The 1,153,433-nt window shown below is 44.8% G+C and overlaps 4 protein-coding genes across 12 annotated transcripts in view; 3 read left to right on the top strand and 1 right to left on the bottom strand.

Annotated features, from left to right (window-relative positions):
* The window catches only part of rad54l2 (RAD54 like 2), a 149,091-nt gene extending 96,703 nt beyond the window's left edge, over positions 1–52,388 (top strand). For 2 of the 3 annotated variants that reach the window (XM_068051407.1, XM_068051408.1), the window contains 18 exons: positions 291–422; positions 1,767–1,996; positions 3,804–3,986; positions 4,540–4,673; positions 5,587–5,783; positions 8,217–8,559; positions 9,554–9,731; positions 15,838–16,086; positions 16,745–16,863; positions 20,763–20,878; positions 32,315–32,414; positions 35,957–36,162; positions 38,628–38,803; positions 39,509–39,705; positions 40,297–40,490; positions 42,871–42,960; positions 44,605–44,697; positions 46,362–47,898. In XM_068051407.1, the coding sequence (XP_067907508.1) occupies positions 291–422; positions 1,767–1,996; positions 3,804–3,986; positions 4,540–4,673; positions 5,587–5,783; positions 8,217–8,559; positions 9,554–9,731; positions 15,838–16,086; positions 16,745–16,863; positions 20,763–20,878; positions 32,315–32,414; positions 35,957–36,162; positions 38,628–38,803; positions 39,509–39,705; positions 40,297–40,490; positions 42,871–42,960; positions 44,605–44,697; positions 46,362–47,341 (3,917 nt within the window). In that variant the 3' untranslated portion in view covers positions 47,342–47,898. Of the gene's footprint in view, positions 1–290; positions 423–1,766; positions 1,997–3,803; positions 3,987–4,539; positions 4,674–5,586; positions 5,784–8,216; positions 8,560–9,553; positions 9,732–15,837; positions 16,087–16,744; positions 16,864–20,762; positions 20,879–32,314; positions 32,415–35,956; positions 36,163–38,627; positions 38,804–39,508; positions 39,706–40,296; positions 40,491–42,870; positions 42,961–44,604; positions 44,698–46,361 lie in introns of all 3 variants that reach the window. The other variant, XM_068051409.1, reaches the window with a different exon arrangement.
* Positions 52,389–73,609: 21,221 nt separating this feature from the next.
* LOC137379969 (MAP kinase-activated protein kinase 2-like) lies at positions 73,610–229,192 on the bottom strand. The gene is made up of 10 exons (XM_068051406.1): positions 228,682–229,192; positions 115,124–115,263; positions 108,673–108,737; positions 107,679–107,758; positions 105,987–106,113; positions 102,912–102,987; positions 101,422–101,546; positions 89,326–89,411; positions 88,492–88,572; positions 73,610–74,665 (listed from the first exon to the last, which is right to left on the bottom strand). Exons 1-10 carry the CDS (start codon positions 229,123–229,125, stop codon positions 74,510–74,512), a joined length of 1,380 nt encoding a protein of 459 aa, XP_067907507.1. The 5' UTR covers positions 229,126–229,192; the 3' UTR covers positions 73,610–74,509.
* A 74,063-nt stretch (positions 229,193–303,255) lies between these two features.
* On the top strand, positions 303,256–1,000,509 carry dnah1 (dynein, axonemal, heavy chain 1). The gene is made up of 78 exons (XM_068051405.1): positions 303,256–303,342; positions 312,835–313,016; positions 315,241–315,313; positions 315,682–315,856; positions 319,483–319,639; positions 331,523–331,655; positions 334,055–334,216; positions 342,440–342,692; positions 359,205–359,362; positions 360,128–360,339; positions 372,387–372,685; positions 389,320–389,470; positions 390,060–390,253; positions 400,117–400,342; positions 401,270–401,389; positions 408,518–408,600; positions 424,400–424,541; positions 428,126–428,281; positions 430,597–430,795; positions 462,465–462,718; positions 481,405–481,617; positions 481,883–482,047; positions 495,607–495,728; positions 500,311–500,416; positions 516,606–516,785; positions 526,639–526,779; positions 538,554–538,717; positions 542,927–543,040; positions 548,459–548,647; positions 555,900–556,005; positions 565,050–565,163; positions 574,236–574,385; positions 575,630–575,716; positions 590,469–590,655; positions 594,636–594,727; positions 624,963–625,117; positions 629,346–629,523; positions 649,950–650,144; positions 653,010–653,129; positions 687,030–687,188; positions 702,917–703,018; positions 719,254–719,394; positions 730,455–730,615; positions 732,453–732,610; positions 734,307–734,480; positions 737,454–737,632; positions 739,448–739,678; positions 742,088–742,284; positions 766,235–766,370; positions 775,457–775,665; positions 795,328–795,499; positions 795,578–795,769; positions 799,065–799,175; positions 810,663–810,848; positions 829,018–829,209; positions 835,039–835,206; positions 836,031–836,222; positions 844,969–845,100; positions 845,600–845,725; positions 848,581–848,700; positions 859,523–859,672; positions 860,806–860,966; positions 869,816–870,041; positions 894,761–894,956; positions 896,555–896,706; positions 902,510–902,706; positions 909,881–910,025; positions 924,161–924,319; positions 924,598–924,729; positions 926,148–926,318; positions 929,519–929,698; positions 931,904–932,080; positions 941,430–941,600; positions 951,045–951,175; positions 956,148–956,292; positions 963,720–963,926; positions 988,078–988,309; positions 999,623–1,000,509. Exons 2-78 carry the CDS (start codon positions 312,855–312,857, stop codon positions 999,742–999,744), a joined length of 12,579 nt encoding a protein of 4,192 aa, XP_067907506.1. The 5' UTR covers positions 303,256–303,342; positions 312,835–312,854; the 3' UTR covers positions 999,745–1,000,509.
* A 3,940-nt stretch (positions 1,000,510–1,004,449) lies between these two features.
* LOC137379967 (DDB1- and CUL4-associated factor 1-like) lies at positions 1,004,450–1,138,740 on the top strand. 7 transcript variants are annotated; one of them, XM_068051400.1, is made up of 26 exons: positions 1,004,450–1,004,534; positions 1,039,869–1,039,986; positions 1,040,728–1,040,804; positions 1,051,548–1,051,621; positions 1,054,409–1,054,522; positions 1,056,608–1,056,745; positions 1,058,996–1,059,496; positions 1,062,261–1,062,362; positions 1,064,106–1,064,264; positions 1,065,229–1,065,408; positions 1,066,628–1,066,837; positions 1,070,699–1,070,764; positions 1,071,419–1,071,588; positions 1,081,353–1,081,477; positions 1,082,287–1,083,556; positions 1,087,347–1,087,545; positions 1,089,953–1,090,035; positions 1,091,927–1,092,011; positions 1,093,738–1,093,971; positions 1,096,846–1,096,939; positions 1,103,051–1,103,155; positions 1,114,023–1,114,096; positions 1,115,625–1,115,729; positions 1,118,820–1,119,093; positions 1,124,265–1,124,320; positions 1,134,830–1,138,740. In XM_068051400.1, the coding sequence occupies exons 2-25, from the start codon at positions 1,039,877–1,039,879 to the stop codon at positions 1,124,315–1,124,317; spliced, it is 4,602 nt and encodes a 1,533-aa protein (XP_067907501.1). In that variant the 5' UTR covers positions 1,004,450–1,004,534; positions 1,039,869–1,039,876; the 3' UTR covers positions 1,124,318–1,124,320; positions 1,134,830–1,138,740. The 7 variants fall into 7 exon arrangements, with proteins under 7 accessions (XP_067907501.1, XP_067907500.1, XP_067907499.1 ...); XM_068051399.1 differs by having other exon boundaries at positions 1,134,827–1,138,740; XM_068051398.1 differs by lacking the exon at positions 1,124,265–1,124,320.
* The last annotated feature ends 14,693 nt before the right edge of the window (positions 1,138,741–1,153,433 follow it).

Raw genomic sequence — 1,153,433 nt, 5'->3', positions numbered from 1 at the left:
AAAGTTGACAGTTTTGGAAATGTGATTCTGTTATTAGGCTGACTGTGTACAGTGTAATGTTCCTCTTTCTGATATTGCCACTAAGGTTACACATGGACGTTTCTATAAAAAATTGAAAGGACAAATGAGCATATACGTTCTGAGGGCTGAGCTCAGGATGTGGGACAGAAATGAGAACTGGGGATTTACTGGAAAAAATGTTTTGGGATTTCAGAAGAGGAAATGTTGGTTAAAAAGAGGTGTTAATGAACAGAACCAGTTGTACTCACTCCACCACTTTCTCATTCCAGAGGAAACTGCACAGAAAACGGATGAAGTTCCGTCAGCTCCACCAAGACTCACTAAACCCGAGGTTGTCTGTGTGGATATAAGCAGTGGGAGTGAAGAAGGTGCAGAAGCAGAAGAGAGGGTCATAAAGGACGGTGAGGGACAGAAACAGAAATCCTTGATGGGCCCCATCATATTTTTTTCCACCTGTAGTTTAATCCTCTTTTTCTTTCTTCACTCATTGCCCCTTTGTCCCGCGTTTTCCGCCCCCACCCTCCCCCACCCAAAGAAAGCAAACTCGTGCTGAGGTACAGTTCCGCAGGTACTGACAGCCTAGATTACCTTCTAGATCATAATGGATAGCTCACACTTTTCGTTTGCAAATCCTGCCTGTAGCATTTCTCCCCCAATATGCTCTTTCCTCTTACTTTCTGAACCACCACCCATGTCTCTTTTGTTCCACCTTACCTGGCACACTTGTTATGGAGCAGGAAGAACTTACTTCCACCTATCCTTCTGTGTTAGTGACTTTGAACCTCCGATGGGCTTGGGTTTCCCAACTCACTGCCTCCTGATTAGTCAAACATTTGGTCACTAATTTTATTGAATTAAATGACACTGAGCTCCGGGGCCAATGATAAATATGGGGATTGAATTTTATTTGTGTGAAATTGTTGCTGTGTTGTATCAGTTGCACAACTTCCCATTGTAGTTTAAGTCTATTAGATCTATTTTACTTCTGTGGTTTCATAGCAGTCTATGTAAGAAGATCTTGTCCCAGATGCTATATCTTTGCTGAAAATCTGTACTTGCAGCGTTGCACAAACCTGAGGATTTAAAATGGCCCTACTTGCTGTAATCTTGTCGATCGGATAAAATGTCATCTTGTGCTAAAATGCTGTTATCTGAATTGGCAGGTATGGAGTGAAGAATTTTCAGGCTGAAATATTTATTTGTAATTAAATGGAAAAAGAAACAAAGACAAATTTTGCAAATATTAAATAAATACAACAGGCAAATTTTAATGGATTTATTCCCATTTTTGAGAATGTTTCTAGGTTAGCTGATTCCACCTGCCTTTAACCTCATCTCAGTTCTGGATGAACTGAAGAATTGCAGCATATTTTTATTGTCTTGAGTCCTTTAATGCCAGGATTTTAGCCAAAATCATGTTATTTTGCTGGGTGTGTTACAATCCAATCAGCTGGAAAATAACTTTATTTCTTTGCTAGGAGCCATTTGATAATGAGCTTCCGGAGTCATTCACAATGGATATGCCATCGGCTCATTCAAAAACGAGAGAAGACTTTTGCTATGTCGTTAGCCAATTTAATTGGTGCTGTAATTTACTTTAAAATCACACCGCTTTCTCATTCAGTCAAAGGAACACAGCTATCTGACCTATTGAATAAGCACCTCTGTTTCAATGCAAGCAGTCCCTGTTTTGTGCTGCCACCCTTCCTGTTTTTCATCACACCTTATTTTTCCTTGTTTCTCAGAGGATGTGATTGAGCTGAGCTCAGGGGAAGATGATTCACTGCACATTCTTGACAGCGAATCCAGCAACGAAGAGGAGGAGGTGAACGAGGAGAGCAGTGGTGGACACGTGAATGATGCTTTGAATCAGCCAGATGATCTGGGCCGTGTCCTGGTCAACATAAATCACCCACCAAATGAGCAAGATATTTTCCTGGCACCCCAGCTGGCACGAGCTGTCAAATCACACCAGGTAGTTAGAGCTTGCCTTTTTTTTAATCAGAGGTACTGTTCATGGCTTTGTGCCAAGCATGGCATTTCTTATTGTCTCTCCCCAGTTGGTGATACAGCTGCGGTTTGTGTATGGCGATGAATCTGTCTTCGCTTTTGCATGCCAGTAGCTCCTGAATCTTCTGAGGCTGTGACTTTTCAACGAGATTGAACCAAATTTTGAGAACATGGATTATTTTAGTGGGCTCAGATCATTTTTATTATCTCCTCCTTGGAACCTCATTTGACTTGACAAATGAGTTGGGATAAGGTGATCCTATAATAGTGTAATTCATCTGTATCCAGGATTTGTTTGAAGCTTCTGTTTTTATGCTCGAACTTATTAATCCTTTTACTGCTATCATTTACTCGGTTACAGGATGGACTCACTGGACTGTTTTTAGTTTTGTTCTTGGGGGCGGGGGGGTGGTGTTGGTGGGTGGGGGGAAGATGTTGAATGACACACGGGGCAGGTAGGGAGAGTTAGACACTGGCCTTTCATCACTGGAAACTGGATTTTGAGCCCAGTTAAAACTGGCATGAATCCTTGTCTGTGGGTCTTAGATTAGATTAGATTAGAGATACAGCACTGAAACAGGCCCTTCGGCCCACCGAGTCTGTGCCGACCATCAACCACCCATTTATACTAATCCTACACTAATCCCATATTCCTACCAAACATCCCCACCTGTCCCTATATTCTCCTACCACCTACCTATACTAGTGACAATTTATAATGGCCAATTTACCTATCAACCTGCAAGTCTTTTGGCTTGTGGGAGGAAACCGGAGCACCCGGAGAAAACCCACGCAGACACAGGGAGAACTTGCAAACTCCACACAGGCAGTACCCGGAATCGAACCCGGGTCCCTGGAGCTGTGAGGCTGCGGTGCTAACCACTGCGCCACTGTGCCGCCCATTGAAATGAGTCTGATTAGTCTCAGCCTAGTCTCTAGTGAATACAGGTGCACAGGTCCCATTAAAGTTACCCTAACTTGGACCAAATTCAGCAATTTACCTCTGGAATATATGTTGGAAAAATGGGAATATGGTACTGGTTTTTCTGAGGGGAGAGGGTTCAGTATGTTGGCAGAGAAGTGCCTGAATTAAAATGTTATATTTGGGCTCTTGCCCAAATGGGTGCTTCTGAATCAGGTGTTTAGGGCACAGTGATGTTAATGACCTGTCTTCAGATTGGCACATCAACTTCACTGAGTGCTCAATCTGGGCTGACATTGGCTGTTGCATGGGAGAGGATTTACAACCCACTGATGTCAGTAGAGGTCTTTTCTTACAGGCATTCTCCACATAAAAAGCTATGAAATATTTTGAAACAAGTGCAGTGACTACCTGGGTACAGGTTAAGAATATTTCTTTTGTGCATTCAGTGTTTTTGCACTCTGTGGGATAGCTTCAGCCTCTGCTGCAACAGCACTGGGCAAGGCTCGGAGCTGTCCCTGTGACGAAAGTGTGGTAAAGGGCATGGGAGCATCAGTACCCTTCATGCTTGACTAGAAGTTTTTAAGAACAAACTTCACCTCCTTTGTACTTCGCACTTGCTTTCCCTGCCCTCTTGCTGTTCACCTTTTTTTGCTCTTGCATTTATTTTTTGTACGGCATTTCTGCAACATAATACAGTATGCACAGACTTGTTTCCAAGCATTAAATGAGCTGTTATTGGCAGATTCGGTTGTATGATATTGTGGGGATATACCTGGTGTTTGGATGTCATTGTGTTTGTTAGTTGGTTAATAACTTGGCTTTTACACACCCTGTTCTGTACTCACAGGTCGGTGGAATCCGTTTCCTGTACGACAATCTGGTGGAGTCACTGGAAAGATTTAAAAGCAGCAGTGGTTTTGGCTGTATCTTGGCACACAGCATGGGCCTTGGGAAAACCCTGCAGATGGTCTCCTTCGTGGATGTCCTCTTTCGATACACAGAAGCTCGCACTGTCCTTGCTATTGTACCGGTCAGTAACTGCACACTGGTTCCACTGTTCATGGCACTGAAGGGCGTTTTCTTGGGAGGGAAGAGAAAGAAGAAATTAATCAGAAATCATACCTGGCACAGGTATCAGTCTATATGACATGAAGGTTCAGGCTTTGTGTGTCAGTGCAATGTAATGCAACAGCCTAATACAAAATCAGATACCTGAAGAGCTGAGTATCAGTGATGGTATCATTGCATTCTACCTAGTTGTTGCATAATGGTGCTATCAGTATTCCCCTGCACCAGTAAAGAAAAGGTACTAAGAGTACTTGGGTTCTCCTCATGATTTGCTGCGAGTACCTTTGGAGTGATGCAGTTACCGAAGAACAGGTATTCAGAAGGAGTGGAAGTGGATGCTGAGTAGAGTATTTTAGCCAGTATTTACAGAGAAACGGAATGTGAACTGACCAGGTTTCATTGTGGATTGAGTGCTTCAGTTAGGGAGTAGTAAGGGGGTCTGTGTTTAGCACAGTTTGGGAGCTGAGGGTGGAGGGTTTTTGTGCAGTGATGATGTTGGCTCTTGTTGATTTCAGGTGAATACTTTGCAGAACTGGTTGGCCGAGTTTAATATGTGGCTACCCGCCCCAGAAGTGCTTCCTGCAGATTATAACTCTGAGGAGATCCAGCCCAGGAGTTTCAAAGTTCACATCCTAAATGACGAACACAAGTATGTCCTGTTACATTTTTAAGGGAGGGTATCCAGGACGTAATCTGGTCCAGATAAGGGAGAAACTGCACAAACACCTTGAATTCCAGAACGCTGGTATGATTGGGAAGTTTAGGGATGGTTGTTGCAAATGTTGCTTGCCTTGCAACTGAGTACCAACCATAATTGAAGTTATGACAGCACCACTGCTTGTGGTGCTACTGAGCCACACACAGCTGGAATGTCCCTGAGGCTCTGACCGTCCTTTCAGGTGGATGTTACATGCCTTTAAGAAGAGTTGCAAATTCTTCCAGTTCTCTGGCTAACATTTGTCACTCATCCAAGGCTGCTAAAAATTCATTTACACTTCTCAATGTGGTTTCTAGGATCGTGCTGTGCACAAGATGGCAGCTGCTTTTGTCTACATAAGACACTGCATTTCAAAATAATACATTGTAAAGTGCTTTTGAGATATTTCAGAGATGTGCTAAAATGTTACATTAACGCAAGTTCTTTGTTTCCTGCTAGCTGTCCAGTAACTTCTGGAAAACGTCTATGCCCTTTCTTAATGATTGTATTCAACTGTAATGTCCACAATTAAATAGTCAATCAACACATACTAGGCTCTCACTACCCACTGGAGAAAGATATTAGGAGGCGGGGAGGGACATTACCCAAGGATTTGTAAACCAGCTTGAGTTTCAGAAAAGATGGGAAAACAGTTGGAGAAAGGAATGAAACAGTGTGATTGAATATCATTGGGAATGTGGATGCACTAATCAGACATTACCATCATGGGTAATGACAACAGAAGAAATACATCCCCTGATGTTTTGATGCTTTGTTAGAAATAGAGCCCAGCAAACCTGTGCACTGATATAATGCAATGTGCTGAAAAAGTGTACCCAAGGTGATGTTCACTCTCTCTTTGTAGAACAACTGTGGCCCGTGCCAAGGTGATCAGTGAATGGTCAACTGACGGTGGCATGCTGTTAATGGGGTATGAAATGTACCGCCTGCTGTCATTGAAAAAGTCATTTGTTACCGGGAGGAGGAAGAAGACAAAGAAACCAGCAGGGCCTGTGATTATAGATCTGGATGAGGAAGATCGACAACAAGAACTATTGAAAGGTAATAAAGAAATCAATTGCATTTTCATAGCACCTGTCACAGCTTTAGTTGTTCCCCCAAAGTCCTTCACTGCCAATGAATTACTTTTGAAGTGTTGATATTAGATTAGAAATACAGCACTGAAACAGGCCCTTCGGCCCACCGAGTCTGTGCCGACCATCAACCACCCATTTATACTAATCCTACACTAATCCCATATTCCTACCAAACATCCCCATCTGTCCCTATATTTCCCTACCACCTACCTATACTAGTGACAATTTATAATGGCCAATTTACCTACCAACCTGCAAGTCTTTTGGCTATGTAGACTTGTTTGACAGCCAATGTGCATACAGCAAGATTCCACAAGCAGTCATAAGATGAACTACCTATTAAACTGTTTTGGTGGTCTTGGTTGAAAGACAATGTTGATCAGCACACAGAACTCCTGCTGTTCATTGAAAACATGCCGTAGAATCATTTATGTCCATCTGAACAGGTAGATGGGATTTGACATCTTAGCCAAAATATGGCACCGCTGACAATATTGCACTCGGTCACTTCTGTGCTGAAGTGTCAGCTACATTATGTGCTCAAGTTTGGGATGGTGCTTGAACTCACGGCATTCTGACCTGGAGGCTAAAATCCAACCAACTGGGCCTAGCTGATACTAATGTAATGTAGGGAAGAGGGGAGCATGGGATCTTAAAATAACAGACAACTCCATTGATGATCTAACCATTGACGTTTATGGCAGAGAAGGAGGACATTTTGCTCCTCATCACTATGCCTGCTGTCTATTAGGGCAATCCAAAACTATTCTCCATTGTGTCCCCATAGCCCTATACCGTCCTTTGCTTCAAACATCTATCCAGCTTTCCTTTAAAGCTGTGTTTGCTGACAATGCAACCACTAGGTGGCGCAGTACTTGCACATGCGCAATTGCAGCCTCACGCACTGAAACGTCACTGTCTGTGGCGTTTTTGGCAGCTATCAGTAGTAAAGATGGCACTGCTCAATTTATCATAAAAGCAAAAACCGAAAAGCCCACAGCTGCAATCACCGCCTCCATCCCACCCACAACAGTACCCCGCTCCCTCCTGCCATCGTGCTTCTCTCTGCCACTGCCTCCAGCACCCGTCTGCTCGCCACTTCTCCCCCCACCTCAGCCGCTCGCTTCCCGCTTCATCACCCCACACCCATCTCCCCACCTGTGGGCCCATTGGCTCCCGGCCTCACCACTTCATCCCCTCTGCCTCTGCTCCCCACTCTGTCCCGCACGCAGTCTCCCTCCCCTCCCCTATCTTGTCACTCTCCCCCTCCGCTTCCCCCTTGCAGGGAAGAAAGGCAGCGATCACGGGGAGGGTAGCAGAAGCGAGAGTGGGGAGGCTGAGCGGAGGGGAGGATGTGGCGAGGCTGGGAGTGAGTGGCCCACAGGTAGGCAGGGAGGGGGGATGGGGGTGAAGAGGGGGGAGAAGTGACAAGGCAGGGAGCGAACGGCGAGCAGACCTTGCAGTACGCGATGCCGTTTTAGTGCACATGTTCAGTACAGTACTGACACCAAGGGTCCACTCTGCACATGTGCAAAACTGGGAGCGCTCTGATGACGGCACTGGGCTGCGTTGTCAGGAGTCCCTTTGTTCCTTTAAACAATGCCGTGGTCTCTGTCTCAATCATTCCTTGTGGCAAAGCAGTCCGTGCTCCAACGGTCCTCTGCACTTCACAGTCCTCCGGAATTTACAGCACAGATGTAGGCCATACAGCCCATTGAGCTTGTGCTGGCACTTTCATAAAGAAGTACAAAACCATGCTCACTGCCCTACTCTCCTTCCCCACAGCCCTGCGTCATCCTCAGCTTCAGTTGTTTAAATACTCTTCCCTTAAAGGGATGCAATGGCCTCTCAACTGCTGTTTGAAGCAAAGCATTCCTTGCTTCCAGCAGCATTAAAGAAGTTTGTCCTAATCTCCTCCTCACTTTCTTAGTGACAATTTTAAATTAATGATCGCTTATCACTGACTAGCCAACCGAAGAAAATTAGTCTTTCGTTATTCACGCTATAAAAATATTTGATAGTTTCAAAACTTTTAAATTCTATCTTAACATTCTGTGCTTCAACATAAAGATAATAGAGCAAACTTCTGTGCTGGCTGTAATTTAAAAAAAAATCAGTACCAGTTAGCCTGGTTTAGTTAGCTTGAAAGTGGGTTTTTACCTAGAAGCATGAAGAGTTTACATTTTTGTTGCTGGTCATGGAATGAGAAGTAGGAGCATTGATGGCTTTGGAAGCTATATAGTGATTAAATAGAATTGATACAGTTGGAAGATCTTGTCTTAACCAAGATCAGTCACTTAGTTACTTTGTACAATTGGTATCCTGATGCATTACAGTGTTGCATTAAATTCATGCTGCATTGTACTCCTGTTCACTTGAAGTTTAATTTGCTCCTTAGGGATTGAGAAAGCACTGGCCAGGCCAGGTCCCGATGTTGTTATTTGTGACGAAGGCCACCGCATAAAAAATTGCCACGCCAGCACATCTCAGGCCTTGAAGAGCATCCGTTCGAGACGGCGGGTGGTCCTGACTGGATATCCACTTCAGAACAACCTCATGGAGTACTGGTGTATGGTGGACTTCGTCCGGCCTGACTTCCTTGGTACCAGGCAGGAGTTCAGCAACATGTTCGAGCGTCCCATCCTAAATGGGCAGTGTATTGACTCCACACCACAAGATGTCCGCCTGATGCGGTACCGCAGCCATGTTTTACACAGCCTGCTGGAAGGGTTCGTACAAAGGTGAGAACTTGGATGGGAAGTTTGCAAAGTTACAGTTGTATAAAGCTCTGGTTAGACCCCATCTGGGGCATAGCGTTCAGTTCTAGGCACTGTACCTCGGGAGGGATATATTGGCCATGGAGAGGGTGCAGTGCTGATTAACTGAAATATTACGGTTAAATTATGAGAAGACTAGTGTAAGCTTGTATTTCCTTCAGCATGGAAGTTTAAGGGGTGATCTAATTAAGGTGTTTAAGATGATTAAAGGATTTTTTGTGGTGGGAGAGCCCAAAACAAGGGGACATACTGTAAAATTAGAACTAGGCTGTTCAGGGGTGATTTTAGGAAGCACCTTTTGACGTAAAAGGTCGAGGAAATCTGGAGCGCTCCCTCCCAAAGGATTTTGAGGCTTAGGCTAGGCAGGGGTATCGAGCGATATGGAGCAATTGGAGTTAAGACACGGATCTGGGGAAATACTTGAGAAGCTGAATGGCCTGCTCCTGTTACTATGTATCCTGGTCAGATTTTTATTTAAGATACATGTTAAGGGGCTTAACATGCTCGGAATGTTGTGTTTTTTCATGTCGTCTTAATTTTTTGTAGCTTTTTTCTGGCTGCTTATCTGTCACTTGACAGTCTACCCACTCACTCTCACCCAGTATCAATCCAGCAGACTGTTTCAGTACTCCACTGAACTAATCCCTGTGGAATTCTGAAATAATAACCAAGTGCTGGAAATACTCAGCAGGTCGGGAATCACATGCGGAGAGAGCAGCAGAGTTAACATTTCAGCTTGATCTTCCATCAGAACACTGGAATTCTGCTCGATACATTTTCCCCAGCTGCTCCATTTTTCAGTCATTGGTACTTTCTGTCTCAGAGTAAATTATTTTTAAAAAATGCCAGTTTCTCGTTCTGTCCAGTCAGAACCTTGACAGGCCTGCTGCTGTCAAATTCATTTTATTTTATTATGGGATGCTGTTTCAAAGGATTAATGACATTTGACTCGTTACAGGCGAGGCCACGATGTCTTGAGAGGTCACCTTCCTGATAAAGAAGAACATGTACTGCTAGTCCGTCTCTCCAAAATTCAGCGATCACTGTACACGGAGTTTATGAATCGTTTCCGAGATGCAGGGAACAGTGGCTGGCTGGGGCTCAATCCTCTGAAAGCATTCTGTGTCTGCTGTAAGGTAGGCCTCTGTCTTTTCAGAACCAGGCAGAATGATAGAAACATCCCAGTGGGTTTGATAGAATATCTTGTGTCTTTGTTCAATATACTAAGCAATCACTAGCTGGATTCTTGATAAACCTGACAACTGACTAACTGCTGTTATTGATGTTCTGTCAGGTGGTGGTAATGCTTGTGTGCTATCTTTAACTCAAGGGAGTGTTTGATGAGATGGCATAGAGGGAGCTTTACTCTGTATCTAGCTTGAGCTATACCTGCTCTGGAGGTGCTTGATCGTGATACTAGATGCAAAAAGTGAAATGTTCACAGTGCTACTTTCTGATCCTAATAAGTCTCTTGTTGCATTTCACAATAAAAAAAATCATATCGAGACACGCAAAAGGAGACAAAATTGAAAGGGACTACGTGACTCGAATAGAAAGGAGGCAAAAGTGAGACAGGGAAAGAAGCAGAGACTGCGAAAGAACGGAGGCAAATAAGTTTAATCCAGAGACATGGAAAGACTTAGAAAGTGATTAGACCCACAGACAGCAAAATGGAAGTACACATAGAAAACCCAACAGAAGGAAGAATTACAAGTGACCCAGAGAAATCCAGGCACCTCGAAGAAGTGACAGCCTTGAGTGCATGGGAGTGAGTGGGACAGATGATGAAAGAATGGAGTGCGGAAATAAATGAAAAGGGGCAGCGTTGGGAAATTGAACAAACCTCAACCCATTCTGATCTACATGCATATCCTGGCTGCAGTGTGCCTGGTGGTATAAATACTTAGATTTGACAGCACACAAGACTAACATGGCTCCTGTAAAAGGATGATAAGTACATTTTGTGAAGCACTTGTGCTCTGCGTTTTAAGTGCCCAGTGGCTCAATCTTAAAAGGACACCATCTTCATAGGGAAAGGGAATCCTAAAGACTTCTATAAGCAGTCAAATAGGAGGGGTGGGGCTAATTAGGGACTAAAAAGGAGATCTATGCAGAGAGGCAGAGGGTGTGGCTAATGTACTAAATGAGTACTTTACATCTGTCTTTACTAAGGAAGGTGCTGCTGCCAAAGTAATAGTGAAAGAGGAGGTAGTTGAAATGTTGGATGGGCTAAAAAGTGATAGAGGAGGTATTAGAAAGACTTGACTGTACTTAAAGTTGATAAATCACCAGGACCGGATGGGTGCATCTGAGGATGCTGAGAGAAGTAAGGGTGGAAATTGCGGCGGCACGGATCATAATCTACCAATCCTCCTTAGATACAGGTTGGGTGATCCCGGAGGACTGGAGAATTGCACATGTTACACCTTTGTTCAAAAAAGGGTGTATGAATAAACCCAGCAACTATAGGCCAGTCATTTTAACCTGGGTGATGGGAAAGCTTTCAGAAATGATAATCCAGGCCAAAATTAACAAGTCACTTGGACAGCCTGCATTAATTAAGGAAATCCAGCTTGGATTTGTTAAAGGCAATTCGTCTTTAACTTGAGTTTTTTGCTGCGGTAACAGAGAGGGTTGATGAGGGTAATGTAGTTGATGTGTCTATGGACTTAGAAAAGACTTTTGATAAACCACATAATAGACTTGCCAGCAAAGTTAAAGCCCATGAAATAAAAAGGAAAGTTGCGGCATGGATGCAAAGTTGACTGAGTGACAGAAAACGGAGAGTAGTGGTGAATGTAGTTTTTGGACTGGAGGGAGATATGCATTGGAGTTCCCCATGACTAGGACCATTGCTTTTCTTAATATATATATTAATGTCCTAGACTTGAGTCGGCAGGGCACAATTTCAAAATTTGCAGATGAACCAAAACTAGGAATTACTGTGAACTATGAGGAGGATAGTGATAGATTTCAAGAGGACATAGACAAGCTAGTGGCATAGGTGGACACGTGACAGATGAAACTTAATGTAGGGAAGTGGTACTATTTCAAAGAAAGAATGAGGAGAGTCAATATAAAATAATGGGCACAGTTTTAAAGAAGGTTCAGGAACAGAGAAGTCTGGGGGTATATGTGCACAAATTGTTGAAGGTGGCAGGGCAGGTTGACAAAGTGATTAAAAAGGCATACAGGAACTTGGGCTTTTATAAAAAGAGGCATACAGTACAAGGGCAAGGAAGTTATGATAAACCTGTATATACTCTTGTTCAGCCTCAGCTGAAGTATTGTGTCCAATTTTGGGCACAGCACTTTAGGAAGGATGAAGGCTTTAGGGAAGAAAACATTTACGAGAATGATACCAGGGATGAGGGACTTCAATCACATGGATAGATTGGAGTAGCTGGGGCTTTCCTACTTAAAGAGAAGGATGAGAGGAGATTTGATAGAAGTGTTCAAAAGCATGAGGGGTCTGGACAGAGTAGATAGAGAGAAACAGTTCCCATTAGCAGAAGGGTCGAGAACCATAGGATATTGATTTAAGATGATTGGCAAAAGAACCAGAGGTGACATAAAATGTTTTAAGCAGCATGTGGTTGGGATCTGGAATGCACTGCCTGAGAGTGAGGTGAAGGCAGATACAAATCGGAGCTTTCAAAAGGGAAATGGATCAGCACTTAAAGGGAGAAAATCTTGAGGGCTACGGGGAAAGGGCAGGGGAGCGGGACTAACTGATTTGCTGTTGCAGAGAGCCAGCATAGACATGTTGGGCCAAATGGCCTCCTATGGCATTGTAACCATCCTGTGATTCAAGCAGCATTGTTTGGCAAGCCTTGTTCACAAGTGATCTAAACACTGTGGGCGGCACAGTGGCGCAGTGGTTAGCACTGCAGCCTCACAGCTGCAGGGACCCGGGTTCGATTCTGGGTACTGCCTGTGTGGAGTTTGCAAGTTCTCCCTGTGTCTGCGTGGGTTTTCTCCGGGTGCTCCGGTTTCCTCCCACAAGCCAAAAGACTTGCAGGTTGGTAGGTAAATTGGCCATTATAAATTGTCACTAGTATAGGTAGGTGGTAGGGAAATATAGGGACAGGTGGGGATGTTTGGTAGGAATATGGGATTAGTGTAGGATTAGTATAAATGGGTGGTTGATGGTCGGCACAGACTCGGTGGGCCGAAGGGCCTGTTTCAGTGCTGTATCTCTAATCTAATCAAAAAACCCCGTAAAGCGCTTTATCGTGTTGCTTACAAGTGAGAGACTTTGTGTAACTCTGCTGATTCTATCCTTCCTCTGCACAAGAGCAGGTTTGCTGAGCAATTTCGGTTTAAGAGGTTCTCTTCAGCTTGTTTCTGGGCAGTTGTAACAATTAAGTTGTATTCAACGGCCTGCCATGTTCCACTACAGCTGTCAGTGGCAGCTTAGTCATTGAAAGGTGGAGTGTCTCTGGGGGGGGCAAGAGCCAGCAACCCGTGCGCACAGCCTGGTGTTTGTGTAATAAAAACAAGAAATACTGGAAGTACTCAGCAGGTCTGGCAGCATCTGTGGAGAGAGAAGCAGAGTTAACGTTTCAGGTCAGTGACCCATCATCAGTCACTGACCTGAAACGTTAACTCTGCTTCTCTCTCCACAGATGCTGCCAGACCTGCTGAGTATTTCAAGCATTTAGAGTCATAGAGTCTAGAGAGATACAGCACTGAAACAGGCCCTTTGACCCACCGAGTCAATGCCGACCAACAACCACCCATTTATGCTAATCCTACATTAATCCCATATTCCCTACCACATCCCCACCATTCTCCTACCACCTACCTACACTAGGGGCAATTTACAATGGCCAATTTACCTATCAACGTGCAAGTCTTTGGCTGTGGGAGGAAACCGGAGTACCCGGCGGAAACCCACGCAGTCACAAGGAGAACTTGCAAATTCCCCACAGGCAGTACCCAGAATCGAACCCGGGTCGCTGGAGCTGTGAGGCTGTAGTGTTAGCCACTGTGCCGCCCTAAGGTAAGAAAGGTTTACAGTTTATTTCATGTATAGTAAGTAGTGTTTTTTTAGGGAGTTCTGTAGTAACGAGGACCAGGGAACAAGGGCCCTAGAGTAACTGATATTATTTGACGTTAACATCTTCCAAAAGGTTAATTTGAAGGGTTAAGTCATGGCAGGAGAGCTCAAAGCCGTGGTGTGCTCCTCGTGCTTCATGTCGGAAGGCAGGAACATTTCCAGTGCCCGGGACCGGCATGTGTGCAGGAAGTGTCTCCAGCTGCAACTTCTGGAAGCCCGGGTTTCGGAGCTGGAGCGGCAGCTGGGGGCACTGTGGAGCAGCCACGAGGCAGAGAGTATCGTGGATAGCATGTATAGAGAGGTGGTCACACCGCAGGCTCAGACTTCACAGGCAGAAAGGGAATGGGTGACCACCAGGCAGAACAAGAGAACTAGGCAGGCAGTTCAGGAATCTCCTGTGGCCGTTCCCCTGCAAAACAGATATACTGCTTTGGATACTGTTGGGGGGAATGGCCCCTCGGGAAAGCAGCAACGGCCCAATTTGTTGCACAGGTTGGCTCTGCTGCACAGGGGAGGAGTACAAAGTGTGGGATTGCAATAGTTATAGGGGATTCAATTGTAAGGGGAATAGATAGGCATTTCTGTGGCCGCAAAAGAAGCTCCAGGGTGGTATGTTGCCTCCCTGGTGCTAGGGTCAAGGATGTCTCAGAGCAGTTACAGGACATTCTGAAGGGGGAGGGTGAACAGCCAGTGGTCATGGTACAAACGACATAGGTTAAAAAAAAAAGGATGAGGTCCTAAAAGCAGAATATAGGGAGCTGGGAAGTAAGTTGAAAAGTAGGACCTCAAAGGTAGTGATCTCAGGATTACTACCAGTGCCACGTGCTAGTCAGAGTAGAAATAACAGAATATATTGGATGAATACGTGGCTGAAGAGATGGTGCGAGGGGGAGGGTTTTAGATTCCTGGGACATTGGGACCGGTTCTGGGGGAGGTGGGACCAGTACAAACTGGGTGGGTTACACTTGGGCAGGACCGGGACTGATGTCCTAGGGGGGAGTATTTGCTAGAGTGGTTGGTCAGGGTTTAAACTAAAATGGCAGGGGGATGGGAACCTTTGCAAGGAGTCAGAGGAGGGAGGATCAAAGACAAAAACAAAAGACAGTAAGGGGAATAAGAAAAGTGATAGGCAGAGAAATCAAGGGCCAGAGTCAAACAGGGCCACAGTGAAAAATAGTGGGAAGGGGACAAGTAATGTTAAAAAGACAAGCCTTAAGGCTTTGTGCCTTAACGCGCGGAGCATTCGCAATAAAGTGGATGAATTAATCGCGCAAAAAGATGTAAACGGGTATGATATAGTCAGGATTGCGGAGACATGGCGGCAAGGTGACCTGGGTTGGTAAATGAACATTCAGGGGTATTGAGTATTTAGGAAGGACAGACAAAAAGCAAAAAGCGGTGGAGTTGCATTGCTGGTTAAAGAGAAAATTAACACAATAGTGAGGAAAGATGTTAGCTCTGATGATGTGGAATCTGTATGGGTAGAGCTGAGAAACACTAAGGGGCAAAAAAGCGTTAGTGGGGGTTGTATATAGACCCCCAAACTGTAGTGGTGATTTTGGGAATGGCATTAAACAGGAAATTAGAGCTGCATGCAATAAAGAAACATCTAATTATGGGTGACATTAATCTGCATGTAGATTGGGCAAATCAAATTAGTCAATACTGTAGAGGAGGAATTCATGGAGTGTATACAGGATGGTTTTCTGGACCAATACGTTGAGGAACCAACTAGAGAACAGGCCATCCTAGACTAGGTATTGTGTAATGAGAGGGGAATAATTGACAATCTAGTGGTGCGAGACCCCTTGGGGATGAGCGACCATAATATGATAGAATTCTTCATCAAGATGGAGAGTGATGTTGTTGATTCTGAGACTAGGGTCCTGAATCTTAGTAAAGGAAACTACGAAGGTATGAGGTGCGAGTTGGCTATGACTGATTGGGAAACGTTACTTAAATGAATGACGGTGGATAGGCAATGGCAAACATGTAAAGAGCGCATGGGTGAACTGCAACAGTTGTTTATCCCTGGCTGGGGCAGAGTCTTGCTCTCTGTCCATGATTGGCATGGAGTGTCACATATAATTATGCCATTTGTATGATAAGGTAAGTGGTTGTTTGAGTGTGACTCATTGTAACGTTGACTGATTTTTGTTGGTTGGTTCCCTTGTTGCTAGATATGGAACCACCCAGATGTACTTTACGAGGCTCTGCAGAAAGAGAACCTGGCCAATGATCCAGATTTGGATCTTGAGGTAAATGACATTAATGCGGGTACGCCGAATGCACGCGCATTGCCTATTGGGGGCAAAAAGAAAACTGAAAGCGCGGCTGCCACCATAGATTCCACGAACAGCAAGTTCACCCAGAATGTTGGATTCAACCATTTCCAGGACAAAGCCAACCAAGTCATCACGTATGAGTGGGTAAGTGTCTACCTCCTCCTTTCTCTTGTCTGTATTTAGACTTTTCTGGCTAATGAGACCTGGAAGCTGGATCATGGCAGGGCCAGGTAGTCTGACTTGTTTGTTGTCACCAATAAATACCATTCCTCAAGCAGCCCATGTGAGGAAGATGGTGTTTTCCATGACCATCCCTCCCTGCCACTGCCCCCACCGTTCCAGATCTCTCCCCCCACCCCACCCCCCATTCAAAATAATTTTATCCCCTCTCTTGTCCAACATCCATCTCCGTTACGATAAGCTGCTCTCGTACCTTTGCCATTTCCATTCTGCAGCTGGTTTCTGAGAACTCCTTGGGAGCTGCCTTGTATTATTCTTCAATCTTCCACCGCTCCCTTCTCTGGGCAAGGTGGTGTCCAGAACCTTGGTGAAGAATTAGATGTTATTGGCATTCTGTTACTCAGAAACTGTGTCAAGTCACATTTACAGAGTCTCCCTCCTCTGATCCCTTTTAGCAAGTACTCAGCTTCCCATTGTGTGTGGGCTCTATTCCAATAATGGCCTCAGCTAACTGCCTATTTATTTTGTTCACTGTTCTCTCCCTTGTGTAAAATACTATATGATCTTTTATAGCCTAATACAGTTGAACTAAGTGAGCTCTTCTCTCTCTATCTCTCCTCAGGCTAAGGATGTGTTGGCAAGCTACCAACCTGGCTTGCTAGAGAACTCTGCTAAAATGGTGCTGCTATTTGAGCTGATTGAAGAGAGCCTGAAGCTAGGGGACAAGATCCTTGTGTTTAGGTAAAGGAGCAATGATGTATGGAATGGATAAGGGCCAGACAGAAATTCCCATTGAGCACAGCACTTTTTATTTAGTTTTCTCCTGAAGACGCTGACTCGTGGTTCGGTAGGAAGCCATCGCTAGCACTTGTCCGATAGCTGCACCTACACACTTCCCAACATCTGCCACGATGTGGCTGTCAGGAGCCTTGATTGATGCTTTTGCACTCTTCCCCCAGGGCTGATTTGATTTTGATTTAGAGATACAGCACTGAAACAGGCCCTTCGGCCCACCGAGTCTGTGCCGACCATTACCGCCCATTTACACTAATCCTACACTAATCCCGTATTCCTACCACATCCCCACCTGTCCCTATATTTCCCTACCACCTACCTATACTAGGGGCAATTTATAATGGCCAATTTACCTATCAACCTGCAAGTCTTTTGGCTGTGGGAGGAAACTGGAGCACCCGGAGGAAATCCACGCAAACACAGGGAGAACTTGCAAACTCCACACAGGCAGTACCCAGAATTGAACGCGGGTCACTGGAGCTGTGAGGCTGCGGTGCTAACCACTGTGCCGCCCACTGTGCTGCTGAGACCAACTGTTGTGCTCCTCCAACCACTCGGAGATCTGATAATTCAACAAAGGTGGAGATGGAACATGACACTTTGCTGGTCTGTGTAGCTCGCTGTGATGTTTCACTAAAAACATCAGGGATACTGACTTTCCATTGTACCCTGACAAAAAGGGTGGTGGGGGGGAAGGCAGACAGAGCTGCTCCCAAGCTGTGTTAACGTTCTCCTTGGGGTTGGGACAGCACAGGGGGTAGTGGCATACTTTATGCATTGGTTTACCAGTGCAGCCCAGCATTGTATATGGCAGGTGACACCAATTGGACTGTTCAGTTGTGGCTCAGGTTGGGGCATTTAAGGTAGGCTGGTGTAAACTAGGGCATTGGTACTGCTTAAGAATTTATTGGTGCTGGTAACTTTGTAATGTCATGCACCTGGTGCTGAGACTGATCCCAGTTCACCCAGTGGGTAAATGCCCCAACCAGTATGATACTGTGCCACACACCAGGAAGGTTGCAAAATGCTGCCCTAAAATAGCTGAACAGTTTGAACAACTCCTCAACCGAGACTCTGTCTTTGACTTGTATGACCTCGAATTCATCCCTCAACACCCTATCCAGCTCAGTCGGTGCTTCCCAAGTCTGGAGTGAGGTTGAAAAAGCCATTCAACAGCTGAAGAACAACAAGGCCTCTGGAGCAGACGAAATCCCTACGAAAATCCTGAAACATGGCAGAGGCTGGCACAACTGCACAACCTCATACCCCTCTTCTAGGATGAGCAGTGCTTGCTGGGGGACTTCAGGGACGTTGTGATCGTGACTGTATTCAAGAAGGGAGACAAGACCGATTGTGGCAACTACAGAGGAATCTCCCACTACAGGAAAGGTCATTGCAAGGATCCTCCTCAATCGCCTCCTCCCAGTGGCTGAAGAGCTACTTCCGGAGTCACAACGTAGCTTTCGCTCATCGAGAGGCACCACAGACATGATCTTCACAGCGCGGCAAATCCAAGAAAAATGCAGGGAACAACACTAATCGCTGTACATGGCCTTTTCCAACCTCACAAAAGTCTTTGACTCTGTCAACTGTGAAGGATTATGGAGCGTATTGCTCAAATTTGGCTGCCCTTAGAAGTTTGTCACCATCCTCCACGATACCATGCAAGCCGTGATCCTCACCAACGGAACCACCCCAGACCCTATCTGTCAAGACTGGGGTCAAGCAAGACTGTGTCATCGCATTGACTCTCCATTTTCCTCTCTGCATACAACGTGCAGGTGTGGAAATAATCTACGGAACAGATGGGAAACTGTTCAACCTATGCTGCCTGTAATCCAAAACAAAAATCACTCCAACCTCAGTTGTCGAGCTTCAGTATGCAGATGATGCTTGTGTGTGAGCTGACTCTGAAACTGAGCTCCAGATCATTATTAACTCCTCCTCTGAAGTATATGAGAAAATGGATCTTACAATAAACACTGGGGAAATGAAGGTCCTCTTCCAACCAGCTCCCAACACCTCCCCCTGTCAATCAAGATCAATGGCGAGATCCTGGAAAATGTGGACCATTTTCCATATCTTGAGAGCCTTCAGTCGGCAAAGGCAGACATAGACGATGAGGTTCATCATCACCTCCAATGTGCCAGCTCAGCCTTTGGCCAACTGAGGAAGAGAGTATTTGAGGATCAGGATTTCAAACCTGAGACTAAGATCATGGTTTACCAGGCAGCAGTGATCCCTGCGCTCCTACATGTTTCAGAGACTTGGACAACCTACAGCAGGCACCTCAAAGCACTGGAGAAGTACCACCAGAGGTGCCTCCGCAAGGTCCTCCAAATCCGATGATAGGAAAGGCTGTCCAACAGCAGCATCCTCTCCCAAGCCAACCTTCCCAGCATCAAGGTGCTAATCACCCAAAACCAGCTCCGCTGGGTGGGACATGTCATTCACATGCCTGACACCAGACTCCCGAAGCAGTTGTTCTATTCAGAACTTGGTCGTGACAGGAGACTCCCAGGAGGACAATGGAAACACTTCAGCAATGCTTTGAGGACATCTCTAAAGAGATCAAACATCCCCATCAACTTGTGGGAATCCCTGGCTCTTGACTGGCTTAGATGGTGAAAGCTCATTCAGGAAAGCATCGTACACCTCGAGGGATTTCATTGGGAACATGTGGAGGCAAAGTCGAGGTGTTGGAGGGATTGCAGAAACCTCCAAACTACTGATCTACCTGACCCTTCAAGCACCACCTGCCCCTCATGTGGCAGAGCCTGCAGATCACACACTGGACTTAACCAGCCATCCCAGAACCCATTGAACTGGAGTGGAAGCAAGTCATCCTCAAACCCCAGGGACTACCCAAGAAGAAGAAAATAGCTCATGCTGCTAGGTTGGCAGTAGGGTTTGGCACCCTTGGGTGACAGAGGGGAAAATCAGCCAGGGATCTTGCCCCTGATCAGTAATTCCTGCTGGAAAGAACAGGTATGTGGACGTAGAGTGGGGACAAATTCGCTCTCAAAACAGATCCTACACACCTTACCAACTGCGATCTGAGTTGCTTCCATTTATAGCTTTTAAATAGCCCTGAATATTTCTTACACCTGAGTTCTGGAGCCAAAAGCAGCCTAAAAACTTAATCCTTAGAATAATTCTTTCATTTAAAAAAAATTAGCTTAATTTATTTTCTTTTGTTTTACTTATCTTCATTTACGCTTTGCAGAAAGGACTAAAATGAACAAATTTCAATGTTTCTGGATACATAAATACAGAAACAGTTATAGATTTTATCCTTCCAAGACTAAATTGCCTAGAGAGAACATTTTGAACTGTACATACCAGTGGGGGTAGGGAGGGGGTGGCAGTGGGGTGTGGGGGTGATACAGGTCTGTGACTAAAGAACAGGATTCTTTACTGGGGGTACAGATCTGTGGCTGTAGAGCAGGGTGGTGCATTACTGGGGCTGGTACTTTTATATCACAGAGCAGGGTGAATACTGGGGGGTGGGGTGGAATTCAGGCCTGTTGTTATAGAACAAAGTGCAGTACTGTGGGGTGCAGGTCTGTCACTGATGGTAAGAGCAATTTGAGGGATGAACTAAGCATATCACAAGAGAAGCATAATGTAAAACATCATAGTGTATTGGCTTAAGTATTGGTACCAGTATTCAAAATAAACATAGCAGGAACACTGCTTTGATGTCCTCCTGTTCCATAGTTTCCTCCTGGGAGATGAATGATTCAATATAAGTTTAACACAGGAGGCATTGGTCATTATGGGAATGGTGGCTTTCAGCCTCTTGAGGATTTCACTATTGTCTTTTTTTGCCCTCCTTTCTGCAGCCAGAGCCTTTCCACACTTTCGGTCATTGAGGAATTTCTCGGAAAGCGATCGATGCCAACAAAAGTAGGCTCTGAGGAACCGACACAACCCTGGATCCGGAATGTTGACTATTACCGTAAGCATCCACAGGGGCCATACAGCTGTCTGTCTTTCCAATCTAAGTCAGAGAGGAGCAAAGGCTTAAGATCACGTATATGGATTAATCTTAATGTTGCATAGGGCCTTTTTTTTTTTAAAAACAAAGTGTACACCAGTCCATCTAGAGGATAAATTCAAAGTCCCATTCACAAAATGTGGCCTGTTACATGTACAAAATATTTTTCCTCTCAACGTATAGCACCTTTAATGTAATAAAATGTCCCAAACTACTTCACATGAGCATTATAAAACAAAGTATGAGACCAAGCCACAGAAAGAGATATTGGGTCAGATGACCAAAATCTTGTCAGAGGTAGGTTTTAAGAAATATCTTTTAAAGGAGGGAAGCGGAGGCAGAGAGGTGTAGGGAGAGAATTCCAGAGCTTAGGGCCGAGACAGCTGAACGCACGGCCACCGGTGGTGGAGCAATTAAAATCAAGGATGCTCAAGAGGCCAGAATTAGATGAGCACAGATATCTCAGAAGGTTGTGGGCCTGGAAGAGATTATAGAGATAGGGAGGGGGCAGGTAATGAGTGAATTGAAAACAAGGATGAGAATTTTAAAATCAAGATGTTGCTGGACCAGGAGCCAATGTAAGCAGCGTGCACAGGCATGATAGGGGACCAGGACTTGGTGCAAGATGCGGCAGCAGAGTTTTGGGTGAACTCAAGTTTAGAGGGTGAAATGTGGGCGACCAGCCAGGAGCTCATTGGAATAGTCAAGTCTAGAGGTGACAAAGGCATGAATGAGGGTTTCAGCAGCAGATCAGCTGAGACAGGGGCGAAGCTCTGGAGGTTGAAATAGTGGTCTTAGCAATGGCATGATTATGTGTTCAGAAGCTCATCTCGGATCAAATATGACACCATAGTTAGGAACAGATTGGTTCAGTCTCGGGCTGTTGCCAGGGAGAGTGATGGGGTTGGTAGTTAGGGAACAGAATTTGGAGCAGTAACCAAAAACAATAGCTTCAGTCTTCCCAATATTTAATTGGAGGAAATTTCTGCTCATTCAGTACTGCATGTTGGATAAGCAGCCTGATAATTTAGCAGTGGTGGAGGAGTCAAAAGAGTTGGTGGTGAGGTAGAACTGAATGTCGCCAGCATACATGTGAAAACTAACCCTGTGCTTTTGAATGATGTCACCAAAGGGCAGCATGTAAATAAGAAAAAGGAGGGGGCCAAGGATAGATCTATGGGGTGGGGCACCAGAGGTAATGGTGCGGGAGTGGGAAGAGAAGCCATTGCAAATGATACTCTGTCTGTGATTCGATAGATAAGATTGGAACCAGTTCTATTTCAGCTTTTTGTTTTTATTCTGATGAAGATTAGTCTGACCTCTTGTGATTTATACTGTGAGCACCGTACATCCAAATCAAGAGTCCTTTTAAAAATCAAACTGTTGGAAATATTTGCCTTCAGACTCAATATTCTGCTCTCCTTCGCTATTCTTTCACCTACTCCCACGGTGATTGGTCAATAAATGGGTCTTTCTGACTTTGCCTGCTATAAGCCGGCACCTCACGGAATCAAATGGTAAATCGAGAGGTGGTGGAATCATTCCATGTTTTTTTTCACAAATACATCATTAAGAAACGATAGTGTAGTTGTAATGTTGCTGGACTAGTAATCCAGAGGCCTGGACTAATGCTCCAGATTATGAGTTCATGATGGGGGAATTTAAATACAATTATTTAAATAAATCTGGAATTAAAATCTAGTCTCCATAATGGTGACCAAGAAACGACTGGATTGTCGTAAAAACCCACCTGGTTCACTAATGTCTTTCAGGGAAGGAAATCTGCCATCCATATCAGTCTGGCCAACATGCAACTCCAAGCCCACGGCAATGTGGTTGACTCTTAACTGCCATCTGAATGAGCTGAGCAAGCCATTCTACTGCACCAAAATGCTACAGCAAAGTCAAATAATAAAATCAGATGGACCACCCGGCATCGACCTGGGCACCAGATACAACAAAGACACTGCCCAGTTGACTCTGTCCTCTTCAACATCTGGGGACTTGGAGTCATAGGGCTAGACTTTGTTGTCCCGATGCCAGGAGCGGCGGCGGGTGCAGAAAATGGCAGGCACCCTGCACAGGAGCTGCACCGCTGCAATTACGCAGTGGGTGGCCACTTAACATATTAACGGCGGCCCCCCCCCCCCCAGTCACATGGTGGGGGGCAGCTTTGGCAGCGCCATTCACAGCATCACCTGCTGTCGGAGCAGGTGTTGGCACCATTTTTAAAAGGCCATCAGACCTGCCAGCTGTTCAAAATAACGCAGAGTTGATCCCTTCCCCACCTTGTTGGCATCAGCTTCTCTTGGACGGGAAAGCGAAGGCGTGTGAGTGCCCCACAACATGCTCAAGATTGTGAACTGATGGTAAGCTTGTGGGCCACCGACAATGCGTAATTGCAGCGGTGCAGCTCCTGTGGGGAATTAAATTTATACAGAGAGAAATTTTAAATATGTAAAGGAGGGTCCTATTGCAGAGCAGCGGAAGTGCTGCCATGGAGCCTCACTGGGAAGATTGGGCCCAGCAATTCTAGCGTCGGGCTCTGTGGCTGCCGCTCCAATTCTCCGGTCCCCCCACCATGAAACCTGACGGGCTGGGAACAAAATCCAGCCTGCAGAGTCATTTACGCGCAGAACAAGGCCATTCGGCCCATCAAGTCCATGCTGACTCTACGCGGAGCAATCCAGTCAGTCCCACTCCCCTGCTCAATCCCCGTAGCCCTACAAGTTTATTTCCTTCAAGTGCCCATCCAGTTTCCTTTTGAAATCATTAATTGTGTCCGTTTCCACCACTCTTGTGGGCAGCGAGTTCCAGGTCCTTACCACTTTGAGTTTTAAAAAAAAAGTTTTCCTCACAGTACCCGTACATCTCTTGCCCAAAATCTTCAATCTGTGACTCCTAGTCCTTGTATCATCAGTTAACAGGAACAATTACAAACGTACGAATTAGGAGCAGGAGCACGCCACTTGACCCTTCAAGTCTGCTGGTATGATTGTAACCTTGACTCCACATTCCCAGCCATCCCGATAACCTTTCACCCCCTTGCTTATCAAGAATCTATCTACCTCTGCTCAGGATATTATATGTTTCAATCGAGTCGCTTCTTACTCTTCTAAACTCCAGCGGATACAAGCATAGCCTGTCCAACCTTTCCTCATAAGACAACCCACCCATTCCAGGTAGTAGTTTAATAAACCTCCTCTGAACTGCTTCCAAAGCATTTACATCTTTCTTTAAATAAGGAGACCAACACTGTACACAGTACTCCAGATGTGATCTCACCAGTGCCCTGTACAACAGAGGCATAACCCCCCCTACTTTTGTATTCAATTCCCCTTGCAATAAACAATAACATTCTATTAGCTTTCCTAATTACTTGCTGCACCTTCCAAACCCGCGACCTCTACCACCTAGAAGGGCAGCAGGTGCAAGGGAACACCACCACTTGCAAGTTTCCCTCCCAAGCCATACACCATCCTGACTTGGAACTATATCACCGTCGCTGGGTCAATATCCTGGAACTCCCTTCCTAACAGCACTATTGGTGTACCTACACTCCAAGGACTGCAGCGGTTCAAGAAGGCAGCTCACCACCACCTTCTCAAGGGCAATTAGAGATGGGCAATAAATGCTGGTCTAGCCAGCGACGCCCACATCCCACGAACGAATAAAAAGAAATAAATTCCTTTATGATCCCTAATTGGCCCCACTCCTCCTTGTACCACCTTTTACTATTTATATGTCTATAGAAAACTTTTGGGATTCCCTTTAATGCTAGCTGCCAGTCTCTTTACATGCTCTCTGTTTGCTTCTCTTATTTGCTTTTTCACTTCCCCTCTGGACATTCTACATTCAGCCTGGTTCTCAATATTATTTTCCACCTGGCATTTGTCATAAGCACACTTTTCGTCTTTATCCTAATCTCTACCTCTTTTGTCATCCAGGGAGCTCTGGATTTGTTTGCCCTACCTTTCCCCTTTGAGGGAACATACCTTGACTTGTGTCTGAAGTGTCTTCTTCAAAGGTAGCCCATTGTTCAGCTACTGTTTTTCCTGCCAACTTTTGACTCCAATTTATTCACCCCGCCTCCATTCTTTCCCCATTGAAGTTGGCTTTCCCACAGTTAATTATTCTTACTCTGGATTGTTCTTTGTCCTTTCCTATAGTCAGCCTAAACCTTACGATGCAATGATCACTGTCCCCTAAATGCTCTCCTACTGATATTTGATCCACTTGGCCCACCTCATTCCCCAAAACCAAGTCTAGCAGTGCCTCCTTTCTCGTTGGACTAGCAACATACTGTTGTAGAAAACTTTCCTGAACACACACTAGGAACTCTTGCCCCTCACTGCCCTTTACACTACTACTATCCCAGTCTATGCTAAGATAATTAAAGTCCCCCATTATAACTACCCTATAACTTTTGCAACTCTGTAATTTCCTTGCAGATTTGTTTCCTCCATGTCCATCCCACTAGCTGGTGGCCTACAGACAACACTGAGCAATGTAACTGCACTTTTTTTATTCCTTAGCTGTAACCAAATTGATGCTGTCCTCAACCCCTCTGGGATATCCTTTTTCTCCAGCACTGCAATGCTCTCCTTAATCAATACTACCACCCCTCTCCCTTTTTTCCCTTTCCTATCTTTACTGAACACCTTGTATCCAGGAATATTTAACACCTAGTCCTGCCCTTCTTTGAGCCAGATCTCTGTTATAGCCTCAACATCAAATTTCCAAGTGGCAATCTGCGCCTGTACCTCACCAGTCTTATTTACCACACTCCGTGCATTCGCATACATGCACATTAACCCTGATTTAGACTTTATTACTTTCTCCCTTACTCTGACCTCACCTAATAACTTACTATTCCCTACTCCAGTGCTATCGATCTCCCCCAGTATTCTCTGCACCTTGGTATTCCTGTCTGATATTTGCTCCTGGTTCCCACATCTGTGATAAGTTGCCAGTTTTGCTTCCCTCCTATCTGAGCTCACTCTCAGGTTCCCATCCCCCTGCCAATCTAGTTTAAACCCTCCCCAACAGCACTAGCAAATCTCCCTATGAGGATATTAGTCCGAGTCCTGATAAGATGCAACCTGTCCATCTTGTACTGGTCCCAATGCCACAGAAATCTGATGCCCTCCCTCCTACACCAGTTCTCCAGCCACGTGTTTAATCGCTCCATTCTCCTATTCCTATGCTCACTCGCACGTGGGTCTGGGATTAATCCTGAGATTATAAACGCCCTGGATGAGGGTGTAGAAGGGTGGGTTAGTAAATTTGCGGATGACACGAAGGTCGGTGGAGTTGTGGATAGTGTCGAAGGGTGTTGTAGGGTACAGAGGGACATAGATAGGCTGCAGAGCTGGGCTGAGAGATGGCAAATGGAGTTTAATGCGGAGAAGTGTGAGGTGATTCACTTTGGAAGGAGTAACAGCAATGCAGAGTACTGGGCTAATGGGAAGATTCTTGGTAGTGTAGATGAGCAGAGAGATCTTGGTATCCAGGTACATAAATCCCTGAAAGTTGCTACCCAGGTTAATAGGGCTGTTAAGAAGGCATATGGTGTGTTAGCCTTTATTAGTAGGGGGATCGAGTTTCAGAGCCACGGGGTCATGATGCAGCTGTACAAAACTCTGGTGAGGCCGCACCTGGAGTATTGCGTGCAGTTCTGGTCACCGCATTATAGGAAGGATGTCGAAGCTTTGGAAAGGGTGCAGAGGAGATTTACTAGGATGTTGCCTGGTATGGAAGGAAGGTCTTACGAGGAAAGGCTGAGGGACTTGGGGTTGTTTTCGTTAGAGAGAAGGAGGAGGAGAGGTGACTTAATAGAGACATACAAGATAATCAGAGGGTTAGATAGGGTGGATAGTGAGAGTCTTTTTCCTCGGATGAGGATGGCAAACACGAGGGGACATAGCTTTAAGTTGAGGGGTGAAAGATATAGGACAGATGTCAGAGGTAGTTTCTTTACGCAGAGAGTAGTAGGGGCGTGGAACGCCCTGCCTGCAACAGTAGTAGACTCGCCAACTTTAAGGGCATTTAAGTGGTCATTGGATAGACATATGGATGTAAATGGAATAGTGTAGGTCAGATGATCGGCGCAACATCGAGGGCCGAAGGGCCTGTACTGCGCTGTAATATTCTAATTCTAATTCTAATTACAGCTTTTGAGCTCCTGCTTTTTAATCATCTTCCTAGTTCCCTAAAATCTCCCTTCCTACCTATGTCATTGGTGCCATTGTGGACCACGACGTCTGGCTGTTCACCCTCCCCTAGAAGAATGTTCTGTAGCCGTTCCGTGATATCCTTGACCCTGACACCAGGGAGGCAACACACCATCCTGGAGTCACGTCTACGGCAGCAGAAACGCTTGTCTGTTTCCCTAACTAATAAATCTCCTATCACTACTGCTCTTCCACTCTTCTCCCCTCCTGTGCAGCTGAGCCACCTTTGATGCCACAAACTTGGCTCTGACTACACTCCTCTGAGGAACCATTACCCTCGCCAGTATCCAAAATGGAAAACCGATTAGCAAGTGAGATTATCTCGGGACTCCTGCACTACCTGCCTGGTTCTCTTCGACAGCCCGGCAGTCACCCATTCCCTATCTGCCTGCATGCTCCTAACCTGCGGTGTGACCACCTCCCTAAACGTGCTATCCATGTAGTTCTCTGCCTCACGGTTGCACCACAGTGACTCTAGCCACCGCTCGAGTTTCGAAACCCAGAGCTCAGGCTTGTGCAGCCAGTGACACTTCCTGCAGATGTGTTTGCCTAGGGCACATGGTGTGTCCATGACTTCCCACATGCCACAGGCTGTACATTCTACTCGGCCGAGCTGCCCTGCCATACCTTAACTTTACAGACTATTTATTATAAGTAGAAAAACTTACCAGTTGCTCACCAACCGGCTCCTTCCACTGCACCGAAGTAAGAACCAAATGCTGGAGGGTTTAAAAAAAAAAGTAGAAAAAATGAGCACCTCCTCCTCCCTTTGCCAAACTGGTATCTCCACACTCTGCTTGCAATCTGCACTCCATTTGCAGGCTGCATCCAGACCTCTGTATTTGTACTTTTTGAAGCTGAAACTGCAGCAACCAGATCGGACTGGTTAACTACTTAACTAATCAGCTACTTTGCAGTAGAGCTTGTTAATCCCTGCCTAAGACTGGAAGACCTTGCTCTACTTTCTTAACTTGCTCTACTTTCTTAACTTGCTCTACTTTCTTAACTTGCTCTACTTTCTTAACTTGCTCTACTTTCTTAACTTGCTCTACTTTCTTAACTTGCTCTACTTTCTTAACTTGCTCTACTTTCTTAACTTGCTCTACTTTCTTAACTTGCTCTACTTTCCTAACTTGCTCTACTTTCCTAACTTGCTCTACTTTCCTAACTTGCTCTACTTTCCTAACTTGCTCTACTTTCCTAACTTGCTCTACTTTCCTAACTTGCTCTACTTTCCTAACTTGCTCTACTTTCCTAACTTGCTCTACTTTCCTAACTTGCTCTACTTTCCTAACTTGCTCTACTTTCCTAACTTGCTCTACTTTCCTAACTTGCTCTACTTTCCTAACTTGCTCTACTTTCCTAACTTGCTCTACTTTCCTAACTTGCTCTACTTTCCTAACTTGCTCTACTTTCCTAACTTGCTCTACTTTATTTCAAGGGTCAATCGCAGTTAAATGCTAACTGCAGACCTGATTTTTAGAAAGATACTGACACTTAAAATCCCCACTCACCAAACTCATATCTCCATGCTCTGCTTGCAATCTGCACTTCAGGTGACTTATCTATCCTAAACATAGCCAGCTTTTTCAGTACCACCACCGTCTCAATTTTTACCCTATCCATTTCCTCTACCGTCACTCCTACCGATATTTTGTTAGCATGCTCTTCCTTAGTAAACACCGATACAAAGTACTCATTAAGTATTCCAGCCTTGCCCTGCATCTCTAGTTTATATTGTCCTCTTTGTCCTTAGTAGGCCCCACTCCAACTCCAACTCTTACTACCTGCTTACTATTTATATGCCAGTAGAAGATCTTTGGGTTCCATTTTATGTTGACTGCCATTCTATTCTCATATTCTCTCTTTGCTGGTCTTATTTTCCTCTTCACCTCCCCTCTCAGCTTATTGTATTTGGCCTGGTTTTCGCTTGAATTCTGCTAAAACTGGGAGAGCTGTCCCACAGACTAGTCAAGCTACAGCCTGACATTGCCATGCTTCCATAATTATACCTTACAGCCATTGTCCAAGAATCCTCTGTCACCCACCGGCAGCACAGTGACATACAGTTGGGAGGGAGTGGCCCTGGGAGTCCTCATGGCATCAGATCAAGCATGGGCAAGGAAACCTCTTGCTTATTGCCATCTAATACTCTCCCTTAACTGATGAATCAGTACTTCTCCACTTTGGAAAAAGCACTGATGGCAGCCAGGGCACACATTGCAGTCCAGATGTGGGACTTCAATGTCCATCACTGAGAGTGGCTCAGTAGTACCATTACTAACTCAGCTGGCTGAGTCCTGAAGGGCATAGCTGCCAGACTGGGCTTGCGGCAGGTGGTGAGAGAATCAACACAAGGGAAAAAGCTACTTGCTCTCATTCTCACCAGTCTACCTGTCGCAGCTGTATATGTCTGACAGTATTGGTAGGAGTGACCATCATACAGTCCTGTCTTCACAGTGAGGACACCCTTCGTCGTGTTGTGTAGCACTACCTCCATAATAAACAGGATAGATTCAGAAGCGATCAGGCAACTCAAAACTGGGCATCCATGAGGTTCCTTGGGCCATTAGCAGCAGCAGAATTGTATTACACTACAATCTGTAACCTCATGGCTCATCATATGCCTCACTCAACCATTACCATTAAGCCAAGGGATCAACCGTGATTCAGTGAGGAATGTAGGAGAGCTTGTCTGGAGCAGCACCAGGCATCTGAAAAATAAGGTGCCAACCTGGTGAAGCTAAACAGCAGAAGCAGCATGCTATTGACAGAGCTAAGTAATCCCACAAACAACAGATCAGATCAAAGTTCTGCCACATCCAGTCATGAAGGGTGGTGGACAATTAAACAAATTATGGGAGGAGGAGTCTCTATTAACATTCACATCCTCATTGATGACAGAGCCCAGCACGTGAATGCAAAGGACAAGGCACAAGCATTTGCAACCATCTTAAGCCTGAAGTGCAGGGTGGATGATCCATCTTGGCTCTTCCTGAGGTCCCCAGCATCACAGTTTCCAGTCTTCAGCCAATTCGATTCACTCCACATGATATCAAGAAGAGGCTGAAGGCACTGGGCCCTGACAACATCCCAGCTGTAGTACTGAAGACTTGTGCTCTAGAACTAGCCGCGCCCCTAGCCAAGCTGTTCCAGTAAAGTTACAACACTGGCATCTACCTGACAGTATGCAAAATTTCTTAGATATGTTCTGTGCACAAAAAAGCAGGGCAAATCCAATCTGGCCAATTACCACCCCATCAGTCTACTCTCAATCATTAGCAGAATGATGGAAGGTGTCGTCAAGCAGCACCTCTTCACCAATAACCTGTTCAGTTTGGGTTTCACCAGGACCACTTGGCTCCAAACGTCATTGCAGCCTTGGTGCAAACATGGAGGTAAGGTGAGTGGGACTGTCCTTAACATAAAGAGCTTTTGACCGAGTGTGACATCAAGGAGCCCTAGCAAAATTGAAGTCAGTGGGATTCGGGGAAAGCTCTCTACTGGTTGGAGTCATACCCAGCACAAAGGAGGATGGTTGTGGTTGTTGGAGGCCAATTATCTCAGCCAGGACATCACTGCAGGAGTTCCCCAGGACAGTGTCCTAGGCCCAACCACCTTCAGCTGCTTCATCAATAATCTTTCCCCTATCATAAGCTGAGGTGGGGGATGTTTGCTGATGATTGCACAAAGTTCAGTTCCATTCATAACTCTCAGATAATGAAGCAGTCTGTGCCCACATGCAGTAAGACCTGGATAATATTCAGACTTGGGCTGATAAGTGACGAGTAACAATTATTCCATACAAGTGCCAGGCAATGACCCTCTCCGATAAGAGAGAATGTAATCCTCTGCTTCACATTCAAGGGCATTACAATCGCTGAATCTCCCACCATCAACATCCTTGGGATTACCATTTATTCTGTGATTTTATATCAGTTCCCGCGTGTGATAGCTATATGAACATATAAAAGGAAATAGATGGTTGATCTCCGTAATATCCTCTTAGCCTAAAGTCTCCTATGTCTTATAGTAGTCTTCTAGCCTCCTAGAAGAGACAAAAATAACCTGTGGTCAGTTTCGGAAAAAACAGATTCCTTTCCAAATCCCTTAGGCAATTAAGCAGGCTCCAGAGATGGTGGTTTCCCACGATGTAGCACAATCTGAACTAACTAAACCACTTACCCGCATATCTGGCAATGCCCCCTTCTCTCAAGAACTTTTCATGTTCCCTTTTTAAAGAACTTTATCTACTCTGTTCTCATGACCAATGTTTGCTTTTAGCTCATGCAGCTGGGCAACAACCTTGAAAGTACCACACAGGCCACAGACAAGTTGCTCCCTTTAAATTGGCCATTATAAATTGCCCCTAGTATAGGTAGGTGGTAGGGAAATATAGGGACAGGTGGGGATGTGGTAGGAATATGGGATTAGTGTAGGATTAGTATAAATGGGTGGTTGATGGTCGGCACAGACTCGGGCCGAAGGGCCTGTTTCAGTGCTGTATCTCTAAACTAAACTAAACTTAAAATATCTCACCTGTGCAGATGCACAAAACCATTTAAAGGTGCTGTGTATTCAAATGGAGCAGGCCATGCAAAACGAAAATAAATTAGAGGGGGTGTTGCCAATGACATGGCAGAAATTGTTGAAATGCTAGAAAAATAAATATTCCCTAAACTCTGCCTACAGATTTTATAGGCATGGCAGAGTGAAGGTAATTGGCAAAAGGGTGTGAGATGAGCATTTTTTAATGCAGCGAGTTGTTATAATCTGGAATACACTACCTGAAAGGGTGTTGCATGCAGGTTCAATAATAACCTCGAATAAATACTTGCAGGGCTATGGAGAAAAGAACAGGACAGTGAGACCAATTGGATAGTTTTTTTCATTGAGCCGGCACAGGCATGATGGCCGAATGGCTGCCTTCTGTGCTATCCCTATCCATTTCAATTAACCTATAATTGTTTTAAAATCTGCACTTCACACAAAGTAAATAACCCCAATGTTGGGAGCCTTTCCTACATGTGATGATGAGAATATGTGTGTGAGATTGCTGCAGTTTTGTCAAGAATTTTATCTAGTTAATCAAAAGGGATTGTATCCTGTAGTACAAACAATATTTTATTTGCACATTTTATGTAATTTTCCTCAACTGTTGCAGGCCTGGACGGAAGCACCTCTGCTATGGATCGAGAACGGCTGATCAACCAGTTTAATGATCCTCGCAATACTAAAGCCAATCTCTTCCTGCTGTCCACTCGGTGAGTGCAGTCCATCAAAGACCAGTGGATCGATTTTATTTCATTGGTATTTATGTGACCCTGCCCCCGTCAGGTGGTCATAACACAGCAAGCTAGATGGGAGATGCTGCTGGAACCTGAAGATGTATTTTTTTGGGGAGCAGTTTAATGTTGTGTGTGGATTTGCTTTGTGTTGGGTCTATGCAAGTGGCCCTCCAGCAACTCATTACTCAGGATTAGCAGGAAGTCAGTGCCACATGTTATAAGTCTTTCCCTAGCCACACACTCTGGAGCTAAATTCTTTTTGGTCTTGGTCACCTGAGCTGTGCTTTAAATCCCTTATCCTTTCCATCATTACTGTCATCTTCCCAACATTATCTGCCTCAGTCCATCTGCTGCTGAAACCTTAAATGTGCCTTTATCAGCTCCAGATTTGACACACTCCTTCCTGGTTTCCATCCTCCATCATCCCCATCATATCCAAAATTCTGTATCCTCTCCTGCACGAGGTCCCATTTGTCCATCATCTCGAACTGTTCTTGCTGAACTACACTGGCACTCATTCCTCCAAGCATTAAAGTTACTCATTTATATAAGTATATCCATGAAATTGCCGCACCCTATCTGTATAATCTCCTTCCTCCTTTCCGATGAAGGGTCACTGACCCGAAACGTTAACTCTGCTTCTCTTTCCACAGATGCTGCCAGACCTGCTGAGTGATTCCAGCATTTCTTGTTTTTATTTCAGATTTCCAGCATCCGCAGTATTTTGCTTTTATTTTATACTGAAGCCTCAGTTTTTCACCATGTTTATCACTGATTTGGATAAACAAATCGAAGTAATGTCATCACAGTGCGCCAAGCTGCACACAAGTGCAGCTACATCTTGCCAGGACTAAGTGGTGCATGAGTACGTCATTGCGCATCCGTGCCTGGTCCATTTTTGCGCATCCGTGCCTGGTCCATTTTTGCGCATGCGTGATAAAGCATGGGTATCCAGCCCCCCACTCAGCTGGAGGATGTGGCTGAATGGGAGACTTTGAGGATGGCGCTCAATCCCCGTCACTTGCTCCCAACCCCAGACCTTGCTTCCCCACCCCCCCCCGCCGCCACCCCGCTCTCCTGCTGCTCGCTCCCGATTTTCCCCCCGCCACCATCTCCAGGCCGCGCCACTTCCCTCCTCTTGGCCACTCGCTCCTATGTCGGCCCTTGTGGCCAAGAGGAGGGACGTGGCATGGCCTAGAGCTAGTGGCTGGAGGGGGTTGCGGGGAGCGACCAACCTACCGGAGAGTGGGGTACAATCGGCCAGGGAAGTGGGGGGGGGGGAGAAGCGAGGTCTGGAGCTAGCAGCAGTGGGGGGGCGGGGGGTATGCGGCCGGTAGGGAGGAGGGGGAGAAAGCGAGTTGCCGAGTGGGGAGAGTGGCCAGTGGGGCAGGAACCAGTAGCTGCGTTCAGGTGAAATCAGTCCTGGTCAGTCATATAAACGAATCACGATAACGAGTTGGCAGCACATTTTATACTCTGCCCGATTCTCTCTTCCATCGATCGGGGTGCCAATTCACTATCTTCTAATGGAAATTCAATCATAAAATTCCTTTTGTATTTACTAGGATTCTTGGAATATTAAATGGATCTGAGGATTACAGTTAGTATCCTATAACTACATAGCATATTACTGGGCTTCCACCCAACTTAATGTAAGGTTAGTTTGCTAGAACGATCTAGCCATAAGCATTTCCTGTGATAAATTGAGCAGCGCCATCTTTAATCCTGGCAGCCGCCTGAACGTCGCAGACACTGACGTTCTGGTTGAAGAACCTGTATTTGTGCATGTGCAAGTACTGCGCCACCTAGTGGTTGCATTGTCAGCAAACGCAGCCTAAACAAATACAAAATTGTGTACCCAAGTTGGCAGATGACTCTTAAGTTATGGGGCACGGAAGATTTTGCGGAATGGAGTGGGAGGTTGTAGAGGAACATTGATTAAGTGAGTGCGGGGAAGTGTGAGGTCATCTACTTTGGATCCGCGAAAGATAAATTAGAATCTTTCTTAGTGGTGAGAGGCTAGGTGTTGTGGAGGAGCAAAGGGGTTATTTGGATGTCTGTGGAGATAAATTACTAAAAGCTAGTGGACAGGTATGTGGTTGATGTGTACATGGACTTGCAAAAGGCCTTTGATGAAGTGCCACGTAATAGGCTTGCCAGCAAAGTTGAAGCTCATAAAATAAAAGGGAAAGTGACAGCATGGATACAAAGTTGGCTGAGTGACAGGAAACAGAATATTGAATGGTTGTTTTTCGGACTTGAAGCAGGTATACAGTGGAGTTCCCCAGCGGGCAGTACTAGGACTGCTGCTTTTCTTGATACATATTAATGATTTGGACTTGGGTGAACAGGGCACAATTTCAAAATTTGCAGATGACAGAAAACTGGAAAGTATTGTGAACCGTGAGGTGAATAGTGATGGACTTCAAGCAGGCATAGACAGGCTGGTGGAGTAGATGAAATTTAATGCAGAGAACTGTGAAGTGATACATTTTGGTCAGAACAATGAAGAGAGGCAAGGGTGCAATTCTAAAGGGTATGCAGGAACACAGGGTTTTATATGGGAGTATATGTGCACACATTGTTGAAGGTGGCAGGGCAGGTTGAGAAAGTGGTTAGAAAGGCATGCAGGATCCTGGGTTTTATAAATAGAGACATAGAGTACAAAAGCAAGGAGGTTATGGTGAACCTTTATGAAACACTGGTTCCGTCTTTGCTGGAATATTGTCCAATTCTTTAGGAAGGATGTGAAGCCTTTGGAGAGGATGCAGAAAAGATTTACGAGAGTGATTCCAGGGATGAGGGACTTCAGAAGCTGGAGTTGTTCTCCTTATAGAAGGTCGAGAGGAGATTTGATAGAGGCGTTCAAAATCATGAGGGATCCAGAGCAGATAGAAATTATTCCCATTAGCGGAAGTACCTAGAACCAGAGGACACCAATATAAGGTGAATTGTAAAAGAACCAGAGGCGACATGAGGAAAAACTTTTTTATGCAATGAGTGGTTACAATTTGGAATGCACTGCCTGAGACTGGTGGAGGCAGATTCAGTCGTGGCTTTCAAAAGGGAATTGGATGAGCACCTGGACAGAATTTGCAGGGCTATGGGTAAAGGGCTAGTGAGGGGGATTCACTAATTTGCACTTGCAGAGAGCTGGAATGGACATAACAGGCCAAATGGCAGCCTCCTGTGTTGTAACCGTTCTATGTTCTTCGGAGTCAGTCTCCAAGGTCTTAAACCCCAAGCCAAGGGGTTTAAACTTTCTATTACACTTGATACAACACATCATGGTGTTTTGTAAGTGGAGAGTACTGTGGAATTCCTCACCTTCCTCAGGTTTCTTTTTCTTCTATACTCTACAGGCTTTTAAAATCTGAACTTTGCATCGCCTAACCACAACCTCCTGAATTCATCTGTCAGGTTTTTCACTTGCATTCTTAATGAAACAGTCATCCAGTAGTTTGTCCCAAGGTTGGTGGTGGTCCTCAGATGACCAGTTGTGTTTCATTTCTCCACAGAGCTGGTTGCTTGGGGATCAATCTGGTTGGAGCCAATCGGGTGGTAGTTTTTGACGCGTCCTGGAACCCCTGTCACGACGCTCAGGCAGTGTGTCGTGTGTACCGCTACGGTCAAAAGAAGCCCTGTCACATCTACCGGCTGGTGTCTGACTACACGCTGGAGAAGAAGATCTATGACCGGCAGATCTCCAAGCAGGGCATGTCTGGTAAGGGTGCTGGGTTTAAAAGGCAGACAGTCATTCTGTTGAAAGTTATCAACCTGAAATGATTTTCTATCTCCCCATCAGTGTTGCTTGACTTTTGAGTGTTTTTTATTCTAGCTTTCCAACATCCACATTGTTTTTATGCCATCTGAAGGTAATGCCCATGGAATTTAAAAAAAGGTGGAGTCTCAATAGCACCATCTGATGGTGCTCCAGTGTACTGTACCATCAGGCAGTCGTCTTCTTTGGCCTCCTTGTCTCGAGACAACGGGTAAGCGCCTAGAGGTGGTCAGTTGTTTGTGGAGCAGCGCCTGGCGTGGCTATAAAGGCCAATTCTAGAGTGACAGACTCTTCCACAGGCGTTGCAGATAAAATTGGTTGTCGGGGCTGTTACACAGTTGGCTCTTACCTTGCACTTCTGTCTTTTTTCCTGCCAACTGTTAAGTCTCTTCAACTTGCCACTCTTCAACCCTGCCTTTCTGGCTGTCCGCCAGCTCTGGCGATCACCGGCAACTGACTCCCACGACTTGTGGTCAGTGTCACAGGACTTCATGTTGCATTTGCAGACGTCTTTAAAGAGGAGGCATGGACGGCCGTTGGGTCTGATACCAGTGACGAACTTGTTGTACAATGCGTCCTTGGGGATCCTGCCATCTTCCATGCGGCTCACATGGCCACCCATCTCGAGCGCCACTGGCTCAATAGGGTGTATGTGCTAGGGACGTTGGCTGCCTCGAGGCGTTGGAGATACGTTCCTGCCACCTGATGCCAAGGATTCTCTGGAGGCAGCGAAGATGGAATGAGTTGAGACGTTGCTGTTGGCTGACATAAGTTGTCCAGGCCTTGCTGCCGTAGAGCAAGGTACTGAGGACACACACTTGATACACTCGGACTTTTGTGTTCTATGTCAGTGCACCATTTTCCCACACCCTCTTGGCCAGTCTGGACAAAGCAGCGGACGCCTTTCCCATGCGCTTGTTGATTTCTGCATCGAGAGACAGGTTGCTGGTGATAGTTGAGCCTAGGTAGGTGAGCTCTTGAACTACTTCCAGAGCTTGGTCGCCGATATTGATGGATGGACTATTTCTGACGTCCTTGTCCCATGATCGTTTTCTTGAGGCTGGTGGTTAGGCCAAATTCATTGCAGGCGGCCACAATCCTGTCGATGAGTCTCTGCAGACATACTTCTGTGTGGGATGTTAATGCAGCATCGTCAGCAAAGAGCAGTTCCCTGATGAGGACTTTACGTACTTTGGTTTTCGCTCTAAGACGGGCAAGGTTGAACAACCTGCTATCTGATCTTGTGTGGAGGAAAATTCCTTCATCTCAATAGCACCATCTGATGGTGCTCCAGTGTACTGTACCATCGGGCAGTAGGATTATTGGCCCCAGAGTATTGTCGTTCCCAGATTCAGAATTCTGATCAGTTCCATTACCCTGTATTTTCACCTTGTGCTCCTCAAGATGGGGCATTTTAATGCAGGGGAATGAAGGACTCTTCATTTAATATATGCAGTGTCAGCATCAAGCTCTTGCAGAGTCAGGTGCAGGATGGGTAGATGCAGAGTAAAACTTCTGCCACCACAAGAATGCCCTTGACTGCACCAGTGTGACTCTTCCCTTTTCTTACAGCAGCTTTCTTAGACCTCAGACGGAAGTTTCCAATTTGCCCTGTTGATTTAATGAAGGGGAGGGAACTGAAAGAAAGAATGTCTAACTATGTAATTCTGCATTGTTTTTCTGTTTAACAGAGACTAAAGGATGTGTCCACAATATGCAAAAGTCAGAGTTGGACCTGTCTCCACTCTGTTTTAAGGGAATTGACAGTCATGTAATTATCGGGATCATCAGAGATAATTTCAATTCTGTGTGAGAATTCAGCTCCTTCCATTTGATTGTGTGTTCCCTTTCATGGTTTATTCAATGTTTGCCATTCTTTTGTACTGAGGGAGTGCTGTCAGAGGTGCTGTCTTTCAGGTTAAACTGAGGCCCCTTCTGCCCTTTCAGGTAGATGTAAAAGATCCCATGGTACTATTTGAAGAAGAGCAGGGGGAGACCTCCTAGTGTCCCGTCCAATATTTATTCCCTAAAGCCCCATCACTAAAATAGGTAATTTATTCCATTTCTGTATCTGGAAACTTGCTGTGCACAAATTGGCTGCTGGATTTCTCACATTTCAACAGTAGCTACACTTCAACTATACTTTAATCAGCTGTAAAGTAATTTGGGACATTGAGGTTGAGAAAGGTGCTATTTAAATGCAAGTCTTTTCTTTCTCCTTTACCTGGGATTGATGTGCACTGTTGAATTATTGGTACAGGTAGTCATATACCAAACCCACGGAGCCCTTTGCAGTCTCCAGCCAAGGTGCGGGCCCACAGTTACACTCATGATTGCAGGGGGAGGGATGCATCAAGAAATATGTTAAATGAACCACTGGTGATTGCTTCTTCTTCTGTATCCCATAGACCGTGTTATAGACGATCTAAACCCAGTGCTGAATTTCACCAGGAAAGAAGTGGAATCACTCCTGCATTTTGTAGAGGAGGAACCTGTTTCGTCAGATACCAACTTTGAGCCAGAGAAAATTTGTGATGACGTCATTCTCAAAGCATGCGCCAAACATAAACAACTTGTCACCAAGGTATAACTTTCTGTATTCAGTATACAAGTCTCAGGACCAGCTAGGAGTGCAGGTTCATGGTCATTTTTCCTGTGTGATACAAGTTAATGAATGGCTATCTGGTTGAATGCACAGTGTAACTGAGCCATGCAGACTAGAAGGGTCAGTCCATGGTCTGAGCTGAGCTAGCTGATTTTATCCTGGGGGTTGTAACAGTTGGTCTCTGCACTGGGCCAGACAGGGAACAAAGAGCCAGGATTCTTGTTCTTGACTACTGCCCAGTAAACACTTTCATGCAAAGGGTATTGGAACACCTTCCTTCTGCACCCTCCAATAAAGGCTGTGGATGCTGGGGACAATTGGAACTTTCAAGAGTAAGATCAGTAGATTTTTGTTGGGTCAGGATATCAAGGGATATGGAGCAAAGGTGGGTAAATGAACTTACGGTACAGGTCACCAACGATAGAATAGCAGAACAGGCTTAAGGGGCTGAATGGCCTACACTTGTTCCTTTATTCCCAGGTCCCTATGTACAAAATGGACATAGAGCTGCTAATTTTAATGCCTCTTAATATTTTTCACTCCGTTATAAAGCTTTGTCCTTCCTGTTCTGTGAGGCTTAGTACCACAACTGACAGTGCATTTACCCACTTGGCCAACTTGAGTTTTTTTACATTTCTTATCAGTAGGATTCCTTGGGAAATTAACTGGCCTCTCTCTCTGCAGCAACCTTTCCAGCACGAGTCACTGCTAATGGACCGCAAGGAGTACAAGCTGACCAAGGCGGAGAAAAAGGCAGCAAAGAAGAGTTATGAGGATGAGAAGCGAGCTTCAGTCCCTTACACCCGGCCATCTTATGCCCAGTATTACCCAGCCAGTGACCAGAGCCTTACCAACATCCCTATCTTTAGTCAGCGGCATTGGTATGTAAACGCCTATGGAATGAATGTGTGTGTTGGCGCAAAATAGTGTCTGATTACCACAGCTCCCACACTGCGGTGATGCTGCAAGTAGCAGCACTTCTACTCAGGTGTGTGTGGGAGGTATTGTTGGTAATGGGGCACCATGTTACATGAAATGTAAAATTGTATTCCATCATGAAGTAAAAATATTGTTGAGACAACCTTTCTTTGAAGGTTTGCTTTGTTGTGTTATTGAATGGATGTGCCTTTGTCAGTGATAATGGCAGCATGTGTCCAGGAGTCGTCTTGTCCCCACCTGCCTGCTGAAAACACCTTTCCCTCCCTCTCTGACAAGTCACCTCAATTGATTTGGCACGCGACAGGAAGTTACAGAGGAAGTGGTGTACTTCTGTTCCTCTGTGGGACCTCAGTGTTATGGTACCCAGCTGCCTTGTTACCTGAATGGTGGTATACTTCTCTCAAAACAGTGCAGCCTAAGGAAAGAAGAATAAACAATTTAATTTGTACCCTTTTGGCTGCTTGTGTAGCAGACTATTTGATCCTTTAAAGGGTCTTGCTGTGGGTATTTGTTGTTTCAATTCTTTCTTGCAGGAGGGGTCCGATCAAGGGGCTGGATGAGAAGCCAGTGGCGAGTGTTCGCCCTGTACAGTCAACGCCGATTCCCATGATGCCACGGCAGGTTCCAGGTGGAATGGCAATGCCTAGTTCGGGATTTGGTCCTGTGTTCTCTGTCGGTCACCTCCAGCGGGCTGGTGTTATGGTGCAGAAAATCGTCACTACCACAGGTAGGCACTTACTTGACATTCCAAACCAGGGACACGTGGCAGCCCATTCTTCCGTAGTCACACTCCCAACAATAGATGTGTGGGAGAATTCTTCCTCAGCACTACCTGCAGCAGTAGGTGTGGGGGGTTCTTCCCAGACAACACCCCCAACAGTAGGTGTTAGGTGTGGGGAAGGCAGTGACAATTCTGACAAACTGCCTAAGTTGGCAGGAGGTCAGAAACTATGTCCCATCTCTGAAAAGAGAAGCATATATTGCCCCCCCCCCCCCTCTGTTAACCTCTTTCCTTAAAGGAGAAGTTAGGCCCCACTTTGTTTTGGGGTAGAGGACAGACTTCTGCCCCCTTCCCATTCCCACCAAAACAAAATGAAAGATTTCCCAACTCCAGGCTTCTACTTCCAACTGAGCTTCATAGTTATAACTTAGCATTACCTCATGAGACAAGCATTGGGCCTGATGTGAGGGGAAAGGCAGAGGGGAGAAGAATGACGGCCATGGCTGTGTTCCCAAGAGACAAACGTAATATAGATAGAAAGCTTAGGATGATCACAAATATCTTAATACTTTAGAAAGCCAGAGGAGTAAAGAAAGTGCAGGGGTGAAGTAAAAAAGGAAATTTGAAAAGCAAAGAGAGGACGTGAAAAATTATTGGCAGGTAAAATCAAGGAACAGCCAAAGATGTTTTATCAGTACATGAAGAGCAAGAGGATAACTAAGGAAAGGGTAGGTCCTTTCAGAGATGTACAGGGAACTTATGTGTGGATGCAGAAGATGTGGGCAGGGTTCTGAATGAGTTTTTTGTCTCTGTCTTCACAAAAGAGAAGGTTGATGCAGGCATTGTAGTTAAAGAGGGGGAGTGTTAAATATTAGATACAATAAGCATAATGAGAGAGGAAGTACTAGAGGGTCTTGAAAGTGGTAAATCACCAGGACCAGATGGATTGCATACCAGACTGTTAAAGGAAGCCAGGGAGGATATAGCGGATGCTCCGAGGATCATCTTCAAATCCTCACTGGATACAGGCGAGGTACCAGATGATTGGAGGTCTGCGAACGTTGTACCATTGTTTAAAAAGGGTGCGAGGGATAGGCCAAATAATTATAGGCTGGTCAGTCTGACCTCGGGGGTGGGTAAATTGTTAGAATCAATTCTGAGGGACAGGATAAACTGCCATTTAGAAAGGCATGGATTGATCAGGGGTGGTCAGCATAGATTTGTTAGGGGAAGGTCGTGTCTTACTAACTTAATTAAGTTTTTTGAGGAAGTGATGGGGAGGATTGATGAGGGTAGTGCAATGGATATAGTCTGCGTGGATTTTAGTAAGGCATTTGACAAAGTCCTGCATAGCAGACGGTCAGAAAAATGAATGCCCATGGGATACAGGGGAATGTGGCAGGTTTGATCCAGAATTGTTTCAGGGACAGGAAACAAAGGATAGCAGTCAACGGATGTTTTTGTGAATGGAAAGCTGTTTCCAGTGGCGTTCCACAGGGCTCAGTGTTGGGTCCCTTGCTGTTTGTGGTATATTTTAATGATTTGGACTTAAATGTGGGAGACATGATTGGGAAATTTGCTGATGACACAGAAATTGGCAGTGTAGTTGATAGTGAAGAGGATAGCTGTAGACTCCAGAATGATAACAATGGTTCACATTACAGAAATGATATAATTGCTCTGGAGAGAGTGCAGAGGAGATTTACAAGAATGTTGCCAGGGCTTGAAAGTTGCAACTATGAGGAAAGATTGGATAGGCTGGGGTTGTTTTCCCTTGAACTGAGGAGGCTGATGGGAAACTTAATTGAGGTATGCAAAATTATGAGGGGCCTAGATAGAGTGGGCAGGAAGGACCTGTTTCCCCTGGCGGTGAGGTCAGTTACCAGGGGACACAGATTTAAGGTGATTGATAGAAGGATTAGAGCGGACGTGAGGAGAAACCTTTTCACCCAGAGGGTGGTGGGTGTCTGAATTCGCTGCCAGGAACGATGGTGGAGGCAGAAACCCTCAATTATTTTAAAAGGTACCTGGACATGTACCTGAAGTGCTGTAACCTGAAAGGCTATGGACCAGGTGCTGGAAGGTGGGATTAGATTGGGCGACTAGTTTTTTCGGCGGGCACAGACGCATTGGGCTGAAAGGCCTCCTTCTGTGCCATAATTGTTCTATGGTTCTATAAGCTCCTGTATCAGACTAACATGTTACTTGGATCATGAAAACACATGTTCATGGCTTATCATTTCCTCAAGCTCTTAATAGTGCACTGCACCTTCCATTCTATCCTTAACAGTGATTCCTGTTCTGGTTGTAGCTGGTGTTTATAGATTTGTGTGTGGTTAGTGGAAGTATTTTATTGACTTATTCTTCCTGCTGCTTCCCTCTGCAGATATAGTTATTCCTGGAACTAATACATCAACTGATGTCCAGGCAAGGATCAATGCTGGGGAAAGCATCCATGTTATCAGGGGAACAAAAGGTAGCTTCTAACAGCTGTCATTCCATGAGAAAGTAATCTATTGCTGAACCTTTCTGACCCATTTCTTCCCTTCTTGCCTTCCTGTCATCAGTGAAGCTCCTAAGGTACAAAGTTGAAAACTCATAGGTTAGTGTGCAATCCAAACCTGCAATCTCCGATTTTCTCTGCCAAGTATATGATCACCATTGGGCCCTTCTGCTTTTGGTGTGAATCAGGTTCTCTCCCTGAAATGTGTTTTGTTTGGTTAAGTGGCTATTTACCCTAATATGCCAGTGTAGGCCTGTACTTGTTGATCTGAGGAGCTAGAGGCATCATGGAGAAAACCAAATGATGGAGCGGGGGATAAAAAAAGGAACCTGGTGACCTTTAGTGACCTGTTGAATATCTGTCTTAGATGCATTCATATTCCCTTTTCTTCCTCTTTCTCCTGTTGCCCTCATTCCTTCACTCTCCCCCTTCCTCCTCTACCGTTACCTCCCATATCCGGCCAGTGTTTGGAGATGCTGTTGGGATTGGAGAGTCAAAGTAATCTGTAGTACAAAGGTCGTAGGTTAGCCCTGCCCGTCCATTTGGGTCTGGGGCAAATGTCATGAGGGCCTTTATACAAATCTGGGGCGAGTCCCCATACCTTAATTGAGCTGTAAATCAAAAGGCACCGAGTTCATAGGATCCCTATTGATTGTGTGAATGTCATGTTTTCTTTTATTAGATTCTCAAGGATGCACATTTCAATTATATACCATGTTTTAATGCAATCTTACTAGCTTCTTATTGAGCCTAATATAAACCATCAGCTTGTGCGAGGGTCACTGTACTGCGAAGTGATATGTTGTAAATCTGTACTTCATATCCCCTGCACAGTAAGCTCATGGTTTCATTTGTGTTATGGTATTTGCCAAGTGGAAGAACAACATCACTTCAGGGCCAGTAGTTCTATTTTAATAGGGCCTTTTCACTTGCTGTATGGAGACTATGGTGACACTCATGCCTAGTTGCTTTTCATTGCCATCCTTTAGAGAGCAAGAGGAGTGGTAATGCCAAAGAATACCACTTGATCATTTTGAAGTATAGTTTCTGTTGAAAAGTAAGAAACGTGGCTGCCATTCTGTGCACAGCAAGATCCCACAAGTATCAATGTGGTGACAACCAGATAATTGATTTTTTAAATGTTGGTTGTGGGATAAATATTGACCAGAATGCGGTTGAGAACTCCACTGCTCTTCTTTGAAATAGCACCATGGAATCTTTTACACCCACCTGAGAGGGCAGAAGGGGTATCTGTTTAATGTCACACTTGAAAGAAGGCATCTCTGACCCCTTCAGTACTACCCTGAAGTGTCAGCCTGGATTATGTGGACTTGAATCCATAACCTTCTGACTCTGAGGCAGAAGTGCTACTACTGAGCCACAGCTGTACTCGGTAAAGGAAGCCCAGAGGCACATGAAGCAATAGGTCTGTTGAGGCCAGAAGTGAGTGGAGGTGCAGCTCCGAGCCATATAATGGGGCTGTTAAATGCTTGGACTTGGCTCTGCCCCATTTCACAGGAGAAGAATCCCCAGGGATTTGAATAAAACCACAGTGTACTTGAAACTGATTTATTACATTTTATTTGCTTGTTAAATTACCATGTGCTTTTCTCTTAGGGATGTACATTCGTACATGTGATGGAAGGATTTTTGCTGTACGCATGGGCAATAAACCCAAAGTGGCTGAGGGAAATCATGCAGCTGCATCAGGTGAGTGCTTCTGGTTCCACCTTTCCTTTGTTGACGGCTGGCTGGCTTTCCAAGCAGAGAAGTGAAAGGAGCACCTTTACTAATAATCTTTACTAATAATTGGGACAGGCCTTTCCCAATAGACAGAGGGGGAGTATCAGGGAGGAAACTAGTCCAGTTAAAGAGTAACATTAGGCTGAAGCTGGAGGGCATCATTTACCTGCTTGGCCAGGGAATGGTGCAGTGCATCTAGGGCTACATGAATGATGAAATAATTGCTGGGGAGAGAAATGTGAGAATTTTTTTTCCAACTTGTCGCTCTTGATCTGTGCAACTTAGTTTGTACTTAAACCAATCTGAAGAGAAATCTGATTGAATAGTTCAGAATGAAACAGAGCCATCTGGATAATCCATTTTCTTCGGGTTGACAAACCTGTGTTCAAGGGCCAAAGCCCTTTGTACTAGGTACTACCAAGGTTAGAAAGAACAGACTAGCTAAATCGCAGCACCAGTGATAGGTGAGCCCCCTTAGGTTTTGAAAACCTGTAGGTTGTAAGAGGAAAGGAAGACTGAGGGAGGTGAGGAGTTCCACAGTTTTCAGAGCCTTGGGAAAGAGTGATTTAGTTAGAGATTTGAATTCAATACAGTGAGGAGGAGGAAGAGTATGTTTGTGATAAGAGTTCACAGAGGCATTGACTATAGTAATATCATTAAGTAGACAAGTTGAAATTATATCACAGCTTTAAAATGAAAGGTGTTTAGGCCCCTCTTGCAAAAGAAACATGCAGTAAGGTTCAGCAAGGGCTAGGGATGCCCAAAAGCATAGTTGAAATTACAGATTTTGAGGGTGGGTCAGGGAGTTCTAGAGAGTAAAGAAAAAACGAACTTGAATTTCTGCACCATCTTTCATGATCTTGGGGTATCCCAAGGTGTTTTAAAGTGTAGTCTCTGTTGTAATGTAGGAAACACAGCAGCCAATTTGCAGACAGTAAGGTCCCACAAGCAGCAATGAGATAAGTGATGAAATAATGTTGGCTGAGAAATAACTATTGGCCAGGACACTGGATAAGTCTAAGGTAACTGGGTAGAGGAGTCCTACAGTGGGAAAATTGCTGGGAAAAGTCTGGGACTTGGAGGAGGATGAAGGGGTAGGTAATGTGGGCAAGATTATGGAGGAATGTATAAGAAATAAACACAGTACTGGAAATACTCAGCAGGTCATCAGGCAGCATCTGTGGAGAGAGAAGCAGAGTTAATGTTTCAGGTCTGTGACCTTTCATCAGAACCTGAAATGTTATCTCTGCCTCTCTCTCCACAGATGCTGCCTGATGACCTGCTGAGTATTTCCAGCACTTTCTATTTTTATTTCAGATTTCCAGCATCTGCAGTATTTTGCTTTTATTTGAGGAATGTATGTGTGGATTTTGAATTCAGTACACTGGGAGTTGGGGAGAGGGTGGTTGGAACTAATGGTGACCAACCCAAAGGGGATCAATAGAGGAGTAGGAGGTTAGAGAGAAGGATGGCATTTGGAGGTGAGTGAAGCATTGGCTACAAAAGCTACCCTGTCCTGGGATGTAGCCTAAAGGGAAGGCTGTCCACTGCCTGCAGAAGCTATTGAAGGGGTGGCATTGACTTGATCTGGTAGGTTTAACTTGAGTTTTTTGTCTGTTATTTCTTTACAGGTTTGCAGGGAGCTTCTCTTAATCACGGGGGTCATAGCTCTTCCTCCCCTGACCAGGCGCAGAAAGGCCTTTCCCCAGAAGAAATTGCACGGCCCCTTTCCCCAGACAGCCCGGAGATAATAAGTGAGCTCCAGCGCTATGCCGAGGCAGCGGCTGCCAGAGAATCCAGCGACCGGCCGGGAACCATTACCAACACACAAGGGGATCACGGCAAACTGAGGCAGGCCCAACCGTCCGACCAATTCCTGGGCATCAACAGCTCGGCCTCGGCCCGCGCTGCTGCCTTGAACATGCCGACGGCAAGTCGCTACGTGGACTGGACCTCGGGTGCATTTGGGATGGACGTCAGAAGTGGCAAGCGGAAGTCTTCCTCTCCTCCTTTGGAGGACCACACCCGGAAGCAAAGGCACTCTATGCCAGCGCAGAACTACTCACTCCCTGCTGGCTTTAACCTGTCGTCCGTCGGCTTGAACCCCGAGATATCTGGGCTGACTGGTAATTGCCCGACTCTCTTAAACCCCCTGTATGGTGCGGGAAGCCCCTACTACACACTGCCTGGCTTGCTAGGGGACCCGCGACTGATGTTCCCCATGACTACTGACCCGCGACTTGCTGCTAGCACCGCCGGCCCCGCCGTCCCTACCTCAGCGACCGGTGCTGCGACGCCCTTCATGCTCAATCCAACCTCAACCCTGCCCACAGGCATGCTTCCCAGCCTGCCTCATCCCTTCGCCCAGTCTCTGCTGAATGAGCCCCGGATGTTCGCCCCGTACCCGGTGCCTCTGTTCACCAACAGCCTGCCGGCCGGCATGGAACGAACCAGCAGAGTCTTCGCACCATCATCGTCATCGTCTTCCGGCTACCCAGCTCCGGAGTTCCTTGGCACCACAGCTCCCCAGGTGGACCTACCCGCAGGGTTGGACACTGCCGGTAGCTCGGATGACGACGTCATCGAGGTCACGAGCAGTAACTCGGGGTGACCGACCATAAGGGACAGGGCTGTCATCCAAATATTTTTAAATAATTAAATAAATAAACATGTCACTCACCCGTATTTTATGGCCGACAACCACCATTGTAAATGTTGTCTTTTTTTACATTTTTTTTAAATTATTGGCCAAGCGATTTTTTCATCTTTTTTAAATAAAACTTTCTGCTGGAATTTTTTTTTTGTCTCTTGCCTGGAAGGAATTTTTTGCCTCCATTTAAGAATTTAACAAGATCTGGTTTAAGTTGAACAGAGAAGTGCAGTTTTTTCCTGTTTTTGGCAGGGGTGGGGGAGGGGGGGTGTAAAATTTCTTTAAAGGGACAGTGCCACACAAAATTGTTTAAAGGGGCAGTGTCATTTCTTTTTCAAGAGGCCGTGTTTGCAAAAATGTTTGAAGGGACAGTGTCACATAAAATTTGACTGATACACATTTGTAGTTTTTGTTTTGTGTTTAGGTAACAACTGGCATGCAGAGCAAGCAGGACTTGATGTTTTCAATAGCAGGAAACAGGAGGGTGAGATCAATAGTGTATGAGAATCATTTCCTCAAATTACTGGTCCTGGATCAGAAATAGAATGGAGAGACTTCTAACGGTTTGAGAGAGTTCCATGGGAGAAGAGGGTGAGGGTGGCGGAGAAAGCTCTAGCTGCTGGGAGGGAGCAGGATTGAAAATCGGACTAGGATCCTATCCCTTGATGGCGTAGTGGCTGAATATACCACACTTTGTGTTGCTGAGCCATGCAGACCCAGAAGGTACCAGGCTTCATTTCCAATTTGCTGAACCAGTTGTCCTAGCTCCATAGATAAGAATGGAGAAGAAAAATCAGCTCCCCACTGCCCCTGACTGCTGTTGGAGAATGGACTGTGAACGTGACCACCTTGCTGGTAACTGTAGAATGGTACCCCAAGCATGAATCCAGCAAGGGAGAAAATTTGAAACTGAGTGACTGTGAAGGAATAACCTGAGGTGACACTGGGAAACATCTGTAGAGATTGATCGCAAACTTCTCATATATGTTCTGCAGGGTATCATGAACCCTGGCTCTTTCTCCCCATAGAAATGTTAAAACTGAAAATCATGCATGCCTTTTAGTTACTCTGTTCTTTCCTCGGGTTGGATTTACGTGGTGCTGATGGGTGATTGGCAAAGTTCTTCCCTGGCTACAGAGAAGAATGGTGGGGGGTGCGTTGGGGAAGCTTCCTGTGTAAAGTACAATTGATATTTTGTTCAGAATATCTTGCTTTATTATCCTCTGTACCAGTACATTGCTGTATCAAATCATGCAGCAGGCAGCATATATGAACTGTGACTCAGCTGCAAGTCTATAGGGGATTGATTTATTCAGGAAAATCAGACTCTTTTTACAGAAGTATTAAACTTGAGAACTTTTGGAAGGTTTTCCAGTTTAAGGTTTGCTTTAAAATTTAAAGCCAGCATTATTATTCTTTCTCGGAAGTAAATTCCACTTTTAACTTATTTATGAACTTGGGTATTTATTATCACAACCATAACTACAGTATACATGTTTTTGGAGGGAAAAGGAAAGGGGATGATAATTCTGACCAAAGTTCAAGTAACATTTGGGCCAACTGCAGTCAGACCAAACCAATTCTGGCTCCTTGGGTTGAATAAGAAACAGCAGATGAATGGTGGCCTTGTTGGAATGGTCTGGCCGCCACTCTGTTAGTCCATTCATGCCTGGAAGAGTTTGGTGATGAGTATAAAGATGACTTCTTGAATTTAAAATATTTTTTGTAGTTTTAAAATTGGAGTTAAATGTGGTGAGGCATCTGTCATTCCTTAGATTGGCAACTCCAAGTGACCTAATGCAGTCGATCACAGGGGTCACTGCTCTGGTATAAACTGTCTGCTAGGCTTACAGCAGCAGTCAATATATGTCTTGCTAGTTTCAGTCAGAATGCCAGTGTTTATATTTCTTATGGGTGTAGATATCACTGAGATGCTGATTTCCTGGAGAGGTGTAGGTGAGAGATGGAGTGGGAAGGGAGGAATTCTATTTTGAAATTAGTTCTGAAGTGCAGTCCACTCTAGAATGTGTAAATGGCCATTCAAAGTGCCACTGTCACTGATTTAGCTCAGCTGCAATCTAGAAGGCCCACCTCCATGGCCCCCAAGTACAGTAAACTGTTTTATTTTACCCCTCGTTCTTTCGTTTGAACTTGTCATCAGTTAGAAGTCTTGAAGAATTTTCCCTCTCTTCCAAAGGCAGTAATTTATGGTGTGAGGTACAGCATCACAGGCACTAGCGACTGTTCAGCACCTCACTTGAGTGGCCATTACTACCATTTAAGCCCAGGTGGTGAGGGTTGGAGAACTATTCTACCTTGAGGTGTATCACTATATACTTTGTGTGCACTGACTGGTGATTTCATGCTGGCACTTGCAGGACTGGAGCTTGAGTGGTTATAACCCGGATCAACTATGCAGCCATGACGAGATGTTAATCCAGATGTTTGCTGCTAGACAATGGGCTGATACCATCCGCTGGCAATGATGCATGTTTGCTATCTGAGTTTGAGAGTGGTGCTCTGAGGCCTGAGGCAAGCACCAGGGATTGGGCTGCTATGATCCTGAAGAGTTCACTTCTTTCTGTTGTGTACAGCCTGGCAGCTGACTACTAATTTTTAAAGTATTGGTCATGGTGCTTGTGTTGCCTTATTGATGCTGACCCTGAAATTTCTCTTTTTCTAAAGCTCACTATTTGGCACGCTGTGCTGTTAAAGTTGACGTGAAATGCAGCAATGTGGAAGTGAGCAACCCCATACAGCAATCCTGCACTGACCGTCAATTTTCCCATTTCCCTTCCCAGCTAGATAAGTTTACAGACCCACAGATCTTAACTGAATTTGGTGGCATCTGTGAAACCCACTTATGGAGATGTTTGTCCCCAGACCAGCCTGCAGTGTGTGAGCATTCAGGATAAATGCATTTTATTTATATTTTTAAGAACACAAGAAAATGAAAGAATTTAACAGAAAGGGCCCAAGAAGCCAAATGTGGTTTGATCTGCTGGGTGTGTCATCACCATCATCTGTACTGAGGCTAGTTTCAATTCGATTTTTGATTTTCTTTGTCTATAATCGTTTCCTTAAGTCCTGAGACTGTTATCTGGAAGGAGTTGCCATACGAGGTGGACAATATTATTAGTCGATTGAAGCCTTAGAAACATTAGCTATGCAAGTTTTTATTTTAAATAGTGCTTTTTGTTCAGACATAGCACAGACGGAGTGAGATAAGGGGGCTTTAATGAACTTTTCAAACTAAGAAATGGGACCCCATCTGCCAGCCAATAATGGTGAAGTTACCAACTCTCCAAAGACTTGAAATTGTTTCTGGGATCCCTGTAACTGTTGTGTCCTGTGTTGTAAAATCTAAATTGGAAGGTTTGGAGGAGGAGAGCAGGGAGGTCGAATTATCGTGTGATCCTGTCATTCACATGTCCCGGTCAACTTTGTATTTAAATTAGTAACTCAATATAGCTTGGAAGATTTCTGATTGTCTGGGGGCACAGGACAGCAGTGCGAGCTGGTGCTGGCTATGAAAGCTGCAAGCTAACCTTGAAGATTTGGTTCCAGGTAATCTTGCATTGTAGCAGCGATTGTACCAATGCCTTGAGTTCTGTGTTAAATCTGTCTGTGAGCAGCCTGTGTATTTGTTTGTTTTATATACACAGGGCTCTCAATCTCTCCTCTGTATTTGCTTTTTTCTTGATGGAGTGGGGGCAACTTCATATTTTGTGTACTGAACATCAAATCATGCACTACTATTAATATTTGGCGTGTGTCCAGTCTCTGACTATATTCCACCTTTATACTCTACTCCTGCTATTAGTACAATATTCACCCCACTGTTCGGTCAGGTCAGTCTGCTTTTCTGTGATGAATTCAAATAACCTGCATATTGTAATAAAAGAGGATGGTTGGGAAATGAGTTTGGGCAGTGTAGATGTGGACTATTGCTGGTTCTGGAAGTGTGTCTATGATGTCTCACCTATTACTGGTGGGGAGACGTCTCCTGCGAAAATGTGTGCGCCTGTACAGTCCCATGCTCATTCAGTCACCCAGTCATCCTTTGTAATAGCTGCATTCTGTGGTCATCTTTTCAATGGGACAAACTCATTTAGCAAATAAACTATCTCCCTTGTCCCAGTTGTGTTTTAACCATGTGGGTACATTCTATTTTTACAGTGAAAATTTACTGTTGCAATGTTGATGTCAGTATTCCTTTCTGGATTCTGTAACCCATCTACAGACTGTGTTAATATATTAAACTCAGTGCTATGCAAGTGCTCTTTATACTGTATGCCACAGAGAGAGTGTGTTACACAGGTGAAATTGTGTTGTGTGGATGTCATGATTTCCTCACTTGCTTTGAGTTGGGGTGATGGGGAAGCAGTAACTCCCCAGTGTGATTTTCTGTATCCTTTATCCCCTTGGTCATTTCTGTTCAGTGCTTCCATAGTTTTTCATTGTTAAATTGTTGAGTGTGATGCACCTACAAGTAGAGGTGTGTTGTCTTCTGCCCCTGGAGTGCCGTACACTGGACAAGAACCTGCCTATTTGTTTGTCTTCACTAAATGTGGAAATGGATTTGACTGCATCGCAGTCAAGCCCCAGAGACTGTTACCACTGGGAATTAAGGGAGTCTGTGCTGCTAACTGCCTTTCTGAAAACTGCTGTTCATGCATGTGCAACAGGTACAAAGTAGGCAAGATCTCTTCTACTGCCTCAGGCAATGAAAGTGATACTGTTGCTGCACCGGGAAGGCCTGTGAAGGGTCTCCTTGTGATCCCCCCCCCCCAGTTTCCAGGAGACAAAACTGTTCAAGTTTATTCCCTCTCTCTCTCCCTCTTTCTCTCTTTCCCCCCCCCCCCCCACAGAAAATAAATTGAAAAATTTTGTTCAAAATAAAGACAACTTTTTTTGTAAATTAAATGTTACCAGTCTGTAAACTGCCTAATGGACCTCCTGTTTTTATTTCGTAAAATGAAAAATAAAGACTAGCTCCTTTTGTGTTTTTAGTAGAGAAATCCTTTACCCAAGTGCCTGTGTGAGAATGTTTCTGAAGCAGATTTGCGTACTGTGCAGCTTAATTCATAATGATCACGTCACTCATTTGTCAAGGCGTTTTCTATTTGTAGCATCGTCTCTAGAGCATACGTACAAAATAAATGACCCAATTTGCAATATCGCTATCTCGGGCCATTGATAATTATGTTCAGCAGCAAAAGTCCAAAGTTAAAACCAGCAAAATCATAATAGGATTTGTTCAGGCCAGACAGAATCATTCAACTATGAGATGTTCTGTGTCAGGAGAAAACTGATTTTGTCCTCCTTAATTTGCAAGCTGTCCTGTTGGTTCTGGAAAGGTCCCAAAACCTGAGCCCATCTGAAACATTGCTACCTGTATCCTAACTTGCTCCCAGTCCTGTTTATCCATTACCCCTATGCTCGCTGGCTGACATTAGCTCCCGGTCCAGCAATGCTTCAATTTAAAAATTATCATCCTTGTTTTCAAATCCCTCCATGGCCTCACGCCTACCTATCTCTAACCTCCTACAGCCCTCCGAGATCTCTGCACTCTTCCAATTCTAGCCTTTTGCACATCCCTGATGTCCATCGCCCTGATGTTGGTGGCTGTGCCTTCAGCTGCCTAGGCCTCAAGTTGTGGATTCTCTCACCAAACCTCTTTGCCTACCTGTCCTTTTATACACCTCCTAAAACCTACGTCTTTGGGCTTTTGGTCACCTGTCTTAATATCTCTTTGTGGCTCAGTGCCAAAGTTTGTTTGCTCATGCTCCTGTGAAATACCAGGGGATGTTTTACAATGATAAAGATGCTATATAAATTCCAAGTTATTACTTCAAATGACATAAAAATACAGTATATGGAACCATTAAGGTGTCTGTTTTGAAATGTCAGCGTCTATTTTATAACCATTTAAAAAAAAATCAATCTACCACCATCAATTGATACAGTCCCAGCTAGCCACAGCTTTGTGCACTTTGATGAGAACACCATGCCCCATATCAAGTCAAATGTCCCAATCAGAGCTCCAACACTGTTCTCAGTACCTTCCATTTCAACATGAATGCTGCTACACATCCTACACGAGCATTCTTCACTGGCCAACTGATATTTTGGCATTATTGATGCAATTCATTTCTAACCTTCATAACATGAGCACTGGGGAGAGAACACCACCCACTAAAGCAAGAGAGTTACATGAGCCTGCAATGGAGGATGATGATGATCCACCTCATCAAATCTAATTTGTGTGATTAGCAGACACTCTGACCCACAAACAAATCTGCTACTGGGCATAATCACTTCATAAAGTATCCAGGCTTTTCACTTCCTGCCTTCTAAAGCAGCTGAAAATACTCACACATCATCCCTGTGCTAAACCATGGAGGATGAGTTTTGTACAATTAACATTCTCCCAGGAGGATGACTACTTGTCCGACGTTGGTTTTCTGTCTGGTCTTCATAGATACCACTGTATTGGGAGACTCCAATTGTTTCTCCTCAGAATGAGTTCCAGAATTTGGAGTTCTTGGGTAAGTGCATTATTTGGAAATGCATGTTACGAGTATGAACTGCTTAGGGGCTTCATTTTTTGACATTCTCAGGTAAACCAACCACATGGTTGCAATTTACTTAAAACTACCAGATTTTGATCAGTAGGACAGTCTGTCACAACAGTTGGTTGGTAATTTATGCCTGAATTCCTCAGTACTTAGGAATAATTAAGCAAAAGATCTGGTTAGACCAGGAAGTTAATGATTACGGTGAGGTTCCTGGTCATACCCCTCTGGATGTTAATTGTTTGGGGGTTTCAGTTATGCGGCAGTGAAAGGATCCATTGGGAGAAAAAGATACCAGAGGACGAGATTACCTGGATAAAAGCAAACCTTGATTGCAGACGTATATGTCAGTGAAGCTCAGTTGGGTTCCGAGCAACTACCCTGGTTTGACACTGGAGCAGTACTGAGGGAATGCTGAACGATTGGAGGTCCTGTTAGTCAGCTCAGAAGTTTAAATGGGGTTCTGTCTGCCTTTTCAGGTGGATATTAACTGTCCCACGGCACTTTTTAAAGAAAGGTGAGTTCTCCCAGTATGCTGGCCAACATTCCTCCCTCAACCAAAAAGAAATACGCCATTTTCCAGCTGCTGCTTGTTTCTGGGATCTTGCTGTGTACAAATTGGCTGTCGTAATTTATTGTATTTGAAGCATTGCTAAGACACATTGTAACGTCACATAAATGTAAGTTCTTTTTCCGAGATTGCTATAGTCACACGTTGGAATACAAGAATGTACAGAAATATGACAAAAAGTAGGAATAAGTCATGAACCTTAACTAGTTTACAGGACCAAAACTGCTGAAGCCCAGACCATTTATTTAACCCTTATAAACACAAAGAGGTCAATTCGCATGGCTGTGGTTAGAGACTCTGTCACAGTGCTGGTAATTACACTAAAAACTTGGAAGTATAATTATGACTATTACTGAAATGTGGCTTAAAGAAGGGCAGGAGGGCAGCTCAACATTCTTGGCTGCAGGATTTTCAGATGATGTAGAGAGGGGGATTAAAAAGGGGGTTGCAATATTAGATAAAGAAACAATCAAAGCTGTGAGGAGAAGAGGAGGGATGATACAATAGAAAGAGCAGCAAATGAGGCCTTATGGGTTGAACTGAGGATCGCACAGCTGGGAGTATGCTATAGACTCCCAGTTAGAAGGAGATATTCTTCTTTTCTTTCTTTTGGGCCTCCTTATCTCGAGAGACAATGGATACGCGCCTGGAGGTGGTCAGTGGTTTGTGAAGCAGCGCCTGGAGTGGCTATAAAGGCCAATTCTGGAGTGACAGGCTCTTCCACAGGTGCTGCAGAGAAATTTGTTTGTTGGGGCTGTTGCACAGTTGGCTCTCCCCTTGCGCCTCTGTCTTTTTTCCTGCCAACTACTAAGTCTCTTCGACTCGCCACAATTTAGCTCTGTCTTTATGGCTGCCCGCCAGCTCTGGCGAATGCTGGCAACTGACTCCCACGACTTGTGATCAATGTCACACGATTTCATGTCGCGTTTGCAGACGTCTTTATAACGGAGACATGGACGGCCGGTGGGTCTGATACCAGTGGCGAGCTCACTGTACAATGTGTCTTTGGGGATCCTGCCATCTTCCATGCGGCTCACATGGCCAAGCCATCTCAAGCGCCGCTGACTCAGTAGTGTGTATAAGCTGGGGATGTTGGCCGCTTCAAGGACTTCTGTGTTGGAGATATAGTCCTGCCACCTGATGCCAAGTATTCTCCGAAGGCAGCGAAGATGGAATGAATTGAGACGTCGCTCTTGGCTGGCATACGTTGTCCAGGCCTCGCTGCCGTAGAGCAAGGTACTGAGGACACAGGCCTGATACACTCGGACTTTTGTGTTCCGTGTCAGTGCGCCATTTTCCCACACTCTCTTGGCCAGTCTGAACATAGCAGTGGAAGCCTTACCCATGCGCTTGTTGATTTCTGCATCTAGAGACAGGTTACTGGTGATAGTTGAGCCTAGGTAGGTGAACTCTTGAACCACTTCCAGAGCGTGGTCGCCAATATTGATGGATGGAGCATTTCTGACATCCTGCCCCATGATGTTCGTTTTCTTGAGGCTGATGGTTAGGCCAAATTCATTGCAGGCAGACGCAAACCTGTCGATGAGACTCTGCAGGCATTCTTCAGTGTGAGATGTTAAAGCAGCATCGTCAGCAAAGAGGAGTTCTCTGATGAGGACTTTCCGTACTTTGGACTTCGCTCTTAGACGGGCAAGGTTGAACAACCTGCCCCCTGATCTTGTGTGGAGGAAAATTCCTTCTTCAGAGGATTTGAACGCATGTGAAAGCAGCAGGGAGAAGAAAATCCCAAAAAGTGTGGGTGCGAGAACACAGCCCTGTTTCACACCACTCAGGATAGGAAAGGGCTCTGATGAGGAGCCACCATGTTGAATTGTGCCTTTCATATTGTCATGGAATGAGGTGATGATACTTAGTAGCTTTGGTGGACATCCGATCTTTTCTAGTAGTCTGAAGAGACCACGTCTGCTGACGAGGTCAAAGGCTTTGGTGAGATCAATGAAAGCAATGTAGAGGGGCATCTGTTGTTCACGGCATTTCTCCTGTATCTGACGAAGGGAGAACAGCATGTCAATAGTCGATCTCTCTGCACGAAAGCCACACTGTGCCTCAGGGTAGACGCGCTCGGCCAGCTTCTGGAGCCTGTTCAGAGCGACTCGAGCAAAGACTTTCCCCACTATGCTGAGCAGGGAGATTCCACGGTAGTTGTTGCAGTCACCGCGGTCACCTTTGTTTTTATAGAGGAGGTTCACCAGGATGTTGCCTGGTATGGAGGGCGCTAGCTCTGAAGAGAGGTTGAGTAGATTAGGATTATTTTCATTAGAAGGAGATAGAAGAGCAAATATGTAGGCAAATTGCTGAGGTGTAGGAAAAGGACAGTAATAGGGGATTTCAACTACCGACTATTAAATGGGATAATTTCAGTGTAAAAGATATTCTGAAAGTGCATTCAGGAGAACATTTTAGCCAGTACGTAGCAAGCCCAACAAGAGAAGGTACAGTTCTGGACTTAGTTTTAGGGAATGAATCTGGGCAGGTGGAAGGGGTATCAGTGGGAAAGCATTTTAATGGTAGTGATCATAATTCAGTTAGATTTAGAGTAAATCTAAATGGAAAAAGATAAAGATAGACCAGGAGTAAAAGTTTTAAATTGGCGAAAGGCCAATTTTACTAAGCTGTGATTTGGCAAATGTGGACTGGAAATGGCTACTTGAAGGTAAATCAATGTCAGAGACAGATATTTTCTGTCTGCACTGTAGAAGACACAAGTAACTTCCCAGAAATACTTGTAAATTGATTTACAGAGAGATTTGGGTGTTTAGGTCCATTGTTCCCTGAAGGTGGCAACACAGGTCAATAGAGTGGTCAAGAAGGCATACGGCATGCTTTCCTTCGTCGGACGGGGTATTGAGTACAAGAGTTGGCAGGTCATGTTACAGTTATATAAGACTTTGGTTCGGCCACATTTGGAATACTGCGTGCAGTTCTGGTCGCAACATTACCAAAAGGATGTAGATGCTTTGGAGAGGGTGCAGAGGAGGTTCACCAGGATGTTGCCTGGTATGGAGGGCGCTAGCTCTGAAGAGAGGTTGAGTAGATTAGGATTATTTTCATTAGAAAGGTGGAGGTTGAGGGGGGACCTGATTGAGGTGTACAAAATCATGAGAGGTATAGACAGGGTGGATAGCAAGAAGCTTTTTCCCCAGAGTGGGGGATTCAATTACTAGGGGTCACGAGTTCAAAGTGAGAGGGGAAAAGTTTAGGGGGGATATGCGTGGAAAATTCTTTACGCAGAGGGTGGTGGGTGCATGGAACGCGTTGCCAACGGAGGTGGTAGACTTGGGCACGATAGCGTCTTTTAAGATGTATCTAGACAGATACATGAATGGGCAGGAAGCAAAGAGATACAGACCCTTAGAAAATAGGCGACAGGTTTAGATAGAGGATCTGGATCGGCGCAGGCTTGGAGGGCCGAAGGGCCTGTTCCTGTGCTGTAATTTTCTTTGTTCTTTGTAAATCAAGAGGTGAAAGGGAGGGAGGAACTTAAAACAATTACAATCACCAGGGAATGGGCACTGAGAAAACTATTAGAACTAAAGATTGACAAGTCCCCGGGAGCTGATGGACTAGGGTCTTAAAAGAAGCAGCTGCTGCGATAATAGATGCATTGGTTGTAATTTTCCAAAATTCCCTAGATTCTGGAATTTTCCCATCAGATTGGAAAATAGCGAATGTAACTCCTCTTTTCAAGAAAGGAGGGAGACAGAAAGCAGGAACAAGCAAGGTGGATAAAGGGGAACCTGTAGATGTGTACTTGGATTTCCAAAAGACATTCGATAAGGTGCCACATAAAAGGTTACTATGCAAAATAGGGATAGCATATTAGCATGGATAGAGGATTGGTTAGCTAACAGGAAGCAGAGAATATGGATAAATGGGGCATTTTTGGGGATGGTAAGCTGTAACTATTGGAGTGCCACACGGATCAGTGCTGGAGCCTCAACTATTTACAATCTATATCAATGATTGAAATGAAATCGATGTGTGATGCCAAAATCATCACACTATACAAGAACAAAGGCGATAGAGGAGACCGCAACAACTACAGGGGCATCACACTCCTTACTGTCATGGGAAGGCCTTTGCTAGGGTCATACTTAAAAGACTCCATTTACTTGCAGACCAAGTGTACCTGGAAAAGCAGTGCCGTTCCTGTGCTGGCAGATCGACTGTGGATATGATCTTCTCCATACGCCAGCTGCAAGAGAAGTGTAGGGAACAGAGTATACACCTTCCCCTTACTTTTGTAGATCTCGCTAAGGCATTCGACACTGTTAGCCGAGCAGGGCTCTACAAGAATTTGGAAAAAAACTGCTGAAATGCCTCAGTCTCATCTGCTCCTTCCATGACTACATGCACTGCACTGTACAGTTTAATGGCTCCACTTCCAACAGTTTGAGTGAACAATGGAGTGAAACAGGGTTGGGTCCGAGCCCCCCACTCTGTTTGACATCTTCTCCGTGCGCCTAACCTTTGCTTTCCCTGCAGATGTGGAAGGAGTCTACTTGCACATTAGGTCAGATGGCAAGCTCTACAATCTATCAAGGCTATAAGCAAAGACAAAAACACATCATGTCCTGATCAGCTAGTCGCTCACACGGAATTCAGTTACAAAGACTTATGGACTGTCTCTCCCGTGCCTGTAACCTGTTCTCCTTGACCATAAATGTCAAGCAGACTGTGGTCGTGGGACAAGGTGCGGCATTCCTCACCCCAATCACACTAATTAACACCCCACTGGAACGCAAATTCTGCTACCTTGGGTCCATGCTGACAGACAATCTGTTCCTTGCTGCAGAGCTCGATGCAGACATAGGGAAAGCAGCTACCATTTGTGGCTGACTTGCAAAATACGCATGGACTAACACCAAGTTGACCCTGAGGACCAAGCTGATGATTTATAAGGCCCATGTTCTCAGCACCTTGCTGTATGGCTGTGAAAGATGGGTGACTTACAGCTACCAGGAAAAGAAGCTCAATAATTTGCCATTTTTGCTGTCAGCGGTACATTATGGGTATATCCTGGCAGAAGAAAATCATAAATGTGGCAGTCCTCTCAAAGGCAGAGCTCCTAAGCGTGTTGGCACTAACCAAACAGAGACGGCTTTGGCAGATTGGGCATGTCCACAGGATGGAAGGCGGTTGCATACCCAAGGACTTTCTGTATGGTGAAGTAGCGGGGGCCAGACGACCAGTGGGGTGCCCAAAGCTCTGCTTCAGGGATGCTTGCAAGCGTGGCATGAGGGTCCTAAATGTTGACTATCACACTTGTGAGTCACTAGCTGGCAAAATAGGGAAATTGCGACACATCCTGTGGACTGATGTGTGCTACCACGATGACCAGCAGCTTGGCAACAGGCGCCAATGTCAAAAACAGTAACTCAGCATCACATGCAGCACTTGTGGCAGAACCTGCCTCTCAAGGATTGGCCTTCACAGCCATCAACAAAGGTGCACCAAGCGACGACACCTACCTAAATGGATTGATGCTGCTTGTCCATCTTTCATAGATAGAAGGATGCCAGCCGATATCAATGATTTGGATGAACGGACAAATGTATGATCGTTAAATTTGCTGATGCTACAAAGATAGGTAGGAGAGTAAGTTGTGAAGAGGACATAAAGAAGCTTCAAAGGGATGTAGATAGGTTAAGTGATGGGCAAAAATTTGGCAGATTGAGTATAATCTAGGAAAATGCGAACTTGTCCACTTTGGTGGGGAGAATAGAAATGCAGTATATTATTTAAATGGAGAGATATTGTAGAACTCTGATACAGAGGGATCTGGGCGTCTTGGCATATGATTCACAAAAAGTTAGTATGTAGGTACAGAAAATGATTAGGAAGGCAAATGGATGTTGTATTTTATTGCAAGGGGAATGGAATATAAAAGCCTAGAGGAGTATAGAAAGTGCAGTGGTGAAATTAAAAAGGAAACTTGGAAAGCAAACAGGGGGGATGAAAAAACATTGGCAAGTAAAATTTGAGGAAAACCCAAAGATGTTTCATAAATAAATAAAGAGCAAAAAAAAGGATAACAAAGGAAAGAATAGGGCAAATTAGAGACTGAAAAAGTAATGTGTGTGAGGGTGGAAGACACGGACATACTTCTTAATGTTTTCACAGAAGAGAGGGATGAAGCAGACATTGTAGTTAAGGAGAAGGAGTGTGAAATATTGGATGGGATAAAGAGTGAGGGAGGAAACTTTAAGGGGTTGAGCACCCTTGAAATTTTTTTTTTTGATTCATTCATGTGATGTGGGCCTCGCTGGCAAGGCCAGCATCTACTTCCCATCCCTAATTGTCCTTGAGAAGGTGGTGGTGGGCTGCCTTCTTGAACTGCTGCAGTCCATGTGGGGTAGGTACACACAGTGCTGTTAGGAAGGGAGTTCATGGATTTTGACCCAGCGACAGTGAAGGAATGGCGATATAGTTCCAAGTCGGGATGGTGCATGGCTTGGAGGGGAACTTGAAGGTTGCGGTGTTCCCATGCATCTGCTGCCCTTCTAGGTGGTAGAAGTCGCGGGTTTGGAAGGTGCTGTCTAAGGACCTTTGGTGTGTTGCTGCAGTGCATCTTGTAGATGGTACACACTGCTGCCACAGTGCATCGGTGGTGGAAGGAGTGAATGTTTGTAGATGGGGTGCCAATCAAGCAGGCTGCTTTGTCCTAGAATGTGTCGAGCTTCTTGAGTGTTGTTGGAGCTGCACCCATCCAGGCAGGTGGAGAGTATTCCATCACACTCCTGACTTGTGCCTTGTAGATGGTAGACAGGCACTGGGGAGTCAGGAGGTGAGTTACTCGCCACAGGATTCCTAGCCTCTGACCTGCCCTTGTGGCCACAGTATTTATATAGTTACTCCAGTTCAGTTTCTGGTCAATGGTAGCCCCCAGGATATTGATAGTGGGGGATTCAGCGATGGTAATGCCATTGAATGTCATGGGGAGATGGTTATATTCTCTCTTGTAGAGATGGTCATTGCCTGGCACTTGTGTGGATAAATCACCAGGCCCAGATAAAATGTATCCCAGGCTGCTAAGGGAAGAAATAGCAGAAACTCTGACCATCATTTTCCAATCCCCTCTAGCTACAGGCATGGTGCCCAAGGACTGGAGGCCTGCTAACTTTGTACCATTGTTTATAAAGTACTGGGTAACTTGCTGTTTGAGGCATATATCAATGATTTAGACAAATGTACAGGGCACGATTAAGAAATTTGCAGATGATATGAAAATTGGTAGTGAGGAAGAAAGCTGTAGAATGTGCAGGGTTACGGGGAGAAGGTGGAGGAATGGTACTAGGTGAATTGCCTCTTTCAGAGAGCCGGTGCAAACATGATGGGCTAACTGGCCTCCTTCTGTGCTGTATTAACTCTGTAATTGCAGGAAGATATGAATAAACCGGTCAGGTGGGCAGAAAAATGGCGAATGAAATTCTGGCTGGAGAAGTGCACCAGCTGGTCTTTTCCTGTCTGGTTCCATTTCAGCTTCTGTTGTAAGCAAACACAGAGTAAATGTGATATTCTATGGTGAGAGTGGGCTGTGAGCACCTAATGGCTGGTCCCAGTAATTGGAAAGAAAAGATCTACCTTGCCTCTAACAGTGACTACACCTCAAAAAGTATTTCATTGGCTGTAATGCACATTGGGACAGCCTAAGCTCATAAAAGGCACTATACAAATGCAAGTCATTCTTTACCATCGAGCTTTTAATGGTCTACATTGGAAATGAACAGGTTACAGAAACTATCTGTTGGAGGAGTGTTGCATGTGGCAGACTGAAACTGTTCAGTGTCCGAAATTTCTCAACCAGACTGAATTCACTTGGATCATCAGATTTTCAGTGTTGTCACTTTGTACATGTGGCTAGAACAAAGAATTTTAGAAACAGGAAAAAGCCATCTGGCTCAACAAGCCTGACCCTTTCTCACAGGCCAATGGACCAGCTCACTGTGCACTGGGGTCTGTGCAGCCACAGAGCAGAGTGAGCTGCCTGCTCTCAATGTGTGCACATTGGAAGGGACATTTCAAGTACACTACCATCACCACATACATCTGTTGTGAAAATCAAAACCACCAAACCCAGCCAATCCATGTGCAGCTCTGAAGGATCCCTCTACAAGTTTTCAGTATCTAATGGGTTCCAGAAACAAAGGGGTAGCTCTTGACTATATGCAATGGTGTAAAACATCAGATGGTGAATTGGCAGCCTTTATTATATATTTCCCATTAAAGGCAATGGAAATATTAGAGAGATGTAAAACAGGCTGCCAATTCCTTATCACCTGTTTTACACTATCCCACAAAGTCAAAACCTACCCTAAGCAGTTCATTCATTTAGCATGGGTTTTCTGTATTCAATGGGTGAGCTGTTTTTATCTGAGAGAGGAGACATTTAAGCAAACCATTTGGGTTAGCTTACAGGTGTATTTATACAGGCTGAACAATTAAAATTAATGGAATTTACAAAAATCATGTTAAAATGTGCTTAGAAAAAATGATTAAAGTATTTTGAAACACATTGAAGTTTTTTTGTTGCTCGTGCTGCAGAACAAGGAACAGATGTAACAGCACTGAATCCCATCTCCAACAGCCTATAGACAGGTAGGCTACAAGCAAAGGTCCAGAGACATTTGAAGCAGAAACCACGCCAGCCCAGGGGCCAAGGGTGAAGGGGAGTTGAGCTGCTGGTGACCTCCTGCTGATGACTGGCTTGATGGAAGCTTCTGATTTTGCTAAGGATATAGTTTCCGTCAGTCTGGGAACCAGCCGCATTCCTGAGTGACTACTGCTACTATGAAGTCAAATGGTGACGATGATCTCCGCTGGGACGCAAGCCAGTATCTTATGGAAGAGACAGCTCTACTATGACAAGCCTGCCAATGGAAGAGTGGACCAATGCAACATTATGTGACAGATTTAATGATCTGATACCTACAGCAGAACTTCAACGCACTGTTGAGTGACCAGCCAACCTGATTCCTTAGTAGGACCTGCAGAGGTACAACCATCACTGGGGGCCTACAAGCCCTATCCTACTGGGTGGGATTCTCCTAGCTGGACAAACAACAGAAATACATGGTGCAATTTTAGCTGGTTTAACTCCAGTAATTGACCCCTCCCCACCAACTCCAGGTAGGTTTTCAAACTGCACCAAAGCCCTTTCGACTTGGGTAGGTGGAGAGTGTCTCTACAGGGACAGAGACTGCACTCCATATCAGGCAAACAGAAACTATACCTGTGTGGATTTATCAGTAACTCAGTTAGAAAGAATTACACTGAAACTACAACACAGCAACAGGCCGTTCAGCACAACATATCCGTGTTGGGGTTTATCCTCCACACAAACAGTGATCCGAATGCCATGGGTCTGACGTGTGTGTGTGTGGGAGAGAGAGAGTGGGTGCAGGCAATTGTGTCAGACATCTGCAGGAAAAACTGCAGCACAACGTTATATATTTTCATCCTGGGTTACTTTAATCTGTAGGTCCCCTGTGGAGGACAATGCAATTCAACTTAACCCTATCCTCACCCAACACTTGCACACATGCACTTCCAATAGAGGCTGCTGTGTAGCTTGGAACTATATCACCGTTCCTTCACTGTGGCTGCGTCAAAATCCTGGAACTCCCTTCCTAACAGCACTGTGGGTGTACCTACACCCCATGGACTGCAGCGGTTCAAGAAGGCAGCCCACCACCACCTTCTCAAGGGCAATTAGGGATGGGCATTTATGCTGGGATCTGGGGGCTTTCAGAGATTGGAATGACCCAGAGGAAGCCGACACTCCAGTGCAGTACTGAGGGAACGCTGCACTGTCAGAGCCTCCGTTTTTCAGGTGAGTTGTGTCTGCCCTCTCAGGTAGATGGAAAAAATCCCATGGCACTATTTCAAAAAGTGGCAAGTGTCCTGGCCAACACATATCCTTCATTATCATTAACAACTTGCATTTATATAGTGTCTTTAACGTATTAAAACATCCCAAGGTGCTTCACGAAAGCATTATCAAACAAAATTTGACACTGAGCCACATAAGGAGATATTAGGGCAGATGACCAAAAGCTTGGTCAAAGAGGTAGGTTTTAAGGTGCATCTTAAAGGAGGAAAGAGAGGTACAGATGCGAAGAGGTTTAGGGAGGGAATTCCAGAGCTTAGGACCTAGGCAGCTGAAGGCACAGTCACCAATAGTGGAGCAAATAAAATCAGGGATGCTCAAGAGGCCAGAATTAGATTAGCGCAGTTACGTGTAGGATATCTGAGGGCTGTAAAGCTGTAAGAGATAGGGAGCAGACAAAGCCATGGAGAAATTGGAAAACAAGGATGAGAATTTTAAGAGAGGCATTGCAGGAATGGGAGTCAATGTAGGCCAGCAAGCATAAGGGTGACGGGCGAATGGTACTTGGTGTGAATTAGGACATGGGCAGTAGAAGATGACCTCAAGTTTAGGGAGTGTACAGCATGGGAGCCAGGAGTGCATAGGAATATCAAGTCTAGAGGTAACTAGGGCATGGGTGAGGGTTTCAGCAACAGATGAGTTGAGGTGAGCCGGGGTCAGGCGATGTTATGAGGTCCAAACAGGCAGTCTTTGTGATGGCACAAATATATAATCAGAAGCACATCTTGGGATGAAATATGCAAATAGTCTGGTTCAAACTCAGAGAATTGCCAGGAGAGGGATGGAATCAGTGGCTAGGGAACAGAGTTTGTGGTGGGGACCGAGGAAAATGGTTTTGGTCATCCCAATATTTAGTTGGAATAAATTTCTGCTCATCTAGTACTGAATGTCCAACCAGCAGTCTGACAATTCAGAGACAGTGGAAGGGTCAAGAAAGGTAGTGGTGAGGGAAAGCTGGGTGTCATAAGCGTACATGTGGAAAATAACAGGTTTTTGGATAATGCCACCATGGGGCAGCATATAGATGAGAAATGGGAGGGAGCCAAGGATGGATCTTTGAAGGAAACCAGAGTTAACAGTGTAGGAGTGGGAAGAGAAGCCATTGCAGGTGATTCTCTGACTATGACTGGAGAAACAAGAATGGAACCAGGCACTTGCAGTCTCACGCAGCTGGATGACAATGGAGAAAAACTGATGGAGTTTAGAATGGTTAACTGTGTCAAAGGCAGACAGGTTGAGAAGGGGTAATTTACCATGGTCACAGTCATAAAGGATTTTTTAAATTCTTTTTTCATGCGATGTGGGAGTTGCTGGCAAGGCCAGCATTTGTTGCCCATGCCTAATTGCCCTAGACAACTAAGTGGCTTACTAGGACTTTTCAGAGGGCAGTTAAGAGTCAACCACTTTGCTGTGGGTCTGGAGTTACATGTAGGCCAGACCAGGTAAGGATGGCAGATTTCCTTCCCTAAAGGACATTAGTGAGCCAGATTTTTTTTTAATGACAATTGATGATAGTTTCATGGCACTATAACTGAGACTAGCTTTCAACTCCAGATTTTAATTAACTGAATTTGTTAATTAATTGAATTTAAATTCCACCAGCTGCTGTGGTGGGATTTGAACCAGTGAACCCAGAGCATTAGCCTAAACCTCTGGATTACTAGTTCAGTGACATTACCACTACACCACCATCTTGACTTTGATGAGATCTGTTTCAGAACTGTGGTGGAAGATTGGGAGAATTCAAACATGGAGTTCCAGGAAAGATGTGCATGGATTTGGGAGGCAACAGAATGTTCAAGGGCTTTGGAAAGGAAAAGGAGGTTAGAAATGTTTGCAACGACGAAGGGGGTCAAGTGTGGGTTTTTTGAGAAGGAAAGTATTTGAGGAGAGAGAACCATTATTATGAGCCAACATGAGAACCAAGATGGGAAGCTGGGTGCTCAATAGTTTAGTGGGAATTAGAGTCGAGGGATTAGGAGGTAGGTCTCATGGATAAGTTGAACTCAGAGAAGGCATGAGGGAGATAGGAGAGAAACTAGAGAAAAACATGACATGGTAGCCATTACTGAAACATGCTAGCAAGACGGTCAGGACTGAGAACTAAATATACCAGGTTATCAGGTCTACAGGAAAGACAGGGAAAATGATGGTGAGCAGTAGCCTCAGTGATTAAGGATGAAATTCCTTTGATGATAAGAGAGAACAAGAGATAAGCAGGCAGTGGAGATTTTATGGGTAGAATTAAATAGAAACAGATTTAAGACTGTAGTGGGAGTTTTCTATTGGCCCTCTGGTAGCAGTTGTGAAATTGTGAAGTTGTATAAATATAGAGGTTAGACAAGCATGTAGCAAAAATGGTGTGGTTTTATTGGGTGATTTTAACTTGCTTATAGTTTGGAATAAGCAGACTAACACGTGCCAGAAAGGTAATGAATTTCTTGTGTGTGTCCAGAATAGTTTTCTTCATCAATATGTCCTAGAACCAAGAAGGGGATATATATATGCCATATTAGATTTAGTAAAGAGTAATGAGCCAGATTTAGTTAACAGTCTAACTGTGCATGAACATTTATCTAATAGCAATCATAATATGATCATGTTCAAAACAGTGTTTAAAAGGGAGAAATGCAAAACAGCTACTAAAATTCTAGATTTACCTAAGGCTGACCTCAATGCGATGAGACAGAGACTGTCCAAAGTAAACTGGACAAATTTGTTAACGGGTAAAATGACAGTGGGAGGTGTTCAAAAAAGTATTTAATGCAATACAGAACCAGTTTATACCCCTAAGGAGCTAGAGCTCTACTTGCCAAAAATAAAGCCATGGTCTAAAGGGATAAGAGAGAACATAAAACTAAAAGAAAAAGCACAAAACCTGGAAATGGGAGAGATACAAGGAACAGGAACAGGTGACAAAACAGTAAGAGCTACAAAAAGGGAGTATGAAAAGAAACTTGTAATACATATCAAAATCAACACAAAATCTTTTCACAATTATATCAGGGAAAGAGAGTGTGGTCAGGAGAAATGTGGGCCTCATGAAAACTGATAACGGTGATTTGTCAATGTAAATAAGGAAATGTGGACATGTTGAACAACTACTTTGTGTCAGTATTTACAGTAAAGGAAGAGGTCAGCATACTGGACATCCAAGGAAACTAATGTTGAATCGGAGACAGAGACACACCAAAATTAATGTAAGAAAAATAACAGTAATGAGGAAAATAATGGTACTAGAGAGTGACAAATCCCCTGGACCAGATGGTTTCCATTCCAGGATTTTAAAGAAAACGAGTCAGAACATTGCAGATGCTCCAACTATAATCCTACAAAATTCTCTTGATTCTTGAACCATTCCTTTAGATTGGAAAATTGTGCATGGCACTCCACTATTTAAGAAAGGTGAGAGAGGGAAACCAGAGAATTATAGACCAGTTAGCCTAACATCTGTTGTTGGGAAATTACTAGAGTCCATAATTAAGGATAGAGTATCTGAACACCTTGAAAATTTTCAGGTGATAAGAGAAAGCCAGCATAGATTTATAAAGGGTAGACTATGCCTGACAAACCTGATTGAATTTTTTGAAGATGTGACTAAAGTATTGAACAGGGGATTGTCTATGGATGTTATTTATATGGACTTCCAAAAGGCATTTGATAAAGTCTCTCATAAGAGACTGTTAGCTAAGGTTGAAGCTCATGGAATTGAAAGCAAATTATTGACCCGGTTACGAAATTGACTGAGCAGCCGGAGACAGAGACTAGGGATAATGGGAAGGCACCAGGATTTATATTGGGGCCTCAACTATTCATATATATCTAGTAACGATTTAGATGATGGAATAGAAAGCCACATATCCAAGTTTGCTGATGACACAAAGATAGGGGTTATTGTAAGTAGTGTAGACAGAAGCATAAATTTACACAGAAATATTAATAGATTACATTAATGGGCAAACCTGTGCCAATTGAATTTCAATGTAGGCAAATGTGAGGTCATCCACTTCGGATCTAAAAATGAAAAATCAGAGTACTTTCTAAATGGTGAAAAGCTACAAACAGTGGTAGTCCAAGAAGACTTAGGGGGAGGTGAGTGGTCCAGGTGCACAGATCATTAAAATGTCATGTACAGGTACAGAAAATAATCAAAAAGCCTAATGGAATGCAGGACTTTATATCTAGAAGACTAGAATACATGGGGGTCGAAGTCAAGCTTCAGCTATACAAACTCCTGGTTAGGGCACACCTGGAGTACTGAGAGCAGTTCTGGGCACCACACCTTAGGAAGGATATACTGGTCTTGGAGGAAGTGCAGCATAGATTTACCAGAATGAAACTTGGACTCCAAGGGTTAAATTACGAGGAAAGATTAAACAAACTAGGCTTGTATTCCCTGGTGATTTGATTGAAGCTTTCAAGATATTAAGGGAAATAAACAGGGTAGATAGAGAGAAACCATTTCTGCTTTTTGGGGAGCCGACACGAGGGGGCAAAGTCTAAAACTTAAAAGTTAGACCTTCAGAAGTGAAATGAAGAAACACTTCTACACAAAAAGGGTGGCAGGCAAAGAAATAATAGCTGGCATGCACGGGCCATGTGCCGCCACGTTCTAGCACGCAGCGGCTCATTTAAATACACAGGATGGACCCCCCCAATCATGTGGTGAGGGCGGCCTCAGTGGCGCCATGAACTGTGCCAGCTGCCTCTGCGCAGGTGCCATTTTTAAAGGGCTGTGAGACCTGCACAGAATGTACAGAGTTGAAGCCCGTAACCCCCACTCCCACTACACTGTAAAGAAATTTCTAACCCATCCCCCCCACCCCAATACAATGGAAATAAATGGCCGCCCTGTTCCCCTCCCCCCCCCCCAACAAAACACTTATATTGAAGATTTGACCTCTTACCCCCCAACCCCCCACAACTGCACAAAGTGCAGAGGTCACCCCTTCCACGCCACCCCCCCACACTAGAAATGCACAGTTGACCCCCCCATCCCCACTTCACTAAAAATTCAAAGTTCCCTCCCTTTCCCACCTTGGTGGCGCCAGCTTTCCCTGGATGGGAAAGTGAAGACGCGTGTGTGCCACCTGTCGCATGTAAAATCCCGGACAGCCGGTAAGATCGCGGGGATTTGTAGGTAAATGCATTCATGAGATTTATTTAAAGTCAGGTCCTGTCGCCAAGTGGTGGGTGAGCCGCCATGGAGCCTCACCACCGCCAGGAAGATCGGGCCTGGCAATCACAGAATAATACAGTGCAGAAGAGGCCCTTCGGCCCATCGAGTCTGCACTGATGTATTAAAACACCTGACCTGTCTACCTAATCCCATTTGCCAGCACTTGGCCCATAGCCTTGAATGTTATGTTGTGCCAGGTGCTCATCCAGGTACTTTTTAAAGGATGTGAGGCAACCCGCCTCTACCATCCTCCCAGGCAGGGCATTCCAGACCGTCACCACCCTCTGGGTAAAAAAGTTCTTCCTCAAATCCCCCTTAAACCTCCCGCCCCTCACCTTAAACTTGTGACCCCTCGTAACTGACCCTCCAACTAAGGGGAACAGCTGCTCCCTATCCACCCTGTCCATGCCCCTCATAATCTTGTACACCTTGATCAGGTCTCCCCTCAGTCTTCTCTGCTCCAGTGAAAACAACCCAAGCCTATCCAACCTCTCTTCATAACTTAAATGTTCCATCCCAGGCAACATCCTGGTGAATCGCCTCTGCACCCCCTCCAATGCAATCACATCCTTCCTATAATGTGGCGACCAGAATTGCAAACAGTACTCCAGCTGTGGCCTTACCAAAGTTCTGTACAACTCCAACATGACCTCCCTGCTTTTGTAATCTATGCCTCGTTTGATAAAGACAAGTGTCCCAAATGCCTTTTTCACCACCCTATTAACCTGCCCTTCTGCCTTCAGAGATCTATGGACAAACACGCCAAGGTCCCTTTGTTCCTCGGAACTTCCCAGTGTCAGGCCATTCATTAAATACTTCCGTGTCACATTACTCCTTCCAAAGTGTATCACCTCACACTTTTCAGCATTAAATTCCATCTGCCACTTTTCTGCCCATTTGACCATCCCGTCTATATCTTCCTGTAACCTAAGCCACTCCACCTCACTGTTAACCACTAGGCCAATCTTTGTGTCATCCGCGAACTTACTGATCCTACCCCCCACATAGTCATCTATGTCATTTATATAAATGACAAACAATAGGGGACCCAGCAAAGATCCCTGTGGTACGCCACTGGACACTGGCTTCCAGTCACTAAAACAGCCATCTGTCATCACTCTCTGTCTCCTACAGCTAAGCCAATTTTGAATCCACCTTATCAAGTTACCTTGTATCCCATGTGCATTTGCTTTCTTGATAAGTCTCCCATGTGGGACCTTGTCAAAGGCTTTGCTGAAATCCATGTAAACTACATCAACTGCACTACCCTCATCTACACACCTGGTTACATGCTCAAAAAATTCAATCAAATTTGTTAGGCATGACCTCCCTCTGACAAAGCCATGCTGACTATTCCTAATCAAATTTTGTCTCTCCAAGTGGTGATAGATTCTCTCCTTCAGAGTTTTCTCCAATAGTTTCCCTACCACTGACATGAGACTCACTAGTCTGTAGTTCCCTGGCTTATCTCTACAACCTTTCTTAAATAGTGGGACCACATTAGCTGTTCTCCAGTCCTCTGGTCCTCCTTCCTCAAGTCCCTTCAGCTGCGGTGTGACCACCTCTCTATACTTGCTATCCACGATGCTCTCAGACTCGCGGATGCTCCACAGTGTTTCCAGCCGCCGTTCCTATTTCTGAAACCCGAGCTTCCAGGAGCTGCAGCTGGACAGACTTCCTGCACACATGCTGGTCCCAGGGACTGGAAATGTTCCCGGATTCCCACATGCAGCAAGAGGAGCAAACCATGGCTTCAAGCTCTCCTGCCATGACTAAACCCTTTAAATTTAAAACTTTAGAAGATTATAATTAAAAAAAACAACTATGTCTTGCTAAAACAATGACTTACTATTCAAATGATTTGGAGGAAAGTATAAGTGGTCTGATTAGCAAGTTTGCAGATGACACTAAGATTGGTGGAGTAGCAGATAGTGAAGGGGACTGTCAGAGAATACAGCAGAATATAGATAGACTGGAGAGTTGGGCAGAGAAATGGCAGATGGAGTTCAATCAGGGCAAATGCGAGGTGATGCATTTTGGAAGATCCAATTCAAGAGTGAACTATACAGTAAATGGAAAAGTCCTGGGGAAAATTGATGTACAGAGAGATTTGGGTGTTCAGGTACATTGTTCCCTGAAGGTGGCAACGCAGGTCAATAGAGTGGTCAAGAAGGCATACGGCATGCTTTCCTTCATCGGACGGGGTATTGAGTACAAGAGTTGGCAGGTCATGTTACAGTTGTATAGGACTTTGGTTCGGCCACATTTGGAATACTGCGTGCAGTTCTGGTCGCCACATTACCAAAAGGATGTGGATGCTTTGGAGAGGGTGCAGAGGAGGTTCACCAGGATGTTGCCTGGTATGGAGGGCGCTAGCTATGAAGAGAGGTTGAGTAGATTAGGATTATTTTCATTAGAAAGACGGAGGTTGAGGGGGGACCTGATTGAGGTGTACAAAATCATGAGGTATAGACAGGGTGGATAGCAAGAAGCTTTTTCCCAGAGTGGGGGATTCAATTACAAGGGGACACGAGTTCAAAGTGAGAGGGGAAAAGTTTAGGGGGGATATGCGTGGAAAGTTCTTTACGCAGAGGGTGGTGGGTGCCTGGAACGCATTGCCAGCGGAGGTGGTAGACGCGGGCACGATAGCGTCTTTTAAGATGTATCTAGACAGATACATGAATGGGCAGGAAGTAAAGAGATACAGACCCTTAGAAAATAGGCGACAGATTTAGATAGAGGATTTGGATCGGCGTAGGCTTGGAGGGCCGAAGGGCCTGTTCCTGTGCTGTAATTTTCTTTGTTCTTTGTTCTTTTAATCCACTTTGAAAAATACCAACCAGGACTTACTCACCAGTCAGCTGTGCTTTTTGGAAACTCTCGGCTCCCCTCACTCTGAGGACAGGTAGGAAATGAAAGGAGCTCCTCGCTCCCTCCTCACCGAACTCCCTCAGTCACCAAACTTCCACTTTAACACTCTAATGCAACCCAAGTCAGCACTCCAGTGCAAACAAGGCATCGGGATCCGTGATGCGCAACTGCAATTGTCCAGCCACCCCCTCAACCCCATCACGGAGCCTGACGTCAGGAGCTCAACAAAATTCAACCCAAAGTGTGGTAAAAGTTTGGAGCTCTTGTCCGCAAAAGGCAACTGATGCTTGATTAATTGTTAATTTAAAATCTGAAATTGATAGATTTTTGTGAACCAAATGTATTAAGGGATATGGGGCAAAGGCGAGTGTTTGGAATTAGGTCACAGGTCAGTCATGATCTAATTGAATGGTGGAGCAAGCTCAAGGAGCTAAATGGTTCATTTAAACATACAAGATTGTGAAGGGGCTGGATTGGGTAGACACAGAGATTGTTTTCACTGGTCAGGGAATCTAGAACATGGGGGCACAATCTCAGGATAAGGGGCCGATCATTTAGGATTGAGATGAGGAGAAATTACTTCACTGAAAGGGTTGTGAATCTTTGGAATTCTCTACCCTGGAGGGTTGTGGATACTCCATCGTTGAATATATTTTAAGGCTGGGATAGACAGCTTTTTGGTGTCTCAGGGAATCAAGGGATATGGCAAGTGGGCGGGAAGGAGGAATTGAAGCCCAAGATCAGCCATGATTGTATTGAATGGCGGAGCAGGCTCGAAGGGCCATACACTCGACTCCTGCTCATATTTCTTGTATTCTTGTGGCCTACTCCTGTTACTACGTTGCTAAAAAAAAAACCTGTTAATTGTTACATTGCTGTTTGTGGGATCTTGCTGTGTGCCAATTGACTGCCATGTTTCCTACAATACAACAATGACTCAGTGACTACAATTCAGAAGTAATTCATTGGCTGTAAAATGCTTTGAAGTGCTCAAAAATGCAACTGGGTGGCAATCTTAATCATAAATAAAACATTTTGCCTATCTGTAATCAGATGTAAAGTTTGCCTAGCCTACAATTTGGTGAATAGTTTTACCTTGATACCAAAACATACCCAAAAATAATTCACACATTCCTATTCATTAGTACCTCAACAGATCGTGGGCATCAGAAAAGTCTCAGACAGTGCTCTTTGTTGTGGGGGTTTAACCGCAGTTCTCAGCCATACGTTTGCCTCTGACCCTTTCAGAGCTCCACTTAGATTGTTTTGTCCACTCCTCTCCTGAAGGCACTGGCTTTTGCTGGGTAGAGATTCCATGGCCAGCAACTGCCTCAATGTACCTAATGCCAGTGGCCATTTTTCATGTGAGAGTCTGGGTTCCCATGCTGTTAAAGCAGCGTATCATGTGTGCTTTAAGACAGGCCGTTCAGTACCTGGAGTTTCTCTTGCAGCTGCACCAGGATACATCTGGCTGCCGGAGTCAGTGAAAGGAAGGAGGCCACCTTCTCGGCTAGCCACCAATTCTACACATTAAAAACCCCTATTGATTGCAGAAGGCATTTCAACCATTGCAGCTTCATAGCAGACCAAAAGTCCAACATGTGGCATGTGCATTCAATTTACAGCTCACTTACTGCTCACAAGTTTACTACTGCTTACTACACCACTAAAATACATCTTCATTGCTTACCTTCTCCCTCTTTGTCATTCCTTCAAAAATGCCAATACAAAGTTTGAGCTGAATTAAAATAATCAAGATAAACACTGTTCATAATAAAAGGCGCAACACAATGGTACAGAAAGGAAGGGGTTTGGGATTCTGGGGACAGCAGAGCACAGCTGACCTGCCTTCTCTTTCCTGGCTCTGTTGCCAGTGACAGTAGAAACTGTCCTCTATTGTTGTTGAGAACCTCCAGCCTTTGATCAGACTGAAGTCTGGTTGTACTGCCGTTTTAAGAGCCTTTGGTTTCTTGCTGTGTGTTAAAAAGCATCCCCAGTCCTGTCGCTGTGTGGCCCTCCCTCACTGATTGCTGCAGATCGCTGAGGAGGACCGTGCTGATGAAGTCTGCTTCTTCCGTCTCTTGTTTAAGAGGGGGTTGTTGGTTTTGTCCAAGTCCTTAATTTTCACCTGGTCATAGTCGACGCGCATAGTGGCGAGTGCACTTGTCATTTCATCCTAAAACCCACAGTGCAGAACATAGCATTAGAGCAAGCAACTATCTTGGATGCTGAGGTTTTTTTTGTACAATCTGTGTTTTAAAATGTAAGTTACCAGCAGCAGTTTATTTCTAAAGTCACACAAATGGTTTGAAATGGTATTGTCTTACACAGTAACATCAGGCTGGTTTAAATGGGTTACCACTGGCGCTAAATATCATCTATCAGAAGATCTGTGCTAGTCCATCACTACCTGTTGAACATAAACTTCAGTCCAGGTAGGGTTCAGCAGGCAGCCACAGCATTATCTGTACAACAAAAGCAAAATACTGCTGATACTGGAAATCCAATATAAAAACAAAAAGTGCTGGAAATACTCAGCCAGTCTGGCAGAGACAGAAACAGAGTTAATGTATCGGGTCTGTGACCTTTCATCAGAACATTCAGTAAGGAATATCCAGTACCGATGAGAGGTCGCAGACCTTAAACGTTAACTCTGTTTCTCTCTCCACAGATGCTGCCTGACCTGCTTAGTGTTTCGGGTATGTTCTGCGTTTATTTAGTTATCTGTACATGCTGGATATCACCATCTCCCTAAGGCTGTACAGTTTTGTCCATATAACTACTACAGCTCATACCTGGTGCCAAATTTTGTTTGATAATGCTCCTGTGAAGCACCTAGAGTGTTTCATTACTTTAAAGGTGCTATATAAATGCAAATTGGTGTCGATCCAATTCAGAGAGTGGTGAGAATGTGGAACTCATTGCCACATCGAATGGTTGATGCAGATAGCGTTGACACATTTCAGGGCAGGTTTAATGCATTGCTGAGGTAGAACGGAATATAGGGATATGGGGGCAGGGTGGGAAGAGGTAGTTATGGTGGGAGGAGGCTTGTGTGGAGTATAAACATTGGTATAGGCCAGTTGAATGGCCTGTTCCTGTGCTGTAGATTCTAAGTAATTCTACATTGCATTTTAATTTCTTGACCTTTGCTGTTCTTGCCCTGCACGACCAACGTAATTTTTTTAAGGAAGTTACTTACCCTTAATACATTTATTCTTGAGTAACCGCCCACCCACCCCAACCCCCCAATAAGTGTAATTAAGCTCAGTTGTTGTGTCTCTGAGGTTTGCCTGCCTGAAGTTGTACACCAGGTGCAGTATTTTTATGCCTGTATTGTTTCCAATCTCAGATTGACATTATTGGACTGTGGTCAGTATTATCCCATTGGTCAGCTGCTTCTACTCCATGAACAGTGTCTGGGCCATTCACAAGGACCAAGCATAGAAAAGAGTTGCACCTAATGGGTTCGTTGGTGGCCTGGGTCAGGAAGCAGTCATGCTTTACACTGCTGACAACAACTTAACAAATGTAGCACATTTAATGTTGAAAACATCAAAAGGCATCAAACACAGCTGTAAGGAGCAAAAAGGACGTTGAGCCAAAGAGGTGACCAAAAACTTGGTCAAAGATTGGCCTTATTGAGGAGCTTAAAGGAGTGAGATGGAAAGCCAGAGAGATTTATGGAGGGGAATTCCGGGGAGGGAGAGGGGGGGTGGTGGCCTAGTCAGCTCAAAGGATCAAGGGACTGCCGCCAATGGGAGGGGGGCGGTGAGCATAATGCTGGAGGAGGTTACAGAGATGGGATCCAGACTATGAAGGAAAAAAGGCTGTGAATTTTAAATTTGAGACTTTGGAGGATTGGGTGCCCATGTAGGACACTGAGGGTTGGGTGATGGGTGAGCAAAACTTGGTGTAGGAAAGGATACAGGCAGAAGAGTTTTGGATGAGCTGAAGTTTGTGGACAGTGACAGGCCAGGTGGAAGAGCACTGGAATAGTCAAAACTGGCAGTGACAAAAGCAAGCATTAAGATCTCAACAGTAGATGAGCTGAGGTAGGGGCAGAGGTGGGTGATATTACAGAGGTGGAAGTAGGAGGCCTTTGTGATAGAAAAGATATGGGGACAGAAGCTTAGCCAATATTGTGAGCATTATGGTTCATCCTGAAACAGCAGCTGGGGAGGGGGATGAAGTATGGCAAGAGCACAGAGTTTGTGTTGGGGACTGAAGACAATGGTTTTGGTCTTTCCAATGATTAGCTGGAGGAAACTGAGACCCATCCAAGACTGAATATCAAACAAACAGAGAAGCAGGGGATGGGTCAAGAGAGACAGTGGACAGGTAGATAGAAATGTCTTCAGAGTATATGCGGAAGCTGACCCTTTCCTGATTGGGCATTCCTACTTATTATTGGGCTGGATGATGTCTCCATCAACACAATCTGCCTTTCCTCACTCATACCTCTACTGTCACCATAACCTGACAAATCATTTTGTTTGAAAACCCCTGAGCACAGAATTTTGTATCAAAGCTCTTCCTGTGGTGCTGGGTCAACTACTTTGATCTCCCCGCCCTTTCCTACCCCTTACCCTCCATAAATGCCCTGTCTCCATGTAATCAGGCAGTGCTTTGAAAGCCTTGACCCTTTTCTCAGAGTTTGTTTTTGTTTTACACCAGTCTCAGGAAATTGCAGTCTTGAAGGACTAGTTACCACCCCAAGTTCCTTCCATCTCTTAATGAATGGGGCACTGTTCTATTATGGAGACAGGATGAAGGAGGTTCATAGGTTCCTTCCTTTGTGTATGTGGATGGTAAATGAATGAGAACAATGATAGATTACCTCACTTTTTCAGAGGAAAGTGCAACACGCCTACACAAAGCTTCCTCCCAAGCTGTCTTCCTTTCTCTATGTGACACAATATGATTTGGAGCTGTGTCTTATGGCAGGCTGCCTCTAAGTTTGGTTGCTTTCCCTGGTCTCACTTGCATCCAGCCAAAAAGCAGAGTGGCTCATCATGTATACAGGAGCTGGCTGTGTGCAAACTGGCTGTCTTGTTTGCCACGCTACAATAGTGACTACACTTTGAAAGTATTTCATTGGTTGTAAAGCACTTTGGGATGTCCTTGGGTCACCATCCTGAGGTTATCATATTCAATGCATTGTTTATAGGATAATTTATCATATAATTACTATCAGTGCAAAATTAATTAATCAGATCTAGGGGGATTAGTGGAAAAGAGAAACAAGGCGCATAAAGAACTGGAAGAGACAGGATATCTCTACAGTTAAGAAATAGTAAGGTTTAAGGGGGGGTTAGACTAAGATGGAATGTAATAAGGTCTAAATTAGGTTTACAGAGCGTGCATGTAACCATATAAAAAGTGTGGTAAATGAGGTTGTTGAGCTGCAGGCATAAAAAGCCACATGGGAATATGATCTCATGGCGATTTTTTAAAATATTCATTCATGGGATGTGGGCGTCGCTGGCCAGGCCAGCATTTATTGCCCATCCCTAAGTGCCCTTGGGAAGGTGGTGGTGAGCTGCCTTCTTGAACCGCTGCAGTCCATGTGGGGTAGGTGCACCCACAGTGCTGTTAGGAAGGGAGTTTCAGGATTTTGACCCAGCAACAGTGAAGGAACGGCAATACAGTTCCATGTCAGGATGGTGTGTGACTTGGAGGGGAACTTGCAAGTGGTGGTGTTCCCATGCGTCTTCTGCCCTTGTCCTTCTAGATGGTAGAGGTCGCGGGTTTGGAAGGTGCTGTCTAAGAAGCCTTGGTGCGTTGCTGCAGTGCATCTTGTAGGTGATACACACTGCTGCCACTGTGCGTCGGTGGTGGAGGGAGTGGATGTTTGTGGACAGGGTGCTAATCAAGTGGGCTGCTTTGTCCTGGATGGTGTTGAGCTTCTTGAGTGTTGTTGGAGCTGCACCCATCCAGGCAAGTGGAGAGTATTCCATCACACTCCTGACTTGTGCCTTGTAGATGGTGGACAGGCTTTGGGGAGTCAGAAGGTGAGTTACTCGCCGCAGGACTCCTAGCCTTTGACCTGCTCTTGTAGCCACCATATTTATATGGCTACTCCAGTTCAATTTCTGGTCAATGGTAACCCCCGGATGTTGATAGTAGGGGATTTAGCAATCGAAATGCCATTGAATGTCAAGGGGAGATGGTTAGATTCTCTCTTGTTGGAGATGGTCATTGCCTGGCACTTGTGTGGTGCAAATGTTATTTGTCGCTTGGATATTGTCCAGGTCATGCTGCATTTGTACACGGACTACTTCAGTATCTGTGGAATCGCGAATGATGCTGAACATTGTGCAATCATCAGCGAACATCCCCACTTCTGACCTTATGATGGAGGGACGGTCATTGATGAAGCAGCTGAAGATGGTTGGGCCGAGGACACTACCCTGAGGAACTCCTGCAGTGATGTCCTGCAGCTGAAATGATTGACCTCCAACAACCACAGCCATCTTCCTTTGCGCTGGGTACGACTCCAACCAGTGGAGAGTTTTCCCCCTGATTCCCATGGACTCCAGTTTTGCTATGGCTCCTTGATGCCATACTCGGTCAAATGCTGCCTTGATGTCAAGGGCAGTCACTCTCACCTCACCTCTTGAGTTCAGCTCTTTTGCCCATGTTTGAACCAAGGCTGTAATGAGGTCAGGAGCTGAGTGGCCCTGGCAGAATCCAAACTGAGCGTCAGTGAGCAGGTTATTACTAAGAAAGTGCTGCTTGATAGCACCATTGACGACACCTTCCATCACTTTAGAGATGATCAAGAGTAGACTGATGAGGCGGTAATTGGCCGGGTTGGCTTTGTCCTGCTTTTTGTGTACAGGACATACCTGGGCAATTTTCCACATTGCCGGGTAGATGCCAGTGTTGTAGCTGCACTGGAACAGCTTGACTAGGGGTGCAGCAAGATCTAGAGCCCAGATCTTCAGTACTATTGCCGGAATATTGTCAGGGCCCACAGCCTTTGCAGTATCCAGTGCCTTCAGTTGTTTCTTGATATCACGTGGAGTGAATCGAATTGGCTGAAGTCTGGCATCTGTGATGCTGGGGACTTCAGGAGGAGGCTGAGATGGATCATCCACTCGGCACTTCTAGCTGAAGATTGTTGCAAATGCTTCAGCCTTGTCTTTTACACTGATGTGCTGGGCTCCCCCATCATTGAGGATGGGGATATTTGTGGAGCCTCCTCCTCCAGTTAGTTGTTTAATTGTCCCCCACCATTCACGACTGGATGTGGCAGGACTGCAGAGCTTAGATCTGATCCGTTGGTTATGGGATCACTTAGCTCTGTCTATCGTATGCTGCTTACGCAGTTTGGCACTCAAGTAGTCCCGTGTTGTAGTTTCATCAGGTTGACACCTCATTTTGAGGTATGCCTGGTGCTGCTCCTGGCATGCCCTCCTGCACTCTTCATTGAACTAGAGTTGGTCCCCCGGCTTGATGGTAATGGTAGAGTGGGGGATATGCCGGGCCATGAGGTTACAGATTGTGTTTGAGTACAATTCTGATGCTGCTGATGGCCCACAGCGCCTCATGGATGCCCAGTTTAGCATTGCTAGATCTGTTCGAAATCTGTCCCATTTAGCACGGTGGTAGTGCCACACAACACGATGGTGGGTATCCTCAATGTGAAGACGGGGCTTTGTCTCCATGAGGTCTGTGCGGTGGTGACTCCTACCAATACTGTCCTGGACAGATGCATCTGCGGCAGGTAGATTGGTGAGGACGAGGTCAAGTATATTTTTCCCTCTTGTTGGTTCCCTCACCACCTGCCGCATACCCAGTCTAGCAGCCATGTCCTTCAGGACTTGGCCAGCTCGGTCAGTAGTGCTGCTACCGAGCCACTCTTGGTGATGGACATTGAAGTCCCCAAGCCAGAGTGCATTCTGTGCCCTTGCTGCCTTCAGTGCTTCCTCCAAGTGGTGTTCAACATGCAGGAGCACTGATTCATCAGCTGAGGGAGGGTGGTAGGTGGTAATCAGCAGGAAGTTTCCTTGCCCATGTTTGACCTGATGCCATGAGACTTCATGGGGTCTGGAGTCGATGTTGAGGACTCCCAGGGCAACTCCCTCCCGACTGTATACCACTGTGCCACCACCTCTGCTGGTCTGTCGTGCTGGTGGAACAGGACATACACAGGGATGGTGATGGTCGTGTCTCGGACACTGTCTGTAAGGTATGATTCCATGAGTATGACTACATCAGGCTGTTTCTTGAATAGTCTGTTGGACAGCTCTCCCAACTTTGGCACAAGCCCCCAGATGTTAGTAAAGGGGACTTTGCAGGGTTGACAGGGCTGGGTTTGCCGTTGTCGTTTCTGGTGCCTTGGTTCATGCTGGGTGGTCTGTCCGGTTTCATTCCTTATTGACTTCGTAGCGTTTGGATGCAACTGAGTGGCTTGCCAGGCCATTTCAGAGGGCATTAAGAGTCAACCACATTGCTGTGGGTCTGGAGTCACATGTAGGCCAGACCAGGTAAGGACGGCAGATTTCCTTCCCTAAAGGACATTAGTGAATCAGATGGGTTTTTACAACAATCAACAATGGCCATCATTAGACTTGCTTTTAATTCCAGGTTTATTAATTGAATTCAAATTCCACCTTCTGCCATGTTGGGATTCAAACCCATATCCACAGAGCAATACCCTGGGTCTCTAAGGTTACTAGTCCAGACCTGGCTCATAAAGGTACAGGACTGGGCACTAAATATTCCTGGATAATAGGGGCTGAATTTTTGGGAGCCCAACCACCACCACCACCCCCCCCACCACATGCACCGAATTCTGGAACAAAAGCCGGGAGACCCCGAAAATACTGGCGCCAGGTGGTGTGTCAATTTCAAGACACTGTTCTTGGCACTGGCAATAATCAGCAGCGCAGGGGGAGGGAGAGACAGGAATCCCACTCTCTTCCCAATTGAAGCCAATTAAAATTCATTACGAGCTTGTCAGGGGGTGAAGTTTCAATTTTTAAAGGGGTGCACAGGGTACCCACTCCTTCAGGAGCAGATCAGCTAAAGGGAGGCAGGTACAGAATGGGGAGATAGTCAAACAGGGTCAGCAAGGCAAAGAGGGATTTGACACTTGGTAAGGGAGTGCCCTTGGCACTGTGCAGGTGGCAGGGAGAGTGGGCACTCAGCGCCTGGCTTTTGAATGGGGCTGGCACCCTCCTGGCATCACGGGGACAGAAGAGCAGGGGACAAGGCTGCCAAGGACAATTTGGTGGCCACCTGCCCAGGAGGAAGGCTCCAGCTGGCAATGGAGGACGAACTCTCAGAATTTGGACCCAGCGGCGACGCAGGGTAACACCCTCCACAGGAAGGGCAGAACCTGGAGATGACCAAGACCCAGTGCTGCAAGAGCCTGTGACTCTCAAGGCAGATGGTCACAGACATCTGTGCTCTGTTGCCGAACACCTCGCAGCACTGGTCGCCATGCCTGCCAAAGTCACTGTGGCCTTGAACTTCACTTCTGGCTCTTTCCAAGGATCAGCTGTGAACCTTAGTGGCATCTCAAAAAGGGCTGCACACTATTGCTTCTTGCAGGTCACTGATGCTCTTTGCCACAGCTGGATATTCATTTAACGACAGACACAGCCTCGCAGGTTTTGCCTCCATTGCTGTATTCCCAGGTGCAGGGGATGGATTGCACCCATGTAGTCATCAAGGCACCCAGTGACCGGCCAGTGAGTTCCATCAACAGGAAGGGCTTTCACTCCCTCAATATCTAACTGGTTTGCAACTACAACAAATGCTTCCTCTATGTATGTGCTCACTTTTCTGTCAGTTGTCATGACTTCTTCATCCTCTGCCAGTCCAGGGTGCCTCAGATCTTCACTCCAACCCCCCAAAGTGCATGGATGGATTTTAGGGGACAAGGGATATCCCTTGAAGAGATGGCTACTGATCCCTTTATGGGAGTCCCAGATAGAGGCAGAGAGACTATACAACCAATGCAACCTGCTCAATAGGCCAATCACTGAGCAGGCTTCTGAAGATGTGATTCCGGTGCCTGGATCGGTTGGGTGATGCCCTGAAATACCCTCCCGCAAGGGTCTCGATCATTGTGGTGCTCTGCTGTACTCTCCATAACATGGCCCTCCAGAAAGATGTGGATCTCGAGGCCTGGAAGGAGACAGCTCACTGGGGAAGAGCAGGAGTAGGAGATGAGAGAGGAGGAGGAAGAGGAGGCTGAGGGAGATGACAGTGAGTAGAGAGGTGCCCCTGCTGCACGACAAGGTGGCCTCCTCCTGCCACCCTCCTCTATCTCATGGCCTCCAGCATTAGATCCAGGTCAGCACTGATGAAGTGAGGGGCTGTCCTGCCCTGGGTTCCAGGCCTCCGGTTCAACTATGACATCTTGCTTCCCTCTGGTGCAGTGAAAGGGTTTGGCACAAAGCGCAGATTCTTCCCTCAGGACAACCAGCAGCCTTAGTGATGGCTGCTCTGAGAGTCTGAATGTGTTCCACACTTCCTCTGACCTGCCCCCCCCCCAGTGGCTCTAAGTGGACAGGATGCCCATCCCATGCCAATTAAGGGATCTCCCATGCTTAACTTTCATTAGTTTCCTCCCGGAGGCGGGTTTCTGCCCTCAATACAAACCTAGCTCTTGTTTCCCATCTCCGTCACGAAAATTCAGTTCCAGGTGTTGAAAAGATAGGGAAGGAAAGAAAGGAGGAGTGGCAGTATTGATTAATGAGACTATTACAGTGTTGAAGAGAGGAGATGTCCTAGAGGCATCAAGGACAGAATCTATTTGGTTAGAGCTAAGAAACAATAGAGGGGCTATTACACTACTGGGTGTATTCTATAGGCCACCAAATAGTAGGAAAGATATTGAGTAGCAAATCTGCAGGAAAATTAATTAGAAGTGCAAAAAGTATATAGTAGTGATAATAGGGGACTTTAATTATCCTAATATAGACTGGGATAGTAATAGTGGAAATGGCAGAGAAGGAGAAGAGTTTCTGAAGTGTGTTCAGGAGAACTTTCTAGATCAGTATGTTTCTGGCCCAAGGAGGAAGGTGGCATTGCTCGTTCTGGTTCTGGGGAATAAGGCAGGACAAGTGAATCAAGTGTCAGTAGGGGAATATTTAGGGAACAGTGATCAGCCATGCTTAGATTAGTTCAGTTTAGCCATGTAAAAGGACAAGGTGCAAATTAGAGTAAAAATACTTAATTGAAGGAGGTCCAATTTCAGTGGGATGAGAATGGACATGTCCCAGGTAAATTGAAATCAAAGATTGGCAGGCAAATCTTTAACAGAACAATGAGTTGCCTTTAAAGAGGAGATGGTTCAGGTACAGTTGAAGTACATTCCCACGAGGGGGAAAGATACGGCAAACAAAGCCAGAGCTCCCTGGATGATGAAAAAGAGAGTGAGATGAAGCAGAAAAAGGATACATATGACTGATGTCAGATGAATAATACAAGTGAGAACCAGGATGAATATAAAAAGTTCAGAGGGGAAGTGAAAAAGGAAATGAGAGGCAAAAATGAAAAGAGAGTGGCAGCTAACATAAAAGGAAATTCAAAAGTCTTCTTTAGGCATATAAGAGGAGGGGTGGGGCCGAGTAGGGACCAAAAAGGGGATCTATGCATGGAGGCAGAGGATCTGGCTGAGGTACTAAATGAGTACTTTACTAAGATCATAGTGAAAGAGGAGACAGTTGAGATACTGGATGGACTAAAACGGGGATAATGGCACAGTGCTAATGTTACTCAACTAGTAATCCAGAGACTCCAACTAATGTTCTGGAGACATTAGTTCAAATCCCACCATGGCGGCTGGAGGAATTTAAATTCTATTAAATAATATATCTGGAATTTGTAAAAAGCTAGTATCGGTAATGATGATTGTCGTAAAAACCCATCTGGTTCACTAATGTCCTTCAGTGAAGGAAATCTGCCATCCTTACCCGGTCTGCCTACATGTGACTCCAGACCCACAGCAATGAGATTGACTCTTAACTGCCCTCTGAAATGGCCTAGCAAGGCACACAGCTGTATCAATCCGCCATAGAAAAGTTGAAGAATAAAACCACATTGACCACCTGGTATTGACCGAGGCACCGGAAACGACAAAAGCACACCCTGGCCAATCGACCCTGCAAAGTCCTTCTCTCTAACATATGGGGACTTGTGCCAAAATTGGGAAAGCTGTCTCACAGACTAATCAAGCAACAGCCTGACACAGTCATACTCACCGAATCATACCCTACAGACAATGTCCCAGACACCGCCATCACCATCCCTGGGTAAGTAGTGTCCCCATGGCAGGAAGGACCCACCAGAGGTGGCAGCACAGTGGTATACACAGTCAGAAGAGAGTGGCCCTGGGAGTCCTCAACATTGACTCCGGACCCCATGAACTCTCACGGCATCAGGTCAAATATGGGCAAGGCAACCTCCTGCTGATCACCACCCACCACCACCACCCCCCGCCCCCCCACCTCAGCTGATGAATCAGTACTCCTCCATGTTGAACAACTCTTGGAAGAAGCACTGAGGATAGCAAGGGTACAGAATGTACACTGGGTAAGGGACTTCAATCTCGGTAGCACCACTACTGACCGAGCTGGACAAGTTCTGAAGGACATATCTGCCAGACTGGGCCTGTGGCAGGTGGTGCATGAACCAACAAGAGGGGAAAAACCTACATGACTTCATCCTCACCAATCTACCTGTCGCAGATACATCACACTGAGGATACTGACATTGTGATGTGCGATACGACCACTGTGCTAAATGGGAAAGACTCTGAACAGATCTAGCAGCTCAAAAATGGGCATCCATGAGGCGTTGTGAGCCATCAGCAGTGGCAGAACTGTATTACATCACAATCTGTAACCTCATGGCCCAGCATATCCCTCACTCTACCATTACCATCAAGCCAGGGGACAATGCTGGTTCAATGAAGAGTGTAGAAGATCCAGGAGCAGCACTTGGAATACCTAGAAATAAGATGCCAAACTGGTGAAGATACAACCCAGGACTACATACAGGCTAAAATGCAGAAACAGCATGCAATAGACAGAGCTAAGCAATCACACAACCAAAGGATCAAATCAAAGCTCTGCAGTCCTGTCATATACAGCCATGAATGGTGGTGGACAATTAAACAACTAACCAGAGGGGAAGGCTCCAAAAACATCCCAATCCTCGATGGGGGAGCCCAGCAAATCAGTGTAAAGATGAGGCTGAAGCATTTACATCCATCTTCAGCCAGAAGTGCCGAGTGTATGATCCATCTCAGCCTCCTCCTGAGGTCCCCAACATCACAGATGCCAGCCTTCAGCCAATCCATCACTCAGTGTGATATCAAGAAACAGCTGAAGGCACTGGATACAGCAAAGACTATGGGCCCTGACACCATCCTGGCTGTAGTACTGAAGACTTGTGCTCCAGAGCTTGCTGCGCCCCTGGCCAAGCTGTACTAGTACAACTACAACACTGGCATCTACCCGACAATGAGGAAAACTACCCAGGTATGTCCTATCCATAAAAAGCAGGACAAATCCAATCTGGCCAATTACAGCCCCATCAGTCTACTCTCAATCACCAAAGTGATGGAACTTGTCATCTAAGTGCTATCTAGCGGCACTTGCTCAGCAACAACCTGCTCACTGATGCTCAATTTGGGTTCCCCCAGGGCCACTCAGCTCCTGACCTTATTACTGTTCTAAACATGGACAAAAGAGCTGAATTCCAAGGTGATGTGAGAGTGACTGCCCTTGACATCAAGGCAGCATTTGACTGTGTGGCACCAATGAACCCTAGAAAAACTGAAAACATTGGGAGTCAGGGGGGAAATTTTCCACTGGTTGGAGTTATGCTTAGCACAAAGGAAGTTGGTTGTGGTTGTTGGAGGCCGATCATCTCAGCCTCAGGACATTGCTGCAGAAGTTCCTCAGGGTAGTATCTTAGGCCCAACCATCTTCAGCTGCTCCATCAATGGCCTTCCTACCAGCATAAGGTCAGAAGTGAGGATGTTCGCTGATGATTTCACAATGCTCGGTACCATTCAGGACTACTCAGATACTGAAGCAGTCTGTGCCTGCATGCAGCAAGACCTGGATAACATTTAGGCTTGGGCTGATAAGTAGCAAGCAGCATTTGTGCTGCACAAGTGCCAGGCAATGACCATCTCCAACAAGAATCTAACCATCTCCCCATGACATTCAACAGCCTTACCATTGTTGAATTCCCCACTATCAACATCCTGTGGGTTACCACTGACCAGAAACTGAACTGGACCAGCCAAATAAATAATGTGGCTACCAGAGCATGTCAGAGCCTGGGAATTCTGTGGTGAGTAACTCACCTCTTGACTCCCTAAAGCCACCATCTACAAGGCCTGGATGAGTGCAGCTCCAACAACACTCGAGAAATTCGACACCATCCAAGACAAAGCAGCCCACTTGATTGTCACCCCATCCAATACCTTAAACATTCACGCCCCAAACCCACAACTACAGGCCAGACAGTTTAACTCAGTGGTGGGGAATTCTTTAGAAATGATAATTGGAACAAAATTAAGTCATTTGGACAAATGTGGATTAATTAAGGAAAGCCAGAACAGATTTGTTAAAGGCAAATTGTGTTTAACTAACTTGATTGAGTTTTTTGATGAGGTAAGAGAGAGGGTTGATCAGGGTAATGTGGTTGATGTGGTGTATATGGGCTTCCATTAGGTGTTTGGTAAAGTGACACAAAATAAGCTTTTCAACAAAGTTGAAGCCCATGGAATAAAAGGGGAAGTGGCAGCATAGATACAAAGTTGGCTGAGTGACAGGAAACAGCAAGTAGTGGTGAACGATTGTTTTTTGGACTGGAAGAAGGTGCTCAGTGGGGTTCCTCAGGGCTCGGTATTAGGACCCCTGCATTTCTTGATCTATATTAATGTCCTAGACTTGGGTGTACTGGGCCCAATTTTAAAATCTGTAGATGACACAAAACTTGAAAGTATTGTGAACTGTGCAGAGAATAGCGATAGACTTCAAAAGGACAGAGACTGGCTGGTGGAATGGGCGGACATATGGCAGATGAAATTTAATGCAGAGAAATGTGAAGTGATTCATTTTGATAGGAAGAATGAGGTGTGACAATATAAAATAAATGGTACAATTCTAAAAGTGGTGCAGGAACAGAAAGACCTGGAGGTATAGGTGCACAAATTATTGAAGGTGGCAGGGGAAGTAGAGAAAGTGGTTACAAAGGCATTCGGCATCCTGGGTTTTATAAACAGAGGCTTAGAGTACAAAAGCAAGGAAGTTATGGTGAACCTTTATAAAACACTGGTGCAGCCTCCACTGGAGTATTGTGTCCAGTTCTGGACATGGCACTTTGGGAAGGATGAGAAGGCTTTGGAAAGGGTGCAGAAAAGATCTTCAAGGTATGAGGGACATCAGTTACATAGATAGATTAGAGAAGCTGGGGTTGTTCTCCTTAAAGGTTGAAAGGAGGTTAAGTTGAGGTGTTCAAAATCATAAGGGGTCTAGAAAGAGTAGACAGAGAGAAACTGTTCCCATTGGAAGAAGTGTCGAGAACCAGAGGACACTGATTTAAGGTGATTGGCAAAAGAAGCAATGGCAATATGAGGAAAAACCTTTTTTATGTAGAGGGTGGTTAGGATCTGGAATGCACTGCCTGAGAGTGTGGGGGAGGCAGATTCAATCGTGGCTTTTAAAAGAGAATTGGATAAGAACCTGAACAGAAAAAAATTGCAGGACTATGGGGAAAGGGCTGGGGAGTAGGACTAGCTGAGCTGCTCTCGCAGAGAGCCAGCACGGACATGACAGGCCGAATGGCTTCCTTGTGCGCTCTAACCATTCTATGATTCTCTTCATTCTATGAATGGTGCTATATAAATGCAAGTTCATTCTCTTTCCTTGTCTAACCATGCTGTTTGCAACAACACGACCATTTGTTGTTCATTCTATTCCATACTGTTGTGTTTGACGATATGAGTGAGACCACACTGACCTTCACCTCCTCCCACATATCTTTCTCTTCTTGGAGCACCCGGCTCGTGTGGAGTGGAGTCTGAGGAACCGCCATCGATTGCTGGAAGTACAAGGGGTATTTGAATGATTTGATCAGTTAACTTGCTTTTCCACAAGCCACTCCATAACAGACCTCTTTTTTGTACAACACTCCCCTCAAATATTGTCATTAATTCAGTAAGGGTGCTGCAGTTGGTCTAGTTTGGGAAGCGGGAATATCATAGCCGGGACACCCGGTGCTGGTTGCTATCCAGAAACACCTGGATAGGATGTCAGGTGAGGACAGGATCAGATTTTGCCCTGGTACTCCATCACTTTTCCTGTTCTAAAAGCTTGCTGATATTCACAAGGTAGGATGACACTTGAAAGCTTGGGTGAGACAGCAGAAAACAACTGCCCCAAACTGGACTAGTAACAACTTTAGAACTGAGGAGGAAACTGCAGCTGGTGGAATGCATTTTCTACACTTAATGTTTGATACAGGTGTCCTGCTGCAGCAAGTTACAGTCTCTCTACAGTCTCTCTACTGTTGTGGTGTATCCATGACTGATGCACAGTCACGCCTTGAACCACTCAGCACTAATATCAGCACTTACATTGTCATCACTAGTATTGTGCCACCCCTTTACTAACACAAACACACAAACAGACGTGCACACCTTTTAGATCTGATGGCTGTATTGTTGCCACACACATCAATACAACTGCCTAGTTCAAATATTCTCCTGCAAAATGCGGAGTATGGTATCCATCCCATGCAGCTGCATTGGCACGTGATGTCAAGAAAGAAAGGCTGAAGTTTGCCAAAACCTACGTTAATCCAGGGATGGTTCATAAACTTGGTGATGGTCATTCGCTCTGTGGGATCTGTCTTCAGCACCTGCCGGATTAGATCTTTCACTGCACAGAAAGGAAATTTAACAGTTACAAGAACCAACTGCCATCGATGTACCAGTTCAACGCAGCGAAAAGAGAGGGAAAACACGACTCCAAAATTCCAGTTAGTGAATGGAGGCCCGGCTGCACAACTCAGAAAACTCTCCAAAGCAGCTGTTCTTCATGGGCGCCTAGACAGTGTGGGTAGGATACTAGATGATAGCAAAGGCCCGCCTAATCTCTGTCTGGCATATATATGTCCACTTGTCAGTGTTAGTCACTGGATAGTTACTGGAATAGTAATCCAGAGGCTTGGATTAACAGTCCAGAGAACATGAGTTGAAATCCCACTGTGCAAGCTTGGGAATCTGAATTTGGCTTTTAAAAACTGGGAATAAAAAAAATGCTGGTTATCAGTAAAAGTGACCACGAAGCTGTCAGATTATCGTAAAAATCCAACTAGATCATTATTGTCCTTTCGGAATGAAACCTTGCTGTCCTTTAACAAGACTGGCCACCGTGTGATTTCAGCATGTGACTTCATTGTGTGGCATTGTGGTTCCTCTCAAGTGCCCTCTGAAGTGGTTTCGCCAGTTACACAGTTGTATCAAGCCGCTATCAGTGGTTCGAGATAAAGGCTCAGAACCACTAGGGCAACTAGGGATGGGCAATAAATACTGGCCTTGCTAGTGACATCGATATCCTGAAATTGAATATTAAAAAGGAGAGGGAATCCGGACTGATTTCCCTCCTCCCAGCTGTCTGTGTGATTGAACCCAAGAGCTCCTGATTTGTTTGGCTCAGTTCCACACTGGCAAGCAATTTGCTATCAAGGGAGCGTAACTGATGATTTTACAATGTGAAAGAGTCCCGCATGGTGGATGGGAGCTGTGTTTGGTCAGATCACTTACAGTCAAACTGCATCAACTTAATCACACTTGTTGAGTAAACTTGGAATACATTAATTGTTTAGCCGAGAATTGAATGCTGTTTAGTACAAAGCAGCTGACTACCTTTATCAGCTCTCTGTTTAATCATTATTCTTATTGTTTACCATTCATATTTATACAGACAGTATTGGCATAGTGACTAAAAAGGGGGAGTTTTACATACGTGCAGTTCCTACAGAGTCTCACTGCTCTCTCTCATGTTCTTGTCTGATATAACTTCATGCAGGACAATGCATATTCACCCGAGCCATTTTCCGCTTCGTCTGGGGATCTAAAATGGACCGGGTCCGGAGGGACACGATGTTCAAATCTCTGGACATGGGCGGGAAAAATGTACCCAACGCGGCCCTCATCCTGATGACCACCTTCGTGTGCGGCTGCATCAAGCTATGTGTAGATCCCCAGTACGCAAACTCCAAGTGTCACTACGTGCTGAGGTTCTATCTGTCCCCGGTGTTGCGAAGGATGGGCCTGGTCACATTGCCGCGGAACGCACCATGCAGTTGGGCGGCGCCGTACCACCTATCCTTCGTGGAGCAGTTTCTGCGGAAAAACACCTTTGACCACCGGTCCATCAGGCAGTGGTCTGCACGGAATGTCCTCAAGGCCCTACGGGAAAAGGAAACGGTGGATCCTGTCGGATGGTTCCCCGAGCAGACCGTCAAAGTCATTTGGCGGAATGCCTCATCACCAGAACTTTCAAACAAGCACCAAGACGTAGCTTGGCTGGTGGTGAGAAGGGCCCTCCCCGTCAGATCCTTCATGCACACCCGAAGTCTCGCCCCCTCCGCACAGTGCCCCCACGTTGGCTGTGGTGGGGAAGAGACGGTCGCCCACCTCCTCCTGGAATGTGCCTTTGCAAAGCAGGTGTGGAAAGAGATGCAGTGGTTTTTGTCAAGGTTCATCCCAAGCAGCTCTGTAACACAGGAGTCTGTGCTCTACGGGCTGTTCCCAGGGACGCACACCGAGACAAACATCAACTGCTGCTGGAGGACTATCAATTCGGTGAAAGACGCCCTTTGGTCTGCCCGAAACTTGCTGGTCTTCCAGCGCAAAGAGTTGTCCACCGCCGAATGTTGCAGACTGGCACATTCCAAGGTCCAGGACTACGTGCTGAGGGACGCACTAAAGCTTGGGGCAGCCGCAGCAAAGGCTCAATGGGGAAAGACCACAGTGTAAGGTTCCCCCACCAAGCGGGACTGAGGGGCTGGATCCATGGGAAACCCCTCGAACTGTATCGTTAATATTCTCAATTGCTGTAAATGTAAAACTGTAATTGACATGACAATTGTGAAACGGAAGGGTTGGGAAGAAACTCATGACAGTATTGAAGGAAACTGATCTCCCTTGCAATGTTTGTATTTTTTGGTGCTGTTTGGAAACTGTTTGGCAATGTAATTTTTACAGATTTTTATGAATAAAGTATGTTTTGGAAATAAAAAAAAAGACAATGCCATATTTGAATTTATGCACCAAAGGCTGTTCCACCAAGTATCAGACCCCGTGACCTGTAGCTGTTACTCTACCCGGAATACAAGATCATCATTTAGCAGAGCACTCTCCAAGATCTACAAAGAATCACTTATTTGGTGAACTTGTCTGCTTCTTATTGAAACAAAGTACAAAACTTTCATAAACTGGCAGTTGTTTCTGACCTTATCGGTTCGTTCATAACATGCTATATTGTGTGCTCCTTTGACACTGTTCTATAAAACATGTGCAAGGCAGGTACAGCACGGATTTGTTACAGAGTAAAGCTCCCTCTATACTGTCCCATTGAACGCTCCCAGGGCAGGTACAGCATGGATTTGTTAGAGTAAAGCTCCCTCTATACTGTCCCATCGAACACTCCCAGGGCAGGTATAGAACGAATTTGTTACACAGTAAAGCTCCCTCGACACCGCAGGGACTGGAGTGAATCATCGACGCCGAGAATGGCATTTTAATTTCAGTTTTTTGTTTATTTATGTTTTTAATAAAGTTATTTTAAAATTATGTATATAAAGGGGGCCTGAGAAATAAAGGCCCCCTCGACATGAAAAATATAAAAGGCCACCTTAAAGAGGAAAAAAAAACGGGTTAGGTACAGAATAAAGCTCCCTCTACACTGTCCCAACAAATACTCCCAGGGCAGGTACAGCACGGGGTTAAATACAGAGTAAAGCTCCCTCTACACTGTCCCATCAAACACTCCCAGGGCAGGTACAGCACGGATTTGTTACAGAGAGTAAAGCTCCCTCTACACTGTCCCCATCAAAAAAAAAAGAGAAAAAAAAAAAAAACGGGGGTTAGATACAAAAAAAGAAAAAAAAAAAAAAAACGGGGTTAGATACAGAGTAAAGCTCCCTCTACACTGTCCACATCAAACACTCCCAGGACAGGTACAGCACGGGGGTTAGATACAGAGTAAAGCTCCCTCTACACAAAAAAAAAAAAAAAACGGGTTAGATACAGAGTAAAGCTCCCTCTACACTATCCCATCGAACACTCCCAGGGCAGGTACAGCACGGATTTGTTACACAGTAAAGCTCCCTCGACACTGTCCCATCAAACACTCCCAGGGCAGGTACAGCACGGGGGTTAGATACAGAGTAAAGCCCCCTCTTCATTGTCCCCATCAAAAAAAAAAAAACGGGTATTGGCTGGTCAATTTGGAGCACTTCCTGCCAGCAATCAGGGGGAGCAGCTGCACCTGTGTTGCAGCAATTGCAGAGTGGAGAGTGGAGACTGCAGCAACTGGAGAAAGTTGAATACAGAGTGGAAACTGCAGCAACTGGAGAGAGAGATTGGAGAAAGGTGAATACAGAGTGGAGGGAAACCATCAAGGAAGGCTGCAATTTTTCTGGAGAGGTGGGTGTCAGGGCACCTGAAAGACTATTAAGTTTAAACTGTTTGGGGGAGGGAGAAGAGGCCTGAAGACTCAGGGGTGGGGCAGCCAAATCCAGTAAGGGCCCCTGTGTTTGTATTGGTGTTTGCACACAGGGAGCTCCCTCCCCACCCCAACTGCCTGCTCGGGACAGCTGGAGTTGCCCGGGTGAAGACTGTCTTGTTAAAATCAGAAGAGGAGAGTACCGGGCGGCTCCAGCTGTCCCGGGCGAAGAAGCCTCCCCCAACTGGAAGACAACATACAGTTTTGGACTAATTGTGATAAAGGTGCTCCAACTGGCAGTTGAAACAAACATCCTTTTCAGCCTTTCTCTCCCTTCCTCCACTCAGTCGCCTCAATCACCTATCCTCCCCTTTTCCTTTACCATCCTACGCCATCCTCCTCTACTCCCACTCCACCTTGTTTAAAGTTTGCTTTTTTAAAAAAAATTGTGTAAATTTGTTTTGTTTCTTGGGGGTGGACGTAGCTCTTAGACCCCATGGCAAGCCCCTCTTCGCCGGTGGCGGGGCCTTCCCGTTCATATGCTGCTGCGGCTGCTGCAGCTGCACCTGTTGCCCCGTCACCGTTTGCTTTATTAACAACGAAGCATGGGGTCAAGAGCTATGTCCACCCGAACATGACTATAGAGGCATGCGTGAAAGCAATGGCCGAGGTTGTCGGCCCTTCGGCCATTGTTGCAGCCTCTAAAATGTACGGGAAGGCAGTGTTTTTCCTGAAGACCGAGCGGGCGGTGTCCCTGGCTCTGAGCAAGGGGCTCACCGTGGGCGGGACCTTTCTGCCAGTGGACCCCCTGGAGGCCACTGCGCAAAGGCTCATTTTATCCAATGTCCCGCCCTTCATCCCTGGTGAGCTCCTCCTTCCCCACCTGCACCATCTGGGGGAGGTAAAGACGGGGCTCACCCCAGTCCCGCTCGGTCTTCGGGAGAACAGCCTCCGACACGTCTACTCCTTCCGCCGCCAGTTATTCATGCGGCTGGCGCGGGAGGAGGTGACAGAGGGCCACTTTAATGTAGAATTCCAGGGGACGGCCTACCGCGTCTTCTGGACCTTGGACGGGGTGCGGTGCCATGTCTGTAAGGGGGTGGGGCATGTTCGTAAGAACTGCCCCAACCTCCCGGCTGCCAACTCCAACTCAGCGGCCCAGGGTGGCGACGCTGCACCTCCTCCCACCCCCACTACACCACCACCAGATACCATTCAGTCGGTACCGGAGGCTGTGGTTTTCACGGCCTCCGGCAGGGAGGGGGGTGACCGTCCAAGTGGAAGGAAGGCGCGGAGGAGAAATAAACATCGAGAGGCGCGTCCCCTGGATATCGTGACACTACCCGAGCCTGAGCTCAGCCCAAGGCCCGATCTCGGGAAGTCAACTTGCCCCAGGGCTGGGCTCAGGCCCAGGGTGAATAAAAAAAAGGAGAGTGTGGAGGTGGAGGCCTCTGATGATATGGAGGTCTCTGAGCCTCCGCACACAACTGGGAAAAAGAGGAGAAGGCACCCCTCCACAGAGGTAACAAGGGGCCCTGAGGCGCAGGGCCCATCTGTTGGAGGGGAGCTGTCTCCTGTTTCGGGTCCCCAGGTTTCCCCTACCACCACCACCAAGGCTGCAAAGTCCGGGCAGGTGCTCCCTATTCCTCAGGATGGAGGGGAGGGGATGGCCCCGGTACATGAGGCCCCTCCTGAAGGAGTAAGTGGGGCCCTGCTTGTGGTGGGGGAGCCTGGGGAAGCCGCCCATTCTGCCACTGCTACTGGGTCGGGTGTCCTGAATGAAGGGGAGGGCGAGGCCCCAGAGGGTCGGGCCTCCCAGCCGGAGTCCACCACCAACCAGGAGACACCCGACCCAGTTATAACTGAGAATGCTGCCCCACCTGCTGGGCCTGTGGGTGCTGGCAGAGCGGGAGATAGCCTCCTCCCTCCGCCTCCAATCTCGGCTCCGGTTGGTTTCCCGGAGTCGGGAACTTCTGTCTCCCCTGGACCACTCATTGCCCTGGGGACGGAGGTGGAGGGGGGTCCTGAGCCGCTGGTGCCTACAGGCTCCAGTTTCACAATAGAACCCAGAGAGGACTCCTCCGCCATCGATCCTGGGGGTGGGATCGTGACGGAGGCGGGACCAGCTGGCGCGGCCGGGACGTCCGCCCCACAGTGTGTGGTGGATGTGTTGGCCGCTGGCGGTGACGACCCGGAGGAGGATGGGGATTCGGTGCGGGGCACGGAGGATGATCTTGATTCCATCGCCAGTGAGGTGGTGGAGTCCCTCGTGCCTCCCAACGAATCTCCTCTCATCCCCACGGCGGAACTCCGGGATTTCCTCGCGGCTTGCAGGGGTTGCCGCAATAAAGTTCAGCTGGCCCTCGACCGTTGGTCGAATCTGGTGCTGATCATCCAGTCCGTCCGTGCCGCCCTTAAGATAGCGGGCAAGCGCGCGGACGTGAAACTGGTTGAGAGGCGCCGTTTTAATGTGTTCCTCAATGGGTTGCTGGGGGAGTGGAGGGCCAGGTGCACTTCCACTCCCTCCTCACAGTGAGCTGTTGATGACGGGTTTTAAGTACCTTTGACATGAAGATAACCATAGCCAGCCTCAACATCAACGGCAGCAGAGGGGCTCACCGCAGATTTCACAATCTCTCAGTCCTTAGGGAAGGGAGATACGCGGTGAGCTTTCTGCAGGAAACCCACACCGTTCCGGGAGACGAAGCCACCTGGCTCCTGGAGTGGCAGGGTGGGGTCTACATGAGTCACCTCACCCCTATTTCCAGTGGGGTGGCTATCTTGTTGGCCCCGACTTTTCAGCCGGAGATCTTGGGGGTCAAGGAGCTAGTGCCGGGCCGCTTGCTCCACCTCGCCGTTCGCCTGGGTAGCGTGGCGCTCCACTTTGTGAACGTGTACGCGCCCAGACCTGGCGCGTTGCAAGCGCGCTTCTTTGAAGAAGTGTCCGTTCTCTTGAGCTCCATCGATAGCGGCGAGTGCATCATCCTCGGGGGGGATTTTAACTGCACCCTCGAGGTGGGGGATCGCTCCAGTCCCCAGCGCGGCCAAGCGTCGGTGGAGAAGTTGAGGGGACTGATCAGCTCCCTTAACTTGGTGGACGTCTGGCGGAATCTCCATCCCGACTCCAGCGCCTTCACGTGGAGGTCTGGAGGAGGAGGGTCGCGAATCGACCGCCTCCACATTTCGCAGGCGTACGCCTCCCGCTTCTCGGCAGCCTCCATGCGGCTGGTGCCGTGCTCGGACCACCGCTTGGTGTGGGCGGAGTTCACTCCGCTCCGCACGCGGGTGGGGTCCACGTACTGGCACTTTAACAACCGGCTGCTGGAGGACGAGCGATCTCGGGACTCGTTCTGTCGATTCTGGGCCGACTGGAGAAGGAAGCGGGGGGGCTTCCCCTCCTTGAGGCTATGGTGGGATGTGGGCAAGACTCACATCCGCGTCTTCTGTCAGGAGTACGTGAAAGGGTCGACCAAGAGGCGGGAAGCCGAGATCAGGCGCCTTGAGAGGGAGGTGCTCGACTTGGAGTCCCGCCTCGGTCATGCCGTCGTGGACCCGGCCCTGTGGCAGGCGTACAAAGAGAAGAAGGGCGCGCTGAGGGACCTGCAGCTCATAGGGTCCCGAGGCACGTACGTGAGGTCGCGGATCCAGATCCTGGAAGATTTGGACCGCGCCTCACCCTTCTTCTACTCGCTGGAAAAATGGCGGGGGGTCCGTAAGCAGCTCGTTGAGCTGCTGGCCGACGACGGATCCTCCATCACGGATCTGGAGGGAATGGGCCTCCTGGTCCGTACTTATTACAGTGCGTTGTTCTCTCCGGATCCGTCCAGCGAGGACGCGCGCAGAGTTTTGTGGGAGGACCTGCCGCAGGTCAGCCCGGAGGGCACCGAAGGATTGGAGGCTCCGCTCACGCTGGCGGAGCTGACTGGCGCCCTCCACCAGCTCTCAAGGGGCAAATCCCCAGGGCTGGATGGGTTGACCGTGGAGTTCCTCAGGGCGTTCTGGGACATTTGGGCGGCACAGTGGTGCAGTGGTTAGCACTGCAGCCTCACAGCTCCAGTGACCCGGGTTCAATTCTGGGTACTGCCTGTGTGGAGGTTGCAAGTTCTCCCTGTGTCTGCGTGGGTTTTCTCCGGGTGCTCCGGTTTCCTCCCACAAGCCAAAAGACTTGCAGGTTGGTAGGTAAATTAGCCATTATAAATTGCCCCTAGTATAGGTAGGTGGTAGGGAAATATAGGGACAGGTGGGGATGTTTGGTAGGAATATGGGATTAGTGTAGGATTAGTATAAATGGGTGGTTGATGGTCGGCACAGACTCGGTGGGCCGAAGGGCCTGTTTCAGTGCTGTATCTCTAAAAAAAAATCCTGGGGGACAATTACGCGCGGGTCCTGGGGGAAAGCCTGGCGACCGGGGAGATGCCCCTCTCGTGGCGCAGGGCGGTCATCGTCCTGCTGCCGAAGAGGGGCGATCTCCGCCTGCTTAAAAACTGGCGTCCGGTCTCCCTCCTCAGCACGGATTATAAGATCTTTGCCCGGGCTATGTCTACCCGCCTGGGCTCCGTGCTGGCCCACATGATCCACCCCGACCAGTCCTACACGGTCCCGGGCCGGTCCATCCAGGACAACATCCACCTGGTCCGGGACCTGATCCATCTTTCCCAGAGGACTGGTCAGTCGGTCGCCTTTCTCTCCCTCGATCAGGAGAAGGCGTTCGACAGGGTGGATCACGATTACCTTTTCGGGACTCTGCGCGCTTTCGGACTCGGGCCGCATTTCGTGGCCCGGGTCCGACTTTTATACGCCGCCGCAGAGTGTCTAGTCAAAGTTAACGGGTCCTTGACGGCGCCCCTTCGTTTTGGGAGAGGAGTGCGTCAGGGGTGCCCCATGTCCGGCCAATTGTATACCATCTGCGTGGAGCCCTTCCTGTGCCTGCTTCGCAGGAGGTTGACGGGATTGGCTCTGCGCGAGCCAGCCATGCGGGTCGTCCTCTCGGCTTACGCTGACGACGTGCTCCTCGCAATCACAGATCCCGTTGACTTGCGGAGGATGCGCGACTGCCAGCAGACCTTTTCTGCCGCGTCCTCCGCGAGGATCAATTGGGAGAAATGTTCCGGACTCCTGGTTGGTCAGTGGCGGGTGGACTCCGTGCCGGAGGAGATGACACCTTTTGCGTGGAGCACCACGCACCTCCTCTATCTGGGAGTCCACCTTAGCCCCGCTGAGGAAGCCTGGCCGGCAAACTGGCAGGAGTTGGAGGCGAAAGTCACCGCTCGGCTGGGGCGCTGGACAGGACTGCTCCGAGTGCTTTCCTACAGGGGCCGAGCGTTGGTCATAAACCAACTGGTGGCCTCCATGCTGTGGTACCGGTTGGTCACTTTGGCCCCGCCCCCTGTATTTGCCACCAAGATCCAGAAGAAACTCGTCGATTTCTTCTGGGGCAAGAGGAAACACTGGGTCTCTGCCGCGGTCCTGAGTCTCACGATCGAGGAGGGCGGTCAGTCGCTGGTGTGCGTCCGCACCCAGGCTGCGACTCTCCGCCTTCGGACCCTGCAGAGATACTTGTACGCCGAGCGTCCTCCCAGATGGTGTGCGCTGGCGATGTATTTTTTCCGCCAGTGTTACTGCCTTCAAGACGACACGCAGCTCCCGGTGGAGTCCGTTAGCCGCGCCTCTCTGAGGGAGTTGCCTGTCTTTTACCGGGATCTTTTCCGAGTCTGGAACATGGTCGCCTCCAGTCAGGGCGCTCCCCCGCCGGCGGAGGAGAGCGCCTCGGCTGTCCGGGCAGCCGACTCCGGGGACGGTCCGGCGGGCGGAGCAGTAGCCGAAACCCCCGGGACGCCCCTCACTGCGGGTGGCGAGGGGGCTCGGGAGTGCGGAGCGATCCCGGCCAAGCTGACCCCCGCTCGGCCGGAACTGCTCATCGGACCCAGGCCCCGAAACCCTCCTCGGGAGCCGGTCCCGCACAACCCGAGCCGCCTCTCGGAAATGCCCTCCGTGCCATTCTAATCGGCGCGGAGGGGTTTCCTGTACGGGCTGCTCCTGCACACTCTCCACTTCCTTGCCCTCGTCAGCTGGCCGGACACGCCCTGGCGGTCCGCGTTGCCATCTGGCGGCGAGGGGAAACCCCGATGGAGGTCTCTCTACGCGGGAGTCTTCCCCCTTTACATCGGGGACCTGGGGTGGAGGGTGCTGCACAGAGCAGTCCCGTGCAATAGGCTTTTAAGTAGGTTCACGGACTCCCAGGCCACCTGTACTTTCTGCGGCCTGGACGAGTCCGTGTTCCACATTTATACGGAGTGTGCAAGGTTGCAGCCCCTCTTTGAGTATCTGAAGGGGCTGCTCCTCAAATTCTGGCTGCACTTCAGTCCCACGCTCCTGATCTTTGGGCACCCGGTGCGGAGTGGCTTGGGCCGGGAGGAGGATCTCCTCGTCGGTCTGCTCCTGGGCCTGGCCAAGGTGGCAATTCACAGGTCCAGGTTGCGGGCCGTCGAGGGGTCCGTCCTCCCCGATTGCCTGCCCCTCTTCCGCGGTTACGTTCGCGCCCGGGTGTCCCTGGAAAAGGAGCATGCGGTGTCCGCTGGTACGCTTGAGGCCTTCCGCGACCGGTGGGCACCGCAGGGACTGGAGTGCATCGTTGACTCCGAGAATGGCATTTTAATTTGAGTTTTTTTTTTAATTTACCTGGTTTTAATAAAGTTATTTTAAAAATATAAGTGTGTATATAAAGGGGGCCTGAGGAATAAAGGCCCCCTCGACATAAAAAATATATAAAGGGGGCCTGAGGAATAAAGGCCCCCTCGACATAAAAAAAACCGGGTTTAGATACAGACTAAAGCTCCCTCTACAAAAAAAAACGGGGTTAGATACAGAGTAAAGCTCCCTCTACACTGTCCCCCATCAAACACTCCCTGGACAGATACAGCACGGTGGGGTTAGATACAGAGGACACTGAGAATCTGGTAAACGATTACTAGTCAGGTACTGGGACTGAGACAGTGCTGGGAATGGACACATACCTTCCATTAGCAGTGGGACTGAGAATCCCAAGGGTGGAAATGCCAGACTGCTTCTGAGCAATCGTACAGTGCAGGCCGGCAGTCCGGAAAGCAGCAGGAGGGAGCAGGGGGGACACCCCGAGACCCCTCAGCAGCCGTGCGGTGAGGGCGAGGGTCACACATCAAATGGTTCGAGCGTTTCCGCCTGGAGCCAGTCAGTCTACTGCCACTCCAGAAAAAGGCAGCGAGGCGTGGCCAGATAGTCGACAGGCATGCTGCAGAACCTGCCCAGTTACCTTGCAGCAGACGGCAAGGGGAGCAGGTTTTACATCAGCAACCACATCAACATCCTCAACAACCACATCCACGTTCGCTGCATCAAGCAGCCCCAGAGAAATATCTTGTGACAGTCCCTTTAACAGGGCACTAGTGAACCTTACAATCTGAAGTGTAAATGTGCAAGGGAGCTGAGCGTTCCATTGTTCAGTCACATTCGAAAACAGGACATTAAATCTCAACAAAGCAAAATAGGTCATAACATAGGGGCTGAGTCAGCCCAGGTGAATTGGGAAAACGAGATAAAAAGATAAAGCCAATGGAAAACATTTTTAAAAAAAACAGGGTTAGATACAGAGTAAAGCTCCCTCTACACTGTCCCATCAAACACTCCCAGGGCTGACAAAGGTCAGAAGCAGAGTCATGATCCCTATACTGTGTCCTACGGAGCTGTACTCTACATCAAGTTCACATGAATAGGGAATTAACTTGTACTTTGACGTCATTAATCTCTTCCTACATATCCACAGAAATCTGCAATCACTTAATAAAAAGTAATGCTCTAGGGTTATTCCTGAAAAAGATTTTAATATATTTCAAACTATGAAATTTTAATGAAGGGATTTACTTTATCTAAGGACCTGCTGGTTTGTTTTATTTGCTTGTTTTGTTCTTAATGGATCATATTTATATTCATTGAATGATGTCTTAAGTTGATTTTCTATCACTGACAATAAATGATAGTTTGATGGCTCTGATAAGAACAATTTTGCCAAATATTAGCCAAAAAAAATGCATTAACAAATATATTGAATGGAACGTTACATTCAAACAAAGCGTTACATTAAAAACTTGCTGGAATGAACCTGACTCAGCACCAGCAGTTCTATGGTAATAGGTAATATAATGTGGAGACACTGGGCTTCAAGCTCTGCATATCCAGTTACCTTCCTCGGAGACGTCTGACCACTCAGGGTTTGGAAACTCATACTGCCCCATTCGAATCCTCTTCTTCATACCAGGAGAGATGGCCAGGCCGTGATTGGAGTAGAACGGAGGATACCCACACAGCCTGCAGGCACAGGTATGTTGTTTAGCAGTGCTCTTTACTAACCACGTACAGAGGCAAACTATTTTGTTTCCCCAAGTTCCTCCTGATCTCCTTTCAAGGAGCTTACTATTGTGGAGGAACAGGCCCACAAGTACTGGCAACTCTCTGGTACCTCACTCAAGTGGTTAACTTTTATATATGTGTGTGCAGGTAAAGCAGACCAACAGGGACATTCGATTGTGACAGGAATCTTAGTCAAGCCAAACCCAGTCTTCACCTCCACAGAATTTCCAGAAAAGGTCAATGAACAGACAGGTGGGGGGAAGGGGTAGTGCCTGGATCAGCTTTTTCCCGCCTCTCTAGCCAGCCCTTACCACTGATCCTAGTTGAGATTAGGCACCTCATCACAGGCCATGGATGCAAGCTCTGACCCTCTAGTCTATACTATACTGGGTGGTGCACTTAAACACTGAATCATAAGCATACTTTGTTGGCCGACTTGAACTACAACACTGGTCTGAAATTTCTTGGAATGTTTCAGTGTAACTATGGTATTAAGACCTGCTGCATGTTCCTCAGAGGAAATTCGTGCGTAACTGGTTTATTCTGATTTTACACCGAAACATTGCTATGAGCAAATTTCTCTGATGATTTGCACTGCTCCCTAGTTACCAAAACCCCACATGGCACATTAACATGTACAACACCAGAGATTGCAAGCTTCCTGAATTTACACCCGTTCTGAGCAGGCTTATATTTGCATCCAAGAACTTTAAGTGGAACAGGACCAAATGTTGGCTAATTCTGTTATTTGATAGTGAATTTTAAAATTTCAGCTTATTGAGCTATGCACTGTATGTTCAATATCTCTGAATGTACTGTATGGCATCAGAATCAGTTATATTCAAAAGAGAAAAGCTTCAACAATTGTATTTTCTGAAACATGCCTGCTTAAAGTGCTTAAATCTCAGTTTGATGGCTTCAAACGTCAATTTTCATAAAATCAATGTGATAAAGAGTAACTTAAAAGAGGAAGCTGATGTGTAGTCTGCACTTTCCCCAGGCCCCGATCGTTTATGGTGATTTCCACTCACCTTGTGTGGTTTTTACATTTTGACATACGCTAATGTAATTCGGGCACAAGTTTCCGTTAATGAGATCAACATCGAAACCATCATAAATTTTAGCATAGGTTCAATTCAGGAAATTCCAGGTCACTGAGTTGTCCTGATCAAAGCTTGCTACTTAGCATATGGACTGTCTGCCATATTACAGTGTGCTAAAGCAACTGGCCGCTTAGAAAGTGCTCATGGAGAACAGTGGAGGAAATTGAGGTGGAATAGTTTTTTTAAAAAAGCAATGGAGATGATTGATGCAGCTACTTACAGAATGTACATAATCACTCCCAGGGACCACATGTCACAAGACTTGTCATATTTCTCTGGGCCCAGGACCTCTGGAGCTGTAAGCATACATGAGAATGTAAATAGCAATCCAGGGCAACACCAAACAAATGGATTGGAAAATAAAAATATGTTCCAAGAGGAATAAACTTAAGGGAAATAGAAATATCATTGTACTGTTCCCTCACTACAGGCACTCCTAGAGTTAATAGAAAAGTCACATTATATATTGGTGTTACATCTGTGTAGCAGAGTGTATTATATAATTTTATATGGAGTGTTATAGCTACATGTACATCATTATATTTACAGGATGTTTATATAAACCTAGCCTAGCACTGGAGCAGGATCCCTTGAGATTGCTGGAGACGCTAATAGTATCGTTGAGAAATTGGCCTTTTGTAGCATATCTTGAGCTGTTGAACTTCTTGAGGGGGATCAAATATCAGCTCATTATAAATGACCTTTTGTTTCAACTCAGAAATGTGCTCAGTCCCACTTGGTTTCTTCCTTCATCACTGACCTGGGGGAGATTGTAAGAAGAGATGATATGCTCTTGGCTGATGACACTCGCACCAACAGAGAAACTGACCCCTCATCTGAAATGTTAAGTCAGCTCTGTATATCTACAGAGCCTGAGACAGATTTGGGCATTGGTAGACAAATGTTAGGTTAGAGTCAACACCAGATGAATACCTCTAAGAAAGGACTGGACCACGATCTGTCTATCTCTATTCTGTAAGAGTAGCAAACTATCATTCTGTTTCTTGGATTGGTAATGACTTTTGCTTGGAACAAACAGGAGGCTTGAAATGCTGGCAGAAAAGTGTGAATGAAAAGAACTAGGCATTTCAGGGGCGGTTCTCCAATCCAGCACTTGATGGGACCATGGGTTTCAGAGTCATAGAAAGAATGTGCACCTATATTGTTACTTTTATATCCCTAGGACATACCAACATGCCTTACCACAGAAGTACATTTAATTGTAGTCATTACTTTTTGATGTAGGGAAAAGGCCTATAATGTTGTAGCTGGGAGCATGGGATTGTTGAGTCACTCCTTACTTGTCATCATTAGCAAAAACTTTTTGACAAATCTGTCCCCTTACACAAGGGAGATTGTGACACTCGAGTTTATGGCAGTCATAGAACAGGCGAGCGCTACAGATGTGTCTGCTTGCACCCACCAGTCTCATGTAACTGAGGTGCCCTCCCCATTGATCCACAAGCTCCAGTGGGGTCAATACAGGCACGACCGCCGGGATCACAACACAAGCAATTGTGGGGCCAACATCTCTTGCTCACGGACTCCTAGAGCCCAAAGCCATGCAGATCAATAGACACGATGAGGATGCTCTCTCCCATGACAGAAGATACCCTCTTCAGTATCAGATGTGGTCAGGCTATTAGTTCTCTGCAAGACTGAGACCACAGCATTGCCATATGAGCTACTGCCACTTAGGGCAGATGTCACACTTACATAAGTATAGAAGCTGCCACAAATCCACATTAATGTTCTATATCAACACAAAGCATTGTCATGCAGTGCCAGCACTGCAACTCTGTGTTTTGCCTCTCCTGTCTGTGGACCTGCCCATTACTTGCAGAGTTAACCATCAATTACAGAACACAATCGGTGACATCCCCACTGGTGTCCCAGTGCTGTCAGGGAGAGAGACTGAATAAAATCCTTGGAATAGAGAGTCAGAGGGCAAAATCACCCTGCACACCACCTAACATCTGATGAAAGAATAAGGGTGGCACTGACAGAGCGAGTGATGAATCTCTCTACCTTCTTGGCTGAGGAAGAGCAGCTATTTTACTGCAGAAATCTGCTTTAAAATGTGGTATGAAATTTTCTGAGGCTCTGTGTCATTAGCTGGACCTTGCATCCAGCAGGAGGCTTAATGCAAAATTACAGGTTTCAATTTTCCACTAAGTTGCTCACTGCATGCAAGGTCCATGCTATAGAGCCTCAGGAAAAATTGCCTGCTGAATAAATTCTCTATTATGTGCACTATCACATTGACTGATTACAGAAACAAATGGTGAGGCCTACAGATCCTCCTTAGGCCAGAAGGACTCTATGCTCCCTGGCCAAGGTGTTCTACATCTGGTTTGGTGCATCAAGGATTTCCTCCCATTTAAGTTGTGGGATGGCAAATGCAATAATGGAGAACTCTGACCCCGCTACCAATGTGGATTCTCCAATTCTAAGAATTGTACACACTCTTGTTCCTCCCCACGCTAAAATCAAGACTGATCACACCCTCTTCCATAACTCATTATTTCCCAAGACTTCAAATCTGTGGCACTCATTCCTTTGGTTTTCCCTTCCTTGCATAATCCTTAGGCTTTTCAAAACCCAAGTGTGCCATCCACTCTCCCATGGGGGGCAGACAGTGGCATAATGGTTATGTCACTGCATTAGTAATCCAGAGGCTCAGGCTAATGCCCTGGGGGCACAGGTTTAAATCCCACCATAGCAGCCGGTGGAACTTAAATTCAATTATTACATAAAATCTGGAATTGAAAGCTAGTCTCAGTAATGGTACCTGGTCTGGCCTACATGTGACTCCAGACCCACAGCAATGTGGTTGACTCTGAACTGCCCTCTGAAATGGCTTAGCAAGCCACTCAGTTGTCAACGGCAGTTAGGGATGGATAACAAATGCTGGCCTTGCCAGCGAAGCCCATATCCCATGAAAGAATAAAAAAAAGTAATCGCTAATTCCCCATTTATCAATGATCATTCTATCGGACGTGAGTGTGGTTGGCAAGGCTGGCAGATATTGTCCTTGGGAAGGTGGTAGTGGGCCTTCTTGAAGCTCTGTAGTCCAAGTGATGGGAGTTTCTATTTTACCCTGTCCAACTTTGGTACGGTCCTGCACTGTGGGTCTTGCCTGTTCAGCTCAGTTTCTCAATTAAAAAAAAAGGTCAGCAGTTAAGTACCAAACACAGTTGCTCACAGGTTCTCATGTTTCTGGTTAATTGACCCTGCTGTTATTTTTGACAGATATTCACATCAGAGAATGTATGAGAACTCTCTTGACACTCACCAACATAGTACGGTGTGTAGCAGGGCGTTGCCAGAGAGTTGTGAAGTGTTGTTTCTTTAGCAAACCCAAAATCCGTAAGCTTGAGGATTGCGTTCAAATCTTTTGATGTATATAACAGGTTTTCTGGCTGCAAAATTCAAATAGAGTGTCAGGAAGATTCTTTGTTAAAAAAATAAGCAAACAGCGGAATTGGACCTGGCCCTTTGATTTGCATCACCCCAACACATGCCATTGATTAGTGAACCACTAAATATGTACATGGAGAAAGGAATAACCTGCATTTATCTAGTGCCTCATCTCACCTTTCAGAAATGCTTCACATACAACAAATTGCATTAAGTGCGGTCACTGGGAAACATAGCCGACAAAATCTGCACACAGCAAGATTCTGCAAATAGCCATCAATAACCAATGACCAGATTATCTGTTTTGGTGGTGTTGGTTGAGGGAGGAATGTTGAGCAGAACAGTGGAAGAACTCCCTGATCTTCTCTGAAAAGTACCAAAGGATCTTTAACATCCACCTAATCAAGCAGATGGCGTTTCATTTTAACTTCTCATCCACAAGATAACACCTCTAACTATGTAGCACTTCCTTCACTACCACTGTTAGCACAGTTTATTAGCTTGTCCTGGAGTGGGACTTCCGGACTCAGAGATGAGATTGAATCCTTGTCAATGGGACTATTCAGAGAACGAAACAACCACAGCAAATTGCATTTATATAGCGCCTTTAACATAGTAAAATATGCCAAGATGCCTCACAGGAGTATAATCAGTCAACAGGACGATAAGAATATGGAAATCATGACCACAAGTAACTATTAAAGCCAAGCCCAGCATTTAAGAATGAAATGAATACTCCAACATTCTGCCTCAACCAACACCACCTAAACAGGCTAGTTAATTCAACACCTGAAGTAAATTAATTAAATGGTTCATGAAAAGAGCAGGGACAGTTCAAAATTAGAGCTGGCAGCACACAGATATAATGGACTGAATGGCCTAATTTTATGTCTCAAAACTGTTCAAGTCCAATTCCAGAGACTTGAGCACAATGTCCAGGCCAACACGCCAGTGCAGTACTGAGGATGTGCTACACTGTCAGAGGTGCTGTCTTTTGGATGAGATTTTAAATCAAGGCCCCATCTGCCCCCTTAGGTGGACATAAAAGATCCCCTGGCACTATTCGAAGTACAGGGGAGTTATCCCCAGTGGCCTGGCCAATATTTCTTCTTTAACCAACATTATAAAAACAGATTATACAGTAATTATCTCATTGCTGTCTGTGGGATCTTGCTGTGTACAAATTGGGTTCCTACAGTACAACAGTGATTACATTTCAAAAGTACTTCATTGGCTGCAAGACATTTTTTGACTTACTGCAGTAATGATAGGTGCTATAGAAATGCAAGTTCTTTTTTTCTTCCTGGCCTGTCTCACTCCTTTCTTCGCACTCCAGTCCATCTCCTTTCCTCAGTGTATTTCTCCACTCCCAGCTCCTCTCCTTGCTTATGGTATATCTCTCTGCACTGCCTATCTCCTCATCTTTCTCCCAATTTCTACTTTGTTTTTAGTTAAAAATGGATGATGATAAAACATTTGAATCATTTGATAAGGGACTTCTGCCTTGGGCCAGCAATACATTCACCAACAGCAGCTACTCAAGACATGGAGAATTTGCAGGTCTTACCTTGACATCCCTGTGTGCAATGTTCATTGCATGGAGGTACTGAATAGCACCCCCTATATCCCTCATTATTTCTGAGGCCTCTGTAAAATACACAAAGGAAACAATAGAAGGTTCACTGTACAGGTGACCATTTTTAGGCAATATTCTAGAGACCATCAATAAACAGAATGGCAGGTTTCACGTACACTGCTATTTAACAACAGTGGCTGTGTATGTGTTATGCAGAGAGCGCGGTCCTTACTTCAGGTTCTGCAGTATAACCTGTGATGTAGAATTGAGAATTTATCTTGGTTTTTTAATGCTCCAATTGAGGGATTTGGAAACAGAATGCTTTCCATTTCACAGACGTGACAGCACTAAGCACTTCGAAGCCAAATGCAGCATGTAATAGTTTCAGAGTAAAGCTCCCCTTACACTATTCCAATACTCCAGCTCAGCCTCAATATTGCACCCAGAGTAGACAAAAGGGACCCTTACTGATTCCCCATCTCTCTAACCCAGAGGTCCTAACACCAGTTGCAATGCCCCTCTACTGCTTCAGCTAACTCAACAACTTACTTCACAGCTCCAGGACGCTTTGTATAAAAAGAGTTCAGCCTGGCCCTGCTCCTTCCTACTAACTTCTGAATTGCTGACATGTGTCCTGTGGTATTTGATACTCCTTCACCAGTAAACAACTTGCCTGCTTCTTTACCATACTTTCCTTTCATTACCTTGAACACAGAGATCATCTCATTTTAAAACAACCTTTCTTGGTAGCTTAAATTCCTGGTATCTGGAATTGGCCACTTGTCTCTGCTGCTTTTGAAGGGCTGAAACATTCTTCCTATGATTAGGTCACCAGAGCTGTGTCCTTGGGTTTAACTGACACCTATGTGCAATATTTATAACTGCAGTTATTTCCCCTGTTGTTTGTCTGGCAGTGCAGAAAGGTCACAGATTGTAACAAGGACAACAAATGAAGCCAACTTGAATGTTGCACCCCATGACTTACCCCTCTCAGTAAACGCCTGATCACCTCGGTCCTGGATCCTGGTGAACAATTCACCTCCTTCCATACTGTCAGGGAGAGACAGAGAGCCAGACAGAGAGAGAAAGCACAGGGTTAGTAAAGATTGGGGTTTGGCCAGAGGGTAATGATATCAGAGTTTGCAGCCCTGAAAAATGCAGGGTACTAGCTGAAACAGAGAATGACAGAAAATACCCTGTCCCATTCATTTAAGATTAACCAGGATAACCAGACATAAATTCATCTCTATTACATTAAAAAAGAGCTTATTAAATTACCCTATTAAAAATGTATGATCTCCTCTAACTGACTACTAGATAAAGGAAATATCTTTGGCACCAAGCTGAAGAAACCAGAAATCCCCAAGTTTGATTCCCCAGTCTGTGCTCAGCTTGTTAGCATAGGCAGTAAGGATATTACAATCAGCCTCAGCATCTCAGAGCTACAGAGAGGAGAAAGTAAATCAGCCAGGGTCCCTGCCTCTGGTCACAGTCCAGTGATCTTCCTCACCCTGCCACTGGATGTTTTTTTTATTCATTCATGGGATGTGGGCGTCGCTGGCTAGGCCAGCATTTACTGCCCATCCCTAATTGCCCTTGAGAAGGTGGTGTTGAGCTGCTTTCTTGAACCGCTGCAGTCCATGTGATGTAGGTACACCCCCAGTGCTGTTAGGAAGGGAGTTCCAGGATTTTGACCCAGCGATTAAGGACAGGATCAGCTGATGATGCCCATCACAGTTGAATAACTGGCTAGATTCCCATATGATGAATGGTCATTTGGGTAAGGTGTTAAAGGTCTGCTGTATTAATCCAACCACATCCCACAACAGTCAGCAGGGTTTTCATGAACAGCCATCATAGCTCATGGGCTCCATGAGTCATGGAATCATAGAGTCATTTACAGCATAGAAGGAGCCCATTTGTCCCATCGAGTCCCTGCTGGCTCTCCGCTAAGCAATCCACTCAGTGCCACTCCTCTGCTCAATCCCCATAGCCCTGCAAGTTTATTTCCTTCAAAGGCCCATCCAATTTCCTTTTGAAATCATCGATTTCTCCACTTCCACCACACTCCTGGGGAGCGAGTTCCAGCTCATTACCACTCACTGCGTAAAAAAGTTCTTCCTCACATTCCCCCTGCTTTTATTGCCCAAAACCTTCAATCTGTGTCCTGTAGTCTTTGTTTCATCAATTAATGGGAACAGTTTTTTTTTGTCTAACTTATCTAAGCCTGTCATCATCTTGTACACCTCTATCAAATCTCTCCTCAATCTCCTTTGCTCCAAGGAGAACAACCCCAGCTTTTACAACCTAACCTTGTAACTAAAATCCTCCATCTCTGGAACCATTCTGGTAAATTTCCTCTGCACCCTCTCAAGGACCCTCACATTCTTTCCTAAGTATGGTAACCAGAACTGGATGCAATGCTCTAGTTGGGTCCTAACAAGAGCTTTATAAAAGGTTCAGCATAACTTCCCAGCTGTTGTTTGCAATACTTCTATTTATGAAGCCCAAGCTAACCGCTCTCTCATTATGTCCTGCCACCTTCAAAGATTGATGCACATGCACCCCCAAGTCTCCCTGTTCCTGCACACTCTTTAGAACTGTGCCATTAAGTCTATATTGCCTCACCCTATCCCTTCTGCCAAAATGCATCACCTCACATTTCTCTGTATTAAATTCCATCTCCCACTTGTCTGCGCCTTCTGCTAGCTTATCTATGTCCTTCATTGCAAGGGATTTTGAGTACAGGAGTAAAGATGTCTTGCTGCAATTGTATAGAGCCTTGGTGAGAATGCACCTGGAGTATTGTGTACAGTTTTGGTCTCCTTATCGAAGGAAGAATATACCTACCATAGAGGGAGTGCAAACGAAGTTCACTAGACTAATCCCTGGGATGGCGGTGTTGTCTTATGAGGAAACTGAGAAACTGTTGACTGAGGAAACTGGGCCTGTATTCTCTAGAGTTTTGAAGAATGAGAGGTAACCTCATTGAAACTTACAAAATTCTTAAAAGGCGTGACAGGGTGAATAGGATGTTTCCTCTGGCAGATGAGTCTAGAACCAGGGGACATAGTCTCAGAATAAGGGGCAGGCCATTTAAGACTGAGATGAGGAGGAATTTCTTCACACAGAGGGTGGTGAATCTTTGGAATTCTCTACCCCAGAAGGCTGTGGAAGCTCAATCATCGAGCATGTTCAAGACAGAAATCACTAGATATCTGGATACTAGTGACATCAAGGGATATGGGGATAGCACAGGAAAGTGGCGGTGAGGTAGATCATCAGCCATGATCTAACTGAATGGCAAAGCAGGCTCGGCGGACTGAATGGCCTACTCCTGCTCCTATGATGCTATGCTCCTACCTGATTGAAAGTGGCACACATCCTGCAGATGCCTGCACTTACTGCCTCTTCCTAGTCTTCCAGATGGCCATCCACCTAGTATCCTGAACTCTTACTGCCTGTGGGGGGATCACTCCCTGGAAAGTACGATCCAGGAACCTGTCCTGCTCCCTGATGCTCCGCAGTGACTCCAACTGCCCCTCCAGCTCAGAAATCCTGAGCTTGAGCTGAAGCAACTGGAGATATTTCGTACACACGTGAAGTGTCCTAGAGTTCCCACATGGCACAGGAATTGCAAGCAACAGGTCATAGTTGCCCATCCACGATCTAAATAATCTCTATTCTCTCTTTTGCAATCTAGTTGATACCTTATTTAAACTATTAATTTTAATGACTGCCTCTAGACCTACTCTGTACTACTACTCTTATTAATTCAATCACTGTAATACTCACCCTGATTCAGGTTATTAATTTCCTGGCTCTTACTTTGAAAGAATACCCTAGTTTGGAAAGAGGAAAAGAGAAATACTCACCAACCAATCACTTACCTGCTTTCCTGTGATGTCACACATTTTTTTATGCTGCTGGTCCACTGTGAGCCCTCCCCAGAGCCTCCCCTATCCTCCCCACTGGTCCCGTTCTGCTCTCACTCTCTGCGGCTGCTCTTTTGTCCTCCCTGCTGGTCCCACTGTGCTCTCACTCTCCGGGCTACCCTTTTGTCCTCCCCGCTCGGCCCACCACGATCTCACTCTCCGGGCTGCTCTTTTATCCTCCCCACTGGTCCCGCTGTGCTCTCACTCTCTGTGGCCGCTCTTTTACCCTCCCTGCTGGTCCCACTGTGATCTCACTCTCTGCGGCTGCTCTTTTATCCTTCCCGCTGGTCCCGTTGTGCTCTCACTCTCTGCAGCTGCTCTTTTATCCTCCCTGCTGGTCCCGTTGTGCTCTCGCTCTCTGTGGCTGCTCTTTTATCCTTCCCGCTGGTCCCGTTGTGCTCTCACTTTCTGTGGCTGCTCTTTTATCCTCCCTGCTGGTCCCGTTGTGCTCTCACTTTCTGTGGCTGCTCTTTTATCCTCCCCGCTGATCCCGCTGTTCTCTCACTCTCTGTGGCTGCTCGTTTATCCTTCCCGCTGGTCCCGTTGTGCTCTCACTCTCTGTGGCTGCTCTTTTATCCTCCCTGCTGGTCCCGTTGTGCTCTCACTCTCTGTGGCTGCTCTTTTATCCTCCCTGCTGGTCCCGTTGTGCTCTCACTCTCTGTGGCTGCTCTTTTATCCTTCCTGCTGGTCTCACTATGCTCTCACTCTCCGGGCTACCCTTTTGTCCTCCCCGCTCGGCCCACCGTGATCTCACTCTCCGGGCTACCCTTTTGTCCTCCCCGCTCGGCCCACCGTGATCTCACTCTCTGGGCTGCTCTTTTATCCTCCTCGCTGGTCCCGCTGTGCTCTCACTCTCTGTGGCTGCTCTTTTATCCTTCCCGCTGGTCCCGCTGTGCTCTCACTCTCTGTGGCTGCTCTTTTATCCTCCCTGCTGGTCCCGTTGTGCTCTCACTCTCGGCAGCTGCTCTTTTATCCTCCCTGCTGGTCCCGTTGTGCTCTCAATCTCTGTGGCTGCTGTTTTATCCTCCCTGCTGGTCCCGTTCTGCTCTCACTCTCTGTGGCTGCTCTTTTATCCTCCCTGCTGGTCCTACTGTGCTCTCACTCTCCAGGCTACCCTTTTGTCCTCCCCGCCGGTTCCACAGTTATCTCACGCTCTGCGGTTGCCCTTTTATCCTCTCCGCTGTTCCCACTGCGATCGTCGAAACCCCAGAGAAATGAGGCAAACATTATTTAGGCTGTTTCCCCAAGGGTTCCACGAGAACATATGAACAGGAGTAGGTCATTTAGCCCCTCGAGCCTGTACTGACATTCAGTAAGATCATGGCTGATCTACCATCTAACTCCATAAATCCACCTTTGCCCCATATCCCTTAATACCTTTGGTTAACAAAAATCTATCAATATCAGTTTTAAAATTAACTGAATCGAGCATCACTTGCTGTTTACTGAAGAGCGTTGCAAATGTATACCACTGTTTTGTGTAGAAGTGTTTACTAACTTCACTCCTGAAATTTCCAGCTCTAATTTTTATACAATGTCCTCTAGTCCTAGACTCTTCAACCAGGGGAAATAGTTTCTCTGTCTCTACCCTATCTGTTCCACTTAATACCTTGAAATTACCCCTTAACCTTCTAAATTCCAGGGAATACAACCCTAGTTTGAGTAATCCCTCCTTGTAATTTAACCCCTGGAGACCAGGTATCATTCTGGTAAATCTACGTTGCACTTCCTCCAAGACCAATAAATCCTTCCTCGAGTGCCCACCAAAGTTATGGTGATTGATATGAGAAGCTTGTGGTAATTCTACTTCAGGATAGGAGGGGAGAAATATGTAAAGAAAAACAAAGGAACATATATATGGGTGGCACAGTGGTGCAGTGATTAGCACCACAGGCTCACAACTCCAGCGACCCGGGTTCGATTCTGGGCACTGCCTGTGTGGAGTTTGCAAGTTCTCCCTGTGACCACGTGGGTTTCTGCTGGGTGCTCTGGTTTCCTCCCACAGCCAAAGACTTGCAGGTTGATAGGTAAATTGGTCATTGTAAATTGCCCCTAGTGTAGGTAAGTGGTAGGAGAATGGTGGGGATGTGATAGGGAATATGGGATTAATGTAGAATTAGTATAAGTGGGTGGTTGTTGGTCAGCACAGACTCAGTGGGCCGAAGGGCCTGTTTCAGTGCTGTATCTCTAAATAAATAAAATATTCATGACAACAGTCCATCTTACATTTCAGCACCACTTCACGTATAAAGCCTATCTCAGCACCTGGAAAAACCACGGACTGGAAAGTGAAAAGGTTGGTGGGGTGTGAAGGTGTTTGAGAAAACCCCTGTAAACAGTGGCTAACAGGGTTTTCAGTTTCTTGAGGACCGAGCTTGAAACATAGTTAAGTACAGTGTACAATGTAACCAATAGCATTGATACAGGTCAGCAACAACAACTGCACTTCACTTCCCCCCTCCCCCCCACCACCTCGTTCCAGAACCTTCTGGTTTTTGCATTATATACCTATCTTCCCCCTCTTCTTCCCTACAAGTGGAGAGCAGCCACAACACCATCTTCTCCAGCAATGACTCTCAGAATATTTTTTTTATTCACTCACAAGGTGTGGGCATTTCTGGCAAGCCAGCATTTATTGTGCATCCCTAAACGACTGAGTGTCTTGCTAGGCCATTTCAGAGGGCAGTTAAGAGTCAATCACATTGCTGTGGGTCTGGAGTCACATGTAGGCCAGACCAGGTAAGGACAGCAGATTTCCTGCCCTAAAGGATATTAGTGAACCAGATGGGTTTTTACAACAATTCGCAGTCACAGTCACTGTTACTGATACTAGCTTCTTATTTCAGGTTTATTTATTTAACTGAATTTAAATTCCCCAGCTACTGGGGTGAGATTTGAACTCATGTTTCCAGATCAATAGTCGGTTCCAAGTACCCTTTATTTTTTTCCTTTACCTTTGAAGCAATTTATTTGGTCAATTCCCAAATGTTACTCCACAGCTCTGAACATATCCTGCAGCCTTTCATGTGGAACTTTATTAAATCCTCTGGTAGTCTACTCGGGTTATCAATTCTTAAAGAAGTCCAGAAAGTAGATCGGGCAGGATTTTCCTGTTTTAAAGCCATGTTGTTTGAATTTTGGCAACATTAAGATGAAGAAATACTGCCTCAACCAGGTCTTAATTTTGGATTTGACTGAGGAGGCCAAGGTAAGGCTGAGAGGCGTCAAAGTGCGTGGAAGATGATCTCACGCTTCTGAAAGATATTGCTAGGGGGAAGGAGATAAATGATGAAGAGATGGGGACCAAGAATGGAAGTGACCATGTAGGTATGGAAGAAAAAACAACTGCTAAGTACCAACATCACCCCAGCAGCTTCCCCTTCTTCCGGTCTCCCAGTGTAATCACTTCTTTATTTACCTTAATTTCTCTCCTACTTTTTTCAACATTCTTATTTTCCTGTACTCACAGACCTCGTCCCTTCACCTTGGTTTCTTACTCACCATTCCATCACTATCAGGAGACACCGCTTCCCATGATGCATGTTCTCATAGACGTTAATTATTCGGACGATGTGGAGGGTGCTGGAGGCCCTCCAATGCATGTCCATTTCTCGCCGTGCCTTTGGGCTATCGTAGAGGATCTGAAAAGAGAGAAGAATGGGTACACTGGGGATAGAGAAGTAGCAGTGGATATGTGCTCACTTCTAGTGTTACCTCGACACAATATGGAATTTTTCAGAATGATTTAACAAACGAGGCCGAATGGCCTACTTCTGCAGCATAAACCTTTGCATGTTTCTATGTTAAGGCAATTACTGGATTCAGTCTAAATCCCCTGATAACTCAGCCAAGATTTTCTGTACCTTTATAAAGCTCTGGTTCGGCCCCAATTGGAGTATTATGTCCAGTTCTGGTCACCACACTTTAGGAAGGATGGGAAGGTCCTTGAGTGGGTGCAGAGGAGAATTACCAGAATGGTTCCAGGGATGGAGGATTTTAAGTTACAAGGTTGGTTAGTTTGGAAAAGCTGGGGTAGTTCTCCTTAGAACAAAGGAGATTGAGGGGAGATTTAATAGAGGTGTACAAGATTATGATAGGCTTAGATAAGGTAGGCAAGGAACAACTGTTCCCATTGACAAATGGTACATGGTCTTGGGGACACAGATTGAAGGTTTTGGGCAAGAGATGCAGGAGGAACGGGAGGAAGAATTTTTTTTACACAGCGGGTGGTAATGACCTGGAACTTGCTGCCCACAAGGGTGGTGGAAGCAGAGACGATCAATGACTTCAAGAGGAAGTTGGATGGCCACATGAGGGAAATACACTTGCAGGGCTATGGAGATTGAGCGGGGAGTGGGATTGACTGGATAGTTCCGTGGAGAGCTGGCATGAACTCCATGGACTGAGTGATCTCCCTCTGTGCCGTAAATGACACTATGACTCTAGCTGGGTTTGCACATGCTTTATCATCTCAGCTTTCTCTCTGGTTTATGATTACTACATAATGTTCCTCTGAACATTCGTCTCTTAATCTCCATAGGCCATATATATCTCCATTACATATTCCTTGCACTGTCTGCCACTCTAACTCATGCTTTCTAAATCTAATAGAGTGGCAACACGTCTGCAGCAAAGCAGTAGGACACAGGGATCGCACATGAAATTCACCAGATATCAAGCTCCTGAATTTTGGCAAATCAACGTCTAGTTACTCAAGGTCAACTCATGTGATCTCTCGGCAGTGGCTAAAACTGCCACGTCCCACAGCCCAAGAGCGGATGCAACACATGGAGCATGCAAAGCTGCGGCAAAATAAAAACACAAAGCATAGTCTCTGTGTGTATCAGGTTCATTGCTCAATATGCCCAAAATTCAAAACAATGGCTCAATTCTACCCTGGGACATGCCAGAGAAATTCATGGCTAGCATGTGGGCGTCCTCAATTCAAAATAAAACAACACTTCTAAAAGTGAGCAGAGAAAGGTTTTGGAATTTTTGCATAATTAGGAAATGTAAAGACCAGCTCCAAATAAAGTGACGTAGTCTTTGGGATCAAGGAACAAAATGGTTTACTTGTATTTTCCCATCAGCAATAGGGATGTTTCAAAAGCCTGGGAATGAACACTGCCAGCACCAGGAAAATTAACCCAGCTTTGCAAATTGCAGATCAGCTCCAGCTTTTAAAAGGCACATAAAAAAACACACAGCTCATCAACTCTGAAAACATTAGCACGCAGATAACTGCGAATGATGAGACAAAAAGAACAAGCATCTTAAACAGGTATAAACTGAATTAGAAAAGCAATTTGCAGAAGCTTCCACTGCTCTGTAAATACATGGTAAAATAGGAGCTAGGGGGAATAAAATGTGGCAGGATTCTTTATACCTGATATCCATTGATGCCCGATGAAAGTGTTGGGCAGTGGATATCAGCTGTGGATTAGATCGGGCTCAACTGTGATGTCTCCCGCAGTGAGTTATTGTCTGCTCACTATCTACCTTTACACATGGAGAATGCTGTCAGAGTTAGGCAAGGTGCCATCGGACAATCAATGCCCGTTGACATGTGTCCCATGTGTAAGCACATATACAGATCCAACTTTTTTCTTGGCACCAGGAACTTCAGTGTCTTTGCAATGGATATTATCAGGAAGTTTCTATAAATAAATATTTTCCCCTTTGTTACTGTCCTCACTCCATCCCTTGCACACATATTGCCACACACACTCCCCAACCCAAAGGTGGGTCAGGTGAACTGCTCTTTGTATCAGCTTGGTTGGTTCAGAAGGTTGTGGGTTCAAAGCCTCAATTGGGACTCGAGAACTTTACAAGTTCAGAGTATACCATTGGCTACCTTCTCAAATTCAGTGGCATTGATTGCTCCTGTAGGTGAATCCCTTATCCCTTACTTTCCAGAGTTGTCTCACAGTGCCCAATATTTACTTATCCATTAGTGTAATCTAGAGGATGAATCAACACATCCCCTCCTTGACATACAACCGGGAATATTGCACTTTTCGTCCATGCCCTCACATGTGCTTTTCCAACCTCTAAAGATGGACTGAGCAAACACTTGGAAAGGTGTGGTCAGATATAAATATATAAACTGCTTTACTTCACAAACAGCCATAAACATATAGTTATGATCAAACTCACAATTCGATCAGTACAAAAATAATGAATATTCAACACTTCCTCACATTAGTGGGTTGTCATGCCTGACTTAAACAAAACACCTTCCTACAAAACCCCAATTTTATCCAAATCTCTGTCCCTGACATCCTATTCCATACAAACTCCAGTTCATCCTTTCACCCCATTCCTTACTGACTTCTACTAGCTCCGAGTCCCTGCTCGACCATACCTCTGCTAACAGCTGTAGACCTACATCCCAGCGAGTGCCCGCTCTCTGAGTGAGGACTGCTGTGTCCCTCCTCCCCTCCATTTCACCATCAGTAGCAAAGCCTTCAGCCATCACACTCCTGCACTCAGGAATTCTCCTAAACCCCATCTTGAAACTCTCCTCAAAACCTCAACCATGTCTCTAGCTACCTCCCCACCTCCTTCATACGTGCCAACTATCTCCATTTCCGACCGACAGTCAAGGCTTTTGGGCCCTATGTGTTCGTCAGCATTTGTTTCCTGCCCTGCCCCACAACACTCAGCTTGTGTGTGTGAACTTGTACATTGAATGGACACACAATCACGTGGTTCCTGATCATGACATCCAGTGGCAACAGGCATTTCACCAACTGTTTATCCCTGTCCAAGTAATCCAGTGTTTAGGGTTAGCTTTCCATCTTCCCTTTGTTCAACCAGTTGGTGCTGTACTTGGTCAGATGCTGGTTTGATAACCTATTTAAGGCAAATGTTTTCAGCCAAAGGGTGGGGGGGATCTGGAACTCACTGGGTAGTAGAGGCAGAAACCCTCATGGCATTTAAAATATATCTGGATATGTCCTACTACAGGGCTACAGACCAAGAGCTGGAAAGTGGGATTAGGCTGCATAGCTTTTTTGGCCGGCACAGACACATGGGCCGAATGGCCTCCTTCTGTGTCGTAAACTTTCTATTTTGCTTTCTACATTTACTGTTGGGCGGGATTTCATTTTGAACACGGAGCTCAGTCTGTAAGAAGCAACTTATTTACAACCATTTCCTGTGGTTATCTAACCCAGATGGAATTTCAAAAAAACACAGACCACACATCACAGTCTAATCTGAAATTTTAATTTCTCATTCAGACACTGAGAAAGAGTTTAATTGGGAACTTTGCTTGTCAGCCCACATGACATCACACGGTCAAACCAAAGTTTTATAGGCCTGGTCCACATGAATAGAGTCATAAGATTTTACTGTCCTACACCGCTTTACTTTAAGAGGTCTCCCAGAATGCGTTATACTGAAGATTCACTCGTGTGTATGTGCAGCTGCACAATCAGGTGACTCCTGCACTGGCTCATGATGAAATGGCCACCTTCAGAGGAAGATACACTGCAGAGACAGATCACACAAGTTATACTGTAGGGTAGGGTTGCCAGCCTAACAGGATTGCCCTGGAATATCCATGAATTCAAGGCAAGCCTCCTGGACACTGCTGCGAGCAAAGCCGAGAGAAAAATCAGGGTGGGGAAGTTTTCTTTGAAAACTTTTGTTTATTAATTACAAAAATTTTGACGATGGGGGAAAAAGACTGTTGAGCAGGGGCAGTCACGCAATGAAATCTCCAGGAATATACCCAGAGTTGGTGATCCTGCTGCAGATCGATATTAAATATATTGGGGGTAGGGGGAATATGGTAGAGTACTCATGCGATATGTACAATCACATGTGTCAGCTGTAGCTTTGTACAGATGTTAGTTGTTCATGATATCACAGAGGAACATCACAGCCTAGCTTGATCCTGTTATCACTCGACGTTCCTCGACAGGCAGATGTTCCTGCAGGGGTCCCTGGAGAGTAATCAAGAATGGGAAGCTGACTGATCATCCCTCCCTTTCTAGTACAAGAGCACTGCGACCAGTTATATTGCCCCTAATTGCCTCAGCAGCTGAGATCAGTTGACTAAGCAGAGACTTTCCCCAATCCCTTCACTCCATTATTGGCAGCTGTGCCTTCAACTGCCTAAGCCCTAAGTTCTGGAATTCCCTTCCGAAACCTCTCTGCCTCTCTCTCCTCCTGGTTCTTTGCCCAAAGTCATGCAGCCCCCCACCTGCCAAAAATGAGGCATACTAATTTTGTCAAATGAGCATTGATTTTAAACTGTTGCTGGAGTGAAGAAATGTCTTGTGTGAAGATCACCAGACACTGGACTGGAAGGACATTCGCATACTAAGAGATGCTGCTTGTGGAGACAAAGGGCTATTTCCTGCTCCAATTAACCCAAATGGATTTTGATCACCAGACATTGGAGGTGTAAGGAAGCGCATTCCAGGCACTGCTAAGATGATACAATCCACAGAGCCAGGACTGGCTAAACCAGCTGGTCAAATGACTAACTGGCTGGTTCAAGTTTTTTTGAACTAGCCACAGGACAGTTTGAATTCAGAAAGCCGTGTGCAACTGAAGCTGGTACAAGGAAGTTTCTCTCGCTTTCTCTCAAGCCACCGGACCCACAGAAGACACGTAAACCTCAAGAGAGAAAAGACTCCTACATTGGAACAAGTAGAAGAGTGAACTGGGCTACAACGAACTGCAAGACTTACCGGCAACCAAAGACTCCACATTGAACTTAAAGGATTGTAACTACCAGATATTGCCTCAAACATTTCCCCTTATTCTTTCTACCTTTTGTGTCTCTATCTGCATGTGTGTTTATCGCATACGCATGCTAGCGTGGTCGTGTCGCATACTCGTAGTTGTTAACCGGATTAGAGTTTAATAAACTTCTACATTTCTTGTTTAAATCTAAAGGAAACCGGTTTTATTTTTTTGCCTTACAATTGGAGCAGTGAACAAAGATTCACTAAGGGGGAGCTAAAAACACTGTTTCTAAAATTATACCCTGTAACAGTTAAACCAGGCAAAGGCTGAGAGGGTACCCCTAGACCCCTTCTCACCTGGTTGTAATACCAAGCTATAGTCACCTGTCCTAGTATCGCCTCCTTTGGCTTGGTATCAATTTTTCTTATATTACACTCTTGGATGTTTTTTTTACATTAAAACCACTATATAAATGCACGTCATTATGAAAACTGGTACCTTTCTAGTTTATATGGCTGTCAGTCATCGCTGGGTCATATTCCAATTCTTTTTCAGGATGCTTTACCCATTGAAAGAACCCATTAACAATTTGGGCATGAAACTAGTAATAAACAACAACAAAAAATGACTAATTCATTTTGTGATGTTGAAAAGATTTGTAGAAAGATCTCAGGATAATGAACAAATCCTGTAACTTCCGCATCTGGTGAGAATTGGGAGGCACTTGACTACCTGACACATCTCTACCACAGGCTGAATTTGTTGGTAAATTTACAGGAACTTGCAACATCTTGCAATCTTGAGAGGTCATTTTGAAATCTATTCAGCATTTAGGTCAGGGATTTTCTCAATACTTCCGAACAAACTCCAAGTCCTTTGATGTGTCATCATAATGATCATTCCAGCTCCCCCAGTGGCTCAGTTTGGAAATTCAGCATCCATCGTGCAACTGAACCACTAAGGTCGGAAAGGTCCCAAGTTGGAGCCCTAGTGAATGCTGAGTTAGATGGGTTACAGATTCAAAACCCTGAAATAAGCCTGTCTCTACTCTGATCTCTACCCAGTGACCTGTGAGGTCAGTCCTGGTGCTCCTCATGAATTGCCTGTCTGCACTCACTTGTTTAGGTTCACAGATGAACATCAGTGCCCTTTGAAGCATACCCAGCAACTGTTAGCCACAATGGGAACAGAGAGGGCATCAAAGCTGAAACATGGGCCATATGCCAGTCCAAATCACTCGGGTCAATTACACACAGCAAACGGCAAGAAAGCAAATATCTGTTGAGAACTGCAAGCCAATGCATTATTTACCTGAATTGTATTAATCACTCTTAATCATGTAAGCCATGCTTTTATTTCTTTCATATTAATTTTTTTTTTAGATTAGAGATACAGCACTGAAACAGGCCCTTCGGCCCACCGAGTCTGTGCCGAACATCAACCACCCATTTATACTAATCCTACACTAATCCCGTATTCCTACCAAACATCCCCACCTGTCCCTATATTTCCCTACCACCTACCTATACTAGTGACAATTTATAATGGCCAATTTACCTATCAACCTGCAAGTCTTTTGGCTTGTGGGAGGAAACCGGAGCACCCGGAGAAAACCCACGCAGACACAGGGAGAACTTGCAAACTCCACACAGGCAGTACCCGGAATTGAACCCGGGTCCCTGGAGCTGTGAGACTGCAGTGCTAACCACTGCGCCACTGTGCCGCCCGTTTACAATGAATGTAAACTGGTTGTGGTGGAGTCCTGCAGGTCGAGGTTGTCTCATGGTGGCAAGAAGATGGAGCTACGAAGGGAGAAGAATTCTGACCAAAGACATCATCGCCAGGGATCATATCGAACTTTTTTTAAAATAAAAGACAATGTAGTTGAACTAGGAACCCCATATATACACACACAGACAGACAAAACAGGACATACCACTGATGCAATAGCCTGGGTTGTTAGAACATCAAACAGCCTGTCTACAACCACACTCAGGGATAATGGCCTTTTGAAATATGTGTGAATGGTTTCCTTCTTGCGTTATTCAAGATGCAGATATCACATCCATGGGTGGTGTGCACTTAAGAACTCCCTTTGCTGAGAGCAGGATATGACCACATGCAGGTGGTCTTGCATAGCCAGGGCAGGATTGATAAAGCGCTGAAACCCAATCGGATGACCCAATTCAAAACATTACCTTATATGCCAAGGGTCAGGGCCAGGAAGATATATAAAGGTACAGCCCTCAACAACATTGTTACTGCAGTCGGTAGAGTGGCCTAATCAGCTATTCTGAAGTCACGCCTTGAGAACTATTGAAGGACTGACCACCTGAGACGGACCCTAGTTTGTGGTATTCCTAAGCAACCAGTGTCATTGTATGTACTATTGCATAGAAATTTAATAAAGCTGCATCACATTTAGTGAAAGTGTCTAAGTTGTTGTGTGCCATTGATATCAAGAGTAAAGACAAGAACCTTTAGACCAGAGAGGGGGTCGTACAGAACCATCTTGGGTTTCAAGAGAGGCAGAAAGGGTTAGGCAGTCTCCCTTGATCCCAAGAGGAGTCAAAAACCTTCTTAAGACTGGAGCGGGTCCCACAGCGAGGGAGCTGATGATCCTACAGCCTCTCAGGGACACAAGTTGCATGAGAAATATAGAGAGGGTTTACGGCACAGAAGGAGGCCATTCATCCCATCATGTCCGTGCTGCCCGAAAAAGAGCCATCCAGCCTTATTCCACCTTCCAGCTCTTGGTCCGTGTCCCTTTGGGTTACAGGACCTCAGGTGCATATCCAATTGTTTTTTAAATGTGATGAAGGTTTCTGCCTCTAACACCCTTGCAGGCAGTAAGTTTCAGATACCCACCTGAAAAAATTTCTCCTCGATTCCCCTCTAATCCTTCTACCAATTACTTTATATTTATGCCCCTGGGTTATTGACTTCTCCACTAACAGAAATTGGTCCTTCCTGTCCACTCTATCCCCAGGTACGTCATCATTTTATACCCCTCAATTAAATCTCTCCTTAGTCTCCTCTGATCCAAAGAAAACAACCCCACCTATCCAATCTTTCCTCCTAGCTAAAATTCTGTATTCCTAGCAACATCCTTCTAAGTCTCTCCTGTACCCTCTCTAGTGTGATCACATCCTTCCTGTAATGCGTGGTCAGAACTGGTTGCAGTACTCTAGCTAATGTCTAACTAGTGTTTTATACAGTTCTAGCATAACCTCCCTGCTCTTATGCTCTAGGCCTCAGCCAATAAAGGAAAGTATCCTGTATGCCTTCTTGACTACCTTATGTACCTGTCCTACCTTCAGGGATCTGTGAACATACACTCCAAGGCCCCTCTGTTCCTCAACACTTTTCAGAATGCTACTATTTATTGTGCATTCCTTTGCCTTTTTGTTGTCGACAAAACTTGTGGTTGGGAAGAGAAACGGAGGGTACTTCCCAAACTTGGGGAGAATCGTCACATAATTTCATTACAATGCTTTCCCATTAGAGAAGTGCAGTGCAGTTAGCTCACATTCGAAGTTTAAATTCACTTCTGTGTATGACAGTTGTACACATTCCAAGAGATTCCACTTCCCGACACTCATCAGAAACCTGCAACCACAGGGCCCTGAGTTACCAAAAGCTCAAACTTCAATCTGGTTCACACAAGAAGCACACAGACTAACACTTTTACAGGCCAGATTCATTATCCCTGACAGCAATCTGCTAGAGGATGATTAAGTGAAGACTGCAGGGAATGTATGGTCTCTAGGATTCCTTCATTGCTCAAGGACAATATTAGCAGTATAACTGACATATAGGAGTGATCGTTTCCCTAAATCATATTAATACAAAACCCTTTACAATAACTGAACATTTGCATTGGGAACGACAAACAATTTTCTCTCTCTGTATCTTGCCCTTTCTCCTTTTCCCAAGTTACACACTGTATCCTGCTCTCTCTCCTGATTACCACAGACGTTGCTTTTAACATAGAAAAATGTCCCAAGGCACTTTACAAAGATATAAGGAAATTAAACACCAAACCAAAGAAGAGATTAGGAGGGGGTAATCAAACGCCTGGTCAAAGAAGTGAATTATATGGAGGGAGACGGAGGGACAGAGGGGTTTAGGGACGGAACTCTGGAGTGTGGGGCCTAGGCCCCCAAAGACATGGCTGCAATGGTGGGGTGAAGGGAGGGGCGATTACACAAGAGGCCAGAGTGAGAGGAATGGAGAGTATGCAGGGAAGTAGTCTGTGGCACTGAAGGAGGTTATAGAGATAGGAAGTGGCAAAGCCATATAGAGATGAAAACACAAGGATGAGAATTTTAACTTTGTGGCCTTGGGAGACTGGGAGCCAATGTCGGTCAGAGAAAATAATTGTGAAGGATAAGACACAGGCAGCAGAGTTTTAGATGAGCTGAAGTTTATGGAAGGTGGAGAATAGGAGACCGTCCAGGAGAGGACTGGAGTAGTGACCTTTTCCCCTGCTACTTGGCTCCATTAGCAGTGCACTGTGGCTGCAGTGTGTACAATCTACAGCATGCAATGCAGCAAGGTTATTTCAGCAGGATCTCCCACTCCACAACCAATATCACAGTGACAACCGGCTGCAAGATCTGCTCCAACTCTCCAGCTTGGACACCATTCTGACTGGGGCCTTATATTGTCATTAATACTGTGTTAGGATTAGGCTAATCTCGCTCTCTCTACATTACACTGTGCTCCCCTTTTCTGGTTATATAACGTGCTGGGTTGGGAGAATACAGCATACAGCTGATGTCACTGGGGATCTGTTATGCTATAAAGATTACAAAGTGTAATACAGCTGGAGTTAGTGGGGGCAGGCCCAGGTTATTTTTAGTGTGTGCTGTGACACAGATTTTTAAAAAATTGTTCTTGGCAAGGCTGCATTTATTTCCCATCCTTAGATGCCCAGAGAAGTTGGTGGTGAGCCTTCTCCTCTAATTACTACAGTCCCTGTGCTGATGGGCCTTTCACAATGGTATTAGGTTAGGATTTCCGGGTGTTGTCTGAGCAATGATGAAGGAAGGGCAATATATGTTCAAGTCAGGACAGTGTGCAACTTGGAAGAGAATTTGCCAGTGATGGTGTTCCAATGACATTGCTGCTCTTAACTTATTGGCGGCAGTATAGATTTGTGCTCTCTTGAATTGAAGGCTGCATTTTACAAGGGATGCAGCAGATCAACAAAAGACCAGTCACAAATGACATTAAGGCTAGAATTTTCAATTGCCAATGGGGTCAGGAAGGGGTATTGGCGCGTTTTCAAAATCGTGTTCCTGGAGGGCACTGGATCCTGCCACAATTTTCAAAGGGAGTGAGGGGAAACGGGGAATCTGCTCGCCTCCAGTTAACAGCCCATTACGCTCCTTGAGGAGCTTGTTAAAGGGCTGGGGAGAATGAGAAGCCAATTTCCAAAGGTTGGATTGCCGAACCTGAACATTGTGCACAGCTGTTCGGTTCAAAGCAGGCAGAAGGCAACGTTTATTGATTGATGTTGAAAAAATTTCGGGAGTTGGGGTATCTTGCACCAAATCGTGATCTTTACCTTCCATTTGGACATTTGGTGAGGCTGCTGGCCCTGAGGAGCTGCCTGCTCGGTTCTGCAAGGCAGCGGCAGGCCCCATCTTGGCTGTCGTCTGCCTTTGCCGCTCATGCTCTGTGGGCTTCTCCTGCCTCCTGGTCACACTAATTGGGTGCCAAGCTTGCTGCTGGCCCAATTAGGGCATTTACATTTCAAGATAGTGTTGTGCGAGCGATGCAGTTGCAGCATGGGGTCGGGACCCGGAAACTATCCTGGTGTCAGGTTCCTGACTCCGATTTGACAATCAAGCCCTAAAGGTCCTACAACCATAATGTGATATTAAATCGTACCGCTCCTTATACCATAACGCAGAATATAAAACGTAACTTTTCCCCTCTAATGGGCTAAACCCCCAAGTCAACAGTCCTTGAACTAATAGATACTAACCTTTTCTCTTACTGCCATACATGTTCATTCCTCAGCCTGGAGACTTTCAACCTGCCTACATAACTAGAGTGAGATTGCTCTTTGTTTCTGACTGCCTTAGATTGCAAGAGAGAGAAAGAACAAGAGGGACAGAGATATCTTTTGACTCCCTCCCTTAACTTTGTGTGACAAGGTTTGATATGCCCAGTAGCCAAAGATACTAAACTGGCATGGAATTTAATTGCACCTGTATTGTCATTCAACTAAGCCCCCTGCCGCGTGCAATGAATGGAAACCATTCTACCATCAGGGTATGAGCTGCTGTGGAAGAGACTGAACAAATCCCCATTGTTTGAAAATAATGGGGCATAAAATGTGCATAACTTGGTGCTGCTCTGTCTAGTATTCCATTGTACCATCTTAACCAGCATTCTCATTGGCTTGTGTATTTCAGAGTTAACACTCTATCAGCTGAACTTCACTGTATATCAACAACATACTAGAAATTAAACCAAAAATCCCTCCCCAACTAAATAGGTAAATGTCTCAAAAATGTTACATCAGAATTTCCCATTCAGTTTTATTGCATCAACAGTCACAATGTAGTACTGGCTCCGGCCAACAGGCGACTCTGTGGAGTCAGTTTCTGAAGGTTCTCTCCCGACTGTTACCACCTTGTATATATATTTTTAAATCTTATATTCATCTACTGACTATTGGTAATGCAAATAATTTATTAGTGAAAAGAAATTCTGAAATAAAAGCAGAAAAAGCTAGACATTGAGAGATGGCAGCTTTTGGAAAAATAATAAGTTTGGAAATTAAACAAGTTCTATAACAAGACTGAACAAGTAGGGGAGAGGGAAAAGCGATAATGGGTTGAATGGATTTTATTCCAATCTCCATCTATAGCCTCTTACATGTTTCTAACTAAACTCAATGCAAGGGCAGCCTGCGACCCTCTAGGCTGAGCACTGACTTTGGCAACTTTTTTTATTCATTCACGGGATGTGGGCTTGGCAAGGTTAGTATTTACTGTCTATCTCTAATTGCACTTGAGAAGGTGGTGGTGAGCCACCTTCTTGAACTGCTGCAGTTCATATGGTGTAGGTAGAGCCACAGTGCTGTTAGGGAGTGAGTTCTAAGATTTTGACCCAGCGACAGTGAAGGAACAGTGATATATTTCCAAGTCAGGAATGGTGTGTGGCTTGGAGGGGAACTTGCAGGTGGTGGCCTACTCCATTTTCGCCTCTTTACAGTTTTTCAGTGCACTGTCTTGCTTCAACCCCTACCTTTTTTCATCCCTTCAATCCTAGTAAGAGGTTTGGTTATCTATACAAGTTTTGTACCCAAAAAGTGTTTACTTGTCTTTTCTCTTTACAAATGCTGACTGTGCTGCTGTAAATTTCCATCATTGTCTGAATTAATTTGGGCATTTTCATCTCGTGACTCACTTACTCTCTGCAAGTGAACAGTATTTTTCACTGCATGGTTACAGTTTTTGAAGTGCATATATACAGGGTGAAACGGCCCAACACCTACACATCACAAATTTGCTCTCTTCCTTCCCCCTTCGGGATTCTACATTGCTCTCACTCTCCTCCTCTTCCTTTAATCTATCTGACGGCTCCTTATCTCACTCTGCCAGAATCTCTCTCTTGCATTTTCAGTCTCCGCCTGCCTTGTCACACCAGCCGCTTTTTTCTGGTTATATCATCTTCGAGAGCGTACACAGACACACACACACATTCTTCAGTCAGAGCTAGATGTGACCTTCCCAGCACAGTTGTTTCGTCTTTTCAACAGAAGAGCTGTCACATAAAGCCAGTTCAGCTGCTTGCGTAGCTCTGAGCTGATTACATTGCATTAACCTCAAGGGGATCAGGTATCACATTAATCGTATCTCTATTACCCTGAGCAGGCTGTGGAGGTAGGGATTTGAAAACCTTCAACAAGCAAACTATACAAACAGCTCGTTCTTCCTTTTGATATATTTTATATGAAATATAGATGAGGCTGTAGTACCTGATCCAATCAAACACCAGAACATAATGAAATATCTGATCCCATCATCCTTTGTTCATTCTTCAACAAGAAGGAAGACAATAGAAACTGTAAAAATATGTCAACAAATATGAGCAGTTGAGCTGTGCTTTGTGAGGCACGAGAGTTTGAGAGAACAGACAGAAATGGGATCATTTTAATCTAACTGGCTGGGCGGGAAACCAACATAATTGGGTGGAACAACAGTTTTACACCTCACCCAATGTTACTGCTCACTGACTCCAATGTAGGGTCAAATCAGGCAGGGTGGGAGAGGTTGCGAAAGGTAAAACCAGCATTGCTCCTGATCTTGTCAGTTTCCAAACAGGCAGGTTAGGTTAAAATTGCCACTGTCTTTACACTTCGGGCGGGTATAGGAGAGGTCAGATACAGAGTAAAGGTGCCTCTGTTGTCCAACAATACCCAACTCCAGCAGACTACCCTTCAGAGGTTCACAATGCACATGCACTTCACAGTGACATCCCCTCTTCCGTTCTGGTGGCCAAGATAGTAGTGGTTTTGGATTTGAACTCTTGCCCAGTAGGAACTGGATGGCACCTGTTCTATACTGAGTTCGCACAGGACTTCTCCCGCTAACAGACATTCCTGCCATCAACTTGGGCTGGATTTGGAGCCAGACCCCAGAGGTGAAAGTGATAGTGAGCTAACACCATCCCAAGGTTGCTGTAAAGATTCCTGCACTATGCTGAGCTTCTATTTACCTAATTCAGTAAGGGACATAACCCCACCAGTGATATGAATCTCAGTACAGTAATAGTGCCCAAGGGCTAGTATTTGACCTCAGGATAATTACAAATACTGATCCTGAATTTCTGTGGGGTTCTCCTGATCTCCTGCCATAACTGCAACCGGAAGTTTGACAGAACATCGCGCAAAGTTCATGTAAATGGCCATGCTTAGCTGCTTATGCTGTTTCTCTGCGGGTTTGCTGAGGTCCCATTGGCGAACCCCATAGAAATGTCAGGTGACTGTTCTAAGCAGGAAGCACAACAGTGATGTGTACCTGAAGGAAGACTAGTCAGTAATCAGCAAGAGATTAACATTTATAAAAAAAATCAAATACATAGCGAATGAATGCAGATATTCTACAACAAAAGAAAGTTTAAGGACATCTTGTTCTGAACGGCTTAGTTGCTCATTGTAATCCTGAACTCAAGAACGAAGCAAATTCTATACTCTAGCCATGGTTTGTGCTAAGGTAGCTGGTTTCAGCCACAGAGGTGGCAGGCGCTCTCCAAATAGCCTCAGTATCACCTGGGCTACAAAGGAGAGAAACCAGGCAACATTTCTAATCCTAATTACATTCTAGTCACCTTTGTTGCAAAGTGTATGCCTGGAAATGTCAAGTGAGGGCTGAGTAGAGCTGAGTTATAATGCCCTCATCGTCAAATAGACTGCCAGCACTCAGTGTCAAGGCTCAAGTTTCAGCTTGGCTCAGAGGTGGCAGTCTGTACCTGGATAGTTTGCTCCAGACCTTGGTCATACCTCGTAAAGAGGTACAGCATCAGAACAGAGTTGTATAATGTACAGAGTCAGCTGAATCCAGGTGAGATAGAGAACAAAAATCCACAGAAACTGATCCTATCGAACATGTACGATCTACTCATTCCCTGTGAATATAACGATACAGACTGTCGGAATGACAGCCAGAATGCGGAGCATGCCACTTTGGAGGATGAGGTGAAGGGTAATGTGATAGTTGGAGGGGATTCAATAATTAAGGGGACAGATAGCATCCTTTGTAAGCAGGATCAAGAGTCTCACATGGTATGTTGCCTATCTGATGCTAAGGTGAGGGACAGCTGGAACCAACTTGAAAGGATATTAGAGAGGAGGAGGATCCAGTTGTTGTGATTCATGTTGGAACCAACAACATAGGAAAGAGTAGGCAAGAGGTCCTATTCAGAGAGTATCAGGAGCTAGGAGCAAAATTTAAAAAACAGGACTTCAATCCAAGCCATGTACAATTTGCCATAGGGATGAACAGATTAGGAAGGTGAACAAAACGATGTGGGAAAGAGGGCTTCCTTTTCATGGAACACTGGCATGAGTACTGGAACAGGAAGGAATTGCTCCATTGGGATGGGCTCCCCCTGAATTGGGCACAGATCAAAGTCCTAGTAGAAAGGATAAAGAGGGCAATCACTCGGACTTTAAACTGGTAAATGGTGACTGGGGTTGGGGGATAGAGGGTGGAAAAGGTAGTATAAATAAAAATTCTAAAATAAATCAAAAGGAAGGCAGTAGAGTAACGGTCAGAAATGAAGCATCAAGCACTACAGGTAAAAGGAAAATTAAAAAGATGTAAAGTAAGTCCAAAGGTAACATAAAGGAAAATGCGTTACACAACAAGTGGTTGGGATCGGGAATGCACTGCCAGAGAGTGTGGTGGAGGCAGATTCAATCGTGACTTTCAAAATAGAACTGGATAATTATCTAAAGAGAAAAATTTACAGGGCTACAGGGGAGAGGGAGCAGCTGAGCTGCTCTTGCAGAGAGCCAGCATGGGCACGACTGGCCGAATGGCCTCCTTCTGTGCTGTAACCGTTCCATGATTCTAATTAAATCAGGAGACAAAAATAAGGAATGTGTGAGAAAAACATTACAGTAGGAAGACAGGTTGGATGATGTGGCCCAAATAAATGCTCTTTATATAAACACACAGAGTAGAAGGAACAATTTGATTGAATTGCAGGCACAAATTCAACTTAGAGGGTACAGGAGGGCAGCAAGATGGTCAGGTCCGGGAACTGAATGTAGCAGGTTATAAGGCCTTAGGAAGGATTGGGAATCCGGAAGAGGGGGAGGAGAACATACAAACATATGAGTAGGCCATTCGGCCCCTCGAGCCTGCTCCGCCATTCAATAAGATCATAGTTGATCTGACTGTAACCTTGACTTCACATACCCGTCTACCTCGATAACCTTTCACCCTCATCAAAAATCTATCTATCTCTGCCTTAAAAATATTCAAAGGCTCTGCTTCCACTGTCTTTTGAGGAAGAGAATTCCAAAGACTCACGACCCTCTGAGAAAAGAATTTCTCCTCATCTCTGTCTTAAATGGTCAACCTCTTATTTTTAGTGAACCCTAGTTCTAGATTCTCCCACAAGGGGAAACATCCTTTCCACATCCCATCCTGTCAAGACCCCTCAGGATCTTATATGTTTCAATCAAATCACCTCTTACTCTCCTAAACTCCAGCAGATACAAGTCTAGCCTAACCAACCTTTCCTCATAAGACAACCCCCCCATTCCATGTATTAGTCTAGTAAACCTCTGAACTGCTTCCAACGCATTTACATCCTTCCTTAAATAAAGTACATAGTACTCCAGATGCGGTCTCACCAATGCCCTGTATAACTGAAGCATAACCTCCCTACTTTTGTATTCAATTCCTCTCGCAATCAAAGATAACATTCTATTAGCTCTTTTAATTACTTTCTGAACCTGCATACCAGGGTTGTCCAACATACGGCCCGCGGGTCAGGATCTGACCTGCGGATATAAACTGTACCCAGAGCCATTCCTCATCCTCTTGGAACTGCCCTTCCCAATGACAGGGTCTGTCAGCTGTGAAAATGATTTGAGATTTTTTAAAAAACTGATCAACCATCTGCTGAACGTTCCCACTCTCTGCAACTGTCAAAGAGAGAGAGAGAGAAAGGGGGGACAGACAGAGAGAAAGAGAGAGAGAAGGGGGACAGAGAGAGAGGAAAGGTTACAGAGAGAAGGGAGGCAGAGAGAGAGAGAGAGAGGGGGAAAGGAAGACAAAAAGAGAGAGAGAGAGAGGAAGGGGGGCAGAGAGAGAGAGAGAGAGAGAGAGAGAGAGGGAAAGGGGAACAGAGAGAAGGGGGGCAGAGAGAGAGAGGGAAAGGGGAACAGAGAGAAGGAGGGCAGAGAGAGAGGGGGGCAAAGAGAGGGGGAAAAGGGGAACAGAGAAAGAGAGAGAAAGGGGGACTGAGAGAGGGAGGGAGAGAGAGGGGAGGGTAAAGGGACAGAGAGAGAGAGAAGGGGGACAGAGAGGGAGAGGACAGAGAGAGAGGGAAAGGTGGACAGAGAGAAAAGGGGGCAAAGAGAGAGAGGGAAAGGGGGAGCAGACAGAGAGGGAAATGGGGAGAGAGAGAGGGGGCAGAGAGAGATAGAGAGGGAAGAGAGGGGGAGAGAGAGAGAGGCAGAGAGGGGGACAGCGAGAAAGATGGGGTGGGGGGGGGGGGGGGGGTCAGAGAGAGTGACCAGAAAGTAAGTCAATAAATTAATCTTCTCATTTAAAGATTCTTCACAAAAATGCAGCTTTGTTGCTGTTTTGATTAGTAGTGAGATAAATGTTAATGCCTTTATCTTTCCGAGATTGTCTCACCGGCCCCCCTTATACGGCAGAAATTGTAATGTGGCCCCCCCTCGCAAAAAGGTTGGACAACTCTGCTGCATACTAATCTTTTGTGATTCATGCACTCAGACACCTAGATCCCTCTGCATCTCAGAGGTCTGCAATCTCTCACAATTTTGGTCAGGGTTGTCCAACCTTTTCTGGCGGACGGGCACATTGCGGGTTTTGCTCGGTCCTGGAGGCCGGTAAGCAAATTCGAAAGATAAAGGCATTAAAAATTTACCTTACTAATAAAAACACAACAAATGTGCATTTTTGTGAAGAAGCGTTAAATGAGAAGACAAATTTATTGACTTACTTTTTCGTCACTATATTGAAAACTGATTTAGTGACATACCTGGCATTGTTTTTGCTTTAATAAGTAGTTAATCTCTGCCCGCACTCTGTAGCAATGCAGAGTATTCTGGATAGATATCCACCTTTCAGGAGAGACCTTGTCTCTCTTCCCCCTCTCCCCGCGCTGTGTGTGTGCATGTCTCGTTCTCTCTTCCCTCCCCCCTCCCCTCTAGGACTAGGGGCACAGATTGAAAGTTTCGGGCATAAGATGCAGGGGGAATATGAGGAAGAACATTTTTACACAGTGGGTGGTAATGACCTGCAACCCGCTGCCCACGAGGGTGGTGGAATTGGAGACGATCAATGACTTCAAGAGGAAGTTGGATGGCCACCTGAGAGAAATAGACTTGCAGGGCTACAGGGATCGAGCCGGGGAGTAGGACTGACTGCATAGCTCCGTGGAGAGCCAGCATGAGCTCGATGGACAGAATAGTCTCCTTCTGTGCTGTAAGTAAATGACTCTTTGACTCTCTCCCCCCTTCGGTCTCTCTCTCCCTCCCCTTTCTGTCTCTCTGTCTCCCTCTCCCCCCGCATCTCCCTCTGTCTCCTTCCCCTCTCACTGTCTCCTCCCCCCCTTGCTCTGTCTCCTCCCCCCCAACTCTCTGTCCCTTTCCACCTCTTCTCTCCACCCCCATGCCCCCATGTCTCCAGTGTTCCCCGCGCTCTCCGTGCCAGTCTCTCTGTTCCCCTCTCTCTGTCTCTCCCCCTTTCTCACTCTCTCTGCCCCCCCCCGTCTCTCTGCCCCCCCACCCCCCCGTCTCTCTGCCACCTCTCTCTCTCTGTCCACCACCCCCCTCTCTCTGTCCCCGCCTCTCCCTCTCTCTCTCCAATTCTGTCTCACACAGTTGCAGAGAGTGGAATGCTCTTTTAAAGCTCTTTTAAAAGTCAGTTCTTTTAAAAAAGATGGTTGTCAGTTTCATTGCTCGCAGCCGCTGATATCGAGAACAGCTGTTTCCCAACAGACTCCAGGTCTTCCAGCGGGTTCTGACTGTTTTTTTTTAAAAAGCCCGCCGGAAAACTCCGAGTCTGTCGGGAAAAGGCTGTTCCCGATGTTAACGGCTGTTAGTTCTGAAACTGAGAGTGTTCCACTCTCTACAACTGGGTGAGAGTCAGCAGCTGTCACCTGTGAAACTGACAGCACAATAGTTCAAAAGCCAGACTGACAAAGGGAAATTTCTCATCTCCAGTCATGGTGAGGATGAGGAACGGCCCTGGGAACAGTTTACACCCAGGACGGATGGAAACATTTGGTGGGCCGGATCCTGGCCTGCGAGCTGTAGGTTGGACAATCCTGATTTAGATAATATGCTTCTTTTTTTATTTTTCCTGCCAAAATGGACAATTTCACACATTCCCACATTAAACTCCATTTGCCAGATTTTTGCCCATTCACTTAACCTATCTATATCCCTTTGTAGCCTCCTTATGTCCTCGTCACAACTTACTTTCCTACCTATCTTTGTGTCATCAGCAAATTTAGCAACCATACCTTCGGTGCCTTCATCCAAATCATTTATATAAATTGTAAAATGTTGAGGCCCCAGCACTGATCCCTGTGGCACACCACTCATTACATCTTGCCAACCGGAAAATGACCCATTTATGTCTCTCTGTTCGTTAGCTAGCCAATCTTCTATCCTTGTCAATATGGTACCCCCACAACATGAGCTTTTATTTCCCACTGTTATGACCAGGTGAGAAAGGGGTCTAGGGGCCCCTCTCAGCCTTCACCTGGTCTTACCGTAACAGGGCTTAATTTTAAACACACCGTGTTTTTAGCTCCCCCTTGGTAAATCCTTGTTCACTGCTTTCCAATTATAAGGCAAAGAAACCAGCACAAACAGGTTTTCTTAGGTTTAAAGAAGAAAAGTTGAAATTTATTAAACTTGAACTTAAACTCTAATTCGGTTCACGCCTACGTATACACAATGCACCCACACTAACCTGTATAACCGATACACACATGCAACTGGAGACAGAAAAGAGAAGGAAAATAAAGTGGAAATGTTTGAGGCAATATCTGAAGAGTTTTTGTTACGGTTCTTCGAGTTCACTGTAGAGTCTTTGATTGTAGGCAGATCTTGCTTATCGTTGGGGCCCAGTATTCTTAAACCTTGTTCGCTATAGGAGACTTTTCTCTCTTGGGGTTCTTGCGTCTTCAGTGGCTTCAGAGGCTTGTGAGAAAGAGATGGGAGAAGACAGGAGAGACCTTCTCAGTCCAGGAGTGAATAGTCTTTCTGAGTTCAAACTCTCTCTACAATTTAAAACTCCCCAACTTAGCCAGCATGGTAGTCACGTGACTGGTATAACCACTTCTGGCCTTGTGTATTGGGTGGGTCAGGGAATGGCCCTTTGTCTACAAATACTGTCTGTTAATATGCAAAAATGTCTTTCCAGCCAGGGGTCTGGCAACCCCTTGTCTCAGGCCTTCTCTTCTTCCCAGCAACAATTTGAAATTTAATGTCCATGTGGTGAAATTAATATGCCTCATTCTTGGCAGGTGGGGGCCTGCATGACACCCACAATAATCTTTGATATGGCATCTGATCAAATGCCTTCTGGAAATCTAAGTACAGTACATCCACCGGTTCCCCTTTATCCACAGCACATGTTACTTCTTCAAAGAACTTAGTGATTCAGGATTAGGGATGAAATTACTTCAATGATAAGAGAAGATATAACAAGAGATAAGCAGGCAGTGGAGACTTTATGGATGGAGTTAAGAAACAAAAAAGTATTTAAGACTGTAGTGGGAGTTGTGTATCAGCTTCACAGTAGCAGCTGTGAAGTGGCAGAATGTATTAATGCAGAGATTATACAAGCATGTAAGGAAGGCAGAGTGGTTTTAATGGGGATTTTGACTTCCCCATAGATTGGAATAAGCAAACGAGCTCATGTCAGAAGAGTAGTGAATTTCTTGAGTGTGTCCGCAATACATTTCTGTCAACAATAAGACCTATAACCAACCAGGGGCAGGCCATATTAAATTTAATGAGTAATGAGCCGGTTGTAATTAACAGTCTAATGGTATGTTACTTAGTAGCGACCATAATATAATCAAGTTCAATGTAGTGTTTGAAAGGAAGAAATACAAAACAATTAAGATTCTAGGTTTAGGTAAGGCTGACTTCAATGAGGTGAGACAGAGATTGTCCACAGTAAACTGGGCAAATCTGTTAATGTGCAAAGCGACCGAAAATCAGTAGGAGGTGTTCAAAAAAGATTTTGTGATACAGAACCACTTTTTTACCCCGAAGGGGCAAGAGTGCTAATTGGTAAAAAAAAAAAATCGCCAACAACAGAGGAGGTAAGAGATAAAATAAAACCAAAAGAAAAAGCATACAAAAATGCAAATAGCACAGATCCTGGCAAATGGAAAAGAAACAAAGAACAGAAAAGGGTGACAAAACAGATAGTGGGCCCCTTTAAACTGACAACGGTGATATTAAAAATGAAAATAAGGAAGTCCTGAACAATTACTTTGCATCAGTATCTACAGTAGAGGAAGAGGTCAGCATGCTGGAAATCCCAAGAAAACTAGTACTGAATCAGAGACAGGGACTCATCATAATTACGTAAGCAAATGACCAGAAATGAAGAAAATAATGGCACTAAAGAGTGACAAATCCCCGGGACCAGATGGCTTTCATCCCAGGGTTTTAAAGGAAGTAGATGAGAATATTGCAGATGCCCGAACAATGATCTTCCAAAGTTCTTTTGATTCAGGAACTGTTCCTTCAGATTGAAAAATTGCACGTCACTCCATAATTTAAGAAAGTGAGAGGAAAATCAGGGAATTATTGACCAATTAGCCTAACATCTGTTGTTGGGAAATTACTTAAGTCTACAAATAAAGATAGACCCACTGAATACCTTGGAAAATTTTCAGCTGATCAGAGAGAGCCAGCATGGATTTGTAAAGGGTAGATCATGCCTGATAAACCTGATAGAATGTTTTGAAGTGGTGGCTAATTTAGAGGACAGGGGAATGTCTGTGGATGTTATTAACATAGACTTCCAGAAGGCATTCAATAAAGTCCCTCATAAGAGACTGTTGAAGCTCATGGAATGGAGAGCAAATTACTGATCCAGTTCAGAAATTGGCTGAGTGGCAGTAAACAGAGAGTAGGGAAAATCTTCAGCTACTCTAGTTTGCAGAATGTCACTAGTGGTGTCCCATAGGGATCTGTGTTGGGGCCTCAACGTTTCACTGTACTTATTAATGGCTTAGATGATGGGAGAGAAAGCCGCATATACATATCTGCCGATGGCACAAAGATAGGTGACATTGTAAGCAGTTTAGATGGAAACATAAATTTACAAAGAGGTATTAATAGATTAGGAGAATTGACAAATCTGTGGCAAATGGATTTCAATATGGGCAAGTTTGAGGTCATCCACTTGGATCTACAAAAGGATAGATCACAGTACTTTCTAAATGGTGAAAAGCTAGCAACAGTGGAGGTTCAAAGAGACTTCAGGTCTAGTTACGCAGATCATTAAAATGTCATGGACAGGCATGAAACAAAATCAGAAAGGCTAACGGAATGATGGCCTTCATATCTAGAGGACTAGAAGAGAAGGAGGTAGAGGTCATGCTTCAGCTATACAAAGCCCTGGTTAGAGCAGACCTGGAGTACTGTGAGCAGTTCTTGGCACCACACCTTAGGAAGGATATATTGGCCTCAGAGGGAGTACGCAGATTTACTAGTACGATGCCTGAACTCCAAAGGTTAAATTACGAGAAGCGATTATAGAAACTAGGGTTACAGTCACTAGAAATTAAAAGATTAAGGGGTGATTTAATTGAAGTTTTCAAGATATTAAAGGAAATGAGGAACTGATAGCGTATAGAGAGAGAGAGAAAAACTATTTCTGCTGGTTGGGGAATGTAGGACTTGGGGACAGAGCCTAAAAATTAGAGCCAGACCTTTCAGGAGTAAAATTAGGAAACACTTCTACATGCAAAGGTAAAAGTTTGGAACTCTCTTCCACAAATGGCAGTTGATGTTGTAATATTACTTTGTTTCTTTGATATGTGACTCATAGGACTACAAGTTTTATCCAAAGTAAGTGTGGGTTTTGATTATTACTTAACTGGAACATCTATATACAGTTACTGCATGAGCCAAATCTAAACACATCTCACTCTGTCGGGCTACATCCACATCTCCCTGCTCACTTCCGCTGGTGATCTTCACTTACAGCTCTTTTTTTATTATTAGGCAGCAGCCAACCCCAGTGCGATACCTGCCCTGGGAGTGTTTGATGGGGATAGTGTAGAAGGAGCTTTACTCTGTATCTAACCCCATGCTGTACCTTCCCTGGGAGTGTTTGATGGGGATAGTGTAGAAGGAGCTTTACTCTGTATCTAACCCATTTTTTTTTTTACTCCGTTTTTTTTTGTTTTTTTTTATATACACACTTATATTTTTAAAATAACTTTATTAAAAACAGAAATAAACAAAAACTCAAATTAAAATGCCATTTTCGGCGTCGACAATGCACTCCAGTCCCTGTGGTGCCCACCGGTCGCGGAAGGCCTCAAGCATACCGGCGGACACTGCATGCTCCTTCTCCAGGGACACCCGGGCGTGAACGTAACCGCGGAAGAGGGGCAGGCAATCGGGGAGGACGGAACCCCCGACGGCCCGCAACCTGGACCTGTGAATTGCCACCTTGGCCAGGCCCAGGAGCAGACCGACGAGGAGATCCTCCTCCCGGCCCAAGCCCCTCCGCACCGGGTGCCCAAAGATCAGGAGCGTGGGACTGAAGTGCAGCCAGAATTTGAGGATCAGCCCCTTCAGATACTCAAAGAGGGGCTGCAACCTCGCACACTCCGTATAAACATGGAACACGGACTCGTCCAGGCCGCAGAAAGTACAGGCGGCCTGGGAGTCCGTGAACCTACTTAAAAGTCTATTGCACGGGACTGCTCTGTGCAGCACCCTCCATCCCAGGTCCCCGATGTAAAGGGGGAAGACTCCCGCGTAGAGAGACCTCCATCGGGGTTTCCCCTCGCCGCCAGATGGCAACGCGGACCACCAGGGCGTGTCCGGCCGGCTGACGAGGGCGAGGAAGTGGAGAGTGTGCAGGAGCAGCCCGTACAGGAAACCCCTCCGCACCGATTGGAATGGCACGGAGGGCATTTCCGAGAGGCGGCTCAGGTTGTGCGGGACCGGCTCCCGAGGAGGGTTTCGGGGCCTGGGTCCGATGAGCAGTTCCGGCCGAGCAGGGGTCAGCTCGGCCGGGATCGCCCCGCACTCCCGAGCTCCCTCGTCACCCGCAGTGAGGGGCGTCCCTGGGGTTTCGGCTACTCCTCCGCCCGCCGGACCGTCCCCGGAGTCGGCCGCCCGGACAGCCGAGGCGCTCTCCTCCGCCGGCGGGGGAGCGCCCTGACTGGAGGCGACCATGTTCCAGACTCGGAATAGATCCCGGTAAAAGACAGGCAACTCCCTCAGAGAGGCGCGGCTAACGGACTCCACCGGGAGCTGCGTGTCGTCTTGAAGGCAGTGACACTGGCGGAAAAAATACGTCGCCAGCGCACACCATCTGGGAGGACGCTCGACGTACAAGTATCTCTGCAGGGTCCGAAGGCGGAGAGTCGCAGCCTGGGTGCGGACGCACACCAGCGACTGACCGCCCTCCTCGATCGGGAGACTCAGGACCGCGGCAGAGACCCAGTGTTTCCTCTTGCCCCAGAAGAAATCGATGAGTATCTTCTGGATGTTGGTGGCAAATACAGGGGGCGGGGCCAAAGTGACCAACCGGTACCACAACATGGAGGCCACCAGTTGGTTTATGACCAACGCTCGGCCCCTGTAGGAAAGCACTCGGAGCAGTCCTGTCCAGCGCCCCAGCCGAGCGGTGACTTTCGCCTCCAACTCCTGCCAGTTTGCCGGCCAGGCTTCCTCAGCAGGGCTAAGGTGGACTCCCAGATAGAGGAGGTGCGTGGTGCTCCACGCAAAAGGTGTCATCTCCTCCGGCAGGGAGTCCACCCGCCACTGACCAACCAGGAGTCCGGAACATTTCTCCCAATTGATCCTCGCGGAGGACGCGGCAGAAAAGGTCTGCTGGCAGTCGCGCATCCTCCGCAAGTCAACGGGATCTGTGATTGCGAGGAGCACGTCGTCAGCGTAAGCCGAGAGGACGACTCGCATGGCCGGCTCGCGCAGAGCCAATCCCGTCAACCTCCTGCGAAGCAGGCACTGGAAGGGCTCCACGCAGATGGTATACAATTGGCCGGACATGGGGCACCCCTGACGCACTCCCCTCCCAAAGCGAAGGGGCGCCGTCAAGGACCCGTTAACTTTGACTAGACACTCTGCGGCGGCGTATAAAAGTCGGACCCGGGCCACAAAATGCGGCCCGAGTCCGAAAGCGCGCAGAGTCCCGAAAAGGTAATCGTGATCCACCCTGTCGAACGCCTTCTCCTGATCGAGGGAGAGAAAGGCGACCGACTGACCAGTCCTCTGGGAAAGATGGATCAGGTCCCGGACCAGGTGGATGTTGTCCTGGATGGACCAGCCCAGGACAGTGTAGGACTGGTCGGAGTGGATCATGTGGGCCAGCATGGAGCCCAGGTGGGTAGACATAGCCCGGGCAAAGATCTTATAATCCGTGCTGAGGAGGGAGACCGGACGCCAGTTTTTAAGCAGGCGGAGATCGCCCCTCTTCGGCAGCAGGACGATGACCGCCCTGCGCCACGAGAGGGGCATCTCCCTGGTCGCCAGGCTTTCCCCCAGGACCCGCGCGTAATCGTCCCCCAGGACGTCCCAGAACGCCCTGAGGAATTCCACGGTCAACCCATCCAGCCCTGGGGATTTGCCCCTCGAGAGCTGTGGAGGGCGCCGGTCAGCTCCGCCAACGTGAGCGGAGCCTCCAATCCTTCGGCGCCCTCCGGGCTGACCTGCGGCAGGTCCTCCCACAAAACTCTGCGCGCATCCTCGCTGGACGGATCCGGAGAGAACAACGCACTGTAATAAGTACGGACCAGGAGGCCCATTCCCTCCGGATCCGTGATGGAGGATCCGTCGTCGGCCAGCAGCTTGACGAGCTGCTTACGGACCCCCCGCCATTTTTCCAGCGAGTAGAAGAAGGGTGAGGCGCGGTCCAAATCTTCCAGGATCTGGATCCGCGACCTCACGTACGCGCCTCGGGACCCTATGAGCTGCAGGTCCCTCAGCGCGCCCTTCTTCTCTTTGTACACCTGCCACAGGGCCGGGTCCACGACGGCATGACCGAGGCGGGACTCCAAGTCGAGCACCTCCCTCTCAAGGCGCCCGATCTCGGCTTCCCGCCTTTTGGTCGACCCCTTCGCGTACTCCTGACAGAAGACGCGGATGTGAGTCTTGCCCACATCCCACCATAGCCTCAAGGAGGGGAAGCCCCCCTGCTTCCTTCTCCAGTCGGCCCAGAATCGACAGAACGAGTCCCGAAATCGCACGTCCTCCAGCAGCCGGTTGTTAAAGTGCCAGTATGCGGACCCCGCCCGCGTGCGGAGCGGAGTGAACTCCGCCCACACCAGGTGGTGGTCCGAGCACGGCACTAGCCGCATGGAGGCCGCCGAGACGCGGGAGACGTACGCCTGCGAAATGTAGAGGCGGTCGATTTGTGACCCCCCTCCTCCAGACCTCCACGTGAAGGCGCTGGAGTCAGGATGGAGATTCCGCCAGACGTCCACCAAGTTAAGGGAGCTGATCAGTCCCCTCAACCTCTCCACCGACGCTTGGCCGCACTGGGGACCGGAGCGATCCCCCACCTCGAGGGTGCAGTTAAAATCCCCCCCGAGGATGATGCACTCGCCGCTATCGATGGAGCTCAAGAGAGCGGACACTTCTTCAAAGAAGCGCGCTTGCAACGCGCCGGGCCTGGGCGCGTACACGTTCACAAAGTGGAGCGGCACGCTACCCAGGCAAACGGCGAGGTGGAGCAAGCGGCCCGGCACTAGCTCCTTGACCCCCAAGATCTCCGGCTGAAACGTCGGGGCCAACAAGATAGCCACCCCACTAGAAATAGGGGTGAGGTGACTCATGTAGACCCCACCCTGCCACTCCAGGAGCCAGGTGGCTTCGTCTCCCGGAACGGTGTGGGTTTCCTGCAGAAAGCTCACCGCGTATCTCCCTTCCCTAAGGACTGAGAGATTGTGAAATCTGCGGTGAGCCCCTCTGCTGCCGATGTTGAGGCTGGCTATGGTTATCTTCATGTCAAAGGTACCTAAAACCCGTCACAAACACCTCACTGTGAGGAGGGAGTGGAAGTGCACCTGGCCCTCCACTCCCCCAGCAACCCATTGAGGAACACATTAAAACGGCGCCTCTCAACCAGTTTCACGTCCGCGCGCTTGCCCGCTATCTTAAGGGCGGCACGGACGGACTGTATGATCAGCGCCAGATTCGACCAACGGTCGAGGGTCAGCTGAACTTTATTGCGGCAACCCCTGCAAGCCGCGAGGAAATCCCGGAGTTCCGCCGTGGGGATGAGAGGAGATTCGGTGGGAGGCACGAGGGACTCCACCACCTCACTGGCGATGGAATCAAGATCATCCTCCGTGCCCCGCACCGAATCCCCATCCTCCTCCGGGTCGTCACCGCCAGCGGCCGACACATCCACCACACACTGTGGGGCGGACGTCCCGGCCGCGCCAGCTGGTCCCGCCTCCGTCACGATCCCACCCCCAGGATCGATGGCGGAGGAGTCCTCTCTGGGTTCTATTGTGAAACTGGAGCCTGTAGGCACCAGCGGTTCAGGACCCTCCTCCACCTCCGTCCCCAGGCCAATGAGTGGTCCAGGGGAGACAGAAGTTCCGGACTCCGGGAAACCAGCCGGAGCCGAGACTGGAGGCGGCGAGAGGAGGCCATCTCCCGCTCCGCCAGCACCCACAGGCCCAGCAGATGGGGCAGCATTCTCAGTTATAACTGGGTCGGGGGTCTCCTGGTTGGTGGTGGACTCCGGCTGGGAGGCCCGACCCCCTGGGGCCTCGCCCTCCCCTTCATTCAGGACACCCGACCCAGTAGCAGTGGCAGAATGGGCGGCTTCCCCAGGCTCCCCCACCATAAGCAGGGCCCCACTTACTCCTTCAGGAGGGGCCTCATGTACCGGGGCCATCCCCTCCCCTCCATCCTGAGGAATAGGGAGCACCTGCCCGACTTTGCAGCCTTGGTGGTGGCGGTAGGGGAAACCTGGGGACCCGAAACAGGAGACAGCTCCCCTCCAACAGATGGGCCCTGCGCCTCAGGGCCCCTTGTTACCTCTGTGGAGGGGTGCCTTCTCTTTTTCCCAGTTGTGTGCGGAGGCTCAGAGACCTCCATATCATCAGAGGCCTCCACCTCCACACTCTCCTTTTTTTTATTCACCCTGGGCCTGAGCCCAGCCCTGGGGCAAGTTGACTTCCCGAGATCGGGCCTTGGGCTGAGCTCAGACTCGGGTAGAGTCACGGTGTCCAGGGGACGCGCCTCTCGATGTTTATTTCTCCTCCGCGCCTTCCTTCCACTTGGACGGTCACCCCCCTCCCTGCCGGAGGGCGTGAAAACCACAGCCTCCGGTACCGACTGAATGGTATCTGGTGGAGGTGTAGGGGGGGTGGTGGGAGGAGGTGCAGCGTCGCCACCCTGGGCCGCCGAGTTGGAGTTGGCAGCCGGGAGGTTGGGGCAGTTCTTACGAACATGCCCCACCCCCTTACAGACATGGCACCGCACCCCGTCCAAGGTCCAGAAGACGCGGTAGGCCGTCCCCTGGAATTCTACATTAAAGTGGCCCTCTGTCACCTCCTCCCGCGCCAGCTGCATGAATAACTGGCGGCAGAAGGAGTACACGTGTCGGAGGCTGTTCTCCCGAAGACCGAGCGGGACTGGGGTGAGCCCCGTCTTTACCTCCCCTAGATGGTGCAGGTGGGGAAGGAGGAGCTCACCAGGAATGAAGGGTGGGTCATTGGATAGAATGAGCCTTTGCGCAGTGGCCTCCAGGGGGTCCACTGGCAGAAAGGTCCCGCCCACGGTGAGCCCCTTGCTCAGAGCCAGGGACACCGCCCGCTCGGTCCTCAGGAACAACACTGCCTTCCCATACATTTTAGAGGCTGCAACAATGGCCGAAGGGCCGACAACCTCGGCCATTGCTTTCACGCATGCCTCTATCGTCATGTTCGGGTGGACGTAGCTCTTGACCCCATGCTTCGATGTTAATAAAACAAACGGTGACGGGGCAACAGGTGCAGCTGCAGCAGCATATGAACGGGAAGGCCCCACCACCGGCGAAGAGGGGTTTGCCATGGGGTCGCAGAGCTACGCCCACCCCCAAGAAACAAAGCACACGACAGTTTTCTTAAACACAAACAATATGATGGGGGAGGTGGGGATGGGAGTAGAGGAGGATAGGGTTGAAAAGGACAAGGAGAGAGGATAGGTGGCCGAGTGATGGAACAGAGAGAACAGCTGCGAGGATGTTACAGTTCACTTGGTGGTTGGAGCACCTTCCTGCAGAGTCTACAGTTCAAACTTCCAGTTAGGGGAGGGCTCTTCGCCCGGGTCGGCTAGAGCCGCCCGGTTCTCTCCCTTTTCTGTTGTTGTATTAAGCTAGTCTTCAGCCGGGCAGCTTCAGCCCTCCCGAGCCACACAGTTGGGGGTGGGGAGGGAGCCCCTTCTGTGCAGGATGGCAGATAAACACAAGACCAAATACAAGGGTTCCCTATAGAATTTGGCAGCCCCACCCCTGGATCTTCCAGTGCCTCCTCCCTCCCCCAACAGTCCAAACAACCAACAGTTCTCTGGTGCTCCAACACCCACCTCTCCAAAATGACTTGCAGGTCTTCTTAATCGTTGAAAAAGTGCAACAGTTCCTCAGTAAATGCAGCTGTCTCCACTCTATAGTCACCTCTTTGCAGTTATTCCACTCTCCTCTCCCCAGTTGCTGCAGTCTCCACTCTCCACTCTGCAATTGCTGCAACACAGGTGCAGCTGCTCCCCCTGATTGCTGGCAGGAAGTGCTCCAAATTGACGAGCCAATCCCAGTGCTGTACCTGTCCTGGGAGTGTTTGATGGGGACAGTGTAAAGGGAGCTTTACTCTGTATCTAACCCCGTTTTTTTTTTCTTTTTTTTTCCAAGGTGGCCTTTATACCCCAGGCCCCTTTTATATATTTTATGTCGAGGGGGCCTTTATTCCTCAGGCCCCCTTTATATACACACTTATATTTTTAAAATAACTTTATTAAAAAACAGAAATAAACAAAAACTCAAATTAAAATGCCATTTTCGGCGTCGACAATGCACTCCAGTCCCTGCGGTGCCCACCGGTCGCGGAAGGTATCTAACCCCATGCTGTACCTGTCCTGGGAGTGTTTGATGGGACAGTGTAGAGGGAGCTTTACTCTGTATCTAACCCCATGCTGTACCTGCCCTGGGAGTGTTAGATGGGCTTACAGCTCTTATGGTGGTCCACTTTTAAAGTCATCCCACAACATCCCCCTTTTTTCCAAAGATAAAGACAATATACAATGATGTTGCGGTTCAGACTAACTAAACATGATTAAAACAAAATGTTATTTACAAGTTAGTAAGTTTACCATTCTCTAAAATGGAGAGGAGGTTTGCTTATTCATACCAATCTTGTTATAATAAACCTCTTTCCAGAGCGGAGCTCGTCTTGATGACTCCTCTGAGACTGGTGACTCAGAACTCTGGTTAGCATGTTCTTCCTGTGTGCTCCTAGCCTCTAAAGACTTTGTCTTTGAACGTATCTGCGATGTCACAGGGATGTCACATGTAGTGTTGTCATACAGTTCTCTGAGTTTACTACAATTTCTTCTGAGTATCGCACATTGGGTGTCTGGATCTTGTACGATCTGGGTTGGTCTCATATCCTCACAACCTCTGCAAGATACCAAGTTCCTGATGCATGACTGAGGACTCTGAGCTTCTGTCCTATTTGCAATCGATCGAATTCTGGTCCTGCTTGCCTGTCATACAATGCCTTCATCTTCCCTCGTTTAGAAAGAAGTATAACCTTAGCTTTGGAAAAGTTACAGAGATGATGACCGGGCAGGGTAGTTCTCACCTGCCTCCCAAACATCACCTCTGCAGGCGATTGTAAGCCCATGTCCATTGCAGTAGCTCGGAGGTGCAGCACTGCAACCTTGAGATCTTGACCTGCCTGCCTACACTTTAAAATTAGCAATTTGATGGTGTGCACCATGCATTCAGCTGTGCTGTTGGACTTTGGATAATGTGGTGACGATGTCACTTGACGGACTCCCAACCTGGCACACATGGCTTGGAATGGTCTTCCTACATATTGCGGCCCATTATCAGAGATGATTTCTTCCAGCATGCCAAATAGGCTGAACACACCACTGACTGGATCAGCAAGCACTGTACTGATTGGAAACTTGAAGTAATCCATGCCAAGGAGGAGATCATCACCTTGAACGTGAAATAAATCTGCGCCGATCTTCTCCCAGGGATGTGAAGCTGTTTCATGTGGGACCAAGGATTCCTTCCGTTGATTTTGCTGACAACTTTGAAATGCCTCACAGGATTTCACCATCGTCTCAACATCACAATTGATTCCTGGCTAGTAGACCGTCTCTCTGGCAACGCATCTGGTATGTTCTATTCCTAAATGTCCTTGATGCAGTTGGGTTAGAATATCAGAATGCAGAGCCTTGGGTATCAGGACTTGTTTCCCTTTGAAAATCACCCCTTGTGATAAACCGAGCTAGTCTGAAACAATGTAGGCATTCGGTTACTTCCTGTATGGTGTCAGACCATCCTTCCACAATCCAACGAGACATCTGCATCTTTATTCAGGTTAGGTAACCTACTCAGGGTGTCCGATGTGACCATTTTGCTGCCTGGTTTATATCGGACGTCACAATTGTAGCCCTGGATCTTCACTAAAAGCCTTCGCAACTGCAGAGGAGCACTCGTGAGCGGTTTTCACCACATGATTTTAAGTGGCTTGTGGTCAGTCTCCACGGTAAAATGTTTTCCAAACAAGCAAGTGTGAAACCTAACGATAGCAAAAACCAGAGCAAAAGTTTCATGTTTGATGTTGGAGTCATTGGATTGGGTTTGCAACAAACACTTCGACGCAAAGGAGACTGGCTTCCCTTCCTGCATGATGCCATAATGCAGGCGCCTAATCTCTTTTGGGACATTTCGAACTCAAGTGTGGTCTCTTTGTTTGGGTTGTAATACTGTAGCACGCTGTCTTGGCTTGACAGAGCTAACTTTAAGGACTCAAACACCTGCTGGTGGTCTTCCTGCACAAGAAAGGGGTATCTTTACGCAGCAGTTCCCTAAGCGACGCTGCTTGCTCAGTGAAATTAGGGATGAATGGGGCCAAAAGGTTGAACAGCCCTAGACACCGTTGTAGGTCTTCCTGGTCCCACGGAGTTGGAATGGCTCTGACACCTTTGATCTTATCTGGGTCTGGGAATATTCCTACAGTGTAATATATTGACCCAAAGAAGTTGATGTGCCCAACGTTGATCTGGCACTTCTTGCTATTAAACACAAACCCTCACGACAAGCAGCCAACATTAGCAAATGCAGGTTTCAGTTATTCTCTATCTTGGTCCCTCCCATCACTGGAAAATCATCAGCTATATAGATACAGCCCGGGACATTTTCCATTACCCTGTCCATGTATTGTTGGAAATATTTCCTGGCTGACGCACAGAAAAAATGGCAACCAGCTGAAACAGTATCTCCCGAATGGCGTTCTAAAGGTTGGGAGTAGCTGGGACTTCTTGGCTAAGTGGACAGAGCAGTAGCCATGCTTCATGTTGAGCTTTGAAAAATACTTAGCACCAGTAAACCTAGGATTCAGCTCCTCCAGGGTCAGGATTTTATGCAGGCATCTCGAGGGCTAAATTCAGTCGTTGTAAGTCTTAGCAAATCCTGAGACTGCCATCTTTCTTCAGCATGCAGGTAATGGAGCTGCACCAATCAGAATGCTGGTGCACTTGGCGGAAGACTCCGTTGCACTCCATCTCATCCAACTCCACTTTAAGCTTCTCTTGAGTATGCATACTGCACTTCCTTGACACGTTGATAGCAGGAACTGCATCCTCCCTCACGTGCAATATGGCATCACCCGAGAAATCGCTGATTGCATCAATCCTGTCTGGGTAAAGTCGTTTCAGGTCTCTAACCGACTCAATGCACTCAGTGTTGCAACCTTCCGCACCTTTCTGTGCAGTGCTGACCTCATGTACTGTGACGATGCGTAAATCTTGGCATACTGGAAGTCCTGTGACAGCTGGTCCAGTTGTGTCTACAATATAAAACATTTATGGTAGTGATTCGGAGATCCCATAGTTACACTGTAAGGTTATCATTCTAATGCACTTGATTGGAGAACCGTTGTAGGCCGTCAGCCTAGCTGTGGTGGGTCGTACCATAGAGTAAAGATTCACTAAAAACTAGCATGCAGGTTCAGCAAGCTATTAGCAAGGCAAATGATATGTTGGCCTTCATTGCAAGGGGTATGAGTATAAGAGTAAAGATGTCTTGCTGCAGTTGTATAGAGCCTTGGTGAGACCTTGGAGTATTGTGTACAGTTTTGGTCTCCTTGTCGAAGGAAGAATATACTTGCCATAGAGGGAGTGCAATGGAGGTTCACCAGACTATTCCCTGGGATGGTGGGATTGTCTAATGAGGAGAGATTGTAGAAACTGGGCCTGTATTCTCTAGAATTTCAAAGAATGAGAGGTGATCTCATTGAATTTGAGCAAAATTCTTACAGGGCGTGACAGGGTAGATGTGGATAGGATGTTTCCACTGGCTGGTGAGTCAAGAACCAGGGGATATGGTATCAGAATAAGAATCAGGCCATTTAAGACTGAGATGAGGAAGAATTTCTACCTCTTGCATATTTCCGATATGTAGATGATACGTTTGCTGTATTTGAATCCAAAGCTGCATGTGATAATTCCCTTACACGTCATAATTGGCTCCATCCAGCGCTCAAATTCACCTTTGAAATGGAGCAGTCAAATGAGCTCCCTTTCCTTGACGTACTAGTTGAGAAATCTCTACCACAGTCTACCGCAAACCTACCTTCACTGGTCAATACATGCATTGGGATTCTTACAGTTCCACGCGCTATAAAATTGGCCATATTGGCAACCTCGTAAATAGGGCCCGAGCCATTTGCTCACCATGCAAGTTTGATGCTGAAATAGGGCGAATCAAAGACATCCTGCGTGACAATGGCTACCCTGATCAGATCATTTCTCGCTGAATATCGCGCAAACTTATGAACAGGCCTAAGGCCATCATTTTCAGCCCTCAAATTACCCTGGAAGGGTAATGTATCTCAAAAATTTTAGCAACAGGTAAAGCTAGCTGTCTCACGCTGCTACTATGCAGTAGCAACACGTGTGGTGTTGGCCACTAACAGGATGCTACCGTCAAGCCAAAAAGACATCCTGCCTATCACACAAATGAGTAATATGATATAAAGGCTTGCTCAGGTAGGGAAAAAGAACCCGACCCGGACCTGACCGATCCACAGCCGACCCGGTCCAACTCCCTCCAATTTCGCCCGAGCCCGATGCGACCATCCCTTTAGTTACCTTCCGACTGGGAAGCTCCACAAAGCTGCAGCGCATGCGTGATGACGTCATAGTGACATCACTCGCTCACTCTGCACAGTTTCGTCCCAGACTCACAGCTCAGGTAACTTTTTTATTTTTAATACTTACCTGCAGAGCACTTACCGCGTGTGTCCGGCCTGACCCAACCCGAGCACAACCCGGACTCAGCCCGATACGACCCCGAAAGCCGGACCCGGAAGAGGGTCCCGACCCGACCAGAACCCAACACATGTCGTCAGGTCCCATTGGGTTCGGGTCAGGTAGCAGGCCTTTAATGTGATATATGAATTTCAATGCCAGTGTGATGCTAGGTATTTAGGCCGTATGTCCCAAAGACTGTTGGATCGTATCAAACAACATGTCCCTTCCGCGATTTGAAACGGGCAAGGTACAGACTGTACCCAACCAGCCCATGCTTGCAAAACTCAAAACACAGTGTTCAATATTAGATGTGATTCCACAATTGGACAACATTTGCTAAATAAACCTCAGTGTGCTAAGAATTACACTGACAACCAATTTAAGATAATCAGTAGGGCTCGCAGTGTGGCGCATTTGCGTGTGCTGGAAGCTACATATATTAATACACAGGGCCCTGTTCTTTGCAGACAGAAAGAACATTTACAAACATTGTTCCTGTTTCAGCTAAACAAAATAAGTGACAGCCATTCGCTGATTCATTTCTCAGGGCAATGCCTTGACCAAGCAGAGTCAAGCTGCCTGGTTTAAATCTTAAACAAAGCTTGGCAGTTAACTGTCAGTCACTGTAAACTGGTGCATTCTCCATGGCAACATCTCCACCAGAGTTCATGTGCCAACCAATTAACACTCTCTTCCCATACAGTACAAAGTTGTTATTTCCCTTGCAATGATATTCTTGCTGATTGTCCTAATGAGTGCAAGACGAAAAGCTTCGGCAACATGTCTCTTTTTTCAGCAATACTCAGGAATTTCTTCACTCAGATGCTGATGAATCTTTGGAATTCTCTACCCCAGAGGGCTGTGGAAGCACAATCGTTGAGCATGTTCAAGACAGAAATCGACAGATTTCTGGATGCTAATGACATCAAGGTATATGGGGATGGTGGGGAAAAATGGAATAGAGATAGATGATCAGCCATGATTTTTTTGAATGGCAGAGCAGGCTTGACAGGCCGAACAGCCTACTCCTGCTCCTATTTCCTATGTTCCTATATTCTAATTTCTTTAAATACATATCCTTCATTATACAGATGGGCCCTTGGGCCGGTGCCAATTTTTACTCTGACCTTATACTTGTCACTCTTCCGCAGACATATAATCCAGATCACAGTGAATGCCTCAGATTGCGTGATAGCACTGATATGTTGATCCAAATTAACTATGTGGAATGCTTGCTCACTGTTTGCACGAGTGCACTCCATGTCCTCCTGGAACCTACCTCTCTACTTAGCTGCTTGGCTTTAGTTGTGTGTTTGCATACCTTTTGTTGCATTTGCCATCCTGTCTTGCAGACATTCTCTCTGCATGTGATCTGGCACCATTCCTGTGTGCAGTATCTGAGCTTGGCCTTCTGCACTGCCTTGCCCAATGTCCTTGCACACCACAAGCTTTGCACTGGTCCTGGTACGCCACACAACTGCGAATAGGGTGAGTCAGGCCACATTAGCCACAAGGTTTGGCAGATTTCTGAGCCTCGGTACCATAACAATTGTTTACCAATGCTTGTAACTATTGGCGCCCAGCCATAATAGCTTCAAATTTCCTGCCATTATTAAGTAGTGCATCTGTGGTGTGCCCTTTCTTCTTTTCTAGTAGGTATCTTTGAAAGACCTCTATTGGGGTAGACGCAAATACCATAATCTATCATCTAACAACTCAATATCTGCGAAGCCACAATATTGAGCTTTGTCTTGGCACCTTGCAATAAACTGGTCAATGGACTCATCTTGCCTCTGCTGGTAGGTCATAAGCTCAGACCTATGTACTCAGAAAATGACCTTTACCTTCAGTTGCTGCTCCAGGAATGTCCCTAGCTTGCTAGGGTCCTCTGATCCTCAGCTGAGAATCCTGATGTATTGATCTGTTGCAGGCCCTCATTGCCGAGTGTGATCTTGATTTTGATAGCTTGTTTCTCTGGTTCACTCACTTCTTGATCCAGGAAACATAGTTCCATTCGCTATCGGAACTGTTTAAATTCAGACGCTATGTCCAATTCATAAGATCATAATATCATAAGAACTAGGAGCAGGAGTAGGCCGTCCGGCCCCTCGAGCCTGCTCCGCCATTCAATAAGATCATGGCTGATCTTTTCGTGAACTCAGATCCACTTACCCGCGCTCCCACCGTATCCCTTAATTCCTTTATTGTTCAAAAAGATATCTACCTTAGCTTTAAAGACGTTTACTGAAGAAGCGTCAACTACTTCACTGGGCAAGGAATTCCATAGATTAACAACCCTCTGGGTGAAGAGTTCCTTCTTAATTCAGTCCTAAATCTGCTCCCTCTAATTCCTTCCAATCTATAACTGGATATCTGAAAGCCATTGTCTTAACGATCCTGCTTTTTAATATAAAAATAGGACTTTTTACAGGTTTTGTTTTCCACAGGCATACTTCTTTTTTTTCTTGTTTAGCCAGATTCATTTTCTGAAGGCTTTCCCCTTTAAGAGTGAGACTACATCATGTTTTATTTCTCTGCAGCCAGCTCTATCTTGCAGTACTTCAGCTGCCACAACCAGCCTTTTACTTTGTGCTGGATCTCCTGTGGCACTGTACAGTTCTTCCCTCTCTTTTTGGATTAAGCCCCACCCAGGAAGCAAAAAAAGGGAAAACTAAAACAGTAATGGCCGTAGCTACTGCTTTTCAAATTTCTCAATCCACTACCAAATTAGGTGAAAGCTCCAATCCTCTGACAAATTGGCTGCTGTACTCAGAGTTTCAACACCTCACGGGATCCTGTCTATTGCCTAGTTCATTGCAGTGCTGTAGGGTCTCCTGCTAACTGCTTTCCGCCAGAATCTTCAGCCACTCCAAGTAAGCAACCTGCTGTTCTTTGTTCTCACTAGGTGAGTTCTTCAGAAAAATTATCAAATGTTGTATGATGTAACATTTGGCGGTCTTCAGAAAAATATATATCCTAAATGTTGCCACTATGTAATATTACTTGTTCCTTTGATATGTGACCTATCAGATTCACAGGTTTACAAGTAATATCCAAAGAAAATGTGGGCTTTTATTGTAACTGCACGAGCCATATCTAAACACATCACACTCTGTTGGGCTACACCCACAACTTCCTGGTCATGTGTGACACGACATCACTTCCTTTGGTGATCTTCGCGTACAGCTCTAAAGGTGCTCCTCTCTGAAGATCATCTCACAACAGATGTTGAGTCAATTGTTTACTTTAAACCTAAGATTGGTAGCTTTCTGTTCAGCAAAGATTTTAAGGAATAAAGAGTTAGGTACAGATCAGCCATGACCTCATTGAGTGGTGGAACAGGCTCGAGGAACTAAATGACCTACTCTTGTTCTTATGTTCCCTACATCCAGTATGCAGACCTATGTAAGCACCAAACAATTCCAGATCAGGTCAAGCACAGGTCAAATGCAGATTAAATCTCCCGCTAGACAGTGGCAAAAAACAGTCCTTACCTCAACAGAACACCCATTTCTCCATCAGTGTGACATTTTATAATTTCCCACCCACAGTCATCCCATAGCTTTCTTGGGTGGATGGATCAATTTAATGCCATTTTATGGCAGTGGGCCAAGTCTAACCACCTCACGAGAGACGCAGACTGAGAGAAAGTATTTTCATCCGATTAATCTGGGATGAATTTGAAGCCAGCCAATGGAGCTCAAAGAATAGTGCTGCTCCACTGTACAATAGCTTGAAGTACAGTGGAAAAGAGAAAAAAGAATTATTTTAGTTTACAGAGACAGATCCACAGGAAATTCTTAAGCACTATTCCTGCAGATGACAGAGTTTCTGTGACAGATCAATTAAACCCTCAAGTACCGTGCCTGAGAGTCTCGTATTAAGAATGAAACTATTCATGTTTACCATCTCTGCCCATTCACTGTCACAATTCTGTTGAACAATTCACCATTGAGTCGGTTTCCCTGCCACTACTATAAATCTCAGGGGTCACCATCTGTTTTATTTTAAAGAAAACATAACCATAGGTTTCTAATCAGCAAAGCAAAATGCTGGGAAACTACATTTAGAAATGGGAAGGAAACAAACCTCCGTCAGAAAGTTTTAAGTCCTGCAGGACTGCAGGCTTCTTTTAATTGAACAAGCTCACAGCAGTGTGTTTTCTAAACTGCAGCAGCAGCTAGTTGTGGCTTCTGGTTGGGATTTCCATCAAATTGGTTGCTGAATTATTGAAAAGCATTTTTCCCCAGATACAGTTGAAAAAGTTCACATGCAGTCATTCCAATTGACCCATAATGTAACTTAATGCCACAATATGTTTCAATGGTGACAGCATGCTTACTTACAAGCACATTATGAATCCACAGTAACAGCTTATATTTATGTAGTGCCTTTAATGTAATAAAACATCGCATAGCCCTTCACAAGAGCATTAGGAAACAAAATACGACTTCGAGCCACATAAGGAGATATTAGGTCAGATGACCAAAAGCTTGGTCAAAGAGATAGGTTTTAAGGAGTGTCTTAAAGAAGGAAAGTGAGCTGGAGAGGTATAGTGAAGAATTCCAAAGCTTAGAGACTTGGCAACTGAAGGCAAACTGAAATAACACACTGAAAAAATATCCCATGCACTGCCTGAGTGGCCCCACCAGTCTACTCTTATCAGCTGCATTGCAGTGCAGGAGGGTTCTGTCTGATGTGGAACCTGACCTCAAATATATCTGCTGCAGAATTGGTTAGACGTTCTCATCACATTTAGGACAAAGCTATCATCGCTCACTGGGGTTACAGCAATCTTTATCTACCAGCTGTGAGCCATTCTCAATAGGGGAGGTAGTAGTTTGTTACGTTACCAGCAGGAACACGGCATAGATGATGCTGGTATTACCTTATATTTTAAGCACAGGGAGAAACCTTCTGCAGGTAAAAACTGCATCCATTACCTTTGAAGCCCATTAGACAAGAAGCGTAAAATGTTATAAAATACAGCTTACTGATGGTTCAATTTTCCAATGTTCAAGTTGTTGAATCTATTTTTCCAAAAGTGGATGCAATAGCATTAATGCCAGGAACTGACTCCCAGCTAACAAAACAACTGTCCGCATGATATTCCAAAGTCAGTGAGGGTGAGGTAAGGGCAGAGATGGGTGTTAATGTTGCAAAGCCGGAATTAAGGATTGGAGATTTCAAGTTCACCTGCGTTGATCAGGACATCCTAACACGATGCTGCCTGAGAGCGACCAGGGATGGTTATGAAGACAGTGAAAAGGGAGTGGAGTTTATTTTCGGCAAGAAAGGAAAAATGGCTCCTGACTTTCAATTGATACAAATTCTAGCTTATTCATGCCTTTAGACAAGCAGTCTGGCAGCACAGAGATTGTCAGGGAGTCAAAGGAAGTGGCAGAGAGGCAGAGTTGACACAGAAGCTGACCTCAGCCTATGGATCGTCGCCAAGGGGCAGAACTCGAATGAGGAAAAGAGAAGACAAGACAAGACAAAAGAAAGTCACAACCTTTTATCCTAATTATTTGGTCACTTCTATTGATGATTCGGATTTTCTTCAGTTGATGACATTGTGTAAATAAAGGACAATGCGCTTCTATTTTCTCTGTTCTCCTCATTCTGATCTCTCTGACATTTATGGCTGTAAAAGGGAGCTGTTGTCAGATCTCTGCCTACAAGAAAGACCATTCAGCCTATTCATCATCATCCCGATTACTGAATCTTTCTGCTTCCAGGGTTTTACCCTTTCTGGAGCTCCATCCCACACATTGATCATTCTTCGAAGAACTTCCTGACTTTGGTCATAAATTTATCACTCACCAATTTCATCTTTTGTCTTCTTGTCCTACGAAGTGAAATGCTAGATATACCTTTTCAAAACAGTTTAACATCACTTCTATAATGTCCTCTCTCAATCCCTTCTGAAGGGCCAGAGTTGCTCCAGTCTTTCCTTAGAACTGAATCCCTTGGCACTAGAATCATCTTGATAGCTGTTCGCTGCACCAGCTCCTGGCTTGAATGTCTGTGTGTGTCTTTGGTTATCAAAATAGGAAAGTACTCAGGGTGTATTCTTACTAGAACACAATACAGTTTAAGAATGACGTATTTGGCTGGTATATGTTCTATTGTTTTTGCTCTATAGTTCAAAACTTGATTGCTCTCAGTGCTTGCTGCTCCACCGTGGGGGATCTACTCCTATCTCTCGATTTCTTTCAACTTCCTCCCTAGCTATTGCAACACCATTCAGGGAGTGCATTTGTTGCTTGTTTATTTCTTCTTTTGTGCAACACTTTACAATTATCCTCATTGAGTTTCACTGGTCCCCAGTCCACCCATTTACAGATTTGGTCTAATTCATTTTATAAATAGAGTCGATAGGGAGCATCTGCTTCAACTGGCAGGAGGTTCAGTAACCAGAGGACATGTATTTAAGATGATTAGCAAAAGAACCAGAGGGGGTAGATGAGGACAATTATTTTTACACAGCGATTATCTGAGATAAAAACAAGAAATGCTGGAAATACTCAGCAGGTCTGGCAGCATCTGTGGAGAGAGAAGCAGAGTTAACATTTCGGGTCAGTGACCCTTCTTCAGAATGAGCAAATATTAGAAATGTCAAAGGTTATAAGCAAGTAAAGCGGGGGTGGGGCAAGAGATAACAAAGGAGAAGGTGTAGATTGGACAAGGCCACAGATTAGCTGACCAGAAGATCATGGAGCAAAGGCAAACAATATGTTAATGGTGTGTTGAAAGACAAAGCATTAGTACAGATAGGGTATTAACGGACTGAAGATTGAATAGCAGCAAGTACAAACATGAAAAAAAGTGGGTAGGCAAACTGAACAAACTATGAAATAAAATAAACATACAAAAAAAATGTAAAAAAATGTAAAAAAGAAAAAATAACTAAAAATTAAAGTAAAATGGGGGGCCCGTCATGCTCTGAAATTATTGAACTCAATGTTCAGTCCGGCAGGCTGTAGTGTGCCTGATCAGTAAATGAGATGCTGTTCCTCGAGCTTGCGTTGATGTTCACTAGAACACTGCAGCAATCCCAGGACAGAGATGTGAGCATGAGAGCCGGGGGGAGTGTTGAAATGGCCAGCAACCGGAAGCTCAGGGGCTTGCTTGCGGACTGAGCAGAGGTATTCCGCACAGCGGTCACCCAGTCTGCGTTTGGTCTCCCCAATGTAGAGGAGACCACATTGTGAGCAGCGAATACAGTATACTACATTGAAAGAAGTACAAGTAAATTGCTGCTTCACCTGAAAGGAGTGTTTGGGGCCTGGGATAGTGAGGAGAGAGGAAGTAAATGAGCAGGTGTTACACCTCCTGCGATTGCAGGGGAAGGTGCCATGGGAAGGGGACGAGGTGGTGGGGGTAATGGAGGAGTGGGCCAGGGTGTCACAGGGAACGATGCCTTTGGAATGCTGACAGGGGGAGACGCATTTGGTAGTGGCATCACGCTGGAGGTGGCGGAAATGGCGGAGGATGATCCTTTGGATATGGAGGCTGATGGGGTGGAAAGTGAGGACAAGGGGAACCCTGTCACGGTTCTGGGAGGGAGGGAGGGAGGGAAAGGGGCGAGGGTAGAGGTGCGGGAAATGGGCCGGACAGGGTTGAGGGCCCTGTCAACAACAGTGAAGGGGAATCCTCAGTTGAGGAAAAAGGAAGACATATCAGAAGCGCTGTCTGGGATTATCTGGGATGCACTGCCTGAAAATACAGTGGAAGCAGATTCGGTAGTAACTTTCAAAAGGGAACTGGATACCCACTTGATAAAGAAAAACTTGTAGTGTCATGGGGAAAGAGCTGGGGACTAATAGGACAACTCTTTCAAAAGAGCGGGCACAGGCACAAATGGGCCAAATGGCTTCCTTCTGTTCTGTATGGTTCATCCAGTAGGCCCTGGGCTGGCTCTTCATAATGGATATATAATTTTGTCCTAAAGCAATATTTGCTTTGTGCAATTCTTCTTGTACACCTCGCTGCCCACAGGAAGTGACACACGTTTGCCATTGCATCAGTGTCATCCACAAGCTGTGTGTTGTGGGAGTGCTACAACTTATTGACACAGACATCAGTTGCAGAGCTGCAGGATGATTATCACACTCTGCAAAAAAAAACGTCACTCTCACCCAACCACAAGTAGTGTGCACGCACACACAACTCCAGCTAAGGGATACCATAGCCCTATGCAGGGGCAGAGCCTCCATTTCACACCCAGTGCTAAACTCTTTTAGGATTTGAACTGCAATCCCCTCTAATTTCTTCATCACTTTCCCCAATCTCCACTCAGTAAGAGCAATACTGCAGCCTTTTCAGTTTCCCACCTTTTGGCAACTCCTACCCACTTGAAATAGCCCTTCTATTGTAGAAAGGCCCAACTAATCCCAGCTGGACCGCCACCTCAAAAGAAAAGAATTATCAAAGGTGGGAGTGGGGGGGAGGGGGGGAAGGAAGATTTCCTGGGCAACCAAATCAAGACTGTGTTCAACTTTACATGTGATTCTGCCACAACTTGTAAATAAGGAAATCCCCACCCTCCTCTTTGGCAGTGGTAGGTCCAACTGCAGTGGATTTCTCCTTCATTTACCCCAATTCCCTTGTATTTTGGAGTGGCCCACAGTGATGACAGCCTGCATAGCAAATGTTCCACAGCTATGTGCTTGGAGAGGGCCAGAGGCTGCAGCAGCAGGAGGAACAATGCGTCTGACAAGGGGAAAAGCAGGGAGAAGAGATGCGCTCCCTGTTCTGTTGAACCTGTCTCATATACACTGCAGGGTGGGTCATACAGCACCGGCAATAACATAAAGTCAGACAACAGGTTTACATTCCTGTGTGCAAGTTCTTTGACCTTTATAAATTAAGACTTCTGTTTCTGATTGCGTTAACTTGTCAAAAACAAAGACTTGCTTTTTGTGACCTCAGCATTACAGCCAATTAACTACTTCTGAAGTGTAGTCACCATTATAATGTACAAAACTCAGCAGTCAATTTACACACAGCAAGCTCCCACAAACAGCAATGAGATAATGACCAGATAATCTGCTTCAGTGATGTTGGTTGAAGGATAAATATTGGCCAGGACACTGGGGAGAACTCCACTGCTCTTCTTCAAAGAGTACCATGCGATCTTTTACATCGACCTGAGAGGGGCCTCAATTTAATGCCTTAGCTGAAAGACAGCACCTCCAATAGTGAAACACTCACTCAGAGCTCGGTGTCAGCCTAGACTTTGAGTTCCAGCTTGTAGAGTGTGACTTGAACCTGCAACCTCCTAGAGAATTTGTTTCAGGATTTTGAGTGCTGATTTCTCGCTTTTAAAATTTCACTAAATTCTTGTTTTACTGGTGCTCTAAACTGTATTTCATTCAAGGGGTAATTAAAAGTATTTTCCACTTTGAAAAAAAATGAACCTTCCATCAGTGACACTATGTACATGGCGGAAAATGTTAGAAGCTATTATTAAAGACATTATAGCAGAGCACTTAGAAAAATTCAAGGGTATCAGGCAGAGTCAACATGGTTTTGTGAAAGGGAAATCATATTTAACCAATTTATTGGAGTTCTCTGAAGAAGTAACATGTGCTGAGGATAAAGGGGAACCGATGGATGTATTGTACTTAGATTTCCAGAAGGCATTTGATAAGGTTGCACATCAAAGGTTATTGTGGAAAATAAAAGCTCATGGTGCAGGGGGTGACATTTTGGCAAGGATAGAAGATTGGCTAGCTAACAGGAAACAGAGTAGGCATAAATGGGTCATTTTCTGGTTGGCAAGATGTAACGAGTGATGTGCCACATGGATCTGTGCTGGGGCCTCAACTTTTTACACTTTTATATAAATGACTTGGATGGAGGAACCGAAGGTATGGTTGCTAAATTTGCAGATGACACAAAGATAGGTAGGAAAGTAAGTTGTGAAGACGACATAAAGAGGCTACAAAGGGATATAGATAGGTGACTGAGTGGACAAAGACCTGGCAAATGGAGTATAATGTGGGAAAATGTGAAACTGTCCATTTTGGCAGGAAGGATAAAAAAACATATTATCTAAATGGTGAAAGATTGCAGAGCTGAGATGCAGAGGGATCTGGGTGTCCTGGTGCATGAATCACAAAAGGTTAGTATGCAGGTGCCTGGACTAAGGGAGGTTGGGGGTTGGTGGGGAAGGTCAGCTGGAGAAACCAGAGAGAGCGCAGCCTGGGCTGCGGGTGGGGGGGGAGGGTGGTGAAGGGTGGAGGGGGGGAACAGGGGGTGGAGTGGGAAGAAGAGTGGGGGGGGTGGAGAAGGGCGACAGGGTGATGAGGGGAAGGGGGGAGGGTGGGGGTGAGAAGTGGGAAGGAGGGGGGTGGTCAGTGAGTCAGAGGGGGGAGTGTGGGGTGGGGGGGGTGAGGGGGAATACGGAGGAGAGAGGGAACGGGTAAGGGAGCGAGGGGTGGGAGGGGGTGAGGAGGTGAGGGTGACAGGCGTAAGGGTGTGAGGGAGTGAGGAGGGAAGGTAAGGGGGTGAGGGGAGGTGGGGGGGGGTTGTGTGAGGAAGAATGGGAAGGTGGCAGGGATGGGAGGAGAGTGATGGGGGAAGCGGGGAAGGGGGGAAAAGGCAGAAGGGTGAGGGGGGAAACGGGAGGGTGAGGGGGGGAAGGGAGGAGGGTGAGGGAGCAAGCAGGCAGGGCAAGGGGGAGAAGGGAGGAGGTGAGGGTTGAAGGGGGAGAGTGGAATGGGGAGGGTGAGGGGTTAATAGGGGAGAGGTATGGTGGGGAGGGTGAGGGGGAAAAGAGAGACAGAGAGAAAAAAAAAGAGAAAAAGAGAGTGGGGAGGGGAGAACACAGACTTAGAGAGAGAGAGGGAGCGAGAGAGACAGACAGACAGAAAGATAGACAGCCGAAGCCTGGACTGAGAGAAAGAGACAGAAGTCTGAGGAGAGTGGCATGTGGGACATGGGAGAGGAGGTAATTGACAGGTAATAGCTTCATATCACAGAGAGCTCTGATCTCATCCTCACCCGACGTTCACACACACCCATACTTTTTAGTAATTGGCACTGGATAGCGATGAACAGAAGAAACCCTAGCTGATATTCCCTTTCCCTCGCCCAGAGCTACTGAGGACAGCCACTCCGGCTGAGATCAGCTAATTTCACACAGGCTGGGAATCAATCCTGGAGTCTGTGGTCTGTTTGACTTTAATGTTACAAATCCTGGGTCTTTGGGGAGATAATTCTTTTGTTTGCTGTGCACTTGAGAGTGGATCTGAGATTGCAAGCACAGGGTGAGTGTGGCTGGAGCTAATATCTAATACAACGAACACTGACAGGAGGGGGTGGGTTCCTCTGAGGCACATAAATAAGAAAAAGTACTTTGTATTCCTGGGATGTAGGGACTGTCCTGTGAGGAAAGATTAAATAGACTGGGTCTTTATTCTCTGGAGTTTAGAAGAATGAGGCGATCTCATTCAAACATACAAAATTCCTACAGGGCTTGACAGTGTAGATGCAGGAAGGATGTTTCCCCTGGTTGGGGAATCCAGACTCAGAATTTGGGGACACAGTCTCAGAATAAGGGGCAGGCATTTAGAACTGTGATGAGGAGGGATTTCTTCACTCAGAAGGTGGTGAATCTTTGGAATTCTCTGCCCCAAAGGGCTGCGGAGGCTCAGTCGCTGAGTATGTTAAAGACTAAGATTGAAAGACTTCTACATATTAAAAACATCAGGGGTTATGGGGATAGTGCAGGAAAATGACGTTGAATTGGAAGATCATCCATTGAATGGCAGAGCAGGCTCAAAGGGCTGAATGGCCTACTCCTGCTCCTATTTCTTATGTTCTTATGTGTTACTCACCATGATTGGAATCCAGGCTCATAAAGGCACTGGTGTGGTGGTGCGATTCAGTACTGATGTGTCAGGAGGATTTTCAAATGATCGGGGGCAGAACACCACACCACAGGGGCGGCACAGTGGCGCAGTGGTTAGCACCGCAGCCTCACAGCTCCAGCGACCCGGGTTCAATTCTGGGTACTGCCTGTGTGGAGTTTGCAAGTTCTCCCTGTGTCTGCGTGGGTTTCCTCCGGGTGCTCCGGTTTCCTCCCACATGCCAAAGACTTGCAGGTTGATAGGTAAATTGGCCATTAGCAATTGCCCCTAGTATAGGTAGGTGGTAGGGAAATATAGGGACAGGTGGGGATGTGGTAGGAATATGGAATTAGTGTAGGATTAGTATAAATGGGTGGTTGATGGTCGGCACAGACTCGGTGGGCCAAAGGGCCTGTTTCAGTGCTGTATCTCTAAACTAAACTAAACTAATTCATTCCTGTCCTCACCCAGTGGGGTGGCCAGGCAGTCAGGAGGAGCAAGAACCCTAGCTGCTTTTCTCCTCCACAGCCAATTTTGGCACCCTTACCAGGCAGGCTGAGTCTCTGACCAGGGGCTAGATCTAGTTCTCCCCCAGGCGTCTTGGTCCGTGGCAGGGGTGGGGGAGCCTGAAGATGCCTCTGGGAGAGGGCCGCCATACACTCGGGCGCCAGGAGGGCCCGGCCCAATATTACCGGCGGCGGCAAACTCTCGTGGTGGTCCCCCCGCTGCTCGGAGACGGGACCCCCCATTTGCATATTTAAATAAATTAAAATGGATGCATTAATGATACTTATGTCACCGCCTGAGTTCCTGCTCCAATCTTCGGCCCGGTGGCCAGCACTCCCGCTCCTTCGGATCCCCGTCTGGGGAAACGAGGCGTCACACTGGTGGGTGGGGGGGGGGAGGAGGAGATAAGTTTTTCAGTGTGGGAGTTGGTGGGGGGGGGGGCAAGGGGTTCAAAGTGACATCATTGGTGTGGGGGTTGGTGGGTTATAGTTTAAAGTTTATGCAGTTTGATGGGGGCAGGTAATGGACAAGGTAAGTGATTTGGGGGGCGGGGAGAGAGCAAATAATTAAATTGTTATGGAGGGTGGGAGAGGGGCAGAAGAAATGTTTATTTTTATTTACTTGCTCTTTAAATATTTAAATTTATCGGTAGGAGTCAAAGCCCTTTAAAAATGGTCAGCGTCTGCGCACAGACAGCTGACACCATTGCCGGGGACGGACAGCCCGTCCTCTCCATGTGTTTGGGTGAGGCGGGCCGCCCCGGCTATTTAAATGAGCTGCCGCTCGGCTGATTGAGGCGGCTTTGCGACATGCCGTTTTCTTCGCCAGCTGCCAACATCAGTGGCGGGAACAGAAGATTCAGCCCCAGCAATCAAACCTTCCTGTTCTGTACGGATTCCTCGCTTAAAAGCTGTCCATCTCGCTTCTGATGAAAGGTCTTCAATCTGAAACATTAACACTTGTTTTTCTCTCCACACATACTGCCTGGCCTGCTGAGCGTTTCCAGCATTTTTTGGTTTTATTTCAGATTTCCAGCACCTGCAGTACTTCGCTTTTGGATTTATTTCACATCAGGTACCCAACGAAGCAGAGCAAACTAAATGACAACTTAAAAAGAAAGGCTGTGACTGTAATTGATTTGTCCATTTAATCATGTGTTAAAATATCCCCTTTACCTATTGGCTAAACACATCAACATCTTATTATATTATTGGCTAATCCTCGCAGGTGAGGATGATTGTCTGCCATGAGTTCACAAACGGCTGATGAAGCTGATTCAGGATCTACAGACTTTATGGCACATAGGGCATTTATTGTCATGTGGGATGTCTGGTCGTGTATTATTAATTCGGGTCATAGCTTGTTCTTTCCTCCGCTCTCGCTTTTCCTCTTCATTTTGTCATCGTTGGGTCTCAAAATACTGGGATCCTTCCCATAGACTCTGCCTCCATCTGGTTCGGTCCAGGGCGATGGTCACCCAGGAATTGATGTCAATGTTTCATTTCTTCATGTTGGCTTTCAGCACATCCTTCAAGTGCTTCTTTTGTCGTCCTCCGGTGTGTCTGCCCTGACTGAGCTGGGAGAAGAAGACTTACTTTGGGAGACTGGTATCTGACATCTGAATTATATGACCAACCCACCGAAGCTGATGGCGGATAATCATAGTCTTGGTGCTTGTGGTACCTGTTTGTGAGAGGACACTGTTATTGGTGCGCCTGTCCTCCCACTTGATATGTAGGATCTTCTGCAAGTAGCATTGATGAAATGACTCCAGTGCTTTGAGGCATCTCCTAACACCCTAATTATAGGGTAAAATACACACACTCCCCGATGCAGAAGTTAGCCTCACACACAGATGGTCCACAAGTGTAAAGAGGCAGCCAATTCATACTAAAATGACATCACTGCCCTCAAGATAACCAGTCAGCTTTCAACATTTGGTTACATGCGACAGTGAGAAAAAATAAATTGTGTAAAAAATGAAGGCAGGGCAGTAAAAAAAAAATGCATCATGAAACAGCTCACTGCATCACAGATATTGTACTTGCTTAATTGCAAATTTCCCTCCAAACTGTTCTGAGTTAGAAATAAAGGCACCGGCACACAGAAACACGGTCAGAGAACTTAATACTTGGAATTTCTCATTGCTGGATCCTGAAGATAGAGAGAGAATGAGAGGAGTTCCTCCAGGATATTTATAGGAAGAACTTGAACTGGTCGGAAGGTGCAAAATAGCACACATTTGTGTGACATTTCCTGTTAGACTGAGTGAGCTATCACACAAAATGAAACTAGACGAGCCTTGGCTCAGTTCAAATTATTTTGTTGAAATGAGACAGCTACATTAAGGGAAGGTGTCCCATTGCTAACTTGAGTGAAAAAGGATATGCAGTTATAAAGGGGTTTCCACATTTTATATTCAAAGTAACATTTCTGCTCGTGTTAAGACAGGAAGGAAGTACATCATCAAACCACAATGACCATTGCCTCTGGTTTGATGCAACTTGGGATCAGAGGTGGGCTGGCTTCTCAGAAAGAAAAGGCAATTGTTGCAGGAATTCTTACAGATGATACAATAGGGAAACCTTTGGACAAGCCGCCCCTGTTTCGGATCAAGTTCTGATCTTTTCACCAAAGCAATCACAACTCAAAGCAGACATTGATGGGCTCTGCCGGTGGCTCATTTGGTAAAGGTAATATATAACTGATAGAGGTTGATTAGCTTAGGTGGCTAGGATGTGGTGCAGAATAATGGCAACAGCATAGGTGCAAACCCCACGCCAGCTGAAATAGTCCTCGGGGCCTGACTCCTCACCTTGCTCATAGTGAGATCATGTCATAAGCCATAATTAGCAACCCTGGGACAACGAGGCAACAACAGAGACAGAGAGACAGAGAGAGAGAGAGAGACAGAGCGATAGAGAGGAGATGTAATGAACCATTGGAGGTAATTTTAGCATGGGGTGAGGAGGTAAGATTGGGTGCAAGCAGGGGGTTACATGGGCATGTTGGGAAGCCGGCTCCAATTTTTACTGAGGTGGGACAGGGGCAGCCAACCCACTCTTAGATAGTAGATTGAAATTTTAAATATGTTAATGAGGCTGGTAGCTGGTAGATTTAATCTGCTTTGCAGGTTTAACTGTGGCTGGCTGGGTTTCCCTGGACCTTGGGAAACCAAGCAGTTGCAACAAAGTGAGGACAGCCGCGGGGAGAAGACAAGTGCCTTCACGGCACTTCTTGTGGGTCAGGAGGAGCAGCAGTGCTTTCCCCTGCCCCACAAGCTCCCCCACCATCAATCTTCCCTCTAAATTTTCCTCCTAGTGGATGAGCTACAAACTCCTCTGAGCACTACTTTTTTGTCCATGGGCAGCTGACATTTTAAAAGTCACTGAAATTTCATTAAGTCGTGAACTGCCTCTATTTCCATGCATGGTATGTTCCAGATTGTTGCTTGGCTGCATACACATGCACCTTAGGGGGAAGCATTGCTCTCTTGCCACTGGTCCCATTCTACCTCTCCTCAAAGGTCTCATCAACTTCCACATCTCACTGGTCCCAATCAACCAAGTCACATTGTACTTCTACTTTCACACATCCCAATTCACCTCTCTTCTCTCCAGGTCCCATTTTCTCTCTCTTCGCAGGCCTCATTCAATCTCTCCCCAGATGTCCCATTCTCCCTCTCCTCATTTGCCCCAATCTGCTTCTCTTCATGCATCCCATTGTACCTCTACCCTCAGCTCGCTGCTTGTGTCCCCCTCTCCTCACGCATTCTACCCCTCCTTACATTTGAACCACTCTACCTCCCCGTGCACATCCCACAACTGGCCTGTTAGTTCCCCTTTCTCACTTTCAGCAGAGATATTGAAATGTGAAGGAAGTGCGGAGGATTCACACAGCTCGAAAATCTGGGCTTAGATCATAAATTACCTTAAAAATCCATTCAATTTGCCAAACAATGAAATGAAACTCACACAATCTGGTCACTCATCCATTATCCATTAATCGAGACCGTTTCAATTAACCTGTGGTTTCTAGGCTGATACATGCAGCTCAGTCAATGCTAAAGCAGGGTGTTTATTGTCCATGCTCCATATATATGATCAATAATCCAATCTGCATCATAAATCTGCCCATCAGAAAGTATAAAGTGCTCATTGAGACGAAATCCATTGATCAACTTCACCCCAGATTGTGTGTGTTTATCTGGCCAGGATGAACTGTGCCCACAGGGTTTGTGATCTCTATTTGCGGTGAGCCTTTCTGGGCTATTCGGCTCCAGGTTAAGTCCTGGATCATTGAGAGCAGCTGAATGGGAGCATGACCAATAAACCCGAGTCTCGCTCTAATCCAGAGCTGGCAGCCAGACGCTCTGTAGGCCCCGTCACTTTGATCCAGCCCTGCCTTCCCCCTTCCTCAAAGTACAACCAGCTACTGAGGAATTTTCCAGAGTCTCTCCCATCCCTTGACCGATGAATCCAAAGTGCTCCCACCTATTGAAGCTCAGTTTCTCCCAGCACTGAGGCCTTGTCCAGCTCCTGGCCTCCCACTCTTCACATCTGTATGCACCTCCCCCTCCCCACTCAAGCTCGCTGTTTCTCCACTCACAGATTCCCTCTCTCCCACACTCAAAGCTCCTCCAATCACAGCTGCGATTTTCCGGCTTTCCAGCCGCTCCTGCTTTTGCAGTTGGGATGCGATGCTCAGCTCCACTCACTGTTCGAGCTCACTGTTGTGAGCGGCCTGTTTATTACAATGATACATTCCAGATTGCTGCACGGCCATGCGTGGGCACATCTTAGCAGGAACATTACCTACCACCAGAATCCCACACCCCGCCCCCACCCCAGGGTCAGGGATCGACCTCCACTTTCAGGACCAACCAATTTACAATACCACCATCCCAGCCTTCTGGGTCAGGGAATGGACCCGGCCAGGTGGCCTCCTCTAGAGTGCTCCACAGCTGACTGAATGCCAAGTCTATCAATCAGGTTGACTTCTACATGGGAACCTATCCGGGCCAAAAGTTGCATGCTATGGAATTGCATGCTTTCCTTGTGCTACTGGACCCCCACCAACCAGCTCCCAACAGATCATTACATAATAATCCCCCTCACCCACACCACCAGACCAGAAGGTCTCAGATTCAGACCCCTGTCTGAACTGAGTTAGCATATTCAACAGGGTTGGGAGTGGAGATACTACAGTTCAGCCATGGCGCTTGCCTCTTCAATCAGAGGGTTCAAGTCCTCATCAAGGGACTTGAGCGCATAATCTAGACAGACATTCCAGTGCAGTACTGAGGGAGTGTGGCACTGTTGGAGGTGCCATCTTTTGGATGAGATGTTAAACTCTCAAGTGGGCATAGACAGGAAAGGAAAGCAACATAGTTATAGTCTCTACATGGCTCCCCCCTGGCCCAAGCTGGATACAGCAAGCACTAATACCACTTGTGTGGATGGACGTTTGTTCAGGTGCTCATTCCTCTGCGCAGCCCACAGCTACCCCTCGGCAACAAGGCCCCATGCTCTGGAATTCTCTCCCTGAACTGGTATCCCTTAAAATCTCCTTAGATCCCACATCTTTCACCAAGTTTCTGGCCTCCTGCACTAGTCAATGCTTCTTTGGTTCAGTGTCTTTCATTTTTTTCCTCCTCTGAAGCATTTTGGATGTTTTTCTACTTTAAAGGCAAGTGGTTGATAAATATGGTAAAAAAAGTGGGTCATTGTGTTGAAGGTCAATCAAAAAGTGATGGGTTTGTTGGGCCTAATGGTCTTTTCTCATCCCAAAACATTCTTAACGTCTTTACATCAGAGACATGAACAAAGAGGTATTGAAATTAACAGAGGAAAATAACTTTCTACAGGTATTTAAATTCAACTGGGAGATGCAACCTACTTAAACCTCAGGTGGTATATTAAAAAGGAGGATGTCCAAGCACTGCTATTTGGTAGAGTGGGACACAGCAGATATCACCTTCATGGCCTCTCCAGGTTGAGAAGCTATCAATTTCTCAATTGGTATACCCCATCGCAGACCTTCCCCACGGTTCTTTCCTCTCTGCCCCCAACCTTTCCCTGGCTCTATGCCTGCTTAAAAACTGTTTGTCGCAAACTTCTTCCAGTTCTGTTGAAAGATCACCAACGTGAAGCGCTAGTGTTGTTTCTTTTTCCACAGATGCTGAATATTTCCAGCATTTTCTGTATTTATTTCTGAATGTCATTGTCAGCCCCTTATAGACTCAATAGCTTTGTACCAAGAATCAAACCTTGCTGATAGGTCATCATTCTTATGTCAATACAGGAACTGAAACTGAAGGCTTGGTTGTTTCACACATATACTTGCTACAGCTGGGCAATGCTCTGAGGTGGCCAACTGGTTTGGTTCATTGCTGCATGGGGGAGTTCAGAACAACCTCAAAATTAGAGCTAGGCCATTCAAGGGTCATGTCAGGAAGCACTTCTTCATACAAGGGGTGGTGGAAATCTAGAACACACCCCCCAACAAAATGATCAAATGTTGAGGCTAGGTCAATTGAAAATTTCAAACTGAGATCGATATATCTTTGTAAAGTAAGGGTATTAAGAGGTATAGAACTAAGGCAAGCAAATGGAGTTGAACTAAAGGTGACAGCCATGATAGGCTCGAGGGGCTGAATGGTTTACACATTCCTATGTTGGTCCATACATGCAGCAAGACCCGGACAATATCCAGGCTTGGACTGATAAGTGGCAAGTAACATTTGAGCCACACAAGTGCCAGGCAATGACGACCTCCAACAAGAGAGAATCTAACCATCTCCCTTGACTTTCAATAGCATTACCATCGCTGAATCCCCCACTATCAACATCCTTGGGGTTACCATTGACCCAAAATGGAACTGGAGCAGCCACATAAATGCTGTGACTACAAGAACAGGTCAGAGGTTGGGAATTCTATGGTGAGTAGCTCACCTCCTGACTCCCCAAAGTCTGTCCTCCATCTACAAGACAGAAGTCAGGAGTGTGATGGAATACTCTCCACTTGCCTGGATGAGTGGGGCTCCAACAACACTCAGGAAGCTTGACACCATCCAGGACAAAGCAGCCCGCTTAATAGGCACCCCATCCACCACCTTAAACATTCACTCCCTTCACCACCAACGTATAGTGACAGCAGTGTGTACCATCTACAAGATGCACGGCAGCAACTCACCAAGCCTCCTTTAAAAGCACCTTCCAAACCAGTGACCTCTTCCACCTAGAAGGACAAGGGCAGCCGAAGCATGGGAACACCAAGTTCCCCTCCAAGCCACACACCATCCTGACTTGGAACTATATCACCGTTCCTTCAATGTCGCTGGATCAAAATCCTGGAATTCCCACACTGTGGGTGTACCCAGGCCAGGTGGACTACAGTAGTTCAAGAAGGCAGCTCACCACCACCTTCTCAGGGGCAATTAGGGATGTGCAATAAATGCTGGCCTGGCCAGCGACGCCCACATCCCATGAAATGAACAAAAAAAAATTGAAGTTTAGAGGTAATAATATTGAGGTTAATTAAATACAGTTAGATGCCATAGTTGGAGTGTTAATGCAAGGGTGACTTTGATTGGCCAAATGGTGTTTCCTCATGCCTGTTTTTTCTTAGGTTTTTATTTTAAGTTCTGGGATTTTTTGGCTGATACAGGGACGTTCAGCACTCATTTGGTGCATGGTTTTAACTGCTCTCCTGATCTGTGTGGGTTTAATAAATGTCTAGTATTTTTCCATTGCTTGCAAGGCAAGTTTCAGTTATTCACACTTCTACAATTCAACAGATAGTGGAAATAACCAAATGGGGAAAAGACCTGATGACCAAAAATAAAAGCTGTACTGCTGTTACAAAGAAATTACTAGTTATTTTTCTTACAAATCTGTTTATTCATGGGTGGAGGTAACGTGTTTTAGCTTGACTCAGTCAATAGATGTCTCGGTCAGAAGTTTGAGCGTTTAAGCCCATAATCTAAACTGACACTCTACTGCAGTACTCAGTGAGAGCAGCATTGTTCGAGAAGCTGTCCTGCAGAGGTGATATTGAACCAAGCTTCTGTTTGCTGGTTCACATGGATGCTAAGAGTTCCATTTTATTACTCAAAGAATGCTTCTTGGCCTATAATTTTCTCTGACCCAATATAATAGAGAAACAGATTAACATTTAACTTTTTTTTTATTCGTTTCTGGGATGTGGGCGTCACTGGCTAAGCCAGCATTTATTGCCCATCCCTAATTGCACTGGAGAAGGTGGTGGTGAGCTGTCTTTTTGAACCACTGCAGTCCATGTGAGTTAGGTATACCCACAGTGCTAATTGGAAGGGAATTTCAGAATTTTGACCCAGCGACAGTGAAGGAACTGTGATATAGTTCCAAGTCAGGATGGTGTGTGGCTTGGAGGGGAAATTGCAGCTGGTGATGTTCCCATGCATCTGCTGCCCTTGTCCTTCTAGTTGGTAGAGGTCATAGGTTTGGAAGGTGCTGCCTAAGGAGCCTTGGTGCGTTGCTGCAGTGCATCTTGTAGATGGTACACACTGCTGATACTACATTGGTGGTAGAGGGAGTGAATGTTTGTGGATGCCAATCAAGCGGGCTGCTTTGCCTTGGATGATGTTGAGTTTCTCGAGTGTTGTTGGAGCTGCACCCATCCAGGCAAGTGGAGAGTATTCCATCACACTCGTGGCTTGTTCCTTGTAGATGGTGGACAGATTTCGGGGAGTCAGGAGGCGAGTTACTCGCCACAGGATTCCTAGCCTCTGATCTGCTCTTGTAGCCACGATATTTATATGGCTACTCCAGTTCAGTTTCTGGTCAATAGTAACCCCCAGGATGTTGATAGTGGGGGATTCAGCGATGGTAATGCCATTGAATGTCAAGGGGAGATGGTTAGATTCTCTCTTGTTGGAGATGGTCATTGCCTCGTACTTGTGGAGCGCGAATGTTACTTGCCACTTATCAGCCCAAGCCTGGATATTGTCCAGGTCATGCTGCATTTCTACACGGACTGCTTCATTATTTGAGGAGTGCGAATGGTGGTGAACATTGTGTAATCATCAGCGAACATCCCCACATCTGACCTTGTGATTGAAGGAAGGTCATTGATGAAGCAGCTGAAGATGGTTGGGCCTAGGACACTACCCTGAGAAACTCCTACAGTGATGTGCTGGTGCTGAGATGATCGACCTCCAACAACCTTTATGCTAGGCTGAACTCATCATCACTGTGGGATGCTGCTGTGCACAACATGGCTACAGTGTTTACTTACCGAACAGTCATGACACCTAAAATAACTCTTTGTGACATCGTTTGAGATATTGATACTAATCAGCCCATAGCTAAAAACAAAATCTAAAATGTACATCTATGTAGTACATTAAAGGGGCTGCAGCACATCCCAAGATGGAGGGAGCAGGGTAAATTGAAACTAACACAAGCCCTTTAACAGGAAGTTTTGTCGCCAAATAAACATTGTACTTACATTGACTCTATGACTCCATATGAGACTGACTGAATTGCTCGACAGAGAGCCAGCATGGACTCAATGGGCCGAATGGCCTCCTTCTATGTTGTAATGGCTTTATGACCATTTATTTACCACCTTTCATGACCTGAGGATGGTCCAAAGCACGTTATAGTCAAAAAAGCACTTTTGAAGTGCTGCTGGGGTTGCTATGCAGCCAATTTGTGAAGAGCAAAATCCCACAAACTGCAATGAGATAAATGACTGGGTAATCTGTTTTGGCTCGTGCTCTTCGGGGGGGGGTTTAAACTAATTCAGCAGGGGAATGGGAACCTAAATTGTAGTTCCAGTGTACAGGATGTTGAGAGTAGTGAGGTCAGGGATAAGGTTACAAGGACGCAAGAGGGCACTGGCAAGCAAGAACCTGGTTTAAAGTGTGTCTACTTCAACGCCAGGAGCATCCGGAATAAGGTGGGTGAGCTTGCAGCATGGGTTGGTACCTGGGATCTCGATGTAGTGGCCATTTCGGAGACATGGGTAGAGCAGGGGCAGGAATGGATGTTGCAGGTTCCGGGATTTAGATGTTTCAGTAAGAACAGAGAAGATGGTAAAAGAGGGGGGGTGTGTGGCATTGTTAATCAAGGAGAGTATTACAGCGACAGAAAGGACGTTTGAAGACTCGTCTACTGAGGTAGTATGGGCCGAGGTTAGAAACAGGAGAGGTGAGGTCACCCTGTTGGGAGTCTTTTACAGACCAGCAAGTAGTTCCAGAGATGTAGAGGAAAGGATAGCGAAGATGATTCTCGACAGGGGCGAGAGTAACAGGGTAGTTGTTATGGGGGACTTTAACTTTCCAAATATCGACTGGAAATACTATAGTTCGAGTACTTTAGATGGGTCAGTTTTTGTCCAGTGTGTGCAGGAGGGTTTTCTGACACAGTATGTCGACAGGCCAACCAGGGGCGATGCCACATTGGATTTGGTACTGGGTAATGAACCCGGCCAGGTGTTAGATTTAGATGTAGGTGAGCACTTTGGTGATAGTGATCACAATTCAGTTAGGTTTACCTTAGCGATGGGCAGGGACAGGTATATACCGCAGGGCAAAAATTATAGCTGGGGGAAAGGAAATTATGATGCGATTAGGCAAGATTTAGGATGCGTAGGATGGGGAAGGAAACTGTAGGGGATGGGAACAATCGAAATGTGGAGCTTATTCAAGGAGCAGCTACTGCGTGTCCTTGATAAGTATGTACCTGTCAGGCAGGGAGGAAGTTGGCGAGCGAGGGAGCCGTGGTTTACTAAAGAAGTTGAAGCGCTTGTCAAGAGGAAGAAGAAGGCTTATGTTAGGATGAGACGTGAAGGCTCAGTTAGGGCGCTTGAGAGTTACAAGCTAGCCAGGAAGGATCTAAAGGGAGAGCTAAGAAGAGCAAGGAGAGGACACGAGAAGTCATTGGCGGATAGGATCAGGGAAAACCCTAAGGCTTTCTATAGGTATATCAGGAATAAAAGAATGACTAGAGTTAGATTAGGGCCAATCAAGGATAGTAGTGGGAAGTTGTGTGTGGAATCAGAGGAGGTAGGGGAAGTGTTAAATGAATATTTTGCGTCAGTATTTACAGTAGAGAAAGAAAATGTTGTCGAGGAGAATACTGAGATTCAGGCTACTAGGCTAGATGGGATTGAGGTTCACAAGGAGGAGGTGTTATCAATTTTGGAAAGTGTGAAAATAGATAAGTCCCCTGGGCCAGATGGGATTTATCCTAGGATTCTCTGGGAAGCTAGGGAGGAGATTGCAGAGCCTTTGTCCTTGATCTTTATGTCGTCATTGTCAACAGGAATAGTGCCGGAAGACTGGAGGATAGCAAATGTTGTCCCCTTGTTCAAGAAGGGGAGTAGAGACAGCCCTGGTAATTATAGACCTGTGAGCCTTACTTCGGTTGTGGGTAAAATGTTGGAAAAGGTTATAAGAGACAGGATTTATAATCATCTTGAAAAGAATAAGTTCATTAGCGATAGTCAGCACGGTTTTGTGACGGGTAGGTCGTGCCTCACAAACCTTATTGAGTTTTTCGAGAAGGTGACCAAACAGGTGGATGAGGGTAAAGCAGTGGATGTGGTGTATATGGATTTCAGTAAGGCATTTGATAAGGTTCCCCATGGTAGGCTATTGCAGAAAATACGGAAGTATGGGGTTGAAGGTGATTTAGAGCTTTGGATCAGAAATTGGCTAGCTGAAAGAAGACAGAGGGTGGTGGTTGATGGCAAATGTTCATCCTGGAGTTTAGTTACTAGTGGTGTACCGCAAGGATCTGTTTTGGGGCCACTGCTGTTTGTCATTTTTATAAATGACCTGGAAGAGGGTGTAGAAGGGTGGGTTAGTAAATTTGCGGATGACACTAAGGTCGGTGGAGTTGTGGATAGTGCCGAAGGATGTTGTAGGGTACAGAGGGACATAGATAGGCTGCAGAGCTGGGCTGAGAGATGGCAAATGGAGTTTAATGCGGAAAAGTGTGAGGTGATTCACTTTGGAGGGAGTAACAGGAATGCAGAGTACTGGGCTAATGGGAAGATTCTTGGTAGTGTAGATGAACAGAGAGATCTTGGTGTCCAGGTGCATAAATCCCTGAAGGTTGCTACCCAGGTTAATAGGGCTGTTAAGAAGGCATATGGTGTGTTAGCTTTTATTAGTAGGGGGATCGAGTTTCGGAGCCACGAGGTCATGCTGCAGCTGTACAAAACTCTGGTGAGACCGCACCTGGAGTATTGCATGCAGTTCTGGTCACCGCATTATAGGAAGGATGTGGAAGCTATGGAAAGGGTGCAGAGGAGATTTACTAGGATGTTGCCTGGTATGGAGGGAAGGTCTTACGAGGAAAGGCTGAGGGACTTGAGGTTGTTTTCTTTAGAGAGAAGGAGGAGGAGAGGTGACTTAATAGAGACATATAAAAGATAATCAGAGGGTTAGATAGGGTGGATAGTGAGTCTTTTTCCTCAGATGGTGATGGCAAACACGAGGGGACATAGCTTTAAGTTGAGGGGTGATAGATATAGGACAGATGTCAGAGGTAGTTTCTTTACTCAGAGAGTAGTAGGGGCGTGGAACGCCCTGCCTGCAACAGTAGTAGACTCGCCAACTTTAAGGGCATTTAAGTGGTCATTGGATAGACATATGGATGAAAATGGAATAGTGTAGGTCAGATGGTTTCACAGGTCGGAGAAACATCGAGGGCCGAAGGGCCTGTACTGCGCTGTAATGTTCTAATGTTCAGAGTGTTTTGATGAGAAGGTTGGATGGTTTCGAAAATTCTGATATCACATCACTATTGACCAGCGATGAAAATATTGATTCATCCCCCATGTAAAGACCAGTAGAACTAAAAGGAAAGCTTGAAAGAGAGTTCCAAGAAATGGAAGAAAAGAAGGTGATCGCCGGAGTCACAGAGCCTACAGATTGGGTAAATTCCATCATGATGAGAGAGAAGCCAAATGGACGGCTAAGAATTTTCCTAGATCTCAAAGATCTTAACGAAGCAATAAAGAGGGATCACTACCCTATTCCAACATTGGAAGAAATCACACCAGCACTGGCAGGGATAAAAGTTTTCAGCAAGCTTGATGATAGAAATGGCTACTGGAATGTGAAGCTAGATGCAGAATCTTCACTGTTGACAACATTTAACACACCCTTTGGATGGTACAAATTCCTGTGTCTACTCTTTGGCCTTAAAGTGAGCCAGGATGTGTTCCAACAGAAAGTAGACGAGACATACAGGGGATGCAAAGGAGCAGTCGATATAGCAGATGATATCTAGATATATGGTGTTGATGGAAAAGATGACAACCATCTTCATGAAGCCATGGAGAGAAGCAGGAAAACTGGGATTAAGCTAAACGCAGACAAATGCATTGTGAAAGTGACAGAATACCAGTTCTTCGGAATGGTGTACACATCTGATGAAGTCAAGCCGAGTCCTGAAAGAATCTCAACCATCCCTGGGATGGAAGCCCCAAGAGATAAGAGAGAGTTGAGAAGTTTCCTTGGTTTGATACAATACATGAGCTCCGTTATTCCACATGTCGGAACATACAGCAAACCTGCAGGAGCTGATGTAAGAAGATATAGAGTATCAGTGGTCAGAGTCACATGAGTTTCATAAAACTCAAAAAGATAGTATGCAAGGAGACAAATCTGTCACACTTCAACAGAAAGAAACCTGTCACTCTGCAAGTAGATTCTTCCAAAAAAGGACTGGGGGTAGCCCTGGTACAAGGGGGAAAGCCAACAGCATTTGCATCCAAAGCCCTAATATCAGCTGAGACAAGCTACGCCAACATAGAGAGCGAGCTTTTGGCAGTCGTGTATGGATGTGAGAAGTTCCACACATATCTCTACTAGAAAAAGTTCACAGTGGACAGTGATCATCGTCCACTGGAGCAGATCTACAAGAAAAATCTATGTAAAACACCAACAAGACTGCAGAGATTACTCTTGAGGTTTCAGAGTTATGATTTCACTCTGAAATAGAAGCCAGGAAGAGAAATGGTGCTGGCAGACACCCTATCTCGGTTGTCACCACAGGATAAACAGGAGATAAAAGATCTAGGCATAAAGATTCATCAGCTAGTGAACGTAACACCACCAAAACCGAGTCAAATTAGAGATGAGACCAGCAAAGATGAAGAGTTACAGATGCTATCTCAGCGAGTGAGCTAGGAATGGCCTGATAAGATACAGCACACAGTCAGAAATATGGCAGTACTGTTCTATCAGAGATGACATCTCACTAGAAGATGGTGTTCTGCTGGCCGAATCCAGAATAATCAAACCCAAAACAATGCAGGAAGAACTTCTCCAAAAGATACACGAAGGCCATATGGGAATGGAGAAGTGTAAGCTCAAGAGCCAAATCAGCTGTGTACTGAATAGGCATATACAAAGATATCGAAAATATGGTGTCTACATGTAATGAATGCCAGAAGTACAGAAACACACAGCAAAAAGAGGAGATGATAGCTACTGAAGTACAACCCAGACCATTGCATACTCCTAGGAGTCGATTTATTCACATAATCAAAAATGGTATCTCATAGTTGCAGACTGCTACTCAAAATTCCCTTTTATACAGAAGGTGAAAGACTTGAGAGCCACAACAATAATCTCAGCAGTATGAGTTCTGTTCACTGAGCAAGGGATTCCTGAAAGGTTAATATGTGATAATGGCACCCAATTTCCATCCAGAGAATTTAAGGAATTCGCTGACCACTATGGGTTCAACACCATCACCTCATCACTACACTACCCACGGGGACATGGATTTATAGAAAGACACGTCCAGACGGTCAAAAGAACACTTGTGAAATGACAAGAGACGAAGGAAGACCCAGAGCTGGCCTTATTATCACTCCGATCCACACCTCTCAAGGCTGACATGAAATCACCTGCAGAGCTGTTGAATGGAAGCAAATATAAGACAACGCTGCCAAGCAAAATACATCTTTCAAACAACCAGGAGGAAGACAGACACTGAAGCACAGGTAAGAGGAGAGCAACACTTCAACAAATATGCTAAATCCCTACCAGAGCTGTTGAAAGGACAAACTGTACATGTACAGGATCCAATCATGAAAACCTGGAGCCCAGCAAAAGTTGTTGGTGAAGCTGAGACCCCAAGGCCATCATTGAGACCGGAACCGGTAACCAAACGAGAAGGAACAGAATCCATATTCAATCTATACCTGAGCTGGAACAACAGAAAAGACCATCAACAACACTGGAAACATCACTATCCAGTGAGACATCAACAACAATCACCAGCGTGCCAACTCACCACTGAGAGCAATGAATGCCAAATCTACAAGATGGAGGCACAACATCTTACCACCCAAGCAATACAGTGAATATTTTTTAGAAAAAGAATACACACTATAAAAGACTCGAAAAAGAGGTTCAGATTATTTCCAAAAGTCGGTTGATAATCTTCTTTAGTTATATTGATATAGGGGCATTATGTTTTAAAGAAAGAGGGGTGTTATATATTGTTATAACTATCTGTAAAGTGCTAGGAACTAGCTGTTATATGCAAGTGTTCCAGTGGGGCCACATTAAGTGGGGCTGCACTGGAGAGTCATGTGATACGTAACAGAAAACCAGTTTCACCAGTCCTACAGCAAGCAGCATGGCTCAAGCCTTTCCAAGTTTAAAGCATGATTATTCACAACATCTAGCAACCAGAAAACAAGACGAGGTATCAGATATAGCACAACCCGTCACGCCTGTGCTGACTCTTTGAAAGAGCTATCCACCTAGTCCGACTAACCTGCTCTGTCCCATGGCACTGTAATTTTTTTCCCTTTAAGTATTTATCCAATTCCCTTTTGAAAGTTACAAATGAATCTACTTCCTCCATCCTTTCAGGCAGTGCATTCCAGATCACAACAACTTGATATATAACAAATCCTTTCCTCATGTTGCTTCTGGTTCTTTTGCCATTTAATGTGTCCTCTAGTTATTGAGCCTTCTGCCAATGGAAACAGAGTAAATAAGAAACTATCAAAACCATTCATGATTTTGAACATCTCTATCAAATCTCCTATTAACCTTCTCTGCTCCAACTAGAACAAACCACAGCTTCTCCAATCTCTCCACATCACTGTAGTTGCTCATTGCTGGTACCATTCTAATAAATTTCTTCCGCATCCTCTCTAAGACTTTGACATTCTTCCAATGTGTGATGCCCAGAACTGGACACAATCCTCCAGCTGAGGCCTAACCAGTGTTGTAAGGTTTAACATAACTTCACTGCTTCTGTACTCTATGCCTCTATTAATAAAGACAAGGAGCCCATGTGCTTTTTTTAAAAAAAGTGCTTTTTAATTTGTCCTGCCACCTCCAGGTTTCTCTGTCCCTGCACCCCCTTTAAAATTGTACCATTTAGTTTATATTGCTTCTCCTCGTTCTTCCTAACAAAAATCTCCGTTAAATTTCATCTGCCATGTGTCTGTCCATTTCACCAAGCAGCCTATGCTCTCCTGAAGTCTGTTACTATCCTCCTCATTATTTACTACATTTCCAAATTTCTGGCAACTGCAAACTTTGAAGTTATACCCCATAAACCCAAGGGGAAGGGAAAGGGAAAACAACAGGGAGTATGATAAATAAAAAGTAAGCAGCAGGCTAACATGTGTGCAGGAGGGTTTAAGTTCAAGGCAGACTATGAAAGAAGCAGAAAGGAAGGATAACTCAAGAGTTATTATTAGAGATGTTGGGAATCATGAGGGTAAGAAAGCTAGCATAAAGGCACTTTACCTGAATGCTCGTAGCATTCGTAACAAGGTTGATGAGTTAACGGCACAAATCATCGCGAATAAATATGATTTGGTAGCCATTACGGAGACATGGTTGCAGGTTGGTCACGACTGGGAGTTAAATATCCAGGGGTACCAGACTATTCGGAAGGACAGACAGGAAGGTAAGGGAGGTGGTGTAGCTCTGATACTCAAGGACGACATCAGGGCGGTGCTGAGAGATGATATAGGTTCTATGGAGAATGACGTTGAATCCATTTGGGTGGAAATTAGAAACTCTAAGAAGAAAAAGTCATTGATAGGCGTAGTCTATAGGCCACCAAATAATATCACATTGGGGCGGGCAATAAACAAAGAAATAACTAATGCCTGTAAAAATGGTACGGCAATTATCATGGGGGATTTTAATCTACATGTAGATTGGTCGAACCAGCTCAGTCAGGGTAGCCTTGAGGAGGAATTCGTTGAGTGTATCCGTGATAGTTTTCTTGAACAGTATGTAATGGAACCGACGAGGGAGCAAGCTATCCTAGATCTAGTCCTGTGTAATGAGACAGGAATAATTAATGACCTCATGGTTAGGGATCCTCTTGGAAGGAGTGATCACAGTATGGTTGAATTTAGAATACAGATGGAGAATGTGAAGATAAAATCCAATACCAGGGTCCTGTGCTTGAACAAGGGGGACTACAATAGAATGAGGGAGGACTTGGCTAAAGTGGACTGGAAACAAAGATTTTACGGTGGGACAGTTGACGAGCAGTGGAGGACTTTCAAAGCAATTTTTCAAAGTGCTCAGCAAAAGTATATTCCAGTGAAAAAGAAGGACTGGAAGAAAAGGGGTAATCTGCCATGGGTGTCTAAGGAAATAAGGGAGGCTATCAATTTGAAAAAGAAGGCATACAAAGTGGCCAAAAGCAGCATGAAACTAGAAGATTGGGAAAACTTTAAAGGTCAACAGAAAGCTACAAAAAGAGCTATAAAGAAAAGTAAGATGGAACGAGAAAAAACTAGCACAGAATATAAAGACAGATAGCAAAAGTTTCTATAAATATATAAAACGAAAAAGAGTGGCTAAAGTAAACGTTGGTCCTTTAGAGGATGAGAAGGGGAATTTAGTTATGGGATATGATGAAATGGTCGAGGCATTGAACAGGTATTTTGTATCGGTCTTCTCAGTGGAGGACATTAATAACTTGCCAGTAATTGACAAAGAGACGAACGTAGGTGAGGACCTGGGAACAATCATTATTACGGAAGAGGTAGTGTTGGGCAAGCTAATGGAGCTAAGGATTGATAAGTCTCCTGGCCCTGATGGAATGAATCCCAGGGTACTAAAAGAGATGGCGGGAGAAATAGCAGGTGGACTGACGGTAATTTTCCAAAATTCGCTGGACTCTGGGGTAGTCCCAGTTGATTGGAAAACAGCAGATGTGACGCCACTGTTTAAAAAGGGAGGTAGACAAAAGATGGGGAATTATAGACCGATTAGCTTAACCTCTGTAGTGGGGAAGATGCTTGAGTCTATTATCAAGGAAGAAATAGCAGGGCATCTCGATAGAAATTGTCCCATTGGGCAGACACAGCATGGGTTAATGAAGGGCAGGTCATGCTTGACAAATCTTTTGGAATTCTATGATGACATTACGAGCAAGGTGGACAATGGGGACCCAGTGGATGTGGTGTACCTAGGTTTCCAAAAGGCCTTCGACAAGGTGCCGCACAAGAGGCTGCTGCATAAGATAAGGATGCATGGCGTCAGGAGTAAAGTATTAGCATGGATAGAGGATTGGTTGACTAACAGGAAGCAGAGAGTGGGGATAAAGGAGTGCTATTCTTGGCAATCAGTCACTAGTGGTGTGCCTCAGGGATCGGTGTTGGGACCGCAATTATTTACAATTTATATAGATGATTTGGAGTTGGGGACCACGTGTAGGGTGTCAAAGTTTGCAGATGACATTAAGATGAGTGGCAGAGCAAAGTGTGCAGATGACTGTGAAACTTTGCAGAGGAACATAGAAACATTGAGTGAGTGGGCAAAGGTCTGGCAGATGGAATACAATGTTAATAAATGTGAAGTCATTCATTTCGGTAGGAGTAACAGGAAAAAGGATTATTACTTGAATGGTAAAAAGTTGCAGCATGCTGCTATGCAGAGGGACCTAGGTGTCCTTGTGCATGAATCGCAGAAGGTTGGTCTGCAGGTACAGCAAGTAATTAGGAAGGCAAATGGAATTTTGTCCTTCATTGCTAAAGGGATTGAGTTTAAAAGCAGAGAGGTTATGTTGCAGCTGTATAAGGTACTGGTGAGGCCGCACCTGGAGTACTGTGTGCAGTTTTGGTCTCCTTACTTGAGAAAGGATATACTGGCACTGGAGAGGGTGCAGAGGAGGTTCACTAGGTTGATGCTGGAGTTGAGGGGGTTGGCTTATGAGGAGAGACTGAGTAGATTGGGATTATATTCATTGGAGTTCAGAAGAATGAGGGGGGATCTTATAGAAACATATAAAATCATGAAGAGAATAGATAAGATACAAGTAGAGAGGATGTTTCCACTGGCAGGTGAAGCTAGAACAAGAGGGCATAGCCTCAAGATTAGAGGGAGCAGATTTAGGACTGAATTAAAAAGGAACTTCTTCACCCAGAGGGTTGTTAATCTATGGAATTCCTTGCCCAGGGAAGTAGTTGACGCTTCTTCAATAAACGTCTTTAAAGCTAAGGTAGATATCTTTTTGAACAATAAAGGAATTAAGGGATACGGTGGGAGTGCGGGTAAGTGGATCTGAGTCCACGAAAAGATCAGCCATGGTCTTATTGAATGGCGGAGCAGGCTTGAGGGGCCGTACGGCCTACTCCTGCTCCTAGTTCTTATGATCTTATGATCTTATGATAATAAATATTAAAAAGAGCAATGGTCTTCATACTGACCCATCGGGGACACCACTGTATTCTTCCCTCCAGTGTGAAAAACAACTATTCACCACCACTCTCTGCTTTTTATCTCTTAGCCAATTCTGTATCAATGCTGCCATTGTCACTTTAATCCTATGAGCTTTAATTTTGCTTGAAAGTATATTCTGGGTACTTTGTCAAACACCTTTTGAAAGTGAAGAGACACATTAACCACCCTACCCTCATCAACCCTCTCAGTTACTTCAAAGAACTCAATCAAGTTAGTCAAACGTGATTTGCTTTTATTAAATCCATGCTGACTTTCATTAATTAGCTCATATTTTTCCAAGTGTCTATTAATTTTGTGGTGGATTGTTGTTTTAAAAAGTTTCCCCATCATCAATGTTAGGCTGGGTTTATTACTCTCCCCTTTAAAAAAAAACAGGGATGTAACATTTGCAATCCTCCAGTCATCTGGGATCACCCCCAAATCCAAGGAGAATTGGGAGATTGTGGCTAGAGCTCCTGCAATTTCCACCCTTAATCCCCTCAGTAACCTAGGATGCATCCCATCCGGACTGGGTAACTTTTCTACTTGTGTCTACTTTTAAATACCTCCTCTATCTATTTTTATCCTATCCTACGTCATGACTGTCTCCTCCTTTACTGCTACATTGACAGCATCCTCATCTCTGGTGAAGACAGATGTACTCAACCATGCCTTTGCCTCGAGAAGAAGATCTCCTACTGGACCCTAATTGGCCCCACCCTTCCTTTGACTAGTTGTATGTTCATAAACAACTTTTGGGTTCCCTTTTAGGTTAGCTACTAATCCATTCTCATACTCTCCCTTTCCCTCTCATTAACTTCTTTTAGCTTTCCTCCATACTTTCTGTATTTATTTTGGATCTTTATTATACATCAACCTTACATTCCTCATAAGCAAATAAGCATTTGTTTCATTTTAATATCTATCTTTAGTCATCCAGGGACCTCCAGCTTTGGATGCACTTCCTTTCCCGTTTGTGGGAATGTGTATACTCTGTACTCCATCTATCTCCTCTTTGAAGACCCCTCAGTGTTCAATTACTGTTTTGCCTACCAATATTTAATTCCAATCCACCTGGGCCAGATCCCTTTTGAATTCATTGAAACTAACCCTTCTCCAGTTATTATTTTTATGCTTGATTGTCCCTTGTCCTTTTCCATTACTATTCTAAACCTGATGATATTATGATCACTGTTCTCCAAATGCTCATGACTGAAACAGACTCCAGTTGCCCCACTTTATGCCCTGTATTAGATCCAGCACAGCTTCCTTCCTCATTGGGCTGGAAACACACTGATCAAGAAAGTTCTTTTGTACACATTTCAAGAATTGCACCCCCCCCCCCCACCACTTTGTCCTTTACACTGTTACTAACCCAGTATATATTAGGATAATTATGCTATAATTCTTGCATCTATCTGTAATTTGCCTGCAAATTTGCTCCTCATGTCCTTCCCACTATTTAGTGGCCTATAATTAGGGCCCTACCAAATTCAGGGTCAAATTTTACAAATTTCACAGTCACAGCATTTTAAGAATCTTGAATTTCATTATTTCACCATATTTAAATTGTAAATCTCACGGTGTTGCCACAAACCATGAAAATGATCTATTTAAAACAAAAAACGAGGGAGGTTTCTGGTTTCAAATGCCATTTATTGTATACTGAAAAACGATTGTAAAAAGCTGACTATAAACAGGTTAGTATGCAGGTACAGCACGTAATTAGGAAAGCTAATAGAATGTTATTGTTTATCGCGAGAGGAATTGAATACAAAAGTAGGGAGGTTATGCTTCAGATATACAGGGCATTGGTGAGACACAATCTGGAGTACTGTGTACAGTACTGGTCTCCTTATTTAAGGGAGGATGTAAATGCATTGGAGGCAGTACAGAGAAGGTTTACTAGACTAATAATGGGTGGGTTGTCTTATAAGGTAAGACTGGACAGGCTAGGCTTGTATCCACTGAAATTTAGAAGAGAAAGAGACGACTTGATTGAAACATAAGATCCTGAGGGGTCTTGACAGGGTAGATGTGGAAAGGATGTTTCCTCTTATGGGAGAATCTAGAACTAGGGGTCACTGTTTAAAAATAAGGGGTCGCCCATTTAAGACAGAGATGAGAAGAAATCTTTTCTCTCAGAAGGTCATGAGTCTTTGGAATTCTCTTCCTCAAAAGGCGGTGGAAGCAGAGTCTTTGAATATTTTTAAGGCAGAGGTAGATAAGATTCTTGATAAGCAAGGGGGTGGAAGGTTATCGGGGGTAGGTGGAAATGTGGAGTACTCAGTTCAGCCATGAACTTATTGAATGGTGAAGCAGGCTTGAGGGGCCTACTGGTGCTCCTAATTCGTTTGTTTGTATGTTCGTATATACATTCTTTACTCAGTGAAGTTAGTGGTTGAATGTCAGCATGGAGCAACCTGCAACTGTCTCTTTCTTTATTCCCTAAAATATTATACATAGCTCTCTCCATGTCCACAGAGTTTGTTGGAGTTGTCAGACAGCACTGTGCTAGCCTTGCAAGGTGGGGATTCTGCATTCCACAGAGTTCCAACACTGCAGCACAGACAAAGTACAATCTGCTTCTTTTGAAATGCTTTTATAAGCAGGAATCCCCAGCCTACAATTCTTGTCAAAGCCAGGAATCACATCAAATAAGTTTAAATCCACCATCAACAGCTGCATTTGTGCAGGGTCAAAGATACACACAGCTTTCAGGAATGCCACAGAAGGTTGTTGAAACCTCTGAGCTGCTTTTTCTTCACCGCTTGACTTTTCCCCATAGCAGTAATATTGTTTGAGATTCTTTGCCATGCAAGAAAACACCTGTTGAGCACAGGCATTTAATTCAGCATCATGACAGTGTTGTTCATTTGACTGTGCTTCAGCCCAGAACAGTACATCCATTACTTTATTGTAAGCTTTGTGGATTTTGCCGTGTCAAGAGTCAAAGCAAGTGATTAAATCCATCAGTTGTGTAGCATTCTTGGCAACAAACTGAACCTTCGCATTAAGCTGAGCATCTTTTCGAAGGGTTACAATGTCTGTTAAAACCTGTGTTTTCAGTGTCAGTGTGAGCTCTTCTGAGATGAAGTCTTAGTAGTATTTCAGGTGAGCTGCATGATACTGTAGTGCCTGAAACCAAAAATTCCAATGGCTCTGGAGAAAGGGCAATGTTTTGTTCCCCAATTTCAGCCATTTCAGCCGCATCTGAAGTGTGCTGCTTGTATTGAAGCTTGCGGCTAGAATCATAGAGTCATAGAGTTATACAGCACAGTAACAGCCCTTTGGCCCATCGTGTCTGTGCCAGCCATCAAGCACCTAACTATTCTAATCCCATTTTCCAGCACTTGGCCCGTACCATTGTATGCTATGGTGTTTCAAGCGCTCAGCTAAATACTTCTTAAATGTTGTGAGGGTTTCTGCCTCTACCACCTCTTCAGGCAGTGTGTTCCAGATTCCAACCATGCTCTGGGTGAAAAATATTTTCCTCAAATTCCCTCTAAACTTCCTGCCCCTAACCCTAAATCTATGCCCTCTGGTGATTGACCCCTCTGCTAAGGAGGGAAGTTTCTTTCTATCTAACCTATCAATGTCCCTTATAATTTTGTATATCATATCTCCCCTCAGCCTTCTCTGCTCTAAATAAAACAGCCCCAGCCTTTTCAGTCTCTCTTCATAGCTGAAATGCTCCAACCCAGGCAACATCCTGGTGAATCTCCTCTGCACCCTCTCCAGTGCAATCACATCCTTCCTATGGTGTGGTGCCCAGAACTATACACAGTACTCCAGCTGTGGCCTAACTAGCGTTTTATACAGCTCCATCATAACCTCCCTGCTCTTATATTCTATGCCTCGGCTAATAAAGGCAAGTATCCCATATGCTTTCCTAACCACCTTATCTACCTGTTCTGCTGCCTTCAGTGATCTATGGACAAGTACTCCAAGGTCCCTCTGACCCTCTGTACTTCCTAGGGTCCTACCATCCATTGTATATTCCCTTGCCTTGTTGGTCCTCCCAAAATGCATCACTTCACACTTCTCAGGATTAAATGCCATTTGCCACTGCTCCGCCCATCTTACCAGCCCATCTATATCGTCCTGTAATCTAAGACTTTCCTCCTCCCTATTTATGACACCACCAATTTTTGTGTCATCTGCGAACTTACTGATCACACCTCCTATATTCACATCTAAATCATTAATGTGCACTACAAACAGCAAGGGTCCCAGCACCGATCCCTGCAGTACACCACTGGTCACAGGCTTCCACTCCCAAAAACAACCCTCGACCATTACCCTCTGCCTCCTGCCGCTAAGCTAAATTTGGATCCAATTTGCCAAATTGCCCTGGATGCCATGGGCTCTTACCTTCTTAACCAATCTCCCATGTGGGATCTTATCAAAAGCCTTACTGAAGTCCATGTAGACGGCATCAACTGCTTTACCCTCATCTCCACATTTCGTCACCGCCTCAAAAAATTCAATCGTTAGTCAGACACGATCTCCCCCTGACCAAGCTATGCTGACTATCCCTGATTAATCCCTGCCTCTCCAAGTGGAGATTAATCCTGTCCCTCAGAATTTTTGTCCAATAGTTTCCAAACCACTGATGCTAGACTCACCGGCATGTAATTATCTGGTTTATCCCTGCTACCCTTCTTAAATAAGAGTACCACATTCACTTTCCTCCAATCCTCTGGTACCTCTCCTGTGGCCAGAGAGGGTTTGAAAATCTGTGTCAGAGCCTCATCTATCTCCTCCCTTGCCTCACATAACAGCCTGGGATACATCTCATCTGGGCCTGGGGATTTATCCACTTTTAAGCCCGCTAAAACTGCTAATACTTCCTCCCTTTCAATGCTAATATGTTCAAGTATATCAGAATCCCCCTCCCTGATCTCTACACCTACATCGTCCTTCTCCACAGTGAACACTGATGAAAAGTAATCATTTAAAACCTCACCTATGTCCTCCGACTCCACACACAGATTGCCACTTTGGTCCCTAATGGGCCCCACTCTTTTCCTGGTTATCCTCTTGCCCTTAATATACTTATAAAACGCCTCAGGATTTTCCTTTATCTTGCCCACCAGTGTTCTTTCATGTCCCCTCTTTGCTCTCCTAGTTACTTTTTTAAGATCCCTCCTACACTTTCTATACTCCTCTAGTGCCTCCACTGTTTTCAGCACTCTGAATCTGCCATAAGCCTTGTTTTTTTACTGATCCAATCCTCTATATCCCTTGACATCCAGGGTTCTCTGGACTTGTTGGTCCTATCCTTCACCTTAAGGGGTACATGTTGGCTCTGAACTCTCACTATTTCCTCTTTGAGTGACTCCCACTGATCTGATGTCGACTTTCTTACAAGTAGCTGCTCCCAGGCCACTTTGGCCAGATCCTGTTTTATCATCTTAAAATCTGCCTTCCCCCACTTCAGTCCCTTTATTTTCAGTCCATCTTTGTCCTTTACCATAACTACCTTAAATCTTAGAGTTATGGTCACTATCCCCGAAATGTTCCCCCACTGACACTAGGGCAGTTTTTGAAGATCCTTTTAATGTAGCTGACCAGTTTGTCGGCTTTACCAAATTCGCTTTTCCACAGCTCACTGACAAGAGAAATTATATGTGCATTACATGTAACATGGACAGCATTAGGCACTACACCTTGGAGCACAGATTTGAAAGATCTTGTCACATAGTTGCATTGTCACTAATGAAAGCAGATACTTTGTTGAAGTCTGCACCGTATTTTGAAACGGTTTTGATTATCGCTTGGGCAACTATTGTGCAATTAACAGCTTCTAAGTGGATGCAGTCTGCGAGCACAGTTAACTTTCCTTACTGATTTTATGTCTGGTAAGGCCAAAGATGTACAAACAAAACATGCAGCACATAACTGTCTTGCTCATCGGTGGACTCATCACAAATAGTTGCAAAAAACTCACATGCATTAATCTGAGACTTCATCTCCTCACAATGTGTAGCACAAAGCTTCAGTAGGTTGTCCTGTTGTAGATTATTTGCACTTGGCATACAACCACCATTCTGTACATTATGTTGAATGTATACCCATGGCTTTGGGCGATCAAGTTTTTCCAATGGCATATTGGTGCTTGCAAAAGCAATCATAAGTTCCATTGTAACCAACTGACAAGAAGTCGACAGAGCTCAGAAAATTAAAAAGAAATGAAATCATTGCTTGTTTTTTTGCGTGTTTGTTTTCCAGCAGTGTGGTGTCAGATGCTCTCTTTCTGCTGCAGTGATTTTCAGACTCTAAGCGGCGCTGAACCGTTGCCCGCCAAGTGATCCAACAAAATATTGCAGCTTGTACAGTACAATATTCCACCATTGGCTTCCAAATTCTTTCACTCCATGTGCTGCAGTAATGGTTGTGGCCAGTTTTGATTTGCTCATTCAGGCATTCTTACTTGTCTGCTAATTCTTGAGACCGCTTCTCTCAAACCTGAACCTGAAGCCCTCCCTCATCTACCAATCAGCGAGTTCAGCCTTGTGTCAACGTGCAAAGTTCACAAAATGGCAAATTTCACAGAGGGCCCGAGATTTCACGGTTAGTGATGCATTTTTCACGATTGTGAATTTGGTAGGGTCCTACCTATAATACACATCCACTTCGGTTCCTAAATTCTAGCCAAATAGTTTCTGTCTTTGACCCCTCAACTACATCATCCCTTTCCAGTGCTTTAATAGTTTCTTTGATCTATAATGCCACTTCCTCCTTGTTTTTCCTTCCCTATTTTTCATGAATATCTTGTAGCCAGACACCTTCAGTTCCCAATCCTCTCCTACTTTGAGCTACATCTTCATTATTTCTGCTATATCATCGTCCCATGTGGTGACTTCTGCCTGCAGTTCACCAATTTTATTTACCATTTCCTTATGAAAATGATGTTTAGTAGGAAATTCCAGGCCACCAATCTAACTGCAATGAAGGAATGACTAACACATATCAATCAATCATGAAAACCCTATATGCCAAATGGGAAATATTAAATTCTTACAAGTAACTTAAAAAAAAAGTAAACTGGCAGCCAAGATGGCCACTCCAATTTACATCTGAAAAACCAAAAGATCAGACTGGAGAGGACAAGTCTGATTCAACCTAGCCAGAACAATGGGGTGCTCTTGGTGATTAAATTACCTGGAATAGCCTTATCAGCACAGTTGTCAGGGCCATCTACATCCATTGACTTTGAAAGAGCCAACTGCCCCTCCAAATGTGACTGGACCGCTTGAGGTTTAGACCTGAATCTCAGAGAAGATTCCAGAAAAACCTCATTAAAACAACAAAGGAGCTTGATAGTGCCATGTGACTGCCTGCCCAGCTCTGGAGAGACTGTAAGCTTTGTCACACAGAAAGCAGAGGAGTAACTGAAAAGCCATCAATGAAGCAGATCTCTCTCTCTCCCTCCAGTAAAGATCAAGAGAAGACTGATTGCAACTGGGAAAACCCCTCAAGCCTACAGACTGCCACAGCCAGCAACCAGGGGACAAAAATCAAACCCTTCTTTTGCCTTCAGGAGCCCTGAGAGAAGCAAGCCCACAACCATGCACGTGGCCCAGCGAGGACTTCAGGACTGCAATTTCAACTGAGGACTATGGAACTAAGATACTGTATTTAAATTCCATTTATTCCGGACTTTAATCCAACCACCAAATCTGGCGTCCCTCTGTAATGTGTGTGTGTGTGTGTGTCCCTCCTGTGAATGTGTGCGTGAATGTGTAGCGTATTTTTTGTAATTTTAACCAGGTTAGAGTGTTAATAGTAATAAACTTACATCTTTCTTGTTTAAACTCAAGAAAACCTGCCTGATTGATTCATTTGCAATTATATTAGAGAAACAGGAGCAAGCGCTCACTGAGGTGGTAAGTTAAATCACTGTGTCAAAAAAGGATAGACCCTTTGCGGTCAAACCAGAGAAGGGGTGAAAGGGGAGCCCGAGACCCCCTTCTCACCTGTCATAATATATAAAAGTCAGATTGGCATTTGACTTTAAGGGGAATGTTGAGGTTATGGTATTCCCATGGCATTGTCGCTCTTCATAGTAGAGGTTTCTGTAGTCTATCCTGTGAACAGTACATACTGCAGCAACAATATGAAGGAATAGCAGAGTTGGTTATTGAATCCAATGGCAAAGGTACCAATTGTATGACTTGTTTGTCCTTAAATGGCGTTGAATTTCTTGAGGGTTTTCGCAGCTGCATCCATCTAGCCAAGTGAATTTCATCACACTCTTGACTTGAGCCTAGTCGATGGTTGAGAGGCTTTGAGGGGTCAGTTGGTGAGTAGCTTATCACAGATTACCCAGCCTCTGTCCCACTCTTGTTCAGTGTTGATGCGGCTGGTCTAGTTAAGTTCCTGATCAACAATGACCAAGATATTGATGGCAGAGGAGCTTAGTGATGGCGGTGCCGTTGAATGCAAGCAGGAGCTGGTTGGGCTTTTACTTGTTGGAAATGATCAACAACTGGCACTTGTATGATACAAATATGACCTAGCATTTCTCAGCCCATGCCTGGATGTTACCCAGATCCTGCTGTAGTCTGGCATGGGCTACTTCATTGTCAGCAAAGTTGAAAATAGAGATTAAGTCAATAAACAGCTCAGCCTAATGAAGAGAAAGTTATTGATGAAGGAACTGAGGATAATGTGGGCCAAAGAGGATACCCAAGGAACTCCTGCTGTGCTGACTAGCTTTTGCCAATCCCAATCATTTTTCTTTACAGTGATGCACGCAGTGGGCATTGCAATGACCTGGTGAGAAAGAGGTCTAGGGGCCCCTCTCAGCCTTCACCTGGTCTTACCATAACAGGGTTTAATTTTAAACACACCGTGTTTTTAGCTCCCTCTTGGTGAATCCTTGTTCACCGCTTTCCAATTATAAAGCAAAGAAACCAGCACAAACAGGTTTTCTTAGGTTTAACGAAGAAAAGATGAAATTTATTAAACTTGAACTTAAACTCTAATTCGGTTGACGCCTACGGATACACGACACGCCCACGCTAGCATGCATACGCAATACACACATGCGAATAGAGACAGAAAAGAGAAGAAAAATAAAGTGGAAAGGTTGAGGCAATATCTGAAGAGTTTCTGTTACGGTTCTACGAGCTTACTGTAAAGTCCTTGATTGTAGGTAGATCGTTTCGTTGGGGCCCAGTATTCTTCTTAAACCTTGTTCGCTGTAGCAGACTTTTCTCCCTTGGGGTTCATGCGTCTTCAGTGGATTCAGAGGTTCATGAGAAAGAGATGGGAGCAGACAGCAAAGATCTTGTCAGTCCAGGAGCAAACAGTCTTGCTGCTCAAACTCTCTGTGGCTAGTCTAAAAAACCCTGGATCAGCCAGTTAGTCATGTGACCAGCTGGTCCAACCAGTCCTGGCCCCTGTGGATTGCATCGCCACAGCAGGCCCTGGAATGCGCTTCCCCACCCCCTCACTGTCCAGTGATCAACATCCATTGTGGGTTGAATGTGTCAGGGAATGGTCCTTTGTCTGCACAAGCACTGTCTGTTAGTATGCAAATGTTTTTTCCACAGCCACAGCTGATCTGTTCAACAAGTCATTTCCTTGCTCCAGCGACAATTTGAAATTTAATGTCCATGTGGTGAAATTAATATGCCTCATTCTTGGCAAGTGGGGGCCCAGCATGATAATCACCCACTGACCTCAGTTTTGCTGTGGTTACTTGCTGCCACACGCAACTAAATGTTAAATCCAGATAGCTATTCTCACCTCTCCTTTGGCACTCAGTTCTTGCATCCATGTCTAGATCAAGGCTGTGATGCAAATTGCAGTCGTGCTTCTGGTGGAGCCTGAACTGACTGTCAGTGAGCAGGGTCATAGATTCATAGAGAGATACAGCACTGAAACAGGCCCTTTGGCCCACCGTGTCTGTGCTAACCATCAACCACCCATTTATACTAATCCTACATTAATCCCATTTCCCTCTCACATCCCCACCTTCCCTCAATTCTCCTACCACCTACCTACACTAGGGGCAATTTACAGTGGCCAATTTACCTAACAACCCGCAAGTCTTTGGCATGTGGGAGGAAACCGAAGCACCCGGAGGAAACCCACATAGTCACAGGGAGAACTTGCAAACTCCGCACAGGCAGTACCCAGAACCGAACCCAGGTCGCTGGAGCTGTGAGGCTGCGGTGCTAACCACTGCGCCACTGTGGTGAGTAGAGATTGCCTGATGGCACTACTGATGGCTCATTTCATTAATTTGTTGATGACTGGAAGAAGGTTGATACAGTGGGAATTGGATGGGTTAGATATGTCCTGCATTTCATGGATAGGGTATACCAAGACTCTGTTCCACAAAGTTGGGGAGAGCCAATGTCAGAACTGCAGATATTTGAGCAACTAACTAAAATGCAATCATGTAGAAACAAGAACAGTATTGAAACTTGTTGCAATCTTCCCAACAACTTCAAACAGTAAAAGCATCTTTGGTCACTGACTGTTTGCATAGACATAGTTGTTAGAGCTCATTAACTTCCAGCAATGGGTTCCTTTAGGTACACCTCTCCTCTTCTGGAAACTGCAAATGGAGGAGGTCAAGGATCAGAGGAAATGTGGAAGATGGGGGCAATTTGCTTCTCTATTTGGATGAGCCCTTCTGAAGACATTCATGTAGGCCAGGTCTCTTATTCCAACCTGTCCAGAAATCTGCCAGTGCAGGTAAGATTCCTGAAGGAAGTCATCGTAGAATGCCGGATACGCTGAGACAGCAGATCCAGCACAGGCACCAACCTGTTAGTAGCTGTCAAGGCTACAGTAATTTGAAGTTCTATGTGGCAAGTTCTTTCTGGGCAAGTACGGGTGTTCTTTGTTACATCTCCCAACCTTCAGTGAAGCAGAATTTTTTTTTGTTCATGGGATGAGTGTGGTTCTGGCAAGGCCAGCATCCCAAATTGCCCTTGGAGAAGGTGGTGATGAGCTGCCTTCTTGAACTGCTGCTGCCCATGTGGTATAGGTACACCCACAGTGCTGTTAGGGAGATAGTTCAAGGATTTTGACCCAGCGACAGTGGAGCAATGGCGATATAGTTCAAAGTCAGGATGGTGTGAGACTTGGAGGTGGTGGTGTTCCCATGCATCTGCTGCTCACATCCTTCTAGATGGCAGAGGTTGTGGGTTTGGAAGGTGCTGTCGAAGGAGCCTTGGCAGGTTGCTGCAGTATATCTTGTATGTAGATAGTACACACTACTGCCACTGTGCATCAGTGGTAGAGGGAGTGAATGTTTAAGATGGTGGATGGGGTGCCGATCGAGCGGGCTGCTTTGTCCTGAATGGCGTCGAGCTTCTTGAGTGTTGTTGGGGCTGCACTCGTCCAGGCAAGTGGGGAGTATTCCATCATACTCCTGACTTGTGCCTTGTACATGGGGAGACAGGTATTGGGAAGTCAGGAGGGGAGTTACTTGCTGCAGAATTCCCAGGATCTGACCTGCTCCAATAGCCACAGTATTTATTTGACTGGTCCAGTTAAGTTTCTGGTCACTGCTAACTCCCAGGATGTTGATGGTGGGGGAATTCAATGATGGTAATGCCGTTGAATGTCAAGGGGAGATAATTAGATTCTTGTAGGAGATGGTCAATGCTTGGCACTTTGTGTGGCACGAATATTGCTTGCCACTTATCAGCCCAAGCCTGAATGTTGTCCAGGTCTTGCAGCATGCGGGCACGGACTGCTTCAGTATCTGAGGAGTCTCGAACGGTACTGTACACTGTGTAATCATCAGCGAACATCCCCCATTTCTGACCTTATGTTGGAGAGGTCATTGATGAAGCAGCTGAAAATGGTTGGGCCTAGGACACTCCCCTGAGGAACTCTGCCACTTTGTTTGGCAGAGCCAGGGATTTCAAAACGTTTTCTATGAAAAGCAGCTAGTAGTAAGAAACAGTAATGCACTTCTATTGTGTGGCAGGATTACCATGTGTATATGGCAATAGTGACTGTACTTAGGTGACTCCATCCCAACTGCAGCTCTGCTCATGAGGAAAAAGGGCTACCATTCCATCAATTTAAGGGGGTCCGCATCAAAAGGAACAGGACCGTGCCTATAAATGCACAGTTCCCCTGGTTTGTTCATCCTGGGGCAGTCAAAGGTGCCAGCGTTATTCAAAGTGCAAGAAGACTCAAGGCACTTTTGGGGGACCAAGGGGATGCCCTGCAGCTGTGAGCGCAAGAACTGAGAAGAGGAAAATGGGCCAAGGACCCACCAGGAAAAGACCTTCTACATCCTTAAACACCAATTCTGTTGCTTGAGTTGATCGGAGAGCTACATACAGCACTTCAAAGCCGGTAAGATTGTTAACTGCAGTATTGCCCAGCAAAGGTGACTACCAATGAAACAGTGAGTAGAAAGGCAGCAAGATGTTAAAGAGGATGAGGCCAAGAATGAGGAAGTAGAAACGGCCACAGAATGAACTGCTTAAACCGTTGCAATCATTAGACAGGATCCAATTGCATAAACATTTCAATAATAGTCTTTTCCTGCCACTGCAAAGTGCTCCCTGCATGTGCTTAAACCCCTTGTCAAATAAAGGTTTTTCTTCCACTGGATCCAGCCATAAGCATCCATGCACGTATCCTAATTTCTCAAAAACAAGCTGAATGGGCAATAAAACAGAAAAACTTTAAGGACACACTATACTATTAGTCAATGCAGCTGTAATTATATCTTACAGTTTACAGTGCAGTGTGCTTAATGTATTTTGTCTTGAATATCTTGAATGCCTTGGAACATTCATACTCTCTTCACAGTAAGTGGGATGTGCCTTCCATCTTTTATCTTTGTACTCCAGTGGTAAGAAGAAGTGATGTGGATGGCTGCTGACCTCAGTGCTTGCCACAAGGGTTGGAGGTTTTGCAAGTGACTCTTTATGCTGGGTCCTAAGATGATCTTGCAAGTAAAGGCCGGCTACCCGATCCGAACCCAAAGGGACCCGACCACATGCGTCAGGTTCGGGTCCCGTCGGGTTGCACATCCGGGTCTGGCATTTGGGTTCGCATCGGGTCAGATCAGACATGCTTTATCACCACCTCAGGTAAGTGTCTTTAATGTTAATTCACTTTTTGGACTTTAAAGATGGTTTTGTTACAGTTATTTTAAGCTTGCGCAGGCAAAAAACAACATGAAAAACGGAAGGTAGGTTAACTGATGGTCAAGTCGGGTCGGGAAAAAAATGGAAGGACTTGGGCCGGGTCTCATTTGCAGACCCGAGCAGGCCTTCACCCGCAAGTGAAGGTTGCACAACTACTAATGAAGTAGCTGCCTAGGCCTGTACATTTGGCAACTCTCCTGTCGTTATCTGAATGGGGTGGCAGAGAGACTGGATTGTGGCATTGCCTGCAGAGACAATTAGAGCATGGCTACCCGACCCGAACCCGATGGGACCTGACGACCTGTGTCGGGTTCGGGTCACTCTTCCGGGTCCGGCATTTGAGCTCGGGTCAGGTCGGACACACTCTTTCACCACCTCGGGGTACGTGGCTCCAATTTTAATGTACTTTGTAAACAACCCTTTAAGTCCAGTTACAGTTTTTGTTGCTTATCTGCACAAGCTTAACAAGTGAAAAATGGAAGCTAGGTTAACTGAACATTCCGGTGGTCGGGTCAGGCGCAGGAAATAAATGAAAGGACTCTGGCCGGGTTAGGTTCGGGTCAGATGTGGTTCTGTCGGGCTTGGGTTGGGTTTCATTTGCAGACCTGAGCCGGCCTTTAGAGATAATTCCTTCCATTCTCCTACTTCTGGGCATCTAATGGTTGGGTGGGTTGAAGAGATACTGTATTGGTACAAGGGAGGAGTATAGTTAATCCTAGAACTCTATTGCCTCTGGACTCTACATAATCCCAAGTTCTATACAGTTAAAACGATGGCAAATAAACACCACTTGCTGTGTTACTCAAAAGAAAAAAAAAGTCTCCTCAGCAGCTATAAATATTTATGTGTAGTTTGACCTTCTCTGGTGTGTGTTTAGGGGGCAGTAACCCCAAAATCCGGTTTCTAGGGACTCAAAGGTTGGAAGCACAGAAAAGCTCTCAGGCGTACCTTAGTTGGGCTCTGAATGCAGTGAAAGCAAAGCCTCAAGAGAACTGTCAAGTGCCAGAGGATTATTCAGAGAATTGAACTGTCCTAGTCAGACAGTGACCATGAAGAGTTCTTTGACTTGGGCCCTGATGACTGACTCTTCTTTTGGCCCTGGGCTGTTGCTGGTGTTCTGTCTGGCTCGGTTTTGTTGAAGTATTTCAGCATTGGCTATATAGCTAACAGACTACAGTGGCAGTTAATGTAATTTACAGGTAGCTTAATATAAATTCTGTTTGAAATTTCAAAACAATAGCAAAATGGTTGTGAATTTATAAAGGTGTTAGTGCAGTATATATGAGTGTATATTACTATTATGTTTCAAGCTCTTTTAACCTTTTTTTCCCAACAGAAAGGATTGAGAAAAAGAGGGACCTATACTTTTAGTGCTAGACTTTTAAAGTATAACATATTTAGATAGTAAACAGGCTTTGATGATAGGTATCTAACATTTTAATCAGCTAGTTTTGATGTCGCTTCCTTACATATTTTAAGTAAGTAATTAGCATGTCTCGGCAATTGAAAAACGCCCCCCCACCCACTGTATTGTAAAGTCTTTGATTGTCAGCAGCAAAAAATACAACAGGCTAGCTGAGAGACCTTCTGAACCAGGAAGATGCACAGTTAGTCAACTTTTCAAAGACAAAGCTGTGAAGATTTTACTGAGCCCAAGGGGTCAGAAATGCCAGAGGAAAAGTCAGAAGTCATCTTGTTTATGAACAACCACAAATGTGAGGAAGTTTGGGAGGTTCTTTTATTTTGTATTAAAACACAAAGATACATAATAATGTTTCAATTCAGTCAGTCTGATCTGCATATTCAGATTATGAAATAAAGCAGATTTGTATCAGGCCTTGTCTAACCAATCTTTTGCTTGATCTGCCTTTAGTGAAATTGAAAAGTGCATGTGCAAAAGATACAAAAGCCCGGTCCAATTCTCAAATGGTGTTGGGGAACGGTTACATCCTTGGTTATGTTATTGTGCAAGTAGATGAGTGAATTCCCATTAAAGTAAGATGTTCAGACAGCTTGTGGAAGTGATTGACATCTCTGAAACCAAGCAGGTATCTACAACAGGCTGAAATGTATAACAATACACACAGTATTTGCAAGAGCATGTTACACACAGGATGGGTTGAAGTTTGTTGGCGCAGCAGGGATCCCGAGCTGGGCCAGAAAGCCGGGGCAACCCCGCCTGAGCTGTCTGGGGGGCCCACAGCTGCATTTTTCGGCGCTCAGGCAATTAGCTGTCTGGCATGGGGGCTCCTGACCCTTTAAAAGGCGGGGGCCCAGCCGCGAGAGCTGCCAGCCAATCCGAGGGCCAGCAGCTCTTTAGTCTCAGCAGCACCACCAGGAGTGGTGGCCACTGCTGGGACTGCACCCAGCCTGGGAGAATCAGCCAACCTTCCCACAATGTAAGTGGGGTAGGGGCTTGCTGGGGACCAATCAGGCAGCGCAGGAAGATGCCTTTGAGTGACTCTTAATTGGCCACTTAAGGGTTTCAATTGGTCTTTGGGCTGCAAGGCCTCCCTCCACCTTTCCTGCTGCTGATAAAATTCCATGGCGTCAGGAAGGTGAAGTGCACTCCACCCCCACCCCGCCCTTTCCCTCGCCATTTTACAGCCTCCCCCCCTCCACTTCCCAGCCCATCCCTACAGGCCCCATGAAATTCAGCCCGATGTTTTACAGAGGGGGAGAATTGCACACCTTTATCACAGACAGGGGTGGCTGCCTACTACTTTGTCCCAGTGAAGGATCAAATGTTCAAATGCATCTGTCTGATATGCCCATAAGGATAACTATGGCTTCTCAGATAGAGACGATACACACAGTACATATTATCCAGAAACTGTCAAGAGGCACAAGGAAGTTTCTCTACCTTCCTTTGTCTAAGTATCAATATAGTAGAGAATGAAACCTTCAAATGGTACACCAAAAGCTGCACTTTTCCTTTAAGATCAAGGGTCCAACAAATGGAAAGAGCCCTTCTTGCAGTGCAATAGACGCTCGGCCAATCAGGGATCTGCTTTCATGTGCACACGAACTGCAGCTGCAATCAGACTGGCACACAATTGGTTCACAATTGGCCTGAGATGCTTGCAGGTTCAGCATTGTGGATAATGGGTGCTCTGAATGCCCCTGGGCTGCATTATGTGGGGAGCTAGCCCCCGATTTGCAGCAGCACTAGCAGCACTGAAGATTACATCATCAGCTCCACAGAGAGCCTTAATTAAGAGTTGCAGGAAGAACACTAGCAAGATAAATGTACATTAAATTATGTAGTCGCTCACAGAATTTCAGGTCACCATTCCAAGGCTCAATAGGGTAAAAATTTGAGACTAAAGTTACCTTTTTATTTATTTATTTTTAAATCAAGCTTCTTGGTGGTGAATATGATTTGAAATGCCAATGCAAAGATCAATGATGATTTTAGCCATCTCTTCAGTACCATAGTAGCCATAATGTTAACTAAGACAAAAACTGAAAAAAAGACATGATATTGGAGATGGTTATACATTAGAGCAGAGTTCTTGGGCCAAATTTTCAGGGCTCCCCCATCCGAGGTTAGGAAGGTAGGTGATGGGGGGGAATCCCGAAAATACCAGCATTGCAGTTTCAGGCCATTCCCACGCCAGCAACGTTAAACAGGGCGGGGGAGGATGGGACAGGGATCCTGCTCTCCTCCCTATTGAGGCTAATTAACATATTTAAAAAGCTTGTTAACAGCTGGTTGTGGGGAGGGTGGAATTTTGAAAGGGGTGCATGAGTCTCAGGAGGTGCATGTGGCAGATTAGCTAAAGGGAGGCACCCCAAAATTGAGGTGAGCTCGCTCTAACGTTTTGAAGTTCAAGTAAAAACAACATTCAGCAGCCTAGCTACCATTGTTGCGGGTATCCCCTCTATGGGTGGCCTGTGGCTGCTGCTGAACCCAGGCAGAGGGCCTCTGATCCTGCCTGGAGTGCTGGCCCCCCGGTCTGCCACTGCAGGCCGCCTCCAGTCAGCTAAACTGTCCCTTGTCGCCTGCTAGGACCTGAAGGCCAACTGGAAAATCCCATCAGCCTCCAACAACTGGCCATAAGTGGCCATTTATTAGCCGAATTGGCTACCTGCCATCCCGCACCCCCGCCTGCCCTGCCCACCCCCCCATCCTGCTTCTCGGAAAATGTAACGATATCGGGAACGTGATCCAAAACTGTCAGACATGCGCAGTACAGAAACCAGAACAATGTGATCCTCTGTTAACCGTACAGTTTTCAACCGGACCATGGCAAAGGCTGGATACGGATTTATGTTCGGCAGGAAGTCTGATCATCGTCGATTACTGTCCACCTTGAGAAGAAATCAGATGTTTGTATTCTATGACGACAGAAATGGTCACCAGCACTCTTGAAGTCACCTTTGCGAGGCATGGTATCCCTGAAGAAGTATTGTCAGACAATGAACCACAATTCGTGAATGAATATTTTTCTCACTTTGCGACGAAGGGGGGATTTCGACAGCCCACGAGCTTGCCAAGGTACTCACAGTCGAACGGCGAGGTGGAAAGAGGTGTAAAAACCATTAAGTCATTACTAAAAAAAAAATGAAGATCTTCCAATTTCACTTTTAATTTATAGATCTACGCCACTGATGTGTGGATTATCACCAGAACTACTGATGGGCAGGAAGATAAGAATCATCTTCCTATATTGCCGAAGAACTTGCTTCCCGGATTGAATGTGCAAGACTACAAAAAAGTAAGAGACAGGGAAAACTCTTACAAAAGAGAATAAACCCAGAATTATAATAGAAGATTTTGAACAAGAAACTTACCTGTGTGACCTGAAAAGAGAAGGTATTGTAATCCATAGACACGAGAACTACCAGCGATCGTATGTTATACGCATGACTGAAGGAAACGTAACCAGAAATAGGATAACTATCATCCCCAGTCCTCAAAAGCAACAGCCATTCATTTGGAAGATCCAGACAAAGAGGAATAAACCCAATCCAAACAGAAGGCTTCAATCTGTAGTAAAGAGCAACCAAGACAGCGACCCAGACTAACAAGGAAGACTACTGATCGTCCCAGTTAGACTACAACCAGATCAGGGAGAGTTGTCAAACCTCCTAACTGACTAAATCTGTGAAGTCAGAGACTTGAGAGGAGAGAGGGTAATAGATAAGTCAAGTGTGTAAATATGTTTGATAAAATGTTGGGCAAAGACTTGGGGGGGTGGGGGTGGGGTGATATAGTATAAAGATGTAAAGGGTTAATGCTGAAGACAGTGAGCAACCCCTCCCACTGTAAGAGTCATGATGCCTTAGTGACATGAAGTTAGGCTGGAGAGAAGAGAGCAGCACGAAGGATGTTGGCTTAGGAGGCTTGATGAGAGTGTATATAGTATTACGTAAATAATAAACTGTTCTTAGTGGACCTTATCCTGAGTCTGAGACTTTCTCCTTGTTACACTACTAAATACAACAACAACACACAACAGATGGAGTATAATGCAGGGAAGTGTGAAGTTATCCACTTTGGCTGGAAGAATGGAAAAGCAGAATAGTTTTTAAAAGCATGTTAAAAAACATGCAGGTACAGTAAGCAATTAGGAAGGCAAAAAGTATGTTAGCCTTTACTGCAAGGGGGTTGGAGTATAAGAGTAAGGAAATCTTGCTGCAATTATATAGGCCTTTGGTGAGACCACACCTGGAGTACTGTGTACAGTTTTGGTCTCAGTACCTGAGGAAGGATATACTTGCCTTGGAGGAGTGGAGTGAAGATTCACTAAATTGATTCCTAGGATGAAAGGGCTATTCTATAAAGGAAAAATTGAGTAGAATGAGTCTCTATTCGCTGGAGGTTAGCAAAATTAGGGGTGTATTATTTAAACATAGAAAATTCTTAAAGGGCTTGACAGGGTAGATGCTAAGAGGTTGTTTCCCCTGGCTGGTGAGTCGGGAATTAGGGGACATTATATCAGCATAAGGGGTTGGGCCATTTCAGACTGAGATTAGGAGAAATTTCTCACTCAAAGGGTTGTAAATCTTTGGAATTCTCTATCCCAGAGGGCCATGGATGTGCAGTCGTTGAGTATATTCAAAATGGAGATTGATCGATTTTTGGACTCTAAGGAAATCAAGGTATATGGAGAAAATGCAGGAGGTGGAGTTGACATAGGAGATCAGCCATGATCTTACTGAATGGCAGAGTAGGCTCAAGGGGCCGAATGCTTTACTCCTGCTCTTATTTCTTAAGTTTCCAATCTCAGACTTCAGCAAAATCTCACTTTGGGAACGTGTCAAAATGAAAGCTTAGTTACAATTTAGTTACAAGTTCTTATTGTCATTACATTAAGTTCACATCGGCAAATCATAGCAGGAGTACTCAAGTCATTATTCTCCTAGCATTGAGAGTGACAAATAATGATATTGCTGTCTGAGCAGTAACAATCAATTTCTTTCACAAATTAATTAGCCACGTTTACCAGATTAAAAGTAGTCCAGACAATGGAAACCCCCAATAGCTTTTTCCTAAGAAGGTTCTCTGTTGAATGTCAGTGCATCAGGAGCTTTACAGACTTCAATATACAACAAAGGTTACACTACTAGCATTAGATAATGATTCCACGTGTTAAAGCCTCCCAAACAGCACAGGCAGCTGTAACAGACCTAAACTCAGCAGATAAATCTAGAATGATACATCCTTTCTAACATTTGTAGGGGTACAAGATGCAGATATATCAGGTAGACAGCAGCCTGAACGGAGATGGACCTCGTTTCGTAAAAGCACAGGAAGTGGAAGTGAATGGCGATTTTTGTTAGACTGCAGCACTTTACCGCTGGGCCCTGCATAATTAAGGGAATGAGAAGAGTCAAACCATAAGGAAAGCAAGATTATAGGTTTTTTTTCCCCCCCCTTTAGTTTGCACAGATTACCAGTCAGATTACCATTATCCGGTGGAACTTTTTAGTTCTAACCAAAGAAAACTCTCCCACAGAAGCAATCAGAAAAAAGATTAAAAGCTGAGAGTTTGCAGAAAAAAAACTGTGGTTTTGGAAATGACTTACTCTCCTTCTTACACCATTTAAGCCTCATAAATGTCATTCTTACTTTTTATTTTTCCCTACCTCAAGGGAAACCCATCTCCCAGTTTCATAATTCCCCATCTCCCAGTTTCGTAATTCCCTATCTCAGGGGAAACCCATGTTTTGACCATTTTTTGGGCTTCAATTATTTCCCTCTTGACTAGCTGTTAAAAGCAAAAAAAAAACTGTCCCTTTCCCATCATTAAAGAATTTATGCTTTTAGTTCCTTTTCAGTTGATTTTTAAAAGGTATTTTCATAGTTGCATTTTACATTTAGTTTGACGTCCTTTTCCTTTAGTTTGATTGCACAGGTAAACCTAGTCTCCCCAGCTTCTTCAATGTCTTGGAATTTGAGGTACCACCCATTTGGTTACCTTCTCCAACATAATAACAAACAAACATAAAGTATCAGAAGAGGCCAGTCTGGCCAGTCCCAAAGTTAGGCAAACATCATATCCTACTCTATCGTTCATACCTCTCAATTGCTCTCCCTCTCTCTATTAACCATCTATCCATTTCATGCTGAAATTTGTTGACATTATCCAGCTCTTCTGCCGCCCAGGTAGTTTGTTCCATGTATTCACCTCTCTCTGGGTAAAATAGTCAGAGATCCTAGCGTTCTAGGACATGAGAATTATTTCAGAAAATGCCCCCATCACGCAAGTAGCAGAACTGGAATAGGTGGTAGGAGCAGGGGAGGTGCTAAACATACTTGCCTGCTTTTACAGTAAAGTTCTTGGATTATACACAAGAGTAAGCACAGACCTTTTCACTAAAATGTTTACTGTAGTGGTCAGCTTTGCCACTTCCTTCCCCCACTCCTGATAAGCCAATTGCCTGTGCTCCTATCATACCAGGAGGCTTGAGCCTCCCTGTCACTTTCTGCTGATTGGTCAGTTGCTCCAACTTCCTTATCTCTTCTCATTGGATCCTGTAAATTTATTATTCAAGTGCCTCACTAAATTTGTGTAATGCATCACACTAAATATCACTGCAGTAAAACTTTTCTCAAGACATAAATATTTGTTGAGCTCCTGGTAACATGTCCCCAAGGTCGACTATATCGATCACAGAATCTACAATTCCCTTACTGCAGAAATTGCCTTTTAGGTACTGCAGAATTCATAGGCCCCCCTAGACATCAGTTAATCTAAACTATCATTCAGCTTCCTTCTCCTAAGCTTTAGTCCATGCCCCTTTGTTGCAGAGTTTGGGACCATGTCAAATATATGATTAAAGCTCAGTGTAATCATAATCCTTGAGCCGAAACCAAAAGATTTACTACAGTCACAACAAAATGCCAAGAATGAGGAGGTACCAGAAAATAGTTTGCTGGTTAGTTGAGAAAGTAAGTTATAAATTGATTGGGGCACTGCCTAAATGACATGACAGTCTGAAGCTGCCCCCGAACCACTGGAGACATTAGAATCATAGAGTCATAATGGCACAGGAGGTCGTCATTCGGCCCATCAAGTCAATGCTGGCTCTCTACAGAGCAAAGGTGCTGCCAGATGGAGAAGTTGGTGTCAATAGTTAATTCACGACCACATTCCATAAAAAGGAATGGAAACTTAAGGGCAGTTATCCAGCTACAACTTTAGTGACATCGCTGGTAAAAAAAAAAGCAGCATTGCCAGTATGTGCTGAGTTCAGTAATCTGTGAGATGCCAGTAAGGGTAATAAGGCTGTGGCACCTCCCACTCACCTTACCTGTGTTAGGAAGTGGTGGTTGGGGGGTGGGAGGGGCGGTGGAAATAAAGCCAGTCAAGGCTCCTAGACCCCTAGACAGAATACCACCAGTTAAATGGCATGATAACTAAACACACAAACTCCTTAACCTGATGACAGACTTAAACATGTAGAAACAGCTGGGGATGGGCTGATTCTTCATGGTAGTTGTGAAAATTGATTCACATTCAGGTATTGGGTTTATCAGAATGGTCAAATGCTCCTTTCCAAAACTCAAAGCAGGACCAGGGTTCACTGACAATAAATCCTGTACAGCTACAAGAGCTTTGCTTTTTCTTCTGTATTTAGTTCTTCCCCAGTCATCGTGCTTTTTGAAAGATACAGGTTTGAAAAGGAGTGTTAACTGCAAAAGGACGATGGTGCAAAATTTGGCTTGGTAGCGCCCGTTATTTGGGGCGAGTCACTCGGGCACCAGATTGGTGAAGGGTTTAGAGCACACACAGTGAATGGCCGTTGGAAGTTTGCAGAGTGGGCAGTTCATGACATCCATCAGCATGCAATGCTGATTTGTACCAGCTGTGTCATCTTGGAGCTCAATGCTCCAACTAACGCCCTCTCTTAACCTCACACAGCTGAACATGCATTCAGCAGCAGAAGCACCCTTCACGAGCACTATTGAAAGGAATTGTTGACTACTTAAATGTTAGTTGCTGGTTGATTTCTTCTGGCCATTGCTTCGATTCTACAAATGTTTAGTGCTTTCTATAGTTGTATAAAGTCCAGAGCGAGTGGTGATGCAGGTGCTCGAGGCATTTTGCTGATTTCAAGGCTTCTGCACGAACCAGTTGCTCTTGGATGTGGTGCATTAGTAACACGAATACAGCATGATTTGGAAAATGAAGAAAGGTCATGGAGAGCAAGACAAGCTGCTGGAAGAGGGAGGAGGAGGAGGGCTCTCACAGGAGACCATATTCACCCAGGGTGTTCAGGGAGCAATTCTCCTACTAGAATCTCAGTGAGGAACAATGTGCATCTGCCTGTGCTTCAGTCAAGGCATTCTCACTGAAATCTGCCACATGCAGCAGCTACAACTGCAACCTCAAAGCAAGGAGAGGACTGCATTATCAGTGTTTATGAAGGTGACTGTGGCAATGAACTTGTGTGTGTCTGGCTCCTTCCAGGCTGGAGCAGGAAATAGTTGCAACATCTTACAGTTTGCCATCCATTGTTGCATAAGGGAGGTCACAGACACTACTCATTGGCAGCTAACTACATTTCATTCTCTCTTACCAGAGACAAGCAGATGGAATGAGCACATGGCTTTATTAGCATTTACGGCTTCCCTATGGTGCAGGGTGCCATTGACTCCATGCGCATCACTTTGTAGGTGTGCATGTTGATTCTTCCCGATATTGCAACTGAAAGGGATTCCATTCCCTTCACAGCTAGTTGGTATGTGGCCATATACAGCATATCATGTAGGCCAATGCCTTTTTCCTGGCGGCAACCATGATGCCTTCATTCTACAGGAGTTCGCTGTGCTGGTTGCATTTGAGGCACCACGGCTCTATCCAAGGGTTATTTTGTTGACTACGTGGCTGATGACCCTTCTGCATTGCCTTAGTGCCTGCCTTACATGTGTCTTTGCCTGTCCTAGTGCACCAATGCAGTGCCACCTCAGTGGCTGTAGCATGGCTTGTGGAAGACTGCTGACTTTCAGTGGAGGAAACTGCAGATGGCCTTGGAGGATGGCCTCAAGCAGTTCCGTGTCTAGAAGGCCTGGCTTCAGACTGCACCACCTCAGCATGGGTGGCAGCATTCTGGGCTGGCTAGCTGACAGGCAACAGCAAAGACACTGGTAGAGTGATAGGGTAGGCCAATGAATGTTATCTTCCTGAGAAAGAACAACAGGTTCTTCCCCCAAGGAGCCACTGTCATTCCCCTACGGCAGCACCTCAGCAATCCTAGTAATCTGTAAGTGGAGAGATTGCTGGACTGTGGTGACATCCTGTAAGCCCCTTTATATACTGTAATCCACAACATGATGGCAGTAAGCTGACCTTGCCTGACTTCAATCTGATCTTCCACTGTAGCACTCAGACTTCAGGTGGATGTCGTTTGTGCTGCAACGGAAGTTGAAACATTGGCCATTGGCCCATAAGTGCGCAGATGGAGTTGGCTACTACTTCCATCCTGGAAAGGATGGGCTCCAAGCTCTGTGCAAAGCCCTATGCCAAGTTAGTGTGGTACTTCTCCATGCTCCTTCACGTTGACCACAGGCTTTCTGGCAGGGTTCCTGATGCACCTAACATTTTGTGAGGGTAGCATTAGCCTTCTTCCATATGCAGCCCCAAAGTGCTCGTCTGAGACCACTCCAGCAGAACTTGTGTGCAACCTTGCCCTTCAACGAGGTGGCACCTGCACTATATTGCCCTCTGCCCTGAGTGCAGGCCATTCATGCCTGGGGTCTCACCATATGCAGTTCCCACCTCCATGCTAAATTATGCACAATGTCAGTATCCGAGTTGGTGCTTGGAGTGTGACATTGAGTGATGGTGCTGTCTTCTTGCTGTCCCTCCATGGCCTGGCCAGGTTGTACTTCTTGAGGATCTGAAGCATATGAATGACAGGTATTCGTTCTGATTGATGGGGATTGTCTGTAGGTGACTGATGGGGATGTGGTGAATTGAGAAGTGGCTGAAGCTAGTGGTGCAGTTGCTAGGATATGGCATTTAAAAGATGCATTCACTGACCTTGACCACTTGAGCGAGATTATTAAACTTCCTGCAGCACTGCATCAAGGTCCTTGGAGCTCAACTCCTGGCACTGACCTCCATGGCTATCTGCTTCCACTGCCTTCTGAGCCAGTGTCTGCAGGGCCTCCTGGCCCCCTGCGGAGGCAGGACATCTCACCTCCTCCTTTCCACCTCCTCCACTAAGGTCTTCAGTGCAGTGTCCGAAAACCTTGGAGCCTGTTGTGCGATTCTTCACTGTTTCCCAGGTCAGATCTAGCTCCTCCATGAATGCCCTCGCCTGCTCCAGTCGACAAAGCACCTACCTCCCCTTGGGAGTTGCAGCCTTGCTTTAAGCACTAACTTGAAAACTAGGTTTACCTGGTGCTTGCCGCTCATGATAGTGGCTCCCTGCTGATGTGTCCAGCAATCAACAGCATAGTCAGTGCTGGCTGGATGCTGAAGTCATTTAAAACAGAAGGCAGCATGAAGTTGGCATGTTGCCTGCATTGTGTCAACTGCCATGGGTTAATAGTGCATTGCCATTCCTGTGCCCAGTTTCAGGGGCTATTGAATTTAGCCCCCTCAATGTCAAAATGCATCATTAAAACTAAAGTGCAAGTGCAGTCCAGGAAACCCAGCCAGATTCCAAGTTTGACCCTGGGATGCTGTCATTTTCATACTGTAAAGATACAGTAACAAAGTTAGATAATAGCCCATCTGATCACTCGTAATTAGCAACTATTACTTTCTAGCTGACATAAATTCCAAAGGTTAGATTAATCCTACTTCTCTTTGGGTTTCTCAAACATTAGTCAGGTTATCTTGTTCGTAATAGCAAGTTATTCCTGGAAGGGTAGTATGATAGTTCCATTTTTTTTTGTGGTTCTTAATTGGCAATTTAAGTTCCTGCTCATCCGTAAATTTTTACAGTGCCTAACACTCTCATTTACCACACAGGACACAGCTTGCTCGACTAGAAAAATAAAACGTCACCTTGTGAAATGGTTTGTACTTTTAGCTGTTCTACCATAGATTTGTAACCTTAGTCCATGGGATTTCTGTCCATCTGAATAGCTTTCTATACTTGTTGACCTAGCAGTACAAATATATTTTTGTTGCTAAATGATGTTTCCTGCAATGGTAGTACTTTTTCTTTTTAGGGTAAACTGATAGTTAGTTGGAAATCAAAACAGGGGCTCCCAGGGAGTGCATCATTATTTGCAGTGAGTCTGTCTCTTTCTCTCGCTTTCCCTGTCTCTCTCTATTTGCAAGCCCTCCTCCCTCCTGGAAAAGCTTGATAACCACAGCCACGTACATACCACTGCACTGGGAAAAAAGCAGGCCTTTCAATGCAGTGTAATTCAGCTGCGATGTTAATCCCATGATTTGTAGCACTTGCTACCCGACTCTGATTGAATATTCCAATGCACGAGATTGTGAACCTATTTTGAAAATACACCAGTGAACGTTCTGACGTCAAATTCAAAACTTAACAACAAAACTCAAATAGAAGCAGCGGACATGAGCTGTGGATTTGTTCCAGGCCTCTGCCTATCCTATAGTAGCTCACCCAAAGGAGGTTTGTGATCGAAGCCATTGTGACTCCCATCACTGCTGCTGCAATTGGTAACATACCTCATTCTGTGGGCTATTAATTCATATAGATCAGCAAAGGTGGCATTAGGGACACTACAAGTTGTGAGAGCCCCTGCACTGACTGACAGGGGCTGGTGGGTGGCATAAAATAAAACCTCAGAGTTCCTTCCCCTAGTGTATGTGTGAATCCTGATGCAGATAGGATATGCTTCAGTTGTGCTGCTTCACATACTGATATAGCCTGTCAATACCAACTGTTCAGGTTCCTGCATCAAAGCTGCTTTTGTATTGAGCTTGTTGGGTTGCCGGGCTGTCAACTCTTAACACACTGGCTGTGCGGAGCTGATGGCAACCCTAATTGCTAGATTCCTCAAGGGCAATAGCCCATTTTTAGCCTGGTTGTTGGCCTTAACGAGTCGTGGAAGTTGACTTTCAGGGTGTCATTGACCGTACAGGACCTGTGCATCAGGAGCCAGAAGCCCTAGTGCTCCACCAAACCCAATATAAATTCAGCTGAAGTGTGGGCATTTGAGTGAGGGAAACACAGCCTGCAGGTCTGTAACAAAACAAGAGTTAGCGTCTTTAGGACGAGAGAGGAGAAATGCATGTTAAATAAAAAAAGTTAACCGTGCTATTTAAGCAAAATGCTGCAACGTGAAACAATTCCATTTCATATTATAAACTATTCTTAAAAACGACACTAAATATAAAGTCTAATTAATTTACTTGTGAAAATAATTTGGTGATTAAAACAACTGAATTCTTTAATGTTCGATAAACATCAATTTTATTCAATTTTTTAAAAACCTGTGGGACAGCACAGTGGAGTGCTAAGATACTGCAGCATAACATGGTAGGATTGGGTGTACACTTGGCACTTCCGATACTGAGCTTTAATCACTTAGAGCTGTGTGTACAAACTAAATTAACACCAACAGCACAGAAAGAGGGAAGATTAAAAATAAGTGTCACATTGGCTTCCCTCACATATCTCCTCTATGTGTGCTAAAGTAGCACTGGCAGAGGCCTGAAACAAATCTCCCACTTATTCCCTAGGCTGGGGAAGGTTTACAGTTTAGGAGACTTTAGGAATAGAAAGAAGGTGGGGAAGGAGAATTTTAGAGAACAAGTAACAAGTGGCAAGCCAAGTATGTATGGGATACTTTCCACGCACCCTGTGGTTCAGCCTGGTGTGCATGCGAGACGTGCTTGGGTCTGTCTGGTCAACCCATCCTCGACTGCAGAAACATCTGACTGCAGTGCATTGGGAAACTGGATCCTCTCTATAGAACACTAATGAGATTTGCAGAGGCTTCCAGTTACACATGATGCACCATCTGGCACCAGTCCCAAGCAATCAAACCACTCCCTTGCAGGGTGATAAAGATGCTGATTGAATACGCACACAGCTAAAGATATTCCCTGTGATAATCTCAATCTTTAACAACTGCTCTACATTTCTCCCGCCTGTATGCCAATAAATGCGCTTCCTCATACAGCTAATGTCCTTCATTCTGAATCCCCACACTATAGAAGTAAAGACGCCAGCACACTTATTGAAATCTGTTCAATATTTCTAATGAAATTGACAATACATTTTCTTTGCACTAGAAGAATTATAACTCCATAGAAAGCAATTAAAGCAGGCAAAAGCATTAATCCATAAGTGAAGGGCAAGATACAAATCAGAATTTTAACACACAGTGGCAGACGTTTAAGCCCTCATTCACTGAAATTGACAGAACAGCTCCTGCAGGTACTCAACTTGTGAAATATGTTAATTAAAAACAAAATCTCTGCCATAAAAAGGTTTTATTCTGCAAATTTCCTCCCTCGAGGTCTTACTTTAATTTTAGTTATTACGTGACAATCAGTCAGGCCTATCTGCAAGGAAGTTTCCATTTAAGTCTCTTTAGTGCTTTGCTTAGCCAGAGGGCAGTCTGGAATCAAAGTGACCCCTTCCCTTACACACTTGATCAGCCCATGAGCTGAAACAGAATATACCAGGCAGGAAATGGTACATTTATTCTACTCTGGAAGGTGGTTGGAATGCCAAAAACAAGCTCTTGTGGGGAATGCCGAGGATGGGTGGTGGCTCTACACAAGATTGCAGAATGTTTTGTTTCTCAAGGGAAGCTGATACATGGCTTTCATCAATTTTCAGCTGCCTCACATAACCCTCATGGGAAAACTAGAAGCTCCAAGAAAACATGGGCAAACTTGGATTTTATCCAGGTATCAACATCTCTGAAGGTAGAGAAGAGATTCACTGAACCCATCTCTCTCAAAAGCAGCAGCAAAGGCAGATTAACCACTGTCACCCATCATATTTGATACGTTTGTCAACGTATGTGTTGGATGTCATCATAAGGGGTGGACTTGGGAATGTCTGCCACAAGCATTTCTTAAAGTTCTGGGGCTTTCCTTTTCTCAGATGATGTTGTGTTATTAGCACACACATTCATCTTGAATATAATGTTCTTTATCCACCATCACTAATAGGCTAACTAACAGGAAAAGTGCTTTGTGCTCCCAAGTGCTTTATTATGGCTATACATGATTCAGGAAAGGACACAAGGGCATGTCTCAAATGTTGATCATATTAGTACCTGGGGTTCTGGTGTTTGCAAGCTTAATCCTGGATGGAATCTTTTGGATTTTAAAATAGAATATAAAAGCACAGAAAAAGGCCATTTGGCCCAACTAGTTTTTGCTGGTGTATACTCTACATGAGCCTCCTCCAAGTCCATCTACCTCATGGCAGCCTTTCAGCACATCTTTCTATTCCTTTTTCTCTCATGTACTCGTCCAGTTTCCTTTTGAAAGAATATAAGCTATTGCCTCAACTGCCTCCTGTGATACGGAGTTCCACATTTTAATTACTCTGAGTAAAGAAATTACTCATTATTTCTCTATTGGATTTATTAGTAACTATCTTGCATTTATGGCCCCTAGTTTTGGATTCTCCCACAAATAGAAACAGAAACATTCTCTCCAAATCTACCCTGTGCAACCATTCATAAACTTTAAAGACCTCCATCAAGTCTCCTCCAAGTCTTCTCTTTTCTAAAGAATAAACACCAATTTGTTCAATCTTTCCCAATAACCAGTCAATTCTGGTATCATCTTTGTAAATTGTTTTTGCTCTGTCTCCAATGCCTCTATGTCCTTTTTATAATATGGAGACAAGAACTGTACACAGTACTCGAGTGCAGCCTGACTAAGGTCCTATGCAATTTTAAAATAATTTCACTGCTTTTGAATTCTATATCCCTGGAAATAAATCCCAAAGTTTTGTTAGCATTTTTAGTTGCTTTGCTGACCTGGAATGCTGCTTTTAATGATTTGTTCGCCTGTACCCCTTGATCCCTTTGCTCGTCTACCCCATTCAGGTTCTTATTTTCCAAGCTGGAGGTGACGTTTCTATTTTCCTACCAAAATGCACAAAATTTGCCACATATCCTTCCAGTCTGAAAGTTTTCTAATATTTTCTAGTATTATATTGCATTCTTCCTCTATTAGCTCAGGAATGGGCAATAAATGCTGACCCTAAATGCTTGCAATAAATAAATAAGAAATCTACAAATGGATATGGATAGATTAGATAAATGGGCCAAAATTTGGCAGATGGATTTTAATGTGGATAAGTGTGAGGTTATCCATTTTGGTCAGAAGAATAGAACGGCAAATTATCTAAATAGAGAGAAACTTCAGAGTGTTTCAGTGCAGAGGAATCTGGGTGTCCTCGTGCATGAAATTGCAGAAAACTAGTTTGCAGATAGAGCAGGTGATAAGGAAGGCAAATGGAATTTTGGCATTTATTGCTAAAGGAATAGAGTATAAAAGTAGGGAAGTGTTGCTGCAACGGTACAAGGCATTGGCGAGACCGCACCTGGAGTATTGCGTACAGTTTTGGTCCCCTTACTTGAGAAAGGATGTGGTTGCATTGGAGGCAGTTCAGAGGAGGTTCACTAGATTGATTCCAGAGATGGGGGGCTTGTCTTATGAAGAGAGATTGAGCAGTTTAGGCCTTTACTCTCTGGAGTTTAGAAGAATGAGAGGAGATCTAATTGAGGTATATAAGATGATTAAGGGGATTGACAAAGTAGATGTAGAGAGGATGTTTCCTCTTGTGGGGAAATCTAGAATGAGAGGTCATAGTTTTAGGATAAGGTGTAGTAGATTTAAAACAGAGATGAGGAGAAATTACTTCTCTCAAAGGGTGGTGAATCTGTGGAATTCACTACCTCAGAGTGCAGTGGATGCCGGGACATTGAGTAAATTTAAGGAGGAGATAGACAGATTTTTAATTAGTAATGGGTTGAAGGGTTATGGAGAACGGGCAGGAAAGGGGAGTTGAGGCCAAGATGAGATCAGCCATGATCGTATTGAATGGCGGAGCAGGCTCGAGGGGCTGAATTGCCTACTCCTAGTTCTTATGTTCTTGTCAGTGAGACCTATTTTTGGTGAATGAATTTAAAAAACCCAATTTGGTACCATCTGCAAATTTTGACAGTAAGTTACTTGTTCCCAAGTCCAAATCATTAATGTAAATTATGAACAGTGGCCCCAGCAGTGATCCTTCTTCCAATCTGCACCTTTTACCCCTACTCTCTGCTTTCTACTTTTAGCCAATTTTGCTATCCATTCAGCTGTTTGTCCCCTGACCTCACATGCCCTTATCTTTGTCCAGAGTCTACCATGTGGTACCTTATTGAAGTTTTTTTGAAAATGCAAAGTATATGACATCTACTGCACTACTCTTGTATACCCATCAGGCTAGTTAACAATGTTGGAATCCATGTTGACTTTTTTAAATTATATTTTCTGTTACTAGATTCTCTTCTATCATTTAATTTAGTATAGATTCCAGTATCTTACCTATCACAGACATTAAGCTGACTGGTCTGTAGTTCCCAGGAGATGAAGATAGAAATATATATAGTATATGTGGGAGCATACCATCTGGACTTGGGTGTTAATCACCTTTTAGTTTGTCAATTATTTTCTCTCTTTCCATCCCTAATATATTAACAAACTTTTTTTAGCTCATCCTCCAGTGAAGTTTCAATTTCATTATCTTCTTCTGAGGCGAAGTAGTTATTCAAGACTTGCAGGTGATAGGTAAATTGGCCGTTGTAAATTGCCCCTAGTGTAGGGAGGTGATAGGCAATATGGGATTACTGTAGGGTTAGTATAAATGGGTGGTTCTTGGTCGGCACAGACTCGGTGGGCCGAAGGGCCTGTTTCAGTGCTGTATCTCTAAATAAAAAATAAAAAATAAATAAAAATAAAATAAATGCTACTTTTTACAGTTATTGCCCTAGTTGATCTTGCTCATCCTTCAGTGGCCTTATTCCTGCTTCAATTTCCTTTTGTTATTTATGTGTCTATGGAACAGTATCTTTTTATATTTAAATTCCTTAATAAATGTTGGTTAGTAACTTCCTTTTTGCCTTCCTGATGGTTAGTTTAAACTTCTCTCCTAAATTTTTTTTCCCCTCGATGAGCCACATTGTTTAAGCCGGTTAAACTCTAAGCTTTGGATCTGCTAACCGGTATCTACGCTTTGGATCTGCTAACCGGTATCTACGCTCTCTACAGTGTATGTAAATGGGTATATCACTATTCTGATTTAGGTCTACTGTCGGTAGCTTTCAGGTTCAGTGATGTCAGTTGCTCTGTAAATGACCTGAGTGTTTTATTTTTAACTTGGAGTTGACTCACACTGTCCTGAATCTACTTGTACAGTAGCGGCACCTGGGAGCGTAGCAATGAACCCCCTGGTAACCAGAACAGGATATCTGTGACTTTGCCCATGTATTTCTTCAAGTTCTCTGAAGAAAACCAAGTTAAACACCAGATAAGGCAAGGCTTGCTTCCAATTGTTAAGCTGTTTTAATTGACAGTAAAGTACTGAGGAAATGGCTTATTACCTGCACCAGATTCCACCCCCCTCCCCCCCCCTTTACCCCCCCCCACCCCCACCCCCGTCCCCTTCCCTGCTCCACCCTCTCAGCTCACCCCCTCACAACCCCGTCCCAGCCCGCCCCCCCCCTCGCACCATCTTCACCCCGCACCCCCTTCCCCTGCACCCCCCCCCCCACCCCCTCCCTCTACCCCTCCCCCTTGCATCCCCTCCTCCCACCGGCACCATCCTACACCTGTGTAGGGGCCCCAACAACCCCACTGCCTTGTGGGCGTCTCGGGAGAGACCAAGGCTAAGGGAGTAAACCCTAACAGAAAATCCGGAGCGGAACCCCGTAGGCGGTCATGTGTCACCTTTGGCATGTTTCCGGCAGTTCCTGCAGCCATACTGGTGCCAAACGTCGTGTCCTGCACTCCTTTGGACCCCACCAGAAAGGCCGAGAGGGGGGTTTTGACGACTGGGCAACTCTCAACCTCCATAAATTTGCCCAGGCATGCGCCATGGAGAGGTCACTCCACTGACCACCTCCAGGCGCGTATCCATTGTCTCTCGAGATAAGGAGGCCCAAAAGACTAAGAAAAAAGACTAAAGTACACAGTTATGATCAGATTCCCTTAGCTTGATCAGGAAAATTTATTTATATGACGATATTAAAAAATAATGGGTATGCTATATTACTTAACTTCAATAGTCCTCTTCTTTAACTTAAACAGAATAACTCCTCTACATCCTGACCTTTTTGAGCCTGCCTTTTTCTTTGCAGCTGCACTTTCTGTTGCAAAAGCTAAATTGCCTTATAGGTGTCTGAAATTCTGCTTTATTTCTAGAACATTCACAGCTGAAAGAGATGAAAAACATTCCAATACTGTGGGTGTGAAATGCACATCAATTAAGGAGAAAAACCAAAATTTAAAATCTAGACGGAAATTAAACCAAGGTAACTCATTAGCACCTTAACTACCTATTTTTTTATTAAACATGTGGCAGTAGGCAATACTTAAAAAAAAATACATTTAAAGTGACTTAAAAAATTCTCTATTATAAAATAACCAAAAGATTCTGAACCGTACAAGTTCCCAAAGGAGAGGACACACTCCATATCAGGTAAACATACTTTTCACAGATTAGTCTGAAGATTCTCAAAAAGAATGGGGGTTGTTATATTCCAGAAAGCCAGATGGATAAGGATAAAATCGGAGACAGCCTTTTTTTTTAAATAAGCATTTATTTACAGAGATACACATTACAAACATGTACCTCCTAACTCCAAACACCAATTTCTGTAAGTGACTCCTCAGTTAATGCCCACCAACTATTAACAGATTCCCTTCTCTCTCTAAAAGAATAATTGGAGTTCATATATATATAACCAAAATTTCCAAACAAATTAAAATCAAAAAGACCTCCATATTCTGTACAAAACATTATATTATGAGCTGTCCCTTCTCTAGGACACCTAACAATTTCTTTGTACGTCTTTTTGAAAAACAATCCAACAGCTGATGATTTGCATCGGCCAATTTAATCTCAGAGATTTCCTTTTTCTCCAGCATTTGATTCAAGTCAGCAAGGTCAATCCGCAACCTTTTCTCACTCACGTTTTGTATATTATCCCACAAGGAATGATTATCTACATAACACTCAATGGGTATACTATCTTCAGTATGCCCAATGTACAGAATCTCACTTAAAATGTTTTTAAAATAGAATCCCATATCCACTGCCTTCACAAGAGCCAGTATTTCAGCAAAGTACGTAACAACCCTTTTTATTTACTTAGTTTCCCAAGCTAAAGGGACAAATTTTCCCATTCTCACATTCAGAAATATTATCTCCATCAGGAAGATTAGCATGTGAAGCATTACTAAAAATGATTAGCTTAATGTTCTTTGGGTCACCTAACGATGGGAACGCAAGTATGCATTTATCCAGATTTTTAAAAAATGTTTTATTTGCCCTTCAAACATTCCCGACTTTAGGGTGCTTCACCATAGTACTTCATCACATCAAAACTAGCATCTGGGCTAGTGTGAGTGCACAACTAGTGCAACTGATCAAGTCAACTTCGCAATGGCTCTGTCTCTTCTTTAGATACAACATCATCTTTCCATGATTTTTTTATCACGCCATTCTACCAGTCCATGGACGTCACTTCTTGGCCATCATCTTGAACATTCAACCAACATTTAAACTAGCCAGTAGCTTTTCCTGCAATTGTCACATCCTTCTAATCATTAGGTCCCTCTGGAATATATGTCACCCAAGTATTCATTCTGGGCAATTGGCCTGTGGATGTGATAGCTCTATCACGCGTGTCATGATCACTCACATCACCACCATCAATACTTGATCTACTGCATTCTGTTCCTCTGGGCCCTCATCACAAAATACATGAGCATTTGAGGTGCAATTTGCCCCATTTACTTTTATTAGCTGCTCAGAGTCTGGGATTTTGTAATTAATTCTGATTAATTGTTAGAAATGAACTTTAACAGTTTGATTGCCATGTTTGATAAGTACCGTCTTACCAAAGTGACTTATTACCTTACCAGGATCTTTCCATTTCCCTATAACCCTTTCTTTTATAGACAAGCCAGTCGGAGACAGAGAGGGGAGCAGAGAGTCAGAAACAGAGAGAGAGGAGCAGAGAGTCAGAAACAGAGAGAGAGGAGCACAGCAGGAGCGGAGCCGGGGGGAAAAAAAAAAATCCAGAAGTGACATCAGAGTGACGTCACATTCAACAGTGACAGCAGGGAAACAGAAAGCAGCTGGGGTCAGTATTCAGGTAAGTTTTTAAATTAAATTTAATTGAAATCAAATATAGAGTAAGACTTGATCGATTTATTAGTATAGAAACTAAAAACTAAAGCGGATTAAAAAACTAAAGACCAGTCAGAAATTTAAAAAAATTAAAATCTAATTATATAAAATAGAGATGCAGGGCCAGGTGATGTGTTGTACCTGCATGATGTGGAAGCTGGTGGACCCCATTGTGGTTCCTAGTGACCACATCTGTAGCAAGTGTTGGCTGCTCGAGGAGCTGAATTGCCTACTCCTGCTCCTAGTTCTTACGTTCTTATGTTCGTATTAGAGACTACACTAGTATTTATAAGATGACTTACTCCAGCTATTTCACATGGAATTACATCTCTCTTTAGTGACTGCAGTGTGTTGTCATCACCAGACCCAAAGCAAATAATACTTTTATATTCCTTAACCTGGAGTTGATCCCCACTACTTAGTGATTCAAGATAACATTTTAACTAATCTGTCCCACATACTTCTGAAGTACAAGCACTGTCTAGTACTGTACAATTAAAGGAGTCTGTGGCTAACACATTCATCAAAGGACTAAAACGCCTTGTGACCAATATAATTTGTTCGAATTCATCATATCTTCATCCTCTTAGAATTCTTTTCATCACGTGTCATTTCGAGAACTCTGCCTCTCTGCTTTGGGTACTGTACCACATAATGATACTTCGAGTCACACCTGAAGCACCTATTAACTGTACATTAGTTATTGCAGGGATTCATTTGCCTATTATTCCTGTTCCAATTTTGTCTTCTGCTGTAACAGCCAGATTTGTTAAAGGTACTTTCATCCTCATTCTGCTCCTCCTTAATCCTTCCTTTATGTTGTATTGATGCCTGCATCCAAAATCTAGACTATTTAGAAATCTGGCAATCATTGAATCTATTCTTTGTGTCACTGCAGAATGTCCCATTTGCTCCATGAAGGCTGAAGCAAATGACAGGTTTCCCGAAGGATTTTAAAAAAAAAAAGACAGCAGACATCTGATCCAACAGGGTCTCCCTCTCCAAGAACCGAACACCAGTTAGAACCAGTAGCCTGTCCATACGAGATACCTTAACACAATCCAGCAATTTAAATGCTAGTACTGATCCAGAAATCCCCAAATTGAACTTCGTTAATCTTTTATACGGTTTTTTATTTATTTTTTTTAAAGAGATACAGCACTGAAACAGGCCCATTGGCCCACCGAGTCTGTGCCGACCAAGAACCACCCATTTATACTAACCCTACAGTAATCCCATATTCCCTACCACCTACCTACACTAGGGGCAATTTACAACGGCCAATTTACCTATCACCTGCAAGTCTTTGGCTGTGGGAGGAAACCGGAGCACCCGGCGAAAACCCACGCAGGCACAGGGAGAACTTGCAAACTCCGCACAGGCAGTACCCAGAATTGAACCCGGGTCCCTGGAGCTGTGAGGCTGCAGTGCTAACCACTGCACCACTGTGCTGCCCTATTCTTCCATGGAATGACCATCTGTTTTCTGAAATCTGTCAAATTCTGACCATGCCTCATAGGCATATAACAAATTACCTCTCTCATCTCTTTCATCCAAGAACTCTCATAGAAGGTCCAAACCTTTATCACTAGCCAACTGACAAGCATCCATCTCACAAAACACTTTACTTCTGATTTTATTTCTTGTAGGAAGCAAAACACCAAGTCCTACTTTGTTTTTCTTTGGTAGGAACATAACCAGTGCCCACAGATCCAGTTCTTTCTTCCACTGGTCATATGGTTCAGACTCCAAGAACATCAGAGGGTAATCATATCCGGACAATTTACACTTACTTTCTGCCATTTTCCACAATGGCCACTAGGATTTTAGTTTCCCTTCTGAATTTCCTCTTAGTTTCCAAACTTCACCTTTAGGCAACCAGTCTCTGCTACCATATTAAAATCCAGAAAGGCAAGTAATGAAGGATAGAACTAGAGCCAATCTTTATACACTTTTCTGAGCAATTATTTAGAGATTCAAGTTACAAACATGCACGTCCTCACCCAATAACCACAGTTTTAGTCTTTTTCTTTTTATAGGGGAATAAGTGAAGCCCTCGTTTATGCCCACCACCTGCATACAATTAAATACAATTTATATACAATTCATATCAGACACCCAGCTGATCCAGAAAAAAAGCACAAACTCACAAGTTATTGATTTACCAGGCAATCATTCTGCTCACACCAGTACACACATAATGCACTTTAGATTACAATACAGATTTGTATCAAATTCACTACAGTCCAGTGTTCCACTATCAGCTACATGGCCGCCTGCAGCAAACAGCTGGCGGGGCTGAGAAAGAAAAAACAAGTATCTTAGAGAGGAGCCGAAGTGACAGTCCTGGAACCACCTCATCTGTCCATTTCCGCATTCAGGGAGGCCAAAGTGGGAACATTTATAAAATACATTGAAATTTTCCCACAAGCAAGTCATTTTTACAAAATTATGCTAAAAACTAACATGTTAATAAAACAGAAAAACACAAGTACATTTTTGCTCGCCCACTGGAGCTATATTTCAGCTCTCAGTAGCACACACTGGTTAAAAATCACCCAGAAAGACAGGTACATTTGAACAGATCTGTGAAGTTTGCAGACCCGGTTATTGTGCAGGTTGCATTGAGAGCAAGCAAACAGGAGCTTGTGGAGGGGTGGTGGGGGGGGGGGGGGGGTGGTGGAGGAACAGGAACAAAAACAACTCATATTTATCTAGTGCCTTTAACATAATAAAAGTCCTAGAAGTGTTAGAAAGTAAAATTTGACAAAATTTTAGCCACATAAGGAGATATTAGGGCAGATGACCAAAACTTGGTCAAAGATCTAGGTTTTAAGGAGCATCTTACAGGAGGAAAGAGGGGTAGAGAGGCAGGGAGATTTAGGTAGGGAATCCCGGAGCTTACGGCCTTGGCAGCTGCGAGCACAGCCACCAATGATGGAGCAATTAAAATGAGGGATGCTCAAGAGGCCAGAATTAGAGGAACACAGATTGTTGTGGGGCTGAGATTACAGAGATAGGGAGGGGCGAGGCCATCAACAGATTTGAAAACAAGGATGAGAATTTTAAAGTCAAGGCATTGCTTAATGGAACACACAAAGCTCCACCCTCAATCGGAGTACTGGTTTGGGAGGGGGGGGGGGGGGGTGCGCCAGAGGGAAGTGGAGGACTCATTCTTAATGTTGAGGGAGTATGAATGGGAGATCCCGCTTTCTCACAACATTAAAAAGGTAAATTTCAAACTGATTTGTCAATGCACACAGAAAACTGCTTTGCAACGAGGTAAAAAAGCATAACTGCACCTTCAGAGTAACTATTAATTCCGAACCTTGGACTGGTGACTACCTCTTAAATTTCCATTCAGAGCCATATCACGCACTCTCACCCCAATCTGCATCATGTGGATGTGTGTGTCATATCTTAAAATATCTGAGCCAGCTGCTGAATGTGGTAAACTTCAAACCGACAGAGCCAATAATCTCGTCCTGCTAATGCATTACAGTACAGGAAGAAACAGGGCAGCAATGCCATGTCAGGGTCACAACAAAGACAGTCTGCAAGAAAAATAAAATTAGAACAGAGGCTCATAATGCCCGGGGAACAAGTCCATCATTCCTTCACTACTTGATGTGCCCCCAATTGGTCTACAGTGCTCACCCAGTCAGTTTTGGGGGTGTAGTCAATAATTTAGATCATTTAAAAAAAAAACACAGAAAAAGTACAGATTTCAATTGCTGAATTAAAAATGTAATACACGTGTGCATGTATGAATCCATTTCATTCTTGCACACAGTGATTTTTAAATGTTCCTCACCTCCACCGCACCCCCGCTGGCCCCCATCGATCCCACTGGCAGCTTTAATAAAGTTAAACCACTGTACCAGGGAGGCACTCTAGAATCATAAAATTAACAGCACTGGATGAGACCATTCAGCCCATCCTGTCAGTGCTGGCCTTTTGAAAGAAGTATCCAATTAGCCTCTGCCCCTTCCTTATAGCTCTGCAGATGCTTATTTTCAAATATTTATCCAATTCCTTTTTGAAATTTACTATTGAATCAGCTTCCACTGCCCTTTCAGGCAGCACATTCCAGAACATAACAACTCGCTGACATTAAAATACATTTATGAAGTCAAGATTTTAGCTTGCTTCTGAGACACATTGAAATATATATTATCTGATGGCAGGAGGCAGGAGGCCCCATCATACTGTAAAATGGAAGATGGACATCTGTGCCGCTTCTGCGCTGGCAAGAAAATAGGCCCAACAACGCTGGACGTTCTTACAGCCAGCTATGGTGTAGCACTCCCTAGGTAACGGAAGCACATCTAGGGGCATGGCATTAGTGAAGGAGGAAATAGTTCCAGCACTCATCTGAATTATGAAAATGAGAGATCATTGGATACAAATATTTAATTGGCCTGTACCCTGAGATATTAAAGTAAAAATATTCCACCAATTTACTGATGGTATAGCTGGTTAAGGTAGTGATTAGCCAAGCTATACAAACCAAGAAGGTCCCAGGTCTGTCCCACATTAGCTGATCATGACCAAAGCTGACATACAACAATACAATTCACCTGATTGCAATCATCCGGGGTTCTTCTGATCAATATCTAGTGACGACAGAAGGAAAATGCACATTTGGACACTGGATTAGAACAGAACTGGGCTCGGCTGTTAACCACGGTCAAATAACTTTCCAACACTTGCAGAATGGACATTGGGATGAGGAACTGCAGGGTACCTGATACTTGTGGAACTGAACCCCAGCCTGAGTCAGCACCATTTGTAGAAGAGGGGAGAGTATTAAAAAAAATGAACCAAAGTATTGCAGTTATGTGCACTACATACAACCCTCTCAGCTCAAAGGCATGTCAGCAACATTACTTGAAACATATGCACTTACCTGAAACCAGCTCTTCACCTAGGTTTACAAACTCAATTACCTGTTCAAACAGGCAGATAGAATGCTGCTTAATTTTGTTACTGACCCATGACCAGTTTGCATTTGAGAGATTAATTACAACTCTATTTTTTGTGACATGACATGGTCCATTTAAATACATTACTGTATATATCGTTCCTGGCAGTGGCTGACATCACATCCTTTTAAAAGTAGGTGAAATATATAAGTATGGTCAATGTAGTCTCCAGGACGAGTTTTTAATCACCTAAAGGGATTGGAGAGGAATTTTCCATATTTGTTTTCTCCCGGACAGGTTTGATGGACCAGATTGTATTTTCCTTCTCGTCATTTTCATGTGAGAGTCGTGATACTATGCTACACCTCCACTGGTTACATTCTAAGTTATGCCAGTCTCTAAAAAGGGATCCACCTTCATTTTTACCACTGCCAGCCCCTCCTATTCTCACTGCCGAGCCCAGCTCACATATTCCTTATGCTATATTCCTTTGCTCGAGTCGCTCTGAACAGGCTCCAGAAGCTGGCTGAGCGCGTCTACCCTGAGGCACAGTGTGGCTTTCGTGCAGAGAGATCGACCATTGACATGCTGTTCTCCCTTCGTCAGATACAGGAGAAATGCCGTGAACAACAGATGCCCCTCTACATTGCTTTCATTGATCTCACCAAAGCCTTTGACCTCGTCAGCAGACGTGGTCTCTTCAGACTACTAGAAAAGATCGGATGTCCACCAAAGCTACTAAGTATCAACACCTCATTCCATGACAATATGAAAGGCACAATTCAACATGGTGGCTCCTCATCAGAGCCCTTTCCTATCCTGAGTGACGTGAAACAGGGCTGTGTTCTCGCACCCACACTTTTTGGGATTTTCTTCTCCCTGCTGCTTTCACATGCGTTCAAATCCTCTGAAGAAGGAATTTTCCTCCACACAAGATCAGGGGGCAGGTTGTTCAACCTTGCCCGTCTAAGAGCGAAGTCCAAAGTACGGAAAGTCCTCATCAGAGAACTCCTCTTTGCTGACGATGCTGCTTTAACATCTCACACTGAAGAGTGCCTGCAGAGTCTCATCAACAGGTTTGCGGCTGCCTGCAATGAATTTGGCCTAACCATCAGCCTCAAGAAAACGAACATCATGGGGCAGGACGTCAGAAATGCTCCATCCATCAATATTGGCGACCACGCTCTGGAAGTGGTTCAAGAGTTCACCTACCTAGGCTCAACTATCACCAGTAACCTGTCTCTCGATGCAGAAATCAACAAGCGCATGGGTAAGGCTTCCACTGCTATGTCCAGACTGGCCAAGAGAGTGTGGGAAAATGGCGCACTGACACGGAACACAAAAGTCCGAGTGTATCAGGCCTGTGTCCTCAGTACCTTGCTCTACGGCAGCGAGGCCTGGACAACGTATGCCAGCCAAGAGCGACGTCTCAATTCATTCCATCTTCGCTGCCTTCGGAGAATACTTGGCATCAGGTGGCAGGACTATATCTCCAACACAGAAGTCCTTGAAGCGGCCAACACCCCCAGCTTATACACACTACTGAGTCAGCGGCGCTTGAGATGGCTTGGCCATGTGAGCCGCATGGAAGATGGCAGGATCCCCAAAGACACATTGTACAGCGAGCTCGCCACTGGCATCAGACCCACCGGCCGTCCATGTCTCCGCTATAAAGACGTCTGCAAACGTGACATGAAATCGTGTGACATTGATCACAAGTCGTGGGAGTCAGTTGCCAGCATTCGCCAGAGCTGGCGGGCAGCCATAAAGACAGGGCTAAATTGTGGCGAGTCGAAGAGACTTAGTAGTTGGCAGGAAAAAAGAGAGGCGCAAGGGGAGAGCCAACTATGCAACAGCCCCGACAAACAAATTTCTCTGCAGCACCTGTGGAAGAGCCTGTCACTCCAGAATTGGCCTTTATAGCCACTCCAGGCGCTGCTTCACAAACCACTGACCACCTCCAGGCGCGTATCCATTGTCTCTCGAGATAAGGAGGCCCAAAAGAAGAAGAATAGGCTGGAGCAGGCACACAGCTCATGTAACTGTCAAAGTAATTAAGATGGATTCCAGGAGGTGAGTGAGATCAGCTTGGTGGAGCTCCTGATGTAACTTTCCCTTCTGTCAGCATGGAGTCCCTGATCTCTGCTTACAACTCCGCACCTCAGCAGGGGAAGAATCTCAGAAACTGAACAAGATAGGGGAAGCAAATTAAGGGCTCGCCCTTAGACTAATTTTAGGGTATCAAGGTTTAAACATCAACAGTCTTGTTGATGTTAACTGTCCCTTCAGAGTGAAAAAGAAGATAGCTAATGCTTGTTCTCAGGAAATTTATGACCAATTGCAAGTGAAACAATTTTAAAAGAGAAAGTTCAAACTTTCAGTCAGGAACGACAGAATACAGACTCTCACTGGTTATTTTCTCATTGCAAGTTCCTAACGAGCCACATTGCCATAGGGAGCACCCAGCAGAGAGCAGGAGGAATGGGGAAAGGTTAAAATAAAATCAATCGACTGGAAGGCAGATTACTCCCATCTGTTCTTGTGCATGTTTTAAGGTGCAGCTAAAGAGCAGCAACAGGAAAGAACTGACAGCCAGTTGCCTGATCAAAGAAATATAACCCCCTCCCACCAATTTTCTTTTAAAAAATTGCCAGTTATTACACACTACTTTCCAGGGATTCCCTGGCGACTGACTCCATCCCTCTCCCTGGCAATAATGTGAGATCAAGCCAGTCCATTTGTAATCTTGATGGCACATTGGACCCCATGAGCTTCTGACCACATATTCATGCCATCCCTAAGACCCCCTGCTTCCACTTCCATAACATTGCCCGTCTCTGCTCACCTGCTGCTGAAAACCTCATTCTTGCCTTTGTCACCTCTAGACTTGTCTATTCCAAAATACTGTTGGCTGCTCTTCCACATTCTACCCTCTATAAACCTGAGGTTGTCCAGAACTCTGCTGTCTGTCTTAATTCACACCAAGTCCCATTTACCTATAACCCCTGTTCTCACTGACCTACATTGGCTCCCAATCAAGCAACGTCTTGATTTTAAACTTCTCATCCTTGTTTTCAAATCCCTCCAGGGCCTCGCCCCCTCCCTATCTCTGCAATCTCCTCCAGCCCCACAACCCTCCAAGATATCTGTACTCCTCTAATTCTAGCATCTTGAGCATCCCTGATTTTAAATTACTCCACCATTGGTGGCCGGGCCTTCAGTTGCCAAGGCCCTAATCTCTGGAATATCCTCTCTACCTCGCTTTCCTTCTTTAAGATGCTCCTGAAAACCAGCCTCATCTGACCTAATATTTCCTTTTGTGACTCGGTGTCACACTTTGTTTTATAATGCTCCTGTGAAGCGCCTGAGATGTTTTATTATGTAAAAGGCACAATATAAATATAAGTTATTGTTTGTCAAAAATATGAATACAACAGAATATTGCTAGTCTTGGATGCCAGAAATGTATCTGTTTCTCTTTAATTTCAGTCGCATCTACTTTATGCTTTCAGCCTCTTTAGGGCAGGTTGTGGGTTAGTGTGTTAGCAACGCACCACGTACTTGATGTGTGTTCTTCCTTTTAAAACATTTACTTCTAAAAATCTTTTGGAAAATAAAAAATATTTTCTTTGGGTCACTTCACATGACATAACATGTATGCCACCCACAGCCTCTCATCACATTCGAGCCAGTAACTGCACCTGGAAAATTAAAAATTAAACTCTCCAAAATGATTTTTTAAATAAAGTCAGAACTTAACCTACCACTTGCTGGGATTTTCTATGTAAAAATAAACCAGGTGGTGCAACTCATGAGGCTTGAGATTAGCGACAGTCACAATTTACAGAAGCAATGTATTAAGGCCCAAGCTGACTGAAGCGGAGAAGGACTTCCAGCCGCAGGGAGTCTCACTCCATTTTGCTTCAGTGTCAGGTCAGATCCCCCCCACTCTGGATTCAGGCTGTATTTACATTATTGGGTAAAACATGGCAATGCCTCATGTGCAACAAGTCGTGACTGTCCCTTCACTCAATGGGTTATTTTACATTAAACCACCAGTCCCAGTATGTATTTATTCTCTGGTAATTCAGTAGAACATGACAAATGCATCCATGTTCTTCACAGTCAAGTTTGCTTAGGGACCTGTGGTACTGGAATAGGTTTCCCCACCCTGTAGATACTTGAATTATATGTGTCTCTGTAGAACTAGTCATTGAACAACACAATTTTCTCCACAGTTATTCAGCATTTAAAGCAATCAATCGCATTTGGTATCCATATGTCACTGGAAATATATTTAAGCCAATAATCTTTAATGGTTTACAGTACGCTTCTTGTGCGATACTCTTAATTCATTCCCTCAAATGGCTCCATTACCAGTGGGTTTTTTTGTTCGTTTGTGGGATGTGGGCATCGCTGGCTAGGCCAGCATTTATTGCCCATCCCTAATTGCTAGGCCATTTCAGAAGGCATTTTTTTTCCCCTTAAGAAGAGTCAACCACATTGCTGTGGGTCTGGAGTCACATGTAGGCCAAACCAGGTAAGGACAGCAGATGTTTTTTTTTTACAACAATCGACAATGGTTTCATGGTCATCATCAGACTATCTTTTAATTCCAGATTTATTAACTGAATTCAAATTTCACCATCTGCCTTGGTGGGATTTGAACCCATGTCCCCACAGCATTAGCCTGGGCTCTGGATTACTAGTTTAGTGACACCATCATCTCCCACCTTCTATACCTGCCAGTACTTCATCCTAACATTATACAGCTCAAAATAGTCCAAATTTAGGATAGCATATATAGTTTTACTATCTTGTGTTTTTCACAGCTCATGCAGACAAAGACTGACCATTCAGATTCAAAAAAGTAGTAACAACCCTATGTTAACCTCAATTATTAACACAACCTGGGAAACGCTATTGATGGCCAGAAATGAAACACCAATACATCTTAATTCAGGCAACTAACCAGTATGGAGCTCATATTCAGACATATCTGTTGCCATCCAAATGCAACAAACTGTGATCAAACGCTGTGCTAGTAAAATGGGAGAGGGAGGAAATTGAGAACAGGCCAATCAATTAAAATCTGCAATCTGAGGTTCCATTCTTCAAACTCTAGGTTTACTCAGTTAGAAATATCTCTGTTACATGACAAAAACATGCAGACTTGGAGACTGGGACCACGATTCAAATTCAAACCACACTTGCTATTCTGAAATGTCCAGTTCTGGACAATAAACTCATGCTGTTAAATATTGACTGAGCTCCCTTAAACCAGTGACTCCTTGAGCTATACAAGTCAAGATTTGATTTGATCCCTCGATTGTGCTGAGTTAGCTAGTCTTAGTTGGGGAGAGTGGCAGGGCTGTTAGACTTGGCCTTAATGTCATTGCTTATGGGGGCGGGGGGGGGGGGGGGGGGGGGGAGGGGGGGGGGAATGATGAGGGAAGAAACAGCCGGGATTCTTGCTTCTGATTGCTAGTCCAACAATCCATGATAGATGAATTTGTGCACAAGGACTTTCAGCGAGAACAGGTTTAGCTCAACTGTCAGGCTCCCCTTTGTCAACTAATTTGCTGACACTGAAGGCAGCTCTGGGGGAGTTTCTACCTGTCTATAAAACCCATCCCAAATCCCAGAGTTGGAAATATTAGCATATTGTGGCTATTTTGTCATCATTGAGGGTAGTTGATAGAAAGAGGTAAATGGAGCCACTTGTCAGTTAAAGCTTTCAGCAACCCTCCAAATTTGAATTTGCAGCTATCTCCAGAAGAGAATTAGACCATTCAACCCTCAAGTCTGTTCCGCCATTCAAACAGATCATAGCGGATCTGTATCCCAACTCCATCCATCCACCTTGGCTCCATATCCTTTAATAGACTTGGGCAGCAAAAAAAAAAATCTAACAATCTCAGCTGTAAAATTATTAACTGGATTTAATATTTACTGCTTTTTGTGGGAGACAGTTCCACACTTCTATCACCCTTTGTGTGAAGAAGTGGCACTGTTTTTAAGGTTATGTTCCCTTGCCCTAGTCTTCCCTGCCAGCAGAAAGTTTCCATCAACTCTGTCAATTCCTTTCAAAATTCAAAAACCTCAAATCAAATCATCCTTTAACCTATATTTCAGGGAATACAAACCTAGTTTAAATAATCTCTCCTCATACTTTAACCTTTGGCATCCTTGGACCATTTTTACCAAACTGCACTGCCAATCCAAGTCCAATATATCCTTTCCAATGTGCAGTGCACAGAACTGCACACAATAGTCCTGATCTCGTCTAACCAGGGTATCGTAAAGCTGTAGCAAAACTTCCTCCCTTTTATATTCTAGACCTTTAGATATAAAGTCAATCAATTGCTCCATCATAAGGAAACCAGCCTTCACGAACCTTACTGATTCCACTTCCACCACGGTTAGCAACTGACAAGCAAATATATGCTTACTTCATGCTTCAATAAGGCATTCACTCTGGAGGGGGCAAACCGAGATGGAACTGGCACAATTTATAGCACAGCCCACCAGACTAAGCCCCTTTCTGTGACATCTGTACACAAGGAGCCAGACAAAAGAAGCCCGACATCTGGCAGGATTTTTAACACACAGGAAGAAAAGAATTGACATAAGTGGTTGCTGCCCAAAACTCCTCTCCTTGTTCATACAAACTGAGCGGTTATTTCCTACCCTTTTTGCTAGTGACGTATAAAATCATATCTAGCAGGAATTATTTTTACCCTAACATTTAGAGAATGAGTTTTTCTTTCCTCGTTGTAATATCAAAGTTCCTTAAAACTTTTCCACTGAAGCGGATTTATGCCCAGCGCCTCTCAATGTCCACAGTCTCTCAAGTACACCACACACACAGCTAAGCTGTACCTTCAAGGCGCACTTCTCTCCCGTTTTCTTGTGGACACACTCCAGCACTTTACCATTGACTCCCAGTCCCAGGACGTGAGTGGACACTCGGTAATCATCGGTGATGGCGTTCTTCCTGATCTCGGGCCGGGGTTGTGGATGGTTGAGGAGGCTCGGGGCTCCGGCAGCTGCCGGTTTACTCAGCTTGGCTGCCGACAGCGGAGCGGGATCGTTGCCGTTGTGGAGCATGATGAGGGCAGCGTGTTTGTGACAACTATCCCGACCTGATCCGGGCACGGACTGCTCAGCCGATGGGGCACATGAAGCCGGGTTGGGGGGGGGGGGAAAGGACTGTAGGTCAGCGGCTCTGTCCGGCAGTGGGCTCGGACAGTAAGTGAAAGAGTGTCCGCACTCCGCTGGGGGGCAGGTGCTGCTGCTTTTAGCGCAGCCTCGGGACTCCACCATCAGCTGATTTCCTGAACACGTCAGTTCTGGTAGCTCAGGGCAAGGTCACTGTCTCAAGCAGCAGCTCGGAGAGGTAAAAGCGGAGGAGGGGAGGGAGGGGGGAACTAGCAGCGAGCAAAACCCAGCTGTAATACACACTAACCACTCCCTCCCCCTACAAGCCATCTTTGGAAGTGGATAATCCCAAGCTATCCAAGGCCACGGTCATCCTGAAAAATGAAGTATCTGCTGTCAAACTTTTTGTTGTTGGGAGAATTCAGATGCGAGGGAGAGCCCCGTGGTAGTGATGCTGATCACTGTGAGACTGGCTGAGCCGACCGACCACCTTGCAGCTCTGTCACTGCCATTGCTCACTATACTGGGTGCTTACTCTTGTCACTATGTCGGTCTTTTGCGAAATAAAATGTGTCAAAGCACTTCAGAGAAGTGAAAACATACGGGGAAAACGAACTTGTATTTATTGAACGCCTTTTGTAGCTTGGTACATCCCGAAGCATAACCAATAACGTACTTTTTAAATGTGGTCACTGTTGTAATGTGGGGAAACGGGGCAACCAGCTTCTGCACAGCAAGGTCACACAAACAGCAATGTGCTAAATGACCAGATAATCCAGTGTTGGCCTGGGAACTCCCCTGGGCAACACAAGGAGCAAGATGTGAACCGAGCAATCTGCACATTGGAACAATACCAGTGATTTGATTGAGGATTGTGCATGGACTTAATCCACAGATATAATCCTTCTCATTAATAAGAAATAGAAGCAGGAGTAGGCCATTCGGCCCATCAAGCTAGCTTCACCATTCAATAAGATCATGGCTGATCTGGTTGTGACCTTAACTCCACTTTCTTGTCTGCCCCGCATAACCCCTGATTCCCTTGGACATCAAAATCTGTCTAGCTCAGCCTTGAATATATTCAATGACCCAGTCTCCACTGCTCATTGGGGAAGAGAGTTCCAAAGATTAACAACCGTCTGAGAGAAGAAATTCCTCCTCATTTCCGTCATAAAAGGGAGACCCCTAATTTTGAAACTGTGCCCCCTAGTTCTAGATTCCTCCACAAGGGAAAACATCTTCTCAGCATCTACCCTGTCAATCCCCCTCGGAATCTTATATGTTTCAATAAGATCACCTCTTATTCTTCTAAACTCCAATGAGTATAGGCCCAACCTGCTCAACCTTTCCTCAAATTACAACACCTTCATCCCAGGAATCAACCTAATGAACATTCTCTGAACTGCTTCCAATGCAATTATATCCCTCCTTAAGTAAGAAGACTAAAACTGTGTGCACTCCAGGTACTACTATTTGTGTATCAATTGTTTAATTATATACAGGTGGAGGGTGTTAATTGGGGGTCTTACTTGAGCACATATAAGGAGACTCTTACTGAGACTGGGAGAGGTTTTGAGTGAGGAGCTACACATTTGTAATCTTTTTACTCTGTACAATAAATGTGAAATTGAGTAAAGATAGGCTCCAGTATCATCCTTCCACAACAAGCTGTCTGGATTTTAACATGGTACCATTGAATGGTCGCCTAAACTTAAAGGTTGGAAACTAAGAAAATTCTTTTTACATAGAAAATTAAAATCTCACTGGCTATTGTGGAAAATATGATCGAAAGCAAGTGTAAATTGTCAGGGAATGATTACCGTCTAATGTTCTCTGAGTCTGAACCATATGACCAGTGGAAGAATGAAGTGGGGAAGTGGGTAAGTGGATACGGGTTACATCTCCACCAAAGAGGAAACAAGGTATGGCCTTGGCGTTGTCACTTCCTACCAAAGTAAAATCAGAAGTTAAAGTGTTTTGTGAACTGGATGCTCATCAGTTGGATTCTGATGAAGGTTTGGATCTTGTGTCAGAATTCTTGGATAAAATTTACAAGAAAAATGACCTATTGAATGCATATGAGTCATGGGCAGACTTTGATAGATTTTGGAAAATAGATGTTTAGTCAATGAATGGACTGTACAGAAGATTGAGGAAATTCAATTTGGAGATCCTGGTTCAGTGCTAGCATTTAAATTGCTAGATTGTGCTAGGGTGTTGCATATGGACGGACTCATGGTTCTAACTGGTGATCCCTTGTGGATTAGATATCTGCTGCCTTAAAGAAATTTCTAGGGAAACATTTCCCACAGCCCTAGTAGAACAAACAGGGCATTCTGTGGTGACAGCGGAGGACTCAATGATTACTGGATTTCAAAATTGTCCAGATACTGGACACAGGCATAAGTACAATGGAAGAGTTAAAGACAGGAGGAATGAGGATGAAAGCACCTTTAGCAGATCTGACAATTACAACAGAAGATAGAATTGGAACAGCAATCATAGGCGAATGAATCTCAGGAATGTCCAAGGAATAGTTAATAGTGCTTCAGGTGTGACGCAAAGTATCATTATGTAATGAACTGCCCAAAGTGGAGTTTGGGCCTTGAAATGACACATGACACACAGAATTCTAAGGCAGAAGAGGAAGATACTGATGAATCTGAATGAATTGTACTAGTCACAAGGAGTTTTAGTCCTGTGATGAATGTGATCGTTGCAGATTCGTTCAACTGTGTTGTATTACATAGTGCTTGCACATTGACGGGATGTGAAACTGATTGGTTACAATGTTACCTGGATTCAGTAGTGAGGATCGATGCAAGGTTAAGGAGTATAAAAGTACTACCAGCTTTAGGTTTGGAGATGACAGCAGATTGAAGTCACTGAAGAGAGTAATAATTCTTGTAAAATAGCTGGAGTAAGCCACTTTATCTGTACTGATGTAGTCTCTAATGGGATACCTTTACTGTTGAGTAAACCTTCCATGACAAAGGTACAAATGAAACTTGATATGGAGCATGATAAGGCAATTATTTTTGGAAAGTCTGTGGATTTGCAGTTTACCCAGTCAGGACATTATTGTATCCCCTTAACAAAACCTGATGTTTCTAGTCAAAGTGTTACACAGACAATTTGCTCACCCTTCTTTTCAAAGATTAAAGATCTTGCTAAAGGATGCAGGTGTGATTGATGAAGAGTATACAAGGATAATAGAAGAGATTAGTGCAAAGTGTGAAATCTGTAAAAAGTATTGGAGGACGTACCAGGTCCTATTGTCAGCCTTCCATTGGCACATGACTTTAACGAGGTAGTTGCCATGGATTTAAAGGTATGGGACAAAGACAAGAATACATTCATTCTACATTTTATAGACCTAACAATTAGATTTAATCTTTCTACAATAATACATAACAAGGATAAAAGGGTGATTAGGGATAAAATTATGGTGAAATGGATAGGGACTAGACTTGGGGCACCAGCTATGATTCTGACTGATAATGGAGGGGAATTTGCTAATGACAAGTTCAGAGACATGTGTGAAAACATGAACATTTTGTCCATGAATAATACCACAGCTGTAAGTTCTTTCAGCAATGGGCTCTGTGAAAGGAATCACGCAGTGATCGATGAAATTCTGGATAAGATCTTAGCTGACCAACCAAACTGCAAGCTGACAACCTGGGCGGTTCATGCAAAGAATTTGCTTCAGATGGTTGGAGGATATAGTCCCTATCAATTGGTCTATGGGTGAAATCCTAAATTGCCTTCTGTACAGTGTGACAGTCCTCCTGTTCTTGAAGGTATGACAATTAGTTCCATTTTTCTGCACATTTGAATGCTTTATATGCAGGGAGATGGGCTTTCATCAAGGCTGAAGTTGCTGAGAAAATTCTGAGAGCACTGAGGCATCGTATAAGGCTATCTGGGGCGGGATTTGATTCAGGAGATTTGGTATATTATAAAAGAGAGAGTGTTAGCGAATGGAAGGGCCCTGGTAAGGTAATAGGTCATGACGGTAAGACAGTAATTATCAAGCATGGAAATCATGGAGTTGATTCCAAAATCTCAGCAGCTGATAAGGGAAATGAGGCAACTTGTACCTCAAATGCTCATGTGTTTTCTGATAGAGAGATACAGCACTGAAACAGGCCCTTTGAGTCTGCACTGACCATCAACCACCCATTTATACTAATCCTACATTAATCCCATTTTTCCCTCTCACATCCACACCTTCCCTCAATTCTCCTACCACCTACCTACACTAGGGGCATTTTATTTTTACAATGGCCAATTTACCTATCAACCCACATGTCTTTGGCATGTGGGGGGAAACTGGAGCACCCGGAGGAAATCCACACGGTCACTGGGAGAACTTGCAAACTCTGCACAGGTAGTGACCAGAATCGAACCCAGGTCGCTGGAGCTGTGAGGCTGCAGTGCTTGCCACTGTGCCGCCCTCAATGAGGGTCCTGAGGAAGAGAATAAGGTAGATCAAGGGTTGGATAGTAATGTGAACAATCACTATGCTCAGGAAAGAGCTATCTCATCTAAAGGACACTTGCGCCGAGTAGGTACTTGGCTAACATATATTCCAGAGGGGGTTTAATAAATGGAGGGATGCGCAGCAAAATTTACTGGCAAGTTTAAATATTGGTTGAATGTTCGAGATGATGGCCAAAAAGCAAGGTCCATGGATTGACAGAATGGGGTGAAAGGGTGGAGAGTAACAAAGTGCAGTGCAAGTTCTAATAGTGGGTCTGGAAATGATTCTTACATCAGGAAACTATCACGTATTAGAAAAAGAGCATCCGATAGTGCCAGAGGAAGATCTTATAGCAGTAGTCTCGAAAGGCATCAAAGTGCTAATAGGGGCCATAGTTTGAACAATAAATTGAAGGCTGAAGAGCTGTCTCAGAATAGAACTAGAAGCAGAAGTCCTCATGACCATGAAGTTTTAGTGGCTGCCAATAAACTGGAGGATAAACTAGTAGGAGAAGCAAAACATAAGGAATTAGAGAATTGGAGAGAGTTTGGCATTTATTCTGAGGTACCAGATAGGGGACAGCCAGCCTTGTCACATAGATGGATTTGTACTGAAAAAGTCCTTCCCGATGGGACTTATAAGGTTAAAGTGAGGTAAGTTGCAAGGGGTTTTGAAGAGTGATTGGGTGATACCGATGTTAGAGTGGACTCTCCCAAAGCTGGAAAAGTAATCTTGAAAATCCTTTTAGCTCTTTTGGCCACATATTCATGGGAGTGTAGATCCATTGACACAAAAGCTGCATTTCTGCAAGGTGATACTTTTCAGAGCGAAGTGTTTCTGAAACCTCCCAAAGAGGCAGCAGATGCAGAAGGAAAACTATGGAAACTGAACAAATGTGTCTATGGCCTTAATGATGCTTCCAAGGTGTGGTATTTCTCAGTGAGATCTATGTTGTTGAAAATCGGTTTTGTTCAACTAAAAGCAGATCCTGCAATGTTTTATTGGGAAACTTCCAGGCATCTTCATGAGGCACGTTGATGATTTCTTATGGGGTGGCACTGCAGATTTTGAGAAACATCTTATCAATAGGATTAGGGCAGAATTTAAGATTGGGAATCTGGCTTGTGGGCCTTTAAATATATTGGTCTAGATATTAAGCAGAGTAAGCCTGAAATAAGTTTAAAACAACAATAATATTTTGTGAGTGTTACTCCCATCCCGATTAACCATGCTCGGTCATTACAGAAAGATGATGATATATCTAAAGAAGACACTGAGCAATTGCGAAGCTTGGTTGATCAGTTAAACTGGTTGTGCACTCAGACTAGACCTGATGCTACGATGATGTAACAGCTGAAAGTTGAGAATGTTTTAAGCAAAAATAAAACATTACACATTTCTCCAGATTTAATTTTTTTACTGAAGTTCCCATCCTTAAGTAATCCAAAGAACATGGGCTGAATTTTTCCAGCTCACCTCCAAAGATGACGGGGCACATGTGCGGGATTTGCTCTGCGGAGCCTCCGCGATATTGAGCGTGACAGCTCATTTACATGTTGGAGCGGACTGACCCGGCGATAATGTAGGAGGGGGCGGTCGCTCCATCCCCAGCAATGGCAACTGGCAACAGTGCGCAGGCGTCAATGCCATTTTTAAAATGCTTCAAGCCCTTACATTGAATTTGAATTTTAAAAGTACAAAGCATATGAAATTAAAGTAAAAACATTAATGAAAGTTTCAAGCCCCTCTCCAACGCCCCCATGCCTAAACAATTTATTACTTGCCCTCTCCCCCACCAAAAAACTTACCTTGCGATCCTGACCATCCCACTCCCCCCCACCAACGTTTATGAACTATGAACTTTACCCCTTCCCAGCACCCCCAGACCGATCAAAATGTTTCACCCGCTCACCTCCACCCCACGCCCTGAAAACTTCCCTCCTCCCCCTCCCCACCAGTGTTCCACCTCGGATCTCCAGACAGAGATCCAAAGGCGCGGGAGTCCCGGCAACTGACATATGGCAGCGGGATGGCTGACGGGAGCAGTAGGTCATTAATTCATTAATTTAAATATCTAAATCCTGCTCCCGTCGGCAAGCAGCGAGGGTCTACCACAAGGCCTCACCACGGCCGGTAATATGGGGCAGGGCCTTCGTGGCGTCGAGACCCATGGCGGGCCTCTCTTGGAGGCATTTTCCAGGCACCACCCCCCCCCACCCCTGTCATGACCCCTGACATTGAGGGGGGGGCCAGTAAAAATTCGCCCCCATGAAGCTCGTCATTTATTAGTGATGCTTCACTAATCACAATCTTCACAATCTTCCTAATGGGTATTCGTGTGCAGCTGGTTTCATAATATTTCTGATGGGTAAAAATGGAAAATGTTGCCCTTTAGATTGGGAAGCTAAGAAAATGAAAAGCATAGTTAAAAGCATTTTAGCTGCGGAAACACTAGGTCTTGTGGAGGCAGTAGATATGGGGTTCTATTTGTCAAATATTTTGGGTGAAATTCTGAACAAGGGACATCCTGAAGATAGGATATTCATTGAATGTTATGTGGATAATCATTCTTTGTGGAATAATATACACGCTACAAAAAGTGTGAGTGAGAAAAGACTACGTATTGACCTCGCTGGATTGAAACAAATGCTGGAGAGAAAGGAAATCTCCAAACTTAAATGGGTAGATGCAAATTATCAGCTATCTGATTGTTTCACAAAAAGAAATCCTAGTACAAAGAGATTGTTCGGGGTGCTAGAGGAGGGATGTCTCGCAATGTAATACTTTGTACCTAATGTAGAATTTATTTTGATTTATTTTGAGATGTTCTTTGAGCATGTTAATCAAAGTTTTATTATAAAAGAAAGAAGGGAATCTGTTAATTATATATCAATTTTTTAATTATATGCAGTTGAAGGGTGTTAATTGGAGTCTTACTTGAGCACTTCTTAGCAAACACTTACTGAGACTAGTGGAAGGTTTTTGAGTGAGGAGCTACATGCTTGTAATTCTTTTACTCTGTACAATAAATGTGAAACTGAGTAAAGATAGGCTCCGGCATCATCCTTCCACAACAAGCTTTCTGGAATTTGACAGGTGGAGTCTCACCAATGCCCTGTACAGTTGTAGCAAGACTTCCCTACTTTTATACTCCAGCCTCCTTGCAATAACTGCCAATATTCTATTTGCTTTCCTAATTACTTTCTGTACTTGCATTCTAACTTTTGTGATTCATGTACAAGGACACCCAGATCCCTCTGTACAATGGCATTCTGCAGTCTCTCGCCATGTAAATAATACTCTGCTTTTATATTCTTCCTGCCAAAAGGGATAATCACACATTTTCCCATATTATACTTCATCTGCCAAATGTTTGCCTACCCATTTAACCTATCTGTATCTCTTTGCAGACACTTTGTGCATTCCTCACAACTTACTTTCCTACCTATCTTTTTATTGTCTGCAAATTTGGCTACAATACACTTGGTTCCTTCATCCAAGTCATTAATATAGATCATAATTAGTTGAGCCTCCAGAACCGATCCCTGTGGCACTCCGAGTTACAGTTTGCTGACCTGAAAATACCCCATTTATCCCGACTCTCTGTTTCCTGTTAGTTAGCCAATTCTCTATCCATGCTAATATACTACCCCAACATCATGAGCTCTTATCTTGTGTAATGAACTTTCATCTTATGTGTGACCTTATCGAATGCCTTTTGGAAATCCAAATACACTACATCTGCTGCTACCCCTTTATTCACCCTGCTTGTTACATCCTCAAAGAATTCTAATAAATTTATCAAATACAATTTTTCTTTCTTAAAACTATGTTGACTCTGCCAGTTTCCATAATAATATTCTAAATGTTCTGCTACTACTTCCTTAATAATGGATTCCAGCATTTTCCCGATGACAGATGTTAGGCTAACTGGCCTATTGTTTCCCGTTTTCTGTCTCCCCTTTCTTGAATACAGGTGTTACATTTGTGGTTTTCCAATTCATTGGGACTTTTCCAGAATCCAGGGAATTTTGGAAGATTACAACCAATCCATCCACTATCTCTTCAGCCACTTCTGTTAAGACTCTAGGATGCAGGCCATCAGGTTCAAGGGACTTGTCAGTCTTTAGTCCCTTTAGTTTTCTTAGTACTTTTTCTCTAGTGATAATTGTTTTAAGTCCCTCCCTCCCTTTTGCCTCTTGATTTTCTGCTATTCATGGGATGCTTTTTGTGTCTTCTACTGTGAAGACCGATATGAAATACTTGTTTAAAGTCGCTGCCATTTCCTTTCTTCCCATTAATTCCCCAGTCTCATTCTCAAAGGGACCAACACTTACTTTAGCTACTCTCTTCCTTTTTATATATATGTAGAAGCTTTTGCTGTCTGTTTTTATATTTCTTGCTAGTTTACTCTCATACTTATTTCTCCCTGTATTTATTTGTTTTGTCATCCTCTGCTGGGAAAATTTTAGAAACCAATCTTCTGGCCTACCACTAATCTTCTCAGCACTGTATGCCTTTTCTTTCCATTTGATGCCATCCTTAACTTCATTAGGCATGGATGGTGCATCCTTCTCATAGTCTTTCTTTCTCAATGGAATATATCTTTGTTGAGAGTTATGAAATATCTCCTTAAAAGTCTGCTACTGCTTCTCTACTGTTTTACCTGTTAACTTATTTTCCCAGTCCACTTTAGCCAACTCTGTCTTCCTACCCTTATAATTGCCTTTAGTTAAGTTGAAGACACTAGCTTCAAACCCAAACCTTCCACCTCAAACTGAATGTGAAATTCTATCATGTTATGATTATTCTTGCCTCGAAGATCCTTTACTATGAGTTAATTTATTAATCCTGTCTCATTACACATTGCTAAGTCTAAAATAGCCTGCTCCTGGTTGCCTGCAGAATATTTTGTTCTAAGAAACTGTCCCTAATAGACTGTATGAACTCATCCTCCAGGCTACCTTTGCCAATTTGATTAGTCCAATCTATACGAAGATTAAAATCACCCACGACTATTGCAGTATCTTTCCTTCAAGCCCCCATTATTTCTTGATTTATATCCTGTACTACAGTGTAGCTACTGTGAGGGGGCCTATAAACTACCTCCCACCAGCGTCTTCTTTCCTTTGCTATTTCTTTTTCCGCCTTAATGATTCTACATCTTTATTTTCTGAGTCAAGATAATTTCTCTCTACTGTACCGATCTCGTCATTTATGAACAGAGCTACCCTACCTCCTTTTCCGTTCTTCCCATCCTTCCAAAATGCCAAATATCCATGAATATTTAGTTCCCAGAAACAAAAGGTAGAGAAAGGGACAGAAGGAAGAAAGAACACCTGATAGAGTTTCTGTACTGTGACACCACTGTAATGACCCAGCTCAGTGTTTAACTGAACATTACCACATCCTACAATACAGCATCAGATGTTACTTAAACAATATTACTTGCTTAAACAACAAAGCAACTGGACACTGAGCCATGGTGAGAAAAGGGTATGGAACGGCAAATCAGAGGTAGGTTTTGAAGAGACTTTTAAAGGGGAGGGAAAGATGTAGCAAAGTACAAGGGCTCAGATTGTGACTGAATGTCAGATAGATATGTTTTAAAAGAGGGGAGAAAGATATCATGATAGAGAAGATTAGAAAGAGTGTGCCAATGTGTAGGGACAATTTGGCTGAAGATTCTGCCACAGAGTGTGGAGAGGGAGGGAGAGGTGGGGAGAAGGCATAGTTGTAATTAGAAACATAGAAACATAGAAAAATAGGAGCAGGAGTAGGCCATTCGGCCCTTCGAGCCTGCACCGCCATTCAATACAATCATGACTGATCATCCAAAGTCAGTAGCCTGTTCCTGCTTTCTCTCCGTATCCCTTGATTCCTTTAGCCCTAAGAGCTATATCTAACTATTTCTTGAATATATTTAATGATTTGGTCTCAACTACTTTCTGTGGTAGAGAATTCCACAGGTTCACCACTCTCTGGGTGAAGAAATACCTCCTCATCTCAGTCCTAAATGGCTTATCCCTTATCCTTAGACTGTGACCCCTAGTCCTGGACTTCCCTGCCATCAGGAACATCCTTCCTGCATCTAGTCTGTCCAGTCCTGTTAAATATTTTGTAGGTTTCTATGAGATCCCCTCTCATTCTTCTAAACTCCAGCAAATAGAAGCCTAATCGACCCAATCTCTCTTCATACGTCAGTCCTGCCATCCCAGGAATCAGTCTGGTGAACCTTCACTGCACTCCCTCCATAGCAAGAACATCCTTCCTCAGGTAAGGAGCCCAAAACTGCACACAATACTCCGGATGTGATCTTACCAAGGCCTCGTATAATTGCAGCAAGACATCCTTGCTACTGTACTCAAATCCTCTCGCTATGAAGGCCAACATAATATTTGCCAACTTAACTGCCTGCTGCACCTGCTTGCTTACTTTAAGCGACTGGTACACAAGGACACCCAGATCTCGCTGCACCTTCCCCTTTCTCAGTCTATCGCCATTCAGATAATAATCTGCCTTTCTGTTTTTGCCACCAAAGTGGATAACCTCACATTTATCCACATTATACTGCATCTGCCAAGTAACCTGTCCAAATCACACTGAAACTTCTCCGCATCCTCCTCACAGCTCACACTCCCACCCAGCTTGTGTTGTCTGCAAACTTGGATACATTAAATTTAATTCCCTCATCTATATCATTAATATATATTGTGAATAGCTGGGGTCCCAGCACTGATCCCTGCGGTACCCAACTAGTCACTGCCTGCCACTCGGAAGTTTATTCCTACTCTTTGTTTCCTGTCTGCCAACCAGTTTTCTATCCATGTCAGTACCTTACCCCCAATCCCATGTGCTTTAATTTTGCACGCTAATCTCTTATGTGGGACCTTATCGAAAGCCTTCTGAAAGTCCAAATACACCACGTCCACTGGTTATCACTTATCTTTTCCAGTAGTTACATCCTCAAAAAGTTCCAGTAGCTTTCGTAAATCCATGTTGACTTTGTCTGATCCTGTCACTGTTTTCCAAGTGCTCTGCTATTACATCTTTTATAATGGACTCTAGCATTTTCCCCGCTACTGATGTCAGGCTAACCGGTCTATAATTCCCTGTTTTCTCTCTACCTCCTTTTTTAAACAGTGGGGTTACATATGACCCTCCAATCCATTGGAACTGTTCCAGAGTTTATACAATTTTGAAAAATGACCAGCAATGCATCTACTATTTCTAGGGCTACTTCCTTAAGTACTCTGGGATGTAGATTATCAAGCCCTGGGGATTTATCGGCCTTCAATCCCGTCAATTTCCCTAATACCATTTCCCTACTAATACTGATTTCATACAGTTCCTCCTTCTCTCTAGACCCTATTCTGGGAGGTAATTGACAGGCTTAGGGAGCCAATGAAGGCTGACAAGGTAGAAACGTTAAGATGGTGAAACCTTTTGCAGGATAAGATGAGAGTAGCAGAAATTTAGATAAGTTGCAACTTGTGAAGGATAAATTCAAGAGGCCTTTGAGAAAGAGCTCTTGAAGTACTGAAGTACTTTGGAGGTGACAAATTTGTGAATAGAGTTTTCAGAGGGGTAAGAGGATGTGGAGGCAGTGATGTTTCAAAGGTAGAAGGGAAGGTTAGAAAGAATGGAAACCTCAAAATATTGCAGCCCCAATGCTATGTGACTGAGCCAGCAACAACTTGCATTTATACAGCACCTTTAATGTATTAAAACATCCTAAAGCACTTCACAGGATGATAATAAGACAAAATCTGACACTTTTGTATTCGTTCATGGGATGTGGGCATCGCTAGCAAGGCCAGCATTTATTGCTCATCCCTAATTGCCCTTGAGAAGGTGGTGGTGAGCTGCCTTCTTGAACTGCTGCAGTCCATGTGGTGCAGATACGCCCGGTGCTGTTAGGGAGGGAGTTCTAATATTTTGACCCAGCAACAGTGAAGGAATGGTGATATATTTCCAAGTCAGGATGGTGTGTGACTTGGAGGGGAACTTGCAGGTGCTCCAATGCGCTTGCTACCCTTGGCCTTATAGAGGTTGCGAGTTTGGAAGGTGCTTTCAAAGGAGCTTTGGTGAGTTGCTGAAGTGCATCTTGAAGATGGTACACACTGCTGCCACTGTGCACCAGTGGTGGAGGGATTGAATGTTTAAAGTGGTGGATGGGGTGCCAATCAAGCAGGCTGCAATGTCCTGGATGGTGTTGAGCTGCTTGAATGTTGTTGGAGCTGCGTTCATCCAGGCAAGTGGGGAGTATTCCATCACACTCCTGACTTGTGCCTTGTAGATGGTAGATAGACTTTGGGGAATCAGGAGGTGAGTTACTTGCTGCAGAATTCCCAGCCTCTCACCTACTCTTGTAGCCACAGTATTTATATGGCTGGTCCAACTAAGTTTCTGGTCAGTGCTAATCCCCAGGATGCTGATGGTAGGGGCTTCAGTGATGGTAATGCCATTGATTGTCAAGAGATGATTAGATTCCCTCTTTTTGGAGATGGTCATTGGTTGGCACTCATGATGCACAAATGTTACTTGCCATTGATCAGCCCAAGTCTGAATGTCGTCCAGGTCTTGCTGCATGTCCGGGAAAGACTACTTCATTATTTGAGGAATTGTGAATGGAATTGAACATTGTGCAATCATCAGTGAAGAGTCCTATTTCTGACCTTTATGATGGAAGGAAGGTCATTGATGAAGCAGCTGAAGATGGTTGGGCCTAGGACATTTCCCTGAGGAACTCCTGCAACGATTTTCATTGCAGCAGCTTATTCGGGAGCAGAGAGTGCGAGCGAGTGAGCAGCTGGGAAGGTCAGTTTCAGCTTAAACTTAATTCCCTTTTGTTTTCGGCGGACCAAGAGGCTGCTGGGTAAGTAAAACCCGATATATTTGGGCCGTTTAAAATAACTTACCTTTCATTGTAGCAGCTTATTCGGGAGCAGAGAGTGCGAGCGAGTGAGCAGCTGGGAAGGTCAGTTTCAGCTGAAACTTAATTTCCTTTTGTTTTCGGCGGACCAAGAGGCTGCGGGTAAGTAAAACCTGATATATTTGGGCCTTTTCTGAACCTGAGAAACTACACGGGTAGTGTCTCCCACCCGCCCTCCTCCTCTAACCAAAAAAAAAGGACTCGGTGGTGTGTAGATAAGGTAAGGCTTTTTCTACTTTTTTTGTATCGTGTGATTGGTAAAAACTTTTCATTCCTTTTTCATTTTTTCTAAGTTTCAGACTAAGTTAAGCTTAAGATTAAAAATGGCAGGAGATCTCAGACCCGTGTTATGCTCCTCTTGCTCAATGTGGGAGCTCAGGGACACGGCTGATGTCCCTGACTCCTTCACGTGCAGGAAGTGTGTCCAGCTGCAGCTCTTGTTAGACCGCATGACGGCTCTGGAGCTGCGGATGGACTCACTTTGGAGCATCCGCGATGCTGAGGAGGTCGTGGATAGCACGTTTAGCGAATTGGTCACACCGCAGATTAGGATTGCTGAGGGAGAAAGGGAATGGGTCACCAAAAGGCAGAGAAAGAGCAGGAAGGCAGCGCAGGTGTACCCTGCGGTCATCTCCCTCCACAACAGGTATACCGTTTTGGATACTGTTGAGGGAGATGGCTCACCAGGGGAAGGCAGCAGTAGCCAGGTTCATGGCACCGTGGCTGGCTCTGCTGTTCAGAAGGGTGGCAAAAAGAGTGGAAGGGCTATAGTCATAGGGGATTCGATTGTAAGGGGAGTAGATAGGCGGTTCTGTGATCGAAAACGAGACTCCCGAATGGTATGTTGCCTCCCAGGTGCACGGGTCAGGGATGTCTCAGATCGGCTGCAGAACATTCTGAAGGGGGAGGGTGAACAGCCAGTTGTCGTTGTGCACATAGGAACTAATGATATAGGTAAAAAACGGGATGAGGTCCTACAAGCAGAATTCAGGGAGTTAGGAGCCAAGTTAAAAAGTAGGACCTCAGAGGTAGTAATCTCAGGATTGCTACCAGTGCCACGTGCTAGTCAGAGTAGAAATGAAAGAATAGTCAGGATGAATGTGTGGCTTGAGAGATGGTGCAGGAGGGAGGGGTTTAGATTTTTGGGACATTGGGACCGGTTCTGGGGGAGGTGGGACTATTACAAATTGGACGGTCTACACCTGGGCCGGACTGGAACCAATGTCCTTGGGGGTGCTTTTGCTAACGCTGTTGGGGAGGGTTTAAACTAATGTGGCAGGGGGTTGGGAACCAAATGAGGAGGTCAGTGGACAATAAGGAGGTAGTAACTAAAGCCTGTAAGGAACTAGAAAATGAAGTCAGCGTGACTAAGGGAAAGAGTAGGCAGGGAGCAGATGATGAAAGCAAAGGGACTGGTGTCTGAGGTGCATTTGTTTTAATGCAAGAAGTGTAGTAGGTAAGGCAGATGAACTTAGGGCTTGGATTAGTACCTGGGAGGATGATGTTATTGCTATTACTGAGACTTGGTTAAGGGAAGGGCATGATTGGCAACTGAATATCCCAGGATATCGATGCTTCAGGTGGGATAGAGAGGGAGGTAAAAGGGGTGGAGGAGTTGCATTACTGGTCAAAGAGGATATCACAGCTGTGCTGAAGGAAGGCACTATGGAGGACTCGAGCTGTGAGGCAATATGGGCAGAACTCAGAAATAGGAAGGGTGCGGTAACAATGTTGGGGCTGTACTACAGGCCTCCCAACAGCGAGCGTGAGATAGAGGTACAAATATGTAAACAGATTATGGAAAGATATAGGAGCAACAGGGTGGTGGTGATAGGAGATTTTAATTTTCCCAACATTGACTGGGATTCACTTAGTGTTAGAGGTCTAGATGGAGCAGAATTTGTAAGGAGCATCCAGGAGGGTTTTCTAGAGCAGTATGTAAATAGTCCAACTCGGGAAGGGGCCATACTGGACCTTGTGTTGGGGAATGAGCCCAGCCAGGTGGTTGAAGTTTCAGTAGGGGACTACTTTGGGAATAGTGATCACAATTCCGTAAGTTTTAGAATACTCATGGTCAAAGACGAGAGTGGTCCTAAAGGAAGAGTGCTAAATTGGGGGAAGGCCAACTATACCAAAATTCGGCAGGAGCTGGGGAATGTAGATTGGGAACAGCTGTTTGAAGGTATATCCACATTTGATATGTGGGAGGCTTTTAAAGAGAGGTTGATTAGCGTGCAGGAGAGACATGTTCCTGTGAAAATGAGGGATAGAAATGGTAAGATTAGGGAACCATGGATGACAGGTGAAATTGTGAAACTAGCTAAGAGGAAAAAGGAAGCATACATAAGGTCTAGGCGGCTGAAGAAAGACAAAGCTTTGGAAGAATATCAGGAATGTAGGACCAATCTGAAACGAGGAATTAAGAGGGATAAAAGGGGTCATGAAATATCTTTAGCAAACAGGGTTAAGGAAAATCCCAAAGCCTTTTATTCATATATAAGGAGCAAGAGGGTAACTAGAGAAAGGATTGGCCCACTCAAGGACAAAGGAGGAAAGTTATGCATGGAGTCAGAGAAAATGGGTGAGATTCTAAACGAGTACTTTGCATCGGTATTCACCGAGGAGAGGGACATGACGGATGTTGAGGTTAGGGACAGATGTTTGATTACTCTAGGTCAAGTCGGCATAAGGAGGGAGGAAGTGTTGGGTATTCTAAAAGGCATTAAGGTGGACAAGTCCCCAGGTCCGGATGGCACCTATCCCAGGTTACTGAGGGAAGCGAGAGAGGAAATAGCTGGGGCCTTAACAGATAGCTTTGCAGCATCCTTAAACACGGGTGAGGTCCCGGAGGACTGGAGAATTGCTAATGTTGTCCCCTTGTTTAAGAAGGGTAGCAGGGATAATCCAGGTAATTATAGACCGGTGAGCCTGACGTCAGTGGTAGGGAAGCTGCTGGAGAAGATACTGAGGGATAGGATCTATTCCCATTTGGAAGAAAATGGTCTTATCAGTGATAGGCAACATGGTTCTGTGCAGGGAAGGTCATGTCTTACCAACTTAATAGAATTCTTTGAGGAAGTGACAAAGTTGATTGATGAGGGAAGGGCTGTAGATGTCATATACATGGACTTCAGTAAGGCGTTTGATAAGGTTCCCCATGGTAGGCTGATGGAGAAAGTGAAGTCGCATGGGATCCAGGGTGTACTAGCTAGATGGATAAAGAACTGGCTGGGCAACAGGAGACAGAGAGTAGCAGTGTAAGGGAGTTTCTCAAAATGGAGACGAGTGACCAGTGGTGTTCCACAGGGATCCGTGCTGGGACCACTGTTGTTTGTGATATACATAAATGATTTGGAGGAAAGTATAGATGGTCTGATTAGCAAATTTGCAGACGACACTAAGATTGGTGGAGTAGCAGATAGTGAAGGGGACTGTCAGAATACAGCAGAATATAGATAGATTGGAGAGTTGGGCAGAGAAATGGCAGATGGAGTTCAATCAGGGTAAATGCGAGGTGATGCATTTTGGAAGATCCAATTCAAGAGTGAACTATACAGTAAATGGAAAAGTACTGGGGAAAATTGATGTACAGAGAGATTTGGGTGTTCAGGTCCATTGTTCCCTGAAGGTGGCAATAGAGTGGTCAAGAAGGCATACGGCATGCTTTCCTTCATTGGACGGGGTATTGAGTACAAGAGTTGGCAGATCATGTTACAGTTTTATAGGACTTTGGTTCGGCCACATTTGGAATACTGCGTGCAGTTCTGGTCGCCACATTACCAAAAGGATGTGGATGCTTTGGAGAGGGTGCAGAGGAGGTTCACCAGGATGTTGCCTGGTATGGAGGACGCTAGCTATGAAGAGAGGTTGAGTAGATTAGGATTATTTTCATTAGAAAGGTGGAGGTTGAGGGGGGACCTGATTGAGGTGTACAAAATCATGAGAGGTATAGACAGGGTGGATAGCAAGAAGCTTTTTCCCAGAGTGGGGTATTCAAATACTAGGGGTCACGAGTTCAAAGTGAGAGGGGAAAAGTTTAGGGGGGATATGCGTGGAAAGTTCTTTACGCAGAGGGTGGTGGGTGCCTGGAATGCGTTGCCAGCGGAGGTGGTAGATGCGAACACGATAGCGTCTTTTAAGATGTATCTAGACAGATACATGAATGGGCAGGAAGCAGAGAGATACAGACCCTTAGAAAATAAGCGACATGTTTAGGTCGAGGATCTGGATCGGCGCAGGCTTGGAGGGCCGAAGGGCCTGTTCCTGTGCTGTAATTTTCTTTGTTCTTTGTTCTTTGATGCCCTTGGGCTGAGATGATTGGCCTCCAACAACCACAACCATCTTCCTTTGTGCTATGTATGACTCCAGCTAGTGGAGAGATTTCACCTGATTCCCATTGATTTCAATTTTATTCAGGCTCCTTGTTGCCATGCTCAGTCAAGTTCTGCTTTTATGTGAAGGGCAATCACTCTCACCTCATCTGTGGAATTCAACACTTTTGTCCATGTTTGGACCATGGGTGTAGTGCATTCTGAAGCCGAGTGGTCCTGGCAGAACACAAACTGAGCATCGGTGAGCAGGCTATTGTTGAAAAAGTGACACTGTTGACAGCACCTTCCAGCACTTTGCTGCTGATCGAGAGTAGACTAATGGGGTGGTTTTAGCTGAACTGGATTTGTCCTGCTTTTTGTGGACAGGATATCCCTGGGCAATTTTCCACATTGTTGGTAGATGCCAGTGTTGTAGTTGTAGTGCAATAGCTTGGCTAAGAAAACAGCGTGTTCTGGAGCACAACTCTTTAGCGCTACAGCTGGGATGTTGTCCGGGCCCATAGCATTTGCTGTATTAAGTGTACACATCCATTTCTTGATACCTCGTGGAACAAATTGAATTGGCTTAAGACTGGCATTTGTGATGCTGGGATCCTCAGGAGAAGGCTGAGATGAGTCATCCACACAGCCCTTCTGGCTGAAGATGATTGCAAAGGGTTCAGCTTTGTGTTTTGCATTGATGTGCTGGCCTCCCCCATCATTGCGGTTGGGGTATACGTGGCACTGACCTCAAACAAAGGCCAATCAGCTCAGCCCCAAGACATCATCGCAAGTGTTCTTCAGGGCAGTGTTCTAGGCCCAAGCATTTTCAGCTGCTTCATCAAGACCTTCCCTCTATCATAAGGTCAGAAGTGGGGATATTAACTGATGATTGCAGTGTTCCCTGTCAACTGATTAAAAGCTTGGTCAAAGAGGTGGTTTGAAAGAGTCCATTTGGCTGATAAACTGTATTTGTGATAACTGCTCCTGACATTAGCAGTCATGAAAACATGTGGTGTCAAATGGTGATTTTTTAAATTCACTGGCTGGAAACCGGAATTAAATTTTTAGAAGGAAAAAAGAAACCGATAAAACATGACTCTTTGCTACTACCCCAGTTTGCACCACTGTACTCCATGTTCCAATGCATTGAGGTGGGGACAAATTGTCTGAACAGACCCACCAAGAACAATGACCTGGGGAATCTGACTGAACTACCTATTCTGTTCCCATTAGCAAGGCATCAAGGCCATCACCTGAATACTAAACTGGCAGAGACAAACCACTCAAACCTTGCAAGCTTCGAACTCTGTTTGACCATGACCACTGAGGCATATACCCTGCTGCAGACTGTAATGTACAAGGTTTAATTGATCTGTGTTTGTGTCAGTCTGTTCATTGATTTGATTGATTGATATTCACTGTGCTTAATTACTTAAGCCTGAGGGTGAAGCTAGAGAGTTTTGAGAGTTCCAGAAAGAACAGACAGAGACTCCACCCCCCCCCCTCCAAAGGAAATCAGCCACATTGCTGCCTCCCAGACAGCCACTGAATCAGCTAACCACATCTTCAAACCGGAAGGCTCAGACCCACCAAATTCAGCCTGAAGCCAGCCAAGTCATCAACCTCCACTGACTTAATACCCCTTTTATTTCTCTGGACTCTAATTCAACCAATCTATCCTTCCTCACTCTGTAACCTTTTGTGTGTGTGGGTGTGTAAAATTTGGAGTGCATTTTACTATTTTCGTAGATCAGTTTAAGTACAATAAAGCGAACCTCTTTGTTAAACTCAAGAAAATCTGTCTGATTAGTTCTTTTAATGATCACGGTGAATAAACAGTTAAATACTCACTGATTTGGCAAGTATATCCACTTCATAAAGAAGTGAACCTGTTGTGGTCAAACAAGAGGGAAAAGAGGGGTGCCCTTTGACCCCTCCTCACAGAAATTTGTGGGCTCTACATCTGAGATCAAACCCCTTTAAAGACAAGCGAGAAATTGGAAGCAGGAGACCAAATTAAACCCTAGCAATAATTGTAAGGAAACTTTAATATAGGTTTTCTCATGGTTTTCGGTGTTAGAGTACTAAAATGTCCACACTCGAGGCCAGTAACTTCCTAGAACAGAGTGAAATAATTTGGGACAGTTTAAAAGCCCTATCTGTTGATTAGTTAAGGAGTACAGCTAGGCATTTAGAGATAAATATCCACCCAAAAGCTAGGAAACCTGAAATCCTAAAACCTGTGGCCAACTATTTTGATACTGAAACTTGTTATGACTGAGGTGGGAGGAGTGCACTGTTAATTCAGTCCCACTTCTCCACAGGTCACAACATATAATTAAATTTTCCCACTTACCAAAACATTTGTATTAAGAAATGCCTCAGCCACCCACAAAAGGCTGATGAACCATGCAAAGGCTGGCTGACCCAACTGTGTAGGGTGCCTGGACGACCTATTAGTTTACAGTGACACCTGGGGGGACTACCTTGACCAGTTAAAAGCACTCTTCCGAAGGTTAAAGTCGGCTGACCTGGTGGTAAATCTTCCAAAGAGCGAGTTCACTGAGGTAACCTACCTGGGACATGTTGGGGGTCAAGGGAAGATGCTGCCCAGAGAAGCAAAAGTACAGGTATTGATGCAAGTCCCACTATAGCCGCCCCACTGACAAATATGTTACAGAAAGGAGTGAAGGTAGTGTGGTCAGGGAGGTGCCAGACAGCTTTCAAGAGGCTGAAAGCCACCTTAACAAATGAGCCAGTGCTAGCAGGTCCAAACTTTAACAAACAATTTAAAGTGGCAATTGATGCTAGTGACCCTAGGTGTAGGTGCTGGTCTGCTCCAAGATGATGAGTCAGGTATTGAGACCAGTTGGGTATTTCTCCAAAATATTAAACAGACATCAAAAGAGATCCTCTACTGTGGAGAAGGAAAATCTGGGACTGTTAGTGGCTCTCAAGCACTTTGAAATATATATCCGAAATGGATATAGAGAGTCCGTAACTTATACTGACCACAATCCTTTGACATATGTGGAGAAATTCAAAACTCAGAATGCAAGGGATTGTCGATGGAGTCTGGTTTTTGCAACCTTACCACCTAAAGATTACCTATATTGCAGGGAAAAGCAATGTGAAAGCTGATGCTTTATCCAGAGTCTAACTCTACACAGAATCACCTGGCTGAAAATTAAACCAGAGCTTAGTTATGGCAGAGATTGATAAAAGAGTGTTTGAAGATGAATGTGTGTGTACAGTTTTTTTTATTTACAACCTTTTAATGAAATACTCCTGTTTTCGCATTTCATTTCACATGGGTGGAGGCTATGCTATGTCGAATGGTAATTTTTTAATCCATCAGCTGGAAACCTGAATTCAATTTTTAAAAAGAAAAAAGAGACAGATACAAGGTGACTTTATTCTAGCCCACCCCAGTATGTAACACTGTACTCCATTTTCCTTTGTATTGAGGTGGAGATGAATTGTCTGAACAGACCCATCAAGAACAATGACCTGGGTAACCTGAGTGAAATACCTATCCTGTTCCCATTAGGAAGGTATCAAGGCTGTCACCTGAATCCTAAACTGGTGGAGACAAACCACTCAAACCTTGCAAGCTTCGGTCTCTGCCTGCTGACGGTGACCACTGAGGCATATCCCCTGCTGCAGATTGTAGTGTTCTATGGTTTAATTGATCTGTTCACCGATGGATGTTCACTGGTTTATTTCTTTAAGTTGATATACTTGCCAATTCAGTAATTAAGCCTGAGAGTGGAGCTAGAGAGTTTTGAGAAGATTCTAGAAAGAACACACAGAGACCCCTTGAAAGAAATCAGCCACATTGCTACTCCCGGAGAACCACCAAATCAGCTGCCCACATTGTCAAACCGGAAGCCTCAGGACCACCAAATTCAGCCTGATGCCAGCCAAGTCACCGACCTCCACAGACTGTATACCCCTTTTATTTCTCTGGACTCTAATTCGACCAGTCTATCCTTTCCCACTCTGTAACCTATGTGTGTGTGTGTGAACTTCAAGTATGCGTAGGTGTGTGAAAGTTGGAGTGTATTTTATTATTTTACTTAGATTGGTTTAAGTACAATAAAGTTAACCTCTTTCTTTGCTAAATTCAAGAAAACCTATCCAGTTGGTTCTTCTTATGATCACACCCGTAAGCAGTTAAACACTCACTGAATTGGCATGTGTATCAACTTAAAGAAATAAACCTGTTGTGGTCAAACAAGGAGAGGGAAAAGAGGGAAGCCCTTTGACCCCTCCTCACCTGATCATAACAATACAGTTGATTACATGCATGTTTCAGATTGCTCCTCCAGTAGCCCATTTGGGCGAGGAAATGTGTAACTGAAACATATGAGAGATGCATATTTGATTACTGGTTGTGAATTAACTGTTCTCAGCTGGGATGGATGTAGGGTCATAATGTTTAGCCTCAGGACCCTGGGATGGACAGAGGAAAATGAGGCAGATTTTTCACTGATCACTATCCAGCAAGCCATATTGAAATATGCTTGTGCGTTGATATTGGGCGCAGCCAGAATCTGTTTGACTGTGATGGCCCCCATACTCAAATACCCTGCTGACACACTCATTGTTTAGGCTCACATGTGAAGAATGGCCTGCTGGATGAAGTACTGAAGAACAAGTGGGCAAGTAACATTCGTGCCACACAAGTGCCAGGCAATGACTATCTCAAACGAGAGAGAATCTAACCATCTCCCCTTGACATTAAATGGCATTACGATCACTGAATCCCCCACTATCAACATCTGTGGGTTACCATTGACCAGAAACTGAACTGAATTAGCTATATAAATACCATGGCTACAAGAGCAGGTCAGAGGCTAGGAATCCTGCAGCAAATAACTCACCTCCTGACTCCCCAAAACCTGTCCACCATCTACAAGGCACAAGTCAGGAGTGTGATGGAATACTCTCCACTTGCCTGGATGGGTGCAGCTCCAACAATGCTCAAGAAGCTCAAAACCATCCAGGACAAAGCAGCCAGCTTGATTGGCACCCCATCCATGAACATTCACCCCCTCCACCACTGACGCACAGTGGTAGCAGTGTGTACCATCTGCATACAAGATGCACTGCAGCAACGCACCTAGGCTCCTTCAACAGCACCTTCCAAACCTGTGACCTCTACCACCTAGAAGGACAAGGGCAGCAATTGCATGGGACACCACCACCTGCAAATTCCCCACCAAGCCACACACCATCCTGACTTGGAACTATATCGCCATTCCTTGTCGCTGGGTTAAAATCCTGGAACTCCCTTCCGAACAGCACTGTGGGTTTGCCTACCTCACATGGACTGCAGCAGTTCAAGAAGGCAGCTCACCACCACCTTCTCAAGGGCAATTAGGGATGGGCAATAAATGCTGTCATAGCCAGTGATGCCCATAAGCCATGAATGAATAAAAAAAAGGAACCACATACCAGGTAGATTAGATGTCTTATGGAAAACAATGAGAAAAATTGGATTTAAAAAAAAGCATGAATCACAAAATGTTTAGAATTGTTTTGCTGAAATTCCAGTGCATTCTTGGCAAGCAGGAGCTCTGCCTGGCCTATTGGCCCAGGCCAATTTCTCAAGTTTAATGCTGCATGTTTCAGCAGCAGTTTCTGCCTCAGGCCCCTGCTGCAGTGTATTGAGGAAAACAGTTTGCATAGCAGCTGAAGAGGACTTTATGAAATTTAAATTCCATAGCAGTGTTGGATGGCAGCAGGTATTCCTGGTGGCCCATGTTGCTAGCACACACGTGACAAGAAATACACTGGCTGATGTATTTCCCCAGCACATTTCACACCTTTTATAATACCCTACATCCTCCGTCACTTCTGGTGGAAAATCTAGAAGTGGCAGGGAGACTGGAGAGCCAATGGTGTACTCCCCTGAGTAATTTCCAACCCCCCACCTCCCCATGACTGCGAGAGTAATTTCCAGCCCATCCTCCCCACCTCCCCATGACTGGCACGGAGCTGGCGTACAATCTGGCGAAACAATCCAGCTCCATGTGGATAAGAATGGAGAGGATACTGAAAGGAATAATTAAGCATATCACCAAACTGCCAGCACTCTCTCTCCGGACTACAGATCCTCAAAGTTCCTTCACAGTGTAGATAAAAGATTTGCTGTCACCTGGTGACTGCTTCCTCTCCACTGTTGACAAGGCAACTGTATAAAGAAAACAAAACTTTTTTTTTATTCCCTTCATTGTTCTTTGCCTCATTCTATTGAATCTTGCCTTCCTGATCCGATCCTCCTTCTGCAGGTAATGTTTTTATTAAACTTTCTGGGTATATCACAAGTCTGAACAAACAAACCTGTATTCCTGTATTTTGTCAGTTTGGGTTCAGCTAGAACTTGTCAGCCTTGGTTTGGTGGTAGCACTATAACCTCTAAAATGTTTATACAAATAGAAAATGAACAATTTACCACGGTTGCAAGTGATTAGCCATATTCTCAAGTCTAATCACTGCATCACATTTGTCTTCTATGATTTACCTGCACCAGCACTGAACATGAATTAAAAACATCGGGCTGAATTTTACAGCCCCTCCGACATTGGGGGTCGTGGCGGGGGGGGTGGCTGGAAAATGCCTTGGCGGACGCCTGCCATGGGCCTCAACACCGGGAAGGACGGCCTGGTATTGCCGGTGGTGGCAAGGCCTTGTGGGAACAGAAGTCAAATCTACATTTAAAAAAATTGCAAATGAAAGAATTAATGACTTACCCACTCCCGCCGTCCATTCTGCTCCGATCTTGGTGCCGGAGGCCAGCACTCCTGTGCCTTCGGATCGCCGTCTGGAGATCCGAGGCGTAACACTGGTGGGGAGGGGGGAGCAGATAGCTTTCTCTGTGCATCGGGGGGAGGACGGGGAGTGGGGAGCAGTGTTAGAGAGATTTGATTGGTGTAAGGGATGGTGGGAAGGGGTAAATATTAAGGTTTGCGAACTTTGGGGAGGGGGAAGGTCAGGTGCAAAAGGTAAGTATTTTGGGAGGGGGAGAGGACAAGGAATTAAATGTATGGTTGTGGGGTGGGGGGGGGGGGGTGGGAGAGGGGCTAGATCAATACATTTAATTTTTTACAACACATTTCCCTTTAAAAAATTTAAATAGCAATGTAGAGCTCGAAGCCCTTTAAAAATGGCACTGGTGCCTGCACAGTGGCTCCTGATGCCATTGCCAGGACGGATGCCAGCCCCATCCACCTCATCTGGGGTGGGGTGGAGGTCCGCCCCGGCCATTTAAATGAGCCGCCTGGTTCAATATTGTGGCGGCTCTGCGATGTGCGGTTTGCGATGGCGGACTGCCGTAGATCTCAGAGGTGGACATGTAAAATGCAGCCAATTATGTCTGTATTTGTTTCCAATGCTATCCAAAGTTCTCCTGAGAAAATAGACTTTCCAAAATATTTATTTTTAATTCAGTTCAATTCTGTTGTGGATTGACCAGATCGTATGAGTTCATAGAGTGGTAGCACTCTGAGTCAAAAGGTTGTCGGTTCAAGCCTCACTTCAGAGACCTGAGCACATAATCTTGGCTGATACTCTGGTATTGTAACAAGCAAGTGCTGCACTCTGAGATGCTGTTCATCAGGTAAGATGCTAAATTGAGGCCCTGAATGCCCTTCATGTGGACATAAAAGATCTCATGGCACTATTCATAGAAGAGCAGGGGAGTTCACCTGGTGTCTTGGCCAATCTTTATCCTGAACCAACATTACTGAAAAACAAATTATCTGGTTATGTGTTATTGCTGTTTGTGGGATTGTGCAGGGGCAGTTGAAATTGAAATCACAGCTAAGCCCAATGAAGCAAGGGGGTCATTGGATGTTGATCAGTTGAAGTTACTTGGGCTGATTTCAGTTCCCCAGGGGACGAGGAGCCCAATTGCAGTGCCTGTACTGCCACAATGGCCATGGTTGAACCTGGAACCTTTCTGGTCAGTATGGCTCAATTTCACATTTCACAACAAATTGAAAATGCAACATTTCCAACAAACAATATGATCTGACAGCTGTTTTGAGAATGATCATGTTTTGATAGGAATTTTCAAAAACACACAGAATCTCAGATATAGATGGAGTTTTACAGCATTCCCTTTAGTTTCCATTCATATGACAGAGGTGCATCTCATTCAGCAACAACATTCAATACTAAAAGGAATAAGGGGTGATAAAGTTTGCTTTTTCTAAATTTTTATACTTCATTAAACATGGAATGACCCTTCAGCCCTGCCATACATAAACTATCCTCTTATGGTCTCTATCCCACCTATTAAATTTTAAAACCTGTCTTCAGAACTGGACTTCCAGAAGACTCATAAGGGACTGTTAGTTAAAGTTGAAGCCTAGTTAGGAAATTGGCAGAGCAGCAGGAGAAAGAGATTAGAGGTAATGTGCAGGTACTCTAATTGGGAGGACGTGACTTGTGGTGTCCCACAAGGATCTGTGTTGGGGCCTCAACTAATCGCCATATTGATATTGACTTAGATGATGGGATAGAAGGCCACATATCCAAATTTTCTGATTTCATAAAGATAGGTGGTACTGTAGACAGAGTAGAAATTTACAAAGAAATATTAATAGATTAAACTAGTAGAGCAAAACGTCTGTAGTAAAATTGGTATCTTTATTGCAACAGTACTTCTTTAAATCCCCATCCCATGTCATTCCATCCTTCCCATGCCACCCCTCTCATGTCATACCCATTCCTTTCCTTTTCTCCCTCTCATATCATCCCCATCCCACCCCTTCTCCCTATGGCACCCTGTCCGCCATTCCATCCCTACCGTGCCATCCCATCCCCATCCCCCATTCCATACCTCCCATGCATTCCTCCCCAACCCCCACCCCTCCCAATCCCTCCAGGGTACTTTGCTGTTGGGCTCCCCTTACCTTCTGCTGTTCTTTTTCCCTACCAACCCCCACCTCCACTCCCTTGCCACAAACCATTGGCAACCACACGTGCATCATGCACTCCAGTCCTCTGTGTGTCCTACATGCTTTTGCATGCGCCAGGCTCCGCCCACTAAATCAACCCACTGACCAATCAGAACAGTGCGGACAGATAAAAACTGCTTATTATTATGGATGATTGAGCAAAGCCTTGGCAAATGGATTTCAATGTAGGCAATTGTGCGGTCATCCACTTTGGACCCAAGTAGGAGAAAACAGGGTACTTTCTAAATGGTGAAAAGCTAGAAGCAAAGGAGGTCCAAAGATTCTTGGGGACCAAGCACATCGATCATTAAAATGTCATGAAAAAGTTCAGAAATGAATCAAAAAGGCTAATGGAATGCTGGCCTTTATATCTAGAGAACTAGAGCATAATGGGGTAGAAGTCATGCTACAGTTATACAAAGCTCTGGTTGCCTGGAGTACTGGGAGCAATTCTGGACATCGCACCTTAGGTAGGCTATATTGGCCTTGGTGGTAGTTTAACGTAGATTTACCAGGATTATACCTGGGCTCCAAGGGTTAGATTACATAAACTATAGTATTCTCTGGAGTTTAGAAGGTTAAAGGTTGATTTGATTGATGTTTTCAAGATATTAAGGGGAACTGATAGGGGAGATGGAGAGAAACTATTTCCACTGGTTGAGAGTCTCGGACTAGGGGGCATTGTCTAAATGCTAGATCAATTGTTAATTTTGAATCAGAGATTGATATATTTTTGTTAACCAAAGATATTAAGGAAAATAGGGCAAACGTGGATATATCAAGTTAGAATGCAGCCAGCCATGACCTCTTTGAATGGCGTAGCAGGCTCGAGGGGCTAAAAAGCTTACACCTGTTCCCATGTTCTTATAAAATTTGGTATAAATGCTCCCCCTTCAATAAAGCTAAGCAGATAAAAATGCAGAATACCCTCCTATCTCCATGATTTGTTGTGGCCTCCTGTTTTCTAGACCTAATTCCCCTACCCACAAACCACTGGAGTATTGAACCAAACCTCTGGATTGCTACAAAAGATTTCAGTGTAACTGTTGGGGAGGAGTGCATCAGTGGACGGAACAGAATTACAGTTAAAATATTGAATGGCCTTTTTTTGTTTCGTCCTTATCTTTACTGAACTTTTGTGCTAAATGTTCCAGAACAGCAGGCTTTGTGCTGTGTTAATTTTCAAAATGAACACTTTTGTTCTGTTTATAATATTGTTGAATGGCTATGGGGAGACATTAGCTAATCCAAATTGCACTGTAATATGGTTTGAGGGAGACAGACATTATTTCCTATGCCAGCCCCAGTAGTAATTAACAATTCATTCATTTCATAACACTTGTCTGTTCCAGAACCAGTAACGTCACCACATGGTTTATTAAGAGAACAAATACATTAGAAATTATTTTTAACAAAACCACCACTGCACCAGGATATGAGCTCTGTGCTAATGTATACACTCTCAGAATGATGTACTTAGGTTACAATATCTTAAGGACAATACTTTACATCAGTTCCATTACATTAAAACTGTCCAAGGGAGATTTATTACTTCTGATTTACGAAAATGAATTTTCTTACAAGGTACTTGTTATAAATTACTAGTAGCTAAGAGGCTGCTATCTCATTTTGTTATTGTAATTTAGGAATGTAGGGAATGTCAAGATTGGAAATAATAGGAAAGAAGCAAACCAAACACGAAGGGATCTGGATAGGTTGAGAAATGGGCTGATGAGTGGCAAATGCATTTAATGTTGACAGATACAAGGTAATCATACTAGGGAAGGAAAATAAATTGGAAATGTAATTTAAATAGCTTTAAGTTTAAAGGACAAAGGAAAAGGATAGCTCATTGATGGATAGCTCATTGAAACCACAGTGCAGTATTCCGGGCAGTAAGTAAAGCTAACTGGATGTATTACTAGATGTACAGAGCACAACTCCTTAAAGGTGTTAATTAATGAGAGTACAGGGGCTGGTAATGGCGACACCAGGAGCACTGTATACATTTTGGCTGTCCCATTACAGTAAGAAATTGCAGATATTGGAAGCAGTGCAGAAAAGAACACCCATTACTTCAAGTTATTCAAAATTGTTAAAGAAACAGATACATTGAACCTTGATAATGTGCTTGAGATTGCCACAAACTTTAGAATCAGGAGTCTCAAACTTAGAAGAGGAAAGATTTAGATTGAAGTATTTTACCCAGCAAGTGATGAACGTGCAGAATGGACTGCTGAGTGAGATAGTGTGGAAAAATTTAAGGAGAATTGGAAGGATATTTGAGGGAATGGCACTTGAGACGCATCAGGTTTTAGGACAAGCAAGATGGACTGTCTCAGCCAATTGAGTGTAATTTGCAAATTTAAATTTTCATCTCCAGCTCCAAATCATTTATATACACTGTAAAGACCAATGGGATCAGCATCGATGCCTGTGGCACGCTACAAATGAATGCTTGCCAGGTTAACCAGCTCCATTTACAACTACCCTTTGCTTTCACTGATTTCAACAATTTTTAATCCAGCTCAAAGGCTTACTCACGATTGCATGCCTTCTTATCTTTTACACTAATTGCATGTGTAATAAAATATCGGACTAATTGATCGTGTAACAAGATATCAAAACCCTTGCTGAAATCTAAATAAATAGCAATTAACAAACAATGAATGACCAGTAATAGAGATCCACTGGCGCTCAGGGATTTCAATCCCCCTCCCTCGCAATTGCACCTGTAAGGAAAATTGGAGACATATCAGTATCCTGCATGTAAGTTTTGAAAATACAGACTATAAATTACTGTACAGACTCGACATGAATACAGATGAAACATAATGTCCATACCCATGCATGGGGCTGGATTTTATGGGCTCCCCATGAGGTGGAGTTGGAGGCGGGGGGCGTCCATAGAATCACAACAGGTGGCGGTGGCGGAGGGCCCATCACCAAGCGATTTTCCTGGGGGTGGGATAGGCTGACGATGGCTTTCCCATCCTGAGGTCAATTTAGTCCCTTCAGTGGCCTTATTAATGGTGCCCCACCACTGGGATCTAACCAGCACTGGGAGAGGGGGCCACAGCCACATGGGCTTGCGGGGGTAGTCCCTCCTCCGTGGGCAATCTGTGGCTCATGGAGGCCCTAGCCAGGAAACAATGCACCTCCCAGGAACCCCCCCTCCCTCCCTCCCTCCCACTGGACTTTCCCACCACCCCTCCACCTACCTCGTCGGAGCCTTCCAGATTGGTCATGGTGACCCCACCTCACTTACCTGAGATGCAGGGTTTCAGTGCTGACCCTGGGTCCAAGGCCTCTGCAATATCAGACTACTACTAGTGCGGCTGATCCTGCTGAGCTTCTGGCCCTGAGATTGGCCAGCAACTCTTGGAGATCCCTATCTTTAAAGCAACATGGATCTCGGCGCTGGAAAATTTGCTTCCGGAGCAATGGAGGATTGTGCCGTACTGGGTGGGGGGGTGGTGCGATAGGTGCGAGACTGGGTTTCCTCTTCCTTTTTGGCCTGGTGCCAGGAGCCCCGCCTCTTCCACAAAATGCAGCCCACTTACAAAAGGCAAGTTTAACCTTCGAATAACCGTCTATGATCCATCATTTTTAAAGGTGCTTTTGCGTAAGCTGACAATGATTGTCCTACATTTAGGAAATTGTGATAATCAATACCTTCCCATCAATCGACGTGTACAGTTTTTCTGCCTGCACTCTTGCCTCACCACCCCTAACAATCGTTGCTGCAGCTTTACTTTGCGTTGGCCTGGGTGGTGAACTGAGAGGCATGATCCTGGCCTGCAGATTGTTTCCACTTTGCTGCTGTGTGGATTCTCCAGCACATGCGTCAATGCAGAATATGGTTAGATTTAATGGATATCATGGATGTGGCTTACGCTGCCATCCTGGCAAGACAGTAAACCGGGTTGTCAAATAGCCAATAGATGTGTGTGAGTATGTGGACAGGATTGATGATGAAGTGCTGCACGACACGTCAAGGGCAGTGAAAGCGGGAAGGACGGTTAGAGGTGTGAAGGGTCCTAGTGCCTTTGTGAACTTACCACATTTTCTGTTATCTTGGGGATTTCCTCAGATTTCATGCACTGCCTTCTATTGTGTGCTGTCAGACAGCTAACTGAATTGTGGCTCTCCTCACCGCATACAATCAATTCTACATTGGATCTCCCCGTACTTTAGCTGTGCTGGATGAATGCCTGCAATCCATTAAGTCACCAAGTTTTCTTGCAAGTCCCCAAGACCCTTAACTGAAAGGAGATACTGGAAGGCAACGGAATGGTACATATGGCTATTGTTCTATAGTTTGCCATGTTTAATTGGGATACTTCCAGATATTTATTTTAATCACTGGGTTGTCCCAGTGCAGGTTTCTTTCCTTTTGTTACAAAAATCAGTTTCTCCTGGTGAGGTACATAAGTGCAATGCTTTGGTGTATTTATTTGTCGTCAGAGTGCAAATTCTATACAATGATGATGGCGCCATGACATTTAATGTGCACTTACTGACACAGCTTCCCAAAAGTGTGTCCATGTGGGGCCCCTTGTGGACCCATTCATGTTTTCCCTTTGAGCATGCAAATGGTGAGTCAAGCAACAACTGAAAGGGTATAGGGGAATTATCTTGCATGTAGTGCATAAGTTCCTTCTCATGCAAAGTTTGCCACTTCTGATGGATGAGTTTGCAAGCTCACCATTTGTTAGAGGATTTTGCTTTGCAATTTTAAGCCCCATGAAGGGAGAAGCAAATGCCCTTGAAACCTTCGGAGAGATGGACTTTTTAGGCAAAGGCGAGTTGCAAATGTTCAATCCCCAAGAAGTTGCAGCTTTATCTAGAAAAGGTTGTACTGTTGATAGGGATGATATGGCACATGTATATCACAGAATAGGCAAGAATGGGACTTTTTTTGTAAACCACAATACGAATCTAAGACTCTGCGCAGGAATAATTCTCGTGTTATTTGCCAATCAGCAAATTGGTTAACTGCAAAGCATCTTGACATTTCAAGGCCATTATGTAATGATGATTAAAGAGCTGTTGATTCAAGATGCCGCCCCATTCCAGGATCTGGAAACTGGCTGCATTTCATATCTGCGGATCTGCACAGGCATCTCTCCAAATATACAAGCAGTGCCTCCTGGAAAAGCAGTGGCCAACTGTGTAAAAATCAACACTGATGATATTGACAGATCTTACATTGCATACTTTCCAAATTATGTGGCTCTGAATTGGATCTCTGTTCATTTCAACAGTTAAACTGCACATATAATTACATGGCTCCTTGTAACAAAGTGTTCTTGTGCAAATCACATACAGTGCGATTCTCCATTGAAATTTTCACTTCATTCATGTAACTTTGTTTTTGTGAAATCAATAAAAGAATGCGACAATGAACATGCACTTCAAATGGATTTTCATTTTCACATTTGGAGGGGTTCTCCAGCCCTCAGATTAATATACTTGGAATGTTGGGAATTCAGCGTGAGGAATTACTGACAAGCGCCTTGTTCAAAACAGGGACAAGTCAACATGGTCACTGGTTTGCTTTACGCCATACAGCAGTATGCTTCAACAGTCAGTCGGCTTTCAGTGCAACTGGATCCACACGTTAACTGGTACCAGCAAAGTTAAATCGGATGTGAAAAGCTACCTACAAATGGCATCCCTACAGGCTTCCAGTTCTACTCGGCAGTTAACCCAGTTGCCTCCAGTTTAAATCAGCTGAGACCAGTTACGACCATTTGAAATTCGCAACTGGATCGAACTTGTTTTTCCTTTTGGGAGAATTTTCAGTGTTAGCGAAGTCTGACATTTTCAAGGAAATCGAGTACATTTGCTAAGGAAGTTATCACTCCCGTAATTCTCTTGTTCGACTCCCTGGGCAGGATCTTTAGCCCCCGATGGGGGTGGGCATGGAGCCCTAACCCTAATCCGCAGAAATTTGTGCTGCTAGCCAGCCTGCCGGTTTGCTGGCACCATCCCACTCCCCACTCCCCCCTCCCCCCCACCCCGCACCATCCCGGGCCATTTTCCTGGCTCTTTAAGGCCTATTGTCAGAGGCCAACTGGAATTTTCCAGTCAGCCTCCAGGCCCCCCGAGGCCTAGGCCAGCTGTCTGGAACCGGACTCCTGGTAGCAGACTGGGGTGGGGTGGGGGAGGTGCGGTGGGGCCAGCACTCCAGGCAGTCTTTGAGGCCCTCCCTACCTGCCTGGTTTCAGCTGCAGCTGGTTTCCCCTCCATAATGGTGGCCTGGCTGCAGAGAGCATTTTTTTTTTATTTAAAAGTTTAAATGGTTGGAGAGAAAGCTCCTCACAATGGAGGCACCCTCTGTCCCTTACCTGAAATGGTAGCCTGCTGCTTCTTTAGTGCTGGAGGGCCTCCTATTGGTCCTGCAGCTTTGACAGCCCACCCACCATCCTAATTGGGCGGCGAGCCTGCCCTCTGGCCACTAATTGGCCAATTCAGGGAAAATCACCGCAAGGTGATTGTTCCCCACACAATGTGGGGTTATGACCTCCATTTGGTCCCGCCCCAAAGGGCAAAATCCTGCACCCTCTTACCATTGCCTATTTAGGTGCATTAACATCCCCTCTTTCCAGATGACTGCAAATACCTTACCCATAATGTTTGTTATGCTCATAGACCTGTAGTTTGCTGGGTTTTCCTTTGATCATTTTTAAATTGATTTGCTATTTTCCAAACCTAGGGCATTATTCCAATTTCCTATGATTCTTTGAAGATAGCATGGGCATGACCAATTTCACTGGCCACTTCATTGTGAAGTGCATGGTCTCTGTGCACACAGCAAATAATTCATTTAATATGCACTGTTGGAGGTGCCGTCTTTCAGATGAGATGTTAAACCGAGTCCCCATCTGCTTGTTCAGGTGAGTGTAAAAGAGCCCATGGCACTATTTTGAAGGACAGCAGGGGAGTTCTCCCCAGTGTCCTGGCCAATATTCATCCCTCAAACAACATGACAAAAACACATTATCTGGTCATTATCACATTACTGTTTGTGGGAGTTTTCTGTACACATACTGCCTGCCGTGTTTCCTGCATTACAAGAGTAACTACACTTCAAAAAGTACCTCATTGGCTGTAACGTGCTTTGACACATCTGGTGGTCATGAAAGGTGCTATATAAATGCAAATCTTTCTTTCTTTAATATATTTACCATCTCCTGATCACTTGATATCATGTTATTTTTAGGATCTTCTGATGGCCCCACCTTTTTCACCTGCTTGCAGCAAAGATTATTGATTATTATTGGCATCCTTCCATCTGTGAGGGATGCTGGGAATGCAGCCTCAGAACTCTGATGAGGTTGGATGAGATCATCTGCTGCACTTCTTTTGATGGCTGAACGAGTCGATTCTGGAAAGGCAACACCTGCCACAAGTGCCACACATGAAGTTGTCCCTTGCTGATCGTGCGAGATGATCTCTGCTGACACCTAATTTGCAGGACTGGCATCTGCTTGGAGCTTCTGAAACCACATGTCGTGGTGGTGGCGAATTCCTGCCCACAACAGGTGTCGGCATTTGCATCGATTGTCAACTAGAGTTCCTCACTTCTTGTGATTGATGTTGAGGGCTTTCATGTCTCTTTTGACAGCATCCTTGAATCGAAGCTTTGGGCAACTTGCTGGTCTTGTACGGGCTACCTCCCCGCATTGCATACTCTTGGGGATGCGACCATCTTCCATCCTGTGCACATGCCCAAACCAGCGAAGCCTTCTTTGCTTGATTAGCGCTAGCATGCTTGGCATGTTTGCCCTTGAAAGGACTGCTTCATTTATGACTTTGCCTTTCCATGTGAGGATGAGGATGTGTCATAGGCACCGTAGATGGAAGTTATTGAGCCTTTTTTCTTAGTAGGTGTAAGTTGTTCAGGGTTCGCTGCCATCAGCAATGTGCTGAGGATACAGGGCTTGTAGATGAGCATCTTGGTCCTGTGGGTCAGTTTGTTGTTTTTCCATGCCCATTTTATTAGTCAGCCAAAGTTGGTGGCTGTCTTTCCAATGTGTGTTGCTGAGCTCTTCATCAAGTGACAGGTTGTCTGTCACCGTAGATCCAAGGTAGCGGAGTTTGTTGACTGCTTCCAGTGTGTGCTGTTGAGTCTGATCACAGGTGGAGACACAACACCCTGTTCCACAACTACAATTTTCTTGACAGTAATGGTGAGGGAGAACATGAGACAGGCATGGGACAGACAATCCACGAGCCTTTGAAGCTGGTCTTCTGTCTGGGCAACTAGTGCAACGTCATCAGCATACAGAAGTTCTCTGATCAGGACATGCCACACTTTTGTCTTGACTTTCAGTCTCGATAGGTTGAGGAGTCTCCTGTCTGATCATGTGTGGAGGTGCATTCCTTTCATGTCAGTAGGGAAAGCACAGGTCAGGAGGACAGAAAAAAGATACAAAACAGAGTAGGAACTAAGACGCAACCCTGTTTCACCCCATTCTTGATCTCAAAACTGTCAAAGGTGGAGCCGTCAAACTGAATGGTGCCATCTATGTTATCGTGAAAGGACTGTATGAGCCTGCAAAGCTTGGGAGGACAGCCGATTTTCTCTAGTATTCGGTGGAGGCCTGTCCTGTTCACTGTCAAATGCTTTTGTGAGATTCACAAAAGCAAGGTACAGTGCTGTTTGCTGTTCTTTGCACTTATTTTGAAGTTGACATAGGGAGATCATGTCTACTATGGATCTGCCTGCTCTAAAGCTACGTTGTGCCTCCGGGTACATTCTGCTGGCTACATAATGCAGCCTCATTAAATGACTCTCAAAGGCCTTCCCAGTGACGCTGAGGAGTGAGATGCCCTGGTAGTTGTTGCAATCCCTTCAATGGCCTTTGTTCTTTTATAACGTGATGATGTTTACATCATGTATATCTGGTGGGACAGAGCCTTCTCTCCAGCAGAGGAGGAGGAGGTCGTGGAGGTATGGCAGCAGGTAGGGCTTTCTATACTTGAGCAGCTCAGCTGGTATTCCGTCCTTTCCAGGTGCTTCCTTTGCTGCTAGTGAGTCAATGGCCTTTTCAAGCTTAAGTACTGAGGGTTCTGCATCAAGCTCATACATGACAGGTAGCTGCAGAAGATCATCAAGCACAGGCAGAGAGACATCCGTCTCGCGTGAGTATAGCTTGGAGTACTGCTTTATCCATTGCGTCATTTACTTGTTCTTGTCAGTGAGTACTTCCCTATCTGCAGATTTTAAAGGAGCAACTTTGGTGATGGTGGGGTCAGGTGCTCTATTGTACATTATACATGGCGTGAAGGTTACCATTGTTGTCACAGCAAAGCGTATATATCGAAATGCATCGCGTTTCTCTTAATGCTTTCTGCTATCCTAACCTCATGTTCTATTTTAACCCTTCTATCAGTTTCTTAACCCCTTTTATTTTGTTTTTACATTTGTCTTGATTCATAATGCAACCCTTATTTTATATGTTAGAATCTCTTTCTTTGGACTTACACTCCATATTATTTCACCATTGCCCACTTTGGTCATTAACTTCATTACTTTTCAGAGAATCATAGAAATTTACAGTGTGAAGGAGGCCATTTAGCCCATTGTGTCCATGCCGGCTGACAAGTAGCCAACTGGCCTAATCTCACTTTCTAGCCCTTGGTCCATAGCCTTGTAGGTTACAGCGCTTCAAGTGCATATCTAAGTACTTTCTAAATGTTACCACACTTTCAGGGAGTGAGTTCCAGATCCCCACCGCTCTCTGGGTGAAAAGATTTCCCAATGAATTCCCTCTAAACCTCCTACCTCTTACCCTAAATCTATGCCCTCTCAACCAAAGGGAATAGGGCTTTCCTGTCCACTCTATCTAGACCCCTCATAATTTTATACACTTCAATTATGTCACCTCCTCTGTTCCAAAGAAAACAACCCTAGCCTATCCCAATAAATAAAAGCAAAATACTGCGGATGCTGGAAATCTGGAAATTTAGCCTATCCAATCTTTCATCATGACTAAAATTCTCCAGTCCGAGCAACATACTCATAAATCTCCTCAGTACCCTCTCTAGTGCAATCATATCTTTCCTATAGTGCGGGACCAGTAATGTTTTATACAGCTCCAGAATAACCTCCCAGCTCTTATATTCTATGCCTTGGCTAATAAAGAAGTATTCCATATGCCTTCTTGACCACCTTATCAACCTGCCCAGCCATCTTCAAGGACCTGTGGACATGCACTCCTAGGTCCTTGTTAGAACCATAGAACCATAGAAAGATTAAGGCACAGAAAGAGGCCATCCCACTCATCATGTCTGCGCTGATTGAAAAAACTAGCCACCCATTCAAGTCCCACCTTCCAGCACCTAGTCCATAGCCTTGCAGGTTACAACCCTTCAGGTGCAGATCCAAGTACTTTTTAAATGAGTTGAGGGCTTCTGCCTCCACCACCAATCTGGGCAGCAAATTCCAGACACCCACCACCCTCTAGGTGAAAAAGTTTTTCCTCATGTCCCCACTGATCCTTCGACCAATCACCTTAAATCTGTGTCCCCTGGTAATTGATCTGTCCACCTGGGGAAACAGGTCCTTCCTGTCTACTCTATCTAGGCCCCTCATAACTTTGTACACCTCAATTAAGTCACCCCTCAGCCTCCTCTGTTCTAAGGAAAACAACTCCAGCCGATTCAATCTTTCCTCAAAGCTGCAACTTCCAAGCCCTGGCAACATTCTTGTAAATCTCCTCTGTACTCTCTCCAGAGCAATTATGTCCTTCCTGTAACATGGTGACTAGAATTGTACACAATACTCCAGCTGTGGCCTAACCAGGGTTTTATACAGTTCCAGCATTACATCCCTGCTTTTCTATTCTATATCTCGGCCAATAAAGGAAAGCATTCCATATGCCTTCTTCAGCACACTGTCTACCTGTCCTGCCACCTTCAGGGATCTGTGGACATGCACTCCAAGGTCTCTCACTTCCTCTACCCCTCTCAATATCCTCCCATTTATTGTGTATTCCCTTGCTTTATTTGCCCTCCCCAATTGCATTATCTCACACTTCTCCAGATTGAATTCCATTTGCCACTTTTCTGCCCACTCAACCAAACTATTGATATCATTCTGGAGTCTACAGCTATCCTCTTCACTGTCAACTACACGGCCAATTTTTGTGTCATCTGCAAATTTCCCAATCATGCCTCCCACATTTAAGTCCAAATCATTAACACAAATAGCAAGGGACCCAACACTGAGCCCTGTGGAACACCACTGGAAACCGCATTCCATTCGCAAAAACATCCGTCCACCATTACCCTTTGTTTTCTGTCACTGAAACAATTTTGGATCCAACTCGCCACATTCCCCTGTCTCCCATGGGCTTTTACTTTTCTGACCAGTCTGCCATGTGGGACCTTGTCAAATGCCTTACAAAAATCCATGTAGACAACATCCACTGTACTGCCCTCATGAATCCTCCATGTTACTTCCTCAAAAAATTCAATTAAGTTAGTAAGACACGACCTTCCCCTAACTAATCCATGCTGAATAATCCTGATTAATCCATGCCTTTCTAAGTGACAGTTTATCCTATCGCTCAGAATTGATTCTAATAATTTGCCCACCACCGAGGTCAGACTGACTAGTCTATAATTATTTGGCCTATCCCTCGCAACCTTTTTAAACAATGTTACAATGTTCGCAGACCTCCCCAGTCCTCTGGTACCTCTCCTGTATCTAGTGAGGATTTGAAAATGACCCTCAGAGCATCCACTATTTCCTCCCTGGCTTCCTTTAACAACAGATACAATCCATCCGGCCTTGGCGATTTACCACTTGCAAGGACGTCAGATCTTCTGGTACTTCCTCTCTCACTATGCTTATTGTATCTAATACTTCACACTCCTCTTTAACTACAATGTCTGCATCATCCCTCTCCTTTGTGAAGACAGAGACAAAGTACTCATTAAGAACCCTGCCTACATCTTCAGCATCCACGCATGTTACCTTGTACATCTCTGAAAGGCCCTACCCTTTCCTGAGTTATCCTCTTGCTCTTAATGTACTGATACAACATCTTTGGGTTTTCCTTGATTTTACCTGCCAATACGAACAAGGAGCAGAAGTAGGCCATTCGGTCCCTACAGCTTGCTCCGCCATTCAATAATATCATGGCTGATTTGTGTGTCTCAAATTCCACACTCCCATCTACCCCCGGTGACCTTTGATTCCCTTGCCTAACAAGAATCAATCTACCCCAAACTTAAATTTATTCAATGACCCCGCCTCCACCGCCTTCTGAGGCAGGGAGTTCCAAAGTCACACAACCCTCCCAGAGAAAAAAAATCTCCTCATCTCTGTCCTAAAAGGGCAACCTCTAATTTTAAAACGGTGTCACCCAGTTCTGGACTCACCCACAAGAGGAAACATCCTTTCCACATCCACCTTGTCAAGACCCTTCAGGATCTTATATACTTCAATCAAGGCTGCCCTCACTCTTCTAAACTCCAGTGAAAACAAGCGCAGTCTGTCCAACCTTTCCTCAGAAGACAACCCGCTCATTCCAGGTATCAATCTAATAAACCTCCTCTGAACCACCTCCAACACATTCACATCCCTCCTCAAATAAGGAGACCAAAACTGCACACAGTATTCGAGATGTGGTCTCAGCAATACCCTGTATAACTGAAGCATAACATCCTTACTTTGATGTTCAATTCCTCTCATAATAAACGATAGCATTCCATTAGCCTTCTTTATTACTTGCTGTACCTGCATATTTTTCATGTCCTCTCTTTTTGCTTTCCTAATTTCATTTTTTACTTCACCCCTGCACCTTCTATCCTCCTCTAGGCTTTCTAGGTAAGCCTCTAGATAACCAGGGGGCTCTAGATTTGGCAGTACCACCCTTGTTTTTGTGGTGATGTGTCTACACTGTGCCCATAGAATCACGCTTTTGAATGCCTCTCACTGGTTTGCCACTGATTTTCCTTCAAGTAGCTGTATCCAGTCCACTTTTGCCCGATCACCTCTCACCTTCGTAAATTTGCCTTCCCCCAATTTAGAACCTTTACTTCTGTTCTATCTTTGTCCTTTTCCATAATAATGCTAAATCTAACTGTATTTCTGAAAATAGAGACATTTTGTTGAAGCTTTTATCTTGCACTCATCAGGACAATCGCAAGAAATCCAATGTAAGGGAAAGCAACAAATTTATACTGTATGAGAAGAGAGTGTTGATTGGTTGGCAAATGGACTCTGATTGGTAGAGGCGTTGCCATGGAGAATGCACAAGTTTATGGTGTCTGAGTTAACTGCCAAGCTTAGCGAATTGGAGCCAATTTGGATCCAACTTGCCACTTTGTCTTGGATCCCATGGGCTTTTACTTTTGTGACCAGTCTGCCATGTGGGACCTTATCAAAAGCCTTGCTAAAATCCATATAGACTACATCAAATGCACTATCCTCATTGACCGTCCTTGTTACCTCCTCAAAAAATTCGATCACGTTAACCAGACATGAGCCTCCCTTAAAACATACATGTTGGCAGTCTTTGATTAATTCATGTCTTTGCAAATTAAGATTTATCCTGTGTTACGAAAGTGCCTCTGAGTTTTGTTAAATATATTTTTTGAGAATTCATTTTTGAAAGATTGAAGACATGTTAAACTTTGGGGTTTTCAAAGGGAGTCATGTGAAGCCCACTTGACTTTGTAAAACAGTCCCTGGAAATGTTTTTGAAAAGGGACACTGAGAGGTCTTGTAGGGAGAATATGCCTTTCCCGGAAATCAGCTGACTTCCAGCACCAACAAACAGACCTTTCTGGGAAACTACCTGACTTCCAGCTCAATAAACAACAGAAACTTTGGACATCTGGAGAAGTTGTTTACAAAGAAGTGACAGGTCAAGATTGATGGAGGTCAAAAGATTGACCTCCTATTGGTTTCACTTTTGAATTGTTTTGAGTTAGGTTGAACTGTATAAAAAGGGAGAGAACCTCCAAGGAGAGAAGAGACCTTCTAAGGAGAAAAGAGAATTCCCAAGGAGAGAAAATAATTCCTAAGGAAGGAGAGAAGACCACAACATAGCTCAGCTTTCCAGCACCTCTTTAAAAGACCCTGACAAGTCTTCTGTGTCAACTCATCTCGTCTCCTGTCTTTGAAGAAAAGCCTGCTAAATTAGTTCTCAATGCTGCATGAAAAGAACTGTTCTAAAAGATCCCAGTGACCCATCTACATGTACTCGGAGGCCAGACTCGATGCTAGTTTTGGAACACAACATATCTCATCTGCTGTTTCTTCAAGAATGAGCACGTGTTTTTTTGTCTGTAATAGAGCTCTAAAAACAAAAATCTGTTTATTTTTCCAGTTAACTGGCGTATGTGTGTGTGTATGTGAGTGTGAGGAGGCTAAGGTAAAAAAGGAGCTTTTATATTCCAACCTGTATGTTTATGCTTTACTTCATTACTGGTTAAGACTTGTTTTATAATAAAATGATAATTTTGTTGTTTATTGAAGAAACCTGGTAGGTGTGTTTTATTCTGGGATAAAAATAGATTGACAGTATTGGTAAGTGGGAAAAAAATTTAAATGTATGTTGTGACCCGTGGAGAAGTGGAACTAGAATAAACAGTGCACTCCTCCTGCCTCAGTCATAACACCTGTGCCTCAGAATTTTTTCCAATAGTTTTCCCACCACTGGCCTAGAATTACTCGGCCTATCCCCTTCTCTCTTTCTAAACAATGGTACACGTTTGCTATTCACCAGTCCTTCAGCACCATTGCTGTAGCCACAGAGGATTGGAAAGTGATGGCTAGGGCCTCCTCTATTCTTCTTTTGATTCCCTTAACAGCCTAGGAAACATTTCTTCTGGGCCTGGGGATTTATCCACTTTCAAAGATGTTAAACCCCTGAATTCTTCCTCTCTCGCTATGTTAATTTCATCTAATATTTCACACACCCCCTCCGATTGCAATGTCTGTATTGTCCCTTTCTTTTGTGTAAACAGATACAAAGTATTCATTAAGAACCATACCCACATCCTCTGCCTCCATACATAGGATACCCTATGGTACCTGATAGGCCCTACTCTTTCTTTAGTTGACCCCTTGCTCTTTATGTATTTATAATGTTACAACCAGGTGAGAGAGGTGTCTAGGGGGCCCTCTCAGCCTTCACCTGGTCTTACTGTAACAGGGTTTAATTTTTAAACACACTGTGTTTTTAGCTCCCCCTTGGTAAGCCCTTGTTCAAGGCTTTCCAATTATAAGGCGAAGAAACCAGCACAAACAGGTTTTCTTAGGTTCAAAGAAGAAAAGTTGAAATTTATTAAACTTGAACTTAAACTCTAATTCCATTAACGCCTATGGATAAATGACACGCCCACACTAGCAGGCATATGCAATACACACATGCAAATAGAAACAGAAAAGAGCAGAAGAAAAATAAAGTGGAAAAGTTTGAGGCAATATCTGAAGTGTTTTTCTTACAGTTCTTCGAGCTCACTGTAGAGTCCTTGATTGTAGGTAGATCTTGATTTTCATTGGGGCCCAGTATTTAACTTAAGCCTTGTTCGCTCTAAGAGACTTTTCTCTCTTGGGATTCATGTGTCTTCAGTGGATTTGGAGTTCCGTGAGAAAGAGATGGGAGCAGACAGGAGTAATCTTCTCAGTCCAGGGGCAAACAGACACTCTTAGTTCAAACTGTTTGTACAATTCAGAAAAACCCAGGTTGCCAAGCAGGTTAGTCATGTGACTAACTGGTCTGACCACGTTTTGGATTCTATCACCTTAGCAGTTTCTGGAATACTCCTCTTACATACAATACCTGATGATCAAGGTCCATTGTGGGTTGAATGTGTCAGGGAATGGTACTTCGTCCTTCCAAGCCCTATCTGTTAATATGCAATTGTCTTTTCCAACCATGGCTGATCTGTTTAACAAGTCCTTTCTTCACTCCAGTGACAGTTTAAAATCAATGTTCATGACAAAATTAATGTGCTTCATTCTTGGCAGGTGGGAGCCCAGCATGACACCTCCACACCCAGTGGAATGAAATGCGATCTGAGAAAAATGCATTTCATTAAAAGAGTCCAGAGAAAATATAAGACACAGAAAAAAACATGCATTTCTCTTGTTCATTCACAAATCCTAAAACTTATTAAAATCGCCCCTTTTTTGGCATCCCAATAAACATGTGGTTCTTTTTTGGGGAAGTTTCTCTTTCATTTGTCCATTTCCATGGCTGCCTAGGGTCTTTGTACCTGCTGAGATAATTTTCTTTTTCAGGAGAGTCAGTCATGGGTGGATCGATCCTGAACTCTCTTTCAGTCATGCAAAGGCTCTTGACTTTGGGGATGGGTGGTTCTCTTTCGTTCTGACTGTGGGGGAGGATTCTTTGCTAATCTCCCCTTTGTCCCAGAGGACACTCCTGCCTGCAGGTATTTGTGCAAACTATACTGCACTCCCCTGTGGCATCTCGACCAGCTGAGGCGTCACCCTCATGGTTTCTCTGCTCCCTAGAGGTCTTTCTTTGTCTCTCCGTGTTCCTGTAAATGCTGTTAGCAACTCTGGTGGGGTGCTTCTAGTGTCTGCAATTATGTAGGAGGATGTGGGATCTAGCTTTTCACATTTTTCGGGGTTGGCTGACTGGATAGTAGGGGTTTTCATCCGGGATTCCTCCCTGACTTCCTTTAACCTGCCCTCTTTGTCACTTTTTCCCCTTCTCTTTCTAAACTTTTGCCAGCCTTGTGCCTGCCTGTCCCCTTTTATTCTCGGCAGGGTTCCCTTACAGTTCACCAGCCCTCTGCTGGAGGGTCCTCCGAACACCGGTACAGGACTTAGGGGTGCCGGTTCCACTGTAGGTTGGGGTTTCCCCTCAATCTGGCAAATGTGGCAACTCCTGCAGTACTCCACCACACATTTGTGGAGTTTTGGCCAGTCAAACTGCTGTCTTATGCGGGCTTTGGTCTTTTGTATATCGACATGTACAGCCACTGTAGTCTCATGGGCCCTTCTTAATATTTCTCCCCGGTACCTCTGTGGCACCACTAACTGGTGAACTACTGCCCACTCCTTGCCCTCAGGTCTGTGAGGAGAACTTCATTTCCTCATCAGTACCGCATTCTTTAAATAGTAGCAATCAGGGACTCCCTCTACTTCACTTTCAGACTGGGCAGCCTGTGCTAACTCTTGCAATACTGGGTCGACTCACTGAGTCTCAGCTAGGGAAAATCCATTTAATTCATTCCCTGGGTCTCCTAACTTTCCAAAGAAAGTTTCGGACAGACAAACCTGGTCATTTGTCTGCAGTGCCATTTCAGTCTCCTCTGGGGGAGCTGGTTTGATCATGGCCTGATCCACTACACATTGAGGGAAACTGCAAGGGTCTATCTCCTGCCACTGCCCTGTCTCTCTGACCTCCTGCGATCTTTCTTTCATTACTGGGGGAACTAACACCTTCACCCCCGCCAGATCCATACCTAGGAACAGATCAACCCCATCCACATGCAAACTAGGGACAATCCCTTTCCCGAAACTAGGTCGCACTCTAGGTGCACCCTGTGTACAGATAGAGGCATACACGGCCCTCCAATACCATTCACCACCATTCTGGTGTTCACTGCATCTCCGGGGGAAAGATCAGGCCTTTTCCCAGTAAAGGGATTTGGTGGCTTCTGTGTCCCTGAGAATCACTATGGGCTTGCTTGCCCCACTCGAAGGGTATGGGATTACTTTCTCTTCAGACTCAAAGCCCTGATAACTGTCAGGAATCCTATTAAATTTTCCTGCACTTGCAGCCATAAGCTTCCTGGTTCTCACTGCAGTTAAAGCCACAGCTTGTTCTGCTGCGCTTTCCATCAGGTTATCTTCTTCACTGAGCAGATGTGCCCTGATTGACCCTTCAGGTTTTCCCTTTAGTTTCCAGCAGTCAGCTTTTAAATGCCCTGCTTTATTACAATGGAAGCACACAGGTCTCCAGGTCTCACTCTTGCTCACAGCACCTTCCTTTTCGTCTAGAGGAGGGCCCCCTCTGTCTCCTTTCCTTTCTCTCCCAGGACTGCTTAGGCTCTTATCTCCTTCCCACCCTTTGTCCTTTTCGGATTTGCGGGGGTGACTAGGAAAGGTTCTCCCCTGGGAAACTGACTTATAAATTAAATCAAACTCATCGGCCAGAATGGTCGCTTGCTGTGCTCTCTGGACCCTCTGCTCCTCTACATGGGTCTTTATGGAGAGTGGGAGCGAGTGTTTAAATTCCTCTAACAGAATTACTTGTTTGAGATTCTCATAGCTGAGCTGTACTTTGAGAGCCCTCAGCCACTGATCAAAAGACAGTCGCTTGCTTCTTTCAAACTCCAGATAAGTTTGATTAGCTTGCTTCTTGAGGGTCCTAAACTTTTGGCGATAGACTTCGGGTACTAATTCATATGCCCCGAGGATAGCATTTTTGGTCAGTTCATAATTTGATGAACTCTCATCTGGCAACAGGGAATAAACCTCATAGGCTTTTCCAGTTAGCATGCTTTGTAGTAAAAGAGGCTCAGTTGACCATTTTAGCTGCCTTGCCAGTTTCTCAAAGGACACAAAAATCTTCTACATCTTCCTCATTGAATTTTGGAATTAGTTGAGCTAATTTTAACCATTCTGTACGCAACCCTGAATTACGCTCCGCCATATTGGCCATGCTGTCACTGGGGTTACTCTGTCGCCCCAAGTTAACTCAAACTGCTTCAGCTCTCTTTCTTCGCATTCTTTCTGGAATATTCTTTCTCGCTCTCTCTCATCTCTCTCTCGTTCCTTCTCCTGTCTTTCATTTCTTCACGTTCCTTCTGGAAGGCTCTTTCTTTCTCCTTCTCTCTTTCCACAAATTCAAGTTTCCTCTGTTCCAATTGTATCTTTGCTAACAATACCCAGTCGGAGTCTGCTTCTAACCCTGTTTCTGCTTCTTCAGATTCAAGGGAAAAACAGTTGGCCACTAGTCTTAAGAGTTCAGACTTCCTAGCCTTGCCACATACAGTGATCCCACACTGCTCAGCCGTTTCCCTCAACTCCTCCATAGACAGTGCTTTTAACTTATTGCAAGTTACTACACTCTGGGAACCGGAGCTACGGATCAGTGGATGGGGTAGCTGTTGAACAGGCAGATACAGAGTGCAGAGAGTCTGTGAGGAAGGTTAGACAGTTGACAGGGCAAAGTTGCAGCCAGTATGATGGGTTGAAGTGTGTCTATTTTAACGCATGAAGTGTCAGGGATAAGGGTGATGAACTTAGAGCATGGATCAGTACTTGGAGCTACAATGTTGTGGCCATTACGGAGATGTGGATATCACAGGGGCAGGAATGGATGTTGGATGTTCCGGGGTTTAGGTGTTTCAAAAGGAATAGTGAGGGAGGTAAAAGAGGTGGGGGAGTGGCATTGCTAATCAGGGATAGTATCACAGCTGCAGAAAGGGAGGTCATCGAGGAGGGTTTGTCTACTGAGTCAGTATGAGTGGAAGTCAGAAACAGGAAAGGAGCAGTCACTTTAGAGAGTTTTCTATAGACCCCCCAATAGCAACAGAGACACGGAGGAACAGATTGAGAGGCAGATTTTGGAAAGGTGCAGAAGTAACAGGGTTGTTGTCATGGGTGACTTCAACTTCCCTAATATTGATTGGAACCTCCTTAGTGCAAATAGTTTGGATGGAGCAGATTTTGTCAGGTGTGTCCAGGAAGGTTTCCTGACTCAATATGTAGATAGGCCGACTAGAGGGGAGGCGATGTTGGATTTGGTGCTTGGCAACGAACCAGGCCAGGTGGCAGATCTCTCGGTGGGAGAGCATTTCAATGATAGTGATCACAACTCCCTGACCTTTATTATAGTCATGGAGAGGGACAGGAGCAGATGGGATGGGAAAATATTTAATTGAGGGAGGGGGAATTACAATGCTATTAGGCAGGAACTGGGGAGCTTAAATTGGGAACAGATGTTCTCAGGGAAATGCACGACAGAAATGTGGAGGTTGTTTAGGGAGCACTTGCTGCGACTGCTGGATAGGTTTGTCCCGATGAGGCAAGGAAGGGATGGTAGGGTGAAGGAACCTTGGATGACAAGAGATGTGGAACAGCTAGTCAAGAAGAAGAAGGAAGCTTACTTAAGGTTGAGGAAGCAAGGATCAGAAAGGGCTCTAGAGGGTTACAAGGTAGCCAGGAAGGAACTGAAGAATGGACTTAGGAGAGCTAGAAGGGGACATGAAAAAGTCTTAGCGGGTAGGATTAAGGAAAATCCCAAGGCGTTCTACACTTATGTGAGGAACAAGAGGATGGCCAGAGTGAGGGTAGGGCCGATCAGGGATAGTGGAGGGAACTTGTGCCTGGAGGTAGGGGAGGTCCTTAATGAATACTTTGCTTCAGTATTCACTAGTGAGAGGGACCTTGTCGTTTGTGAGGACAGCGTGAAACAGGCTGATATGCTCGAACAGGTTGATGTTAAGAAGGAGGATGTGCTGGAAATTTTGAAAGACATGAGGACAGATAAGTCCCCGGGGCCAGACGGGATATACCCAAAGTTATCACGGGAAGCGAGGGAAGAGATTGCCGCGCCTTTGGCGATGATCTTTGCGTCCTCACTGTCCACTGGAGTAGTACCAGATGATTGGAGGGTGGCAAATGTTATTCCCTTGTTCAGGAAAGGGAATAGGGATAACCCTGGGAATTACAAACCAGTCAGTCTTAGGTCGGTGGTGGGCAAAGTATTGGAGAGGATTCTGAGAGACAGGATTTATGATTATTTGGAAAAGCATAGTTTGATTAGAGATAGTCAGCATGGCTTTGTGAAGGGCAGGTCATGCCTCACAAGCCTTATTGAATTCTTTGAGGATGTGACAAAACACATTGATGAAGGAAGAGCAGTGGATGTGGTGTTTTTGGATTTTAGCAAGGCGTTTGATAAGGTTCCCCATGGTAGGCTCATTCAGAAAGTAAAGAGGCATGGGATACAGGGAAATCTGGCTGTCTGGATACAGAATTGGCTGGCCCATAGAATACAGAGGGTGGTAGTAGATGGAAAGTATTCAGCCTGGAGCTCGGTGACCAGTGTTGTTCCGCAGGGATCTGTTCTGGGACCTCTGCTCTTTGTGATTTTTATAAATGATTTGGATGAGGAAGTGGAAGGCTGGGTTAGTAAGTTTGCCGATGACACAAAGGTTGCTGGAGTTGTGGATAGTGTGGAGGGCTGTTGTAGGTTGCCACGGGACATTGACAGGATGCAGAGCTGGGCTGAGAAGTGGCAGATGGAGTTCAACCTGGAAAAGTGTGAAGTGATTCATTTTGGAAGGTCGAATTTGAATGCAGAATACAGGCTTAAAGACAGGATTCTTGGCAGTATGGAGGAACAGAGGGATCTTGGGGTCCACGTCCATAGATCCCTCAAAGTTGCCACCCAAGTTGATAGGGTTGTTAAGAAGGTGTATGGGGTGTTGGCTTTCATTAACAGGGGGATTGAGTTTAAGAGCCACGAGGTTATGCTGCAGCTCTATAAAGCCCTGGTTAGACCACACTTGGAATATTGTGTTCAGTTCTGGTCGCCTCATTATAGGAAGGATGTGGAAGCTTTAGAGAGGGTGCAGAGGAGATTTACCAGGATGCTGCCTCGACTGGATGGCATGTCTTATGAAGAAAGGTTGAGGGAGCTAGGGCTTTTCTCATTGGAGCGAAGAAGGATGAGAGGTGACTTGATAGAGGTGTACAAGATGATGAGAGACTTAGATAGAGTGGATAGCCAGAGACTTTTTCCCAGGGCGGAAAGTGCTATCACCAGGGGGCATAATTTTAAGGTGATTGGAGGAAGGTTTAGGGGAGATGTCAGAGGCAGGTTCTTTACACAGAGAGTGGTGGGTGCGTGGAATGCACTGCCAGCGGTGGTAGTAGAAGTAGATACATTAGGGACATTTAAGCGACTCTTGGATAGGTACATGGATAATAGTAGAATGAAGGGTATGTAGGTAGTTTGATCTTAGAGTAGGTTAAAGGGTCGGCACAACATCGTGGGCCAAAGGGCCTGTACTGTGCTGTACTGTTCTATGTTCTATGTTCTGGTTTGGGGAGCTACTAACTTCAGCTGCAGACATGTTCGTATTCAAGCACACACAACCACAAGAAAACCTGTATTGAAATCTTGCTCTTTTTTGATTAGGAACAATTTGGCTTCCCACTTCCAATTTTTCTTGTTTGTTTGTGGGTAAAATCCAGGACGGTAGCCCCCAAATTTCTGTTACGACCAGGTGAGAAAGGTGTCTAGGGGGCCCTCTCAGCCTTCACCTGGTCTTACTGTAACAGGATTTAATTTTTAAAACACCGTGTATTTAGCTTCCCCTTGGTGAATCCTTGTTCACCGCTTTCCAATTATAAGGCAAAGAAACCAGCACAACATGTTTTCTTAGGTTTGAAGAAGAAAGGTTGAAATTTATTAAACTTAAACTCTAATTCGGTTAACGCCTAGCATGCATACGTGGTACACATATGCAAAGAGACAGAAAAGAGCAGAAGAAAAATAAAGTGGAAACATTTGAGGCAATGTCTGAAGAGTTTTTCTTATGATTCTTTGAGCTCACTGTAGAATCCTTGATTGTAGGTAGATCTTGCTTTTCATTGGGGCCCAGTATTCTTCTTAAGTCTTGTTCATTGTAGGAGACTTTTTTCTCTTTGGATTCACATGTCTTCAGTGGTTTTGGAGTTATGTGAGAAAGAGATGGGAGCAGACAGGATAGATCTTCTCAGTCCAGGAGCAAACAGACTCTCTCTGAGTTCAAACTGTTTGTACAATTCAGAAAAACCCAGGTTGCCAAGCAGGTTAGTCATGTGATTAACTGGTCTGACCACATCTTGGATTGTATCACCATAGCAGTCTCTGGCAGGTGGGGGCCTAGCATGACAATAAAAAATCTTTGGGTGTTCCTTGATTTTAACTTGCCAATATTTTTTCATGCCCTCTCTTTGCTTTTCTAACTTCCTTTGTAATTTCACCCTGACACTTTATATATTCCTATAGGTTTTCTGCAGCCTTGAGCCCTCGGTTTCTGTCATAAGCTTCCCTTTTTTCTTTATCCTCTCCTTTATACCCCTTGACATTCAGGGGGCTCTGGATTTGTTAGTTCCATCCTTTTTCTTTAAGGAAACATACATGCTCAGAACCCTCAATATCTCTTCCTGAAATGCCTCCCACTGATCTGCCACTGATTCACCTTCCAATAGCTGTTTTCTGTCCATGTTAGCTAAATCACATCTCAGTTTAGTAAAATTAGCTTTTCCCCAATTGAGAACTTTTATTCCTGGTCTATGTTTGTCCTTTTCCATAACCACCGAAAATCTAACTGAATTATGATTCTGATGAAAGGTCATCGACCTGAAACATTAACTTTGTTTCTCTTTCCACAGATGCTGCTTGACCTGCTGAGTATTTCCAGCATTTTCTGTTTATATTGCCGCAACGCTATGCTGCTCTACAATAAATGGGCCCTTGAGCCTATCTGAGTAGCTGAGGTTTATTAAGCCAGGAAGCTGGTTGCTCACCTCTGGACCTTTTCCAAGGCCACTACATCACCCACCATGTGGGGGGACCAAACGTGGACACAGTACTCCGGATACAGTCTGCCCAGCGACCTGTATCGTGGCAAAATGGTGTGCATGATTCAAATTGAATGGTTCTATCAATACAATCCAATAATTTGCTAGCTTTAGTTACAGTTCCTCTACATTGGTCATGAACCCTTCAGTGATCTGTGCACTGTAACACCAAGACCTTTTTCTTTCTTGACCTTTCTCTGTACTGTCCTCCACAAATAATACATGCAGTCTGTGTTGGCCTGACCCGATGAATGACATTACATTTATCTTACATAGTTGTCATTTGACATTGTAGGATCCATTCCCCTGGCATATCTAAATCTTTTTATATTTGATTGCACTCCTTTACCAGCTTAACCCTTGCACAGATTTTGGAGTCAAACTTACTTACCATAATCCCAACACCGCTATCCAGGTCATTAATAAAGACTGTGAAGAATACTGGGCCTAGGACTGTTCCCTGGGGGACACCACTAGTATGATGTCTCCAAGCTGAACTACATCTGTTTACTACAATTTCTTGCCTGCAGGCTTGGAGCCAATTTGCCAATGATACCAAACTTGGAGGAGTGGCAAACAGTGATGATGATAGTGTTACGATCAGGTGAGGAGGGGTCGAAAGGTTCCCCTCTTGTTCTCTCCTTGTTTGACTCCCAACAGGGTTTATTTCTTTTAAATAGTGAATGTGCTGATCAATTCAGTGATTGTTTAACCCTTTATGTGCTATGATCATAAAAGAGCCAATTGAACAGGTTTTCTTGTTTAAACAAGAAAGAGGTTAGTTTATTGTACTTAAAAATCAAATCCCGATCTAAGTAAAATGATAAACTATGCTCCAACTTTCACACTCACACACACATGAGAATCACACACGCACACACACAAAAAGGTTACAGTGTGATGAAGAATAGTTTGGGTTGGATTAGAGTCCAGAACAAGTAAAAATAATATACAGTCTGTGGGGTCTGGTAATTCAGTTGTCATCCGGCTGAATTTGTGGCTCTGAAGTCTCTGGCTGGTAGAAGTGCACATGCAGCTGGTTCACTGGTTCAGGGTTTTCTTGGAGACAGTGATGTAGGTGGCATTCTCCCCTGGGGTCCCTGTCTGTAACAATGATGGACTTGAATGTTCTGCAGTTGCAGACAGATTCTGAACTTGCGATGGTATCTGGAGAGAGACATCCCCACCGGGGTCTTGCACGGGCTAGCTCCCAAAGCTTGTCTGCTGTGTGTAACAAAAAATTTCAAGTTTACACAGACTGCGGGGGTGGGGACTGTCACATCATTCTCTGTGCCTTTTTTCTTTAATGAGGTCCAAAAGCTAAGACCTAAATCTCTCTCAGGTTGTTTTGTGTCAATAACCCACCCCCCCCACCCCCGGAGGTACGTCTCCACTTGTGAATGCTCTAAGATGGCTTTGAATGTCCTGCTAATGAGCATGATTCCAGATAATGTACTCAACTGTTCAGGCCATTGTCCTGGATGGGAGCCATTTTAAACATGCATCTTCACTTCAATGTCCTGGAATGTGAGGTACTTCAATGCAAATTGTGGTAGTCATTTTGGTTGCCAGCTTTTTAAAAGTTAAATATAGGATTGCAGCTTTCCTTATTAAAAGTTTAATGTAGGTTTCCAACTGGTGAATTAAAAATCCTCATTCAGCATAGCATGGTTTCCTGACAATATGAATTGTCTGCAACAGGACATAGATAGGCTAGCAGAATGGGCAGAGAAATGGCAGGTGGAATTTAGTGCAGACAAGTGTGATGCATTTTGATAGAAGGGATAGGATGAGGCAATGTAGACTTAATGGCACAGTTCTAAAGAGTGTGCAGGAACAGAGGGACTTGGGGATGCATGTGCATCGATCTTTGAAGGTGGCAGGACGTATTGAGAGAGTGGTTAGCAAAGCATATGGGATCTTGGGTTTCATAAATAGAGGCATTGAGTATAAAAGCAGTACAAAATTATGCTGAACATTTATAGACCTCTGGTTAAGCTCCAGCTGGAGTATTACGTTCAATTCTGGTCATCACACTTTAGGAAGGATCTTTTTTATTCATTCGGAGATGTGGGCATCACTGGCAAGGCCAGCATTTATTGTCTGTCCCTAATTGCCCTTGAGAAGGTGGTGGTGAGCTGTCTTCTTGCTGCAGTCCTTGGGGTGTAGGTACACCAACAGTGCTATTAGGAAGGGAGTTCCAGGATTTTGACTCAGCGACAGTGAAGGAATGGCGATATAGTTCCAAGTAGGATGATGTGTGTCTTGGAGGGGAACTTGCAGGTGGTGGTGTTCCCATGCATCTGCTGCCCTTGTCCTTCTAGGTGGTAGAGGACGCAGGTTTGGAAGGTGCTGTCGAAGGAGCCTTGGTGAGTTGCTGCAGTGCATCTTGTAGATGGTACATACTGCTGCCACTGTACAATTGCCGGAATGTTGTCAGGACCCATAGCCTTTGCCGTATTCAGTGCCTTCAGCCGTACCTTGATATCACATGAGGGTCCTTGAGAGAGTGCAGAGGAGATTTAACAGAATGGTTCCAGGGATGGTGGGGGGAGTTTAGTTACAAAGTTAGGCTGGAAAAGCTGGGGTTGTTTTCCTTGGAGCAAAGGAGATTGAGGGGAGATGTGATAGAGGTGAAAAGATTATGACAAGCTTAGATATGTTGGATAAGGTAAACTGTTCCCATTTGCTGATGATACAAGGACTAGCTGATACAGATTGAAGGTTTTGGGCAAGAGATGCATGGGGAATGTGAGGAAGAACTTTTTTATGCAGCGAGTGGTAATGGCCTGGAACTCACTGCCCACAATTGTGGTGGAAACGGAAACAATCAATGATTTCAAAAGGAAATTGAATGGCACATGAAGGAAATAAATTTGCAGGACAACAGGGATCGAGCAAAGCAATGGGACTGTGGTTTGCTCTGTGGAGAATCAGCATGGACTTGATGAGCCAAATGGCCTCCTTCTGTGCCATAAATGACTCTATGACCCTAATTCCTAATCCAAGATATAAATTTCAACTAATAATATAAAATTCTATCTTGTGTAGTAATCCAGTGTGAGGTACCTTATTAAAGGCTTTCCAAAAGTCCAGGTAAGCAATGGTTACCGAATTTCCCTCATCCACTACCCTAAAGACATCCTTAAAAAAAACTATCCAATATCTTTGGCATGACCTATTTTTTCAGAAGCTATGCTGTGAATTTCTAATGGCCCCTTCCCAGCGATCATAAAGAGTATCTCATGATCCCTTCTCGTGTCTTCCAATAATCTATATCAGGCTGCTAGGCTTGTGGTTCCCTGGTTGCAACTTGTCCCTTTTTTGTAAATAGTGTTACGACCGAGGCAGGAGGAGTGCACTATCAATTCAGTCCCACTTCTCCACAGATCACAGCGTATCAGTAAATTTTCCCACTTACCGAAACAGCCAATTAGATACTTTATTTGTCCCCAGAATATAGCACACCAACCAGGTTTCTGTAATCTATAACAACATTAACTGTTTATTATAAAACCAAGCCTTAACCAATAATGATGTAAATCTATATAAGAATTGAGATATTAAAGCTCTTTAATTTTCCCTAGCCCCCATGCATTTGCACATACATCCAAAAACCAGTTAACTGGGAAAAAAAGGATTTTTGTTTACAGCTATTTCAAAGGAATGAAAGGAATAATAAAAAACTTAACTGTAATTATCTGGAAGGATGTTCCTTGGTTTGGAAAGGTATCCCAAAGTCGCATAGTTGGATGCCACTCAAAGTCTTTCCCGGCGAGGTTGATGAATAGTCTGTGAAGGGTAGGCGTTCAAAGAAATTCAACTATTGAAGGCTTCACATAGGTCTTGCATCGGGACATAGCAACAGGTGTTAGTTCTCATATTCAATGCAAAAATGCAAGATTTCTGCAAATTTAGGGGTTTTTCAAAAATGCAGGAGGCAACAGTACCACTTCAGACAAGCTTTTGCTTTTCAAAAGCAAAGATCCTTTACAGAGAGATAATAGTTGTCTGGTTTTTTTCTGATCTCCAGGCAGGTCCAAATCAAATTCCATTTGCCTGCTTTATTCCAAACCCACTGGCTTTTAAACAATTCAAACTGAAACCGAGACCTTCCAGAAACAAGTCACATGCCAAGTCATAAATTCTCTGTTGCCACACAAAGGGTAGCTCTGAGGTCAAACCCCCTGCTGTTTTTTTTTATTCATTCATGGGAAGTGGGCATCACTGGCTATGACAGCATTTATTGCCCATCCCTAATTGCCTTTGAGAAGGTGGTGATGAGCTGCCTTCTTGAAGCACTGCAGTTCATGTGAGGTAGGTATACCCAGAGTGCGGTTAGGAAGGGAGTTCCAGGATTTTGACCCAGTGACAGTGAAGGAACGGCGATATAGTTCCAAGTCAGGATGGTGTGTGACTTGGACGGGAGCTTGCAGGTGGTGATGTTCCCATGCATCTGCAGCTCTTGTCCTTCGAGGTGGTAGAGGTCGAGGGTTTGGAAGGTGCTGTCTCAGGAATCTTGGTGCATTGCTGCAGTGCATCTTGTAGATTGTACACACTGCTGACACTGTGCTTTGGTGGTGGAGGGAGTGAATGTTTGTGGATGGTGTGCCAATCAAGCGGTCTGCTTTGTCCTGGATGGTGTCAAGCTTCTTGAGTGTTGTTGGAGCTGCACCCATCCAGGCAAGTGGAGAGTATTCCATCATACTCCTGACTTGTGCCTTGTAGATGGTGGTCAGGCTTTGGGGAGTCAGGAGGTGAGTTACACGCCACAGGATTCCTAGCCTCTAACCTGCTCTTGTAGCCACGGTATTTATATGGCTACTCCAGTTCAATTTCTGGTCAATGGTAGCCCCTAGGATGTTGATAGTGGGGGATTCAGTGATGGTAATGCCATTGAATGTCAAGGGGAGATGGTTAGATTCTCTCTTGTTGGAGATGGTCATTGCCTGGCACTGTGTGGCGCAAATGTCACTCAGGTTTCCTTGAAATTACCTGGTTTCCAGTATTTTGCTTTTATTTATTCCAGTATTTGTTTACTGGTCAAAACCAGGAACATATCGGAGACTCTGTCTTCCTTCCAAAAGCATCCATAAAGTTCAGCTATCTCCAGATGCCTCAATGTCCACTGAAATCCTTATCAGTTTAAAAAAATATAGAGTCCCAAGTTTTAATACAAAAAAAACAGAAATCCTCGAAACATAGGGAACCACACCTGACACTATAGAACAGATGAGGATATGGGGAGTATGGGGAGGCAGTGGAGTAGTGGCATGGCAATGTTAGTGGACGAGCTATCCAGAGGCCCAGGCTAATGCTCTGGGGACACGGGTTCAAATCCCACCATGGCAGCTCGTGGAACTTAAATTAAATGAATAAATCTGGAAATAAATGTAATGGTGACCATGAAACCATTGTCGATTGTCGTAAAAACCCATCTGGTTCACTACGGAAGGAAATCTGCCATCCATACCTGGTCTGGCCGAAGTAACTCCAGAACCCAAAGCAATGTGGTTGACTCTTAGATGCCCTCTGAAATGGCCTAGCAAGCCACTCAGTTGTGCCAAACCACCAGAGAAAAGTCGAAAAGGAATGAAACCAGATGGACCACCCCGCATTAACCTAAGCTTTAGAAACAACAATGACAATTATAGAATCGTAGAAAATTTAAGGCACAGAAAGAGGCCACTTGGCCCATCGTGTCTGTGCTGGCTGAAAAACAATCCACTCATTCTAATCCCACCTTCCAGCATTTGGTCCATAGCCCTGCAGGTTACGGCACTTGAGGTGCATATCCAGACTCCTTTTGAATGATTTGAGGGTTTCTGCCTCAACTACCCTTTCAGGCAGTGAGTTCCAAACCCCCACCACCCTCTGGGTGAAAAAGTTTTTCCTCATCTCCCCTCTAATTTTTCTACCAATCACTTTAAATCTATGCCCCTTGTCACTCACTTCTCTGCTAAGGTAAACAGACCCTTCACCTCCACACTATCCAGACCTCTCAAAATGTTGTACATTTCAATCAGATCTCCCCTCAGTCTTCCCAATTCCAAGGAGGACAACCCCAGCTTATCCAATCTTTCCTCATAGTGGCATTTTTCCAGTCCTGGCAACATCCTCGTAAATCTCTTCTGTACCCTCTCTAGTGCAATTACATCCTTTCTGTAATGAAGTGACCAGAATGGCACACAGTATTCAAGTTGTGGCCTAACCAATGATTTATACACTTCCAGCATAACCTCCCTGCTCTTATATTCTGTACCTCGGCCAATAAAGGAAAGGATTCCATATGCCTTCTTAACCACCTTATCGACCTGTCCTGCTATCTTCAGGGATGTGTGGACATTCACTCCAAGATCCCTCACTTCCTCTACACTTCTCAGTATTTTCCTTAATCGTGCATTCCTTTGCCTTGTTTGACCTCCCCAAATGCATCACCTCACACTTCTGCAGGTTGAATTCCATTTGCCACTTCTCTGCCCAACTGACCGGACCATCAATATCTTCCTGCAGCCTACAGCTATCCTCCTTGCTATCTACCACACGGCCAATCTTTATGTCGTCTGCAAACTTCTTGATCATGCCCCCTACATTTACGTCCAAATCGTTAATATATACAGCAAAAAGCAGAGGATCTAGTACTGAGCCCTGTGGAACATCACTGGAAACAGCCGTCCAGTGGCTAAAACAGCCGTCAACAATTACCCTTTGTTTCCTGCCACTGAGCCAATTTTGTATCCACCTTGCTGCATTTCCCTGGATCCCATGGGATTTCATTTTTTTAACCAGTCTGCCACGTGGGACCTTGTCAAAAGCCTTGCTAAAATCCATGTAGACCACATCAACTACGCTACCCTCATCTATCTTCCTTGTTACTTTTTCAAAAAATTCGATCAAGTTGGTCTAACAAGATCTTCCCTTAACAAATCCATGCTGACTATCCTTGATTAACCTGTGCCTTTCTCAGTGACAGTTTATCCTGTCTCTCAGAATAGATTCCGATAACTTGCCCACTAATGAGGTTAGAGTCATAGGGTCATAGAGAGATACAGCACTGAAACAGGCCCTTCGGCCCACAGAGTCTGTGCCAACCATCACCCACCCATTTATACTAATCCTACATTATTCCCTACCACATCCCCTCCTACATTAATCCCTATTTCCCTACCATTCTCCTACCTACACTATGGGCTATTTACAATGGCCAATTTACCTAGCAACCTGCAAGTCTTTGGCTGTGGGAGGAAACTGGAGCACTCAGCGGAAACCCACGCGGTCACAGGGAGAACTTTCAAACTCCACACAGGCAGTACCCAGAACCAACCCCAGGTCGCTGGAGCTGTGAGGCTGAGGTGCTAACCACTGCGCCAGCCATCCCAAGAATCAGTCTGGTAAACCTTCGCTGCACTCCCTCTATCGCAAGAACATCCTTCCTCGGATACTGCCTGTTGCACCTGCATGCTTACCTTCAGTGACTGGTGTACGAGAACACCCAGGTCTCGCTGCATATCCCCCTCTCTCAGTTTATAGCCATTCAGTTAATAACCTGCCTTCCTGTTTTTGCTACCAAAGTGGATAACCTCACGTTTATCTACATTATACTGCATCTGTCGTGCATTAGCCCACTCACTCAACTTGTCCAAATCACCCTGAAACCTCTCTGCATCCTCCCCACAACTTACCCTCCCACTCAGTTTTGTGTCATCTGCAAATTTGGAGATATTACATTTTGAGCACTGCCAAACTTTTTTTTATTTTCTAACCCTAGTTTCCTCTGTCTTGCAGACTCATCCATTAATTTTCTATCTTCCATTTTCATTTCTGATTTTGTCCCAGCTGAGTCTACCCTCAGGTCCCCATCCCCCTGCCAAACTAGTTTAAACCCTCCCCAACAGCACGAGCAAAATGTCCTGCAAGTTACTCAGTCCTGGCTCTGTTCAGGCGCAACCCATCCGGCCTGTACAGGTCCCATCTCCCCCAGAGCCAGTCCCAATGTCCCAGGAATCTAATGCCCTCCCTTCTGCACCATCTTTCCAGCCACGCATTCATCTGTCTTATCGTTCTATTTCTATACTCACTTGCGCGTGGCACTGGGAGTAATCTGGAGATGACTACTTTTGAGGTCCTGCTTGCTAATTTCTTACTTAGCTCCCTAAATTCTGACTGCAGGACCACATCCTTCTTTCTGTCTATGTTGTTGGTTCCCATGTGGACCACGACTGCTGGCTGTTCACCCTTCCCCTTCAGGATGCTCCGCAGCCTTGACATCCTTGACGCTGGCACTAGGGAGGCAATACACCATCCTAGATTCACGTCTGCGGCCACAGAAATGCCCGTCTGTTCCCCTGACTATTGAATCACATATCACTATGGATCTTCCAGTCTTCCCTGTACCCCCCCTGTGCAGCTGAGCCACATGTAGTACCATGGACTTGGCTCTGGCTGCATTCCCCAGATGAAGCATCACTGCCATTTCTTTATTCATTAGTTGACCCTTTGCTACAGCTAAAAAAAGAAACCTTACCAATACTACAACACCTTAGAACTATTAATAAAACCTTACTATTGCTGATAAGTGCTACTAATAATCAATAGACTTCACAAATTAAAATAAACCTTACCCAAAAAAAAGATAATACTCACCAGCTACTCACTTGTTCCTTATTATTAATACATAATTTTTACTCGTTTTTAGTCTGCCAGTTGTTGAGACGCAATCACTCAGCTATTTACACACGCACCCTAACAGTAGTGTACTAACCCGGCTGTTTACTGAGACTCCCTAACAGCAGTTACTCACCAATCAATCACCTTGCAGCTTTCCTGTGATGTCACTGTTCACTTGTTTTTTTCAACCTCAGGCGCGCCTGGACTCCTCTCTGCTGCTCTCCTGGAAGGTAAGTGTTGTAGGCCATGATTCTCAGGTCCTTTTTAACTGCTCCCCGCTCCGTGTTCTTCCCACAGGCCCGCTCCTCTCCTGGAAGGTAAGACAATGGTACACCCAGCTCTGTCGGCCCTGCAAAGCTCGTGCCAGAATTGTCCCACAGACGAGTCAAGCAACAGCCTGACATAGTCATACTCAGGAAATCATACATTACAATGTTCCAGACACCACCATCACCATACTTGGGTATGTCCTCAGGTGGCGGCACAGTGGTATACAGTTGGGAGGGAGTTGCCCTGGAAGTCGTTAACATTGACTCCAGACACCATGAAGTCTCATGGCATCAGGTCAGACATGGAAACCGTCTGCTGATTACCACCTACCAACCACCCCCCCCACCCCACCTTAGCTGATGAATCAGTACTCCTCCATGTTGAACACCAATTGGAAGAAGCACTGAGGGTGGCAAGGGCACAGAATGTACTCTGGGTGGGGGAATGTCGATGTCCATCACCAACAGTGGCTCGGTAGCACCACTGCTGACCGAGCTGGCTGAGTCTGCGGCAGGTGCTGAGGAAGGCAACAAGAGGGATAAACCTACTTGACCTCATTCTTACCAATTTGCCTGTCGCAGATGCATCTGTCAATGACAGTATTGGTAGGCGTGACCACCGCACGGTCCTTGTGGAGACAAAGTCCCACCTTCAAATTGAGGATACCGTCCATTGTGTTGTGTGGCATAGATTTCGAATAGATCTAGCAACTCAGAATTGGGCAACTATGAGACGCTGTGGGCCATCAGCAGCAACAGAATTGTATTCAATGACAATCTGGAACCTCATGGCCCGGCATATCCCACACTCTACCATTACCATCAAGCCGGGGGATCAACCCTGGTTCAATGAAGAGTGCAGAAGGACATTCCAGGAGCAGCACCAGGCATACCTCAAAATAGAGTGTCAACCTGGTGAAGCTACAACACAGGACTGCAAGCATGCCAAACAGTGGAAAAAGCATGTGACAGATAGCTAAGTGATCCCACAACCATCAGATTTGTAAAGAGTGCCGAGTGCTGGGAGAGAGGCTTCATTTGAAAAGAGCACAGAGTGCAGGAAGAGGTTTCACTGAAAAGAGTGCAGAGTGCAGGGAGAGGCTTCATTGAAAAGAGTGCGGAGTGCGGGGAGAGTCTCCATTGAAAAGAGTGCGGAGTGTGGGGAGAGTCTCCATTGAAAAGAGTGCGGAGTGCGGGGAGAGTCTCCATTGAAAAGAGCGCGGAGAGCGGGGAGAGGCTTCATTGAAAAGAGTGCGGAGTGCGGGGAGAGTCTCCATTGAAAAGAGCGCGGAGAGCGGGGAGAGGCTTCATTGAAAAGAGCGCGGAGAGCGGGGAGAGGCTTCATTGAAAAGAGTGCAGAGTGCGGGGAGAGTCTCCATTGAAAAGAGCGCGGAGAGCGGGGAGAGTCTCCATTGAAAAGAGCGCGGAGAGCGGGGAGAGGCTTCATTGAAAAGAGCGCGGAGTGTGGGGAGAGGCTTCATTTAAAAGAGCATGGAGTGTGGGGAGAGGCTTCATTGAAAAGAGCATGGAGTGTGGGGAGAGGCTTCATTGAAAAGAGCGTGGAGTGCGGGCAGAGGCTTCATTGAAAAGAGCGCGGAGTGTGGGGAGAGGCTTCATTGAAAAGAGCGTGGAGCGCGGGGAGAGGCTTCATTGAAAAGAGCGCGGAGTGTGGGGAGAGGCTTCATTGAAAAGAGCGCGGAGTGTGGGGAGAGGCTTCATTGAAAAGAGCGTGGAGCGCGGGGAGAGGCTTCATTGAAAAGAGCGCGGAGTGCGGGGAGAGGCTTCGTTGAAAAGAGCGTGAAGCTTGGGGAGAGGCTTCATTGAAAAGAGCGCGGAGCGCGGGGAGAGGCTTCATTGAAAAGAGCGCGGAGTGTGGGGAGAGGCTTCATTGAAAAGAGCGTGGAGCGTGGGGAGAGGCTTCATTGAAAAGAGCGCGGAGCGCGGGGAGAGGCTTCATTGAAAAGAGCGCTGAGTGTGGGGAGAGGCTTCACTGAAAAGAGCGCGGAGTGCGGGGAGAGGCTTCATTGAAAAGAGAGTGGAGCGTGGGGAGAGGCTTCATTGAAAAGAGCGCGGAGCGCGGGGAGAGGCTTCATTGAAAAGAGCGCGGAGTGTAGGGAGAGGCGTCATTGAAAAGAGCGCGGAGTGTGGGGAGAGGCTTCATTGAAAAGAGCGTGGAGCGTGGGGAGAGGCTTCATTGAAAAGAGCGCGGAGTGTGGGGAGAGGCTTCATTGAAAAGAGCGTGGTGCGTGGGGAGAGGCTTCATTGAAAAGAGCGCGGAGCGCGGGGAGAGGCTTCATTGAAAAGAGTGCGGAGTGCGGGGAGAGGCTTCATTGAAAAGAGCGCGGAGTGAGGGGAGAGGCTTCATTGAAAAGAGTGCGGAGTGCGGGGAGAGGCTTCATTGAAAAGAGCGTGGAGTGCGGGGAGAGGCTTCATTGAAAAGAGCGCGGAGTGTGGGGAGAGGCTTCATTGAAAAGAGCGCGGAGTGTAGGGAGAGGCGTCATTGAAAAGAGCGTGGAGTGCGGGGAGAGGCTTCATTGAAAAGAGCGTGGAGTGTGGGGAGAGGCTTCATTGAAAAGAGCGTGGAGTGTGGGGAGAGGCTTCATTGAAAACAGCGTGGAGTGTGGGGAGAGGCTTCATTGAAAACAGCGTGGAGTGTGGGGAGAGGCTTCATTGCAAAGAGCGTGGAATGTGGGGAGAGGCTTCATTGAAAAGAGCGTGGAGTGTGGGGAGAGGCTTCATTGAAAACAGCGTGGAGTGTGGGGAGAGGCTTCATTGAAAAGAGCGTGGAGTGTGGGGAGAGACTTCATTGAAAAGAGCGTGGAGTGAGGGGAGAGGCTTCATTGAAAAGAGCGCGGAGCGCGGGGAGAGGCTTCATTGAAAAGAGCGTGGAGTGTGGAGAGAGGCTTCATTGAAAAGAGCGTGGAGTGTGGGGAGAGACTTCATTGAAAAGAGCGTGGAGTGAGGGGAGAGGCTTCATTGAAAAGAGCGTGGAGTGTGGGGAGAGGCTTCATTGAAAAGAGCGTGGAGTGTGGGGAGAGGCTATCCGATCCTATCCTCTAGCTGATCCAGTATCCTTATCCAGTTCAGTGGAACGAACCCTTCAAAGAAACTGAAGTGTGACATCACAGGCAAGCAGGTAAGTGATTGGTTGGGGTAGAAGCTCGCTGTTTGGCGAGTATCTGGTAAGTGGTTAAGGTCTATCCTAATCCTAACGTTGAAAATAGTAAAGGAACTAGTGGTAAGCTTAATAAAATCTATAATAAAATAAAATAAATAATTGAATAAAATAATTAAGACGTTAATTGAAACACATTAAAGATGGCAGGACAGGTGATGTGTCATGGCTGCAGCATGTGGGAGCTCCTGGATGCCAGTGTGATCCAGGGCAAACACGTCTGCAGTAAGTCTTTGAGGCTCGAAGAGCTTCGGCTCGGAGTTATTGAACTGGGCCAAGCTGTGGACACTGCGACACATCAGGGAAGGGGAAAGTTACCTGGACACTTTGTACCAGGATGCGGTCATACTCCTTAGGATAGGGTCTGCTGATTTGGTCAGTGGTCAGGGACAGGAGAGTGTGGCTGCAGCTGAGGCAGGTAAGGGGACCCAGAGGGCAGGAGTGCAGGAGCCTCAGCCTTGCGATTATCCAACAGGTTTGAGGTTCTTTCAGCTTGTTGGGCTGAGAATGGGGGCTGCAGGGTGGCTGAGCAACCTGACCATGGCACCATGTTACAGGAAGCCATTCAAGTGGAGGGAGAAAAAAGGAATGTGGTGGTAGTAGGGGACAGTATAGTTAGGGGGATTTACACTGTTCTCTGCAGCAAAGAACGAGAGTCCAGATGGCTGTGTTGCCAGGGAATCTGCCCAGGGCTGCAGAAGAACTGACAGTGGGAGGAGGAGTCGTTGTAGTCCATAGGCAGGACAAGGAAAGGTTCTGCATAGTCAGTATGAGGAATTAGGCACTAAATTAAGAAACAGAACCTCAAAGGTAATAATCTCTGAATTATTACCTGAGCCACTTGCAAATTGGCATAGGGCAAATGAGATCAGAGAAATTAATGTGTGGCTCAAAGACTGGTGTGGTAGAAGTGTGTTCCAGTTCGTGGGGCACTGGCAGCAGTACTGGGGAAAGTAGTGGCTGTGCCGTTGGGACAGTCTACAGCTGAACCGTGCAGGGGCAGGTGTCCTAGCGAGTCGCACAACTAGGGAAGTGGAGAGGGTTTTAAACTGAATAGTGGGGCAAAGGATCCAATTTGGGAAGATATGGTAAATCAGAGTAGAGACAAGGCGAGAGAGAAAGGTATTAATATGGGAAATGATAAACAGACTAGGACAGGAAGGGACAGAGCGCACAAATCTAAGAGTAAATCAACAGATAAGGCTAGAGGTTACAAAAATAATAAAAGGACAAAACTAAAGGCTCTGTATCTGAAAGCACGTAGCATTCATAACAAAAGAGATGAACTGAGAGCGCAAATAGAAATAAATAAGTACAATCTGATAGCCGTTACAGAGACATGGCTGCAGGATGACATGGATTAGGACCTAAATATTGAAGGGTGTATGGCATTTAGGAAGGACAGGAAGCTAGGAAAAGGTGGAGGGGTGGCTCTGTTAATTAATGACGGTATTAGCGCAACAGAGAGGGACGACCTAAGTTCAGGAAACCAGGATGTAGAAGCAGTTTGGGTAGAGATGAGAAATGATAAAGGCAAGAAGTCACTTGTGGCAGTGATGTATAGGCCACCTAACGTTAACCACAATGTAGGATGGGGTATAAAGGAAGAAATAATGGCAGCCTGTCAGAAAGGTATGGCGATAATCATGGGGGATTTTAACCTACATATAGACTGGAAAAATCAGTTGGGCAGAGGTAGTCCAGATGACGAGTACATAGAATGTTTTTGGGATAATTTCTTGGAACAGTAAGTTCTGGAGCCAACCAGAGATCAGGCTATACTAGACCTGGTATTGTGCAATGAGATAGGATTAATTAATGACCTCATAGTTAAGGTGCCCCTAGGTAGCAGCAATCATAATATGATTGAATTTTACATTCAGTTTGAGGGAGAGAAGAATGAGTCCAAGACCAGTATTTTAAACTTAAATAAGGGCAATTATGAGAGCATGAAAGCAGAGCTAGCTAAAGTAAACTGGCAAATTAGGTTAAGGGATAGGTCAATAGAGATGTAGTGGCAGACATTTAAAGGGATATTTCAGAATACACAGAATAGATACATTCCAATGAGAAAGAAAAATTCCAAGGTGTATCCCACCATCCGTGGTTAACTAAAACAGTTAAATATAGTATCAAACCTGAAGAAAAAGCATATAACTGCGCACAGATGGGCAGCAGGTCAGAAGATTGGACAGAATATAAAAAGCAGCAAAGATTGACTAAAAGATTGATAAGGAAGGTAATATTAGAGTACGAGAGAAAGCTAGCTAGAAGTTTAAAGACAGATAGTAAGAGTTTTTCTAGATATTTTAAAAAGAAAAGAGTTACCAAAGTGAACATTGATCCTATAGAAAGTGGGTCTGGGGAATTAATAATGGATAATAAGGAGATGGCAGATGAACTGAACAGGTAGTTTGCATTGGTCTTCACTATTGAGGATACAGGTAACATCCCAGAATTAGCTGTAAGTCAGGAAATGGAAGGGGGTGAGGAACTCAAGGAAATTACAATCACCAGGGAAGTGGTACTGAACAAATTGTTGGAGCTGTGTGCTGACAAGTCCCTGGATCCTAATGGACTTCATCTAGGGTCTTAAAAGAAGTGGCTAGTGAGATAGTTGATGCATTAGTTTTAATTTTCCAAAATTCCCTAGATTCAGGGAAGGTTCTGCTAGACTGGAAAATAGCGAATGTAACTCGTTTATTCAAAAAGGGAGGGAGACAGAAAGCAGGAAACTACAGGCCAGTTAGCTTAACATCTGTCTTAGGGAAAATGTTAGAAGCTATTATTAAAGACGTTATAGCAGGTCACTTAGAAAAATTGAAGGTCATCAGGCAGAATCAACATGGTTTTGTTAAAGGGAAATCATGTTTAACAAATTTATTGGAGTTCTTTGAGGGAGTTACATGCGCTGTGGATAAATGGGAACTGGTGGATGTATTGTACTTAAATTTCCAGAAGGCATTTGCTAAGGTGTCACATCAAAGGTTATTGCCAAAAATAAAATCTCATGGTGTGGGGATAACATTGGCATGGATAGAAGATTGGTTAGCTAACTGGAAACAGAGAGTAGGCATAAATGGGTCATTTTCTGGTTGGCAAGATGTAACAAGTGGTGTGCCACATGGATCGGTGCTGGGGCCTCAACATTTTACAATTTATATCAATCACTTAGATGAAGGGACCGCAGGTATGGCTGCTAAATTTGTTGATGACACAACGATAGGTAGGAAAGTAGGTTGTGAAGAGGACATGAGGAGGCTACAAAGGGAAAATAATTAGGTCAAGTGATTGGGCAAAAATCTGGCAGATGGAGTATAATGTGGGAAAATGCAAAGTTGTCCATTTTGGCAGGAAGAATAACAAGGAAGCATATTATCTAAATGGTGAGAGTTTGCAGAGCTCTGAGATGCAGAGGTTAGTATGCAGGAACAGCACATAATTAGGAAAGTTAATAGAATGTTATTGTTTATCCCATGGGGAATTGAATACAAAAGTAGGGAGGTTATGCTTCAGCTATACAGGGCACTGGTGAGACCACATCTGGAGTACTGTGTACAGTATTGGTCTCCTTATTTAAGGAAGGATGTAAATGCATTGGAAGCAGTTCCAAGACAGTTTACTAGACTGATACCTGGAATGGGCGGGCTATCTTATGAGGAAAGATTGGACAGGCTCGGCTTGTATCCGCTGGAATTTAGAAGAGTAAGAGGCGACTTGATTGGAACACAAGATTGTGAGGGGTCTTGACAGGGTGGATGTGGAATGGATATTTCCCCTTGTGGGAGAATCTAGAACTAGGGGTCATTGTTTAAAAATGTAAAAAACCATTTAAGACAGATATGAGGAGAAATTTTTTCTCTCAGAGGGTTGTGAGTCTTTGGAACTCTCTTCCTCAAAAGGCGGTGGAAGCAGAGTCTTTGAATATGTTTAAGGCAAATGTAGATAGATTCTTGATAAGCAAGGGGATGAAAGGTTATCAGGGGTAGGTGGTAAAGTGGAGAAATCAGTTCAGCCATGAACTTATTGAATGGCGGAGCAGACTCGAGGGGCTGAGTGGCCTACTCCTGCTCCTAATTCCTAAGTTTGTATGTTCGTAGATCAGATCTAAGCTTTGCAGTCCTGCCACATCCAATCGTGAATGGTGGTGGACAATTAAACAACTAACTGGAGGAGGAGGCTGCACAAATATCCTCATCCTCAATAATGGGGGAGTCCAGCACATCAGTGCAAAATACAAGGCTGAAGAATTTGTATCCATCTTCAGCCAGAAGTACCAAGTGGATGATCCATCTCGCCCTCCTCCTGAGGTCTCCAATATCACAGATGCTAGTCTTCAGCCAATTTGATTCACTCCACGTGATATCAGGAAATGGCTGAAGGCATTGGATACTGCAAAGGCTATGGGCTCTGGTAACATTCCTGCAATAGTACTGAAGACTTGTGCTGCAGAACTGGCCGCGCCCCTGGCCAAGCTGTTCCAGTACAGCTACAACACTGGCATTTACCCAACAATGTGTAAAATTGCCCAGGTATGTCCTGTACACAAAAAGCAGGACAAATCTAATCCGGCCAGTTACTGCCCTGTCAGTCTACTCTCGATCATCAGCAGTGATGGAAGGTGTCGTCGACAGTGCTATCAAGCAGCACTTACTCAGCAATAACCTGCTCAGTGATGCTCATTTTGGGTTCCTTCAGAGCCACTCGGCTCCTGACCTCATTACAGCCTTGGTCCAAAAGAGGTGAGGTGAGAATGACTGCCCTTCACATCAAGGCAGCATTTGACCGAGTATGGCATCAAGGAGCCCCAGCAAAACTGGAGTCAATAGGAATTGGGGGAAATCTCTCCACTGGTGGGAGTCATACCTATCATAAAGGGTGATCGTTGTGGTTGCTGGAGGGCAATCATCTCAATCCCAGAACATTACTGCAGGAGTTCCTCAGGGTAGTGTTCTAGGCCCAACCATCTTCATCAATGACCTTCTTTCAATCATAAGGTCAGAAGTAGGGATGTTTGCTGATGATTGCCCAATGTTCAGAACCATTCACAACTCCTCAGATACTGAGTCTGTATCCAAATGCAGCACGACCTGGAGAACATTCAGGCTTGGGCTGATAAGTGGCAAGTTACATTTGTGCCATAAAAGTGCCAGGCAATGACCATCTCCAACAAGAGAGAATCCAACTATCTCCCCTTGACATTCAACAGCATTATCTGCACTGAATTCCCCACCATCAACATCCTGGGGGTTACCATTGACCAGAAACTGAACTGGAAGAGCCATATAAATACTGTGGCTACAAGAGCAGGTCAGAGGCTGGGAATTCTGTGGCGAGTAACTCCCCTCTTGACTCCGCAAAGCCCGTCCACCATCTACAAGGCACAAGTCAGGAGTGTGAGGGAATACTCTTCACTTGCCTGGATGAGTGCAACTCCAACAACACTCAAGAAGCTTGACACCTTCCACCACCTTCAACATTCATTCCCTCCACCACCGATGCACAGTGGCAGCAGTGTGTACCATTAACAAGATGCACTGCAGCAACTCACCAAGGCTCCTTCAACAGCACATTCCAAGCCCACAACCTCTACCACCTAGAAGGGCAAGGGCATCAGATGCATGGGAACACCATCACCTGCAAGTTCCCCTCCAAGCCACACCTCATCCTGCATTGGAAGTATGTCGCTGTTCCTTCACTGTTGCTGGGTCAAAATCCTGGAACTCCCTTCCTACGGCACTGTGGGTGTACCGACCCCACATGCTCTGTAGCGGTTCAAGAAGGCAGCTCACCACCGCCTTCTCAAGGGAAATTAGGGTTGGGCAATAAATGATGGCCTAGCCAGTGATGCCCACATCCAGTGAAAGAATAAAAATGGCACGAAAACAGAAAATGCTGGAGACACTCATTGGGTCAGATAGCACTGTGGGGGGAGAAAGAGAGTTAAGGTTTCAGTCGATGACCTTTCATCAGAACAGTTCTTTACATCAACAGACCCTCTAGAAGTGACTCTTTGTCATATGTTCACATGTCCTTTTGGTTCCCAGCTGGACAGAAAGTCAGCAACTTAACTTGTAACTCTCTTGCAGCCCTGAACCAGGTTGCCAATTAAATCTGAGGCCAGTGTATTTCCGTGGGGGCCCCCAGAAACTATCTTCTGCTGTTTCTTCAATCCTCCATCCCAAAATAAGGAGCCTGTTTGGCTCTTAGTCATATCAGCATGAGCACCCAATTTCTTGTCTGGAGTAAGTTAATGACTCTCATCACCTCAGGCAAGAGTGGAATGCAAGGAACATTCCTCCACAAATTGACATGTCTGGCTTTGGATTTGAATCTCTCCACCCTCAGTCTCTGATTACTGTGGGCATTTTAATTTTTTGTAAATAAATTTGACTGAACAGTAACATTTTAAAATCAAATTATAAAAGGAACCCCTTGTTTCTGGCACCCAACTTTCCTAGGCCAGGTATAATTACACAGTAAAGATCCTGCGACAATGTCCTCTTAATCACTGCCCAGCTCAGTATTGTGTGGCTAAGCGCACAGTAAGTAAATTAAAACAAGAAATGCTGGAAATACTCAGCAGGTCTGGCAGCATCTGTGGAGAGAGAAGCAGAGTTAATGTTTCAGGTCAGTGACCTGTCATCAGAACTGACAAATATTAGAAATGTAAAAGGTTTTAATAAAGTAAAGCAGGGGTGGGGCAAGAGATAATAAAAGAGGTGTTGATAGGACAAGGACACAGACAATAACTAACCAGAAGGTAATCGAGCAAAGGCGAACAGTATGTTAATGGTGTGCTGAAAGACAAAGTGTTAGTACAGAGAGGGTGTCAACTGATGGTAAAACAGCCCTGGCCCCAAGCACAAACATGAAACAAAAAGTGGGTAGGCACAGTAGAAACAAACTACAACAAAATAAACAATTAAAAGAGAAAAAAATAACTAAAAATAAAAAGGGGGCCCGTCATGCTCTGAAATTATTGAACTCAATGTTCAGTCCGGCAGGCTGCAGTGTGCCTAATCGGTAAATGAGGTGCTGTTCCTCGAGCTTGCGTTGATGTTCGCTGGAACACTGCAGCAATCCCAGGGCAGAGATGTGAGCATAAGAGCAGGGGGTGGGGGTGGGGGGGGGGTGGGGGGGGGGGTGGTGTTGAAATGGCCAGCAACTGGAAGCTCGGGGTCATGCTTATGGACTGAGTGGAGGTGTTCCGCAAAACGGTCACCCAATCTGCGTTTGGTCTCCCCAATGTAGAGGAGACCACATTGTGAGCAGCGAATACAGTATACTGAATTGAAATAAGTACAAGTAAATCGCTGCTTCACCTGAAAGGAGTGTTTGGGGTCTTGGATAGTGAGGAGAGAGGAGGTAAATGGGCAGGTATTGCACTTCCTGCGATTGCATGGGAAGGTGCCCTGGGAAGGGGACAAGGTGTCGGGGGTAATGGAGGAGTGGACGAGGGTGTCACGGAGGGAATGATCCCTTCAGAATGCTGACAGGGGAAGGGAGGGGAAGATGCGTTTGGTAGTGGCACCTCATTTACTGATTAGGGACGCTATAGCCTGCCGGTCTGAACATTGAGTCCAATAATTTCAGAGCATGACAGGCCCCTCTTTTTATTATTAGTTATTTTTTATTTTTTCTTTGTTTATTTTATTTCAGTTTGTTTCTACTGTGCCTACCCACTTTTTTTGTTTAATGTTTGTGCTTGGAGCCAGGGCTGTTCATTTTACAGTCAATTGCCACCCTCTCTGTACTGTTTTGTCTTTCACCACATCACGAACATACCATTTGCCTTTGTTCCTTGACCTTCTGGTCAGTTATTCTCGGGGACCTTGTCCTATCACCACCTTCTCTTTTGTTCTCTCTTGTCCCACCAACCCCTGACCTGAAACGATAACTCTGCTTCTCTCTCCACAGCTGCTGCCAGACCCGCTGAGTATTTCCAGCATTTCTTGTCTTTATTTCAGATTTCCAGCATCTGCAGTATTTTGCGTTTAGCACAGTAAGTGCTAATCTCATATAATAAAAGCAAAATACTGCGGATGCTGGAAATCTGAAACAAAAACAAGAAATGCTGGAATCACTCAGCAGGTCTGGCAGCATCTGTGGAAAGAGAAGCAGAGTTAACGTTTCGGGTCAGTGACCCTTCTTCGGAACTGACAAATATTAGAAAAGTCACAGATTATAAGCAAGTGAGGTGGGGGTGGGGAAAGAGATAACAAAGGAGAAGGTGCAGATTGGACCAGGCCACATAGCTGACCGAAAGGTCACGGAGCAAAGGCAAACAATATATTAATGGTGTGTTGAAAGACAAGGTATTAGTACAGATTAGGTGTGAATACACTGAATATTGAACAGCAGCAAGTGCAAACCTGAAAAAAAACCTGAAAAAAACAGTGGGTAAGCAAACTGAACAAACTAAGATGAAATGAAATAAATGCAAAAAAAGATAGTAAAAAATGTAAAAAAGAATGTAAAAAAAAGGAAGAAAAAATAACTAAAAATGAAAGTAAAATGGGGGGCTGTCATGCTCTGAAATTATTGAACTCAATGTTCAGTCCGGCAGGCTGTACTGTGCCTAATCGGTAGATGAGATGCTGTTCCTCGAGCTTGCGTTGATGTTCACTGGAACACTGCAGCAATCCCAGGACAGAGATGTGAGCATGAGAGCAGGGGGGAGTGTTGAAATGGCAAGCAACCGGAAGCTCAGGGTCCTGCTTGCGGACTCAGCGGAGATGTTCCGCAAAGCGGTCACCCAGTCTGCGCTTGGTCTCCCCAATGTAGAGGAGACCACACTGTGAGCAGCGAATACAGTATACTACATTGAAAGAAGTACAAGTAAATCGCTGCTTCACCTGAAAGGAGTGTTTGGGGCCTGGGATAGTGAGGAGAGGGGAGGTAAATGGGCAGGTATTACACCTCCTGCGATTGCAGGGGAAGGTGCCCTGGGACGGGGACGAGGTGGTGGGGGTAATGGAGGAGTGGACCAGGGTGTCGCGGAGGGAACGATCCCTTCGGAATGCTGACAGGGGAAGGGAGGGGAAGATGCGACTGGTAGTGGCATCACGCTGGAGGTGGCAAAAATGGCAGAGGATGATCCTTTGGATATGGAGGCTGGTGGGATGAAAAGTGAGGACAAGGGGAACCCTGTCACGGTTCTGGGAGGGAGGGGAAGGGGTGAGGGTAGAGGTGCGGGGAATGGGTCGGACACGGTTGAGGGTCCTGTCAACCACAGTGGGGGGAAATCCTCGGTTGAGGAAAAAGGAGGTCATATCAGAAGCACCGTCATGGAAGGTAGCATCATCAGAGCAGATGCGTCGGAGACGGGAGAAACTGGGAGAATGGAATGGAGTCCTTACAGGAGGTAGGGTGTGAAGAAGTGTAGTCGAGGTAGCTGTGGGAGTCGGTGGGCTTATAATGGATATTGGTAGACAACCTATCCCCAGAGATGGAGACAGAAAAGTCGAGGAAGGGAAGGGAAGTGTCAGAGATGGACCATGTAAAGGTGAGAGAAGGGTGGAAATTGGAAGCAAAGTTAATAAAGTTTTCTAGTTCGGGGCGGGAGCAGGAAACGGCACCGATACAGTCATCAATGTACCGGAAAAAGAGTTGGGGGAGGGGGCCTGAGTAGGACTGGAACAAAGAATGCTCGACATATCCCACAAAAAGACAGGCATAACTAGGACATAACCCATAGCGACACCTTTTACTTGAAGGAAGTGCGTGGAGTTGAAGGAGAAGTTGTTCAATGTGAGAACAAGTTCAGCCAGGCGGAGGAGGGTGTTGGTGGATGGGGACTGGTTGGGCCTCTGTTCCAGGAAGAAGCGGAGAGCCCTCAAACCATCCTGGTGGGGCATGGAGGTGTAGAGCGATTGGACATCCATAGTGAAGAGGAGGCGGTTGGGACCAGGAAACTGGAAATTGTCAAAATGACGTAGGGCGTCAGAAGAGTCACGGATGTAGGTGGGAAGAGACTGGACCAGCGGAGAAAAGATAGAGTCTAGATAGGAAGAAATAAGTTCAGTGGGGCAGGAGCAGGCTGACACAATGGGTCTGCCGGGACAGTCCCGTTTGTGGATTTTGGGAAGGAGGTAGAAGCGGGATGTCCGGGGTTGTGGGACTATGAGGTTGGAAGCCGTAGAGGGAAGATCTCCAGAGGAGATGAGGTCAGTGACAGTCCTTTGGACGGTGGCTTGATGTTCGGTGGTGGGGTCATGGTCCAGAGGGAGGTAGGAAGAGGTGTCTGTGAGTTGGCATTGAGCTTCTGCAAGGTAGAGGTCGGTACGCCAGACAACAACAGCACCACCCTTGTCTGCAGGTTTGATGACCATGTCGGGGTTAGACCTGAGAGAACGGAGTGCCTCAAGTTCAGAGGGGGACAGGTTAGAGTGAGTGAGGGGGGCAGAGAAATTGAGACGACCAATGTCTCGCCGACAGTTTTCAATGAAGAGGTCGAGCGGGTAAGAGGCCAGGGGGAGGGGTCCAGGTAGAGGGAGAATGCTGGAGGCGGGTGAATGGGTCTGCTGGTTGTGGGGGAGGACTCCTGGTCGAAGAAGTGAGCCCAGAGGCAGAGGCGACGGAAGAAGAGCTCAACGTCATGCCGAGCGCAAAATTCATTGAGGTGGGGGCGTAAGGGGATAAAACTGAGACCGTTGCTGAGTACAGAGCGCTCAGCATCAGAGAGGGGGAGGTCAGAGGGTATAGTGAATACACGGCAAGGGGTCAGATCAGAAGGGGTGGGGTCAGAGGGAAGTGAAGCGGAAGGAGGATCTGGAGGGGCATTAGTCCCCATCAGCTGCTGGAGCTTGCGTTCCTTAATACCTGAAAGGAAGAAAAAAAGTTTTTTGTTAATGCGTCGGATGAGACGTAAGATGAGATGAAACTGTGGAGTAGAACAGCTTTGAGATAAGGTGAGACGGTGCTGCTGGAGAGAGAGGTCCAGTGTGTGCATGTGGCGGCGCACAGCACTGAGTGTGGATCTCAGGATGCGGCGAGAGTAGCAGTCCGAGGAACGTTGTATTGCTCGGAGATACCTGTGATCCTGGGTGGTTTCAAAGCATGATGGGTGAAACTGCAGTTGGAATCCATGTGGAATAAGTCGGAGCCGGAGACAGTCACTGAGGAAGGAGATGTGGCTGTGAAAACGAGTTTTGGTAGATACCTTATCAAACACCAGGAGGGAAATAGAAAGCAATGAAGGTGAACAAGGTAAAAGAGACAAACGAAAATCCCGTCGGAGAGAAGAGCAGAACTTCTTCAATGTAGGCATTTCTGGAAGAGAAGTGGCAGTGAATTTAACACTAAAATAAAAGCAAAATACTGCGGATGCTGGAAATCTGAAACAAAAACAAGAAATGCTGGAATCACTCAGCAGGTCTGGCAGCATCTGTGGAAAGAGAAGCAGAGTTAACGTTTCGGGTCAGTGACCCTTCTTCGGAACTGACAAATATTAGAAAAGTCACAGATTATAAGCAAGTGAGGTGGGGGTTGGGCAAGAGATAACAAAGGAGAAGGTGCAGATTGGACCAGGCCACATAGCTGACCGAAAGGTCACGGAGCCAAGGCAAGCAATATGTTAATGGTGTGTTGAAAGACAAAGCATTAGTACAGATTCGGTGTGAATCTCACTCTCTCCTTCCACGGGCGTCTTCCAAAGCGATGGATGGGGTGGGGGGTGGGGGGGGGGGGCAGCTTGCCGCGAAATATAAAATAATAACGTAGCAAACCTGCTTGAGCTCTTAGAACACGAAAGGTGTATTCTCGTAATTATTATTGGATATGATATAAAGAGAAGCTGTCTGGAAGGTGTTGTCACTGTTTGTTTTGAATGTGCTTGTGCTGTTCACCCCTCGTGTGAGCTTGGTGCTTGCTTCCTAGTAACTGCGCGTGGCGTCCGGTTGCCAGGAGACAGGCTGAGGCCCAGTGAAGCCGCAGAGTTGGAGAGCGACCGAGCCACCGGGATTAATCCAGCATTTGAGGTGGGAATCCCCAATTTATTCGTCTCACTTTTCTCCTCCGCTAATGGCGCTGAATTTTTCTGGTCTGCCCTCTGGTCTCGCCAAAGTCCCCCTGTGTGACTTTCGGCGCCGAGTGTCCGCACAGCCGCTGCCTTCACTTTTCAACCGGGGGAAATCGGCGCCCAGAGTGGCAGCACATCCGCTCAGCGAAAACGCTTCACTTCAAACGGATATCGTCCCGTTTTATTGCTTTTTTTCAATGCTCCCCAGTGCCAAAATATACACAATCTGACTGTGTTTTTCAAATCTACAAATAATACACTGCCTGTGTTTGAATGTAAAGCTTTCTGTTGCAACGGCCGTTACTCCACTTATCAAGGGTTCCTGCTGAGGTGATCGGGACCCTGCTCCAACACACATCAACGCGGGAATTTTACCGGCCCCCAACCAGCGGGCTTCTGGGTGGGGGCGTGGGTGTAAAATTGAGTGGGGGGTGGCGTTTGCAACCCCCTCCTACCCCAGCTGCAATTTTATGCAAGACGGTGGCGGTGAGAAACGGCCCACCCACTCCAGGCCCTTAACTGCCACTTATGGGCCTCCTCCCGCCGTGGTGGGTATTTTACCCTTGGCAGCCGATGGCAAACGCCTCAAGAACCCTGTCTGGTAAAACCAAGCGGCATTCTTGTGGGCTTGTGGAGGTGGGCCCTCCTGATCAGGCACCCTGTGCCCCACAGAGGACAGTCCCCAATGCACAAAACTACCCCCCCTCCCGACCCCTCTTGCCTCACTGGGGCCCGCTTGATTGTCCCCAGAGAGGCCCTAAAAATTTACCTGAGTTCTGGAACTGTCCTTCTCGTTGCCTTCGATGGCTGCGTGTAGTACCAGCAGTGGCCACCCCTCCCATTGATTGGCACCAGCTCCATTAGGCGAGACTCCTGCCTCAAGGAGGTAGAAGGCCCATCCAAGACCAATTACGGGCTTGGGCAGCAGGAATTTCCGGCCTGCCTCCCCAGGCCCGGCGGAGGCGGGCTCGCCACTGACTTTTTGGCTGGCGGTCCTGGCCTCCCGCCCAACTTAAAATTCCGGCCCATGACAATTTTAGCCCTGTTAATTCAGCTTAAGTAAGCCATTGGAAAGAACTGGTTTCCCAATTGACAGGCTTTTTGTAGGAACCTAACAGTAAGGGTTCAGTGTTGCCCATGATGTTGAGATTGAGAATGTTTTGGCTCGTCCAGAACTTGATGGCAGACAACAGACAGTAGCTGTGGCTGGTAGAGCAAAGATAAATTTGAGTATTATTTGGCATGCATTTCGAAACTGACCCAGGATTAACAAATGATGCTACTCAGAAAGTGACGTACCAGTGGTAACCATGTGGGAGTGAGGTCGCAGGTTTGGAAGGTCCTGCTAGGGAGCCTTGATGAGCTGCTGTAGTGCATCTTATAGATGGTACACACTGCTGCCACTGGGCCTCAGTGGTGGAGGAGTGCCAATCAAGTGGGGTCCTTTGTCCTAGATGGTGTTGAGCTTCTTGAGTGTTGTTGGAGTTGCACTCATCCAGGCAAGTGAAGAGTATACCATCACACTCCTGACTTGCGCCTGTAGATGGTGGACAGGCTTTGCGGAGTCAGGAGCTTAATTACTTGCCACAGAATTCCCAGCCTCTGACCTGCTGTTGTCGCCACAGCATTTATGTGGCTGGTCCAGTTCAGTTTCTGGTCAATGGTGACCCCAGGATGTTGATAGTGGGGATTCAGCGATGGTAATCCATTGAACGTCAAGGGGAGATGGTTAGATTCTTCTTGTTGGAGTTGGTCATTGCTTGGCACATGTGTGGTGCAAATATTACTTACCACTTATCAGCCCAAGTCTGGAAGTTGTCTAGGTCTTGCGGCATATGAACATGAGCTGTTTCTATACCTGAGGAGTCGTGAATGGTGCTAAACATTGTGCAATCATCAGTGAACATCCCCACTTCTGACCTCATGATGGAGGGAAGGTCATTGATGAAGCAGTTGAAGATCGTTGGGCCTAGGACACTACCCTGAGGAAGTCCTGCAGTGATGTCCTGGGACTGAGATGATTGACCTCAAACAACCAACAACCATCTTCCTTTGTGCTAAGTATGACTCCAACCAGCCGAGAGTTTTCCCCCGATTTCCATTGACTCCAGTTTTGCTGGGGCTCCTTGATGCCATATTCGGTCAAATGTTGCCTTGATGTCAAGGGCAGTCACTCTCCCCTCACGTCTGGAGTTCAGCTCTTTCGTCCATGTTGAGACATAGGCTGTAATGAGGTCAGGAGTTGAGTGGCCCTTGCAGAACCCAAACTGAGCTTGATAGTACGGTTGACGACCCCTTCCATTAATTTGCTGATGATCGGGAGTCGGGCGGTAAATGGCCGGGTTGGATTTGTCCTGCTTTTTGTGTACCCGACGTATCTGGGCAATTTTCCACATTGCTGGGTAGATGTCAATGTTGTAGCTGTACTGGAACAGCATGGCTAGGGGTGCGGCTAGTTCTGGAGCACAAGTCTTCAGTACCTTTGCCAGAATATTGTCAAGGCACATAGCCTTTGCAGTATCCAGTGCCTTCCGCTGTTTCTTGATATCATGTGGAGTGAATCAGATTGGCTGAAGACTGGCATCTGTGATGCTGGGGAGCTTAGGAGGTGGCCGAGATGGATCATCCACTCAGCACTTCTGGCTGAAGATGGATGCAAATGCTTCAGCCTTGTCTTTTGCACTGATGTGCTGGGCTCCCCCATTGTTTAGGATGGCGATTTTTGTGGAGCCTCCTCCTCCTGTCAGTTGTTTAATTGTTCACCACCATTCACAACTGGATGTGGCAGGACTGCAGAGCTTAGATCTGGTCCATTGATTGTGGGATTGCTTAGCCCTGTCTATTGCATGCTGCCTCTGCTGTTTGGCATGAAGGTAATCCTGTGTTGTAGCTTCGCTAGACTGACACCTCATTTTTAGGTATGTCTGGTGCGGTTCCTGGCATGTTCTGCTGTACTCTTCATTGAACCAGGGTTGCCCGCTCCCCCCCCCCCACCCCCACTACCCCACCAGCTTAATGGTAATGGCAGAGTGTGGGATATACCGGGCCATGAGGTTACACATTGAAGTTCCCCACCCAGAGTACATTTTGTGCCCTTGCTACCCTTAGTGCTTCTTTCAATTGGAGAAGCCCTGATTCATCAGCTGTGGTGGTGGTGGGGCAGTGCAGTAGATGGTAATCAGCAGGAGGTTTCCTTGCCCATGTTTGTTCTGATGCCATGAAATTTCATGGGGGGGTCAATGTTGAGGAGTCCCAGGGCAACTCCATCCCGACTGTATATCACTGTGCCACCACCTCTGTTGGGTCTGTCCTGCCGGTGAGACAGGACATGTCCAGGGATGGTGATGGTGGTGTCTGGGACATTGTCTGAAAGGTATGATTCTGTGAGGATGACTATGTCTGGCTGTTGCTTAACTAGTCTGTGGGACAGCTCTCCCAATTTTGGCACAAGCCCCCAGTTGTCAACACCTGGAAACAATGGAAAGCCCGGGTGGCTCTGCAAAAAAAGACTTTTGGTCTTCGCATATTGGAAAAGGACAAAGGGCTATTGACTTTTGTTTCCCAATACATTTAGCGGTTTTTCTGAAGGGAAACAGGCTGTAAGGAAGAAGACCAGTGGTTGCAGCCTCAGAGCAGGCTGTAAGGAAGACAACCAGCAGTGACAGCCTCAAGGGAGAGAGAGGGAAAACCTGCTCTCAGAAAAAACTGATATAGCAAAAGGCTGTGAAGACATGAACCTATTTTGAAAGTTGAGGTTTGCAGAGATGTAAAAGACCAACAGGAGCACCAGGAATCGCCTTATTCAGGGACATCCAAGTCAAAAGTGCTCAGAGAAGTGAGTGAAGAGGCCTTTAACTTTGAGAAAGGTCTGGGAGATCCAACACATTGCAACTGGGAGGAGTTTGGGACTGTTAACCACAAAGATTTCACCATCAAAGAGGACTGTATAACGAATAAGTATGGTGTGAGGTTTTCAAGTGTTTTAGTAAATAAAGAAAATACCTTTCTCTGTAATTTGGGATGTCAGCCAGTAACAAAGTATTATTTAGCTAATGTGGATTCCTTTTTGTTTAGTTGTAATAAAATTCTTAAGATGTGAAATCTTGCCGTGTAATTCTTTAAATTGGTTTTGAGGTTCATATTTCGTATTTTAACATTAATAGTCTCACTGAGGTCCTAACAAATTGGGGGCTCATCCAGGATACAAATTCAGAGGCTGTAAAACCGGTTCGTTGGAATTTTCCAGTCTTAAATGAACATTTGCTTTTGCTGGGTTCAGTGGGAAATCAAAATGAGTATCATTAATGTACAAGAATTTTTTCAGAGAAAAGATATGACTCTCAGTATTTTGCAGCAGTTGAGAAAGGTCGATTTGGCTGCAATAACAGCACATGTGGGGGTTAGTGTAAGTCCAGGGGCTAGGAAAGCGGAGATAATCCAAGGATTGATTCCTTGCTTGAAGCTGGTAAAAGAAGAGGATGTTTCCATTCGTGTTCAAGTGGAACTAGCCAAATTCGAATTAGAGAAGCTGAGATTGGAAAGAGGAAGAGAGAAAGTAAGAGAAGAAAGGGAAAAGGAAAGAGAGGGAAAAGAGAGAGCCAGGAAAGAGAAAGAGAAAGATGATTACAATTTGACATGAGAAAACTTGAATTTGAAAGAGAAAGGGAAGAAAAAGGAAGAGAACAAGAATCGCATAAATTGACAGACTATGAAGTGAGAATGGAAAAGCTTAGATTATGAGAAAAGGGAGTGGCAGGAAGGTTTTAGGATGAATCTGATTTAACTCCTGGTTTAGATTTGGCAAGGAATATTCGCTTAGTGCGTAAATTCAGTGAGGAAGGAGTTGAAATGTATTTTGTATCTTTTGAAAAAATTGCTACGAAGTTACAATGGCCAAAAAAAGTTGGACAATTTTATTGCACACTCTGTTAGTGGGAAATGTATTAGAGGTATATTCAACACTTTTCAACGAACAGTCAAGTGATTATGAAGTCGTTAAAACTGCAGTTCTCAATGCTTATGAGTTGGTACCAGAGGCTTACAGGCAAAAATTCAGGAGTTTAAAAAAGAAGCATGGCCAGACATTTATGGAATTTGCTAGAGAGGAGGAAATAATATTTGATTGTTGGTATTGGTCCATGAAGATTGAACAAGACTTTAAAAACCTTAGGGAAATAATCCTAATGGAGGAATTTAAAAGTAATGTCCCTCCAGGAATAGGGTCCCACCTAGAAGAACATAAAGTTGGTAAAATAAGGAATGCCACAGAAATGGCAGATGATTACAAATTGACTCACTAGAGAAGTAGTTATAGGCCCCAGTTTGGAAACTTTCAGAAAAGTTGGAAAGATAGGAGGGTGTATAATGAGAAGAAATTTGATTCTAGATTCTAGTAAGAGAAAAGGTAAAGGAAAGGATATAGGCAACCTCAGTGTAAAAAAAACTAGGGTTGAGTCAAAAGGACCAACGTGTTATTTTTGTAATAAAAGAGGGCATATAAAATCAGAATGCTGGAAGTTGAAAGGCAAGCCAATAGCTATGGTAGCTTTACCAAAAGCCTGACTGAAAAGGATGTCCTGATAGGTAGCACTGTTGACAAGCCAGTGGCATTGGTGATGTCGGATAGTGAGCAGAAATGTGCTCCCCTATGTGCTGATGAATTAATTCAGGTCCTTGAATTGTATAGAAGTTTTGTGTTCATGGGTAAGGTGTCCCCATATCTGTCAGATGAGGTATACATGGGCAACTCAGTCATTAATGTTGGCAAAGGATGTAGATTTTCCTTCAAATAGTGCTATGAATGTGAAAATCATAGTGCGGGGCATTGAGGGTAGTTATTTTTCTGTTCCATTGCATAAGGTTGATTTGTAATGTGATTTAGTCACTGGCCCGGTAACAGTGGGAATTGTCCCGGATTTGCATATTGAAGGGGTGAATTTGTTGCTAGGGAATAACTAGCTGGGGAATAAGGTATTGGTGTCACCAGTAGCTTAGGAAAAGGCAGTTGAGGTTGCTGACACTGAAGTTTTGCAGGAGGAATTTCCTGGAATATTCCCAGATTGTGTAGTAACAAGATCCCAGGATCATAAGATTAAAGATGAGGATTCAGTTGTTGTGGAGTTGTTGGTTGGCTGAAGCTTGTTTCAAGGATTTGGATAGGAATGTTGGTGAAAAAGGCTCCAAGGCTAGCAATAGTGATTTGTTTAACAGATCGTTTTTGATTGAGGCACAACAGGCAGACCCTGACTTAAGAGGTTTGTCTCAGATGGCTTGTTCTGTGTTTGAAGCCAAAAAGGTCCCTGAGCACTATTATATTAAGAATGGCATTCTAATGAGAAAGTGGAGATCGCCCCAGAAGCCTGCTGATAAGGATTGGGCTATCGTTCATCAGGTTGTTATTCCCCCGGGGTACGATAGTGAAATTTTGAGAATTGACCATGAGATCCCAGTGACAGGTCATGTGGGTATTCGAAAGACTCAGGCCAGGATAAGACCGCATTTTTATTGGCTAGGCTTGCACAAAGATGCGGTTAAATCTTGCAGAAGTTGTCATACATGTCAGGTAGTTGGGAGGCCACAGCCTTCAATTAAGCCAGTCCCATTAATATCGATACCTGCTTTTGACGAGCCATTTAGTAGGGCTCTTGTGGATTGTGTCGGACCCTTACCCACAACCAAGTCAGGTGACAAGTTTCTCCTAACCATCATCGATTTGTCCACTAGGTTTCCAGAGGCAATACCTTTGAGAAAGATCACAGCGAAAGTTGTGATTGAGGGGTCAATTGAGTTTTCACGAGATATGCTTTGCCAAAAGAAATTCAGTGAGACCAGGGCTCAAATTTCACGTCAGGGGTATTTCAAGAAGTCATGAGTAATTTGGGAGTGAGACAGTTCAAGTCGTCCGCTTATCACCCGCAGTCACAAGGTGCTTTGGAAAGGTATCACCAAACCCTAAAAAGTAAGATAAAGGCTTATTGTTTTAAGTATCCTTATGGTTGGGATAAGGGGATATCATTTTTATTATTTGCCACCAGGGCCAAAACCAAATGAGTCCACTGATTTCAGTCCATTTGTATTGGTCTATGGACATGAGGTTAGGGGGTCCCCTTAAGCTCATTAAGGAGAGAATTTTTAGCACAGGAAGAGGAAACTACCCTCTTAGATTATGTGTCTAAAAGTTTTGGGAGAGACTCACAAAAGCTTGTGAGATGGCCAGAGAACATCTCAAGATTTCTCAGCAAGTGATGAAAACCCAAGCAGATAGAACAGTTAAGGCATGCAGTTTGTAGCCTGGAGACAAGGTGTTAGTTTTGTTGCCATTGCCTGGGGATCCATTGAAAGCTAGGTTCAGTGGACCTTACTTTATTAAGAGGAAATTTAGTGAGGTGAACTATTTGGTTAATACTCCAGACAGATGGAAAAATCAAAGGGTGTGTCACGTGAATATGTTGAAAAGATACTATGACCGTGAACTTTGTCAACCAGCAAATGCATGTGATGGTTCTCCTCCTGCACCATTTCCTGCAGGACACATGATGGGCCTGTGGGAGATTAAAGACGTGAGTTAGAACTGTCACAGTAAGAATGTTTTAGGTGAGCGTTATTCATATGATCATATTTCACTTGCTGCTGACGTCAAGTCAACATGAGTGATTTCTCTCTGCTGTGTGATATTTAATTCTGTCACCAGGTAGCTGGGAGGCCATCATCTCGCTTTCTCTCCATCTCTGATGGCCAGGCACACTGAGACTTGGCTTATCTCCAGCGCCTGCTCCTCTGCAGTTGTCAGTATCAAAATGGCTGGAGGGCCACTCTGGTTTGCTCCCTCTCCCTCATGTCTTGTGCTCTCTTCTCCTGCATAGGGAGAAAGAAGAGACCTATGAGTGAGAGTAATGGATTGTGTTAAATGAATAGACGAACACCATTATTTGAAGGTGATTATAAGGGACAGGTGTGGCATTGCATTAAGATGAGGCTGACTGTCTTTGGTGGATGGTCAGATGGGAACGTGATAAAGTGCATAGACAGAGAGGATTGAGTGCACCTGCGACGTAAGTGTGAAAAGTGATGTGCAGGAGTAGGCTTGTGAGTGCAGAATGAGAGGGTTGGGGTGATATACATGTCAGAATCTAGTTGAGTGTGCCAGTGTACTCATCTCTCCTGCCCTAGCTAAGTCATTAAACCACTTCCAACAGTGTATCCAGGAGTATGGCACCACATGCATGCTGCTAACTTCCTCAGTAATCTCCATCCATGCCTTCTTGCTCTCTGAGACAGGCTACTTCCTCCCAATAGCAGGGTAGAGTATCACCCTGTGGGACCTCACGCAGCACAGCATAAGGTCTAGGGAAGCATCTATGAACCAAGGTGCTGTCATGCTTCATTGGGAATCCATTAGTACAGTTGCTTCCTTATTCCCCGACCTTCACAATCTTTCAACTCTCATCTTCACAGTGTCCCTTTAAATAATTCAATGAATAATTAAATGAAATAGACTCATGTGGGTTGTCATCACTCTCGCTTGCCCTAATTAGTTGGGAAATGCAGAAATCAGATCAAAATGCACTGGCTGAATTAAAAAAAACCATTGAGAGACATGCTGCAGGTACTTCCGTGTTCCCCCACATGCTACTGGGCTCCTAGGCTCCCACCAGGTCAAAAAGTTAAAACTCCCCCATAGAATTTTACAGGCCATTTGATTCATCACACCTGTGCTTAAAGGCCTGCTCGGGTATAAAATTGGGGCCCGACCCGACCCTTTAACTTTTTTTTGCGCCCAACCTGAATATCGCAATAAATTTAATGATGTCAAACATGTTATTGTGCTCTACCTTGTCCAAATGATAATACTTGTGATTCTGTTCATCCGTTCTGGCATCAGGTTATTTTTGCAGATGGAGTTGTGGGGAATCATGGGTGAGCCTGATCCTGTGAGTTCCTGGAGGCAGCACTGTCCAGCCCGACCCGAGCTGAGCCGAGCCTGAATGCTGGACTCGGAATATAGACCCGACCTGAACCCGACACTTGTAGTTGGATCTAATCGGGTTTGGGTCAGGTAGCCAGGCTTTACCTCTGCTGGCTCGCTGAAAGAGCTTCCCATTTAGAGCAATTTCCCTGCCCTTTCCCCATATCCTAATAATTTTTTATTTTTCAAATGTTTATCTATTTGCTCTTTAAAAGCTATTATGGATTTTGCTTCCATCATTGTTTCTGGTAGCATATTCCATGGCCTAAAGGTTATCTGTGTTGAAAAAAAATCTCCTTTTGTACTTTTGGTGATTATCTTAAGTTTATATGTCTCTCGTTACCAACTTAGCAATCAGTGTAAATACTTTTTCCCTATTTACTTTTTAAAAACTCCTTATAATTTCAAATACTTCTCTATTCTAGTGAACAGTATTGAGTGTTAATTGATACAGCTATTACAATATGTAACTGTACTTTGTTTCAGCTTCTAGGTTCTGGTAGAGAATGGAAATGAATAGTAGATCAAGAAAGAAATTAAAATCATCTAAAGCCAACTTACAGGATTCCAAGAATTCTGAAGAGATGTCGGTGGAAAAATACCCTAGTATTAAACCAAGGGGTTTCTATTCAGAGATCCTTGCTTCAGGAGCATCAGCTTTTCTGGGGGTAAGTACCATGAATGCCTATTGCATGGCATGTATGACCAAAACCACCTCTAGTGGTGTTGGGTTCCTATATAATGGGTCTAGAAAACTCCATTAACCCCATCTTATGCCACGCACACTACAGACATCGCAGGACGATTACCTGACGCACTGATGTTTTGTCGGGTTTGTTTATAGTAATGCTCCCTGAAATGTAAGTATCCTGATTCTACTCCAGCTAAGGCAAACTTTGAGTAGACCACGTTATGTTAAAAATCTGGAAACATACTGAGCTGCTTTGATTATACCTTAGGATAAATTTTAGATCTAGCTCAAAATCAAACCCCTGTAAAGAATAGATTATGTTCCATAAACCAGACAATGCTACAACTGTATTTCCTCTACCTATCACACTCCCCTCCCTCCCCAAACCCCTGTGCCAGCAAAATCTCTGCTGCACTCTTTGTGAGATAGGTAAGCAGTTGTCCATGGGGAATAGTGGAGATTGAAGGAAGATGCCAGATCGGAGGAGGCAACCAGATAGTGGGGAAATCATGTTTTGATGCGAGTATGCAATTCTCCTTTTCCTCCCCCTTCACTCCCTTTATCTAGTTTAATGGGCCATGCAACAATTGCAGCCAGGTTTCTGACCTACTGAGGCAAAGCAGCTCTTGTGCCAGCTTCTAAAAAATATAAGAAAGTGACTTGGTGATTGCCCCTCTCTAATTTCTATGGATGATCTATTAGACAAACCTGGACTGTTTTCTTTACTTCCCCATAGTTGCAATTAGCAATCCAGAGTCAGAGTCTGCAGATAGAAACTCATGTTTTGCTATTCTGTGGCATCAAGCATTGGCACTACATGTTACATGAGGGACAAGCAATAATGATACATTGCCTATTTTCTGGATAATTAAATTCTATGGTTGAAACATTTCCCTTTTATAGAATCATGCAGTCATGGAATGATACAGCATAGAGATCCTGTGCTGGCTCTTTGAAAGAGCTAGTCAATTAGTCCCACAGCCTGCGCTTTCCCCACTGTCTTGCAAATGTTTCCACTTCATGTATTTATCCAATTCCCTTTTCAAAGTTATTTCTGAATCTGCTTCCAGATTTTCTTTTTAGGCAGGGCATTCCAAATCGTAACAATTCACTGCATAAAAAGTGTTTTCCTCATGTTGCCTCTGGTTCTTTAGTCAGTTCCCTCAAATGTGTGTCCTCTGGTTACCAACCCTTCCGCCACTGGAAGCTGTTTCTCCCTAATTTCTCTATCAAAACCCTTCATGATTTTGAAAAGCCCTATCAAATCTCCCTTTAACTTTCTCTGCTCTAAGGAGAACACCCAAGCTTAACTGAAATCTTTCCACCCTAGTACCATTCCAGTAAATCTTCTTTGCACCCTCTCCACAACCTTGGCATGCCTCCTACTAAACATGCTGGCCAGAATTAGCCATAGTATTCCCGCTGGAGGCTAACCAGTCTTTTATGAAGGTTTAGCAGAGCCTCCTAGGTTCTGTACTCTGTGCCTCTATTAATAAAGCCAAGGATCCTGTTTGCCTTTTTAAAAGCCTTCTCAACTTGTCCTACCACCTTCAAAGACTTGTGCATACATACACTTTCAAGTCTCTCTGTTCCTGCACCCCCTTTAAAATTGTACCATTTAGTTTATTTTGCCTCTCCTCATTGTTCCTACCAAAATGTATTACCACACTTCTCGGTGTTATAATTCATTTACCATGTGTCTGTACTTTTCACCATTTTGTCCATGCCGCCCTGAAGTCTGTTACTATCCGCCCCATTGTTTACCACATTTCCAAGATTTGTGTCATTTGCAAAGGTTGGAATTATGTCCTGGATATGATGTGCATTATAGTCTCTAGATTTGGGATTTAATCAGCTAAATAAAAATGGAAAATGGGAAGTGATAGTCAATTAAAAACTCCATTTGGAAATAAAAATCAGACAGAGTTTAAAATGGGCTACCAATTTGCTATGGCCCATTTTGCACTACTGACCAAGCCAAAGTTATACCCATTCTCCCAGATAATGGTTTGCAATGCTTCTGTCTGGAGATACCCGCTTCAGTGCTTGGACAACATATACAGATCTTAGTACAGTTCTTATTCTGTTTCTCTCTTTACAGATGCTGACTGACCTGTTGAGTATTTCCTGCATTTTCTATTTTTATTACAGTTCTTAAGAAAGACTTTGAGTATAATAGCATGCTATTTTAATTTTCTTAGAATGTTCACGAAGGTCCTGAGATAATACGGCACTTGCTAAATCAGTCAGGCCAGCAACACTACACTCCTGAAGGTAAGTACCTATTGATTGCAACTTAAATGGAAATAAAAATTGGGAGAGAAGTCAAGCAGAGTGCTGACTCGCTATCACGTATTTTACATTGCCACCAGCAATATGCTGCTGTGGGTCCTGCCGCCCGCCGGCTTTCGGCCATGGTGGCGGGACTTCCAGGTTAGTGGCAAAATGCAGCCGAATGCTTCAGGTTGATAACATTGTGACAAAAGGGAACATTTTCTGTTTTTGTCTCATTTCTAGAATTTGTTTTGCTTCCAGAAGTTGGTCAATATATTTCCTCTGTAGAGGCCATTCTGTTCTCTGTTGGACTGGATATGTTGCAGTTTGCTTATTTGCGCCTACTGATACTTACATCCTAATTTCAGTCTCTGCCTTCCGTGGGCCTGACAACATTTTAACACATCTGGAATCACAAATATATGGATCAAGTACCGAATTGCAGACAAGGACAGATTTTACATTGAGATCCTTTGAACCAAAGGTGCAAGTTCCATTTCAAGTTGCTCCAGGACAGCGTCCTCGCAAACTTGAGATTGAAAGGTAATACCTTCCACTTCTATCTCCTTCTGAAAATCCACAAACAGGAGTGTCCTGGAAGACCCATTGTTTCAGCCTGTGCTTGCCCCACTGAACTTATTTCTTCCTATCTTGTCTCTGTCTTTTCCCCCCTGGTCCAGCCTCTTCCCACCTACATCCGTGACTCTTCTGACGCCCTACGCCATTTTGACAATTTCCAGTTTCCTGGTCCTAACTGCCTCCTCTTCACTATGGACGTCCAATCTCTCTACACCGCCACCCCCCACCAGGGTGGTTTGAAGGCTCTCCGCTTTTTCCTTGAACGGAGGCCCAACCAGTCCCCATCCACCACCACCCTCCTCCACCTGGCTGAACTTGTTCTCACATTGAACAACTTCTCGTTCACCTCCACTCACTTGCTTCAAGTAAAAAGTTTTGCTATGGGTACCTACATGGGTCCTTATGTCTGTCTTTTTGTGGGATATGTTGAACATTCCTTGTTCCAGTCCTATTCAGGCCTCCTCCCCCTCTTTTTCCAGTACATTGATGACTGTATTGGTGCTGTTTCCTGTTCTCGCCCTGAACTGGAAAACTTTATCAACTTTGCTTCCAATTTCCACCCTTCTCGCACCCTTTACATGGTCCATCTCCGACACTTCCCTTCCCTTCCTCGACCTGTCTCCATCATTGGGGATAGGCTGTCCACTTATATTCATTATAAGCCCACTGACTCTCACAGCTACCTCGACGACACTTCTTCACATCCTGCCTCCTGTAAGGACTCCATTCCATTCTCCCAGTTTCTCAGTCTCTGACGCATCTGCTCTGATGATGCAACCTTCCACAACAGCGCTTCTGATATGTCCTCCTTTTTCCTCAACCGAGGATTCCCTCCCCCGCTGTGGTTGATGGGGTCCTCAACCGTGTCTGGCCTATTTCCCGCACCTCTGCCTCACCCCTTCCCCTTCCCTCCCAGAACCGCGACAGGGTTCCCCTTGTCCTCACCTTCCACCCCACCAGCCTCCACATCCAAAGGATCATGCTCCGCCATTTCCGCCACCTCCAGCGTGATGCCACCATCAAACGCATCTTCCCCTCCCCGCCCCTGTCAGCATTCTGAAGGGATCATTCCCTCTGCGACACCCTGGTCCACTCCTCCATAACCCCTGACACCTCGTCCCCTTCCCATGCAACCGCAGGAGGTGTAATACCTGCCCTTTTACCTCTTCTCTCCTCACTACCCAAGGCCCCAAACACTCCTTCCAGGTGAAGCAGCGATTTACTTGTACTTCTTTCAATTCAGTACTGTATTCTAAAGGCCTGCTCGGGTCTGCAAAAAAAAACTCGACCCGAGCCCAACAGAACCACATCTGACCCAAGCCTGACCCGGCCCGAGTCCTACCTTTTTTTCCCGCGCCTGACCCGACCCGACCTGACCCGACCCGACCATCAGTTAACTTACCTTCCGTTTTTCACTTTGTTGCTGATTTGCACGAGCTTAAAATACCTGTAACAGAACCACCTTTCCAGTCCAAAAATTAAATTAACAGTGCAGCTACTTACCTGTGATAGAGCGTGTCTGACCCAACCCGAACCCGACACATGTCATTGGGTTCGGGTCGGGTAGCAGGCCTTTACTGTTATTTACTGCTCACAATGCGGTCTCCTCTACATTGGGGAGACCAAACGCAGATTGGGTGACCGCTTTGCGGAACACCTCCGCTCAGTCTGAAAACATGAACCTGAGCTTCCAGTCATTTGCCATTTCAACACACCCCACTGTTTTCATGCCCATATCTCTGTCCTGAGCTTGCTGTCGTGTTCCAGTGAACATCAATGCAAGCTCAAGGAACAGCACCTCATTTACTGATTGGGCACTCTGAAGCCTACTGAACTGAACATTGAGTTCAATAATTTCAGAGCATGACTGCACCCCCCTCCCCCCCACCCACTTTTTTATTTCTAGTTTTATTTTTATTTTATTTTAGTTTGTATCATCATTCAATTTTTTTTTACCATGTGCCTGCCCACTGTTTTTTTCTTGTTTGTGCTTTTGGCTCGGGCTGTTCATTATTCTGTCATTTAACACCCTCTTTGTCTTTCACCCCACCATTAACACATTCTTTGCCTTTGCCATGACCTCCTTGTCAGTTATTCTCTGTGACCCTCTGTCTGATCAACACCTTACCTTTTATTCTGTTTTCCCCCACCCCCGCTTTATTTGTTTAAAACCTATTACATCTCTAAACTTTGCCAGTTCTGACGAAAGGTCACTGACCTGAAATGTTAACTCTGCTTCTCGCTCCACAGATGCTGCCTGACCTGCTGAGTATTTCCATCACTTTTTGTTTTTATTCCACTTCAATTGTTGTGTATCCTTTAATAAAACTTTAGATAGGCGGCAGCAGGCTACTGTTGGTAAATTTTTTTATCATGTTGACACAATAAATGTTGAACATTCACTATGCCAGCATGATGAAATGTGGGTGACAGATGTAAAACCAACACAAAATCTAGGCTACTATTCAGTGACCTAAAGGGGCTCCTTCTAAGGTTACTGTAAATACTGGTTGGATGTTAATATTATCGAACAATCTGTAACTACACCCTTAAATGATCACATCTAAACTGGGATTTTCTGCTTGAGTGCTCCCCAACCTCCAACTTTCTGCCTATTAATTGTGGCTTAAATTATAACAGTCTCGCCTCTGAGTCAAAGGATTGTAGTTTCAAGTCCCACTCCAGGACTTGAGCACAAAAGTCTAGCCTGACACTCCAGTGCAGTAAAAAGGGAGTGCTGCACTGTCAGAGATGTTGTCTTTTGGATGAGATGTTAAACTAAGGCCCTGCTCGTCTCTCTGTGATGTAAAAAATCCTGTAGCACTATTTTGAAGAAGAGCAGGGGAGTTGTCCCTGGTGTCCTAACCAATATTGATCCCTCAATCAAACATCATAAAAACAGATTATGGTCATTATCATATTGCTGTTTCTGGGAGCTTGCTGTGGACAGATAATTACAATATTGTCTACACTTCAAAAGTACTTCATTGGCTGTAAAGCTCTTTGGGAAGTCCTGAAGTTGTGAAAGGCCTTATATAAATGCAAGTCTTTCTTTTCTTTCTTAATTGGCAGAAAATCAGAAGGTGTGGGGCACAGAGCAGAATATCCCTGCCTTAACATTCAACACCAAATAATATTTATATACCATCATACACATGACATGATGCCTCAAGACAGTTTATCAAAGAAACAATGGACACTAAGCAGGAAGTAGGAGTCATGTTAGGACAAGAAACCAAAAACATTATCAAAAAAGTAATTTTTGAGGAGGCTTTTGAAGGAGGGAAGAAAGATAGTGAGGCAAGGAGAGTGACTAAATCGTTGCAACCTTTTCTTTCCCCTACTTTTCCTAAGCTGGAGGCCAGATGTTTAGCTTACTTGGCAATAGTCTATAAAAGTTAGATTGACACCAGGGACCAGACATCGGGACTGGTCACTTCTAAATGGATGATTCCTTGTTTGAATATCTAAGTATAGAATCTATTCATCTATGAATTGTGCCCATGGCTTTAGGCATAGAGGTTCTTTATTATGTTATGATTTGATTCAGTAAAGGTGTTTAATGTTCTATAATTCTTGGTTTCCTACAGACGAAGACGACAGTACCAGAGTCATAATCTTAAACAGTTGCTTAAGATGGAAGGAATTAATTCAGACAAGTTGATGCCACGTCATTCTGGACCAGAAAAGAATCGTGCCAAGAGTGGGAAGAATGCAGCACAATTCACCGTATACCTTCCTTTAGAGGTGTGGTACAGATCTCTCCAGAGTCAGATATTAGTGATAATAGCAGATAAATGGCTAATGTATTTAGAATACAATCCTCTTACTATTGATTTAATGGAGGCATCAGTCCATGTATTTTAAATCTGGTCAACATTTCTGTTAAAATTGCGATCAGAGCAATATTTTGTGAATGCGTTTAAATGCTCAACACGAGTATCGGTGATGGTATTTTCTAAAATTGTGCATATATATTTTATTACAAAATGTGTAATAATGAAGGAAACTGAACTGCTTTTTATCTTGTGCTGAACAAGTTGAGGAATGTCATCGTTGAGAATAGAACACCTTGCATCATGTGCACCCAGTATCAACATCATTTTCCTGGCTGATTAACCGTAGCTGCCGAGTAAAGTTCCTCCCGTTCTCTCCCAACAGCATGCCTTATCCCCAAAGGAATACACTTAACTGAACCACTTATGGACAGTAGTCAATAGGAATTGGATTGAAACTGGCCCAGCTCATTTTGCATCGGCTGTTAAAGCCAATAGAGAGAGCAGACTTTCTCCCCCAACAGTCTGAACAGGATTTGAACAAAGGTTCCTTTGTAATGCTCAAATCCTTCAAACTTAATCCACCCTGACCTGAAATACAGTAAGATACCAGCATATGAATTAACTTTGGTATGAAATATAAACACTTCATATATGTCATAAAGAATAGAAGAGGACTGCCAGAGATACTTGCTCACAGCTATATCCCACAGGTGTTGGCCAACATCTATCTCAAACCATTACCACCAAAAACATTTTGGTGTCAAGAGAGAGTTTGCATTTATATAGTAGCTTTCAAAACTTCTCACTGACACAAAGTGCTTTACAGTCAATTAATTAATTGCTTTGCAGATATAATCACTTACTCTGAAGGCAAATACAGTAACCAGTTTGTGCACAGCTCGGTCCCACAAATAGCAATAAATGACCAGTTAATCTGTTTTACTGATGATAATTGTTGGCCAAGACACTGGGAGAGCTCCCTCTCTTCAAATATTGCTAGAGAAGGATTTTTAACATTAACACCTTAAGGCTTAACACCTCTGACAGTGCAGCACACCCTCAGTAATATATTGGAGTTTCAGTTGAGATTTTAAGCTCAAATTCTTGGAATGGCTTTGAACTGAAAGTCTTCTGATCCAGAGGTGAAAGTGCTATTGACTGAGCCAACAACAGTGCGCAGAGCAATTGCTAGCCTTTTGTGCCAATTAGAAGCAGTTTTGTGCTTTGGGCTCATCTTCACTAGGAATTGAATTGATATGGTCCAAAATCTGACATGGCACTTTTACAGCCAGCAATTACAGCAGGTATTATGTCATCAGTCTGGCTGGACTTGAACCCAGGTCCTAGCACTAAAAGGCCTACATCTAACTCACTGCACCAACAATAAATAGGAAAGTACAAATGAGAAAAGGATGATCAGCCTGTTCAAACTGTCCTGTTGTGTGTATTATAATTTTTGTTTCCAATGTATACGAATGCCAAGCTGGTAGTGCAAGGAGAATTCTCTACTGCTTGTAGAATCAGGAATCTAATCCCTTTTTGAATCCTTTAGCTAAATTCAGTTTTGTTTCACCAGGTGGCAGTTTATACTAAAATTTAACAAGCTAATCATTCATTTAACTTGTGGTTTCCGTAATTTGTGTTTGTTGATTCTGCTCAAAATGTTTCTCTACGTTTACCATATTCTCTTCACGAAATGTTTTTAAAACTTTGGTCATGCCTATTCTTTATTTATTCAGCGAGAATAGTGTTAACTTCCACAGCTTCTCTTCATAGCACAGCTATCTAAAAATCAGGAGCATTCGTATTGATCCTCTTTGAGCCTTTCTCTTCATGTGGATAGTGACCAAAATGGAACATATTACTCTCACCATTGCTTTCTGCAGTGCCAGTATCATTTGGAGTGGTACTCTGTTGACCAGAGTTGTCCAACATATGGCTCACGGGCTAGAATCCGGCCGCTAAAGGTTCCCATCCGGCTTGCGGATGTATTTCAGAGATGAGAAATTTTCCATTGTCTTTTTCTTTCAGACCAGCTTTTTAATAAAATCGCAATTTTCTGGTGGGTTCCGACTTTTTTATTTAAAAGCATGCTGGAAACACACACATCTGTCAGAAGTTGGGAAACCACTGTTCCCAATGTCAGCACCGGTCAGCTGTGAAACTGACAGTGCGATTTTTTAAAAAACTGACCAACTACAAAGCTGCTGTGCTGAGCGCTCCTGCTCCCTGCAACTGTCAGAGAACGAGAGAGAGAGGGGGGCAGAGAGAGAAAGGGGGGACAAAGAGAGGGGGGGACTCAGAACGAGGATGAGGGGGGGAACGCAGAGAGGGGGAAACAAAGAGAGAGAGGGAGAGTGAGTGATCAAGATCATTCCTGACAGATGGAAATCTGTCCAGAATACTCCACATGGCGACAACAAGTGTGTAGGCAAACATTGACTATCTGTGCAAGCAAAAAAATGCCAGGTATCTCACTAAATCTGTGTCCAACGAAGTGATGAAAAAGTAAGTTGATAAATTAATCTTCTCATTTAAAGCTTCTTGCCTAAACTGCACATTTGCTGTTGTTTTGATTAATAGTAAGATTAATTTTGAATGCCTTTATCTTTCCAAAATTGGCTTACCAGCCCTCTATGTAAGACAAAAATTGTAATGTGGCCCCATGCGAAAAGGTTGGACAACCCTGCTATACACCTACCTTTCCTGTTTATCTCAGAAATTGCTGTTACACAATGTGAGAATACTGTTCAATGTTTGGTTATTTATCACACCACTGCCAAATCCTTTTCAACAGCATGGGTGATGAATGCTGGACTCGCTGGCTGAGTGAAAACAGTGCTAGGTATTCTCATTCCAGATAATGAACTGGATAAGAAATTGAGAAACGTCTTCTCAATTAAAGTTAGCAGTTTCAAGGGCTGGACGATTGGAAAGTGACTACTGTTAACCCTGTGCTATTGATATATAATGGATGCTGTAATGTTATGGTGGATTAAAATAGGAAAGATAATTGGTGCATAACAGCCATTTCCTTATTTGCCAAAAATTAATATAGAATTAGAAAAATATGCAAGAGCAATCTACTAGCTCAAGGCTGCCTGTCGTTCAGAATTACCTGCCTTGATCTGCAAAGTTTTGTCTGTTCTCTGTTGGTATCAGAGACACAATTACCTGTAAAGGTGAGGCATTCCTTCTTGTGGGATTGGGGAAACTGGGATTATTTGACTCCTTCTGTTGATTAAATTGTCTAATTTTGCTTTATAACACTCCTGAGAAGCACCTTGGGACATTTTATTAAGTTAAAGGCACTATATAAAGATAAGTTGTTGTTGTTAAATTGCATCTTTGGTTGACTAGTTTTGGAGCAGCATTGAGGCTGTGGAGCAGTCTGTGTTTTAAGTGCCCCAGATGGAGGAAAATTAAATAGAGTGTATTATGCAAAGGGAGAAGATGGGGAGAAATAGTGTAGTCATTTGTTGTGTTGAATATGAGATTCTTTTTAATAAATTTGTCATCCTGTACCACACACTATCATGATAAAAATGATGGATGAGCTTCACCTATGTTATACTGAAACTAGCTGATGCAAAGTGTACAAATGCGATGTTGGGGTGCTGTTCCTTGAGGACTGTTTCTCTCATTTTAGGGGGGAAATGTATGGGTCTTTTTCCCTCAACTGCCCATAATGGCAGAGTTAAGATGGGGACTGACCAAGTAGAACATCACAAGCAAAAACTCATGTTAGTTTTAGTTTAGTTTAGAGATACAGCACTAAAACAGGCCCTTCGGCCCACCAAGTCTGTGCCGACCATCAACCACCCATTTATACTAATCCTACACTAATCCCATATTCCTACGACATCCCCATATTTCCCTACCACCTACCTAAACTAGGGGCAATTGCTAATGGCCAATTTACCTATCAACCTGCAAGTCTTTTGGCTTGTGGGAGGAAACCGGAGCACCCGGAGAAAACCCACGCAGACACAGGGAGAACTTGCAAACTCCACACAGGCAGTACCCAGAATTGAACCCGGGTCACTGGAGCTGTGAGGCTGCGGTGCTAACCACTGCGCCACTGTGCCGCCCCATGATTCAATGATGTGATGCTTAACATACTGCATCATCAGGCTGCCTTCAGAATTTATTATTTTGAAAAGGTAGAGCCCAGTATATCAATATCCTGCATTACTGGCTACTAAGATTGCAGTTAATATCTATAATTCCCAACATGCTGAGTCCCAAATATACACTAGTTTTTGGTGAGAAAGAAACAGAAAACCATAGGGTAAGTCAAGCATGCCTATCTGGTGAGTGATTGCACAGTATTGAGAGAAGCCTGGGAGAAAATCACCTACCTATCCTCTTGACCCTAGGAATGGTTATCGGGCAGCGGGGAGGTAGGGTTCGTGGAGGGATAGGAACTGTATATAAAAAAGTAACAATCTGTTGGTGTTTTAGGTCTTTGAGCCACAACCGATAAGCAGTGGAAATTAAATGATAGCGGCTGCGAATAATATTGCACACAGTATATCCCTGACATCAAGTGGGTTGGGTAGGACATTTGCTGAATAGAGATTATCCAGTTCATGTGAGGGAGGAAAAATCGATACTAGTTGAACCACTCTTTTTCTGTTGTTTAGGGGCCAGTTGAAAAGTAGCATTGGCATGGTCCTGGGAGCAAGTAGTTGACCCAAACTTTTAGTTAGGTTATCTGTGTTGGATGGGGTATTAACAATGGGGTAACACTTGAAAGGAAACAAAATGGAGACAAAAAAGTTAAAGGGGCCAGTTTGCCTGACTTTTACCCCTGTTTCTGGCAACCTTCTTCAATTTCCAGAATGCAAGGGTGCACCAAAAAACTTGCAGTGGGTCTTTTTTTTAATTTGTTACTGGGATGTGGGTATTGCTGGCAAAACCAGCATTTATTGTCCATGCCTAATTGCCTTTGAGAAAGTGGTGGTGAGACGCCTTCTTGAACTGCTGCTGTCAGTACGTTGAAGGTGCTGTCACAGTGTTGTTAGGTAGGGAGTTTGAGGATTTTGATCCTGAGGCATTGAATGAACGGTGATATGTTTCAAAGTCAGGGTAGTATGTGACCTGGAGGGGAATTTGGAGGTGGTGGTGCTGCCATCAGTCTCCAGTCCTTGTCCTTCTAGGTAGTAGAGGCCCCGGGATTGAGAAATGCATTCGAAGGAGCCTTGGCAAGTTGCTGCAGTCCATCTTGTAGATGGTACGCACTGCAGTCATCATGTAAAGGTCTGAAGTGATTGAATGTTTAAGGTGGTGGATGGGGCGCCAATCAAGCAGACTGCTTTGGCCTGGAGAGTGTTGAACTACTTGAGTGTTGTTGGAGCTGCTCTCCTAGGATCATCGGGTGATACATCTCAAAAGAAGGCCATTTGACCCATCATGCCTGTGCCAGCTCTTTGAGAGAGCTATTCAGTTAATCCTACCCGCCTGCCCTTTCCACAAAGTACTGCAAGTTTTCCCCTTAAAGCATTTATCCAAATTCCTTTTGAAAATTATGACTGAATCTGCTTCCACCCTTTCAGGCAGTGCATTCCAGATCATAACAATTTGCTGCGTAAAAAAAATTCTCCTCATCTTGCCTCTGGTTCTTTTGCCAATCACCTTAAATCTGTGTCCTCTGGTTACCAACCCTTCTGCCACTGGAAATAGTTTCTCCTTATTTACTCTATCAAAACCCTATGATTTTGAATTGACCACAATACTGCAGCTGGGGCCTAACCAGTGGTTGATAAAGGTTTAACATAACTTCCTTGCTTTTGTACTCTATCCCACTTTTTATAAAGCCAAGGATCCCATATGGGCGGCACAGTGGCGCAGTGGTTAGCACTGCAGCCTCACAGCTCCAGGGACCCGGGTTCGATTCTGGGTACTGCCTGTGTGGAGTTTGCAAGTTCTCCATGTGTCTGCGTGGGTTTTCTCCGGGTGCTCCGGTTTCCTCCCACAAGCCAAAAGACTTGCAGGTTGGTAGGTAAATTGGCCATTATAAATTGTCACTAGTATAAGTAGGTGGTAGGGAAATATAGGGACAGGTGGGGATGTTTGGTAGGAATATGGGATTAGTGTTTCTTTCTTTCTTTTTTTCTTTTGGGCCTCCTTATCTCGAGAGACAATGGATACGCGCCTGGAGGTGGTCAGTGGTTTGTGAAGCAGCGCCTGGAGTGGCTATAAAGGCCAATTCTGGAGTGACAGGCTCTTCCACAGGTGCTGCAGAGAAATTTGTTTGTTGGGGCTGTTGCACAGTTGGCTCTCCCCTTGCGCCTCTGTCTTTTTTCCTGCCAACTACTAAGTCTCTTCGACTCGCCACAATTTAGCCCTGTCTTTATGGCTGCCCGCCAGCTCTGGCGAATGCTGGCAACTGACTCCCACGACTTGTGATCAATGTCACACGATTTCATGTCGCGTTTGCAGACGTCTTTATAACGGAGACATGGACGGCCGGTGGGTCTGATACCAGTGGCGAGCTCGCTGTACAATGTGTCTTTGGGGATCCTGCCATCTTCCATGCGGCTCACATGGCCAAGCCATCTCAAGCGCCGCTGACTCAGTAGTGTGTATAAGCTGGGGATGTTGGCCGCTTCAAGGACTTCTGTGTTGGAGATATAGTCCTGCCACCTGATGCCAAGTATTCTCCGAAGGCAGCGAAGATGGAATGAATTGAGACGTCGCTCTTGGCTGGCATACGTTGTCCAGGCCTCGCTGCCGTAGAGCAAGGTACTGAGGACACAGGCCTGATACACTCGGACTTTTGTGTTCCGTGTCAGTGCGCCATTTTCCCACACTCTCTTGGCCAGTCTGAACATAGCAGTGGAAGCCTTACCCATGCGCTTGTTGATTTCTGCATCTAGAGACAGGTTACTGGTGATAGTTGAGCCTAGGTAGGTGAACTCTTGAACCACTTCCAGAGCGTGGTCGCCAATATTGATGGATGGAGCATTTCTGACATCCTGCCCCATGATGTTCGTTTTCTTGAGGCTGATGGTTAGGCCAAATTCATTGCAGGCAGACGCAAACCTGTCGATGAGACTCTGCAGGCATTCTTCAGTGTGAGATGTTAAAGCAGCATCGTCAGCAAAGAGGAGTTCTCTGATGAGGACTTTCCGTACTTTGGACTTCGCTCTTAGACGGGCAAGGTTGAACAACCTGCCCCCTGATCTTGTGTGGAGGAAAATTCCTTCTTCAGAGGATTTGAACGCATGTGAAAGCAGCAGGGAGAAGAAAATCCCAAAAAGTGTGGGTGCGAGAACACAGCCCTGTTTCACACCACTCAGGATAGGAAAGGGCTCTGATGAGGAGCCACCATGTTGAATTGTGCCTTTCATATTGTCATGGAATGAGGTGATGATACTTAGTAGCTTTGGTGGACATCCGATCTTTTCTAGTAGTCTGAAGAGACCACGTCTGCTGACGAGGTCAAAGGCTTTGGTGAGATCAATGAAAGCAATGTGGGATTAGTGTAGGATTAGTATAAATGGGTGGTTGATGGTCGGCACAGACTCGGTGGGCTGAAGGGCCTGTTTCAGTGCTGTATCTCTAATCTAATCTAAATATACTTTCTTAACAATCTTATCAACTTGTCTTGCCACTTTCAAATATTTGTGTACGTATATCAGGTCCCTCTGTTCCTGCACCCCCTTTAAAATTGTACCCATTAGTTTATATTGCCTCTTCTCATTCTTCATACCAAAATGCATCAATTCACACTTCTCAGCCATGTGAGTGTCCATTTCACCGGTCTCTCTAAGTCATCCTGAAGTCTTGTGCCTTGTAGCTGGTGGAAAGGCTTTGGAAAGTCAGGGGTGAGTCATTTACCGCAGAATACCCAACCTCTGACCTGCTTCTTTTAGCCACCCATTTTTATGTGACTCGTCCAATTAAGTATCTGGTCAATGGTGATCCCCCTGGATATTGCTGGTGGGGATTCATCAATGGTGATGCCATTGAATGACTGTCAAAAGGAGGCTGTTAGGATTTCTTGTTGGAGATTGTCTTTGCCTGGCACTTGTGTGGCGTGAATGCTACTTGCCACTGACCAGCCCAAACCTGTATGTTGTCCAGATCTTGCTGCATGTGGGCACGAACTACTTCTTTATCTGAGGCGTTGCGGATGAAACTGAGCACTGTACAATCATCAGCAATCATCCCCACTTCTGACTTTACGTTAGAAGGTCATTGATGAAAGCACCTTGAGGATGGTTGGTCGTAGGACACTGCCATGAGGAACTTCTGCAGTGATATCCTGGGGCTTAGATATTAACCTCCAACAACCACCACCATCTTCCCTTGTGCTTGGTATGACTCCAACCAAGAAAGAGATCCCCGACCCCCCCACCCCCAATTCCCTTGAAATCAATTTTACTCGGGCTCCTTGGAGGTACATTCAGTCAAATGCTGCCTTGATGTCAAGGGCAATGACTCTCACCTCACCTCTAGAATTCAGCTCATTTATCCATGTTTGTATTAAGTCTGTAATGAAGTCTGAAGCGAGTGATCCTGGCGGAACCCAACCTGAGCATCAGTGAACATGTTATTGGTGAGGAAGTGCCACTTGATTGAACTGTTGACGACATCCTCCATGTCTTTGCTGATGATTGAGAACAGGTTGAATGGATGGTAATGGCCAGATTTGATTTGTCCTGATTTTTGTGTACAGGACATACCTGAAGAATTTTGTTGGGTCGATGCCAGTATTATTGCTGTACTGGAACAGGTTGGCTTGAGGCACTGCTAGTTCTGGAGCATAAGTCTTCAGCACTACAGCTGAGATGTTGTTGGAATCCATAGCTTTTGTATCCAGTGCATTCAGCTATTTCTTAATATTGTGCAGGGATAATCAAATTGGAGGAGGCTAAGAGGGATCATCCACTCAACACCTCTGGCTGAAGATGGTTGAGAATACTTCAGTCTTGTCTTTTGCACTCACATGCAACTTAACATGCATGTATTCCTGTGTTATAGCTTCACCATGTAGACATCTCAATTAAGGTGTGCATGTTGCTGCTTCTGGCATGCTCTCCTATACTCCTCATGAACCAGGTTTGGTCACCTGGCTTGATGGTAAAGTTGACTAATGGATATACCGGGCCACGAGGTTACAGATTATGATAGAATACAATTCTGCTGTTGCTGATGGCCCACAGCGCCTCATGGATGCCCAATTTTGAGTTGCTAGATATGTTCTGTTTCTATCCCATTTAGCAATGTAGTAGTGCCACATAACACAATGGAAAGTGTCCACAATGTGAAGACAGGACTTTGTCTCCACCAAGGACCATGTGATGGTCACTGCTAACAGTACTGCCTAGGACAGATGCATCTGCGACAGGTGGATGGTGAGGATGAGGTCATGTATGTTTTTCTCTCATGTTGGTTTGTTCACCACCTGCCACAAGTCCAGTCCGGTAGCTGTGTCCTTCAGGACTCAGCCAGCTTGATTAGTAGTGACGCTACTGAGCCACTCTTGCTGATGGACATTAAAGTCCCACACCCTTGTGTACATTCTGTGCCCTTGCGATCCTCAGTGCTTCTTCCAAGTGGTGTTCAACATGGAGGAGCACTGATTCATCAATTGATGGAGTGGGGTAGGTGATAATCAGCAGGAGGTTTCCTTCCCCATGTTTGATCTGATGCCATGAGACATCATGGGGTCCTGAGTCAGTTTTGAGGACACCCAGGGCCATTCCCTCCCGACTGTATACCACTGAGCTGCCACCTATCATGGGTCGATCCTGCTGGTAGGATGGTGATGGAGGAGTCTGGGACATTGGCTAGCGCTGAGGTCTTCCTCAGAGCATTTGAGGGAGCTTGGCAGAAAGTCTACTGGAATCCTAAGGTAAGTGAGATTCTCTTACCTTAGGTTTTATTCCAGCAGCAACTAGAAGATGCTGAGGTCAGAAGCTAGGCCTTCCAATGCAACTGGGCCACGGTAATGACAATGAACCAGGACATTAAATTCAGCTATATTTCAGCCCAGGCAAGCCAGCACACTGGGTAAGCTGTGTCTATCATGCGCCAGACCAGGGAAGGGAGAAGGAGGGGATGGGGGATCGGGGCAGGAAAATTGACTCTAAAGTCTTTAAGTTATGCTTGATACTATTCATTTTCTTGGTTGGGAACTTTATTCCAAACTGAAGGTAGTCGTGTTAGATCATAGGGCTGAATTTTTCCAGCTCGTGAGCTTCAAAAATGGCGGGGCGCACGTGTGAGATTTGCTTCATGGAGCCGCCGCGATATTTAGCACGGCGGCTCATTTACACGGCCGGGGCTGACCACCCTCCCCCAATGACGTGGAGGGGGCGGGCACTCCGTCCCCGGCAATGGCATCCAGCGCCACTGTGCATGCACCATTTTTAAGGGGCTTCCAGCCCTTCATTTTAATTTACATTTTTAAAGTTGCAGGAGTTATAAAATTGAAATGAAAAATTTATTCAAAGTTTCAATCCTCTCTCCCACCCCCCCAATGACTAAACACTTTATTAATTGCCCTCTGCCCCCCAAAAAATTTACCTTGTGATCCCTCCCCCCCAAAGTTTATAACATTTTATCTTCAACCACTTCCCACCATCTTCTCCACCAACTGCATTAGTTTACCTGTTCTCCCCCCACCCACCCTGAAAACTTACCTGCTCCCCCCTCCCAACCAGTGTTCTGCCTCAGATCTCCAAACGGAGATCCGAAGGCGCGGGTGTTCTGGCAACTGACTGGAATATCGCAGCAGAATGGCTGTCGGCAGCAGGTATGTGATTAATTCATTAATTTGAATGTTGCTGAAAATAGAGACATGTTGTCAAAGCTTTTTGTCTTGCACTCATCAGCACAATCCGCAAGAATACCAATGTAAGGGACAGCACCAACTTTATGAGAAGAGAGTGCTGATTGGTTGGCAAATGAACTCTGATTGGTAGAGGTGTTGCCATAACGAATGCACCAGTTTATGGTGACTGACAGTTAACTGCCAGGCTTTGTTTGAAATTTAAACCAGGCAACTTGACTCTGATTGGTCAAGGCATTGCCCTGAGGAATGAACCAGCAAATGGCTGTCACTTATTTTGTTTAGCTGAAACAGGTACAATGTGTGTATATGTTCTTTCTGTCTGCAAAGAACAGGGCCCTGTTTATTAATATATGTAGCTTCCAGTATGTACAAATCCACCACACTGCAAGTTCTACTGACAAACTTAAATTGGTTATCAGTGTAATTCTTAGCACACTGTGGATTATTTAGCAAATGTTGTCCAATCGCGGAGTCACATCTAATGTTGGATATTGTGTTTTGAGTTTTGCAAGCATGGGCTGGTCACCATAAACTGGTGACAACATCTCTACCAATCAGAGTTCATTTGTCAACCAATTGGCACTCTCTTCTCATAGAGTATAACGTTGTTGCTTTCCCTTACATTGGTATTCTTGCAGATTGTCCTGGTGAGTGCAAGACGAAAAACTTTGACAACATGTATCTACTTTCAGCAATATTCAAGTTCTGTACTACCAAGTGATGACTTGTATGTCTTAACATACTTAAATTGTGATGCCGCCACAGAGCGGCGGGGGGTTGGTGGTGGTGCCATGAGGCCTCCCCGCCGCTGGTATTATAGGGGCGGGGTCTTCTTGGCATTGTGGCCCGTGTTGGGCCTCTCCTGCAGGTATTTTCTGGCGCCCCTGCCACGATTACCGATGTCGGGGGCCCGGTAAAATTCAGCCCATAATCTTCAGTCGTACAATGCTGTCAGAGTTCAAGGTAGGAAAGTACCCAAATAAACATCTCTGTCATCATTTAGGTGTAAGTATATGAATGTAATTTACTCTTGATGTGCTGTAGGTGTTTGATGATGAAGAATTTGAAAGTCGGACACCAGAAGAATGGTTACAACTTGGCTATGAAGAGGGATCTGATATTAGGAAACCTATCCCAGGGAAAGCACTTCTACCCAAAGACGACAAGTTAGGACATGGTACGGTATACCAAGTGGAACTAGTACTGTGATTTTGAATGTCATTCTTGTTTTTGCTGTAAACAATGCACTTCTCTTGCCAGTGACCGCCTTCACAAGACACAATTATATCTATATATTATACACTTATAATATTGCTGTAAAAAGAGACATGCTGTCAAAGTATTTCATCTTGCACTCATCAGGACAGACACAAGAATGCCAAATTTCAAAGAGGAGCAACAATTTATACTGCATGAGAAAAGGGGTGCTGATTTGTTGGCAAGTTGATTGATTGGTTGATGTGTTGCCATGGAGAATGTATCAGGGAACTATTGTCCCCACACTTTTGTTTCCTTCAAAAGAGGCACAAAGCCTGGACATATTCCATTTGCCTGCAGAGGACAGGTCCCTGTGTATGATTATATGCAGCTTCTAGCAAGTGTAAGTGAGCCACATTGCGAGCCCGACTGATAATCTTAAATTGGTTGTTAATGTAATTGTAATATGTTACGTATTAAAAGTGCCGAGTGGGTCATAACAGCCTATTTCTAAATGCTTTGAAAACTCTCTCAGGATCTGTCATTAGCAATGGCAATGTCAATGGCAAAATCCATTTTAAATGCATTAACACCTACCTGCAGTGCCTGTTTTGATTTTGTGCAGTACTGTAAAATGGGTGATAGTGAATTCCGATTTTTATTTCCATTGAAGTTAATGGAAGAGTCATTGGGAGAGATGTAAAACTTCTGATTCACACTCACCCATTTAATACCATCGGAAAAAGTCAGGATCTATCTGTTATGTCTACATTTGGCACATTTACAACAAACATAACACACCAGCATCAGCGAATTGTCTATCACATAGAAGAATGTCCCACGACATTTCACAGAGATGTAATTATAAAAAGGATACTTAGCTAAAGGAGGAGATATTAGGATACAATGTTATGCTGATGTTAACTCCTATCCCAAAACTGCATATTGTTTTTCTTTAAGTTGCTGGGTGAACACACGCACTACCAATGACAATGCAATTTTTAATTTTTCCACAATTTCTAAGGCAACCCAAATCTCCCGGCAAGTCAAGGCAGGTGCTAACTTGGTAAAATTTTACATAAATCGACCCCCTCCCTGAAGGCATTGATTTTCATAATGTGGCTACTATGTCAGGTATACACAGGCACTGTCACGAGACCCCCTCAGATGTTAGTAAATATAAGTACTGGTTTGGATGTCAGACTGCGAGCAACACAGTTTCCAATGAGCATGGGCACATGGCACAAAACCTCATTAAAACCTTGATCCAACTTGGACACAAGAGCTGAAATCAAGATGTGAGGTGAGAGTGACTGTTCTGTCCATTAAGATTCAATTAAGTGTAGCACCAAGGAGCCCAGTAAAATTGAAGTCAGTGGGGATTAAGGGAAAACTCTTCAGTGGCTGAAGTCATAGCTGGGGCTGACCCCACTAGGCTGTTCGGTCATAGCTACAGAGTGTTGAAAAACAGGGAGAGGCCTACGCCTCAGTCTCAGTTGAGGCTCTTATGCGTCTACCCTGCCAAGCCCCTTCAGAATCTTGTACATTTCAATGAGATCACCTCTCATTCTTCTAAACTCCAGAGAGTATCGGCCCAATTTACTCCGTCTTTCATCATAGTGCAACCCTTTCATCCCAGGAACCTATCTAGTGAACCTTTGCTGTATTGCCTCCATGGCAAGTATATCCTTCCTTAGATATGGAGCCCAAAACCAGGTGTGGTCTCACCAAAGTCCTGAATAATTGTAGAAAGACTTCCTTATTGTTGTACTCCAATCCCCTTGCAATAAAGACCAACATGCCATTTGCCTTTCTAATTGCTTTCTGTACTTGCTTTCTGTATTTGCATGTTAACGTTCTGTGTTCCTTGTACGAGTACACCCAAGTCTCTCTAACCATCAATATTTAGAAGTTTCATGCCTTTTATTTCTGATTTTTTATTCTTACTACCAAAATGAATAACCTCAGACTCCTAAGTGTCAAATATGGCGGGCAGTACACAAGCACTCGTCCCGCACCAGAAGTGCGCTGCTGATCATATTGGATCGGACCCCTCCATTGGCTTCCAGGATGTATTCAACTAGGTAATTAAAATATTTAAGAAAGGGTCTTAAGCTAGTGAAGGACCCTTTTGTGAAATTGGGCTGCCCGAGCACCTGACTCGCCACGTCAGAAATTTGCTCAGCGATTCGTGGTGCTAACAGGCGGCAAGTCCCTTCATCAGCCTACTTGAAATGTTTAGAGAATGGTCAAATAGTTGGTATTCAGTGTGCGAGTACAAACACAGACAAGAACAAGCTGTTCAAACCTTTTTTGCTGACCAATGGCTGTAGTTTGCTAAGTATTTAATTTTAATAAAATATTTTTCTTAATCTTCAGATGATCCCAAAAGTGACTCACTTTCCTACAGGTGGTTTTTTGTTGGAGTTCTGGACTACGACAAGGCAAAGAAACTCTATCTGGTGCAGAAAGCAAATAGTTATGATTTAATCCGGGATGAGAAAAACCAAACAGTGGTAAATGGTGGCATTTCTGAATCTGGTAGGTACTTTCTAGCTATGCCAGTTTAGCTATCTTAATATAATCAACTATAATGTACTCTGGACAAGAACTGAGAACATAGCAACCCTTGAAATCTGCTTTGTCTGAAAACAAAAATGATTTCTAAATAACATATAGATATCACTTAGATAATAAAGAAATAGCTGGGTAACTAAGTAACTATTAATTTAATATATTTGAATTAATCTTAATATGTAACACATTCCTGGCAACCTCCTCATAAATCACCTCTGTGCTATCTCTCTTTAGTTTGATCACATCCTTTTGATCACACACGTCTAATGAAAATATGGCAACTTATGGTTCCTTTTACACCAAAATGTTATGTCATGGTCTATTTCACTGGGATCAGAGATTACAAAATGGTAATTTATTTTGTTTTCATTCGTGGTCTGTTGGTGGTAAAATAATTATCAGCCAACTTCAACAACAATCCTTTAGCAATTTTCAAGCAGCCAATAAATCACTTTGTAATGTCACGCACACAGGAAGTGCAATGATACAAAAATTATGAACAAAATTGGAAGCGTTTTAAAAACTGACTTTGTCTTTTAAAAATGAACCTTTCTTTTAAAAAGTGAACAGTACTCCAAAATGGCCACCGTAGATAAAAAGGGCTTGGCCTTTGTATATTCAAACTGTCTGAGAGGGACAAAGTAAAATCTTCAAAGCTAAAAGGTGTCAATTGCACCCATCCTACACCCATCCTAAAACATTCCAGAATTGAAAGTTCTCTTCTGAAACAAAGAAGGTGTGAAGTAGTTAGGTCCTGGGACATTGTGCAATCACTGTGGGGAAAATACCATAGGGTCTCTTACCAGGAAATGAGAAGTAACACAGCTTTACCTTAAAAAAGTAGCTGAGAAGAAAACCAACATCATGAAGCTTATTTCCAGCAAACCAGAATGTATGTGCCCTGCTGTAGAATTCAGCATCTACACTATAAAGCAGTGAACTAGAAGTGATCCACTGACTTCAATTTAACTTTCAACCAAGAGAGAAATCTACAATCACCTCAGGCCTGTAACCAACGAGAACTTGATTTCCAAGAGAATTCAACAGGTTTGCCATGATCTCCCCCGAAACCTACTCCCTACTTATAATTGTTTTCCCCTTTTCCCCTCTCCATCTGTCGTGTGTGTGTGTGTGTGTGTGAGCGAAGTTGCGACGGGATAGGGCGTATTGGTCAATAAACAACTGATTCTCTGTTTTTAAACCTAAACCTGTCACTGTCTGTTTATTTGACAACTAAAACACCAAGGGGTTAACCCCTAATAACAGAGCGCACTTGCTGTGGTCAAGTGGGGAGAACTACCCAACTTTCACCACGTGGTCATAACAGTAAGTTCAAATCTCTCAAATTTCAGTAATGCAGAACTGGTGCATGCAATTATAGGAGAGAACACGTGTTTTAGCATTAAATACTCCAAGCTGTACTGAAGCATCTCTTGACTTCGTAGGAACATAGGAACATAAGTAGGTTGTTCAGCCCTTTGAGCCTGTTCCATCATTCAATTATATCATGGCTGGTCTGTATTTCAACTCTATTTACTTGCCTTGGTTCCATATCCCACAATAAATATACCACCTTTCACAACATATCAAAGAGCCTTACAGCCAATTAAATACTTTTGAAGGGTAGTCACTGTTGTAGGGGAATGTGGCAGCTAATTTGCACAGAGCAAGGACCCACAAACTCCAGTGAGGCACATGAAAAGTTAATAATAAAAACAAGAAATGCTGGAACCACTCAGCAGGTCTGGCAGCATCTGTGGAAAGAGAAGCAGAGTTAACGTTTCGGGTCAGTGACCCTTCTTCAGAACTTCTCCGTTCCGAAGAAGGGTCACTGACCCGAAATGTTAACTCTGCTTCTCTTTCCACAGATGCTGCCAGACCTGCTGAGTGGTTCCAGCATTTTTTGTTTTTATTTCAGATCTCCAGCATCGCAGTATTTTGCTTTTATTACATGAACAGTCAATCTGTTTTAATAATGCCGGTTAAGGGGTAAATATTGGCCAGGATAAGAGGAGAACTTCCTTGTTCTTGTTTGAATAGTGCCAAGGGATCTTTGAGAGGGAAGATGTTTAAACATCTCATCTGACAAAAGGCACTCCCTGAGTACTGCACTGAATTATCAGTATAGATTATTATGATCTCAAGGGCAGGATTTTCATGCTGGTTTGCCGTTGCTGTCTGACCACCGGCGATTTAACTCAGGAGATGCGGAAGGTGTGACCTGCCTGATTCAGATAATAGGCCCGTTGACCTTGTTAATGAACTTGTTGTCAGCTCATTAAGGGCCAGTTCAGCATTTTTGCTGGAGCGCACATGTTACACAATGGATCAGGAATAGTCCAAGTGGAAGGAGGTGGCAACACAGTGGGGAGTCAATCATGGGTGTTCCCATAAAAGGGTGCCTAGCTGAAAGAGGCACTCATCCATTGACACGCAGGTGCCATTTAATGAACAGAGTTACTGGAGCTTGGACGGAGGGGGTCGTGAGCCTCCAGGGATTGTGGGGCAATAAGTGGGGGTGGGGGTGGTGGGGGACAGTAAGCTTTGTTAGTACAGCTGGTCGCAAGCAAGTCAACAGCTGGACATGGGATTAAAGGTACTCAGAGATAGGGTCAAGTAGCGATGAGGAGCAACATCCTCAGGAGCAGATGCAGAGCCCCAGGCATGAAGAGGGCAGAGGAGAGAAATGAGGGGCAGTAGTGCAACGAAGGCCATACCCTCAGCATCTAGTGTACTGCTGAAGAAGAAGCTACCTGAACAGGTCAGTGACTCAGTGGCCCAGGAGACTGCGCATATCTAGGCAGATGGTCACTGAGATTTGTGCCATCGTTGAGGAAGACCTCAGACCTCGCAGTACTGCTCACCCTGCCCTGCCAGGAGCTGTTAAAGTCACTGTGACCTTGAATATCTTTGTCTTTGGCTCATTCCAAGGAACAGCAGCAGACCTTGGTGGAACCTTTCATGCTGCAGCACACCATCTTGCACGTCACTGATGCCCTATTTGCAAAAACCAGGCAGTACATCCAATTTCAAACAGATGGGACCGTGCAGGCATAAAGGACAGTAGGAATCGCCTCCATCACTGGATTTCCACAGGTGCAAGGCATCATCGATTGCAACCATATGGCCATCAAGGCATCACGTGAACAGCCAGTGTGATTCATCAACAGGAAGGGCTTCCAATCCCTAAACGTTCCGCTAGTCTGCGGCCACAACAAGGGCTTCATGCTTGTGTGCACTTGTTGTTCTGGCAGCTGCCATGACGTCTTCATCCTCTGGCAGTCCAGGGTGCCCAAACTCCGTGGATGGATTCTAGGGGTCAAGGAATATTCCTTGAAGAGATGGCTACTTACCCTTTACGTGACTCGAAATGGAGCCAGAGAGGTGCGACATCCGAAGTCATCTGCTCACAAGGGCCACCATTGAGCAGGCTATCGGGCTTCTGAAGATAATGTTCCAGTGCCTGAACTGGTCAGGTTGTGCCCTGCAGGGGTTTCGCTCATTGTGGTGGTCTGCTGCGCTTTCCATAACTTGGGCCTTGAACAGGTTGCTGCACTAGATTGGCACAGCTTATCAGAGGAGGAAGAAGATGCAGAGCAGAGGAGTTTCCATGCTGAGCAGGGAGGTCGCGAAGCTGGGCTGGCTCAGGATTCTAAAATCTCATGAGAATGGCATGAACTGCATGGCACATCTGATCCAGGCACGTTTCACCTGAGCGCTTCTCATCCAGCAGGACTGCATGCTCTGGAACTCACCTTGATCAGCCTGTGAGAACACAACCATTGAAGACACAACATTTATCCACTATTACCACCAGTGCATGGTGCGCATCTGTCTGGCAGTCTCAGTGTCCCCATTCAAAGACCACAGCTTCCCTTTACTACTTCATCCTTTTTTGCAGTCGTGCCATTAAAGAATGGAAACTCATGGGTCTGGGATTATGTCTTAACATTTACAGTGCTAACAATTAATTGCAATGTGCATATTTACAAATGAAAGAAACCCCAGTGAACACCTCAGTGCTCTGACTGACATGGTGGCCTCTGTTGTGGGCCACTTCTACATGGTGCTTTCCTTGTGACCTTGGATGAGGTGGAGGCAGCTTGCTCGCATGCTTACAGCTAAGATGCATGTGTTGTTTGTCAGTGGCTTGGAGGTGCCAGTGGGGGCATCTCCAGAGGTTGCTGCACTGGTGTCAATGCAGGGGCAGCCTCCATCACAGGGGCTTTCTTCATAGATGGTCCCTCAGTCAGAGGGGCCAAGGAAGCTGATGGTGATGATGATGGTGCCCTGTGAGGGGTGGCATCCTAATCCTCGTCTGTGATTGCCTCAGCCCTTTGATGGTGCTCCAGATCGCTAGAGGGGACCGCCAGCTGGGGTCCAACTGGGAATCACTCCATGCATCTCTATGCCATCAGCCCCACTGACAGGTCAGTGCTACAGAAAAATGCATGCATCTGTGCATGTCAGAGCACTGTTCCTGCATCCATTCCAAGTGTTGCCATACATAGCTCTATGTGAGGTTGGCCACTCTCTTAATGGAGGAGCTCATGCATTCAAAGCCCTGAGCCCTGGTGGTGAGCATGTGCTGAATGGACTCCTCCATTCTCAGCCCATGACCCTGGACTACCTTAGGGAATTCTGACGTGTGTACACATCTCACACTGCTGGTCAAAGTAGAACCGCCTTTCTTGTTACTAGCGAGGCCCTGCACCTGTGCCCAGCTAAGCATGACTGTGTTTGGCTTCCATCCTCCAAGGGCACTGCCCACAGCAACCTCTGCCTCTCCCATCCTCTCCTGCTCACTAGTGCCGTGCTCCGCACATGAGGACCCACTGATGTGAGTGTATCCGCGCTAGTGGAGGGTGCACTTGAAAAATGTGACGATGCTGGCTGTGCTGGTTTGGATTCTTGGCAGGACCCCAGTGATGCTGCTGCATTTTATGCTCACCCTCCACAATTGACCCTGTGGGAGATACAAGAAGGAGATCATGAGAACTCACCTGTGACAGCAGAAACCTCTGCATAGCTGAGGCTTCCCACTGGAGTTGAAGCATTGGCATGCTGTCGGACAGGGAGGACTGCATTCCATCCTCTTCATCTATATATTTCAATATGTTTTCACCCTTTCCTCCAGATCTTCCCATCTCTCCATTGCCGTCTTGGTCGTGCGGGGCCAACCTGGCAATTTCCATTGCAGCCTCCTTCATGGCCGAAAGTATGGAGAGCTGAGCCACTCCTTATCCTGTATGTGCCTGTCCTGTAAATTCGGTGCCCTCTTCTCCTGCAAGGACAAAAGAGAGAGAGTAGAGATAAGGTACTGTTGGCCTCTCTCCAATGCCAGTGACTCATTTAAATGAGAAGCTGCGTGTATCAGTGCTGCCAGGTCCTCAACAGCCTAGGTCACTGAGCACTGCTGACAGGTCAGTAATTACCCTGGGCACACACATATCTCCCATGTTAAGGAGCAGCATGTACCCTCAAGCTGCTCAGCTGTTGTGAATGCTGGTGGCTGCAGACCTGGAGATTTGTCTCTGGTTCTAGCATTACACTCACCTTGCCAGAGCGAAGGTCATTAAACCTCTTGTGGCACTGCACCCAGGTCCTCTGTAAAACAGCGCGGCTGCTGACAATTTCTGCCACCTTCAGCTAGGCTTGCTTTGTTTGGCTGGGTGGCCTTCTCTTGCCATCATCCGGAAAAAAGAGTTTGCACCTCGCTTTTGCTGCCTTCACTAGTACTTCAAGGACTGTGTGAAATATGGGGCAGTCCTGCCCGGGTGCCAGGCCTCTACTTCTCCTGGTATGCTCAGGCTTCCATGGTAGGTCAAAATGACTGGCACTGGAATGGCTGCAGTCTTGCTTTTAAATCAGGCCCACACTTTAGAGGTCCCGCCTCCGTCCCACACGTATCGCTGCTAATTGCCCATCAAATCCACCCTGCAGCCAATTGGCCATCAAATCCACCCTCCAGCCAATTAGCAGCTGGCATCGGGGAAAATTGTGACTACTTCCCCCCGGCCCTGGTGTGGCTTTGGGACCCGGAAACAGTTCCGATATTGGGCTCCCAACCCCGGAGGCAAAATCCTGCCATAAGTCTCTGGAGTAGGGCTTGAACCCACAACCGTCTGAGTCATTGGTAAGAGTGCTACCACTGAGCCGTGGCTAACATGCAGCTACTCTGACTCTCAGTCTGTGACATGTCGTCTGGTAGTTAATGCCTGTTGGCTTATGCTTCCAATTAATTTTCCTTTTTTCAGGGGTGTTGCTTAATTCCTGACTCCTAACATATGTCTCTATTCAAGCATTTTTTTATGGGCAAAGATGATTTTCTTCACACAGCACTCCATGGCCTCTCACTAATCTCATGCTGGTAAACCCACCTGAATTTGACAAAAATAACTTAAACTCAAAAATTTACTCTTAACTGATCCACCATATTGTCATAAATTGAGTACCTGTCAGGACCGATGGTCCAAATGATATTAAACCATTTATACCATTGTTATGTTGTTAATGGCTTATATAAGAATGGCACCAGTCTGGTTTACTTTCTGCAAAACTTCAGTCCCGAGTCAGGTCGATGCAATAAGCCTAAAGAAAGCAAATTAGCAGAATACAATCATACGACAATAATGAACAGGAAAAGACCCACTGGGCTGTCCAACTTTCCCACACAACTGCAATGCTTTATGCATCACAATATATCAGCTTCCCACCCCACCTTAAAGCCTTGTAATCTCCCGGGAGAGGCAAAAAAAAGGATTAAAAACTAGGACCAATTAATGGGGAAAAGCTGAAAAATTTCTCTCTCACCGCTTTAGGTGATCAAAACACACCCAAGAGATCACTCTGGCGCTGATTAATATCATCCATTATCTACCTCTTAAATTAAGTGAATTCTTTCCCATCCAGAGACTGATCCAGTTCTCACTTGAAGGAACTCAGCGCATCAGTGTTCACCACATGATTCGGCTGAGGATGAGGGACGAGATGGATTGTTTTTATACACAGGGAATTTTAACCGCCAAAAAATGGGTGGGTTTGAGTTGGGTGAGAGGTTAAAGAGTTAAAAATCTGAATCCTGACCATGACCTGCCTCCAGCATACCCAGTTATAGTTTTAATGGAGGCGGGACAGGGACGGGTGACGAAAATGTTCCCAGGAAGTGGGTTGGCAATTTAAATATTATACTGAAGCTGCGTGCCTCATGTCTATCCACCATTTTAAATTTAACTTCGACTGGTGGGGTTTTCCAGGCCTCAAGAAACCTGACAGCTAAAGGAAGGTGCAGACTGCTGGATTCAGGAGGTAAGTGATTTTCTACTTACCTGCTGGATCTAGTGTACCTGCTTTGCCAACCCCTTGCGATTGGACAGTTCCCCTGCCCCCGAATCTTTCAGTGTCCCCATTAAGCCTCCAAACTCTCCGCCAAGACCTCTGACTTCCCCCTCAAGGCTTCTGATTCCTCAGGTCCCTATTGATAACGCTACAATGTGTGGAGAAACCCAAATTTCTGGGTTTCCCTTGTGCTACCAGCCACCCCACCCCACCCACCCGCCCCTTGCAGGTCAAATAGTTAAATGTTCCACCATAGGCTTATTTATTAAACCCTGGTCCAGAGAGGAAAGAGGGGCCCTAACAGCTGCCACCACTAGCACTTTAAAGAAAGAAAGAACTTGCATTAATATAGCTTCTTTCATGAGCTCAGCATACCTCAAAGTGCTTTACAGCCAATGAAGTACTTTTGCACAGCAAGGTCCCACAATCAGCAATGAAATAAATAACCAGAGAATCTTGTTTTTAGTGATGATGGTTGAGGGATAAATATTGGCCAGAACACTGGGAAAATTCCCCTTTTCTTCAAAATAGTGTCATGGGATCTTTTACATCCACCTAAAAGTGGACAGGAGCTAAGTTTAACATTTCATCCGAAAGACAGCACAGCACTCCTTCAGTACTGCACTGGAGTGTCAACCTAGAATTTATGCTCAAGTCTCTGGAGTGAGACTTAAACCTATAATCTTTCTATTCAGAGGTGAAAGTGTTGTTACTGACCTGTGGCTGGCACCCAGTCAGGGAGCCTTTTGTGCACTCTCTGCATTAGGTGGGGGAATTAGATAGAGTCTTCTGAGGATTATTTGATTTTGCTTCCTTATGTATTGATGACTATGATCATTTTCTGTACAGGTGAGAGATTGGAGTTGCCCAATCAGTTCTGGATACCACGGGTTCGTCTGATGTTCTGTGCAGAGGATCCTATTGTTTTTTCAAAACGAGTGGCACAAGCTCACTTCCTACGCCAGAAGACAGAAGCACTGCTGCTCTACAATCTATATATAGATTGCATGCCAGTTGATAAGCTTAGGTTTCTGGATGTAGAAAGTTTTAAAAGGATGAAGAAATGGGCTTTCAGCACTCCTGGATTCCGGGATAAATCTGCGTATGTATTTCATTTTAGCGGCCTTTAGTGGTTAACTACTTTGAGATGACCCAAACTCAGTCCGCATTGGATCCTTAAAGTCAATGTGGAAAGAAAACTTTCCTCCCATTAGTCTGGGCTGCATATGAATCCAGGCTCTAAAGGTTGTGTCACCCAGTTGGCAAAGGTGCTATTTCCCTATGATTCCACAGTTTCCAACTCTTTAATAATAATCTAATAAGAAAAAAAACTGGCATTTACGTCATGTCCTTGGGACATCTCAAACTGTTCCACATTGAATGACTGAAACTTTTAAAGTGGAGTCTTTTTTTTCCAAAAAATATGCATTATTCATAAAATTCTGTAAAAAATGCATTACAAAACAGTTCAAAACAGCACCAAGTTGACATTCCAAAAAGTGCAGAGGAAATCAGTTTTCTTCGATATAGGAGTGAGTTGCCTCACAGCCCTTTCATTCCATTTTTACAAGCCACGTACATTTTACAGCAAACACATATTTGGTGTATACAGCCAGAGGGGTTTCCCATGGGTCCAGCCCCTCAGTTCACTTTGGTGGGCGAACCTTACATAATGGTCTTTCCCCATTGAGCCTTTACAGCGGCTACCCCAAGCTTTAGTGTGTCCCTCAGCATGTATTCCTGGACCTTGGAATGTGCCAGTCTGCAACACTCGGTCGTGGACAACTCTTTTCGCTGAAATACCAGCAGGTTTCGGGCATACCAAATAGCGTCTTTCACTGAATTGATGGTCCTCCAGCAGCAGTTGATGTTTATCTCGGTGTGCGTCCCCTGGGAACAGCCCATAGAGCACAGACTCCTGTGTTACAGAGCTGCTTGGGATGAACCTCGACAAAAAACCACTGCATCTCTTTCCACACCTGTTTTGCAAAGACTCATTCCAGAAGGAGGTGGGCAACTGTCTGTTCCCCACTGCAGCCACCTTGAGGGCAACGAGTGGAGGGGGTGAGACTCCGGGCGTGCAGGAAAGATCTGACGGGGAGGGCCCTTCTCACCACTAGCCAAGCTACGTCTTGCTGCTTGTTTGAAAGTTCTAGTGATGAGGCATTCTGCCAAATGACGTTGGCAATCTGCTCGGGGAACCATCTGACCGGATCCACCATCTCCTTTTCCCGTAGGGCCTTGAGGACATTTCGTGCAGACCACTGCCTGATGGATTGGTGGTCAAAGGTGTTTTCCAGCAGAAACTTTCCCACGAAGGATAGGTGGTACGGCACGGTCCAACTGGATGGAGCGTCCCGCGGCAATGTGATCGGACCCATCCTTCGTAACACCGGGGACAGATAAAACCTCAGCACGTAGTGACACTTGGTGTTTGCGTACTGGGGCTCTACGCACAGCTTGATGCAGCTGCACACGAAGGTGGTCATCAGGATAAGGGCGACGTTGGGTACATTTTTCCCGCCCTTATCCAGAGGTTTGAACCTCGTGTCCCTCTGGACCCGGTCCATTTTAGATCTCCAGATAAAGCGGAAAATGGCTCGGGTGACCGCCACGGCGCAGGAGTGGGATATGGGCCAGACCTCCGCCACATACAGCAACAACGTGAGCGCCTCACACCTGATGACACGTTCTTACCTACAATGGAGAGAGATTGCTGCTCCCACATGCTCAGTTTGTGGTGTACCCTGACTACTCGCTCCTTCCAGGTTTTGGCGCACGCCCCCGCCCTTCCGAACCATATCCCAGCACCTTCAGGTAGTCTGACCTGATGGTGAAGGGGACAAGGGATCAGTCGGCCCTGTTCCCAAAGAACATGGACTCACTCTTGCCGTGGTTGATTTTGGCTCCCGAGGCCAGTTCGAACTGGTCGCAGATGCCCGTCAGTCTGCGAACGGACAGCGGATCCGAGCAGAAGACGGTGACGTCGTCCTTGTACAGGGAGGTTTTAACCTGAGTGCCTCCGCTGCCTGGGATTGTCATCCCTTTTATGCCCGCTTCCTTCCTAATGGACTCAGCAAAAGGTTCGATACAGCAAACAAACAGGACGTGGGAGAGAGGACAGCCCTGTCTGACTGCAGATTGGATCGGGAAACTTTCTGATTCCCACCCATTGATTGAGACTGCGCTACTGATGTTTGTGTAGAGCAGTTTAATCCAATTGCAGATTCCCTCCCCAAACCCCATTTTGGAGAGCACGTCCATCATATAGGTGTGCGATATCCTGTCAAAGGCCTTCTCCTGGTTCAAGCTGATGAGGCAGGTGTCCACCCTCCTGTCCCGTACATAGGCGATCGTATCCCTGAGGAGCGCGAGACTATCAGAGATCTTCCTGCCAGGTACCGTGCAGGTCTGGTCAGGGTGAATCACCAACTCCAGAGCAGACTTGACCCGACTGGCGATGACTTTGGACAGAATCTTGTAGTCAACATTAAGCAGTGAGATGGGCTGCCAATTTCTGATATCCGCTCTCTCCCCCTTCCGCTTGTAGTTGAGGGTGATGATGCTTTTCCTCATGGATTCTGACCTGCTGCCTGCCAGAAGCATACTCTCGTATACTTCTTGCAGGTCTGGGCCGACCCAGTCCCTCAGGGCCGAATACAACTCAACCGATAAGCCGTCGCTTCTGGGAGTTCTACTCGTTTCAAAGGACCTGACGGTGTTTGTCAGTTCATCCAGAGTTCCCGGTTTGTCCAGTCTCTCCCTCATGCTGTCTTCTAAGACCCCCATGATAGATAACAGGAAGGACTGGGAAACCATGCTGTCCTTGGGCTTCACGTCGTACAGCCCAGCATAAAAGGATATGCTGATCCTTAATATGCCGGACTGCGAAGACGTTACCGAGCCATCCTCTTCCTTCAGGCTGCTGATCACAGAGCTCTCTGTGTGTACCTTTTGGAAGAAGTAACGCGAGCACGTCTTATCCTGCTCAACGGTGCGGACTCTGGACCCGAAGATGGTTTTGGAGGCCTCTGTGGCAAAGAGCAAGGCCTGTTGGCTCTTGACCTCTCGGAGATCTTCCTTGACCTCGACCCCAATCGACTGCGGCCGGAGCAGATTTTGCATTCTTTTCTTTTAAAGTGGAGTCTTATTTCCAAAATATACTTTATTCATAAAAATCTGTAAAAAATACATTACAAAGCAGTTCCAAAAAGCACCAAATCAAACAATACAAAGAGTGCAAAGGAGATCAGTTTCCTTCAATACAGGAGTGAGTTGCCTCACAACCCTTCCATTTCATTTTATATGCAATGTACATTTTACAGCAAACAAATATTTTCTGGCTACAGTTCGAGGGGTTTTCCATGGATCCAGCCCCTCACTTCACCTTGGTGGAGGGGACCTTACACAGTGGTCTTTCCCCATTGAGCCTTTGCAGCGGCTGCCCCTAGCTTTGGTGCGTCCCTCAGCACGTAGTCCTGGACCTTGGAACGTGCCAGTCTGCAAAATTCGTTCGTGGACAACTCTTTGCGTTGGAAGACTAGCAAGTTTCGGGCAGACCAAAGAGTGTCTTTTACCGAATTGATAGTCCTCCAGCAGCAGTTGATGTTTATCTCGGTGTGCGTCCCTGGGAACAGCCCGTAGAGCACAGACTCCTGTGTTACAGAGCTGCTCGGGATGAACCTCGACAAAAACCACTGCATCTCTTTCCACACCTGGGGGAACCTTTTTTCCCAAAATATACTTTATTTATAAAAATCTGTAAAAAATAGATTACAATACCATCTAGTGGAGTCACCATCTGCAAAATTCAGCTCTATGGCATTTATATTTTCAGTACTATGGATGCTGTCTCCAGTGTGGGTTGTGCTGAACCCTATTTTTGGTGAGGGTGTTAGCACGTGTATTGGGAACGTGTACTGGAAGTATGCAGATTAGGCAGATCCTAACATCTGATAACGTGTAACGCTGATTTGATGCCTATGTTGTGATATTAGACCATAATTCTCTAGCTAATGTCCTATCTTAAACATGCACAGCTGAACATGTGTCAGCATCAGGAAGGACCCCCCACAGTGGTATTTAATGGGATCAACAACCACTTTCAGGTAGTTATTGATTTCTACTGGCTGTTGCTGAGTTTGTAGACGTGCTGTGAGTTTTCAACTGCTACTTAAAGTTGTTGAAGTCTACAGGGAGCTCTCACTTCAAGGGTTCTGCTCAGACCACTTACTTCCACTCATGGGTGCTGTAGTTACCATCCCCCTTGGCCTACAGCATGACAAGGAGATTGAGTAGAGCCAACACAGATGAGGACAAGTTGCTTGCAGAGGCAGGAGGGGAAGTTGGAGAGGGCTCTCAGCAGGAGGCCTTATACACCCAGGGTCTTCAGGGAGCAATTCTCTTACCTCAACCTCAGCGAGAAGCAGTGTGTGTGGTGTCTCTGTTTTACGAAGGAGGTGCTCACCGAAATCTACCACCTCTTTCAGGCAGACCTGCAGCCTTAGAGCAGGGTGAGGACAGCGCTGCTGGTGACTGTGAAGGTGACTGTGGCCCTGAACATCTTCACATCAGGATCCTTCAAAGCTGTAAGCAGGCAAAATCTCTAACATCTCCCAGTTTGCCGTCCACGACTGTATAAGGGAAATCTTTCTGCCAGGAGAGGGAAGTACATTTGTATTTTCTCTAGTCAGAGAAAAGGAGTTGGAGCACGCATGTGGTTTTGCCAGGATAGCAGATGTCCCCATGCTGCAGGATGTAATTGACTGCACACATATGGCTTTGCATCTAAATGCAGAGATGTACTGCAACCACAAATGGTTCTACTCCCTGAATGTACAGTTGGTGTGCGACCATGCTCAGCGCATCCTGCAGGTGAATGTCCAGTATCCTGGTAGCAGTCATGATGCCTTTATTCTGCATCAATCCGCTGTACTATTAATATTTGAGCCACAAAACCAAACCAGAGGGTGACTGCTGGGCGATAAGGGCTATTCACTGATCACTGGCTCATGACTCTGGTGCACAACCAAAACACAAGTAGACGGCATGCTGCCACATGAAATGTCATTGAATAAACCATTGATGTGTTTAAGCAATGGTTCATCACGAGCTTCTGTATCCTGTGCAACCTTACCATCATGAGGCATTGTCCTTGCCACCAGGTATACGGTGAGCAGCTGAGGAGAAGGAAGGGGGAAGGCAACCAGCAAATCCCCTTTCTAGCAGGTTGTCCATGATCGACTCATCCGACCATGGTACCAGTGAAAATAACCCAAATCCCCATTCAACAACAGTCCCACACCTTCCCTTCCCTCTGTTACTAACAATCGGAGAGTCCTCTTGGCCACAAAGCTGAAATAAAAGCCATTAAAGGCATTTCAAGCCAACTTTATCAAACAAACCATCCAATATTTTATACATAAGTCAACTAATCACCCTTGGACATTCCAGTAGTGCCTGTCTTCTGTGTTTCTTTGCCTGGCTTAGTGTTCCTACGTAGTGCTACCTTAGTGACTGCAGCAGTGACTGCAGCATGGCTGGTAAAAGGCTGCTGAATTTCAATGGGGAGATTGCAGATGGCCTGTTTAGAATTACTTCGTGCAGCTCTGGCCCTAGAAGACCCAGCTTTGGACTACACCACCTGTGCATGGGTGGCAGTAGTCTGCATTGGCTGGCAGACAGGCAACAGCAAGGGCACTGGAGAGGGGCAGTGGTGGGAGGTCAAATACCATCATCCTGAGAGAGGTCAGCAGCTTCATGCTCCACAGAGCCACTGCCACTTCCCTGGGGCAGCAGCTCAGCTTATCTGTTGGAGGACAAATTGCAGGACTGTTGTGACACCCTGAAAACCTCTTGAGCACTAGTATTTACAGCCATGCTGGCAGCAGTCTGAACCTGCATGGCAGCAAGCTGCACTTGTATTCCAACAAGCTGAACTTGCATGACTTCAGTGTGAGCTTCCACTGCAGCCAGATGCTGCAGACGTTGGGTGGCTTCTGCTTGTGTTGCAATGGAAACTCAGTCATCGGCCATCAGACACTGCATTCTGGTTGGGTCCACAAGTCTTCTCGTGGAGTTAGCCACCACTTGCACACTAGAAAGGCTGGACTCCAAACTCTGTGCAAAGACTTGTACCAAGTTGGTGCCGGACTCGATGCTCCTTGATAGTGACCACTGGCTTTCTGGCAGGTCTGCCAATGCACCAAATATTTCTGTGGTCATACCCATCAGCCTTCTCCTGTATGCCGCCTCATCAAAGCCCTCATCTGCTACTTCTGCAGCAGAACCATTACACAATCCTTGTGGGGATGAAGTTCAGTCTTCTCACTGAAGACACCCTGCATTGTGTTGTGTGGCACTTCCATCATGCTAAATGGGATAGATTCAGAACAGATCTAGCAACTCAAAGCTGGGCATCCGTGAGGCACTGTGGGCCATCAGCAGCAGCAGAATTCTATTCCAACACAATCTGCAACCACATGGCCCAGCATATCTCTCACTCGCCATTGCCATCAAGCCAGGGGATCAACCCTGGTTCAATGAGGAGTGTAGGAGAGCATGCCAGGCGCAGCACCAGGCATACCTAAGAATGAGGTGCCAACCTAGTGAAGCTACAATATGGAACTACATGCATGCTAAACAGCAGAAACAGTGTGCTATAGATAGAGCTAAGCAATTCCACACCACGGATCATATCAAAGCTTTTCAGTCCTGCCACATCCAGTTGTGAATGGTGATCAACAATTTTATTTTATTCATTCATGGGATGTGGGCATCGGTGGCTAGGACATTTATTGCCCATCCCTAATTGCACTTGAGAAGGTAGTGGTGAGCTGCCTTCTTGAACTGCTGCAGTCCATGTGAGGTAGGTACACCCACAGTGCTGTTAGGAAGGGAGTTCCAGGATTTTGACCCAGTGACAATGAAGGAACGGCGATATAGTTCCAAGTCAGGATGGTGTGTGACTTGGAGGGGAACTTGGTGGTGGTGTTCCCATGCGTTTGATGCCCTTGTCCTTCTAGTTGGTAGAGGTCACAGGTTTGGAAGGTGCTGTCCAAGGAGCCTTGGTGCGTTGCTGCAGTGCATCTTGTAGATGGTACTCACTGCTGCCACTGTGCATTGGTGGTGTAGGGCGTGAATGTTTGTGGATGGGGTGCTAATCAAGCAGGCTGCTTTGTCCTGGATGGTGTCGAACTTCTTGAGTGTTGTTGGAGCTACACCCATCCAGGCAAATAACCAATGGAGGCGAAGGCTCCAAAAACATCCCTATCCTCAATGATGGCTGAACCCAGCAAGTCAGTGCAAAAGATAAGGGTTGAAACATTTGCAATCATCTTCAGCCAGAAGTGCCAAAAGGATGATCCACCTCAGCCTCCTCCTGAGCTTCCTCAGCTTCACAGATGCCAGTCTTAGGCAATTTGATTCAATCCACATAATATTAAGAAACATCTGTGCGCACTGGATACAGCAAAGGCTATGGGTCCTGACAACATCCCATTGTAACGCTGAAGACTTGTGCTCCAGAACTAGCCAAGTCCCTAGCCAAGCTGCTCCAGTACAGCTACAACACTGGGATCTATCCGACAAAGTGGAACATTGCTCAGGTATGTCCTGTCCATAAAAAGCAGGACAAATACAATCCTGCCAATTATCACTCCATCAGTCTACTCTCAAACATCAGCAAACTGATGGAAGATTTTATTGACAGTGTTATCAAGCTTAACTTTTTATTAGAACATTACAGCGCAGTACAGGCCCTTCGGCCCTCGATGTTTCTCCGACCTCTGAAATCATCTGACCTACACTATTCCATTTTCATCCATATGTCTATCCAATGACCACTTAAATGCCCTTAAAGTTGGCGAGTCTACTACTGTTGCAGGCAGGGCGTTCCACGCCCCTACTACTCTCTGAGTAAAGAAACTACCTCTAACATCTGTCCTATATCTATCACCCCTCAACTTAAAGCTATGTCCCCTCGTGTTTGCCATCACCATCCGAGGAAAAAGACTCTCACTATCCACCCTATCTAACCCTCTGATTATCTTATATGTCTCTATTAAGTCACCTCTCCTCTTCCTTCTCTCCAACGAAAACAACCTCAAGTCCCTCAGCCTTTCCTCGTAAGACCTTCCCTCCATACCAGGCAACATCCTAGTAAATCTCCTCTGCACCCTTTCCAAAGCTTCCACATCATTCCTATAATGCGGTGACCAGAACTGCACGGAATACTCCAGGTGCGGCCTCACCAGAGTTTTGTACAGCTGCGGCATGACCTCGTGGCTCCGAAACTCAATCCCCCTACTAATAAAAGCTAACACACCATATGCCTTCTTAACAGCCCTATTAACCTGGGTAGCAACTTTCAGGGATTTATGTACCTGGACACCAAGATCTCTCTGCTCATCTACACTACCAAGAATCTTCCCATTAGCCCAGTACTCTGCATTCCTGTTACTCCTTCCAAAGTGAATCACCTCACACTTTTCCGCATTAAACTCCATTTGCCATCTCTCAGCCCAGCTCTGCAGCCTATCTCTGTCCCTCTGTACCCTACAACATCCTTCGGCACTATCCACAACTCCACCGACCTTCGTGTCATCCGCAAATTTACTAACCCACCCTTCTACACCCTCATCCAGGTCATTTATAAAAATGACAAACAGCAGTGGCCCCAAAACAGATCCTTGCGGTCCACCACTAGTAACTAAACTCCAGGATGAACATTTGCCATCAACCACCACCCTCTGTCTTCTTTCAGCTAGCCAATTTCTGATCCAAAGCTCTAAATCACCTTCAACCCCATACTTACGTATTTTCTGCAATAGCCTACCGTGGGGAACCTTATCAAACGCCTTACTGAAATCCATATACACCACATCCACTGCTTTACCCTCATCCACCTGTTTGGTCACCTTCTCGAAAAACTCAATAAGGTTTGTGAGGCACGACCTACCCATCACAAAACCGTGCTGACTATCGCTAATGAACTTATTCTTCTCAAGATGATTATAAATCCTATCTCTTATAACCTTTTCCAACATTTTACCCACAGCCGAAGTAAGGCTCACAGGTCTATAATTACCAGGGCTGTCTCTACTCCCCTTCTTGAACAAGGGGACAACATTTGCTATCCTCCAGTCTTCCGGCACTATTCCTGTTGACAATGACAACATAAAGATCAAGGACAAAGGCTCTGCAATCTCCTCCCTGGCTTCCCAGAGAATCCTAGGGTAAATCCCATCTGGCCCAGGGAACTTATCTATTTTCACACTTTCCAAAATTGCTAACACCTCCTCCTTGTGAACCTCAATCCCATCTAGCCTAGTAGTCTGAATCTCAGTATTCTCCTCGACAACATTTTCTTTCTCTACTGTAAATACTGATGAAAAATATTCATTTAACGCTTCCCCTATCTCCTCTGATTCCACACACAACTTCCCACTACTATCCTTGATTGGCCCTAATCTAACTCTAGTCATTCTTTTATTCCTGATATACCTATAGAAGGCCTTAGGGTTTTCTTTGATCCTATCCGCCAATGACTTCTCGTGTCCTCTCCTTGCTCTTCTTAGCTCTCCCTTTAGATCCTTCCTGGCTAGCTTGTAACTCTCAAGCGCCCTAACTGAGAACTTAGTCAGCAATAACCTGCTTACTGATGCTGTTTGGTTTCCACCAGGACTCACCCAGCTCTAGACCTCATAAAAGCCATGCTCCAAACATAGACAAAAGAGTTGAATTCCAGAGATGAGGTGGGAGAGACCGCCCTTGACATCAAGGCAACATTTAACCGAATGAGGCATCAAGGAGCCTGAGTAAAATTGAAGCCAATGGGAATCAGGGGGTTAGATCTCCACTCACTGGAGTCATACCTACTACAAAGGAAGATGGTTGTGTTCGTTAGAGGCCAATCATCTCAGCCCCAGGTCGTCGTTTCAGGAGTTCCTTAGGGCAGTGTCCTAGGCCAAACCATCTTCAGCTGCTTCATTAATTACCTTCCCTACATTATAAGGTCAGAAGTGGGAATATTCACTGATGATTACACAGTGTTCAGTACCATTCGGAACTCCTCAGATAATGAAGCAGTCCATGTGCATGCAGCAAGAATTGGACAACATTCAGACTTGGGTTGATAAGTGGCAAGTAACATTCACACCACACAAGTGCCAGGCAATGACCCGCTCCAACAAGAGACAATCTAACTACCTCCATTGACATTCAACGGCATTAACATTGCTAAATTTCTCACCATCAACATCCTGGCAATCACCATTGACCAGAAACATAACTGGACCAGGCACATAAATACTGTAGCTACAAGAGCAGGTCAGAGGCTGGGAATTCTGCATGAGTCACTCACCTCCTGACTCCCCAAAGCCTTTCCACCATCTACACGGCATGAGTCAGGAGTGCGATGGCATACTCCCCACTGGGCTGGATGACTTCAGCTGCAGTAACTCTCAAGAAGCTCGACACTATCCAGAACAAAACAGTCGGCTTGATTGGCACCCCATCCACTATCTAAAACATTAATTCCCTTCACCACTGGTGCACTGTGGCAGCAGTGTGTAACATCTGCAAGATGCACTGTAGTAATTCACCAAGGTTCTTTTGACAGCACCTTCCAAACCCATGAACTCTGTCATGTGGAAAAACAAAGGTAGCAGGTGCATGGGAACACCACCATCTGCAAATTGCCCTCCAAGTTACACACCATTCTGACTTGGAAATATATCGCCATTCCTTCACAGTTTGCTCAATCAAAATCTTGGAACTCCCTCCCTAACAACATTGTGGGTGTGCCTACATTGCACAGACTACAGTGGTTCAAGAAGGTGGCTCACCACCACTTTCGCAAAGGTAATTAGGGATGGGCAGTGCTGGCCTTGCCAGTGATGCCCATGTGTCTAGGATGAATAGAAAAAAGTTTACAGCTCAGAAACAGGTGTTACGACTGGGTGAGGAAGGTGTCTCAGGCTCCATTCTCACCCCTTTCCTGGTTTGGCCGTAACAGGGTTTAACTTTTAAAACACAGTGTTTTAGCTTCACCTCAGTGAGTCCTTACTCATTGCTCTCTAAGCCAAAAGACTTGCAGGTTGATAGGTAAATTGGCCATTATAAATTGTCACTAGTGTAGGTAGGTGGTAGGGAAATATAGGGACAGGTGGGGATGTTTGGTAGGAATATGGGATTAGCGTAGGATTAGTATAAATGGGTGGTTGATGTTCGGCACAGACTCGGTGGGCCGAAGGGCCTGTTTCAGTGCTGTATCTCTAATCTAATCTAATCTAATCTAATTGTAATTGTAAATGAACCAATCAGACAGGCTTTCTTATGTTTAAACAAGAAAGGTGTAAGTTTATTAACATCATCACTCTAACTCAGTTAAAGTTACTAAAAATATGCAACGCAACCATGCTAGCATGCATATGAGACAAACACACACACAAATAGATACAGAGGAGGAGAAAGAATTAAAGGGGGAGGGTTTGGAGTAGGAGATGGAATTCAGTTACTGTCTTTAGTTTTACTGTAAAGTCTTTGGTTAGAATTGCAGTCTTGTAGTTCTCGCTGGGGCCCAACGCACAATTTCAAACTCACTTCTCTGGTACCAGAAGGCTGAAGACGTCCTCTGTCTTGTGGCTTAAGCTGCTTCTGTGGGTCCTTGGGACTTTGCTTGAGAGAGAAAGAGACAGGGAGATAGCTTCCTTCTCTTTTGTCTTCAAATTGCAGTCTACCCCAAACCTTTCTGTGAGGCACAATTCAAACAGTTCTCAGGTTGGCCAGCAGATTAGTCATGTGACCAGCTCTTTGTTTGAAACAGCATCGTCTGCGAGGGTTGTTGATTCGTCAAAGCTTACTAGACACACTTGGTTGTGGGGGGGAGGGGGGTGCGGTGGTGGTGCTGGAGTGCTGGCTCTTACACAGACAAGATGTGGATCATCACTGTTGCCCAGACCAATCTTGTTAAATGAATCAGTGAGCTCTTCCGTTGTCTCTCGATTCAACTGTCTCTCAGAATGCAAATGTGAAGCCATGTTTTAGCTATTCAGCTCTGTGGTCCTTTTAAACAAGTTATGTTCAATGTCCAGTGAAAAGTTCAAGTGTTCGCTAATTCAAAATTAATATGTTTCCATTTGGCTGGTGTAGTTTTCATCATACAGGCCATTTGGTGCAACTCGTGTATGCCGGTGTTAATGCTCCACACGAGCCTCCTCCCATCTGTTACGACCAAGGTCAAAGGATTGCACTGTTTATTCTAGTCCCACTTTTCCACTGGTCACAACATATATTTAAATTTTCCCACTTACTGATACGCTCAATCATATACTCTATTTTTCCCAGAATAAAACACAGTAGCCAGGTTTCTTTAATGAACCACAAAATTATCAGTTTATTGTAAAAACAAGTCTTGACCAGTAATGAAGTAAAGCATAAACACAGATTGAAATTTTAAAGTGCCCTTTTTACCTTAGCCCTTCACACTAGCTAAAGTGAATGTTGGTCCCTTGGAGGATGAGACTGGGAAGTTAATAGAGGGAACACAGAAATGGCGGAGACACTAAATCAGTATTTTGCCTCAATTTTCATGGTGGAGGACACTAGTACCATCCCAATAGTAAAGGTAATGCAGAGGTTATAGAAAGGGAGGAACTTAGAGCAATCATCATCACTAGGGAAAAAATACTGAGCAAACTATTGGGATTGAAGGCAGACAAGTCCCCAGGGCCTGATGGCCTACATCCTAGGGTCTTAAAGGAAGTGGTAGCGGAGATAGTGGATCCATTGGTTAGAATATTCCAAAATTCCCTGGATGCGGGAAACGTTCCAATGGATTGGAAAAAAGCTAATATAATGCCCTTATTCAAAAAGGGAGGGAGGCAGAAAGTAGGAAACTATAGACCAGTTAGTTTAACATCTGTCGTTGGGAAATTGTTAGAATCCATTATTAAGGAAGTAATTTAGAAAATAACGCAATCCATCAGAGTCAGCATGGTTTTATGAAGGGTAAATCGTGTTTGACTAATTTGCTCGAGTTCTTCGAAGATATAACAAGCAAAGTGCATAATGGGGATCCTGTAGATGTAGTATATCTGGACTTCCAGAAGACATTTGCTATGGTGCTGCATAAAAGGTTAATGCACAAGGTAAGATCACATGGGGTTAGGGGCAATTTATTAGCTTGGATAGAGGATTGGCTAACTAACAGAAAACAGAGAGTCAGGATAAATGGGTCTTTTTCTGATTGGCAAGATGTAACTAGTGGGGTACCACAGGGTTCGGTTCTCGGGCCCCAACTATTTACAATCTATATTAATGACTTGGATGCAGGGATAGAAGGTACTATAGCCAAATTTGCAGATGACACTAAAATAGGTGGGATAGTAAATTGCAATAAAGAAATAAGAAAGTTACAAATGGATATGGATAGGTTAGGTGAATGGGACAAAATTTGGCAGATGGAGTTTAACGTGGATAAGTGTGAGGTTATCCATTTTGGTCGGAAGAATAGAAAGACAAATTATTATTTAAATGGAGAGAAACTTCAGAGTGTTTCAGTGCAGAGGGATCTAGGTGTCCTCGTGCATGAATCGCAGAAAACTAGTATGTAGATACAGCAGGTAATAAGGAAGGCAAATGGAATTTTGGCATTTATTGCTAAAGGAATAGAATATAAAAGTAGAGAAGTGTTGCTGCAACGGTACAAGGCATTAATGAGACCGCACCTGGAGTATTGCGTACACTTTTGGTCCCCTTACTTGAGGAGAGATGTAGTTGCATTGGAGGCAGTTCAGAGGAGGTTCAGAAGATTGATTCTAGAGATGAGGGGTTTGTCTTATGAAGAGAGATTGAGCAGTTTAGGCCCTTACTGTCTAGAGTTTAGAAGAATGAGAGGAGATCTAATTGAGGTGTGTAAGATGATTAAAGGGATTGACAAAGCAGACGTAGAGAGGATGTTTCCTCTTGTGGGGCAATCTAGAACAAGAGGTCATAGTTTTAGGATAAGGGGTAGCAGATTTAAAATAGAGATGAGGAAAAATTACTTCTCTCAAAGAGTTGTGAGTCTGTGGAATTCACTACCCAAGAGTGCGGTGGATGCTGGGACATAGAATAAATTTAAGGAGGAGATAGACAGATTTTTAATTAGTAATGGCTTGAAGGGTTATGGAGAATGGGCAGGAAAGTGGAGTTGAGGCAGAGATGAGATCAGCCATGATCGGAGCAGGCTCGAGGGCTGAACTGTTTACTCCTGCTCCTAGTTCTTATGTTTTTATTATATGTACACTGGTTAATCAGAAAAATGAAAGGGAATTTTGTTCAGAGACAAAAAAAAACATTTGGGCTTAATACTTACTCATTCTTGAAGAAAACAGCAGATGAGATATGATGTGTTCCAAAACTGGGATCTTTTAGAACAGCTCTTTTCAGGTGACGTTGAGAATTAATTTAGCAGGCTTTTCAAAGGCAGGAGACAAGATGAGTTGCCAAATTGGACTTCTTAGGGTCTTTTAGAGAGGTGCTGGAAAGTTGAGCTGGGTTGTGGTCATCTCTCCTTCCTTGGGAATTCTCTTCTCCTTCTGCAGGCTTGACTCTTTAAACATTCAGCAAGAATCTGGTCTCTTCCTCTGTAACACTTATTCAGCAGCAGGCTAACTTAATCTCATTCCAGAAGGTAAACACACTGACACTACAACCAAAAGCTTGTGAGTTTTCTGCTCTCCCTGGTGCGCTGCTGCTCCTGGGCTTGTCCTATCAAGGGGAGTGACTGTCACTTCTCTGCCCACATCTTCCCCAGTTACCAGGGTTTCTCTTTTATTTTTAACTTGAGTCGCGTGACAACCAGTAAACGTTGTCAAACCAATTCTTTCAGTGCCCTCTTGATGACCCTCTTGAAAAGAAACTGGTCCAACATTTACTCAGTTTGACTATGAATTCCTCAAAACATATTTTTAACAAAAAACAGAAGCACTTTCATAACACATCCTACTTCATCTCACCCGTCAACGTGTCCTTCTATTCATTTTTCCATCATGTACTTTTCTAGCTCCCCTTACATGATTCTATGCTACTCACCTCAACTCCTCCATGTACCAAGTTCCATATTCTAACCACTCACTTGGTTTCTGCTGAATTCATTATTGGATTTATTTGTTTTAGTTTTTAGTTTTAGATATACAGCACTGAAACAGGCCCTTCGGCCCACCGAGTCTGTGCCGATCATCAACCACCCATTTATACTAATCCTACACTAATCCCATATTCCTATCACATCCCCACCTGTCCCTATATATTTCCCTACCACCTACCTATACTAGGGGCAATTTATAATGGCCAATTAACCTATCAACCTGCAAGTCCCAGTTTTGCATTCCCCCCAAGCAGAAATATTTTCTCTATTTCTACCCTATCAAAATCCTTCCTAATTTTCAAGAAATCATATAGTCTCCCCTCAACCTTCTCTTTTCTACAGATAGATCCCCAACCTGTTCAATCTTTCTTGATAGTTATCCATGCAGATGAATATTCAATTAATCATATTTTTCTCCCAGCATCTGGCATTACACTGAATGAAGAGCATCTCCAATGATCCCTCAATATTGCACTGGAGTGCCAACTGAGATTATTCTAATGTAATGGAGTGGGGCTTGAATTAATGGCCTGTTACCTTATAGAGTCATAGAGAGATACAGCACTGAAACAGGCCCTTTGACCCACCAAGTCTGTGCTGACTGACAACCACCCATTTATACTAATCCTACATTAATCCCATATTCCCTACCACATCCCCACCACCTACCTACACTAGGGGCAATTTACCTATCAACCTGCAAGTCTTGGCTGTGGGAGGAAACCAGAGCACCCAGCAGAAACGCATGCGGTCACAAGGAGAACTTGCAAACTCCACACAGGCAGTACCCAGAACCGAACCTGGGTTTCTGAAGCTGTGAGGCTGTGGTGCTAACCACTGTACCACCCCCTGTGCCTCTTAGAGCTAAGAGTGCTACTGACTGAATCAAGCTGACACTTAAATAATAATCGCTATGTATTATTTTTTCTCCAGAGGAGATGATGACAATAAATGGACCATGAATTATTTTGACTGCCTAATTTTAGTTGGAGGAGCTTTCCTGGTACTCCCCAACAGAAGGTCATACTTCAATATATTTATTCATTCTCGTGATCTAGGCATCGCCGGCAAGGCCAGAATTTATTGCCCATCCCTAATTGCTCTCAGAAGATGTGCTGGGACGCTGATAGCTGGTTTGATAGGCACTTCAATGTGCAGTTAAGAGTCAATTATGTTGGAACTGGAATTTCTTTCCCTAAAGTACGCTATTGAAAGAATTGTCTTTTTATGATAATCTGACTGCTTCAATGTCACCTATACTCATACCAGTTTCTTTAAAAATGAATTTAAATTCTCAAACTGCCATAGTGGGATTTGAATTCACATTCTCTGGATTGTTAGTTCAGGCTTTTGGCTTACTAGTCAAGCGGCATAACTACTATGCAATCATTGTGCAGAAGCGTAGAGTACTATGATTGAAAACAGTAAAATAAAAATTCCTGTTTGTTCCACGTTTTGATTATTGATTTTCCAATTTTGTAGGTTGCCGAACTATTTTAAAAGGATAGAACAGGAGGTTTGTCTGGAGTATAATCGCACCATGAATAAAATTACTTTTGACAACATTGTGTTGTCTGATCCCAAACAATTTTCTTATGTCACTCTTCCAGATAAAAAGGAAGAAAAAGTGCCAAGCAAAGGTAAACCAGATCTCTTCACTGCTTAACACATTATGAAACTTACTTTATTCCAGCTTTAAGTTATTTTCCATTGTTCTTTTCATAGAAGCTGCACTCATAGATTTGGCATCTCGTTTGTTATTTTTAACACTTTACTGCACTGACACAAAGCAGACTGGAATATCACGATAGACAAGAAAAAATCAATTTCATTTCATTTCCACGTACCATGCACTGTCAGGGAGACTGGCTGCAGACCTGTTTTCAAGCCTCTATTCTGAAGTCTGTCATCAGGAGAGTCATCAGAGCAATCCAGGATTGCAAACTTTTTTGCTCTGATTCTAATTTGGGGTGTGTTCAAGGGCAGGGAAGAAAAGGATGGCTGGGAAACCTCGTAGAATTCAGCCTGAGGCGATGGCTGCTTTAACTCCTGGGCCTCATCTAAATAGAGCTGTGCTGTCTCTTGCGTAAAGTGGATGGGAATTGCATCAAAGCCAGTAGGTGTGTACTGGAGACCACTAGGGATCCACCAGTATCAGTCAGGAGACAATTCAGCTCTGTTGAGGATTTAAAAAATCACTTTTTGCAATAAAACGATACATTCCAAAACTATCTACACTTCTGCAAATTACTCTAATCTTCTTTATAATGATTTAAACATTTGTTTAAATGAGTGGATTGTTCAGTTGTGCGATCTATTTCTGGTTACTTAGTTGTATCATCAACAAAACCTGAGCTTGTGCCTTTTGTTCTGAAAATAGTGCTGATGTTGTTCTGTTTCTTTAGGACGTATACAACTCCCAGATTATCCATTTTCTCAAAACAGAAAGGCATTTTGCTTTAACACTCTGTTGACCAAACCGGAAGTGATCACAGCCCTGTGCAAAGTACGTGCTGAGTGCAACAAAGTGGCAGCCATGTCTCTGTTTTTTGTGACTCTGATAAAAGGTGTTCGACTGGAGGAATTTGAACAGATGCAGTCCCAGGCTCATGCACAGGTATTGGTTTAGACAGTGTCTCTTTCCTTTCATTATTTGACTGAAGCGATTAATTTCATTTGCTGTTGATTGCTTATCAAAAACTTAGAAGAAGACGGGCATTTTTAAGGGGGTGGAGTGGCGGTCAGGACAAGGAATTTAAGCTAAGTTCTCCAAGGATGTGTGAGGTCTATGGGCTAGAAGAATGAAGGGTTGAGCAATCATTGGCTCGGATTTAACGAGGCATGGTGACCTTGGAAGTCACAACGCTATTTTGTGTGGCCAAGACAATTAATTGCTTGAGGTCCTGGCTTCTGAGGCAGGATGCCCTGTCTCCAAGAGCTACCAGCCAACCAGCGGACCGACAGCTCTTCAGTCCCAGCAGCGCCACCGGAAGCGGTGGTCACTGCTTGGACTGCACCAGTCCCTGGACCCAGCCAGTGATGGAGGCTGGAGAAGAAGGTAAGTGGGGTCAGGGCTGGTCAGGAACTAGCTGTTTAGTTGCAGGGAGGGGGGAGGGGATTGATTGGGAGGACGGTGGGGAGAGGGCTTCCAGCAGGGGCAGCTAGTGCCACTCCAGCCCGTCAGGTGGCGGTCCCCATCTGCCTAAAATAGCTGCAGTGGCAGGAGGAGGCCCTTGGAAGTGGCCATTTAGGGCCTCAATTAGGCTAAGGCCAGGCAGGCTGCCCACCACCTCCCCGACTGCTGGTAAAACATATAAGAACATAAGAAATAGGAGCGGGAGTGGGCCACTTGGCCCCTCGAGCCTGCTCCACCATTCAATAAAATCATGGCTAATCTAATTGTGGCCTTAACACCACTTTCCTCCCTGCCCCTCCCCCCCCCAAAAAAAACCTTGACTCCCTTGCAGATCAAAAATCTGTCTAACTCAGCCTTGACTGCTGACCCAGCCTCCACTGCTCTCTGGGGTAGGGAATTCCAAAAATTAATGATCCTCTGAGAGAAGAAATTCCTCCTCATCTCTGCCTTAAATGGGAGGCCCCTTATTTTGAAACATTGCTTCCTAGTTGTGGATTCCTCCACGAGGGGAAACATCTTCTCATCAACTACCTTGTCAAGCCCCCTCAGAATTGTATATGTTTCAATAAGATCACCTCTCATTCTTCTAAACTCTAATGAATATAGACCCAACCTGCTCAACCTTTCCTCAAAAGACAATGCCTTCATCCAGGAATCAACCTAATGAACCTTCTCTGAACTGCCTCCAATGAAAGTATATCCCTCCTTAAATAAGGAGAGCAAAACTGTATGCAGTACTCTAGGTGTGGTCTTATCAAAGCTCTATACAGTTGTAGCAAGACTTCTCTATTTTTATACTCCACCCCCCTTGCAATTAAGGCCAACATTCCATTTGCCTTCCTAATTACTTGCTGCACATACATGCTAACTTTTTTGTGATTCATGTAGTAGGACACCCAGATCCCTCTGGACCGCAACATTCTCCAATCTCTCTCCATTTAAATAATATTTTGCTTTTCTATTCTTCCTACCAAAGTGGACAACCTCACATTTTCCCAAATTATACTCCATCTGCCAACTTTTTGCCCACTCACTTAACCTATCTTTATCACTTTGCAGACAATTTGGGCTGGAATGTACAGACCCCCCCGACATTGGGGATCGTGTTGGGGGGGCCGGAAAATGCCTCTGGCAGAGGCCCGCAACGGGCCTCAACGCTGGGCAGGCCCAGCCCGAAACTGCCAGCGGGGGCGAGGCCCCCTGTGCTGCTCAGTGATGGGACCAAAATTTAGATATGTTAATATAGTAAAAGAAATGAATTAATTACTGCCTGCTCCTGCCGTCCATTCCGGTGCCATATTGGTGCCAGTGGCCAGCACCCCCATGCCTTTGGATCTAAGGCAGAATACTAGTGGGGAGGGGAGAGCAGGTAGGTTTCTCAGTGAGGGAGCGGGGGAGAGCAGGGTAAAACAAATTTCATTGGTTCAGGGGTGGTGGGAAGGCGTAATGTTTAAAGTTGATGAACTTCGTGGGGGAGAGGTTGGGAGCAGAAAGTAAGTGTTTGGGGGTGGGGGAGATGGCAGGTTATTATTTGCATGGTTACTGTGGGGGGGGGGGGTGTGCGGTGGGAGAGGATTAGTATAAATCTATTTCATTTTTTAAGAGCTCTGTAAGTTAAAAAATTTAAATTGTAATGTAGGGCTCGAAGCCCTTTAAAAATGGTGTCGGCGCCTACGCAGTGGCACCTGACGCCGTTGTTGGGGATGGACCGCCCACCCCCTCCACGTCATCGGGGGGTGTGGGGGGGGAGTGGTCCGCCCCAGCCATTTAAATGAGCCGCCGCGCTGAATGTCACAGCGGCTCTGCGACATGTGGTCTGCACTGGTGGCTGCCATTTTTGAAGGTGGCGAGCTTATGAAATCCAGCCCTTTGTGACTTCCTCACAACTTGCTTTCCTACCTATCTTTGTATTGTCAGCAAATTTGGCTACAATACACTCAGTTCCTTCATCCAAGTTATTAATACAGATTGTAAATAGTTGAGGCCCCAGCACTGATCCCTGTGAAACTCCACTTGTTACAGATTGCCAACCTGAAAATAGCCCATTTATACCGACTCTCTGCTTCCTGTTAGTTATCCAATTCTCTCTCCATGCTAATATATTACCCCCAACACCATGAGCACTTATCTTGTGCAGTAGCCTTTTATATGACACCTTATTGAATGCCTTTTTGGAAATCCAAGTACGCTACATCTACTGGTTCCCCTTTATCTACTCTGCTTGTTATATCCTCAAAGAACGCCAATAAATTTGTCAATCACAATTTTCCTTTCACAAAATCATGTTGACTTTGCGTGATCGTATTCCGATTTTCTAACTGGCCTGCTGCTACTTCCTTAATGATGGATTCTAACATGTTCCCAACGGAGTGGCTCTGGACAAGGCAGAGCATGCGCATAGTGATGGCCAACGTCATCAGTGCATCTAAACATTAGCCAGCTTGCTAGTATGGGTCCACGCATGGCGTCATCAGCACGTAATGACTCACGGGTATTGCCTCACCCCTTAAAGGCCATGATCGCCGCCTCCATCCCCCGCAACAGTACCCTGCACCTCGCTGTGATTGCCGCTTCAATTGCCACTTTTCCTCCCTCTTCCTTTTTTTACTAATTCATGGGATTTGGGCATCGCTGGCTAGGCCAGCATTTATTGCCAATCCCTAATTGCCTTGAAAAGGTAGTGGTGAGACGCCTTCTTGAACTGCTGCAGTCCAGTGCTGTTGGGAAGGGAGTTCCAGGATTTTGACCCAGTGACAGTGAAGGAATGGCAACATAGTTGCAAATCAGGATGATGTGTGGCTTGGAGGGGAACATACAGGTGGTGGTGTTCCCATGCATCTACTACCCTCGTCGTTTTAAGTGTTAGAGGTCGGGGGTTTGGAAGGTGTTGCCGAAGGAGCCTTGGTGCATTGCTGCAGTGTATCTTGTAGATGGTACACACTGCTGCCACTGGGCGTCGGTGGTGGAGGGAGTGAATGTTTGTAGATGGGGTGCCAATCAAGTGGGCTGCTTTGCCGTGGATGATGTCAAGCTTCTTGAGTGTTGTTGGAGCTGCACCCATCCAGGCAAGTGGAGAGTATTCCATCACAGTCCTGACTTGTGCCTTGTAGATGGTTGACAGACTTTGTGGAGTCAGGAGGTGAGTTACTTGCCACAGGATTCCTAGCCTCTGACCTGCTCTTTTTTTTTCTTTTTTTCTCTCTGTATCTAACCCTGTGCTGTACCTGTCCTGGGAGTGTTTGATGGGGACAATGTAGAGGGAGCTTTACTCTGTATCTAATCCCATTTTGGTTTTTTTTGTATTTTATGTCGAGGGGGCTTTTATTCCTCAGGCCGCCTTTATATACATTTTTAAAATAACTTTATTAAAATCGAATAAATAAACCAAACTCAAATTAAAATACCATTCTCGGCGTCGATGATGCACTCCAGTCCCTGCAATGCCCACCGGTCGCTGAAGGCCTCAAGCGTACCGGTGGACACCGCATGCTCCTTCTCCAGGGACACCCTGGCGCGAACGTAACTGCAGAAGAGGGGCAGGCAATCAGGGCAGACGGACCACCCGACGGTCCACAGCCTGGATCTGTGAATTGCCACCTTGGCCAGGCCCAGGAGCAGACCAACGAGGAGATCCTCTTCCCAGCCCACGCCCCTCTGCACCGGGTGCCCAAAGGTCAGGAGCGTGGGGCTGGAGTGCAGCCAAAACTTGAGGAGCAACCCTTTTAAATATGCAAACAGGGGCTGCAACCTCACACACTCTATATACATGTGGAACACGGACTCGTCCGTGAACCTACTTAAAAATCAATTGCACAGGACTGCCCTGTGCAGCACCCTCCACCCCAGGTCCCTGATGAAAAGGGGGAGGACTCCCGCGCAGAGAGACCTCCACCGGGGTTTCTGCTCGCCGCCAGATGGCAACACGGACCGCCAGGGCATTTCCGGCCGGCTGACGAGGGCAAGGAAGTGGAGAGTGTCTGACTTGCTCTTGTAGCCACAGTATTTATATGGCTCTTCCAGTTCAGTTTCTAGTCAATGGTAACCCCCAGGATGTTGATAGTGGGGGATTCAGTGATCGTAATGCCATTGAATGTCAAGGGGAGATGGTTAGATTCTCTCTTGTTTGAGATAGGCATTGCCTGGCACTTGTGTGGCGTGAATATTACTTGCCACTTATCAGTCCAAGCCAGGATACTTTCCAGGTCTTGCTGCCTTTTTACACAGACTGCTTCAGTATTAGGAGTCGCAAATGGTGCTGAACATTGTGCAATCATCACTGAACATCCCCACTTCTGACCTTATGATTGAAGGAAGGTCATTGATGAAGCAGCTGAAGATGGTTGGACCTAGGACACAACCCCGAGGAACTCCTGCAGTGATGTCCAGTAGCTGAGATGATTGACCTCCAACAACCACAACCATCTTCCTTTGTGCTAAGTTTGACTCCAACAAGCGGAGCGTTTTCCCACTGATTCCCATTGACCTTAGTTTTGCTAGGGCTGCTCGATGCCATATTCGGTCAAATGTTGCCTTGTTGTCAAAGGCAATCACTCTCACCTCACCTCTTGAGTTGTTTGAACCAAGGCTGTAATGAGGTCAGGAGCTGAGTGGCCCTGGCGGAACCTAAACTGAACGTCACTAAGCAGGTTGTTGCTAAGCAAGTGCTGCTTTATAGCACTGTCAATGACACCTTCCATCACTTTATTGATGATAGTAGACTGATGGGGCAGTAATTGGCCGGGATGGATTTGTCCTGCTTTTTGTGTGCAGGACATACCCGGGCAATTTTCCACATCGCCGGGTAGATGCCAGTGTTGTAGCTGTGCTGGAACAGCTTGGCTAGGGACACGGCAAGTTCTGGAGCACAGGTCTTCAGTACTATTGCCGGAATATTGTCAGGGCACATAGCCTTTGCAGAATCCAGTGCCTTCAGTTGTTTCTTGATATCACATAGAGTGAATCGAAATGGCTGAAGACTAGCATCTGTGATGCTGGGGACTTCAGGAGGAGACCGAGATGGATCATCCACTTGGCACTTCTGGCTGAATTTGGATGCAAATGCTTCAGCCTTATCTTTTGCACTGATGTGCTGGGCTCCCCCATCATTGAGGATGGGGATATTTGTGTAGCCACTGAGCCGCTCTGGGTGGGGGACTTCAATGTAGCAGAGTACATTGTGTGTCCTTGCTACCCACAGTGCTTCCTTCAAGTGGTGTTCAACATGGAGAAGCACTGATTCATCGAAATTAGGCACCAGAAACGACAACGGCAAAGGGCAGACGGTAGGTGGTAATTAGAAGGGGGTTTCCTTGCCCATGTTTAACCTGATGCCATGAGAGTTCATGGGCACCGGAGTCAATGTTGAGGACTCCCAGAGCAACTCCCTCCCGACTGTATACCACTATGCTGCCATCTCTGGTGAGCTAGGTTTGCCGTTGTCGTTTTTTAGAATTAGAATTAGAATTAGAACATTACAGCGCAGTACAGGCCTTTCGGCCCTTGATGTTGCGCCGACCTGTGAAACCATCTGACCTACACTATTCCATTTTCATCCATATGTCTATCCAATGACCACTTAAATGCCCTTAAAGTTGGCGAGTCTACTACTGCAGCAGGCAGGGCGTTCCACGCCCCTACTACTCTCTGAGTAAAGAAACTACCTCTGACATCTGTCCTATATCTATCACCCCTCAACTTAAAGCTATGTCCCCTCGTGTTTGCCACATTTCTGGTGCCTGATGTCGATGCAACATGGTCTGTCTGGTTTCATTTCTCTTACACTTTGTAGTGGTTTTTGATATAACTGAGTGGTTTGCTAGGCCATTTCAGAGAGCGGTTAAGAGGCAACCACATTGCTGAGGGTCTGGAGACCAGGTGAGGACAGCAGATTTCATTCCCTAAAAGAACATTCATGAACTAGATGGGTTTTTACAACAATTGATAATGGTTTCATGGTTATTACTAGACTAGGTTTTTAATTCCAGACTTATTAATTAAATTCACATTTTAATCATCTGCCATGGTGGGATTCGAACTCACATCCCCAGAGCATTACTAGTCTAGGGACATTACCACCATGCTGCCACCTCCTTGCTTTAATTTTGTCTTTTTACCATTTTCCCTAGTCTGACCCTATTTGCTGGTACACTCTTATGTTTGCAAGTTCTGTCCCTTCCTGCCACACTTTGGTTATCATTACCCGTATCACTGCCCTGCTCTATTGCCTTGTACTTTCTTGTTAACCTTTTAAATCTCTCCTCATGTGAATCCTCGCCACCACTATTTAGTTAATAAGTTCTCTATACAGCCCTAGTTATACGATTCGCAAGGACACTCCTGTCCCAATGGTACAGCTTCCTCTTTTCCCAGTACTGGTGCCAGTGCCCCGTAATCAAAACCCATTTCTCCCACACCAGTCTTTGAGCCACACATTTAGCTCTCTGATCTTATATACCCTATGCCAATTTGCTCGTGGCTCAGGTAGTAAACCAGAGATTATTGCCTTTGTGGTTCTGCTTTTTAATTTAGCCCCGAGCCACTCATACTCCCTTAGCAGAACCACTATCTTAGTCCTACCTATGTCATTGGTACCTACAATAATGAGCATGGCATCCCCTGTCATCCCACCTGATTTTACACCCCCGTCCCAAGCCTCCCAGCTTCTCCCGGGTGGGAGGAGGGGGTGGGGGAGGCACGGGGGTGGGGGGGGGTGCTGTGGGCGGATGGTCAGCATAAAATTCCTGCCATTGTTTCTGGCTTAGTAGGATTCTTTCAGGGAGCTACTTTTTTTGAATTCTACTTCAAACTAAGAAAACATCAATGCATGTTTTGCTGTTCTCTGATTTTTTTTTTGGCAGCTTTAGAATGTTTACTGACTTTTATAGCAAAGATTGCCCAGGACTGTTGACAGCCTTCTGTTTCATTATCAAATGTATTGTTTCACTAAAACGATTCAACTCCACAAAATTGTGGTCTTCTGCGGACACTCTTTTGGATCGTTATTTTCTGCTCTCCATCACTAAGTCATCAGCTTCATTTCCACCTGGAGTGGTAAACTGTAATAATTTCAATTAATATTTTAATTTACCATTGGCAAAGGAAGTTAAAAAAAAGAAGGTAAAGAGGAACTACAAAATTAATTATTTTGGAATATAAAAAGCAATAGTCAGATATTCTGCTGGCTCAACAATAGCATAAGAAAATCAGGGTAGAAATAGGGTCATTAAGGGATGCACAAGATAAACTGACAGGTAATGACAGCAAAATGGTAGAAATATTGAACAAATATTTGCATCAGTATTTACCAGGGAGACTAACAAAGTAGACATAACAGTAGAAGAACAGATTTTAAGATATATAAAGACATTTAAGATAGTAAAAGGGGAGATAATTGATAAACTAATCAAATCTGGAGAGTATAAAACCCTTGGTCCAGAAACATTGCATCTGCACATGCTAAAAAAAAAGCCAGAGAAGTGTTAGAAGAGGCACTAACATATATATGAAAAAATTAATTTAAAAATCCTGTTGTTTCAATAATCTGGAGTCCATCAGTAATCTAGAGTCCATTTGTAATCTGGAATCTGTCAGTAATCACTGCAGGAGTTCTTCAGGATAGTGTCCTAGGCCCAACCACGTTCAACTGCTTCATCAATGACCTTCCCTCCAACATAAGGTCAGAAACGGACATGTTCACTGATGGTTGCATTTGCAACACCTCAGATACTGAAGCAGTCCATGTTCACATGCAGCAAGACCTGGAAAACATTCAGGCCTGGGCTGATAAGTGGCAAGTAACATTCACGCCATGCAAGTTCCCGGCAATGACTATCTCCAGCAAGAGAGAATCAAACCCTCTCCCAATGACATTACCATCACTGTATCCCCACCATCAACATCTGGGGTTACCATTGACCAGATACTTAACTGGACCAGCCATTGAAATACTGTGGCTATGAGGGCAGGTAAGAGGCTGGGAATTATGTGGCAAGTAACTCACCTCCTGACTCCCTAAAGCCTGTCCACCACCTACAAGGCACAAGTCAGGAGTGTGTTGGAATTCTCTCCACTGGCCTGGATGGGTGCAGCTCCAACAACACTCAAGAAGCTCGACACCATCCAAGACAAGGCAGCCCGCTTGATCAGCACCCCATCCATCACCTTAAACATGGACTCCCTGCACCACCGATGCACAGTGGCAGCAGTGTGTTCCAACTACAAGGTGCATTGCAGCAACTCGTCAAGGCTCCTTCAACAGCACCTTCCAAACCATCGACCTCTACCACCTAGAAGGACAAGGACAGCAGACAGGTGGGAATACCACCACCTGCAAGTTCGCCTCCAAGTCACTCACTGCTCTGACTTGGAAATATAGTGTAGTTCCTTCACTGTCGCTGGGTCAAAATCCTGGAACTCCCTTCTTAACAGCACTGTGAGCGTACCTACACCACTTGGACTGCAGCCGTTCAAGGAGGCAGCTCACCGCCACCTTCTCAAAGGTAGTTAGGGCTGGGTAATAAATGCTGGCTTTGCCAGTGACACTCACGTCCCAAGAACAAATGAAAAAAATTATTCTAGGGACTGTTTGTAATCTGGAGTCTATCAGTAGTCTGGATCTCAGTAATCTGAGACTTCTGTAATCCAGTGTCCCTCCGTAATCTCAGTAATCTGGAGTGTTTCAATAATCTGGAGTGTCCCAGTAATCTGGAATCTGTCAGTAATATGGAGTGTCAGTAATCTGGGGGTTGCTGAACTGTTAATGTCATACCTGTATTTTAAAAGGAAGATAGAACAAGTGCAGGGAGCTATAGATCAGTTATATTAACATCAGTGGTAAGAAAAATGACAAAATCTTTACTGAAAGGTTTACTGAAACATCTAGTAACCGAAAATATAATTAAGAATGGTCAGCACGGATTTCAAAAGGGAAGGTCATGCTTCATAAACCTTCCTGAATTCTTTGAAAAATAGACAAGGGTAATGCAGGAGATGTAATATATTTCGATTTTCAAAAGGCCTTCAATAAGGTATCACATAGAATCATGACTAAGGTTAGACCATGTGGTGTTAGGGACAAGTAACAGATTGGATAACAAGCTGGCTACAGGACAGAAAACAGAAATTAGGGTTAAGGGTAGCCACTCAGACTGGCAAAAGGTGGGAAGTAATATTCCACAAGGATTGGTGCTGGGGCAATGCTGTTCTCAGTCTACATAAATACTTTGGACTCATAAATCAGAAGTACAATTTTAAAATTTGTGGATAACACCAAATTTGGGGTATAGTTAATACTGAGGAAAACTGTCACAAAATACAAGAGGACAGTAATACCACCAGGGTTTATTTCTGTGAACTGTGTGGAGAATAATGATAGACTTCAAGAGGACATAGACAGGCTGGTGGAATGGACAGACACATGGCAGATGAAATTAATGTAGAGAGGTGTGAAGTGATACATTTTTATAGGAAGAACGAGGAAAGGCAATATAAAACAAAGGATACAATGCTAAAGCGGGTGCAGGAGCAGAGGAACCTGAGGATATATATGCAAAAATTGTTGAAAGTGACAGGGCAGGTTGAGAAATACAGGATTCTGGGCTTTATAAATAGAGGCATAGAGTACAAAAGCAAGGAAGTTATGGTGAACCTTTATAAAACACTACTTTGGCCTCAACTGCATTATTGTGTCCAGTTCTGGGCACCACACTTTGGGAAGGATGTGAAGGCATTAGAGAGGGTGCAGGAAAGATTTATGAAAATGGTTTCAGGAATGAGGGACCTCAGTTACGTGGATAGATTGGAGAATCTGGGGTTGTTCTCGTTAGAGAAGTGAAAGTTGAGAGGAGATTTGATAGAGGTGTTGAAAATCATGAGAGGTCTGGACAGAGCAGATAGGGAGAAACGGCTCCCGTTGGTGGAAGGATTGAGAACCAGAGGACACCGATTTGAAGTGATTGGCAAAAGAACCAGAGGCAACATGAGAAAAAGATTTTTTACAAAGCGAGTGGTTAGGATCTGGAATGCACTACCTGAGAGTGTGGTGGAGGCAGATTCAATTGTGGCTTTCAAAAGGGAATTGTATAATTATCGGAAGAGAAAAGATTTGCAGGGCTACGAGGAAAAGGCAGGGGAGTGGGACTAGCTGAATTGCTCTCAGACAGAGCCAGCATGGACATGATGAGCCGAATGACCTTCTGCATTGTAACCATTCTATGATTCTATTCAATGAATGACCTATTTCTATGCTGTAAATTCATGATTAAAATTACAGAACATTCTAAAGTCCTTTACACCCAATACTCCAAACATAGTGGGAGAATGTTGACTTTGTGCCGTAGTGCAAAAGGGTGATAGCGAATCGACAGCCTGTTTTAATCTCTCGCCATTTTTATTTCCGTTGTAGAAATAAAAATGGCAAGGATGTAAAACAGGCTGCTGATTGGCTATCACCCATTTCATACTGCTACACAAAGTCAAAAATACCCCCTGTGTGTTGAAAATGTTTTATGGGTATACTTAATGAAAGAAAGACTTGCATTTGTGTGATGCCTTTCACCTTCTCAGGCTTGTCCCAAAGTAAAGGTCTGCAAAGGAAACCTGACCGTGCCCGAATGTCGGGCCTGGAAGTGTGACCCGACCTGACCCGAACCCGACACATGTCATCGGGTCCCTTTGGGATCGGGTCAGGTAGCAGGCCTTTACATCAGTACATGGATAAAGGCCTGCAACCCGACCCGACCCGACCCGACCCCGACGGGACCCAACGACATGTGTCAGGCTCGGGTCGGGAATTTCCCATATAAGGCGATCCAACAGGGCATTGCAGTGCTTTATCCAAAACACTTCACAGCCAGTTAATTACTTTTTGAAGTGTAATCACTGTTTCGTAGGCAAAAGCAACGGTCAGTTTGCACACAGATCATGCAAACAGCAATGATCATGCAATCTATTTTGGTGATGCTGGTTGAGGGATAAATATTGGCCAGCCTTCAGGAGAACTCCTCACTCTTTGAAAAAGTGCTATGGGATTTCTTTGTTATCCACCTGAACAAATGATGGACAGACCTTGGTTTATCATCTTCATCCAAATGGTGGCACCTCCAATGACACACCACAGAGTACAGAGGTGCTAGCCTAGATTATGCGCTCAAGTCTTCAAGTGGGACTTAAACCCACAACCTTCTGTTTCAAGCACTGCTGTCTTTAGTCAAGCTGATTATTTATTCTCTAATTCACTCATTTATTTTCCAATCGTAATCTGTAAAATTTAGTAACATTAACAGGTGATAAAAATGGATTTGATAGAAATATAACCATTTAGCATTTTAAAAAAGGTATTAGCAGTACCATTTGTTTTTAGCTGGGAGGTAGGATTCTCTAAAGCAGGACATTTGATATACAGGGTTTTTTCTCACACCAAAGCCCCCTTAAGTTCTATAAAGAGTAAAATAGCAACAGTTATTGAGGGGTGCTTTATCTAAACATACTTATTAAGTGACAATAACTCCACTATCCTTATTGGGTTTCAGATACAGCTATTTCTTAGCGATAGCTGGATCAATATATTGAAGAAAGTTCTGCGTTCCAGCCTATGGGATGTTCGTAAAGGTTGGTTTAACATACGGGAGTCTAACTGGGAGGTTTATCGCAAATCTAAGCTACACATGCTAATGGAAATGATCAAGTATAACCTTCAGGACTCTCTCCGCTACCTTGTGCAAGACTCTCTTGTCAACTATACTCAAATGATCCTTGATGGCTGCTATAGTACCCTCAACTGCTCCGATGATATGAAATGGGGAGAAGACCTTATTAACAGCAATTTCAAGTAAGATTACCAAGATAAATACACTTGAGCATATTTCCACCCAGTGCTCTACATTCAGAACTTAACATTTCCTATCAACTACTTTTTATGTCTGTATTTTCTTGATCTACTGTTTTCATACTGTATTGAATACATCACTTAGGTACACAAGCATTAAATGGTTATGATATTTTGAACCAATGTTCTAAATACCAATATTCACTGGTGGTGCTTCTTTGTTTTATTGCTTCTTGCACTCACTTTTCTTCTATTTTGTTTGTTATGCTGTTTCTCACCATCTTTTTTTGTTTCTTCATTTTGTCAAGAGGAACTTCTTAGATAATTTGCTGAACCTGAATGAATATACATTGTTGAAATGGTGCAGTGACTAACATTTCCTAAAATATGATAGTACGATTGCGTTCAAGAACTCCTACAAGCTTATGCCAATTATGGCCTCACACATCCACAATTTTCTTCACTCCACATTGGTGGCTGGACATTGAGCTGCTTGTCCCTAAACTCTATAATTCCCTCCTCAAACCTCTCTGCCACTGTAACTCACTCACGTCTTTTAAAGATGCTGCTTAAAACCGACATCTTTTACCAATTTTGTGGTGAGCTGTCCTAATATTTGCTTATGTGGTTGGGTGGCCAATTTTTTCTGATAACACTCCCAAGAAGCATCTTGGGACATTGTACAACGTTAAAGCTGGTATATAAATGTAAATTGTTGTTGTTTTGGTTCCTTCAGCGATGTCACCAGCACTCAGCTGGCCGCAAACACCACAGTCTCCTCTGTCAGCTCTTGTGCATATTCCAATTCTCTCCTGACTGACCTCCCACATTCCACCCTTCATAATGCTCCTCATAAACTCTGCAGCTCATATCCTAATTCAAATGATTACTCATTCACATTGACTCCCGGCCCAACAACAACATGATTTTAAAATTCTCATCCTTGTGTTCAGATCCCTCAATAGTCTTGCTCCTGTCTGTCCCTACAACTTACTAAAGCCCTATAACTCTCGCGAATACTCAACATTGCTCCAATTCCCACCTGTCCACCTCACTCTCCTTTAAGATGGCCCTTAAAATCAATCTTTTTAACCCAACTTTCGGTTACCTTTCCTAGTATCACATTCTGTGACTCGGTAACAACGCCTGATTACACTCAGTTGAAGTACCGTAGTATGTTTTATTATGTTAAAGATGCTATATAAAATAAAGACACTATGCAAATACAAGTTATTGCTGTTGCCTTCTGTCACTTTCTCATTTGGGCCTTACTGTTTTAGGACTTTAGCTTTGGCCCTCCATGCAGTCTTTTTCAGCTTGGTGCTACGGTGTCATGTTCCAAGTTCCAGCTTTTCAGTCGTGCAGCATGCCTGTTTGTGCAGGAATTGGGAACTGAAGAAGTTAATACAGCATGCAGGGAATTGAGAAAGTTAGTATGGGAGGCAGAGAGAGGTTACGAGAAAACATTAGTAGGCAACATTAAATTGAATCCTAAAACATTTTTTAAACATATAAAGTGTAGGAAGGTGCTGGGGGAAATGCTGCGCCTTTTCGGAACCCAAAAGGAAATCTTCATGTAGAGGCCGAGGACATGTTGAAAGCATAGGCTGAATTTTACCAGCCCCTTGACGCCGCGAGTCACGGTGGGGGGTGGGGGCTGGTAAAATTCTGCGGGGAGAGGCCTGCCTCGACCCCCGCTTGGTGCAGCCCTCCGCCGCCTTGCAACGGGCCCTTCATCTGCATATTTAAATTAACATCAATGATATTTAAATAAACTTACCCGCAGGCGGCGACTGTCCCATGCCGATTTTACGGCCGCCGTTGGTGCTTTGCACGCCTTCGGAACTCTGTATGGAGTTCCAAGGCGAGAACCTGGTGGAGAGGGGGGCGGAATAAAATTTTCATGGGGGGAGGGGTGGGGGAGCTGGGAAATCAATTTTTATTGGATGTGGGAAGGGGTTGAAGGGCAAAACTTAGAAGGTTGGGGGGGTTAGTTCGGGTAAGGAAAAAGGCAAGTGCTGGTCATATCGGGCAATGGAATGACCACTGGGGGGTTGGGGAAGGGCCTCCACATCTTTATTATTTGTTAATAAAAATTCCGATTAATGAACCTTTAAAAATTTAAATTAATTGTAAGGGCTTAAAGCCCTTTAAAAATGGTGCCAGCGCCTGCGCGGGGCACCGGATGCCGTTGCTGGGGACACGGGGGCCACCCCCTCTGCATCATCGGGATGGCCGCTCCACCCCCTCTATTTAAATCAGCCCCTATGCATAGTATTGCAAGGGCTCAGGGATGGCGCATCCGCGCGGCATGCATGCCGCCATCAGAGTGTGCTGCCACGAACTGTAGCACACGCGTAAAGTTCAACCCCATGAATCGTAGAATCATAAATGGTTACATCTCAGAAGGAGGCTTTTCGGCCTGTTGTGTCTGTGCCATATCTCTGCAAGAGCAACGCCCCCCTTTTTTTGTGAGTGTTGCTGGCAAGGCCAGTATCTGTTCATCCCTAACTGCCCTTAAGAAGGTGGTGGTGAGCTGCCTTCTTGTACCGCTGCAGTCTGTCTGGTGTAGGTACACCCATAGTGCTGTTAGGAAGGGAGTTCCAGTTTTTTGACCCAGCGACGGTGAAGGAATGGTGCTATGGTTCCAAGTCAAGATGGCGTGTTGCTTGGAGGGGAACTTGCAGGTGGTTGTGTTCCCATGCGCCTGATGCCTTTGTCTTTCAAGGTGGTAGAGGTCGCGGGTTTGGAAGGTGCTGTCAAAGGAAGGTTGCAATTTGCTGCAGTTCATCTTGTATATGGTACACCCTGCTGCCACTGTGCACCAGTGTGGAGGGAGTGAATGTTTAAGGTTGTGGATGGGGTGCCAATCAAACAGGCTTCTTTGTCCTCGATTGTGTCGAGCTTCTTGAGTGCTGGAGCTACATGCATCTGGGCAAGTGGAGTGTATTCCATCACACTCATGACTTGTGCCTTGTATATGGTGGACAAGCTTTGGGGAGTTAGGAGGTGAGAATTTCCAGCCTCTGACTTGTTCTTGTAGCCACAGTATTTCTATGGCTGCCCCAGTTAAGTTTTTGGTTAGTGGTAACCCCAAGGATATTGATGGTGGGGGATTTAGTCAAGCTTATTCTGGTAATCCTGGAAGTCTTTTCTCATTAGATAATTACCCAATTCTCTTTTGAAAGCAACAATGAATCTGTCTACACCACATTCTCAGACAGTGCATTCCAGATCATAACCACTCGCTGCGTAAAAATGTTTTTCCTTAAGTAGCTGTTGCTTCTTTTGCCAGTCACCTGAAATCGGTGTCCTCCAGTTCTCGACCCTTCTGTCCACACTACTCGTGATTTTGACTATCTGCATCAAATCTTGCAATCTTCTTCTCTAAGGAGAACAGCCCCAGCTTCTCCAATCTATCCACGTAACTGACGTCTCTCATCCCTGAAACCATTCACATAAATCTTTTCTGCTCCCTCTCTCATGCCTTCACATTCTTCCTAAAGTGTGGTGTCCAGAATTGGACACAATACTCCACTTGAGGCCGAACCAGTGTGCTGGATTCAGTGGATCCTCAATGTTGGGATCTGTGGCGGTGAGGGGGGCGGAGGTCCTGAAGATGGCCCTGGATGAGGCACGCCATGGACTTCAACGCCAGCAGAGCCTGGCCCAGTATTACCAGCATCGGCGAGGCCTCGTGGCCCCACCACCCCCCCCCCACCAACCCTGCTGCTCGGCGACGGGACCATAACTTGAATATTTAAATCAATTACAATAATTAATTTAGCCAGATAGTGGGAGGGGTTGTACTTTAATCTTTGTGCAGTTGTGCGGGGAAAAGGTCAGATGGTAAAGGCAAGTGTTTTGGGTGGGGGGGGGGGGAAGAAAAATAATTAATTTTATTTTATTGGGGGATGGGAGAGGGGCAAAAATGATGTCGTAATTTAATTTCATTAATTGTTTCTTTAAATATTTAAATATGCCGGAAGGACTAACAGCCCTTTAAAAATGGCGTCAGCACCTACACACAGGCAGCCGATGCCATTTCCGGGGTGGACAGCCCGTCCCCTCTACGTGATCGGGGTGGGAAGGGCAGCCCATCCCGGCTATTTAAATGAGCCGCCACGCTTGGAATTGCGGCGGCTCTTTGGCTTGCGGCCTGCATGGGCAGGCTGATAATTTTTTTTGCGCCCTGACAATTTCAGGCTTATGAAATTCAGCCCAGTGTTTTATAAAGGTTCAGCATAACTTTCTTGCTTTTATACTCTCTGCCTCTATTTATAAAGCCCAGGATCCCATATAATTTATTAAACACTTTCTCAACCTGCCCTGCTACCTTCAGTGATTTGTGCACATATACCCCCAAGTCCTTCTGCTCCTCCACCCCTTTTAGAATTGTCTTCTTTATTTTATATTGCCTATTCTCATTCTTCCTGCCAAAATGTATCACTTTGCTCTTCTCTGCATTAAATTTCATCTGCCATGTGTCCGCCCATTTTACCAGTCTGTCTCTGTCCCCTTGAAGCTTATTATATCTTGCTCGCAGTTCACAATACCTCCAGTTTTGTATCATCTGCAAATTTTGAAATTGTGCCCTGTAAATCCAAGTCTAGGTCATGAATGATGCTCAAGAAAAGCAGTGGTCCCTTTTATTGTTTGGGCTTTAACTTTGCTGACAAGGCTGTTATGTGGTACTTTATCAAACACATTTTGAATGTCCATGTACATCACATCAACTGCACTACCCTCATCAACCATCTCTGTTACCTCATCAAAAAACTCAAGCAAGTTAGGTAAACATGAAATAAAAACAGAAAATGCTGGAAATACTCAGCAGGTCTGGCAGTATCTGTGGAGAGAGCAGCTGAGTTAACGTTTCAGGTCTGTGACCTTTCATCACAACTTTGCCAGTTCTGATGAAAGGTCACAGACTTGAAACATTAACTCTGCTTCTCTCTCCACAAATGCTGCCAGACCTGCTGAGTATTTCCAGCATTTTCTGTTCTTATTTCAGATTTCCAGCAACCGCAGTATTTTGCTTTTATTTTCGTTAAGCATGATTTGCCCTTATCAAATCTGTGCTGGCTTTCCTTAATAAATCCACGTTTGTCCAAGTGACTGTTGGTTTTTTTCTGAATGATCATATCTAAAAGCTTTCCCAACACTGAGAAACTGACTGCCTATAATTGCTGGGCTTATACTTACATCCTTTTTTGAACAAGGGTGTAACATTTTCAGTTTTCCAATCCCGTGGCAGCACCCCTGTATCTAAGGAAGTTTGGAAGATTATGGCCAGCGCCTCCACCCTGACTTTCCTTAGTATCCTCAGATACATCTGATCCAATCCTGGTGACTTATCAACTTTAAGTACAGCCAGCCTATCTAATATCATCTTTATCAATTTTTAGTCCAACCAGTATCTCAACTACCTCCTCTTTCACTATAACTTGGGCAACATCTACTTCCTTGGTAACTTCTTTGGCCTCCTTGTCTCGAGAGACAATGGGTAAGCACCTCGAGGTGGTCAGTGGTTTGTGAAGCAGCACCTGGAGTGGCGATAAAGGCCAATTCTAGAATGACAGACTCTTCCACAGGTGCTGCAGATAAAATTGGTTGTCGGGGCTGTTACACAGTTGGCTCTCCCCTTGCGCTTCTCTCTTTTTTCCTGCCAACTGCGAAGTCTCTTCGACTCGCCACACTTTAGCCCCGCCTTTATGGCTGCCCGCCAGCTCTGGCGATCACTGGCAACTGACTCCCACGACTTGTGATCAATGTCACAGGACTTCATGTCGCGTTTGCAGACATCTTTAAAGCGGAGACATGGACGGCCGGTGGGTCTGATACCAGTGACGAGCTCGCTGTACAATGTGTCCTTGGGGATCCTGCCATCTTCCATGCGGCTCACATGGCCAAGCCATCTCAAGTGCCGCTGGCTCAGTAGGGTGTATATGGTGGGGATGTTGGCCGACTCGAGGACTTCTGTGTTGGAGATATGGTCCTGCCATCTGATGCCAAGGATTCTCCAGAGGCAGCGAAGCTGAAATTAATTGAGATGTCGCTCTTGGCTGACATACGTTGTCCAGGCCTCGCTGCCGTAGAGCAAGGTACTGAGTACACAGGCTTGATACACTCGGACTTTTGTGTTCCGTGTCAGTGCGCCATTTTCCCACACTCTCTTGACCAGTCTGGACATAGCAGTGGAAGCCTTACCCATGCGCTTGTTGATTTCTGCATCGAGAGACAGGTTACTGGTGATAGTTGAGCCTAGGTAGGTGAACTCTTGAACCACTTCCAGAGCGTGGTCGCCGATATTGATGGATGGAGCATTTCTGACGTCCTGTCCCATGATGTTCGTTTTCTTGAGGCTGATGGTTAGGCCAAATTGGATGCAGGCAGCCGCAATCCTGTCGATGAGTCTCTGCAGACACTCTTCAGTGTGAGATGTTAATGCAGCATCGTCAGCAAAGCGGAGTTCCCTGATGAGGAATTTCCGTACTTTGGTCTTCGCTCTTAGACGGGCAAGGTTGAACAACCTGCCACCTGATCTTGAGTGGAGGAAAATTCCTTCTTCTGAAGACTTGAACGCATGTGAGAGCAGCAGGGAGAAGAAGATCCCAAACCATGTAGGTGCGAGAACACAGCTCTGTTTCACGCCACTCAGGATAGGAAAGGGGTCTGATGAGGCACCGCTATGCTGAATTGTGCCCTTCATATTGTCATGGAATGAGGTGATGATACTTAGTAGCCTTGGTGGACATCCAATCTTTTCTAGTAGTCTAAAGAGACCACGTCTGCCGACGAGGTCAAAGGCTTTGGTGAGATCAATGAAAGCAACGTAGAGGGGCATCTGTTGTTTGTGGCATTTCTCCTGTAGCTGGCGAAGGGAGAACAGCATGTCAATGATGGGTCTCTCTGCTCGAAAGCCACACTGTGCCTCAGGGTAGACATGCTCAGCCAGCTTCTGGAGCCTGTTTAAAGTGACTCGAGTGAAGACTTTCCCCACTATGCTGAGCAGGGTGATTCCACGGTAGTTGTTGCAATCACCGTGATCACCCTTGGCATCACGCATGTCCTGTGGCACTGCTCCCTCGTCCCAGCACAGGCAAAGCAGTTTGTAGAGTGCGGAAAGTATAGCAGGCTTGGCACTCTTGATTATTTCAGGGGTAATGCCGTCCTTCCCAGGGGCTTTTTCGCTGGCGAGAGAATCAATGGCATCACTGAGTTCCGATTTTGTTGGCTGTACATCCAGCTCATCCATGACTGGCAGAGAATGGGCTGCATTGAGGGCGGTCTCAGTGACAACATTTTCCCTGGAGTACAGTTCTAGGTAGTGCTCCACCCAGCGGTCCATTTGCTTGCGTTGGTCAGTGATTGTGTCCCTGATTTAGATTTGGTAAAGACAGATGCAAAGTACTCATTTAGTACCTCAGCCATGCCCTCTGCTTCTCTGCGTAAATCCCCTTTTTGATCTCTTATCGGCCTCACTCCTCCTTTTACCACCCTTTATCTGCCTGTAGAAGACTTTTAGATTTCCTTCTATGTTAGTTGCTGGTCGCTTCTCCTACTCCCTCTTTGATTCTCATTTCTTTTTTCACTTCTGCTCTGAACTTTCTGTATTCAGCCTGGCTGTCACTTGTATTATCAACCTGACATATGTCATATGCATCCTTTTTTTTGCATAATTTTACTCTCTATCTCTTTTATCATCCAGGGTGCTCTGGCTTTGCTTGTCCTTGTGGGATATACCTCAAATGTACCAAAACTATCTCTTACTTAAAGGCAACCTATTGCTCTATTTTTTCCTGCCAGTCTTTGATTCTAACTTATAAAGGCCAGATCTGTTCCCACCCCAATGAAGTTGGCCCTCCCCAATTAATTATTTTTATGCTGGATTGCTCCTTGTTCTCTTCCATGGACAACCTAAGTCTTATGATATTATGATCACTGTCCCTTAAATGTTTCCCTACTGGTACTTGATTCACTTGACCCACCTCATTTTCCAGAACCAGAACCAGCAGTGCCTCCTTCTTCGTTGGGCCAAAAACATATTGAAAATTCTCCTGAACACACTGCAGAAACTTCTCCCCCTCTCTGCCCTCTACTATACCAGACTATATTAGGATAATTAAATTTTCCATTATAACTACTCTATAATTTTTGCATCTCTTCATAATTTCCTTGCAAATTTGTTCCTCTATATCTTTCCCACTATTTGGTGGCCTAAAGAATACACCCAGTAGCGTAATGATACTTCTATTATTTCTAAATGAGTACTTTGCATCGTCTTCACTAAGGAAGTGGATGTTTTTTTTATTCGTTTGGAGGATGTGTGCCTCTCTGGCAGGGCCAGCAATTAACTGCTGCAGTCCATGTCGTAAAGGAATACCCACAGTGCTGTTAGGGAAGTAGTTCCAAGATTTTGACCCAGTGATGATGAAGGAACAGCAATATAGTTTCACGTGAGGATGGTGTGTAACTTGGAGGTGATGATATTCACATCTGGCTGCTGCCTTTATTCTTCTAGGTGGTAGAAGTCACAGGTTTGGAAGGTGCTATCAAAAGAGGTATACTTGGTATACTTGGATTTTCAAAATGCCTTTGATAAAGTCCCCTACAGGAGGTTGGTTTGCAAAATTAAAGCACATGGGATAGGAGGTAATATATTGGCATGGATTAAGGATTGGTTAACAGGCAGAAAACAGAGACTAGGAATAAACGGGTCATTCTCGCGTTGACAGGTTGTGACTAGTGGGGTACCGCAGAGATCAGTGCTTGGGCCCCAGCTGTTCACAATATATGTCAATGATTTGGATGTGGGTACCAACTGTAGTATTTCCAAGTCTGCAGATGACACAAAACTAGGTGGAAATGTGTGTTGTGAGGAAGATGCAAAGCAACTTCAAGGGGATTTGGAAAGACTTAGTGAGTGGGCAAGAACATGGCAGATGGAACATAATGTGGAAAAATGTGAGGTTATCCACTTTGGTAGGAGGAACTGATGTGCAGAGTATTTCTTAAATGGTAAGAGATTAGAAAGTGTAGATGTACAAAGGGACCTGGGTGTCCTTGTCAATAAGTCACTGAAAACTAACATGCAGGTCCAGCAAGCAATTAAGAAGGGTAATGGTATGTTAGCCTTTATTGCAAGAGGATCTGAGTACAGGAGTAGTGAAGTCTTGCTTCAATTGTATAGAACCTTGGTGAGACCGCACCTGGAGTACTGTGTGCAGTTTTGGTCCCCTTACCTTATTGCCATAGAGGGAGTGCAACGAAGGTTCACCAGACTTGATCCTATGAAGAGAGATTGGGAAAGTGGGCCTATATTCTCTAGAATTGCGAAGAATGAGAGGTGATCTCATTGAAATCTGCAAAATACTTAAAGGAATAGACAGGGTAGATGCAGGTAAGATGTTTCCGCTGGTTGGGGAGTCTAGAACTAGGGGACACAATTTCAAAATAAGAGGGAAGCCACTTAGGACAGAGATGAGGAGAACTTTCTTTACTCAGAGGGTTGTGAATCTTTGGAATTCTCTATCCCAGAGGGCTGTTGAAGCTCAGTCATTGAGTATGTTTAAAACAGAGATTGACAGATTTCTATATACAAATGACATAAGGGATGTGAGGATAGTGTGGGAAAAAGGCATTGAAGTGGATGATTAGCCATGATTGTATTGAATGGCGGAGGAGACTCGATGGGCTGAATGGCCTACTCCTGCTCCTATGTTCCTAAGAGGCTTGGTGAGTTGCTGCACTGCATCTTGTGGATGGTACACACTGCTGCCACAGCGCCGGTGGTGGAGGGAGGGAATGTTTAAGGTGGAGGATGGGGTGCTGATCAAGCAGGCTGCTTTCACCTGGATGCTGTTAAGTTTATTGAGTGTTGATGGAGCTGCAATCATCCAGACAAGTAGGGAGTATTCCATCACACTCCTGACTTCTGCCTTGTAAATGTGGGTAGGCTTTGGGGAATGAGTTACTCACACAGAATTCCCAGCATCAGACCTGCTCTTGCAGCCACAGTATTTAAATGGGTGGTCCACTTAAGTTGCTGTTTAATGGTAACTCCCAAAATCTTGATGGTGGGGAATTCAGTGATGGTAATGCTGGTAAACGTCGAGGAGAGGTGGTTAGATTCTGTCTTGTTGGTAATGGTCATTGCCTGGCACTTGTGTAACACAAATATTACTTGCCACTTACCAGCCCAAGCCTTAATGTTTTACAGGTCTTATTGCACGTAGGCACGGACTGCTTTAGTATCTGAGGAGTTGCAAAGGGTTGGGACATCATGCAATCATCAGCAAGCATCCCCACTCTGACCTTATCCTGGAGGGAAGGTCATTGATGAAATAGCTGAAGATAGTTGGGCCTAGGACATTACTCTGAGGAATTCCTGCTGTGATGTTCTGGGGCTGAGATGATTTGCCTCCAAGAACCACAGCCATCTTCCCTTGTGTGGGTATGGCTCCAACCAGTGGAGAGTTTTCCCCTGATTCCCATTGACTTCAATTTTGCTAGGTCTCCTTGATGCCCTCTTGGTCAAATGCTGCCTTGTGGCTCCCTCACCTCACCTCTTGAGTTCAGCTCTTCTGTTCATGTTTGGACCGAGGCTATAATGAGGTCTGGAGCTGAGTGGTCCTGGTAGAACCCAAACTGAGCATCAGTGAGTAGGTTATTGCTGGGTAAATCGTTGCTTGATAGCACTGTTGATGACACCTTTCAGCACTTTGCTGATGATTGTGAGTAGGCTGATGGGGTGGCATTGGCTGGATTTTTGTGGAAAGAACATACCTGGGCAATTTTTCCACATTGTCGTGTGGATGCCAATGTTGTAGCTGCACTGGAACAACTTGGTTAGCGGCGGGCTAGTTCTGGAGCATAAGTCTTCAGTACCAGAGTCAGAATGTTGTCAGAGCCCTAACCTTTGCTGTATCCAATGCCTTCAGCTGTTTCTAGATATCACGTGGAGTGAATCAAATTGGCTAAAGACTGGCATATGTGATGCTGGGGACCTCAGGAGGAAGCTGGGATGGATCATCCACTAGGCACTTTCAGCTGAAGACGATTGCAAATGCTTCAGCCTTGTCTTTTTCACTGACATGCCGGGCTCCGCCATCATTGAGGATGGGATGTTTTTGGAGCCTTTTCCTCTGGTTAGATATTTAATTGCCCACCACCATTCACTACTGGATATGACAGGACTGCAGAGTTTTGATCTGGTCTGTTTGTGTGGGATCACTTAGCTCTGTCTATCACATGCTGCTTCCTCTCTTGCGCGTACGCGCAGTCCTGTGTTGCCAGGTTGGCATCTCATTTTTAGATGTGCCTGATGCTGCTCCTACACTCCTCACTGAATCAGGGTTGGTGATAATGGTAGAGTGTGGTTACAGATTGTGGTTGAATACAATTTTGCTGCTGCTGATGGACCACAGCAACTTATGGATGCCCAGTTTTGAGCTGCTTGATCTGTTCTGAATCTATCCCAATTATAACAGTGGTAGTGTCACACAACATGATGGAGGATGTCCTCAGACTGAAGAAGGGACTTGGTCTCCGCAAGGACTGTGAGGTGGCCACTGCTAACAATACTGTCATGGACAGATGCATCTGCAACAGGTAGATTGGTGAATATGAGGTCAAGTAGATGTTCCCTCCTGTTGGTTGTCTCAGCACCTGCCGCAGGCCCAGTCTGGCAGATACATCCTTCAGGACTCGGACAGCTTGATCAGTAGTGTTGATACCAAGCCATTCTTTATGAAGGACATTTAAATTCCCCTGCCCAGAGTACGTCCTGTGCCCTTGCTACCCTCAGTGCTTCTTCCAAATGGTGTTCAACCTGGAGGAGCACTGACTCATCAGTTAAGGAAGGGCAGTAGGTGGTAATCAGCAGGATGTTTCCTTGCCCATGTTTGACCTGATGTCATGAGACTTCATGAAGTTATGGGTTAGTGTTAAGGATTTCCAGGGTCACTCCTTCCTTACACTGTGCCCATCTCTAGTGGGCCTGTCCTTGCTGGTGGGACAGGACATACCCAATGATGATGATGGAGGAGTCTGGGACATTGGCTTAGGTCATACGTACTGAATCATACCTATGTCAGATTGTTGCTTGACTAGCCTGTGGGACAGCTCTCCCAATTTTGGCAAAAGTCCCCAGACTTAGTGAGGAGGACTTTACAGGGTCAACTGGGCAGAGTGTACTTGTATGGTTTCTGGTGCCTAGGTCAATGCCGGGTGGTCCATATGGTTTTATTCTTATTCAACTTTTCTGCAGCTGTTTTCTAGAACTGAGTTGTTTGCTAGGCCATTTCAGAGGGCAGTTAAGAGTCAACCACATTGCTGTAGGTCCGGAGTCACAGGTCGGCCAGACTGGGTAAGGACAACAGATTTTCTTCCATGAAGGAGATTAGTAAAATAGCTGGCTTTTCTGATCAACATTACTGAGACAAGCTTTTTATTCCAGTTTTATTCATTGTGGGTGAACAGTTATTTATTTTGCAATCCGCTGCATTTTCTGTTGATTTCTCTGAGGTGGTAGAACATATGATCATTCCCATCCTATTCCTTTCTGTGGTGATAGAATTAACGAGGAGGATTTCTGACAATGTGGCGTGTATGGGAGAGAGATGGGGAGAAGGCTGAGTAACAGGAAACAGAAAATAGCGGTGAACGGTTTTTTTTCATACTGGAGGAAGGAATACAGTGGGGTTCCCCAGGGATCAGTGTTAGGACGCCTGCTTTTCTTGATATATATTAATGATCTAGACTTGGGTGTACAGGGCACAATTTCAAAATTTGCGGATGACACAAACCTTTGAAGTATTGTTAACTGTGAGGAGGTTAGTGATAAACTGCAAGAGGATGTAGACATGCTGGTGTAATGGGCAGACACATGGCAGATAAAATTTAATGCAGAGAAGTGTGACGTGATTCATTTTGGTAGGAACAATGAGGAGAGGCAATATAAAATAAAGGGTACAATTTTAAAAGGGGTGCAGGAGCAGAACAGCCTGGCGTATATGTGCACAAATCATTGAAGGTGGCAGGGCAGGTTGAGAAAGCGGTTAATGAAGCATAGGGGATCCTGGGCTTTATAAGTAGGGGCACAGAGTACAAAAGCAAGGAAGTTGTGATAAACCTGTATAAAACACTGGGTTGGTCTCAATTGGAGTATTGTGTCCAGTTTTGGGCACCACACTTCAGGAAGGATGTGAAGGCATTAGAAAGGGTGCAGAAAAGATTTATGAGAATGGTTCCAGGAATGAGGAACTTTCGTTACGTGGTTATATTGGAGAAGCTGATGTTGTTCTCCTTAGAGAAAAGAAGATTGAGAGGAGATTTGATAGAGGAGATTCGATGGAGCTTTTCAAAATCATGAAGGGTCTGGTCAAAGTAGATAGGGAGAAACTGTTCCTGTTGGCGGAAGAATCGAGAACCAGAAAACTCCGATTTAAAGTGATTGGCAGAAGAAGCAACAGCAATATGAGGAAAAACCTCTTTACACAGTGAATGGTTATGATCTGGAATGCAAAGCATGAGAATATGGCAGAGGCAGACCCAATCATGGCGTTCAAAATTTGCAGGGCTACGGGGAATTGGCATGGGAGTGGGACTAGGTGAGTTGCTCTTGCAGAAAGCTGGCACAGACATGAAGGGCTGAATGACCTCCATATGCACCTTAACCATTGTATGATTCTGTGATTACTGAAAGTTGATAAGTCACTTGTCTAGATGGAATGCACCCTAGGTTATTGAAAGAAGCAAAGGTAGAAATAGCAGAGGCATTGGTCACAATCTTTCCGTCTTCATTAGATACAGGAGTAATGCCAGAAGATTGGAAGGTTGCTAATGTTATCTCTCTACTCAAGAAAGAGGAGAAGGAGAAACAGGGAAACTACAGGCCAGTCAGCCAAACATCAGTGGCAGGGAAGTTATTGAAAACCATTATCAGGGACAAAATAAACTTACGTTTGAAAAGGCATGGCTTAATCAAGGAGCACCAGCATGCATTTGTTAAAGATAAATCATATCTCAATGGATTGATTGAATTCTTTGATCAGTTAACGAAGATGTTTGATCAAGGTAGTACAAGGATGTTGTAAATATAGACTTTCAGAAGGCATTTGACAAAGTGCCACACTGAAAGCTTATTAAGAAGATGAAAGCCCATGGAATTAATGGGAAGGGTATGGATACACAATTTTTGCTCAGTGACAAGAAGCAAAGGGTAGTGGTGGATGGATTTTTTTTCAGACTAGAAGGTGGTTTGCAGTGGTATTCCCCAAGGGTCAGTTTTGGGCTCGTTACTCTTTATAATATTTGTAAATGACCTCGACTCAGGTGTAAGGAGCAGCATTATAAATTTTGTAGTTGATTCGAAACTTGGAAAGCAGTAGATCAAGAGGAGGAAAGTTATTTCTTCAGGATGACATAGACAGGAAGGTGAAATGGGCAGAAGCATGGCAGATGGCGTTCAATGCATAGAAGTGTGGTGATGCATTTTGGAAGGACTATTATGGAAAGACAGTATAATATAAATGGCATGATTTTGAAAAGTGTAGATGAGCAGCAACCTGGTATCCATATACATAAATCCATACAGGTGGCAGTTGATAAGGTGGTTAAAGAAGCTTTACTTGGTTTTATAAATAGAGGCATAGAATATTTAAAAAATGAGATCATCCTGGAAATTTATAAATGACTGGGCCTTAGCCCGAGTGTTGTGGACAGTTCTGGGCACCACACCTCAAGAAAGATGGAAATGCCTTAGAAAGGGTACAAAGGAGGTTTATTAGGATGTTACCAGGGATGAGTGCCTTCAGTTATGAAGAGAGGTTAGAAAAGTTACGATTGTTCTCTTTGGAAGATGAAGAGGTCATCTAATAGAGTTTTCAAGATGATAAGAGATTTTGATTGAGTAAATAGGAAAAATATCCCTTCTGGTGAGTGGGCCAATAACTACGTTCAAAATCATTGGATAAAAACCTAGAGGGGAGATGAGCAGAAATTTTTCACTCAGGATCTAGAATGCTGAAAAGATGCTGGAAATGATTCCATAAATAATATTAAAATGGAGTTCGACAGGTACTTGAGGATGAGGAATTTACAGGGTTATAGAAAACAAACAGAAATATGGGACTAAGCCAGACAGTTCCTTTAAAGAGCCAGCAAAAGAACAATGGGCTGAATGATATCCTTCTGTGATGGAAGTTTCAATGATTCTATGTTGTTGGCTATTGCCAAGCCTCCGACTGCAAGGCATCCAGCTCCGTAGTTATCTGGATGATGGACTAAGAGTCCATTAAGAATGGCAAGATCACCCACATATTTCTCATAATATCACTAATAAACAGCATAATAGAGAGATATCTTAAGCAACCACAGAATCTGATTGAATTAATACTTCAATGCCAGATTTAATCATTCATTATCTATTGCTGCAGTTGCTTCAATATATTTAATTTTTAGTTTTCAGCTATTAAAATATTCAGTGAATGGCACAATTCTCTTTCACAGTGTTGCACGGGGAGAAATTGATTATGGCCTCTTTTCAGGCGCATAACTAATGGAGTGCAGACAGCGGCTGGAATTTAATGGTGAGTGAGTGGTCTTGCCCTCCGGCTGGAAAGCTGGGGGCAAGCCCGCCTCTACTGGCCCGGGAAGCCATGCTTTGCATTGCTCAGGCCATTCATTGGCTTCAGTCGGGGCTTCTGCCCCTCTGAGGCAGAATGTCCTGCCTCCAAGAGCTTTTGGCCAATCAGAGGGCCTGCAGTTCTTCAGTCCCAGCAGCGCCACCAGAGTGCTGGTCACTGCTGGGACTGCTCCCAGCAAAAAGAGGACCATGGACATCGGCCTCCATAAAGGTAAATGGGGTCGGGCCTCGCCGGGGACAATTGGCTAGGCCCTGGCGAAGTGGGCGTTTGGGATGTTCGGAGTGTGGGGTAGGGAGTTGTTTTAGTGGGGGCAGCCTGTGCTGATGTGGGGGCCCTCCATTGGACAGAAGGTGCCTGATCAGGAGGGCCCCTTTCCCAGCCCGCAAGGAGATCACCAGGTATTAATAGATGGCCTCCTCAGGTGCCGAAGTGCCCGTTCGCCACTGGCAAAATACCAGTGGCTGAAGGGAGAGGTCTTTAAGTGGCAATTAATTGGCCACTTAAGGTCCTCCATTGGCCTACGGGCTGGGTTGCTGATTGCCACCTCTCCCGCCGCGAGTAAAACAGCAGTGGGGATTGGTAGGCGACGGGCACAGGCCCCCTCACCTCCTAGCCCACTTCTAGAGTGGGTGGGAGGGTTAAATTCCGGCCAGCGTGTGCCCAAACCGGGGAAATCAATATTCACCCTAAACTGGGCCTGGGCCTCATTTCAATACTTTGGACAAACTACTGGTGCCTATTACATCTCCAGAGGCAGCTTTCCCATTTGAAGTGGATCAATTTTGGGCTGGCAGTGGCCCCAAGGTTAAGTCCTAGGACTGGGGGAGGAAGGATAACAGAGAGGCGAGGTTGATCACTGGCAAACACCAACCCTCAGGAGTGCTTAGATCTGTCCAATCCATCACTCATACTTGCAGCTCTTCACAAAGCCATCAGGATTTTATGTGTTGGTTGTCTCATCTTTCTGTTCGTTCTTGTATATTTCAGGCCCAGGAAAATGCCTATTTTTATTCTGGACCTCAATCTGGATAAAAGCGGCGTGCACTTCAGCACGGCTGTGGAGAGATTTAAACCTGTTGTAGTAGCTCTGTTTGACAAAGCAATCACGGCCACACAGCATGTTCCTCATATAGAAAAGGTAAAATTCATACATTGTTGTGTTGCTTGATACCATTTAAAATCAGGGAGTTTTGTGCAGAACTTTAGCTCAAAAAATTTAATTGGGTAGTAGATTTCATAACCATCAGATTTTACACAGTCGTTGGAAGCACCAGACTTGATGGGATGGCTGTCCTTTCATATTCCGAGCTATTTTACCAGTAACCAATTTTATTTTTTATGGAAACAAACATCTCAGAACTTTGCAAAGGGGAAAGGTGAGCGCCGAACTAGAACTGAAGAGATTTAGGAGAAATACTGAAGGAACCATCAAAAGTTTTCAAGAATCTTTTTGCAGAATACCCAAAGGTGAAGTGGTCTATGAAGAGCATTCAATTGAACCAGAAATTTGTAGCTCAAAAATTAACTTCTGATAGTAAGCAGAGAACAAGCAGTAAATCCAAAGTCAAAGGGACAGAGAGAAGATTTCCCAGAAAGGCTAGAGAGAACCTGGGGAACGATGAGGATGAGGATCGTGAAATTGATTCAGGTGCATCTGATTGCATTATTGGCCACATAATTTCTTTCTTCTTTCCTAATAATTTTTATTTTTTTATTATGTTTTCCAGTTTGTCCTGGAGGAGATGTTTCAAAGTGGAACACCACTGCTGGAGTCTGTGTGGCATAATGAGCCACCCGTACAAGAGTTGCGCAATACAATAAAAAATGCCATTGAGAAAGCCCTAATACCTCTGCAAAGCTATGCCAAGGAGTATCAGAAATACATAGAACTCAACGAGTTGGATATTGAAAAATATGTAAAGTCAGTAATGACATATCATCAGGATATTCTACAATTAATGTAATTTATTGATTAGGACTTATACTGTAAGGGCATAACTGTGACCTAATCCCATTAGCTCAGCAGGTAAGTGCATCACACAGTATTGTACTGAATACTACAGACCAGGATGACCCTGGATTTGATCCTTGGTTTGTGTGACGTTCACTGAGCTTGGGTTTGGCAGTCCAGAGGCCACTACAGTCATAGAAACATAGAAAATAAGAGCAGGAGTAGGCCATTCAGCCCTTCGTGCCTGCTCCACCGTTCATTATGATCATGGCTGATCATCCAACCCACGAGCTATATCTAACTCCTTCTTGAAAACATACAATGTTTTGGCCTCAACTGCTTTCTGTGGTAGCGAATTCCACAGGTTCACCACTCGCTGGGTGAAGAAATTTCTCCTCATCTCAGTCCTGACTGGTTTACCCCATATCTAAAGGGAGAGCTAAGAAGAGCAAGGAGAGGACACGAGAAGTCATTGGTGGATCGGATCAGGGAAAACCCTAAGGCTTTCTATAGGTATATCAGGAATAAAAGAATGACTAGAGTTAGATTAGGGCCAATCAAGGATAGTAGTGGGAAGTTGTGTGTGGAATCAGAGGAGATAGGGGAAGTGTTAAATGAATATTTTGCGTCAGTATTTACAGTAGAGAAAGAAAATGTTGTTGAGAATACTGAGATTCAGGCTACGAGGCTAGATGGGATTGAGGTTCACAAGGAGGAGGTGTTAGCAATTTTGGAAAGTGTGAAAATAGATAAGTCCCCTGGGCCAGATGGGATTTATCCTAGGATTCTCTGGGAAGCTAGGGAGGAGATTGCAGAGCCTTTGTCCTTGATCTTTATGTCGTCATTGTCGACAGGAATAGTGCCGGAAGACTGGAGGATTGCAAATGTTGTCCCCTTGTTCAAGAAGGGGAGTAGAGACAGCCCTGGTAATTATAGACCTGTGAGCCTTACTTCGGTTGTGGGTAAAATGTTGGAAAAGGTTATAAGAGACAGGATTTATAATCATCTTGAAAAGAATAAGTTCATTAGAGATAGTCAGCACGGTTTTGTGATGGGTAGGTCGTGCCTCACAAACCTTATTGAGTTTTTCGAGAAGGTGACCAAACAGGTGGATGAGGGTAAAGCAGTGGATGTGGTGTATATGGATTTCAGTAAGGCGTTTGATAAGGTTCCCCACGGTAGGCTATTGCAGAAAATACGGAAGTATGGGGTTGAAGGTGATTTAGAGCTTTGGATCAGAAATTGGCTAGCTGAAAGAAGACAGAGGGTGGTGGTTGATGGCAAATGTTCATCCTGGAGTTTAGTTACTAGTGGTGTACCGCAAGGATCTGTTTTGGGGCCACTGCTGTTTGTCATTTTCATAAATGACCTGGAAGAGGGTGTAGAAGGGTGGGTTAGTAAATTTGCAGATGACACGAAGGTCGGTGGAGTTGTGGATAGTGCCGAAGGATGTTGTAGGGTACAGAGAGACATAGATAGGCTGCAGAGCTGGGCTGAGAGATGGCAAATGGAGTTTAATGCGGAAAAGTGTGAGGTGATTCACTTTGGAAGGAGTAACAGGAATGCAGAGTACTGGGCTAATGGGAAGATTCTTGGTAGTGTAGATGAACAGGGAGATCTTGGTGTCCAGGTGCATAAATCCCTGAAGGTTGCTAACCAGGTTAATAGGGCTGTTAAGAAGGCATATGGTGTGTTAGCTTTTATTAGTAGGGGGGTCGAGTTTCGGAGCCACGAGGTCATGCTGCAGCTGTACAAAACTCTGGTGAGACCGCACCTGGAGTATTGCGTGCAGTTCTGGTCACCGCATTATAGGAAGGATGTGGAAGCTATGGAAAGGGTGCAGAGGAGATTTACTAGGATGTTGCCTGGTATGGAGGGAAGGTCTTACGAGGAAAGGCTGAGGGACTTGAGGTTGTTTTCGTTGGAGAGAAGGAGGAGGAGAGGTGACTTAATAGAGACATATAAGATAATCAGAGGGTTAGATAGGGTGGATAGTGAGCGTCTTTTTCCTCGGATGGTGATGGCAAACACGAGGGGACATAGCTTCAAGTTGAGGGGTGATAGATATAGGACAGATGTGAGAGGTAGTTTCTTTACTCAGAGAGTAGTAAGGGCGTGGAACGCCCTGCCTGCAGCAGTAGTAGATTCGCCAACTTTAAGGGCATTTAAGTGGACATTGGATAGACATATGGATGAAAATGGAATAGTGTAGGTCAGATGGTTTCACAGGTCGGCGCAACATCGAGGGCCGAAGGGCCTGTACTGCGCTGTAATGTTCTAATTCTAATTCTAATATCCTTAGACTATGACCCCTGGTTCTGGAACCCCCCACCATCGGGAACATCCTTCCTGTATCTACCCTGTCAAGTATTGTTAGAATTTTATAGGTTTCTATGAGATCCCCCCTCACTCTTCTGAACTCCAGCGAATACAATCCTAACCAACTCAATCTCTCCTCATACGTCAGTCCCGCCATCCCAAGAATCAGTCTGGTAAACCTTCGCTGCACTCCCTCTATAGCAAGAACATCCTTCCTCAGATAAGGAGACCAAAACTGCATGCAATATTCCAGGTGTGGCCTCACCAAGACCCTGTATAATTGCAGCAAGACATCCCCGCTCCTGTACTCGAATCCTCTCGCTATGAAGGCCAACATACCATTTGCCTTTTTTACTGCCTGTTGCACCTGCACGCTTACCTTCAGCCACTGGTGTACGAGAACACCCAGGTCTCGCTGCATGTTCCCCTCTCTCAGTTTATAGCCGTTCAGACAATAATCTGCCTTCCTGTTTTTGCCACCAAAGTGGATAACCTCACATTTATCCACATTATACTGCATCTGCCATACATTTGCCCACTCTCTCAACTTGTCCAAATCACCCTGAAGCCTCTCTGCATCCTCCTCACAACTTACCCTCCCACCCACTTTTGTGTCCTCTGTAAATTTGGAGCTATTACATTTAGTTCCCTCATCTAAATCGTTAATATATATTGTGAATTGCTGGGATGCTAGCACCGATCCCTGCGGTACCCCACTAGTCACTGCCTGCCATTCGGAAAAAGACCCATTATCCCTCCTCTTTGTTTCCTGTTTGCCAACCAATTTTCTGTCCATCGCAATACACTACCCCCAATCCCATGCAGCTGCAGTGCACCCAAGCAAGGGAGGGGGAAATATCAACAAGGGTTCCTTCTCTTGGTTAGAGTTCAGCAATCCCTGTTGGAAAGATGTGATTGTTATGTGAATAACCTGCTGATGAGAGGCAGGTCAATTATTTAAATATGCTAATGAGGCTGCATGCCTGATATTATAACAGACATAGATTTTAGATTTAAGGGCTGCAGGCTGGGTTTCCCAGGACTCAGGAAACTGAGCAGCTGAAGTAAAAATGGCTGAATCCGGCTGGTATGTGCCTTTCCAGCACTGGTGGGGAACAGCAGGAGCAAGAGTGCTTCATTCCAGTTTCATCGGCAAACCTGCTTGCATCAGCACGATTGGCGAACCACCCCCTTGCTCCTGTCTCATGATCTCACCCCAATCCAAAATCTCTTCAATCCCTTGGTAATCTCCTCCCAACCCATCATCTCCAGGGACCTGCAGTCTCTTCAATCGCTCCCCTGATCTTCCCCTGACCCAGGATCTCTCACTAACATGTGAACTCCCCTTGACCAATGATTCCCCCACTCAGCGATGTCCCTGATCTCTCCCAAATCCACCGTCTCTCCCCAACCCACAATCTCTGCCGACCTGCGATCTCCCCTGACCTGCAATCTTCCCCGACCCACAATTTAATTCAATGATCTGTAATGTCCCTACCCCATGGTCTCTTCCCAACCTGCCATCTCCCCCAACCCATGTTCTCCCCCCAACCCATTATCACCCTCAATCGCAATATCCCCTGAATTCTCCCCAACCCATGATCTCCCCCTACCCACAAACCCCCCTATGTGATCTCACCTGACCTGCAATCTGTTCAAGCGCCCCCTCCAATGATTTGCCCCAGCCTGCAATATCTTCAACCCCCTCCCATTCGATCTCCCTCCACACTCACAATCTTTTCAACTCCCTGGCATTTGCCCAACCTGCAACCCACTGCAATCTTGCTGACCCACAATCTCCCTTGCAATCTCTTCAAAGCTCCTTGCAATCTTCCTAACCCACAACGTCCATGACCAGCAATCTCTTCTACCCCACCACAATCTTCCTGATCTGCGATTTTACGAATCTCACTGCGGTCTACCTTGACCCGCCCTCTCTTCAACCCCTTCCCCTGCGACCACCCACCTGATCCATAATCTTTTCAATTCCTTGGCAACCTTCTCAACCTGCAGTCTCTTCAACTTCATCGTGATCTCCTCAACCTGCAATCTCTTCAACTCCACCAAGATCTCCCTGACCTGTGGTTTCTTCAACATCCCATGATCTCCTTGACCCATGATCACTTCAACCCCACTGCAATCTCACCATCCCAACTCCTCAAGTCTTGAATGGCTTCATCCTAGGGTCTTAAAAGAGGTGGCTAATGAGCTAGTAGATGCGTTGGTGTTTCTCAAAATTTGCTAGATTCTGGAAAGGTTCCATCAGACTGGAAAATAGCAAATATAACCCCTTGATTCAAAAAGACAGGGAGGCAGAAAACAGGTCAGTTAGCTTGACATCTGTCGTGGGGAAGGTGTTAGAATTGATCATTAAGGAGACTATAGCTGGGCGCTTGGAAAAACTCAAGGTAATCGGGAATAGTCAACATGGTTTTGTGAAAAGGAAATCATGTTTAACCAATTTATTGGAGTTCTTTGAAGAAGTAACATGTGCCATGGATAAAGGGGAGCCCGTTGACATACTGTACTTGGATTTCCAGAAGGCATTTAACAAGGTGTGACATAAAAAGTTTTTGTGCAAAGTAGGAGGCCATGGTGTAGGGGGTAACATATTAGCTTGGATAGAAAATTGTCTGGCTGACAGAAAACAGAGAATATGCATAAATGGGTCCTTTTCTGATTGGCAGGATGTGATGAGTGGAGTCCCGCAGGGGTCTGTGCTGGGGCCTCAACTTTTTCCAATTTATATCAATGACTTAGATGAGGGGAGCAATGGCAGGGTTACTAAATTTGAAGATGACACAAAGATAGGTAGGAAAGTATGTTGTGAAGAGGACATAAGGAGCTTATGCAGAATCGCAGAATCACAAAATTGTTACGCTGCAAAGGAGGCCGTTCGGCCTATCATGTTCGCACTGGCTCTCTGAAAGGGCAACTTCCTCAGTTCCATTCCCTGCCTTCTCCCCGTAACCCTGCACATCCTTCCTTTTCATATAACTGTCTAATTCCCTTTTGAATGCTTCAATTGAACCTGCCTCCACCCCACGTTTCAGGCAGCACATTCCAGAACCTTAACCACTTGCTGTGTGAAAAAGTTTTTCCTTGTGTCACTTTTGCTTCTCTTACCAGATACTTTAAATCTGTGCCCTCTTGTTCTCGATCCTTTCATGGGTGGGAACAGTCTCTCTCCATCAACTCTGTCCAGACCCCTCATGATTTTGAATATCTCTATCAAATCATCTCTCAGCCTTTTCTTCTCCAAGGAAAACAGTCCTAATGTCTCCAATCTATCTTCATAACTGAAATTCCTCAACCCTGGAACCATTCTCGTGAATTTTATCTGTACTCTCTCCAATATCCTCACGTCTTTCCTCAGGTGCGGAGCCCAGAATTGGACACAATACTCCTGCTGAGGCCGAACTAGTGTCTTATACAAGTTCAACATAACTTCCTTGCTTTTGTACTCTATGCCACTATTAATAAAGCTTAGGATACTGCATGCTTTATTAACTACTCTCTCAACCTGTCCTGCCACCTTCAATGACTTATGCACATATACACCTAGGTCCCTCTGCTCCTGCACCCTGTTTAGAATTGTACCCTTTATTCTATATTGTCTCTCCATGTTCTTCCTATCAAAATGAAACACTTCACATTTCTCTGCATTGAACTTCATCTGCCAACTGTCTGCCCATTCCACCAGCTTGTCTATGTCCTTTTGAAATTCTACATTATCCTCCTCACAGTTCACAATGCTTCCAAGTTTTCTATCATCTGCAAACTTTGAAATTGTGCCCTGTCCACCATGGTCTAGGCCATTAATATATATCAGGAAAAGCAAGGGTTCCAACACTGATCCCTTGGGAACTCCACGACAAACCTTCCTCCAGCCCAAAAAACATCCATTAACCATTACTCTTTGTTTCCTGTCACTCAGCCAGTTTCGTATCCATGTTGCTACCATCTCTTCTATTCCATGAGCTGCAAGTTTGCTCACAAGTCTGCCGTGTGGCAATGTATCAAATGCCTTTTGAAAGACCATGTACACCACATCAACAGCAACTCTGTTACCTCTACAAAAAACTCCTGCAAGTTAGTTAAACATGATTTTACCTTAAGAAATCCATGCTGGCTTTCCTTCACTAACTCGCATTTGTCCACTTGACTACTGATTTTGTCCCGAATTATTTTTTCTAAAAGTTTTCTCACCACCGAAGTTAAACTGACTGGCCTGTAGTTGCTAGGCTTATCTTTACACCCTTTTTTGAACAAGGGTGTAACGCTTGCAAATCTCCAGTCCTCTGGCACCACCCCCGAGTCTAAGAACAAGTGAAAAACTATGGCCAGTACCTCTGCGATTTCCACCCTCACTTCCTTCAGTATCCTTGGATGCATCTCATCCGGTTGTGCTTTATCCACTTCAAGTACAGACAGCCTATCTAATACTTCCTCTTTATCATTTTTAAACCCCTCTAATGTCTGACTTACCTCCTCTTTCAACACTGCAGACCAATATAGATGGTTTGAGTGAGTGGGTAAAAATCTGGCAGATGGAGTATAATGTGGAAAAATGTGAAGTTCTTCACTTTGGCAGGAAGAATAAACAAGCAGAGTATTACTTAAACGGGAAATTACTGCAGAACTTCGTGGTGCAGAGGGATCTAGGTGTTCTGGTGCACGAGTCACAAAAAGTTAGTATGCAGGTACAGCAAGTAATAAAGAAGGCTAATGGAATACTACCCTTTATTACGAGAGGAATTGAAAATAAAAATAAGGATGTTATGCTTCATTTATACAGGGCATTGGTGAGGCCACATCTCGAATACTGTGTGCAGTTTTGGTCTCCTTATTTAACGAAGCATGTGAATGCATTAGAAGCGGTTCAGAGGAAGTTTACTAGATTGATACCTGGAATGAGCAGGTTGTCTTATGAGGAAAGGGTGGGCAGACTGGGCTTGTTTTCACTAGAGTTTAGAAGAGTGAGGGGAGACTTGATTGAAGTATATAAGATCCTGAATGGTCTTGACAGGGTGAATGTGGAGGGGATGTTTCCTCTTGTGGGTGAGTTCAGAACTAGGGGGCACTGTTATAAAATTAGGAGTCGCCCTTTTACGACAGAGATGAGGAGAATGTTTTTCTCTTAGAGGGTTATGCGACTTTGGAACTCTCTGCCACAGAAGGTGGTGGAGGCAGGGTCATTGAATAATTTTAAGGTGGGGTAGATAGATTCTTGTTAGGCAATGGAATCAAAGATTATCAGGAATAGATGGGGGGGGGGTGGAATTTGAAACACAAACAGATCAGCCTGATCTTATTGAATGGCAGAGCGGGCTAGAGGGGCCGAATGGCCTACTTTTGCTCTAATATGTATGTTTGTATGACCCGCCATTTCTTCAACCTCACCACAATCTCCCTCTCATGATCTTTTCAAACCACTGCGATCTCCCGACACACAATCTCCCTGAAACGCAATCTCTTCAACCCCTATGATCTCCCTGACCCGTGATCTCTTCAAACCCCTGTGATCTCCCTGATCCGTGATCTCTTCAACACACTGTGATCTCCCTGACCCATGAACTCTTCAACTCTTCCACGATATCCCCCAACTTGCGATTTCCTCTTCCTATGATCTCTCCAAATCACCTCTCATGTGATCTCTCCTTCTTTCCTTTCTTTTCCATTATTTGGATACATCCCTTCAGCACAGGCCATCCTACCTGATGGCCAATCAGCCTCTCAGGAAACTCAAATGTGGTCCTGCCATTAAATTTGGCAAGATCGCTGCAATACCTAAGTTTACCAGCTGCTATAATCCCACCCCGCACTTTTCTGACCTGCTGCAAATATTAGGGCCATTGAAATACCTACATACAGAAAGCATCACAAGTGGTAAGATGCCGGCTTAATCCACAGCTTTGCTGCATTTTTGATCTCTGCTGCAGTGTTGAGGGGAGGTACCATGTAGAGGCCTGATGCTTCTCCTTTCAAAGCAGCATTGGTGGAAGCCCATGAAGTGGTTCTTTCTCCCAGTCTTTTCACTCACAGTTTGTGAAGTGAATTATAGAGGGAGATTATTTTGGAATAAGAGATTTTTATTTCACTTTCGCATTTGAATTTTTAACTCATTATATAACGACTTTGCCTCCTTCCCTGTTGAAGTTAATGTTAAAGAGTAGATCTAAACTATGGGCTATATGCAATCTTCAAAGCTCCAGTGACTCACGGGTGACTCAGGGGTGGCACAGTGGCGCAGTGGTTAGCACCACAGCCTCACAGCTCCAGTGGGTTCGGTTGTGGGTACTACCTGTACGGAGTTTGCAAGTTCTCCCTGTGACTGTGTGGGTTTCTGCTGGGTGCTCTGGTTTCCTCCTACAGCCAAAGACTTGCAGGTTGATAGGTAAACTGGCCATTGTAAATTGCCCCTAGTGTAGGTAGGTGGTAGGAGAATGGTGGGGATGTGGTAGGGAATATGGGATTAATGTAGGATTAGTATAAGTGGGTGGTTGTTGGTCAGCACAGACTCGGTGGGCCAAAGGGCTTTATCTCTCTGACTCCTGCAACCACTCCTGAAATACAGCAGCAAATTACAGTTAATTTGTATCTTACACTCTGCTAGGGAGTTTTTATGTGTATTCCGTTATTGTTATGTAATTCTTACATTTTAATTACAGGGTTTCATGATACAAAATTAAATGGCCCGAAAGCACAAAAACAATTGGACATAATTGAGTGATATCCTGAATGGTTTTTCTCATCCTAGGCTTTTCCTAAGAAGTGTGGAGGCTCATCCAACCTTCCCATGATTGAGTGGAATGCACACCATGTGAGGAATTACAAGCATGACCCCCATATCATGCCAGCCAAACACACAATGCATTGGAGCACCAACATGCTATGCCATTGTCTGTCTATAGTGTTCGGCCCAAACTGTGGGTTCTAACTCAAGTCTCACACTAGGGAAGAGTAGCTGAGGTGGTTTCCCATTGCCTTTCTCATGTTTTGTTTTTATCTTTAGAGTAACTTCTCATAGGTTAATTGCAATCAAAGCTAAAGAGTCACACCTACTCTTTATGAGGAGGAAAGTCACCTCATACCCATCTAATTCAAGTACTTCTTCTGGATACCAACCCATATTCAGAGCCAGCACTCTGCTCGCCAAGGCTGTTTGGAGTGGGACCCAAACCCAATCCTTATGATTCAGAGACAGGATATTACTCTTGAGCCAGTGATCACTCTAAACACGAGGCTCCCACTGGATGGCAATCCAGTATTTCATTCACCAGGGCTGTCTAAAGTGGGACTTGAAACCTTCACCATCTGACTCTGAGGTGGAAACACGACCACATTGCCAAAGGTTTACTCCCTATGCTCCTGTATATCCCATACAAAAATTAAGGTCTCATATACAGGTTGGGTAGATCCACAAAAGGTAGTTTTACTTATTGCAGTATCTCAGATGATATTTTAAGTTTCCAATATCTGCACTTTTTAATTGTTTGTGTTACAAACTGTAGTGCCTTTAGCAATCAGGATTCAACAGTTCATGAGGTGAAACTAGAAGTGGAGCGGCATTTGAAGAAGAAAAAATACATAGAGAAAACGATTCCTAGCACGATCATCATTGGACCCTTTGTTATCAGTGTGGAATTATTGCGGACCACCCTTGCCAAGAAATGCAATAACTTGGCCCAAGCTGTCTTGAAAATGTTTGCCAAAAAACTTCAGGCACAAGTGGAAGAAGTAAGGATTTTTTAAAAAATCAGTCTTTAATTTACTGTGGTACTAAAAACTGTTGTCACTTAATTCCAGATTTCCAATAGTTCATTTGAACTATTTATACATAGAATAATGGAGTTTGTTGTAGGCTGGAATCAAATTAAGGTATCTAAATGCTTTATATATGGAACAGATACATGGGAGTGCATGGTTTAGATACAAAATAACAGATACCTCAGAATGTGTTATGGGCTCTAATCTAATTAAGAGTTTTTGATGGTTTACATATGGAAAAATGGATGTCAGAGGGAATTAGAATGACTAGAGTCAAGTATTAGAGGAGAAGGAATGTCCAGTGGCTGTATTTTCTTTGCAAAGTACTGCTCCGTGCTGCACATTGGAGTGATACTTTTCAGATGAGAGACGCCCTGTTTGCTCTTTCAGGTGGACGTTAAAGATATGCAGACACTATTCAAAGAAAATCAGGAGAGTTGTCCTGGACAATATTTATCCCTCAATAGGTATTGCGAAAACATATTTTCTGGTAATTTATTGCTTGTTTGTGAGACCTTGCTATACGCAAAATAGCCTGCATTACAACTAGAACTACACTTCAAAAGTAGCTCATTGGATGTCAAATGCTTTAGGATATTCTGAAAGTTGCTATATAAATCCAAGTTATTTCTTTATTTCTCTGCCATCAGTGCCTAAGACCCAATACAAAGCAGCCTTAGGCTAGAAGTAGATTCTTCCTAGGGTGGGAAGCAAAATTGGAATGCAAAGCAACCTGCAGAACCCTCAGTGCTACTGGTGGAGATCTGATAACAGATTGTCTTTCTGTCAATTTAATTTAGAAGGGATATTAAGAAAGCCAGAAAACGCAATTTATAAAATCGGAGGAAGAATTATTTGATTTCTGTGTAATGATTCAAGGTGATTTATATCCTTTAGATCAATGATGATTTTAAAATGATCACGAGAAAATTGTTTGATAAAGCTAACACCATTGAAGACTTGACAGACCACCGGGAATGGATGAAGAAAATTCCTGAAATGCTGAAAACAAATGAGGTATGAATATATAAAAACATGGAACAAGAAAGACCATTCAGCCCATCAAGTCCCTTTCTTACATGTACAGTCTACCCCATCATGGATTATGCTCCACACCCATTTAATCTCCTGGGAGAAACTTCATCAATATTTTTTGATCCAAACAGCTATTGAGTAAAACCACAGACTAGTCACCCATAATCACATCACTGCTATTCATTGCAGATTGATTAACCGCACCACCTAACCCGAGACAGCAAATGTGGTCTGGTGCCATCCAAGCTGTGCAGGAGCCATTGGGTTGTAGATGGGGCGAAGGAAATAATTTATCTGGTCCTGTCATCTTTTCACATTAAATTTGATTTTTTCATTATTTAACTTAATTTTTACATAGTTGAGCATACTTCAATTTACATTTCGCTGTCCTTGTGCACAGCCCCGATGGCCAGATTTTAACTCTGTGTAAGTGAATGGATTTTGAGCAAGTTAAGATCTCGGCCATCTCATCATGGGACTGGAATCCCTTTTGTTTGCAAACAGTGGCATCAATGTGGGTGGTAATGAAAAATTATGGAATTTAGGCAATTAGGGCTAATGAACTAATGAAATCCACTCTAACCTTGTTAACGATTTGTTTAAAGCTAATGTAGGGAAGGATGTCTCAATGAGCTGGCCATTTAAAGCTTCTCCATAGTTCACTTGTTGGCCTGCTATTTACAGGGAGGTGGGAACAGAGCGGGAATATAGGAAACACAGAGGTCCTGCTGAATTTAACAGCTGGACCCCATTTACATTTTTTATCTCTGTTTCCCAGCCGGCAGCCAGTAAGATTGAGAGGCTGGCTCACTGCCATGCAGGAAGGCCTGCACTGGTAATCCATAGCTGGGGGCTGGGGGTGGATCGAAAGTCTTGGGAAGCTTGGAGATTGGGGTGAGGGGTGGGATCAGAGGCATATAGTATAAAACCAGCAAAGGAGTGAGAGACATAAAAAAGGGAAAGAGAGAGAGAGCGAGAGAGGGAAAAGCAGTGTCAGGAATGGAATCAGGTACTTCAGAGCTGGGAAAGCTCTTTCTGAGCTGGGTGGCTCGAACTTGTCCAGTGCCTATTGTTCTTGTTGAGGTCTTTCAGGTGTTTCTCGTTAGCTAGTTTATACATAGTTCAGTAAAGGATTAAATAACCAGGTTTACACAGTGATCTCTCAGTGCAATGATACAATTCAAAGTAATTTCAATAGTTTTTTTGGAGCAATCAGAAGAGTGGGGGGTGGAACACCAGAAAGACTGGCAAGGGGAGATTGGAGGTTGGGGAGGGTGGATGGATCAGAAATGCTGGTGAGCAGAGTGGGTTGCGGTGGGAGATCAGATCGCAGTGGGTGGGTTTGGCCGATCATGATAGAAACAGGTTTGCTTGGGCGGCCAAAGGGAATCACTCCTGCTCCTCCTGGCCGGCAAACAATGCTGGAGAGACACTTACTTGCTGGATCTATCCCTTATCACCTCCCTCCAGCTGGCAGGTTTCCTAAGCCCTGGCAAATCCAACCCGCAGACGTTAAACTTGAAAGCCTCCTAAAATCTGAGGCACAAGGCCTCATTAAAATATTTAGATGACAGCAATCCACTTCTGATAAAAGTGGGCACGTTGGAGGTGGGTTGGGGTCAGGTTGCTGATTTTGAAATTTTAACCCTGTCTCCTGTGCCTCTTGGCAGGGTGGAGTGGGGTTGGGGGTGGCTTAAAATTCCCCTCATTAACTCCATTTCAGACCTAGATGTAGAATTGTCAGAATAGGCAGATCCATAGTAGTTATTCATATATCTAGCATGCTTGGGAGCACAGCTTTATGCTGTACATCCTAGGGGAAGAGGATATAAAGTTACATCAGCAAATTGATGGGCTATTCTATTCTACCTTAAAGGCACTGGCCAGGCCTGCACAATGGTGATATAAATAAGACTAGATATTCTATTGCCTTATGAGAAATTTAAAAATATATATATTATCTTAACTGTTATCACAACAAACCTTTCCAATGGTAACTATCTGTGTTAAGATTGGTCTCAAACTATTAGTTTACTCATTTGGGAGTATGTTTCATTGAATTAGTGATTAGATTAGAGATACAGCACTGAAACAGGCCCTTCGGCCCACCGAGTCTGTGCCGAACATCAACCACCCATTTATACTAATCCTACACTAATCTCCTATTCCTACCAAACATCCCCACCTGTCCCTATATTTCCCTACCACCTACCTATACTAGTGACAATTTATAATGGCCAATTTACCTATCAACCTGCAAGTCTTTTGGCTTGTGGGAGGAAACCGGAGCACCCGGAGAAAACCCACGCAGACACAGGGAGAACTTGCAAACTCCCCACAGGCAGTACCCGGAATCGAACCCGGGTCCCTGGAGCTGTGAGGCTGCAGTGCTAACCACTGCGCCACTGTGCCGCCCATCCCAGAGCAAAACTTCAAATAATATTTTGGGAAGTCCAGCACACCCGACTTGCAGCTTAGTTTTCTTTCTGTTCATCAAAACTACTGAAAGGCAAATAAGGCAGGCATGCTGACCTCGGTGCCAAAATTCCCAATATGTGTTTGCGTCGCACCAAGCTTTGTGCAGGGAGAGCTAGGTTGTAAATTTACACCAATATCCCACTTATCAGTTCATGAACTTATGACATCTGTTATACTATTTTATTGGTCTAGATTAATAGTGACTGAAGAATTGGGTTAATTATCAGCAGTGAAGTACAGGCCAATCCCCACACCTCTGCAGCCTGTTCCATTTCCAGTGTGCGCTTGAGGAACTTATTAATGTGTATTCACTTTTTCTGACAGCAGAAGTGTTTTTTCCACATGTTTCTTTGCATTTCCTTTTTTAATTGTTTCCATGAGCAAAGAAAAGCACTACTCATAATCACCTTGGACATTTCAGGAATCAGTTATTGTATAGTATTATGACGGAGAGCTGTCAATTATCACATCAACAACAATAAACAATGGCATTGGTTTTAGGGTCTGTCATAAAGTGCATCATTGATATAAATATTCCCTTCTACAACTTTATAGATATATGTGGGGACTTACTGCTGATAGGATGCACACATAAGCAGGTTTATGCTCTAAGGTTAAACACAAATGTGCTAGTGATCATCAGCATGAAAGTTAACATTTAGATCTAGAAATTGGTCATTGTTGTACCTGTTTTTGGGCAGAAAATGGGGAAAAATTACCAATTGCATATGCCCTATGTTCCAGTGATACCAGAAAATGTCCAATGCCATAGTGGCCTTGAAAGATTTTCAGGCATCTGACTCAGCTGCTTAAAACAAGCATCAGGCCCTTTGCATGTGTCAAAGAGGGGCCTAAAGCATTTTTGAGGATTCCTCAGGGAAATTGTGCTGCCCTGAGCAGAGCCAGAGCTGGTGTCAGACCTGGTTCACTCAGGATTGCTGTTGTAGATGTGCCAGTGGTCACCACCAAACAGATTTATTTTAAATTTTAATGTTGGGCAGGAGGAACAGGAGCACTCTGTCACTCTGATGGGGGGCCAAAGAGGGATGAATTTTTTTTTGCTTTCCCATACATGCCCACTTTATTTTGAAGTAAAATGAATCCTCTTGCGAACTCATGAGGGTGTCTGAAAGCTTGTGATTTTTATTAGTCCTTCAGCACTTGTTTCAGTACTCCAAATGAGCACTTGACCAGTTGCGCCTGTGTATCTGCCTAAACTCCAGAGAGCCGACTGTAGAGGAAACCAGAAGTGGGGGCGACTGAAGCACATTGCTTTGCTAAACCTGGGATCTTAGACTGCCACAGACAATTCAACAGTTCAGCAATTCAACAGTTCAACAATTCATTAGATCAGATGGGGATAAATCATTGTACATTGTAGCTCTATCATTTAATAAGCCTTGGGCAACCTCTAGCAACATGAAGCTACCATAGCATAAGGATACCAAATACTTCTCTCATCGCAAGTCATATGTGTTGTCCCCTAGGTGCTGTGATGTGTAGTTCAGTACCTTTTTTTATTCTTTCATGGGATGTGAGCATTGCTGTCAAGGCCAACATTTGTTGCCTATCCCTAACTGCCCTTGAGAAAGTGGTGGTGAGCTACTACAAAATCCGTGTCTGACTTCGTCTTGTAAGAACTCCTGTCCTTACCAAAAATTCCGTTGGGATTATTATGTAACACGAGAATTATATAAACTGTAATCCATTATATATTTCATGACGATTCCAGGTGCTAGGATGTCGTGCTTAAACTTCGTATCTCCTTACCCTTCACTCAAATTGCAAATTTTGTATTTACCCTTCATGAACAGTGAAGCTTATTTTGAAGAAGTCCACTTAAAAAAAATATATATATAATTACATGAATGTTTTCCCCATTTGTGTGAGTTGTGGTCATCTGTAACAGTTTACTTCAACCACATTTCAGACTCTACCCCTCCATGCACATGCCTGGAAACGATTACCTCAGCCAAGTAGATGAAAGCTTGTGCCACAGTGACCAGAATAACTATGTGAAAGAGAAAGGGCTTGCACTGGATGAGCACCTTATCTCAAAGTAATCACAATCAATTACTTCTTGAATGTCATTCACTGTTATTATTTGGGCAAATATGGCAACTAACTAGGCATAGCAAGGTCCTGCCAAAATCAACTGGGAGGACTGAATAGCTGTTGATGGTGTTGCTTGAGAGAAGTATGTTCGTCAGGGGAACTCCCCTGTGCTTCTTCGAAGACAAGACAGGAATAAGATCTTTATGTTCATCTGGCAATTAGGGATGGGTAATAAGTGCTGGCCTAGCCAGCGACACTCACATCCCGTGAAAGAATAACAATAAATTCCCAAATACAGCACTATTGCATGGAAGTATAAACTTAGTTCTCAAGGCCTGGAGTGGGATTTGAACCTGAGATCTTCTGATTCAGTTGTATGTTAACCTCAATAGTAATCCATGATAGCTATTAGTATGGTTGGTGAGTTGTTTGCTTGCAATTTGTAGTGCTACACATAAGTTGATTGTGGATTGATTGCTGCATTAGTCACTGTAGTGATTAATGGCTTCCTAATACTTTCACTACTGTGATTCAGGATCAAGGCAGGGCACAGGCAAGGCATGTAGCAAGCAGCTTCAGGTTCCACAGGCTTCAGTGTCCAGGCAAGGCAGGCAGCAAAGCAACTTCAGGCTTGGCAAAGCAACATACTTTGATGGGCCCTGTTTCCGGTTTCCTCTACAGTTGGCTGTCCGGAGTCTAGGTGCACGTACGGGCTAGACTGATCAAGTACACATGTGCAGCCCTGAAATGGGTGCACATGTGCAGAAGGACTGATATGGTTTGCATGTTATCACTCCGCCTGATTTTAGGAAGTTTATAGTTACAAAACTGTCAATCAAAATAGAATATCCTTCAGAAAGCTGCCTCATTCGCCAACTCCACAAACAAACTAGGCAGGTAAGAACATAAGAAATAGGAGCAGTATAGGCTATTTGGCCCCTCGAGCCTGCTCTGCCATTCAATAAGATCATGGCTGATCTTATCGTGGCCTCAACTCCACTTTCCTACCTGCTCCCCATAACCCTTGACCTCCTTGCAGATCAAAAATCTAACCCAGCCTTGAATATATTCAATGACCCAGCCTCCACTGCTGTCTAGGTTAGAGAATTCTGAAGATTAATCACCCTCTGAGAGAAGAAATCTCTCCTCTTCTCTGTCTTAAATGGGAGACCCCTAATTCTGAAACTGTGCCCCCAGTTTTAGATTCCCCCACGAGGGGAAACATCTTCTCATCATCTACCCTGTCAAGCCCTCTCAGAATATTATATGTGTCAATAATATTACCTCTCATTCTTCTAAACTCCAATGAGTATAGGCCCAACCTGTTCAACCTTTCCTCATAAGACATAACCCTCAGATTGTTGAGACAGAATGCATAATTGATTTATAAAAAGTTTTTTGTAGAGCATTTTCAGATGCAGTAATATAGATTTTCTAAAGAGCTCTGACCTGTTAGAGATTAAATAAGCTGTTAATGAAGTTGATAAACCAACTGTCAATCTATGTTGGTTTATGTCTGATAAACATTGTAACTCACGATTTTTATACCAAATCTCTTGATGTTTAAGAGTTTGTGTGGTTGGCATGCCTGCTTCCCCCAAAGGCCTTCTCCCTAATTAAGCCAGGAAATAGTTTTGGGGTCTTGGGAAGACTGTGTACAGATTCTATGCCTGCTCTCAACAGGCACATCTTCTGCTCTGCTGATGGAGGGTGTGATGCCCAGAAACATCCCCAGGCACACCTCCAAAGATGCTGTTAAATGTAAGGAGATGGGACCAAAGGATCCCCAAATATGATCCATCCCGTTTTGCCTTCTCCTATCCCAAGAATATAGCCCCTTTGACTCTTATGCCGTGACTGTAAGATTAGCCCAAACATTTTTCATCTATTTTGTAAAGTGTCTCATTTTCACTTTCGTCAAGGGTGCAAACTGGGTGTTCTGAAGCAGCTGCCCATTATATGCCACCTAATTCTGCTGTCCAATAGCTTCGATGGAAATGAAAATCCGGGCATATAACATGCGATCAATCCACGATCCCTGGTTACCATCAGCATCAGGAATTAAAATCAGCCCCGAGATGTTTTTTCTAATATCTGTTTCAAATTTGGGGTGTACTTACACAGTCTGAGGTAGTCTTCCAGTACTTTAACCATTCTTTATCTGTAAGCCTACACAGTAACGCGTTGGCAGGCTATTTAACCACGGAGGCATACATAGTCCAACTTGATCTGTGCTCCCACAGCGTTCATGTGCACTTTCCAGAGGGGATCATTGTATTACAGCCAGAAGCAACAATCCTGTCTGATTTTCCTCTGTCTAGCTTAGGGGCACAGAGGATAATTGTTGCCTCCTAATGCTGAGAAGAACTAGTTTAGCACAGACGAGGGATTAACCTTGGACCTTCCAGTCAATATGGCTCAGTAATACAACACTCATTGCTTTTATTCCCTAATCCATGGGTACCAGCTTCACGGGTTTATTTAAGAAAATGACTTACTGTTGCACTGTTGAATAAGTTTCAAAAATAAATAGCACTTGAGGATTTTATTAATTTTTATTTATTATTTCTGCTACAGGAAATAACAAACAAAATCTTAGTTGATTATGATATCTTTGATGAATTCTACTACAATCTTACTGATGATGATTTTGAAGCTAAGTAAGTACTACAAGTTTTGAAGGTATTGTGAACCCTGAATTGTATAAAAACTGTAATAATTTCCATCTGGCACCTGCTGAGGGTCATACTCCAATAACTTGTACTGTGAAGTGGTATGACACAGGTTGGTACCCGCCTGCCATTGCCTATATTGTTCAGTGGAGAATCTACCCCAGTTATTTCTCTTTCTGACTGACTCAACAGCAGCAAATGCAGAAGAGTAAGAAGAGGCTCAGTTATATAGGGCATTGGTGAGACCACATGTTGAGTACTGTGTGCAGTTTTAGTCTCCTTATTTAAGGAAGAATATGAATGCATTGGAAGCAGTTCAGAGGAAGTTTACTAGATTGATACCTGGAATAAGCTTATGAAGAAAGGTTGGACAGACTGGGCTTGTTTTCACTAGAGTTTAGAAGAGTGAGGGGAGACTTGATTAAGTATATAAGATCCTGAACGGTCTTGACAGGGTTAATGTGGAGGGGATGTTTCCTCTTGTGGGTGAGTCCAGAACTAGGGAGCACTGTTTTAAAATTAGTGGCCGTCCTTTGAGGACAGAGACAAGGAGAAATATTTTCTCTCAGAGGGTTATGCGACTTTGGAATTCTCTGCCTCAGAAGGTGGTGGAGGCGGGGGTCATTGAATATTTTTAAGGTGGAGGTAGATAGATTCTTGTTAGGCAAGGGAATCAAAGATTATCGGGGGTAGATGGCAGTGTAGAATTCAAGACAGAAAAAGATCAGCCATGATCTTATTAAATGGCAGAGCAGGCTGTACGGGCTGAATGGTCTACTTCTGCTCCTAATTCATATGGTTGTATGGTATGATCATCAGGCCCCTCACTGAACCCATGGCTTTCAGTAAACTGAAGCAGAGAATAATTAAAATTATTGTGGTTGGGGTAGGGGGCATGGTTTTGGGAGAAACAATTGTAATATTTTAACGGCAACACAGCCCACCTGATGAAAGTTTGATTTTTTTGATACGGGTTTCAAACAAGAGACAAAGGGCTGAATTTTATGAGCCCTCCAATGTTGGGGAACATAGCAAGGGGCATGGAAAATTCTTCCAGGAGATGTCCTTGTGGGGCCTCCTGACACCAGTACCCCCAACACCGAGAAGGCCCCACTGCATTTTACTGGTGGCGGTGAGGCTTTGGTGTGACCCCCCATGCCGCTCGTTGGTGGGGCCTTCATTTCAATATGTTAATAAAGGTTAATGAATGTAAATGAACTCACCTTGTCCCGGCGGCCATCCCACGGCGATATTCTGAGTTCCGAGGCGTGACACTGCTGGGGATGGGGGTTGGAGTGAAATTATCAGGGTGGGGGCGGGAAACGGGGAAACCACTTTGTATTGGCTGAGGGGATGGTGGGAAGGGGTTGAAGGGCGAGGTGGCGCTGGACGCCGTTGTTGGGGATGGAGCACTGGCCCCCTCTATGTCATTGGGGGTGGGCATTCCGCCCCCTCCATATAAATGAGCCGTCGCACTAAATATTGTGGCGGCTCAGCGGCACACATTTCGCGCATGCGCTGCGCCATTTTTGAAGCTCAAGATGTGGAGCCTACACCCATCAGATGCATGCATGTTACCTCTTTCAAAATCACAGTGCTACTCAAACAGTATGCCATTGGATTCTTTCAGACGGCAACAGGGGCATTTCCAACATTAAGCAATTGGCTGCCCACCAGGTTTAAAGCAGAAATAGTTTGGGCACTGTCAAGGTATATTCCCACGAAGGGGAAAGGTAGGGCAAACAAATCCAGAACTCCCTGGATGACAAAAGAGATAGAGATTAAGATGAAGAAGAAAAAGTATGCTTATGACAGATGTCAGGTGGATAACACAACTGAGAACCAGGCTGAATATAGAAGGTTCAGAGGGGAATTAAAAAAAGCAAATAAGAGAAGCAAAAAGAGAGTATGAGAAGAGACTGGCAGCTAACATAAAAGGGAATCCAAAAGTCTTCTGTAGGCATATAAATAGTAAAAGGGTGGCAAAAGGAGGAGTGGGGCCAATGAGGGACCAAAAAGAGGATTTGCACATGGAGGCAGCAGCATGGCTGAGGTATTAAATGAATACTTTGCATTTGTCTTTACCAAGGAAGAAGATGCTGCACAGGACATGCTGAAAGATAGTTCAGACACGTGAAGTGTTTAAAATTGATAAGGAGGAGGTATTGGATAGGCTGTCTGTACTTAAAGTTGATAAAGCACCAGGACTGGGTGAGATGCATCTACGGATACTGAGGGAAGTGAGAGTGCAAATTGCAGAAGCACTGGCCATAATTTTCCAATCTCCTTTAGACTCAGGTGCTAGAGGACTGGAGAATTGCAAACATAACACCCTTGGTCAAAAAAGGTGTAAAGATAAGCCCAGCAACTACAGGCCAGTCAGTTTAACCGCGGTGGTGAGGAAGCTTCTAGAAACAATAATTTAGGACAAAATTAATAGTCACTTGGACAAGTGTGCATTAATTAAAGAAAGCCAGCATGGATTTGTTAAGGGCAAATCATGTTTAACTAACTTGCTTGAGTTTTTTGGTGAGGTAACAGAGAGGGTCTTTGAGGGTAATGCCGTTGATGTGTATAAGGACTTCCAAAAGGCATTTGATAAAGTGCCGCACAGCAGACTTGTGAGCAACGTAAAGCCCATGGAATAAAAGGGACGGTAGCAACATGGATACAAAATTGGCTGAGTAACAGGAAACAGAGGGTAGTGGTTAATGGTTGTTTTTTGGGCTGGAGGAAGGTTGATAGTAGAGTTCGCCAGACATTGGTGTTCAGACCCCTGCTCTTCCTGATACATATTAATGACCTAGACCTTGGTGTACAGGGCACAATTACAAAATTTGCAGATGATACAAAACTTTGAAGTATTATGAACTGTGAGGAGGATAGAGTAGAACGTCCAGGGGACAGAGATAGGTTAGTGGAATGGGCGGACAAGTGGCTGATGAAATTTAATGCAGGAAAGTGTGAAGTGATTCATTTTGGTAGAATATAAAATAAAAGGTACAATTCTAAAGGGGGTGCAGGAGCAGAGGGACCTGGGTGCATATGTGCATAAACCATTGAAGGTTGCAGGACAAGTTGAGAGCACAGTTAGTGAAGCATGTAGCTTCCTATGCTTTATCAATAGGGGTATAGAGTACAAAAACAAGGAAGTTATGTTAAACTTGTATAAAATAATGGTTCAGCCTCAACCAGATTATTGCATCCAGTTCAGGGAACCACACTTTAAGAAGGATGTGAAGGCGTGAGAGAAAGTGCAGATAAGATTCACAGGAATGGTTCCAGGGATGAGGAACTTCAGTTATGTAGATAGATTTGAGAAGTTGGAACTGCTTTCCTTGGAAAAGAGAAGGTTGAGAGGGGACTTGATAGAGGTATTTAAAATCATGAGAGGTCTGGACAGAGTAGATAGGGAGAAACTGTTTTCATTGGTGGAAAAATTGAGAACCAGAGAGCACAGATTTAAGGTAATTGGCAAAAGAAGCAATGGTGACATTGGGAAAACGTTTTCACGCAGCGAGTGGTTGGGGTCTGGAAAACTCTGCCTGAGAATGTTGTGGAGGCAGGTTCAACAGAGACATTCAAGAGGGAATTGGATTATTATCTGAAAAGGAAGAATGTGCAGGGCTAAGGGGAGAAGGTGGGAGAGTGGCACGAGATGAATTGCTCCTTCAGAGGGTCAGCACTGACATGATGGGCCCAATAGCCTCCTTTATTCTATGATAAAGTGACCAGTGCATTGTTTGTGAGAGCAGCCAGTTCATAACCAATGGTATGGACCTAGCAGATTAACATGAGAAGGTTGTCAGCTTTGTGAGTTGCAGGAATTCCCCAGATGCACGGTGCAATTGCCTGGTTTCACACTGCCATATGTAGCCCTGTGGGGAACACAAACTGGAGCATGTGGCAGTTCCCGAATGATCGGCAGTGGAAGCTCTCCCAACAGAAGAATGATGAACAGTGATAGCTTCTAACGACAATACTTAGGGCAACAGAGTGGAGTAGCTCTTCTGATCTCCAAGCAGTTGATGCTGGAATTCAAACAAGTATCATTTAAGGCGTCAATGAACTGATTGACACTATTCTGTCTGCTTTCATGTTTGTCTGTTCAGTACTTAACTAGTCACCTGTGATGTGTGCACTCCTATGATCATCCACCTCAATCTCCAATGTTTCCTGCAGCTAAGCATCAGCTAGGCACTTCACAAATCCCTATCACAGAGAGAGTAGTGAGAAACAGGAAGAACAAAGAACAGTACAGCACAGGAACAGGCCATTCGGCCCTCCAAGCCTGCACCGATCTTGATGCCTGCCTAAACTAACACCTTCTGCACTTCCGGGGCCCATATCCCTCTATTCCCTTCCTATTCATATATTTGTCAAGATGTCTCTTAAATGTCGCTATCGTATCTGCTTCCACCACCTCCCCTGGCAACAAGTTCCAGGCACTCACCACCCTCTCTGTAAAAAACTTGCCTCGCACATCCCCTCTAAACTTTGCCCCTCGCACCTTAAACCTATGTCCCCTAGTAACTGACTCTTCCACCCTGGGAAAAAGCTTCTGACTATCCACTCTGTCCATGCCGCTCATAACTTTGTAAACCTCTATCATGTCGCCCCTCCACCTCCGTCGTTCCAGTGAAAACAATCCGAGTTTTCCCAACCTCTCCTGATAGCTAATGCCCTCCAGACCAGGCAACATCCTGGTAAACCTCCTCTGTACCCTCTCCAAAGCCTCCACGTCCTTCTGGTAGTGTGACGACCAGAATTGCACGCAATATTCTAAGTGTGGCCTAACTAAGGTTCTGTTCAGCTGCAACATGACTTGCCAATTTTTATACTCTATGCCCCGACCGATGAAGGCAAGCATGCCGTATGCCTTCTTGACTACCTTATCCACCTGCATTGCCACTTTCAGTGGCCTGTGGACCTGTACGCCCAGATCTCTCTGCCTGTCAATACTCCTAAGGGTTCTGTCATTGGACCTTCCAAAATGCATTACCTCACATTTGTCCAGATTAAACTCCATCTGCCATTTCTCCGCCCAAGTCTCCAACCGATCTATATCCTGCTGTATCCTCTGACAATCCTCATCATTATCCTCAACTCCACCAACCTTTGTGTCGTCCGCAAACTTACTAGTCAGACCAGCTACATTTTCCTCCAAATCATTTATATATACTGCAAACAGCAAAGGTCCTAGCACAGATCCCTGCGGAACACCACTAATCACATCCCTCCATTCAGAAAAATACCCATCCACTGTTACCCTCTGTCTTCTGTGACCGAGCCAGTTCTGTATCCATCTTGCCAGCTCACCTCTGATCCTGTGTGACTTCACCTTTTGCACCAGTCTGCCATGCGGGACCTTGTCAAAGGCTTTACTAAAGTCCATATAGAAAACATCCACCGCCCTTCCCTCATCAATCATCTTCGTCACTTCCTCAAAAAACTCAATCAAATTAGTAAGACACGACCTCCCCTTCACAAAACCATGCTGTCTCTTGCTAATAAGTTTGTTTCCAAATGAGAGTAAATCCTGTCCCGTAGAATCCTCTCTAATAGTTTCCCTACCACTGACGTAAGGCTCACCAGCCTATAATTTCCTGGATTATCCTTAGCACCCTTCTTAAACAAAGGAACAACATTGGCTATTCTCCAGTCCTCTGGGACCTCGCCTGTACCCAATGAGGATGCAAAGATTTCTGTCAAGGCCCCAGCAATTTCTTCCCTTGCCTCCCTCAGTATTCTAGGGTAGATCCCATCAGGCCCTGGGGACTTATCTACCTTAATGCTTTGCAAGACACCCAACACCTCCTCCTTTTTGATAATGAGATGACTGAGACTATCTGCACTCCCTTCCCTAGGCTCATCATCCACCAAGTCCTTCTCCTTGGTGAATACTGATGCAAAGTACTCATTTAGCACCTCACCCATTTCCTCTGGCTCCACGCATATATTCCCATCTCTGTCCTTGAGTGGGCCAACCCTTTCCCTGGTTACCCTCTTGCTCTTTATATACGTATAGAAAGCCTTGGGATTTTCCTTAATCCTGTTTGCCAATGACTTTTCATGACCCCTTTTAGCCCTCCTGACTCCTTGCTTAAGTTCCTTCCTAGTCTTTATATTCCTCAAATGCTTCATCTGTTTCAGACAGGATCTGAAACCATCAAGAAACGATGGGACAATGACAAAAAAAAGGGGCCGACATACTGGGCTGCATTTTACAGCCCCCCCGCGACGTCGGGGGTTGTGGCCGGGGGCGAGCCGGAAAATGTCTCTGGCAGAGGCCCACCACCGACCTCAACGCTGGTAAGGCCTGGCCCGATATTGCCAGTGGGGGCGAGACCTCGTGGTGGCCCCCCCACTGCTTGGCAACAGGAGCCAAATCTACAGATGCAAAACATTTTAATGAGCACCGCGCTCCCACCGTCCATGCTGCACGGATATTAGTGCCGGTGGCCAGCACTCACGCTCCTTCGGATGTCCAGCCGGAGGTCCTATGCAGGACACTGGTAGGAGAGGGAAGCAGGTAAGTATTTCAGTGTGGGAGGGGGAGAGTGGGGTCAAACTAATATGATTGGTGTAGGGGATGGTGGGAAGGATAAAAGATAAAAGTTTGTCAACTTTGGAGGAGGGGTGGGGAAGGTCAGGTACACAAGGCAAGTATTTTTGTGGGGAGAGGGCAAGGAATGAACTGTACCATTATTGGGAGGGGTGAGAGAGTGGCTAGAAACATTTATTAAATTTTTAAAGTTAAATTGAAAATGGCTATATATTTAAATATTTAAACGAAATGGAAGGGCTCGAAGCCCTTTAGAAATGGTGTTGGCACCTACGCAATGGCGCCTGATGCCTTTCCGAGGATGGACCGCCTGCCCCCTCCACATCATTGGGGCGGGTGGATGGTTCGCCTTGGCCATTTAAATGAGCTGCCGTGCTTAATATCGCAGTGGCTCCATGACAAGTGGTCCACATGGGCGGATTGCCATTGTTTACGTCTGCCCCGATCTCGGTGTTGGACGTGTAAAATTCAGACCACTGATTTCTGTGCATTATTGAATTGTTTGTGCTGATAATATATGTAGAATGATTTGCAACAAAGTAAGAGAATTCTAGAAAACTGGGCATCCATGAGGCGCTGTGGGCCATCAGCAGCAGCAGAATTGTATTCAACCACAATCTGCAACCTCATGGCCCAGCATATCCCACAATCTACCATTAGCATCCAAGCCAGGGGACCAACCCTGGTTCAGTGAGAAGTGTAGGAGGGCATGCCAGGAGCAGCACCAGGCATCTGAAAAATGAGGTGCGAACCCAGTGAAGCTACAACACAGGATTATATGCATTCCAAACAGCGGAAGCAGTATGCCAGATCCCACAACAAACGGGCTATGGGCCACATCAAGTCGTGAATGGTGGTCAACAATTAAACAACTATCAGGAGGAGGAGGCTCCACAAATATCCCCATCTTCAATGATGGGGAAGCCCAGCACATCAGTGCATTTGCAACCATCTTCAGTCAGAAGTGCCGAGTGGATGATCCATCTTGGTCTCCTCCTGAGGTCCTCAGCATCACCGATGCCAGTCTTTAGCCAATTCAATTCACACCACATGATATTAACAAACGGCTAAAAGCACTGGATACTGCAAAGGCTATGGGCCCTGGCAACATTCCGGCAATAGTACTGAAGACTTGTGCTCCAGAACTAGCCGCGCCCCTAGCCAAACAGTTCCAGTACAACTTCACCAGTGGCATCTACCCGGTAATGTGGAAAATTGCCCAGGTATGTTCTGTGCAAAAAAAGCAGGACAAATCCAACCCAACCAATTATTGTCCCATCAGTCTACTCTCGATCATCAGCAAAGTGATGGAAGGTGTTGTTGACTGTGCTATCAAGTGCCACTTATTTAGCAATAACCTGCTCACTGACGCTCAGTTTGGGTTCCACCAGGACCATTCAGCTCCTGACATTACAGTCTTGGCCCCAATATGGACAAAAGAGCTGACACCAGAGGTGAGGTGAGAGTGACTGCCCTTGACATCATGGTAGCATTTTTCCAAATGTGGCATCAAGGAGCCCTAGCAAAACTGGAGTGAATGGGAATCAGGGGAAAACTCTCCACTGGTTAGATAGAGTCAGAGAGTTATACTGCACAGAAACAGGCCCTTCAGCCCATCGTGTCCGTGCCGGCCATCAAGCACCTAACTATTCTAATCCCATTTTCCAGCACTTGGCCTGTTGCCTTGTATGCTATGGCGTTTCAAGTGCTCATTTAAATACTTCTTAAATGTTGTGAGGGTACCTGCCTCTACCACCCTTTCAGGCAGCATGTTCCAGATTCCAACCACCCTCTGGGTGAAATTTTTTTTTCCTCAAATCCCCTCTAAACCTCCTGCCCTTTACCTTAAATCTAAGCCCCTGGTTATTGACGCCACTACTAAGGGAAAACGTTTCTTCCTATCTATACCCCTCATAATTTTGTATACCTCAATCAGGTCCACTCTCAGCCTTCTCTGCTCTAAGGAAAACAACCCTAGCCTATCGAGTCTCTCTTCATAGTTGAAATGCTCCAGCCCAGGCACCATCCTGGTAAATCTCCTCTGCACCCTCTCCAGTGCAATCACATCCTTTCTGTAGTGTGGCGACCAGAACTGTACGCAGGACTCCAGCTGTGGCCGAACTAGCATTTTATACAGCTCCATCATAATCTTATATTCTATGCCTCGGCTAATAAAGGCAAGTTTCCCATATGCCTTCCTAACCATCTTATCTACCTGTGCTTCTGCCTTCAGTGATCTACAGCCAAGTACACCAAAGTACCTCTGGCCTTCTGTACTTCCTGGGGTCCTACCATCCATTGTATATTTCCTTGCCTTGTTAGTCCTCCCAAAATGCATCACTTCGCACTTCTCAGGATTAAATTCCATCTGCCACTGCTCTGCCCATCTTACCAGCCCATCTATATCGTCCTGTAATCTATTTGCTATTCACTATTTATGACACCACCAATTTTCGTGTCATCTGCAAACTTACTGATCATACCTCCCATATTCACGTCTAAATCATTAATGTACACTACAAACAGCAAGGGTCCCAGCATTGATCCCTGCACTACACCACTGGTCGCAGGCTTCCAATCGCAAAAACAACCCTCGACCGTCACCCTCTGCCTCCTTCCTCTAAGTCAATTTTGGATCCAATTTGCCAGATTGCCTTGGATCCCATGGGCTCTTACCTTCTTGACCAGCCTCCCATGCGGGACTTTATCAAAAGCCTTACTGAAGTCCATGTAGACTATATCAACTGCTTTACCCTCATCTACACATCTAGTCACCACCTCGAAAAATTCAATCAAATTTGTTAGACATGATCTCCCCCTGACAAAGCCTTGCTGACTATCCTTGATTAATCCCTGCCGCTCCAAGTGGAGATTAAACCTGTCCCTCAGAATTTTTTCCAATAGTTTCCCTGCCACTGATGTTAAACTCACTGGCCTGTAATTACCTGGTTTATCCCTACTACCTTTCTTGAATAATGGTATCACATTCGCTGTCCTCCAGTCCTCTGGCACCTCTCCTGTGGCCAGAGAGGATTTGAAAATTTGTGTCAGAGCCCCTGCAATCTCCTCCCTTGCCTTACAGAGCAGCCTGGGATACATCTCATTTGGGCCGGGGGATTTATCCACTTTTAAGCCTGCTAAAACCACTAATCCCTCCTCCCTTTCAATGCTAATATGTTCAAGTATATCACAATCCCCCTCCCTGATTGCTACACCTACATCATCCTTCTCCATAGTGAACTCAGCTGAAAAGTAATCATTCAAAGCCTCACCTATGTCCACCGGCTCACACACAGATTGCCACTTTGGTCCCTAATGGGCCTTACTCTTTCCCTGGTTATCCTCTTGCCCTTAATATACTTATAAAATGCCTTGGGATTTTCCTTTATCTTGTCCGCCAGTGTTTTTTCATGCCCCCCCCCCCCCCCACCCTTTGCACTCCTAATTATTTTTTTAAATATCCCCCCCCCCACCCCCCACACTTCCTATACTCCTCTAGGGCCTCTGCTGTTTTCAACCCTCTGAATCTGCCATAAGCCTCCTTTTTTTCCTTATCCAATCCTCTATATCCCTTGACATCCAGGGTTCCCTGGACTTGTTGGTCCTACCCTTCACCTTTATGGGAACATGTTGGCCCTGAACTCTCACTATTTCCTTTTTGAATGACTCCCACTGGTCTGATGTCGACTTTCCTACAAGTAGCTGCTCCCAGTCCACTTTGGCCAGATCCTGTTTTCTCATATTGAAATCGGCCTATCCCCAATTCAATACCTTTATTTCCCGTCCATCTTTGTCCTTTTCTATAATTACCTTAAATCTTACAGAGTCATGGTCACTAACCCGAAATGCTCCCCCCACTGACACTTCTACCACTTGTCCAGCTTCATTCCCTAAGATTAGGTCCAGTACCACCCCTTTTCTTGTAGGACTTTCTAAGTACTGGCTCAAAAAGCTCTCCTTAATGCACTTTAAGAATTCTGCCCCCTTTAAGCCTTTTGCACTAAGACTATCCAAGTTAATATTGGGGAAGTTGAAATCCCCTAATATTATTACCCTATTATTTTTACACCTCTCTGAGATTTGCCTTCATATTTTTTATTCATTCATGGGATGTGTGCATTGCTGGCCAGGCCAGCATTTATTGCCCATCCCTAAATGCCCTTGAGAAGGTGGTGGTGAGCTGCCTTCTTGAACCGCTGCAGTCCATGTGAGGTAGGTACATCCACAGTGCTGTTAGGAAGGGGGTTCCAAGATTTTGACCCAGCGACAGTGAAGGAACGGCGATATAGTTCCAAGTCGGGATGGTGTGTGACTTGGAAGGGAACTTACAGGTGGTGGTGTTCCCATGCACTTGTCGCCCTTGTCCTTCTAGTTGGTAGAGATCGCAGGTTTGGAAGGTGCTATCTAAGGAGCCTTGGTGCGTTGCTGCAGAGTATCTTGTAGGTGGTACACACTGCTGCCACTGTGCGTAGGTGGTGGAGGGAGAAAATGTTTGTGGATGGGGTGCTAATCAAGCAGTCTGCTTTGTCCTGGATGGTGTTGAGCTTCTTGAGTGTTGTTGGAAGTGCACCCATCCAGGCAAGTGGAGAGTATTCCATCACACACCTGACTTGTGCCTTGTAGATGGTGGACAGGTTTTGGGGAGTCAGGAGGTGAGTTACTCGCTGCAGGATTCCAAGCCTCTGACCTGCTCTTGTAGCCACGGTATTTATATGGCTACTCCAGTTCAGTTTCTGGTCAATGGTCGCCCCCAGGATGTTGATAATGGGGGAATTCAGTGATGGTAATGGGGAGATGGTTAGATTCTCTCTTGTTGGAGATGGTCATTGCTTGGCACTCCTCTATCTCTCCCTGACTGGAGGCCTGTAGAACACTCCCAGCAAAATGATTTCCCCCTTTTTGTTTTTAAGTTCTACCCATATGGCCTCATTTGAGGAACCTTCTAAGATATCATTCCTCCTTACTGCAGTAATTGACTCCTTGATCAATAGTGCAATGCCAGAACCTCATTTACACCCCTCCCCCATGTCTGAAGATTCTGTACCGTGGAATATTGAGCTGCTAGTCCTGCCCTTCCCTCAACCATGCCTCTGTGTTAGCAATAATATCATGTTCCCATGTGTTAATCAATGCCCTCAATTCACCTGCCTTACGTGTAAGACTCCTTGCGTTAAAATAGATGCAGTCCAGCCTTGCATTATTCGCTTGTGCCTTAACAGGTCTATATTTGCTTTGCCTTCCAGACTAACTTAGTGTCTCTTTATTTGGCTGTGCCTCACCCCATACTGTACCTCCACTCTGTATCCCACCCTTCTGCCAAATTAATTTAAACCCTCCCCAACAGCACTAGCAAACCTCGCTGCAAGGATGTTGGTCCTGTTCCAGTTCAGGTGCAACCTGTTAGACTCGCACAGGTCCCACCTTTGCCAGAAACAGACCCAGTGATCCAGGAAACTAAAGCCCTCCATCCTGCACCATCTCTTTGGTCACGCATTCATCTACTCTATCCACCTATTCCTATAGTGGCGCAGTGGTTAGCACCGCAGCCTCACAGCTCCAGCGACCCGGGTTCAATTCTGGGCACTGTCTGTGCGGAGTTTGCAAGTTCTCCCTGTGACCGGGTGCTCCGGTTTCCTCCCACAGCCAAAGACTTGCAGGTTGATAGGTAAATTGGCCATTATACATTGCTCCCGGTATAGGTAGGTGGTAGGGAAATATAGGGAAGGTGGGGATGTGGTAGGAATATGGGATTAGTGTAGGATTAGTATAAATGGGTGGTTGATGGTCGGCACAGACTTGGTGGGCCGAAGGGCCTGTTTCAGAGCTGTATCTCTAAATAAAAACAATATTCACTAGCACGTGGCATCAGGAGTAATCCAGAGATTACAACCTTTGAGGTCCTGCTTTTTAATCTTCTACCTCGCTCCCTAAATTCTTCTTTCAGGACCTCATCCCTCTTTCTACCTATATTGTTGGTACCAATGTGAACCATGACCTCTGACTGTTCATTCTCCACCTTCAGAATGTCCTGCAGCTGCTCCGTGACATCCTTGACCCTGGCACCAGGGAGGCAACATACCATCCTGGAGTCACGTTTGCGGCCACAGAAAAGCCTATTTGTACCCTTTATGATAGGAGATTCTATCACTATAGCTCTCCTACTCATTTTCCTCCCCTCCTGTGCAGCTGAGCCATCCACGGTGCCTCAGACCTGGCTCTTGCTGCATTCCCCTGAGAAGCTATCTCCCACAACAGTATCCAAAGTGGAAAATCTGTTAGAGCGGGGGATGGACCCAGGGGACTCCTGTACTACCTGCCTAGTTCTTGTACTCTGACTGGCGGTCACCCATTCCCTTTCTGCCTGAGCAGTTTTTACCTGCGGTGTGACCACCTCCTTGTACATGCTATCCACGATGATCTCAGCCTTGCGGATGCTCCACAGTGTTCCCAGCCGCCGCTCCAGATCCGAAAAGCGGATTTCGAGTAGCTGCAGCTGGCGACATTCCCTGCACACGTGTTCGCCCAGGACACTGGAGGTGTCCCTGACTTCCCACGCACTCCACGTGCTGAGCTGTCCTGCCATGATTTACCCTTAATTTACTCCCTTAAATTACTCAAAAATTAGAGATTATTTACACTAGGGACCTTGATTCCCTAAAAAACACTACTTACTATATAAAAAAAACTGTAGACCTTACCTTTCTCTTTACTTTAGTTACTAACCCAGCTATTTATAGTTATTCCCTAACAGCAGTTACTCACCAGCCAATCACCTTACAGCTTTCCTGTGACGTCAACGTTCACTTTGTTTTCGAACTCTCGCTCTTGCTCTCTCTCCCGGTCTCTTTATGCTCCAGCTCCGCTCTCGCTGTATCCCACTCTCTGAGTGAACTCTCACTCTTGCTCCGGGTCTCTTTATGCTCCAGCTCTGCTCTCGCTGTTTCCCGCTCTCTGAGTCAATCGTCTCTGTCCCAGGACATCACCGCAGGAGTTCCTCAGGGTAGTGTCCTCGGCGCAACCATCTTCAGCTGCTTCATCAATGACTTTCCCTCCATCATGTCAGAAGTGGAGATGTTCGCTTTTGATTGCACAATATTCAGCACCATTCATGACTCCTCTGATACTGAAGCAGCCACTGTCCATATGCAGTAAGACTTGGACAACATTCAGGCTTGGGCTGATAAGTGGCAAGCTACATTCGCACCACACAAGTGCCAGGCAATGACTATCTCCAACAAGAAAGAATCCAACAATCTCTCCTTGACATTCAGTGACATTACCATTGCTGAATCCCCCACTATCAACAACCTGGGAGTTACCATTGACCAGAAACTGAACTGGAACAGCCATGGCAACAAGAGCAGGTCAGAGGTTGGGAATTCTGCAGCGAGTAACTCACCTCCTCACTCCCCAAAGCCTGTCCACCATCTACAAGGCACAAGTCAGGAGTGCGATGGAATACTCTCCACTTGCCTGGATGAGTGCAGCTCCAACAACACTCAAAAAGCTCAACACCATTCAGGACAAAGCAGCCCACTTGATTGGCACCCCATCCACCACCTTCAACATTCACTCCCTCCACCACCGCGCACAGTGGCAGCAGTGTGTATCATCAAGTAGCAACTCACCAAGACTTCTTCGACAGCACCTACCATACCCATGACCTCTACCACCTAGAAGGACAAGGGCAGCAGATGCATGGGAACACCACCACCTGCAAGTTCCCCTCCAAGCCATACACCATCCTGGCCTGGAACTGTATTGTCATTCCTTCACTGTTGCTGGGTCAATTTCCTGGAATTTCCTTCCTAATAGCAGTGTCGGTGTACCTACACCACATGGACTGCAGCGGTTCAAGAAGGCAGCTCATCACCACCGTCTCAAGGGCAATTAGGAATGGGCAATAAATGCTAGCCTAGCCATCGACACCCACATCCATGAACGAATAAAAAAGAAACGTGGCTGCATGTGTATGAGCTACAACATAAACTGCAGCAATTCGCTAAGGCTTCTTCTACAAAACCTTCCAAACCCGTGACTTTTACCATCATTATTTAAGTGAAACTCTTTTCTGTTGAGAATGTTTATAGCGAAAAGGTAAGTGTTCTTATAGCACTGCTTGTGGGCCAGGAGGAGCAGCAGTGCTTGCCCCTGGGAACAAAGTGTCCCCATCCAAAACCCCTTCCCGATTGGAGATCAGAATCCTGCCTCCAGTCGTGGATTGAACCTACCTCGAGATCAGATGCCCTCCCCCGGATCATATGCCCCTAGAGTCGGGGATCGTTTCGCTCGACCTCCACCCCACTCGCACTAGCAGCTGCCTGCTCCAGAGTGCTCCTCACCAAATTCGAAGCAAAGCCTGTCAATCAGGCTGACTTCCAGGTAGGGATCCTGTCTGAAACGAAAATACACGTGCTGTGGAGTTAAACTCCACACCATGTGGGGAAACTGGGTTTCCCATCCAAAACTTTTCCCCCTCGCTCAGAAAATCCTTCCCTGCCAATATCAGGGTCAGTGTTGTTAATGGGGTGAAAATATACACTACAACAAGGGTGCATTTCCCTTCCCCTCCTTTACTTCCAATAGAGGGTACAAGTATCACTGGTAGCTTGTTCACAATATTAAAAACTAGCTGATGGGGTAAGGCTGGAGGTCATATTAGGCAGGGGTAAGTTTAGTCCTGACAGCTGTAACCATGCTATAGATGATAATCTAGGCCTACGTTTGGGATCAAATTTAAGAGTTCATGGCCTGGAAAGCACATCTACGGAGAAGCCCCAACCAATATGATGGATGGCAGACATCCGGCACAGAATAAGCGTGCGTGCCACCGTATTGGACTCTTTGCCACCTGGTTTACACCTATCCGATCCTAGGCCCATTTATTTCATTTTAATACTATTTAACTAATTGTATTGATAGTAGTATGCTTTGCTATTGTATTAGTTTGATAAGAGAAGATATTTGCAGTATTTTTTGGGCTATATGTATCAATAAAAATCAGAACTTGTGCACTAAATGGGTACCATAGTAAATTGTTAAAGGGAGAGCATATTTTAAAATTTAAAAAGTGGCACTGAAATTTTAGTTACTATGATAGTTGGACTAAAATTATTTGTTGCAGTTATTTTATCTTTGCCACCCTGTCTCTCATTTCGTCACAAACGTAAAGATTCTAGTCCATTTCATTCATTCTGAAGCACTTGTTCTGTTTGTTTGCAGATGGAGTGCGATTGCTGCACCTCACATAATCACTGCACGAATGGAGGTAATAAAAGTGCAACATATGGATGAGGAAGAGCATTTCCGTAAAATCCAGATATCAGACCAAAGCACTTTGCAGGAGAGGCTCGAAGGATTAGAGGTATTCCTCATTGACAGCACAAGTAAGATGGGATGAGTGTCTTTTTCTGAGATGATCTATAAAGACTGAGATTTGGAAGTCTCAGTCTAGCCTCTTGCAAGTTAAGTTGCCAAAGACAAATTTGATCACTATTTTATTTTGTGCCTGTTCCAGGTTATACCCATCATCTACTCAAGGGAAATTATTTTGGCAACGGGTTGTTTCAGGGCTTCCATGCCATGCACAACCATGTGAATGCTGTATGCCAGGAGGGAGAGAGAAACCAGGGAACTACAGACCTGTTAGTTTGATGCCAGTAGGGAAAATGTTAGAATCCATTATAAAGGATGTGATAACTAGACACTTAGAAAATAATGATATGATTGGGCAGAGTCAACATGGATTTATGAAAGAGAAATCATGTTTGACAAACTTCTTGGAGTTTTTTGTGGATTTTACTTGTAGCATAGATAAAGGAGAACCAGTGGATATGGTGTATTTGAATTTTCAGAAGGCTTTTGATAAGGTCCCATGCAGGAGGTTAGCAAACAAAATTAGAGCACATGGGATTAAGGGTAATATGGATTGGGAATTGGTTAACAGACGGAAAACAGAGGGTCATTCTCAGGATGGCAGGCTGTTACTAGTGGGCTACTGCAAGATCAGTGCTTGGGCCATAGCTGTTCACAATCTTGTTCCAACCAGGTGAGAAAGGTGTCTAGGGGTCTTTTTCTGTCTTTACCTGGTCTTATTGTAACAGGGTTTAATTTTAAACACACTGTGTTTTGAGCTCCTCTTTGTTAATCCTTGTTCATAGCTTTCAAATTATAAGGCAAAGAAATGAGCAAACCAGGTTTTTTTAAGTTTAAAGAAGAAGGAGTGAAATTTATTAAACCTTAAAATTAAACTTTAATACGGTTAACGCCTACGACTATACGACACGCCCACTCTAGCATGCACCTGTGATGCAGACATGCAAATAGGGACAGAAAAGAGCAGAAGAAAAATAAAATAGAGAGGTTTGAGGCAGTGTCTAAAGGGGGTTTCTTGTTACTGTTTATGTGTTTCCAGCTCGCCGTAGAGTCCTTGATTGTAGACAGCTCTTACTTTTCGTTGGAGCCCAGTATTCTTCTTAAACCTTGTTCACCGTAGGAGACTTTTCTCTCTTGGGGTTCATATGTCTTTCAATGGTTTCCGAAGCTGGTGAGAGCAAGGTGTTCTCAGTCCAGGAGAGAGGTGTTCTCAGTCCAGGAGAAAAGTGCTTTCTGGTCAAATTCCTTGTTGAAAGTTCAAATTCAAAAATCTCCAACAGTCAGTCAGTCATGTGACTAAAACTGGTCTGACCACTTCTTCTGTGTATTGGGGAAGCAAAAGACTGGTTCCCTTTGTTCCAATACCGTCTGTTACTATGAAATGTCTTTCCAGTCAGGGGCTTGCAATTTTAAGTTTTAATTTTCGTGTGGCGAAATAATGTGTGCCCCAGTCTTGGCAGGTGGGGGGCCTTGCCTGACAATCTATATAAATTATTTGGATGGGAGGACCAAATGTAATATTTCCAAATTTGCTGATGACACAAAGCCAGGTGGGCATGTAAGTTGTGAGAGGATGCAAGGAGGCTTCAAGGAGACTTAGACAGGCTAAGTGAATGAACAAAAACATGGCAGATGGAATATAATGTGAATAAGTGGGAAACTATCCACTTTGGTAGAAAAAACAGAAATGGTAAACAGAAACAGTATTTCTTAAATGGTGAGAGGTTGGGAAGTGTTAATGTCCAAAGGGCCCTGGGTGTCCTGGGTCACGAGTCACTAAAAGCTAGCATGCAGGTGCAGCAAGCAATTAGGAAGGTAAATGGTCTGTGTTGGCCTTCATTGCAAGGGATTTTGAGGACAGGAGTAAAGAAGTCTTGCTGCAATTGATAGATCCTTGGTGAGATTGCACCTGGAGTGTTGTGTATAGTTTTGGTCTCCTTATCTAAGGAAGGATATACTTGCCATAGAGGGAGTGCAACAGCGGTTCACCAGGCTAATCTCTGGGATGGCGGGATTGTCTTATGAGGAGAGATTGAGGAAGCTGGGCCTGTATTCTCTAGAGTTTCGAAGAATGAGAGGTGATCTCATTGAAACTTACAAAATACTTACAGGGCATGACAGGGTGGATGTAGATAGGATGTTTCCCCTGGCTGGTGAGTCTAGAACCAGGGGACATAGTCTCAGAATAAGGGGTAGATCATTTAAGACCTAGAGGGTGGTGAATCTTTGGAATTCTGTACCCCAGAAGGCTTTGGAAGCTCAATCACAAAACAGAAATCGATAGATATCTGGATATTAATGGCATTAAGGGATATGGGGATTGCGTGGGAAAGTGGCATTGAGGTAGATGATCAGCCATGATCTAATTGAATGGCAAAGCAGGTTTGATGGGCTGAATGGCCTAGTGCTGTTCCTATATTCCTTCATAATATTCTACATAAAACTCACACACAAACAAGCTGCCAGGTCTTTTTTCTCCTGTCATAAGTGGCAGTGTTATCTGGGATTTGGTAAACTTTTCTATTCCAGAAACAACATGTTTCCAGTGTCTCCTCATTGAAACCTAGTCAAAGAAGTTTGTCATCAGTGTACTTCTAAAATCTCAGTCAACAAGGTGGGTTTTAAGGAGGCTAGGGAGGTGGAGAAGTGTAGGTGGGGAATACAGAGCTTAGAGCCTCAATGGCTAATGACATGGTCACTAATGGTGGGATGAAAGGATTTCAACATGCACAAGAGGCCAGAGTTAGAGGAACACTGGAGAAAGTTACAAAGTTAGCAATAGGACTCATCATAACATTGGTATTCTATTTGACCCTGAGTGAACTTACAACCCCATATTTTATCCACCAAAAAAACCCACCTACTTCTGCCTCCATATCATCACCTGTCTCTGTCCTGGCTCAGCTCCTCGGCTGCTAAAACCCTCACCCATATTTTAGTTATCTTCTGACTTGAGTATTCCAATGCTCTCTTGGCCAGCCTCCCATCTTCTACTCTCCATAAACTTAAGCTTAACCAAAACTCTGCTGCCCTTTTCCTAATCTGTACCATCCCATTCTGCCATCACCTTTGTGCTCACTGACTTAGATTGGCTTCCGGTCCACCATTTTGTGTTCAAGTCTCTTCATGCCTTGATCCTCCTTTTCTCTAACCTCCTCCAGCCCTACAACCCCCCCCCCCCCCCTCCCAAAGATCTCTGATGTACTTGTGTATCTCCCAGTCCCTTCATCCTATCATTGGCGGCCCGTGGCTTTAGGTGCATAGGCCCTAAGTTCTGGAATTCCCTACCTAAACTTCTCCACCTCTCTCTTTAAAACCAACCTTTTTAACCAAACATTTAATCACCCATCCTAATATCACTTTTTATTCAATGATGTTCCTGTGACGTTTTCCTATGCATAAGGGGCTATATAAGTGCAAGTTGTTGTTATAGCTTGAGCCAGGAACTGAACAGTGTGGGGCTGCAATCTGCAACTGTTCCCACCAGTGAGCACTAATGCTCAGTGCACTGTATCACACCAGAGACTGATAGTATTCAGTAGCTAATGGCTACATGTAACTTTTATATTTTAGATGGTGGTAGCTGGATTTTCTGCTCATACGGATATGACTCGTGCACATGAAATTGCCAATGAGGTGAGACGAATCCATAAACAGTTGGTGGAGTCACAGCATCTAGCACAGCTTTATAACAGCAGAGAACGGCTCTTCGAAATGCCAGTCACTAATGTGAGTATAGTCTAACAAAACACTGGAGAAGGAATAATGGGTATGATCTCAAATTGGAAGGAAGTGACTAGTGGTGTCTCACAAGGATCTGCGCTGGGGTCTCAACTATTCACAATCTTAAGTAATGACTTGGTTAGAAAGCTGTATATCTAAGTTTGCTGTTGACACAAGATTGGGGTGGCACAATGAGTAGTGTCGAAGGGAACATAAAATTACAAAGAAACATTGAAAAATTAAACATACGCGGGCAAAATTGTGACAGATGGATTTCAACGCTGATAAGTGTGAGATCATCCATTTCCACCAAAAATCAAAAGATCCGAGTATTTTTTTTTAAAAGATGAAATGCTAGAAATTGTGGAAATCCAAAGAGATTTAGGGATCCAAAGGAATTTAGGAGTCCACGTATACAGTTCACTAAAATGTTGTGGTCAGGTACAAAAATAATCAAAAATGCTAATGGATGTTAAACTTTACATCTAGAGGGCTAGAATATAAAGCGATGGAAGTTTTGCTACAGCTATACAAAGTGCTAGTCGGACCACATTTGAAGTACTGAGTACAGTTCTGGGCACCACATCTTAGAACAGATGTATTGACCTTGGCAGGAGTGCAGCACAGATTGTCCAAAATGTTACCAGGGCTATGAAGGTTAAATTATGAAGAGAGATTGCATAAATTGGGCCTGTGTTCCCTGGAGTATAGAAGGTTAAGGGGTGATTTGATTGAAGTTTTAGGATTTTGAAAGGAATTGATAGGGTAGATAGAAAACAACTTTTTCTTTCGGTGGGGAAGTCTAGGACAAGGGGACATATTCTTAAAATCAGAGACAGACCATTGAGGAGAGAAGTTAAGACTCTGTCACAAGAAGAAGTTGATGCTAGCTCAATTAATAAATTTAAATCTGAAGTCAATAGACTTTTACTAGCCAAGTTATTAAGGGGTATGAAACTGAGGCTAGGAAATAGAGTTAAGATATATATCAGGCATAATTTTGTGGAACAGGCTTGAGGGACTGAAAGGCCTACTCCTGTTCCTATGTTACCCAACCTGTAACTGATCCATATCTCCCTAGAGTTGTTCTCCTCATCCCTCCACCAAGGAGTGAGTTGTGCAGGAGGTATAATTTTAATGTGCAGCAGCTGTCACTCAAGCACTATTATTTTTGTGTGAGCCTGGATAGTCAGTGGCAGCAGGGTAGTTGACCATGCCTTGAGGGTATCATAGGCAAGCTCAGTTAGGTCCTCACCCACCATGGCCAGAACTAAGCTGAGATATATTGTAATTTGGACATCACTGAGTAGATTTTGACCTTTGGATGGATGAGTGCATTGGTCAGATGCCAATTCCAGTAACAAAGCAGCCCCATCATTTTGAAGAACTGGCCTCCTTTAAATTTGGCAGGTGAGCCTCAGGGTGCTAAATAGGTGTGTTGATGCAGCTCGCCATATTGAAGACTGAAAATTTGACCGGAGCTGCCACCAGTGAGATAGGTCAGGGCCAGGAACATGATCATGTAATGTGGGGTCCCTGGACAGCAGCAACCCAGGTTATTTTTGTGGCTCCCAGAGAAGCAGGAGCAAAAATAATGCAGCTTACCTGCTAAGGGCCTCTTCAATTCCATCACCTGTGGAACTTGTTGGAGTGAGCACAGAGCAGGCCCCAACCAGTTCCTATCTCAAATGGCAATTGGGGTCCTATTTACCTCATAGGACCTGAACTTCTATATTAAAGGAGGCATATAACCTGATTCAGGTCAACAGCATAGGGGGTGTTGATGGGGTGATAAAGCTACTGACCCTATTTTGAGGACATTATTGCCAGGTGAGAGTACTCAAAATCAATCCTTCAATCAGGGTATGATTTAAACCCAACCCGCCCACTAGTTAAAATTGCACTGGTTAAAATTGCACTGGTTATTTACTCACTGGAAAGTTGTCAGAATCTCACCATTCTGAATCTTAACCAAGGCCAATGAGGTCCTTCTTCACCACCTGCGTCCTTGCTTCATGCCCATTCCTGATAGGAAGTTGGCTGACAGAATTTAAATGAGGCTCAACAATTAAATTAGCCCAAGCCTTATATCTGGAGCAGCAGCTGAGTTTGTATATCATGTCATGTAACCAAAGAATTTGATTATGCACAGCGGGTTACTTGTATCAGCATCTTGAAACTTCCTTCTCTAAAGGAGATTAAACTTCTTTGAAGTGTTCTACTTAATTGCTTGGATTTGGCCATTATAGTGGAAGTATCTAACAGAAGGAAGAAAGTGCTCTTAATGCAATATGTTGACCTCTGTCATTTTCTATGAACAGTATGACCGGCTTTACAAGATGGTCAAGGAATTCTATCCCTATAGGGATCTGTGGACAACTACATCAGACTGGTTACGCTGGCACGACAGCTGGATGAATGATCCACTGACTACCATTGATGCAGAACAAATAGAGAGGAATGTAATTGAGTCCTACAAGACTCTGCATAGGTGTACCAAATTATTCAAGGACATTCCAGGTAAGTAGTTGTTTCAACTTCCTTTATGGAATATAAATTAATTCTGATAATTCAAGGTAATTTTTACTGAAAAAAATTGATTATCCAATAATTGAACCTTTTGTTTTATTCGTTCATGGGATGTAGGCGTCGCTGGCTAAGCCAGCATTTATTGCCCATCCCTAATTGCCCTTTTGAAGAAGTGACTAAAGTAATGGACAGGGATATGTCTGTGGATGTTATTTATATGGACTTCCAGGAGGCATTTGATAAAGTCCTTCCTAAGAGACTGTTAGTTAAAGTTGAAGCCCATGGAATTGAAGGCAAATTATTGACCTGGTTAGGGAATTGGCTGAGTGGCAGGAGACGGAGAATAGGGATAATGCCCAGGTACTTTAGTTGGCAGGATGTGACTAGTGGTGTCCCGCAAGGATCTGTGTTTGGGGCCACAACTATTCATGTTATTTATTAACGACTTAGAAGATGGAATAGAAAGCCACATATCCAAACTTCCTGATGGGATTGTAAGCAGTATTGGTGGAAGCATAAAATTACAAGGGGATATTGGTTTATTAAGTGAGTGTGCCAAATGGATTTCAGTGTAGGCACAAACAAGATCATCCACTTTGGACCTAAAAAGGTAGAACAGCGTACTTTCTAAATGGTGAAAGACTAGAAACACTGGTGGTCCAAAGAAATTTAGGGGTCCAGGCACATAGATCATTAAAATGTCATGAACAGGCACAGAAAATATTCAAAACGATTAATGGAATCAGAATCACAGAATAATACAGTGCAGAAGAGGCCCTTTGGCCCACGAGTCTGCAACGATGCATTAAAATGCTGGAATTTATATTTGGAGGACTAGAATACAAGGGGTAGAAGTCATGCTTCAGTTTACAAAGTCCTGGTGAGACCACACCTTCGAGCAGTTCTGGGCACCACACCTTAGGAAGAATATATTGACCTTGGAGGGAATACAGCATAGATTTACCAGAATGATACCTGGACTCCAAGGTTTAAGATTACAAAAACTAGAATTGTATTCCCTGCAATTTAGAAGGTTAAGGGGTGATTTGATTGATGTTTCCAAGATATTAAGGGGAACAGATAGAAAGAAAATATTTCCATTGGTTTGAGAGTCTAGGACAAGGGGGCATAGTCTAAAAATTAAAGCCGGACCTTTCAGGTGTGATATTAGTAAACACTGCTACAAACAATTGGTGGTAGAAGTTTGGAAATTCCTTCTGAAAATGGCAATTGCTGCTAGATCAATTGTAAATTTTAAATCTGAGATTGATAATTTTTTGTTATCCAAAGATATTAAGGGATATGGGCCAAAGGCAGATATATGGCGATCAACCATGTTCTCATTGAAAGGCAGAACAGGCTTGTAGGCTAAATGGTCTACTCCTGCTCCTATGTGACTATCTGATTTATTTACATAAATAAATGTAAATAAATACAAAGTGGAATTTAATGCTAGAATATTTATTATAGAATTTGAATTAAACAACTTTGAATTAACTTAAGTAGACTGCAATGGATAGCAAAGGGTGATTACAAGTTTATCACTTAATCATACTATGAACCATAGGGCTGAAGCCCAAAAGGCTTTGAAGTATGATCTGAAACACTCGGTGTGATGGCAGCTTTTTAAATTACTCGGATTTCATAGAATCATAGAATGATACAGCACAGAAGGAGATCATTCGGCCCATCATCCAGCTCTTTATCCATCGCCCAGCAAACTTTCCCGCTTCAAGTATTTATCCAATTCTTTCTTGAAAATTATTATTGAATCTGTTTCCACCACCCTTTGAGTCAGTGCATTCCAGATCATGTTGTCAACATGCTGTCTAAACTTCTTTTAACTCAGGCTCAGGCCTAACCAGTATCTTTTTTAAAAATTTCATAGAACTTCCTTGCATTTGTCCTCTATGCCTCTATTTATAAAGCCAAGGATCCCATATGCCTTTGTAACAGCCTTCTCAACTTGTTCTGCCACCTTAAAACGCTTGTGTATGTACACCCACAAATCTATTTGTTATGCACCCCTTTTAAAATTGCACCATTTAGTTTGAATTACCTCTCCTCATTCCTCCTACCAAAATAAATCATTTCATACACCTCTGCGTTAAATTTCATCTGCCATGTGTTTGCCCATCTTATTAGTGTGACTATGCCTTCCTGAAGTCTCTTACTATTCTCCTGACTGTTTACTACATTTCTGAGTTTTGTGTCATCTGCAAACTTTGAAATTATGCCCTGTGCACCCAAGTCCAGATCATTAATATTTATCAAAAAGAGCTGTGGTCCCAACACTGACCCCTCAGAATCTTCTGTACACATCCCGCCAGTCTGAAAAGCAACTACTCATCATTACACTCTGATTTCTGTCCCTTAGCCAATTATTTATTTTATTTAGAGATACAGCACTGAAACAGGCCCTTCGGCCCACCGAGTCTGTGCTGACCAACAACCACCCATTTATACTAACCCTACAGTAATCCCATATTCCCGATCACCTCCCTACACTAGGGGAAATTTACAACAGCCAATTTACCTATCACCTGCAAGTCTTTTTGGATGTGGGAGGAAACCAGAGCACCCGGCGAAAACCCACGCAGACACAGGGAGAACTTGCAAACTCCGCACAGGCAGTACCCAGAATCGAACCCGGGTCCCTGGAGCTGTGAGGCTGCGGTGCTAACCACTGCGCCACTGTGCCGCCCATTATGCAGCCAAGCAAGCACTGCTCCTTTAATCCCGTGCACTTCAATTTTGCTAACATATTTATTGTGTAGTACTTTATCAAATGCCTTTTGAAACTCCATATACACATCAACTGCACTACCCTCATCAACCTTCTCTGTTACTTCTTAAAAGAACTCAATCAAGCTAGTCAAATATAATTTGCCTTTAACAAAAATGTACTGACTTTCATTTGTTAACCCATATTTTTCCAAATGTTGATTAATTTTGCGCTGGATTATTGTCCCTAAAAGATTCCCACTATGACATTAGGCTGACTGGTCTGTAGTTGGGTTTCCCACTCTCCCCTTTTTGGAACAGGGATTCAACATTTATCTTCTGTCCTTGAACCCTCAGGTAGACTATCCCTTTTTAGTCCTGTAACAGTATCTTTAATCAATACTGCCACACCCTCTCCAATTTTGCATACCCTTTCTCTCCAGAATACATTGTAGCCAAGAATATTGGGCTCAAAATTCCGATCATTACTAATTATCTACCTCAACTCCACCTTCCTGCACTATCCCTTCATGTCCCTTGATTCTCTTAAGAGTCCAAAAATCTATCAATCTCAGTCTTGAATGTACTCGAGGACTGAGCACTCCACAGCTCTCTGCGATAGGGAATTCCAAAGATTCATAACCCTCTGAGTGAAGAGATTTCTCTTCACAGTCCAAAATGGGTGACCGCTTATTCTGAAACTGTGATCCCTAGTTGTAGGCTCCCCAGGCAGGGAAATATCCTCCCAGCATCTACCCTGTTAAGTCCCTTAAGAATTTCATATGTTTCAATGAGATCGCCTCTCATTCTTCTATACCCTGGGAAATATAGGCCCAGTCTACTCAAGCTCTCCCCGCAGGACAATTTCTTCATCCGAGGATCAGTCCAGTGAATCTTCGTTGCACTTCCCCCAAGGCAAAAATATCCTTCCTTGGGTAAGGAAACCAAAACTGTACACGTTATTCCAGGTGTATACTGAGGGTTATGTAAATGATGTGGTGTATCACAGAATTACAGCCTGAATAGTGGAAACTTACCAATGTTACACTCAATGCAAACTGTTAACTTAACCTCGCTGAAACTCTATTGTAATCATAGACATTGACCATGGTCTGTTCCATTCTTCCGGCAAATCCCAGCTAATGGAGATATTGCGATACACTAAAGTTGCTGTAGTGCCAAAGCTGATTTAGATTCCCATTGATTGATAGTACTCATCCAATTACTCCATGTAATCTTACAAATCGTAACATTCTGATGGTATTAATTGTGCGATTAAAAACTTTTTTAACTAAAGGAGTATCAGTTAATGACTTTAGATCTACCAGTTGATAGGCTTTTGTTAGGCAAGGGTATTTCAGGTTACGAAACCTTGGCAAGTAGATGAAGTTAAGAAACAGATCAGCCAAGCTCAAATTGAATAGTGGAACAGGCTTGAGGGGCTGTTTGGCCTTCTCCTGTTCCTATGTTCCAATGATTGGCATGCAGGAGCTAATTATATTTTCACTTAGTTTTGTGTTGCAGTCTTATGATGGGATTGAACTGGGTAACTTTGTATTTAAGAGGAAGCTAGATAAGCACAAGGTGATTGTGGCCATGAACTTCTTCATGTCAGGCTTCATCCAGGATGAAGCAGGTGGCATCTCCAACATCTTGTACTTTCCCGCACTGCTGTACAAGTGAGGACACTGAGGCTGTGTATGCAAAGAGAGGGGAATACATTACATTTTCTTTCCAAAGAGAAGTAGGCAGAGTGTGCATGTAGCTTCGACAGGATATCAGGCTTCCCCCTGCTGCAGGGTGCCATTTATAGCACATGTCGCTTTGCGGGTGCTGCATTTAAATGCTGAAATGTACTGCAACCATAGAGGGTTCCACTCCCTTAACGTCCAGGTGGTGTGTGATCATGCTCAGCACAGCATTCAGTTCAATGCCTGGTATCAGAGTCATAGAGAGATACAGCACTGAAACAGGCCCTTCGGCCCACCGAGTCTGTGCCGACCAACAACCACCCATTTATACTAATCCTACATTAATCCCATATTCCCTACCACATCCCCACCATTCTCCTACCACCTACCTACACTAGGGGCAATTTACAACGGCCAATTTACCTATCAACCTGCAAGTCTTTGGCTGTGGGAGGAAACCGGAGTACCCGACAGAAACCCACGCAGTCACAGGGAGAACTTGAAAACTACACACAGGCAGTACCCAGAACTGAACCTGGGTTGCTGGAGCTGTGAGGCTGCGATGCTAACCACTGTGCCACGAGGCAGCAGTCCTGGAAGCAGTCATGATTGCTTTATTCTGCGCCAGTCCACTGTACCATCAGCATTTGAACCACCACAAAAAACTAGAGGGCAGCTACTGGGCGACAAGGGTTATCTGCTGACTGCCTGACTCCTGACTCTGGGTGTGTAATCCATGCACACGTGGGCAGAATGCATATAACAAGAGCCATGCTACCACACAAAATGCCATTTGTCATTATTGAGGTACATTGGAGGTGTTTGGTGAGTGAGGGAATCTTAAGGGTTAATCCCTTCCTAAAATCTACTCTTGTTTGCATTTAGTATTTAACTAAAATTTACTGTTTAAGTTTCTTCCAGTTTTAAGCAGAGATAAACAAGCTCTCTACTGGAGAGCAGCTGAACCTGGTTAAATAGGTTTAAACTGGTTTCTGTAGCTGTAGCAAAGCTGACTCATCTGAGTTTCAGGTAGTTTAAATACAGGGGTCAAGAGTGCAGCTTGGGCACAGAGTGTGAAGCTGGGAGTTCGGTGAAGAGGGGAAGGAGATGCTCCTTTCTTCGACCTTTTTCAGCCTCCAGTAGTAAGAGAGGGCAACTTAACTCGTAAGCCAATTGGTCAGTGTGTATCACTGTAAGGGACTGTGTGTAAATAGCTGCATAATAGAAAAATATAAAAGTTTTAAATAACGCTTAACTACCAACAGGAGAAGAAGCTGATTGGTGAATGAGGGTCTGCAATTCTACATTCTGCTAGCAATTAGTTTAAAAGTAAGATTAAGGTTTGGCAGGGCAGCTTGGCTGAATGGAATGTGCTTTCTCTGGTGTGTGGGAAGTCCTTGATGCTTCAAGTGTCCTTGACGAACACATCGACAGGAAGTGTCACCAGCTGCAGAAACTTGAGCTCCGGGTTTCGGAACTCGATCGGTGGCTGGAGTCACTGTGGTGCATTCACGAGGCTGAGAACAATGTGGATAGCATGTTTAGGGAGGTGGGCACACTGCAGGTTAGGAGCGTGGAGGCAGAGGGGGAATGGGTGACCACCAGAAAGTCGAGGAGGACCAGGCAGATAGTGCAGGAATCTTCTGTGTCTATCTTGCTCATGAACTTTGGATGCTGTGAGGGCAATGGTTCCTCAGAGGTATACAGCAAGAGCCATGTTTGGGGCATTGGGTGGCTGAGTTGCATGGGTGGGAAGGATGAAGAGTGGAAAAGAAATAGTGCTAGGGGATTTGATAGTTAGGGGAATAGACAGGCATTTATACAGTCGATGACGTGACTCCAGGATGGTATGTTGCCTCCCTGTTGCCAGGGTCAAGGATGTCACAGAGCGGCTGCAGGACATTCTTAAGGCGGAGGGTGAACAGCCAGAGGTCATGGTTCACCTTGGTACCAATGGCATAGGTAGAAAGAGGGATGAGGTCCTGAAAGCACATTTTAGGGAGCGAGGTAAGACATTAAAAAGCAGGACCTCAGAGGTAGTAATCTCTGGATTACTCACAGTGCCACATGCTTGTGAGCATACAAATAGAATGTTAGAGCTGATGAATGCATGGCTGGAGAGATGGTGCAGGAGGGAGGGCTTTAAAATACTGGGGCATTGGGACCAGTTCTGGGGGAGGTGGGACCTGCACAAGCTGGATGGTTTGCTCCTCAATGGAGCCGGGACCAATATCCTTGCTGGGAGGTTTGCTCGTGCAGTTGAGCAGGGTTTAAACTAGTTTGGCAGGGGGATGAGAACCTGAGAGTAGACTCAGATGGGGCGAAATGGAAGGCAGAAAATTAGTGAATGAGTCTGGAAGGCAGAGGAAACAAAAGATAGAAAATTAAAAAAAAAAGAGTTTGGCTGTGCTCAAGGGTATATACTTCAATGCAAGGAGTATAACAAATAAAGCATGTAGTATAAGGGTCTGAAAGGGTTAATGATTGAGACAGTGTAAGGAATACTTCCCACCATGATGATTTAAGAGATCACATGTGCGAGAGACTGGAGGGAGATGTAGTATGGTTTCAGAGGAGTCACACAGACTGGTGTAAAGCTGTACATAGAATGTAATAAAAAGTTGAATGTTCAAAGTACAGAAGATTCAGTAATCTCTCGATGCTAGACTAATTGAGTATGTTAAGGTGGCAGCAGACAAACCAAACATACAACAAAGCATATGAACTGAGAGCACAGATAGAAACGTGGCAGTATGATATAGCTATTACAGAAACGTGGCTTAAAGAGGGACAGGAATGGCAACTCAGTGTTCCTGGTTACAGGGTTTTCAGACGAGATAGAGAGGGGGAGAAAAAGGGAGGGGGTGGCAATTTTGGTTAGGGAAGCAATTACAGTTGTAAGGAGGGATGTTATGTGAGAAGGATCATCAATTCAGGCCATATGGATTGAGCTTAGGAACAAAAAAAGGGGCAGTCACACATCTGGGAGTGTACTGTAGACCCCCAAGCAGTTAGAAGGAGATAGAAGAGCAAATATGTAGGCAGGTCTGAGAAGTGCAAAAACAATAGGGCAGTAATAGTCGGGGATTTTAACTTTCTTTTTTTCCTTTCTTTTGGGCCTCCTTATCTCGAGAGACAATGGATACGCGCCTGGAGGTGGTCAGTGGTTTGTGAAGCAGCGCCTGGAGTGGCTATCAAGGCCAATTCTGGAGTGACAGGCTCTTCCACAGGTGCTGCAGAGAAATTTGTTTGTTGGGGCTGTTGCACAGTTGGCTCTCCCCTTGCGCCTCTGTCTTTTTTCCTGCCAACGACTAAGTCTCTTCGACTCGCCACAATTTAGCCCTGTCTTTATGGCTGCCTGCCAGCTCTGGCGAATGCTGGCAACTGACTCCCACGACTTGTGATCAATGTCACACGATTTCATGTCGCGTTTGCAGACGTCTTTATAGCGGAGACATGGACGGCCGGTGGGTCTGATACCAGTGGCAAGCTCGCTGTACAATGTGTCTTTGGGGATCCTGCCATCTTCCATGCGGCTCACATGGCCAAGCCATCTCAAGCGCCGCTGACTCAGTAGTGTGTATAAGCTGGGGGTGTTGGCCGCTTCAAGGACTTCTGTGTTGGAGATATAGTCCTGCCACCTGATGCCAAGTATTCTCCGAAGGCAGCGAAGATGGAATGAATTGAGACGTCGCTCTTGGCTGGCATACGTTGTCCAGGCCTCGCTGCCGTAGAGCAAGGTACTGAGGATACAGGCCTGATACATTCGGACTTTTGTGTTCCGTGTCAGTGCGCCATTTTCCCACACTCTCTTGGCCAGTCTGGACATAGCAGTGGAAGCCTTACCCATGCGCTTGTTGATTTCTGCATCGAGAGACAGGTTACTGGTGATAGTTGAGCCTAGGTAGGTGAACTCTTGAACCACTTCCAGAACGTGGTCGCCAATATTGATGGATGGAGCATTTCTGACGTCCTGCCCCATGATGTTCGTTTTCTTGAGGCTGATGGTTAGGTCAAATTCATTGCAGGCAGCCGCAAACCTGTCGATGAGACTCTGCAGGCACTCTTCAGTGTGAGATGTTAAAGCAGCATCGTCAGGAAAGAGGAGTTCTCTGAGGACTTTCCGTACTTTGGACTTCGCTCTTAGACGGGCAAGGTTGAACAACCTGCCCCCTGATCTTGTGTGGAGGAAAATTCCTTCTTCAGAGGATTTGAACGCATGTGAAAGCAGCAGGGAGAAGAAAATCCCAAAAAGTGTGGGTGCGAGAACACAGCCCTGTTTCACACCACTCAGGATAGGAAAGGGCTCTGATGAGGAGCCACCATGTTGAATTGTGCCTTTCATATTGTCATGGAATGAGGTGATGATACTTAGTAGCTTTGGTGGACATCCGATCTTTTCTAGTAGTCTGAAGAGACCACGTCTGCTGACGAGGTCAAAGGCTTTGGTGAGATCAATGAAAGCAATGTAGAGGGGCATCTGTTGTTCACGGCATTTCTCCTGTATCTGACGAAGGGAGAACAGCATGTCAATGGTCGATCTCTCTGCACGAAAGCCACACTGTGCCTCAGGGTAGACGCGCTCGGCCAGCTTCTGGAGCCTGTTCAGAGCGACTCGAGCAAAGACTTTCCCCACTATGCTGAGCAGGGAGATTCCACGGTAGTTGTTGCAGTCACCGCGGTCACCTTTGTTTTTATAGAGGGTGATGATATTGGCATCGCGCATGTCCTGGGGTACTGCTCCCTCGTCCCAGCACAGGCATAGCAGTTCATGTAGTGCTGAGAGTATAGCAGGCTTGGCACTCTTGATTATTTCAGGGGTAATGCTGTCCTTCCCAGGGCTTTTCCGCTGGCTAGAGAATCTAGAGAGTCAGAAACTTTAGGGACTTTCAAACGGCTTTTAGATAGGTATATGGATAAAGGAGAATGATGGGGTATAGATTAAATTGTCCTTGACAGAGGACAAGGGATCGGCACAACATCGTGGGCCGAAGGGCCTGTTCTGTGCTGTATTTTCTATGTTCTATGTACCCCAATTTTAACTACCCCAATATTAACTGGGATAGTTTTAGTGTGAAAGGAATGGAGGGAACAGAATTCTTGAGGTGCATTCAAGAGAATGTTTTTGGCCAGTATGTAGCAACTCCAACAAGAGAGGGCGCAGTTCTGGACTTGGTTTTAGATAATGAAGTTGGGCAGGCAGAAAGAGTGGCAGTGGGAGAGCATTTTGCTGGTAGTGATCATAATTCACTTAGTTTTAACATAATTGTGGAAAAGGACAGAGATAGAACAGGAGTTATAGTTCTCAGTTGGGGTAAGGCCAGTTTTACTAAGCTAAGTGATTTAGCAAAAGTGGACTGGAAATAGCTACTTGATGGTAAATCAGTGTCAGAGCAGTGGAGGCATCCAAAGGGGAGATTCGGTGGTTCAGAGTAAACATGCTCCCACAAACAGGGTGGAACGGCCAAAGTAGAGCCCTCGGATGTCAAGGAACTTACAGGGTATGATAAAAGCAGAAAAGGGAAGCTTATGTCAGACACTGAGAACTAAATACTACAGAAAGCTTAGAGGAGTATAGAAAGTGGAGGGTGAAATCAAAAAGGAAACTAGGAAAGCAAAGAGAGTGTGAAGGAATATTGGCAAGTAAAATCAAGGAGAACTGGAAGATGGTTTATCAATACATTAAGAATAAGAGGATAACTAGGGAAAGAGTAGGGCCAATAAAAGACCAAAAAGGTAACCTATGTGTGAAGATGAAAGATGTGGGTATGGTTCTTAATGAATGCTCTGCATCTGTCTTCACAATGGAGGGAAACGATGCAGACATTGTAGTTAAGCAGGAGGAGTGTGAAGTATTGGATGTGATAAACACAGGGAGAGGGGATTAGCATCTTTGAAAGTGGATAAATCACCAGGGCTGGATGAAATGTACCCCAGGCTATTAAAAAAAGCTGGGGAGGAAGTAGCGGAAGCTCTGACCATCATTTTCCAATTCTCACTGGATATAGGTGTGGTGCCGGCGTATTGGAGCTCTGCTAATGTTGTACCTTTGTTTAAAAAGGGAATGAGGAATAGACTGAATAATTATAATCTTATCAGTCTAGCCTCGGTAATGGGCAAATTATTGGAATCTTGTGTGGGACCTTATCAAAAGCTTTCTGAAAATCTAAATATACTACATCCACCAGTTCCCCCTTATCTATTCTGCGAGTTACATACTCAAAAAACTCCAACAGGTTTGTTAAACATGATTTCCCTTTCATAAATCCATGTTGACTCTGCCCAATCCTATCATTATTTTGTATGTATCTTGTTATCACATCCTTTGTAATAGATTCTAGCATTTTCCCTACAACTGATGTCAGGCTAACAGGTTCCCCGTTTTCTCTCTCCCTCCTTTCTTAAATAGTGGAGTTACAATTACCACCTTCCAATCTGTGGGAACCATTCCAGAGGCTATAGAATATTGAAAGATGACCACCAATGCATCTACTTTGAACATCCGATTTAGGAGCAGGAGTAAGCCACTCGTCCCTTCGAGCCCACTTCGCCATTCAATAAGTTCATGGCTGAATTGATTTCTCCACATTTCCACCTACCCCTAATAACCTTCCACCCCCTTATCAAGAATCTATCTATCACTGTCTTAAAAATATTCAAAGACTCTGCTTCTACTGCCTTTTGAGGAAGAGAATTCCAAAGACTCACAACCCTCTGAGAGAAAAAATTTCTCTTCTTCTCTGTCTTAAATGGGCAACCCCTTATTTTTAAACAGTGACCCCTAGTTCTAGATTCTCCCACGAGGGGAAACTTCCTTTCCACATCCACCCTGTCAAGACCTCTCAGGATCTTATATGTTTCAATCAAGTCGCCTCTTACTCTTTTCTAAATTCCAGCGAATACAAGCCTAGCCTGTCCAATCTTTCCTCATAAGACAGCCCACCCATTGCAGGTATTAGTCTAGTAAATCTTCTCTGTACTGCCTCCAATGCATTTACATCCTTCCTTAAATAAGGAGACCAGTGCTGTACACAGTACTCCAGATGTGGTCTTTCCAATGCCCTGTATAGCTGAACCATAACCTCCCGACTTTTCTATTCAATTCCTAATTACATGCTGTACCTGCATACTAACCTTTTGCGATTCATGCACCAGGACACCCAGATCCCTCTGCATCTCAGAGCTCTGCAATCTCTCACCATTTAAAAAAACTATGCTTTTTTATTCTTCCTGCCAAAGTTGACAATTTCCCACTTTCCCACATTTATACTCCATTTGCCAGGTCTTTGCCCACTCACAACCTATCTATATCCCTTTGTAGCCCTCTTGTGTCATCTTCACAAGTTACTTTCCTACCTATATTTTGTCAGCAGCAAATTTAGCAACCATACCTTTGGTCCCTTCATCTAAGTCATTTATATAAATTGTAAACAGTTGAGGCCCCAGCACTGTTCCCTGTGGCACACCACTCATTACATCTTGCCAACCAGAAAATGATCCATTTATGCCTAGTTTCCTGTTAGCTAACCAATCTTCTATCCATGCCAATATGTTCCCCCCTGCAATAACCTTTGATGTGGCACCTCATCAAATGCCTTCTGGAAATCTAACTACATTATATCCACTGGTTCCCCTTTATCCACAGCACATGTAACTCCCTCAAAGAACACCAATAAATTGATTAAACATGATTTCCCTTTCACAAAACATGTTGACTCTGCCCGATTACTTTGAATTTTTCTAAATGCCCTGCTATACCGTCTTTAATAATAGCTTCGAACATTTTCCCTAGGACAGATGTTAAGCTAACTGGCCTGTAGTTTCCTGCTTTCTGTCTTTCAACATCAGGTCCAGGGGATTTATCTACTTTAAGCCCCACTAATTTCTCTAGTGCTATTTTATTTACCAACATTTATGTGCCAATATTAATATGGTAGCACAGAACTTGAGTATAGCTGAAAATAGAAACAGGTTGTCGAAGCTTTTCGTCTTGCACTCTTCAGGATAATTTGCAAGAACACCAATGTAAGGGAAAACAACAACTTTATACTGTATGAGAAGAGAGTGCTGATTGGTTGGCACGTGAACTCTGATTGGTAGAGGCATGGCCATGGAGATTGCACCAGTTAACGGTGACTGGAAGTTAACTGCCAAGCAGTGTTTGAAATTTAAACCAGTCAGCTTGACTCTGATTGATCAAGGCATTGCCCTGAGGAATAAAGCACTTATTTTGTTTAGCTGAAACAGGCGCAATGTTTGTACACGTTCTTTCTGTCTGCAAAGAACAGGGCTCTGTGTATTAATATATGTAGCTTCCAATATGCACAAATGCGCCATACTGCAAGCCATACTGACAATCTCAAATTGGTTGTCAGCGTAATTCTTAGCACACTGTGGATTATTTAGCAAATGTTGTGCAATCGCGGAATCACAACAAATGTTGGACACTGATGAGATTTGCAAGCACAGGCTGGTTGGGTATGGCCTGTACCTTGCCCGTTGCGAACAGCAGAAGAAACATGTTGTTTGATACAATCTGCCAGTCTTTGGGAGGTACGGCCTATATACCTAGCATCACACTGGCATTGAAATTCATACATCACATTACTCATTTGTGTCACAGGCAGGACGTCATTTTGGCTTGATGGCAGCATCCTGTTAATGGCGAACACCGGACGTGTAGCTACTGCATAGTAGCAGTGTGAAACCACTTGCTTCACCTGTTGTTCAAATTTTTAAGATACGTTACCCTTCCAGGATAATTTGAGGTAGATTGGGCACTTTTCAGGACCAAAAATGATGGCCTTAGGCCTGTTCAGAAGTTTGCATAATATACAGCGTGAAATGATCTGATCAGGGTAGCCATTGTCACGCAGGATGTCTTTGATTCGCCCTATTTCAGCATCAAGCTTGCATGGTGAGAAAATGGCTCGGGCCCTATTTAGAAGGTTGCCAATGTGAGAAACGTAGCCCACTTGATAATTTACACCAAGTCAAACTCTGAAGAAGTAAGTTTATTTAACGTTCTTGCAAGATCGGGTGTCCTACAAGCAGGCACACCGATCAACATATTCAGTTCATGTTTATACAATACAAATCCATTTGTCCACGCCTTTATTTTACATTCTTGGTTATAACATATTATGACACTAACCTATCCTATGGTTGCTACAGTCTCCTCCTCTGTTTACTTCTCCCCCTACTCTAACTTTCTAGCCCCTAACTCTTGTTTTTGTTTTACCTTATTTGGCTCTCCATTGTGTGTTTTAACTTGCAGCTGTCAGCCTTTATCTTAGTGGAGCAGTTTCTTATTCACTACATCCTTTGTTCTAACTCTTGCTGTTTCTCTTTGATCTGCCTAAGCACAATTTTTAAGTGATGTACTGTCCCAAGGTCTGTACTTGCATACCCTTATCAATTCTCTTTGTCAGTGATGTACTGTCTTAAGGTCTCCACTTACATATCCTTATCAGTTCTCTTTTTCAGTGATTTCATTATGTTGTGCACAAATGACTTCTTGGTAACTTTCCACAAGCTGTAGAAACAACATTTCAGTATTTCTTATTCTCACAATTCCCCCTTTTCTTTTACTTAATACTTTTTGTTTTCTACATACTGCGGAGGGTTCTCATATGTCCTCTCAAATCCTCTGAGCATTATTTCAGCCGCCTTTTCAATGTCTGTATTTCCGTTGATTCTATCCACTTTGTCATTACCTAACAGGTACATACTCTCTTCCTGGCCTCTTTGTATTGACATCTGCTTCGTCAAAGCTGTCTCAATCAATCGCTGTGTCAGCCCTCTTACACAAGGAATAATACAACATCCGATGGCTATTAGTATTCTGACAACCATGATCAAGGAGGTAAAAACCGAGATTATCATGCCTTTCCATTTTCCAAACCAGGATTCAAGCCACCCCGTCAGGGAAGTGTCTGCTCCTGAATTTTCAGCCATCTCCTCTGCTAAAGTTGTTAACCCTTGCAGTGCTCGGGTGATTGAAGCATCGGGTGCTGTGTTATTTGGGATAAATGTGCAACATTTCCCTCCTAACATTATACACACGCCTCCTTTTTCTGCTAAGATCATATCTAGAGCCAGTCGATTTTCCCAAGCCATTCTACTAGTGGCATCTAATTGTTCAGCTATACCTTTTACCGCATCTCTAGTATAATTTATAAATCTTTGTTGGTTGTAATAAATATAATTTATCCAATCTACATTTTTGTTAATAGTGACCCACCAAAACAAAGACTCGAAACCGGCGGTTATTTGGTTTCGGGCCTTGAATTCATCAGGTACCCCTCTTGGGACCCCTATGGAATCCAAGTACACCTGGTCGTCAAAAGAGTTCGCTATCGCTTCGCTTTTACCCCTTTCCCTCGTTATTATCTTTTGTTTCTCAAATGCCAAGGTGAATGGTATTGCCAATTGAACAATTGCGCACGTCCCCTTCCACTGGGAGGGTAGGGTCTGTCTCAGGATTTTCCTCCGCAATACCACCATAAATCCGCTCTGGGAACATTCAATGATGAGTAGTTCCCTCCCCTGACTCTTCCAGTTACATCCTCAGTCTCTATGCATGACTTCAACTCTCCCATATTTCTGGTTAGCTCCGCACCGTGTCGACGTACGCATGATGTGTGATTCGCACTGGTGGCTAAAAATGAAGGGGGAGTCCTTGAATCTTCTTTCTCTAGGGGAGGGAACATTATTGACAAGGATATGCAAGTTTGAATACCCCAAGCCATCTTATCCTGATATAGGGCTAACATGCATTCCATGCCCTTTCGGTCACGCTCCCACCCCAGCGGGAAAGGTACTACTTGAGCTATCGGTCTACCAGATGCACAAGCATAGCAATTGTTTTTGTTCAAACTTTTTACAGTATATTTTATCCATTCTACCCAGGCATTTGTGTCCCCGTAACCGGTTTCTATCTCAATTGTCTTTCTCAAGTCTTTTACCTCTATTATTTTTACTATGTTAGGATCATTATGAGAGGTCCCTTTTAGTTTGTTAGATGGTTTACCAGTCTTATCTATTGTTACCTGAAAACAACATTTTAATTCACCTTTCTTTTTCCCTTCTCTAACTGTTACTCCAAACACCTTGTTGTCTAATTGGAAGTGGGTACTTTTGATTTGTCGTTCTTCTGTTATTGAGCCATTCCAATGGCGTTGGATGGATATTCCACCAGTCGTTTCTGTCCACTCGGTTCTTTTTATTGTCAAATATATAGGGTTGCATTCCTTATCTGGACAATCTGGGCCTGGTTTTATGGGGCTCTGGTGAATGGATATAATTGGTGGGAGTGGGTCTCCTGTTAGTAGTCCATCCCCATAATAATGGAGGGACTCCACATAATAATTTCTTTGGTTATGTATGCCCCCACATGGGATTAGGAAACATAAATCTACTTCTATCACCTGAGGGTCCTGGCTCTTGGGGATTTCAATTTGGGTAACCCATGGAATCTGTGTACCGTTGTCCCCGTCAGTTCCGTCCCACATTGTTATTTTTCCCATTACTGGGATGACTAATGCTACATACAAAAACATCCAACCCATTTTAATCTGGTTCTGTTTTCCTGGCTGCTTTCGAAAAGAAAGAGAGAGAGAAAAGGCACACAATATTACAGACAGTATTTCCGCGCTCGCGCCACTATATAAAAAAAAAAGTTCGTTACTCAAAGTCTTTTTAGCTTTATTTTCAATGGTTCTTCTGTTAATTCGGTTGCCCAAGTTCCTTCCTCGGCCGGGGGTTGTACCGGCCCCTTGATTCTTGTGTTGTGGGTCCAACCTCTTTCTGCCGTTCTTATGGCTGTTTCAGTGGTTAGGAGAGTCTGGTATGGTCTTTCCCAGTTCAGTTGTAGTTTAGTCTCTTTCCACGATTTCACCAGAACCCAATCTCCTGGTTGGATCTTGTGCACTGCAAATTCGAGAGGTGGTGTCTGTGCTAACAGGCCTTGCTTCCTGAGGAATGACAATGAGGAAGACAACGCCAGTATATAGTTCTTGAAACGAATCTTTAGTTTCAAAGGTTGGCATCTTGCCCTGGTTCCCATATAGGGTAATCCGAATACCATTTCATAGGGGGACAGTCCCACATCTTTTCTAGGGGCTGTCCGAATTCTGAGTATCGCTATAGGTAAACATTTTGTCCAGGGTAACCTTGTTTCAAGTATCAGTTTGGACAGGTGTTTCCTTAAGGTCTGATTCATTCTTTCCACCCGCCCTGAAGAGGGAGGGTGCCAAGGGGTATGGAAGTCCCATTGGATTCCCAATCCCCTAACTATTTCTTGTAATAGCTTCGAGGTAAAATGACTTCCTTGGTCTGAAGTGCTGTGGCTGCCACAGCTTGCACACACTCTGGCCATCCCTTTTAGCTATTTCTTTGTGGTTTCTGCCACTTAAAATCAAAGCTCAGCAAAGCTACTATTCCTAACTTGGCTATATTTCCCATTAAGCATTGTGCAATGCCTTTCTGCTCACTTCCACATTCCCCCCCTTTTATCATTCTATGATAACCTTCTGTCTCTACTGATCTTCTTTTGGGCCTCCTTATCTCGAGAGACAATGGATACGCGCCTGGAGGTGGTCAGTGGTTTGTGAAGCAGCGCCTGGAGTGGCTATAAAGGCCAATTCTGGAGTGACAGGCTCTTCCACAGGTGCTGCAGAGAAATTTGTTTGTTGGGGCTGTTGCACAGTTGGCTCTCCCCTTGCGCCTCTGTCTTTTTTCCTGCCAACTACTAAGTCTCTTCGACTCGCCACAATTTAGCCCTGTCTTTATGGCTGCCCGCCAGCTCTGGCGAATGCTGGCAACTGACTCCCACGACTTGTGATCAATGTCACACGATTTCATGTCGCGTTTGCAGACGTCTTTATAACGGAGACATGGACGGCCGGTGGGTCTGATACCAGTGGCGAGCTCGCTGTACAATGTGTCTTTGGGGATCCTGCCATCTTCCATGCGGCTCACATGGCCAAGCCATCTCAAGCGCCGCTGACTCAGTAGTGTGTATAAGCTGGGGATGTTGGCCGCTTCAAGGACTTCTGTATTGGAGATATAGTCCTGCCACCTGATGCCAAGTATTCTCCGAAGGCAGCGAAGATGGAATGAATTGAGACGTCGCTCTTGGCTGGCATACGTTGTCCAGGCCTCGCTGCCGTAGAGCAAGGTACTGAGGACACAGGCCTGATACACTCGGACTTTTGTGTTCCGTGTCAGTGCGCCATTTTCCCACACTCTCTTGGCCAGTCTGAACATAGCAGTGGAAGCCTTACCCATGCGCTTGTTGATTTCTGCATCTAGAGACAGGTTACTGGTGATAGTTGAGCCTAGGTAGGTGAACTCTTGAACCACTTCCAGAGCGTGGTCGCCAATATTGATGGATGGAGCATTTCTGTCTACTGATCAACTTATATATGATTATATATATTCACTAGGATTATGTGGATCTATTTACTCAAATAACATTTAAACAGTATAATATAAAAGCAAATATAAAAAAACTCAGCAACTGCTGAATCAGAAGGGTAGGCTGAGCCACCCTCTAACAAGGGGGTGTGTATTAGCCTGGTCGGTATGTTTTTCATTCTAACTTTTCCCTAGGATTGTCATGTCTGGGTGATAAGAAGAGTGCTGTTGAAGTACAATGTCTCTTTCTCTCTTTCTCTCTTTCTCTCTTTCTCTCTTTTTCTCTTTTTCTCTTTTTCTCTTTTTCTCTTTTCTCTTTTCTTTCTCTTTCTCTCTTTCTCTCTTTCTCTCTTTCTCTCTTTCTCTCTTTCTCTCTTTCTCTCTTCTCTCTCTCTCTCTCTCTCTCTCTCTCTCTCTCTCTCTCTCTCTTTCTCTCTCTTTCTCTCTCTTTCTCTCTCTCTTTCTCTCTCTCTTTCTCTCTCTCTTTCTCTCTCTCTTTCTTTCTCTCTCTCTTTCTCTCTCTCTCTCTTTCTCTCTTTCTCTCTTTCTATTTCCCCCCTCCCCCCCCCCCCCCGGCAAGGCCAAGTTGCCTCTGCAGCCCTGAAGTTATGACGTCATTTCTGATAAGCTGTCCCTCCCTGCAGCACTGAAGCTAGCTTGTTAGCAATACATGACTGATTAATTGTTTCATCTTAAATGTTCCCATGTAATTCTGTTCTTAAAAATTCTAAAATCTAAATTCTGTTCTCACAGTCCCCCCTTTGATTCTTCAAAACATTTTTAAAAATCAATCCCTTGATCCCACCTAGGTGCCTTTAATGGTCTCTATTTGTCTAAAAACAGCCTTCAACACCCAGAGGGGTCGCACTCAATACGTCGCCTGCTTGTGCCATAAGAGGGGCCTGCGGTAACTCTGTAAAGGCATAAGTTTTGCAGGGGCTTCAACTACTTGTTTACAACAATGCCTTTTACTATCAGATTTCTAAGGTCTTTCATCTGGCCCCTATGGCCGATATTATTGTTCTGCCACTGCGGGTCTTGATTAGGGTATTTTTGTTCAGCTGGTTCGTTTCCCCCTACCCCGGGAGGGTTTTCTCTTTCCCAAATTTTCAGGGGTCTTCTATGAGGACTTTCATTTCCTTTTTACACACTCTTACCTCTCCTGACGTTAATGGTGCACTAACAAATCCAATTTCATTATTTCCTATTGGTACCTCTCTCAAGGGCATCATTGTCTTAGGAGACTCTCTGTCTCTATCGTCATCGTTATCGTCGGGTTTAGGGGTGGTCCTTCTTGCTGTCCTTAGATCATATTTGGGTCTTTTCCTCCTTGGTTTTTGACTCTAAATCCCAATACTCCAACATCCGTCCCAATGGACTTTCTGGAGGGATGTTGCCGGCAGACTTTCCTTGTCTCCCATCGTCTTCCTTTTTAGACGATTTATTTCCCATGGTTAACTGAAGGGTCTTGTACCCTACGGTATTCACCTCCTAGCTGAAGGGTCTTATACCTTACAGTATTCACCTCCTAGCTGAAGGGTCTTATACCTTACGGTATTCACCTCCTAGCTGAAGGGTCTTATACCTTACGGTATTCACCTCCTAGCTGAAGGGTCTTATACCTTACGGTATTCACCTCCTAACTGAAGGGTCTTATACCCGGCAGTATTCACCTCCTAACTGAAGGGTCTTGTACCTTACGGTATTCACCTCCTAACTGAAGGGTCTTATACCCGGCAGTATTCACCTCCTAGCTGAAGGGTCTTGTACCTTACGGTATTCACCTCCTAGCTGAAGGGTCTTATACCTTACGGTATTCACCTCCTAACTGAAGGGTCTTATACCTTACGGTATTCACCTCCTAACTGAAGGGTCTTATACCCTACGGTACTCACCTCCTAGCTGAAGGGTCTTATACTGCCCCACAGTATTCACCTCCTAGCTGAAGGGTCTTGTACCCTACGGTATTCACCTCCTAGCTGAAGGGTCTTATACCTTACGGTATTCACCTCCTAATTGAAGGGTCTTATACCATACAGTACTCACCTCCTAGCTGAAGGGTCTTATACTGCCCCACAGTATTCACCTCCTAACTGAAGGGTCTTGTACCCCATGGTATTCACCTCCTAGCTGAAGGGTCTTATACCTTACGGTATTCACCTCCTAACTGAAGGGTCTTATACCATACAGTACTCACCTCCTAGCTGAAGGGTCTTATACTGCAGGACTGTAAAATTCACTCCTCAAGGACTTTTGGTACTTAGAAGGTCTTATCCTACAGTTAACCATAAGTCACCAAGATAATACTTAAAAGTCGTTTTTCTTACCTTGGTCCGTGCACGGAGTTGCCTGACTTCACGTGTACCTGCCGCACTAAATACTCGTTCAGAGTGACTTCCCTAGGATCGTTTTCAGTCAATTACTCGGGTCCGCTACCAACGAGAGAAACGAGACCGTTTTTAAATTAACGGGACGCGTCTTCTTGTCTGTCGTCGGCCGCGGTCCCGGCAATGATGAAGAGATCCCGGACGAGCCCCCAATTGTGAGAAACGTAGCCCACTTGATAATAATTTACACCAAGTCAAACTCTGAAGAAGTAAGTTTATTTAACGTTCTTGCAAGATCGGGTGTCCTACAAGCAGGCACACCGATCAATATATTCAGTTCATGTTTATACAATACAAATCCATTTGTCCACGCCTTTATTTTACATTCTTGGTTATAACATATTATGACATTAACCTATCCTATGGTTGCTACAGTCTCCTCCTCTGTTTACTTCTCCCCCTACTCTAACTTTCTAGCCCCTAACTCTTGTTTTTGTTTTACCTTATTTGGCTCTCCATTGTGTGTTTTAACTTGCAGCTGTCAGCCTTTATCTTAGTGGGGCAGTTTCTTATTCACTACATCCTTTGTTCTAACTCTTGCTGTTTCTCTTTGATCTGCCTAAGCACAATTTTTAAGTGATGTACTGTCCCAAGGTCTGTACTTACATACCCTTATCAATTCTCTTTGTCAGTGATGTACTGTCTTAAGGTCTCCACTTACATACCCTTATCAGTTCTCTTTGTCAGTGATGTACTGTCTTAAGGTCTCCACTTACATATCCTTATCAGTTCTCTTTTTCAGTGATTTCATTATGTTGTGCACAAATGACTTCTTGGTAACTTTCCACAAGCTGTAGAAACAACATTTCAGTATTTCTTATTCTCACACCAATAAGGCCAATCTTATAGCGCGTGGAACTGTAAGAATCCCAGTGGAGGTAGGTTTACGGTAGACTGTGGTAGAGAACCCATTAGCAGATTTCCCAACTAGTCCGTCGAGGAAAGGTAGCTCATTTGACTGCTCCATTTCAAAGGTGAATTTGAAAGCAGGATGGAGCCCATTAAGACGTGTAAGGAAATTATTGCATGCAACGCGGATTCAAATATAGCAAACATATCATTTACATATCAGAAATATGCAAGAGATAGGAGGTTGGGTGTTATTCCCTCAAAGACACATTTCTCATGGAACCTAACAAAGATGTTTGCGAGAGCTGGGCCTAGAAGGGATCCCATGGCAACACCATTTATTTGGGCATACATGCTGTTGTTAAAATTTACCTCAAGTGCATGAGTTGCCGAGTTCATAAGTTCAATGAGTACTGATTTACGCAATGGTGGCGGATCTAGATTGCCATGATATAGTGCTGCAGCACAAATATCTATGGCTTGCTTAAGTGGTACATTGGTGAATAGGTGAGCAATGTCAAGTGAGCACATAGACACGGCATTGCTATTGATATGCAAGTCCTGTATGGTCTTCGCAAATGTGAAGAAATCCTTCACCGTTAATGCGGAGAACTTGCTCAAAACTGGTTGTAACAATTCGCCCAACCATTTGGCCAATTCATTTTGTGCGGCTCTTGCAAACATTTTTGTTGGGTTCCAGGAGAAACATATCTTTGAGGGAATGACACCTAACCTCCTACTTCTTGCATATTTCCGATATGTAGATGATACGTTTGATATATTTGAATCCGCAGCTACGTGCAATAATTTCCTTACGCATCTTAAGGGGCTCCATCGTGCGCTCAAATTCACCTTTGAAATTGAGCAGTCCTTGCCTTGACGTACTAGTTGAGAAATCTGCTCAGGGGTTCTTTACCACGGTCTACCGCAAACCTACCTACACTGGTCAATACGCGCGTTGGGATTCTTACAGTTCCACGCGCTATAAAATTGGCCATATTGGCAACCTCGTAAATAGGGCCCAAGCCATTTGCTCACCATGCAAGCTTGATGCTGAAATAAGGTGAATCAAAGACATCCTGCGTGACAATGGCTACCCTGATCAGATAATTTCTTGCTGTATATCATGCAAACTTATGAACGGGCCTAAGGCCATCATTTTTGTCCCAGTCTACCTCAAATTACCCTGGAAGAGTCATGTATCCCAAACATTTGAACAACAGGTGAAGGAAGCTAGCTGGTTCACACTGCTATTATGTAGTAGCTACACATTTGGTGTTCGCCACAAACAGGATGCTGCCATCAAGCCAAAAAGATGTCTTGCCTATGAGACAAATGAGTAATGTGATGTATGAATTTCAATGCCAGTGTGATGCTAGGTATATAGGCCGAACCTTACAATCCGCCAGTCTTTGAATCAAAGAACATGTTTCTTCTGCTGTTCACAACGGCCAAGGTAAACGCCGTACCCAACCAGCCCATGCTTGCAAAACTCAAAACACAGTGTCCAACATTAGATGTGATTCTGCGATTGGACAACATTTGCTAAATAATCCACAGTGTGCTCAGATGTACGCTGACAACCGATTTGAGATTGTCAGTACGGCTTGCCTTTTGATGCATTCGCACGTACTGGAAGCTACATATATTGATACACAGGGCCCTGTTCCTTGCAGATAGAAAGAAAATGTACAAACATTGTGCCTGTTTCAGCTGGACAAAATAAGTAACAGTCATTTGCTGTAAATGCCTGCTCAGGTCAGGAAAAAGAACCCAACCCGAACCCAACCGAACTACAGCAGACCCGTGCCCGAGCCCGACCAGACCTGAGCCCGAGCCTGACTCGGCCTGACCATCCCTTTACTTACCTTCCTGACACTGAACCTGCAGCGCATGCGTGATGACGTCACTCGCTCACTGCGCAGACTCCGTTTCGTCTTGGACTCCCAGCTCAGGTAAGTTTTTAAAATTTCAGTACTTACCAGCAGAGCACTTACCATTTGTGTCCGGCCCGGCCCGACCCGACCCCGAAAGCTGGACCCGGATGAGGGGCCTGACCCACCCCGAACCCCGACATATGTCGTCGGATCCCGTTGAGTTCGGGTCAGGTAACAGGGCTTTAATTCGCTGTTTCGTTCCTCAGGGCAATGCCTTCGCCAATCAGAGTAAAGCTGCCTGGTTTAAATTTCAAACAAAGCTTGGCAGTTAACCGTTAGTCACCGTTAACTGGTGCATTCTCCATGGCAATGCCTCTACCAATCAGAGTTCAGTTGTCAAGCAATCAGCACTCTCTTCTCATACAGTATAAAGTTGTTGTTTTCCCTTACATTGGTATTTTTGCGGATTGTCCTGATGAGTGCAAGACAAAAAGCTTCGACAACATGTCTCTACATGTCTCTATTTTCAGCAATATTCAGTATTACTATCTTGCAGTTCCTCGTTTACACCAGTTCCTTGATTCTCCATTATTTCTCGGAGGTTTTTGTATTTTCCGCCGCGAAGACAGACATGAAGTATTTGTTTAGCTTCTCTGCCATTTCCTTATTCCCCATTATAAATTCTCCTGACTCTGTTTGTTTTTGCTAATTTTTTCCTTTTTTGATAAGGTAATTAAAAAGGCATATGGAATCCTTTCCTTTATTAGCCGAGGCATAGAATACAAGAATAGGGAGGTTATGCTGGAACTATGTAAAACATTAGTTAGGCCACATCTTCAGTACTGTGTGCAACTCTGGTGACGTCATTATAGAAAGGATGTAATTGCACTCGAGAGGGTACAGAGGAGATTTACAAGGATGTGAGGATGTTGCTAGGACTGGAAAATTGTAGCTGTGAGGAAAGATTGGAGAGCCTGGGGTTGTTCTCCTTGGAACAGAGCAGGCTGAGGGAAGATTTGATTGAAATGTACAGAATTGAGTGGGGCCAGGAGAGAGTGGATGGGAAGGGCCTATTTACCTCAGCAGTGGTCAGTGCTTAGGGACATTGATTTACAATGATTTGGCAGAAGGATTAGAGGGGATTTGAGGAAACAATTTTTCACCCAGAGGGTGGTGGGGGTCTGGAACTCACTGTCTGAAAGGGTGGAGGAGGCATGTGGCCTCATCTCATTTAAAAGGTGCCTGTATGTGCATCTGGAGTGCTGTAACCTGCAGGGCTATGGACCAAATGTTGTAAAGTGGGATTATGCTGGGTAGCTCTTTTTTCCAGCCGGCAAAGACATGATGGGCCAGGTGGCCTCTTTCTGTGCTTATAAACTTTCTGTGATTCTAAGCAACGTTTCCATTGCCTGTTTCACTCTGGAGGAGCCCAGCAGTACTCTCCAGAGTGTGGGTCATGATCGTGCACAACCTCGCCTTCATGAGGGCACAGCCTTTGCCCCAAGGTATACAGAGGAGGAGAAAGCATAAAGAGGAGGAAGGGAGAAAGCAACCAAAACATGCCTGGGCTGTCATGATTGGCTTATCCAACTGCAGTATCAGTGAAAGCAACCCCAATTTACCATTCAACAGCAGTCCCACACCTTACCTTACCTCTTACTGTCCATCACAGTGTCCTGTTTGTTAATTCCAGAAAGCATGTAGAATGATGATACTGGAACCTATCTTTATTTTATTTATTTAGAGATACAGCACTGAAACAGGCCCTTTGGCCCACCGAGTCTGTGCCGACCAACAACCACCCATTTATACTAACCCTACAGTAATCTCATATTCCCTACCACCTACCTACACTAGGGGCAATTTACAATGGCCAATTTACCTATCACCTGCAAGTCTTTGGCGGTGGGAGGAAACTGGAGTACCCAGCGAAAACCCACGCGGTCACAGGGAGAACTTGCAAACTCCGCACAGGCAGTACCCAGAATTGAACCCAGGTCCCTGGAGCTGTGAGGCTGCGGTGCTAACCACTGCGCCACTGTGCCGCCCTACTCAGTTTCGCATTTATTGTAGAGAGTAAAAAGATTACAAACATGTAGCTCCTCATTCAAAACTCTCCACCAGTCTCAGTAAATGTCTCCTACATTTAATTATGCCTACATGACCCTGGTGTATTTTCTCCAGCACTATCTATCCCCGGAGTGACTCTGGAATCACCAATCTCTTATCGTATACCAAAATATCATCCACTATTGTGAAGTGTCTTCTGTGTTCAAAGATTTTCATCCTCTTTCCACTAGGATTCTGTTGTGGCCAACCTTGCTTGCAATATTGTCGGACATAGATGCATTCTTTATCTTGCATCTGCCTCTGATGAATTTATTGGACTGAAATAGGAAGTAGAAATTCGTTAATGGCTCTCGTCTTTTGTGGGTTTGCCATTATGCCGCTACTGCTGACAATGTGCCCTAAAAAACGAATGGATGTTTTTGAAAACTCAAACTTCTCATTAAGTGTTAGGCCTTCATCCTGCAGATGATTCAAAACCGCTCTAACCCTTAGATTATGTTCTCCAATGGACTCTCCATGAACAAAGATGTTGTCCATATGGCATATTACACCTTCAAGGTCCTGCAGAATATTCAACATAGTCGTCTGGAATATTTTCAGTACTCACATGATACCGAATGGTAGATGGTAAAAACAAAATCTTCCAGAGTAATGAAGTTTGACAAATAACCTTGACTTCTTATCCAATGGAGCTGGCCAAAAGCCACTATTCACATCAAGCTTCATAAACACAGTACTTTTGGATAACTTTTCCAAGCTTGCGTCCACTAAGCACATTGGATGGACTTCTCGTGCCACAGTCTTATTAAGTTAAGTCTACACAAATATGAAGACCACCATTAGGTTTAGGAACAGTAACTGGTTCTGTAACAGGAGAAATGACTCCCATCCCGGCCATGTTTTCTAGTTGATGTTGGACTTGCTTCATTAGTGGGTGCGGAATCTTCCTAGGCATGAAAAGACAAAAACTGATTTACCATCTTTCCGCAATGTTATACTATATTCGGTCTTCTGTCTCCCTCGACCAGTAAATAATTTCAGAAATTCCTCTTGGAAGTGACTCCCGGATTCTTGTTGCTTAACTTCTACTTTCTTTATAAGATGAAGTTCAGTATAAGCTCTTCTACTTAAGAGAGAGAATTTCTGATTTTTTATAACATACAATATTTCTAATATTTGCTTGTACTGGAGTGTTGCCTGTAGCTTCCCCTTTACTTCAGGTTCAAACCCTCCTGGGACACGTAACTGAGTTTCTGTTGGTTGCAGAAAATGTGTTGATAACCATGGCTGTTTGTCTGATACGACCGTTACACTTACTCTGGTGTTGAGTTTAAAATTAGTGATTTGTCCGGTGACATATATATCTGCAGACCAAAATGTCTGACTAGGATCATTGATCTCACCAAAAAAGTGTTTTAATTGCTCTTCTGACGGAGGTTGTTTAACTTCGTTAACCACTCTATTCTTGAATGCTTTTTCTTTAGAACTTGTGGAAGTAGATATTTTAATTTGGCACATTTTACCAAAGTGCCCTATTTTCTTACAGTGGAAGTATTCTGCTGTGTTTGCAGGACACTGTTCGCGCCTGTGGCTACTTCTGGCACCACATCGCTGCAGTGTTTAATGGCGCCTTTTGCTTCCTCTTCTCCCCCTCAGTGTATCTTTTTTTCTGGTGCATCTTTCACAGTCCTCTGGTTAAGGAACTGTATGGTTGCTGGTGGTTTCCTGAACCAAGGTCTTTCTTCACCTCTCAGGATTGCTCTGTTGTCCTTCCGGACCTCTGCTTGTCTCTCAAATTGAATAGCTTTGTCCAGGGTGAGGTCTTCTTCAGACTGCAATAAATCTGATATGGATTCATCAGCAATACATACTACAATGTGGTCTCTTATTAATTATGCTTTAAGGTGTCTATATTTCCATCCTTCAGCAAGCCTGTATAGGTCGTTGATGAAAACATCAACAATTTCATCCTGTATCTGTATCCTTCTGTTGATTTTGCTCTTTCTTAAATCTTATTGCTCTGCAAGTTGAAATAAGAATCAAAAGCTTTTAAAACTTTATTGAATTTGGAAGATAACGCATTAATACCTTGTCTTGCAATAACATCATCTGCTATAGCCCCAATTAAAGGCCTGCTACCCGACCCGAATCCGACGGGACCCGACAGCATGTGTCGGGCTCAGGTCGGGTTGGGTTGCACTTCCGGGACTGGCATTCAGACTCGGGTCGGGTCGGACACGCTTTTGACTTGAAAGGTAATTTTGTTACAGTTATTTTAAGCTTGTGCAGATCAGCAACAAAGTGAAAAATGGAAGGTAAGTTAACTGATGGTCAGGTCGGATCCGGGACAAAATGGAAGGACTCGGGTCGGATGTGGTTCTGCCGGGCTCTGGTCGGGTTTTCTTTTGCAGACCCGAGCAGGCCTTTAGCCCCAATAGCATACAATAAAGTATTAACTCGTTCTGCTCCAGACTGGCTGTCCAATTTGGAAGCAATTCTGAGAAACCCTTTTTGCCAGAGTGACCAATTTTGGATTTGATTTGGTCCTTCCATGTGTCCAAATCTTTCTGGAATTGAGAATTTAAGCTCCATTGCTTCAATTTGTTTCACTTTCACTTTTGTGTTTTTCCTTCCAGTATCAAAAGTCTTCCACGCTGCTTCGACTCTGCGCTGATTCCTGCTATGGCCATTGTTTCTGCCTTTAAAATCTCGCCGCTAGACTAAGGATTACTTCCCTCCTTATTTCAAACTCCATTTTATAGCATTATTGGTATACTCCTTTAACTCCCTTCTTGTAGTCAGTCGAGTATTTGCAGCCTCATTGCTTGCTTTTTTTTTATCGCTCTGGATGCCATGTGTAATGGCGCAGACTTCTGACCAGCCCTCACCAGGGACTTTCCCAAAGCTGCCTGCCTAGTACCGTTATGGACGGATTTTTTACCCTCTTTCAGCGTTGCTCACCAGATCCTTGAACTTTGCTTCGTTCTCCGACTCGAAGCCTGCGCTCGCTGGACCGGATTCCTACCGCCGATTCCCCAACTCTCTGTGTCTGGAGCTCTAGAGCTTTTCTCCAGCCTCCTCGCGAGTCCTGCAGTTTTGACACTTTTTCAGGTCAGCCCTCTTTAAATTCTTTCAAATTCTTCTTCTGGGTGTAGGATGGTAAGAACCCCTGTTGATCTCGATTTCACCGCTGATCACCATATAATGTATGTTTGTTTGGTACACTGCCACCTTTATTAGTCTATCTTAGAGAGGTTCTTTAGTCTGGAGTAGTTGGAACATTATCATTTTTTAAAGTATAACTATGTACATCTTCATACTAGTTAGAGTGACTCCTCAAAAGCCACACTGCATCTAGCTTCCAGTCTCTCACATGTGATCTCTTACATCATCATGGTAGGAGGTATTCTTTACACTCTCTCGAGATTAACCCTTTCAGACCCTTATACTGCAGTTGTGGGGATGCACATCGTGATTACGGAGAGCATGGAGGTGGGGAGAGATTGCGGGGAGCAGGGTAGAGCGAGGAGGCAGGCGGCGATTGGGGGGTCTTGGTGATCAGACAAGGGAAGGAGGTAAGCTTGTTGGGCCCGGAGAAAGCCACTCCTGCCCCTCCTTGCCCACAGGCATTGCTCTAAAGGCACTGTAAAGGACCTTACGGATCTGGCTCTTATCTCCTTTTACGTGCCAGGCTTCCCGAGGCTAGAGAAACTCAGCTGAAACCAGTTATAAAAAGAGCATGTAAAAATGGACAGGTGCGGAAGCACTAGAGAACGTGCAAACAAGATTTACAAGGATGGTACCGGAACAAAGAGATTACAGCTATTGGGAAGGATTGAACAGGTTGGGGCTTTTCTCTTTAGAAAAGAGAAAACTTAGAGGTGACCTGAGAAAGATCCTTAACATTTTGAGTGGACTGGACAGAGTAGATTTGGAGATAATATTTCCATTTGTGAGAAAAACCGAAACTAGTGGCCATAAAATACAAAATAGTTATGAATAAATCTAATAGGGAAATAAGAAGAAATTTCTTTACACTGAGAATGGTTAGCATGTGGAACTCTCACCTAAACAACATCAACTTGCATTTATATAGTGCTTTTAACATAGGCAAATGTACTAAGTTGCTTAACAAGAGTGTTATCAATAAAAATTGGCAGATGTCTAAAACCTTGATCAAAGAAGTATAGAGAGGCAACAAAATTTAGGAAGGAAATTAAAGCGCTTAGGGCCAAGGCAGCTGAAAGCACAGCTGTCAATGATGGGGTGATTACAATCAGAAGTGCACAAGATGTTTGTATTGGAGGAGCACTGCAATCTCAAATGCTTATAGGGCTTATAGAGATTGCAGAGATTGCAAGAGACAAAGCCAGAGTGGGATTTGAAAAAAATTGAGGTTTTTAAAATTGAGACATTGTTGGACCGGTAGTCAGTGTCGGTCAGCAAGCACAAGTGTGATGGGTGAACGAGACTGGGTGTGAGTTAAGATCCGACAGCTGCTTTTGGATGAGCACAAGTTTATCTTGGGTAAAGATGAGGCCAGCCAAGAGAGCATTGGAATTGTCAAGTCTATTCAGGAAGTGGTTGAGGAAGTGGTGGAGGCCAGTCATCTCAGCCTTTAGGACATTGCTGCAAGAGTTTTTCAGGGTAGTGTCCTAGGCCCAACCATCTGCAGCTGCTTCATCAATGACCTTCCCACCATCATAGATGGGGATGCTTAATAATAATTGCGCAGTATTCGGTACCATTTGCAACTCCTCAGATACTGAAACAATCAGTGCCCACATGCAGCAAAACCTGGATAACATTCAGGGTTGGGCTAATAAGTGGCAAGTAAAATTCACTCCATGCAAGTGCCAGGCAATGACCCTCTCCAACAAGAGAGAATCTAACCATCTCCCCTTGATGTTCAACAACATTACCATAGCAGAATCCCCCACTATCAACATCCTGGGAGTTAGCATTGATCAGAAACTTAACTGGATCAGCCATAGAAATACTGTAACTACAAGGTCAAGTCAGAGGGTGGGAATTCTGCAGCGAGTAACTCACCTCCTGACTCCCCAATGCCTATCTACCATCTATAAGGCACAAGTCAGGAGTGTGATGCAATACTCTCCACTTGCCTGGATGAGTGCAGCTCCAACAGCACTCGAGAAGCACGAATTCATCCAGAAAAATGCAGCCCGCTTGATCGGCCTCCCATCCACCTTAAATATTCACGCCCTCCGCCACTGGCGCACAGTGGCAGCAGTGTGTACCATCTTCAAGGTGCAATAACTCGCCAAGACTCCTTCGACAGCACCTTCCAAACCCGTGACCTCTACCACCAGAAAAACAAGGCCGCACCCACCAGCAGGTTCCCCTGCAAGTCCCACACCATCCTGACTTGGAACTATTTGGCCATTCCTTCACTATCGCTGGGTCAAAATCCTGGAACTCTCTCCCTAACAGCACAGTGGGTGTATCTACAACACATGGACTGCAGCGGTTCAAGAAGGTGACTCACCACCACTTTTTCATGGGACATTGGCACCAGTTCTGGGACAGGAAGGAACTGTACCAATTGGAAGGGCTCCACTTGAACTGGCATGAGATCCATGTCCTAGTAGAAAGGGTAAATAGGGAGGTGGCAAAGGCTTTAAATTAGTAAGTTGTGGGAGGTATCTAAAGGAAATGTAAGCAGCCCAAATGTAGAGAAGTAGGAAATGATAATATAGGAAAGAATAAATTAAGGGAGGACATTAATGGCAAGGTAATAAATAGTTATAGAACAGGAATCTGAAAAGATGGTTAAACATAAAGTGAGAGGAAATCCTAGTAAAATGAGTTAAAATGTCTGTACAGCAATGCACACAGTGTCTGTAATAAAATAAGTAATTGGAGGCAATCGTGCATTGAGAGGAACCAAACATTGTAAGAATTACTGAGACATGGCTACAGAAAAATCAGGTCTGGGAATGAAACATTGCTGAGTGGAATATATTTTGAAAAGATAGAGAAGGAAAACGGGGAGATGGAGTAGTTGTCCTTGGTAGGGATAACATAATGGTAATAGAGAAAAGGGACGCAGCTATCAGCAAGACAAAAATAGAATCCATATGGATAGAGATAAAAGATAATAAAGGATCAATCACCCTAATAGGTGTAATTAACAGACCACCTAATAGTGGAAGGGAAATGGAGGAAGAAATATGCAGACAAATTAAGGAATTGAGTAAAAAACAGAGAATAATAATCCTGGGAGAATTTCAACTACCCTGACATTAATTGGACAGAAGAGGTTGGTAAAGGGGATAACGGAATGGAGTTCCTACAATATCTATAGGACGCCTTTCTCACCCAGTAAAAAGCCCAACAAGAGATTTGCTATTGAATCCAGTAATGGGGAATGAACCAAAGCAGAGAGAAGTAATAGTAGGGGGACAGCTAGGCAAAAGAGATGATAATATAATACGCATGAAGATTATAATAAAGACATAAGTATGATTGGAGAATTGATTAATTTTCATGAAGTGACAATGTAAACCATGGTAGTTTATGGATTTTCTGACTCTTTCTCATTCTGGGCTCACCCCCAAGATTCAGAAATCTGCCAATTATTTGTAACCCTTTCAGACTAGCATTCTTTTACTGCTTACAGGTCTTGCAGACGTTGCAATAAAAATCCGATCAATGGTTGAGGGATTTAAGCCATACATCCCACTGATTCAAGCACTCCGGAATCCAGGCATGCGAAACAGACACTGGGAGATAATTTCAGAGCAGATCCAAATAACAATCAAGCCAAAGGCTAACCTGACATTTGCACGGTGTTTGGACATGAATCTTCAAGATCACATAGAGGCCATTGCCAAGGTAGCAGAATTAGCTGGAAAGGAGTATGCCATAGAACAGGTAGGTATCTCAGGACTTTCAGAAACCATTTTGGTAACTTATACTAGGTTAATTCACAAAATAGAATGTTGTGGTATCAGTCAGAATTTAATATGCTGAATTAGGAATTTGGTTCCAATCCCACAGCCAAAAAGTTGTAGTTATTGAATGTGCAATCAAATGCAAAAAGATTTAGATGCACTAGGGCAATGGGCCACACAATGACAAATTGTTACTTGGAAAATGTAGGGCTGGATTTTATGTGACGGGGACCCCAGCAACAGGCTGGAAGGTGGGGGTAGCGGGTGGGGGGGGGGGAGCGTGACCCACCTTGGCCCTTGATCGGACCCCTGGCCAAATTCAATGATGGGCAGATAATTAACTTAAGGGATAAGATCCCACCCCAAGAGCTGCCAGCCAGACAGAGGACTGGCAGCTCAGCAGTACGAGCAGCACCACTGGGACCGGTGGCCACTTCTGGTCCTGGAGGAGGCAACTGGGTAGGGTCTGGGACATAAGTTTAAACTATGTAAGGGTAAGAATAGACGGGATGATATGCAGTTATTCATTTCCCAGAGAGTAGTGAGCTTCTGGAAGACGTTACCGGCTGGTGTGGTGGGTACTCGCTCTCTGCATGCCCTCCAGAAGAGGCTATACCAGTTCTTTACTGGGACAGCGATAGCATCATATTGGAGGTAAATGTCTTTATAGAAAACACTTGGTACTTGGTCCCAGAGAGGGAGACAGCGAGACCAGTGAGCAGTTTATGAGAACCGTGGCAGGAGGTGAGAGAGAGAACTGGAGCAACAAGCAGTTTAAAAGAGCGGCGGCTGGAAAGAGAGAGAGAGAGAGGGTGAGGGCGGGACCAACGAGCAGCAAACCGACTGCGTAATCAGTGTGACATCACAGGAAAACAGGTAGTTGATTGGTGAGTATTTTTCTCATTCATCTTTCAAAACTTTAGTTTTGTAATTTTAGTAATTGTAAGATTTTATTAGCTGTAGTAAGGTTTAATAATAGTAGTACAGCTTATTAGATTGGCTGGGAGTTCTTACTGTTACTATTGGTAAAGTGTATTACTGTTGGTGAGGTTATTAATATTATTGGTAATGTTTTGGTATTGGTAGGGTGTACTAATAGTGGTAAAGTAGATTAGTATTGGTTAGGTTTATTATTAGCAGTAGTAAGGTTATTATTACTATTGGCAAGGTTTATTACTATTGGAAGGGTTATTAGTATTAGTAGCAGCAGGGTTTATTAGTAGCAGGGTTTAGTTGTAGTACCAAAGTTTATTATCTAATAGATAAAGGAATGACAGTGTTGCTGCAGCCTCTGCAATGCACATCCTGTGCTATGTGGGAATTCCAGGATGCTTCTGAGGGCCTGGATAACCATATGTGTGGGAAGTGTCATTAGTTGCAGCAGCTTGACCTCTGGGTTTCGGAACTTGAGCAGCAGCTGGCATCACCGCAGAGCATCCATGAGTTTGAGAGTTTCGTGGATAACACATTTATAGATGTGGTCACCCCACAGCTAAAGAGCATGCAGGCAGAGAGGGAATGGGTGACCACCAGACAGTCAAAAAGAAACAGGCAAGGAGTGCAGGAGACCCCTGAGTGCATATCACTCTCCAACAGGTGGAAAATGATGGTTCATCTGGGGAGTGCAGCCAGAGCCAAGGCCATGGCACCACGGGTGGATCAGCTGTACAGGGGAGCACAAGAAAGATTGAAAGAGTGATAGTGATAGGAGATTTGATAGTCAGGGGAATAGACAGGCGTTTCTGTGGCTGCAGATGTGAATCCAGGATGGCGTGTTGCCTCCCGGGAGAGGCGGTGGCATAGTCACTGGACTAGTAACCGAGAGCTCCAGACTAATGCTCTGGGGACATGGGTTCGCATCCCACTAAGGCAGATGGTGGAATTTGAATTCACTTAATAAATCTGGAATTAAAAGCTAAGTCGAGTGGTGACCATGAAACCATTGTCGATCATTGTAAAAACCCATCTGGTTCAGTCATGTCCTTCAGGGAAGGAAATCTGCCGTCCTGACCTGGTCTGGTCTACATGTGACTCCAGACCCACAGCAATGTGGTTGACTCTTAAATGCCCTCTGAAATGGCCTCGCAAGCCACTCAATTGTATCAAACTGCTCCAAACTCAAAGAAAAAGAATGAAACCGGACAGACCACCTGACATTGACCGAGGCACCAGAAACGACAATGACAAACCCAGCCCCGTCAACCCTGCAAAGTCCTTCTTACTAACATCTGGTGGTTTGTGCCAAAATTGGGAGAGCTGTCCCACAGACTGGTCAAGTAATAGCCTGACATAGTCATACTCATGGAATCATATCTTGCAGACAATGTCCCGGACACCACCATCCCTGGGTATGCCCTGTCCCATCAGAGGTGGCAGCACAGTGGTATCCAATCAGGAGGGAGTTGCCCTGGAAGTCCTCAATATTGAGTCCGGACCCCATGAAGTCTCATGGCATCAGGTCAAACATGGGCAAGGAAATCTCCTGCTGATTACCACCTACTGTGCGCAACCCCCACCCCCCCACCCCACCTCGGCTGATTAATCAGTGCTTCTCCATGTTGAACACCAATTGGAAGAAGCACTGAGGGTAGCAAGGGCACAAAATGTACTCGAGGTGGGAGACTTCAATGTCCATCATCAAGAGTGGCTCGGTAACATCACTACTCACTGATCTGGCCAAGTCCGAGGTAGTGAGGAAACCAACAAGAGGAAAGAATCTACTTGACCTCGTCCTCACCAATCTACCTGTCGCAGGTGCATCTGTCCATTACAGTATTGGTAAGGGTTATTGCCGCACAGAAATCCCATCTTCTCATTGAGGGTACTCACCATCAGGTTGTGTGGCGCTACCACTGTGCTAAATGGGATAGATTTCAAACAGATCTAGCAACTCAAAACTGGGTATCCATGAGGCGCTCTGGGCTATCAGCAGCAACAGAGTTGTATTCAACCATAATCTGAAACCTCATGGCCCGGCGTATCTCCCACCACCATTACCATCAAGTCGGGGGACCAACCCTGGTTCAATGAAGCATATAGGAGGGCATGCCAGGAGCAGCACCAGGCATACCTAAAAATGAGGTGTCAGCCTGGTGAAGCTACAACACAGGACTACTTGCGTGCCAAAAAGCGAAGGCAGCATGCAATAGACAGGGCTAAGCAATCAGGCAACCAACAGATCAGATCAAAGCTCTGCAGTCCTTCCACATCCAGTCGTGGATGGTGATGGACAATTAAACAACTGACAGGAGGAGGAGGCTCCACAAATATCCACATCCTCAATGATGGCGGAGCCCAGCACATCAGTGCAAAAGACAAGGCTGAAGCATTTGCGACCATCTTCAGCCAGAAGCGCCAAGTGGGTGATCCATCTCGGCCTCTTCCTGAGGTCCCCAGCAACACAGATGCCAGTCTTCAGCCAATCCGATTCCCTCCAGGTGATATCAAGAAACAGTTCAAGGTATTGGATACTGCAAAGGCTATGTGCCCTGACAACATTCTGGAAAGAGTACTGAAGACTTGTGCTCCAGAACTTGCTGCACCGCTAGCCAAGCTGTTCCAGTACAGCTACAGCATTGGCATCTACCCGGTAATGTGGAAAATTGCCCAGGTATGTCCTGTGCACAAAAAGCAGGACAAATTACCTCCCTATCAGTTTTCTCCCAATCATCAGCAAAGTGATGGAAGGTGTTGTCAACAGTGCTATCAAGCGGCACTTGTTCAGCAATAACCTGCTCACTGACGCTCAGTTTGGGTTCTGACAGGACCACTCAGCTCCTGACCTCATTACAGCCTTGGTCCAAATATAGACAAAAGAGCTGAACTCAAGAGGTGAGGTGAGAATGGCTGCCCTTGACATCAAGGCAGTATTTGACCGAGTATGGCATCAAGGAGCCTTAGCAAAACTGGAGTCATTGGGAATCAGGGGGAAAACTCTCCACTCGTTGGAGTCATGCCTAGTGCAAAGGAAAATGGTTGTGGTTGTTGCAGGTCAATCATCTCAGTCCCAGGACATCACAGCAGGAGTTCCTCGGGGTAGTGTCCTGGACCCAACCATCTTCAGCTGCTTCATCAATGACCTTCCCTCCATCATAATTTATTTATTTTATTTAGAGATACAGCACTGAAACAGGCCCTTCGGCCCACTGAGTCTGTGCCGACCATCAACCACCCATTTATACTAATCCTACACTAATCCCATATTCCTACCACATCCCCACTTGTCCCTATATTCCCCTACCACCTACCTATACTAGGGGCAATTTATAATGGCCAATTTACCTATCAACCTGCAAGTCTTTTGGTGGTGGGAGGAAACCGGAGCACCCGGAGGAAACCCACGCAGACACAGGGAGAACTTGCAAACTCCACACAGGCAGTACCCAGAATTGAACCCAGGTCGCTGGAACTGTGAGGCTGCGGTGCTAACCGCTGCACCACTGTGCAGTGTGATCAGAAGTGGGGATGTTCGCTGATGGTTGCACAATGTTCAGCACCATTCGTGACTCCTTGGATACAGAAGCAGTCTGTGTAGAAATGCAGCAAGACCTGAGCAACATCCGGGCTTGGGTTGATAAGTGGCAAGTAATATTCGTGCCACACATGTACCAGGCAATGACCATCTCAAACAAGAGAGAAATAAATCATCTCCCCTTGATGTTCAATGGTATTACAATCGCTGAATTGCTCACTATAAACATCCTGGGGGTCACCATTGATCTGAAACTGAACTGGACCAGCCACATAAATGCTGTGGCGACAAGAGAAGGCCAGAGATTGGGAATTCTGCAGTGAGTAACTCACCTCCTGTCACCCCAATGCCTGTCCACCATCTATAAAGCACAGGTCAGGAGTGTGATGGAATGCTGTCCACTTGAATAGGTGTAGCTCCAACAGCACTCAAGAAGCTCGACACCATCCAGGACAAAGCAGTCTGCTTGATCAGCAGCCCATCCACTATCTTCAACATTCACTCCCTCCATCACCGATGCACAGTGGCAGCAGTGTATACCATCTACATGATGCACTGCAGCAGCTCACCAAGGCTCCTTCGACAGCACCTATCAAACCCGTGAACTCTACCACCTAGAAGGACAAGGGCAGCAGATGCATGGGGGCAGCAGATGCATGGGAACACCACCACCTGCAAGTTCCCCTCCAAGCCACACACCTTCCTGACCTTAGAACTGTATCGCCTTTCCTTCAGTGTCGTTGGTTCAAGATCCTGGAACTCCTTTTCTAACAGCACTGTTGGTGTACCTACACCCCAAGGACTGCAGCCATTCAAGGAGGCAGCTCACTACCACCTTCTCAAGGGCAATTAGGGATGGGCAATAAATGCTGGCCTAGCCAGTGATGCCCACATCAAGGAACAAAATAAGGTAGAATGTCTAGATTGAAAAGGGCTAATTTCAATGCAATGAGAAGGGATCTAGTCAGGGTAGAATGGACCCAAAGGCTGGCAGGAATAGCTGTATCAAAACAATGGATTACCTTTAAAGAAGAGATGCTTCAGGTACAGGCTAGGAACATTCCAACAAGGTTGAAGGGTAGGGAAAGCAAGAACAGGGCTTCTTAGTTGATGAGGGAGGTAGAGTTGATGACACAAAAAAAGTGGGTGTTTGATGCATGTCAGGTGAATTCATCAGGTCAGAACCAGCCATATACAATAAGTTAAGAGGGGCGGTGAAGAGGAAAATAAGGCTGGCAAAGAGAGAATATAAAAATAGAATGGCATTGAACATAAAAGGGAAACCAAAGATCTTCTACTGGCATGTAAATAGTAAGCGAGGAGTAAAAGGAGCAGTGTGACCTATTAGGGACAGAGAGGGTAATATATGCTTTGAGGTGCAGGGCAAGGCTAATATACTTAATGAGTACTTTGTAGCAGTGTTCACTAAGGAAATGGGGGCTGACAAGATATCAGTAGAAGCAAAGAGAGTAGAGCCAATGGATAGGATAAAAATTGAGAGGGGCAGTGGTACTAAAAAGGTTGGCTATACTTAGGGTAGATAAGTCACTTGGTCCGGATGTCTTGCATCCCAGGTTGCTAAAGGAAGTGGGGGTGGAGATAGTGGAAGGGCTTGCCATAATCTTCCAATCTTCCCTGGATACGGGGGAGATGCCAGAGGATTGTAGAGTGGCAAATGTGACACCCTTATTCAAGAAAGGGTGTAAGGACAGTCCTAGCAACTATAGGCCAGTTAGTTTAACATCAGTGGTGACTAAGGTTTTAGAAACTATAATCAGGGAAAATATCAACGGACACTTAGAGGTTTAAATTAATTAAGGAGAGCCAGCATGAATTTGTAAAAGGCAGATCATGCTTGACAATTATAATTGAATTTTTTGATGAAATAACAGAGAAGGTTGATGAAAGAAATGCAGTGGATGTTATTTATATGGACTTTAAGAAAGCATTTGATAAGGTCCCACATAAAAGGCTGGTTAAGAAAATTGTGACTCATGGAATGGGAGGATCGGTGTCCAGTTGGATAAAATAAAATGGCTTATGGACAGAAAACAGCAAGTCGTAGTAAATGGTTGCTTTTCAGACTGGAGGATGGAAGACAGTGCTGTTCCCCAAAGGTCAGTGCTGGGACCACTGCTTTTTTTGACACATATATTACTGACATGGATCTTGGAATACGGAGTAGAATCTCAAAATTTGTTGACACCAAACTTGGAGATGTGGCAAACAGTGAGGATGATATGAACCGCCTGCAACAGGATGTAGATAGGCTAGAAGAATGGGCAGAGACGTGGCACATGGAATTTAATACTGACAAATGTAAGGTGATGCATCTTGGCAGAAATAATAGAAAGAGGTAATATATACTTAATGGCACAGTTCTAAAGAGTGTGCAGGAACAGAGGGACCTGGGGGTGCATGTGCATCGATCTTTGAAGGTGGCAGGACATATTGAGAGAGTGCTTAGTAAATCATATGGGATCTTGGGATTCATAAATAGAGGCATTGAGTACAAAAGCAGGGAAGTTATGGTGAACCTTTATAGAGCTGTGGTCAGGCCCCAGCTGGAGTATTGCGTCTAGTTCTGGTTACCACACTTCAGGAAGGATGTGAGGGTCCTTGAGATGGTGCAGAGGAGATTTACCAGATTGGTTCCAGGGATGGGGGATTTTAGTTACAAGGTTAGGTTGGAAAAGATGGGTTTGCTCTCCTTGGAGCAAAGGAGATTGTGGGGAATTTCATGTTCTCGTCTGCCAAAACTGCTCACTACCCCAGGATCATCCTGGAATGAAATAATAGCTCCCAGCTTCTTTTTCCAGTTGCAAACTGTCTTGTTAGAACCCCCTCCCCTGTCTTCTTCACCTTCACCTCCAAGAAGTGCAAGGAGCTAATAGTCTCAATCTTAGTGACAAAGAAGACTATCACATTAGTTGTCGCTGCTGCTTCCCTCCCTTCCAATAGCTCACCAGGCCAAGTTCCTCTAAGTTTCCCCCCACTCTCGCGCTGAACCTAAATCTTTCTGTAGTTTCTTTCCTGTCTCCCCTCATGCCCTCTCCATGTCATTTTGTCCACGCAACTTAGCTTCTACTCCCTCGATTCTATTTCCACTAAACTGCCAACCACCCAATCTTTCCTTCCAGGTTCCCATGTTAGCTCATGTTAACGGTTCTCTCTCCTCCAGGTATTGTCCCCCTCTGTTTCAAATCTGCCACCATCTCCCCATGTTCCCCTGCTCAAAACAAAAACCCTTGACCCTTCCATCCTTGCAAACTAATGCCCATTTCCCACCTCCCTTTCCAAAGTCCTTGAACGTGCTGTCACCTCCCAAATCCGTTCCCATCTTTACCAGAACTCCATGTTTGAATCCCTTCAATCAGGTTTCCGCCCCCGCCACAGTACTAAAATAATTCTTAATCAAAATCACAATTGATCTCCTATGTAATTGTGTCAAAGGTAAACCACCCCTCATCCTTTTAACCAGTCTGGAATGTTTGACACGGTTGACTACATCATCCTCCTCCAACATCTTTCCACCATTGTCCAGCTGGGACTGCACTCGTTTGGTTCCATTCTTATTTATCCAATTGCAGCCAGAAAATCTTCCCTCTCCCGCATGGTTACCTCTAGTGTTCCTCAAGGATCTATTTTTGGCTCCCTCCTATTTCTCATCCATATGCTGCCCCTCGGTGACATCATCCAAAAATACAGCATCAGTTTCCATAGTACCCAGCTGTACTTCACCATCACCTCTCTCGACCCCTTCACTGTCTCTAAATTGTCAGACTGCATCTCTGATATCCAGTACTAATGAACAGAAATTTGCTCCAATTAAATATGGGATAAAACAAAGTCATTGGGCTAGACTTTATAACCCCTGACGTCGGGTGTTGTGGTGAGGGTGGGTGGGGGGATAGCAGAAAATGCTTCTAGCAGAGGCCTGCCACGGGCCTTGACGCCGGGAAGGCCTGGCCCAATATTTCCGGCGGCGGCGAGGCCTCCTGGCAGGCCCCCTGCCGCTCGGCGATGGGTGCAAAATCTGCATATTTAAAAAGTGCAAATAAATGAATGAATTACTTACCTGCTCCCGCCATCCGTCCTGCTCCGATATTGGTGCTGGTGGCCGGCACTCCTGCGCCTTCAGATACCTGTCTGGGAATCTGAGGTGAGACACTGGTGGGGAGGGAACAACAGGTAGGTTTTTCACTGCGGGAGGTGGTGGGGGGGGGGAACAGTGTCAGAATGATTTGATTGGTGTAGGGGATGGAGGGAAGGGGTAAAGATTAAAGCTTGTGAACTTTGGCGGGGAAAGGACAGGTGCACAAGGTAGGTATTTTATGGGGGGGTGGTGAGAGGGCAAGGAATGAATCGTATGGTTATTTCGGGGGTGGGAGAGGGACTAGAAACATTTATTTAATTTCTTTTGAATAAATTTTAATTAAGTGGAAGGGCTCCAAGCCCGTTAAAAATGGCGCTGTACCTGCGCAATGGAGCGGCGCAGTGGTTAGCACTGCAGCCTCACAGCTCCAGCGACCCAGGTTCGGTTCTGGGTACTGCCTGTGTGAAGTTTGCAAGTTCTCCCTGTGACTGCGTGGGTTTCCGCCGGGTGCTCTGGTTTTCTCCCACAGCCAAAGACTTGTGGGTTGATAGGTAAATTGGCCATTGTAAATTTCCCCTAGTGTAGGTAGGTGGTAGGAGAATTGAGGGAAGGTTGGATGCGGTAGGGAATATGGGGATTAGTGTAGGATTAGTATAAGTGGGTGGTTGATGGTCGGCACAGACGTGGTGGGCCTAAGGGCCTGTTTCAGTGCTGTATCTCTCTACGACTCTAAGTGTACAAGTTTGTGACAGGCTTAGATAAGTTAGACAAGGAAAAGCTGTTCTCATTAAAAAAAAAAATTGTACAAGGACTAGGGGCCACAGATTGAAAGATTTGAGCAAAAGCTGCAGGGAGAATATGAGGAAGCACTTTTTTACGCAGCAGGTGGTAATGCCCTGGAACTTGCTGCCCACAAGGGTGGTGGAAGCCAAGACGATCAATGACTTCAAGAGGAAGTTGGATGGCCACCTGAGAGAAATAGACTTGCAGGGCTAAGGGGATTGAGCTGGGGAGTGGGACTGACAGCATAGATCTGTGGAGAGCTGGCATGGACTCAATGGGCCAATGGCCACCTTCTGTGCCATAAATGACTCTATGACTCTAAGTGATTGCCCGGACTGTTTTTGATTGCCTGAGGAGTCAGAGAGGAATGTTCCTGCATATATTTCCCTTATTGGCACTGAGTTTGTTCTGGGTATTTTTGCCTCTCCCAGGAGTTTATATGGATGTGGGGAGGACGGAGTGGGGAAAAGGTTGAGAAGTGTTAGTCACCAGTCATCATGGTGTGTGGGGTAGGCTTTATAAACTAGTTGGTCTTTTGCTGTCCATCAATAATTTCATATATTTGTTTCATGTTGGATGTTATAGTTTCTCTAGCAGTAGTATGACATGATTCACAATATGTAGTATGTATGTAGTTTTTGGCTTGTAAGTATGAGGAAAAACACGTACATTACCATGTAATTGAGGGATTTATATTGTTTCAGTAATAATATCGCCGTTCCTTCACTGTCACTGGGTCAAAATCCTGGAACTCCCTTCCTAAAAGTACTGTGGGTGTACCTACCCCACATGGACTCCAGCGGTTCAAGAAGGCAGCTCACCACCACCTTCTCAAGGGCAATTAGGGATGGGTAATAAATGCTGGCCTGGCCAGCGACGCCCACATCCCATGAATGAATGAAAAAAAAATATTTCTGGAGGTTGGCAGTCTTGGTTGTCCTCCATTAAAATAAAGAATTTTCCTGTTGTTTCTCATAGCATGGATTGATGTTTCCAGTGACAGGGAGCACTCAGCTGTCAAAGAAGCCTCCACTACTTAAAGCTAACCTGTTCAAGGGGAGGCTTCAGCAGGTGCTGTAAGTGGCTAGGGCAGAGTGTCTGAGAAGAAGAACATTGAATAATGGCACAACAGGGCAGAGAGATTTTTCTGGTACAGCACTGGAGGCCTTGTTGCAGGAGGTGGATAGGAGGAGAAAAGGTCCTGTAGCCAAAAGTGAGATTCTACAGGCACAGTGTAGACATGTCCCCACAAAGATAAAGGGTGATAAAGCCAAATTCAGAGCCCTCTGGTTATCTAGGACCATACAACCATATGAATTAGGAGCAGAAGTAGGCCATCCAGCCCCTCAAGCCTGCTCCACCATTCAATAAGATCATGGCTAATCTGTTTCTGACTCATATTCTACACTCCCATCTACCCCGATAATCTTGATTTTCCTTGCCTAACAAGAATCTATCTACCTCTGCCTTAAAAATATTCAATGACCCCGCTTTCACCACCTTCTGAGGCAATGAGTTCCAAAATCGCACAACCCTCAGAGAAAAAATTTCTCCTCATCTCTGTCCTAAAAGGGAAACTCCTAATTTTAAAACAATGCCCCCTAATTCTGGACTCACCCACAAGAGGAAACATCCTTTCCACATCCACCTTGTCAAGACCGTTCAGGATCTTATATACTTCAATCAAGGCTGCCCTCACTCTTCTAAACTCCAGTGAAAACAAGCGCAGTCTGTCCAACCTTTCCTCCTAAGACAACCCGCTCATTCCAGGTATCAATCTAGTAAACCTCCTCTGAACCGCCTCCAACACATTTACGTCCTTCCTTAAATAAGGAGACTAAAACTACACCAATGCCCTGTATAACTGAAGCATACCATCCTTACTTTGATAAAAGCAAAATACTGCGGATGCTGGAAATCTGAAACAAAAACAAGAAATGCTGGAAATCTGAAACAAAAACAAGAAATGCTGGAATCACTCAGCAGGTCTGGCAGCATCTGTGGAAAGAGAAGCAGAGTTAACGTTTCGGGTCAGTGACCCTTCTTCGAAACAGTTCCGAAGAAGGGTCACTGACCCGAAACGTTAACTCTGCTTCTCTTTCCACAGATGCTGCCAGACCTGCTGAGTGATTCCAGCATCCTTACTTTGATCTCATAATAGCATTCCATTAGCCTTCTTTATTACTTGCTGTACCTACATACTAACTTTTTGTGACTCATGCACTGGAAGAAATAGATCCCTCTGCACCTCGGAATTTGCAGTCATGCTCTGTTTAAGTAATACTCTGCTTTTTTATTCTTCCTGCCAAAGTGAACAACTTCACATTTTCCACATTATACTCTATCTGCCAGATTTTTGCCCACTCACTCAGCCTATCTATAATCGGTCTGCAAGCTCCTTATGTCCTCTTCACACATACTTTCCTGCCTATCTTTGTGTCATCTGCAAATTTAGCTACCATGCCATCGCTCCCCTCATCTAAGTCATTGATATAAATTGTAAAAAGTTGAGGCCCAGCACAGACCCCTGTGGGACTCCACTCGTCACATCCTGCCAATCAGAAAAGGACCCATTTATGCATACTCTCTGTTTTTTGCCAGCCAGACAATCTTCTATCCAAGCTAATATGTTACCCCCTACACCATGAGTTCCTACTTTGCGCAATAACCAAATGCCTTCTGGAAATCCCAAGTACAATACGTCAATGGACTCTCCTTTATCCACAGCACATGTTAATCAGGGATAGTCAGCATGGATTTGTTAAGGGAAGGTCGTGTCTTACGAAGTTGATTGAATTTTTTGAGGAAATATCAAGGAGGATTGATGAGCGTAGTGCAGTGGATGTGGTCTACATGGATTTTAGTAAGGCATTTGACAAGGATCCAGATGGCAGACTGGTCAGAAAAGTAAAAGCCCATGGGATACAGGGCAATGTGGCAAGTTGGATCCAGAATTGACTCAGTGGTTGATGGAAGTTTTTGCGAATGGAAGGTGGTTTCCAGTGGTGTTCCACAGGGCTCACTGTTGTGTCCCTTGCTGTTTGTGGTGTATGTTAATGATTTGGACTCAAATGTGGGAGGCATGATTGGGAAATTTGCAGATGACACAAAAATTGACCACGTAGTTGATAGTGAGGAGGATAGCTGTCGACTCCAGAATTATATCAATGGTTTGATTGAGTGGGCAGAAAAGTGGCAAATGGAATTCAATCCAGAGAAGTGTGAGGTAATGCATTTGGGGAGGGCAAACAAAGCGAGGGAATACACAATAATAGGAGGATATTGAGAGGGATAGAAGAAGTGAGAGACCTTGAAGTGCATGTTCACAGGTCCCTGAAGGTGGCAGGACAGGTAGATAGAGTGGTGAAGAAGGCATTTGGAATGCTTTCCTTTATTGGCCAAGGTATAGAATACAGAAGCAGGGATGTAATGCTAGAACTGTATAAAATGCTGGTTAGGCCACAGCTGGAGTATTGTGTACAGTTCTGGTCACCATGTTACAGGAAGGACGCAGTTGCTTTGGAGTGAGTACAGAGGAGATTTACAAGAGTGTTGCCAGGGCTTAAAAATTGCAGCTATGAAGAAAGATTGGATCGGCTAGGGTTGTTTTCCTTAGAACAGAGGAGGCTGAAGGGTGACTTAATTGAGGTGTCCAAAATTATGAGGGGCCTAGATAGAGTAGACAGGAAGGACCTGTTTCTCCTAGCGCAGAGGTCAATTACCAGGGGACACAGATTTAAGGTAATTGGTAGAAGGATTAGCGAGGACATGAGGAAAAACTTTGATACCCAGAGGGTGGTGGGTGAATGGAATCCACTGCACGGATCGGTGGTGGAGGCAGAAACCCTCAAATCATTTAAAAGGTACCTAGACACGCACCTGAAGTGCTGTAACCTGCAAGGCTATGGACTATTTGCTGGAAGGTGGGATTAGAATGGGTGGCTAGATTTTTCAGCTGGTGCAGACACGATGGGCTGAATGGCCTCCTTCTGTGCCGTAACTTTTCTATAGTTCTATGGCTCTATCCACAAGGGACCAGGAGGCCATCCAGACTGACAGTGCAAAGTCAGTGGGAGAAGATAGCCATTGTGGTCAATGCCAGAGGTGTAGCCCAAGGACCTTTAGTGCCGCAACAAGTTCAATAACCCCATGTGAGTGGTAAAGCTTAGTGAATGCATACTCTTACAACTGAACCACTAGCCTCACATGACGGCTTGCTCACAATGAAGTTGAGTTCTTCTTCCCTCGCCTTCGCATCTGGGCTCAATTCTTTGACCAGGCGTCCTCCCCCCGAACCAGCAGACCCATTCACCTGCCTCCAGTATTCTCCCTCCACCTGGATCCCTCCCTCTGGCCTCTTACCCACTTTTGACCTTTTCATTGAGAACTGTTGGCGAGACATCTCCGCTCCCCTCACTCACTATAATCTGTCTCCCTCCGAACTTGCTGCACTCCATTCTCTCAGGTCTATCCCTGTCATTGTGATCAAACCGGCTGACAAGGATGGTGCTGTTGTTGTCTGGCATACTGACCTCTACTTTGCAGGGGCTGAGCGCCAACTCTCAGACACTTCTTCCTACCTCCCCCTGGACCATGACCCCACGACCAAACTTCAAGCCACTGTCTACAGGACTGTCACTGACCTCATCTCCTCCGGAGATCTTTCCTCTACAGCTTCCAAACTCATAGACCCGCAAACCCGCACAGCCCGCTTCTACCTCCTTCCCAAAATCCACAAACAGGACTAGCCTGGTAGACCAATCATTTCAGCCCATTCCTGCCCCACTGCACCTATTTCTTCCTATCTAGACTCTATCTTTCCTCCCTTGGTCCGGTTTCTTCCAACCTACATCCATGACTCTTCTGGTGCCCGATGTCATTTCGACAATTTCCAGTTTCCTGGTCCTAACTGCCACCTCTTCACTATGGACATCCAATCTCTCTATACCTCCATCCTCCACCAGGACGGTCTGAGGACTCTCCGCTTATTCCTTCAACAGAGGCCCAACCAGACCCCATCCACCACCACTCTCCTCTGCCTGGCTGAACTTGATCTCACATTGACCAACTTCTCCTTCAACTCCACTCATTTCCTTAAATAAAAGGTGTTGCGATGGGTACCCGCATGGGTCCCAGTTATGTGTCTTTTTGTGTGATATGTCGAACATTCCTTTTTCCAGTCCTACTCAGGCCCCCTCCCCCAACTCTTTTTCCGATACATTGATGACTGTATCGGTGCTGTTTCCTACTCTCGCCACGAACTGGAAAACTTTAACTTTGCTTCCAATTTCCACCCTTCTCTCACCTTTTACAGGGTCCATCTCCGACACTTTCCTTCCCTTCCTTGACTTCTCTGTCTCCATTCTGACGATAGACTGTCCACTAATATTCATTTTAAGCCCACTGACTCCCACAGTTACCTTGAATACACTTCCTCACATGCTGTTTCCTGTAAGGACTCCATCCCATTCTCTCAGTTTCTCCATCTCCGACGTAGCTGTTCTGATGATGCAACCTTCCACCACAGTGCTTCTGACATGTCTTCCTTTTTTTCTCACCGAGGATTCACCCCCACTGTGGTTGACAGGGTCCTCAACCATGTCCGACCCATATCCCGCAATTCTGCCTTCATCCCTTCCCCTCCCTCCCAGAATGTGACAGGGTTCCCCTTGTCCTCATTTTCCACCCCACCAGCCTCCACATCCAAAGGATCATTCTTCACCATTTCTGCCACCTCCAATGTGATGCCACCACCAAACACATCTTCCCCTCCTCTCCCCGACAGCATTCCGAAGGGATCGTTCCCTCCATGACACTCTGGTCCACTCCTCAATTACCCCCAACACCTCATCCCCTTCCTACAGCACCTTCCCATGCAATCGCAGGAGGTGTAATACCTGCCCTTTTACCTCCTCTCTCCTCACCATCCAAGGCCCGAAGCACTGCTTCCAGGTGAAGCAATAATTTACTTGTACTTCTTTCAATTTAGTATACTGTATCGCTGCTCACAATGCGGTTATCTCTACATTGGGAAGACCAAATGCAAATTGGCTGACCACTTTGCAGAACACTGCTGGACTCAACATTGAGTTCAATAATTTCAGAGCATGTCACATCTTTTTTGTCATTATTTTATTTTTTTAAATTTTATTTTACTATTTTTGAACCATGTGCCTGCCTTAAACTTGGTTTTTCACGTTTGTGCTTTTGGTCAGAGCTGTTCATTATTCTGTCATTAACACTCTCTCTGGACTAATGCTTTGTCTTTCACCACACCATTAACACTCCCTTTACTTTTGTCACATGACATCTTTGTCATTTACTCTCTCCTGCCCTCTGCCTATCACACACCTTCCCTTTTGTTCTCTTTCGCCGCACCACGGCTTCACCTGCTTAAAACCTATTTCATTTCTAGCCTTTGCCAGTTCTGATGAAAGGTCACAGACTTGAAACGTTAACTGTGCTTCTCTCTCCACAGATGCTGCCAGACTGGCTGAGTATTTCCAGCTCTCCCTGTTTTTATTTCAGATTTTCGGCATCCACAGTATTTTGCTTTAATTACACTAGTCTCACATACTGCTCAAGTCTCCACACCACCTTCACTTACCTGTAAACAAGCTCTATCAACCATTATTCATACCTCACATCTATATCTTCACTTCACTCTTACATAGGAACCATAGGAACATAGGAGCAGGAGTAGGGCTATTCAGCCCATCGAGCGTGCTCTGCCATTGAATACAATCATGGCTGATCATCCTCTTCAATGCACTTTTCCCACACTATCCCCATATCTCTATATGTAATTGGTATTTAGAAATCTGTCAATCTCTGCTTTAAATATACTCAGTGACTGAGCTTCCACAGCTCTCTGGGGTAGAGAATTCCAAAGATTCACAACCCTGAATTCCAAAGATTCACAACAAAAAAAACATGTACATACTAACAGACATCGAAGGCGAGGAAGCGCATTCCGGGGCCTGCTAAAGAGAATACAATCCACAAGGGCCAGAACTGGTTAGACCAGCTGGTCACATGACTACCTGGTTATTCCAGGGTTTTCGTTTGAACTGGCCACGGAGAGTTTGAACTGAGAAAGTCTGTTTGTTGCTGAACTGAGAAGATCTCACCTGTCTGTTCCCATCTCTTTCTCACAAACCTCTGAATCCACTGAAGGCACATGAACCCCAAGAGAGAAAAGTGTCCTACAACGAACAAGGTTTAAGAAGAATGCTGGGCTCCAACGAAAAGCAAGATCTACCTGCAATCAAGGACTCTACAGTGAGCTCGAAGAACCATAACAACAACTCTTCAGATATTGCCTCAAACATTTCCACTTTATTTTTCTTCTGCTCTTTTCTGTCTCTATTTGCATGTGTGTATCGCATATGCATGCTAGTGTAGGCGCGTCGTGTATCCGTAGGTGTTAACTAAATTAAAGTTTAAGTTGAATAAATTCCAACTTTTCTACTTTAGACCTAAGAAAGCCTCTGCTGTTGAATGTGTATTCTGCTAAGACGGGGCATTAGCTGGATGTTGCGGTTGAAAATGGCACCGCTGGAATCAAATCACCATTACACACTGACTGGTGTCACAATCTGCCTGCTTTGCATACTGCTGGCACCCATGCTAAATACTTACCCAAAATGGAATCTGGTGGGGCCTGCACCAGAAGTGTACACACATGGCATGGATACCATATTGATACTCAAATAGCACCCGTAGCGATGAAAATACATTTGTAAGACTGTTGTTGAGTAGCCCTCACTTGTTTGTGAAGGGATTAGAGTTTAGATCTTTCTGAAAAGCGATCTGCTTGTCAGTACCTTAGTTCTAAATGCTGGTCATAGCTAAATAATAGAGTCATCGTTGTCAATTTTAGGTATTAATGTGCTAAAGTCCTTTGGTATAGAGAAGCTGAACAGATTGGGAATAAATGTGGATTGCTACCTACAGCAGGCTCTTTCTCTCTTTCTCTCTTCCTTGACCCTCCTGCTTTTTTCCAATGTGGAATGCTTGGAAAATTGCCCTTTGTATTATTTGGTATATTTTGCAATCACTGGAAAATACTACTGACCATTTTGTCAGGCAAGCCCTCCATCTGCCAAGAATGGGGAAAATTAATTTTGCCACATGAACATCGATTTTCAAGTATTGTTGGTGAAGAAAGAACTTCCTTTAAAAAACAATTGGAGACTTTGGCCGGACAGAGACATTAGCATATCAACAGACAGGTACTTAAACGAACAAAGGAGCTATTTCCTGCTCCTGCTCTAATTTAACCCACAATGGACTTTTGATTACCAGACGTAGAAGCATTCCAGGTTAACAATTAAGATGGCCGAATACACAAACTGACGTAGTCAGGCCAGTGTGGTCACTTGACTGACTTGGAGTTTTTTTTAATTTGAACTTCCAACAGGGAAAGAAATCAGAAAGCACTTTTCTCCTGGACTAATAAGACCTCTCATCTGTCTGCTCTCATCTTGCACTTACCAACTTCAGAAACCATTGAAGACACGTGAACCTCAAAGAGAGAAAAGTTTCCTACGTTGAACAAGGTTTAAGAAGAATACTGGGCCCCAACGAAAAGTAAGAGCTACCGACAATCAAAGACTCTACAGTGAGCTGGAACCACAGAAACAGTAACCAGAAACCCCCGTCAGAGACTACCTCAAACCTTTCGCCTTATATTTTCCTCTCTTTTTGTCCCTATCTACTTGTGTGTATCGCGTGTGCATGCTAGCGTGGGTGCATCATACATCCGTGGGCGTTAACTGAATTAGAATTAAATTTAAAGTTTAACAAATTTCACTCTTTCTTCTTTAAACTTAAGAATAGCTGGTGTGCTCATTTCTTTGCCTTATAATTGGAAAGCAGTGAACAAGGATTCACACAGGGGGAGCTCAAAATGCTGTATTTAAAAATAAAACCCTGTTACAATAAGACCAGGTGAAGACAGTAACAGACCCCCTAGACACCTTTCTCACCTGGTCGTAACAATTGCTACTCCTTTGGTTAAAAAAGAACTCAAGAAAGTTGCATAATTATAGGAAGAGACAGAATCAGGTATGCAAGATCATAATCTTCAAAGTTGTAAAGGCTCTACAGCATTGCATCACCTAGTATCCATTAATAAGACTGTACTGTAGTTAAGCTAACTCTTGAATACAGAAATTTTACAGTTTTCAAAAGGTATTTGATACATATATTCACATTTTACAGCAAAAGTAAGTCTTCAAATGTTAAATTGCAAAAGGTTTAATCAAATAAAGAGATTTCCCAGAACTAATGTTGGATACCTTCTTATTTATAGGCCCTGGATAAGATGGAAAGTGAGTGGGAAAATATTAATTTTGATGTGATGCCATACAAAGAAACAGGAACATTTATCTTGAAAAGTCCAGATGAAGCTTCTCAATTACTGGATGATCATATTGTCATGACACAAAGCATGTCCTTCTCACCCTTCAAGAAGGCATATGAAGCGAGGATCAGCAGTTGGGAAAACAAACTACGCATAACCCAGGTGAGACTCCAGAAAGGATTTCCGGGCTTGCATGCGATCTATGCAGATTGACAGGTTAATTTGTCAGTAACCTAAGAAACTATAACCAGTAGGAAAGAAGGTAAATCTGGTCTTCCATATCTTATTAGAAAGTCATTAGATTTGACCCAGCCTTTCCATGAAGACATGGTCAAAATTAAAAACCTGCAGTCAAGTGAATTGAGCAATTGTATTTGTAGCTGCACTGGTAAGGATTATATTATATTTGTATTCCATGTTGTTTCAGGATGTCCTGGATGAATGGCTGTTGTGTCAGAGGTCCTGGCTTTACCTGGAACCTATCTTCAGTTCTGAGGACATTAACAGACAACTGCCAGTGGAAAGTAAACGATACCATACCATGGAGCGGTTATGGATAACTATTATGAAAAATGCAAATGAAAACAGGAAGGTATAGTTGCTATTGTGCTTTTGTTGTTGACAAAATGCTCTCTTTCTAAGAATCTTGTACTCAGTCTATTTTTGGCTTATCCCACCATGCACCAACCCTAGTTGAGAAGGTGGTCAAGTGCCCCGTGATTGATCCTGCACACCAGCTGGCTCTTCATTTCCATGGAAATACCTCCAGCATTGCCTCTTCTGATACGCTACCCTTCAAATAGCTTCTGGTTCATTCGCTCTCCATACCTGTCTCCAACCCTGCGACATCTCCTCTCTATACTCCATTTACTAACAGGATATATATATCCGAATCTTGCTACATAACCAGGCCTATGTAACTTGAATTTCCCTGGACTGCATTTTACTTTGCTGCCGGCGATTAACAATGGAGCCGCATTTTGTGGAGCTGCCGCGATATTCAGAATGGCAGCTCATTTAAATAGCTGGGATGGACCACCCACCCCGATGACGTGGAGGGGGAAGGCGGTCCATCCCGACAATTGCATCAGCAGTCTTTGCGCAGATGCTGACACCATTTTTAAAGGGCTTCGAGCCCTTCCATTTAATTTAAATATTTAAAGAGCAATGTTGCTAAAAATTTTAAACACATTTAATTTGCCCCTCTCCCACTTCCCCAATAATCAAGCAATGCATTACTTGCCCTCTCCCCCACAAAACACCTTCCTGCCCATCTGACCTCCCGCCCCAACAAAATTCATAAACTATAAACTTTACCCCTTCCCACTAGCCCCTTCATCAGTGAAATTACTTTGACGCTGCTCCACCCTAACCTGCACTGAAAAACTTATTTGCTCCCCCTTCCCCACCAGTGTCCTGCCTCAGATCCCTGGAAGGGTATCCAAAGGCATGGGAGTGCCGGCCATCGGCACTAATATCGTTCCAGAACGGATGATGGGAGCAGGTAAGTAATTAATTCATTTATTTAAATACATTTAACTATTTAAATTTTGCTCCTGTCACCGAGCGGTGGGGGGCCACCACAAGGCCTCACCGCTGTTGGCAATATCGGGCCAGGCCTTCCCAGCATCGAGGCACGTGGCGAGCCTCTGCCAGAGTCATTTTCCGCGCCCCCCCCCCATGACCCCTGACATTGGGGGGGTTGCAAAATTCAGCCATGTGTCCATTTGCGTGCATGTTTTGACTGCCGCTCCAGACCCAAGTCTGTCACTTCTAGTTCCACTTTTCCTCCGACTTTTCTTGTTTTCACTTTAGCCCTCCTAGACCCCTCTCTCCTGTCATCAAGCCGCCTTTCATTTCTCCCCACTCCTAAATCCCTAAGTCCCTACCGCAACCCTTCAGCACTCCTCAAACTTCCTATCCTCCTGCCGCCATCCCAGGCATCACTCACTCTTAAATAATAACAAGAAATGCTGGAACCACTCAGCAGGTCTGGCAGCATCTGTGAAAAGAGAAGCAGAGTTAACGTTTCGGGTCAGTGACCCTTCTTCGGAACTGACAAATATTAGAAAAGTCACAGGTTATAAGCAAGTGAGGTGGGGGTGGGGCAAGAGATAACAAAGGAGAAGGTGTAGATTGGACAAGGCCACATAGCTGACCAAAAGGTCAGGGAGCAAATGCAAACAATATGTTAATGGTGTGTTGAAAGACAAAGTATTAGTACAGATTAGGTGTTAACGGATTGAATACTTAACAGCAGCAAGTGCAAACCTGAAAAAAAACAGTGGGTAAGCAAACTGAACAAACTAAGATGAAATGAAATAAATGCAAAAAAAAGGATTGTAAAAAAAGAAAAAATAACTAAAAATGAAAGTAAAATGGGGGGCAGTCATGCTCTGAAATTATTGAACTCAATGTTCAGTCCGGCAGGCTGCAGTGTGCCTAATCGGTAGATGAGATGCTGTTCCTCGAGCTTGCGTTGATGTTCATTGGAACACTGCAGCAATCCCAGGACAGAGATGTGAGCATGAGAGCAGGGGGGAGCGTTGAAATGGCAAGCAACCGGAAGCTCAGGGTCCTGCTTGCGGACTGAGCGGAGATGTTCCGCAAAGCGGTCACCCAGTCTGCGCTTGGTCTCCCCAATGTAGAGGGGACCACATTGTGAGCAGCGAATACAGTATTACTACATTGAAAGAAGTACAAGTAAATCGCTGCTTCACCTGAATTTCGCGCTTGGCATGACGTTGAGCTCTTCTTCCGTCACCTCCGCCTCCGGGCTCACTTCTTTGACCAGGAGTCCTCCCCCCGACCAGCAGACCCATTCACCCACCTCCAGCATTCTCCCTCTACCTGGACCCCTCCCCCTAGCCTCTTACCCGCTCTTGATCTCTTCATTGAAAACTGTCGGCGAGACATTGGTCATCTCAATTTCTCTGCCCCCCTCACTCACTCTATCTAACCTGTCCCCCTCTGAACTTGAGGCACTCCGTTCTCTCAGGTCTAACCCCGACATGGTCATCAAACCTGCAGACAAGGGTGGTGCTGTTGTTGTATGGCGTACCGACCTCTACCTTGCAGAAGCTCAAAGCCAACTCACGGACACTTCTTCCTACCTCCCTCTGGACCATGACCCCACCACCGAACATCAAGCCACTGTCCAAAGGACTGTCACTGACCTCAACTCCTCTGGAGATCTTCCGTCTACAGCTTCCAACCTCATAGTCCCGCAACCCCGGACAGCCCGCTTCTACCTCCTTTGCAAAATCCACAAACGGGACTGTCCCGGCAGACCCATTGTGTCAGCCTGCTCCTGCCCCACTGAACTTATTTCTTTTTATCTTGACTCTATCTTTTCTCCGCTGGTCCAGTCTCTTCCCACTGACATCCGTGACTCTTCTGACGCCCTACGTCATTTTGACAATTTCCAGTTTCCTGGTCCCAACCGCCTCCTCTTCACTATGGATGTCCAATCGCTCTACACCTCCATCCCCCACCAGGATGGTTTGAGGGTTCTTCGCTTCTTCCTGGAACAGAGGCCCAACCAGTCCCCATCCACCACCACCCTCCTCCGCCTGGCGGAACTTGTTCTCACATTGAACAACTTCTCCTTCAACTCCACGCACTTCCTTCAAGTAAAAGGTGTCGCTATGAGTACCCGCATGGGTCCTAGTTATGCCTGTCTTTTTGTGGGATATGTCGAGCATTCTTTGTTCCAGTCCTACTCAGGCCCCCTCCCCCAACTCTTTTTCCAGTACATTGATGACTGTATTGATGCCGTTTCTTGCTCCCACCCCGAACTGGAAAACTTTATCAACTTTGCTTCCAATTTCCACCCTTCTCTCACCTTTACATGGTCCATCTCTGACACTTCCCTTCCCTTCCTCGACTTCTCTGTCTCCATCTCTGGGGATAGGTTGTCTACTAATATCCATTATAAGCCCACCGACTCCCACAGCTACCTCGACTACACTTCTTCACACCCTACCTCCTGTAAGGACTCCATTCCATTCTCCCAGTTTCTCCGTCTCCGACGCATCTGCTCTGATGATGCTACCTTCCATGACGGTGCTTCTGATATGACCTCCTTTTTCCTCAACCGAGGATTTCCCCCCACTGTGGTTGATAGGGCCCTCAACCGTGTCCGGCCCATTTCCCGCACCTCTACCCTCACCCCTTCCCCTCCCTCCCAGAACCGTGACAGGGTTCCCCTTCTCATCACTTTCCACACCATCAGCCTCCATATCCAAAGGATCATCCTCCGCCATTTCCGCCACCTCCAGCGTGATGCCACTACCAAACACATCTTCCCCTCCCTTCTCCTGTCAGCATTCCGAAGGGATCGTTCTCTCCGCGACACCCTGGCCCACTCCTCCATTACCCCCGCCACCTCGTCCCCATCCCATGGCACCTTCCCCTGCAATTGCAGGAGGTGTAATACCTGTCCATTTACCTCCTCTCTCCTCACGATCCCAGGCCCCAAACACTCCTTTCAGGTGAAGCCGCGATTTACTTGTACTTCTTTCAACGTAATATACTGTATTCGCTGCTCACAATGTGGTCTCCTCTACATTGGGGAGACCAAGCGCAGACTGGGTGACCGCTTTGCGGAACATCTCCGCTGAGTCCGCAAGCAGGACCCTGAGCTTCCGGTTGCTTGCCATTTCAACACTCCCCCCTGCTCTCATGCTCACATCTCTGTCCTGGGATTGCTGCAGTGTTCCAGTGAACATCAACGCAAGCTTGAGGAACAGCATCTCAACTAACGATTAGGCACACTCCAGCCTGCCGGACTGAACATTGAGTTCAATAATTTCAGAGCATGACAGCCCCCCATTTTACTTTCATTTTTAGTTATTCTTTTTTTACATTTTTTACAATCCTTTTTTTTGCATTTATTTCATTTCATCTTCGTTTGTTCAGTTTGCTTACCCACTGTTTTTTTTCAGGTTTGCACTTGCTGCTGTTAAGTATTCAGTCCGTTAACACCTAATCTGTACTAATGCTTTGTCTTTCAACACACCATTAACATATTGTTTGCCTTTGCTCCATGACTTTTTGGTCAGCTATGTGGCCTTGTCCAATCTACACCTTCTCCTTTGTTATCTCTTGCCCCACCCCAACCTCACTTGCTTATAACCTGTGACTTTTCTAATATTTGTCAGTTCGGAAGAAGGGTCACTGACCCGAAACGTTAACTCTGCTTCTCTTTTCACAGATACTGCCAGACCTGCTGAGTGGTTCCAGCAATTTTTGTTTTTATTTCAGATTTCCAGCATCCACAGTATTTTGCTTTTCTATCACTCACTCTTAGATAAGCCTATATGTTTCTCCCTTGGCATATTACAAAGCACCCGTCACTGCCTCCCGATGAGCAGCATTCCCAACTGCCCCATTCTGCTGTCAACTTGACCTTCCCAGCACATCCACTGTGGGATAATCTTTTTTACCTCCTTACCATCCCACTCTCCCCTCCAATGGACTTTGCCAGTGGATAAGCTAGCACCGCCCCTCTCCACATCTCCGTCAAAAATATGAAGAAGGCACTTGCCATCCATGAGCTTATTGTGGATGATTACATCGACATCACAGCCTTGACGGAAACCTAGCTGAGGTGTGATGACACACTCCCCCTAAATGAAGCCTCCCTGTCTGGTTATACCTTCCACCACTTGCCCTGCCCCAACTGTCTCAGTGGCAGTGTAGTTCTTATCCCCTACTGCTCTTGCATTTTTCCTCCTTGCAACATCTCATCCTGTTTTACCCTTCTTGCTTCTCATTTAAGATCATTGTTCTCTGCTCCCCACCCAAGTGCCATGCCAAATTTCTCACCAAGATATCTTCTCTGCTTGCCTTCCTCAGCTTCTGCACTGAGCATCATCTGATCCTCGGTGATTTCAACTTACATCTCAACTCATTATGTCTCTCTCCTCTGGGTTTACTGCCCTCCTATCCTCCATGTAAACTCTCCCACATTTATTCACAACCATCCCCTTTACCAGACCTCTCATGTGGCCTCACTACTCCCATCATGTCAATCATAAATACGTCATCTCTGATCACTTCCTTCGATCACTCTCTACCTATATCTCCTTCCCTCTGCATACCCAGCTTCCTTCTCTGTCCAGCCCTGGAAAAAAAAATCTGTCCAAATTCACTTACAACTGCACTTTCAAAATCCAAAGGGGGTCTTTTATGCTAGCAGTGGGGGTCTCGAAGTCGGGTGAAACTGACGCCAAAGATCCCAGTACCCTCTGTTATATGGAAGGCCCACCTACAGTGGCATAGCATTTAGGACCCTGTCACCGGAAGTCCTGGCCTTGCAGAGCTGCCGGCCAATCAGAGGCTCGCAGCTGCAGCGCCACCACGGAGGCAGTGGCTGCTGTAGCTGCAGCAACCAGACACTGAGGAGCAGTGCTGGAACCAGGCTTAAGGTAGGTTAGAGCGGGAGGGGTCTTGCGGGGTGGGGGTTGCGGGCGAGGGAGGGGGGTTGGCAGCAAAGGCTGCCCTCAGCGTGCCCCCCCGCCACACATTCCTGATGCTGGGTCCCTCATACAGGCACTGAGTGCCTTTGAATAAGGGACCCTCCCCCTGCATTCACAGAGCCGTGAAGCAGACCGCATGGTTTCTTGTGCCTTGCTTCCCTTGTGCTGGCAGGCCGCCCGTCACACAGGTAATTGCAGCTGCGGTGGGAAGAGGCCCTTAATTGGTGGTTAATTCCCCAGTTAATGGCCTCAATTGGCAGCGGGGAATGAGGCGGGATCCTCCCCCGCTCCATCCCACCCGATTATATGCTCTGTCCACCTTCAAACCCTCTGCAGGGGAGAGCATAAAATTCCACCGTAACTGTCTAGCTTTTGGCCCTCCACCATGATATTTCTGCAGCTATAGTTCTGCCCCAGTCCCTGTTAAAGCCATTACTTTCTTTCACCCTGGTTGTTCCCCCGGTATGGACCTCATCTCCACTCCTTTAAGTTTAAGGGATGCAGAATTAAATGTATATGATAGACAACTGGTTTAGTCATTCATCGCCAGATGTGCTGGACCATTGGTCCACTTGGCGCACCTCATTTCCAAGAACCAGGTCTAGCAGTGCCTCCTTTTTCGTAGGACTAGCAACATACTGGTGCAGAAAATTTTCCTGAACACACTCTAGGAACTCTTACCCCTCACTGCCCTTTACACTACTATTATCGCAGTCTATGTTTGGATAATCAAAGTCCCCCATTATAACTATCCTATCATTTTTGCACCTTTCTGTAATTTCCTTGCAAATTTGTTTTTCCATGTCCTTCCCACTAGCTGGTGGCTTAGAGACAATCCCGAGCAATGTAACTGCAGCATTTTCTTTCCGTAGTTCCAGCGAAATTGATTCTGCTCTTGACCCCTCTGGGACATCCTTTTTCTCCAGCACTGCAATGCTCTCCTTAATCAATACTACCACCCCTCCACCTTTTTTCCCTTTCCTATCTTTCCTGAACATCTTGTATCCAGGAATATTTAACACCCAATCCTGCCCTTCTTTGAGCCAGGTCTCTGTTATAGCCACAACATCATATTCCACATGGCAATCTGCGCCTGTACCTCACCAGTCTTATTAACCACACTCCGTGCATTCACATACATGCACACTAACCCCGATTCAGACTTTATTACTTTTTCCCTTACTCTGACCCCACCTAATAACATATTATTCCCTACTCTAGTGCTGTCTACCTCCCCCAGTCTTCTGTGCACCTTGGTATTCCTCTTTAGTACTTGCTCCTGATTCCCACACCCCAGATAAGTTACCAGTTTTGCTTCCTTCCAATCTGAGCTCCCTCTCAGGTTCCCATCCCCCTTACAAGTTAGTTTAAACCCTTCCCAACAACATTAGCAAATCTCCCCGTGAAGATATTCCTCCCAGTCCTGCTAAGATGTAACCCATCCATCTTGTACAGGTCCCACCTTCCCCAGAACTGGTCCCAATGTCTCGGAAATCTGATGCCCTCCCTCCTACACCAGTCCCCCAGCCACATGCTAATCGCTGAATTCTCCTATTCTTATTCTCATTTACACGTGAGACTGGGAGTAATCCTGAGATTACTGCTTTTGAGGTCCTGCTTTTTAATCTCCTTCTTGACTCCCTAAAATCTGCTTTCAGGACCTCATCTCCCTTCTTACCTATGTCATTGGCACCAAGGTGGACCACGACCTCTGGCTGCTCACCCTCCCCCAGAAAAATGTCCTGCAGCCTCTCCATGACACCCTTGACCCAGGCACCAGGGAGTCAACACACCATCTGTTTACTGTTGCAGAAATGCCTGTCTGTTCCCCTATCTAAGGAATCCCCTATCACTACTGCTCTTCCACTCCTCTTCCTCCCCTCCTGTGCAGCTGAGCCACCTGTGGTGTCACAAACTTGGCTGTGACTGCACTCCTCTGAGGCACCATCACCCTCATCAGTATCCAAAATAGAAAACCAATTAGCGAGTGAGGTAGTCTCAGGGGTCTGGACAGCCTGGCGGTCGGCGGTCATCTATTCCCTTTCTGCCCGCATGCTCCTAACCTGTGGTGTAACCACCTCCCTAAAAACGTAGTCCTCCACCTCACTGCACCACAGTGACTCCAGCTGCCGCTCGAGTTCCAAAACTCAGAGCTCAAGCTTCTGCAGCAGGTCACACTTCCTGCAGATGTGTTTGTCTAGGACACATGTTGCGTCCATGTCTTCCCACATTCCACTCAGCAGAGCTGCCCTGCCATACTTTAACCTTACAGTCTATTTATTACAAGTAGAATAGCTTATCAGGTACTCACCAACAGCTCCTTCCGCTGCCCGAAGCAGGACCAAAGAAAAGTAGAACAAAAAGTAGAAAAATGGAGCACCTCCTCCCCACTTCATTGAACTCGCCACTCAACAAACCCGAATCTCTATTTTCAGCTTGCAGTACTGTTTGCAGGCTGCACCCAGACCTCTCTATTTGTACCTTTTGAAGCTGAAACTGCAGCAACCAGATTTGACTGGTCAGCTACCTAGCTAATCATCTACACTGCAGTAGAGCCTGTTAATCCCTGCCTAAGACTATAAGAAACTTACTTTACTTTCTTAACCCTACTTTATTTTCTTTACCCTATTTTATTTTCTTAACCCTATTTTATCTAGAGGGTAAATCCCAGTTAAATGCTAATTGCAGATCAGATTTTTATGAAGATAACAACTCTTAAAATCCCCACTCACCAAACTAAAATCTCCACACTCTGCTTGCAATCTGCACTCCGTTTTGCTGGAAATCTGAAATAAAAACAGGAAGTGCTGGAAATACCCACAGGTCTGGCAGCATCTGTGGCGAAAGAAACAGAGTTAACATTTTGCCTCTATGACCTTTCATCAGAACTGGCACAGGTTAGAAATGTAATAGGCTTTCAGCAAGTGAAAGGGGGAGGGGGTAGGATGAACAAAAGGGAAGGTCTGTGATAGGGCAGAGAGCAGGAGAGATTAAATGACAAAGATGTCATGGAACAAAAGGCAAAGGGAGTGGTAATAATTGTTGTAAAAGACAAAGCATTTGTCCAGAGAATGTTATTGGCAGAATAATGAACAGCTCTAGGCAAAAACATAAAAAACAAGTTTAAGACCGGCACATGGTAAAAATAAACAATCAAAATAGGGGTCATGGTCTGAAATTGTTGAACTCAATGTTGAGTCCAGAAGGCTGCCAAGTGCCTAATCGGAAGATGAGGTGCTGTTCCTTAAACTTGCATTGAACTTCATTGAAATAGTGCATCAGGCTGAGGACAGAAAAGTGGGCGTGAGAGACAGGTAATGAATTAAAATGGGCAACAAACTAGAAGATCGGGGTCATGCTGCTTAACAGCAGCTTCTAAGGATGGCAAAAATTCAAGCAATATAGTTGTTTAAGGGCAGTGAGTTGGCCGGGTGAACTTAAGTTGCCAGTCAGGTAAAACTCTTGGGACTGAATTTTCGGGTTCCCCCCCTCGAGGTTAGACACAGTGGCTGTGGGGCCTGAAAATAACAGCGCCGGCTGGCATGTTTCAGGCACCAGCAATGTTAAACAGGAGAAGGATGGGACAGGGTTACCGCTCTCCTCCATATTGAGGACAATTAAAGTATTTTAAAAAGCTTGTTAAGAGCTTGTTGCAGAGGGAGGGTGGAATTTTGAAGGGGGTGCATGGGTTTCAGGAGGTGTTTGTTGCAGACCAGTTAAAGGGAGTCGGGTACAGAGTGGAAAGACATTCATGGCTCCCCAGCTCATCACCCCACCCCTGTAAGAGGTTCAGTGGGGCAAAGGGAGACTTGACACTTGGTAAGGAGGTACCCTTGGAGCTGCACAGGGGAGAGTGGGCACTCAGCGCTTGAGCATTGAACGGGATTGCCCCCCCACCCCCCCGGCAACGCGGGGTTAGGAGAGCAAGGGGCAAGGCTGCCACCTGTCCAAAAGGAAAGCTGCAGCTGGCTTTGGGGGCATACTGTCAGATTTTAGGCCTAGTGGCAACGAAGGACAACAGCCTCCACAGGAAGGGCGAAACCCAGGGCATCAGGAGGAGATGGGAGAGGAAAGAAGCAGGAAGGAAACAGAGGCCATGCTCCCAACACAGAATCTAGCACTGAAGACGGAACTACCTGGAGATGACCGAGTCCATGGCTCTCCAGGCAGATGGTCACTGATATCTATGCCCTCATCGCTGATGACCTCGCATCACTGGTCACCATGCTTTTCCAGTGCCCGTCAAAGTCAGTGTGGCCTTGAACTTCTTTGCATTTTGGCTCCTTCCAAGGATCAACTGCGGACCTTAGTGCCATCTCACAAATGGTTGTACCCCACCATATCTCGCTGATCATTGATGAACCTCTTTGACCGAGCTGGACAGCACATTCATTTCACAACAGACATAGCTTCGCAGGAACAGAAGGCATTGCGTTTTGCCATCTCTGGATTCTCTCAGGTACAGGACATCATAGATTGCACCAATCAAGGCACCGAGTGACTGGCCAGTAAGATCCATCAACAGGAAGGGTTTTCACTCTTTTAGCATCCAACTGGTCTGCGACCACAACAAGAGATTCCTCCATGCGTGCACTCGCTTACCTGGCAACTGCCATGACTCCTTCATTCTCTACCAGTTCATGCTGCCTCAGATCTTCACCGTAACCCCAAAGTCCATGGATGGATCCAAGGGGACAAGGAGACTACAATGGCTACTGAATCCCTCTCTGGAAACCAGAGACAGAGGCATGGAGGCGATACAACCAATGCCACCTGCTCAGAAGGATAACCATTGAGCATGCCAGCGGGCTTTTGACAATGCAATTCAGGTGCCTGGACAAGTTAGGTGTGTACTCAAATATCCTCCTGCAAGGTTCTTGGTCATTCTAGTGGTCTACTGCATTCTCCATAACGTGGACCTTGAGGACATTGAGAACCTAGAAAGAGACAGTTCAACAAGGTAGGAGCAGGAGGTAAGAGAAGAGGAGGAATTGAAGGTGGAGGGAGATGACACTGAACAGAGAGGTGCCTCTGTTGCACGACAAGGTGGCCTCCTCCAACCACCCTCCGGGAAGAGGACCTCCCTACTCTCCCTCACGGTTTTCAACATTAAATTTTCAGGGCTCACCCCTGTGAAAATCTTAACTTTAATCAGATTCCCAGCTGATACATGTTTCTGACCCGAAAACAAATCCGGCTCCTGTTTTCCACCTCCAGCAAAAATTGGCCACAGTTCCAGTAGTTCCCAACAGTGTTATCATTAGTAACTAACTGGAACATAGCAAGCTACCTAGAGTGGCTCCTGGTTCAACAATGCTACAAATTTAAAATTTCTATCCTTGTGTTTACATCCCTCCCCTATTTATAACCATAATCTACTGCAGCATTACAACCCTCTGAGATCGCTGTGCTCCTCCAGTTCTGGCCTCTTAAGCATGCCAATTTAATGGCTCCACCATTGGTGGCCATACCTTCAGTTGTCTAAGCCCTAAACTCTGGAATTTCCCCCTTATGCCTGTCCATCTGTCGACTTCTCTCTCTCCTCCTTTAAGGCGATCCTTTAACCCTACCTCTTTGACTAAGCTTTTGGTCACCTAACTTTATGTGGCTCAGTGGCAAATTTTGTCTGATAATGTTCCTGTGAAGTGCCTTGGGACATTTTGCTACTTTAAAGGTGCTATATAACTCAAGTTGTTGTTGTGGAGTGAAGACTTGGAGTTAAATTCTTGGGAAAGAGAACAGAACAGGAGTCAGAGCCCATTCAATACTTGAATAAAAAAAGCTGAACATGGGTCACATGTCCCTGAATAGCTCCCGTCAAACAAGAATATTTGTAACAAGCTACCTATGGGAATGGCCTGGACCAAGAGGATGTATGTAAGGTGCCAAGGGCGCTACAAAAATTTCTACGGCGGTATTATGGTAAAGAGGCCACATCAGATGAAAATTCTTCAGTTGGATCTTGAGAAAGCAGGAGGACTTGCTAAAAATAGCTCATTCCGGTATAAATCAGAGCCAATGTGACCTCAGCATGAGCAAAGACAATGGTGTACCAAATCCTATCCTATAAAAATGATTGTTACTGCCATTGGCCTATGTCACCATGGGCTGAGGAGGAGATATTTAGCCAGAGTTTCTGCTCCTGATTCCTATCGCGTGCCCTTGCTGCAACTGTACATGTGGAGATAAGGTGAAACCAGGAAGGAAGCCAACACCCCATCCCCTCCAACAACTCGCCTTTGACGTGTTATGGTAAAAACCCCTCTTTCCTCTTCCAGAGGCTGACTGACTTCCTGTGTATTTCCATCAATTTATGTTTTATTGACATGATAAGGGGGTGGAAGTCTTTATTTTTTTTCTCATGTTATTTTTTATAACTGCTACTTATGCACATATGCAATCAGCTAAAAGTAGGTAGTTATCTTCGCAGTTATAATCACGTAAAAAGGAAGTAAATAAATGATAAGTGTTACAACTGAGGTTGGAGAAATGCACTGTTATTTTCTACTTCCACTTCTTCACGGGTCACAACCTATATTTAAACGTTTTACCCAGCTACTGTTTTGGCCAATTATATGCGCCAACCAGGTTTCTTTAATAAACAACAAAATTATTAATTTATTATAAAACAAGACTTCATCAATAAAGATGCAAAGCCTATGAACACACAGGTTGAAGTATAAAAGTTTAAATATATTCCCTTCTAACTAACCCAACGCACACATCGGTTAAAGGAAAAATAAAGAAGCTTTCTCTGCAGAGATCAACTTTACAAAAAACAAAAAATACTTTGGCCAAATACTTGTTCATTCTTGAAGAAAAAGGATAAGACATGGAATGTTCCAGATAGCCCTTTGGTCTGGTGTCCAGGTACACATAGACGGCTGTCACTGGGATCTTTCTGGAGCAGTTCTCTTCGGGCGACGTTGAGGGTTAGTCTGGCAGACTTTTCAGGAGAAATGCTGCATCAGTTTCTCCAGTTTTCATACTGGATTCTCAGGGTTTCTCAGAGGTGGAACAGGATGAGTTGGTTGCTTCTCCCTCTTAGCCGGCTTACACCCCAACTGACATTCAAACATTCTAGGCCCCAAGTCAAAAAATCCAAAACTCCTGACCACCATAAACCTAGACATGTGACTTCTCTGTAAAAGCTCCAATAGCCAGCAAGGCTCCTTATGTTCATTTAGCCTTCATTGTATCTTCCAGTAAGTGTTTTTAAAAAAAATCCAATGTGTCCTTCCAGTGACCCTTTTTAAAAAAAAAACACATCCACGGAATCTCTTCAGTCTTTCAAATGAACCAATTTCCACAATCTTTTAAACAGAAGTCCTCAAAAACATATTAATAATAGAAGCACCTTCATGACATAGGTACAATTGGCTAGGGCATCATATCTTTTATAATGGATAATCTAGGATTTAATAAATTCAAGGGCAGAAATTCATGTAAGTGATGTTATTGTATAAATGCTTAACACACTTTCAAATTCTTTCTCAATTCTTGTACCATTTGTACAATAACATCACGAACAGTAAATGTTCTTGTTTTTCTTGTTACTATTAGAATACTTTTCTTGGGGAAAGATCTACTACAATGTAAATAAAATTACCTATTATTGACCTGAGAATTGTGATTACTTATTGATTGACATTTTAGCCTCTTGTCTTAGGTTATTGAGTTATGTCCTGATGGAAGGCTGTTGGACAACTTACGTGAGTGTAACAAACAGCTGGACATTGTGCAGAAAGGTCTCAGTGAATATCTGGAGACAAAGAGAGCTTCTTTCCCAAGGTAAGCGTTTTACTTTCCTTTCAATGCCAAGGAAATGTGAAAAAGACTATGTTTATTTTTCTGGGATAGATGACAAGAGGTTGTACAGTAGAACTCCTGTTTGGTTTCTGAGACGTGGGATACCAGGTTATAAAAACAAACTCACAGAACTGAATTTGTTTTATTGGAGAAAATGAAATTATGTGGGTGCAAAGATGGTAGGAGGCTTCCTTAAAAATATTCAGCAACATTTGACTAAGCCAAGAAGCTCCAGGGACCAAAATGAAGTGTAACCTTGCAATGCACCTGTAAGACAATGACTTGAAATTGTCATAAAACACTTAAAAAGATGAAGAGTTGGATTACAAACAGAGCTCTAATTTGGCATGACAGTCCCCGAAGTGTTCGTTAGGCACTGATCAAAAGTTTCAATCTCAATCAGTATGTCAGCTGCGGTTCTGTGGCAGCACTCTCGCATCTGAGTCAATAGATCGTTGTTCCGAACCCCGCTCCAAAGACAAGCATAAAATCTAGGTTGATACTCCAATCCCGCACTGTCGAAGGTGGCGTTGTTCAGACAAGACGTTAAACCGAGGCCCATCTGACCTTGGTGGACATGAAAGATCCAATGGCACCATTATGAAGAAAATTGGGGAAGTTCTTCCTGGTGTCCTAGCCAATATTTATCCCTCAACTAAAATCACTTAAACGGACTATCTGGCCATTTATCACATTGCTGTTTGTAGGACCTTGCTGTGTGCAAATTGGCGGTCGCATTTTCTACAGTACGACGGTGAACGTACCACAATAGTGCGTCTTTGGCTGTAAAGTGCTTTAAGTCGTAAAAGGCGCTACATAAATGCAAGTATTTATTTTATGTGGAGGATGAGGAACAGAGTTAGATTAGTATCTTTGGTGTAGCCTGTTTGAATGGAAGGCTGCTGCACATTCCAAGGTCCTAACTACTGACCTCCTTTGCTATAAAAATATAAGACTTTTTAGGAGTAATGAAAAGCATCACGTCCAACAAGCCTATCCTTTTCTTCATCATCAACAACAAACCAACTTATATCTATTGAGCGCCTTTAACCTAATAAAACATCCCGAGACGCTTCACAAGAGCCACAAAAGGAGATATTAGGTCAGATGACCAAAAGCTTGGTCAAAGGGGTAGGTTTTAAGGAGTGTCTTAAAGGAGGAAAGTGAGGTGGAGAGGCAAAGAGGTGTAGGCCTAGGGAACTGAAGGCGCGGCCACTAATAGTAGAGCAATTAAAATCAGTGGTACATAAGAGACCAGAATTAAAGGAATGGAGACATCGTGGAGGGTTGTGGAGGAGATTAAAGAGATAGGGAGGGGCGAGACATGGAGGGATTTGAAAATACGGATGAGAATTTTAAAATCAAAACATTGCTTGATCGGGAGCCAATGTAGGTTAGTTAGCAAGCACAGGGATGATAGGGGAACGGGACTTAGTGTGAATTAAGAAACGGGCAGAAGAATTTTGGATGACCTCAAATTTACAAAGAGTAGAATGTGGGAGACCAACCAGGAGTATGTTGGAATAGTCAAGTCTATAGGTAACGAAGAGGTTTCAGCAGCAGATGAGCTGAGACGGGGTGGAGTTGGGCGATGTTATGGAGGTGAAAATAGGCACAAGAACACAAAAAATAGGAGCATAAGTAGACCATATGGCCCAAGGAGCCTGCTCCGCCATTCAGTACGATCATGGCTGATCTTGGATTTCAATTCCACTTTCCTGTCCGCTCCCCATCTTCCTTGATTCCTTGCGAGACCAAAAATCTATCTGTCCCAGCCTTAAATGTATTCAATGATGGAGCATCCACAACCCTCTGCGGTAGAGAATTCCAAAGATTCACAACCCTTTGAATGAAGTAATTTCTCCTCATCTCAGTCCTGAATGATTGATCCCTTATCCTGAGACCATGTCCCCGTGTTCTAGATTTCCCGACCAGTGGGAACAATCTCTCAGCTTTGACTCTATCAAGCCCTTTCAGAATCTTGTATGTCTCAATTAGATCGCCTCTCATTCTTCTAAACTCCAGAGAATATAGGCCCAATTTATTCAGCATCTCATCATAGGACAACCCCCTGATCCCAGGGGCCAATTTAGTGAATCTTCGCTGCACGGCCTCCAGTGCAAGTATATCCTTTCTTAAATGTGGAGATCAAAACTGCACACAGTATTCCAGGTGTGGTCTCACCAAAGTCCTGTACAATTTTAGTAAGGCTTCTTTATTCCTGTACTCCAATCCCTTTGCAGTAAAGGCCAACATGACATTTGCCTTCCTAATAGCCTGCTGCACCTGCATGTTAATGTTGTGCGTTCCTTGTAAGAATACCCCCAAGTCTCTCTGAACATCACTTACCAGTTTTACACCTTTTAAAAAATATTCTGCTTTTCTATTTTTACGACCAAAGCGAACAACTTCACACTTCCCTACATTATACTCCATTTGCCATCTTGTTGCTCACTCACTTAACCCGTCTATGTCTCTTTGCAGCCTCTCTACATCCTCCCCGCAGCTTACCTTTCCACTGAGCTTTGTATCATCAGCAAACCTAGATTCATTACTCTTCATCCAAGTCATTAATATAGAGTGTAAATAGCTAAGGCCCCAGCACTGATCCTTGTGGCACTCCACTATTCGCTGCCTGCCAACTTGAAAATGCCCCATTTATGCTCGCTCTGTGCTTCCTGTCTGTTAACCAACCCTCTATCCATGCTAAAATATTACTCCCAACACCATGAGCTCTTATCTTGCCTATTAATCTTTTATGTGGCACCTTATCGAATGCCTTTTGAAAATCCAGGTATACGACATCTACTGGTTCCCCGTTATCTACCCTACGAGTTACACCCTCAAAAAACTCTAATAATTTTGTCAAACAGGATCTCTCTTTAGTAAAACCATGCTGACTTGTTCTAATCATACTATGCTTTTCCAAGTGCAATGTTAAGACTTCCTTAATAATAGTTTCCAGCATCTTCCCAACGCAGTCTTAGTGATGGCATGAATGTGAGGTCGAAAGCTCATCTTGGGGGTCAAATGTGACACTAAGGTTGCAAGCAGACTAGCTTAAACTCAGACTGTTGCCAAGGAGAGGGATGGAGTTGTTAGCTAGGGAATGAAGTTTGGACCGGGGACGGAAAACAATAAAATAGTCCACTTACCCATTTTCTCATACACTAAGTTGTCACTTGATTCCATTTATATCATCCACTTCAATAACTTAATTCCACAATTCTGTTTCCTGTTGGGTGAAAACTTTTTGCCTGTCTTCCATTCTTGCTTCCACCTTTTTAGCCTTTAACTTATATAGTTTTGGAACTGTTCACCAAGCTGATCAATTTTTGTAATATAAAAACCTACTGGATTGGAACAGATCATTGTAGTCTCAAAATTATTAAATACCATACTATATTTCTTTTACCCCCTCAGTTGCTTCTCTTATCAAAAAACTACTCAACTCCCTCTTGAACTTGCCAACCATATCTGCATCCATTGTATCCCCGAATAGTCTATTCTAACCATTCATCACTCTCTGTGTGAAGCAGTTAAATATACATTGTATGTAAACCTTCCCTTTTCTAATCCTAAATCTGTGCTCCCCGACTTTCAGAGTTTGTGGTAATGTCAAGCAGTTTATTAGATTACGTTTATTTACAGCCCATGGGAACTAGAAGACTTCAATAAGATATCTCTTTAACTTTTTCTGCAGTGTAAACATCAACAGCTTCCTTAATCTCTTCTTGAAGCTCAAGTGTATCAACCCAATTATTATTTTAATTCTTCTCGATACACTCTCCAAAGCCAAAATGCCCTCCCTATTGTATGGTGACCAGATTGTACAAATACTCCAGGTGGAGACAAACCAGTGTTCTATACACAATCAATATTATTTTGCAATTCCCCAGCCATACATCCTAAGATGAAGATTTCTAATATTTGTCAGTTCCAAAGAAGGGTCGGCGACCTGAAACGTTAACTCTGCTTCTCTTTCCACAGATGCTGCCAGACCTGCTGAGTGTTTCCAGCATTTCTTGTTTTTATTTCAGATTTCCAGCATCCGCAGTATTTTGCTTTTATTCTTTTATTTATCCTAAGATCTTGCTTGGTTTCCCTACTTCTATCTGTCACCATGCTGATGGCTTCAACAAGCTACCCACCAGTACCACCAGATTTCTCTCCTGTGTGGCCCCCTCTAGCCCACTATCTTATGTTTACACTGCTTTTTACACTTCCCCAGTCTCATAATATCACATTTGTCCACATTAAATAGCATCCGTTACTCACAAGCCCATCCTCCCAATCGATCCAGATCCTTCTAGATATGGTCTATTTATTCATGTTATTTACAGCCCCACTGGGGTCAGCAATACCACAGAGGAACCTATCTTGAAGATGGAATGGGAGGGGGGTGGATGGTGGTAGGGGGTAAATATATTACAGCTCTACATTGGATACTCAGTTAAGTAAAATAATTAGATAAGTTTAATTGTGATAGTTGAATTTTTAAAATGCACAAAGAGCAGAACTTGTTTGTTCTGTGTTGAATTTTAATCCATTCTTTGTATTACAGATTCTACTTCCTGTCAGATGATGAACTGCTTGAAATCTTGTCTCAAACTAAAGATCCCACTGCTGTTCAGCCTCACTTGCGCAAGTGTTTTGAAAATATTGCTCACGTAAGTCAAAAAGGAAGAAAAAAAGAGAGGAAGCTAAGACGCAGTGGCTTAAGCACTGACCTTCTGTCTCTGGGATCCTCTGTCAGTGGCTATAAGAATCCTCTGTGAAATGAGTTTGAGGAGCCATAATCCAGTTTCTAGCGGGCAAGCGAGTACAAAACAATACAAATGCTAATTCAACCTTAGTTGGCACTAATCTTGCTTAAGCACCAAAGTATGCCTGATGTGGGATTTTTTTAAAATGCCACTCTTACAATAAGAGCTACTCTTCCGAGATTAGGGCTGATGCTGAGTGGAAGAACCTTCACTCAGTGTTTAACCGTTCTATGGATAACTTTGGAATGCCTGATGATGATGCTTGGTACCTGACGTGGAAAGTGTTCCATTCCCCAGCATTTGCATCCAATCATCTTGTTCAGTAAAACAACATTATAAACATCTTTTAGTAGTAAGCATCAATGCCAAGGAATTGCATGAGGAAAGCCACAGAATTAATCCCCAGTGAATGGGGGGAAAAAGATCTACAGGCAGTACAATTTTTATTTAACTCAACTTGGAAATTAAATTTTGGCAAGTGATAATCTAGAATATGGGCTGAATTTTACCTTAGACGGATGGGAATTCGCCACTGACTTTCACGGTGGCGAACCCGCTTCCGCCTAGCCCGGGGATCCGTCCCGTATTTTATGGGTCCCCAGGCTTTAATCGTCCTGAGACGGGAGTTCCATCCACTTGAGGGAGGAGGTCCCACCTCCGTGAGCTGCCGGCCAATTAGCGGACCAGCAGCTCTTAGTCCCAGTAGCACCACCAGGAGTGGTGGCCACTGCTGGGACTGCAGCCCAGCCAGCGCCAAAGAGCCTGGAGGGAAGGTAAGTTAAGGTTGCCTCACCAGGAGGATCGGTCCTTCCCTGGTGAGGCTGGAGTGGTCGTTTGGGGGGGTGGGGGGTGGCGTCTTGGGTCCCGCGGGGTGGGTTGGGAGGTGGGGCGGCCCTCAATCGGGCACCCTGTGCCTGATTGCCCTGGCACCTCCCGGAGTACGGTCTTTCACGTCCCCAGCATGCCCGCTTGCCACGGGTAAAATACCCGTGGAGGCGGGCGAGGGCCCTTAAGTGGCCACTCAAGGGCTTTGATTGGCTTTGGGTGGGCGGGCAATTTCCCACCCCTCGCCTGATGTCGTAAACCTGGCCGGAGGCAAAAGCGGGGCGGATAGACCTCCCGGAGCCTCCCGCACAATTTTACGCCGTCCCCACACCACCATCCGACCCGCTGGGGCGGTGTAAAACTCAGCCCTATGTTTTTCAGGGAGATATTTCAGCTTGGAAATTCCTGGTGGGCTGTGCACTGCCAGAAGCGCAACGGTGTGGGATGGAACTTTCTGCTGCCTGTTTGGCTCAGAGATTATCATATCCCAAACCTTGGAGATGGGGGACTATTTATATAAAGGGACAGGTGCCCATGCCATTTATGGTACTGCTTGTGGATCCAGCTCACAGGGGCCAAAAATATTTGATTTGCACCTTACTCCTCTGTCAAGTGGGGAGGGCCATTTTGGCCAAAGATAGAACAATTCTTTTTAAAAAACCTTTGGTGACCTGATGCCACTTTCCTAATGGCAATTAATTTCTCTGTGTCTTTTGTGTTAGCTGCAGAAAAGGCAGAACAGGTAAGATTTCCTAGTTGCCCTGCCATTTTCAGTGCTTGAAGACAGATAGGGGAGAAGGCATAAGCAGTGCTGCCCCCTGCCACTAGAATTTTGGATCACATGTAGAAAGGGGTGAAGACCTGGCAGAATCAGATCCTAGCTCAAATTTCCTTTCATCCTCCAAAATTATGGTGTTTTTGCACTCCAATACTCCAACTTTCAGGACTCTCGACTCTTTGTCTACTTGATTAATGTGTGATTAGTAATGCACACATTGGCATTGCAGAGAATGGATTCCCTTCTCATAACCTGGCTTAGTAACACTCCAAGCCAATGCGACGTATTTAAAGAAAAATTTTCAAATTATGTATGTTTAATTTTGTGTTCATCAATGGGAGAGATGTTAATTTTAGCAAGTGGAATACTTTCCTATTGGAACAAAAGAATGCATAGAAAAATGACAGGAAATGATCTGCTTCTGTCAAGTCTGCCCCATCCTAGCATGATGTAACTATTGTACACCATCGTCCCCAGGAAACCACACAACCTCCTGGGAGAAATTAAAAATGAAAATTCTTGGGCCAATTTACATACAAACATACGAATTAGGAGCAGGAGTAGGCCTCATGGCCCCTCGAGCCTGCCCCGCCATTCAATAAGTTCATGGCTGAACTGATTACTCCATATTTCCACCTACTCCCGATAACCTTTCACCCCCTTGCTTATCAAGAATCTATCTATCTCTGCCTTAAAAATATTCAAAGACTCTGCTTCCACTGTCTGTTGAGAAAGAGAATTCCAAAGACTCACGACCCTCTGAGAGAAAAAATTTCTCCTCATCTCTGTCTTAAATGGGCAACCTCTTATTTTTAAACAGTGACCCCTAGTTCTAGATTCTCCCACATGGGGAAACATCCTTTCCACATCCACCCTGTCAAGACCCCTCAGGATCTTATATGTTTCAATCAAGTCGCCTCTTACTCTTCTAAATTCCAGCGAATACAAACCTAGCCTGTCCAATCTTTCCTCATAAGACAGTCCACACATTCCAGGTATTAGTCTAGTAAACCTTCTCTGTACTGCCTCCAACGCTTTTCCATCCTTCCTTGTCTAAGGAGACCAGTACTGTATACAATACTCCAGATTTGGTCTCACCAATGCCCTGTATAGCTGAAGCATAACCTCCTTACTTTTGTAATCAATTCCCCTCGCTATAAATGATAACATTCTATTAGCTTTCCTAATTATGTGCTGTACCTGCATACTAACCTTTTGCCATTCATGCACTATGACATCCAGATCCCTCTGCATATTAGAGCTCTGCAATCTCGCACCATTTAAATAATATGCTTCTTTTTTATTCTTCCTGCCAAAGTGGACAACTTCACACTTTCCCACATTATACTCCATTTGCCAGGTCTTTGCCCACTCACAACCTATCCATATCCCTTTGTAGCAGCCTTATGTCTTCTTCATAAATTACTTTCCTACCTATCTTTGTGTCATCAGCAAATTTAGCAACCATACCTTCGGTCCCTTCATCTAAGTCATTTATATAAATTGTAAAAGGTTGAAGCACCAGCACCAATCCCTGTGGCACACTACTTGTTACACCTTGTGAACCAGTAAATGACCCATTTATGCCTAATCTCTGTTTCCTGTTAGCTAGCCAATCTTCTATCCATGCCAATATGTTACCCCCTACACCATGAGCTTTTATTTTCTGCAATAACCTTTGATGTGGCACCTCATCAAATGCCTTCTGGAAATCTAAGTACAATACAGCCACCAGTTCTCCTTTATCCACAGCACATGTAACTCCCTCAAAGAACTCCAATAAATTGGTTGAACATGATTTCCCTTTCACAAAACATGTTGACCCTGCCTGAATACCTTGAATTTTTTCTAAATGCCCTGCTATAACATCTTTAATAATAGCTTTTAACATTTTCCCTACGACGGATGTTAAGCTAACTTGCTTGTAGTTTCCTGTTTTCTGTCCCCATCCCTTTTTGAATAAAGGAGTTACATTCACTATTTTCCAATCTAGCAGAACCTTTCCTGAATCTAGGGAATTTTGGAAAATTAAAACAAACGCATCAACTATCTCTCTAGCCACTTCTTTTAACACCTTAGGATGAAATCCATCAGGACCCGGGGACTTGCTAGCCCGCAGCTCCAACAATTTGTTCAGTACCACTTCCCTGGTGATCGTAATTTTCTTGAGTTCCTCCCTCCCTTCCATTTCCTGACTTACAGCTAATACTGAGAAGTTATCTGTATCCTCAATAGTGAAGACTGATGCAAAATACCTGTTCAATTCATCTGTCATCTCCTTATTATCCATTAGTAATTCCCCAGACTCAGTTTCTATAGGACCAATGCTCACTTTGTTAACTCTTTTTTAAAATATCTATAGAAACTCTTCCTATCTGTCTTTATATTTCTGGCAAGCTTTCTCTCGTACTCAATTTTACCTTCCTTATCAATCTTTTAGTTATTCTTTGCTGTTTTTTATATTCTGTCCAATCTTCTGACCTGCCTCCCATCTTTGTGCAATTGTATGCTTTTTCTTTAAGTTTGATACTATCTTTAACTGTTTTAGTTAACCACGGATGGCGGGTGCCACCCTTGGAATTTTCCTTTCTCGTTGAAATGTATCTATTTTGTGTATTCTGAAATATCCCCTTAAATGTCTGCCACTGCATCTCTATTGACCTATCCTTTAACCTAATTTGCCAGTTCACTTTAGCTAGCTCTGCTTTCATGCCCTCATAATTGCCCTTTTTTAAGTTTAAAATACCAGTCTTGGACCCATTCTTTTCTCCCTCAAACTGAATGTAAAATTCAGTCATATTAGGATCGCTGTTACCTAGGGGCACCTTAACTATGAGGTCATTAATTAATCCTATTGCGTTGCACAATACCAAGTCTAGTATAGCCGCCTCTCTGGTTCCAGAATGTACTGTTCCAGGAAATTATCCCAAAAACATTCTATGTACTCCTCAATTAGGCTACCTCTGCCCGTCTGATTTTTCCAGTCCATATGTAGGTTAAAATCCACCATAATTATCGCTGTACCTTTCTGACAAGCTGCCATTATTTCTTCCTTCATACCCCATCCTACTGCGTGATTAATGTTAGGTGACCTGTACGCCACTCCGTCAAGTGACTTCTTGCCTTTACGATTTCTCATCTCTACCCAAACTGCTTCTACTTCCTGGTTTCCTGAACTTAGGTCATCCCTCTCTATTTCGCTAATACCGTCATTAATTAACACAGCTACCCCTCCATCTTTTCCTAGCTTCCTGACTTCCTATAAGCCATGTACCCTTCAATATTCAGGTCCCAATCTATGTCATCCTGCAGCCATGTCTCTGTAATGGCTATCAGATTGTACTTATTTATTTCTATTTGCACTCTCAGTTCATCTGTTTAGTTTTGAATGCTACGTGCATTCAGATACAGAGCCTTTAGTTTTGTCCTTTTATTATTTTTGTAACCTCTAGCCTTATCTGTTGATTTACTCTTAGATTTGTATTCTCTGTCCCTTCCTGTCACAGTCTGTTTATCATTTCCCATGTTAATACCTCTATCTCATGCCTTGACTCTACTCCTTGATTTACCATATCTTCCCAGATTTGATCCCTTGCCCCCACTATTTAGTTTAAAACCCTCTCTACTTCCCTAGTTATGTGGCTCGCTAGACCACTGACCCCAGCACGGTTCAGGTGTAGACCGCCCCAACGGTACAGCCACCACTTTCCCCAGTACTAATGCCAGTGCCCCACGAACTGGAACCCACTTCTATCACACCAGTCTTTGAGCCATGCATTATTTTCTCTAATCTTATTTGCCGTTAGTTAGGTTTTAAAAAATGCTGGGAAATTCCTTTCTGACCCTGAAGATAAAGCATAATATTTCTGACTTTATATTTAATTATCCTGGCAATATATCCTCACATTATTCACTTTCACAAAAGTCTTGCAGCAGGTGTCATGTATCTTTACTGAATCATGCACTATAACCCTCTGGCCCTTCTCCCATTCAGGCCTGTAACCCTGTATGGTCGACACATGCTTGAAGTTGCTCTTATCCAAGCGCATATTGAAAGACATCTGTCAGACACATATGACACCTACCTCTTCCTGCACTTATCTTATCTCATTTTAAAACTTGCAGATAGTTCCCCCAACACCTTCATCCAGATCATTGATAAGGATGGTCAAGACGAATGGCCCCAACATCCGTCCTTCTTGGGCTCCACAAGTGACCAGTTTCTACAAGGAACCTCTGCCATTAATAACTATGTTCTGTCTATGGAAATGCTACCAGTTCCTTAACCAGCTCAAATTCTGCCACCAATCCCTCAAAACTCAATGCTGCTTAGTAGTCTTCTGTGTGGCACTTTGTCGAAGAAGTTTTGAAAAGATATACATCATCAACTGGGCTTCTAATGTCCAGAAATTTTGTAACTTCCTCAAAAAAATATATCAACTAAGTTGAGACAAGATCTTCTTTACCAGAAGCCACAATGAGATTCCCTAATAACCATTCTCTTTCAAGGTTGTTGAATTAGTGATCCTTTCTAACGACTTGCCTATAACTAAAGTCAAACAAATGGTTCATTATTTTCTGGGTTAAGTCATTAACTTTTTGCAATATTGGACACCCAGGGCAGGAATTTTGGGCCCCGCCAAGGTTGGTAATGGAGGCGCCAGGTTCGCAAAAGTACTGTTGCTGGCTGGGGTATCAGTTTCCTGACCCTGTTCCTGGTGCCGTCCATTTTAGGGAATATGGGTTTAGGGCCTGATAGGGCTGCCCATACCCACCAGGCAGGCAGCCAATTAGGCCCATTTAGTGCCTTGTTAAGGGCAGTTAAAGGAGGCGGACTGGGATTTTTCAGTTGGCTTCCAGTATCCAGACGCGATGGGGGGCAGTTTAACTGCCTGGAGGCACGCGCCCAGCAGTAGGTTAAGGGGCCAGTGCTCCAGGAAGTGCTCCAGGTGCTCCCTGCCTGCCAGGGTGTAGGTGCAGCCAAAGGCTGCCCAAAAGAGGGATTCACCCCCCACCCCCCCCCCCCCCCCCCCCCCCACCCCCATTCCCTACACCGGTGGCCTGGCTGTTTTTTCTGTTTTTTATTTGAATTTTTAAAAAGTTGGTGAAAGGGCCCCTTCTTTTTGAAGCACCCTCTCAGTTACTTACCCTTTACTGCAGCCTGCTGCTCCTCTCAAGCTGGAAGGCCTTTGATTGGCCCTCCAGCTTCAATAGCCTGTCTGTCGCCCTTAAATGGATAGGAACTTGCCAATTAAGGGAATGCCCAGTCAAAAGCCCAGGTTAGTGACTGTTTCAACCCATGGGAGCAGGCTTGGAACCTGGAACATACGAACATACGAATTTAGAGCAGGAGTAGACCACTCAGCCCCTCGAGCCTGCTCCGCCATTCAATAAGATCATGGATGATCTAATTGTTACCTCAACTCCACATTCCTGCCTACCCCCAATAACCTTTCACCCCCTTGCTTATCAAGAATTTATCTACCTCTGCCATAAAAATATTCCAAGACTCTGCTTCCACCACCTTTTGAGGAAGAGAGTTCCAACTCTGACTCCTATTTCCTGCCTCTGAAGTGAAAATTCAGCCCTCTGTTTCAACATCAAGCACCCTCAGATTAGCATAAACACAATTCGATGCAGAGTAAAAAAACAACATAAATCTATTTCGCGCCTTTAACATAATAAAACATTCCAAGGTTCCTGCTTTCCACAGCAGTGTTATAAAATGAAATTAGCCACTGAACCACATAATGTGATATTTGGGCAGATGGTCAAAAGCTTGGTCAAAGAGAGTGGTTTTAAGGAGTGTCTTAAAGGAAGAAAGAGAGGTAGAAAGGCAGAGAGGTTTAGGGAGGGAATTCCAGAGATTCGAGCCTAGGCATCTGAAGGCATGGCCACCGAGGGTGGAGCAATTAAAATCGGGGATGCTCAAGAGGCCAAAATTAGATGAGCGCAGATATCTCAGAGGGTTGCGGAGCTGGAGGAGATTAGCGAGAGGGGGAGGGGGCGAGCCCATGGAGGGATTTGAAAACAAGGATGAGAATTTTAAATTTAAGACGCTGCTTGGCCTGGAGCCAATATAGGTCAGGGATCACAGGGGTGATAGGCAGGGATAGGCACCGACATGGTGTACCATGGATATTTGACAAAATTATTGACTCAGCCACGGACATGGGGGCTATTAAGCTGTATATAAAGTCCATATCCTCTCTACATAGCATTTTTTGGTGTGTCAAAGGCCTTTGACTCTGTAAATTATGAGGCACTCTGGGAGATTTGTCACTATCCTTCGCCTGCTGCATGATGATATGCAAGTGGTAATCCTTAGCAACAGATCCATTATAGACCCCTTTGAGGTTAAGACAGGAGTTGAACAAGGTTATGTCATCGTCCCAACTCTTTTTTCGATTTTCCTAGCAGCCATGCTCCGTCTGACTTGAGACAAGCTCCCTGCTGGAGTGCAGCTTATCTATCGAATGGACAGTAAACCATTTAATCTCAGGAGATTCCAATCCAAAATTAAGACCACTCCGACTTCAGTCATTGCGCTCCAATACATTGAAGACGCTGCAGTAAGTGCTGTGTAGAAAACGGATCTTCAGAGAATCGTCAACGTATTTACTGAGGCATATTGAGAAAATGGGACTTACGCACAACATTCAGAAGATCAAAGTCCTCCATTAGCAAGCTTTAAATGCACACGCCCCAGCCCCATTGATTAGGATTCATGATGAGTGCCCGGAAAATGTGGGACACTTCCAGTATCTTGGAAGTTATCTTTCACAGAAGGCTGACATTGACGAAGAAATCCAGCATTACCTGAAATCTGCTGGTGCAGCCTTTGGCCATCTGAGGAAGCGAGTGTTTAAAGATCACAACATCAAAACTGAAACCAAGCTCATTGTCTACCGTGCAGTCATGATTCCTACCTTACAGTAAGGGTCTGAAACATGCACAACGTATAGGAGGTACTTCAAAGCACTGGAGTCATTTCATCAATGCTGCCTGCAGAAGATCCTACGCATCAAGTGGGAGGACAGGCGCACCAATAACAGTGTCCTCTCACAAGCAGGTACCACAAGCATCAAGGCTATGATTATCCACCATCAGCTTCGGTGGGTTGGTCATATAATTCAGATGTCAGATACCAGTCTCCCAAAGTAAGTCTTCTTCTCCCAGCTCAGTCAGGGCAGACACACCGGAGGACGACAAAAGAAGCACATGAAGGATGTGCTGAAAGCCAACATGAAGAAATGAAACATTGACATCAATTCCTGGGTGACCATCGCCCTGGACCGAACCAGATGGAGGCAGAGTCTATGGGAAGGATCCCAGTATTTTGAGACCCAACGATGACAAAATGAAGAGGAAAAGCGAGAGTGGAGGAAAGAACAAGCTATGACCCAAATTAATAATACACGACCAGACATCCCACATGACAATAAATGCCCTATGTGCCATAAAGTCTGTAGATCCTGAATCAGCTTCATCAACCGTCTTCGGAAAACAATCATCCTCACCTGCGAGGGATAGCCAAAATTAAGTCTGTTGCCAATCTAATGCCATCAAAACACAGTCGGATTTAAAACACACTTTTCCCTATAAATAAAGTAGCTAAGCATACAAACATCAATGGAGAGCAGCACAACTGTATTGGCCAGCTAGCAAGCAAAATAGTGTGCAATGCTAAAGCAAATTACTTTTGTTGACAGAATAGCGCTAGCTACATCATGTCATGGGGTGGTAGATGGACCTTATTGGATGACCTCTGGATTCACACTGTCAGGAGTGCAAATTCATCCAATAAATCATGAAACTCAAGGAGAGGATTGTTATTGTGGTTACTGAGGTGAGGCAGTAGACAAATCAGCAATAGGAAGACTGACCATTTCTCATACTGCTGTTGTCACAAGACAATTTAACTTGTGATGATCTCTGTGCAACTTCTCCACCTGCTTGTAATATGTGTCTGAAGGCAGAGCAGCTAACAAAAGGGCAGTGATCTCCACCTCAGGAGAATTTTATAGGGTGAAGCAGATTGTACTTCAGAAGAGTCATGTAAAACAGAAAAGCAGAGTGGGACAGAAAGTGACAGAGAGATTAACAGAAGGTAGCCAAGACTAGTTTAGTCATCTTGATTGGCTGTGAAACCAGGTCCTGGATTCTAAAATACAGAAACAACAGAATCTCTCATGGACAAAATGTCATTTGCTCACCAAAGCTAATGACAAAATTAGATAAACACAATTACAAATAAAGTGTGCCCTTCAGTTCCTCCAATAAAGCGATTCTCTTAAATTCACTTATGTCTATATCTCAGTCTATCACTGTTGTTTCTGATTCAGCTCTGACAAGATAATTGTTAACAATTGGCTTTTCTGCAAAATGTTGAGCAGTTGTTACTGCAGGTATTATTCAGTTATAAAATGTTCAGTCACCATCTTTAAAATTGTACTCCAGATTAATCAATTTCTGTCCAAGCCAAATCTCTTACCCTTTAGCAAAGGTGCACTATTAATGTCATGTAATTATATGATACAGACAGCTTTCAAATGACATTGGCCACTCCAGTTATCTGCCTCAAACTGAATAGTAAATGATGCACATTGCAGTTTCTGATCTTTGACATACTTGTAAAACTTGTCCTTTAATCCAATTCGCAGCAAAGAAAAAATAGTTAATGACAGTTTCTAGCATAGTCATTGAAACATAATGAATTTGCACAAGTAGTCAGTGTTTGTCCGCACACTTGTAGCGATGCGGAGTATTTCGGATAGATGTCCACCTGTCAGGAATGATCTTGATAGTGCTCTCTCCCTCTTCTCTCTCTCTCTGTCTATCTGTCTCTCTCTCTCTCCTTCTCTCTCTGTGTCACCCTCTCTGTGTCATTCCTCCCTCTGTGTCATCTCCACCTCTCTGTGTCATCTTCCCCCTCTCTCTTCCTCTCTGCTCCCTCTCTCTCTGTCCTCTCTCTCTCGCAGCCCCTTCTCTCTCTTGCTGCCTTCTCTTTCTGTCTCTCCCTGTTCCCCCTCTCTCTTTCTCCCTGTCGTTTCTCTCTCTCTCCCTGCTCCCCCCTCTCTCTGTAGCACCCTCTCCATTCCCCAACCTCTCTCTCTCTCTCCTCCGCCCCCTTCACTCTCTCTCTCTCCCCATCCCCTCCTCTCACTCTGACACCCGTTCCCCCTCCTCCTGTTCCCCCCCTCTGCTCTCCCTCTCTCTCCCTTCCTGCCCCCCTCTCTCACTGTCTCTCCCCCTCCCTGTCCCCCAGCCCCCTCTCTATCTCCCTGTCCCCCGCTCTCTCTCTCTCTCTCTCTCCCTCTCTCCCTGTTCACTCCTCTCTCTCACCCTCTGTTACCCCCCCTCTCTCCCTGTCCCCCTCTCTCTGTCGTCTCTCTCTGTTCCTCTCTCTCTCCCTCTCTCTCTCCTGCTCTCTCTCCCCCTCTCTATCACTCTCTTTCTCTGTTTCCTCTCTCTCTCTCTCTCTCTCTCTCTCTCTCTCTCTCTCTCTCTCTCTCTCTCTCTCTCTCTCTCTCTCTCTCTCTCTCTCTCTCTCTCTCTCTCTCTCTCTCTCTCTCTCTCTCTCTGTCTGTCTGTCTGTCCTACCCCCACCACCACCCCCACCCACCCTGTCCCTCACTCCCTCTCCCTCTCTTTCTGACAGTTGCAGACAGTGGGAACTCTCCTCAGAGCAACTTTGTGATTGGTCTGTTTTTTTAAAATTGCAGCTGTCAGTTTCACAGCTGACAGGTGTTTAGAGCAGAGACCGTGCTTCTAATTTGGACAAGTTCAGGGTTTTCGGCGGGCTTTTAAAAAATAGAACCCGCTGGAAAACCATGAACTTGTTCGAATTGGAAGCGCCATCTCTGCTCTAAACACCTTCAATTTAAAAAAAATCAAAATTGCCAATCACGGACCTCAAAATTTTTACCATGGACACTGGTGTCCATGTATGGACACATTGCGGCCCCCTGGTAATAGGTGAATGGGACTTGGTGCAAGTAAGGACACAGGCAGCAGAGTTTTGGTTTATCTCGAGTTTACAGAGGGTCGAATGTGGGAGATCAACCAGGAATGTGTTGGAATATTCAAGTCTAGAGATAGCTCAGGCATAAATGAGGGTTTCAGCAGCAGGTGAGCTGAGGCAGGAGTGAAGTGTGTTACAGAGGTGGAAATTGACACGTTACTGTTGGCTAAGTGGTCGGAAGCTTATCTTGTGGTCACATATGACACCAACGTTGAAAACAGTTTGGTTTAGTCTCAGACAGTTGACAGGGAATGTCAGTAACTAGGGAATGGAGCTTGTAGCAGGGACTGAAGACAATGGCTTCAGCTTTCCCAGTATTTAGTTGGAGGAAATTTCTACTGGATGTTGGATAAGCAGTCTATAATTTAGCAACAGTGGAGAAGTTAAGTGAGATGGTGGTGAGGGGTAGAGCTGGGAGTTGTTAGTGTACATGTGTAAAATAGCATTTGCTTTCGGATGGTGTTGCCAAGGGGCAGCAGGTAGATGAGAAATAGGAGGGGGCCAAGGATAGATCGTTGTAGGACACCAGAGTTTACAGTACAGAAGTGGGAAGAGAGGCCATTGCAAGTGATGCTCTGGCTACGATTAGGTTGATAAGAATAGAACCAGCAAGTGCAGCCACACCCAGCTGGATGACAATGGAGAAGGATGGTGTGGCCAACTGTGTCAAAGGCTGCAGAGTCATCAAGAAGGACGAGGAGGGATTGTTTATGTAAGGGAGTAAAGCTACCTTTACTTTATCTTAGCAGAGTTTCTCAGCCCAAAAGCACTTCTTGCTGCACTGGAGCAACATGTTACATTTCCCATCTGAGTCATTCTGTTCCATTACTCATTAGCTAAGTGAGATCTAACCTTAGCAAGGCCTTATGCAGGGTAGTACATGGTGCCTACAAATTCTTAGGGAGGCAGAAAGGTCTGAGGCCTCTCTGGCTATTGGTTGGTCTGAGGCAGATCTGTTTAAATCCAGTTCTCACTTAATACATCTTTATATTAGATCCTTATTTGCCTGTGGCATCACGGGTGGCTCAGCTGCACAGGAGGGGAGGAAAAGGAGTTGAAGTGCTATAGTGATAGGGGATTCTATCGTAAGGGGTACAGATTGGCGCTTCTGTGGCCACAAGCGTGACTCCAGGATGGTATGTTGCCTCCCTGGTGCTAGGGTCAAGGATGTCACGGAGTGGCTGCAGGACATTCTGAAAGGGGAGGGTGAACAGTCAGAGGTCGTAGTACACATTGGTACCAACGATATAGGTAGAAAGAGGGATGAGGTCCTGCAACAAGAATTTAGGGAGCTAGGTAGCAGATTAAAAAGCAGGACCTCAAAGGTTGTAATTTCTGGATTGCTTCCGGTGCCACGTGCTAGTGAGTATAGGAATAGGAGGATAGAGCAGAATTATACGTGGCTGAGGAGATGGTGCAGGAGGAGGGCTTTAGCTTCTTGGATCACTGGGATTGTTTCTGGCAAAGGTGGGACCTGTACAAGCTGCACCTGAACCGGAATGGGACCAACATCCTTGCTGGGAGGTTTGCGAGTGCTGTTGGTGGGGGGGTTTAAACTAATTTGGCAGGGGGATGGGATACAGAGTGGAGGTACAGTAAGGGGCGATGCACAGTCAAAAATAGAAGAGAAACAGAGTCAGTCTGGAGGGCAGAGAAAATATAGATCTTCAAGGCACAAGTGAAAAATGCAAGGCTGGATTGCATCTATTTTAATGCAAGGAGTCTTACTAGTAAGGCAGGTGAATTGAAGGTATTGATTAGCACATGGGATTATGATTTAATTGCGATTACAGAGACATGGTTGAGGGAGGGGCAGGACTGGCAGCTCAATATTCCAGGGTATAGAATCTTCAGGTGTGACAGGGAAGGGGATAAAAGAGGAGGTGGTATTTCACTGTTGATCAAGGAGGGATGATATCTTAGAAGGTTCCTCAAATGAGGCTATATGGGTAGAACTTAAAAACAAAAAGGGGGCAATCACTTGGCTGACAGTGTACTACGGGCCTCCAAACAGTCAGGGAGAGATAGAGAAGCAAATATGTAGGCCAGTACGTAGAAAGTCCTACAAGAGAAGGGGCAGTACTGGACCTAATCCTAGGGAATGAAGCTGGACAAGTGGTAGAAGTGTCAGTGGGGGAGCATTTCGGGGATAGTGACCATAACTCTGTAAGATTTAAGGTCGCTATGGAAAAGGACAGACGGACGGGAAATAAAGGTACTGAATTAGGGGAAGGCCGATTTCAGTATGATGAAACAGGATCTGGCCAAAGTGGAGTGGGAGCAGCTACTTGTGGGAAGGTCTACTTAGGCCAGTGGGAATCATTCAAAGAGGAAATAATGAGAGTTCAGAGCCAACATGTCCCCACTAAGGTGAAGGGTGGGACCAACAAGTGAAGGGAACCCTGGATGTCAAGGGATATAGAGGATTGGATCAGTAAAAAAAGGAGGCTTATGGCAGATTCGTAGCACTGAAAACAGTGGAGGCACTAGAGGAGTATAGAAAGTGTAGGGGAGTACTTAAAAAAGTAATTAGGACAGCGAAGAGGGGACATGAAAAAACACTGGCGGGCAAGATAAAGGAAAATCCTAAGGCATTTTATAAGTATATTAAGAGCAAGAGGATAACCAGGGAAAGAGTAAGGCCCATTAGGGACCAAAGTGATAATCTGTGTGTGGAGCCGGAGGATATAGGTGAGGTTTTAACTGATTACTTTTCATCTGTGTTCACTATGGAGAAGGACGTTGTAGGTGTAGAGATCAGGGAGGGGGATTCTGATATACTTGAACATATTAGTATTGAAAGGGAGGAAGTATTAGCTGTTTTAGCAGGCTTAAAAGTGGATAAATCCCCAGGCCCAAATGAGATGTATCCCAGGCTGCTATGTGAGGCAAGGGAGGAGATTGAAGGGGCTCTGACACAAATTGTCAAATCCTCTCTGGCCACAGCAGAGGTACCAGAGGACTGGAGGACAGCGAATGTGGTACCATTATTCAAGAAGGGTAGCAAGGATAAAACAGGTAATTACAGGCCGGTATGTCTAGCATCAGTGGTTGGGAAACTATTGGAAAAAATTCTGAGGAACAGGGTTAATCTCCACTTGGAGAGGCAGGGATTAATCAGGGATAGTCAGCATGGCTTTGTCAGGGGGAGATCGTGTCTACCTAACTTGATTGAATTTTTCGAGGAGGTAACTAGATGTGTAGATGAGGGTAAAGCAGTTGATGTAGTCTACATGGACTTCAGTAAGGCTTTTGATAAGGTCCCGCATGAGAGATTTGTTAAGAAGGTAACAGCCCATGGGATCCAGGGCAATTTGGCAAATTGGATCCAAAATTGGCTTAGTAGCAGGAGGCAGAGGGTGATGGTTGAGGGTTGTTTCTGTGAGTGGAAGCCCGTGACCAGTGGTGTACCGCAGGGATCGGTGCTGGGACCCTTGCTGTTTATAGTGTACATTAATGATTTAGACGTGAATATAGGAGGTATGATCAGCAAGTTTGCAGATGACAAGAAAATTGGTGTCGTAAATAGTGAGGAGGAAAGCCTTAGAATACAGCATGGTATAGATGGGCTGGTAAGATGGGCGGAGCAGTGGCAAATGGAATTTAATCCTGAGAAGTGTGAGCTGATGCATTTTGGGAGGACTCACACTGCAAGGGAATATACAATGGATGGTAGGACCCTAGGAAGTACAGAAGGTCAGAGGGACCTTGGTGTACTTGTCCATAGATCACTGAAGGCAGCAGCACAGGTAGGTCAGGTAGTTAGGAAGACATATGGGATACTTGCCTTTATTAGCCGAGGCATAGAATATAAGAGCAGGGAGGTTATGTTGGTGCTGTATAAAACACTAGTTAGGCCACTGCTGGAGTACTGTGTACAGTTCTGGGCACCACACTATAAGAAGGATGTGATTGCACTGGAGAGGGTGCAGAGGAGATTCACCAGGATGTTGCCTGGACTGGAGCATTTCAGCTATGAAGAGAGACTGAAAAGGCTAGGGTTGTTTTCCTTAGAGCAGAGAAGGCTGAGGGGGGACCTGATTGAGGTATACAAAATTATGAAGGGCATAGATAGGGTAGATAGGAAGAAACTTTTTCCATTAGCGGAGGTGTCAATAACCAGGGGCATAGATTTAAGGTAAGGGCAGGAGGTTTAGAGGGGATTTGAGGAAAAAATTTTTAATCCAGAGGGTGGTTGGAATCTGGAATGCACTGCCTGAAGGGGTGGTAGAGGCAGGAACCATCACAACATTTAAGAAGTATTTAGATGAGCACTTGAAATGTCATAGCATACAAGGCTGTGGGCCAAGTGCTGGAAAATGGGATTAGAATAGGTAGGTGCTTGATGGCCGGCACACACACGATGGGCGAAAGGATCTGTTTCTGTGTTGTACGACTCTGTGACTTATGTTTTTCATTTTGTTGCTTTAATGTGAGGGTATAATCATTTTGTTTGTTTTTTTCAGTTACATTTTCAGAAGGACCTGAACATCACACATATGTACTCAGCAGAAGGAGAGGAGATTAAACTCTTCAGAACCATCTATCCCACAGGAAACGTGGAGGACTGGCTGCTAGATGTAGAAAAGGTCATGAAGGCGAGTGTGAAAGATAACATCGAGCGATCATTGAAAACATATCCAGAGGTAAGAACAATGTGCTGATGGTGTTGTTGCAATGGCCCCTCGTCTATCTCCATTGAGTAATAGGCAGGAAAATTGTTTCTGCGGGATGATGGTTACATTAGTGTTCCAGTTACTTTTAATGGGAGAACAAAAGAATCTTCCTTATGACTAAATCAACAATCATCGACTATGTCTAAAAATAAATAAAACAAAAACACAAAAAATGAAGCATATATAATAAAACATTATTAATGAGATAGATATAGAGACCATAGTAAATTCTAAAAGCATATTGCCTACAATTTTCCTTCAGTGATGTCAAGGTTCCATAGTGATGTTGGAATAGCTTCCATTCAGAGGAGCTCAGTAGGAAGTTGAGCTGAATAGACAATGTAATTGCCATAGTTTCCACACCAAGGAGGAAGGTTTCTCATTCAAGGGGCAAGCTTGAATTGGCATCTTGGTGAGCATTTCTCCACACAGAGCTGTTGGAGCACTCAGAGGTCATCCTTTGTCTTTCTCTTTTTGGAAGAGTCAGTCTGCAGCAAGCGTGTGTCTGGAAAAGTGAAAGGTACGGAGGTCTTACTTTTTAAAGTTGGTCTAGTCATTTCAGAGATAGATAATTTGTGAAGTGAGTTAGGCCTATTTTCAAGGTTTTTTTTTGTTGCAATTCATGCTATCAGGAATGATTGAATCTCACTACAAAAACTATAATCTGTTTGTTCATACATTACATATAAAATAAGCTAATTTGTTCATTCATAATTGGCCTTGTCTCACTCCAGTGCTTTTCAGTCTGCCTTCTGAAGATAAATGAAATGCACGTGGCTACATGTACAAGATCACAATGTCTTCTGCACACAGTGAACAGTGATATTGTTACAGCAATTCAGTCATTGTTTAACTAGATATTGGACAGTAAAGATAGTATCTGGATTGGAGGGATGCAAAGTCTGCTTATGGGAGTTTTGCTGAACCTAAGAGGCTATGTAATGCAGATCTGAAATTTATAACATTTGTTCATGGTACATTACAACAGTGACTCCACTGAAAAGTGTTTCATCGGTTATAAAATGTGTCCTCTGCACTCGAGGCAAGTGAGAGATATCAGGTGAATATATACATAGTTAGTCTGGAGGATGAGATCAATCAATTAATCCCCTCAGTTTCTTGAGATTTCATTGGAAGCAGGTGCAATGTCATTATAAAGACTGGTATTGCTGATTGTTCTTTAAGGAGGGAAGCTCACCATCAAAGTCATATTTTAAAAAGGGAGTCTCAGTATTAAATTTATTTCAAAGTGTGAATATTGCCATCAGGACTCTGAATGTTAAATCTAAACCCACCTAAAAAAAATCACATTGTTCTAGGTAAAAATTCCAGTATTTTTACTTAAAGGGAAAGCACTGATCATTATGCTTAACCTGGGGGTATAACTAAGTCACAGAATAACAGCGGCGGCACAGTGGAGCAGTGGTTAGCACCGCAGCCTCACAGCTCCAGCGACCCGGGTTTGATTCTGGGTACTGCCGGTGCGGAGTTTGCAAGTTCTCCCTGTGACCGTGTGGGTTTTCGCCGGGTGCTCCGGTTTCCTCCCACAGCCAAAGACTTGCAGGTTGGTAGATAAATTGGCCATTATAAATTGCCCCTAGTATAGGTAGGGGAGTTGAGGGAAGGTGGGGATGTGAGAGGGTAATGGGATTAATGTAGGATCAGTATAAATGGGTTGGCACAGACTTGGTGGGCCGAATGGCCTGTTTCAGTGCTGTATCTCTAGAAAAGAAAAATAAGGAATGCGAATTAATACATTCAATTGAAACAACTATTGAGGCATCCTAAGTTAATGGCTGTATGTCCTTTACGTTATTCTGTACCCTCAACCCTTTGGTTGCCTCATACCAAAATTTTTGGAAGGTGAGACTGAAACCTAGCTAAACAGCTGCGTGATAACTGTTTACCCTGTGATAAAAGAGTTCCTAAACCTCCAAAATGTTGAGCAGGAAGTCCTGATCACATGAGCACAGAAATCAAGGCTGACACTCTAGTGCAGTACTGAGAAATGCTGCACAGTTGGAGGTGCCATCTTTTGGATGAGACTTTAAATTGAGGTCCCATCTGCCCTCTCAGGTGGACATAAAAGAATAACAATAGGGGCATTATCCCCAGTGTTCTAGCCAATATTTATTCCTCAATCAACATCACAAAAAAAGATTATTTTGTCATTATCACATTGCTGTTCATTGGAGCTTGCTGTGCGTAAAATGGCTGCTACGCTTCCTACATTACAACAGTGACTACATTTCAAAAATACTGCATTGACTGTAAAGTGCTTTGAGACAACTGGTGTTGTGAAAGACACTATATAAGTGAAGGTCTTTTTCTTTTCACTCATTGTGAGCCAAAAGTGCATTGCCCGGGCCAGAAAATTGGCATCCAGACCCCACATCAAATAGGTGTGAAGCTCTTTACTTATGGAAATAAGGGGCCTAATATCAGTTTAAACTCCCATTTGTCACACTGGTATGCCCTGAGGCAGCTGTCACTGGCTGCATTCAGGAGAAAACAGATCTACATGCGACCTAACAGACAAACAATCCTAAAGGGGATCCTAAAATCCTGTTAGGCCACAATCCACAAGGTAAGATTTTAAAATATATTTACCTGAATTTGGAGTCAGGAGGACCACGAGTTGTCTTCCCAACCCCACATTCAAATCACATGCCTGCTGCCACCCACCATTGCCCCCTCCTGATTGCCACCGCTCACCCTCCCCCACCCATCCTGGCCACTTCCCTCTCCCCAATTCCAGCTTCTGCTCTCCTCAACCACCCCAAACGCTACCCTACCTTCCAACCACTGCTTCCTTCCCAACTTGATTACCCCTCTCAACCTGATCATTGTTACCATCCCAATCTGATTGCCACCCACCTTCCCAATTGCTCTTCCAATTCCCCACAGACCCCTCCCACTTTCACAATCACTCCTCTTTCTGCTTCCCTTTAACTATTTAACTGAGTTCCCCTGGCATCACAGCAGCTCAATCTTCCATACCACTTTGCTGACAAGTTGCCTGGGGATGGCTATTAGGTGTCCGCAACTCGTTGACGGTGATAATGAGGCTCAAGGCCCAGTGTCTGGGCCTTGATCTTTAATGTTCATTTGCAATTAATTTCTGTCTTTATCTAATGGAACCAGTTAAGACAATTACTATCTTTCACTTATGACCAGGCAGACATTTAGCCACCAATATTGTCAACATTGTAATCATCATTTTGCTTTCTCTATTATATGCATATTTTTTTTTTATTAATTCACGGGATGTGGGCGTCGCTGGCCAGGCCAGCATTTATTGCCCATCCCTAATTGCCCTTGAGAAGGTGGTGGTGAGCTGCCTTCTTGAACCGCTGCAGTCCATGTGGGGTAGGTACACCCACAGTGCTGTTAGGAAGGGAGTTCCAGGATTTTGACCCAGCGACAGTGAAGGAATGGCGATATAGTTCCAAGTCAGGGTGGTGTGTGACTTGGAGGGGAACTTGCAGGTGGTGGTGTTCCCATGTATTTGCTGCTCTTGTCCTTCTAGTTGGTAGAGGTCGCGGGTTTGGAAGGTGCTGTCGAAGGAGCCTTGGTGCATTGCTGCAGTACATCTTGTAGATGGTACACACTGCTGCCACTGTGCGTCGGTGGTGGAGGGAGTGAATGTTTGTAGATGGGGTGCCAATCAAGCGGGCTGCTTTGTCCTGGATGGTGTCGTGCTTCTTGAGTGTTGTTGGAGCTGCACCCTTCCAGGCAAGTGGAGACTATTCCATCACACTCCTGACTTGTGCCTTGTAGATTGTGGACAGGCTTTGGGGAGTCAGGAGGTGCGTTACTCGCCTCAGGATTCCTAGCCTCTGACCTGCTCTTGTAGCCACGGTATTTATATGGCTACTCCAGTTCAGTTTTCGGTCAATGGTAGCTCCTAGGATGTTGATAGTGGGGGATTCAGTGATGGTAATGCCGTTGAATGTCAAGGGGAGATGGTTAGATTCTCTTTTGTTGGAGATGGTCATTGCTTGGCACTTGTATGGCGCGAATGTTACTTGCCACTTATCAGCCCAAGCCTGGATATTATCCAGGTCTTGCTGCATTTCTACACAGACTGCTTCAGTATCTGAGGAGTTGCGAATGGTGCTGAACATTGTGCAATCATCAGCGAACATCCCCACTTCTGACCTTATGATTGAAGGAAGGTCATTGATGAAGCAGCTGAAGATGGTTGGGCCTAGGACACTACCCTGAGGTACTCCTGCAGTGATGTCCTGGAGCTCAGATGATTGACCTCCAACAACCACAACCATCTTCCTTTGCACTAGGTATGACTCCAGCCAGCGGAGGGCTTTCCCTCTGATTCCCAATGACCTCAGTTTTGCTAGGGCTCCTTGATGCCATACTCGGTCAAATGCTGCCTTGATGTCAAAGGCAGTCACTCTCACCTCACCTCTTGAGTTCAGCTCTTTTGTCCATGTTTGAACCAAGGCTGTAATGAGGTCAGGAGCTGAGTGGCCCTGGCGGAACCCAAACTGAGCATCACTGAGCAGGTTGTTGCTAAGCAAGTGCCGCTTGATGGCACTGTTGATGACACCTTCCATCACTTTACTGATGATTGAGAGTAGGCTAATGGGGCGGTAGCTGGCCGGGTTGGCTTTGTCTTGCTTTTTGTGTACAGGACATACCTGGGCAATTTTCCACATTGCAGGGTAGATGCCAGTGTTGTAGCTGTACTGGAACAGCTTGGCTAGGGGCGCGGCAAGTTCTGGAGCACAGGTCTTCAGTACTATTGCCGGAATATTGTCAGGGCCCATAGCTTTTGCAGTATCCAGTGCCTTCAGTCATTTCTTGATATCACGTGGAGTGAATCGAATTGGCTGAAGTTTGGCATCTGTGATGCTGGGGACTTCAGGAGGAGGCCGAGATGGATCATCAACTCGGCACTTCTGGCTGAAGATTGTTGCAAATGCTTCAGCCTTATCTTTCGCACTGATGTGCTGGGCTCCCCCATCATTGAGGATGGGGATATTTGTGGAGCCACCTCCTCCAATTAGTTGTTTAATTGTCCACCACCATTCACGGCTGGATGTGGCAGGACTGCAGAACTTAGATCTGATCCGTTGGTTATGGGATCGCTTAGCTCTGTCTATCGCATGCTGCTTACACAGTTTGGCATGCAAGTAGTCCTGGGTTGTAGCTTCACCAGGTTGACACCTCATTTTGAGGTATGCCTGGTGCTGCTCCTGGCATGCCCTCCTGTACTATTCATTGAACCAGGGTTGGTCTCCTGGCTTGATGGTAATGGTAGAGTGGGGGATATGCCGGGCCATGAGGTTACAGATTGTGGTTGAGTACAATTCTGCTGCTGCTGATGGCCCACAGCTCCTCATGGATGCCCAGTTTTGCATTGCTAGATCCGTTTGAAATCTATCCAATTCAACACAATGGACGGTATCCTCAATGTGAAGGCGGGACTTCGTCTCCACAAGGACTGTGCGGTGGTCACTCCTACCCATACTGTCATGGACAGATGCATCCGCGGCAGGCAGATTGGTGAGGACGAGGTCGAGTATGTTCTTCCCTCATGTTGGTTCCCCCACCACCTGCCGCAGACCCAGTCTAGTAGCCATGTCCTTTTGGACTCGGCCAGCTCGGTCAGTAGTGGTGCTACCGAGCCACTCTTGGTGATGGACATTGAAGTCCCCCACATAGAGTACATTTTGTGTCCTTGCCACCCTCAGTGCTTCCTCCAAGTGGTGTTCAACATGGAGGAGTACTGAGTCATCAGCTGAGGGAGGGCGGTAGGTGGTAATCAGTAGGAGGTTACCTTGCCCATATTGAACCTGATGCCATGAGACTTCATGAGGTCCGGAGTCGATGTTGAGGACTCCCAGGGCAACTCCCTCCCTACTGTATACCACTGTGCCACCACCTCTGCTGGGTCTGTCTTGCCGGTGGGACAGGACATACCCGGGGATGGTGATGGCAGTGTCTGGGACATTGTCTGTTAGGTATGATTCCGTGAGTATGACTATGTCAGGCTGTTGCTTGACTAGTCTGTGGGACAGCTCTCCCAACTTTGGCACTAGCCCCCAGATGTTAGTAAGGAGGACTTTGCAGGGTCGACAGGGCTGGGTTTGCCGTTTCCTGTGCCTAGGTCTATGCCGGGTGGTCCATCCGGTTTCATTCCTTTTTATAGACTTCGTAGCGGTTATGTACAACTGAGTGGCTTGCTAGGCCATTTCAGAGGGCATGTAAGAGTGAACCACATTGCTGTGGGTCTGGAGTCACATGTAGGCCAGACCAGGTAAGGACAGCAGATTTCCTTCCCTAAAGGACATTAGTGAACCTGATGGGTTTTTACAACAATCGACAATGGTTTCATGACCATCATTAGACTAGTTTTTTTTAAATTCCAGATTTTTTATTAAGTTCAAATTCCACCTTCTGCTGTGGTGGGATTCGAACCCATGTCCGCAGAGGAATACCCTGGGTCTCTGGGTTACTAGTCCAGTGATAATACCACTACGCCACCGCCTACCCTATCTGTGCTGCCTTCCTACTTCCAAACCATCCAATTTAATTTGGAGAGCAGGATGGTTGGGACCACAAGACGTGGCAGTCAGCAATGAATTGACATAGTTGCCAGTGCAAAGTGCACTTAACAAGACAGGGGAAGTCAGCCTGCTTATCTGTAGAGATGGAGCACTCTGCTAATGCAGGGTGTTGGATTGAACATCCTGGTGAAGTGCCAATACATCTTGACTTTTGAAGATAGCTGAATTTGAGTATTATCCAAGGTTGGAATTTTAACTTGCAGCACCTGCACTGCTTTACCATTTCAGGTATCAGGCTCAAAGGGCCGAATGGCTTACTCCTGTTCCTAAGTCCTATATTCCTATTTCCTATTCGTTTGCCCACCATATTATGCAATATTAACTGTGTACAATACTTAATATTTCTTTGGGAAGAGAATAGGAGTGTATGAGGCTGTATGGTATCAGTTTGCCATTGAAAAAAATTGAACAGGCATAGTGAAATGACAGACAAACAAGGATCTTAACCTGAGTCATATAATTGTGAAAATCACAACACAGAAGGAGGCCATTGGCCTGTTGAGCCTTTGCTAGTGCTACTTCTTCAAATGAAGCAATCCATTCCAATCATATTCCACTGCTCTTTCCTTGTATCTTTTTATATCCTTCATTTTCAAATAAAAGCATCAATAAGATAAAGTCATGTCCACAACTGTTTATTTTCAATCAGAAATAGTTTAAGTTTGATTTTTAAGAGCAGAATTATTTAGGAGCATATGAAATCAAGGATCGCCAGACAAAACAAAGACCACGGTCCATCTAGTTCGTCTTCTACAAATCAGCAATCAATCTCTGTCAATTAGTCTACAATAGAGCCAAACATGAGGTGAGGAAACCTCCAGTGGTAGAGAGGTCCAAAGTCTCCTGTTCTCCTAATCAAAATGTAATTACCACATAACATGACTCCAATTACTCATGTACTATATCATCCTACATTACAACAGTGGCTACACTTTAAAAGTGCTTCATTGGCTGTAAAGCACTTTCAGACAGCCAATGGTCATAAACAGTGCTATATAAATTCAAGTCTTTCTTTTCAAAATTCTTCTTTGGCCTCCTTATCTCGAGAGACAATGGGTAAGCGCCTGGAGGTGGTCAGTGGTGTGTGGAGCAGCACCTGGAGTGGCTATAAAGGCCAAATCTAGAGTGACAGGCTCTTCCACAGGTGCTGCAGAAAAATTTGTTTGTCGGGGCTGCTACGCAGTTGGCTCTCCCCTTGCGCTTTTGTCTTTTTTTTGCCAACTGCTAAGTCTCTTCGACTCGCCACACTTTAGCCCCACCTTTATGGCTGCCCGCCAGCTCTGGCGAACGCTGGCAACTGACTCCCACGACTTGTGATCAATGTCACAGGACTTCATGTCGCATTTGCAGACGTCTTTAAAGCGGAGACATAGACGGCCGGTGGGTCTGATACCAGTGGCGAGCTCGCTATACAATGTGTCTTTGGGGATCCTGCCATCTGCCATGCGGCTCACATGGCCAAGCCATCTCAAGCGCCGCTGACTCAGTAGTGTGTATAAGCTGGGGATGTTGGCTGCCTCGAGGACTTCTGTGTTGGAGATACGGTCCTGCCACCTGATGCCAAGTATTCTCCGGAGGCAGCGAAGATGGAATGAATTGAGACGTTGCTCTTGGCTGACATACGTTGTCCAGGCCTCGCTGCCATAGAGCAAGTTACTGAGGACACAGGCTTGATACACTCAGACTTTTGTGTTCCGTGTCAGTGCGCCATTTTCCCACACTCTCTTGGCCAGTCTGGACATAGCAGTGGAAGCCTTTCCCATGCGCTTGCTGATTTCTGCATCGAGAGACAGGTTACTGGTGATAGTTAGCCTAGATAAGTGAACTCTTGAACCACTTCCAGAGCGTGGTCGCTAATATTGATGGATGGAGCATTTCTGATGTTCTGCCCCATGATGTTCGTTTTCTTGAGGCTGATGGTTAGGCCAAATTCATTGCAGGCAGCCGCAAACCTGTCGATGAGACTCTGCAGGCACTCTTCAGTGTGAGATGTTAAAGCAGCATCGTCAGCAAAGAGGAGTTCCCTGATGAGGACTTTCCATACTTTGGACTTCGCTCTTAGACGGGCAAGGTCGAACAACCTGCCCCCTGATCTTGTGTGGAGGAAAATTCCTTCTTCAGAGGATTTGAACGCATGTGAAAGCAGCAGTGAGAAGAAAATCCCAAAAAGTGTGGGTGCGAGAACACAGCCCTGTTTCATGCCACTCAGGATAGGAAAGGGGTCTGATGAGGTGCTGCCATGTTGAATTGTGCCTTTCATATTGTCATGGAATGAGGTGATGATACTTAGTAGCTTTGGTGGACATCCAATCTTTTCTAGTAGTCTGAAGAGACCACGTCTGCTGACGAGGTCAAAGGCTTTGGTGAGATCAATGAAAGCAATGTAGAGGGGCATCTGTTGTTCGCGGCATTACTCCTGTATCTGACGAAGGGAGAACAGCATGTCAACGGTCGATCTCTCTGCACGAAAGCCACACTGTGCCTCAGGGTAGACGCGCTTGGCCAGCTTCTGGAGCCTGTTTAGAGCGACTCGAGCAAAGAACTTCCCCACTATGCTGAGCAGGGAGATTCCACGGTAGTTGTTGCAGTCACCTCGGTCACCTTTGTTTTTATAGAGGATGATGATATTGGCATCGCTCATGTCCTGTGGTACTGCTCCCTCGTCCCAGCACAGACAAAGCAGTTCATAGAGTGCTGAGAGTATAGCAGGCTTAGCACTCTTGATTATTTCAGGGGTAATGCTATCCTTCCCAGGGGCTTTTCCGCTGGCTAGAGAATCAATGGCATCACTGAGTTCCGATTTTGTTGGCTGTATGTCCAGCTCATCCATGACTGGTAGAGGCTGGGCTGCATTGAGGGCAGTCTCAGTGACAACATTCTCCCAGGAGTACAGTTCTAGGTAGTGCTCAACCCAGCGGTCCATTTGTTTGCGTTGGTCAGTGATTATGTCCCCTGATTTAGAATTGAGGGCAAATATTGTTTTGAACAAAATATTGTCCTCTAAAAGACATCTACCTCATTTACATTTACTATCTGCTTCTCCTGTCTCTCTGTGGTGCCTATCCTATAGATTGACCACTTCTCACTAAAATAACATTTGCAGAATTGTTAAATTCAGAGGTCTTTTTAAGTGCTAAATCGGCTTTCCATTCTGCTGGTTGGTACTGTCTGATGATTATTATCAAATAATGAATCCTATGTATATACTAACACTATGCTGTTTTATTTAGACCCTTCGTGCAGAGTGGGTCCTGATCTGGCCTGGTCAAGTTGTTATTGCAGGTTGCCAGACCTTCTGGACCATGGAGGTATCTGAAGCACTACAGATTGGCGATTTGGAGAGCAGACTGTTCCCAAAGTTTGGCAGTCAGGTTCGTGTTCGTATGGCGCCTACTGTTAGTCAAAATGCAGAATACTGGTGGATACTATGGAATAAATGATGTGCTGTGATGTTCTCAGGACTGGAATGCGGTTTAGTTGAGTTTAGTAAGAAATATGAGGCAAAGGCTGAGATAGAAGAAGCATAATGGAGTCTTCTTTATTCTGCTTTACTTTCACTTTCTCTTTCAGCTCCCTCTACTAGCTCATGTGTGCATGGTAACCTCAGGTGAACAAATATGTACAATGTAATTCTCAAAACACTAGTAGTAAATGGGAGACACAGCATGTTTCAATGGTTTGTTTCCAAAAGTGTAAACAATAAACTTGAATTGAAATAGTTCAGTTCGTAACATAGACAGTTAAGTATGATGGGCATTGTCTCTCACGGGTAGATATCGTTTAGCATCAGGTGTAGTCTCATTTGACTCCTATTCTTCATCTATATATTCAAATAGAAATATATTCAAAAAGGAGATCGATATATTTCTTAATGCCAAAGGGATCAAGGGATATGGGGAGAAAGCGGGAACAGGGTACTGAATTAGATGACCAGCCATGATCTTTTTTGAGCCGGCCCGAAGGGCCAGATGGTCTACTCCTGCTCCAGTTTTCTATGTTTCTGTCTGAGGTGTCGATGTTGAAATTGGATTCAATGCTAATGAGTGGTGTTTTCAGTGCTTTGAAGAATTACGCATTGCTTGTGATGATTTGTGAACCGCGCTTAGCAGTGATCATTGATCCTTTGTGTTGTCACAACAAATGGTTGGATGTCATAAGGGGTTGTTTGTTTTCCAACATGACCATCACGTTTCACAAGTACTTTATCTCCTAGCTTAAGCAGCGTAGTTCCAAATTTCATATTTTGCTCCACATTTACTTTCATTTGAACATTCTGTTCTCAGCCGTGTTCGCGTACATGTTGATCATTATCTCCGCAGGGTAGCTCAGGAAGATGTGTGTGCATAGGACATGCAAACATGAGTGTAGTTGGAGGTTTTCCAGTGGTCGAATGAGGAGTCGCTCTGTAATTATGAAGAAAGTGATGTCACTCTTGCTTCCATGACACTCAACCTGACACTCGTACTCCTGCGGTTTGAGTATCCAATGTTCTATTCAAGTGGGTGGTTTGCTATATGGATTGTTGAAGAAGCTCGCTAGTGGTCTATGATCGGTATTACTTTAAATTTGCTTCGATATAAGTAAAGATGAAAATGTAAGATACCCCATGTAATTGAGATGTAAACCATGGCGCGGACTAAACTCCCCCTTGTCCCCTTTATTCCCTGCACCCAGTTGATCCTGGCCGTCACGTGGGACTGAAGTCCTCTTAATTCAGGCTCAGGCTGGGTGTTTGGGATATCAGATTTCAAGAGAGCCACCCTCCAGCTTAATCCACAGCTACAGTTACTGGCTTAGTACAAAGAGGAGGAACTCAGCCCTTTCTTTAACTATCAATTTACTTTATTCACGTTGTTGTACAATGTAAGAATAAGGCTTATACACTTAGACAAAAGCATACAGCTCCAACTGAGTTATACAGTTAACAACAAAACTAACTAGAATTCATAAGCACACCCACTTGGTTCCTCTGACCTTTCCCTGACCTAGTCACAGAAAACTTAAGGATATTACCCGAAAAAGGGAGAGTTAACGCTGGCCAGGCGTTCCGTTCTCTCTCCCTTCTACGTCGTCGCCGCGTCGCTCACGCAGGGTCTTCCGCTTCCACGATGGTTGATCTCTGGAGTTTTCGTTGGCTCTATGCCCAAAAAGCTCTCTTCTTATTCTCCCTCTTATCTCTCCAAATCTGAGCTGTCTCTTTCCGGTTGGTTTAAGCCTGCTCACCTCGTTCACATCTCTTAATTGCCCCAGGCCCAAAGACCCAGGTATCACACCGTGTCCAAATAAGGCCCTTTTCCTGTGATCGATCCTTTGTCTTGTCTCATAAAGTAATTAGTTCAAACTGGTTTTTTCCAGCACAGGCCAGTGTCCGAGCTCCAGGTTACTACAGGTCAAACAATCCCAGCAGTTTGTAACTGATTCTGTGTTTCTTACAGCCCCTGGCCAACAGAGAGTTTTTCTCTCTCTTTGCGAATAACATTGCTCTACAGACCTTAGCGATTTGCGTGCCATCGCAATGATTGATGGGTTACCTGTCTTGTCTTTCTGTAAGAGCACTACACCTAAGTCAACTGGGCTTGCATCCACAACTAGATGAGTGGTTTTCTCAGGATCGAAATAGGCATTTGTGCAACTTGCTGACAAACATTGTTTGATCTGGTGTACTGCCTGTTTGTGTGGTTTAGTCCATTCCCACTTGGTGGTCTCTTTTGTCAGTTTGTGTAGGGGGGGGTGCAGATAGCGTAGCGAGGTCAGGAATGAAATGACTGCAGTATGTGATGAGTCCTAGCAGACTCTGGACTTCTTGCATATTTGTAGGATCCGCAGTATTTTCAATGGCTTCAACTTTCTGTGGATCAGGTGATACTCCTTCACCACTGAACACATGACCAAAGAATTCAATTCTGCTTTCATTAAACAAGCACCTGTCTTTGTTCAAAGTGAGGTTACATTCTCTGAGACGTAGGAACATAGGAGCAGGAGTATGCCATTCAGCCTATCGAGCCTGCTCCGCCATTCAATACGATCATGGCTGACCATCCACTTCAATGCATTTTTCCCACATTATCCTCATATCGCCTTATGTCATTTGTATTTAGAAATCTGTCAGTCTCTGCTTTAAACATAATCGACGACTGAGCTTCCACAGCCCTTTGGGGTAGAGAATTCTTAAGATTCACAAGCCTCTGAGTAAAGAAATTTCTCCTCATCTCTATCTGAAGTGGCTTCCCCCATATTTAGAAATTGTGTCCCCTGGTTCCAGACTCCCCAACCAGGGGAACATCTTACCTGCATCTACCATGTCTATCCCTTCAAGTATTTTGTAGATTACAATGATATCACCTATCATTCTTCGAAACTCTAGAGAATACAGGCCCAGTTTCCCCAATCTCTCTTCATAGGACAGTTCTGCCATCCCAAGAACAGGTCTGGTGAACCTTTGTTGCACTTCCTCTATAGCAATAATATCCTTCCTAAGGTAAGGGGACCAAAACAGTACACAATACTCCAAGTGCGGTCTAACCAAGGTTCTATACAATTGAAGCAAGACTTCACTACTCCTGTACTCAGATCCTCTTGCAATAAAGGCGAATATACCATTACCCTTCTTAATTGCTTGCTGCACCTGCATGTTAGCTTTCAGTGACTTATTGACAAGGACACCCAGGTCCCTTTGTACATCTACACTTTCTAATCTCTTACCATTTAAGAAATACTCTGCACATCTTTTCCTCCTACCAAAGTGGATAACCTCACATTTTTCCACATTATATTCCATCTGCCACGTTCTTGCCCACTAACTAAGTCTTTCCAAATCGCCTTGAAGCTGCTTTGCATCTTCCTCACAACACACCTTCCCACCTAGCTTTGTGTCATCTGTGAACTTGGAAATACTACATTTGGTCCTCGCATCCAAATCATTGATATATACTGTGAACAGCTGGGGCCCAAGCACTGATCCCTGCGGTACCCCACTTGTCACAGCCTGCCAATGCAAGAATGACCCGTTTATTCCTGTTGTCTGTTTTCTGCCTGTTAACCAATCCTTAATCCATGCTAGTATATTACCTCCTATCCCATGTGCTTTAATTTTGCTAACCAACCTCCTGTGAGGGACTTTATCAAAGGCCTTTTAAAAATCCAAGTATACCATGTCCACCGACTCCCCTTTATCAATTCTATCAGTACCATCCTCAAAAAACTCCAACAGGTTTGTCAAACATGATTTCCCATTCAGAAATCCACATTGACTATGCCCAATCAGTTCATTATTATCCAAGTGTCCATTTATCACATCCTTTAGAATAGATTCTAGCATTTTCCCAACGACTGATGTAAGGCTAACAGGTCTGTAATTCCCTGTTTTCTCTCTCCCTCACTTCTTAAATAGTGGGGTGACATTTGCGACCTTCCAATTTGCAGGAACTGCTCCAGAGTCAACAGAACTTTGGAAGATTATCCCCAATGCATCCACTATCTCCATAGCTACATCTTTCAACACTCTGGAATGTAGAATATCAGGTCTTGTGGACTAATTAACCTTTAGCTCCTTTAATTTGTCCAATACAACCTTCTTACTAATACTAATTTCCTTCAATTACTCATTTCCCCCTAATCCCTTAGATCTCTAATTCTGGGAGATTTCTAGTATCTTCCTCAGTGAAGACGGACACAAAGTAATCATTTAGCCTCTCTGCCATTTCTCTATTCCCTATTATAAATTCTCCTGACTCTGCCTGTAATGGACCCACATTTGTCTTAGCCAAATGTTTCCTTTTGACATACCTATTGAAGCTTTTACAGTCTGTTTTTATATTTTTTGTGAGCTTATATTCATGTTCCATTCTCCCTTTCTTTATCAGTTTCTTCGTTCTCCTTTGCAGTATTCTAAAACTCTCCCAATCCTCAGGTTTACTACTATTTCTGGCAACTTTATAGCCTTTTCTTTCAATCTTATACTTCCTTGGTTATCCACGGTTGACTGCCTTTACCTTTAGAGTGTTTGTGCCTTGAAGGAATGTATAGTTGCTGTAAACTATGTAATATTTCTTTAAAGACTATCCATTGCCTATGTACTGTCATACCTTTTAATGTATCTTCCGAATCCACCTCAGCCAATTTGCCCCTCATATTTTCGTAATTTCCTTTGTTCAAATTTAACACCCTGGCTTCAGATTGAACTACCTCACTTTCAAACATATTGTAAAATTCTATTATATTATGGTCATTCATCCCTAAAGGTTCTTTTACAACAAGATTATTAATTAGTCCTTTCTCATTACATAATATTAGATCTAAAATAGCCTGTTCTCTAGTCGGTTCCTCAACATACTGCTCTAGAAAACCATCCCTAACATGCTCCAGAAACTCGTCCTCCACAGCATTAATGCTCATTAAGTTTACCCAGTCTATATGCAGATTAAAATCACCCATGATTACTGTATTACCCATGCTACATGATTCTCTAATCTCCTGATTAATGCCATGCCCAACACTACCACTATTGTTTGGTGACCTATAAGCCAATGTTTGCTGCCCCTTGCTGAGATGTTGTAGGCATGCATGTAGGTGTGTCTCAAGTTCACTTTCAGTGCGGTCATAGTTGAGAATGTCATCATTGATCAGAGTGCCTTGAAGTCCTTGAATTACAGACTGAATCAAGTGCTGAAATACCTCAGCTGCTGAAATGACTCCAAAGTTAAGCCTCTTGAATCGAAAAAGACCAATGTGAGTAGAGAATACAGTAAGATCTTTGAACACGTCTGCAAGCTCGATTTGATGGTAGCCTGCATTGTCAAGCTTAACAAAGTGTTTAGCACCATTCACTTTTTCTATGATATCATCGATTGTCGGCGTCAAGTGTCTTTCTCGTTGTATGGCTTTGTTTGGTGGTCGGATATCAGTGCAGATTCTAATCTGGTTCTCGCTATTGGGTTTCTTCACAACTTGTTTGGGTGAGACCCAAGAGGTAGGCTCATTCCCAACTTTCTCAATAATGTCAAGGTTGGGTAGGCATTGAGGTTTCTTCTCTGTCTGTTTCCTGACATGAAATGGTATTCATTGTCCTTGATGTGCAACTGGGGGCACATTGGGGTCTACATGCAGATTGCATGTAACACCTTTCAGCTTGCTGATACCAGTGAAGCAATCAGCATACAGTTTGAGAATGTTTTTGTTATTATGTATAGGAAGTACAATCATGTGCAGATCTATTGCTATGTGCAAACTGATAATCGTGTCACATTCTCCAGCTATGACATAGAATACAGCATTTGTTGGAGTGTCTTTGAATGAGACTGGCGTTTCAAAAGTCCTGATGAGAGTCGTGGACATTTTGCTCAGGCGTAAGTGTCTCAAAGATATCTTCTAATTTTTCACCTCCATAGTGGAGAAGTAAGGCCTTTTTCCTTGTGTCATCTGTGATTGCAAAACCTGCTATCGCGCCTTCAAAATGTCACAGCCACTTTTGCCAAAGTGGGGATAAGATGATGGCTCCGAATGCACATCAAAAGGTGGTAGATTGGGCATAGACAATGCCATATTGATCAGCAATGCAGTGATAGTGCCTGATGAGGGATATGGGATCGCATTCCTTTCAGAGGAAACTTCTGTGCAATGATCTGAGATTTTTTTTGATTGAATGGTTATTTTGGAGAGATTAATGCGTGTGTGTAGACATTGTGCAAGCTTCCTGTGTGTCACTAACACAGTCTCCAACTTAAAACGTTGTCTGTAAAAGTAGACAAAAATCTTTCAAGAGTTTCATACCTGAAAGCAATGTTTCCTGTTTTTCACCATCTGTTTCTATTTACCTCATCATCATTGTGATGTCCTCGGGACTGGAATAAGTTTAGCTGAGTTTATTAAGAAATATGAGGCAAAGACTGAACACAAGAACACAAGAAATAGGAGCTGGAGTAGACCATTTGGCCCATCGAACCTGCTTGATCATGGCTGATTTTAGGATTCAACTCCACTTTCACGTCCACTCGCCATATCCCTTGATTCCCTGAGATACCAAAAATCTGTCTATCACAGCCTTAAATATACTCAACGACGGAGCATTCACAACCCTCTGGGGTAGAGAAGTCCAAAGATTCCTTTGAGTGAAGTAATTTCTCCTCATCGTCATCTGAAACGGAAGCAGCATGCTGTTGAACACAATGGAGTCTTCTTTATTCTGTTTTATTTTCACCTTCTCGTTCTGCTCCCTCTGCTGGCTCATGAGTCCATGGTAGCCTCAAGTGAATAAATATGTACAATGCAATTCTCAAAACACTGCGGGCTGGATTTTAAGAGCCCAGATCGGCGGTGAGCTCAAAAGGGCGGGTTGCACGCCAAAGCACAGGAGTGGCTCATTTAAATAGCTGGGGGTCTCACCCCCCATAATTCTGTGGAGGGGCGGACTGTCCATCCCTGGCAATGGTGTCAGCTTTCTGTGCGCAGGCACTGGTGCCATTTTTAAAGGGCAGTCAGCCCTGTCACCCAATTTAAATTTTTAAAGTCCTACCCCCCCCAAAATTAAATAAATAAATTTCTAACACCTATTTCCCACCCACCCCATTAACAATTGCAATAACTATTTTGCCTTCCTCCCCCAAAACACTTACCTTTTACATCTGTTCCCCCCCCACAAACTGCACAAAATTTAAGGTTCAACCCTTCCCACCATCCCCAACACCCATTACATGTACTTGATCCTCATTCCCCCACCTCCCCGTGCACTGATAAACTTAACTCCTCCACACCAGTGTGGAGCCTTGTAACGATAGTTTTCATATGGGTGGTCCAGTTAAGTTTCTGGTCAATGGTAACCCCCAGGATGTTGATGGTGATGGATTCAGTGATGGTAATGCTGTTGAATGTCAAGGGGAGATGGTTAGATTCTCTTTTGTTGGAGATGGTCATTGCTGGCACTTGTGTGGCACGAATGTTACTTGCCACTTATCAGCCCAAGCCTGAATGTTGTCCGGGTCTTGCTGCATGTGGACACAGACTTCTTCATTATCTGAGGAGTTGTGAATGGTATTGAACATTATGCAATCATCAGCAAACATCCCCACTTCTGACCTTGTCATGGAGGGAAGGTGATTAATGAAGCAGCTGAAGATGGTTGGACCTAGGACACTACCCTGAGGAACTCTTGCATTGATGTCCTGGGGCTGAGATCATTGGCCTCCAACAACTGCAACCATCTAAATTAAAAGCAAAATACTGCAGATGCTGGAAATTTGAAATAAAAACAGAAAATGCTGGAAATACTCAGCAGGTCAGGCAGCATCTGTGGAGAGAGAAACAGAGTTAATGTTTCAGGTCTGTGACCTTTCCTCAGAACTGGCAAAGGTTAGAAAGGTATTAGGTTTTAAGCAAGTGAAGAGGGGAGGTGGAAAAGAGAACAAAAGGTAAGGTGTGTTATAGGGCAGAGGGCAGGCGAGATATCATGAGACAAAGGCAAAGGGAGTGTTCATGGTTGTGGTGAAAGACAAAGCATTAGTCTAGAGCGAGTGTTAATTGCAGAATAATGAGTAGCTCCGTCCAAAAGCACTGCATGAAAAACTTAGCTTAAGGCAAGCACATGGTAAAAAGCAAAATAAAAAAATAAAAGCAATTATAAAAAAAATATTAAAAAGCCAGAACATAAATGTTCTGAATTGTTGAACTCAGTGTTGAGTCCGGAAGGCTGTAGAGTACCTAGTCGAAAGATGAGGTGCTGCTCCTCGATCTTGCGTTGATGTTCACTGGAACACTGCAGCAGGCCAAGGACAGATGATCTTCAATTACACTCACTTCCTTCAAATAAAAGGTGTTGCTATGGGTACCCACATGGGTCTTAGTTCTGCCTGTCTTTTTGTGGAATATGTTGAACATTCCTTGTTCGAGTCCTACTCAGGCCTCCTCCCCTAACTCTTTTCCGGTACTGTATTGGTGCTGCTTCCTGCTCTGACCTCAAACTGGAAAACTTCATCAACTTTGCTTCCAATTTCCACCCTTCACTCACCTTTACATGGTCCATCTCCGACACTTCCCTTCCTCGACTTATCTGACTCCATCTCTGGGGATAGACGGTCCTCTAACGTTCATTATAAGCGCACCAACTCCCACGACTACCTTGATTACATTTCCTCACACCCTGTTTCCTGTAAGGATGCCATCCCATTCTCCCAGTTTCTCCATCTCCGATGCATCTGTTCTGATGATGCAACCTTCCACAACAGCGCTTCTAACATGTCTTCCTTTTTCCTCAACCAAGGATTCCCCCCACTGTGGTTGACAGGGCCCTCAACCGTGTCCAACCCATTTCCTGCACTTCTGCCCTGTACCCTTCCCCTCCCTCCCAGAATGTGCAGGGTTCCCTTTGTCCTCATTTTCCACCCTACCAGCCTCCACATCCAAAGGATCATCCTCCGCCATTTCTGCCACCTCCAGCATGATGCCACCACCAAACACATCTTCCCTTCCCCTCCCCTTTCATCATTTTCAAGGGATCATTCACTCCGTGACACCCTGGTCCACTCCTCCATTATCCCCAACACCTCTTCCCCTTCTCATGGCACCTTCCCATGCAATCACAGGAGGTGTAATACTTGCCCTTTTACCTCCTTTCTCCTCACCATTCAAGGCCCCAAACACTCCTTCCAGGTGAAGCAGCAATTTACTTGTACTTTCTTCAATTTAGTATACTATATTCGCTGCTCACAATGCGGTCGCCTCTACATGGGGGAGACCAAACACAGTTTGGGTGATTGCTTTGCAAAACACCTCCACTCAGTCCGAAAGCATGACCCCGAGCTTCCGGTTTCTTGCCATTTCATCTCACCGCCCTGCTCTCATGCCCACATTTCTGTCCTTGGCCTGCTGCAGTGTTCCAGTGAACATCAATGCAAGCTCGAGGAGCAGCACGTCATCGTTCGATTAGGCTCTACAGCTTTTCGGACTCAACATTGAGTTCAACAATTTCAGAGCATGACTGACCTTCATTATTTTTTATAATTTTTTTTATTATTTTGTTTTACTTTTTACCATGTGCCTGCCTTAAACTTGAATTTTCATTTCGTGCTTTTGGACAGAGCTACTCATTATTCTGTCACTAACACTTTCTCTGGACTAATGCTTTGTCTTTCACCACAACCGTTAACACTCCCTTTGCCATTGTCCCATGACATCTTTCCTGCCTTCTGCCCTATCACACACCTTCCCTTTTGTTCTCTTCCCCACCTCCTCCCCATCACTTTTTTAAAAACCTAATAAATTTCTAATCTTTGCCAGCCCAATGAAAGGTCACAGATCTGAAACATTAACTCTTCTCTCTCCACCGAAGTTGCCTAACCTGCTGAGTATTTCCAGCATTTTCTGTTTTTATTACCACAACCATCTTCCTTTGTACTAGGTATGACTCCAGCCAGTGGAGAGTTTTCCCCCTGATTCCTGTTGACTTCAATTTTGCTAGGGCTCCTTGATGCCACCCTTGGTCAAGTTCTGCCTTGATGTCAAGGGCAGGCATTCTCACCTCGCCTCTTGAATTCAGCTCTTTTGCTCATGTTTGGACCAAGGCTGTAATGAGATCTGGAGTTGAGTGGCCCTGACAGAACCCAAACTGAGCATCGGTGAGCAGGTTACTGCTGTGTAAGCGCTGCTTTATAGCACTGTCAACAATACCTTCCAACACTTTGCTGATGATTGAGAGTAGACTGATGGGGCAGTAATTGGCCGGATTGAATTTGTCCTGCTGTTATGTACAGGACATACATGGGCAACTTTCCACATTATCAGGTAGATGCCAGTTATGAATGATGAGGGACTTTAGGTGGGAGGGGAGGTTGGAAAAGTTAGGATTGTTCTCCTTGGAACAGTGAAGGTTAAGAGGTAATCTAATAGAGGTTTTCAAGATGATATGAAGTTTTGATGCAGTAAATAGAGATAAACGATTCCCTCTGGTGAGTAGGTCAATAACCAGAGGTCATAGATTTAAAATAATTGGCAAAAGATTTAGAGGGGAGCTGAGGAGAAATGTTTTCCCTCAGAGAATTGTCAGAATCTGAAACGCTGTTCTGAAAATAATTGTAAAAGGGAGTTGGACAGATACTTGATTGAGGATGAGGAACTTCCAGGATCCTGGGAAAAAATTGGGGATCAGGACTAAGCAGGACTGCTCTTCAAAGAGTCAGAAAAAGCATGACTGGCTGAATGGGCTCCTGTATTCTAAATTTCGATGATTCTAATCTACGATTCTATCACCCCTTCTTCTCGTGATAATCCTATCCCCTTATTACTGATTTTTGCTAACCAGTGGAAACAATCTTTCACATGTTACTCTTAAAACCTTCATGATTTTGAAAACCACTCTTTGATTCCCTGCACCGCCACCCCACCCCCCCAATTAACCATCTTTTCCAGTGAAAATGCCCCAATTTTTAAACCTTTCTTCATAACTACAAACTTTCATTCTTAGTATATTTCTAGTGGGATTATCACAATACTCTTTCTATCGTGCTCTTATTTTTCCTTCAATGGGATGCCGAGAAGTGCACACAATCTTCCAATTGCAGCATAACTGATGCCTTGTACAAAATTAATATATATCTCTAGCATTTTTATTCAGAGTCTTTATATCTTTATAGTAACTGTCTATATGGCACTTTGTCAAATTCCTTCTGAAAATTCTTATGCAACATTCACTCCATTTCCTTTATTTATTCATTGTGATTTCCTCACACTTCAGTTAAATTAATCAAATTAATGCTATCTCTCTAATTAGCTCATGCTTTTCTGAAAGTTTACTCCTTTCATCTAGGAGTTTGCCCACAATTGAGGTAAGGCTAACAAAGCTATTTTTCCTAGCTTATCTCTTTTTCCCTCACTTGAATATGTACTGCAGCACTTTGGCACAATACCTGCTTCTAAAACGTTTCAGAAAATTATGGTTGTGCCTCCACCATCTCCTTTCCAACTTCCTTCTGGAATGTGTACCATCTGCATCTAGTAACTTTTCTACTTTTAATTTTGTTAACATTTTAAATAATTTCTTTTGAATATTTATCTCTAGTACTGGTTCTTCCACACACTTCTCAGGTACTTTTACAGAAATGAATGTTGATTAGCCCAAAGTTTCTTCCCAATGACTTTTTAATTTCTCTTTCAAAAAAAGCTGAGTGATTTGGTGAGCCTCGTGAGAGGGAAGCTGACAAGGATGCAGAGAACAATATTATCAGCACTAATTGTGATTGAAGTACATGCCAAGGACGTAGTGGCTAACCTGCTGGAGGAAAATGTTCAAAGCGTGAATGACTTTGAATGGATCAGTCAGCTCAGGTAAAAGCCCATTTTATCACTAGAAAGATTTAGATGTACAACGGAGATCCATGACCTTATTAATATCAAAGTGCCAGAAAGCAAATGGTTTACCGTGGCGATTCTTTCCTCGGCCAAAATTTTATGCCCCCACTGAAAAGAGCAGGCTGGTGGCGGGGGGTGGGCGATGTGATTGTGGGGGGCGTAAAATTGAGTGGGAGGTCGTGGGGGGGGGTGGGGGGGCGTTCCTGACTCCCTCTTCCATCCCCGTTGCCAGTTTATGTGGGGCGGCAGTGGCAAGAAATGGCCCACCCACCCCAGTTCAATCAAGGCTCTTAATTGGCCAATTAACTGGTACTTAAGGGCCTCCGCCTGCCGCCACTGGTATTTTACCCTTGGCTGGCAGACGGCTGAGGCCTCAAAAAGCCTGCCTGATGAAAGTAGATGGCTGTGGGGGGGGGTGTTCCCTCCTGATCGGGAACCCTTTGCCCCACAGAGGGCTAACCCCAAAGCCCCAACCACTTCCAACGCACAACACTCCCCCCACCTTCTTAAGCGACCCCCCCCCACCCCCCCATTGCCTTGCTGAGGCCCCACCGATTGTCTCCGGCAAGGCCCTAAAACCTTAACTTTTTTCCGGGGCCATCCTTCATCTTCTCAAGGAGGTGAAAGTCCCCCTCCAAGACCAAATAAGGGCCTGGGGAGCGTAAAATCCCTGTCTGACTACCCAGGCTCAGTGGAGGTAGGCTCGCCACCAACTTTTCAGCTGATGGACAGGTCCCCTCCCCCCACCCAATGAAAAATTCCAGCTCTACTTTCCCACATGGATGTAATTATACAATGCAACGGTCAGAAGCTTTTGGTAAGGAAATTCAGTTGATAGTTTTTAGTTTTAGAGATACAGCACTGAAACAGGCCCTTCAGCCCACCGAGTCTGTGCCGACCATCAACCACCTATTTATACTAATCCTACACTAATCCCATATTCCTACCACATCCCCACCTGTCCCTATATTTCCCTACCACCTACCTATACTAGGGGCAATTTATAATGGCCAATTAACCTATCAACCTGCAAGTCTTTGGCATGTGGGAGGAAACCGGAGCACCCGGAGGAAACCCACGCAGACACAGGGAGAACTTGCAAACTCCACACAGGCAGTACCCAGAATTGAACCCGGGTCGCTGGAGCTGTGAGGCTGCGGTGCTAACCACTGCGCCACTATGCCACTATGTAAATTAGGTAGTATTAGGCAACAACTAATTTTTCTGAAATGGGAGCTAGCAAGCAAGGTTACAGGATCAAGCGCCACATGGATAGCATAAAGCCTTTAAGCTAAACACCACTTATCTATACTTACTGATTATCCAGACTCCCAACACACTCTTTGTGAATAATTGTTTTGTTATGTTCTATGCCAGTTCCCATATGAATTACCATTTCGCATGTCAATCAGTATTACCTTTAATTGTTTTGAGGACCACCATAACCATTGTGAGGAAGGGGAGTGTTATGCACAATGTATGTCCCCAGGCTGTCTCTTAACAGTTTTAAAATATATTGTTTTCACATTTGAGTCTTCCTTGTCCTTTTCCATAACTGCACTAAATCTAATGATATTGTGATCACTGTTTCTTAAATGCTCCTTGACTAAAACTTGCTTTATTTACCCCACTTCATTCCCCAGTACTAGATCCAGCACTGCTTCCTTCCTTGTTGAGCTAGAAACATTGAACAAGAAGGTTTTCTTGTATATATTTCAGGAATACCTCACCCTCTTTGCCCTTTACACTGCTATTTTCCCAGTCTACATTAGGACAATTGAAGCCCCCCCTCCCACCCCCACCATTATCACTTCTCTAAAGTTCTTGCATCTTCTGGCAAATTTGCTCCCCTATCTCTTTCCCATTATCTGGTGGCCTATAATATGCACACAGAAGCATAATAGCTCCTCTATTTTTCCTTAATTCTAACCAATTAGGTTCTATCTTTGAATTCTCAAGTAGATCATCTGTTTCTAGTGCTGTATAAGTGGGCTGAGTTTTATCAGCTGTCTAGGGACCTGCAGGGAGGTGGGGGGGAACCATAAAATGCTGAGGGAAGGCAGGGGATGTGCCAGTTGCCTTCCTGACGTGATTGCACTCTGTCATGGGCAGGGAAGACCGAAGATGGCCTTCCTGCCCAGAGGCCATTAATGGGCCTCTTCCCGCCGCCATTGGTATTTTACCAATGGCTGGTACGACCTTCACCATGTGAGGAGACTGCCCAGTAGAACCAGGCAGCCACCCTGTGGGCTGGCGGGGGTCCCCTCCTGTATGAGCAATCTGTGGCCCATGGATGGCCCCCCAAGAGCAAAGGTCAGCCCTGCACCAACACCCACCACACCCTCAGCAACCAACCCCCCAGCCCCGACCCCTCGCCAGAGCCTGCCTGACTTGCCCCAATGAACCCACCCCCACTTAACCTGCTTCTGAGGTGAGTATCCATGTTGCCACTACTAGCAGTCCCAGCAGTGGCTACAACTCCTGGTGGCACTGCTGAGCTGCCGGCCCTCTGACTGGCCGGCAGCCCTTGGAGGTGGGAATCCTGGCGCAAGGCAGTTAACTGCCTGAGCACCATAAAATGTGGCTGGATGTCCCCCAAACAGCTGAGGTGGGGTTGCCTCTGCTTTTCTGGCCCGGCATTGGGGCCCCCGCTGCCTCCATAATATTCAGCCCAGTATCCTCGATCAAACTGCCATTCCCTCTCCTTTTCCTCGTTCCTTATCTTTCCTGAAAGCATTGTAACCAGGAATATTAAGTGCCCATTCCTCCCCTTGTTTGAGCCATTTCTCCGTTATTGCCACTATATCATAATCCCATGTGGTAATTTGTGCCTACAGCTCACCAACCTTATTTACCATGGTCTGTGCATTTACATACATACATTCCAAACCCATCTTTGTCTGCCTGTTATTCCCCCCAACCCTGTCTGATTCCTCCTTTTTCTGAATTACTCTTCATTCTAATGTTGTTTGTCTTTCAGCCCTCGATGCACCTTGCATCTCCTCATCCTGGTTCCCCACCCCTGCAAAATTAATTCAAACCCTTCCCTACAGCTCAATCCCCCACTATCAACATCCTAGGGGCTACCATTGACCAGAAAATGAACTGGAGTAATCATATAAATACCATGGCTATAAGAGCAGGTCAGAGGCTTGGAATCCTGCGGCGAGTAACTCACCTCCTGACTCCCCAAAGCCTGTCCACCATCTGCAAGGCACAAGTCAGGAGTGTGATGGAATATTCTCCACTTGCCTGGATGGGTGCAGCTCCAACAACACTCAAGAAGCTCGACATCAGCCAGAACAAAGCAGCCCGATTGGCACACCATCCACAAACATTCACTCCCTCCACCACCGACGCACAGTGGCAGCAGTGTGTACCATCTACAAGATGCACTGCAGCAACTTGCCAAGGCTCCTTAGACAGCACCTTACAAACCCGCAACCTCTACCACCTCGAAGGACAACAGCAGCAGATGCATGGGAACATCACCACCTGCAAGTTCCCATCCAAGTCACACACCATCCTGACTTGGACCTATATTGCCGTTCCTTCACTGTCGCTGGGTCAAAATCCTGGAACTCCCTTCCTAACAGCACTGTGGATGTACCTACCTCACAAGGACTGCAGCGGTTCAAGAAGGCAGCTCACCATCACCTTCTCAAGGGCAATTAGGGATGGGCAATAAATGCTGGCTTAGCCAGCGATGCTCATCCCATGAATGAATAAAAAAAAACTAACCTCCCTGCATAGATGTTGGTACCAGCCTGGATGAGGTCCCTCCTACCCCAGAACTTGTTCCAATGCCCCAAGAATCTGAAGCACTCCCTCCTGCATTGAGCTCTCTGCACCTATGATGATTGCTAAGAGTTTTAAAACTAGGAATTTAGTGGCCCTTCTTTGAACCTTTTCCAGCACCTTTATATTTACCAATATTTGAGAGACCCAGATAAATGGAGAACCTGCACTTAGAGTCTATTTAATAATTCAGTAGAATACCTTCTTCGATCAGGGTGGAGTGGTTTTCTGTGTGGGGAAGCAAAGTGCTTGCACTAGAGGGACAATGGTCTGAATGTCCACTTAGCCAATTTCTGAATCTCAGCTGTTTAATATTTAAAGAAGTGAATGGATTATGCTGTGTGTGTCTTTGTGACACGTGCTGAAAAATGGAAAATTACCTTTCAGGTATTATTGGGCACGGGATGATCTCCGTGTGTGTGCAGTGAATGCTGAATTTCTCTATGGGTATGAATATTTGGGAAATACCGGTCGCCTGGTCATCACCCCACTCACTGACAGGTAAAATAGTATTTTCAGCACTTTTACATTTTAGCATTTTGGGAAGAATTTTTCTTGATGGTGGAATATTTCAGCATCTAAACATTTTACCTATTCAAGAATAGGCTGCTGTTATTGCTATAAATTACGAAGGCTACAAATTCTGATTGATGAACTGTGGGTGAATACTCGAGGAGCAAAAGTGCAGACAGAATTGTAGTAAGAGTGCATTAAGTGTTTACATGTGAAGTTCACTGATTACATTTCCACCCTTTAGAGTCTGTAGTATGTTTTCAACAGGACAAAGTGGAAGTGAGTGAGCTGCTTCCCTCACTACTGCAGCATGCGGACATCAGGCTGATTGTAGTAACTCATTGTTATCTTAATTTCGGAGAAAGCAATAGACTGCTTGAGCGGCAGTGAACCTGAAGCATATATGCTTATAGTAGTATTTAATTAATGCTTAATTATGTGGCTGGCTGAGGAACTAAGTATTTTGCACTGCCTTCACAAAAGAAGAGGATGTTCCAAATGTCATAGTACAGGAGGAAGCAGTAGAATTTGAATAGGGATAAAAATAGATATAGCAGAGGTACTTAAAAAGTTGGCAACACTCAAAGTAGAAAAGTCACCTGGTCTTGGATGGAATACATCCTAGTTGCTGCGGGAAGTACCAGTGTAAATAGCAGATGGTCAGGCCACAATCTTCCGATCCTCCTTAAATATAGGGCTGGATTTTAAGAACCCGCTGCTGAGCTAAAAAAAATGGGGCCACAGCCAAAGAGCCACCACAATCTCAAGCGTGGCGGCTCATTTAAATAGCCTGCACAGCCTGCCCCCTCCTCCCCCCCCAATCTCGTGGGCTGTCCATCCCCGGCAATGGCATCGGCTGCCTGTGTGCAGGCGCTGACACCCTTTTTAAAGGGCAGCCAGCCCTGCCGCCCACCTTAAATTTTTAAATCCTACCCCCCAAATTAAATAAATACATTTCTAATGCCCCTTTCCCATCCCCCAATAACAATTGCAATAACTATGTGCCCTTTCCCCCGTCCCCCAAAACAACCTTTTCCATTTGACCTTCCCCCTCCAAACTGCACAAAGGTTAAAGTTCAACCCTTCTAACCATCTCCTACACCCATTACATATATTTGACCCTATTACCCACCCCCCCCCCCCACCCACACTGACAAATTTACCTCCTCCTCCCTCCCCACCAGTGTGGTGCCGCATTTCACCGGATGAGGATCTGAAGGCGCAGGAGTGCCGACCGTTGCGATCTGCCCTCAAGATCGCAGGTAAGTCTATTTAAAATTAATAATTTTATTCTTTTGAATATTTAAATTGTGGTCCCATCGCCCAGTGGCGGGGTGGGGGGCAGGGGTGCAGGGGGGTTGCCGCCACGTAGCCTTGCCACTGCCAGAAAAATCGGGCTGGGCCCTCACGGTGTTGAGGTTTGTGGCAGGCCTCATCCGGAGCCATCTTCAGGCATCCCTGCCAAGGAATCCGACACCTGGGGAAGAAAAAAACCCAGCCCATAGAGTGGTGCCATAGGGCTAAAGGGTTTCAAATGTTACACTCCTCCTCAAAAAAGGGGATATGGATTAACCAGGTAACTGCAGGCTAGTCAGCCTGACATTGATGGCAGGGAAAATTTTAGAGACCATAATGCAGGGAAAAATTAATTGTCACTTGCAAAAACAATGACAACCGGTTTGGATTGAATAACGGAAAATAGTGTTTGACTAACTTGATTGAGCTCTTTGATGAAGTAACAGTGCGTTGATGAAGGTAGCGTGGTTGATGTTGTGTATATGGACTTTCAGGATGTGATTGATAAAGTATCACATAATAGACTATTCGCAAAATTGAAGCCCATGGGATTAAAGGGGCCCTGGCAGCATGGACACAAAATTGGCTAAGAGACAGAAAGCAGATAGTGAACTGTTGTTTTCTGGACTGGAGGGACATATATGGTGGTGTCCCCAGGGGTTAGTATTAGGACTAGTGCTGTTTTTAATATATATTAATGACCTGGACTTGGGTATACAGGCCATAATTTCAAAGATTGTAGATGACACGAAGCCAGAAAAATAGTTAACAGTGAAGAGGATAGTAACAGACTTTTGGAGGGCACAGACTGGTAAAATGGGAAGACTGATGGCAGATGAAATTTAATGCAGAGAAATGTGAAGTGATACATTTTTGATTGGAAAAATGAGAATAGGCAATATGAACTAAATGGTACAATTTTACAGAGAGCCATGGGCGTTTGCATACAGAAATCTTAGAAGATGGCAGAACAAGTTGATAAGGCTGTTGAAAAGCATACAGAATCGTTGACTTTATAAATAGAGGCATGGGGGGAGTTTTAACCTCCCAGGATGGGTGGGAGAGGGCCGGGGAGTGGGGATGGCCGGCTTAGGATGAAACCTGATTCCAAGCTGCCACAAACGTGCATACTTCCAGTTTAACTGGGGCAGGTTGATAAGGTGGGTCAGCAATTTGAGTCTGCTAATGAGGCTGCATGTTTTAGATTTTTAAGACTTTTACATTTAACAGCTGTAGGTTGGGATTCCTGGGGCTTAGGAAATGGGCATCTGAAGGGATGCAAGATCCACCAGATCCAGCACATAAGTGACTTTCCAGCAACCCTAGTGGGTCAGGAGCAGGAGTGCCTACCTCCAACCCCACCCACTAGCCCTCCTCTCAGCCCCTCAAGCTAACATGCCATAGCAGACTCCCCTCCTGTGATCCACTGACCTCCCCCAATCTCCAGGCTGACCCACGACCTCTCCTACCAATCTGTAATCCAACCCCCCCACCCCATCTCCTCCCATCCCGCCCCATATCTCCCTCCTCTCCACTGTCTGGCTGCAGTCTTCCATTGCAGGCCTTCTCACCCAAAAGCTAGTGAGCCCCTCAACCAAGCTGGCTGCTGACAAGGAAATAGAGAAAAATTTCAGTTGAGGCCCTACCATATCCCTGAGAACTAGAAAAGCCTAGTCCAGGGCTTGATCCAACTTGTTTCAGATCAAAAGATCCCTTTTATTATATAGATTTATAGAAATTTGCAGTATACAAGAATTATATCAATTTAAATTGACTGAGATGAAGGGGTTGTCTTATGACGAAAGGTTGAGTAGGTTGGGCCTATACTCATTGGAGTTTAGAAGAATGAGAGGTGACCTTATTAAGACATAAGATTCTGAGAGGATTGACAGGTTTGATGCTGAGAGGATGTTTCCCTTTGTGGGGAAATCTAGAACTAGGGGTCACTGTTTAAAAAAAAAAGGGTCGCCTATTTAAGACAGAGATGAGAAGAAACTTTTTCTCACAGTGGTTTGTGAGTCTTTGGAATTCTTTTCCTCAAAAGGCAGTGGAAGCAGAGTCTTTGAATATTTTTAAGGCAGAGGTAGATAGATTCTTGATAAGCAAAGGGGTGGTTATCGGGGGTAGGTGAAAATGTGAAGTAATCGGTTCAGCCATGGACCTGTTGGGTGGCGGAGCGGGCTCGAAGGGCCGAGTTCCCCATCTTCTTTTACTTACCTCCCTGTCTTCTTCTGCTTCTTTTGTGATGCTCCTGTGAAACGCTTTAGGACATTTCATTACGTTAAAGGTGATATATAAAAACAAGTTATTGTTGTTGTTCTCTGCCTCTTCTTTCCAGTGAGAGGTGATGGGTAACATGGTGTTGTTTGGCAGCATAAGAGAGACTGACGGCAGCACGTACGCTGGAGGTTGTAGGGAAAATGTGGCCCTTAGCAGCTTTTTCCTATTCCCTATCCTATCGCATGTATTTACTCCACCTCCCTCACTATCGCTATCGTTCTGCCTTCTCACAGCCTCCTCCATACCACCCTTTCACTCCCATCACTTCCCCTACTCCATCCCAACACTACTCCTTCCTTTTCGCCTTTGAACTACCCCCTGTCTGTTTCCCAACTGTCATTTACCTCATTCTTAATCCTCCCCTCCCTCATTCCGAATCCTTTACTCCAAAGCAGCATTGAGAGGCCAGAGGTCCTCCCACGAACCTACTTCATATTCTCCTCCCATTCATTCAATTTAGTAGTTCAAATAAATCAAATTAGAATAGGGAAAGACTTTCTGTCTGGGGATTAATTTAATTATGCCAGTTTAATGGAAACTTTACCTGAATAAAGATTTCATCTAACTTTTCTGAAAATAGTTTTTAAACTGCTAGAATCAGATGGTTTCACAGGTCGGCGCAACATCGAGGGCCGAAGGGCCTGTTGTTCACTGTAATGTTCTATGTTCTATATGTTCTATAATCTAAAGAAAAATATTTCATCAGTTCAACAGATGCACACTGGGAAATTAGATACAATGCACTTGGTCAGACTGCACTACCTGCATTTAGCCGGAACATTTCCCAGCTCTGGACAAAAATATCAAGTCTAATCCCAGGATTTTTGAAAACAGCTGAGACCTTCAACTTTAAACTTTAATGAAGGGATTAAAGGGCACAAACGGCAACTTAACTGGCAAATTTTAATCATATTATTGTGAAATATAAGTTTTATTTTTTGAATTTTGTTTAAATGTTTATTTTGGATAGTCAAAATTTTTTTTATTGAGAAAATCATAACATTTTCATTAAGATTGTTCTATAGATGGACAAGTGGTCTCTGTCTTCATTACGCTCCTTGTTTGATTAAAAATACTGTAATGACCAACTGTAGAAAAATTGCCGAAAAATATTTTTGTCTAATATTTGTGTGCGAAATTAGCTGGCTTCTATATTGAGCTGGCAGCAGGTCGAGTCTCTGGGAAAGGATAGGATTCCAAGAAGGACCTTGAACAGGCTAACAGTGTGCTTGGATTTTCGTGTGAGTCTAGGAGAAGCACTCCTGCTTTGAGCAACCTTTCACAGATCTCTTTTGAGGATCGCTGTTTAGGCTGCTGACTGCATGGTATGACTAGGCAGAGTGTGTGTGATGTATGTTCCACCCATTGGTACCTGAATTTCACAATCCAGTTCCTACAGCTAGCATAGAAACCAAGTTTGCCATAGTTAACAAATCTAACACCTATTTCAGTTGGCACCCTGGATGGCTAAATGTCACCTGTGCCTTTGGGTGCACCAGAAAATTAATCAGCTCAAACACCAGTATTTCATCAGAAAATTGGGTGGCCATGAGTTGAATTTCTCTCACTACCTCTCTTCAACCTGAAAAAGGATTTAAAGCGTAGTGAATGGAAATATTACATGAGTACATGAGTTATCTTAAAGAGCAATTTTGGTGAAGATTGGCATTTCAAAGAACTCATCCCATATGAGACTTCGATGTAAAATGGAACATACTTTTTATTCCCCTTCACTAGGTCACCTTCCAACTTCACAAAATCATGATTTAGAGCTCCTTTTATCTGTTGTATCATTCTAATGGAGTTTGAAACTTTTCTTCCTGTTTCTAGGTGCTATCTCACATTAACTGGTGCTTTGCACCTTAAATTTGGTGGTGCTCCCGCTGGACCTGCTGGCACAGGGAAAACTGAAACTACCAAAGACTTGGGTAAAGCCCTTGCAATACAGACCGTCGTTTTCAACTGCTCTGACCAGCTGGACTTCTTAGCAATGGGCAAATTTCTTAAAGGTTTGGCCAGGTACAAATCTCAAAGTAAATCAGCAGTCAAGACTAGACGTTACAAAAATAATAAAAGGACAAAACTAAAGGCTCTGTATCTGAATGCACTTGGCATTCGAAACAAAACAGATGAACTGATAGCGCAAATAGAAATAAATAAGTATGATCTGAAAACCATTACAGAGACATGGCTGCAGGATGACATAGATTGGGACCTGAATATTGAAGGGTACATGACATTTAGGAAAGAAAGGAAGCTAGGAGCAGGTGGTGGGGTGGGTCTCTTAATTAATGATCGTATTAGCACATTAGAGAGGAATGACCTAAGTTCAGGAAACCAGGATATAGAAGCCATTTGGGTAGAGATGAGAAATGATAAAGACAAGAAGTCACTCATAGGAGTGGTGTACAGGCCTCCTAACAGTAACCACACCATAGGACAGAGTATAAAGGAAGAAATAATGGGAGCTTGTCAGAAAGGTACAGCAATAATCATGGGGCATTTTAATCTAAATATAGACTGGAAAAATCAGATGGGCAAAGGAAGTCTAGATGAGGAATTCATAGAATGTTTTCAGGACAGTTTCTTAGAATAGCACATTCTGGAGCCAACCAGGGAGCAGGCTATATGAGACCTGGTATTGTGCAACAAGGTAGGATTAATTGATGACCTCATCATGAAGGCACCCCAAGGTAGCAGCGATCATAATATGATGGAATTTTGCATTCAGTTTGAGGGAGAAAAGAATGGGTCCAAGACTAGTATTTTAAACTTAAATAAGGGCAATAATGAGGGCATGAAATCAGAGCTAGGCTAAAGTGAACTGGCAAATTAGATTAATGGATAGGTCAATAGAGATGCGGTGACAGACATTTGAGGGGATATTTCAGAATACACAGAACAGATACATTTCAACGAGAAAGAAAAATTCCAAGGGGAGGACCCACCATCCGTGGTTAACTCAAAATGTTAAAGATAGTATCAAACTTAAAGAAAAAGTATATAATTGCGCAAAGGTGGGTGGCAGGTCAGAAGATTGGATAGAATATGCAAAACAGCAAAGAATGACTAAAAGATTGATAAGGAGGAAATATTAGAGTACTAGAGAAAGCTAGCTAGAGATATAAAAACATATAGTAAGAGTTTCTATAGATACTTAAAAAAAGAAAAGAGTTAATAAAATGAGCGTTGGTCCTATAGAAACTGAGACTGGGGAATTAATAAGGGATAACAAGGTGATGGCAGATGAATTGAACAGGTATTTTGCTTCGGTCTTCATCATAGAGGATACAAGTAACATCCCAGAAATAACTGTAAATAAGGAAATGGAAGGGAGAGAGGAACTCAAAAACATTACAATCACCAGGGAAGTAGTACTGAACAAATTGTTGGAGCTGTGGGCTGACAAGTCCCTGGGTCCTGATGGACTTCATCCTAGGGTTCAAAAGAAGTGGCTAGTGAGATAGTTGATGCGTTGGTTTTAATTTTCCAAAATTCCCTAGATTTGGGGAAGGTTCCATTAGATTGGAAAATAGCAAATGTAATTCCTTTATTCAAAAAGGGAGGGAGACAGAAAGCAGGAAACTACAGGCCAGTTAGCTTAACATCTGTCGTTGGGAAAATATTAGAAGTTATTATTAAAGACATTATTGCAGGGCACATAAAAATTCAAGGTAATCAGGCAGAGTCAACATGGTTTTGTGAAAGGGAAATCATGTTTAGCCAATTTATTGGAGTTCTTTGAAGAAGTAACATGTGCTGTGGATAAAGGGGAACTGGTGGATGTACTGTACTTAGATTTCCAGAAGGCATTTGGTAAGGTGCCACATCAAAGGTTATTGTGGAAAATAGTGTAGGGGGTAACATATATCGGCATGGATAGAAGATTGGCTAGCTAATGGGAAACAGAGAGTAGGCATAAATGGGTCATTTTCTGGTTGGAAAGGCGTAACGAGTGGTGTGCCGCAGGGATCAGTGCTAGGGCCTCAACGTTTTACAATTTATATAAATGACTTAGATGAAGGGACCGAAGGTATGGTTGCTAAATTTGCTGATAAGTAGGAAAGTAAGTTGATAAGAGGACGTAAGGAAGCTACGAAGGGATATAGATAGGTTAGGTGAGTGGGCAAAGACCTGGCAAATGGAGTATCATGTGGGAAGATGTGAAATTGACCTTTTTGGCACGAAGAATAAAAAAGAAGCATATTATCTAAATGGTGAGAGATGCAGAGCTCTGAGATGCAGAGGGATCTGGGTGTTCTAGTGAATGAATCGCAAAAGGTTAGTCTGCAGCTACAGCATGCAATTAGGAAAGCTAATGGAATGTTATCGTTTATCGCAAGGGGAATTGAATACAAAAGCAAGGAGGTTATGCTTCAGCTATACAGGGCATTCGTGAGACCACATCTGGAGTACTGTGTACAGTGCAGTTCCTTATTTAAGGAAGGACGTAAATCTGTTGGAGGCAGTACAGAGAAGGTTTACTAGACTAATACCTGGAATGGGTGGGCAGTTTTATGAGGAAAGATTGGACAGGCTAGGTTTGTATCCACTGGAATTTAGAAGAGTAAGAGGTGACTTGATTGAAACATGGGGTGGATGTGGAAAGGATGTTTCCCCTTGTGGGAGAATCTAAAACTAGGGGTCACTGTTTAAAAATAAAGGGCCGTCCATTTAAGACAGAGATGAGGAGAAATGTTTTCTCTCAGAGGATTGTGAATCTTTGGAACTCTATTCCTCAAAAGGCAGTGTAAGCAGAATCTTTGAATATTTTTAAGGCAGAGGTACATAGATTCTTGATCAGCAAGGGGCGAAAGGTTATCGGAGGTAGGCAGGAATGTGGAGTTGAGGTTCCAATCAAATCAGCCATGATCTTATTGAATGGCGGAGCAAGCTCGAGAGGCCAAGTAGCCTACTCCTGCTCCTAATTCGTATGTTCGTATTTTAGGTATGAGATGAAAGGTGCCAGTGGTGCAAGATACTGGTGTTCCCACACTCTGTGCCATGGATGCTAAATGGATTTTAATGTAGATAAATGTATGGTTTATCTCCTTGGAACATAAAATATATTTATGCAATAAAATGAAGTAACTAGTAAAGGTAGAGGAGGAAATGGGTCTGGGTGTGATTATTGACCACTCATGGGAAGTTTTCAGTCAAGTGTAACTAGTATAATGAACTAATCAGAGACTAGGGCCCATCTCAGGAGGACGTGACCTTTAATTTAAGAAGTTACTCTGACCTCGTATAGAATATTAGTGTGACCACATTTGAAATACTGTCAGTTATTAACCTGGACAAGGTTAATTAAAAAGCTTGTAGTAGAGGAGCCTCTGGGGACAAGTGGTCATAATATGCTAGAACTTTATGTTGAGTTTGAGAGAGAATTAGTTAAGCCTGAAACATGGGTCTTAAATCTGAGCAATGCAAACTACATAGGTAGGAAGGCAAGTTGGCTAAGATAAATTTGGAAAGTATATTAAACGATATGACAGTAGACAAGCAATGGCAAACATTTAAAGAATTAATGTGTAATTCACAATGAATATACATTCCCTTAAGGAATAAAAACCTCATGGGAAAAATGATCCAACCATGGCTAGCAATGGAAGTTAAAGATAGTATTAAAGGATAAGGCTTATCATGTTGTCAAAAAGAGTAGTAAGCCTGAGGATAAGGATGATTTTAAAATTCAGCAAAGGATGGCCAAGAAATTGATAAAGAAAGAGAAGATCGGGTATGAGAGTATACAAGCCAGAGACATACAACAGATTATAAAAACCTCTATAGGTCTGGAAAAAGGAAGAGATTAGCAAAAGTAGAGGCAGAGACAGGAGAAATTATAATGGGGAATAAGAATATGACAGACGTTAACGAATACTTTGTATCTGTCTTCATGGGAGAAGGCACAGAAAACATTCCGTAAATAGAAGGGAACCAAGAGTCTAGTGAAAATGAGAAACTTACAGAAATTCTCCTGGACCTGATGGCTTAATAAAAAAATAGTAGTGGAGAAATTAATGGCACTAAAACCCGACAAATCTCCTGGACCTGTTCTGATGAAAGGTCACTGACCTGAAATGTTAACTTTGCTTCTCTCTCCACAGATGCTGCCAGGCCTGCTGAGTATTTCCCAGCACTTTTTGTTTATATTTCAGATTTTCAGCATCTACAGTTTTTTGCTTTTAATTAAATCTCCTGGACCTGATGGCTTACAGCCTTGGGTTTTAAAAGAGGTGGCTACAGAGATATGGATCCATTGGTTTTGATCTTCCATAATTCTAGGAACATACGAACATAGGAGTAGGCCATTCAGCCCATCAAGCCTGCCCCGCCATTCAATATGATCATGGCTGATCATCCACTTCAATACCTTTTTCCCACACTATCCTCGTTTCTCCTTATGTCATTTGTATTTAGAAATCTGTCAATCTCTGCTTTAAACATACTCAATGACTGAGCTTCCACAGCCCTCTGGAGTAGAGAATTCCAAAGATTCACAACTCTCTGAGTAAAGAAATTTCTCCTCATCTCAGTCCTAAGTGGCTTCCCCTTATTTTGAAATTGTATCCCCTGGTTCTAGACTCCCCAACCAGGAGAAACATCTTAGCTGCATCTACCCTGTCTATCCCTAAGTATTTTGTAGGTTTCAATGAGATCACCTCTCATTCTTCGAAACTCTAGAGAATACAGGCCCAGTTTCCCCAATCTCTCTTCATAGGACAATCCCGCCATCCCAAGAACAAATCTGGTGAACCTTCGTTGCACTCCCACTATGGCAATAATATCCTTCCTAAGGTAAGGGGACCAAAACTGCACACAGTATTCCAAGTACGGTCTAACCAAGGTTCTGTACAATTGAAGCAAGACTTCACTACTCCTGTACTCAAATCCTCTTGTGATAAAAGCTAGATTCTAGAACAATCCCTGGGGATTGGAAGGGAGCAAACGTAACCTGCTATTCAAGAAAGGAGGGAGAGAGAAAATAGGGAACTATGGACCAGTTAGTCTGACACCAGTAGTGGGAAAAATGCTGGAATCTATTGTTAGTGATATGAGAGCAGGACACTTAGAAAATTATAATATGACTGGGAAGAGTCAATCCATATTTATGAAAGGAAAATTGTGTTTGCCAAATCTTTTTTTTTTTAGAGATACAGCACTGAAACAGGCCCTTCGGCCCATCAAGTCTGTGCCAACCAACAACCACCCATTTATACTAATCCTACATTAATCCCATATTCCCTACCACATCCCCACTATTCTCCTACCATCTACATTTACTAGGGGCAATTTACAATGGCCAATTTACCTATCAACCTGCAAGTCTTTGGCTGTGGGAGGAAACTGGAGTACCCAGCGGTCACAGGGAGAACTTGCAAACTCCACACAGGCAGTACCTAGAATTGAACCCAGGTCGCTGGAGCTGTGAGGCTGCGGTGCTAACCACTGCGCCACTGTTAGAGTTTTTTTGATGCTGTAACTAGCAGGGTGGATAAGGGGAAATTGGTGGATATAGTGTATTTGGATATTCAAAAAGTATTCAATAAGGTGCCACACAAGGGGCCGGATTTTACTTCGGGCGGACGGGAGCTGTCCACCAAAGTAAAAGTCGGTGGCGAACCCGAATCCGCCCGGCCAGGGATCCGACCTGCGTTTTACAGATCCCCGGGTTTTAATTGTTTTGAGGCGGGACTTCCACCCACTTGAGGGAGGAAGCCCCACCTCATTGAGCTGCCGGCCAATCATCGGGCTGCCAGCTCTTAGTCCCAGCAGTGCCACCGGGAGCGGTGGCCGTACTGGGACTGCAGCCCAACCGAGGACATGGAGCCAGGAGTCCAGGTAAGTTAGGGTTGCCTCGTTGGGCTAATCGGTCACGCCCCGGCAAGGCAATGATGGTCCTTTGGGGGGAAGTGGGGGTGTCTCAAGTCCTGGGGATGGTTGAGAAAGCGGGGGGAAGGCTTTTAATAGGGCACCCTGTGCCTGTTTGTCCGGGCCCCCCTACCACCACCCCCCCCCCCCTCCCGGTGCGCTGAGAGGCCACCAGGTTTCACTAGGCAGCCTTTCATGTGTCCTGGATGCCAGCTTGCCACGGGTAAAATCCCCGTGGAGGCAGGTGAAGGCCCTTGAGTGGCTGTTAAGTGGCCACTTAAGCGCCTTGATTGGCCTGGGGTGGGCGGTCTGTTTCTTGCACCCCCCCGGCCCACGTTAAATGGGGCGGAGGCGGGAGCAGGTGGGTAAGGCCTCCCAGAGCCTCCTGCTCAATTTTATGCCATGCCACAACAACCCCACCCCCCCCCCCCCCCCCCCCACCCCCACCGCCATCCGACTCGCTGGGGCGGTGTAAAATTCCGGCCATTAGGTTATTAGACAAAATTAGGGCTCATGGGACTGGGGTAATATATTAGCATGGATTGAAGATTGGTTATCAGACAGAAATCAGAGTAGGAGTAAATGGGTCATTTGTTGGGTTGACTGGCTGCAACTAGTGAGGTACTGCAAGGATTAATGCTTGGTCTCAGATATTTACAATTTGTATCAATGACTTATATGAGGGGATTGTGTGTAATGTATCCAGGAATGCTGATGATACACTGCTAAGTGGGAAGTAAGCTGTAAGGAGGATGCAAAGAGGATGCAAAAGCATTTAAACAGGTTATGTGAATGAGCAAGAATATGGCAGGTAGAATATAATGTGGGGAAATGTGAAGTTATCCACTTTGGTAGGAAAAATAGAAAGGCAGAATTTTTTTAAATAGTGAGAGACTGGGAAATGTTGGTATTCTTGGTTGCCCTATACACAAACCACTGAAAGTTAACATGCAGGTGTAGAAAGCAATTAGGAAAGCAAATGGTATGTTTGCATTTATTACAATGGGATTGGAGTGTAAGAGTAGAGAAGTCTCACTGCAGTTATACAGGGCCTTGGTGAGAACGCATCTGGAGTACTGTTCACCTCTCATTACTTAAGGAAGGATGTACTTGCATTAGAGATAGTGCAACAACGATTCACTAGATTGATTCCTGGAATGAGGGGATTGTCCGATATTTCAGCAACTATCTTTGGAAGTGCATCCACCTGTTTGCATTTAGAACACAGAAATCTCTATCTTTTGAATTCCATCTCTCTCTTGGGATATGTCTGAATGTGAAATTTCACATTGCAGACCTCTCAACCATTCTTTATCCTTTTAATTCTGGTTTGCCAGTTTACTATCTTCCTTCCCAATAAGTACAATCCAACTAAAAGCTTCTTGTGTTGTTTTTTCAGTTCAGGAGCCTGGGCTTGCTTTGATGAGTTTAATCGTATTGATATTGAAGTTTTGTCTGTGGTGGCACAGCAGATCACAACAATTCAGAAAGCTCAGCAACAAAGGGTAAGTCTTTCTTAAGACTAGTTGGTCTACCTTGGTGTTGTACACAAGAGTCAAGACCCATTATTGTATTCAGGCAGAGTTAGAGGATAAGGGATAATGGAACCACAGCCTGCAAACATAATCCAGTAGTAAAATGAACTTGCTTAAATTATCCAGCCCACCTAGTATTGTTCCATAATGATACCAATTTCAACTCAAGTGACAGAAAAAAGATTGTAAAAAAAAAGAGATTTAAAAAAAATATTGTTTTGTAATAAATTTTATTGACAAGCTATTTAAAATAGATTACAATTCTACAAATATATGAATGAAGACATGTATTTTTTTGAAAAATATTAAAAATGCACCAATTAAAATGATACAGATCAGCAGAAATGAATTCCTATCCTAAAAACATAATAAATTGAGCACCAAATGCATTTTATGAAACATTGGTTACAAGAATAAGATTTGAAAAAAACTAATCTCCATTCTTCAAAAATATGGAAAAAATGAAATTACTTATATCCTTGGTATGCAAATTAACTTTTCATTTATCCAACCCACTCATCAAAACTTCATCTGTTTAGATATGAAGTAGATCTCTTGGTGTTAAACCACCTCTGTCCTGTGAAGTTCCTGTTGGTGTTCTTCTAAGTGTGTTGGACAAATGTGAAGATCCGTTGCAGTTAACTGTGTCTGCATTTGGCCTATTGTTCCTAGTTGGTGATCGACCTGTATCTTTCGATGCGGCAATTATAACTATCTGTATTTGTGAAATTTCTCTGGTGGTTCCAACAATGGGAATTTTTTGATGTCCTCAAAAAAGAAACCCACAAATCAGATCACAGAAAGCAGACTGAAAAGACAGGAGAAAATGAAAAAAAATGTTTTTGATAGTATTTTATCCAGAATTAATAATTTAAAATGTATTAAATTTATATAAATAAGTGCAGGAATGTAGACAATGAAAATCTTTTGAAAAAATATTGGAACCACACAAATTAAGAGGAGAATGACAAACTTCATATAATGAAAAGAGAAATATATAAGAAATAAATTCATGTTAAATTTTTAAAAATCTAAACCTTCCTAATTAAAAACCAAGGATTAGAAAACCAGCTTAAACCTTTTCACAAAACCCATAGATTAACTACAGTGTAACAAACTAACCAGATACACACCTGCACAAATAGCAGCTACTATGTTGGTCATTAATCTAGGTGTATCTGACGGGCAAGGTATGACACCATTTAACATTGAAAACTGTCAGAATACCTCCTACAAATGTAACTGCTACCACAGTTAATGTAATGGGTTTTCTGAATACAGCAAGATTCACATAGAACAAATTTAATATATAATAGTCAGCACAATCTAACAGCATCAGTAAAAGCACACTTTTACTTTGTCTAACCAGTGGGTTTGAGTCCCAGTAAGCCCTGACATATAAATCTTAAATGACAGCAAATATAAGTAGTACACAGTCTTGAATAAGTACAAGTACATAAGTGATGACCCTTGGGACTAACTTCAAATGGTGTCCTTATGAAAGTTTGTGATTAATCTGGCTGAGAGTGATAACTACTTTTTAGATTTACCAAATTAGTTCTTCATTAAAAGATTTGAGTTACTTTCCTGCAACCTGGTTAGTCTTCTGACAGAAGTGGGCAGTGAAGTACTGTTTTCTGTGTCCTGATTAGCGTTGGCTTCTGCCAATGGGTCAAAAGCCCATTTTCTGGTAACTGCCCCCACTTCAGAGAAGCTCCAGATCTTCAGGATGGATTTTAAGTCAGAGTGGGTTTTTAGTAGAATCAAAGCGTTTTCTTCAATTCATGTGTTCTGCCTTCATTTTTTCTTCTTAAGCAGATGTTGTCATTGAGAGTCCATATTTTTTGCTAAAACTTGAGAATCTATATTTTTTTTAAAACTGAAAAGGATTTCAGTGAATATTGAAACATCTGGAGGTAGCTGAATTTTATGGATGTTTTTTTTAAAAAAAAGCAAGGTCAGCAAGAGGTTCCTGGTTTTGACCAGTAAACAAATACTGGAAACTAGGTAATTTCAAGGAAATCAGCAGGGGGTTTGACCTAAGAGCTACCCTCTGTTGTGACAAGGAGTGATTTATGGGGACCATGTGACTTGTTTCTGGAAAATTTTAGTTTCATTTTTGAACTTTAAAAGCCAGTGGGTTTGGACTAAAGCAGACAATTGGAATTTAATTTGGACCTGCCTGGAGATCAAAAGAAAAACCAGATAAGTATTACCTCTCTGTAAAGAAGCTTTGCTCTTGAAAAGCAAAAGCTTGTATGAAGTGGTACTGTTGCCTCCTGCATTTTTGAAGAAACCCTGAAATTGCAGAAACCTTGCATCTTTAAGAGGATTTTTGCATTGAATGTGAGAACTGACACCTGTTGCTACACCCCTGATGGAACACCTATAAATAGCTGACTAGAATATAAAAGCAAAGAGATTATGCTAGAACTGTTTAGGCCTCAGCTAGAGTATTGTGGACAATTCTGGACACCACATTTCAGGAAAGATGTAAAGGTGTCAAAAAATCTTCAGAGAAGGTTTACCAGGATGCTACCACAGATGCGGGACTTCAGTTATGAGGAGAGGTTGGAAAACTTCTTGGAACAGAGAAAGTTAAGAGGTAACCGAATAGAGGCTTTCAAGATGAAGAGAGGTTTTGCTGGAGTGAATAGGGGAAAAATGTACCCTCTGGAGTGAGGGTCAATAACTAGAGATCATAGATTCAAAATCATTGGAAAAAGATAGAGAGAGGAGATGAGGATAATTGTTTTCACTCAGAGAGTTGTTGGGTGCTAGAATGCTCTACTTGAAAAGGTGGTGGAAGGGATTTAGGCAGGCACTTGAGGATGAGGAACCGGGTGCTAGGCAAAAAGTGGGGATGTGGGACCAAGCACGACTGCTCATTCAAAGAGCCTGTACAAGCACGATAGGCTGAATGCCCTCCTTCTGTGCCATATGTTTCTCTGATTCTATGAGAATTTTTTTTTTATTTCCAAAATGTACTTTATTCATAAAAATCTGTAAAAAATTACATTCCCAAACAGTTTAAAACAGCATCAAGTCAAAAAATACAAACAGTGCAAAGGTGATCAGTTTCCTTCTATACAATCATGAGTTGCCTCAAAACCCTTCCATTTCATTGTCATGCCATATACATTTTTACATTTACAGCACACAAATTTTCTCCGATACAGTTCGAGCGGTTTCCCATGGATCCAGCCCCTCAGTTCAGCTTGGTGGGGGGACCTTACACTGTGGTCTTTCCCCATTGAGCCTTTGCTGTGGCTGCCCCAAGCTTTAGTGCGTCCCTCAGCACGTAGTCCTGGACCTTGGAATGTGCCAGTCTGCAACATTCGGTCGTGGACAACTCTTTGCGCTGGAAGACCAGCAAGTTCCGGGCAGACCAAAGGGCGTCTTTCACCGAATTGATAGTCCTCCAGCAGCAGTTGATGTTTGTCTCTGTGTGCGTCCCTGGGAACAGCCCATAGAGCACAGACTCCTGTGTTACAGAGCTGCTTGGGATGAACCTCGACAAAAACCACTGCATCTCTTTATGATTCTATGAGAATGTCCCTCTCAAGAGAAAGGATGAGCCTCAAGTCCCAGTAGTGCAGCAACCTGAGGCTGATCTTCAAATCTCTGCCATCACCTTTTCAAGTCACCTAGAGATGGATAATGAATGTGGCCTTTTCAACATCCATCTCAAGAGCATGTAAAAATAAACCATCCAAAGCCAGGCGCTGGTTTTTCACTGGTGCTGTTGCCAATGACCAGAGGTCAATTCTCAGTTACTGTCTAACAGTGGACCAGAGTTCCTGCAGCTGCTGTGCTCTCTGACCTAAACTGACATCTGTAGTGGGTGAGGAAAAGAAATAGAAAATAGAGCAGGATAAGAACCAAGCCAGAAGAAGTAGAAGCCTGAAGGAAATCAAAAGATAAAGCAGATGTGGAGGAATGAAGGAGAAAAATATTGAGATCAGATAGACAGGAAGGGGGGATGAAGAAGGCTTGGGGTGGAGGAACTAAGCTGGAAACCAGCAAGAGAGGCAAAATGAGATTTTACTTTATTCCACAGTCACTTTTTGGAGTGTTTTATGGTTGGTGCTTCATGTTAGTATTTTGATTTTTTTATGTTTCTGGGGGTGTATGTACACAAATCTTTGACAGTGGCAGGACAAGTTGAGAAGGCTGTTTTAAAAAGCGCATGGGACTCGGCTTTATTAATAGAGGAAGAGAGTACAAAAGCAAGGAAGTTATGCTAAACCTTTCTAAAACATTGGTTCGGGCTCAGCTGGAGTGTTGTGTTCAATTCTGGGCACACACTTTTGGAAGGGTGATTTACTAGAATGGGACCAAGGATGAGGGACTTTGGTTATGTGGAGAGACTATAGAAGCTGGGGTTGTTCTCCTTAGAGCAAAGAATGTTAAGAGGAGATTTTGCTAGGGGTATTCAAAATCATGTAGAGTAAATTAGGAGAAACTGTTTCCAGCAGTCGATGCCTTTTGATAACTTGAACCTGCACCCCCTTATCCTACAGTCATGGACCAGCTTGTATTAGCACTCTGGAAAGCCATTTCATATTTTCATTGACTTGTTCATTCACTTTAGTAACTGCAGGAAAATATACCCCTATGTTTTTCAGACATGTTTGATGAAATAGTATAACAGATAGAACCTGACAGTTCACTCACAACCTGTGATGTATTGAGTACCTGTAAATTTAATCCCAACCATAGCAGAAGAGCTGATATTTCACAGTGAAGAGTTGTTTAGATAATAGAGGAGCCTGTAATAATTTGTCCAGCATCTCCATAGGTAGAGCAGACACTGTAGGCTGAATTTTCATTTAGGGGTTGGGAAACTGATACTTGGAACATTTCCAGGTCCTGACCCCGGTGACTTGGCGCTATTTTTAAATGGAAATAAGTTAATTGACCTGGGTGCGAGTCCAGCGCCCAATTGGAGACACTGGAATCATCCTGGAGGCAGGAGCAGGTCACTGAGAGAAGTTTTAAAGGCAAGTGGCAGCCATGACTGGGCTTACTGTTGCCTTCAGTGATGTGGCACCAGAGAGATCAGAGGTCCTCTGTGGGCATGGCTATGTGTCCCCAGGTAGCACCCCGTTTCTCTGATGCCTGCCCGCAGGCACTAATTGATGCAGTGTCAGAGAGGAGAGAGCTGTTCCTCGTGGCATCAGGAAGGAGAAATCCTCCCAGCGAGACTGAGGGCATGGATGGAGGTGGCCACGGAGGTCAGCAGCCGAGGACCCACGAGAAAGACCTGGGTCCATTGTGGTAAAAGGTTCAAAAACCTTTTGTGATCTGGTGAGGTGAGTGGCCAGCGGCTCCCGGTTCATTGGGCACCAACTCTCTAAGCGCCAGAAAGCGCACAAGCTGACCTCACAGAATGTCTATAGTTCTCCCTCACATTGTCAGAGTAAGTGAACGGTAGCAACACTGAGACACAGCCATCCTCGCATATTGAGTGAAATTCAGATGGGGACATCACTGAGGGGAGCATCAGCCAAAGTGTATGTCATGCTGGAAGAGATGAGGGAAGTCAGCCAACTCATGAATCTTTCTCCTCTCATCCTGCTGGAGAAGAGAGCCCATAATACATGGGAGATGGCCAGAACGGAAGGTGGAGCGGCCCAGCTTCACACTCTGACAACAGTGGAGGAGGCAGCACTGGAGATCATCTGGATGCCATCTAGGCGGTCAGTGGGAGATGGCGAGACGGGAGACCATGAGCAACAGTGTCATTGCATAGTTGTTTTGTGAGGCGAAGGGCATGGAGGAGATTCCTGCGCAATGTGAGCTATGAATCTTAGACCACTGTCGTCTGAGGGGATGTGTTATGCTGGGGCCCTATGTTGAATAGGACCAGTTCTCATCACCATTTTTTCCCTCGGGGCCAGTTGCAGAGCAGCACCGAAGTGGACCTGCCATATTGGCGCTGCCATCCTGAACAGCGCAGGGAGTCCACGGAACCTGCACCATCGCATCATACCTCAGCACCTACCATCAACATAGAGACAATCACCTCAGTTGGACCACAGATTAGCACAGAAAGGGAAGCACTGGGTGAACATTACAGCACGCGTGAGCAGGAGGAGGAGGGTGAGGCAGAGTTAGCTGCTGGGCGAAGATGCTGGGTCTCGAGTGTCACTGACAAGGGGAGGACTTTCTCTGAGAACCAGAGGCAGATAAGTTCCTGTTTGTCAGAGTTCCCTGAGGCCTTGAGGAGCCATGGCAATGGAGGAGACCTTGTCCTTTGACTTGACTCAGGGATTTGACCATATAAGTTCCTCCATTGAGAGATTAGGCAATATCCTGAAAAGCTAAATGCAGCACAATTCTGAGTGGGTGCAGGACCAGTGCACTGATATGCACAGAAGGAGTGAAACTTTCTGTATCATTGACCGCTCAGTGTGGCTGATGGTGCAAAGGTGCTTGGAATAGATGCCAGCTGTGTTCCAGTTGGTGGCCACTTCCAGCATCCACGTGCGTCACGAAAAGGCTGAGATGGTCCTAGCGGCAGACAAAGGGACCATCCCTCAGGGGACACCAGTGTCACACTTCAGCCCCTCAACCCCTCCGGCTCAAGAACCATCTGTGTACCAGGGCCCTGTGACAGATGCAGCCCCTGCTATGATTCAGGCGCAGCAGCCTGTGGCGGAGCCCCCAAGGGCACCTCCAAGATGAGGATGGAAGCCATGGGCATATCAGCCAGAGATTAGGGAGCAGTCTGCCTCCACCTCATCCTCTGCCATAGGGGGAGCACCCCATAGAAGTGTTCAGGAGAGGAAGGCACCCCTCACGGCATTAAATTCACTTAATTGGTCACCTGGATGCTTTTGTCTACATCTGTCATTTTGTTTGCCTCAAAATATAGCATCTTTATTTCATCACTTTGACAGGTGTGTTGTCGTGTCTCATCCCAAAAAGCAGACGTCGCATTGTGGGGCAGGTGGCAGGGATGTGGGACCCTGAGAATGTTATGTGCCCCTGCCTTGTGATGTTGGACATTGGTGGATGGAGGACCCTTCATCTGCATGTTCATGGCCATAACGGTGAAATAGCTTTCTATGTTGGAAGGTGAGTTGTGGGGTCATCAGCCGTAAGGGTTCAGGGGAGATCAGTTGAAGCACTGCTGAATCTGCGTTTGATGCCATGCCAGTCTGGAGTTCACCCGGAGGTCTGAGACAGCATGGCCGGGTGTCTTTCGCTGCCTGGGTGCTGGCCACCTCTGGAGCTATCCCTTTCTCCTCCTCTTCTTCCTCCTCCCAGTCCTGCTTCGAGGTAGAATGGCATTCCGATCCTCCTCCTTATCCATCTCCAGACCTCTGCCCAGTGTCATGTTGTGCAGGGCGCAGCAAACAACCATGATACGGGAGACTCTGGCAGCTCATACTGGAGGGCACCACCCAACCAGTCAAGACAATGGAAGTGCATCTTCAAGAGATCAATGGTCTGTCCAATGCAGGTCTGTTTTAGAAGATGGCTCTGGTTGTAGTGCCTCGTCCCATACGTGTCTGGGTTTCAAATGGGCATCAGAAACCACTTCCTTAGGGATAACCCTTACCCACAGAGTCTGGATGTGGGCCTGAAATGGTGCAGCACCTGGGACTTTCACAAAATGAAGAAGTTCTGACAGCTGCCTGGGAATCTGGCGCACTCTTGCAAGATTTGCTTCCCATGATCACAGACCAGCTGGATATTCAATGAATGGTAGCCCTTTCTGTTCAGGAATCTGGTTGGCTGGTCTGTCAGTGCCTTCATGGCTACGTGGGTGCAATTGATGACCACTTGGACCTGAGGGAATCCACTGATGGTGGCAAAGCACAAAACCCTCTGTGCCTGTGCTGCCCATCTGTGCCAGAGTGGATGTAGTCCCCTGTTCTCCAGAATATGGCATCCGTCACCTGCGATGGCATGGTGAGTTGCCAATTGAGAGATGCCAGCTATGTTCGCAGCGTGGAACGAGCCGGTTACATAGAAATTCAGGGCGATGGTGACCTTGATGACTACAGGTAAGGGACTGCCATGGGTACTGCGAGGCCTCCGGTCAGAACACACAGGACTGAGACCATCGCCTGGATAGGCGCAGCCTCCTACGACACTGGCACTCTGTCATTTGCAGGTAGCTGACTCTTGGGCAGTAGACCTGATGTCTCAGGTAATGCCTTCATCCCTTTGTAGTCCCCTGCTTTGCTCCTCTGGCCTTCTGCTGTCCAGGAGGTTGCATCTGCCGCTGCTCATCCTAGCTGCATTGTCCAATGTCAGAGTACCTGTTCCCATCTGACCTTCCTCAGCTGGGCTTCATGCGTTCGCTGGGCCATTCCTTGCCAACCCCAGGTGCCCAGTGATGCCAGTGGGATTCTTGCCACTCACTACTAAGAAAAGCAATTCTTACAGCTCCAACAATGGCTATTCTGTGCTACTTTTGGAGCACCTGAACTTTATTTTTTTGCCTCTGCATTATCTTAATCAGCCCTTCCCATAGCCCTGATGCCCTGCAGTGTTCACAACTTGTACACCCTACCATGTTCCAGACATGGTGTTCTCCATGTTTTCGTCCTTTAAAAATTGAAAACTGCTGCTGACAAGCTGGTTCATGAGCTGTTCAATGGGCTCAGCGGGCATTTAATTGGAGGCATGCAGTGTTGCTGTTCTTTGCCTCCTGGCACCCCTTTAAAAATGGCTTTGCATCCTGGAGGCGGTGGGACCCAGTGCCAACCTCCAAGAACGTGATCTTTAAATCGGCACACACCCGCAACCCCCTGTCCAACCCAGCGGGCTTTAAAAATCCAGCCCTGTACCTCACTTTTGATGAATGTACCAGTGTCAGTTTTTTATGTGCTGTAACAATGAATATTGACAAAGTTGTGCTGTCTTTATAATGATTGCAATTGCAACTAAGAATGAGCACATTGAAAATATAAAGAGTTTTACTGAAGTGCTGCAAGTGATTACTCACAGCCTTGTTGATCTAGCATTCTGTCTCACTGCTTTGATTGTCTTTGCAGGTTGATCGTTTCATGTTTGAAGGGGTTGAGATCACACTGGTACCATCTTGTGCTGTCTTCATTACCATGAACCCTGGCTATGCTGGTCGTACAGAGTTACCTGACAATCTTAAGGTAGGCAAAGTTCTCACCTTTGGGCGATCTCCCAATTTAAACTGTTAGCATGCCTTCTGTAATACATGAAACAGAATGAAGCATAGGAATGATATAATATGTTGATAGGGTGAGTTGAAATCAGGTGAGAGGAGGCTCATGTGGAGCATAAATACTGGCGTAGACCTGTTGGGTCAAATGTCCTGTGCTGTGGTGTAATTTCTATGTAATTCTATGGAACAGTGCCAATTGGGAAACTTTTGCCTATTCTATCTGGGCCTCAAACTGAAATGGAGTATATTCAGTATAAGCGGAGGACACAAATTTAAGGCAATTGGCAAAAGAACAAGAGGCAACCTGAAAAGAAAATTCAGAGAGTTATGATCTGGAATGCACTGCCTAAAGGGGAGATGGAAGCAGATTCAGTAATATCTTTCAAAGGAGAATTGGATAAATATTTGAAAAGAGAAATTTTGCAGAGCTATGGTGCAGAACAGGGGAGTGTGACTAATTGGATAACTCTTTCAAAGAGCACAGACACAACAGGCCAAATAACCGCCTCCTGTGATTCTATGATTCTATGATGATTCTTTGTACATCTGTCTGTGTAACATTACACCTTGAACAGAAATGGAATATATAAATATAGTATATTGTTATGAAAGTGCTTCTTTTAAAAATATTTTTGAGCATTCGTATTTTAGGATTATGGACATTGGTTTATTTGGGAAAACTGACAAGAGTCCATGGATGTTTTTTACAAGAGTCATTGAGAGATCTTGTATAAAAACAAACCTTTACTGGATATCACATGCCCTAAGCTCAATAAACAACAGAAACCTTGGTGACTTGAGGGAGATGTTAACAGAGAAGTGACATCATGATTTATGAGGGTCAAGAGTTGGTTTCGCTCTGAGATGTTGTTTTGGTTCAGTTGGGGTGTGGACTGTTGTTGAAAGCAGTTGGAGATCAACCTGCCAAGAGAGAAGAACCCAGCTTGCCTCCTTTCTCTTGTCTCTGTGAAACGCTGCATATCGAGTGTGTGTGAGAGCTACAACCCCTGATGCCGCTTTTCTGCTGAGAAGCTGGAAAAACTGCCGGATTAATCCTAGACGCCGCCTGAAAAGAACTGCTCCAGAAAAGATCCTAGTGACTCGTCTCTATGTTCTCGGATGCCACACTGTATGCCATTTTGGGACACAACATATCTCATCCATTTTCTTCAAGAATTATCAAGTATTTGGCCAAAGTTTTTTTTTGTCTGTTTTTTGTAAAAGAGCTTTATTGAGAAAGTTTATTTCTTTTTCCTCTTTAACCAGTGTGTTTGTGTTTGTGTGTGTGGGGGGGGGGGTATTTAAAAAAGGGAATTTTCATATTTCAATTTGTGTGTTGATGCTTTGCTTTGTTACTGGATAATTCTTGTTTTATAATTGTTGACCCTCAAACTAGGGTGTCAACTGACGTGGCGGACAAAAGACACCTGCACAAGATACTTTGTATAAACACTTTTATTGAAACTTCGATCACTTATCTGCTGTTATTTCACTTGTTAAACTGCTTGTTACTTGTTACAATGAATCGCAAGACCCATGGCTTGGACTTAAATACTACCCGTTGCGAGGGGAGGTGATCAGTCTCCCTCTGACAGGTTCTCTTCACTGAAGTGAACTTAGGGTTCCCTTTCTGCAATGATCCTGCAAGTCTACTCCTTTCAGGGCTCCTAGCCTCCTCTTTTTAATCCAATTGTTCCCAGCCTCGAGAATGTCCTTAGTCACGTACACCCCTGACCTGGAGTCATCCACTTTGCTTAGTCCTAGTTGCAAAGCAAAACAAAATACATCTGGCCTTGTTTTTGTTTTCTGTCCTTGTCTAGCAGTAGCACATCTTATCACAGCAGGCTGGATTCGTTAAACAACTACTGCAGCTGTTTCACAGTCCTTCTCCTTCTGCAAAGCTGGCAACGTTTTCTTTCCTTCATCCTTTGCACAATTTTAGCTGTTAGCCATCCGGCTACAATAATAAACTGATAGTTTTGTTGTTTATTGAACTAACATTAGAACCTGTTTGGTGTATTTTATTCTGGGTTAAAGAGTCGAGTATATGATTGACCGTATTGGTAACTGGCTGATCATTTAAATATATGTTGTGACCTGCAGAGACGTGGAACTTGAAAAGACAGTGCACTCCTCTCGCCTCGGTTGACCAATATGTACATATTTATTTACCGCTACACCTCTAACAAATGGGATATATAAAATATATGCAAACATGTCTGTGAAATGCTGCATCTTAAAAGAAATGGAACATATATTAGTATATGTGCTTGCCCACATATCACTGTATCTTAAGCAGTATTGGAATATCTACAGTACTAATACTAATAAAACACTGGCACATGCAGAAATCCTATATCCACTAAATATAAAGAAATAAACCTAGAGATGTTGACTGATTTTAATAAACTAACACAAGGCAGGATTTTTGCCTGGGCTTCTGAACCCAGCCATCAGGCTCAAATGGCGGTCAGAAGCCTGCACTCTGTGGAAAACAGTCACTCAATGTGAATTTCCTTGGAGCATCTAATTAATGGCCCGAGGGTGGACGCTCTGTCCAGTTAAGGACGGTGAGCAGGCTCGAAGCTGGAAGGCCAATCAGAGGCTTTCTAGCTTGAAAGGAGCAGCAGGCTGCCATGGCAAGTAAATGAGGGAGAAGGCACTTCAAAATGGAGGCACCTTCTCTCCTTTGCATCCTGGCCACCATTCTGGGGAGAGGGGGAGCTCTTCTAAGGGCGGCTTGCGGCTGCTGCTGAACCCAGGCAGGCAGGGAGGGCCTTGAAGCCTGCCTGGAGCACTGGCCTTCTGGTTTTCCAACAGGAGACCATCTCCAGGCACTTTCCCCTGCCACTTCCACGAACCTAGAGACTGACTGGAAAATCCTAGTCTACCTCCTTCAATTGGCTTTAAGTGGCCGTTATCAAGCTGAATTGGCTACCCTCTGTGTGTGGGCAGGTAGTCTTGCACATCGCCGCCCCCCCCCCCCACCCACCCCATCCCACCTCCGGAAAAATTGCCTGGAGGTGGGATAGTGCCAGGGAACCATCACGCAAGTTGGTGGGGCTATTTTCAGCACCCAGAAGCACAGTATCACACAATTGTTACAGCGCAGAAGGAGGTCACTTGACCCATTGAGTCCACACTGGCTCTCCGAAAGAGCAATTCACTCAGTTCCATACCCCGCCTTCTCCCCGTAACCCCATACATACATTCTTCCTTTTCATAGAACAGTCGAATTCTCTTTTGAATGCTTCAGTTGAACCTGCCTCCACCACACTGTCAGGCAGCGCATTCCAAGCCTTAACCACTCTCTGCGTAAAAAGTTTTTCCTCCTGACTAATACAATGGGCTGAAATCTATTAGAATCAGTTCACTCTTATATAATAATGCAATAAAGCACTTACACTGAGGAACAGTAATGGACAATCTCACTGGAGAATTATAGCAATTAACTTCTGTTCATTTCCAATGCACTTTAGTATTTCCATCATTAAAATGATACATGAAAAACTGATCTCACAAAGCATAGGAAGTTTAAAGGGGCCAATTCTTCCTGTCTGGCAAACCTTGATTAGAAATCTGTTATTTCTCTTCATATGTTTCTGGTAAAAATTACATGGTGTAGTACCACTGCTCTCGATGATTTATAATTACATGGAATCTACATCAAAGATATAGGCCATTCGGCTCAACAGGTCTGTGCCAGTGTTTATACTACACACGAGTCTCTTCCCACTCATCTTTTCCTAATCTGCTCCATACCCCTCTATCCCTTATGTATACATTGAATCTCCCTTTCAGTGCATCAATGCTGTCTGCTTCAATTACTCCATGTGGGACTGAGTCCCACATTCTCACCAGTCTCTGTATAAATAATTTCTTCCCAAATTATTTATTTGACCAACTGGTGGGTATCTTATATTCGTGCCCTTTGTCTGGACTCACTCAGAAATAGTTTCTTCACTTCCCCCATATTGAACCCCTTCATAAATTTACAGACTCCTATCAGGTCTCCCCTTTGTCTTCCCTTTTAGGGGAAAAGAACCCCATACTTTACACTATGACTTTATTAACTTAAGTTGCTAATTTTAACAATTTATGCATCTGGATTCCGAGCTCTCTTTGATCCTGTACCACATTTAATTTCATACCTTCAAAGTGATAAATAGCCTCCTCATTCCTGCTATGAAAATGAACAATGTCACACTTTATTTTAATTGTTCATGGAATGTGGGCATTGCTGGCAAGGTCAGCATTTATTGCCCAGTCTTAACTGCCCTTGAGAAGATGCTCGTGAGCGGCCTTCTTGAACTGCTGCAGCCTATGTTGGTACACCAACAATGCTGTTAGGTAGGGAGTTCCAGGATTTTGATCCAGCAACCGTGAAGGAAAGGCGATATAGTTCCAAGTCAGGATGGTGAGTGACTTGGAGGGGAACTTGAAGGTGGTGGTGTTCCCACACATCTGTTGCCCTTGTCCTTCTAGGTGGTAGAGGTCGCAGGTTTAGAAGGTACTGTCGAGGAGCCTTGATGAGTTACTACCCTGCATCTTGTAGATGATACACACTGCTGTTACTGTGTGCCAGTGATGGAAGAAGTGAATGTTTAAGGCGGTGGATGGGGTGCCAATCAAGCAGGCTGCTTTTTCCTGGATGGTGTCAAGCTTCTTAAGTGTTATTTGAGCTGCACTCATTCAGGCAAATGGAGAGTATTCCATCGCACCCATGACATATGGTTTGTCGATGGTAGAAAGAGTTTGGGGAGTCAGGAGGTGAGTTAATGACCCCAGAATTCCCAGCCTCTGACCTGCTCTTGTAACCACAGTATTTATATGGTTGGTTCAGTTAAGCTTCTGTTCAATGGTAACCCCGAGGATGTTGATGGTGAGGGATTTAGCTGTGGTAATGCCGTTGAATATCATGGGAAGATGGTTAGATTCTCTCTATTGGAGATGGTCTTTGCCTGGCACTTGTGTGGCAATAATGTTACTTGCTACTTATCAGCCCAAGCCTGAATGTTGTTCAGGTCTTGCTGCATATGGACACGGACTACTTTAGTATCTGAGGAGTTGCGAATGGTACTGAACATTGTGCAATCATCAGCGAACATCCCCACTTCTGACCTTATGATGGAGGGAAGGTCATTGATGAAGCAGCTGAAGATTACGTTGGCTGTCCACCAGTCTTCTGGCAATATTTCTTTTACTATTGGATTTTTATATATGAATACTGGTGCCTCTGCTGTCCTCCTGATTTCAGTGAAGAGAACAGAGGCAAACATTTAAAGAATTAGTTCATAATTTGCAACAAATATATGTTCCTTCAAGGAATAAAAACCTCATGGGAAAAATGGTCGAACTGTAGCTAACAAGAGAAATTAAGGATAGTATTAGATTAAAGGAAGAGGTTTATAAGGTTGCCAAAAAGAATAGTACACCTGAGAAGTGTGAGGATTTTAGAATTCAGCAAAGGATGACTGAGCAATTGATAAAGAAAAGGAGAATATAAGAGTAAATTAGGTGTAAAAGCTGTAGATATATTAAAAAGGAAGAGATTAATGAAAGTAAATGTGGACCAGTTAGAGGCAGAGACAGGAGAAATTATAATGGGGAATAAAGAAATGACAGAGACATTAAATGAATATTTTTTATTGTCTTGTATCTGTCTCCACAGTAGAAGAACACATTACTACTCTGAAACTGACAGCAACTTCTGGAATCTGCACATGTGCAGTTAAATGCAGAAATTCAGATGTTGCTGTCAGTGATTTGTCACTTCTCCAGAGGGTGTGGCAGCCCAGACCACAATCAATTAGAAATCAATGAACTGTCTAGAACTTCCACTCTTACGTTCTTAGTCTTGCTGTAAAATCCCTCGAAAAAGTTGCATCTTATTGAAAGATGTAATTGGGTTTTTAATTGTGCACTAACTTCATAATTACAGCTAATTACTGGTCCCGAAAGGTAATTTTATATTTGTTGTGTCAAATTTCTCCATTGTGATTAACAATTCCACATTTTTAAATATGTAGTTTTTAAGTTTGTTTGTGATATTTTAGCTTCTACCTTAATCCCATGTGTATGTCCCAATCATTTATTCTCCATCTGTAAAGTGTAAAAATTGAGAGTGAAAGAATTCAGTAATTTTTAACTTCCTGGTTTGATGTCTCTGAGAATACTTCAATGCCATTGGCTGTTTGATGACATCACTGTTGCTGAATGCCTGGAGATTCCCTTGACTTAGCACAAAATTCAAACTGACTTCAGGAGAGGTGAAGTCCATCCTGCAGAGATCACCAAATCTTCATGGACAGCTTTTTTCGAGGCCAACAGTGAGGGTTGTTGCTTTGCCACACACAGCAAATTCCAGTCCAATAGGCCAGTATCAGAAGAGCAGAGAGTGCAAGAAGTTAGATGCAGCTGCAGAGATAGGGTGAGGCAAGGCCTTGAAGGAACTTTTGGAAGAAGAGGAGAATTTTGGAATCAGTGAGCTGTGGTATGGGAAATCAGTGGTGTTTGGTTAGGACAGAAGTAATTGGTGAGCAGGATTTAGTAAGGGTCAGGTAGTTGTTGATGGATGGCAGAGTTTTAAATTAATTATTTAAATAGGATAGAGCTTAGCAGTCTGTCATGATGGGAGAAGTTGAGCTTGGAGGTGACAAATCACGAATAAGAGTTTCAGTAGTGAGGATGATGTTCCAGATGGAGCCGAGCAGTTACTGGTTGAAGCAAGAGTTCTTGGTGATGGATAGAATTTTGAATTTGAAGCTCAACTTAGCATCAAATAGGAAAGCAAGTTGCACATTGTTGGACTCAGCCTCAGCAAGCAGCCAGGAAGGGAGGTAAAATCTGGCATTAAGGTGCAGAGTTTCTGATGAGAGCCAAGTAGGATAACTGTAGCATTGCCAATGTTAAACTGTAGACAGTTCTGGCAAAGCATATGGGATCTTGGGCTTCATAAATAGAGGCATTGAGTACAAAAGCAGGGAGGCTAATATGAACCTTTATTAAGCTTTGGTTAGTCTGCAACTAGAGTATTGTGTCCAGTTCTGGTCACCACATTTTGGGAAGGATGTGAGGTTCCTTGACAGGATGCAGAGGAGATTTACCAGAACGGTTCCAGGGATGTGGGATTTTAGCTGTAAGATTAGGTTGGAGAAGCTGGGATTGTTCTCCTTGGAACAAAGGAAATTGAGGGAGATTTGATAGAGGTGTACAAGATTCTGACAAAGATAAGCTGTTCCTGTTAGCTGATGGTACAAGGACCAGGGGACACAGACTTAAGGTTTTGGGCAAGAGATGCAGGGGGATGTGAGGAAGAACTTTTTTATGTAGCGAGTATAAATGATCTGGACCTTGCTACCTATTAGGGTGATGGAAGATGACTGATTTCAAAAGGTAATTGGATGGGCACTTGAGGGAAATAAACTTACAGGGCTATGGGAATAGAGCCAGGGATTGGACTGATTGGATTGCTCTAGAGAGAGCAGGCATGGCTTGCTGGGCTGAATGGCCTCCTTCTGTGTCATTATGACTCTATCCATAACTTGTTATTTAAACAAGTAGTCAGATAGCACCGTAAAAATTTGAGCTGATGATTTATGGCAAACGCGTAAAGTTGGATGTTATCAACAGATACGGATGCTGACCCCATAGTTATGGGTAATGGAGCTAAATGCTAGCTTGTAAACAGGGATTAGGAGGAAACTAACAATGGAAGCTTGGGGCAAAGAGGAACTAATTGTGAACTGGCAGGTGGAGAAGCCTTTGCAGATAAGTGCCAACTATATTGAGACAGTGTAGGATTGGAACACTGAAATGGTGGTGCCACAGAGGAGAGGTGGTAAAAGATGATGTCAATACTGAAGAAGTGAATATTTTTCAACATTTTCGAGAACTTCCATGATACATTTCACGTACGTCCTTGTGTATATGGACCAAAAGTAGAATCAAGGTAATGGCATTACTCTGTACATTATAAATTTGTAACACAATTGAAAATGGCCAACAAATATTTGCAGTGCTCCACTCTGACAATTTTTATACTGCAACCTCTAAATTGTGCTACAGCTGGAAAGCACACTGTAGGCTAGGCAGCATTTCATTGTTGTAAATAAAGGCCTTGATATTAATCCCCTGATGATAGGCAGGAGAGGGTCCGGGGATGGCGGAATTAAAAATTAGGGAACACAACCACAACTCGCTGTGTGTGCGCCTGCTGCCATTTTTACAGCAGTGAGTTCTGTGTGTGTTTGGCCCAGCTTGGAGATACAAAATAATTCATTATCAAATTTAAATCGGTCTCCCCTAATGCATTTGGGACCCTGATTTAAATTTTACCAGCTACTGGCCAGGTTTCCCAGGGCTTGGGAAAACTGACAGCAAAATGGACGCGGGAGCTGCTGCCTCCAGCAAGTTATTGCTTTTTCGAGCACTCCTTTTGGGTCAGGAGCAGGAGTGTTCCCTCCGGCCCCTCAAGGAAACCTATGACCTCCCTTCTGCCTATGATGGCTACTCCTCATTGATACGATGAGTGACCACTCACACCACACCCCGGCAAGCCTGCCGCCTTCCATTACCCTCCCTTCCTCTACCCCCACCAAGCTCTGATCCTGAGCCCCAATGTCTTCTTCCATCCCTCCCCAGTTGCTGGGATCCAAAATCATCTCCCCCACCAAGCCCTGACCTCTCTCTCCCACCCTCTCCATTGCCAGGCTCTGAAACTGCTCACCTTCCCCACATCAAGCCCTGATTTCTCTCTCTCTCCCTCCCTCCGAATTGCCAGTGTCCGACTCAAATACCCGTTAATATCGGCAGGACCTCCCTGTCCCTGAATTTCCAGGTTTCATCCCCCACTACCGCACTCCCCTGTTCTAGTCCTACCTCCCCATAAATATCAGGCCCAAATTGTAAATTGGAATTACTTTTCAAGAGCAGCAAGTTCCGAATTAGTCAAAATCACTCTGTATTCCAATGTTCTTACTCTCCCTTTTTGTGTATTTTCAATGTTTTGTTAGACTGTAATGAGTTTCCTGTTGTTTAGGCTTTGTTTAGACCTGTAGCCATGATGGTCCCTGACTACGCCATGATTGCTGAGATTTCCCTGTATTCCTTTGGATTTAACAACGCTAAAGTCCTTGCAAAGAAAATCACCACAACTTTCAAATTATCCTCTGAGCAACTCAGTTCACAGGTAAGTTAATAATTTAAACGGAACAATATTACCTTTGCAGTTCAATAACTAAGCACACATTCAAGCTTTTCTTTTTGGACCTAGTCGGGGAATATATTGGAGTACCTAAAGAAAAGTTCTTGTTTTGGGTTTTCCTGAACAAATGTTGAGCAACCAGACAAAGTGACATAAAAGGTATCCATACATATTATTAGGCCATCTTGAGGCCATCATAAGGGGCTGCTAGCTGCCCCTATAGTACTGCCACTTTTGTTTTAAATACAGCATATGTGTCTCATAACAAAAGTGCATTGTTTACAAGAAAAGAGTTATTTGGGAAAAGAAGAAGAGCCGAGCACCACTTTTGTTATGAGACACATATGCTGTATTTAAAACAAAAGTGGCAGTACTATAGGGGCAGCCAACAGCTCTTCACTGGTTGCTGGCACATAACATTCTGGCCCTGCACCCCTCTGGCTTTCCATTGTGCAGTGCATCGTGCTCCCTATGCTGAGAGCAGCTCAAAAATATTAAATGGCTGGCCTCACATTGTTGCATGAGGTTGGTTTAACAAGGTGTCAGCACTCACAACAGTCAAGGGACAGCCAGGACTACATTATTCACTCCTTGTCTCCCACCCCATCCCTCCCCACATTAACCAGCTGAGAGCAGAGAGAAATTTAATCTGTATCCTTCCACAATCCCAGCAGAACCCTCCTGTTTAAAGTACCCTGTAATTCGTGAGATTCCCCGCATATTGTATTGAGCACACCCTGCAATCTTTGAAATGAAAACTGAAAATCCTGGAATCACTCAAGATCAGACAGCATATGTGGAATGAGAAACAGAGTTAACGTTTCAGATCGATGACCTTTCAGCAGAATGGAACATTAATTCTGTTTCTGTCTCCACAGATGCCACTGGGCCTACTGAGTATTCACGGCATTTTCAGTTTTTATTTCATTTTTTGAACATCCGCATTATTTTGCTTTTGTCCCTGTAATGTTTGATTCATCTGCATTCAATTTCTATGCGTCACTGTCCATTAATTTCAGGTTTTACCATGGGAATTATATCAAAGTGATGCTTTAGTTGTGAATGAGCTTCAGTAATGCATAATATTTTTGAGGGATTCATGTATGCTAAGATTGTCATGGTGAATACTGCACCAATAATATACCACTTCTCTCATGCACAATCTGTGGTGTAAAACTTACTGATGAACAAAGACTTATATTGATTATTAATTGGTGTCTCTGCTACAGGATCATTATGACTTTGGAATGAGAGCTGTAAAAACCGTGATCTCAGCAGCAGGGAACCTGAAGAGAGAAAATCCCAATATGGATGAGGTACTGAAACTGCTAGAGCAGTGCTCTGGTCATGGAATGATTAAGTACCTTGTCAGTCTTAATCCTTGGCATTATTAATAGCGAGAAATATGTTATAAATAGAATAACAGATAGCCAGAGTGTATTATACATAGAATAATAGATAGCCAGAATATATTACATGTTGATAATAAATGTCAGAGTGTATTTCATGTTGAATAATAGATTGTCAGAGTGTATTGAATTGGCTAGGAATATACTGTGTATATAGAATAACCGATAGCTAGAGATGTATTGAATGTAATGGAAAGTATTACATATAAAATAAGAAATAGGCAATAGAATTTAGCAAAGAGTATATTAAATATAACAGAGAGTGTATTACATATCAAAAACAGATTGAATATAATGAATAGTCCATTGCATTTGAGTTAATAGGTAGCCAGAGTGTATTACATCTATAGAATAATAGAACAACAGAATGTATGCATGTAAAGAACAATAGATTGCTGGAAGTGTATTGAAAAATAACGTAAATAACTAAGAGTGTGTTAAACATAGAAAACTAGGAATGTGATGCAAGTAGTTTTGCACTTCAGTATAGCGTGGAGGGACTTGGCCATTTGCTCTGTTGGATGTGTTTGATTTGCTGCATGACCCCTTCAGACCATCTGATCTGAGGAAAGTTTAGGCACATGGCCTACTACCAGTTTCTCGGGGTGGCACTGGAAAAGGACTGTTGCGGACATGAGCAGAAGTAATTGAGTAAGTGGGAGGGGACTGGGAAAGCCCATTCTGCCTCAGGACCAGAGCTAAGTTGGGCCTGCAACTGTTAGTAACGCAGTCACAGACCTATGCCTCGATGGCAGCCCTGGAAATCTGGGAGCAAGGTAAAGGGAACATAGATCTGTCAGCGTTAATGTTTCAGGTCAGTGACTCATCATCAGATGAAGGGTCACTGACCTGAAACGTTAACTCTGCTTCTCTCTCCACAGATGCTGTCACACCTGCTGAGTATTTCCAGCATTTCTTGTTTTTAATTCAGATTTCCAGCATCTGCAGTATTTCGCTTTTATTATAGATCTGTCAGCATTGGTCTCCTCTCCATTTTCTTCTTCATAGAGATGGGCAATGAGTGCTGCCCAGACACTTGGGAAAAAAAGGTATCAAGAAAATAGGCGGAATTTTCTTGCACCCTGGGTGGGCTGGGAGGCAGTTAAGATGGCAAAATGGTGGGGGAACGCATTAGTATAGAAGCCCAACATGATCACGCCGCTAGGGAATTTTGCCGGAGGCAGCCGGGCTGCCGAGTGGAGACCGTGCTTCTCGGTAGCGGGCAGGCAATTGAGCCTGTGAAGGAGCCAATTACTAGATATTTTCTGGAGGACTTGAAATTTTACCAGGGGCACACATGAAGAATGGAGCTTTACAACCTTTCTGACTTTGAGGAGGCGGGAGCTTAGTGGCAGGTCAGTGTTGGCTGGAGTTAGCAGCCATTGTGAGCAGCAGCGTTTCAGTGCAGGGAAGGTGAGAGTGAATGAATTGCGGGAGTGAAAAGCTGGAGGGTGGGCAAACTTGATGAGCACATCGAAGGCATACAGATTGAGTATTCTCTCTGAGGTGCAAGTTATGTGTGCAGAGTAAGGGGAGTGAGAGGCCTTGAGAAGTGAGCGCTGCAAGTGACAATGGATCTCATTCATTCTGGTTTTGAGGCCTCCAGTGAGGAGGAGCAAAAGAGAGTGAGAGGACCAGCAGCGGGGCTGCAACACCCAGAAGGGCTGGAGGATCATGAGGGTGGAATGTTGCGTGGACGAGGAGAGTGCAGAGGGGCACACAACCAGCCTCATGCCAGAAAGGCTTTACTAACAGGACTCTGCTTCCTGCAGAGCATCAGTGTTGCTGAAGACTGTGCCTGTCCAGGAAAATGGTCACCGACCTGTGCTTTTTGATGAAGGAGGATCTGCACCAAATGGGAAATGGTGGGCACCCATTGCCTGTGGTAGTGAAGGACACAGTGGCGCTGCATTTTTATGCCTCAGGATCATTCTAGGGATCATCTGGAGACATCTGAGGCATTTCCCAATCTGTGCCTCATTCCTGCTGGTCACGAATGCCATGTTCAAGAGGGCTGGCCAATACGTGCGGTTTCACACTGATCCAGCCAGTCAGGCAGAGAGGACTGTGGTACTAGTGGTCATCGCTGGATTCCCCCAAGTGCAATGTATAATCGACTGCAGGCATATGGCCATCAAGGCTCCCGCAGACCAGGCAGCAGTCCTCATCAAAAGGAAGGGCCACCACTCGTTCATGGTACATCTGGTTTGCAATGATCACAAATGGTTCCCTCAGATCTGTGCAAGGTTCCTGAGAAGCTGTCACAATTCCTTCATTCTAAGGCATTTCAAGCCACCCATGCATCTTTGAGGATGGATACTGGGTGATAAGGGCTAGCCAGTGAAGACATGGCTCCTTACGCCTGTGCAGAGCCCCTGCACAGATGCAGAAGAGGTATACAATAGGGTGACCGTGGTACAGGCCATAGGCCTCCTGAAAATGAACTCCAGATGCCTGGATAGATCTGGTGGAGCCCTTCAGTATACCCCAGCAAAGGTCTCATATTGAGCTGTGCTGTGCTCTGCACAACCTGGTGCTACGGAGGGGAGAGCCTTTGGAGAGTGAGGGCCTCCTAGAGTGTGACCGCTCCTCCGCCTTGGAGGAAAATTTGGAGGGAGCTGCAGACCAGGTGAACAATGGCAGTGCACCCAGGGGACAGTAGGCAAGGCACGATGACATACGCAAGCCACTAATACAGACGCATCTCTTAAGAGCCTTCCTTAGATGCCCATGTAAAAAATTAAATCTTCTCCCTCCTATAGCCCCATTGACCTTTTTTTAAATGCCCTTAAGATCTCATTGGGCCCATCATGACATCAGGCCAAGGCATGGATATCACATTGACCTCATGCGGTCCGGACCTTCCAATCACATTCTTCTCGAGAGCACTCCAGCTGTTAAGGACTGAATAGTGCAGAAATTAGTACAGGAATTATTTTGTAGTACAACAGATTACATTTCATTTCACACATTTAGGCAACAATGTGACATAAGACAATAATCATCACCCAGTGATACCCAAGTGCAGCTAGGTGGATTTAAGCATGCGCTTGTGGGTGCTCCTACATTGTGCTCTCCCTGTGCAAGCTACTGACATGGAGGCAGGCTGCTTACCATTCTGCACCATTGCTATTGATGACTGTGGCGGTCATCCTGTGGTTGTGTGAGGCCTAGAGGGCCTTGGCACATGCAGAAGCTGCTTCTGTCTTCATGACCTCATGAAGAGTGAGTGTCACAGTCAGAGAGGCTGAGGACCCACTGTCCACGTCAGGAGCGCCTTGAGAGGAGCCCTCAGACGTCGGGCAACCACTCCTCTACCCTTTCAGGACAGACTTGTCCCTCCCTGCTTATCTGAGGAGCATGAGCACCTGGTGAGGACTCCAGGCATCTTGTGCCCAGCCATTGCTCACGAGCTCATGAAGTGGCGATGCATGCATGTCAGTGTGCATCTCCTGCATCCACTGGATGGTATGCTGGATGTAGCTCTCCATGAGGATTATCACTGTCTCATTGGAGGCCATGCGTGCATACACCAGCGACATGACTGCACTCATGGCTTGGATGGGCTCCTCAATCGTGCAAGCGTATGCAAATCCTCTGGGAGCTCCAACAGATGTCCATGTACCTCATACTTCAGCTCCAGCATCTGCCGCCTTGTTGATGAATCCTGAGGAATGCCATCAGCCTAAAGCTGGACATTTCCTTGCCCTTCCACAATACTCCAACTAGGAGTGGCTGCAACAGTGACTGCTTCCGTCAGCTCCTTGGGCATGTCTATGCTATGCTCACCACGTAGTGCCACTGTTCTTACACATGATCAAATTCCCACAGACGTGAGGGTATCTGCACTGGTGGAGGGTGAGTGGAATGCTGTGACGTTGCCTTCTCAGATGTCTCCTCCTCCTCTGAGATGTCAAGCTCTCCCACAGGCTCGGCTGCTGCCTCGTCTTCTGCTTGACCTGTGAGAGAGTAAAGAGTGATGTGAGGGCACTGCAGGTTCCATCACCTCCTTCTGACTGCCCTTCAACTCGAGCTCCCTGTATTCAGTGATGGGCACAGGAATGCTAGAGTTGTTGCTCACCAGAAGGTTTAATGGCTGCTTCCATTACTTTACTCATTGTCTCTTGGCTCCTCAACCGACTCACCATCAGCAATAGGCTGTCCTTCCAGGCCACCTAGCTCCATCACCTCCTCTTCCATTGGAGTCAGCACCGCGAGATATGACACGTCTTCTCCAGTCCTTCGTCTTTCTATAGCATTATGAACTCTCTTCTGCAAACACAGAAGTACACATTGTAACTTGTCCTCATAGTCATGCTAAATGCCTACGTTGGTGGCTGCCTCAATGTCCATCATTGCGCCACAGGGTTGCCTGCTGCATTCGGGCATTCAGTATTGGCAGTGCAATGGTCAACTCTGACTGACCAGTGTCCTCCACTGAGAGATGGCTATATATCTGACAGCGAGTGCTGGTGCTTGGTCTTGGCTGATGGATGCTGGTGGGCATCCTCTTCCCACATTTTACCTGTACTTTTTGGGACATTCAAGGCTGCAAGCTTAATGTTATCATATCCACTCACCTTTCCTGACTGCATCAGATCATTGATTCTCTTCCAGCACTGCAATTACATCCATGTGACCACCCTGCGGCTGCTAACCTCCACAGCAATCTGCAGCCTTGCCCTCATGTTCTGCCTTGCTGGCCTCCCCCTGCTGTCTCAAGGGTAGAGGACTTCCCTCCACTCCCTTGCCACTTGGAGAAGCACTTCCAGGGAAGCATCACTGAACCTGGGCGCCACCCGTCCTCTAGATGCTGCCATTTCACTGCCGCCACATTTGTCAGGCTCCTTGTGCTGCTTTATCACAGAGTGCTGCCTCCGCTTTAAATATGGTGCCTGTTTGTTAGGTGCTGATGCTTCTCCCTATTGTGTATTGTATTTAGTAGTATAACAGGGACATGCTGGAGAAAGTCTGAGACTCAGATAAGGTCAACTAAGAAGTGATTATTATTTACATTATACTATATACACTCACATAAGCCTCCTAAGCTAGCATCCTTCGTGCTACTCCTCTCCAGCCTAACCTCATGTGCCTATGACATCATCACTGTTACAGTGGGAGGGGTTGCTCTCACTGTCTTCAGCATTAACCCTTTACATCATTATACTACATCCTGTCCACTTGGCGTTACTGGCCAACTCCCATGCCTGCTGGCCGTTTATTCAATTTCCAACACCATGATTTCTGTTTTCTGAGGAGTTATCTCAGTGGATCAGCTATCTGTGCTAAGTGAGATAGAAACTTTGATAGTTGGTTTACCATTCCGCTTTACTATTCTCTGGAGCTGCTGAATGGTAATAGGAGTAGGAACTTTTGTAACGGCCCCTGTCCTCTATGGATCTGCCATTATGCCTTCTCTGTTCACTGTGTTCCAAGAAACGAATTGAGGTCTTGGAAAATTCACACTTCTTGTTTGGAGTAAGTCCTGTGTCTTGAAGTCTCTGTTGAACTGTTTGAGCTCTTTGGTCATGTACCTCTACTGACTGCTGATGTATCAGGATGTCATACATTTGACAAATAACTCCCTTGAGCCCTTCTAAGATGTTAGACATAGACCTTTGAAAGATCTCTGGTGAAGAAGTTATTCCAAATGTAACTTATTAAAACAAAATCTCCTGAAAGGCATTATAAATGTAGTCAGTAATCTTGAGGTCTCATCTAGGGGTAACTGCCAAAACCCACTATTGGCATCAAGTTTTGGAAACATGGTGTTCTGAGAGAGTTTCGCTAAGCTGTCATCAACAGTTGTCATTGGGTGAATTTCACATGCTATTGCTTTGTTGAGCTGTTTTAAATCCACGCAAATGGCTGAACACCACTCCATTGGTTGTGTTACAGGAGAGATAACGCCCATTCTAGTCATCTCTTCTAATTGGTCTTGAACTTTGCTTAATAATGGGTGAGGTATCTTTCTGGGTGTAAAGATACACCCTGGCCTGGCCCCTTCCTGGAATGTGATTCTGTACTCCGTCTTGAGTCTTCCGAGTCCTGTGAACAGCTTCGGGTATTCTGCTTGGAAGCGATTCTTTACCCCTGTTTGCTTGACTTCGTCTATCTTCTTGATCAAATGAAGGTCTAAGCATGCTTTTCTACTCAGTAAGAAAAATGTCTTGATTATACAAGACATATAAGGTCTCCACGATTTGTCACCCTCTGTGTTGGAGGGTTGCCTGTAGTTTGCCTTTTACTCTCAATTGCATTGCACCTGGAACATGCAACTGTGTGTCTGCGCGTTGTAGGCAATGTCTCATCAACTATGGCTCTTGGTCTGACAGAACTGTGACGCGAGCATCTGTGTCCAGTTTAAAATTCGTGAGGTGTCCATTTACTTAGATGTCCGCTGTCCAGAAGGTCTGAAAAAGATTAATCAGCTACGCCGACAACTATTCGATCTCTGATTAGTTCTGCCTTTAATTCATCATATTTGCATCCCTCTTCCAAACGTTATAGATCATTAATATAAGAATCTAAGGATTGGCATATCTTCTGTGCCTGTTCATTAAATTTGGCCTGTTCCAGGATTTTATTGTTGCGAGAATTAAAATATTTATCAAAAACTTGAAGCACATCTTCAAATTTATCAGAAGCCTTGTTTACCCCTTGCCTCATAATTACGTTGTCCGCAATCGCACCTATTGAATATAAAAGGGTGTTGACCTGTTCAACTTCTGACTTCACATGGAGTTGTGAAGCAATCCTGAACTTTAGGAATCTCTTCCTCCAAATAGACCAGGGTTGACCAATCTTTTCGAGCAGAGGGTCACATTATGATATTTGCTCGGCCCTGGGAGCTGGTGAGCAAATTTTGAAAGATAAAGCCATTAAAAAATGTATCTTACTAATAAAAACAACAACAAATGTGCATTTTTTTGTGAAGAAGTTTTAAATGAGAAGACTAATTTATTGACTTACTTTCTCATCACTATTTTGAAGACTGATTTAGTAACATACCTGGCATTATTTTTGCTTGCATATGTAGTCAGTCTTTGCCTGCACACTTGAAGTAGCGATGCAGAGTATTCTGGATAGAGATCCATCTGTCAAAAGTGATCATGATCTCTCTCTCTCTCTCTCTCTCTCTCTCTCCCCATGTTGTCCTCGCTCTCTGTGTTCTCTGCCCCGACCCCCCTCTCTCTCTATCCCCCCCCCCCTCTGTTTTCCCTCTCTCTTTCTCTGTTTTGCCCCCTCTCTCTCTGTTTTGCCCCCTCTCTCTCTGTTTTGCCCCCTCTCTCTCTGTTTTGCCCCCTCTCTCTCTGTTTTGCCCCCTCTCTCTCTGTTTTGCCCCCTCTCTCTCTGTTATCCCCCTCTCTCTCTGTTATCCCCCTCTCTCCGTTTTCCCCTCTCTCTGTTATCCCCTCTCAGTTCACCCCTCTCTCTCTGTCTCCCTCTCTCTGTTCCCCTCTCTTTCTTTGTTTTCCCCTCTCTCTCTTTGTTTCTCCCCTCTCTGTTTTTCGCCTCGCTCTCTCTGTTTCTCTCTCTCTCTCTCTCTCTCTCTCTCTCTCTCTCTCTCTCTCTCTCTCTCTCTCTCTCTCTCTCTCTCTCTCTCTCTCTCTCTCTCTCTCTTCCCCTCTCTCTCTCTCTTCCCCTCTCTCTCTCTCTCTCTCTCTCTCTTCCCCTCTCTCTCTCTCTCTCTTCCCCTCTCTCTCTCTCTCTCTTCCCCTCTCTCTCTCTCTCTCTTCCCCTCTCTCTCTCTCTCTCTTTCTCTCTCTCTCTCTCTCTCTTTCTCTCTCTCTCTCTCTCTCTCTCTCTCTCTCTCTCTCTCTCTTCCCCTCTCTTTGTTCCCCCTCTGTCTGAACCCCTTTCTCTTTGATCCCCCCTCTCTCTGTTCCCCCCCTCTCTGTTTTCCCACTCACTTTCTCTCTGTCCCCTCTCTCTGTTCCCCGTCTCTTTCTCTTTGTTTCCCCCTCTCTCTTCGTTCCCCCTTTCTCTCTCTATTCCCCGCACTCTGTTTGCCCCCTTTCTCTGTTCTCCCCCCTCACTCTCTTTCTGTTCTCCTCTCTCTGTTCCCCTCTCTTTCTTTGTTTCTCCCCTCACTCACTCTCTGTTCCCCTCTCTCTCTTTGATCCCCCTCTCGCTTTGATCCCCCTCTCTGTTTTCCCCCTCTCTGTTTTCCCCCTCTCTGTTTTCCCCCTCTCTGTTTTCCCCCTCACTTTCTCTCTGTCCCCTCTCTGTTCCCCATCTCTCTTTTCCCCTCTCTCTTTTCCCCTCTCTCTCCTCGTTCCCCCCCTCTCTCCTCGTTCCCCCCCTCTCTCCTCGTTCCCCCCCTCTCTCTTTGTTCCCCCTCTCTCTCTGTTCCCCTCTCTCTCTGTTCCCCTCTCTGTCTCTCTGTTCCCCTCTCTCTCTGTTCCCCTCTCTCTCTGTTCCCCTCACTTTCTCTGTTCCCCTCTCTCTTTGTTCCCCTCTCTCTCTCTTTGTTCCCCCCTCTCTCTCTCTGTTGCCCCCTCTCTGTTCCCCTCCCTTTCTTTGTTTCCCCCTCTCTATTTTCCCCCCTCTCACTGATCTCTCCCTCGCTCTCTATCTGTCCCCCTCTCTCTGTTTTCCTCCTCTCTCTCTCTGTTCCCCTCTCTTTCTTTGTTTACCCCCTCACTCTCTCTCTGTTCCCCTCTTTCTTTGTTTCCCTCTCTCTCTTTCTTTGTTTCCCCCTCACCCTTACTGTCTTTGTTTCCCTCCCACTCTTTGTTTCCCCCGCCTCTCTCTCTACGCCACTCTCTGCTTCCCCCCTTTCTCTGTTCTCCCCCTCACTGTCTCTTTGTTCCCCTCTCTCTCTTTGTTCCCCCTCTCTCTTTGTTCCCCCTCTCTCTTTGTTCCCCTCTCTCTCTTTGTTCCCCTCTCTCTCTTTGTTCCCCTCTCTCTCTTTGTTCCCCTATCTCTCTCTGTTCCCCTCTCTCTTTCTCTGTTCCCCCCTCTCTTTCTCTGTTCCCCCCTCTCTTTCTCTGTTCCCCCCTCTCTTTCTCTGTTCCCCCCTCTCTTTCTCTGTTCCCCTCTCTCTCTCTTTGTTCCCCTCTCTCTCTCTTTGTTCCCCTCTCTCTATTTGTTTCCCCCTCTCTGTTTTCCCCTCTCTCTCTTCTTCTCACTCTCTATCTGTCCCCCTCTCTCTGTTACCCCCTCTCTCATTCTCTCTCTGTTCCCTTCTCTCTCTTTGTTTCCCTCCCTCTCTTTGTTCCCCCCTCTCTGTTCCCCCTCTCTGCTTTCCCCCTACCCCCTTTTCTCTGTTCTCCCCCTCACTGTCTCGCTGTTCCCCTCTCTCTCTTTGTTTTCCTCTCTCTTTCTTTGTTTCCCCCTCACTCTCTCTCTGTTCCCCTCTCTCTTTGATTCCCTCTCTCTGCTTCCCCCCTCTCTGTTTCCCCAGCTCTGCCTTCCCCCCCTTTCTCTGTCCTCCCCCTCACTCTCTCTTGGTCCCCCTATCTCGGTTCCCCCCTCTCTCTGTTCCCCTCTCTCTCTCTGTTCCCCTGTCTCTTTGTTCCCCTCTCTTTGTTTTCACCTCTCTCTCTTTGTTTCCCCCTCTCTCTCTGTCCCCCCTCTCTGTTTTTCCCCCTTCCTCTCTGTTCTCTGCCCTCACTCTCTCTCTGTCCCGCTCTCTCCCTCTCTCTGACAGTTGCACTGAGCGGGAGCGCTCAGCATAGCAGCTTTGTGCTGGGTCAGTTTGTTAAAAACATCGTGCTGAGTTTCACGGCTCAGCTGCTGAAGCAGGAACACGCTTCCCAACATCGGACAGATTCGAGGTTTTCCAGCCTGCTTTTAAAAACAGTCGGAAAAACCAGAATCTGTCAAAGTTGGAAAACATGTTCCTGCTTCAGCAGCTGAGCTGTGAAACTGACAACGTGATGTTTTGAAAAAGGCTGCTCTGCAAGAAGAAGACAAAGGGAAATTTCCCATCTCCAGTCACAGAGCCCTGAGGAAGATGAGGAACAGCCCTGGGTATAGTTTGCATCCACGGGCCGGATCCTGGCTCACGGGCCATATGATGGACAACACTGAAATAGACCAATTTTGAACCTGATTGGGACCTTCTGGATCTTGAAAACCTACTGCCATTCGAAATTTTGAATCCATGTTACTGTCTTCACTTTAGTAAGACTTTCTAGGGTGTTCTCCTTTGTTATAAAATCTTGCAGGCTTGAATGGAGGTGTTCACGGTCTTTTCGGGATTTCCCGTACTTTCCAACTTTTTCCGCACTTTCTCTCCGTGGTCTGGCTCAGCAATGGCTGCCGACTCCACCCGACTCTCGAGTCAGCTCTTCGCCAGAGATCGACTTCTCTAACCGTGGTTTTGATCCAGTGCACCGTTAACCATAACTGGCCTCATACAAACCCGATCCTGGACCGTCACCCCATGCTGAAACTCAGACCTGATCACTGGACTTGGATGTACCAATGCAGACCCTAATCAGACTCAGGATAAGGTCGACTAAGAACAGTTTACTATTTACGTAATACTATATACACGCTCATCAAGCTTCCTAAGCCGGCATCCTTGGTGCTGTTCTCTCTTCTCCACAGCCTAACCTCATGTGACTATGATATCATCACTGTTACAATGGGAGGGGTTGCTCTCACTGTCTTCAGCATTAACTCTTTACATCCTTATACTACACCCCCTGCCCACTCAACGTTATTGGCCGACTTCCATTCCTGCTGGCCATTAACTCTATGGCCCTGATAAAATTGTATTTCCTCTTCCACTTGACGTCCGCACAGCTAAGCCAACCGCTTTGCATCCCAACATCGGGACTTCCTCACTGGCGGCAAAATTCTGCCCAATATGTCTGAAAAGAATGTGTTGCAATTACCTCACTCATTAGGCATTTGTAGGAGCTGACTTCCAGAACAGGGTGGCTTTCCTCTGCTTGTATGCTAATGCATATAATAGCTTAGTTTTGGTGTTTTTCCCCTTGCAATTTTATGCACTTCTATGACTATCAGGAAGACAGATATTTACTAGCAGATGGGAAGGGAATGCAACAAATTTTCATGATCAGGAAATTCAGAAAGCTGGGGAATGCTGAGGTCCTACCAAATTTAACAACAGGACCTCATTTTAGTTTTTTTCTTTGTTTCCTGGCTGGCAGCTGGCTAGAATGGGAGGCCTGTGCTAGAAAGCTGCAGCTGGGGACAGGTGAGGAGGGAGGGAGAGATCGCAGGGGGAATCGGGAATGTCAGGGGAGGATCGGATCATGGGGATTGGAGCTGGAGAGATCAGATTGTGGGAGTGATCAAATTGCGGGGGGTGTTGGCATCTATCCTCAGGGGTTTGGCATGGATCACAGAGGAATTAGATTGCAGAGGAGGGGAGGGACGTGTGATAAGTATGGGGTAGAGATGATTGAATTGCAGGGGGGAATTGGATCACGGGAATGGACCATGGTGGGGGAAAGTTGGTCGCCATTGGATTGTGGGAAGGATCGGATTGCTGGGGGGGGTGGGCGTGGAGGTCAGCGTTGGATTGCAGGGAATCAACATCAGATTGTGAGGGGTTTGGCATCAAATTGTGGGGAGGGAAGCACATCATGGCAGGTTAGCTTCAGGGACTGGGGTAAGCACTCCTGCTCCTTGCCCACAAGCAGTGCTGGAAAAGTACTGTCCTGCTGGATCCAGCGGTTCTCACCTCCCTTTAGCTGGCGGTTTCCTGAGCCCTGGGAAATCCAGCCTGCAACCATTAAACCCAAACGGCTGCTAAAACCTGAGATATGAAGCCTCATTAACATATTAAAACTACTGACCCGCCTGACAAGAGCAGGTTATAAAAAGTATACAAGTATATAAAAAGGAAGAGAGTAGCTAAAGTAAAAATTGCTCCCTTAGAGGATGAGACTGGGGAAATAATAACAGGAAACAACGAAATAGCAGAGACTGTTAAGTATTTTCTATCTGTATTCTCAGAAGAAGACATAGAAAAATTCCCAGAATAGTCGAAAATCAAGGGGCAAAATGGAGGGAGGACCTTTAAATTATCATTAGCATTAGGGAAAAAGTACTAGGGCAACAAATGGGACCAAAGGCTGACAAGTCCCCTGGACCTGATGGTCTGCATCCTAGGGTCTTAAAAGATGTGACTGCAGAGATAGTGGATGCATTGGTTGTAATCTTCCAAAGTTCCCTAGATTCTGGAAAGGTCCCAGCAGTCTGGAAAACTCCAAATGTAATATCTATATTCAAGAAAGGAGGGAGACAGAAAATAGGAAACTATAGGCCAGTTAGCCTAACATCAGTCACTGGGAATCCATTACTAAGGATGTATCATAGGATGTTTAGAAAATCATAAGACAATCAAGCAGAGTCAACATGGTTTTATGAAAGGAAAATTGTGTTTGACATATTTATTAGAGTTCTTTGAGGATGTAACAAAGAACAAAGAACAGTACAGCACAGGAACAGGCCATTCGGCCCTCCAAGCCTGCGCCGATCTTGATGCCTGCCTAAATTAACACCTTCTGCACTTCCGGGGCCCATATCCCTCTATTCCCTTCCTATTCATGTATTTGTCAAGATGTCTCTTAAATGTCGCTATCGTATCTGCTTCTACCACCTCCCCTGGCAGAAAGTTCCAGGGACTCACCACCCTCTGTGTAAAAAAAACTTGCCTTGCACATCCCCTCTAAACTTTGCCCCTCGCACCTTAAACCTATGTCCCCTAGTAACTGACTCTTCCACCCTGGGAAAAAGCTTCTGACTATCCACTCTGTCCATGCCGCTCATAACTTTGTAAACCTCTATCATGTCGCCCCTCCACCTCCGTCGTTCCAGTGAAAACAATCCGAGTTTTTCCAACCTCTCCTCATAGCTAATGCCCTCCAGACCAGGCAACATCCTGGTAAACCTCCTCTGTACCCTCTCCAAAGCCTCCACATCCTTCTGGCAGTGTGGCGACCAGAATTGCACGCAATATTCCAAGTGTGCCCTAACTAAGGTTCTGTACAGCAGGCAGGATGGATAAAGGGGAGCCAGTAGCTATAGTGTATTTGATTTCCAAAAGGAATTCAATAAGGTGCCACATAAAAGCTTACTGCACAAGATAAGAGCTCATGGTGTTGGGGATAATATATTAGCATGGAGAGAGGATTGGCTAACTCGCAGGAAACAGAGAGTCAGGATAAAATGGGTCATTTTCAGGTTGGCAAACTGTGACTAGTGGAGTGCCACAAGGATCAGTGGTGGGGCCTCAACTATTTCCAATCTATATTAATGACTTGGATGAAGTGATCAAGTATATTGTAGCCAAATTTGCTGACGATACAAAGATAGGTAGGAAAGCAAGTTGTGAGGAGGGCACAAAACATCTGCAAAGGGATATAGATAGCTTAAGTGAGTGGGAAAAAATTTGGCAGATGGAGTATAGTGTGGGAAAATGTGAGGTTGTCCACTTTGTCAGGAAGTGTAGAAAAGTAGAATATTATTTAAATAGACTACAGATGCTGCCATACAAAAGGATCTGGGTATCCTCGTACATGAATCCTCTCTCCATGCTCACAAAAAGTTAGCATGCAGGTACAGCAAGTAATTAGGAAGGTAAGTGTAATGTTGGCCTTTATTACAAAGGGGATGGAATATAAAAGTAAGGAAGTCCTGCTACAACTGTAGCTGGTGAGACCACACCCAGAGTACTTTGTACTATTTTGGTCTCCTTATTTAAAGAGGAATATATTTGCATTGGAGAAAGTTCAGAGAAGGTTCACTAGGTTGATTCCTGGGATGAAGAGGTAGATACTGAGAGGATGTTTCCCCTCGTGGGGTATCTAGAACTAGGGGGCACAATTTCAAAATAAGGAGTCTCTCGTTTAAGGCGGAGATGAAGATGAATTTCTTCTCTTAGAGGGTCGTTAATCTTTGGAATTCTCTTCCCAAAGGGCAGTGGAGGCTGTGAAGACTGGGTCATTGAATATATTCTAGGCTGAGCTAGACAGATATTTGATCTACAAGGGAGTGCAGGGTTATGGGGGCGGGGTGGGGGGGGGCAGGCAGAAAAGTGGAGTTAAGGCCACAATCAGATCAGCCATGATCTTATTAAATAATGGAGCAGGCTCGAGGGGCCAAATGGCCTACTCCTGCTTCAACTTCCTATGTTCTTATGGTCTTACGCTACTCGTTTACCCCGCAAGCTACCCCAGTTAAATCAGAAGTAGTCATGCTCACCAAGGTTTGGGGTCAGGTTTCCCATTTTAAAGAATTTAACCCCCTTCCTGCTGATCCTGGGGGTTAAAATACCTCCCATGACCTGTTCCTCAGCTCCCATTCAATGTTCCCTGTTGCTGTTTATCATAAGATGTCAGGAACAGCCCAGACTTTACTATCCCTTCTCAGTTTGCTGCCTATGAGATTTTGTAGTTTTGACTCAGCCAAATAATTAGTATGGCTTAGAACTGAATGCAATGGTGCTTGAACCTACATATATGTAAGTAGATTCCACTCAAGGTTACTTGCAAACACTGAGGCCTCCATTAGCCTTAATAAATAGCAGCTACATATCAACTCTATCAATGAACAAAAAAAATGGCCACATCAAAATCAACTGTAGTTAGAAGTAAAACAAATGCAAAAATATTCACATATCTTGTGACTCTCAACCTGGTTTCTTTGAAATAAAAATTGTACTGTGTTTCAGGAGCTGATATGTCTGAGAGCCATCCGTGATGTGAATGTGCCCAAGTTCCTACAAGATGACCTCAAACTCTTCAATGGTATTGTGTCTGATCTCTTCCCCATGATCAAGGAAGAACCCGTTGACTATGGCATTCTGGAGAAATCCATTCGAAAAACCTGTACTAAGAAAATTCTAAAAGATGTCAATGGTCAGTTACTTTACATGTCAAAAAAACAAATGCCCTTGAGTGGGGGGGGGGGGCGGGGGGGTTAGAAGACAAATCTGAATACTAGAAATGCAATACCACAATGTTTTTCTTTAAGTAAAACACAAAGATTTAGCCATATAATTGAAAATCTTGGGGTCAATTTTACTAATGCTTGTCTTTGGATCACCCAAGTTCCTCCCTTTATTTGTTGTCCCATGATTTCCAGGGCTTACAGCTTGACCTGTGCCTGCGTGAGGCACAGTTAGAGTTGGGAGGCACATTAATGAGACAAGAGGGAATATTCCTGGTAGTCTGCCTCACTTCATAAGAGAAACATTGGCTTGGCACCCCAGCACATGAGTGCACAGGAAACATAGCACTGTGACCTGCTCCCAACCTCTGTCGACCAGAGACTCTCTAGGGTTCCTTGGAACAATGGGAAAGTTGCTGGAAGGGACATTCTGCATTCATCCCCTATGTCCCTTTCAGAATATTTAAATACCATCAGCACCTTCAGATTGCCAATCTCCATTGGGTACCAGAAGGCCCCAATCCCTGAGAAGCCTACAGTTGCATCTCATTTCCTGTCCTTTCCACTCATCGGTGCTGCCAGGAAATCCAGGGGCTGAACTTGATCGCAATCTGGGTCTACACCTGTAGTGCAAAACAGGCTCATAGAGAATTGGCAGTCTGTTTTACACCATACTCCATTTTCTTTTCTGTTGACTTCCATTGATCTGCTATAAACCCCTTTCACACTGCTGAAGTAGATCAGTTTCACCCCCTCTATGTTTTGTGCCAGGGTGGAGAGAGTAGGGGAAGAGGTGGGCAGTTACAATCAGCCCTCTTGAATTTGACATATATCAATAGCATTCAACTTATCAAAGATATTGCACCTAAAAATGTGGCCTAAGAGATGTTAAATCTTCAAGGCGTCACATGTCCAAAGGGAAAAAAGAGTTGTGATTGGTTCAAACTACCACTTATGTGTTAAATTACCAATTGATTACAAAATTGGTCATTTGAGAATGTTTTAATAGTTGTAAAAGTTATCAATAAGGAGCAGGCAACCAACTGAGGACAGATGGGCCAAATCCCTCAGGTTTTTTTTATATAAGTTGCCATTCACTAACAGGGATGAGAAAACTGACCAATCAAATTGCATAAATAATTTCTTGCAGTAGCTCTATTTCTTCTTCGCTCAGGTCGGTGCCTATAGCTAAAAAATGCATAATAATTCTAGCAATGCTGTTGCGCTGCCTAAAGTGCAGCATGGTGGAGCATCTGCTTTTTATCAGCCATACCTTTACAGCTGCTGCTCCCCCAATTCGAATGGCAAACAATTTCTATGGGACAATTTGCTGTTTTGCAGCTGGAATTGTGGGGCTTGTGCACTGCTAAAAACAGCAAGTACATTTTACTTCCTATGGGCATACTTAATGCCAGCTTTTACAGCAGCATATGTTGGGAGTGCTAGGAATCCCACTGACACCCCTCAAAAGTGACGTCATAAGCCAAAAGACTTGCAGGTTGATAGGTAAATTGGCCATTATAAATTGTCACTAGTATAGGTCGGTGGTAGGGAAATATAGGGACAGGTGGGGATGTTTGGTAGAAATATGGGATTAGTGTAGGATTAGTATAAATGGGAGGTTGATGTTCGGCACAGACTTGGTGGGCCGAAGGGCCTGTTTCAGTGCTGTATCTCTAATCTAATCTAATCTAATCTAATCTAATCTCATAATGCCAGGTGCATGGGTGGAAGAAGCACCAGTGACCCCTCCCCCAACTCCCCTCATTCCAGTCGATAGCATAGCACTAAGGAAGGGTCACCCCAACTTCTGTTCCCTCTGCTTTGTGCCTCTTATGCCTGCTATTTCAATGGTGGTATTAATCTGTTTACTTTAAATGAACAAAAGAATTTCAAACAAGTGTGTAGCTGGTATAGCACAGCATGAATTTACATCACTACTATTTTTAAAAACTCGCTCATAGTTGCACCTTCGTGGCTGAAGGGTTTGCATGTGCATCTCTGCCATGAAAGTGATTCACCTCCATGTATTCAATGAAGCTTACATGGCAGACAGCTGCACATTATTTTTCAAGTTGCCCATTTTGCAGGCTGAGCTGTTGTTGCAGAGAGCTAACTTATGGACACCCGAAGCTGCTTTGCAGTGTTCCCATCAAGTGACAGTCACAGCAAGAGGCCCTCTCAGGCCTCCAGGCCTGACAATGCTGCCATACTTGTAAGTCTGGGTGTAAGATTATCATGAGGCCCCCAGATTTCAACTGAATTTTGGTCTCCTGATCTTTTTTGCAAGTGATGACTAATACAAAGGCCCTGGCCACACTCCAGCACCTCACCCTTGTACTGTCCTTTTGGATGTTGATAGGTTATTCAAGCAAGAATAAATTAGAACTGAGCTCTATGCTGTCCTCATAGGATGTTCATACATGTTGGCTAATTTCATCCCTGCCTCAATAGCCCAGAGACACCAAAACCAGTTCTTAGTTTTAGTTTTAGAGACACAGCACTGAAACAGGCCCTTCGGCCCACCGAGTCTGTGCCGACCATCAACCACCCATTTATACTAATCCTACACTAATCCCATATTACTACCACATCCCCAACTGTCCCTATATTTCCCTACCACCTACCTATTCTAGGGGCAATTTATAATGGCCAATTTACCTACCAACCTGCAAGTCTTTTGCCTTGTGGGAGGAAACCGGAGCACCCGGAGGAAACCCACGCAGACACAGGGAGAACTTGCAAACTCCACACAGGCAGTACCCAGAATTGAACCCGGGTCGCTGGAGCTGTGAGGCTGCGGTGCTAACCACTGCGCCACTGTGCCGCCCTTCTTGCTCAGCTAAGATGAGAAAATTCTGACCTTCCTGGTCTATACAGTGCATTTCCATACTAAACACTATACATAGAAACCAGGCTGTCAGCAGTGGGTTTAAGAATGATATTCCTTCATTTTTGACTTAATAAACCCAATAGATCTTCTACATCACAAAAGGGAATGGTATTAAGAAAAAGGGATTGTAAAAGCAAATTCAGTATCTCATTTCTCATTGTAAACAAAAGCCAAGAATATACTGTTTGTGATATTAGTCTGTAAACAAGTTGAAAAAATTAGTTTGCAAGTGGTGCTGCATAGACTATGTCGATTCCCCATGGGCCACTACCTGTGCAGCCTGTGTGGCTTTCTTCAATGTAATCAATGAAGGTAAATCTGCATAGGTGGTGCTATGCAAACAAATTATTCCCCCTATGTGTTAGTATGACAATTCTTTATTTGCTATCTAATGGAGGGCATAAAATAGTGAACTGAATCCTATGAACGTGTGAAGAATTGTTCACAAGTATCAGCAACAGTCATTTATAGATGTAATGTATCTGAAGATTGAGATGATGAAAATGACTTGCCTGATCTAGCTCAGTGAAGGTATGAGAGGTAATTTCCTGACTTTGTGCTTTCAGCTGGCAGCCTTGGCCAGTAGGAATGCATATTAGAAAGTCATCTGCATGTTGCGTACAATTTTTCAAATATTGGTTTTAAGTGGTTGGAAAATTGTGCATACAATCCAAAATATGTAATATGCACTTCCAATGGGCAAGGCTCCCTGCTGAAAGCAGAAAGTCAGGAAATTACACGTATGTTGTCAATTCAAACCTCCCTTTGCATTTAATTAGAATTAGAATTAGAACATTATAGCGCAGTACAGGCCCTTCGGCCCTCGATGTTGCGCCGACCTGTGAAACCATCTGACCTACACTATTCCATTTTCATCCATATGCCTATCCAATGACCACTTAAATGTCCTTAAAGTTGGCGAGTCTACTACTGTTGCAGGCAGGGCGTTCCACGCCCCTACTACTCTCTGAGTAAAATGCTATGCTATGAAATGCACTGAGAACTTTACACTACCAAGTTTGCAGAGTGACAATTATGGTTTCTCACCTTGTGCAGGCTTTGTGACCAAGTGCATTCAGTTATACGAAACCACAGTTGTCCGGCATGGACTTATGTTGGTCGGTCCTTCAGGATCTGGGAAGACAAAGGTAGGATACAACCTGTAGAAAGCCTTATAATAGAATCATAACCTCAGCTCATGTATAATTAATGACTGTTACAACCGAGGTGGGAGACGTGCACTGTCTTTTCTAGTTCCACTTCCCCACAGGTCGCAACATATATTTAAATGTTTACCCAGTTACTGATGTGGTCAATCATATACTCTACTCTTTATCCCAGAAAAAAATACACCAACCAGGTTTCTTTAACAAACAACAAAAATTATCAGTTTATTATCGAACAAGACTTATCCATTAAAACACAGATTGAAATATGAAAATTCCGTTTTTTAAATTCCCCACATGCACACTCACATACACACTGAAAAAATACAGAAATTCTCACTGCAGATGTCTATTACCCAAAAAAAGACAAAAAATATACTTTGCCCAAATACTTTCTAAATCTTGAAGAAAAAGGAGAAGATATGGAAGGAAGCAAGTTGTCCCTTTTTGGTCTGGCATCTGGGTATATGGAGACGGGTCACTGGGATCTTTTCAGTAGCAATTTGTTCTGGAGATGTCGAGAAGTCATCTGGTAAGCTTTCCAGGACATGTGGCATCAGGAGTTTCAGCCAGCACACACTTGAATCGCATGGTTTTCCCAAAGGCAGGAGGAAAGAGGAGCTGACACATTGGCCTTCTCAGGGTCTCTTGGAGAGGCGCAGGCTAAATGAGCTGTGTTTCTTTTTCCTTGGCAAGCAAAACACCAACTGTCTTCTAAACAGTTCACACCCCAGCTGAACTGAAAACAATATCCAAACCCCAAACAGAAAGTCAACCTCCTGACCTCCATAAGCCTTGATATGTGGCTTCTTTGTAAACATCTTCCACTGGTCACCAAGGTTGTTTATTGAGCTTAAAGCACATGATTTCCAGCACACGTTGTTTTCAAACAACATCTCAAATGTCCTTTGTGAACTTGGTATAAAACACATCCATGGAATCTTTTCAGTTTTAAAACACAAGTCCTCAAAAAATTTAATGAGAAATGGAAGCACTTACGTAATTCCTCCATTCTTGGAGGAATGAAACAACATTTTTAAATGTGTTTCATTACAAAGAGTGAAAGAACAGAAAATGAGAGGGGAAAAAAACACATTGACACAATCAATCCATTCACTCTTGGCTGATAGCTGATACAGTTCTGCTTTGTACCATGTGTGCACTCAGATAACTCAAAGCAATGTTAGATTCTAGACATAGCATCCGCAATTACATTATGTTGCCCAGCAATGTGGTTAATCTTTAAGTGATTAGCTTGCAATAGTAAACGCCATCAGATTAGTCTGGCATTCTGGTTTTTAAATTTTTCCACAAAGTCTAGGGGGTTATGATCAGACTATACCAGTGTCTCTTTGTAGTTGTGGCGGACATAAATTTCAAAATGCTTACGAGGTAGCAATAAGTCCAGGGTTTCTTTTTCCACTGTTGAATATCTTTTTTGGTGTTGATTTAGCTTTTTGGAAAAATATCCCACTGGCCTTTCTATGCCTGACTCATCGTCCTTTAACAGGACCAACCCCCAGGTCACTAGCATCAATTACTACCTTGAAGGGCTTAGTGAAATTTGGAGCAGCCAACACTGGTTCATTAATCAAAATGGCTTTCAGCTTCTCAAAAGATGCTTGGCATTCCCCGACCACAATACCGTGGTTTTTTTTGTAGCAAATCTGTCAGTGGAACAGCGATAGTACTACAATTTGGTACAAACTTGCAGTAGAAACCACACATCCCCAAAAAACTCATGATTTCTCACTTAGTCTTAGGGGTAGGGAATTCCACCGATACTCGTACCTTTGCTATTCTTGGCAACACTTCTCCATGCCTTACGAGATGCCCGAGGTAGGTTACTCTCGCTTTTGCAAATTCACTTTTGGCAAGGTTTATCACTAAATCAGCTGATTGTGATTTTCTAAACAGAGCTTCTAGTTGTTCCAAATGTTCCTTCCAAGTGTCACTGTATACCAGCACATCATCAAGGTAAACCACACAGTTAAGAACACTGGCTACCACTTGTTTCATTAGTCTCTGAAAAGTGGCTGGGGCATTTTTTAGCCCAAATGGCATCACTTGGCATTGGAAAAGACCGTCTGGTGTGTCAAAGGCCAACATTTCTTTAGCAGTGAGTGTTAAAGGAACCTGAGATTATCCCTTTAACAAATCTATTTTTGTAAGAAACGTGGCACTGCCTACTCTATCAATACAGTCTTCCAAGCAAGGAATTGGGTAAGAGTCTGCCTTAGTTACTGCGTTAACCTTTCTGTGGTCTGTGTAGAATCTAGTTGAACTGTCAGGTGTAGGCTCTAACGCCATTGGGGAATCCCAGTTGCTTTGACTGGGTTCAATTAGGTGGTTTTCCATCATGTATTGGATTTCTATTTTTACCCGGGCCTGTTTCTCAGGACTTAAGCGATAAGGATGCTGTTTTATTGGAAAGGACTCCCCTACATCCACATCATGTGGCTAAGGTACATTCTGGTTTGCCCCTACAGACTCCTTTTAAGTGTTGTGAGTAGCCTTGTTAGGTCTTCTTGATGTTCTACATCTAATTACGAAAGCATAGTGTCCAATCTCCCTAAAAATTCAGTATTAGCTAACCGGATAGTAGGAGATTCAATTTGAGAATTGTCTAGGCCTCCTTCTGCCTCATCCACGCTATCCCTTTCACCCTTCACTGTCCTTACTACCTGACATACCAGTGCTTGCTTATCCTGTTCCTGGTGATGATATTGTTTCAACACGGAATCTTTTCAGTTTTAAAACTCAAGTCCTCAAAAAAAATGTAATAAAAGGTGAAAGCACTTTCATAACACGACTTAAACTATACTTTGAAATGATGAGATAATGACATAGATTCTTGCCTTCAGATTCTTAGTGGCACTTCTGAGTTGTTCTCTGTGCCACTCTACAGAACCATCTTGTAGGTCAGTGTTGCAGCATGTCTGTAAGGAAGTGCAGCCAAATTTTAAGGTCACAGCCGATCGTCACTGTCTCTTCACATGCCTAAAAGAAGAAAATCGGATTAGAAAGCACCAAGAAATGGGAAAAAACTCACAAGTTAAAATCAAAGTCCACGAAATGACCTCCCATCTGAAAGGCTCACCTCTACCAATACCGTACATGTATTTTTCTGAGCACGTTGTGCACTTGATATGCCCATTGGCTACAAAATGGAGCAGGTGCCTTCCACATCCCCTTTTGATGCCAGCTTCAGATCTGACTGGGACTTTGTGTGGGACCAAAATTAGGTGAATGTTACATGGATCTGAATATTTCCTAATTTCTACAGTTTAATACTAAAATTGGCAGATTGTGTAAGTAAATGAGTACTTTTCAAATTTATTAGACTGATTGCTCATAACATTATTTGGACTTTTAAACGACTATTCCCTAGTGCCGTGCTCAAGAACAGCCTTGAGTGCTCGTAATTGGGCAAGTAGGCTTGAGCACACTCGCCTCTGCATTTCCAATTCTACTGGAGAGGAGGCTTTTTCTCATTTTCTGAGACTGTGCTACAAGCACTCAGATTATATGTAAATCAACATGATTATTAAAGTTCTGTACCTATATTGAGATTGGTTCCACAATGAATTCCTTGTCTGCACTGAGTGCTGCTTGAGTACACAGAGTGTGAAGAAGGGAGTTTGATGAGTGATGGGATTATAAGGGTTAATCTCTCTCTAAAGTCTAGTTTTTGTTTACATATAGCAATTAACTAAAATTACTGTTTAAGTTAAGAGGCAAGTTAAGTTTCTTCCACTTTTAAACAGGGATATACAAGCTCTCTGAGAGTAGCTATAACTAGTTAATTAGGTAGCTAGCTTAAACTTGTTTCTGAGCTCGAGCAGAGCTCTAGCAAGCCTGACTCATCATTGTTTTTCAGAGAGTATAAACTCAGGGGTCTCTGAGTGTTGCTTCTCTGCACTGAGTGCTGCTTGTCTGCACTGAGTGCTGCTTGAGTGCACAGAGTGCGAAGGAGGGAGTTTGGTGAGTGAAGGAGTTCAGTGAAGAGGGGATCTATAAATTAATTAATAAAAATACATTTAATTTAATTAACACAATAAAGATGTCAGGACAGGTGATATGTCATGACTGCAGTATGTGGGAGCTCCTGGATGCCACGGCAATCTATGGCAACCACATCTGTAGTAAGCGTCTGCAGCTTGAGGAGCTTCGGTTCAGAATAGATGAGCTGGAGGCCGAGCTGCAGACATTGCGATGCATCAGGAAGGGGGAAAGTTAGCTGGACACTTTGTTCCCGAAGGCAGTCACACCCCTTAGGATAGTGTTGTCTGATTTGGTCAGGGACAGGAGGGTGTGCCTGTGAGTTAGGCAGGTAAGGTGATCGCGAAGGTGGGAGTGGAGCAGCCTCAGCCTGGTGACAGGGTTCAGGACATCTGCTGAGGGCTGGAGAGGAACTTGCAGTGGGAGGGGGAGGATCCAGTGGTCATGGTCCACGTGGGTACCAATGACATAGATAGGACTAGGAAAAGAGTTCTGCATAGGAAGTATGAGGAGCTTGGCACTAAATTAAAAAGCTGAACCTCAAAGGTAATAATCTCTGGATTGTTACCTCAGCCACGTGCAAATTGGAATACTGTAAATAAGATTAGAAAGATGATTACATGGCTCAAAGACTAGTGCGGGAGAAGTGGGTTTCGGATCGTGGGGCACGGGCACCAGTACTGGGCAAAGCGGAGGCTTTACCATTGGGACGGACTGCACCTGAACTATGCTGGGATCAATGTTCTAGTGAATCATATAACTAAGGAAGTGGAGAGGCCTTTAAACTAAATAGAGGGGGGAGGGATCATGTCGGAGAAGACTGAGTAAATTAAAGGGAAATGACAAAGCAATAGATCAAGGTAGCAATAAAGGTAATGATGATCAGAGTATGGCAGGAAGGGACAGTGATTGCAAACTTAAAAGTCTGCCAGCAGATAGGTCCAGAGTTTACAAAAACAGTAAAAAAAAAAAACTGAATTAAGGGGCTTGTATCTGAATGTCTGCAGCATTTACAATAAAGCAGATGAATTGTCAGCTCAAATAGAAATTCATATCTATGACCTAATAGACACTACAGATATGTGGCTACAAGGAAACCAAAGCTGGGACCTGAATATCCAAGGGCACGTAACATTCAGGAAGGACAGAAAGCTGGGAAAAGGCAGTGGGGTAGCTCTGTTAATTAAGGAGGGCATTAGTACTGTAATGAGAGATGACCTTAGTTCTCAAGATCAAGACATAGGGCTGAATTTTACCGACCCCCCCCAGCCCACTGACATGGTGGTCGTGGCAGGGCCAGGGTGGGGGGCATGGAAAATGCCTCCGGGACAGGCCTGCCATGGGCTTCGACATGGGGAGGGCCCGGCCCCATATTACCGGTGGTGGCGAGGCATCGGGGCGGCCCCCCCCACCCCCCGCCGCGCGGCAACTGGACTGCCATTTCAATATGTTAATCAATGTAAATGAACAAACTAATGAATTACCTGGTCCCGCCAACTGTCCTGCTCCAATATTGCGGTCGGTGGCCAGCACTCCCGCACCATCGGATCTCCAACCAGTGATGTAAGGCGGAATACTGGTGGGGACGGGGGAGCAGGTAAGTTCCTCGGTGCAGGACTGGGGGGAGCGGGGTCAAACTAATTTCATTGGTCTATGGGGTGGTGGGAAGGGGTAAAGATTAAAGTTTGTGACCTTTGTGGGGGAAAGGTCAGGTAACTATTTGGGGGTGGGGAGAGGCCAAGGAATGAATTGTTTGGTCACTGGGGGAGTAGGAGAGGGGCTTGAAAATTTTATTAATTTTTTTTCAAATAAAGTTTACGTCTCTATTCCTTTAAAAATTCAAATTACATGCAGGGGCTTGAAGCCCTTTAAAAATGGCAATGCCGCCAGACGCCGTTGCCGGGGACAGAGGGCCCACCCTTTCAAAGTCATTGTGGGGTACGGTGGTCCGCCCTGGCCATGTAAATCAGCCGCTGCTTTTACTATCGTGGCCCACGTGTGCAGGCCGCCATCTTTTGCACAGCGGCAACATAACTTTCAAGCCATAGACTCAGTTTGGATGGAACTAAGAAACAGTAAGGGGAAGACAACATTGGTCGGAGTTGTCTGTAGGCCACCAAATAGCAGTGGTAATGTAAATCACTGTAGAAATCAAGAAATTAGAGGTGCATGTAACAAGGGTAATATAGTAAGGAAGGGGAATTTCAATCTACATATACACTGGGTAAACTTTATTACTACTAATGTTGTGGTGAACGAATTTATGCAAGATGGTTTTCTAGAGCAGTACTTTGAGGAACCAACTAGGGAATGGGCTAATTAATAATCTCGTTGTAAAGGAGCCTTTAGGAAAGAGTGACCATAATGTAATAGAATTTTACTTTAAGTTTGAAAGTGATGTAGTTCAATCAGAAACTAGGGTCTTAAATTTAAGCAAAGGAAGCTATGAAGGTATGAAGGGCAAATTGGTTATGGTGGATTGGGAAACTACATTAAAAGGTATGATGGTAGACAAGCAATAGCTAATATTTATAGAACTAATGCATAGTTTACAACAAAAATACATTCCTTCCATGCATAAACCCCAGCAAGGAAAGTGTTCCAACCGTGGCTAATGAAAAAAAATCAAGAATTGTATTGGAGCAAAGGAAGAGGCGTATAAAGTTGCCAAAAAATGGTAAGCATGAGGATTTCAGAATTCTGCCAAGCTGGACCAAGAAAAAGATTAAGAAAGGGAAAATAGAATATGAGAGTAAACTAGCGAGAAACATAAAAATGGGCTGTAAAAGTTTCTATAGGTATGTAAAAGGGTAAAGATTAGCAAAGACAAATGTGGGTCCATTTCAAGTGGAGCCAGAAGAATTTATAAAAGCAAAATACTGCGGATGCTGGAAATCTGAAATAAAAACAAGAAATGCTGGAACCACTCAGCAGGTCTGGCAGCATCTGTGAAAAGAGAAGCAGAGTTAACGTTTCGGGTCAGTGACCCTTCTTCGGAACTGACAAATATTAGAAAAGTCACAGGTTATAAGCAAGTGAGGTGGGGGTGGGGCAAGAGATAACAAAGGAGAAGGTGTAGATTGGACAAGGCCACATAGCTGACCATGGCGGAGTAAAGGCGAACAATATGTTAATGGTGTGTTGAAAGACAAAGCATTAGTACAGATTAGGTGTTAACAGACTGAATATTGAACAGCAGCAAGTGCAAACCTGAAAAAAAGAACAGTGGGGAAGCAAACTGAACAAGCTAAGATGAAATGAAATAAATGCAAAAAAAAGATTGTAAAAAATGTAAAAAAGAAAAAATAACTAAAAATGAAAGTAAAATGGGGGGCTGTCATGCTCTGAAATTATTGAACTCAATGTTCAGTCCGGCAGGCTGTAGTGTGCCTAATCGGTGGATGAGATGCTGTTTCTCGAGCTTGCGTTGATGTTCACTGGAACACTGCAGCAATCCCAGGACAGAGATGTGAGCATGAGAGCAGGGGGGAGTGTTGAAATGGCAAGCAACTGGAAGCTCAGGGTCCTGCTTGCGGACTGAGCGCAGATGTTCCGCAAAGTGGTCACCCAGTTTGCCCTAGGTCTCCCCAATTTAGAGGAGACCACATTGTGAGCAACGAATACAGTATACTACATTGAAAGAAGTACAAGTAAATCGCTGCTTCACCTGAAAGGAGTGTTTGGGGCCTGGGATAGTGAGGAGAGAGGAGGTAAATGGGCAGGTATTACACCTCCTGCGATTGCAGGGGAAGGTGCCATGGGACAGGGACGAGGTGGTGGGGGTAATGGAGGAGTGGACCAGGGTGTCGCGGAGGGAACGATCCCTTTGGAATGCTGACAGGGGAAGGGAGGGGAAGATGCGACTGGTAGTGGCATCACGCTGGAGGTGGCGGAAATGGCGGAGGATGATCCTTTGGATATGGAGGCTAATGGGGTGGAAAGTGATGACAAGGGGAACCCTGTCACGGTTCTGGGAGGGAGGGGAAGGGGTGAGGGTAGAGGTGCGGGAAATGGGCCGGACATGGTTGACAGCCCTGTCAACCACAGTGGGGGGAAATCCTCGGTTGAGAAAAAAGGAGGTCATATCAGAAGCACCGTCATGGAAGGTAGCATCATCAGAGCAGATGCGTCAGAGATGGAGAAACTGGGAGAATGGAATGGAGTCCTTACAGGAGGTAGGGTGTGAAGAAGTGTAGTCGAGGTAGCTGTGGGAGTCGGTGGGCTTATAATGGATATTGGTAGACAACCTATCCCCAGAGATGGAGACAGAGAAGTCGAGGAAGGGAAGAGAAGTGTCAGAGATGGACCATGTAAAGGTGAGAGAAGGGTGGAAACTGGAAGCAAAGTTGATAAAGTTTTCCAGTTCGGGGCGGGAGCAGGAAACGGCACCGATACAGTCATCAATGTACTGGAAAAAGAGTTGGGGGAGGGGGCCTGAGTAGGACTGGAACAAAGAATGCTCGACATATCCCACAAAAAGACAGGCATAACTAGGACCCATGCGGGTACCCATAGCGACACCTTTTACTTGAAGGAAGTGCGTGGAGTTGAAGGAGAAGTTGTTCAATGTGAGAACAAGTTCAGCCAGGCGGAGGAGGGTGGTGGTGGATGGGGACTGGTTGGGCCTCTGTTCCAGGAAGAAGCGGAGAGCCCTTAAACCATCCTGGTGGGGGATGGAGGTGCAGAGCGATTGGATGTCCATAGTGAAGAGGAGGCAGTTGGGACCAGGAAACTGGAAATTGTCAAAATGACGTCGGGCGTCAGAAGAGTCACAGATATAGGTGGGAAGAGACTGGACCAGTGGAGAAAAGATAGTCTGGATAGAAAGAAATAAGTTCAGTGGGGCAGGAGCAGGCTGACACAATGGGTCTGCCGGGACAGTCCCGTTTGTGGATTTTGGGAAGGAGGTAGAAGCTGGCGGTCCGGGGTTGCGGGACTATGAGGTTGGAAGCTGTAGAGGGTAGATCTCCAGAGGAGATGAGGTCAGTGACAGTCCTTTGGACGGTGGCTTGATGTTCGGTGGTGGGGTCATGGTCCAGAGGGAGGTAGGAAGAAGTGTCCGTGAGTTGGCGTTGAGCTTCTGCAAGGTAGAGGTCGGTACACCATACAACAACAGCACCACCCTTGTCTGCAGGTTTGATGACCATGTCGGGGTTAGACCTGAGAGAACGGAGTGCCTCAAGTTCAGAGGGGGACAGGTTAGAGTGAGTGAGGGGGGCCGAGAAATTGAGATGACCAATGTCTCGCCGACAGTTTTCAATGAAGAGATCAAGAGCGGGTAAGAGGCCAGGGGAGGGGTCCAGGTGGAGGGAGAATGCTGGAGGCGGTTGAATGGGTCTGCTGGTCGGGGGGAGGACTCCTGGTCAAAGAAGTGAGTCCGGAGGCAGCGGCGACGGATGAAGAGCTCAACGTCATGCCGAGTGCGAAATTCATTGAGGTGGGGGCGTAAGGGGATCAAACTGAGACCTTTGCTGAGTACAGAACGTTCAGCATCAGAGAGGGGTGGGTCAGAGGGTATAGTGAATACACGGCAAGGGGTCAGATCAGAAGGGGTGGGGTCAGAGGGAAGTGAAGCGGAAGGAGGATCTGGAGGGGCATTAGTCCCCATCAGCTGCTGGAGCTTGCGTTCCTTTACACCTGAAAGGAAGAAAAAAAGTGTTTTGTTAATGCGTCGGATGAGACGAAAGATGAAATGAAACTGTGGAGTAGAACAGCTTTGAGATAAGGTGAGGCGGTGCTGCTGGAGAGAGAGGTCCAGTGTGTGCATGTGGCGGCGCACAGCACTGAGTGTGGATCTCGGGATGCGGCGAGAGTAGCAGTCCGAGGAACGTTGTATTTCTCGGAGATACCTGTGATCCTGGGTGGATTCAAAGCATGATGGGTGAAACTGCAGTTGGAATCCACGTGAAATAAGTCGGAGCCGGAGACAGTCACTGAGGAAGGAGATGTGGCTGTGAAAACGAGTTTTGGTAGAAACTTTATCAAACACCAGGAGGGAAATAGAAAGCAATGAAGGTGAACAAGGTAAAAGACACAAACGAAAATCCCGTCGGAGAGAAGAGCAGAACTTCTTCAAGGTAGGCATTCCTGGAAGAGAAGTGGCAGTGAATTTAACACTAAAATAAAAGCAAAATACTGCGGATGCTGGCAAGAATTTATAGTGGGGAATAAGGAAATGGCATAATACTTCGTGACTGTCTTCCTGGAGGAAAATACTAAAAACGTCCCAGAAATAATGGAGAATCAAGGGACTAGTGTCAATGAGGAATTGCAAGATATTAATATTAGTAAAAAGAGTACTGAATAAATTAATAGAGGGGTGAAATAAAAAAAGGAAATTAGGAAAGCAAAAAGAGGACATGCAAAAATATTGGCAGGTAAAATCAAGGAAAACCCAAAGATGTTTTATCAGTATATTAAGAGCAAGAGGATAACTAAGGAAAGGGTAGGGTCTATCAGAGATGTACAAGGGAACTTTTGTGTGGATGCAGAAGATGTGGGCAGGGTTCTTAATGAGTACTTTCTCTCTGTCTTCACAAAGGAGGGGAAGATGCAGACATTGTAGTTGAAGAGGAGGAGTGTGAAATATTAAATACAATCAGCATAATGACAGAGGATGTACTAAAAGGTCTGACATCCTTGAATCCTTGAAGGTGGATAAATCACCAGGGCTAGATGGATTGTATCCCAGACTGTTAAAGGAAGCCAGGGAGGAAATAATGGATGCTCTGAGGATCATCTTCAAATCCTCACTAGATACAGGCGAGGTACTAGAGGATTGGAGTTCAGTAAGCGTTATACCGTTGTTTAAAAAGGGTGCAAGGGATAGACCAAATAATTATAAGCTGGTCAGTCTGACCTTGGTGGTGGGCAAATTATTAGAATCAATTCTGAGAGATAGGATAAACTGTTAATTAGAAAGGCACTGATTAATCAGGGATCGTCAGCATGGATTTGTTAAGGGAAGGTCATGTATTACTAACTTAATTGAGTTTTTTGATGACGTAACAAGGCGGATTGATAAGGGTAGTGCAATGGATGTTGTCTACATGGATTTTAATAAGGCATTTGACAAGGTACCACATAGCAGACTGGTCAGAAAAGTAAAAGCCCATGGGAGACAGGGGAATGTGGTGAGTTGGATCCAAAATTGGCTCAGTGACAGGAAAGAAAGGATAATGGTCGACGGATGTTTTTGCGAATGGAAGGCGGTTTCCAGTGGCATTCCACAGGGTTCAGTGTTGGATCCCTTGCTGTTTGTGGTATATGTTAATGATTTGGACTTGCATATGGGAGGCATGATTGGGAAATTTGCAGATGACACAAAAATTGGCCGTGTGGTTGATAGTGAAGCGGATAGCTATGGACTCCAGAATGATATCAAAGCTTCGGTTGAGTAGGCGGAAAAGTGACAAATGGAATTCAATCTGGAGAAGTGTGAGGTAATGCATTTGGGGAGGGCAGACAAAGCACAGGAATAAGTAATAAATGGGAGGATATTGAGAGGGTTAGAGGAAGTGAGAGACCCTGGAGTGCATGTCCATAGGTCCCTGAAGGTGACAGGACAGGTAGATAAAGTGGTGAAGAAGGCATATGGAATACTTTCCTTTCTTGGCCGAGGTATAGAATACAGAATCAGGGATGTAATGCTGGAACTGTATAAAACGCTGGTTAGGCCACAGCTGGAATATTGCATACAGTTCTGGTCACCACATTACAGGAATGACATAATTGCTCTGGAGAGAGTACAGAGGAGATTTGCAAGAATGTTGCCAGGGCTTGAAAATTGCAGCTATGAGGAAAGATTGGATCGGCCAGGGTTGTTTTCCTTAGAACAGAGGAGGCTGAGGGGTGACTTAATTGAGGTGTACAAAATTATAAGGGGCCCTGATAGAGTAGTCAGGAAGGACCTGTTTCCCTTAGCAGAGAGGTAAATTACCAGGGGAAACAGATTTAAGGTGATTGGTAGAAGGATTAGAGGGGAAATGAGGAAAAACTTTTTCACTCCGAGGGTGGTGGGTGTCTGGAATTCACTGCCTGGATCGGTGGTGGAAGCAGAAACCCTCAACTCATTTAAAAAGTACCTGGACATGTACCTGAAGTGCTGTAATTGGCAAGGCTACGGACCAGGTACTGTAACGTGGGATTGGATTGGATGGCTAATTTTTTCAGCTGGTGCAGATACAATGAGCTGAATGGCCTCTTTCTGTGCTGTAACTTTTCTATGGCTCTCTGGTTAAAGTAAATAAATCCCCTGGATCTGATCATCGACATCCCAGAGTGTTGAAAGAGGTGGCTGTAGTGATAGTAGATGCATTCGTGGTCATCTTGCAAAATTCTATAGACTGGAATGGTTTCTGCATATTGGCAGGACTGGGCAGAGCCAACATGGATTTATGAAAGGGAAATCATGTTTAACAAATCTGGTTCCCCCTTATCTATTTTGCTAGTTACAGCTTCAAAAAACTCCAACAGGTTTGTTAAACATGATTTTCCTTTCATAAATCCTTGTTGGCTCTGCCTAGTCCTACCATTATTTTCTAAGTGTCCTGTTATCACATCCTTTATTATGGATTCTAGCTTTTCCCTACGACTGATGTTAGGCTAACAGGTCTGTAGTTTCCTTTTTTCTCTCTTCTTCCTCCTTTCTTAAATAGTAGGGTTACATCTGCTGCCTTCCAATATGCAGGAACCATTCCAGAGTCTATAGAATTTTGAAAGATAACCACGAATACATCTACAGAATCTGATGAAGGGTCACTGACCTGAAACATTAACTCTGCTCCTCTCTCCACAGATGCTGCCAGACCTGCTGACTATTTCCAGCATTTCTTGTTTTTATTTCATAAATGGGTCATTTTCTGGTTGGCAAGATGTAACGAGTGGTGTGCCACAGGGATCAGTACTGGGGCCTCAACTTTTTACAATTTATACAAGTGACTTTGGTGAAGGGACCAAAGGTATGGTTGCTAAGTTTGCTCATGACGCAAAGATAGGTAGGAAATTAAGTTGTGAAGAGGACATAAGGAGGCTACAAAGGGATAGGTTACGCGAGTGGACAAAGATCTGGCAAATGGAGTATAATGTGGGAAAATGTGAAATTGTCCATTTTGGCAGAAAGAATAAAAAAGAAGCATCTTATCTAAATGGTGAGAGATTGCAGAGCTCTGAGATGCAGAGGGATCTGGGTGTCCTTGTGCATGAATCGCAAAAGCTTAGTATGCAGGTACAGCAAGTAATTAGGAAAGCTAACAGAATGTTATTGTTTATTACGAGGGGAATTAAATACAAAAGTAGGGAGGTTATGCTTCAGTTCTACAGGGCATTGGTGAGACCACATCTGGAGTACTGTGTACAATATTGGTCTCCTTATTTAAGGAAGGATGTAAATGCATTGGAAGCAGTTCAAAGAAGGTTTACTAGACTAATACTTGGAATGGGCAGGTTGTCTTATGAGGAAAGGTTGAACAGGCTAGGCTTGTATCTGCTGGAGTTTAGAAGAGTAAGAGGTGACTTGATTGAAACATATAAGATTCTGAGGGGTCTTGACAGGGAGGATGTGGAAAGGATGTTTCCTCTTGTCTGAGAATCTAGAACTAGGGGTCACTGTTTAAAAATAAGGGGTCGCCCATTTAAGACAGAGATGAGGAGAAATTTCTTCTCTGAGAGTTGTGAGTCTTTGGAACTCCCTTCCTCAAAAGGTAGTGGAAGCAGAGTCTTTGAATATTTTTATGACAGCGGTAGATAGATTCTTGATAAGCAAGGGGGTGAAAGGTTATCAGGGGTAGGCAGGAATGTGGAGTTGAGGTTACAATTAGATCAGCCATGGTCTTGTTGAATGGCGGAGCAGGCCCGAGGGGCCGAAGGGCCTACACTTGCTCCTAATTCATACGTTCATATGTTCGTATTTTCAGAAAGCTTTTGATAAGGTCCCACACAACAGTTTAGTAAAGAAAATTGGAGCACATGGTATTGGGGGGAATATACTGGCATGGATTGAGAACTGGATAACGGACAAAAAACAGAAAGTAGGAATAAACGGGGCATTTTCGGATTGACAGGCTGTGACTAGTGGGTTACCGCAAGGATTAATGCTTGGGCCCCAGCTATTCACAATCTATTTCAATGATTTGGATGTGGAGATTAAATGTAATATTTCCAAGTTTGCAGATGACACAAAACTAGGTGGAGTGTGAGTTGTGAGGAGGATGCAAAGATGCTTCCAAGAGAGTTGAAGAGGTTAAGTGAGTGGGCAAATATTTGGCAGATGGAATGCAATGTGGAGAAATGTGAGGTTATCCACTTTGGTAGGAAAGACAGAAATACAGTGTATTTCTTAAATGGTGAGAGGCTGGGATGTGTTGAACTTCAAAGGGACATGTGTCGCTGAAAGCTAATATGCAGGTACAGCAAGCAATTAAGAAGGCAAATGGTATGTTGGCCTTCATTACAAGAGGATTTGAGTATAGGAGTAAAGATGTCCTGCTGCAATTATATAGAGCCTTGGTGAGACCATACCTGGAGTATGGTGTGCAGGTTTGGTCTCCTTAGCTAAGGAGAGATATACTTGCCATAGAGGGAGTGCATCAAAGGTTCACCAAACTAATTCCTGGGATGGAGGGATTAAATAGACTGGGCCTTTATTCTCTGGAGTTTAGAAGAATGAGAGGTGATCTCATTCAAATGTACAAAATCCTTACAGGGTTGATGCAGGAAGGATGTTTCCCCTGGCTGGGGAGTGCAGAACCAGGGGACACAGTGTCAAAATAAGGGGCAGGCCATTTAGGACTGAGATGAGGAAGAATTTCTTCACTCAGAGGGTGGTAAATCTTTGGAATTCCCTGCCCCAGAGGGTTGTGGAGGCTCAGTCGTTGAGTATGTTCAAAACTGAAATTGATAGATTTCTGCATATTGAAAACATCAAGGGTTGTGGGGACAGTGCAGGAAAATGGTATTGAAGTAGAAGATGATCTTATTGAATGGTCGAGCAGGCTTGAGGGGCTACTCCTGCTATTTCTTGTGTTCTTGTGATCTGGGACAGCATGACTTTCTAATTGCAGAGCGCCTGTTTAAAAAGGGCATTGGAAGGCCAGTGTTACAGAACGTTGATTTTGGCATATCAGATTTTTCCGTCTTAAAGGGGAGAAAGCTAGAGAGGTGGAAGGTCTAGGGAAGGAATTCCTGAGCTTCGGGCTGAAGCAGCTGAAACCATGACCATGGAGCAGAAGAGACCAGAATTGGAGGACCAGAGGTTTTGTAGGGCTGGAGGAGGTTATAGAGATAGGAAGGGGTGAGGCCATGGAGGGATTTGAAAACAAGGATGACAATTTTAAAATTGAGGTGTTGCCAGACCAGGAGCAGGGGGCGGTGAAAGTTGAGCAGGATTTGGTGCCAGTTAAAATACAGGCAGCAAAGTTTTGGATAAGCTCAAGTTTATGGAGGGTGGAGGTTCATTTGAATAATCAAGTCTAGAGGTAACCAAAGTGTTGTGTTTGATTGTTCAGTGATTGATTGTTCTGTGCTGTGTTTGTAAGACTGCTCAATCTGCTGTCAGTCAACCCTGAGGGGGGCTTGGTTCTGAAAGTGAAACTAAGACAGATCCGGGCAACCATCTGAATAAAGCCTAGACACACAGAAATTGTAATTCTTGTTTCTTCATGCTTGGGGGATAAAACATAACAAAAGGCACAGATGTTAGATTTCAGCAGAGAAGCTGAGACAGGATTGGAGACAGGCGATATTACGGAAGTCACCGGTTTTGGTGATGGAATGGATATGTGGTTGGAAGCTCATCGCAGGGTCAAATAGGATGCTACAGTTGCAAATGGTCTGGTTCAGTCTTAGGCAATGGCCAAAGAAAGGCATGCAGTTGCTTAAAAATTATTACTGCAATATATCTTCCTGCTAATTACTGCATTTTTTTCCATTCCAAACTCTTTAAGCATGTCCTCTTGCTGCCAACCTCAGCCCCAGGCACACTGCTCAGCATAGGCATTCCATTCGCCATCCAGGATTTGGAGGAGGAAGAGTTCTAGTGAAGGGAGGAAACTCAGGTGCTTTTACACTGCAAGCATTTGGCATCCACCCTCAATTGGCCCAAGAACTACACACTATTACAAAAGTGCCTCTGTATTTTGTTTAGTGTATTTTTTGAGGATTCATTTTTGAAAGATTGAAGAAATGTTAAACGTTGCGGTTTTCAAAGGTGGTCATGTAAAGGCCACTTGAAAAACAGTCCCTGGAAATATTTTTAAAAGGGTCACTGAGAAGTCTTGTGAGGAAAACAAGCCTTTCTGGGAAACCACCTGACTTCCAACAATAACAACAAGCCTTTCCGGGAAACCACCTGACTTCCAGCTCAATAAACAACTGAGAACTTGGGACACCTGGAGAAGTTGTTTACGAAGAAGTGGCAGGTGAAGATTGATGGAGGTCAAAAGGTTGATTTCCTGTTGTCAATTTCACTTTTGAATTGTTTTGAGTTGAGGTTGAACTGTATAAAAAGGAAGAGAACTTCCAAGGAAAGCAGAGAACCTCTAAGGGGGGAAGAGAATTCCCAAGGAAGGAGAGAAGACCACAAAAAAGCTCACCGATCCAGCACCTCTCTCTAAAAGACCCTGAGAAGTCCACTGTGCCAACTCATCTCGTCTCCTGTCTTTGAAGAAAAGCCTGCTAAATTAATTCACGCTGCCACCTGAAAAGAACAATTCTAAAACATCCCAGTGACCCATCTACATGTACTCTGAGGCCAGACTGTAAGCCAGTTTTGAAATACAATGCATCACACCTGTTGTTTCGTCAAGAATGAGCAAGTATTCAGCCCAAGTGTTTTTTCTTATCTGTAATAAAGCTCTGAAAATAAAAATCCTTCTTTTCTAGTCAATCGGTGTATGAGAGTGTGAAGGGGCTAAGGTAAAAAGGGAAATTTAATAGTTCAATCTGTGTGTTTATGCTTTACTTCATTACTGGTTAAGATTTGTTTTATAATAAACTGATAATTTTATTGTTTATTAAGGAAACCTGGTTGGTGTGTTTTATTCTGGGATAAAAATAGAGTTTATGATTGACCATATCGGTAAGTAAGAAAAATTTCAATATATGTTGTGACCCATGGAGAAGTGGAATTAGAATAAACAGTGCACTCCTCCCGCCTCAGTCGTAACAAGAGTCAAGCCTCCTGACCCCTATAAATCTTGACCTGTCACTTCTCCGTAAACATCTCCCCCAAGTCGAAAAACCCCTGCTGTGTATTTATCGGAAGACAGTTGATTTCCAGTAAATATTGTTTTCAAACAAGACGTCTCAAAGTCCTTTCAGTGATCCCAGTGAAAAAAAATCTGTGAAATCCTTTTCAGTTTTCCCAAATAAAACATTGTCCATAATTCTAAAATACATGAATCCTCAAAAAAAACTTAACAAAAAATATAGAAGCACCGTCAGAACACCATCCTTTCAGGCACTGCATTTCAGATCGTAACAACTCACTGTGTAAAAAGAAGTTCACCTTATCCCCCCTCCTGTTCTTTTCCCAATTATATTAAGTCCTCGTCCGCTGGTTACCGAACCTCCTGCTAGTGAGATCAGACAGACATCAGTCCCCTATGCAGCCCTCTGAAGCCTTGATTGCCAGGGCAGCACTTTTGAGCTTCTTGAACCACTGCAGTCCATTTACTATAGATACACTCAGAGTGCTGTTAGGAAGGGAGTTCCAGGATTTTGACCCAGCAACAGTGAAGGAACAGCGATATCATTCCAAGTCAGGATGGTGTGAGACTTGGAGAGGAAGTTACAGGTGGTGGTGTTCCCATGCACCTGCTGTCCTTGTCCTTCTAGTTAATAGAGGTTATGGGTTTGGAAGGTGCTGTCGAAGGAGACTTGGCGGGTTGCTGCAGGGCATCGTGTAGATGGTACAGACTGCTGCCGCTATGCGGCGGTGGTGGAGGGGGTGATGTTTAAGGTGGTAGATGAGGTGCCAATCAAGTGAGCTGCTTTGTCCTGGGTGGTGTCAAGCTTCTTGAGTGTTGTTGGTGGTGCATCCATCCAGGCAAGAGGGGAGTATTCCATCACACTCCTGTCTTGTACCTTGGACAGGCTTTGGGGAGTCAGGAAGTGAGTGATTTGTGCAGAATTCCCAGCCTCTGACCTACTCTTGTAGCCACTGTATTTATGTGGCTGGTCCAGTTAAGTTTCTATCAATGGTAATTCCCAGGATGTTGATGGTGGAGAATTCAATGGTAGTAATGCCGAAGCATGTTCATGGGAGGTGGTTAGATTCTTGTTGCAGGTGGTCATTTGTATGGCGCAAATGTTACTCGCTACTTGGCAGCTCAAGTCTGAATGTTATCCAGGTCTGACAGCATGAGGACGTTGACTGTTTCTTTAACTGAGGAGTTGCCAATGAAACTGAACACTGCAATCATCAGTGAACATCCCCACTTCTGACCTTATGATGGAAGGATGGTCATTGATGAAGCGGCTGAAGATGTTTGGGCCTAGGACACTGCCCTGAGGAATTCCTGCAGTGATGTCCTGGGGCTGACATGATTGACCTCCAACAACCACAACCTTCCTTTGTGCTGGGTATGATTCCAGCTGGTGGAGAGTATTCCCCCTGATTTCCATTGACTCCAGTTTTACTAGGTCTTCTTGATGCTGCATTTGGTCAAATGCTGCCTTGATGTCAAGGGCAGCCACTCTCACCTCATCTCTGGAATTCAACTCAATTGTTCAGACTGTAATGAAGTCAAGAGCCAACTGGTCCTGGTGGAACATAAATTGAGCATCGGTGAGCAGGTTATTGGTGATTAACTGCCATTTGATAGTGCAGTTGATGACATCTTCCATCACTTTGCTGATGATTGAGAGTAGACTAATGGGGTGGTAATTGGCCGGATTGGATTTGTCGTGCTTTTTATGGACAGAGAACACCTGGGCAATGTTTCACATTGTTGGGTAGATGCCAGTGTTGCAGCTGTACTTGAACAGCTCAACCAGGGGTGCGGCTAGTTCTGAAGCACAAGTTTTCAGCGCTATTGCCAGGATGTTATCAGGGCCATAGCCTTTGCTGTAGTCGAGGCGCTCAGCTGTTTTTTGATATCATGTGGAGTGAATTGAATTGGCTGAAGACTGGCTTCTGGGATTCTGGGGACCTCAGGAGGAGGCTGAGATGAATTATCCGCTCAGCACTTCTGGCTGGAGATGATTGCAAATGCTTCAGTCTTGTCTTTTGCACTGACGTGTTGGACTCCTCTATCATTGAGGATGGGGATGTTTGTGGAGCTTCCTCTTCCCGTTAATTGTTTAATTGTCCACCACCATTTGTGACTGGATGTGGTATGAGTACAGAGTTTTGATCTGATACATTGGTTCTGGGATCGCCTAGCACTGCCTATTACATGCTGCTTGTGCTGTTCAGTATGCATGTAGTCCTGTGTTGTAGCTACACTAGGTTGACATGACATTTTTAGGTACACCTGTTGCTGCTCCTGGCATGCTCTCCTAATTCCTCATTGAACCAGGGTTGGTCCCTAGCTTGGTGGTAATGGTTGAGTGCTGGATATGCCAAGCTATGCATTTACAGATAATGTCGGAATACATTTCTGCTGCTGCTGATGGCCCACAGCGCCTCATGGATGCCTAGTTTTCAGCTGATAGATCTGTTCTGAATCTGTCCCATTTGGCATGGTGGTAGTGCCACACAACACGATGGATGCTGTCCTCTGTGTGAAATGGGACTTCAGCTCCAATGTATGGTGGTCACCCCTACCAATACTTGCATGTATAGATGCATCAGCAACAGGTAGATTGATGAGGACAAAGTCAAGTAGGTTTTTCCCCTTTGTAGTTATTTTACCACATGCCGCAGGCCCAGTCTAGCATATACCTCCTTGAGGACTTGGCCAGCAGTAGTACAACAAAACCACTCTTGGTGTTGGACATTGAAGTCACTCGCCCAGAGTACATTCTGTGCACTTTCGACCCTCAACGCTTCTAAGTGGTGTTTAACATGAAGCAGTACTGATTCATCAGTTGAGAGAGGGCGGTAGGTGGTAATTAGTAAAGAATTTCTTTGGCCATGTTTAACCTGATGCCATGAGAATTCCTGGGGTCTGAGTTAATGTTGAGGACTCCCAGGACCCTCCCTCCTGACTGTATACCACTGTGCCACCAGTTCTGGTGGGTCTGCCTGGTGGTCGGCAGGATATACCCAGGGATGGTGATGGAGGAGTCTGTTACATTGGCTGAATGCTATGATTCTGTGGGTATGACAATGTCACGCTGTTGCTTGATTAGTCTGTGAGACAGCTCTCCCAGTTTTGTCACAAGCCCCCAGATGTTAATGATGAGCACTTTGCATGGTTGACTGAGCAAGGGTGTACCTTTGTTGTGTCTGGTGCCGTGGCCGATCTGGGTGGTCTGCCCAGGTTTATTCTTCTTTGACTTTTTCATAGAGGTTTTGATGCAACTGAGTGACTTGCTAGGCCATTTCAGAGGGCAGTTAAGAGTCAACTGCATTGCTGTGGATCTGGAATCACAAGTGGGCCAGACTAGATAAGGATGGCAGATTTCCTTTCCTAAGGGACATTAGTGAATCAGATGGTTTTTTACTTCCAGTCCTTTCATGGTCATCATTACTGAGGCAAGCCTTTTAATTCCAGATTTATTTAATTCATTGAATTTAAAATCTCCAGCTGCCTCGGTGGGATTTGAATTCATGTTTGTAGAGCATTGGTCCAGGCCTCTGCACTACCAATCTAGCTACATAACCATTATGCTACTGTTCCCTGTTCTACAGTTTTCCGTGGGAGCAGACTGGGATAGATAGACAAGTTGTCATCCTGAAAGGTCAGTCTTTATCTGACGTTCTTGCAGACATATCCACCACTGGGTGCCCCTTGCGAATAACCAGGGATCTTTGTAGGGGCAATCGACACCTGAAGTGCTGGAAGGTGGGATTAGATTGGGCAGCTAGTTTTTTCAGCCAGCACAGACACGATGGGCTGAATGGCCTCTTTCTGTGCCATAACTTTTCTATGGTTTCTAACTCTTTGACCACCACTAAGAGCTTGAATCCAGCTTTTAATGTCCTTTCAAGTTGATACTCTCGCTTCTCCAGACTAGACATGAGAACCTCCTATAAACTGGAGTCTGGTGCACAGTCATATTGCAGCCCTGTATATGCATTTGTGCTCTCTGTCCTCAAGGACTCACTTGTATTCATCCTGGAGCTGACACTCACTCGTGCTTTGTAGGTTCCTGAAACCCTCTTGCCTGTGTTATGAGTTTTTCCATTGTTTTGTTAAAGTTTGAGTATTTGTGTTGTAAAACTGAAAAGGATTCCATAGATGCTAGAACTTTGGGTGTTTTTTTAAAAAGGTCACCAAAAAGCTTGGACTGAGTCTGAACTGTAAACAGTTACTGGAAGGCACATGTTTTCAAATAATCCGGCAGGGGTTTTTGACTTGGAGAGATATTCACAAAGGACCGACAAGCCAGGATTTATGGCGGTCAGGAGACTTCGCTTCTGGAAAGTTTTAGTTTCAGATTGAACTGTCAAAACAGACAGTTGGTGTTTGGCCCAAAACAGAAGAAGACAGCTCATCTCTCTTTCTTGAAAAGAAACCCTGTATTTCCAGTGTGTCAGATTCCTATTTCCTCCTGTATTTGAAGAAATCCTGCATGTTTGCAGAAACCTTTGCATGTCAAATGTGTGGAACTGAAACTTTGTTGCTGCAGTCCTGCTGTGAGACATATTTGGAGCCTCAGTAGGTGCATCTCATGGAAAGCCTACCTAAACTGATCATCAATATCACCTGGAAAGAACTGTTCTAGGAAGATCATAGTGATGTCCACCTAAAGGCATTTGGCACACTTAACCAAAACAAAGGACATCTTTCTGTGACATCTTTTCAGCCGAAGTGTTTTTTTATTCCTTCTATTTCGTCATAACAGCTGTAAACAAAAATCCCTTTTATAGTTTCTGGTTAACCAGTATGTGTATGTGTGAGAGCGAGGATAAATAAGGGGCTTTAATATTGCAATTTGTGTGTATGTTTTACTTTATTATTAGTTAAGACTTGGTTTATAATAAACGGATAATTTTGTTGTTTATTAAAGAAACCTGGTTGGTGTGTTTATTCTGGGGAAAAATAGAGTGCATGATTCACTGTATCAGTAAGTGGGAAGATTTAAATATTTGTTGTGACCTGTGGAGAAGTGGGACTAGAATGAACAGTGCACACCTCCTGCTAAAGGCCTGCTCGGGTCGGGAAAAAGAATCCGATCCGAACCCAACCGATCCACAGCAGACCCGAGCCCGACCTGGCCCGGGTCCCTCCAATTTTGCCCTGAGCCCGACCTGACCTGAGCCTGGCCCCGACTTGACCCAACCCGAGCCCGACCCGACCATCCCTTTACTTACCTTTGGACTCGCAACCTCCAGGAAGTTGCAGCGCGTGCCTGATGACGTCATAGTAACGTCACTCGCTTACTGCGCAGACTGAATTTCATCCCGGACTCCCAGCTCAGGTAAGTTTTTTAATTTCAGTACTTACTGGCAGAGCACTTACCGTGTGTGTCCGGCCCGACTCGAGCCTGAAAGCTGGACCCGGAAGAGGGGCCCTACCCAACCCGAACCCAACACATGTCATCTGGTCCCATTGGGTTCGGGCCAGGTAGCAGGCCTTTACCTCCCGCCTCAGTTTTAATGTATAATTATGGGCTCATGTCGGGATAAACCCAATGCTGACAATGTTCAGTTGTATGTGCAGTAATAATAATTGAAAAAGGAAAATAAAAGAACCAGGTTTCTTGTGTAATAAAGTAAAGTCTACACCACTGGAATGTCTTTAACAGTTGCTGGGACTTTTCTGGGGATGGAGGATGTATCCCTGAGTGACTTGCAGAACTTAACTAAGGTTAAGCATAAGTGGGGTTAGAGTTAAAACCAGGAGCTAAGAAAGCAGACATAGTTGAAGTAATAGAACAACATTTGGAATTGGTAGAAGAAGAAAGCAAACCAGAGGGTAGTGCAGTTGAATTAGCTAAAATTCAGTTACAAATGAAAAACCTTCGAGTGATACAGCACTGAAACTGGCCCTTCAGCCCACCATGTCTGTGCTGATCATCAACCACCCATTCATACTAATCCTACATTAATCCCATATTCCCTACCACATCCCCACAATTCTCTTACATCCACTAGGGGCAATTTACAAGTCTTTGGCTGTGGGAGGAAACCAGAGCACCCAGCAGAAACCACACAAGTCACAGGGAGAACTTGCAAACTCTAAACAGGCAGTACCTGGAACTAAACCCAGGTTGCTGGAGCTGTGAGCCTGCAGTGCTAACCACTGTGCCACCCTTGACCAGGAACAGGAAATGGAAAAACGTAAGCTGCAACAGGAAAATGAAAAAGCAATAGAAATGGGGAAACTTAAGCTTTAACAGAGAAAAGCAAAAGAAATAGAACTGAGAAAACTTGAGTTTGTAAAAGAATTGACAATGAAAAAACTTGAGTTTGAGGAAACGGAAAGGCAAAGAGAAGGAAAGGAATTTGAATTAAAAAAGATGGAACTAAGGCAAAAGAGTGGTCTTGATGCCAGTGAAGATTCTGGTGAGGAAGAATCTGACTCCAGCCCAGGACCTAGTGGAAAGCTGTTTAAATTTATACAAGCTCTCTCTAAGTTTGAGGAAAGGGATGTGGAGGCATTTTCATTTCTTTTGAAAAGATAGCCAAACAAATGAAAAGGCCAAAAGAAAGCTGGACACTGCTTATGCAAAGCAGGTTGATGGGCAGAGCTCATAAGTTTTATGCCATGCTTTCTGAGGAGGCTTTTGCAGATCATGAGATGGCAAAAAAGGCTATTCTCGCTGCGTATGAGTTAGTCCCTGAAGCTTACCGACATATTTCGGAACCCCCAGAGACTGTCTGGGTAGACTTACATGGAATTTGAGAGAGTAAAGCAAATTAATTTTGATCGTTGGATACGGGCACGAAAGATAGAAGCCACGTATGAGAACCTTAGGGAACTAATTCTCCTGGAAGAATTTAAAAGTTCACTCCCTCCATTAGTAAGAACCCATGTAGAGAACCAGAAGGTTTCAACGGCCAGACAGGCAGCAGAAATTGATGATGATTATGAGCTTGTGTATAAGCCCACACCCTTTGTCCATCACCCCCACAAACTCAAGAAGGTGGGAGCGTCAAAGCAAGGCAAGTAACCGGGGACAAGAAGGGGCAGCTGGGAATGCCCCAAGATCTCCTCCTCAGGGTAGAAAGGAAGATGCTGAGGGTGGAAGTGAGCCTAAGTGTTACCATTGTTACAAGGTGGGACATCTTGGAGTAGCATTCTGGAAGTTGGGAGGTAAACCCTTGGGAGTTATTGGGGTACACAAAGTCAATGCAGAGAAAGGGGCCCTGACCAAGAGTACAGCAGATCTGATGGCAGCTGTAAAGCCAAATACAAAAACCAATGTGAGTGTAGGAATTGTGAATAAGATACCTAAGAGTTATAGGGAATTCTTGTCAAATGGAAAACTAATTATTTATCCTTCAAGTGAGGCAGACGACCCTATAGTTATACTTAGGAATACAGGATCCCCAAGCTCTTTTGATGGGGAAAGGCGTAATATTTCCACCAGAGAGCGCAATGAATGCTAAGGTTTTGGTGAATGGTATTGGCAGGGGGTATATACCCGTACCTTTGTAACAGGTGCACCTAGAGTGTGACCTTATCTCTGGAACGGTAACTGTAGGAGTTGTCCATAGTTTGCCTGTAGACAGAGTTGACCTACTCCTGGGGAATGATTTGGCTGGAGCGAAAGTAATAGCTTCTCCCCTAGTCATGGAAAAATCATGTGAAATTAAAGAAGCAGAACAGTTACAGGAAAAGGTTCCAGGAATTTTTCCTTCTTGTGTAGTAACCCAAGCAATGGCTAAACAAGTTCCGTTGTCGGAAGTAAAATTGGCCCCACAGATAGCCGAATATCTGAAACTTTCTTTGGGGATTTGGATAATCCAAAAGAAATGTTTAATAAGTCTTCTCTGATCACGGCTCAGCAAGCTGATCCAGAGTTAAATAAAGTGGCACAATCAGCTCTAACTGAAGCTAAGGAAAAAGAAGTTCCAGAAGGCTATTATATTAAAGATGGCGTTCTGATGAGGAAGTGGAGACCTCCTCACAAACCTGCGAATGAAGAATGGACGGTTGTTCAGCAGATAGTGGTACGACCATAGTATCGCCGGGACCTATTAAGGTTAGCGCATGAAATTCCTATAGCAGGACATGTGGGGATTCGGAAGACCAAATCACATGTAAATCAACATTTTTACTGGTCAGGTCTTTCCAAGGACGTGGTGCAGTTTTGTAAAACATGCCATACGTACCAGATTGTGGGAAAACTGCAACCTGCCATAAATCCGGCATCTCTAATTGCTATACAAGTTATTGGAGAACCATTTAGTAGGGTGTTGGTAGACTGTGTAGGACCTTTACCGAAAACAAAAATGGTACTCCAATATATACTCACTATCATGGATATGGCTACTCAATTCCCAGAGGCCATTCCCTTGAGAACAATTTTTGCTAAGGTAGTGGTAGAGAAGTTAACCCAGTTCTTCACCTGATCTGGATTATGGATTGAGATTCAAGGTTATAATTTTATATCTAAAATTTTTCAGCAAGTTATGGGTAATTTGGGTATAACACAGTTAAAGTCTTCACAAAAGAGGGGGACGATGCAGATATTGTAGTTAAGGAGGAGGAGTGTGAAGTATTGGTTGTGATAAACATAGGGAGAGAGGATGTATTAATGGGATTAGCATCCTTGAAAGTTGATAAATCACCAGGGCCTAGATTGTTAAAAGAGGCAACAGAGGAAATAGAGGGTCTGACCGTCATTTTCCAGTCCTCACTGGATACAGATGTTGTACCGGAGGATTGGAGAAATGTTAACGTTGTACCACTGTTTAAAAAGGGGCCTGCATAGAGTGGAGGTGAAGGGTCTATTCACTATAGCAGAGAGTTCAGTGATGAGGGGGCATAGATTTAAAGTGATTTCTAGAAAAATTAGAGGGGAGATGAGGAATAACCTTTTCACCCAGAGGGTGATGGGGGTCTGGAACTCACTGCCTGAAAGGATAGTTGAGGCAGAAACCCTCAACTCATTCAAAAGAAGTCTGGATATGCACCTCAAGTGTCGTAACCTGCAGAGCTACAGACCAAATGCTGGAAATTGGGATTAGAATGGGTGATTGTTTTTTGGCTGGCACAGATACAAAGAGCCAAGTGGCCTCTTTCTGTGCCTTCAACTTTCTATGATTCTATGATACCACCCACAGACACAGAGAGCTTTAGAAAGATACCATCAGACCGTCAAAACAATGATCAGGGCATACTGTCATGAATATCCCATGACTGGGTTAAAGGGCTAGAATTTCTTTTGTTTGCCACTAGGGATTCACCTAATGAGTATACAGGTTTTAGTCCTTTTGAATTAGTTTATGGGCATGCGATAAGAGGTCCTCTAAAACTAAGTAAAGAAATGTTTTTAGAACAGAGGGATGAATCTTCTATACTGGATTATGTATCTGTGTTCTGGGAACAGCTCACGAGAGCTTGCAAAGTGACTCAGGAACACCTTAAAGCTTCCCAAACAACTATGAAGAAATAGGCAGACAAGCATGCAAAGATCCTAGCATTTCAACCAGGGGTTGAAGTGTTAGTTTTACTGCCTTTACAGGTTGAACTGATCAAAGCACAGTTCAGTGGTCCATATAAAGTGGTCAAAAGAATTGGTGAAATAAATTATTTTATTGACACCGCAGATCACCGGAAAAAGAATCAACTGTATCATATCAATATGTTAAAGCAGTATTATCGCCAGGAAGAGGATAAGCAAGCACAGTATGTCAGGTAGTAGGGACAGTTAAGAACAAAAGGGATAGTGAGGATGAGGCAGAAGGATGCCTGGACAATTCTCAAATTGAACTTCCTACTATCCGGTTAGCTAATACGGAATTGCTAGGCAGATTGGACACTATGCTTTCATATTTAGATGCAGAACAACGAGAAGACCTAACAAGGCTACTCACAGCATTTAAAAGAGTCTGTAGAGATAAATCAGGGTGTACAACTTTTGCCGCACATGATGTGGATGTAGGAGAATCCGTTCCTATAAAAGAAAGGTGGCACAGTGGCGCAGTGGTTAGCACTGCAGCCTCACAGCGACCCGGGTTCAATTCTGGGTACTGCCTGTGTGGAGTTTGCAAGTTCTCCCTGTGTCTGCATGGGTTTTCTCCGGGTGCTCTGGTTTCCTCCCACAAACCAAAAGGCTTGCAGGTTGGCAGGTAAATTGGCCCTTATAAATTGCCCCTAGTATAGGTAGGTGGTGGGGAAATATAGGGACAGGTGGGGATGTGGTAGGAATATGGGATTAGTGCAGGATTAGTATAAATGGGTGGTTGATGGTCGGCACAGACTCGGTGGCCCGAACGGCCTGTTTCAGTGCTGTATCTCTAAACTAAACTAAACTAAAACAGCATCCTCACTACTTAAGTCCAGTGAAACAGGCTGAGGTAAAAGCAGAAATCCAATACATAATGGAAAACACCTAATAGAACCCAATAGAAAGCAGCTGGAGTTCAACAATAGTATTAGTACCTAAACCTGACGGTTCAACTAGACTTTGCATAGACTACAGAAATGTTAATGCAGTAACAAAGGCAGACTCCTACCCAATCCCTCGCTTGGAAGACTGTATTGACAGAATGGGCAGTGCCATGTTTCTTACAAAAATGAATTTGTTAAAGGAATACTGCCAATTCCTTTAACACCCCAAGTTAAAAAAGTGTCAGCTTTTGCCACACTGGATGTTTTTTTGCATTGCTATTCCAGTGCCAAGTGATACCATACAGGCTAGGGGGTGCCCCAGAAACTTTTCAGAGACTAGTGAACCCAGTGGTTGCCAGTGTTCCTAACTGTGTGGTTTACCTTGCTAATGTGCTGGTCTTTAGTGACACTTGGAAGGAACACTTAGAACAACTGGGGGGGCTCTGTTTGGAAGGTTGCAATCGGCTGATTTGGTGGTAAACTTTGTGGAAAAATTTAAAAACCAGAATGCCAGGCTGTTCTGATGAAGTTTACTATTAGAATCCTATCACTTAAAGATTATCCACATAGCGGGAAAAAATAATGTTTATGCAGATGCTTTATCACGATTTAACTTTGAGGTATATGAGTGCAAAGATGGTACAAAGCAAAATTGTATTAACTACAGGTAAAGAGTGAATGGGGATGAGTGTGAAAATATGTGTTTTAAAATATTTTCAACTTCTGTTTTTATACATTGTAATGAAACACATTTACAAATGGCGTTTCATTTCTCCAAGGGTGGAGGTGTTACGAGTTCTTCAATTTTTTTGTTAAAGTTTGAGAATTTGTGTTGTAAAACTGAAAAGGATTCCATAGATACTGGAACTTTGGGTGTCTTTTTTTAAAAAGGTCACCAGAAGGCTTGGACTGAGTTTGAACTGTAAACAGTTTCAAATAACCTAGCAGGTTTTGACTTGGAGAGATATTCTCAAAGGACTGACAAGCCAAGATTTATGGCGGTCAGGAGACTTCGCTTCTGGAAAGTTTTAGTTTCAGTTTGAACTGTCAAAATGGACAGTTGGTGTTTGGCCCGAAACAGAAGAAGACAGCTCATCTTTCTTTCTTGAAAAGAAACCCTGTATTTCCAATGTGTCAGATTCCTATTTCCTCTTGTATTTGAAGAAAACCTGCATGTTTGCAGAAACCTTTTCATGTCGAATGTGTGGAACTGAAACCTTGTTGCTACATTCCTGCTGTAAGACCGATTTGGAGCCTCAGTATGTGCAGCTCATGGAAAGCCTACCTAAACTGATCATCAACATCACCTGGAAAGAACTGTTCCAGGAAAATCCTAGCGACGGCCATATATTGCCATTTGGGACATCAAACCAAAACAAAGGACATCTTTCTATACCTTCTTTTCAGCCTAAGTGGTGTTTTTTATTCCTTCTATTTCTTCATAAAAGCTATAAACAAAAATCCCTTTTATTTTTACTGGTGTGTATATGTGTATGTGTGAGAGTTAGGATAAATAAGGGGCTTTAATATTTCAATTTGTGTGTATGTTTTACTTTATTATTGCTAAGACTTGGTTTATAATAAATGGATAATGTTGTTGTTTATTAAAGAAACCTGATTGGTGTGTTTATTCTGGGGAAAAATAAAGTACATGATTGACTGTATCAATAAGTGGGAAATTTAAATATATGTTGTGACCTGTGGCGAAGTGGGACTAGAATAAACAGTGCACTCCTCCCACCTCGGTTGTAACACCTACCCACAAAGATGTCACAGCAGCATTGCTGTATATTCTGCACCATTTTATGCAGGGATCTCTGAAGGTATTGCATAAAGGGCTTTGCTACTTTCAGCTCAGAATGCAGGTAGAAATTCATCGGCCCCTATGCAGCTCCATGCCTAACCCTTAGCCCTCCTTTCATCTCATTTATGCTCATCTGTTGCCACCTCCACCTGATCCTGCTCACTGATGCTCAGTGCCTCAATAGATCCTGACTCCTCACCCTGCCTCTCTGTTTGCCCTAAAGTGGATGTTTCCATGCTTGTGCCTGATAGGTGCTCATGTGGTCGTTATGTTTCCTAATGTTTTCTGGTGCCAGCTGCATCATCTTGGGATCTGCCTATGCAAAACACAAGGGAATATGTGTCAGCATGAGATGTAGAAAAATGGCTGTGCACACAGGAGCAAGGCCAATATCGTATCATTGCTGCTAATGGGCAGATGCCTGTTACTCAGTGAATGAGTTTAAAAAGCTAATATAAAGACATTAACATTTACCATGTTGAATTAGCACCAACTACAAAGCGAGTTGATTATTGGATAGCTAAATGGATCCCTAAATAATTGGGCTGTGCTGTTTTTGCTCCTAGACATAATATGGTGTCTAATCAGCCACTATTGGAAGAAGCATACACACACAAATGGGACTTAATATCTGACACTTTTGCATAGCAAGATACCATCATTAAAACCACTGTAGTCAATTGCTCCATGATTAGGATAAATTGTCAATTATTTTACTATAGAAATAGTAACTTCTATTAATTATTATTTCCATTTCTAATTAACAATAATAATAGAAATTTGTTCCCTCTTTACCTAGTGTTACGAAGTCCTAGCAGCAGCACTGACAGCCTTAAAAGGGCAGAGGTCAATCAGTGGTGAAAATTACGAAAAGGTCTTTGTGTATGTGCTCAATCCCAAATCTATCACCATGGGTCAGCTGTATGGGGAATTTGATCTTCTAACTCATGAATGGTAAGCACAGTCGGTTCTTATTAAGCCAATACTGCAGTTCTGATGAAAGGTCACAGACCTGAAATGTTAACTCTGTTTCTCTCTCCACAGATGCTGCCAGACCTGCTGAGTGTTTGCAGTATTTTCTGATTTTATATTGCATTGTAATTTGCAATGGCTCTGATATAATCTAGTAACATAGCACTGTGTCTCCATATAGAACAGCAACACTCAGCAGAATTACAATGCTGCAACATAATGCAATGTTTAGATATCTTGCTGGTAATACAAATCATAATAACTGATCAAATATTAGTTTAAAGTGTAAATTGTATTAAGCTACTTACATTTAGGAAGCTATTATAGAATGCTGTTAGAAAAGAAAAACAAGTTTTGCATTTCTTTCGGGCCCTTCATGACCTCAGGATTCCCCAAAGCACGTTATAGCCAATGAAGTACTTTTTTGAAGCATAGTCAATGTTGTAATGTAGGAAACACAACAGCCAATTTGCACACAACAGGTACCCCACAAACATCAATTTGAGAATGACCAGATAATCAATATAGATGTTGGTTGAAGGAAATATTGGCCAGGAGACCATGGAAAATGCCACTCATCTTTTTCCAGTAGTGCCATGGGGTAATTTACATCCACCAAAGTGGGCAGATGGGGCTTTGGTTTAATGACTCATCTGAAAGACAGACCCTCCTACAGTGCAGAAGTCTCTCAGTATTGCACTGGAGTTTACAGAAAAAAGTTTTAAAATATTCTAAAGAAACATTTATGCAGAAAATAATTCACTAATGCCAGTAGTGCTATATGTAGTTGTTTACTAGTACAGAACTTGAGTATTGCTGAAAATAGAGACATGTTGGTGAAGCTTTTCATCTTGCACTCATCAGGACAACGCAAGAATAACCAATGTAAGGGAAAACAATAACTTATATTGCATGAGAGGAGAGTGCTGATTGGTTGGCAAGTGAATTCTGATTGGTAGAGGTGTTGCAAAGGTCAATGCACCAGTTTACGGTGACTGACAGTTAACTGCCAACCTTTGTTTAAAATTTAAACCAGACAGCTTGACTCTGGTCAAGGCATTTCCCTGAGGAATTAACCAGTGCCTGGCTGTCACTTATTTTGTTCAGCTGAAAGAGGTGCAATGTTTGTACATTTTCTTTCTGTCTGCAAAGAACAGGGCCCTGTGTCTTAATATATGTAGCTTCCAGTAGGCACAAATACGCCACACTGCGAGCCCTACTGACAATATTAAATTAGTTGTCAGTGTAATTCTTAGCACACTGAGGATTATTTAGCAAATGTTGTCCAATCGCAGAATCACATCTAATGTTGGACACTGTGTTTTGAGTTTTGCAAGCACAGGTTGGTTAGGTACAGCCCCTACCTTGTCTGTTGCGAACAGCAAAAGGGACATGTTGTTCGATACGATCTGCCAGTCTTTGGGACATACAGCCTATATACCTAGCATCACACTGGCATTGAAATTCACATATCACCTTACTCATTTGTGTCAAAGGCAGGACGTCTTTTTGGCTTGACGGCAGCATCCTGTTAGTGGCGAACACCACACGTGTTGCAACTGCATAGTAACAGCGTGAAACAGCTAGTTATACCTGCTGGTCAAATTTTTGGGATAAATTACCCTTCCAGGGTAATTTGAGGTAGGCTGGGCACTTTTCAGGGCATAAAATGATGGCCTTAGGCCCGTTCATCTGTTTGCATGATATACAGTGAGAAATGAACTGATCAGGGTAGCCATTGTCACGCAGGATATCTTTGATTCGCCCTATTTCAGCATCAAGTTTGCGTGGTGAGCAAACGGCTCGGACCCTATTTACCTGTAAACGGCCTTCCCACCCTGCCACCATTTGAGGCCCTTAAGTGGGCAATTAAGGGCCTCATCCCGCCACTGTCGCAATTAATTCAGTAGCGCGCTGACCTGTCACTGCATGAGAAGCAGGGTAAGAAAAAACGTGCGGCCCCGTGGGGTGCAGGGCCCCTCATTAAAAGGCATTTAGTGCCTGAATGAGGGACCTAGCATTGGGAAGGGGGGGGGCCTGCCAAGAGTCACCCCCCAGCCCTTGCTGCCGACCCCCCTCCCCACACCCTTCTCCGCCACGACCCCCACCCTGCGAGACCCCTCCTGCCTTGACCCATCTGTGGCCTGGTTCTAAGCCTTGGGGTGGATGCTCCACCAGCAGCAGCCACCACCTCTGTGGTGGCGCTGCTCAGTTAAAGAGCTGCTGGCCTCTGATTAGCCGGCAACCCTCAGAGGGCAGAACTTTGGTTGGCGGGATCCTTGATCCCATGGAAGGCCTGCCACTGTCCAGTTAATTGGCACTTGATTCGGTGAGCCCCCAACAGAAGGGGTAATGCGGGGTTCTTGGCATCGCTTTTGCCGGAGATTGCGATACCCGTCGCATGGATAAAATCCAGGCCATTAAGCAGCCTACCCAACCCCAAGAAGACAGAAGATGTACCGTTAGATTTAAAATGGACGAAGTAGATGTGGATCTAGAAGATGTGTACAACATTGACCTAATGTGATTCGGACAGAAAAAACATGAAGAGCTCCAAAGAGGGACTTCCAGAGATCCTATTCTCAGAGCACTGTAGCAGCTCATCATCAGTGGATGCATGGCCAGATACAATACAGAAGGTTCCCAAAGACCTCAGAACGTTTTGGCCATATCACGGTGAATTAGGGATATCAAGTGAAGTCATTTTCAAGGGCAGACAGGTACTGATACTAAAAGTGCTTTTTCAATATATGCTTACCCAATTACATCAAGGTCACATGGGCATTGAAATGTCAAGACAACGTGCATGTGAAACAGTTTATTGGCCAGGGATCAATAATGACATAGAATGTGCAGCGAGGATATGCGATGCATGTCAAGCATATCAACTGAGCCAACACAGAGAGCCACTTCATCCGCATAATGTCTCATCACCTCCATGGTCAAGAATAGCTGCTGACTTATTTACTGTCAGAGGTGACGACCTCTTACTTATTGCTGACTGCTTCTCCAAATTTCCTGTCATTCGCCAACTGAGGGATACATCAAGTGCATTGGTAGCAAACAGGATGAGTGCAATTTTTGATTCCCTGGAGGAGATAGTGTCAGATAACAGTCCACAGTACATCGGTAAGCCATTTCAAGACATGCACAAAGTGGCCTGTAAATCACAAAGGATGGTGCGGACAATAAAGTCACTAATCTTGAAATATAAGCAGTATAATCAAGGCATTCAAATAGAAATGTTGCACCTATGAGCAACAGAACCAGATACTCAATTATCATCTCCAGAAAGATTATGTTCGGAAAGCAAGTTGGGACAATTCTTACAAGTCATCGTCTGATCAGAACGTTGTCAGTCCAAGTTAAACTATTGGAAAGACAAGAGAAAATGAAAGTCACACATGACAAACATGTAGGCGTGGAGTTACCTACTCTACAGGTCAGACAGAAGGTCAGAGTGATCTACCCACCGGAGAAGACATGGTTCCCTGCAGAAATTTCCAAGATCTGTAATGAGCCTCAGTCATACGAGTAAACACCCGAATGGAGCAATGTTGAGAAGGAATAGATGTCAGCTGAGAGAATTATTCAACAGCATCATTCCTAACCCTCCTGTCACGTCAAGAACACGTTCACATTCAAGTTCTGAGTGTGGAGTTAAGGAAGATGATACGTACAAGACTCAAGTACAAGATAATTGTCAGCCTAGACCTACAAGTCAAGAGAAAAGAATTGACAATTCCAGATCTCAGTAAAGTTTCACTGTTGCCAGATCAGGTTGAGTTAGCAGACCAGCTGTACACTTAAGAGACACTTGAGTAATTCATGTGAGAGTCCACACATGTGTAAATATTGTTCACAATTATCGTATTTCATTATGTGCATAGCTTATAACTTATGTAACTTTTCTATTTAAGGAAAAGGGGATGTTGTGATATTGCTTTAACTGCTTGAATACTAGTTAACGTACTGCTGAATATGTAGTTTAGTATACATCATTGCAGGAAGTGATGCAAGCTAGCATGTGACACAGTAGTTGGAGTAGTGTTAGTCAGCAGGAAGAACGTGTATTGAAGAGCTCCCTTGTAATTCTGCTTTACCGGAAATAAAGAACCCTTCATTTAGCTTAGCACTCATAGTCACATTGTTTGGTACATTTGTGTTTAAAAACAAATAACACAACACACACTTCTGTTTCTTTTTACAGGACGGATGGCATTCTATCGTCTTTAATTCGGGCTGGAGCTGCAGCCACTGACCGCATGAAAAAATGGTACATGTTTGATGGGCCAGTAGATGCAGTATGGATTGAAAACATGAACACTGTCCTGGATGATAACAAAAAGCTATGTCTCAGCTCTGGAGAAATCATCAAACTCACTGAGGTATGTAGAAAAAAGTAATGAAACTGACAAAAATTGTGGGGCAATCCCATAGCTTGGCAGTCAGGTAGTTCTGCACCTCGCTTGACGTATTGCTGGGTTTAGCCAGATTGAGATATTGTTCCTCAGCAATGGGAGGATAAAACCCACAAAGAAGGCATGGTTGGAGGTGGGCGAAGAGATCAGCCGCAGGAGTATTGTGCTATGCTTCTGGATTCAGTGAAGGAAACATTTTAATCACCTAACTAGGTCAGGAAAAGTGAGTTACAGTAGGACATTCACCTACATCATGCTGTGCGCATCACCCTACACCTCACTCTGCCTTGACAAATCTACTCTATCACATCACTCCTCATACTCACCTACCTTGCAAGTACAGCCATTGTTCTCTTTCTATGAACTTCCTCAGATCCCCATCTATCCATCCACCATTGCCAGTCATCCTTGGCCTTATGTAATTTCATGCCCCCTCCCTGATAGTCAACCTCACAAATGCACTGCATCCATTGGGTGAACACGTGTCATTACAGTCACGCACATAGCTGTTCCTTCCCCTGTTGGAGGAGAAGAGAGCACAGAACACGCAGGAGAGTGTGACAACTGGTAATCGTCCTCCACTGATCTCACAGTTAACTGTTGAGCAGTAAGTGCTGGAGATCAATGGCATCTCGGCATCCCTTGCCTTTGGAGATGAGGAAACTTGGACCTCTAGGACACCTGGTAACACAATTAAATATCAGCGACACACATGATATACAGCACTCAGTCATGTTGACTTGATTTCAACAGCGAGTGAAAGATGATCATCTTCATAATGATAAGTGTGGTTTAATATAATATAGGGTTGTTACTGGTCTTAATTCATGGAGCCAATCAGAAGGAACATGATACAAGATTGAGAGCAGTATTGTAGAGATTGGAAGAAGCAGGTCTCACATTGAACGAGAAATGTGTTTTATTCACAGCCAATGGTAAAGTTTCTTGGACATACAATAGATGGGTCCGGTATTAAAGCTGATCCACAAAAAAAAGGCAGTGAAGGACTTCCCAGAGCCTAAAAATGTTAGCGCTTCAGAGGTTTATGGGAATGGTGAATCAAGTAGGGAAATTTCTACTGAATTTAGCCATGATCAATGAGCCATTACGATAGTTGAGAAGTGATAATATTTGGTGTTGGAAAGAAGCCCAACAAGAATCCTTTCAGAAAATCAGGAAAATGTGGAGGCAGAGTCATTGAATAATCTTAAGGCCAGGGTAGATAGATTCTTGTTAGGCAAGGGAATCAAAGGTTATCGGGGTAGATGGAAGTGTGGAATTCAAGTCACAAACAGATCAGACATGATCTTATTGAATGGCAGAGCAGGCTAGAGAGGCCGCATGGCCTACTTCTGATCCTAATGCTTATGTTCATATGTAAAATGCTAGTATCATCAGAAGTGTTAGCACATAATGACCCAGAGTTATTCGCCATTATAGCTGTGGATACGTCAACGGGATTGGTAGCAGTCTTATTTCAAGTCAAAAGATGGGAGACGCAGACCTGCCTAGTTTGCTTCTTGTTCGTTAACTGAAACAAAACAGAGATACGCAGTCATAGAAAAGGAAGTTTTAGCAGCAACTTGGGCATGTGAAAATTTTTTAGATTACGTCCTAGGTCTTCATTTCAAAATTGAAACTGATCACAAACCACCTATTGCTCTTTTAAGCTCAAAGGAGCTTGTGAAATTACCTCCCAAGAGTACAGAGGTTTAGTTTAAGACTGATGAGGTTTGATGCAAAAGGTAAATATATTCCAGGAAAACAGCAGATCACAGCAGATACGTTATCATGTATTTCAGTAGCATAACCAGAATAAGGAGATATATTGCTTCTTGAAGTCGAAGTTTTTGCTTTGACGACGACAACTTTGCATGCTGCAGCTCAGAAACTGAGTGAGATCAGGAATGGGCAGAAAACAGACAAAGTATGTGCGAAAATCAGGGAATATTGCTTGAATGATTGGCCGGAGTACATGCCACATAACCCTGTTCTAGGTCAATATTACAAACAGAGGGGTCATCTAAGCATCGTTGATGATTTGCTGATCTACGATGAGAGATTAGTTAATCCTAGAGTACTGAGATTAGATATCTTGGAGAGATTACACCAAAGGCATTTGGGAATTACCAAGTGTAGAGCCAGGGTGAAATATTCAGTATGGTGACCTAGTTAATTGAAAGAAATTGAAGAGATGATATCGAGATGTATCATGTGTGCTATCAATCGACAGTAGATGAAAGAACCACTCATATCTTCCTTTTCGTCCAGACCATGGGAGCCTCTCGGAATGGATCTTTTTGAACATAATAAAATGTTCCTAATAGTTATCGATTACTATTCAAGGCAGATTGAAGTTAAACAACTACAAGATCAAAGTTCAGAAGCCGTAATCACATTCTTGAGAGAAACTTTTGCTACCCATGGAATTCCAGATATTGTGATATCTGACAATGGGCCACAAGTAGCAAATGAATGTTTCAGAGAGTTTACAGAAGTATACGGCTTTGCCAAGTCACTAGTTCACCAAGGCACCCTCAGGCTAATGGTGAAGCAGAGAGAGGAGTACAGACTGTAAAGAGATTGTTAAAAAAGAATGAAGATCTTCAACTAGCGCCTTTAAGTTATCGATTGACATGTCTTCAGAACGGTTTAGGCCCCTGCGAATTGTTAATGGGAAGAAGGTTGAAGACCCAGCTTCCTACACTCCCAAGTACACTCTAGCCACAAGTAAGTGCAGAAGACTTGGAGAAAGTGAAGGGGAGAGAGGATAGAGACAGGTCAAATGAACCAAGAATTTATGACAGATGCCACACAGCAAGAAACTTATCAGACATCCAACCTGGGGCATCAGTTTGGGTTAGTGACCAAAATTGGTATGGAGAAGTGATAGATAAATCACCACATCCACGTTCATACATTGTGCAAACTGACCCAAGGGACAGTAAGAAGAAACACAAGATCAAAAAAAAAAAAAATGATACCAAAGAAGCAGTAAATACAAGAGGACCAATCATCTCAAAAGTTTGATGAACCAGGAATGCTGCAATCATCAAGTAACCCAGAGGACAACCTAAATGAAGAACTTAAATCATCCAGTAGTTCTACTCAAGCACTTCAAAGTCAGAAGGAGGAATTAGAAGACTCAAAACCTCAAACCCCTTCAAAAGAAAGAAAAACACATTATGGCAGACTTGTGAAAATGCTACAGCGATTATCAATCTGAAAAGAAGATGTCAGAAACTTGGGGGAAATGTCGTATAATGTAAGTAGGCAGATTGTTAGTAGGCAGAATATGTAAATAGACTGTGAGCATCATCACAGGAAGTGATGGAATGTAATCTGTACAGAACCTTGTGGAAGAGTTGTAGTGGAAGACTTAGATGCAAGATGTATGTAAATAAACTCCTGTTACTTTAACCCTACATACTCTGTACTAAGGCAATAGTTACCAGATTATTACAACAGGTTGCACCATTCTAAGCTTGCCAGTACTAATTCATATCATTTCTCCCCACTGGGACCTTTAGACATGCAGCAGGACTCCATGGACCTTTTGGATGATGAATCCTCAGGGGAACAGATTCCTTCTGAGAGTGCACCATCACAGGACTCATGCTTACCATGCACCAGCTCAGATACTCACACTTCGGTGCGAGCAGTAAGACAGATAGTTGAGTTTTCACGCACTGACCCACACTTCACAATTGAGCAAGAACAGTTGGTGGTCACAGGAAAAGCAGTGGAAAGTCTGCATAGAGGAGCACAGCCCTCTCCAATCTCTACTCAGCTGGACACAGATGCTGTACCCCAGGGGTCATCGATGAAAAAGATAATCATTGAACAACAGCAGAGAATGTGTCATGTACTGACTGACCTTCAAATCACACTAACCATGGTTGCATAGAGAATGGAGGAGTCTGGCTCAAGCAAGAGTTATTTGATGTTGCAAGGTATTATGATAATGTCTTCTTTAAATAGTTATTTGGTAGTACAGAAAACTTGAGTATTGTGAAAACAGACATTTTGTCCAAATTTTTCGTCTTGCACCCATCAAGACAAATCGCAAGAATACCAATGTAAGGGAAAGCAACAAATTTATACCGTATGAGAAGAGAGTGCTGATTGATTATCATGTGGGCTCTGATTGGTAGAGGCGTTGCCATGGAGAATGCACCGGTGTATGGCGACTGACAGTTAACTGCCAAGCTTTGTTTGAAATATAAACTAGGCAGCTTGATTCTGGTCAAGACATTGCCCTGAAAAATGAACCAACGAATGTCTGTCACTTATTTTGTTTAGCTGAAACAGGCGCAATGTGTGTACATGTACTTTCTGTCTGCAAAGAACAGGACCCTGTGTGTTAATATATGTAGATTCCAGTACACACAAACGCTGCAAGCCCGACTGACATTCTTAAATTAGTTGTCAGAGTAATTCTTAGCTACATATATTAATACATAGGGCCCCGTTCTGAATTAAGTATTTATTAATAAACCAAGTCTTAAACAATAATGAGATAACTCTATATGTGAAAAAGATTCTTTTAAAATGTCTTATTCTTCCTAATCCTCATGCACACACATATACATTTTGAAAAATGGTTAGCTATGGAGAAAGGCTTTTTCGGTTTACAACTGTTTATTAGGAATAATGAAATAAATGGGTTGTCAGGGTCTGGTAGGATATTTCTGGGCCGGTGAAGTGTCCCAGAGTTGAATAGTCGGATGCCACGCGAAGTCTCTGGAGGCAAGGTTGTTGAACAGTCTGTGATGGATAGACGTTCAAGGCAATTCTTCTGCAGCAGGCGTCACACAGATCTTTCAGCAAAAGGGTGTAGCAACAGGTCCACTTGGGTTTTGAAGTAGCAGTCTAGCAATAGAAGCTTTCTTGAGATTTCAGGATCTCCCAAACCACAAGAGGTAATAGGAATCACTCTTGAGGCAGGGATTTTTCAAAGACTGGAGGCAATAGCAATCTCCTACCTTTAAAATGCAGGGCCTGCTCTCTGCAAAGCAGTTTTCCTCCACAGAGAGCAGCAACTCCTCTTTTCCTGGGTCTTTTTTCTCTCTCCAGGGGTCTTTTCCTCTCTCCAGGCAGACCACAGCCATCACCTCAAATGTAGGATTTCTTTTTCAAAGAGAGGCAGGTCTTTTTTTTTTTACAGAGAGTAGGTCTTTTTCTCTGGTCTGCAACCAGGTCCCAGCCAGTTCACTGCATGCTGCTGGTCCAGCCCACACTTGTTTCACAATGCCAAGTGAAACTAAAACCCACAATCAAGTCATGTGACAGTCATAAATCTTCCTGCCATTTCCCTGTTGAGCTGCTTAGAAACACGTACCTTGCAGTTAGTGCACACTTCACTCAGTCCACAATTCAAATATCAGCTGTTAAAGCACTTTTTGCAAAGAAAAATAGAAATGCTCACATAACAACATAAAAGTGAAAGTAGAGGCCATAGCTTGAATAGATTAGACAATAAAATAAAGGCCACTAAACAGTCATTTAATAGAAGTAGAAGTCTTCAGACTGTGAAGTTTTGGTGATTGCCAATAAACTTGAGGATAAACTATTAAGAGTTACAAAACAAAGGGAATTAGATAGCTAGACAGAGTTTGGAGTTTATTCTGAGGTACCAGATAAGGGTCTACCAGCTTTACTACAGAGGTGGGTTAGAATTGAAAAAGTCTTCGCAGATGGGACTTATACAGCTAAAGTGAAATTAGTAGCTAGGGATTTTGAAGAGGGGCTGAATGATACAGATGTTAGAGTGGATTCTCCCACTGCTGGATCTTAAGTAATCTTAAAAATCTTCTTGGCTCTTTTGGTGACAAATTTATGGGTCAATTGACATAAAAGCCACATTTCCACAGGGCTTTTTAGAGAGAATTGTTTCTGAAAATGCCCAAAGAGGCAGAAGATGCAGCAGGAAAACTATGAATACTAAACAAATGTATCTTTGGCCTGAATGATGCCTCTGGGTTGTGCTATTTTTCGGTGATATCTGTTTTGCTGAAAATAGGTTGTGTTCAATTAAAAGCAGATCCTGAAATGTTTTATTGGTATCATAAAGGAAAACTTTCAGGCATCTTCGTGATGCAGGCTGATGATTTCTTTTGGGCCAGTACTACAGAATTTGAGAGGATTAGAATAAAATTTAAAATCTGGAGTCAGACTTGTGGGTCTTGTAAATATATTGGTCTAGGTAATAAGCAAAGTAGGTCTGGTATAACTTTAAATCAACCATCCTTTTTAAAGAGTGTTACTCCCATCCTTATTAATTGTTCTAGATCATCACAGAAAAGTGATCTTATATCTAAAGAAGAGACTGAGTGATTGTGGTTGTACACCAGTTGCACACTAACGGAGTGGAAACCTTTGCAGTTCACAAATACTCCTGGTTGATTTGGGGGTGTGCGCGTTGCCATGTGTGTGCAGTCAATGATGCCCTGCCCCTGTGGAAAACCAGCCAGAATTGCAAACCCAACACCCACTTATTCTGACTGGCATCACAGGGGAAGTTCATAATTGTTGCTCCTGGCAAACAACCCATCAGTCACCTGTCATGTGCGTTTGTGGGATGCCTACTGGGAGATCCCAGATATGTCTCTGATAGACCTGTGGAAGGTTTTGTTGGCAAAGAAGCATTGGTCACTTTGACAGCTAATGGTAATGTGTTGCCACCAGATGCAGCAAGAAGCAGGTCTTCTCGAAAGCTGCAGACCTGGTGTGACAACCTGAGCCTCCTAAAACACTATGTTAAGGAAACTCAGCCTCTCCCTCGACAGCCTTTGTCGTGGAGAGTTCCTTCTGAAATTTGCACCCCTCTGCTGCTCCCCTCTCTGCTGTTCAGCTGCAGGTTTCTGAACAAAAGGCTGCTACTGATGCTGGTTCTCCCCTCTAATGTCCAGCTGCAAGTCTCTCAACAGCAAGCTGCTGCTGCTGCTCCTTGTCCGAGGTCCAATCTAAGACAGCCAAGGCATTACACATCCTGATGTCAGTCAGAAAACCTCTGAAGTGTAGAAAGTAAACTCAGCAAAAGTACTGTGAACAAACTTTTTCTCACTAGTAGGTAAGAAAGCAGCTGTGAGTACTGAAGTTATATTGAAGTATTTCCTTGAATTTTAATCAGCCTCTCAATTGCTATTGCATTCTCACCGTGCTTTCACTGGTGAGTTTCAGGAAGCCCTGGAAACCCATGGATGCAACACTAGATGAAAAACTGTGTTGAAATATTGCTCCAATTGAGTGATTAGAATATGTCATCAGGCAGCCCACCTCTCTAGAATGGGTTGCATGCAAACAGCCTAATGCGCTGGAGTCAAACGTGAAAATTGGCAGGTTGATACTGGAGTTCTGGTGTGCTTGCATTTTTGCCAGTTTTAACCCCCACCTGCATCCATACCTATGCGCTCCTCTGGGTTAAAATATCCCCTCTTACTGTCAGCTAATCGGGAAACTAGGTGACATTGGCATGAAAAACAACTTGGATTTCTCTGTCTTGCTCTGAGGGTCATAAAGAGAAGTTACAAACTAAGGGGAAAATGTGAGACTCACCATCTTATTTTCCAAAGATTTTTTTAAAGTTTCTATTTTAAGGGATATATTATTTGCTATTGTCTAGCTTTCATGTACCAGATGCCGTTCTTTTCCAAGCTGGCAGCCTAATGAGTTAGTTCCAAGGCCCCCACTCATGCTGCATTTTGGACAATTTCTAGGAAATGTGGTTCTGCCTTGGAATTACTCTTCCTATTATTATTCCTTTATTTCCTACAGAGAAGTGCCTGCCCTCCACCTTCATGGGATATCATACAACAATAACAACAACACACCATAGGAAAATGGTTCCAGTGACTTCACAGAAGCATAAACAGGCAACAATAAATGCTGAGACAAAGGAGGAGCTATTAGCTTGACCAAAGAGGTGTTTCTTTTTTAAGACGGTCTTAAAAGAGGCAAGGCATGGAAGTTTTTGTCTAAAAAATTCAGAGCATACACTCTATATGGCTGAAAGCACAGCCACCAATGGGCAAAGGGAGGAGAATACACAGCAAACCAGAGTTGGAGCAACACAGAATTCTGAGGGGGTCGTAAAGGTGGAGATAGACAGATATAGGCAGGAACAAGGACATGAAGGGATTTATTAGAATATTTTAAAGATAATTTTAAATTCCAAGACAATGGGGGATAGGGAGCCCATGTAGGTGAGCAGGACTTACTGTGGGATGGGACATGGGCAGGAAATGTTTGAATGAGTTGAAGTGTATGGAGGATAGGAGATAGAGTCATAGTCATAGAGTGATACAGCACTGAAACAGGCCCTTTGGCCCACCGAGTCTGTGCTGACCATCAACCACCCATTTATACTAATCCTACATTAATCCCATATTCCCTACCATTCTCCTACCTACACTGGGGGCAATTTACAATGGCCAATTTACCTATCAACCTGCAAGTCTTTGGCGGTGGGAGGAAACTGGAGCACCTGGCAGAAACCCACACAGTTACAGGGAGAACTTGCAAACTCCATACAGACAGTACCCAGAACTGAACCCAGATTGCAATAGCTGTGAGGCTGCAGTGCTAACCACTACGCCACTGTGCTGCCCCCTTTGGGATAGTTGAGTCTGGAGGTAAAAAACACATGGCTGAGGGTTTCAGCAGCAGTATCCCTCAGCTTAGAGTCTAATAGGTTGCGAACACTGGTTCAACCTGGAATAATGCCCTGGGAGGGAGGTTGAGTCAGTGGCAAGGGTTTTGAATTTGTTGCAGGGGGCTGAAGACAATGGCTTCAGTCTTCTCAATGTTTAACTGGGGAAAAACTACAACTTATCCAGGACTGAATTTCAGGCAAATAGTCTAACAACATAGAGGCAGTGGAGGGGTCAAGAGAGATGGTGGAAGAGGTAGAGCTGGGTATTGTCAATGTGTATGTGAAAGTTTTGAATGATGTCGTTAAGGGACAGCATGTAGGTGAGGAAGAAGAGAGGGCTGATGATAGATCCTTGGAGGACTCCAGAGGTAATGGTGCATGAGTGGGAAGAGAAGATAATGCAAGAGATGCTTTGACTACGATTGGATAGGTCAGTGTGGAACCAAACGAGGGCAGTTCCAGTAAGCTGGACAATGAAGAAGCATTGGAGGAGGATGGTGGGGTTGATTGTGTTAAAGCAAAAGAGAGGTTGAGAAAGATGATAGTGCATCGCAGTCATGGAGGATGTCATTTTTGGCTTTGGCTAGGGCCATTTCAATATTATGCCACATGTAGAAGCCTCATGGGAGAGATTCAAATATGGAGTTGCAGGAAAAATTGGGTTCCGTTTGAGAGGAAAGAGAGGTTGAAGAGGGAATGGTTGTTTGCAAGGGCAGCGGGTGATGATCTCAGTTTTGAAAGGGATAGGGACAGTAATTGAGGAAACAGAACCATTTACATTGCCAACTAGGATGAAGGCCAGAATGGTAGCAGGGATGGTCAGCAGTTTAGTGGAAATGCGGTTAAGGAAGCAGGAGGTGGATTTTGTGGGGAAGATAAATCCTGAGAAGGCATAAGGGGAGATAGGAGAGAATGTAGAGAAAGATGTGGGTTGAGGGCTAAGGTAGGGGGAAACCCTTGGCAGGTTTGGCTTGGTGAGCAAATGCGAACAATGGAATGTAGCAGAGCAAGTTGGTCTCACTCTTAGTAACAAAGAATTCCATGAATTCCTTGCATTTGTTGAACCATAGATGCAGAGCTACATCCGACCATTTCATGGCACAGCACTTTACTGCTCCAACCAACAAGAAAATCGTTCTTCCAATAATATTTTAGCTTTTACCTAGTTCAAACATTAATCTACAAAGTACATGAAAAGCTCACCATGATAAATATTCGACTGGCCAGTTTGAAGCTGAGGGTAGAAAGTTTAGCACATGGAACACAACCAGAATGGAATTTTAGATAAACCATTTAAAATATGGAGTATACCCTGAAGAAATCTATGGCTAACTTTCATGCACCAAAAAGTGAATGCAAATGTAAAAGGATATAATAGTGATGAGGTGATAAGAATAAGATTCTATAAAACTATAGAAATTTTCAGTGCCAGAGGCTATTTGGTCCATTATGTCTGTATTGGGTTTTTGCTTGAACAACCCAAAACTCATCCCACTGGCCCCTTCTCTCCCCATAGTCTTGTATCTGACTGAGGGTCATTGATCTGAAACATTAACTCTGTTCCCGCACTTCTTTTGAGATTGTGCCATTTAGAGGATTAATCTAATCTCTCAGTGATCATTTTTAATTGCTTCCTCCTTATCTTCAACTGGAGGAAATAGTATTTCCCTACTCATCAAAACACTTCATAATTTTAAAAATCTCCGAGCTGCCATTTTCTCCCCGCAGCAGGTGTTGGTAATGAAGGATGGGTGCACCATTGCTTCCAGGAATGGAGGAATATTATGGATTTTTAATGGGGATTCCCTATTGTTACAGGACTGCAGAAGTGGTCTGCATCCCCGGACGGAATCTTAACATAACAGACCAGCACACAGTGGGCAGGCTGAGGGTGCTGGCGGTGGGTGCAGTAACAGGTCTAGAACTTGTCTGTAATTGAAATGGGCTTTGCCATGGGTGTTTACCTTAGCCACAACATTAGCATCCCGCTTCCAGATTTTCTGTCCAATGAGAGGGTGGGTGTTATGACAGACCACATCTGTCGAAGGAAATGGTCAGAATGGCTGAACTGTACATTGATTCCTCAGGCTTCAGCAACAACAGGAATGAAAAAGTGACCTAGGAAGGCTGCCCCCCCACCCCAGGCCTCTGATTCTTGCTGGAGGTCCTGCTGTGTGATCTGAGGGAGTGAAATCAGGTGATGCTTTTCAAGGACAGGAGGAAGAGGCCAGTCTCTCAAACCAAGCAGGCTTGGATGGAAGTGGCTGAGGAAGTCAGCAGCAGGAGTGTGGTCCCTCAAACCTAGATAATGTGCCCCAAGAGGTTCAAGGATCTCAGGAGGGAAGGAAAGGTGAGTGGCATAACACTTTTAGGTGCCAAGCCCTCTGACTCTCAGAATTCACCTGCAAAACACTCCTCAGATCAACACACCTTACAGCTCCACTCATTTCTCTCACGGCACTTCCTCACATCACCCCTGAACAGCGAACGTTAACACTCACCCTCTTTGTGCCATTTCACCCTCATGCCTCACAGTCATCATTATCCTTCCCTCCTCTGCACACAATCCATTTCTCAAACTCTCAACTCTCTGCTTTCTCTCCTTGCAGGAGAGTAGAGTGCAGAACTTCAGGGAGAGGCAGAGAACTGGGGAGGTGATGGTGGGAGATGGTCCGCCAGTGATTCTTGCTGGAGGTCCTGCTGTGTGATCTGAGGGAGTGAAATGAGGTGATGCTAACCAATGGCAGTACGTGCCTAGCTGGTCCCCTGGGGAGGTCTTGTTTCAGGAAGCTGCAGATGTCAACAATGACCTGCCATGAAAACCTGAACCTCATGAGGTACTCAGACATGTTGAGAGAGCTTATCCTGTGCCTGTAGACCCTGTGTTGAGGGCCTTGCCTCCTTGGCGCTGGATCTCTGTGTCCATCTCCTCTGTCCTGTCAAGCGGCATGTACCTGAGGAGAAGGCTGTTGGTGTTGCTAGTGCTACTCCTTTGTTCCTCATCAGAGGTCATTGTATAGCTGCTGTCATGCTGCAGTTAAGGCTGGCAGCGGGGATGTGCAGGTCAAGGTGAGCAAAGTCCAAAACAAGTGAAATGACTTCCAATAAGTTGGAAGTCACTTTTGAAGCAGTGAAAGCACTCTCTCAGACAAAGTGCTGTGAGCACTAGCCTCTCACCTAATCAGGGCTGCAACTATGCAGTTTCACTCTTTCAAGGCTTCCTAATCTGTCAGTTTCACTGAGGGAATACTCCCCCCCCCCCCCTCCCCCACTGTATTCACGTCTAATTGACCATGGCAAGTTCCACACATAGCTTGGAAAACCCTTGCACTAGCTGTTAAAGCCAGAATTCTGGGTTAAATTCTAAGTTAATTGGGAATTTAAATATTTTAGTTACTTATCCGACAGCTCCATGTGGTTTTTCCCTTCGCCTGCAAACTTGCCCAGGTAAAACCTGGAAGTGCATGGGATTATGTCGAGTTTCCAACGCAATGCACTTTTCGGGGCTTTAACCCTCACACCCCCAGCAACCCCCCCACCTCCCCCACCACCTGCACCTGAACCTGGTCCCCCACCTTTGCAGTTAAAATTCTGCCCCTGGTGTCTACCTGCCTTTTCTTCTACAGCACTCCCGGACAACTTGAGATTTTTCAAATTTGCCAAATTTTCCAGGCTTTCCTGCCCCTTTGCTATTCTGATGTAACCATTCACACATCATCTGGGGCTGGATTATGAGTGTGGTAACGGAGGTGGGCAGACACGTAAAATCGTGTGTCGTGCCGGTTTGCCACTGTTCTGATGGTTTGTGATTTTTGCCCAGGATTGCTGAAGATGGGACCCAGAAACCCGCATGATTCAGATCAATAGCCAGTTAAGCCTGTGAATGAGCTTGTTATTAGCTCATCAATTGCCAATTTGCAGTTTCTTATGGGAGGCACAGGTTACACAATGGATCTGGAGCAGTCCAAGTCGAAGGAGGCAGCAACACAATGGGAAACCTGTCATGGCTGCACCATTCAAAGTGGGCCCATAAAAGGGTGCACGACTGAGAGGGGCACTCACCCACTGGCACACTGTTGCCATTGTGTCAGCAGAATTATCGGAGCAAGTGGTCTGTGCACGCTTGGTCAATGGAGGTGGTCGTGAACCTCCAGTATCGTGGGCCATAAAAGGGGTGGTACAATAAGCATTGTGACTGCAGCTGACTGTAAGCAAGGCAACAGCTGGACATGGGATTAAGGTATAGAAATGAACAGACCCAGAATTATAACAGAAAGTACCATAAAAGAAACCTACCAAAGTTGTCAGAAGGGCAAAGGGTATGGGTACAAGACCAAAACAGGTAATGGGTAATTCTCCAGAAAGACGAGAATCAACAGCGATCTTATCTAGTACAAACTCAAGAAGGTTCTATATGGAGAAATAGAAGGAATCTTATTCCTTTACATCAAAAATGTCAATTGGTCATACCTTTAGACGACTCAGATGATGAACCGAAAATTCAAAAAGCACCAAAGACTACAAACCTCAACGAAGGCTGTCCAAGTCAAGAAACAAGGGATCAGAGAAGGACAACCAGGGGGCGGCACAGTGGCGCAGTGGTTAGCACCGCAGCCTCACAGCTCCAGGGACTCGGGTTCGATTCCGGGTACTGCCTGTGTGGAGTTTGCAAGTTCTCCCTGTGTCTGCGTGGGTTTTCTCCGGGTGCTCCGGTTTCCTCCCACAAGCCAAAAGACTTGCAGGTTGATAGGTAAATTGGCCATTATAAATTGTCACTAGTATAGGTAGGTGGTAGGGAAATATAGGGACAGGTGGGGATGTTTGTTGGGAATATGGTATTAGTGTAGGATTAGTATAAAAATGGGTGGTTGATGTTCGGCACAGACTCGGTGGGCCGAAGGGCCTGTTTCAGTGCTGTATCTCTAATCTAATCTAATCTACCAGTCTTCCACATCTGATGACAGCAAGATCAGGGAGAGTTGTGAAGCCTCTTAATTGGTTCAATCTATGAAGTCAGAGACTTGGGGGGAGATGGGGTAGCATGTAAATAAAAAAAGTGAATGTATGTAAATATATATTGTATAAAGACTTGGGGGGAGATGTAGTATAAGGGTATCAAAGAGTTAATCTTGAGAGAATGTAAAGATTACCACCCATCAGGATGAGGTAAGAGATCATGTGGGAAAGACTCAAGAACAGTTACATCGTGGCTTTTGAAGGAGACACAGGCTAGTGTGAGGTGTATATAGTTACTATACAATAAAGATTAATCTTTAAACATCACAGTCTAAGAACCTCTCTGGTTAGACTCTATACAGTGGCAGCATAGAGAACCAAATATATAACAGTGGCCTTCATTCTTGACCACTTCTACGCGGTGCTCCCCTTGTGGCCTAGGAGGAGGTGAGGAAGCCTGGTTGCATGTGTCTGCTTGCAACTGAGATGCGTGTCGTAGTCATTCTCATCATGGAGATACCAGCCACCTCCGGGGCTGCACACCGGCGTCAGTGAAGGGACACCCTCCATCACAGGGTCCTGCTGCATTGATGGTTACTGAGTCAGAGGGGCCAAAGAGGCCAATGATGATGATGGCACCCTGAATGAGGTGAAGGCACCCTTATCCTCTTCAGTGACTGCCTCAGCCCTTTGGTGCTTGGGATTGCTGGAGCTGACCACCAGCTGGGGTGAAACTGGCACCCACTCCATGCATCTTTGTGCCACCAGTGTCACTGACCATTAAATGCTACAAAGCATTCCATGCAACCTGTGCATGTCAAGAATGCTGTTCCTGCATAAACTCAGTGTTGCTGCATCTGGTTCTCCATGGCCACTCTCTCAATGGAGGAGCTCATGGGTTCAAAGCCCTGAGCCATGGTGGCGCACATGGATGCATACATTCTCGGCGCACAATTCCATTCAACCTCAGGGAACTCAGACAAGAGGGCACAAGTCTCACTCTGGTGGTCAAAGTAGAGATGCCTTGCTTGTGACTCGGGAGGTCCTGCATCTGCGCCCACCTGTGCATGGCTGTGTCTGTCATTTATCCTCCGAGGGGGCTGCCCACAGCTGCCTCTTTCTCTGTCACCTTCTCCTGTTCACTTATGATGTGCTTCTCACCCAGTGCCACCCTTTCTAATCGTGCTCAAGGACCTACCGATATGAGTGTATCTCCACTGGTGGAGGGCACGCTTGAATGATATGACGGTGCTGGGTCTGCTGGTTCCACTTCATCCAATACCCCCAGTGATGCTGCAAGGACAAAAGAGAGAGAGAGACAAGGCAATGATGGCCTCTGTCACCAATGCCAGCAGCTTATTTAACGAAGCTGCATATATCAGTGCTACCATATCCTTAGCAGCGCTAGGGCTTTAAGCCTTGCTGCCATGTAAGTAATTACCCTGGGCAGACATTTCTCCTATGTTTAGGAGCCCCATACGCGCTCCGGTTGCCCAGCTAGTGTCTGCTGCAGACCAGGAGATCTGTCATCTGGGTGTCACGTTGTGCTCACCTTGCCAGAACAAAGATGGTCATTGAACCTTTTGTGACACTGCACCCAAGTTCTTCAGATGACTTTGCAGCTGCTTACATGTTCTGCCACCTCCAGCCAGGCCTGCTTAGTTTGGCTGGTGTCATGGATCTGCGAGACCTATGGGCAGTGTGTACGAGTTATCTTCTGAACGGATGACTTGTCAAATGTTCTGTTAGCTGTATTGATCCTGATTGCAAAGGTTTTTTCTTTTTTGGGGACAGAATGTGAGGTACTGGAACAGCCTGTGAGGTACTGGGACAGACTGTCCTAACGGAAACTGAAATAAAAACTTCGGGTTTCTGGGGAAACTGAAACTGGATGGAACAGAAATATAAAAACAACGCCATTGGGGTTCAGTTGTTTTGAAGTTACATTGCAGGCAGATTGAAGAAAGTGAAGGCTGGGCCCAGGAGCAATTTCTGTTATTTAGAGTAACTGATTAACTAGAATTGGCCATACAGTACACAGAGTTGGCACAGAAGGGCACGGATAAAGTTAATGCTTGTGGATACACACCAGCAAGTCTGTTGTGAGCAGAGCTGAGAAGGTTCTGGAGAAGTGCTCTTTTTTAGGTGAAGACCGTACCTGAGGAATTTGGAATTGAAGGGGACAGCTGTTGGACGAGAATCAGTGGCTGCATCTTGGAGTAAAGAAGCTGGAGATCCACCTGAGAAAGTTCAGAACTTTGAAGAACTTTATGGCTGTAATCGGTGCCATCTATGCTGACTGGATGTCCAGTAAATCCATGAGATCTATCTTTGTTGTGCCTGATAGTTAATGGGTAATTTGTAAAATATAGATATTACATATATATGTAGTCGCACACCAGAAGTGTGATGATACAAATTATTGACTAACTCTGAAGAGTTATGAAAAACTGACTTTGTCTTTTAAAAAATGAACCTTTATTTTACAAAGTGAACAATGGTCCAAAATGGCCACCGAAGAAAAAAGGAATTGGCCTTTGTGTATTCAAACCGTCTGACAAAGACAAAGGATAAATCTTCAAAGCTAAGAGGTGTTAATTACACCCTAAAAATTAGGCCTGAAATGATTGTAGATTTCTCTCTTGATTGAAGGTTCAGTTGAAGACGGAGGTTCACTTCTAGTTCACTTCTAAAAACTTGGAGATTTGAATGTCTTCATCCGAAACAAAAAAGCTGTAAGGAACCACATCCTGGGCTATTGTGTGATCACCATGGGGAAGAGATGAGGATGTCTCCTACCAGTAGGTGAGATGTGCTGCAGTTTTACCTAAAGAAAAAGATAGCCAGAGAAAGAGAGAGAGAAGCAACATCCTGACAGCTTGTGTTCCAGCCAAGCCAGAAAGCATGTTCCCTGCTGCAGAATCCTACATCTACATTACACACAATGAAAAGTAGAAGTGAACCTCTGTCTTCAACTGAGCCTTCAATCAAGAGAGAAATCTACAATCATCTCAGGCCTGCACCGATCACGGACTTGATTTCCAAGAGAATCCAACAGGTTTACCACAACCACCGCCCACCCCCCGACCCACCCCTAAAAGTCACCTTACTTTTTACCCTTCTCTGTCTCGTGTTTGTGTGTGCGCGCGAGCAAATACATGAGTGGATGCAGTTGTGACAATTTTGGGATTAGGTGTATTGATCAATAAACAATTGATTTTCTGTCTTTGAAACCTACAAGAAAACTTGTTGCTATCTGTTTATTTGAAAAATAACACCAAGGGAATATACTCTAATAAAAATACATTTGCTGCGGTCAGGTGGGAAGTTGAACAGTGGGAACCATCCACGTGGCACCACGTGTCTGTAACAACAATATGTAGACTGAAGTTTGTCTGTTAATTCATGTTTAATTTATGTTGATTTTGGTTTGATTGTTAGAGTAAAAGTTATAAATGTGAGACCTTCTCCATTTTGTTTTTTTTATTCATTCATGGGATGTGGGCGTCCCTGGCTATGCCAGCATTTATTGCCCATCCCTAATTGCCCTTGAGAAGGTGGTGGTGAGCTGCCTTCTTGAACCTCTGCAGTCCATTTGGGGTAGGTAGACCCACAGTGCTGTTAGGAAGGGAGTTCCAGGATTTTGACCCAGCGAAAGTGAAGGAACGGTGATCTAGTTCCAAGTCAGGATGGTGTGTGACTTGGAGGGGAACTTGCAGGTAGTGGTGTTCCCATGCATTTGCTGTCCTTGTCCTTCTAGTTGGTAGAGGTCGCGGGTTTGGAAGGTGCTGTCTAAGGAGCCTTGGTGCATTGCTGCAGTGCATCTTGTAGATGGTACATAGTGCTGCTACTGTGCTCCTTGATGCCATACTCGGTCAAATGCTGCCTTGATGTCAAGGGCTGTCACTCTCACCTCACCTCTTGAGTTCAGCTCTTTTGTGCATGTTTGAACCAAGGCTGTAATGAGGTCAGGAGCTGAGTGTCCCTGGCGGAACACAAACTGAGCGTCACTGAGCAGGTTATTGCTAAGCAAGTGCTGCTTGATGGCACTGATGATGACACCTTCCATCACTTTACTGATGATTGAGAGTAGGCTGATGGGGCGGTAATTGGCCGGGTTGGACTTGTCCTGCTTCTTGTGTACAGGACATACCTGGGCAATTTTCCACATTGCAGGGTAGATGCCAGTGTTGTAGCTGTACTGGACAGCTTGGCTAGGTGAGCGGCAAGTTCTGGAGCACAGGTCTTCAGTACTATTGCTGGAATATTGTCAGGGCCCATAGCTTTTGCAGTATCCAGTGCCTTCAGCCGTTTCTTGATATCACGCGGAGTGAATCGAATTGGCTGAAGTCTGGCATCTGTGATGCTGGGGACTTCAGGAGGAGGCCAAGATGGATCATCAACTTGGCACTTCTGGCTGAAGATTGTTGCAAATGCTTCAGCCTTATCTTTCACACTGATGTGCTGGACTCCCCCATCATTGAGGACGGGGATATTTGTGGAGCCACCTCCTCCAGTTGTTTAATTGTCCACCACCATTCACGGCTGGATGTGGCAGGACTGCAGAGCTTAGGTCTGATCCGTTGGTTATAGGATCGCTTAGCTCTGTCTATCGCATGCTGCTTATGCAGTTTGGCATGCAAGTAGTCCTGGGTTGTAGCTTCACCAGGTTGACGCCTCATTTTGAGGTATGCCTGGTACTGCTCCTGGCATGCCCTCCTGCACTATTCATTGAACCAGGGTTGGTCTCCTGGCTTGATGGTAATGGTAGAGTGGGGGATATGCTGGGCCATGAGGTTACAGATTGTGGTTGAGTACAATTCTGCTGCTGCTGATGGCCCACAGCGCCTCATGGATGCCCAGTTTTACATTGCTAGATCTGCTCGAAATCTAACCCATTTAGCATGGTGATAGTGCCACACAACACAATGGACGGTATCCTCAATGTGAAGGCGGGACTTCATCTCCACAAGTACTGTGCGGTGGTCACTCCTACCAATACTGTCATGGACAGAAGGATCTGCGGCAGGCAGATTGGTGAGGACGATGTCAAGTATGTTTTTCCCTCGTGTTGGTTCCCCCACCACCTGCCGCAGACCCAGTCTAGCAGCTATGTCCTTCAGGACTCGGCCAGCTCGGTCAGTAGTGGTGCTACCGAGCCACTCTTGGTGATGGACATTGAAGTCCCCCACCCAGAGTACATTTTGTGCCCTTGCCACCCTCAGTGCTTCCTCCAAGTGGTGTTCAACATGGAGGAGTACTGAGTCATCGGCTGAGAGAGGGCGGTAGGTGGTAATCAGTAGGAGGTTACCTTGCCCATGTTTGACCTGATGCCATGAGACTTCATGGGGTCCAGAGTCGATGTTGAGGACTCCCAGGGCAACTCCCTCCCTACTGTATACCACTGTGCCACCACCTCTGGTAGGTCTGTCCTGCCAGTGGGACAGGACATACCCAGGGATGGTGATGGCAGTGTCTGGGACATTGTTTGTAAGGTATGATTTCGTGAGTATGGCTATGTCAGGCTGTTGCTTGACTAGTCTGTGGGACAGCTCTCCCAACTTTGGCACAAGCCCCCAGATGTTAGTAAGGAGGACTTTGCAAGGTCGACAGGTCTGGGTTTGCCATTGTCGTTTCCAGTGCCTAAGTCGATGCCGGATGGTCCGTCCGGTTTCATTCCTTTTTATTGACTTCGTAGTGGTTAGGTACAACTGAGTGGCTTGCTAGGCCATTTCAGAGGGCATGTAAGAGTTAACCACATTGCTGTGGGTCTGGAGTCACCTGTAGGCAAGACCAGGTAAGGACAGCAGATTTCCTTCCCTAAAGGACAGTAGTGAACCAGATGGGTTTTTACAACAATCGACAATGGTTTCATGGCCATCATTAGACTAGCTTTTAATTCCAGATTTATTAATTTAATTCAAATTCCACCTTCTGCTGTGGTGAGATTCAAACTCATGTCCCCAGAGAAATACCCTGGGTCTCTGGGTTACTAGTCCAGTGATAATACAAAACGCCACCACCACCGTTATTGGTGTCATTCTGTAAATTTGGTCTGTTTGCTTTGTTGATCTCCAAGGGGATCATAACACTGGGTCACCTTCTCCTGCCATCCTCGGGAAAAAGACCTTTCACCTCTCACGTACTGCATCTAACATGGCCTCAAGGGCTGCATCACTAAACCATGGCGCAGCCAAAGCTGCCTTCCAGCCACTTCGGGCCAACCTCAGGCAAAATCGTGGCCTGTGGTTACCTCCCCCACCCCATCCCTGGAGTAATGTCAGAATCCAAACATGGTTCTGACGACGGGGTCCTGATCCCAAATGGAAAATCCTGCCCAGTCTCAGATACGTACATCTTTTATTTCTCTAATTTCCCTCATAATTGCATCCTTTGACCATTATGTCATCTGTCATTTAATTATCTCGTGCCTCTACCTAACCACTTTATAGATCATTCTTTTTTTACTCGTGTCATTTTTCGTCCGCATCCCCCTTTCCCTGGCTGTGTTCCTCCTCATAAACTGTTCATCTGTAACATCTTCTCATTCTGATGAATGGTCATCGACCTAAAATATTAACCCTACCTTCATATTTCTACAGATGCTGCCTGGCCTGCTGAGTATTTCCAGCATTCCCCATTAGGAATTCCGTTCTGAAAGTTTACTTGTAATGCCACCAATTTATGAAATAAATAACTCGACTTTGTGTTCTGTATTTTGTTGCTTGGAACCCAATATCAGAGTGAGAAGACATTGAATAAACATTCTATTTTTATCTTTTAGGTGATGACGATGATGTTTGAGGTGCAGGACCTGGCAGTGGCCTCTCCTGCCACTGTATCTCGCTGTGGGATGGTCTACCTGGAGCCCAGTATTTTGGGACTGAAACCATTTATTGAATGCTGGCTGAGGCGTGTTCCCCCAACCATAGAACCGTATAAAACTGAACTGGAGTCTCTCTTTGAACGTTTCCTGGAGGTCAGTAAATGCTTCTATATTGAAAAAGCTCTAAAGTTATGTTGCTAAATTTGAATATTTATAAACATAGGTGGGTTGAGAATGGAGAACAGGTAGGCATGGCAATAAAGGCAGAAGCAGGTGCACAAGCTGTCTATCTCAGGTCCAAGGCTAGAGAATGCCTAGGTGTCGTTCTCATCATTCTGTAACCGGACTGCAGGTTTTTCCAGGTAATCACTTGCCATTTTATTCTGAGGAGCAAATGACAATGCACTCACCTCAACATTCACAACATCTAAAGCACCTCTATTACTAAAAGCATTCCCATAGTCTGAGCCAGGGTGGGGAAGCGGGGGAAAAGAGGGAAAGGTGAAGGGTTCTTATCAATTGTATCGATCTGGTTTGTTGTGTTGCAATGTGATTAGAATGAAGGTTGAAACAGGGAAGTAAATTATTGCATCATATGATTGGTGAATAATAAAAGTAGAAAATAACCAATTAAGAAGGAGAAAAACAATGGCCCGATACTTACAGAGGAGGCGGTGTGGTAGTGTGGGTAATCTCGGCAAGGCCGGGAACATGGAGACCCTACAAACTTTAATGGCAGCCGGCCAGATTAATGCACAGCAACTGTTACATTTAAATCAGGCTCCCAATTGTACTGTGGAAAGCTGATTTAATATTTTAATGAAGTGTCTGGCCTCTCCAAGATGGGATATTCACATGACACGAAATACATCACCATAAATAGAGCAATGGGCATGCATGCGACGGGTTGAGGACACGTTCCATGTTTTTCCATGTTTCATCGCCCTCCGCACCACCACCCCCCACCCCCACTGCACCACTCCCCCCGACCGGCCGATGGCCCTCACACGCCTGTCATGAGAGAGTTAATATCAAGCTCATAGAGACTAACAAATAACCAACATACAGACACAGAAATTTTATTATAAACATGTTCAGGAATTTCTTGATGGAAAAATGGCCATTGAGGATATCTCAATTCTCCTGAAGATTGTTTTAGATATATAGATGCTCCAAATCATTAATTTTATGTTAAGAAAGTGATCAACTTGTTCTGCAGCTGTTCCAAAGTGTGAGTCATAGTCAAACTATCTCATAGGCATAGAATCATACAGCACAGAAAGAGGCCATTCAGCCCATTGTGTGCATATCAGCACTTTGAAAGGATTATCCAATCAGTCCCACTTTCCACGCTTCATAACCATAGCCCTGCAATTTTTTTCCATTTCAAGTATATAGCCAATTCTCTTTTGGGAATAATACAAAAGCAAAATACTGCAGATGCTGGATATCTGAAATAAAAACAGAAAATGCTGGAAATACTCAGCAGGTCTGGCATCTGTGGTGAGAGAAACAGAGTTAACATTTCATGTCTGTCACCTTTCATCAGAACTGAGAAAAGTTAGTAATGTAATAGGCTTTGAGCAAGTGAAAAGGGGGAGGATGGGAAGAAGAACAAAAGTGAAGGTCTGTGATAGGGTGCAGGGAGGACTGATTAATGACAAAAGGTTTTATGGTACAAAGCCAAAAGAAGTGGTAATGGGACAAGTAAAGAAACAAAAGATGTTCGTCGGCGAGATGTGAATGGCAGAATAGCAGCTGTCTGAACGCAAAGTAGGGGGATTAAGAAAAAAACAAGAGGTGAAACAGAATCAGCAAAAAAAGTGAAACAAAATGGGAGTAGAGGTTATGATCTAAAATTGTTGAACTCGGTGTTGAGTCCGGAAGACTGTAAAGTGCCCAGTCAAAAGATGAGGTCCTGTTCCTCAAGCTTTCGATGAGCTTCATTGGAACACTGAGCAGACCAAGGACAGAAAGGTCAAAATGGGAGCAAGATAGACAATTGAAATGACGGGACGGGAAGCTTGGGGTCATGGGAAGACCAAGCGCAGACTGAGTGACCACTTTGCGGAACACCTCCATTAAGTCCACAAGCTGAATGTTTCCAATATTTTCTGTTTTTATCCCTTTTGTAAGGTACTGAATTATCTCTTCAGGTCAGCAAACCTTAGTCTTATTTGCCACCACCTCCTTTGGGTGGAACCGGCTGCCTTGTTTGGCCTTTTGTATCATCTCCTGCTGGTTACTCAGTACTACTGTCATGTGGATAGACAGTACCCTAATGTGAAACAGGGCAATCCTCCATTCCCTCCTTTCTTGCAACAGCAATTCTATTGAAACATTGATGGTCTTTCCATTGTATATCTGTACACTGCAAACAAAATACTCTTCCAAAGTTGCCTGAGAAAATTGCCCTGCTCCTTGAACAGCAGTTGCAGTCCCTTTAAATGACTACAATTGCAGTGCCCTTGCCCCACACCCTTGCCCCATAGAACTCTGCCTGTAACTGCCAGATTACATGCTGGGAGTTTACAGGAAATACTCATTTACCACTGACACCCACAAGATTTGTGCTACTCATTTAGAATACAGAGCTAACTCGGAACCAATACACATTCTGTTGACATAAATGTGGACTCTACAGTATATGTCAGAGGACGCTACAGATTGATCTCACCAGGTTAGTAAACTGGTACAAAGCATACAAAGAGGGGCTGGAAACCATGTAAAACCCCTCAGGCTGTATGCACCAGAGAATGTTTTTGGTATGTAATGCAAATGGACAGTGTAAATATAACCTGGAATGGCAAGAGTAGTGAGGCACCTCATGTACTATATTGAAAAAAAGATCTTTATTACACTTTATGAAATGTCCAATTTGAATTGTTTTGTAATGTATTTTTACAAATTTTTATGAATAAAGTATATTTTTGGGAAGAAAGTAAACTGGTACAAAGTATTTCAAAGTAAAGCAATTTATAGATCGAACTGTCTTTACACCTTTTTCTCTTATCACAGGAGTCAATTTCCTTTGTGCGTGTGTCAGTGAAAGAGGTGATCGCCTCAATGGACAGTAATCTTACCTGCAGCCTCCTCAAATTGATGGATTGCTTCTTTAAGCCTTTGGTGGTCAAAGAGGTCAGATTTTGATAGATAATTAATCAAAACTCTAGTTATTTACAAACATTCAAAGAAAGGAAAGATCGAGCCTGCCCTGTATTCTCATTATGTGATTTCTACCCACCATCACCCCTATCCGACTCACCGACCAGTGACATAATCTCCTGCAAGAGGCAAAAATACAGAGAAGACTGTTAGCCAATTTAGGAAAGAAACTCTGGGAAATCTTTGCAACTCCCAAAGGTGATCAAACAAGTTCCAGTAGATCAGGGTGACTGGGAGACTCAACCCCCAATACCCATCCACCTTCCCAAACTCAGAAACTTATCCAGGCCCCTTTTCAATGCTTGCAGCATTGTATGTGGTAGCAACTTGTTCTAGAAGTCAGTAACAGTCTACAGAAAGAGTAACTCCTTATATCTAATCAAGTTCTATGCTAACTAATGAAAGAACAGCTCCGGGACAATAGAAGCAGAATGTTTTTAGTAGTAGGGCGTCTAGAATGAGGAGCCACACATACAGGGTTAAATGTAAGAGATATAGAACAGAGAGTAAAAGAAAATTCTTGACAAAGTTTGTTGTAGGGCTGTAGAATTTTCCAGGATTGGTGGTTGAGGAAGAACCTATGGTCTCAATTTTAACTCCCCTTCCCCCACCCAATTTGGTGGGAACTAGGCTGGTGGGTTGGGGACCAGGGTGGGGGGGGGGAGGTGGTGATAGTTAAAATAGAATGGGGAAACTTACTCCTTTCCCATCTGAACATCTTGTTTGCATACACTACTATATCCAGGAGTCCATTCCATGTATTGTCACTCTGTATGAAGAAAAACTTTCTGGCATCAGTCCTAAATTTGCATTTTATTATTTTAAGCCTGTGGTCCCTTGCCTTAGTCCTTTTCCATTGAACTCATCTGGATTAAAAAGCTACTACGAGTAATGGTAACCATGAAATTACCAGATTGTAGTAGAAATGCATCAGGTTCACTAAGGTCTTGTAGAGAAGGAAATCTGCCATTACCCAATCTGGCCTATAGGTGATGCCAAGCCCACAGCAATGTGGTTGACTCTTTACTGCCCTGAAAGAGCAGAATAAGAATAAAACCGGACAGATCACTTGGCTTCAAACCAGGCATTGGATTTGGATGCGACAAAGGCACACCAAGCCCAGTCGACCTTGTAAAGTTCACTTCACTAACATCTGGGGACTTGTGCCAAAACTGGGAGAGCTGTCCCACAAACTATTCAAGCCTCAGCCTGAAATAGTCATACTCACATGATCATACCTTTCAGCCAATGTCTCAGAATCCTCCATCACCATCCCTTGGTAAGTCCCATCCCATTGTCAGGACAGACCCACCAGAAGTGGCAGCACCGTGTTTCACAGTCATGAGGAAATAGCTCTGGAGTCCTCAACATTGAATCTGGATCCCATGAAGTTTCTTGGCATTAGGTCAAGCGTGTACAAGGCAATCTCTTACTAATTGCTACTTACTCCCTCAGCTGATAAATCAGTACTCCTCCATGTACTCTGGGTGGGGAACTTCAAAGTCTATCACCAAGAGTGGTTAGGTTGCATCACTACTGACCAAGCTGGCTGAGTTCTGAAGTACATATCTGCCAGCCTGGGCCTACAGCAGGTGGTGAGAGAAACAGCAGGAGGGAAGAACCTATTTGATCTCATCCTACCAATCAACCTATTGAAGATACATTTGTCCATGAAAATATTGGTAGGAATGACCACTGCACCAGATGATCTCCCTTGTGGAGATGTAGTCCCGTCTTCATACTGAGGGTACTTTCCATCATGTTGTGTGGCACTACCACCATGCTAATTGTGATGGTTGGCATCCTTCCATCTACGAAAGATGATGGACACGCAGCAAACAATCCATTTAGGTGAGGTGACTTCTCGGTGTACCTTTGTTGATGGCTGTGAAGGCTAATCCTTAAGAGGCAGGTTCTGCCTTAAGTGCTGCACATGAAGCTGCCAAGTGTCGCTGTGAGTTGTTGTTTTTGATGGTGATGCCTATTGCCAAACTACTGGAGCAACTGGTCAGCGTGGTAGTGCACACCAGTCCACAGGATGTGTCACTATTTCCCTATTTTGCCAGCTAGTGACTCCCAAGTACGATAGTCAACATTTAGGACCCTCATGTCACGCTTGCAAAGATCCTTGAAGCGGCGCTTTGGATGCCCCACTGGTCATCTGGCCCCGGCTACCTCACCATACAGAAGGTCCTTGGGTGTGCGACCGTCTTCCATCCTGCGGATGTGTCCAATCCACCAAAGCTCTCTCTGTTTGACTGGTACCAACACACTTGGGAGCTCTGCCTTTGAGAAGACTGTCACATTTGTGATTTTGTCCTGCCAGGATATATCCACAACGTGCCACAGACAGCGAAGATGGAAATTATTGAGTTTCTTTTCCTGTAGCTGTAAGTCGCCCATCTTTCACAGCCATACAGCAAGGTGCTGAGAACACAGGCCTTATAAATCACCAACTTGGTCCTAAGGGGCAGCTTGGTGTTATCCCATGTGCGTTTTGCAAGTCAGCCAAAGGTGGGAGCTGCTTTCCCTATGCGTGTATCGAGTTCTGCATCAAGGGGCAGATTGTCTGTCACCGTTGACCCAAGGTAGCAAATTTTGCTAACCACTTCCAGTGGGGTGTTATTTAGTGTGATCAAGGGTGGAGATGCAACACCTGTCCAAGGACCACGGTTTTCTTGATGCTTACAGTCAAGAAGAACATGTTACAGGCACGGGAGGGACAGTCCATGAGTCCTTGTAGCTGAGTTTCTATGTGAGCGACTAGCGCAGCATCTTCACAGAGGAGTTCTCTGATCAGGACATGATGTGTTTTTGTCTTTGCTTTCAGCCTTGATAGATTGTAGAGCTTGCCGTATGATCTCGTGTGCAAGTAGACTCTTTCCATATCTGCAGGGAAGGGAAGGTCAGGAGCATGGAGAAGAAGATGCCAAACAGAGTGGTGGCTAGGCAATAGTGGCAAATGGAATTCAACCTGGAGAAGTGTGAGGTGAGGCATTTGCAGAGGTCAAACAAGGCAAAGGAATGCATGATTAATGGGAAAATACTGAGAAGTGTAGAGGAAGTGAGGGATCTTGGAGTGAATGTCCACAGATCCCTGAAGGTAGCAGGGTAGGTCGATAAGGTGGTTAAGAAGGCATGTGGAATCCTTTCCTTATTAGCATAGGTATAGAATACAAGAGCAGGGAGGTTATGCTGGAACTGTATAACTCATTGGTTCGGCCACAACTTGAATACTGTGTGGAGTTCTGGTCACCTCATTACAGAAAGGATGTAATTGCACTAGAGAGGGTACAGAGGAGATTTACAAGGAAGTTGCCAGGACTGGAAAAATGCAGCGATGAGGAAAGATTGGATAGGCTGGGGCTGTTCTCCTTGGAACAGAAAGACTGAGGGGAGATCTGTTTGAAATGTACAAAATTTTGAGGGGCCTGGATAAAGTGGAGGTGAAGGGTCTATTCACCTTAGCAGAGAGGTCAGTGACGAGGGAGCATAAATTTAAAGTGATTGGTAGAAAAATTAGAGGGGAGATGAGGAATAACTTTTTCACCCAGAGGGTGGTGGGGGTCTGGATCTCGCTGCCTGAAAGGGTAGGTGAGGCAGAAACCATCAGCTCATTCATAAGGAGTCTGGATATGCACCTCAAGTGCCGTAATCTGCAGGGTTATGGACGGTGGGATTAGATAGGACGATCGTTTTACAGCCGGCAGAGACACGATGGGCCAAGTGGTCTCTGTCTGTGCCTTCCACTTTCTATGATTCTATGACACAGCCCTGTATCACTCCACTCTGAAACTGTTGGAAGTGGAGCCATCAAACTGTATAGTGCAGTGCATGTTGTCATGGAAGGAGAGGATGAGACTGAGGAGCTTCGGTGGACAGCCAGTTTCCCTTATTAGCATAGGTATAGAATACAAGAGCAGGGAGGTTATGCTGGAACTGTATAACTCATTGGTTCGGCCACAACTTGAATACTGTGTGGAGTTCTGGTCACCTCATTACAGAAAGGATGTAATTGCACTAGAGAGGGTACAGAGGAGATTTACAAGGAAGTTGCCAGGACTGGAAAAATGCAGCGATGAGGAAAGATTGGATAGGCTGGGGCTGTTCTCCTTGGAACAGAAAGACTGAGGGGAGATCTGTTTGAAATGTACAAAATTTTGAGGGGCCTGGATAAAGTGGAGGTGAAGGGTCTATTCACCTTAGCAGAGAGGTCAGTGACGAGGGAGCATAAATTTAAAGTGATTGGTAGAAAAATTAGAGGGGAGATGAGGAATAACTTTTTCACCCAGAGGGTGGTGGGGGTCTGGATCTCGCTGCCTGAAAGGGTAGGTGAGGCAGAAACCATCAGCTCATTCATAAGGAGTCTGGATATGCACCTCAAGTGCCGTAATCTGCAGGGTTATGGACGGTGGGATTAGATAGGACGATCGTTTTACAGCCGGCAGAGACACGATGGGCCAAGTGGTCTCTGTCTGTGCCTTCCACTTTCTATGATTCTATGACACAGCCCTGTATCACTCCACTCTGAAACTGTTGGAAGTGGAGCCATCAAACTGTATAGTGCAGTGCATGTTGTCATGGAAGGAGAGGATGAGACTGAGGAGCTTCGGTGGACAGCCAGTTTTTTCCACAATCTTGGAGAGCCCTACTCTGCTGATGGTGTCGAATGCCTTAGTAAGATCTACAAAAGTAAGGTAAAGGGGTATACTCTGTTCCTTACACTTCTCTTGTAGCTGGCGAATGAAGAAGGTCATATCCACAGTAGATCTGCCAGCATGGAACCCACACTGTGCTTCCGGATACACTCGGTCAGCAAGCAAATGGAGTCTTTTAAGTATGACCCTAGCAAAGGCCTTCCTCCTGTTGCTATGGAGTGAGATGCCCCTGTAGTAGTTGCAGTCTCCTCTATCGACTTTGTTTTTTTATCGTGTGATGATTTTGGCATCATGCATCTCCTGTGGAACAGAGCCTACTTTCCAGCAGAGAAGGAGAAAGTCATAAAGGTGTGGCAATAGATGGGACTTTCCGTGCTTGAGCAGTTCAGCTGGGATTCCGTCCTTGCCTGGTGCCCTTCTATTTACTAGACAGTCTATGGCTTGCTTGAGCTCCAGTGATGAGGGTTCCTCATCTACTTCATCTATAACAGCAAGTTGCAGGAGAGCATTGAGAGCAGATTGGGAAATGTCCGACTCACAGGAGTACAGCTCACAGTGGTGTTCAGCCCAGCGGAGCATCTGTTTACTTCTGTTGGTGAGTACTTCACCGTCTGCTGACATCAGGGGAACAACGTTGGTGATGACAGGGCCAAGCGCCCTCTTGATCCCTTTGTCCATAGCATGTAGATTTCTTTTGTCATGTGCAGTTTGGATTTCTTGATATAAACTGATCCAGTGTTTGTTTGTGCTGTATATCCCTCTCCTTAGCACGGCTGTCTTGGCTACTTTCAGGTCATGCTGTGTTATAAGTTGAGCATCATGTAGGCATTGTTTTTTGCATCAATGACAGATATCATCTCAGTTGAGAAGGTCTCAAACCAGCCCTTGTTGCAGGTTCCACCTTTACCAAATGATGCTTCTGCTGCTTCGTAGATGATTGAGCTTAGTGACTTCCAAGCTTCATCAATGCCAACATTGGTGATTCCCATTAAGGCTTTGGTAGGTCACAAGCATTCTAGTGACGGTACAAACTGCTGCTATTTGGCATCATTGCTTATGCAAGGGATGTTGATGAGGGGCGGGCCGTCATGTTTGGAGCTGTGGAATTTTCAGGGGTGCATCTTCACTATGCTGCTGATAAAAGAGTGGGTGGTGTCGCAATCTGCACTATGGTAGGTTCGGGTGTAAAGAACACTGGGCAGATCACACCTCCTCATGATGACTAGGTCTAGTTGGTGCCAATAAACTGACCTTGGGTGACGCCATGATACCTTGTGGCGATGTCTACCCTGGAACAAGGTGTTGGTGATGCAGAGTTAATTCATGGCACAAAGGTCAAGAAGACGTTGTCCATTATGGTTGATTTTGCCCACCCCATGATGACCGAGGCATGTTGGCCATGAATCTCTGTCTGCCCCAACATGTGCATTGAGGTCACCTAGGATGAATAGCTTCTCGCCATTTGGGATGTTCCTTAGATGTCACCTAGGCTGTCGTGGAAATGCTGTTTATCTGAGATTTAAGCGTTGAGTTAGTGCCTAGATGCATATGATGTTGACTGTGCCTCCATCGGATGATAACTACAGGGAGATGAGGCGCTCCAAGGTAACTACTGGTGGCTCAGTTGACTGTGTCAGGCAGTTACTCATTGCAGAGCCTACACCATGCCGATTGCGATTTTCAGTGCTCTTTCTGTGCTGGTAGAAGGTGTAATTAGCCTCACTAATAGAGCCTGTGTCGGCTAATCTGGTTTCTTGTAGAGCGGCGCTGTCGATACCAAGCTTGTGTAGCTCGTGGTTTCAGAATAAGCCTAGCAGCTCCAAACTGGGCATCTTTGAGGCAATGTGGGCCATCAGCAGCAGCAGAATTGTTTTCAACTACAATCTGTAATCTCATGGGCTGGCATGTCCCTTACCATTACCATTAAGCCAGGGCACCAACCCTGGTTCAATGAGGAGTGTCGAAGAGCATGGCAGGAGCAGCATCAGTCATACCTAAAAATGAGATGCCAACCTCGTGAAGCTACACTGGACTACGTGTAAGCCACACAGTGGCAGCAGCTTGTGATAGACAGAGCTAAGCGTTTCCACAACCAACAGATCAGATCAAAGCTCTGCAGTCTTGCCACATCCAGTCGTGAATGGTGGTGGACAATTAAACAACTAATGGGCAGAGGAGTCTCCATGAACACCCTCATCCTCAATGATGGTGGAGCCCAGCGCATGAATGCGAAAGACAAGGCTAAAGCATTTGCAACAATCTTCAGCCTGAAGTACTGATTGGATGATCCATATTGGCCTCGTCCTGAGGAACCAAGCATCATAGATGCCACTCTTCAGCCAATTCTATTCACTCCACATGGTATTAAAAAACGGCTATGTGCGCTGGATACAGCAAAAGCTATAGGCCCTGACAACATCCCCACTGTATCACTGTAGACTTGTGCTCCAGAACTAGCATGTCCCTAGCCAAGCTGTTTTAGTAAAGCTACAATACTGGAATCTACCCGACAATGTGAAACATTGCCCAGGTGTGTCCAGTGCACAAAAAACAGAATAAATCCCATCTGGCCAACTCCTGCCCCATCAACCTATTCTCAATCTGCAGCAAATTGAAGGAAGGTGTCATCGGCAGTACTATCTAGTGGCACTTACTCACCAATAACCTGCTTACCGATGCTCAGTTTCAGTTCTGCGAAGAAAACTTGGCTGCAGACCTCATTACAGCCTTGGTCCATACATGGATAAAAGAGCTGAATTCCAGAGGTGAGGTGAAAGTGACTGCCCTTGACATCAAGGCAGCGTTTGACCAAGTGTGATATCAAGCAGCCCTAGCAAAATTGAAGTCAATAGGATTCAGGGAAAACTTTCCACTGGCTGAAGTCATGCCTAGCACAAAGGAAGATAGTTGAGGTTGTTGACAGCCAATCATCTTAGCCCCAAGATAACATTGCAGGAGTTCCTCAGGTGAGTATCCTAGGCCGAACCATCTTCGGCTGCTTCATCAATGACTTTCCCTTTAATTATAAAGTCAGAAGTGGGGTTGCTTGCTGATGATTGCACAGTTTTCAATTCCATTTGCAGTTAATCAAACAGTAGTGCCCACATGTAGCCAGACCTGGACAATATTCAGGCTTGGGTTGACAAGTGACAAGTAGAATTCAAACCATACAAATGTTAGGCAATGGCGCTCTCCAATAAGAGAGAGTCTGACCACCTCCCCTTGACAAATAATCGCATTAACTGGACCAGCCCCATAAATCCTGTGGCTGCAAGAGCAGGTCAGAGGCTGGCTATTCTGCAGTGAGTGACTCACCTCCTGACACCCCAAAGCCTTTCCACCTTCTACAAGGCACAAGTCAGATGTACTTTGATGTTGGGAATTTGGAATCAAAAACATAATTTCCAAATTTGCAGATGACACCAAATTGGGGGGATAGTCAATACTGAGGAGAACTGCAACAAATTACAGGAGAACATTAATAAATTTGCAGAATGGGCAAATAATTGGCAAATGAAGTTCAACACAGATAAATATGAGGAGTACATGTTGGTAGGAAGAATATGGAGGTCACTTATTACTGGGAAGGTGCAAGTCTAGGTGGGGTAGAAGAACAAAGGGATCTCTGAATACAGATACAGTGTTATGGACAAGTGGTAAGTGGTGTGGGTGGTTCCCACTGTTCACCTTCCAACTGACCACAATCATGTTTTGTTAAATTGATGCATTAGCCCCTGAGTGTTTTTAGGGTCAAATAAACAGACAAATGACAGGTTTTCTCATCAGTTAAAAAAGCGATTTATTTTTAAACAATTCCCAGAATTGTTGCAACCTCTCCCACACACACATTCACCCACACATATATACACCAGAATAGATAGATAGAGAGAAAAGGGTAGGAAGTAGTTGGAAGTCCAAAGTGTTCATGGTTTACTGAATATTGTTAAGTCTTCTCAGGAGGAAAAGTCTTTTTAGAAGTTGCCGACTTGATTATTCACAGTCTTGAAATTGCGGAGGTATTGTAGAGCTCTAGCGGCTGTAATACAGCCCAAAGCTGGTGGTGTGTAGTTTGTCACCTTCACAGGTTGTTAGTCTCAAAGTCACTTTGTGATGTCTCCGGTGTAGTCACTGTTCAATTTCAGCAGGGTTCTTCTGTTGCCTGGCTGGATCCTTCAGACGGTTCTTGGCGAGACAGGCTTTCTCTGATGTTGGCTTGATATCTCTCTCTATCTCTCTCTCTTTCTTCAGAGGGTTACCTTTTAAGGTAAAAATCTCTCACATTGGAGTTTCTGTTCAGAGACACATTTCCTTTACCCTGATGTAACCACACAATGGACCAGGATTTGATAACCATGGCTATCGATTATTGTTTGAATGGATACTATTCTTTTTTGATGTTGCTACTTACTCCATTAATCCTGGTTTTGCTTGTGAGTCAGAATAAACAGACAAGCATCCTTTGTTAATTCATTCATGTTGATAAGAGTTATTAATATGCGATTGTCCTTTTAATTTAAAAGGGATATTTCTAGAGCTATTTCAGACAAGGTTAACGAGTTCTAACTTTGCAGGCAAGTTTTTTTACTTGTACAGGAGGGGTCTCGTAGCCTTTACTCCATTTTGACTGTGGTTCAAGTCTCCCAAGTTCTTGTGATTTAGTTTTAACAGTTGATTTGTTAACTTCATAATTCCTCCATTTCTTTGTTTATTTCATCATTGCTTCTTCTGTGCATGATAACAGCAATCACCAAAAGTTGTGGCACAGGTTAGCAAGGCCATAAAAATAACAAAACAAGCACTGGGCTTAATTTCTAGAGGGATAGAATCGGAAAGTAGGGAAGTTATGCTAAAGCTGTATCAAACCTTGGTTAGACGACACTGGAAGTACTGCATGCAGTTCTGGTTGCCATAGTATAAAAAGTGTATAGAGTCACTGGTGAGAATGCAGAGAAGATTTACAAGAATTATATCACAAATATGTGGGTATCTATATCAGGAAAGGATGAACAGGTTGCGTCTCCTTTCTTTTGCAAAAAGAAGGCTGAGGGGTGACCTAATAGAGGTCTTTAAAATTATGAAATATTTTGATGGAGTGAATACAGAGAGAATGGGCTGAATTTTAAGGGAACAATGTGGATGGGTATGGGGGGGACATAAAATTGAGACGGGACAAGTCAGACCAAAGTCTGATGTCATGATGTCCCATCCTGATTTTTTCCATGTTGACAAACATGGAGGCTGGAGGTCCGATGGCAATGCGGCAGGCAGGTAATTAAGCTAGTTAAATGGCCAATTGAAAGCAATTTTATGTGTCGGATGCAATTTTATAAGTGGTGCTTGGGTTTCACGGAGCTTCAGAGTCTTGCCTCCTTCAAGGAAGCGACAATCGAGGTGGCAGATCATGGCTACCTGGAAGGGGAGGCTGTCGGAAGGAAAACATCAAGGGCCTGGAAGGGCCACAAAGGGAGGGCTGAGTTTAGCGTGTCAGGAGTGACGGGAATGTTGGCTGCGCTGTAGGGAGACGGGCGGGCAATACAAGAGGGAAACGGGCAAGTGACACCTGGGCAATGGTGTGGGCATCAAAAGGGGGACACTAGCAAGAGAAGACTGCCTTTAAGGGAGAGACCATTCATCATAGGCCTCATCCACCCAGGCTTTGGGGACCCTGTCGAAGACAAACTGCACCTGAGCAGGAGGAAGGGCCAGGCACCTTCAGCGGCACCACAACGGACTATGAGCCCACAGGAGGAACTATGCCCTGCAGAGGAAGGAGCCGATGAGTGAGGAAAGTGAGGAGCGGACTGCCTCCTCAGACAATGAGGATGTGGAGCGAGAAGATGAGCAAGCTGGGTCAGATGAAGAACCCCAGGGGCAACATAACATTGGACATGTGAGACCCGCAAAGGAGGCTCACAATGCCCTTAAACATTTGTGTTTCATTTGAACCTTTATGGCCCTTGTACTTATCCAATAAAGACCTCCCTTTATGCAGCCATATTTCGCCATTACTTCCTTACCGATGCATTGCTTCATTGAGCATTTGTGTAGAGCTGATCTGGTGCTGCTCTAAAGTTGAGCCCTTGCAGCATCTGTGATCGCCTTCAACTTCTTACTAGAGGCTGGGATGCAGTGAAGGGTCAAGTCCTTGATGGAGGAAAAAGTACAAGCCTAGCAGTAAAGATTTATTCACAGTCATAATAGAGGCGGATAGTGTAATGATAGACAAATGCTCACCCGTGAAAACCTGATGATTCTAAGTGCACTTCTTAATTCACTTACGTGAAATCCTATGCATTGCTGCCCCTGTGCTGTCAGCTGAAGTAGAGGCTGCCTGCTGACCTTGGTACCCTGTGGCTGCGGATGACCTTAGCAGTCGTCCTCTGGATTCCTTGGGCCTGGAGATCCCCAGCATGCTGTGGGCCTCCTGCACAGAAGCAGTACCACCCTCTTTCAGCTGGAATGCCGGATGAACTGGCGACGTTGGCAGAGGGGCAGAGGAGCTGCTGTCCGCACCAAGAGCACCCTGACAGGAGTCCCCAGCTGCAGGAGGCAGACACTCCTTATCCCTATAAAGGCAGACTTCTGCCTCCGTGCTGACCTGAGAGCACAGAGGATCTGGTGGTGACTCATGGTCCCCTGTCCACCTCCTGCTACTTTGCAGCTGTGGTCAGGACAAGGATATGGAGGTCTGTATGAATGTTCTGCGGATGGGACCAGGGATAGGAAATGAACATCCAGGGATATTCAGTATTTAGGAAGGACAGACAAAAAGCAAAAGCCGGTGGAGTTGCATTGCTGGTTAAAGAACAATTTAACGCAATAGTGAGGAAAGATATTAGCTCTGACGATGTGGAATCTGTATGGGTAGAGCTAAGAAACACTAAGGGGCAAAAAACGTTAGTGGGGGTTGTATATAGACCCCCAAACTGTAAATGTGATGTTGGGAATGGCATTAAACAGGAAATTAGAGATGCATGTGATAAAGGAACATCTGTAATTATGGGTGAATTTAATCAGCATATAGATTGGGCAAATCAAATTAGTCACAATACCGTAGAGGAGGAATTCTTGGAGTATATACAGGATGGTTTTCTGGACCAATACGTTGAGGAACCAAATACAGAACAGGCTATCCTAGACTGGGTATTGTGTAATGAGAGAGAAATAATTGACAATCTAGTGATGCGAGACCCCTTGGGGACGAGCGACCATAATATGATAGAATTCTTCATCAAGATGGAGAGTGACGTAGTTGATTCTGAGACTAGGGTCCTGAATCTTAGTAAAGGAAATTATGAAGGTATGAGGCGCGAGTTGGCTATGACTGATTGGGAAACGTTACTTAAAGGGATGGCGGTGGATGGGAAATGGCAAACATTTAAAGAGCGCATGGATGAACTGCAACAATAGTTTATCCCTGTCTGGCGCAAAAGTAAAACAGGGAAGGTGCCCAAACCATGGCTTACAAGAGAAATTAGAGATAGCATTAAATCCAAGGAAGAGGCATATAAATTTGCCAGAAAAAACAACAGACCTGAGGATTGGGAGCAGTTTAGAATTCAGCAAAGGACCAAGGGATTGATTAAGAAGTGGAAAATAGAGTACGAGAGCAAGCTTGTGGGGAACATAAAAACTGACTGTAAAAGTTTCTAGAGATATGTGAAGAGAAAAAGATTGGTGAAGACAAATGTAGGTCCCATACAGTCAGAAACAGGAGAATTTATTATGGGGAACAAAGAAATGGCTGACCAACTAAATGCATACTTTGGTTCTGTCTTCACAAAGGAGGACACAAATATCATACCAGAAATGTTGGGGAACAAAGGGCTTAGTGAGAGAGAGCAACTGAAGGAAATTAGTATCAGTCAAGAAATGGTGTTCGGGAAATTGATGGGATTGAAGGCCGATAAATCCCCAGGGCCTGATGGTATGCATCCCAGAGTACTTAAGGAAGTAGCCCTAGTAATATTGGATGCATTGGTGGTCATCATCCAAGATTCTATAGACTCTAGAACAGTTCCTACAGATTGGAGGGTAGCTAATGTAACCCCACTATTTAAAAAGGGAGGTAGAGAGAAAGCAGGGAATTATAGACCAGTCAGCCTGACGTCGGTAGTGGGGAAAATTCTAGAGTCCATTATCAAAGATTTTATAGCAGAGCACTTGGAGAACAGTGGTAGAATCGGGCAGAGTCAGCGTGGATTTACAAAAGGGAAATCATGCTTGACAAATCTAGAATTCTTCGAGGATGTAACTAGTAGAGTTGATGCAGGGGAGCCAGTGGATGTGGTTTATTTGGACTTTCAGAAGGCTTTCGACAAAATCCCACATAAGAGATTAGCGTATAAAATTAAAGCGCATGGGATTGGGCGTAGTGTATTGCGATGGATAGAAAATTGGTTGGCAGACAGGAAACAAAGAGTAGGGATAAATGGGTCTTTTTCCGAATGGCAGGCAGTGACTAGTGGGGTACGACAGGGATCGGTGCTAGCATCCCAGCTATTCACAATATATATTAATGATTTAGATGAGGGAACTAAATGTAATAGCTCCAAATTTGCAGATGACACAAAACTGGGTGGGAGGGTGAGTTGTGAGGAGGATACAGAGAAGCTTCAGGGTGATTTGGACAAGTTGAGTGAGTGGGCTAATGCATGGCAGATGCAGTATAATGTGGATAAATGTGAGGTTATCCACTTTGGTAGCAAAAACAGGAAGGCAGATTATTATCTGAACAGCTATAAACTGAGAGAGGGGAATATACAGCGAGACCTGGGTGTTCTCGTACACCAGTTGCTGAAGGTAAGCATGCAGATCCAACAGGCGGTAAAAAAGGCAAATGGTATGTTGGCCTTCATAGCGAGAGGATTCGAGTACAGGAGCAGGGATGTCGCTGCAATTATACAGGGTCTTGGTGAAGCCACACCTGGAATATTGTGTGCAGTTTTGGTCTCCTTATCTGAGGAAGGATGATCTTGCCATAGAGGGAGTGCAGCGAAGGTTTACCAGACTGATTCCTGGGATGGCGGGACTTACGTATAAGGAGAGATTGAGTTGGTTAGGATTATATTCACTGGAGTTCAGAAGAGTGAGGGGGGATCTCATAGAAACCTATAAAATTCTAACAGGACTTGACAGGGTAAATGCAGGAAGGATGTTCCCGATGGTGGGGGAGTCCAGAACCAGGGATCATAGTCTAAGGATACGGGGTAAACCTTTCAGGACTAAGATGAGGAGAAATTTCTTCACCCAGAGAGTGGTGAGCCTGTGGAATTTGCTACCACAGAAAGTAGTTGAGGCCAAAACATTGTATGTTTTCAAGAAGGAGTTAGATATAGCTCTTGGGTCTAAAGGGATCAAAGGGTATGGAGAGAAAGCCAGAACAGGTTACTGAGTTGGATGATGAGCCATGATCATAATGAATGGCGGAGCAGGCTCGAAGGGCCGAATGGCCTACTCCTGCTCTTATTTTCTATGTTTCTATGTTTTTGTGGATACTGAGTGCTTGGATGGGCTGTCCATCAGATCCACCAGCCTCTCAATGGAGGAGGCCACACATGCACCACTCAGAGACAATGTTGAGGTCAAGGCTTGGATGGACCTCCATCGACCTCTCTGGGGCCTGCATATCCTCTGACATCTCTGCCAGATGTTACCGCATCTCTTGCTGCAGCTCCAGTATTACCCTTCTTGTTGCTGTAACCAGAGACACGTCATGAGCCTGGGGCTCAGTATAGGCCTAGCCTCCCACAGTCCTCTGACTGTCTGAGGCATGGACTGTCACCACCTCTGGCAGCTGCTCGGGCGCGCGTGTGCTGTGCTCACCAGATTCTGTGCCCAAATCTAAACTTGCACACAAACCCACCGAGGTGCATATATCTGCGCTGATGAGGGTGGAGGAGTGCGAGTTGCTGATGGACCCTCTTGGCTCTTTTCTTCCCCTCAGAGATGGTAGGATCTGCAGCATATTCAGCTGGTCTCCAATTTGGAACAGCTTGACCTGCATGACAGAACAAAGACATGCAAGGGTCAAGGGCCTGCCATCCCTCCATGGCACACATTCTTACAATGTAGACTCCTGTGTGCACCAAATGTGTGATGAGCAGCTTGGCTCCATTGTTGCAGATACAGCATTGTGCCCCATGTAGACTTACTATCTTGGGAGAGTGCCCCTGTCTCTCCATCTGCAATGCTCCTTCCATCCTGTGGTCTGGCAAGCTCCGTGGCCGCCTCCTCCTCCATTGGCAGACACACAACAATAGCAGCCCACCTCCAGTCTTTGCTGGCTTGCTAAGATTATGTGCTATCTTCTCCTGCAGACAGAGGGAAGGGAAATGTTGGATCCCCGGCTACATCAATTCCAACGCATAGGCTGCTGGAAATGCAGTTGCCACTAATGGGGGCACATAGACGCCTCCTACATGTATTCCCTTCCCAAGGATCTCACAAGATTCAAATATGATAGGGGGCCTGCTTTCAGGGCCACCATGACAGGACGCTGACAGATATGTTGCATCCCCTGTCCCCTTGCCCATGTCTAGGGGTTAGATTACTCTCGTCCCAGCACCGTCCTACATCAACAGATGCAAGTCCCAAGATGATGGAAGGATTAAATGATACTCACTTTCACAGCCCGGATGAGGTCATTGAGCCACGGGCAGCACTGTATCCATGAGCGCGGGCTTATGCCACGGCTGCTGACTTTCTCAGTGATCTGAAGCCAGGCCTGCTTGGTTTGGCTTGCCAGTCTCCTTCTTGCATCCCTTGCCTCCTCTCCCTAACAGCCTGTATTAGTACCTGGAGGGAGACACCTGGAAAGCTTGGGGCTGCAGGGGGTCTCCTGTCAGCCAGCTCTAAGCATGCAATGTCACCTCCTCCTCTTCCAGGTCTTCCCAATGCAGAGTCCAATGCAGGGCTGCCAGCCCTTTAAAAATGGCGCCAGACCTTTCTGTGGCATCCCCTGAGACCAGACTTCCCGCCTCCGGACCCGACTCCAACCACATAATTGGTCAGTGTTCACAGCTCATTAATCTTAATTGGCCAGCTGCCACTGAACCTCATGCAACCAGCCACTCCATCCCCCGACATGCCTTGTGCCTGACAGTGGGGCCAGTGTTCAAAAAATAAAATTGAGCCCAATGTTTCCACTTGTGGGGAAAAGCATAACTAGAGGCCATCAATATAAGACAGTCGCCAAGAGATCTTAGGAAATTCAGAAGAAACTTCTTTACCCAGAGAGTGGTGAAAAATGTGGAACTCGCTACCACAGGGAGTGGTTGAAGTGAATAGTATAGATGCACTTAATGGGAAACTAGACAAGCATATGAGGGAGAAGGAAATAGAGGGTTACTATGATTGGTTTAGATGAGGAAAAATGGGAAGAGGCTCAAGTGGAGCATAAACACTAGCATGAGCTGGTTGGGCTGAATAGCCTGTTTCTGTGCCGTATATCCTATGTAATGTATGTAATATATGAAAAAACTCACCAAGACTTCTGTGACAGCACCTCCCAATCAGGTGACTTGTACCACCTAGAAGGACAAGGACAGCAGGCACATGGGAATACCACCACCTGCAGTTTCTCGTCCAAGTTACACACCATCCTGACTTGAAAATATTTGACCGTTCCTTCATCATTTCTGGGTCAAAATCCTGGAATTGCCTACATAAACAGCATTATGGGCACACCTACACCACACGGACTGCAGCAGTCTAAGAACACAAGAAATCGGAGCAGGAGTAGACCATATGGCCCATCGAGCCTGCTCCGCCATTCAATACGATCGTGGCTGATCTTAGGCTTTAACTCCACTTTCCCACTCGCTCGCCATATCCTTTGATTCCCTGAGAGACTAAACCTCTGTTTATCCCAGTCTTAAATGTATTCAACCATGGAGCATCCACAACCCTTTGGGGTTGAGAATTCCAAAGATTCCAAAGATTTCTCCTCATCTCAGTCCTGAATGTTCGTCCCCTCATCCTGAGACGGTGCCCCCATGTTTTAGATTCCCCGACCAGCGGAAACAATCTCTCAGCGTCTACGCTATCCAGCCCCTTCAGAATCTTGTATGTTCCAATGAAATCGCCTCTCATTCTTTTAAACCCAAGAGAATTTAGGCCTAATTTACTCAGCCTCTTATCATAGGACAACACCCTCATCCCAGGGACCAATTTAGCTCACCACCACATTCTCAAGGGCAATTAGGGAGGGCAATATGTTCTGGCCTTTCCAGCGACACCCACATTCCCATGAATTGATCAAAAAGGTGCTGTCTAATAGATGTCATTACCTCTATAAGGTCATTTTTCAGATGCCACCTTTCAAAGCTGAAGGACCCAGGTTTCTTCAGTCTTTCTTCTTAGCTGAGAGCTCGAAGACTTGGGATCATCCTTGTGGCATCAGCTCCAGGGCGGGATTGTCTCCCTTGTTTCTTGGAAATCAGAAATGGACAGAGGTGCTTTGAGCACAACACTGTACAGGCTGATCATGACATCCTCTGATTTGTATTTACTGTTTTAGCTATGTGGTTCAACATCTTATTGGGTTTTATATCGCTGCCCTGTATTAGTTGAACATGGTGAGCATTGAACCTGCTAGGATATCTCGTTCTCTTTCAGCTTCATCCTTAGCTGTTTCATGTATTATGTATTTTGCAATTTTTCCAATATGCAGCACTTAGATTATTTGTCTGTACTAAATCTCATCGACCAGCTTACTATTTTTTCCACCTTATTCTGCAATTTCTGAGCTGCCTCCTTCTGATTCTACTGCCCCTCCTAGTTTGGTATCATCTGAATAGTTTGCATTGGGTTTCTAAGTCCAAGTCATTGATGCAAATTGAACACAGAGGTGGCCCCAATACTGATCCTTGGGACACAACACTCAGTAGTTTCCCCACATGTTACTCCCCTAAAAAGTGCTCATTTGTTTTCTGCCTTCTGTCAATTCCTTATCCCTACCCACAGTTTACCCTGAATTACCATTGGTTTGAGATTAACTGATAGCCTTGCATGAGTCAATAGCTTCCGGGAGTCAAGGTGGAAAACATTGTCAGGCTTCCCACAGTACACTTGGAATGTCACTTCCTCAAAGAGGTTAGGGAAATTAGACAGGAAGCAACTTCTGAGTCCATTCTGAGTGATATTAACTAGGTTATTACAATGTGGAACATTTTCAGGTTTTCACATGATAATTATTATTGCAAAAAGAAAATAAACAGCTGAGCTGTTCAGCACTTCAGTGGAAAGCAACTGGATTTGAATGAAGTATTGATCTGTTTCTTGATGCCTGTGTTTGTTTTATGATCCTGTTTTGAATATGGGCACCACATTAGCCTGTTTCTGATATTTCTCCTCAGTGTTCAGTGACTGTCAGTGCTTTATAAAACTCCTCATTAGAGTCCGAGAGTCATAGAGTTATACAGCACAGAAACAGGCCCTTCGGCCCATCGTGTCGGGTAAATGTCATCTATCCCTGAAGATTTACTGGTCATTAACCCTTTTAGTATGTCTGCAACTACCATCTCAGTTGTAAAGATTTTAATTTTGCTTGAGATAACTCTGGGGAGGGCAAGTTTCTCATTCTTCCCTTATGAATACTTGGAGGAAGTAAATATTCAGAATATTTGCCATCCTTTGTTTTGAGTGCCTTTGCAGGAGGAAATCCTGCAAAGGGAATATCAAAAGCTGGAAGCTAAATTAAAAGTCAGGCCCTAACTCAGGATTATTACCGAAACCCATGAGCTAATAGACATAGGGATAGACAGATCAGGAAGGTGAATGTGTTATGACCTCAGATTGTCAACTTTAAAACAAGAGATCTGAACTTCCCAATGACCAATTAAAGAATCACATGACAAGATATCATGTTTTAAGACTTTTACTATAACTACTAACCAAAATAAAGCAACATTAGCTAAACAGTAATAAAAAACAAGAAATGCTGGAACCACTCAGCAGGTCTGGCAGCATCTGTGGAAAGAGAAGCAGAGTTACCGTTTCGGGTCAGTGACCCTTCTTCGGAACTGACAAATATAAGAAATGTCAAAAGTTATAAGCAAGTGAGGTGGGGGTGGGGCAAGAGATAACAAAGGAAAAGGTGTAGATTGGACAAGGCCACATAGCTGACCAAGAGGTCATGGAGCAAAGACAAACAATATGTTGATGGTGTGTTGAAAGACAAAGCATTAGTACAGATAGGGTGTTAACGGACTGAAGATTGAGCAGCAGCAAGTACAAACATGATAAGCAAACTGAACAAACTACAATGAAATGAAATGAACAAAAGTAAAAAATGTAAAAAAGAAAAAATAACTAAAAATAAAAGTAAAATGGGGGGCCCGTCATACTCTGAAATGATTGAACTCAATGTTCAGTCCGGCAGGCTGTAATGTGCCTAATCGGAAAATGAGATGCTGTTCCTCGAGCTTGCGTTGATGTTCAGTGGAACACTGCAGCAAGCCCAGGATAGAGATGTGAGCATGAGAGCAGGTGGGAGTGTTGAAATGGCAAGCAACCAGAAGCTCAGGGTCCTGCTTGCGGACTGAGCGCAGGTGTTCCGCAAAGCTGTCACCCAGTCTGCGTTTGGTCTCCCCAATGTAGAGGAGACCACATTGTGAGCAGCGAATACAGTATACTACATTGAAAGAAATACAAGTAAATCGCTGCTTCACCTGAAAGGAGTGTTTGGGGCCTGGGATAGTGAGGAGAGAGGAGGTAAATGGGCAGGTATTACACCTCCTGCGATTGCAGGGGAAGGTGCCCTGGGACGGGGACGAGGTGGTGAGGATAATGGAGGAGTGGACCAGGGTGTCGTGGAGGGAACAATCCCTTCGGAATGCTGATAGGGGAAGGGAGGGGAAGATGCGTTTGGTAGTGGCATCACGCCGGAGGTGGCGGAAATGGCGGAGGATGATCCTTTGGATATGGAGGCTGATGGGGTGGAAAGTGAGAACAAGGGGAACCCTGTCACGGTTCTGGGAGGGAGGGGAAGGGGTGAGGGTAGAGGTGCGGTAAATGGGCTGGACACAGTTGAGGGCCCTGTCAAGCACAGTGGGGGGGAATCCTCGGTTGAGGAAAAAGGAGGTCATATCAGAAGCACTGTCGTGGAAGGTGGCATCATCAGAGCAGATGCGTCGGAGACGGAGAAACTGGGAGAATGGAATGGAGTCCTTACAGGAGGTAGGGTGTGAAGAAGTGTAGTCCAGGTAGCTGTGGGAGTCGGTGGGCTTATAATGGATATTAGTAGACAACCTATCCCCAGAGATGGAGACAGAGAAAGAACAAAGAACAGTACAGCACAGGAACAGGCCATTCGGCCCTCCAAGCCTGCGCCGATCTTGATACCTGCCTAAACTAAAACCTCCTGCACTTACGGGGTCCGTATCCCTCTATTCCCATCCTATTCATGTATTTGTCAAGATGCCTCTTAAACGTCTCTATGGTACCTGCTTCCACCACCTCCCCTGGCAACAAATTCCAGGCACTCCCCACCTTCTGTTTAAAGAACTTGCCTCGCACATCCCCTCTAAACTTTGCCCCTCTAATCTTAAACCTATGTCCCCCAGTAACTGACTCTTCCACCCTGGGAAAAAGCTTCTGACTATCCACTCTGTCCATGCCGCTTATAACTTTGTAAACCTCTATCATGTCGCCCCTCCACCTCCGTCATTCCAGTGAAAACAATCCGAGTTTATCCAACCTCTCCTCATAGCTAATGCCCTCCAGACCAGGCAACATCCTGGTAAACCTCTTCTGTACCCTCTCCAAAGCCTCCACGTCCTTCTGATAGTGTGGCTACCAGAATTGCACGCAATATTCTAAGTGTGGCCTAACTAAGGTTCTGTACAGCTGCAGCATGACTTGCCTATTTTTATACTCTATGCCCCGACCGATGAAGGCAAGCATGCCGTATGCCTTCTTGACTACCTTATCCGCCTGCGTTGCCACTTTCAATGACCTGTGGACCTGTACGCCCAGATCTCTCTGCCTGTCAATACTCCTAAGGGTCGAGGAAGGGAAGGGAAGTGTCAGAGATGGACCATGTAAAGGTGAGAAAAGGGTGGAAATTGTAAGCAAAGTTGATTAAGTTTTCCAGTTCAGGGCGGGAGCAGGAAACAGCAATGTACCGGAAAAAGAGTTGGGGGAGGGGGCCTGAATAGGACTGGAACAAGGAATGCTCGACATATCCCACAAAAAGACAGGCATGACTAGGTCCCATGTGGGTACCCATAGCCACATCTTTTACTTGAAGGAAGTGAGCGGAGTTGAAGGAGAAGTTGTTCAATGTGAGAACAAGTTCAGCCAGGCGGGGGAGGGTGGTGGTGGATGGGGACTGGTTGGCCCTCTGTTGAAGGAAGAAGCGGAGAGCCCTTAAACCATCCTGGTGGGGGATGGAAGTGTAGAGCGATTGGACGTCCATAGTGAAGAGGAGGCAGTTGGGACCAGGAAACTGGAAATTGTCAAAATGACGTAGGGCGTCAGAAGAGTTACGGATGTAGGTGGGAAGAGACTGGACCAGCGGAGAAAAGATAGAGCCAAGATAGGAAGAAATAAGTTCAGTGGGGCAGGAGCAGGCTGACACAATGGGTCTGCCGGGACAGTCCCGTTTGTGGATTTTGGGAAGGAGGTAGAAGCGGGCTCTCCGGGGTTGCAGGACTATGAGGTTGGAAGCTGTAGACGGAAGATCTCCAGAGGAGATGAGGTCAGTGACAGTCCTTTGGACAGTGGCTTGATGTTCGGTGGTAGGGTCATGGTCCAGAGGGAGGTAGGAAGAGGTGTCTGTGAGTTGGCGTTGAGCTTCTGCAAGGTAGAGGTCGGTACGCCATACAACAACAGCACCACCCTTGTCTGCAGGTTTGATGACCATGTTGGGGTTAGACCTGAGAGAACGGCGTGCCTCAAGTTCAGAGGGGGACAGGTTAGAGTGAGTGAGGGGGGCAGAGAAATTGAGACGACTAATGTCTCGCCGACAGTTTTCAATGAAGAGATCAAGAGCGGGTAAGAGGCCAGGGGGAGGGGTCCAGGTGGAGGGAGAATGCTGGAGGCGGGTGAATGGGTTTGCTGGTCGGGAGGAGGACTCCTGGTCAAAGAAGTGAGCCCGGAGATGGAGGCGACGGAAGAAGAGCTCAATGTCGTGCCGAGCGCGAAATTCATTGAGGTGGGGGCGTAAGGGGATCAAACTGAGACCTTTGCTGAGTACAGAACGTTCAGCATCAGAGAGGGGGAGGTCAGAGGGTATAGTGAATAAATGGCAAGGGGTCAGATCAGAAGGGGTGGGGTCAGAGGGAAGTGAAGCGGAAGGAGGATCTGGAGGAGCATTCGTCCCCATCAGCTGCTGGAGCTTGCGTTCCTTGACATCTGAAAGGAAGAAAAAAAGTGTTTTGTTAATGCGTCGGATGAGACGAAAGATGAAATAAAACTGCGGAGATGAACAGCTATGAGATAAGGTGAGGCGGTGCTGCTGGAGAGAGAGGTTCAGTGTGTACATGTGGCGCCGCATAGCACTGAGTGTGGATCTCAGGATGCGGCGAGAGTAGCAGTCCGAGGAACGTTGTATTTCTCGAGATATCTGTAATCCTGGGTGGAATCAAAACATGATGGGTGAAACTGCAGTTGGAATCCACGTGGAATAAGTCGGAGCCGGAGGCAGTCACTGAGTAAGGAGATGTGGCTGTGAAAACGAGTTTTGGTAGAAAGCTAAACAGTACTTAATGGGTAGCTAATACACTAAATTACAGAGAAAGGTATTTCCCATTAACTCATTAACACACTTCAAACTTCGCACCGCCTTTATATGTTACACAGTGTTCTCATCAAAAAGGTATCCTTGCAGTTGAATCCCAGCTGCAGTCGGTTAGATCTCCCAGGCACCTTCTCAAAGCCAATGTCCTCTTTGTTCACTTCTTCCGAGCACATTCAACTGGACGTGCATGAATAAGGCAATCTCTGGTGACCGCATTGATCTTTTCTCCTCCGCAAACTTCGAGCCTTCAAACTGTGTTGAAATCTTAGCAGCCTTTTGCTGTATCGGTGATCTGAGAGCAGCTGTCTCCTCAGAAACAGCCCACTGCTCGCTCTCTCTCTCTCTGGGCTGTGCAACTCTGCTGTTCTTCCTTTCTTCCTCTCAGCCTCCAGATTTAAGAAAGCCTCTCAAATTTATCCCGATCAAAAGTCAATAGTCGTTTGCCTTTGACAATTCTCAGAGTCTGACCATAGCAAAACTACCTGAGCCTTCCTTTGTTTCCAGTTGTTAAAAATTGCAACTCAAAACTTTATTTTAGAGCTTCTGGCTCCCTGTTTACAATCTGTGAGTCTGGGAGAGCAAAACCCTTTGTCGTTTAGGTGTTACAACCTTGCACCCTGCCTTCAAAAGGATCGTTGATCTGGGTTCCTTGTTCTTAAGGTAACCAAGACTCCTGGCTTGTCTCTGGGCAGATTTTGTGTGAGGTCACATGTTTCCATGAGTCCAGAGAAAAGGATAAATAGTGTTGTGGATAAGACTAAACTAATAAAACAGAGGAGGAATCTGGTGAAATTAACATAAGCCCTGAAGATAAAACAAATAAGAAATAATAGTGAAGATCAGAACAAGGTTAGGAATAAGGGTAACATAAACAGTCAGGGAACGGACACAGTTATAAAAACCTAAGTAGAAAATGACTGTACCATTCACTTTACTTTAACAATTAATGAAAGTGGATTAAATTGTCTGTATAATGATGTATACAGCATCTGAAACAAAAGTTGGAAACTGGAGGCAATAATTCGTAGCGAGGAGTCCGAGGTAGTAGTGATAATTGAAACATGGCTACTTAAAGAACAGGACGGGTAGTTAAATATTGTAGGATTTAATATATTTAGAAAGGAGAGGGAAGGAAGATAGTGGGGGTGGTGGTGTAGCTGTACTAATTAGAGATAACATAATGGCAGAGAAAAAAGAGACATAACCAATATTTGGACTCAGAAGTCTGAAGTAAAATTTCAAAATTTGCTGATGATATCAGATTATATACAGTTGATACTAAGCTTGACTGCAATAACATACAAGAAAACATTAATAAACTAACAGAATGAGCATGTAATTGGCAGATTAATTTCAATATAGCTAAGTGTGAAGTGGTACATTTTGATGGCAAAAATAAGAAGGGCACATACTCCTTGGAAAATAGGGTCTAGAATCTAAGGGTACAGATGCACAACTCACTAAAAGTAGGTTAATAAAGCCATAAAAAATGAAAACAAAGCACTAGGATTTATTTCTGGAGGGATAGAATTGAAAAGCAGAGAGGTTGGGGAGAATTTAATGCTCTCCCTCGCAGCGGGTTTGGAGGCCAGGAGAGCATAAAATCGGGTGGGATGGTGGTGGGGCGGGTTCTTACCACTATCCTGCCTCTGCCAAACGTTAGTCCGGACTGGGAAGGCCTGTGAATGGCCTTCCCTCCCTGCTGCCAATTGAGGCGCTTAATTGGGCAATTAACCCCCAATTAAGGGCCTCTTCCCGCTGCAGCTGCAATTAGCCATGCGGCGGGTGACCCTGTTGCTGCACAGGAAACAAAGCATGGAAAAACGTGCGGGCTGCTTCCTGATTCCAGGGGGTGGTGGGGAACGGGGGTCCCTCATTTAAAGGCAATTAATGCCTGAACAAGCGACACAGCATCAGGAAGGCAGTGGCCAGCTGAGAGCCTCCTGCCCTTGCTGCTGACCCCCTTCCACCGTGACCTCCACTCCGCAAGACCCCTCCTGCCTTGACCTACCTGCGTCCAGCGATGCTGCTCGGCCCCCGGTAGGTTCTCCTCCAGCAGCAGCCATCGTCTCTGCGTGCTGCTGCAGCTGGCAACCTCTGATTGGCCAGCAGCTCTCCAAGGGCAGGACTTCTGGCGATGGGGTCCTAATCCTGTGGAAGGCTTGCCACTGTTGATTCAAGTGCCTGATTGGCACTAGATTCGGTGAGCCTTCCGGAGAAGAGGCAACACGGGGATCTTGGCATCGCTTTTTCCAAACATCAAAATCCCCATCACCAGAATAAAATTCCCCCCATTATGTTAAACCTGTACATGTTACATGCACATTTCTGGGCTCCATATTATATAAGGGACCCAGAGATACTGGAAAAGGGGCAAAAAGGATTTACTAGATAATACCAGAACTGAGAGGTTGGGCCGGCTTTTTAAAGCACGCTAAGTGCAGGAACGGAGGTGATCATGATTTGAATATCGCATTCACTGAGGTTGGCACTAGGACCCACTGCCTCCAGAACGCAATGCCATTTTTGAAGGGATGCCAGCAGCAAGGGATATAGTCAGTGTATGCCTCCAGTTAATTGCATTTTGAGTTAATTGAAGAGCTCATTAATAGGCAGTTTTTAATTTTTAGAGGCTGGGAATGTGGAGGACGTCATGGGGGATCATAACAGGGTGTTCAAGACATGGACACAGTGGGGAGCCATGAGGATTATGGGAAGGGCTGATTAAAAGACTGCAGAGACCCAAGAAAAGCTCAGCTGCTTTATAAATGCCATAGAGTGGCCATTGCTGCAGCTGTAAGACTTGCCTTTCTCAGTGATGAGTGGCAAGAATCCAGAGAGGGATGTGAGGCCGCCAGCATCACTTGGGCAGCTGGGGTTGGCAGGGAAGGTCTGGTGAATGCATGAAGCCCAGCTGAGGGAATTCAGATGGGAACTGGCTATTCTGACATTGGATAGAGCAGCCAGGGTGAACTTTAGCAGATGCAACCTCCTGGACAGCAGGAAGCCAGAGGAGCATAGCGGGCAGCTGCAAGGGGTGGAAGGTGCTACCCAGGCCATCGGGTGCACAGCCCAAGATTCAGCTACCTGCAAACGACAGCACCAGTACTGTAGGAGCCTGCGCCTATCCAGGCAGATGGTCTTGGTCCTGTATGCTCTTATCCGCAATGACCTGAAGCTTCACAACCCCTATGGCAGTCCCCTACCTGCAACCATCAGGGTTTCCATCGCCCTAAACCTCTATGTAACCAGTTGTTCCAGGGATCAGCTGCGGAGCTAGGTGGCATCTCGCAGTCGACAGCTCATCACACGATTAGGCAGGTCACAGATGCCATTTCAGGAGGACAGGGGCTACACCCACTTTGCCACAGATGGGCCACAACAAGAGCTTCTTCCATTTGTGTGCTCACTTTCCTGGCAGCTGCCATGACTCCTTCACTCTAGCCAGTCCAGGTTGCCTTGGTACTTCACTCCATCCCCCAAAATCCATGGATGTATCCAAGGGGACAAGGGAAATCCCTTGAAAAGATGGCTACTGATCCTGCTACAGGAGCCCCAGAGAGAGGCACAGAGGCGAAACAAACAATGCCACATGCTCAGCAGGCCAACCATTGAGCAGGCCATTGGGTTTCTGAAGGTGTGGTGCCAGTGCCTGGATCGGTTGGGTGGCATCCTCCAATACCCTCCTGCACAGATCTAGGTGATTGTGGTGGTCTGCTGCGTTCTCCATAACATGGCCCTCCAGAGAGGTTTGGACCTTGAGGACAGTGAGGCCATGGAAGGAGACAGTTCATCAGAGGAGGAGCAGGAGGGAAGAGGGGACGGAAAGTGATAGCTGTGAACAGAGAAGTGCTGCTGCTGCACAACGAGGTGTCCACCTCCTGCCACCCTCTGGGAAGAGAACCACCCTCCTCTCCTCACGCCTCCTCTCCTTCCTGGCCTCCAGCATTAGATCCAGGTGAGCACCGATGAAGCGAAGATCTGCCCTGCCCCTAGTGCCAGGCCTCCATCTCCCTCTGGTGCTGAGAAAGGCAGATCTCTCCCTCTGGACAATCAGCAGCTTCAGTGACAGCTACCTTGGAAATCTACATGAGTCCCAGACTTGATCTGACCCACTGCCATTTTCAATCCCACTGGCTCGAAGAGGACAGGAGGCTTAGCCATTTGAAAACTGCAATCTGAATCAGATTCCCACAGGAGACAGGTTTCTGACCCGAAACCAGACCTGGTTCCTCTTTCCCACCTCCATGATGAAACTCTACCCTGCTATATCTATCAAGGAAAGCTGTACAGGCTGGGCCTCTGTTCTCCAGGAAAGCGAAGGCTTAGGGGTGACCTGATAGAGGTGTTTGAGGCTATGAAAGGGTTTGATAGAATCATAGAATGTTTACAACACAGAAAGAGGCCACTTGGCCCATCACATCTGTGCCGGCTGAAAAACGATCCACCCAGTCTAATCCCACCTTCCAGCATTTGGTCCGTAGCCCTGCAGATTATGGCACTTCAGGTTCACATCCATACACCTTTTAAATGAGTTGAGTGTTTCTGCCTCAACTACCCTTTCAGGTAATGGGTTCCAGACCCCCACCACCCTCTGGGTGAAAACATTTTTCCTCATCTCCCCTCTATTCTTTCCACCAAACAATCTATGCCCCCTAGTCAATGACCTCTGCTAAGGTAAATAGGCCCTTCACCTCTACTCTATCCAGGCCCCTTAAAATTTTGTACCTGCGTAGACGAAGAGAAGGTATTTCTCCTTGTGAGGAGATCAAAACTAGGGGGCATAAATATAAGTTCATCACTAATCTTCTTCATCTTTGGCCTCCTTGTCTCGAGAGACGATGGGTAAGCACTTGGAGGTGGCCAGTGGTTTGTGCAGCAGCGCCTGGAGTGGCTATAAAGACCAATTCTAGAGTGACAGACTCTTCCACAGGTGCTGCAGATAAAATTGGTTGTCGGGGTTGTTACACAGTTGGCTCTCTCCTTGCGCTTCTGTCTTTTTTCCTCCCAACTGCTAAGTCTCTTCGACTCGCCATGCTTTAGCCCCGCCTTTATGGTTGCCCACCAGCTCTGGCGATCGCTGGCAACTGACTCCCACGACTTGTGATCAATGCCACAGGACTTCATGTCGTGTTTGCAGACGTCTTTAAAGCGGAGCCATGGACGGCCGGTGGGTCTGGTACCAGTGACGAGCTCGCTGTACAATGTGTCCTTGGGGATCCTGCCATCTTCCGTGTGGCTCACATGGCCAAGCCATCTCAGGCGCCGCTGGCTTAGTAGGGTGTATATGCTGGGGATGTTGGCCGCCTCGAAGACTTCTGAGTTGGTAGTACTCCTGCCACCTGATGCCAAGTATTCTCCGGAGGCAGCGAAGATGGAATGAATTGAGACGTCGCTCTTGGCTGACATACGTTGTCCAGGCCTCGCTGCCATAGAGCAAGGTACTGAGGACACAGGCTTGATACACTCGGGCTTTTGTGTTCCGTGTCAGTGCGCCATTTTCCCACACTCTCTTGGCCAGTCTGGACATAGCAGAGGAAGCCTTTCCCATGCGCTTGTTTAATTCTGCATCGAGAGACAGGTTACTGGTGATAGTTGAGCCTAGGTAGGTGAACTCTTGAACCACTTCCAGAGTTTGGTCGCCGATATTGATAGATGGGGCATTTCTGATGTCCTGTCCCATGATGTTCGTTTTCTTGAGGCTGATGGTTAGGCCAAATTCATTGCAGGCAGCCGTGAACCTGCCGATGAGTCTCTGCAGACACTCTTCAGTGTGAGATGTTAATGCAGCATCGTCAGCAAAGCGGAGTTCCCTGATGAGGAATTTCCGTACTTTGGTCTTCGCTCTTAGACGGGCAAGGTTGAACAACCTGCCATCTGGTCTTGTGTGGAGGAAAATTCCTTCTTCTGAGGACTTGAATGCATGTGAGAGCAGCAGGGAGAAGAAGATCCCAAACAGTGTAGGTGCGAAAACACAGCCCTGTTTCTCGCCACTCAGGATAGGAAAGGGGTCTGATGAGGCGCCGCTATGCTGAATTGTGCCTTTCATATTGTCATGGAATGAGGTGATGATACTTAGTAGCTTTGGTGGGCATCAAATCTTTTCTAGTAGTCTGAAGAGGCCACTTCTGCTGACGAGGTCAAAGTCTTTGGTGAGATCAATGAAAGCAACGTAGAGGGGCATCTGTTGTTCAGGGCATTTCTGCTGTAGCTGGCGAAGGGAGAACAGCATGTCAATGGTGGATCTCTCTGCTCGAAAGCCACACTGTGCCTCAGGATAGACACGCTTAGCCAGCTTCTGGAGCCTGTTTAAAGTGACACGAGCGAAGACTTTCCCCACTATGCTGAGCAAGGAGATTCCACAGTAGTTGTTGCAGTCACCGCGGTCACCCTTGTTCTTATAGAGGGTGATGATATTGGCATCGCGTGTGTCCTGTGGTACTGCTCCCTCATCCCAGCACAGGCAAAGCAGTTCGTGCAGAGCTGAAAGTATAGCAGGCTTGGCACTCTTGATGATTTCAGGGGTAATGCTGTCCTTCCAAGGGGCTTTTCCGCTGGCTAGAGATTCAATGGCATCACTGAGTTCCGATTTTGTTGGCTGTACGTCCAGCTCATCCATGACTGGCAGAGACAGGGCTGCATTGAGGGCGGTCTCAGTGACAACATTTTCCCTGGAGTACAGTCCTAGGTAGTGTTGCACCCAGCGGTCTATTTGCTTGCGTTGGTCAGTGATTGTGTCCCCTGATTTAGATTTGAGGGGGGAAATCTTCTTGACGGTTGACCCAAAAGCTCTCTTAATGTCATCATACATCTCTCTGATATTTCCTGTGTCAGAGGCCAGCTGAATATGACTGCATAGGTGTTGCCAGTAGTCATTTGCGCAGCGCCTGGCTGTTTTTTGTGCAGCGCTTCTGGCAGCTTTAAGTGCTACGGATGTTAACTCGCTGGGGGCTTTCTTGTAGTTCAGCAGTGCAATGCGCTTCGCAGCTATGACAGGTTCCAGCTTTTCAATGTGAGATTGAAACCAGTCTGCATTCCGCTTCACACAATTGTCATAGGTGGTCATTGCTGAGCCATGGATGGCGTCTCTGATATGGGTCCACTTGGTTCCTGCATCCCCTGTGGGGGTGTTTTGGAGGGTTTTTTCAAGTGAATTTAGAAACTTACGTAACAGCTGTGGATGAGAAATGCTGCTAGTGTTGATGTGTGGGCAGCCCTTCTGCTTGGAGTGATGCAGCTTCTTTGGTTTGAGGTTAACCTTGCTGCACACCAGGGAGTGGTCGGTGTCGCAGTCCGCACTGTGGAAGCTGCGTGTGATTTGAACGCTATTTAAAGAGGCTCGCCTTGTGATGATGAGGTCCAGCTGGTGCCAACGACGTGATCTTGGGTGCCTCCAAGAAACCTGGTGACAGGGTTTAGTGTGAAAGAATGAGTTGGTGATGCAGAGGTTATGATAGGTACACAACTCAAGCAGTCTCTGTCCATTCTCATTCATCCTTCCAATGCCATAGCGCCCAAGGCAGGAAGGCCATGAGTCATGGTCGGCCCCAACCCTGGCATTAAAGTCCCCCAGCAGGAAGAGGTGTTCAGTGTTGGGGATGCTACTAACGATATTATGGAGTTCCTCATAGAACTGGTCTTTAGCTTCAGTGGGGAGCAGAGTGTTGGAGCATAGATGCTGAGTAGGTGTACTTGACCAGAGGCAGTGAACGCCCGTCCACGGTGGAGATCAGGAGGAAGAGCGGCCATATGCTCCTGGCAGCAGCTCCCTCTCACTCGGCGACTCCGCACTGCTTCCACACAAACTTTCCCCACAACTCCGGCTCGGCTCCCGGATCCCGATCCCGATTCCGATCCCAGTAGTAGTACACCATTGTAAAAGGGACAATGGTGGGAGCTGATGCAATGTTTTATTACCTGCACCCCCTCCCCCCCTTCGCTCCCAGCTCACCCCCCTCGCAACCCCTTCCCAGCTCCCCCCTCGCACCCCCTTCCCCTGCACCCCTCTCCCCTACCCCCGCAGCCCCCCTCCCAGGTCCCCCTGCACCCCCTTCCCTCCACCCCTTCCCACCGCACTCCTCCTCCTCACAACCCCCCCTGCACCCCCTTCCCCCCCTTCCCTCCACCTCCTCCCACCGGCATCCACCTACCCCTGTGTAGGGGCCCCAACAACCCCACTGCCTTGTGGGCGTCTCGGGAGAGACCAAGGCTAAGGGAGTAAACCCTAACAGAAAATCCGGAGCGTAACCCCGAAGGCGGTCATGTGTCACCTTTGGCATGTTTCCGGCAGTTCCTGCAGTCATACTGGTGCCAAACGTTGTGCTCTGCACTCCTTTGGACCCCACCGGGAAGGCCGAGAGGGGGGTTTTGACGCTTGGGCAACTCACAACCTCCATACCTCCGCCCAGGCATGCGCCATGGAGAGGTCACTCCATAGTCACCTCACAGCGACCAAACCAACACAGAAGGCAGCAGTTACGGGTTATAAGTCCAGCTCAATTGGCGTAGAGATTGGGCTCCACGGGTTGCCTTTGTCGGTGGGAGAGGTCATCACATCTCACTGCACAGCTACCGCCCGCCTCAAACCGGGCAGCCCCCGGTCAGTAAGGTTCTGTCCCACCACAGTCCACCTGCTTCAATGGGTGCTTGGAGCTCAGGGTCATTGCCCGACAAGTGGACTGTAACACCGCATCAAACAGCACGACCAAAAAACGAAAGAAGGTACCAGCCCTTCGTTTTGCAAGCTGGAACATCAGAACTATGTGTCCTGGCCTGTCGGAAGACTTTACACAAATCAACGATTCTCGGAAGACCGCCATCATCAACAACGAGCTCAGTAGACTCAATGTGGACATTGCAGCACTTCAGGAGACACGCCTCCCTGCGAGCGGATCTCCAAGAGAGCAAGACTACACCTTCTTCTGGCAGGGTAGGGCTCCTGAAGAACCAAGACAGCACGGAGTGGGCTTCGCCATCAGAAACTCTTTGCTCAGCATGATAGAGCCACCTTCAAATGGCTCGGAACGCATACTGTCCATCCGACTGTTCACCGCCTCTGGTCTAGTACACCTACTCAGTTCGTCACTGATAAATCCAGTAGAATTCAGTAAAAACATCTTTAACCACAGAGTGGTTAGAATGTCGAACTTGCTACCAGTAGTAGTCATTGGGAGAATAGGTGCATTTAGGGTTACATGAAGAGGGGTGGGAGGAAGCTCATGTGGAGCATAAACACCAGCATAGACCAGTTCGGCAAATAGTCTGTTTCTGTGCTGTACATTTTATGTCAATCTATGTAAATTTTATGTTTTTCAACTCTTCTCTGACTGCTTTCTTACTGTTGAAATATGGAAAAAATTCTAACTTGTATTTTTGCTCTCTTTGCCACTCTGACCATATTTTCAGACAGTTTTTGCATGCTCTTAAATTAATGTTGATAAACCCCACCCCTTTCTACCTGTATGATTTGTAGGGATCTATTTTTTCTATTTCACCTTAGATTTGTTTATTAGGGTCATGCCTGTTTGGTCTGAGCTTGTTGGTTTTAGGCATATATTTATCCTACATGGTTAACATTATGCCTTTAAAGGTGGTCTAGTTGTTCTCCACTGGCATGTCATTTTACAGCATAGTCCTTTATTATTTTTATACTGTTCTTTTTTGCAGTGATAGTTCACTTCTAATATGTTTTTTAAAAATTAGATTCCTATTGCTCATTACCAGTTCCTTGGCGTGTTCTATAAAAAATAAGTCAATTAATAAGTTAAGTGGTAAAAAGGTTTCTAAGATACAATAGCCCCGATGTTTACAGGGTGATGGGGAGGGTTTAGAAGAGGCTGAAAATGACCAAAGAACCCAGCAAGTTTGGGGTTGCGGAGATCCAGTCAAACTTAATGGCAGGACTATTATTATTTGTCCAGTTTTTCCATCCAACAGTCGGCCAAATTTAAGAACAGTTAGCGGCCAGGAGGGAATGCCAGTGTTAGGAGACTATAGCTGAGGACTTTTGGGGATGGACCCCATCAACTGGGAGGGAGGAAGGTAGGCAGCATGTTGGGGATGCATTATTTAACCTCCTGACTCTCTCCCACCCATTGTTAAGGGGGTGGGTTACTATCGAGGTCAATTATATTATACTTTGATGTAAAAAATCAGTGGTTCCCACAGCTACTGACTACAATTAGATAGGACAGATGGTGTTAAGACAAAATTTTATCTCTTCCAACACTCCAGGACTTATCTACAGCTGGCATTGTCTGCTGGCCGCTTACCAGATGTTGAATTTGGCTGGTTGCTGGGTGGGAAATTGCACAAAAGATTATAATGAGATCTTGAGGTTAAGTTCGGCAGGATTTCTGCATCCCTGGCCTTGCTGGGTTCTTCAGCCATTTTCGGCTTCTCTCGCATTCTTCCTGTCTCCCCTTACATGTCAGGGCCATTGTATTATAGGAACCTAATTGCCCCTTAAATTATTAGTTGAATTTTTTTGGAACAGGCCAAGAACTGGCAATCAGCAATAAGAATCTAACTTTTTAAAAAACACATTGAAACTTGGAGGAGATTACAGAGATGACCAAACTATTTCATTAAACTTCTAATCACTCTTCCAGGATCGTCACAATATTGAAATCAAGATTCATTATACTATCTCATACTAGAACGATACTGCCCATGCCACAGCTCATCTGCTGCTGAAACCTTCATCCATACCTTTGCTACTTCTAGACTTAACTATTTTAAGGCTCTCCTGGCCGGCTTCCCATCTTCCACCCTTCATAAACTTCAACTCAATCAAAACTCTGCTGCACGTGTCCTAATTCACAGAAAGTCATATTGATCGTTCACCCCTATACTGTTTGATCCCGGTTGAACAAAGCCTGAAGTTAAAAACTGTCATCCTTGTTTTCAAATTCCTCAATGGCCTTGCCTTTCTCTATCTCTGTAACCTCCTCCAGCCCTATAAACGCTTCAAAATATCTGCATTCAATTCCCAATTTTAATTGCTCCTCCATTGGCAGCTGTGCCTTCAACCGCAGAGGCTCTAAACTCTGGAATTCCATCCATAAATCTCTCTGCTTCACTACCCCTCTATCCTCCTTTAAGACGCTCCTCAAAACCTACCTGTCCTAATATCTCAGTGTCAAGTTTGTTCAATAATGTTCTCTGAAGTGCATTGGAATGTTTTCCTATGTTAAAGGAGCTATATAAAGGCAAGTTGTTTTTCAGATACAGGCTATTTGGTTTATCAAGTCTGTTTTAAAATCTAGCTTCTTTCCCAGTACCTCAAAACTGTAGAATTTTTTACTGCCTTTGTCTTTTGCTCCTGCCCTGCTCCTATTAGCTTAGCATCACTACTCATGGATTCACCGTATATTCTGCACTACACTTTTCAAATCTGGTTGTTCTTGCACTATGTCATTTAGCATTTCAACTGGGTTTCCTAATTTTAAAAAGCATCTTATCTTTGAACAGGGAGAGAGAGGCCTTCCACGTGACAAACTGAACCTTGTGGGTGACTTAATAGAGCCCTGGTTTATTTTCTCCCTGCTCTGGAGTGTTGGTTGCACTGGTGATGCCGCAAGCTATGTTGCTTTCAGCAACTGGATGAGAAAGAAGATGGCAAAGGAGAAGGTATGTTCGTTTTAAATAAGTTGGCTTATTGAGGTAAGGAACTCTAGCATTGGAAAGTCAATTATTTCCAATTCGCTCCATTCAACCCACTAACATAGTTTCATATCTTGTTTCTTTCCGTTGCCATTAAGACACACCCATATGTTACTAAAGTCATTAAATTTTCTCCAGCTCGTTAGCCTCTAAATTCCTTTTGAGGCCTAATAAAAGTGTAAGTAAGTTTGTTTTCAAGTGTGCTTTAGAATAATATGTCTAGAACGTCCAATGTATGGAAACAGTCCTGCTAGCATAAATCTTGTCAACAGGAAATTGGGACTTCTGAATGTTGCCAGTTCACTGATCATTTTATACAAACACCATTTGCAGCTTTGAATATATCTCTCATTCAGAATGTGCAAGAGCTTTATTTTGCATTTTCAGTAAATGTATGCAAGCCACACAACCCCTGCAATACTTCCTGATTTTCACATGAGAACCCTGCCTGATGTTAAATCTATCCATTCAAGGTGGGCATTAAAGGGCAGCAGTTAATAATACAAAAGCAAAATACTACAGATGCTGAAAGTCTGAAGTAAAAACAAATTAATGGAAGCACTCAGCAGGTGAGGCAGCATCTGTGAAGAGAGAAACAAAGGGGGGAATTTTAAGCTCTCTCCGTGGCAGGTTTGGAGGGAGGGAGTGCATAAAATCAGGTGGGAAGGCGGTGGGGTGGGGGGGTGGAATTCCCACTGCCATCTCGCCTCCGCCGAAATTTAGTCTGGGGCAGGAAGGCCTGTGAGCGGCCTTCCTGCCCTGCCGCTAATTAAAGCCCTTAACTGGGTAATTAACCCCCAATTAAGGGCCTCTTCCCGCCACAGCCGCAATTACTCATGTGGTGGGCAGCCCTATCACCACAAAGGAAGCACGACACAAAAAGCTGTGCGGCTACTTCCTGGCTCGGTGGTGCCCCCTCGTTCAAAGGCACTTCGTGCCAGAACAAGGGGCCCAGCATCAGGAAGTGGGGGGCCCCACTGAGGGCCATTCCCCTTTCCTGCGAGATCCCTCCCGCCCTGACCTACCTGAGGCCTGGATCCAGTGATGATCCTAGGCCTCCTGCGACCGTCATCTCCAGCAGCAGCCACTGCCTCCGTGGTGCTGGCCTCTGATTTGCGGGCAGCTGTCCATGGTTTCCCCTGACCTGAGACCCCGCTGCCAGCATAAAATTCCTCCCAAAATTAATGTTTCAGGTTGATAACCTATCATCAGAACTGGAAGAAGTTAGAGTTCTTTCCTCCCCCTTTCCTCCTTTTTTCCCCTGGCTCTCCATCTGCCCAAAAACTGCCAAATATGCAGCTATTTATTAAAGGCCATCATCTAAAATGCCAACTCCAATTTTTTCTCCGCAGATGCCATTGACCCACTGAGCATTTCCAGCACTTACCATTCTGATTTAATTGGGATGTTTTATTCTATACTCGGTACAAACATCTTTAGGCAGAGCTAGGAAACTCTAACTTGCTATTACTTTACTTGACTAAATTTTAACTTAATCTAAATGAACTAATTGATTAAAAGTAAAATAATCAATTCAATTAAAAAAGTAATTAACTATTTAACAAATCAAATAAATAAATAAGGTTAGATAGACATGGCAGGGCAGGTGGTATGCCATTACTGCAGCATGTGGGAGTTTGTGGAGAACATCATGATCCTAGACAAACATAGCTGCAGTAAATATCTGCAGCTTAAGGAACTTCGGCTCAGCATTGTTGAGCGGGTGTCTGAGACATTGTGGGGCATCAGGGATGGGGAGAGTTACCTGAACACTTTTCCAGTCACACCACTTAAGTTAAATAGAACTTGAGTTGATCAATGGTCAGGGACAGGGAGGGTGTGGCTGAGAATCAGGTAGGTATGTACAGGAGCAGGGATGTCTTGCTGCAATCATACAGGGCCTTGGTGAGGCCACATCTGGAATATTGTGTGCAGTTTTGGTCTCCTTATCTGAGGAAGGATATTCTTGCTATAGAGGGTGCAGCGAAGGTTTACCAGACTGATTCCTGGGATGGCGGGACTAACGTATGAGGAGAGATTGAGTCAGTTAGGATTATATTCGCTGGAGTTCAGAAGAGTAAGAGGGGATCTCATAGAAACCTATAAAGTTCGAACAGGACTTGACAGGTAGATGCAGGAAGGATGTTCCCGATGGTGGAGGAGTCCGGAACCAGGGGCCATAGTCTAAGGATACGAGGTAAACCTTTCAGGACTGAGATGAGGAGAAATTTCTTCATCCAGAGAGTGGTGAGCCTGTGGAATTTGCTACCATAGAAAGCAGTTGAGGCCAAAACATTGAATGTTTTCAAGAAGGAGTTGGATATAGCTCTTGGGTCTAAAGGGATTAAAGGATATGGGGTGAAAGCGGGAACAGGTTACTGAATTGGATGATCAGCCATGATCATAATGAATGGTGGAACAGGTTTGAAGGGCCGAATGGCCTACTCTGGCTCCTGAAGGAGTCTTGGTCCTTGACTTTGACCAACAGGTACAAGCTCCTTGCTACTATTGCGGATGAGAGCAAGGACTGCAGGGTGGATGGACAAACTGACAGCATTAGCGCCGTGGAGCAGGAGGTCATTCAAGTGAGGGGAATAAAAAGGAATGTGGTAGTGACAGAGGAGAGTATCGTGAGGGGAATAGATCCTGTACTCTGTAGTCACAATCGGGAGTTCTGAAGGTTGTATTGCCTGTCTGGTGCCAGGTTTAAAGATATATCCTTGTGGCTGGAGAAGAACTTGAAGTGGAAGGGGAAGGATCCAGTTGTCATGCCCCACATAAGAACCAAAGACATACGTAGAACTAGGAATGATGTTCTGCTGAGAAAGTTTGACAAGTTAGGGTCCAAATTAAAAAGCAGATCTCAAAGGTAAAAATCTGGATTGTTAGCTGAGCCATGTGGCAATTGGCATAGGGATAAACAGATTAGAAGGTTAAATGTGTGGCTGAAAGAGTAGTGTAGGAGGCAGGGGTTTCACTTAATGGGTTACTGGGGAAAGAGGGTGCTGTTCCATTGGGATGGGGTCCAATTAAACTGGGCTGGGATCAGTGTCCTGGTGAATCAAATAACTAGAGCAGTAGAAAGGGCTTTAAACTAATGAAGAAGTTGTGGGGACAGTCAGAAAAGACAGCATGGGGAATGGCAAGGCTCTAAAAAGGAGCAGATGTTGGGTAAAAATAAGCAGAGTGGGTCAGGAATAGACAGTGAGAGTAACAAAGGTAATAGGGCATTAGTGACTAAGGTGATGCCAAGGAAATTAGAAAAAAGTTAAAGCTAAAAGCACTATATCTGAATGTTTGAATCATTCACAACAAATTAAATGGATTAATACCACAGATAAAAATTAATAGGTTTGATCTAAGAGCCATTATGGAGCAGTGGTTGCAAAGTGACCAAGGTATGAACTAAATAATCCAAGATACTTAACTTTTAGAAGAAATACGCAAAATGGAAAAGGAGGAGGGTTAGTCCTCTAATAAAGGATGGAATAAAGACAGTAGAGGGAAAGGATCTTAGCTCAGAAAATCAAGAAGTGAAATCGGTTTGAGTGGAATTGAGAAACGTCAAGGGACAAAAAACATTGTTTGGAGTTGTTTATAGGTTCCCTAACAGTAGTTGTAGTGTAGGGAAGAATATAAATTAGGTAATTAAAGGCGTATATAATAAGTGTAATACTGTAATCATGGGGGAACTTCAATCTTCATATAGACTGGGCAAATGAACTTTACAGTAATAGTGGGGAGGATGAGTTCACGGAATGTAGACAAGATAGTTTTCTACGTCAAGGAGCCAACTAGGGAACAACAGCAACAGCTTATATTTATATAGTATGTTTAATTTAATAAAATATCCCAAGGTCTTTCACAGGAGCATTATAAAACAAAATTTGATACCAATCCCACAAGACAATATTAAGTCAGATGACCAAAAGCTTTGTCAAAGAGGCATGTTTGAAGGACTGTCTTAAAGGAGGAAATACAGGTAGAGAGGCAGAGAGGTTTAGGGAGGGAATGCCAGAGAGTAGGGTCTAGGTAACTGGTGCTCAGCCACCAATGATGGAGCGATTAAAATCAAGGATGTTCAAGAGGCCAGATGAGTGCAGATGTCATGGAATGTTGTGGGATTGGAGGAGATTACAGAGATAAGGAGGGGTGAGGCCTAGGAGGAATTTAAAAACAAGGATGAGAATTTTAAAACCAAGTTGTTGCTTGACCGGGAGCTAATGTAGGTCAGCAAGCTCAGGGATGATAGGTGAATAGGACTTGGTGCGAGTTAAGACATGGACAGCAGAATTTTGGATGAACTCAATTTTATGGAGGGTAGAATGTGGGAGACCAACCAGGAGTGCATTGGAATAGTCAAGTCTAGAGGTAACAAGGCATGTATGGGGGTTTCAGCAGGAGATGAACTGAGACAGGTGGAGTTGGACAATGTTATGTAGATGGAAATAGGCGATCTTAGCGGTGTCGTGAATATGTGGGTGGAAGCTCATTTCGGGGTCAAATGTGATACCAAGGTTGCGACAGACTGGTTTGATCTCAGACTGTTACCAGGAAGGGGGATGCAGTAGGTAGCTAGGGAACAGAGATTGGAGCGTACCCCAAAAACAATGGTCATCCAGCACTGGATGTTGGAAAAACAGTCTGATAATTTAGCAACAGTGGAGGAGTCAAAAGAGGTGGTGGTGAGGAAGAGCTGAGTTTCATCAGCATACATGTGAAAACTAATGCTGTGCTTTCAAATGATGTGGTTAAGGGGCAGCATGTAGATGAGAAATAGGAGGAGGCCAAGGATAGATCCCTAGGGGGGCAGTCCCATCCAGCTGGATGACAGTGGAGAGGCGTTGGAGGAGGATGGTGTTGTCAACCGTGTCAAAAGCTTCAGAAAGGTCGAGAAGGACAAGGAGGAAAAGTTTACCTTTGTCACAATCACATTAGATGTCGTTTGTGACTTTGATAAGAGCTATTTCGGTACTGTAGCTGGGGCAGAAAACTGATTGATGCGATTCAAGCACCGAGTTCTGGGAAAGATGGGCATGGATTTGGAGATGACTATACGTGCAAGGACTTTGGAGAGGAAAAGAAGGTTGAAGATTGGATGGTTGTTTGCAAGGACGGTGAGGTCAAGGGTTTTTTTGAGGAGAGGGGCGATGCTGGCAGATTTAAAAGAGAGAGAGCCATGCACCTGAAGAGAGAGAACCGTTAACAATATCCGCTAACATGGGGACCAAGAGGGGCAGTTTGGTGATCAGCAGTTTAGTGGGAATAGGGTCAAGGGAGGAGGAGGTGGTTCTCATGGACATGATGAGCTCGGAGAGGGCATGAGGGAGATAGGAGAGAAACTAGAGAAAGATGCGCATTCAGGACTAGTGCAAGGGGGAGCTTCAGGTGATGCTTGGCCCAGTGGGCTAGTGGAATGGAGTGTCACAGCAGAGGCAGCTAATCAGATATTGTCTCAATCTTAATGACAAAGAAGTCTGTGAGTTCCTAACACTTACTTTTGGAGGGGAGAGGGGTTTAAGAGGATGATTTGTAGTGGTGAAAAGAAACAGGGGGATATCTTTGCATTCTATGATGGTCCTGGAATAGTAATTAGTTTTAGCACACAAGAGCAAGACCTGATAGTGTTTTATGTGGTCCAGCCAGATCTGGTGATGGAAAGCTAAACCAGTTGTTCGCCACATCCTTTCAAGTCTGTTTCCCTTGGACTTAAGGGAGCGGAGATGTGGGCCATTACCGGCGAACAGCCAGGATGAGAGAGAGTGTAATGGTTTTTGTCAGGGACTAGGACATCACAGGTGGAGGTGAAGATGCAGTTGAGTAAATCAGAAGCTGCAGAAATATTGTGACGAATGGAGGCCAAAGGCTAGACAGTAGGGATTTTGAATGTGCAATTGTAAGTGAATTGGGGGATATTTTTCCCAGGGACATATACAGATGGAGGTAGGGTTGGGGAGCAGAAGGGGAATATGGGTGTGAGTGATACAGGAAGTGATTAGAGTTGGCCTTATCTGTGATTGAAACAATAAGACTAGCAAGACCACATGAGATGGCAAGGTCAAGGAGGTGGCCGTGAATATGGGTTGGGGAGTTTACATTGGAGGGAGAAATTTAGGGAATATAGGAGGGCAGCGAACTCAGAGGAGAGCATGATAAGTTGAGATTGAGATTGAAATCACTGAAGGTGAGGCTGAGGGAGGAAAGCAGTGAAGATATCTCGGTGAGAAAATTTTAATCATACTTGGGAGAGCGATTGAGAATGATGATTTTGAATCATCACCATCCTGGGGGTTACCATTGTCCAGAAAATGAACTGGAGTAGCCATATAAATACCATGGCTACAAGAGCAGGTCAGAGGCTCCTGACTCTCCAAAGCCTGCCCACCATCTACAAGGCACAAATCAGGAGTGTGATGGAATACTGTCCACTTGCCTGGATGGGTGCAGCTCCAACAACACTCAAAAAGCTCAACATCATCCAGGACAAAGCAGCCCGCTTGATTGGCACCCCAAACACAAACATTCACTCCCTCCACCACTGGCATACGGTCTTGGCTGGGCAAGTGGTGGAAGATATAGCCAGGCTGGGAGGCTTCATTAAGGGCAAAGCTGTCATCAACCCTCAGCCAGGTTTCCATTAAGGCCATGATATCATTGCAATCAACCACAATAGGTTCATGGGTGGCAAGAACCTTAATCAGAAAATCAGAAGGGAGATGTGTCAAGGGATGGTGAGAGCTGATCCACTGGCAGAGTCCACAAGGTCAGCAGTGGGAGGGGTTGGATAGGAAGGAGATTGGCAAGATTAGCCCGCAGCAGGCGCACTGGGCAGGAAGGACGACGAGAGAGTGCAGGAAGGTGTCCGTGATGTCCAGAGAAGTCCAGAAATTTGAAGCCAGGCTGTTTTGGATCCAGTATTGTGCAATGACAAAGGGTTAATTAATACTTTGTAGTGAAGAGACCTCTAGGGAACAGTGGCCATAATATAATAGAATTCTATATTGTGTTTGAAAGTGATTTAGTTAGTTCCAAAGCTAGAATCTTAAATGTAAATATCGTAGGTATGGGGGGCAAGTTGGCGAAGGTTGATTGGGAAACTACATTAAAAGATATGGTGGTAGACAAGCAAAGGGTAGTATTCAAAGAATTAATACATAATTTGCAGCAAATTCTTTTAAGGCACAAACACCACAGGACAAGTGGCTAACAAGAGAAGTTAAAGATTGTATTAGATGCATGGAAGAGAGTTGTAATGTTGCTAAAAAGAATAGTAAGCTATATGAGACTTGGGAGGATTTTAGAATTCAACAAAGGAGGGCCAAGAAATTGATAAGGAAGGGCAATTATCAACGGGCATTAAATGCTAGCCTTGCTAGTGAAGCCCGCATCTCAAAATCAAATAAAAAAAATTTGCCCACACTGATGTTAGGTTAACTGGCCTATAAAAAATGATCTAGAGGTTATTATTCGGAACACTTAATATGATTCAGCAGAGTCAACACAGATTTATGAAAGGGAAATAGTGTTTGATAAATCTGGTAGATTTTTTTGAGCATGTAACTGGATAAGTTGGATCAGGGAGAACCAGTGGATGTAGAGCATTTGGATTTTCAAAAAGCATTCATTAAGGTGCCACACAAGAAGTTATTACATAAAATTAGGACTCATGGGCTTGGGGGTAATATATTATCATGGAGTAAGAATTGGTTAATGGACAGAAAATAGAATAGGAACAAAGAGAACATTTTGGGTTGCAGACTGTAACTAATGGAGTACCAGAAAGATCAGTGCTTAGACCTCAGCTATTTACAATCTAAATTAATGACTTAGATAAGGGGACTGAGTATAACATATCTACATTTGCTGATGATTAGGTGGGAAAGTAAACAAAATGGCTGCAGAGGGATATAGACAGGTTGACTGAGTGGGAAAGAATATGGTAGATGGAATACAAGATGGCAGCATATGAAGTTATCCACTTTGGTAGGCAAAATAAAAATGCAGAATATTTTTTGAATAGTGAGAGACTGGGAAATGTTTGCATTCAGAGGGACCTGGGTGTTCTTGCACATGAATCAAAGAAAGTTAACATCCTCTGAATGCAAGCATTTAGGAAGGCAAATGGTACATACGAACATACAAACATACGAATTAGGAGCAGGAGTCGGCCACCTGGCCCCTCGAACCTGATCTGCCTGCCTATCCCTGATAACCTTTCACCCCCTTATCAAGAATCTATGTACCTCTGCCTTAAAAATATTTAAAGACCCTGCTTCCACTGCCTTTTGAGGAAGAGAGTTCCAAACACTCACGACCGTCTGACAGAAAAAAATTCTCCTCATCTCTGTCTTAAATGGGCAACCCCATATTTTTAAATAGTGACCCCTAGTTCTAGATTCTCCCACAAGGGGAAATATCCTTTCCACATCCACCCTGTCAAGACCCCTCAGAATCTTATTTGTTTCGATCAAGTCACATCTTACTCTTCTAAACTTCAGCGGATACAAGCTTGGCCTGTCCAACTTTTCCTGATAAGACAACCCGCCCATTCCAGTTATTAGTCTAGTAAACCTTCTCTGAACTGCTTCCAATGCATTTATATCCTTCCTTGTATAAGGAGACCAATATTGTACACAGTACTCCAGATGTGGTCTCACCAATGCCCTGTATAACTGTAATATGTTAGCTTTTGTTGTAAAGAGATTGGAAAATAAGAGTAAAGAAATCTTACTACAGTTATACAGCGCTTTGGTGAGGGCACACCTGGAGTACTGTGTGCTGCTTTGATTTGCTAACCTAAGAAAGGACATACTTGCCATAGAGGGAGTGAACGCATGCTCACTAGACTGGTTCCTGGCATAAGGGGATTGTCCTATGAGGAGAGATTGAATAGACTAAGCCTATATTCCCTAAAGTTTAGAAGAATGAGCCATAAAGTCATTTACAGCACAGAAGGCAGCCTTTTGGCCCATCAGGTCCATGCGAGGTGATATAAATGAAACATAAAAAATTCTTAAGAGCTTGACTGGATAGATGCTGAAAAAATGTTTCTCCTGGCTGTGGAATCTAGAACACAGGGTCACAATAACAGAATAAGGGTTAGCCATTTAGGACTGATATGAGAAGTTTCTTCACTCAAAGAATTGTGAATCTTTGGAATTCTCTACCCAGAGCACTGTGGGTGTTCAGTTGTTGAGTATAGTCAAGATAAGATAGATAGATATTTGGGTACTAGGGAATTAAGGGATATGGGTATAGTGCACATGGTGGAGTTGAGGCAGAAGATCAGTCATCATCTTGCTGAATGGCGGAGCAAGCTCGAAGGGCCAAATGGCCTATACCAGTTCCTATTTCTTGTGTTCTTGCTTTCAGAAATGCACACTTTCATTGTCTCACTCTTACTCTTGCCCTCTCTCATATAAATATATAACTTTACAAGGTCAGGGCAAAAGAAACAGATTGACAAGCTTTTACTTTTCAAGGGAATGGAGGGTTTCTGGGATAGGGGAGGCTACAACTTTCCTTGTGGGACCCAGGGAAGCACTCTTCCTCCAGGCCCCACAAAGCAAACTTTTAGACTTGCCTGAAGGAACTCTTGATCAGCAGCATACCTATTGCTGGCTAGCAGGAACACCACAGTAATGTCCCTGCTCAGACGCCAGTTAAAACTGTTTTGGGGTCCTATTGACATAAAAGGATCCTGATTTGCATAAATATACGATGCACATTCTTGCTTTATGTGGCACCTCATCCGCCTGAGTTTTAATTAGGAAATGTTGGAGATTTATCAGTAAGTAAGCTGCTTGTTTTTAATTGTCCTGCACCACAGTTTCCACTGGGCCATCGACCCATCTGTCTCATTTCACCCAGATTAAACTAGAGTTAAGAAATATTTCACACCTTACAAGACTGGGAGGATCGCTCTGGTCCCTAACTATTGAAATTTTGTAAAGTTTTTTTGGAATGCCTTTCTAATGTTGCCACAACAGAACAATCAGTAATTATTCCCAATCCATGGCAATGTAAATGTTTGAAACTTTTTTAACACACTGAAAACTCTTTTTTTTATTATAAAAGTCTTCTAAAGTTTTAAATTTAAAGGGTTTAGTCATGGCAGGAGAGCTTAAAGCCGTGGTTTGGTCCTCTTGCTGCATGTGGGAATCCAGGAACATTTCCAGTCCCCGGGACCAGCATGTATGCAGGAAGTGTGTCCAGCTGCAGCTCCTGTAAGATCGGATTTCAGAGCTGGAACGGTGGCTGGAAACACTGTAGCGCATCCGCGAGTCTGAGAGCATCGTGGATAGCACGTATAGAGAGGTGGTCACACCGCAGCTGAAGGGACTTGAGGAAGGAAGGGAATGGGTGACCACCAGGCAGTCCAATAGAATCAGGCAGGTAGTTCAGGAATCCCTTGGGGTCCCGCTTGCAAATCGGTATTCCATTTTGGAGACTGATGAGGCTGGTTCCTCCAGGGAGTACGGACAGAGCCAAGCTTCTGGCACCACAAGCAGCCTGTCTGCACAGGAAGGGGGAAAGAGAGGAAGAGCAATAGTAATAGGGGATTCTATAGTCAGGGGAACAGATAGGCGCTACTGTGGCCGTCAACATGACTCCAGGATGGTGTGTTGCCTCCTTGGTGCCAGAGTCCGGGATGTCACTGAATGGCTGCAGGGCATCCTGAATGGGGAGGGTGATAAGACAGAGGTCATGGTACATGTTGGGACCAATGACATAGGTAGAAAGAGGGATGAGGTCTTACATCAAGAATTCAGGAGTTAGGCAGCAGACTAAAAAGCAGGACCTCTCGGGTTGTAATCTCTGGATTACTCCCAGTGCCAGGTGCTAGCAAGTATAGAAATAGAAGAATAGCACAGATGAATGCGCGGCTTAAGAGTTGGTGCAGGAGGGAGGGTTTTAGATTCCTGGATCACTGGGACTGTTTCTGGGGAAGGTGGGACCTGTACAAGCGGGACGGTCTACACCTGAACCAGAGAGGGATAACATCCTTGCTGGCGGGTTTGCTGGTGCTGTTGGGAGGAGTTTAAACTAATTTGGCAGGGGGAGGGGATGCAGACTCCTAGCAGAATAGAGACAGAGCTAAACACAGGAAAGCGAACAAGTCAGAGGGAATACAGTGGAAGTAAGTTTCAAGGGAGTAAGACCAGGATGGAAGGCCTCTACTTTAATGCCAGGAGTATTACAGGTAAAACGGATGAGTTAAAGGCAAGGATTGACATGTGGAATTGTGATATAGTAGCCATCACGGAGACATGGTTGAGGGAGGGGCAGGATTGGCAGCTCAATATCCCAGTTTATAGAATCTTCAGGCGAGACAGAGGAGGGGGTAAAAGAGGAGGGGTATTGCAATATTAGTTAAGGAATCAGTTACTGCAGTAATGAGAGATGATATCTTGGAGGGGGCATCAAATGAAGCTTTATGGGTAGAGTTTAGGAATAAAAAAGGGACAGCCACATTGCTAGGTGTTTATTATAGACTCCCAGATAGTCAGCGGGAAATTGAGGAGCAAATATGTGCGCAATTCGCAGAGGTGTGTAAAAATAATAATAGGGTAATTATATTAGGTGATTTAAAATTTCCCAACATTAATTGGGATACTCATCGTGTTAAGGGCTTAGATGGAGTGGAGTTCTTAAAATGTACACAGGAGAACTTTTTAGCTCAATATGTAGAGGATCCAACAAGGGCGGGTGCAGTGCTGGACCTAATTCTGGGGAATGAAGCCAGACAGGTAGTTGATGTGTTGGTGGGGGAGCATTTTGGTGATAGCAACCACAACATGGTACAATTTAAGCTTGTTATGGAGAAAGAAATAGACAAGTTACAAAAAAACGGTTTTGGATTGGGGAGAGCGAATTTTAGTAAAATAAGGCAGGATCTGGCCAAGGTAGACTGGAAAGAGTTACTTGTCGGGAAATCTACAGAACAGCAATGGGGGCCATTCAAAAAGGAAATGGGGAGGGTACAGGCCCAACATGTTCCCTCTAGGGTAACAGGTAGGAGCAACAAGCCCAGAGAACCATGGATGACCAGAAACATTCAGGGTACGATGAGTAGGAAAAGAGAGGCTTTTAGCAAATACAGAGAGAGCAAATCAATGGAAGCATTAGTGGAGTACAGAAAGTGTAGGATGGAGCTTAAGAAAGCAATTAGGAGAGCAAAGAGTGGACATGAGAAAGCTCTGGCTGGTAAAAGTAGGGAAAATCCCAAGATATTCTATAAGTATATCAATGGGAAGAGGGATAACCATGGAAAGAGTAGGACCCATTAGGGACCAAGGGGGAAATCTGTGGGTGGAGCCAGAAGACATTGGTAGGATGTTGAATGAATACTTCACATCTGTCTTCACCCAAGAGAATGAGGAAGTAGATATGGAACTCAGAGAGAGAGACTGTGAGGTTCTTGAGCAAATTGTCACAGGGAGTGACAAGTTATTGGAGGTTTTGGCAGGCTTAAAAGTGGACAAATCTCCAGGTCCGGACGATTTGTGTCCCATAATGCTGTGGGAGGCGAGGGTGGAAATTGCAGGGGCTCTAGCCCAAATTTTTAATTCCTCTCTGGCCACCGGGGAGGTGCCAGAGGACTGGAGAACAGCTAACGTGGTCCTACTATTTAAGAAAGGTTGTAGAGATAAGCCAGGGAACTACAGACCAGTGAGTCTCACGTCAGTGGTAGGGAAATTATTGGAGAAAATTCTGAAGGAGAGAATCTATCACCACTTGGAGAGGCAAAATTTGATTAGGAATAGTCAGCATGGCTTTGTCAGAGGGAGGTCATGCCTAACAAATTTGATTGAATTTTTTGAACATGTGACCAGGTGTGTAGATGAGGGTAGTGCAGTTGATGTAGTTTACATGGATTTCAGCAAAGCCTTTGACTAGGTCCCACATGGGAGACTTATCAAGAAAGCAAATGCCATGGGATACAGGGTAACTTGATAATGTGGATTCAAAATTGGCTTCGCTGTAGGAGACAGAGAATGATGACAGACAGCTGTTTTCGTGACTGGAAGCCAGTGTCCAGTGGCGTACCACAGGGATCTGTGCTGGGTCCCCTATTGTTTGTCATTTACATAAATGACATAGATGACTATGTGGGGGGTAGGATCAGTAAGTTCGCGGATGACACAAAAGTTGGCTGAGTGGTTAACAGTGAGGTTGAGTGTCTTGGGTTACAGGAAGATATAGACGGATGGTCAAATGGGCAGAAAATTGGCAGATGGAATTTAACCCTGAAAAGTGTGAAATGATACACTTTGGAAGGAGTAATCTGACATGGAAGTATTCAATGAATGGCCTGACACTGGGAAGTTCCGAGGAACAAAGGGACCTTGGCGTGTTTGTCCATAGATCTCTGAAGGCAGAAGGGCAGGTTAATAGGGTGGTGTAAAATGGCATATGAGGCACTTGCCTTTATCAATCGAGGCATAGATTACAAAAGCGGGGAGGTCATGTTGGAGTTGTATAGAACTTTGATAAGGCCACAGCTGGAGTACAGTGTGCAATTCTGGTCGCCACATTATAGGAAGGATGTGATTGCACTGGAGGGGGTGCAGAGGCGATTCACCAGGATGGTGCCTGGGATGGAACATTTAAGCTATGAAGAGAGGTTGGATGGAGAGGCTTGGATTGTTTTCGCTGGAGCAGAGAAGACTGAGGGGTGACCTGATCGAGGTCTGGGGCCTTGACAGAAAACTTTGCATCCTCATTGGCTCCAGGTGAAGTCCCAGAGGACTGGAGAATAGCCAATGTTGTTCCTTTCTTTAAGAAGGGTGGTAAGGATAATCCAAGAAATTATAGGCCGGTGAGTCTTACGTCAGTGGTAGGGAAACTATTAGAGAGGATTCTTTGGGACAGGATTTACTCCCATTTGGAAACAAACGAACTTATTAGCGAGAGACAGCATGGTTTTGTGAAGGGGAGGTCGTGTCTTACTAATTTGATTGAGTTTTTTGAGGAAGTGACGAAAATGATTGATGAGGGAAGGGCGGTGGATGTTGTTTATTTGGACTTTAGTAAAGCCTTTGACAAGGTCCCGCATGGCAGACTGGTGCAAAAGGTGAAGTCACAGGGGATTGGAGGTGAGCTGGCAAGATGGATACAGAACTGGCTCAGTCACAGAAGACAGAGGGTAACAGTGGATGGGTGTTTTTCTGAATGGAGGAATGTGACTAGTGGTGTTCCGCAGGGATCAGTGCTGGGACCTTTGCTGTTTGTAGTATATCTAAATGATTTGGAGGAAAACGTAGCTGGTCTGATTAGTAAGTTTGCGGACGACACAAAGGTTGGTGGAGTTGTGGATAATGATGAGGATTGTCAGAGGATACAGCAGGATATAGATCGGTTGGAGACTTGGGCGGAGAAATGGCAGATGGAGTTTAATCCGGACAAATGTGAGGTAATGCATTTTGGAAGGTCTAATGCAGGTGGGAAGTATACAGTAAATGGCAGAACCCTTAGGAGTATTGACAGGCAGAGAGATCTGGGCGTACAGGTCCACAGGTCATTGAAAGTGGCAACGCAGGTGGATAAGGTAGTCAAGATGGCATACGGCATGCTTGCCTTCATCGGTCGGGGCATAGAGTATAAAAATTGGCATGTCATGTTGCAGCTGCACAGAACCTTATTTCGGCCACACTTAGAATATTGCGTGCAATTCTGGTCGCCACACTACCAGAAGGACGTGGAGGCTTTGGAGAGGGTACAGAGGAGGTTTACCAGGATGTTGCCTGGTCTGGAGGGCATTAGCTATGAGGAGAGGTTGGAAAAACTCGGATTATTTTCACTAGAACAACGGAGGTGGAGGGGCGACATGATAGAGGTTTACAAAGTTATGAGCGGCATGGACAGAGTGGATAGTAAGAAGCTTTTTCCCAGGGTGGAAGAGTCAGTTACTAGGGGACAGAGGTTTAAGGTGCGAGGGGCAAAGTTTAGAGGGGATATGCGAGGCAAGTTTTTTACACAGAGGGTGGTGAGTGCCTGGAACTTGCTGCCAGGGGAGGTGGTGGAAGCAGATACGATAGCGACGTTTAAGAGACATCTTGACAAATATATGAATAGGAAGGGAATAGAGGGATATGGGCCCCGGAAGTGCAGAAGGTGTTAGTTTAGGCAGGCATCAAGATCGGCGCAGGCTTAGAGGGCCGAATGGCCTGTTCCTGTGCTGTACTGTTCTTTGTTCTTTGTTCTTTGAGGTGTACAAGATTATGAGGGGCATGGACAGGGTGGGTAGGGAGCAGCTGTTCCCCTTAGTTAAAGGATCAGTTACTTGGAGACACAAGTTTACGGTGAGGGGCAGGAGGTTTAAGGGGGATTTGAGGAAGAACTTTTTTACCCAGAGGGTGGTGACAGTCTGGAATGCCCTGCTTGGGAGGGTGGTAGAGGCGGGTTGCCTCACATCCTTTAAAAAGTACCTAGATGAGCACTTGGCACGTCATAACATTCAAGGCTGTGGGCCAAGTGCTGGCAAATGGGATTAGGTAGACAGGTCAAGTGGCTTTAATGCATCAGTGCAGACTTGATGGGCCAAAGGACCTCTTCTGCACTGTATTATTCTGTGATTTTGTGAAGATAATTATCACAAACACTTGTTAATCACTCCTTTGTGACTTACCTTTTGCATTGTACAAAATCAAACGCCGAAGTTAATAATCTATAACCCACTCTTCCTGTGCTAGATTGCTGTTTCTTTCCCTGACAATGGGCTGGTGTATGATTACCAATTGGATGATGCTGGATTCAGCAGCACAAGTCACGAGGAGGAGGAAACCGAGAGAAAAGTAAGTAAATTGACGGGGCTGTGCTATCAGAAACTTCAATGCTTGAACTGATCTACTTGGATAACCTAATGATTTTTTTATTCCAATATATTGTTAAATGAGTCCCTTGAAAGCACTTACTCAGTGGATCAAACTGGATGTGAATAAAAATGTCACAACAGCCCAAAGAGCCTGTCACTCATCTATGGACATTTTTTATTAAAAACACAGCAAGCAACATACACCCGCATGACCATTATGCTATACACAAACTTTCTGAATCCCATTATAGACTCAAATTTCTAGATATCTGATAATCTTGTAGGCTTCCATTCTTCTCTATATAATGTACCTGAATCCTTCTATTACATTCCAGCTTGTGTCACTTCTTAGCGTCCATTAGTCTATATGTAAACTGCCTGAGCCACTTGATCAAGCAGTTGCCAATCTAAAAAATATTATAACAACTATAATAAATAATGCATACTTGATCTCAGGACCTATTGTTAACATTCAACCGTTAGTCAACCTCCTTCCTTCTCGGGTTCACAACAGTACGCACTAGACTTGATGGTGGAGTATATGGAATAGACTTGATTGATATCCAGAATAAGTGATTGACCCAACTAGACAGAGAATGATTTTATGTCTCTCGTTCTATCTTTCAAGCCCTCTGCAGATCTTTTGATAACCATGCCCCTTTAATCACCATACTTTGCCTACATCAAATGTACATGTTACAGATAAGACCTCATGATATATCTATTTCAGAATCCTTTGAAAACAGTCTATTCGTGTAAACAGTGTAGTTATTTGCTCCAAAGCTGCTTCCTGCAAACAAGACTTCCTGACTTGACTATTCTTGAATACTATGAAGATGAAGCTTTATTAACTGTTATATTTTTGTACTATAGTTTATGATTCCCTCTTACTATGTTTATTACCTTGGGCACTAAAGTTGCACATTAATCACTTCTGGCTGATTTCATTATTCTGACTTATTTCCTTGCACAAGCACTTTTCAGATATAACAGTAAGATACCAAAAGCAGAAAGCAAGCAATGCTTCCCTCTCATAACTGATGAAAGGTCATCCATCTGAAACATTAACCTTATATCTCTCTCCAGATGATGCCTTACCTACTGAGTATTTCCAGTACTTCTTGTTCTTATATAACACTCCAGGATGTCCAACACCTATTTAGATTACTTTCCCTACAGAGAGTTTAAAGGGAAAGGCCAGATGAGACCAAAATCCATGTTAACAGTTAAATATAACTTCTTTTAGACACCAGATTATTTGTAAACAATGACTTTGGAGATTAACTAAGGGCTCATTTCTTAAGTGGACATTCCCTGGGAACATCTCACCCACAGACCGTGCATATCAGGAAATCCTGGTGTGCTGCCCACAATTTTCCACACATTGAAATTTCTGTCAGAAGCGAGTACTTGGAAAATTGGACCCGTAGTGTTTAATATTTTTGAGTCCGCCATTTGAATAAAATATATTTTCTTGCCTCTCTTTCTTTCAGTTCTTCTGCAGCACAAACTGTGACGAGACTGGAAAGAGTGCTGCTCGCAGGCCTTTGCTAATGTCATTTTATGGCCAGCTTCTAGAGGGTCTCATGAGAATGATGACCCCCGTGACTAGTGGCACTGTTATACTCCATTACCTTTTTTTCCTTCACGGGATGTGAGTGTCACTAGCAAGGCCAGAATTTATTGCCCATCCCTAATTGCCCTTGAGAAAGTGGTGGTGAGCTGCCTTCAGGAACTGCTGCAATCTATCTGGTCTAGGTATTCCCCCCAGCACTGTTAGGAAGGGAGTTCCAGGACTTTGACCCAGCAAAAGTGAAGAAAGGACAATATTGTTCAAATCAGAATGGCATGTGGCTTGGAGGGGTACTTGCCGTGGTGGTGTTCCCATGCATCTGCTGCCTTTGCCTTCTAGGGTGGTAAAGGTCGCAAGTTTGGAAGGTGCTTTCGAAGGACGCTTGGTGAGTTGTTGCAGTGCATCTTTTAGGTGGTGCACACTGCTGCCACTGTGCGTTGGTGGTGGAGGGAGTGAATCTTTTGAGGAGGTGGATGGGGTGACGATCAAGCCAGCTGCTTTGTCCTGGATGGTGTCAAGCTTCTTGAATGTTGTTGGAGCTGTACTCATCCAGGCAAGTGAAGAGTATTCCAAAACACTCCTGACTTGTGCATTGTAAATGGTGTACAGGCTTTGGAGAGTCAGAAAGTGAGTTACTTACTGCAAAATCCCCAGCCTTTTACTTGTTCTTGTAGCCAAAGTGTTTATAAGGCTGGTCCAGTTAAGATTCTTCAGTTTAATGGTAACCCCAAGGATGTTGATGGTGGGGGATTAGGCAATGGTAATGTCATTGAATGTCAAGGGGAGATGGTTAGATTCTCTCTTTTTGAAGATGGTCATTGCCTGGCATTTATGTGGTACAAATGTTACTTGCCACTTATTAGCCCAAGCCTGAATGTTGCACAGGTCTTGCTGCATACAGGCATGGACTCTTTCAGTATTTGAAGAGTTACAAATGCAACTGAGCACTGTGCAGTCATCAGCAAACATCCCCACTTCTGACTTTTTGCTGGAGGGAAGGTCATTGATGCAGCAGCTGAAGATGGTTGGGCCTAGGACACCACCCTGATGAACTCTTGCAGCGATGTCCTTGGGCTTAGATGATTGGCCTTCAACAAACTCAACCATCTTCCTTTGTGCTTGGTATGACTCCAACCAATGGAGAGTTTTCCCCTTGATTCCCATTGACTTCAATTTTGCTACGACCCCTTGATGCCACACTCACTAAAATGCTGCCTTAATGTCAAGGGCAGTCACTCTCACCTCACCACTTAAATTCAGCTCTTTTGTCCATGTTTGGACCAAGGCTGTAATGAGATCTGGAGCCTGGTGACCCTGGCGGAACCCAAGCTAAGCATTGACAGCCAGCTGTATTGAATTACACTACTGGTTCCATATCATGACAAGAGACGAAGCACACATGTATGGTAACCCGCTGACTAGCACCCAAATATCAGCAAAGGACCACCAGGACAAATGGCTATTTGCCGATCTTACAAAAAATTACAGAAGTCTTATGAAATGTTTGCAAGCAGACTGTAACTTGTTGACATTCCCTTATACAGCAGCTGGTGCAAAGCAAAAGCATCCAGCTCTCCTCCAAACCTCCCTTCACAACCTAAGATCAAGATCAAGATCAGATAGTTGCTGCGCTGTAAATCGTGGAGAGTTTTCTGTGTTATCTTTGGAGCTTTAAGCTGCTACTTTTGCAGAAAAAGTGACTTCCAAATGTGTCTAAATTGAAGCATTGTCTGAATTTTAGCATCAGTCAGATGAGAATGTGAGACATAGTGATAAATAATAAATAAAATCAACAATAAGCATCAGGTAGCTGCAGTGAAAATATAGAAATGGGAGAGGCCTCATTAGTTTTGAACAGCTTATTTCTCGCAGCTCAGACAGGGTAGGAGATTGCACATTGTTATCAGTATGCTGTGCCTACTATTACGACCAAGGGGGGGGGCGGGGGGTGTTAATGTAATCCCACTACTCCGCAGCTCATAGCATATCAAATAAAGTTTCCCACCTACCGAAGAATATCCAAATTAAACTACTAATGAGAAAAATCTATATATATGAAAAAACACTTATTTCCTTAACCCTCATGCAAACACTTGTACATTCAAAAAAAAACACTGTTAACCGGAGAAAAAGGATTTTTGGTTTACAGCTATTTCTGAGGAATAGAAGGAATAATAAAAATAAATGAGTTTATCACATTCTGGTAGGATGTTTTCGGTATGGTGAGGTGGCCCAGAGTCGAATAGTCTGATGCCACTCGAAGTCTCCAGGAGAGGCTGATGAACAGTCTGTGATGGGTAGGCTTTCAAGGCAATTTGTCTGCAGCAGGCATCACACAGGTCTTTCAGCACGGGTGCAGCAACCAGTCTGCTTGGGTTTTTAAAACAGCACTCTAGCAATAGAAGCTTTCTTGAGATTTCAGGATCTCCAAAAAACACAGGAGGCAACAGGAACCACTCTAGATGCAGGAATTCTGGAGCCAAAGGAATCTGCCCCCTTTCAAATGCAGGATTCCTTTTCAAGAGATGCAACTCTTCTTCACAGAGAGAGATTACACTTTTCTGGGTCTTCCTTGTTCCAGGCAGGTCAAAGCAAGATTTTAAATGCTTTGCCATTTGTCCAATTCACAGGGTTTTTAAAGGGTCCAAGGTGAAATAAGAACCTTCCTGAACATTGTCACATGTCCAGATACAGTGTCTCCCCCGTCATTCAAAAGCTGCTATGAAGAAAGGTCAAACCCCTTTAGTTTCCTTGAAATTGATGGCTTTCCTGATGTTGTACAAGTTCAACTTCCTTTCAAAGCACCCATAAAGTTCATCTTTTGTTCTGAACTTCCTTTCAAAACATTGCATAAATTCCAACTATTTGCCAGTGTCCTAGTCTGCTGAAAATCCTTTTGTTCAGTTTTTTTAAAACACACAGAAGTCCAAGATTTTAGTACAAATTATAACACATTCCCCCTTGGTGAAATGAAACACGACTCTTGAATGCATTTCATTACAATGTAGAGCAGAAATTGAAAACACCTTAAACATGTTTTCACACTCATGCCCCTCCCCCATTAACTCTACTAGTAAACACAGTTTTGCTTTGCATCATCTTTACGCATGTAACTCAACAAAGTTAAATTCGTGATGAAGCATCTGCGATAACATTATTTTTCCTGAAATGTATACAATCTTCAAGTGATTTGACTGTAACAATAAACTTCTGAATATTCTGGTATTTTGTGTTTTAAATTTTTTTCATAAAGGTTCTCCCAATCAGCCAATTGCAGCCTTCCAAACATAGTCTCCCAGATGTTTCATGTGTTCACTTTGTGCTAGGGGCTTGGATGGGGCAGAATTTGTAAGGAGCATCCAGGAGGGCTTCTTGAAACAATACGTAGATAGTCCAACTAGGGATGGGGCCGTACTGGACCTAGTATTGGGGAATGAACCCGGCCAGGTGGTCGAAGTTTCAGTAGGGGTGCATTTCGGGAATAGTGACCATAATTCCATAGGTTTTAAGGTACTCGTGGATAAGGATAAGAGTAGTCCTCGGGTGAAACTGCTAAATTGGGGGAAGGCTAATTATAACAATATTAGGCAGGAACTGAAGAATTTAGATTGGGGGCGGCTGTTTGAGGGTAAATCAACATCTGACATGTGGGAGTCTTTCAAACGTCAGTTGATTAGAATCCAGGACCAGCATGTTCCTGTGAGGAAGAAGGATAAATTTGGCAAGTTTCAGGAACCTTGGATAACGCGGGATATTGTGAGCCTCGTCAAAAAGAAAAAGAAAGCATTCGTAATGGCCGAAAGGCTAGGAACAGACGAATCCCTTGAGGAATATAAAGACAGTAGGAAGGAAATTAAGCAAGGAGTCAGGAGGGCTAAAAGGGGTTATGAAAAGTCATTGGCAAACAGGATTAAGGAAAATCCCAAGGCTTTTTATACGTATATAAAGAGCAAGAGGGTAACCAGGGAAAGGGTTGGCCCACTCAAGGACAGAGAAGGGAATCTATGTGTGGAGCCAGAGGAAATGGGCGAGGTACTAAATGAGTACTTTGCATCAGTATTCACCAAGGAGAAGGACTTGGTGGATGTTGAGCCTAGGGAAGGGAATGTAGATAGTCTCAGTCATCTCATTATCAAAAAGGAGGAGGTGTTGGGTGCCTTGCAAAGCATTAAGGTAGATAAGTCCCCAGGGCCTGATGGGATCGACCCCAGAATACTGAGGGAGGCAAGGGAAGAAATTGCTGGGGCCTTGACAGAAATCTATGCATCCTCGTTGGCTACAGGTGAGGTCCCAGAGGACTGGAGAATAGCCAATGTTGTTCCTTTGTTTAAGAAGGGTAGCAAAGTTAATCCAGGAAATTATAGGCCGGTGAGCCTTACGTCAGTGGTAGGGACATTATTAGAGAGGATTCTTCGGGACAGGATTTACTCCCATTTGGAAACAAATGGACTTATTAGCGAGAGTCAGCATGGTTTTGTGAAGGGGAGGTCGTGTCTCACTAATTTGATTGAGTTTTTTGAGGAAGTGACGAAGATGATTGATGAAGGAAGGGCAGTGGATGTTATCTATATGGACTTCAGCAAAGCCTTTGACAAGGTCCCTCATGGCAGACTGGTACAAAAGGTGAAGTCACATGGGATCATAGGGGAGCTGGCAAGATGGATACAGAACTGGCTCGGTCACAGAAGACAGAGGGTAGCAGAATGGAGGGATGTGACTAGTGGTGTTCCGCAGGGATCAGTGCTGGGACCTTTGCTGTTTGTAGTATATATAAATGATTTGGAAGAAAATGTAGCTGGTCTGATTAGTAAGTTTGCGGACGACACAAAGGTTGGTGGAGTTGCGGATAATGATGAGGATTGTCAGAGGATACAGCAGGATAAGGATCGGTTGGAGACTTGGGCGGAGAAATGGCAGATGGAGTTTAATCTGGACAAATGTGAGGTAATGCATTTTGGAAGGTCTAATGCAGGTGGGAAGTATACAGTAAATGGCAGAACCCTTAGGAGTATTGACAGGCAGAGAGATCTGGGCGTACAGGTCCACAGGTCATTGAAAGTGACAACGCAGGTGGATAAGGTAGTCAAGAAGGCATACGGCATGCTTGCCTTCATCGGTCGGGGCATAGAGTATAAAAATAGGCAAGTCATGCTGCAGCTGTACAGAACCTTAGTTCGGCCACACTTAGAATATTGCGTGCAATTCTGTTCGCCACACTACCAGAAGGACGTGGAGGCTTTGGAGAGGGTACAGAAGAGGTTTACCAGGAGGTTGCCTGGTCTGGTGGGCATTAGCTATGAGGAGAGGTTGGATAAACCCGGATTGTTTTCACTGGATCGACGGAGGTGGAGGGGCGACATGATAGAGGTTTACAAAGTTATGAGCGGCATGGACAGAGTGGATAGTCAGAAGCTTTTTCCCAGGGTGGAAGAGTCAGTTACTAGGGGACATAGATTTAAGGTGCGAGGGGCAAAGTTTAGAGGGGATGTGCGAGGCAAGTTCTTTACACAGAGGGTGGTGAGTGCCTGGAACTTGTTGCCGGGGGAGGTGGTGGAAGCAGGTATCATAGAGACGTTTAAGAGGCATCTTGACAAATACATGAATAGGATGGGAATAAAGGGATACGGACCCCGGAAGTGCAGAAGGTGTTAGTTTAGGCAGGCATCAAGATCGGCGCAGGCTTGGAGGGCTGAATGGCCTGTTCCTGTGCAGAGAATGGTGAGCCTGTGGAATTCGCTACCACAGAAAGCAGTTGAGGCCAAAACATTGAATGTTTTCAAAAAGGAGTTAGATATAGCTCTTCGGTCTAAAGGCATCAAAGGGTATGGGGTGAAAGCCGGAACAGGCTACTGAGTTGGATGATCAGCCATGATCATAATGAATGGCAGAGCAGACTTGAAGGGCCGAATAGCCTACTCCTGCTCCTATTTTCTATGTTTCTATGTTTTTATGCCTATACTGGTTTATCCTCCTCCCTGCGATAATATTGCTTAAACATATTGATATGACACAGCTGATTCTTTTTCCGGCGATCTGGGGTGTCAATCTAGTAGTTTACCTTACCCACTCTTTTGACCACTTTATACGGACCACTGAATCGTGCTTTTAATGATTCACCCTGTAAATGTAATAATACTAATACCTCATCCCCGGTTGAAAAGCTCGGGTCTTTGCGTTTCTGTCTGCCCATTTTTTCATAGTGGTTTGAGATGCTTTAAGGTGTCCTGAGCCACGTTGCAAGCGTTCATGAGCCTTTCCCAGAGCATGGATACATAGTCCAGTACCAAAGATTCATTCTTTTGTTCTAAGAACCTGTCTTTGATGAGTTTCGAGGACCTCTTATTTCACGTCCATAAACTAATTCGAAAGGACTAAAACCTGTAGACTGATTTGACAAATCTCGAGTAGCATTTAAAAGAAAGTCTAGCCCTTTATCCCAATCATGGGGATATTCGTGACAGTAGGCTCTAATTATTGTTTTGAGAGTTTGATAGTATCTTTCTAAAACTCCCTGCGTCTGTGGGTGATATGCTGAAGATTCTAACTGTTTGATACCCAAATTACCCATGAATTCTTGAAATATCTTAGACATGAAATTAGAAACTTGATCCGATTGAAGTGGTAATCCATACCTCGCAAAGAATTGGGTTAACATCTCTACTACTACTTTAGCGGTAATTGTCCTCAAGGGAATGGCTTCTGGAAATCGAGTAGCCATATCCATGATAGTAAGTATATACTGGTGTCCTGTTTTTGTTTTGGCAAGGGTCCTACAAATCTGCCAATACCCTACTAAATGGCTCCTCAATCGCTGGTATGGAAATTAGCGGTGCTGGTTTTATGGTAGGTTGCAGTTTTCCCACCATTTAACATTATTTTTATTCATTCATGGGATGTGGGCGTCGCTGGCTAGGCCAGCATTTATTACCCATCCCTAATTGCCCTTGAGAAGGTGGTGGTGAGCTGCCTTCTTGAACCGCTGAAGTCCATGTGAGGTAGGTATACCCACAGTGCTGTTTGGAAGGGAGTTCCAGAATTTTGACCCAGAGACAGCGAAGGAACAGCGATATAGTTCCAAGTCAGGATGGTGTGTGACTTGGAGGGGAACTTGCAGGTGGTCGTGTTTCCAAGCATTTGCTGCCCTTGTCCTTCTAGTTAGTAGAGGTCGTGGATTTGGAAGGTGCTGTCTAAGGAGCCTTGGTGTATTGCTGCAGTGCATCTTGTAGGTGGTACATACTGCTGCCACTGTGCGTCAGCAGTGGAGGGAGTGAATGTTTGTGGATAAGCTGCTTTGTCCTGGATGGCGTTGAGCTTCTTGAGTGTTGTTGGAGCTGCACCCATCCAGGCAAGTGGAGAGTATTCCATCAAATTCCTGACTTGTACCTTGTAGCTGGTGGACAGGCTTTGAGGAGTCAGGAGGTGAGTTACTCGCCACAGGATTCCTAACCTCTGACCTGGTCTTGTACCCATGGTATTTATATGACTACTCCAGTTCAGTTTCTGGTCAGTTGTAACCCCTAGGATGTTGATAGTGGGGGATTCAGCGATGGTCATGTCATTGAATGTCAAAGGGAGATGGTTAGATTCTCTCTTGTTGGAGATGGTACACACTGCTGCCACTGTGGATCAGTGGTGAAGGAGTGAATGTTGAAGGTGGTGGATGTGGTGCCAATCAAGCAGGTTGTTTTATCCTGGATGGTATCAAGCTTTTTGAGTATTGTTGGAGCTGCGCCCATCCAGGCAAGTCGACAGTATTCCATCACACTCCTGACTTGTGCCTTGTAGATGATGGACAGGCTTTGGGGAGTCAGGAGGTGAGTTACTCGCCGCAGAATTCCCAGCCTCTGACCTGCTCTTGTAGCCACAGTATTTAAGAGGCTGGTCTAGTTCAGTTTCTGGTCAATGGTAACCCTCAGGATGTTGATAGTGAGAGATTCAACGATGGTTATGCCATTGAACACCAAGGGCAGATGGTTATATTCTGTCTTGTTTGAGATGGTCATTGGATGGCACTTGTGTGGCGCAAATGTTACTTACGAACTTATGAATTAGGAGCAGGAGTAGGCCACTCGACCCTTCAAGCCTGCTCTGCCATTCAATAAGCTCATGGCTGAACTGATTAATACACATTTCCATCTACCCCTGATAACCTTCCAGCCCCTTGCTTATCAAGAATCTATCTATCTCTACTTTAAAAATATTCCCTCAGAGAGAAAAAATTTCTCCTCATCTCTGTTTTAAATGGGCGACCTCTTATTTTTAAACAGTGACCCTTAGTTCTAGATTCTCCCACAAGGGGAAACATCCTTTCCACTTCCACCCTGTCAGGACCCCTCAGGATCTTCTTTGTTTCAATCAAGTTGCCTCTTACACGTCTAAATTCCAGTGGATACAAGCCTAGCCTGTCCAATCTTTCCTCCATAGACAGCCTGTCCATTCCAGGTATTAGTCTAGTAAACCTTCTCTGTACTGCCTCCAAAGCATTTACATCCTTCCTTAAATAAGGAGACTAGTACTGTACACAGTACTCCAGATGTGGTCTCACCAATGCCCTGTATAGCTGAAGCATAACCTCCCTAGTTTTGTATTCAATTTCCCTTGCAATAAATGATAACATTCTGTTAGCTTTCCTAATTACGTGCTGTACCTGCATACTAACCTTTTGCGATTCATGCACTAGGACACCCAGATCCCGCTGCATCTCAGAGCTCTGCAATCTCTCACCATTTAGATAATATGCTTCTTTTTTACTCTTCCTGCCAAAGTGGACAATTTCACACTTCCCCACATTATACTCCATTTGAAAGGTCTTTGCCCACTCACTTAACCTATCTATATCTCTTTGTACCCCCCTTATGTCCTCTTCACAAGTTACTTTCCTTACCTATCTTTGTGCCATCAGCAAATTTAGCAACCATACCTTTGGTCCCTTCATCTAAACCATTTATATAAATTGTAAAAAGTTGAGGCTCCAGCACAGATCCCTGTGGCACATCACTCATTACATCTTGCCAACCAGAAAATGATCCATTTATGCCTACTCTCTGTTTGCTGTTAGCTAGTCAATCTTCTATCCATGCCAATATGTTACCCCCTACACCATGAGCTTTTATTTTCCACAATAACCTTTGATGTGGCACCTTATCAAATTCCTTCAGGAAATCTCAGTACAATACATCCACCGGTTTCCCTTTATCTACAGCACATGTAACTCCCTCAAAGAACGCCAATAAATTGATTAAACTTGCCACTTATCAGCCCAAGCTTGGATGTTCTCAAGGTCTTGCTGCGTTTGAACACAGGCTGCTTCATATCTAAGGAGGCGCAAATGGTACTGAACATCAGCAAACATCCCCACTCCTGACCTTATGATGGAGGAAGGTCATTGATGAAGCAGCTGAAGATAATTGGGCCTAGGGCACTACCCTGAGAAACTCCTGCAGTGATGTCCTGGGACTGAGATGATTGACCATCTTCCTTTGTACCAGGTATGACTCCAACCAGCGGAGAGTTTTCCCACGGATTCCCATTGACTCCAATTTTGTTCGGGCTCCTTGATGCCATACTCAGTCAAATGCTGCCTTGATGTCAAGAGTAGTAACTCCTGCCTCACCTCTCGAAATTAGCTCTTTTGTCCATGTTTGGAAAAAGGCTGTAATGAGGTCAGGAGCTGTAGCCCTGGCGGAACCAAAACTGAGTGTCAGTGAGCAGGTTATTGCTGAGCGTGTGCTTGATAATACTGTCGCTGACCCCTTCTATCACTTTGCTGATGATCGAGAGTAGGCTGATAGGGCAGTAATTGGCCGGGTTGGATTTGTCCTGTTTTTTGTGTACAGGATATACTTGGGCCATTTTCCACATTGCTGGATAGATGCCAGTGTTGTACCTGTACTGGAACAGCTTGGCTAGGGGCGTGGCTAATTCTGGAGCACATCTTCAGTACTACTGCCAGACTGTTGTTCTGGAGCACAGGTTTTCAGTACTATTGCCGAAATGTTGTCAGACCCATAGACTTTGCAGTATCCAGTGCCTTCACCCTTTTCTTGATATCACGTGAAGTGAATCGGATTAACTGAAGACTGGCATCTGTGATGCTGGGGACCTCAGCAGGAGGCCAAGATGGATCATCCTCTCGGCACTTCTGGCTGAAGATGGATGCAAATGTTTCAGCCTTGTCTTTTGCACTGATGTGCTGGGCTCCCCTATCGTTGAGGATGGGGTTATTTGTGGAGACTCCTCCTCCTGTTAATTGTTCACTGCCATTCATGACTGGATGTGGCAGTTCTGTAGAGCTTAGATCTGATCCGTTGGTTGTGGGATTGCTTAGCCCTGTTTATTGCATGCTGCTTTTGCTGTTTGGTATGCAAGTAGTGGCTTCACCAGACTGACACCTCATTTTTAGGTATGCCTGGTGCTGCTCCTGGCATGCCCTCCTACACTCTTTGTTGAAGCAGGGTTGGTCCCCCGGTTTCATGATAATCGTAGAGTAGGGGATGTGCCGGGCCATGAGGTTACAGATTGCAGTTGAATACAATTCTGCTGCTGCTGATTGTCCACAGCGCCTCATGGATGTCCAGTTTTAATTGCTAGATCTGTTCCAAATCTATCCGATTTAGCACAGTGGGTAGTGCCATATAACACGATGGTGGGTATCCTCAATGAGAAGACGGGACCTCATGCGCATCCTACCAATACTGTCATGGGCAGATGCACCAGCGACAGGTAGATTGGTGAGGACGAGGTCAAGTAGGTTTTTCTCTCTTGTTTGTTCTTTCACCACCTGCCGCAGACCCAGGGCTAGATTTTACGCTGGGCAGACGGGAGCTGGCCATCGACGTAAAAGTCAGTGGCAAATCCGCTTCCGCCCAGCCCAGTAATCCGTCCCACATTTTACAGGTCCCCAGGCTTTAATTGGTCCAAGGCAGGACCTCCACCTGCTTGAGGGAGGAAGTCAAAGAGTGATACAGCACTGAAACAGGCCCTTCGGCCCACCGAGTCTGTGCTGACCAACAACCACCCATTTGTGCTAATCCTACATTAATCCCATATTCCCTACCACCTACCTACGCTAGGGGCAATTTACAATGGCCAATTTACCTATCGACCTGCAAGTCTTTGGCTGTGGGAGGAAACCAGAGCACCTGGCAGAAACCCAAGCAGTCACAGGGAGAACTTGCAAACTCCACACAGGCAGTACCCAGAACTGAACCCGGGTCACTGGAGCTGTGAGGCTGCAGTGCTAACCACTGTGCCGCTAACCACTGCGCCACTGTGCTGTCCATATCCTGCCTCATTGAGCTGCCGGCCAATCCTCGGGCAGGCAGCTCTTAGTCCTAGCGGCGCCACTGGGAGCAGTGGCCACTGCTGAAACTGCAGCCCAGCCGAGAGCATGCAGCCAGGATGGCAGGTAAGTTTGGTTTGCCTCACCAGGGAGATCATTTGCATCCCGGCAAGGCAAGGGTGGTCGTTTGGGGGGAAGGGGGTGGTTGGGGAAGCGAGGGCAGCCTTCAATTGGTTACCCTGTGCCCGTTTGTCAGGGCCCACCCACAGATCGCTGAGAGACTGCCAGCTTTCACTGGACAGCCTTTCACGTCTCCTGGACGCCCGCTTACCACAGGTAAAATCCCCGTGGAGGCAGCGCCACTTAAGGGCCTTGATTGGCCTGAGGCGGGCGGCCTGTTTCTCGCGCACCCCCACCCCCCGGCCCCGGCCCACGTAAAGTGGGACAGAGGCGGGAGCAGGTCAGGAAGGCCTCCCGGAGCCTCCCGCTCATTTTTACGCCACCCCCCGCCACCATCTGGCTCGCTGGGGTGGCGTGAAATTCCAGCCCCAGTATCGCAGCTATATCCTTTAGGACCCGGCCAGTTCTGTCCATCTTGGTAATGGACATTGAAGTCCCCCACCCAGAGTACATTCTGTGCCCTTGCCATCCTTAGTGCTTCTTTCAGTTGGTGTTCAACATGGAGAAGCACTGATTCATCAGATGAGGCGGGGGGGGGGCAGTAAGTGGTAATCAGCTGGTGATTTCCTTGCCCATGTTTGACCTGATGCCTTGAGATTTCATGAGGTCAATATTGAGGACTCCCAGGGCAACTCCCTCCCGATTGTATACCTCTGTGCCGGTGGGACAGTACATACCTGGAGATAGTGATGGTAGTGTCAGGGACAATGTCTCTAAGATATGATTCCATGACTATGACTATGGGGGTTGTTGCTTGACTAGTCTGTGGGGCAGCTGACCCAGTTTTGGCACAAGCCCCCAGATGTTAGTAAGGAAGACTTTGCAGGTCGACAGGACTGGGTTTGCTGTTGTTGTTTCCAATGCCAATGTCAATGCCGAGTGGTTCGTCAAGTTTCATTCCTTTTATTAGACTTTGGAGCGGTTTAGTACAACTGAGTGGTTTGCTGGGCCATTTCAGAGGCTATTTAAGAGTCAACCAAATTGCTGTGAGTCTGGAGTCACATGTAGGCCAGACCAGGTAAGGACAGCAGATTTCCTTCCCTGAAGGACATTACTGAACCAGATGAGGTTTTACAACAATCGACAATGGTTTCATGGTCGCCATTAGACTAGCTTTTTTAATTCCAGATTTATTATCTGCCGTGGTGGGATTCAAACTTCTGCCCCCAGAGCATTAGCCTAGGTCTCTAGGCTACTAGTTCAGTGGCATTCCCACTATGCCACCACCTCACCTGGAGGGAATTAAGAGGAAAACCCCTCCACAGGATGACCGGAAGCAGCAGCTGTGGCCCACTGATGGCTGCAGCTTTTTGGGGGTTGGGGAGTAGGTTTAAAACAGAAGGCCTCGCAGGTACCCCCAGGCCAGCTGCTGGCAAGTCACCTCCAGGCATCTATCAGGCTTGGCCTTCAGTAGGGAGCCTGTCCACCGCCGGGAAGACCCTGCAGCATGCCTAATTAACCTACCTTTCCTTTCCTTTTTGGCCTCCTTGTCTTGAGAGACAATGGGTAAGCGCCTAGCAGTAGTCAGTGGTTTGTGGAGCAGTGCCTGGAGTGGCTATAAAGCCAATTCTAGTGACAGACTCTTCCACAGGAGGTGCAGGTAAAGTTGGTTGTCAGGGCTGTTACACAGTTGGCTCTCTCCTTACACTTCTGTCTCTTTTCCTGCCAACTGCTGAGTCTCTTCGACTCACCTCTCTTCAGCCCCACCTTTATAGCTGTCCGCTAGCTCAGGCGATCGCTGGCAACTGGCTCCCACAACTTGTGGTCAATGTCGCAAGACTTCATGTCGCATTTGCAAAAGTCTTTAAAGCGAAGCCATGGACAGCCGGTGGGTCTAATACCAGTGACGAACTCGCTGTCCAATACACCCTTGGGGATCCTGCCATCTTCCATGCGGCTCACATGGCCAAGCCATCTCAAGCGCTGCTGGCTCAGTAGGGCATACATACTGGGGACATTGGCTGCCTTGAGGACTTCTGCGTTGGAGATACGGTCCTGCCACCTGATGCCAAGGACTCTCCGGAGACAGAAAAGAATGGAATGCGTTGAGACATCGCTCTTGGCTGACATACGTTGTCCAGGCCTCACTATCGTAGAGCAAGGTATTGAGGACACAGGCTTGAAACACTCAGACTTTTGTGTTCCGTGTCAGTGCTACCAATGAGCATTTAATTATGCAGATCGCGGATGGCCTCTGCCGATGCTGACCTGCCTCCAGGAAGATTGCCTGGAGGCAGGAATGCGTCAGCTATTTCTCCGACATTCCTCCCAGTCCTGCAGGACCAGGAAGATTCTATTCATTGTATTATAAATAGTGTCACTTAGCTGTCAGTACTTTCTCTATCCTCTAAGTGGCCATTGTTTTCATGCCAGTATTTTTTGTTGATTGCTTTATTTCTGGTACTTACTATAGCTATTTTGTATGAACAGAAAATCTGAGCACATTGGGAGGGGCAAGAAACTGTTTAAAGACAAAACTGATGACTATTTTTCACTAAGCACTCATATGTCATTTCTACATTACTTCTTTCTACTGTCGGTATTCTTCCCTCCTCTCCAGAAGTGCTGACTCTTGCTAGGGTCAGTGCCAAGTGTTTCAGGCAGCATTCAGTACCTTGTCACAGTGAATGAAACCCTGAGGGCTCCAAAATTCACATCGACCAATGTATTAGAATAGATAAGCAGAGTTAACATTTCACGTCAGTGATCTTTCATCACTTGAAAGTCATCATTTCATTATCTGATGAATGCTTACTGACCTGAAATGTTAACTCTGCTTCTCTCTCCATAGATGCTGCCAGACCTGCTGAGTAGTTCCAGCATTTCTTGTTTTTATTTCAGATTTCCAGCATTTGCAGTATTTTGCTTTTATATTATTGTCGTAGAATAGATCCTTCTCTCAGTTAGTGAAAGGTGAGAGAAAGGCTTAAAGCCAAAAATACCTACAAAAGAGACCTTCCAGTAACATGATTCCCTTCTTTCTTTTAACTTGTTGATATTAATTCTCATTTAGCTACCCAAAAAGTCTTAATTTGTTTGTAATTATATTACCACTTGGATGCTGGTCTATTCTGGATAATTTGCTTTTTTATTGAGTATCTGAATGGCTATGATGAGAACCAGCATGGAAGCCTGTGATTAACATACTTCTGCTGCCTGATTGTTCTGGTTTAATTTACAGATCAAGTGGATTAGCTGGATGGCTTCTGCACCAGAAATAGAAATTGCACCAGAAACCAATTACTCTGACATCATCATTCCAACCCAGGACACGATACGCATGTCATATTTGCTGACAATGCTTCTAACCAACAAGAAACCAGTAAGTTATTTCAAGCAGTTTATTTTAAGAATGCAGTGGATCTTCTTCGTGTTGCTATATTTCAAATCTATTTAAAAACATAAACTCAGTGCTAAACTGATCTCAGTGTGAAGTGATGACTTTGATACTACACTCAGCTTCAATGACCTGGTTTAGAGAGAGGAAAAATTCAGCTGGATTTCTATTCCTGATTACTGTTTAGTGACCCTCGATGTAAAGTACGTGCATATGGGATAATGTGTGGGGACAACATCAAGTTCAGCCTTGCTATACACATAGTTAGACAGATTACTGGCACTCACTGCTGATGCTCACAAATAAAGAATGCCCACTTGGGTGAGCTACCAAAGGATGACGATGCTTTTGGGATTGCATCCCAATAATAGTCATTGTTTTTAAGATAGGAAGAGGGGATAAGACTGGAGGGAATTCTCTTTTAAATATGCATTGGAAATATTTTAAGAGAGGGCTGTGTTTATGTTATCTCCACTAGTTCAGGATCCATAAACAATGTAGGGCAGATTTTCCAAAATGTGTGCTCTCTATGGCTGAGATTCCAAGTTGGGGCACATATTTAGAAATTGAGCCCTCATAATATGACAATATATTTGCACTGCATAGAGCAGATAGTTGAGCTTTTTCATTCCATTGCTTATTTGGATATAGTTGGCATATTAATATGAAAAATGCCCATTGCATGCTTGAATTCAGAAACTCGGCACTCATCCGAGGTATTACTTCTCGTTAATTTTGTATTGATAATCACAAAACAGTACCAGTACACCCATCACATCAAAACTTGGTAAAAGAAAATAAGACATGAATTTATATCATGCCTTTTATAACCTCAGGACATCCCAAAATGGTTCACAGCCAACGAAGCACTTTTGAAGTGTAGTCAGTGTTGTAATGCAGGAAACATGCAGCGAATTTGCACACAGCAAGCTCCCACAAACAGCAATGGGATAATGACCGGATAATCTGCTTTTTAGTGATGTTGATTGAGGGATAAATATTGACCAATATACCAGGGATAACTCCCTTGCTCTCCTTCAAAACCATGGGATCTTTTACAGACACCTGAGGGAGCCAATGGGGCCTTGGTTTAAAATCTCATTAAAAAGACGACATCTCCGATAGTGCTGTACTCCTTCAGTACTGAACTGCGGTTCCAGCCTAGATTTCTGTGCTTAAGACTCTGGAATGGAATTTGAACTCACAACCTTCTAAGTCAGCTCGAAGAGTGCTATCCATTGAGCGACAGCTGGTAAGAGAGTGGAGGCAAGTGGCCAAACCTGATATTTCTGACAGGTAGGGCCTAATTTTAAGCCATTCAAAACCCAGCTACATGCACAGAGTTAAAATCTGGCCCATTGTGTCAGCCTTCATTACATTGGTGATAAGGTCAAGTAGGGAGATGGCTGTAGGGTGGTTCTGTATTTCTATTACTGTATCTTTGGATCCAATAGGAGATGTTGGAGAATTAAGGTCTTCTCGCGTGTATCTTTGACCACCAGCTATATTGATTTAAGGAGCAGGGTACTTTATAAGGTTTTAGTTCTTGGTATGGTTGAACTCAGGAAGAAGTCCCAGTCAGATTTTTTATTCTGATACATAAGAATAAAAACTCTTACTGATAGTTTATATATCAGTAGAGTCATGTGAAAATGTCCTGTCAGAGTCACAGTCTCTTTAAACTCTGTAGATGCTACTGCTGTTAGAACTTGCCCCCTTACTGCAGTAGAAATATTGTATAGCATTCACTGCCCATGCAGCACCTTCATACAGCATGCATTACAAAATGTAAGCATGCCTTTCAAACTTACTTGCATATGACTGTGTTTGATATCACAAGTAATGAAATTACTGAATTAATGCATTAGCACAAGACACAGTATATAAATTAAATATACATGGGCACATGGTCAGGATTATTGTACCTGTCTTCTTTAGGCCAAGACCAAGCCATAGACCTCACGGCCAAGAAGAGCTGAGTCCTGTCCAGTAGCTGCCATTTAAAGAAGCAAACTATAGAATTTCACACAAATTTGTAGCATTCTTACTCTCTCCCTGAAAGCTCTATGTGAATGTTGATGATCCATCTCGGCCTCCTCCTGAAGTCCCCAGCATCACAGTTGCCAAACTTCAGCCAATTCAATTCACTCCGCGTGATATCAAGAAATGACTGAAGGCACTGGATACTGCAAAGGCTATGGGCCCTGACATGGGTGGCACAGTGGTTAGCACTGTAGCCTCACAGCTCCAGCGACCCTGGTTCAGTTCTGGGTACTGCCTGTGTGGAGTTTGTACGGTCTCCCTGTGACCGTGTGGGTTTCTGCTGGGTGCTCTGGCTTCCTCCCACACCCAAAGACCTGCAGGTTGACAGGTAAATTGGCCATTATAAATTGCCCCTAGTGGTGGTAGGAGAATTGTGGGGATGTGGTGGGGAATATGGGGCTAATGTAGGACTTAGTATAAATGGGTGGTTGATGGTCGGCACAGACTCAGTGGGCCAAAGGGCCTGTTTCAGTGCTGTATCTCTCTATGATTTCTGTAAATATTCTGGCAATAGTACTGAAGACCTGTGCTCCAGAACGTGCTGTGCCCCTAGCCAAGCTGTTCCAGTACAGCTACAACATTGGCATCTACCCTGCAATGTGGAAAATTATCCAGATATGTCCTGTACACAAAAAGCAGGACAAGTTCAACCCGGCCAATTACCACCCCATCAGTCTACTCTGAATCATCAGTAAAATGATGGAAGGTGTCATCAACAGTGCCATCAAGCAGCACTTGCTTAGCAATAACCTGCTCAGTTTGGGTTTTGCCAGGGCCACTCAGCTCCTGACCTCATGACAGCCTTTGTTCAAACATGGACAAAAGAGCTGAACTCAAGAGGTGAGAGTGACTGCCCTTGACATCAAGGCAGCATTTGACTGAGTATGGCATCAAGAAGCCCTAGCAAAACTGAGGTCAATGGAAATCAGGGGGAAAACCCTCCGCTGGCTGGAGTCATACCTAGCACAAAGGAAGATGGTTGTGGTTGTTGGAGGTCAATCATCTGAGCTCCAGGACATCACTGCAGGAGTTCCTCAGGGTAGTGTCCTAGGCCCAACCATCTTCAACTGCTTCATCAATGACCTTCCTTCAGCCAGAAATGGGGATGTTCACTGATGATTGCACAATGTTCAGCACCATTCGTGACTCCTCAGATACTGAAGCAGTCTGTGTAGAAATGCAGCCAGGCTTGGGCTGATAAGTGGCAAGTAACATTTGTGCCAGGCAATGACCATCTCCAACAAGACAGAATCTAGCCATCTCCCCGTGACATTCAATGGCATTACCATCGCTGAATCCCCCACTATCAACATCCTAGGGGCTACCATTGACCAGAAACTGAACTGGAGTAGCCATATAAATACCGTGGCTACAAGAGCAGGTCAGAGGCTAGGAATCCTGCAGTGAGTAACTCACCTCCTGACTCCCCAAAGCCTGTCCACCATCTACAAGGCACTAGTCATGAGTTTGACGGAATACTCTCCACTTGCCTGGATGGGTGCAGCTCCAACAACGCTCAAGAAGCTCGACACCTTCCAGGACAAAGCAGCCCGCTTGATTGGCAACCCATCCACAAACATTCACTCCCTCCACCACTGACGCACATTGGCAGCTGTGTGTACCATCTACAAGATGCACTGCAACAACGCACCAAGTCTCCTTACCCTGCAAACCCGCAACCTCTACCAACTAGAAGGACAAGGGCAGCAAATGCATGAGAACACCACCACCTGCAAGTTCCCCTCCAAGTCACGCACCATCCTGACTTGGAACTATATCGCCGTTCCTTCACTGTCACTGGGTCAAAATCCTGGAACTCCCTTCCTAACAGCACTGTGGGTGTATCTAACCCATATGGACTGCAGGGGTTCAAGAAGGTAACTCACCACCACCTTCTCAAAGGCAATTAGGGATGGGCAATAAATGCTGGCCTAGCCCGCGACACCCACATCCCATGCATGAATAAAAAAAAGACAAACCTTGCTGTGACTACCAATTACTATTGCTAGAGAACCCATTGACCACATCCTCATTTTACCTTTGCTAAGATTGGCTGATATATATTAGTTCTATTTGTGAAAGAGGTTTGTAGATTGTATGGGCAGTGAATGCCATACAATATTTCTAGATTTAGATTTAGATTTAGAGATACAGCACTGAAACAGGCCCTTCGGCCCACCGAGTCTGTGCCGAACATCAACCACCCATTTATACTAATCCTACACTAATCCCATATTCCTACCAAACATTCCCACCTGTCCCTATATTTCCCTACCACCTACCTATACTAGTGACAATTTATAATGGCCAATTTACCTATCAACCTGCAAGTCTTTTGGCTTGTGGGAGGAAACCGGAGCACCCGGAGGAAACCCACGCAGACACAGGGAGTGAATGTTTGTGGATGGGTTGCCAATCAAGCGGGCTGCTTTGTCCTGGAAGGTGTCGAGCTTCTTGAGCATTGTTGGAGCTGCACCCATCCAGGCAAGTGGAGAGTATTCCGTCAATCTACTGCAGGAAGGGGGCATGTTCTAACAGCAGTAGCACCTACAGAGTTTAAAGAGATTGTGACTCTGACAGGAAATTTTCACATGACTACTGATATATAAACCCTTATCTTATGTAGAAAGGCATTCCCTTTGGGTAGCAGCACTAAACACACTGTGTCTTCAGAGACGGCAGCATAGTGCCAATGTTACTGGACTAGTAATCCAGAGGCCTGGACTAATGATCCAGAGATGGGAGTTCAAATCCCAGCACAGCAGCTGAGGGAGTTTAAATTCAATTAATAAATCTGGAATAAAATGCCAAACTCATGAATAATGATCATGAACCAACAGGATTGCCGTTAAAAACCTGTATCACTTATGTGCTTCAGGTGAGGAAATTTGTCATCTTTACCTGGGCTGGTCTACATGTGACTCCAGACCCACAGCAATGTGGTTGACTTTTAGCTGACTAGCAAGACACTTAGTTGTATCAAACTACTACAGAAAAGTCAAATAAGAATAAAACTGGACGGACCACCCAGCATCGACCTAGGCATCCAAAATGACAAAAGCACTCCCTGCCTAGTCAACCCTGCAAAGTTCACCTCACTAACATCTGGGGACTTGTGCTAAAATTGGGAGAGCTTGTCCCATAGACTCGTCAAGCCTGACATAGTAGTACTCACTGAATCATTCACTTACAGCCAAAGTCTCAGAGTCCTCCATCACAATTCCTAGGTATGTCCTGTCCCACCACAGTTGGTGGCACAGTGGTATACAGTTGGGAGAGAGTGGCCCTGAGAATCCTCAACATTGACTGAGGATCTCATGAAGTCTCATGGCATCAGGCCAAGCATGGGCAAAGAAACCTCCTACTGATTACCACCTTCTGCCCTCCATCAACAGATGAATTAGTACTCCTCCATGTTAATCACCGCTTGGAAGAGCACTGAGGGTAGGAAGGGCACATAACATACTCTGGGTGTGGGACTTCAATGTCCATCACCAAGAGTGGCTTGGTAGCACCACAACTTGAGACTTGAAGGACATATCTGCCAGACTAGGCCTGTGGCAGGTGGTGAGAGAACCAAGCAGGAAAAACCTACTTGACCTCATCCTCACCAATCTGCCTATTGCAGAGGCATCTGTCCATGACACTATTGATAGGAGTGACCTCCACAGAGTCCTTGTGAAGATAAAGTCCCGTATTCACACTGAGGATACCTTCCATCCTGTTTTGTGGCACTACCACCATGCTAAATGGGATAGACCAGAACAGATCTAGCAGCTCAAATGTGAGCATCTATGAGGCCATCAGCAGCAGAAGAATTGTATTCACCACAAACTGTAACCTCATGGCCAAGCATATCCCTCACTCCACCATTACCATCAAACCAAGGGACCAACCCTAATTTAATGAGGACTGTAGGAGAGCATGCCAGGAGCAGCATTAGGCATATCTTAAAAAAAAAAGAGATGCCAAACTAATGAAGCTACAACACAGGATTACATGCTTGTTAAACAGTGGAAGCAGCATGCTATAGACAGAGCTAAGCAATCCCACAACCATTGGATCAGATCAAAGCTCTGCATTCCTGCCACATCCAGTCATGAATGATGGTGAACAATTAAACAACTAACTGAAGGATGAGGCTCCAAAAACGTCCCCATCCGAAATGATGGGAGAGCCCAGCACATCAGTGCAAAAGATGAGGCTGAAGCATTTACAAACAACTTCAGCCTGAAGTGCCAAGGGGATAATCCATCTTAGGCTTCTGAGAACCCACCATCTTAGATGCCAGTCTTCAGCCAATTCGATTCAGTCCACATGATATCAAGAAACAGCCGAAAGCACTGGATACAGCAAAGGCTATGGGACCTGACAACATCCCAGCTGTACTGCTGAAGACGTGTGCTCCAGAACTAGCCGCGCCCTTATACAAGCTGTTCCAGTACAGCAACAACAAACATCTACCTGACAATGTGGAAAATTGCCCAGGAGTGGCCTGTCCACCAAAAACAGGACAAATCCAATCCGGCCAATTACCGCCCTAACAGCTCAATCATCAGCAAAGTGATGGAAGGTGTCAGCAACAGTGTGATCAAGTGGCACTTACTCAGCAACAACCTGCTCACCAATGCACAGTTTGGGTTCCGCTAGGGCCACTAGCTCCAGATCTTGACCTTGATCCAAACATGGACAGAAGTGCTGAATTCCAGAGGTGCGGTGAGAGCGACTGCACTTGACATCAAGGCAGCACTTGACCGAGTATGGCATCAAGGAGTCCTAGCAAAATTGAAGTCAGTGGGAATCAGGGGAAAAACTCTCCGCTGGTGGAAGTCTTACCTAGCACAAAGGAATATGGTTGTGTTTGCTGGAGGCCAATTATCTCAACCCCAGGACGTCACTGCAGGAGTTCCTCAGGGTTGTGCCCTAGTTCCAACCATCTTCAGCTGCTTCATCAATGATCTTCCTTCCATCATAAGGTCAGAAGAGGGGATGTTTGCTGATGATTGCACAGTGTTCAGTACCATTCGCAACTCCTCAGTTATTGAAGCAGACCATGCCCGCATGCAGCAAGGCCGGGACAACATTCAGGCTTGGGCTGATAAGTGGCAAGTTACATTTGTACTACACAATGGGCAGCACAGTGGCGCAGTGGTAGCACCACAGCCTCACAGCTCCAGTGACCTGGGTTCGAGTCTGGGTACTGCCTGTGTGGAGTTTGCAAGTTCTCCCTGTGACTGTGTGGGTTTCCGCCGGGTGCTCCGGTTTCCTCCCACAGCCAAAGACTTGCGGGTTGATAGGTAAATTGGCCATTGTAAATTGCCCCTAGTATAGGTAGGTGGTAGGGGAATTGAGGGAAGGTGGTAGGAATATGGGATTAATGTAGGATTAGTATAAATGGGTGGTTGATGGTCAGCACAGACTCGGTGGGCCGAAGGGCCCGTTTCAGTGCTGTATGTCTAAATAAATAAACAAGTACCAGGCAATGACCATCTCCAACAAGAGAGAATCTAATCACCTCCCCTTGATGTTCAATGGCATTGCCATCACTGAATCCCCCACCATTAACGTTCTGGAGGTTACCATTGACCGGAAACGTAACATGACCAACTATATAAATAAAAGTGAATGCTGGGAATCAGAAATAAAAAGAGAAAATGCTGGAAATACTCAACCGGTCTGGCAGTGTCTCCAGGCCAATGAATAATAAAGTAGGCTCCCTCTTAAGTGTTGTAATGGTTCAGTGTATTACACACTGGGCTTTCAGCAACTTTCCTTAACTATGAGGTCATGCATGAAATGAGATTGGCCACTTCATAGTAGGTATAGACCTGTTTAAGGTTCTGTGTGGTCTGTTTTTCATTTACTGTCAGTAAGTTCTAAATGGTTAAAAACATAAATCACACCAGAAAAGTAATGTGCTAATAGTATTTATTTGGTTTAGTAGGGAAGCACGAGTAGTGGGAGCTGAAAATTCCATGTAGGTGAAATTTAAAGAACTTTTCAGTTGAAGGCAGGAGGCAGAATAGGACACAAATACTTGCAGCTTTTGTAAAAGGCTCAAAAATTATCTCCACCCATTGCAATGCTTTGCCAAGGCAGAAGGGGCACAGCACTAAGAATTAACAATCAAATATAAAAGGAAAAGGAATCCTATGAATCATCCCCATAGATCTGGATTGCACCATTCCCATAGAACCGCATTGCACCATTCCCATAGATCCACACTGCGCCATCCCCATAGATCCGCGTTGCACCATTCCCATAGATCCACATTGCACCATCCCCATAGATCCGCGTTGCACCATTCCCATAGATCCGCATTGCACCATTCCCATAGATCCACATTGCACCATCCCCATAGATCCGCATTGCACCATTCCCATAGATCCACACTGCGCCATCCCCATAGATCCGCATTGCACCATTCCCATAGATCCACATTGCACCATCCCCATAGATCCGCATTGCACCATTCCCATAGATCCACATTTCACCATTTTCATCAATCAGCATTGCAACATCTTCAATCAGCATTGCATAATCCCCACAGATCCGCATTGCACCATCCCACGTAGATCAGCATTGCAGCATTTTCATTAATCAGCATTGCACCAAGTTGGGTAGCCTAGCTGACTGCTAACTATGTTTGGGTTTGCTACCCCTCTGCTGCATGGTATTTTCATGTTTCTGGGTAGCAGGCTACACACCTCTGTATTGGCTGCCTGCTGAGCTAGAGCCCATGATAGTTTCCCATAGTCATTGTAAGGAAAAGGTGGCAAGGCCTGAAGGTATAGTCGGTAGCACATTAGGTGGTGTAGCCAATCAGGCTGTGGTGGATGTTCATCACACTGCTTCTTTCTGGCAGCAACATTGGCAGCATGAGATACTATGATTTGGGTACATCTAACGAACAGTTAGTCAGGCCTTTCACACACCTCTGTGCCACCTTCCTGTGAAAACCTTCCTTAAGAATTGGAGCCTCGATATAAATTAATCATCAAACAAACCTGTTTGTTGCAGGCAAGATCCTCCTGAGCTGATTCCCAAACCCATTGAAAATGCACATCAGGCACAATTTAGGTAGAAGCCTAGTGATACTGAATTGCCCAGGAATCAGCACACCTGGGATGTAAAAGACAGAAAACTCGATTCCTCCCTCTCATCAAATTCACGATCAGTGAAAATAAAAATTACTATGGTTATTCTGATTTCAAAAGATAAGTTACCAAAGGCTACATGCCAATTTGTTTCAGACAACAGACCAATCAGAATCCAGTTGTGATGTTTAGCTATAACCTGGTGTGTCTTATATTAAGGCTACTACTCAGGTACTTCATGTGGGAAAATGGTCTAAATTAGAAAGGTTGGAAGCGTTGGAGGCAATACAGAGAAGGTTTACTAGACTAATAACTGGAATGGGCCGGCTGTCTCACAAGGCAAGATTGGTCAGGCTAGGCTTGTATCCGCTGGAGTTTAGAAGAGAAAGAGGCGACTTGATTGAAACATATAAGATCCTGAGGGGTCTTGACAGGGTGGATGTGGAAAGGATGTTTCCCCTTGTGGGAGAATCTAGAACTAGGGGTCACTATTTAAAAATAAGAGGTCGCCCATTTAAGAGACGAGGAGAAATTTTTTCTCTCAGAAGGTCGTGAGTCTTTGGAATTCTCTTCCTCAAAAGGCAGTGGAAGCAGAGTCTTTGGATATTTTTAAGGCAGTGTTGATAGATTCTTGACAAGCAAGGGGGTGAAAGGTTATCAGGAGTAGGTGGAAATGTGGAGTAATCAGTTCAGCCATGAGCTTATTGAATGGCGGAGAAGGCTCAAGGGGCCAAGTGGTCTACTCCTGCTCCTAATTCGTATGTTCGTATGTAAACTAATTACTGTTGCTGGTGGAAGATTTTATAGATTGGCAGCTACTCAGCCTCCCTCCTTGGAGAGGGGTTAGGATATATCATGGTCAGAAAATACCAGCATTTACTGTTACAATGAATGCCCAGTTGTGAATTGATAGTGTATTACACAAAGTGTGACATCTAAAGTTTCATGCACTTAACTCAGCTCTTGTTACAGATCTCTCTCGTCATTGCTAACAGTAAGTTGGATAATACATTGTTCTATATTAACAGAAATATTACACTATGTAATGCACAATGTATTATGCTGCTGAGGTGAAGCTGTGTTTAAGCTAAAATGTCTCTAAAACTAGAAACTCTAATTATTGTCAGTAAAAACATCCAGAGCTGTTCAAAGTTTAATTGTCTGGTCATGCAAGTTTTCAGAACAGAGCATTTCATCAGTTTCAGGCTGGAGTCAAGGACCGCCCCCCCCCCCCCCCCCCCCCCTCCCACAACCATTTAAGATTGCTTTGTATTTGTATCAAAGTGTAACACGTTGAAGTGCAACATCTAAATTGTAACATTTGCGTGCACAGGCATACTGGTTAGAGCTTTCAGCTTTCGCAGGGTGTTTAACTGGCAGTCGGTCTGATATTGCTCAGCTTACACCCTTAGCAGAGTTGAAGGTTCCAGTGACTGTTACAGGAACACAGGAGCACGAGTGGGCCATTCAGCCAATCGAGCCTATTCCACCATTCAATTAGATCATGGCTAATATGTATCTTAACTACCTGTCTTTGTTCCGTAATCCTTAATACCCTTGCCTCCCAGACATCCATCAATCTCTGTTTTGGCATTTACAATTGACATGGCCTCAAGATATGGAAGATATAAATGTACTTGTGAACTTGCAAAATTAGTTATTCGGTCTAGTTTTTAATCAGAGGAACTTCTTCAGATCTTCAGGTGATACTAGCCTCTATGCCGCTTTCAGTAAAAGAAAGAAGCCTAGAAATTATCCTGAATGAGCTAATGTTATGGCCTCCCACTCTGTTAAATGCATTAAACATTCCTATGTTAATATCAAACTGAGTAATTTCTGGCATATATTATCAGTATTCATAATCAACACACTTGAATACTGTGCTATTTTGTCTCTCCCCACAAGGCGCTGTGCGTTGGACCAACTGGAACTGGAAAGACCCTCACGATCTCTGACAAGCTTCTTAAAAAGATGCATCCCGATTATATCTCTCATTTTCTGATATTTTCAGCTCGTACATCTGCTAATCAAACACAGGACTTCATTGACAGTAAACTCGATAAGAGGTGAGTTTGTGGATAAGCAGCTGTCCTTGCTGTAGAGGTGGAAGTGTTGGCAGTTTCTGACAGCCCATTGAGCCACTAGACAAGTAATAGTTTCTAAAATCATAGACCACCAACAGTGGTCTGGCACCACCATCTTCAAAATACTGAGCGTGAATGTATAAGTGCACACCTGATCCAAGCATGATATTTCACTGCATTACAAGTCTACTTATCATTATATATTGAATTATATATTGGTCATTGTGATGTAATTCTAACACACCAAACTATCATGTAACTTATCATGTTTCACTTCATGTCCCCTAATCATAGGAAGCATATTATTGCTTTTGAGAGGGTGCAGAAGTGACAAATTAAGATAATCCCAAGTATCAGGAAAATGATTTTTTAAAATCAGAAAATATACTTTATTCATAAAATTTCTATAAGTACATTCCATAACATTTCAAATGTGTCTTCACCGAAAGTGCAATATGGTTTAAGTTCTTTCCATGCAGCCTGCAGCACTCTGTGGTGCCTCAATACAATTGCAATTATGTGTGATATTTACTGCATACATTTCATGTGAATCATACAGCCCGAGGGGTTTTACACAGTTTACTGCCCCTCAATGTACTGTGGCAAGATGAGCTCCTGTCTTGTGCAGCAGGTGCCAGATTTCTTAAGACTGACAGGCTAGAAAACACATTTTTAACTGATTGTTGCCAATCTTAATGAGGGCATTCTAGTCATAGCAGGCAGTGTCATCCTGACACGATCATGTCTATGTTCCCAGTAGATGTCATCACACTAATACTTTGCCAATACATTAGGCAGGTTATCTCAGCCAGTCTATACAAAGGAGACCTTGAAATAGTCAGGGATGGAGATATCGACTTAGAAATCGATCCCTGCACAGAACAGATATGCCTAAGGCCCACCCGATATTGGGCCTCAGATCTCATTTATACCAAACTGGTGAGCTGTGACCACATACCAGATGTCTCCAGGCAGCTCACTGTTGAAGAGGATTTCAATTTCAGGCTGCTGCATCTCAGGCAGCAGACCTCAGTTCTTGAAAGAGAGAATAAACAACCGAGAAGGATGGGAGTGACCGGGGAGGGGGTGGAGTGTGGGGGTAAACAATTGGGCAGGGGAGGAGGGTAACTGGGCGAGAATGCAGGCAGCAATCGGGTTCGGGTGCAGATGGTGAATGGTGGCCAACAGCGGCCCTTGTGTTTAATGTGGAGCCGGGAGGAGCACTCTACACCTCCTGGCTCCACAGTCAGGTAAGTTTTTTTTAAACTTGCCTCTTTGGTGGCAGCCTGCATTGACCCCTTTTAAGTCTGCTGGTTAGACCTCATTTTCCTGAATGCAGCCCAATTTTAAAAAGGGAACCTCAAACGGCATATGCAAGGTGCCTTATGCCTACAGACATGCCTCTTTGATGCCTATACCAATACGCCAGGCCATGCACTTACAGCACAGAATGTGCATAGAATGTGCCCACCATATCGGACACTGTAGCGCCCATTTTATGCTTGTAAAAAGGGTGCAGCATCATTGAATTTCTGGCCCATCCTCTCTCTGATGTGGGACAGTTATCAGGAAACATTGGCTGAGTTCTGATACAGCCCAGAGAAGACAATAAAGGTTTCCTCCCATTGATTGTTGCAGTATGTTAGAATATTGGGCTTGAACATGTTCTTCGGTAGCAGTGCAAACCAGGCAATAATGAATCAGCAGCCCTGCTCGATGATCTTTTCCATTGACTTTAGGCCAGTTTCACCCCGTGGTGTTAGTTTTTGTCCGTTCTAAAATATTCATGTTCCTGATTGTTTATGATTTTTGTTGTCAGACGCAAAGGTGTGTATGGGCCACCACTTGGAAAGTATTTTGTATTTTTCATTGATGATCTAAATATGCCAGCTCTCGAGACATATGGAGCCCAGCCTCCTATTGAAATCTTGCGGCAGTGGATGGATCATCAAGGCTGGTATGACAGGAAATTGATAGGTATGTCTGGGGAATTTATATTTTTGTTCCATGTATTTGTCCTTCTATCTACTCCATACAGAGCAAAATCTCACTGGCCAAGATCTTTCACTTCCGCACTCCTGGACCTGCTGTTTCCTGCAAATTAAAATGAATGTGTGAGAAATGGCAGAGGGGGGGTGGGGGGGGGGCGGGCATGGAGCAGAAAATCCTGGCTCTCTGTCATCTATGTAACATTTAAGGAATTGTGGAAAATGTTGAGTTGGTGCCAATCCTGCTGCAGCTTTATTATTTCAAACGTTTAATTGATTTTGCTGGGCTTTGCACCTTGTAGTTTCACCCAAATGATGCACATTTCCAGAGATGTCTGAAGAACTTGCTGTTGGACCTTGCAACTGGGAGCCTCTCAGAATGAAGATTCAGAGGGAGACAAGACAACAAGGCCACAAAGTTAAACGATGCTTTCTCTTACAGCCTCCCAATAGACCTTTGTGATGCAGTTTCCCTTCCCGTCTCTCCACATTAGCTCCTGCTAGGCGAGCGGGTCTGAGACAGTGATGCGATCAGCCATGCTATCGTTGATCCAGCCCACCAAACCCAAGTGCTCTGCAAGGCAGATCCAGGAACATCAGCTTCAATAGGCACAGCAAACAGCAAATGGGTTCATTAACAGCTGAATGCTACCCCAGCCAGATTTTCATTGAGGCCAATCATCATTAAGAGGGGATGAGGCTCAACCGGGAGTGGGTTTTGGGCAGGTGGGAATGACAGCAACGACTCAGAGAGTGGTTAGGATAAGGAATCTGCTATTACATGGCGTGGTGGAAGCAAATAGCATAGATACATTTAAGTGGAGCTAACTAAGTACATGAGGGGGAAAGGAATAGTGAGATATGTTGACAGGGGGAGATGAAGTAAGGTGGGAGGAGACTTGTTTGGAACATCAGCATCAGCATGACCAGTTGGGCGAATGGTCTGTTTCTGTGCCATAAATACTAGGTAATACTATGTAATTTTAAGATTTGAGGCCCAGGCTATTTTAACTCCTCAGCCTCATTTACGTCCCATTGTCCAGCAGCCTGCAAGAGAAGGTCAGATGGCCTGGAGGCCATCTGTTGTCACTCAGCTAAGGCAGCGGGGTGTGTAGCTTGGGGCAGCAGAAGAAAGGCTTTTCTTTAGGGCTGACAAGAACTTCTGCTCCTCCTAGCCCCACAAAGGAAAGTTTAAAGCGTACCTTTTATAGGGCCTTTGTTTCTTCCCTTATGGGTTTTCTTGAGCTGGGCAGCTGCACTTGGTGCCCACTCAGCCTGTGGTTAAGTGCCATCAGGGCTCTACTGACATCGTAAGACCCCAATTTCCATGTGTTACTGAGTGAGGCTAGTGGTGCCTCAGCCACCTAAAGAAAAAAGGCTCAGTTAAAGCAGGTTCAGGTGGGAATGAGGCAGTAACGGAGCCCTAAGCTTTTGGAGGTGATTTTAACTGCATGCCTGCCACATTCTCGCTAGGTGAGAGGGATAAAATTTGCCCCCTTCGAGTCAGCGAAAGTATTTGTAAAGTGTTTTAGCAAACACTGCTGAAGATAGACATATGGCTTGAAAAAAAGTTCAATTCTGATCAGATATTAATTCCGCAAGCTTTAAACTGGTAGGAATCCATTTTGATGTAATTTTGGATCAAATTGTTTTGCTAATACTGTGCACATGACCTCTTGTTGCAGGAACTTTTAGACAGCTTATGGATATCAATTTTGTGTGTGCCATGGGACCTCCGGGTGGAGGAAGAAACCCAATTACTGCACGATACTCACGCCATTTCAATTATCTATCCTTTATTGAAATGGATGACAGCAGCAAACTGAAAATATTTTCTACCATCTTGGATAGTTGGCTGGGTGAGTTCCTTGAATAGAAATTATTTCTCTTTCATTCAGTGCATATATAATGATAGGACATTTAACCTTAGGAGGAGTGGTGGCAGGTGAACTGACCTATGAAAGGGGAAAAATAGAATCATAAAATCTTACAGCACAGAAGGAGGCTATTTGACCCACTGTACCTGTGCCAGCTCTTTGTACAAGCTACACAATTCGTCCCGCTATCCTGCACTTTCGCCATAGCCTGACAATTTTATCTCCTTCAAGTATTTATCCAATTCCCTTCATTGAATTATTGAATCTGCTTCCACCACCTTTTCAGGCAGTGTATTCTCGTTCATAATAACCTGCTGTGTAATGAATAGTTGGAAACTAAAGTTAATTGGATTTGAATTGAGGAACAAGTAACTCTATCAAAATTTACAGGTGATACCAAATCGAGGTATAGCTTACATTGAGGAAGAATGCAGTATAATACAAGAAGACATTAGAAAGCTTGCAGACTGGGCAGCGAAGTGGAAAATGAACTTTAACATAGATAAATGTGCGGTGATGTTCTTTGTTAGGAAAAACAGAAATATTACTTACACCTTAGAAAATAACATACAAACATATGAATTAGAAGCAGGAGTAGGCCATTTGGCCCCTTAGAGCCTGCTCCGCCATTTAATAAGATCATGGCTGATCTGATTGTGGCCTCAACTCCACTTTCCCACCTACCCCTGATACCCTTTGACTCCCTTGTTAGTCAAGAATTTATCTATTTCTGCCTTAAAAATTACCCTGCCTCTACCGCTGTCTGGGGAAGAGAGTTCCAAAGATTCACAACCCTCTGAGAGAAAAAATTTCTCCACATCTCCGTCTTAAATGCGCAACCCCTTGTTTTTAAAGTCTGTACCCTATTTCTAGTCTTTCCCACAAGGGGAAAGAAGAAATAAGAAACTGAATGGGGTTAAAAAGCAAAGGGATCTAGGAATACAGGCGAATAAATCATTAAAACCAGGTCAGCAAAGCAATTAAAAATGCTACCAAAGCACTGGGATTTAGTTCGAGGGGAATAAAAGTAGCGGAGTGAAGTTAAACTTTTTATAGGACTTTGGTCTTTCCGCAGTTAGAGTATTGGGCATGGTTCTGGTCTCTATACTATAAAAAGGGCTTATAAGCACTGGAGATCATGGAAAAAAGACTTACAAAGATGGTATCAGAACTGAGAGATTACAACTATTGGGAAAGATTGAACAGTTTGGGGCTTTTTCATTAGAAGAGAGAAAACTCACAGGAGACATGATAGAGGTCTTTAAAATTATGAATGGGTTCGACAGGGGAGATTTGGAGAACATAAGAAATAGGAGCAGGAGTAGATCATACGACTCCTTGAGCCTGCATCATTCAATATGAAATTTGGTTGATCCTTGACCTCAACTTCACTTTCCCTCATGTTCCCCCTATCCCTTGATTCTCTGAGAGATCAAAAATCTGTCTATCTCAGCCTTAAATATATTCAACGATGGGGCATCCACAACCTTCTGTGGTAGACAATCGAAAAATTCACAACCCTTTGAGTGAAGAAATTTCTCCTCACTCAGTCCTAAATGATTGGCCTCTTATCCTGAGAGTGTGCCCTCATGTTCTAGATTCCCTGGCCAGGGGAAACAGCCTCGCATGGTCTACTCTATCCAGCCCCTTCACAATCTTGTATGTTTCAATGAGAGTATCTCTCATTCTTCTAAACTCCAGAGAGTATAGGCCCAATTTACTCGGTCTTTCATCATAGGACAACCTTCTCATTCCAGGAACCAATCTAGTAAACTTTTGCTGTACCGCCTCCAATGCAAATATAACCTACCTTAAATATGGAGACCAAAACTGTGCACAGTAATCCAGGTGTGATCTTACCGAATTGTAGCAAGACCTCCTTATTGTTGCACTTCAAATCCCTTCCAATAAAGGCCAACATGCCATTTGCCTTCCTAAGCGCTTGCTGTACCTGCATGCTAACTTGCTGTGTTCATTGTATGAGTACACCCAAGTCCTTCTGAACATCATTATTTGCAAGTTTCATGTGTTTTAAAAAATATTCTGCTCTTCTAGTCTTACTACCAAAGTGAATAACCACACACTTTCCCACATTCTACTCCATCTGCCACCTTGTTGCCGATTCACTTAGCTGTCTATATCTCTTTGCGGCCTTTTTAGGTGGAATTTTATGCTGTCCTCCGCAAAGGGTTTGGAGGCATGGAGAGCAAAAAATCGGGAGGGATGGTGTGGGGGGTTGGAGGGTGGTGTTGCCGCCATCATCCTGCCTGCACCAAAATTTAGTCCAGGGCAGGAAGGCCTGTGAACAGCCTTCCCGACCCACCGTCAATTGAGGCCCCCAACTGGGCAATTAAGCCCCAATTAAGGGCCTCTTCCTGCCTTAGCTGCAATTTTCCGTGTGGCGGGCAGCCCTGTTGTCACATGGGAAGCACAGTAGGAAAAACTGTGCGGGCTGCTTCCCGGCTCCAGGTGATGGGGCGGGTGGGGGACTCAGCGTCAGGAAGGGGGTGGGGGTTCTCGTTGAGTGCCACCCTTCTGCCTGTGCTGTCGACCCCCCTCCCCCGCCCTGACCTAGCTGAAACATAGCTCCAGCAACGCTCGTCAGCCTCCGGAACAGTTACCTGCAGCGGTAGCCACCACCTCCCCAGTGGCGCTGTAGAGGCTGGCAGCTCTCCAAGGGCAGGACATCCAGCGACAGGGTCCTAAATCTATGAAAGCCTGCTGCTGTCCACTTAAGTACCTGATTGGCATGAAATTCAGCGGGCCTTTTGGAAAAAAGGCGACGCAGGATCTTGCCGTCGGTTTCCCTCAACGTCAAGACCCCCGCCGCCAGCATAAAATTCCTCCTTTTGTGCCTTCCTCACAGTTTATATTCCCATCTATCTTGCTATCATCAGCAAACCTAGATACATTACTCAGGGCTGTGTTAAAGTGTGGCTGTTTTATTTTTCACAGATAATGCTGAAGAGGTGAAACTTCTGAATGAGCCACTTGTTGCTGCAACAATCGAAGTATACTCCACCATAACATCACAGCTGCTCCCAACCCCTGCCAAGTCACACTACACCTTCAATCTGCGTGATCTATCAAAGGTCTTCCAGGGGATACTCATGGCCGAATCTGCTTATACTAAGGTGTGTTGTAGCCATAGCTGTACCTAGAGCACAACTCTCTCTCACCTCCTGCACTGGCACAATCAGTTGCTTCAAGTAACAGATCCTTATGAAGAGCATTTTTTTAAAAATATTCATTCTCAGCATGTGGGCATCATTGGCAAAGCCGACATTTATTTTCCAATCCTAGTTGCCCTCAGAAAGTGGTTGTGGGCTTTCTTTTTCAACTGCTGCAGTCCATTTGATAGAACTGAGTGTCTTGCTAGGCCTCTTCAGAGGACAGTTCAGAGTCAACCTCATTGGTGTGGAACTGGAGTCCCAAATAGGTCAAACTGGGTAAGGACAGCCAGTTACCTTCCTGAAAGGACATATCTGAACCCTTTTGGGTTTTTACAATTATCCAGGTACTGCTGTTGGTTTAGATTGTAATGCCAGTGACAACCATATGATAATAGCCACCGATGTCAGAAATGCAGTACACCACTAGTATATTCCTGTTTTCCATCTGTTACCAAATTGCTGGTAATTGAATTTATACTTTGAGTGCCAATGGGGTAGATTTTCCTCTTCATCATTAGGCTGCCCAAAAGCAATGAAATGAAAATCGGATCGGCTGTGGGTGATCTGCTCCGCCTGATTGTTGCCCAAGAAATGAAGACAAAGCCTACCCCAATTAGTTCAATTTGCACAGTAGACCATTTAACCCCACAGTTCCCTATGCTGCACTGCTCACTTGATCCATTCATCTCACACAAGTTAGCAGGCACTGCTGGAGAGATGACAGTGAGAAAACTGGAGTTTTCATTGACAGGTGAGCCAAAGCAACTTCTCTTTCCACGTTTTGAACCTCTGTAGGCAACACCATATAATACAAAAGGATTTGTTATCACAATATAGGCTACCAACACAGAATCATGCACTTCAGAGCCTACTTCCATGAAAGATCTCATGATGCTTTCATTTTGAGGTAATCATCTGTGCCACCTTTATTTGAATGGGAATATAGAGTAGAAGGGTGACTCCAGGGAGTCAAAGGTTCCTGATACCCATGTGGCAACCATGGACAGAGGCAAAGTGCAGGTGCAATGAAGCTCATGCTCCCACCAGAATTGTTCTCAATCATACCTTTGGGATTTGGAAACAGCACTTCATGTATCTCACAATATAAATCAGCTCCCCATCCCCAGAATAATTGTGCTGAAACCGCCATCCACTCTAAACATAGCCTCTGACATCAGAGGGAGTGTCACCAGGGGAGGGAGTTGCTTGAACCGAGAATTTAATAGATACTGACCTGGATTATGCCAGGCACCCAATATACTGGGAGACAGGAGATACACCAGGCAGAAGGCGGGTACAAGTGAGAACCATTTGTGAATCCAGGCCTCCCAAGGAAAGCAAAATGGCTTCTCATATCTCCTCTAGTCTGGCAGGAGACTGAGATATGCCCATAGTCGTACAGGTGACCACCAGATTATTTAAATTAGGCAACCTTCTCCTGACCCTGGGTGGTCGGGTGAGGCTGGCATTTAATGGCAGGCTTGACATCTGGAAGATGGATGAATCTACTGTGTTTGCAGTTCATGAAATGTAAAATACTTGATGACCGAGTGGGTCCCTAGGGTACAACCCAAGTTTGAAAATCCGTGCCTTACATATATAAAATATTATTACCTCACCACCTTACCAATGGTCAGAATACATGAATTGTGCAAGATGAGAAGTTCTCTCTGATTTTCTGAATGGAATCTTGAATTCATTGATGCTCACTGAGTGACTGGAACAAGTGTCCTGTGTTCTGCACTGCCTTCTCATTAGTTAATTTTCTTGTTTTAGACGAAAGTTCTGTTGCTGAGACTGTGGTACCACGAAAGCTGCCGTGTGTTTAAAGACCGCCTGGTGAATGACAGTGACCGCAACTGGTTTGAAAATCTGATGCACAGCAAGCTTTTAGAATTGGGTACAAGTTTTGAAGAAGTTGCTCCACAACAGCCCGTTCTTTATGGGGATTTCATGGCTATTGGAACAGATAACAGGATCTATCAGTTTATTGACAACATGGAGAAGGTGAATTTGTGCCCTGCGCCTAACGATTACCATGAATCTGCCTATGCAATGTCAGTTGGTAGAACCCAAATTATCTCTGCCTAGGAGCAAGAATTGCAGTGCTGCATTTTCCCTGTTAAATAAGACAGAGTCATTTCCTATTTAGCAGTACCATGTAAACTTGTCTCAAGCTCTACTGTTGTCAGTTTTAAGTTGTAGTGGTTTCCTGACAAACCAGCCTCACAGCTGCCATCTTTTTGATTGGCCCGTCCTGATGGTGCAACTCACCAACTGCATCTTCCAGTGAGGACCTGAGCCCAACAACCAGGATGGTTCATGTCCCAATCCCAGTTTGTGTTGCATTAGCTGATCTCAACCAGGATGACAGGTGAGCCACGAGAAATAGCTAGTGTTGCTCGGTCAGGGAGGAGAAAGAGGAGTCCTGATTCTTGATCACTATCCAGTCATTGTACTAAAAGGTGTGCCTGTGTATGATGTTGGGTGAGGCTAGGATTGAACTTGCCAGAGAGTCAATTATCTTGTCTTCTCTCACAGTCCAGACTCATAAATGTAAGTGATCTGTTAAAATAGGCTCTGGGACTGCTGATGCCCCCAGAAAGATTAATTCTACATAGATCGATTACATTTACTTCAGTCTGGACTGTGAGTGTTGAATATCAGACACTTCATTGCCAAGCCCAATCATGTCCTCACCCAATGCTCACACATACACTTTCTAGCAGAAATGACCAGATAGCAACCATGAATAGTGATAGATTTAGAGAAAAAAATAAGCTATCAGATTGCCTTAATGATACCAGGAGCAACCTACCCCAGCTGAATGTATCATCGAGGGCACTGCTGTCCTTTCAAATCAGGATATATAGCTCCAATATTGTCTCACACCTGCACTGGGGTATTAGTGGAATGCAGCACATCCAAGGTGAATGCCTCCTGACCAGATCCTCCCTGGATTTGAGGGAATGGGTTATTACTGTGGGCCAACCCCTTTTGGTTGTGTCCAAAACAGCATCTGAAAAGTCTTCAGCCCTGGGGATCCCATGAACCCTGTGAAGTAAAATGTTCAACTACCTTTTTGGACCTAGTTGGTCTTGCTATCTGCCCCTCTAATTTGAGGTGTGGAGGTAAGGTGCAGCTTCTTTGGGTGCTCCCAGAAGAAAATGAGCCACAAGATGCAGTTAGATGCACCACACCTCATTTCAATACCATTATGGTGCCTGCACCTGTTATAGGCACAGGCACTCAACCCCTCTCCCTCACCTGTGAATCCTGTGGCAATGTAAGGGTGGGACATATATCCAGCATCATGTGATTGTATGTCTCTGCCTCTTTTCCTTCTTCTAAATACATGGGAACTGAGCATTCCCAAGCAGTGTAAGAAAGGAATATTGGTGCCCATATCTTCTACTATTGTTGATTAAGTTCTTTTACTAGAACCAGCCTCCCCAATACTACTTGGATCAGAGGACACAGAAAAGACCTGTCCTGTGCAGTCAGTTTAATCAGCAGATCACATAGTGGTGTTACTGTATTTATACTGCATCAGAACAATGTAAGCAGTAGTACAGAAGTTGGCATTCTTGAAGACCAACCTTTGGGCAAATAGAATCATAAAGTCATAGAGCTTTACAGCACAGAAACAGGTCCTTTGGCCCAATGCGCCTCCGCCAACCATCAAGCACCCATCCTAACTAATCCCATTTCCCCGCACTTGGCCCATAGGCTTGTATGCTATGGCATTTCAAGTGTTCATCTACATACTTCTGGAACGTCGTGAGTGTTCCTGCCTCTACCACCCCTTCAGGCAGTGTGCTCCAGATGCCAACCACCCTCTGGGTGAAAAAATTCTTCCTCAACTCCCCTCTAAACCTCCTGCCCCTTACCTTAAATCTATGTCCCCTAGTTATTGACCTCTCCGCTAAGAGAAAAAGTTTCTTCCTATCTATCCTATCAATGCCCCTCATAATTTTGTATACCTCAGTCAGGTCCCCCCTCAGTCTTCTCCGCTCCAAGGAAAACAACCCCAGCCCATCCAGTCTGTCTTTATAACTGAAATGCTACAGCCCGTTCCCAGATGGTAGGACCCTAGGGAGTACAGAGGGGCCTTGGGGTGCTTGTCCATAGATCACTGAAGGCAGCAGTACAGGTAGATAAGGTGGTTAGGAAGGCATACGGGATACTTGCCTTTATTAGCCGAGGCATAGAATATAAGAGCAGGGAGGTAATGATGGAGCTGTATAAAACGTTAGTTAGGCCACAGCTGGAGTACTGTGTACAGTTCTGGGCACCACACTATAGGAAGGATGTGATTGAAATGTGTGAATATAACTCCAATATGCCTCTTATCAAACTCTTACACTAAAGGAGACATGATGTAAGCAAATAGTATTTCCTCTTTATTCCTTGTAGATGGTGCAAGTTATTGAGGAGTACATGGATGACTTCAATCAGACTAGCACCAACAAGTTGAAGCTCGTTCTTTTCATGGATGCCATCCAACACATTTGCAGAATCAGCAGGATTCTTCGGCAACCTATGGGCAATGCTCTGCTACTGGGAGTTGGAGGCAGCGGGCGTCAGTCCCTTACAAAATTAGCATCACATATGTAAGTAGGCGTGAATTACATCTGTCCAGCAGCATATACTGCATTCTTTTATGGAATTTCTCTGAACAGATATTTGGTGAAGTTAAAATGGTGTTGTTTTGTGTGAACCTCAAGCCGTTAGAAACCAGTTTGGACCGTCCATAATTTCGCATTAACTGGGCAGTGTCACTCTATGAGACTATAAATGTGGGAGGTGTTTTTAAGCTGAGAAACCTAAGTGAAGGACCATAGCTCATAATGTGGACCATCAGCAAAGTTGAAAAGACAGGATACAAGTCAAATAAGAAGCTATGGTTAGATGATGCCAAGGTTGAATGTAAAAAGCATATGAATCAGGGTGCCAACAAGGTCCACTGCCTTATTCACTAATCTTACTTGGTTGAGGGAAGGACAGGATTGGCAGCTAAATGTTCCGGGATTTAGAAGCTTCAGGCAGGCTAGAGGGGGATTTAAAAGGTGTGCGGGAGTTGCATTACTGGTTAAGGAGAATATCACAGCTGTACTGCGGGAGGACACCTCAGAGGGGTCATACAGCGAGGCAATATGGGTGGAGCTCAGGAATAGGAAGGGTGCAGCCAGCGGGAGGTAGAGGATCAGATATGTAGACAGATTTTGGAAAGATGTAAAGGTAACAGGGTTATAGTGGTGGGTGATTTTAACTTCCCCTATATTGACTGGGACTCACTTAGTGCTAGGTGCTTGGAGATGGGGCAGAATTTGTAAGGAGCATCCAGGAGAGCTTCTTGAAACAATATGTAGATAGTCCAACTGGGGAAGGGGCCGTACTGGACCTGGTATTGGGGAATGAGCCTGGCCAAGTGGTCGAAGTCTCAGTAGGGGAGCATTTCGGGAACAGTGACCATCATTCCATAAGTTTTAAGGTACTTGTGGATAAGGATCAGAGTCGTCCTCGGGTGAAGGTGCTAAATTGGGGGAAGGCTAGTTATAACAATATTAGGCAGGAACTGAAGAATTTAGATTGGGGGTGGCTGTTTGAGGCTAAATCAATATCTGACATGTGGGAGTCCTTCAAACGCCAGTTGATTAGAATCCAGGACCAGCATGTTCCTGTGAGGAAGAAGGATAAGTTTGGCAAGTTTCGGGAACCTTGGAAAATGAGGAATATTGTGAGTGTAGTCAAAAAGAAAAAGGAAGCATTCATAAGGGCTTGAAGGCTTGGAACAGACGAAGCCCTTGAGGAATATAAAGAAAGTAGGATGGAACTTAAGCAAGGAGTCAGGAGGGCTAAAAGGGGTCATGAAAAGTCATTGGCAAACAGGATTAAGGAGAATCCCAAGGCTTTTTATACATATATAAAGAGCAAGAGGGTAACCAGGGATAGGGCTGGCCCACTCAAGCACAGAGGAGGGAATCTATGTGTGGAGCCAGAGGAAATGGGCGAGGCACTAAATGAGTACTTTGCATCAGTATTCACCAAAGAGAAGGACTTGGTGGATGATGAGCCTAGGGAAGGGAGTGTAGATAGTCTCAGTCATCTCATTATCAAAAAGGAGGAGGTGTTGGGTGTCTTGCAAAGCATTAAGATAGATAAGTCACCAGGACCTGATGGGATCGACCCCAGAATACTGAGGGAGGCAAGGGAAGAAATTGCTGGAGCCTTGACAGAAATCTTTGTATTCTCATTGGCTACAGGTGAGGTCCCAGAGGACTGGAGAATAGCCAATGTTATTCCTTTGTTTAAGAAGGGTAGCAAGGATAATCCAGGAAATTATAGGCCGGTGAGCCTTACGTCAGTGGTAGGGAAATTATTAGAGAGGATTCTTCAGGACAGGATTTACTCCCATTTGGAAACAAATGGACTTATTAGCGAGAGGCAGCATGGTTTTGTGAAGGGGAAATCGTGTCTCACTAATTTGATTGAGTTTTTTGAGGAAGTGACAAAGATGATTGATGAAGGAAGGGCAGTGGATGTTGTCTATATGGACTTCAGTAAAGCCTTTGACAAGGTCCCTCATGGCAGACTGGTACAAAAGGTGAAGTCACATGGGATCAGAGGTGAGCTGGCAAGATGGATACAGAACTGCTCAGTCATAGAAGACCGAGGGTAGCAGTGGAAGGGTGCTTTTCTGAATGGAGGGCTGTGACTAGTGGTGTTCTGCAGGGATCAGTGCTGGGACCTTTGCTGTTTGTATTTTATATAAATGATTTGGAGGAAAATGTAGCTGGTCTGATTAGTAAGTTTGCGGACGACACAAAGGTTGGTGGGGTTGCGGATAGTGATGAGGATTGTCAGAGGATACAGCAGGATATAGATTGGTTGGAGACTTGGGCGGAGAAATGGCAAATGGATTTTAATCCAGACAAATGTGAGGTAATGCATTTTGGAAGGTCTAATACAGGTGGAAAGTATACAGTAAATGGCAGAACCCTAAGGAGTATTGACAGGTAGAGAGGTCTGGGCGTACAGGTCCACAGGTCACTGAAAGTGGCAACGCAGGTGGATAAGGTAGTCAAGAAGGCATACGACATGCTTGCCTTCATCGGTCGGGGCATAGAGTATAAAAATTGGCAAGTCATGCTGCAGCTGCAGAGAACCTTAGTTAGGCCACACTGAGAATATTGCGTGCAATTCTGGTCGCCACACTACCAGAAGGATGTGGAGGCTTTGGAGAGGGTACAGAAGAGGTTTACCAGGATGTTGCCTGGTCTGGAGGGCATTAGCTATGTGGAGAGGTTGGATAAACTCGGATTGTTTTCACTGGAACGACGGAGGTGGAGGGGCGACATGATAGAAGTTTACAAAGTTATGAGTGGCATGGACAGAGTGGATAGTCAGAAGCTTTTTCCCAGGGTGGAAGAGTCAGTTATTAGTGGACATAGGTTTATGATGCGAGGGTCAAAGTTTAGAGGGGATGTGCGAGGCAAGTTCTTTACACAGAGGGTGGTGAGTGCCTGGAACTTGCTGCCGGGGGAGGTGGTGGAAGCAGGTACGATAGCGATGTTTAAGAGGCATCTTGACAAATACATGAATAGGATGGGAATAGAGGGATATGGTCCCCGGAAGTGCAGAAGGTTTTAGTTTAGACAGGCATCAAGATCGGCGCAGGCTTGGAGGGCCGAATGGCCTGTTCCTGTGCTGTACTGTTCTTTGTTCTTTGTTCTTACCAAGGTTTAGATGAGAGTTAATCCTGCTTATTATTTCAGCAACAGAAGTCTGCCATTTCCTTTTACTTTTTACTTGTGAGTTACTCCCTCATATTCCTCTGTTTCTATCTATTAGTCTGTTTCTGTGTCTGTCATTCTCTGATCAATCTCTGTGTTTCTTTTTTTCTCTCTCTCTCTCTCTTTCTCATTCTCTGACCTTTCTCAATTTTGCTCTGTTAATTGTCTGTTACTCTCTCATCTTTCTATGTTAATCACCTTCTGTTATTCTCTGACCTTTCTCTGTTTCTCTGTGTTACTCTCTCCCTCTGTAACTACTTTCTCCTTATTTTATTTGTTGATCTCTCTCTGTACTCTTTGGCTTGGTCTCTGGTTTGATTACTTTCTCTCTGTTACTCTCTAATCTCTCTCTGTGTTTCTTACTTTCAGTGTCTATCACTCACTGACCTTTATTTTTGTCTTTCTGTCTTAAGTGACAATTGTACAAAAGTAAAATTATGGCAGGGAATTAATTTCAAAGATCGATATAGAAAATGTTCAGAGCCACCTGCTACTTTTATAGGAAATATTACATACAACTTTCTACATCTGATAAAGATCTCCATTTCAAAATGTAATTTTAAACAACTAAATTGAAGTTTCCTAATGGAACTAATGTACTGTATGAAAAATATTAATTTCAACCATTTTTATGTTTAATATCTTCCTCAATCCTGCCTTTTCTCTTTCTTTTCCTATTCACTCCTCTTTCTGTTCTTTTATATTCATCCTGTTTTTTCTCCTTTTTCTTCTATTACTCACTAGTTTTCCTTTCTCCATTTTATTTCATGCCCTCTCCCTTTTCTTTCTTCCTCACGGGTACCATTTAACAGTCAGACAATTTGGACTGGGCCTTTCATGCTTGAACAATCTTTATTGGGCACATTTCCAGCAGGATTGGATTTATGTTCCACCCAGCTGACCCCAGCCATATTTCTAGCCCTGGAAGTCATTTAGACATGGGAGATGGGCCCCTCGGTCACGACCAGGAGTTGCAATAGTACGAAGGCAAAGAGTCGCTGCAGCAGGCCCAGAATGAAGCTACTTATGTCGCTGATCAATTTTCTTTTCTTAGAACAATATAAATTTGAGTGTTATTTGTGTTATTAAAATATGTGGAATCACACTGTTGGAGAGTTTAAGGCACTGTTGCTGTAGATGTACATGACTAACTGGCATGCATAGCTTTCCAAACATTCTCAGCGCAGATCTGTGCTATGTTCTATGTTATTCAAATAAAGTAGAGCAGCAAAACCAACTTACATTTATGTAAAATAAAAGCAAAATACTGCGGATGCTGGAAATCTGAAATAAAAACAAGAAATGCTGGAAATACTCGGCAGATCTGGCAGCATCTGTGGAGAGAGAAGCAGAGTTAATGTTTCAGGTCAGTGACCCTTCTTCAGAATGAGCAAATATTAGAAATGTAAAAGGTTATAAGCAAGTAAAGCAGGAGTGGGGCAAGAGATAACAAAGGAGAAGGTGTAAATAGGACAAGGTCACAGAATAGCTGACCAGAAGGTCATGGAGCAAAGGCAAACAATATGTTAATGGTGTGTTGAAAGACAAAGCATTAGTACATTAGTACAGACTGAAAATTGAACAGCCTCAAGTACAAACATGAAAAAACAGTGGGTAAGCAAACTGAACAAACTAAGATGAAATAAAATAAAATAAACACAAAAAATATATTAAAAAAAGAAAAAGAAAAAATAACTGAAAATAAAAGTAAAACGGAGCCCGTCATGCTCTGAAATTATTGAACTCGGTGTTCAATCTGGCAGGCTGTAGTGTGCCTAATCGGTAGATGAGATGCTGTTCCTCGAGTTTGCGTTGATGTTCACTGGAACACTGCAGCAATCCCAGGACAGAGATGTGAGCATGAGAGCAGGGGGTGTGTTGAAATGGCAAGCAACCAGAAGCTCAGGGTCCTGCTTGCGGACTGAGCGCAGGTGTTCCGCAAAGCGGTCACCCAGTCTGCGTTTGGTCTCCCCAATGTAGAGGAGACCATATCGTGACAGCTATTTATCGTTTTTATTTTACATTTTTGTAGCACTTTTAACATAGTAAAACATCCCAAACCACATCACAGGAGCATTATCAATGAAAATTTCACATGCAGTCATAGTTGTTGTAGTAGTAGTAGCAACAACATATATTTATACAGCGCCTTTAATGTAATAAAATGTCCCAAGGCACTTCACAGGAGTCACAAAAGGAAATTAGTTCAGATGACCAAAAGCTTGGTCAAAGAGGTAGGTTTTAAGGAGTGTCTTCAAGGAGGAAAGTGAGGTGGAGAGATGGTGAGGAGTAGGGAGGGTATTCCAGAGCTTCTGGCCGAGGCAACTGAAGGCGCAGTCACCAATGGTGGAGCAAATAAAATCAGGGATGCACAAAAGGCCAGAATAAGTGGAGCACAGATATCTAGGAGGATTGTGGGGCAGGAGGAGATTACAGAGATAAAGAGGGGTGAGGAAAACAAGGATGAGAATTCTAAAATCAAGACAGTGCCTTTCCAGGAGCCAATGTAGGCCAGCAAGCACAGGGATGATAGGTGAAAGTGACTTGGTGCAAGTTAAGACACGGGCAGCAGATTTTTGGATGACCTCAGCTTTATGGAGAGTAGAATGTGGGAGACCAGCCAGGAGTGCATTGGAATAATCAAGTCTAGAGGTGACAAAGGCATGAATGACGGTTTCAGCAGCAGATGAACCAAGACAGGGGCAGAGTCGAGAAATGTTACAGGGGTGGAAATAAGAGATCTTAGTGATGGCATGAATATGAGGGCGGATGCTCATCTCGGGGTCAGATGTGACACCAAGGTTGCAAACAGATTGGCTTCATCTCAGAATATTGCCAGGGAGAGGGCTGGAGTCGATAGCTAGGGAACAAAGTTTGGAGCATGGACTGAAAGCAATGGCTTCAGTCTTCCCAATATTTAATTGGAGGAAATTTTTGCTCATCCAGCACCGTGTGTCAGATAAGCAGTCTGATAATTTAGCAACAGCGGAGGATTCGAGAGAATTGGTGATGAGGTAGAGCTGAGTATCGTCAGCATACATGTGAAAACTAATGGTGTCAACGCTGCCCTTTTGGATGGTGTCGCCAAGGGACAGCGTGTAGATGAGAAATAGGAGGGAGCCAAGAATAAATCCTTTGGGAACACCAGAGGTAAGAGCACGGGAGCAGGAAGAGAAGCCTTTGCAGGTAATGCTCTGATTACGATTAGATAGATAAGATTGGAACCAGGTGAGAGCAGTCCCACTGAGTTGGATCACAGTGCAGGGACATTGGAGGAGGATGGTGTGGTCAATTGTGTCAAAGGCTGTAGACAGGGCGAGAAGGACAAGGAGGGAAAGTTTACTTTTGTCAAATATTTCTAGCCCTGGAAGTTGTTTGTGACTTGATAAGAGCTGTTTTGGTTTTGTGGCCAAAGTGGGATCCTGATTGGAGGGATTCAAACCTGGAGTTCTGGGAAAGGTGGGAAGGGATTCGGGAGGTGACAACTCATTCAAGGACTTTGGAGCAGAATGGGAGGTTGGAGATGGCATGGTAGTTTGCAAGGGTGGTGGGGTCAAGGGTTAGTTTTTTTGAGGAGAGGGGTGATGAAGACATATTTAAAGGAGAGAAGGACAACACCTGAAGAGAAAGAACCATTTACAATATCGGCTAACATGGAGGGGAATAAAAATAAAAGTGCTGGAAATACTCAGCAGGTCTGGCAGCATCTGTAGAGAGAGAAACAGAGTTGAAGTTGCTGTTTTGAGTCAGACATGACTCTTCTTCAGAACCCCAGGCAGGTAAGTTGGGTGATCAGTTAAGTGGGATTAGGGTTGAGGAAACAAAAGGTGGGTCTCATGGACAAAAAGAGCTGGGAGAGAGTATGCGGGGAGATAGGAGAGAAACTAGAGAAAGATGCACGTTTGGGGCTCGGGCAGCCGGGAGCATTTAGGAGGTTTGGTCAGGTGGACTAGTGGGAGGGAGGGACGTGACAGAGGCAGCTCAGTGGATGGTCTCGATCTTAGTGACAAAAAGTCCATGAGCTCCTCTCACTTATTGTTGGAGGTGAGGGTGGCAGGAACAGGAGAGAGGGGTTTAAGAAGATGGTTTTGAGTGGAGAAAAGAAGCCCGGGGTTTATCTTTGCATTCCAGGATGATCCTGGAATAGTGAGCAGTTTTAGCAGAAGAGAGCAGGACCCGATAGTGTTTTAAATGGTTCAGCCAGATCTGGCAGTGGATGGCGAAACCAGTTGTCTGCTATATCCTTTCAAATTTGTATCCCTTGGACTTAAGTGACCGGAGAAGAGGGCCGTACGAGGGAGAATGGCCAGGGTGAGAGAGATTGATCTTTTTATTTGAGACTAGTGCATCAAAGGTGGAGGTGAGAGTGCGGTTTAGCAAATCAGTAGCTGCAGAAATGTTGTGCCGTGCGTAGGGCCAAAAGCTAGATAGTTGAGATATTGACAGTACAGTTCTAAGTGAATAGGGAGATAGTTTTTTGCAGGGGCAGTTACAGAATGAGGTAAGATTGGGACATAAAAGGGGGATGTGGTTGGAGAGTGATACAAGGAAGTGATGAGATACAGCACTGAAACAGGCCCTTCGGTCCACCGAGTCTATGCCGACCATCAACCACCCATTTATACTATACTAATCCTACACTAATTCCATATTCCTCCCACATCCCCACCTGTCCCTATATTTCTCTACCAACTACCTATACTAGGGGCAATTGCTACTGGCCAATTTACCTATCAACCTGCAAGTCTTTGGCATGTGGGAGGAAACCGGAGCACCCAGAGGAAACCCACGTAGACACAGGGAGAACTTGCAAACTCCACACAGGCAGTACCCAGAATTGAACCCAGGTCGCTGGAGCTGTGAGGCTGCGGTGCTAACCACTGCGCCACTGTGCCGCCCTATAATTGATGTGATGGGACTATCAAGACCATGTGAGGTGGCAAGATCAAGGGTGTGGCCGTGAATATAGGTTGGGGAGTTTACACGCAGGGGAAGACTTAGGGAGGATAAGAGGGCAGTGAACTGAGAGGAGAGAGAACATGATGAGCTCAGATGGAGATTGAAATTACTGAGGATGAGAAGTCTGGAGTTCTGATGAAAGGTCACAGACCTGAAACATTAACTCTATTTCTCTCTCCACAGATGCTGCCAGACCTGCTGAGTCTTTCCAGCACTTTCTGTTCTCAATTTCAGAGTTCCAGCATCCACAGTATTTTGCTCTTATTATGAGGATTAGAAATTGTTCGGTGTAAAGGCTAAGGGAGAAAAGCAGTGAAGACAATTCCAAAGAGAGGACACACCATCCATGGTTAACTAAAAAAATTAAAGATAGTATCAAACTTAAAGAAAAAGCATATAATTGCACGAAGTTGGGTGGCAGTTCAGAAGATTGGACAGAATATAATAAGCAGCAAAGACCGACTAAAAGGTTAATAAGGAGGGAAAAATTAAAGTACGAGAGAAAGCTGGCACAAAATATAAAGACAGTAAGAGTTTCTATAGATATTTAAAAAAGAAAAGAGTTAAAAAAAGTGACCATGGGTCCTATAGAAAGTGAGTCTGGGGAATTAATAAAGAAAATAAGGAGGTGGCAGATGAATTGAACAGGTATTTTGCATCAGTCTTCACCATAGAGGATACAAGTAACATCCCAGAAATAGCTATAAATCAGGAAATGGAAGTAAGGGAGGAACTCAAGAAAATTACCATCACCAGGGAAGTGGTACTGAACATGCGGACTGACAAGTCCCCGGGTCCTGATGAACTTCGTCCGAGGGTCTTAAAAGAACTGGCTAGTGAGATAGCTGATGCGTTGGTTTTGGTTTTCCAAAATTCCCTAGATTCGGGGAAGGTTCCATTCGATTGGAAATAGCTAATGTAATTCATTTATTCAAAAAGGGAGGGAGACAGAAAGCAGGTAACTACAGGCCAGTGAGCTGAACATCTGTCATAGGGAAAATGTTGGAAGCTATTATTAAAGACGGTACAGCAGGGCACTTAGAAAAATTCAAGGTAATCAGGCAGAGACAACATGGTTTTGTGAAAGGGAAATCATGCTTAACCAATTTATTGGAGTTCTTTGAAGAAGTAACATGTGCTGTAGATAAAGGGGAACCGGTGGATGTTTGTACTTAGATTTCCAGAAGGCATTTGATAAGGTGCCACATCAAAGGTTATTGCGGCAAATAAAAGCTAATGGTGTAGGGGTAACATATTGGTAAGGATAGAAGATTGGCTAGCTAACAGGAAACAGAGAGTAGGCATAAATGGGTCATTTTTAGCAAGATCTAATGAGTGGTATGCCACAGGGATTTGTGCTGGGACCTCAACTGTTTACAATTTATATAAATGACTTGGATGAAGGGACCAAAGATATGGTTGATAAATTTGCTGATAACCCAAAGATAGGTAGGAAAGTAAGTTGTGAATAGGACATAAGGAGGTCAAAAAGGGATATAGATAGGTTAAGTGAATGGGCAAAGATCTGGCATATGGAGTATATTATGGGAAAATGTGAAATTATCCATTTTAGCAGGAAGAATAAAAAAGAAGCATGTTATCTAAATAGTGAGAGATTGCAGAGCTCTGAGATGCAGAGGGATCTAGGTGTCTGAGTGCATAAATCTCAAAAGGCCTGTAAATAGGTACAGCAAGTAATTAGGAAAGTAATGTTATCATTTATCACAAGGGGAATTGAATACAAAAGTAGGGGGGTTATGCTTCAGTTATACAGGGCATTGGTGAGACCACATCTGGAGTGCTGTGTACAGTATTGGTCTCCTTATTTAAGGAAGGATATAAATGCGTTGGAAGCAGTTCAGAGAAGGTTTACTCGACTAATTCCTGGAATGGGAGGGTTGTCTTATGAGGAAAGGTTGGACAGGCTAGGCTTGTATCCACTGGAATTTAGAAGAGTAAGAGGTGACTTGATTGAAACATATAGGATTCTAAGGGGTCTTGACAGGTTGGCTGTGGGAAGGATGTTTCCTCTTGTGGGAGAATCTAGAACTAGGAGTCGCTGTTTAAAAATAAGGGGCCCCCATATTTAAGACAGAGATGAGGAGAAATTTTTTCTCTCAGTTGGTTGTGAGTCTTTGGAACTCTCTTTCTCAAAAGGCAGTGGAAGCAGAGTCCTTAAATATTTTTAGGGCAGAGGTAGATAGATTCTTGATAAGCAAGGGGGTGAAAGGTTATTGGAGATAGGTGGGAATGTGGAGTTGAGGTTACAGTCCTATCAGCCATGATCTTATTCAATGACAGAGTAGGCTCGAGGGGCCGAATGGCTTATTCCTGCTCCTAATTCATATATATACACATATATATCTCAGTGATAAAATTTTTAGTGTACTTGGGAGGGCAGTAGAGAACGATGATTTTGAAAGAGAGGTGGGTGGGGTGGAACATGGTGTGATCTGGTAATAAGTGCCACAATGCCACCGCAACAGTGTTGGCTGGGCATGTGGTAAAGAAATATTGGTCCATAACCTTAGTCTGGTAAACATATAACGTAGTTCATAAAATATTTTTTACTGTTATCTAACTCTTGGAAAAACATTTTTCAGTCTCTGCTCCTTGTTTTTGGCTCCGTTTTTATCTCTGAATTGCTTTCTTGTCTCTCATTCCCCTCTCCTATATATTTCTTGTTTCTGTGCATTTATTTTGCCTGTATTCTTAATTTATGCATTTTACCAGATCTAAGGGAAGCAAAATTTGTCCAATTTGGATGTTGCTTTACACAGTGGAATTATTATCCACTGGAACATTAGTTAAAAGGACCCCATGTATTTCAGTTGTAACCCATAACTGTTTATTTGACTTTCAGCGAAAATAAGAGGTTTCTACTACATTGTTAGTAGTAGTCACACATCAAATAGTCCAGTTGACATTTTGATTAAACTCACTAAGAAGGAGCCAAACACGTAGATGATATCTAGTGGCAAAATATTGAATGAATAGTGAAAATAGACTGCCACCTGTATATTTGGCCAAAAGCAAAGTACTGTTGTTATGATACCCGTTGACCACCAACAAACCAAAAGAATCGAATCCACAAAATGACCTCACTTTAGGTAGACTAAAAAGAACGGACAAGATTTCACTTTTATAAATTTTACTTTAACATTCAAACTAAAACCAACATAAATTAAACATGAACTAACAGTTAATTCACGATTGCTGTATATATCTTAACGGTTACATGTTAATTAGCAGATGCAACAAAGGTAGTCTTTACGGTCCACTGAACAGTCTTATCATCAAAATGGCATTGAACAGTTCCACAATACAACAATATCAGGATCTTCCTCCAGTAGGTTTCAAAGTCCGGTCCTCAAGGTTGCAGATCTAGAAGTTATGATGTCCCGTCGATTGCGAGTGACACAATGCTCCCTTTTATGGTTCAGTCTTGTCACCTCTCGAATAACCTCAGCCTTCACGCCACTGTCCTGACAGTGCGGCACCATGGACAACCAATATTAAGCCTCAGTTCAGGATTTTTTTCCGGCAGCCAGATTGTTGCTTTGTAGTCTGCTTACACTCCAAGCAGAAGCCTTCTTTTTAAAAATGCCCAGCTCTTTAGCTGGCTTAACGCTCTCTGGCGTTTTCTTGATAAAATGAAACCAAAACCTTCCAGTTACATGCCCTTGGTAAAATAAAAACTAGTTGTTTTCAATACACAGGACTGTTTGTTTGTCTAACCTGAGTTTGACTTCCAACCTGGAAATCCCGAGCCCCAAATTAGAGACTGTCTCAACAACACAAACACAAGCTGTTTTGGGAAATATGCGGTGTGCCTTTAAGGCTGTAAGAGATCGGTACTTCTTTAAGGCAGCAAGCCTCAGAAGTTACCAAAGAAAGTAGATCTTGGTTTCTCTGGATACAACCATACAGAGAAGGAGAACAAGCCAGCTTCAGGAGTTATGGAAAATGCATCTTGGTTGCTCTGGATACAACCATTCAGAGACAGAGAACAGGATATACAATCTTGCTGTTTAACTTTGAAAGTAGCTGAAAAAAACTGGCTTTGCAGAGACAGTTGAGAGACAGTTTGGGAAACAGACAAACAGCTGTGTGTTAGCACCTGAAAGGAGTGCTCTCTGACCATTTAAACTGAAGGAAGAGAATTTAGTCTGTTAATTTATTATTCTCGCTCAAAATTCTAAAACGTCAAGCCAAAACAGGGATCTCTGATAATTTAAACTGAAGGAAGGGAAGTTAGATTGTGACAATCTTTTATCCCTCAAAAATTCTAAAGCCAAATTGATTCATTAAGAAGTGTTTGCAAGTTGTTAATTGTTGAAATTCATCGCTGGAGAAGGAGCAACAATTTCAACTTCTCAATTAGACTACAGAATGTTCTACTGCTGAAGAACCTTTTCTTCCCCCCCATCAGATGGCTGAGAGGACCTCAAGCAACCTTGGACTGTTGCACATCCAGCAGGAGCGTAAATCTGCAAGACTCTAATTTTTTCTATTTTAAATGTTGGTTATATCTTAGTAGTGTTTAAGAATTTAGTTTTTCTAATTAAGCAGTTAATTTGTTGATTTAAAGACACCTGGTTTGGTTAGCCTCATTCAGGGGTTAATAGATGGTTCAATTTGGCAGGGTCTTTCTTTAATTTGGAAAGTTTAAAATTGTATGTTAGGCGATCTGTGGAGGGATGGGATTGAATTAATAGTGCATTTCTCCCACCACAATCAGAATCATATATTTTGATTGGGGGCTTTGACTGGAGAGGTCGGTCGTAACACTATACGGAACTCTGTTTCCACACGACGACTTCATAACACTGTACACACTGGAAATCTGAAAATGCTTGAAACACTCAGCAGGTCAGGGAGCATCTGTGGAGAGAGAAACAGAGTTAAGGTTTCAGGTTGATGACCTTTCATCATTACTGGAAAAAGTTAGAGATGTAATGGGTTTTAAGCAAGTGCAAAGGCAGGAAAAGGAGGAAAGAACAAAAGGGAAGGTCAGTGATAGGATGGAAGGCAGAAAGGATTAAATGGCAACAGGGGTGATGGTGCAAGGCAAAAGCAGATGGTAATGCAACAAGTAAAGAAACAAAAGATGGGTGAAGAGGAGCAGCTAATGGGAATAGCAGAATCATCACCAACAGTTGCCATCTGAAAACATGGGGTCTGTGGTTATGATCTGAAAATGTTTAACTCAGTGCTGCGTCCAGAAGGCTGTAAAGTGCCTAGTCAAAAGATGAGGTGCTGTTCCTTGAGTTTCCACTGAGCTTCACAGTGTAGGAGCCCGAGTACAGAGAGATGAGAATGGGATTGGGGCAGAGAATTAAAATGACAGGCAACTGGAAGCTCGGAATCACGCTTGCAGTCTGGGTGGAGGTGTTTTGCAAAGTGGTCACCTAATCTGTGTACACTCTACCTAAGGTTGAGAAAACTGCATCATGTAGCGAATATGTACTAAATTGAAGAAGTACAAGTAAATTGCTGTTTCACGTGGAAGGAGTGTTTGGGATCCTGGAAGGTGTGACGGGAGGAGTTAAAAGGGCAGGTGATGCATCTCCAGTGCTTGCATGGGAAAGTGTTGTGGGAGGAGGAGCAGGTATTGTGGGTGATAGAGAAGTGGACCAGGGTGTCGCGGAGGGAACAATTCCTTCGGAATGCTGAAAGGGGAGGGGAGGGAAAGATGTGTTTGGTCGTGGCATCACGCTGAAAGTGGCCGAAATGGTGGAGGATGATACATTGAATGTGGAAACTTGTGGGGTGGAATGTGAGGACAAGGGGAATCCTATTATGATTCTGGGAGGGAGGGAAGGGATCAGAGCAGAAATGGAATGGACATGGTTGAGGGCCCTGTTGACCATGATGGAAGAGAATCCTCAACTGAGAAAAAAGGAAGATAAATTGGAAGCCCTGGTATGGAAGGTAGTAGTGTCAGATCAGATGCGACAAAAATGGAGAAACTGGGAAAATGGAATAGAGTCTTTATAGGAAGCGGGATGTGAGAAAGTGTAGCCAAGGTAGCTGTGGGAGTCATTGGGCTTATAGTGGATATTGGTTGATAGCCTCTCCCCAGAGGTGGAGACAGAGAATCAAGGAAAGGAAGGGAACAGTCAGGATGGACCATGTGAAGGCAAGGGAAAGGTGGAAATTGGAAACAAAGTTGATGAAATTTTCCAGTTCTGGGTGAGAGCGGGAAATGGCACCAATACAGTCATCAATGTACTGGAAAAAGAGATGAGGGAGGGGGCCTGAGTAGGATTGGAGCAAAAAATGTTTCACATATCGCACAAAAAGGCAGGAATAGCTAGGGCCCATAAAGCTTCCCATAGCCACACTTTATTTTTTTATTTTTTTTATTTAGCGATACAGCACTGAAACAGGCCCTTCGGCCCACCAAGTCTGTGCCGAGCAAGAACCACCCATTTATACTAACCTTACAGTAATCCCATATTCCCTACCACCTACCTACACTAGGGGCAATTTACAATGGCCAATTTACCTACCAGCTGCAAGTCTTTGGCGGTGGGAGGAAACCGGAGCACCTGGCGAAAACCCACGCGGTCACAGGGAGAACTTGCAAACTCTGCACAGGCAGTACCCAGAATTGAACCCGGGTCCCTGGAGCTGTGAGGCTGCGGTGCTAACCACTGCGCCACTGTGCTGCCCTGCGCCCTGGAGGAAGAGAGTGGAGTCAAAGCAGATGTGAGAGCAAGTTCAGCCAAGTGAAGGAGGGTGGTGGTAGATAGGAACTGGTTGGACTTCCATTCAAGGAAGAAACAGAAATCCCTCAGGCTCTCCTGGCGGAGTTTGGAGATGCAGAGGGATTGGACGTCCATGGTGAAAAGGGGATGGTTAGGGCCAGGAAACTGGAAACTGCTAAAGTGACAGAGGGTGTTGGAAAAGTCACAGATATGGGTGGAAAGAAATTGGACAAGGGGAGAAAAAATTGAGTTCAGATGGGAAGAAATCAGTTATGTGGGACAAGAATAGGCTGGAACGATGGGTCTGCCAGGGCAGTCCAGTTTGTGGATCTTGGGAAGGAGGTAGAAGCGGTCTGTGTGGGGTTGGTGAGCTATTAGGTTGGAGGCCATAGAGGGATGGCACCAGTTGGTGATGATGCTTCTTTAGTCATTAGCTGCTGGTGGTGATTCTGCTATTCCCATTTATACTTCCTCTAGATCAGGGTTGTCCAACATACGGCCAGCAGGCCAGGATCCGGACCGCCAAAGGTTTCCATTGGGCCTGTGGGTGTAAACTGTACCCGGGGCCGTACCTCATCCTCGCCAGGGCTCTGTGTCTGGAGATGGGAAATTTCATTTTGTCTTCTTCTTGCAGACCGGCCTTTTTAAAAACATCATGCTGTCAGTTTCACAGTTGACAGCTGCTGAAGCAGGAATGCACTTTCCAACTTCGGATAGATTCGGGGTTTTCCAGCAGGCTTTTAAAAAAAGTGGGAAAACCCCGAATCTGTCCGAAGTTGGGAAGTGTGTTCCTGCTTCAGCAGCTGTGAAACTGACAGTGCAACGCTTCTTCAACAAACTGACCAACCACAAAGCTGCTGTGCTGAGTGCTCCCGCTACCTGCAACTGTCAGAGAGAGGGACAGAGAGTGGCGGCGGGAACAAGAAAGAGGGAGGAAACAAAGAGATAGAAAAAGAGATATAGAGGGGAGGAAACAAAGAGAGAGGGGAAAACAGAGAGGGGGAGCAAAGAGAGAGGGGGGAACAAAGGGAGAGCAGAGAGAGGGGGGCAGAGAGAGAGGGCGACAGAGCAAGAGAGTGGGTGTGGACAGAAAAAGAGAGAGGGGGCAGACAGACAGACAGATAGAGAAAGGGGGACACGAGAGAGAAAGCGGGGACAGAGAGAGGGGGGGACACAGAGAGTGAGGACAACACAGAGAGGGGGGACAACACAGAGAGGGGGAACACAGGGAGAGTGGCAGAGAGAGATCAAGATCCCTCCTGACAGATGGATATCTATCCGGAATACTCTGTGTTGCTATAAGAAGTGTGCGGGCAGACATTGACTATTTGTGCAAACAAAAAAATGCCAAGTTTCACACTAAATCAGTGCCCAACATAGTGTTGAGAAAGTAAGTCAATAAATTAATCTTCTCATTTAAAGCTTCTTCACAAAATGCACATTTGTTGCTGTTTTGATTAATAGTAAGATAACTTTTTAATGCCTTTATCTTTCTGAAATTGTCTCACCTGCCCCTCATGTAAGATAAAAATTGTATTGTGGCCCCCCTCGCAAAAACGTTGGACAACCCTGCTCTAGAACCATTTTTTGTTTCTTTACTTGTCCCATTACTATCTCCTTTTGCCTTGCATCATCATCCCTTTCATCATTTAATCTCTTCTGCCTTCCACCTTATCACAGACCTTTCTTTTTGTTCTTACCCCACCTCAGCTCTTTCCCTGCCTCTGAACTTGCTTAAAACCTGTTACATCGCTAACTTTTTCCAGTAATGATGAAAGGTCATCAACCTGAAATGTTAACTTTGTTTCTCTCTCCACAGGTGCTGCCCGACCTGCTGTGTGTCTCCAGCATTTTCTATTTTAATTTCAGATTTCCAGCATATACAGTATTTTGTTTCTGACAAAATATAGAGGTGGCAGTCTGTTTATCTTTCATCTCTTCCATCTTGGCTCAGTGAATACTCTCACACCTAAACTATAGTGGTAAATGAGAGTCTGCTAAATACACGATTGAACTCCTGTTTGACTACTGCTTTCAGTCTTGTGGAATTAGAAGCAGTAAGACATCCTCAGTGCAGCTTAAAGCTACCTTTTTTAATCCTTCTCTTTTTCTGTTTATCATTTTCTCTTCTTTTGTTCTCACTTCATAGACCATCAAACTGTGAGATTCGTGGTTTTGCTGTGTTTCTCTTGGAGAGAGAGAGAGAGACAAAGCAAGACACCACTAGAGCGACAGGGCTAGCTCAGTAATGGAAGAATTCTATAACAACGATAGCATTGTAGTTTTAACACAGTATTGCTGTGGTGGTATGGACAGCAAGACATTAATATTCTTCCTTTACTCTTGAAAATATGTGAGAATGTTTTCTTGAGGCAGAAGGATGTGAGATCAGATATCACATAAGAAGCTCTCACCAAGTCAGGAGTGTTGGAAATTACTTAATCAAAGCCCATTGTTGTGATGTAACTTGGACTATGCTCTCACACTACTATGAATGGTGCTGGTCAACATTAAGTCCATGTTGAGCAGAACACTTTTCTCTCACCCTCCTTAGCCTGCTACTCCCTGTACTTTGATTTACTGTTATATATTTGGTTCTTCATGCTGCCACCATATAGGGTCTAGCCAGAGAGGTTCTTAAGCTGTACTGTTTACACATTAGTCTTTATTGCATAGTAACTATATACACTCCACACTAGCCTGTGTGTCTCCTTCAAAAGCCACTCTGTAACTGTTCTCGAGTCTCTCCCACATGATCTCTTACCTCATCCTGGTGGGCAGTAATCTTTACATCCCCCCAAGTTTTTATCCCAATATATATTTACATACATTCACATTTTTATTTACATGCTACCCCATCTCCTCCCAAGTCTCTGACTTCTTAGATTCATTCTATCCAGAGGTTTCACAACTCTCCCTGATCTTCTTGTTGTCAGGTGTGGAAGATTGATAGTCTTTCTCTGATCCCTTGTTTCTTGACCTGGACGGCCTACGTTGAGGTTTGTAGCATTCAGTGCTTTTTGAATTTACGGTTCATCATCTGAGTCGTCTAAATGTATGACCGATTGACGTCTTTGATGTAAAGTGTTACGACCAGGTGAGAAAGAGGTCTAGATCTCCCTTTCAGACTTCACCTGGTCTTACCGTAACAGGGTTTAATTTTAAACACACCTTGTTTTTAGCTCCCCTTGGTGAATCCTTGTTCACTGCTTTCCAATTATAAAGCAAAGAAACCAGCACAAACAGGTTTTCTTAGGTTTAAAGAAGAAAAGTTGAAATATATTAAACTTAAACTCTAACTCGGTTGACACCTACTGATACACGGCGCACCCATGCTAGCATGCATACGTGATACACACATGCAAATAGAGACAGAAAAGAGCAGAAGAAATAAAGTGGAAAAGTTTGAGGCAATATCTGAAGAGTTTTTGTTATGGTTCTTCAAGCTCACTGTAGAGTCCTTGATTGTAGGTAGATCTTGCTTTTTGTTGGGGCCCAGTATTCTTCTTAAACCTTGTTTACTGTAGGAGACTTTTCTCTCTTGAGGTTCATGTATCTTCAGTGGATTCAGAGGCTTGTGAGAAAGAGATGCAAGCAGACAGGAGAGATCTTCTCAGTCAGGAGCATTCTGCTTTCTGCCCAAGCTGTTTGTACAAATTCAAAAAAGTCAGGTTGCCAAGCAGGTTAGTCATGTGACTAGCTGGTTTGACCATGTCCGTTTGTGTATTCAGTCATCTTAGCAGTCAACCTGGAATGTGAGCTCCCCCACCTTCAATGTCTGGTGATCAAAAGTCCATTGTGGGTTGAATGTGTCTGGGAATGGTCCTTTCTCCTTTCCAAGCACTGTGTGTTAATATGCAAATGTATTTCCAGCCAAGGGTCCATTGTGGGTTAAATGTGTCAGGGAATGACTGCTTTGTCATTCCAAACAGTGTCTGTTAATATGTAAATGTCTTTCCAGCCAAGATCTGGCAATTTTTAAAGCAGGTCCTTTCTTCACTTCAACAACAATTCGAAATTTTATGTCCATGTGGCAAAATTAATATGCCTCATGCTTGACAGGTAGGGGCCTGCATGACAAAAGGAATAAGATTCATTCTATTTCTACTTAAAGAACCTTCTTGAGTTCGTGGTAGATAAGATCGCTGTTGATTCTCGTCTTTCTGGAGAATTATCCCTGTTCTATTTTGATCTCATACCCATACATTTTACCTTTCTGAAAACTTTGGTAGGTACCTTGTATGGTACTTTTTATTATATTTTTGGGTTTTGATGCGACTTTGTCTTGTACTTTCTGATAATCCTTGCTTTGCAATCCTGGAAGGAATTTCTTGGGTAGAATTGGAAATTGCGTTCGAAGTTTTCTTCCCATAAGGAGTTGTGATGGCGCTAATCTGAACAATAATGGAGTTGTTCTGTATGTCAGTCATGCTAATTGGAAATCTTGACATTTCTTCACCATAGCTTTAATGGTTCTGAATGCTCGCTCAGCTTCTCCATTTGATTGTGGGTACTTCGGAGAGCCTGTTAGGTGAACAAATCCACATTCTTCTGCAAAGTGCGTGAAGTAATGGTTTGCAGATTTTGGTCCATTTTTTTCTTTTTTTTTATTCATTCATGGGACATGGGCATCGCTGGCTAAGCCAGCATTTATTGCCCATCCTTGATTACTCTTGAGAAGGTGGTGGTGAGCTGCCTTCTTGAACCGTTGCAGTCCATGTGCGGTAGGTATGCCCACAGTGCTGTTAGGAAGGGAGTTCCAGGGTTTTGACCCAGCGACAGTGAAGGGATGGCAATATAGTTCCAAGTCAGGATGGTGTGTGACTTGGAGGGAACTTGCAGGTGGTGGTGTCCCATGCATTTTTTGCCCTTGTCCTTCTAGGTGGTAGAGGTCGGGGTTTGGGAAGGTGCTGTCGAAGGAGCCTTGGTGCGTTGCTGCAGTGCATCTTGTAGATGTTACACACTGCTGCCACTGTGCGTCGGTGGTGAGGGAGTGAATGTTTGTGGATGGGATGTCAATCAAGCGGGCTGCTTTGTCCTGGATGGTGTTGAGCTTCTTGAGTGTTGTTGGAACTGCACCCATCCAGGCAAGTGGAGAGTATTCTATCACACTTCTGCTTTGTGCCTTGTAGATGGTGGACAGGCTTTGGGGAGTCAGGAGGTGAGTTACTTGCCACAGGATTCCTAGCCTCTGACCTGTTCTTGTAGCTACTGTATTTATGTGGCTACTCCAGTTCAGTTTCTGGTCAATGGTAGCTCCTAGGATGTTGATAGTGGGGAATTCGGCGATGGTAATGCCATTGAATGTCAAGGGAAAATGGTTAGATTCTCTCTTGTTGGAGATGGTCATTGCCTGGCACTTGTGTGGTGCAAATGTTACTCACCAGTTATCATCCCCCCAAGCCTGGATATTGTCCAGGTCTTGCTGCATTTCTACACGGATTGCTTCAGTATCTGAGGAGTCGCGAATGGTGCTGAACATTGTGCAACCATCAGCGAACATCCCCATTTCTGATCTTATGATTGAAGGAAGGTCATGCTGAAGATTGTTGGGCTGAGGACACTCCCTTGAGGAACTCCTGCAGTGATGTCCTGGGACTGAGATGATTGACCTCCAACAACCGCAACCACCTTCCTTTGCGCTAGGTATGACTCCAACCAGCGGAGAGTTTTCCCCTGATTCCCATTGACTTCAGTTTTGCTCGGGCTCCTTGATACCATACTCGGTCAAATACTGCCTAAATGTCAAGGGCAGTCTCACCTCACCTCTTGAGTTCCGCTCTTTTGTCCATGTTTGAACCAAGGCTGTAATGAGGTCAGGAGCTGAGTGGCCCTGGCGGAACCCAAACTGAGCGTCACTGAGCAGGTTATTGCTAAGCAAGTGCTGCTTGATAGCACTGTTGATGACACCTTCCATCACTTTACTGATGATTGAGAGTACACTGATGGGGCGGTAATTGGCTGGGTTGGACTTGTCCTGCTCTTTTGTGGACAGCACATACCTGGGCAATTTTCCACAGCTGTAGCTGTACTAGAACTGTACTAGGGGTGCTGCTAGTTCTGGAGCACAAGTCTTCAGTACTATTACCGGAATATTGTCAGGGCCCATAGCCATTGTCGGATACTATCTGATCAGATATACTAAGAGTTACAAAAACTGCTTATAAAACTCTGGTGGCTCCTTCAGTTGTTGTTTTGTACATCCACTTAACTTCGATCCATTTTGAGAAGTAATCAACTATAATTAGATAGGATCTTCCCTCAAAGAAAAATAAATCTATTGACATAGTCTAGTTGGGAAATGAGTCAAAATTAGTGCTTCTCTTTGATCTTGTCTGTGTACCTGACAATTTTGTTGGACTTGCTTCTTCCCAAGTACTCTGTCCGTGTAGCACTCCTGTAGGAACTTACTGCATTCCTCTTTCTCTCTCTGGTAATCTTTGAGCAGCATGGCGGGCTGTGCTGCGTTGTGCGGGCTCTCTGGCAGAATCTGGTCTCTCTGCAGTGGTCAGGTCGGGGGCTCGCCCTCTGTACTGGCTCCTGGATTCTTCTTGACAATCTTCTTCAACTTTCCTTATAATATGAAGGTCAATACAAACTCTTCTACTTAAGAGTTAGAACTCCTGATTTCTTCGGACATACAGTGTTTCTAATACCTGCTTCCCCTTATATTGAAGCATTGATTGGAACTTCCCCTTTACTTCAAGTACAATACCTCCTGGGGCGTGTAACTGAGTTTCGGTTGGTTGCAGAATGTGTGTGGAATGCCACTGCTCTTTATCTGACAGAACCATCACACTTGCTTCTGTGTCGAGTTTGAAGTTAGTGATATGTCCATTGCCATATTCGTTTGCTGACCAAAATGCTTGTTTCGGATCACTGATCCCGCCCAGAAAATATTTCGATTGGTGTGCTGCAGGAGGCTGCTTAACTTCAATTACCTCTCTATTCTTACCTACTTTTCCAATAGAGATTGAGGTAGTCGAGATTTTATTTCATCACATCTTACTGAAATGCCCCATTTTTCTGCAATAAATGCATTCTGCTCTATTGGCGGGACATTATTTGTCCCTGTGCGAAGTTTTTGCTGCACCACATCACTGACAGGGTTGAGAGGTGTCTTTCGCTTCCCCACCCTGGTGCCCCTTGCTCAGCCCTCTGGTGAAGGAACTGAATAGTTGCAGGAGGTTTCTTGTACCAAGGTCTTTTCTAAGCTCAGATGATTGGTCTGTTATTACTACACCAATTGCATTTGGCTGATTTTTCATCTATACATTGTCTTGCTATTATATCATCAACTACAGCACCAATTAAATATAATAATGTATTCACTTGCTCTGTTTTGGACTTGCTGTCCAATTTCAATGCAGTTCTATTATTGAGGAACCTTTTCCTCCATAGTTCCCAGTTTTGAGTCTGATTGGATCCTTTGTGACTTTTGGCATTCTCTGGCACCCCCAAATTTTGATCTATTTTTTAAAATTTTATAGACTTTTTACAATGTTCCCCTGTAAGAAACACCTTTTTTCAGGCTAGTTTGCTTTGATGGAGTGTAGCAGGTGCTTGACAGCATTCCCTGTTTTTTAAGACTCTGGTAGGGACTTTCCCTTTGCTTAAGCAGTTCATTTACATGTTTACCAGGATTTCTCGATCGTTGTCGGCACAATGACTCACCCAATCGCTGCTCTTCAGCCACGCTTCCATTCTATGGAGCTTTTCTCTGCCTTCTTTGTTTTTTTCTCTTCAGCTACTTGTTTTAAAGTTTCTTCTCTTCTGTCTGAAGGACAATTTTTGCTTCAAATTTTCTCTTCTGAGCATAGGACTTCAATCCCAGTACTGTTCACTATGTAATATATTTCATTCTTTATGCTGTCTATTGGAATTGACAGCGCTGTTTAATAGACAGTTCAAGGGTTTTCCCCTTTGATTTTTTTGAGCTAGAATTTATTTACTTTCTTCAAGCTTGCCTGCTTTAATGATTTTTTTTCTCAACTTGTCTGTGTTAATGGAGACTCGACTATGTATGGAGGTTTTTTTTTAGAGATACAGCACTGAAACAGGCCCTTCAGCCCACCGAGTCTGTGCCGACCAACAACCACCCATTTATACTATCCCTGCAGTAATCCCATATCACCTACCTACACTAGGGGCAATTTACAATGGCCAATTTACCTATCAGCCTGCAAGTCTTTGGCTGTGGGAGGAAACCGGAGCACCCGGCGAAAACCCACGCGGTCACAGGGAGAACTTGCAAACTCCGCACAGGCAGTTCCCAGAATCAAACCTGGGTCCCTGGAGCTATGAGGCTGCAGTGCTAACCACTGCGTCACTGTGCCACCCCGCGCTTTTTTTTCTCTTTGCTATCAGACTTCTTTTCAGTTTGTGTACTTTTCAGGGTTTTTCTCGTTCTCCGCCCTCGCGTTCAGCCCAAGTGAGGGTTAGTGTTTTCCCCTTTTTTTTTCTCTCGCTCACATGGAGCCTATAGAAAATTTCAGCTCTTCAAAGGCTTTTGTTTTACCGGGATTTCTCGTTCTTGGCACAATTTCCCGATTGCATGCTTTTCAGCCACGCTTCAGTTCTCTGGAGCTTTTCTCTGCCTTCTGAAGTATATAGTTTGTTTTTTCTCTTCAGCTACTTGTTTTAAAGTCTCTTCTCTTCTCACTTCAAATTTTCTCTTCTGGGTGTAGGACTTCACTTCCAGTGCTGTTCACTATGTTATATATTTGGTTTGTTGTGCTGCCACCATATAGAGTCTAGCCAGAGGGGTTCTTAGACTGTACTGTTAAACATTAATCTTTATTGCATAATAACTGTATACACTCCACACTAGCCTGTTTGTCTCCTTCAAAGGCCACACTATAACTGTTCTCGAGTCTCTCCCACATGATTTCTTACCTCATCCTGGTGAGCGCTAATCTTTACATTCTCTCAAGATTACCCTTTGATACCTTTATACTACATTTACTGTTGTAGGTCTCCACTGCCTGAATCTATTTTATTTATTGAAATTGTGCATGTGCCAACCTGCCAACACGTGAAATTAAAAGGTCTTTTTGTTTCAGTGATTTAAAAAATATCCACTTTTTTTCTGCCAGGGCTGAATTTGAATGTTTTCAAATTGAACTTTCCAAAAATTATGGACCAACAGAATGGAGAGATGACATCAAAGGGATCCTGATGAAAGCAGGAATACAGTACCAACAGCTCACCTTCCTTTTTGTAGACACACAGGTATCTTTTTTGAATTGAGAAAGTAACATTGATATAGAGTTAGTCAACGACAACAACAACAACTTATAATTATATAGCACCTTTAACGTAATAAAACATTCTAAGGCTCTTAACCTCGTATCAAGCGCCATGTTACTCTGTAATGCACTTTGTTAAAATTAAAGCAGACAAAATAACTTTAAAAAAAGGCCTGGTAATGACTGTATGAACAATCGTACCCAATCACACTCTGCTATTTTAACAGAGGTATTTAGCCATTTAAAATAAGCGGTTTTGCTACTCCATTTACCCAGTGGAGAAAGTTACTTTATATCAGTGATATCACAGAAATTTCCAGGCTACAATTACTAGATAGTGCCTCTGCTTCTCACAGCATGAGCTCCATAGACAGAACACGCATGTAGAAGAATTATTTGAGGTTGGAGGAAGCTACCTCCTAAAATAAGTGGAACGTCACAACTTGTTGACATGGAAGTGATGTACATATGCCTTCAATGTTGTCTTCCAATTTCACACGGGAGTAGTGCCAACTGCAAATCTCACCTATCAATATTGAGCATCTGGGGTGTTTCTGTGCCTAACTGTATACAGTTTCAAAGCACCTACTAAGAACAATCATTCTACAGTGTTATTGCCATTTTTGCACCATTTCACTTCATTTTCAAATTTTCCTCCTCGTAGTTAGGTTTTCATGAGCCTTTGCATCAATGGATGTTGCTTGCTTTATCTCATCCATCGCTACCGGCAACAATGACTATCTTAAAGGGAATACTTCTGTCTGATGTGAAGAGGGCTGCTAGCTAAGTCAGGCTAAATGAGGGGTGCTCTGTGACCATCCACTAGTATTCACACACCAACTTCTGCAGTCAAGAGGTGACCAGACCTCACTGGTCACCTGCCAAAATATCACTAACATATTTTCAGGCATTGTTGGACTAACCTTGCAATGAGTGTGAGAAACTGTCTTCACAGTCTTTACCATTGTAAAATGTCACAAGGTGCTTCACACAAGTGTTATCAAACAATTTTTAACACCAAGCCACATAAGGTGATATCAGTGCAGATGAACAAAGGCTTGGACAAAGAGGTAGGTTTTGAGGAGCATCTTAAAGGAGGAAGAAGTGGTAGAGAGGTGGAAAGGTCTAGGGTAGGAATTTCAGAGCTTAGGGCTTCAGCAGCTGAAGGCATGGCCTCCAAAGGTGGAGCAATTAAATTGGGGATGTGCAAGAGGCCAGAGTTGGAGGAGCACAGAGATCTCAGTGAGTTGTAGGGCTGGAGGAGGTTACAGAAATAGGGAGGGCTGAGGCCATGGAGGGATTTGAAAGCAAAGATGAGAATTTTAAAATCAAGGTGTTGCTCAACCAGGGTCAAGTAGGTCAACAATCACAGGGTTGATCAGTGAACAGGACTTGGTGTGAGTTAGAATGCAAGCAACAGAGTTTTGGATGAACTGAAGTTTATGGAGGGTGGAAGATGGGAAGCTGGCCAGGAGTGTATTACAATAACCAAGTCTGGAGGTAACAAAGGCATGGATGAGGTTTTAGCAGCAGAAGAGCTAAGGCAGGGATGGAGTCGGGCATTATTACGGAGGCTAGAGCAGATATGTGGTTGGAAGTTTACCTCAGAGTCAAACACAACACCAAAGTCTGGTTCAGTCACAGGGAAAGGAATGGAGCTGGTGGCAAGGGAATGGAGTTTATGGTGGGCACCAAAGGCAATTACTTCAGTCTTCCCAATATTTAGTTGGAGGAAATTTCTGCTCATCCATTACTCCATGTAAGAAAAACAGACTGACAATTTAGATACAGTGGAAGGGTTGAGAGAGCTGGTGTTGTTAGGGTACATGTAGAACCTGATGTGCTGTCAGGTGATGTTGCCAAGGGGCAGCATTTAGATGATAAATAGGAGGGGGCCAACGATAAATCCTCTGGGAACTCTAGAGGTTAATGGAGCAGGAGCAGGAAGAGAAGTCTCTGCAGCTGATTCTCTGGCTGCAGCTGGATAAATAATGAAACCAGACGAGGGCAGTCCCACCCAGCTGAATGAAAGGGAGAGACGTTGGAGGAGGATGGTGTGGTTAACTGTATCAAAGGATGCAGACAAGTCAAGAAGAATGAGAAGGGATAGTTTACCATGCTCAAAGTTACATTAGGATGTCATTTGTTACTTTGGTAAGAGCCATTTTAGTATTGAGGCAGGGATGGAAACCTGATTGGAGGGATCAAAACACTGTTTTCAGGAAAGATGGCCATGGATTTGGAAGGCGACAACACCTTCATACCTGCACATTGCATTACCTTTACCTTCATGTTAGCCTTTTACGCCTTAACTTCTTCCCCTTCAACCTCAGCAAAGGCTGTCAATGGGTTGAGATGACTTTTGAGCGTTTCAAAGTCTATAAACATTATTGCCCCCTATTCTTTCCTTATAATCATATGTATTTTATTAAACTTCACCTCAGTGCAATGTTCTATTCTCACTACAAATGTGGTCCTTGCATCCATCTAAATCTGCAGCTGGTGCAGTGAATAATTGAACAGATGAGATGACCCACAAAAACTGAATGCTATTTCACCTTAAGGGGATTAAATTTGATGGCCCCTGAAAATGAGTGCAGGGATCACAATGTGTGATTAACCTGTGCCCACGTTGCCTGCTCATTTCAATGATTTCAGCATCTAGGCAGCGCTACCTGTGCTGCTAATTGACTGGACACATCAGCACATGGACAATATTGTGAATGGCTAGCACCACTTAAAGCCACCCTGCACTGCTTAAAGCTAGATTGCATCTTGTTACGACCAAGATGGGAGGAGTATACTATCGTTTCTAGTTCCACTTCTCCACAGGTTACAACATATATTTAAATGTTTACCCAGTTACCGATATGGTCAATCATAGACTCTATTTTTATCCCAGAATAAAATACACCAATCAGGTTTCGTTAATAAATGACAAAATTATTAGTTATTATAAAACAAGACATAACCAGTAATGAAGCAAAGCATTAAAGCACAGATTGAAATATGAAAGTTTCCTTTTACCTTAGCCCCCTCTCTCACACGCACACATACACACACATACCGGTTAACTTAAAAAAAAGAAATTTTCTCTTTAGAGCTCTATTACAAAAAAACCCAGAAAAAGAATACTTTGGCCAAATACTTGTTATTTCTTGAAGAAAAAGGAGAAGATGTGGAAAGATGTCCGATGTCTTATTTTTGGTTTGGCATCCCAAATATATATAGACAGCTGTCACTGGAATCTTCCTAGAACAGTTCTTTTCTTTTCAGGCAGTGTTGAGAATCAGTTTGGCAGGCCTTTCAGGAGAAATGTGACATCAGTTTCAGTCTGTTTCTTATACTTTCTTCTCAGGGCTTCTTAAAGAGGACGAAAAGCTGGCAGGCTTTTCAAAGAGATGGAACAGGCTGAGTAGGGGTTTGCTCCCTTGGCAGGTTTTCTCCAACTGTTTTTTTTAACACTATTCACACCCCCAATTCTGTCCAAAGCAAAATCATAAACAATCTCTCCAAAAGCGAAACTCCAAACAGCAGGTCAAAAACTCCCTGACCCTCATAAATCTTGCATTGTCACTTCTCTGTCAACATCTCCCCGAAGTCCAAAGTTTCTTTTGTTTATTTATCTTAAATCACAAGATTTCTAGCAAAAGATTGTTTTCAACGCCAGCATCTCAAGTGGCCCTCGGTGAACTTTAAAAAAGAGTCCAGTAACTATGAAATCTTCAGCCTCCAAAAAATGAATCCATTTCCACAATTTAAATACAAGTCCTCGAAAATTTAACAAAAGATGGAAGTATTTTTGTAACAACCTCTTAAAAGGGATGTGCATTGTGACCTGGGAAACACTGAGGAATGGCACAATATTAGAAGGAGCCTGCTCCAAGATTTTTGGGCACTGCACTTGGAGGCCTTGGTGGAGGACATGGGAAGGAGGAATAGTTTGGCGGGGAGGCGGTGGCACAGCGGTCATGTCACTAGACTAGTAACCCCAGGCTTATGCTCTGGGGACATGGGTCTGAATCTCACCACAGCAGATGGTGGAATTTGAATTCAATTGATAAATCTGGAATTAAAAGCTAGTCTAATGGTGACTAAGAAACTATTGTCAATTGTTCTAAAAACCCATCTGGTTCACTAATGTCCTAGAGGGAAGGAAATCTGCCATCCTTACCTGGTCTGGCTGACATGTGACTTCAGATCCACAGCAATGTGGTTGACTCTTAAACGCCCTCTGAAATGGCCGAGCAAGACAGTCAGTTGTATCAAACCGCTACAAAGTCTAAAAAAAGGAATGAAACCGGATGGACCACACGGCATTGGCCTAGCCGCTGGAAACGAAAATGGCAAACACAGCCCTGTCAATCCTGCAAAGTCCTCCTTACTTATATCTGGGGGCTTGTGCCAAAATTGGGAGAGCTGTCCCACAGGCTAGTTAAGCAACAGCCTGACATAGTCATACTCATGGAATCATATTTTGCAGACAATGTCCCAGACACCACCATCACCATCCCTGGGTATGTCCTGTCCCACTGGCAGGACAGATCCACCAGAGGTGGCATACAGTGATATACAGTCGGAGGGAGTTGCCCCTAGAAGTCCTCAACATTGACACCGGACCCCACGAAGTCTCATGGCATCAGGTCAAACATGGGCACAGAAATCTCCTGCTGGTTACCACCTACCTGCACCACCTCCCCCACCCCCGCCCTAGCTGATGAATCAGTGGTTCTCCATGTTGAACAATTGGAAGAAGCATTGAGAGTACAAAATGTATTCTGGTTGTGGACTTCAATGTCCCTCATCAAGAGTGGCTCAGTAGCACCACTACTGATCACGCTGGCTGAATCCTAAAGGACATAGCTGCTAGACTGGGTCAGTAGCAGATGGTTAGGGAACCAAAAAGAGGGAAAACTCAACTTGATCTCATCCTCACTAATCTACGTGTTGCAGAAGCATCTGCCCATGACAGTATTGGTAGGAGTGACCACCGCAAAATCCTTGTGGAGATGAAGTCCCATCTTCACATTGAGGGTACCCATCATCGTGTTGTGTGGCACTACCACCATGCTAAATGGGATAGATTTCAAACAGATCTAGCAACTCAAAACTGGGCATCCATGAGGCGCTGTGGGCCATCAGCAGCAGCAGAATTGTATTAAACCAAAAGCTGTAACCTCATGGCCTGGCATATCCCCCACTCTACCATTACCATCAAGCTGGTTCAATGAAGAGTGTAGGAGGGCATGCCAGGAGCAGCACCATGCATATCTAAAAATCAGATGTCAGCTTGGTCAAGCTACAACACAGGACTACTTGCATGCCAAACAGCAGAAGCAGCTTGCAATATACAAGGTTAAGCGATCCCACAATGAACAGATAAGATCTAAGCTCTGCAGTCCTGCCACATCCAGCTGTGAATGGTGATGGACAATTAAACAACTGACAGGAGGAGGAGGCTCCACAAATATCCCCATCCTCAATGGTGGGGGAGCCCAGCACATAAGTGCAAAGGACAAGGCTGAAGCAATGGCATCCATCTTCAGCCAAAGGTGCCAAGTGGATGATCCATCTCGGTCTCCTCCTGAAGTCCCATGCATCATTGATGCCAGTCTTCAGCCAATCCAATTCACTCCATGAGAATAGGCTGAAGGCACTGGATACTGCAAAGGCTATGGGCCCCGACAACATTCAGGCAATAGTCCTGAAGACTTGTGCTCCAGAACTAGCCGCACCCCTAGCCAAGCTGTTCCAGTACAGCTACAACATTGGCATCTACCCAGCAATGTGGAAAAATGCCCAGGTATGTCCTGTGAACAAAAAGCAGGATAAATCCATCCGGGTCAATTACCGCCCCATCAGTCTACTGCCGATCATCTGCAAATTGATGGTTCATCAACAGTGTTATCAAGCGGCACTTGCTCAGCAATAACCTGCTCACTGACACTTAGTTGGGTTCTGCCAGAGCCACTCAGCTTCTGACCTTATTACAGCCTTGGTCCAAACATGGACAAAAGAGCTGAACTCCAGAGGTGAGGTGAGAGTGACTGCCCTTGACATCAAGGCAGCATTTGACTGAGTATGGCATCAAGGAGCCATAGCAAAACTGGAGTCAATGGGAATCGGGGAAACTCTCCGCTGTTTGGAGTCATACCTAGTGCAAAGGAAGATGGTCGTGGTTGTTGGAGGTCAATCATCTCAGTCCCAGGATGTCACTGCAGGAGTTCCTCAGGGTAGTGTCCTCGGCCCAACCATCTTCAGCTGCTCCATCAAGGGCCTTACCTCCATCATAAGGTCAGAAGTGGGGATGTTCACTGATGATTACACAATGTTCAGCACCATTCACAACTCCTCAGATACTAAAGACCTGGACAACACCAGGTTGTCGCTGATAAGTGGCGAGTAACATTCATACCACACAAATGCCAGGCAATGATCATCCAAAACAAGAGAGAATCTAACCATCTCCCCTTGACATTGAATGGTATTTCCATCACTGAATCCCCCACTATCAACATCCTGGGGGTCACCATTGACTAGAAACTGAACTGGACCTGCCACATAAATGCTGTGGCTGTAAGAGCAGGTCAGAGGCTGGGAATTCTGTCTTCCCAATGCCTGCCACCATCTACAAGGCATAAGTCGGGAGTGTGATGGAATATTCTCCACTTGCCTGGATGGGTGCAGCTCCAACAACAGTCAAGAAGGTTGACACCATCCAGGACAAAGCAGCCTGCTTGATTGGCACCCCATACACCACCTTCAACATTCACTTTCTCCATTGATGCACAGTGTGTACCATCTACAAGATGCACTGCAGCAACTCACCAAGGCTCCTTCGACAGCACCTTCCAAACCTGCGACCTCAACCATCTAGAAGGACAAGGGCAGCAGATGCATGGGAACACCACCACCTGCAAGTTCCCCTCCAAGCCACACACTATCCTGACTTGGAACTATATCGCCATTCCTTCACTGTCGCTGAGTCAAAATCCTGGAACTCCCTTCCTAACAGCACAGTTGGTGTACCTACATCCCAAGGACTGCAGCGGTTCAAGAAGGCAGCTCACCACCACCTTCTCAAGGGCAATTAGGGATGGGCAATAAATGCTAGCCTCACCAGTGACGCCCACCTCCCACAAACGAAGAAAAAAAATCTCCTGTTTCCACAGGAGGCCTTCCAGACATATGCTTGAAAGGCTGTGGGAGCAGAAGTGATGAAGGTCAGTGTTAGGAGTTAAGCCCCTAGGACCTGAATGCAATGCTGCAAGAATCTCAGTGACCTCACAAGAATGGTTAAAGTCAGTGAATTCATCTTCAAGTGGCATATCCTACCAACTGCACCACTAACCTCAGATACTGCTCAATCCATCACACCCCCATGACTCACCAACTAACAATCTCTATCAAAATGTTGGAAAAGACAGTTATCAATGTGAACAATTCTAATTCCAAAGGCGAGTGAGTGGAATCTTTTTAGTAGCAAACCCTGAATTCTTGCTGTTTATATTGCCATGACAAAAATATTGTAAGCTCATTGTCCTAGTTTACAGATTGTACAAATTTTTGTTGGAACACAGGATACTTGGAGGAGATAAATATCATCCAAAGATACCTGCAGTCTTTTGGACTCTGCATTGATAAAAATCAAAATATGAAGTGTTACGCCCGAGGTGGGAGGTGTGCACTGTTTATTCTAGTTCCACTTCTCCACAGGTCACATTATCCCAGAACAAAACACACCAACCAGGTGTCTTTAATAAACAACAAGATTATCAGTTTATTATGAAACAAGTTTTCATCAGTAATGAAGTGAAGCATAAACACACAGATTGAAATATTAAAGTTCCCTTTTTACCTTAGCCCCTCACAGTCACACACATGCACACAGACACAGGTACACCGGTTAACCGGAAAAACAAAAAGGATTTCTATATCGAGCTCTGTTACAAAAAAAAACTCTTAAGCTGAATACTTGCTCATTCTTGAAGAAAAAAAAAATGAAGATGTGGAAACATGTCCTTTGTTTTGGTTTGGCATCCCAAATGCGTATAGATGGCCGTCACTGGGATCTTCCTTGAACAGTTCAATCCAGGCGATGTTGAAGATCAGTTTGGGTAGGCTTTCCAAGAAATGTAGCTACAGGGGCTTCAGATTGACTTTACATCAGAAATGTGGCAACAGGGGTTTCAGTTCCCACAGTTCAATACGCAGGGTTTCTTCACGCATCTGAGGAAAGAGGAGACTGACACACAGGACACACAGGGTTTCTTTCAAAGGAAGAGAAAGAGATGAGCTGTTTTTTTTTCTTGGCAGGCAAAAAACAACTGTCTTTTGTAACAATTCAAAGTGAAACAAAAACATTCCAGAAATCAAGCCTCCTGGCCTCTATAAATTTTGACCTGTCACTTCTCTGTAAATATCTTTTCCAAGTCAAAACAACGAGCTCCCTGTTCCCGATGGAAACACCTCCACCAATCAGCAGTCACTTGCTAACCAATCAGCACTCTGTTCTCATACAGTATAAAGTTGCTGTTTTCCCTTACATTGGTAGTTTTGCGGATTGTCCTGATGAGTGCAAGACGAAAAGCTTCACCAACATGTCTCTATTTTCAGCAATACTCAAGTATACTCACATTAATCTTTTTTTGTGTCTGTATTTCAACACAGCCGTTACACCAGTTATTTCAATATGTTGGTATACAAATATGGCAAACAGTAAATTCTGGACTAGTATTTGCAAGTTAGTTTTTTATGTACAGCTTCATACCTTGGGGTTAAATTTAGCCAGAAGTTTAGAAAGTACCATTGATGACATTCTCCGAGAAGCATGTATGGTGCATGTGTCAAATTTCTCCAAAGGCAAACCTGTTTAAAATAGAAAGGACAGGAATTTGATGCGAGCAATGTAAGTATTCATATGATTACGTTGACAAGTAATTTCTGCCCTTGGGTGATGACTGAGATTGGACAGATTTAATCACCACAACTAACAACAATAAATGTTTTTAAAAACAGTTTTTGACAGACAACTTAAAGTCCAATTTTTGTAATTTGTTGTTTCCACAGATCAAAGATGAGTCATTTTTAGAGGATGTCAACAACATCCTAAACTCAGGAGATGTTCCAAATTTATACATCTTTGATGAGCAGGAGGAAATCTTCAATGCAATGAAACCAGTTGTTCAAGACCTGGGGCAGCAACCAACCAAGGCCAATATGATGGCAGCATACACAAAACGAGTGCGCAGTAATATTCATACTGTACTGTGCATGAGGTAAGTTTTCCTGGTTGTGCCTTCCAAGCCAGATTGTTTCCATCTCTGAGTTTTGAAAAATGCATTTGTCAAGTGGCTACCAAGTCCATTTTTCCTGACTAATCCTTTCTATTCTGTTTTCTGTTGTGGTTGAGTTAAGCTCTATACATTCACTTGCCCGGGGATAGACAAGCTCCTGTTCTCATCTAGGCCCAAGTGAAAGCTGAGTGCTCCTTCGGAGGGCGGGAACTTGGGTAGATTTTGATCAACACCCAGCAGATGGTTATCAAGCTGCCTGGTGGAGAGCAAATTGCTGTCTCAATTGAAGAATAATGTTTGGCGCAGAAAAGGGAACAAGTTGCCCATTGGATACTTGCTGATGTAATTTATTTCAGGAGGTGCTCCTCCATTGGCCAGCTGAGGAGCTCATTAAGCAACTCAAGTGTCCAACATCATGCAGACACAGTGTCAAAAGATCAAGCTTGTCACTTCAGCGACACAACCAAGCTCATATTTAATGTTCTGAGAGTTTAATGGTTGTTAAGCCTGTCCTTTGAATTGGGCTTTCAGCTGGTCAGGGTATCAATGTTTGGGTCCTGGTTAACTGGAGTAGAGTGGTAGGACTATGAAGAGATAGTAAAATTGATATTTAGAAATAAACAATTAAATACGATAGAGGAAATATTAGAATGCAAAGAATATATAACTGATTTTGAAAAAGAGGAAATATAGAAACAAAAAACTAAGGTTTAGCTAGGGCAACAAAAACGGTCATGATAGACAAAAGCCAGAGTGGAAATAAAAGTTTTGAAATTACACTGTACAACATTTGCACCAAATGCTCATATGATGAGATTCTTTTGTTTCAATGAACAGCAACTCGCTCTTTTTGTGTTGGGGACAACAGACATTGAGCAGAATCTTGGGAGGGGGGTTTAGGGGATGTCAACCAGACCATGTTGAAAGAAGTAACTTTTGAGGAGGCTATTTTAAATGGGGTGAAATGTAGCAAGGTGAAAAGATTTGGAAGGGAATTCTGGAGTACACGGTCTGATGACTCCCATGGGCATTAACTTGTTTGAATAGATTAATGGTTCTGTTAAAATTGCTGGCAATGAAATTTCATACAAATACATTAAGCGATCATTCAACTATATAAAGCAGCATAAGCTCAAGGCCAAAAAGTTTAAAGTGTTTAGACAAAACTTTTTAACATTTAATTTAGTAATGAAACATTAATATTATATCAATGAAGCTAGTGCTAACATTCAAGTAGCAATATTGCTGAAGAATTTTTAAGGTGACTGAACATGAACTAAAATTCTAAAAAAGCTGGCCCAAGAAGAAGGCAGTTCCTGCAAATGTCTGCTGCAACTTCATTGGATCTGCTCAGAAAGAGGCTAAGGCCCAGATATGTCAGGTCCCGAAATTAGGATATCCCTAGGGGATTGGCTCTCGCACATTTTCAGGGTCAAAGTTGATAGAACCATAGAAAATCTACGGCACAGAAGGAGGCAATTCTGCCCATCGTGTCTGCGCCAGCTGAAAAAACTAGCCTCCCAGTCTAATCCCACCTTCCAGCACCTGGTCCGTAGCCTTGCAGGTTACAGCAGTTCAGGTGCATGTCCAGGTACCTTTTAAATGAGTTGAGGGTTTCTGCTCCACCACCGATCCGGGCAGTGAATTTCAGACACCCACCACCCTCTGGGTGAAAAAGTTTTTCCTCGTGTCCCCTCTAATCCTTCGACCAATCACCTTAAATCTGTGTCCCTCTCCACCAGGGGAAACAGGTCCTTCCTGTCTACTCTATCTAGGCCGCTCATAATTTTGTACACCTCAATTAAGTCACCCCTCAGCCTCCTCTGTTCTAAGGAAAACAACCCTAGCCGATCCAATCTTTCTTCAGAGCTGCAACTTTCAAGCCCTGGCAACATTCTCGTAAATCTCCTCTGTACTCTTTCCCGAGAAATTATGTCCTTCTGTAACGTGGTGACCAGAACTGTACGTAATACTCCAACTGTGGCCTAACCAGCATTTTATACAGTTCCAGCATTACATCCCTGCTTTTGTATTCTAGACCTCGGCCAAGAAAGGAAAGCATTCCATATGCCTTCTTCACCATTCTATCTACCTGTCCTGCCACCGTCAGGGATCTGTGGACATGCACTCCAAGGTCTCTCACTTGTTCGACTCCTCTCAATATCCTCCCATTTATTGTGTATTCCCTTGCTTTGTTTACCCTCCCCAAATGTATTACCTCACACTTCTCTGGATTGAATTCCATTTGCCACTTTTCTGCCCACTGAACTGAACAATTGATATCATTCTGGAGTCTACAGCTATCCTCTTCACTATCAACTACACGGCCAATTTCTGTGTCATCTTTAAATTTCCCAATCGTACCTCCCACATTTAAGTCCAAGTTATTAATATGTGCCACAAATAGCAAGGGACTCAACACTGAGCCCTGTGGAATGCCACTGAAAACTACTTTCCATTTGCAAAAACATCTGTCGACCACTACCCTTTGTTTCCTGTCACTGAGCCAATTTTGGATCCAACTTGCCACAATATGGATTTCAGTAAGGTGTTTGATAAGGTTCCCCATGGTAGGCTATTGCAGAAAATACGGAAGTATGGGGTTGAAGGTGATTTAGAGCTTTGGATCAGAAATTGGCTAGCTGAAAGAAGACAGAGGGTGGTGGTTGATGGCAAATGTTCATCCTGGAGTTTAGTTACTAGTGGTGTACCGCAAGGATCTGTTTTGGGGCCACTGCTGTTTGTCATTTTTATAAATGACCTGGATGAGGGTGTAGAAGGGTGGGTTAGTAAATTTGCGGATGACACTAAGGTCGGTGGAGTTGTGGATAGTGCCGAAGGATGTTGTAGGGTTCAGAGGGACATAGATAGGCTGCAGAGCTGGGCTGAGAGATGGCAAATGGAGTTTAATGCGGAAAAGTGCGAGGTGATTCACTTTGGAAGGAGTAACAGGAATGCAGAGTACTGGGCTAATGGGAAGATTCTTTGCAGTGTAGATGAACAGAGAGATCTTGGTGTCCAGGTGCATAAATCCCTGAAGGTTGCTACCCAGGTTAATAGGGCTGTTAAGAAGGCATATGGTGTGTTAGCTTTTATTAGTAGGGGGATCGAGTTTAGGAGCCACGAGGTCATGCTGCAGCTGTACAAAACTCTGGTGAGACCGCACCTGGAGTATTGCGTGCAGTTCTGGTCACTGCATTATAGGAAGGATGTGGAAGCTATGGAAAGGGTGCAGAGGAGATTTACTAGGATGTTGCCTGGTATGGAGGGAAGGTCTTACGAGGAAAGGCTGAGGGACTTGAGGTTGTTTTCGTTGGAGAGAAGGAGGAGGAGAAGTGACTTAATAGAGACATATAAGATAATCAGAGGGTTAGATAGGGTGGATAGTGAGAGTCTTTTTCCTCGGATGGTGATGGCAAACACGAGGGGACATAGCTTTAAGTTGAGGGGTGATAGATATAGGACAGATGTCAGAGGTAGTTTCTTTACTCAGAGAGTAGTAGGGGCGTGGAACGCCCTGCCTGCAACAGTAGTAGACTCGCCAACTTTAAGGGCATTTAAGTGGTCATTGGATAGACATATGGATGAAAATGGAATAGTGTAGGTCAGATGGTTTCACAGGTCGGCGCAACATCGAGGGCCGAAGGGCCTGTACTGCGCTGTAATGTTCTAATTCTAATTCTAAAATTCCCCTGTATCCCATGGGCTTTCATTTTTCTGACCAGTGTGCCATGTGGGACTGACAATGAGAGGTGATCTTATTGAAACTTTAAAAATTCTTACAGAGCATGACAGGGTGGATGTAGGTAGGATGTTTCCCCTGACTGGTGGGTCTAGAATCATGGGACAAAGTCTCAGAATAAGGGGTAGGCCATTTAAGACTGAGATGAGGAGGAATTCCTTCACTCAGAGGGTGGCAAATCTTAGGAATTCTCTACCCCAGAGGGCTGTGGAAGCTCAATCATTGAGCATGTTTAAGACAGAATCGCTAGATTTCTGGATGCTAACGAGATCAAGGGATATGGGGATGATGCGAGAAAGTGGCATTGAGGTAGATCAGCCATGATCTAATTGCCGCAGCAGGCTTGACCAGCTGAATGGCCTACTCCTGCTCCTATGTTCCTATGCTCCTATCAAGCCACTCAAGACTAACGCTAGTTAGGCTACAGCTGGAGTACTGTGTACAGTTCTGGGCACCACACGATAGGAAGGATGTGATTGCACTGGAGAGGGTGCAGAGGAGATTCACCAGGATGTTGCCTGGGCTGGGGTATTTCAGCTATGAAGAGAGACTGAAAATGCTAGGGTTGTTTTCCTTCGAACAGAGGAGGATGGGGGAGGACATGATTGAGGTATACAAAATTATGAGGGGCATTGATAGGTTAGATAGGAAGAGACTTTTTCCCTTAGCAGAGGGGTCAATAACCAGGGAGCAGAGATTTAAGGTAAGGGGCAGGAGGTTTAGAGGGGATTTGAGGAAAAAAATTTCACCCAGAGAGTGGTTAGAATCTGGAGCGCACTGCCTGAAGGGGTGGTAGAGGCAGGAACCCTCACAACATTTAATAAGTATTTAGATGAGCACTTGAAATGCTATAGCATACAAGGCTACGGGCCAAGTGCTGGAAAATGGGACTAGAATAATTAGATGCTTGATGGCTGGCACAGACACGATGGGCCGAAGGGCCTGTTTCTGTGCTGTATAACTCTATGACTCTATGACTCTAAGAGAAGTCAAATAAGAATAAAACTGGACGGACCACCCTGCATCGATCTAAACACCAGACACGACAAAGGCATACGCAGCCCACTCGACTCTGCAAAGTCCTCCTTACTAACATCTGGGAACTTGTGCCAAAATTAGGAGAACCGTCCCATAGACTAGTCAAGCAACAGCCTGACATAATCATACTCACTGAATCATATCTTACGGCCAATGCCCCAGGTTCCTCCATCACCGTCCCTAATTATTACAGAATTATTACAGCAGGAGATCATTTGGCCTATCGTGTCTGCATTGGCTCTCCAAATGAGCAGTTCACCTCACCTACACCCTGTAACCTTGCGCATTCTTCCTTTTCAGTTAATAGTCTAATTCCCTTTTGAATGGGTCGATTGAACCTGCCTGCATCACACTCTCAGGCAGTGCATGCCAGACCATACCCACTTGCTATGTGAAAAGGTTTTTCTTCTCACTTTTGCTTCTTTTGCCAATTACTTTCAATCTGTGCCCTCTCGTTCTCGTATACTTCATGAGTGGGAACAGTTTCTCCCTATCTACTCTGTCCAGACCCCTCATGATTTTGAATACCTCTATCAAATCACCTTTCAGTCTTCTCTTCTCTAAGGAAAACAGTCCCAACTTTTCAAATCTATCTTCATAACTGAAGTTCCTGTTACAACCAGGTGAGAAAGAGGTATGGGGTCCCTTTCAGACTTCACCTGGTCTTACACAGGGTTTAATTTTAAACACACCGTGTTTTTAGCTCCCCTTGGTGAATCCTTGTTCACCACTTTCCAATTATAAGGCAAAGAAATCAGCACAAACAGGCTTTCTTCGGTTTAAAGAAGAAAGTGAAATTTTATTAAACTTGTACTTAAACTCTAATTCGGTTAACGCCTACGGATATACAACGCGCCCACCTTAGCATGCATACGCAATACATACATGCAGATAGAGACAGAAAAGAGCAGAAGAAATAAAGTGGAAAAGTTTGAGGCAATATTGGAAGAGTTTTTGTTATGGATCACCGAGCTCACTGCAGATTCCTTGCTTGTAGGTAGATCTTGTTTTTCGTTGGGGCCCAGTATTCTTCTTAAACTTTGTTCACTGTAACAGACTTTTCTCTCTTGGGGTTCATGTGTCTTCAATATATTCAGAGGCTTGTGAGAAAGAGATGGGAACAGGAGGTCTTCTTCAGTCCAGGAGCTTTCTGTTTTCTGCCAGTTCAAACATTGTCTCTCCAATTTAAAACTCTCAGTTCAAACTCTGCAACAGCCATGTTGGAGTCATGTGACTAACTGGTCTGACCACGTCTGTTTGTGGATTGAATTGGAACAGGGAGTAGCTCCTTTGTTCCACGCACTGTCTGTTAGTATGCAAAAATGTCTTTCCAGCCAGGGGTCTGGCAACCCCTTGTCATTGGCCTTTTCGTCCCAGCAACTGTTTGAAATTTAATGTCCATGTGGCGAAATAAATGTGCCTCATTCTTGGCAAGTGGGGGCCTGCATGACACTTCCATACCCAGAGGAATGCAATGCAATTTGAGAAAAGCACATTTCATTAAAAGGGTTGAGAGAAAATATAAGGTACAGAAAACCATGCATTTCTCTCATTCATTCCCATTCATTCTTGAATCCTAAAACGTACTAAAACTGTCTTTTCTTGGTGCCAGTGCTGATTTAATTTTCCCTTTTTGGCATCCCAGTAACCATTTGGTTCTTCAGGGAAGTTTTTCTTCAGTTTGCCCATTGCCATGACTGCCTAGGGGCTTTATTCCTGAGGTGGGGGGCGGGGGGGGGCGGGGGTGGTGATGGCAGGGGCGGGGATGTAGGTGGGGGCGGAGTGGGGTTATGTTTAATTAGCCCTAAATTGGTGTTTTTCCAAGAGAGTCAGTCAAGGGCGCATCTCTTTCAGTGCTTTGCTGAGTCATCCAAAGGCCTTTGACTTCGGGGATGGGTGGTTCCCTTTTTCTCTTGGGTTCTGACAGTAGGGGAGGATTCTTTGTTAATCTCCCCTTTGTTCTCTGGGACACTGCTGCCTGCAGGTATGTGTGCAGACTCTACTATACTCCCTTGTGGCACTTTGACTGGGTGAGGCATCACTCTCACAGTTTCTCTGCCCCCGAGAGGTCTTTCTTCATCTCTGCAGGTTCCTGTAAATGCTGTTAACAACTCTGGTGGGGTGCTTTTTGTATCTGCATTTATGTACGAGGATGTGGGGTCTAACTTTTCACATTTTACCAGGTTGGCTGACTGAACAGTAAGGGTTTTCATCTGGGATTCCTCCCAGACTTCCTTTAACCTGCCCTCTTGGTCAATTTTTCCCCTTCCCTGTCTAATCATTTGCCAGCCATGTGCCTGCCTGTCCCCTTTTGTTCTCGGCGGAGGTCCCTTACAGTTCACCAGCCCTCTGCTGGAGGGTCCTCCTAACACTTAGGGGTGTAGGTTGGGTTTCCCCTCAACTTGGCACATGTGACAACTCTTGCAATACCCCACCACATCTTTGGGGAGTTTTGGCCAGTCAAATTGCTGTCTTACGCGGGCTTTGATCTTTCGTACACTCGCATGTACAGCCCTTCTTAATATTTTCCCGGTACCTCTGTGGCACCACTAACTGGTGAATTACTGCCCACTTCTTGCTCTCAGGTCTGTGAGGAGAACTCCATTCCCTCATCAGTACCCCATTCTTTAAATAGTAGCAACCAGGGACTCCCTCAGCTTCACTTTCAGACTGGGCAGCCTCTGCTAACTCTCGCAATACTGGGTCGGGTTCACTGAGCCTCAGCTAGGGAAAATTCAGTTAACTCATTCCCTGGGTCTCCGAACTTTCCAAAGAAAGTCTCAGACAGACAGACCTGGTCATCTGCCTGCAGTGCTAATTCAGTCTCCTCTGGGGCAGCTGGTTTGATCTTGGCCTGATCCACTACACATTCAGGGAAACTGTAGGAGCCCGTCTCCTGCCACGGCCCTGTCTCTCTGACCTCCTGCGATCTTTCTTTCACAACGGGGAGGTTACCACGTTTACCCCCGCCAGACCATTACCTAGGAGCAGGTCAACCCTGTCCACAAGCAAAATAGGGACAATCCCTACGTCACCAGTCCCAAAACTAAGTCAGACTCCAGGTGCACCCAGTGTACAGGTACAGACATACACTGCCCTCCAATACCATTCACCACCATTTTGGTGTTCACTGCACTCTCTGGGGAAAGGTCAGGCCTTTTTCCAGTAAAAGGGATCTAGTGGTCCCTGAGAACTACTATGGGCTTGTTTTCCCCACTCGAGGGGTATGAGGTTACTTTCCCTTTCGACTCAAAACCCTGATAACCCACAGGAACCCTATTAAATGTTCCTGCACTTGCAACAATTGACTTTCTGGGTCTCACTCTTACTGCAGTTAAAGCCACAGCTTGTTCTGCTGTGCTTTCCATAAAGGCCCCATCTTCACTGAGCAGGTGTGCCCTGATTATCCTTACTAGTTTCACCTTTAGTTTCCAGCAGTCAGCTTTTAAATGACTAGCTTTATTACAATGGAAGCACATAGGTCTCTGGGTCTCATTCTTGCTCACAGCACCTTCCTTTTTTGGCTGGAGAAGGGCTCCCTGTTTCTCCTGCTTTCCTTTCTCGCCCAGGACTGCCTGGGCGGAGATCACCTTCCCATCCTTGCTCCGTTTTGGATTTGTGGAGGTGGCTAGGAAAGGTTTTCCCATGGGAAACTGACTTATTGGCCAAAATGGCCATTTGCCAGGCTCTCTGAACCCGCTGCTCCTCTGCATGGGTCTTTGTGGATAATGGGAGAGAGTATTTAAATTCCTCTAACAGAATTACTTCTCTGAGATTCTCATAGCTGAGCCATACTTTAAGAGCCCTCAGCCACTGGTCAAAAGCCAGCTGTTCACTTCTTTCAAACGCCAGCTAAGTTTCATTAGCTTGCTTCTTGAGGGTTCTAAACTTCTGGCGATAGGCTTCGGGTACTAATTCATATGCCCCAAGGATAGCATTTTTTTGTCACATCATAATTGGATGAACTCTCATATGGCAACGGGGAATAAACCTCATGGGCTTTTCCAGTTATCTTGCTTTGTAATAAAAGAGACCAGGTCTCAAAGAACAAAGAACAGTACAGCACAGGAACAGGCCATTCGGCCCTCCAAGCCTGCGCCGATCTTGATGCCTGCCTAAACTAACCTTCTGCTTTTCCAGGGCCCGTATCCCTCTATTCCCTTCCTATTCATGTATTTGTCAAGATGTCTCTTAAACGTCGCTATGGTATCTGCTTCCACCACCTCCCCCGGCAGCAAGTTCCAGGCAGTCACCACCCTCTGTGTAAAAAACTTGCCTCGCACATCCCTTCTAAACTTTGCCCCTCGTACCTTAAACCTATGTCCCCTAGTAACTGACTCTTCCACCCTGGGAAAAAGCTTCTGACTATCCACTCTGTCCATGCCGCTCATAACTTTGTAAACTTCTATCATGTCGCCCTTCCACCTCCGTCGTTCCAGTGAAAACAATCCGTGTTTTTCCAACCTCTCCTCATAGCTAATGCCCTCCAGACCAGGCAACATCCTGGTAAACCTCCTCTGTACCCTCTCCAAAGCCTCCACGTCCTTCTGGTAGTGTGGCGACCAGAATTGCATGCAATATTCTAAGTGTGGCCTAACTAAGGTTCTGTACAGCTGCAACATGACTTGCCAATTTTTATACTGTGTGCCCCGACCGATGAAGGTAAGCATGCCATATGCCTTCTTGACTACCTTATCCTTAGTCTCAGCTGGTTAACGCCTATGGATACATGATGCGCCCACGCTAGCATGCATACGCGATACACACATGCAGATAGGGACAGAGAAGAGCAGAAGAAATAAAGTGGAAAAGTTTGAGGTGAGATCAGAAGAGTTTTTGTTATGGATCATCGAGCTCACTGTAGAGTCCTTGCTTGTAGGTAGATCTTGTTTTTCGTTGGGGCCCAGTATTCTTCCTAAGCCTTGTTCACTGAAGGAGACTTTTCTCTCTTGGGGTTCATGTGTTTTCAGTAGATTCAGAAGCTGGTGAGAAAGATATGGGAGCAGGCAGACAGACAGGAGGTCTTCTTCAGTTCAGGAGCATTCTGCTTTCTGCCAGTTCAAACACTCCAATTTAAAACTCTCAGTTCAAACTCTGCAACAGCCAGTTAGTCATGTGACTAACTGGTCTGACCACATCTGTCTGTGGATTGAATTGGAACAGGGAGTAGCTCCTTTGTTCCACTCACTGTCTGTTTAAATGCTAAAATGTCTTTGCAGCTAGGGGCCTGGCAACCCCTTGTCATAGGCCTTCGCTTCTTCCCAGCAACAATTTGAAATTTAATGACCATGTGGCGAAATAAATGTGCCTCATTCTTGACAAGTGAGAGCCTGCAAGACTTTTCTCATCCCTCGACCCATACTCATGAATCTTTTCTGCACTCTCTCCAATGCTTTCACATCTTTCCTAAAGTGTGGCACCTAGAACTGTGTGGACATAGTACGCCAGCTGAGGCCGAACTAGTGTATTATACAAGTTCAACATAATCTCTTTGCTCTTGTACTCTATGACCCTCTTAATAAAGCTTAGGTACGCTTTATTAACTGCTCTCTCAAACTGTCTTGCCACCTTCAATGACTTATACACATGTACACCCAGGTCTTTCTCCCTTACTCTGACCTCACTTAATAACTTACTATTCCCTACATTAGTGCTATTTATTTCTCCCAGTATTCTTTGTAACTTGGTATTCCTGTCTGATATTTCCTCCTGGTTTCCACACCCCTACCAACGTAGTTTAAACCCTTCCCAATAGCACTAGCAAAGGAACTCAGTCCTGGCTCTATTTAGTTTAGTTTAGAGATACAGCACTGAAACAGGCCCTTCAGCCCACCGAGTCTGTGCTGACCATCAACCACCCATTTATACTAATCCTACACTAATTCCATATTCTTACCACATCCCCACCTGTCCCTATATTTCCCTACCACCTACCTATACTAGGGGCAATTGCTAATGGCCAATTTACCTATCAACCTGCAAGTCTTTGGCATGTGGGAGGAAACCGGAGCACCCGGAGAAAACCCACACAGACACAGGGAGAACTTGCAAACTCCACACAGGCAGTACCCAGAATTGAACCCGGGTCGCTGGAGCTGTGAGGCTGTGGTGCTAACCACTGCGCCACTGTGCCGCCCATCCGGCCCTGAGCCGGTCCCAATGTCCCAAGAATCTAAAGTCCTCCCTCCTGCATCATCTTTCCAGCAACACCATACATCTGCGTTATACTCACTTGCGCATGGTACTGCGAGTAATCCAGAGATTACTACTTCTGAGGTCCTGCTTGCTAATTCTTACCTAGCTCACTAAACCCTTTCTGCAGGACCAGATCCCTCTTCCTACCTATGTCATTGGTACCAATGTGGACCACAACTGCTAGCTGTTCATCCTCACCCCTCAGGGACCTCTGCAGCCGTGTAGTGATGTCCTTGACCTTGGCACCAGGGAGGCAACACACCATCCTGGATTCACGTCTGTGGCCACAAAAATGCCTGTCTATTCCCCTATCAAATCACATTCACTATTGCTCTTCCAGTCTTCATTGTACTTCCCTGTACAGCTGAGCCACCCCTGGTGCCAAGGACTTGGCTCTGGCTGCACTCCCCAAATGAACCATCGCTCTCATCAGTATTCAGAACTGAAGAGTGGGATGCACTCAGGGGTCTCCTGCACTACCTGCCTGTTTCTACTTGTCACCCATTCCCTCTCTCCCTGCATACTCTTAAGCTGTGGGGTGACCACATCTATAAACGTGCTATTCACGAAGCTCTCAACCTCACTGATGTACTGCAGTGACATCATCTGCTACTCAAGTTCCAAAGCCAGGAGCTCAAGCTACTGGAACTGACGACACTTCCTGCACATATGGTTATACAGGACATAAGAAGTGTCCTGGTGTTCCCACGTAGCACAAGATGTGCACTCCAGAGGTTGGAACAGCCCTGCCATTCCTCTGTCTATTAAATTATAAACCTTGGCACGACTAATTAACCCTGCTACTACTAACACACCCTGCTACTACAATGATAAACCATGCTACTACTAATAAACCTTGCTACTACTCATGAATACCCCAAGTTTTGAGACAAAAGGCAAAAGGAAAAAAAATACACACCAGACAATTTTCGAGACAAAAGGGAAAAAAATACACACCAGCCAATCACTTACCTGCTTCCCACTGCCGTCACACTTGATTTTCTTTAGAACGCTGGCAGTCATCTCTGAACCCACAGACTAGTTAGATCCTCATAGGCCCGCTCTTTATCCTTTCGCCACCGTGGTTAGTTATGTCCTGTCCCACTGGCTCAGTGGGATACAGTTGGAAGGGAGTAGCCCTGGGAGTGCTCCACATTGATTCTGGAACCTATGAAGTCTCAGATATCAGGTCAAACATGGCAAGGAAATGTACTGATTACCACCTACTGCCCTCCCTCAACTATAAATCAGTATTCCTCCATGTTGAATACCACTTGGAAGAAGCACTGAGAGTACCAAGGGCACAGAATGTACTCTGGGTGGGGGACTTCAACGTCCATCACCAAAAGTGTCTTGGTAACACCACTACCGACCAAGCTGGCTGAGACATAGAGTCATTTACGCCATAGAAGGAAGCCATTTGTCTCAGTGAGTCCCACTCACCCACTTGATCCCCAAAGCCGTGCAATTTTATTTCCTTCAAGTGCCCATCCAATTTCCTTTTGAAATCATTGATTGGGCTGAATTTTACTAGCCCTCCGACGTCGGGGCTCGTGGCGGGGGGGCCCGGAAAATTATTCCAGGAGAGGCTCACCAAGACCCCTGGTGCCGGGAAGGCCCAAACGCATTTTACCGGTGGCAGCTAGGCCTCAGTATGGCCTCCCCACCACTTGGCAGTGGAGCCTTCATTTCAATATGTTAATAAAGGTTAATGCATGAAAATAAACTTACCTTGCCCCATTGGCCATCCCATATTGATATTCCAGCCGCTGGCCAGAACTCCCGCTCTCTTGGATCTCCGTTCAGAGATCCGCGGCGTGACTCTGATGGGGAGGGGGGAGTAAAATTTTCAGGGTGGGAGGGGGGAGGGAGCAGGGAAAACTCTTTCAATTAGTGGGGGGGGGATGGTTGGAAGGGGTTGAGGGTTAAAGTAATTAAAGGTCGGGAGGGAAAGGTCGTGATCTGAATAAAAGTTTTTTGAGGGGGGATGGGCTACTAATGAATTGATTATTCCTTGGGGTGTAGGTGAGGGGAGTGAAGATGTTATTTAATGTGTAACTTTAATTTTAAACGTTCATTCCCTTTAAAAATTCAAATACTAGTGAAGGGCTTGAAGCCGTTTAAAAATGGCGCTGGCGTCTATGTAGTGACACCATTGTCGGGGAGCAGCTGCCCCCTCTATGTCATCTGGGGTGGCCATTCCGCCCCTCCATTTAAATGAGGCCCCTTGTGGAGAACGGCAGCGAACTTATAAAATTCAGCCCATTGTCTCCACTTCCACCATCCTTGTGGGCAGAGAGTTCCAGGTCATTACCACTCTTTGCGCAAAAAAGTTCTTCCTCACATTCCTCCTGAATCTCTTGCCCAAAACCTTCAATCTGTGTCCCCTAGTCCTTGTACCATCAGTTAATGGGAACAATTTTTTCTTGTCTAACTCATCTAAACCTGTCATAATCTTGTACACCTCTATCAAATCTCCCCTCAATTTCCTTTTCTTCAGGGAGAACAACCCCAGCTTTTCCAACCTAATCTTGTAACTAAAATACGGATCCCTGGAACCATTCTGGTAAATCTCCTCTGCACGCACTCAAAGATCCTTACAGCCTTCCTGAAGTTTGGTGACCAGAACTGGATGCAATACTCTCGTTGGGACCTAACCAGAGTTTTATAAAGATTCAGCATAACTTTCCTGCTTTTGTACTCAATGCCTCTATTTATGAAGCCCAAGACCCCATATGCTTTGCTAAACACTCTCAATATGTCCTGCCACCCTTCAAAGATCGATGCAAATGCACCTTCAAGTCCCTCTGTTCCAGCACATTCTTTAGAATGGCACCATTAATTCTATATTGCCCCACCCTATCCCTTCTACCAAAATGGATCACCTCACACTTGTCTGTATTAAATTCTATCTGCCACTAGTCTGCCCATTCTGCTAGCCCATCTATGTCCTGTTGCAGGCGGTTTGTATCATCCTCACTGCTTGCCACTCCTCCAAGTTTGATATCATCAGCAAGTTTTGAAATTCTACTCTGTATTCCAAGATCCAAGTCATTTATATATAGCAAAAAAAGCAGTGGTCCTAGCACTGACCCTTGGGGAACACCACATCCTGCCAATTTTTTATCCAATTTGACACTGACCCTCCATTTTGCTAACCAGCCGTTTATGTAGTACTTTATCAAATGCTTTCATAAAATCCATAGACGACATCCACTAAAGTCTCTTCATTAACCTTGTTAGTTACTTCATCAAAAAAATCAAATAGATTAGTCAAACATGATCTGCCTTTTACAAATCCTTGCTGACTACCCTTAATTAACTCAAACCTGTTGATTTTTTCCCCTGATTATTGTTTCTAAAACCTTACCCACCATTGATGTTAAACTAATTGGCCTGTAGTTATTAGGACTGTCCTTACATCCTTTCTTGAATAAGGGTGTCACATTTGCCAGTCTACAATCCTCTGGCACCTCCCCCATACCTAGGGAAGATTGGAAGATTATGGCAAACCCTTCCACTATCTCTACCCCCACTTCCTTTAGCAACCTGGGATCAACCTATCCGGACCAGGGGACTTATCTACCCTAAGCATAGCAAGCCTTTCCAGTACCTCTTCCCTCTCAATTTTTATCCTATCCATTGCCTCTACTCTTTCCGCATCTACCGATATTTTGTCAGATTCCTTTTCCTTAATAAATATCAATACACAATATTCATTAAGTATTCTAACCTTGCTCTGCACCTCTAAGCATATCTTACCCTCTTTGTCCCGAATAGGCCCCACTCCACTTCTTACTATTTGCTTACTATTTACATGCCAATAGAAGATTTTTGGGATCCCTTTGTGTTGAAACCTGAAGGATATATCTGCCTTACTGGGCTTGCGGCAAGTGGTGAGAGAACCAACACGAGGGGAAAAACCTACTTGGCCTTGTCCTCGCCAATCTACCTGTAGCAGATGCATCTGTCCATGACAGTGTTGGTAGGAATGACCACTGCACAGTCCTTGTGGAAACAGAGTGCTGTCTTTAACTGAGGACATGCTCCATCTTGTGTGGCACTATCACACGTGCTAAATGGGATAGATTCAGAACAGATCTAGCAGCTCAAAAATGGGCATCCATGAGGGTATCAGGGTATGCTGGGTATCAGCAGCAGCAGAATTGTACTCCATCACAATCTGTAACCTCATGGCCCGGCATATCCCTCACTCCACCATCACCATCAAGTCAGGGAGCTAACCCTGGTTTCAATGAGGAGTGTAGGAGAGCATTCCAGGAGCAGCACCAGGCATACCCAAAAATGAGGTGTGAACCTGGTGAGGCTACAACACAGGACTACATGTATGTTAAACAGTGGAAGCAGCATGCTATAGACAGAGCTAAGCGATCCCACAACCAATGGGTCAGATCAGTCCTGCCACATCCACTTGTGAATGGTGGTCAACAATTAAACAGCTAACAGGAGGAGGCTCAACGAACATCCCAGCATGTCAGTGCAAAAGACAAGGCAACCATTTGCAACCAGCTTCAGCCAGAAGTGCTGAATAGATGATTCATTTTGACCTCCTCCTAAGGTCCCCATCATCACAGATGCTAGTCTTCAGCCAATTCGATTCACTCCACATGATATCAAGAAATGGCTGAGCACACTGGATATAGCAAAGGCTATGGGCCCTGACACTATCCCAGCTGTAGCCCCAAACACGTGCTCAGGAATAGCCGCGCCCCTAGCCAAACTGTTCTGGTACAGCTACAACACTGACATCTATACAACAATGTGGAAAATTGCCCAGGTATACCCTGTCCGCTAAAAAAGGAGAAAGCCAATCCAGCCAAGTACCATCCCATCAATTTACTCTCAATCATCAGCAAAGTAATGGAAGGTGTCGTCAACTGTCCTATCAAGCAGCACTAGCTTACCAGTAACCTAGTCACCAAATCTCAGACTGCTCGGCTCCAGACCATGTTAAAGCCTTGGTTCAAGCATAGACCAAAGAGCTGAATTCCAAAGGTGAGGTGAGAGTGACTGCCCTTAACATCAAGTCAGCATTTGACTGAAAGTGGCATTAAGGAACCCTAGTAAAATTGAAACCAATGGGAATAAGGGGGAAAGCTCTCTACTGCCTGGATTCTTACCTAGCAGACAGTTGCAGTTGTTGGAGGCCAATCATCTCAGCCCCAGGACATAACTGCAGGAGTTACTCAGGGCAATGTTCTAGGCCCAACAATCATCAATGACCTTCCTCCCATTATACGATCAGAAGTGGAGATGTTCACTGTTGATTGCACAGTGTTATGTTCCATTTGCAATGACTCAGATAATGGAGCAGTCCGTGCCTGCACGCAGGAAGACCTGGACAACATTCAGGCTTGGGCTGATAAGTGGCAAGTGTCAGGCAATGATGATCTCCAACAAGAGAGAATATAACTAGCTCCCCTTGACATTCAACAACATTCAACTGAATCCCCTATCATCATTATCCTGGGGATACCATTGACCAGAAACTTAACTGGACCAGCCACATAAATGTTGTGACTACAAGAGCAAGTCAGAGGCTGGGAATTCTGTGGCAAGTATCTCACCTCCTGACTCCCCAAAGTATATCCACCATCTACAAGGCACAAGTCAGCAGTTTGGTGGAAAACACCCCATTTGTCTGGATGTGTGCAGCTCCAACAACACTCAAGAAGTTCGGCACCATCCATGGGAAAGCAACCCACTTAATTGGCACTTCATCCACCACTTTAAACATTCACTCCATCTGCCACTGGCATACTGTGGTTGCAGTGTGTACCATCTACTCACCACGGCTCCTTTGACAACACCTTCCAAAGCCGTGACCTCTACCACCCTTTGAGGAAACAGAGTGGATAAAGGGGAACCGGTAGATGTAGTGTATTTGGATTTTCAGAAGGCGTTCGATAAGGTGCCACATAAAAGGTTATTGCACAAAATAGAAGCTCAGGGTATTGGGGGTAATGTGTTGACATGGATTGAGGATTGGTTAACACACAGAAGGCAGAGAGTTGGGATCAATGTGTCTTTTTCAGGTTGGAAAGCCGTAACTAGTGGGGTGCCACAAGGATTGGTGCTAGGGCCTCAACTATTTACTATCTATATAAATGATTTGAAGGAAGGGACAGAGTGTAGAGTATCCAAATTTGCTGATAATACAAAAATAGGTGAGAAGGCATGTTGTGATGAGGACACAAAGAATCTGCAAAGGGATATAGATAGGTTAAGTGAGTGGGCAAAAACTTGGCAGATGGAGTTCAATGTGGGAAAGAGTGAGGTAATCCACACATTTGGTAGGAAGAATAAAAAGGCAGATTATTATTTAGATGGAGAAAGACTACAAAATACTGCAGTGCAGAGGGATCTGGGTGTTCTTGTGCATGAAACACAAAAAGTTAGCATGCAGGTGCAGCAAGTAATTAGGAAGACAAATGGAATTTTGGTCTTTATTGCTAGGGGATTAGAGTTTAAAAATAGGGAAGTCTTATTACAACTGTACAGGGTGTTGGTGAGGCCACACCTGGAGTACTGAATACAGTTTTGGTCCCCGTATTTAAGGAAGGATATACTAGTATTGGAGGCAGTTCAGAAAAGGTTCACCAGGCTGATTCCTGGGATGAAGGGGTTGTCTTATCAAGAACGGCTAAATAGGTTAGGCCTTTATTCATTGGAGTTTAGAAGAATGAGAGGTGATCTTATTGAAACATATAAGATTCTAAGGGGGCTTGACAGGGTAGATGTTGAGAATATGTTTCCACTGGTGGGGGAATCTCGAACTAGGGGACATAGTTACAGAATAAGGGGGCACACATTTAAAACTGAGATGCGAAGGAATTTCTTCTCTCAGAGGTGGTGAATCTCTGAAATTCTCTACCTCAAAGAGTTGTGGAGGTTAGGTCACTAAATGTATTTAAGGAGGACGTAGATAGATTTTTGAAATCTCGGGGAGTCGAGGGTTATGCCGAGCAGGCCCGAAAGAGTTGAGGCCTGGGACAGATCAGCCGTGATCTTATTGAATGGCGGGGCAGGTTTGAGGGGCTGAATGGCCTACTGCTGCTTCTACTTCTTGTGTTCTTGTGTTCACCCAGAAGAACAAAGGCAGCAGGCACATGAGAACACCACCACCTGCAAATTCGCCTCCAAGTCAAATACCAACCTGACTTGGACATATATTGCTGTTCCTTCACTGTTGCTGGATCAAAATCCTGGAACTCCCTGTTTATCTGTTAATTGCGTATCAATTGTTTGACTAAATATGAAGGTAGAAGGTGTTTATTGGGGTCCTACTTGAGCACTTTGAAGCAGACACTTACTGAGACTGGTGGAGGGTTTTTTTACTCTGCACAATAAATGTAAAACTGAGGAAAGATAGGCTCCAGCATTATCCTTCCAAAACAAACAGCACTTTGGGGGTACCTACACCACATGGACTTCAGCAGTTTAAAAAGGCGGTGCATCAACACCTTCTCAAGGGCAGTTAAGGATGGGCAATAAATGCTGGCTTAGCCAGCAACGCCCACCTCCCATGAATGAATTAAAAAAATAAGAAATCTTGTTGAAAGCCACCCTGCCAATATTCACAGGGCCTGGTTTCTCCTCGCTCTCTCAAAGCTTTCTTCCTGAGCCTGTTTATTCTTTTTCTCAGCAATCTAATTTCCCTTCCAAGCTGATGTCCTGTACTTTGGTGGCAATGCTAGAAGGCAGATTAGGCGGTACAGAACCATATAAAGGGACACTGCCAAATGCCATTACTTTCTGCCTGCATCTGGGCTGAGCTGTCAGCCTGCCCAAATAAGTCGACAAGGTGGTTTGAACATTGCTGGCTTGTATGTTCCTTTCGCCAGCCATGAGGGAAGGTGCGGAAACCAGAAATGAATTTCCTGGTCATGACTTTTATGCAAGTGAGTCCAGTTGATTTTTAGCATTGCCACTGTGAATGGCCAGACTCCTCGGCACTTTCAGTTCAAGCACACTACGGCACTTCTATTTGAAGTGTCATACGTCGCTATCGAGTTTTAGCTGTCTGATTTATTGGCATTCATAAATGGTTTATGAGCTAACCTGGAACACCAGGATGTAAGAAGCCCACCAAAGTGACCTGTTGACTATTCTGGCAATAATATAAAAGCAAAATACTACAGATGCTGGAAATCTGAAATAAAAGCAAAAAGTGCTGGAAATACTCAGCGAGTCTGGCAGCATCTGTGGAGAGAGCAGCAGAGTTAACGTATCAGGTCATTGATCTTGCATCAAAACTGGCAAAGATTAGAAATGTAATTGGTTTTAAGCAAATAAAGTGGGGGTGAGGCAAAAGATAACTAAAGGGAAGGTGTTGATTGGACAGAGGGTCACAAAGAATAACTGACAAGGAAGTCATGGGGCAAAGGCAAAGAGAGTGTGTTAGTGGTGTGGTGAAAGACAAAGCATTAGTGCAGAGAGGGTGTTAAATGACAGAATAATGAAAGCCCTAACCAAAAGCACAAACATGAAAAAAAACAGTGGGCAGGCACATGGTGACTATTTTGTCAATCTGCTTTTTGGTAAATCCTTGGTTATGTAATTAACTGAACACTGCATGACAAAAAGCTACTTGTGATCTTTTGTGTAAGTAATTTTGATCAGGATCTGCTATGTTTTCATGCCCCCAGTCCAATTGGAGAAGTGTTCAGGGCTCGTCTGCGCCAGTTCCCATCTCTTGTGACATGCTGTACCATTGACTGGTTTAATGAATGGCCAACTGAAGCACTCCAGTCTGTTGCTAATACGTACCTAGGGGAACTGCCAGAGCTCGAGGCCAGGCCAGACATCATGACTGCACTGGTGAGGCTTCAATTGTGAGATAATTTTTTTGTTTAAATCTACATGCAAAACTTAGCTCTCTTCACTTCTTTTGTCAAGGTCAAGATGTGTGTCTATGTTCACCAAACTGTTGCAATAAAGTCGCTGCAGTATCGGAGTGAGCTTTCCAGATACAACTACATCACACCCAAGAGCTACCTGGACTTGCTCAGCCTCTACTCTGTACTGATTGGTATGAAGATACAGATGCTGAAAACTGACAAAAACAGAATGAAAGGTGGCCTGGACAAGGTGCTATACTCAATGCTATACATAGTACTATGGTAAACTGTTAAACATCTGACATTAAGCTTCCCATTTCTCTGCTGGTTAGGCTTGGTAGTTTTTGAGTCATAAAGAGCAGGAAGGTGCTAAGTTTGCTTCAGGGTCTGTGCAGGGGTTGGCAATGTACACCAGTGTCCATGGTAAAACTTTTGAGGTCCATGGTAATTTTAAATGTCTTGCTCCAAGCCTTTAAACTTGTGTTCAGGAGTGAAAGTAATTACAAAGGATTTTCCTACAGCCCACCAAAGTTTTGCATCCGCCTGCCAATCAAAAGTGAATGGTTTGCCTGCCCACGGACCTCCGTCGAATCGGAGCATGGGAGAGGCGAGATGCGCTGGGAAGATTGGAGCCATCAATCAAGTACTCACTGTCCGTATCTGACCTGCAGAATCAACACTGGAGAGTGTTGGTGTGAGTAGAACAGATAGGATAGCGCTCAAGAAAGTAATGATAGAACTGGAAAGGCAAGACGTCTTTGAGCCAGAGATTTTTTTCAGGCATACAGATCTCCAAAAGTCCTAGTTTTTCTCAGAGTGCAGGACCGGCGGTGAGCGGCAATGTGATTCTGCCCCTGGTGCATGGTGGGGGTGGGGAGAGACAGCAGGGAGAGAGAGAGAGAGGGGGGAGAGGGGGGGGGGGTAAGAGGTGGAGGGGGTGAGAGGTGGACTGAGAGAGGGAGAGAAGGTGAGGGAGGGAGAGGAGAGAGGGAGGGAGGGAGCGAGGGAGGGAGAGGGGGAGAGAGAGGGAGAGGGAGAAGGGGTAGAGGTGGGAGAGGGACTGGTGTGGGAGAAGAGTGAGGGCTGCAGTGGAGAGAAGGAAGGGGGTAAGGGGGAGAGAAAGGGTTGGGAGACAAGGTAAAGTGGGGGCCGGGGGCAGAGGGAAGGGAAGAGGGGGGCAGGGAGGGGGAGTCAGTGGCAGAGGGAGTGGGGGGAGAGACAAGGGGAGAGTGGAAAGAGAGAGAGAGAGGGGGGGGGATGGGGGAGACAGGGGAAGAGAGAGGAAGAGGGGGGTAGAGGCAGGAGAGGGACTGGTGCAGGGGGGAAGAGTGGGGGGGTGCAGTGGGGAGGAGGGGGGCAAGGGGGAGAGAGAGAGGGGGGAGAGGAGGTAAAGAGGGGGCCGGGGGAGGTAGAGGGAAGGGAAGAGGGGAGCAAGGAGGGGGAGGCAGTGGCAGAAGGAGTGGGGGGAGGGACATGGGGAGAGAGAGGGGGTCACATAGGCGATAGAGAAGGGGACACAGAAGGGAGAGGTATGGACACAGAGAGGAGAGGGGAGAGAGATGGGCACAGAGAGGAGAGAGAGAGACGGAGGGGAGAGGGATGGAGAGAGAGAACAAAAGAGATCAAAATCTCTCCTGACTGATGGACATTTTTCCGAATTCTCTGCATCGCTCATCAAGTGTACGTGCAGACATTGACTACTTGTGCAAGCAAAAGCAATGCCAAGTATCTCACTAAATAGGGAAAAATGTGCTTTAAATCAGACTGTGTTTTGATGGCATTAGGTTGGCTATATACTTTATATACAGAATAATTGCCCCCATGTCCGTGGCTGAGTCAATAATTTTGTTAAATGTCTGTGATGCAACGGCATTGTTTTTACTTGCACAAGTAGTCAATGTCTGCACGTACACTTGATGAGCAGTGCAGAGTATTCGGATAGATGTCCATCTGTCAGGAATGATTTTGATCTCTTTCTCACTCCATCCTTCTCCCCTCTCCCTGTCTTCTCTCTGTGTCCATTCCTCTCCACTCCGTGTCCCCCTCTCTCTCCCTCCGTGTCCCTCTTTCTCCCCCCTCTGTGTCCCCCTCTCTCCCACCTCTCTCTCCCCCCACTCTCCCCTGTGTCTCTCCCTCCTTTCCCTCTGCCCCCATCTCTCCCTCTCTGCTCCCTCTCTCCCTCCCTCTGCCCCCTCTTTACCCCCTCCCCCTCTCTCTTCCCACTGCCCCCTTCCTCTCCCCCCTCTGTCCCCCCTCCCTCTACCCCCTCTGTTCCCCCTCCCTCTCCCCCCTCTCTCTCCCCCCTCTCTCTCTCTCTCCCCCCCTCCCCTATCTCTCCCCCTCTCCTTCCCGGTCTCTTTCCCTTCCTCTCTCTCTCCCCCTCCCCCTCTCCCCTTTCTCCCACCCCTCTCTTTCCCCCCCTTCTATCCCCCATCTCCCACACTCTCGCTCCGTCTCTTCCCCCACCACCCCCCCCAACATCATGCATGAGGAGCGGAATCACACTGCCGTCCGTGCCAGTCCTGCACTCTGAGAGAAACCAGGGTGCTTCGAGAGCTGAGAATATGGACTCTCTGCCTAAAAAAACAGCTTGCTCTGGCTCAAAGAAGTCTTGCCTTTCCAGTTCTATCATTACTTTCCTGTGCGCTATCCTATCTGTTCTACTCGCACAAGCACTCTCCAGGGATGATTCCACAGGTCATACATGGGCAGGGAGCAGTTGATTGATGGCTCTAGTCTTCCCAGTGACTCCCGCCTCCCCCTCGCTCAGATTTCACGGAGGTCCCTGCGCAGGAAAACCATTTGCCCTTTTGATTGGCGGGCTGGATACAAAACATTAGTGGGCTGTCGGAATGTCCCGATGCCCCGATCCTTTGTAATTACTTTTACTCTTGAAAATTATAAATGTCTTGCTTCAAGCCTTTAAACTTGTGTTTTAAAACAAGACATTTGAAATTACTATGGACCTCAAAATTTTTACCACACGTTGTTGACCCCTGTGCCTGGGTCTATGCTGAGTTTGCTGATCACAGCAGGGTGGTAGTAAGAGTGCTTTCTTGCTCGGTGCCACATAGCAGAAAAACATGGCACTATAACCGGTCCTGGACCCCTGCCTTGTGGAGAATCCTTGGCCAAAAAGTTTCTTTCTTCTCCCCTACCCCTCACCTAGGATGTTGCACTCCAGCCTGCAGATGTGCAAGGCCAGACACACAGCTGCGGCCCTTAGAAACATGCCTCCTGACACCGCCGGCAAAAGTCCCTGCCAATGGGTGGCCCTTAGCCATGTGAAGCATTAGTCCCTGATGTGCTAGACAAGTTTTGCTCACACAATAGCGAAAGACCATTTGTAGTACATGTTTTGACAGACTTGGATTCAGGATAAGAAAAGATTTATTATCACATGCTCAGTATGATTGCCCATGAAGCAATATTTCAGCATTCAAGCATTAAACTTAGATCAGTGATGGTTTATGTTGGCACATTTTTGGGTCTGAATGCTGTTCAATGAAATTTTTCCTGAACCTTCATTTTATTTTCTGCTGTAGCTTCTGCGCACTGCAGAGGATGTGGCTAAAATGCAGGAAGAGTTGGAATCAATGAGACCCCTTCTAGAGGAGGCAGCACAGGATACCATAACAACAATGGAAAAAATAAAGGTACAGCAAATTTAATATGTTGGTGGATATAATGTAAAGTTAGAACAGAAAATACAGAAATATACAGCCTCTGCGAGAGAAAACACTCCTATGCTGACAAGGGATTTATTCCTGAGAAGGTTAATACAAACACATATGAAATTGACGAAAAGATCAGCTGATGGCTGAAAGATCATGACTAAATACTTTCTCCTGTTCTGCAGCCCTGTAATAAATTTCTGGGAGAGGAAATAAGCACAGAGAAAAACCCAGGGCCAATAAGGGAAAGATTAGCTGAAAAATTCCTCTCCGACCCCCTCAGGTGATCAAAGCCAGTTCAGGAGATGATACAAGTGTTCTCTAGAAAGACAATGTTAACTGATGCAATCTTTACCCGAGCCAATAACTGATCTAGCTCTGTTTTGAAGGCGTAAAATCTTTTAGCTTGCTGTGTATTTCCAGAATTTTTTCCTAACATTTACTGTTTTATTTTTAATCTGTACTGTTAGTTTGTCAGGTTATTACTTATTTTGCTCATAGCCTGATAGTACTGTCTCTGCAACCAGCATAATAATGCAGGATATATTGACAAGAATATTGATCACCAGTGGGTACAGTAAGACCAATTTTGCGCTCCCAGCAGGAAGCTCCATGCCCCTACAATATGATTGTTAAGGTCAATAGTTTGGGTTCTGAAGAAAAGTCATATCCGACTCGAAACATCAACTCTGTTTCTCTCTCCACAGATGCTGCCAGAACTGTTGAGTATTTCCAGCATTTCCTGTTTTTATTACAGATTTTCAGCATCTGCAGTATTTTGCCTTTATTTTGAATAGTTTGGTTACCATTTTCTGAGATCAGGGTACATTGCCTACAGTCAGGCTATTGAACAATGAATATGTTCATCTATGTTGCCTGCACGTGCAATTCACATGTAGTTGAGGGTTAAATAATTTAATACGGGGATTAAGGCCATAAAAGAGACAGTGGAGGTAGTAGTGGCCCCAAAATTGGGAGGAAAATGGAAGTGCCAAAGGTTCACCAAGGCTGGAATTTTACATTATGGCGGATGTCCCGCCCACTGGCTGAAATGTCGGGGGCAAGTCCACTGGGCCAGGAAGCCACTCAGCGATTTTGCATAACCCATACCCTTAATTGGCCTTGGCTGGGGCTTCCGTCCCTCTGAGGCAGGACCTCCCATCTCCAAGAGCTGCCGGCCAATCAGCGGGCTGGCAGCTCCTCAGCCCCAGCAGCGCCACTGTGAGCGATGGTTACTGCTGGGACTGCACCCAGGACTAGCAAGATGGAGCAGGCCCCGAAATAGAGGTAAATGTGTGGGGCCTCGCCGGCGACAATTGGCTGGGCCCCGGCGATGCATGGCGGGGTGGGGGGTTGGTGGAGGTGGTCCAGTGGGGGCGGCTTGTGCCGCTGGGGTGGGGGCCCTCTGTGGGGCACAGGGTGCTTGATCAGGGGGGCACCCCCCAGCCCGTAAGGAGGCGGCCCGGTATTACTGGGCTGGCAAAGTGCACAGCTGCTGCTGGTGAGATGCCAGCGGCAACCAATGACAGCGGGAGGAAATTCTTCAGTGGCAATTAATTGCTACTGGTAAAATGACAATGGGAGTGGGTAGGTTATGGAAACGGTGCCCCTTGCCTCCCACTCACTTTTACACCCACCTCGCATCCAGCCCACTCCCCGGGCGGTGGGGGGTGGGCGGGGGTGGTGTAAAATTCCAGCCTAGGTTTCCATCATTTTGTTTTTCGGGCAAACTTTGATGACTAGAGTTCCCACCGGCAACAGGTGACAGTCTCAGGAATATAAACTTTTGTTTATCAAAAACTCTATTCCCTATATCCTATCCCACACCAAATCCTGCTCACCCATCATTTCTGTCCTTACTGACCTATATTTGATCCTAGTCCTCCAAAACTTAAAATTTAATATCTCATCCTTATTTTTAAATCCCCCCCATGGTATCACCCCTTACTGTATCTCTAACTTCTCCATCCTTGCAATCCTCCGAGAGCTCTTCATTCCTCAAACTTATCTCTCTTGTGCAACCCCCCTTGTTTCTCCCACAATTGGCATTCAACTCTCTGGGCAAGATTTTCCCTGTGGGCTTCAGGACCCTGCCTCAGTCTCAAATGGGAATCAGAAGACCACACTGTGTGGGAAACAGTCACTCACCTGATTTTCCCTGAATTGGCCAATTAATGGCAGAGGGTAGACTTGCTATCCAACTAAGGATGGCGTGTGGGCTCTCAAAGCTGGAGGGCCACTAGGAGGTCCTCTAGCTTCAAAGCAGCATCAGGATGCCATGGCAGGTAAGTGAGGGAGAGGGTACACCAAAATAGAGGCACCCTCTCCCCAGCTTTTTCAAATTTAAAAAATAAAAATTAGATCCAGAAGCCGGGCCACCACTGTGGGGGTGGGGGGAGGGTGTGGGAACCCCTTCATGGGGTGGCTTGTGGCTGCAGCTGTACCCAGGGAAGCAGGGAGAGCCTCTAAGCCTGCCTGGACCACTGCACCCCACCCTCCATCTGCTGACAGGAGGTCGTCTCCAAGCATCTGCACTGTACCCCACCACTTGTGTGGACCTGGAGGTCAACTGGAAAATCAAAGTCATCCTCTGGCAATTGGCCTTAAATGGCAATTAACAGGGACAATTGGCTACCTGCTGTTTGTGGGCAGCCCCAAACACCCCATCCCGTCTCCAGGAAAATGGCTCGGTGGCGGGATGGGGCCGGGAACTGGTGTGCTATTTTTAGTGCCCACCCACCTGCCTATGTGCCCACACCTGGCAGGGTCTAAAAATCCTGTCCTCTACCTCCCTTTCTTCCTGTAAGATCTTCCTTAAAATCCCCCTCTTTGACCAAGCTTTTATTCACCTCCTCCTAATACCTTTTTGATTCATTATCGATTTTTGTCTGACAACGCTTCTGTGAAGCTTCTTGGGATACGTTACTATGTTAAAGGCAGTATACAAATGTAAGTTTTTGTTGTATATGTTAATTTAGGAACAGCTGGCATAGTTATGGGCTCCAATACTATTTTCATCTCTTCCCACTGGATTATCACTCATTTCTGCTCCCGCCACCAACAGTAGAAGTCAGCAAGTGGCCATTTTCAGTTTACATAAAAAGCATCCTAAGTTGCAGTCGGGGAAAGATAAAGTAGATTTGGAACATTTTTTTATAGTTGCTTGCCAGTTTTGAGGCTTAAAGACTTCCGCAGTTGGTGTTCTTGCTGTTGTAAGTGCTGCAACTATTTTTCTTCCCCCTCAAGATTGGTGCTTCTTTTCATCCTGATCACCTCCAACCCTCTCCTTTCAGGTGCTGCTGCAAGCTCTTTAAAATGGGCCACCCTCCACACCCGAATTTCCCTGCCCAAGATCAGTGACCTGTCTACCGGAAACATGCATTTTGCTGGCAGCTTGATAAATTCATTTCAGTGAAGCTCAACCATGAAAATGACACGAGTCCCATGCTGATTCCTCTGAGTGAATGCAGCCCACGTCCAACCCACTGCCCGCCTGATTTACAGTGGACATAAAAATCAATGCCAGTATTGGTTAAAAGAAAAGTCATACAGACGAAGATTATTGTAGATAACTCAATGGAACTGTCAGCACAGGGCTTGGCTCCAAGAAAGAAAAAGACATGTATGGTTCTAGGTAGAATTAGTAATTCAATGGCTATATCTCCAGGGGTGGTTGTTCTTTGTTACAGACAAGGGAGAGATGGTATGGATGACTTCCACTTTTCACCTCTCAGCTGCCCTTGACAGTGTTTTTGAAAAAATATTGTTTTAGTCCCTGAGTGTTTTAGTGGTCAAATAAACAGGCAAACAACAGGTTTTCTCATAGGATTAAAAGAAAGATAAATTATTCATAAAATAATACCTGAAAAATATTCACAACCTCACCCACTCACAAATGCACAAACATGCAGAAGAAGAGGTAGAGATAAGAGGGCAGCATGCATTTAAGTCCAATTGTTGTAAAAAATTGTTCACTTTGAAACCTTCTTGGTTTTCCAGGAGGAATTTTTTAACAGTGGTGCAGGTCTAGTGTTCCTTCTCTTGGTTCACTGAAGAATTGCAGACTCTTTTTGTTAAGATTCAGTCGAAGTCTGCTATGATTTCTCAGATGGGGAGTTTTCAAGGTCACCTTGCAGTCTCTGCCTCTGTGATTTAAAGATGTTACAGGCAGGGTCGTCTTCTTGGCTGGAATGGATCTTTGCTTCCAAGCTGGCTAGCTTTCTATCTCTGTCTTTCAGAGAGCTCTTTTTTCGGAAAAAATCTTATCAGTTTGGTTTCAGTCAGGTGACCAGAGATACTCGGGGCGGCACAGTGGCGCAGTGGTTAGCACCGCAGCCTCACAGCTCCAGGGACCCGGGTTCGATTCTGGGTACTGCCTGTGCGGAGTTTGCAAGTTCTCCCTGTGTCTGCGTGGGTTTCCTCCGGGTGCTCCGGTTTCCTCCCACATGCCAAAGACTTGCAGGTTGATAGGTTAATTGGCCATTATAAATTGCCCCTAGTATAGGTAGGTGGTAGGGAAATATATAGGGACAGGTGGGGATGTGATAGGGATATGGGATTAGTGTAGGATTAGTATAAATGGGTGGTTGATGGTCGGCACAGACTCGGTGGGCCGAAGGGCCTGTTTCAGTGCTGTATCTCTAAACTAAACTAAACTAAACTCTCCCCAAGTGTGTTTATGCAATGTGTTTGAACATGTGACCATTGCTACACAATGGGTTTGAATGTGGCTTATCTTGATAAAGTGATGTTCTGTCCCACCTATTATCTTGGCTTTGAATCTGGAGTCTCCCTGTCTGTGAAAGCCTTTGTAAACCCAATTCTTGAAAGTAGGAGCCATTTGGCATTGAAAGGGCTATTTAGCATTTTTATGCGCCTTCCCCAAGACTAGTCCTAACATATTAATGGGTTAAGTCTTCAACTATCACTACGTAGATTTGCAGTACAGGAAAGGTCACCTGATCTCTTACTCCATCTTGCCTGCAGCAAAAGTGTGTTGTTTTCTTGGAGTTTCGTTCATCAGTTCATAATTGCTCCAGTTCACTTTAATTCATAACTGTTCCTTGCGTGAGCATGCCACCCTAGACAAGAGAAGGTTGAGTGGAGATTTGATAGAGGTGTTCAAAATCATGAGGGGTCTAGATACAGTAGAAAGGGAGAAACTGTTCCCATTGGCAGAAGGGTTGAGAACCAGATGACACTGATTTAAGGTGAATGACAAAAGAACTGGAGGTGACATCAGGAATGTCTTTTTTATGCAGCGTGTGGTTTTGAATGCACTGCCTGATCGTGTGGTGGAGGCAGATTCAATCGTGCCTTTCAAAAGGGAATTGGCTAAGCAACTGAAGAGAAAAAATTGCAGGACTACAGTGAAAGGTTGGGGGAGTGGGACCAGCTGAGTTGTTTTTGCAGAGAGCCAGCATGAACTTAACGGGCTGGATAGCCTTCTCCTGTGCTGTAACCAAACAATGATTCTGTGATCTGCTCTGGTGGATAATAGTCCTGGCAATGTAGGTGGGACGAAACTGGTGAGCAGAAGCGTAACTGGATTACCAACCCTCCAGGATTGACTTGGCATTTCCAGGAATTAAAAATTCATCTTCAGGACACTGCTGCGAGCGACCCGGGAAAAACATTTTGGGAGCATTTTAAACAAATTGTGTTGTTTTCATTTCCTCTTAATACTTTAGCTCATTAGTTATACAAATATTGGAGCTTGGGGAAAAGGACTGTTTGACTCACAGTCAAGAATCTTCTAACTGGATAGTTAGGAATCTGTTTACTTTCCAATTGGCATGGAAAGGTGGCACATCATAAGGATGGACATATTGGGTGGCCAAAGGCAGGAACATGGGGGCAGGGCTATTGAAGGTACGAGGTCATGTGATTAAATCTCCAGGATTACATCCAACCGGAGTGGGCAAATACAGCAGTAACAGACCTACCTTCTATTATAACCATGAGTCATTTTTGCTCTAAAATAGGTGAGAGAGTAGGAAAAAGGATAGTTAATGATTATGAAGACCTTAAGAAACATGTGTGCTTTTCCTAAAATATGTAAGAGAAAAGTGAAGCAAAATACTGCGGATGCTGGAAATCTGAAATAAAAACAGAAAGTGCTGGAAATACTCAACAGTTCTAGCAGCATCTGTGGAGAAAGAAACAGAGTTAACATTTCAGGTCTGTGATCTTTCATCAGAAGAGAAAATTGTGTTGTTTCAAGGAAGGGCAAGATTAGCCACAGCCATTAGTTAACACTGAAAATAATCAGTGGCAGATGTAGATCAGATGCAAACATATTAAACCGATTACCACGAGCTCCCCTGAGGGTCATTTACCATTCATGGAACTTAATTTGCACGTAAGTTAATTGTGAGGAATAAATTCCAAATCTATTTGTTTAGATCTACTATTCCTTAAGCGAAAGCTAAGGAGACTCTTTATTTTATCGATTTTTTTTTTACATTTGTAGTTTGGAGTTCTGAAGTGAACTGTTCCAATTAAATCTCAGCTGTTCAGTATGGTTTACACCCCAGCTGAGGATTCAGAGGATATATCAGGTTGGAGTGACCAGGATGAAGCTGGGCAGGTGGAAGGAGTGGCAGTAGGAGAGCATTTTGGTGGTGGTGATCATAATTCAGTCAGTTTTAACATAATTATGGAAAAGGACAGAGATAGAGCAGGAGTTAGAGTTCTCAATTGGGGCAAGGCCAATTTTACTAAACTGAGGAGTGATTTTGCAAAAGTGGACTAGAAACAGCTACTTGAAGGTAAATCAGTGTCAGAGCAGTGGGAGGCATTCAAAGGGGAGATTCAAGGGGTTCAGAGTAAACATGTTCCCACAAAGAAAAAGGGTGAGATGGCCAAATCTAGAGCCTCCTGGATGTCAAGGAGCTTACAGGGTAAGATAAGGCAGAAGAGGAAAGCTTAGATAATACAATATATAAAGGAAAGATTATGTCTGACACTGAGAACTCAATACTACAGAAAGCCGAGATGAGTATAGAAAGTGGAGGGGTGAAATCACAAAGGAAATTAGGAAAGCAAAGAGAGGGCATGAAAGAATATTGGCAAGCAAAATCGAGGTGAACCCAAAGACGTTTTATCAATACATTAAGAGTAAGAGGATAACTGAAGAGAGAGTAGGGCCCATAAAAGACCAAAAAGATAACCTATGTGTAGGGGCGCAAGATGTTGGTATTGTTCTTAATGAATACTTTGCATCTGTCTTCACAAAAAAGGGGAACAATGCACATATTGTAGTTAAGGAAGAGGGGTGTAAAGTATTGGATGTGATAAACATAGGGAGAGAGGAAGTATTAATGGAATTAGCATCCTTGAAAGCTGATAAATCACCAGGGCCGGATGAAATGTAAATGTACCCCAGGCTGTTAAAAGAAGCAAAAGAGAAAATAGCTGAAGGTCTGACCATCGTTTTCCAGTCCTCATTGGATACAGGTGTGGTGCTGGAGGATTGGAGAACAGCTTACTTTGTACCTGTGTTTAAAAAGGGAGTGAGGGATAGATCGAATAATTACAGGCCAGTCAGTCTAACCTCAGTAATGGGCAAATTATTAGCATTTATTCTGAGACACAGGATAAACTGTCACTTAGAAAGGCACAGGTTAATCAAGGAGAGTCAGCATGGATTTGTTAAGGGAAGATCTTGTTTGACCAACTTGATCACATTTTTTGAAGAAGTAACAAGGAAGATAGATGAGGGTAATGCAGTTGATGTGGTCTACATGGATTTTAGCAAGAATTTTTACAAGGTCCCACATGGCAGACTGGTTAAAAAATAAAATCCCATGGGATCCAGGGAAATGCAGCAAGGTGGATACAAAATTGGCTCAGTGGCAGGAAACAAAGGGTAATTGTTGATGGCTGTTTTAGCGACTGGAGGGCTGTTTCCAGTGGTGTTCAGCAGGGCTCAGTACTGCGTCCTCTGCTTTTTGTGGTATATATTAATGATTTGGATATAAATGTAGGGAGCATGATCAAGAAGTTTTCAGACGACACAAAGATTTTCCGTGTGGTAGACAGGGAGGAGGATAGCTGTAGGCTGCAGGAAGATATTGATGGTCTGGTCAGATGGGCAGAAAAGTGGCAAATGGAATTCAACCTGAAATGTGAGGTGATGCATTTGGGGAGGTCAAACAAGACAAAGGAATACACGATTAATGGGAAAATACTGAGAAGTGTAGAGGAAGTGAGGGACCTTGGAGTGAATGTCCACAGATCCCTGAAGGTAGCAGGACAGGTCGATAAGGTGGTTAAGAAGGCATATGGAATCCTTTCCTTTATTAGCCGAGATATAGAATACAAGAACAGGGAGGTTATGCTGGAACTATATAACTCATTGGTTAGGCCACAACTTGAGTACTGTGTGCAGTTCTGGTCACCTCATTACAGGAAGGATGTAATTGCACTCAAGAGGGTAAAGAGGAGATTTAAGAGGATGTTGCCAGGACTGGAAAAATGCAGCTATGAGGAAAGATTGGACAGGCTGGTGCCGTAATCTGCAGCGCTATGGACCAAATGCTGGAAGGTGGGAGTAGAATGGGTGGATCGTTTTTCGACTGGCACAGACATGATGGGCCAAGTGGCCTCTTTCTGTGCCTTAAGCCTTCTATTATTCTATGGCCCGGACTTTTACATCACGCCAACGAGCCGGATGGTGCCGGGGGGGTGGGGTGGCGTAAAATGGAGCAGGAGGCTTTCCCGACCCGCTTCCACCTCCACCTCCCTTTATGTAGGGTGGGGGGGGGGCCCGAAGAATGGCCCACCCACCCACCCCAGGCCAATCAAGGCCCTTAAGTGACTACTTAATGGCCACTTAAGGGCCTTCGCCCACCTCCACATGGATTTTACGCATGGCAAGCGGGTGTCCTGGAGCCGGGAAAAGCAGCCTGTGAAAATCAGGCTGTTGTGATCGTCCCGGGGGTTGGGGGTGGCCCTGCTTATCGGGCATAGGGTGCCCGATTAGCACCACCCCTGTTACCCCAACCACCCCCAGCACCCAACAGGTCCCCTGCCCCCCAACCGGCCATCCTTGCCTCACCAGGGCCCGACCGATTACCCCCGGCGAGGCAAACAAAACCTACCTGTCTTCCTGGCTCTATGTCTTCGGCTGCCGGGACTAAGAACTGCCAGCCTTCTGATTGGCCGGCAGCTCCATGAGGCGGAACTTCTTCCCTCAAGCAGGTGGAAGTCCCGCCTTGGAACAATTAAAACCTGGGGTAAAATGCGGGTCGGATCCCCAGGCGAGGTGGAAGCGGATTCACCACCGACCTTTCAGTTGGTGGCCAGCTTCCGTCCACCCAATGTGAAATACCAGCCAATGATTCTATGTTAGGTGGGGAATCAGGGTGGTATATCGGGCTTCCTAAACCTTTTGTCCTGACATTGCTTTCTTCAGTATTCTGGATGCCTGTCGCTCCTTGGATGGTTTGAGGACAGTTTTGTCATTTCTGCTGATTAAAGTTCATTTGTTGCTTAAGAAATGTGAAACCATGACCGCTGCTCCCCGATTGGATGATTTATAGCTTTTAAATGGGTCAATTCTAAAATGGTTTGCATAAAAATCAAAATAGATGCCACTATTAAGGACTTTAAATTTGGGGAATTGAAGAAAACTTTTGTTTTATTGAAAATGGAATCTAACCAGAAAAGAGTTGGCTTGTTTCTTTCTAAGACATTAATGCCATTCCATTTGGGGTACTGTGTGCACTTCTGGCAACCGAATCAAAACAATACTATTGCCTGTGAGAGGGTACAGAAGTAAGTAACCACGATTATTCTGGCTATCAGGAATCTATCATATGAGGAAAGGTTGACAACCACTGCAATAAAAGCTTGAATTTATATAGCGCCTTTTACATTGTAAGATGCCCCAAGGTGCTTCACAGAAGCATAATCAGACAAAATTTGACACTGTGCCACGTAAGGAGATACTAAGACAGGTGATCAAAAACTTAGTTATAGGGATATGTTTTAAGGAGCTTCTTAAAGGAGGAAGTAAAGGTTTTGGGAAGAAATTGTAGAGCTTAGGGCCTAGGTCGCTGAAGGCACAGCCACCAATGGTGGGAAGATTAAAATCGAGGATGCACAAGAGGAGGAGTGCAGAATTCTTGGTGGGTTATAGAACTAGAGGAGGTTGCAGAGATTGAGAGGGACAAGGCTACAAAGTGATTTGAATACAAGGATGAGAATTATAAATTCAAGGCCTTGGTGGACCTGGAGCCAATGTAGGTCAGCAAGCACAGGGGTGATGGGGTGAATAGGATTTTCTGCGAGTTAGGATACAGACAGCAGAGTTTTGGATGAGATCAAATTTATGCAGAGTGGAAGTTGGGTTGCTGGTCAGGGGAACATCGGGATAGTCAAGTCTGGAAGTAACATGAACATGGATGAGGGTTTCAACAGCAGATGGGCTGAGGCAGAGCTGGAGATATGCTATATTACAGTGGAAGGATCAAGGCTCATTTACCTAGAGCCACTGTGCTGCCTGCCCCAAATGGACGCCTCAATGCAACTCTCCAGCTTTGGGCTGACACAGTATCGGGCAGAGTGGTGACCACCCAGCAAGCAACATGCAGGGAGGGGTGTAAGGTTTGCAGTCGTGGAAGTGGAGGGAGAACTCAGAGCAGCAGCCTGGCCTGCAAAAATAAGCTTTTCACTTACCTTTGCTATCTCTGCACCAAATGGTGGCATTCTGCTCAGTAGGACCCGAAAATGGCTTTGGGGTGTATGTAAGGCCTCAGGATCCCAATTTATATGTATTCATGAGGCTACTGCCTGAGTCAGAAGGGCACCTCAGCCACCCATGAAATCAATGGGAAGATGGCAACAGAACAGAATCCCAGCGGTAAGATTACTGTTAGGATTCTTACTCCAGTTACACCCAGTTTCTGCTGGACGGAGGAAGTTAAAACTCCCCTTAAGGTATCATTCACCCTCTCTACTTGCTTGCTCAAACATAACGGAGGAATGGGCCAGGAGCATTATACTGGCTTAAAATGGAACAAAGAGGAAGGAGTTTCAGATGACATTCATAAATCTTCTGCAGAAGCCGTTCCACGTCTTAAAGGGACCATGCCCCACTGAGCTCTTCTTGACTTAATCCACTTAAAAGATAATCAGTGAAAAGGGCAGACTGAATCTCACTATTTCAATAATAGCAGGTGTTGAAATAAGTGCACTGTTTGTCTTCAAAGTAAAATATATTCATGTTAATGTGATCGTCATGTTGATTCGTTCATTTTCCACATTGTACAATCCAGCCGATAACCAGAAGTTTAATGAGATTTATTGCATAGATTTCACACTGTTGTCACTATGTCAGGAATTTTATTGACTTCTTGTGAAAGGAATTGCAAGTTGCAGGTAAAACCTATATTTACTGACATTCAGGACTTGTAAATGTTTGTTTACTTGTGTGCTGTTGCTGATAGGCCTCCTATGTTCCAGGTCGATACTGCTATTGCAGAGGAAACACGCAAGGCTGTCAGTGAAGAGGAAGCAAAGGCCTCAGCAAAAGCAGATGTAGCTCAGGCAATTGCTGATGATGCTCAAAAAGATTTAGACGAAGCGCTGCCTGCTCTGGATGCAGCTTTAGCCAGTTTGAAGTCCCTGAACAAAAATGACGTTACAGAGGTGAACCTCCTTGCATTTTCCCTTCCAGTTACTTCCAATGTAGTCTATGTGCTTGTAGTCACAGTTTTTTAAGGATCATTTATCTAATCATGTGAAACAACTGAGTTAACTGTTGTAATCCAGAAAGCCAGTTGGTGAATGATACAACCTTTACACGCTTTTATAAGCATTTATTTACAGCGTTACACTTTACAAGTATGCACCTCATAACACAACAACCACAGTTTCAGTCTGTGTTTATACCTTTTTTGGAGCTGTGACTATTTATAGGGGCACAACTGAATTCCCAGTTAATGCCCATCACCTGCATACAATTAAATACAATTAACAGAATCCCTTCTCTCTCTTTAAATAAAAATTAGAGTTTATATGTACAACTGAAATTTGAAATCAAATTAAATCAAAAACCTCCATATTCTGTACAAAGTATTACATTGAAACGCCCTCCTCTGGTGTCATGCGGAATAAAGAAATGATGTCATCGCACTTCATTTCTTTCCTATTGTAGATGTCCTTTGGGACTTCATTTAAACCCTTCCTCCAAAGGGGCTGGAAGTGAAGGACCAAGCCACACGCACTAACACTTCAGCTTTGCCACTGTGCATCGCATCGCACTTCACAATATCCATACTGGTCAACGCCTCCCCCCTCTGTAGAGCCCAGTTGTAAAGTGCACACAAGTGCGAAACGCTCACTGAGGCATACTGAAGGGCTCCATTGTATCGAGCTAGGCAGCTAAATCTCATCTTGAGTAGACCAGTGGCCTGTTTGATGGTTGCTCAGGTGGACCCGTGGCAGGTGTTATACCGCTCCTCTTCATCCGTGTATGGGTTCATCAGAGGCGTCAGTAGCCATGTCCTCAGTGGCTAGCCCTTGTCTCCAAGGATTCATCCCTGAAGGTGCTCTGGGGGGACAGAAAGGTTCTGTCACCTGGGACTGCTGAAGTATGTAGGCGTTGTGGCTGCTTCCCGGGAATTGTGCACACACCTGCAGAATCCATTTGCGGTGAATGAGTGGAATTCCTTCCTTTTGATGAAAGCTGCTGGCTGGTCTGCGAGAGCCTTGATGGCCACATCCATGCAGTCAACAACACAGTGCACCTGGGGGAATCCAGCATTGCCTCCAAATCCTATAGCCCTCTCAGCTTGACTGTTTGGATCGATGCGGAAGCGCATATAGTCGCTGGCCCTCATAAACAGGATGCACGATGTTTCACAGACTATGAGATTCGACACATATCTCCAGTGGATCCCTGGAATGATCTGGTGGCATAGCAATTCAGCGCCACAGTGACCTTTAGCAATACTGGCATTGGGTGTCCACCATGTCCCATGGAGCTCAGCTCATCCTGCCTCCCTGGAGAGGCAGAGTGTTCGGAGACACTGTCACTCAGACATCTGTAGGTAGTTGAGCCTCGACTGGTAGATCCTCTCTGGAGCGTAGCTTCTTCTGCGTGCAGGAGGCTGTTGGTCTGCCCCTTGCCTTCTTCTCTTGCTTGCCATTCTCAAGGCTGGCCCTCCTGTGGGCTTTCAAGCTGTTGGCATGCTCATGCCAGTGCCTGCGCCTCCCTCCCTCTATGCTGCTACTCCTCCTCAATGGGGGCCTCGAAGCCAGGATGAATGAGGCCCATGACAGGTTGCCTGTCCCTTAGTGCAGGATCTTCAGAGGAAATGCTGCCTGCCCCCCCCACTTTCCCTCACTTGTCACTTCTGATAAGATGGCACTGCCCTGATGGCACCCTGGTGTGTCTCCCCCACAGAGCTGCCACCTTGTTCCCCACTCCTGACAGTCTTTCCTGATGCCATCCATCCTCCACCATCCCTGCCAAGTGATGTTGCCTCACCCGGTGGCTTCCCAATGAAGCCAGCACTGAGCTCCCACCTCCTTGTCGCCTCCTTTAACTAGGCGAGGCTCTGAAGACCCATGGTTCCCATGCGCCATTTGTTAAATCGGACCCAGTAAATAAAATTGCTGTTTATTGGGCTCTGAAGTACCTTAATTGCCTTCCTGCCTCATGGATGTGCGAAGTCTGCCCTCCACGTCAGCTGCCAACAGTAAAATGTGGAAGGGACGTCAAGACATTGATGTTCGGTCCAACGTCTTCGGTCCCTATTTTATGCAGTCCCCCCCACCCCCACCTCCGTTCCCATTTCCAACAGTTCCTTAAAATTCCAGCCAATGTCTTCAGTATTCCCAATATTTAATTGAAGAAAATTTCTGCTTGTCCCATACTGGATGTAGGATAAGCAGTTTGATAATTTAGCAGTAGTGGAGGAGTCGAGAGAGATGATGGTGAGGTAGAGCTTGGTGGATTTATTTGGGTTTTTTTATTCATTTCTGGGATGTGGGCGTTGCTGGCTAGGTCGGCATTTATTGCCCATTGCTAATTGCCCTTGAGAAGGTGGTGGTGAGCTGCCTTTTTGAACCACTGCAGTCCTCGGGGTGTATGTACACCAATAGTGCTGTTAGGAAGGGAGTTACTTCAGGATCCTTCAGCATTCATGTGAAAACTAATGCTGTGTTTTCAGATGATGTCACTGAGGGACATCATGTAGATGAGATATAGGAGGGGCCAAGGATCGATCCTTTGGGGACATCAGAGGTCATGGTGTGGGAGCAGGAAGTGAAGCCATTGCAAATGATACTCCAGCTACGATTAGTTAGATAAAATTGGAACCAGGTGAGTGCAGTCCCATCCAGCTGGATGACAGTGGAGAGGCGTTGGAGGATAATAGTGTGGTCAACTGTGTCAAAGGCTGCAGACGGGGAGAGAAGAATGAGTTGGGATATTTTATCTTTGTCAGAGTCACATAGGATGTAATTTGTGACTTTGATAGGAGCCATTTTGATAATGTGGTAAGAGCGGAAACTAGATTGGAGGGATTCAAACATGGGAGTTTCGGGAAGATGCACATGGATTTAATAGGTGCAACATGTTCGAAGACTTTGGAGAGGAAAGGAAGATTGGGGATAAAGCAGTAAATTGCAAGGACAATGGGGTCAAGGGTTGGGTTTTTTTTGAAGAGAGGGATGATGACAGCAGGTTTGAAAGAGAGAGGGACAGTCCCCAAGCAGAGAGATCTGTTTACAATATCGGCTAACAAGGAGATCAGGAGGGGGAGTTGGGTGATCAGCAGTTTCGTGGGACTTGGGTTGAGGGAAGTGGAGGTGGGTCTCATGGAAAAGGTGAGCTCGGAGAGGGCATGAGAGGAGGTAGGAGAGGAACTCGAAAAAGATCCACTAGAGTTTTTTTAAATCGTTCATGGGATGTGGGCGTCGCTGGCTATGCCAGCATTTATTGCCCATCCCTAATTGCCCATGAGAAGGTAGTGGTGAGCTGCCTTCTTGAACTGCTGCAAACCATGTGGGGTAGGTACACCCACACTGCTGTTAGGAAGGGAGTTCCAGGATTTTGACCCAGTGGCAATGAAGGAACGACAATATATTTCCAAGTCAGAATGGTGTGTGGCTTGGAGGGGAACTTGCAGGTGGTGGTGTTCCCATGCATCTATTGCCCTTGTCCTTCTAGGTGGTAGAGGCCGCAGGTTTGGAAGGTGCAGTTGAAGGAACCTTGGTGTGTTGCTGCAGTGCATCTTGTAAATGGTACACACTGCTGCCACTGTGTGTCAGTGGTGGAGGGAGTGAATGTTTGTGGCTAGGGTGCCAGAGTCAAGCGGGCTGCTTTGTCTTGGCTGTTGTCGAGCTTCTTAAGTGTTGTTGGAGCTGCACCCATCCAGGCAAGTGGAGAGTATTCCATCACACTCCTGACTTGAGCCTTGTAGATTGTGGACAGGCTTTAGGGAGTCAGGAGGTGAGTTGCTTGCTGCAGGATTCCTAGCTGTTCTTGTAGCCATGGTATTTATATGACTACTCCAGTTCAGTTTCTGGTCAAAGGTCACACCCAGGATGTTGATAGTGGGGGATTCAGCGATCGTAATGCCAATGAATGTCAAGGGGAGATGGTTAGATTCTCTTTTGTTTGAGATGGTCATTGCCTGGCACTTGTGTGGCACGAATGTTACTTGCCACTTATCAGCCCAAGTCTGGAAATTGTCCATGTTTTGCTGCATTTCTACACAGACTGCTTCAGTATCTGAGGAGTCGTGAATGGTGATGAATATTGTGCAATCATCAGTAAACATCCCCACTTCTGATCTTATGATTGAAGGAAGGTCATTGCTGAAGCAGCTGAAAATGGTTGGGCCTAGGACACAACCCTGAGGAACTCCTGTTTGATTGACATGTTTGATAAATACTGTCTTACCATCATGAGATATTACCTTACCAGGGCCTTTCCATTCCCTATGACCCTCTCTTTTGTAATACATCAAATCTCCTGAATTAAATATTGGAAAAGAATTTATTGCTGCCCTTAGACACAGGCACAGAAGCGGGGGCGGGGGGGGGCAAACAAAATGACAAGTGGTGCCGTTCCCGACGTTGTCATATAGCATGGCTAAAGGATTAGTTAGCTAACAGGAAGCAAAGAGTAGAGATAAACGGGGCATTTTCGGATCAGCAAGCTGTAACTAGTGGAGTCCCACAGGGATCAGTGCTGGGACCTCAACTATTACAATCTATGTCAATGACTTGGATGAAGGGACCAAAAGTATGGTTGCTAAATTTGTTGATGTCACAGAAATAGGGAAGAGAGTAAGTTGTGAAGAGGACAAAAAGAGTCTGTAAAGGGATGTAGACAGGTTAAGTGAGTGGGCAAAAATTTGGCAGATGGAGTATATTGTGGAAAAATGTGAACTTGTCCACTTTGGCAGGAAGAATAGCAAAGCGGTATATTATTTAAATGGAGAGAGATTGCAGAACTCTGCGGTACAGAGGGATCTGGGTGTCCTGGTAATGATTCACAAAACGTTATTATGCAGGTACAGCAAGTGATTAGGAAAGCAAGTGGAATGCTTTCCTTTATTTCAAGGAGAATGGAATATAAAAGTAGCGTAATTTTGCTACAGGTGTACAGGGCCTTAGAGAGACCACATCTAGAGTACTGCATAGAGTTTTGGTCTCCTTACCTAAGAAAGGATACAATTGCATTCGAAGCAGTTCAGAGAAGGTTCACTCAACTGATTCTTGGGATGAAGGAGTTATCTTCAGTGGTCAGCAACATGTCTGTACACGGACAGCTGTGTCCTTGGTAAAAGATTCTGAGGTCCGTGACTGGTAATTTTAGGGATGAGAAATTTCCCATTGGCTTCTTCTTTCCAACCTGTAAAGAAAACCGAACTGTCAGTTCCACAGCTGACAGCTAAGAGGTGCTGAGAGCAAGGATGGCGTTTCCGAACTTCAGACAGCTTCGAGGTTTTCTGGCGGGTTCTGATTTTTTTTAAAGCATGCTGGAAAACCTTGAAGCTGTCTGAAGTTTTGAAACCGTTGTTCCTGCTGTCAGCAACAGTCAGGGAGAGAGAGAAGGGACGGGGCAGGGGCAGAGAGAGGAGGAGAGAGAGAGGGGGCGCAGAGAGAGAGAGGGGAGAGAGAGACAGACAGAGGGATAATGGAGAGAGAGAGGGGAGGACAGAGAGAGAGGGGGGAACAGAGAAGAGAGCACAGAGAGGGGAACAGAGAGAAAGGAACGACAGAAAGAGGGGAGAACAACACAGAGAGGGGCAGTGCGACACAGAGAGGGGAGGGAACAATACAGATAGGGGAACACAGAGAGGGAGGGGAGAGAGGGAGACTGAGAGAGCGAGACAGACAGACAGAGAGAGAGGAGGGAGAATGCAATCAAGATCACTCCTGACAGATGAACATCTATCCAGAATACTCCGCATTGCTACAAGTGTGCGGGCAGCCATTGATTATTTGTGCAAGCAAAAAAGAATGCTAGGTATCTCACTAAATCAGTGTCCAACATAGTGATGAGAAAGTAAGTCAATAAATTCGTTTTCTCATTTAAAGTTTCTTCGTAAAAATGCACATTTGTTGTTTTGATTAATGGATACATTTTTAATGCCTTTATCTTTCTGAAATTGTCTCAGCGGCCCCCTATGTAAGACAAAAATTGGAATTGGATCCCCACAAGAAAAGGTTGAACACCCCCCTCTGTCTGTCTCTCTCTCCCCTCTCTCGCCCCCACTCCCTAGCAGCCAGGTTATTTTAAAACACAAGTTGAAAGGGTTGTGCTTTGTAATCTCATTTTAAAATGGCAGAAGTCACTGAGGGAGTGTCTCAATTTCTACACTGTGGCACGCATTGCTTTCAGTTGGGACACAAGCTAAGTGACATGTTGACAGTTGCTGGACTTTTACTTCTATATAAATGTCACAATTACGCTGCTATCCATTTGGAATTACATTGTTTCAGAAACTTGCATTGAGGGGAAAATGGGTAGGAAAATCCAAGGAATCTTCAGATGTCAGCACTGTATGTTTCTCATGAATACAAGAGTATGGTGTAATGGGACTGAGTGATGTTGGCAAAAACAGGATGCTGCTGGCCCATATACAATAGTTAGTAAATACAATGTAATGGATAGCTTTAATAAACCTTAATCTATGATGAACTAGCTACACTTCCTTAACAAGATCCATGCTGCATTTGCAGTTTTCAAAACTGTCGGGTAAGACAAAGTAGAAATTTATTATCTTTTAGTGACTATGTTAGAAACAGGCCTTAACTGATTTCTTTTTGCTGCAAATTGGATTAAAGGACAAGTTTTACAAGTATGTCAAAGATCAGTAACCGATCCAGTTTGAGGGAAGGTAACCTAGCTGGCCCTTCCTATCCCACTCTGCTTATTTCTGTCCATGACTCTTCTGAAGTAATATCTGCTCCATCCTATAAAATTCTATTGATTTGGAGATCACTGCCCTTTTGTTGGCTGCCCTGTCTTCAGACCCATATTCCAAGCAGGTGGAGAAGTTGCACAAACATTGGACATTACAGGTTATATTGTCTTGTGACAACAGCAGTGTGAGAAATGGTCCATCTTCCTATTGCTGATTTTTCTACTGCCTCGCCTCAATAACCACAATAACAATCATCCCCTTGAGTTTTGCGGTTTGTTGGATGAATTTGCATTCCTGACACAGTGTGAATCCACAGAGGTCATCTGATAAGATCATCTACCACTCCGTGACATGGTTTAGGCTAGCTCTATTCTGTCAACAAAAGTAATTTGCATCGGCATTGCATACTATTTTGCTTGCTCAGTAGCTAATACAGATGTGCTGTCACCATTGATGTCTGTATGCTTAGCTACTTATTTATAGGGAGGAATGTATTTTAAATTGGACTGTGTTTTGATAGCATTTGTTGGCTATACACGTTAAATACAGACTATTTGTCCCCATGTCTGTGGCTGAGTGAATAATTTTGTCAAACGTCCATGATGCAACAGGTGCCTACCCCTGGTTATCTTATGAGTAAAGGTTGGATCTACACTCATTGGAGTTTAGACTACTGAGAGAACCTCCTATTGAAACATATAAGATCCTGAGGGGATTTGACAGGGTGGATGCTGAAAGAATGTTTCCCGTTATGGGAGGGACTAGAACTAGGGGACACGTAAAAAATAAGGGGTCTCCCATTTAAGATGGAGATTAGGAGAATTTTTTTTCTCTCAGAGGGTTGTTGGTCTTTGGAATTCTCTTTCCCAGAGAGTAGTGGAGGCAGGGTCATTAAATATTTTGAAGGCTGAGTTAGATAGATTCTTGATTGACAAGGGAGTCAAAGGTTATAGAAGGTAGACAGGAAAGTAGAGTTGAGGCCACAATCAGATCAGCCATGATCTTATCAAATAGTGGAGCAGGCTCAAGGGGCCAAATGGCCCACTCCTGTTCCTAATTCGTATGTTCATATTGTTATGACCAGGTGAGAAGGGGTCTAGGGGTTCCCTCTCAGCCTTTGCTTGGTTTAACAGGGTTTAATTTTAGAAACACTGTTTTTAGCTCTCATCCTTGTTCACTACTCCAATTGTAAAGCAAAGAAATCAGACAGGTTCCTTTAGATTTAAACAAGAAAGGTAGAAGTGTATTCATCTTAAACTGTAATCCAGTTAACGACTACAAATATGTGATGCGACCACTCAAGCATGCATATGCGATAAACACATAGGAAAGAATAAAGGGGAAAAGTTTGAGGCAATATCTGTTCGTGATTTACTGTCCTTTGAGTTCAATGTGGAGTCTTTGGTTGCTGGTAAGTCCTGCTATTTGTTGGGGCCCAGTTCATGCTTCAACTTGTTTCGATGTAGGATTCTTTCCTCTCTTGAGGTTTATGTATCTTCCGTGGGTCTGGTGGCTCGGGGAGAAAGCGAGAGAGAGAAACAGTCAGGTGAGAGACTTGCGTGTTCCAGCTTCAGTTGCAAAACTGCCTTCTGTATTCAAACTGTCCTGTGACAAGTTCAAAAAAACCTAGACCAGCCCGTTAGTCATGTCACCAGTCCTGGCTTTGTGGATTGTATCATCTTAGCACGCCCTGAAATGTGCTTCCTAACATTTTAAATATCTGCTGATCAAAATCTATTTGGGTTAATTGGAGCAGGGAATCGTCCTTTGTCTCCACAAGCAGCATCTCTTAATATTCAAATTTCCTTCCAGCCCAGTGTCTAGTGATTTTCAAACAAGTCATCTCCTCACTCCAGCAAAGGTTTAAAATCAACGTTCATATAACAAAATTAATATGCCTCATTCTTGGCATTGGGGGTCTGCATGACACCTCCTCACCCGGTGGGATGAAATGATTTTTAAAAAAGAGCATTTTATTAAAAGGGACTAGAAAGAAGATAAGGACAGAAAGACACACATGCATCTCTCTCATTCATTCAGAAACGCTAGCAATTGTTGTGGCCTCTTTTCTTGGTAGCAGTGCTGCTTTAAGCAGCCATTTTTGGCATCCCAATAAACATGTGGTTTTTGGGGAGGTTTTTCCAGTTTGCACATTTCCATGACTGCCTAAGGTGTTTTTGCTCTTGTTGAGGTCTGCAGGGGGAGGGTTAGGTTTAATTGGCCCTAGGTTGGAGTTCTGCTCAGGGGTGGCAGCTGTGGGCAGTTCCACTCTGAACTCTCTTTCAGTGCTTTGATGAATCATGCAAGGGCTTTTCACCTCAGGGAATGGCTGGTTCCCTTTTTTCCTGACTGTGGGGGAAGATTCTTTGTTAATCTTTCCTTTGTCCTCTGGGACACTCCTGCTTGCAGGTATTTGCCCAGATTCTACTGCACTCCTCTGTGGCACTTCGACTCGGTGAGGCATCACCCTCATGGTTTCTATGCCCTCTTGAGGACTTTCTTTGGCTCTGCAGGTTCCTTTATATGCTGTTAGCCACTTTGGTGGGGTGCTTCTACTGTATGCATTTACATAGGAGGATGTGGGGTCTAACGTTTCAAATATTTCGGGGTTGGCTGACTGGACAGTAGGGATTTTCTGCCGGGATTCTTCCTGGACTTCCTTTAACCTTCCCTCTTGGTCCCTTTTTCCCCATTCCTTTCTAACCTGTTGCCAGTCTTGTGCCTGCCTGTCCCCTTTTGTTCTCGGCAGGGGTCCCTTACAGTTCACCAGCCCTCTGCTGGAGGGTCCTCCAAACACCGATACAGGACGTAGGGGTGCAGATTTCACCGAAGGTTGGGGTTTCCCCTCAACCCGGCACATGTGGCAACTCCTACAGTACTCCACCACACCGTCGGCGCAACATCGAGGGCTGAAGGGCCTGTACTGCGCTGTAATGTTCTATTTCCGTGGAGTTTTGGGCAGACAAACTGCTGTCTTATGCGGGCTTTAGTTTTTCGTAAGCCGACATGTACAGCCACTGCAATCTCATGGGCCATTCTTAATATTTCTCTCCGGTATCTCTGCGGCACCACTAACTGGTGAACCATTGTCCACTGCTTGCTCTCAGGTCTGTGAGGAGAACTCCATTTCCTCATCAGTATGTCATTCTTTAAATAGTAGCAGTCAGGCACTCCCTCTGCTTCACTTTCAGACTGAGCAGCCTGTGCTAACTCTCGCTATACTGTGTCAGCTCGCTGAACCTCAGCTAGGGAAGATCCATTTAACTCATTCCCTGGGTCTTCTAACTTTCCAAAGAAAGTCTCAGACTGACAGACCTCATGGTCATCTGCCTGCAGTGCCAATTCAGTCTCCTCTGGGGGAGCTGGTTTGATCATGGCCTCACTCATGACACATTCAGGGAAACTGCAGGGGACTGTCTCCTGCCACTGCCCTGACTTTCTGACCTCCTGTCGTCTCTCTCCCACTACTGGGGAAGCTACCATCTTCATCCCTGCCAGATCATTACCTAGGAGCAGGTCAACCCCATCCACAGGCAACCTAGGGACAACCCCTATGGTCACTGGTCCCGAAACTAGGTTGCACTTCAAGCGCACCCGGTGTAAAGGTACAGGCATACACTGCCCTCCAGTACTATTCACCACCATTCTGGTGTTTACTGCACTCTCTGGGGAAAAGGATCTGGTGGCCCCTGTGTCCCTGAGAATTAATATGGACTTGCTTGCCCCACTCGAGGGGTATGGGGTTACTGTCCCTTCAGACACAAAACCCTGATAACCTTCAGGAATCCTATTAAATTTTCCTGCACTTGCAGAGGTAGACTTCCTGGGTCTCACTCTTACTGCAGTTAAAGTCACTGCTTGTTCTGCTGTGCTTTCCATCAGGTTCTCTTCTTCACTGAGTGAGTGTGCCCTGATTAACCCTCCAGGTTTTCCCTTTAGTTTCTAGCCGTCAGCTCTTAAATGCCCTTCTTTATTACAATGGAAGCACACAGGTCTCCCGGTCTTACCCCTCCTCACAGCACCTTCCTTTTTGGCTGGAGGAGGGCCTTCTGTGTCTCTTGCTTTTCCTTCCCTCCCAGGACTGCTTGGGTTTCTAGCACTTTCCCACCCTTTGTCCTTTACGGATTTCTGGGAGTGACTAGGAAAGGTTTTCCCTGGGAAACTGACTTATAAATGAGAGCAAACTCATCAGCCAGAACTGCCGCCTGCCGGGCTGTATGAGCCTTTTTCTCCTCCACATGTGTCTTTATGGAAAGTGGGAGAGAGTTTTTAAATTCCTCTAAAAAAAACTTACTTCTGTGAGATTTTCATAGCTGAGCTGTACTTTTAAGAGCTCTCAGCTACTGGTCAAAAGCCAACTAATTATTTCACTCAAACTCCAGGTAAGTTTAATCAACTTGCTTCTTGAGGGTTCTAAATTTTTGTCACTAGGCTTCCAGTGCTATCTCATTTGCCCCGAGGATAGCATTTTTTGTCAGTTCATAATTTGATGAACTCTCATCTGGCAACAGGGAATAAACCTCATGGGCTTTTCCTACTAATTTGCTCTGTAACAACAGAGTCCAAGGCTCAGCTGGCCACTTTAACTGCCTTGCCAGTTTTTCAAAAGATATAAAAAACTCTTCCACGTCTCGCTCATTGAATTGTGGGATCAGTTGGGAGAGTTTTAACAATTCTGTACCCAGCCCTGAATTACGCTTCTCCATATTGGCCATGCTTTCACTATGGTTACTCTGTCGCCCGCTAGTTAACTCAAGCCACGTCAGCTCTCTCTCTTCACCATCCTTCTGGAAGGCTCTTTCTTTCTCTCTCTCCTGTCTCTTTCATTCTTTCTTTCTCCCTTTCCTCAAATTCAACTTTCCTCTGTTCCAATTGTATCTTTGCTAGCAATACCCTGTCAGAGTCTAGTTTAGTTTAGTTTAGAGATACAGCACTGAAACAGGCCCTTCGGCCCACCGAGTCTGTGCCGACCATCAACCACCCATTTATACTAATCCTACACTAATCCCATATTCCTACCACATCCCCACCTGTCCCTATATTTCCCTACCACCTACCTATACTAGGGGCAATTTATAAAGGCCAATTAACCTATCAACCTGCAAGTCTTTGGCATGTGGGAGGAAACCGGAGCACCCGGAGGAAACCCACGCAGACACAGGGAGAACTTGCAAACTCCACACAGGCAGTACCCAGAATTGAACCCGGGTCGCTGGAGCTGTGAGGCTGCGGTGCTAACCACTGCGCCACTGTGCCGCCCACTGTACTTCTAACCCTGTTTCTGGTTCTTCAGATTCAAGGGAAAAATGGTTGACCTCTAGCCTTAGGAGTTCAGACTACCTAGCCTTGCCACGTACAGTGATCCCACACTGCTCAGCCATTTTCCTCAACTCCTCCATAGACAGTGCTTTTAACTTATCCCAAGTTACTTCACCCTGGCTTGGGGAGCTACTAGCTTCAGTCGCAGACATGTTAGTATTTGAGTACACACAACCTGTATTGAAATCTTTGCTCTTTTTTGATTGGGAACAATTTGGTTTCCCACTTCCAATTTCCTCGTTTGTCTGTGGGTCAAATCCAGGACGCGAGCCCCCAAATTTCTCTTACGACCAGGTGAGAAGGGGTCTTGGGGTTCTCTCTCAGCCTTTGCCTGGTTTAAACGTAACAGGGTTTAATTATAGAAACACCATGTTTTTAGCTCACCCTCAGTGAATCTTGTTCACTGCTCCAATTGTAAGGCAAGGAAATCAGACAGGTTTCTTTAGATTTAAACAAGAAAGGTGGAAGTTTATTAATCTTAAACTGTAATCCGGTTAACAACTACAAATGTGCGATGCGGCCATGCTAGCATGCATAAGCGATAAACATATATATGCAGCTAGAGACAGAAAAAGTAGAAAGGAATATAGGGGACAAGTTTGAGGCAATATCTGTTCGTCATTTACTGTCCTTTGAGTTTAGTGTGGAGTCTTTGGTTACTGCTAAGTCCTGCAATTCATTGGGGCCCACTTCATGCTTCTACTTGTTTCGATGTAAGATTCTTTCCTCTCTTGAGGTTTACGTATCTTCCGTGGGTCCGGTGGCTTGGGAGAAAGCGAGAGAGACACTCAGGCAAGAGACTTGCTTGTTCCAGCTTCAGTTGCAAAACTGCCTTCTGTATTCAAACTGTCCTGTGGCTAGTTCAAAAAACCTGGACCAACCAGTTAGTCATGTCACCAGCTGGTTTAACCATTCCTGGCTTTGTGGATTGTATCATCATAGCAGGCCCTGGAATGTGCTTCCTTACACCTTCAATGTCTCGTGATCTAAATCCATTTGGGTTAATTGGAGCAGGGAATAGTCCTTTGTCTCCACAAGCAGCGTCTCTTAGGATGCAAATGTCCTTCCAGCCCAGTGTCTGGTGATCTTCAAACAAGTCATTTCCTCACTCAAGCAACAGTTTAAAATCAATATTCATATGACAAAATTAATATGCCTCATTCTTGGCAGGTGGGGGTCTGCATGACAGTGTATATGTTCATATTGTCCTGGACACCCTGCCATTTTGTCTGGGGCGAGGAAAGCCAAGGACAGCCTTCCCCTCCCCAGGCCAATTAAGCCTCTTTCCACCACCACTCCAATTTTGTGGAGGATGGAGTGGAGATGCCACCAGGCAATCCATAGCCCCCAGAGCACCCCCCCCCCACCCCGCCCCCCAGCAGTGATAGCTGATTCCTTAGCAAGACCCCCTACCAACCCCTCCCCCAGACCCTCAACAACTCCACCCTGTTACCCGGACCTGCCTGACTAGCCCTGAATTCCCCAATCCCACTCACCTGTCCCAGGGTCTCCAATATCTCTTCTGAAGGCCTCCTGCTATACTGGCAGTGACCACTGCACCCTGTAGTGCTGCCGGTACTGCAGAACTGCCAGCCCTCTGATTGGCTGGCAACTTTGGAGGCTGGAGCTTGTCCCTTAAAGGGAAAGCATCCCCGACTGTGGGCAGTTAATTTGTCTGCCCACTGTTAAATTGGAGGGTGAGGTGGGTTCTTTCCCTGTCTTTCGGCCTGCCATTGGAATCCCCGTTGCTGGAATAAAATCTAATCTACTGTCTCAGATGGTCTTATACTATGCTTCAGTGCTCTCCGAATTTTCTCCAAGACCTCAGTCTTTGTGAAAGCCCATCTCCCTGCATGTGAAACATTCAAATGTACAGAAAAAATTGAACTAATTGCAGTACCTTCTAAGGCAGGAGGACTGTTGCACAGTGCAGAGGATAATTTGGTATTTCACTCATAAATTATTTGATAGGGACTGTACACTCCTACCATCTGACTGAACTCTTTCCATGAGCTACCCATACCAGGGCAGTTGTCAACTTGCAGTCTGGTTGCTCAGCTAAAATTTTGTGCAGCATTTCATCGATCACTGCATGATTCCTTTCACAGGATCCATTGCTGAAAGGACTTTCAGCTGCAGTATTCATAACCATTATGTTCATGTTTTCACACACGTCTCTGAACCCATCATTGGGAAATTCCCTTCCATTATCAGTCAGTAATTTCGCTGGTGCCACAAGTCCAGTTCCTATCCATTTCTCAAATGATTTTGTCTTTCAAACCCTTTTGTCCATTACTAAGTATTATTGTAGAAAGACTTAATCTGGTGGCCAAGTCTATAAAATGTAGAATATTCCTGTCTTTGTCCCATACCTTTAGATCCATGCCACTTACCTCACTAAAGCCATGTGCCAATGGAAGGCTTACAACAGAAAATTTTAAAATTCCACCCAAAATGTTCACATTCAAAAATAGCTTTACGACTAACAGTGATCCCCTTAGATTTAATTCTACCTTCAAGGAAAGGGTTCCAGGTCTGATTCTAATGTTATGCTAACAAAGCAGAAAGATAGATCATAACTAAGTCTTTTTCATCCATCACCATTCACCTGCCTAACTCTGTCCCTTTTAATTAAAGACTACGAAGTTAGATTTTAAAAAATTCTTTCATGGGATGTGGGCATCGCTAGCAAAGCCAGCATTTGTTGCCCATCCGTAATTGCCCTTGAGAAGGTGGTGGTGAACTGCCTTCTTGAACCTCCACAGTCTATGTTGGATAGGTACACCCACAGTACTGTTAGGGAGGGAGTTCCAGGATGTTGACCCAGTGACAGTGAAGGAACAATATATTTCCAAGTCAGGATGGTGTGTGACCCGGAGGGGAACTTGCAGGTGGTGATGTTCCCAGACTTCTGCTGTCCTTGTCCTTCTAGGTGGAACAGATCGTGGGCTTGGAAGGTGCTGTTGAAGGAGGCATGGTGAATTGCTGCAGTGCATCTAGAATATGGTACACACTGCTACCATTGTGCGTCGATGTGGAGGGAGTGAATGATGAAGATGGTGGATGGGGTGCCGATCAAAGCGGACTGCTTTATCCTGGATGATGTTGAGCTTCCTGAGTTGTTGTTGGAACTGCACCCACCCAGACAAGTGGAGAGTATTCAGGAGTACACTCCTGACTTGTGATTTGTAGATGGTGGACAGGCTTTGGGGATTCAGAACTTGGGCTACTCGCCGCAGAATTCCCAGTCTTCAATCTGCTGTGGTAGCCACAGTAATTGTGTCTGCTCCAGTTCAGTTTCTGGTTTATGGTAACCCCCAATATGCTGACAGTGGGGGATTCAGCGATGGTAATTCCGTTGAATGTGAAGTGGAGATAGTTAGATTCTCTCTTATTGGAGATTGCCATTATCTGACGTTTGTGTGGGGCGAATGTCACTTGCCACTTATCAGCTCTAGGCTGAAGGTTTCCAGGTTTTGTTGCATATGGACACGAACTGCTTCAGTATCTGAGGAGTTGCAAAAGGTACTGAACATTGTACAAGCATCAGCGAACATCCCCACTTCTGATCTTATGATGGAGTTAAGGTCTTTGATGAAGCAGCTGAAGATGGTTGGACCTAGGACACTACCCTGAGGAATTCCTGCAGCAATGTCCTGGGGCTAAGATTGACCTCCGACAACCAGAACCATCTTCCTTTGTGCTAGGCATGACTCCAATCAATAGAGTGCTTTCCCCTTGATTTCAGTTTGGCTAGGGCTCCTTGATGCCACATTCGGTCAAATGCTGCCTTGATGTCAAGTGCAGTCACTGTCACCTCATCTCTGGAATTCAGCTCTTTTGTCCATGTTTGGCCCAAGGCTGTAATGGGGTCAGGATCTGAGTGGCCCTGGTGGAATCCAAACTGAGCATCGGTGAGCAGGTCCTTGCTGTTTAAGTGGTGCTTGATAGCACTGTCGACGACACCATCCATCACTTTGCTGATGATTGAGAGTAGACTGATGGGGTGGTAATTGGCCAGTTTGGATTTGTCCTGCTTTTTGTGGATAGGACATACCTGGGCAATTTTCCACATCGTCAGGTAGATGCCTGTCTTGTAGCTGTACTGGAACAGCTTGGCTAGAGGCGCAGCTAGTTTTGCAGCACAAGTCTTCAGTACTACAGCTGGGATGTTGTCAGGACCCATAGCCTTTGCAGTATCCAGTGCCTTCAGCCATTTCTTGATATCACTTGGAGTGAATCAGATTGGCTGAAGACTAGCATCTGTGATGCTGGGGACCTCAGAATGAGGTCGAGATAGATCATCCACTCGGCACTTCTGGCTGAAGATGGTTGCAAATGCTTCAGCCTTTTCTTTTGCACTGATGAGCTGGGCTCCCCCATCATTGAGGATGGGGATATTTGTGAAGTCTGCTCCTCCTGTTAGTTGTTTAATTGTCCCCCACCATTCACAACTGGATGTGGCAGGACTGCAGAGCTTTGATCTGATCTGTTGGTTGTGGTATTGCTTAGCTCTGTCTATTGCATGCTGCTTCCACTGTTTGGCATGCAAGTAGTCTTGTGTTGTAGCTTTACTGCGTTGACACCTCATTTTTAGATATGCCTGGTGATGCTCCTGGCATGCTCTCCTGCACTCCTCATTGAAGTTAGATCTCAGTATTGTCCAGTATTGATTGTTGTACTTTTATGTGTGTTGCTTCACCTCTCCTGGGAAAGTAATAATTGTGGCCAGGGGAGGCATGTCTTTGATATAGAGCTGTGGGAAGAGGCTGCAGGACTGTTATCATGACATTAACGATGCCACTGCTTGCAATTCTTCTTCTTGGTAATTTAAATATGTTTCCTCTTTGAAGAATGAAGATGAATTTATTAAGTAATCTGTCTACAATATGGTCTTCCTTATTGTTATTCTCTGAATTTATCAAGCTCCTTCTCTCTCCCTCACCAATTTGGAGAAATATTTATGTATGCATAACAAGTCTGAGGCTTGAGAGTGTGGCAGGTTTGTGATGCAGAAAATTGCTGCAGGTATTTTTAAGGTGGAAAAGTTGGGTGTTTTTTTCACGATGATTTAATTTTTTAATGTAATTACTATGCTTTAAAAGTAAATGTAAAATAGATTTACTGTATTCAAAAATACAAGAAAGGCCATGCCAAAGGGAGATAATGTTCTGATGATAGGTCACAGACATTAACTCGGTTTCTCTCTCCACAGATGCTGCCTGACCTGCTGAGTAGTTCCAGCATGTTCTGTTTTTATTAATGCAACTGATACCTTCCTATGTATTTCTGGAGGTTTAGCCTGATAAAATTACCCAGATATTTATATTAGTGTATATCCTTGTAGCCATGCTGTTACAAATACTGATCTTTTTTATATGCTTGATACATATTCAACACTGATGTTGTATCGTAAGATCTTTAAGTAGACATAACTGACACTGTTCTCACATTAGTTTTGTACAAATCAATCAGTACAACAGCACATGCTGTGTGTCTTTCTAAGAATCAGTGATAGATATTTGGGATACCATTAGTAATGTAGAATTATGGAGGTGTATTTATTTTACTAAATATATTTAATTGTAACGTATGAAAAGTTTTGTCTCTGTGGTTCAGAACAATTGGGTAATTTATGGCACCATAACTGATGTTATGAAAGTTATTTATTGTTCAGGAACTTATGGTTTAGACATCAGTCTATGATCATGCAAACCTTGGATTTAAATCCATCTTAAACAGATGGGATGAAAGTCACCTCTGCTTGCTGAAATGAGTATGGATAGTCTAAATTCAGTTCTTTGCGGGCATAGTTCGTAGTATAAAACGACCCCTAACTGGCAATCTCACTCAACGCAGCCACAGGACGGCTGGTGTGTAGATTGGAAAAATGTGACAATAGTGCATTCAGGCTTGAATTTGTGGTTGAGATAAGTTATTGATGTAGAGTAGGGTATTTCTGCTCTGCACCTAACTGTGCTGTGCTGGAATTGAAAGCATTCTATTTCCCAACACTAACATCCTTCACCTTGATAAAAACACAAAAAAAGATAATGTATTTTCAAAAGATTGGGCCAGTGAAGATAATTTTACTTGCACTGTGCATACAGGTACGAGGCATGCAACGTCCTCCCGTCGGCGTGAAGTTGGTGATTGAAGCAGTCTGTATTATGAAGGGAATAAAGCCAAAGAAAGTTGCAGGAGAAAAACCAGGCACTAAAATGGATGACTATTGGGAACCAGGAAAAGGACTTTTGCAGGACCCAGCCAAGTTCTTGGAGAGCTTATTCAAATATGATAAGGTATTTTTTGTGTCCTATTCTTTATGCAGTTGGTTCTGTTGCCTTTCTCTTGAGTTTAGCTTAACTCCAACCAGGAAAACAGAATGATCCAACTGGAAATAATCCAGGAAAATGGAAGGGATGCAAACTTTGAATCAAAATGACAAAAATTAGCCCACCTTGGGTGTATTCAAAATGACCCATACCCATGTGGCAATCAGCAAATTCAGCACAGCCCAGGAAGCATTCATTCTGGGCATTGCAGTTCAGTGGAAACAATAGATGTCTTTGAAAAGACTTGTCTTGGTTGGGTGGTGGTTGGGAAGTTGGTCCCTGCTATTGTAATGGTGAATATATCTCCATATTGCCCAGTGATTTATGGGATGATATGTGTCCTTGCTTTTTAGCACTCTGTGGGGATGGTTGTTGGTGGTGAAAAGATCTTACCAGGATTAGGATAAGATCTTTGAATATTTAAATGCAAGATACTTATGGACTCCAAAACTGCAAAGCCTTATGGATAATGGAGTTGAGCCAACCTTGAGGGAAAGATAATGGAACAAACTGTATTTCCAAATGTCAGAGCTACACACATCACAGCACCAAGATCCAGTACACAAAGTGAGTGAGACTGACCAGTACCGGGATTTTCTATTATGCACTAAAGTCAGAAGGAATGTTAAAAGAATATTTTTACAAGATTTATGTAACCATTTAATAGCAGACTTCAGTGGCTGATAAATTTTAAGATTAACAATTTGAACCATGGGGGCAGCAGTAGTTCAACACATTTGCTAAATTAAGACTTCCACTTAGACACATTTCTGGTTTTAAACCCATAATAATTCAGGTTTAACATAATCAATGAAATATGCTGATTAAAAAAGTTAGCCTATTAATGTCTCAGCTCATTCCTGCTGCAGTGTCATGCCCCTCAGCAGTACAAGATGGGATCGATCATTCCATGTAGCACATCTCTCAGTATCACCTGTGTCAACAGAATAAAGCATTTTCTTAATGGGACTAACAAAATTAGAAGGATGGGTCACCTCAGATTCCCCTTCCAGCGGCCAAATCAAGAGAATCATTGATAGTTTTCTCAACCGCTTCTTGCCTGTGGCTCGGTGTGTGACTAGGGTTGTCAGATTTGGTTAGACATATTCCTGGAGATTTCATCACATGACCTCCCACTTTTAACTGCCCAACCTGATCAAATAGCCTTTTATTCCCATCTCAATATTTTTATAACGAATAAACAGAAGTATTCAAAGAAAATTAAATACACATTTTTTAATGCCCTTATAATTTTTTTTCACATTTTCTTGCAGAAGTGTGCAGGATATTAATCTTTAGTTCCTGGAGACTATAGAACAATCTGGAAGGGTTGGCAACTCAATGTACGACATGAGGTTGCGGAAAGCATAGTGAAAAGCGTGAATACAAAAATATCTCAGCTCTGCAATGACAGGAGAGCTTTTTCCAACCTGCAGTGGCTTTTCTTATGAGCCCCTTAGGTTTTTCCTTTATAGCCTTCACAGAATCACAGAATTGTTACAGTGCAGAAAGAGGTCATTTGGTCCATCGTGTCCGCACTGGCTCTCTGAAAGAGCAATTCCCTCAATTCCATTCCCCTGCCTTCTCCCCATAACCCTGCACATTCTTCCTTTTCATATAATTGTCTAATTCCCTTTTGAATGCTTCAATAGAACCTGTCTCCACCATGTTCTCAGGCAACGCATTCCAGACCTTAAGCACTTGCTGCGTGAAAAAGTTTTTCCTCATGTCACTTTTGCTTCTCTTACCAAATACTTTAAATATGTGCCCTCTCATTCACAATCCTTTCACGAGTGGGAACAGTTTCTTTCTCTCTACTCTGTCCAGACCCCTCATGATTTTGAATATCTCTATCGAATCACCTGTCAGCTTCTCTTCTCCAAGGAAAACAGTCCTAACTTCTTCAATCTATCTTTATAATTGAAATTCCTCATCCCTGGAACCATTCTTGTGAATCTTTTCTGTACTCTCTCCAATGCCCTCACGTCTTTCCTAAAGTGCTGCACCCAGAACTGGACGCAATACTCCAGCTGAGGTCAAACTAGTGTCTTATATGCGTTCAACATAACTTCCTTGCTCTTGTACTCTATGCCCCTATTAATAAAGCCCATGATACTGTATGCTTCATTAACTGCGCTCTCAATCTGTCCTGCCACCTTCAATGACTTATGCACATATACACCTAGCTTCCTCTGCTCCTGCATCCCCTTTAGATTTGTACCCTTTGTTTTATATTGTCTCTCTCTGTTCTTCCTACAAAATGAATCACTTCACATTTCTGTGCATTGAATGTCATCTGCTACCTGTCTGCCCATTCCACCAACTTGTCTATGTCCTTTTGAAGTTCTACATTATCCTCCTCACAGTTCACAATGCTTCCAAGTTTTGTATCGTCTGCAAACTTTGAAACTGTGCCCTGTACACCAAGGTCTAGGGCATTAATATATATCCGGAAAAGCAAGGCTCCCAACACTGATCCCTGGGGAACTCTATTACAAACCTTCCTCCAGCCTGGAAAACATCCATTAACCACTACTCTGTGTTTCCTGTCACTCAGTCAATTTCATATCCATTTTGCTACCGTTCCTTTTATTCCATGAGCTACAAGTTTGCTCACAGGTCTGTTGTGTGGCTCTGTATCAAATGCCTTTTGAAAGTCCACGTACACCACATCAACAGCATTGCCCTCATCGACCCTCTCTGTTACCTCCTCAAAAAACTCTAGCAAGTTAATTAAACATGATTTTCCCTTAAGAAATCCATGCTGGCTTTCCTTAATTATCTCGCATTTGTCCATGTGACTATTGATTTTGTCCCAAATTCTTTTTTGTAGAAGTTTTCCCACCACTGAAGTTAAACTGACTGGCCTGTAGTTGCTGGGCTTATGTTTACAGCCTTTTTTGAACAAGGGTGTAACGTTTGCAATTCTACAGTCCTCTGGCACCACCCCGAGTCTAAGGAAGACTGAAAAACTATGGCCTGCGCCTCTGCAATTTCCACCCTCACTTCCCTCACTATCCTTGGTTGCATCTCATCTGTTCCTTGTGCCTTAAGTGCAGGCAGCCTATCTAATACTTGCTCTTTATCAATTTTAAACCCCTCTAATGTCTGACTTACCTCCTCTTTCAACATTGCCTGGGTTGCATCTTCTTCCTTGGTAAAGACGGATGCAAAGTATTAATGTAATACCTCAGCTATGTCCTCTGTCTCCATGTGTAAATCCCCTTTCTGGTCCCTAATCAGCCCCACTCCACCTTTTACCACCCTCTTACTATTTATATGCCTACAGAAAACTTTGGGATTTCCTTTAATGCTAGCTGCCAATCTCTTTTCATGCTCTCTCTTTGCTTCTCTTAATATCTTTTTCAATTCCCCTCTGGACTTTCTATATTCAGCCTGGTTCTCAATAGTATCTTCTACCTGGCATCTGTCGTAAGCATACTTTTTCTTGTTTATCTTAATCTCTTCAAGGTACTTTCCTTATTCTAAAGATTAAGGGCATTTGTTTTGTTGAATGGTGCAGTCAGTCAACATAATAATCAGTCAGTATTTAGAATTTAATCAATCTGTTTAAAATGAGCTGGCTGATGAGGACAGAAGCTAGAAATTGCTGTTGATATTAGCAGGGCTGCATTTGTTGACAATGCAACCACTAGGTGGCGCAGTACTAGCACGTGCGCAGATGTAGCTTTATTCACTGAAACATCACTGTCTGCGACATCTCAGCAGCTGCCAGTAATAAAAATGGTTCTGCTCAATTTGTCACAAAAAACAAATTCAACCCAAGGGGCAAGGTGGGGGGAATCAGTGAGGCCTGGAGCGAGCGGCTGAGGGGGGAAGCGGCGGCCGAAGAAGGAAGCAGCTGGTTGAAAGGGGTTGGAAGCGGTGAGGGCAGGAGCGAGTGGCTGAGAGGGGGAAGTGGGGGGGCCTGGAGCGAGTGGCTGGAGAGGGCAAACGACCAGGAGTGGGGGGGAGCGAGTGGCTGAGGGAAGGCAGCGGCGTGGCGGGGAGCGGGCGGCCAAGCGGGGGAAAGTGGCGATTGAAGCAGGGATGGTGGGAAGGAGCGGGGTACTGTTTGGGTGAATGGCGACAGCTATTGAGGGGTGAGGACATCATTGCGTGACGACGTCATGCGCGCGCATGCGCGCATTCATACTGGCAAGCTGGCAAATATTTGCACGCACTGATGATGTCCGCGATCACTCTGCGCTGTTAGGAGTCACTTTGTTTCCTTTATGCACATCGGTGGAAGGCATGATGGCATATCTCATATCTTATTACAATTTTGCTTTTCTGCACCCCCCCCCCCCCTCTCCTGAAGGCAGTGACGCATGCTGATGTACAGTTCCACAGCACTGGCTGCTTTAGTGCTTCATTCAAGTGGCCATTCGTCATATGTGATTTGAAAATTCTCATCCTTGTTTTCAAATCCCACCAGGGCATCACCCCTCCCTATGTCTGCAGTCTCTTCCAGCCCTAGAACTTTCCAATATGTGTTAGCTGTTCCAATTCTAGTCTCTTGCATATGTCTGATTTTAAACACTACCATTTTCTGATTCTAATTAAGAAATATCGCGACCATGCCTTCAGCTGCCTGGGTCCTAAGCTCTGGAATTCCCTCCCTAAATCTGTCCACCTGTCTTGTAACAAACACCACATAAATGGCATGACTTAAGTCTCATAACAAAGTTCCCCTGGCAACCGGTACAACAAGCTCCTGTGTTTAGTTAACCCCATCAGGCATTTACGCTGCCTTGCAGAAAGATCTAGGAAAGTCTAACATGAACCAACTGGTAACAGTTAATTACTTTATTTGGAATAAGAACAGTCAGGTACACACAGTACACTAAGCAACAAATATACTGAACAACAAAGGTAAAGCTCACCTGGGTTGTGTTTAGGGTAGTGTCATATTCTGGCATAAACACAGTTAGTCTGGACTGTCACACCTCAGTTGCACTAGTTCTCCATCCAAAAGCATGAGTTTTGGGCTCAACTTTATAGTAGAAAATGATGCTGGATGATTGGCAAGCATTAACCCATTCAGATTGCTCCTGCATTAAAGATGCTAAATAAATGCAAGCTGTTTTTGTGAGCCCAGACAATAAGTCCCCATGGGGTAAAGGGGGTGAATACAGCCAAGTCCTCACTCGACATTCTATTCAACATAAGAAATTGAATATGGCAAGGTTGGATGAGAAAAAAATACAGGTGTTGTCCATTCAGCACTGTCATATCATCATATCATACATCCCAATCGGTTGACACAACTGAGCTATCAAAGCAGCATCCTTTTCTCCATAAATATAAGATAGTCATCAATAAATTCAGTAGGGAATTCAGGAAAACTTTGTTATCCAGCGAGTGGTTAGAATGGGAACTCGCTACGACAAGAAGCAATTGCAACTAATACATTGCTGCATTTAAAGGGAAGCTGGATAAGTACATGAGGGAGAAAGAAACAAGGTTATGCTGATAGAGTGAGTTACAGCAAAGTAGGAGGAGGATCATAAGGAGCATAAACATGAGACCAGTTGGGCCAAATGGCCTGATTCTATGCTGTAAACTCTATGGCAATTCTCCAACCCTCAGATTCTCTGATGCTCTTGGGATCTCCGGCCATGACAGAACAATTACCACCACCCCCAACCCCCAGAGAAAAGGCATAGGTGGCCATTGGCGCTGCTTCTCCAGGAGATACAACGGGAGATCTGGAGAACCTCACCAAACCTCTAGGCCTCTTTTTCTCCATATAAGTGTTGTCTGTAACTGTCACATGTCCTTGTATCTTACCAGGACAACATTCCCGATTCTGTAATCAAATCGATCCAACCATACATTGACAATGAGGACTTCATGCCTGCTGCTATTGCCAAGGTTTCGAAAGCCTGTACTTCCATTTGCCAGTGGGTTCGAGCCATGCACAAATACCATTTTATCGCCAAAGCTGTGGAACCTAAAAGGGTATGTACCATCAATTGTCATCACTAAACTTCTTTTTAAAGCTGTGCTCCAAATGTTTTGGACAGGTGTAAACATAGAATAATAATAGATAAATATTTTGTCCCCTTCAACTTCTTTTCTCTTCTTCTGAAGACACTGAAGAGTTTCTCAGGCAGCAGTTGCCCAACGGTGCCTCATCCAAGTACATGTGAATAGAGAGTTAGAGTTGGTAGCTTATTTGATACTGGCAAGCCTTGCAGTCAATTCCAATCCCATCCGCGTCCAATGCGCATTTGGGTAGTGATCGAGAGGAGGAATCTTACCTGACTGTTTCCCCCTGCCTAGCCTAATTCGGGGGAACCGAAAATGATTGTAGCACTCCAAATCCTGCCCCAGTTGAAACTTGCTAACAGCATAGACCAGAGATTGAATCCAGTACTTCAGTGGTCTGTATGGCTCAGTAACACATTGAGCAGTGCATTTACTCACTGAGCTATGAGTGGATTGTAAACAGTGTAGCATTCACATTTCTGCCTCAGTAACAAATCTTGGTTATAAGGGGACTGATTTGCACATTTACTTGCAACTGAGCCGCACTTTCTATCTTAAAAAATTCTTACACTGAAGTACTGTAACTAACTGAAACAGTCAATTTGTATTGGAATATTGACTTGTGATTTTTTTTGTTATTCTGTATATAACATATGTAGGATTATAGACCAGATAAATTGTAATATGGCAACAATATGTGAGTTTTATATTTTACTAAAAGATTTGTGCAGTTCTAAAACACAGTGTACTAGTAATACATTAACAATCAATTCACTTACCTTTTTTTTACACAGCAAGCTCTCCGTGAAGCTCAGGAAGATCTGGATGTGACTCAGAAGATCCTAGAGGAAGCAAAGAGCCGTCTGGCTGGTGTGGAACTTGGAATAGCTGCTCTTGAAACAAAGTACCTGGACTGTGTAACAAAGAAAGAAGAGCTAGAAAATAAATGTGAGCAGTGTGAGCAGAGACTAATCAGAGCCGACAAGGTAATAAGCACACAGTTCCATTTCACACCCACTGTATTAATGTGATGAACTCTACCCTAAACTTGGTCAAAATCCAGTACTTAAACAGTTCTTTAGCTGCTTGAGAATGTAAACTAACCATCTGCAGTATTTTAATGTTGCAATATACTTCAGCACTGAGTAATCCAATTGCATCCAACCTGTCCAATCATTGCCAGAGCATCTCTAGGCATGGCTTCTCTTCCCGCCCTCGCACCATTACCTCTGGAGCTCTCAAAGATCTATCTGTATGCTGCTCCTTGGCGACATCATCCAAAGATATGGCAAAAGGTTCATGACATATATTAACAACACCCAGCTCTGCCTCACCACCTCTCTCAACCCCTCCCCTTCCTGTTGTCAGGATATTTGTCCTACATCCTGCACAGTTTTCTCCAGTTAAATATTGCAAAGACCAAAGCCATTGTCTTTGGCCCCTGCCACAAACAAGCCATTGATTTATTTCCCCTCCCCAGCCACTCTCAGGTTGAACCAGATCGCTCTCAATCGCAGTGTCTCCCTGAGCTCAGCTTCCAACCCATATCCTCTCCATCACAAAGACCACCGACTTTCATTCCCATAATATCGTCTTATGAATCCCCTATCACAGTCCACCTCTATAGCTGAAACTCTCATCCATCCTTTTGTAATCACCAGACTCCAAGGAAATTCTTGGCCCTCTTTTCTACCTGAAGTAAGTTTGATGTTTTCTCAGGGTCGAAATAGGCCTTTGTGCACTAGCTGACAACCGCCATTTTTTTTAAATTCATTCATGGGATGTGGGCGTCGTTGGCTAGGCCAGCATTTATTGCCCATCCCTAAATGCCCTTGAGAAGGTGGTGGTGAGCTGCATTCTTGAACCGCTGCAGTCCATTTGGGTAGGTAGACCCACAGTGCTGTTAGGAAGGGAGTTCCAGGATTTTGACCCAGCGACAGTGAAGGAACGGCGATATAGTTTCAAGTCAGGATGGTGTGTGACTTGGAGGGGAACTTGCAGGTGGTGGTGTTCCCATGTATTTGCTGCCCTTGTCTTTCTAGTTGGTAGAGGTCGTGAGTTTGGAAGGTGCTGTCTAAGGAGACTTGGTGCGTTGCTGCAGTGCATCTTGTAGATGGTACATACTGCTGCCACTGTGCGTCGGTGGTGGAGGGAGTGAATGTTTGTAGATGGGGTGCCAATCAAGCGGGCTGTTTTGTCCTGGATGGTGTCGAGCTTCTTGAGTGTTGTTGGAGCTGCACCCATCCAGGCAAGTGGAGAGTATTCCATCACACTCCTGACTTGTGCCTTGTTGGACAGGCTTTGGGGAGTCAGGAGGTGAGTTACTCACCGCAGGATTCCTAGCATCTGACCTGCTCTTGTAGCCACAGTATTTATATGGCTACTCCAGTTCAGTTTCTGGTCAATGGTAACCCCTAGGATATTGATAGTGGGGGATTCAGCGATGGTAATGCTGTTGAATGTCAAGGGGAGATGGTTAAATTCTCTCTTGTTGGAGATGCTCATTGTCTGGCACTTGTGTGGCACGAATGTTACTTGCCACTTATCAGCCCAAGCCTGGATATTGTCCAGGTCTTGCTGCATTTCTACACGGACTGCTTCAGTACCTGAGGAGTCACGAATGGTGCTGAACATTGTGCAATCATCAGTGAACATCCCCACTTCTGACCTTATGATTGAAGGAAGGTCATTGATGAAGCAGCTGAAGATGTTTGGGCCTAGGACACTACTCTGAGGAACTCCTGCAGTGATGTCCTGGAGCTCAGATGATTGACCTCCAACAATCACAACCATCTTCCTTTGTGCTAGGTATGACTCCAGCCAGCGGAGGGTTTTCCCCCTGATTCCCATTGACCTCAGTTTTGCTAGGGCTCCTTGATGCCATAATCGGTCAAATGCTGCCTTGATGTCAAGGGCAGTGGGATGTGTAAGCCGCTGGCTAGGCCAGCACTTGTTGCCCGTCCCTAATTCCTCTTGAGCTGAGTGGCTTGCTAGGCCATTTCAGAGGGCATTTTAAGAGTCAACCACATTACTGCGGTCTGGAGTCACTTGAAGGCAGGTAAGGACAGCAGATTTCCTTCCCTAAAGGACATTAGTGAACCAGATGGGTTTTTACAACAATCAACAATGGTTTCCTGGTCATCATTAGACTAGCTTTTAATTCCAGATTTATTAATTGAATTCAAATTTCACCATCTGCCGTCAGTGGGATATGAACCCATGTCCCCAGAGCATTAGCCTGGACTCTGGATTACTAGCCTAGTGACATTACCACTACGCCACCGCCTCCCTGGTGTCCTGCCTGTTTATGTGATTTAGTCCATTCCCACTAGGTGATCTCCTATGGCACAACATCGCTTCGGAGGGCAGATACAGTAGCGAGGTCAGGAATGAAGTGACTACCGTAGGTGCTGAGTCCTAGCAGACTCCGGACTTCTTGCATGTTTATAGGATCTGCAGCATTTGCAATGGCTTCAACTTTCTGTGGATCTGGTGATACACCTTCACCACTGAGCACATGACCAAAGAATTCAATTCTGCTTTCATTAAACAAGCACTTGTCTTTGTTCAAGGTGAGGTTACGTTCTCTGAGAAGTTGTAGGCATGCATGTAGGCATGGCTCAAGTTCCCTTTCAGTGCGACTGTAGATGTGAATGTCATCACTGATGTTCAGCATACCTTCAAGACCTTGAAGTGCAGATTGAATCATGTGCTAAAATATCTCAGCTGCTGAATTGACTCCAAAGTTGAGCCTCTTGTATTGGAAAAGTCCAATGCGAGTAGAGAATACTGTAAGATATCTCAATTCTTCTGCCAGCTTGATTTTATGGTAGCCTTCATTGAGGTCAAGTTTAACAAAGTGTTTAGCGCCATTCACTTTCTCTATGATATCATCGATTGTTGGTGTTGAGTATCTTTCTCGTTGTATGGCATAGTTTGGTGATCGCATATCAAAGCAGATTCTAATCTGGTTCTCACTCTTGGGTTTCTTTACAACTTGTACGGGTGAGACCCAAGCAGTTGGCTCATCCCAAATTTGGATTTTGCTGATGAGCGACAAACACTTGCAAAGTGATTGGGTTTTCCATAGCTTTTACATTGTCTACCAGTAGCAGGCTACTTTGTCTGGTGTGGGTAAGCATCGCTACAATGGAAACATTCTTTGAACAAGTCACAACTCTGTTTGTGAGACGGCTGTTGTTAACTGAAAAGATAAAAGAGATTTTTATAAATTCAAATCTCTGTTATAGACAAAAAAAAATTGGGCAGATTACTTGCTCATTTCTGAAGAAAACAGCAGATGAGATATGTTGTTCCAAAACTGACGTACAATCTAACTTCTGAGTACACGTAGACAGGTCACTGAGATCTTTTAGAACAGTTCTTTTCAGGTGGCGGTGAGAATTAATTTTCGCGGGCTTTCTTCAAAGACAGGAAATGAGATGAATTGACAGTGGATTTCTCAGGCTCCTTCCTTGGGAGTTTCTGGAAAGTGAGCTGGGTTGTCATCTTCTGTCCTTTCTTCAGCAGCTGACTTGACTTTATCTCACTACCTCATTTTGATGTATGCTTGGTGCTGTTCCTGGCATGCCTTCCTGCACTCTTCATTGAATCAGGGTTGGTTCCCCAGCTTGATGGCAATGGTACAGTGGGGGAATATGCCAGGCCATGAGGTTGCAGTTTGTGGTTGAATATAATTCTGCTTTTGCTGATGGTCCACATGCCTCACTAATGCCCCGTTTTGAGTTGCTAGATCTGTTTGAAATCTATCCCATTTAGCACGGTGGTAGTCTCACACAACACGATGGTGAGTATCCTCAATGTGAAGACAGGACCTCGTCTCCACAAGGACTGTGCGATGGTCACTGCTACTAATACTGCCATGGACAGATTCATCTGTGACAGCTAGATTGGTGAGGACAAGGTCAAGTCGGTTTTTCCCTCTTGGTGGTTCCCTCACCACCTGCCACAGACCCGGTCTAGCAGCTATGTCCCTTAGGACTCGGCCAGCCCGGTCAGTAATGGTGCTACCAAGCCACTCTTGGTGATGGACATTGAAGTCCCCCACCCAGAGTACATTCTGTGCCCTTGCTACTGTTACAGCCAAGTGAGGAGGGGGTCATAGTCGCCCCTCTTGCCCTTCCTCTTATTTGACCGCAACAGCGTTTATTCCTTTTAAGCTGTAGTTGTGCTTACCACCTCTGTGAATGTTTTACCTTTTATCTTTACTGTGATCATGAAAGAACCAATCGGACAGGTTTTCTTGAGTTTAAACAAGAAAGAGGTAAGTTTATTATACTTAACAACCTAACCCCGATTTTAAAAATATATATACATTCACAGTAGAATCTCACACACACATTTAGATTACAAAGTGGAAAGCAGGTTTTTTGGTTGGATTAAAGTCCAGAATAAATAAAAGCTAAATACACCGTCGATGGGGTTGGATGATTCGGTGGCCTTGCGGCTGAAGTTGTATACTTGAAGTCCTTGGCTGGTCAAAGTGCTCTTTGTGACTGGCCCGCTTTGCTCATGGTTTTCTTGAAGGCAGACTGGTAGGTGGCTCTCTTCCCCTGGTCTTTGGCCGTAGCAGTCTGTAGGCTTGGCGGGTCCACAGTCGCAGACGGTTTTCAAACTTGATGTTTTATGGGAGAGAGAAAGAAAGAAAGAAAGGGAGGCACACAGCTTTCTCTGCTGCACAGTCTCAGTTATTGCTTGTCTCTTCTCTGTGTAACAAAACTTCCAGCTTTTCCAGAGATGAACAGATAGACACATTGTTTTCTCAATTCCTTTTGTTTTTAATGAGATCCAAAGCCTAAAACCCAAAACCTCTCTCAGGTGGTATTGAGAGTGTTTACCCCTGGAGGGACATCTCCACTGATGAATGCCTCAAGATGGCTTTGAATGTTGTGCTAACGAGGTGATCTGGATAATCTACTCAGTTAGCCAAAGCCTGTCCCGGCTGGGCTTCTTGTTAGACTTTTGCCTCCACTTCGATCTCCTGGTAGTTCAGGTGGAAATTGTGGTGGCCATCTTGGCTGCCAGTTTTTTTAAAAGTTAACTGCAGGATTTCACACATTAAAAGTTTAATGTAAGTTTTCCACCAATTAATTTAAAAATTCCTCATTTGGCATATTGGGTTTACTTGACTCTATGCTCAGTGCTTCTTCAATTGATGTTCAACATGAAGAAGCACTGATTCATTAGCCGAGGTGGGGGCGATAGTACGTGGTAATCAGTAGGAGGTTTCCTTGCCCATGTTTGATCTGATGCCATGAGACTTCATGGGGTCCGGAGTCAATGTTGAGGACTCCCAGGGCAACTCCCTCCCGACTGTATACCACTGTGCTGCCACCTCTGGTGAGTCTGTCCTGCCAGTAGGACAGGAAATACCCAGGGATAGTGATGGTGGTGTCTGGGACATTGTCTGTTAGTCATAATCATGGAATCATACCTATGTCAGGCTGCTGCTTGACTACTCTGTGGAACAGCTCTCCCAATTTTGGCACAAGCCCCCAGATGTTAGTAAGGAGGACTTTTTGTTATCTGTGATTGCAAAACCTGCCTTCGCACCTTCAAACCATCGCAGCCACTTTAGCCAACATGGGAATACAAATCATGGCCAGTTTAGCCGAGTTTAGTAAAAGATGTGTGACAGGATGCTGTTGTACAGCAATAGATTCTTCTTTATTCACTTTTACTTTCACTTTCCCTTTCTGGCATTTGTATGTGTATGGTGGCTTCAAGTGGAAAAAGTGCACAATGCAAATCTCACAACACTACAGACGGTAAGCCCACCCTCTGGCCACTAATTGGTCAATTTGGGGAAAATCACAGGTTGAGTGACTGTTCCCCGCACATTGGGCTGGATCAGTGGGGGCGAAAAAAATGGTAGGCCGCATGTGCGGGCCACCTGCTGCTGCGATCTACCACGTGGCGAATCATTTAAATACTGGGTCGGCCCCCCATCCCCCCACAATGGTGTGGAGGGGCCATGCGCAGGCATTGGCACCATTTTTAAAGGGCAGCCAGCCCTGCTGGTTCATTTAAATTTTTTAAGTCATACCCCCCCCCCCCCCCCCCACTGTTGTAATAAAAATTCTATCACCCTTTTTCCACCCCCAATACCAATAACATTAAGTATCTGCCCTTCCCCCAGCAAAATACTTACCTTTGAAATATGACCTTCCCCTCCACCACCCCCCCCCCAACCCAGACTGTACAAAATTCACAGTTCACCCTTTCCCACCATCCCCTACACTGATGATGGTATTTTGACACTGTTCCCTACCCCCCATCCCCACACTAAAACTCTTACATTCCCGCCTTCCCCACCAGTGTCGCGCCTGCTTCCGCCAGACGGGGAGGTGAAGGCACGGGAGTGCTGGCCGCCGCTCTGAAGATTGCGGCGGGCTGGTAAGTTGGCAGGTAAGTGCATGTTAATGTATTTATTTTATTAATTTACATATTTAAATGCAGATCCCGTCAGCCAGTGGTGGCAGGGGGCTGCCACAGAGCCTCGTCACTGCCGGGAGGATCGGTCCCAGCCCTCCTGGCGTCGGGCTCTGTGGCGGGCCCCTGCTGGAACGATCTACCAGCCACCCTCGCCATGGAGCCCGACATTGGGGGTCCTGTAAAATCCAGCCTGAAGCCTGCAGGGAAAACCCTGCCCAACGTCTCAGTTTCTATGACCGATCATCAGAACAAGGAAAAGTTAGAAATGTAATAGGTTTTGAGCAAGTAAAAGGGGGGAGGTTGGAAAGAGGAACAAAAGGGAATATCTGCGATAAGGTGGAAAGCAGGAGAGATTAAATGAAAAGGTTTCATAGTGCAAGGCCAAATGGAGTGGTAATGGAACAAGTAAAGAAACAAAAGATGTGTTGAGAGGAGTTGTGAAGGGCAAGAACTTAAATAGCTGCAGTCCAGAAACAAAAAAATCAAACCAGCAAAGAAACACAAATGGGAGCAGAGATTACAATCAAAAATTGTTGAACTCAACGTTGAATGCAGAAGGCTGTAAACTGGGCACTTTGTAATGGGGCATAAACGAAAACAAATCAGAAAGGTAGGTAGGAAACTGGACAATAACTAAGATTGGGAGAAACTTTAAACCCCAAAAGTGGGTCGGTTTGTGTCGGGCAGGTAAAAAATCTGAAACCCGCTCCCAACCCACTTCTGGTTTTAACGGAGGTGGGATGGGGGTGGAGGTTGGGCAAATAACCCGCTTGCAGGAGGCAGGTTCATCACTTAATATTATAATTAGAATTAACTAGTGCTTTACTTAACACTGGCCGACCAGATTTCTCAGTCCTCGGTAAATCTGTCAGCTAAAGGGAGGCAAGGACTGCGGTATCTAAGAGGTATATGCCTTCCACTTACCTGCTGGATCCAGTTTACCTGCTTCAACCATCTCCTGCGATCGGACATCCACCCCTCCCAACCCTTCTGATCTCCCTCCCAACTCTTCCAATCTCTATTCCTAACTCTTACGATCTCTCCACAAGGCCTCTGATCTCCTCTACCACCAAACCTTCCAATCTCCCCTGCTGGCCCTTCCGATCTTCTCCCGAGGCATACCTGATCACTCCCTGAGGCCCCCAATCTCCTCCAACACTGATACTTCTGATCTCCCCCCATGCCTCTGATCCCTCCCTCCTCTCCCCCCTCTGTGGTCTTGTGCCGAAAGCCTACTCACCCAACTGCCACCCAGCCTCTGTTAATCAATTTAATTGAGCAGGACCTGAGGAAAACCTGTTCTTCCACATTTCTCAACCTCAAAACAGACAGATTGTCCACTCCCCTGCGCCCTTCCCCCACCACCACCACTACTCCTTCTCTGCCTCTGAGCTAAATCCAGCCCACTAAGTCTATATATACTGTGAATAACTCATCACAATTAAACAGGATGCAGAAGGCTGAAATTAGTGGGTGAATATTTAATTTAAACAGCTAGTGCCATCATTAAAGCAGTGGAGAGGGATGTTTTATCAACATGTTATGTAGTTGCCCACGCACTAATATCACCAATAATCATTTTTAATCTAATGAATCTTGGCAATTAAGTGAAAGATAGAAAAAAATCAAAGTTCAGATTTCTGATGCTATTTAATCATTCCCTCTAGTTGCCTTTGTAAATTGAGTAAAAATTTGAAGAAAATAGTTCCAGGGATGGGGCATTTTTGTTACAAAGTTAGGTTGGAAAAACTGGGGTTGTTGTCCCTGGAGTAAAGGGGATTGAGGGAAGATTTGATAGAGGTGTACAAGATTATGACAGACTTAGATAAGTTAGACAAGGATAAATTGTTCCCACTAACTGATGGTACAAGCCCTAAGGGAAACAGATTGAAGGTTTGGGGAAAAAGATGCAGGGGGAATGTGAAGAACTTTTTTACACAGCAAGTGGTAATGATCTGGAACTCGCTGCTGATGAGGATGGTGGAAGCAAGGACAACTAATGATTTTGGAAAGGAAATTGGATGGGCACTTGAAGGAAGTAACTTTGCAGGGCTATGGGAATCAAGCGAGGGAGTGGGACTAACTGGATTGCTCTGCAGAGAGCCTGCATGCACTCGATGAGTCGAATGGCCTCCTTCTATGCCATAAATAGCTCTATAACTCTAAATACTGACAGTTATTTAAATTGTTGTTCTTCATTATTGTGAGGATAATTTGTTATTCTTCAGTGTAAAATATTTTTAAACTATGCCTTTTGCTCTATTTAATTTTCCATAGCTATTAAATGGACTGTCTGATGAGAAAATCCGCTGGCAAGAAACTATACAGAACCTGAATCACATGATCAATAATGTAGCAGGGGATGTGCTAATCGCAGGAGGGTATGTGGCTTATCTGGGTGCTTTCACGGTGAGTAATACGAAAGCATGCAGTTTACTTCAAACAGAGCTTGTCTGTCAGCCCAGTGAGTGCACTAAACTTCCTTAGATTCACTCCAGCCCAGCATATCGCACAGGGCACTTGCTTCCAAGATTGTAACTTCTTGTTCTGTTGGAACATCGCAGGAGCTCTTCCACCTTGTGTAACTTATGCAACATAAATGTTCAATTTCACAAAATCCTTTTAAAAAAAAACACCCTAACAGTGGATACACTACATAAGCACAATGCATATTGGGGTTCTATAGAATTTTTATCTCCAGTTTGGAGCACAAAAGCCCATTTAGCTTGAGATTCTAATAGATTTGGGAAAACAGAGTTGATAAACCACCATCAGGTTTTAAAAGCTACTCTAGAAATGCATTGCACAGCTTAGGAACTCCCGGAGTAAGTTAGATCAGCTCATTTGGGTTGACCTTGTTACTACCACATTGCTATTCATTTTTAACATGCCCTAACTTAACTTTTAGGGAGAATATCGTGCAGCAATGAATGATGAATGGCTGAAAGAATTTGTTGTTCTTGGTGTTCCACATTCAAAAGAAGCCAGTCTGATTTCAACGTTAGGAGACCCCGTGAAGATACGATCCTGGCAGGTAGGTCGTTGATCTCCATTTTAATTTGACAACAATTTGATCAGCTGAAAATCCCAGATAACTTGTTCAATTTACTGAATTTATAACTTGGTGATGTACCTCAGCAGCATGTAATGAGAGTGCAGCAAAGAAATATAGGAACGTATTCCAGTGTGCATATCAAGCCAAGACTGTTAGCTGGAAACACAAGGAGGAGGTAGCATTCTGCCTCACTGGGAGAAGGTGGGATATTCTAGCCTGTGCTCACATATTTCATTGTGAGTGATTATAGAGACCTGGGAGCAAAATGCCCACCAATGAAGGGACCCCAAGCAATACAGAGTTTTTAATTTTAATTTTAGGTGGGAGGAAGACGTGGGAGGCCATTTTGACTTTGGACGATAGCACATCATCGGCACGCCCATCCATTAAACACCTTTCCATTGAAGTTAGTAAAAACATAAATCGGGAAAGGTGTTTAATGGAGTGGGGAAGGGGCAGAAGCTCATATCGCGCCTTTTACAGCATTGTCTAAAGTCAAAATTGTCCTCATAAGGTTTTCATTAATTGATGACCTGGAAAAATATTCTATGGCCAATATTGTTCAGTCAAAGAAATAAATCTACAAATATAATAATCCACAGATTAAGTATAAAGTGGTTCTGCTAGGCTACTACTGACATATAGAATATTTCATAATCTTTGCAGTTTTCAAAATTCCTACATTGGTTACAATGGATCCTGTAGTATTATGACCCAATAGCAGTCTATGCAACCTAGAAACAAGTGCTGCATGTATTGTCAGCTACTTTAATGCAAGCATTAACTCATTTATTGGAGCTGGGCAAATGACTCACCAAAATAATTTGCATAAGGCTGACCCCTGGAAACGTACCAGGGCCAGCAACAAGACAGGCAACCCTTGCAGTGATGTTACCAGTGGAATAGAACTTTGTGTCTCGTATCTTCAGGTGAGCTATCAAAGACGTCACAATAAGATAATGAAACTACATATTCACTGCTACTACAAATCACAGGATAGATCTTCTGAATTAGTGCCCTTGGTGCAGGGGATTCTCACGACAACAGTGTCTGTTGGAGGGACTCAATTATAACATTATAACTTCTTCTCAAGGGCATTTAGGATGGGCAACAAGTGCTGGCTTTGCCAGTGATACTCGCATCCCAAGAACGTATGAAAAAAAAATGCTAAGTTGAAATATTATGAACAAATTTCTACAGTAACCTAGTTCATCATCTACTTATATCAAATACGACTTCAGAATTCTCATAATCTGTTGTCATTAATGGACCACCTATATTAGAAAATTGCCTTTCCTGTTGTAGCATTATGATGCAGTATTTACAGGGAGTGCTGTAATAGGGAGGAGATCTCTACTGTATAGCTGGGTTGGGTCAGTAAAAGTGCACAGATCTCCAGATTAGCAGTGAATGTATTAGGGCTTTTGTCGATACCTTTGTGATCCTGTGATTTGTCTTTACTTAATTATGAATGTCTTAAAGTGCCTTTACAATGCAACGGATGTCAGATGAGTGCTGTTCCTCTGTAGGCTGCACTTCTTGGTGTAAATGAGCCAACCTACTTGGAACCTGCAGCATCGTAGACCCACAAAAGAAGTGGATCAAATCCACTGTGGGTTAAGGCTACCTGATCCTGTAAAGTAAATGTGAGGAAGTGGTCCCCTACTTTTGCATTCTTTACAAATAGTGGTATTTGGAGCTTCTGTCTGTATTTTGTTCTTTGGCATTTCCGCACTGGGTCTCGGTTGCTAAAGGCAAGCTCAGAGCAATGGCTGCAATGGAACTTCCTTTCACAATGTATTTCTGGACGGAGCGGTTAAGATATGATTGTCCCAGAGTATGAAAATAAACAAAGACCTTGCATTGACGTAGCACCTTTCACATTCTCAGGACATTTCAAAGTGCTTTAGAGCCAATGACATATTTTGAAGTTTAGTCACTTATTGTTACTTAGGCAAATGCAGCCACTAATTTGCACACAGCATGATTCCACAAATTCCAATGAGATAGGTTCAAGTTAATCTGTGTTTGGTGTAGGTTGAGGGATAAATGTTGACCAGGATGCTGGATTTCAATGCCTGGCCTAGCTGCTTAGAGTAGGCGTCAATATTTGGAGCTGTGTATATATTTTCTGGTATCACATTAAGCATGGGTATTTTGTGATCAGATGTCTCTGTGGAGCCCAACAACACTTTGAAGAATGGGCCCAATGGAATATGTAAATGGGAAAAAGTGTCACCTGGAGGTTAGTCTTCTAAGGTGGGAGTTTTTAGGTTGTATATGAAAGTGCCTTTACTGTTGCAGTATTATAGTGAAGTCTTATTTGTTGAGTTTTTGTTTTGGAAGTGCTTTGATCAGTGTTTCTACCCACATGCTGTTCATCTGTTGTAATCTTTGTTATCTTTTTGTAGTTTGGTGAAGGTTGATCTCAAACTTTGTTTCTTGCCCATGTTACAACTGGAACCTCAATCTGGATATTCCAAAATTGCTTTGGTGTGTAAATGCTTTTGATGGTTAACATAGGAAGAGGTGGAGGCCATTTAGCCCCTCAAAATTGTTCAGCCATCAGTTGGATCATGGCTGATCTGTTCCTCAACTCCATTTACCCATATTTGTTCCCTTGATACTCCTATCTGGTAAAACGATTTCAGTCTTGAAAATTTTAATTGCCTTAGCACCCACAGCCTTTTGGGAAAGAATTCCAGATTTCCACGACCCTTTGTATGAAAAAGTGCTTCCTGATTTCACTGCTGTATGGCTCAGCTCCATTTTTAATATTATGCCAGCTTGTTCTATATTAAGTGCTATTTACTGCCATATCTCCTGTTTCACAGATTGCAGGTCTTCCCAAAGATGCATTGTCAGTGGAGAATGGAGTAATCACACAGTACACTCAACGATGGCCACTATTTATTGATCCACAAGGTCAAGCAAATAAATGGATAAAGAATTTGGTAAGGGTAATCGGTATAACTATGTGAGACACTGACTGACAGAAAGACTTGACACTTCAGACACTATAATAAAGGCTGGGTATGAGGAATATAAGATATGAAACATTATCACACTATGATCGGCAACTTGAGTTCACGCTTGACACTGGGCACAACACCTGCCAACCGCACATTTTGGAAAATTGAGAGTAGCATGCTTGTGAGTTCCTGATATCCATGGACATTGGGTGATGCTCACTACCAATTGTACAAGTTTGACTTACTTTCTCTTAAAAGTGTTATAGATGTGACTTACTGATGCCTAGGCTGGTAGATGTACAGTTTAATATAATGCTGTGCTGTACAGAACAGGAAGGCACATGATTCGATCCCTGGTCTTAGCTGTCTCAGCTGGGGTGCTAAAATTGGTCTTACTATCCCTGTACTGAGAAGAAAAATTCCAACAGCTTGCCTGCTCCTGATCACTATCCAGTGAGCCCTGCTGGAAATTATTTAAGCTAGCCACAGTTAACACTCACTGCCTGAACTCTTAAATGAAGAATGGCAACTTTAGTGAGGTACCAGAGGGAAGCTGGTAACTGTGTAACTGTACCTATTGTGGGCCAATTTCTCTAGGAGCGTAGAGGAGAAAATTGAGAAGACAGTATTACAGAAGTGCATCCTATTATACCAGCTGTACAACTAAGCTTCTTGGTATGGTCTGACAGCATCTGTGGAGAAAGAAAGAGTTAACAACTGGAATTTCAAGGGACCATTGGAGACGGGAACAGAGACGGGGTGAGAGCATAAAATAGGGTCGGAGGACCTCGGACCAAAAGTCCAACATCTTGACACCTCTTGCAAATTTTACTGTCGGCAACCGACATGGAGGGCGGACTTCGCACATCCACACGGTGGGAAGACAATTGAGGTTCTGAAGAGCCCAATAGACCACAATTTTATTTAGTGGGTCCGTTTTAACAAATGGCGCACGAGAACCACGGGGCTTCAGAACCTTGCCTCATTAAAGGAGGCGACAAGGAGGAAGGAGCTTAGTGCTGTCTTCTCTGGGAAGCCATTGGGTGAGGCAGCGTTGCTTGGCAGGAAGGATGGAGGGCATTAGGAATCACTGTCAGGAGTGGGGACCAAGGTGCCAGCTTTGTGGGGGAGTCACATGAGGGTGCCATCGGGGCAGTGCCACCTTATCAGAGGTGACAAGTGAGGGAAGGGGGGGTGGCAGCATTTGCTGTGAAGCCCTGGCACTCAGGGAGAGGCAACTTCATTCACTTTGGCTTTGAGGCCCCTGTTGGGGAGGAGGAGCAGCATTGAGGGAGGGAGGTGCAGGCACTGGCAGGGGCATGCCAGCAGCTTGGTGGCCCACAGGAGAGCCAGCCTTGGGAATGGGAAACCAGAGAAGTACGTGGAGAGGCACGCTAACAGTCTCCTGCACACAGAAGAAGCTTCCCTTCAGAGAGGGTCTACCAGCCAAGGCTCAACTACCTGCAGATGTCCGAGTGACAGTGTCTCCGAAGACTCTGCCTCTCCAGGGAGCCCGTCACTGATCTGTGTGCCATGATGCAGGATGAGCTAGGCCCATGGGACTTGGTGAGCACCCGATTGCATTGTCACTGAAGGTCTCCATGGCACTGAATCTCAACGCCTCAAGCTCCTTCCAGGAATCCGCTGGAAATATGTGTGGAATTTTGCAGTCAATGGTTCATTGGTGCGTCAAAGAGCTCACCAATGCCCTGTTCAGGAGGGACAGCGACTATGTGTGCTTCCATGCCTATCCAGTCTAGCCAAGAGGGCTATAGGATTTGGAGCCATTGCTGGACTTCTGCAGGTGCAGGATGTCATCGACTGCATGCATGTGGCCATCAAGGCTCCCACAGACCAGCCAGCAGCTTTCATCAAAAGGAAGGGCTTCCACTTGCTCAATGTGCAACTGGTCTGCGCCCACTGTAAATGGATCCTGCAGGTGTGTGCACGCTTTCCAGGAAGCAGCCATGACGCCTACGTATTTCAGCAGTCCCAGGTGACAGAACTTTTCCATCCGCCCGCATGCCTTCAGGAGTGGATCCTTGGAGACAAGGACTTGCCACTGAGGACATGGATACTGACGGCTGTGAGGAACCAATGCACAGATGCAGAGAAGAAGTACAACACCTGCCACGGATCAACCTGAGCAACCATCGAGCAGGTCATCAGTCTACTCAGATTCAGGTGCCTAGATTGATCCAGTGGAGCGCTTCAGTATCCCTCAGTGAGGGCCTTGCATATCGTGGTGGTTTCCTGTACACCTGACACTACAGAGGGGGGAGGCATTGACCAGTGAGGATATGGGGAAGTACAATGCTTCCTCCAATGATGAAGATGCGGAGGAAGATGTTGCCCAGGCAGTGTCAGATGAAGGGCTCCAGCCATAGCAGGAAAAGCACCATGAGCTGCATGCAAGGGAGGCATGAGACACTCTTATACATTCACATTTCCTTTGACCCTTACCACCTTCTGGAACTGCACCAATAAAGCCTTACCTTTAAGCAGCCGTGTTGTTGCCTCTTTCCTTTCGCACTGCAGCACCCAGGTACACATCGCACAGTGGCAAAGCAGAAGCATTAGCACTTGGAGCTTGGTCCCTCGTTTCCAGCCCCTTGGGAGGAAGGATTGAAATGAAGTCCCAAACATTATCAACAATAGGAAGAAGATGAGACGACATTATTTCTTTATTCCGCGAGACATGAAACGTAACCCTATCCATTGTTAATTGTGTTTAATCATATGCAGATGGAGGGTGTTAATTAGAGTCTTGGGAGACACTTACTGAAACTGGGTGAAGGGTTGAGTGAGGAGCTGCATGTTTGTAATCTTTTTATTTTGTAAAATAAATGCAAGACTGAGTAAAGATTGGCTCCAGCATAATTCTTCAACATCAAGCTTTTTGGGGTATAACATGATAGCAGTGGATGGTTGCCTAAACATGAAGGTTGGAAACTAAGAAAAAAAAATTTCACATAGAAAACTAAAATACCAGTGGCCATTGTGGAAAATGGCAGAAAGCAAGTGGAAATTGTTGGTGTACAATTACGCTCCAATGTTCTCTGAGTCTGAACCATATGACCAGTAGAAGAATGAAGTGGATAAGTGGACACAAGTTACATCCCTACCAAAGAGGAAACAAGGTGTGACCTCGGCACTGATACTTCCTACCAAAAATAAAATCAAAAGTACAGTATTTTGTGAACTGGATGCTCGTCAGTTGGATACTGATGAAAGTCTGGATCTTCTGTTGGAATTCTTGAATGAGATTTACAAGAAAGATAACCTATTGAATGCATATGAAGCACTTTGATATATTTTGGAAAACAGATAGTTATTCAATGGAGGAATATGTCATGGACTTTAAGAAACTGTGTAGAATATTGAGGACATTCAATTTGGAGATCTCTGGTTCAGTGGTAGCATTTAAATTGCTAGATTGTGCTAAGCTATTGCATATGGACTGACTCTTGGTTCTAACTGGGGTTTGGTTTTTGGAAAAAAACTCCCTGTTGGATCAGATGTCTGTTTCCCCAGAAGTTTTTTTAAGGCAGCAATCATTTCCTGCAGCCTTGGTAGAACAAATGGAACATTCTGCAGTGACACAAACAATGCAGGACTCAATGACTGCCGATTTCAAAATGGTCCAGATACTGGACCCAGGCACCAATACAATGGAAAAGTTAAAAGACAGGAGGAATGAGGATGAAAGCACCTTTAGCAGGTCTGGCTGTTATAGCAGAAAACAGAATTAGAACAGCAATAATAGGCAAATGAATCCCAGGAATGCCAAAGGAACAGTTAATAGGTGCTTCAGGTGTTACTCCAAGTATCATTATGCAATGAACTGCAGGGTCCTCAAAATTACACATGACACAGGATTCTGAGGCAGAAGAGGAAGATAATGATGAATCTGAACGAATTGTATTAGTCGCGGATTCATTCAACTATGCTGTGTTAGATAATTATTGCACATCGACAGCATGTGGAGCAGAAAGGTTAAAATGTTATCTGGATTCACTCAGTAGTGAGGATCGGTGCAAGGTTAAGGAGTATAAAAGTACTACTTGCTTTAAGTTTGGTGATGACAACACATTGAAGTCACTAAAGAGAGTTGTAATTCCATGTAAAATAGCTGGAGTAAGCCACTTTATCAGTACTGATGTAGTCTCTAGTGAGATACCTTTACTGTTGAGTAAATCTTCTCTGAAAAAGGCACAAAAGAAACTTGATTTTGAGCATGATAAGGCAATTGTTTTTGGAGAGTCAGTGGATTTGCAGTTTACCCAGTCAGGGCATTATTTTGTGACGCAACAGTCCCTTCCAGAGCCACTATTAGAACTTGCACTGTGTTTTCTTACTCTCCACTCTTCCACCCCATTCTGCCAGTCAATGGGCCTCCCTTCTTTGCCATCCTCCTGAACATTCAACCAATATTTAAATTTGCCAGTAGATATTCCTGCACATCCCACAATTGTCATATCCCTTCACTCACTAGACCCCTCTGGAATATACATCTTCTGAGTACCTACTCAGGGCAATTGGCCTTTGGATGTGATAGCTCTGTCCTGCGCGTCGTGTTTGCTCACATTACCACTATTCAACCCTTGATCTACCGTATTCGGTTTCTCAGGTCCTTCATTGAGCATTTGAGGTACAAGGTACCTCGTTTCCTTCTATCAGCTGCTCAGATTCTGAGGCTTTGTAATCTATCCCGGCCAGGGATGGGGGATTTTAGTTACTAGGTTAGAGTGGAAAAGCTGCAGTTGTTCTCCTTAGAACAAAGGAGATTGAGGGAAGATTTAACAGAGGCGTACAAGATGATGACAGGTTTAGATAAGTTAGACAAGGAAAAACTGTTCCTATTAACCAACGGTACAAGGTTCAGGGGACACAGATTGAAGGTTTTGGGCAAGGGATACAGGGGGAATGAGGAAGAACTTTTTTTAACGCAGCAGTTAGTAATGACCTGGAACTCGCTGTCCACAAGGGTGATGGAAGCAGAGACAATCAATGACTTCAAAAGGGAAATGGATAACCACTTGAAGGAAGTAGACTTGCAGGGCTGCAGAGATTGAGCAGGGAGTGGGACTGACTGGATAGCTCTTTGGAGAGCCAGCATGGACTCAATGGGCTGAATGGCCTCTTCTGTGCCATAAATAATTCTATGACTTGACTATAATCATGAGGAATGAACCTTAACAGTTGATTACCATGTTTGATAACTACTGTTTTACCATCATAACCTATTATCTTGCCAGGGCTTTTCCATTTCCTATGTCCCTCTTTTTGATAATACACCAAATCTCCTGAATTAAATTCTGTCTCTAATGGCCTTATATGATGCCTCAAAGCTCTCTGTACTTTCGCTGAGACCTCAGCCTTGATGAAAGCTCATCTCCCAGCATGTAAAGCAGTCAAACATGCAGAAAAAAATTGAACTAATTGCAGTACCTTCTACAGGGGGACTGTCACAAAGCACAGAAGGCAATTTGGGATTACAGCCATAGACCAACTGATGAAGGCTATATATATTTCTAAGTTCACGGATGACACAAAACAAGATGGGAATGTTGTGAGGAAGATGCAAAGTGGCTTCAAGGGGATTTGGACAGACTTAGTAAGTGGACAAGAACATGGCAGATGGAATATAATGGGGAAAAATGTGAGGTTATCTACTTTGGTAGGAGGAATAGATATGCAGAGTATTTCTTAAATGGTAAGAGATTAGAAAGTGTAGATGTACAAAGGACCTGGGTGTCCTTGTCAATAAGTCACTGAAAGCTAGCATGCAGGTGCAGCAAGCAATTAGGAAGGCTAATGATATGTTAGCTGTCAGGCAAGCCCCCCACATGCCAAGAATGAGAAAAATGAATTTTGCCACATGAACATTGATTTTAAACTGCTGATGGTGAAGAAAAAACTTGCTTTAAAAAACAATGGAGACTTTGGCTGGAGAGAGACATTAGCATGTCCATAGACAGTACTTCAAAGGACGAAGGGGCTATTCCCTGCTCCAATTTAATCCACAATGGACATTTGATTATCAGAAAGTGGAAAGGCTAGCATTCCAAGTCAACTGTTAAGATGGCCGAATACACAAATAGATGTGGTCAGACTGGTTTGGTCATATGGCTGGCTGACTGTTGGAATTTTTTGAGTTTGAACTTCCAACAGGGAATTGAAAATCAGAAGGCTGTTTTCTTCTGGACTGAGAACACCTCTCTCCTGTCTGCTCTCATCTTGCTCTCACCAGCTTCGGAAACCATTGAAGACACATGAATCCCAAGAGAGAAAAGTCTCCTACAGTAAACAAGGTTTAAGAAGAATACTGGGCCCCAACGAAAAGCAAGACTACTTACAAAAGGACTACAGTGTGCTCAAAGCACAGTAAACAAGAAACTCTTCTGATATTGCCTCAAACCTCTCCATTTTACTTTTCTTCTGCTCTTTTCTGTCCCTATTTGCAAGTGTGTATCACCTGGGCATGGTGTATATCCGTAGGCGTTATCCATATTAGAGTTTAAGTTTAAGGTTTAATAAATTTCACTTTTCTTCTTTAAACCTAAGAAAACCTGTTTATGCTAATTTCTTTGTTTTATAATTGGAAAGTGGTGAACAAGGATTCACCAAAGGGGGAGCTCAAAGCACGGTGTGTTTAAAATTAAACCCTGTTACAATAAGACCAGGTGAAGATAGTAAAAGACCCCTAGACACCTTTCTCACCTAGTCAAAACATAGCCTTTATCACAAGAGGATTTGAGTACAGGAGTAGTGACGTCTTGCTTCAATTGTATAGAACCTTGGTTGGACTGCACCTGGAGTACTGTGTGCAGTTTTGGTCCCCTTACCTTAGGAAGGATATTATTGCAATAGAGGGAGTGCAAGGAAGATTCTCCAGACTTGTTCCCGGGATGGCGGGACTGTCCTATGAAAAGAGATTGGGGAAACTGTGCCTGTATTCTCTAGAGTTTCGAAGAATGAGAGGTGATCTCATTGAAACCTACAAAATACTTAAAGGGTTAGACAGGGTAGATGCAGGTAAGATGTTTCCCCTGGTTGGGGAGTCGAGAACCAGGGAACACAATTTCAAAATAAAGGGGAAGCCACTTAGGACCGAGATGAGAAGAAATTTCTTTACTCAGAGGGTTGTGAATCTTTGGAATCCTCTACCCCAGAGGATTGTGGAAGCACAGTCATTGAGTATGTTTAAAGCAGAGATTGACAGATTTCTAAATACCAATGACATAAAGAGGTAAGGGGATAGTGTGGGAAAAAGGCATTGACGTGGATGATCAGCCATGATCATATTGAATGGCGGAGCAGGCTTGATGGACTGAATGGCCTATTTGGTTCCTATGTTCCTATGAATCCAGATTATATTGTAACCAATCTGCTGCACATACTGTCGACATGCAAGCACAATCTAACACAGCACAGTTGAATGAATCTGTGACTATCACATTCATCACAGGACTAAAACTTGTGATTGTACAATTCGTTCAGATTCATCATTATCTTCCTCCTGCCTCAGAATTCTCTGTGTCATTTCGAGGACCCTGCCTCTTCGCTTTGGGCAGTTCATTGCATAATGATACTTCAAGTCACACCTGAAGCACCTAGAAACTGTTTCTTGGGCTTTCCAGGGATTCATTCGCCTATTATTGCTGTTCTATTTCTGTCTTCTGCTCCAGTAGCCAGACCTGCTCAGGGTGTGTTCATCCTCATTACTCCTGTCTTTACTCAGTCTTGCATTTATTTTACAAAGTAAAAAGATTACAAACATGCAGCTCCTCATTCAAGCCTTCACCAAGTTTCGGTAAGTGTTTCCTTATATATACTCAACTAAAACCCTAATTAACACCCTCCACCTGCATGTGATTAAACACAATTAACGCATGCAGCCCCTCTCGAGGGACTGTGTGGGTTTAAACAATGACTGGCATACGCCTGTCACTAAGATGCAATCAAACCTCAGGCAGCATGACCTGAGGCCTTTCCCCAATGCACATCAGTTTGTCGTCACTCCCTTTGCGCCAAACACTTCCTATTACTCTGCCATATGCAATGCCCAAAGGATCAAAAGTGTTTGGAATTCTCACTTTATCAGCCAGGATCAGATCATTAACCCACTTCTTGCATTGGATCCATGCCCTGGGGGTGAACCCTGGCTACTGATCCCCTCCACAATCTGCATTTGGCCTCCTCAGTGTAGGGACAACCACATTGTGAGCAGCGAATACAGTATACTAAATTGAAGGATGTACAAGTAAATCACTGCTTCACCTGGAAGGAGTGTAAGGGGCTTTGGATGGTGAGGAGAGAGGAGGTAAAGGGGCAGGTATTACACCTCCTGTGATTGTATGGGAAGGTGCTGAGGGAAGGGGATGAAGTGTCAGGGGTGATAGAGGAGTGGACCAGGATATCGCGAAGGGAACAATCCTTTCGGAATGCTGACAGGGGAGGGGAAGGGAAGATGTATTTAGTGGTGGCATCACGCTGGAGGTGACAGAAATGGCGTAGGATGAACCTTTGTATGTGGAGGCTGGTGGGGTGGAAAGTGAGGACAAAGGGAATCCTGTCGCGGTTCTGGGAGGGAGGGGAAGGGGTGAGGGCAGAAGTGCGGGAAATAGGGCGGACACATTTGAGGGCCCTGTCAACCACAGTGCGTAGCGGGGGGGAAATCCTCGGTTGAGGAAAAAGGAAGACATGTCAGAAGCACTGTCATGGAAGGTTACATCATCAGAACAGATACGTCGGAGACGCAGAAACTAGGAGAATAGGATGGAGTCCTTACAGGAAACAGTGCGAAGAAGTATAGTCAAGGTAGCCGTGGGAGTTGGTGGGCTTCTAATGAATATTAGTAGACATCCTATCCCAGTGAGAAGTTGAGGAAGGGAAGGGATGGGTCAGAGATAGACCATGTAAAGGTGAGAGAAAGATAGAAATTGGAAGCAAAGTTGATGAATTTTTCCGGTTGGGGGCGAGAGCAGGAAGCGGCACCGATACAGTCATCAATGTACCAGAAAAAGAGGTGAGGGAGGGGGAGCATGAAATAGGACTGGAGCAAGGAATGTTCAACATATCCCACAAAAGGGCAGACATAACTAGGACTTATGTGGGTACCCATAGCAATACCTTTTATTGAAGGAAGTGAGTGCAGTTGAAAGAGAAATTGTTCTATGGAAGAAAAAGTTCAGCCAGGCGGAGGAGGGTGGTTGTGGATGGGGACTGGTTGAGCCTCTGTTCAAGGAAGAAGTGGAGAGCCCTCAGACTGTCCTGGTGGGGGACGGAGATGTAGAGAGATTGGACGTCCATAGTGAAGAGGAGGCGGTTGGGGCAGGAAACTGGAAATTGTCAAAATGACGTAGGGCGTCAGAAGAGTCACGGATATAGGTAGGAAGAGACTGAAACAGGGGATTCAAGGTGAGACACTGGTGGGGAGTGGGGAGGAGCTTAAATTTCAGGTCGGGGGGAAAAGAGGAAACTTACTCCATTGGCTGAGGGGATGGTGGGAAAGGGTTAAAGGGCAAAGATGATAAAGTGAAAGGTCAGGACTGGCAAAAATGGTTCTTGGGGCCGGAGTGGGTAATATATTTATTGGTTTATGATGGGGGGTGGAAGCGGGGCTTTGATCTGTACTTTAATGTTTGGCTGCGTTTGCTGACAACACAACCACTAGGCGGCGCAGTACTTGCACATGGGCAAATGCAGCCTCATGCACTGAAACGTCATTGCAACGTTTTAGGCAGCTGCCAGGATTAAAGATGGTGCTGCTCAATTTATCACAAAAAAGAACTAAATCAATCGCTGCGATCCCACCCCAAATAATATCCCACTTCTCTTCCCCGGCACTGACTCCTGGCCTCGCCGCTGCTTCCCCTCAGCCACTCACTCCCCACTTCAACTCCCCCCCCACCCACCTGTCGGCCACTCGCTCCCCCTTGCTGCTTCATCCCCATCAGCTGCTTGCTTCATGCACTGCTTCAAACCCTACCCCCGTTGTCCACTTGCTCCCGCTTGCTGCTTCATCCCCATCAGCCACTTGCTCCACTCACTGCCTCTCCACCCCCGCTCCCTTGCGCTTCTCCACTCCCCGCTCCCTTGCGCTTCTCCATCAACCCCCCCCCACCTCCCCACCGCATGTGCGCAGCTGGGAGCACTCTGATGATGTCGGTGCGCCAGATGCGTTGTCAGGAGTCACTTTGTTAATGTTTTCATATAAATTAAAGGTAATGGTCACTTTAAAAATTAAAATTGCCAGTAAGGGCTTGCAGCCCTTTACAACTGGCTCTGGCGCCTGCGCGGTGGCCCCCGGATGCTGCTGTCGGAGACAGAGCAGCCGCCCCCTCTACGTCATTGGGGGTGGATGCTCCACCCCCTCTATTTAAATTAGCCCCATGTGAAATATTGCAGGGGCTCAGCAGCGGCCGATGCGTGCATGAGGACCTCCGAGTTCAAAGTGCGCCATCGCAGTTTGCGGCCCGCTCATGAAATTCAGGCCTATGCTTCATGCCAGAAATGAAAATTTGTTCAGACTTCCCTTAGAGAGCTGCAAAATCCAAGTGTATTGCACTGCATGCTACACTATGCCATTCTCCACCTGATCTAAACCTCATCTTTGTAGCCTTGCTCTGTACCTCTCCCCCAGCATGACCCCCACCACTAGCTCCTATCGATGATCCAATCATCATAAAAAAGTGAAGTACTAAAAATCTCCACTTAGGTACATCAGGCCAAAACACTCAAGGGTCTCTTTCCAGAAAACCAATCTAATCAGTTTGATTTGCCTTCTTGTTCACTTTAGGAAAGAGATCAAGGATTAGATATTTTCAAGATAACTGACCGTGACTTCCTGCGGAGTCTGGAGAATGCCATCCGTTTTGGGAAGCCGTGTCTGATGGAGAATGTGGTGGAGGAGCTGGATCCAGCCCTGGAACCTGTACTGTTGAAAATGGTATGAGAAAATCAGTGGACACACACTGGCAGAAATGTTCCGATTGCATGTTTCCAGCACACAGGGTCTTACTCACCAGGAGCACACAATGAGGAATTCATGGACTGCAGATATTGGTTGCCTATTCATAATGAATTCAGTTTCTCAACATGTGTTACCAGCCTGTGAGGCTCCACACCAGGAATGGCAGTTGGTGCAGGAGTAGTCATAAGACCACAAGTCTCCAAGTGGTACTCAGTTGCACCAACATGATTAACTTCTGTTCATGTCTAGATAAAACCTTCTTGTACTTTTAACTAGACGTTAAAATAGTTATTTTTAAAAAAATGGAAAATGGCATTTCATCAATTCCAATTCAGAAGATGTGAATCATGTAATTAAATATTGCCAGTGGGCTGTTTGTAGTGGAGCACCAAAACGCACACAGCTTCAAGTTTATATTCCAATGCATTTACACATATTTGTCACACATACAGAGATGCCCCTGTTTTTTTCTAAGTGAGATGGCACAGTGCCTGGCAATGTTTCCTCTAAGCTGCACAGCAGCCCGAACGTTCCCACGCAGACCATGCACATGTCAGCCCCTTCAAGTTATCGTGTGTGTGTGTGTGGCCACGCAAAAAAATTTAAAGTGCCTCCGCACTTAAATGAATCGGCCGCGCACTGCAAAAAAAAAATTAGAGGGTACATTGGTGCCTAGTCAATCAATGTGGAGTCTGTGAAGCTAATATTTTTAGCTTTATAACTTGGGCAATAAATTGGCTGAGCCTGCTCGCCTGTTATACAGCCGTCTGGCTTTCACTTCTGTTGTGATTGTGAGTACTTCTTTTATTCAGTGGAGTCATTGCTTTAAAAAAAAGCATTTAGCAGCCATTTAGTCTCTCCTCACTTCACTAGAAGATTGTTATGATAACCTGGTTGCATTCACAGGCATGGTACAATCTTGCATCAATTACACTTTTTGAGAACAGTTCACCAGTGATAACACTGTACTGTACATCTTGAGTACATTTTGTTGAGATGTAATTTTATGTCAACTAAAGCCTAAAATTAAACTGAGCAAACGTGACACACTACTTGTGTGAAAAATATTTAGTGCTAGTCTCGTCAAAGCATTTTCTTCTGCTTTTCAGACCTATAAACAGCAGGGCAGTACAGTCATAAAGCTGGGAGATGCCATCATCCCTTATCACGAAGACTTTAAAATGTACATCACAACCAAGCTGCCCAATCCTCACTACACTCCTGAGATATCAACAAAGGTTACTCTCATTAACTTCACACTGTCTCCGAGGTGAATAACTTTGTCATATCTGTGATGTTGTTGTACTTGAATATGTTTGAAATATTTGCAGCAATTACATTGTGGACATTGATTAGATAAGGACAAACTCATTTGGATAAATGTTCCAATAAAAATATTATTCAGTTGTAGGACATCTTTCCATGTTGAACATGAAAAAGCCCTTGGACCTACTGAAGCTCAGCCTAGCAGTGCCGTACTTCCATACTTTCCTCACAGCACTGCGATTCAGACTCAGGCTCAGTGGAGCGCCAATCCCATTGCATCATCATTGCATTGTCACAGCACAGTGCTAGAGCTTTGATTAATATTAACAAACTTCTAAGTGGCTGCTCTGTGTGGCATTCAGCCAGGGAGCCCAGAATTCCCCATGTTTGATCAAACTCTGTGCTGAGTTAACACATCTCAGCCATTAAAATTTACCTCACTGTCCATGGATTAAATAAGATTGCATAGGATTACATAGAATACACAGCACAGAACCAGGCCATTCAGCCTGACTAGTCCACGCCAGTGTTTATACTCCACTCGAGCCTCCTCCCATCTATCTTCATCTAAATCTATCAGTGTAACTCTACATTCTCTTTTCCCTCAAATGCTTGTCTAGACTCCCCTTAAATGCATCTGTACTTTTCTCTTCAACCACTCCCTGTGGTAGCGATTTCCACATTCTTACCACTCTTTGGGTGAAGAAGTTCCTTCTGAATTCCCTATTGGATTTCTTGATGACTATCGTATATTGATGGCCTCAAGTTATGCTCTTCCCCAGTACAGGAAACATTTTCTCTGTATCCACTCTATCAAAATCTTTCATAATTTTAAAGATCTGTATTAGGTCACCCTGCAGCCTTTGTTTTTCAGTGGAAAAGTAACCCAACCTGACCATCCTTTCTTGATATGTATGCCCTCACATTTCTGGTATCATCCTTATAAATCTTCTGTGCACCCTCTCCAGTGTCTCCACATTCTTTTTATAATACCAGAACTGCAAGATTCAATACAGGTTTAGCATAGTTTCCTTACCTTTAAATTGTATCCCTCCAGAAATAAACCTGACTACATGGTTTGCTTTTTTTATGGCCTTGCTAGCCTAAGGCACAACTTTTAGTGATTGGTATTTTTTTTTACTCAGAGATCCCTTTGTTCCTCCACTACACCTAGACTGGGACCTTCAAAATAACAAGTGACCTCCCTATTCTTCCTAGCAAAATGTACAACCTCACATTTATATGTGTTGAACTAGTGAGCTGCCATCTTGAACCGCTGCAGTGCTCGGGATGTAGGTACTCCAACAGTGCTGTTAGGAAGGGAGTTCCAGGATTTTGACCCAGCAACACTGAAGGAACAGCGATGTAGTTCCAAGTCAGGATGGTGTGTGGCATGGAGGGGAACTTGCAGGTGGTGCTGTTCCCATGCACTGCGCCTTTGTCCTTCTAGATGGTAGAAATCGCGGATTTGGAAGGTGTTGTCGAAGGAGCCTTGGTGAGATGCTGCAGTGCATCTTGTAGATGGTACACACTGCTGCCACTGTGCGTCGGTGGTGGAGGGAGTGAATGTTGAAGATAATCGGTGGGGTGCCAATCAAGCAGACACCCTAGATGGTGTCGAACTTCTTGAGTGTTGTTGGAACTGCACCCATCCAGGCAAGTGGAGAGTATTCCCTCACACTCCTGACTTGTGCCTTGTAGATGGTGGACAGGCATTGGGGAGACAGGAGGCGAGTTATTCATTACAGAATTCCTAACCTTTGACCTGCTCTTGTCGCAACAGTATTTATATGGCTGGTCCAGTTCAGTTTCTGGTCAATGGTAATCTCCAGGATGTTGATAGTGCGGGATTCAGCAATGGTAATGCCATTGAGCATCAAAGGGAGATGGTTAGATTCTCTCTTGTTTAAGATGGTCATTGCCTGGCACTTGTATGGCCTGAATGTTATTTCAATATTTGCCCATTCTGTAAATTTGTTAATGTCTCCTGTAATTTGTTGCAGTGCTCTTCAGTATTGACTCACCCCACAACTTGGCGTCAATCACAAGTTCAGAAATTGTATTTTTGATTCCAAAATCCAAATCATTAATATAAATTGTGAATAACAATGGTGCCAACTCTGATCCTTCAAGATAACTACTACCCACCCTAAATAGCTACCATTTACTCCCACTCTCTGTTTTCTATCTTGAAGCCAGCTATCAATCCATTCTGCCACTTGTCCCCTGACTCTGCATTCTCTGAACTTATTCATTAGTCTATATGGGGACTTTATCAAAAACCTTTTAAAGATCCAGATAAATTACATGTACTGCATTACCATTGTCTGCTCTGTCTGTTACCTCCTCAAAAAATTCAATAAAGTTGGTCAAGCAAGATTTACCCTTTTGAAATCCATGCTGGTGAATCATTATTATATTTTTCATTTCTAGATTTCTTCTATTCTCTCCTTTAGTAGGGATTCCATTATTTTTCCTATCACCGATGTTAAGCTGACTGGTCTAGAATTCTCTGACCACGTTCGATCCCCTTTATTAAATATAGGTATTATGTTAGCTATCTGCCAGTCCTCTGGCACTACACCTTTTCTAACAAATTATTAAATACTAGCAGAGACCCACAAAACATTTATGGTGAAATTAGTTTCTTCATTGCAACAGTATTTCTTTAAATCCACATCTCATGCTATCCCTGTCATGCCATACCCTTCCCATTCCTTTCATCCTTCTCATATCATCCCCAACCCATCCCCCATCTCATCCCTTCTTCCTTTTCCATCCCCATCGCATCCCTCCCACGCCATCCCATACCCCATTCCATACCTCACATGCATTCCCCCCATGCTGTCCCTCCTCCCCCCATGCCACCCCCCAATTCTGTCCCCCCTTTACATGCTGTCCCCTGCCCATGTTAGATTGGAAAATAGTGAATGTAACTCCTTTATTCAAAAAGGGAGGGATACAGAAAGCAGGAAACTACAGGCCAGTTAGCTTAACATCTGGGGGAAATGTTAGAAGTTATTATTAAAGATGTTAAAGATGTTATAGCAGGGCATTTAGAAAAAATCAAGGTAATCAAGCAGAGTCAACATGGTTCTGTGAAAGAGAAATCATGTTTAAGCAATTTATTGGAGTTCTTTGAGGGAGTTACAGGTGGTGTGGATAAATGGGAACCGGTGGATGTATTGTACTGTGATTTCCAGAAGGCATTTAAAGGTTATTGCAGAAAATAAAGGCTCATGGTGTAGGGGGTAACAGATTGGCATGGATAGAAGATTGGCTAGCTAACAGGAATAGGAGAGTAGGCATAAATGGGTCATTTTCTGGTTGGCAAAATGGAACGAGTGGTATGCTACAGGGATCTGTGCTGGGGCCTCAACTTTTTAGAATTGATATAAATGACTTACATGAAGAGTCCTAAGGTATGGTTGCTAAATTTGCTGATGACCCAAAGATAGGTAGGGAAGTAACTTGTGAAGAGGACATAAGGGGGCTACAAAGGGATATAGATGGGTTAAGTGAGTAGGCAAAGACCTGGCAAATGGAGTAGCATGTGGGAAAGTGTGAAATTGTCCATTTTGGCAGGAAGAATAAAAAAGAAGCATTTGGCATCGCTGGCCAGGTCAGCATTTATTGCTCATCCCTAATTGCCCTTGAGAAGGTGGTGGTGAGCTGCCTTCTTGAACCGCTGCAGTCCATGTGGGGTAGGTACACCCACACTGCTGTTAGGAAGGGAGTTCCAAGATTTTGACCCAGCGACAGTGAAGGAACGGCGATATAGTTCCAAGTCAGGATGGTGTGTGACATGGAGGGGAACTTGCAGGTGGTGGTGTTGCCATGCATTTGCTGCCCTTGTCCTTCTAGTTGGTAGAGGTCGCGGGTTTGGAAGGTGCTGTCTAAGGAGCCTTGGTGTGTTGCTGCATCTTGTAGATGGTACACACTGCTGCCACTGTGCATCAGTGATGGAGGGAGTGAATGTTTGTAGCTGGGATGCCAATCAAGCAGGCTGCTTTGTCCTGGATTGTGTCGAACTTCTTGAGTGTTGTTGGAGCTGCACCCATCCAGGCAAGTGGAGAGTATTCCATCACACTCCTGATTTGTGCCTTGTAGATGGTGGACAGGCTTTGGGGAGTCAAGAGGTGAGTTACTCGGCACAGGATTCCTAGCCTCTGACCTGCTCTTTTAGCCACGGTATTTATATGGCTACTCCAGTTCAGTTTCTGGTCAATGGTAGCCCCTAGGATGTTGTTGGCGGGGGATTCAGCGATGGTAATGCCATTGAATGTCAAGGGAAGATGGTTAGATTCTCTCTTGTTGGAGAAGGTCATTGTCTGGCACTTGTATGGTGGGAATGTTACTTGCCTGGATATTGTCCAGGTCTTGCTGTATTTCTACATGGACTGCTTCAGTATCTGAGGAGTCGCGAATGGTGCTGAACATTGTGCAATCATCAGCGAATATCCCCACTTCTGACCTTTTGGTTGAAGGAAGGTCATTGATGAAGCAGCAGAAGATGGTTGGGCCTAGGACCCTACCCTAAGGAACTCCTGCAGTGATGTCCTGGAGCTCAGATAATTGACCTCCAACAACCATAACCATCTTCCTTTGCGCTAGGTATGATTCCAACCAGTGGAGAGTTTTCCTCCTGATTCCCATTGACTCCAGTTTTGCTAGGGCTCCTTGATGCCATACTCGGTCAAATGTTGCCTTGATGTCAAGGGCAGTCACTCTCACCTCACCTCTTGAGTTCAGCTCTTTTGTCCATCTTTGAACCAAGGCTGTAATGAGGTCAGGAGCTGAGTGGCCCTGGCGGAACCCAAACTGAGCATCACTGAGCAGGTTATTGCTAAGCAAGTGCTGCTTGATGGCACTGTTGATGACACCTTCCATCACTTTACTTGAGAGTAGGCTGATGGGGTGGTAATTGGCCAGGTTGGACTTGTCCTGCCTTTTGTGTACAGGACATACCTGGGCAATTTTCCACATTGCAGTGTGGATGCCAGTGTTGTAGCTATACTGGAACAGCTTGGCTGGGGGCACGGCAAGTTCTGGAGCACAGGTCTTCAGTACTGTTGCCAGAGTATTGACAGGGCCCATAGCTTTTGCAGTATCCAGTGCCTTCAGTCATTTCTTGATATCACGCAGAGTGAATCGAATTGGCTGAAGTCTGGCATTTGTGATGCTGGGGACTTCAGGAGGAGGCCGAGATGGATCATCAACTCGGCACTTCTGGCTGAAGATTGTTGCAAATGCTTTAGCCTTATCTTCCGCACTGATGTGCTGGGCTCCCCATCATTGAGGATGGGGCTATTTGTGGAGCCACCTCCTCCAGTTAGTTGTTTAATTGTCCACCACCATTCATGGTTGGATGTGGCAGGACTGCAGAGCTTAGATCTGATCCGTTGGTTATGGGATCGCTTAGCTCTGTCTATCGCATGCTGCTTACGCAGCTTGGCACGCAGATAGTCCTGTGTTGTAGCTTCACCAGGTTGACACCTCATTTTGAGGTATGCCTGGTGCTGCTCCTGGCATGCTCTCCTGCACTCTTCATTGAACCAAGGTTGGTCTCCAGGCTTGATGTTAATGGTCGAGTGGGGGATATGCCGGGCCAGGTGGTTACAGATTGTGGTTGAGTACAATTCTGCTGCTGCTGATGGCCCACAGTGCCTCATGGATGCCCAATTTTGCATTTCTAGATCTGTTCGAAATCTATCCTATTTAGCATGGTGGTGGTGCCACATGACACGATGGAGGGTATCCTCAATGTGAAGGCGGGTTTTCGTCTTCATAAGGACTGTGTGGTGGTCACTCCTACCAATACTGTCATGGATGGATGCATCTGCGGCAGGCGTATGTTTTTCCCTCTTGTTGGTTCCCTCATCACCTGCAGCATACCCAGTCTAGCAGCTGTTATCTAAATGGTGAGAGATTGCAGAGTGATCTGGGTGTCCTAGTGCATGACTTGCAAAAGGTTAGTATGCAGGTACAGCACGTAATTAGGAAAGCTAATAGAATGTTATCGTTATCGTGAGGGGAATTGAATACAAAAGTAGGGAGGTTATGCTTCAGCTATAAAGGACATTGGTGACACCACATCTGAAGTACTGTGTACAGAACTGGTCTCCTTATTTAAGGAAGGATATAAATGCATTGGAGGCAGTACAGAGAACGTTTGCTATACTAATAACTGGAATGGGCGGCTGTCTTATGAGGAAAATTGGACAGGCTCGGCTCATATCCTCTGGAATTTAGAAGAGTAAGAGGCGACTTGATTGAAACATATAAGATTCTGATGGGTCTTGACAGGGTGGTTATGGAAAGGATGTTTCCCCTTGTGGGAGAATCTAGAACTGGGGTCACTGTTTAAAAATAAGGGGTCACCCATTTAAGACAGAGATGAAGAGAAATTTTTTTTCTCTCAGAGTGTCGTGAGTCTTTGGAATTCTCTTCCTCAAAAGGCGGTGAAAGCAGAGTCTTTGAATATTTTTAAGGCAGAGGTAGATAGATTCTTGACAAGCAAGGGGGTGGAAGGTGGGTAAGTGTAGGTGGTGGCAAGGGTAGGTGGCAATGTGGAGTAATCAGTTCAGTCATGAACTTACTGAATGGTGGAGCAGGCTCAAAGGGCCATGAGGCCAACTCCTGCTCCTAATTCGTATGTTCATATGTTGCGCCCCCCATGCCATTTATTTACCATGTCTTTCAAAGTCATTTCTTTTCCATGTTATTTCCTGCCCCCACCATGCTGTGCCCCTGACCCTTAATCCCAGCAAGGGTAACTTTGCTGTTCGGTTCCCCTTACCTTCCACTGTTTTCTTCCTCAAACAACGCCACCATCCCCCCTCCCCCGCCACGCTGCTGCTGCCAGAAACTGTTGACAGACGCACGTGCCTCACATGCTCCAGTTGACACCACATTAAAGCAGCTCTACCTCAAAGCAGAAACCTATTAACTAAAACCCACAGAAAAGTTGGGCTCTTTTTTTGAGGGGGTAGTGTCAAAGAGCACGCAGACAGACACACTTTAGAGCCCTGCTCCTTACACTTTCTGATCTCTCGGCCTACATTCAGCAGAAGAAGTTGAAATGTCTTCCATCTGCGGCAGGGGGTGGGGGAGGGATGCGGGGGTGGTGAGGGGTTGTGGGTGGTGGATGGGGGGAGCAGAGAGGGCAGGTAAAGGGGAGAATTAGATGGGAGAGTCACATTCGGCAGGCTCTGGCCTCTGGGGTTTTGGTAGTGGCTGGGGAGCCAGTTTTCATGCCTGCCCAACCTTTCAGCTGCAGAGTGTTCAGCCAGCCAGAACAAGAGACAATACAATTATTCAATGCAAGTAAAAATATAATAACGGGGCTGTTTCGCGATGTCTGGATTTAGCTGCTATCTGTGACCCCTGAATTAATACAATACGTGCCTCACGTACTCCCGTGCTGCATGTGCCTTTGCGTGTGCCAGGATCCGCCCACCAAATCATCCCATCGACCAATCAGAAAAGTCTGGACAGACAAAAACTGCGTATTATTATTATTCAAGATAATTGTACTGTGTAGTGTGGGTTAGGGAAGCAGAACAATCAGCCTGTTCCTGTTCCTGATTGTTTTCTAGTGAGCCCTGCCAGACAGTGCCTACATGTGGATGTCATTCCCCTGTTATGCCTCTCTATAGTCAGATAGCTCATTGACGTTCACTGTGTAGGTTTGAACATAAAGAATAGACATCTGAGCAAGGACCAGAGGCAGACTGTAATTGTAGCACTGTGCAGCATATGTTAACATCTTTACTCAGGACCCAGGTGCCAAGGAGAAGAAAAAGCCTATTTAAATAGGGATTAATAATGACATCATCAGGGAACCTGGGTTGTACGTTAGAAGAACAAAATGAGGGACTTAATAGGCAACACCATTAAAATATGATCACTGATACATGATATTGCTGCGGTTAGCTGAGCTCAGTCACATCCTCTGGCTCAGTGGTTTCACCAAGTCCATTCTACAGTGTTCTCAGTACTTCGTGTTGAAACAAGAAACATTGAATGATACAGCACAGAAGGAATGCATTCAGCCCATTGTGCCTGTGCCAGTTCTTTGAAAGAACTATCCAACTAGTCCCACCAACCTGCCTTTTCCCCATAGCCCTGCAATCGTTTCCCCTTCAAATATTTATCCAATCCCCTTTAAAAATTATTATTGATTCTGCTTTCACCAATCTCTCAGGCATTGCATTCCAAATCATAACAAAGCATTGTGTAAAAAGTAATTTCTCATTGTACCTCTGGTTCTTTTGCCACAGTTTCTCCTGATTTAATAGTCAAGAAACTTCCTAGTCCATTCAATCCCCACCTACAAATCCCATCCTTCCAGTGGAGAAATCACCTTCTGTCACTTCAGAAAATTCATACCATGGAGGTAACTTTCCATCACTCACCTGACTGCTGGAATTGATTGGAGGCAGTCATTCAATTATTTTTCTTTATTCATACGAAACAGTTCTGGATCTCTTGTCTCCCACACCAGTGAAAAGTTCAGTTGGTAGTTGTCAGTTTTGTGTATACTGGTTCGCAGATTTGAGCTCTGTCGTTCAGCCCCTTCAAACATAAAGAAAAACTTTCACTAAAATAATGCAATTTTTGACATGCATGTTTTGATTTAGGCTAATTTGCCATTTTTATGAAGTAATGAAATTAGGAAGAAAGGAATATTTTATAAGTGAAAATAATTATGTTTCTGATTCCTTTTTTCAAAGTGAAAATGTAGAACATTACTGGACTTTTAAAAAGTACAATTAGAATAATACTCCAAATTCAATTAAAAGATCATTGGACTTTTTTGTGAAACTTGTAAATTGTGCCTTAATGCTGCAGTGGTTTGGAAGACCAACTCCTGGGTCGTGTGGTAGCTCAAGAGCGTCCAGATCTGGAAGAAGCCAAAAATCAGCTGATCATCAGCAATGCTAAAATGAGGAATGAGCTTAAAGAGATAGAGGATCAGATACTTCTGCGCCTGAGCACGTCTGAGGGCAATCCTGTGGATGATGTGGAGTTGATCAAAGTCCTTGAAGCATCTAAAGTTAAAGCAGGAGAAATCAAGGTTAGTATCAGTTTTTTTTATCTGGTCAGAAGTGAAAATTTTCAACGGTTCTCAAATGAAATGTGAGAAATATTAAAGCTTCTACATGCACATACATAAATATACACAGCACACATACAAACACACATATGACACATGCAGACGACAAACACACACACACATATTCAAGAGTTGCCTTAGGAGGTGGTATAATCAGTTTTCCATAATTGGCAGCCTTAGTATTCATCCAGATATGTGCTGAAACTAATCCAGTACTTGACGAATTTCAACACTCAGTTGCGCCAAACTTGGATAGGTTGAACTGAAGCAATATTCAGGTTTGTTGAATTCAGCTCACAATATCGATTGAAGTACAATGATATTAGTGGGAGAACTGTAATGTTGATGGAAGGGCAGAGATGTTAATGAAAGCACTGTGATATTAGTAGGATGACAGTGATATTAATGGAAGTGCAGAGATATTAATGAAAGCACTGTGACATGAATGGAAGAACGGTGATATCAAAGGAAGTGCAGTGATATTCATGGAAGGACGTTGATACTAATGGAAGTGACTACTATAAATGGAAGGATGGCGATACTAATGGAAGATCAGTGATATTAATGGAAGGACACTGATATCAGTAGATGGCAAGTGATATTAAAGGAAGGACAGTGATATTGGGCATCAAAACTAATGCAAGTAGAGTGATATAAATGGAAGGATGGTGATACTCATGGAAGTGCAGTGATATTGTTGGACGTTGTTAGGACCAACCGCTCCTGTCAAAACCCCCAATCAAAATATACGATTCTGATTGTGGTGGGACCAACGCACTGTTAATTCAATCCCGTCATTCCACAGATTGGTGAACATATCATTTAAAACTTTCCAAATTAAAGAAAGACCCAGCCAAATTGTACCATTTATTAACCCTCCGAATGAGGCTAACCAAATCAGATGTCTTTAAATCAACAAATTAACTCTTTAATTAGAAGAACTAAATTCTTAAGCACTATGAAGATATAAACAACATTTAAAATAGAAAAAAATGACAGTCCTTGCAAATTTACAGTCCAATGTTGCTTGAAGTCCTCACAGGATGTTGCTCGAAGTTCTCACAGAATGTTGCTTTCCTTCTCCAGCGAATTTCAACAATTAACGACTTGCAAATAATTTCAATGGAATCAATCTGACGTTAGAGTTTTTGAGGGATAAAAGATTGTCACAGTCTAACTTCTATTTCTTCAATTTAAATTACCAGAGATCTCTGTCTTGGCTTGATGTTTTAGAATTTTGAGAGATAATAATTAAAACAGACTAAAATCCTATTCCTTCAGTTTAAATGGTTGATAGCTCTTTTTCAGGTGTCTGAACACCACAGCTGTCTGTGTCTTCTCTCTGAGTGTTCAAACTGTCTTACTAACTGCCAGTTCAAACTGAATTGTAACAAATGTATTGCATCAGGCTCACTCCCAGTGGCTGTTTCCATGGTATCGAGAATGCACCCTTTGAATCACAGTCTGCAAATGGCCGTTTCTAAGGCAACAAAAATGCACCTTCCTATAACTCCTGAGGCCTGACGGCTCTTAAAGCAATACTGATCCCTTGCAAGCCTTAAAGGCAAATCGCATATTCCGAATAAAAACTACAGGACTATGACAAAGAGCAGTGATATTGTCAGAAATACAGTGATACTGATGGAAGGGCAGTGATATTTATGGAAAGTGTTATGAAAGTGCTTCCATTTGTTGTTAATTTTGTTTTGAGGACTTGTGTTTTCAAACTGAATAGATTCCTTGGCTGTGTGTTTTTTATAAAGTTCACTGAAAGAACACGAGATGTTGTTTGACAACAACCTTTGCTGGAAATCATGTGCTTTAAGCTCAATGAACAACAGAAACCTTGGTGACCTGTGGAAGATGTTTATAGAGAAGCCACATGTCAAGGTTTATGGTGGTCAGGAGGTTGGCTTTATGTTTGGGGTTTGGATGTTGTTTTCAGTTCAGTTGGAGTGGAACTTTTTTGAAGACAATTGGTGTTTTGCCTGCCAAGGAAAAAGAAACACAGCTCATTTTGCCTACACCTCTCCAAGGGCCCTGAGTGTGTCAACAACTCTTTCCTCCTGTCTATGGGAAAATCCTGCGATTCAAGCATGCGTTGGTTGAAACTCCTGATGCCACATGTCCTGGAAAGCCTACCAGACAAATTCTTGACATCTCCAGAACTAATTGCTTCTGAGTAGATCCCAGTGACCCGTCTCCGTATACCGGACGCCAGACCAAAAGGGACAACTGACTTCCTTCCATATCGTCTCTTTTTTCTTCAAGAATTATCAAGTATTTGGCCAAAATATTCTTTTTTTGTCTTTTATTTTCGTAACAGATCTCTGCAGAGAGAATTTCTGTATTGAATTTCTGTATTTTTTTCAGTGTGAGTGTGTATGGGGAATTTAAAAAGGGAACTTTCATATTTCAATCTGTGTGTTAATGCTTTGCTTCATTACTGGATAAGTCTGCTGTTTATTAAAGAAACCTGGTTGGTGTATTTTATTCTGGGATAAAGAGTAGAGTATATGATTGACCGCATTGGTAACTGAGTAAAAATTTAAATATATGTTGTGACCTGTGGAGAAATGGAACTAGATAAGACAGTGCACTCCTCCCACCTTGGTCGTAACATAAACTTGGGGGCTCTTTGTGGGATAACCCAATGCCGATGACGTGCAATTGTAAGTGGAGTAGTAATAACTGAAAAGTGGAAAAGTAAAAAAACAAGATTCTTGTGCATTAGTGTAAAGTTTATACTACAAGAATGTTGTTGCTAGTTGCTATGACCTTTCTGGGGAAGGCGGACATATCCTGAATGATTTGAGAAACTTTTAACCAAGGTTAGACTAAAGGAATTGGCAGAAAAGTTGGTGTTACAATTAAAACCACGAGCTAAGAAAGCAAATAGATTGAGGTAATACACACCGTTTGAAATTGGAAGAAGAAAAAGGTGAACCAGATGGTAGTGCAATTGAATTAGCTAAAATTCAGTTGCAAGTGAGGCAGCTTGAACTTGACAAAGAAAAAGAAATAGAATTGGAAAAATGTAATCTTGGACAGGAAAGAGAATTGACCATGAAAAAAACTTTAACTAGAATTTCAAAGAGAAAGTGAAAGAGAAGGAAGGGAATTCAAATTTAAAAAGATGGAACTAAGACAAAGGGGTGGTCTTGACTCTAGTGAAAATATTGGTGGGGAAAGATCTAACTCCAGACCAGGACCCAGTGGAGAACTGTTTAAATTTGTACAAGCCCCCCCTAAATTAGAGGAAAGGGACGTAGAGGCATTTTTCATTTCTTTTGAAAAGATAGCCAAACAGATGAAGTGGCCGAAGGATAGCTGGACACTGCTTATGCAAAGCAGGTTGATGGGCAGAGCTCATGAAGTTTATGCCAGGCTTACTGAGGAGGCTTCTGCAGATTATGAGATGGCAAAAAAGACTATTTTCACAGCGTATGAGTTGGTCCCTGAACCGTACAGGAAGAAATTTTGGAACCTCCAGAGAAAGCCTGGGCTGACTTATATAGAATTTGAGAGAGTAAAGCAAATTAATTTTGATCGCTGGATGCGGGCACTAAAGATGGAGGCCACATATGAGAACCTTAGGGAACTAATTCTCCTGGAAGAACTTAAAAATTCACTTCTTCTGTTAGTACGAACCCACATAGAAAACCAGAAGGTTTCAACAGCCAGACAGGCAGCAGAAACCGCTGATGATTAGGAGCTTGTTTACATGCTCAAACCCTTTGGCCATCACCTTCACAAATCCGAGAAGGATAGAAAGTGGAAGGGTGAAAGGAAGGCAAGTAGCCGGGGACAAGAAAGGACAGCTGGGAATACCCCAGGGTCTCTTCCTCAGGCCAGAAAGGAAGATGCTGAGAGTGGAAGTGAGGTCCGCAAGCCTAAGTGTTACCATTGTCATAAGGTGGGACACCTTCGTGCAGAATGCCGGAAGCTGCAGGGTAAACCCATGGGACTTATTGGGGTGCACAATGCAGAGAAAGTGCCCTGACTAAGACAGATCAGGCTGTAGCTCTGACTGCAGTTGTAAAGCCAAGTGCAAAAACCAATGTGAGTGCGGAGGACATGAATAAGATACCTGAGAGTTATAGGGAATTCTTGTCAAAAGGAAAAATAACTCCTTATCCCTCAAGTGAGGCAGGTAAACTTATAGTTATACTTAGGGATACATGAGCCACCCAAACTCTTTTGCTGGGGAAAGGAATAAAGTTTCCACCAGAGAGGGCTTTGAAAGCCGAGGTTTTAGTGAATGGTGTCAGCGGGGAGTATATACTTGTACCTTTGTATCGGTTGCAACTACAGTGTTACCTAATGTCTGGAACGGTAACTGTAGGAGTTGTCCATAGTTTGCCTGTAGACGGAGTTGACCTACTCCTGTGGAATGATATGGACGGAATGAAGGTAGTAGCTTCTCCAATAGTCACGGAAAAAAACAAGCGAAGTCAAAGAGGCAGAACAGTTGCAGGAAAAGGTTCCAGGAATTTTTCTTTCATGTATAGTGACCCGAGCAATGGCTAAACAAGTTCCATTGTCAGAGGTTAGATTAGCAGCACAGACAGATAGCTGAATATCTGAAACTTTATTTGGGTATTTGGATAATCCAAAGGAAATGTTCAATAAGTCTTCTCTGATCAAGACTTAGCAAGCTGATCCAGAGTTAAATAAATTGGCACAATCAACTCTAATTGCAGCTGAGGCAAAGGGAGTTCTGGAAGGCAATTGCACTAAAAATGGGATTCTAATGAGGAAGTGGAGACCTCCTCATAGGCCTGTGGACGAAGAATGGATGGTTGTTCATCAGATTGTGGTACCACCCAAGGATTGCAGGGAAATATTACGGATAGCGCATGAAATTCCTATGGCGGGGCATGTGGGGATCTGGCAGACGCAATCACGTATAGGTCGACATTTTTACTGGCCAGGTCTTTCCCAAGGACATGGTGCAGTTTTGTAAAATGTGCCATACATGCCAGATTGTGGAAAACTGCTACCTGCCATGAAACCGGCTCCTCTAATTCCCATACCAGTTTTTCAGGAACCATTTAGTAGGGTGTTGGTCGACTGTGCAGGACCTTTACCGAAACCAAAAGCGGGACACCAGTATATACTCACCATTATGTACATGGATACTTGGTTCCGATAGGCCATTCTCTTGAGAACAATTTCTGCTAAGGTAGTGGTAGAGAAGTTAACCCAGTTCTTCACTAGATATGGATTACCGATTGAGATTCAGTCAGATCAAGGTTCCAATGTTATGTCTAAAGTTTTCCAGGAAGTTATGAATAATTTGGGTGTCACACAGTTAAAGTCTTCAGCATACTACCCGCAGACACAAGGGGCTTTAGAACAGTACCATGAAACCCTCAAAATGATGAACAAAGAACAGTACAGCACAGGAACAGGCCATTCGGCCCTCCAAGCCTGCGCCGATCTTGATGCCTGCCTAAACTAACACCTTCTGCACTTCCGGGGCCCATATCCCTCTACTCCCTTCATATTCATATATTTGTCAAGATGTGTCTTAAACGTCGCTATCGTATCTGCTTCCACCACCTCCCCTGGCAGCAAGTTCCAGGCACTCACCACCCTTTGTGTAAAAAACTTGCCTCGCACATCCTCTCTAAACTTTGCCCCTCGGACCTTAAACCTATGTCCCCTAGTAACTGACTCTTCCACCCTGGGAAAAAGCTTCTGACTATCCACTCTGTCCATGCCGCTCATAACTTTGTAAACCTCTATCATGTCGCCCCTCCACCTCCGTCGTTCCAGTGAAAACAATCCGAGTTTTTCCAACCTCTCCTCATAGCTAATGCCCTCCAGACCAGGTAACATCCTGGTAAACCTCTTCTGTACCCTCTCCAAAGCCTTCACGTTCTTCTGGTAGTGTGGCGACCAGAATTGCATGAAACATTCTAAGTGTAGCCTAACTAAGGTTCTGTACAGCTGCAACATGACTTGCCAATTTTCATACTCTGTGCCCCGATCGATGAAGGCAAGCATGCCGTATGCCTTCTTGACTACCTTATCCACCTGCGTTGCCACTTTTAGTGACCTGTGGACCTGTACGCCCAGATCTCTCTGCCTGTCAATACTTCTAAGGGTTCTGCCATTTACTGTATACCTCCCACCTGCATTAGACCTTCCAAAATGCATTACCTCACATTTGTCCGGATTAAACTCCATCTGCCATTTCTCCGCCCAAGTCTCCAACCGATCTATATCCTGCTGTATCCTCTGACAATCCTCATCATTATCCGCAACTCCACCAACCTTTGTGTCGTCCGCAAACTTACTAATCAGATCAGCTACATTTTCCTCCAAATCATTTATATATACTACAAACAGCAAAGGTCCCAGCGTTTGATAAGGTTCCCCATGGGAGGCTGATGGAGAAAGTGAAGGCGCATGGGGTCCAAGGTGTACTAGCTAGATGGATAAAGAACTGGCTGGGCAACAGGAGACAGAGAGTAGCAGTGGAAGGGAGTTTCTCAAAATGGAGACGTGTCACCAGTGGTGTTCCACAGGGATCCGTGCTGGGACCACTGTTGTTTGTGATATGCATAAATGATTTGGAGGAAAGTATAGGTGGTCTGATTAGCAAGTTTGCAGACGACACTAAGATTGGTGGAGTAGCAGATAGTGAAGGGGACTGTCAGAGAATACAGCAGAATATAGATAGATTGGAGAGTTGGGCAGAGAAATGGCAGATGGAGTTCAATCAGGGCAAATCGGAGGTGATGCATTTTGGAAGATCCAATTCAAGAGTGAACTATACAGTAAATGGAAAAGTCCTGGGGAAAATTGATGTACAGAGAAATTTGGGTGTTCAGGTCCATTGTTCCCTGAAGGTGGCAACGCAGGTCAATAGAGTGGTCAAGAAGGTATACGGCATGCTTTCCTTCATCGGACGGGGTATTGAGTACAAGAGTTGGCAGGTCATGTTACAGTTGTATACGACTTTGGTTCGGCCACATTTGGAATATTGCGTGCTAGGGGACACGAGTTCAAAGTGAAAGGGGAAAAGTTTAGAGGGGATATGCGTGGAAAGTTCTTTACGCAGAGGGTGGTGGGTGCCTGGAACGCGTTGCCAGCGGAGGTGGTAGACGCGGGCACGATAGCGTCTTTTAAGATGTATCTAGACAGATACATGAATGGGCAGGAAGTAAAGAGATACAGACCCTTAGAAAATAGGCGACAGGTTTAGATAGAGGATCTGGATCAGCGTAGGCTTGGAGGGCCGAAGGGCCTGTTCCTGTGCTGTAATTTTCTTTGTTCTTGTTCTTTGTTCTTTGTTCACTGATCCCTGCGGAACACCACTAGTCACATCCCTCCATTCAGAAAAACACCCATCCACTGATACCCTCTGTCTTCTATGACCGAGCCAGTTCTGTATCCATCTTGCCAGCTTAGGGCATACTGTCATGAATATCCTCATAATTGGGATAAAGGGCTAGAATATCTTTTGTTTGCCACCAGGGATTCACCTAATGTGTCTACCGGTTTTAATCCTTTTGAATTAGTTTATGGACATAAGGTAAGAGGTCCTCTGAAACTAAAGAAATGTTTTTAGAACAGAAGGAAAAATCTTCTGTGCTAGAGTATGTATCCATGTTCCAGGAACGGCTCATGAAAGCCTGCAAAGTGGCGCAGGAACAGCTTAAAGCTTCCCAAACAACCATGAAGAAATGGGCAGACAAGCATGCCAAGACCCGAACATTTCAACCAGGGGATGAGGTATTAGTATTACTGCCTTTACAGGGTGAACTGCTGAAAGCACGGTTCAATGTCCATATAAAGTGGTCAAAAGAATTATTAAAATAAATTGTTTGATTGATACCCCAGGTCACTGGAATAGGAATCAGCTGTGTCATATCAATATGTTGAAATAATATTATTGCTGGGAGGAGGATAAGCAAGCACAGGCATGTCAGGTAGTAGGGACAATGAAGAATGAAAGGGATAGTGAGGATGAGGCAGAAGGAGACCTAGACAATTCTCAAATTGAACCTCCTACTATCCAGTTAGCTAATACTGAATTGTTAGGGAAATTAGACACTATGTTTTCATACTTAGATGCAGAAAGACGAGAAGACCTATCAAGGCTACTCACAGCATTTAAAGGAGTCTGTAGGAACAAACCAGGAAGTATAACCTTAGCCACACTTGATGTGGATGTGGGGGAATCCTTTTGTATAAAACAGCATCCTTATCGCTTAAGTCCAGAGAAACAGGCCCAGGTAAAAGCATAAATCCAATACATGTTGGAACACCACCTAATTGAACCCAGTCAAAGCAGCTGGAGTTTCCCAGTGGTGTTATGCCTAAACCTGATGGTTCAACTGGATTCTGCATAGACTGCAGGAAGGTTAATGCAGTAATAAAGGCAGATACCTACCCAATTACTCGCTTGGAAGACTATTGATAGAGTGGGCAGTGCCACGTTTCTTACAAAAATAGAGTTGTTAATGGGATACTGGCAGGTATCCTTTAACACCCCGAGCTAAAGAAATATCGGCCTTTGTCACACCAAACTTTTCCAATGCCAAGTGATGCCATTCGGGCTAAAATATGCCTCAGCCACTTTTCAGAGACTAATGAACCAAGTGATAGCCAGTGTTCCTAACTGTGTGTTTTATCTTGAAGATGTGCTGCTAGACAGTGACACTTGGAAGGACCACTTGGAACAACTAGAAGCTCTGTTTAGAAAATTACAATCAGCCAATTTAGTGATAAACTTTGTCAAAGGTGAATTTGTGAAAGTGAGAGCGACCTACCTTGGGCATAAAATAGGGCAAGGACAAGTGTTGCCAAAGACAGCAAAAGTACAAACATTAGTGGAGTTCCCTACCCCTAAGACTAAGCGAGAAATCATGAGGTTTTTGGGGATGTGTGGTTTCTACTGCAAGTTTGTACCAAATTCTAGTATTATAGCTGCTCCACTGACAGATTTGCTACAAAAAAAAGAAAACCAAGGTAGTGTGGTCAGGGGAGTGCCAAGCATCTTTTGAGAAGCTGAAAGCCATTTTAATTAATGCACCAGTGTTGGCTGCTCCAAATTTCACTAAGCCCTTCAAGGTAGCAATTGATGCTAACGAGTTGGGGGTTGGTGCAGTCCTGTTACAAGATGATGAGTCAGGCATAGAAAGACCAGTGGGATACTTCTCCAAAAATCTAAATCGATGCCAAAAATGATATTCAACAGTGGAAAAAGAAACCCTGGCTTATTACTAGCTCTTAAGCATTTTGAAATCTGTGTCCACCACGACTACAGAGAGACACTGGTATATACTGATCATAACCCCCTAGCCTTTGTGGAGAAATTTAAAAACCAGAATGCCAGACTTCTGGTGGAATTTACTATTGCAACCTTATCACTTAAAAATTATCCACATTGCGGAGGAACATAATGTAATTGCAGATGCTTTGTCTAGAATCTAACATTGCTTTGAGTTATCTGAGTGCAAAGATGGTACAAAGATGTATTAGCTATAGGTAAAGAGTGAATGAGAATGAGTGTGTAAATGCCTCTTAATTTTTTGTTTTTTTCTTTCATCTGTTTTTTCACTCTTTGTAATGAAACGCATTTAAAAATGGTATTTCATTCCTCCAAGGGATGGAGGTGTTATGAAAGTGCTTCCATTTGTTGTTAATTTTGTTTTGAGGGCTTGTGTTTTCAAACTGAATAGATTCCATGGCTGTGTGTTTTTTATAAAATTCACTGAAAGAACACAAGATGTTGTTTGAAAACAACCTTTGCTGGAAATCATGTGCTTTAAACTCAATAAACAACAGAAACCTTGGTGACCTGGGGAAGATGTTTACAGAGAAACCACTTGTCAAGGTTTATGGAGGTCAGGAGGTTGACTTTCTATTTGCGGTTTGGATATTGTTTTCAGTTCAGTTTAGGTGTGAACTGTTTTAAAGACAGTTGGTGTTTTGCCTGCCAAGGAAAAAGAAACACAGCTCATTTTGCCTGCACCACTCTAAGGGACCCTGAGTGTGTCAACTCCTCTTTCCTCCTGTCTTTGGGAAAATCCTGTGATTCAAGTGTGTGTTGGTTGAAACTCCTAATGCCACGTGTCCTGGAAAGCCTACTGGACAATTTCTCGACATCTCCAAAACGAATTGCTTCTAAAAATATCCCAGTGACCCGTCTCCGTATACCTGGATGCCAGACCAAAAGGGAGAACTGACTTCCTTCAATATCTTCTCTTTTTTTCTTCAAGAACTATCAAGTATTTGGCCAAAGTATTCTTTCTGTCTATTTTTTTTTGTAACAGACCTCTGCAGAGAGAATTTCTGTATTTTTTTCAGTATGTGTGTGTGTGTAATTTAGAAAGGGAACTTTCATATTTCAATCTGTGTGTTAATGCTTTGCTTCATTACATGATGAATCTTGTTTGATAATAAACTGATAATTTTGTTGTTTATTAAAGAAACCCTGGTGGGTGTATTTTATTCTGGGATAAAGAGTAGAGTATATGATTGACCACATCAGTAACTGGGTAAACATTCAAATATATGTTGTGACCTGTGGCGATCTGGAGCTAGAAAAGACAGTGCACTCCTCCCATCTTGGTCCTAACAAAAGACAGTGATTGTTAACGGACAGAATTGAGAGAAAACTGAAACGCCAGTTCCCTCCTCTTCACTGCCCATAATCAGTGTGTTTCTTAACCCTTGGGTGTATGGCCAATTTGAATAACCAGCAGCATGCTTTTCGTGGGTTTAAATAAAGAGGATTATTTTTCTTTATTCACATGTTCACCCCGAAAGTCTAACGCTACATCACTCACTCACCACTCACACACACAAACACTTGAAAAAGAGGACCATTAAAGAGGATAGTGTGCTTTTACAAATTACAAGCAAAGGAATAGTTCGTACATCATGGGATTTTGGCTCGTCCTGTGAAAAAGGCATCCGTTGTGGGCCCGATGTAGAAGGCGTTTTCACTCCTGAAGTGCAGTTAGGTGGATTCGATAGCTGGAGCTGCATATCAAAGTCATTGTAGGATTCTCTCAAAGAGAAGTTAGTTGCTTGTAGTCTCATTACCAAGATATCGATTTTTGGTACTAGTGGACTTGAAAAGGAACAGGCTTGGACACCTTAGGATGATGTAGTCTCCAGTTCAGTTTTAAGGCATAGGTGTTTTGCTTTTTCTGCTGTCTCTGCAGCTGTGGTTTTGCTGACTCACTGGTTTCTCCCTGGTGCCTGTATTAATAAGATTCATTTTTTGTGATGAGTTTCGGTCAGTTCAACCTGATCAATACTTCTGTTGTCCACCCAGAATGATATGAAGGTCAAAGCCATAGCTACACAGTGGGGATCGATGGTGGCCTTTCGCACCTAGTTATGATATAACTGTCTTCTTACAGCTCTCATTAGGTTTTGAGCTTGAAGACAGAGAGTCTAGGAGTCCATAGATATTTTGGTTTTGGGTTAGACCAAAAACAATAGGAGGTGTGAATTCCACAAATGATTTCGGCTTGGTATGTCTATTCAAGGGAGGCAATCCACCCACAGTCATTCAGTTAACAACTTTCTGGAGTCTTGAGATACTTCTGAGTCTGGGTTGAAATTGCAAAAGTCACCTGACCGTCGGCAGCCTGTTAATGTCCATTGTGGTTCATTTTAAAGAAAAGGAAAATTTAGCTCCAGAAGATTCCAAGCCGAATACGGTCCATGTTTAAACATGTTTAAAGTTATGAATAGGACATGGGCATGACAGTGATATTGATGGAAGGACAGTTATATTCATAGACGGACAGTGACATTAATGGAAGGACAGTGACATTAATGGAAGGACAGTGATATTGATAGAAGGACAGTGATATAAATGGGAGGACCGTGATATTGTTGGAAAAGCAATGATATTGATGAAAGGACAGTAATGTTAATGGAAGTGCAGTGATCTTGATGAAAGGATAGTGATATTGATGGAAAGACAGTGATATTGTTGGAAATGCAGTGATATTGATGGAAGAACTGTGATATTAATGGAAGGGCAGTGATACTGATGGAAAGAAAACAATATGGCTAGAAGTGCAGTGATATTGATGGAAGTGCAGTGATATTGATGGAAGTGCAGTGATATTGATGGAAGTGCAGTGATATTGATGGAAGTGCAGTGATATTGATGGAAGTGCAGTGATATTGATGGAAAGACAGTGATATTGTTTGGAAATGTAGGGATATTTATGGAAGGGCAGTGATATTTATGGAAGGACAGGGATATAGATGGAAGGACAGTGATATTGTTGGAAAGACAGTGATATTGATAGAAGAACAGTGATGTTCTGTCCAAAGTGAAACCATAAACAATGTCAGAAGAGACACACCTCCTGACCTCTATAAATCTTGACATGTCACTTCTCCATATACATCTTCCACAAGTCAAAAGCACTGCTGGGTAATTATTTGAAAACAGGTGCCTTCCAGTAACTGTTTGTTTTCAAAGCCAGACCTCTCGGTGACCCTGGTAAAAACCCATCCATGGAGTTTTTTCAGTTTTCCCAAAATAAGTCAACATCCAGCTCTAAAGAAACATGAGTCTTCAAATACTTAAAAATATAGAATCACTCGTAACAATATTGATGGAGCAACGGTGATATTAATGGAACTGCAATGATATTGATAGAAAGAAAACAATATTGATAGAAGGGCAATGATATTGTTGGGAGGACAGTGGAATTGATGGAAGAATAGTGATATTGTTCGAAATGTAGGGATAATGATGGAAGGACAGTGATGCTAATGGAAGGGCAGGATATTGCAGGAAATGGAGTGATATTAATGGAAGGATGGTGATATTGATGGAAGGACAGTAATATTGATGGAAGGGTGGTGATATTCATGGAAAAACGGATATAGATGGAGGATGGTGATATTGATGAAAGACAATAATATTGTTGGAAAGACAGTGATATTAATGGAATGACAGTGATATTGATGAGGGGATGGTGATATTGATGAAGGACAGTGATATTGATGAGGGGACGGTGATATTGATGAGGGGACGGTGATATTGATGAAGGACAGTGATATTGATGAGGGGATGGTGATATTGATGAAGGACAGTGATATTGATGAGGGGACGGTGATATTGATGAGGGGACGGTGATATTGATGAAGGACAGTGATATTGATGAGGGGACGGTGATATTGATGAAGGACAGTGATATTGATGAAAGGACGGTAATATTGAGGGAAGGACAGTGATATTGATTGAAGGACAGTGATATTGATTGAAGGACAGTGATATTGAGGGAAGGACAGTGGTATTGATTGAAGGACAGTGGTATTGAGGGAAGGACAGTGGTATTGATTGAAGGACAGTGATATTGATTGAAGGACAGTGATATTGAGGGAAGGACAGTGATATTGATTGAAGGACAGTGATATTGAGGGAAGGACAGTGATATTGAGGGAAGGACAGTGGTATTGATTGAAGGACAGTGGTATTGATTGAAGGACAGTGGTATTGATTGAAGGACAGTGGTATTGAGGGAAGGACAGTGATATTGATGGAAGTGCAGTGATATTGATGGAAGTGCAGTGATATTGATGGAAGGAAGTGATATTGATGGAAGGAAGTGATATTGATGGAAGGAAGTGATATTGATGGAAGGACAGTGATATTGATTGAAGGACAGTGATATTGATTGAAGGACAGTGATATTGATTGAAGGACAGTGGTATTGATTGAAGGACAGTGGTATTGATTGAAGGACAGTGATATTGATGGAAGTGCAGTGATATTGATGGAAGGAAGTGATATTGATGGAAGGAAGTGATATTGATGGAAGGACAGTGATATTGATGGAAGGACAGTGATATTGATTGAAGGACAGTGGTATTGATTGAAGGACAGTGGTATTGATTGAAGGACAGTGGTATTGATTGAAGGACAGTGGTATTGATTGAAGGACAGTGGTATTGAGGGAAGGACAGTGGTATTGATGCAAGTGCAGTGATATTGATGCAAGTGCAGTGATATTAAGGGAGTAATACTGAGGGAACTACAGGAATTTTGATGGAAGGAAAGTGTTATTAACTAACCTGAAGTCGGGGACGGCGGCAGCGGACCTGGAAGGAGTCGGGAGTGGAATCTGACCTATAAAAGAAAGAGTGGGGCTCGAGACCCTTCACTAACCTTAAGTCAGGGATGGCAGCAGCGGACCTGGGAGGAGTCGGAAGTGGAATCAGACCTATAAAAGAAAGAGCGGGGCTCGAGGCCCTTCACTAACCTTAAGTCGGGGACAGTGGCAGGCGGACTCTCTGACTGTTTCTGCGCGCGCTGTATTTGGATTTAGTGTAAAAAAACCAACAGTGACATCACTGTAATTCTGTGCACTGATTGGTCAGTGGACGGCAGCTGTTATAACTGTGATTGATTGGAGTTTTTAAAAAAAAGGTTATTTTTAAATTAAAGCCCTAGGATAGCTACCTGTAAATTTTTAGTATTTACTGGCTATACTAGTGCTGTTTGCATGGAGTGAGGCTGTAAGTTAAGTGTGGGTATTTTCATTGGCTGGGGCGGTGGAAGGTGCGCTTTGGTCTTTTTCTTTCATAGCCTCAAAGGTACAGGGGATAAAAATTGATTGTAAATAGCTGGTAATAAGATATTACACAAGCAAGTTTTTTTTCATTGTAAAAGTAAGTAATGGCGGGGCAGCTTGGCCAAGCGGAATGTACCTCCTGTGCAATGTGGGAAGTAGTGGACATGCCATGTGACCTTGGCAAACATGTCTGCAGAAAGTTTCTCCGGTTGCAGAAGCTTAAGTTTCGGAGCTTGAGCGGCGGCTGGAGTCACTGTGGTGCATCCGTGAGGTGGAGGACTACGTGGATGGCACATTTCAGGAGGTAGTCAAGCCGGTGCCTAGGCAAGCACAGTTGGGGAGTGACTGGGTGGCTGCCGGATGGACAAAGAAGTCAGGGCAGGTAGTGCAGGAGTCCCCAGAGGACATCCCACTTTCTAACTGGTAATATTCAGTTCTGAGTACCGATGAGAGAGAGGGTTCCACTGGAGAATGCACCGAGAGTCGTAACCGGAATGTCATGGCTGACTCGGCTGTGCTGGGATGGAGAAAAAGGGTCAAGAGGGCAATAGTGGTAGGGGATTCTATGGTTAGAGGAACAGATAGGCGTTTCTGTGGTCGCAGACGTGATTCCAGGATGGTATGTTGCCTCCCTGGTGCAAGGGTCTTGGATATCACTGAGTGGCTACAAAGTATTCTGGAGGGTGAGGGTGCAAAGCTGGAGGTCATGGTCCACGTTGGTACCAATGACATAGGTAGAAAGAGGGATGAGGTCCTGCAAAAGAATTTACGGAGCTAGGCAGCAGATTAAAAAGTAGGACCTTAAAGGTTGTAATCTCTGGGTTTCTTCCAGTGCCATGAGCGAGGGAGTATATGAATAGGAGGTTAGAGCAGATGAATGCATGGTTGGGGAGATGGTGCAGGAGGGAGGGCTTTAGATTCTTGGATCACTGAGCCTGTTTCTGGCAAAGGTGGGATCTGTATAAGATGGACGGGTTGCACCTGAACCAGAACGGGACCAGGATCCTTGCTAGAGGTTTGCTCGTGTTGTTGGGGGGTGGGGGTGGGGGGGTGTTAAACTAATTTGGCAGGGGGATGGGATACAGAGTGGGATACAGAGTGGAAGCACAGTAGGGGGTGTTGTACAATTAAATATAACTGTAAAGCTAAGTCAGTCCGGAGACCTGTTAAGTCTCAGGCAAATAATGCAAGTCTGGATTGTATCTATTTTAATGCAAGAAGTCTTACTAGTAAGGCAGATGAATTGAGGGCATTGATTAACACATGGGAATATGATATTATTGCTATCACTGAGACATGGTTGAGGGAAGGGCAGGACTGGCAGCTTAATATCCCAGGGTATACAATCTTCAGACGTAATGTGGGGGGGGGGGGGGTGGGGTGTAAAAGAGGAGATGGCATTGCACTGTTGATTAAGGAGTCAATTACTTTAGTAAGGAGGGATGATATCCGAGAAGGTTCCTCTAATGAGGCCATATGGATAGAACGTAAAAACAAAAAGGGGGCAATCACTTGGCTGGGAGTGTACTACAGGCCTCCAAACTGTCATGCAGTAGTAGAGGAGCAGAAACGTAGGCAAATCTCAGAGAGGTGCAAAAATAATAGGGTAATAATAGTAGGGGATTTCAACTTCCCCTATATTAGAGGGGATAGTCAGTGCAAAAAGCTTAAAGGGGGCGGAATTCTTCATGTGCATTCAGGAGAGCTTTTTGAGCCAGCACGTAGAGAGTCCTACAAGAGATGGGGCGGTACTGAACTTAATCCTGGGGAATGAAGCTGGACAAGTGATAGAAGTGCCAGTGGGGGAGCATTTTGGGATAGTGACCATAACTCTAAGATTTAAGGTTGTTATGGAAAAGGACATAGAGGGACCGCAAATAAGAGTACTGAATTGGGGGAAGGCAGATTTCAATATGATAAAACAGGATCTGGCCAAAGTGAACTGGGAGTAGCTTCTTATAGGAAAGTCTACATCAGACCAGTGGGAATCATTTAGAAGGGAAATTGTGAGGGTTCAGGTGCAGCATATTCCTGTAAAGGTGAAGAGTAGGACCAACAGGTCAAGGGGACCCTGGATGTCAAGGGATATAGAGGATTGGATAAAGAAAAAACAGGAGGCGTATGGCAGATTCAGAGTGCTGAAAACAGCAGAAGCCCTAGAGGAGTATAGAAACTGTAGGGGAGTACTTAAAAAAGTAGTTAGGAGAGCAAAGAGGGAGCATGAAAAATCACTGGCAGACAAAATAAAGGAAAATCCCAAGGCATTTTATAAGTATGTTAGGGGCAAGAGGATAACCAGAGAAAAAGTGGGGCCCATTAGGGATCAAAAAGGCAATCTGTGTGTGGAACCGGAGGACATAGGGGAAGTTTTGAACGATTACTTTTCATCTGTGTTCACTATGGAGAGGGACGATGTCGGTGTAGTGATCAGGGAGGGGGATTGTGATATACTTGATCAAATTAGCATGGTAAAGGAGGAAGTATTGGCTGTATTAGCGGGCTTAAAATGGATAAATCCCCAGGCCCAGATGAGATGTATCCCAGGCTGCTATGTGAGGCAAGGGAGGGGATTGTAGGGGCTCTGACACAAATTTTCAGATCCTCTTTGGCCACAGGAGAGGTACCAGAGGATTGGAGGACAGCGAATGTGGTACCATTATTCAAGAAGGGTAGCAGGGATAAACCAGGTAATTACAGGACGGTATATCTAACATCAGTGGTAGGGAAACTATTGGAAAAAATTCTGACAGACAGGATTGATCTCCACTTGGAGAGGCAGGGATTAATCAGGGATAGTCAGCATGGCTTTGTCAGGGGGAGATCGTGTCCAACAAATTTGATTAAATTTTTCAAGGCAGTAACGAGATATGTAGATGAGGGTAAAGCAGTTGATGTAGTCTACATGGACTTCAGTAAGGCTTTTGATAAGGTCCCGCATGGGAGATTGGTTAAGAAAGTAAAGGCCCATGGGATCCAGGGTAATTTGGCAAATTGGATTCAAAATTGGCTTCGTGGAGGAGGTAGAGGGTGATGGTAGAGGGTTGTTTTTGCGAATGGAGGCCTGTGATCAGTGGGGTGCCGCAGGGATCGGTGCTGGGACCCTTACTGTTTGTAGTGTACATTAATGATTTAGACGTGAATATAGGAGGTATGATCAGTAAGTTCGCAAATGACACGGAAATTGGTGGTGTCGTAAATAGTGAGGAGGAAAGCCTTAGACTACAGGACGATATAGATGGGCAGATAAGATGGGCGGAGCAGTGGCAAATGGAGTTTAATCCTGAGAAGTGTGAGGTGATGCACTTTGGGAAGTCTAACAAGGCAATGGAATATACAATGGATAGTAGGACCCTCGGGAGTACAGAGGGTCAGAGGGACCTTGGGGTGCTTGTCCAAAGATCACCGAAGGCAGCAACACAGGTAGATAAAGTGGTTAGGAAGGAATACGGGATACTTGCCTTTATTAACCGAGGCATAGAATATAAGAGCAGGGAGGTTATGATGGAGCTGTATAAAACGCTGGTTAGGCCACAGCTGGAGTACTGTGTACAGTTCTGGTCACCACATTATAGGAAAGATGTGATTGCAATGGAGAGGGTGCAGAGGAGATTCACCAGGATGTTGCCTGGGCTGGAGCATTTCAGTTATGAAGACAGACTGGATAGCCTAGGGTTGTTTTCCTTGGAGCGGAGAAGGCTGAGGGGGGACCTGATTGAGGTATACAAAATTATGAGGGGCATTGGTAGGATAGATAGGAAGAAACTTTTTACCTTAGCGAAGAGGTCAATAACTAGGGGGAATAGATTTAAGGTAAGGGGCATGAGGTTTAGAGAGGAGGTGAGGAGAAATTTTTTCACTGTTCAACTCCCACCTGACCGCAGCATGTTTTTTGTTATAAAGGTTTTAACCCCTTTGTGTTTTATGTGCCACATAAACAGACAGTGACAGTCTTTCTTGTAGGTTTAAAACAGAAGATTAATTGTTTATTGACCAATATTCTTATCCCAAAATTGTCACAGCTGCACCCACTCACGCATTCAGTTGTACACACACACAAACACATACCCACACAAGTAGAGATAGATGGGGAGGAAAAGAGGTAAGTGCTTTGAAGTGAGGTTGGGTTTTGGGGTTCATGGTAAACATTTTGAGTTCTCTCGGAGGTCAAGTTCTCATTCGTTGCAGGCTTCAGGTGTTTGTAGATTTCTCTATTGGTTGAAAGTTCAGTTTGAAGACAGGGAATCACTTCCAGTTCATTGCTGCACACGTTGAAAATGTAGAATTTACAGCAGAGCACATTCCTTCTTGACTTGTGGGATTTTCTCCTATCTCTCAGCTAGACAAGCTTTGGAGATGCCTCTTCCTGGGTCTCATTGCTCTCTCTCTCCAGAGAGCTACTTTTAATGTTAAAAATGGTGTCACACCTTTGCCTCTGTTGGGAGACAGAGATTTTTCTCCCCGTAGTGACCAACAATTGCCCAGGATGTTGCTACTTCATACCTTCTTTGTTTCAGAAGAACCCATTCAATTCAAAAATGTCTCTTGATGGGTTTAGGATGGGTGCAATTGGCACCTCTTAGTTTGAATGTATTCTTTTGTCATTGCCAGACGGTAGACAGTTTGATTAGACAAACCAGGTCTTTTGACCTTCAGTGGCCATTTTGAAACATATTGTCCACTGTTTTAAAAGAAAATGCCACTTTATAATACTTCAAGGCGAGTTCTTGTAGTTCAATTGCTGCACTTTACGTCAGCGTCAAAACAGTAATATTGATGCAAAGACAGTGAAATTAGTGGAAGGACATTTATATTCATCAAAGGACAGTGATATTGATGGAAGAACAGTGATATTGATAGCAGTGCAGACATTGATATTGATGGAACGGCTGTGATAGGAATGGAAGGACATTTATATTGATGGAAGTGCAGTGATATTTATGGAAGGACAGTGATAATGATGTTGAGTTTCTTGAGTGTTGTTGGAGCTGCAACCATCCAGGCAAGTGGAGAGAATTCCATCACACTCCTGACTTGTGCCTTGTAGATGGTGGACAGGCATTGGGGAGACAGGAGGTGAATTACTTGCCACAGCAATCCCAGACTCTGACCTGCTCTTGTAGCCACAGCATTTATGTAGCTGGTCCAGTTCAGCTTCTGGTCAGTGGTAACCCCCCAGGATGTTGCTAGTGGGGGATTCAGCAATGGTAATGCCATTGAACATCAAGGGGAGATGGTTAGATTATCTCTGATTTGAGATGGTCATTACCTGGCACTTGTGTGGCGTGAATGTTACTTGCCATTTATCAGCCCAAGCCTGGATGTTGTCCAGTCTTGCTGCATATGGACATGGACTGCTTCGGTATCTGAGGAGTTGCAAATGATGCTGAACATTGTTCAATCATCAGAGAACATCTCCACTTCTGACGTTATGATGGAGGGAAGGTCAGTAATGAAGCAGATGAAGATAGTTGGGCCTAGGACACTAGCCTGAGGAACTCCTGCAGTGATGTCCTGGGACTGGGATGATTGACCTCCAACAACCACAACCATCTTCCTTTGTGCTAGGTATGACTCTAACCAGCAGAGAGTTTTCCCCCGATTCCAGTTTTGCTAGGGCTCCTTGATGCCATAAGCGGTCAAATGCTGCCTTAATGTCAAGGGAGTCACTCTCACCTCACCTCTTGAATTCAGCTCTTTTGTCCATGTTTGGACCAAGGCTGTAATGAGGTCAGGAGCTGAGTGGCCCTGGTGGAACCCAAACTGAGCGTTGGCGAGCAGGTTATTGCTGATCAAGTGCCACTTGATAGCACTGTCGACAACCCCTTCCATCACTTTGCAAATAATCAAGAGTAGACTGATGGGGTGGTAATTGACTGAGTTGTATCAGTTCTGCTTTTTGTACACAGGACATACCTGGCCATTTTCCGCATTGCCAGGTAGATGCCAGTGTTGTCGCTGTACTGAAACAGCTTGGCTAGGGGTGTAGCTTGTTCTGGAGCACTGGTCTTCAGTACTATTGCCAGTATGTTGTCAGTGCCCATAGCCTTCGCAGTATCCAGTGCCTTCAGCCGTTTCTTGATATCACGTGGAGTGAATCAGATTGGCTGAAAACTGGCATCTGTGATGCTGGTGACTTCAGGAGGAGGCCGAGATGGATCATCCACTTGGCACTTCTGGCAGAAGATGGATGCAAATACTTCAGCCTTATCTTTTGCACTGATTGCTGGGCTCTTCCATCGTGACAGATTGTAGTTGAATACAATTCTGCTGCTGCTGATGGCCTACAGCGCCTCATGGATGTCCAGTTTTGAGTTGCTAGATCTGTTCGAATTCTATCCCATTTAGCACGATGGGAGTGGCACACAACACGATGGTGGGTACCCTCAATATGAGGACTTCGTCTCCACAAGGACTGTGCGGTGGTCACTCCTACCAATGCTGTCATGGACAAATGAATCTGAGACAGTTAGATTAGTGAGGACAAGGTCAAGTAGGTTTTTTCCTCTTGTTGGTTCCCTCATCACCTGCCGCAGACCCAGTCCAGCAGCCATGTCCTTTAGGATGCGGCCAGCTCGGTCAGTAGTGGTGCTACCGAGCCACTCTTGGTGATGTACATTGAAGTCCCCCACCCAAAGTATATTTTGTGCCCTTGCTACTCTCAGTGCTTCTTCCAATTGGTGTTCAATATGGAGAAGCACTGATTCATCCGCGAAGGGTTGGTGGGGGGGGGGTGGGGGGGGGTGGGGGGGGGGTTGCGGTAGGTGGTAATCAGCAGGAGGGTACCTTGCCCATTTTTGACCTGATGCCGTGCAATCCAGTCAATGTTGAGGACTCCCAGGGCAACTCCCTCCCGACTGTGTACCACTGTGCCACTACCCCAGGGATGGTGATGATATGTTAGGGACATTGTCTGCAAGGTATGATTCTGTGAGTATTATGACTATGTCAGGTTGTTGCTTGACTAGATGTGGGACAGCTCTTCCAATTTTGACACAAGCCCCTAGACGATAGCAAGGAGGACTTTGCGGGGTCGACAGTGCTGGGTTTTCCATTGTCGTTCCCAGTGCCTCGGTCCACGCCGAGTGGTCCGGCACTTTGTAGCGGTTTGACACAACTGAGTGGCTTACTGGGCCATTTCAGAGTCAACCACATTGCTGTGGGTCTGGAGTCACATGTAGCCCAGCAGATTTCCCTCCCTGAAGGACATTAGTGAACCAGCTGGGTTTTTACAACAATTGACAATAGTTTCATGGTCGCCACTAGACTAGTCTAGTCATGCCATGGTGGAAATCGAATCCATGTTCCCTGAGCATTAGCCTGGGGCTCTGGATTACTAGGCCAGTGACATTACCACTACGCCACCACCTTAAAGGCCTGCTCAGGTCTGGAAAAAAATACCCGACCCGAACCCGACAGAACCACATCTGACCCAAGCCCAACCCGGCCCGAGTCCTTCCATTTTTACTCACACCCGACCCAACCCAACCCGACCACCGGAATGTTCACTTTACCAACCTTCCGATTCCAAATCCATTTTTCACTTTTTTCAGTTTGTGCAGATAAGCAATAAAAACTGTAATTGGACTTGAAAGGTTGTTTAAAAAGGTGAAGATTGGAGCCACAAAGTCAGTGATTATTTGATCATCAGTTAAACAGAAACCCATGGAGTTGTGCCCAGACAGGTTGTGCCACACTGTTCCAGTATCTGTATTGCTTAAAATAAACACAGCAATTGCCCAAAGGCTCAGAAAATATCATTATGCATTACCTAGACTCCTGCTTTACAGGTTGAAATACTTTATCCAGTGAGCAGCTGAGATGCAGAGACTAGGAAGGTCCTGAGTGATTAATTATTATAAAATATACAGTATATAAAAAATATAAAATGATCACTGTCAGGGCTCTAGTACTGTACTGTATGTGTGTAGACTAGATATTTAAAAAGAAAAGAGTTAACAAAGTGAGGGTTGGTCCTATAGAAAGTGAGTCTGGGGAATTAATAATGGATAATAAGGAGATGACAGATGAATTGAATAGGTATTTGCATCGGTCTTCACTATAGAAGATACAAGTAACATCCCTAATTAGCTGTAAGTCAGGAAATGGAAGGGAGGGAGGAACTTAAGAAAATTACAATCACCAGGGAAGCGGTACTGAGCAAATTGTTGGAGCTGCGGGCTGACAAGTCCCCAGGTCCTGACGGACTTCATCCTAGGGTCTTAGAAGAAGTGGCTAGTGAGATAGTTGATGCGTTAGTTTTAATTTTCCTAAATTCCCTAGATTCGGGGAAGGTTCCATTAGATTGGAAAATAGCGAATGTAACTCCTTTATTCAAAAAGGGAGGGAGACAGAAAGCAGGAAACTACAGGCCAGTTAGCTTAATATCTGTCTTAGGGAAAATGTTAGAAGCTATTATTAAAGGCGTTATAGCAGGGCACTTAGAAAAATTCAAGGTAATCAGGCAGAGTCAACATGGTTTTGTGAAAGGGAAATCATGTCTAAGCAACTTATTTGAGTGCCTTTGAGGAAGTAACATGTGCTGTGGATGAAGGGGAAATGGTGGATGTACTGTACTTAGATTTCCAGAAGGCGTTTGATAAGGTGCCACATCAAAGGTTATTGCGAAAAATAAAAGCTCAAGGTATAGGGGGTAACATATTGGGATGGATAGAAGATTAGCTAGCTAACAGGAAGCAGAGATTAGGCATAAATGGATCATTTTTTGGTTGGCAAGATGTAACGAGTGGTGTGCGACAGGATCAGTGCCGGGGCCTCAACTTTTTACAATTTATATAAATGACTTGGTTGAAGGGACCGAAGGTATGGTTGCTAAATTTGCTGAGGACACAAAGATAGGTAGGAAAGTAGGTGGTGAAGAGGACATAAGGAGGCTACAAAGGGAAATAGATAGGTTTAGTGAGTGAGCAAAGATCTGGAAAATGGTGTATAATGTGGGAAAATGTGAAATTGACCTTTTGTGGCAGGAAGAATAAAAAAGAAGCATATTATCTAAATGGTGAAAGATTGCAGAGCTCTGAGATGCAGAGGGATCTGGGTGTCCTGGTGCATGAATCACAAAAGGTTAGTATGCAGGTACAGCAAGTAATTGGGAAAGCTAATAGAATGTTATCTTTAATCGTGACAGGAATTGAGTACCAAAGTAGGAAGGTTATGCTTCGGTTATACAGGGCATTGGTTGCTCGGGTCTGAAGTTCTGTTAATGGATGATAAATACCTGGTAGTTCAAGATAATAGAGTGAACAGGTGTTGGGTGTTAATTAGTTAATTGTATTCAAGTATGTATATATAAAGAAGAGACAACGAGCCCTGGTTGGTGGTGTTGTTTGGACAGCAGAAGTAAGCTCTGTGATAAGCAATAAAAAATTGACAACAAAGCATCCTAATCTCACTGTCTTCTTCACAAACAGGCTGAGAGATTTCTCTAACATTGGTGAGACCATATCTGGAGTACTGTGTACAGTATTGGTCTCCTTATTTAAGGAAGGATGTAAATGTGGTGGAAGCAGTTCAGAGAAGATTTACTAGACTAATACCTGGACTGGGTGGGTTGCCTTATGAGGAAAGGTTGGACAGGCTAGGCTGTATCCACTGGAGTTTAGAAGAGTAAGAGGTGACTTGATTGAAACATATAAGATCCTGAGAGGTCTTAAGATTACATATATTAAGGGTGGATGTGAAAGGATGTGTCCTGTTGGAGAATTTAGATAGAACTAGGGGTCACTGATTAAAAATAAGACACATTTAAATAAGACATTTAAGACAGAGATGAGAATTTTTTTCTCTCAGTGGGTTGAGAGTCTTTGGAACTCTCTTCCTCAAAAGGTGGTGGAAGCAGAGTCTTTGAATGTTTTTAAGGCCGAGGTAGATAGATTCTTAATAAACAAGGGGGTGAAAGGTTATGGGGGGTAGTCAGGAATGGGGAGTAATCAGTTCCGCCATGAACTTACTGAATGGCAGAAAAGGCTCTAGGGGCTGAGTGGCCTACTGCCTTCCTAATTCATATGGGCGTAGGCATGTTCGTATAATATAATCTGAGCTGCATCAACTTACTCTGTTATGCTGAATACATAATTAATCTTCCCACAGATAAAAGTGACGATAGCAGAACAAACTGAGAAGGATATTGATATCACTCGGCTGCAGTATATTCCTGTTGCTGTCCGCACGCAGATCCTGTTTTTCTGTGTGTCCGATTTGTCCAACGTGGACCCCATGTACCAGTACTCTTTGGAATGGTTCTTGAGCATCTTCATGTCAGGCATTGCAAATTCTGAGCGAGCAGGTACACCAACATTGTGATTTTACATTTGCATTTATATCAAGTTAACTCAATAGCCAATGCTCTATTTCATATTTTTTATTCTACAACTTAAGTTGGGCTGATTTCTTAGGGGCAATGTTGCAAGTAAGGGTCGTACCAGTTACCGCACCAGGGTCTCAGTGCAGTACAACAGGATTCCTCAGTCAGTGAGTCCCATTCTGAGCCATGCAGTCAGTCAGACAGTTCCCCAGGGTGAGGGATCTGCTTTCATGTCACGAGCACAGATTTGGATGCAATTTACTGCCAGCACTCGTGCTGAGGCTTAAATATGGTATCCAGAGGGCTCTGAAAATTAGAATAGGCAAAAAACTTGAATACAATTTAGAATAAAGTTATGTCAATTAAAATCCATCCATTAATAAATATTAGTTGTAAAGTCCTGTAACTTGTGCATAAAACTCAGTGGCCTGGATTTAAATTGGCAGTGAGTTCCTGGTTAGTTTTATTTCCATCTACTCATGACAGATTGACTACCAGCCAATTTTAATAGCCAGGACTCATTTAAATGCTGCGAGCCAACTTATCACCCATTTGCCGGAAGGGATAGAAAATCATATGGCCTGGAAGCTATCTGCCAACAGCAGGTAAATGGCGGGATCGACCACCGGACTTTCCCTCACAGGAGGGTCCCACAATCAGTGAGATAGGGGAGATCATGACAGGGAAGATCTAAGCTTTCCTTGTGAAGTCCAGAGAATCATTCAAGCTCTTCCTGATGCCGCAAGAAAAGTAGTTTTCTAAAAAACGTATATTTCGGTCTTTTCTCTCCCAAACTGCTTTGTCATTGTGTTGCCCTGTGAGAAACCCATTGCTGCTTCCTATTCAGGCCACCCAGTAAGAAGTGCAGTCCATCCCAATGATGACATTGGGACCTGACACACACATATTAAAGAGGACCTCACTGGCTTTGGACAGGTGTCCATGCTGCCTGCCCAGGAGAACAAGTGAAAATCAGAATCTCGTAGCGCCAGGTTGGTTAAGTAACTCAAGTAATTTTATCTGCCTGCATGCCCACTTTTCACCAGGCAGGTAGGGTTAAGATCTCCCCTTGTAATACAGCATTTACTCAGGTGACAATTTATCACCAAGTGCTAAAGAAGAGGAAGATAGAAAATGAGGCAGAGAGAGTGACTTTTGAATATTCTTCTGAAATAATATTAGAATGAAATGGGGGCAGCTTATACACAGCTGTGACTTATTACTTTTCACCTTATTAGTGATGGTGTGATGCATAAATGGGTACGGGCCGCTTTTCATTGAGTCATGCTGACAGCAGATCTTATTCAGTATTCCATTTTGGAGTAAATTTTACAATCTAGTACTCCCACCACAGAGCTTTGAATAACCAGAGTGCTTGTTGGGAATTCGGACACAGAGGTCAGTCAACAGTCTCCGTGCATGGCATGCTTTATGTTCCACCATTAAAATAATTGCCCAGGCTGACCTCTGTAGCCAAATTCCTAATATGTGCTCCTGTCATGTGCTGTTCTGTGCTGGGAGCCCTTAATCTGTCTAGAGCTTGCTCAGATAGACAACATCCTGTTCATTTTGTCCTTCAGATACTGTGGAGAAGAGGATAAAACTTATCAACAATTACTTCACCTACAGTCTGTACCTCAGCGTCTGCAGGAGCCTCTTTGAGAAACACAAGCTGATGTTTGCTTTCCTGGTGTGCGTGAGAATCATGATGAATGATAACAAGATTGACTTGGTCAGTAATGAATGCATAAACTTCCATTGGTCTAATCATAGAAATCTGAGCTGAAAAGGTGGGCTTATATTTCACTGTGTCTTTGCTTGTGCCATTGTTAGCTCCCTACCAGGGCTTTCAGCTCGAATCCCATTCATAGAATCTTAAAGCACAGAAGGAAGTGGTATAGTGGTATACAGTTGGGATGGAATGGCCCTCAGCATTGATTTTGGACCCCATCACATGGCATCAGGTCAAACATGGGAAAGGAAATCCCCTACTAACTACCACCTATTGCTCTCCCTCAGCTGATGAATCAGTTCTTCTCCATGTTGAACACCACTTCAAAGAAACACTGAGGGTAGCAAGGGCACAGAATATGCTCTGGGTGGGTAACTTAGAATTATAGAATGGTTACAGCACAAAAGGAGGCCGCTCGACCTCTCATGTCCATGCCAGTTCTCCGTAACAGCAACTCAGCTAGTTCCACTCCCCCACTCCAAACCCTAGCCCTGCAGATATTTTTCTGTTCAGGAGCTTATTCAGTTCCTTTTTGAAAGCCATGATTGAATCTGCCTCCACCACACTCTCAGGCAGTGCATTCCAAATCCTAACCACTTGCTGCGTAAGAATATTTTTCCTCATGTCACCGTTGGTTCGTTTGCTAAATTCCCATCACCAAGAGTGGCTCAGTAGCACCACAACTGACCAAACTAGCTGAATCCTGAAGGGCATAGCAGCCAGAGTTGGCCTATGGCAGTTGGTGAGAGAATCACCATGAGGGAAAAACCGACATGACCTCATCCTCACCAATCTACCTGTTACATATGTAACTGTCCATGGAAATATTGGTAGGAGTAACCATCGTCTCCAGTCCCGTCTTCACAGTGAGAGCACCTTCTCTCACATTGTGTGGCACTAGCACCATGCTAAATGGGATGTTTTTAGAACAGATGCAGCAGCTCAAAATCGGGCATCCAAGAAGTGCTACAGGCCATCAGTAGCAACAGAATTGTATTCCACAACATGGCCTGACATATCCTTTGCTCTCGCTTTACCATCAAGCCAGGGGACTGACCCTGATTCAATGAGGAGTGTAGAACAGCATAACAGGGCAGGGCATACCTAAAAATGTCATGCCAACCTAGTGAAGCTACAACACAGGACTACATGCGTGCTAAACAGCAAAAGCACCATACTATAGACAGCTAAGCAATTGCAGAATCAATAGATCAGATCAAGGCTCTGCAATCCTGCCATGTCCAATCATGAATGTATGGGCAGTTAAATAACTAATGGGAGGATGAGGTTCCATGAATATCCCCATCCTCAATGTTGGCAGAGCCCAGAACATGAATGCTAAAGACAAAGTTGAAGTATTTGCAACCATCTTCAGCCGGAAGTGCCGAGTGGATGATTCATCCCCACCGGAACAGAAGCCAGTTCTCACCTAATTTGATTCATCCCAAGTGTTAACAAGAAATGATGAGTGCACTGGATAAACAAAGGCGATGGGCCCTGACAACATCCCGGCTGTAGTGCTGCAGACTTGTGTTCTGGAAATGACCACACTCCAAGCCAAGCTACAACACCAGTATCTACCTGACCATGTGGAAAATGGCACAGGTATGTCTTATCTGCAAAAAATAAGACAATTCCAACTGGTCAATTACTGACCCAACAGTCTACTGTCATCAACAAGGTGTATTGACAGTGCTATTAAGCAGCACTTACTCACCAATAATCTGCTCACCGATGCTCAATTTGAGTTCCTCCAGGACCACTCAACTCCAGACCTCATTACAACCTTGGTCCAAACACGGACAAATGAGATGAAATCCACAGGTGAGGTGAAAGTGAATGCCCTTGACATCAAGGCAGCATTTGACCGAGAGTGGCATCAAGGAGCCCTAGCAAAATTGGAAACTCTCCATTTGTTGGAGCCATAACTAGCACAAAGGAAGATGGCTTTGATTGTTGGAGGTTAATCATCTCATCCCAGGACATCACTACGGGAGTTCCTTGGGGCAGTGTCCTAGACCCAAGCATTTTCATCAATGACCTTCCCTCCACCATAAGATCAGAAGTAGGGATGCTTGCAGATATTTGCACATTGTTCAGTTCCAACTCCTCAGATGATGAAGCAGTCTATGCCCACATGCAGAAAGACCTGAATAAGATTCAGGCTTAGGCTGATAAGTGGCAAGTAACATTTGCCCCACACAATTGTTAGGCATTGGCCATCTCCAACAAGAGAGACTCTAACCACTTGTCCTTGACTTTCAGCAGCACTGCCATCACCAAATCCCACACAACCATCATCCTGGGGGTCACCATTGATCAGAAGCTTAACTGGACCAGCCACACACATACTGTGGCTACAAGAGCAGGTCAGAGACTGAGTATTCTGTGGTGAGCAACTCACCTCCCTTCCACCACCAACAAGACACAAGTCAAGAGTGTGATGGAATACTCTCCATTTACCTGATAGGCTGAACTCTAACACTCAAGAAGCTTGACACCATCCAGGGCATAGCAGCCGACCTGATTGGTGCCCCATCAACTTAAACATTCACTCCCTCCACCACAAACCCACAGTGGCAGCAGTGTGTACCACCAACAAGATGCACTCGCAGACTTCTTTGTCAGCACCTCCCAAACCCACAATCTCTATCTACCACCTAGAAGGATAAGGACAGCAGATGGATGGTAATACCTCCACCTGCAAGACCCCATCCAAGTTTAACACCATCCTGACTTGGAACTATATCTACACTGTGATCAGGGTACAATAATTCCAGTATCTCCTAGATACTTCAGTGTACTCTGGGTACACTAACTCCAATATCACCTGGTACCACAGTATGCTCTGGGTATGCTAACTCTAGTATCTCTTGGGTCCTACAGTGTGATCAGAGTACACTAACTCCAGTATCTCCTGGTACTACTTCCCTTCTATTCCTAGCCTCCATGTTAGTAGATATTGCTAACAGTTGTCGCTCTTCAGGTATGGTCCCCCTCTCCATCAAATCTGCTGTCATCACCCCTCTCCTCAAAAAAAAAAGCCTCTCCTCCGTCATCCAGCTGGGTGGGACTTCACTCACCTAGTTCCATGCGTATCTATCCAGTCTTAGCCAGAGAATCACCTGGAATGGCTTCTTTCCTGCTCCTGTACCATTAACTTGTGGAATCCACCAGAACTCTATCCTTGGCCCCTCCTATTTCTCATTTACTTGCTGCCCTTCAGCAACATCATACAAAAGCACATTGCCAGGTTCCACATGCACGCTAATGCCACCCAGCTCTACCTTACCACCACTTGTCTCAATCTCACTACTTTCTCTGATTTGTCACACTGGCTGACATCTGGTACTGGATGCTCAGAAATTTCCTCCAACTAAATATTGGGAAGATCAAAAGCATTGTCTATGGTCCCCACCACAAACTTTATTCCCTAGCCACTGACTCCATTCCTCTCCTTGGTCACTGTGAGGCTGAACCAAATCATTCTCAGCCTTGGTATCCTATTTGACTTTAAGATGACCTTCCAATGATATTTCCGCTCCATCGCCAAGATCGCCTGCTCCCACTCTGTAACACTGTCTCTACCCCTGCCTCAGTTGATCTGTTGATGAAATCCTCGTCAATCCCTTTGTTACCTCTAGATTTGACTACTCCAATGCTCTCCTAGCTGCCTCCCATTTCCACCCTCCATAAATTTGAACTCATCCAAAACTCTACTGCCCGAATCATAGTGCACACCAAGTCCTGTTCCCCCATCACCCCTGTGCTCGCTGACTTACATTGGTTTCAGGACTGGCAACACCTCAAGTTTAAGATTCCCATCCTCTATTTCAAATCCCTTCATGGCATCGCCCTGCCCTATCTCTGAAATGTCCTCCGGCTGTACAACCCACTGTGATCTCTATGCTTCTCCAATTCTGGCCTCTTGTGCATACCTGATTTTAAGCGTCCTTCATGCTGTGCCTTCAGCTGCCAAGACCCAAACCTTTGGAAATCCTTCCCTAAGCCTCTCCACCTCTGTCTCTCCTTCCTCCTTTAAGATACTCCTTAAAACCTACTTCAACCAAACTTTTGGTCATCTGCCTGATATTCTCCTTACATGCCTTGGTGTCAAATTTTGTTTGATAACACACATTAAAGATGCTATGCAAATGCAAGTAGTTATTGTTGATCAGGGTGCCAATCCCCTGCTCTGTCCCCACATGCTTTAATATTGTGATCCTTCAAGTGTTTATCTGATCTAATTTCCTTTTAAATGTTATGACTTTTCCTTACTAGTCCCTTGTAGCAATGTACTCCTCATCCCAATAACCTTTTGCATGACTGACATTTCTTTCTAACCTCTCCCATTATGCTTCCAGTACTAATGTTCACTGTATTCTTTGTAGTTACTGCTTCCCTGACCAGTAGAAATAATATTTCACTATTTACCTTCTCATAATTTTAAACTGAGATTAGATCCATGAGCAATACTTCACCGTCACTTTTTCAAAAGATTTATAGTTGCCTTTTCTCAACTGAGATTAAGAAAATGAATGGTGATAAGAGCTCAATGAAGCTTCTGTTTTGTCATGCTGTGACTAACCTCTGCTCTTCACAACTGAGTTCTGACACTGGTGGCATCACAGTATCCAAGTATGGAGGTTAGGAGCTTGAATTTGAATGCGCAAGCCATGCATTAATGACGCTGAATGTTTTAAGAATAAATAAAGGGGATAGAAACTGCCCTTTCACTGTCCTTTGGATGAGATGCTAAACCAAGGCCCCATCTGCCCTTTCACGTGGATGTGAAAGATCCCATTGCACTAGTTCTCCCCGAAGTCCTGGCCAATATCTATCTCTCAACTAACATCATAAAAAAACTGATTATCTGGTCATTATCACATTTCTGTTTGTGGGCCCTTGCTCTGTACAAATTGGCTGCCTCATTTTCTACTTCGCAGCCAGTGACTACACTTCAAAAGTACTTCATTGGCTGTGAAGCGCTTTGGGTTGTCTTGACATCATGAAAGATGCGATATGAATGCAAGTCTTTCTTCTTTCTTTCTAGGGCATGGGTTTCAACTGAGATCTCACTGAAGGGATGAGTCTCTTTCTGCCAGCCGGAAAGGACATAAGTGCAATTAATCTGGGAGTCTTAACTCAGCCAAGTGGCGATGCACCCGTAGGAGTGCTGGTGCCTCCCATGCCCATGCATGTCACTGCCTTCCTAATGACCCTGCATACACTGGCAAGGTGAGCACTGGAAGGCACTGGCAGCCAGGATCGCACCCCCTTGTGCAAGAACTAAACTCCATAGAATTAATTACTAAAATGACTATTGATCATTTACATAAAGCTGTATAGTGAATAGCTGAATAGAATACAATGATAAAAAGCTGCTATTATTGGAAATCTGAGAGAAAAATAAAAAAACAAGGAGTGTATTCAGCAGCTCAGTCAGCATCTGAAAGGGAAAAGAAATGTTAACTTTTCAGAAATAAAAACAGAAAATGCTGGAAATACTCAGCAGATAAGGCAGCATATGTGGAGTGAGAAACTTAACATTAATGCTGTTTCTTTCTCCACAGATGCTGCCTGACCTGAGTATTTTCAGCATTTTCTGTTTTATTTCAGATTTTCAGCATCTACAATATTTTACCGTTTTGTTAACTTTTCAGGCCTAGTCTAGTCAAAAATGTTAGCCTGTCTTTTCTCCTTTTCAAATGTTGATCTGCTGGGTATATCCATCATTTTTTATTTTGATTTACTTATGTGTACAATTGTAATGACCTGCCATAATTTGAATGTAATTGAATAGGAGGAATGGCATTACCTTCTCTCTGGAGGATCTGTTCAGACATTCAGCCCCAATCCAGCATCTGACTGGCTATCAGACAGAGCATGGAGAGACATCCAGAGTCTTACTAGCCTGAAGAACTTTGCCAACTTTACAGAAGATTTTGCAAACTATCTGGATGATTTCCAAATAATCTTTGACAGCCCAGAACCTCACAGGTGAACTTTAAGTATTGATTGATTGTGATAGCTCTCTGCTCACTTATTCATGTATATCATCTTACCAAGAGATTGTGGCCCCAATATGTACAAGAGGATGCAAACCTGGCTGTCGGTGTCTTCCAGCACTGACCTTGCCAGAGTATGCAAGGTGAGTGGGAAGGCAGTGAATTTTCATGGGTACTGGAGGCATCTGCGCTCCTACTGATGCATCAACAAAGCCTGAGAGCCCACATGGGTCAGAGACTCTGTCACCTACTGCTGTGCCTGATGTTTCCCATCACCCCCTCCCGCCCCTCCACCTTCCCCTCCTCTATCCACTCTCCCCCATCTCTCCCCTATCCACCCATCCCTCCACCTTCCCCCCCCCCCCACCTTCTCCTTCACCTCCCCTAGTCCCTGCCTACAATTCCACCTATGCTATATTTACCCCTATGTGATAAATACGAGCAGTCGCCCAATTGTTTGTCTGTTTAACAGTTGTTAGGGCATTGAATTTCTTATGGCATTGAAAAGCCACCCATTAATATCTGCATGCTGATCACAACATTAATTGGTGCTGATTTCTGGACTATATTCAGACTGGTTTAAGCTAACACTGGAGTAACCTTTAAGTACTGGCAACAGTAGAGCCCACTCAGGAGATATGTTGAATGAAGGAATGGTTCCAACAGTTGAATAGAAGGAACAGCTGCAGAGGAAGAGAAGAAAAACCTCAACTATGAGGAGGTAGCAAAAGCAGTCCCCTCCAAACAGAACTCATCAGTCTTGCAATAATTGCCTGATAATACTTGAAAAGCAGATACGTCCTGACTGAACCATGTAATATTTTAATTTAGATGGTGATGGGGTGCTTGATGGCAGTGCATAACAAGTATGTAGCTTAATTTTCTATGATATGTAGCAGTAAGGTGAGGATTGTCACTTGTGGTTCCCTATACAACACATTTACATCTCAACATTGTTATCATGGGAGCATTGAATAGATGTGTGGGAAAGAGAAAAACTTGAAAGGAAAATCATCCTTAATACATTCGTGTACCTGCTAAAATCCAAATATAGACTGTTTTGGTAAGTCCTGGACCCAGGTCTGAAGCTCATCCTTTTAACTAGCTGGGAGACTACAAAATAAAGTAACTTACAACATAAAAATGCTCTGGAGGCTGAATTGGACAGGCCTCGAAATCAAGCGTGGGGATTGCAATGCGTGATTATCCCACACCTGTTGCTTCCGATGCAGGCAGCAAGCAACTTGTGTGCAGCCAGTGCTAAATGCACTCTTGAGTGATTGCATGCTTCAGCAAGGGGCCCAAGTTCATGCAAGGCTATCACTACTTCAAGCTGGGTTGCACTACTTAAAACCAGCCAGCATTTCTTAAAGGGCAGGTGTATTCTAGCTGAAGAAAGTGCTGGAACTGTTCATGGAAGAGAGTCTGAGCAGGAAGAAGAAGCAATTATGGTGCAGCAAGGAAGAGAACGTGCTCCAAGGTTCTCTGATGCTGCACTGGATGCCTTAGTGGTGGAGAGGAGAGGACATGTGATCTATCCACAGGGGACCAGGAATCCCTCCAGACAAACTCTGTGAAGGCAGTGGGACCAGATACCATGGCGGTCAATGCCAAGAGTCTATCCCGGAGGACCTGGATCCAATGCTGCAAGACATCCAATTACCTCATAAGAATGATCAAGTTCAATTAATGTATCTTCAAATGCCATATCTCACCAACTGCACCACTAGCCCCACACTGCTCCATGCAGCACAACCCAATCACTCACCTACCAACAAACTCTATCAATTACAGCTCATATCTAACTTTCATAACTTCACCTCACCCTCACGCACTCTGCACTGCTACACGCCTCACACCTACATTTCAGATTGCACATATTGCTAGCTATTCAATCATGAGAGCCACAGAACCCAAACACATTGCACCACACTCACTGATATACTTCCCTCTCTCTTGCAGGATAAGGTGATGGTGGGGGACAGGTATAGGTATAGCTGCATGTCCTTACCCCAGTGGAGGAGACAGTGCTCGCCAGCATTAGAGCAGCCATGGCTGAGGCCATGGCCAGCTGTAGGGCTGAAGCCATTGAAACGGCGGTGTTCTCATGCCTAATCCTCCTTCTTACATCCCACTTCCTCCTCCTCCCACATCTCTTCTGATTTACAAGTTGCAGCTGTTGTAAGCATTCACCACTTCCTTTCCCCCTCCCCTCACCACAACTCTATCCTTGTACTTTTCCCCTCTCAGATACCCAAGAACTGCCACCTAACCAGCAGCAAGATGGTGATGAAGATGAAACACCATCACTTGCTCTCATACTGTCAGCCACCAGCTCAGATACTGGCACTACTCATACTTTAGAGGATAGCTTAAAGGTGGGATCTGCACGTGGCAAGACACTGGGTAGGGGAAAAGAGTCACGCAGGTGCTAGCTCTCCAGAGGATGGGGATTGCACGCGAGTTCAGCTGCAAAGGACTCCGATGAGCAGTTCTAATCATAGAATCATAGAATGATATAGCAGAGAAGGAGGCCATTTGGCCCATCGTGCCTGTGCCAGCTGTTTGGTAGAACTATCCAATTAATCTCATTCCCCTGGTCTTTCCCCACAGCTCTATAACTTCTTGTCCCTTCAACTATTTATCCACTTCTCTTTTGAATGTTACTAATGATCTGCTTCCACCACCCTTTCAAGCAGTGCATTCCAGATCACAACAACCCACAGTGTAAAAATGTTTCCTCATATCATCTCTGGTTCTTCAGCTAATTCCCTTAAATCTGTTACCAACCCTTCTAACCAATCATGATTTTGAACACCTCTATCAAATGTGGCCTACGGAAGAAGACTCATGGGTATGCACAAGGAAATGCACGGTGCTTTGGCAGGCATGCCAGAAAGGCTTTCTGCCACACAAGCTCAAACTGCTGCCATCATAGCTGTGGATACCGGTATTCAAAAAGGCTTGCAGGGTGTCACAACAGTCCAGCAATCTGTCCTCCCAAGAGATTACCTGGATTGCTGAGGCACCACCCTGGGTGAGTAGCAGTGGCTCCATGGAGCACGAATCTGCTGTCCTAGCTCAGGCTGACAGCATTCGTCCTCCCACACCTACCACTCCACCAGCCCAGACTGCTGCCACCCATGCTGAGATGATGCTGTCCAAAGTCGCACCTTCTAGGGATAGAGCTACTCTAAGTCGTTCTGCAAAGCCATCTGCAATCTCCCCCACTGAAAGTCAGCAGCCTTCCACCGGCCATGCTGCAGCTACTGGGGTAGCACTGCATCGGAGCACAAGGACAGGCAAAGGTGCACAGAAGATAGGCAGTAAGGGAATGCACAAGGGCGATGAGTTGACATTTGTATGCAATATGGCATAGCTTCATTTATAAATTTGGTTTTGAAAATTTATTTTGTGGTAACTTTTATTTTTGCCTTGTGGCCCACCCAGAGGATGCTGTGATGGTCAGTAACAGAGGAGAAGGTAAGGTATGGGACTGGTGGTGAATGGGGAATTGGATTTGCGTTTACTGGTGGCAGTCGAATGAAGTAATCAGGGACAACCCAGCAAGAAGAGGCTGTGCTAATTACTTCCTCCCTTCCACTCCTTCTTCCTCCTGCTCTTCAGTTGGTTGCCTGTAGCTGGTGGCAAGGCCTGTGCCCTCATGATAGGGAATTTTTGCAGCATGTAGCAGACCACCACGGATCTTGACTTGTGCTCTGCTGAGTACTGCAGAGCTTCTCCAGAGCAGTCCAGGCAGTGTAAACATTATTTCAGAACCCCAATAGTCTATCACATTTCATGTGGCAGCATGGCTTTTGTTGTATACATGCTGCACATGTGTGTGTGAGTTGAACGCTGGAGTCATGAGCTATGTCGTCAAAGGATAGCCTTTGTCCCCCAGTAGCCAACCCTTGGTTTGTCATGGTGGCTGTAATACAGACAACAACCCCAGACTGCTGCAGAATGGAGGCTACCCAGTGTGGAGCTGCATGATACGCTGGGCATGGCCTCACACCAGCTGGATGTTGAGGGAATGGAATCCTTTTCTGCTGTGGTACATCTTGGTGTTTTCATCCTGTGCCTGCAAAATGACATATGTGCAGTCAATGGCACCTTGCATTATGGAAAATCTTGCAATACTCGTGAAGCCACATATTCATTGTACCCACTTCTCTCTGGCAACTGAGAATGAAATGTAATCAGCTATCTTGGAATTCAGAGCCTCAATGACCTCCCTTAGGCAACAGTGGATGGCAAACCTGGAAATGTTGAAAATATTTACTCCGGCCTGGAAGGAACCTGATGCATAAAAGTCCATAATAAAAGCAAAATACTGCGGATGCTGGAAATCAAATAAAAACAAGAAATGCTGGAACCACTCAGCAGGTCTGGCAGCATCTGTGGAAAGAGAAGCAGAGTTAACATTTCGGGTCACTGACCCAAAATGTTAACTCTGCTTCTCTTTCCACAGATGCTGCCAGACCTGCTGAGTGGTTCCAGCATTTCTTGCTTTTATTGCATAAAAATACAAACCCACTTTCACAGCCACTGGAAATGCCAACCTCACCCTGCTTTGAGGTTGCAGTTATGACGTTTTATTTTATTTAGTTATTTTCACTACACTGTGCGTGGCCCATTTGTTTCACTGTGCAGTCCCTTTAAGATTACCACCTAACCACACTTGTGCACATCATAAAGGAACCTCTTCTTGTTCATAGTGTGTCTCCTGCACAGTGAGTTCTGGATTACTGCATGGCCAGTGGCAGGTGGTAGATTTCAGTGAGGATGTACTTAGCAAAGTGCAGATGTCTGATACACTGTTCATCACTGAAATTTAGGTAGGAGAATTACCCCATGACCACTCTGGGTGGATATGGCCTCATGCTGAGAGCCATTCTCCCCATCATTCTCCTCCCTCTTCCAGCAGCTTGTCCCGCTGTCTGTCACCTCCTTTCATTTTCTTTGTCATGCTGTAGTCCAAGAGGAATGCAGAATACTTTACCCATGTCTGCGAGCAAGTACTTTGTGCAGAATCTATTCTAAAGGGTGTGATAAATGGACACTTGAATAATAATGATCTGATTGGGCATAGTCAACATGAATGGGAAATCATGTTTGACAAGCCTGTTGGAGTTTTTTTTAACTAACAGAATTGATAAAAGGGGAGTTGGTGGACATAGTATACTTGGATTTTCAGAAGGCTTTTGATAAAGTACCTCACCGGAGGTTGGTTAGCAAAATTAAAGTTCATGGGATAGGAGGTAATATACTGGCGTGGATTAAGGATTAGTTAACAGGCAGAAAACAGAGTAGGAATAAATGGGTCATTCTCGCGTTGGCAGGCTGTGACTAGTGGGGTACTGCAAGGATCAGTACTTAGCCCCCAGCTGTCCACAATGTATAGCAATGATTTGGATGCGGGGACCAAATGTAATATTTTCAAGTTCGTGGATGACACAAACCTAGGTGCGAATGTGTGTCGTGAGGAAGGTGCAAAGTGGCTTCAAGGGGATTTGGACAGACTAAGTGAATGGCAAGAACATGGCAGATGGAATATAATGTGGAAAAATGTGAGGTTATCCACTTTGGTAGGAGGAAAAGATGTGCAGAGTATTTCTTAAATGGTAAGAGATTAGAAAGTGTAGATGGACAAAGGGACCTGGGTGTCCTTGTCAATACGTCACTGAAAGCTAATATGCAGGTGCAGTCAGCAATTAAGAAGGCTATTATGTTGGCCTTTATCGCAAGAGGATTTGAGTACAGGAGTAGTGAAGTCTTGCTTCAATTGTATAGAACCTTGGTTAGATAGCACCTAGAGGACTGTGTGCAGTTTTGGTCCTCCTAACCTTAGGAAGGATATACTTGCCGTAGAGGGAGTGCAACAAAGTTTCACCAGACTTGTTCTTGGGATGGCAGGAGTGTCCTATGAAGAGAGATTGGGGAAACTGGGCCTGTATTCTCTAGAGTTTTGAAGAATGAGAGGTGATATCATTGTAACCTACAAAATACTTAAAGGGATAAAAACAAGAAATGCTGGAAATACTCAGCAGGTCTGGAAGCATCTGTGGAGAGAGAAGCAGAGTTAACATTTCGGGTCAGTGACCCTTCTTCAGAACCCTTCTTCAAGGGATAGACAAGGGAGATGCAGGTAAGATGTTTCCCCTAGTTGGGGAGTCTAGAATCAGGAGACACAATTTCAAAATAAGGAGGAAGCCACTTAGGACTGAAATGAGGAGAAATTTCTTTACTCAGAAGGTTGTGAATCTTTGGAATTCTCTACCCCAGAGGGCTGTGGAAGCTCAGTCATTGAGTATGTTTAAAGCAGAGATTGACAGATTTCTAAATACAAATGGCGTAAAGGGATATGGGGATAGTGTGGGGGAAAGGCATTGAAGTCAGTGATCAGCCATGATCGTATTGAATGGCAGAGCAGACTCGATGGGCTGAATGGCCTACTCCTGCTCCTATGTTTCTATGTTCCTATGTTCTTTTGACTCCTTGAAGTCAGGACAAAGTCGTTCAGCACATGCCAAACCTCAGACTTTAAACAACTCTGGAAACCACCAAACACTTCTACAACTGCAGCAATTGCCATTTGAAATCAGTCAGCAACTAACCTGTAGGTAGTTGATGATCCCTTTAAGTAGGGCTGATAGGGAATCCTTCTTGCTAAACACATGTTCAGCTGCACGTGTTTAAGAGATGGTGTTAGTTGGAGTGCTGAGCTCTAAATTGATAGCTTCAAAATGTTACACACTGATTAACATCACGATCTGCCTTCTCTGCTTACTTCTGGCAGTTTCTCGCTGTGTGCTAACGCCCTCACCAAAATGGGCCCTGCCACAGCTCACTCCAGAAGTGTGTGCATGTGCCGCAAACACTGTTTTGGAGCCAAAACAGCACTCGTTGCTGAAAATTGGGTGGTAAGAAGCCAAATTTTGTGGCCTCGGTCGTTTTCACTGCTTTACCAGCTGCAATTAAAGTAACTGTAGGTGTGATTGGGTAGTGCATCAAGTTGCTATCCATGCTACAGTGTGTCTGCAGGAAATTTGTTAAAAGTTTATTACATTCACCAGCTTGGTGATCTTCAGAGATTTTAGGATTAGTGGCTGTAACATTTTGAGCATAATTGTAACCAAAATGAATTGTAATATTTTTTACAGACAGCCTTTACCAGGAAAGTTAGCGAGTGAAACAAATCCATTTCAGAAACTGCTTATTATGCGTTGTCTTCGACTGGACAAAGTCACCAATTCCATGCAGGACTTTGTGTCACTGAACCTCGGAGAGAGATTCATTGAGCCTCAGGTCAGACTTGCTGCTTCCTATATATTGTGAGTTACGCTGCCATTATGATTACATTTGCCACACATTATTTTCACAAAACATGTTTTTTGTTTTTTGAAACAATGAAAAGAAAAATCATGAATGTTGGAGATCAACATAGAATTAAAGAGTTTTACAGCACAGAAGCAGACCATTCGGTCCAACGCATCTATGCCAGAACTTATGCTCCACACAAGTTTTCCCCCCACCTTCAACTAACCCTATCACCATATCCTTCTATTCCTTTATCCCTGTGGTGTTTATCTCGCTTCTCTTTAAATGCATTTATGCTATTTGTCTCAGAACTCCATGTGGTAGCAATTTCCACTTCCTTAGCATTCTCTGAGTAAAGATGTTTCTCTTGAATTCTTGAATTTATTAATGACTATCTTATTTTTTATGGTCTCTAGTTTTGGATTCCCCCACAAGTGGAAACATCTTCTGTCACACTACATCTAAAATAAAATCAGCAAATGTTGGAACTGTACAGCAGGTCAGCTAGCCTCCGAATGAGTAAGGTGGACTAAGTTTTAAATGGGAAACTGCACCAGGAATCCAACATTAATCTACCGTTTTCAGATGCTGAATGATCTGCTATACACCTTCTGTTACTTATGTAAAAACAAAATACTGCAGATGCTGGAAATCTGAAATAAAAACAAGAAATGCTGGAAATACTCAGCAGGTCTGGCATCTTCTGTGGAGAGAGAAGCAGAGTTAACTCAAGTTCTGATGAAGGGTCACTGACCTGAAAAGTTAACTCTGCTTCTCTCTCCACAGATGCTGCCAGACCTGCTGAGTATTTCCACCATTTCCTGTTTTTATTTCTGTTATTTATCGTTTGTTATCAATTTATTCAAGGCTGAAACCATAATACAACTTAAATTATTGAATAATACTCAATAAAATGACACGGGTGGATCAATCTAATAGAATTAGATTGGTTGCCTGTTTTATACAATACCTGATGTTTCCACTGACTTCAACCATTGTTCCCGTTTTATGGTACATTCAGAGCAGCTCGCCAATTGGGCAGGGAGGGGTAATCAAGCTGCTCCTCCATGAGACATAGGTGGTTAGTTTAAGTTAATGGTGGGCATCAATTGTGAAGGAGTGCTTCAGAGTAGAGGCCTGTTTAGGTCGGGAAAAAGAACCTGACCCGAACCCGACCGATCCACAGCGGACCCGAGCCCCTCCAATTTCGCCCCGAGCCCGACGCCACCCGGCCCAACCCAACCATCCCTTTACTTACCTTCCGACTGGGAAGCTCCACGAAGCTGTAGCGCATGCGTGACGATGTCATAGTGACGTCACTCGCTCACTGCGCAGACTCAGTTTTGTCCCAGACTCCCAGCTCAGGTAAGTTGGGTTTTTTTTATGTTTAATACTTACCAGAAGAGCACTAACCATGTGAGTCCAGCCTGATCTGACCCGAGCATGAAAGCCGGACCTGGAAGAGGGGCCCGACCCGTAATGTACCCGACACATGTCATCAGGTAGCAGGCCTTTACTTCAGAGAGTCAGTCATCAGGTAGGTCACGTTAATGCTCCTCCTGGTCCCACAGGAATCCTAACGAAGCTTACCTCTGCACCTCTTGGTGTGATCTCTAGTGATCCCTTTAACTAAGGATGGGCAATAAATACTAACCTTGCCTGTGATGGCCACACCCCAAGAATGAAGTAAATTATTCACAACTTGTGCATTTTGTGCACAAACTTAAACTTTCATATTAGGGCTGGGCAATATATGCTGGCTTTAGTCCTGGACTCCCAACCTGCAGAAATAGTTTCTCTCACCCTACCCTGTTCCCCTGAATATCTTGAAAACTTTGATCAGATCACCCCTTAAGATTCAAAATTCCAGGGGATATAACCTTAGTTTGTGTAATCTCCTTGTAGTTAACTCTTAAAGTCCAAGTATTACTCTGGTAAATGTACACTACACTCTCTCCAAGGCCAATATATCCTTCCTAAGGTGCATTACCCAGAATTTCTCAATATTCCAGATGTGGTCGAACCTTGTGTAGCTGTAGCATGACTCTTACACCCTTGTATTCTCGTCCTCTAAATATAAAGGCCAGTATTCCTTTCGCCTTTTTGATTATTTTCTGTTCATGTATCCATTCATGGCATTTTAAAGATCTATGTACCTGGCTGCCCAAGACTCTTTGGACCTCCAAAGCTTTTCATCATTTAGAAAGTACCCTTTCTAGGTCCAAAGTGGAGGATTTCACATTTGCCTATATTGAAATCCATTTGCCACAGTTTTGCTCATTCGCTTAATCTATCAGTATCTCTTTGTAATTTTATACTTCAATTTATACTGCTTACAATGCCACATTGTGTCAACAGCAAATTTGGATATTTGGTTTTCTATCCCATCATCTAAGTTGTTAATAAATATGGTGTATAGTTGAGGCCCTAATCCAAATCCTCTAGGGCACCTCTAATCGCGCCTTGCCAATTAGAACACGAAGTTCTGCAGTCCAATTTTGAGAACACTAGCACTTGGTTCCTGCCCAAAACCAGGAATGAAATCAGAGCCATCATAGAATGGTTACAGCACAGAAGGAGGCCATTCGGCTGGTCCTGGTTGTCTGTGCCAGCTTTCTGCAAGAGCAACTCACCTAGTTCCACTCACATACCTTTTCCCCATAGCCCTGCAAATTTTTTCTCTTCAGATAATTATGCAGTTCTTTTTTGAAAGCTTCGATTGGATCTGCTTCCATCACATTCTCAAGCAATGCATCCCAGGTCCACTAACTGTGTAAAAAAACTTTTCCTCATGTCGCTGTTGCTTCTTTTGCTTAAATCGGTGTCCTCTGGTTCTGGATCCTTTGGCCAATGTGGATAGTTTCTCCCTATGTATTCTGTCCAGACTCCTCATGATTTTGAACTCCTCTATCAAATCACCTCTTAATCTCTTTTCTAAGGAGAACATACCCAGCTTCTCCATCCTATCCACGTAACTGAAGTTGCTCATTCCTGGAACCATTTTCGTGAATCTTTTCTGCACCCTCTCTAATGCCTTGTCATCCTTCTGAAAGTGTGGTGCCCAGAACTGGACGCTATACTCCAGTTAAGGCTGAACCAGTGTTTTATACAGGTTTATCATAACTTCCTTGTTTTTGTACTCTATGCACCTATTTATAAAGAAGCCCAGGATTCTATATGCTTTATTAACTGCTTTCTCAACCTGCCCTGCAACCTTCAATGCTTTGTGCACATATATCCCAAGGTCCCTCTGCTCCTGCACCTCCTTTAGAATTGTACCCTTCAATTTATCTCCTTGTTTTTCCTACCAAAATCAATCACTTCACACTTTTCTGTATTAAATTTCACCTGCCACTTGTCCACCCATTCCACCAGCCTATGTCCTCTTGAAGATTGTCACTACCCTCCTCACAGTTCACAATACTTACAAGTTTTGTGTCATCTGCAAATTTTGAAATTGTGCCCTGTACATCCAAACATAGATCATTAATATATATCAGGAAAAGCAGGGGTCCCAACATCGACCCTTGGGAAACTCCACATCTCCACACCTTCCTCCAGTCCAAAAAACAACCGTTCACAACTGTTCTCTGTTTCCTGTCACTAAGCCAATTTCGTATCAATGCTGCTACTGTCCCATGGGCTCTAACATTACTGACAAGTCTGTATGTGGCACTTTATCTAATGCCTTTTTGAAGTTCGTGTACATCACATAACCCTTATCGACCCTCTTTGTTACCTCATCAAAAAACTCAAGCAAGTTAATTAAACACAATTTGCACTTAACAGATCTGGGCTGGCTTTCCTTAATTAATCCACATTTGTCCAAGTGACTATTAATTTTATTCCTAATTATTGTTTCTAAAAGCTTTCCTACCCCGGAGGTTAAATTGACTGGCCTGTAGTTGCTGGGCTTGTCCTTCCACCCTTTTGTGAGCAAGTGTTTAACATTTTCAATTCTCCAGTCCTCTTGCACCAATATCTAAGGAATGTTACGAAAGTGCTTCCATTTTTTTTTTGAGGACTTATGTTAAAACTGGAAAGATTCCATGGATGTGTTTTTTACCAAGTTCACTGAAGGGACACTTGAGATGTGGTTTGAAAACCACATGTACTGAAAGTCATGTGCTTTGGGCTCCGTAAACAACAGAACCCTTGGTGACCTGGGAAAAATGGTTACAGAGAAGCCATATATCAAGGTTGATGGAGGTCAGGAGATCGACACTCTGTTTGGGGTTTGGACATTTAGTTTAGTTTATTTAGTTTAGTTTAGAGATACAGCACTGAAACAGGCCCTTCGGCCCACCGAGTCTGTGCCGACCATCAACCACCCATTTATACAAATCATACACTAATTCCATATTCCTACCACATCCCCACCTGTCCCTATATTTTCCCTACCACCTACCTATACTTGGGACAATTGCTAATGGCCAATTTACCTATCAACCTGCAAGTCTTTGGCATGTGGGAGGAAACCGGAGCACCCGGAGGAAACCCACGCAGACACAGGGAGAACTTGCAAACTCCACACAGGCAGTACCCAGAATTGAACCCGGGTCGCTGGAGCTGTGAGGCAGTTTAGTTGGGGTATGAACTGTTTGAAGACAGTTGGTGTTTTCCTGCCAGAGAAAAAAAGAAACCACGCAGGTCACCTTTCATTGCTGACATGGTAAATTTCTTGTAGCCAAAAACAACAGTTGACTTGAAGTGAGAACAGCAGCCCTTTTAAGAGTGTTGCTGTCTGGACATCTTGCCACCTGACAACTATAGAATTTCCTGCACCTATGACAAGTTGAACTGAGACATATTATGATGGCTATTAGCTGAAAAGGAGGTCATTTGACCCATCAAGCCTGTGTTGGCTCTCTGGAAGAGCAATTTAGCTAGTCCCACTCCCCTGCCCTTTCCCTGTAAACTTCATCCCTCCAAGTGCTTATTGCTTACTGTGGAGATCAACAAACTAAAAGGATCAAATTTACCAAATTACCTCAATAAAAGAACAAGTGGACAAGATTTCACTTTTCTAACTTTTACTTTTAACAATCAAACCAAAATCAACATAAATTAAACATGAATTAACAGACAGATTGTGGTCAATATATATATTACAAATTGCACATTAACTATCAGATATGACAAACATAGATCTCATGGATTGACTGGACTGTCCACTCAGCATACATGGCATCAATTACAGCCACAAAGTTCTTCAAAGCACTGAATTTGCTCAGGTAGATCGCCAGCTCCTGTCTCCCGAGATGCCACCACCGATTCTCATCCGACAGCAATTGATTTTCAACCAGAACTCTATGGGTACAGTCTTCACCCAAAACTATACACATCTCCAGAACCACCTCCAGCTCTGCTCATGACTATCTTGATGGCATGGATCCACCAGTACTACTTTTATCCGAGCCCTTCAGTGACAACCCAATGCACTATCTGGCCGGATCTGGTTAATCAGTTACTTTAAGTAACAGAAACAGTTCCTGGATCCAGTCTTCACCTGCTGGCACTCTACTCCTGCATGATCTGAGCTGAATGGCTCTGTCACTCTGTTAGCAGGTTCCAACCAGTTTCTGTTACCCCAGAAACCTGAAGTTTTAGGTTCAGTTTTAGTTTCCCTTTCAGTTAGGGGTTGTCTCAGAAAAAAACAAACTTTGAAATCAGGGCCAGTGCACCTTACAGAACATTCAACAGGTTATCTGTTCAGACAACAGTTCGCACACATTCCCTCGTGGATCCTGCAAAATCAAGGATTCCATCACACATCTGCCCCTTGGGAAAAAGAAAGCTTTACCGTAGTAAAGTTTACTTTACAACACTTCAGAAATACAGCAAGTTCTTAACATTATTAACATTTTAACAAATAGCTTATTACTGTACAGATAATATTTTCTTATTCCACAATTATCCATATCGGATTTACAAAATCATAAGGGCTTAACCAATAATAAAACCAAGTAAATGTGACAATTAGGATCAGCAGGATTCAAACATCATTAAATTATCATAACTCAGAGCCTTCCTTCTCTCTTACACCCCTCCTTTAAACTTTGGACAGGGCATCAACAATTATATTACTTTTCCCTGCAACATGCACAATTTTTAATGTAAATGGTTGTAACTTCAAACTCCAACGAAGCAGCTCAAGATTCTTTGTTCTGAACTTTCTGGAAACACAAATGGGTTGTCGTTTGTATAAATTAGGACTTTCCCCCGATGATTGAATACATATACCTCAACTGTTGAAGAGCCAGTACAAGACTTACAGCCTCTTTCTCGATTATCGAGTACTTTCTTTGATGCTTATTAGGCTTCCTAGAGAAGTAGCTAAGGGTCAGCTCCATACCAGCATTATCATCTTCGAGCAGCACCGCTCCTACCCCTGTGCCACTGGTGTCAATAGCCACCTTGAATGGCTTACTAAGATTTGGGGCTGATAAAACTGGCCCCTTTATCAAAATAGCCTTTAAATTCTCAAATGCCATTTGACATGATTCTGACCATTCCAACTTCATGTTTTTCTTTAACAGTTTTGTCAATGGGATGACTACTGTGCTGAAATTAGGGATACATTTCCTGTAGAGCCCACGCACCCAGAAATCATAACATGTCTTTCTTTGTCTTTGGTACAGGAAAGACGATCATCACCTGAACCTTTGCCTCTTGTGGTAATACTTGACCTTGACCCATAATATGTCCTAAATAAGCAACCTTGGCCTTGGCAAACTTGCTCTTTGTCAGGTTTATGACAAGGTTAGTTTTGGCCAGACTGTCTAAAAGAGCTTTCAAATGTCTGACATGATCACTGCAAGTGTCACTGGACAGGAAAAGGCCATCGACGTACATAACACAATTATTCAAACCGGCAATCATTTGATTGGTTAATCTTTGAAATGTAGTCGGTGCATTTTTCATACCAAATGACATGACTTTACATTGGAATAGACTATCAGGTGTCACAAAAGCAGAAATTTCTTTGGCTTATTTGATCAAGGGGACTTGCCAATATACCTTAAGCAAATCAATCTTGCTAATGAAGGCCAAGTTCCCCATCTTATCAATACAATCCTCGAGCCTTAGGATCAAATAGGAGTCTTTCTTAGTTACTGCATGAACCTTTCAGTAATCAATGCAGAATCTTTGCGAACCATCTGTTTTTGGTACCAGAACGACAGGGAGAACTCCAGCTACTTTGACTGGGTTCAATTATATTATTATTTAACCTTTAACTGAACCTCCTCCCTGACTTTGACCAATTTGCTGTATTCAGTCTGTAGGGGTTTTGTTTAATTGGTTTAGCTTCCCCTGTATCAATCTCATGAATAGCCAGAGTACGATCTAGCTTATCTGCACATAGAGGCTTATATTCCCTTAATTGGTCAATTTTATCTTTCCTCTAGTACTCAGGTAGATGGTGTGGCACCTCATCCAGACTCTCCAACGCCTTTGTGTTCTCCAGCTTCAGTGCAGGAGGCTCAATCGGAGAACACTTCACCTGGTTCATCATGTGCACCATATCCTTACGCAGCTTCAGCCTGTAAAAATGCACCATTACCCTAGCCTGAATCTTCCAAATACCCAAATGACCTGCGACTGGAATCTCATGGGCAATTCTCATAATTTCCCTGTGGTAGCAAGGAGAGACAATAATTTTTTGTATTTGTCCATGGGATGTGGGCATCACTGTCCAGGCCAGCATTTATTGCCCATCCCTAATTGCCCTTGAGAAGGTGGTGGTGAGCCGCCTCCTTGAACCGCTGCAGCCCATGTGGGGAAGGTACACCCACTGTGCTGTTAGGAAGGGAGTTCCATGATTTTGACCCAGTGACAGTGAAGGAATGGCGATATAGTTCCAAGTCAGGATGGTGTGCGGCTTGGAGGGGAACTTGCAGGTGGTGGTGTTCCCATGCTGCCTTTGTCCTTCTAGGTGGTAGAGGTCGCGGGTTTGGAAGGTGCTGTCGAAGGAGCCTTGGTGCGTTGCTGCAGTGCATCTTGTAGATGGTACACACTGCTGCCACTGTGCGTTGGTGGTGGAGGTGGTGAATGTTTATGGATTGGGTGCCAGTCCGGTGGGCTGCTTTGTCCTGGATGGTGTCGAGCTTCTTGAGTGTTGTTGGAGCTGCACCCATCCAGGCAATATTCCATCACACTTCTGACTTGTGCCTTGTAGGTGGTGGACAGGCTTTGGGGAGTCACGAGGTGAGTTACCCGCCACAGGATTCCTAGCCTCTGATGTGCTCTTGTGGCCATGGTATTTATATGGCTACTCCAGTTCAGTTTCTGGTCAATGGGAATCCCCAGGATGTTGATAGTGGGGGAATCAGCGATCGTAATGCCATTGAATGTCAAGAGGAGATGGTTAGATTCTCTCTTGTTTGAGATAGTCATTGCCTGGCACTTGTGTGGCACGAATGTTACTTGCCACTTATCAACCCAAGCCTGGATATTGTCCATGTCTTGCTGCATTTCTACATGAACTGCTTCAGCATCTGAGGAGTCCCAAATGGTGCTGAATGTTGTGCAATCATCAGCGAATATTCCCACTTCTGCCCTTATGATTGAAGGAAGGTCATTAATGAAGCAGCTGAAGATGGTTGGGCCTAGAACACCACCTTGGGGAACACCTACAGTGATGTCCTGGAGCTGAAATGATTGACTGCCAACAACCACAACCATCTTCCTTTGCACTAGGTATGATTCCAACCAGTGGAGAGTTTTCCCCCTGATTCCCGTTGACTCCAGTTTTGCTAGGGCACCTTGATGCCATACTCAGTCAAATGCTGCCTTGATGTCAAGGGCAGTCACTCTCACCTCACCTCTTGAGTTCAGCTCTTTTGTCCATGTTTGAACCAAGGCTGTAATGAGGCCAGGAGCTGAGTGGTCCTGGTGGAACCCAGTATCCAGTGCCTTTAGTTGTTTCTTGATATCACTTGGAGTGAATCGAATTGGCTTAAGACTGGCATCTGTGATGCTGGTGTCATCAGGAGGAGGCTGAGATGGATCATCCACTCGGCACTTCTGGCTGAAGATTGTTGCAAATGCTTCAGCCTTATCTTTTGCACTGATGTGCTGGGCTCCCCCATCATTGAGGATGGGGATATTTGTGGAGCCGCCTCCTCCTGTTAGTTGTTTAATTGTCCCCCACCATTCATGACTGGATGTGGCAGGACTGCAAAGCTTTTGATGGACTATTGCCCAATCCTCATCAGCGGGCCACTCGGGAAGTCTCCACTTCCTCAACAAAATGTCATTCTTAACATCTTAACACTTAGGGACATTTTCAGCCTCTGCCTCTGAACACATAATCTGAGACAAGCTCCTCAAATCAGGGCGGGCCTGTTTTGCCTCAGCCAAGGAAGATTTGCTAAACAATTCACCACTGTTAGCCTTGGAGCCTTTAAAACCAACATCCCCATCCGAATCCTTGAAAAGGTTTTCAGCCAACCAAACATCTGAATTTCCCTCCAGAACAACTGAATCTATCTCATCTTGTTTAACCCTATGAGCCTGGGGCTTAGTCACAACACTATCCAGGAATAGTTCAGGAAGTTCTTCCTGCAAAACCTCAGTTTCCGCAGCCTCCACTGGCTTCCCCAAAACTACTGGAAACGCCTGTAACTTATTCCCAACCAAGTCATTTCCTAGCAAAAAATCCACTCCTTCATTGGGCAAACTAGGGACGACACCAACTGTAACAGAACCAGTGACTAAGTCACATTTTAAATCAACCCTATATAAGGGAACAGGTAAATAATTTCCATCAATACCCTGAATTAACACCTTTGCATTCAGCAAACCACCAGGAGGGAAATTCATGTCACCTGCCAACATCAGTGACTGTGCCGCGCCTGTATCTCTAAGGGTAACAATTGATTTGCCTGCCTCACCAGACAAAAGTGAGGATACTTCACTCTCAGACATCAAACTTATATAGTTTTCTGCAACCTGATTCATTCTATCAGTGAACATTGGAGAAACTACCTGCTTGTTGTAAACATTACTCGCTGGGGGGACTCCATTTGACCATACAAATGCGATGGGCTTGTTTTTCCACTTCCAACACTTAGCCTTCACATGTCATTTTTTATGACAAAAATAACATGTCGGGCCCCTCGAACCAAACTTGTCCACCGGATGTTCTCTTTTACTAACCTGAGTCGTGTCTGTGTCTTTACCTTTGCCACCTTTCTCAATAGAACCAGATTTCTTCTCATTATCAAACTTCCTATCTCTTCAATTTCTCAGCAAGTTTCCAAATTGTGTCCTGTGATTACTGTACTTGTGAATCAATTCATAATCATCTGCCACTACTGCCGCTTCCTTTTGACGAACTTTATGTTCTTCTAGTTGGGACCTTATTCCTAAAGGGACACTATTCTTGAATTCTTCCATCAGAATCAATTCCCTAAGTCTCTCAAAGTCTTGTGCAACCTTCGTCAATCTATACCACCTATCAAACACGATTTCCTTCTCTCTCACAAATTCACATATGTCTGGCTCTGTTTCCTTTTTAAATTTCTGAATCTTGGTTTATAGGCCTCTGGTACCAACTCATAGGCATTGAAAACTGCAGTCTTTACTTAGTCATAGTCTCATGAGTGCTTTTCTGAAAGAGATGAATACATCTCCAAAGCTTTCCCTATGAAAACACTCTGTAGGAGCATTGTCCAAGATTATTCAGGTCAATTCAGATTTGCGGCAATTTTCTCAAAGGACACAAAGTACATTTCTACTCCCTCCACACTAAATTTAGGTGCCAAGCAAATATTCTTTGCCAAATCAAAAATGAAGGAGTCTGCTCTGGGTCATCCTCAGCTTTCATCCCAATGCACATTCATGGACTTTGAGCTTTTCCTTTGCCAATTCTAAATTCTCGCTTTCTCCTTCTCTTTCGAATTCAAGTTTTTGCATTTCTCTTTCTCTTTCTAATTCTAAGTCAAAATTTCACATTTCTCTTTTTCTTTCTTTTTCTTCTCTTTCCAATTTCAACCTTTTTAAATTCAATTTTGGCTCGTTCTATTTGGACACTAGCAGAAACATCCTTTTCTTTCTCAGGCTTCAAGTGAGAAGCCAATTGTTCAATGATCTCTGCCATCCTAGCCCCTAATTTTAAGCTGACTCCTAGTTCCCTGCTATAGCCTTCAAATTATCAAAGTATGATCTGAAAGCCATTTCAGAGACGTGGCTGCAGCATGACAGAGATTGGGACCTGAATATTGAAGGGTACATGACATTTAGAAAGGACAGGAAGCTAGGAAAAGGTGGAGGGGTGGCTCTGTTAATTAATGATGGTATTAGCACAATAGAGAGGGATGACCTAAGTTCAGGAAATCAGGATGTAGAAGTGTTTTGGGTCAAGATGAGAAATGATAAAGGCAAGAAGTCACTTGTGGGAGTGGTGTACAGGCCCTCTAACAGTAACCACATGGTAGGACAGGGTATAAAGGAAGAAATAATGGGTGCTTGTCAGAAAGGTATGGCGATAATCATGGGGGATTTTAGTCTATATATAGATTGAAAAAATCAGATGGGCAAAGGTAGCCTAGAGGAGTTAATAGAATGTTTTTGTGATAGTTTCTTAGAACAGCACATTCTGGAGCCATCCAGAGAGCAGGCTATGCTAGACTGGGTATTGTGCATGAGATAGGATTAATTCATAACCTCATAGTGAAGGTGCCCTTAGGCAGCAGCAATCATAATATGATGGAATTTTACACTCGGGTTGAGGGAGAGAAGAGTGGGTCTAAGACTAGTATTTTAAACTTAAATAAGGGCAATTCTGAGAGCATGAAAGCAGAGCTAGCAAAAGTAAACTGGCAAAGTAGGTTAAGGAATAGGTCAAAAGATATATGTGGCAGACATTTAAGGGGATATTTCAGAATACACAGAATCGATACATTCCAGTCAGAAGATTGGACAGAATATAAAAAGCAGCAAAGAACAACTAAAAGATTAATAAGGAGGGAAAAATTAGAGTATGAGAAAACAGGGAAGTGATACTAAGAAAATTGTTGGAACTGCGGGCTTGATGGACTTCATCCGAGCGTCTTAAAAAAAGTGGCTAGTGAGATAGTTGATGCATGGTTTTGATTTTCCAAAATTCCCTAGAGTCAGGGAAGGTTCCAATAGATTGGAAAATAGCCAATGTAACTCCTTTATTCAAAAAGGGACGGAGACAGAAAGCAGGAAACAATAGGCCAGTTAGCTTAACATCTGTCATAGGGAAAATGTTAGAAGCCATTATTAAAGATGTTATAGCAGGGCATTTAGAAAAATTCAAGGTAATCAGGTAAAGTCAACATGGTTTTGTGAAAGGTAAATTGGAGTTCTTTGAAGAAGTAACGTGCTGTGCATAAAGGGGAACCGGTGGATATACTGTACTTAGATTTCCAGAAGGCGTTTGATAAGGTGCCACATCAAAGGTTATTGCGGAAAATAAAAGCTCATGGTGTAGGGGGTAACATTTTGGCATGAATAGAAGATTAGCTAGCTAATAGGAAACAGAGAGTAGGCATAAATGGGTCATTTTCTGGCTGGTAAGATGGAATGAGTGGTGTGCCACAGAGATCAGTGTTGGGCCTCAAATTTTTACAATTTATATAAATGACTTGGATGAAGGGACCGAAGTTATGGTTGCTAAATTTGCTCATGACACAACAATAGGTAGGAAAATAAGTTATGAAGAGCACATAAGGAGTCTACAAAGGGATATAGATTGGTTTCATGAGTGGGCAAAGATCTGGCAACTTGAGTATAATGTGGGAAAATGTGAAATTGTCCATTTTGGCAGGAAAAATAAAAAAGAAGCATATTATCTAAATGGTGAGAGATTGCAGTGCTTTGAACTGGGTGTCCTAGTGAATGAATCGCAAAAGGTTAGAATGCAGGTACAGCAAGTAATTAGGAAAGTTTATAGAATGTTATCATTTATTGTGAGGGAAATTGAATACAAAATTAGGGAGGTTATGCTTCAGTTATACAGGGCATTGGTGAGACCACATCTGGTGTGTAAGGTTTACCAGACTAATACCTGGAATGGGCAGGTTGTCTTATGAGGAAAGGTTGGACAGGCTAGGCTTGTGTCCGCTGGAGTTTAGAAGACTAAGGTGGGGGGTGGGAAGAGAGGGAGAGACAGGATGAGGGAGGAAGAGAGAGAGACAGAGAGAGGGAGACAGTAAGATAAATTTTTAATGCCTTTGTCTCCGAAATTTTCTCACCGGCCCCCTATGTAGGACAAAAATTGTAATGTGCCCCCCCCCCATGCAAAAATGTTGGACACCCTGATCTAAACTTACTTATAACTGTCCTTGACCTGATCTAAAAAAAAAACTTACCAGCTACTCACCAATCAGCTCCATCCGTTGTGCTGATGACACTCTAGGTGTTTTTTTCCTTCTCCCTGACGCTCGCACTCCCTTCCTTCCAGGCTGTCCGATTCTTGAACGAATTGATCAAATGCTAAAAATGCTGAACACACAAATATAGGATATAAGATAATTATCCTATATACTTGCCTTAAAATCCTTGTGTTCTGCTGCCCCTGGATGAGTGGCACTCCAACAACATTCAAGAAGCTCGACACCATCCAGGACAAAGTAGTCTGCGTGATCAGCAACCCAACCACCACCTTAAACATTCACTCCCCCAATCACTGGCACACTGGCAGCAGTGTGTACCATCTACAAGATGCACTACAGCAATTCACCAAGGTTTCTTCGACAGCACCTTCCAAACCCATGACCTCTACCACCTAGAAGGACAAGGGCAGCAGGCATATGGGAACACCACCATCTGCAAGTTCCCCTCCAAGCCACAGACCATCCTGAAATATATCACTTGGAAATATATCACCGTTCTTCTGTCATCGCTGTGTCTAAATCCTGGCAACCCCTTCATAGCACCGTTGGAGTATCTTCACCACATGGGCTGCAGTGGTTCAAGAAGGTAGCTCACCACCACCTTATCAAGGGCAATTAGGGATAGGCAATAAATGCTGGCCTTGCTAGCGATGCCCACATCCCATGGCGCATAAAAAAATTCCAACTTGATCAGCTGATTTGTGTTACAGTATTTCTTGGAATGTGGTATTTTTAAAGTTTTGTTATTTCTTTCAGGCCTCCGATCTGTCCACAGTTTTTAAAGACTCGGCTCCTACCATTCCACTGATATTTGTGCTGTCCCCAGGCACAGATCCTGCAGCTGACCTATATAAATTTGCAGAAGAGATGAAGTTTTCAAAAAAAATGAGCGCTATCTCACTAGGACAGGGACAGGTAAGGAATAACATTCCCAAAAAGCACCGACGAAGCAGCCTTAATGTTTTGAGAGGGTTGTTGCTGTATCACCATTAGACATGCAGGAGTAACATAATAACACAATAATCATGGTGGTTCAGTTTCATGCATTGATTTTCCTTCCGAATCAGCATAAAACTAACAAGAATTGTTTATGATTGCCACATCAAAAATCCAGAAATTAAATCAAAAAAAGATGTGACTCTGTAAGAAGTTTTTTCTATCAGCAGTGTTAACACAATTCTTTTTATTTACAGGGGCCGAGGGCAGAAGCCATGATGCATAATTCTATGGAGCGTGGGAAGTGGGTGTTTTTTCAAAATTGCCATCTTGCCCCTAGCTGGATGCCTTCTTTGGAGAGACTTATTGAGACAGTGGATCCCGACAAGGTGATTTTTCTGTCTTCATATGATGGGAGGTAAACAGTTAATGTTGTATCAGTTGACCCTTTTAAATAGAATTAGATGAATATCTGGTTACAAACAAGATTGAGGATTATGAGATAAGTACAGATAGAGATAATGGAATGTGTGGAAACACAATGGTTTCTAAACAGCTGAAACCATGAAAATGCCATCTTAGTAAATGCAACTGATCAAGGATGAATACTGTAGATACAAATTCGACAGCTTTGGTCGATCTACCTCTGGGATGAACCTAGGAGAAACTTTGCACATCTTTCCCTCAAAGGGTAAAATGGGTTGAGTTTACAGTCGAGTTTCTTGGGGTAAGCAACACTGTCAATCCATATAAATGGACCTGTTGTCCTCTATTAACCAACGTGTGCCTTTACCTGTCCAGTATTTAGGTAAATATTAATGTACATTAGCATATTAAGCCATTTTCTATACAGCAATAACAATCAACTGATCGATATTAATCCCTATGAAATGGTCTCTGTTCTATCAGACAGCATTGGGTATTGAGTTCTGAAGAAGGGTCACTGACCCAAAACGTTAACTCTGCTTCCCTTTCCACAGATGCTGCCAGACCTGCTGAGTATTTCCAGCATTTCTTGTTTTTGTTTCAGATTTCTAGCATCCGCAGTATTTTGCTTTTATTATATTGGGTATTCTCTGCAGCTTGCAGAAACAGTTAGCAGTAACCAATTTTAATCCTCTGTGTGCTCTTAACAGCAATAAAATAAAAAATAAATAATCCATCAAAAATGCTTCCATTTTCTCACATCGTGGTACAGCAGATCAGTGAAGGAAATGGGTGTGTTTTACTTTCCAGATTATCTGGTTCATTGAACATACAAAGACTTGCATTTATATAGCCCTTTTCATAACCTGAAGATGCCCCAAACTGTATCAGACAAGTACTTTTGAACTGTGGTCACTTGATGTAATTCAGAACATATGCTGTTGCTGAAAGGGTGGGATAACTGTAAACAGGCTTCCACCAGTGCTGTTCTGAATCAGCTGCCTGAACACATGTCAACTGTTATGGGAAATATCTCCCTCTGATTTTTTTTCTTACTTTCTGTTTTGGGTGGCACGTAACCTTCATTCAGTTATATAAAAGAAAGAACTTGCATTTATATACTACTTTTTACAACCTCAAAGTCCCAAAGCGCTTTCCAGCCAATGGAGTACTATTGAAGTGTAGTCACTATTGTAATTGCTGCTCATATATGTCTGAAGTTGGAAACTTAGTGACATGGAAAAATCAAACCTATGTTCCATCGCTGGATAGCCATTGCATGTTGAGATACCAAGCGAGATGCCACTTATGCTGCTTTGCTGATTTGATTTTTGAAATTGCTTCAGGTTTAATCGACAAGTTATCTTTTTTAAACACCCAGGTTCATAGAGATTTCAGGATTTGGCTAACTAGTTTACCAAGCAATAAGTTTCCAGTTTCAATCCTTCAAAATGGCTCTAAGATGACGATTGAACCACCAAGGGGAATAAAAGCAAATTTAATGAAAACCTACATGAACCTCACTGATGACTTCCTGAACTCTTGTTCTAAGGTAATGTTATAATTGAAATTTTGACACATATAAAGTATATGGGTTGTATGTATAGGATACTCACAATAATGAGTTTCCTAGATCTTGTTGGTGATGCGAACAGCAAGGCACTTCAAACCTTCCATTGAGGTTTAGAGCATGGAAGGAGGCTAGTCAGCCCATTGTTTCTTTACCAGTTCTTTGCTCGAGCAATCCAAAACTAATTCCAATGCTGTATCTCCAACCCATAGCGCTGCCTCTTTCTCTGCTTTAAACGTTTAGCTACTCTTCCCTTAAAAGATGTAATGGTCTCTCCCTCAATTATTCATTGGGCTAAAGCTTTCCAGGCTCTTACAACTCTTTGTATAAAGAAATTTCTCCTAACCCTCTGAATTACAATTTTAAATTTATAACCACACATTACTAACTTCCAAACTAGAGGAAATAGTCCTTTTCAATCAAAATTCTATCAAAATCCGTCATAATCTTAAAAAACCTCTATTAAATTTTCTCATAGCCTTCTCAGCTCCAGAAGAAATAGTACAGAAGAACATCAGAAATAGGAGCATGAGTAGGCCATATGGTCCCTCAAGCCTGTTCCTCCATTTAGTAAGATCATGGTTGATCTTTAACCTCAATTCCACTTTCCCGTCGGATCTCCATATCCCTTGATTCCCCTGGAGTCCAAAAATCTATCTATCTCAGCCTTGAATATACTCAACTGAGCATCCACAACACTCTGGGGTAGAGAATTCTAAAGATTTACAACCTTCTGAGTGAAGAAGTTTCTCCTCATCTCAATCTTAAATGATCGACCCCTTATCCTGAGACTGTGCCCCCTAGTTCTTGGGGCTAAAGGAATCAAGGAATATGGGGAGAAAGCGGGAACAGGGTACTGAGTTTGGACGATTAGCCATGATTGTATTGAATGGCGGTGCAGGCTCGAAGGGCCGAATGGCCTACTCCTGCTCCTATTTTCTATGTTTAGTTCTAGACACTCTATCAGGGGAAACAACTTCTCAGCATATACACAGTCAAGCTCCCTCAGAATCTTTATAATTTTCAATAAGATCACCTCTCATTCTTCTAAACTCCAGAGAGGCCAATAAAACTCAACCTCTTAGCATAGGACAACTCTCTTATCCCATGAATCAATCAAGTAAACCTTTGTTTTACTGCCTCCAAGGTAAGTATGTCCTTCCTTAGATACAGAAGCCAAAACTGCGCAGAGTACTCCAGGTGTGGTCTCATCAAAGTCCTGTGCAATCGTAGTAGATTTTCTTACTCTTATACTCCAACCCCTTGCAATAAAGGTCAACGTGCCACTTAACTTCCTAATTGGTTGCTGTACCTGAATGCTAACTTTCTGTGCTTGCTGTACAAGGACACCCAAATCTCTCTGAAAAGCAACATTGAAAAGTTTCTCACCATTTAAAAAAAATCTGCTTCTCTATTCTTCCTAGCCAAGTGAATAACCTCACAATTCCCCACATTACACTTCATCTGCCACCTTATTGCCCACATGATTAACCTGTCTATATCGTTTTGCAGCCTCTTTGTGTCCTCCTCACAGCTCTGTATCATCAGCAAACTTGGATACATTACTCTTGGTCTCTTTGTCTTAAGTCATTGATATAGCTGAGATGCAAGCATTGATCCTTATGGCACCCCATTAATTACAGCTTGCCAACTTGAAAATGCTCTGTTTATCCCTACACTCTGCATCTGTCCATTAACCAATTCCCTATCCGTGCTAATATATTACTCCCAACCCCATGAGCTCTTATCTTGTGGAATAACCTTTTATGTGGCAGCTTGTCGAATGCTTTTTGAAAATCCAAATATACTACATCCACTGGTTCCTCTTTATCTACCCTCTACATCCTCAAAAATCTAATAGATTAGTCAGACATGATTTCCCTTTCTTTCCGGATTTCGGAAGTTGAGCAGCAGCTGGCTTCACTACAATGGCACAGTGGCGCAGTGGTTAGCACCGCAGCCTCACAGCTCCAGCGACCCGGGTTCAATTCTGGGTACTGCCTGTGTGGAGTTTGCAAGTTCTCCCTGTGTCTGCGTGAGTTTCCTCCGGGTGCTCCGGTTTCCTCCCACAGCCAAAAGACTTGCAGGTTGATAGGTAAATTGGCCATTATAAATTGCCCCTCGTATAGGTAGGTGGTAGGGGAATATAGGGACAGGTGAGGATGTGGTAGGGATATGGGATTAGTGTAGGATTAGTATAAATGGGTGGTTAATGGTCGGCACAGACTCGGTGGGCCGAAGGGCCTGTTTCAGTGCTGTATCTCTAAATCAAAAATCAATGCTTCCACGAGGCCATGTGGATAGCACATTTCTGGATGTGATCACCCCTGCAGTTTAAGCTGTATTAGATCAAACCCATTTATCTCTATTTCTGCTACTAGTTCATCTATCTTGTTATAAATGCTTTGTGCATTCAGATAAAGAGCATTTAATTTTCTTTTTTTATTAACTATTAGTCCCTGCTTGGACCAAATTTGCTAATGCGCTATTACTGTTAAACTCTCTGTCCCTTCTTGCCACACCCTACTTCATCCAAATTGCAACATTGCTCTATTACTTTGAAGTTTCTCTTTGGATTTCTAAATTTCCCCTCGCCTGACCCCTCCCCTATCCCCTTTTTAGTTTAAAGCCCTACCTGCAGCCCTAGTTACTCAATTCACCAGGACACTGGTCCCAGCCCAGTTTAAGTGGAGACCATCCTAATGGATGGTGTCATTGCAACATGAACAGAAGCTTCTTCCTCCCACACCACTCTTTGAGCCACACATTTAACTGTCTGATCTGCTTGACACTATGCCAATTCGTGCTTGGCTCAGGTAGTAATCCAGAGATTATTACCCTTGAGGTTCTGCTTATTAATTTACAACCTAGCTCCTCAAACTCCCTCTGCAGAGCCTCATTCTTAGATCTACTTATGTGTTTGGTTCCTACACAGACCACGACAACTGGATCATCCCCCTCCCAGCTCTTCTCCAGGTGCACTGGAACTTAACTCGCCAGTTAATTGAGTACCTCTCCTGTATTTCTTTACACCCGTTAAGTACAGTACAACATAGCAAGAAGCAGAAAGCCTTTGCTCTCAGCTGCGAAGTAGGAAACTGCAGATTTGCTGCAGATGCTTGTGAGGAATCAACTCACTTTGTCATTACTATTGGACTTAACATTTTTTTCCTTCATTTCAGATTTCAAATTTTAAGTCTCTCCTGCTATCCTTATGTCTGTTCCATGGAATCACCATAGAACGTAGGAAGTTTGGGCCACTTGGTTTCAATATTCCGTATGAATTCACAGATGGGGACTTACGAATCTGCATCAGCCAGCTAAATATGTTCCTGGAAGAGTATACTGAACTGCCCTTCAAGGTGTGGTGGAATTTTGTAATTGTAACTGCAAATTACTTAGTTATATTTATTAGGGTGGCAGGGAGCCAAAGTGGGTAGGATGGAAGAATACATACTTTCTAGATTTTAGAACTGATCTGCTCAGAATAATTGCCAGCACACCCTCCATCGAAGATTTGTGCCTGGTATTTTGGGTGTTTGGGATGCTTTCAGATCTTGGATTGTTCTTCCCTGCCCCCAGTGATATGCCTTTGCCTTAGTATTAGTGATTTGTTTAGCTGAGAGGCCACTCCCACACCAACCAGCACAAATCATTCTCTTTCCAAGAGTAAGTTTCTCAGCAAAGAAGAAAGGTCTTGTTATTTCTGCATTGTTTTCTTATTCCTTTTGTCCTAGGTGTTCCAAGTGAGCCTTCGGCCTATTCTCTGACCTTCTTGGAATCAGACCCAGTATCAGTTGTGATTTTGATTCCAAGAGAAACAGGAGGTAAACCTCACTGCCCCCACCACCTCCACCACCATCCAGACTTCAGAGCCTGAAGTGAACAGACTCCACTTACCCTATTGAAGGATACACAACTTTAGTTGAACAGCCCTTTTTTCCATCTCCAATGCTTTTTCTAAATAATAAGTGAAAGTGTTCAAAGGAAATTTTAAAAAAGCACCACAGTTTTCTTAAAGTCCTGATGATTTTTCTTCTGAATTACTCACAGCTGTGCCCTGGAGATCAATCTTCAATTTCTGGAGACTCCAGGACACTCCTGGAGGGTTGACAACCCCTAACATGAATTTGCTGAGCCATTGTGTGGACCTCCAGTATTTGGTCACATATCATTGATCAATAGTGGGCTGGATTTTACAGCCACCACCAACGCCCCCCCAAAACCCTGATGTCAGGGGTTGTGGCAAGGTTGGGCGGAAAATGCCTCCAGGAGAGGCCCACCATGGATCTTGATGCTGGGAAGGCCTGTCCCAATATTGCCGGCAGCAGTAAGGCCTCATGGCACCACCCCACCACCACCACCACCCCCCCCCCACCCCAACCCTCACTCAGCAGCGGCATCAAAATTTCAAAATGTAAATTTATTAAAAGTAATAAATTAAATACTTAGCTGTGCCCTCAGTCGGTCCCAGTGCCATATTCGTGCCGGTGGCCAGCACTCCCACGCCTTCAGATCTCCGTCCTGAAATCCGAGGCATAACTCTGTTGGGGAGGGGGGAGCAGTTAAGTATTTCAGTGCCGGGATGGAGGAGAGCTGGGTCAAACTAAGTTGGTGTAGGGGATGGTGGGAAGGGTTAAAGATAAAAGGTTGTGAACTTTGGTGGGGCAAGATCAGGTGCACAAGGTAATTATTTTGCAGGGGAGAAGGGCTAGGAAAATTTATTTAATTTTGTTGAGTAAGTTCTAACTCTCTATTTCTTTAAAAATTCAAATGAAATGTAAGTGCTCGAAGCCCTTTAAAAATGGCGTCAGTACCTGACACTGTTGCCGGGGACGCACAGCCTGCCCCCTCCACATTTAATATCTGCCATCTGCGAGCTTATAAATTCCAGCCCAGTATCTTCCACCTGGGTAAAACTCCAGTCCAGCACCAGTACCATGATTCCATAGACAAGGAATCCAAATAGTTGGGCTCATGGGAAATAGCCCCTCTAATTTTTTTTGTTGCGCCTCCACACATATGCAGTGCTTTATAGGGCATGACTTAAGTGCAAATACTTTCAGGATGCTGTGCAGCTCAGTGAGAATATTGCTCATGGGAGTCAACAAATGTTTGTCCAGAGAGTGCTGCAGGTGGATAGTTTTCCACCCTATAAACTGGGCAGCATTTTCATGACTGGCACTTCCTAGATGTTGTGCAGGACAGCAAGACACTTGCTGGGGAATCAACCCTTCAACTGATTGCCTATCTGCTCTGGACAGCCTCAGTGCCTAGTACGTACAAAATCAGTACAGGAAGTGACCCAGTAAATGCAAAAGAAAGCCAGACAAGTCCACAAGCTGACATTTTGATCACCAGCAGCAAAGGCAGTGAATTGAGATTGCTGTTCTGATTTCTTGATGCTCACCATCAAACCTTCATGGGTTTAAAACATGAAAGTTATTACTTTAGTAAGGAGAATGAGCAGCCTGCCAGGATACTGTGAATTTGATACTAAACTGTTATGACCAAAGTACTTTGAGCTTTTACAATATGTCTAATGGCCTTCTGCCCTGACTTCACAGGTGCTGAAGTATACAGCTGGGGAGATTAATTACGGAGGTCGTGTGACGGATGATTGGGACAGACGGTGTATAATGAACATTTTGGCGGACTTTTATAATCCAGATATCCTAGAAGAAGGTTACCTGTACTCAGAGTCTGGAATCTACAAGCAGATCAATACTGACACTGAGCTTGAAGCAAGTGCAGATTTTTTTAAGCTACTGTTTTAATTCAATTCTTTCATTGTTTGTAATGAATGTTTCTAAGCAGATTTGTAAAGTTAACGTATTCATGATTCTTGTTCTAAATTGACATATTCAAATTAGAGGTGATTTTACAACTTTGTGCACTCTGCAGAAGTCTTCTCTGCCATTGTGATGGGAACACTTTACATAGTATGTATCCAAATTTCCCATTTGCTCATCTGAAGGGCATGGTTCCATGCTAAACTATCCCTTAAGTACCAAGTTGCCTCAGTTGGTTGCACTTTTGCCTCTGCGTCTAAGAGTTCAAGTTCCACTCCAGGATATGTAGTGCATAATCTTGGCTGATACTTCGAGGTGCCACCCTTTCAGTAATAGAAACATAGGAGCAGGAGTAGGCCATTCATCCCCTCAGGCCTACTCCACCACTCAATTAGATCATGACTGATCTGTACTTCTACTCCATTTACCTGCCTTAGCTCCATATTCCCTGGTACCTGTACCTCACAAAAATTTATCCTTGATCTTTTTAATGGAGGCTTCTGTGCCTGTTCAGGTAAATATTGCAGATCTTATGCCACTATTTGAAGAGCAGGGAGTTTTTTCACTGTCTTGAACAACCAAAAAATGGTCTTTATCTCATTGCTTGTTGTTCTTGCTGTGTGCAAATGGCTGCTCTGTTTCCTGATGTAACAATCGTCATTGCACTTCAAAGTATGTGAAGGATTTTGAGGTGTTTTAGAAAAACACGAAATGGCACAATATAAATGTTAAGTCTTACTTTCTCATATATGCCACTGAACAGCTTTTTAAGCTGACATTGGTATTTTCATCCTTATGGCAGCCTTTTAGTCTTTCACAATAAAAATCAACTATTGCCACTGTCAACAATCAGATAACTGGTAAAGTTAGACTGGAGCCTGTCAGAGACCTATTGATTGGACCTATTGATGGGGTCTCCCCCCTTTTGGTTGCACACAAACATGAGGTAGAAAACAGTTTAAGATGATCTAATAGTTTCTAAGAATCACAGATACAGCAATGTATATTAGTGTTGTCCACAAGGGAGTTACACTTATCAAGTAAGCTATTAAAGTACAGCATTTAAAACTTTTCATTTTCCTCTAAAGAACTTTTAGGGCTTGTCCAGCAGTCTAACATTAGGTTTATTGGAGCTGTTTTATTTAGATAAGGAGAATATTTCCTGGTGTGAACTAGCCTTATTTGTGCATTTTGTCATAGTACTTGCATAAATTGCCAGGAATTCAAAATAAAACTGCACCTGTAACACAAAAAAGTCATAAGGCACTAAAAGAAAGTGCACAGATAACAGGCAAAATCAGGAAAAGGGAAATTAGAAGGATTAACCAAGGTGAAGAGGTGGGTTTTGAGCAGGTTTTTTAACAAAGAATGAGAAGTAAAGAAGCGAAAAGTGTCAGAGTCAGATCTAAGTGACCAAAGGCCTTTCCAGAATGTATTATTTATGGTTTGATAGGTATAATGATAGTCGGCTTCAAAATGCCTGAAAACACACAAAGAAAAGGCACAGTCAAAATTTTCTCTGTAATAAACCCCAGATCCTGCTAGAAAATAAACTTCATAACCCCCTTCTGAAATTTACAAATCCATCACTGCTGCAAAATCTGTTTTTATGTACTTTTGTTTCCCTTGCAAGAAAAATAATGGAATTTTGGATATACCTTAAATTTTGACAAATTGATGGCCTATTGCACTAGAGGAGGATATGGAACACATAGTAGAATTAACTGTAGAGAGAGAATTGGCTCTGATAAAAATAGCAAAAATCAAGGTGGATAGGGTATTGAGCTCTGATGGCTTTCACCAGAGGCTGTTGAAATAAGTCTGAGAGGAGATGACATAGGTCCCTGTCATAATTTTCAGTCTTCTTAGCTTAGATTGTGTTGTGGCCTGGACGGTTGAAATACATCAGCTCTGTTTAAGAAGGGAGAGAAGGATGAACTCGGTGACTATAGACCAATTTGTCTAAAGTCACTTGTGGGCAAACTCCTAGCATCTATAATTCAAAAATAAATGAGTAAGTATTCAGAGGGACATGGGATAATCAAGTGAAACCAGGATTGATTTGTTAAAAGCAATACATGCTTGGCAAAATTCTTTTTTTAAATAAGTGATTGATTGGGTAGAGAATGATATTGTAATAGATTTAGTTCATAGGGATTTTCAAAAAGTGCTTAATAAACTGTTACAAAAGTTAATGCATTTAGTAGAAGAGGAAAGTTAGGACCACGGATAGAATTACGTGATAAGCCGAACAGGTTCAGGGTTAGTGGGTGTTGCTTGAATTGGTGAAAGGTTGCAAGTGATGCCCCCTGAGATCATTGTTCTTGATATATATATAGATTTTTTTTTTAAAGAAAGATTTGCATTTATAAAGCAGTTTTCATGACCTCAGGATGTCCCAAACCATTTTACAGCCAATGAAATACTTATGAAATACTCATGAAATACTCACTGTTGTGATGTCGGAAATATGACAGCCAATTTTTACACAGTGGACTGAATTTAGTGAACCAGTCACGGGTCCATGCAGTGGACCCGGAAATGGGTGCTGTCGCCGCTCATCATGCATGCGTCACACAACCACGCAGCGGGCAGCCAATTATAATAATGGAGGCGTGGGGCCCGGCCAATCACATGACAGGGTGGGATTTGAGGCACTGAATACAGTGTCAGATGACTCTGGAACACCTGTTGACACCTTGTTTAAAGGCCTGCCAGCCATGCTTGCATTGCTGACTTATACCCATTTGTTGTTTCATGGTATCTGCTGAAGCCATTTTTGGAGTAACTCCTGGACCTGGATTTCGCCACCTCAACTGCACCCCGCCCCCGCCCCCGGAGTATGATGGCACAGTATGGCAGAGGCAAGAAACAGGGTAGCCCCAGGGTTTAGCGATGCCTCCCTCGAGGGACTCCTCCAGGCTGCAAGGGAAAGGCAGAAAGTCCTATTCACCCCAACCAAGCAAGCCTAGATGGAGATCGCAGAGGAGGTCAGTAGCCGTGGGGTCACCACCCCCCCCTCCCCAAACATGGGTCCAGTGCCGCAAGAGGGTCAATGACCTCCTGTTCCATACTTCTCTCCCTTTTAGGGATTGCATGTGGCAACACAGGAGGAAGCGGGACATGGGGAGGGAGGCACCACAAAGGCACTGGCAAAGGGGGTTAGGCCTCACCACATGGCTGCATGTCGGCCACATGCCACCTTCTTTCACAACTCATCCCCATTAACTCCCTGAGAGCTGGTGTGAGGATGAGCTATATAGCAAACCCCAGCAGGGGACAGGGGGCTTTCACTAGCAGAACTGTCATGTTGATCTTTCTGTGAAGTATGACTATCTCCCTCTTTCCACTTGCAAGATAAGAGGACCCATAACAACAGGAAGACCTTGCAGAGGAATTTCAGACATCTGGCCTCTCTCAATAGCCGAGAAAGAGACACTGGAGTGAGCAGGGACCCAGGGTGGCCACTCAATCGTGCATGGTGAGACTGGAGTCTCCACGCAAGAGAGTGAAGAAGTCAAATGACATACAGTACACTTCTGGAGATTCACATCACGCATGGTTGGCATAACGAGATCTGCACAGCTTAACCCACACAAGCAGAGTCTTTGCATATTTTTAAGGCAGAGGTAGATAGATGCTTGCTAAGCAAGAAGATGAAAAATTATTGTGGGTAGACGGGAATGTGGAGTCGATGTTACAATCAGTTCAGACATGATCTTATTGAACAGCGGGCAGGCTTGAGGGGCCGTGTGGCCTACTCCTGCTTCTAATTCATATGTTCATATATTCGTAAGTTTGTGTTCTCTCACGCAGGTTGGTATCCTCAGGAGTCTCCAGTAGAAGGGGGACAGCCGTCAACCTCTGAAGAGAAGGAGGAGCAGTCAGAGGATGCACTGGCATATGACTCTCATGCACCTTCCAGCAACACAGTTACTTTCGCCTTTGTGGGTTTCCGCTCAGCTTTAGAATCAGGGTCACCAGCAGGTGAGAGCACCGCACATGTGCCCTGGATATGGCTGAGACAACTGAGGCCTCTGACAGTCGGAGCACTGTGGGTGGTCAAGCCTATGCTGAGCCCCAAGCTGATGAAGAGTCTCTGGCATCAACAGCATAGGGCATGCTGGAGTTGCAGAGAGAGGTAAGGCAACATCTGGTGGAGGTGCCAAAGACCATGCACAGCCATGAGTGCTTGATGGAGGAGTCCATCCATGCCCTGAGTGCTGCCATGTCTCAGGCATGTGAGTGCATGGCTTCCTGCATCGAGAGGTTGGCGACGCTCTTGGAGAGCCGATCCCACAGAAGCGTGCAGACCTGCACACCATTGCCTTGGCCATGAGCTCAACGCAGCAGTGGCAAGGCGAGAGAAGGACAAGGCACATGTAGTCTTCTCCAGGTCCTCATCCTTCACTGGTCAGCAGGGAAGTTCAGGTGAGCCTTGAAAGGGAGGAGGAGAGGCTGACTGCCACCGCTGGGGTCTCCCCTCAGGGCATTCTGAGTGTGGACAGCAGCTCCTCAGCCCCTCTACCAGTGAGCCCAGCTCTAGTACCACAATGTCTGAGGAGAGTTCTGCACCTGTGCAGGAAGGGCAGTCGGGGCCCTCCAAGCCTCAGGAAGCCGGAGGATAGCCTCCGAAGTTATCACAGGCCAAGGGGCAGCATGATCAGCAGCCTGCCTCCAGCCCAGCTGTTAGCACAGGGAATACTCCTTGTAGAAGCACTTGCAAATGTATAAAAAAACACCTAGACACACTTGGTGTTTCATGGGTGTTTGACATTTGCCATTTGTTTTGTCTTAAAAAGTTTTTTCATTATTGAAGTTAACATTCATTGTGGAAAATGCTTATTCTTTCATGCCTTAATTGTGAGGTGCTGACTTCACCCTTCCCCCATAGTGGGGCCACCGCAGGTGGCTAAGCTGGGAGCTATGCACGGAACACAAATAGAAAGGAGGCGACAGACTGAATGCACTGAGGTGAGTCTTGAGTTCACTCTGAAAGGCCATCGTAGAGGCTGGAAGAGGGTAGGTATGAAATTGTCTCTTGCCTCCCTGGCCCATTGATCAACGTGCCCGGCCTCCAGTCCATGGGTTCAATATTCAGTGCTGCTTCCTCATCACCCTCCTCTGCGTCCTCCTCGTTGGTTGAGGAGCGGCGATCAATCATGTTCTCTTCATGCAAGGCCTCCCCCTCCCCCCTCTGCAGTGCTAGATTGTGTAGAGCACAGCAGACCACCACGATATGCGAGATCCTCCCTGGGGCATACTGCAGGGCTCCACCGGATCGATCCAGGCAACAGAATCTTATCTTCAGCAGCCCAATGGCCTGCTCAATGGTTGCTCGGGTGGAGCTGTGGCAAGTGTTGTACCTCTCCTCTGCTGCAGTGTGAGGGCTCCTCACAGACGTGAGTGGCTCCAATGGGCAGCCCTTGTCCCTGAGAATTCATCCCTGAAGGTGAGCAGAGGGTTGGAAAAGCTGTGGCATCTGGGACTGTCAAAGTGTGTAACATTGTGGCTGCATTCTGGGAAGTGGGCACACACTTGCAGGAAACGCTTTCAGTGGTCGCAGACCAACTGAACGTTGATGGAATGAAAACGCTTCCTGTTGATGAGGCAGTAGGTGGTCCATTGAAGCCTTGATGACCTTGCACCTGAAGAATCCAGCGATGGCCCCGTATCCAATGGCCCTCTCAGCCTGACTGTCAGGGTCAATCAGGTAGTGTACATAATCACTAGCCCTCTTGAACAGGGCATTGGTACAGCAGTGGGCTGCTGCCTGGGAGACACCACACATGTCCCCATTAGATCTTTAGAATGATCCAGACATGTAAAAGTTAAGTGCCACGGTGATCTTTAAGGTCACATGCAAAGGGATGACAACCGAATCCCATGGATCGCAACTCATCCTGCAGCATGGCACATAAGTCGGTGACAGTCTTCACGGAGAGTCACAGTCTTCGCTGACGATGCTGTTCAGACATTTGGAGGTAGCTGATTCGAGTCCGGTACACTTTCTGGCAAAGGTGGGCCCTTCTTGGCATGGATGGCTACTGCTACTCTCGTCGTGGAGCTTCACAGGCAGGCGCAGCTGCCTCCTGGCCCTCCCTCCATTGGAGGCGCTGCATCACACCACAGGGGTCCACAAAAACAGGGTTTATGAGACCCATACCAGGTGATCAGTAGGCCTCCAGAGCACTGTCCTTGAAGAGATGAAGTTGCCTTGGCAGCTTTGCCTTTACTGTACCTCTCGGCTGTCTCGTAAATGGCCCTCAGTGCCCACCCTTGCTAATAGCCAACCCTCTCAACGGATAGTATGGCCACATGATCCTCTTATCCAGCGGTATGGTCACCCATGCAGACCACTTGAGACCAAGCCCACCCAGTACTGCCACCTAAGACCAAGCTCACGCATGCAGAACGCACAGCAGTGCAGACTAACAATGGCCCCTGCTCCCACTTCTTCCCCTATCCAGTACGGATCATGGCTGCCGTCCCATCGCAGCATTGAGGCCTCGCCTTGGTGCCGCCAGCTTTCAACGGCCAGGGATCTAAAGGCACATGAGGGCTGCCTGTCGATCACTTATTTCCAGGCCCCCATTGAATTGCTTTCAATTACAAGCAAATGTATTATAAGTAACTGTTCTTCAATTTAAATGACATTCCCATTGTGTTGGGGCGGCAGTGCCACCTTGGTGCTTTCCTGCATATGACTAAATTTGGAACCAATGTCACGACGTCAGATTTCCGAGCAGACACATTGATGTTATTCTCCACACCTCCATTCCCGCTCCAAATAGGCTCACGAAATTCAGCCCAGCAAGCCCCCAACAAACAGCAATGTGATAATGACCAGATAATCTGTTTTTGATGATGTTATTTGAAGAATCAATATTGGCCAAGACACCAGGAAGAACTCCCCTGCTCTTCTCAAAATAGTGTCATGGGATCTTTTATGTCCAACTCGGAAAGCAGACAGGACCTTGGTTTGGCACCTCTGACAGTGCAGCACTTCCTCACTACTGCACTGTAGTGTCAGCCTATATTTTTGTGCTGTAGTCTCTGGTGTAGGATTTGAACCCACAACCTTCTGACTGAGAGGTATGAGTCCTACCAAGTAGAATAGATAAGGGAGAACCAGTGGATGTGGTGTATTTGGATTTTCAGAAGGCTTTTGAACAGGTCCCACATAAGAGGTTAGTGTGCAAAATTAAAGCACATGGGATTAGGGGTAATGTACTGGCATGGATTGAGAATTGGTTGACAGACAGGAAACAGAGAGTAAGAATAAGCAAGTCTTTTTCCAGGTGGCAGGCAGTGACTAGTGGGGTACTGCAGGGATCAGTGCTTGGGCCCCAGATATTCAAAATATATATTAATGACTTGGGTGAGGGAACTAAATGTAACATTTCCAAGTTTGCAGACGACACAAAGCTAGGGGGGAATGTGAGCTGTGAGGAGGATGCAAAGAGACTCCAATGTGATTTGGACAAGTTGGGTGAGTGGGCAGATGCTTTATAACATGGATAAATGTGAGGTTATCCAGTTTGGTTGTAAAAACAGAAAGGCAGATTATTATCTGAATGGTGATAGATTGGGAAAGAGGGAGGTGCAACGAGACCTGGGTGTCCTTGTACACCACTCACTGAAAGCAAGCATTCAGGTGCAGCAAGCAATTAGGAAGGCGAATGGTATGTTGGCCTTCGTTACAAGAGGATTTGAGTACAGGAGCAAGGATGTCTTACTGCAGTTATACAGGGCCTTGGTGAGACCACATCTGGAGTATTGTGTGCAGTTTTGGTCTCCTTATCTGACGAAGAATGTTCTTGCCTTGGAGAGAGTGCAAAGAAGGCTGATTCCTGGGATGGCAGGATTGACGTATGAGGAGAGATTGGGTCATCTAGGCCTATATTCACTAGAGTTTAGAAGAATGAGAGGGATCATAGAAACCTATAAAATTCTAACAGGACTAGACAGGCTAGATGCAGGGAGGATGTTCCCGATGGCTGGGGAGTCCAGAACCAGGGGTCACTGTCTCAGGATACAGGGTATGCCATTTAGAACTGAGATGAGGAGAAATTTCTTCACTCAGAGGACGGTGAACCTGTGGAATTCCCTACCGCAGAAGGCAGTGGAAGGCAAGTCAATAAATATATTCAAGAAGGAGATATATATATTTCTTAATGCCAAAGGGATCAAGGAATATGGGGAGAAAGTGGGAACAGGGTATGATCTTTTTAGGATGGCGGAGTAGGCCCAAAGGGCCCATTGGCCTACTCCTGCTCCTATTTTCTATGTTTCCATGTTTCTATGAGCCACAGCTGACGCTCATTTGGGCATTTTTAAAATTCTTACATGGGATGTGGGCATCTCTGGCAAGGCCAGTATTTTTGCCCATCCCTGATTGCCTTTGAGAAGGTGGAGGTGAGCCACCTTCTTGAACTGCTGCAGTCCATCAGGTGCAGGTACACACACAGTACTGCTAGGGAGAGAGTTCCAGGTTTTTGGCACAGCGACAGTGAAATAACGGCAATACAGTCCCAAATCAGAGTGGTGTGTGGCTTGGAGAGGAACTTGCAGGTGGTATAGGGAGCATGATATCAGAACTTGCAACAGAAAAATTAGAAATTTAGCACAGTGATAATGACTGTAAAAAAAACTCAAAGAGGGCATAAATAGGTCAGTGGAATGGGAAAACAGTTGGTTTACACCTTATCACACCTTAGGATGTTCCAAAGCACTTCACAGTCAATGGATTATTTTTTAGACTGTTGTTATGTCGGCAAATATGGTCGTCAATTTGCACACAGCAAGGTCCCACAAATAGCGACTGAAAAGAATGACCAGATAATCTGTTTTTTTGATGGTGTTAGCTGAGAAAGGAATGTAGTCCAGGACACTGGGAGAACCTCCTGCTGTACTTTGAATGATATATTTTACATCTAATTGAATAAGAAGATCTTATACTAAAGAGTGGGCTGAACTCACAGCCGCCTTACACTGAGGCATTGAGCCAAGCTAACACTCTTTATGTGGACCTCCTTATGTTTGAGTCTTGAAATTTAAATGTAACTTGTCATTATAAAAATTATGTTTCCTGATTTTTTATGTGCTTCAGTTTAATATCAGTCACCCATCTACAAGACAAGCCAATAAAGGACTTTAGATTACTTGTGATATTTTAATTAGTAGAACTTAGGTACCAGATGTTGGTGCTTTGTATGTATATATTTTGTATTTACACTACATGTACAAAAAACATAAATGTGCAGTTTCTAAACATGTATCTGATTCAATTCTCCAACAGGGCTACCTGGAGTACATTAGGTCTCTCCCACTTAATGACACGCCCGAAATATTTGGACTACATGATAATGCAAATATCACATTTGCCCAGAATGAAACTTCTGCGTTGTTAAACTGCCTCATCTTGCTTCAGCCTAAAACATCAGCCAGTGGGGGCAAAGGAGTTGAAGAGGTTTGTGTCATTTAATGCTTGTTACTGATCATAGTGTGTTAGAACTAGACTCTTTACAATATCTGGTTGAATTGTAATGTGAAATTGAATATTTTTACTTTTGTCACCCTGTGTCAACATTAAGCATTTCTGGCCAAGTGTAGCACAGATTAGTGATAAGTTGAAGCTGCTTATTGCCTTCTTAGCATTACACTTAGCCCCCATCTTCAGTCAAATGTTACCCATTGCATCAGTCAGTGTCCCCATTTCTCATACCAGTCATCGTTGTGTCCTTTCTAAGTAAGTCTGCCAGTTTAGTGCTTAATTATGGACAATGCTGTGTTTTGTCTGAATTTAGATGGGCCTAAATTCAGTACCCCTCGAGAAAGGCGAATTCCATTCCCAATATGCAGAAATCTAGATTTGTATTTGGGTCTGTGGCAAATACTATTTGCAGTCAAACGTTTGAACCAACGCAGAACTTCACTGCTCCTTCACATATTTCCAAGAGGTAGATTGTCCTTCAAAAAGCTTCATGAAAGGGGCTGAAGTTATTTTCATTTATTCGTTATCAAAGTGACAATGCCTTGGCGCATGTAAGGAATCAGCAGCTAATCTTGCCAAGAGCAAGCTGTCAAGATGATCTGAATAACTAATAAATTTTCTGGACATCACCCCAAAAACCTTATAAACTGACATTTTTCTTCAGTGAATTAAACAGCTTACATGTTGCGGGTAGAATGTGTTCCATGGCCCCACTGATTGCTTACTCAGTAAATGCACTGCCTGATGTGGTACTGAGCCATACAGATGAGAAAGTCCCAGGTTTGAACCTTGATCTGTGGTGAGTTAACTGGTCTCAGCTGCCCAGTAATTTAGCCAATATAACTCAAGACCACAACGGTTGACCTCAGGCCACAACAATTGGTCTCTGTGCCCCTGTTAAACAGTGGAAAGAAAAGCACCCAGGAGTGCTGCCCAGATCACCATTCAGTAACTTATGCTGGAAAGTCCACATATGTGGGCAGTGGATAAGAATAGGATTGGGCTTGCTGCAGTGCTCCTAGTGGTTGAATAGCCTATCAAAACTGACTCTTTAAGTTCAAAAATGAGAGTTTACCTCTTGCTGAGGCACTGGGTGACCACAAGTCCCCATCATAGTAGCCAAGCAAGAGCTAACACATTTGTGAGAAGGCAGGGGTAAAAGACATGTTTCAGGTAAAGAACTGCTGTCAACACTGATTTATTTCACTTGTGACCTATAGCATGATGTGACCACTCTGGCCTGTTCCACAGGAAGCTTAGGCTGTTCCCCAAAATGCTCTAAATATAGTTCTTCCATATGTGCCTTGTATTTTAACTTCAAGGTAGGGAATTTCATTGGAATGGTAAGATTTCCCACCCATGAAACCTATTGCTTCCAGTACTTTTCAGTCTCAATTATCAGTGAGCCATTTAAAATTTCTTGCTCTTGATATTCAGGAGCTTTTATGACTGAAATGAGAAATTACAAGTTTTGCTATTGTCCTGATGGCATACAGCTGGACTACTCCCAGGCCATGTGCACACATCCGGTTATTTCAGAAGGAACATAGGAAAAGAAGTAGGCCTTTTAACCCCTCGAGCTTGCTCACCATTCAATAAGATCATGGCTGATCTGCGACCTATCCCTGTATATCCGTCTTTGCCTCATATCCCTTAATGCCTTTGGCTAACAAAGATCTATCGATCTCAGTTTTAAAAGTAACAATTGGTCTCGCATCAATTGCCATTTGTGGAAGAGAATTCCAAACTATTACCATCCCTTGTGTGAAGAAGGGTTTCCTCATTTCAGTCCTGACTGATCTAATTTTTTGACTCTGCCCTGTAGTTCTAGACTCCCCAATCAGTGGAAAAAGTTTCTCCCAATCTACCCTATTTATTTCCCTTATTATCTTGAAAATTTTGATCAAATCATCCCTTAACCTTCTAATTTCCAGAGACTACAACCCTAGTTTGTTTAATCTCCCCTCGTAGCTTAACCCTTGGAGTCCAGTTCTAGTAAATCTGTGCTGCATTCCCTCCCAGGTCAATATATCCTTCTAAAGTGTGCTCACTTTAAACCTGCTCACAATACTCCAAGTGTGGTCTAACCAGGGCTTTGTTTGGCTAAAACATAACTCATACCCCCTTATATTCTGTTCCTCTGGATATAAAAGCCAGCATTCTATTAGCCTTTTTGATTATTTTCTGTACCTGTTTATGACATTTTAATAAACCATGTACCCTGACCCTCAAATCTCTTTGGACTTCCACTCTTTCTGATTTTTCACCATTGAGAAAGTATACTGTTCTATCCTTTTTAGGTCTAATGTGGATGACTCCACATTTGCCTACATTGAAATCCATTAATGAAAGCTTTGTCCAGTCACTTAATCCATTGATCCCTCTCTGTAATTTTATGCTTCCATCTACACTGAATAAAATACTGCCTTTCTTTGTGTCATTAGCAAAATTGAATGTGTGGCTTTCTAGCCATCATCTAAGTCGTCATTGAATATAATGAATAGTTGAGGCCCCAACACAGATTTTTGCAGGGCACCACTAGTCACATTCTGCAAATTCTGCCCATTACCCCTTCTCTCTGTCTCCTGCCGCTCTGTCAATTTCCTAACCAGGTCAGTAATTTACCTTCAATTCCATGAGCTTCAACTTTAGCTGACAGTCTCTTATAAGAGACTTTATCAAATGCCTTCTGGAAGTCCATATAAATAACATCCATAGACATTCCACTACTTTGGTCACCTTTTCAAGAAATGTAATCAGATTCGTCAAGCATGTCCCTTCCAGGAGTCGGCAACCTGTCCGTGGTAAAAGTTTTGGGATCCATAACTGAGAATTTCAGGGACGAGAAATTTCCTATTCACTTCTTCTTTCAACCAGTCAATTTTAAAAAAAAATCGCAGCTTTCACTTTCACAGCTGACATGTATTTAGAGTGGGACCAGCAATGCCAATTTGGACAAGTTCGGGTTTTCCAGCTGGTTATGATATTTTTAAAAAGACCGGCAAAAAGGGAGAGAGGGGGAGAGAGGGGGAGAGGGGAGGAGGGAGGGAGAGGGAGACGCAAGGTGAGGGAGGGAGAGAGAGAGGGGGGGAGGAAAACAGGGAGGAAGACAGGGAGGGAGAGAGGGAGTTGGAGGGAGGGAGAGAAAGACAGAGAGAGAGGGAGGGGGATGGAGGAAGAGTGGGAGGGATAGGGAGGGAGGGAGAAAAAGGAAGGGAAGGGTAGGGAGGGATTGAGGGGGAGGGAGGGAGAGAGAGAGGAACCAGGAAAGAGGGAGGGAGAGAGAGGCGGTGAGAGAGGGGGCAGAGAGAGAAAGAGAGGAGAGAGAGGGGTGGCAGAGAGAGAAGGGGAAGAGAGAGAGAGAGACGGGGCAGAGAGAGAGAGGGTAGAGACAGGGAGAGAGAGAGGAGAAAGAGCGGGGAGAGAGAGAGGGGTGTGTGAGAGGGGGGGACAGAGAGACAGATAGAGGGGCAGAGAGAGAGAAAGGGGCCAGAGAGCGAGGGGGACGACACAGAGCGGGGGACACAGAGAGGGAGGGGGAGAGAGCGCCACACAGATGACAGACAGACAGAGAGAAGTGGGAGAGAGAGCAATCAGTATCACTCCTGAGAATGGACATTTAGCCGGAATACTCCACATCGTTACAGCAACTGTACGGGCAAACATTGACTAGTGCAAGCAAAAAAATGCCAAGTGCCTCACTAAATCAGTTTCCAACATAGTGACCAAAAGGTAAGTCAATAAATTAGATTTCTCATTTAAAGCATCTTCACAAAAATGCACCTTTGTTGTCGTTTCGATTAATAGTAAGATAAATTTTTAATGCCTTTATCTTTCCGAAATTGTCTCACTGGCCCCCTATGTAAGACAAAAATTATAATGTGGCCCCCCCCCCCACATGAAAATGTTGGGCACCCCTGCTTCAAGCCTTCAACCTGGTGTTTTAAAATAACCTAGCAGCAAAAGTAATTCGCATTGGCATTGCATACTGTTTTGCATGCGAGCTAGCTAATACATTTGTGCTGCTCTCCATTGATATTTGTATGCTTAGCTACCTTATTTATAGGGAGAAATGTGTTTTTAATTGGACTATGCTTTGATGGCATTAGATTGGATATATACTTTATGTACAGATTAATCACCTCATGTCCATGGCTGAGTCAATAATTTTGTCAAATGTCCGTGATGCAACATGTTGGTGCCTATTCCTGGTCCAATCCTTTACAAGTCCTTGCTAGCTCCCTCTGATCAGCTGAAAATTTTCAAGGTGTTCAGGCACTCTATCCTGAACTACAGATAACAAATGTTAGGATAAGTGGTCCAGAATTCCCTGGTGGAGATGTGGTGGAGTACTGCAGGAGTTGCCACATGTGCCAGGTTGAGGGGAAACCCCAACCTACACTGAAACCTGCACCCCTAAGTTCTGTACCGGTGTTAGGAGGACCCTCCAGCAGAGGAACCCCCGCCGAGAACAAAAGGGGACAGGCAAGCACACGGCTGGCAAAAGTTAAGAAAGAGCAAGGGAAAAGATGACCCAGAGAGAAGGTTCAGGGAAGTCCGGGAAGAATCCCGGATGAAAACCCCTACCGTCCGATCAACCAACCCCGAAAATTTGTAAAGTTAAACCCCACATCCTCTTATGTAAATGCAGACGCTAGAAGCACCCCACCAGAGTTGCTAACAGCATTTACAGGAGCTCGCAGAGACAAAGACAGACAGAGACAGAGGCAGAGAAACCGTGAGGGTGATGTCTCACCGAGTCATCAGTGCCACAGGAGAGTGCAGGCAAGTCTGCACAAATACCTACAAGTAGGAGTGTCCCAAAGAACAAAGGGGCAAGTAACAAAGACTCCTCCCCCACAGTCAAAGAAAAAGGGCACCACCCATCCCCTGAAGTCAAAAGTCTTTGTAAAGCAGCCCTGGCCCCCAGAACAGACCATTTTTAATAAGCTTTAAGATTGGTGAATGAGTGGAAATGAATGAGAGAAATGCATGGTTTTTCTTTCTGTATCTTCTATTTCTCTCAAACTCTGTAATGAAATGTGCTGTTTTTCTTCAAATCGCATTTCATTCCCCTGGGTGGGAGGTGTCAGGCACACCCATTCCACCTGCCAAGACTGAGGCAGACATTATTTCGCCACATGAACATTAAAACTTAAAATTGCAAGCCCCTGATTGGAAGGACATTTGAATAGTAACGGACAGTGTTGGAACAATGGGGACCCAGTCGTTGCTTCCCCAATACTCAGAAGAAGTGGTCAGACCAGTTTTGGTCACATGACTTGGAGGTTTTGAATTTGAACTTCCAATAGAGGATTGGAAGAGAAAGCTCCTGGCTCCTGGTTTGAGAACATCCCTCTTCTGTCTGCTCTCATCTCACTCTCACCAGCTTCGGAAACCATTGAAGACATGTAAACTCAAAGAGAGAAAAGTCTCCTATATGAACAAGGTTTAAGAAAAATACTGGGTCCCAACGAAAAGTAAGAACTGCCTACAATCAAAGACTCGACAGCGAGCTGGAACCACAGAAAACCCCTTCAGAGATTGCCTCAAACCTTTCACCTTATATTCTCCTCTCCTCTTTTCTGTCCCTATCAGCATGTGTGTATCGCATGTGCATGCTAGCGTGGGCGTGTCGTATATCCACAGGCATGAACCGTATTAGAGTTTAAGTTTAAAGTTCAATAAATTTCGCTGTTTCTTTCTTTAAACCTAAGGAAGCCTGTTTGTGCTCATTTCTTTGCCTTATAATTGGAAAGCTGTGAACAAGGATTCACACAGGGGGAGCTCAAAACACAGTGTGTTTAAAAATTAAACCCTGTTACAATAAGACCAAGTGAAGACAGCAAAAGACCCCGAGACACATTTCTCACCTGGTCGTAGCATGCCGTTGATTTCTCCATTACTGTTATCTTGCTTACATTAATTTTGTTGTGTTCCTGACCCTGATTCAATAATAGTTTCCTTCGGATGTCTGGCATGCTGAACTCTTCCTATACTGTAAATACTGACACTAAGTAACTTCAGCATATCTGGGGAGATGGTGGCGTAGTGGTAATGTCACTGGATTAGCTAATGCCCTGATGACATGGGTTTAAATCCCACCAGGACAGCTGCTAGAATTTAAATTCAATTAATTAATAAAAATCTAGAATTAAATGCTAGCGTCAGTAGTGGTACCATAAAACTACCATCTGGTTCACTTAAATCCTTCAGGGAAGAAATCTGCTTTCCTTACCTGGTCTGATCTACATCTGACTCCAGACCTACAGCAATGTGGTTGACTTCTACTGTGAAATGGCCTAGCAAGCCACTCTGTTCAAGAGCAGTTAGGGATGGGCAACAAATGCTGGCCTGCCAGTGGTGCCCATGTCCCATGAAAGAATTTAAAAAGTCTGCCATTTCCTTATTTTCATTGACAACTTCACATTTCAGTTTTCAAGGGTCCCACATTGCTTCTGACCACTCTCTTTTTCCTAAAGTAATTGGGCTGAATTTTCCAACCCCCCAACATCAGGGGTCCTGGCGAGGGGGCAAGGGGCCAGAAAATGCCTCCAGGAGAGGACCACCACACACCCCGATGCCCAGAGGGCCTGGCCCGATATTGCTGGCAGTGGCAAGGCCTCATTGTGGACGCCCCCGGCCGCTCGGCGACAGGACCGCCATTAACATATTGAAATAAATATAAATTAATGAATTAATTACCTTTATATTACCACCGTGTGTCCCGGCGTGAAACTCCCGTGCCTTCGGATCCCTGTCCGGGGAACCAAGGTGTAACACTGGTGGGGAGGGGCGAGGAGCTAAGTTTCTCAGTGCGAGGAGCAGGGGGGAGAGGGACAGAATAAAATTATTTAATTTTTTTAATTAAATATTCCTTTAAATTTTTTAATTGAATGGTAGTGCTCGAGGCCCTTTAAAAATGGCGTCAGCACCTGCGCACAGGCAGCTGATGCCATTGCTGGGGACAGACAGCCCACCCCCTCCACGTCATCGTGGGGGTGGGGGGGGTGGTGCTCCCCTGCTTTTTAAATGAGCCGCCGCGCTTAATATCGCGACAGCTCCGTGACGTGTAGCCTGCACAGGTGGTCCGCCATTGTTTTCGCCTGCCGCCAATTTCGTTGGCAGGAGTATAAATTTCAGCCCATTGTAAAGGTTTTTTGTGTTGCTTTTGATATCACTTGTAAGTTTATTTTTATATCACTTTTTGTAGCTGTTACTATCTGCTTTGTCATCCTTTGCTGCTCTTTGTATATTTCCCATTGACCAAGACCTGTGCATTTTTGTATGCTTTATCTTTTAGTTTTACGTTATCTTTTAACTCTTTAGTTGTCCATGGCTGTACTTTTTGGCAAGTAGACCCTTGCTCTTTAGGGGTATAAGCTGGTTCCATATCACATTCACTTCTTTTCTGAACACCACCCACAAAGGCCTGCTTGGGTCTGTAAATGAAACCCAACCCGAGCCCGACAGAACCACATCCGACCTGAGCCCGACCCGACCCGAGTCCTTTCATTTTTCCCGCGCCCGACCCGACCCGTCCACCAGAATAAAGTTGATTATATTAAAGAGGTTGTGCTCTATCTTGGATGGAATCGCTCACTGAAGACTAGTGCGGAGTGTTTCCCGCCTTGACGTCCTGGCTGTCACTGTGTCCGACCCGGCCCGACCCAACCCAAGCCCGAATGCCGGACCCGGAAGAGTCGCCCGACCCAACCCGAACCTGACACATGTCGTCGGGTCCCATCGGGTTCGAGTCGGGTAGCCATGCTCTACCGTCCACTAATCTTCTGTCGTTATAACCATTACTGATTTGCCTCGTTTACATGGACAGTCGCTGTCTCATTGCATTGGAGCTAGACTTACCTAAATCTAGAATCTTAACAGCTGTTTCATGTTACTCACTTTCAAACAGTGTTGAACTCGATCATCGTATGATCTCTATTTGGTAAATGTTCTCACGCTGTTAAGCTATTAACTAAATCTAGCTCATTATTCATTACTAAATCTAATATAGCCTGCCACCTGGTTGGTCCTAGGACATATTATTGCAGAAAACTATCCAAAGTGAAAAATTACTCTAGTTACCTTTGATCTACCCTCTTACCATCTACAAGGAGTTCCCAACTCTGTTTGGATGTATTCCTGAGGTTTCATCACATGACCTCCCAACTCTAATGTAATATCTGGGGTTTGCTTTAATTTAGTTGTAAGACTTAGGTCAATTACAGTCTAAGTTGGGAGAGCAGATCTAAAAGGGACTTACAGCTCAAACTAGCTACAAAACTACAAGGGTATGAGGGTGCTTTCACAAGCTTCACAGACTTTATTAAGTTTTCCCCAATAAGCACAAAATCGTGATACTTAGCAAAGGGAAGTGGTCAGCAGTTGCATTCATGATGGTTAACTGCGGCGCCTTGTCTCTTGTTTGAAGTCTATCTTCTGTCTCCTTCTTGATGATGATGTGCACTTTTGGGGCCTTACAAGTTCTTACTTTATACACCTTTCCCAGCTTGGTTCTGTGCCATATTAAGTAAAACCCCGTTTCTCTTCAGCTGATTAGTCAATCATTATCTAACTGCCCTCCCATGATGGTACTTCAAGTCTGGTTTAAGTCATTTTCATTGTTCTTCAGTAAGGGGGGTGGGGGCCTCCAGATTCGAGTTTCCTTGACTGTATGGATTCCTTCACAAAAGGTAATATCTTGATCCGGTGCACCCTGCTGTGGCTATTCAACCACAGTAACCACTTAATGGGATTGATATGCGCTTATCTCGTTTCACAGCTTCGTGACCAGACAGGGATTGTTTACAGTCTCCCTGGGGTAATCCACAGTCTAATGACTTTTAAATAAAGGGTCTCGACATGTCATGACTTGTCCAGAACTTTAACTAACATCATGCTTTGTGGTTATGTTACATACAGAATACAGTTTTAACCATTATACTTAAGGATATGACAATTAAGTTCTCACAGTCCTATAATAAAGTAAACTCTATCCTACACTAACATCCCTACCCCCACACTCCTGCCATTGGTCGCCCGACATGTCCATCTGCACAGAGTTTCCACACAAATCAGAAAGTGAACAGACTCTGTGTTACCCAATGGGTAATTATTGATTCAGTCAAACAGCCTTTCTTCCCATCTCTAATACTTTTAGAACTGATAAACACTTTTTTTATATCCATATGTTGCTCACAGCAGTGTCCTGGAGATTAATCTTTAATTCCTGGAAATTTATGGCAATCCTGGAGGGTTGGCAACCCTACCATCAACCCACATGGGCAGTTAGCTAGGACTGTTCATATGGTGCTTAGCTGGAATTGGGGTGCTCAGAAACTAAGAAAATTGTACAGCACTGAAATCGTCCAGTAAGTTTGATTTAAGAATGCAACCAATGTTCATTTTGTTTTTTAGATGGTGGAGGAGATATGTGGAAATATCCTGGATAAAGTTCCTAGTCTAATTGACATTAAGGTAGTGATGGAGATGTTTCCAGTTATGTACAAGGAATCCATGAACACCGTCCTAATACAGGAAGTGATTAGGTACAGAACCATTCTGCCATCTGGTGGTTATAAACACAGCAGCACCAGAAAGCTCACACAAAAGTGAATATTCCCCTCCCAGCCCTCAAGTAGTGGGACCTTGATCAGCAGTCACAGCATTCACCAAAAAGACACTGGCTCAATCATATGATCAGGCCCATTACATATTGCTGACAGAGTTCCCAGCTTGAACAGGGCATGGCATTTCATACTCAAAAGGTTGTGGTCCAAGACCCACTACAGGGACTTAAGCACAAAGATCAAAACTGACACTCCAGTGCAATACTGAGGGAGTGTTGTGCTATTGGAGTTGCAGGCTTTCAGATGATGTGTCAAATAAAGGCCCTCTCAGGTGGATGTAAAAGATCCCATGGCATATTCGAAGAGTTCTCCCTGGTGTCCTGGCTAAAAACTAAAAACAAATTACCTGGTCATTATCGCATTTCTGTTTGTGTGCAAATTGGCTGCCATATTTCCTGTGTTACAATAATGAATACACTTCAAAAATGGTGACATCCTGAAATTGTAAAAGGCGCTATCTAAATGCAAGTTCTTTGATCTTTCTCACCAATATTGGGGGTGGTGGCAGAGATGGGATGGCAAAAAACAACAGCAACTGCTTTTCATGGGATGATACAAGAAGGGGCAGGTCAGCTCAAATCACTCAGAAATTGAGATGATTTTATGCAAAATCCAGCAAAGGAAAGTTCCATTCTTTGATGTCTTGGGCACCCTCCTCTGCAAGAAATGTGCTTGCTGATTGGATAGAGGTGGCTGATAGAATGAATGTGCTCTCCAACATGCAGAGGCAGGTGACAAAAGAAGTGAATAACCTCAGAAAATCTGCCAACACTGTACTAAATCAAGTAGATGGGAAAAGTATATGTATGACACCATAGGGTTCTTTTCAACCAGCTACACCCTAACTAAAGTTTGCAGGATAAGCCCTCAGAAACAACACTATTCAAACTTCATATGCAGGCCTGTGCTGAGCAGGGCATACTTCATTACAGTCATATAAAACTTAACTGTTGTTCTGTGACCACTTCACAACATACCCCCACAGAAGAAGCTTTACCAAATAGCTATCTTGCATGATGCATGCTCATTCATTCACACACCAACTGCAATGCAACATGCCAAAGAATTATCATTTATTCATGTACTCCTAAAAAGCCTCTAGTATCTGAGCTTTGCTTCTTTGCAGGACAAAGCAGAACAAAGCAGTGTAGAGCAGAAGGATGTAGACATCCAAACGTTGCTCTCAGTTTGGATCATGTTTGACATGGTCACACTGGAAAACAAGAGAAATTGGGCATTGGTGAAGCTAGAGGTCTCTCTGAGGAGCCAAGTTAATATCATCCTTTTCTTGTTATTCTGGGGAGATGGAGTTGTAGAGGTATTGTCACTGTACTAATAATCCAGAGGCCCATGCTTTGCCCCTAGGACATGGGTTCAAATCCCGCAACGGCAGGTGGTGGAATTTGAATTCAATTACTTCATAAAAATCTGGAATTAAAAGCTAGTCTCAGTGATGGTGCCATGACGCTATCAACGATTGTCATAAAGACCCGTCTGGTTCACTAATGTCCTATAAGGAAGGAAATCAGCTGACCTTACCAGACCCACAGCAATGTGGTTGACTCGTAACTGCCCACTGAAATGGCCTAGGGTGTCGCTGGCTAGACCAGCATTTATTGCCTATCCCTAATTGCTCTTGAAAAGGTGGTGGTGAAGCCTTCTTGAACCACTTCAGTCCTTGGGGTGTAGGTACAGCAACAGTGCTGGTAGGAAAGGAGTTCCAGGATTTTGACCCAGCGACAGTGAAGGAGCAGCGATATAGTTCCAAGTCAGAATGGTGTGTGGCTTGGAGGGGAACTTGCAGATGGTGGTGTTCCCATGCATCTGCTGCCCTTGTCTTTCTGGGTGATAGATATAGCAGGTTTGGAACATGCTGTCAAAGGAGTCTTGGTGTGTTGCTGTGCAGTGCGTCTTGCAGATAGTACACACTGGTGCCACTGTGCATTGGTGGTGAAGGGAGTGAATGTTGAAGGTTGTGGATGGGATGCCAATCAGGCAGGCTGCTTTGAAATGAGAACAGAAAGTGCTGTAAATACTCAGCAGGTCTGGCACCATCTGTGGAGAGTGAAACAGTCTTAACATTTCAGGTCTGCTTTGTCCTGGATAGTGTCAAGCTTCTTGAGTGTTGTTGGAGCTGCACCCATCCAGGCAGATGGAGAATATTCCATCACACTCCTGACTTGTGCCTTGTAGATGCTGGACAGGCATTGGGGAGAAAGGATGTGGGTTATTCACTGCAGGATTCCCAGCCTCTGACCTACAACAGCATTTATGTGGCTGGTCCAATTCAGTTTCTGGTCAATGGTAATTCCCAGGATGTTGATAATGGGAGATTCAGCAATAGTAATGCCATTGAATATCAAGGGGAGATGGTTATATTCTTTCTTGTTTGAGATGGTCATTGCTTGCCACTTGGATGTTATCCAGGTGTTGCTGCACCTGGACATGGGACAATATTTGAGGAGTCGTGAATGGTGATAAACATTGTGCAATCATCAGTGAACATCCCCACTTTGACCTTATTACGGAGAAAAGGTAATTGATGAAGCAACTGAAGATGGTTGGGCCTAGGACACTACCCTGAGGAACTCCTGCAGTGATGTCCTGAGCCTGAGATGATTGACCTCCGTCAACCACAACCATCTTTCTTTTTGCTAGGTATGGCTCCAACCAGTAAAAGTTTTCCCCCTGATTCCCATTGACTCCAGCTTTGCTACGGCTCCTTGATTCCATACTCAGTCAAATGCTACCTTGATGTCAAGAGCAGTCACTCTCACCTCACCTCTGGAGTTCAGCTCTTTTGTCCATGTTTGGTACAAGGCTGTAATGAGATCAGGAGCTGAGTAGCCCTGGCAGAACCTAAACTGAGCATCAGTGATCAGGTTATTGCTGACCAAGTGCCGCTTGATAGCACTGTCAACAACCGCTTCCATCACTTTGCTGATGATTGGGAGTAGACTGATAGGCGGTAATTGGCCAGGATGGATTTGTCCTGATTTTTGTGTACAGGACATACCTGGGCAATTTTCCATATTGCCAGGTAGATGCCAGTGTTGTAGCTGTACTGGAGCAGCTTGGCTAGGGGTGCAGCTAGTTCTTGGGCACAAGTCTTCAGCACTACAGCTGGAATGTTGTCAGGGCCAATTTGCAGTATCCAGCGCCTTCAGCCATTTCTTGATATCACGTGGATTGAATCAGATTGGTTGGAGACTGGCATCTGTGATGCTGGGGACCTCAGGAGGAGGCTGAGATGAATCATCCACTTGGCACTTCTGGCTGAAGATGGATGCAAATGCTTCAGCCTTATCTTTTGCACTGATGTGCTGGGCTGCCCCATCATTGAGGATGGGGATATTTGTGGAGCCTCCTCCTTTTGTTAGTTGTTTAATTGTCCACCACCATTCATGATTGGATGTGGCAGGACTGCAGAGCTTAGGTCTGATCTGTTGGTTGTGGGATCGCTTAACCCTGTCTATTGCATGCTGTTTATGCTGTTTGGCATGCAAGTAGTCCTGTGTTGTAGTTTCACCAGGCTGACACCTCATACTTAGGATGCCTGTTGCAGCTTCAGGTATGCCCTCCTGCCACTCTTCATTGAACCAGGGTTGGTCCCCTGGCTTGATGGTAATGATAGAGTGGGGGATATGCCAGGCCATAAGGTTACACATTGTGGTTGAATACACTTCTGCTGCTGCTGATGGCCCACAGTGCCTCATGGATGCCCAGTTTTGAGTTGCTAGATCTGTTCGAAATCTATCCCATTTGGCAAGGTGGTAGTGCCACACAACACAATGGTGGATATCCTCAATGTGAAGACAGTACTCTGTCTCCTCAAGGACAGTGCGGTGGTCACTCCTACCAATGCTGTCATGGACAGATACATCTGTGACAGGTAGGTTGGTGAGGATGAGTTCAAGTAGGTTTTTGCCTCTTGTTGATTCCCTCACCACCTGCCGCAGACCCTGTTTAGCAGCTATGTCCCTTAGAACTTGGCCATCTCGGTCAGTAGCAGTGTTACCACTATATGGCAGAAGCAGTGCTGAGTCAGCTCATGACCCAGCAACACCACAAGGAAGAAGAAGGCCACACCAATTACAAGAGGCTCCTACTCTCATCTCTGAGTCAGAAGGTTGAGGGGTCAAGTCACACTCCAGAGACTTGAACACAAAAATCTAGGCTGACACTCCAGTACAATACTGAGGGAATGCTACACTATTGGAGATGCCGTCTTTCAGATGAGATGTTAAACCAAGGCCCCATCTCCTCTCTCAGGTTGACTTAAAAGATCTCATGGCACTATTTAAAAAAAGAGCAGGGGAATTCTCCTTGATGGCCTGGACAATATTTATCCCTCAATGAACATCACAAAAACAGATTAATTATCATATTTCTGTGCACAAATTAGCTTCTGCATTTCCTACATTACACCTTAAGCATGCTGAATGATATTGAGCATGTTCCAACATTGACAGAAGAAAGAACTGTAAAATGTGAAGCAGACATCCCAAGTAAATCTATCTCAGCACTGGAAAAGAAGCTAGTCTTTCCAAAATTGTTAAAGTTTCATTGGAGTTAATGTAGCAGTTCTGATAATAGGCCCCACCAGAAATAGTAACCTCGCTTTACCTTTCAAATGCTGTCATAGCTGCTCTACAATCCCACAGAAGTATAAGATTTTTGTGGTATTATGAGATTCAAAGACAGCTTCTCTTTTTGTATGTGCCCTCCTCTGATGCTGTTCAATAGATCAGAATTTAGAAGGTGTAGCAGCCAACCAACTTTCATTTTTTTCCTATGCTGGATTAGTACCTCACAGAAGTATCCAGAAATGTCACAAATGACTAATCTTTCAACTGTTTGGAATAATATTCTACATTTTGTTGTTGTGTAGGTACAATCGGCTGTTGGAGGCTATTGTACAAAGCCTTAATGACCTTCTGAAAGCACTGAAGGGTCTAGTTGTTATGTCCTCACAGCTGGAGTTGATGGCGGAAAGTCTGTACAACAATAGTGTCCCAGAACACTGGAATGCCAAGGTAATACCTCTACCATTTCATTATAGGAATGAATGAACTGGGTTGACATTAAAGCATGGTATAGGGAACAAGAATTCTTCCTCACTTGTTCATCAGTTACAAGTAAAATATTTCTGTAGTCCCATGGAGAAACAATTGCTGGGGAGGTGGTCCCCTAAAAAGAAATCTGGCTTCTGTGTGGTCAGGTGATCTTTGCCTTCTCTGTGTTGAATCAGACATGAACTGGAGTATCTGTATGGCTGATTATGTCCCCAACCATACCTAGGAGAGTTAGGAACACCATACCTAGGGCAGCTGGGAACACCACACCGAGAACAGTTGGGAACAAAATACCTAGGGCAGTTAGTAACACCATACCTAAGACAGTTAGTAAAACCATACCCAGGACAGTTAGTAGCACCACACCTAGGACAGTTGGGAACAAAATACCTTGGAGAGTTAGTAAAACCAAATCTAGGACAGTTGGGAATACCATAACTAGGATAGTTGCAAACGCCATACCTACGACAATTCGTAACACCATACCGAGGACACTTAATTACACCATAGATAGGGCATTTTGTATACCATACCTAGGGCAGTTAGTAACAACCATACCTAGGGTAGTTGGGAACACCATACCGAGTACAGTCCTGCTGCCGAGAGAGGCAATCTCCGCCTGCTTAAGAACTGGCGTCCTGTCTCCCTCCTCAACACGGATTATAAGATCTTTGCCCGGGCTATGTCTACCTGCCTGGGCTTCGTGCTGGCCCACATGATCCACCCCGACCAGTCCTACACGATCCAGGGCTTGTCCATCCAGGACAACATCCACCTGGTCCAGGACCTGATCCATCTTTCCCAGAGGACTGGTCTGTCGGTCGCCTCGATCTGGAGAAGGCGTTCAACAGGGTGGATCACAAATACCTTTCAGGACTCTGCGCGTCGGGTCTGACTTTTATACGCCGCTGCAGAGTGGTCAAAGTTAACGGGTCCTTGACTGCGCCCCTTCGCTTTGGGAGAGGAGTGCGTCAGGGATGCCGCATGTCCTGCTAATTATATACCATTTGCGTGGAGCCATTCCTGTGTCTGCTTCGCAGGAGGTTGACGGGTTTGCCTCTGCGCGGGCCGGGCATGCGTTTTGTCCTCTCAGCTTACGGCGATGATGTGCTCCTCGCGGTCACAGATCCCGTTGACTTGCGGAGGATGCACGAATGCCAGCAGGCCTTTTCTGCCGTGTCCTCCGCAAGGATCAGTTAGGAGAAATATTCCGGACTCCTGATGGGTCAGTGGCGGGTGGACTCCCTTCCGGAACAGATGACACCTTTTGCGTGGAGCATCACGCACCTCATCTATCCGGGAGTCCATCTTAGCCCCGTTGAGGAAGCCTGGCCGGCAAACTGACAGGAATTGGAGGCGAAAGTCACCACTCGCTGGGGCGCTGGACAGGACTGCTCGAGTGCTTTCCTACAGGGGCCGAGTGCTATTTATAAACCAACTGGCCTCGATGCTGTGGTACCAGTTGGTCACTTTGTCCCCACCCCCTGCATTTGCCACCAAGATCCAGAAGAAGCTCGTCGATTTCTTCTGGGGCAAGAGGAAACACTAGGTCTCTGCGTGGTCCTGTGTCTCCTGATTGAGGAGGGTGGCCAGTCGCTGGTGTGCATCCGCACCCAGGCTGCGACCCTCCGTCTTTGGACTCTGCAGAGATACCTGTACGTCAAGCGTCCTACCAGATGGTGTGCGTTGGCAACGTTTTTCCCCCGCCCCAGGCACTGCCTTCAAGACGACACGCAGCTCCCGGCGGAGAACATTAGCCGCGCCTCTTTGAGGGAGTTGCCTGTCTTTTACGGGATCTATTCAGAGTCTGGAACATGGTATCTCCAGTCAGGGCGCTCCCCCGCCAGCGGAGGAGTGTGCCTCGGCTGTCCGGGCACCAGCTCCAGGGACGGACCGATGGTTGGAGCAATAGCCGAAGCCCCCGGGACGCTTCTCACTGTAGGTGAGGAGAGGGCTCAGGAGTGCGCTCCCGGCCGAGCTGACCCTCGCTCAGCCAGAACTGCTTATTGGACCCTGGCCCCAAAACCCTCCTTGGGAGCCAGACCCGCACAACCTGAGCTGCCTTTTGGAAATATCCTCCATGCCATTCCACACAGCACAGAGGGATTTCCTGTACAGGCTGCTCCTGAACACTCTCCACTTCCTCGTCAGCAGGTCAGACACACCGTGGCAGTCCGTGTTGCCATCTGGCAGCGAGGGGAAATCCCAGTGGAGGGCTCTCTACGTGGGAGTCCTCCCGCTATACATCGGGAACCTTGGGTGGAGGGTGCTGCACAGGGCAGTCCCAAGTAGGTTCACAGACTCCCAGGCTGCCTGTAATTTCTGAGGCCTGGACGAGTCCGTGTTCCATGTATATATGGAGTGTGTGAGGTTGCAGCCCCTGTTTGAGTATTTAAAGGGGCTGCTCCTCAAGTTTTGGCTGCACTTCAGCCCCATGCTCCTGATCTTTGGGCACCTGGCGCGAAGGGGCGTGGGCCGAGGGAGGATCTCCTTGTCGGTCTGCTCCTGGGCCTGGCCAAGGTGGCAATTCACAGATCCAGGCTGCAGGCTGTCAGGGAGTCCATCTATCCTGATTGCCTGCCCCTCTTCCGTGGTTAGTTCGCGCCCGGGTGTCCCTGGAGAAGGAGCATGCAATGTCTGCCGGTACGCTTCCGCGACCGGTGGGCACCACAGGGACTGGAGTGCATCATTGATGCCAAGAATGGCATTTTAATTTGAATTTTGTTTTATTTATCTGCTTTTAATAAAGTTATTTTATAAAAAAATACCTAGGATAGTCAGAAACAGCATGCCTCGGGCAGTTAGTAACACCATATCTAGGACAGTTAGTAACACCATGCCGAGAGCACTTAGGAACACATATCAAGCGTTTTTATAGCCCCACACCTAGACCAGTTAGGAGCAATAGCCAAAGCAGTTCAGGACACCATGGTCAGAGCATTTGGAAGACTAGGGCTGGTAGAAATGTTACATAGAGTATTTAGAAACACCTTTAAGATTGCCATCTCCAATAGGCTTTTTTTAAATAAAAGAAATCAGCCCTTTGGTTGGTGGCCATGCCATCAACTGTCAAGGCCCAAAGCTCTCTAATTCCTTCAGCAGACTTCTCCATCTCTGTCTCCTGCTTTGATGCTCCTTAAATCTACCTGTTGATCACCTGTCATATTATTTCTTTATGTGGTTCAGTGTCAAATTTTGTCTGAAAACTCTCCTGTAAAGCATCTTGGAAGGTTTTACTGAGTTAAAGGCACTGTATAAATCGAAGTTGTTTCTTCCTAGCTCTGGCTCAGTTGTTAGCATCCTCATCTCTGAGCCAAAGATTTGTGGGTTGATGACCCACTCAAGGGCCTTGAGGACATAATCCAGGCTGGCATTTTAGTGTAGTGCTAAGGAAGTGCTGCACTGTTCGAGGTGTCATTTTTTTCATAAGAAGCATTGAACTGTGGTTTGTCTTCCCTTTCAGGTGGATGTAAAAGATCCCAAGGCATTATTTGAAGCACAGCAGGGTACTTCTCTCTGGAGTCCTGTCTGCACAGGAAGGGGGAAAGAGAGGAAGAGCAATAGTAATAGGGGATTCTATAGTCAGGGGAACAGATAGGTGCTACTGTGGCCGTCAACGTGACTCCAGGATGGTGTGTTGCCTCCCTGGTGCCAGGGTCCGGGATGTCACTGAAAGGCTGCAGGGCATCCTGAAGGGGGAGGATGATAAGGCAGAGGTCATGGTACATGTTGGTACCAATGACATAGGTAGAAAGAGGGATAAGGTCTTGCATCAAGAATTCAGGGAGGTAGGCAGTAGACTAAAAAGCAGGACCTCTCAGGTTGTAATCTCTGGATTACTCCCAGTGCCACGTGTGAGCGAGTATAGAAATAGGAGAATAGCACAGATGAATGCGTGGCTTAAGAGTTGGTGCAGGAGGGAGGGTTTTAGATTCCTGGACCACTGGGGCTGTTTCTGGGGAAGGTGGGACCTGTACAAGCGGGACGGCCTACACCTGAACCAGAGAGGGACTAACATCCTTGCTGGCGAGTTTGCTAGTGCTGTTGGGAAGAGTTCAAACTAATTTGGCAGGGGGAGGGGATGCAGACTCCTAGCAGAATAGGGACACAGCTAAACACAGGAAAGCGAACAAGTCAGAGGGAATACAGCAGAAGTAAGTTTCAAGGGAGTAAGACCAGGATGGAAGGCCTCTACTTTAATGCCAGGAGTATTGCAGGTAAAACGAATGAGTTAAGGGCAATGATTGACACGTGAATTGTGATATAGTAGCCATCACAGAGACATGGTTGAGGGAGGGGCAGGATTGGCAGCTCAATATCCCGGAATATAGAATCTTCAGGCGAGACAGAGGAGGGGGTAAAAGAGGAGGGAACATTGCAATATTAGTTAAGGAGTCAGTTACTGCAGTAATGAGAAATGATATCTTGGAGGGGGCATCAAATGAAGCTTTATGGGTAGAGTTTAGGAATAAAAAAGGGACAGCCACATTGCTAGGTGTTTATTATAGACTCCCAGATAGTCAGCGGGAAATAGAGGAGCAAATATGTGTGCAATTCGCAGAGGTGTGTAAAAATAATAGGGTAATTATATTAAGTGATTTCAACTTTCCCAACATTAATTGGGATAGTCATCGTGTTAAGGGCTTAGATGGAGTGGAGCTCTTAAAATGTATACAGGAGAACTTTTTAGCTCAATATGTAGAGGATCCAGCAAGGGAGGGTGCAGTGCTGGACCTAATTCTGGGGAATGAAGCCGGACAGGTGGTTGATGTGTTGGTGGGGGAGCATTTTGGTGATAGCGACCACAACATGGTACAATTTAAGCTTGTTATGGAGAAAGAAATAGACAAGTTACAAAAAAAGGTTTTGGATTGGGGGAGAGCGAATTTTAGTAAAATAAGGCAGGATCTGGCCAAGGTAGACTGGAAAGAGTTACTTGTCAGGAAGTCTACAGAAGAGCAGAGGGGGGCATTCATAAAGGAAATGGAGAGGGTACAGGCCCAACATGTTCCCTCTCGGGTAATAGGAGCAACAAGCCCAGAGAACCATGGATGACCAGAAACATTCAGGGTACGATGAGAAGGAAAAGAGAGGCTTTTAGCAAATACAAGGAGAGCAAATCAATGGAAGCATTAGTGGAGTACAGAAAGTGTAGGATGGAGCTTAAGAAAGCAATTAGGAGAGCAAAGAGGGGATATGAGAAAGCTCTGGCTGGTAAAAGTAGGGAAAATCCCAAGATATTCTATAAGTATATCAATGGGAAGAGGATAAGCATGGAAAGAGTAGGACCCATTAGGGACCAAGGGGGAAATTTGTGGGTGGAGCCAGAGGACATTGGTAGGATGTTGAACAAATACTTCACATCTGGCTTCACCCAAGAGAAAGAGGATGTAGATATGGAACTTAGAGAGAGAGACTGTCAGGTTTTTGAGCAAATTGTCATCGGGAGTGACAAGGTATTGGAGGTTTTGGAAGGCTTAAAAGTGGGCAAATCTCCAGGTCCGGACGAGAGGGTGGAGATTGCAGGGGGTCTGACCCAAATTTTTAATTCCTCTCTGGCCATGGGGGAGGTGCCAGAGGACTGAAGAACAGCTAATGTGGTCCCACTATTTAAGAAAGGTTGTAGAGATAAGCCAGGGAACTACAGATCAGTGAGTTTTACGTCAGTGATAGGAAAACTATTGGGAAAAATTCTGAAGGAGAGAATCTATCACCACTTGGACAGGCAAAATTTGATTAGGAATAGTCAGCATGGCTTTGTCAGAGGGAGGTCATGCCAACCAAATTTGATTGAATTTTTTGAGCATGTGACCAGGTGTGTAGATGAGGGTAGTGCAGTTGATGTAGTTTACATGGATTTCAGCAAAGCATTTGACAAGGTCCCACATGGGAGACTTATCAAGAAAGCAAATGCACATGGGATACAAGGTAACGTGATAAGGTAGATTCAAAATTGGCTTAGCTGTAGGAGACAGAGAGTGATGACAGACGGCTGTTTTAGTAACTGGAAGCCAGTGTCCAGTGGCGTACCACAGGGATCTGTGCTGGGTCCCCTATTGTTTGTCATTTATATAAACGACATAGATGACTATGTGGGGGGTAGGATCAGTAAGTTCGCGGATGACAGAAAGATTGGCCCAGTGGTTAACAGTGAGGTGGAGTGTCTTAAGTTACAGGAAGATATAGACGGGATGGTCAAATGGGCAGAAAAGTGACAGATGGAATTTATAGCTGAAAAGTGTGAGGTGATACACTTTGGAAGGAGTAATGTGACATGGAAGTATTCAATGAATGGCCTGACACTGGGAAGTTCCGAGTAACAAAGGGACCTTGGCGTGTTTGTCCATAGATCTCTGAAGGCAGAAGGGCAGGTTAATAGGGTGGTGAAAAAGGCATATGGGACACTTGCCTTTATCAATCGAGGCATAGATTACAAAAGCAGGGAGATCGTGTTGCAGTTGTACAGAACTTTGGTAAGGCCACAGCTGGAGTACTGTGTGCAATTCTGGTCGCTACATTATAGGAGGGATGTGATTGCATTGGTGGGGGTGCAGAGGCGATTCACCAGGATGTTGCCTGGGATGGAACATTTAAGCTATGAAGAGAGGTTGGATAGGCTTGGGTTGTTTTCACTGGAGCAGAGAAGACTGAGGGGTGACCTGATCGAGGTGTACAAGATTATGAGGGGCATGGACAGGGTGGATAGGGAGCAGCTGTTCCCCTTAGTTGAAGGGTCAGTTACTAGGGGTCACAAGTTTAAGGTTAGGGGCGGGAGGTTTAAGGGGGATTTGAGGAAGAACTTTTTTACCCAGAGGGTGGTGACGGTCTGGAATGCCCTGCCTGGGAGGATGGTAGAGGCAGATTGCCTCACATCCTTTAAAAAGTACCTGGATGAGCACTTGGCACGCCATAACATTCAAGGCTATGGGCCAAGTGCTGGCAAATGGGATTAGGTAGACAGGTCAGGTGTTTTAATGCATCGGTGCAGACTCGATGGGCCGAAGGGCCTCCTCTGCACTGTATTATTCTGTAATTCTTTGATTCTGAGAGTCCTGGGCAATGTCACTAAAACAGATGATATGTTTATTATCTTATTGCTGTTTGTGGGAACTTGCTATGTGCAATATTGGTTCTTGAATTTCCTACTGTACGACAGTGATTATACTTCAAAATTAATTACTTGGCTGTAAGCACTTTGTGATGTCCTAAGGACATGAAAAATGTTGTATGAATTTAAATTTTTTCTTTACTCTGTTATACTGAATGTAAGTAAACCAGACACATGCACAAAGGAAAATTATTCTTTAATATAACCTCATTTATAAGATGCTTAAATGGCAAAGACCCAAAGACCTCCAGCTTGATACCTGAGTGTCTGTATTTCCTAGGCATATCCTTCACTGAAACCCTTGGCCTCATGGGTAGAGGATCTTCTTAAGAGAATCAACTTCCTACAGAAATGGATTAGTAATGGGATTCCAGCTGCCTTCTGGATCAGTGGATTTTTCTTCCCACAAGCATTTCTAACGGGAACACTCCAGAACTTTGCAAGACAGTCAGTTATCTCTATTGACACAATATCGTTTGACTTTAAGGTAAGAGACAGGGAGGGGAACTAAGTAGTGTCATGGGTTACATAGTGATCTTTCACTGCTGAGTCCTGAGTTCAAATACAACTCCAATTGATGGAATAAAAGTCTCCTTTGCTATTTGTCCCAGTAGGGGATGCTTTTGAAAGATTTGAGCTGAAGAGTAGAACAGAGGGAGCCTAACTCTGCATCCCATTGAGCTTTAACTGGTCAGGGAGTGTTTCATGGGGCTGAGTAGCAGGAGCTTCACTGTGCATCAAACTGTGCTTTAATTGGCATAGGTGTCTCATGGTGCAGTGTAGCGGGAGCTCACTGTGCTTTAACTGGCCTGGGTGTTTGGTGGGACAGTGTACAGGTTGTACAGGAAGCTTTGTATCTAACCTGTGCTGCATCTGCCCTGCGAGTGTTTGACAGAACAGTGTAGAGGGAGCTTTACTCTGTATCTAATCTGAGCTGTACCTGACCTGGGTGTGTTTGATGCACCATTGGCCATGTAACAGTCAGTTAGTGGGGGGATGGATGCGGGGGGCTCTGCCCCATGCAAGGTCAAGTGGAAACTCAAGAACATTTGGTCCTGGTGGAGTTGGCAGCTGTTCTACCAGTTATAACAGCAATCCACCGTAATAGTCAATCAGTTTTGAGGTCTGAAATGGAAAATATTCCATTCCCCACTGTTAACTTCACAGTGAGCATTAAAATTTAGAAAATGAAGTAAAAGAAAAAGGATGGATTGATAGAGTTAAACATTCATAAAAATTTCCAAATTAAAATGAAATGAAGGTTCAGATATCTGCAAACATGGGGTTTGCAGGATCATTTGATCACAGCTCCTAGCTACTGATTATTCCACCAGCAAAATATTTTTATATACCCATAACCATCTTCCTGCTTTACAAGTGGGGAGATTGTGGTGTAGTGCTATTGTCACTAGACTAGTAATCCAGAGGCCCAGGCTAAAGCCTTGGGGACATGGGTTTAAATCCCACCATGGCAGATGGTGAAATTTGAATTCAATTAATTTTTAAAAGTCTGAGCTAATGGTGACCATGAAACCATTGTCGATTGTTGTAAAAACCCATCTGGTTCACTAATGTCCTTTCGGGAAGGAAATCTGCCATCCTTACCTGGCGTGGCCTACATGTACCTCCAAACCAACAGCAATGTAGTTGACTCTTAACTGCCCTCTGAAATAGCCTAGCAAGCCATTCAGTTTCTCAAGGGCAATTAGAGATAGGGACTCCCACATCCCTTGAATGAATTTTTTAAAATTCTGATGTGATTTAGCTAAATATTAAATAAATGCTGTGTGTGTAGCTGATTGTTATCCATCTCCTTGTCCAATGCATTTGTTACCCCTAAACTCGACTGTTCCAATGTACTGCTGGCCAGCCTCCCACATTCTGCCCTCTGTAAACTTGAATTCATCCAAAACTCTGCTGCCTGTGCCCTAACGCGGATCGAGTCCCGTTCACCCATCACCCCTCTACTTGCTGACCTACACTGGCTGTCAGTCCAGCAACCCCCCAATTTTAAAATTTTTGTCCTTGTTTTCAAATCCCTCCACAACCTTGCCATTCCCTACCTCTATAATCTCCTCCAGCCATACAACCTTCCGTGATATCTGCGCTCATCTAATTCTGTCTCTTGAGCAACCACGATTTTAATCACTGCACCATCAGGAGCTGTGCCTTCAGCTGGTTAGGTCCTAAGCTCTGGAATTCTCTCCCTAAACCTCCCCACCTCTCTAACTCTCCTCCTTTAAGATCTTCCTTAAAAATACAACACCAGCATCTACCCGACAATGTGGAAAATTGCCTAGGTCTGTCCAATCCACAGAAAGCAGGACAAATCCAATCTGGCCAATTACCGCCCCATCAGCCTCCTCTCGATCATCAGCAAGGTGATAAAAGGTGTCGTCGACAATGCTATCAAGCAGTACTTACACAGCAATAAAGTGCTTACTAATGCTCAATTTGGGTTCCACCAGGGCCACTCAGCTCCTGACCTCATTACAACCTTGAGCCAAACATGGATGTAATGAGTTCTTTAAGTTGTCTTATGCATCACAAATGAGATCCGTGGAGTCCAGTTCTTTGAAAAGCTGAACTAGTACATACAGTAGAGAGCAAACTATTTACAGAACCTTCATCTGGGTGTTACAGTTGTGGAGTGACTCTGGCTTGTAGTCACATGACTATATCCTGGTATTTAGCTCATTAGCATACGGAGATCTTAAAGGGGCATCACTCTTAAGGCAATCATACAACATCCCCTTTCTTTCCAAAGTAAAAACACATAAAATTAGATCACATCAAAATTCGTTGTTCAGGATAGCGATCATAAAATTTACAGGTATGAGTATAGGGATTGTGAAACTTACAAGTGCAAAGGCTTAAAAGTCCATATATTGTTTTGGTAGTTTGACAACTCTTGCTCGGGGAATTTGTGTCTCATCTGTTGCTGTTTTTCCTGAAGTTTCTCCCTCTCTGCATTCTGTTTCTGTTGCTCTGCCTTCAGCCTGCTAATATACTCTGTTGCTTTTCTCAAGATGAGATCTTGTCATTCTTGGAAAGTTCCGGCACCTCATCTCGAAGAGCCAACAGACAATGCATCCACTCATTCCTCCTCTGCCTCTTCAGGACATTGCGTGTCCTTCGCCTCTCCTTATCATCCGTGTATGAAGGCCTGGGGCTCAAGGTCAATGACTTGTTGGGGAAGGAGCACTTGGCCTCATGGAGGTACCTGTCCGTTCTGGCTTGTTTTGGTGCTGGCAGTTTCCTAGAGAACAGAAATAAAGGCGTGGCAGTGTTATGCTGTTGCCAGGTTTCCAACAGCACCGTCTGATGCTGGCCAGAGTCTGCAAGCGGGTTCTGGTCCTTGGAGATTTCCCCTTGGGAATGCTCCCCACTGCCAGCCTTTGCTTCTCAGTGGTTACAATGTCAATCTCTTCTTCTGAATCAATGGAGCGTGAAGAAATATTGCCTGTTGACAAGGAACTTTCACTATCTGAATTTGGAGCTTCATTCTCTTGGTGTGGCATCTCTGAGAAGGGGCTGATACTCTCCAAACCAGAACCGCTGAGATCCTGGAAGGACTGTGACTCAATGCGGGTACCCATGGTCTCTTCTGCTGTAATGGGTAACTTGGTGACCTCATGGATAGTCACAATGTTGAGTTCCTTATGCACTGGTAGCCCTGCCACTGCTGGTCTGCTCGTGTCTACCAGGTAAAATATTTGCGGTTTCCATGCTGACTTGCCATAGCTGCATTGCATTGTCAGTGTGGCACTACAAGGGATGGGTGATCCATTGTAGGCAGATAACTTTGCAGTTGTTGGTTGCATCATTAATTTCCAACGACTCCGGGACATATCCTTCAGGATTCGGACCGGTAGGATATTTGCACTAGCTCCGGTGTCAATCTTAGTCCTAAGTATATTGTTACGACCAGATGAGAAAGGGGTCGATGGTTCCCTCTCAGCCTTCACCTGGTCTTACCGTAACAGGGCTTAATTTTAAACACACCATTTTTTAGCTCCCCTTAGTGAATCCTAGTTCACTAACTTCCAATTATAAGGCAAAGAAATGAGCCAAACAGGTTTTCATAGGTTTAAAGACAAAAGGTTGAACTTTATTAAACTTAAACTCTAATTCGGTTAACACCTAAGGATACGCGACGCGCCCACGCTATAATGCATATGCAAAACACACATGCAGATAGAGACAGAAAAGAGCAGAAGAAATAAAGTGGAAACGTTTGAGGCAATATCTGAAGATGGTTTTGGTTACTGTCCTTCGAGCTCGCTGCAGAATCCTTAATGATAGATAGGTCTTGCTTTTTGTTGGGGCCCAGTATTCTTCTGAAACCTTGTTCGATGTAGGAGACTTTTCTCTCTTGAAGTTCATGTGTCCTCAGTGGGTCCAGAAGCTTGTGAGAAAGATATGGGAGCAGACAAGAGAGGTCTTCTCACTCCAGAAGCAAAACTTTCTTTTATCAGTTCAAACTCTTTGTACAATTCAGAAAACCCAGGTTGCCAAGCAGGTTAGTCATGTGATTAGCTGGTCTGACCACATCTGTTTGTAGATTCTCTTGTCTTATCCGACCCTGGAATGTCTCTTCTTACACACAATACCTGGTGCTCAAAGTCCATTGTGGGTTAAATTGGAGCAGGGAATAGCCCCTTTGTCTCTCCAAGCACTGTCTGTTAGTATGCAAAAATGTTTTTCCAACCAAGTGTCTCTGGTGATTTTTTTAACAAGTCTTTTCTTCCCTCCAGTTTAAAAATCAATGTTCATATGACAAAATTAATATGCCTCATTGTTGGCAGGTGGGGGCCTGCATGACTATGTTTTCCAGCTTTCTTTTGGCACATGATGTTAATAGTGGCGAAAGCTTCCCGTTGTTTGACTTCATCAACACAATGTGTCAGGTTCACGATCTGAAATGCCTGCTTGTCTTCTAGCTGAGAATCACTCCTCTCTGAGTCTTGTCTCAGGTCTGTTTCTCTGTGGACTTCGTGTATCGGCTTGCGTTTACGCAGATCTATGGCGCTCTCCTTGCTGCTGTTGCCTTGTTGTTGCACCTGTCTTCTGTTTGTTTGTGTCCTACTGTGACTTCTGGCTGTGCCTTTGGAGCCAGATTTTTTGCAAAAGCGGGCCCAGTGTCCTTTTGCACCGCACGCCTTGCACAGGTCTTGAAATGGAGGACAACTTTGCGATGAGTGGACAAACTACACTTACCACACAGCTTGCTTGCTCCTTTGAACCTAGTTATTGTGCTAATATTGTTGGTTGCAGCTAGTTCTTGCAGATGCTGTTGTCTGGCTACAATGCTTCGTATTTCCTGCTATCTTCTAGCAGCGCATCAGTGTGTGAACTTTCTTTTTGAAACGCTTCAGTGGGTGTTGAGACAATCACCATTAGTTGCTCTGACAGCTCAGTTTCTGAAAATCGCATTCATTGTCCTTACAACAACATCTACTGACAAACAGATCTATTGATTCGTGTGGCTGTTGCCTGTAGGATATCAATTCCAGGTTGTGAATTCAAAAATCACTCTTAACTGGAGCTGATCTTCTCGTACTTTCCATATCTATGTAATATCCAGTCAAAGGTTCTGTAAATAGTTTTCTCTGTACTGTATATGCTAGTTTAGCTGTTAATGAATCTCTTAGAGATCTTCAACAAACTGAACTCCACACATCTCATTTATGTTGCATAAGACAACATAAAGAATTCATTACATTGTGGCAGCTGTGGTGAAAAGACAAACATCTAAGCTTGGAGATCACAGATAAAACAGCTGTGAAAACTACCCTTCTTAACAGCCAAAAAAGATAAAGTTCAAAAGAAATACTGGCCCAAACAGTGGAAAGAAGAAAGAACCTACCTTCAGCTGTAGAAGACAGAGCACCGAACGACATTTTTCTGGTCCTCTACAGATAAGCCAGTGTATTGATTCTATGTAACCCCTCATTTCCAATTGCTATCAGTATTTTCACAGCCTGCTTCTCTCGTTCTGACACCACTTGGTCTGTAAAGCATAACTGCATTATTTGTTTAAAAAGTTTGAACTTGGCTAGGATATCAATGGTCTTCCAGTTCATGCTGGAAAATTTGGCATCCATCTTTCTGCTGTTCTTTTACTTTCTGCTCTATATTTAACTTTTTTCAGCTCTGTGTGTGTCTTTGTGGTTTGACACTGGTTTTAGAACTTGTTCGATTAACTCTGTGCTATTTCACCTTTAAAAAATCCTCCTTTATTTAGACTGGCTGCTTTGATGGAGAGGAGCAGGTGTTTGACAGTGTTATCTTTTTTTCTTTTAGCACGCCAGCTTGTATGTTTACACAGCTGTTCAATAGCCAATTCAAGGGTTTCCCCTTTGTTTTTTTGTGAGAATTTGTTTATGTTCTTCATGCTTGAGTGGTTTAATGATTTTTTATAGCTTTGGCTGTGTGAATGGAGACCCTGCAGTGTTTGGGTGTTTCCCCCAATCTTTTTTACTATTGGACCTCCTGTAATGGCACGGACATCAATCAGCTTGAGAGAGGAATTGGGTTTTCCCCTGGTTTTTTATGGATCCTTTGAAAAAAATTAATTTTTTAAGCACGTCAAAGCTCTTTTTTTTTAACCTGGGATTCCTCAACCATTGGCACAATGACTCACCTGATCACAGGAATTTATTTGCAGCCTGTCGTTCGGTGCTCTGTCTTCTACAGCTGAAGGTAGGTTCTTTCTTGTTTCCACTGTTTGGGCCAGTATTACCTTTCAACTTTATCTGTTTTGGCTGTAAGAAGGGTAGTTTTCACAGCTGTTTTATCTGTGATCTCCAAGCTTAGATGTTTGTCTTTTCACCACAGCTGCCACAATGTAATAAGTTCTTTATGTTGTCTTATGCAACATAAATGAGATGTGTGGAGTTCAGTTTGTTGAAGATCTCTAAGAGATTCATTAACAGCTAAACTAGCATATACAGTACAGAGCAAACTATTTACAGAATCTTTGTCTGGATATTACAGTTGCGGAGTGACTCTGGCTTGTAGTCACATGATGACATTCTGGTACTTAGCTCATTGCCATACTGAGATATTAAAGGGATATCACTCTTAAGGGCAATCATACAACAGTGGACAAATGAGCTGAACTCAAGAGGGGAGGTGAGAGTGACTACCCTTGACATCAAGGCAGCATTTGACCAAGTGTGGCATCAAGGAGTCACGCAAAGCTGAAATCAATGGGAATCGGTGGGGGGGAACGCTCCAATGGTTGGAGTCATACCTAGCACAAAGGAAGATGGTTGTGGTTCTTGGAGACCAATCATCTCAGCCCCAGGATATTGCTGCAGGAGTCCTCAGAGTAGTGTTCTAGGCCCCACCATCTTTAGCTGCTTCATCAATGACCTTCCCTCATCATAAGGTCAGAAGTGGAGATGTTCGCTGATGATTGCACAATGTTCAGCATCATTCGTGACTCCTCAGATACTGAAGCAGCCCATGTCCAGATGCAGCAAGACCTAGACAACATTCAGGCTTGGGCTGATAAGTGGCAAATAACATTCGTGCCACACAAGTGCCAAGCAATGATGATCTCCAATAAGAGAGAATCTAACCATCTCCCCTTGACATTCAATGGCATTGCCATCGCTGAAACCCTCACTATCAACATCCTGGGGGTTACCACTGACCAGAAGCTGAACTAGGCCAGCCACATAAATGGTGTGGCTACAAAAGCAGGTCAGAGGATGGGATTGCTGTGGCAAGTAATTCACCTCCTGTCTCCCCAATGCCTATCCACCATCTACTAGGCACAAGTCAGGAGTGTGATGGAATACTCTCCACTAGTCTGGATAATTGAAGCTCCAACACTCAGGAAGCGTAACACCAACCAGGACAAAGCAGCCCGCTTCATTGGCACCCCATCCACCACCTTAAATATTCACTCCCTTCACCACCAACGCAGAGTGGCAGCAGTGTGTATCATGTACAAGATGCACTGCAGCAACTCACCAAGACTCCTTGGATAGAACACAAGAAATAGGAGCAGGAGTAGACCATCTGGCCTATCGAGCCTGCTCCACCATTCAAAACAATCATGGCTGATCTTAGGCTTCAACTCCACTTTCCCACCCGCTCACCTTATCCCTTGATTCCCTAAGAGATCAAAGTCTGTCTATCCCAGCCTTAAATGTATTCAACGATGGAGCATCCACAACCCTCTGGGGTAGAGAATTCCAAAGAAGCATATCCCTTTGAGTGAAGTAATTTCTTCTCATCTCAGTCCTAAATGATCCTGTGACTGTGTCTCCGTGTTTTAGTTTCCCAACCAGTGGAAACAATCTCTCAGTATCTACCCTGTCCAGCCCCTTCTGAATCTTGTATGTTTCAATGAGATCACTTCTCATTCTTTTAAACTCCAGAGAATATAGGTCCAATTTACTCAGCCTCTCATCATAGGACAACCTCCCCATCCCAGGGACCAATCTAGTGAAACTTCACTGTACCACCTCCAGTACAAGTATATCCTTTCTTAAATGTGGAGACCAAAGCTGCACACAGTATTCCAGATGTGGTCTCACCAAAACCCTGTACAATTATAGCAAGACTTCTTTATTCATGTACTCCAATCCCCTTGCACTGAAGGCCAACATGCCATTTGACTTCCTAATTGCTTGCTGTACCTGCATGCTAACTTTCTGCATTCCTTGTACAAACATAACCCAAGTCTCTTTGAACATCAACACTTACAAGTTTCACACCTTTAAAAAAAAGTTTCTGCTTTTCTATTCTTACAACCTAAGTGAATAACTTCATACTTCCCTACATTATATTCCATCTGTCATCTTGCTGCCTACTCACTTAATTTGTCTCTATCTCTTGCAGCCTTTGTATTCTCCACGGCTTACCTTTCCACCTACCTTTGTATCATCAATAAAGTTAGATACATTACTCTCTCTTCATCTAAGTTATTGATATAGATTATAAATAGCTGAGGCCCCAGCACTGATCCTTGCGGCACTCCGCTATTCACTGCCTGCCAACTTGAAAATGCCCCGTTTATGCCCCACTCTTTGCATCCTAGCCATTAACAAATCCTCTATCCATGCTAATATATTACCCCAACTCCATGAGCCCTTATCTTGCCGATGAACCTTTTGTGTGGCACCTTATCGAATGCCTTTTGGAAATGCAGGCATACTACATCTACTGGTTCTCTTTTATCTAACTTACTAGTTGCATCCTCAAAAGATTCTAACAGATTTGTCAAACAGGATTTCCCTTTCGTAAAATCATGTTGACTTGTTCTAATCATACTTGCTTTTCTCAGTTCATTGTTAAGACTTCCTTAATAATATATTCCAGCATTTTCCCGACGACTGATGTTAGGCTAAATGACATGTAGTTCACTGTTTTCTCTCTCCCTCCTTTTTTGAAAAGTGGTGTAACATTTGCCATCTTCCAATCTGATGGGACCATTCCTGAATCTATTGGAATTTTGGAAGAACATAGCTAGCACATTCACGATCTCTGCAGCTATCTCTTTTAGAACCCTAGGGTGTAGGCCATCAGGTACTGGGGATTTGTCAGATTTTAGTCCCTTAAATTTCTCCAATACTTTTTCTCTGCTGATATGAATTTACTTAATTTCCTCACTCTTTTTAGCCTCTAGGTTACCGTCTATTTCTGGTATGGAACTTGTGTCTTTCACTGTTTTTACGACCAGGTGAGAAAGAGGTCTAGGGTTCCCTTGAGAAAGAGGTCTAGGGTTCCCTTTCAGCCTTCACCCAGTCTTACCGTAACAGGGTCTAATTTTAAATACACTGTTTTTAGCTCCCCTTGGTGAATCCTGGTTCACCGCTTTCCAATTATAAGGCAAAGAAACCAGCACAAACAGGCTTTCGTAGGTTTAAAGAAGAAAAGTTGACATTTATTAAACTTAAACTCTAATTCAGTTAACGCCTATGGATACATGAAGCGCCCCATGCTAGCATGCATATGCTATATACGCATGCAAATAGAGACAGAAAAGAGCAGAAGAAAAATAAAGTGGAAAGGTCTGAGGCAATATCTGAAGAGTTGTTGTTATGGTTCTTTGAACTCACTGTGGAGTCCTTGATTGTAGGTAGATCTTGCTTTTCATTGGGGCTCAGTATTCTTGTTAAACCTTGTTCGCTGTAGGAGACTTTTCTCTCTTGGGGTTCATGTGCCTTCAGTGGATTCAGAGGCTTGTGAGAAAGAGATGGGAGCAGACAGGAGAGAGATCTTCTCAGTTTAGAAGCAAACAGCTTCCTCCCCAAACTGTTTGTACAAATTCATAAATCTCAGGTTGCCCAACAGGTTAGTCATGTGACTAGCTGGTTTGACCATGTCTGTTTGTGAATCCGGTCATCTTAGCAGTCAATCTGGAATGCGAGCTCTGCCACTTTCAATGTCTGGTGATCAAAAGTCCATTGTGGGTTGAATGTCAGGGAATGGCTGCTTTGTCCTTCCAAACACCATCTGTTAATATGCAAATGTCTTTCCAGCCAAGACTGATCTGTTCAACAAGTCCTCCCTTCACTCCAGTAACAGTTTAAAAGCAATGTTCATGACAAAATTAATGTGCCTCATTCTTAGCAGGTGGGGGCCTAGCATGATACTGTGAAGACAGACACAAGTCTTTTGTTCAATGCCTCTGCCATTCCTCATTCCCCATGATAATTTCTCCTGTCTTTGCCTCTAAGGGACTAACGTTTACTTTAGCTACTCTCTTCCTTTTTATATACCTATAAAAGCTCTTACAATCTGTTTTTATATTACTGGATAGTATACTTTCATATTCTATTTTTTTCCTTTCTATCAGCTTTTTGGTGGCCCTTTGCTGGTTTCTAAAACACTCCCAATCCTCAGACTTGCTACCTTTTTTTGGAACAGTGTAAGCCTCTTCTTTTAATCTAATGCTATCCTTAACTTCCTGAGTGATTCATGGATGGGTCTTTCTTGCTGAGTTTTTGTTTTTCAATGGAATGTATTTTTGTTGAACATTTTGAATTGTTTCTTTAAAGCTTTCCCACTGTTCATTTTTCACCATACCTTTTAGTCTATTTACCCAATTTACCTTAGCTGGTTCTCCCCTCATACCTATGTAATTGGCTCTGTTTAAGTTTAAGATTCTTGTTTGTGTTTGGAGTATGTAACTTTCAAACTTAACATGGAATTCAATGGCATTATGATCACTATTTCGCAGTGGATCTTTTACTATGGCATTACTAATTAACCCTATTTCATTACAGTGGCACAGTGGTTAGCACCGCAGCCTCACAGCTCTGGCGACCCGGGTTCAGTTCTGGGTACTGCCTGTGCGGAATTTGCAAGTTCTCCCTGTGACTGCGTGGTGGGTTTCCGCCGGGTGCTCCGGTTTCCTCCCACAGCCAAAGACTTGCGGGTTGATAGGTAAATTGGTCATTGTAAAATTGCCCCTAGTGTCGGTAGGTGGTAGGGAATATGGGATTAATGTAGGATTAGTATAAATGGTTGTTGGTCGGCACAGACTCGGTGGGCCAAAGGGCCTGTTTCAGAGCTGTATCTCTCTAAAATACTAGATCTAAGATAGCTTTATCCCTAGTCGATTCCACGACATATTGCTCCAAGAAACTGTCCCAAAAACATTCTACAAACTCATCTTTTAGACCGTCCTTACCAATTTAATCGTCCCAGTCTATATGAAAATTAAAGTCCCCCACAATTATCACTACTCTTAGGGGACCTATAAACTACTCCCACCAGTGTTTTCTGATTCTTGATAGTCATGATTTCCACCCATACTGATTCTACTTCATGATATTCTAAGGCCAAATCCTTTCTTGCTAATGTCCTTAAGTCATCCTTTACTACAGGGCTACCCCTCCTCCTTTGCCATTCTGTCTGTCTTTCCAAAATATTGTGTACCCTGGAATATTTATTTCCCAACCTTGATCACCTTGTAACCATGTCTCTGTAATGGTGATTAGATCAAAATCATTTACCTCTATTTGTGCCACTAGTTCATCTATCTTGTTGCAGATTCTTAGTGCATTCAGTTAAAGAATCTTTAATTTCATTTTTAACTTTTCCCTGCATTGACCTTATTCGCTGACATACAATTTTTGTTCAACTCTCTGACCCTTCCTGTCCCATTCTGCTTGTCTTTACCCACAACGCTATACTGTTCCAATGCCTTGACCTTTCTCTTTGGATTTCTAAATCTCCCTTCATCCAAACCTCCCGCCTTTGTTAGTTCACAACCTCTGGCCTTATCTGCTGGCACACTCTTAAGTTTGTACACTCTGTCCCTTCCTGCCACCCTCTGATTATCATTACCCTTATTGCTATCTTGCTTTCTCCTCTCTCTTTAAATTATCACATCTTCCCTCACTTCCGCTATTTAGTTTAAAGCCCTCTTTAGCACCCTAGTTATACGATTCACCAGAACACTGATCCCAGCACGGTTCAGGTGAAGACCATGCCAATGGTAAAGCTCCCACTTTCCCCAATACTGGTGCTAGTGCCCCATGAATGAAAACCCATTTCTCCCATACCAACCTTTGAGCCATGCATTTAACTCTGTAATCTTATTTACCCTACACCAATTTGCTTGTGGCTCAGGTAATAACCCAGAGATTATTATCTTTGAGGTTCTGCTTTTTAATTTAGCCCCTAGTTGCTCATATTCCATGTGCAGAACCTCTTTCCTAGTCCTGTCTATGTCATTGGTAGCCACATGGACCACGACAACTGAATCCTCCCCCTCCCACTGCAAGTTCCTCTCCATCCCTGAGCCGATGTCCCGAACCCTGGCACCGGCAGGCAACACAGTCTTCTGGACACTCTCTCTTGGCTGCAGAGAACTGTGTATCCCCCTGACTATACTATCTCCTAATACCACTACATTCCTATTTACTCCCCCAACTTGAATGACTTCCTGTACCACAGTGCCATGGTCAGTTCGCCTATCCACCTTGCAGCCCTCACTCTCATCCATACGAGTTGAAAGAACCTCAAACCTGTTGGACAATTGCAAGGGCTGAGGCTCCTCCACTTCTGCCTTCTTGATCCTCTTACCTGCCTCACTCGCAGTCACACCCTCCTGTCCCTGACCACCGAGTAAATCAGAAGACCCTATTCTAAGGGATGTGACTGCCTTCTGGAACATAACATCCAGGTAACTTTCCCCCTCCCTGATGCATCGCAGTATCTGTAGCTCGGCTTCCAGCTCATTTGACTCTGGGCTGAAACTCCTTGAGCCACAGATACTCATTGCAGACATGTTTGCTGTGAATCACACTGGCATCCACCAGTTCCCACATACTGCAGCTGCAACACATTACCTGCCCAGCCATCTTTATAATGTGCTAATTAATTTTCCTAATTAATTTATAATTAATAAACCCCACTCCTCCTAAGCCCCATTCTACCAATAAGCTTTACTACTGCTGGTAAACCTCACTAAAACTAAGAAAACCTTACTAATAAATTACCTGAGTCTCAGAAGATTCTTATTCTTATTATTTTAATTAAAGTTATACTAACCCCAATTAAAATTCCTTACTTTAGATTAGAGAAAAAGAGAAAATGCTCACTTACTTCCTTTTTGGAACTTCACACGTCAATTCCTTTTTCCCCCTCTGCACCGAATTCCCAAGTGAACCAAATTCCCACCTTCACACTCTGACTACTTCTCACTCAGGTGAAGTCTCTTCTCCATGCGCCCCTTACTCCGCACCTTCCAAACCCACGACCTCTACCACCTAGGACAAGGGCAGCCGAAGCATGGGAACGACACCAGCTGCAAGTTTCCCTCCAAGCCACACACCATCCTGACTTGGAACTATAACGCCATTCCTTCACTGCTGCTGGATCAAAATCCTGGAACTCCCATCAGATGGACTGCAATGGTTCAAGAAGGTGGCTCGCCATAACCTTCTCAAGGGCAATTAGGGATGGGCAACGTTGTGGTATACCTTTAAGAGGCATATCTAAAACTGCTGTGCATCACCAGACAGGATGCGATGTATATACTCATGTAATCATCAGGCTGAATATAGGAGCAGTCCTAGAGACCAGACAAGTTAACTAGCGTCCCAGATAATGTTGTATATAATTTCACCTCTTCAAATAAAAGAACACACCTAATTGAGTTACCAATCCTCTTCCTGTGGTAATAAAAACAAGAAATGCTGGAAATACTCAGCAGGTCTGGCAGCATCTGTGGAGAGAAAAGCAGAATGAATGTTTCAGGTCAGTGACCCTTCATCAGAACTGGTCCTGTGGTTGGTGTGTTTGTACAAAGTAGAAAACACAACAGGCAACAAATGCTGGCATTGCCAGTGATGCCCACATGCCATGAAACAATGTTAAAAACCTAGCTCTTTGACAAAGCTTTTGACCATCTACCCTAATATTGCCTTATGTGGTTTGGTCTCGACGTTTGCTTTATTAACTCTCCTGTGCAGTGCCTTGGGACATTTTATTATGTTAAAGGCCCTATATAAATACAGGTTGTTGTTGTTATTCAGAGTTCATTTATAATGGACCCATTATGCAGTCCATCACTTCTGAATCAGGCGAATCGTTTCTACTGAGGATTGACTCAGATTGGAAGGGCAGCAAGGGTCATTGATTACGAGTGGAAATCTTGAATAGTTTTCCATTTTCTAACCCAATGGCACTGATGCCAAATATACAACAACAACTTGCATTCATATAGTGCCTTTAATGTAGTAAAAACATCCCAACATGTTTCATGGGAGTGTTATATAAAACTTGACACCCAGTCACATAAGGATACATTAGGGCAGATGATCAAAAGCTTGGTCAAAGAGGTGGTTTTAAGAAGTGTCTTAAAGGAGGAGAGGCATGAATAGGCGGTAAGGTTTAGGGAAGTAATTCCAGAGCTTAGGGCCTAGACCGCTGAAGGCACATCCACCAATGCTGTGGCAAAGAAAATCAGGAATGAGTAAGGGGCCAGAATTGGAGGAACAGAGGGCTCTTGGAGGTTTTAGGGCTGGAGAGGTGACAGAGTTAAGGTGGCATATTGCCATGCAGGGATTTGAACACAAGTATGATATCACCACCAAAATTATATCCCCCCCACCCCCCCCCCACCCCGCCCCCCAAACTACATTGTAGCTGCAATCAGCTAAGTCAGTATAGAGCACAGATAAACCTGGAACTTCTCTATGTAGCAGACCTGAACTCAGGTATTATCAGAGAGCCTAGTTTTACATACCAAAGTACCATCAGCAGATACCAGAGATAGTCAGACATATTGGCAGTGGCTTGTTCATTCTCACAGCGATACTAAATCCTCAATTTCCTTTGCCCGCATCATTGAAATATCCATATGAAATATCCATTGCAGTAGTGAATAGATTCAATGCTGTGTAAAATGGGTACAATCTGCTAGAGTGCCTGTAAATCAGTATGCAGCCTTTCAAAAGTCAATCACAGGTTATCAAGTACACAGAAGCCTCAATATCCGGGGACCAGCAGGGCATCTTTGTGGGAGCAAATGTACGACAGAGTTCTGTTATATGTTTTGTTCTGTATGCTGCCACCATATAGACTTTAGCCAGGGAGGTTCTTAGACTGCAGTGTTTAAAGATGAATCTTTATTGCATATTAACTATATACACTCCACACTAGCCTGTGTGACTCCTTCAAAAGCCACACTGTTACTGTTCTCAGGTCTCTCCCACATGATCTCTTAACTCACCATACTGGGTGGTCATCTTTACATTCTTTCAAGATTAATCCTTTGATACCCTTATACTACATCTCCCCCAAGTCTTTATCCCAATATATATTTACATACATGCACTTTTTTATTTACATACTACCCCATCTCCTCCAAGTCTCTGACTTCATAGGTTCAACCTAGCAGGAGGTTTCACAACTCTCCCCAGTCTTGCTGTCGTCAGATGTGCAAGATTGGTAGTCTTTCTCTGATCCCTTGTGTCTTGACTTTGACGGCCTTCGTTGAGGTTTGTAGCATTCAGTGCATTTTGATTTTTTGGTTCATCATCTGAGTCGTCTAAATGTATGACTGATTGACGTCTTTGATTTAAAGGCATAAGATTCCTTCTATTTCTCCATATAGAACCTTCTTGGCTTTGTAGTAGATAAGATCGCTGTTGATTCTTGTCTTTCTGAAAAATTATCCCTTCTTTATTTTGGTCTAGTACCCATACCTTTTGCACGTCTGACAACTTTGATAGGTTTCTTATGCAGTATCTTCTGTTATGTCCTGGGGTACTGCTCCCTCGTCCCAGCACAGGCATAGCAGTTCATGTAGTGCTGAGAGTATAGCAGGCTTGGCACTCTTGATTATTTCAGGGGTAATGCTGTCCATGCGCGATGCCAACATCATCACCCTCTATAAAAACAAAGGTGACCGCGGTGACTGCAACAACTACCGTGGAATCTCCCTGCTCAGCATAGTGGGGAAAGTCTTTGCTCGAGTCGCTCTGAACAGGCTCCAGAAGCTGGCCGAGCGCGTCTACCCTGAGGCACAGTGTGGCTTTCGTGCAGAGAGATCGACTATTGACATGCTGTTCTCCCTTCGTCAGATACAGGAGAAATGCCGTGAACAACAGATGCCCCTCTACATTGCTTTCATTGATCTCACCAAAGCCTTTGACCTCGTCAGCAGACGTGGTCTCTTCAGACTACTAGAAAAGATCGGATGTCCACCAAAGCTACTAAGTATCATCACCTCATTCCATGACAATATGAAAGGCACAATTCAACATGGTGGCTCCTCATCAGAGCCCTTTCCTATCCTGAGTGGTGTGAAACAGGGCTGTGTTCTCGCACCCACACTTTTTGGGATTTTCTTCTCCCTGCTGCTTTCACATGCGTTCAAATCCTCTGAAGAAGGAATTTTCCTCCACACAAGATCAGGGGGCAGGTTGTTCAACCTTGCCCGTCTAAGAGCGAAGTCCAAAGTACGGAAAGTCCTCATCAGAGAACTCCTCTTTGCTGACGATGCTGCTTTAACATCTCACACTGAAGAATGCCTGCAGAGTCTCATCGACAGGTTTGCGTCTGCCTGCAATGAATTTGGCCTAACCATCAGCCTCAAGAAAACGAACATCATGGGGCAGGATGTCAGAAATGCTCCATCCATCAATATTGGCGACCACGCTCTGGAAGTGGTTCAAGAGTTCACCTACCTAGGCTCAACTATCACCAGTAACCTGTCTCTAGATGCAGAAATCAACAAGCGCATGGGTAAGGCTTCCACTGCTATGTCCAGACTGGCCAAGAGAGTGTGGGAAAATGGCGCACTGACACGGAACACAAAAGTCCGAGTGTATCAGGCCTGTGTCCTCAGTACCTTGCTCTACGGCAGCGAGGCCTGGACAACGTATGCCAGCCAAGAGCGATGTCTCAATTCATTCCATCTTCGCTGCCTTCGGAGAATACTTGGCATCAGGTGGCAGGACTATATCTCCAACACAGAAGTCCTTGAAGCGGCCAACACCCCCAGCTTATACACACTACTGAGTCAGCGGCGCTTGAGATGGCTTGGCCATGTGAGCCGCATGGAAGATGGCAGGATCCCCAAAGACACATTGTACAGCGAGCTCGCCACTGGTATCAGACCCACCGGCCGTCCATGTCTCCGTTATAAAGACGTCTGCAAACGCGACATGAAATCGTGTGACATTGATCACAAGTCGTGGGAGTCAGTTGCCAGCATTCGCCAGAGCTGGCGGGCAGCCATAAAGACAGGGCTAAATTGTGGCGAGTCGAAGAGACTTAGTAGTTGGCAGGAAAAAAGACAGAGGCGCAAGGGGAGAGCCAACTGTGCAACAGCCCCAACAAACAAATTTCTCTGCAGCACCTGTGGAAGAGCCTGTCACTCCAGAATTGGCCTTTATAGCCACTCCAGGCGCTGCTTCACAAACCACTGACCACCTCCAGGCGCGTATCCATTGTCTCTCGAGATAAGGAGGCCCAAAAGAAAAGAAATCTTCTGTTATAATTCTGGGTCTGTTTGTTTCAATAGGACTTTTCTTTGTCTTGTACTTCCTGATAATCCTTACTTTGCAATCCTGGAAGTAGTTTCTTGGGTAGATTTGAAAGTTGCATGCAAAGTTTTCTTCCCATTAAGAGTTCTGATGGCGCTAATCTGCACAATAATGTTCTGTGTGTCAGAAGTGTTTTGTTGGAAATCTTGTTTTTTCTTCACCAGAGCTTTAATGGTTCTGATCGCTTGCTCAGCTTCTCCACTTGATTGTGGATACTTAGGAAAACTTATTAGGTGAACAAATCCACATTCTTCCGCAAAGTGCGTGAAGTAATCGTTTGTAAATTGTGGTCCATTATCAGATACTATCAGATCAGGTATACTATGCGTTGCGAAAACTTCCTGTAAAACTCTGATGACTGCTTCAGTTGTTGTTGTGTACAACCATTTAACCTCGAACCACCTTGAGAAGTAATCAGCTATAATTAGAAAGGATCTTCCATCAAAGAAGAATAAATCCATCACCAACTGTTCCCAATGTCTAGTTAGGAATTGGGTCGAAATTAGAGGTTCTGTTTGATCTTGTTTGTGAACTGCACATACGTCACAATTCAAAATCAGTTCTTCAATATCCTTTGAGATTCTTGGCCATCACACGGATGCCTGAGCCCATGCTCTACATTTAGCTATGTTCATATGACTCTGTTGTATTTTGTCCAAGATTTCGACTCTGAATGACTCTGAAATTACCAGTCTCTCATCATATACCAATATATCATCCACTATGGTAAAGTGTCTCCTGTGTTCAGAGAAGATTTTCATCCTTTTATCTTTGAGACTTTGTTGTGGCCAACCTTGCTCATAATTTTGGCAGACATAGATACACTCTTCATCTTGCCTCTGCGCCTGAAAAGTTTGTTGGACTTGGTTCTTCCCAAGTTCTCTGTCTGTGTAGCACTCCTTTTTTTTTCATTTGTTTGTGGGATGTGGGCGTTGCTGGCTAGGCCAGCATTTATTGCCCATTCCTAATTGCCCTTGAAAAGGTGGTGGTGAGCTGCCTTCTTGAACCGCTGCAGTCCTTGGGGTGTTGGTACAACAACAGTGCTGTTAGGAAGGGAATTCCAGGATTTTGACCCAGCACTGTCAGCATTCCAAAGGGATCATTCCCTCCGCGACACCCTGGTCCACTCCTCCATTACCCCCAACACCTCGTCCCCTTTTCACGGCACCTTCCCATGAAATTGCAAGAGGTGTAATACCTGCCCTTTTAACTCCTCTCTCCTCACTATCCAAGGCCTGAAAAATTCCTTTCAGGTGAAGTGATAATTTACTTGTACTTCTTTCAATTGAGTATACTGTATTCGCTGCTCACAATGCGGTCTCCTTTACACTGGGGAGACCAATTGCAGATTGGATGACTGATTTGCGGAACACCTCCGCTCTGTTCGAAAGCATAACCCCGAGCTTCCGGTTACTTGCCATTTCAACACTCCCCCCTGCTCTCATGCCAACATTTCTGTCTTTGGCCTGCTCCAGTGTTCCAGAGTAGGTCCCCTTCAGGATCAGTGTGGCAATCTATGTGTGGAGCCACGGGAAATGGGCGAGGTCTTAAATGAATATTTCTCGTCCGTATTTACCGTGGAGAAGGTCATGGAAGCTAGTGAATTCAAGGGAGGGAACAGCGATATCCTGGAGCATATCAACATTACAAAGGAGGAGGGGTTGGAGGTTTTAAAGCGCATTAAGGTGGATAAATCCCCAGGGCCTGACCAGGTGTATCCTAGGATGCTATGGGAAGCAAGGGAGGAGATTGCAGGGGCCCTGGCAGAGATTTTTGGATCATCGTTAGCCACGGGTGAGGTACCGGAAGACTGGAGGATAGCTAACGTTGTGCCTTTATTTAAGAAGGGCAGCAGGAATAAGCCAGGGAATTACAGGCCGGTGAGCCTTACATCAGTGGAGGGAAAGTTATTGGAAGGGATTCTGAGAGACAGGATTTATATGCATTTGGAAAGGCATGGTCTGATTAGGGATAGTCAGCCTGGCTTTGTTCGTGGGAAATCATGTCTCACGAATTTGATTGAGTTTTTCGAGGAGGTGAGCAAGAGGATTGACGAGGGCAGGGCGATGGACGTTGTCTACATGGACTTTAGCAAGGTAGGCTGGTCCAGAAGGTTCGAACACAAGGGATCTAGGGTGAGCTAGCAAATTGGATACAAAACTGGCTTGGTGATAGGAGGCAGACGGTGGTAGTGGACGGTTGTTTCTCAGATTGGAGGCCGGTGACCAGTGGTGTGTCGCAGGGATCGGTGTTGGGCCCTCTGTTGTTTGTCAGTTTGTCAATTAATGACTTGGATGTGAATGTAGGGGGCATGATTAGTAAGTTTGCAGATGACACCAAAATTGGTGGTATAGTGGACAGTGAAGAAGGTTGTCTAAGGTTACAACAGGATATAGATCAACTGGGAAAGTGGGCAAGGGATTGGCAAATGGAATTTAACGCAGACAAGTGTGAAGTGATGCATTTTGGGGAAGTTAAACCAGGGCAGGACATATGCAGTGAATGGCAGGGCTCTGGGGAGTGTTGTTGAGCAGAGAGACCTTGGGGTGCAAGTACATAGTTCTCTGAAAGTGGCAACACAGGTAGACAGGGTGGTGAAGAAGGCGTATGACATACTTGCCTTTATCGGCCGAGGCATTGAGTACAAGAGTTGGGACGTCATGTTACAGTTGTACATGACGTTGGTTAGGCTGCATTTGGAGTACTGGGTTCAGTTCTGGTCGCCGTACTACAGGAAAGATGTGATTAAGCTAGAGAGGTTGCAGAAAAGATTCACAAGGATGTTGCCTGGTTTGGAGGGCTTGAGTTATAAAGAGAGATTCGATAGGCTGGGTCTGTTTTCCCTGGAGCGAAGGATGCTGAGAGGGGACATGATATCATGATAGCAACATTTAAGAAGCATCTGGACAGGTACTTGAATGAGCAAGGCTTAGAGGGATATGGAATTAATGCAGGCAGGTGGGATTAGTATAGATAGGCATTATGGTCGGCATGGACATGGTGGGCCGAAGGGCCTGTTTCTATGCTGTACAACTCTATGACTCTAATATTGTCAGGGCCCATAACCTTTGCAGTATCCAGTGCCTTCAGTAATTTTTTGATTTCACGCGGAGTGAATCGAATTGGCTGAAGTCTGGCATCTGTGATGCTGGGGACTTCTGGAGGAGGCTGAGATGGATCATCCACTTGGCACTTCTGACTGAAGATTGTTGCAAATGCTTCAGCCTTATTAATCAGCCTTATCAATCAGCTTTCAGTTGATTGGCCCTGGTGCACAAGTCTTCAGTACTATTGCCAGAATGTTATAACTTAAAATTCCCACCGTACCTTTTTGAAAGGCACCCATTATTTCTTCTTTTATACCCTGTCCTACCGTGTGGTTACTGTTAGGGGGCCTGTTATCCACTCCCACAAGTGACTTCTTGCCTTTATCATTTCTCAGCGGCACAGTGGCACAGTGGTTGGAGTGATGCAGTGGTTAGCACTGCAGCCTCACAGCTCCAGCGACCCGGCTTCAATTCTGGGTACTGCCTGTGTGGAGTTTGCAAGTTCTCCCTGTGACTGCGTGGGTTTCCACCGGGTGCTCCAGTTTCCTCTCACAGCCAAAGACTTGCAGATTGATAGGTAAATTGGCCATTGTAAATTGCCCCTAGCGTAGGTAGGTGATAGGAGAATGGTGGGGATGTGGTAGGGAATATGGGATTAATGTAGGATTGGTATAAATGGGTGGTCGTTGGTCGGCACAGACTTGGTGGGCTGAAGGGCCTGTTTCAGTACTGTATCTCTAAATAAATAAATCATCTCGACCCAAACTGCTTCTATATCTTGGTTTCTTGAGGTTAGATCATCCCTCCCTATTGTGCTAATACCATCAGTAATTAACAGAGCCCCCCACCACTCCTCCACCTTTTCCTAGCTTCCTGTCCTTCCTAAATGTCATGTACCCTTCAATATTCAGGTCCCAATGTATGTCATCCTGCAGCCATGCCTCTGTAATGGCTATCAGATTGTACTTATTTATTTCTATTTGCGCTCTCAGTTCATTGGTTTTGTTTCGAATGCTACATGGATTCAAATGCAGAGCTTTTAGTTTTGTCCTTTTATTATTTTTGTAACCTCTAGCCTTGACTGCTGATTTACTTTTAGATTTGTACTCACTGTCCTTTCCTGTCACGGTCTGTTTTCCCATATTAATACTTTTCTCTCTTGCCATCTACTCTTTGATTTACCACATCTTCCCAAATTTGATCCCTATCCCCCACTATTTAGTTTAAAACCCTCTCTACTTCCCTAGTTATGCAGCTTGCTAGAACACTGGTTCCAGCACAATTCAGGTGTAGACCATTTCAACGGTACGCCCCTACTTTCCCCAGTACTGGTGCCAGGGTCTCATGAACTGGACCCCACTTTACCACACCAACCTTTCAGCCACGTCTTCATTTCTCTAATCTTATTTGCTTTATGCCAATTTGCACGTGGCTCAGATAATAATCCAAAGATTATTACCTTTGAGGTTCTGCTTCTTAATTTGGTGTCTAGATCCTCATACTGACTATGCGGAACCTCTTTCCTTGTCCTGTATGTCATTGGTACCTACATGGACCATGATCCATGACCATGATCCTCCCCCTCCCACTGTAAGTTTCTCTCCGACCCTGAGCAGATGTCCCGAACCCTGGCACTGGGCAGGCAACACAGCCTTCTGGACTCTCGCTCTTTGCTGCAGAGAATAGTGTCAATCCCCCTCATTATACTGTCCCCTACTACCACTACTTTCCTTTTTGCTCCCCCCCTGCTTGAACAGCTTCCTGTACTATAGTGCTATGGTCAGTCTGCTCATCCACACTACAGCCCTCACTCTTGTCCATACAAGCTGCAAGAACCTTGAACTTGTTGCTCAATTGCAAGGGCTGAGGCTCCTCCACTCCCACCTTCTTGATCCCCTTAACCTGTCACCCTCCTGTCCCTGATCACTGACCAAAACAGATGACCCTATCCTAAGGGGTGTGACTGGTTTCTGGAACAAAGTGTCCAGGTAACTTTCCCCCTCCCTGATGCATCGCAATGTCTGCAGCTTGGCCTCCAGCTCAATGATTCTGAGCCGAAGCTCCTCAAGCCACAGACACTTTCTACAGGTGTGGTTGCCATGGATTGCTGTGGCATCCAGGAGCTCCCAAATACTGCAGCCACAACACATCACCTGCCCTGCCATCTTTATTGTGTTAATTTAATTAAATGTATTTTTCTTCATTAATTTATAGTCCCCCTCCCTCACTTACCAAACTCCCTTCTTCACACTCTGTGCCCTCCAGCAGCACTCAGTGCAGACCCATGTGGCATGTGGTTCATGTGGCACCATGGACCATGAGGTGGAGCTGTTCTCTAGAGCAGTGGCCTGGTGTGGCAGTGTCTCAGGTTTATTTTTGTGGAGCCCAAAGGAGCAACCCTGCTCCTCCCAGCCCCACGAAAAATAAATCAAAACTTACATTCTAGGCTCCTGTTCGGCTGGACTGCCTATTGTCACAGCATTCCTACTTGAACCAGGTGCCCTATCAAGCAAGGTGCTTAGCCCTATAAAGGTGCAATTCCATCCAAATGTACTGAATGGCCTAAGAACCTCAGTGAGTTTACCTGCAGATAGTTTATGTTCTGCAACATGTATACCTTGCATTGTATGATAATCTAAGAAGATGTATACTTTTAATCTATCTCGACAAAAAGAAAAGCCCATTCAAAATACAAAAGTTCAGCAAGTAACTGGTTGGTATGGAAAATAAAAGGTTAAACTGATGCCATATTTGGAGCATATTCTCAGGACTGAGCAGAGGGAGCAATAGACTGTATCTAACTCACTGGGTTGGATTTTACCTTAGGCAGACGGGAATTCGCCACCAACCTAAAGGTCTGTGGTGAACCTGCTACCGTCCAGCCTGGGGATCCGTCCCGCATTTTACGGGCCCCTGGGCTTTAATTGTCCTGAGGCGGGACTTCCACCCGCTTGAGGGAGGAGGTCCCGCCTCAGTGAGCTGCCAGCCAATCAGCGGGTTGGCAGCTCTTAGTCCCAGCAGCGCCACTGGGAGCAGTGGCCACTGCTGGGACTGCAGTCCAGCCGACCAGATGGATCCATGAGGGAAGGTAAGTTGGGCATGTCTAACCAGGGAGATTGGTCCTTCCCTTGTGAGGCTGGAGTGGTCATTTGTGGGGAGGGGGCGTCTTGGGGTCTCGGGTGTGGGTTGGGAGTCGGGGCGGCCCTCAATCGGGCACCCTGTGCCCAACTGCCATGGCCCTACCCGGCACGCAGAAAGGCCGACAGCTATCGGCGGACGGCTTTTCACGTCCCCAGCACGCCCACTTGCCACGGGTAAAATACCCGTGGAGGCAGGCAAGGGCCCTTAAGTGGCCACATGAGGGCCTTGATTGGCCTCAGGCAGGCGGGCCATTTCCCTGGTCTCCCGGAGCCTCCCAATCCACCATCCGACCTGCTGGGACGGCATAAAATTCACCCCACTGTGTTTTATTTGCTCTGTGTGAAAAGAAGAAAATAATGGACCTTCCATTCATTTTTTTTTTGAAGATACACTGATTTAATTCATACTGTCCCAATCACAGATACTTGAAAGTTCATCCTCACATTTGGCTCGCCCCAAAGTTGGGTGCTACATCTATGGTCTGTTTTTGGAGGGGGCTCGCTGGGATGCTACTGTGTTTCAGCTGGGTGAATCACGGCCCAAAGAACTCTACACGGATATGGCTGTGATCTGGTTAATTCCAACTGCAAATCGAAAAACACCACAGCAAGGAATTTATCTCTGCCCAATATACAAGACACTCACACGAGCAGGTAAGAGAAACCCAAAACATTTTGCCTGTCATGGGAGTAACCTCTGTGTCCTAAAATTATTGAATCATATAATGGTTACAGCATAGAAGGAGGTCATTTGGCCCATTGATCCCCTGCCAGCTGTCTGTAAGGGCAATCCAGCAAGTCCCACTCCCTGGCCCTGTCCCCACAGCTCAGCAATTCTATCCCTCTATGTACTTAGCTAATTCCCTTTTGAAAGCCTCAATTGAATCTGCCTTAACTAACCTTTCAGACAATGTATTCCACATTATAACCATTTGCTGCGTAAAAAGGTTTTTCCGCATGTTGTCTTCAGATCTTTTGCCAATCACCTTAAATCGGTGTCCTCTGGTTCTGATCCTTCCACCGATGGGAATAGTTTCTCTCTATCTACTCAGTCTAGACCCCTCATGATCTTGAGCACCTCTATCAAATCTCCTCTCAACTTTCTTTCCTCTAAGGAGAACAACCCCAGCTTCTTGAATCTATCCACGTAACTTATGTCCCTCCTCCCTGGAACCATTCTCGTAAATCTTTCCTGCACCCTTTCAAAATTGGAACTTAGTATTGGGCACAATGGGCTGAATTTTCAATGGCCCATGGAGGCAGGTCTGGAGGTGGGGAGGGGGGCCCCAAAAACGGGAGGGAAATCCCATCAGACCTGCTTCATGGCACATTTCCACCTCCACCGGATTATGCAGGAGTTGGTGGCACGGAAAGAATGTTTATTCCCGTGGCATTTAACCAATTAAATACTTCAGCAGCTCCCACCTCTAATCTTTCAGTGCTAGATGGCCTCCTATTGGCCCTTCGGACTCGGAGGTCCGCCCACATCCTTAATTGGACAGGGCTCCTGAAGCGGCAACTTCATTGGCCACCTACTCCAAAATTGCCCTCTGGGTCCTGCTGACGGTATCTGTGGGATCCCAATACACATTTTGTTTTATTCATTCATGGGATGTGGGCGTCACTGGCCAGGCCAGCATTTATTGCCCATCCCTAATTGCCCTTGAGAAGATGGTGGTGAGCTTCCTTCTTGAACTGCTGCTGTCCATGTGAGGTAGGTACACCCACAGTGCTGTTAGGAAGGGAGTTCCAGGATTTTGTCTCAGTGACAGGGAAGGAACGGCGATATAGTTCCAAGTCAGGATGGTATGTGACTTGGACGGGAACTTGCAGGTGGTGGTGTTCCCATGCATTTGCTGCTCTTGTCCTTCTAGGTGGTAGACGTCGCGGGTTTGGAAGGTGCTGTCTAAGGAGCCTTGGTGCGTTGCTGCAGTGCATCTTGTAGATGGTACACACTGCTGCCACTGTGTGTCGGTGGTGGAGGGAGTGAATGTTTGTGGATGGTGTGCCAATCAAGCGGGCTGCTTTGCCCTGGATGGTGTCAAACTTCTTGAGTGTTGTTGGAGCTGCACCCATCCAGGCAAGTGGAGAGTATTCCATCACTCTCCTGACTTGTGCCTTGTAAATGGTGGACAGGCTTTGGGGAGTCAGGAGGTGAGTTACTCGCTGCAGGATTCCTAGCCTCTGACCTGCTCTTGTAGCCACAGTATTTATATGGCTATTCTAGTTCAGTTTCTGGTCAATGGTAGCCCCTAGGATGTTGATAGTGGAGGATTCAGTGATGGTAATGCCATTGAATGTCAAGGGGAGATGGTTAGATTCTTTCTTGTTGGAGATGGTCATTGCCTGGCACTTTTGTGGCGCCATTGTTACTTGCCACTTGTCAGCCCAAGCCTGGATATTGTCCAGGTCTGCTGCATTTCTACACGGACTGCTTCAGTATTTGAGGAGTCGCAAATGGTGCTGAACATTGTGCAATCATCAGCGAACATCCCCACTTCTGACCGTATGATTGAAGGAGGTCATTGATGAAGCAACTGAAGATGTTGGGCCTAGAACACATCCCGATGCTGTGATTGGGATCTGGGAACAAAAATCCTGCCCACTATTCCAGTTGTGGCTGAACCAGTATTTTATAAAGGTTTGTTGTAACTTGCTTTCTTTTGTACTCCATGCCTCTATTTATAAAGACCAGGATCCCATAGGCTTTTTTAATTGTTATCTCAATTTTCCCTGCCACCTTTAACAATTTGTGCACATATACCCTCAGGTCTGTCTGTTCCTGCACCCCTTTAGAATTGTACCCTTTAGTTTATATTGTCTCTCCTTCATTCTTCCTACCAAAATGTTGCATTTTTCACTTCACTGCATTAAATTCCATCTGCCACATGTCTGCCCATTCCACCAGCCTGTTTATGTCCTCTTGAAGTCTATGACTGTCCTCCTCACAATTCACTACACTTACAAGTTTTGTCACCAGCAAATTTCGAAATAATGCCCTGTACACCCAAGTCCAAGTAATTCATATTTATTACGAAAAGCAGTGGTCCTAATACCGATGCCTGGGGATCCCCACTGTATACCTTCCTCCAGTCCACAAAAGAACTGTTCACCAATATTCTCTGCTCCCGATTGCTCAGCCAACTTCATATCCATCCAGCTGTTACGACCTCTGTGAGATCGTTAACATGAAAATACGAGATATGAAGCCCCAGACCAATTTACATGACAAGATTTCACATATTGACTTTTATTATAACAACTAAACTAAAAGAAATCCCCATTAACTAAATAGTACATTGTAAGTAGCTGATACCCCAAATTAAAACAAAGGTATTTTCTTTACTTATTCAAACACTTGAAAACCTCACATCACACTTACACATTACACAGTCCTCTTTGATGGCAAAATCTTTGCGGTTAAAAGTCCCAAGCTGCTCCCAGTGGCAATGGGTTGGATCTCCCAGACCTTTACAAAATCAATGTCTTCTTCACTCACTTCTCCAAGCACTTCTGACCTGATGTCCATGAATAAGGCAATTCCTGGTGATCCTGTTGGTCTTTTACTTCTCCGCAAACTTCAACTTTGCAGCCTTTCTCTTTATCAGGCTTCCAAGAGGCGGTGGCATAGTGGTATTGTCACTGGACTACTAACCCAGAGACCCAGGGTATTGCTCTGGGGACAAGGGTTCAAATCCCACCACAGCAGAAGGTGGAATTTGAATTCAATTAATAAATCTGGAATTAAAAAGCTAGTTTAATGATGGCCATGAAACCATTGTCGATTGTTGTAAAAACCCATCTGGTTCACGAATGTCTTTTAGGGAAGGAAATCTGCTGTCCTTACCTGGTCTGGCCTACATGTGACTCCAGACCCACAGAAATGTGGTTGACTCTTACATACCCTCTGAAATGGCTTAGCAAGCCACTCAGTTGTATCTCACCGCTACGAAGTCCATAAAAAGGAATGAAACCTGACGGACCACCCAGCATCGACCTAGGCACCGGAAACGACAATGGCAAACCCAGCCCTGACGACCCTACAAAGTCCTCCTTACTAACATCTGGGGGCTTGTGCCTAAGTTGGGAGAACTGTCCCACAGACTAGTCAAGAAACAGCCTGACAGAGTCATACTCATGAAATCATACCTGACAGACACTGTCCCAGACACTGCCATCACCATCCCCGGGTATGTCCTGTCCTACCGGCAGGACAGACCCAGCAGAGGTAGCGGCACAGTACTATACAGTAGGGAGGGAGTTGCCCCGGAAGTCCTGAACATCGACTCTGGACCCCATGAAGTCTCATGGCATCAGGCTAAACATGGACAAGGAAACCTCCTGCTGATTACCACCTATCGCCCTCCCTCAGCTGATAAGTCAGTACTCCTCCACGTTGAACAGCACTTGGAGGAAGCACTGAGGGTGGCAAGGGCACAGAATGTACTCTGGGTGGGGGACATCAATGTCCATCACCAAGAGTGGCTCGGTAGCACCACTACTGACCGAGCTGGCCGAGTCCTAAAGGACATATCTGCTAGACTGGGTATGCAGCAGGTGGTGAGGGAACCAACAAGAGGGGAAAACATACTTGACCTCGTCCTCACCAATCTGCCTGCCGCAGATGCATCTGTCCATGACAGTATTGGTAGGAGTGACTACCGCACAGTCGTTGTGGAGACAAAGTCCCACCTTCACATTGAAGATACCCTCCTTCGTGTTGTGTGGCACTACCACCGTGCTAAATGCGATAGATTTCGAACAGATCTATCAATGCAAAACTGGGCATCCATGAGGCGCTGTGGGCCATCAGCAGCAGCAGAATTGTACTCAATCACAATCTGTAACCTCATGGCCCAGCATATCCCCCACTCTACCATTACCATCAAGCCAAGAGACCAACCCTGGTTCAATGAAGAGTGCAGGAGGGCATGTCAGGGGCAGCACCGGGCATATCTCAAAATGAGGTATCAACCTGGTGAAGCTACAACACAGGACTATCTGCGTGCCAAACTGCGTAAGCAGCATGCGATAGACAGAGCTGAGCGATCCCATAACCAACGGATCAGATCTAAGCTCTGCAGTCCTGCCACATCCAGCCGTGAATGGTGGTGGACAATTAAACAACTAACTGGAGGAGGTGGCTCCACAAATATCCCCATCCTCAATGATGGGGAAGCCCAGCACATCAGTGCAAAAGGTAATGCTGAAGCATTTGCAACAATCTTCAGCCAAAAGTGCCGAGTTGATGACCCATCTCGGCCTCCTCCTGAAGTCCCCAGCATCACAGATGCCAGACTTCAGCCAATTCGATTCACTCTGCGTGATATCAAGAAACGACTGAAGGCACTGGATACTGCAAAAGCTATGGGCCCTGACAATATTCCGGCAATAGTACTGAAGACCTGTGCTCCAGAACATGCCGCGCCCCTAGCCAAGCTGTTCCAGTACAGCTACAACACTGGCATCTACCCTGCAATGTGGAAAATTACCCAGGTATGTCCTGTACACAAAAGGCAGGACAAGTCCAACCTGGCCAATTAACGCCCCATCAGCCTACTCTCAATCATCAGCAAAGTGGTGGAAGGTGTCATCAACAGTGCTATCAAGCGGCATTTGCTTAGCAATAGCCTGCTCAGTGACGCTCAGTTTGGGTTCGCCAGGGCCACTCAGCTCCTGACCTCATTACAGCCTTGGTTCAAACATGGACAAAAGAGCTGAACTCGAGGTGAGGTGAGAGTGACTGCCCTTGACATCAAGGCAGCATTTGACCAAGTATGGCATCAAGGAGCCCGAGCAAAACTGAGGTCAATGGGAATTGGGGGAAAACCCTCCACTGGCTGGAGTCATACCTAGAGCAAAGGAAGATGGTTGTGGTTGTTGGAGGTCAATCATCTGAGCTCCAGGACTTCACTACAGGAGTTCCTCAGGGTATTGTCCTAGGCCCAACCATCTTCAGCTGCTTCATCAATGACCTTCCTTCAATCATAAGGTCAGAAGTGGGAATGTTCGCTGATGATTGCACAATGTTCAGCACCATTCGTGACTCCTCAGATGCTGAAGCAGTCTGTGTAGAAATGCAGCAAGACTTGGACAATATCCAGGCTTGGGCTGATAAGTGGCAAGTAACATTTGCGTTACACAAGTGCCAGGCAATGATCATCTCCAACAAAAGAGAATCTAAGCATCTCCCCTTGACATTCAATGGCATTACCATCGCTGAATCCCCCACTATCAACATCCTAGGGGCTACCATTGACCAGAAACTGAACTGGAGTAGCCATATTAATACCGTGGTTACAAGAGCAGGTCATAGGCTAGGAATCCTGTGGTGAGTAACTCTCCTCCTGACTCCCCAAAGCCTGTCCACCATCTACAAGGCACAAGTCAGGAGAGTGATGGAATACTCTCCACTTTCCTGGATGGGTGCAGCTCCAACAACACTCAAGAAGCTCGACACCATCCAGGACAAAGCAGCCTGCTTGATTGACACCCCATCTACAAACATTCACTCCCTCCACCACCGACACACAGTGGCAGCAGTGTGTACCATCTACAAGATGCACTGCAGCAACGCTCCAAGGCTCCTTAGACAGCACCTTCCAAACCTGCGACCTCTACCAACTAGAAGGACAAGGGCAGCAAATACATGGGAACACCACCACCTGCAAGTTCCCCTCCAAGTCACACACCATCCTGACTTGGAACTATATCGCCGTTCCTTCACTGTCACTGGGTTAAAATCCTGGAACTCCCTTCCTAACAGCACTGTGGGTGTACCTACCCCACATGGACTACAGCAGTTCAAGAAGGAAGCTCACCACCACCTTCTCAAGGGCAATTAGGGATGGGCAATAAATGCTGGCCTGGCCAGTGACGTCCACATCCCATGAATGAATTTTTAAAAAATCAAGTGTTTTTCTCGCCCTCTCTCACAAGGCCGCCACCGTTGGTTGTCTTCCTTTCTTACAGTCTGCTCTGAGGCTGCCATCGCTGGTCTTCTGTACAGCCTGTCTGCCTTCAGAAAATCTGTTAAATTTATCTGGACTCAAAAGTCGATAGCTCATTGTCCTTTTCCAATAGGCAAAGTCCAGAAGTCTGGGTTCAGCCAAGCCACCTGGGCCTTCCATTGTTCCCAGGTGTTAAACCTAGTATATTTGCATCTCAGAATCACTAACTCCTTGCTTACGATCTGAAGGTCTGGGAGGGTGAAACCCATTGTTCTTCAGGTGTTACCCCTGCAGTGTCTGTTTTTCAAAAAAAGTCTTTGATCTGTGTTCTCTGTTTTCCTGGTAACCAAGATTTCTGTTGTGTCCTTAAGCAGAGTGGATATGAAGTCACCTGACTTCTCAGACTCCATCTTAAACTTTTAAAAATTACAGTTTTTAAAACATAATCATGTTACAAAGTCCAGTGTTCATAACAGCAACCACTGTCCCTTTTATTCCAAGCCCATCCATTATCTCAACTACCTCCTCTTTCACTGTGACTTTGACAGCATCTTCTTCCTTGGTAAAGACAGATGCAAAGTACTCATTTAGTACCTCAGCCATACCCAATCCCTCTATACTTAAGTCTCCTTTTTGGTCCCTAATTGGCCCCACCGCTCCTCTTATTACCCGTTTACTTTTTATACACCTATCGAAGACTTTTTGATTCCCTTTTATGTTAGCTGCCAGCCTATTCTCATACTCTCTCCTTGGCCCTCTTATTTCCCTTTTCACTTTCCCTCTGAACTTTCTATATTCAGCCTGGTTCTCACTTGGATTATCCACCTGACATCGGTCATGCGCCCTTTTTTCTGCTTCCTCTCTATCTCTTTCGGCATCCAGGGAACTCTGCCTTTGGTTACCCTACCTTTCCCCTTCATGGGAATGTACCTAGGCTATACGCAAACCATCTCCTCTTTAAACGTCACCCATTGCTTGATTGTAGTTTTGCCTGCCTATGTGTCCTATGTACAATGCAGTCATAAATACTTTTATAAATAACAGGTTCACTAATTTGTTACACTGAGAAAACAAAGGAAATTTCCCCTCCTCTAGTTATGAATTGAAATTCTTTACTCTGTGAAAGACCATTGTAGTGTAACTTACTGAAGGAGTACTCCAGGGAAAACATTTACAAAAATTGTATTCAACATCAGTAAATTCCTTTCTAAAAGAAATGCCTCTTACTACCCCAATATTTTAGCTGTTGAAGACAGTGAGTAGCTAGCCCAGGAAATCCAAAGGTTCGATCTCCTATCTGTTGTGAGTTAGCTAATCACGACCAAGGTGAAAGGAGGTACTCCAACTGTCTTCAAAACTTTTACATTAGAGAGGGAGAAACTGGCCAGGGTAGCTGTTCCTGATCAAAACCCAGCCTGCTGCTGGTGTATGTTTATGTGGCTTCAGGTGAGGATAGAACTGGGTTGGACTACTAGACTGTGATGATCCCGTCAACCTCATTATCATGAAATAAAAACAAGAAATGCTGGAAATATTCAGCAGGTCTGGCAGCATCTGTGGAGAGAGAAGCAGAGTTAAAGTTTCAGGTCAGTGACCCTTCATCAGTTCTGAAACGTTAACTCAGCTTCTCTCTCCACAGATGCTGCCAGACCTGCTGAGTATTTCCAGCATTTCTTGTTTTTATTTCAGATTCCCAGGATCGGCAATATTTTGCTTTTTTTTGCTTTTATCATTATCATGAAAGCTTTGCGACCTCCAAGATTTTGATCACTGACAAGACCATTTCTAATCACTTCCCCTTCTTCTTCCACATCCACTTTTTGTCTATATTAGCCTCACTCACTGCCCTTTCAAAAAAGAACCCAGCTCCCTCACCAACATCCATTTAATTACAAATTGCCTTTTCTCTAATTGATATCTCTTCTACTGTTGATCTGCTCATCCATTCTCTTGCTTCTCCACCCCATCGAGTCTAGTTGTCATCCACCCCTGTTATTTCCATTGAGGGAATGTATTCAACTCAAATCATCCCCATTTCAGTAATTGAAAAGATCGAGAATGGTATCTCCCTTCACTTCAGATATAGTGTTAATTCAATCAGACACTTCGGCCAGAAATTTCCCAGCCTGTTGGAGGCACATTCCCTTGTGGGCAGGATGGGGAAGTTCAGAAATTGACATCAAGGGAGCCCCCTTGGATCAGTTGGTTAAGTAATTAAGAAGTATTTGAGGTAGTTAAGAAGACAATTAAAACTTGTTTTAACCCTGAATCTGGATTTCCCAGCCAGGGGACTTGTTTACTGGATCACTGAGGCGAGTGCATAGCGGGAAGAGCTTCCTCAGTGAAACTGACAAGCTGGGAAAGCTTGATCAGTTACACTGAAGAGCTCCAGTCATGCCCATCGAGAACACTGATGTTCAAAGCATTTCTTCAATCAGTGCTATCACTGCTTGACAGGTGATTGCCAACTTCTTGGAAGGCACTTCACTCACCTTCAGCTACACATTCCTGCTGTCAGCCTTCACTATGGCATGGGAGCAGTTAATGCAGCTCCACCTTCCACCCCTATTGAGGGTCAAGAGCAGAGGCCACACCACCAGCAACAGCTCTAGCAGCAACAGGAGTAACACCAGCTGCCTTTACCTCAGCCGCATGCCCCTCCAGAGGGCAGATAGGATGGACAGGGATCCAACTGGAAGGAAGCGAGACACCAACATAGGGTCTACAGGCAGAGGATTGGGTCTCTCAACATGTCTGGGCAGCAGTGCCTCTTGGGGCTCAGGCACTCATGGCAGGTCACTGCTGACATCTGCAACCACCTAGAACAAGACCTCTTTCCCAGTGGACCAGGTGGGCACACATTACCAATGGATGATAAAGTGCTTGTCACTGGAGGACCACCCTTGACTTCTGCAAGGAAAGCAGAGAGGTGTGATTGTTCAGAATGGTTTGTGTGGAGAGGAGCGAAGGACACCATTTGTGGAGGGTAACTGTGAGACATGGGTGTAAGAGGGCAATAGGCTGAGGGCAAGTGTGAGTGTTGGCTGTTTGGGTGGGGTATGAGGTGCCTGCAGGGAGAGGAATGTGTGGAGCTGCAAGATGTGTTGACCTGAGATGTGCTGTGCAGGAGAATTCTAGACAAGTCAGAGTGTGGGGATTGGCACCTGAAAGTGTTATGCCACTCACCTGTCATGCTCTCCTGAGGGCCTAGATCCTTGGTGCCCTGTCTCCAGGTTAGAGGGAGAACACACCTGCTGCTGAATTCCTTGACCACTTCTACCCACGCCTTCGTGGTTGGAGAGGTTGTACTCTTCCTCCTGTTCTTGGAAGAGCTCACCTCACTGTAGCCCCTCAGATCCCACGGCTGGACCTCTGGTAAGAGTGAGAGACCTGTGGGGAGGTGGAGGAGGGGGGTTGATAGGGGGGAAGCCTTCTCAGGTCTTCTTTCCATTCCTATGGTTGCTGCAACTCAAAAATCCAAGTATTGGTGACTCCTTGTAACCCATGCTATGTCCCTTCTAATTAGAAATCCTTCCTTTGATACAATGGACGCAACATCCTGCCCTCCATCCTAATTGATTAGGGAGCCTGGAAGTGGGCTGATAATTAGTTTCCCCTGGGAAAGAGCAATGGCCGGGCGTGCAAATCACTAAATCAGGTTCCTGACCCAAAAATGGTTCCACTGTTCTGGCAGGGACCAAGGTGAGAGGATTCTGCCCTTCCTCTGTCATGGCAACCCACCATCTTGGTTCTTCATTTACATTCAGACATGGTTCAATGGTATGCTACACAATAGACCACATGTATCTTGGAGTGACTGGATATTTATTGTGGTTGGTACTTCATACAGGCCTGGCAGTTAATCCAGAAGTGTTCGTAGAAAATAATATTACCTAATCAGACTGCAGTACCCAGGTGATACTAGAGTTAGTGTACTTGGAGCATACTATAGTACCAGGTGGAGGTGAAATTTTCTGGGTCAACACCTTTGGAGACATACAACAAAGGACAAAAAGACACTTGGAGGTTTGCTGCTTTGCCCACACACTGTCATGCGCGACTCACTCAAGTTCATTGTCATTCATAGCAATAAATCTGAACAAGTCATCTGTGCAGTGGTTCCTGAGTAATCGTAAAAATTGCAATTAAAAAGATAGTCAGGTTTGCGACTTGGAGCCTGATGAGCAATAAAACACTGATCTTAATCAATGTTTAACGACAATTAGACTTTTGGCATTAAAAGAACACAACTGCACCTAAGTAGCGGAACGATAGGCACTATATTACAGGGTAAAATTCTCATCCTTTTTTTCAGATTCTTCTGTGGCCTTGCTCCTCCCTATCTCTGTAACCTCCTCCAGCTCTACAACCCTCTGAGATCTCTGCACTCCTCCAATTCTGGCCTCCTACGCATCCCCAATTTTAATCACTCCACCATTGGTAGCCGTGCCTTCATTTGCCTAGGCCCTAAGCTCTGGAATTTCCTCCCTAAACCTCTCTATTTCCTTTTCCTTCTTTTCGAGGCTCTTTAAAACCTTCCTCTTTGACTAATCTTTTGGTCATCTGTCCTAATGTCTCCATATGTTGCTCGGTGTCAAATTTTGTTTAATAATGCTTCTGTGAAGCACCTTGGGACATTTTACTATGTTAAAGGTGCAATATAAATGCAAATTATTGTTTTTGGAGTGTAAAACCAGCATTCCTAACAATCCAGTGGTTTCCCGCTGGGATGATTAGGTTAAAATTTCTCCCGTGACTCTGGAGAGATTTTTCTGTATTAAAAATGACTGCCTTTACACTTTTATTTAAGTTTGATACAGAAATTTACATTGAACAATATGTTGAATAACACAGGAAGTTACATGCTTGTGTACATTTTTAATAATCTTCAGATATTATGTCAGATGAAAAGAGAAAGAGACTACTTTGAATAAAAAGTACTTTCCATCCTCTTTAGGAAATGAATATTCCAGATGTGATCTGCACACTTTAACCTGACAAAAAATCCTCATTTCAGGTACACTGTCGACGACTGGCCACTCCACCAATTATGTCATAGCTGTGGAATTACCAACCAATAAGTCACAGAGACATTGGATCAAGCAAGGGGTGGCATTAATCTGTGCCCTGGATTATTGAAAAGTAGCAAGCAACAGAAATCAGCTTCCTCAGCTCTTATCCCTGACAGGTCCAGAACTAAAATATGCACCTTAATTTCAAGAGAACTGTTCTTTATCATGCATTTTTCATTTTCATTTTACAAATATATTTACTTTGACATAGGCTCTGAAATTCCCCTTTTAATGAAAAAAATGAGAAAGTTGTGATAAACAACTGACGAAAGAAATTGCAAGAACAATGACTTTGAAATGCTACAGTTTCTGAGAGTGCATTTTGGTAGTGAGTCTTCTCATTAAAGGAGGAATTTTCACCCCTATCATTACATATTAATTCAACAAATCTGAATCTGTGTGATACAGAATGCATCCAACACACAGTGGCCACTCAATTATTCACTGTCAACCCTTGCTGTTTAGTCTGTTCTACTCTTGTGTACAGCAGGTAGGGGTAACATTATAAACATTGATGGGATGTTAGATTTGTGGTTGTGTTTCATTTACAATGATTCTCCAATTTTGCATTTTGATATGCTGATTCCTAGTTTAAAAAAACTACTTTTAAAAATTTGCCAAGTATTTTCTTGCTCAACTAAAGCCAAATTTAATACAACACTGGACGTATAAGCTGCACTTTTGTGCATGTTTTTACACCCACTTACACAATCGAATGTCTTAATATCGTATGTACTAGCATCGCTTACTGAGTTTTTACTGAAATTGCAATCGTAATGTAGTAGGTGATTTACAGTGTGATTCTGCATATTGTTTTTAAGGCGACTTTAATTTAGGGAATAAATGCACTTTTCCAAAGAAATGTTCCTTTTTTAGCTTTGTACTGATTGGATATTGGATGAATGAAAGTTTCAAAAGATGTTTTAAATGTAGCGCACAGATGTTGCACAGTTAATACCATACCACTTAAGGACATCAGGGGATTGTATCATCTTCAATGAATATCCCTTTTCTATTTCTTTAGGATGGATATTTTTCCCCATCTAGGCTTTGGTTAGCCAGTATAACCTTCTCTTACTGTGTCAGCTGTGGCTCAGTTGGTAGCACTCTTATACCTGCGTCAGGAAGGTTGTTGGTTCAAGTCCCATTCCAATAACTTAGGAACGAAATCAAGACTAACACTCTAGTGCAGTACTGAAAGAGCACTACATTATGAGAGGTGCCATCTTTCAGATAAGATGTTAAATTGAGACCCTCTTGGGTGGATATAAAAGATCTCATGGCACTATTTGAAGGAAGAGCAGGGGAGTTTTCCTGGCTAATAATTATCCCTCACTAAAACAGAATATCTGGTCATTATCACATTGTGCAAATTAGCTGCTGTATTTCCCACGTTACAACAGTGATCACAGTTCAAAAATACATCTTTGGCTGTAAAGCACTTTGGAATATCCTGAGGCTGTGGCAGATGCTACATAAATGCAAGTCTTTCTTTCCCCTTTCTGAGAGGACAAGCATTCCCAGGACAATTGTCATTGCCACACTGAAGCCCAAGTGCAAGGAGGTATTCAGGTACAGCCAAAAGTGTTTCTGTCTCTGGGACCTGTGCAACATTCCAGTATGCTGTACACACAAGGAATCTCATTGTCACGCTGCTTTATAAACTAGAAGTTTGGCCCTTTCTGCACCTGAGTTTGAAATTCCCTCATTTACATATAAGAGCTAGTGGCACTGCAATTTCAAGTTTTCCATTTCTACTCCAGCCTTTCTGAATTTTGCTCCCTGCACAGATTGCAATCAAGTTCAATGCACATTTCAGGATCAGTATCTCAGCTTTCACCTGGACAAGGTGCAACCCATTAGCCTGAACATTGCCTTAATTAACTTCAGACCTTGCTTTCGCCGCCATTCTCTTTACAGTAACAAATGCTCGGAGCATTGGCTAGATTTGATGGCATCAGAGAGACTGACATTTTTCCTGTTGAACCACAAGTCTGGTGGGTGGGGTCTGTGCCCAACTGTTGGCCATGGGATCTTTCACACCCATTTGAAAATCCGGACAGGGCCTTGATTTAACATCATCTGAAAGTTCCCGTCTCTTAAAATGCAGCACTCCATCATGCTGCACTGCAACATCAGCCTGGATTATGTGACTCTCCCCTCCCCTCAGAGGGACTTGAATAAACAACCCTCTGGGTTGAATTTTATCAGAGGCCACATGAAAGCAGCAGCCTTCTGACACGGAAGTGTCGCCGCACAGGCCCCACGATAGTGCGCGTGCAGGCTGATTTAAATGGAGGGAACGGAGCGGCCACCCCCAATAATGTAGAGGGGGGGGGGGGGCCGCTGCGTCCCCGGCAACGGCATCAGGCGTCAGCGTGCAGGTACTGGCGCCATTTTTAAAGGGCTTCAAGCCCTTAGCAAAAATTTACATTTTTAAAGGGATATTAGATTTCATTTGCTTTTAATAAATAATTCGAAGACCGAGGCCTTTTCCCACCCACCCCCATGATCTTTTCATTGCCCTATATTCAGAAAATTTATTTCATTCCTGACCCAAACTTTCCCCCCACCCCCCAATCTTCTCACATTTGCCCTTCAACCCCTTCCCACCATCCTCACAGCCAATAAAAAGTGTTTTCCCCACTCCCCCACCCCTCCTGCCTCGATAATGTTATTCCTCCCCCCTCCCCACTGGTGTCTCACCTCGGAACTCCAATGGAGCATCTTACGGGCCTCCCTGCGATGACCCGTGGCATCAAAGGGCAGGTAAAATTCAGCCCTCTCTTCAGAGGGGGAAATGCTACTACTGAATCAAGGTCAGCAGTCAGCATTGGCAAACAACTGACTATTAGTGGGCATCACAGCCAAATCTGGTCGCATCCTGACACTAAATCCACACAAGTGCACCATTCCAATGGGAGTTACTAGGTAATGATTAGATGCAGGAACCCTGTAATCCTCTTCAATTGTTACCTGGATGATGCACATTGCATAGAAATGATAAAACAGGCTTTGTTTTCTTTCTTCAGGAACATTACTTGCAGTGAATAATGGAGGTTCATTAATACCTTTCCATTAAGGTACTCTCTTTAAGACAAAACAATATGTGCAGTCTTTGGTTTCTAGTTGTTTGACTGCCCTAGGGTAGTGTTCGTTACAAAAGTAAAATGGCTCTACATTTACGTGGCTTCCTTTTTCTACCCATTTTCTCCCTTCCTGTCCTGAAGATACTGTTTCTGGGGTATGGGTCCATGGACAGTGACCTGATACATTACATGTGAATGTTGCCTGTCAATTTGACTGTGGAGGGCATCACAGCCTAGTCTGAAATAAAAACAAGAAATGCTGGAATCACTCAGCAGGTCTGGCAGCATCTGTGGAAAGAGAAGCAGAGTTAACGTTTCAGGTCAGTGACCCTTCTTCGGAACTGACAAATATTAGAAAAGTCACAGATTATAAGCAAGTGAGGTGGGGGTGGGGCAAGAGATAACAAAAGGAGAAGGTGTAGATTGGACCAGGCCACATAGCTGACCAAAAGGTCACGGAGCAAAGGCAAACAATATGTTAATGGTGTGTTGAAAGACAAAGCATTAGTACAGATTAGGTGTAAAATCTGATCTGCCCTCAGAAAAGGCCTGCATGTATACACTTTCTGGCAGATAGAATAACAATCAGGAGCATGAACCCTTGCTGGAATTCACTGCCAGGAATGGTGGTGGAGGCAGAAACCCTCAATTCTTTTAAAAGGTACCTGGACATGCAACTGAAGTGGTGTAACCTGCAAGGCTATGGACCAAGTGCTGGAAGGTGGGATTAGATTGGGCAGCTAGTTTTTTCGGCTGGCATGGACACGATGGGCTGAATGGCCTCCTTCCGTGCCATAATTGTCCTATGGTATTGCCCCTCACCAATCCAGCGGTCCAGGCCAATTATGTCGCGACTGTTAAATCACTGGGTGGTTAGAATATAAAAAATCCTCTGCCATTAAGTGTTGCTGAAGCAAAGCACATCAACCATTTTAAAACAGAAAGACGCTTGTTATAAAAATATAAATATAATAAAGGATATGGGAGCAAGCAGGAGAACAAGGTTTTCATGTGGAGAAACAGTTGGACACTCAATGACTTGCCTGTTTCTGTACTATAATCTCCTAAAATGTGACAGTAAGAAAGACTTGCACTTACATAGCGCCTTTCATAAACTCAAGAATATTCCAAAACACTTTACAGCCAGTGAAGTACTTTTGACGAGTAGTTAGTTATAATGTAGGAAACCGGATCGCGAAATTGCTAACAGCAAGCCCCCACAAACAGCAATGTGATAATGATTAATCTATTTTTGAGTGATGTTGCTTGAGGAATGAAAATTGTTCAGGGATATCGGTAAGAGCTTCCCCTGCCGGGATGGTGCCGGGGAATATTTTACATCCACCTGCGAGCACAGACGGGGTCTCACTTTAAAATTGCAGCCAACAGTGCAGCACTCCCTTTTTACACGTTCAATACTCGATTTTAAAACAGCGTAATCCACCAGTCTCAAATTGCAAACGTAAAAACATTCTAAAAAGAATACAGCCTTGAACTGCATGGGACAGCACCAAATGTACACAAATATCCGTAAATGCTGCACAAGTTCTTCACTGAAACGTGGTGCGAGTGCGGACGAACTCTAATGCACATGCGCAATAATTGCCAAACACCCGCACTACAGCTCCCAGAATGCCAAGGGAGCGACACAGGTACGTGTTTGCGTCACGGTGCGTGCCGCCATTACTTGCTGTCTGGGAGCGCGGAGTAAAGTGGCCGGGGCCCGAGGCTGAGACCGACACCGAGCACAAGGTTGCCGGATAGCGAGGTAAGCAGCAGCCGGCCCGAGGTAAGGGGCAGCAGGCCCTTGGGACTGGAGTACGGGGAACTTACAGCGTAAACCTGCAGAGCCGCTGTGGGGGTCGGTCGGCCGGCCCTCGGTTAGCGGGAAAGAGAGCGAGGCCTGGCGGGGACAGGGAGCCCGTGGTAAACAGAGCCACGGCCAACACGTGGCTGAAACCGCAGGCTGAGGGGTTTGGGGATCCCTGGGTGAGGTGGGAGGGAACAGGCCTCTTGAGAATATATAAGAAAAATGGGAAAAAGCGAAGAGGAGGAGAGTTAGGGTGAGCAGGACCTGAGAGGCGGGAGGAGATGGGGGGGGGGGAAAGAGAGGAGGAGCGGGAGGAGGAGATGGGGGGGGGGAAAGAGAGGAGGAGGAGATGGGGGGGGGGGAAAGAGAGGAGGAGCGGGAGGAGGAGATGGGGGGGGGAGAGAGGAGGAGCGGGAGGAGGAGATGGGGGGGGGGAGAGAGGAGGAGCGGGAGGAGGGGAGGGGGAGAGAGGAGGAGCGGGAGGAGGGGAGGGGGAGAGAGGAGGAGCGGGAGGAGGGGAGGGGGAGAGAGGAGGAGCGGGAGGAGGAGATGGGGGGGGGAGAGAGGAGGAGCGGGAGGAGGAGATGGGGGGGGGAGAGAGGAGGAGCGGGAGGAGGAGATGGGGGGGGAGAGAGGAGGAGCGGGAGGAGGAGATGGGGAGGGGGAGAGAGGAGGAGCGGGAGGAGGAGATGGGGGGGGGGGGAGAGGAGGAGTGGGAGGAGGAGATGGGGGGGGAGAGAGGAGGAGCGGGAGGAGGGGAGGGGGAGAGAGGAGGAGCGGGAGGAGGAGATGGGGAGGGGGAGAGAGGAGGAGCGGGAGGAGGAGATGGGGAGGAGGAGATGGGGAGGAGCGGGAGGAGGAGATGGGGAGGAGCGGGAGGAGGAGATGGGGAGGAGCGGGAGGAGGAGATGGGGAGGGGGAGAGAGGAGGGAGCGGGAGGAGGAGATGGGGAGGGGGAGAGAGGAGGAGCGGGAGGAGGAGATGGGGAGGGGGGGAGAGGAGGAGCGGGAGGAGGAGATGGGGGGGGAGAGAGGAGGAGCGGGAGGAGGAGATGGGGGGGGAGAGAGGAGGAGCGGGAGGAGGAGATGGGGGGGGGGAGAGAGGAGGAGCGGGAGGAGGAGATGGGGGGGGGAGCGGGAGGAGGAGATGGGGGGGGGAGCGGGAGGAGGAGATGGGGGGGGGAGAGAGAGGAGGAGATGGGGGGGGGAGAGAGAGGAGGAGATGGGGGGGGGGAGAGAGAGGAGGAGATGGGGGGGGGAGAGAGAGGAGGAGATGGGGGGGGGGAGAGAGAGGAGGAGATGGGGGGGGGAGAGAGAGGAGGAGATGGGGGGGGAGAGAGAGGAGGAGATGGGGGGGGGAGAGAGAGGAGGAGATGGGGGGGGGAGAGAGAGGAGGAGATGGGGGGGGGGAGAGAGAGGAGGAGATGGGGGGGGGAGAGAGAGGAGGAGATGGGGGGGGGAGAGAGAGGAGGAGATGGGGGGGGGAGAGAGAGGAGGAGATGGGGGGGGGGAGAGAGAGGAGGAGATGGGGGGGGGAGAGAGAGGAGGAGATGGGGGGGGGAGAGAGAGGAGGAGATGGGGGGGGGAGAGAGAGGAGGAGATGGGGGGGGGAGAGAGAGGAGGAGATGGGGGGGGGAGAGAGAGGAGGAGATGGGGGGGGGAGAGAGAGGAGGAGATGGGGGGGGGAGAGAGAGGAGGAGATGGGGGGGGGAGAGAGAGGAGGAGATGGGGGGGGGAGAGAGAGGAGGAGATGGGGGGGGGAGAGAGAGGAGGAGATGGGGGGGGGGAGAGAGAGGAGGAGATGGGGGGGGGGAGAGAGAGGAGGAGATGGGGGGGGGGAGAGAGAGGAGGAGATGGGGGGGGGAGAGAGAGGAGGAGATGGGGGGGGGAGAGAGAGGAGGAGATGGGGGGGGGAGAGAGAGGAGGAGATGGGGGGGGGAGAGAGAGGAGGAGATGGGGGGGGGAGAGAGAGGAGGAGATGGGGGGGGGAGAGAGAGGAGGAGATGGGGGGGGGAGAGAGAGGAGGAGATGGGGGGGGGAGAGAGAGGAGGAGATGGGGGGGGGAGAGAGAGGAGGAGATGGGGGGGGGAGAGAGAGGAGGAGATGGGGGGGGGAGAGAGAGGAGGAGATGGGGGGGGGAGAGAGAGGAGGAGATGGGGGGGGGAGAGAGAGGAGGAGATGGGGGGGGGAGAGAGAGGAGGAGATGGGGGGGGGAGAGAGAGGAGGAGATGGGGGGGGGAGAGAGAGGAGGAGATGGGGGGGGGAGAGAGAGGAGGAGATGGGGGGGGGAGAGAGAGGAGGAGATGGGGGGGGGAGAGAGAGGAGGAGATGGGGGGGGGAGAGAGAGGAGGAGATGGGGGGAGTGGAGAGGAGGAGATGGGGGGAGTGGAGAGGAGTGGAGAGGAGTGGGGGGGGGAGTGGAGAGGAGTGCGGGGGGGGAGTGGAGAGGAGTGCGGGGGGGGAGTGGAGAGGAGTGCGGGGGGGGAGTGGAGAGGAGTGCGGGGGGGGAGTGGAGAGGAGTGCGGGGGGGGAGTGGAGAGGAGTGCGGGGGGGGAGTGGAGAGGAGTGCGGGGGGGGAGTGGAGAGGAGTGCGGGGGGGGAGTGGAGAGGAGTGCGGGGGGGGAGTGGAGAGGAGCGGGGGGGGGGGGGAGTGGAGAGGAGCGGGAGGAGGTGGGGGGGGGAGCGGGAGGAGGTGGGGGGGGGGAGCGGGAGGAGGTGGGGGGGGGAGCGGGAGGAGGTGGGGGGGGGGGAGCGGGAGGAGGTGGGGGGGGGGGAGCGGGAGGAGGTGGGGGGGGGAGCGGGAGGAGGTGGGGGGGGGGAGCGGGAGGAGGTGGGGGGGGGGAGCGGGAGGAGGTGGGGGGGGGGGAGCGGGAGGAGGTGGGGGGGGGGGAGCGGGAGGAGGTGGGGGGGGGGAGCGGGAGGAGGTGGGGGGGGGGAGCGGGAGGAGGTGGGGGGGGGAGCGGGAGGAGGTGGGGGGGGAGCGGGAGGAGGTGGGGGGGGAGCGGGAGGTGGGGGGGGCAGAGAGGGGGAGCGGGAGGAGGTGGGGGGGGAGCGGGAGGTGGGGGGGGGAGAGAGGGGGAGCGGGAGGAGGTGGGGGGGGGAGAGAGGGGGAGCGGGAGGAGGTGGGGGGGGGAGAGAGGGGGAGCGGGAGGAGGTGGGGGGGGGGAGAGAGGGGGAGCGGGAGGAGGTGGGGGGGGGAGAGAGGGGGAGCGGGAGGAGGTGGGGGGGGGAGAGAGGGGGAGCGGGAGGAGGTGGGGGGGGGGAGCGGGAGGAGGTGGGGGGGGGGAGCGGGAGGAGGTGGGGGGGGGAGAGCGGGAGGAGGTGGGGGGGGGGAGCGGGAGGAGGTGGGGGGGGGGGAGCGGGAGGTGGGGGGGGCAGAGAGGGGGAGCGGGAGGAGGTGGGGGGGGAGCGGGAGGTGGGGGGGGCAGAGAGGGGGAGCGGGAGGAGGTGGGGGGGGAGCGGGAGGTGGGGGGGGGAGAGAGGGGGAGCGGGAGGAGGTGGGGGGGGGGAGAGAGGGGGAGCGGGAGGAGGTGGGGGGGGGGAGAGAGGGGGAGCGGGAGGAGGTGGGGGGGGGAGAGAGGGGGAGCGGGAGGAGGTGGGGGGGGGAGAGAGGGGGAGCGGGAGGAGGTGGGGGGGGGGAGAGAGGGGGAGCGGGAGGAGGTGGGGGGGGGAGAGAGGGGGAGCGGGAGGAGGTGGGGGGGGGAGAGAGGGGGAGCGGGAGGAGGTGGGGGGGGGAGAGAGGGGGAGCGGGAGGAGGTGGGGGGGGAGAGAGGGGGAGCGGGAGGAGGTGGGGGGGGGAGAGGGGGAGCGGGAGGAGGTGGGGGGGGGAGAGGGGGAGCGGGAGGAGGTGGGGGGGGGAGAGGGGGAGCGGGAGGAGGTGGGGGGGGGAGAGGGGGAGCGGGAGGAGGTGGGGGGGGGAGAGGGGGAGCGGGAGGAGGTGGGGGGGGGGAGAGGGGGAGCGGGAGGAGGTGGGGGGGGGGAGAGGGGGAGCGGGAGGAGGTGGGGGGGGAGAGGGGGAGCGGGAGGAGGTGGGGGGGGGAGAGAGAGGAGGAGGTGGGGGGGGGAGAGAGAGGAGGAGATGGGGGGGGGGAGAGAGAGGAGGAGATGGGGGGGGGAGAGAGAGGAGGAGATGGGGGGGGGAGAGAGAGGAGGAGATGGGGGGGGGAGAGAGAGGAGGAGATGGGGGGGGGAGAGAGAGGAGGAGATGGGGGGGGGAGAGAGAGGAGGAGATGGGGGGGGGAGAGAGAGGAGGAGATGGGGGGGGGAGAGAGAGGAGGAGGTGGGGGGGGGAGAGGGGGAGCGGGAGGAGGTGGGGGGGGGAGAGGGGGAGCGGGAGGAGGTGGGGGGGGGAAGAGGGGGAGCGGGAGGAGGTGGGGGGGGGAAGAGGGGGAGCGGGAGGAGGTGGGGGGGGGAGAGGGAGGAGGTGGGGGGGGAAGAGGTGGGGGGGGGAGAGAGGGGGAGCGGGAGGAGGTGGGGGAGGGGAGCGGGAGGAGGTGGGGGGGGGAGCGGGAGGAGGTGGGGGGGGGAGAGGGGGAGCAGGAGGTGGGGGGGGGAGAGGGGGAGCAGGAGGTGGGGGGGGGAGAGGGGGAGCAGGAGGTGGGGGGGGGGAGAGGGGGAGCAGGAGGTGGGGGGGGGGAGAGGGGGAGCAGGAGGTGGGGGGGGGGAGAGGGGGAGCAGGAGGTGGGGGCGGGGAGAGGGGGAGCAGGAGGTGGGGGCGGGGAGAGGGGGAGCAGGAGGTGGGGGGGGGGAGAGGGGGAGCAGGAGGTGGGGGGGGGGGGAGAGGGGGAGCAGGAGGTGGGGGGGGGGGAGAGGGGGAGCAGGAGGTGGGGGGGGGGAGAGGGGGAGCAGGAGGTGGGGGGGGGGGAGAGGGGGAGCAGGAGGTGGGGGGGGGGGAGAGGGGGAGCAGGAGGTGGGGGGGGGGGAGAGGGGGAGCAGGAGGTGGGGGGGGGGAGAGGGGGAGCAGGAGGTGGGGGGGGGGAGAGGGGGAGCAGGAGGTGGGGGGGGGGGAGGGGGAGCAGGAGGTGGGGGGGGGGGAGGGGGAGCAGGAGGTGGGGGGGGGGAGGGGGAGCAGGAGGTGGGGGGGGGGGAGAGGGGGAGCAGGAGGTGGGGGGGGGAGAGGGGGAGCAGGTGGGGGGGGGGGGAGAGGGGGAGCAGGAGGTGGGGGGGGGGAGGGGGGTAGCAGGAGGTGGGGGGGGGAGAGGGGGAGCAGGAGGTGGGGGGGGGGGAGAGGGGGAGCAGGAGGTGGGGGGGGGGGAAGAGGGGGAGCAGGAGGAGGAGGTGGGGGGGGGAGGAGGAGGTGGAGGTGGGGAGGGGGAGGAGGAGGTGGGGGGGGGGAGCGGGAGGAGGAGGTGGGGGGGGGGGAGCGGGAGGAGGAGGTGGGGGGGGGGAGCGGGAGGAGGAGGTGGGGGGGGGGGAGCGGGAGGAGGAGGTGGGGGGGGGGGAGCGGGAGGAGGAGGTGGGGGGGGGGGGAGCGGGAGGAGGAGGTGGGGGGGGGGGAGCGGGAGGAGGAGGTGGGGGGGGGGGAGCGGGAGGAGGAGGTGGGGGGGGGGGGAGCGGGAGGAGGAGGTGGGGGGGGGGAGCGGGAGGAGGAGGTGGGGGGGGGAGCGGGAGGAGGAGGTGGGGGGGGGAGCGGGAGGAGGAGGTGGGGGGGGGAGCGGGAGGAGGTGGGGGGGGCGGGAGGAGGTGGTGGGGGGGGAGCGGGAGGAGGTGGTGGGGGGGGAGCGCGAGGAGGTGGTGGGGGGGGAGCGGGGGGGTAAGAGGAGGAGTAGCGGGGGGGAGAGGGGGAGGAGGAGCGGGGGGGGGGAGAAGAGGAGGAGGAGGAGCTGGGGGAGGGGAGAGGAGGAGGAGGAGCTGGGGGAGAGGAGGAGCAGGGGTTGAGGAGGAGCGGGGGTGTGGGATAGGAGGAGCGAGGGTGGAGAGAGGGAGGAGGAGGGGGAAGCGGGAGAGGGGAGGAGGAGGAGCAGGAGGGGGGGTGGGAGGGAGTGTAGGGGGTGCGGCAAGGAGGAGGGGAAGATCGAGCGGGGAGGGAGGGAAGGGGATTGCAAGAGCGAAGGGGGAGGAATGAGCAGTAACGGATGGGTGGGAGGTGTGAAGGAGGAGGGAGCGAGGTGGAGGAAGTGGTAGGAGCGTGGGGGTAGGAGGGAGACAGGGTGTGAGTGGGAGGAGGAGCTTGGGGAGGAAGGGGGCAGGGGAGAGGAGCAGCTGGGGTAGCAATGGGGGGTGTGGTTGAAGTGGTGAGAGCGAGAGGTAGGGGGGTGGAGCAAGGGGGGGAGGGAGGGGAGATGTGAGGGGGAGGGGCAAGTGGGGAGGGAGGTATGGGAGTGAGCAGTAGGTGGGAGCGGAAGGAGCGAGGGAGGTGGAGCGGGGAGGGGATGGATGGGGGGGGAGAAGCGGCTGGGATTGGGGGGGTGGTGGGGGACGAGATGTGACTGGGGGAGTGTGGGGGGGGTTTGGGAGGGGAGGGTGGGTGGGAGATGGAGGAGGGGCCGGGGAGGAAAGGAGGGGTGAGAGGAGCGGCCGAGGGAGGAAGGCCAAGTGGGCGTAGAGGAGTGGCCTGGGGCGGAAGAGGTGCAGCTGGAGGAGGAAGTAGAGGTGGAGCCTGGGGTGGAAGGGTGTTGAGAAGAGTGGCTGGAGTATGGGGGGAGGGGAGGGGAGGGGCCGGGCGATGGAAGTGGCAGGAAAGGAGGGGCGGGGGGATTGGAGGGTGAATGGCGGGGCGGAGGGGAGAAGGATCTGGGGTCTTGGGAGGGAGGAGGAGGGGCTGAGGAAGGGAGGAGCTCATGTTGTACACAGTTGGGACAGGAGGTTTTGAGGATGCTGTTAATGTTGTGCAGCAACTCATTGGAAAGTTTATAGTAATTTTTTATTTAAAATAGCTTGTTTTGATTTAGAGGTACAGCACTGAAACAGGCCCTTCGGCCCACCGAGTCTGTGCCGACCATTAACCACCCATTTATACTAATCCTACACTAATCCCATATTCCTACCACATCCTCACCTATCCCTATATTCCCCTACCACCTTAGAAAATAGGCGACAGGTTTAGATTTAGGATCTGGATCGGTGCAGGCTTGGAGGGCTGAAGGGCCTGTTCCTGTGCTGTAATTTTCTTTGTTCTTTGTTCACCTACCTATACTAGGGGCAATTTATAATGGCCAATTTACCTATCAACCTGCAAGTCGTCTTTCCAAGGTTTTGTTGCTAAGTAGACCCAATTAAGCTAATTTTCCTTTTACCGTCTTTGTGGTGTTCTTTCGACCTGTAAAAGTACTAATTTATTCACTGGTGTGTTCACTTTATTTAACCCAAATTCAGGGGAGAAAACCTCAAAAGCTAGATGTAATGCACTTGAAGTGATAACGCACATGATGAGGCACCTGCCATCTGTGCCCCCTTGAGGGGGTGTGATAGTGACTGGAATGGAAAGGCTTTTATCTGACTTTAGACGTTGTTTCGTGTTGAGCTCTGAATTCAGGCTAAACCCCATCATCGCTGGTACCGCAGAGCAGGCATACAACCCAAGTTGGGTGTTTAGTTGGCTGTTTAATTCCCCACTTGCTGCATTGCAAGCGATGATGGGGCTTACCCTGAGTGTGGGGCTAGGTAATGTTGTCCCTCCTTCTCTCTGTTGTGCAGGTGTTGGTAGAATTTATAGTGCTGCTTTCCTGTGCCCTTTGTTGACAGGGGAGCTGAAACGTGGAGGGCCACACTGTTTTTGTTGGAAATGGGCCAATTTGTAGAGCTGTGCCAGGTGACAAATGGCACTTCTGTCCCAGATTGCTTACTTTCAGTCTGCACAGTAGCTTCGGGCAGGCTTACTGAAAAATAGCAAGCATATAAAGTGAAAGGGAGTTGGTGATAATTGGACTTGAACTTTACTAGCAGCACTGCACTGGCAGTTCATGTCTCTATCAATTTGGTCTTTTCTTTTGATCAAGGGCCAGTGGGGAGTGGGCTGTTGCTTGTGGAACCATCTTATGAATGGAGAATTTCCATTTAGTCCTGCTCTTGTTTACTTCCAACAGATATTGGCAATGATATGTTGTGTGTACAGGTCATGCCCCATGACTTGTGTCAACTTTGGTTTGACAAAAATTACAGATGCTGCTGAGATGAGCTTGCTGCAACGCAGCAGTGCTGGCAATAAGATGCAGTGGCTAACCTCTGACTTGTGGTGTTCAGTAGCCCTTGCTATGCCATGTGTCTGGTTCATAAAGATAATTTGCTGATCTCCCTGCCAGTCTCTTCATGCTGGGTAAGGAGTGTGAGTAGGTGAGCTTTGGGGACCATAGGTTTGTTCCCAAGTTTTGCTGCATTAGCTGATAGTGGGGGAGAGAACACAAAATGGTGTTCCAGCTCCTGATTCTTGCTCCGAATGTGTGTATGCATTTGATAAGGTTATTGTGGAGAACAAAAGCTCATGGTGTAGGGGCTAACATATTGACATGGCTAGAGATTGGCTAGCTATCAGGAAACAGAATAGCATAAATGGGTCATTTTCTGGTTGGCAAGATGTAATGTGTGGTGTGCCACAGGGATTGGTGCTGGGGCCTCAACTTTTTACAATTTATATAAATGTCTTGGATGAAGGGACCAAAGGTATGGTGCTAACTTTGCTGATGACACAAAAGTAGGAAAGTAGGTCGTGCAAAGGACGTAAGGAAGCTACAAAGGGATATAGATAGGTTAGGTGAGTGGGCAAAGATCTGGCAAATGGAGTATAATGTGGGAAATTGTCCATTTTGGCATATTATCTAAATGGTGAGGGATTGCAGAGCTCTGAGATGCAGAGAGATCTGGGTGTCTTAGTGCATGAATCACAAAAGGTTAGCATGCAGGTACAGCATGTAATTAGGAAAGCTGATAGAATGTTATCATTTATTGTGAGGAGAATTGAATACAAAGTTAGGGGGATGATTCTTCTTTGGTCTCCTTGTCTCGAGAGACAATAGGTAAGCACCTAGAGTTGGTCAGTGGTTTGTGAAGCAGTGCTTGGAGTGGTGATAAGGGCCAATTCTAGAGTGACAGACTCTTCCACAGGTGCTGCAGATAAAATTGGTTGTCGAGGCTGTTACACAGTTGGCTGTCCTTGCGCTTCTGTCTTTTTTTCCTGCCAACAGCTAAGTCTCTTCGACTCGCCACTCTTTAGCCCCACCTTTATGGCTGTTTGCACAAGTCTTTAAAGCGGAGACATGGACGGCCGGTGGGTCTAATACCAGTGACGAGCTCGCTGCACAATGAGTCCTTGGGGATCCTGCCATCTTCCATGCGGCTCACATGGCCAAGCCATCTCGAGCGCCGCTGGCTCAGTAGGGTGTATATGCTGAGGATGTTGGCCGCCTCAAGGACTTCTACTTTGGAGATACAGTCCTGCCACCTGATGCCAAGGATTCTCCAGAGGCAGCGAAGATGGAATGAATTGAGACATCGCTTTTGGCTGACAGATGTTGTCCAGGCCTCGCTGCCGTAGAGCAAGGTACTGAGGACACAGGCTTGATACATTCTTGCTTTTGTGTTCCGTGTCAATGCGCCATTTTCCCACACTCTCTTGGCCAGTCTGGTGATAGCAGCGGGCGCCTTTCCCATGCGCTTGTTGATTTCTGCATCTAGAGACAGGTTACTGGTGATAGTTGAGCCTATGTAGGTGAACTCTTGAACCACTTCCAGAGCGTGGTCGCCAATATTGATGGATGGAGAATTTCTGACGTCCTTGTCCCATCGTTTTCGTGAGGCTGATGGTTAGGCCAAATTCGTTGCAGGCAGCCGCAATCCTGTCTTGAGTCTCTGCAGACTGTGTGGGATGTTAATGCAGCATCGTCAGCACAGAGGAGTTCCCTGATGAGGACTTTCTGTACTTTGGTCTTTGCTCTAAGACGGGCAAGGTTGAACAACCTGCTGCCTGATCTTGAGTGGAGGAAAATTCCTTCCTCTGAAGACTTGAGCTATGTGAGAGCAGCAGGGAGAAGAAGCTCCCAAACAGTGTAGGTGTGAGAACACAACCCTGTTTCACGCCACTCAGGATAGGAAAGGGGTCTTGTGAGGCGCCACTATGCTGAATTGTGCTTTTCATATAGTCATGAATGAGGTGATACTTAGTAACTTTGGACATCCGATCTTTGCTGGTAGTTTGAAGAGACCACGTCTGCTGACTAGGTCAAAGGCTTTGGTGAGACCGATGAAAGCAATGTAGAGGGGCATTTCTCCTGTAGCTGGCGAACGGAGAACAGCATGTCAATGGTGGATCTCTCTGCTCGAAAGCCGCACTGTACCTCAGGGTAGACACGCTCAGCCAGCTTCTGGAGTCTGTTTAAAATGACTCAAGCGAAGACTTTTCCCACTATGCTGAGTAGGGAGATTCCGTGGTAGTTGTCGCAGTCGCTGCGGTCACCCTTGTTATAGAGGGTGATAATATTGGCATCGCGCATGTCCTGTGGTACTGCTCCTTCGTCCCAGCACAGGCAAAGCAGTTCGTAGAGTGCGGAAAGTATAGCAGGCTTGGCACTCTTGATTATTTCAGGGGTAATGCCGTCCTTCCCAGGGGCTTGTCCACTGGCTAGAGAATCAATGGCATCACTGAGTTCCGATTTTGTTGGCTGTTCGTCCAGCTCATCCATGACTGGCAGAGACTGGGGCTGCATTGAGGGCGGTCTCAGTGACAGCATTTTCCCTGGAGTACAGTTCTAGGTAGTGCTCCACCCAGCGGTCCATTTGCTTGCGTTGGTCAGTGATTGTGTCCCCTCATTTAGACTTGAGGGGGGTGATCTTCCTGATGATTGGCGCAAAAGCTCTCTTAATGCTATCATACATTCCTCTGATGTTTACGGTGTTGGAGGCCAGCTGAATATGACTGCATAGGTGTTGCCAGTAGTCATTTGCGCAGCGCCTGGCTGTTCTTTGTACAGCGCTTCTGGCTGCTTTAAGTGCTACAGATGTTAACTCGCTGGGAGCTTTCTTGTAGTTCAACAGTGCAATGCGCTTAGCGGCTATGACAGGTTCCAGCTCTTCATTATGAGATTGAAACCAGTCTGCATTCTGCTTCACGTTTGCCATAGGTGGTCATCGCTGAGACTTAGATGGCGTCTCTGATATGGGCCCACTTGGTCTCTGCATCCCCTGTGGGAGTGTTTTGAAGGGCTTTTTCAAGTGAAGTTAGAAACTTATGTAACAGCTGTGGATAAGAAATTCTGTTAGTGTTGATGCGCAGGTGGCCCTTCTGCTTGGAGTGATGCAGCTTCTTTGGTTTGAGTCTAACTTTGCTGCACACCAGGGAGTGGTCGGTGTCGCAGTCCGCACTGTGGAAGCTGGGTGTGATTTGAACACTAAAGAGGCTTGCCTTGTGACGATGAGGTCCAGCTGGTGCCAACGGCATGATCTTGTGTGCCTCCATGAAACCTGGTGACAGGGTTTAGTATGAAAGAATGAGTTGGTGATAGGTACACAACTCCAGCAGTCTCTGTCCATTCTCATTCATCCTTCCAATGCCATAGCGCCCAAGGCAGGCGGGCCATGAGTAATGGTCGGCCCCAACCCTGGCATTAAAGTCCCCCAGCAGGAACAAATGTTCGGTATTGGGAATGCTACTAATATTATGGAATTCCTCGTAGAACTGGCCTTTAGCTTCAGTGGGTATATGAATAGGAGGTTAGAGCAAATGAATGCATGGTTGGAGAGATGGTGCAGGAGGGAGGGCTTTAGATTCTTGGATCACTGAGCCTGTTTCTGGCGAAGGTGGGATCTGTATAAGATGGATGGGTTGCACCTGAACCAGAACAGGACCAGCATCCTTGCTGGGAGGCTTGCTCGTGCTGTTGGGGGGTGGGGGGTTAAACTAATTTGGCAGGGGGGTGGGATACAGAGTGGAAGCAGGGGATGATGTACAATCAACTATAAATGTGAAGCTAAGTCAGTCCGGAGGATAGAGTAAATGTAGACCTGTTAAGGCTCAGGCAAATAATGCAAGGCTGGATTGAATCTATTTTAATGCAAGGAGTCTTACTAGTAAGGCAGATGAGTTGAGGGCATTGATTAACACATGGGAATATGATATTATTGCTATCACTGAGACATGGTTGAGGGAAGGGCAGGACTGGCAGTTTAATATCCCAGGGTATAGAATCTTCAGACGTGATAGGGGAGTGGCTAAAAGAGGAGGTGGCATTGCACTGTTGATTAAAGAGACAATTACTGCAGTAAGGAGGGATGATATCCTCGAAGGTTCCTCTAATAAGACCATATGGGTAGAACTTAAAAACAAAAAGGGGGCTATTACTTCGCTGGGAGTGTACTGCAGGCCTCCAAACAGTCAGGCAGTGGTAGAGGAGCAGATATGTAGGCAAATCTCAAGTGCGGTAATAGGGGATTTCAACTTTCCCTATATTAGAGAGGATAGCATTCGTGCAAAAAGCTTAAAAGGGGGCGGAATTCTTCAAGTGCATTCAGGAGAGCTTTTTGAGCTAGCATGTGGGGAGTCCCTCAAGAGGAGTGGTGGTACTGGACTTAATCCTAGGAAATGAAGCCAGACAAGTGGTAGAAGTGGCAGCGGGGGAGCATTTCGGGGATAGTGACAATAACTCTAAGATTGTTATGGAAAAGGACATAGAGGGTCTGGAAATAAGAGTACTGAATTGGGGGTAGGCAGATTTCAATATGATAAAACAGGATCTAGCCAAAGCGAACTGGAAGCAGCTTCTTGCAGGAAAGTCTACATCAGACCATTGGGAGTCATTTAGAAGGGAAATTGTGAGGGTTCAGGTGCAGCATATTCCTGTAAAGGTGAAGAGTAGGACCAACAGGTCAAGGGAACCCTGGATGTCAAGGGATATAGAGGATTGGATAAGGGGGGGAAAAAAGGAGGCTTATGGCAGATTCAGAGTCCTGAAAACAGCAGAGGCCCTAGAAAAGTGTAGGGGGGTACAAAGTAATTAGGAAAGCGAAGAGGGGGCATGAAAAATCACTGGCTGACAAGATAAAGGAAAATCCCAAGGCGTTTTATAAGTATGTTAGGGGCAAGAGGATAACCAGAAAAAAGGTGGGGCCCATTTAGGGATCAAAGAGGCAATCTGTGTGTGGAGCCAGAGGACTTTGGGAAGGTTTTGAACGATTACTTTTCATCTGTGTTCACTATGGAGAAGGACGATGTAGGTGTAGTGATCAGGGAGGAGGATTCTGATATACTTGAACAAATTAGCATTGAAAGGGAGGATGTATTAGCTGTATGAGCGGGCTTAAAGGTGGATAAATCCCCAGGCCCAGATGAGATGTATCCCAGGCTGCTATGTGAGGTAAGGAAGGAGATAGTGGGGCTCTGACACAAATTTTCAGATCCCCTCTGGCCACAGGAGAGGTACCAGAGGATTGGAGGACAGCAAATATACCATTATTCAAGAAGGGTAGCAGGGACAAACCAGGTAATTACAGGCCAGTGAGTCTAATATCAGTGGTAGGGAAATTATTGGAAAAAATTCTGAGGGACAGGATTAATCAGGGATAGTCAGCATGGCTTTGTCAGGGGGAGATCACGTCTAACAAATTTGATTGAATTTCTTGAGGAGGTGACCAGAGGTGTAGATGAGGGTAAAGCAGTTGATGTAGTCTACATGGACGTCAGTAAGGCTTTTGATAAGGTCCCGCATGGGAGATTGGTTAAGAAAGTAAAGGTCCATGGGATCCAGGGTAATTTGGCAAATTGGATTCAAAATTGGCTTCGTGGAGGAGGCACAGGGTGATGGTCGAGGGTTGTTTCTGCGAGTGGAAGCCTGTGACCAGTGGTGTACCGCAGGGATCGGTGCTGGGCCCCTTACTGTTTGTAGTGTACGTTAATGATTTAGACGTGAATATAGGAGGTATGATCAGTAGGTTCGCAGACGATACGAAAATTGGTGTCGTAAATAGTGAGGAGGAAAGCCTTAAACTGCAGGACGATATAGATGGGCAGAGCAGTGCAAATGGAGTTTAATCCTGAGAAGTGTGAGGTGATGCACTTTGGGAGGTCTAACGAGGCAATGGAATATACAGTGGATGGTAGGACCCTAGGGAGTACAGAGGGACCTTGGGGTGCTTATCCATAGATCACTGAAGGCAGCAGCACAGGTAGATAAGGCGGTTAGGAAGGCATATGGGATACTTGTCTTTATTAGCCGAGGTATAGAATATAAGAGCAGGGAGGTTATGATGGAGCTGTATAAAACACTGGTTAGGCTACAGTTGGAGTTCTGTGTACAGTTCTGGGCAGCACACTACAGGAAGGATGTGATTGCACTGGAGAGGGTGCAGAGGAGATTCACCAGGATGTTGCTTGGGCTGCAGCATTTCAGTTCTGAAGACAGACTAGATAGGCTGGGGTTGTTTTCCTTGGAGCGGAGAAGGCTGAGTGGGGACTTGATTGAGGTATGCAAAATTATGAGGGGCATTGATGGGATAGATTGGAAGAAACTTTTTCCCTCAGCGCAGAGGTCAATAACTAGGGGGCATAGATTTTAGGTAAGGGGCAGGAGGTTTAGAGAGGAGTTGAGGAATTTTTTCACCTAGAGGGTGTTTGGAATCTGGAACACACTGCCTGAAGGGGTGGTAGAGGCAGGAACAGTCACGACATTCATTAAATATTTAGATGAGCACTTGAAACGCTATAACATACAAGGCTACGGGTCAAGTGTGGGGAAATGGGATTAATTAGGACGCGTGCTTGATGGTCGGCGCAGTCGCGTTGGGCCGGAGGGCCTGTTTCTGTGCTGTAAGACTCTATGACTAATACCTGGAATGGGCGGGCTGTCTTATGAGGAAAGGTTGGACCGGCTAGGCTTGTATCCGTTGGAGTTTAGAAGAGTAAGAGGTGACTAGGTAGAAACGTGAGATTGAGAGGTCTTGACAAGGTGGATGTGGGAAGGATGTTTCCTATTGTGGGAGAATCTAGAATTAGGGGGTCACTGTTTAAAAATAGGTGTCGCCTATTTAAGACAGATGAAAAAAAATTTCTCTGAGGGTTGAGAGTCTTTGGAACTCTTCCTCAAAAGGCAGTGGAAGCAGAGTCTTTGAATATTTTTAAGGCAGAGGTAGATAGATTCTTGATGAGCATGGGGGTGAAAGGTTATTGGGGGTAGTTGGGTATGTGGAGTTGAAGTTACAATCAGATCAGCCATGATCTTGAATGGCAGAGCAGGCTCAAGGGGCCAAGTGACCTACTCCTGCTCCTAATTCGTATGTGTTTGTGAGAGAACATCAGGTGATGGCTAGGATGCTTCCCAGTTGAATACTTCCACTTGGGGCCCAAGGAACTGAATTCCCATCGGCATCTTGACAGGGGTGAGGGGAAGTTAAAATAAGATGGGCAGTGTTTGGATCTCTGAGTGAGTGTTAGAAACTTGCTGCTGAGTGTTGTAGCCTTTGCAGTAAAATAGTTTGAGAGTTGTCCGTTTTTGGTTTGGCGTCCCAAATACGTATAGACGACTGTCACTGAGATCTTTCTAGAACAGTTCTTTTCAGGCGACGTTGAAGATCAATTTGGCAGGCTTTCCACAAGAAATGTGGCAACAGGGGTTTCTGGCAGGCCTTCCAGGAGGAATGTAGCATCAATTTCTCTATTTCTTCCACTTGACCCTCAGGAAGTTCTCAGAAATGGAAAAGGCTGAGCTGGGTTTTGTCCTTGGCAGGTTGATTTTTTTTAAAATTCTTTCAGAACACTGTCTAAAGCAAAACCAAAAACAATATCTCAAGTCAAGCCTCCTCACCCCTATAAATATTGACCTGTCACTTCTCTGCAAATATCTGCCCCAGGTCAAAAAGCCCCCGCTGGGTATTTATCTGAAAACAAGTGGCGTCCAGTAAGAGTTGTTTATAAACCAAGTCCAAAAGACCTTCCGATGACCTCTTTTTTTTAAAAAAATAAATAAAAGCAGTGTCCAGCATCTATGAAATCCTTTTCAGTTTTAAAACCCAAGTCCTCAAGAAAAAATTAACAAAGAAATGGAAGCACTTTCGTAACAATACTTTGAAGGTGCTTGTGACCAGAAGTAGCATTGCTTTAAAAGTTACAAACTTGAAGATAGTATATATAACTGCATGCAAATTCAGCTGATTATGTACTGGGTTTCCTGCAGTGTATTTGTCTGAAACCAAAGTCTAATTTCCAGCTGGTCTTCCCTCTGCAGGTTATTTGGAACAAGGACATTGTATTGCTGACGTCTGTCACTATCCTCTCCTTTGTACAGGGAGACAGAATAGGGATGCAGGTGGATAAAAATCTACTTATTGTTAAGAAAAAGAATTTGGTACCATCCCATCTTGTTGCTTTTGATATTGAAGAGAGCAGTGCTTGTGGGCAGTAAGGTGCTCTTTCAGTGTTTTGGGGCCAGTGAGAATACCCTATGCAGGTTATGTTAACTCTGAATGTCAGTGAGCAGCCTAACTCTCCAAGCAGGGCAGAGGAACTCAGTTATAACAGTGACTGCAACGATCGGTTTGCATCATTGAACTTAAAGCGTTGTGTGTACAAACAAAAGTGTATTTAATCATTAACTAGCAAAGTGACTGATGGAAATAAAAACAGAAAATGCTGGAAATACTCAGCAGGTCTGGCAGCATTTGTGGAGAGAGAGAAGCAGAGTTAAAGTTTCAGGTCTGTGATCTTTCATCGGAACTGACGTACAACTGGGGCCCCTGAAATTCACTGGTGCCTTAACTCCCCAGAATTGGGCAACAATCCCAGGCAAACTCTGCAACACGTCAAAGACATCATCACAGCAACAATTTGTATTTATGTACAATCTTCAATGTAGAAAGACATTCCAAGGTGCTTCAAAGGTGTAATAAAAAGGACATTAAGCTAAAGGCGGGACTATTACGGATGACCAAAAGCTTGGGCAAAGAAATGGAGATTAAGCCTGGTCTTGCAGGAGGAGGAGAATTTGAGGTTGAGTGAATTCCAGAGTGTGGGGTCTCGTCTGAAGGCACAGCCACCAAAGGTGAGGGAGGGATGTACAAGAGTCAGGGTCAGAGCTCTTAGTAGATCTTTAGAATATTGTATAGCAGAAGTATCTAGTGGCTTTTTTTTAAAATGCGGGTTTTGCACATCTAAATGCAGCTCTCAGACCGTTTTATATTGACATCAGTGGAATATTTCCACTGCCAGTTCTCAGTGTGCCTCTGTGCAGTTGGTGGCAATCCCAGAGTAAATCTACTAATTTCCAGTTGTCTGGCAGAAATGCTATTCTACAGACTATTACTACGCAAGAACGAAAGAGCTTTGATTTGTGGAGCAGTTTGCATTTATACAGTCCCTTTAATGTGGTAAAATGCCCCAAGGTGCTTCAAATCCTGTGAATTACCTTTGAGCTGCAGTCACTGTTATGTAGCCAAACGTTCCAACTTGACAACTAGTTCGGACATCAAGGTTCCACACATAGCTAATACTAACCATACTGATGGCTATTGGTTGCTGCACAGTTCCAGTGGAAAAAGCTGAGGGAGCGAAATGAGGTGGGGGGTGCGGTAGTGCTGTAGGAAGGGACCCACGAAAAATTCTGTGGAACTGCAGAGCGCTATTGATGTACGACTCACTTTAACTATAATTCATGTTTTATTAGTGGAGACCTGCAATACTTGGGAAATATTGTAGAACAGTAACTGTGGTGGGGAGGGGCATCACTGCTGAGCCAGATCCTGCCCCTTTCTAATATTTATGCACAAGTTAATTTCAGCAGGAGTTGCTGGATAGTGATCCACAGTAGAAACTCTGACTAACCTAATAAATTAATATTTTGCACCTGTCTTCACAAAAGGAAGCAGATGATGCCAAGTTTTCACTAAGAGGCGAGGGAAATTATGGACAGGATAGTAATCGATGTTAATTGTGTTTAATCATAAGCATGGGGAAGGTGTTAATCAGGGTCTGCCTTGAGTATATAAGGAGAGACTGACTCAAACCTTCACCCAGTTTCAGTGAGGAGCTGTATGTTTGTAATCTTTTTACTTTGTAAAATAAATACATGACTGAGTAAATATTGGCTTCATCATAATCCTTCAAGCTTTCTGGAGTATAACATGGTAGCAAAGAATGGTTGCCTAAAGGTGAAGGTTGGCAACTAACATTTTTTCACATCAAAAACTAAAATCTCACTGGCTATTGTGGAAAATGGCGGAAAGCAAGTGTAAATTGTCAGGGTATGATGACCCTCTGACGTTCTGAGTCTGAGCCATATGACGAGTGGAAGAATGATGTGGATGTGTGGGCACAGGTTATGTCCCTACCAAAGAGGAAACAAGGTGTGGCCTTGGCATTGTCCCTTCCTACCAAAAGTAAAATCAGAAGCAAAATGTTCTGTGAATGGGATGCTTTTCACCTGGATACTGATGAAGGTTTGGATCTTCTGTTAGAATTCTTGGATGAGATTTACAAGAAAAATGATCTGTTAAATGCCTATGAGGCATGGCCAGACTTTGACAGATTTTGGAAAACATGATTATTCAATGGAGAAATATATCATGGATTTCAACAGGCTGTATAGAAGATTGAGGAAACTCAATTTGGAGATCCTTGGTTCAGTGCTCGCATTTAAATTGCCAAATTCTGCTTCGACCCCTTTCCTATCCTGAGTGGTGTGAAACAGGGCTGTGTTCTCGCACCCACACTGTTTGGGATCATCATCTCCCTGCTGCTCTCACATGCGTTCAAGTCTTCAGAAGAAGGAATTTTCCTCCACACAAGATCAGGTGGCAGGTTGTTCAACCTTGCCCGTCTAAGAGCGAAGACCAAAATACGGAAATTCCTCTTTGCTGACGATGCTGCATTAACATCCCACACAGAAGAGTGTCTGTAGAGACTCATCGACAGGATTGCGGCTGCCTGCAACGAATTTGGTCTAACCATTAGCCTCAAGAAAACTAACATTGTGGGACAGGACGTCAGAAATGCTCCATCCATCAAAATCGGCGACCACGCTCTGGAAGTGGTTCAAGAATTCACCTACCTAGGCTCAACTATCACCGGTAACCTGTCTCTCGATGCAGAAATCAACAAGCGCGTGGGAAAGGCTTCCACTGCTATGTCCAGACTGGCCAAGAGAGTGTGGGAAAATGGCATACTGACATGGAACACAAAATTCCGAGTGTATCAAGCCTGTGTCCTCAGTACCTTGCTCTATGGCAGCGAGGCCTGGACAACGTATGTCAGCCAAGAGCGTCGTCTCAATTAATTCCATATTTGCTGCCTCCGGAGAATCCTTGGCATCAGGTGGCAGGACCATATCTCCAACACAAAAGTCCTCGAGGCTGCCAACATCCCCAGCATATACACCCTACTGAGCCAGTGGCGCTTGAGATGGCTTGGCCATGTGAGCCGTATGGAAGATTGCAGGATCCCTAAGGACACATTGTACAGCGAACCCGTCACTGGTATCAGACCCACCGGCCGTCCATGTCTCCGCTTTAAAGATGTCTGCAAACGCGACATGAAGTCCTGTGACATTGATCACAAGTCGTGGGAGTCAGTTGCCAGTGATCACCAGAGCTGGTGGGCAGCCATAAAGGTGGGGCTGAAGAGTGGCGAGTCGGCAGTTGGCAGGAAAAAAAAGACAGAAGCGCAAGGAGAGAGCCAACTGTATAACAGCCTCGACAACCAATTTTATCTGTAGCACCTGTGGAAGAGCATGTCACTCTAGAATTGGCCTTTATAGCCACTCCAGGCGCTGCTTCACAAACCACTGACCACCTCCAGGCGCTTACCCATTGGCCTCCTTGTCTCGAGAGACAAAGAAGAGGTGGAGGAGAAGATTGAGGAAACTCAAGTTGGAAATCCTGGAATCTGAATGAATTGTACTAGTCACAAGGAGGTTTAGTCCAGTTGGTTAAAACGTTATTTGGATTCACTCAGTAGTGAGGATCGACGCAAGGTTAAGGAGTATAAAAGTACAAATTGCTTTAGGTTTGGTGATAGCACATTGAAGTCACTGAAGAGTTGCAATTCCATGTGAAATAGCTTGAGTAAGCCACTTTATCAGCACTGATGTCTCTAGTGAGATACCTTTTATTGAGTAAACCAATGAAAAAGGCACAAATGAAATTTGGTATAGAGCATGATACGGCAATTATTTTTGGAAAGCAGTTTACCAGTCAGGGCATTACTGTATCCCCTTGACAAAACCTGATGTTTCTAGTCTGTGTTGGAGAAGTATTAATGGCATCGGGTGATAACAATCAGCGAAAAAAAGCAAATTGTTCTGGAGTTACACAGACAATTTGCTCACTCTTGTCAAAGATTATAAGCCCTGCCAAAGGATGCAGGCATAATTGAAGAGTACGTGACGATATTAGAGATTAATGAAAATTGTGAAATCTGTAAAAAGCATCGGAGGACACAGTCACGTCCTGTTGTAAGCCTTTCATTGGCAGCTGACTTTAATGAAGTAATTGCAATGGATTTAAAGGTATGGGGCAAGGACAAACATTTTCATTCTCCATTTTATTGACCTGGCAACCAGATTTAGTCTTTCTACAATAATACATAGCAAAGACAAAAGAATGATTGTAGATAAAATCGTGGAAAAATGGATAAGGACTGGACTTGGGGCACCAGCTAGGCTTCTGACTGATAATGGAGAGGAAATTGCCAATGCCGAGTTCAGAGACGTGTGAAAACATGAACATTATGGTTATGAATACCACAGCTGAAAGTTCTTTCAGCAGTGGGCTCTGTGAAAGGAATCACGCAGTGATTGATGAAATGCTGCATAAAATCTTAGCTGACCAACCAAACTGCAAGTTGACAACTGCCCTGGCATGGGTAGTTCGTGCAAAGAATTCACTGCACACTGTTCTGGGGAATATAGACCCTATTGATCTATGGGCAAAATCCCAAATTGCCTTCTGTACTGTGTGACTGCCCTCCTGTTCCAGAAGATACTACAATTAGTTCAATTTTTTTTTCTGCGCTTTTGAATGCTTTACATGCAGGGAGATGGGCTTTCATCAAGGTTTCGGAGAGATCTGAGAATTTAATTCAAAATTTGATGTGTTTAGTTTAGTTTAGAGATACAGCACTGAAACAGGCCCTTCGGCCCACCGAGTCTGTGCCGACCATCAACCACCCACTTATACTAATCCTACACTAATCCCATATTCCTACCACATCCCCACCTGTCCCTATATTTTCCCTACCACCTACCTATACTAGGGGCAATTTCTAATGGCCAATTTACCTATCAACCTGCAAGTCTTTTGGCATGTGGGAGGAAACCGGAGCACCCGGAGGAAACCCACGCAGACACAGGGAGAACTTGCAAACTCCACACAGGCAGGACCCGGAATTGAACCCAGGTCGCCGGAGCTGTGAGGCTGCGGTGCTAACCACTGCGCCACTGTGCCGCCCCTATATGTTATAAAAGAGAGGATTATGGGAATGGAAAGGCCTTAGTAAGGTAATAGATTGTGGTGGTAAGACAGTAGTTAAGGTTCATTCATCCCGATTAATTGGTATTGATTACAAAATCTCAGAATCTGAGCAGCTGCTAGAAGGAAACTAGGTACCTTGTGTCTCATGCTCATGTGTTTTATGATGGTCCTGAGGAACAGACTATGGTAGATCAAGGGTTGTATAGTAATGTGAGTGATCACGGCGAGCAATCGCATCCATAGGCCAATTGCCCCGAGTAAGTACTTGGGTGATGTATATTCCAGAGGGGTCTGGTGAGTGAAGGGATGCGACAGTTGTGGGATGTGCAGGAAAATCTACTGACAGTTTTAAATATTATTGAATGTTGATGGTGGCCAAGAACTGAGCTCCATGGACTGGAAGAGTGGAAAGTAAGAAAGCGCAATGCACATTCTGATAGTGGGTCTGAAAGTGACACTCATACTGGAGAAAAAGCCTCCGATTGTGAGAGAGATCTTACAGTAGTAGTCCCGAAAGACATCAAAGTGCTAGTAGAGGCTGTAATTTGAACAGATTACATAATGAAATGAAGGCTGAAGAACAGTCTTGCAATAGAACTAGAAGCAGAAATCCTCATGACTGAAGTTTTGGTGGCTGCCAGTAAACTTGAGGATAAACTAATGAGCGGCAGAACAAAAGGAGTTTGAGTTTGGTGTTTGTTCTGAGGTGCCAGATAAGGTTCAGCCAGCTTGGTCACGTAGATGGATTTGTACTGAAAAAGTCTTCCCCACTGGGACTTGTAAGGCTAAAGTGAGGCTAGTTACAAGGGGTTTTGAAGAATGACTGATACAGATGCTAGAGTGGATTCTTCCACAGATGGCAAAGTAATCTTGAAATTCTTTTGGCCATATATGTTCATAGGAGTGCAGATCGATTGACATAAATGCCATCTTTCTGCAGGGTAATGCTTTTCAGCGAGAACTATTTCTGAAACTGCCTAAAGAGATCGCAGATGTAGAAGGAAAACTATGAAAACTAAACAAATGTATCTGTCTTAATGATGCCTCTAGGGTGTGGTATTTCTCAGTGAGATCTGTTTTGCAGAAAATTGGTTGTGTTCAACTAAAAGCAGATCCCACAATGTTTTATTGGTATCATAAAGGGAAACTTGCAGGCATCTTCTTGATGCAGGTTGATTACTTATACAGTGGTACTGCAGAATTTGAAAAATGTGCTAAGATTAGAGTAGAATTTATGATTGGGAGTCAGGCATGTGGGGCTTTTAAATATATTGGTTTAGATATTAAGCAGAGTCGGTCTGGAATAACTTTAACAATCGTATTTAGAGTGTTACTGCCATCCTGGTTAATTGTGCCAAGTGATCACAGAAAGATGACATATCTAAAGAGAGCAATTGCAAAGCTTGGTTGGTGAATTAAACTAGTTGTGCACTCAGTAGACCTGATGCTAGTTTTGATATGTTGGAGTTAAGTAGAAACATAGAACCATAGAAAATGTGCAGAACAGAAGGAGGCCATTCAGCCCAACGTGTCTGTGCCAGCCGAATAAACTGTCCGCCCAAACTAATCCCACCTTCCAGCACCTGGTTCATAGCCTTGCAGATTACAGTACTTTTTAAAAGAACTGAGGGTCTCTGCCTCCGCCACCATTCCTGGCAGCGAATTCCAGACACCCACCATCCTCTGGGTGAAACACTTTCCCCTCATGTCCCCTATAATCCTTCTACCAAGCACCTTAAATCTGTGTCCCCTGGTAACTGACCTCCCTGCCGGGGGAAAACGGGTCCTTCCTGCCCACTCCATCCAGGCCCCTCATAATTTTGTACACCTCTATTAAGTCACCCCGCAACTTCCTCAGTTCCAGGGAAAACGACCCTCGTCTATCCAATCTTTCCTCATAGCTGCAACCTTCAAGCCCTGGCAACATATACTCTACAAAACAATTCTTTCATTTCTCTAATGTGGTGACTAGAACGGCACGCAATACTCAAACCAACACTCCTTACAGTTCCAGCATCACATCCCAGCTTTTGTACTCTATACCTCGGTGAATAAAGGAAAGCTATCCATATGCCTTCTTCACTCTAGCTACCTGTTCTGCCGCCTTCAGGGACCTTTTGGATATGCACTCCAAGGTCTCTCACTTCTTCTACCCCTCTCAATATCCTCCCTTTTATTGTATATTCCCTCACTTTATTTGCCCTCCCCAAATGTGTTACCTCACACTTCTCTGGATTGAATTCCATTTGCCGCTTTTCCGCCCACTCAACCAAAACACATCATTCTGGAGCCCACGGCTTTCCTCCTCACTATTAACTACGTGGCCAATTTTTGTGTCATCAGCAAATTTCACAATCATGCCTCCCACATTTAAGTCCAAATTATTAATATATACCACAAACAGCAAGGGACCCAACACTGAGCCCTGTGGGACACCACTGGAAACTGCTTTCCATTCACAAAAACATCTGTTGACTACTACTCTTTGTTCCCTGTCCCTGAGCCAATTCTGGATCCAACCTGCCACCTTCCTGTGTATCCCATGGACTTTCATTTTACTGACCAGTCTGCCATGTGGGACCTTGTCAAATGTCTTACTAAAATCCATGTAAACCACATCCACTGCACTACCCATGTCACTTCCTCAAAAAAAAATCAATCAAGTTAGTAAGACATGACCTTCCCCTAACATTCATATTGACTATCCCTGATTAATCCGTGCCTTTCTAAGTGACAGAATCTATTGAGGGTCAGGATAAACTGACAATTTACCCAACACTGAGGTCAGACTGACTGGCCTATAATTACCTGGCTTATCCCTCGCACCCTTTTTAAACAGTGGTAGAACGTTCGCAGACCTCCAATCATCTGGTACCTCTCCTGTTTTTAGTGAGGATTTGAAGATGATCCTCAGCGCATCCGCTATTTCCTCCCTGGCTTCCTTTAACAATCTGGTATGCAACCATCTGGTCCTGGCGATGTATCCACTTTCAGGGATGTCAGATCCTCAAGCACTTTGTCTGTCATTATGCTTAATGTATCTTAATATTTCACACTCCTCCTCTTTAACTACAATGTCTGCATCAACCCCCTTCTTTGTGAAGACAGAAACTCATTAAAAACCCTGCCCACATCTTCTGCATCCACGTATAAGTTCCCTTGTACATTTCTGATGGGCCCTACCCTTTCCTTAGTTACTCTCTTGCTCTTAATGTACTGATAAAACATCTTTGGGTTTTCCTTGATTTTACCTGTCAATAATTTTTCGTCCTCTCTTAGCAAACAGGATTAAGGAAAATCCCAAGACTTTTTATACATATATAAAGAGCAAGAGGGTAACCAGGGAAAGGGTTGACCCACTCAAGGACAGAGATGGGAATCTATGTGTGGAGCCAGAGGAAATGGGCAAAGTGCTAAATGGGTACTTTGCATCAGTATTCACCAAAGAGAAGGACTTGGTGGATGATGAGCCTAGGGAAGGGAGTGTAGATAGTCTCAGTCATCTCATTATCAAAAAGGAGGAGGTGTTGGGTGTCTTGCAAAGCATTAAGGTAGATACGTCCCCAGGGCCTGATGGGATCTACCCTAGAATACTGAGGGAGGCAAGGGAAGAAATTGCTGGGGCCTTGATAGAAATCTTTGCATCCTCATTGGCTACAGGTGAGGTCCCAGAGGACTGGAGAATAGCCTATGTTGTTCTTTTGTTTAAGAAGGGTGGCAAGGATAATCCAGGAAATTATAGGCCGGTGAGCCTTGCGTCAGTGGTAGGGAAACTATTAGAGAGGATTATTCGGGACAGGATTTACTCCTATTTGGAAACAAATGAACTTATTAGCGAGAGACAGCATGGTTTTGTGAAGGGGAGGTAGTGTCTTACTTATTTGATTGAGTTTAAGGTGAGAGGGGCAAAGTTTAGAGGGGATGTGCGAGGCAAGTTTTTTACACAGAGGGTGGTGAGTGCCTGGAACTTGCTGCCAGGGGAGGTGGTGGAAGCAGATACGATAGCGACGTTTAAGAGATATCTTGACACATATATGAATAGGAAGGGAATAGAGGGATATGGGCCCCGGAAGTGCAGAAGGTGTTAGTTTAGGCAGGCATAAAGATTGGTGCAGGCTTGGAGGGCCGAATGGCCTGTTCCTGTGCTGTACTGTTCTTTGTTCTTAGCTTTTCTAATTTCCTTTTTTACTTCAACCTTGCACTTTCTATACTCCTCGGCTTTCTAAAGTATTAAGATATTTGTGATCGTCATAAGCTTTCTTTTTTTGCTTTAACTTACCCTGTAAGTTTTTAGATAACCAGGGGGCTCTAGGTTTGGCAGTGCCACCCTTAATCTTTGTGGGGACATGTCTACACTATGCCCGTAGTATCTCACTCTTGAATGCCTCCCACTGGTTTGCTACTGATTTTCCTTCAAGTAGCTGTACCCAGTGCACATTGGCCAGGTCATCTCTCAGTTTTGTAAAATTGCCTTCCCCCAATTTGGAACCTTTCCTTCTCCTTTATCTTTGTCCTTTTTGTTCTAGCTTAGTCCTTTTGTACTGCGATGAAACACCCAAAAGTTGAGTGTGTTTGTTTTAAGGGCAAATAAAACATTAAAAAAAATTAAATCTGGAGAAATGCATACTTAAGTTCCCATCCTTGGGTGACCCAAAGAATATGAAACTAGTCATCTTTAGTGATGCTTCACATGCTAATCTTGCTGATGGGTATTCAAGTGCAGCTCGTTTCATAATATTTCTGATAGGTGAAAATGGGGAATGTGTTATAGCTTGGGAAGCTAGGAAGATTGGGTTCTTGAAAGTGGAAACACTGGCTCTAATTGTCAAATATTTCAGGTGAGATTCTGTGCAAGGTGCGTACTAATAAGATACCCATTGCATGTTGCGTAGATAATCATTCCTTGTGGGATGATGTACACTCTACAAAAAGTGTGAGCAAAAAGTTAAGAATTGACGTTGCTGGATTGAAATAAATGCTGGAGAGAAAGGAAATCTCCAGAATTAAAAGGGTATATGCAAGTCATCAGCTATCTGCTTTACAAAAAGAAATGCTTGCACAAAGAATTTGTTAGGGGTCCTAGAGGAAATAATTGTGCATGTTAAAAGTTTCTTTTAAAGATAAAGGGTATCTGATAATTGTGTTTAACACCTCCACCTGCATATAATTAATCATGGTTGGTCTTGAGTATATAAGGAAACACTTGCAGAATCTGGGTGAGAGTTTGATTGAGGAGCTGCATGTTTGTAACCTTTTTACTTTGTAAAATAAATGTACAGCTGAGTAAAGATTGGCTCCAGCATAATCCTTCAGCAACAAGTTTTCTGGACTATAACAGAGAATGTGTAAACAGACTAACATTACTGAAAGTTAGTAAGTCACCTGGTCTGGATGGAGTGCAACCTAGGTTGCTGAAAGAAGCAAAAGTAAAAATAGCAGAGGCATTGGTCAATCTTTCGATCCTCATTTGATGCAATGTAATGCTGCAGGATTGCTAATGTTATCTATCTCCCCTTTTGGTATAAATCAGGAAACGACAGGCCGGTCAGCCTAACCGTGGTGAAGTTATTGGAAACCATTATCAGGAACAAATACTTTCATTGGAAAGGGATGGGTTAATCAAGAGCTATGGGTTTGTTGTAGGTGGACTGAGTCTGACTAATTTGCTTGAATTATTTGAGATTAGAGAAGATTGACCATAGTGCAGTAGAGGTAGATTGGACTTCCAGATGGCATCTGATAAAGTGCCACACAGGAAGCTTAGGATGGCAGCCTATACAATTGAGGCAAATAGCAGCATAGATACAGATTGACAGGACATGGAGGGTGGTAGTGGTGGATAGATATTATTCAGACTGAGGTGGTTTGCAGTGGTCTCGAGGGTCAGCTTTGGGTTCATTTACTCTTAATTTTTATAAATGACCTGCTCAGCTGGGAGCAGCATTATAAAGTTTGTAGATGATACAACACTTGACAGAGTAGATAGTGATGAGGGCAGTTATAGGCTTCAGGGTGACGGGATGGTGAAATGAGCAGAAGCATGGCAGGTGGAGTTCAAAATGGAGAAGTGATCCACTTTGAGAGGATTATCATGGAAAGACAGTATACTATAAATGGGATGATTTTGAAAACTGTAAATGAGCAGAGATACCTTGATCATCGACACAAATCCTTAAAAGGTGGCAGGGCAAGTTGATAAGGTGGTTTACAAAGCACGAGTTACTTGGGTTTGTAAATAAAGGCGTAGAATGTAAAATCAAAAGGATCATGGTCAAACTTTATAAATCACTAGTACCAGGATGCTCAGGGCTGAGGGAGCAGTCTTGAGAAGTTAAAAGGTTAGGACTGTTCTCCTTGGAGCACAGACAGTTCAGAGGTGTCCTCATCGAGGTTTTCAAGATGGGAGAGTTTTTGATAGAGGAAAGACTACTCCCTCTGGTGAGTGGATCAGATTTAAAATTAGTGGCAAAAGATCAAGAGGGACGTGAGAAATGTTTTCACTGAGTTGAGTTGTAGGGAGCTGGAACATTCTACTTGAAAAGTTGGTGAAAGCTGATGCCATAAATAATTTTAAAAGGGAGTTGGTCAAGTATTTGAGGCCGAGGAACAGAAAGGACTGTGGCCAAAAAATGAGGGTGTGCAACTAAGCACGACTGCTCTTTCAAAGAGCCAGCATAAGCAAAACAGGCCTCTTTCTGTGCTATAAATTTCCATGATTCTGTGAATTTCCCCCTACCAAAAGGATGTGATCAATTGTAGCACCTTTTGGTTCAGAGCAGGAATCAAAGCTATGAACTTCCAGTTTATATAATTGAGTGGTTCTTTTACTGATGGATCCATGGGCGCTCCCCATCTGAACCTTTTGCATGACAAACCATGTGAAAGTTATGAAATACTGTTTTGAACTTTTTAGTAAGGGAGTTACGTGAAGGGTGTAGGTTTCAGGGCACTTGCTTGGCTAGGTTCATTGTTTATAAATAGGGAAGTTACCATGAGTTTCCTTTTGAGTTTTGGAACCTTGTGCTATGTGGTTTGTTTGAAAATATTTTTGTGCGTGGGGTTTGCAGCTCTCAAATTGGGTCAAGTTTTAATACAATTTCAAGAATGAGTTTGGTCAGTCAGAAATATTTGAACTTTTCTTTTTCTAGGTAGGTGTGGAAGTTTTTGGGTCTTGTTGGAGTCATATCTGTGTCTCTGTCGTCATTTGGAGTCACCGCTCCCGTAGAAATGGGGATGTTTGTTGGTTACGCAGTATTCAGTACCATTTGCAACTCAGATACTGAAGCAGCCCACATGCAGCAAGACCTGGGCAGCATTCCGGCTTGGCCTGATAAGTGGCAAGTGCCACTTGTGCCACACAAGTACCATGCAATGATCATCAAGAGAATCTAACCATCTCCCCTTGACATTCAGTGGTATTACCATCGCTGAATCCCCCACCATCAATATCCGGAAGGTTACCCTTGACCAGCAACTGAACTGGACCAGCCATATAAATACTGCGCTGCAAAAGCAGGTCAGAGGCTGGGAATCCTGTGGCGAGTGACACACGTCCTGACTGCCCAAAGCCTGTCCACCATCTACAAGGCACAAGTCAGGAGTGTGATGGAATACTCCCCACTTGCCTAGATGGGTGCAGCTCCAACAACACTCAAGAAGCTCGACACCATCCAAGACAGCAGCCCACGTGTTCGGCACCCCATCCTCCCACCTTAAACATTCACACCCTCCACCACCGGAGCACAGTGGCAGCTGGGTACCATCTACAAGATGCACTGCAGCAACTCAACAAGGCTCTTTCAACAGAACTTTCAAACCTGTGACCTCTACCACCTCGGACAAGGGCAGCAGATGCATGGGAACACCGCCAATTGCAAGTTCCCCTCCAAGTGTCTCCCTGACTTAGAAATATATCACTGTTCCTTCACTGTCACTGGGTCAAAATCTTGGGCATCCCTTCTTAACAGTACTATGGATGTACCTACACCAAATGGACTGCAGTGGTTCAAAAAGGTGACTTACCACCAACTTCTCAAGGGCAATTTGGGGTGGGTAATAAATGCTGGCCTTGCCAGCAATGCTCACAATCAATGAATGAATTGGAAAAAAAATGTGAATCTTTTTTCCATGTCCCCTTTTTCTCTTTTTCCCCCCCCCCCCCAAAAAAAGTGAAGTAGTTGAGACTAAGTCAATTAAGAAACTTTCAAAACTGAAATTTTTATTAAGGTATTAAATAGTATGGAATTGAGGTGTAAATAGAGTTAAGCTACAGAGAATCCATGGTCTAATTGAATGACGGAGGGGCTGAATGTCCTGATCCTGTTTGTGTTCGTATGAATTTATTGAACATTTGAATGATCTGGCATGGCATTGCTCACAGGACAGGAAATTTGCTGATTTAGAACAATAGTGGATAGAATCAGGTGAGAGATAACACTGGTTTACAGTTAGCGAATAAGCCAAATTCCATTTTTATTCTTTGCTATTCTGTGATTTTACTGGCTTTGGGGACTGAACATCCACAAACCTCCAGTATTGTGTGAAAGCTGTAAATGAGTGGCTGTTACATTTTTATTCACTTTTGTTTTAATTATGCACAGTACAATAGCATCTGTGATGCCTGTTGGAGTTAGATATTGACAGGTAGAAGCAGTTAGAGTATGGCTACCCGACAGGACCCGATGACATATCTGGGTCGGGTCGCTCTTCTGGGTCCGGCAAACGGAAGCTACGTTAACTGAACATTCCAGGGGTCGGGTTGGGCGCAGGAAAAAATGAAAGGACTTGGGCCAGGTTGGGCTCGGGTCGGATGTGGTTCTGTTGGGCTCAGGCCTGGTTTCATTTGCAGACCCGAGCAGGCCTTTATAAGCAGTGTCCTTTAGCTGCACTGGAGGTGATTCTTTATCTTTGGTGGCATTGGGGTATGGTTGTGGACTTTGATACTTAAATTGATCCTGAACCTTGGCAGACCTTGGGTCGTGGTCCTGGAATATGTCAGCATTGAGGTTTTAGTTGGAGGAATGCAGAGTTTAACACTCTGTTTCCACATATGTTATTTATGAAGGGATAGCTTGTGCCAGGCAGTTCTCCAGGGGAGGTGGTGGCGTAGTGGTGATGTCACTAGACTAGTACCCCAGAGCCCCAGGCTAATGCTCTGGGGACACTGGTTCGAATCCCACCACGGTAGATGGTGGAATTTGAATTTAATTTAATATGGAATTAAAAAGCTAGTCTAGTGGTGACCATGAAACCATTCTCAATTTGTTGTAAAAACCCATCTGGTTTGCTCATGTCCTTTTAGGGAAGGAAATCTGATGATCTTACCTGGTCTGGCCTACATGTGGCGGCACCGTGGTGCAGTGGTTAGCACCGCAGCCTCTTTCACACAAAATGAATTTTTAAAAAAAGGGGGGACTCCCATGTCTTGCCTGTGTGTGTGTATGGGGGGCATTATGGTTAACTAGCACCATATCTTGGAGTTTGGGTGATCTTGGTAAATTGCCTGCCTGTTCTATCATTCTATTGGATCGTGGTGATTTTGTCCCTCAACCCCATTTACCCACCTTTGATCCATATCACTTTTTGCCCTTATCTGACAAGCACTAGTTTTTAGATTCTGCTCCCTTATTCTGGACACTCTCACCTGAGGAAGTACTTTCTCTATATCTACCCTATCGAATCCCTTCTTCATTTTAAACAACTTGACTACGTACGATCATATGACTTGGGAGCAGGAGTAGGTCATTCGGCCTTCAAGGTTGTTCTGCCTTTTGATAAGATCATGGCTGATCTGATTGTGGCCTCAACTCTACTTTCAAGAATCTATCTAACTGTGCCTTCAAAATATTCAATGACCCTGCCTCCACTGTTCTCTGGGAAGAGAATTCCACAGCTTGATGACCCTCCGAGAAAATTTCTCCTCATCTCCATCTAAACTGTCCGGTTCCAAACTTTCCCACATGGGGAAACATCCTGTCAGGATCCATCCCATCAAGTCCCCTCATGATCTTTTATGTTTCAATAAGATTATCTCATTCTTCTAAATGCCAAAGAGTATAGGCCCAGCCTTTCCTCATAAGATAGCCTCTTCACAGGAATCAGTCGAGTGAGCCTTCTCTGAACTGCTAATGCAATTTTATCCTTTCTTAAGGAGACCAAATCTGTACACAGTATTCCAGATGTCTCGCCAACGCCCTGTACAACTATAGCAAAACTTCCTTACTTTTATGTTCCATTCCCCTTGCAATAAATGACAACATTCCATTTGTATTCCTAATCATTTGCTGTACCTGCAAAGTAACTTCTTGTGAATGATGTACCAGGACACCCGGATCCCTCTACCTCCAGAGTTCTGCAATCTCTCTCCATTTAAATACTATACTGTGTTTCTATTCTTCCTGCCAAAGTGGAGAAGTTCACATTTTCCCGCTGTATACTCCATCTTCCAAATTTTTGCCCACTCAATTAACCTATCTAAATCCCTTTGCAGACTCCTTATATCCTCCTCAGACTTATTCTCCTACCTATCTTTATGTCATCAGCAAACTTAGCAACCACACATTCAGTCCCCAAGTCATTTATATAGATTGGAAATAATTGAGGCCCCAACACTGATCGCTGTGACACTCTACTAGTTACAGCTTGCCAACCCGAAAATGACCCTACTCTTTGCTTCCTGTTAGCTGACTAATCCTCTATCCATGCTAATATGTTACCCCCTACACCATGAGCTCTTATTTTGTGTTCTCATCTTTGATGTGGCACCTTATCAAATGCCTTTTGGAAATCCAAGTACACCATATCTACAGATTCCCTTTATCCAAGTTGCTTCCTCAAAGAACTCTAATAAATTAGTCTCACTATTTCCCTTTCACAAAACCACGTTGACTGCCTGATTGCATTAAGAGTTTCGAAGCATCCTGCTATAACCTGCTGAATAGATTCTAGTATTTCCTTTATGACAAAAGTTAGGTTAACTGGCCTGTAGTTTCCTGTTTTCTGTCTCCTTCCTTTCATGAATAGAGGAGTTACATTGCTATTTTCCAATCTGATGGATCTTTCCAGACTCTACGGAATTGTGGAAAGTTACAACCAATGCATCTTCTATCCTATTGACAGTATTAATAATTATAATTCACATTAAACTCTCTTTTTTTTGTTTGTTTTCTTTCCTGCTGCTTCCTTTCCAATGAAATAATAAGCAATGAAGTTAATAGTGATTCTGTTGTAATATTGCAAATTAATGTGTTTCAGAAGAGCTTCTTTACCCAGAGAATGATAGAATATGGAATTCGCTATCACAGGATAGTTGGGGCAAAAAGCATGGATGCATTTAAGGGGAAGTTACAGAAAGACATCAGGGAGAAAGAAATAGAGGGTTATACTGAGATGGTTAGATGAAGAGACGTAGAGCATAAATCCACGGAAATCCAGATCGACTGAACACTAGAGTCTCGCTACCACGATCCTTTAATAAACATAAATCATTTACATTAGATTTCTTTATTCTACACAGGAAGCAGTGGCAACATCTAACCTAGGCTACTGGCAAGGGAACGCCACGCCAGTGATGAGGCACATAGGCTTATATAGAAAGAACTTGCATTTATATAGCACCTTTTCCATTGCTGGTACATTCCAAAGTGCTTCACAGCCAACTAATTACAACAGTAACTATACTTCAAAAGTAATGTAGGGAGACGTGGCACCAATTTGAGCACAACATGGTTCTGCATAGAGTAATGAGAAAAGTGGCGAGTTAATCTGCTTTGATACTGATTGATGGATGAATTGCCTGCTCTTATTTGAATATTGCTATAGAGTCTTGCCTTCACCTGTACAGGTTAGTCTGACATCTCGTCTGAGCCACAATGCAGGAGCACTGGAGTGTCAGTCTAAATTATGTTCTCAAGTCACGAAGTGGGACTTGAATCCACAAACTTCTGAACTCTGAGGGGAACCTCAGTTGGCGCCACTTCAGATCATTTGATACACCCCTGAAGTGCCAAGTCCTGTTGCTCATCTTCAGGTACTTGGAGCTTTGTCTTATTGATTGTCCTTCATCCACCCAAAACAGCTGTGACTGAGAACGTCTATTTATTTGGCTTTCTGTTTGATCCTGAGCTGGGTGTCCGACCCCATATCCTCTCCATCACCAAGATCCGCCTACTTCAACCTCTAACATTACCCATCTCGACCCTGCCTCAGCTCACCTGCAGGAACACTCATCCGTGCATCTGTCACCTCTAGATGCGACTATTCCAATGCATTCCTGGCCCACCTCACACCCTCCATGAACATGTGCTCATCTAAAACTGTATCATAACTCGCATCAAATCCCGTTCACCCATCACCCTTGTGCTCCTTAATCTCCCAGTCCAGTAGTATCTGTAATTTAAAGTGCTCATCCTCGTTTCCCTCTATGGCCTCGCACTCCCTATCTCTGTAACCTCCTTCAGACCTACAATCCTTTGAGATCTCTCAAATTCTGGCTTCTTGTACATCCCCAATTTTCATCACTCTGCCATTCACAACCATACCTTCAGCTGCTGGGGCCCTAAACTCTGGAATTCCTTCCATCAACCTCCCTGTCTTTGCTTCTGTAAGGTGCTGCTTTGACCAAACCTTTGGTTACCTGTTCTAAATACTCCTTTTGTGGCTTGCTAACACTCCTGTGCAGCATCTTGTGATGCGTTTACTATGTTAAAGGCATTATATAAATGCAAATTAATTGTAATGAAGTGCAGTTGTTTCTAGGTTGTGACTAGTGTTGGCAGCAATTAGAAGTGATGATTTAAAAGCATTGCAGAACAATGAAACGGACTGTCTTAAGTTGCTATAGTACATGCAAAATCGACCATCTGATGATTGGGTCTGGTGGCTACATCTTTTAGAAATGATTTTAGGAAATGTTATATGAATTTAAGATTACACCTGATGTGATAAACTGTGAGCGAAAAATGTTTTTGTTCTCAACTTTATCCAGAACTTCTAGAATAAAATTACTGCCTTGGAATTATGTTTTTTTTTCTATTTGAAACTGGCCTTGACTGTTGAGAAAGTTCTGTAGCCTGGAATCCTCACCTGTTGTATCTTCCCTGATGCTTGGGAAGGGTCCTTCATACAGTTTCTCTTTTACCATACAGTGAAGACCCCTTGCAGTATGGCAGCTGAGTTGATGTTGCCTTTAATTGTAGAGCAGGGGGAGAGGGAGTAGTGAGAAAGCTCAATTCAGTCTGAAACCCACAGCCAGGGAGGCTCAGAGGGTCTGCTGAAGGGCATGAGCAAAGAAGAGTCGGATCCAAGCTGTTCCACAGCTGTTTTATACTGTAGTGTTCTCTTAGCTTGTTGGGAGCTGGAACATGAGCTCAGCATTGACTGTCACTGACTCCAGGTAATGGTTAACACAAAAGAAATGTTCCTATCTTAACAATTTCTCTTCAATTACTGTCTCTCAGTCTAGTCTGCTAAAGTGCAATACGTCCATTTTGGTGTTTAAACTGATTTTGACTGGATGGGGATAACATAGGTTGGGGGAGGGGGGAAACAGAGGATTTAAATCAGCCTGCTGCCTCCTGAAATCACTGGGTTGGGGTGGGTGGTGGGGTGTTGGTCAGTCACATATGAATTCTGTCTCTTGATAGAGTCTTGTTGACTTGGGGACTGAGCTTGCGCAGTTCTTAACAGTGGGAATCCCAAGAACTTTTGCACCTATCTGTGTAATGTTTTAATTGTACAGCAGTGCCAGAATAAATGGGATAATGTTTTGTGTGGGTTTCCCATCCTATCATAACAACTGTAAGAGTGGAATTAAAATTGCATTTCAGTGGTCAGTATTTTATGGAGTGGGAAGGGGAGGGAACGAGTGGTCATCTGGTGTTCCTAAAAATTTGTTCTTTCTCTGCCCTCTCACCAGGCTCAGCAATGGCTTCCGTTACTTCGAATGTTGATTCTAAAGCCGAACTCACTTCATTACTGGAGCAGTGGGAGAGGGAGAACAACAACGGGCAGAATATCGTTCCTGTCTTGACCAAGTAAACCCAGGAACAGTTCAAACTTGTTAAATTCCCTCCTTAGGAATGACCCGGAAGTTGAGAAACTCTCAAGTCAAAATATAGAATGTTAGGTTCTGTTGGGATTTATGGCACTGCAAATAGAGTGTTGGACACTGGGGGTGGGGAGGGTAAAGTGGGTGCACTTGGGGGTGGGGAAGGAAGGACTGAAGGCATGCTCACTGCGGGTAAGGGTGGAGATTGTAGAGGGAGCTTTATTCTGCATATAATTGTGCTAAATACACCTGTGAGTGCTTGATGCCAACATTGACTGCCCAAAGTGAAAAGTGTTCCATTCTCCCATGAAAGCTGTTAGCCTTATGAGCAGAATGGTTCTCATTTAAAAACGCAGCGTTGGCTGATCACTGGGAAGCAGGTCAATTTTTGGAGTTACTGAATCTCACAATGTGAATGAGCTGACTGTGCAGCATTAAAATGACACCATTTGAACGATCTGCTCGGTTAAAAATCTTAAAGGCTAATTCAACTGCCTTGTTTCCTTAGACTTGGTAAGCATTCCAGTGACATCATTAACATATTCCTTTTTTAAAAAAAGTGAAGGTTTCATAAAAACGCAACAAAAAAATGTGATTAAGAATCACAAATGGATAGAATCCCCCTTTGTTCAATTAAATGGGGACAACAGTGTAGCACAAAAATCCAATAGCCTGAAGATGGTGCTAGGAGTTATTGTGTTGAAAACATTCTCTTTTCCCTTTTTAGGATTTCAGACCTCATTGAGAAGGAGACTGAGGAGTACCATAAGGCTGACCCTGATCCCTTCGATGATAGGCACCCTGGTAAGCTTGACCTCTCGCATTTAATAGCTACAGTCGCAACAACTGACCTTCCGGCCAAATCTGAATCGCATTATCTGAGAAGAGGCCTGCTATTGAATTATATAGCAATATTGCTGAAAACAGACATTTTTTTCAAAGCTTTTCGTCTTGCACTCATCAGGACAATCTGAAAGAATATCAATGTAAGGGAAAACAACAAATTTATATGGTATACTTAATTTGTTTAACAAGTCCCTGCGGCTATTTGCTACAGGCAAGGTAGAGACCGTACCCAACTAGCCCATGCTTGCAAAACTCAAAACGGTGTCCAACATCAGATGTGATTGTGCAGTTGAATAGCATTTGCTAAATAACCCTCAGTGTGCTAGGAATTACACTGACGACCAATTTAAGATTGTCATTCAGGTTTGCACTGTGGCACATTTGCGCGTACTGGAATCTACATATATTAAAGCACAGGGTCCTGTTCTTTGCAGACAAAAAGAACATGTACACACATTGCGCCTGTTTCAACTAAACAAAATGTGACAGTCATTCACTGGTTCATTCCTGAGGGCAATGCCTTGACCAATCAGTCAAGCTGCCTGGTTTAAATTTCAAACAAAGCTTGGCAGTTAACTGTCAGTCACCATAAACTGCTGCATTCTCCATGGCAACACTTCTACCCATCAGAGTCCACTTATCACCAGTCAGCGCGCACTCTTTCTCATACGGTATTAATTTGTTGCTTCCCCTTACATTAGTATTCTTGCGGATTGTCCTGATGTGTGCAAGACAAAAAGCTTCGACAAAATGTCTGTTTTCAGCAATACTCAATTTCTGTACTACCAAACGACAATATGTAGCAATAGTAGAGACCAACAAATCGGGAATGTATGCTAATGGCTTGTGTGTGATAATTCAGGGACCGGACCCAGCTGAACATTGCATGTGACAAGTCAGTAATCTACTCTGCCACTGGGGCAAATGTTGCAATTGGTGTCCTGTGAAATTTTTAGCTTAGAATTTGCCTGGAAATAGCAATAAAAGTGCCGAGAGTTCAGCTGCAGTGCCACCTTCTGAAACCAGTTAAAATATTGTTCCATTATTGTGGGCGTGACTGTTTAACTGGACAGAATTTCCTGTTCACTGGGTGTGCGCTTTCTCGGAAGAACACAGCGTGTTGGTCGTGTGTGATTTCTAGGGAGAGCACGGGGTTAGTGTGTAATTTCTAGGGGACTCCTACAAAACTCCATGTAGCTGATTGTACTACTGCCCCATTGTTTGAGTTGCACTTGACTATGGGTAGTAAACGTAACCCCAAAATTGAAGGAAGGAGGGAGAGAGAAAACTGGGAACTACAGGCCAATTAGTTGTAGGGAAAATGCTAGAATCTATTTGGGATGTGGTAACGGGGCACTTTAATAATGATTGGTCAGAGTCAACATGGATTTATAGAAAGGAAATAGTGTTTGACAAATCTTCGTTTTTTTTAAGGATGTAACTAGGAGCATAGGTGAGGGGGAAACCAGTGGATGTAATATATTTGGATTTTCAAAAAGCATTTGGTAAGGTGCCATCCAAGGTTTATAGCACCATCAGGACTCATGGGATTGTGGGTAATATAAGCATTGATTGAGGATTGGTTAATGGACAGAAAACAGTAGGATTAATTGGGTCAATTTGAGGTTGACTGGCTGTAACTAGTGGGGTGCCACAAAGATCAGTACTTGGGCCTCTGCTGCTTATCTATATCAATGCCTTAGATGAGGGGACCGCTTGTATCTAAGTTTGCCAACTGCAAAAAGTTAGGTGGGAAAGTAAACTGAAGAGGACACAAAGGAACTTAGACAAGTTAAGTGAGCAAGAATGTGGTGGATGGAATATAATGTGGAGAAGTGTGAGGTTACCCACTTTGGTAGGAAAAGTAGAAAGGCAGCATATTTTTTTTAAATGGTGAGAGACTGGAAAGTGTTGGTATTCAGATGGACCTGGGTATCTTTGTACATAAATTACATAAAGTTAACATGCAAGTCATACGAAAACATGCTAGGTTGAATGATTTTTTTTTAATCCATCGGCTGGAAACCTGAATATTAAATTGGTGGAGACGAATCACTCAAACCTTGCAAGCTTGAAACTCTGCCTGCTGACTGTGAGCACCAAGGCATATTTCCTGCTGCAGACTGTAGTGTTCAGTGGTTGAACTGAGCTGTGTTTGATTGTGTTAGTCTGTTCAACGATCACTGCTCACTTTGGTAAATTACTTAAGCTTGAGGCGGGAGCAACTGAGAGTAAAGAAGTTTCCGGAAAGAACAGAGATCCCCTTGGAAAAAAATCAGTTGCATTGCTGTCTCCCCGGAGAACCACTGAAGTAGCATCCATGTCTTCAAACCGGAAGCCTCAGGACCACCAAAAGAAAGTTGTACAACCACCAAATTCAGCCTGATGCCAGCCAAGTTACCAGCTGCCACAGACTGTATACTCTTTTTATTTCTCCGAACTGTAATTCGGCCAATCTATCCTTCCCCACTAGGTAACCTGTGTGTGTGTATAAGTTATTTTACTTAGATCGGTTTAAGTGCAATAAAGCTAACCTCTTAAACTCAAGAAAACCTGTCCGATTGGCTCCTCTTCTGATCACGGCACGTAAACAGTTAAACACTCATTGAATTGACAAGTATATCCACTTAAAGAAACTTCTTGTGGTCAAACAAGGCGAGGGAGAAGAGGGGAGCCCTTCGACCCCTCCTCACCTGATTGTAACAAATTTGGGGGCTCATCCAGGATCAAACCCAAAGACAAATGAAAAATTGGAAGCGGGAAACCAAATTGACCCCTAGCAATTTTTTTTTAAAAACTTTAATACAGGTTTTCTTGTGGTTTTCAGTGCTAGAATACTAAAATGTCCACATTCGAGGCCAGTACCTTCCTAGAACAGAGTGAAGTAACTTGGAACAGTTTAAAAGCCCTATCCGTTGAAGAGGGCATTTGGAGATAAATATCCAACTAAAAGCTAGGAAACCCAAAATCCTAAAACTTGTGGCCAACCATTTTGAAATTGAAACTGAAGGACTGGAGGCAGACATAGAATTTGTAACCAAAAAGCTAGCACTAGCCAAGTTACAGCTGGAATAGCGGAGACGAGAGCTGAATTTCAGGAACAGAAGGAGGAGAGAGAATCCCAGGAAAGGGAAAGAGCTTTCCAGAAGGAGAAGCGGGAAAGAGTTAAGGCAGCTTGAACTGAATAGAAAACCCAAAATACCCAATGGAAGACACCGCTACTGAGAACTACCCCTAACTCAGGACCAAGTGCTGAGCTCTTAAATTTCTTCCAGTTGATATCAAAGTTTGAGTGGAGCATTTTCCATCTCATTTGAAAAGCTTGCAAAACAGTTGAAGTGGCCAGCGGAGGGCTGGACTCTGCTACTGATAAACAGGAAAAGCATTTGAGGTTTATTCTGTATTGTCCGACAAGCGTTCATCAAACAGATGACCAAAAGTGCTATCCTAAACGCATGTGAGCTGGTACCGGTGGTGTACTGCCAAAAATTCCAAACTCTTCAAAAACGGCCTGAGCAAACTTCCATCACGTTTGAAAGGGTTAACCAACTCTCTTTCGACCGATGGATACGGGCACTTGAGAGAGCACACCTATGAAAACCTCACAGGTGATCCTTCTTGGAGTTCAAAAACTCGCTTCCCCTTTCCATAAAAACCCACGTGGAGGAATAAAAGGTTCCAGGAGCCAGGCAGGCAGCAATCCTAGCTGATTGATCTTGTCCACAAGCCCTTGCCCCAAAGGAAACCCTTCCCTTGTTACCTCCAAAAATCTGAAAAGGATAGGAGGATGAACAGCTATGGGCGAGAAGGGAAAGCTGGAAACGGGGCCCTCCTCAGGCCAAAAAGGAATGTGCTGAGAACAGGAGTGCTGTCCAAAAACCTGTGTGTTTCCATTGTAGCAAAGCAGGTCACCTTCGAGCTGATTGCTGAAAGTTACAGGGAAAACCTATGGGATTAGTCAGGGTACTCCAGACCAGTGCAGGAAAAAGGGGCCCTGATGGAAAGCACAGCAGACCAGGCTGTGGCTCTAACTGCTTCAGTAAGTCCCTGTAAACGTACCGCTGAGAGTGCGTGAGAACTTTATAGCATCCCTGATTGCTACCAGGATAAGTCTCTGGAGGAAATGTGACCCAATACCCCTCGAGTGAGGTGAGTAAGCCCATAGTCATACTTGGTGGCCCCTGTATCCCCTAATCCCTTCTGCTGGGAAAAGACATGACCTTTTCCCCCAGAGAGTGCATTGAATGCCAAAGTATTAATAAACTGTATTGGGGGAAAGTATATGCCCATACCTTTATATTGGGTGCACTCGGAGTGAGACCTCATTTCAGGACTGGTAACTCTGGGGATTGTCCCTAGTTTACCTGTGGAAGGGGCCGACCTACTCCTTGGTAATGACCTGGCGAGGGCAAAGGTGGTAGCTTCCCCAGTGGTCTTGGCGAGGCCGAACAAGGCCAAAGAGGCAGAGCAGGTCCCTGGCGTTTTCCCTGACTGTTTGGTCACTCGGTCCATGATCAAACAAGCTCTGTCCGAGAAGGCTGAACTGGCACTATAGACAGATGACCCTGCTGTCTGGTTATCCGAAACCACCTTCAGGAATTTAAAGGAACCAAAGAAAGTGTTAAGTAGGTCTTTCTTGGTCGAGGCTCAGCAAGACGACCCAGCGTTAAAGTTGGTACAGACCGCCCAAACTAAGCTGAAGCAGAGGGACTTCCAGGGTGCTACTATTTAAAGAATGAGGTGCTGATGAAGTGGAGACCTCCTCATAGACTAGCGGACGAAGAGTGAACAGTGGTCCACCAGGTAGTGGTGCCACTGAGGTATTGTAGGAAAATATTGAGAATAGCCCAGCAAATTCCAATGGCCGGTCATGTCGGTATCTGAAAACCCCAGGTCCACATAGAACAGCATTTTACTGGCCACAACTCCACAAGGATGTGGTGGAGTTCTGTAAAAACCTGCTACACATGCCAGGTTGTGGCAAAGCCCCAACCTACAATAAAATCTGCACCCCTAATTCCCATACTGGCTTTTGGGGAACCGTTCAGAGTGCTGGTGGATTGTGTGGAGCCTGCCGCAAACAAAAGGGGACTACCAGTATCTTACCATTGTGTATGTGGCTACCCAATTTCCAGAGGTCATCCCCCAAGAACTTTCTCTGCCAAGGTAGTGGTGGAATGGCTAACCCAATTCTTCTCCCAATATGGGCTGCCTGCCAAGATCCAGTTGGATCAGGGCACAAATTTTAAGTCTTGGGATCTTTCCAAAGATCATGGGTATACTGAGCATAACCCAGCTAAAGCCCTCTGCCTATCACCCCCAATCACAAGGGATTTGGAGCGGTACTACCAGACCCTAAAGAAAATGATCAGGGCATACTGCTATAAGTACCCCCAGGACTGGGACAAAGGCCTGGGATTTCTTCTGTTTGCGACCAGAGATTTGCCAAATGAGTCTGCTGACTTTAGTCCCTTTTGAATTAGTTTATGGACTCGGGGCGAGAGGTCCTCACTAATCAAGGAGAGGTTTTTGGGACACGGACGAGCTTTCCATGTTAGACTACATCTCCATGTTCTGTGAGCGGCTGACGAGCCTGTGCGGTGGCTCAGGAGCAACTTTTTTAAAAAAAACACCTATACATCTATGAAAAGGCAAGCAAATAAATGTGCCAATGCTAGAACATTCCAGCCTGGAGACCGTGTTAGTGCTACTACCAATACAGGGTGAACCGCTGAAAGCCTGGTTCAGTGACCTGTACGGAGTAGTAAAGAGGGTTAGTGAGGTGAATTATTTAATTGACACCCCAAATCATAGGAAAAAGCAAAGGTTGTGCCACATCAATATGTTAAAGTAGTATTACAACCAGGAGGTGGACAAACGAGCACAGTTATGGCCGTGTGAGATTGATAAGTGAGTGAGGATGAATATGTGTGTACAGTTTTTTATTTACAACCTCATAATGAAATGCTCCCGTTGTCGCATTTCATTTCGTGTGGTATGGAGGTATCATGAAGACGTGCTGGGCCAAATGATTTTTTTTCAATCTGCCGGCTGGAAACCTGAATATTAAATTGGTGGAGACAAACCACTCAAACTTTGCAAGCTTCAAACTCTGCCTGCTGACCGTGAGTACCGAGGCATATTCCTTGCTGCAGATTGTAGTGTTCTGTGTTTTAATTGATCTGTGTTTGATTGTGTTAGTCTGTTCACTGATCAATGCTCTCTGTGCTTAATTACTTAAGCCTGAGGGGGAGCTACTGAGAGTAGAGAAGTTTCCAGAAAACAGAGAACTGCCTTGAAAAAAATCAGTCATGTTGCTGCCTCCTGGAGAACCACCACATTAGCATCCTCATCTTCAAATCAGAAGCATCAGGGCCACAGAAGGAAAGTCACGATCCCACCATTTCCAGCTTGAAGCCAGCCAAGTCACCAACCTCCACAGACTGTGAACTCTAATTCGACCAATTTATCCTACCCCACTTTATCCTGTGTATTGTTTTACTTAGATTGATTTAAATACAATAAAGCTAAACACTCTCTTTGTTAAATTCAAGAAAACCTGTCCAGTTGGCTTTTTTATGATTGGTGTGTATGTTGTTAAGCATTCACTGAATTGGCAAGTATATCCACTTTAAAAAAAAACTGTAATAGTGAAACAAAGAGAGGGAAAAGAGGGGAGCACTTCAACCCCCTTCCTCACCTGATCATAAGGTGCAGTAAGCATTAGGAAAACAAATGGTATGTTAGCCGTTATAACAACAAAGTGGCTCCTGACAACGAAGAGCATGCGCAGAGTGATCGTGGACGTCATCAATGCATGTGAACATTTGCCAGCCTGCCAGTATGAATGCGCGCGTATGACAGCACCACGCGATGACGTCCTCACCCCTCAATAGCTGTCTCCATTCACCTGAACAATACCCAGCTCCCTCCCTCCCCCACCATCCCTGCTTCAATGGCCACTTCACCCTGTTCGATCGCTGCCACACCGCTGCCTTCCCTCAGCCACTCGCTCCAGCTGATCCCTTTCAGCCATTTGCTCCCGCCCTCGACGCTTTCTATTTACCCCTCCCCTGCAGCCGCTCGCTCCAAACCTCACCACTGCTCCGCGCGCACCCCCCCCCCCCCCCCCCCCCCCGCCCCCCAAAACTCCAGCTGCCAGCTCCAGGCCGCGCTGCTTCCCTCCTCTCGGCCACTCGCTCCTTACTCACTCTTCGTGGCCAGCCTTGCTGCTTCGGCACGACAGGGAACGATGGAGCGTGGGAGCAATTGGCCGAGAGGAGGGAAGTGATGCTACCTGGCACAAGTGGCTAGATGGGACGGGGAACGAGCGGGTGGAGTGCTGCGTGGAGGATACGATTGGCCAAGGGTGGGGGAGCAGTGGTGAGGTCTGGAGCGAGCGGCTGGTGGTGGGGGAGGGGGGGTGGGGGGAGGTGGAGTGGCGAGGCTGGAGTGAGTGGCTAAGGGAAGGCAGCGGGAATCATCAGAATGACGTGAAGAAATTGAGAGTATGGGAGAAAGTTCGCTAGAAATATAAAAACAGATACTAACAGTTTCTACAGGTATTTAAAAAGTAAAAGAGTAAGTATGCGGTCCTCTAGAGTGTGTTTGGGGAGTTAATAATGGAAAATGAGGAAATGGCAGAGGAACTGAACAGATCTTTTGCATCTGTAGAGGATAAAAATAACATCCCAAAAGTAATTGTCAATCAAGATTTGGGAGGGAAGAACTTAAAACAAATACCATCACTGAGAAATTTATTAGAACTAAAAGCTGACAAGTCTCCAGGTCCTGATGGACTTCATCCTAGGGTCTTAAAAGAAGTGGTTGTTGAGACCGTGGATGCATTGGTTTTAATTTTCCAGAATTCCCTAGATTCTGGAAAAGTCTCTTCAGATTGGAAAATAGCGAATGTAACTCAGTTATTCAAGAAATGAGAAAGACAGAAAGTGGGAAACTACAGGCCAGTCAGCTTAACATCTGTCATGGGGAAAATGCTGGAATCTATTATTAAGGAGGTTATAGCAGGTCATTTAGAAAATCTCAATATAATCAGGCAGAGTCAACAGGGTTTGTGAAAGGGAAATAGTGTTTGACTAATAGTTCTTTTAGGAAGTAACATGCAATGTGGATAAAGGTGAAATTGGATGTGGTGTACTTGGATTTCCAGAAGGCATTTGACAAGGTGCCACATCAAAGTTTACTGAACAAAATAAGAGCCCATGATATAGGCGGTAACATATTAGCATGGATAGGCGATTGGTTAGCTAACAGGAAACAGAGTAGACATAAATGGGTCGTTTTCAGGTTGACAAGCTGTAACTAGTGGAGTCCCATAGGGATCAGTGCTGGGGCCTCAATTATTGACAATCTATGTCGGTGACTTGGATGAAGGGACAGAATGTATGTTCAGTAAATTTGCTGATGGCACAAAGATAGGAGAGTAAGTTGTGAAGTGGACATGAGTCTGCAAAAGGATATAGATAGGTTAAGGGAGTGGGCAAAGATTTGGCAGATGGAGTATAATGTGGGAAAGTGTGAACTTGTCCACTTTGGCCAGAAGAATAGAAAAGCAACATATTATTTAAATGGGGAGAGATTGCAAAACTGAGATGCAGAGGGATCTGGGTGTCCTAGTAAACGAAACGCAAAATGTTAGTATGCAGGTACAGCAAGTGATTAAGAAGTCAAATGTAATGTTTCATTTATTGTAAGGGGAATGGAATATAAAAGTAGAGATGTTTTGCTACAGTTGTACAGGGAATTGGTGAGTATTGTGTACAGTTTTGGTCTCCTTATTTAAAGGGTAAAATTGCATTGGAGAAGGCTCACTCGACTGATTCCTGGGATGAAAGGGTTATCTTCTGAGGAAAGGTTGGACAGGTTGGGTCTTTATTCATTGGAGTTTAGAGGGATGAAAGGTGATCTTATTGAAACATATAAGATCCTGAGGGGACTTGACAGGGTGGATATTGAAAGGATGTTTTCCCCTTGTGGGAGAGATGAAAACGAGGGGGCACTGTTTAAAAATGTGCTCTCCCATTTAAGACAGATAAGAAATTTTTTTCTGAAGGTCATATGTCTGTGGAACACTCTTCCCCGGAGAGCCGTGGAGGCAGGGTCATTGAATGTTTTTAAGGTGGAGGTAGACCGAATATTGACTTAACAAGTGAGTCAAAGGGTATTGGGGTTAGGCAGGGAAGTGGAGTTGTGTCCACCAACTGATCAGCCATGATCTTATAGAATGGTGGTGCAGGCTCCAGGGGCTGAATAGCCTATTCCGCCTAGTTCGTATGTTAGTATGTAAGAATGAGAAGTGATCTAATTGAAAAATACAAAATTCTTAAGGAGCTTGACAAGGTAGATGCTGGGAGGATGTTTCCCCTGGCTGGCGTGTTTAGGACTAGGGTCACAGGCCATTTAAGGCTGAGAGTAGAAAGTTCTTCACTCAAGTGTTGAATCTTTGGTGTTCTCTACCAAGAAGGCTATGGATTTTCAGCCATTGAGTATATTCAAAACTGAGATCGATAGATTTTTGGGTACTAAGGAATTCAAGAGAGTTGGTGATAGTGTTGGAAGATGGAGTTAAGGTTGAAGGTCAGTTATGAGCATATTGAATGTTGGAGCTTGCAGGGGTGAGAGGCCTACCCTTCTGTTATGCATTCAGTGTTCTGAGGGATGGTGAACTGCGGTAAAACACCCAGCAGTACAATTAGAAATCTTGTGTGGAATATGTTAAGCAGTGATGCACTTGGAAGTGATGACTGAAGCCTGCATTTATAATCAAGTGACCCCAGGGCTGCTGGTTCTTGATATGTGGGCCTTGCCCAATTGGCTGCAAACTGAAAGTGAATCGAACAGGATTCACCTGGCCAAGACCCAATGTTTTGCAGGTTGCATTGATAGTGCTGTGATATAACTGAGATGCAGTTGTGGCCTAACCAATCTCTGCATTATTTTATACACGTATAGCTGCTCTGTTGCCATTAGTGCTTTGAAACACCACTCCTCTCCCTACTCTCTCAACGGGACTGAGTAATTGTACAGCTTTTGTAAAGGGTCAGCACAGACATGATGGACCGGTGGCCTCCTTCTGTGCTGTATCTTTGTATGAAAAGGAGACAATTCCACAGCTCCACAGACCCAGTACTTTGCAGAATTGCTTCAACTTGAAGGATTTTTACAATTTAAGAGGAAGGTGCAAGTTACTGAACTCTCTGGAAACATTGCAGACCAGTTAATGTAGGCATGCCTACATTAAACTTAACCCACCTTTCCCAAAGGGTGGCGCAGTGGTTAGCACCGCAGCCTCACAGCTCCAGCGACCCGGGTTCAAATCTGGGTACTGCCTGTGTGGAGTTTGCAAGTTCTCCCTGTGTCTGCGTGGGTTTCCTCCGGGTGCTCCGGTTTCCTCCCACATGCCAAAGACTTGCAGGGTGATGGGTTAATTGGCCATAATAAATTGCCCCTAGTATAGGTAGGTGGTGGGGAAATATAGGGACAGGTGGGGATGTGGTAGGAATATGGAATTAGGGTAGGATTAGTATAAGTGGGTGGTTGATGGTCGGCACAGACTCGGTGGGCCGAAGGGCCTGTTTCAGTGCTGTATCTCTAAACTAAATTGAAAGGAAGTCTTGATTGCTGGAATCTAATATGAAAAAAGTGCTAGTCTTTCTAATGTACAATTAATGTCTCTTTCAGGTCGAGCAGATCCAGAATGTAGACTGGGACATCTGTTAAAAATACTCTTCAAGAATGATGATTTTATGAATTCGGTAAGTATGTCTACTGCTAAGTAATTCAAGTGCAGCAAATAACAAGCTTAACAGACCAGGAAGAATCAAAAATGAGAAATGGCCATTTACTCCATCCCTCTTGTACCCTAACTCTTCCTTTGAAGCCCATCCCTTTTAAAATGATACAGCACAGAAGGAGGCCATTTGGCCCATTGTGCCTGTGCCAACTCTTTGGTAGAGCTATTCAGTTACTCCCATTTTCCTACTCTTCCCCACAGTCCTGTAACTTCCTTCCCCTCAAGTCTTTATTCAGTTCTCTTGAATGTTACTACTGAATCTGCTTCCACACCACCCTTTAATCCCTCTTGTACCCTAACTTGCCTATTGAAGCTTATCCCTTTTGTATGGATCTGTTCTAGGGTGCAGGTGGTTTATTCCTGTTGCCGAAACCAGAGTAAACAGATCCAAAGTAACCTTGTTCTATTATGCGGGCAGAAAGAATTTTTAAAATCATAGGACAAAAGGTCTTTTGGTCTTGGCGTTGAGGCGAAATCAATAGTAATTTGACTTCCTGTTCCTTTGAATTTGTAGTGGTGGGTAGTTCTGTGATTAAAAGGATTTGCAACTTTGCCTCAGTGGTAAGGAGCAGCAGATTGGTGTTGATAGGGACACCACTGTAATCTGTTAACAGCCATAGCGCTTGCCTGTAAGAGAAAATAATTGAGAAGTGTTTGACAGCTGAATGGACGTTTCAGTGCTTGAAGGGTAAAAGCCAGCAATTATCATGTGATGCTTTGGGTTATCAACACAGTGAAGGAAATGGATTTAGATCTGTGGTTTTTCTCCCATATGACTGAATTTCGCTCACCGGCTCATTGTTTTGAAAGGAGGAAGAAAACTCTTAAGACTCCTCGCTGTTTTCCTGCCCGACCAGTCTAGAGCAGCATTGACTGACTCAAGCACACCTGCACCCAGCTCGTACTGCTGGCAGTACAATGGCTTATATGGGGAGGCGTGATCAATGCTGAGAATGGATGTCTGTCTGGGACTGATAGTGCAGGTGAGAACCTGGGGATCATGAGAGTTTAATACAGTGATGAGCTTGTAGATTTTCAATGGAAGGATGAGGTAAACTGGGCCTCATGACTTTTTTTGATAGGGTGACATGGGGACGACTGTTTCTGGTTGTGGAGTAGTTGATGAGGGATTATCAATTTAAAATGATCCTTGAGTGAAGAGAGATTAGAAAAATTTTCTTTACGCAGAGTTTTTGGAGTGTAGTTGAAGCAGAGACCATTGCATCTTTTAAAGGAGAGGGGTAGCAGACATTTGAAGAGGAGGAGACAGGACTATGGGAGAAGAGTAGGACGTGGGGTTAATTTTAAATTATTCTTAAAGAACCATACAGACATGATGGCTGAAAGACCTTTTTATTCTGTAAACGCATGGCTCTATGTAGAATGCACATACATCAAGGAGTGACTCCATAAAAAGTAACTCCATAGAATGATTTCTGATTCACATCATTCTGGATGCTGATCTGGGAATACCCAGGCTGAGCAAAGTAAATAGTGGCTTAGTTCAATGCCTTCACCAATTCTCCAGGTTACTGTTTGGAACCACAGCCTATGCCATTGGTATGTCTGTGGGAATGAAATTTGTTGATGCAATTTTACATAGGAATTGCCAGAGGAAAACCGACCACTGTCTATCTGGTTCACCATCTACCATCCTAATAGTCATGAAGTTGTTGGCTAATCATTGCAGTCGATCTCAATCACTTAGTTTACAACAGGCCCAGACATAGGAGAAAAAGCCCTAGGTGTAGGAAGCTTTGAGAGTGATAGGACTAAAGTCACTTGTTCCTCCCAAACATGCTACACTTATCGCATGTTGGATCTCAAATTATTCATAAGGTGTCCCAAAATTTTTTCTTAAATCCATATAATTTTGTATTTAAATGAATCAGTACTACTTCAACTGTATCCATGGGGACTCTGTCCAATAGATTGATCACTCACTCACTGAAACAGTGGCCCTGATATTGACTGGAAGTGCGAGAAATTAAATTGGCCAAGGTGTCTGGCAAGGTTGGGGATGTAGAGGCCTGCTAGTTGGTGATTGGGAGATCTGAGGGTCAGGGTGCAGGGGGGGAGGTTGTCAATAGGGGTTCAGGGAGGCTGAAGGCTTCTTTGAGGGGTCTAGGAAAAAGCAATTCTGCTCTTCAGCCCAAAATGAGTGCTAAAAGAGCCACCTACCTTGGGGAGTCGGCAACTCCTGCCTTGGCTCAGCTGCCAGGAATCCCACAAGTCGAGCCTCCCCTCTGTTGCTGTTAAATTTAAATAGCAGCACCAGTGAAGCCATCAGGCCATGACTTTGGGATGTTAATTAGGCCCTCATCTGCCTATGTGGGAGTCACGTCCATGACCTGATTTCTGCACTTCAAAATTTCAAAGAGCAGGAATGGGGTTGGATTGCCCGAGCGTGATATTTTAAACCCCCCACCCCGGCTGTTGGGGAAGAGGGCTTTGGGGAGTTAAAATCGAGGCCAATGTTTCTGCAGATTAGTTTTGAACTTACCGGCTTTCAAATGCATGCATGTCCTCTGCTTCTACTGTTCTGGACTTGAGTCTACATTATCTAATCCCTTTACACATTTGAATTCTTTATGGGTTTGGCAGGAGCAAAAGAGGATTTTACAGAAAGTTCCGTCCTTAAGCTGCTGTGCCATCCATTTGTGAGCAGATAAATATACATTTGTTTGTTTTATTTTGTGTTTCGATTTTGTCTTTTTTCTTATTTCCTCTCTCCTGTACCCCTGGACAGTTGGTGAATACTTATGTGATGACCAGCAGAGATCCTTCAGTCAACACTTCAGCATGCCGTCTCTTGTTGGATATCATGCCAGGACTGGAAACTGCTGTTGTCTTTCAGGAGAAGGTAGGAAGAAGGATGCTAATGAGAGGGAGGGTGCTTGCGTATTGGGCTGTGCGCCAATGTGTAAAGTATTTATATTCATACACTAGCCTTGTAGTAGCTGACTTAAATGCTGGAAGGCACAGCATTCAGCTTCATGTACTGGATCAATTGAAGTACCCACATCTGTAGCAGTATTGATTGGCATCTTGGCCTATAAGACAGGATCAAACATTAGTCGTTTTCTTTACATCATTGAGAAATCTGGGCCCATAACAGAGGACATTGTCCAGGCTGCAGTAATGGTTAGATGCTACTAACCTGGAGATTTTAACAGGGAAGCAAGTAAGGGGTTCCACAGAGTGGGCTGGATTTTGTGGAGGCGGCAGGGGTTGGATTGCCCGATCGTAATATTTTAAACCCCTCCTGCTGTTGGGGGAAGTAGGCTTTGGGGAGTTAAAATCGAGGCCAATGTTTCTGCAGATTAGTTTTGAATTTACCACCTTTCAAATGCAGGCCATGTCCTCTGCTTCTGCTGTTCTGGATTTGAGTCTACATTATCTAGTCCCTTTACACATTTGAATTGTTTGAGGCTAAAAGGCAGGGGGTATCCCTGGATAGGCCTGTTTGGACGCCACCGCCACCAATGCGATCTTTCGCTCTTCTGACACTTAAATGTCCGGCACTGGGATCTCCATCCTTTTAAAGAGGGGATTCTGCCTCCAAGAGCTGCTGACCAATCAGGGGGCTGGCAGCTCAGTATCTGCAGCACCACTGGTAGCGGTGATCACTGCTGGTACTGCAGTGGCCTTGGACCCAGGTCCAGCGCTGGTCTCGCGGACCTTAGGTAAGTGAAGCGGGGTCACTGGGGCTAGTCTGATAAGCCCAGGGAAGGGGATCCGTGGAGGTTTTGCCAGTGGGGGTCCACTGTGGACCAGATTGCCCACAGAGGAGTTCCAGCGCCCCCACACCTGCAGGAGGGTGCCCCCTGCCTTCATTGGCTTTTGGGCGGGGAGGCTGTCGTCAGCCTATCCCACCCGCGACAAAATCGTTTGGCGATGGGGCGGCAATGGGTCCCCGCCACCTTTCATGATTCTGAGCCCACCCCTGCCTCTGACCCCATCTTGGAGAGGGGGCCCATAAAATCCTCTGTCTCTGGGAAAGCATAATTTGAAGTTGGGTTAGTCGGGGGGAGCAACAATATGACAAAATATCTCTGTCATTACTCCCAGAGCCCTTTCTAAGTCTCCCTGTACTAGTTCTACTGAGTTCATTATATATTTGATGCAGTTCAGGAGAATCTAGATTAAACAATAGGGAGAAAGGAATAGACAGTTATGCTGATATGGTTAGATGAGGGATGCAAGGAGATTCTTGTGGACCAGATTGGCCAATTTGCCTGTTTTCTATCCTGTACACTGGAACTCCTATCAAGAATCTTGTAATCCACTACTTTCTAATTATTAGAAAACATTTGGTGCTCAAGCGAACCAAATAACATTCATGTGATTTCTTTTGTTCAACCTCCCCACCACCGGCATGACGTTTAGTCTGGTCAAGCACTGCATGTTTTGTAAAAACAAAAGAAATGTAGTGTATTATGTGATTCTTGGTGGAAATTTTGTTTTAAAAAAAAAGTACTATAGGTCTGGCAAGCTTCTGTCTGAGGCCCTGCTGTCCTGCTGATGACTATCCACTGATGGAAATGGTGGATCTGTAAACTGTTGGATTGAGTTTAACTGTGATACCTTCCTTCTCCACCTCAAACCTACTACCAATATCCTGACACCACATAATATCTCAGCTCACGCATAACAAATGGCCCCTTGAGGAGTTGAAGAGAAATAGGAGTAGAAATCGATAATTTGGCCCTTCGAGCCTGCTCCGCCATTTAATAAGATCATGGCTGTTCTTCAACCTCAACTCCACCTTCCCACCCTATCCTCATTTTCTCTTAATTCCCTACATCAGAGAATTAATCCAACCATAACTTTCCCATTTAGGTAGCTAATTTTCAGTGTTAAGTTATTTCGTGATCTGTGAGGGTATTTACTGAATGAGGCTGCAGAGAATTCCCATCAATTGTTGCTGTGCATGTGCTCTCTTTAGGAGGGGATTGTTGAAAACTTATTCAAGTGGGCAAAAGAAAGTGATCAGCCACTGAGAACCTATGCTACTGGTCTCCTTGCTGGGGCCATGGAAAACCAGGACATTGCAGCCAACTACCGGGAGGAAAACTCGCAGATGGTAAGGAATATGATGCTGCTGTTTTAAGTTTCAGGGAACCCAGTGCTTGTGTTTCAGAATTCCCCCAAAAACTTAGCCAGTGGATTCACCATATTTGAGTTTTTGCTGATTTTCTCAGGAATTTAAAGTCTAATAAAAATTGGAAACTTGGGTTGGAGGGGCATTTGGTTCCATTGTGTTTGCCTCCGAACTTTCCCTTTTAAAAATTAATGATTACTGGGTGGTTGTTCGACAAATTGTAATTTGCAGGTCATTTATTAATCATACAGAGTGAACGTTCCTGTTATCCACCACTACTCAGCAGCACTGTGGTTTTATAAGCGCAAGTTTCTTTCTCCTTCTTTGTCAGGTCTCCTTGGGTAAGGCATCATTTCTCAGTTGGGAGTGCAGGTATTTCCTCACTCTCTGCCTCTGCTGTTCTTTGGGGAGGTTCTAGGATACAAGTAGATAGTCCTGACTATCAATGTAAACCTCCCTTCCTTCTTAACCACCCCCCCCCCCCCCCCCCCCCCAAAGTTGTTGGCCTCCACTGGGCATGTTCCCCTTAAATCAAGAATTCACCCCATGTATCTACATGTCCTCCTTTTTGCTGTGTAAAAATGTATGAATCATTCTGTAAGTTGCTGTCATATATCTTTCCAAGGACACTTGATGACAAAGTAAAGATTTACAGGTGCCCAAGGGAGAACATGTGTATCATTTCATGCAGGTTGAATACAAAGTGCACATTAGGTCTCTGAGTGCCTACAGTGTAATGGTATATCTGTGTGTGTTGGGGGTGGATGCGTGTATGTTTGGGGGGGTGGGGGTGGGGGCGTGTGTGTAGGATTAGTTCCAACGAGCTAAAAGGCTGCCACTTGTCCTTGGATTAAATAGAGGAGCATGGACCATTTTAGCAATTCAGCCCATTCAGTGTCTATCTGTCATATAGACAATTGCTGATCACCAATTGGATTCCAGCAGCAGCACTGTTAATGTCAATAGGTTGGTGTGGCCACCTCAAAGTGCAGAGGGTTGCCTCAAGCAATGGTTTCTTGTGTCCCCTCCGAAGCTGGCATAGGAAACTGCTAATATCATTTGCGGTAGCTGTTGAGGTTGGGGCAGTGGTGGGGAGTTCTGACCAGTTAATATATTTTTCTGCTTTGGATGCACAAGGGCCATCGCCAGCCATTGGAGAAAAAAAATGGAAGTTGCAACTTGTGCGAGACTTTCTCTATACCTCTCTGAAGCTCCAGCATCCACCCCTGAATGGAACTGATTTCACAACTAAACCTCCTTCCTTTACCCTAATCCTAATTCAAAACCTAATCCTAGCAATCTGGAGTGTTGGAATAGCAGACTGTACTATAGTTCAGGCTAGACTTTTCCACTTTTTCGCTGCTTACTAGATGGGCTTTTCAGTGAAATTAAAACAGACAATGCTGGAAATATTTAGCCAGTTGGGTAGCATCTGTGGAGAGAGAAGCTAAATTAATGTTTCAGGCCGATTTTGTCTTTCATCAGAACTGGAAGATGCTGGAGATGAGCAGCTTTTAAACAAGTACAATGGGAAATGGCTGTAGGGTAGTGGGCGGGAGTGATTAAATGAAAAATGATTGTCTAAGGTGCTAGAGGGTGATCATGAGACAAGTAAAGAGGAATTGTAAACAGGATATCAGAGGGGGAAGGAAAGCATGGAAAATCTGGCAAAGCAGAGAGGATTGCCATGGCACAGGACTGTGGCGAAAGAATGCCAGGTAGATCTCACCGGCCGTACACCAATGAACAATCCCCACCCCAAGCACTAGTATACACCACCTTCACTCCCATTGGCTCTGGTCCAGCCATATCTATTACAAGCATCTGTCTAAATGGTGAAAGAAGTGGTTGACATTTAAGATCAATGTTGAGGCTCGTAGGGTGTAAAATGCCTAGTGGAAAGAGGGGGTGCTGTTCCTTGAGTTTGCATTGTGCTTCGTTAGAACCGTGTAGGAGGCGCTAGGACAGAGAGGTTGGAGAAGGATGGAGAATTTAAGTCAAACATCTTTTTTCTTGGATGACCCCTGTGGTTGCTGTTCGGGAGAAAATCAGTCATTCAGGTCCTCAGTACAAATGCAAGTTCTTCTGATTCTAAGGTGATATTGACCACAGTGTGGAAATTGGTTTTAAAATGAACCCAGTTTATTTTCTGTATAGCTTACAAATTAGTTGGGTGCCTTGGTGCTCTTATTTATGTGCTGCATTAATGATCCATTTCTGGTTTGCTTGAAGGTGCCTGTAATGCTGCAGCGCTTGCGAGATTTGCAAATGCAGGATTTGGAAAATAACCAGAAGATGAAGTGGCAGAGCCCGCGGAGGCCACACTTCACACCACTGCTTCCTATGGACGAGGAGGCAGTGGACATGGACTACGGCGACACACCGAAAGCTGAGGATGGTGAGGACTGCGCTGACGATGTGTCCTTCCAGATGAATTCTTCGCATAAAACCAGCAACAGGATCAACTCCACTCTCAAGACCACAGAGAGCAAGGAAGGAGTGAAGAGGAAGGATGGACAAAGGACTGAGAGGGAGGATGTAAGGAGATCGACTCAACAAAGACACAGCTTTACCAACTTGGACCCTGAACGAATATGCAATGAACAGTCGAACAGCTGGTCAGAAATGTCACCTTGGGTGATTGGCAATAATTATAACCTTTTCCCTTTGACCTCTGCCATTGAGCAAAGATTAATTCTACAATACTTAACCCCCCTGGGGGAATATCAGGAGGTGAGTAACAAGACTGATTTTTTTAATTCATTCTTGAGCGTAGCAAGCATGACCCCCATTTATTACCCATCTCTAGTTGCCCTTGAGAAGGTTGCTGCATACAACTGAGTGGCTTGATAGGCCCTTTCAGAGGGCACTTAGGAGTCAACCACATTGATCTGGGACTGGAGTCACACGTAGATCAGATTGGGTTGGGACGGCAAGTTTCCTCTCCTAAAGGACATTAATGATCCATTTTGACAATCTGGCAAACTTCGTGGTCACTTTTACTAATAGTTTTTCAAATATATCTAGCCATTTAAAAAAAAAAGGTGAGTTAATATGCTCCAACTGCCATGTTGAGATTTGAACTTGTTCTCTGGATTATTGACCCAGGCCTCTAGATTACCAGTCCAGTAACCAAAGCATTATGCTACCACGTCATCATTTGTTTCATTAATGACCCTCTTTGTGAGGGATGATAATGATGTGGAGCACCTGATGTTGGCATCAAGTATTTCCAGGTCAAGTATAGAATGTTTAGATATAAAACAAAACACCCTTCTCCCCAAAAGTATGTCTCTACTCCAATCCCTGCTACCCTTGTGTGACACTTCTTCATTTCCCCATAGTAGCTATCCCATCCTGTTTGTCAGTGTGGGACAGTTTCCTTGCATTGCCACAGTGACTATTCATTGGCTGTAAAGCATTTTGGGGCGTCCTGAGGTTGTGAAAGATGCTATACAAATGCAATTCTTTCCTTTCTGTGCTGTGGACCCATGCCCACTTGACCTGGGTTGAGACCGACAAACTCATCCAGGTAGGGCTCTTGGAGCCAGCAGGTAGCAGAGCATTTAATCCCATCAGTCTATGCTGGATTCCAACAGTTAGGCCACTGACCCACTGCCCCTAAGGGGCAGATGTTCTGATGAGTGAGATTAGGCAGTTTTCTTTTGACTGCAGTCACTGTAGTATGTTTTTTTTGGGGGGGTGGGGTTTGGGTTGGTGACCAATGTCCCCATTAAAATGTGACTAAGAGATTATCAAAGTTTGAACCCTTCAAGATTACAGTGGTATGGTAAAGTGCTAGACTAGTTCTTCAAAGGTATCCTTGGGCCTTTGTGTAAAAAAAGGGTATATGTGGCCCTCCATAATCTTTCCAATGAAGTTATGTTTTCCTCTTGCCTGTGGTTGAACTCGTGTCTTTTTCCAAAAGAATTTTTTGCTTTGTTTGATTCTGGCCACCATGTTACATCAAGAGATGTTAGAGAATGCAGGAAGACCAACAAGAATGATTCCCATGTAGAAGGGAATAAGCCAGGTGGAAGGATCAGAGAAATTTGTACTGTACTTCCTTTCTAGACTGTATATCAATAACTCAACATTACTTCAAATTACTCAGAGCAATCGGCATAAATTTTTATTAATTACAACTAAATTTAAAACTTGTATTAGGAAGGGCATCTTAACTAGGAGTGATAAACGTTTGGAATAACTGATCAGGTGGGGAAGTAGAAATAGAAAAATCAAACTTTCAAAATGTTGATTGTTATAGTGGAGAAGCTGGAATACCAGAGGGATTGATTCTGATGGATTGATTGCCTTTTCTTATGTTGTGTATTGTGGCTTAGAATTTTAGTCAATATCCTGTGCTCAGTGTAAGTCGATGTTTTATAAGGACAGGAGTGCAAAACCATGTAATGCATAATATGATCGAAGTGGAGCTGTGATCTTTTAAGACAACTAAATCTAATAGTTTGGTCAGGGAACATTGCAAATTGTGAAGAGCAGGTCAAAAGCACCCTATCTTTTTCTTTTATGTTTTACATCTGCAATACATGCACAGATGCACTGTCTGTAATAAAAAAAATTGTAGACTATTACAAAACTCGTGTGGTACTATGATGTGTGCTCATCTTGTATTCACTGTTCTCAACTTTGATAAAAATAGGGGTACTGAAGGTGGCCTTATTTTCTAATTAATTTAATTTAAGTTTAAACTTTCTTTGGTTATCCATTCTGATCATAATCAGCACCTAGGAGTTTGAACAAAAATGGAAGGTGGCATTTTCCCAACAGGCAGTTGATGAGCATGAAATGAGCCAGAAATCCCAAAGTTCTGTAGTCTATGCCCAGTTAGTTGATCTTAGCCGTAGTTGATAGGGCTGCCAGAATTGGCTGAATCTTGGGGCTAGAAAGGGAAAATCAGCCAGGGATTCCACTTCTGTTCACATTCTAGTGACCCATGCTGTGTGCAAGTATGGCTGTCGGGTAAGCATTGGGCCTGGGCTCAACGTTGATCGCCTCAGTGGTATGAACAACCTGCTGCCATTTGCTACCTAGGATCACAGAAAAAGAATGGGCTCTTGAGTGAGGTACCAAGGCATGGCCAGTGCCTGGGAGTCCAGCAAGAGTTGACCTCTTCAGAGGATAGTTTGGTGTTCTTTTAAAAGAAAATGATTTGAGCTGTTGAGAATAAAGAAATCAGCAGATGGTGCATTACTGAAGTTCTGACGATAGACGCCACTGGTATATCAGGGAACTGAACATCATTGTTTCTCCTTTGCATGACCCAAGATTGGAGGTGAAAGTTGGACAGGCTCTGGATATGGGCTCCTATGTTTATTGGTTGAGACGTTGCAGAGTTTCTGTGCCAGTCTTAGTTCAGTTGCATGGGGGCTGTTTCATCATTCTGTTGGTGTGCTGGTTTGAAATCCACTTGATGGCACTTGGTGACCTTTGCAGACTTTCCTTCTAGTAACTCATTGTTTCTGATTTGTGCCAGTTGTTGGCTGTGTTCATGCAGCTCGGTGCTCGAGAACTGCTGATGTACTACATTGACCTGAAGCAAACTAATGATGTCCAGCTCACTTTCGAAGCACTTAAGGTATGAGAACATTGACCAAGTGTTGACTGATGCAGCATTCTGTTCCCTCTGTCCTTCTGCTGGTGTTGGCCATGAAAACCAGCCTAGTGCAGCTGTCAAGTAGCTTAATTAGTAATTGCCTGGTGCAGAACTGAGCCATGGAAACTAGGCAGGTCCCAGGCTCAATGTCTGATCGGAGGTACCACTGTCAGCTGCAGCACTTATAAGCTGGGAGGAGAAAAATCCAACATGGTTTTTGCTCCTGATATTGGGCAGTGACCCCTTCCAGAAAGTGCACCTGTATAGGCATCAGTGAGGACTGGATTAAGCTCAGATAAGATACTTCCATGGTAAAATAGCCTGCCAGTTCTCCCTGTCCAGGATGACAGTGTATGACATGAAAAAGAGACTCTTTTTCCAGCTGGTTTTTGTTCCACACAAGCCTTCTCCCACCCTCTTCCTCTCAACCTATCAGCATATTCTTTTCATTTCTCCCTTGTGTTTAGCCATTTCCCCTAAATGCAGCTATGCTATTCATCTCCTCTACCACTTGTAATAAGTTCCACATTCTCATCACTCTGGGTAAAGTAGTTTCTCCTGGTTTCCCTATTGGATTTATTAATGACTATTTTGTATTTATGGCCCCTAATTTTGGCCACCCGCCATAAGTGGTAATATCTTCTCTACTTCTACCTTATACTCAAAATTTAATTTCATAAAGACCTGTTAGGTTAACCCCCAGCCTGCTCTTCTCTAGAAAAAGGAGCCTAACCTGTTGAGTCTTTTCTGATAGCTATAACCTTTCTGTATCCTCCTTGGAAATTATTTTTGAACGTTCTGCAGTGCCTCTATTGTTTCCATAACATGAAGACCAGAGCTCTGCATGGTATTCTGTATCGTCTAACCATGGTTTGATGCAAGTTTAACATAACTTCTCCGTTTTACAATTCTTTCCCTTTAGAAATGCTTAGTTTGGTTTTTTTTGCCTTATTAACCTGTGTCGCTACTTCTAGTGATTTGTGTATCTGATTGCACAAGAAGGATGTCCAGTTGAGTGAGTTGAGAGAAGACAGCACTATGGAGCTGGGTCCAACTTGAGTTAACATCTTCAGGAGGGATGGGGAGAAAATTCAGGAATGGCCTGGTGTAGCCTAGCTCAGTAAGTTTGCTTGGCTAACCATTGATTTGAATTGTTAGTCACAGTCGTTTCTCTCAACCTGTTGCTTCCTCTGCACCAGGAAGGTCTCATGTTGCATCCTGTGCTAAATTAGCTAATCCCAGCCAGGTTGGTGGTAGGGCAATTACAGTTGGCCTCCGTGCCCTGGGCTAAGAATGGGAGGAGGAAATCAATCAGCGTTTCGCTTTTGATTGCACTTTTGACCTCTACTGGAATGTGTGCCTGGACAGGCATTGAGTGAAGTTAGCGTCAGACTTGGCTGCAATGTTTACACTATTTACACGTACTTGCGTGAGGTACCTGACAGCACGAACCAGTGCCTTCAGAAGAGGAAAACATGGTGGGGAAGAGGGATGAAGTGTTGCCATGGGGGATTGTTGTACTGATTTGTCAATTGTAATAGTCTTTGCTCAAAGCAGAATCCAATTTGGAAAGCAGTCACATTATTAGCAGTCTTTGTAGCACAAGCTGCGACATAAGCGTCATGGGGGAGCTTTGTCACTGCTACGATGCTTGTGAAATAAGCTAGCCATTGACACTACTGTTTCCAATGGATTTGTTTGACAGTTCTGTTTCCTCCTCTGCAGTATCTGGCCTCTCTGTTATTACACAAAAAATTTGCTGCAGAGTTTGTGGCCCACGATGGAGTTCAGAAGTTGCTGGAAATCCCCAGGCCCTCCATGGCTGCCACTGGTGTGTCCCTGTGTTTGTACTATTTGGCTTACAACCAGGATGCAATGGAACGGGTGAGTCTAGCACTGTGCTGGGAAGGGTTCTGAACTGCTCGGGTCTGCATTCTGTGTTGTAGAAGGATGAGCTTTTGGAATGTATCCTGACTGAACCATCACAGCTGATGGTGAATCCTCCTTGGGTACCTCGGCTACATGTTCCTTTTCTGGAGCCTGAAAATTACATCCTGAAGGAAACTTATCTCTGATAGGCTTATTCTCTATAAATTTCTCTCGTCCCACCATTGGAGGCTATACTTTCAGCATCTAGGTCCTATGCTCTTCAAATCCCTCCCTAAGCCCCCCCTCTGCATTTCTACCTCTCTAACATCCTTTAAGACACTCCCTAAAACCGAGATCTTTGACCAAGTTTTTCACCACCTGTCCTAACGTGTCTTAGATTTTGTGTGATAACTCTTCTGTGAAGTGCCTTAGAACATTCTACTATGTTAAAGGTGCAATATAAATGCAAGTTGTTGCATAGTTGTGGCTCAGTTTGTAACACTCTCCTCTAAATCACAAGGTTGTGGATCCAAATCCTACTCCAGGGACTTGATCACAAAATCTAGGCTGACGTTTTGGTGCAGTACTGAGGGAGTGCTGCACTGTTGGAGGGTGCCATCTTTCGGATAAATTGTTAAACTGAGGCCCTGTCTGTCGCCTCAAGCAGATGTGAATGATCCCCTGGCACTATTTGAAAAAGAGCAGAGCAGTTCTCCCTGGAGTCCTGGTCAGTGTTTATCCCTCAACCAACAGCTTAAAAAAAGGCTGGTTGTTATGAAATTACTGTTTGTGTACTCTTGCTGTGCTTAAATTGGCTGCTGCATTTCCTACATTACAACAGTGAATACACTTCAAAAGTGTTACATTGGCTGCAAAGTGCTTTGGAGTGTCCTAAGGCCATGAAAGGTGCTATATAAATGTGAGTCCGTTAAAATTTATTGCCCGTCCAGACAGATGATTCTTGTTCTTTTCCTTTCAGGTGTGCTTGTTGCCACAGTATGTACTGTCTGATGTCGTCAGCTACACCCTGTGGTTGCTGGAGTGCTCCCACGAGTCAGGCCGCTGTCACGCCACCATGTTTTTCTCCATCTCATTCGCCTTCCGCTCCATCCTGGAACTTTTTGATAAACAAGATGGCCTTCGACGAGTGGTTAACCTGGTATGGTTGGCGTGGTTTCTTTTTTACCACGTTTTAGGTTCATGCTGTAACTTGACTCTGAGCGGGTGCAGCAACATTTGTTCTCTCATGACTCCATGGAGCTGAGAGAGAAACATGCTGAGGAAAATTGCGCACAAGTGTCCACATAAACAGGGCAAATGAGCCAAAGCACTAAACTGCTGTCCTAGATTGCAGTGCGCTATAATAAGGTGCTAGGGAGGGAAACATAAGAGTCTCACTAGCCAGCAGGAACTATGATGTTTTGAATACAAAGCAAAACTTTAAATGCAAAGTAAGTTTAGAAAAAGGGTTCTTTGAATAACGAGTATTCCCTTAGACCTGTAACTTTATCAATATTGTTCTTGGTGTCGTCTAGTTAACTATTTCTGGTGATGTGATTGAAATGTTAAAATGATTTGTTAGGGTAGATAGAGAAATTATTTCCTTTGGTGGGAGAAATCCAGAATGAAAGGAAATAATCAAGGGGCGGCACAGTGGCGCAGTGGTTAGCACCGCAGCCTCACAGCTCCAGGGACCCGGGTTCGATTCCGGGTACTGCCTGTGTGGAGTTTGCAAGTTCTCCCTGTGTCTGCGTGGGTTTTCTCCGGGTGCTCCGGTTTCCTCCCACAAGCCAAAAGACTTGCAGGTTGATAGGTAAATTGGCCATTATAAATTGTCACTAGTATAGGTAGGTGGTAGGGAAATATAGGGACAGGTAGGGATGTTTGGTAGGAATATGGGATTAGAGTAGGATTAGTATAAATGGGTGGTTGATGGTCGGCACAGACTCGGTGGGCCGAAGGGCCTGTTTCAGTGCTGTATCTCTAATCTAATCTAATCATAATCTAATCTTAAAATTAGAGGTACATCATTTAGGAGGGAAATCGGGAAGTACTTTTTCACAAAGGATAACAGAAATCTGAAACACTTCCCCCTGTCCCCTCGCCCCCCCCCCCCCAAAATGGCTGTGGATGCTGCATAAATTGGAGCTAATCAAGACTGGTTTTTTTTTGGTTGGGTAAGGGTATTAAGGGATATGGCATTAAGCCGGGTGAATGGGGTTGAGGTACAGATCAGCCATAGTTGAATTGAATAGCGCAACAGGCTTGAGGGTCTGAACAGACTTCATTTTCCTTCTATCTATATTCAGAAGCCCCAATTTGACTGTGCAGATTGTCCATGTGACCTGGATTTAATTATGTTTGTGTGACTCCTGTAGATCAGCACACTGGAAATCTTAAACCTGGAAGATCAGGGTGCTCTGCTCAGTGACGATGAGATCTTTGCCAGCCGCCAGACTGCCAAGCACACATGTATGGCACTACGCAGGTACTTCGAGTCACATTTGGGAATTAAACTGGAGCACGTGAAAAGATCCTTGCAACGGACAGAAGGAGGCGCTATTATTCACCCACACCCACCATGTAAGGTGTGTGCAGCGATATAAAACCTGTGTATGGATAGCTGTCAATCCTTTCAGTACAGATGGAGGATTTTGGCAGCAAACCAAGCCATATGCCAGGCTGTGGTGGTTTTGTCTGAAAGGTTCATGAATTTAAATGTGTTGCCTCCTTTGTGATGTTCTGGATTATACCAATAGTAGGCACTCAAAATCAAAAGTTCTCTTTAATCAGAAACATCCTGATTAGGATTCCTGATTCAATTTGAAACGATGATCGTTGTTCTATACTGTCAGTTGTGTTACGACCACGGCAGGAGCCACGCACTGTTAATTCAGTCCCGTCAATCCACAGGTCGCAGCATATTATTAAGCTTCTACACCCAATCGGAAAACAACCAAATTAAACACACTAGTAACCCCAGAATGAAACAGACCAAACCAGGTATCTTTAGACAACAGCAAATTATTTATTTTCAAAAAACTAAATCTTAAACACTATTAAGATAAACCTATGTCTAAAGAACTTATAACTTATTTTAACCTAGCTCCCGCATTCACACATATACTCATAAAAAACTAAGTTAACCAGTTTTAAAAGTGGAGTTTTTAAAAATTAGCTGTCTCTTAACAAATAAAATAAGTTTTTGTAGGTTGCGTTCCTGATGGATGAGGCCTTCTAATGTGAAAAATAATCAAAGGTCACTTGAAGTTTTCACATGGATTTGATGAAAATAGTCCTTCGCTAGATAGACATTCTATTCTTTGGCTGTAGCAAGCATTAAACAGTTCTTTGAACGATGAGCACAGCAATACAAATGCCTTCTTGAAAAAGAAGGCTTTTTCTTCTTTACTCAGGGAGTTAACTTGGCTTGTAGCTCCTTCTAAAATTTTCTGCCGAGAGAGAATAACCAGCTCCTTTCTCTTCTGTTCGCCTTGCTAGAAAGTCTCTCAGAACTAACTGGTTTCAACCGGTTTCTGCCAGTTCCCGACACAGCCAAGTGGAAACATTACCGTGCGACCTCTCTCTCTCTTGCTGTTGCCCAGGGTAACAAAAAATGCAAATGTGGCACACTGTCTCTCCAGAATGTTCTATCCCTTAACGGTGCACTGTTTTTAACAAAGTTTTAAAGGCACACACACTGTTTTTAAGCTGAGGAGAAAAATAACTACAGGTCTGAGACAGTTGGAAAACAGTGAATCCACTCCCTTCCTGGAACAATCTGATTTGAAAATACCTATGCTCATAATAAACCAGATTCCAGAAGACTGGAGATTATTGGTGATCCGTGGAACCAGAGTTGGTGCAGATCACCCATGCAAAGCAACAGTCGCATTAGGACATACGTGAAATGCCATTCCTTCATAGCTTTCCTGTTGAACAGGAATTTTCATGGGATTGGGAGTTTCTTCCTGAAGTGCAAACTATTTAGGTTGCTAATAGTGAGCATGAATATTGAACCTGCCATTAAACCCAAGATAACCTGTGTGGAGTCTGCAAGTTCTCCCTGTGAATGCGTGGGTTTCTGCCGGGTGCTCCGGTTTCCTCCCACAGCCAAAGACTTGCAGGTTGATGGGTGAATTGGCCATTGTAAATTGTCCCTAGTATAGGTAGGTGGTAGGAGAATTGAGGGAAGGTGGGGGTGTAAGGGAATATGGGATTAATGTAGGATTAGTATAAATGGGTGGTTATTGGTCGGCACAGACTCGGTGGGCCGAAGGGCCTGTTTCAGTGCTGTATCTCTATGATTCTATGATAACCAAATAACTCCACTTTGAAACATGGGCTCTATGTACAGCATACCTCCCAGGTTAAGAGTTGGGGAGATGCTAAATCAGGAAGTAGTAATCAGATAAGATAAAGCATGGATCTGTTGATCCTTGTAAATGCAGGCGGAACAAGAGGTGAGGAATTCCACAGGTTCTGCGAAGGAGTGAGTTACGGTAGAAACTGCAAAGATTCAACTTGAAGTCAAGTTGCAGGGAGAAGGAAGAAAGTGTAGGTGCCTTATTTGCAGCGTCAGAGGAGCATTGATCAGACTGCAGCATATTCCTTTTACTTGTACCTATCAAGCCAAACAGGTCACAATCAAAAACAAGACTGGAATGTGTTTCTCCCCCTATGCTCACAGATTTTATTTTATTTTTTTTAATTCAGCCCAACACAAATTTGCAAGAAACTAACCAGTCCCAACATGAGAGGAGTATACTTCGTATCAATAAAATTACAAAACAGTTTTGGCAAAGAGGGAGGATAGGGCCTAAAGATGACAATGATCAACTACTGGGGCAGTAAACTTCAAATGACTGAGTCCTCTGTTTTCTTTTTCTCTTAAATGGGAAACTTCTTATATGGAAGGAACTTATGACTCAACATCAAGTAAAAAAAAAAGAGCAAGACTGTGCATGCTGGAAATGTGAAATAGCAATAGGAAATGCACAGCACCTGGAAAGAGATCGGTGAATGGTTTTGAGATAGCGGTTGCTCAGACCTTGACAGACAGGCTTTGTGGAGTTTCCTCACCATTGAGAAACACCCTTATTTGCAGCTGGTTGCAGATTCTCTTGGACCAGGCAGTGGACATCTCCAGTGTGGGAGAGAAACAACATCCATCTTTTAGGAACAAATCCACTGAGCTAAAGATTATTTTAAGAGTGCATTGCAAATGTGCGTCACTTCCTACTGGCTTCATCAAGTCAACCTTTCACTTGAATCTAGATTAGTGTAGTTATTACAGAAGCTGCTGCTGCCAGTCACTATCTAGACTAACACACATAACCATACATGGGCATCCTAAATGCAGGGGGCGAGGCAGCACCCCTGGTGGATTGTACCTTACAAAAATGAAAGGCTTGGGAAATCAGGGTTCCTTTTGACCCTCCAAACTAAACTTCAATTCCTGTGTGGAGGGCATTCTTCATATGAAAGTCAAAGCCAATGTGAAAGGCTTCAGAAACTAATAAAGCTTGAAAGTTACTTCAGGTGTGACACCTAAAGTGTTAGAGTGGGCATACAACCTGTGTTACCGGTTTGAAAGATCTGTAGTAAATCTAGTTCATGTCCTGCATCTAATATTCCCTAAAAGGGTATCTCTAATCAAAATCCATGAGCTGGAATGTCACTTGCCATTAGAAAGTGAGAGTTCTGCCTGCAAACTAAGCACTCCTCTGGAAAGTGTCTTGTTTTTCAGGGCCTTTAACCACATATGGTTTCCCTGGGCTCTGGGAGGGAGAAAGCAGATCGACACGCATTTCGCCAGAGCCTTTAAGGAGTCCGTAGTGCTCGTACAGACTAGTTTATTAATATCAGTGTTGAAAATGCACACTCTTTAACCACGTTAATTTTTAAAACCTTGCATGCTGCAGTCCTTCACTGCATTACATATTGCCAGTAGTTGCAGGGTCTCAAGTTGCGCTCTGGGATTCTAATGTATAAATGCTGTAGTGCATTCATCTGAAATCAATGGAGGTCTTAACTACATTTAAAATAAATGGGTTAATGCCTCTGCTAATCCTACGACAGTTAGAAATCTTAGGTCTCTTCCCTCCTCTTTCATCTCTAGAACTGGGGCCACTTATGACATGGTGGTGTCTACTTCTCCGTGAACAAATGAAGTTTTCTGCTTTCTGAGACTTTGACCCAATCCTCAGATTGTCTCCTTGCATCAGATGCTGGGTTCCTTTTCAACAATAACCATGCTGGGAGCTATGCAAGCTTATGCTGTATGCAAGTCAGGGAGCATATAAATGTCTGTGTTGCATATGTGCGAGCTTACTGGGAACCATGCATGCTTGTATCTCATGTATCGGCATGTACTCGAGTAGCACCTGTAACTTCACGATGGACACAGATTTCAAACCAGCCTTCATAAGTGACTTCTCTCTCATCAGACACTGGGTTCCTTTCGAAAGTGGGCATGCTGGGAACTGTCAATGTGTCCTGTATCCAAAAGTCAGGTATGGAATTTTTGCCAAAAATGCTTTGCCATGTTTTAACTTTACACAATGTAGCATCATTTGCCTCTTTGTTTAAAGGGTGAGGGGGGAAAGCTTGCTTTGAAAAAGCTTTCTGATTCTGCTGAGTTGGGGAGAGCCAAAATGGCTGCCGCATTGGGGGGGAAGCTTAGATGTTTGTGCCCTATTGGATAGGCTTCTTTCTAAACAATGCATTAACTTAAATAGAAGGTGTGTGTTAGTTTCAGAAGCTTTGATTCACGGAGGTTTGAGACATCATCCATGGTAACTTTGTATCTTCCCATGCAGAAAGCTGGTCGTGTTTAGGCAACCCCTGCAGCACCACTTCCAGTTTGCACCCAGAGTAAATATCATAGCAAACTACAGCTGTGGAAGTATTCTTTTCCAAAGGTGTACTACATATAAGGAATATCTTTTATGTTTAGAAACCAAGAATCAGTACCTTGAGTCAAAGACTTTTTTTATCCCCAGGGAATGTCTCTTCGTTGGCCTGATATTGATCAGTCTAAGAATTATCCGTTGGAATACTTGGCTACTTGCTGCACATGGAATGTGGCTCTCCTGATGATTTGGGGCCACAGATTTTGAAATGGCTACTGTTGGAACTAATCAGTTTGTTTTGCATCTCTCTGCTAGGCCTGTTCCTACACCCACGAGCAGGTTATGGAAATGATGGAGTTTCTGATTGAATATGGCCCAGCAAGACTGTTCTGGGAGCCAGCTGAGGTCTTTCACAAGCTCTCTTGTGTACAGCTTTTGTTGCAGCTCATATCCATCGCTTGTGATTGGAGGACTTACTATGGCAGGTAAATGTTGACCCATGTTGCCACATTTCCAGTTGAAGGATCACTGCTAAATGTGGCCTTAAAAGATTTTGTTCTCCTGTTCATTACTACTACTAAATTCCCATCCATCAGCTCAGCAATGGTGATGGGGCTGAATGAATTTACTCGATTGTTGGTTTTGAACTCGCTGGCCATGTTAATCATCTGAATCCCATTTCCTGACAGGTCATTCTTGACATTATCTATTCAGTGCTTTTTTGGTCCTGGCTTCTTGCTCCATGTACCTTTTTGTGTGCAAGGCCATGAAGGTTGTTTAAACTGTTTCTATTCTTGAAATGTGTCCAAACCATCTTTCTTGGACCTTCTGTATGAGGATTTTTCTTTTGTCCAAGCCATGGTTTTTCTCAATTATTTATATGGGAAAATACATGCATACCAATATTTAGACTTAAAAGCACACATCTGCTTAAAATATAAACCCAACCATATTGGGCTGCCATTGTGTTTGGGACAAATGGGCTACTGTTGCTGAGGTTAGGAGTTCTGAAGCCTCGCATTTCTGGTATTTTCATTATTTGAACCTGGCTGAAAGCCCTGGTGCAGGGTTAGGTTTGAAGAGATAAAAGACATATGAAATAGTGGTAGGTTAGATGACTACTTGGGTGTTAAAGGCCTGTAGATTGTAGGAGAGGGGGCTGGATTGAAAGGTGGAAAAGAGTTCTCCAGTTTGAATAATGGTTAGCAAGTGTTTGAGGTAGCAGAATAAAAATATAAACACCTTATTTGAGATGTTTTCTAGGTGATCTAATAGAAGTTTTCAAGACTAGGGGGACAACTTGTATTTATATAATGCATTTAATGTAGAAAAATATCATAATCTTCACAGAGGCATAATCAAAAAGTGGATGCCAAGCTAAGGAAGGGGGATATTGAGAGGAGTGATTAAAGAGTTGAGTGTTTAGAGAGGAGCAGAGATGGAAGGGAGTTGACAAAATTGACCCTGACAAATTGTGCTGATTTTGGTGAACAATTCAAATGCCACGAGACACCGTAAAACCAGGAACCTGAGAAAAAGGAGGGATATCCGGTGGGGATTTGTGGATTAGGTTAACAAAGAAGGTTATCTGAAGCATGCAGCATGAGTAGGTCAGGAGACAATTGAATGTGTTTCTGGTACTGGAAGGATTGAGACATGCTGATCAGGTCTGTGACCCAAAAGCAAATTTGAGCGAGTGGAGCTGATCTGTGACTGGCTAGCTGGACGTCATAGCCTTTATCTGAAGTGTCTTGTGCTTTCTGCCGCTGATAAATTTATGGGGAAGAGTTGAGAGTTCCTTTAAACTGTTAAATGGAGGACTGTTGAAGTCCCTCTCCAATACTTGTTCTTTCCACAGAAAGTGAGAGCATCCACTGCTGAAGTTTGAGATGTTCTCAATCACCTTTCCCAATTCTGACCATTTTGTAGGTCTGCCTCAGGAATGCGGGGAGTTATTTGGACCATCAGTAGCACAGCCACAGTAACCAAACCTATAACAATCCTAAGTCTGCTCAAGCATTCCCATTTTGTGCTATTCCAAATGCAGTAGAAATACAGGAGGTCACCTGTGACAAAGACAGAGAAATCCAAGCATTTGGTTAAGGTTAAGCCGCACTGACTAAAGGTCCCAGGTTTCATTCAAGTTAACTGATCTCCGCCAGGTTGGGTGTGAGTGCTCCAGTTGACCTCAGTATCCTAGATTATCAAAGAAATGTTGGATGGGGTACAGTATGTGTGTGCTGGGGGGGGTGGTGGTTTGGATGGGGTAGTGTGTGCTGGGGGGGTGGTTTGGATGGGGTAGTGTGTGCTGCGGGGGGGGGGTGGTTTGGATGGGGTAGTGTGTGCTGCGGGGGGGGGGGGTGGTTTGGATGGGGTAGTGTGTGCCGCGGGGGGGGTGGTTTGGATGGGGTAGTGTGTGCTGCGGGGGGGGGGGTGGTTTGGATGGGGTAGTGTGTGCTGCGGGGGGGGGGGTGGTTTGGATGGGGTAGTGTGTGCCGCGGGGGGGGTGGTTTGGATGGGGTAGTGTGTGCCGCGGGGGGGGTGGTTTGGATGGGGTAGTGTGTGCTGCGGGGGGGGGTGGTTTGGATGGGGTAGTGTGTGCTGCGGGGGGGGTGGTTTGGATGGGGTAGTGTGTGCTGCGGGGGGGGGGGTGGTTTGGATGGGGTAGTGTGTGCTGCGGGGGGGGGGTGGTTTGGATGGGGTAGTGTGTGCTGCGGGGGGGGTGGTTTGGATGGGGTAGTGTGTGCTGCGGGGGGGGTGGTTTGGATGGGGTAGTGTGTGCTGCGGGGGGGGGGTGGTTTGGATGGGGTAGTGTGCTGCGGGGGGGGTGGTTTGGATGGGGTAGTGTGCTGCTGGGGGGGGTGGTTTGGATGGGGTAGTGTGCATGCGGGGGGTGTGTGATTTTGCATGGAGGTGTGTGTGTGTCAGTTGCCCCCATACAAAATGGAAGGAAGATTCAACGTAAAGTGGAATGAAGTACAACAAGGGGAGCAAGTACAACAATCTCTGCATACTTGTATTTGCTTTCATGAGCTGCTTCCATGGACCTATGGTTTAAGGTTCTATCATGCTAGGCCCCCACCTGCCAAGAATGAGGCACATTAATTTTGTCATGAGCATTAATTTTAAACTGTTACTGGAGTGAAGAAAGGACTTGTCAAACTGCTCAGCCGTGGCTGGAAAAGACATTTATATATTAACACACGGTGATTGGAAGGACAAAGGACCATTCCCTGACACATTCAACCTTGATCACCAGGTATTGTGTGTCAGAGGAGCATTCCAGGCCCTGCTAAGATGATACAATCCACAGATCCAAGGCATGGTCAGACCAGTTAGTCATATGACTAACCTGCTTGGCAACCTGGAGTTTTCTGAATTGTACAAACAGTTTGAACTGTGTGTCAGTTTGCTCCTGGACAGAGAAGATCTCTCCTGTCAGCTCCTATCTCTTTCTCACACGTCTCTGAATCCACTGAAGATGCATGAACACCAAGAGAGAAAAGTCTCCTACAGCGAACAAGGTTTATGAATACTGAGCCCCAACGAAAAGCAAGATCTGCCTACAATCAAGAACTCTACACTGTTCAGATATTGTCTCAAACTTCTCCACTTTATTTTTCTTCTCTTTTCTGTCTCTCTCTCCATGTGTGCATCGCATATGCATGGGTGCATCGTGAATCCGTGGGCATTAAGCAAATTAGTTTGTTTAATAAACTTCAACTTTTCTTCTTTAAACCTAAGAAAGCCCGTTTGTGCTGGTTTCTTTGCCTTATAATTGGAAAGCAGTGAACCAGGATTCACCGAGGAGGAGCTAAAAACAGTGTGTTTAAAATTAAACCCTGTTACAGTAAGATCAGGTGAAGGCTGAAAAGGAACCCTAGACCTCTTTCTTACCTGGTTGTAACAGTTCTTTCAGCACCATGGTTAATATCATTGACCTGGGGTCTACCCAGATGAATGTTAGCATATGCAGAACCATCGAAACTGAAATATGCACTGAGCATGGAGGATAAGTCAAGTTTGGAGTGTTTCGCAAGAAGACACAAGGCTAGTGATCCCATCAGTGACAATCTGGTGAAGTATATTTAAGGGGCCCACAAGATGTATGCTGAGGCAAAAATCAGAGGAGAAAAAAAAAGAGGAACAGAGGAAAAGGCTGAAAATCGCACCAGAAACTGGCCACAAAATGCTCTGGCAAAGCAGCGATGATGGTTGTTGCTAAGAAAGCTCGAAAGGCCCATGTTACAGCTCTGCATTCATCAGCTACAGGGAAAACCCAACCAGTCGATTAAGTGTTTGTAAAACTTCAGCGCAGCTTTGTGTACAAAGCAGAGAATACCTCAAATTGTGTGCTGATGTGAAGAAAACCTGTATAAAAGCCAAAAATAACTGGCTAAGCGAACGAGCTGAAGAAGCAGAGGAAACTTTCAAGAATGGTAACACCAAGAAAGTATATTCACTAGTCAAGGTCATAGCTGGAAAGGAATATGTTAACCCAGGGATAAGTGTCAAGGACGAAAAGGGAGACTTGTTATACAAGGACAAGATCAGACTGAGATGGGGAAATTGCTGCAGGAAACTGTTTGAAGAAGAATCAGAAAAGAAAAGGCTGGAAGTTAGAAGAACTATAACCAGAGGTACTGAAAGTTGAGATAAGCAAAGCTATAAAGAACATTGAGTGGAAAGGCAGAAGGACAAGATCAGATACCAGTGGAAGCACTAAAAGTGGGAGGTGAAACAGTAGTAGATGCAATGAAAGAAATTATTGAACAGGTGAATGGGTTTCCTATAAATGTGGACTACATCTGAGGTGGTCACAATGCCCAAGATAACAGGCACACAGGACTGTCCAAAACATCATACGCTTAGTCTCATCAGTTATGCTTCTGGAGTACTACTTGATGTCATAGGGCAGAGTCATCCCGCTGTGTGGACAGAGATGAGGCAGAGGAGCAGTTTGGCTTCATTCCAGGAAAGGTACAACTGACACTATGCTCAGAAATATCATGGAGATATATGAAAACAAGCAGGAAGCTCAGCTTTGGCTCATCCTGACTTGGAACTGTATCACTGTTCCTTCACCATCGCTGGGTCAAAATTCTGGAACTCCCTTCCTTACAGCATTGTGGGTGTACCAAACCCCTATGACTGCAGCGGTTCAAGAAGGCAGCTCACCACCACCTACTCAAAGGCAATTAGAGATAGGCAATAAATGCTGGCCTTGCCAGCAATGTCCACATCCCATGAACAAAAAAAAGCTGAACATAAATGAGACAAAGACCATGTTATGGCTCGAAATGACACTGGCAAAGTCAAGATTAGAAGTACCAATGTAAAGGCAGTGGACAAATTCAAGTATCTTGGCTTGATGATAAACACCAAAGTTACATCCAATAATGAAATCCAGGTTAGATAAGCTATGGCAAGAGGTGTGACCAGTGACTTAGGTAGTGTCTGGAAGTCCAAAAGCATCAGCGTGAAGTTGAAAAAACATCTAGTACAGTCACTAGTGTGAAGTATTGCACTGTATTGTTGCAAGAGTTAGACTCTGAAGAAAGACGATAAGAGGATAACCGCTTGTGAAATGTGGGTATGGCAGAGGATGCTCAGAACCAGCTGGATGGACAGAAAGATAAAGGAGTTGGTTAGATTGAGAGTAGTTCAAGAATCAAAAGGGTTGCTAAGTACAGTTAGAGAGAGAAAGATAGCCAAATATGGACATTGGAAATGAAGAAACGATAGCTTTGTCTTGGCAACAATTGAAGGAGAAATTGAGGGGCTAAAACAGAACAGGAAAAATTGGATGGGTAGATGACATTGAGACATGGACTGAGGGAGGCTTGAAGAAAGTCAGAAGAAGGAAGACGATATCAACGGCCCCACGAAAGCTGTGGTGATGGCGAACGAGCGTAGCTTTCCAAATAAGTTTACACTGTCACGTTCTGGTGTTAAAGTTTACTTGATCCTTCATAATGACATGATGTACTGATCGTTAAATGTTGGAATTCTGAGGTCACTTTGGTGATTTTATGCAAATGCATTGGTCCTCTTTCTTGACAGTAATTGAATGTAAGCAAAGGGAAAACTAATGTTCCTGCACATTTGAAGTGGCCTGGAAGCATTTGCATTCATTACAAATGATTAACAGTGCTATAATTACGTGATTCCTTGTCAAATTTCAAACTTTTAAAAATTCTTCGGCCACTATTTTTAGACCGTTTTGTACTTGGCCACTCTCTGCCCTAAAGAGGGCAACAAGGGAGAACGAGTCCCCTTCTGCTGATGTCAACATAAAGGGCAATAGCTAAGTGCCTGTTAGTAACAGATGCAGTACAGCCAGAAAAATATAAAACTGTGTACCTAGAAAGCAGGTTTTGGAGAGCCCCTACCGGGGGAACTGCAGGGAACAGGCAGACAGGTTCTGCTCACTTCTCAGTGACTGATGTTTCTTGGGTATCTGGGAACTATCACAGGACCTGACCACCTGTTGGGTTTGTGGCAGTTACTTGGCATCCTTTGGATGAGAACCAAGAGAGAGCTCAACACAACAGATGTTGTTTATGATGGAGGAGTAGTATCTTATGGTCAAGTTTGTGGTCTTAAAGATTTCTCAGATATTCTTGGCTTGGAAATGGTCTTTAGGGATAACATCACTCAACGAGTGAGGGTTCCACTGACGGCCATCAATGATCCAACCAGACAGCTAAAGCTCTAAGTGATGTGCTGAACATTTCATGCCAGCATCTCTGGTCTGTCTATAATAATATAACCAAAACACTAACCTCAAAAGCATGGTTTCAATGTGAAATATTTAATCACACCATTACCTACATATCAACATGTAGTTCGAACTCCGTGATTGCCACTTCAATAAACCAGGTTCTGATCGGTATGCAATCAACTGGATTAAGTGAGATCGAACAGTTCTTATCAGCTGAAGAAGCATCTCTTTTCAGAGTGCATTGGTCAGATGATTCACAAAGGCGATCTTGAAAGAATAAAACGTGCACTTCCTTTAACTTAGGGAAACATCCCAAGGGAGACTGGGGGCTTGGATTCCATGCAGGAACTGGGAGAAAAATTGACAAAGTGACTGGAGACGAAGGTTTAGAGAAGACTTTTGAAGATAAGAAATGTAGCAAGATGAAGGAGTGCAGGGGTGTGATTTCTGAAAAAAAACTGGGGGCACTGTACACTGAAATTGTAGTTTCCCCAGAATCATCATATTCCTCTCCTGCCCCCCTCTTTCCCCCCCCCCCCCCCCCCTCCCCATTCCCCTCTCCTGCCACACCCCCTCTCTCTCAATGACTTTCTCAGCAATGGGGAGCATGTGTACATTCCAAATGTGTGGTCCCACATTATTGATGTCACTACTCAGCATAACCCCACCTTCCTGCACGAGGTCCATAGCCCTGCAGGTCAACCTCTTCAAGTAGACATCCAAGTACTTTTAAATGTGGTGAGAGCTTCTGCCTCTACCACCCTTTCAGGCAGAGTGTTCCAGGTCTCTACCACCCTCTGCTTGAAGAAAATTGTTCCCTCATTTCCCCTGTAATCCTACTAATTACTTTCAATCTATGCCTTTGGTTTTTGATCCCTCTGCTAAGGTAAATAGGTTGTCCCTATTTACTTTAGGCCCTTTGTAATTTTATACACCTCTATTAAGTCATCTCTGAGCTGCCTCTGTTCCAAGAAGAACAGCCCCAGCCTATCAAATCTTTCCTCGTAGCTAAAATTTTCCGGTCCTGGCAATATCCTCATAAATCTCCTCTGCCCCCTCTTCAGTGCCATTGCATCTTTCCTGTACTGTAATGACCAGAGTGCTACACAGTGCTTAAACTGTCATCTAATTAGTGTTTTATGCAGTTCTAGCGTAACCTTCCTTCTCTTTCTTTCTATGCCTCGGCTAATAAAGGAAAGCATGCCATATGCATTCTTAACAACCTTATTGGCCTGCCCTGCTACCTTTAAGGACTTGCAGACATAACATTCCAAGATCACTCTGTTCCCCACACCACTCAGTATCGTTCCATTTATTGTGTATTTCCTTGCCTTGTACTGCCCAAAATGCATTATCTCTCCCTTCCCTGCATTAAATTCCACTATATCTTTCTGCAATCTAAAGCTTTCCTCCTCACTGTCAACCACGTGGCCAATTTTTTAATAATCTGTGAACTTCCTTGTCATGCCCCCTTCATTTGAGTCTAAATCATTAATATAAACTACAAAAAGCCAGGGACCGAGTGGTGAGCCCTACGGAACCCCACAGGTAACAGCTTTCCAGTTGCAAAAACACCAGTCAACCATTACCCTTTACTTCCTGCCACTCGGCTAATTTTTGGATCCAATTTACCACTCTCCCTTGGATCCCAAGGACCTCTACTTTTATGACCAACTTGCCACGTGGGACCTTGTGAAAAGTCTTGCTAAAACCCATGTAGACACGACTTTACCTTAACAAATACATGTTGAGTTTCCTTGATTGATCTATGCCTTTCTAAATGAAGGTTTATACTGTCCCTCAGAATTGATTGCAATAATTTGCCCATAACTGAAGTTGAGCTAACTGTCCTGTAATTACTTGAATTAACCCTTTCTCCCTTTTTAAACAATGGGACAACATTGGATGTCCTTCAATCCTCTGGCACCGCTGCTGTAGCCAGGGAGAATTGAAATATGATCAGAGCCTTATTAACGTGTTAACATTGAAGGCTCCTAAGGAAAAGGTCTAATTTGGTCTTTGCTCTTAACAAAGCAATTACCGACTTACTGAAACATTTGATACATGTATGCAAATTAGATTTTGTTTTTGGAAAAAGAGTGACTGAAATTGTATTTAATCTGGGAGTTGTCCATTTAGTTCAGAAGCAAAGCAAAGTTCAAAAAGCAATAAACTTCAATGTGCATGTTTTTTTAAAAAATTTCAATGGTAGTAGACTTGAGTAGGGATCAGTACACGGATTTCAGATATATGCTGAATTTGTGATTGGTTCATTTCAAGCTGTCAGTTCGTAGCACACGCTCCTAAGTCAGAAGGCCATGGGTTCAAGTTCAAATCCCACTCCAGAGCTTTAAACACACATTTGAGGTGGACATTTTAATTTTAGTGCAGTACTAATGGAGTGCTGAACTTTGCGGCCTCCTCTTTCAGATGAGGTGTTAAACTGAGGCTTTGTTTAACCAAGGCCTCATCTGCTCCCTCAGGTTTCCTGGCGGTGGTTAGCACCGCAGCCTCACAGCTCCAGGGACCCGGGTTCAATTCTGGGTACTGCCTGTGTGGAGTTTGCAAGTTCTCCCTGTGTCTGCGTGGGTTTTCTCCGGGTGCTCCGGTTTCCTCCCACAAGCCAAAAGACTTGCAGGTTGGTAGGTAAATTGGCCATTATAAATTGTCACTAGTATAGGTAGGTGGTAGGGAAATATAGGGACAGGTGGGGATGTTTGGTAGGAATATGGGATTAGTGTAGGATTAGTATAAATGGGTGGTTGATGGTCGGCACAGACTCGGTGGGCCGAAGGGCCTGTTTCAGTGCTGTATCTCTAATCTAATCTCTAATCTAGATCTAATCTAACATGTATCCGCTAACTAAAACAAGAAAGACTGGATAGGCAGGGCCTCTTTCTTTTCTCTAGGAAAGAGAAAGCTGAGGGGTGACCTGGTTGAGGTCTTTAAAAAAAATTATGAAGGTTATTAATAGGGTAAATGTAGAAATGTTTCCACTTGTGGGGAATCCAAAACTAGGGCCCATAAATATAACACAATCATGAATAAATCCAATAAGAAATTCAGGAGACACATCTTTACTCTGGTTAGAATGTAGAATTCACTACCATGTGGAGTAGTTGAGGCAAATGGCAAAGGTGCATTCAAGGGCAAGTAAGATAAACACATGAAGAAATGAATAAAAGGATATGCTGATAGGGTGAGATGAAGTAAAATAGGAGGAAGCTCATGTGGAGCATGAACACTGGCATAGAGCTGAATGGCCTGTTTCTGTGCTGTAAATTCTATGTAAAACAGCCATTTAATGTCTAGCCCTTGAAAGCAGTGTGTGAATCACTTTGCCATTAGTTTTATTCCTTTGTCACATGACTGAGATCAGAAACTGGTTTTTACAGGATTCCGGGTTGTGTCCCATTGTCAGTCTCCTGGACAGTCTCCTGTAGGGAGGTGCTGCGACAGGTTGTCTACTAAATGTATGAGCTTCTGCGTGTCCTACCCTAATTATGCATGCTCTCCTTCCTTCAGGAGTGACACTGTTCGTTCTGCTCTAGATGTGCTGGCTGTCCTCACTGTGGTTTCCAAAACTCAGCTTTTGCTAGCGGAGCCTGTAGATGTGATGGATGAAGGGTCCTCCACTGTGACTGCAGTGGGTGAGTGGGTTTTTCTTTCTCAATGGTCATTTTTATTCAAAGATTACCTTCAAAAGATCAACAGCTTCCATCAGGAATACAAACAATAGAGAGATCTGGATTCAAATCAAGCCCAGACTCATCCGATAAAATTGGAGTCTTGCTTGAAATGAGCTCTGTCAGTTCAGTTCCTAATGGACATGATGGACCCACAGCATAAGCTGTCCCTAATTAGCCACTTGTTGACTACTGGAGGAAATGGCAAAACGTTCAACTATGTGGAGGCATATTATTTAGGGCAGAGTAGAAGCAGCCCTGGCCCCTGCTGTACCTGATCTGGAAGATGTGGACAATCTCTTAATAGCTGAATATTGAGTCTTCCACTTGGGAGATGCCTGTGTTTTTAGACTGCTGTTGGAAAATATGTCAGCACCTGTCAGTGTCAACCCATGAAAGGCAGGCAAATGTAGGGTAGTGGGTGAGAAGTGAGCGCTCAATTTCTCCACACAAACATCTCATTAGTTGCCTGGAGGTCCCAGCAGAGGACTTGGGTCAGAAGCACAATGTGTTGGAAGAACTCTTATGGGGAGTTCTCAGGTGCCCCATTAGTACGGGATAGAAGTTGCTAGTGGCATTTCAGTGGTAAATGATGGTGGGTGTGAAATCTTCACTCAGCCATGTGTGGGTGGGAATTTTCCACTAAGGTTTCAGTGATGTGAAATTGTGCTACTAGACAGTTGAAGAGAATATTGTTGAGCTGTAAAGTTGTGGTGGTTATAGGTCTTTTAAGTTGTGTCCTGCATATAAAGGGCCTTGTTTTTCTCTTGCAGGGATGAGCATTATCCTTGGAGTTGCCGAGGGGGACATCTTTGCAAACGATGCCGAAACGCAGAAGTCTGCGCTTCAAGTCATTATCAACTGCGTCTGCGGACCCGATAAGCGCATCTCCAGCATCGGCAAGTTTAACTCTGGGACCCCTCGGCGGAAGAGCCTGCAAAACCCGAAGAATACTGAGAGCGTGCTGACCAAGATGTGGAACATGGTGCAGGCCAACAACGGCATCAAGGTGCTACTGTCCCTGCTGACTGTGAAGGCGCCCATCACAGATGCAGATCAAATCCGCTCCTTGGCATGCAAGGCCCTGGTCGGCCTGTCACGCAGTAGTTCTGTGAAGCAGATTATCAGCAAGCTGCCTCTGTTCACCAGCGGCCAGATCCAGCAGCTGATGCGGGAGCCTGTGCTTCAGGACAAGCGGCATGAGCACGTCAAGTTCTGCAAGTATGCCTCCGAACTGATTGAGCGCGTCTCTGGAAAACCGCTGTCCATTGGCTCCGATGTCTCGCTGGCTCGCCTTCAGAAGGCTGATGTGGTGGCACAGACTCGGATCGCCTTCTCTGAGAAAGAGCTGCTGTTGCTCATCCGAAACCACCTGGTGTCTCATGGGCTACATGAAACTGCCTCAGAGCTCACCAAGGAGGGTGACCTTCCCAGGACACCGGCCATCCAGGCTGCACCACCACATTCCTCAGCATTTGTACCAGCTGCCCCTGGCACCTCCCCTGTCAGCTTGCCCCGGACTCCCAGACTGGCCAATGGCATTTCATCTCGGACCGTCAACCTGACTGCATTTTCAACACCCTGCCAAGCAAAGGTGGCAGTTGCTCAAGGGGCTCCCTCCACCCCTGGGCTCTCCTGCACCAATGGCTCACCAATAATTGGCAAGATAAGCTTCTCCAAGGAGAAACCATCTCCCTGCAACGGCACCAACCTGAAAAAACAGAAACTAATTAGACAGAAGTCAGACTACGGGGCTTACAACCAGACGCCGGCCATTAAAAAGCAGCTGGACCGTCACCTACCTTCACCACCCTCCTTGGACAGCATCATAACAGAGTACCTGCGGGAACAACATGCCCGCTGCAAGAATCCTGTTGTCACCTGTCCTCCTTTTTCTCTCTTTACCCCTCACCAGTGCCCAGAGCCAAAACAGAGGCGGCAGGCGCCATTGAATTTCACCTCCCGTGTGACGCACAGAGCTGCCTTTCCCAAGTACGGAGGAGTGGACGGGGGCTGCTTTGACCGGCATCTCATCTTCAGCAGGTAACATTGTGCATTTTGTGTGAACTCCATGAGGATTGCTGGAACACTTCCCTGCAATGTATAATCTTGCAGTACCCACTTCTTATGGTGAGCATGTTTGTGCTTACGCAGTTTACCTGCTATACATGGTGGGTGGTAAAGCATGGATAGGTTGTCGCATTAAAATAACTCCCGTGATGTGAGTAGTGTTAACAGCTGTTTCAAACTGCCTTCTCCTTGAATCTGCGGAGCTTTTACATCTGAATACTGATCAACACCAAATAGCTGGTGTGTTTAATATGGTTTAAGGGGCACCTTTTTAATTGACTCGTGGTAATGCCTTGGTTGGGGCTATTTGCTTGATAGACTGTCTGTAATAAACACAGTTGGAGTTTTAATTTACTTTTAATTGTAATTTTTCTTTTTTACTTGACTTGGGATGTTAATTCAGTGGTGACCCATTGCCTTTTAATGAAACTTTTCTCCTTACCTGTGCTGCCTTTTGGTTGAGAGGACAGACACAGGGATCTGCTGCTGAGTTGAGCTTTTTTTAAGCTGGTGGGTGGGAGATACTCAAATTAAATCAGCGTGTTCTTTCTCCTCTCTCCATCTTCTTTCAGATAGCTGAGGCAGTAAATGCAGTAGTGGTGTCATTCAGGTGAGATAGGTTACAGAGTCGATCCCACTTCTATACTGGCCTGCCCTGGAGAAGGAAGTGGGGTGCTAGACTTGGCCCCTAGAACACTGAGGGAACAAGTGGTTCCTGTCATCTATTCTATGACATCCCTGGGAAAGTTTGTGTGTAAATGCTGGGTTCTGTGAAGATTAGGCTTCAATGTAATGTCTCCCATGATCAAGTAGGCTGCCTTTGCTTGGTGCTTGGGTGAGATACCAGATGGCAACCAGTACTTGAAGAACCATATGACAGCGTGGGTTGGGGTCAGCAGATTAAAAACACTGGGTGTAAGACTCCAATGTTAATCATGCTTTTTCCTTTGTTATGCAACATAGTATGCGTGCAATTGTAGCAAGGACCAATGCCCTGTTATGCACATAACGGTTAGGACATTTCTGCCATAATTTCACTTTACAATTTCAAAACAAAGTGATTATTGACCATGCAGCCAGCAGCTGACGCCATCGGACTGCGCCAATCTGCACATATGCGCAGACGGGCTCCTGCTCTCTGCGCATGCGCTGCGTTCCACATTGCCAGGACTGGTTGGCGCGTGTGCAGATGACGTCACTGCATAGCATAGGCGGAGAGCGTGCAGGGTGGGGGGGGGGAAGGAGTGGGCCTCCTCGCTCGCTTCCCTCCCCCGCCCGTCCTCTCACTCCCTCCAGCCATTGTGTGCTGCCATGTGTTTCAGTTGCCTTTGTGTGATTATTTGAGCAGTGCCATCTTTAGTCCTGACAGGTGCCTGAAGGTCACAGGCTGTGACGTTTTAGTGGCACAAGCTGCATTTGTGCATGTGCCACTGCAGCACTACTTAGTGGTGGTGTCAGCAAACGCAGCCATTTCAATAAGCATACCTTACAGAGACTCTCAGATCTCTTCCCTCTGCTATGGACTCAGAGACCAGGGATTTTTTCCCCTACCTTGGTTCCCAGATGGTGGGACCCTAGGGAGTGCAGAGGGTCAGAGGGACCGTGGGGTGCTTGTCCATAGATCACTGAAGGCAGCAGCACAGGTAGATAAGGTGGTTAGGGAGGCATACAGGATGCTTGCCTTTATTAGCCATGGCATAGAATATAAGAGTAGGGAGGTAATGATGGAGCTGTATAAAATGTTAGTTAGGCTACAGCTGGGGTACTGTGTACAGTTCTGGGCAGCACACTACAGGAAGGATGTGATTGCAATGGAGAGGGTGCAGAGGAGATTCGCCAGGATGTTGCCTGGGCTGGAGCATTTCAGTTATGAAGACAGACTGGATAGGTTGGGGTTGTTTTCCTTGGAGCAGAGAAGGCTGAGTGGGGACTTGATTGAGGTATACAAAATTATGAGGGGCATTGATAGGATAGATAGGAATAAACTTTTTTCCTTAGCGGAGAGGTCAATAACCAGGGGGCATAGATTTAAGGTAAGGGGCAGGAGGTTTAGAGGGGAGTTGAGGAAGACATTTTTGATCCAGCGGGTGGTTGGAATCTGGAACACACTGCCTGAAGGGGTGGTAGAGGCAGGAACACTCACGACATTCAAGCGGCACAGTGGCGCAGTGGTTAGCACTGCAGCCTCACCGCTCCAGCGACCCGGGTTCGGTTCTGGGTACTATCTGTGTGGAGTTTGCAAGTTCTCCCTGTGACTGCGTTGGTTTCCTCCCACAGCCAAAGACTTGCAGGTTGATGGGTAAATTGGCCATTGTAAATTGCCCCTAGTGTAGGTAGGTGGTGGTAGATCGTGGGGCTGTAGTAGGGAATATGGGATTAATGTAGGATTAGTATAAATGGATGGTTGTTGGTCGGCACAGACTCGGTGGCTGAAGGGCCTGTTTCAGTGCTGTATCTCTCTATGACTCGATGAGCACTTGAAACGCCATAACATACAAGCCTATGGGCCAAGTGTGGGAAAATGGGATTAGTTAGGACAGGTGCTTGATGGTTGGCGAAGGCGCGTTGGCCTGAAAGGCCTGTTTCTGTGCTGTAAAACTCTGACTTTATCACTTCCAGTTGTCAGGTAAGCAAGAACCCAAAACCCGATTCGTTTTTCCTGGTTATCTTCTTGCACAAGGCTATAAATGACCAGTCATATTAAGCTCAGTCTTGTCAATTTACGAGTTCTGGGTTACTAGTATGGCAATCGTTGCACCACTGTATCCTATAGCTTGGAGCTCTCGATTGATAATATTGTAATGCTGTGTATTATTTTAAAGAAATGAACTAATCAGAAAATCCAGATTAGAGTGACCATGTAGGAGGGACAATCATAGCCTGGCCTAATCCTAATCATGTTATGTACAAAACTTCCCTCCCCTCCTAATACGCCAGTGGGTTCAGCATCTTTTTACCTCTGGGACCAGGGTTCCGATCCAGCCCTGTCATCTCTCTGTACTAATCGAAATTACCTTGGACAGTCTTAATTCATTCCTAGTGGACATGAAATTGTGGCGCAAAATTACCTCTGGACAATTTTGCTTAAAGGAGTCACGTGAAGACTGGAATTGAAAATGGTGTTTTTGGGGAGTGTTTCCTGGGGTTTGGGGCTGAAGTGGTGTAGAGGGAATTTTATTGTACTTGGGTGTCCTGCACCTGACCTAGGAATGTTTGGCATAGTGTATTGGGAGCTTTACTCTGTGTTTAACCCATCCTGTCCCTGCCCTGAAAATGCTTGTTTGGGACAGTATAGAGGGAATTCTACTCTGCATGTAACCTCTGTTGTACGTGACCTGGAAGTACTTGATGGGGCAGCATAGACACAGCTTCAGAGTGTATTTGTTGGTCCTGACCTGGCACTGGGTGTATGAAATAGAAAGCATTCCATTCCTAGCAGTAACATTTCTAACCTTGAGCACAACATTCCTCCCTCAGCCAATCCCACCAAAAGTGCAGATGATCTGGTGTTTGTCTTGTTTGTGGTCTTTGGCTGTGCACGGAACACAGCAGTGACTGCATGAAAATTATGTGCACTACTTGCGATGTTCCTGTGCAAAGTGGGAAGGTGTTATAAATGGAATTTATTTTTATGTAAGTGCACATTGATTCCAAGCCTTTTCTTACTGATAGTGAAATAAGTGTTATTTGCTGCATAACCCAAGCATTCATATTACAACAAAGGATTTGCGTTCCGTATGTCACTCATATTTTCTCCATGCAGGTTCCGACCCATTTCTGTGTTCAGGGAATCTGATGAAGAAGGCAGTGGTTTTACGTGCTGTGCATTCTCTGCCCGAGAGCGCTTTCTGATGCTGGGGACGTGTACCGGAGAACTCAAGCTCTACAACTTATTCAGTGGCCAAGAGGAGGCCACATACGCCTGCCATAACTCCGCCATAACACACCTAGAGCCATCCAAGGTAAGTGAGATATTATCAGGCTCCATGCATGCTATGGGGAGGGGTGTGCATATAAACGTCTAAAGAAAGACTTGCCTTTATACAGCATCTTTCATAACCTTCAGGCATTCCAAAGCACTTTACAGCCAAATAATTACTTTTGAAGTGTAGAAATGTGACAACCAATTTGCATGCAAGATCCCACAAACAGTAATGTGATGATCAGATCATTTTTGTGTGATTTTGGTTAAGGGATAGTTATTGGTCAGGTCACAGGGGAGAACTCCCCTGCTCTTTGAAATACTCTCATGGGACCTTTTACGTCCACCTGAGAGGGTAGACGGCCTCAGTTTAACATTTCGTCCGAAAGATACTACCTCCCAACAGTGCAGCGCTCCCTCAGTACTGTGCTGGACTGTCAGGCTAGATTTTTATGCCCAAATCTCTGGAGAAGAAACCCAATTAGCCAGTTAACAGCTGAACCTTGCAAAACAGAAGATAACTAACTAAGTCTGTGCTGAATTATCTGATCTGCGTTGGGTGGTAGTAGAGGTAGCATTTGGTTCCCTCTCTTAGTGCTATTCATTGAGTCCTACCAGAATCTGTGGTGGTCCCCTCTGTCCCATGCCCTGATGGACTCTTGCTGTCTCTGCTCCTAACTGTAGGATGACCACTTTTGGTGGGATGCAGGAGGGTGACTGGGATCTGTGTTATCAAACCCCAGTTAGGAATATCTGCCTTCAGGGCTGGCCAGGGGTAAACCATAGCAAATGATTGTAGCATTGGGAACTGTTAACAGAATCCTTCACAGTGCGCAGTCTTCAGGCTACTCCCTGATCTTTTTATACTCTCACCTTTCCGAAGTCTAAGATTAGCTGTAAATTGATTTGTGGCTTGGCTTATTCCTCTTGATTTTCTCTCCTTTTCTGCTCACAACCACTTTCCAAGATATTTCTAATCCACATATCCTGTCAGCACATTGTTGTGCACCATCTCTCTTGGTTTCCTGCCAGGCCTGCTGTATAATTGGCCTGAGATTTATCTTTGAGTTCACCTCACTGTACTGAGGTATTGCCCTGGATTGTACAGCCAAGATTGTAGCAATCACAGTTACAGGCACATGCTGTGTCCTTGGTGATGTATCTGTGCTTTCTCCAATGTACTGGCCATAGGGTTAACCTAATGGTGGAAATATCTATCGTACCTTTCACAAGCTCTTTGGAACATCTTGAGGTTTACAGCCTTTGAAGTACTTTTTGAAGTGTAGTCACAAAAGAACATAAGAAACAGGAGCAGGAGTAGACCATTTGGCCCCTCAAGTCTGCTCCACCATTCAATGTGATCATGGCTGATCTCTTACCCCAACTCTGCTTTCCTGCCTGCTCCCCATATCCTTTGATTCCCTGAGGGATCAAAAATCTATCTATCTCAGTCTTGAATAAACTCAATGATGGAGCATCCACAATAGTCGGGTAGACAATTCCAAAGGTTCAGAACCCTCTGAGTAAAATCATTTCTTCTCATTCCAGTCCAAATTAATCGACCCCTTATCCTGAAACTGCCCCTGTGTTCTAGATTCTCCAGCCAGGGGAAACTACCACTGTGTCTACCCTATCCAGCTCCTTCAGAATCTTGTATGTTTCAAAGAGTGCACCGCTCATTCTTCTTAACTCCAGAGACTATAGGCCCAGTTTATTCTGTCTTTCATCATAGGACAAACCTCTCATTCCAGGAACCAATCTAGTGAACCTTCGCTGTTCTGCCTCCAAGGCAAGTATATCCTTCCTTAGATATGGAGACCGAAACTGCACAGTACTCCAGGTGTTGTCTCACCAGAGCGCAATACAATTGTAGCATTACTTCCTTATTCTTGAACTCCAATCCCCTTGTAATAAAGGCCAATATGTCATTTGTCTTCCTAATTGGTTGCTGTACCTGCATGCTAACTTTGTGTTCCTTGTACGAGTACACTCAAGTCTCTCTGAACATCGACATTTAAAACTTTCACACCTTTTAAAAAAAAATATTCTGCTTTTCTACTCTTACTACCAAAGTGAATAACCCCACACTTCCCCACATTATACTCTATTGGCCACCATGTTTTGCAATCACCTTTAATCTGTCTATATCTCTTTGCAGCCTCTTTGTGTCCTCCTCACCGCTTACATTCCGACTTAGCTTTGTATCATCAGCAAACCTAGATACATTACTCTTGATCTCTGCATCAGTGACAACTTAGATGAAATGTAGGGAATGCAACAGCCAATTTGCGCACAGCAAGGTCCTACATACAGTAATCCGATAATAACCAGGTAATGTTTAATGATGGTGGTTGAGGGATTGTGTACCAGCAGCCACCAAACCGTTATTACTTCATGTGCTGTCAGACCTGATATTTAAATCTTTTGTAACTTCTGTGCACCTGCAGGATGGGTCCTTGTTGTTGACATCAGCAAGTTGGGGCCAGCCTCTCTCTGCTCTCTGGGGAATGAAGTCAGTCTTCGACATGAAGTAAGTGAAGATGGTTTTCACAAGTATGACTGTTAGTGGTGCCAGAGGTGAAAGAATGGCTTAATAGCCCATTACATTGTCTAGTATTCTTACCCTGCCAGGTATATCCTTTCAGACAATGTTTTAGAGCCTTTCATTAGCCTGAATTACAGTGAAACAGTACAAAGAGACAGGGGTATTGCAGGGATGAATCCTTTTCCTCCTCAGCAAATGTCTGTCCAACTGAATTTGAGTTGCATTCATGCTTTAATCTAGGATACACTGCATTACAGTACACATGCTTGTGGAGAATAATTCCAACTGAATTTTTTGCTAGCGTGGTTATGAACACTGGACTTTTGTCACATGATTATGTTTTAAAAACTGTGATTTTTAAAAGTTTAAGATGGAGTCAGGAAAGTCATCTGACCTCACATCCACTCTGCAAAAGGACAAGACTGAAATCTTTGTTACCAAGACAACAGCCAACGCAGATCAAAGATTTTATTGAAAGAAGAGACAGCAGGGGTAATACCGGAACAATGAGTGACACCCTCTCAGACTTTCAGGTTGTAAACGAGAGTCAGTGATTCCAAAGATGCGAATGTAACAAGCAACTGTTGGCACCAGAGAACAATGGAGGGCCGAGGTGGCTCTGTGAAGCAAGGCTTCTGGACTTTGCATATTGGAACAGAACAATAGCTATTGACTTTGAGTCCAGATAGATTTAACAATATTCTAAAAGCAGACAGGCCGTAAGAAGGTTATGAAGCATTTCATCCTCACAGCAGACTGTATGGAAGACAACCAGCAGTGGCAGCCTCGAGAGAGAGAGAGGGAATACCTGTTCGCAGAAGGCTGTGAAGACTTGAACCTGTTTTGAAAGTTAAAGCTTGTGGAGAAGTAGAAGACCAACAGGATCACCAGGAATCGCCTTATTCATGGATGTCCAGGTTGAAAGTGCTCAGAGAATTGAGAAAAGAGGGCACCGACCTTTGAAAAGGTTTGGGAGAGCCAACCCATTGCGCTGGGAGGAGCCTTGAGACTTTTAACCATCAGAGGACTGTTGTGTATAAATGCGGTGTGAGGTTTCCAAGTATTTTAATTTTACTAAAGAAAATACCTTTTTCTTTGCAATTTGGGGTATCAACTACTTAGTACTATTTGGTTAATGGGGATTTCTTTTACTTTGGTTATAATAAGTCTTAAAATGTGAAGTATTGTCATGTAATTCTTTAAATTGGTCTGAGGCTTCGTAATTCGTATTTTAACATTAACAGTATCACTGAGGTTGTAACACCATGTCAAACTGTCTTGTGCTCCCTTAACATCCATACATCAATTTCCAATAGGCATTGTTGGACTGCCATCGGGAGAGAGAATTTTGTTTGACTTGTCCCCCTCGAGCCCAGGAACCTGGAGACCAGTTATAGTGAATCTACGCATCTTTAAACTTTTTTGTTTTAGATAAATATAGATGTCTTTATTTTATCGTAAGGCAAGGTCTGGATGTTTAAATTTGTGTTTGAAAATGCCAGTTGACTTCCTGTGGTAACTTGAAAACAGGCCATGTTGGAGTTTCTGTGATGACTCGGTGCAATAGGCTTTATTTGCAGCATCCATTTCAAAGATACCATGTACCAGCACACCAGCATGTGACTGTGTGTGAATGTGTTTCTGCTGGGATACCAAGCCTGGGGACTAATGGAGGAATCATTTGGGTAAAAATAAAGACACTTGTATGTGTTGTGCTGGAAAGAGGAAATGTTTCTGTCCTGAGGAGAAGTACAGTGCATCTTGGTGGGAGCTCCAAAAAGGCCTTATCTGCACTGGGCCTGAGTTAGAAATCTGGATGTTTGCTTTGAATTTTGCTGCTGGTAGTAACTTAACACTGATGTTCCCAATGTTCCAGGCACTCTTTCACAGATGACCACTATGTGGAATTCGGTAAACTCTCTCAGGACAGAGTCATTGGGACAAAGGAGGAAGTGGCTCATGTGAGTAGTTTGGCTGCAGCCTGTATGTGATGCAGTTAATGGGATATTTGACAATTGAACCCACTAATGCTCCGGTGAATAAAGGCTCCAGCCTCTGTACTTGTATTCTGTGCAGCTAAAACGGTCTCCAGTGTGTGATGTGTTAGGTGATCTAACCCTGGCCGCGGAAGGGAAATAAATCAGCCATGGCTCCAACTACTGCTCATCATCCAGTGACTCCTGCTGGAAGGTGTGCTGTGCGAAGTGAAGGTGCCATCTTCAGCCCTCTCTACAAATTCTTTACCCTCTCCACCAATTCCATCCCCTGCCTGGACTAGGTCACAGGCTGAATCAAGCTGGTTGCAACTTCTGTTATCTATTTGACCCTGTATTTTCTGCATGGTAAAGACTGCCCACTTCCATCTCTAACATTTGTCTCCACCCTTACTTCAGCCATCTGCTGTTGAAACCCTCATCCATGCCTTTGTCACCTGCAGACCTGACTATTCCAACACACTCCTGGTTGGCACCCATTCTCCACCCTCTGTAAGCTTCAACTCATCCAAAACTCTGCTGCCCTATCCGATCCATGTCCTGTTTGGTGATCACTCCTGCCCTTGGTCAGCTTAAAACCCTTCATGTAAATCCCTTGCCCCTCTCCTCCAGGCCTACAGCCCTCCCCCAAATTCTCTGACTCTGGCCTCTTGTGCATTCCCCCACTTCCTTTGCCCCACCGTTAATGGCCGTGCCTTCAGCCACCTCAGCCCCATTTTCTGCAGTTTCAACCATTGATCCCTCTGCCTCTATACCACCTCCCTTGTTTAAGACACTGCTTAAAACCCAGCTCTTTGATCAAGCTTTTGGTTGCCCTTTCTAATATCTCCTCAGAGAGATACAGCACTGAAGCAGGCCCTTTGGCCCACCGAGTCTGTGCCGACCAACAACCACCCATTTATACTAATCCTACATTAATCCCATATTCCCTACCACATCCCCACCATTCTCCTACCACCTACCAACACTAGGGGCAATTTACAATGGCCAATTTACCTATCAACCTGCAAGTCTTTGGCTATGGGAGGAAATCGGAGCACCCGGCGGAAACCCGTGCAGTCACGGGCAGAGCTTGCAAACTCCACACAGGCAGTACCCAGAACTGAACCCGGGTTGCTGGAGCTGTGAGGCTGCAGTGCTAACCACTGTGCCGCCCTTCTTTGACACTGTGTCCTTCACATTTTTCGATATTAAAGGTGCTGTATAAACGCTCAGGTTATGGCATTTGGACATGTAGATTTCATAAAGGCACAGAAGGAGGCCATTCGGCTCATCAAGTTCATACCAGCTCTCTGCAAAACAATCCAATCACTCCCATTTCCCCAGTTCTATTCCCATAGCCCTGTAGTTTATTTCATCAGAACTCGATCTCAATCCATTCCTAGAGCACGTAGATCTGCATTAAATTTAGCAAAATCACTCAAATGCACAAGATGGCTCTGAGAAATTAAAAAAAAAGGTGTTACCCTGTTGCAGTAAGGCGTTTTCATCTAATGTTGAGGTTAAGAAATTATGTTGTGGCAAAGTAGAAGAAAGTCTCCTCTGCTTTAATTGATGTACCTGATGTCGGGTGCTTCATACCAGACTCTTGATGCTCAAATTGCTCATTTTCTAGCACCAATATATCTCGGTGAGCACAAAATGTGTGTACGCTCGTTTTAAAAAAAAAAGTGTTGGTCTTTTCTGTCCATAGATATACGATATCCAGACTGGCCAAAACATCCTCACTCTCTACAACCCTGACCTAGCTAACAACTACAAACGGAATTGTGCGACCTTTAACCCCACAGATGATTTGGTGTTGAACGATGGAGTGCTGTGGGACGTGCGTTCAATGCAGGCTATTCACAAGTTTGATAAGTTCAACATGAATATCAGTGGAGTGTTTCATCCAAATGGGCTGGAAGTCATCATCAATACAGAGATTGTATCCTTCAGTCACAAGAAGCAGTGCAGTGGTGCCTGGGATGTTATATAACACAAATGGCCATCTGTTTAAAGAAATTTAAAGTGTCCTTTTAAAGGGAAATCTATCTTCCAATCCTGAAGACCTGCATTTTTAACTGGGGTACAGTTGCAGGGGCACACCAACAAATTGTTTCTGTGCAAAGGCTCCCACCGGAAAAATTTTCTCCATTATTGAAAGTGCTCATTTGAATGTCGGACTTGGCTCAGTGGGTAGCACTCTCACCTCTGAGTCAGGGTGGGTAGGGGGTGTAGGAGAAAGATTGGAGAAGCAATAATGATGGGAGATTCTCTTTTTAGGGGATTGGACAGGCGTTTCTGCAGCCACAGGCATGCATTCAAGATGGTGTGTTGCCTCCCTGGTGCCAGGGTCAAGGATGTCACTGAGCGGCTGCAGAGCATTCTTGAGTGAGGAGGGTGAATAGCCAGTGGTCGAGGTCCATATCAGTACCAATGATATAGGTAAAAAGAGGGATGCGGTCCTGCAGGCAGATTTTAGGGAGCCAGGAAAGAAACTAGTAAGCAGAACGTCATCGGTAGTAATCTCTGGATTACTCCCAGTATCACACCCAAGCGAGTATAGGAAAAGGAGGATAGAGCAGATGAATGCATGGCTGGAGAGATGGTGCAGGAGATTCCTGGGACGTCGGAATCAATTCTGGGAGAGATGGGACTTGTACAGGTTGGATGGGTTGTATCTCAACAGAGCCGGGACCAATGTCTTTGCAGAGCAGTTTGCTGGTGCTATTAGGGAGGGTTTAATCTAACCTGGCACGGGTGTGGGACCCAGGGGCTAAATTTAGAGGAAAACCAAGGTGCACAGAGAATTGGTAGGGACAGATAAGGCTAGAGTAAGAAATAGTATGCTATTAGGTGTGGTCAGAGTAAGAGGGAATGTATTTTATTTATTTATTTTTATTTAGAGATACAGCACTGAAACTGGTCTGTGCTGACCAACAACCACCCATTTCTACTAAACCCTACAGTAATCCCATATGCCCTACCACCTACCTACACTAGGGGCAATTTATAACAGCCAATTTACCTATCACCTGCACGTCTTCGGCGGTGGGAGGAAACCGGATCACCCGGAGGAAACCCACGCAGACACAGGGAGAACTTGCAAACTCCACACACAGTACCCAGAATTGAACCCGGGTCCCTGGAGCTGAGAGGCTGCAGTGCTAACCACTGAGCCATTGTGCCGCCCCTAATGTAATAAGGTTTAAATTAGGTTTACAGTGCATGTTTGTGAATGTGCAAAGTAAATAAGGTTGGTGAGCTGCAGGTGCCGATAACCACCTGGTAATATGGTGTCATGGCAATAACTGACACTTGACTATAAAAAGGACAGGGCTAGGTACTAAATATTCCTGGATACAAGGAGTTTAGGAATGATGAAGGAGGAGGGGTAGCTTTATTGATTAAGGAGAACATTACAGTTCTGGAGAGAGGATGTCTCCGAGGAGTCAAGGACAGAAACAATAAAGGTACCATTACGTTGCTGGGTGTACTCTATAGGCCACCAACTGTGGGAAAGATATAGAGGAACAAATTTGCAAGGAAATTAGAGTGGTGCAAGAGTTATAGTTATAATTGGGGACTTTATCTTAATATAGACCCTGATAGTATTAGTGTAATGGGCAGAGAGGGGCAAGAGTTTCTAGAGTGTGTTCGGGAGAAGGTTATACTTAAGTATGTTTCCAGTCCAATGAGGAAGGAGCCATTGCTGGATCTGGCTGTGAGGAATGAGGTGGGGCAAGTGTAAGTAGGGAAACATTTAGGGGACAGTGACCATAGCATCATAAGATCAGGCAGCATCTGTGGAGAGAGAAGCAGAGTTAACGTTTCTGCCTGTGACCTTTCTGTGACCCAATGTTGGGTCCATCTGAACCAGCAGATTCTTAGTGTTTTTACACTGAGGGGACAGGATGTCTGCAGCGATCCTCAGTCCCTGGTCTCTGTTGTGACTTGGAGCACCAATGGAAAGGAGCCCAGTGTTTCGCACTGCCTTGGACGACCATTTTTGGAACCCGTGGTCAAGAATAACGGTGAAGAGGATACTGCTGCTGAGACACTGTCAATATAAAAATCCCTTTGGTATAAGCCGGGCTGTCAAAGACCAGTCTTTTTTATTACATTTCAAGCAAAACTAGAAGACTAAGACAAAAAACAAGCGACTGCAGATGCTGGAAATCTGACATAAGAACAGAAATACTCAGCAGGTCAGCAGAGAGAGGAAGGTAGGGTCATTTCAGGTCAATGACCAATAGCTTAACAAATGGTTATTGACCTGAAACTTTACTCTGACGTTCCTCTCTCCACAGATGCTGCTGGACCTACCGATCAATTCAGAATCTTGTTTATATTTAAATCCTGCTATGTCTTTGTTTTTTAAATTGATGAAAACTTATCTCCCTGCATGGGGGAAAAATCCAAACAGGGAATTAATAGTTGAGGTCTGAGCATATCTGTTACAAGAATTGTAGAAAGCGAATGATTGAGCAGATTTACCTATTACTTGAGCTGTGCATGGTATTTATGCGAGAGCACGTTGATGGATTTGTTGTAGAGTAGTTCTGTGTGCTCAGGGACTAGGTGACCAAGGGGAGCAGTGATTAAACAGGGGCAAGTGAACATGTTTTCCTGAGTATTTGTTGAGTCAGCAACCTGACGCCCTCTGCAAAGGTGTGCTGTAGGGTTGCTTTAGGGGGAGGGGGTCCTCCAAATACTTAGTTCTAGGTGGGGGTTGAACATACATCTCAAACATGCTTCATCCACGTTTGTTAAAGTTTTTAAACATGGCAGTGAGTTCTTAACAAAGGCTGTCTTTCAGTGGGATCTGCGGACTTTCCACCTCCTGCATATGGTCCCAGCGTTAGACCAGTGTCGCATTGTCTTCAACAACACGGGCACAGTTATCTATGGAGGTAAGAGCTTCATGGGGTGGGAAGGGAAGTAAAGCCAAATTGGTGGAGATCATTTATAAAACGTACTGACTGAGTGGGGGGGGGGGGTGGAAATTAAACCTTTTTATGTCTGAATGCTTGTCTGCTGTCCAACTAAATAGACACTCAGCATTGTGCTTTACTGACAGGTCTGTCAGTGCATCAGTATTTTTGTCAAAAGAAATCTGAATCATTCATGCACCCATATCACTGCAGTGATTCACTCCCACTTCTCTTGGATCTCGCTCTTCTCTCCAGGCCGCAAATGGCCAGCTCTCCAACGCATGCACGGGGCTCACTTAGGTGACTTTCTTTCTGCCACCACCACCCCCCAAACCACCACCTCTCCCTCACACCTACGTGAAAGCTGGAGATTCCTGTTGGGATACCATTTCACAGGCACCAGATATCTCCAAAGCCTCAGTCAAGTAGCTGTCAACTGTGGAGGCACTCACTTGGCCTGATCTGACATCCATTAAAACACGTTTTTCACCAGGATACTGATCAGGAGCTGGTATCCTAATTTTTTTGTCGTCTTTTCCCCCCTCCTCCCCCCCACTCATTCCCTCACTCCCACAAAAAAAATCCCTGAATATCAGATAGTTTACTACAGCTCAGCAATGTAACCTGAGGAGTTCCAGGTCTCTAGCTTAATAGCAGACGACGCAGTGCATTTGCACAATGAGCCAATTGGGAACCTGTGGCTTGGGTTCAAATTAACATTGAGCTTGTGCAAATTGATTTGTGTTTAAACATCAGCTTGACTGTTTGCAGCAATGACCCCACTGTGAGAAGGCTGTGGGTTCAAACCCCACTCAAAAGACTTGAACTTGTAGTATAGGTTAACACTCTAGCTAAGTACTGAGAAAACAATGCATATGTTGTCAAATCTGCCATTCAGATGATATACCCCACCAGTTGGTTCAGATTGATGTTAGAGGTAGATGTTTTGCACTGGAGCAGTAGGTTGCAGGCTGATTTAGATCAGTTAGAGGGGTGGGCCCGTTTGGCAGTTATCGTTCAGTGTTGACGAGTACAGTGTGTCATGCCTTTGGGCTTGGAAGGCATGCAGAGGTACATGTTAACAGTTAAGGCTCGAGTAAAAACCTGAGACCAACTGTCTATTAATTAACATTAAAGATTCACAAACTGTGTGAAACAGCTGTAGGGGAGAGGTGGGGAGGTTTTATCATTTCCTCAGTTTTATCAGTAAGACCACCAAATATAAAATATTGCACATATTTCAACTATAAAAACCTTTGGCAGACTTGGAGCATTATGTTTAGATTTGATTCACCACTCCTAGTCAATATTGAGGCCCTGGTCCATAGCACACCAACCAGAATGATATTTGGACTGAAGGCTCTTAGTTACCATACACAAATCTTCGAAAGTGGCAGGACAAGTTGAGAAGGCTACTTTTTTTTTTAAAGTTGGAATTTTGCCTCCTCGGGAACAGGCTAGGAGGCAGTTGGGGGGTGGGGAGGGGTGTAAAATCGAGTGGGAGGCCTGGGGTGCATTTCCATTGCTACCTGCAACCTCTGCCATTGTACCAGCAGTGGGGGAGGTGGCAAATGGCCTACTCACCCCATGCCAATTGAGGCCCTTAAGAGGAAAGTGGCATTCAATTTCCTCTTAAGGGCCTCGTGCTGCTCCTATATTACCAGCGGCAGACGGACACTTTGTCCCCTTAGGAGGCCACCCAGTAATACCGGGTGGCCTCCTTATGGGCAAGGGGATCCCCCTGATCAAGCATTCAGTGCCCCATGGAGGGCCCCTTCCCCCAGCAGCACAAGCCGACCCCATTGGAATCCCACCTCTTCTCCCTCTCTTTCTCCCCCTCGACCCCCAACCCCCCCACCTCGCCAGGTCCCAGCCAATTGTCCCTGGCGAGGCCCAATCCCAAATCATTTTCGGGGCTGGTGTCCATGCTGCTGCGCTTGCTGGGTGCCATCCCAGCAGTGGCCACCACTCCCAGTGGCGTTGCTGGGGCTGAGGAGATGCCGGCCCGCTGATTGGCTGGCAGCTCTTGGAGGTGGGACCTGCTGCCTCAGAGGGGTGGAAGTCCCAACTGAGGTCAATTAAGGGCCTGGGCTGCATAAAATTGCTGCATGGCTTTCAGGCCATGGCAAAGGCATACCACCGCCACCACCCCCCTTCCCCTCCCCAACCACGACTTAATCAGTGGGTGGGGCCACTGCCACAACACAATTCTGGCTATGGGATCGTCAGCTTTATTAATAGGCATAAGAATATTATGCTAAATCTCTGTAAATCACTGGCTATGGCTCAGCTGGAGCATTGTGTCCCGTTTTGGACACCGCACTTCAGGAAGGGTGTCAAAGCCTTGGAGCAGGTGCAGATGAGATTTACTAGAATGGTACTAGGGCTGAGGGGCATCAGTTACTTGGAGAAGTTAGAGAAGCTAGGATTGTTCTCTTTACAGCAGAGAAAGTTACACAGAGATTTAAAAGGTGCTCAGAATTGAGCTGTTTTGATACAGTAAATAGGGAGAAACTAATTTCATTGGTAGAACATGCATTAGAACATAAGAAATAGGAGTAAGAGTAGGCCATTCGGCCCCTCGAGCCTGTGCAATAAGATCATATCTGATCGTGGCTTTGATTCCACTTTCCTGTCTGTGGCTATTACCCTTGACTCCCTTGTAGATCAAAGAGCTGTCTAACTCAGCCTTGAGTATATTCAATAACCCAGCCTCCATTGCTTTCAGGGGAAGAGAATTCCAAAAATTAATGAACCTCTGAGGAGAAATTCCTCCTCATTTCCATCTTAAAAGGGAGCACCCTTATTCTGAAACTGTGCCCCCACGAGGGGCAATATCCTCAAAGCATCTGCCATCAAGCCCCCTCAGAATCTTAAGTTTCAATAAGATCACCCCCTCATTCTTCTAAACTCCAATGAGTAAAGGCGCAACCTTTCCTCATAAGGCAACCTGTTAATCCCAGGAATCAACCTACTGAATCGTCTCTGAACTGCCTCCAGTGCAAGTTTATCCTTCCTTAAATAAGGAGACCAAAGCTGTACACGTTACTCTAGGTGTGATCTCACCAACACCCTGTACAGTTGTAGCAAGACTTCCCTACTTTTATACTCCATCCCCCTTGCAATAAAGGCCAACACTCCATTTGCCTCCCTAATTACTTGTACCTGCATGCTAACTTATGATTCATGTACGAGAACACCCAGATCCATCTGTACTGCAGCATTCTGTAGTCTTTCTCCATTTAAATGTTTTGCTTTTCTATTCTTCCTATCAAAGTGTAACCTCACACTTTCACACTTTATACTCCATCTGCTAATTGTTTGCCCACTCACTTAACCTATCTGTATCCCTTTGCAGACTCTCTGTCCTCCTCACAATTTGCATTCCCACCTATCTGTGTATTGTCAGCAAATTTGGCTACAATGCACTCGATCCCTTCATCCAAGTCATTAATATAGATCGTAAATAGTTGAGGCCCCAGCACTGATCCCTGTAATACCCCACTAGTTACAGTTTGCCAACCTGAAAATGCTGCATTTATCCCAACTGTTTCCTGTTGGCCAATCCTCTTATCCATGCTAATGTTACCCCCAAAACCATGAGCTCTTACCTTGTGTGTGGCACCTAATCAAATTTTTTGCAAATCCAAATACACAATGTACTGGTTCCCCTTTATCCACTCTGCTTGTTGCATCCTCAAAGAACTCTAATAAATTTGTCAAACATAATTTCCGTTTCATACAATCAAGCAGAGTCACATGGTTTTTTATTTTTTTTTATTTATTTAGAAATACAGCACTGAAACAGGCCCTTCGGCCTACCGAGTCTGTGCCGACCATCAACCACCCATTTATACTAATCCTACACTAATCCCATATTCCTACCACATCCCCACCTTCCCTATATTCCCCTACCACCTACCTATACTAGGGGCAATTTATAATGGCCAATTTACCTGTCAACCGACAAGTCTTCGGCTGTGGGAGGAAACTGGAGCACCCGGCGAAAACCCACGCGGTCACTGGGAGAACTTGCAAACTCCGCACAGGCAGTACCCAGAATTGAACCCAGGTCGCTGGAGCTGTGAGGCTGTGCCGCCCTATTAGGATTTTCTAAATGTGCTGCTACTACTTCCTTAATGGAATCCAGTATTTTCCCAATGACAGACGTTAAGCTAACTGGCCAAGAGTTTCCTGCTTTCTGTCTCCCTCATTTCTTGAATAGGGGCATTACAATTGTAGTTTTCCAATCAGCTGGGAGCTTTCCAGAATCATGAGAATTTTGGACCATCTCTGCTGCCACTTCTTTTAAGACCATAGGGTGCAGGCCATTGGGTCCAGGGGACTTATCAGTCTTTAGTGCCTTTAGTTTTCCTAGTAATTTTTCTGTAGTGGTAATTTTTTATTTACACATTCGTCTCTTTCCCTCTGATTTTCTACTATTATGAGAATGCATTTCGTGTCTTCTACTGTGAAGCCAGTTACAAAATAAAGTCTCTGCCATTTCCTTGTTTCCCATTATTAGTTCCCCAGTCGGTTAGCTCAGTTGGCTAAACAACTAGTGTATGATGCAGAAAGATGTCAACAGCGCAAGTTCAATCCCCATACCGGCTTTGGTAGTTCATGAAGGCCTACCTCCGCGCCTTGCCCTACCTTCGCGCCTTGCCCCACACTTGAGGAGTGGTGACCCTCAAGCTATGCATCACCAACTGTCTGTCTAATGGGGAGAGATGCCTATGGTCCTTTGGGGCTATGGCTAGAGCAAGTCTCCTCCTCTAAGAGACCAATGTTTACTTTAGCTCTCTTTTTATATACTTTTAGAAGCTCTTACAGTCTGATTTTTATATTTCTTGCCAGTTTACTCTCATTCTAATTTGTTCCTCTATTTTCTCGTCATCCTTTGCAAGTTTCTAAAAGTTTTCCAATCTTCTGGCCCAACAGTAATCTTCGCAGAACTGTATGCCCTTTCAATTTGGTGCTTCCTTAGTTGGCCACGGATGGTTCTTCCTTCTCAGTCTTTTTTCTCAATGGCAGGAGGGTTGATGACCAGAGGACACCAATTTAAGATTTTTGATGAGAACCAGCAAGGAGATGAGAAATTATTTTATACAGCAAGTTGTTGTGATCTTGGAATGCACTACCTAAATGGGTGGTGGAAGCAGATTCAATAGCAGCTTTCAAAAGGGAATTTGATAAATACTTGGAAAACAATTATAAGGCTGTAGAGAAAGAGCAAGAGAGTGGGACTAAGTTTCACAGGCATGATGGGCCAAATGGCCTCCTGTGCTGAGATTCCACGCTCAAGATTGGCTCCCAAGTGTTAGGGTTTTTTAAAATGATAGCATTGGATTGGGTCCAATGGGAGGAGTTATTTCAGACACACGGATAGTAGGACTAAGGGGTATGCATACAAAACAATCTTTTGATAGTTAGATGTTAGGAAGTATTTCCACAGAGCCAGCACCCTCTGAAACAGGTTACTGAAATATGCAGTGGGTCTGGAATCATTGTAGTCCATAAACTTGGAAAAACTCCTGAGTGCAGCGGGTGTTTACAGATATCGACAGTCAGTTGCTAATTCCCCAGGTGATGACCAGTAATGGGTTTTTAGTACCTTGGAGCTGTGTTTCACCCTGGGGAGTTGGAGAAGAGTTTCCCGGAGCTTATCCTGAATTGGCCTCAGATTTCCTAGGCCCCTTTCAGTTGTTTGGAAGGGATGGGTTCAGTGAGCCTTTGCTGTTTATGTATAAAGATCCCATGCAGTATTTGAAGGACTGGGTATTTCTTGTTTCTAGCTCCTGGATTAGTATTGTACCAGGTGCATGCTGCTCTGGGATTATCTGATGTTGCAGCCACATCCCTGCAAATGTTCCTCCTTCAACCAACCTCATCAGTCAACATCTCATAAAGAGGATAAACACTGGTTTGGCTCAATGTATGATGTTTTTGGGATCTTAATGCGCAAACTGACTGCTATATTTACATACATTAATAATCATTGCATTGCAGAATAGTATGTGAAGCACTTTTTGATGTGGCACGAGGCTATGTGAATGCAGGTCCTTTATCTGATCCTATTTTGTTTTCCAGCTATGCTGCAGGCAGATGACGAAGATGATTTGATAGAAGTGCGGATGAAAAGTCCTTTTGGATCCTCTTTCAGGACCTTTGATGCTACTGATTACAAACCAATTGGTGAGAGCAACTTCAGATTGCCTCCTGTTGAGACATGTTTAATTTCCTGTTACTGGTTACTAACTTGCTGGAATAGTATTGTGCGAGGTGCATGGTTTACTCCAGGGGTCGTTTGATATTGCTGTCAGCTTGTATGTATTACCTGTGAAGTTAGTTCCCTGACTTTGGTGCTGTATGTCCTGCTGATGTACCATTTACATAAGTGCATGTATCCAGAGGTGGTACTGTAATATCAGCAAGACTGGGCTGTAATATGTGAGGAGATGTATATGTTTCCAGAGGTTAGCATGAATGCCTCACCACAGTGATTCATTTTGCTCCTCCAGAGTCAAGCCGCCAAATGGCAAAGTTCAGTGGCTACTGGCGGCACGGCACTAGGGCTAAGAGGTGGAAGGGGTGAGGCAAGAGGTGCAGGAAATGAGGCAAACACCATCGAAGGCCCTGTCAACCATGGTGGAGGGGAATCCTTGGTTGAGGAAGAAGGTGGCATCGTGAGAACAGATGTGACAGAAACAGGGAAAATAGGCAGAATGAAATAGAGTCCTGGTCAGAAATAGGGTGGGACTGGAATCAAGGTGTTATGGAAGTTGCTGGACTTACAGCGGTAGCGGTGAGAGTGCGAGCCAGGGGGCAGCTGGGAAGGTAAGTTTCACTATAAAGTACTTACCTCGTGATTCGGCGGACACGGGGACTGCTGGGTAAGCGAACTTATATATTCGGGCAGTGGCTAAACCCAAAACACTACACCTGTAGTGTCTCCAACCCATCCTCCGCCTCTAACCAAAAAAAAGTGTGGAAGGTTTGGTAAGGTAAGGTTTTCCTTTATTTTTACTTAATCTCTGTCAATTAGAGCAGAGGGGATGGAAGCTAGGGCATGCTCCTCTTGCAGGATGTGGGAGGTAAGGGTCACCACTTGTGTCCCCGCTGACTTCACCTGTGAGAAGTGCACCCAACTCCAGCTCCTCACAGACCGCGTTAGGGAACTGGAGCTGGATGAACTTCGGATCATTCAGGCGACTGAGGGGGTGATAGAGAGCAGTTATAGGGAAGTAGTGACACCTAAGTTACAGGATAAACGTAGCTGGGTGACCGTCAGGGGAGGGAAAGGGAATAGGCCCACAGTGCAGGGATCCCCTGTGGCCGTTCCCCTCAATAATAAGTATACCGTTTTGGATACGGTTGGGGGGGATGACCTACCAGGGGAAAGCCACAGCGGCCAGGTCTCTGGCACTGAGCCTGGCTCTGTGGCTCAGAAGGGAAGGGGGGAGAATAGGAGAGCGATAGTGATGAGATACAATGGTTAGGGGAACAGACAGGAGATTCTGTGGTCGCGAACGAGACTCCCGGATGGTATGTTGCCTCCCGGGTGCCAGGGTCAGGGATGTCTCTGATCGAGTCTACGGGATTCTTAAGGGGGAGAGGGAGCAGCCAGAAGTCATGGTACACATCGGTACCAATGACATAGCTAGGAAAAGGGATGAGGACCTGAAAAACGAATATAGGGAGTTAGGTTGGAAGCTAAAAGGCAGGACGAGCAGGATAGTAATCTCAGGATTGATACCAGTGCCACGTGCTAGTGAGGCTAGAAACAGAGAGCGTGTGCAGCTGAACACGTGGCTACAGAGCTGGTGTAGGAGGGAGGGCTTCAGATATGTGGATCATTGGGATACCTTCTGGGACCTGTACAAGAAGGACGGGTTGCATCTGAACTGAAGGGGCACCAATATCCTGGGTGGGAGGTTTGCTAGAGCTCTTCGGGAGGGTTTAAACTAGTTTGGCAGGGGGATGGGAACCGGAGCTACGGATCAGTGGATGGGGTAGCTGTTGAACAGGCAGATACAGAGTGCAGAGAGTCTGTGAGGAAGGTTAGACAGTTGACAGGGAAAAGTTGCAGCCAGTATTATGGGTTGAAGTGTGTCTATTTTAATGCAAGAAGTGTCAGGAATAAGGGTGATGAACTTAGAGCATGGATCAGTACTTGGAGCTACGATGTTGTGGCCATTACGGAGACTTGGATATCACAGGGGCAGGAATGGATGTTGGATGTTCCGGGGTTCAGATGTTTCAAAAGGAATAGGGAGGGAGGTAAAAGAGGTGGGGGAGTGGCATTGCTAATCAGGGATAGTATCACAGCTGCAGAAAGGGAGGTCGTCGAGGAGGGTTTGTCTACTGAGTCATTATGGGTGGAAGCCAGAAACAGGAAAGGAGCAGTCACTTTATTGGGAGTTTTCTATAGACCCCCCACTAGCAACAGAGACACGGAGGAACAGATTGGGAGGCAGATTTTGGAAAGGTGCAGAAGTAACAGGGTTGTTGCCATGGGTGACTTCAACTTCCCTAATTTTGATTGAAACCTCCTTAGTGCAAATAGTTTGGATGGAGCAGTGTTTGTCAGGTGTGTCCAGGAAGGTTTCCTGACTCAATATGTAGATAGGCCGACTAGAGGGGAGGCTATGTTGGATTTGGTGCTTGGCAACGGACCAGGCCAGGTGGCAGATCTCTCGGTGGGAGAGCATTTCGGTGATAGTGATCACAACTCCCTGACCTTTACTATAGTCATGGATAGGGACAGGAGCAGACGGGATGGGAAAATATTTAATTGGGGGAGGGGAAATTACAATGCTATTAGGCAGGAACTGGGGAGCATAAATTGGGAACAGATGTTCTCAGGGAAATGCACGACAGAAATGTGGAGGTTGTTTAGGAAGCACTTGCTGCGACTGCTGGATAGGTTTGTCCCGATGAGGCAAGGAAGGGATGGTAGAATTAGAACATTACAGCGCAGTACAGGCCCTTCGGCCCTCGATGTTGCGCCGACCTGTGAAACCATCTGACCTACACTATTCCATTTTCATCCATATGTCTATCCAATGAACACTTAAATGCCCTTAAAGTTGGCGAGTCTACTACTGTTGCAGGCAGGGCGTTCCACGCCCCTACTACTCTGAGTATGTCCCTCTGTACCCTACAACATCCTTCGGCACTATCCACAACTCCACCGACCTTCGTGTCATCCGCAAATTTACTAACCCACCCTTCTACACCCTCTTCCAGGTCATTTATAAAAATGACAAACAGCAGTGGCCCCAAAACAGATCCTTGCGGTACACCACTAGTAACTAAACTCCAGGATGAACATTTGCCATCAACCACCACCCTCTGTCTTCTTTCAGCTAGCCAATTTCTGATCCAAAGCTCTAAATCACCTACAACCCCATACTTCCGTATTTTCTGCAATAGCCTACCGTGGGGAACCTTATCAAACGCCTTACTGAAATCCATATACACCACATCCACTGCTTTACCCTCATCCACCTGTTTGGTCACCTTCTCGAAAAACTCAATAAGGTTTGTGAGGCACAACCTACCCTTCACAAAACCGTGCTGACTATCGCTAATGAACTTATTCTTTTCAAGATGATTATAAATCCTGTCTCTTATAACCTTTTCCAACATTTTACCCACAACCGAAGTAAGGCTCACAGGTCTATAATTACCAGGGCTGTCTCTACACCCCTTCTTGAACAAGGGGACAACATTTGCTATCCTCCAGTCTTCCGGCACTATTCCTGTCGACAATGACGACATAAAGATCAAGGACAAAGGCTCTGCAATCTCCTCCCTGGCTTCCCAGAGAATCCTAGGATAAATCCCATCTGGCCCAGGGGACTTATCTATTTTCACACTTTCCAAAATTGCTAACACCTCCTCCTTGTGAACCTCAATCCCATCTAGCCTAGTAGTCTATATCTCAGTATTCTCCTCGACAACATTTTCTTTCTCTACTGTAAATACTGACGAAAAATATTCATTTAACGCTTCCCCTATCTCCTCTGATTCCACACACAACTTCCCACTACTATCCTTGATTGGCCCTAATCTAACTCTAGTCATTCTTTTATTCCTGATATACCTATAGAAAGCCTTAGGGTTTTCCTTGATCCTATCCGCCAATGACTTCTCGTGTCCTCTCCTTGCTCTTCTTAGCTCTCCCTTTAGATCCTTCCTGGCTAGCTTATAACTCTCAAGCACCCTACCTGAGCCTTCACGTCTCATCCTAACATAAGCCGTCTTCTTCCTCTTGACAAGCACTTCAACTTCTTTAGTAAATGGAATAGTGTAGGTCAGATGGTTTCACAGGTCGGCGCAACATCGAGGGCCGAAGGGCCTGTACTGCGCTGTAATGTTCTAAACCACGGCTCCCTCGCTCGACAACTTCCTCCCTGCCTCACAGGTACATACTTATCAAGGACACGCAGTAGCTGCTCCTTGAATAAGCTCCACATTTCGATTGTGCCCATCCCCTGCAGTTTCCTTCCCCATCCTACGCATCCTAAATCTTGCCTAATCGCATCATAATTTCCTTTCCCCCAGCTATAATTCTTGCCCTGTGGTATATACCTGTCGCTGCCCATCGCTAAGGTAAACCTAACCGAATTGTGATCACTATCACCAAAGTGCTCACCTACATCTAAATCTAACACCTGGCCGGGTTCATTACCCAGTACCAAATCCAATGTGGCATCGCCCCTGGTTGGCCTGTCTACATACTGTGTCAGAAAACCCTCCTGCACACACTGGACAAAAACTGACCCATCTAAAGTACTCGAACTATCGTATTTCCAGTCAATATTTGGAAAGTTAAAGTCCCCCATAACAACTACCCTGTTACTCTCGCTCCTGTCGAGAATCATCTTCGCTATCCTTTCCTCTACATCTCTGGAACTATTCGGAGGTCTATCGAAGACTCCCAACAGGGTGACCTCTCCTCTCCTGTTTCTAACCTCGGCCCATACTACCTCAGTAGACGAGTCCTCAAACGTCCTTTCTGCCGCTGTAATACTCTCCTTGATTAACAATGCCACACCCCTCCCTCTTTTACCATCTTCTCTGTTCTTACTGAAACATCTAAATCCCGGAACCTGCAACATCCATTCCTGCCCCTGCTCTACCCATGTCTCCGAAATGGCCACAACATCGAGATCCCAGGTACCAACCCATGCTGCAAGCTCACCCACCTTATTCTGGATGCTCCTGGCGTTGAAGTAGACACACTTTAAACCAAGTTCTTGCTTGCCAGTGCCCTCTTGCGTCCTTGTAACCTTATCCCTGACCTCACTACTCTCAACATCCTGTACACTGGAACTACAATTTAGGTTCCCATTCCCCTGCTGAATTAGTTTAAAACCCCCCCGAAGAGCACTAGCAAATCTCCCCCCCAGGATATTGGTACCCCTCTGGTTCAGGTGAAGACCATCCTGTTTGTAGAGGTCCCACCTACCCCAGAAAGAGCCCCAATTATCCAGGAAACCAAAACCCTCCCTCCTACACAATCCCTGCAGCCACGTGTTCAACTCCTCTCTCTCCCTATTCCTCGCTTCGCTATCACGTGGCACGGGCAACAACCCAGAGATAACAGCTCTGTTTGTTATCGCTCTAAGCTTCCACCCTAGCTCCCTGAATTTCTGCCTTAAATCCCCATCTCTCTCCCTACCTATGTCGTTGGTGCCTATGTGGACCACGACTTGGGGCTGCTCCCCCTCCCCCTTAAGGATCCCAAAAACACGATCTGAGACATCACGAACCCTGGCACCTGGGAGGCAACACACCAACCGTGAGTCTCTCTCGTTCCCACAGAACCTCCTATCTGTTCCCCTAACTATGGAGTCCCCAATGACTAATGCTCTGCTCCTCTTCCCCCTTCCCTTCTGAGCAACAGGTACAGACTCTGTGCCAGAGACCTGTACCCCATTGCTTACCCCTGGTAAGTCGTCCCCCGCAACAGTATCCAAAACTGTATACCTGTTGTTGAGGGAAACGGCCACAGGGGATCCCTGCACTGCCTGCTGGTTCCCTCTCCTTCCCCTGACGGTAACCCATCTACCTACTTCTTTTACCTGAGGTGTGACTACCTCCCCATAACTCCTCTCAATAACCCCCTCCGCCTCCCGAATGATCCGAAGTTGCTCCAGCTCCAGTTCCCTAACGCGGTTCTCGAGGAGGTGGAGTTGGGTGCACTTCCCGCAGATGCAGTCAGCAGGGACACTCTTGGCGACCCTTACCTCCCACATTCTGCAGGAGGAGCATTCAACTGCCTTAACCTCCATTCCCACTATTCTAAATTCCCAACAAATCTACTGAAAAACCAAAAAAAAAAAGTCAAAACTTGTTAGCTTAGCAATCCGACGGACAGAACTTTTTAAATAAAAAGCTTACCTTATCAACACACCAGAGTCCTTTTTTTTGGTTAGAGGAGGAGGGTGGGTGGGAGACACTACACGTGTAGTGTCTCGGGTACAGCCACCGCCCAAATATATAGTTTTTTACTTACCCAGCAGTCCCCTGGTCCTCCGAAAACAAAAGGGAATTAACTTTTAACTTGCACTGAAACTGACCTCCCAGTTGCAAGTTCGCTCCGCACCTCCGCTTCTGTCAAAGCTGCTGCAACCAAAACTAAAAGAAAGTGATTTTAAACCGCCCAAATATATAGTTTTTTACTTACCCAGGTAGGGTGAAGGAACCTTGGATGACGAGATGTGGAACAGCTAGTCAAGAGGAAGAAGGAAGCTTACTTAAGGTTGAGGAAGCAAGGATCAGACAGGGCTCTTGAGGGTTACAAGGTAGCCAGGAAGGAACTGAAGAATGGACTTAGGAGAGCTAGAAGGGGACATGAAAAAGTCTTAGCGGGTAGGATTAAGGAAAATCCCAAGGCGTTCTACACTTTTGTGAGGAACAAGAGGATGGCCAGAGTGAGGGTAGGGTCGATCAGGGATAGTGGAGGGAACTTGTGCCTGGAGTCGGAGAAGTTAGGGGAGGTCCTAAATGAATACTTTGCTTCAGTATTCACTAGTGAGATGGACCTGGTTGTTTGTGAGGACAGCGTGAAACAGGCTGATATGCTCGAACAGGTTCATGTTAAGAAGGAGGATGTGCTGGAAATTTTGAAAGACACGAGGACAGATAAGTCCCCGGGGCCAGACGGGATATACCCAAGGATATTACGGGAAGCGAGGGAAGAGATTGCCACGCCTTTGCGTCCTCACTGTCCACTGGAGTAGTACCAGATGATTGGAGGGTGGCAAATGTTACTCCCTTGTTCAAGAAAGGGAATAGGGATAACCCTGGGAATTATAGACCAGTCAGTCTTACGTCGGTAGTGGGCAAATTATTGGAGAGGATTCTGAGAGACAGGATTTATGATTATTTGGAAAAGCATGGTTTGATTAGAGACAGTCAGCATGGCTTTGTGAGGGGCAGGTCATGCCTCACAAGCCTTATTGAATTCTTTGAGGATGTGACAAAACACGTTGATGAAGGAAGAGCAGTGGATGTGGTGTATATGGATTTTAGCAAGGTGTTTGATAAGGTTCCCCATGGTAGGCTCATTCAGAAAGTAAGGAGGTATGGGATACAGGGAAAGTTGGCTGTCTGGATACAGAATTGGCTGGCCCATAGAAGACAGAGGGTGGTAGTAGATGGAAAGTATTCAGCCTGGAGCTCGGTGACCAGTGGTGTTCTGCAGGGATCTGTTCTGGGACCTCTGCTCTTTGTGATTTTTATAAATGACTTGGATGAGGAAGTGGAAGGCTGGGTTAGCAAGTTTGCCGATGACACGAAGGTTGCTGGAGTTGTGGATAGTGTGGAAGGCTGTTGTAGGTTGCAACGGGACATTGACAGGATGCAGAGCTGGGCTGAGAAGTGGCAGATGGAGTTCAACCTGGAAAAGTGTGAAGTGATTCATTTTGGAAGGTTGAATTTGAATGCAGAATACAGGCTTAAAGACAGGATTCTTGGTAGTGTGGAGGAACAGAGGGATCTTGGGGTCCATGTCCATAGATCGCTCAAAGTTGCCACCCAAGTTGATAGGGTTGTTAAGAAGGCGTATGGCGTGTTGGCTTTCATTAACGGGGGATTGAGTTTAAGAGCCGCGAGGTTATGCTGCAGCTCTATAAAGCCCTGGTTAGACCACACTTGGAATATTGTGTTCAGTTCCGGTCGCCTCATTATAGGAAGGATGTGGAAGCTTTAGAGAGGGTGCAGAGGAGATTTACCAGGATGCTGCCTGGACTGGAGGGCATGTCTTAAGAAGAAAGGTTGAGGGAGCTAGGGCTTTTCTCATAGGAGCGAAGAAGGATGAGCGGTCACTTGATAGAGGGGTACAAGATGATGAGAGGCATAGATAGAGTGGCTAACCAGAGACTTTTTCCCAGGGTGGAAAGGGCTATCACCAGGGGGCATAATTTTAAGGTGATTGGAGGAAGGTTTCGGGGAGATGTCAGAGGTAGGTTCTTTACACAGAGAGTGGTGGGTGCGTGGAATGCACTGCCAGCGGTGGTGGTAGAAGCAGATACAATGGGGACATTTAAGCGACTCTTGGATAGGTACATGGATGATAGTAGAATGAAGGGTATGTTGGTAGTTTGATCCTAGAGTAGGTTAAAGGTTCGGCACAACATCGTGGGCCGAAGGGCCTGTACTGTGCTGTACTGTTCTATGATTGACAACCTATCCCTAGAAATGGACATAGAGAAAACAAGGAATGGAAGAGTCAAAGATGGACCATGTTGAAGGCAAGGGAAAGATGAAATTTTCTGGTTGAGCGAGAGCAGGAAGTGATACCAAGGCAGCCTTCAATGGACCAGCGAAAGAGTTGAGGGAGGGGATCAGATTGAGACTAAAACAAAACATTCCATATATCCCATAAAACGGCAGGCATAGCGAGGACTCATGCGTGTCCCATAGAAACACCTTTTTTGATTTGGAGGAAGTGCGTGGGGTTAAAGGAGAAGTTGTTCAACATAAGAATGAGTTCAGCCACCAGGCGGAAGAGGGTGGTGGTGGATGGTGACTGGTTGGGCATCCATTCAGGGAAGAAACAGAGAGCCCTTAGGCCATCCTGGTGCGATGGAGGTGTAGAGAGACTGAACAATGTGGAGCTACTTGCACTGGAATACCACTTGGTGACTCCATATATGTGGCACTGTGTGATCACTTATTCTACCAGCTAACTGCTGATAGTTTTTGAATACTGAAAGCACTCTGCTTTCCTCTGTGATCACAGGCTTATTGCACGTTGTTAAGTAACACTTCAGTTATTTTGGGCTCTCGTTCAGTTTTGTTGGCGGATAGTCACTGTTTTTATACTCATCAGGGTGAGGAGTGGAATGCTTTCCCGTTTCAGGCACCCAGTGTCAGCAGCAAGCAACCCCTGAGGTGCGGTGCAGTTAGTTACAGAGTAAAGCTCCACTCTGCTCCAACAATGTGTTTCAGCCCCAACCTCTCAAAAATGCTCCCTTCTGCAGCACTCTTATGTCTCCCACACCAGCAGTCCTGTGTCCTTTTTGAGGTTAGCAATTTAGTGTTGGCTTGCAGGCAACTTTGCAATAAGTACTGGTGCTCACAAGGAACATGAGATGAATTCATTTTTGGACCTTGGCATGAAAGTCTCCTCTGATTGGCATCAGTCTGGACTGGATTGATATCCCTGTGCCACAGGGATCAGTGCTGGGGCCTCAACTTTTTACAATTTATAAAAATGACTTAGATGAAGGGACCAAAGGTATGGTTGCTAAATTTGCTGATGACACAAAGATAGGTAGGAAAGTAACTTATGAAGAGGACATAAGGGGGCTACAAAGGGATATGAATTGAGTGGGCAAAGACCTGGCAAATGGAGTACAATGTGGGGAAGTGTAAAATTGTCCACTTTGGCAGGAAGAATAACAAAGAATCATATCTAAATGGTGAAAGATTGCAGAGCTCTGAGATGCAGTGAGACCTGGGTATCCCAGTGCATGAATTGCAACAGGTTAGTATGCAGGTACAGCACGTAATTAAGAAAGCTAATAGAATGTTATCGTTTATCGTGAGGGGAATTAAATACAAAAGTAGGGAGGTGATGCTTCAGCTATACAGGGCATTGGTGAGACCATATCTGGAGTACTGTGTACAGTACTGGTCTTATTTAAGGAAGGGTATAAATGCGTTGGAGGCAGTACAGAGGAGGTTTACTAGACTAATACCTGGAATGGACGGGTTGTCTTATGAGGAAAGGTTGGACAGGCTAGGCTTGTATCCACTGGAATTTAGAAGAGTAAGAGACGACTTGATTGAAATATATAAGATCCTGAGGGGTCTTGACAGGGTGGATGTGGAAAGGATGTTTCCCCATGTGGGAGAATCTAGAACTAGGGGTCACTGTTTAAAAATAAGGGGTCGCCCATTTAAGACAGATGAGGAGAAATTTTTTTGAGGGTCATGAGTCTTTGGAATTCTCTTCCTCAAAAGGCAGTGAATATTTTTATATTTTTTAAGGCAGAGGTAGATAGATTCTTCAAAAGCAAGGGTAGGTTATCGGGGGTAGGGGGAAATGTGGAGTAATCAGTTCAGTCATGAATTTATCGAATGGTGAAGCAGGCTCAAAGGGCCGAGTGACCTACTCCTACTCCTGCTCCTAATTCGTATGTTCCAGAAGTAAGGCATTCACTGTCCACCCTCAATCTGAGCTTTTGTCGCACCTTTTTAAAGTGTGTCTGAGCATTTATTTTGCTTTGGTATGAATTCTCGGTGTTTACATCCTAAGCGGCTAATAGATGATGCTCTTCCAGCAAATTGCTGAGCTGATTGCAACTTCCCCCATCCAAATATGTGACCGCCTCCCTTTAAAATCAACCTTTCCAGATCAGTTTTGCACCAGACAAGGCTGGGTGTGGGGTGATGGGTGGAGAACGAACTGCAGCTAGTCCTTCAAAATAAAGCTTGCTGACTGACTTTAACTTTCCACATTTAATGATGTAATGTGTTCTTGTGATATTTTGCAGTAAAGCAGCATTTTAATTTTTTTGTCTTTCAAACCTTATTTTTAAAGCAACCCTTGATGTGAAGAGGAACATTTTCGATCTTTGCACAGACACAAAGGACTGTTATCTGGCTGTGATAGAGGTAGGCCCAGGCTCTGGTCTAAAGTGTGCAGAACTTAATGCTCAAACTCTCTTCAGTTGGGGCGATATCATTTTTTACAATATATTTTCCCTGCTGAAGGAAGGACACCAGTTGTCCCCCAGAATCTTGCTGGGGGTTGTCATGTGATGAGTGTTGACAGATCATGGAGGACAGTGCAGCCAAGCATGACAACATTACATTTTCAGTAGTAGGGCACTAAATAGTAATTCAGGAACAGGCTCCCTGGCTAATTCTCCCGGCTCGAGAGTTACTAAGGCGAAGGTTACACTAAATCACCTGGGAACTCATCAGTGGCTTTGTCTTTGAGTTGGGTGGTTTGAAATGTGTTAGGATTTCTGTTATATGCTATCTGTTTGTAAGCACTAACTCATTACCTAACCAGACTTATTAACTGCTGTCCCTTTGGAAAAAGGGACTGCTCCAAACCATCTGTGTCCCATTTTCACCTCAGTGATGTTCCCTCCAATGTAGACATCTGCTTGTTTTCTTGTTTTTGCACAGTGAGGTGAGGAGCTTCACTGCTGGGTGTGACTTTTCTCATTTTGCACCTGTCATCAGCATCAGATATAGGCCCAGCAGGCGAAATATTTATAGACCAGATTAATTGCAAGGTAAAGCTCCTTCCGTTGCAATTTGTCTTTGCCCCAACCTGTTGAAGATAACCCTGTTCCCTCAACATTCTCCTGACAACTCTTCTGATCTGAGTGAAACTGGTATCAAAGACTAACCCAGAGTGCTTTGCATCTGCTATACATGTTGAAAATTATCGCCATCAGTCATAAGCTGGTTTAAGAAAATTTTTGTTCTTTGCAAGTCAGCCAGTCTCTGGGGATGATTCAGTTGGGTTCGAGGAAGTTCCAGTTTCTGCTCACTGTATGTGACCTCTTCTGGAACATGCATGTGATTGAACATCTGGGAAGGACAGAATTGGGGGATTCTCTGTTGGAATAGACGGCTGGCCTGCGCAGCCCAGAGTGGCATAAGAAGATTGGGCAAGTTGTAGTGAGTGATTTGGAATTGAAACTCATGCAGGCTCAGGAAAGGAGAGCAAAACAAAAGCAATTCTCATCCTTGTTTTCAAATCACTCTGGTCTTTCCCTTCCATATTTGTGTAACCTCCAGCTCTGGCCTTAGCGCATTCCTGCTTTCTTTTGCCCTACCAATGATGGCTGTATCTTCAGCCATCTAGGCCCTGAACTCTGGAATGCCCTCCCTACACCTCTCTACTCCCCTTCATCCTTTAAGAGGCTCCTTAAAACCTACCTCTTCATCCAAGCTTTTGGTCATCTGTCTTAACATCTTGTGTGTCTCAAGTCAGTTTTTGTTTGGTAACATTCCTGTGAAGTGTCTTGGGCTGTTTTAGCACAGTGAAAGTACTATATAAATTTAAGTTGTTGTAGTTAAAGCTGTCTTATTTAAAACCGTGCTTGTATTCCTGCACACCAGTGTTGTTGAATGATATTGTGTGATGCTGCCCGGTGTTTTAATGCTACACAATGTTTTGCAGAACCAAGGCAGCAGCATGGATGCCCTGTCAATGGACACTGTCTGCAGGTTGTATGAAGTGGGACGTCAGCGGCTTGCTGAGGAAGAAGATGAAGAGGAGGATCAGGTCTGTATTTAAATGTGCAAGAATCATTTTAGTCATGTCCGTGCAGTTTTTTTAATGGTACAGTTGTCAGCCGGTGCTACCCAGATGGTCTAAGGCTGCAGTCAAGAGTGAGCTGCTGCGAAAACCCTAAATTTTAACCTTTAACCTTCGACCCTGATGAGACATTAAGTTGTCCCGTCAGATGTGTGGGATGGTTGCAGCTTAACACCAGTCAGGGTTTTCATGTCTGAAATCTAACTGATCACTTTGATGATACAACCAAATCCAGTGGAGGGAAGGCTGAATGTTTTATTTCATCAGAGGAGACTGCCATCTGTAGGGATTTCTTTCCACGGATCCATGATTCTGCTGGTAGGGTATGGCAGCCCTTTTAAGCAGTGGAAGCACAGGGATTTAGCTCTTCCTCCCCATCCAAGCTGAGCAAGCCCCTGTGCAAGAGCAATCAGCCTGTTGACTGGCCTAAAAGAACAACCTTAAGGCCATTCAGGGGCTGATTAGGGGAACTTGCCGCACCGCTAGTCAAGCTGTTCCAGGACAGCTACAACACTGGCATCTACCCGGCAATGTGGAAAATTGCCCAGATATGTCCTGTACACAAAAAACAGGACAAGTCCAACTCGGCCAATTACCGCCCCATCAGTCTACTCTCAATCATAAGTGAAGTGATGGAAGGTGTCATCGACAGTGCTATCAAGCGATACTTTCTTAGCAATAACCTGCTCACCCATGCTCAGTTTGGGTTCCACCAGGACCACTCAGCTCCTGACCTCATTACAGCCTTGGTTCAAACATGGACAAAACTGTAGGTGAGATGAGAGTGACTGCCCTTGCCATCAAGGCAGTATTTGACCGAGTATGACATCAAGGAGCCCTAGCAATACTGAAGTCAATGGGAAGCGGGAAAAACTCTCCAGGTTGGAGTCATACGTAGCGCAAAGGAAGATGGTTGTGGTTGTTGGAGGTCAATCGTCTAAGCTCCAGGAAATTACTGCAGGAGTTCCTCAGGGTAGTGTCCTAGGCCCAACCATCTTCAGTTGCTTATCAATGACCTTCCCTCCGTCATAAGGTCAGAAGTGGGGATGTTTGCTGATGATTGCACAATGTTCAGCACCATTTGCAACTCCTCAGATACTGAAGCAGTCCATGTAGAAATGCAGCAAAACCTGGACAATATCCAGGCTTGGGTTGATAAGTGTCAAGTAACATTTGCGCCACACAAGTGTCAGGCAATGACAATCTCTAACAAGAGAGAATCTGACTGTCTCCCCTTGACATTCAATGGCATTACAATCGCTGAATCCCCCGCTATCCACACCCTAAGGGTTACCATTGACCAGAAACTGGAGTAGCTATATAAATACCGTGGCTACAAGAGCAGGTCAGAGGCTAGGAATCCTGCGGCGAGTAACTGACCACCTAACTCCCCAAAGCCTGTCCACCATCTACTAGGCACAGGTCAGGAGTGTGATGGAATATTCTCCACTTGCCTGGATGGGTGCAGCTCCAACAACACTCCGGAAGCTCAACACGATCCAGGGCAAAGCAGCCCGCTTGATTGGCACCCCATCCACAAACATTCCCTTCACCACTGACGCACAGTGGCAGCAGTGTGTACCATCTATAAGATGCAATGCACCAAGGCTCCTTAGACAGCACCTTCCAAACCCGCAACCTCTACCAGCTAGAAGGGGAAGGGCAGCAAATGCATGGGAACACCACCACCTGCAAGTTCCCCTCCAAGTCGCACACCATCCTGACTTGGAACTATATCGCCGTTCCTTCAGTGTTGCTGGGTCAAAGTCCTGGAACTCCCTTCCTAACAGCACTGTGGGTGTACCTACCTCACATGGACTGCAGCGGTTCAAGAAGGCAGCTCACCACCATCTTCTCCAGGGCAATTAGGGATGGGCAATAAATGCTGGCATAGCCAGCGACGCCCACATCCCATGAATGAATAAAAAAAAGCTCTCATTACAGTAATGTGGAGGGTTGTTCCAGTGCCAGACTCTCAGCTGAAATCTAAAAATGGCCAGTCCAGGATGCAGAGAATTCCCTGGAGCTGCCAGCGGTCGAGAGTTTAGTTGCTGGTAATGTGCTTTTTGCAGTGTGCCATGTTGGGGACCATAATTTTGTTGGGAAGAATAATGAGACCAGCAGCAGTGATAAAAACTTGTCTCCATTGAGTCTTTTCCCGCAGTGGTCTTTTAAATGTTGAGAGACTGCGGAATATAACTGCAAGACTTAGGCACAGGCTGGAGGTGATTGGATTCTTCGGTCAGTAGGCAAGCTTCCCTGCCCAGCATCAGCCCCTCAATTGGTGAACACCCTATGCAGTATTTTACGGAGCCATACGGACCAAACTGGCCCCAAGTTTGGTCACTGGTCTGTGTCAAGGTAGCTGATCTCAGCTGGGATACCAGCAGCGACGCTATAGCTGGCCTCACCACCCTTTGAGCTCGGGAAACGAAAGATCAGTCAGTGTTCTTACTCCTGATTACTATCAATGTCCGCTGCTCAAAAGGTTGAGTAGAGGATTGGGTCTGCTATGATGCCTACACATCCAAACAGCGTGCTGACGCAAACTCTCAGTTGTCACTTGGTTGAGGTAGCAAGGGGCCACTGGAGCCTGGGGAACCCATATCCCAGTGGGAGTCAGCACCTTCAGAAGAGGAGAGTCAAGCACAGTGACTTTACGTGCAAGGGGGTAGAACCTTGAAATTAGACCCAGGCTGTTCAGGGGTGGTGTCATCTTCACACAGAGTAGTGGAAATCCAACATTCTTTCTGCAAAAAAAACTTGTCAAGGCGACTGGGGGGGAGGGGTGGTGTTAATTGGAGTTTTCAAATCTAGGAGTTTTTTTTTTAATTATATATAGGTAAAGGTGTTAATGGTTACAGAACCAAGGCAGGTAGATGGAGTTAAGATACAGATCAGCCGGGATGTAATTGAATGGTGGAACAGGCTCAAGCAAGATGCTGAATGAACCCACCTCTGTTCTTAATGTTCCTAATATTTAGGGTTTTGCATATTTTGATGGAAGAAAGCAGTGCAGGGTATTGTACAAAATTAGTGATGCAGTTACTGTCACAGGAGGAAGAGGAAGAGGATGACGATGATGATGATGACGATGACGACGATTCTGAAGATGACCTGGATGACTTGGACACTGACCCACTGCTGGATGGGGAGGATGAAAATAACGGGAGCGAAGCAAATGCAGCCCAGGATGGAGAGCGTGACTTCACGCCATCTGACGAGGAGGAACTGGAAGCTCTACTGGGTAATGATGAAGATGCTGAGGAGGAAGAGGAGGAGGAGGAGGATGATGATTGGGAGGATGAAGATACAGACATTCTTGGAGATTGTAAGTCAGTCCCATTTGTATGTGCAATAGTCTCAAAAAAGGGCAGGACTGGGTACTAAATATTCTGGATACATGATGTTGGGCAGGATAGGGACAGAAAGACAGGAGGAAGGGTGGCAACATTGATTAAGAAGAATATTGCAATGCTGAAGAGAGGATGTACTGTAGGGGTCAAGGACAGAATCTGAGTGTTAAGAACCAATAGAGGTACCATTACCTTGTTGGGTATATTCTCTAGGTCAGAAGATACAGAGGAACAAATTTGCATGGAAATTAGAGAGCTGCAAGAACTATTGAGCAGTGATAATGGGAGACTTTAATTATCCTAATATAGACTTGGGTAATTATCCTCCAAGTATAAAGAGCAGAGAGGGAGAAGTGTTTTCAAAGCATGTTCAGGAGATTTTTCTGGGATAGTGTCAATAGGGGAGCATTTAGGGAACAGTGATCGTAGTATCATAAGGTTTAGGTTAGCTATAGAAAAGGGCAAGGAGCTATTGAGAGTAAAAATACTTAATTGGAGGAGTGCCAATTTTAGTGGGTTGAGAGTGGACCTGTGCAGGTAAATTTGAATGAAAAATGGGCAGGCAAAACTGTAATGAAACAACAGGCTAGCTTTAAGGAGGAAATGGTTTGGGTGTAGTTGAGGTACATTCCAGGAAGGGGAAAGGTAAGACAACCAAAACCAGAACTCCCTGGATGAAAAAATAGATCAGAAAAAGTATGTGAGAGACAGATGTTAGGATAATACAAGTGAGAACCATGCTGAATATAGAAAGTTCAGAGGGGAAGTGAAAAAGGAAATAAGAGGCAAAGAGAGAGAAGAGATTGGCAGCTAACAAAAGGTATTTAAAAAGTTTTCTATAGGCATATAAATAGGAAAAAGATAGTAAGAGGAGGAGTGGGACCAGTTAGGGACCAAAAAAGGATCTCTGCGTGGAGACTGAGGTGCCAAGGAATAAGATGCTACCAAAGTCGTAGTGAAAGAGGACATAGTTGAGATGCTGGATGGGCGAAAAATTAATAGAGAAGGTGTTAGAAAGGCTGGCTGTGCTTAAAGCTGATAAGTCACCAGGACTGGATGGGATGCATCCGAGGATGCTGTGGGAAGCAAGAGTGTAAATTGCAGAGGTACTGGCCATAATCTTCCAATCGTCCTTAGATATGGCAGTTGTGCCAGAGGACTGGAAAATTGCAAATGTTACACCCTTGATCAAAAAAGGGTACAAGGATAAACCCAACAACTACAGGCCAGTCAGTTTAACCTCCAGCAGTGGGGAAGCTTTAAGAAATTATGCAGGACAAAACTAATAGTCACTTGGATAAATGCAGATTAATTAAGGCAAGCCAGCAAGGATTTGTTAAAGACAAATCGTGTTTAACCATCATGATTGCCATTTTTGATGAGATAACAAGGTTAATGAGGGTAATATGATTGATGTGGTCTATATGCACTTCCAAAATGTGTTTGATAAAGTGCCACATAAGAGATTTGCAGCAAAGTTGAAGCCCTTCGAATTAAAGGAAAAGTGGCAGCATGGATGCCAAGTTGGTTGAGTGACTGGAAACAGAATAATGGTGAATGGTAGTTTCTCGGACTGGAGGAAGGTATACAGTGGGGTTTCCCAGGGGTTAGTGCTAGGACCCCTGCTTTTCTTGATGTATATTAATGACCTAGATTTGGGGGTAGAGGGCACAATTTCAAAATTTGCAGATGACACAAAACTTGGAAGTATTTTGAACTGTGAAGAGAATAGTGATGGACTTCGAGGACATTGACAGGCTGGTGGAATGGGCAGACGCGTGGTAATTAAATTTAATACCAAAAAATGTGCAGTGATATACTTTTGGTGGGAAGAATGAGGAGAGGCAATATAAAGGGGGTGTAGGAACAGGGACACCTGTGGGGGTGAGGGGGGGGATGGTGTGTGTGCACAAATTGTTGAAGATGGCTGAGCAGGTTGAGAAAGTGGTTAACTTGGCATGTAGGATCCTGGGTTTTATAAATAGAGACATAGATTGCAAAAACAAGGAAGTTATGATGAGCTGTTATAAAACACTGTTCCGGCACTGTACTTTAGGAAGGATGTCAAAGCTTTGAATGAGGGACTTCAGTTATATGGATAAATTGGAGAAGCCGGGGTGGTTGTTGGACAAAAGAAGGTTGCAATTGGATAGAGGTGTTCAAAATCATGATGGGTCTGGACAGGGTAGATAGAGAAGAATTGTTCCCAGCGGTGGAATGTTGAGAACCAGTGGATGCAGTTTGAAGGTGATTGGCAAAAGAACCAATGGTGACATGAGCAAAATCTTTTTTATGCAGCGGGTGGTTGGGATCTGGAATGCATTGCCTGAGAGTGTGGTGGAGGCAGATTCAATCGTGGCTTTTAAAAGGGAATTGGAAAAACATTTGAAGAGAAATAATTTGCAAGGCTGCAGGCAAAGGGTGGAGCAGTGGGACTAGCTAAATTGCTCTTGTAGAGAGCCAGCACCAACTTGATGGGCCGAAAGGCAGCCTCCTGTGCTGTAACCATTCTATGATTCTAGTTTAGATAATTCAAGCCGCTTCCCAAATACACTTTCTACTTTTTATGCCCAACATCTTACTTTGTAAGTTCCCTGTACGATGTCTTTCACGACTTCACCACGTTCCAAAGAGCTTTACAGCCAATTAAGTTCTTTGAAATGTAGTCACTGTTGTAATGTAGGGAAATGCAGCAGGCAATTTTCACATGGCAATCAGATAAATGACCAGATAATCTGTTTAATGGTTGAGGGATAAGTATTGGCCAGGCCACTTTTATGAAACTCTGTGCTCTTCATAATAATACATGAGATCTTTTACATGCAGCTGAGGGGACATATGGGGACCTCTGTTTAACTTCCCATCCAAACGATGGCACATCTGATAATGCAGCACTCCCTCAGTACTGCACTGCATATTTGGTCTGGATCATGTGCTGAAGTCTGTGCAGTGGGACTCCAACTTCTGAGATACGATTGAGCAATGGCTGACACCTATATCCCATAAGGCGTCGATGGGCAGCTGAATACATTGGCCTACTCCTGCTCCGATGTTCCTTTCAGCCCATCGACCCTGCTCCACCATTCAATTAAATCATGGCTGATCATTTACCTCAACACCGCTTTACCACACTATCCCCACATCCCTTGATGTTATTAGTATCCAGATATCTATTGATTTCTATCTTGAACATGCTCAGTGATTGAGCTTCCACAGCCTTGTGCGGTAGAGAATTCCAAAGATTCACCACCCTCTAAGTAAAGAAATTCCTCCTCATCTCATCTCAGGCCTATCCCTTATTCTGAGACTATGTCCCCTGGTTCTGGACTCACCAGCCACATCCTGTCTACATCCACCCTGAAAGAATTTAAGCTTCAATGAGATCCCCCCTCCGAAACCCTAGAGAATGCAGGCCCAGTTTCCTCAATGTCTCCTCATAAGACAATCCTGTCCAGCTTCCATCAGTGCCCTCCTAAAACCAACTGCCAGGAGGCCCTTGAGTATGAGGAGCACTTTCCTTGACTCTGTGGATGGGTTTAGGTTGGATGGTATTGGGTATCAGCAAATTGGTGGCACAAGCCCCTTGATTTGGTCCACTGACGCTCCAACATGCAATGCTGCCATCTGGACTTTGCTCTCCTAATCCCATTCCCATCAAACAGAAGTCTGTGCAGTTTCTAATATAAAATAAAAACAAAAAGTGCTGGAATTACTCAGCAGGTCTGGCCGCATCTTTGGAGAGAGAGAAGCAAAGTTAACCTGCTGAGTAATTCTAGCACTTTTTGTCTTTATTTCAGATTTCCAGCATCTGCAGTATTTTGTTCTGTGCAGTTTCTAGTTCTTGGAAACTTCTAGAGCAAGTATTTCAATCTAGCATCACATTCTATGGAGATTTAACACAGCTGCTCAATCTGATGTTTTTCCTGTTCTGAACTTTGTGCTCATCATGAGGGATACTAATGCTGTGGATTGCAGCATTTCAATTTAGGCACTTGCTGTCCATCATTTCAGGGTCAGGTACTGCCACTGACCAGATTCAGTGTGATCTCCTTTGGCTCTGCCCCTGCTTCACACCCCCTTCTCCCTGCACACAGATGTGACATTCCCATGCCAGACACCCTTTCTGATGCGTTTACCTGAGTTAGGAGGGCAGCTCTTGTCCTGTGACTCCATGCCTTGTAACTAGATGGAGGTTGCCCCAGTTATCATAAACCAGTCACAAATCCCGTCCTGTTCCTTTTTAAACTGTAGCCATTCTTCTAGTACACATATTAGTTGGTGAATTGCTTTGAGAGAGGGCAGGTATAGCCATGGCTATATAAATTTTCTCTTTCCCACCCAGTAATGTTTTCAGAACACCCTGTAATTGGCATATCCTAAATTATTAATGGGAAAATATTGAAGTGCAGAGGAAGTGAGAGGCTTTGGAGTGAAAGTCCACAGATCCCTGAAGGTAGCAGGATAGGTCTACAAGGTGGTTAAGAAGGCATATGGAATCCTTTCCTTTATTAGCCGAGGTATAGAATATAAGAGCAGGGAGGTTATGCTGGAACTGTATAACTCATTGGTTAGGCCACAACTTGAATACTGTGTGCAGTTCTGGTCACCTTCATTATAATAAGGACGTAATTGCACTGGAGAGGGTGCAGAGGAGGTTTACGAGGATGTTGCTGGGACTGGAAAAATGCAGCTGTGAGGAAAGATTGGATAAGTTGGGGTTGTTCTCCTTGGAACAGAGAAGGCTGAGGGGCGATCTGATTGAAATGTACAAAATTTTGAGGGGCCTGGGTAGAGTGGAGGTGAAGGGTCTATTCACCTTAGCAGAGAGGTCAGTGACCAGGAGGCATAGATTTAAAGTGATTGGTAGAAAAATTAGAGGGGAGATCAAGAAAAGATTTTTCACCCAGAGGGTGGTGCGGGTCTGGAACTCACTGCCTGTAAGTGTAGTTGAGGCATAAACCCTCAACTCATTCAAAAGGAGTAATCTGCAGGGCTACGGACCAAATGCTGGTAGGTGGGATTAGAATAGGTGGATCGTTTTTCGGCTGGCACAGACACGATGGGCCAAGTGGTCTCTTTCTGTGCCTGAAACTTTCTATGATTCTAGTCCCAATCTGAAACGAGGCTGTTTTTTTTTTCATTACAGCAGTGATGCTGGGAGCTGTAGAGCTGAGGAGTTGTTTCCCTTCCCTGTGCTAAAAGGTAGTAACGCAAGATATGGTAGAGTTTCATGAGTGTCTTCTGGGCCCTGTGCAGCTGGTTCCAACATTAGCCTCATGCAGTTATGGTGTTTCTATTCTTTGACATCCTTCTCACTTGTTGGGATCCTATGTCTGTGTCCAGCCAGGATACCGCACTGTCCCTCATCACCACCACCACAACTCCACTAATAAAGCTGCAGGACATGCGCTTTATGTTGTTTTGACCTGTGCAGCCTTCGAAGCTTCCCAAAATGGGCATCTTGGCATTCTGAAACTGAATGCATCCTCAGATCATCTACCCTCACAAATCCCAATTCTTCAGTACTCACTATCTTTCCTGTTTGCATGCCGCCATTCCAGGCTTGACACCCTTTTTAAAATAATTCTGCGGCTTCCCTCTCTATTGGCATCCTGTAAAAGGCCCATTGAGGCACTCGTCACTACCTCCTGAAGAGCAGCAACCCCAATTGCCCCATCCTGTTCTCTCCCTACCCTTCCCAACCTACACACCTGCCAGGGACTACCCTCCTTCCCGTCCCTCTCATCGCTCACAGCTCTGACCCTCTGGACTCAAACCAGTGAATCAACTATCACTGCCTCCTCTGCATCTCCCTCCAGAACGTACACTCGCTTGCAAATAAAGCCGTTGTCATACATGAGTTTATTGTGAACTATCACATTGATATTCTGACCTTATCAGAGACATGTCTGAGGGCTGGTGATACCTAAATCCTTAATGAAGCTTCCCTGCCTGGCTGTACCTTTAACCACTTACCCTGCTCAAACTGTCATGGCAGCAATATGGCCCTTATCTCTAAATCACCTTGCTGTTACCCCCACTCCTCTGGCAACTTCTCCACCTTTGAGCATCTCACCTTGTTCTACCCTTCACACCTCTCATTTAAAATCCTTGTTTTGTACTGCCCACCCAAATATTACTCCAGATTTCTCACTGAGATCTTCTCTGATTTCCCACCTCAGCCTCTAGACTGGGTGACTCCTCAGCCTCAGTGATTTCAGTCTCTATCTCTTAAGGTCATTGGAAATAGCAGGAGTAGGCCATTTGGCCACTCAAGCCTGCTGCGACATTTAGTAAGATCATGGCTGATGTAATTGTAGCCTTAATTCTACTTTCCTGCCTGCACCCCATAACCTTTGACTCCCTTGTCAATCAGAAATCTGTCTAACTCAGCCTTGAATATATTCAATGACCCAGCCTCCACTGCTCTCTGGGGAAGAGAATTCCAAAGTCTAACGACCCTCTGAGAAGAAATTTCCCCTGCTGTCCATCTTAAAAGGGAAATCCCTTATTTTTAAACTGTGCCCGCTAGTTCTAGATTCCCCCATAAGGGAAAATATCCTCCCAGCATCCACCCTATCCAGTATCCTCAGAATTTTATGTTTCAATAAGATCACCTCTTACTCTTCTAAACTCCAATGAGTATAGGTCTAACCTGCTCAACCTTCCCTCAACTCTGTTCAGTTCACTGCCTTCCTTTCCTTCCTAAATCTCTCCCTGCATATAAACTCCTACGCGGACACCCCCTCGATCTTATCTCAGCTGGCCTCGCTCCTCACATGGTAACTATCACTGATGAGGCAACCTGATTATTTCCTTGTGTCGCTATCTATCCACATTCCCCTTTGCTCTTCCAAGCCGATTTCTTTGTCCGACCCTAGAAAATTCTCTCTCGAGTCACTTAACTTATGACAATCTAGCCTTTGGCCTTTAATTCATCATATCACCTCGACAGCTATTGATTTGTTAAATTACACCCTCTCCGCCATCTTTCTTGCCCTTGTCCCCTTCTCTTCCTCACCCCAATTGTTCCCCCTGGTATACCCTTTACCTTTGCTCCCTCAAGTCTAAGAGATGCAGATTTGAATGTCTTTGGTTAAACCACTTAAATCATTATCGGGCAATACTCTCCATGAAAACTGCCCGTTATTAAAAGATCATCCAGGAAGGCAAAGAATATAACTGGCTTCTCCTTACCACAAAACGTCTTTTTAAACCCCCTCCTGTGCCTCCTCCACCCTCACCTCCAACAATAAGTGCAAGGAGTTCATGGACTTTGTTATTGCAAAGATCTATACCCATCTGTTCAGTTGCCTCTGTTGCTTCCTTCCCTCCCCCTCCAAGCTCACCGGGGCAAACCCTCAGGTTCCCCCTTTGTCTGAGCCCTGAATTCACATCTTTCTCTATTTTCTATCCTATATCTACTCATGGCCTCTGAGCTCATCTTGTCCATGAGACCCAACCCCTGCTCCCTCGACCCTATTCCTGCTGAACTACTGACCGCTCAACTTCCCTTCCAAGCTCCTGTGTTAGCTGATATTAAAGGTGTTCAATCTTCCTCAGGTACTGTGCCCCCCTCATTCATATTTGCTGTCATTCACCCCTCTCAAAAAAAAAAAATACCCTTGATCCCTCCATTCTGTAAACCTATCACCCCATCTCGAGCCTCACTTTCCTCTCAAGCTCTTGAACATGCTGTCATCTCCCAAATCTGCGCCCATCTTTCTTAGAACTTGGTGTTTGAATTCCTCTAATCACATTTCCATCCCCGCCGTAATACTGAAAGTTGTGACGTTGGCAAGAACCAAACATCCTAGTTGACTGTGACAATGGTGAATTATACCTGCTCGACCTGTCTGCAGCCTTAAACATGTTGATTACAATATTCTGCTCTCAACGCCCCTCCACTGTTGTCCAGCTGGGTCAACTGCACTTGCCTGATTTTGTTCTTATCTATCCAGTTGTAGCCAGAGAATCACCTGCAATGGCTTCTCTTTCCCCTCCCGCATCAATATTTCTGGTGTCCCCAAGGATCTATCCTTGGCCTCGTCCTATTTCTCATCTTCATGCTGCCCCTTGTTGACATCATCTGAAAGCATAGAATCCGTTTCCACAATTATGCTGACGACACCCAGCTGTACCTCACCTCTACCTCTTTCCGCTATCTCTAAATTACCAGACTGCTGGTCTAACATCCAGTACTGCATGAGCAGAAATTCCATTGCTGAATATTGGATGACAGAAACCATTGTCTTCGGTCCCCATCACAAACATTCTTCCCTTGCTATGAACTCCATCCCTCTCCTTGGCAAATGTCTGAGGCTGAACCAGATTGTTCGCAACCTTGATGTCACCCCAGGATGAGCTTCCAACCACACAGCCTTGCCATCACGAAGACTGTCTATTTCTACCTCCTCAACTTATATTCTGCTGAAACCCACCTATGTGCCTTTGTTATCTCTAGACTTGACTTCCAACACACTCCTGGCTGGCCTTCCACATTCAACCTTCATCAAACTTGAGGTCATTGAAAACTCTGCTCCCTCTGTCCTAACTCGCACCAAGTCCCACTCATTCATCTCCCCTGCAATTGCTGACCCACATTGGATCCCAGTTAAGCAACGCCTCAATTTTGAAATCCGAATCTTTATTTTCAAATTCCTCCAATGTCTCGCCCCTACCTCCCTCTGTAATCTCCTCCAGTCGTATAATTGCCATCCCCTAGCCCCCACCCCAAACCAAGATCTCTCCACTGCCAATTCTGGCCTCTTGAACATTCACCGTTTTAATCGCCCCACCATTGGCAGTCATGCCTTCAGCTGCCTGGGCCCTAAGCTCTGGAATCCTCTCCATCTCCTCCCCTCTACCGCTTTCCTCCTTTAAGATGCTTCTCGTAACCTACCTCTTTGACCATGCTTTTGGTCACCTGTCCTAATATCCCCTCGTGGCTCAGTGTCAAATTTTATTCTACAATGCTCTTGTTGAGTGCCTTGGGGCATTTTATTAGCTTAAAGGTGCTACATAAATGCAAGTTGATCTTGAACAATAGCCTTGGCTTCAACTTTACGCTGCTGGCAAAGGGCTGGGATCAGGTCTTTCACACACTCAGCTGCAGATAGTGCAAAGTGTGAAGCGACTTGAGAGGAAGGGTCACTGACCCGAAACGTTAACTCTGCTTCTCTTTCCACAGATGCTGCCAGACCTGCTGAGTGATTCCAGCATTTCTTGTTTTTATTTGAGAGGAAGGGAATTGAATAGCTGAGAAGTCTTCATTTATATTTCTATTAAGAGAGTCTAGGCTTAGATTTAGCTAGAGCTTCAGTATACCAGTGTTTGTTTTGCTAGGAGATAAGGTTGGTGCAGGCAACCAACCTTTTTTTTTAAATTGGGATGTGGGTGAGACGAGGCCACATTTATTTGCCCATCCTAGTTGCCCTAAGAAGTTAATACTCGGCTGCCTTCTTGAATGGCTCGGCAGACCATTTCAGAGATCATAAGAGTCAGTTAAGTAGAGTTAATGTTTTTAATTCATATTCAGGATGTGGCTGTCTCTATCAAAGTCAGTATTCATTGCCCATCCCTAGTTGCCTTTGAGAGAATGGTAGGCTGCTGCCTTGAACCACTGCAGCTGAAATGATGAAGGTGCTCCCACAGTGCTGTTGAATAGTGTTCCAGGATTTTGACACAGCCATGATGAAAGAATGGCAATATATGTCCAAGTCAGGATGATGTGTGACTTGGAGGAGGAGATGTTCCTATTGCAACTGCTGCCTTGGTCCTTCTAATAGTGGAGCTCAGTGGCTTGGGAGGTGCTGCCAAAGAAGCCTTGGTGATGAGTTGCTGCAATACACCCTGTGAAATGTACACACTGCTGCTGCAGTACTGCCAGTGGTGGAGGGGGTGGAAGTTTAGTCAAGTGGGTAAAGTGCTGATCAGTCTAACAGCTTTGTCCTGAGCTGCTTGAGTTTTGTAGCTGCACCCATCCAGGCAAGTGGAGAGTATTCCTTCACACTCCTGACTTGTAGATGCTGGAGAGTCTTTGGGGGATTTGGTGAGCAGATTAGGCTGTGTAGACCAGACCAGTTAGGGGTAGCAGGTTTTTTTCCCTTAAGGATATTAGTGAACCCGTTGTGTTTTTATGCAGTTTTCATTGTCCAGCCTGCAAATCACCAGGTTTATTGAATTAATTTTCCGAACTTGCCTTGGTGGTGGGATTTGAACCTCTCCACTGCTATTCCAATACCATGGGCCATGCGGCAAGGTTGTGTGGGGTCTGCTGCTCGACCCTCAAGCAGCTTCACAGGATGGAGACATGGTGCATTTAAAAACTGAGGCATTATTTTAATGGATTTTGCAAAGGACGTTTGTATATGTGTGTGTGTGTGCATGTATATATGTGGAAAGTTTATAAAAGAGCACCATACAAACCCATCTGGTTCACTAATGTCCTTTAGGGAAGGAAATCTGATGTTCTTGTGTGGCCTGGCCTACATGTGACTCCAGATCCACAGCAGTGTGGTTGACACTTAACTGCCCTCTGCAAGCTACTCAATTGTCAAGGGAAGATGGGGATGAGCAACAAACACTGGCCTTGCCAGTGACGCCCACATCCCATGAAAGAATTTTTTTTTAAACTACACGACAGGTGTGATACCATGTCTTTCAAGCTCTCGAGCTGCTGAAAGAAACCACTTAGCCCATCATGTCTGCACCGCCCAAAAAACAAGCCACCCAGACCAATCCCACTTTCCAGCATTTACTCCATAGCCCTGCAGGTTACAGCATTGAGGTGCATTTCCAGACACCTTTTAAATGAGTTGAGGGTTTCTGACCCTACTATCCTTTCAGGCAGTGAATTCCAGACCCCCAACACCCTCTGGGTGAAAAAACCTTTCTTCTTCTCCCCTCTAATCTTTCTATCAATCACTTTATATCTATGCCCCCTAGTCACTGACCTCTCTGCTGAGGTGAATAGGCCCTTCACCTCCACTGTATCCAGACCCTCAAAATTTTATACATGTCAATCAGATCTCCCCTCAGCCTCCTTTGTCCAGCCCATCCAATCTTTCTTCATAGCTGCATTTTTCCAATGCCAGCAACATCCTCATAAATCTCCTCTGTACCCTCTCTAGTGCAATGACATCCTTTCTGTAATGAGGTGACCAGAACTGCACACAGTACTCAAGTTGTGGCCTAACCAATGAGTTATACAGTTCCCTGGTCTTGTATGCTGCACCTCGGCCAATAAAGTAAAGGATTCCATATGCCTTTTTAACCACCTTATCGATCTGCCCTGATACCATCAGGGATCTGTGGACATTCACTCCAAGGCCCCTCACGTTTTCAACACCTCTCAGTATTCTTCCATTAATTGTGTATTCCTTTGCCCTGTTTGATCTCCCCAAATGCATCACCTCGCACTTCTGAGTTGAATTCCATTTGCCACTTTTCTGCCCACCTGACCAGTCCATTGATATCTTCACTTGGTGGAATGCAGTACATACTCACCACCGAGGATTATTTATGCTTGAAGCTTTCAGAGTGAAGGTGCAACTTTGGTATAAAGTACTGTCTCTTTTTCTCTCTCCTCTACTTGTCTCAGTGATGATTTTAAACACAGACCCACCTCCTGCATTCTCTTTTACCCATCCTTTCATTCCACTACGTTTGCTAGCATCACTCGGGAGGGTTTAAACTATGTGGCAGGGGGGTGGGAACCAGAGCAGTAGGACAGCAAGTGAAATAAATGAGGGGGAACTAGTAAATAAGGCCAGTAAGAGGAAGAGCAGGCAGGGAGATGTTGCTGAGTACAGCGGGACTGGTGGTCTGAAGTGCATTTGTTTCAATGCGAGAAGTATAACATGTAAGGCAGATGAACTTAGAGCTTGGATTAGTACTTGGAACTGTGATGTTGCTATTACAGAGACTTGGTTGAGGGAAGGACAGGATTGGCAGCTAAATGTTCCAGGATTTAGAAGCTTCAGGTGGGATAGAGGGGGATGTAAAAGGGTTGGGGGAGTTGCATTACTTGTTAAGGAGAATATCTCAGCTGTACTGCGGGAGGACACCTCAGAGTTCATGCAGCGAGGCAATATGGGTGGAGCTCAGGAATAGGAAGGGTGCAGTCACGATGTTGGGGGTTTTCTACAGGCCTCCCAACAGCCAGCGGGAGGTAGAGGAGCAGATATGACAGATTTTGGAAAGATGTAAAGGTGACAGGGTTGTAGTGGTGGGTGATTCTAACTTCCCCTATATTGACTGGGACTCACTTAGTGCTAGGGGCTTGGATGGGGCAGAATTTGTAAGGAGCATCCAGGAGGGCTTCTTGAAACAATACATAGATAGTCCAACTAGGGATAGGGCCGTACTGGACCTGGTATTGGGAAATGAGCCCGGCCAGGTGGTCGAAATTTCAGTAGGGGAGCATTTCGGGAACAGTGACCATAATTCCATAAGTTTTAAGGTACTTGTGGATAAGGATAAGAGTAGTCCTCGGGTGACGGTGCTAAATTGGGGGAAGGCTAATTATAACAATATTAGGCATTAACTGAAGAATTTAGATTGGGGGCGGCTGTTTGAGGGTAAATCAACATCTGACATGTGGGAATCTTTCAAACGTCTGTTGATTAGAATCCAGAACCGGCATGTTCCTGTGAGGAAGAAGGATAAGTTTGGCAAGTTTCGGGAACCTTGGATAATGCGGGATATTGTGAACCTCGTCAAAAAGAAAAAGAAAGCATTCGTAATGGCCGAAAGGCTAGGAACAGACTAAGCACTTGAGGAATATAAAGACAGTAGGAAGGAAATTAAGCAAGGAGTCAGGAGGGCTAAAAGGGGTTATGAAAAGTCATTGGCAAACAGGATTAAGGAAAATCCCAAGGCTTTTTATACGTATATAAAGAGCAAGAGGGTAACCAGGGAAAGGGTTGGCCCACTCAAGGACAGAGGAGGGAATCTATGCGTGGAGCCAGAGGAAATGGGCGAGGTACTAAATGAGCACTTTGCATCAGTATTCACCAAAGAGAAGGACTTGGTGGATGATGAGCCTAGGGAAGGGAGTGCAGATAGTCTCAGTCATCTCATTATCAAAAAGGAGGAGGTGTTGGGTCTCTTGCAAAACATTAAGGTAGATAAGTCACCAGGGCCTGATAGGATCGACCCCAGGATACTGAGGGAGGCAAGGGAAGAAATTGCTGGGGCCTTGACAGAAATCTTTGCATCCTTATTGGCTACAGGTGAGGTCCCAGAGGACTGGAGAATAGCCAATGTTGTTCCTTTGTTTAAGAAGGGTAACAAGGATAATCCAGGAAATTATAGGCCGGTGAGCCTTGCGTCAGTGGTAGGGAAATTATTAGAGAGGATTCTTCGGGACAGGATTTACTCCCATTTGGAAGCAAACGAACTTATTAGCGAGAGGCAGCATGGTTTTGTGAAGGGGAGGTCGTGTCTCACTAATTTGATTGAGTTTTTTGAGGAAGTGACAAAGATGATAGATGAAGGAAGGGTAGTGGATGTTATCTATATGGACTTCAGTAAAGCCTTTGACAAGGTCCCTCATGGCAGACTGGTACAAAAGGTGAAGTCACACGGGATCAGAGGTGATCTGGCAAGATGGATACAGAACTGCTCAGTCATAGAAGACCGAGGGTAGCAGTGGAAGGGTGGTTTTCTGAATGGAGGGCTGTGACTAGTGTTCCGCAGGGATCTGTGCTGGGACCTTTGCTCTTTGTAGTATATATAAATGATTTGGAAGAAAATGTAGCTGGTCTGATTAGTAAGTTTGCGGAGACACAAAGGTTGGTGGAGTTGTGGATAATGATGAGGATTGTCAGAGGATACAGCAGGATATAGATCGGTTGGAGACTTGGGCGGAGAAATGGCAGATGGAGTTTAATCCGGACAAATGTGAGGTAATGCATTTTGGAAGGTCTAATGCAGGTGGGAAGTATACAGTAAATGGCAGAACCCTTAGCACTGACAGGCAGAGAGATCTGGGCGTACAGGTCCACAAGTCACAAAGTGGCAACGCAGGTAGATAAGGTCCTTCATCGGTCGGGGCATAGAGTATAAAAATTGGCAAGTCATGCTGCAGCTGTACAGAACTTTAGTCAGGCCACACTTAGAATATTGTGTGCAATTCTGGTCGCCACACTACCAGAAGGACGTGGAGGCTTTGGAGAGGGTACAGAAGAGGTTTACCAGGATGTTGCCTGGTCTGGAGGGCATTAGCTATGAGGAGAGGTTGGATAAACTCGGATTGTTTTCACTGGAACGACGGAGGTGGAGGGGCGACATGGTAGAGGTTTACAAAGTTATGAGTGGCATGGACAGTGTGGATAGTCAGAAGCTTTTTCCCAGGGTGGAAGAGTCAGTTACTAGGGGACATAGGTTTAAGGTGAGAGGGGCAAAGTTTAGAGGGGATGTGCGAGGCAAGTTCTTTACACAGAGGGTGGTGAGTGCCTGGAACTTGCTGCCGGGGGAGGTGGTGGAAGCAGGTACGATAGTGACGTTTTAAGAGACATTTTGACAAATACATGAATAGGATGGGAATAGAGGGATAAGGCCCCTGGAAGTGCAGAAGGTTTTAGTTTAGGCAGGCATCAAGATCGGCGCAGGCTTGGAGGGCCGAATGGCCTGTTCCTGTGCTGTACTGTTCTTTGTTCTGACAGCAATGCCTTCAGCCATCACACCTCTGCTCTGGCATTCTCCTCCACTTTGCATCAGTCTGCACCTTGAAAAGGTACCTCTTAAACCAATCGCTTTGACCATGTCGCCAGTCATCGTCGCCTCTTCCAGTTCTTGCTTGGTATCCAATCCTGCTAGCCACCTTTTGGAATGTTTCACTGGGTTAATGAGTGTGCAAGTTTTGTTGTTTAAAGGTCTGCACTGCTGAAAGCAGACATGCTCAGTTGTTCCGGTAGGAACTGTGGAGTCTCATTTAATCCAGTTGGATTCTTGCTGGTCAGCAACTAGTTTATCAAAGTCAATCATCGAATTTGAAATAAATGTTGCACAGTATGCAGGTAGAGGTGTGATTAAACACTGCATTGAAAACGCTCATTATTTCCTTCATAATATAAATGCCTGTTTTCTTTGAGTACTGTACTTTGGTTATTCGTAAAGCATCAGCCTTTGCTCAGTAGTACACTCTCACCTTAGTCAGAAGTCCCACTCCAAAGACTTGTGCGCATAAACTTGGCTGATACCTCTACACAGTACTTCGGTAGGAAGTTAGAGATCGGGAGGGCTGAAGGCATGGAGGGATTGGAACATATGAACGGAAATTTTTAATTCACGTTGTCTGTGGACCAGGTGGTCAGCAAGCATTGAGGTGAAGGGTGAATGGGTGTTGATGTAAATTAGGGGCCAGTGGAGTTTTGGATGAACTGAAGTTTGTAGAGTGTTGAAGACAGGAGGCTGACCAGGAGAGCTTTGGAATCTTCAATAGTGGGTAATATTCTAGCACCTGAACTATATCCTGGCATTCATGGATGCTACTCCTAACATATCAGCGGCTTTAGAAGGTTAAGGTGGGGGGAGGGTCAGAAATTTTGGGCAACAAGAAATGTCCCAGTGCAAACAGTCAGCTAGTTAACTTCTAATCTAGTGCAACTCCACTTGAAACTAAATGTCCATGCTACTTCAAATCCTTTGTTGTAAAAGGTCCCTGTTTTAATGGTTACTAACTGTCCTGTTTTCTTCATCCAGCAGATACCACGGATAACTCCGACCTGGAAGATGATATTATCCTGTCCTTGAATGAATGATGCCACGAGGTGGATTGGTGCAACTGGCAGGAATCAAGGTCTAGGTATGAGGAATGCCCCTCGGGCAGCAGAGGATAGCAAGAAGAATGAATGTTTTACATCAGGGACCCCGAGTTCAGCCCTGACCCACATACATGGGAAGAAAGAAGAAACAAAAAAAAAATGATCAATCCACTTAACTTTCCCATAACGTTGTGTGCAGCTACAAAGACTGGTCAGCTCCCATGGACTGTGGAATGATCTTGCCTCAGTGGCTCAGAAGCAGAGAGATTGTGTGGGATCTGTCACTCGACCCTCAAGCAGCTTCACAGGATGGAGACACTGTGCATTTAAAAACTGAGAGCCTTTTTTTAATGGACTTTTGCAAATGACATTTGTGTGTGTGTGTGTGTGTATATATATTTTATATATATATATATATATATATATATTAAAAAAAAAAGCTAAAAGAGTGGAAGGTTTATAAAGAGAACCATATATCGAGGGTGGTCATAATGACGAGATGGGCCATAATTTTCCATCTGTATTATCACGGGTAAAGCTTCTGGACCGAACTCTGTTCCCTGCTCAATGCATCTCGTCACTGCTGGTATTTTAACATTAGGGACCCTCTCAATCGGTGTTACGGAATAGATTTTGTGCTTTAGTTGCAGTGGTCTCCTGGGTACGATAAGTGTTAATAGATTAATCAGGATCCTGAGAAGTAGCAGATGTGCCAATAAATGATCATCTTTAATCGCCCATCCATGTGACAAGTGCGCAAAGCAGTTGCTCCAGGTGGATTGGTGGACCTGGCAGGAATCAATGTCTAGCATTTCCCTCGGCTCAGGCACGCCCCTGTCCAGATTTACCTGCGTCGACAATCAAGATGTGCACTGAGGAGTGTTGGCAATCCTTTGTTTCTGCTCCTTTTGTTTTAACTTGATCCAGTATTACTCCTCGCTTTTATCGCTATGAATCCCGCCCCTTGACTTTCCAGAAGAGCAGGGAGAAAAGCACAGCATACATTGCCTGGTTGTCTGAGACACCTTGTCACAATTGAATAAAGACAGAGTGGATTAAACTAAATGTTAAGTTTTACAGATTGCATTGTGCCCTTGCTCGAGAGTGAAGGTGTAACTGTCTGGGGAGGGTTGTGAATGGCAACTCCTGAATTTGAGTTTAGAATGCAGTTAACATGACTATTGAAACTAACGTGCTGCCTTCACAGCTGGCAAATTCTGGCCAGACACATTCTCAAAATTGTTTTTTTTTAATACCAATACGTATGCATTTGTACATGGGTGGTCTCTGATACATACACAAACTTCAAATCAAGATATCCAAGTACTCCATTCACTGCTTGTTCAATGACCCTGACTCCATATTTATATATTAATAGTTAAAGAAAGGAGAGATCATAACCCTGTGGAATTGAACAGAAAAAATAGTGAGCAGCCTGTGACTGGGGGTGCCCTGCTAACAGTGTGTTTGTAATGAGTTCCTCTTCTGAACAAGGTGAGGGATGCAGGAATTATTCCCTTTTACACTCCAGGAAGCATTGCAAGTCACGTGGAACATGTGTTAAATGTGACTGCTGGGTGAAGCATCTTTCACGTCACCCTAACATCAGAAAAGGCTCTCTGGTGCAGTAGGGGTGGCTAGTAACATTTCCTACCCTGGCTATCTTTGTGGCTTCTCTGAATGACCATGCTGGCTAATTACCCCTTTTGCAGACACCCAGGTTTAAACTCACCTCAATTCATGCAAAGGAAGCAGTTTCATCCCACCATTGTGGGCTGAATTGTCCCAAATATGAAAAGTCTGTGCTCTAACTTGCACCAGGTTTCATATCTCACTAACTTTACAACAGGCAGTCATATAGAGGAGCAGTTTTATCAAGGAATTGTAATGTACCACTGCACGTGTTTCTCAGGATAACACATGCCAACACCCTGCCAGGCTTAATTCAGCAATCTGAATGACAGATTGTTGGTTTGCTGGTGACAGTTGTGAATTGATTTTCATTGCAATAAATCAGGAGAGGGTGACAGATTATATTTCCAGCAAAATTAAGATTGAAGATGCTCCCATTTGAGATCTTGTCATGATACTGTAATTCAGTGGTGTGTCTGTTTTATGATATTACAGTGTCTGGATGTTCTTTTAAGTATATTATTCTCTGCCAGCCCTTTTCACTTGCTGTCTTCTAGATAAAGACTTTAGCTGTGGTTTACGACAAGCAAGACTGCAACCAAGTCACTGAAATCTTGACATAACGACGGTAGTTCTTAAATTGTCCCCTTGCCCTTTTGAGGTCCCTCCCCCCCACCCCCCTCACCTCTTATCTGGAATTGGAGCTGAGATGGAGTCTTGGTGCCACTTTAAGCAGTGAGTGACTGTGCTCTACTGCACTCTGCGTTGGTATAGTAACCAAATATTGTGCGCAAACAATGATTTGGAAGAGGGTAGGATATTGAAGCCTGTTCCATCCTGTTGCAGATTAGCAAACATGGTTTCATAGTTTTGAATAAGCACCATAAGTTTCTGACTTGGACACAGTGCTCAGCATCCATCTCTTCTGTATTTTTTTTAAATCATGTATCTTGGGCATTGGGGGTGCAGAAAGGGGGAACTGGGTGGAATATGTGCTGACCTTTCATCTGAGACCTGAATTCAAATCCAACTTTGGCTGTGTTGAAAATCTCCCTTGTCCACTGGCTGTTCGAATCCTCGATACAATGATTTTTTGGGAAGTCTTCATCTTTCTGTTGGTGGAGATGGACCCATGAGGCTTGGTTAGTGATCTTGCTCAAGTGGCTGGTCTGGGTAATGTCACACTGGTGCAATAGGATGGGTGTCTGCGTTCTGTTTACCACAAAGCCTTGGGCTACAAAGTTTAAATGTGTTTAATTTAAATACCATTCATTTGCACAAAATCTGGGTGTTCTGATTTAGGAATTGTCCATTAGTGCTTAAAACAGCCCTTATCAAATCTCCAGGTTCATGAAATTCTAACAGGACAGACCAGTCAATAAGAGACTTCAGGGCGACAGACTGGGGTCTGAGCTTCAAGGACCAGATTGCAGGGCTTGAGTCTGTTAAATATCCATTTGTAGGACCTGCCTCTGTTTGGGCCTGATGCACTTTGGGACAGTGTAGAGGGACCTTTTTCTCTGTATCGAAATGATGCTGGACCTGCCCTGGGACTGTTTGATAGGACAGTGTAGAGGGAGTTTTACTCTGTTTCTAACCTACAAGTGCCTGATGCTGATTCTAAATTCCTGAAGTGGAATATGTTCTATGTCCCCAGCATTGCCATCTATCTCATGAAGCTAAAACTCTCTGGGGTGGAGGAATAGCTCCAGTACATCTTACCACCATAATAAATGAACTTGGCAATCATTATTGATCTGGAAACTGTTGCCCTAAAGCAAGTTGAGCATAGCACTAACGAGCCTTGCTGCAGGCATGCTTCAAATTACTTTTGAACCTAATGTGGACAACAGCGTAATGGAACAGATTCAAAGCAGCAAAGTCTCAGCATACTGTTATTGTCTGTGGGCTTATAAGGTTGAGGGTAGTAGTGCTACTGAAGTAATTCTTCATTGGAGGACTTGGGGAAAATCCTGTTAAGAAAGGATTACTTTTTTAATCCTCTGCTGTTTGCCTGACAGTAGCTGCTTGTTGACTTGAGCTAATTGGTCCTAATACAAGTTTCTGCCACTAAGTGGTGCTAGAGTGCAAGGAATGCTGGTCGCACGCAGCGGTACCAGGGCATGTGATGTCAAGGATGGTGCTTTTTTTTAAAAAAAAAACAATCTTGTTTTTCATTATATATATATATATATATAATGAAATTTGAAAGCTGGTCAATGGGGGGGGGGGGGGGGGAGAAAAACAAACAGGAACCAGGGCTGCGTTCACCTGGCCAGAGGGATGTCAATGATTTTGTGTATTTTCTTGTAATTTAGGAGTGTGTGATACGAAGCACAAAGAGGAAACTGTAAAAATATTAGGCCTTGTACAGAATTCAGCGAAATATTTTTATTACAGGAAATCAAATGAATAAAGATTACAAAATCAGTGTCTGTTTGTGTTATTAGCCCTAGCTTTTTTTTTGCCCTCCTTTTTCAAGGGAAGAAAGAAACTGCTTTCATTCCTACAGTACCTTTCATGACCTCAGGATGTCCCCAACATGCTTTACAGCCAATGAAATACTTTTTAAAGTCTAGTCACTGTTGGAAACGTGGCAGCCTATTTGAATCATAGAATGATTACAGAAAAAAGGAGGCCATTTGGCCCATCATGTCTGTGCCAGCTCTCTGCAAGAGCATTTCTGTTTGTCTCACTCCCCACTATTTCTCTGAAGCCCTGCAATTTTTTTCTCTTCAGGTGCTTATCCAATTCTCTTTTGAAAGCCACTATTGAATCTGTCTCCATCACACTCAAGGACGTGCGTGCCAGATCCTAACCACTCACTTTGTTTTTTAAAAAAAATTTTTTCCTCATGTCACTGTCTTTTTGCCAATCACCTTAAATTGGTGTCCTCTTGTTCTCGATCCTTCTGCCAATGAGAAAATTTTTTCTATCTATTCTGTCTAGACCCCTTATGATTTTGAACACCTCTATCAAATCTCCCCTCAACCTTCTATAAGGAAAACAACTCCAGCTTCTCCAGTCTGCACATAACTGAAGTCCCTCCATCCTGGAACCATTCTTGTGTAGCTTACAGGTCCTTCCTAAAGTACAATCCCAGAATTGGACATAATACCAGACCAGTGTTTCATAAAGGTTCACCATTATATCCTTGCTTTTGTACTCTATGCCTCTATTTATAAAACCCAGAATCCTGTATGCCTTTTTAACCACTTTCTTAACCTGCCCTGCCATCTTCAACGATTTGTGCACATAGAACTTTCTGATCCTGCATCACCTTTAGATTATATTGCGCTTCTCCAGTCTTTCTACCAAAATGTATCTTTATATTTTCTCTGCATTAAGTTTTATCTGCCATGCGTCAGCCCATTCCACCAGCCTAAGTCCTCTTTAAGTCTATCACCAACCTCCTCACAATGTACAATGCTTCCAAATTTTGTGTCATCTGCAAATTTTGAAATTGTACCCTGCATGCATAAGTTTCAGTCATTATTGTATATCAAGAAAAGCAGTGGTCTTTGTACTGCCCCCTAGGGAACTCTGCTAAATACCTTCCTCCAGTCTGAAAACCACTGTTTCCCATCATTCACCCAACTTTATCTCCATGTTGTCATTGTCCCTTTTATTCCATTGACTTCAACATTGATGACAAGCCTATTACATGGTACTTTATCAAATGCCTCTTGGAGGTCCATATATACCACATCAACTGCATTACCCTCATTAACCATCTCTGTTATCAAAAAAACCCAAGTTGGTTAAACACTATTTGCCTTTAATAAATCAGTGCTGGCTTGCCTTGCTCTACATTTGTCCAAGTGACTTCGAAGGGTCATTTCTAAAAGAGATCCCACCACTAAGGTTAAATTGACTGGGCTGTAGTTTCTGGCCTTATCCTTGCACTTTGTTTTTGAACACGAGTGTAATGCTTGAATTTTTCCAGTCCTCTGGTACCATCCCCCATGCCTAAGGAAGGTTGGAAGATTATGGCCAGTATCTTTCCAATTGCCATCCTTAATTCCCTCAGTATCCTTGGATGTATCCCATCTGGCCCTGGTGACGTATAAACTTGCAGGTCCAGCCCGTCTTTCTAATAACTGCTTTTTATCCATTTTTTTTTTAGCCCAACCAGAATCTATTACCTCATCTTTTGCTCTGACCTCAGCAGCATTTCTTCCTTGGTAAAGACAAATGCAAAGTACTTATTTAGCATCTCCGCCATGCCCTCTGCCTCCATGCATAGATCCCCTTTTGGTCCCTTACCGGCCCCTCCTGGGAAAAAAGTGGCTTCATCAGTCTCTATGAGTATATGATGCCCTTGTGTCTGCTGCAAGATGGGTGAGCAAGTGCCAATAGTGCAAGGGGTTGGTGAAGGAACTTGTGACTTGGAGCAGTCACATTTAACCAGCACCAGTTTAGAGCAAAGGAGATAAACGAAGAACTAAACTCGCTTGACTTTGGGAGGGACCATGTTCCTGGTTGCATTCCACTATAGATGAGTGAGTGTACACAGTATATTTTGATGTACAACATGTATTCAACATCCTTCAACTTCCTTTATAAATTCGGAAAGAACAAATAAAATTGTACTGATGCAAAGGGTAGCAGAAATCAGGAATTCTTTTTATCCCCCACCCAGCAAAGTCTGGATTCTGGGGGTCAAATTGAAGCTTCCAAGACTGATCAGTAAGTTTTTGTTAGGTAAGTGTATCAAGGGATATGAGGCAAAGGTAGATAAATGGGATTGAGATACAAATTAGCCATAAATATAATTGAATGGCAGAACAGGTTCAAGGGACTGAATGGCTTCCTCCTGTTCCTATAGCCCCTTTCATAGGAGGTCCTAAAGTGCTTTAGTCGCTGTTGTAGGAATGGTGAAGCCAATTTGTACATGGCAAGGTCTTTCTTACAGCAAGGAGATTAATGACCAGATAGTCTCTCTCACTGATGTGGAATGAATATTTGCCAGGACACTGCGAGGACGTCCCTGCTCCTCCTCCAATAGTCCCATGAGATTGGTTATGTCCAGCTGGGATCTTGTTTTAACATTTAATCTGAAAGATGGCACCTCTGATTGTGCAAGACTCTCAGTACTACACTGGAGTGTCAGCATAGCATATGGATTCAAGTCTGAAATGAGGCTTCAATCCACAATCTTCTGATTTTTGCCCTTGTCGCCAGCAAAACCTTTACTCTTTCCAACCTTGATACATCCCCCCTACCCCAGTACGGCCCAATTGTCACTCTCAATGGGACACAGACTTGAATGTTTATGGCGGTCAACTGGTTTAGCCATTTATCACCAGTTCTGGCTGGACCACATAAAGAACTTGCTGTCCTCTGCTGAAACTGCTCACTATTCCAGGATCATCCCCAAATGCAAAGATAACCCCTTTTCTCTTTACTGCAAACTGTTGTCTTAAATCCCTTTCCCCTGTCACCTCCAATAACAACTGCAAGGAGCTCATGGATTTTGTCAAGATCAAAACCATCCAATCAGCTGCCTCTGCCAGGTCCCTCCTTCCATTAGCCCATTGGGCCTAACCTTCTCTAAGGTTTGTCCTGGAACTCACATCTTTCTCCAGTTTCTCTCCTATCTCCTTCCATGCCCTCTCCGAGCTCATCTTGTCCATGAGACCCACCTCCTGCTCCCTCGAACCTATTACACTAAACTACTGACAACCAATTTCGCCTAAAATAAAAACAAAACAGTGGAAATTTGAAATCAAAACAGAAATTGCTGGAAACACACAGTAGGTCTGGCAGCATCTGTGGAGAAAGAAACAGTTAACATTTCGGGTCTGTGACCTTTCATCAGAACATGCTCTGTGACTGTGACAAAGGTAAACTATCTCTCCTCATCCTTCTCGACTTGTCTGCAGCCTTTGACACAGCTGATCAAATTAGCTTCCTCCAACGCCGCTCCATCCTCATCCAGCTGGTGGGACTGTACTTGCTTGGTTCCACTTTTATCTAGCTAGTCATAGCCAGAGAAGCAATGGCTTCCCGCAGCATTTATACTGTTTCCTCTGGAGTCCTCCAAGGATCTGTCCTTGGCCCCCTTCTATTTCACGTACACGTGCTGCCCTTTGACAACATCAGCCATAAACATGTCAGGTTCCACATGTGCGCTGACAACACCCAGTTCAATCACATCGCCAACTCTCTGAAACCCTCCATTGCCTCCATTTTATCAGACTGCTTGTTCCATTACAAGGTTCTGAAGGGGGTTGACAGGGTAAACCCTGAGAGGTTGTTTCCACTGATTGAAGAATCTAAAACATGGGGGCACAGTCTCAGGATAAGAGGACGATTATTTAGGACTGAGATTAGGAGAAATTTCTTCACTCGAAGGGTTGTGAATCTTTGGAATTCTCTATCCCAGAGGCTTGTAGATGCTCCATTGTTGAATATATTTAAGGCTGGGGGTAGATTGATTTTTGGTCTCTCAGGGAATTAAGGGATATGGGGAGTGGTAAAGTGGAGTTGAAGCCCAAGATCAGCTGTGATCTTATTGAATGGTGAGACAGGCTTGACGGGCGAAATGGTCTACTCCTGCTCCTATTTCTTATGTTCTTATGTTTCCACATGCTGCAGTTGTGGCATTCCATTTGCACTGCCATCCCTATCTAACCTTGTTTTATTTATGTAAGTATTTAATCAACTTAGCTTATAGTTTTTAGTTTTTAACTAATTACGTGATCTAGTTTAAATTATAGGTAGGTTAAATTAAATTATTTACCTGTAACACAAATCTTTACAAATATTGGGGCCAAAAAGCAATTCCTCCTTCCCCCCCTCTGCACTGAATTCCCACTCTCACCAAATTCCCAAGTTTTACATTTTGTTTATGGCCACTCTGTCAGGTCCTTTCAGGTAGGAGAAGTGTTCGGTAATGACCTATTGTGGGGATGGCCTCCTGCACACAGTGCTTTCCTCCTCACTCTGGTCCCAGCTGCTCTTGTCTTTCCTGTCCTCCAGCTCATGGCAGCCCTGGCAGACTACCCATAACTGCAGTACAACTGTTTATAAAGCAGCAAAAACACAGTGCGACACAAGCAACACTTTCTTCTTACAAGTCAGGAAATCAATTATATTGTGAGAAAGCAGACCAAAAAATGGCCAGATGTTAACCGTTAGCCTAAAAGGACAAACCGACAACTAACTTTTCTGGAATGAATGAGCCATTTAACTTGCACTGCTGAAGGGTCCTTGCTGCCTGTTCGTATTACGAATTGTTGGGCAAGTTTCTGATTTGAATTACTGTTAAGGGAGACACTGTGGCCGCCTGCTGAGAAGCCCCATCCAATATGGCGGATGCTTAGGTGCCTGTTTTGTGCCTGTGAAATGGATGTCTACTAATTTGTAGACTGATGACTCTTTACTACTCTCTTGCATTCTCCTTCTGAGCCTGACCAATGGTTTTACTTGCAGCTTTCTGTCTAAAACTTGACTGGTCTTTGCAGCTTTTGCTGGACCTTGCTGTTCTCACACTGTTCTGTTTTAAAAACCCATCCAACTGCCTGTGCAACTTTCTCTGTTGACTGTCTCCCTCAGTTTGCAGCTCAAAGGGAAGACCTGCTGGGGACCAGAGACTTACCAACACAATGGGTGTGAGGTGTATCAAATACCAATACAAGCCTAGCTGTGTAGAAACTAAGTTAATGCTGCTTGTTGTATGAACTTAGATTGAATTCTCTTGAGTTTAGAATATTGAGGGGTGATCTAATCAATGTGCTTAAAATAATAAAAGGAGGTAGCTACAGAGAAATTATCTCCTGTGGTGGGGGAATCCAGAACAAGGAAGCATAACCTTAAAATTAGAATTAGGCCATTCAGGAGTGAAATCAGGAAACATTTCTTCACACAAAGGGTGATAGAAATCTGGAACTCTCTCCCTCAAAAGGCCTTAAGTCAATTGAAATTACCAAGAGTGAGATCAACAGAGTTTGATTAAATAAAGGTAACAAAGGGATAATGGAGCAAAGGAAGGTAAATGGAGTTAAGATACAGATCAGCCATGATCTACATAAATGCCGGAACAGGCTTGAGGGGCAGAATGGTCTCCTCCTTTTCCTATGCTTGTGCATTAATAGCTCTTTCTAAACATGGGTGTGAAAATACAAGATAGATCAAAACTCCAAAACAAAGAGGATTGAGAGTTCTCTGGGTTAGTGAGACTGGTTGGGCTGAATGGCCTGTTTCTGTGCTGAGATTTCTTGAGTGGCCCCCACCTTGTGAATAGTTCCATTGAGCTTCCTCTATTGGTGACTCGGTGACTCCGTGACTTGGTGACCACCCCCACCTCCTTCTGACGGAGCCAGTCTGTCGCACCTCTCTGCGACTTGAGCGCATAGTCTGGATGGACGCTTCAGAAAGGTACTTAGGGAGTGCTGCACTGTCAGAGGTGCCAGCATTAGACCTAGCTTCCACGTGCCTGTTCAGGCAAAAATTAACAATTGGGTACTTCTCCCTGGTTTATTGGCAAACATTTCTCCCTCAGCCAACACCATTTAAAACTGAATAATGTATTCACTCATTTGCCGTTTGTGGGTTAATGTGGGCAAATTTGCAGCTGCCTTTGCCTGGGTAACGGTGACTACACTTCAAAAATAATTAATTGGCTGTAAAGCACTTTGGGATGTCCTGAGGATGTGATAATGCACTGTCTAAACACAAATTCTTTATCATTAAACATCAGTTGTATGGGTCTTTCCTCAGATTAGGTTACACAGGCCAGGACTAAGAATTTACAACTCATTCTTTTGCAGGAGTTCAAAAACTGTGAATCTGCCGACAAAATGTTAACTTATTCCTTTCCTGTTCAGGTACTGACAGAGCTGCAGTGTATTCACAGAATAAATGAAAGGTTTTCAACTGCTGAAACCTTCAGGCTGGGAGGTCTGAATGCCCAGTAAGATTAGCCAGATTTATACCTTGGTCACTCGGCTGAATCTTCAGCCTCCTGAACAAAATGGCCACCATGTGGCTCCTTGGATTAAATAAACAATGTTATGGGAGTGGTCAGGGACTCTCAAGGACCATTGCTGTATTTTTTCTGGTGTGTTGGAAAATGATGAAAGTGCTTGTCTTCAGAAATTCCCTCCCTTTGGAATCCTCACCGTGGGTTATCATGGATTCTCCCCCATGTGGGGAGCTGCCATTTTGTTTTGTCTTGCCTTAGTGCAGTGGGTTCTGGGAAGGTTGACGTATTTCTAACCAGCTATTTTGCTGTCAGGGAGAGAATGGTTTCATGTCTAATCTGATCTTGTTACATTCTTTCTGGATCTGTCACGTTGGTAAGCAGGAGATCATTGCTTGCAGCAAAAACTGCTAAGATGAGAAAGATCATGAATTAAATGAGAGTGGGGGAGGGGAGCAGGATTTCCTCCATTTTATACAACACTTACACCCTGCCTGACATCTCCTCATCGCCATAGCAACTATCTAAGTTGCTGCTGTCAAGAAACTTATATTTTAAATTCCTGTAGCAAAATCAAGGACAGTGAAACACTAGGAGTCTCTTCCAAGTGATTGAGAAGCGCCTTGTCTGGTAGGAGGTGAATCTTCTGAAGCCGGTTCTAGCTTGTCCTCTCAATTCTTGCTGTGTGTTTCCTGAAAACAGAATGAGATTGTTGGAGGTTGAATGGGTTATTCATTGAAGTAGAATGGAGTATTATTGAAAGAGGAGTGGATGCAGGGCAGTGTGTGGCACATTGTCTGAATCCCTTCCTGCAATCCGTGCATGTGTGTGTTTGTGTGTGTGTGTGTGGGGGGGTGGGGGGGGGGGGGGTGGCGGGGGAGGGGATGCAGTCAACCATATTTAGAAAGCAACTGCAGAACATTCGCAGCTCCAGTGGCTGCAGTCCCGGAGGCCCTGGCTTTGTGTGAGAGACAGATGACCCAGATTGTTCTTCAGGCTGCTTGGCACAAAGGCGGCTGCCGACAGCAGCCCCTGAGCAGGCCTTTATTTACAGTATGGGTGGGGGAGGGAGGGAGGGCTACAAGGCTTTGAGATTGCCAGCTGTCTCCCCCCCCCCCCCCCCCCCCCCACTTCCCGCTCCTGGGCCTAAAATAAGGTGAAGCTATTTAGCATTAACTATTCCAGTGCTAAAACAGATTTGGATGAGGGAATTATTTTAAAAAACAGGGAAAATACTGTAGATGCTGGAATGAGAAGCAGAAGATGCTGCAAACACTCAGAACTGGGCCCGATTTTAACTCCATTCACTTATACGGAGTTAAAATGAGGCTCATGTCTGGCGGCATCTGTGGACATTGAAGAATTTGGATTTCTATAGCGTTATACTTTTGAAGTGTAGTCACTATTGTAATGTAGGAAACGCAGCAGGCAATTTGCACACAGCACGATCCCACAAACAGCAATGTGATGATGACCAGATAATTTGTTTTAATGTTGCAAAGTCATCGCTTTGTACACCTGAGCTCTGCTCCCTTGCTTGTGGCTTCACCCACTTGCTTCTCCCTCACCATTCTTGAGCCTGAAAACCTCGGCTTCTTGTTGAATCCAGGATCTGAACGTCAAATGCCACCTCCTCTCCATTCTTGAAGCCAACTGCTTCCATATTCCCATCTCTCAGCACCAACACTCAAACACTCTTCTGTACCTTTGTCACTTCCAGATCCGACTATTCCAATGCTGTCTCCTGGCCAGCCTCCCACTGACATCAGCTCATCCAAAGCTCCCATATCCTGTTTGCCCACCACTGCCTCCATCCACACCCCCCAACCCGCTCTCCTCATTCAATCGGTCCTCTCCTCCAGCAGAAATCCACCCTCATGAGGGGCCCAGAGCCTGTCCCAAATGATTGGGGTTGTGTCATTCACAAAATGGGGAATGGGCAGATTGCACCATTCAGGGGGTGGAATCAGCCTCGCCCATCCTGATCGGCAGGGCGGAGTGATGTCACACCCCATGATGGAGGGAGGGAGGGAGGCCCGAGAAGTGCAGAATAGGAGGTGGCAGGAGGGGAGGAGAGGCGGAGGGGCCTAGGGAGTAAAAGCAAGTTTTCATTGACTGTTCTGATGAAAGGTCATCACCCTGAAACGTTAACTCTGTTTTTCTCTCTCCATAGATGCTGCCAGACGTGCTGAGTATTTCCAGCATTTTCTGTTTTTATTCCAGATTTCCAGCATCTGCAGTATTTTGCTTTTGTAGGTTTGTAAAGGGTAGGTCACGCCTGACGAATCTGATTGAACTTTTTGAAGAGGTGACTAAAGTACTGGATAGGGAAATGCCTATGGATGTCATTTATATGGATTTCCAAAAGGCATTTGATAAAGTCCCTCGTCAGAGGCTATTAGGTAAAGTTGAAGCTCATGGAATTAAAGGCAAATTATTGATCTGATTAGGAAATTAGCTGAATGGTAGGAGACAGAGAGTAGGGATAATGGGCAGGTACTCTAATTGGCAGGATGTGATTAATGGCATCCTGCAGTGATCTGAATTGGGACCTCAGCTATTCACCATATTTATTAACGACTTAGATGATGGGATAGAAAGCCACATATTCAAATTTGTTGATGTCATAAAGATAGGGTTATTGTAAGCAGAATAGATGGAAGTGTAAAATTACAAAGAGATGGGACTGACTGAATAGCTCTGTGGACTTGATCAGCCGAATAGCCTCCTTCTGTGCTGTGAATGACCACTACTCTATATTACATGAATGGGCAAAATTGTGGCAAATGAATTTCAATGCAGGAAAATGTGAGGCCTTCCACTTTGGAGCTAAAAATGATAGAACAGGGTATTTTCTTATTGAGGAAAAGCTAGAAGCAGTGGAGATCCAAAGAGACAAACACACATCATCAAAATGTCATGAACAGGTACAGAAAATAATCAAAAATGGCATGCTGGCCTTTATATCTATAGGGTTAGAATACAAGGGGGTAGAAGTCATGCTTCAGCTGTACAAAGCCCTGGTTAGACCATGTCTCTGGAGTATTGTGAGCAGTTCTGGGCATCACACCTTCGGAAGACGATATTGGCCTTGGAGGGACTGCAGTGGTTTTTATCCTTTCATGGGATGTGGGCGTCGCTGGCAAGGCCAGAATTTGTTGCCCATCCCTAATTGCCCTTGACAACTGAATGGCTTGCTAGGCCATTTCAGAGGGCAGTTAAGAGTCAACCGCTGTGAGTCTGGGGGTCACATGTAGGCCAGACCAGGTAAGGGTGGCAGATTTCCTTCCCTAAATTAAAGATAGGGTTTTTGCAACAATTGATGATAGTTTCATGGCACCATTCCAGATTTTTTTTATTTAGAGATACAGCACTGAAACAGGCCCTTCGGCCCACCGAGTCAGTGCCGACCAACAACCACCCATTTATACTAACCCTACAGTAATCAGATATTCCCTATCACCTACCTACACTAGGAGCAATTTACAATGGCCAATTTACCTATCAACCTGCAAGTCTTTGGCTGTGGGAAGAAACCGGAGCACCCGGTGATAACCCACGCGGTCACAGGGAGAACTTGCAAACTCCACAAAAGCAGTACCCAGAATTGAACCCGGGTCCTTGGAGCTGTAAGGCTGCGGTGCTAACCACTGCGCCACTATGCCACCCACCTAATTCAATTTTATTAATTGAATTTAAATTCCACCAGATGTCATGGTGGGATTTGAACCAGTGTCATAGGGCATTAGCCAGGGCCTCTGGATTACCAGCTCAGTGACATTACCACGACACCACCATCTCCCCTTGTAGATTTACCACGATGATACCTGGTCTCCAAGGGTTAAATTATGAGGAGAGATTAAACAAACTAGGGTATTCCCTGAAATTTAGACGGTTAATGGCTAATTTGATCAAAGTTTTCAAGATATTAAGGGGAATAGATAGACAGAAACTATTTCCACTGGGTGGGGAGACTAGGGTGCATAGATAAAAATTAAAAATTCAGGAGTGAAAATATGAGAAAAAACATTTCAGGAGTGAAACACTGCAATTGCAATGAGGGGCAGAGTTTGGAATTTGCTTCTTGGCATGGTGCCTTTAAGCAGCAAGGGATTTACTTAGAGTGGGCATGGCTCCTTTAAACGGGGGGGGGGGTGTTTGCTGAGGATGGGTGCAGTCCCTTTAAGCAGAAGGGGTTTCCTGAGGGTGGGCGTGGCCCCTGGAGCAGAGGGGGTGTTGTTGAGGGTGGGCACAGCCCCTTTAAGCAGAGGGAGGTTGTGAGGGTGGACAAGGCCCCTTTAAGCGGGGGGGGGGTTGCTGAGAGTGGGTATGGCCCCTTTAAACAGAGTGGGAGTTGCTGAGGGTGGCATGGCCCCTTTAAGCAGGGAGATTTGCTGAGGTTGGGCACGGTCCCTTTAAGCAGGGAGATTTGCTGAGGTTGGGTACAGTCCCTTTAAGCAGGGGGGACACTGAAGGTGGGCACAGGACCTTTGGGGGGGGGGGCGGTTGCTGAGGGTGGACGTGGTACCTTTAAGGGGAATTGCTGAGCGTGGGCGCAGCCCCTTTAAGCCGCAGCCTCCGGCTCCCGGCCGGTCCCTGATGCAGTAGCCGAGCGGCTGCTGATTGGCTGAGCGCCACCAGCAGCTGGTGAATTGTGGAGGTTCCTGAGGCTGGGATCACTCCTGGGATCTTCCTGTACTTTCTCTGAAACATCCGGAACCCCCAGTATTGATCCCGCTGGATCCCCGATCCCGCCGCCGCCGCTCTTGCTGCCCGGGGTGAGTCCGGTCCTTGTCCTGGTGCCATTTGCAGCCTCCCTTCCCCAGCCTGTCTGCTCTGCTCCTCACGCTGGGTAAAGGGGTGTGTGTGAGTGTGGGTATGTCTGCTCTGCTGCTGTCTGGGTGGGGGTCTGGGTCTGTGGAGGTGGTATTTGTCTGGGGGTATTTGTGTGTGAGTGTGGGTATGTCTGCTCTGCTGCTGTCTGGGTGGGGGTCTGGGTCTGTGGAGGTGGTATTTGTCTGGGGGTATTTGTGTGTGAGTGTGGGTATGTCTGCTCTGCTGCTGTCTGGGTGGGGGTCTAGGTCTGTGGAGGTGGTATTTGTCTGGGGGTATTTGTGTGTGAGTGTGGGTATGTCTGCTCTGCTGCTGTCTGGGTGGGGGTCTGGGTCTGTGGAGGTGGTATTTGTCTGGGGGTATTTGTGTGTGAGTGTGGGTATGTCTGCTCTGCTGCTGTCTGGGTGGGGGTCTGGGTCTGTGGAGGTGGTATTTGTCTGGGGGTATTTGTGTGTGAGTGTGGGTATGTCTGCTCTGCTGCTGTCTGGGTGGGGGTCTGGGTCTGTGGAGGTGGTATTTGTCTGGGGGTATTTGTGTGTGAGTGTGGGTATGTCTGCTCTGCTGCTGTCTGGGTGGGGGTCTGGGTCTGTGTGTGTAAGGACAAGATCAGCCCTGGTTCTGATGTCTTCTCATTGTTAGGCTCACACTCCAGAATGGTCATTTGAGTGAGGCTCTGAAGATTGGCCAGTGCTTATGAAACAAAACAGCAGCGACAGTCAGGAGAGGGGCAGAAAGAAAAGTTCTCCTTTTCACGGTGTGTGCATGTGTGAATTGTGGTATTGGTGTGTTTGAATATTTTTAAAGCTGTGTTGTGGAGCAAATGAATGTGCGTTAGTTTGATATTAGTGAGTGTGTTTATGCCTCTGTGAAGCACTTTAGGCAGTGTTTCTATGTTAAAGACAATATCATAATGTAAATTTTGTTTTGTGTGTCCTGACGACTCCATCACTGCTGCTAGTTTAGTTTAGAATTACAGCGCTGAAACAGGCACTTCGGCCCACCGAGTCTGTGCCGACCATCAACCACCCATTTATACTAATCCTACACTAATTCCATATTCCTACCATATCCCCACCTGTCTCTATATTCCCCTACCACCTACCTATACTAGGGGCAATTTTTAATGGCCAATTAACCTATCAACCTGCAAGTCTTTGGCATATGGGAGGAAACCGGAGCACCCGGAGGAAACCCACGCAGACACAGGGAGAACTTGCAAACTCCACACAGGCAGTACCCAGAATTGAACCCGGGTCGCTGGAGCTGTGAGGCTGCGGTGCTAACCACTGCGCCACTGTGCCAGAATCTGGATACCTCATTGTATTGTGTTGTGACGAATCTTTGGGATTAAGGGATTCAAACTGTTAGGTTTTGAGGCTGAGTTGTCGTTTTTCTTCACTCTTATCTGGGCCGGTCTGTGTCGGAGGTTATTGAAGTTCCCTGTGGGGCGCAGCCAGTTTCCCCTGTTCCACTGCACTGTGTGTTATTAGGGATGGGCAATACTGAGGGTGAACTAGCCTCAGAGTGGGAATGCTCTCTATTAGGTTCCAGAGCACAAAGGAAATGAGTTAAAAAGCCTTCCTTGTCACTATTTTCTTAAAGATTGATTTAAAGGTGAACAGGCACAATGGGCCTAATGGCTCCCTCTTGTGCTGGATGCTTGGCTGACTGTGACTGAGAGATGTTCCATGTGCCCAAGAGTTTCAGTGTTGGCTCACTCCTGTGGTTGAATAGCTGGACATTCAGCTGATTCATTGAGAACTCCCTACTGACAACAGGTCCTTGGATTGTTCCTGCCATGTCTAAGGACCACACTCAAACTTCTGACAGCTCAGACTGCCCGCTTCATGAAAGGAGTGAGGCACAAAGCCAGGCGTTGTCGAGCAGCTCACAGATTGTACCTGTGTGTTGGAGGGTAGTGCATGGGATGAGTGTTCATATTTTTAAAAAGTGGAGACTATAAGGAGCATTCTACATTGATTTGAGATGTTACGGGTCATCTTGGCAACTTATAAGTGGATACAATTTAATTGCATTATCAGAAGACATTTAATAAAGTTCCACATGCAAGGCTTTTAAAGGAGATTAAAGATTATGGTGTTGGCTATCGTCTCTGAGCAGGAACATTGTGAGTTCATGATTTGGATATATAATCGAGGTTAACACTTCAGGACTGAGGGAGTGCTGCTTTGTCAGGAGTGCCCCCCTCCCCCCGAAAGGGACAGTAAAGTAAAGCTTGTGAGGCTGTTGAGTAGCTTTAAAGATCTCATGGACAGCACACAGAGAGAGAGGGAGTTCCCTTAATAGTTTGGTTGGTCATTCATCCAATCGCTGTGTGTAATTTGGCTGCTGTTTGTCTGCACAACAGTCACTTTGCTTCCAGGTCATGTATGGGGTGTGAAGCCCCATCTACTTGTTTCTGCGAGTGGGATAAGGTGCTTGATATATGCAAGCCCATTGTGCTTACAAATGAGCTCCTCTAGAAAAAGGTCCATAGGCACTTCACGAGCGTTATCAAGAAAACAAATAGAAGAGCAATTCAGCGGAAAGGTGCTCGAAGTCAGAGCCGGGGGTGGGGGGTAGGAGGCAGAGATGGTGGTTGGGGAGATGGGGGGGGAGGCAGAGCCAGTGTTTGGGGAGGGCGGAGGGGGGAAGGGCAAAGCCAGTGGTTGGGAATGTGAGGGGGGAGGCAGAGCCAGTGGTTGGGGTTGTGGGGGGGGAGGCAGAGCCAGTGGTTGGGGATGTGGGGGGAGGCAGAGCCAGTGGTTGGGGATGTGGGGGGAGGCAGAGCCAGTGGTTGGGGGTGTGGGGGGAGGCAGAGCCAGTGGTTGGGGGTGTGGGGGGAGGCAGAGCCAGTGGTTGGGGGTGTGGGGGGAGGCAGAGCCAGTGGTTGGGGAAGTGGGTGGAGGCAGAGCCATTGGTTGGGGATGTCGGGGGAGGCAGAGCCAGTGGTTGGGGGTGTGGGGGGAGGCAGAGCCAGTGGTTGGGGGTGTGGGGGGAGGCAGAGCCATTGGTTGGGGATGTGGGGGGAGGCAGAGCCAGTGGTTGCGGACGTAGGGGAGGAGGCAGAGCCAGTGTTTGGGGTTGTGGGGGGAGGCAGAGGCAGAGGCAGTGGTTGGGGGTGTGGGGGGAGGCAGAGCCAGTGGTTGGGGAT

The sequence above is a fragment of the Heterodontus francisci genome, chromosome 19, assembly GCF_036365525.1.
Source record: "Heterodontus francisci isolate sHetFra1 chromosome 19, sHetFra1.hap1, whole genome shotgun sequence".
Classification (NCBI taxonomy): domain Eukaryota; kingdom Metazoa; phylum Chordata; class Chondrichthyes; order Heterodontiformes; family Heterodontidae; genus Heterodontus; species Heterodontus francisci.
The sequence above is the reverse complement of the archived record's forward strand: the minus strand, read 5'-3'. Positions and strand labels throughout refer to the sequence as shown.

Bases quoted from the DNA above. Each gene is read 5' to 3' on its own strand.
- LOC137379969 (XM_068051406.1), bottom strand. From the start codon at position 229,125: ATGGTGGAGTCCCGAGGCTGCGCTAAAAGCAGCAGCACCTGCCCCCCA. The intron at 102,988-105,986 runs GTGAGTGTCAAG...GTATGCTTACAG, and splicing joins CTACACACCGTACTATGTTG to CTCCAGAGGTCCTGGGCCCA. The intron at 74,666-88,491 runs GTCAGTGTGGTC...TGTGGGTTTTAG, and splicing joins ATATGTGGGAGGAGGTGAAG to GATGAAATGACAAGTGCACT.
- dnah1 (XM_068051405.1), top strand. From the start codon at position 312,855: ATGGAAATGAATAGTAGATCAAGAAAGAAATTAAAATCATCTAAAGCC. The intron at 482,048-495,606 runs GTATAGTTGCTA...CTCTTGTCTTAG, and splicing joins ATGCAAATGAAAACAGGAAG to GTTATTGAGTTATGTCCTGA. The intron at 924,320-924,597 runs GTAAGGAATAAC...TTTTATTTACAG, and splicing joins TCTCACTAGGACAGGGACAG to GGGCCGAGGGCAGAAGCCAT.
- LOC137379967 (XM_068051397.1), top strand. From the start codon at position 1,039,877: ATGGCTTCCGTTACTTCGAATGTTGATTCTAAAGCCGAACTCACTTCA. The intron at 1,039,987-1,040,727 runs GTAAACCCAGGA...TTCCCTTTTTAG, and splicing joins ATCGTTCCTGTCTTGACCAA to GATTTCAGACCTCATTGAGA. The intron at 1,051,622-1,054,408 runs GTAAGTATGTCT...ACCCCTGGACAG, and splicing joins ATGATGATTTTATGAATTCG to TTGGTGAATACTTATGTGAT.